This window comes from Capricornis sumatraensis, chromosome 2, assembly GCF_032405125.1.
Source record: "Capricornis sumatraensis isolate serow.1 chromosome 2, serow.2, whole genome shotgun sequence".
Lineage (NCBI taxonomy): Eukaryota > Metazoa > Chordata > Mammalia > Artiodactyla > Bovidae > Capricornis > Capricornis sumatraensis.
Genome location: NC_091070.1, coordinates 22570665 through 23684561, shown reverse-complemented (window position 1 = coordinate 23684561; position 1113897 = coordinate 22570665). Strand labels below are relative to the sequence as shown.

The following is a 1113897-nucleotide window of genomic DNA, read 5'->3' as shown; positions in this document are numbered from 1 at the left end:
AGAAATGTTCCCATTAACGAGGTCACGGGTTTAAGGAAGCAGGCACCATCTGCAGGGGCCCTCTGGCCCCATAATACCCCTCTCTGCCCAAAAGGCTGGAACTGAACTTTCCATGATTAGGGGCAAAATTTAAGGGAGAGCCAGGGAACCCAGTAATCTAGATAAATAAAATTTTAATGCAACATTCTAAAATATGTTGTGTTTTTGAAATTTTTAAAATAAAAATTAAGGCCAAAAAAATCCATGTTTAACAAAATGTCAAAAACAGAGGAGAGCATCCATAATACCGAACCCATCCTTAGGAAACTGTCCCTTTATCCATTGTTTGCCCCTCAGCATGAAGGGCGCTATTAGGACTGTTCATCAGGACAGGAAAAGGCCCAAGTGCCTAAAAGGGAAGAGAAAGCTCTAGATTGGGAGAAGGTGCCCCTGAGTGCCTTTCAAAACCAGCTGGGAGCCCACCCTCAAAGCACAGTGGGTGCCCCTGCCCTAGAAATGGCCCCCTTCAGCCTTCTGTACAGACTGACTGTCGGATCTCAGAGGAGTACAAAATGAAAGGGACTTTCATTCCATTTCAGAATGAACATCAACTCCGCACCTTCTGAAGCTAGACCTGTATTAGGTTCAGTTCAGTAGCTCAATCATGTCCAGCACTTTGCGACCCCATGGACTGCAGCACGCCAGGCCTCCCTGTCCATCACCAACTCCAAGAACTTACTCAAACTCATGTCCATTGAGTCGGTGATGCCATCCAACCATCTCATCCTCTGTTGTCCCCTTCTCCTTCTGCCTTCAATCTTTCCCAGCATCAGGGTCTTTTCCAATGAGTCAGTTCTTGGCATCAGGTGGCCAAAGTATTGGAGTTTCAGCTTCAGCATCACTCCTTCCAATGAAGATTCAGGACTAATTTCCTTTAGGATGGACTGGTTGGATCTTCTTGCAGTCCAAGGGACTCTCAAGAATCTTCTCCAACACCACTGGGTTCTAATTAATGTACAACACACCATGCTGCTGCTAAGTCGCTTCAGTTGTGTCTGACTCTGTGCGACCCCATAGACGGCAACCCACCAGGCTCCGCCATCCCTGGGATTCTCCAGGCAAGAACACTGGAGTGGGTTGCCATTTCCTTCTCCAATGCATGAAAGTGAAAAGTGAAAGTGACGTCGCTCAGTCATGTCTGAATCTTCACAATCCCATGGACTGCAGCCCACCAGGCTCCTCCGTCCATGGGATTTTCCAGGCAAGAGTACTGGAGTGGGGTGCCATTGCCTTCTCCACAACACACCATAAGGTGAGTTTATTATCCCATTCTCTCCAGCCAAGGAAACTGAAACTTGAAGCAGTTAAATAACTTACCCAAGGTCACACAAGATTGGATTTTGACCCCAGGACAGTGTGAATGCACTTGTTTCTCACGTCAAGAGCTGGGAAGAGGAGGAAAGAACAATCTGAGCTGTGAAAACTTGCTGGACTCAAACCCAGGACATGAGAGATTGGAATGGGAAATTCTTATTCTTTTTGGCTCTGAAAGTGAAAGTGAATGTCACTCAGTCATGTCTGACTCTTTGTGATCCCCTGGACTATACTGTCTATGGAATTCTCCAGGACAGAATACTGGAGTGGGTAGCCTTTCTCTTCTCAGTGGGATCTTCCCAACCCAGGAATCGAACCAGGGTCTTCTGCATTGCAGGCGGATTCTTTACCAACTGAATTCTGAGGGAAGCCCTTTTGGCTCTGCCGCTGCTACTGCTGCTAAGTTGCTTCAGTCGTGTCCGACTCTGTGTGACCCCACAGACAGCAGCCCACCAGGCTCCCCCATCCCTGGGATTCTCCAGGCAAGAACACTGGAGTGGGTTGCCATTTCCTTCTCCAATGCATGAAAGTGAAAAGTGAAAGTGAAGTCGCTCAGTCATGTCTGACCCTCAGCGACCCCATGGACTGCAGCCTACCAGGCTCCTCCGTCCATGGCATTTTCCAGGCAAGAGTACTGGAGTGGGGTGCCATTGCCTTCTCCGCTTTTGGCTCTAACTTTGGTCTATTACCCTCCTTCTTCCTCTCAGATGCTGGGGGGCAGCAAATTGGCACAGAGGTTGTTTTGGCTTTACCCAGACACAACTTTCTGAGTCTTAGAAGAGTGGCTTTTTCTTTGGCAAGAGGATTTCCTGAATGAGTTCACAAAAATGGGAAAGGGGGAAGGATTGGTTCTTTTTCCTGATGGTGTCCCTGCTAGGAGGGAGTTAAGGCCTCTGCATACTTACAACCTGCTTCTTGTCCTAGAAAAGCCCCTTGTCCAGCCCACCCCGAGTCTGACTCACTGGACCCAGAGCCTGAGTCACACTCCTTCCTCCCCTGGCTGTGGTGGTTCAGCCACCAGTCTACCAAGGAACCACAGTGACACAAACCAGGCTCAACCACAGGCAAGAGGATGGAGACAGAGGATGCAGACATACAGTGGCAAACAGCTGAGACTAGGGGAAGGAAGCAGGAAAGGGAAGGAAACTCAGGACGAAGGAACTTGTCTTATTGTTCCAAGGACCTTTCATTTCCCTCTCAGGTCCAGAGGCTGATGTGGAAGGCACCCTGACTCTCTTAAAAGGGCCAGCTAATGTTTGGAATATGTAAGCTGTAGATAGCTCTAAGGTCAGTATTTGGGTGGAGGTAATTCACAGTTGAGTCTGATGCTGGGAGGGATTGGGGGCAGGAGGAGAAGGGGACGACAGAGGATGAGATGGCTGGATGGCATCACTGACTCGATGGACGTGAGTCTGAGTGAACTCCGGGAGTTGGTGATGGACAGGGAGGCCTGGCGTGCTGCGATTCATGGGGTTGCAAAAAGTCGGACACGACTGAGCCAACTGAACTGAACTGAACTGAATTCACAGTCTGATGCAAAATTCCACCATTAGAGACTCACTCCTTTGGCTATAGCTAAGAATTCCATTTAAGGTCTTTCCTGGTGGCTAGGTGGTAAAGAATCCACCTGCCAATGCAGGAGACGTAGGTTTGATCCCTGGTCCCAGAAGATCTCACGTGCCACGGAGCAATTAAGCCCATGCACCACAACTACTGAGCCTGTGCTCTAGAGCCCAGAAGCCACAACTGCTGAGCCCACGTGCCACACCTACTGAAGCCTGCACACTTGGAGCCCAGGCTCTGCAACTGGAAAAGCCACCAAATTGAGAAGTTGCACACTGCAATGAAGAGCAGGCCCCACTCACTGCAACTAGAGAGAAGCCTGCACAGCAGGAAGACCCAGCACAGCTGATGAATATGCTTTTAAAAAAGAATTCCATTTAAGATACTTACAGTAGAAAAGGATAAATCATGGTGCTTATTCATGATGAATACCTTGAGCCAGTGGATTTATTAAAATGACAGAATCAGAATCTAAGCCTTAAATCATCTAATCCAGTACTTTATTTTATAAATTACTTGTCCACGGTCCCACAGCCAGTTAGTGGCAAAGCCAGGACCAGAAAACAAGCTAACAAGACTTCCTCCCGACGCAAATGCAGGGGCACTTTCTCCAGCAGTGTTCTACATCAAAGCAGGACTGCAGTGAGGGATTAATGGTCTGCAAAGCCAGAAAAGACTTTAAACAATGTTTCCTATGTTTATTTCTGATCATAAAAGTAATCTGTGCTCATTATAGAAAATTTAGAAAATACCAAAAAGGATTAAACCACTTAAATCCCATCACCTAGACAGGTGATGAGTATTTTTACATGCACATATATATTTTATATAAGTATGGGCTTCCCTCATAGCTCAGTTGGTAAAGAATCCACCTTCAATGAAGGAGATTCCGAATTGATTCCTGGGTTGGGAAGATCCGCTGGAGAAGGGATAGGCTACCCACTCCAGTATTTTTGGGCTTTTACATACATTAATTTTATTTAAAAATTTAAGCCCTTCCTTTTTTCATTTGTGATAGCTAATAAGCATCTTCTCAAATCATTTTTAAAAATTCAAAAACATAACTTTAATGGCTGCATAATATTTCATCATGTCTGAGTCAGAATGGGTTTAATCATTTCCATTTAGTTTGAATTTCCTGTTTCACTGTGTAAATGATGCTATGTTAAATATCTCTGTACAAAAGATTTTGCTACACCCCTGATTCTTTCAAATAAATGTCTAGAGCAATTTGAAGTTAAAGGTATACATTCTTTTAATTCTTCATGCATATCTCCAAGCTGCTTTCTAGCAACATATCACATTTCTAGATGCCCTCACCAGCAGCATATACTAATGCTGGCCTCTCGTGTCTATACCAGCACTAAGAGCAATGTTTTTGAAAGCTGCTGACTCGTTCAGACTCAATATAGACCATCCCCACTTGCCTATGCTCTGTTTTATCTCTGTTGGGGATGGACCCCTACTCCCCAGGGGCAGCCAACTGGAGGAGGGGCCCCCTGGAAGAGACTCAGAACTGGGAAGTTGGTGGGGAGGGCAGTGAGAGGCCCAGAACAGGGCACCACTCACAGGAAAAGGAGGGCTTGCATTTACAAGCTCAGGCAGAGACTAGAAAGTGGGAGGAGAGAGGAGCTAGAAAAGCAGACAGCAGGAAAAGCTGGAAGTGAAATTTTGCCCAAATCTGGGCTTTGCTTAAGGTCATCAAATTGTCCTGTGAGAAACATATTCATTCATTCACCCATCAATTCATCCATTCACTGGAACAGGAGGCTCATATTGAGTATATCCTGTGTATAAGGCACAAACCAGTTGCCATGGGCAATAAACAGACCCTCACCCCAGGTCTCACATATTCAGTGTAAACAGGTACCATTTTGATTAATCACAAATATCTCCCTGGTCTGCTGTGGTTAACAGGGCAGGCCCACCAGCACATAGTGAATGCAGTGACCCAGAGCATTGCCACTCATATCATCTGTGGTGACAACCAGCGATTTCCATTGCCTCTGAGTCATAGACAACATGTGGTCCTACTTACATGAAGAAAACAGCCTCTACCACATGCAACTTACCGGAGACTTCTACATTACCCAAAGCGGTCTGTATCCTGTTCCGTGAACTAAGGCCATCACTCCTGCACTTGAGTATCTTGGCCATGTCCAGCTCCCATAAGCTTCCAAATTTACTCTCAATTTCTTTTCTTATCTATCAAACAAATCACTCTTGAAAAGTGTTGCTCTAGAGCTCAGGTCCTGGAATCTAAAGCATGGCTTTAAATCCTACTTCAGTCACTGTATGACCTTTGGTAAGTTACTTATCTTCTCTGATCCTCATTTTCCTCATGGGTAAAATGAGGTAGTACTTACCTCACAGGGTTATTGGGCAAAATAAGTGAGATCATGAAGGTAAACTGTGTGGAGCAGTGCGCCTAGTAAGAACACAAAATCTCTCCGTGCCATTTGATCTCAACCCTGTGAGGTTAGTAGAAGGAATCTTGATAGTAAATACCTCAGAGTCATGGATAAAATACAAAACATGGGCAAAGAATAGAGGAGGAAGTTTATATTTACTGTATTCCTGTGCATGTGTGCTAAGTAGCTTCAGTCATGTCTGACTCTTTGCAACCCCATGGACTGTAGCCCGCCAGACTCCCCTGTCCATGGGATTCTCCAGGCGTGAATACTGGAGTGGGTTGCCATTTCCTCCTCTAGGCGACCTTCCCGACACAGGGATCAAAGCAGCATCTCTTACATCTCCTGTGTTACTGTATTCCTACCATATGCCAAAGACTTAACATTTACTACTCATTTAATCCCCAAATTTCTCAGTGAACTAGGTATTATACCCATTCTGTAGATGAAAATGAAGATTCAGAGAAGGTAGATAAATAACTTGGACAACATCACACAAACAGTATGTGACTGAGTCCAGGTTAAAATATAGGCCTGTCTGATTCCAGTTCTTTTTCTTTTCACCACTTTACACTGTCTCCTTTGCCCAAAGGATGTTCTTAGAAGGAATCTGCTTGGCTTAAGTCAAGTCTACCACCGTGCTGCTAAGTCACTTCAGTCGTGTCCGACTCTGTGTGACCCCATAGACGGCAGCCCATCAGGCTCCCCTGTCCCTGGGATTCTCCAAGCAAGAACACTGGAGTGGGTTGCCATTTCCTTCTCCAGTGTATGAAAGTGAAAAGTGAAGTTGCTCAGTTGTGTCCTACTCTTGGCGACCCCATGGACTGCAGCCTACCAGGCTCCTCTGTCCATGGGATTTTCCAGGCAAGAGTACTGGAGTGGGGTGCCATGCCCTCTCATGAACACTCTGAAGCTCACCTCCCTATTCCACTGGAAAAGCTGGAACACCTTGAGAGGATTGTCTGTCTCTCCAGGGTGCTCCAGGGTCAGCCTTTGGTGTGGGAGAGCCCAGACTTTCTGCTTTCCCACAGGACCACCAACCCTGTGTACCTACCCCCACCCCCACCCCAAGCACCCAGCCCTGAAGGAGAAATGCCCAGGCAGCTGTCTCCTGCCTGGGAGATGGGGGTGGAGCCGGATACAGAGCATGACTCAGCTGGGCCCTGCTTAATGTAGATAAGGGCCCTCCCCTCCTTCTCTTCTCCCTTCCTTCCTCTTCCCTCCTCACTCCCTTCCCTAAATGTTATTCCTGGAGGTTAAACTTGCTTTTTGTTTATTTCATATGAGTAAAAGAGAAAGGGGGGCTTCCCATGTGGCTTACAAGTGGTAAAGAACCTGCCTGCCAATGCAGGAGACTAAGAGATGTGGGTTTGATCCCTGAGTTAGGAAGATCTCCTGGAGGAGGGCATGGCAACCCACTCCTGCCTGGAGAATCCCAAGGACAGAAGACCCTGGCAGGCTACAATTCATGGGGTCACAAAGAGTCAGACACAATGGAAGCAACCTAGCAAGCACCTGAGCAAGGGAAAGGGGCAGAACCTTGGCCTGGGAATGTCTGAGAAACCCCAGCAGGAAGTGAGTGGCCATGGTGCCATGTGTTGGCCAAGATGTATCACACTTGGTCACATCCGCTCTCCAGGCCTCCCACCTGGCAGTTCATCAGAACCACCTGCAAGGCTGTGACCAGCCCCACCCAGGGCGATGGCTCAGAGCACTATAGGTCGTGTTCTGCATGACAAGGGCCTATTGTGGGGGCTGAAGGGCAGTCCCTGCCCCCCAGTCCTTGATCCCTGAGCCCCCAGAGTTCTTCACCTAAAGGCTTTGTCCACTTGACAAGCAGGGCTGCATCTGCATTTTCTACTTCGTACAAAAGTGGCAGGGGCCATGCCCATCCCCAGGAGATTCTGCTTCGTGGATTGGGGAATCCTCATTTTAGAAATCTATGCAGGTGAGGAAAGACTCTCTGAAGGTAAGTGGCTCTGGGAACCTAACTCTGGAAAATCACTAGGCTTCCCAGCTCTCCTATGGACAGGGGCCTCTCAGCTCCAGCCACCACGAGTGCCACCTGAAGATTAGTACCCTTTGCTGATTCGGAGTCCCAACTAGGCGCTGCCCCCAGGGGTCTCTGCCTCTCCCAGGTGATGTGAATGGTTTGAGATGGATTCAGGTGAGCCATCTTCAGCCTGGTCTCCCACCCGTACTCATGACTGCAAAAAGCCAAGATCCCGACACACTCGACTTTTCCCACGTCCGGGGTTCTTGGTTGCAGAGTGAAGCCCGTCCCAACAATTGTAGAGCTGCGACCTTAGAGGTATGTGAGGGGTAAAGGGTTGCTGTGAGCTTCCTAGGGTTAAACATGGCAAGAGGTGACCAAAGGACTGGATGGTGACTCTGAACTGTCGCGTTCTTTTTTTGAAGTACCCTGTACAGGAGTTACTCTAACCAGAAATCCCCAGGACTGGAGCCTGGCACTTCTCAGCGTCCCACATGTGCAGCTTGGGTGGCACCTCGAGACCTCTCACTTTCAACTTTCACTTTCCCCACTTTCACTTTTCAATTTTTTTTTAACTTTAAAGGAGGCACGCATCTCAGAGCCCTGCAGTTGTGGAGTCAACACCTGAGAGCGCATGCCTCCTTAAATTTTTTGCCCTCAGCTTCTTGGTCTCAAGCAGTCTTTAGTCCACTGAGTCTTAGTCCCAACCCAGGGTTGTAGTGTCCTCCGAATTAGCTAGTGCTTCTGACAGCCTGTGGGATGCCCAACCATGCTATAGTAGGATTTAGGACTCTTAGAAGCTCACTTCCCAGAAAAAGGATGAACCTCCTCTCACTTGAAGATCAGAAATTGAGGTCTTTTCTGTGGAATCAGGGACTTTCCAGGTGGTTCAGTGGTAAAGAATCCATCTGGCCAGTGCAGGAGACGAAGGAGACCCAGGTTCAATCCCTGGGTCAGGAAGATCCCCTGGAGGAGAAAATGGCAATTGCTCTACTATTCTTGCTTGGCAAGAATAGTATATTCAAAAGCAGAGACATTACTTTACCGACTAAGGTCCGTCTAGTCAAGGCTATGGTTTTTCCTGTGGTCATGTACGGATGTGAGAGTTGGACTATGAAGAAGGCTGAGAGCCGAAGAATTGATGCATTTGAACTGTGGTATTGGAGAAGACTCTTGAGGGTCCCTTGGACTGCAAGGAGATCCAACCAGTCCATTCTGAAGGAGGTCAACCCTGGGATTTCTTTGGAAAGAATGATGCTAAAGCTGAAGCTCCAGTTCTTTGGCCACCTCATGCGAAGAATTGACTCATTGGAAAAGACTCTGATGCTGGGAGAGATTGGGGGCAGGAGGAGAACGGGACGACCCAGGATGAGATGGCTGGATGGCATCACGGACTCGATGGACATGAGTCTGAGTGAACTCCGGGAGATGGTAATGGACAGGGAGGCCTGGCGTGCTGCGATTCATGGGGTCGCAAAGAGTCGGACATGACTGAGCGACTGAACTGAACTGATTCTTGCTTGGACAGAGGAGCCTGCTGGGCTACAGTCCATGGGGTTGCAAAGAGTCGGACCTGATTAGAGTGACTGAGCATGTAGGCCTGTGCAATCAATGATACATTTCCGATAAATGCAGATGTGGAAGGAAATGGACGACAGCAACTGAGGTCACAGGCTCTGGATGTGATCTGCCTCTGGAGGGCTGTGCCCTGCCTGGGGCTCTGAATGTCTAAGTAGCTCTCAGATGATGAGATTGTGGTTGGTCAGGCACCAAAAGTGCCAGTTGCTCAGCTACTCTCGAGAGGAGACCAGCAATGTAAGTTGCAGGGCCCAATAAAAGATGAAAAGGTAGGCTCCTGGTTCAAAGATTAAGAACTTCAAGACATTGACAGCAGAGTATTATCACAATTGCCAGGCCTTTTGCCACTTACCTGAGCCTCATAGAGTTGTTGGGAGGATTAAGGGTCAGCCATGGAAAGCACTTCGAAAGCACCTGTGCCTGGTAAATCCTTGATAGTGTTCGTGATCATTATTGCCCAGTCCCAAAAGCCTTGACTATCAGACCATGTGTTGGTATGCAGATCAGCCTTCAGTTTACAGGAGAGAAAATGGAGCCCCACAGCAGGCGTTTCAAGAATAAACATTGGGTGGATGGATGACAGGCCTCCAGACATCAGGCTACGGCTTTCCCTTCGGGTTGGCATTCTCGGTGCGGGGAGAATGAGATAACAGCACAAAGGTAACCCTGCATCTCTCAGAGATGCTGGGGAAAGCCTGGACTGGATGGGGGAGGGCTGGCCCTATGTGAATACAATGCTAACCATTGTATCACTCACCTGTTGGACTTCTGGCCCAACAGGTAGGTTCTGAGCCCACTGGTAGGAGCACGGAATTATGCAGAAACAGCAGAGATGCCGTCAAACATGGGCCCTGAAACAGATCCAGGCTGCTGTGCTATGGGCATTCATGATCTGCTTTTCGTAGTTTCTCTGTCTCCTCTCTTATTGCCAGTTGCCACTTCTCATGCTGTCAGGACACCCATCTTCGTTGGCTACTCTGTAAATTGCTTACAATCTGATTAGACTTGGACAACTAACCTGGGTTATTAGATGGTGCTTTAAAAAAAAGGTAAGTGCTGTCTGAAAGTGTTAGCGCTATTAGTATGTGCTATCAGTTTCTCCGGGCTTTTCCTTTTTCCCCTGATTTCTGACCGTGTGCTTTGTTTTCCAGGTGAGGGAGGTTGCCAGATATTGGATTCTAGATGAATGAGTTATCACTGTAGCAATAAGGAAACGGATAGCAGGTTTTTAAAAATTACTGCCATCGTTATTGCTTTGGTTGTCATTATTAGGGTTTTAAAAACTGACAGTAAGTTTCTGAGGTCATTCTGAGAACCAGAGCAGCTCGTCCTTTCTATTCTAAGTCAGGGTAATCCGTGCGAAGATGGCAGCTGTACTTCTAGGGCCACCAGCCGGCAACTTATGTTGAGGACAGCCAGGGTGCTGAGATGCCCAGACCTCAGCTTTGTGTACACCCCAAACCAGGGCACAGATCGTGGCCACCTCCTCCCTCCCTCCCTCCTGTCTCCCTCTGACACCTCTCAGGTGTCTTGTCATTGGCTTAGGACAGGAGGAGTGGGTGAGGCTGGGGTCAACCGAGTCAGGCAGCCCTGAAGACAGCAAGGCAGTTGTTTTCTCCCAGAATGGACCTCCCCACCACCAGCATGACCCCACTGGTCTCAGGGACCCCTCTTCCAAAGCCTCCCAGCTACCCCCAGACACTGTGGCTTAGCCCTGTGCCTCACCGCACCTTACTAGTGACAATAATAGTAATAGCTGCCATATTTGGAGTTCCGTGCTAAGTGGTGCATTAATCCTAACAGCCCTATGGGGTAGGTGCTATTTTTCTTTGCATTTACAGGTAAAGAAACAGAAGTAATTTGCCAAGGTTGTCCAGGTCTTGGTCCAGGAGTGGGGTGATAAGTAAAATAAACAGACCTCCTGTTTCCATGTGGCCCTTTTCTCTAAGCCAGCATTAGCCAATAAAACCATCTTTGCTGATGGAAATATTTTATATCTGCTCTGTCCGATACCACTAATGGTTATGGAGCACTTAAAATGTGGGTTAGTGTGAGGAACTGAAGTTTACATTTTATTTTAATTACTATTCATGTAGCCACAGGTGACCAGTGGCTAGTAAATTGGACCACGTAGATCTTGACCTTCACTAATTTGTTTTCCAAATTAAAACTCAGGGCCCAGGGTCCAATATATGGGAGTGGACATGTCAGGTAAAATATTTGAAGTTTAGACTGGATGCTCGGCTTCCCTGGTGGCTCAGTGGTAAAGAATCCACCTGCCAATGCTGGAGACGTGGGTTTGATCCCTGGTTCAGGAAGATATCGCATGCCGCAGAGCAACTAAGCCCGTGTGCCACAAGCACTGAGCCTCTGCTCTGGAGCCCGTGTTCCACCGCAAGAGAAGCCGGCACAGTGAGAAGCCTGTGCACTTCAGTGAAGAGTAGCCCCCTCTGGCCGCAGCTAGAGACAAGCCCACACAGCTTCAAAGTCCCAGCACAGCCAAAAATAAATGAGTAAAAGGTTTCTAAAAGTTATTCAGAGACTAGATGCTAATTCCTGGACACCAGGTCTATGCTTGACCCCACGGTTGTTTTTCAGTCGCTAAGTTGTGCCCAACTCTTTGCAACTCCATGGACTGCAGCACACCAGGCTTCCCTGTCCTTCACTATCTCCCCGAGTTTGCTGAAATTCATGTCCATTGAATTGGTGATGTTATCTAACCATTTTGTCTTCTGCCACCCCCTTCTCCTGCCCTCAATCTTTCCCAGCATCAAGGTCTTTTTCAATAAGTCGGTTCTTCGCATCAGGTGGCCAAAAGTATTGGAGCTTCAGCTTCAGAATCAGTCCTTCCAATGAATATTCAATACTGATTTCCTTTAGGATTGACTGATTTGATCTTGCAGTCCAAGGGCCTCTCAAGAGTCTTCTCCAGCACCATAGTTTGAAAGCACAGCCTTATCGTAGCGAACAGGCTTGCATAATTCAATAAAGCTATAAGCCATACCAGGCAGGGCCACCCAAGATGGATGGGTCATAGTGAAGAGTTCTGACAAAACGTGGTCCACAGTAGTTTTGCCTCGAGAACCTATGAACAGTATGAAAAGGCTTGAGCCCCAGCTTAGGCTTAAAATTCTCCTCTTTGGGACTTCCCTGGTGGTCTAACGTTAAGCCTCTGTGGTTCCATTGCAGGGGCCCAGGTTCCAGCCCTGGTCAGGGAACTAGGATCCTGCATGTCATACAGCCAAAAAAAAGAGTAAAAATCTCCTCTTTCTCCTTCTTTCATGTATTTTTACTTCAAATCCTCACAGAAACTCTGTAAAGAAAATGACCTTACTCACTTTTGCTGATGAGGCAACTGAGGCTCAGAAAGCTTAGTGGTGGCCAGGTCATGCCCCCAGAGCTGTCTAGTTCCAAAGCCCGGCTCCGCCCACTGGGCCACACTGCTGCTCCTTAGGCCTTTTAAAGTCAATTCATCAGGGCTCAAACCAGTCAGTCCTAAGGAAATCAATCCTGAATACTTATTGGAAGGACTGATGCTGAAGCTCTAATACTTTGGACACCTGATGCAAAGAACCGACTCTTTAGAAAAGATCCTGATCCTGGGAAAGATTGAAGGTGGGAGAAGAAGGGGACGACAGAGGATGAGATTGTTGGATGGCATCACCGACTCAATAGATATGAGTTTGAGCCAGCTCTGGGAGATGGTGAAGGACCGGGAAGCCTGGAGTGCTGCAGTCCCAAAGAGTTGGATACCACTGAGCAAAGGAACAATAACAACATCAAGGGTGGCCCAGCCCTCCCACAAACCCTGGGGGCACAGCTGCTGTGAGAAACCCAGGTAAGGAAATCTCTGAGTTCAGCGACTGAGAAGTTACTAGTATGTCTAGGAGACGAAGGGAGCAGCCGGCCCACCCACAGAGCCCAACCTGCATCGCTTCCCCCGCCCCCGTACCCCCCTGCACCCCCAACTGCATCTCCTGCACAGCGCCCACGGGTGTCTTGTGGAAGCGGCCAGGAGAGGCCACGTGGGAGGTGCCATGTCCGGGGCCTGCCTTCTGCCTAAAATCCTTTGTATGCTGTCTGAATTCTAGCAGTGACAGGTTGGTTTTCTCTCTCAAAATCTCATTCACTTGCTCTCTCTCTTTCAAGAAGAAAATTCTTTGATAGATTGGTTTATGGGGAGGCAAAGGGGGCTTTGATTGGGAGGAGGGTCATTTGAAGGGTAGGGTTAGAGAGAAAGGCAGGTCTGGGTGGAGTTCTAGAATGGGCAAACGTTCGACAAAAAGCCTGAAGACACAGCATTCCAGGGCGGGGGTGGGGGGTGGGGGCGTTCAGGGGTTGGGGGGCGCTGGCATGGGCAAGTGGAATGAGCAAAGAGGCAGGAGGGAAGACGGAGAACGCTGGCAGGCAGATCTGAGGAGGCACTGAAGGCGACCCCACTTAAGCTCCAGTTTGCGTCTCTCAGGCCTCTCCAGCCAGCCTGGCTCCCTCCTGCCCCAGGGCCTTTGCAGGTCCTGCTCCCAGTACCCCCAGCCCTCACTAGCTTCTGGCTGGTTCACCCCTCCTCTTCCTTCTTCAGCTCCCAGCTTATAGATCACTTTCTCAGGTCTGTTAATAGCTCCAGACTTTGCATTGTATGCATTGTAGGTTCTCACAGCATCTCCACGTGCTTAGCCCAGCTTCTAATTATTTACTTGTTAGGATTACTCTTTGGTTAATGTCTTACTCCCTCATTGGATTCTCAGCCTCACGAGAGCTGGGCCTGTGTGGGGTTTTACTCTTGGTTTTAGCTTCTCACTGTGATGCCTGTAACATAGGTGCCACTGCATAAATATTGGCTGAAAAAGTTAAACAATACAGATGAAGTTAGTCACCATCTACACAGAATTTTCTGCCCCTTTTCACAAAGAACTTGGGTTTGCCCAGACTGGTCACTAGAACTGTGATTTATCCATTCCCAAATGCCACCCTAACTTTCTTCTCTCATTTGCAGAAAAATATATATATAGGTTATAATGCTTTGGGTCGCAAGTAACCAAAAAGTCAACCAATGTTAGCTTAAACCCTAGGAAGATGTTTTTATTAACAAATCTTAGAAGAGATGGTTTCAGAGTTGATTCAATGGCTTAATGCTGCCATGGAAAGCCAGGCTATTCCCATTTTTTCTGCCCTGGCATCATCAGTGTACTTGCAGCAACAAACATCACAGTCTCTCAAAACAGTGTCCCAAATGGATGGAAAGGGGCAAAAAGGGGTTGGGAAGGTATTTGTTTCCAGGACTGAATTTACAAAATTAAGCAGCTGTCTATATAAATCTCTAGGATAGTACTTACAGCATGGCAATGTAGTTCTTTCCTGACCCATGACCACCCCTTCCGTTTCTTCCCCAACCCGCTTCTTCGAAACAGAGACTGTACTATAGGAATTTCCTCTACCAGCCCCTAGCACAGTCTGGGCACTCTTCGTGCTCATAGAATGGGGAGCCCTTAAGGGGGCCAAGAGTGAGGGGTGGGGAGGCGCCACAGAGGGGGGAAGGGCTGTGCCCATTGCCAGACTGGGGAACCTAGAGGGAAAGTGGGGTAGCACAGGAAAGAGGAAGTGGTCAGTCTAAGAAAAGGCTGGAGAGAGTTGTGGCAAATATTGGCACAGTCGGAGGGCTCTGCAAAAAAGGGAAGAGTGTGGATACTAAGGTTTGTGCCAACGCAGCTTTGCTCAGGTCCCAGAAGTTTCCTCCATCTCAGCGCGTGTTGTTCCCTCCCAGGGAACGAGTGTGAGGCCGTCAGTCTACTCAGAAGCACCAAGTGCAAGGGAGCCCTTGGAGGCTGCTTCTGATGGCTTCTGCAATAGCTGGAGCAATTCCAGGATTTTAAATCCCCCTCTTACTTCTCAGGTATTATGCTCCAGTGGAATTGAATGCTCAGCACCAGGCAGGGGAGACAAGCTGATATATTGGGAGTCGTTAAGAGAGAAGGCAGTAGAACCAGCCTCCCAGCCCCATCTTCCTTCCCATGTCCGTTCTCAGCGTCCGGCACCCTCCTCAGCCTTGGGTCCCAAGCTGCTGAAGGGCGTTGGAGGCAAAGCTGACAGGGTCAGACCGGCTCTCAGGGCACCATCAGATCAGGAAGCCGTGCTCACTGTTGTGACCCCGTCGTGTGCTTGGGAGTTGGTCCCCTGAGGTCCTAGCCCAGGTCCCCTCTGTTGTATCCTCCCCTCCCATTGCCTTAATTCTTCCCAAGTCCCACTTTGGGAGGAGGGACACCATCCCAACTGGCTCAACCGCTTTGCCTTGCCTGGGGAGACAAAGTTTCATATTCAGGTGAAACCATTTTAATGGCTGGCTTATGCTACCCCAAACAAGACATCTCTAAGTGGTTTCCCAAAATAACACATCCCAAACCAAAATATACTCCAGATCAAACGTCTAGAATATTCAGTATGACTCTCAGATTACCTTTTCCTGTGGAAAGATCATCAGAGCAGTGGCCTCTAGGACAGTCTTCACACAAGAGGGAAGATTGTTGGGTCTGAAGGCATCTCGGCCAAGCTCCTGAGAGGGGAAGAGAATTAACTTCGCCCTTGGGGTTTCCAATGGTCTCAGCAGAGTTAGGATCCAAAGATGGGGGCCATGGCTGCGAGACCTTTGAAAGTACGGGAGGGGGCTTCTCTGGTGGTTCAGTGGTAAAGAATCGCCTTGTAATGCAAGGGACACGGGTTTAGTCCCTGGTCTGGGAAGATCCCACGAGCTGAGGGGCAGCTGAACCCGAGTGCCACAATTACTGAAGCCCACGCACCCTAGAGCTGGTGCTCTGCAACTAGAGAAGTCACCGCAATGAGACACCTCTGCATTGCAACTAGAGAGCGGCCTCTGCACGCCGCAACTAGAGAAAGCTCTCTTGCATCAGCAAAGACCCAGCACAACCAACAATAAATTTAAAAAAAGATCTCTGATGTGTAAAAAGAACAAAATATGGGCTCCCATGTAACTAGCTTTGTCGGAGGTTTCAATATCTGCTGCCCCCTTCACTATGAGGGTAATCAGTCAGCCCCTCAAATGGCCAAGTGGGGTTACCTTCAGCAGCAGCAGAGAAAGGGCAGGCTGGGTGCTGGTTTGGGTGGGGGAGTCCAGAGTAAAGAGGACCTGAAAGTCTGCAGACTCCCGAGGTTCAATCTTGGAAGCGAAGACAACTCCGAGCAATTCTAGAATTCTAGGCCTGAGGTGTATCTAGGGGGCCAGGACCACCGTGAGAAGAGGGGAGGGGGCGGGCAAGCCGAGCCGAGAGGCCGTCATTTTCCAGCTGCGCTCTCCAGTCCTCTGGCTGCAGCAAGGACCCCAGGCCCTGGAGCAGTCGGAACTCTGCACGCTTCTCTGGGTTCCAGGAGCCTTTTTCACTCGGAAGGAGAAACTAAATGAGTCAAGGAAATCGGAAAGATGGAGTATGGGAGGTGATGCATGATACAGGATGCTCGGGGCTGGTGCACTGGGATGACCCAGGAGGATGGTATGGGGAGGGAGGTGGGAGGGGGGTTCAGGATGGGAAACACGTGTACACCCGTGGCGGATTCTTGTCGATGTATGGCAAAACCAATACAATATTGTAAAGTAATTAGCCTCCAATTAAAATAAATAAACTTATATTTAAAAAATGGCTGAAGACAATGGGAGGTAGGGGGCGTACTCAAGCAGAAAGCCTGGACTCTGATGTTTGTGATCGTGCCTTGTAACTGGAATGCACTATCCAAACGCTATTATAAAATCGCGTTTTCTATTATGAGAAGAGCTTCTGCCTCGTGGCCGCTAGGGGGAAGCCGAGCCCCACGCGGTTGAGATGGTTTCCGCGCGGAAGGCTCACCTTGGTGTGCCAAGACGAGGACAAGAAGGGCAGCCCTGCGGAGACGCCGCCAACCATGGACCTAGGGGCTCGGGGGCGAAGCTCAAGTAGGCCACTTTTGTTGGAGGCTTGCTTCCTTGCTCTCTGCAGTTCCCACGCACGCCCCGAACTCACTCAGAGCTTCCTGTCTGCCCCCCCAGCCCCACTCAGAGGCTGTGCCCCACAGAACGCCTGCTAGGACTGGCCCGCCCCATCCAATTTCAGATCTTATTTTCTCGGGTTCTACTAAAACACTGGCTCACCTGAGAAACTCATGTATGCTGAATGGCAGATGACTAAATGTACTGTTTAGCCCATCAAGGGGTATCCAAGCTGAGAGTGCTGTGCTCTGCTGGGCTTAGCTGCTCAATCGTGTCCGACTCTTCGTGACCCCATGAACTGTAGCCCTCCAGGCTCCTCTGTCCACGGGGATTCTCCAGGCAAGGACCCTGGAGTGGGTTGCCATGCCCTCCTCCAGGGATCTTCCCAATCCAAGGATGGAACCCAGGTCTCCCCATTGCAGGTGGATTCTTTACTGTCTGAGCCACCAAGGAAGGCCAAGAATGCTGGAGTGGGTAGCCTATCCCTTCTCCAGGGGAACTTCCCCACCCAGGAATACAACCGGGGTCTCCTGCATTGCGGGCCGATCCTTTACCAGCTGAGCCACCAGGGAAGCCCAAGCAGAGGGTATTTGATCCCTAATAATGAGGTCAACTATTTCCTCAGCCCCTGCATGGATGGGTTATCAGTCAGTTCAGTTCAGTTGCTCAGCCATATCCGACTCTGCGACCCCATGGACTGTAGCACACCAGGCCTCTCTGTCCATTGCCAACTCCCGGAGTTTACTCAAACTCGTGTCCATTGAGTTGGTGATGCCATCCAACCATCTCATCCTCTGCCATCCCCTTTTCCTCCTGCCTTCAATCTTTCCCAGCATCAGGGTTACAGTAAGCTCTAACACGATATTTTTCTGATATCTTCTGCCACTGTTATGGTACCATCCAAAAAGCCTCTTGCACACATTTCTGAAACTCTCCAAAAGGCATTTTATAGGAGCTCCACCTACGACCCAGACCACTCATCATGGGGAAGCTTCTGACTGTTTCTATTGTAACGTTAGAGGGACCAGCTGCCTTCCCCCATATAAAGGTGTCCTCAGTGTACCAAACCCAAAGCAATAACATGAAAATATCCACAGTCAGTGGATATGTAGCGCTTACGTGACTGGCATTTTCCTAAGGACTTATATACACTTAGTTTTCACAACAACTGGGAGGAACTATTGTTATTATCCCTGCTACACAAGCGAGGAAAGTGAAGCCCAGAGAGGTTAAGTACTTTGACCAAGGTCACACAGCTGATGAGTGGGAGAGCCAAGATTGTTGTGAAGACTAAATGCGCGTAAGTCATTAGGAAAGTGCCAGGCAGTCCAGCTCTTCAGCCAGATTTGTAACCGATACACACAATGTCTCTTTAGAGAGCTCAAGAAACTGCATTTTCAGCCTGGAGTCTCTTCACAGTCTTTCTTACTAGGACACAGTCGGGCAGACCTTTACTCTACTCAACAATGCCCCTTCCTTCAGACCTCAGAATCTGTTTTTCAGATAGACTTTAGGGCCGGGCCTTCCTTCCTTTAATATTGGATATCTACCAGGCTGCTCCTTGGGCTTCCCTCGGGGCTTGGTGGTAAAGAATCCACCTGCTAATGCAAGAGATGCGGGTTCAGTACCTGGGTCAGGAAGATGCCCCAGAGAAGGAAATGGCAACCCACACAAGTATCCTTGCCTGGAAAATTCCATGGACAGAGGAGTCTGGCAGGCTGCAGTCCACGGCGTCGCAAAGAGTCGGACACGACTGAGAGACTAAGCAGCAACAAACAGGTTGCTCCTACAGGCAAGCTCCCTGCAGCTTTTCCTGAGTGTTGAGTTCCTTTCCAGCCGCTGCCCTGGGATCCAGGCCAGGAGACAGATAGATAGGCTTTGGTTTGAAGAAGCCTGATAGACTTTGGGCAGCCTCTCTCATCTCTGCCTGTAGGCAGCCACCTCATCTGGTCATCCTAAAGTTGGTCCTTGTGGCAGGGGGTATTACCCCACAAGGTCAAAGGGATAAAAGAATCATGGAGTAGGAAGGCTCAAGACCCCTCCTTTTGTTTTATAGAAAATAAAAGCTCATAGAGGTGAAATGATTTGCCCAAGCTCGCCAAGCTGAAGCTGAAGCCATCACTAGAAACTAGATCATTTCATTAATAACAATAACAACATCTAATGTTTATTAAGTGCTTACGACATGTTAGGTGCCAACAGCCCTTTATATGCATGACCTCATTTCAATCTTTTGACATCCCTATGCTGTGCTGTGCTGTGTGACACGCTTAGTCGTGTCCGACTCTTTTCGACCCTATGGACTGCAGTCTGCCAGGCTCCTCTGTCCATAGAGATTTTCCAGGCGAGAATACTGGAGTGGGTTGCCATGCCCTCCTCCAGCGGATCTTCCCATCCCAGGGATCGAACCCAGATCTCCCGCCTTGCAGGCAGATACTTTCCCAGCTGAACCACCAGTGAAGCCTAACATCCCTATAACCTGGCTCTATTTGATCTTCATGTTACAAATGTAGAACCTGAGATTGTAAGAGATTAAGTAATTTGCTCAAGATTGCATGGCTTGTCAGCTGTGGAGCTGGCATTGAACCCAGATTTGTCTTTGACTCCAGAGTTGTTGCTCTGAACTCTTACAGTGTATAAGGGAATCACAGGCATCCTTGTTACACTCTTGAAGGCGGAGGGCAAGCCTGGCTGTGTCTTGGTTAGAGCTGAGGCACGTGGCCCCAGTCATACATGCCAGTCCCCTTTTCTGCTTGACAAATCCCATGCCCTGCATGACAAAGACCCAGGGCCGCCTGGGACAGAACCAGAGTCCTGCAGACGACCTGAGTTCACTTACGTACCATCGGGGCTTAGGGAAGATAGATTATAGAGAATAATATCAGGGCACTGCAAAATGGGGAAGGATCCAGCTCAAAACCAAGGCCCAAGTGTCTGGTTCTGGAGAAACTCTGTCCTGGCCCCGCACCAGTGCTGGACTAAAATGTCAGTGCTCCAAACGAAGGAGAGGGCTGCTGGGCAGAGCTGAGGGAGACACCCCGCTGAGAGTTCAAGAGACTTTTCTCTAACTTTACACCCTCAAAGAAGGACGAAGAGCAGGCCTTTATTGGCAAGAAGGTGACCCAAGTGGAGTGTCATATTGACGAACAGCTGATGCTGATTGTGTCAAGGGGATAGAGTTTTAGAGGAGGCCAGTGGTGACAACTGGAGGGATTGAGTCTTGGCATCGAGGGGGTTGGTGCACGTATCAGGCACAGCCCCGGGACTCAAGACCCAGATGAGCACTCAGGACCTTGGAGGACCTGCTCATCACCTGGCAGAGAGCTTCATTAAGTGGAGGCAAGGCTCCGCTGCTCATTCCAGTCCCTTGGGGACTCTGATTAACTCACTTAAAAAAGAGTGATTGTATAGTCGATTTACAATGTTGTGTTAATTTCTGCTGTACAGCAAAATGACTCAGTTATACATGTATATACACATATTCTTCTTCATATTTCTTTCCATGATGGTTTATCACAGGATTTTGAACTATAGTTCCCTGTGTAATACAGTAGTACCTTGTTTATCCATCTTATATATCATAATTTGCACCTGCTAATCCCAAACTCCCAGTTCTTTCCCCTTCTCCCTTTCCCACTTGGCAACTACAAGGCTGTTCTCTATGTCTGTGAGTCTGCTCTTGTTTCATAGATATATTCATCTGTGTTGTGCTTTAGATTCCACATATAAGTGATATTATATGGTGTTTGTCTTTTTCTGAGTTACTTTCCTTGGTGGGATAATTTCTAGGTCCATCCGTGTTGCTGCAAATGGCATTATTTCATTCTTTTTGATGGCTGAGTAATACTCCATTGTGTGTGTGTGTGTGTGTGTGTGTACACCACATCTTCTTCACCCATTCATCTGTCGATGGGCGTTCAGGTTGTTCCCATGTCTTGGCTATTGTGAATAGTGCTTCTATGAACACAGGGGTACACGTATCTTTTAGAATTATAGTTCAGTCTGGGTATAAAGCAGTTATTTCTTGCTGTGCCTTTGGGACCTTGAAATGTTCTGGGAAAATGCCTCCCCAAATATGTCTTTGTCTTTACACACAATTCTATGTTACCCCAATCACTTGACAAGAGGAGTCTCTGTTCTCTCTGGATTTCAAAAAGATAAATCAGAAAATGTGAAATCCATGGCAGGGCTGGACATCCAGTTCTAGTTTACAAACTCTGGATTAACACAAGCAAGGAAAAATGGTTTGGGAGGCGTGAGCTGGGTCATGTTCCAGGAGTTCCCGCACCTAAGCTCAGGGGAGCTGAGCCATCGGTACCCGTCTGAGGGCCATTGGCGCCCACGCTCTAGATGCCATTGCTGGGTGACGATAAAAATGGGCATGCAGTTCTATCTACGTTTTCCCCCTTCATTACACATTAAAATATGTTTTAACATTAGTTTCGCTATATACATGGAACAAAAAAGGGATGTAGTGAGAAGTGTCCCTCTTGCCCTTTCTCTCTGTCCTGCCCACCCCAGGGGCAGCCACTAGTAATTGGTAATATCTGCCTGATGCTTTACAGGTTAAATGATGATTTCCCATAAACCATCTCATCAGATCCCAGCAATAACTCCCTGAAATATGGTAGGCATAAATTTTTACTGTCTCCTTTTACGGATCGGGAGTACAGCTCAAATTAAGTGACCTCCTCAGGGCGACACTTCTGGTAAATGACAGAGTCAAGACTGAGGCCTTGGTGGTCTGAGCCCAATTTCCGAGCTCTTTGAATTACAGCACACTGCCTCCCTTGCAAAAGAGTCCTGGGTTCTTAGAATTTGGCAAATGCCATAAATAGTTCACCTTCTGTGAAAAGAGACTTGTGGTTGGTCAGGAAACAGGAAAAATCTCATTTCTTGAGTATTTACATTCCGGAGTGGACTGTTCATTCTCTGCTTTGGGCAGCTTACAAGGACATTTCTCTGTGTTTTAGATAATCCTACAATTAAAAGTCACCACTGGGGACGATTTCAGGTGAAACTGGGGATGCTGTGTAGACTAGATTCATAGGGCTCCATAGCACAGTACCACAAATGAGGGGCTTAAATCAACAGAAATTTCTCTCTCACAGTTCCAGGGGCCAGAAGTCTGAGATAAAATTATGGGCAGGGTTGGTTGCTTCTGGAGACTTTGAGGGAGACTCTGTCCCAGGCCTTTGTCCCGGCTTTTGGTGGTTCCAGCAACCTTGGCATTCCTCGGGCTCTAGATGCTCCACCGCGTCAACCTCCGTCTGTTGCCACACGGCATTCTTCATCTCTGTGTCTGTGTCTGTGTGTTTGTGTCTGTGTCTCTGTCTTTCTCTTTTATATAGACAAGAGTCACTGGGTTTAGGGCCTCCACTAATCTCAGACGGTAAAGAATCTGCCTGCAATGCAAGAGACCTGGGTTTGATCCCTGGATCGGGAAGATCCCCTGGAGAAGGGCATGGCAACCCACTCCAGTATTCTTGTCTGGAGAATCTCATGAACAGAGGGGCCTGGTGGGCTACAGTCCATGGGGTTGCAAAAAGTCAGACACAACTGAGCCATATTCGAACACACATCTATATATAAAATGATATAAAACACGAATCCAGTTATGACCTCATTTTAACTAATTATGTTTGCAAAGACCCTATTTTCCAAATAAGGTCACATTCTGAGGTTCTCTGTGGACATGAGGGGATACTTATTCAACTTAGTACACTGTCTTCCTGTTTCTTCAATAAAAAGGGATGAAAGTGAAAGTGAAGTTGCTCAGTCGTGTCCGACTCTTTGCAACCCCATGGACTGTAGCCTACCAGGCTTCTCCATCCATGGGATTTTCCCAGCAAGCATACTGGAATGGGTTGCCATTTCCTTCTCCAGGGGATCTTCCCAACCCAGGAATTGAACCTGAGTCTCCCACGTCGCAGGCAGATACTTTACCCTCTGAGCCACTTCTCGGCCTTTTGGCTAAGATCAAGTGTAAAGAGGGATGACACTTCTGGAATACTCGAAGTCTTCCTAACCAGCTATATCCTCACCCAGAAAGGTGCTGCCAGGACAATCCTGCCTATCTAACAGGCAGGGAAAGGAAAAGGCAGTCAGACAAACAGAGGTGGCTTCAGAGCAGCTCACAGACTGCTGCTGGCTGCCGTTGAGAAGCACTGTCCCCTGGGCCTGGGGTTGGGGTGGGGCAGTGTTATCATTTTATCAGCGTGGATTTGCATTTCAATAAGCCTGAGAATGAAGAGTGGGTCAGAGAGAAGGAAATGGGAAAGGGAGAACTGGTTTACTCACAAAAATGATTCTCCCTCCCCCCCAGAATAGCTGGAAATTGATTTAACTCGGAATAAGTGATGTTTCTTCAAAGAAAATTTTAAAGCAGGAAGAGAATAGCAAAACACAAGTGAATGAAGAACTATACTCTCCTCCTGATCATAAAGTCTAACAAGTTCAGATTACAAAAGAATATAAATTAACACAATGAGATACATCACAATATTTAACAAATAAATCATAAAACTCAGCTGGAGTATGAATGGGAAAAATGTCACAAAATGTTTTCAGGAAACTTAAAATAACCACTACCCTGGTGGCTCAGTGGTAAAGAATCTGCCTGCCAGTCAAGAGACACAGGTTCTATCCCTGGGTCAGGAAGATCCCCTGCAGAAGAGAATGGCAACCCACTCCAGTGTTCTTGCCTGGGAAATCCCATGGATAGAGGAGCCTGGCAGGCTATATAGTCCATGGGGTCACTAAAGAGGCAGACAGGACTTAGCGACTAAATAACAACAAAATAACCAGACAGTCATTACTATATTCTACTGGGATAAAGACAAGAGAAACTGCCCAGGGGAGTGGAATAGACTCCACAGAAAGAGACTGAAGTTATTTAAGGACTTGGTGTAAGGTGACTGAGTGTCAGCACAAAGCTATTAGAAAGAATCACTATTTAACAAATATCATCTAAATCCTGGGATATCAGCATGGATCAGAATTAGCTTATATCCATATTTTTCACACCATGCACTACAACACATTTCAAATGGGCCATAAAAAGCCAGAGTAGGAAATGGAAAAGCAAATGTGTTTCAGCTGTGATGAGGAGAAAATATTTTGACTATTGATGAAAGAGATATCAGGGACAGGATGGATGGATCCAAATGTGTTGTTAAAAGCCTTTTGTGCCACAGAAGGTAATAAAGCCAACACAAAAACGAAAGCCACAGAAGAGGGGGAAATATACGTGGCAAATAAAGCTTTCTATCCAAAATAGCTAAGGAATTGATGTAACTATAAAAGGCCAGGATCCTGCTCCTGTTTTGAGAAGCAGTCAAAGGAAATGAGTGGATAGTTTACACACACAGCTTTACATCGAAAAATGACCAGCCCCATTATAAATCTTGAACTTGCAATATGGACAACTTTTATATTGCTACAAAAATCCATTTAAAGGCTAAAAGTTAATGTTTAATTATTCAAGTTCCCTTGAGACTAACTTGGGAAAAACTACAAAACAATGCCTAGCCTTTGATTCCATAATCTTTCTTTTAAGAAAATGTCTGAAGAAAATTATGCAAAAGAAAAAACATTATTTCTACCAGATCTTCACTGTAGTATTATTTAAATAGAAAGCAGTAGATAGCAATCACTTGCATATTGATTTTTTTAACTCCTTGAAGCAAGGTCTTAGGCTCCCCTACAGCAGAAGCATCCTGGAGGCTTGTCCAAATGCAGATTTGGGGGCCACATTTCAGACCTACTTCATCAGAATCTCTGAAGGGCACCTGGGAATATTCATTTTATGAAGCAGGCCAGATGACTCATAACTCCACTGAAATTTAAGAACCACCGAACTGTAAGCAAACTGCAGACCACAGGAACATTGAGAGGACTAGACAGCGTTTCAGGTGACAGACCCTGTGCCTGGATAGAAGGCATAGTGATGACTGCAGAGGACTTAAAGCCCGTGGGCAGCTCACGCCCCACGTGAGACGCCCACAGAGCAGTGGCCACAACAGGATAAAATCACTGATGTCCTTGGTGCTCGTTATATTGTATTTTGTTTTAGACGTTGTTTATAGGATTCATCATGGGCATACAAGTTTTTCACTGATTTGTCAAACTCCCATGAAGGGCACTCGAAAAGTTAAGTGCTGTGTATCGTAGGGAGCTCAGTTTGGAGCTCTGTGATGACCAGAGGGGGTGGGATGAGGGGAGGCTGGGAGGGAGGCCCAGGAGGGAGCGGCTGTATGCATGCATATAGCTGGTTCCTGTCGAGGTAGAGCAGAAACAAACACAGTATTGTAAGGCAACTGTACCCCAGCTGAAAACAACAAACATCGACCAATAACCTCCGTGATTCCTGGATGTCACCCCCTCTCCCTTTCTTCCCTTGGACCCCAGCCTCTGGGCAGTAACAGGCCCTTTCTGCCTTGGATTCGATCCAAAGCCTCACATCCCACTGACGGTCACCCCACTGCTTCCTTGGCTGTGTCCAGCATTTGCGGCTGTGGGGATGTAGTCCTCTCATCAGGACACAGTTTTGCAACAAACTGGGGGTGGGGGCAGTGAGAGCTTAGCAGGCAGCTTGTTGGAGACTGTTGGATAGTCCCTTTTCAGGGTGAGGAAGGGAGACAGGTCTGATGGGGTGAGTTGCTAATGCAGTTCTGAGCATCTGTGGCTCCCAGAGGGCTTACTTCCCAGCGGGCTGATCCCCAAGGTACAGAAATGCCACCAGAGATCTGCTTCCCACAGAAGCCGCCTTCCTTGAACCAACAGATCCGTTCTTGCCCGGAGCCTTGGGGCTTCTTGCCAAGATCTATGGATGTCACAAGAAACTACTGTCCGGTCAAGGTTGGCCAACCTCCCTTAAGAAGGTTGGGCAAATGCCCAGGACACCAGGCGCCTGTATGGGATGGGGGAACCCATTATGGAACAGCCGGGGGGGTCGTGGGAGCCAGACTTTGCTCAGCGACATACCTAAGATTCGAATCTTGATGTTCTGCCTCCCCAAGGGAGTGCAAATGCCTCCTTTCATACTAGCGCATGTGTTCCCTGGCCCTGAAATACCAGTCCTCGCTCGCCTCTGGCTATCTCACAGCTGTGCCGTCTAGGTGGTAACCAGTCTTGGGCATCTGTATATGGTTCAGCAGAGGAGCTCCTTTTCCATGAGGGAGACCGGGCTGGGGAAAGACACCCAACTCAGGACACCAGAGTGGGTACTGGGAGTTGTCGCTTTGTTCCCAGCCTCCATCCAACACCCTATAACCTCTCTGTCACCTGCAGCCCTTTAGGAGGTCTTTCCCACAGGTTCAGAAACCAGCCCAGAGGGTAGATTCTGTACTTTGCCAGCCTCCTGTGCAGTGAACCAGCCCCTCAAGGGAGAGAGCAGAGGAGCAGAAGCCGGAGGGGTGAGAGAGACATTGGGCTGTGATCCTATTGTGGCTTTCGGAACGGACTTTTCATCTTCCATCCAGAAGCAGTTGAGTACCAAGTGCTGTGCTAGGAAGCTACCACCGAGAACAGACAGACCGCCTGCCTTCACGGAAATTATAGTCTGGTGGGGGCGGCAGAAGATAAACAAGTCGGCAAAGTCACGAAATGACATTTATATTGTAATGAGTGCTCAGAAGAAAATAAACAGGTGCTGTGGTAGAAAATAAAGTGGAATTCTGTTTCAGAAAGGAGGGTCAGGGACACCCCCACTGAGCTGAGCCTGGGCGACTGGAAGCTGTTGACTGGGAACAGGAAGCTGCTGAGGGATCAGAAGGCCCTGAGGAAGAAAAGGGCGTGGTGGGTCCCAGGAACTGCAGGCTCATCAGTGCTGGGGTTCACTGAGTGAGGGCAAGACCTGTGGCTTAAGATGGTTGGATGGGCAGGGGCCGGACCAGTCAGGCCAAGTTGAGGAATTTGTATTTTTGTCCATGGAAAATGGGAGATTATTGAAGGCTTTTAACCAAGTGACATGATCTGGTTTAAATGTCCAAGCCGCATTGCTGCTGTAGGTCTGAGAATAGGCTTCAGGGGCTACAGTGGAAAAAATGAGAGCAGTTAGCAACCTCTGTAGTGTCCAGGTGGAGTGGAGGGGAAGGGGTGGAGCTTGAGATGTATTTGGGAGGTTGGACCCTGGAGTGAGGGGTGGGGGAGAATTGAGACTGAATCTCAGACTTGCAGCTTGAGCCACCTGATGGTGAGTGGTGCCAGTCACCGAGGTGGGGAGGACCTTAAGAGGGAGGAGGACAGGGAGTGGGGGTTGGGGACAGGACGAGGTCCTCAGGCTTGTCCTGACTCCAAAGTCAAGGAAGTCATTACCCCATGTTCCTTCCCAGCCTCTCCTGTGAGAGGCTGTGAACCTCACAGGCTATGAACAAGGCCTGTGAACATCGTTTTCCAGGCTGAGAGAAGCAGATTGGGCCCAATGAGTCAAGAGTCGGGGCTGAGAGATGACAACAAGGAGCCAGTTTGGGTCCTTCTGCACCCAGCCTGGCTCTCTCTTTCCTAGTCCAACTATGAAACCCCCTCCCAAACACCTCGCCAAGGCCACTTTGAGGCACCTTGGTAACCACTCCCAGGACAGGAGGCTCTGGCTCCAAGATATGTTGTCCTATTCCTAAATGCTTTTTCCAGTGCCCCTTCCTGGTCGGCATCTAAAGGGTGGGGTGCTCTTACGCTGGAGCAGGAACCTAGGAAGCAGAGACAGGGGCTGGACATTGGTTTTAGCTCCTACCTGGCTGGGCCCATTACTTCCCTTCTCTGAGAACTTTATATTTCTGACTGAAAAATGGAACACAATCCCCCCTTTCTTTGTGTGTGTTAGTTGCTCAGTCGTGTCTGACTCTTTATTACCCCATGGAGTGTAGCCTGCCAGGCTCCTCTGTCCATGGAATTCTCCAGACAAGAATATAGGAGTGGGTTGCCTTTCCCTTCTCCAAGGAGAGGGGGTTAGGAATGGGGGCTTTAGAGTCAGGAGGACCTCAGTTCCAATCCCAGCTAGCTGTGTGATGTTGGCAGGTCACTCTCTAAGCTGCAGTCATGTCACCTTCAAAAGGGAAACATTAAGCCTCTTTCCTATGGGACTCTTGTGAGGATAAAGAGAGATTATGGAGGCCAAGGGCCTTACTTACCCGTAGCATCACTGTAAATGGTCGCTGGTGTTATTGTGTTGTTGTTGGACATTGACTGATGAAGAACATCCATAAAGGGACAAGGACGGGTGCCAGTTTCCCTAAGACAAGTGAGAAATTATAGGATCTGGACAATGAGTTTTCATCTACATACCTCAAGTTTTAGACACACACACACTTTTAATCTGACCTCTGCAGAGTTAGGAAAGTCCAAGGTCAACCGAATATTATTTTGTGACTTCATTTTTGGTCTGAGCCTTAGTGACCTTATCTGCAAAATGCAAATAAAAATCATTTCTATCTCATGGGGTTGCTGTGAAACTTAAGTGAGTTAGCTTGTTAAACACTAAGTATCTAAAGTATTTAATATAATGTCAGGAAGAGGCTCGTGTTCATATTTTAGTAGCAGCAGCAGCAGAGATGGTAGTGGTAGCAGAGTAGTAGCAATAGTAGCAATAATGGTAGTAGAGAAGGCGATGGCGCCCCACTCCAGTACTCTTGCCTGGAAAATCCCATGGACAGAGGAGCCTGGTGGGCTGCAGTCCATGGGGTCGCCAAGAGTTGGACACGACTGAGCAACTTCACTTTCACTTTCCACTTTCACGCACTGGAGAAGGAAATGGCAACGCACTCCAGTGTTCTTGCCTGGAGAATCCCAGGGACAGGGGAGCCTGGTGGGCTACCGTCTATGGGGTCACACAGAGTTGGACACGACTAAAGCGACTTAGCAGCAGCAGCAGCAGCTATAGTAACAGAAGCAGCAGTGGTAGTACCAGCAGTAATGACAGAAGCAGTAAAAGTTGTTCAGTCACTGAGTTGTGTCTGACTCTTTGCGACCCCATTGACGGGAGCACACCAGACTCCTCTGTCCCCCATTATCTCCCAGAGTTTGCTCAAACTCATGTCTATTGACTCGGTGATGCTATCTAACCATCTCATCTTCAGTCGCCCCCTTCTCTTTCTGCCTTCAATCTTTTCCAGCATCAAGGTCTTTTCCAATGATTCAGCTCCTTGCACCAGGTGGCCAAAGTTTGGAGCTTCAGCTTCAGCCTCAGTCCTTCCAAGGAGTATTCAGGATTAATTTCCTTTAGGATTGACTGGTTGGATCTCCTTGCAGTCCGAGGGACTCTCAAGAGCCTTCTCCAGCACCACAGTTCAAAAGCATCAAGTCTTCAGTGCTCAGCCTTCTTCAGTAGCAGTGGTAGCAATGATGGTAGTAGCGGTATTAATAGTAGGAGCAGTAGGCTTTCATCAGCATGGCTTAGGGTGAAATGTCTCTCTACTGTGGTAAATGCTTCCATTCTCTCATCAAAAGGAGAAGAAATGAATGACTAAGGGCTGGGCTGCTGACTATTCACAGAACCGATAATTCTGGACAAAGGTGCAGAGCTGAAAGATTCATCCATCCTACCACATAAGAGCTTGAAGATGGATCTGGGAGCATGTGAAATTCAATAGTCATCAAACTCTAGGTGTCAGACATGGATGTCTACAATGCTATTTTCTCCAGGATAGGGTAATATGGGGAAAAAATAACAACTAGCGGGTTTTTATTAAATCTAAATTTACTCCATTTTTCAACTTCAAGATTTTCATCCTTCAGACATTTGGTGTTGAAATAGTCTTTCTTTTATAAAATGTTGGTGATAGTTTTTGGTGATGTGACTGTTTGATAATCCATACTAGTGGATGTGACTGGTGATGATCCATACTGGTCCATGAAACCCCAAATCTGAAAACCACTGGTCTTTTTTACAAATGGTGAAACTGAGAGAAGGGGAAGGAGTGACATGCCCGAGGTCACAAGTTCTGCGGTTCATGACAGAGCCAGGGCTGGGACCTGAGTGTCCTGACTTCCAGGCCAGTGCTTTTCTCACTGGGCTCATCCGTGGCTCATCTAGGATCCTTTCACTTTCTTTTGCCTTAAGCAAAAGAGAAATTCAAAAAGACTTCCAACTAGAAAAAAGGAGAGATAGATTCTTAACAGGAAAAAAAGCTTTGAATGTTTATGAAATCCCTGGAAATAGACCCCCATCACAACCAGAGGAAAGGAGTACATCATGAGAACCAGCCGAGAGGAGATACCCCTCGTCCAAGGTAAGGAGCAGCGGCTGTGCTTTGCTGGAGCAGCCGTGAAGAGATACCCTACGTCCAAGGTCAGAGAAACCCAAGTAAGACGGTAGGCACTGAGAGAGGGCATCAGAGGGCAGACAGACTGAAACCACAATCACAGACAACTAGCCAGTCTGATCACATGGACCACAGCCTTGTCTAACTCAATGAAACTAAGCCATGCCGTGTGGGGCCACCCAAGATGGACGGGTCATGGTGGAGAGGTCTGACAGAATGTGGTCCACTGGAGAAGGGAATGGCAAACCACTTCAGTATTCTGCCTTGAGAACCCCATAAACAGTATGAAAAGGCAAAAAGATAGGACACTGAAAGATGAACTCCCCAGGTTGGTAGGTGCTCAATATGCTATTAGAGATCAGTGCAGAAATAACTCCAGAAAGAATGAAGGGATGGAGCCAAAGCAAAAACAACACCCAGTTGTGGACGTGACTGGTGACAGGAGCAAGGTCCGATGCTGTAAAGAGCAATATTGCATAGGAGCCTGGAATGTCAGGTCCATGAATCAAGGCAAATTGGAAGTGGTCAAACAAGAGATGGCAAGGGTGAACGTTGACATTCTAGGAATCAGCGAACTACAATGGACTGGAATGGGTGAATTTAACTCAGATGACCATTATATCTACTACTGTGGGCAGGAATCCCTTAGAAGAAATGGAGTAGCCATCATGTCAACAAAAGAGTCCGAAATGCAGTACTTGGATGCAGTCTCAAAAATGACAGAACGATCTCTGTTCGTTTCCAAGGCAAAACATTCAATATCACGGTAATCCAAGTCTATGCCCCAACCAGTAACACTGAAGAAGCTGAAGCTGAACGGTTCTATGAAGACCTACAAGACCTTCTAGAACTAACACCCAAAAAAGATGTCCTTTTCATTATAGGGGACTGGAATGCAAAAGTAGGAAGTCAAGAAACACCTGGAGTAACAGGCAAATTTGGCCTTGGAATGCGGAATGAAGCAGGGCAAAGGCTAATAGAGTTTTACCAAGAGAACGCACTGGTCATAGCAAACACCCTCTTCCAACAACACAAGAGAAGACTCTACACATGGACAGTACATCATGTGTACTATGCAGAGTACATCATGAGAAACACTGGGCTGAAAGAAGCACAAGCTGGAGTCAAGATTGCCGGGAGAAATATCAATAACCTCAGATATGCAGATGACACCACCCTTATGGCAGAAAGTGAAGAACTAAAGAGCCCCTTGATGAAAGTGAAAGAGGAGAGTGAAAAAGTTGGCTTAAAGCTCAACATTCAGAAAATGAAGATCATGGCATCTGGTCCCATCACTTCATGGGAAATAGATGGGGAAACAGTGGCTGACTTTATTTTTTGGGGCTCCAAAATCACTGCAGATGGTGATTGCAGCCATGAAATTAAAAGACGCTTACTCCTTGGAAGGAAAGTTATGACCAACCTAGACAGCATATTAAAAAGCAGAGACATTACTTTGCCAACAAAGGTCCATCTAGTCAATGCTATGGTTTTTCCAGTGGTCATGTGAGAGTTGGACTATAAAGAAAGCTGAGCACTGAAGAATTGATGCTTTTGAAGTGTGGTGTTGGAGAAGACTCTTGAGAGTCCCTTGGCCTGCAAGGAGATCCAACCAGTCCATCCTAAAGGAGATCAGTCCTGGGTGTTCATTGGAAGGACTGATGTTGAAGCTGAAACTCCAATCCTTTGGCCACCTGATGCGAAGAGCTGACTCATTTGAAAAGACTCTGATGCTGGGAGGGATTGGGGGCAGGAGGAGAAGGGGACGACAGAGGATGAGATGGCTGGATGGTATCACTGACTCAATGAACATGAGTTTGGGTAAACTCTGGCAGTTGTTGATGGACAGGGAGGCCTGGCGTGCTGCAGTTCATGGGATCGCAAAGTGTCAGACACAACCGAGTGACTGAACTGAACTGAACACAACCAGAGTTTCCCCTCTCTGGTTCAAAACCCATCATTAGACTTGCCCAGATTCTTAGCCTCCCCGCAACCCCTCCAACATACACCCCCCCCCCCACCACACACACACAACAGGTTGATCTGCACCCTCATACACACACACAGAGACTCCTCACTCTGATCAGTTCCTGAGGACCCAGACTTGGCCTCACTCACCCTGACTCACGCCTTTTCTCAGGAGGCACCAGCCTGGAGTGTCTAATCTACCCCACATTAAACCCCTCTCACTTCTTCCTCAGGGACAGAGTTACCTCCCTAGTAAAGGTCATCATAACACACTGTCCCCAGGAGCCTTTAAGATAGGACTTATTGGCCGAGTAGTTCTGCCTTTCTGCATTTTCTTTACTGTGTTGTTGACAATCTGCACACATCCAGAGAACTAAAAATAAATAGCAGAAGGGCTGACTTGTTTGAAGCTGGGTCAGTGTTTATTTTCTCAAAGATTGAACTTCCTTGATGTGGATGTAAAGCTACATTAAATGGGCCTTGGATGCATGGACTGTGGTCTGTGTTTTAAATATACAGACAGGGAGGATTTGGCCTGAAAATCTTAACTGTGGAGTCCCTGTCTCTCTCACATTGCCCCACTCCCAGATCAGGTCTAGGACATGGGAGACACACTCCACGAATCTTCTACTTTGCCCCGGTGCTGCCTGATTCTACTTCTCTCCCTGCCTTGACACATTGAGCAAATGGACACCCTTCTCGAGGCCTTACTGTCCCCATCCAGCAAGTGGGTCAGTGAAATAGAATGGAGGGAATGATGGTGGAATATTGATCTCAACTATTTTAGTGTCAAGGATAGAAGTGGTTTGTGACAAAAGAGAGATGAAGCCCTTTCTGGTGGTGATCACCTCCCCACAAGAACATGCCTCTCGCCAAGGATCTCCTTCATCCCTCTCCAGAATAGAAAACACAGGAAGAAATGCCTGGTTCCTATTTCGTGGATGTGAAATGCCCAGGCTGCTATACAGTCACCACCATTTTTAGCCATGCATAAACAGTAGTCTTGTGTGTTGGCTGCTCTACTGTCCTCTGCCAGGCCATGAAGAAAAACAAGCTTCCAGAAGGATGCTCCTTCAGGTGGAAGCACCACTGAGAGCACCCTATACCAAGGTGAATGGAAAACCATCCCAATAAACACATTTTGGATACAAAAGAAAGAGAAAAAGACAGATGAAAAGCCAGTCCTCCAAGACCTTGATGCCCTTTCTTTCTTATTCTGCCCAGCTAGAGATTAAAATGCCTGGGTTCCAGCCCCAAGGCTTAAGACCCTTGGCAGTGAGCCCAGGTAACCACCGTATGCTCAGAGCTATCTCTTCTGTAGGTTCCATTTACAAAGCGGTAATGCCAAGGAAAGGGCCACATGTAACTTACTCCCTAAATCCTCAGTGCCAGCTTCTCCAGTAGGCGCAATAGACAAGGTGCCTAAAGTCCTGGCTTGGTTAATTTTATGTGTCAGCTTGACTGAGCCATGAGATGCCCAGATATCTGGTTAAACATTATCCTGAGTATGTTTGTGTTTCTGGCTGAGATTTGAATCAGTGGACCCATGGAGCAGATTGCCCTGTCCAGTGTGGGTGGGCCTCATCCAATTTGTTGGAGGCCTAAATAGTACAAAAGAAGGCAGAACAGGGAGGCTTTCAAGTTCTCTTAGCCTGGGACATTGATTTTCTGTCTTCAGTCTCAAACTCAGATAAGAACTTACGCCATTGGCTCTCCTGGTTCTTCAGGTTGTCAGCTGAAGCCTGTAGACTCCTTGGCCTCTGTTACCACATGAGCTAATTCCTTACAATAAATCTCTTCATGTATTTATGTATCTATATATCTCCTACTGGTTCTCTTTCTCTGGAGAACCCAGACTAATACAGTTACTGGTACTTCTAGGGGTCTGTGAAAACGTTGCAGTTTTTTTAATCAGAAAGAGAAGACAAGTATAATAAAAATGAATATACAAAAAAACTAGTCAAGGCTGAATTACACTTGTCTTTATGCCAATGTAGTCACAAAGTATACTTTTAAATATATTTTTATAGAAGAATAAGCCTATAAGGGGACAAGTGCCTAAAGCCCAGGAAAGCCATAATGTGACCCCATTCACCCTCCATAGTGCTCCATCCTTGAGGGTTGGGGTCTTTTTATCTGGGAACCAGTGTCCACCCATTGGTTCAGTGGGTTGACCAGGATGGTGTCTCTATGGCCTTGAACTGACCTTGAAGATGAGGTTATTTTGGAGTTGTCCTCTTGAGTTGTTTCTATTAATAGAACTGTGTGTGTGTGTGTCTAGCGGGGGTGGGTCTAGCTGTGCAGAAGGCAGAGTAAACCAGAGCTAGGATTTGATATCAATAGCTTCTCCTTCAGAAGAGGTTGGCTGTAAGGAGCACCGTCCCTACCTCCACCCTGACCAGTTTTCCTCTGTGTCCTGTCCTGGTTCTTGTCTAATTAGGTTGACCTCTCTCTCCTAGAGACCAGGACTCAATATTTAGTCTCCAAGATATATCAGATACTGCTTGGGGCAGAGATCAGCAACGCCATGCCTGTAGCCTTTGCAAGCAGTTTTCCCTGGTGGCTCAGACAGTGTAGAATCTGCCTGCAATGCAAGTGACTTGGGTTCGCTCCCTGGGTTGGGAAGACCCCATGGAGAAGGGAGTGGCTACCCACTCCAGTATTCTTCCCTGGAGAGTCCCATGGATGGAGGAGACTGGTGGGCTACGATCCATGGGATTGCAGAGTCAGACAAGACTGAGACACACACACACACAAAGCCTGTAAACAAGCTGACGGAAGAGTGCCAAGTGCTGTGGGAAGCCCCGTTGTAATTCTGCCTGGGTGAGCCACGAAGACGTCACACGGGTGCGAAGGTTTGAGCAAGCCTTGGAAGTATGGTTGTGATTTTGACCACAGATGGAGCCTCAGCGGAGAAGGGGAGAGGGCGTGTATCCTTCCATCTGCCCAGAGGGAAGAATTTGTTTGTGATGATGAGAAATGAGATAGAACTGACGGCAGTTACGTGAAATGAGTTCTGTCCGTTGTGAGCCCCAAATTACAACTCTCCTGTGACAGTGTAAAATGATTTCTTCCAACTAAAAAACAGAAGCAAACGCAAATGAAGAGCGCTCTGTCAGGACTTCCCTGAGGGCCCAGTGGTTGAGACCTCGCCTTCCAATGCAGGGAGTCAGATTTGATCCCTTGTTTGGGAGCTAAGATCCCACACATCTCAGGGCTGAAAAACCAGAATATAAACAACAGAAGCAATATTGTAACAGATTCAATAAAGACTTTTAAATGGCCCAGATTTAAAAAAAAAAAGAAACTAAAAAAAAAAGAGTTCCCTGTCATAGAAGACCTACCACCACCACAAAGCATTCTGAGCCCTACAACCCTTGCGATCACCTGCACTTCGACAGGAAAAGAAGGGAAAGAAGGTCATGCCAACAGACAGCATGGCGCAGGCAAAGGGGAGGAGGGCCCGTGCCTTGGGGATGGCAGGTAGTCCTGCCAACTCAGAAGTGGGGTGTAAGAATGGCATGGCGCCAACTAAGCCCCTTACCCAGATAAGGAAACAGGTACCAAGAAATGGGGCTTCCCTGGTGTCTCAGGTATAGAATCTGCCTGCAATGCAGGAGACCCGGGTTTGATTCCTAGGTAGGGAAGATCCTCTGGAGGAGGGGATGGCAACCCCCTCTAGTATTCTTGCCTGGAGAATCCTATGGACAGAGGAGCCTGGTGGGCTACAGTCCATAGCGTCGAAAAGAGCTGGACATGATGGAGAAAAGGAGCATCCTTGCCTTTCCTGGGAGGAGGGTGGCCTCTTAACAATGAACATGATAAAGTAAGTGTCCAGAGTGTGTTTCTGAAGCTCTTGCTATAAACATCCTAACTGATTTAGGCACTACACATATAATATATATATAGTATAGTGTACTATGTGTAACAGAAAAAGATTAGTCTGTACTCTGGGTTCCTGGCACAGAGATCCTAAAACCCTTGGAATTTCCTAATAGGAGTGTCTTTTGCTATTCACAATGGGCCCTTTTGAACACACTAGAGTTTATGCTAATGAGGTGACTCAGGATGAGACCCCTAGAGATAGCTTTATAGGGGCTGCTCACCCAAAAGACCAATTATTCTTGAGGGTGGGAATTTTCAGCCCCACCTCCCAACCTCTGAGGAAGAGAGGGGCTGGAGACTGAGTTATAAAAACTCGGGAAGAGTGAGATTTGGAATGTTGGGCTTGGTGAACATTCCGAGGCCCTGGGTGGGCAGTCCGCCCTGAGAGGACCCAGAAGCACCCCCCATACTTTTCCCTGTGTGTCCCCTCCACTCCGCTCTTCCTGAGTTGTATCCTTTATAATAAAGTCATTAAAAGCAGAGCACTTTCCTGAGTTCTGAGTCATTTCAAGTGAATTGTAGAACTTGAAGAGGGGAGTCACGGAAACCCCCAAACTCATAATTGGTCAGGTAGAAGTAAGGGTCACTGGGGGACTCCACTTGCAGCTGGCAAGTGCAGGGGCCGTGCTGTGGGACCGAGCTCTCTAACTGGTGGGATGTGACGCTAAGTCTAGGTAGGCAGTGTCAGCCAGTTGCTTCCCCGTCTGGCTCTTCTGTAGATAGCCTCTGTGCCTTCTGGCAAGTTGCTCCCATCTCAGGCTTCAGTTTATTCATCCATAAAATAAGAGGTCCTGGACTTGATGAATACTCAGGCCCACTCTGCCCAAGGGAGGGTGCCCCAAGACACAGTAAAAGAGCAGGCAAAGGGCTTTATCACACTGAATAATGATGAGTGTTGAGTAAAGGAATTTTTCAGAGAAGCAAACAGACTCCAGGCGACTCCTGCCCCACCCCTGAGCCAGATGCCCTCCAGGAAATCAGAGAAACAGAGACACTGCGAGTTGGCCCCTGAGTCAGCAGAGGCTGTGTGATTAGAAGGCTGTCCAGCCATAAATAAGATAAAAGGACAACCCTCAGAATGGGAGAAAATATTTGCAAATGAAGCAACCGACAAAGGATTAAACTGCAAAATATACAAGGAGCTCATGCAGCTCAACATAAAAAATAACACCAAACAACCCAATCAAAAACTCAGCAAAAGACCTAAACAGACATTTCTCCAAAGAAGACATACAGATAGTCAACAAACACATGAGAAGATGCTCAGCATCACTAATTATGGAGAAATGCAAATGAAAATCACAATGAAGTATTATCTCACACCAATCAGAAAAAAAAGGGGAAACTGAAGTCGCTCAGTTGTGTCTGACTCTTCACAGCTCCATGGACTGTAGCCTACCAGGCTCCTCTGTCCGTGGGATCTTCCAGGCAAGAGTACTGGAGCGGGTTGCCATTTCCTTCTTCAGGGGATCTTCCTGACCCAGGGATTGAACCCAGGTCTCCTGCATTGTAGGCAGACGCTTTTACCATCTGAGCCACCAGGGAAGTCATATTTCACCAGTCAGAAAGCCCACCATCAAAAAAAAAAATCTACAAACAATAAGTGGAGAAAAGGGAACCCTCTTGCACTGTTGTGGGAATGTAAATTGATACAGCCACTATGGAGAACAGAATGCAGTTTCCTTAAAAAACTAAAAACAGAGCTACCATATGACCCAGCAATTCCACTATTGGGCATATACCCTGAGAAAACCATAATTCAAAAAGACACATATACCCCAATGTTCTGGAGGAGGAAATGGCAACCCACTCCAGTATTCTTGCCTGGAGAATCTCGTGGACAGAGGAGCCTGGTGGGCTATAGTCCATAGGGTCACATAGAGTCAGACACGACTGAAGTGAGTTAGCACAGCACCACAACATTCATTGCAGCACCATTTACGATAGCTAGGACGTGGAAGCAGCCTAAATGTCCAGCAACAGATGAATGCATAAAGATGTAGCGCACATATACACGGAATATTACTCAGTCATAAAAGGAGTGAAACGGAGCCATTTGTAGTGATGTGGATGAACCTAGAGTCTGCCATACAGAGTGAAGTAAGTCAGAAAGAGAAAGACAAATATTATATACTAACATATATACATGGAATCTAGAAAAACAGTACAGATGAATCTATGTTCAGGGCAGGAATAGAGGCACAGATGTAGAAAACAGACTTGTAGACACAGCGGGGGAAGGAGGGGTGGGTCAAATAGAGAGAGTGGCATTGGCATATATACACTAACATGGGTAAAACACATGTGTGTATAGCACAGAGGAATCAGCTTCTTGCTCTGTGATGGCCTGGAGGGTGGCTTGGGGGAGGGTGGGAGGGAGGCCTTAGAGGGAGGGGATATATATATATACATATACGTATAGCTGATTCACATTGTTGTACAGCAGAAACACAACGTGGTAGAGCAATTATACATCAATTTAAAAAAAAAAACAGAAGATCGTCTGGTCAAGCAATCTTCCCTTGGCAGTCCTGGCTTCTCCCCAGTGAGACCTGTCCCAGGATGGGCAGCATGCCACCACGTACCGCATTTTCAAGAGCCTGCTGGTCTGATGAACCGTGAAGACCCTGGAAATGCATTCAATATGCACGTGACACAGAGCAGGGAGGGAGAACAGCTGTGCTGGGTGGTAGAATCAGGTTTCGAAACTACGCCCCCTGACTTGAAAGATGCATTGAAGTTAATGAGATTATGTTTAATAAGGAGAAATGAGACCAAGCTCAGATCCAAAAAGACCAAGTAGATCAGGGGTTGGCAAACTTTAGCCTGTGTGCTGAGTCCAGCCTGCAGCCGCTTTTGTAAAATTAGATTTTACTGGAACACAGCCACATTCATTTGCTCACATGCTTACACGCTATGACAGTGAGTAGTTGCTCCAGGATCCTATGGTCCACAAAGTCTAAAATAATTGCCACCTATCTGTATGACTCCTGAAAACTAGACAAGGAAGTTGGGAGGAGATTTAAATTTATAACAGCTCAAATGGAAATAGAGAGGCGGAGAGAGAAAATGAAGGTGTGATTATTTAATCTGCATTAAATAGTGGAAACTGGAAAAGATCCTGATGCTGGGAAAGATTGAGGGCAGGAAGAGAAGCGGGTGACAGAGGATGTGATGATTGGATGGCATCACCGACTCAATGGACTTGAACTTCAGCAAGCTCTAGGTGATAGTGAAGGACAGGAAAGCCTGGTGTGCTTCAGTCCATGGGGTCGCAAAGAGTCAGACATGACAGAGTGATTAAACAACAACAAAAGGGTGTTAAGACAGATTCCCTGGTGGCTCAGTAGTAGAGAATCCACCTGCCAGTGCAGGAGACAAGATCTGCCAATGCAGGAGATGTGGGTTCGATTTCTGAGTCGGGAAGATCTGCCGGAGAAGGAAATGGCCACCCACTTCAGTATCCTTACCTGGAAAATCCCAGGGACAGAGGAGCCTGGAGGGCTACAGTCCATGAGATTGAAACAGAGCTGGACATGACTGAGCAACTGAACAGCAACACAACAATATTAAGACAAGGAATGTATTAGATAGAAAGGTCTCCCTTTGCTGTAAGTGACCGAAAGTAATGCAAGATCAGCTCAGCACCAGAGGACTGTATTGGAGGGACACAGTCAGATGACCCCGAAGGTCTGAGCTATTGACTTGGCCCTAAGCCTTTATATCAAGGAGGCTGGGTTGGGTCCAATTCCCCTTTCCCTGGTTTCAGGGGTGTATGAGCCTAACAGCCATTGCACCAAGGGAGCCCCTGACGGATGGAGCAGGAGAGCAGGGGGGGCAGCGCCAGGGAAAGCGTCCTGACACCCGAGAGGTGGACGGTCTGCCAGAGGCCCAGGCCCTGCGGGGGTGTCTCTCATGGACCCTGCAGGTCTCCGGGACGCTGACTCACTGAATCCTTAACCGCCTTCCATAGATTGGGCTGTTGCCTTCCTGCCTATCAGGGATGTATAAACAGATTTTAATTTTTTTCCCCAAAAGTTGCTGATGGATTTACCTGTTCCTAATCTCGTGACAGGTCAAGGTGGTTTTCCTGTCTCGCTGGTGGTGGGTTTGAGGTTCAGAGCTGGGATGGGAAGTTGAGGAGTAAACAGAGTGCTGTTGAGTCAGGAACCCACACAAAGGGCACTGCACCTGCCAGGCCTTGGCTGGGGCTTCCCTGCTGAGGAGGGAGTGGGCTGCCTCCCAGGTTTAGAGCTCAGCAGAGCGCGTCAGGGGGGCATGGGAAAGAGCAAATGGCTATAATCATAGAGCCTGGCTCTGCCACATACCAGCTGGCTGATCTCCTGCAAGTTAGCCTCTCTAAGCCTCAGTTTTCTCACCTGCAAAATGGGGAAGAATCATATGTCCATCTCAGGAGAATGTTAAAAAAGATACCAATTCCTTAGTTATACCAGCAGTAAAGCAAGGGCTGGCTTGAGGGCGGCATGGGGTGGTAATAAGAACCTGGCTTCCAGGCCAAAGTGCTTGGATTAGGGCCTGGCTGCTCAGCTCTGTAGAATATATTTAACCTCTCTGCCCTCCAGTTTCCTATTCTGTAATATAGACATAGTCATAGTTAAGTGCTTCAAGCAATTGTTAGAGAATTTAAATATTAAATGTGTGCAAAGCATTTAGAACAGTGCTTGGCACATAATACATGGGGGCCTGCTTAATACCTAGCTGACATTCTTGTTTATCCTTGTAAATCCGGGCAACTTTACCTGTTGAAAATTCTTTTTTTGATCTCATAAGCATCTCCTTGATGTTGTCATCCCTCCTTCCTTTTAAGGATGACACTGTGAACCCTTTTTTACTTCATGAGGCACTTGTTCAGTTGCTCAGTCGTGTCCGACTCTTTGCGACCCCATGGACTGCAGCACGCCAGGCTTCCCTGTCCATCACCATCTCTCAGAGCTTGCTCAAACTCATGTCCATTGAGTCACTGATACCATCCAACCATCTCATCCTCTGTCGTCCCCTTCTCCTCCTGCCCTCAATCTTTCCCAGCATCAGGGTCTTTTCCAATGAGTCAATTCTTCACATCAGGTAGCCAAAGTATTGGAGTTTCAGCTTTAGCATCAGTCCTTCTAATGAATATTCAGGACTGATTTCCTTTAGGATGGACTAATTTGATCTCCTCACAGTCCAAAGGACTCTCAAGTGTCCTCTCCAACACCACAGTTCAAAAGCATCAGTTCTTTAGTGCTCAGCCTTCTTTATGGTCCAACTCTCACACCCATACATAACTACTGGCAAAACTACAGTTTTGACTAGATGGACCATTGTTGGCAAAGTAATGTCTCTGCTTTTTAATACAGAGGTTTGCCATATCTTTTCCTCGAAGGAGCAAGGGTCTTTTAATTTCATAGCTGTAGTTACTCTCTTCAGTGATTTTGGAGCCCAAGAGAATAAAGTCTGTCACTGTTTCCATTGTTCCCCATCTCTTTGCCATGAAGTGATGGGACCAGATGCCATGATCTTGGTTTTTTGAACATTGAGCTTTAAGCCAGCTTTTTCACTCTCCTCTTTCACTTTCATCAAGAGGCTCTTCAGTTCCTCTTCGCTTTCTGCCATAAGGGTGATATCACCTGCATATCTGAGGTTATTGATATTTCTCCCAGCAATCTTGATTCCAGCTTGTGCTTCATCCAGACCAGCATTTCACATGATGTACTCTATATATGTTAAATAAGCAGGGTGACAATATACAGCCTTGATTTACTCCTTTCTCATTTTGAACCAGTCCGTTTTTCCATGTCTGATTCTAACTGTTGCTTTTTGACCTGCATACAGGTTTCACAGGAGGCGTGTGCCACGTGGTATTAATTGCACAGAATCTTCTGACCTTTCTTTTTTCCAAACTTTTGGCTCCCTTCTCCTCCAGAACTCAGCAGAGACCTCCCATCCACATTCTCCTGTTAACAGCATAGGGCTCAGCTAGGCTTCCTGAGTGTGTAGAGATCCACACACCTGTCCAGCACATGCCATGACCTGAGGGCTCTCCATTCATTCATTCGTTCATTCATCAAACACTCAGGAGTCACCTCTCATTCCCAGGCACTGTGTTAGGCACTGGTGGCACAGGATGAATAGCCAAGGTCTCTGCCCTCCAGGAGTTCACAAATCGAGAGACAGGGAGACCAAAAATAAGAAAACAGATCATTAAAGTAGACTTTTATAAGTTGAATGATAAGAGGAAGCCCTGGTCCCTTGGGAACACAAAAGTGGTGCCTAACTTAGGCTGAGGGGTTGGGACCAGTCTCCCGGAGGAGGTGAATCTCCTGCAAAGGGCACTGCCTTGCGGCTCCCTTTGAGCACATCTGGTGGCTGCTGGCCATCTGCTCTGCTTGGGCTTCACCAAGGGGGGTCCCAGGGTCATCATGCCCTCCCCGCTCCCTGGCTGCGCTCAGTTTCTCCTCCTTGCAGGCTCCCTCCCCTCACCCCTAGGTATTTCGAATATCATCCCCTCTTCCAATAGTTTCTGTCAGTCCCTACCTTGGCTCCCAGTTAATGACTTTTCTCCTTTTAGATCTTTGCTCATATGCGACTTCCCTTGACCTCCCTGACTAGGTCAAATCCGCCACCTCTGACTCTTCATAGGTGCTTGTAGAAGTCTCTACCCCTGTTTTTGTAGCCCTGAGACACACATTCTGGGACCAGTTAATTCAAATCTCTCCCACAGATCAAATGTAAAATTGAATGAATAACTGAATGAATGAACAAGTGAAAAAATGGATTGTAAATAACTAAGGCAGGGAAATGTGTATGTTAGTCTTGAGAGACTATGGAAAGCATGCTTCCTTTTAAAGCAATTTACAATAATCACTTTATTATAATAGCCATCATTACCACATATAACAAACACTGCAATAGGAGTTTATTTGTTGTCCATGGGATTCTCCCAGCAAGAATACAGGAGTGGGCTGCCATTTCTTCCTCCAGGGGATCTTCACAACCCAGAGATCAAACCCACGTCTCTGACATCTCACTGGCAGGCGGTTTCTCTACCACAAGCATCACCTGGGAAGCCCATTCATTCATTCACAAATAGTAATTGTGTCTGCTTTGGGTCAGGCACTCTTCTCAGCACTGGGATGAGAAAGCAGTGAAAAAGTTAAGCATGTGCCCTGCCCTCTGAACCCTACATTTGAGCGGAGAAGACAGAATAAAGAGATAAATGCATAAGCATAGAAATCAGACTTTGGAAAGCTGTCACAATCCCACAGCTGCAGACCTTCACAATTTGTCCTGTCCTTGAGGATATCACAATGAGAAAGATGACATTGACTCAAGAAATACAGGAAACCTTATTGGGAAAGTTCCACCAGGGGTTCAGACCCGAGCCTCTTTGAGCTCCCTAGCGCAGGCCTGGCCAGGAGTTGCTGGTACCAAATGCCCCAGGAGCGGTGGGCGGGCTGGGCTAGGAGATGACGGAACACCTGAGGTTCCGGCTGGTGGTGCATCAGGTGTGGCTGCCCTCTGGTGCCAGGTCTCCTTGTCAGCTGGCCAGAGGGCCGCTTGGCTGACTCCTATGGCCCAACGTTCCCCTGCCTCAGCGGACAGGAGCAGGAAACAAGGGCAGAACTGGCCGGTCCCTTGTGACAGTGAGTGCTGCAGCCCGAAACCCGAGGAGACGGGCTGAGATCAGCACTGGCTTCTGCTCCCTGGCCGGGGGTGATCTTTGCTGCCGTGAATGAGGGACTCCTTATAGTGGATATGGGGTGCCAGAATCAGGATGGGGACCACTCTGGGGAGGATGGATACAGGGTTGAAGCTGGAATAGTGTGAGCCTCCTTCTCAGGCTCGGAGTTGATGGAAGGATGTGTAGTTCTCTGTCCTTTATGGACTTGTGATTATACCTGCCTGTTCCATCATTCACTCCACAAATGTTTATTGAGCTCCTACTGTCTGCCAGACCCACACTGTACAGGTGCTTGGGATGTGGCAGTGAGTGAGATGTGGTCCCCAGTCTCCCCCAGATCATGTGGACAATATTTTGTTCTTTTGAATGCACTGTGAGGATCTGAAGTTATCCTTGTTACAATCCTGTGAGTCCCATGAGAACGTTACTATTATTCCCATTTGATGGATGGGCAAACAGAGGCAGAGAGAGTTTAGGTAATTTGCTAGTTAGAACCAGCCACCAGGTCTTGCTTAGTCCTTTTGCTGACCCCCTCATCAAGGGAATTCAGGGAGGTGGTCAGTCAGTTCAGTCGCTCAGTCATGTCTGACTCTTTGCAACCCCATGGACTGCAGCACAGCAGGCTTCTCTGTCCATCGCCAACTCCTGGAGCTTGCTCAAACTCATGTCCATTGAGTCGATGATGCCATCCAACTATCTCATCCTCTGTCGTCCCCTTCTTCCTCTTGCCTTCAATCTTTCCCAGCATCAGGGTCTTTTCCAATGAGTCAGTTCTTTGCATCAGGTGGCGAAAGTATTGGAGCTTTACTGGAGAAGGGAATGCCAAGTCACTTCAGTATTCTTGCCTTGAAAACCCCATGAACAGTATGAACAGGGAGGTGGTACTTCCTACTGATTTTTAATGACTCATCCTGATCGTTAGCATCTGAAAGTAAAACTTCCTAAATCAGGGAAGGTTTCATGAAACACCTGACCTTGTTTTCCTCATTCACTATTTCATTTCTAGCACCTTCTGCCTGAATGGAACCAAAGCCCTTGACAGGCAGGGGGATACATCAGAGACCTATTTAAACTTCTTGCTCTCACCACTCACGCCACACCCTGGTGCCCATCTTTACCAGCCCTGCTTGGAAGGCCTCACTGGATGGATGCAAACCCGGTTTGGTTTGAAGCTGAAAGGCCTCCTGGGTTACACATCAGGCTCTTAAGGGTCAGAGACACAGCTTATGCTTCTGTGCCCCCTCACAGCAACAAAGAGCTCCCTGTTCCCTACGTAGGCGTACAATAAACCCTAATGATTAGCTGATTGGGAACAACAGATGTATGGTGTAAATGCCTGGAAATACAATCTCCCAAAGGCTGCCAGCCAGCCAGGGGCTCAAGGGACAGGTGTTTTCAGATCAATGTGCTTGTTCATCCCCAAGGCAAAGTTTAAAGTGAGTGACTGAGCATTATTTTAGAGCAGTGCAAAGCTGGAAAGAGGCAAATACCCAGCGACAGGGGAATAGCTAAGCTTACTGGGTTATATTAAGATGCTGGAAGACAGTATAGTTTTTAAACATGACACTACAACACAATACCAAATAGAAAATTGTGTACCAAGTACCAAAGTGGGGAAAGCAGAGTATGTGGAAAACGTGGAAATATACACACAACCGTTTAGAAAGACAAGAAGCAAACAACTACTCAGTAGCTGATTTTTGTTAAGTTCACTAAGCAAAGGGAATGACTGTAGCAGGGTGGTGTCTGCCATAGTGTGTGGTGTGATGGGAAGAGTCCTTGGACCAGCTGACCAGGTGACCCAGGGATCCTGGTGCTGCCAATTACAGTCCACGTGCTCTTGAACCTTAGTTTGTTATCCATCAAGTGAGAATTTTAATACTTGCCCTACTTGTCTCACAAGGTAAGAACTTATTTACCCCACTAAGCGTGATATTTATAGGTTTCCTGTGGAAATAATAATGTGTTCGACCACGGGGTGCTGACTCACACCTGGTTCAGGTGTTACAAAATATGTAACATTTAAATGTTATTATTTTTCTGAAATCCAGAAAGTCTCACAGAATCCCACGGGTTTAGAGTAAGGAATTAGGGACCTGTGCTAAGTGTTTAGACATATAATTTTATTTAACTTAATTTTCACAATAATCCTTCAGAATAGGTTAGATCATTCCCACTTTACAAATGAGAAAACTTGGTGTGTATAGAGGTTAATGTGCTTTTCCATTGATAACAAGTGGCCCAGTTCCATTTGGGAGCATTCAAAGCCCGTGATTTTGGCCACCATGACCAGATCAGCAGGAGTCCAGAAATATGCGGTGGAGTGACATCTGCTTGTATTTGACTTATGACACCAACAAAGAATATTTCTTCTCATATCTGACATCAACTGCATGCCAAGCACTTGACAAGTGTTGTCTCATCTGATCCCCACGACTCTGGGAGATACAGACTAATATAAGCCCCATTTTGAGATGGAGACTGAAGCATAGACAGGTTACATCACACACCCAAGTGAGTCAGGGACCTGAGATTCAAACTCAGGTCTAATGACTCCAAAGCCTGGCATGTTGCATCTTCTGCTGAATAATCAGAAAGTTGTCAGGGTAACATGGAGTACAGATGGTCACATTCTGGAAAGACTGAGAAAGGGCCTGGTTACAAATAGTGTCATGAATGTAGAGCAATCTAGTCCTTCCCTGTCCTCTTCTGAGCCTTCCCTCCCCTCTCCCTTACCTTCATCTTCCCTCCTCATGGACAACAAGGCCAGTGGGCATCTCAAGGACATGAAATGTAAGCTGGGATTGGGTCCCAAGTGCCTTCAGCAGAGTCATAGGAAGGAAAAGTGTATGGGTAACTTGACAGGATCACAGATATGTCAATCAGAAGGAGACAAGGATTTGTTCCTTAGGATGGCCAAGGCCTGCACAGAAGCAGAAATGATGAGATATTCCTACAAAAGGTACCATCTGGTCCTACTGGTCAGCAGGCCTGAGACCCTAGGGGAACAGACCAAGTGAAAGTCAGCAAAATAACACCTAATGTCATTTTGTTCTCATTTCTCAAGTGATCCAAGGAAGAGACTTGTTCTTTGGTGTTGAAGTGGTCTAGACAAGGTTCTGTCTTCTGCCTTGACCCTTGGCTTTGGTTCAACAGGAGAGACTGTCCCAAGGAGCAGCCCATGGGGGAGCCAGGTGGGCAATGGGCAGTAGCTGTCCTTACCTGTCCAGCCAGAGGTGGTGGGCAGACTTGTGCCTATCTCTAAAGGATTTAGAGATCTTCAGCTTCCCCATCTGAAAATGGGGCTAATATCAATTCAGAGCCCTAAAGGTTTCCTAGAGACCCTACTGCAGAGAAGGGCAGTTCCTGAATCAGATGAATCCCGATTGCAACAGGTCTGAACCCCAGAATATGCACAAAATTAGAAAGAGTGTTATTTGCACTTCTTCATTTATAAAAGAAGGGCCTAGTTTGCAACACTCCCATGTTGGAGCTTCCTCAGCTTTCAGCAGTCAACCTAAGTCTCCCAGCAGGTGCAGAGCTGGCAAGCATAGATTGTCATGGGTGAGGTCTCCTGGAGGTGGGGTGCAGACTGGATAAGGGGGTATTAGTTCAAGGCATGAGTAACATCTCACGAATCAGAAAGGAGGAGTGTGAGGGCTAATGATACGATTACAGGTGACAGCTGATGCCTAAAAGAAGTCAGGTGTGTAGCAGGGTTCTTGACTGTCAACATAGAAGGTTCTTACTGCTTTGCAGAGAGTGGGAGAAGGGTTGGTTAAAAGCAACAGAATCAACTAACACAAACTAAGAAGGGATTAATCAGAAAATTGTGAGGGACACCTACGGTGTCAAAGGAAGGGCCAAAGAACAGTTCAAGAAAACAACAGGAACCCAAAGTCCTCTGGGGCTCCAGGGGACAGGAAGGGTTTACTGGACAGAGATGCGCATGTTTTGTTCACTGCTGTGTGTAGGCCTAGCACAGGACCTGGTGTGTCGCGGGGTGAATGAATGAATGAAGGTCTGCTGCATGGACAGCTCCGGGAGAACTGAGCTACTGCTGCTGGCAGCTGTCATGCTGAGGGTTTCCAGGGAGACAGCTCCCATCCTGAGTTTGCCTGAACTAAATCGAGAGCTGGGGCCAGTGAGAGCGTGAAGTAAACAGAGGCCAACCATGCTGGCTGTAACTGAGCTCATCTGTCATCTAGTTGGGCTAAGAGAAGGGGCAAGAACATTCCAGGAAGTGGAACACAGGGCTGAAGGCCCAGAGGCAGTGAGTGGGGACAGGCCAAGGGAACCACAAGTCATTCTCCCTGGACTGTGCAAGACTGAGGGGGAGGCGAGAAATGAGGCCAAACCACAGAGGGTTGTGTAAGCCTCGCCGAGGTGGTGAACTTGATCCTAAAGGTAATGGGAAATCATTAAAGAGTCTGGAGTAGGGAGTGAAGTGGTCAGGTCTGCATCTAAACAGAAAACCCAATTGCAGCTACAGACGGTCTTGGGATGGACAGCTCCAATCCCAACCTAAATGTCTGAGTTCTCTCCCAGGTTACCTACGCTGTACTTCTAGCTCTTACTCTTAATGGAATTCCTACACATGGATGTAGGATACAGGGCTTCGGAAGAAGTCTCCCTCCTGAGCCCTTGAGCGGCTCCCCAAAAGACAGTGTTGTTGTTGATTTTCAGTCGCTAAGGCCTGTCTGACTCTTTGTGACCCCAAGGACTGTGACCATCCAGGCTTCTCTGTCCATGGGATTCCCAGGCAAGAATATTGGGAGTGGGTTGCCATTTCCTTCTCCGGGGGGTCTTCAAGACCCAGGGATTGAACCCATGTCTCCTGCTTGGCAGGTGGATTTTTTACCACTGAGCCATTGGGAAACCCCTTCCCCAAAAGATAGAGCCACATTCAAATCCCTAGAGCATGTGAATATGACCTTATTTGGAAAACGGGTCTTTGCAGATGTAAGTAAGTTAAGGATCTTGGGATGAGATCATCCTGGATTACCTAGATGCGCCCCAAGTCCAGTGATAAATGTCCTTAGAAGAGGAGAAGACACAGAAGGGGAAGAGGCCATGTGACCATCGAGTCAAAAACTGGAGCGATGCCACCACAAGCCTAGGAAGCCAAGGCGTGCCAACAGCCACCGGAAACCGGAAGAGACAAAGAGCAACACTCCCTACAGCCACAAGAAGAGAGTCCTGCTGACCCCTTGATGTCAGACTTCTGACTTCCAGCACTGTGAAAGAATACATTTTATTATCTTCAGCTAGCTAGCTTGTGGTAATTTGTTGCAGCAGCCACAGGAACGAATACAGCCTTATACTGTAACTAAGAAGAGTCAGCCTTCATCATCAGTGGACCCTTATAAACCAGAATATTTCCTTTCTGTTTGGAAAGTGTGATTGTGACAGAGGCAAGACTAGACCAACGGTGACTCCTTCTTTGAACCACGTGGTACTGAAAGGACACTTCTGCCCACACCGTGCTTTCTGGTGATAAGAAAGCATATCACCAGAATGAAGCAATGGACAAGTCAGTGGAGCTGGGTCTTTGGCCAAGGACCAAAGACTCTGGGAGTGAAGCTGGAACGCTGGCAGGGCCCTGCAGGGAATGATGGTTTTGAAACAGAGGGGAGGGCAGTGAGTTGCTCTATGGCAGTGGGCGCAGGTATAGCAGGGATGTCTGTTACCCAAATGGGATTCCTAACTCCAGGTTCCCAAAGGGGCAGGGGGTGCTCTGGAACATCCAGCCTGGCCTTTAGGGTGGGCTTACTAGGTCTGCCATCCTGTAAGAAGACTTCATTCATCAAGAGTTGCTTAAAGCACCCACTGTGTGCTGGCTTTGTTCTGCAGTCTACCCATCTAGGTGTCTCACAAAGCACAATCAACATCCATCTTTCTGGACAGTGAGAAGTCAGCCCACCACTGAGAGCATCAGTACTTGGCCTTCGGGTCTGCGCTATGTGTCTCTTCCCAGGGGAGTCCTTGCCTATCCCTTAGATGAGTCAGCTCCTCTGTCAGACTGAAGCTTCTCTTTTGGAGGCCTGATCAACATTGTACTGATACATCTGCATGAAAGAACATTCAACACTTGTTTCTTGACTAGCTGTGAGGACCCCAGTAGCTAGCCTGGTCCCCAGCTCATTGTAGGTGTCCAATAAGAAGCTGAAGAACTAATCAGGTCAAATTCTCAGGCCAACTGAGTTTTCAAAAGGAAAAAGATTTCACCTGGTGGTGAAGACCTTGATGCTGGGAAAGACTAAAGGCAGGAGGAGTAAGGAACGATAGAGGATGAGATGGTTGGATAGCATCACTGACTCAATGGACACGAGTTTGAGAAAGCTCTGGGAGTTGGTAATGGACAGGGAAGCCTGAAGTGCTGCAGTCTATGGGGTCACAAAGAGTCGGACACAACTGAGTGACTAAACTGAACTGGTGGTGTCAGACCCTCCAAGAGGACCTACAGCTAAGGACTCAGGCTTAATCTCAAGAGAGGGAAATAGGATCAAAAGTGGAAGGCCCAGGGAATAAATAAAGCTGCACATGGGAGGGAGAGAAGGTGTCAACCCTAAACCCAGGTTGCCAAAGTCCAAAATCTCACAACCCTCCCTCCATGAGGAGCCATGAGCCAGTTGGTTTAAGTCTTGGCTGAGATGGTATCTCATACTTTCTTCTTTATAACCCCATCTCTCCCCCGAAACCTCCTCCTTCTGAACATTAATTTCTCATTGTGGATGGCTTTTGGAGGGGCTGGGCTCTAACATCCAGAATCTCATTAAAGCATGAAAGAGCACCTGAATCATCACAAGTTCTTGCTAAAGTAAGAGAAGGGTCTTCTGCTCACATTGAAACAAAAAAGTGATATGGTAAATTGCAGTTGGAGACTGGTTGCCCCCTGACTGCCTCTGTAAAATAGAGAAACAGCAAAGCTCACCTAGGATGGGAGAAAATTCGAGAATGAGAGTGAGCATTCAGGGCAGTGCCTGAGCGGTCACAGCTGCAGCACCACCAGCAGCAGCAGCCACAGCTGTTGTTCTTCTGACCTGGGATGTGATGAGTCAGAAGGTCCCTTTGAATTGGGTAAGGGTGGGGCAGAGGAGGTAAGGAAGGAAAGTTATCAAGAAAGGAAGGCATCCACTGAGTAGAGTACAGAAGGCACTGGCCAGTGAAGAAGGGCCTCAAGTCCTTTCAGGCTCTTTGTTCTGGGTCTTACCTCTTGCCTCTTCTCCATCAGGTAGACCTGGCTCCATGAAGCTTGCCTCTTTCTTTTTAGAAACACCTGCTCTAATGAGCTAGTCTTACAGGTTTGTTTGTAATGACATGTAAGTGACTGTTGGGGCTTTGCTCATTTGTATAAAGGGAAAAGCTTTCAGTTACAGCAATGAATACCATCAAGTGAGGGGGGTGCGGATGGAGGCTGAGGGCCTTCTCAGTGATTCAGAAACCTCACTGCCTATTCCATCCGGAAAACCAACAGGTATTTTATAGCCTAGCTGCAGCAGTCGGGGACGGGATGGGGTGGGGTGGGGTGGGCAGACAGGCCATCTTGGTTTGGTTAAACTGGCTGAGCAAATTCTGAACCCACCCTCCTCTTCCCAGAAGTAGGAAAGTAGGCAGGAGGGTGGTGGGAGGAGAGGAGGACAAGAGGGGCTAGACAGAAGAGAGGTACACGGAGCAGGAAGGGATGACTCCCTCCAAATGCACTTCTCGGGGAAAACAGCACTGCCAGCTGGTATGCAGGATTCTGTTTCTAAATAGCATGACTCCCAAGGCAACGGGAAGTAAGGGAGTCTGGCCTTCCAGCTCTTTGGGGTACCCTCAGATTCTCTCCATGGGCCCTCCTGCCCCATGAGACATGGCAGGCATTTCGAGAGTTCATCTCATGGGCAGTAACCTACCACCAACCTGGATACTGCCTGAGCGGCTCCATCTGCCTTGCAGTCTGGGCCCAAAGTCAGGACTGGACCAGACTGTGATGGGGAGTGGGAGGGGCTGGGTGGAGAATTCAGGTTACTAGAGCAGGTCAGCGCAGAGATTGTGGATAGGACTAGTGGAGAGGCCATCTGCCCTTCCTACAGCACGGCCCTGTCCAGCGTGCTTCAGGACAGCGTGACGCCAGTGTGTGCAGGGCCAGCAGCCCCTAGGGAAGGGGCTCCAAAATATAAGAAACAGAGATGGGCCAGAGTCAGTCCTGGAACACAAACACCAGTATATTTTATGTGCACGAATGTGAAAAGAAAGAGACAACGAGACCAATGGAGACAGAGCAGGCAATGGGCGCAAAAACCAGTCGTGTGTCCTTCAGAAGAGCTGCCATAGCTGGGAGACAGTCCCACCCATGAAAGGCCCTTTGGCAGAGCAGGGACCTGCAGGTCCTCCAGGCCTGGGGTGACCTCGGAGTGGACGTTGCTTTCCTTGCCTGAGCCATAACTCCCCCAGGCCTGGGCCTCCTATTTTTCTGCATCCCCTTGATGATGTCTGCATAGCCCAGAGTTTCATAAATACAGGTTCTCATGACCTCATCCACTCAGTGGCTGCCTTCCCAGGAGACCCATGCAGAAGGCGAGGGACCAGGACAAAAGGACTTCGCGGGCACCCCCTAGGTATTATTGCTGTGAATAAGCATAGGCCATTGTGACTCACTGGCACATCAGAGGGGACATGGCACAAGGGGCAGGATGCCTAGCAGATGTTGGAATTGATTCAACCATGCAGGGCAGCACATGGCGACCTGTGACTCAGAGATGCTGCCATGGCCAGTGGGGAGGGGCCCAGGACGACATCAGAGGTTCATGAACAGTGAGTAGATTCTCTCCTGCTTTGCAGGGCTGGATTACTCCAAACTTTTGAGTCCTTGGGCACTAATGGATTGGGGCCCTGAAGATACCAAAAAAAAAGCAAGAGTTGAGGTCTGGGTGACCTCTGGTGAGCTCTGAGCCTGCAGATCCCGGTCACCTGGAGTGAATGTGAGAGAGAACAGGAGCCTTGGGGCACCTGGATGAAGCAGAAGCATAGTGCTCTGCACGCTGCCAGGCAGGCAGGTTTACTCGGGGACCTTTCGCACTTGGGAGTTTATAGGGCCCAGAGAGATGGTACCAGAGAGCATGGACAGGGCAACCTTCTGGAGCAGACAGACCCAGTGGGCCATCCAAGGGCTGGCTCTGGGAGAGAATCACAGAGGCCTTGGGCTGGGAGACATCAACAAGCTGACACCCAGATTTCCGTCGTGGAGGAAAGAACAAAAGGTGAGTGGTGTGGTCCAAGGGCCCACTAGGGGGCTTGGAGGGGTCGGGGGTGGGGGTTCAGGAGACCAAGATAACATGGAGCAAGGGGAAAAGACCAAGGAGACAACTACAGGGCCATCGTAGCAGGCGACTATGGAACGGGGGACCAGGCAATCCTCTTCCTCTGGAATCCCCTCCACCTGTAGATGGAAAGCAATTGGCCCCCACTGGAAAGTTGAGTCCCTGGGAGCCCCAAAGCCCTGCAATTGGAGCCACATAAAATCAAAGGGAGGGCTAATCCCTGCAGAATGTAGGTCGTGCCTGGACTTGAGGAGCCTGCTCAGGACAGAGAAACTGGGGATCACCCTTTATCCTGTCCTGGACAGGGTCACTGCAGAACACAACCCTGCCAAAGGCAGAGTCTCCCAGCCTTTCTCCCAGTCCAGGACACCACTCTGCCCACCCCCAGAACCTCCACCCCGGCTTGCGCTCTGGCTGGTACTATCTGCACAGCATACCTGGAGTAGTACAGCAAGAAGAGAAACCTCTCCACAGGTGGTGTTACCGCTTTTAATGTTCTATAAAAAGGGAAAGGCTAATTTCTACCTAAGAGTCCTAGGGTGGTCAAGAAGAGACGGCCTGCCGCGGGATAGGCTGCTTTCGATGGAGCCCTCCCCTGGAGGAGGCGGCAGAGCTGGAAGTGGGCTGGAGTTAGGATCTCACTGTCCACTGCCAGCAATGGACCGGTCAGTGGGGAAGGTGGGGCCACTGAGATGACAATGCCCGTGAGCATGGCAGGCTTAATCCTGCTTAAGGAGCAAGCTCGGAGGGGGAAGGAGACGTTAGATATGAGGCGGTTTCACTGCAGGGCTGGGGCTATGGCAGAACCAGGACCAACTCATTCCCACTATGGATGCTTTGAGCACCCTCCCAAAGCCAAAGTGTTAGTCGATCAGTCGTGTCCGACTCTTTGCAACCCCACGAACTATAGCCTGCCAGGTTCATCTGTCCATGGAATTCTCCAGGCAAGGATACTGGAGTGGGTTGCCATTGCCAAAGCTGAAAAGCCCCCTTTTCCTCCCTCAGTCTCCATGACTCTTCAGCACTGGATACCTGCTCCTCCACCCTCTGGAAAGCTGGACTGTCCCTAGCTGGTTTGAAAGTAAACCAGCCAGGTGCCTTTACTGCCCACCTCCCCCTTCAACTGACTTGTCTCTCCGTCCCCATTGTGGATCCGTGGGGCACATCTTAGCCTGACTGTGCATTGGGGGTATCATTCGGTTTTTAGCCACTGCAGGGAGGTGAGCACCAGGGGCCCTGCCACTGTCCCCCAGATAAGGGGGCGGGGAACCATAACAAGGAACTTCCCAAGGATCAGGCCAGTGGCAATAGGGGAGGGAAAGCTGCAAGAGGGTGGAATGGATCTGCTCAGGGCTCTATCTCTGGCAGCTGTTGTGTTGGCTAGGGAGATGGGGGTGGGGACAGGTGGGGTGGTTGACATGGATACAGGGGGCTGTTAGTGGTAAAAAGGGGAAACGCCACCGAACACACAGGGATTGAAACCTCCCAAAGCCCAAGGTTGGTGGGAATCCAGCACCAGGGGGGAGCCCCAGGAGGCCAAGGGAGCAGCTTGGAGCCCTGGGGGAGGGGAGAGGAACCAAGGGAAGGCCTCCCAGCCCTTGCAGACCAGCATTCCTGCCCAGCAGCCGCCTAGCTGCCCAGTCTCTTCTTAGGCTGCAGCTCAACAGGCCTTGGGGGGAGGTATTGGTTGCAAGCAAGCACCTGAATATTGCCTAATGGAACCAGCCCAAGCCCAACTAAACCAGGTGAGAGGGAGGGAGGCAGCGGCGGCTGCAGCCGCCAACAGCCCCTGCAGGCCTTGCCTCCCACCTTCTGCCCCCTTCTCAGAGTACCTTAGCCAGGACAGGGCCTGCTGCCTCCAAAGTCACCCACATAAGTCCAGTCGCTGCGTAACCACAGGCCTCCCGCCTCCAGCCCCTGAGCTAGGCTGAGATCCACGCGCTCTACCCCAAGTGCCTTTGCCGCCCCCAACACCTGGCCATGCCTCCAACCCCGCCCACGGCGGAGGGTCCGGGGCTGCTCCGTGTGCTCCCCCATTGGGCGCGGCTTGTGCGGTACAGAGGGGGCAACCCCACCAGCTTGGTACCCTTGTCCACAGGGTCCGTGAGAGCCCCCGGGGGGTCCCAACCCGGCAGCTCCCCGCCCCCACCAACTCAGTCAGTCTTGACGTGGCCATTGGCCAGGGCCAGGGCATCACTGGGCTCCCCGGGCTCGGCATCCTTGTCGAAGCGGAGGCGGAGGGTGTTGCGGATGATGAACTGCTCCACGATGAGGGCCCCGCAGAACCAGGGCACGGCGTACTCCAGGGTGATGAGGCCCATGAAGTCGAAGTCGAACTGGGAGTAGTCCCAGGGGCAGGCGTTGAACTGGCGCAGGATGAAGCCGGTGGTGAACTCCCACAGGTAGGTCCAGAGCGTGTAGATGAGGCAGCGCAGCAGCAGCGGGCAGCGGCCACGCAGGCGCAGGTACATGCGCTCCACGATGAGGATGGACGTGCCGTAGATGAAGAGCGCCCACACGCTCGTGACCCCCGGGAACTTCCAGTTAAAGTTCACCACGAACTCCCAGGCCGCCGTGAACATCACCTCGCAGAAGTAGCCGTGGATGGCGTACAGGTACCAGCGGGACAGCGCCGTCAGGGGCTCGGCGGAAGCCATGGTGCCGGCTGGCCGCTGGGGACCAAAGGACACACAGGTGAGGGGGGCGTGGAGGGGCTGCCACCGCCCGGCCCAAGGTCTGCCGTGGCCAGCCAGAGGGGACTTCAAGCCTGCTTCTGCCTTTCTCTTTAGTCAGCCATCGTATTCCTAAGCCTGTCCCTTGTTCCTTACTTCAGTTCATATTCCTTACCTGAGCCAGGGAGGCGGGAGAAATAGAAGAATACAAACAGCCCCGGCTGGCTGCCTCTGAGCCAACTCTACTCAAGTACTGCTTCGAGGGAAGTGGCTAGCACACTCCCCATCATAACTTCTTAGGATTTATCCGTGGCCGCTATCCTGGCCCAGAATCCCCCCCATTTCAAGCTACTTGCTGATCTTTTGCCCCTGAGGTTCCCATCTCTTCCTTCACTTCTCAAACATCTCCACATCACTCACGTTTCTGAGATCTAAGAGCCAGTAACGTCGGGTGTGTACGTGAACATGTAAAAGTTACCACTTTCCCTTGCGTTAAGTGTACACTGAGTGGAATTAAGTTCCCTCTCTACCACCAGTCATCTCCAAAACATTTCCCCCATTCCAAACTGAAACTGCACACTCATTAAACGCTGACTTCCATCCCCTCCCCAGTCCATGCAACCACTGTTTCACTTTGTCTTTATGAATTTGAGTTCGTAGGTATCTTATAATTTAAATGGAATCATACAGAATTTGTCCTGTTGTGACTGGCTTATTTCACCGAGCGTAATATCATCTTTTTCATGGTTCATCCATGCTGTGGCATGCATCAGAATTTCCTTCCCTTTTTAAGGCTAAATAATATTCGATGCTGATCTATCTAGATATATCTTTTTTTAAAATCAATTCATCCATTAATGGGTGTTTTTGGTTACTGTGAATACTGCTGCTCTGGAGTGTGCTTAGTCACTCAGTCATGTCCGGCTCTTTGCAACCCCATGGATTGCAAGCTGCCAGGCTCCTCTGTCCATGAGATCCTCCAGACAAGAATCCTGGAGTGGGAGCCCTCCCCGAGGAGATCTTTCCAACTCAGAGGTAGAACCCAGATCTCCGGCCTTACAGGCTGAGCCACCAGGGAAGCCCGCTGCTCTGAACATGGGTGTACAAATATGTATTCCAGTCTCTGCTTTCAATTCTTTTGGGTACACACCCAGAAGTAAACTTGCTGGATCATATGGCAATTTTATTTTCATTTTCTGTTTTCTACAACAGCTATACTATATTACATTCCCACCAGCAATGCACAAGAGTTCCAATTTCTCCTTATCCCTGCCAGCACTGCTATTTCCTGCTTTGGTGATGATGGCTGTTCTAATGAGTGTGGAGTAGTGGCTTGTTGTGGTCTCATTTGTCTTCAAGTGCTCTGTTAAGTGGGGTTTTGATGTTTAGTTTGTTGAAAGGAAACCAGTGGGCTGATAGAGGAGAGAGTCCTCCCTTCTCCTTCTTATTCCCTTCCGTTCCTCTGTTTGAAACCCCACTGATCTTCAAGGCCCCATCACATTTCTCCAGACTGGCCTGGCCCGTCACTGGCCTGGCACTGGAGACTGTGGACCACTCATTTGGTCCTTTATTCAGTGCCACCCCAATTTACTATTTTGAGGCACATGCCCTCTTGATCTCACCAGCCTGTGTACTCCTCGAGGGCAGCAACTACCTCCCAGTCCTCTGTCCTGAAGCCTTGGCACAGACCTCCCCTGAACAGGCATCTCTAAATGACATGTAGTTTATATGGAGGGTCGGATGAGAGAGTTCATGGTTAAACCTAGAATGGGAAGATAAAGCACGAGAACATGAACCACAGCTCTGCCAGCTGCCAGCAGACTTGGCTGACACCTCTGGCAATCCTCTCTCCGAAGCGGTAGAGGGGACAGAGGTTAACAAGATGACATCTGTAGGGACTTCCCTGGTGGTCCAGTGGCTAAGTTTCCGTGCTCCCAATGCAGGGGGCCTGGCATTCAAGACTCTCCAGGATCTCACTCCAGTCTACTTTCTCAGCCTAATTCTCACATTTCCAGCTCTCCCTGTCTTACCACCATTCGGTTTATTGTTTTATGTGTGTTTGTCTTCCTGGCCCCACAAGTACAAACCCAGCTTATAGGTTACCTCTGGTACAAAATCTTTTGCATCCTCCCAGCCACAAATCCTTTCTTCCTGCTCTGAATATCCACAGCAAGTACTTTGTCTCTCTTTGGTACAGATGATTTTGTTTTACTCTGTTGATAATTTTCAATCTCCAGCCAAACATCTTTCCTGTGTGCTATACCTATTTATCCTATTCCTTCTTGAACACCCAAGTGTCCTATGGGCACCTCATATTCCTTTCCTTAATCAAACTCATTATCTTCTCCCCAAAAGTCTGTTTTCCTCCTATGACCCCCCTCCATCTTGATTAATGGTACCACCACACACCCGGTTAGCAGACAGAGGTCCTTCTTGCTTCTTCTGCCGCATCGCCCCTTTATCCTGAACTCCCTGAAATCAAGGGCTTTGTCTGATTCAGCACTGCATCCCCAGATGCCAAGAATAGTGCCTCAAACACAGTAAACACTTAATTCAAGAATGAAGACATTTTTATCACTTAGCAAGTGCTACATAACAAATCATCCCCAAACTCAGTGGCTTAAATAAACTCTCATTTATTATTACAACTCACATGCCTGTGGATTGGCAGATCTTGGCTGGCCTCAGTCACGAGACTGTGAGTCATCTGAGGGCTCTGTCTGTCCTATGCTTGGCCGGGATGGCTCTGCTCCGCTTGCCTCTCGCCCCTTCCCTGGGCCCAGTGGACTAGCCTCAGCAAGTTCTTCTCATGGCAAGGGCAGAGGCGCAAGAGCAAGCAACCCAACTGCACTAGTGCTTTTCAATACTGGTTAAATGGTTAAGTCACGCCCCCTAACATCTTACTGGTCCAAGCAAGTCACATGGCAAAGCCACCAAGTCAGCCATTAACTCCTATCCATTCTACCTCTTAAATATCTTTGAAATCCATCTCCTCCTCTTCTTTCCTCTTTCTCATTCCTACTCTAGTTCAAGCCTCATCATCTCTCACCTGGATGACTCCAGTAGTCTCTTAGTCTCCCAGCCTTGCCTCACTCCTTTCAATTCACCCAGCACACTGTGAAACAGTGTATAAAAACAACAGTCTTTCTAAAATACAAACCCAACGTTTCTCTCCACTTAAAGCCTATTAGTGGATCTTCAGTATCTGCAGAGTAAGGCCCAGCTCCTAGGCATGACTGGCAAAGCCCCTAGTGACTCACTTCTGCTTTGGAGCCTCTCCGCCTGATCTCTCCGTTGCTGATTTTGTTACCTGGGGTGGCCTTCCCAACTGCTGCTGCTGCACAGGTCAACCCCCATCCCCGCCACCCGCCCAACCCGTGGCCTGAGAAGTCATAATCCTTCTTCAAGATCCACGTCCTCCTCTGTGAATATTTTCCTAAACCCTTGCAGCTCTGGAGCTGTCCACCACCCTGCCTACCTCTGCACCCCGTTTGCTTCTGTGACGATAGCTAGCACTCAGCTTTGCCACAATTTGTTTGCAGGCCAGCACTAGTAGCCGCTTGATGAATGTTTGTTTAATACACTATTAAGAGAAAACAGGCAGAATTCAAAACAGAATACTTAGTACAATTTTGATTTTGCAAAGGCATGCAGTGTGTGTTAGTCACTCAGTTGTGTCCGACTCTTTGCGACCCCATGGACTGTAGCTTTCAGGTTCCTCTGTTCATGGAACCCTCCAGGCAAGAATACTGGAGTGGGTAGCCATTCCCGTCTCCAGGGGATCTTCCTGACCCAGGGATTGAACTTGCATCTCTTGCATTGGCAGATAGGTTCTTTACCACTGAGCCACCTGGGAAGCCCCAGTTTCCTTATACGTGAGAATAATGAGTAACTTGCTCCAAGGGTTACAGGGCCAATGGATGAGCTAACAGAAGTCCACTATTAAGGATATAGCAAATGCTCAGAAAAAGGTGGCTTTCATTTCTGGCACAGAGCCAGGCTTCTGGTCAGCTTCTCCCTCCCACCTGTGGCAGGGTCTTTCTGCCCTTGTCCTTGCTAGCAGCTAGGCAGCCTTCCATGCCAAGCAAGTCAGGTCTTTGCCTCCACCCAGAGCCCCAACCCAGGCAGCCAAGCTACTTGTGCAAATAAAAATCATCCCACAGCCCACAGGAGGACAGAAACTCAGCTGAGGGGGGTCAACAGGAGCTGGAAGCTCCTGTGTGGCTGAGGAGGTTTGATGGAAGGGGAGCAGTCCCAGAACCAGCCCTGTGAGGGCCAGGCTTTAAAAGAAGTGTGAGTGAAAAGGCCAGCATTCCTGCACAGTTCCTCAAGCTCTCGTTTTATCCTGAACTCCCAACAGGTCCTAACCTCTGCCCAGAACAGAGCAGGACTCCAGTGAAACTCACTGAGGAGCGAGGAGGGGTCCGTGGTCTGAAGTGGGTGGACGGAGGTGGCCTGGAGACCACTCTGCCTCCCGCCTGACTCAGGGTCCCCTGAACTCAGGTCTCTCCACCTGGCCAGCACTTGTACCCCTGGCCCCTCTGTCCCACAGGACCCCAAGGAAGGGGCTTCTTCAGCTGTGTCCTTCATCAGCCTCATGTAACTGGTGGAGACATGATTCAGCTCAGTCCCCATCTTGATGATGATTTTAAGACCCTGCTGTCGTTGCCTCTTGGTCTCATCTTTTGCGGCAGCCAAGAATGCCTTCCAGGCCAGTTACACATCAGAGGCTCCAGCCCCTACCCCTACCCTGGAGCAGGTGATGCGGAAGAGATGGACCCCCCAAACCCTAGGGAGCAGAAGCATGATTAAAGGAGTAGCTGTCAAAGGGTAAGAGGATGGTGGTGGAGAGAGAACAGGGCGAGCCCAAGACCTGGATTCCATTTTTAGAATCTTCCGTGCCTGGAAGAATACAGGTAGGTTGGGGGCGGGGGGAGGGGCGGCGGGAACGCATACCTAGGTGAGGTCAGGCCGCGTCTGAGAGGTTGTGCCAAGACTGGTCCACGGAAGATGAATGGGGAAAGCTGGAAGTCCTGGATGGGGCCAGAAGGCAGGGGTGAGGACCAGGACAGGGATGTGAGACAGTGTCGTCAGCCGGGATGGCAGCTCACACTGTGATGGGACAGATGCTAAGATTAGAGGCGGCCAGTGGCCGGGGAGGATTTTCAGAACTCCACTCCCCAAACCCATTTCTAATCATCACCAGAGCTATGCTTAAACTTTGAGCTAACACAGGCTCCCCCTCCCTCTGCTAGGCCCAACAGCCCCTCATCCCTGCCTGGCCTCCCTCCACCTGAACCCTTTGCCCCAGGCCCTTCCAGTACCTCCTGTTCTGCCCCGGGGATCAGAGCCCCAGTCACAGCGGCATCAAGAGGAACCAGCAGCTCACGAGATGTTGCTTCTTTCTCCTGCTGACAAACATAGCCATCCTGAGGACCGTGACACAAAGATGGGACAGCCCGGCAAAGAAAACTTGGGGCGGAGTAGACAGGCAACCGTGGGCAAGACTGAGGGCAGAGAAAACTATCTGGAGAGCAGTGGATGGTTTCACAAGCAGGATTCGGGGGAATGGCACACAAGTACAAGAGCCCTCGTGTATGATGAAAGAATCTGGGCACAAGGAGTTCCCGCAAAGGACCAGAGCCCAAGAGTTTCCTAAGGACAGGGCGCTGCCCCTCCCAGGAAACAGGTGGGGGAGGGGGGACGGCTGGCTTTCTGAGCCTGGCTCCCTAGGAGAATCTCACCTGCTATTCTCAGAACCTGCTGAGCTGTTCCTTAGCTGGCAGAGAGCAGAGTGAGTAGTTGAGAGAAGTGAAGAGAATACCATTCAAGTCCAAGATGGGCTGGAGGCAAAACCAGATGGGGTGACTGCTCTTGGTTTTGCCCCAAACTCCCATCTTGTTCCCGGAAGCTAAGGTGCTACAACACGGCGACTCTGGGAGTTTTCGTCCAGAGGAGCATCTTGCTAGAAAACTGGGATTCCCCTTCCATGCAGACAGGCGAGGCAGGCCTTCCTCTTTCACTTCATTCACTCCCCATCCCCAGGCAACAAGGTAATTAATACCACTGCTCTGGGGAGATGCACAAGCCTTCCAGGGGCCCCTGAGGGCAAGGGATTTGGGGCATGGCTTGAGTGACCCTGAGTCTAGTCTCCTGGTAGGGGAGTGGAGTCAATGAAGGGTGGGTGGGTGCCCTGACAGCTGGGTGCCAGATGCAAGTTCTCAAACAGTCCTGAGCTTCCCCTGTGGTCATCAGGTTGAAGGAGAGGAAAACCATTGGGGGGAGGGCCTTCAGGGCCAGAAGGGAAGCAAGTGGGGGAAAATACCTGTGGTCACTGGCTGGCCAGAACGCCGTACAGTTCTACCCTCTCTTGCTGTGGGTGTCCCTCAGGAAGGCTCCCAGGGATGGTCCGCCTGCCACTTCCCAAGTCACAGTAATAATCAAGCACTCTTCACAGTACTTTCCATGTGTTAACGCAGATAATCTTCAAACCCATTTCACAGATGGGGAACTTGAGGCAGAGAAAGGCTGCAGAATTAGCCCAAGTTCTTACAGCTGTACAAGGTAGCTGTCCGCTGGGACTGAAACCCAGCTCCAGAGTCTTCCCTCCTGATCAGTGTGCCTCACGGCCCTTAAGCCTGACTGCAGGCTCCTCTAAGGCACTACATTTTCTGAGTTTCTGCTTGTGGCAGGCTGAGATGGTATATGGAGAGACAACAGGAAAGCAAGAAGGACAGGAGCTTCTAGACAGATCATCAGTGAAACTCAGGTCTGGTGTCAGAGCTGCTGAAGGCTCTCAGCCGATCCTGAGAGGCCAGGTTCTATTCTGAAGCTGCGTTCTGGCAGGAACTATGTGAAGGTCCTCCTGGGTGACCCTCCCAGGACCATCGCAGCAGCACGTGCCATTCAAAGACCTCTCACCAGGACATATATTACCCAGAGCTTCCCTGACTGCCAGCCTGCCCTAGTGCTGCCGGGAATCTTAGATGCCATGGCAATGCCAGCCAAGAGCAGTGGAGGCTGCCCAGAGAAGCCTTGTGCCTGGAGCAGCAGCAGCCAGAGTATCAGAAGCAACCGATCCACGCAGGGTGGCCAGCAGGGGAGGATTCAGAAGGCTTCGGCTGCTAAGCAAATCCCAGCTGGCAGGTGCTGGGGGGGGGGGGGGGCAAGTGGGCCTTGGGCATAAAGTCAGGTTGGCACAGAGGCTCACCAGGGCTCAGGCAGCAATGGACAGACTGCGGGTGGTGCCTGCAGGCTGCAGGACCCCCCCTTGCCACACCTCCTGAGGCTGCCTCTCTGTTGTTCAGATCTCAGCTCACCCATTACCCCTCAGAGGATTCTCTGATCTCTGATGCAAAGCAGCCTTCCCATCACTCACAGCGTGCCATTTTAGTCACAGCACTTTCAGTTTCTGCTATTTTGGTACTTGTTCACTGTCTGTCTCTCCCAATTAGAGTGAAAGTTCCACGAGGGCGGGGCTCTGCTTTGTTCTTTCCTGGGTAACCAGTGCCTAGAACAGTGCCCGGCAGTGAGATCCACTGGTTTTATCTGTGAATGAATGAGCTGATGATGAGTGAATGGGCCCAAACAGGTTCAGGTCCTTAAACTGATAGGAGCAGGTATAAAATGTTAACCAGCTCAGCCTTTCTCTTCAACTCTTTCTTGGGAAATATAGCCTTTAAATTTTTTTATTTCTAGCATTTTAAAGTCATTTTCCCAATTACAAAAATGACATGTGCTCACAGTTGAAATTTAAACATGACAGAAAGGAATGATATAGAAAGCAGAAGTCCCCCATCTTCCCACATCTTAGAGAAAATCACTTTTAAAGGTATGGTGTGTATGCGTCCAGATTTAATTTCATTTTAAAAGAAACAAATTCATGCATCATAGAAAGAAAAGGCATTCATAATCCTAGCAACTAGCAGCCACTATCATTTCCCGTCTGCAGTCTTTTCTCGTGTGTTTATTTTACAAGTTACCGTAATGTACTTATCCTATAACCTGACACTTCACTCAAGACATCATAATCATTTTTTCAAGTTGTTATATTTCCCATGTCCTCCTCATTATAATGGCTGCATAATATTCCACCAAGTGGGAAACTATAATTTACTTAAGCTAGATGTTCAACACAGGAAGAACAACTCTTTTCCATATCCACTCTGACAGTGACACCACAAGAAACATCTCTTCTATGCCTGTACCAGGAAAATTCAGCCCTCGTCTTTGCTGGGACTATTTCCTAATGAAAGAGTCCTCAACAATTCCAGAAGCGGGATCACTGGACGAAAGGGTACAACCATTTTGTTTTTTCTTTTTGGCCACTCCGCATGGCACGTGGGATCTTAGTTCCCCAACCAGGGATCGAACCCACGCTCCTGTAATGGAAACACGGAGTCTTAACTACTGGACTTCCAGGGAAGTCCAGGGCACAGCTGTTTTAAGACTGATGATTTAGGTTGTTCTGGGGGATTCTATGTAATGCAGGGAATAGGTCTCTGTCTGAGTGGCCGCGTTTCCCGCAGTGGCCTCCATGACCATCCATCTGCCCCAAACCCCCTCCCATGGCCCAGGTTTGCTCACACCACCTCGGCTATAAATCAACACAGTAACACCCTTCCTGAAAGCCTGTTCAGTCATGAACTGATTTTGTAAGCCTCGGGTGACTGAAAAGTAAATTCTAGCCTTGAGTGTTAAGCTATCAACTAGCAGTGGAGTCAAGAGTTACCTAAAGCCGAGAAGTGCCCAGTTGCCCTTGTCCTCTCTCCTAAGTGGAATCTAAGGGCTCCGGGCTCCCATGGACCAGTCCAACACCTCCTGGAAGCCTATCCAGTTGGGAGTGCAAAAGCACCGGCCCTCCCTGCCCTGCCTTCTTGGGGGGCTCTCAACCTGCTGGCCCCGAATCCCTCAGTGGGACTGACTGCCCTATTCAGACAGATGAGCCTTTAGGCTGGACAGCCTCTAGGTAAAGCAGCCCTGACTGTCATTTTTAAAAGTGTCATCAAGGAAAAGCCAGAGGCTGAGGCTGGAAAGAAAGGCTGCGTGAGGACAGAGGAGACTCCACAGCCAGAGGGCCCTCACCCTAGAGGCTGCTCCTCTGGACTGAGGAGGAGATGTGGCTGAAACACTGTGAAGGGTGGAGGATTTGCTCCTCTTGACGACATTTGTGGCAGCCAAGACGCCACAAATCCCTCCCCATCCAGTCCCCCGGATGCCCTACCCAAGCCACATAATCCACTCATGGCATCTGCGCAGAATCTGGAAACCTAGGTAAGATCCAGTTCCCACTGCACAGCGGTGAAGCCCAGGGCCCAATGCGTCCATGAGCCTACAGATGAGAACGAGAATTGGAGGAGTTGCCTAAGAAGTCTCCTTAGGGCTGGGTGTCTCCCATCACTTAGCTCAGCTGGCTCTGGCCTGAGTTTTAGAAGCCACGTAGCTGTAAGATGGCTCGAGCATGTGATACGGCCTGAAACTGCTGGAAAACCCCCTCTCATTCCAAAACCATAACCGTGTGACAGGCCCTCGGATGGGAAGCAGGCTCAGAAGTGGAATCTCCAGACATGTGCTCGTGCTGCTGAGGCAGGAAGGGCTAGTGATTCCCCTGGGAGCCAGTAACATACTCACTTATCACACCCTTGAGTGCGCAGCTCTGAACAGACATCAGGATCACTGGCCACAAGTGTCCCGGGTTAACCTTTGTCCTGGTGCCTGGCTGGGCTGCAGTGCCATTCTCAACAGTGTGAGCAAGCATTAGCCCCAGGGGTCAGCTGATCCTTGGCTACTGGGAGGGTGGCTTCCATTTATCCCTGGAATTAAAGAGGAGGAGTTCATCAGCTTAAACTGCTCCAGATCTGAGCTACCAGGCCAGTCAGAGAGGCGACCTCAAGGCAAACATGACAACTCCAGGCACTGGCTCAGCACCAGACACGCATCACGCCCGGGCCACGGGGCCCTCTCCTGGAGCTGGCCACCTCCTCCCAGCCATCCTGCTCGCCCAGGTCTGGTTAATCCAGTGATGAGAACCTGGCAAGGATCCCAGGCGACTCCCATGGTGGGTAGGACTCAGCGCTTCTTGCGCCATGAGTGAATGTGTGCACACTTGTAAATCTGATCGGGGATATAATTTTAGAATCCAGTTCCCTTCTCAATTTAGCTTCAAATTACACTCTCACCTTCACCCTGTAGTGGGTACATCTGTTCTCAAGGGCAGTCAAGAACCTCACAGAAGACAGACAACATAGGACATTTGTTTTTAGCATTTGGGGAGCCAAGCACAATTACACCTGGAAAAACAAGCACACCAACACAATGTGCGCTAAAGCCCTCTCCCTGCAACCCCACTTACTCAAATTTAATTCATTCTGTTATTTTTTTTATTATTGTCAGACTGTTCCCATTAACATCAGTAACTGACTACAAGCTGATGTAAATCTGACTTTATAACATCCCTTGCCACATACATATTTTTAATATAGCCCTAAGACTTGACCGTTTGGTAGAGATTTCAACATTTATTTTTGTTTCCTAAAGGAAATCAACCCTGAATATTCATTGGAAGGACTGATGCTGAAGCTGAAGCTCCAGTATTTTGGCTGTGTGATGCCAAGAGCTGACTCATTGGAAAAGACCCTGATGGCTGGGAAAGAGTGAGGGCAGGAGGAGCAGGGGACGACAGAGGATGAGATGGTTGGATGGCATCATCAACTCAATGGACATGAGCTTGAACAAACTCTGGGAGATAGTCAAGGACAGGGAAGCCTGGTGTGCTGCAGTCCATGGGGTCACAAAGAGTTGGACACGACTGAGCAACTGAACAACAACATTTTTGTTTTAATATGAAGGTGCTGAAGCTTCCACTGAAAATCCCTGGGACACTGGCCTTTCTGCACGAGCCCAAGGACAGAGCACAGATCCAGCCCAGTCTACAGAAGGAGGGACCAGCTGCTCAGAAACTGAGAACAGTGCATGACCGGGCGGAGCTGTCCCCATACCCAGTGGATATCAAGCAGGGTGAGCCACAGAGGTGCCGCCTGAGCTGCCGCCCTCCTCCTTCCCTCTACCCCCAGGTTCTCTGAGCAGGGGTGACAGGCCTTTGCTTCCAAAGCTGACAACCTGCAAGGCAGCAGGGAGGGGAGCCAAGAGAAGTAAAAGGGCAGGGCTTGGGGAACTGAAATTCATTGTGTGCGCATGTACTTAGGAGTAGGAAAGGTGTGCACCCCCGGATCTCTCCCCGGAGCCTCTCACTGAGAGAACTGGAGGATGAAGGACAGAGGGGGTGAGGGGCTGTGGGTTGCTATGCTCTCCTGGCCTCAGCCCCTCCCCATCTCCTGCACAAACAGGAGGGGCCCCCTCCCTTCTCCCAGCCTGCCAGACTGTGGGCAGGGGTCACCCTGGCACGTACCTGTCATTGGCATGTCCAGCACGCCCTCCACCCCCAGCATCACCATGGCCCAATGCCTGGGGCGTTTGATTCCCCTTCACGGGCACTTCCCCTTCTCTGGGCCCTAAGCAGGCCTCCTTAATAGCACAAGTCAAACCCAAACAGAAACAGAAACCAAAGCCCACATCCTGGCAGCACAGCCTGCCTGCAGTCAGCCCTGGGAGCCTCTCACTGGCTGCGGGGCTGCCCCAGCAGATGGAGTGCAGCAGTCAAAACAGGGTCCCTCTGGGGCCGCTCCTCAGGTTGGAGCCCCCCTCCTTCCTCATCTGCAGGCTCTCCCTCTAGGGAACCAGGGGCAGGTGGGGTGCTGGACAAGGATGTAATGGGGTCCCACCTCTGCCTGCAAGTGCACCAGCTGTCCCCAGACTCCTCCGACACTCCCTGGCCCCTTCGACTGGGTCCCAGGGTATAGAGGGCATGCTCCCTTGTGGACAGCATGACCTGAACCAGAAGTTTCTGGAAGAGAGGAACGGGCGGAGAGCCCTTAGACAACTAACATGGGGGTAGAACTTACACTTTTTCCAGTATATCATCTCTCATGATTCTCCCCAAACTCCTGCAGGGAAGGCAGGAACTAATCTACCTCCCACCCTGTCCCCAACCCTGCTGCGTTTTAAAGATGAAAACACTGAGTTTCAGGACATTAAGCGATTAGGCCAAATCCACACGCTTGATTCAAACCCTGGTCCTGGGGCTCCAGAGTCACCCCTCTCTCCACACGGCATTCCTTCCAGTTGCTTCCCATCCCAGTCTCATCCTCAAGGCCCATGTCCGCATATGCTTGTCCTTCAGTGGGTGTAATCTACTTAGTCTGTTCCGTAAGCCGCTTACTTGAAAACATACAGCTGAGTCTGTCCGTCTAGCTTCTCCTTCAACCCAACCAGATGCCCCAGAAGCTTGAAGGAGTAGAGACCATGTTCAAGTTCAAGCTCTCTCTAACTGCCCTCCTCCGCAGCCCATCACACCCAAGCCTCCTTTGAGATACTGCCCCTCTTCATTCTTTTGTGACAACATCCTCCCACAGCCCCCCAGTTATTCTATCACCGATGTTCCTACAGGGCATTGAACATCCTTGCATTGAAACATATGGTCCCATCTTAAAATGATTCAGTGTCTGTTTCCCCCTTCATATGGTGAATCCCTTGAAACCATGGAACTTCTGTTGGATGGAGGCAAGGTAGAGAAGGCTCCAGCTTAATTATTGGGTGATTGTAACAGCCAGTGTTACTAATCAAACATAATGATGCCTGAAAGTGTTAAGTCACTCAGTCATTGTCTGACTCTTTGCAACCCCATGGACTGTATGTAGCCCACCAGGCTCTGTCCATGGCATTCTCCAGGCAAGAATACTGGAGCGGGTAGCCATTCTCTTCTCCAGGGGATCTTTCCAATCCAGGGATTGAACCCAGGTCTCCTGCATTGCAAGCAGATTCTTTGCCATCTGAGCCACCAGAGAAGCCCCGTATGTTCTCTAATTTTTAAGCCGAAAGGTTCTTTCCCGCAAAGCACGTAAATATTGGTTTACAATGGCCAGGGCTGTCTCTGCAGAGGAAAGAGAAAAGGGTCCTTGCTATCCTTTCTCCTGCCTACAAAAGCCATCACCCAGCCTAAGGTGAGGAGAGATGAGGTGAGTGCCTGGGGTCTGGATGATACAGAAGGCATGAGAGGAGAGATGGGGCTGGAACAGAGCATCCTAGGCATCCTGGGAGATACTGCAGGCTCTCACGTGGGCAAGAGGCCAAGCTCAGGTTCAAGTCAGAGAATACCAACGCTTATTCTGTTATTTCTACAATGTGCTGGCACTCTCAAAGGCGCATCCAGTTTTCATATACGTAGGATTCATCTCCCAAAGAGGTTTAACCAGCAGCTGCTGGCAGGAAATTCCCACCGCAATGCTCTCTCTCCTCCCCTGTAACTATTTAGGGTAAGCTGGGCTTGCAGGATTGAATCTCTGCTTCTCCGACTAGAACCTCAAAATCCAATCTACCGTCCCCCCGCCAACCCTTCTCCATGGCTCAGAACCTAAGACTGAAACCAGGAAACGGCAAGCAAACACTATGCCTTTTTCTTCCCTATTCTCTTCCACAGATTCCTCCACTCAGGTGCCCATGAAGTAAAGAGAAGATGCCCCAGAGACCCAGTGGGGTTTGCTCTGGTTATGCATATCCTCCTCAGTTCTTCCCTTTCGACCCAGAACAACTGCTTTTACTTGTCCTGTAGTAAGACCAACACTGAACACAAGTGGATTTGGCAACTTCTCAAACCAAGGAGTGAACGCTCAGCTGCAAACGCAATAGGAACTCCAAATTCCCCCAGGGTGGGGTGGGGAGGCTGAGTGTGGTCAGCTCCCTCTGGGGAGCAAGAAGCCCCAGGCCCTGGGGCCTGACTGGCATGTGGAAGAAAGGGTGGAGATAGGGGATGGGTTCCCCACTCTGCCTGGCCATGTCCTTCCACTCCATTCCCCTCACCCTGGGCTTGGAATTTGGGTTTCCCTGCCTGCCTGCTGGACATCTCACCACCAACCCGCACCCCCCGCCCCATCTTCTGTCTCACCTGCAGACCACCCTGTCCTGATAATCTTTTTTCTTCCTTCCTCCTCCCAACTCTTCAGCCCACTTTCCCTGAGTCCCCCCTCCCCTCCTCCCCCCAGAACCAACCCTGACAGCCTGCCCACATCCCCCTGCACCTTAGAGAGTGGTCTCTGACCCTGCGCTCCTTGCCTTCCCTCCCATCCCGCCCCCGGCACTGGGTGGCTGCTGCTCACTGCCTGAAAGGCTGGACAGCTGTTGGGCTCTAATTAGCTGCCTGGCTGCCGTCCCAGAGTGAGGTGTGTGTTACTGTACAGAGCTGCCTCCCCTCCCCTCCGCCAATAATCCCCTCTGCAGATCCCACTGGGCAGCCGCTAAGGGCCCTGGGGTCCTCATCATGGGACCCCAGCAAGGTTCCTGCTGTCAGCTGGACAGGAAGAGACGACAATGGCCTCACAGCCTCCCACACACACTGAGCAGGAATTCATCTCTCTGGTTTCTCCCTATTACTGCTCACATCCTTAGGAGGTCCCACAGGTAAATCCACCACACCCTACCTTTGGAGCAATGGAGACCCTGCCCCTTCGTCACCTCCCCAGCAGAGGCAGAAAGAAGCCCAGGGCAAGGACAAGTCTGGATGTTGTCAACAGCGTGACACCCAATGCCCTACTTTTCACAGCCTTCTGCAACCAAGCCACCCCCGGAGATTTCTAAACAACCAGGGGATCAGGTCCAGGAAGTCCTGTGGAGGCTGGTTTCTTCATCTGAGGTGTCGTATTCCAGCAGTCAACAAATATTGACCAAGCACCCGCTGATGGCCAGGCACCACACCCATTGTGAACAAGGCGAGGTTCCTGTCCCCTTGATGCTCGCGGCTCTGTGGGGAGACAGACAATAAGGAAGCCAGCCAGCACATGCTGTAATGTCTGATATCAGGCCACGAATAAGGGAAAAGGCCTGGTAGAGGACAGAAACTAGATGCTGGAGGGCGAGTCTTAAGCTTCTCTAAGGACCTAGCATCAAGCGTAGGTCAGAAAGATGCAGAGAAGCTTTGCAAAGAGTGTCGGGAAAAGCATTCCAGGCAGAGGGAACAGAAGTGCAAAGATCCTGAGGCAAAAACAAGCTAAACAAGCTTCGTGTAATTAGGGGTCTGATATCCCCTGGCCCCAGAGTCCTCTGGTGATCCCTATAGGGTCTACTAGGTCAGGGCAAAGTGCTCAGGTGCCAAGTAAATACAGCCAGCCCACTGAAGACTCTTTCTGTAGTCAGGGGCTGGAAATTGTGAAACCTTCAGCTTTTGTTTGGCAGTTGTATTGAACAATGAAGGGAAGACAAAATCCTTTGACTGATGGCCTAGAATTTCCATCTGCTTCTGATCAAAAGAATTTAAGTAACTTTAGCAAATCCTCTCTAGTCCGGGTGTTTCACCTTAATGAGAAAGTAAATATTCCTTTTTACTCCAGCTAGTTTGTTAGATTTTCTGTCACTTGTGATCAAGAAAATTCTGACCAGCATAGGTGGTTTTCCCTCATCTGGAATGTACCTAGCTGGCATGAGAATCACGTACCTGAGCACCACCTACCTATCTCTGCTGCTGTGAAAACCAGTGCTTTGGCCCCTGTAGACTGTAAGGGGGCAGAACTGCAGAATAAAAAGGTCAGATGCCCATCACAGTCCGTGACTCTCAGCAGGATGGCTATAGTTCTGGGGGTTCCAAATTGCTCTTCTGGTCACTGATTTTTTTCATTGCCCCTTGACTCACCTGGCCTTTGCCAACAGCACACTCAACTATCTTCTCCAAAAGGGACATGTGAAAACTAGTAGCCTAGAGATGAGGCCCAAGCCAAGAAAAGGAAGTACTCAGAGATGAATTTTCTGAAAACTGCACAACTGCACTAGCCAGTCTGATAGCTACATATAGCTATTTAAATTTTAACTTTAATTAACTAAAAATGAATAGAATTTAAAAATCCAGTTCTTTAGTCACCGGAGCCACATTTCAAGTGCTCAGAGCTACATGTGGCAAGTGTCCACCATATTGGACAGTGCAGAGGTAGAATGTTTCCATCATCACAGAAAGTTCCACTGGACATTGCTCTTGGAATTACCAAGGGTGTCCAAAAGGCTGGCAAACTTACAGACCTAAGGCCGAGCTTCACTTCCTTGCTCTTGGAAATCTTTGTTTTCTGAACAGACACCCTGCCCTCCCTCTCTCCCACAGGCTCAGACCTAGTCAACCAAGGCTGCCATTGTGAGATGGGGGAGAATGAACCCTTGTTCCAAGAGAGTCACTGTCTACTGTCTGAAGAGTGACTTTTATCCAAGAGGCCAGGAGAGGGCCCTGGCCATTGGTGAATGAGAGCTGCCCTTGCGTCTTCGGCTGTAACTCTCAGTGTAGGGGCTGCTGCTTAGAGTGTTTAAAAAAAAAAAAAACTTCAAACCATTTATTGAGTACCCTCTACATACTGGCCAGTTGCCACACAGATCGTCTCGTGGGTCCCCTCCATGAGCCCATGATGTGGATTGACTCAGGAGGCAAGGAAGGCTCAGAGGTTTAATGACAGCTGGAAAATGGGAGGACCGAGGTTTTCATTAGCACTTCCCCTCCCATCACTCATGAGAGATGCAGATGTGTGGACAGGAGTCAGGGCACTCAATTCTCCTATGGCAACAGGCCACTTACAGCTGCCCCTTCATTCTTACCACAAACAATCTCATATGACCTGCCAGCCTACTCAAGCCCACCCAGGGGCTTGGGAGAGAGGCCTTCCATGGATCTGCCCACGAAGGCCCAGTTATTGAAAGACACCTTAGAACACATCAGAACCAAAGGAAGGTCATGGTACAGAAGATAAACCCTAGAAGGGGGTAGGGGTCAGAATACAGACAGGTGACATTGCTCCTGGGCAAAGAGGAGAAGGGTGTGATCAAATTTTTGGTTTTGGAAAGACATCTGGACCATGGGTTCCTTATCTCTGCATCCTCATGTCCTGGATAAAAGTTGACATACAGTAGGAACTCAAAATCCAAGTGCTGAATGGGGGAAAAGGCAGGGGGCAGGTGCTCCAAGAGTGAGAGGCTTGGCCAAGAGGATCCTGAAGGGCAGGTGCACTGGGAAAGACTGAGCAGTGAGTTGTTCAGGAGGAGCTGTGATGGTTGCTGTCTGCTCTATACATGACCTGATCTGATCTTCCCTTTAGGTAGTGGCCAGAGGAAAGGCCAGCATACACGAGGCTGGGCACTGACTGCAGCCAAGCGCTTGCACTGTGGGCCTTGAGCCCTGCAACCCTGGTCCCTCTGGACCAGCTTCTCCCAGACAGCTCCATCCACTGTGAAAGCACCGAGCCTTGCAACACGTTCAGATATGGCTCCAAACAGCACTTAGGCAAGAGTAATTAAAGGGAATGTTATCTCAGTCAGGCTCTCATTAGCCACGTAATTAGACTGCTGAAAATAATTAACATTCCTTTTGACAAAGGAAGCAGAGGACCCATTACATTCATTAGGACAGCCTCAAACCAGCCTGAGGAAGGCCCAGAAGAGGACTCATCACCTCCCAGGCCTGCACAAGACAAAGTCAGCATCCAGGATCCCAGACCAGGTGGCAAGTCCTGCCCTGGATCAGGCTCCTGGGTGAGCGGAGAGAGATGGCAATGGATGCCTTCGTGTACACGTTACAGATGATAATAATTAGACACTCATACAGCTCACTGAAGAAGATTTGAAGGAAATGTATCACTGTATCAAGATGACAGGCCAGGGGCAACTGTGTACCTCCCCCAAGGCCCTTGAAAATGACAGAAAAGACATTCTCCAAGAAGAATAAATCCATTACAGCACCAAAAAACAAGAGGGAATTCTATCCTTGAAGATGGAAGCAAATGAGAATAAACTGATAGAGAAACCACAACCCCCCCAAATAAAACCATGAAAAATAATAATAATTGACATTCACACAGCATATTCATTCATTCATATATGCTGTATGACTATATCTCATTGAACCCTCACAAAAATCCTTTGAGACAGAGACTATTATTTTGCCCACTTTACAAATAAGACCCGGAGTTACACAGCTTTTCCAAGGTCATAGTGATAGTAAGTGCCGGCGCTAGGATTTGAACCCCAACAGGGTGGCTAAGGATTCTACATTTTGGGGTGTGACTCTGGGGGCTCCAAGTTTGGAGCAAGCAGATTAGGGGTCCAGGAGAGGCCCTGAGTGGTTGGTCATGGGATCTGGAGCAGCCAGGCAAGCAGCCCCTGCCCCTCGTGTCTACCCAGGTGTCCCTCCACCAGGGACATTAGGGCACTGAGGCAAAGGGACACCTAGACAGCTCCTGCATCCCCAGCAGGTACATCACACCCTCCTGTCCCCAAACAGCGGTGGCTGGCTCAAGAGCATGTAACCGGGATTCATACAGAGGTGACTGAAAAGCCTCAAAATACAGAGAGAAGCACAACCAAGACGCACCAAACATTTGACAAAAACCAAAACAGCCAAAGAAGCACCAAATTAGAGAACACAAGCTCTAGCTGGAAAACAAAATTAATAAAGTCAACAGACTGAAACGTTTGTCAAAGTATGATTAATATCCTCTGAGGGACAAGAAGGGCTCCTGAATCTATGAACCCAAATAAGCCATTGCCAGAAGAATGTCAAAGATCTCAGAAATGAAGGAACCACACCACGGTAACTGGTTATCTCTGGATGAAATAACAGAGTGACTTCATTAAAAATTTTCTTTCTATAGCTCTATTTTTTCTAAGCTTCTTACACCACACAATTATCACTTGTAGAATCAGAAAAGTTTTTTTTTTTTTTAATGCCTCGTATGAGGTAGGTGTTCCATAAGGGGTAGATCCTGCCACCTACAGCAACCCTTGGCCCCATCCAGGCTGGTACATAACTCGCCATCCCCCAGTCGCTCCATCCATGCTCTCATCTCTGGGTCTTTGCGCACACGGTTCCCCTCCTGGAATGCCCTTATTTCTGTTTACCCAGATTTACCTGTCCTTCAATGCCCACTCAGAGATGGCCCTTGTTAATGAATGGTCCCTGCGCCAATCTTAAACCTAAACCACTCTGATCCCTCTCCTCCCAAACCCCTAAAAGCCTCTAATTCTCCAGGGTCACAGGATAACTCTTGTTGAGTTGTCCTGTGGGGTCACAGTACTGAAGACTTACATGTCCTTTACCTTTCAGTGACCAAGTCTTGTCTCCCCAACTCAATGGTAGGCTTCTTAAAGGCATTGAAGGAATGAGCTTTCTTTTTATACCCTACCGTGCCCAAATAAAGCTGTGAAGCTTTCGCAAGAACATTCTTATGTGTCAGTTGAGTGAATGACGAATGAGCTTCTGTTTCTGGTGGAAGTAGGAAGAGAGAAATTATTGTGGAGATACGGTTACTCAACAGGGCTGGGTGGTAAAGCCAGGCCCTCCCACATGGGCGAGGCCCTCATAAATAGGTCACCTGGTCCCAGACAGCTCAACCTCCTATCCCTTGGGTGGGATCCTGAAATACCTGTAAACCCAGTGTGGATGATTGCTAAGTCTTGGGGCAAAATGTAGATGAGGAGTAAGACATTCATATGGTCTTGTCTCCCCACAGACTGCTTATTAGTAGTGAGGAAAAATTAGTAAACACACGTTGAAGAAATGGGACACCTTGGCCAAGTGATGAAACTTCACATCACACAAAAGTGACAGAAGGACATTTGGTGCCTCTGGATGTAACACACTGAAAAAGACACAATATCACTCTTGTGTATGCTAGCCAGGAATGTGTAACTTGGAGTCTAAACATAACCCAACAACAGACCAATCCAAAGGGAAGAGCCTTCCTTTTGTTCTTTTTTTTTTTTTTTAAGGTGAAAAGGAGGCTATCTTCTTCGAACATGTCAGTGTCACGAAAGACAAAGAAAAACTGAGGAACTGTTCTGGATGAAAAGAGACTAAAAAGACATAACAAATGCCATGTTGGATCCTCACTGGAGAAAAATGCTGTAAAGGATGTTATTAAGTTAATCAACAAATCTGCAATAAAATCAGCAGATTAGATAAAGTGTCATATTAAAGTTCAACATACTGCAGATATTATAAAACAGTATCCTTATTCTTAGGAATCCACACATGAATTATCCAGAGAGAAAGGGCCACCAAGTAGGCAACTGACTCTAAAAAGGTTCAGAAAAAAGAGAAAGAAGGAGAGAGAACATAAATGATAAAGCAAAATGTTAAAAAATGTTGAATCTGGATAAAGAGTATATATGTATTCTATGGGCTTCCCAGCTGACATTAGTGGTAAAGAACCCGATCCCTGGGTGGGGAAGATCCGCTGGAGGAGAGCATGGCAACCCACTCCGGTGTTCTTGCCTGGAGAATCCCACAGATGGAGCCTGGGGTCTACAGCAAAGAGTCAGACACAACTGGAGTGACTTAGCACGCATGCATGCGTGTTCTGTACTATTCCGGCAACTTTTCTGAAGTTACTTCTGAAGTAAGTCTGAAATTACTTCCAAGTAAGAAGTTAGGAGAAAAATAATGACAGCAACAAAGGAACCCCTGCCATTAGGCGGTGGGATGGAGTAGAGCAGACACGGAGGGTGAATGCAGGGGGGACACTCGTCGTCACCCGTCTACCTGGGCCCCAAATTCTAGCCCTGTCAGTGGGTCCCTCATAGACACATTTCCTCTCCAGTGGGGCCTTCCCCTTCTCTGACTTCTCTACCCGTTTACTCCTCTCCCTCCCCAAGATCGGCAGTCTTGCAGGAGACCACCCTATCAGGACCAGAGGACAGGATTATTTAGATCTATTCTTGGACGTAGTTAATATTTGCTGACACTTGTTGTGTCCACAAGCCCATACTAATGAGTCACGGTATGTTTGTGAAACCACAGCCTTCTAGGTATTACCTGGTCTTTCATTTCCCCTACGCTGCCCAGATTTGTGGTTAGTCCTATCCACAGTGCCTGACTTTAGGTCTTTAGACCATGTTCAGCCCTTTTGAGATCTCATGCAGGCACAGCCTCTCTCCCCCAAGTACCATGTCTTGTCACAGCTGAGTGTGGCCACTTTATTTGTTTCTGTCTTCTATTTTTTGGCCACACCACATGGCAGTTCCCCTACCAGGGATCGAACCTGTGCCCCCTGCCATAGGAAGCATGGTCTCTTAACCACTGGACCACCAGGGAAGTCCCAGGGTGTGGCCGCTTTAAATAACACACCTCTTTAAATAAGGGGCAGGTGATGGAGCCTCTTTAAGCAGCCTCACTGCAGCAAAGGGAATCAAGCAAACCATCATATTGTGCAACTTCATTTATTTATTAATTCAGAAATCCTCATATGCATCTTTTATGTACAGACTACTCAGTGCTAAGTGGGTTGAAGTATGAAAGCTGAAGCACAACAGTGGCACTGCTTGTTTTTAGAACATTGTAAATATACAATCTTGGAAATTCTACTGTAGCATCAAATACCAGAAGCCTAGTAATGATAGTAAGTTCCAACAGTGCCTTTTACTTAAATGAACCTACTTCAAGTTCATCTCATTGTTCATGCACTCATTCACACGTTCCGTAAACAATTACTCAGTATCTATGTCATGCCACCAGGTACACAGAAACACCCAAGAGGCAAAGACCACAGGCAAAGACACCTCAGGCCACCGGTCGCTGACATTCTACGTGATCCTGGATTGTCCAAATGGCCCACTAGACACACACTTAGGGCCACCAGCCACAATGGGGCACCAGAGGAAATTATTTTAAAGAAGGGCAAATGAGAGAGATTTAAAAAGATGCTATGAGAGAGAATAAACAAGAAACTACAGTGGCTTTGGTATACAAATACATTTTGTTGTTTCTGAAAACATTATTTTATATTATAATTTAGAATGAGGTTAATTTTTTTTTAATTACTTAGGAAACCCTAAGCCCTTCCGTGCCAAGAGCCTCCAGAGACCTTAATCCAGCCAAACAGTAAGTACAGGTTGCAATCCTAAATGTCAACAAGGGTCAGGTAGCCAACTCAAATTAGCAAAGACTCCCGAACTATTAAGGAAGCAAGACTGAAAGGACTCAGTGAGAGCTTTACTGGAGGCAGGGCAGGGGGTGGGAAGGAAGGAGGTGTGAGAGAGAGAGGAGAATGGCACCCGTAGTTCTGACTTGGGCAGTGGTAGGGTCGTTCACTGAGAGAAGAGGATGTAGGCAAAGGTGTGCATCAGAGGTGATCCACAGGGAACTGCGTTTTGATGCTCTTATTTTGATGCCCACAGGATTCTAGGCTGGAGGCAGGTCTCAGCCCCCACTGGCTGCAGTGGTAGAGAGGAGGGGCCTTCTGGGGAGGAGGCGCAGCAGGTGACATCCCAGACCCACAGAGGGTGGACGTGAAGCCTGTGGAGGGGCCAGGGAGGGAGCAGGATGCCCAGGAAGGGGTCCTGCCGAGGAAGTGGGGGCAGGAGAGTGTGAGGGGTCTCTCAGCTAACCGCAGAGGCAGGCCAAACGGGGACTGAGGGGAGTCTGCAGCAAAGAGGCTCCTGGGGCCCGTTGTGACTGGGACAGTGTGGACAGGCGACTCTCTCAAGAATTTTGCTTATGAAGGGAAGGGGAGAGAAAAGCTGCTGGAGAGTAGAGATGGGGACAGGGGGAGGTGTCCTTTCTCCCTTCCTCCTTTCTTCTTCCCACATAAGAGAGGAGAGTGTGTGTGTGTGTGTGTGTGTGTGTGTGTGTGTGTGTGAGTCACTCAGTCATGTCCGACTCTTTGTAACTCCATGGACTATAGCCTGCCAAGCTCCTCTGTCCATGGAATTCTCCAATCAAGAATACTGGAGTGGGTTGCCATTCCCTTCTCCAGAGGATCTTCCCTACCCAGGGATCAAACCTGAGTCTCCTGCATTGCAGGCAGATTCTTCATCATCTGAGCCACTAGGGAAGCCCTAAGAGAGACATAAATATGTTGAAACGCCCAGGAGAAAACCACAGTGAGGGAGAGCTGTGGCGGGGACATACACCATGGGGTCCATATGGATGTTCTGGGCTGACCTGAGGTCACGGAGGGAGCACTGTGAGCCACAGTCCCAAAGACCAAGGCCAAGTGTGTCATTATATTAACAACCCCTTTACAGAGAGGAGATCCAGGCAGCCAGAGTTAAGGTCACACAAGCACTAAGGAGCCTTGACCCGGAAGCAGATCTCCCGGGTCTCCTCCTGGTCGTTCTCCAGACCAGTAGTTCCCAGTGGGGCCGCCCCTGGAAATGGGGGGGTGTGGGGGCCCTGTGTCAGCACCACAGTGGGTGGGGAGCACGGCAGGTACTTACTAGTGGGGACCTGGAACGCTGGACGCCCTGCCGCTCCCACAACAACCCACAAAAGAACCCTCCCACATAACTTAGAACATGCCACTGGGCATTCACAGGGGAGAAAAGCCACTTCATAGTTATCAGCATCTAGAACCAAACTCCTTTCTGAAATAAACACAGGAGATTTTTGCACAGTTTTAACATTCCTCCAGGAATACCACTGGAGTACAAACCAAGGGGATACTGTACTTTATGTTTGGAACTTTATGAAGAGAGGTTCACCAACCTGGAAAACCACATCAACTGCGGGGCGCCTCTCCTGGTATCTGAGTCACCCACACGACACACCTGTATCTTGTGGGTATCTGTGGCTGTTACATTCTCAGTGATTCTATGCACAGGTTCAAGCACCTGGCTCCTTCCTTCTGTTTTCTGTGTCGTTGTGCCCAAGCAATCCATACTGGGATATGTGGTATTGTATTATAATTAATTTTTCCCGTAGTTCTCTTTCAGTTTAGGCATACTGATTTTTTAATTTATGTAGACAGGTATGTTATATTATCTATAAATTTTAATTGGGGTAATGAGGCGGCATTACAAACAATTGTTCTAATAAAAAGGGACACCATCCTAGATTGTGCAGTGCTGAGGGAAATGCAGGTGAGCAGAATCAGGGCAGCTTCATGTGATCAACCCCAGACAGGAAGTTCAGTGGTCTCCTACAGATATTGACACGAAGTTCCTGAATGATGGGTACACGGTGTGATCAAACCTTGGACCTTAAGACAACTATACAACTGGGGGGCCTTTGGGAAATTTCATCTCCACAAATAATTTAAATTATACTATACTGCAGCATTTTCCTGCACGTAATAATAGGTAGAAGACTGCATGTCATCTGCAGGGCCCAGGGAAATGGCAAATGGTTGAATGTCTGGAGGCAGAGGTGTGTTTAGAAGAAGTCAAAGAATGAGGTGCCAGGCTTGGTCTGGTAAATATCTTCCTAATGGATGAGAAGATGAGTAAACAGTATGTAAGAGGATGCTTAAGGATATTTATGGAAATGCTATATCACGAGGAATCGTGAACAGAAATAGGGATAGAGAAATGATCTCAGAGGACCTCCAATAGGTTAGCAAAACAGGCCAGAAATACTTACGGCTCAGAATATAAGAGGGGCTGGTTACTTAATGGTAGGGGAAAGGCGGCCTCGACTCCCATAGGCATGCCCATCACTGCCAAATAGGTATGAAGGGTTAAAAAAAAGTGTCTTTGTGTGTATACCTATCACTGATTCATGTTGATGTATGGCAGAAACCAACACAATATTGTAAAGCAGTCATCCTCCAATTAAAAATAAAATTCTTTAAAAGTGTCCTTCAATCAAGAGGCAGCTAACTGATTCATGTATCCTCCCCATCTGAGGGCCTGGAAACAGGGCTGTCTGAACCTGGCTCTTCCACAAACCCTCACAACTCTATTACCTCTCCTCTCGATTCCCTCATCCAAAAATGAAGAAAACACAATAAAACACTTTAGATTCCATCACCGTACATTTTTCTACTGTTCTGCTGTTCTTCCAGGAGCATTGTGTAATTTATATATTTTAATTTTAAAATGTCAGGTTGAAACAGCTATAGGGATTAACAAGAAGAGTGATTCTCCCTTCTCAGAAGGTGGTAGAGGTACTTGGCTCACTTGGGCTCTGAAGAAACAGCCAGGTATAGGACTTGCATCCAGGAACCAGTTTATAAGTCTCTCTGCAGAGCTGACTCCGTCAAGGGCCAACAGCCTATCCCCCACCCCCAGGATATGAGTGAAATGCAAGCACCCAGCAGGCACTCCCACCTGGAGGATACACTAGTTCATCATTGAGATGAACCAGGAAGCCTTCTTGGTTTCCTAGGGTGAGGCAAAATTGATGATGTACTTAAGGCGCAGAACTGAAGGAGGTGCCAAAAAAATCTTAGCAATCAAGATAAATGGCATTGTATGTAATACAATATTTTAAAAAACCAAATCAGTAAACCAAAGTGTGGGCTATCATACTGGAACCAGGGCCAAGATTAGGACAAGGTCAAGGAGGCAAGGTCATATGAGGGTCTGTGACGCTGGCATTGTCCTGCATCCAAAGGACCTCTCCACCCATTACTGCCAATAGCACCTCTGGAGAAATACTGCCCAGAACCACAACCTCTGGTCCCAAACCCCTGACATTCAGAACTGTTTAGATTTTTTTTTTTTTAAGGTAATGTAGAGTGCCAGAAGAAGCACAAGCTGGAATCAAGATTGCCGGGAGAATTATCAATAACCTCAGATATGCAGATGACACCACCCTTATGGCAGAAAGTGAAGAGGAACTAAAAAGCCTCTTGATGAAAGTGAAAGAGGAGAGTGAAAAAGTTGGCTTAAAGCTCAACACTCAGAAAACTAAGATCATAGCATCTGGTCCCATCACTTCATGGGAAATAGATGGGGAAACAGTGGAAACAGTGTCAGACTTTATTTTTTGGGGCTCCAAAATCACTGCAGATGGTGACTGCAGCCATAAAATTAAAAGACGCTTACTCCTTGGAAGAAAAGTTATGACCAACCTAGATAGCATATTGAAGAGCAGAGACATTACTTTGCCAACAAAGGTCTGTCTAGTCAAGGCTATGGTTTTTCCTGTGGTCATGTATGGATGTGAGAGTTGGACTGTGAAGAAAGCTGAGCGCCAAAGAATTGATGCTTTTGGACTGTGGTGTTGGAGAAGACTCTTGAGAATCCCCTGGACTGCAAGGAGATCCAACCAGTCCATTCTGAAGGAGATCAGCCCTGGGATTTCTTTGGAAGGAATGATGCTAAAGCTGAAACTCCATGAAACCTCATGTGAAGAGTTGACTCATTGGAAAAGACTCTGATGCTGGGAGGGATTGGGGGCAGGAGGAGAAGGGGACGACAGAGGATGAGATGGCTGGATGGCATCACAGACTCGATGGACATGAGTGAGTGAACTCCGGGAGATGGGGATGGACAGGGAGGCCTGGCGTGCTGCGATTCATGGGGTCGCAGAGAGTCGGACACGACTGAGCGACTGGACTGAATGTAGAGCGCATCCAGTAGATTACGTGACCCCCCACAGCTGGGTCTGGGGGCAGCATCCCAAACACACGAACATCTCTGCAGCCAAATCTATGAATATGCTCGCTCTGCAGATAAAAGAGACTGCCACTGGCCTCATGTTCGTTCAGGTCAGGCTTTGCCATCACACGAGTTTAAGAAAGCTTTTTGGTTTTAGAATGTTTTGGATTTTGAAACTGCAGATAAAGGAGTGTGGGCCTAAATAGCATTACATTAGGTCTCTTAAAGACAAAAGGTGGCAGATTGGACCCCAAACTTCTGTTACCAACTTGTACAAAAAAAGAACTCCAAAGGTCCTCAGCAGTGACCACCCTGAGGAAGGTGATTCCTAGAAGTCAGTCAAGCCCAAAGCAGACTTACAGCCTTCCCCACCTACCTACCAACCGACACTTAAATACCATCTGCATGTAAAAGGTTGGGCAGAGTCCTGGGCTGTACTGAGACATCCAAGACACAGGTCCAGACCTTGAGAGTTGAACAGTTAGATGAGGCTGGAAGGCAACTATAAACCATTGTTTTTTGGAAGTCAAAAGGAGCAAATCCACACCCATACTTTAGGAATGATGAAACCAAAGTTCAGAGGGGTGAAGGGCTTTCATGTATTAGCAACAGGAGAGTTCAAACTGGGGTGTGCTAACTGCCCTTCCCTACACTCTGCATAAAGGCACATAATAACTGCCATTTTAGTGAGAAAATGGCAAGAGTTGTAGAAGATCCTGAGGAAGTGGGTTTGGTCAAATACACCTTTGCAGCAAAGATGGGTTCTCTTAAAAGGACTGTTATGTAAGGAGGGAGCAAAGAGATGAGGGGCCTCCTGGCAGGGAAATTATGAGGTATGGGGCGGGTGCTACGTGGCAGGTGAGCGGGCATGTGGCTTAGGCTTTGGTGAAAGGCACAGACGGAGTTGTTGGGAAAGCAGGCGAAGGCGATGAATGGAGAGCTCAAATGCCAGGGTGAGGACTCAGCACTTAGGTCCTAAGGCAGCATGTCTCAGTCATTTGAGTTCTGCCTTCATGACTTACGGCTTTCTACTACCCTTGTAAGAAGAGGCAGATACAGCGATTTAAAAGAGACCACTCTGGGACTTCCCTGGTGGATCAGTGGTTAGGAATCCGCCTGCCAATGCAGGGGATACGGGCTCGGTCCCTGATCCAGTAAGATGTTAGATGCCTTGGGGCAACTTAGCCTGTGTGCCGCGACTACTGAGCCTGGCCTGGGAGCCACGACTGCTGAGGCCTGTGAGCCCTAGAGCCTGTGCTCTGCAACAAGAGAAGCCCCTGCAGTGAGAAGCCTGTGCACCACCACTAGCGGAAAGCCCCTGCTCTCTGCAACCAGAGAAAGTCCACAGAAGCAACAAAGACACAGCGCAGCCAGGAAAAAAAAAGAGAGCCCACTCTGGGGTCACATTCTTTCCATCTGAATCTGGGCCCTGATGCCAACTGTGTGACCTTAGAGAAGCTCTCTTTGCCTCTGCTTCCTCATTTGTAAATTGAAAAATAATACAAGTACCTCCCTTGTAAGAGTTACATGAAAGAGTGTTTTTGGTTGTTCGGTGGCTCAGTCGTGTCTGACTTTTTGGGACCCCATGGGCTGCAGCATGCCAGGCTTCTCTGTCCTTCACTATCTCCCAGAACTTGCTCAAACTCATGTCCACCCCCAAAACAGCACCTGGCATTCATTATAAGTATTCAGTAAATGTTAGCTGTTGCTAGCATCTTGATTTAAGTTAAATTTGTAGTTACGTATGTATTGTAGCCTTATCCTAAGCAATAATATTCACGAAATCCTGGGTTTCTTCTGTCGTTATAATTCTGATGACACACAAAATAAGAGGTTCAGTCAAAAGTCTTGAACATCTTAACTAAAGCACTGAATACAACAGGTCTGATGCTCCCCAGCTGGTGTGAGGGCCTCCAACAGCACCATCCAGGAAGTCTGATATCTGAGTCTGCAACTGAGAGGCCGAGGTGGACTGGCATCTGACTGTACCTGAGACACACAAGGTGTGAGACGTGAGCTGCCCATCTGCTGTGGGTGGAGCCAAGGGAGCCAGCCAAGCTGGGGCGTGGGGGTGGGCCTGTGTCCTCAGGTTCGCTGCAGGAGAGGACAGTGTGATTGCTTCCTGGGCTAATGTGGGCCACATGCAAGAGGGGCTGGCTCCAGGTCAGAGCAGGTCTTGTCCAAGAGGACCATTTGGATAGATGGAAAGACCTTAGCCGAAAGAGGCTAGAGGAGAATCGCTGGATTTTCAGGGGCTGAGGAAAGAACAGTGAGCTAGAATAGAGGATAATTTGCTCTTTTCAAGACAACTGGGAGTAAACAGTCCCCACTTATGGAGGAAGAGTCTCTGAGAAACCCATGACTGTGGCCACAAGAAGAGACTCAGCATTAGGTACCTGCCAAGCCCAGGAAGCTGGGAGCTGGCAAACAACAGTGCTGGCCAAGCAAGCCCTTTCCTGTCCCTCTCAGCCCAGGGAGAAAGGACTGGATGTATTCAGTACTGAATTGAGACAGCTTGCGACTTAAAGTGACCACAGGACCTTCTACTGCCTAAGATTGACCCGGATCATTCGTTATGAGGCCTGATGGAGTTTTCCTCCTGGGGAAGGGAAACAACCAATCCCACTGAATCAACATAAAGGGACAGCGGGAGACAAAATCGAGTCGTATTATGAGTGAATCCCAATGAGTCATGTTTCTTTACACTCATTAGAAACATAGCTATTAAAACAAAATGTTTGTCCCTGGACCAACTAAAATAATTTATCAATATCCCCAGTGGTATGGTAACCACCATTCAAAATCACTGCAATAAGGCAATAAGAAACTCAGGAAGAAAGCAAGGCAGGCAGGGACAGAAAATTGGTTTGGTGGATTCAATGGCAACTCATTTGCTCCCCAACCTTGAATATGATGAAATTAAAAGACGTACCAATGGAGAGCAGAATCCCTGGATGAGTGGCTTGTTCAAAAGGAAATCGAGGCAGCCTGATTCCTTCAACAGAAAAGCTGTGACTCTCTGGATCCCTAGGCTGAGCTTACCATATGATCTTTTTCTTTTAGGAGGAGCTAGGACTGAAGCATTTGAAAAGACCTTGATGTGGGGAAAGATTGAGGGCAGGGGAAGAAGGGGGCAACAGAGGATGCGATGGTTGGATGGCATCACCGACTCAACGGACATGAGTTTGAGCAAATTCCAGGAGATGGTGAAGGACAGCGCAGACTGGCATGCTGCAGCCCATGGAGTCGCAAAGAGTCGGACATGACTGAGCGACTGGACAACAACAACAAGGGCTGCAGCGGGGGATACATTCTCGTGGACTCTGAGTCACTGGGAGAGCATCGGCCAGTCCCTAGGTCCTGGAGCTTTGGGAGGATACTGGGCTGAACCAGAACCTGTATCTGCCAAATCCAAGCACAGACTGTAAGACATACACCAGTGCACGAACCTCTCTGCTGCCTTCACTTGGGGACAGTAGGAGGATGAGGGGTGAAGATTAAGTTTTAAGACAAGACAGAGGTATACTTCATCACCAGGCAATGACAATAGCGTGAACAGAAGCCACCTCTTGGCTCCCCATTTTAACAAGAAGAAGTGACCCAACCCAGGCCTCCTTCACAAGACTTAGTCCCCTAACTTGCAATGTGGCTTCTTTCTCCTTCAGCCTACCTCTATTCTCTCAGCTGTGACTTCCTCCAGCTCCAGACCAGCTTAGTTATCGCCTGAGAAAGAACCAAATTATCCAGATTCTAACGTGTCTGTGTGCACTTAGTCGCCCAGTCGGATCTGACTCTTTGAGACCCCATGGACTGTAGCCTGCCAGGTTCCTCTGCCCATGGGATTTCCCAGGCAAGAATTCCCTTCTCCCAGGGGATCTTCCCGACCTAGGGATCGAACCCATGTCTCTTGTGTTGGCAGGCAGATTCTTTACTGCTGAGCCACTAGGGAGGCCCCAGAAATTTACTAGATGACCCAAGCATTATTGCCAGCGGGAGATGTTAGAGAATATCTCTCCTGACACTCCTATTTTACAGATAAGGAAACGAATTTATGTCACATGCCCTGAGTCACTGAGTTGAGACAAGAACTGAAGTCCCATGACCTTGGCATGAGGCTCCATTATACACTATCATGTCAACTCTCAAAACGGGGTCAGCCCCCCTGCTTCAGGCCACCACCTAACCTCCATTCCTCTTCCACAAACGTCCCAAAAAATGGTAGAAAAGCCCCAGAGTTAACTTGTCTGGAACAAACAAGAAAAAAAAAAGATGAGAACCACCTCAGTGAACTAGCTGGTCATCTTTGAATGGAGTTATCGGTGGCCACAAACACTTTCTCAGAAGGACAGGAGGGTCCAATGCTTGCTGTACCCTAGAGAGTATACCTGAGATCCAGAGTCATAATCAGGGTCTCCACAGCTGGACTATAATGATGGGCAGGGGAAGGCCCAAAAAACTAGGTTGGAAGATGAGGCCTGGAGTCCAGAATCTGCAAAGGAATTCCCTGGGAGTACAGTGGATGGGAATCGACCTGCCAATGCAGGAGACACGGGTTCAGTCCCTGCTCCGGGAACTAAGATTCCACACGCCACGGGCAACTGAGTTTGTGCACCACAACTACTCACCGCATGTGCCTAGAGCCTGCGCTCCACAACAAGAGAAGCCACTGCAATGAGAAGCCCATGCACAGCAACGAAGAGTAGACCCCACTCTGCAACCAGAGAAAGCCCACACACAACAACAAAGACCCAGCGCAACCAAAAATTTAAGATTAAAAAAGAATCCGCAAAGATAAACTATGGTGACTGAAGAGGTAGAGTGATAGAAGGAACTGCTGCTGCTAAGTCGCGTCAGTCGTGTCCGACTCTGTGCAACCCCATAGACGGCAGCCCACCGGGCTCCCCTGTCCCTCGGAGAAGGCAATGGCACCCCACTCCAGTACTCTTGCCTGGAAAATCCCATGGACGGAGGAGCCTGGAAGGCTGCAGTCCATGGGGTCGCTGAGGGTCGGATACGACTGAGCGACCTCACTTTCACTTTTCACTTTCATGCATTGGAGAAGGACATGGCAACCCACTCCAGTGTTCTTGCCTGGAGATAGAAGGAAAATGCTGCCCAAATAGCCATTTAAGCGAGAGAAAAATTTGGCATGCAAATGAAATGGGGTTTATGAGATACATTCTTACGCTAAGCAGAAAGTCTGTCCTCTTATAGTAACTCCCAGGCCATCTGGTCTGCTTCCCCAGTGCAGGGTACTGACCTCTCTCTTCCCAAACATTCGAACACTTGTCAGGATATTGTTTTTCAAAGGAGAATCTCAATTTCCATCTCCTTTTAACTAGCTGTGTTTAACCCACCCCAGCTTTCCTACCTACACTCTAACTGCCACTACCTCCACTTGACTTTCTCCCATTTGTTCCACCATGCGATCCAAGGCTACAGAACACAGTGGAGTCAGACAGATCTCAGTCCAAAGCTCAGTTCGGACTCTTGCTAACTGTGGCATGTGAGGTGATTTTATCCTTTATCAAGTGCTCAGCCCAATGCCTGGCATAGAGTGGGTATTCAATAAACAGTGGCTGTCGTTGTTATTATCACTGTGTTCACAGAAGCCAGCTGGAGCTCCACGGGTGGAAAGAAATCTCAGAGGGCTGAAGCGGGCTGTCCAAGGTCACACAGTAAGTCAGGGAGGGATCCCAGATTTTCTAATCCCAAAAACCTTTGCCAAGCATCAGCACCTACACAAACAGCATTATCGCCCAACGACCTCGAAATCTGGGTATCTGATTATGTCCAGGTACTACAGCTGATGATTAAATAGGTACTCACCACGTGCTGAAAACTTGGCAGACTATATGAAAGCTCTAAGGCATCTACAGATTAGCATAGGAAGGCCATCTCCTTGTTTGTGACAGCCAAAAACACAATCACAATACGAAAGTCTGGAGCCACTGCTGGTGTTGCCCAGTGGTGTTAATATTTCTCATCCATATTTGTTTTCAGAAGGTAGATGAAAGGAAGACCAAGGCCCTGGCTGCCCCATTCCTGGCTTTTAGAAAGGCTTTTTCAATTAAGAAAGAGAAAGGGAGAGGTCCTAGGGACTGAAAACTAAATGGGTCTGACCAAGGACTGCTATGAAAAACAAGAAGGGGGCTGGAAGTGGGCTAAAAATAGGTCCCCACCATTGATTCAAAGAACTGCGGTTATTTTCTTCAAGGTGGTCTTCTTGTTGTACCAGGACCTGTCTCTCCACTGACTGTGCAAACAACAAGACCGGGGAGCCCCAGGAAGCACACTTTATCTTGAAGTATGAATCACCCTCTCAGAACTCCAGAAAAGAATCTTCTCTTTGTGGCCCTTCACTCTCCTTCTTGGCTGGCATCCCTCCCTCCTCGGGGCTAGTGTCAAGGCCTTAGGATAACCCAGGGTAAGTGACCTTTCTGATGGAGACAGACCATTCCAGAAACTCATGAGACAGGAGTGCCTCTTAAAAACTGAAAGGAAACAATGAATGAATGAACCAGCTAGAAGGCCTTCATTATTCAAGTCCCACTGAGAAAGCAGTCCCAGTGCCTCCTGAATGCAGGGCTTCTGAAGTGCAAAGCAGTGGCAGAAAGAGCCCTCTGCAATTATGCTCCCTGATCTAGTAGATCTCCCAGGGGTAAGTTAGGAGTTGACAATGCCATGTCTGATTTTTCTAAACTGCCATGCGTCCAGAGGGTGGAGCCGCAGAAAGCAGCAATCTGAAGACCCAAGTCCTGCCACGTAGACCGTCTGCCCTGATTCCAAGGATGCTGTCCCATCTACAATACCAGCCACATGGAGAGCCAAGAGCCCTGAAAAGATATCAAACTCCCCGCTAGGGATTAAACAGAGTAAAACACAATGGGGAGCTGAATGTTCAGAAACAGGAACTGGCAATGACTTTGGTTACTCTTCAAGCTGCCAGACTTGATGGTGACCGACCCCAAAGGCAGAAACACCAACATCAGTAGAGGGTGGAAAGTTACCTTTCAGAACCAGCCTCTGAGGAAACAGGGAGCCAATATCACTCATTCTGTGGCTTTGACCTCACCAAATACCTAAAGGAACTGATGGATGTTAAAATGAACATTGGGGACAGCCTTAGGGCAAAGGGCAGTGGGAATCCACAGCCGCAGGATGGTGTGAGCAAAGGGAAGGGAGCAGGCTCTCCTTTTTATCTGCGAATGGGATAGATTCCCTATCCAGCCTCAGTTCTGTCTATGGATGTCAGTTGCAGGGGTGAAAACCCCTTCCGTTCCCTTGAAGCACAGCAGCATGGCATATCCCACAGCACAAAGTCTAAGACAAATGTGTATCTGAAATCAAACATGTGGGTACCTAAATTCTATCAGTGCATGTTTATCTCATAACAAAAAAGTATAACCAGTGGATTTCCAGTACTGCATTCTAAACACTCTTAAATCCCAGGCAAGAAAAACTTCCCCAACACAGGCATTCACACAGATCATGGCCAGCATGCTAACTCACAGTGTGACTCAGTTTCCCTCCACGGGAGCCATAGTCAAGAGTGCCACCTCCTAGCCCTTCCGCAGAAATCAGCTTGGACTTTTCATATGTAAAGCCTCTATGATTTCTGAGAGGTGGTGGTGGAAGAAGCAGGAGCCCTGGCCAGTCAGGCTGAGTTCCTTCCTGCTCGGAGCATCAGAATCCCTCTGACATTCCCAGATGTTGCCACAAAGGGAGTTGAGAGTTTGCCAAGTCAGAAGTTATCCACACCTTAAAAGGAAAGTTCCTTGAATAATTATAAAACAGAAAAACAAACAAACCTAAACCACCTGGCCTGTAAACTGGGAATGGGGGAGGAGGGCAAAGGAAAGTAGAGAGACAAAAATTTGTAAACAGTCAGACAGGGCCCGGGTTGGATTTCCCTTCCCTCAAGGACAGCCAGATCTGATACGGCTGCTGATAAGGCCAAGCAGCTTCACTTTACTGCTTTTATCCAGGTCTCAATTTATAACATCAGTGTTCCCAAACATCATCAGAGACCCTTCTGAGAGCATGGAGGGGGATTGTCACTGACATCCAGGCTGGACAACATCTGCCAGAAAAAAATCCTACTAGGAAGGAGCTCAAAAGGCTTCCAGAGAGCAGAGGCAGACAGAATAGCACTTGCTGCCCGCAAGTACCTTTCTGATGAAAAAAACTACACTTTTGAAACCAACACTGAGCTTTCCCTATCACAGATGCTGTAATGTGGCCCTTTCTTGCAAAAGGACACCTTTCCCTTTAGAAACAATATGTGAATCTGATACATAAAATAAATAAACACAGTATAAGTATCCCTAGCTCATTAAACATCTTTCATTCAAGACTTCAAGGCACTTAAGTCATTTTATAAATATAAAAATTCATGCCTCATCACTTTAAAAGGGGGAGTCAGAGGGAGTATCATTTCCCCATATTACGTTCAGTACATTTGAAAAACAGTCCATGGAAAAGCCCCTCTCGGTCAAGCCTCTATATCATTATCCTCAGCTCGGAAAAGCTTGGGATAAACCCAAAGGAGAACTGAGCCATAGTTAAGAGGGGAGAGGGCCCTCAAAGTGGGGTTGGTGGTGCTCTCCAGTCTCGCACCTGGATCTGACTTCAGCCACAGGTTCCAGGGCCATATAGAGCTATAGCTCAGGGGACTTCATTTTTCCTGATATCCTTTACTGCACCTTCCCTCCTGTACCTTTAAATGGCCAAAGTCAACACTAAATCAGCTTGTTATTTCCCTCCAAGGACCAGATAAATAAGCTGACCCAGCATCGACTGTTTCCCCAGTTACTCAACTCTGTCCCCAAATATAAAGCCTTGGGGAGGAGGGCCAAGCCTTATCTCAGCCCACCCCTCCATGTGTCTGGCCGGACCCACCCCTGGCCCAACCACTTACAGCATTAGTAATTCATTTACAGGAGCAGACAGAAGAGTCACCCAGCCAGCCTGCCCCCAGTCCCGGGCAACGCCACCCCCAGTCCCACCCAGCGCATTCTGTCTCCACAAGCAAGCAGATGCAGCTCTGCCTTGCCACCAGTGGATAACCCAATTCTCAAAGGGCTGTCCTTTCTAAGAAGGCAATGGGCAATCCTGCCACAGGATGGAAGCCGGGGGTCACATGCAAGGGGCTCAGAGCTGGAGGCACCTTCTTCTTGGAGACACAACGTCGGGGACTGGGGACCTGGAAACTGGCTCATTTGCTTTCTATAGAAAATGACACTCTATCCACTACCACCGCCCCCCCCCCAATTCCCGGAAGGTGTTCAGCCCTCCCTTTGACCCCTTTCCCTGCTTACAGCGAAGAGAAAACCCCAGGCCTCCTGATTCAAGTCCCAAGGCCAGAATAACAGCTCATTTGTTACTGGGTGCTGAGAAGGCAGGAGACTTGTGAGCAGAGCCCCAGGGTTACACTGGCGCAGCTCCCCAGGGTCCTGTTCTTTTCCTTCTGGGAGGGCTCCCAGTGGCATCAGAACAACCTGCCACCCTAAGCAGGTTGAACCCGAGGCAACCAAACAAACATACCCCCGAAAGAGAAAGAGGGAGACATAGTCCAGGGAAGGAAGGAAGGGGGTCAGTTTCCGACTGGACATAGAAAGAGGGAAAGGAAGATACCTGGGAAAGAGGCCAACGTCTCCCTCCCCTTGCGGTAATGGTCCCCATCCCAGCCCCGCCTCTCCCACAGAGGACCGGAGATCAGGGTGGGCAGATGGAGAGCTAGCGACCAGGGGGCTGGGCTGGGCCCCGGGGCCGGACCGGGGGAGGGGAAGACTAGGTGTGCGGTCCACCATCGCCTAGTTTTCCCATGCACCCTGGAGAGACGGTTCATCTCTGCACGGTTTCCTCCCCTTCAGAAAAGTCCTCAAACTCAGGAGGGCCCGTGGTTCCCACTCCCAAGCCTCTCTAGCTTCCACCCAGACTGACGCCCCCTCCGCCCTCCCGAGGCTTCGGGGATGCTCTCCGCGCGGAGGCAGAGGGGGTGTCAACCTTGCGCTGCCGGAGATTCCCGGCTGGCCCCTTCCCCTCGCATCTCCCGGATGCCCCCTTTGTTTCTGGCGGTGAAAGTTGCCAAGGTGCACCCCTTCCCCAACACGCCCCCCTGTGCGCCCATCCCCCGCAGGGAATCCAAGCCCGGGCGCACCATCTGATCTGCGGCTCGCTCTCTAGCCTGGGCACCGCAACGAAATCGAAAGCAAAGAGCAGGCGGGATCCGGCAGCGCCTCCAGCCTGGTCCCCCGGTCGCAGGCTCTTCCCCACCACCGCACCATCGCCCGCGCCCCCCGCAACTCGGCGCTGCCCGCCCCGCGTGGCCACTTCTTCCGGCGGCGGAAAGGCCTCTCTGCGGGCATCGAGGGCACCTACCGGTGCGGGGCCGGGATCGCGAGCCGGGGCAGGGCAGGGCCGGCCGCTTGCCGGGCGCAGGTGCGGCCAGGAGCGCCGTCTCCCGGGCTCGCTCCCGCTCCTCCTCCCGCGCCGGGACTCGGGCGCTCTCCTGCGCCGCCTGCTCCCCGCCCCCACGCCCGGCGCTCGGGCTCCCCCCGCGCCGATCTGCCGCTGCCCGTGCCTCCCCCACGCCGCCGGCCCTCCGGCGCCGCGCCTAGTCCCGCATCGTGTGTCGGCGCCCGCCGCGGCGCGGGGGTCGGAGGGCTGCGGCCGCCGCTGCCCGGGCCGAGCGGAGCCCCCGGCGGCGGCGGCGGCGGCACTCACCCATAGTATGGATGCGGTGCAAACTGCACATGCTCGCGTCTGACAGGCGCGCTGCCTCCGGCCCCGCTTAACTCCTTGCTCGCCCGCTCACCGGCTCGCCCTCCGGGTTCGCGGCCCGGTCGACTCCTTCGGCCCTCCCCCGCCTCCGAGAATCGGCTGCGCCCCGGGCACCTGGAAATGCGCCCCCGGTCCCGACTGCGGCGCAGGGGGCTGCAATGCAGAGCTCCTCTGCCTGCCTGGCCCCTGCCACCCCGCCTGCGTGTAAGGTGTCTGAAGGAGCCTCGAGGAGAGCGCCAGCCGGGACCCCTCACCTCCCCACTTGTAGGAGTTGTGGGGGTACAACGTCCACTGTGGTTGTCCTGTGGGTCCCCGTTCCCCGAGGGCCACGGTTCCCCGGCGCTGCAGACCCACTAGATGCCAGCGCTGTGTTTTGTGCTGTCCCTTCGTTGAAATAGGCCTGCAAGATCGGTTTTATTATCCCCATTTTCAAGATGGAAAAACTGAGGCCTGTGGAAGTTAAGGAATCTACCTAATGCAGAGCCTGAACTTCCAAGGTTGACAGTTTGGTTTATACCACAAAGATTAAACAGAAGTCAGTTGGCATCCTTCTATTGGAAGGTGTAAAATAATGGATGCCATCTAGAAAACCTGGAGATTCTGATACGTGGATCAATGGGAAATCCCTGACAGGAGGGCCAGAACTTGAGACAGGCCCCTCAGGTGGGTCCTGGGTCGTGCAGAAAGGCTGGGAAAGGAGTAGGAAGGCAATGCAACTCCTATCCCTACGTCAAGCCCGGGTTTGGTACTGGAGCTACAGCCAAGAGGAAAGGACATTTTTACAATTTCTAGTGCCAATTGGGGTAATTATCTGTCTGGAAGGGACACAGTTTGCTAATTCTCACAGGGACCCTATGTGTGCTGAGGCCTGATCAGAGAGGTCTGATGGCTGCTTCCCTCCTAGCCCTCACCCCCTTTTTAATCACATGCCACAGTGAGAGAGTTCTCAGGGGTCCAAGGCAGCACAGAGTCTTCTAAGGAAAGGAACCATCCAGCTGGTCTCAGCCCACTCTAGATGAGAAGCTGAGCTGCTGTCCTAATCTGACCTGAAATTGTGGGTTTCTCAAACCTGCAGAGGAAGTACACAGCCATGTAGTGCCAATGGCAAGAGCTCTTGCTTCCCTGAGTTAGCTTCCTCCTCTGAGATGGAGGTGGTATGGCTTGGGTCATAAGTATATTGTGATGCCCCAATAACGAAATGCATGTAGCAGCCTCAGTACAGAAGGCCTTCCCTAACAGGAGAGTGTTTTCTGCTGAGGCTAAAGCAGGGCTGGGGAGAAGGGATCAGGGCTAGCCATGGGCTGTCCTAGGACACTGTGAGAGGCAGAAGACAGGCCCCTCTCAGGAACTCCTTGCAAGAAGATACTTCAGTCAATCTGGCAGCAAAGCCCACCTGCTGAAGACAGACCTCCCTGGCGCCCCCTTGCCTTGGAGTCCCTTTCTGCTCTGGTTTTCAATCTCTGGCTGGTGGCTGATTGCACTCCCTTCTGGCTCTGGGAGGCAGCATTGCGCAGAAGAAAGCATAACAGGCTGTTTAGGCAGAGGATCTGAATTGGGGGTGATTTATCCCTTAGGTACAGTGCAGGGCCAGGCATCCACAATATTTTTAGGGCCCATAAAATTTTCTGAATTTCTTTTAAACTCAGAGGCAAAAAGTAAACTTTGAGGTCAAAGAAAATGTTTTCCTATATAATTTTAGTTTAGAAGCCATAGTGTATGGAAGCCAAGGGGCCAGTTATAGAAACTAAAAGAAAGAAGAGTTAGGAACTAAGGCCCAAGATTTGGCGCCAGTCAGCCTCTACTTTATCCAGCTCTCTCGTGGACTTCACTCCATCATCTGGGTCTTCCTCATTCCGAAATTAGGAATCATCTCTTCCTAACAAAAATGTATACAATGCCTTACAGTTACTTATCTCGTTTCATGGATTTATCATTAATCCCCATTTTATAAATGAGGAAGTCAAGGCTCAGAGAGATTATATGGCTTGGTCAAGGTTATGTTGCTAGTAAAAGCGGAATGCAATTCAAACGCAAGTCTTCTGGCACCCTGTCCAAGATCCTTTCCATCTATCTGCGCGCCAAGTAAAGATCAGATGTGTACAGGACAGAGCTGTCTGCTGCAGAAGCAGACCTGAAAATAACATCTGTAGCGGCGAGTGGGTCCCCTGGCTTTTCACCCAGAGAATGCTGAGACATGCACTCATTGTTGTGAGAATGGGAAGGGAGGCACTGTATAATGGTTCTAGTGATTCAGGGACAGATTCAAGGTGGAGGGCCATGGGACAAACCAAGCCCCACTGCACCAACACACACGCCAGAGGATGCCGGCCCCTTTTTTGACTTCTTGTCTTATCCGAGCGACCCGGACCTGAGTTCAGACTCCACATCCTAGTCAGGCATCTTAAGGCAGTTTATTTAACCTTTCTGAGCCTATTTCCTCATCTGCAAAATGGAAATGGCAATAAAACTCAACTCCGTGGCTGCTGCAAGCATAAATAAAGATGCTGAACACGTACAGAGTTTGAAGTCCCTGCCACCGCAGGCATTTAACATTCGTTCTCTTCGCATCTCTCTTCTACCACCGAGTAGGGACAAAGAGAGTCTTTCAAGTATCTTTGTGGTCTCTAAAGTACCTTGAAAATGTAGGTCCTTAACCATATTTTCTGAAAGACAAGAACTTTTCCGCCCTTCTACAAAGCAAACCATCCATAAAGTGGTAGCTCTTGTCTACCATAAGTCATTTTCTTGATGACTTTCAAGGGGAACCAGAAAAACTTCCGCATACTCGTTAGAAAGGGTTTTTTTTTTTCCTGGGGGTTGCCCTCTGACCACAAGTCAGGAGAGATGTTGCTCAAAAGGGTGATTTCAGTGAAGGGACTGGGCCAGCAGCCAGAGCAGAAAGGACTTGGGAGGGGACTGAGGTGTGGAAACTGGAGGCCAAGAGATAACTATATATGGTGTGTCACAGAATGCTGTGATAAGAAAAAGAGAAGTGAGTTAGGGCAGAGGAAGCACTGAAGTCCAAGGCTATCTTGAGCTCAGAGTTATTGGGACTAGCTTAACAGGAAAATGGGCTTCCCAGGTGGCACTGGTGATAAAGAACCTACCTGTCAGTGCAGGAGACACAAGAGACACAGGTCAGGAACATCCCTGGGTGGGGAAGATCCCCTGGAGGAGGGCATGGCAACCCACTCCAATATTCTTGCCTGGAGAATCCCATGGACAGAGGAGCCTGGAGGGCTACAGTTCATAGGATCACAAAGAGTCGGACACAGCTGAAGTGACTTAGCAGGCACGCACAACAGGAAAGTAATTGGGTGAGAAAGAACTGGGGAAACCACCCGCCCCTGCCCAGGGAACCAGTCTTCCCTTACAAGCATGCAGAAATCTTCCTGTTCTCTTTGAAAGTCATTATGAAAATTACTTATGGTAGACAGGAGCTACTGCTTTCTGGATGGTGTGCTTAGTGGAAGGGCAGAAAACTTCTTGTTTTCCAGAAGATACAGGCATGGTCTAGGCAGTAAGAGATGAAGACCAGATCTGCTGGAGTCTGCAAATGGGGTGGGAGGAGGAGTCTGCTTGTAACAGGCTTTTTTTTCAAATAGGAAGGAAAGAGGCATAAAATTTAGAGGCATAAAGAGTCTAACTGAAAGAAATATGAACCTGGAACTTTTAGGATTCTTTGGTTGCAAGCAACAGAACCCAACTTTAGCTGTCTAAAAGGAATTTATTAGCAAGATATGATTAGACGGCCCACAGATTTGGAAGGAATGCTGGCAAAACAGACTTGAAAAGGCTAGGACCAGGACAGCTTTGGGAGCCCAGGGAATTGGAAGTAATTGAGAGCCTCCTGGGGCTCTGCTACCAGAACAATGGGACTTCAATTATTTTTATCTCTTTTATCTGCTCAAGTGCAGGGTTAAGTTGGTGAAGTTTACCTAAGCTTGGCCAGAGAAAGGCAAGAAGAATACCCTGATGTAAGCTCCACCAACGCCCCACATCACAATCCAGAGGAAGACAGGGAAATTGAAGTGTTGTTACCCCAAGGGAGAGACAGGCTGCTAGGCAGCCCCCGAAAAGGGGGTGTCCACGGTGTATGGGGGAAGCAAGCAGCACAGGGGATGTGTGTCTGACTCGGGGCCCCATTACGTTCTCAGTTATGAGAGAAGGTGAAGGGAGAAACAGGAAGGCCTTCAGAAAGTAGCAGGAAACTCTGAAAAGTACCGGGACAGGCAGGCCTAGATTGCTGACTGAAATCACCGCTCGCTCCAGGGTGGGTATCGAGCTAGAGACAGGCCAACACTTTCGGGACTTCGCACAGTGACGAGCTGTGCTCAGAAATGGATGAACTGTAATAGGAAAGCAGGTGCAATGGGTTATTAAGGATGTCTGCGAATGTTTGCCAAATGCTTCTGAGGAGTGGAAAAGTGGTACCAGCGGAGGGCTAGGAGGCATCAGGCCCCAGGGAAATGGTCAAGTTGACTACAGGTTTATCAGAAGGTCTGCTATTCACATGCCCATGCGGGAGAGGGGAGTGTGTACTTTCACCGAGCTCTCAAAGTAACGTATGTTCCTACTTTAGGGATCTTTAAAAGTCATGTCCTCTCTCTCTCTCTCTGTTTTTTTTTTTTTTTTCCAGTCATCAAAAAGAAAACACAGTGGATAAGAACTATGCAGTATTCATGAACACCTAGAGCCTGAAAATGAGGAACTCACTATATTCTGTGCTAATGTGAATTCATCCATAAAGCATTAAGACAGTAATGTGTGGGCACTAAGATAGCCCAGAAAATGAGCACAGGTTCATGAGACCAGCAGGAAATTGAGGGGTGGGAGGAGGCCAACGCTTAAAGAAATCAAAGGGAGTATATGAACATACATGGGAACTACACAGCTTCAGAGTCAAGTGCGAGTTTGACTGTGACGGTGGTAAACCGGAGAAGGGGGGAAGCTAGAGTTGATGAAACGGGAATCACGGGGAGAGCCGTCCCCATCCCCAGCTGCTCTCATTTCCGACTCAGCAGTCAGCCCAGGTGCTGGGCAAATTTGAAAGAATTTCTACCCTGGAGATTAGAAACCAAACTCCCAGCTAGTCACCTCCCCTCTGTGCCTCCCTCTGCCAGGATACAAGGAGCTCAGTCGTCTGAGGAGGGACAAAGGAGTATTGTTAAGGCGAGCCTGGTTAGGAGAAGGCTTTGCAACTAAAAGCTTTTATGCTGCTATCTAAGCTCTTCAGCCTGGGCGGGGGGTGGGGGGGTGGGGGTGATTCTGTGTGCCTGTCCCAACTTCACTGGATCAGTTCAAAGAGAAATTTCAGCCTGAAATTTTTGATTGCAGGATAGCTTGGGACTTGGCAGCATTAATAGGTTAAGAATTTCTATCACAACATCTCATCCAAGACCCAGTTCCTGGTCCCGCTAGGTCCTGAAATGGGTTAGAGTGGGAAAATCTTTTTTTTTTTTTTTTTTAAGATTTGAGTTAAAGAAGTTGTCCCATAGGAGCTGACTGAGAGGCAGCCCAGCTTGGGGGTGAGAGTGGGGGTAGATGGGTGGGGGTGTTGGGACTATACTACCTAGGATAGGATATAACCTGTATCAATTCTTTTTACCGTCTTTGTCCTGCCCCTTGTAGAACTCTGCCACCTTCAGGAAGGGTTGCACAAGCCTGAGGGGTGGATGATCTCAGGGATTCCATCTTGTCTGAGACATGAGTTCAGGTGAGGTGTCCCATTAGTCTCAGATGCTCACTAATTAATAAGTTTTATATCTAATCTCTTCTCTGGTACTGTGCTGTCATGAGGACTGGACTCCTGATTTGAAGAAAATTGTTACTCAGTTCAACAACTATTAACACACATGCGCTGTGTTGAGTAGGGTCATAAAGGTAAAAAAATTGAGACCTAAGCGTTTGGATATGGGGACACTACCCAAAGGTCTCTAACAGAGACCCCACACTCCTAGGAACTTAAATTTTCTCCCTCCCATGAAGTTCAGTTCAGTCCACTCAGTGGTGTCCCACTCTTTGCGCCCCCAAGGACTGCAGCACGCCAGGCCTCCCTGTCCATCACCAACTCCCGGAGTCTTCTTAAACTCATGTCCATTGAATTGGTGGTGAAAGGCAGTGATTATTAGTGTTCTAAGATGGAGTTGTTTTCTTGCCAGGCTTTATCCCTACTGCACTTGATTTGTAAAGCAACTTTCAGGCACTGGCTCAATATTGACTAGTATTTGCAAATTTGTACATTTCTTTCTGTCAAAAGACCCTTTGCCCTTCTTTCTTGCCCATGACTTAGGTCAAAGTTTGCTTTTGTTTATGCCCTTCAGCAAGATACAGACTTGGGACAGGGCATTGACATCTTTAGTGGGATTTTCCATACTTGCGAGCAGCAATGATATCAGGTAGAGAGCTGTGACCTCCCTGGAGAATACCGCAGAGGGGTCTAGGACAGGGAAGGAAGAATAGTGGGGTTCCCCATGACTTAAAGGAAGACCACAGAGGACATGAGTGCTTTGTTGTGGACCTCCATGTGTGTTCTTAGCATCGTTGAAGAAGGGAACTAGTTGCTCCAGGCCTCATCTTAACCTCCTAAGTGCCCTTATGGGCAACTGTATGATGGGAGGTTAACAGTACCCCATATCCCAGCATTTTTACTATTGAAATCCAAATTCATGTTGTAGGAAGACACTGGACCCAGTGGATCCCACCCTCTAGCTTACCTGAATGGAGCTGGATGATGGCCCCCACACTCCAAGAATGTCGAAGGAAGGGGCATGAGTGTCTCTGGTGCTGCAGTCAAGGAGCGTGGATGAGTGTAGGTGGGTGTGGAGGAACGAGAAGCATAGAGGGAAGGACCAGGGGCTCCAGGCTTCTTCCTGAGATCATCCACCATGCTGCTCCCAGCCAGAGGCTCACAAAGTCTATGCTCTGGACCACACCCAACTAGCTTCACATTCCTTCTTCCCTCAAGTGGACACCACGGCTGAATGCATCATTTCCCCTGCAGGATGTAAAATGGGCTTGGGTTAGAACTAGACCCGACTTAACTCTGTCCCCAGACTTGTGTCTGCTCCTTCAAGACCTGGACAACTTCCAGACCACAAGAACACAGCGTATAAGAGGAATCCAGTAATGCTGTTGTGAGCATAGCTTAATTGCTCTGAAGAGGTAACAGGATCCAGGCAATATCAAAAGCATGTGAGTCCCCTCTGATCTCAGCATTGGTGCCCAGCTCCTCCGCTTGTCATACCCCTGCCCAGAATCTTCACCAATTGGAGACAATGAGTTGGCATTAAACGTGAAGGATGGGAGGTTATGAGGCAAGTTCTTTGACTGGTACATTGTAGCTTTCTTGAGTTAGTTGTCAACTTCCCTGAATCGCAACTTTATACTTTACTGATGAGACCCATATTTTTAAAACATTTTAATAGCTTTATTAGAAAAATAATCTATGCTCCTTGTAAAACATTTACATAATATAAAAAGAACAAAAACTAAAAATATTACAGCAGATTTCTACACCCAAATATAATCAGATAATCACCATTAATGTTTTGGGGGAAAGCTGTCTACCCATATTTATTTACATATAGTTATATATATATATATGTAACTATAGGTGTATAAATATATACAACTCTGTGTGTGTGTGTGTGTGTGTGTAGGCTTCCCAGGTGGCTCAGTGGTAAACAATCCGCCTGCCAACACAGGAGACACGGGAGGTGCAGGTTCTAACCCTGGGTCAGGAAGATCCCCTGGAGAAGGAATTGGCTATCCACTCCACAATCTTGCCTGGATAATTCCATGGGCAGAGGAGCCTGGCAGGCTATAGTTCGTGGGGTCGCAAAGAGTTGGACATGACTGAGTGACTAAGCACAACACATATATAGTTTTACATAAAGTAAATTATATTAAGCATACTTTTCTGGAAATTGTTTCACTTGACATTAATAATGAATTTGTTCCATGTCAATAAAAACAATTCTTCAACATAAATTTTAATGGCTGCATAGTATTTTATTTTCTAGACGAATTTTAATAATTTATTTACTAGGTTCCAACTGATGAACGTTTAGGTTGTATCCTTTTTTCTTTACTCTGTTATTATTGCTGCTATAAACATTTGGGGCAACACAGTCCTTTGAAGCATCTTTCTCCTAATGACAAAAATACTAAATGATGTAGCTTGAGGAAAGGCACAAGAATCATAAAACCCTGTCAGTGAGAACAGGAATTTGGAGTGGAGGAAAAGGTCTTAGAAAATATTTAGTGATCCTCACCTATATAAATAGGATTTCCCTGGTGGCTCAGACGCTAAAGTGTCTTGCTTACAACGCAGGAGACCTGGGTTCGATCCCTGGGTCGGGAAGATCCTCTGGAGAAGGAAATGGCAACCCACTCCAGTACTCTTGCCTGGAAAAATCCCATGGACAGAGGAGCATGATGGGCTACAGTCCACGGGGTTGCAAAGAGTCAGACACGATTGAGCTTTAGTCAGACACGACTAAATGATGTAGCTTGAGGAAGGGCACAAGAATCACAAAACCCTGTCAGTGAGAACAGGAATTTGGAGTGGAGGAAAAGGTCTTAGAAAATATTTAGTGATCCTCACCTATATAAATGGTTTCCACTCTTATGTATATTACTACATATGTACATGACTATTGCACTGGCTCAAGTGGCAAGTTTATTTAGAGTTATTTCTCATTCTGAACATCCAGTGAATTTATTTCAACACTAAAACTTTGCTTCCCAAAAGAACCACGTTCTTCCCAAGAGAGGCTTTGTTCCAGAGATCTCCATCCACGTAAGCACAACTCCCTGTGCCCTGCAGGGAGATTCTTCTTGCAGGGTCAGGCCATTCCAGAAGCCATCTGAATGTTTCCCCAGTGGCCAATGGGGCGATGCATAGTGTTTGGAAGGAGCAGCAGTCACATGTCACCCTTACAGCAATGCCTGGTGGTTTCCCATCATAGGAGCCTGTGTATTCTGCTCCCTTGCTTCAGTTCAGTTCAGTCACTCAGTCGTGTCCGACTCCTTGTGACCCCATGAACAGCAGCACGCCAGGCCTCTTTGTCCATCACCAACTCCTGGAGTCTGCCCAAACCCATGTTCATTGAGTCGATGATGCCATCCAACCATCTCATCCTCTGTCATCCCCTTCTCCTTCTGCCCTTAATCCTTCCCAGCATCAGGGTCTTTTCCAATGAGTCAGCTCTTCGCATGAGGTGGCCAGAGTATTGGAGTTTCAGCCTCAACATCAATTCTTCCAATGAACACCCAGGACTGATCTCCTTTAGGATGGACTGGTTGGATTTCCTTGCAGTCCAACGGACTCTCAAGAGTCTTCTCCAACACCACAGTCCAAAAGCATCAATTCTTCAGCGCTCAGCTTTCTTTACAGTCCAACTCTCACATCCATACATGACCACTGGAAAAACCATAGCCTTGACTAGACGGACCTTTGTTGGCAAAGTAATGTCTCTGCTTTTTAATATGCTATCTAGGTTGGTCATAACTTTCCTTCCAAGGAGCAAGCGTCTTTTAATTTCATTGCTGCAGTCACCATCTGCAGTGATTTTGGAGCCCAGAAAAATAAAGTCTGACACTGTTTCCACTGTTTCCCCATCTATCTGCCATGAAATGATGGGACCAGATGCCATGATCTTAGTTTTCTGAATGTTGAACTTTAAGCCAACTTTTTCACTCTCCTCTTTCACTTTCATCAGGAGGCTCTTTAGTTCTTCTTCACGTTCTGCCATAAGGATGGTGTCATCTGCATATCTGAGGTTATTGATATTTCTCCCGGCAATCTTGATTCCAGCTTGTGTTTCTTCCAGCCCCGCGTTTCTCATGATGTACTCCGTATAGAAGTTAAATAAGCAGGGTGACAATATACAGCCTTGACGTACTCCTTTTCCTATTTGGAACCAGTCTGTTGTTCCATGTCCAGTTCTAACTGTTGCTTCCTGACCTGCATACAGGTTTCTCAAGAGGCAGGTCAGGTGGTCTGGTATTCCCATTTCTTTCAGAATCTTCCACAGTTTCTTGTGATCCACACAGTCAAAGGCTTTGGCATAGTCAATAAAGCAGAAATAGATGTTTTTCTGGAACTCTCTTGCTTTTTCGATGATCCAGCAGATGTTGGCAATTTGATCTCTGGTTCCTCTGCCTTTTCTAAAACCAGCTTGAACATCTCGAAGTTCATGGTTCACATATTGCGGAAGCCTGGCTTGGAGAATTTTAAGCATCAGAAAAAGATACCAAGGGAACATTTCATGCAAAGATGGGGTCAATAAAGGACAGAAATGGTAGGGACCTAACAGAAGCAGAAGATATTAAGAAGAGGTGTCAAGAATACACAGAAGAACTGTACAAAAAAGATCTTCATGACCCACATAATCACGATGGTGTGATCACTCACCTAGAGCCAGACATCCTGGAATGCGAAGTCAAGTGGGCCTTAGGAAGCATCACTAAAAATGAAGCTAGTAGAGGTGATGGAATTCCGGTTGAGCTATTTCAAATCCTGAAAGATGATGCTGTGAAAGTGCTGCACTCAATATGCCAGCAAATTTGGAAAACTCAGCAGTGGCCACAGGACTGGAAAAGGTCAGTTTTCATTCCAATCCCAAAGAAAGGCAATGCCAAAGAATGCTCCCTTGCTTACCTCCCTTCGTATGTACAAGACCTGTCTGTAGGTGCTACCTGATTCCTTAGGGTGGACTCCATTCTGCAAGGGGAAAAGAACCAGTGCTCCCTCTCTGGGTCTGGATCAGGAAATTGAGAATCTGGGAATGTGGATATTCCTCTTTGGAAAGGTACACTATCCTTAGGACCTCTCTGAGAACTCCAAAGCTCACTTTTACATGAGAAAAGCCCAGCTGATGCATGGATTCCATCAGTGTTCTGAGTCAAGCCATCTGATTCCAGCTCTATGTCCCATCACTTTATCATCCCATCACTTTGGCACGGCAAAGATGATTCTTAATGCTCAATTTGCACTTTGTGCAGAAGAGACTCTTCCTGTGCCCTCCTCTTATGGCACAGTTGGGTTAGAGATGCCTGGAGTAAGTGCCAAGCTGATGGTCTGTGTGTGCATGCTGGAGCCAACCACTAAATTCTCCAATCCTCTTCCCTAAAACTATGTAAAACTGAACAAGGACAAAGGATACGGAATTTAAAGTTTCCACTTTAGGCAGAGCTTAAAGCCTCATGAATCACTTTTCAAAGTGTCCAAAGCCCGCAGTGGTCCGATCAGAAGGGACATAGCCGTAGGTGTGGCTGGAAGCAGGAAGGCGCAGGCTCAGGGTCTTTTCGGGAAATAAGCCATGTCCACCACTAGACGGCGCTGAAAGATAGCCTCCAACGTCCTAGCAGGTAGTGGCTCACACCCAGGACTTTGAGATGGAAGACAGGTTATGTTGCCTGGACTAACTCCTCTTCACAAAAAGGAGTTGGCAATAAGAGTTTCTGATAGGATATAAGCCCTGACCTTCTCGTAAAAAACCCTGAGCCTACGCCTGATGATCAGAAGCACAGAAGGCAAAGGCGTGATTGATCAAGGGAGACCTACTGGCTTCATATTAAACCGCCCGGGAATGGAGAACAGCTGCAATGACTATGTCCTCTCATCCGTTCAGGTATTTCTGGCCTTCCTTTCTCTGTGAATTCTGGGGAGCGTGTTGGCCTGCTCTTAACAGCAACCACACCCTGGAAGGTGCCCTGCAGGGTAATGCTGTATTCCTGCAGCAGAGGGAACTCCCAGCCTTGTGTGGCGGTCCCCACCTCAGTCCATAGTCCTCTTCCACTGAAGCAGCTGCTTAGAAGGGAAGCCAAGCTGCCATAGCACCTGCCATCTACTTGGACTTGGTCCCTGCCCAGGCCCTCCTGCCCACTGATGTGAGCAGCCATTGTTTTCATCTGTGATGAAAGTTGAGGGAGAAAAAAGACAGCTGGTTTCAAACCACAATGTTCCAAGTTCTGAAATGATCTATCAATAGAATCCCAGTCAGATGGCTGGATTTACCAGATTCTCATGCCCTGAGCGCCATCAGCTCCAAATTTAGCTCCTCTTTCCCCCTCCCTGCCATCTCCTCTCCCCGATTTCCTCCTTCATCCTACCTAGCCCCCCTCCTCCTGGCTCTTTCTTGTCTGGGGAGCCCTCAGCTACACTGGACAGATCATTCCACATTGATAAATGTCGTCATCACATCAGTTCTACTCTGTGTTCCCCTCTGGGGCTGTTGCTGCTCTCTGAGAAGATCATTGGAATGTGGGAATATGATGTATAACAAACCCGTCAGTACTGGGCAGGATCCAGGTCCTAAGCAGCAGAAAAACACACATCCCTGAGCCTGCTGATCCCAAAGGCCAGGGCCCGAATGTATATTTTGAGTAAGTGCCCCCAGGATTTTGTGACCAGAGGCTAGATGGAGAATCACTGCCTAACTTCTTGTTGGAATCCTTCTCCTCTACACCCCCTGTCACCTACTCCTCTTAATAGTTACCAGGTCTTTAGTTTTTGCATATCTTCCTAGTCCTCCACCCCTTTATACCCTCACGTTCACTCCTCATTTAACAACACTCGTTAGGTGTCTATCATATGCCAAGGATGGGGCTAGACCTCTACCTCCACCTCTCAGAGCAGGTAAGAATCCTGCTCCCTGCCCTCCAAATGTGGAGCCCCCCCCCCATCCTCCACCCGGCTTCCTCTGGCTTCAGAGCCCACTGCTGCACTGGACAGATGGGTCACCTGCAGGGACACAAGCGGAAACTGCATTGGTCCTTCCCCACGTTCCCCACTGGGAAGAGCGTGGATTAACAGCAGGTGTGTCTGCTTCTGAAGCCCGTGTCCTGCGTTCATCCACCACACTTGCCTGGAAAACAGGAAGTGCTCCATAAATATTTGTTAGGGAGCCGCTGAATGAATAAATGAGAGAAATATCCACATTCGATCTTAGGATACTCCCCCAACACACACACACAGACAGACAGACACACACACACAGAGACACGCAGACACACACACATTCTGCCTCTGGGCCATCTCATGTTCTTCCTGCCCTGCACCTCTCTGCATGTCCCATCACTGCCTTCCCAGCCCCATTTGGATGATGACTGAGCCTCCGTGACCCCAGCTCATCGTTGCTCTGGCTGCTCCCAGAGACTCAGCAGTAGAAATAGCCTCCTGATTTCTCTGTAACCCCAAAGCCATCAAGCTTTGCTCCTGAAGCAAAAGGCTGGACAGGGACTGGCCCCAGGGCTCCTGAGATGCCGAGGCCCCTCCCCCTTCTCCTCTTTGCTCTCCTCTCCCCCTTTTACTCTCCTTCTTACAGCAAGTGAGAAACAAGCTGTGAAAGCAAAAGGGTTGCTTTGATTTGATAAGGTTTCTGTGAAGCAGGAGGGCTCTCTTTGGAGTGCAGAACCCTGCTCAGAGAAAACAAGTGGGGTTGGGAAGTAAGGTCTCTGGAAGGCCCAGGACATGGGGAGGACAAGCTGTCAAGCATTTCACCAGTTCTCCTAGAGTTATTGCTGTCTCTCAAGCTATCTTGCTTAACTACTGAGCTGCAATCTTACAACAAAAAGAATTCTTTGGAAGCAGATAACACTTCTGGACCTAGTAGGGGAGGGATGTGGGAGGGTACTAGTAAACATTAGACCTCCAGCAAATATTTGTTCAAGAATGCATAATAAAAGCTATCCTTTAGACAGCACTTGCTAAGTTCCAGACGTGTACTATCTCACTGAACCCTCTCAAAAAGCCTAAGCTGCAAGAATCGTCATCACCATTTTACAAATAAAAAATTAACTCAGAAAGCTTAACAATCATCCCAAGGTCATAGCAGCACATAGGTAGTGAAGCTGGGACTCGAACTGTGGCCTGGCTGGTTCCAAGGTTCCCATTCCCTTCCACAGTGCTGCCCAGGGAAACAGGCACAGCCTGGGATGCTGTTGTATTGACTCTGGAGGAATTTCTTCTTTAACTCAGTCTAAACATTGTGGTGTGTGTATATGAACAGACTCTCCTCTCACCCCTAGAGTGGTCAGTTAGAATCTTAAGAGCCCAAATAAGGAATCTGCACTCTACAGCACAGTTACATAAACACTTCAAATGCTACTAAACACAACACAAGCGGGCTGGATGTGCTTGAGGGATGCTAGAAATAATCTCTCACTGGCAAGATGAGTGGCTTTCAAAATATGGAGGTAGTCAGAAAGATGATCCAGGCCCTCGTGTGACAGACACGTGAGAACAAAGCCAGGCCAACTCCCCAAGTTCCGTCAAGCAGGTTGTGGGGCTTTTGGTACCTGCTTGCCGATAAATGTTTGTACATTTGGTAGGTTCTGGCCTTGGTCACACTTTATGCCCCACCTGCAGGAAGTAATGGAAAGGGGACACACCTCTCATTTCCAGCGGCTGCAAATATTGGGTTGGCCAAAAAGTTCATTCAGGTTTTCTGTAAGATGATACGGAAACACTCGAACAAACTTTTTTACCCAACCCAACAGGAGACCTTGACTATCGCCAAAGGGCCAAATGGGTTCAGAGCTGTTCACAGCGGGTGCTTATCCAGGCCTCATCCTCCTCTCAGAAAGCTGAAAGGAGGCCTGCGGCTTCTGTGGCCCAGCTAAGCCTTCATCTCCAGGTACGTGATGGCTTTCTCCCCTTCTCTGTTCTGTCAGGCCACCTGTAATGATAAGCTAACATCAAGCAGAAACAAGCTTTGGGTGTGGAGGGTACCCTCTCTCTGTGGACCCTTCAGGGGGTCTGGAAGTTCAGAGCCTCTCTCTCAGCTCCATCCAGCCTTGCCTGCTCTCCTTCCTCTCCCACAATGGCACTGGCCCAACGCAGCTTATTATTATTATTATTTTGCCTCAGTTTTTCTAAGGTTCCCCTCTTCTGTAGGGACTCCCTCGTAATCCAGCTTTTTCCTCCAGCTCTCAAATATCATGATCCAGAGGGTAGCTGCGCAGAGGAAATAATTTCCCCACTTTGTTGTCGTTCAGCTGCTAAGTCGTGCACAGGATAAAGTGAGACAGGAAGCAAGGAGATGGTTTATCCAAGCTTGTAGCTGGGCAGCTAATAGATTCCCTGGAACAACTTGAAAGTCCGCTACCACAAATGGACAAATGAAGGAATGAATGAAAGGGTGGGAGAGAGGGACAGGCATCAGCAGATACTGTCCACTGATTCAGCAACAGCCGTGGTTTGACTTTGTCTCGGTCCATGGAGGGCTACATAAAAAGTGCTTTTCTTTTTTTTTTTTAATATTTTCAATGCGGACCATTTTTAAAGTCTTTATTGAACCTGTTACATTATTGCTTCTGTTTTGGTTTTTTGGCCAAGAGACATGTAGGATCTCAGCTCCCCTCCCAAACCCCCTGCATTGGAAGGCCAAGTCTTAATCACCGGACCTTCAGGAAGTCCCAGAAAGAGCTTTAAGACAAAAAGACTTGTGGGAAAAAGACAGTGTCTCAGACATTCCAACCCTGAATCTCAGAGTTGAGTTAGGCGTAGGCTAGCCTGAAGGTCCATAAGAATCCATCCTTGGGGAGGTGTGGCACGGGAGCTATGGCTGAGGGCGCTGCTGGGGAGCCAGCCTCACTGAAGCCTGAACAGTCTGTCTCTGATGATTAGGGACCAAAGAGGGGGGCAGTGGAGGAACCCATCCAGATTTGGGGGACAGTGGGCAGGACCTCTCCAGGCTGCTAGCATGGGGGTGGCTGGGATCAGGCAGAGGAGGCAACTGCAGCGAAGGCTGGTGGGACAACCTGTAGCATCAGATGGGACACTGCTTTCCCTGTGTGCATTCCTGCCGGCCTGGTTAGTGATTACCCGCCAGGGTCTGAGGCGGTGGGAGTCACTTTTTCCCCTAGAGTGGAGGAGGGGACAGGCCCATCTTCCTCCAGGCAACCATTCACCCTGGGGAGTACTAGGTAGGGATTAATAATAGTAAATAGAAGAGCTATAAAACTGAGCTAAGATTGGGACAATTGGGGACATTTATGGCCTGTTCAGTCAATGATAGTATTGTGTTGATGCTAAATTTTTTAAGTGTGATGACATTAGAAAAACATGCTTGTTCTTAGCAGGAATATCCTGAAGTATCCAGGGACAAAAGGTCATGATGTGTACAACTAAGTCTCGAATGGAAAATACACACACACACACACACACACACACAGACGGAGAGAGAGAAAGTAAAGAAAGCAGTGTGTTAACAATTGGTTAAGCCTAAGTGCAGAGTGTATGGGTGTTTAATATACTGCTTTTTACAACTTCTCTAGGTTTGGAATTTTCATAATAAAATGTTGAGGGGGGAGCAGAGCTAAGAGAAGAAGAATAGCCATCACTTATCAAACAATGATTGGATTTCAAAATTTAGGTGACTCTAATATCTGATTTAATCCTCAAACCAACTCCAGAGGGAGACATTATAATCCTCATATTAAAGATATGGAAACTGAGTCCCAGAGAGACTAAGGAACTCACCCAAGTTTACAGAGCAGGGATTGAGACAGAGCCCAAAGAAGGGGAGGTCTTGCAGGGGAGTGTGGCTGGGGTCCATCATCTAACACTTTTATTGAGCCTTTCTGTGTGCTGGCAGCATTTTAAAATCGTCCATGTGTTTAACTCATTTCATCCTCCCTTCCTAAAAGCTTTGTGCTTTGTGATAAATCACTTCATCATTGTGGGTGGGAGGGAACAAAGGAGCACTCAAATGTATTGACAGAAGTGTTGGTTGGTGCAATCTCCTTTGAGGGCAGTGCGCAGCATCTGTTGAAATTTAAAATTCACATTGTGTTTACATCCTGCAATTCCACTTCTAAGTGTTAAACCGTAAAGATAGTCACATATGTAGACCAAGAAATAGGTATAGAGATATTCACTGCAGCAAGGTATATAACAGTCAAAGACTGGAAATGTTCTAAATATCCATCATTAGGCATGCTAGGGAACCATTTAAAAAGTAAGGCAAATGAACAAACATCACAAAACACAGAGTTATAGGTACAGAGAACAAACAGGTGGTTATCAGAGGGAGGAGATTGGGGAGAGGAAAGAAATAGGTAAGGGAGATAAAGAAGTACAAACTTCCAGTTGCAAAATAAATGAGTTATGAGTATGAAATGTACAGTGTGATGAATATAGTTAATAATTATGTAATATCTTTTTATGGTGATGTATCATAATAACCAATAGTTAGAACCAAACATAGAACAACAGACTGGTTCAAAGTTGGAAAAGGAGTGGTTCAAGGTTGTATATTGCCACCCTGCTTATCTAACTTCTATGCAGAGTACATCATGCGAAATGCCAGGCTGGATGAAGCACAAGTGGGAATCAAGATTGCCAGGAGAAATACCAATAACCTCAGATATTCAGATGACACCAACCTAATGGCAGAAAGCGAAGAGGAACTAGAGAGCCTTTGATGAAAGTAAAAGAAGAGAATGAAAAAACTGGCTTAAAACTCAACATTCAGGAAACTAAGATCATGGGATCTGGTCCTATCACTTCATGGCATATAGATGGGGAAACAGTGGAAACAGTGACAGGCTTTTCTGGGGGGGCTCCAAAATCACTGCAGATAGTGACTGTAGCCATGAAATTAAAAGATGCTTGCTCCTTGGAAGAAAAATTATGACCAACCTAGACAGCCTATTAAAAAGCAGAGACAGGACTTTACTGACAAAGGCCCATATAGTCAAAGCTATGGCTTTTCCAGTAATCATTTATGGATATGAGAGTTGGACCATAAAGAAGGCTAAGTGCCGAAGAATTGATGCTTTTGATCTCTGGTGTTGCAGAAGACTCTTGAGAGTCCCCTGGACTGAAAGGAGATCAAACCAGTCAATCCTAAAGGAAATCAATCCTGAATATTCACTGGAAGGACTGAGACTAAATCTGAAGCTTCAATACTTTGGCCACCTGATGTGAATAGCCAACTCATTGGAAAAGACCCTGATGCTGGAAAAGACAGAAGGCAGGAGGAGAAGGGGACAACAGAGGATGAGATGGTTGGATGGCATCATCGACTCAATGGACATGAGTTTGAGCAAGCTCCGGGAAATGGTGAAGGACAGGGAAGCCTGGCGTGCTGCAGTCCATGGAGTTGCAAAGAGTCAGACACAACTGAGTGCACACACACACACACACACACACACACACACACACACAGGCATACACACACTAGGGGACAAGGGACAGGGGAGGAAGGAGACTTACTATTCATTGTTAGCCCTTCGGCATTATTAATAATTCAAATTTATACTATGTGAATGATTACCTATTCAAAGTGAGTGAATGCATGCATGAATGAGCATAAGTCTTGACAAACTCCACAAGACTTGTTTTGGGGCTTCCTTAGCAATATTTCCAGTCTTGAAGGGGACAGAGGCCAGTTACCCACAGTTTGGGGTTGATCTATTCCAATCCTCAAGAGGTATGAGTCCATGTTTAAGCTCATGAAGTCCCATTAACCCTGTTGAACTTTCACCCTTGGCCTCCTGAATTACATGAGTCAGCTTTCCACAGTCTGGGCTCTCAAAATTGTGCATGAGAATTACTTGGAGGCCTTATTAACTGCACAACTTTCCAGCCTAACCTCAGATTCAAACGTGGGGTGTGGCCGGTGGGCACCACCTCCTGGAAAGAAACTTTGAAAGCCCCTCGGGAGAAACTCTGGTGAGTCTGCGTCCGTTCAGAACTAGCCTGAGAGCCTGCCAGATTGGGGAAGAAAGCTGTTCTGAAACGTGGATCCTTCCCTGCAATATTCTCCGTATTCATCGTCTTTACCCCATATCCACCTAACTAAAAACTGAGTACTCCACCCCCCGCCCCCCCGCAGGTAATTTAGGATTGTACTGGTGAGCGCAGGGGCTGCAAGGGTGCACGGAGAGCTGCCCGCGCAGGCGACGTCCTGTTTGCCTTTCCGGTTCCTCGGCCGGCCGGCTCCTTTAAAATAAATAATGCGTGCATGCATACATACAGACGTACGGACGCAAGCAAGTTACCCTCTAGGCTGCGGTGAGTTTTGTTTTTTCCTTCATATTACATATCAGAACTTTGGTCTCCCAATGGGACAGACTCTTTGAAGTAAGGATTTCTGCTCCAAATATCCAGGCGTGACGGTTCCTGCAGGTCGTTCGACCAATACGGGAACCTCCTTTTGAGGGGGAACGGGGGAGGGTCTGGTCTTGCGCCCCATCCAGGGAGGGTCTCAGGCTGGTTGGGAGCTGAGGAGATGCTGGGGCGCCCCGGCCGCCCCAGGTGGCCGCTGATTCGGCCTCTGCAGAGAGCTCGGGGCCGGAGCTCGGGACACCTCTCGGCCCGCGGGACCCCGCCGCCGTCCCCGCCGCCCCAGGGACGAGCCCGGCGGTGCCGAGAGGTGGGAGGCTGGAGCCTGCTGAGGTCATTTCCTGTGCCTCTCCGCGAGCCGCCCCTGGAGCCCAGCCTGGCGCTCTGCCTTTAAGGAGCGGGCGGGGAGGGGGCGCGGCGGAGTATTGAATGGGGCGCTGCGAGGTCGGCTCGGCTTTTGTGCTGCCAGCGGGCGGGCAAACCTCCCGGGCCAGCTCTGCCCGCCCCGCCCACGCCGACCCCTGCTGCCGGGGACCGGAGACCCGGCGGCCGCCGCGGACTCCGGCGAGATCGGCGCAAGGTCAGCGGCGGACGCGCGCCAGGGGCGCCCGTGTGCCAGGGGCGCCCGTGTGCCAGGTGCGCGGTGGGGACGCCCGGGATCTGGCTGGAGGTGAGCGGCCCCAGGGAGCCCCGCGGGCAGAGATGGGGGTGGGCGCGGGGGTGGGAGTGAGGGTTCGCTGGCCGGGGAGGGTGTTTGGTTAGACTGAGAGAGGATCCGCTGCCTCTGGCCGGAGGGCGATTCCGGAGCAGGTGCCTCCCTACCTGGAAACAAGCTCCTAGCAGCCAGGAGCGCTAGGAACGGAGCGTCGGGCTCCGGGAACTGGCACCGCCAGGCGAGGAGTAGCCTTCCTGGAGAGGATCCGGAGTTTGGGACCGGCTCGATCCAGTTGCTCCCGGGAAGGGCCCTCGGAGCGAACCTGCAGGCTTTCCACCGAGTTGCCTGAGCTCTAGCAGGCTCTCAAGTCCTCCTGCTTTTTTCCCGGTCTCATCTCGGGTTATTGCTTCTGTGATTCCTGGGTGGTTCCCTTAGGGTCCCGGTGGATTAGGCTTGATTTTTGGAGGCAGGTCAGCCAAACAGAAGAGAAAACCAGTCGGGCGCCAAATGACAGCAGGAACTTAGCGTCCTAGGAGCCTTAGAGAGGAATCGGTCACCGGGGCGCAGGGGGTCTTAATGGAGGTGGCAGGTGCAATGAAGACCCTCATTTGGGAGTAGATCTGCTCTCTGTTGGATCTGTCCCTGGTGGTTTAGTCCCTCAGTCGTTCCGACTCTTGAGACCCCGTGGACTGCAGCCTGCCAGGCTCCTCTGTCCATAGGATTTGCCAGGCAAGAAAACTGGATTGGGTTGCCATTTCCTTCTCCGGAGGATCGTTACCCACCCAGGGATGGAACCTAAGTGTTGCGGGAAGTCTCCTGCATCTCAGGCAGTCTTTACCAATTGAGCCACCAGGGAAGCTCTGGATCTGTTCCTGCCAAGAGACAAGTAAACTTTTACTATGAATACACCTCATGAAACTTCAGGACAAAGCTTTGGTTCTGGCTAACACTTCTGGCTAAAGATCATTTTAATATCAATTTCAGTGGAAAAGTTATTTGTTCCTTTCTTAAACTTTTTGGACTGTCTTCTATGCTGCAGACATTGTGTCTATGGTAACATCACTTAACTCTTTATAGAACACCACATCGAGTGTTTCTGCACATTACTATCCCAGTTTTATAAAGGAGGAAACTAGGACTTGGAAAAACAGTGACTTGCCCAAGGTCATATAACTGAAAAGTGGAGGAGGCAGGACTCAAACGGAAGCCTCTTAAACTGCACTTACATCGCTGTTCACCACCCTCCTTCTCCACAGGTTGCTGAGGGGTCCTGTTCAGAGCTGGGTTACTCATTGAAACTAACAAGTGAGCTGAGAAAATGCCTCTGGGACCCCTTCTGCCCTCTCCAGAAGCCATCGGCTATGGGAAGAAGTCACTCTGCTTGCAGAGGAATGCTCCATACTGTTCCCATCTTCTCTCTACGAGGCTGTGTGTGTGTGTATTGCTCAGTCATGTCTGACTCTTTGGGACCCCATGGACTGTAGCCTGCCAGGCTCCTCTGTCCATGGGATTCTCCTGGCAAGAATACTGAAGTGGGTTGCCAGTTCCTTCTCCAGGGGATCTGTCTGACCCAGGGATCAAACCCATATCTCCCACATTGCAGGCAGATTCTTTACCGCCTGAGCCACCAGGCAAGCCCCATGTGAGGCTGTGTAACTGCAGAACTTTGTGCTCCCTGTGGGTTGAAGAGTGCGTTCTACATGCTGGCGCTGAGGTGTCAGGATCCCCTTGCTACTGATCCAAGTGACTCCATAGCAGTCTGGCCACTGAGCCACCATCCCGTGTTCTCTGACCAACCCTTCTGTCAAAAACGAATTAAAAACCGACCACCTCTGTGGGGAAATTGGTGCTTATTGCTGGCTGGAGTATCAATTAGAATAGCCTTAGGGGAGGGCAGTTGGAACTCTTTGGCCATTGCAAAATATAAATCACTCAGCGGTACAGTTCCATTTCTGAGACTTTATCCTTGAGATAAACTGAGATGTGTATGAAATAATGTCTATTCATTGAATATTCATTGTAGCACTGTTTTAGTGAAAGGTTTAAAACAATCCAAGTGGCTGCCAATTAGGGACTCAAATGAAATCCTGTAATAGCCACACAAGAGAATACAATATAGCTCTTAAAAAGCTTGAGGGAGGAATGGGGCAGATACATATTATTATATATGTACATGGTTTCTCCGGTGGCGCAGTGTAAAGAATCCGCCTGCAATGCAGGAGACTCAGGAGACATGGGTTTGATCCCTGAGTCAGGAAGATCCCTTGGAGGAGGAAATGGCAGCCCACTCCAGTACTTGCTGGGAAAATCCCATGGACAGAGGAACCTGGTGGGCTGCATTCCACGGGGTTGCAAAGAGTCAGACTGAGAGAGCATGCATGCATACACACACACACATATAAGAAGCTCTCTGAGTTATATTAAGTGCAGTGTGTATAGTGTGCCACCATTTGCTCGTGTGTATGTGTGTGCAACATACATATGGACACTTGTATATGCAGAGGACATCTCAGAAAGACTCAAATCTTCCTAACAGTGGTTGCCTCTGGGGAAAACTGTGCCTGGAGTTCAGGGGTGGGAAGAAGCCTTGCTTTGTACCATATACTCTTTTGCTTAGTATTCAAAAACAAAGAAGTAAATAATTTTTTTATTTGGCCACACTGCACAGCATGTGGGATCTTAGTTCTCTGACCAGAGATCGAACCCATGCCCCCTGCATTGGAAACCCAGTCTTAACCACTGGACCATCAGGGAAGTCCTGAGATAAAAGAATTTTTTAAAATCTCCTGACTTGCTCTCTGATAATGGTGGTGAGCACATCTCCAAGTATGCCCAGGGCACTGTTGGTTTGCCTTTTGTTTGTTGATAGTAGCTGTTATTTATCAAGTACTTCCTGTGTGCCAGGCTTTTGTATTATAATACGTCCTTTGATTCTCAAAAAAATCCCAACGTAGTGTGGCCTATGAAATTGCCATTTTTGAAAGTCAAAAATGGTTAAGTGTTGACAGTTTCACATGGTTCGACCTAATATTATTGTGCTCCTTTCAAATATTATTGCCTTCAATTTCAAATAGGTTCAGAGAAGTCAAGCAGATGGTTGAAGGTCACAGTTTGTTCTTGAGTCAGTATTCAAACCCGGGTCTGTTTGGTGCCAAACCTCAGGATCTTAAGTACTATACTCTGCCATTTCTTTTTGTTGGTTTTTGTCTGACGGATGCTATATGCCTGGATTTCTTAGCCCCTTTTGGGATGTATGTCCCTGAAGTCTGTAACATGCTCACCTTTTCCTGACTCTCCCACCGTTGTGAAATGGGATGCTCACTCAGCATGCAAAAGAGGTAAAATGCATGTTGTTGGCTTGATCAGATAACAGTGGGAGATCAGATGGAGGGAGCTGTGCCCCTGTGTGCACTCAGGCTTCATCCCCAGGAAAGGGGCTCTTCCTTGCCCAGAGCCAGGCAGGTAGTCAGCCTCATCTGCACAGCCCTTTCAGAAGCCCACTGCTGGTGAGTGGGAATCACAGAAGGTGCTCACGCTCAGGGAGTGAGCCACAGTGAGGTGACACAGGAGAGCCTAATGGAGACTGCACCCAGAACGTAGTCCCTGTTACCTTCTGATGCCTCCTGCAGTGACTTTAGGCACTTGCTCTGATTGGCCGTCTTTGCAGGAAGGTTCCAGGATATTCAGACTGTAGACCTGAAACGTCACAAACCACAGGGTCTTTGTTCCTCTTTGTGTCTCCAACCTCACACATAGGAATCACCTAACAAAAGTTGGTTAAGTTAAATTTACTGTCAGTATTTTGTTCACTTCTGGTCCATATCCCTAAAGTTTCCAGAGCTATCCCCGGTCAAGTTTGTGTTTTCTCTGATACAGACTGAAGTCACCTGACAACTTCCTCTTGCCTCTTTTCACCACCCTTCTACCCGTGGCCCCTGCCTCTTGAGGCATGTCTCTGCTGACCTCTGTGGCCGTGTCAGTCCAGGGCGCTGGGAGCCTTAGGGAGTTCTAAAGCAGATGCCAAGGCAATGGCAACCATTTGACTCTTGCCTGCCAAGCCATTCAGCACACTGGGCACGAGTGGGAATCGAGAACTAGCTTCCACAAGAGCGACTGTGAGTTGGTGATCATTATAGCTGGCCAGAAGGCACATGGGGATTTATTGTACTGTTCTCCCTACTTGTGTGTGTTAGAAGCTTTCCAGGATGAAACATGAAACAAACAATTGAGCTGGGGTTTGTCCCTAGCTTACATCCCTTCTGTCATTTCCCCATCTAACGCAGCACATAAATGCTGTATCTTCATTAGGCTAGCCTGGTGGCATAAGACTCCACTGCCACTATGGAAGCGTCTTCATGGAAAGAGGACAGTTCTAGATGTTGGGAGATCAGGATTCTTAGTCCAACTCTGATACTACTTGCCTCTGTGTCCCTGAGCAAGTCATCGATGGGAGGAGTTTGCTCACCTGTTCAGTGTGAATTATATCACTTGTCCTCCATCTCAGGGATATTGAGAGGGTGATGAGAGAAATAACACCTGACAAAGCAATGCTTTGAGGAGTTAAGGACCATTCTGCAAGTTCGTTCCTGCTTATCCTTGCACATCTTTATGGGCGGTTCAAGTGCAAGGTGACTTAGCAGTTGAGGTTCAACTTACTGGCATCTCCCCCTAACATCCTGTATACTAAAGCTACAGCTCCAGCCACCTGCCTCTGTCGAAAGAGCCTCTGGGTCTTGGTTTCACAGCAGGCACCTTGCTCCAGATCCATTTAGAAACCTCTTAGTTCCACTCACACGCTGAGACAAGCCTAACAAGAGTACCAGCTCCTTCACCAGCATCCCCAAGGCAGGGAGAAAATTAAGCTGAGCACTTCTAAAAACCATGATGTCATGAAGATGCTGGACTGGGGAAAAAACTCCTTCCAGACTAGGTATAATCTCAGGTATCACCGTGGTATTTTATTTCCAAAGTCCCTCGAGATTTTGATGATTTGGGTTTCTGCTCTCCAAAAGAATCTAAGCTGCAGCTTTGGCAATCAGTAAGAGGGAATTCACACTCACCAAACTTTTTTTAAACAACACAAAAGAATTGAGTTTCTGCTGCCCTTTGATTTTACTTGGGTGCTTTTACTGCTAATTCTTAGCCCTGGGTTAGGTTGCAAGACTCCAAGGTCCTAGCTTCGGGTCTGCCACTTTTTGTACTTAGGCAGGGAAAGTGAAATCCCCTTTAAAGGACAAAGAAAACTAAACATGAAGCCTCCAGGCCTTCTATTCAGGCCCCACAAGGTTCTGTTGTATCTCTTCAGCTGTGATCTTAGCTCAGAGAAGGTCATGTTTTGTTTCTGTCTTTTGTCTTCCTGCCCGTTCCAGTTGGTCCCAGTCTTTTGAGGTGGAGATCGTTGGGAGGTCACAATGTCGAATTGTTTGGCATGACAGTTCTGGGAGCTCGGGACTGAGGTCATGTGTCCAGCATTCTGAGCCGCCCAGAACCGAAAGGCTCCATCACCTGACCTGTCAGTGGTTTCATTGTTGGGCCTTTCTCTACAGGTCTACTGACCCTGTTTTTTAAACAAAAAGGGCACATGACAAATAGCCTCCATGCTTATGGAGGATGAAGGGTCAGAATATTTGAGACCAGGGTGCCCTGGGAAGTCTAGGGTTTGGGTTCACCTTTGCACTGAGGATCTTGAGAGAGCCTATAAAATGTTTCATTCTTAACAGTCTGCTCTGCTCTTTTTTAAAAAACAGTGAACGTTTTTATTAATTTTTTAAAATACTTACTTATTTTTATTTATTTGGCTGTGCCAGGGCTTAGTTTCAGCATGCAGGATCTTTGGCTGTGGCATGTGGGATCTAGTTCCCTGACCAAGGCTGGAATCTGAGCCCCCTGCATTGGGAACCTGGAGTCTTAACCACTGACCACCAGGGAAGTCTTCTCCATTTCACTCTTTGTGAAATCAATTCTTGCAGTTTTTGGATGGGTAAGGAGCTCAGTGGCTAAGAGTAGGCACTTTAGAATGAGAATCTCAGCCCTACTGCTTACCGGCCACAGACTCTGCTCCTCAGAGTCCTCACCTGAGAGTGTGGACTAATTCCCACTCCTTGTCTCATGGGTTCTCATGACAACCAAAGAGGCCACTGTGCCTGGTATACAATAAGGACTCAGTAGGTAATAGCTGTTTGTGGTATAATGGGAGAAAGATATTGTAAAGGTCACATGTCAGGTGGGAGGCAATATTGGTGGTGAACCTACCAAAGAGAGGCTCACTGGTGCCCCAGGGTAATATTTAGTGACATACAGGAGGTGGCTGGGTTTTCTGAGACCAAGTGTCTCCTGAAGAAGGGAAAAGAGATTTTTTAAAAATGACAAATTTTTTCATCTCTCTTTTTTTATTGAAATATAGTTGATTTACAGTGTTGTGCTAATTTCTGCTGTACAGCAAAGTGACTCAGTTATACACATATATACATTCTTTCTTTATTTATTTTTAAAATTTATTTATTCTAATTGGAGGCTAATTACTTTACAATATTGTAGTGGTTTCTGCCATACATGGACATGAATCACATGGGTGTACATTTGTTCCCCATCCTGAACCCCCCTCCTACACCCCTCCCCATCCCATCCCTCAGGGTCATCCCAGTGCACCAGCCCTGAGCACCCTGTCTCATGCATCAAACCTGGACTGGCGATCTATTTCACATATGACAATATACATGATTCGATGCTATTCTCTCAAATCATCCCACCCTCGCCTTCTCCCACAGAGTCCAAAAGTCAGTTCTTTACATCTGTGTCTCTTTTGCTGTCTTGCATATAGGGTTGTCATTACCACCTTTCTAAATTCCATATATATGTGTTAATATACTATATTGGTGTTTCTCTTTCTGACTTACTTCACCCTGTATAATAGGCTCCAGTTTCATCCACCTCATTAGAACTGATTCAAATGCATTCTTTTTGATATCTGAATAATATCCCATTGTATTTTTATACCACAGCTTTCATATCCATTCGTCTGCTGATAGACATCTAGGTTGCTTCTATGTCCTGGCTATTGTAAACAGTTCTGCAGTGAACATTGGGGTACACGTGTCTCTTTCAATTCTGGTTTCCTCAGTGTGTATGCCCAGCAGTGGGATTGCTGGGTCGTATGGGAGTTCTATTTCCAGTTTTTTAAGGAATCTCCACACTGTTCTCCATAGTGGCTGTACTAGTTTGCATTCCCACCAACAGTGTAATAGGGTCCTTTTCCTCTCCAGCATTTATTGTTTGTAGACTTTTTGATAGCAGCCATTCTGACCAGTGTGAGATGGTACCTCATTATGGTTTTGATTTGTATTTCTCTGATAATGAGTGATGTTGAGCATCTTTTCATGTGTTTGTTAGCCATTTGTATGTCTTTGGAGAAATGTCTGTTTAGTTTTTTGGTCCATTTTTTGATTGGGTCATTTATTTTTCTGGAATTGAGCCGCAGGAGCTGCTTGTATATTTTTGAGATTAATTCTTTGTCAGTTGCTTTGTTTGCTATTATTTTCTCCCATTCTGAAGGCTGTCTTTTCACCTTGCTTATAGTTTCCTTCGTTGTGCAAAAGCTTTTAGGTTTAATTAGATCCCATTTGTTTATTTTTGCTTTTATTTCCATTTCTCTGGGAGGTGGGTCATAGAGGATCCTGCTGTGATTTATGTCAGAGAGTGTTTTGCCTATGTTTTCCTCTAGGAGTTTTATAGTTTCTGGTCTTATATTTAGATCTTTAATCCATTTTGAGTTTATTTTTGTGTATGGTGTTAGAAAGTGTTCTAGTTTCATTCTTTTACAAGTAGTTGACCAGTTTTCCCAGCACCACTTGTTAAAGAGATTGTCTTTTCTCCACTGTATATTCTTGCCTCCTTTGTCAAAAGATAAGGTGTCCATATGTGCGTGGATTTATCTCTGGGCTTTCTAGTTTGTTCCATTGATCTATGTTTCTGTCTTTGTGCCAGTACCATACTGTCTTGATGACTGTAGCTTTGTAGTATTGTCTGAAGTCAGGCAGGTTGATTCCTCCAGTTCCATTCTTCTTTCCCAAGATTGCTTTGGCTATTCAAGGTTTTTTGTATTTCCATACAAACTGTGAAATTATTTGTTCTAGTTCTCTGAAGAATACCATTGGTAGCTTGATAGGGATTGGATTGAATCTATAGATTGCTTTGGGTAGTATACTTTTTCACTATATCGATTCTTCAGATCCATGAACATGGTATATTTCTCCATCTATTTGTGTCATCTTTGATTTCTTTCATCAGTGTTTTATAGTTTTGTATATATAGGTCTTTTGTTTCCTTAGGTAGACTTATTCCTAAGTATTTTATTCTTTTCATTGCAATGGTGAATGGAATTGTTTCCTTAATTTCTCTTTCTGTTTGCTCATTGTTAGTGTATAGGAATGCAAGGGATTTCTGTGTGTTAATTTTATATCCTGCAGCTTTACTATATTCATTGATTAGCTCTAGCAATTTTCCGGTGGAGTCTTTAGGGTTTTCTATGTAGAGAATCTTGTCACCTGCAACAGTGAGAGTTTTACTTCTTCTTTTCCAATCTGGATTCCTTTTATTTCTTTTTCTTCTCTGATTGCTGTGGCTAAAATTCCCAAAACTATGTTGAATAGTAGTGGTGAGAGTGGGCACCGTTGTCTTGTTCCTGACTTTAGGGGAAATGCTTTCAGTTTTTCACCATTGAGGATAATGTTTGCTGTGGGTTTATCATATATGGCTTTTATTACGTTGAAGTATGTTCCTTCTATGCCTGCTTTCTGGAGGGTTTTATCATAAATGGATGTTGAATTTTGTCAAAGTCTTTCTCTGCATCTGTTGCAATAACGATATGGTTTTTATCTTTCAATTTGTTAATGTGTATACATTCTTTTTTAATGTTCTTTTCCATTATGTTTTAATCCTAGGAGATTGGATATAGTTCTCTGTGCTATAGGACCTTGTTGTTTATCTATTCTAAATGTAATAGTTCTCATCTGCTTATCCCAAACTCCAAGTCCATCTCTCCCCTGTCCCGTTGACAACCACAAGTCTGTTCTCTAAAGACAAATTTTTATTATGGGAAATTCCAGGCATATATTCAAGTAGAGAGACCAGTAAACCCATCACCCAGTTTCAGAAATTATCAGTGTTTTGACAAGTCTTAATGCATATATCGTCTCTCTCACCTCCTATATACCAGCTTCTCACCTCCTATGGTGAAGTGTTTTAAAGCAAACCCCAAGCATTACATCGTTTCACCTGTAAGCCATATTTATCTCTAAAAGATGATATTAAAATATATTATCAACTTAAGACTCATGCTTCTACTGCAGAGGGCACAAGTTCAATCCCTGGTCAGGGAACAAAGATCCCACATGCTACATAGCACAGTCCCTGCCCCCAGTTTTTTAATGAAAAATAATTTTTAAAAATGTATCAACCTAGAAAATTAACAATCATTCTTTAAAATCACCTGATAGTAGGGAGACCATATGTCATGGTTTGGGACAGACCAAATTTATGCTTATTGTCAAGCATAATTATTAAAAGCACCCTGCTGCTGCTGCTGCTGCTAAGTCGCTTCAGTCGTGTCGGACTCTGTGCAACCCCATAGATGGCAGCCCACCAGGCTCCGCCATCCCTGGGATTCTCCAGGCAAGAACACTGGAGTGGGTTGCCATTTCTTTCTCCAATTCATGAAAGGGAAAAGTGAAAGGGAAGTCGCTCAGTTGTGTCCAACTCTTAGCGACTCCATGGACTTCAGCCTACCAGGCTCTTCCGTCCATGGGATTTTCCAGGCAAGAGTACTGGAGTGGAAAGCACCCTAGAAAGGGGATTTAAAAAGTCCTGGTGATGGATATGTCTTCCAGCCCTTCTCTGCTCTGTGCCCCCTCTGCACATATATCTTCCTTCTCATGCATATATACACATTCTTCTTCATTTTCTCATCCCTGACCCAGGTTTGTTTCTCTAAAATACGTCCAGGAGACATCTGGGTAAATTCCCCTGGCTGAGGATATCATAGGTGTCTACTTGGCTTGTTCTGAATCTGTCTGGAGTGTTTTCTAAAGATCTGTGGTTTCCTCCAGTGTGTGTGCGTGCTTAGTCACTCAGTTGTGTCCAACTCTTTGCGACCCTATGGATCGTATCGGCTAGGCTCCTCTGTCCATGGGATTTTCCATGGCAAGAATACTGGAATGGGTTGCCATTTCTTCCTTCAGGGGATCTTCCCAACCCAGGTATCGAACCCGTGTCTCCTGTGTCTCCTGCATTGGCAGGCAGGTTCTTTACAGCTGAGCTACCTGGGAAGCCCACGATTTCCTCCAGAGGCTGTGGCAAAATATCTACCAATTTTCTGGTTTGCATTTTATAACTTAAAGGAAAGTGAGAATCTGTTCCCAAACAGGATGATTTGATGACAACATATGAAATCCCAACTGAATAGAAACTTGTCAAGGAAATTTGAAGCATTACATTTTGGTTCCATTTTTTTTTTCCCATCTGAAATCTTTATAGTTGTAAAAAAATATCAGTACCCAGCTGGGAATCACAGTTCTGCCTCCAGTTAGCCTTGTGATCATGGATGAATCTGCTACCCAGTTTAAGCTTTCCCTCAACACCCTCCCCCTAGCACCGTCCACTCCATTTCTCTGCTTCCTTTTATTTGCATATTGATTAGTAATTGTGACTGCATTGTAATTTTGCAGTTAGACTTTTCCACAGAGTTGTTTGAAAAGACACGGGGACCTCTTTCATTTCCCTTTGCATCTCCAATGTCTAGAACAGTGTCTGGCACTGAATGTTTGTAATGAACACATTTTTGTTAAATGGATAATTGAATGAAAAACCAGTGAGCCCTGCTTTTCACTTCTGTAACAGTGAGACGAGGTTCTCCTTGTGGTTTCTCAGCTTGTGTGATTTTCTGAGGCTGCACAGCTGCCTTATGATGAAATAGGACCAGCTGAGCTCAGAACTTGCCCGTGGGACAGAGGGAGAGCCAGGCTCACTTACCTTCCCCGCCCTGTTTCCTCTGCTTTCCGTCCTCTCCTCCTTTCCCCACCGAATTCCTCCTCACACACTTACCTTTTCCCCCTCTCTATATGCTGGTCCTCAGGGCTCCCTGGAATCTCCACAAGTTGCTCCCATCATGGCAGAACTCACGGTGGAGACGCGGACCAGTGTGGACTGGCAGAAGCGCTGCCTGGCCCTAGAAACCCAGCTTTTCCGGTTCCGATTGCAGGCCAGCAAGATCAGAGAGCTGCTGGCCGACAAGGTGAGTCCTGGGGAGCAGGTGGTCTCCAAGGTCCCTGAAGAAATCACTGTCACAGAGGAGAGTGGGGGAAGGCCAACTTTCTTTTCATTTTTTGTTTTTTAGAGTTTTGATTGATTGGTTGATTGATTATAATATATTTGACATATAACATTGTGTAATTCAAGATGTACAACATGTTAATTTGATCCATTTATATATTATAATATGATCACCATTGCAGCAATAATTAGCTTGTCTATCATATTACATAATTATCATTTCCTTTTAGTGGTTGAAATAATTACATTCTAGTCTCAGCAAGTTTGATGACTATTGCACAATGAAAAGTGAAAGTGTTAGTCACTCAGTCATGTCCAACTCTTTGAGACCCCATGGACTGTAGCCCGCCAGGCTCCTCTGTCCATGGAATTTTCCAGGCAAGAATACTGGAGTGGGTGGCCATTCCCTTCTCCAGGGGATCTTCCCAACCCAGGGACCAAACCCAGGTCTCCTGCATTGCAGGTGGATTCTTTACCATTTGAGCCCCCGGGGAAGCCCTAGGGTACAATATTGTTGTCTATATTCATTATACTGTGCATTTGATCTCTAGGGCTTATTTAGTATCTGTTGCAGTAAGGTGAACTTTAAAAAAAAAATTTATTTCTAATTGGAGAATAATTGCTTTACAATATTGTGTTGGTTTCTGCCATACATCAACATGAATCAACCATAGGTATACATATGTCCCTCCCTCTTGAAAGGGCTTCCCCAATAGCTCAGTTGGTGAAGAATTCACCTGCAATGCAGGAGACCCTGGTTAAATTACAGTCGGGAAGATCCACTGGAGAAGGGATAGGCTACTCACTGCAGTATTCTTGGGCTTCCCTTTTGGCTCAGCTGGTAAAGAATCTGCCTGCAATGCAGGAGACCTGGGTTTGATCCCTGGGTTGGGAAGATCCCCTGGAGAAGGGAAAGGCCACCCACTCCAGTATCCTGGCCTGGAGAATTCCATGGACTACAGTCCATGGAGTCCCAAAGAGTGAACATGACTGAGTGACTTTCACTTTCCCTCTTGAACCTCCCTCCCACTTCCCACCCCATCCCACAAAGGCAGCTCTCCAAAATACGAAGGCAGTTCATGCAGCTCAATACCAGAAAAACAACCCAATCAAAAAGTGGGCAGAAGACCTAAACAGACATTTCTCCAAAGAAGCCATACAGACAGCTAATAAACACATGAAAAGATGCTCAAATTGCTCTTTATTAGAGAAATGCAAATCAAAACTAGTAATACAAGGAAGGTGAGCTTTTAATAAGGTGCTCCCCACACTCATAAAATAAAACCCAGGTAGGTTTGTTTGTTTGTTTTTTTCAAAGATCAAAATCTAAGCAGTTTACTAATCTGTCATCTGGCATTCTTTCCCACTCTGCTTCTCCCTGTAACACACCAAAGAAATGCTACAAATCTTCTTGGTCTTGCATCACTTCTTGAGTCATGGGTGTTTGCAGTGGAGGTTCTCTTATTCCCCTAACACTTCTTTCTCAGTGTGAGAAAGATATTTTAGGAGAGTTGTTCCACATGTAGATGTATTTTTGATGTATATGTGGGGAGGAAGGTGGTCACCACATCTTACTCCTAGCCATCTTGAAGGTCCCCCCGATATTTTAGGAGAGGAGAATGGATATCCCCACCCTGCTGCTCACCCTCTGTTAAGAGTGTGAACTGTGGAAGGCAGCCTGCTTGCTGGTGACAAGGACCCAGGCTTTGGAGCCAGACTACTTGGCTCTGCCACTTTCTAGCTTTGTGACTGAGGGCAGGTCCCTTTACCTCTCAGGCAAGGACACAAATGTCTACTTACGCAGGAAAAAGGAAAGTCCTTAATGAAAATGAATATGTTGATCCACATTGACTAAATACTTGAGAGAATAGCCCACAGTGAGTGAGAGTCCATGTATGCAACAAACTGGACTCAATCCCCCCGCCAAGAATTTCTAATACATGTTGTTCCAACTGTTCTAAGAACTGTTAGCAAGACACTATAAAGTCCATGAATTCAAAACTACTTAAGGGAATTCCCTGGCAGCCAGTGGTTAGGACTCTACTTTCACTTCTGAGGACCCAGACAGTCCCTGCTTGGGGAACTAAGATCCCACAAGCAACTCAGTGTGCCCCTCCCCCACCAGAAACAAACACACACACAATACTATTGAAGACATGATCAACTAACTGAAAACATAAGACAAGGGCAGGACATCACCCAAAAAGAGCAGGAAAAGAACCGAATAGGACTGCTAGACATGAAAAATATCTGCGCTGAAATGAAGCACTCAGTGGCTAGATTAACATCAGATAAGGTGCCACGTGAGACAGACCTCAGGAATGGAAAGATGGGCCTGAGGACATAACCCAGACTCAAGGGCAACGCAGAGAGATGAAGACACAGGCTACGACGTGGATGCCAGAATGACAAGATCCTTTTTGAAGATTCCAGAAGTGGAGAAGAGAGGCATGACTTCAAGAGATAATGCCTTTAAAGTTTCCAAAGTTGATGAAAGACCTGAAGCCTCAGATTTAGGAAACAGGATGAGCCAGGCAGTACATGTGTTTAAAAAATCCATTCCTTTTCATGTGACATTCCAGACAGAAGCAGCCTGGCTCCAGGGGAGATCTGTGCATGTTTGAAGGTGGTTCGCCCTCATGCCCACATTCCAGTCCCTTCCCTTTGAGAGCGTGACCCAAAGGCTGCCTTCATTCCTTCCACTCACATCCCATTGGCCACTTATTCATGTGGTTATATCCCGCCACCGAGAAGATTGGAAAAGTGTAGTCTTTATTCTAGATAACCATGTGTTCTGTTAAAAGTCAGAGCTTCTACCTATATGACAAATAGGGGGAGAAGAGAATGTGGGGAACAAATAGAAGTCTTTAAGTCTCAGTCACTTCAGTGGCTCAGTCATGTCTGACTCTGTGACCCCATGGACTGCACTACACCAGGCTTCCTTGTCCATCATCAACTCCCAGAGCTTGCTCAAACTCATGTCCATCGACTCAGTGATGCCATCCAACCATCTCATCCTCTGTCATCCCCTTCTCTTCCTGCCCTCAATCTTTCCCAGCATCAGGGTGTTTTCCAATGAGTCAGTTCTTTGCATCAGGTGGCCAAAGTATTGGAGTTTCAGCTTCAGCATCAGTCCTTCCAATGAACATTCAGGACTGATTTCCTTTAGGATTGACTGGTTTGATCTCTTTGCAGTCCAGGGGACTCTCGAGAGTCTTCTCCCAGCACTACAGTTAAAAAGCATCAATTCTTTGATGCTCAGCTTTCTTCACAGTCCAACTCTCACATCCATACATGACTACTGGAAAAAAAATAGCTTTGACTGTTGGCAAAGTAATGTCTCTGCTTTTTAATAGCTGTCTAGGTTGGTCATAACTTTCCTTCCAAGGAGCAAGCGTCTTTTAATTTCATGGCTGCATCACCATCTGCAGTGATTTTGGGGCCCAAGAAAATAAAGTCTGTCACTGTTTTCATTATTTCTCCATTTATTTGCCATAGAGTGATGGGACTGGTGTTTCTTGACTTCCTACTTTAGCATTCCCGTCCCCTATAATGAAAAGGACATCTTTTTTGGGTGTTAGTTCTAAAAGGTCTTGTAGGTCTTCATAAAGCCATTCAACTTCAGCTTTTTCAGCGTTAGTTGTCTTAAAGCTCAACATTCAGAAAACGAAGATCATGGCATCCGGTCCCATCACTTCATGGGAAATAGATGGGGAAACAGTGGAAACAGTGTCAGACTTTATTTTGAGGGGCTCCAAAATCACTGCAGATGGTGACTGCAGCCATGAAATTAAAAGATGCTTACTCCTTGGAAGAAAAGTTATGACCAACCTAGGTAGTATATTCAAAAGCAGAGACATTACTTTGCCGACTAAGGTCCGTCTAGTCAAGGCTGTGGTTTTTCCTGTGGTCATGTATGGATGTGAGAGTTGGACTGTGAAGAAGGCTGAGCGCCGAAGAATTGATGCTTTTGAAGTGTTGTGTTGGAGAAGACTCTTGAGAGTCCCTTGGACTGCAAGGAGATCCAACCAGTCCATTCTGAAGGAGATCAGCCCTGGGATTTCTTTGGAAGGAATGATGCTAAAGCTGAAACTCCAGTACTTTGGCCACCTCATGCTAAGAGTTGACTCATTGGAAAAGACTCTGATGCTAGGAAGGATTGGGGGCAGGAGGAGAAGGGGATAACAGAGGATGAGATGGCTGGATGGCATCACGGACTTGATGAATGTGAGTCTGAGTGAACTCCGGGAGATGGTGATAGACAGGGAGGCTTGGCGTGCTGTGATTCATGGGGTCACAAAGAGTCGGACATGACTGAGCAACTGAACTGAACTTAACTGAACTGATGGGACTGGATGCCACAATCTTAGTTTTTTGAATGTTGAGTTTAAGCCAGCTTTTTCACTCTCCTCTTTCACTTTCATCAAGAGGCTCTTTAGTTCCTCTTCACTTTCTGCCACAAGGGTGATGTCACCTGCGTCTAGAATAATAGAAATAACAAATAGAATGTATAACTTTCCAATCAGGAGAGTAGCTACTGGAAATGGAATAAAACCTATTAAATCCAGGCAGGGAAGAGAAACAGGAATATAGAAAATAAGGAGTAAATACAAGGCACAAAATGCAGCAGTAGAAATAAATCCATATACAACATTGTAACTAACTATACTTCAATTAAAAAAAGGAGTAAAATCCCCAAATATACCGGTCATAAATAGACCTATACAAGAATGTCTATTGCAGCATTGATGCATGGAAAGTTGAAAATATTCTAAATGTCTGTCGGCGTGATTGGGTAACTATGTTGAGTGTATTTGCACAATGGAATACTATATGCAGTTAATAATGAGTCAAGTAAAGCTATATGTGTAAGATCAACAAATCTCAAAAACCAACATTGAACAAAAAGGATCAGAAGAATATATATATACAAAAATACAGTTTATATAAAGTATTAAACCTGCACAAAACAATAACGTCTGTTGTTGAGGGGTGTTTACAAATGAGGTAAAAATGTAAACATAGTCAAGTGTAGGGTACATACATTTGGAAGGAGAGGAGTAGCATTGGAGAGAGGAACACTGGAAGCGTCAACTGTCTGTAGTGGTTTATTTCTTAAAAGGTCAGAAGCAGATCTGACAAAAATTAAGATTTGACAAAGATGAATAGTGGATACGTGTTTTTTAAAAAACTATTCTCTATACGTTTCTGGTGGCCTGAAACGTTTCATGATAGAAAAATAAAGTGTTTTTAAATGCCTTCCTCCCCTATTCCCCAGTGGCCCTAAACACATTATAAATAAACATGTTCTTTTTCCACAGCCCCTTGGATCTGGGGAGGTTGAACTTCTATTGGGTTGGTCAGAAAGTTCACTCAGCATTTTCCGTAAGATCTTGCGGAAAAACCCAAACGAACTCTTTGGCCAACCCGGTATAATATCAGCCCTTTCTTTTCTTCCAGACTGTATTTGCTAAGTAACCAGAACTCTCTGTAAGTACCAGTACTTATCATCTAAGCAACCAGAACGCTCTCCCATAAAGACGCTGGGGGCTCAGGCTGGGACTTGAGTAAAGAAAGGAGAAGCATATAGACTCAGGGCAGAAGAGTCTGGGGGTGTAGGAGTGGAGAAGAGAGAGAAAGAAATTTTGACTAGGAATCATGGGCTTAAGCAGGGACCAAGGCTAGGGCATTAGCCTGACATCCGACCTCTTGGCAGGAAACCTTAAGGCCATAAACACTGTGTTGCTCAATGTTGGGGCCGCTCTTGTCATCTGCTGTCATTCCCCAAACCAGTAGGCCAGATTCTGCAATTCATTAGAGGTTTCTCCCAGTACATCAAGGTAAGTTTCAGGTCCTAGGAAGGGATGACCCAGATTCTCAGGAGAGCTCCAGCCAGGGCTGGGCCCTGGTCCCCGTCTCTGTTGCTGCTCCCAGAACTTACTTCTTAGTCATCATCAGTATCCACCTGCACCGAGGTGAGCCAGGCCAGCTGGGTCCCTTTCCCCACCCCCTCACCTGCCTGCCCCCTCCACTGCCACCGTTCCACACAGCTCACCCACTGGCCCGCCCGCCCGTGGAGATGGCACTGCCTGGATGACTGATGGCCTCTCACTCAGTGGTGCAGGGCAAGCCGAGCCTGTGTGTCTCCCAGGGGACGGGCCCTGCCTGTGATCAGATGCTACCCACTGGCAGCTAAGGCTTGGGAACGAGCCCTCCTCCTTCCCCATCACACAGCCTGCTCGTACCTGACTTCCTCTTTCATAATTGTCATTCACCACATGGAATTGTGCTGAAAACCAGATTTTTTTAAAAAAAACAAAAAAATGTAAAGGCTGCCAGATAATTTCTTACCTATTTTGAGGGGCTCCAAAATCACTGCAGATGGTGACTACAGCCATGAAATTAAAAGACGCTTGCTCCTTGGAAGGAAAGTTATGACCAACCTAGGTAGCATATTAAAAAGCAGAGACATTACTTTGCCAACAAAGGTCCGTCTAGTCAAGGCTGTGGTTTTTCCAGTAGTCGTGTATGGATGTGAGAGTTGGACTATAAAGAAAGCTGAGCACCGAAGAATAGATGCTTTTGAACTGTGGTGTTGGAGAAGACTCTTGAGAGTCCCTTGGACTGCAAGGAGTTCCAACCAGTCGATCCTAAAGGAGATCAGTCCTGAGTGTTCATTGGAAGGACTGATGCTGAAGCTGAAACTCCAATCCTCTGGCCATCTGATGCGAAGAGCTGACTCATTGGAAAAGACCCTGATGCTGGGAAAGAATGGGGGCAGGAGGAGAAGGGGATGACAGAGGATGAGATGGCTGGATGGCATCACCAACTCGATGGACATGAGTTTGGGTAGACTCTGGGAGTTGGTGATGGACAGTGAGGACTGGCGTGCTGCAGTTCATGGGGTTGCAAAGAGTCAGACACAACTGAGCGACTGAACTGAGCTGAACTGAACTGAACTGAAGGGTGAGAGAAGGGAGGAGGCGGGAGGAGGGGAGATGGTTCTAGACCTTGTTTCTGCTGGGACGCCTCTCACGGTCCGCTGTGCCCTTGCCAGGGCCACCTATTCCAAGGCCAGGTGAACCATGGACTCACTTTCCGTCTGGCACAGGAGTCGAGGGAATGGCTCATGTTTCAGAGGTCGCATCCTGTCCTGCTTCCGAGGGCCTTTTTTCCGGCTCTCTTCGTGGTTGTGTTGAAGAAGTCACAGCTAGTCTGATTGATCTAAAGTGAAGTAAAATCATCGCTCAGTTGTGTCCGACTCTTTGCGACCCTGTAGACTGTAGCCCACCAGGCTCCTCTGTCCAAGGGACTTTCCAGGCAAGAATGCTGGAGTGGGTTGCCATTTCCTTCTTCAGGGGATCTTCCTGACCCAGGGATTGAACCCAGGTCCCCCACATTGCAGGCAGACGCTTTAACCTCTGAGCCACCAGGGAAGCCCCAATCAATCTAAAAGTTGATGCTGTCCTAAGAGCTGTATGTGTTAAAAGTCCCTTGGATTTTGTTCATTCTTGTCAACCTTGTGCCTCAGTTTTCCCATCAGAAAAGTGGGAGTATGGCATCTATCTGCAACAGAGCTCCGTAGGAATTATCATGATGAGTACATGACATCAATATGAGGACTAAAACGAGTTTAACTTTTTTTTATTTATTTACTCCCTCTCTGCTTCCAAAGGGGATTTGAGTGGATCTGTTAAAGAGAGGACTTTATGTAATAAAACATCCCTCAGTTTTCAGCTTGAATATTTTTAACTGAGGCAGGTCTTCCTGAGGCCTGTTCTTGTGGGTCTGTACGCACTTCCTCTCTTTCTAGAATCCCTTTCTAGTTTCTCCAGCCAAGGTTTTGAAATACAGTAACTCAGTTTTATATTTATATACCAAAAATTTGTACTTCAGGATTTTTTTTTTTTTGAGTGTATCAATGGTTCCGTTCAGTCCCTTAAACAAAGGAACAGTGACTATTGCTCTTCCCCACTCTGACCAAGGATTATACAGAGGCAGCGATTCAGTTTAGGGACCAGCTTGACAGAGCAAGGATAGTTCACAGAGCCCAGGAAAACATCCCTATATTCTTCAGAATTTGTGAGAAGGCCAGTACTGTTATATAAAAGGAGAACACTAGGGCTAATTAGGACTAGTTGGAAATAAAGTCTGCATAAAGTCATCACAGAATCGGCCTTAGCAGATCTCCTTGCTGATAGATCCGATTTGCCTTCTAGAACTTTTATTCACTATGTTTAAGATGTGCATGCATATGTGTGTATAGAGAATTTTATTTTATTCTCTTAACCCCCATTTTTTAACAAGGAAGACCCACTATAATATTTCCCAGGAACTGTAGTCTTGCTAGAGCTTTGTACTCCTATAAAGTCATTTGAGAAGAGTCCTGTACCGATGGGGGGCTTGGCCCTGGGATGTTTGCATCCCCAAAGGATCCCCAAACAGTTAGCTTGGCTTTGCATTCTGTAGCCGGTCTAGCATTTTTCAGAGAGTGATCTGTGGACCACCCTCATCAGGATTACCTGGGGTTTTCTTTTCAAGCACATTCCTGGGTTCACGCCTCAGACGTGCTAAATAAAAACCTCTGTGGGCACAACCCAGGGATTTGTAACAGGATCCGTGTGGATCACTATGCCCCTGACGGTGTGAAATCTACTGCCACAAACTCCTGCCCCGAATGTGTCCTGGGCCCCATTCAGCCATCCTTCTAGCCTTGAGCCCTGTGAGCCTCAGAGGGACTTCTGGACTGGGTGGGGCCATTGACAAGACACAGACAAGACTTAGGAGTCCCTTCTTTCCTGCCTCTTCCGCACTCGGACACCAGGGCAGCCCCACAGTTGTGTGTTTTATATATTTGGGAATAAGAATATGATTTCAAATGAACACAAGATTTGATATTAAAAAACAAAAAGTTGAGAATCAAGGTCTTTGATGACAACAGAATTAGAACCATTTAATAGCTAGCACTGGGGGTTGTAATTTCAAAGGCTTAACTAATCTTCTATGAATGCAGAAGTTAACTAATCTATGAACGCAGTGGGAGGGTTCTGGGGAGGATTCAAGGAATGTGCTATAGCTAGAGGAGGAAGCCAGGTGTCGCCAGAAGAAAAGGTAATTGTCGCGTGTCCAGGTCTCCTGAGTTTTCAGGAGAAGCTGAGAGTCGGGGATTGCCTTTTGGAGTCTGGGTTTTTGCAGGACATGAAATTTGGATGTGAGGGCCATGGTAGCTAAGGGTATAATAGACTCCGGAGCCAGTCCTCTGGAGTTTGAATCCTGGCTCTGCCTCCTGGCTGTGTGACCTTGGGCAAATTGCCTCATCCCTCTGCATCAATTTATCTGTACAACAGGGATAATAACAAGACCTGCCTCCTAGGATTGGGATGAAGATGAAATGAGTTGATACATGTAAAGTGCTTTAACCAGTGCCAGACACATAGCAAGTGGCCTTGTTTAGATATATCTGTTTTGACTAAATGTCCACAACATGGTAGGTCTTACATGCGCTCTGTAGGCTAATAGCCCTGACTTAAAGCCATTCTTTCTGTAGATGGATCATAAGCAGCATGACCAGGTAATTTAACATGTAAACCAGGAGACTTTGCAGAGAGAAAAGAAGGGTCTATTACTCATTATTCTGGAGGACAGGTGACCACAGGACTGTCCCAGGGAAACTGGTCTCCCTGGTCCTAAGCACCATCTTTGGTTGTGAAAATCCAGCAAGTAGCTTATATCTGCAAACTGCTCAGTAAGTGCCAGGTCGTGTACGTGAGCTGGCCATGAGGCATCTCCTGTGATCTTCACCACAACCCTAGGAGGTGGACATTCATTACTGTTTTTTCTACTGGTGAGAAAACTGAGGCTCAGAGAGGTTAAGGAATTTATAAGTCACACTGTAGTGGAGCCAGCCGGGCTCCAGAGCCTTATTGCTTACCGGTACCATTCTCTTCAGAGGATGTGATGCAATGGTAAGAATGTTGAGCCCTTTTCAGAGGGATAGCTGAAACCAGCCTGGCGAGGCTCTGGGCTTGAACCGCTGCTCAGCACGCAGGACTGTCCTGGGAGCACAGGAGGGTGTCTGCTGCCTTGGGGCCAGTATTTCACAGCACCACAAGGAGCTGTGGACATGGGGATTAAATACCAGGTCGGTGCCAAGAGCCTTTCATCAGGTCGCTGCAGCCCGTTCTAGGATGGCTTACAAGTCTCATGTGTAAGTCGAAGCTGGTGAAAGTGGATCCCGCCTAAAAGTCAGCTGCCCAAACCTGACGCCACCTTGGCTAGCATGTCACCCAGACTAAAAGGATAGCTGAGGACTCAGTCCTAGGGAACCCTCTGAAAGGAGAAACAGAACCCAAATAAGGAGACCTGCCTGTAGCTCACCTTTTCAGATCTCCCAGTGTGGCCCTTTAAGTGAGTGCAGGGGACGATCTGCCATCATGAATTGCGTTGATCCTAGAATTAAGAATTTGAAAACTCCAAAATCGACACGCAGGTATAGGCACAGTTGGGAGTGTTCCTGCAGCAACGGAGAAAATGTGTTTTCATAAAAATGGAGGGAAACATGATGTTAAAGATCTTCAGACAAGGATGGCAGAATGTTAGTAATTGTTGGAGCATAGTCATGGATACATCAATGGTCTTTTATACTCTTCTCTTTTAAAAAACTACCAGATGTGCCAAATGGTTTCAATGTTCAGAAATTTGTTTTCTGAACATTGAGAGAGTGCTCCAGCATAAAGGTGAATGCAGACTGCTTTCAGCTCTGAGTCTCGAGTGCCCTTGCCCAGCAGATAAGAATGGCTGGAGGGTGGATGGTGAGGAGGACCACGTGGCAGTCAGGCCAAGGCTGAGAGAAGACCCTAGGCTCCAAGGGGCACCTTCCTTTCCATCTGCTTCAGTGACAGCTTACCCTGAACTGTGGTGTTGGAGAAGACTCTTGAGAGTCCCTTGGACTGCAAGGAGATCCAACCAGTCCATTCTGAAGGAGATCAGCCCTGGAATTTCTTTGGAAGGAATGATGCTAAAGCTGAAACTCCAGTACTTTGGCCACCTCGTGCGAAGAGTTGACTCATTGGAAAAGACTCTGATGCTAGGAGGGATTGGGGGCAGGAGGAGAAGGGGACAACAAAGGATGGGATGGCTGGATGGCATCACGGACTCGATGGACGTGAGTCTGAGTGAACTCCGGGAGTTGGTGATGGACAGGGAGGCCTGGTGTGCTGCGATTCATGGGGTCGCAAAGAGTCGGACACGACTGAGCAACTGAACTGAACTGAACTGAAGGATATCTGACATTAAAAATTTAGGGGGTAAATTGTTAATACAGAGTGATTTATGGCTCTGACCAGTGTCCTTGACCACTCTTGACCCAAATGGAAATGCCCAAGTGGGAGGTAAGACTCAAATGCGTTTTCTTCTTCCCTCTACCGTGGTTTCTTTTCTGTGTAAGGTCACGGATATGAATGATCATTTCTTATGGAAATCATATGTCTTCTGAGCTACAGAGCAGACGTCAGATCTAAATGAAACGTGAATCTAGGAAACTTGTCAAGAATCTAAAGCCTTCCCATTCAGTGTTTCATTGTGTTCTTAAAAATTAAATGCTCCTAGTAATTGTATTAGTTAGAAATGTTCCTGATGTGGGCAGAAATTTCAACCCTGGCTAGCTTAAATAGACAGGGCATGTATTAGGAAGGGCCCGGGACATATCACAGAACTGAAGGACTTACCTGATAATCATGACTTGGTAAAGTTTGTGCATGTTCTCTGTGCAGTCCCCTGACTCTCATCTCTGGCCTCTTAATCCCACATTTCGGCTTTCTGGGGAGAGAGAACCTGATTTGCTCCTGGACGAGTTGGTTCTGGTGCCCAAGGGGGAAGGGTTACATAGTACTAACCTGGTCACTGGGTTATGTGTCAACCACCACCCACCCCCACCCCCACCACGTAGCATGTTTTTTGCACTATGCAACCATGCCTATCACCGTAATATTGGTTTATTCTATGCTGTTACCTCCCCTGTAGCTACAATGGCCCAAGGACTGTTTGATTTTGGAAAGGCCATCTGGCTATAATTGATGCCTGAGTCTGGCCAGAACCAACCCAGTGTCTCAGGCTTGAGTCAAGAGGTTCCATCATGATTAATAAACCCAGGAGAGGAACGAAAGAGGAGATGCAGACATCCTTGGACTGAGCACAGGAATGCTCATCAAAGATGGTCCTGTCCGTTGGGAGCCCAGGGAGCATTTTTGTCCCCTGGGTTGTAAATCTTGAGGTTTTATTTGGTATCCTCCGTCCTTTCAAAGGGAACGTGTACTGGAAACATCTGTCTCTCCCCAACTCCAAGGAGGAAAAAACAGATGAGGGAAGGTGGTCCTGAGAGCAGTTTCTCCAGGCTCTCTAACTTGAACCGCTCCTGGGTAACCCTCTTTTCACTGCCTGGCACCAGACTGGGGGACTTCTTTTCTTTTCCATCCTTTAATCAAGGCCTGAAAGCAGAATTTCACCTAGGCAAGAGAGAGATTGAGAAAGAGAGAAAATTAGTGGCTCAATTCACTGGTAAATATCGAGCCAAGGTCCGTGTTAGATGGAGAAGTTGAGTAGCCAGAGAAAAGGCCAAACCTGCAGAGAGAAGGTGGGCGAGGACTGCACTAGCGCTTGGGACGTGAGGCCTGTCCAGTTGCACGGAGGACGCAACTGGGACGTGACGCCTCTGGTATGGTTTTCCTGCATACCTGTTGCCCTGGGACAAGGCATGGTGGGGAAAGCAGGAATTGACTCAACTAGGCCCTGGCCCGTGGCGTCTGGTTGGAGAACGGAATGTGCGACTGTGCTCTGCTTCCACAGGGCCTTTATGTCATGGCGTGTAGTTTTGGCAGTGCCCTCTGAGCCCTGACCAGGGGGAGGGTGGGAGCTGAAATCCACTCCACTCGGTAGGCTGTAAGCTCGAGAAGTGGCAGAGATGCCCCCACTGCTCCTGAGCTGCTCCTTAGGCTTTAGCTTACATCTGTTCCCTGATGAGCTTCTGTGTGTAAGAGCATTGGTCCCTTTCCTTGGGCCAGTTGGCATGAGATTCCAGAATTGCTACAATCCTCAGACCTCCACGGGCAGCAGGAGAGAACTTTTAAGAAATGTGTCTTAAGCCTCTATTTAAGATTAAAACAATCAAGAAGGGGATATCTATGAATGCCATTTGCGGTCAGAGGCATCCTGAGAGGAGAGGAAGTATTTGTTGCCAGCCAGTGAGCCGTCCCCAGTGGGAGGGAACATCCTCATCCTGATGATGGGGGCTCACGTGGGAGCAGGCTCCATGTCAGACACGTGGCGAACAGTGGCAGAGCACTGCCTGCTGCCCGCTGCTGCGGGGAGGACGACCTGGGAGAGGAGCCTGAAGGCAAGAGTGGGGATGAGGACACCCCAGGAAGAGAGATGGTGGCACTGCTGCCCCTTCCCGGGGCCCCCAGAGGGAGAAAGACCTTAAGTTTTCTCACTCACTGTAGAGAGGACAACACCTCTAGGCTCCTCAGCTGCCCCAGGCTTCAGGGCTACCTCTTGATGAGGGTGAAAGAGGAGAGTGAAAAAGGTGGCTTAACGTTCAAAACACAAAGATCATGGCATCTGGTCCCATCACTTCATGGCAAACAGATGGGGAAAAAGTGGAAACAGTGGCAGATTTTATTTTCTTGGGCTCCAAAATCATTGCAGATGGTGACTGCAGCCATGAAATTAAAAGATGTTTGATCCTTGAAAGGAAAGCTATGACAAAACTAGACAGTGTATTAAAAAGCAGAGACACCATTTTGCCAACAAAGGTCCATCCAGTCAAAGCTATGGTTTTTCCAGTAGTCATGTACAGATGTGAGAGCTGGACCATAAAGAAGGCTGAACACCTAAGAATTGGTGCTTTCGAACTGTGGTGCTGGAGAAGACTCTTGAGAGTCCTTTGGACAGCAAGGAGATCAAACGAGTCAATCCTAAAGGAAATCAACCCTGAATATTTATTGGAAGGACTGATGCTGAAGCTGAAGCTCCAATACATTGACCACCTGGTGTGAAGAGCTGACTCATTATAAAGACCCTGATGCTGGGAAAGGTTGAAGGCAGAAGGAAAAGAGGGCTGCGAAGGATGAGATGGTGAGATAGCATCACCGACTCAATGGACATGAATTTGAGCAAAGTCTGGGAGATAGTGAAGGACAGGGAGGCCTGGTGTGCTGCAGTCCATTGGGTCGCAAAGAGTCAGACAGAACTGAGTGACGGAACAACAACCAGCGCTGCCATGGACATCTTTACCCTGACATTCTTGAGCCTCTTGCAAGGGGTAGTTTAAGCTGGCCTGTGTGTAGTGTCTGCAGAATTCACCTGTGTTGCCTTGATGCCGTGTTCATAGCAGGGACGCCACACTCAAATCTCGTTTCCTCTCTGGCTGAGCAGATGCAGGAGCTGGAGCAGAGGCTGCTGGAGGCAGAGCAGAGAGCAGAGAACGCAGAGACCCAGGTAATGGGGAGGAGATGGTGGGAGTGTGCAGGGAGAATGACCTTTCCTGACCCTTCCCGTGGACACTTATGGACACATCACACCGATGGAGTCCACCCCAAAGAGACTTGCTTCTTACAGGGATGAGGAAAACCAGCAGTCATATGTTAGACCTTCTGAACAAATAAAGGTGCCTGGGGCTTTCTATGGGCATGAAGGAATCTCGGGTAAGGGTCAGTACAGTGAGCAGGTGCATGGCATAGTCCAAATAGGCTGGGTTATGCTGAGGTAACCTGTGAAGTCTGACATGTCCACAGTTTATCATATTTAGTTCTCATTCACGACACCTCTACTGAGGGTCAGCCAGGGATTCCGCTTCACACAGTGATTTGGGGATCCAGGTGAAGAGTTCCGCATCTTCCAGCTGAATCAGCTAGCACATGCAGTCTTCTTGGTTGCCATTGCAGGGAAAGATAGCTGGGTGCTTGTGCACCAGCTCTTAAATACTTCAGCCCAGAAATAATGCATTGTTCCACTCCGACCCATTGACTTCATGACTTCCACAGCCACCTAACTATAAGATGGCTGAGAAGTATTAGGAAGTTCATGAACATTCAATGAGCAGCAAATGCCTCTGTCACAGTGAGGTTGGTGAGGTTGGAGCATTTCCTCTCCAGGGCTTTTTGTCCTGCCCAGCTTGTCCTTACTGGGGCCCCCAGAGTTAGATGGCCCTACACCTTGCTATTCCTTCCTCGTCAATTCCTTCTTTTTCCCAGATGAGGCTTCATAAATGGTCACTGAATTAATTGGCTCCCATTGCCCTGGGTAAGAACTCTGCCTGGGAGTCACAGGCTGGGGCATCAGGAAGCATCCCATCCCATGTCAGTGGCATCGCATCCCCACCCTATGACAACGATTGGTACCTTCCAGGTGGGTGTGATGGAAGAGAAGGTGAAATTGTCCAATCTGATGAATGTGGACTCAGCAGGCAGCCTGCACCGAAAGTACCAAGAGTTGCTGAAAGCCATGCAGGGCAAAGATGAGCTCATCAGCGAGCTGGAGGCACAGCTGGAGAAGCAGGTAAGATTTAGTGCCCTTTGCACCAGCTGGAGCAGCTGCCCACGGCCCCTGAGCAGAGCCCCTCTGCTTCGGCCTCTGGTGGCAGGGGCCCACTCCCTCACCAGGCTGTTCATCCGCATGGAGATGTAATTATTGGAAGGGGAATGAGGAGCCAGGCAGGGGATGTGGTGGGAAACGGAACTGGAGGCTGACTCATCTGGGTTGAATCCCATCTTTAGCACCTGTGACCAGATGACTTAAATTGCTGATTTCCTTTGTACACGTCTGTAATATAGGGGTTGTAATATGTCAGAGGGCTGTCAGCAGAATGAACTCAGGGAGTCAGGGTACAGTGTCAGACACGAGCTTGGTGGTTGGTCAGGAGAGCTTTTTCTTCTCCACCACGTGCCCTGCCAACCTGTGGGACCTGTAGTATTTGGAGCAGCACAGAGCCAGACTGTCAGCCTCAGTTGGCCAAAGTTTCTCAATGCACCTGAGTAGGCAGAGACCAAGGTTTCTGCCTCCTCTGAAAAGCACATGGAACTGAGGAGAGGCCAGTGCCCGGTGTTGCAGCCACAGTCAGCACCTTTGTTCTGGAGAGGACATTTGGGACACCCCCCGCCACCAGTCCCGTACACCCAGCTTCCCCGTCGTGATCTCATTAACTTCATCCTAATTCTGTCTCTCCCCTCTACCATTGGTGTTACCTACCCAGCTTTTCCCTGGTGCCAGAGCTTCATTGTTTCCAACAAAAAAAATACCTTCATAGCTTGGCCAGACAGCTTGCAATTTTCCACATGTGCACTCTCTATGGAACTCCCAGCTGATCCTGCTAATGCCTTCCCACTGTCGCAGGCACATGCGTAACCATTCGCCAGTAGTCACTGAACATTTCCGCTGTGGGGGTGTACCTCACACAGTGTGGGGCACCATGTCTTCCTGAAAAATCATGGGAAAGTATAATAGTGACACATGGAATCTTTCATCAATTTCCCATTGATTTTAGGTGCCTGTCCTCTCTTTTGGCCTTGCCAGGTAGCACTGGTGGTAAAGAACTCGTCTGCCAGTGCAGGAGACATAAGAGACATGGATTCAATCCCTGGGTTGGGAACACTTCTGGAGGAGGGCATGGCAATCTACTCTAATATTCTTGCCTGGAGAATCCCCTGGACAGAGGAGCCTGGTGGGCTACAGTCCATGGGGTCGCAAAGAGTCAGACATAATTGAAGCGACTTAGCACACATGCACATTTCTCTTTTGAGTGGTCCATAGTTAAAAGTGGCAGCATCTGGCATGGGTGGGCAAAATGTGTCCTGCTAAAGCTGAGGTCAAGAAAAGAATCCTTTCACGGTAATACTAGGACCAGATCAGAATAGGAAAAATGCTGTTCTGCAAGTCGGTAGATCTGATTTTAGTCCCAGCCAGGCCATAAACTAACAGAGGCAAGTCATTTCACCCTCTGGGCCTTAGTTTCCATAGCCACATAAAGATCAGGTTATCAGGCTAGGTCGGGTTGGCAAATTTTTTCTGTAGAGGGCCAAGTAGTAAATATTTTTGGCTTTGCAGGCCACATGGTCATTGTTGCAACTACCCAACTCTGCTGCTGTGGCCTGGAAGCAGCCTTGGACAACACAGAAATGAATGGGCAGGGCTGTTTGGGGAGGGCCCAGGTGGAAGCCTGGATTTGGCCTGTGGCCAGTCTGCAAACCTCCAGGGGCTCCCCAACCTCCAGGATCTAGTGCCTGGTGATCTGAAGTGGAGCTACTGTAATAACAATAGAAATAAAGCCCACAATAAAGTGCTTGAATTATCCCCAAACCATCCCTCCCATCCACTCACCCCAGTCCATGGAAAAATTGTCTTCCACGAAACTGGTCCCTGGTGCCAAAAAGGTTGGGGACCACTGCACTAGAAAAGCTTACCAGTTCTCCAGCTCTGAAATATTGAGTCAGACATATTCATAGGCCCATCTCATTTCCACCAACCCTCTTGTTTGGGGCTTACATCCTTCATCTTACAGTTTTGAGGCCATTTTCCCCTAGAAGGGTAACCAAAGTCATTCTAGGTGGTCTCCGAACGGCTGAGAACATACCAGTTGTCTCCATGCTCTTTAGAGCAGGGAACTAGCACTCGTTCTGGAACGGGTTGATTACCTGCTCCTCAGGCGCTGTGCTGTCCACATTCTGTCCCTTCATCCTCAAGATGATCCGGAAGGGAGATGTGTCATTGCCTATTTTAGGGATGACATCACCAGGGGGTGATGGAGCCTGCGCAGTGCTCGGCAGCAAATCAGCCTCAGAGGCAGAGGCAGATCCCCAAAGCCTGTATTTTGTTCTTCCTTAGGCCGCTGTTCTTTAGATGCAAACCTCACTTTTCAGTCACTTTATAGTAGTCCCTCTGTATCCACAAGGGACTGGTTGCAGGACGCCGCATAGATAACACGATCCATGGATGCTGGAGTTGATTATATAGAAGGGCGGAGTACCCTTTTATATAGAAAAGGGTATATAGAGACCCTCCACATCTGTAGAATCAGGTCTGTGGTTGGTTGAAGCTGTGGATGCCAACCCCACCATCAGGAAGAGCCGACTGTACTCCAGCCTTTTATCTAATGACTTGAGCACCCACCCAGATCTTGGTATCTGCAGGGTGTCCTGAAACCAGTACCCCGGTATCTACCGAGGGATCACTGTATACTATTGATTATTTTGAGGGAATTGCATTCATGTGCTAATAATTTACTTTATTTTTTGCTTTTTAACTGTAAAGGTAATACATGCTTATAGTAAAAACTACAAATGGACCAGAAGGATATAAAATGACAGCATTTTTCCCTCTGGCATCATCCTTCATTTCCATTCCTCGCCACTAATCACTGTTCTTTGGGACCATTTCCTGTGTATCAGAGCACAGCGTTCCATTTTCGTTTTGTTTATTCAGCCAAACTCTTGTTTGTGGACTCTTAGAGGTTATTTCCAGTTTTGAGGGTTTTTCTGTTTTTGTTGCTTTATCAAATACTAATGCAACTAATGATTCCTAAGCAGTAGATTTGTTAGATCAATGGTATGGACATTTAAAATGTTGATAAATACCGTCAAGTGTTTCCCCCAAAAGGCTTTGCCAGTTTGTAGGAGGTGAGCTGTTTCCCAACACCTTTGATAATTTGGGGCTATGTCAGACTTTTAGGTTGTGGTAGTCTAGTCACTTTAATCTGCATTGTCAAAATTATAATTAAGATTGCGCAGCTTTTCATGGGTTTCTTTACCTTAATTTTGCTGTTGATCTCCTATTCATATCCTTTGCATAATTTATTGGTTTGTTCATTTCAAATTATCCCCTTTGTATGTAAATCATTTGTGTTGCAAATCATCCCCCAATTGGGTTTTTTTTTGGGGGGAGGGGGCTCTATGCTGGGTCCTCGTTGCTGTGCAGGTTTTTCTCTAGTTGTGGCGAGCAGGGGCTCCTCTCTAGTTACAAGCACGGGCTTCTCGTTGCAGCGGCGTCTCTTGTTGCAGAGCATGGGCTCTAGACCACATGAGCTTCAGTAGTTGCAGCTCCCAGGCTATAGAGTACAGGCTTAATGCTTGTGGTGCACTGGCTTAGCTTAGTTGTTCCATGGCATGTGGGATCTTCTCAGACCAGGGATCAAACCTGTGTCTCCTGCATTGGCAGGTGGATTCTTTACCACTGAGCCACTAGGGAAGCCATCCAGTTAGTCTTTTAATTTTGTTTAAGGGCATCTTTTTTGGGTTGTATAGTAATTTATAGTGATGATGAAGATTTATTAGTCTTTTCCTTCATGGCTATTTAGGATTTGTATTTGTAGTATGCTTAGGAAGGCCTCTCCCACTTTAGAAGATTTTCTAAAAATTCATAAATGAATATATTTTCTGTATTGGCTCACCTCCATCCTGTCCAGGAATGTTTCTTCTCAGGGCCTCCCACCTCCATTTATTCACTAAACCTGGGACTGCCATGACTAACTAAAGGCCCTTTCCGTCTTGCAGAAGCAGATGAGAGCGGAAGAGGCAAAAGTTGTTCAAGAAAAAGCTGCAAAGATCAAGGAATGGGTGACCCTGAAATTAGCAGAAGTGAGTTAAAAGCTGGTCTGGGAACACCTGGGAGGGACCTGTGTGGGGTTGCTCTGGTCCCCCCTATGTGTTTCTGCTTCCATCTGTATTCAGGGTCTTGCCTGCCTTTCATTTTGTTAACTATTTGTCCCCCACTCAGCTTAGATGCAGAGACACTTCACTTTCCCCCTCCTGTTGTCAGGGCTGGGTTTCTCTTGAGCTCCTGGTTAGCTTTGTGTCTGGGGAGAAGGAAGGATTTTCCCTTCTGAGAAGTCCCATCAGTTTCCCTCAGAGAAGCACTCATGGTCCTTACCATCCACCCTCTGTCCTCGCCATTCTTTTTAAGTTTTTTTTTTGATGGTCAGATATACATAAAGTGTACCATTTGAGCTGTCTTTAAAGTGTACCATGCAGTGGAATTAAGTACATTCACAGTGATGTGTACCCATCACCATTATTTCCAAAACTCTTCATCACCCCAGACAGAAACTCTGTACCATTAATCACTAACTCCCTATTGTCTCCGTTCTACTTCCACCTCTGTCCATCTCTTTTCATGGTTTCATCACTTGCTACAGCTTTATTTAGGAAACTCAGGACTAGAAGCTATAGCACTATGGAAAAACGAAAAAAGCTCTAAACAAAAGGAAAGGGAATTAACGTTTGGAGAGGAGCAAACACTCATCGTGGCTTCCTCTTTCCTGACACAAGTGACCCACACCTGCGGGAGATAGCTGCTCATTTTGCCTCTTGTCCCTTCTATGGATGCACGTCTCAGGCCACCTGCTAGACTACAAGTCCTTGGGGACAGAGCTGATGCCTGTTACTCCATCTTCCACAGCCCTGACCTCTTGCTAAAAGAAGCTCAGTAAAAGTGTGTTGGGTTTCATTTCCAAGAAAATGCAGCCATTCTGAGGCTGGATCTCATGGATGGTGTGTTAAGCAAAAGAAGCCAGACAGAAGTCCACCTCAAAGAGTTCTATTTACATAAATTTCTAATGGGCACAACTGCATGAATGTGCGTAGGGATGCATACTTAGACGGTAAAATGCAGAAAGCAAGGAAATGAGTCTTAGAGACTCAGAAGACTTGTCTCCTCGGTGGGCAGGGAGGATGGTGTGACTGGGGAGGGATGAGTCTCAGTTGCCTGGGGTGCTGGCAGATTTCTCTCTCTTAACCTGTGTGGCGGTCACATGACTGTTCATTTCACAATCATTTGTTAAGATATTCATTGGTGTGGAATGCATTTTTTGTGTTATATTTCACCATTTTTTGGAAAAGTTAAAACAACCTAGAAAAGAAAGCCCGAGGGCTCCCGAATGGAATCTTGTCCCAACCAAAACCAGGGAGCCCAGAGGGGAAGGCAGAGGTCAGGGCTCCCAGAAGAGTCATCAGTGGATTGAGTTAAGGGCACCATGGGTTCTTTTTAGAGGATTTGATCTTTGAGAAGGATTTTAATCTCGTTTTAAATTACTTGTCTAAACCTATAGGCTTGAGTATTCTAAATCTTCATTTTTCTTTAGCTTGAGATGGAGAATCAGCACCTGAAAAGCTGTAATCAGCACCTGGTGGAGCAGGTGGGAGCCCTTCAATGTGCACTGGAAGGTAAGTGGGCCCGCCTGTGCGGGGACTGGGGGAGTGGGGTGTGTGTGGAGGGGGTGGGGGTGCTTGTATATGTCGTGGGTAGTGGCTGAATTGGGGAAGCTCTTAATATGCCTATATTTGCCCCAACCACAGCTCTTCAGATGTCACCTTCGGGGAAGCTGCTGGTGGCCCCCCAGGGAACCACAGAGCGGGAGTCTGTCCCTTCAGGACCAGGAGCCCAGCCAGTGGGGCAGGACAGTGGTCCTCCGGCCCAGGGTGCCCTGAAGGCAGCTATCCCTGCACCTTTTCCAGGTGCCCTGCAGAGCAAAGACTCTGTTCCTAAAGCAGGAAGCCCCGTGGAGGATTCTAGTTCCCAGACAGTCCACCCTGGAGCAACATCAGAGGCCAAGACCTTTCCACTTCATCTGGGAAGACAGGGCTCTCCTGGCCAGCTGTGCCTGAGGCCTCGCACCCCCAGGCATGGTCTGGCCTCCTGGGGTGAGGGCCTGGTCACTGCTCAGGGAGGGACGCTCCCTCGGACGAAGACTTCTGCCAAGGAAGGTGGCCCCGGCTGCAGCCTGACCCTGCCAAAGGCCCGGGCTCCCAGCACCCTCCGGGACAGCATCCAGCTGGCCAAGCGGCACCACAGCCAGCCTCAGGCAGGCCCTGGGCACTTCAGCCATGTGGTGCGCATTGAAGTGGGGACCCTCTCAGCCTTCCACCCCCCCAGCCTTCCCAAGGGGGTGGTCAGAGCCGAGCCCCGGGAGGAACCAGAGAAGATGGAGATGGAGGAGCAGCCCCCCATGGGGAAGAAGGAGGTCCAAGGAACAGAGCTGGAGGAAGTGGATTTGGAGAACAAACCACCCACACCCCCCTTGCACCGCTTTCCATCCTGGGTAAGAAGCTCCCTCAGGGACAGGACAGAAGGGCCTGGCTGATGATATGACCACTTTTTTGGTGCCCAGACCACCCCACCCACAAGGGGTGGAGCAAAGATTTCTGATGATCAGATGGTGGCCAGCTGTTTCCTGAGCTTGGGCCACAGCCAAGCTGCGTGCCTGTTTTCTCGTGTAATCTTTGTGCCTCTCCAAGGAGGTGCGGTGTGGTGGCTAAGAGCACCTAGGATCAAACAAGGATTGAATCACTAGCTCTGTGAGTTAGCATGAGCTGCTGAACCTCTGTGCCTCAATTCCCCTTTCTGTAAAATGAGGATCGTAGTACCTGCTTAAATGGCACCCCACTCCAGTACTCTTGCCTGGAAAATTCCATGGTTGGAGGAGCCTGGTAGGCTGCAGTTCATGGGGTTACGAAGAGTCGGACACAACTGAGCGACTTTCCCTTTCACATTTCACTTTCATACATTGGGGAAGGAAATGGCAACCCACTCCAGTGTTCTTGCTTGGAGAATCCCAGGGATGGGGAATCTGGTGGGCTTCCGTCTATGGGGTCGCACAGAGTTGGACACGACTGACGCGACTTAGCAGCAGCAGCAACAGTACCTGCTTTCCAGGGTTGCCCTGAGGATTAAGTGTGTTAATGTGTATTTGATGAGTAGTTGCAGCAGTGGCTCACAGCAACGGGAGAGGTTGTTGGAAACAGGGCAGGGGCCATGGGAGGTTAGAATACCACCAGAACCATTCCTCCTCTTGTTCACTGCTATCTTGTAAATCCAGATGCTTTGGAGTCCTAAAGCAGAGGTGGGCAGTCAGGGAGCATTCGGCAAGAGGGCTCAGCTCCTTCCGTCCGTGAGACAGGATCGCTCTTGTCACTTTAGGGAACCATAATGGCCGTAAAACCCAACGTCTGTTCTTGGGTGGGACCAGCTGGGCAGTAACCACAGGGGAAAAATTGAGACTGAAAATTGGGAGAAGGCCGTTTCTCAATCTGAGGGAGTCAGATGGACTTATTTGCTGATTTAGAGTTCCTTTTTCTGATAGTCTGCAAAATAACCTTGTGAGTTAGCCATTGTGTGCTGTGTGCTCAGTTGGTTCAGTTTTGTCCCACTCTTTGCCACCCCATGGACTGTAGCCCACCAGGCTCCGCTGTCTATGGGATTCTCCAGGCAGTAATACTGGAGTGGGTTGCTATCTGCTTCTCCAGGTGATCTTCCTGACCCAGGAATCAAACCCACGTCTCCTGTGTCTCTTGCATTGGCAGACGGGTTCTTTACCACTAGTGCCATCTGGGAAGTCTGAGTTAGGTATCAGGTAACCTTCTGTGAAACACTCTTGCATTTGTTTAACCTAAATCCCACAAGTTTCACTTTCTGTCTATGAAGTCAGAGGCCTATCTGTAGTTGAATTCCACAACCACTACTGGCAGGAATAATCTTTTTTAGGCCTGATTTTACCACTTGGACCCAATTTATCTGCCCTACATAAGCGGAGAATTCCCTGCCCCAGCCCAGTGCCACCCCCGCCCCGTAATCCCTTCTTGCTGCCCATCACTTCCCTTCCCTTGCCTGCAGGCACCGCAGGCTCTCATCCCAGCCCTTGCCAGCCCATTCCTCCCTCCTGCACGTGCCCCAGCACTGCCACTCCTCTCTGGAGTGGCCTTGATGTAGCATCCACCCCGCTTCCCACCCCAACCCCAAGAACCAGGCCAACAACCTTTCCCAGTCCCTGTGCCTCACATGTCACCTGAAGGGGCCTTTGTTTTTCCTTTACCTTGAGTGGAAAAGAGACATGGAAAAGGATAAGTGGGACTTCTGGGTTGTTTGGGAGGGATCTGGACCCTAGGAAAGCTCCCCAGGCCTGTGGGCCTGCTTCAAAAGCAGGGAACCCTGAGGGGCAAGGGAAGAGTTGGGGTGGGCATTCCTGTTGTCTTCTGTACCATGATTTGACATTGTTGCCGTAGGGAAAAAAGATGTCTCAGTGTTCTAACAACTGGCTTACAAAAGGGCACGTCCTTGCCCTGGGACTCTCACCTCCTCATTGTCAGTGCCCCAGCTTCTAGAGTGCTAAGATGGCAGAGAAACAGGTCCTGGTCCCCTCTCCTCCTGAACTTTTTGCACCAAGGGGAAGGGCTGCAGCGAGGGGGGGAATAAATATCACCTGATGAGCCCATTTTGGTTGGTTGGTTTTAGTCACTAAATCGTGTCCAACTCTTGTGACCCCATGGACCATAGCCCGCCAGGCTCCTCTGTTCATAGGGATTTCCCAGGCAAGAATACTGGAGTGGGTTGCCATTTCCTTCTCCAGGGAGGCTTCCTGACCCAGGGATCGAACCTGGGTTTCCTGCATTGCAGGCAGATTCTTTACCAACTGAGCCACCAGGGAAGCCCACATTTAGAGCCGAGGAAAGTGAGGTCCAGAAATGATGTTAACTTGCCCCAGATCCCCCCACCCCTACCCTTGGAGGCTAAGCGTGAATGTGGACCCAGGTCTGCCCACCTCCAAAGCCAAGGGCCGGGATGGGCACAGAAGTGGGTGGAGTGCGGGGGCCCTGACCCCCTGCCACCGCCCTGTTCCAGGAGAGCCGGATCTACGCTGTGGCCACGTCCGGCATGCGGCTGTCTGAAGTGCCTGTCAGAAGTAATGCCACCAGCTGCGGTGAGTCCCAAGTGGCTCCTGTGGCGGGCAGGGTGGGCATATGCGGAGGAGAGGACTCTGAACTACGCCCAGGCCAGGTCACCAGCAGCCCATTCCTTCCCACAATAGGTGAGGTTCAGGTGAAAGCACGTGGCCAGGGCTCCCTTGCAGGGAGAAGGAATCTGCAGGGTTCTGCTCTTCAAGTGTAGGGTGGGAGTGGGCGTGAACGGAGTTGTAGCCAATTACAGAGATGGAAGGGGTTTTGGAGGCGGGGCCTCCAGCAGCCGTCCACCTGCGCTGGCCTTCCCTGCCGCAGTGCAGGGACAGTGGGCGCAGTGCAGGGACAGTGGGCGCAGTGCAGGGACTGTGGGCGGAAGGAGCCGCCACCCCTTGCTGTGTGTGGCTCGGGAGTCACCCGCCACAGCGACCCCACAGTGATGCGAGCGCCACGTAGTCACATGGCGTGTAACTCACCTTGGCAAGAGTGGGACTGAGGAAGACCTTGGCCCTCATCCTGCTATCTGTCACCGGTCTTTCCGGTCTGTCCAGAGTGGTGTTTGTTTCAGGGAATGGTGTCTATGCGGATCTCTCTCCTCAGGACGCCGCTCAGGTCTCTGCCTCCCTCCCACCCCTTCCTGGGTTATGTCACCGGAGTGAATCTCATTCCTCTCTCCTGCCCCTCCAGCTTCAAGCCCTCCTGCCCTGGCATCACCTGGGCCATTCTCTGGCCTTGTCTACAAGAATGTCACCGTGCCTGTCTACACAGCCCTGAAGGGGGTAAGAAGCCGCTGTTGGAAGAGGGATTGTCCTCCCCCAGAAAGGCCTTCCCTTCACCTCCTGACCACCACCCGTATCTGTAGGGGGTGGCTGGAGTCAAGCTCTAGGGTCAGGCCTCCGAACACACATGTAACTCTGGGCAGGCAGCTCAGTGCCTGCTCCACTCCCCCACCCCCACCATATATCATTTTATTTATCTTTCTTAGATTTTTTAAAATCTATTTTTAATTTTTCTTCCAATTTTATTGAGGTAATGGAAACCTAATAAAGGTATTGCTGTGCACCAGGAACTCATATAATACCGTGTTGTAGGTCAATTATACTTCAAAACCAAAGAAACTCAGTAAAGAAGAGGTCAGACTTGTGGTTACTCAAGTGGGGTAAGAACTATGTAATGCACAATATGATAAATATAATTCACAGTGTTATATGTTAATGCACGAAAGACTAAATCCCAAGAGTCATTATCACAAGGGAAAGGTTTTTTTTTCTGTTTCTTAAATTTTATATCTATGTGAGATAATGGATGTTTTTTAAGCTTATTGTTGTAACATTTCATGATGTATATAAGTCAAACTATTATGCTACACACCTTCATCCAATTCCCCTACAACACTATATGAGTTCCTGGTGCACAGAAATATCTTTATTAGGTTTTTATTCGAAACATTCTACATTTACAAAAATGTGAATCATTATGATGGAGGGCAAAGTAAAAAGTTAGAGGTTAAACCAATGCCTGCTCCACCTCTTTTCATCTTTTCACATGTCTGTCCCAGAGACCAGTGGGATTCCATCCTGAACTTTTTATGTGTTCAAACATGTATTCCCATATATACTCCCATAACTTTTCTACATTAAAAAAAAAAAAGCATTTATTTATTTGGCTGCCTCGGGTCTTAGTTACAGCACATGGAATTTTTGCTGCATCGTGTGGCAGCTTTCATTGTGGCACGTAGACTCTTAGTTACTCCATAGCATGTGGAATCTTAGTTCCCTGACCAGGGATCAAACTCACGTCACCTGCATTGTAAGATGGATTCTTAACCACTGGACCATCAGGGAAGTCCTTCTCTCTATATATATTTTTAACAAAAATCAGATATTGCTGCAACATGATGTTTTCATATACTTTTTGGTCTGCTTTTGTTACTGTTTTCTGAGATCATAACAGTAATACTTTGTAAAACTTGTTTGTAGAAGGATAAAAAGCCCAAAGTGAAATTTCCTCTTACATTGCTTTTTCCCTTATTCCTAACCCTAGAGGCAACTATCACTAATGGTTTGGTGTTTATTCTGTAATGCCCTCTGACGCATTTACAAATTTTCTGTCCCTCTCTTAGATGCACACACACAGAGGATGATGTCATACATGTCAGTCTGCCTGTTGCTTTTGCACCCAGCCATGTGTCAGGTCTCCCGGCCCCGCCTCCACAGGCAGCACAGCTCTGCCTCCCTTTCTAGGGCTGTCCAGTATCCCTGGTATAGATGCCCCGTGACGACTTTAACTTGTCCTCCCCTGATTCACAGTGTGGGTCATCTCTATCTTTCTCTAAAATCAGTGTTGCGATGAGCATCACCTTGCAAATACTTCTCTGTGCCCTTATATATACATATTTCTGTAGGACCTAGTTCTAGAGGTGGAATTTATGGGTAGATAATATGTATGTTTTAAATTTTGACAGGTAGTGCCAAATAACCTTCTAAAAAGATTTTATCACACTGTAGAGAGTATCCTTTTCCGCACAGTTGCCCCAACATTGAAGTAATTGGTCTTTTAAATTTTTTACCATGATCTCTGGATTTGTCATCCCCACCCACTTTTAAAGCTCCGGTCTCACCCTTGGCCGTTGGTGTGGTGTTCTGGCCCCCTAGTGGCAGGGAGCAAGGGTCCCAGCGGCCAGGTGTTCAGCCCCAGTGGGGCAGCTCCCCTGGGGATCACGTGGTGTGTAGGGGAGAGAGAAGCATGGAGGTGAGGATGCAGGGGCAAGGTGATTAGGACGGGAGGGGACAGTTGTCTTTTGGGTGTCCCAGCTGGATGGAGGCGTCCCCATGCGCTAGACAGGCTGTGTTGGCCACACCCGGGGCACATGGAGCTGGAGTGAAAGTGCAGGTGGGTGGGGGCTTGCTTTGCAGCAGGAGCTGCAGTGGGGAGGGGGCCTGTCTTGCAGAAAGCCACACAGATCAGCACAGTGCCCTTTGTGGATGAGTCCTCTGGGTCCGATGATGACTGCAGCTCCCAGGTGAGCTTCCGAACTTCAGTCCCGTGCTCTGAGTCCAGGAAGACCAGTGGATTGGGCAGCCCCCGAGCCATCAAGAGAGGTAGGGAGGAGGGGGGCGGGAGGGGTATGAAACAATGGCTGGCACCTCCTCTCCTCCCATGGGCGGTCCTACTTGGGGGTCCTTGGTGGGTGAGGAAGGCCCTGCAGTTCCCGGGCTGGGCTAGCCGGGAGGGTGTGGACCCAGGCCTGGACTCCTCTTCCCTTGGACAGGCGTCTCCATGTCCTCACTGAGCTCCGAGGGTGACTATGCCATTCCCCCGGATGCCTGCTCCTTGGACAGCGACTACTCTGAGCCTGAGCACAAACTGCAGCGCACCTCATCCTATTCCACCGACGGGCTGGGCCCAGGCGGGGTGAGCTGGGAGCTCCGCTCCCACCCCACGGGGCCGAGGCAGGGCTGGGTGGGAGCGGACCGCCAGCACGAGACCCAGGCAGCAGCTGTGGCGTCCCTGGGACTGGCAAAGGGACAGCGGGGCCTGGGGGCTGCCACTAATGATGTGAGGCCTCGGGGAGTAGGCGGCGGGGATGCAGTTAGGAGGTCAGGTGCACTCAGACCCCATCACTATATCCCAGGGGGCCCAGTGGGGCAGGAGGAGTTTACACGTGTTGCCTCTTTAGCGCCACGCTGACCGGGGATGCTGAGTGCTAACAATGTATTTATTGAGTGCTTAGTGTGCCGGGCACCGTGCTCAGGGCTTTGCATGCAGTGTCTCATTTGTCCTCACGGTCATCTCAGGCTTATTACCCTAGCTCGCAGATGAGAAGCCTGAGCCTCAGGTGTGCTGCTGTGCTCCAGAGCCGGCAGTGAATCCAGGTGGCTCGTCCCCCAGCCCTCACTCCACACCGCTGTGCTGCCCTGGCTTGTCTTTCCCTTTCCACTCTCCTCCCCCACTCAGCTCATGTTCCCCAAACTTCTCCCGCTCTTCCTTGCTGCCTGGAATGGCCTCCTTCCTCCTCTGGGCTCATCTCGAAGGAAAGGCTGATTTCCTTCCAAGGCTGGTTCAGGTCTGGCTCCTGCTGGAAGCCTCACCTGGCCAGCCTCTCGCTTGTACGGCCCCTGACCCACCACCTCCTCACGGTCATGTGTTGTCTCCCCTGCCAGCAGGACCACCCATGCTTTATGACTCCTCTCTGCACTCTTAGCCGGGCAGTTCCTTGAAAACACACGTTGTTGTTGTTGTAGTCGCTAAGTCATGTCCGACACACACAGTAGATACTCAATAATTTGTTTTAATTGATGACAAAGCAGTGATTCTGCTGGGCCCTTTTGGCCTGTGTGATGTCCAGGAACCCCAGTGATTTTTCCCCTTCTCGCCCTGCACCCCTCCACTCCTGCAGGAGTCACTGGAGAAGTCGGGCTACTTGCTGAAAATGGGGAGCCGGGTGAAGACGTGGAAGAGGCGCTGGTTTGTGCTGAGACAGGGACAGATCATGTACTACAAGTCTCCGGTGAGACCTTCCTTCCCTGGACAGTAGGCAAAAGGGCCCGCCCCAGCCCCAGAACTGCATGAGGGGCTGGAAGCCGGGCAGAGGGCGAAAGTCTGGCAGGTGGAAGAGGCAGCCTGGGCAGGTTCCTGAGGCTCTGAGCCCCACATGGGACCAGGAGTGAAATCAAGCCCTGAGCAGTCAAGGGCACTTCTAGACCGCTTGGCTTGGTGATTTCTTTTTCCTTCGGAAGCCGAGTTCTTCTTATGCCTGGTCCTGTACATGAACTATTCCTAGGCTGCCCTCATGTGATCTGGGGTGTTCTAACAGGGAAGCTTGTTACCTCCTCCATCTCCTTCCAACGCTGTTTGGAATTAGGGAGCCTTAGGATCCTGGGACCTAGGAGAAGGCAATGGCACCCCACTCCAGTACTCTTGCCTGGAAATCCCATGGATGGAGGAGCGTGGTGGGCTGCAGTCCATGGGGTGGCTAAGAGTCGGACACGACTGAGAGACTTCACTTTCACTTTTCACTTTCATTCATTGGAGAAGGAAATGGCAACCCACTCCAGTGTTCTTGCCTGGAGAATCCCAGGGACGGGGGAGCCTCGTGGGCTGCCATCTATGGGGTCACACAGAGTCAGACACGACTGAAGCAACTTAGCAGCAGCAGCAGCAGCAGGATCCTGGGACCTAGTTTGGCAGGATCTCCCTGGAGGACCAATGTTAATGTTTTTTCTATTTTTTTATTTTTTAATTTTTTTCAATGTTAATATTTTAAAGAAAGTGAAAAGGCCTATCTCTTGTGCAACTCCAGTTGATTGTTAGTGCCTGCCTTGAGCACCATGTTAAGGATTCTGGGCCTGTACCACTCAATGAGTAGGCATGCTCTGATTGATTAATAATGTCTGGAAAGGGTAATGGTGATATACAGGCCACCTGTTGATGACACTTGCTATAAAATATATAGTAGAAAGAATTTAAGGGCTTTATAGCTCAGGAATAACTTAGTGGCTTCTTACCCAATTTTTAAAAAGGTTCAAGCTATACTCTTGAGGCCTGAATCAGCAGGACCCATGTCTCTAATCATTGCTCCATTTACTTAGAACCAGGATCCAGAACAAGTTACCCATCATACCGCAGCCCAGGAACTCTTGGGAGTCACTTTCCCCTTTGTGACCTGGAATAAGATCTGAGGGGAAACGGCGTGCTCTGGGAAGGCTCCAACCTCTTTCCTCTCCTTCCTTTCTTTACAGAGTGATGTCATCCGGAAACCTCAAGGCCAAGTGGAACTAAACTCCCGTTGCCAGATTGTTCGAGGGGAAGGGGCAGAGACATTCCAGGTGAGCATGCTCCTGGCAGTTGGTGTTTTAGATAGAAGAGGTGCTGGGTTTGGATATGGCTCCTATGAAAACAAAGATGGAGCAAGATGAGCATGCATGAAAGACGTTCCACTGACATTTGCATCGCTCCTCATTTGTGGGTTTGAGGAAGGACGAGGAGGCAGGATGTGAGATGGAGTGAAGGTAGGAGAGATATGGAGAAAAAGAGGAGAAGAAGGAAGGCCCGGTGGGCCAGAGTTCTGTGCCACCTCATAACCGGGCCCCTGTTTTTCCATCCTCCTCTCCCCACCCCTCACCCCCCAGCTCATCTCTGAGAAGAAGACCTACTACCTGGCGGCTGACTCGCCCAGCCTGCTGGAGGAGTGGATCCGTGTCCTGCAGAGCCTGCTGGGGGTCCAGGCCGTGGGGCCTCCAGCTCTGCCTCAGGGGGGCACCAAGCCCACCATGAAGGGCTGGCTGACCAAGGTATGGATAGGGGGATGGGGGAGGCATGTGGGCCTCCTGAGAGTCAGGGGAGCCAGGAGTGAGTCCCGGGGGTGGTGGGTCCCCTCCTGACACAGCTTTCTGCAGAAGGTTCCTCACACTGGTTACCTGTTGTCTGAGCCACATAAGGTGATGGTGAATGACTCTCTGGAAAAACAGGGATCAAGGTTGTTAGAGCGACAGCTGTTCTCAGGACAGAGCGGGGAAAGGAATGTCTTGGACCCATTTTGAGGTCATTAGAAGTTGCCCCCACGGCTGCCTTGTACCCACCACAGCTCAATATGAACAGAGGGAAGCTGTGACCTCAGTGAGGCAGGCATGGCCAAAGACTCATAATATCTCAGGCTGTCCTAAAGATGTTTTTTGATTTGTTTTTGTTTTGTTTTGTTTTTTTAGCCGTGCCACTTGGCATGCAAGATCCTAGTTCCCTGACCAGGGATCAACCCCATTGCCCGCTGTAGCGGAAGCTCAGAGTCTTAACCACTGGGCCACCAGGGAAATCCCTAAAGACATTTTAATTAGGGCCTTTCTGGTTGCAGGGAGCTGAGAAGCACTTGTGGACCCCAAGGAAGGAGGGGTTAACAGGGAAGCGCAGTAACTAGGCCAGGACACTGTCAGGAGTGATACATGAGAAGCTCCGTGCTCAGGGCTTTCCCTCTGTCTGTCTGTTCAGTCTGGGTTCACAGCCCTCTCCTCTGCCCAGGTGCACTGTTTTTACACTTCATGATTACATCTGCCCAAGGGCTTCAGCCCACGGTGGCCCTGTCCTCCCAACTCTAGTCCTTGCTGACTAGCAAGTTCTTCTTGTGGTCATATTCCTGGGACAGGACATCTGGTTGGCCAGGTCAACCTTTTAATGGCAGTTCATATGAGGATGAATGGGGGTGTTGTGGCCGTGGACCCTTGCTGTGAAAGGGCTGGTTCCATTAGTCGAGAATCTGGGTGGCATCTGAGTTTGACCTGGAATTGACCTAAGGGTCTGAGTTGAACCAGGGGTTTTGAGATCTGTCTCCTCGTGGCTTCTCTTTGCCAGTCCCAGATTTACTTCTGGGGTCATCTGATTCTGATAATGCTGGTTCACTTCTGACCTGCAGGTCAAGCACGGCCACTCCAAGCTGGTCTGGTGTGCTCTCGTTGGGAGAACCTTCTACTACTATCGAAGCCATGAGGACAAGGTACTTCCTGGCCTCCCAATAGCTTCTCCCAATCCACCTTCCTGTGGCTCTGTGTCCTGATGGAAGGCCCCACCCCAAACCCTATAACCAGTACAAAGCTAGTGGCCAGATCCCTCTCGAGTGTGTGACCAGTGTGCAAGGCCCACAGGTTGTTTTTGTGTGGCGTGTCTGTGCTCCTCCAGGCCTGTCCCCCCTTCCCCATCCTGTCATCCATCCACCTCCTTGATCCCCAGCCCTATAAGCCCCAAGGTTCAGAGAGAAGAGACTCCTCCATTCCTGCCAGCCCTCTCATTCATGCAAGGCTCTTGTCTGCAGCGACCTCTGGGCCGTCTGCCTGTGCGGAATGCACACATAGAAGAAGTAGATCGATCCTGTGACTCAGACGAGGACTATGAGGCTGGAGGAACCCGGCGGTTGCTGTCCTCCCACTACACGCTGGTGATCCACCCCCCGGAGCACAGCCCCACCTACCTCCTCATTGGCACCAAGCATGAGAAGGTGAGGGAGGGACTGGGCCTCCATGGCAAAGCTCAACTCTTTGATTCTCATCTTCCTTCCTTCTTCCCTGAGATTCCCAAAATTCAAATTTATTTTCCTCCTAGACATGTTGGCAACTCGTATTTCCTGTTTGGGAATATTCCTTGTACTGGGTTCATTCCCAGCGACCAACATCTCTTCACTGGGGCCATGAGATGGAGGGGACCACAAGCTTAGGAACTTAGGTTCATATTCATTCGATCCCAAGTCTTTGTTCTTAGAGACCGATGGCCTCAGCTTGTGCCAACCAAGCAGGCTGAGCTTCACCCTGGACTTGGCCCCTTCAGGGAAGCTCCCTTGGAGGTCCTGCCTCCATTCTCTCCCAGCCCAGCCCCATCAGCTGGCTTTCCATCCACTTCCAGGATACGTGGCTTTACCACCTCACAGTGGCTGCGGGTGGCAGCAGTGCCAAGGTGGGCACTGCCTATGAGCAGCTCATTGGAAAGCTGATGGATGGTGAGGGAGACCCAGGTAAGGCAAGGGTGGCCATCACTGCTGGGTTGGAGGGCGGTGGCTGAGTAATTGGTGGTTGGGAACCCCAAGAAAGCACGACCATACCCTGAAGCTGTTTGGAAACCATCTGAGCCACAGAAGGGCATTGGTGTCCCATGCTCCAGGGCCTTGTTTCTGGTGAGGATACTGGGGAGACCACTCAGTATCTGGGGGAGTTGTCTGGGGAGCAGACACTTGGTCAATGTTTTACTTTGTTCCCTGCAACTTCGCTGGCCAGACAGAGGGTTGAGGAAAGAAGGTGGCTGGTTAATCTGTAGTTAGAGGTGGTTAATAAATGAAGTTAGGATCAGGCTGACTTCAGCCTGGGGCATTTAGAAGTCTGTATTTTGCTACTGATTCTCAGGACCCTAAGGACCTAAGGGCTCCCAGCACACACACACTGCTCCACTGCTGCTTCAAGGCTTGTTTGTTCCAGGCTGATACACATTCCTCTATCCAGACCTGACGCTGCAATGAGGTGGCCTCCCTTGCACACGTGCACACACACACACAGATGCCCACGCCTTGCACTCACTCCTACTGCAGCCCCACGGGCAAAGCAGTAGCCGCCTTCCTGTAAGCTGTGCTTCTGAGTGTCCTGAATAAATGCAGTGCACACCTGCCCAGCCTACGCTCTGTGGGTGTAAACGCAGCACAACCCGTGTGTCCAGACTGAAAGCCCTGCCTTCCCTGCAGATCAGAGCGGGGGTGGGGGCGGGGGACGCGTTCCCTCCGCACTGCTGACTGCTGCTGCTCTGTGGTGCTGTGCTCCGGGCAGACTCCCCTCTCTGGAGGCACCCCATGCTGTGCTACAGCAAAGACGGGCTGTTCACCTCCCTCACCACCCTGCCCTCCGAGGCCCTGCAGACAGAGGCTGTCAAGCTATTCAAGGTAAAGTGGGAGCCGAGCCCCAGGCCCACAGACTGGCGGTTGGCACCCTTGCCCTGCATCTCGGCTCTGGCCAGAGCAGTTCTGCCCACCGTGGTGATGGAGACCTAGGCAGTTTAGGGGGTAGCTTAGGGAGGGATCTGAAGAGGATAGGAGACAGTCCCTCAGGGTTCCCACCGTGTCCTTTATGGGGAAGATACTGTAAGCTCTGGGATGTCACCCCTGGGCCCTTGAAATGAAGAGCTGCCCTCCTCCTGGAGTGCACAGTGGGAAGGGGCAGGTTTTTGTTGCTTCTGGACCTGAGAGGTTCTGGCGTATTTTAGGATGTTCTTTGTTCCCCTCTGAATATTCTGTCTTTGTGAAAAATGACTATGTCTTGTTTATGTAATGGGAATATTTAAAGAAGGAAAGATCCTCTCCCAAAGTTGCCATCTCAGTAAGCATAGATATTCTCAAGCAGTAACGATGCTCCCTCCAAAAAGCGCTGTCTGCAGTGATCCAGGGCCTCCCTTGAGCTCTGAGGGGGTGGTGGGGACAGCCCAGTCTGTCCCAGCCATAGAGGACAGTTGTCAAGGAGCCGCCCGAGCCCGCCGTCATCTCCCTGCAGTCCTGCCAGCTCTTCATCAACGTGCCCGTGGAAGCCGCCTCGGTGGACTACCACGTGTCCCTGGCGCAGACCGTGCTGCAGGTCTGCCTGGCTCACCCCGAGCTACAGAGCGAGATCTACTGCCAACTCATGAAGCAGGCCTGCTGCCGCCCGCCGCAGAAGTACTCCCTCACGCAGGTGGGCGTCCCTGGGGCAGAACAGCCGTGGGCCAGGGCTGCCCAGGAGGTGGGAAAGGTGGAAGGAGGTGACTGGGCACATATCCTCTGAGCCTGGCGGCCAGCAGGCGGCCTCGGGGCACAAAGCTGTCCTGCTGTCGTCTCTGTGCCCCTCCTGGATGTCCACACACAGACTGTGTGACTGCAGTTCTGGACAGAGCCCGGCCGAGCTGGCCCTCCCGGTGCCCACAGGAGGTTGGGGGCTGTGGTTTGGAGGGGCTGCTTAAGGCTCTGCAGCTCAGGACCATGAGGGCGGTGGTACGCAGACCAGCACTCACCCTGCACTTCTTTCCCCCCTCAGTGCTGGCAGCTCCTGGCTCTGTGCGCCCCCCTCTTCCTGCCTCAGCACCACTTCCTCTGGTACGTCAAGCAGCAGCTCCAGCGCCATGCGGATCCCAGGTAAGATAGTGCCCCTGGTGTTACTGACAGGCATGATCGAGAGGGACGCCGAGGGAGACCAGGATGGATCAGATCGCCCCTGCTCCCTGGAATTTGTGTGGTGGCCATGGAGACTTTGCCCATCAGCATGTACACTGATGGCACGTGGCGATCCGGGCACGCTGGGCTCCTCTACATGCCAGTCCACGTAGGCATGGGTATCTTGTGGGGGCTTTCATGTGAAGCTACAGTGCCCCCACATCGTCCCCATATTTTCATTCTCTGTTGCCATGTTTTTGGGCTCCCACAGAAAATAGCCATGCCAGCAGCCTGTAGCAAATAGACCCCGAGAGACAAAGTAATACCCCAGACCAGTCTTCAGGGCTCCTATCACAGCCTCCCAGCTGCGGGTTCAGTCCTACAGGTTATGTGTTGGTAGGGAGCTGGGGGTGAGTGGACTCCCGTGTTCCTTTTTCCCTTCACCTGTCTTTTTAGAAATGAAACTGGCCAGTACGCCACGTATTGCCAGCGGGCGGTGGAGCGAACGCTGCAGACCGGGGAGCGGGAGGCCAGGCCGTCGCGCATGGAGGTGGTGTCCATCCTGCTGCGGAACCCCTTCCACCACTCCCTGCCCTTCAGCATCCCCGTGCACTTCGCCAATGGGACCTACCAGGTGACCGGGCTGCCACGCTCCCTGAGCTGAGTCTTCTCAAGTCACCGACCCAGAGGAGAACACGTTTGGGCCAGAGGGTGCTGAGCCTCCATAGGTCCAGCAGATCTTAACAGGCAGACCAGCCGAAGCACAGGGTTGGGGTTTAGGGGGCAGGTGGGGCCATTTGTGCCAGTGTGGAGGGAGGAAGGAGCTGGAATCGCAGAAGTGTTTCAGTGTTCGGGGCCTGGGAGGTGGATCTTTTGAACCCACTGCATGAACAGGGAAGCTAAGACACTGACCACGAGCGTGGCCTGGGAAAGGGCCCCCCAAAAGCGGTTATAGCATGTGGGACTGCAGTCCACTGTGGGCAGGCTCCTCCCTTAAGCACTCACCACTCCACATGGAAAGCAGCTTCCTTTGGCCTTTGCAGTCGCCCTTTCACTCTTCCTGTAGCTCAGTCGGTAAAGAGTCTGCCTGCAATGCAGGAGACTTAGGTTTGATCCCTGGGTTGGGACGATCCCCTGGAGAAGGAAATGGCAACCCACTCCAGCATTCTTGCCTGGAGAATTCCGTGAACAGAGGAGCCTGGCGGACTACAGTCCATGGGGCTGCGAAGAGTGGAACAAGACTAAGCGACGTTCACTTCACTTGCTTCTTTCAGTCATGCCTTTCCATCTCCTGGACCCTGACCCCTCCACTGGCCCCTCTCCCGGCAGGTGGTGGGTTTTGACGGCTCCTCCACCGTGGACGAGTTCCTCCAGCGGTTAAACCAGGAGACGGGCATGAGGAAGTCCTCCCGTTCGGGCTTTGCCCTTTTCACGGACGACCCTGCTGGCAGGGACCTCGAGCACTGCCTGCAGGGGAGCGCCAAGGTGATGCCCCCAGCCCAGCCAACGGAGTCCCTCCTGCGCCACCTCGGCCTTTAGGATTCTGTGTTCCCAGCCTGTCGGAGACTAGCCCGAGGCATTCCCCCAGGCCAGCATTTGTGTGCCATCCTAAAATGAGCCCATACAGGCAGAGTTGTCTCTGCTCTTGTCTCTGGAGAGATCTCCACATCCCTCCCTCCCTCCCTTAAGAGGCTTTTCAGCTTCCGGGGGAAAAGCTGCCTCTCAGCTCAGTGTTGGAAGGACAGGGAAGCGCTTGTCAGCATCAGCCCGACCTGGACAGAGCCCCCTGCCAGTTCCAAACACACACGCATAGACAGATGACTGAATGCTGGACCAGCAGATGTTGTATTGCATACTGGCCACTCACCTCAGCTGCCAGGGCCCCTACTGTGCTTACAGGTTCCATCATAAAGAGGTAGATCCTTATGGTACTTCTGTATGGACTTTGAGTGGGATTCGAGCCCTCTGTTGCATTAGGGTCTGGGGTTAGAGCTGCAGGGCCTGCTGGCTGTTGGTGGGAATGTGCTGGAGCAGTCAATAAGGATGAGGCTTTGGCTTCAATGTCTGCTTTCTTTATGGTGACAGGACAAAGCCTTCTTTAGTCTTTTACCATTGCCTGGAAGAACTATGCCATGTACCTTCTGTGTAAATGCCTGGCATCTGTAAGGCTTTGTTACATAGTAGGCCTCTGGTTACACTTGTTGAAGAGGAGAATGGCGGCTGGTGGTAAGGGGCCATGTTTTTTGACTGGGGCCTGCCCAGCCTCGGGAGGTGGCCTAGATGTTAAGCCAGTGCGGGGCAGTGTTCTGTGGTTTGCTGCCCACACTGCACGCAGAGCTCCACCTCTGTCTATCAGGAAGTCGCTGGCACCCTGGGTCCCAGGAGCATGAAGCCCGCTCAGGTCAGCCTCCGGATGGAGAACGATCATTCTGCTCTGCCTGGCTCCAGGCGTGACTGGACCTTCTTCCCCTCATCGGGGGCTCTTTTGCATCTTGCAGATCTGTGATGCCATCTCCAAGTGGGAACAAGCCCTGAAGGAGCTGCACACCGGAAAGTCTGAGGGTGGCACACGTGTTGTGAAGCTGATGTACAAGAACAGGTCCTGAGGGCTGCCAAGGGGGGCACCGAGCGTGAGGGCTGCTGCTGGGGTGCAGCTCCTCACTTTTTCACTGGAGGCCTGTCCTTCCCAGACAGGCCCACAGATATAACACTGCCTATTGGTCATTAGCTGGGGGCCCAGGCTGGCTCTGCTGTTCTCTGTGAGACCCTGGACAGCTCAGGCTTTTGGTCCTTGAACTGTATCTGCACACTCACACATGCATGCAAACACACACACACATACATCCCCCCTGACCGCCAGCCAACTTCCTCAGGTGCTACATTAAGAGAGGAAGATTTTGAGCACTGGATATTTAAGGCTAAAGAATAAATTGCTCCTGTACCAATTCCAGGAAATACAGGAGCCATCCTGACTTTATATCTCTCTGAGTAAGAAAATTTCATCTCAGATATGTCTCCAGGCAAATAATTTCCATTAGTCTCTTGGAATCTTAACTCATCCAGTTCTCTAATCAACTATGAAAAAGGGGCTTCCCAGGTGGCGCTGTGGTAAAGAACCTGCCTGCCAGTGCAAGACAACATGGGTTCAGTCCCTGGGTTGGGAAGATCCCCTGGAGGAGGGCAAGGCAACCCAATCCAGTATTCTTGCTTGAAGAATCCCATGGACAGAGGAGCCTGGCAGGCTACAGTCCATAGGGTTGCAAAGAGTCAGACACAACTGAAGTGACTTAGCATGCATGCACCAGGTACCAGCTTCCCCTCACCTAATCCAGTAAGTCTAAAGGTGAATTCAGAATTAACCACATGCTACTGTTGCTATGAGATCTGGAAGGACAGGGATCTTCTCTGTATCATGCTTGGTTAAATTTTCTGGAGGCAGTGGAAAACAGACTCACAAATGGTATAAAAAAGTTTTTTTCCTTGGAAATCAAGATATACAGATCCAGAGACAGCCTCATCGTTCGGGATTCCAGTTGAGTCCTGGCTTCTCTTTCTCTCTCCTGTAGGCTGTATTTTCGGAGTCAAGTCAAAGGTGAGACAGAGCGAGAGCGTCTGCTGCTTGCCTCCCAAACTAACGGAGAGATAGTGGCAGGGAGGTTTCCTGTCAACAAGGAGCTGGCTCTGGAGATGGCTGCCCTGATGGCTCAGGTAAGGTTCTGTTCAGGAATCTGGAGGGTCAGGGGACTGTCTTGGACTCGCAGGCAGAATGCACCACACAGGGGGAAACGGAAGATTCTGCAGGTTCTGAGGTGCCAGAGAGGGTGGCCTTGCTGACTCCTTACCTAGTAGGGCACCTCACTGCAGACACATACTGAGAGCACGGAGCCCAGGGGCCTAGGTTTGAATCTAACACCCTAACTGCTATGAGATCGTGGCCAACTTACTTTTCTTATCTATGCTTTAGTTCTCTTTTGTATTCTGAAAGCAAAAATCCCTTACTGCCACCCCTACAGTGTTGTACTATGGTTCTTAGATAATGTATGTTGTAAAATGTGTACTCACCAGCTGTCAAATGCTGCAGTGAGAACTGGGGAAAGGAACGTGCATTCAGGCTTTGACTCTTCTTCCTGTTACCTTTAGGAGGCTGTGTTGCCAAAGGCATCTGGGATGCCTTCATGTTCCCCCTAAGAGTCTAGATTTATGTGCTGGAGAAGGGGAAATAATAACAGTTGATCTTTAATAAACATGTACTGAATATGCTAGAGAGGGCCCTGTGCTGAGCGTTTTATAAGCATTACCCTATTTAGTTCTCATCCTTACTTTGTAGGAGAGTAAACTGAACAGAGTTTAACTTGATTGTAGTTTCAAAGCTGGTAAATGGCAGAGCTGGAATTGGAGTCAAGCATCTGACTCCCGTGGCCACATTCGGAACACTGCTATACTGTAGGATCTGCAGCATCCTCCGCCCTGTATCCCATAGTTTGGGATTAGAAGCCAGAATTTCTGTAGTGTTGTCTGCCACTGATTAGCTATGTCTTTGGATAAGGCACTTAACTTCAGCTCCAAAATGAACGTTGAACTTGACAATCTTTAATATTCTTGGATCCTAAGATTTTTTTCTCTGGTGTCTGTGAAACTTGAGATAAAGGGTCTGTTCACAAGAAATGTTTTTTTCCCATCCATTCCCTCCTCACCAATAAAGGAATGAAATGATGGTTTATTGTACCTCTCTCAGCAGGCCCCCACCCACACCCTCTCCACATCCAATTTCCTGACTTGTCCCTCCACATGCTTCTATTGCAGGTAGAGTACGGGGACTTGGAGAGGCCCATCCTTCCAGGACCTGGGGGTACACCCTCTGCCAAAGCTCAGCATCACCTCCAGCAGGTCCTGGACAGGTTCTACCCAAGGCGCTATAGACACGGGGTGCCCCCTGAACAGCTGAGGTAGGCTGCAGGGTCTTGCAAGGAATCACTGTGGGGAGGGCTGCAGAGTTGGGGAAACCTCAGAGCTGCAACAGAAACATGGCACCCTGTCTCTCCGTCCGTCCAAACCAGGCACCTGGCAGATCAGCTGACCATGAAGTGGGCGGCACTGCAAGGCTGCTCCTCTCCTGAGTGCATCCGCATCTACCTGACAGTGGCCCGGAAATGGCCCCTCTTTGGTGCTAAGCTCTTTGCTGCTCAGGTGAGTGTGAGCCTTTCCAGTGGACGGAGTGGTTACCATATCATCTGGAAGCCCACCATCCCATCTGGAAGCCCACCATCCCATCAGAAACTCCCTTAAGTTTCTCAGGGATTCCATCAGGTTTGAGCCAGTTCAGTCTGTAGCGCCCGCCTGCACACTAGCAACCACTAGGGGTCGCAATGTCCCCACCCATTTCTTGCCTGCTGCACGCTTTCCCTGGTCCAGAGCAGTTGTGACTCATTGCTTTTGGACCAGGATTATTTCTGGGTGACCCTCAACTTTCCTTTATTGACTTCTTTCCCAATCCTACCCCCGAAAAAAAAAAAAAGATAGGGTCAACTAATTCACAGCAGGGTTCAGACTTGATGTGACGTCCCTCTCAAGAGTGCTTTCATTTGAAAAGAAGTTTGAAAGGACATATTAGTATCATAACCTGAACAAACACATCTCCACTGACCTGGAGTGGCCACGGGGGATGTGCCTACTCAGGCAGCAGTTCATTTCTCCTGCATGAAGGTCAGGTGGCCAACAGTAATTTCAGCTGGAACTGTTCTTCACTGGGTATCTGGTATGTGTGAACTTTGTACATAATCACACAGAGTGTCCTGTCCTCGATGCTGGATCGTGATCCTGTTCACTGAGGGTACAGATCAGACAATAGACTCATTCATTCAACAAAGAACTATTGAGCTCCTATTATATCTCATGCATCGCGCTGGTTGTTTGCAGTGGCAAGATGTAAGCAAATCCAACACAGTCCTTGCCTTCATGGAGCTTCTTATCTAGTAGGGAAGGTCCACATTTATCAAATAATAATTCTCTCTCTAAATACATATATAATTTTTCCACAAGTTGTCACAGTGCCATGAAGGGAAAGTACAGGGGTGTTATAAAGGCATATAACATGGGGACCCTCTTGGCCTGGAAGGTTGGGGAAAGCTCCTGATGAAAGAGACATGTCCATCTCTGATCCCAGACTTCTGGGTAGAAGAGAGAGGAGATCTAGATTGCCCTCATGCAGCCCTGGCAGGGAAAATTAGTCATTCTAAGACTTGTCCACCAAATAGTCACTTTTCTCCCTGGTAGGGCCTAAAGCCTTTAAGGTTACATTATTGTTTTCCTGACTTTTTAAAAAATATAATCCCTAGAAAATTGGTTGAAGCAGGATGCACTGGTGCTGGGAGAAACTGGAATGCTTTCAGTTTCTGAGAGCCAGGAGAAGACAGCCTGTTCTCCATGCCTGTGACGGAACAGCCAGGGCTGGCCTCTGCTCTGCTGCAGGAACAGAGTGTGCTCTGCTCTGTTTCGTAGCAGGGTGGGTACTGCAAGAAAGTGATACCCTTCCCCACTCAGCGTAGTTCGTAAGCGGCCAGAGCTCCAAGCCAGATGCCTCCTGCCACGAGCAGACTGTTTATCCAGTATGCTGTACAAATACCATCTTCTGTGTTTCCCAAAAGGAGAAAAAAGTTGGAAATCACTGCCTAGCAGCTCCCTGGATGTGCCTTCTACTTCAGAAAGCTCTAGTGGTTCAGAATCCTAGCTGTGACTTGGTCTGATGGGATTTTCCTGTTCCCCCAGCCTGCGCAGCTGTCTTCCAAGGAGAGCGCTCTGGTGTGGATTGCTGTGAATGAGGATGGAGTCAGCATCTTGGACCACAACACTATGGTACGGGAGGGTGCTGGCTGGCTCCCTGGCGGCTCCTCTCTGCACTCAGAGTCCTGAGCTGAGTGACCGTGGTTGCTCTGCCCCCACTACCCCCACCCCCACCCCAAGCACTGCTGTCTAGTCCAGACACAGCTTAGACATTTGAATGGAGCTCTCCAAAGTGTGGCCGCTTCAGACTTCTCTTTCCTGGTCTGACGAGATTCCCAGCTCAGGAGGCAAGGGGAAAGCTACCCAGGAACTAACTGGATCACTTCTCACAGCAACTGCACGTCACCTATCCCTACTCTTCGGTGATGACCTTCGGTGGCTGCCGAGATGACTTCATGCTTGTGATCAGATCCCTTCCAGACCAGAGCTCTGGGAAAGGCCACGTTGAGAAGTTGATCTTCCGCATGGCTGCTCCCAAGGTGGGCCTGAAAGCTGCTACATTTGACTCTGATCGGGTATGATGAGGTGGGCTTGGAACATAGAAAGGAAACTGGGGTTATGATAATACCCCAGAAGGGCCCTGCCCCAAACAAAAACCTTTGGCCTTGTCTCTCCTCAGTACTCCTGAGGGTGCTGGGCTGGTAGAGGGGCTGGTGGGGGCACTCCTCATGTTACTACTTCTGTTGTCAGCCACAGCACTGTGCAGCTTGAGCTGGGGGGCCTCTCGCTGCTCGTCCTTGCAGCAGGCCCAGGCCCAGGCCCAGGCCGAGGCCAGCTTCCTCCTCCAGGTGCTCCCCCCTTGCCTTGGGTTCTGCTGTCCCAGCACTTGTCACAAGTGGGCCAGTCCGCACAGGCTCCCCCTTCCCTGGGGTTCTGAAGAAGGCCCAAAGACCTGTTTCGCTTTAAGGGCCTTGTTCCTACTCGGTACAGGAAATGTTGACTGGCAAAAGTAACAATTCCAGAGACTCTGAAACTAAAGTTCTGATTTATAGTTTCTGGCTTCTTTCTGAGCAGCTGGAAACCCTGTTGTTTTAATCCTAAAGCTGGAGTTTGACAAACCTCCTCCTCCTTTTAATACTGTCCCTGCCGAAGGAGAGGACACGCAGGTCCCTTCAGGGAGGCTTCCTGCCCCGGCTTGGAGACAGCCAGAGCAGAATGTTGGTCCTCCTGTTTTCAGGAGGTACCATGGACTCCAGATGCCCATTTCACTGGTTGTCTGAACCTCACCAGTAATGATCCCCTGCTTGGACATTTCCACCCTGGGTGGTTATTTAAGAGACAAACCAAAGCCCAAGAAGCTTATGCAACAGCTAGTGAGAGAGAACCAGAATTCAAGCCATAGCTAGTTCCATTCCTTCATTTCTCTGTTGTCTCCTTAGATTGCAGAAGTGACCTTCATCTTGGCCAGCTACATGAACCACTGCTCCACAGCTGTGAACCCACCCACCACCCCCGCTGCGGCCTGCCAGCCATGGGAATTGGATGGACGACAGTTCTTTGCTTCTGTTCCCTGTGGTGCCAGGGGGCCAACGTTGCTGTGAATATTTCTCTTGCCCTTTTCCTCACCACCAGCTGGTGCCTCTGGGATTAGACATGTGTCCTCGGATGTGATACTACTGTGATGGGTCTGATAGCCCCCGCAACCCACCCCAGTTGTTCTGTGAAATGTGTGCTTCGGTGTCCACTTTACTCTCCAGGTGCCTTATCATGTTCCAGGGCTATCCTTTAAAAATCCAGACCCCGTATAAAAACCACTTTCCCCGCCCCCCACAAAAACACTGAGCTGTGGATGCTGTTCGGTTCTAGACACAGGGTTGCCCGCTGCCCCTGGTCACTGAGGGCATCAGTGCTGTACGTCAGTTTTCCTGCACTGCTGCTCTCAGGGAGACTAGTGTCTTATATGTTCTCTATGGTCCTCATGCAGGGATTTATACTTGAAGTTTTCCTGACATCCCTGAACGGGAGAGGACTAGAATTTCCAATTCACTTGAACTTCAACAAAAGCCTGGAACTCACTCAGGCTGGACTTCCTTTCCCACATGGGAGAGGTGCGGGCGGGGCTGGAGACAAAGGAGTGGACCCACCTTTCCCCTTCTCCTGCTGCACACGAGGCATTGGTGGCGCCCTTCCGGGGCAGCGGCCCCTGGCCCTGCAGGACAAGGTGCTGTCCCCCGAGAGGGAAGCTGGTCTCCTCACACCGGACCGTCAGCGCAACCGAGTACAAGCAAGGGCAGGGGTGGATCCACCCTGGCCTCTCCTTGTCTCATTTTACCGACTGGACAGGGCTCACTGAAGGCTGTGCTTACTACTGTAGAAGGCGGGCATCACTTATTCCCCTGCTCACTGAAAGACCAAGCAAATGCATCCTGCTCTTTGCTACTCTGTCAGGCCACCAAAAATGACTCAGAAACAGAAGATCCCTCCTCCAGGCTTGTGAGCCTGGATCTGCTTAAGACTTCTGGTGAACTTGCACTGGGAATTAGTTTGAGGGCAGAGCACACACATGTGTTATCTGATGCCTGATTGAAAGTTTGTTTCACCTTTTGCCTTCCTGATGATGCCAATATCTCCCCACCCCCAAGTGAGACCTGCTGTTGAGTGCAGAGATGATCTTGTCTCTGCCCTCCTGACAGGAAAAAGAAAAAGACGAAAGAGTTCATTTATACTCTGATTTTCCAACACGGGAGAAACTGAGTTTTATTTCATAGCTCTAAGGCAGCCTTATCTTTTTCAATAAAGTGCTGAACAAAGTATATGAGTTTAGCAATAGCATCTATGAACCAAGCCTTTAACCCCAACAAAGTGTGTGGTGGGGGCACACTGCAAAAACTGCAAGGCTGGAACTCGTTTATCTGAACACCTCAGCGGCTGTAAGCTTCCCCTCCCTCTCCCTCTAAACTGAGCAGCATGATGAAACGGGCAGCGCATCAGAGTGTCTGCCTCTGTTAAATGAACTGGACTTTGCCAGGCTGGCAATTTTATAGCTGCCTCCCAATTTGGTTTTTCCCTTCCCCTCAGGATTTGGGATTTAGCTGAGACATTTCTACCTCGAACAAGTCACATGTCACATGTCCCACAGGCTCCTGAATAACCCTTCCAGGGCTGGTGTAAAAGGCAGAAGTTACAGCTCTGGTTTTGTAGTATCTTGAGTATCTCTAAGGCAAATAGAGATTATCATCTACGGGACCCTGTACAGAACTACCCTGTATGGAACACAGGAGCTAGGTGGACAGAGACGACTTTTGTAGGACATTGCTTCCTACTAACCAGTCCCTGAAGGACTTGCTTTTTTTCTTAACTTTTATACAGGGACACTGCACAGTTGGAACAATTATTTTTTTTCAAAAGAGCTGATGTCAGGAGTTAAAATAAAAAATCCCAAAGAAAAAGTAAGCAGGAACGGAGCTGTGTTCCTACTGAGTTTAGAGGGTCAAGCTGCTTTCCCTGCCCTGGCTTCTTCCCAGCCCTTCAGGAATCCTCCCTAGTTTGTTGATTTTATACAAAAGAAACACCCTTATAAACAAGGGCTTCTATAGTATGTATGTTTATCCTTCTTCAACATGTCTGGGAACCAAAGTCAAATTTCTGTCTGGCTTTTTGTTTCATCCCTCTTGGCAAAAGAAGTTTCTGGACTCATAGACAATGCTGAGGAACAAGAGTATTAATGTACTTGACACCCTTGACTGAAATGCCACGATCATGTTTGTCAATAAAAAGCAGCTGTCTGAACCAAGCGGTGGTGTATGTTTTGGAAGAATATCTGTTTATTAAGAGAATCATCATAAAGTAACCCTGTATGGAACACAGGAGCTAGGTGGAGAGAGACTAGTCTTTTCTAGGACATTGCTTCCTACTAACCAGTCCCCGAAGGGCTTGCTTTTTTTCTTTCTTGACTTTTATACAGGGACACTGCACAGTTGTAAAAGTTATCTTTATCAAAAGAGCTGATGTCCGTTTCCCATTTTCTATAAATTCCAACAAAAAGTAAGCCCGAGTGTGCTCACAAAGTGCGCTTAGTCAACATTACTCCTAACATAGAGTTTCAAGGTCTCCCCTCAATTGGTAAAATAAATAAAACCGTACAAGAGGAACACTAAAATATACATTAATACTTTGCTCAATATCACACAATAAGTTAGGTTTTCAGTCACCTTCTCTAGGGCTCTGAGATCCACCATATCCATACTGGTTTCTCAGACTATGTCCACTTGAAGGTTTAAAATACAGAAAATAAGCCAGCCACTGTGGCTTAGGAGTCTCTGGTAGACAATCTCTGGTAGACAATACTGGCTTTCTAAATGCTGGGACTCATGGGCTTGCTGATGTGGCTTTCTGGTGTGCCAGGATCTCCTGGCAGCTCCTGTACACTTCGATCAAGCAGTCCAGCCGGGGCTTGGCACTCTGAATTCAAGAGGGGAGAGATGCAGAGTCAAGGTGAACGTAAGAGACGGATCAGCGGTGCTGCGTCCATGTGCAACCTTGCTCTCTCACCCACAACCCGGGGGGGCTGAACGGCACAGGTGTGGGCCTGGAGAGGTGCAAGTTCAGGCCTCACAGGACTTTGCTGGGAGTGATCCCTAACGAGGCCCACAGCCCAGCCTGTGAACTGTGGGAAGCAGGAGCTCAAAAGACAGTTTTTAATCTGTCTAAATTTCATGATATCCGCCTAAGAGCAAGAAAGGGGAGTAACAAGGACAGACCCTCTTGGGAAGTGTCACAAGCTGTGAAGCAGCTCTCAGAGACAAGAAGGGCACTTTGATATGTAAATATTGCAAATTATTTTGTATAATGAAATATAATACAATCAAAAGAAAAGCCACAGAATGAGAAAAATGTATGTGGAAAGCATATTTAATAAAAGTTGGCTACCTAAAATAAATTCTTACAATGCATAATCAATATGTAGTATCTGCTTGACTAATAAAGGAGACGGATAGTTTAAAACAAGACAAAATACTGCTAGGTAATACTTACAAGGAAATATAAAAGTCTGTTATTTAAAGAGATACAAATTTAGTAACTAAATTCCTATAACTGTATACTAAACTAAAAAATAGCTAAAACTACTGTTAGGCAAGACTACATAAAAACAAGCACAAATTCCCAAAAGTATGGTAAAGTTGTCTAATCTCTAGAGCCAAATCTCAAACACTATTATATTAAAATCTATGAAAGTATTCATAAGGTTTAATACAATTTTTAGATAAATTCAAAAGAATTTTAGCTTAGCTGCCTTAAATCCTTTGTGAAAAAGGCAGTGAGGCAGAATTAACTGCATACATAATTTACATACCTATAAAATAATTGACTAATTATGTTTGTATAAGTGTTTTTTATAAGAGCAAAGCAATAAATAATCTGGATGTGGTTTTAAAAGCTAGCAAATGATGTGGCTAAATAAAGTGATATGATATAATTATTTAAAATAATAAGTATAATGGCTTTTGTAGATACATGAAAAAATATATATTAAAAAAGCAATTATGGCTGATTCACATTGTTCTATGGCAGAAACCAATTACAACATTGTAAAACAATTATCCTTCAATTAAAAAAAAAAGTTAACTGAAAAAAAAAAGGAAGACGCCAAAATAGTGTATAGCAGTCTGTATAGATCAGTAACATCTATGTAAAATCATATATCGGGCTTCCCTGGCGACTCACTGGTAAAGAATCCTGCCAATGCAGGAGACCCAGGTTCCATCCCTGGGTCGGGAAGATCCCCTGGAGAAGGAAATAGGCAACCCACTCCAGTATCTTTGCCTGGGTAATCCCATGGACAGAGGAGCCTAGGGGGCTACAGTCCACGGGGTCTCAAAGAGTTGGACACGACTTAGTGACTAAACAACAACAAAAATCACACAGTGGCAGACTGCCAGAGTTGAAGCAGGTGAATGGTGATGCATATGCAGAAGCTGCTATGTATGTATTACTAGCTCTAGAATTTGTATAGGTTCCTAATATTTCTGAAAGTTTTATCTGCCTCAGAAAGGAATTTCTGAAATAACATTCTAATTCTTAGTAAAAATAGCCCTCAGGAATCCTCAAATATTCTTGACAATAGAAGATTACATTCCTACTGAACCTAAGCAGCAGTGGATCTGGGGAGAGAAGGAGTAAGGTAAAGGACTTCTCTGGAGAAAAAACTTAAGAAAAGTCTTCTGTGCTCACCTGGAAGATGGGTACTACTTGGGATATTCCATGTGGTTCCACTGGATCCTTCAGTAAAATGCAGAGGTAGTAAATCACCTTCTGCTGTAAGAAAAATAAACCAAACAGGAGAGATCTAGGTGAAACTCAGTTTTCTTTCTCAAAACTTTTCATAAATAACACTTGATAGCTTCTGAACTGAGAGAGGGGTATATTCTCATTCTTTAGAGGAAAAAAGACAAAACAACAAGAACCAGAGATGATTCTGAAGCTGGGCTAGAAAATAAAGTTGAAATGCTAAGTCCCTACCCATGAAAACCTACTGCATCTCTTTAAGAATAAAGGGCGTATGTTTTCAATACAAGTTTACTTTTACGGTTTAAAGACATGCCAACCAAAAAGAAAACACTCTAAGTACTAGTACACAGAGCCCTTAAGTTTCATTCCGTGACATCAGTTACTTGCGGTATTAAGACTCAGTTTAGATCCAGACACACCCCATGGGCTGCCTCCTCTAGGGAGGCCTGTTAACATTTACTGATTTAAATACTTACCATGTAAATAGCCTCATTAATGATGACATCCTTCACCTTGCCCATCTCAATGAAGGTGGTGCTTTCTTTGCCTGAGGCATAGGATGAGGTCATCTGGATGCCCAGGGAATCAATGATTAACAGAGTCTCATGATCAATCTTTACAAAATGGAGGTAACCAAGCAGGCCTAAGAGAGTGATGAAGATGGCAGCAGAGAGGATCATGCTGTTCTGAAGAGAGAGCCAGACACAGGCGGTTAAGATTATCAAGTGTTTCTCTGCTGGTTAACAAGTCAACTCCAGATATTGTGAAAAAAACCTTTGTTCTCCTTGAGGTGAATGGACAGGAAGAACGTGCGTGAAGGAAGAGGAGGCTACTTTTATCTGGGCTCTGCGGAGCTAGGAAAGCACATGATAAGACACATCCAGACAACAAATGGACCCGTCTGGGGAGGAGAGCCTCCCTCAGCAGGATACCCATCACACCGCTCTCCCAGATTTTTCTTCCAAAATTGCAATTTAAGGACTCAGATTTTTTTCTTCTCACCTTTCATCAGTAAAGTATGTAGCAAAATCTCAGACTAAACAGTAATAAATAATAAAATGCTTAGCACAGTGCAGCAGATAATACTCAACAGCTTCCTAATACTCTTGCCAATGACTGGTTCAGAAATGGACCAATGACACAACTCTAGCCAATGACATATGAGGGAAAGTCTGCTGGAGAGCCTTCTAGAAAACTAAGTCCATCTCAAGAAAGAGATCTAAGGAAGAGAAGGCCCCTTCATCCTGAAGTTTTGATGCCCAGAACAAGGCCTCTGCCAAAACTGTGTGGAAGCTGGGCTGAGGACAGGTAAAGGGTAGATTGGTAAGATGAAAAAACTAAAATCAACCGAGCCTCTTATGACCTGTAGAGTCCTTCTTCATCTTGACTTCTGGTTTTGTTAAATAATAAAGATCTTCCTATTCAGGGCCCTTTTGGTTGTTTTGGGTTATGACTGACTGATATGTTAAGGCTGACTGACTAGCTGAAATGACTAAGGACAGTGTTAAGGGTCCCCGAAATGGTATTTATTCCTTTGATTCTAAGAACATTTTAACATTTACAACCTTTTAACATTTCTGAAGTTGAAGTGTATTTTTCTATGGAGGTATGTTTGTTTTCCTTTTTTTTTCCCCCAAAAAGCTATTTAGAAGGATGGCACAGGAAAAAAAAATCATTGATGACCTAGAATCACAAGAGATTCACTAATTTATGGCTGTCATTCCTCGAGGGCAGAAGGTGTTCTACTAATCTTTGTTACTGACAAGATACCCTCTCTGACCTAACTCTAGTCAGACTCTTGTTGAACAATGCAGGCCTTGCTGGCCAAGTTGTAGCAAGACTCTTGCTAAGTGAGTTTAGAGAAGACGCTCACCTTGGTTATCTGATCACCCTGGCCTGCCTTCAGCAAGAATCCTGTTGAATCAATTTAGCCAGAATCCCCCATTTACTCCTCATGTTTCCTTTTAGTAATTTTGCATCCACTGACCACTGACCCTGCTCTTTGGCTATAGATTTCTACTGGTCCCTGATGTATTCAGAATTGAACCCAACCTTCAATACTGAGGTCTCTTTTCTCCCATTGCAATAGTTTCTGAATGAAATCTGTTTTTACTGCTTTAACTACTGACCAGCTCTGGTTTTCCTTCAAAGTACCTTTCTACTTCTTTCTAAATAACACATAGTTAAGAGTTAGACAAGAAGTCTAGAAACTATTTGGGCGTGTGATCTGCTTTTGTCTGGTCCACATTAAGCTAAAACTGGTTTTGTCTTTTTTTTTTTTACATTTTTTGAAGGGTTGATAAAGAAAATGAAACAGAAGAATATGAGACAGAAACTGCAAAGCCTAAAATATTTACTGTTTGGCCTTTTTAAGAAAGAGTTTGCTGACCTCTGTACTAGATAATTATTTGTTAATTAACAAATGGAGGATGGAGAAATCTATGTGCTGGGTCTTTGATGGGCCCAGAAATACCTACTTTGAGTTAATTAAATGTCTAGTACCTAGTACAGTGTCTTATACATAATGTGAACTGAATAAGCATTATGGAAGAATGGAAAGAGATAAACTTATGTTCTGCCCCTTACAGATTTATTAGAAGCAAGATTAAAATATATAAAATGTTTCTGGAGAATACTATGATATAGAAGTGACTAAGACAGGATTAACAGACAAAGAGAAAAAGCAAGAAAGAGAGAGATTAAAGCACACAGGAATATCCTATGAAGATTTCTAAGGAAGCAAGATTTAACTTGTGCTGAGGAGGTGGTGATTATTGACAGATATACTTAGCTGAAAAAAGGAAGGGGGAAGAACATTCCAGGTTGGAATAAGTAAGGTAAAAACCTAGAATTCTAATAGAACTGTGAATTAAAAAACTGGGAGGAAAGAAGGAATGAAGAACAAGTATATACTTAGGGGATTTTAATATTTTTAAATTTTTTATTTTATTTTGGAGTATAGTTGATTTATAATGTGTTAGTTTCAGGTGTAGAGCAGAGTGATTCAGTTATACATATTCATATATCTTCACATTTTGAAATTCTTTTCCTATTGACGTTATTACAAAATATTAGGTAGAGTTCCCTGTGCCATACAGTAGGTCCTTGTTAGTTGCCTATTTTAAATATAGTAGTGTGTATATATCAATCCCAAACTTCCAATTTATCCCTCCTCCCTTCTTTCCCCTATGGTAACCATAAGTTTGTTTTCTAAGTTTGTGAGTCCGTTTCTATTTTGTAGGTAAGTTCATTGGCTTACTTAGGGGGTCTGACCCATATCAGCTTTCCTATAAAGTAATCACTGCCCAAAACTTTATTATCCCTGCATTTTTTATACTTAATTTTTCTTTCTGAAATTCTAACAATCCAATATTGGTTTGGATTGAAGTAAAGCCACATGTTTTAATGAATTCCTCCAACAGAGTTCTTCTTATACAAGCTGAGAGTCATTACTCTGATTAATAGTTTTGAATAGGAGGAAAAATAGAAACTCTGGTACACAGAGCCCTTAAGAAGTGCTGCAGTGGAGTTTAAAGGAAGATAAGGTTACTTAGCCCTGGACATTGATGAGGGTTAAGTAGGATATACCAGGATGAGAGCAGCGACCCGGGAGCGGGGATAAAGTACAAGAGCGCAAAGTTCACTCAACGTTAAGGAAGAGAGCTGTCCAGCAGCGGAATGGCGTCCCCAGAACCAGCGAGTTTCTGCCCTTCAGGCCGGCACGAGGAGGGTCCGGCGAGAGCTCTGGGCTCGAGCCTAAGACCCCAAAATCCTTCCAAACCCAAGCCCCGACTCCGAGGCCGGCCTTACCTCACAGAGTGTGAAGAGTCCGTAGGCGGCCAGCCACACGGTGCAGGTGACAGCGGTGAGCGAGCGCAAAGAGATCCGAGGGCAGCTGAGGCAGAACTCTAGGCAGTAAGGGGAGTAGTATCGGCGGTGCAAGGCCAGGCGGCCGCCGCAGATATCTGAGAAGCTTCGCTCGTCCTCCATGGCCGGCTCGCCCGCCCCAGGCCCGGCCATGCCGCGCCGCTCTAGCGCGCCCTCCAGCGTCCTCTCGCTGGCTCTGGACTCACTTCCCCACCGCGGAGTTGGCCACGCCCCTCCTCTGGCGGCGCGCAGCCGCAGTTCGGCGCGGACGGTGGCGAAGGCTCTTGAGGGGTTCTTTTCACGTCTTGCGCGGCCGGAATTCTAAGCGTATATAACCACCGAGATTCGTAGGGGGTGCCAATGCCTGGGCAGACAGATGAAACCCGCTATTGACGTGTTTTCCGCTCGACAAACTGATTTTTATTTCCAAGCTAGAGTACGCCCCCAGGAGGCAGTCAGCAGGTATTCGTTCATAACACTCACTTATTCATTCATTCCGGTGCCAGGCCGTTTTAAGTGCTGAAGGTACAGAGGTGAACAGGATCGACAAGGTCCTTGGCTTCAAGCAGCTTCCATCCTATTGAGAAACAATATAGAAATAATTGCAGGGAGTGTTTTTGCAGTAATATGACCTGCAGGGGTGGCTTGGGGAGTCAGGAAGGTCTCAGAGAAAATATACCAGAGCTGCAAGGATATGGAGCCGGACTGGTCTCTGGGAACTCTGGAGGAAGAATTTGCCAGGAAGGAGGACCAGAAAAGACAAAGCCCCCGAGGATGAAACAGGATTGGCTGTTGGAGGAATCAGGTCAGAGAGGCGAATGCGAGGGAAATGCAGTTGGAAGTTAGGGAAGTAGGTAGGGGTCAGATCCAGAAGAGTCTTGTAGGGCCTGGTAAGGAGTCTGGATTTCATTGCCTAGTTTTCTCTCCCAGACCACTAAGTGGAGCACTGAGTAGGCAGACAAGTCCTGGCTGGAAGGGTTAGCAAGAGTGGAGGATGCAGAAGGTATGGATAAACAAAATTATTAAACTCATGAGTAATAGAGACTTGTGGGATTCCCTTTTCTTTTTTATTTGGAATGTGGCCCAAGAGTGCCTGTGTGGCCCGTTAAGACAATTATGGTGCTTCAGCCCTGAGGCAGCATCGTGTATTAAAGAATTTGTGTATAAAAATGAGTGGTACAAAGGTCTCATCAGCTTGTGCCCTGATGAAAGTAAGGTTCGGTTTCTCCATCTTCATCCAGGATTTTGTTTTCCTTTTTCTTCGAGCATTATTTTGTTTTTCCAATTTTATTTCTATATACTGAATCTTACCAAGCAGTACACCCCTTTCGTTTTTGTAAATATCATGTGATGTCTTTTATAATGGTAAAAGTGATGTTTGCTTATTATGGAAAATTTGAACAATATAGAAAAGAAGAGGGACTTCCCTGGTAGTCTAGTGGCTGACTCTGTGCTCCCAAAGCAGAGGGCCTGGCTTCGATCCCTGGTCAGGGAACTAGATCCCACATGCCACAACTAAAGATACTGCATGCCGCAACAAAGATTGAAGATTATGCACGTGTACAACTAAGACCCAGCTTAGTCAAATAAATTTTTAAAAAAATCGTTACCATACATGGTTATGAAAAATAAGAAAAATTTAAAACATCCATATTTCTACTACTCAGAGATAAACACCGTCAATGTTTTGGGGAACCCACTAGTCCTGGAGTTCTTAACTTGCACACCATAGATAAAATCAGAGTTTTATCTTTAGTTTCATTAACTTCTAATTGAAATTTAACATTTCTTTTGATTATTAAGTAGGCAACAAACCAATTAGTATTAGCAATACTTGTGATTTTTATCACTGATAGAAACCACAGATATTTTCATCTCATAATAATTATCTCAAAATGTCATTTCCACTCATTACTTGAAAATTTCTGCAGTAATTATTAGACCAACTACTAGATCTCCTTATTTAATGTGTCAATAGAGACACATATTACCATAAGACATTTTAAAAAATATTCTGATAACTATTTTCATTCACTTTTGTTTGAAATCCTATGTATTCATTTACAAACATTATTGTGATAAGGGGTCCATTAGGTTTATTAGATTTCCAAAGTATCTGTGATAACAAAAATAGTGAAGAACCTGTGCAGGCTCAGAAGTTTCACCACTCTAGAGTCATAGAAAAAAGACACCTAAATGTATTCAAAGTACTTAATTTTTTGAATATTAAATTATTATATTAAATATTAAATTATAGGGACAAATAGTATGATAATGTAATTCCAGAATCTTTATAATCACTTTGCTCTATCAGATCAGCATCTTAATTTGCTTATCTACAGTAGAAATTGAAATCCATATATTTGCCATTTGCTTAGATGCCGCCTGGGATATAAAGTGACAAGATCTCATGACCATATCCCTAAAGACAGCAAGGAGTGACTTTTTTTTTTTTTTTAGCTCTCAATGTTGGACAAAGTATTCATCAGCCTTAAAAGTTCGGTAGAGGGGACTTCCCTGGTGGTCCAGAGGTTGAGGCTGTGCTCTGAATGCAGAGGGTCCAGGTTCAATCCCTGGTCAGGGATCCAGAACCCACATTTCCCAACTAAGAATTTATATGCCATAACTAAATTCTGGTGCAGCCAAATAAATAAATAAAACTAAATAAATAAAAAAAAATTTTTAAAAGGTCGATGGAATATAACAGCAAGGAAGGGTGGGCTAATGAAAAGAATTCAAACTTAGCAATTAGCAAGTTTCTCCATGGAGTTTTATTAATGATATCTTTTTGCAGGGTCACTAAAGGAGTCTCACAACTAATTCCCTAGTGAATTTAGTTGTGGAGAAGCAGAGAAAGGAGGTATGAGAAACGCGTACTCTGTATATGTCACGGCACTAACTGCTACTAAAATCAAATGTCAGTAGCATAACAATAAATGTTTGTTTATTGTCTGTCTATAGTTCCATTTAAGTGCTTCTAGTCAAATAACTCGTCATTTCTGCCTAGTGGTAACTCAGAGACCCATGCACCTTCTATTTAGTGGCTTCACAATCCCTTGGGGCTTCATCAAGTTCCCTTCCATTGGATCTTCTGCATCCAACAGATAAGGGGGCAAGCATAGAGTATCATTCCTGGGAGGGTTTATATGGCCAAGTCTTTGACCCACAGAACTCATAAACATGGATATACGTAACTTCAAAGGAGGCCGGGAAACACTGTCTAACAGTATGCCAAGTGGTGAAAGAAAAATGATTTGGTGAACAACTGGCCAGTCTTTGCTACACTTTCCAAAGAGTTCTGGCTACAAGAACTAGGAAATATATTTGAGTGAATTGAGCATTGTGGTGGCAATATACAGAATTAATCAGACCTACTTTTGATAAAATGGGTACTTACTTCAACTGCTGAAGTTCTTGGAAGCTGAGTATTTATGAATAGTAAGAAAAATATCTAGCCAAAGAATTCAGGTAACTTTTTATTTTTATGGCCCATGCTAGATTCCTTTTTCTTTGGCTGCGAGGGGTCTTTTCTGTGACACCAGGGCGCTCTCTAGTTGTGAGGAACAGGTTCTCAAGTGTGTGGGCTCAGTTGTTGCAGCACGCACCTGGGATCTTGGTTCCCCGACCAGAGATTAAACCTGCATCCTCTGCATTGGAAAGCGGATTCCCAACCACTGAACCACCAGGGAAATCCCCATGCTAGATTCTTAAAACCTTTCTATAGAGCTTTCTTTTAGTATTTACTTACACTTATTGATGGCGTAGTTTTTCTAAGAATACTGTCTTATTCTGTAGTTTTTATTGTTTTTTCTTCTTATGTTATAGCATTAATGATTACTGCTACTGTGTTAACTGAGAGTAGGCTTAATTTAGGACCACTTACTCATAGGGGAGAAAAAGAAGAGGCCCATCTAAATGAAAAGAAATTCCAAATAAATAGGGTTTTAAAAAGATAAATATTGAAATTATACCTCAGTTTTTAAAAAGCCAACTAAAAGAACTTTAAAAAACTTGTTTCAATTTTGTGAAATTGATCAAAGAAGAATTTACTTTGCATTAAAAAAAGGTAAATAAAACACACTTCATCCTGTTCAGAATTTCATTTTGGTTTATCTATGTAGTACGGTAATAATAATAATCCATTGAAGAAAGTAGGGAAAACCGCTAAACCATGAAGTATGACCTAAATCAAATCCCTTATGATTATACAGTAGAAGTGAGAAATAGATTTAAGGGCCTAGATCTGATAGATAGAGTGCCTGATGAACTATGGAATGAGGTTCCTGACATTGTACAGGAGGTAGAAACCAAGACCATTCCCATGGAAAAGAAATGCAAAAAAGCAAAATGGCTGTCTGGGGAGGCATTACAAATAGCTGTGAAAAGAAGAGAGGCGAAAAGCAAAGGAGAAAAGGAAAGATATAAGCATCTGAATGCAGAGTTCCAAAGAATAGCAAGAAGAGATAAGAAAGCCTTCTTCAGCGATCAATGCAAAGAAATAGAGGAAAACAACAGAATGGGAAAGACTAGAGATCTCTTCAAGAAAATTAGAGATACCAAGGGAACATTTCATGCAAGAATGGGCTCAATAAAGGACACAAATGGTATGGACCTAACAGAAGCAGAAGATATTAAGAAGAGGTGGCAAGAATACATGGAAGAACTGTACAAAAAAGATCTTCATGACCCAGATAATCATGATGATGTGATCACTAATCTAGAGCCAGACATCTTGGAATGTGAAGTCAAGTGGGCCTTAGAAAGCATCACTACGAACAAAGCTAGTAGAGGTGATGGAATTCCAGTTGAGCTGTTTCAAATCCTGAAAGATGATGCTGTGAAAGTGCTGCACTCAATATGCCAGCAAATTTGGAAAACTCAGCAGTGACTACAAGACTGGAAAAGGTCAGTTTCATTCCAATTCCAAAGAAAGGAAATGCCAAAGAATGCTCAAACTACCGCACAATTGCATTCATCTCACATGCTAGTAAAGTAATGCTCAAAATTTTCCAAGCCAGGCTTCAGCAATACGTGAACCATGAACTCCCTGATGTTCAAGCTGGTTTTAGAAAAGGCAGAGGAACCAGAGATCAAATTGGCAACATCCGCTGGATCATGGAAAAAGCAAGAGAATTCCAGAAAAACATCTATTTCTGCTTTATTAACTATGCCAAAGCCTTTGACTGTGTGGATCAAAATAAACTGTGGAAAATTCTGAAAGAGATGGGAATACCAGACCACCTGACCTGCCTCTTGAGAAACCTGTATGCAGCTCAGGAAGCAACAGTTAGAACTGGACATGGAACAACAGACTGGTTTCAAATAGGAAAAGGAGTGCGTCAAGGCTGTATATTGTCACCCTGCTTATTTAACTTCTATGCAGAGTACATCACGAGAAACGCTGGACTGGAAGAAACACAAGCTGGAATCAAGATTGCTGGGAGAAATATCAATAACCTCAGATATGCAGATGACACCACCCTTATGGCAGAAAGTGAAGAGGAACTAAAAAACCTCTTGATGAAAGTGAAAGAGGAGAGTGAAAAAGTTGGCTTAAAGCTCAACATTCAGAAAACGAAGATCATGGCATCTGGTCCCATCACTTCATGGGAAATAGATGGAGAAACAGTAGAAACAGTATCAGACTTTATTTTTTGGGGGCTCCAAAATCACTGCAGATGGTGACTGCAGCCATAAAATTAAAAGACGCTTACTCCTTGGAAGGAAAGTTATGACCAACCTAGATAGCATATTCAAAAGCAGAGACATTACTTTGCCGACTAAGGTCCGTCTAGTCAAGGCTATGGTTTTTCCAGTGGTCATGTATGGATGTGAGAGTTGGACTGTGAAGAAGGCTGAGTGCCGAAGAATTGATGCTTTTGAAGTGCGGTGTTGGAGAAGACTTTTGAGAGTTCCTTGGACTGCAAGGAGATCCAACCAGTCCATTCTGAAGGGGATCAACCCTGGGATTTCTTTGGAAAGAATGATGCTAAAGCTGAAGCTCCAGTACTTTGGCCACCTCATGCGAAGAGCTGACTCATTGGGAAAGACTCTGATGCTGGGAGGGATTGAGGGCAGGAGGAGAAGGGGACGACCGAGGATGAGATGGCTGGATGGCATCCCGGACTCGATGGACGTGAGTCTGAGTGAGCTCCGGGAGATGGTGATGGACAGGGAGGCCTGGCGTGCTGCGATTCATGGGGTCGCAAAGAGTCGGACACGACTGAGCGACTGAACTGAACTGAACTGATGTAGTATGGATATGCCTCTTTCTATAGATTTTTTTAGTGCGATTTCTCTTGGTGCTACATTACATATATGACACTGTGTTAGAAAAAACTCTTACACTACTACCACACACATAACACTTCTGACACCAAATGCTGGGGAGGGGGGTCCCACGCCAAGGACAGTAATTCTCTGTGACACCAGTTTTCAGACTCCATTATGTTCTGTTCTCTTGTATTTCCTTGTGCCAGCATCAACCTGTCTTATTACTTTACAGTAGGCATTGAGTTCTCATAGTGTTAAGTCTTTCAACTGTGATATTTTACTTCAAGACTGTTGGCTCTTCTAGGTTCTTTGTATTTTCACCAAAAATTTTGCTTGGATTGCATCCATCAATCAATTTAGGGAGAACTGACATCTTGTTTTTTTTTTAACTGAGGTATAGTTGACTTACAATATATAAGTTTCAGGTGTACAACATAGTGATTCATCGTTTTTCAAAATTATATTCTATTTATAGTTATTATAAAGTATTGGCTATATTCCCTGTGCTGTACAATGTATTCTTGTAGCTAATTTTTTTTGCTTTTGCTCTGTTGTTTTTTTTTAACTTTTGTTTTGCTTATTAATTTTTTATCATCTTACTTATGTTAAGATTTTTAGGTCATGAACCTGGTACTGTATATATCTGCTTATAGGTCTTCTCTACTTTCTCTTAGCGGTCTTCTGCAGTTGTCTTGTACATCTTTCATCACACTTATTTCTAGGTATTTGGTGCTTTTTTATACTCTTACAAATAACATATATTTTAAAAATTTTATTACCTGCTTATTTTCCCAAAAATATCAAAATTGAAAATTGAAATATTAAAGAAAATTGAAATTGAAATATTATAAAAGAAAATATATTCCTAACCTTGTCACCTAAACAAGTTTTCATTTCTCAAGCATTTGAGTTCTTTTGTTTTAATGTTTTTAATTATTGTAAAGATGATATAATATAGAACATTTGTGAATGAGAGAAAAGAATTACACAAATCCTAAAGACCTTTCAGTTTTACATATTACTTTTCCATCATTCTCTCTTAGTTTCTGCACTTTAAAATATTATTGTAGTGATAGAATACACACCATTTTGTAATGTTAAAATATAAACTGAGGCATTAAAAAAAAAAAGAGTGTATTTGAGAAAAAAATCAATTCAAATAGGGCAGTACCAAGCCAGAAGTGAGTAAGAGCTCTCATTCCATTGACAGGCTCTAGGGAAAAGGCTTCTATAGAAAAGTTGTTCTTGCTGTTTAGTTGCTAAGTAGTGTCTGACTCTTTTGCAACCCCATGAACTACAGCCCGCCAGGCTTCTCTGTCAATGGGATTTCCCAGGCAAGAATACTGAAGTGGGTTGCCATTTCCTTCTCCAAGGGATCTTCCTGACACAGGGATCCAACCCACGTCTCCTGCATTGCCGGTGGATTCTTTGCCACTGAGCCACCAGGGAAACCCTTATAGAGAAAAGGTGGAAACAAAACAAGGAAATCATCTGATTGGCTATAGAATAAGGTTGTAGTATTTGGAAAGCCTGGTCGGCCATTTGTGATTGGTTGTCCTTAGGTTTAAATTTCTTAACCTTGAGGCATTTATAGGTTTTTTGGTTTGCTTATGTAGGCAGCAAAAGTATTAGAATCAACTCAGTGTAATTTATTTAACAATAATTAAAAATGAATGTTTTGGCAAACATTTTCCATATTTCTATAGAATTTATGAATACATTTAAAATAGCTACATAGAGTTCCAGCCTGTTAACCTACCATAACTTACTTCATACCCCCCTGTTGTTTTCTTGCTCAGTGAAAATGGCTAGTAACTATTTCAGATAAGGAAGAAAGACAGTGGGAAAATATAGACAACTAGAAAGGGAAATAGACGCACAGAAATAGAAGGAAACCTGCAGAAAGGGATACAGCATAGAAAGCAGAGGGTTTTTTTCTTGGAGTCATATCTCCACCTTGTGGTACTTTAGGATAGTAATGCTTAATGTTTTCAATTTAAATCAAAGAACACAATGGCCATTTTGTGTGTGTGTGGGGAGGGGGGGAGGTTTCCCTCACCCCTGAAACATCAAGTGACTGTATATCCTTGAACACTAAAGAGTTTTAAATGGAGTAAACCAAATGTGGAAAAGTTTAGTTAAAATGATGGATCTAGTTGGAAGGACATGGGCTTGAGAAACAGGTTCAGACAGACCATTATATTCGCAGCTCGATTTCAAGTGATGGGTATCAATGACTTCTTTAATCATTGATGAAGCCACAACTGATGAAGCCACAACTATGTAGCCTAGGAAGTTGTTACCTTCGTGTGAAAATGATTCTGAAGATTTAAAAGGAAAAGTGAAGAAAAGAAAAAAGGCTGGTTAAAGAAAGTCTTGCCATTCAAAGTGTGGTAGGTGGGGCAGCTGTATGGACATCCCCTAAGAGCATGTTAGAAGTGCAGATTCTTGGGTCTCTTTCTGGCTTACTTTACTCTGTATAATAGGCTCCAGTTTCATCCATCTCATTAGAACTGATTCAAATGTATTCTTTTTAATGGCTGAGTAATACTCCATTGTGTATATGTACCACAGCTTTCTTATCCTTTCATCTGCTGATGGACATCTAGGTTGCTTCCATGTCCTGGCTATTATAAACAGTGCTGCGATGAGCCCTGGGGTACACGTGTCTCTTTCAATTCTGGTTTCCTCAGTGTGTATGCCCAGCAGTGGGATTGCTAGGTCATTTATTGACTTTGCCAAAGCCTTTGACTGTGTGAATCAAAATAAACTGTGGAAAATTCTGAAAGAGATGGGAATACCAGACCACCTAACCTGCCTCTTGAGAAACCTGTATGCAGGTCAGGAAGCAACAGTTAGAACTGGACATGGAACAACAGACTGGTTTCAAATAGGAAAAGGAGTGTGTCAAGGCTGTATATTGTCACCCTGCTTATTTAACTTCTATGCAGAGTACATCATGAGAAATGCTGGACTGGAAGAAACACAAGCTGGAATCAAGATTGCTGGGAGAAATATCAATAACCTCAGATATGCAGATGACACCACCCTTATGGCAGAAAGCGAAGAGGAACTAAAAAACCTCTTGATGAAAGTGAAAGAGGAGAGTGAAAAAGTTGGCTTAAAGCTCAACATTCAGAAAACGAAGATCATGGCATCCAGTCCCATCACTCCATGGGAAATAGATGGGGAAACAGTGGAAACAGTGGCAGACTTTATTTTGGGGGGCTCCAAAATCACTGCAGATGGTGACTGCAGCCATGAAATTAAAAGACACTTACTCCTTGGAAGGAAAGTTATGACCAACCTAGATAGCATATTCAAAAGCAGAGACATTACTTTGCCGACTAAGGTCCGTCTAGTCAAGGCTATGGTTTTTCCAGTGGTCATGTATGGATGTGAGAGTTGGACTGTGAAGAAGGCTGAGCGCCGAAGAATTGATGTTTTTGAAGTGTGGTGTTGGAGAAGACTCTTGAGAGTCCCTTGGACTGTGAGGAGATCCAACTAGTCCATCCTAAAGGAGATCAGTCCTGGGTGTTCATTGGAAGGATTGATGTTGAGGCTGAAACTCCAGTACTTTGGCCACCTGATGCGAAGAGCCGACTCATTGGAAAAGAGTCTGATGCTGGGAGAGATTGGGGGCAGGAGGAGAAGGGGATGACAGAGGATGAGATGGTTGGATGGCATCGCTGACTTGATGGACAAACTCCAGATGTTGGTGATTGACAGGGAGGCCTGGCGTGCTGCGATTCATGGGGTTCCAAAGAGTCGGTCACGACTTAGCAACTGAACTGAACTGAACTGATCTGAACTGATACTGGGAAAGAATATGAAAATATATGTATTAATATATAATCTGAATCACTTTGCTGTACACCAGAATCCAACACAACATTGTAAATTAATTATACTTCAATTTAAAAAGACACTTACATATGTAATTTAGTATCTATTTATTCAATAGAAATTTATTGAACACCCCTCCTGTACCAGCCACTGTGTTAAATGATATTAAGACACCATTCAGGCTCTCAAAGAAGTTGCTCTCCAGGAGAAAGAGATAATCCTCTAAATGGATAATTGTAAGTCAGAGGCTGCAGTGAACCAGCGGAGGGGTAATCAATACCCTTGATCTGACTTGGTTTTGGATTCCGCTTTTGACCACTTCCTCTGTGACCCTGAGCAAATGACCTTGCCTTACCAAGTCTTGGTTTCCATGTCTTAAATGGAGATTATACCAGTGCCTACCTCACTACATTGTGATGAAAATTTAAATAACACTTGTAACACGTTAAGCGGGTATCTAGTATAAAGTACGGAGAAGGCAATGGCACCCCACTCCAGTACTCTTGCCTGGAAAATCCTATGGATGGAGGAGCCTGGAAGGCTGCAGTCCATGGGGTCGGTGAGGGTCGGACACGACTGAATGACTTCACTTTCACTTTTCACTTTCATGCATTGGAGAAGGAAATGGCAACCCACTCCAGTGTTCTTGCCTGGAGAATCCCAGGGACGGGGGAGCCTTTTGGGCTGCCGTCTATGGAGTTGCACAGAGTCAGACACAACTGAAGCGACTTAGCAGCAGCAGCAGCAGTATATAGTAATCATTCAATAATGTTAGCTAGTACTATCATGTCTAACTCAGCATTGACAGGTCTGGAAAGGCTTCCTTGAAGAAGTGACTTCAAACTGAAAACCTGAAGAATGAGAAGGAATTAAATAAGGGAAGGAAGGGAGGGAGGGAGGGAAAGGAAGTAAGGCCCTAAACAGAAAGAACAGTAAGGTGCAAAGGGCTTGAAGGTTGTTTGTAGTGTAGAACCTGAACAAAGGACAAAGTGTTCTGGTGTCCTTTGCAGCCCCAGCCTCTGCTGGCACTAAAAGAGATTTCACACCTAAATTTCATTTGGCCTTTGATGGCAGCTGTTGATCTGTTTTTACTTCTTTATCACTGATCAAGGCTAAAATTAAACACCCTCTCTGTGTTGCGGGGGTGAGGGTGAAGGTGGAGGGGGGGCTAGTGATGAGTATGTTAGGGGCTCAGGCACCTCCCTCCACACAGAACTACTGGTTGGGCAGGCAATGAGGCCAGTCATTTACTCCTACGTCCCCTCTTCTATTCCCCTCACTTCGGGCTTTCTACTGAATCCAGGAATCCCCACTGCATGGTAAACAGACTGTTATGTCTTACCCTCCTTAGAACTCATCCTCAGCTTGCTTACCTTTATTGTATGAATTCTCCCAGCTCCAGGATGGAAAAGCAAGAAAGAAGGGACCACATTTTCCCAACTCCCTAATGCAGATTCAGAAACATTAATCTTCTGCCTTTCTGTAAAAATTCTTTTTCTGAAGTTTATCCTCTTCAACGATGCCCCTGACATCTGACCCCCACCTACACACATGACCCAAGTCACCGCGTTTCCTCTGCTCTGGACCTTTGGGCTATATAGGCATTCTTGTTCTTCAGACCCATAAGCTGGTTTCAACTTAGGGCTATTGGTCTTGCTGTTCCTGAAAGCCTAAAAGGCTCTTTTCGTAGAACTTGTTACGGTAGCTCCTTATCATTCAGGTCTTTGGCTCAAATGTCAGTTTGGAGAGGCCTTTCTTGACCCTTCTCTCTAAAACAGTACATCTGGTTCCATTACTTTGCATTATTTTCTCCATACCATTTACTGCCATCTGAAATTATGTATGTGTGTGTGTGTGTTCAGTCACTAAGTTATGACCGACTCTTTGCAATCCCATGGACTGCAGCATGCCAGGCTTTCCTGTCCTCCACTGTCTCGAAGGAGCTTGCTCAATTATGTATCTACTTGATTGTTTTCCCCACTAGAATGTAAGTACTGGGAGTGATGACATTTTATCTGTCATTGTCAACAGCACATAGAACAATGTTTTTTTTGCACATTAAATATTGACAATCTCCAAATGTGTTAAATATTGACAATAAATGAATACATGAATAGTTTAACTAAGAGGCTCTAAACTTCAGAGTCTGGCTTCGCAGGTGGCTCAGTGGTAAAGAATCTGCCTGCCAGTGCAGGAAATGCATGAGACTCGGGTTTGATCCCTGGGTTTGGAAGATTCCTTGGAAGAGGTAATGGTAACGCACTCCAATATTCTTGCCTGGAAAATCCCATGAACAGAGGAGCCTGGTGGGCTATAGTCCATGGGGTCACAAAGAGTCAGACACAACTGAATGAGTATACACACAGACTTTCGAGGCAAAAGGTGTGGTCAATGAGCTCAGCCCTTTGGAAATTTCCACTTACCATGTCAGAGCCATAGACCAAGGACCATGAATAAGGGCTTCATAAAAGTCTGTATGTTTTGTTCATTACCAAGCTCCTGTTATGTGCCAAGCACTGTACTCTGGAAAGGATCAAATGATGAACAGAAAGAGTCATGTTTCCTGCCTTTGAGAATTTGCAATTTAGTCCTCTGAGTTCCCTTAGATTTGTAGTAAACAGTGGTGTGCTGGGCACTGCTTTTAGCCACCTGTTAGAAAGATCTGCTGGAGCTGAAAATGGTGACCTGCTCCAGTACTGTTGCTTGGAAAATTCCATGGCCAGAGGAGCCTGGCGGGCTACAGTCCCCATGGGGCTGCAGAGAATTGGACACGACAGAGCGACTAAGCACACACAAGATCCTATTGTCAAATTTTCAGGAATTTTGCAAGCCAGTTGTTAAATACTGCCATCATTAAAAGTCACATTATATAAACTTACAAGTAAATCATGATTAAAAAGATATACTCAAAACTTTATGCCTAATTATTTTACTATATCTTACTATTTTATGCTCTTGAGGTTTTCATGTTGATTGTATACATACGGTGAAAATATTTTATAATGAACACATTTTCTCAGTTTCATGTTCAGTGACATCACAATGGTAGCTTGAAATGATAGCCCTTGTGGAGTATTTATACCAGGGAGATCTCTCAACACCATCATCAGGTCTTACCTACTGACCACCCTGCACCTATCACCCCCAGCACACACTCCCAGCAACCTATCAAGGGATAGAGTATGTGTTGGCAGCCAGTGAATTGCAGAGGCAGAATCTCTAGGTTCTTCTACAAAGGAAGAAGAAAAAGAGAACCAGCTGGTTTGGACCTGAGGAAAGGTCCAAGAGCTATACTATAAAAGAGTATTACAAGTCTTAAAATAAATTTCTCATTCTTTTATGTAATTTTAGAATATCATCTTTAATTACTTATTTTGAAAATAAATACCTATTTGGAAATAAAAGCAGACCTGCCTGTTATTTGAACTTTGGGTTTTAAAGAAATGAATTATAAAATATTTCAGATATATAAAATTAATAATTTTTAAGTATAATAGTGATATAAAAATCTACTATTCACTCCCCTGATGTATGGTGCTGCTGCTGTTAAGTTGCTTCAGTCGTGTCTGACTCTTAGCGACCCCGTGGACTGCAACCTACCAGGCTCCTTCGTCCATGGGATTTTCCAGGCAAGAGTACTGGAGTGGGTTGCCATTGCTTTCCCCTGATGTATAGTATTGTGGAACTAGTAATTTACCTGTGAGTAAACTGTAGGTGTTGGAAGACCAGTGAAAGTGACATGCAAGATTCATGTAATACTTTAGAAAATCAATCTGGTGACTCACAGTAGGTGCTCATGAGCTGAGGTTTCCAGGAAAACCTGAGGTAATCTGTGACAGTATCAACTTCTGAAAACATAGCAAGGGGAAAAAAACGGATGGGTCGATGGGCAAGAAAAACTCACTTAGATAATTACAAGGACCTGCTCAAGGGTGACAAATCAGTGACTCCCTGAGCACAGCCCCATCCAGTCTCTCCACACTCCCCCACCCTGGAGAATTTGTTTAAAAACCAGGCCGTTGGTGCCCTACCCCCACAGAGTTACTTAGCCAATAATGTTTAGTGGTCAGACTCAGTAATTTGCATTTCTGCCAAGCATGCAAATATTGACCCTGCTGATCTGGGACCACACTTTCAAAATCACTGCCTCACAGTAATACTCTGCTTATTTTGCTAAGGCTTCAAAGACACCTTTTTCTAAACCAGCAGGGGGAGACAGGTATACAATTTAGCCTTTAAAAATAAAATGAAAAATCCCATGGACGGAGGAGCCTGGTAGGCTGCAGTCCATGGGGTCGCGAAGAGTCAGACACAACTGAGCGACTTCACTTTCACTTTTCACTTTCATGCATTGGAGAAGGAAATGGCAACCCACTCCAGTGTTCTTGCCTGGAGAATCCCAGGGACGGGGGAGCCTGGTGGGCTGCCGTCTATGGGGTCGCACAGAGTTGGACACGACTGAAGCGACTTAGCAGCAGCAGCAGGAATTCCCTGGTGGTCCAGTGGGAAAGACTCCGTGTTTTCACTGCCAACAACTGGATGGATCCCTGGTCCCCTGGTCGGGGGAACTATGATCCCTCACAAGCCCCTGCAGCACAGCCAAAAAACAAACTAACAAAACCTGTCTTATAGTACTAAAGCTCCTTGGAATTACGACATTGCCATGGAGACTTCTGAAATATTTTAAAGAGCAGCATGTAAGTTGGCATCAGGTGAAAAATTCTTCAGGTATTTATATAAAAATTTATTTTTGATAGGACTAATGTCCAGATTCCTATAAGTCATTCCTTACAAGTCATTCCTGTAAGACACTAGTCATGGTTAAGGGCTTGGAATCTAGAGTCAGGTAGCTACCACTTACAAGCTTCCTGACTTTGGAAAAGTAAATATCTTCTCTAATCCTGTTTCCACGACCTTAAAATAGTCACTACTTTATGGAATTGTTAGAGGGCTAAAAGTTCTTAGAACTTACATTGGTTATTAGAATATTACTATTACAACTTTAAGTAGTTACTGTCAGCTCTTTCAGTTCAGTTCAGTCGCTCAGTCATGTTTGACTCTTTGCGACCCTGTGAATCGCAGCACGCCAGGCTTCCCTGTCCATCACCAACTCCTGGAGTTTACCCAAACTCATGTCCATCAAGTCAGTGATGCCATCCAACCATCTCATCCTCTGTCATCCCCTACTCCTCCTGCCCCCAATCCCTCCCAGCATCAGGGTCTTTTCCAGTGAGTCAGCTCTTCATATGAGGTGGCCAAAGTATTGGAGTTTCAGCCTCAACATCAGTCCTTCCAATGAACACCCAGGACTGATCTCCTTTAGGATGGACTAGTTGGATCTCCTCACAGTCCAAGGGACTCTCAAGAGTCTTCTCCAACACCACACTTCAAAAGCATCACTTCTTCAGTGCTCAGCCTTCTTCACAGTCCAACTCTCACATCCATACATGACCACAGGAAAAACCATAGCCTTGACTAGACGGACCTTTGTTGGCAAAGTAATGTCTCTGCTTTTGAATATGCTGTCTAGGTTGGTCATAACTTTCCTTCCAAGGAGTAAGTGTCTTTTAATTTCATGGCTGCAGTCACCATCTGCAGTGATTTTGGAGCCCCCCAAAATAAAGTCTGCCACTGTTTCCACTGTTTCCCCATCTATTTCCCATGAAGTGATGGGACCGGATGCCATGATCTTCATTTTCTGAATGTTGAGCTTTAAGCCAACTTTTTCACTCTCCTCTTTCACTTTCATCAAGAGGCTTTTTAGTGCCTCTTCACTTTCTGCCATAAGGGTGGTGTCATCTGCATATCTGAGGTTATTATATGAGATACTGAATAGAGAGCCCCTGTCAGCTCTTTAGCCTCCCTAATATTGAGAAGTAGTTCAGATATGTTGCTATGCTTGTTTTTTAATAACCGGTACTCCCATTATTCAGATGAAGAACTGAAAACGCCTAGAAGGTAATTTATAAATCCTAATCTTCACATCCAAAATACCTAAAATAGGTGAGTTATTAATATTAACATGCTCCTCCCGGAGAGCTCTAATCTGTATTGGATATCTCCTAGCCTTTGACGCCCAAAGGGGGTGATAAGCACGTTTCCTGGACCTTGAGCTCTGAGATGAAACAGAGCCGATGGACACCAGCTTGGTCTTGGCCAGGCACTCACGTGGGGTTGGAACATGTCCAGCCCCAGCCAACTCTTCCGTAGAACTGGCATCTGCCAGGCGTGCATTTGTGCGAAGAGTCACGATCCTCGAGCCTACGTACGTGTTGGTTGGTTCGCGAGTTCCTCTGAGTTCGCGAATTTTGAGGCGGGGGGTGGGGGGGGGGGAGGCGGCCTCTTCCCGCCAAGGGACACACCTCTCCGGGACCTCCCTCTTATTGGCCAGGCCCCCGATCTTGGCCCTGTGGCGTCAGCGGCAGGGGCATGTCCTTGGCCCGAGAGCCCCGACGCGAGCCGAGTGACATCAGCGAGAGCAGGGGCAAGGAGCAACAATGGGCGGGGCCTGCAGGAAGGTGTGCCGGGGGCTGGCTGGGGGCGAGGCGGCGGGGCCTGGGCGGGGCCGGGCGGCGGTGACGTCACGGGTCGGGGGCGGGGCGGCGCGCGCCGCTAGGCTTTAAGCGCTGCCCGCCCCTGCGCTCACCTCAAGCGGCGATCCGCACGCAGCAAACCTTTGCGTCTGCTACTTCCTGCGCTGCCCATCATGTCCCTGAGGAGCCACCTCTCGCGTCTCCTCCGAACTCAAGTGCACTCCGTCCGGAAGAAGTCTGTCCACTCCGTGGCTGTCATTGGAGCCCCATTCTCCCAGGGACAGGTGAGGACTGGGACCTAGCACTTTGGGGCAGGGTTTCTCTCCCCTCAAACCCCCACCTCCAAACCCCTCACTCGAGCCCCGGAGAAAATCGGGACCGGTGGAAAGAACGAGGAGGCTAGGAGAGGATGGGGAGGAACGGAGAGGGGGATGAGGTGGTGGATTCCCGCGATTGGACGCCGGAAGAGCACGTGGGATTTTTTTTTCCCCCCGGTAGAAAATGGGAAAGGAGGGAGGGGATGGATGGAGGGCACCCTGTTTGCGAGGCGGACTGGGGGTAGCGGCCTGGTGGGTTTCTTCAGCCTCCCTTCCGAGGAGAGAGAAAGAGGTGGATTCCCCTCGGGGTGATGGAGGAGAGGAAAGACGGGAGAGGATTTCACAGAGGGCCTGGAGGAGGAAAATCCCCGGTGGAAAATCGAGGGCGGAGAGGCTAAAGACAGCGACCGAGGATTTAAGCCTCCAGGGTCTATTCTCAGAAAGAACGTTCACTGGAAAGGAAGTCGGCGCTTGTCTCTCCAGCGGCGGGAAGAGTGAAGGGGCTGTTTTGTCCTCTCTTCAATGAAAGAAACCTGCAGTTCTGGAGACCTCACTGATGGAGAAGCCAGGGCTCAGCCCAGGACAGCGATGCACGCACCCAACAGCTAGATTCTGACATGGTTCAGCCTCAGTCTTATCTCCGCCTGCCCTTACCGACACCGAGTGACTTGGGAGGTTGATTTGAATCCAGTGGTTGTTGTCTCTCTCCTCCTTCCCTCCAAAGATCAGAAGATCAGATTAAAAGAATAAAAGGAAGGCCTGATGCTGTCACAGGTTTCCAGAGGGATCTGCTGGAAACTAAGAATACTATTGCAGACTTTTGTATTTTTTGTGAACTAAAATGGTCTTATTTTCAGTCATCTTCCCTCACATCTAGCTCTAATTTAACTTACAGAAAAGAAAAGGAGTGGAATGTGGTCCTGCTGCTGTAAGAGAAGCTGGCTTGATCAAAAGGCTCTCGGATCTGGGTGAGTGGCTGGATTTTAGAAGCCTGAAGGCTGTTAATAGGCCAGTTCAGAGTCTTATTCTCTTGTATCCTGGAACTGCACAGTGTGCTTGGAAAGCACTTCCCATCCTCCCTTGGATTTCACCTGCAGCTTAAGATCTATGGAGGAGTCTTCAGGCAAAGTATTCTTGCAATAAAGAGTGAATGGGAAAGGCAAGGAGGTGGAGTGAGGCAGGACCTGGAGCAAGTGCTGGTGACTGCAAAGTGGTGCTGAGGATGCTGGCTCCCGCTCCCACTGGACAGTCAACCTTTCCTCGAAATTCTAGTTCTCCTAACTCAGTCAGAGGTCCTTCTGATTGATCCGTCTAACCAGTTTCCTGTCTTCAAGTCATTTGTTTCCTCCTTAGTTTTAAGAACTTGCTATGACTGTAAGCAGAGACTTAGATCTGTGTTCTCCAAATGAAAATAACTGGGTTTACTTGTCAGAAATAGAGATTCCTTGGCTTCACTGAGGACTAATCTGATTTTCTGGCTCTGAGGTGGGACCCAGGCAGTGTTTTTTCACAGACAACCCAGATAATCAGAAGTAATATTGCTGTCTTGTAATCAGGATAGTGTTCTAAACATACAGAACCAGAAGTAAATCCCACCCACAGATACATGCCATTTGTCTAGTAATGGAAAAGCTTTTTAGTAACAGGGCACCGAATTCCAATACCCTTATGGTAAGAAGTGTCTTATATTGAACTCAAATGTTTCTAGCTGCTATTCAAGGCCATTTCCTCTGTTACATTAGGACCATTCACATACCTCTTCTGGAGCTATAAAGTGCAAAAGGCGTGGCAGTAGGGAACTATAGGTCCTGGAGACAGTAATACAGAGGCTGGGTGGACTACAAATCCCCTCCCCATGCTTGCTTAGAAATCTCTGCTGATCATTGAGTCCATTCCAGGGGTGGGTCATCTCCCTCTAAAACAGGATTAATGAACTCCCTGAAATCACCTTGTATGGAGGGGCCATTCGTACACTACATGTGGATGTAGTGTCTTGGTTTGAATATTGAAAACTTTTCTGTTAAATAATAAAGAACCCTACTGAAGAAGGAACTATAACTTTCCAAGTTTACCACCAAAGATGAGAGAGAAGATTTACTTTTCATGTGTCAACAAGTTACCTGATGGGAGGAGATCCTCCCCCTCTTCCTGCTTATAAATGAAGGTGTGTGTACTTAGTCGATCAGTCATGTCTGACTTTTTGCGACCCCATGGACTATAGCCCACCAGGCTCCTCTGTTCATGGGCATTCTCCAGGAAAGAATAATGGAGTGGGTTGTCATGCCCTCCTCCAGGGGATCTTCCCACCTCAGGGATTGAACCCAGGTCTCCTGCATTGCAGGTGGATTCTTTACCGTGTGATCCACCAGGGAACCCCATAAATGAAGATACTGTCTCTTTGAATCAGCTGTACATTCTTTTTAAAAGTGTCTTTTACACTGAGGAAAGCAGTTTCTGCTAATCGCTATTTTAAAATAATGGGTAAACCTGCAGCCCATCTGATAAACTGAGCCTAACTTTGCTAAAATTGCCTGCTCATTTTATTCTGCCTTAAGAGACTCCTGACTGAAATCAATTGTAGCTTCTTGCAGGGGAGGTTAGTAATACCCGGCTGCTGCTGCTGAATGAGGGGGAGGGGAACGTTTATAGCAGCTTCTCTTGCTCATGCTTTGTAGACCTTCTTTCCAGCCACAGAGCCTGGTATTTTTCCACTCCAACCTGGGGAAGCCATTCTCCCTAAAAATTCCACTCGCTCAAAAACTTCTTGTGTAAATTTCCAACCTAAAGTAATGATGAAGCTTCAGTTTATTTGGTCCCCCCTTTAATTTTTTCCAGATATTTTTAGTTTTACACTTTATGTCCTTACCCTGTAGCTGATTGGCAGCCCAGTATTACAAGCAGTCTGAAATAGGATCTCATTGCATATTAATAAGATTGTGGCACTCAGCAGATTTCCACCATGTGGGTTTGGCTAATCTCCAAGAAGATGCTGGAGAAAAGTACCAAGAGAAGTTTTAAATGGCATTATTCTGGAACAGTACCAAATAAGCAGCATGAGTCAAATTTCAAGGGAGAGAAGACCCGTGGAAAGGTAGCTCACAAATCCCTTTGTTCCTTGCCTTCTGCTCTGATGTCACAGGCTGCTGGTGTTGCCATGGCATCAGTTAAACTTCCTGTTCCCTTGAATGAATGTATTTGATTTTGTCTGGGTTTGTTTGTTCCTTTCCCTGGGCTTAGGCCATTCAGTGGTTCCTCTCTTGGGTGACCACTTTAGTATATAAAGAGAGCCTGAGAGAAATGAAAAAGTAATTTCTCTGACAAGGCTTAGGTGCAGGGCCATTGCTCCTGATTCTAGTTAGCGCTTATGGTCATGGTAATTTGCACTCTTTCCTCCAGAAGGGGAATGAATGTTCTGTGGGTAAGATAGTTATAAACTGAGACTAACAGTTTGAGGTGTCTGTTTTTGTAATTATGGTAATTTGACCTATCTGTGGTAAGGAGTGATGGCAGCCAGTGAGACGACAGCCTGAATGAACCGTGCTCCCGAGATCAGCCAAGGGTTTTGGAGTTCAGGAAGCCATTGTTCCCCTCAACTAGGCGAGGGACATTTATGCTTTAGTCCCATTTGGTGCTCCATCAGAAGCAGGGCAGGAATCTCTGGTTGAGACCTAAGCAAGAACCAATAGAGAGCCGGAGATAGTTTAAACATAGAGATATCAGAGCTGTTTGTTTGGGACAGATTGCTATGTGAGTGCAGGGGTCTGTGTGTGCTTTCAATGTTTGGTAGAGAATGGTAGCCATCACACATTTAGTTGTATGATAGTGATGCTTCAGCCTGGCTCCCATCCCACCATTGTACTGAAACTACCCCGAGTAAGCTTACTGGTTTGTCAGCCTCTTTTTTGCTGGACCTCTCTACTATACACCACTTCACTCCTGAAATATCCCGTAAGTCAAGACACTGCTGTCTCCTAAGCCTTCTCCCCATTGCTTGGTCCTTCCTGGACTCCTTTTTGGGATCCTCCTCTTCTTCCCAACTCTCAAGTGCTCATGTCCCCAGTGCTCCTCCAGCTTTCTTCTGAGTAGCTTCATCTCACTGTCACAGATGTCTCAAACTCAACAGGATGGAAACAAAATTCATTACCTCCCTCCCCAGTTTGGTCCTTGGTAGCGGGATGGTTTTTCCAGTTGTCATGTATGGATGTGACAGTTGGACTGTGAAGAAGGCTGAGTGCCGAAGAATTGATGCTTTTGAACTGTGGTGTTGGAGAAGACTCTTGAAAGTCCCTTGGACTGGAAGGAGATCCAACCAGTCCATCCTAAAGGGATCAGTCCTGGGTGTTCTTTGGAAGGAATGATGCTAAAGCTGAAGCTCCAGTACTTTGGCCACCTCATGAGAAGAGTTGACTCACTGGAAAAGACTGTGATGCTGGGCGGGATTGGGGGCAAGAGGAGAAGGGGACGACAGAGGATGAGATGGCTGGATGGCATCACTGACTCGATGGACATGAGTTTGGGTGAACTCTGGGAGTGATGGACAGGGAGGCCTGGCCTGCTGCAATTTATGGGGTCGCAAAGAGTCGGACACGACTTAGTGACTAAATGAACTGAACTGAGGGGAGCTAAGATCCCACATGCTTTGTGGCCCCCCAAAAAACAAAAAAAAAAACATAAAAACAATATTGTAGCAAACTCAATAGAGATTTGTAAAAAGGTCCACATAAAAATTAAAAGATCCTACATACCACTGTGAAGAATGACAATCCCTCATGCTGCACCTAAAACCCAGTGGAGCAAAATACATAATTTTTTTTTAAAAAGAATATTCAAAAAAAGATCCTTTATAATTTGACCCTCAACTACCTCTTCAGACTTCTCTCCATCCACATTCCACTTCGTTTTTGTGCTAACTAGGGTTGTGGGCACTTGACCTCAGCTCTACCAATAGAAACACCCATCCTAAACCTTGTCTTGATATTCTGAATGGAGCAGTGAAGATTTCATTCCGTGAGGGGCTGTGGTGGCGGCAGTTGCAGCAGTAGCTTCTGTCTGTGGGGTCAGCCATGCAAACTGCAGTGCTTCCTACCTGCTAGTAGTGGAGTTGACAGCTGCAGTAGTATCTTCACTGGGCAAACCTGCATTGGAATGGCACAGTCTTAACCACTGGACCACCAGGGAAGTCCCAAGCGTAAAACTTGAAAATGTCATCAAGTTCTAGGGGTGCCTGACTATGGTAAACAGACCTACCTTAGTGTGTTAACTGTGACTTATTAATAATTTTACATTCAGTGTTCTGTACCTTAAGCATGGTGTAGGTTATAGGAGTACATATATTTGCCAAAACTCATTGCACTTAAAATGTTGATGAATATAAAGTATGCGTCAAAGCTGCTTAAACATTTCTAGGTTTATTCTTTTTTTCTTTTCATACTGTGCATAGGGTTCTCAAGGCAAGAATACTGAAGTGGTTTGCCATTCTCTTCTCCAGTGGAGAGCCAACTCATTGGAAAAGACCCTGATGCTGGGAAAGATTGAGGGCAGGAGGAGGAGGGGTCGACAGAGGATGAGTTGGTTGGATGGCATCTAGGAGACAGTGAAGGAGATCGTGAAGGAGTGAACTCTAGGAGATAGTGAAGGACAGGGAAGTCTGGCATGCTGCAGCCTACACAGTCACAAAGAGTTTGGCATGACTTAGTGACTGAACAATAGGTTTATTTTTAGGATCAGCTTTTAGACACTAAAAACTATAACAAGTTCACTAATTCACATTGTGACTGTCTGCGGGTGTTAGTCACTTAGTCGTGTCCAACTCTTTGTGACCCCATGGACTGTAGCCCACAAGTCTCCTCTCTCCATGGAATTCTCCAGGCAAGAATACTGGAGTGGCTAGCCATTCCCTTCTCCAGGGGATCTTCCTGACCCAGAGAAAGAACCCTGGTCTGCTACATTGCGGGCAGATTCTTACCATCTGAGCCACCAGGGAAACCCTCAATTTCATTATTTTGTATATTCAAAAAATTTAAGCACTACAGAGGAACTAAAAAGCCTCCTGATGAAAATGAAAGAGGAAAGTGACAAAGTTGGCTTAAAGCTCAACATTCAGAAAATGAAGATCATGGCATCCGGTCCCATCACTTCATGGGAAATAGATGGGGAAACAGTGGAAACAGTGTCAGACTTTATTTTTTGGGCTCCAAAATCACTGCAGATGGTGACTGCAGCCATGAAATTAAAAGACACTTACTCCTTGGAAGGAAAGTTATGACCAACCTAGATAGCATATTCAAAAGCAGAGACATTACTTTGCCAACAAAGGTCCGTCTAGTCAAGGCTATGGTTTTTCCAGTAGTCATGTATGGATGTGAAATTTGGACTGTGAAGAAAGCTGAACGCCAAAGAATTGATGCTTTTGAAGTGTGGTGTTGGAGAAGACTCTTGAGAGTCCCTTGGACTGCAAGGAGATCCAACCAGTCCATCCTAAAGGGATCAGTCCTGGGTGTTCTTTGGAAGGACTGATGCTAAAGCTGAAACTCCAATACTTTGGCCACCTCTTGCTAAGAGTTGACTCATTGGAAAAGACTCTGATGCTGGGAGAAATTGAGGGCAGGAGGAGAAGGGGATGACAGAGGATGAGATGGCTGGATGGCATCACTGACTCGATGGACGTGAGTCTGAGTGAATTCCAGGAGTTGGTGATGGACAGGGTGGCCTGGCGTGCTGCGATTCATGGGGTCGCAAAGAGTTGACTGAGCAACTGAACTGAACTGACTGAAGCTTTAGATACTAGAAATACAATAGTGAACAAAACAGAAATACAAGGGGTGGTTGGAAGCTGATATAATTAAAACATACAGTATGTCAGATGTAATGATGTAAATAAATGAATGTAAGGGTTGGGGGATGGGGTAAGCATTGCAGATGTAGGTAGGAGGCTTCACTGAGAAGGGGTCCTGTGAGCAGACCTATGGGAGATAAGGAAAGGAACCATGTGCATATCTGAAAGAAAAGCATTTTAGGAAGAAGGTAAGTGCAGTAAGTGAAGTGTAAAGACCCTGAGATAGAAAGGTGCCTGGAATGTTGAGGGAACAAAAAGCTACTCCTAAGGTCCTTCCAGTGGTTGTCTTACGGAAAGGGGAGGGCGTTTCTACACTCTCATCTCCAGTTTTTCAAGAAAAGCCAGAAATCTGGGTTCTTATAGGAGATTTAAGAAAAACGTGATATCATAAAATGGAATATTGAGTCACAAAAAGGAATGAATTGCCAGTTCATGCTTCAAAATGGATAAACTCTGACAGCATGATGCTGAGTGAAAGAAGGAAGAAGACCACATATTGTATAAATCCATTTATGTGAAATGTCCAGAGGGGTTCCCAGTGACTCGGGAGAGAGAGAATGGGGAGTGACTGCTAGTGGGTCCTGGTTTCTTTTTGGAGTGTGTTTAGCTTTTCTGGAATTAGTAATTTGCTAATGCCTTGGCAAAAGTACACATCACTGATGAGCTTGAATATAGGCAAATCTATTATAGGCATTACTGGGTGGGATTTGGCAACTTTTAATATAACTGTATCTTTCCTGCTTAGGAAAAGGCAGCACAGAATTTAACTTACATCTTATATTTGAAAGTTGTTTGATAGCTAACCTTTATTATGTTCTAAGCACTGTGATAGGCTTTTGCTCTTATGAGATCCTTACTCTTAAGAGCAAATTATGACATTAGGATGGCTAGCATCAAAACTAAATAACAGTTGTTGGTGAGGATGTGGAGCTATTGGAACCCTTGTGCACTGTTGGTGGGAATATAAAATTATTCAGGTACTGTGGAAAAGAGTATGGCATTTTCTCAAAGTTAAAAATAGTTAATAGATGATCTACAAATTCTACTCTGGGCACATATTCAACAGAATTGAAAAACAGGGTTTTGAAGAGATGTTTGTATACCCATATTCATAGCAGCATGCTTCATAATAATGGCCCAACTGTGGAAGCAACCAAGTGTCCCTTAATGGACGAATGGATAAACAAAATGTGGTACAAACATACAACAGAAAATTAGCCTTAGAAAGGAAATTGACATATGCTATAACATGTTGAACCTTGAGCATTATGTTAAGTGATATAAACCAGTTGCAAAAAGACATACTGTATGATTCCATTTATGAGGTACCTGGAGTAGTCAGATTCATAGGGGCAAAGTAGAATGGTGGTTCAGGGACTGGAAGAAGAGGGAATGGAGAGAGATGGCTTAATGGGTACAGAATCTCAGGTTTATAAGAAAGAGTTGAAGAGGGAATGGAGAGAGATGGTTTAATGGGTACAGAATCTCAGGTTTACAAGAAAGAGTTCTGGAGATGGATGGTGGTGATCATTACCTAGCAATGTGAACTTAATACCCCTTAAAAGTGATTAAGATGGTTATTTTTATGTGTATTTTACCATAATTTAAATTTGTGTGTATTTTACCACAACTTAAAATTTGAAAATGAATTAGAATATTATAAGAACAAAGAAGTTCACTTGAGGTTGTAACTTCTTAGGGACATAATAATGGTGTATGTTTGAAAATTTTTCAACTTGTTATTTAGCACACTGTTCTATAAATAAAAGCTGAGAATGGAAAAAAAAAAAAAGTATGGCCTGAAGGTCATACAGTCAGCAGTAGAAGTAGTTGAGAGCTTCACAACTTGCCATATACAACCTAGCCCCTCAGTTGGGGCAGTCAGCTGCCTTCTTGGTTCATCATGGCTGAATAAGCTGAGTGGCACCATCATAAAGGTATGGTCTCCAGCTTCTTCTGAAATTCCTGTATTTCTTATGATGGCTATTTCAAACCTACCCACAATTCTCCTATTTTTCCAACTCAAGTATGAACTCCCTTAACTTCTAGCTCTTCTCCCCATCATCCCCCCAGTTAGTTGTTATCTACAAAGATGTTATGACACTCTCCTTAGAGGATGAGGTATCCAGTCCTTCCTGGATAGGCAGGTACAATTGCACGTGATGAAAGTCCCAAATAACAGTGCTTTAAGAAAAACAGTTCACTCTCCAGGAAATAGAGTCTAGAGAGAAGTCAGAGCTGGTTTGGAGGCCCAGTTCCTTGACATTCAGACCTAGATTCTTGTCTTGCTGTATTACCAGCAAGGCCTCTATCTAATGGTCCCTTAAGGCTGTGGCCTCGTTTCTGGTGGCAGGATGGGAGAATGAACCAAGAAGCGGGCATAGGGAGAACCTGCGCTTTCCCTTAAGGGAAGTTCCCAGAACATTGCTGGAGGATGCCTCTGCTTATCCTCTTGGCCCCAGTATGTCGCATGGCCACAGCCAGTTGGAAAGGAAGATGTTGAATTTAGTCTATTCTAGGGGGTCATGCCTCAGCTATTAATAAAATTCTTTCTGGAGGAAGGGAAGAGCAGATACTGGACAAGTGATTCTCGGCCATGCCATCTCCCTGTGGTCTAGAGCCTGTCTCTTTCTACTTCCCGAGTGACCTTGCTCCGACACTTAGCCCTTCTTTCCCTTGTTTCTCAGCACCTGTCTATTAACCTGTCCCTTCAATAATTCAGTGCAAATCTTACCCACCTCCCACCCCCTGTCTGCCAAAATTAGCCTTCCAGCCCTTGTCCAGATATTTTGCTTCTCTTCAGAGCCACTGTCTTGGCTTCCCCACTGCCTTTTTACATATCTCCTTGCTATAACCTGGTGTCCTGGGCCATCACTGCAATGAAACTGATTTTGCTAAGGTCTCTGACCTCCTACTTTCTAATACGGTGGATTCTGCAACATTCATATTTGACACTATTAACCGTGCCATCCTTATTGAAACTGACACCACCCTCTTCTGCTTTTAATTCTTTGGATTTCTTGGCAATATTCTCCGCTGCCTACATGTTGGTATTTATCAGGGTTTTTGCCCTTGATCCTCTTGCTTTATGCTGCCTTGGTTGGCAGTTTGTCCATTTCCATGGCCTTCCTGGTACTGGTACATTGATGCCTCCAGAGCTTTATCTCCAACGCTTAAAATTCTCTTTCCTTCCAGCTCCAAACTTATATACCAGCTGGCTTCCATGTATCTTAACTTTTTTATTATGGAAGTGTTCAAACATAAGAAAAGTAGAGATGGTAACATAATGAATTTGATGTCTCACCTAGTACCAATTATCCATACCTGGCAATGTTTCTCATCCCACCTCCATACCTTTTGAAGCAAATACCAGACATCATATTTTTTCATCTGCAAATATTTCATTGTATTTCTTCAAAATTCAAGAAAGCTTTAAAATTAACTACAATATTTACTGCATCTAAAATAAGTTAGTATCAAATACAGAGTATCAGGGAAATATAATTTAAAAGAATTTCTCAACTGAGAACCTGTCCACAAAGGTGGTAGAGAAGGAAAACAGTTTATTTTTGAATAAGCATTAAATCAGGCAATCTGCTGAAAAATTACAAAGATAAAGAAATCTTACTCTTTTCTATAGCCAAGCAGGTGCAAGAACAATCCATGTTTTCAAGATTAGTAACTAGTCCTCCAGTTAGAAGACTTTGATAGTTGACCTTATGTCACAGGGCTTCCCACGTGGCACTATTGGTGAAGAACCCACCTGCCAATGCAGGAGATGGAAGAGACTCGGGTTCGATCCCTGGGTCAGGTGGGTTTGATCCCTGGGTCAGGAAGATCCTCTGGAGGAGGGCATGGCAACCCATTCCAGTATTCTTGCCTGGAGAATCCCATGGACAGAGGAGGCTGGTGGGCTCCAATTCATGGGATTGCAAAGAGTTAGACATGACTGAATCAACTTAGCATGCACACAGTTAATATCACATGTTCAGTTCAGTACAATTGCTCAGTCATGTCCAACTCTTTGTGACCCCATGAACTGCAGCATGCCAAGCCTCCCTGTCTATCACCAACTCCCGGAGTTTACCCAAACTCATGTCCATTGAGTCAGTGATGCCATCCAACCATCTCATCCTCTACCGTCCCCTTCTCCTCCTGCCCTCAATCTTTCCCAGCATCAGGGTCTTTTTCAATGAGTCAGCTCTTCGCATCAGGTGGCCAAAGTATTGGAGTTTCAGCTTCAACATCAGTCCTTCCAATGAACATCCAGGACTGATCTCCTTGCAGTCTAAGGGACTCTTAAGAGTCTTCTCCAACACCACAGTTCAAAAGCATCAGTTCTTCTGTACTCAGCTTTCTTTATAGTCCAACTCTCATATCCATAAATGACTACTGGAAAAAATATATGTAGCTCATCCTAACTTTATCATGGAACTTGGAGGGACTACTTTAGTTGACTGGCTTTATCTTGAGGGGAAACAAACATCTCACATCTTAACGTGGGAGGTAGTTTTTTGGCAAATTGAAGCCAGGAGCCCACCATCCATGCCCTTAGAAGTGGGAGGTCGAGACCCTGGATGTTTGCATTTCAAAAAGTGGCTCCTTGAGGAAACATTCCTAGGTTACAAGGCCTATTTAGTCGTAAATATTACTTGCATGTGAAAAGGACAGAGAAAGGAATTCTGAAACACAAGGAGGGGAAAAGTCTACCCTTATTTTCAACAGGGATAATTAAGTCTATTTTCAGTTTGTATCTGTCTTTGCACAGTTGAGATTCACAGTGCCCAATTGATTTACACTTGTGGTTGATCTGTAGAGGAAACTAGGTCATTTGTCTGTAGAATCTCTCAGCTTGGATTTTGCAGATGGCATCCGGTAGCATTCTGTGACATGTTCTTTGTCCTCTGTATTTCCTGTCAACTGGTTACTGAATCTAGATTCTTGGTCAAATTCAGGTCCAGCTTTTTGGTTTTTTTCCTGGCAGTTCTGCTTCTTGTGCTCAGTCACATGTGACTCTTTGTGGGGCCATGGACTGTAGCCCACCAGACTCCTCTGCCCATGGAATTTCCCAGGCAAGAGTACTGGAGTGGGTAGCCATTTCCTTCTCCAGAGGATCTTCCCAACCCAGGGATCAAACCCAGGTCTCCTGCATTGCAGGCAGATTCTTTACCATTTGAGCCACCAGGTGACATGTTTTCATTCAAAGTGATGTCATCAGTCATGAATACTTGTTGAGCCTTTAACTTGTTGAATTGAGCCATTAACTCAGTCCTGTATTTATTTTTTGGGGCTCCAAAATCACTGCAGATGGTGACTGCAGCCATGAAATTAAAAGACGCTTACTCCTTGGAAGAAAAGTTATGAGCAACCTAGATAGTATGTTCAAAAGCAGAGACATTACTTTGCCAACTAAGGTCCATCTAGTCAAGGCTTTGGTTTATCCAGTAGTCATGTATGGATGTGAGAGTTGGACTGTGAAGAAGGCTGAGCGCCGAAGAATTGATGCTTTTGAACTGTGGTGTTGAAGAAGACTCTTGAGAGTCCCTTGGACTGCAAGGAGATCCAACCAGTCCATTCTGAAGGAGATCAACCCTGGGATTTCTTTGGAAGGAATGATGCTAAAGCTGAAACTCCAGTACTTTGGCCACCTCATGAGAAGAGTTGACTCATTAGAAAAGAGTTTGATGCTGGGAGGGATTGGGGGCAGGAGGAGAAGGGGACGACAGAGGATGAGATGGCTGGATGGCATCACAGACTCGATGGACGCGAGTCTGAGTGAACTCTGGGAGTTGGTGATGGACAGGGAGGCCTGGCGTGCTGCGATTCATGGGGTGGCAGAGAGTCGGACACGACTGAGCGACTGAACTGAACTGAACTGGGTATGATCAACAGGATAGTCTCTAACACACCAATGTCAGTGCATCCAAAACTGAACTTACTATCATCTCTACCCCCTTTCCCTGTGCTTTCTTATCTCTGGTGGTAGCAGAGCCAGAAAGCTGGAGGGAAACCCTTTCTCCCCCATAGCCCTTTTAAGTATTGCTGGAATCTTGTTAGTTCTCTCCCACCGCCTTGTCTTTATAGCCCCTCTGGTGGCTGCTCTTCTGCAGGCCAGGCAGTTTTCCAGAGGCCACCAGATCACCAGATCTACAGTGCAGATTTGATCTGTCACCTCCTGACTTGAACCTTAGTAGCTCCTACTGCATATAGAACCTGAACCCTGCCTCTTCCCGCCTCATCTCTCTGCAGTCATCCCTGATGGTCCCTGGGCATTGTAAGGTTGAAAGCATTATGTGCCTTTTCTGCTTGGCAAGCCTTTCTCCTTTTATTCCTGACTAAAACCTTCAAGATTCAGATACCGACTCTTCTGAGATGCCCTCTTGGCTTATCCTGGGTCTGAGTCAGCACCTTCTCGTGACTCTTCCCATCACACCATGTATATGACAGCATCATCACAATTAGCAGCGGTCTGTGCTTTCCCTGCCTGTCTTCTGACCAGGCTCTGAGCACCCTGAAGGCTGCAGCCAGGCGCACAGTCAGCACACAGTCAGCTTTTGTTGAAGGAAGAAATGGGGCGAAGCATTCTACCTGTCTTCAGGAACTTCATTCCCGTCGTGACCCATGGGATTTTCCTGGATCACAACTTCCTTTCTCTCCAAATGGTTTGCTCCTCAGAAGGCCCCTGGTTTCCCAGATTTTAAAAAAGTATGACAATAGATAATATATCAAATTGATATATTATCAGATTATGTATATTAATCTATATATCTGTCATGTATCAAATTGTTTAATTCTTACAAGGTGTTGGGCTACCAGTTGAATGAACTTAGTCACACTAAGTGTTGGTAAGCAGCGATGGCCAGTTTTTGCCTCCTTTTTTGAAACATGCTTGGTCTTAATCTAGAACCTGAGTATCCAATGATGACTTTCAAGTAAGACTGACCTCTAGTTGCTTTAGACGGAAGTGGCATTGTTCCTTTCATATCCAAGACAGTACCGTTCAGAGACCTAGAACCTAAGGGATTACTGTGGTTAGTTTAAATAACTTAGTCCTTGAATAAATTTACTTGTCCTCTCTATTAATGAGCAAGCTGGTAGGGAGGGTGTATTCCTGTAATAGATGTAGTAATGCTAAGATTTGATGAGAAGATAGCATCTTTCTGGCTCCCTCCTCTATTCCAAGAAACCAGAATTACAGAATAGGAAAAGAAGTAGAAAATGCCTTCCTGTGTGACTGAGAATTGAGTCACAGTGGGGTGTTGCATTGTGGTTAGGGCTTTTGGAGAATCAGTGTCCCAAGTGAAATTGGCTGTGCCTTTCAATTCTTTTATAGGGAAACTAGAAAATTTGAACTGTGTGTGAGAGCTGGACTCCTTAGCAGCCATTGTGATGAGAAATCAGTGGGCCTATGTGTATTTTCTACTTCTCACCGAAAACTCTTGTTCTTCTCAAAATGACATAATCATACTACAAACAAGTTTGGGGAAGTCTTAAATTACACCATCTGTTGTGAGAAAAGGGTAGGGTGGAGGGAAAAACCACAAAGATGCCTCATCAAGTTGAACTAATACAACGTGACCCTTAGTGTGTGTGGGCTTTTCCTTGTCTCCTTATTTTAACTAACAACTGTGTGAGAGTGGGACACACTTAGAGACTGAACTTGGTTAGAGATCTTGACTCTTCTGAGGGGGTCAGGGGCCAGAGGACAGTGATTCTTTCCTTTGCATCTGTTGTGACCACATGAACCATCCTGGCCACCTGGTCTCCATGCACTGTGCTTTAGAATAGTGTGGAATGTGGTCCGTCTGGTTTGTGGAGCTTCCTTGGGAAACCAACCAGGGTGCTAGCCCAGGTCTGGGGCAGGGAGCTACACATCTGGACTGGTTCACTGGCAGAGCCTTAGTAGTCACCCGCCCTTTCAGTCCTTCCTGGAACAAGGTGAAGCATCAAGAATTTTAAAAAGATAAGACCACATATTCTCAAGAGCACTATTTTAGCCCCAGGGATCATCACTATCTCTTTCTGTGGTTAGATAGTGAAGTAGCTTGAGGTCTTGTCAGCATGTTAACAACAGACCTTTTTCTCAGAGAAGCTTAACAGTCTTGTTTGGAATGAGGGAAAGTGGTTATGTTGCAGTGACTTGTGAAGCCAGAGGAACCCTCCTCTTCTCTCTGCCCCTGCCTGTGTTGGAATCAGGCTGCCGTCTGTCCACTGAAGATCTGCCCGAGAAAGCTGAGCTGGCTGCCTCACCATGGTCTAGAAGTGCCTGGAGGGTTGACATGAGTTGGGTACAGTTCACTTCAGTTCAGTCGCTCAGTTGTGTCCGACTCTTTGTGACCCCATGAACTGTAGCACGCCAGGCCTCCCTGTTCATCACCATCTCCCAGAGTTCACTCAGACTCACGTCCATCGAGTCCATGATGCCATCCAGCCATCTCATCCTCTGTCGTCCCCTTCTCCTCCTGCCCCCAATCCCTCCCAGCATCAGAGTCTTTTCTAATGAGTCAACTCTTAGCATGAGGTGGCCAAAGTACTGGCGTTTCAGCTTTAGCATCATTCCTTCCAAAGAAATCCCAGGGTTGATCCCCTTCAGAATGGACTGGTTGGATCTCCTTGCAGTCCAAGGGACTCTCAAGAGTTTTCTCCAACACCACAGTTCAAAAGCATCAATTCTTCGGCGCTCAGCCTTCTTCACAGTCCAACTCTCACATCCATACATGACCACAGGAAAAACCAAAGCCTTGACTAGATGGACCTTAGTCGGCAAAGTAATGTCTCTGCTTTTGAATATACTATCTAGGTTGGTCATAACTTTCCTTCCAAGGAGTAAGCGTCTTTTAATTTCATGGCTGCAATCACCATCTGCAGTGATTTTGGAGCCCCCCAAAAATAAAGTCTGACACTGTTTCCACTGTTTCCCCATCTATTTCCCATGGAGTGATGGGACCAGATGCCATGATCTTCATTTTCTGAATGTTGAGCTTTAAGCCAACTTTTTCACTCTCCAATTTCACTTTCATCAAGAAGCTTTTTAGCTCCTCTTCACTTTCTGCCATAAGGGTGGTGTCATCTGCATATCTGAGGTTATTGATATTTCTCCCCGCAATCTTGATTCCAGCTTGTGTTTCTTCCAGTCCAGCGTTTCTCATGATGTACTCTGCATAGAAGTTAAATAAGCAGGGTGACAATATACACCCTTGACACACTCCTTTTCCTATTTAGAACCAGTCTGTTGTTCCATGTCCAGTTCTAACTGTTGCTTCCTGACCTGCATACAGATTTCTCAAGAGGCAGGTTAGGTGGTCTGGTATTCCCATCTCTTTCAGAATTTTCCACAGCTTATTGTGATCCACACAGTCAAAGGCTTTGGCATAGTCAATAAAGCAGAAATAGATGTTTTTTCTGGAACTCTCTTGCTTTTTCCATGATCCAGTGGATGTTGCCAATTTGATCTCTGGTTCGTCTGCCTTTTCTAAAACCAGCTTGAACATCAGGGAGTTCATGGTTCACGTATTGCTGAAGCCTGGCTTGGAGAATTTTGAGCATTACTTTAGTAGCGTGTGAGATGAGTGCAATTGTGGCATAGTTTGAGCATTCTTTGGCATTTCCTTTCTTTGGAATTGGAATGAAAACTGACCTTTTCTAGTCTTGTGGCCACTGCTGAGTTTTCCAAATTTGCTGGCATATTGAGTGCAGCACTTTCACAGCATCATCTTTCAGGATTTGAAACAGCTCAACTGGAATTCCATCATCTCCGCTAGCTTTGTTCGTAGTGATGCTTTCTAAGGCCCACTTGACTTCACTTTCCAAGATGTCTGGCTCTAGATTAGTGATCACATCATCATGATTATCTGGGTCATGAAGATCTTTTTTGTACAGTTCTTCCATGTATTCTTGCCACCTCTTCTTAATATCTTCTGCTTCTGTTAGGTCCATACCATTTCTGTCCTTTATTGAGCCCATTCTTGCATGAAATGTTCCCTTGGTATCTCTAATTTTCTTGAAGAGATCTCTAGTCTTTCCCATTCTGTTGTTTTCCTCTATTTCTTTGCATTGATCACTGAAGAAGGCTTTCTTATCTCTTCTTGCTATTCTTTGGAACTCTGCATTCAGATGCTTATATCTTTCCTTTTCTCCTTTGCTTTTTGCCTCTCTTCTTTTCACAGCTATTTGTAATGCCTCCCCAGACAGCCATTTTGCTTTTTTGCATTTCTTTTCCATGGGAATGGTCTTGGTTCCTGTCTCCTGTACAATGTCACGAACCTCATTCCATAGTTCATCAGGCACTCTTATCTATCAGATCTAGGCCCTTAAATCTATTTCTCACTTCCACTATATAATCATAAGGGATTTGATTTAGATCATACCTGAATGGTCTAGCGGGTTGGGTACAGAGGGGCATGCATTACTCAGCCTGTTCTCAGCAGGTGATGCCCTGTTCTTCTTTGGCAAGAAGTTCATATGTAGCTGGAAAACCAATTAGCAGGAAACAATATAAATATGAATATAATATAATATAAATGGTGTTGCAAGTCATCTCTTGTTACATGTCTTGAGCCAAACTTTCAAGCTTGTTTTGTGTTGGGGTTTTTTATACCAGGATCTGGTAACACCACGTCTGTATCAGCTGATCTTGAGATTAAGTCCGGTATGTGTTAGATGGACATGTCTGAAGTGACCAGCCTGGATGCTGGGATTAACCTTCCATCCTCGAGTGCCCTGTGCCACTCTCCCTGGCCTTCCTCAGCTGTGGTCTTAGGGTAGCATTGTAACTTTTTTCAATAAGTTGGTCTTCTAGGTACAACTTTGAGGTTCTAAGAATTAGCAGATGCAGTCCTTTTAAAATACCAGGAATTCCCTTTCTGTGGGATGAAATCTGCCATGTACAATATATGAATCTGTAACTTTAAGAGCCACCAGTGTTCTCTTGGCACCAAATGAGAACTCAGTCTTTGTTTTTCTGCGCGTTTCACTGACTCATTATTCCTGACAAATCATAAGCACTCATCCTGTTCAAGGACAGTTCAAAAAACTGTTCACTAATGGACTCTCGGGCTTCCCAGGTGGCTCATCTGCCTGCCAAGCTGGAGACATGGGTTCAATCCCTGGGTTGGGAAGATCCCCTGGAGACGAAATGGCAGTCCGTTCCAGTATTCTTGCCTGGGAAATCCTGGACAGAGGAGCCTGGCGGGTTACAGCCCATGGGGTCACTAAGAGTTGGACACCATTTAGCGACTAAACAACAGCACAACAGCAGACTCTTAGCTTTACTCCAAGTCTAATATTCTGCCAATAGGCTCCCTGTGGCTTGCCATACTCACCCATGTGCTGGGAGCCAGCGTGAGGAATTCCACCCGTGACAAGGTCATGCGGCAAGAGCTCTGATGGCAAGGCTAATCAGACCTCAGGTTTTCCCCCTGGAATTTCCTGAGCATCCGCCCCCCAAAAAATAAGAATCTGCCTGCTTTTCCACTCTTCTGACATTCTCTGGAAAAAGTCAATTCAGGGCTTTAGTCTTCTGCATTTGAAACCGTGTTTCAATCCAAAAACCCCTCTGATGGCTTTCTAGCCTGCCTGCATGTGATTGTTTGAGGCCTCCTGACCGCAGGAGGCACAGGAAGCTTAAAACATCCTAGGAATGTAGAGGCTTCTGAAGAGTCAAAATCATTAGAATAGGACTGATTAAAAGTTTCATTTGTTGAGCCAATACTTGCTGCCAAATTTTCATATCCTTTATTTTTAGATATAGTTGGTATATAGAAAAACAAGTAGTAGACCTGGTATTAGCAACATTACATCTTTGAGTTAAGTACCTTCTTTGTTATAACCCACTGCACCTTTGTGCTATAGAGATGTAACTTTAATGCTTTAAGGAGATGTAGATTAAAGAAAAACACTTCAGGGGAAATGAAATTAACATTCATTAAGGAAGAGAGCGAAAAGTGTTAACAAGCCTCTCGGCCAGAAGATAATGTAAATCACCTGAGACCTTTTGTATACAAAAAGATATACAGAAAGAGTCTGGGCTGCTAACGCTACATAATTTTGTATTACCCATTGATCTCTATATATAATCAAAAGTATAAAAAGCCTTGAAGGACAATAGAAGGAGAGCCATTTGCTGGACTGGTTTCCCCCGTGTCTCCTCTTTACTCTAATTTCAGGCTGAATTCCCATCTGGGGCGTGGAGGCTCACTATGTCTACTTACTTGTCCCGGCTTTTAAGATCCGTAAGAGAGAGAGCCCAAGGCAGGGCACTCTCCGATATTCAAACAGGCTCCGGCGGCCTAACGTAGATAGTGCAAGCTCCTTGTCTGGAACTTTATTGGTTTTCCACGTAACCCAAGTTAATCAGCCTCTTCTCTCCCCTTAATCTTCCTACTACACTACTTCTTCCTAATCTAATCTTATATTAATAAATAAATAAGTTTTCCTCGCCAACTCCGTCCACCCTTCGAATTCCCTGGATCCACCGGGGCTGGTCCCCGGCACCCGTGTGTCAACCCACTTGACCCATCTCATGACTTGCTGGAGGCCTTGGGAGCAGCTAAAGCTACCTATAAGTACAAGCAGAGCAGCAGAGAGAATGGGGTGCCCTTTTGCTGTAGAAATGCCTGCTTACTCATAATATTCTTATCTGATCTCTAACCAAAGGAGCAGTCAGGCATGCTCTGAGCTTTAGGTGCCCTTTACCTCTGCTGAATTTCTTCTGCAGTATGTGGGTGATGATACCAACAGAGGAAGTAGTGAGGATTAGCAGCTCTCCGTAAAGCATCTAGCCAGCACTACATAGTAGGCAGAGAGAGACAAATTTTGTTCCTTTCCCTTGTTTCCTGTCACTGTCTTCTTTCAGGGATTCACTGGTGATGCGGGCCCTGAAATAGAAGTGCTGTTCGCAGACATTGCTAAGGTCAGATAGGGCTCTTTCCATTTCTTCCGGTTGCATCATTCTGTGGATGCACTTGTATTCTCGTTCCACTCCGATGGAACCTGAGAGGTTTATCAAGGCCAAAGGTAACATCCAGGCCTAAAAGATCAGAGTAGTAGTCAGTGTATTTTTATTTCCAGCACTGGGGAGAGAAGCAATGAGGGCTTGACTTTTTTCCCCGCTGCAAATGAAAAATGAGAGCCCTTTCCAGTTGGTTCCAGATCTATTTGATATGAGAGCTTCCTTGGAAGTTTCGGGTTTATTTCATCTTACAGTACCTTCTAAAAGAGGAAAGAGCAGCAATGGAATATTGTGTCTCTTCCAATTTAGACTTGCAGATGAGTTGACCTGAAGCACAAAAGATTTGAGGAGAGCTCCCTCCAGCATGGTAGCTATTCCATGTTATAATATGCAGTTTTCACTATTATTCCAAGATTCATTAAAATTTGTGAGACCATTTCTTGTTTTTTGAACCAGAAAATTTGCCATTAGCACTCAAAGTAATTGTTTTAACTTTACTCAGTTCATCCTGTGCTTAACAAAAAAATTAACCTCCCATCAACCTTTCTACACCTCAAAAACAGCCTATGGGTCATAATTTATGTTCCCTATAACCTCATATTGCTTAGCTCCAAGATGCAGACATCTCATTCTTATTAAATTGTTCAGCTGTTTCCAAACAAGGCATGCATTTCTTCTTTCAGGTCCTCATTTTCTTTAGAAGCCAATCTTAGGCTCTGCTGCACTAGTCCTTTGGGTGTTACAATGCTACTGGTGCAGCAGGCATTATAGGAGAAAGCTGCATCAGGATGGCATGGTCCCCTCACTGATTCAGCTCTGCAATGAACTAGAACAGTTAAGATCAGCAACATAAGCTTTCACATTTTGAGTTCTTAATCACTTAAAGATTATGGTAGTGGAATCAGAAAGTATTCACTGTGGCACAGATTTAGCTGTCTGCCAGAATCCAGTCTCATCCTCTTCTGAATGTGAAAACCTCGTTTGCTGGCCAGTGCCATCTGAGCAGGAATGATGTGCCACTTCAAGGCTGGCGCCTTTAAAAGCAGAGGTGTGCCTTCTTAGCGCCTTCTCCCTCTCCACCTGCCTTGAACCTGGGGAGACTTAACCTTAGCCATACGAGATGATAAGCTCCGAAGTGTGGGAGACCCACGAGCCAGGTGGAGTCTGGTTTCTGAATCATATAGAGGAAAGCTGCTTACTGACCTAGAATATCGAACCCTGGATACTTAAATGAACAAGAAACCAATCTAACGTGTATGTATGGCTGAGTCCCTTCATTGTACACCTGAAACGATCACAACATTGTTGATTGACTATATCCCAATACTAAATGTTTTGGGTGTTAAAAAAAAAATCTATTAAAAAAAGAATATTATGGTGCTTGCTTCAGCAGCACATATACTAAAAAACTGGAACAATTCAGAGATTAGCACAGTCCGTATGCAAGGATGATGTGCAAATGTGTGAAGTGTCTGGCCACCTGATGCGAACAGCTGACTCATTTGAAAAGACCCTGATGCTGGGAAAGATTGAGGACAGGAGGAGAAGGGGACAACAGAGGATGAGATGGTTGGATGGCATCACCCACTCGATGGACATGGGTTTGGGTGGACTCCAGGAGTTGGTGGTGGACTCCGGGAGTTGGTGATGGACTGGGAGGCCTGGCGTGCTGCGGTTCATGGGGTCGCAGAGTTGGACGTGACTGAGCAACTGAACTGAACTGAACTGAAAAAACAAAACAAAGAATACCATGGATTTTGTTTAGGCATAAAGGTCTACAAGGACAGAGTAGTCAAACTTGGGGAATGGGATAAGGGACTCTCACCATTCGATTTTACAAAAATTTCCATTGTCAATTAGGAAGGAAAACAACAATAAAATAACAAAATTTTCCGGTACAAAATTCACTTGTTGTAGAAGCCCATCCTTGTCTACCCGATCCTCCCTGAATTTCCTTTCACTTCTTTAGCATTCACTGTCTCTAGTCCTCACTTGGACCTTATTGTGGAAATCCAGGAGCAGAGTTGGGAGTCACACAGGGTGGGCCACTCAGTCAGGGCCCTCAAGGTATTAATCCCTTCAAGCGGACTGGTCCTCAGCTTTGTGGATCCAGGAACAGAAGTCTTAAAGTGTGCAGCAGAGTTTATCAGACTTTCACACCCAGAGACTGATGCTAACCATGATGTATAAACCCAAATGCCCATCTGTGCGTAATTATAGTGAGCAACGGTCCTTCTGACATCCACTGTCAGAAGAGGAAGTCCTCTTGCTGGTATGAGGGCTGCTGGGGAACTGAGTAAGCAGAAGGCTGTTTCGCAAGCAAGGAATTGGAACCCACCATCCAGCCTGTGAATTAATCTGGTGATTCACTCCACAGTTACACATTTAATGACCAAAACCCTTTTATGAAATTCAGTCTCTCTGTCATGGAGAGTGTTGCTTTTAAGACTGCCCGATTCTCTTAAGGTTCCTTTTTAGGCTTTCTGAAGCTTTATTCTGATAAGTAAACAATAGTGAGCCAAGTTAGTACTGTTTCTGTCGCACTTTTCAAAGCCTAATCCTATATTCCATGATTGGACTTGAGCGTTCCTCAAGTTCTGTCACTTAACCACCAGGCTGGTCACTTTAGTTCTTTTATTTCTTATTGGTTATGGGGAGGACTAAATGAGTTAGTCTTCAAAAATTAATATTAGCATGATTAACTTAGATTATAAACCCTTTCTAATTATACACCTATCATAAAACACCTAGGAAGAGGCTAAATGCTTGATGTGGTTTAAGGAGATGCTGAGATAAACATGGATAGGGAAGTTAAAGGGGCTTCCCAGGTTGTGCTAGTGATAAAGAACCAGCCTGCAAATGCAGGAGACTTAAGAGACATGGGTATGATCCCTTCGTTAAGAAGATCCCTTGGAGAGGGGCATGGCAACCCACTCCAATATTCTTGCCTGGAGAATTCCATGAACAGAGGAGCCTGGCGGACTACAGTCCATAGGGTTGCAAAGAGTCAGACATGACTGAAGTGACTTAGCACTGGAGCACTGGAAGGAAGATAAAACGTCCAAGGATAGGCACTGCCATTGAATCTGTCCAGCACAAGACTGCCTTGCAACAGTGGCAGGACCTAATATTAACTTGAAAGTTAAGGCTTCATTTCTCTTAAATCCAAACTGTCCTTCCATATTTTGAGATTCAGTAAAGTACATAGTGACCTTCAGTTCAGTTCAGGCACTCAGTCGTGTCCAACTCTTTGTGACCCCATGGACTGCTGCACGCCAGACTTCCCTGTCCATCACCAACTCCCAGAGCTTGCTCAAACTTATGTCCATTGAGTTGGTGATGCCATCCAACCATCTCATCCACTGTTGTCCCCTTCTCTTCCTGCCTTCAGTCTTTCCCTGCATCAAGGTCTTTTCCAGTGAGTCAGTTCTTCACATCAGGTGGCCAAAGTATTAGAGCTTCAGCTTCAGCATCAGTCCTTCCAATGAATATTCAGGACTGATTTCCTTAGGATTGACAGGTTTGATCTCCTTGCAGTCCAGGGGACTCTCAAGAGTCTTCTCCAACACTACAGTTCAAAAGCATCAATTTTTTGGTGCTCAGCTTTCTTTATAGTCCAACTCTCACATCCATATGTGACTACTGGAAAAACCACAGCCTCAACTACACGGACCTTTGTTGGCAAAGTCATGTCTCTGCTTTTTCATATGCTGTCTAGGTTGGTCATAGATTTTCTTCCAAAGAGCAAGTGTCTCTTAATTTCATGGCTGCAGTCAACCATCTGCAGTGATTTTGGAGCCCAAGAAAATAAAAGTCTGTCACTGTTTCCATTGTTTCCCCATCTATTTCCCATGAAGTGATGGGACCAGATGCCATGTTCTTTGTTTTTTGAATGTTGAGTTTTAAGCCTACTTTTTCACTCTCCTCTTTCACTTTCATCAAGAGGCTCTTTAGTTCCTCTTTTCTCTCTGCCATAAGGGTGGTGTCATCTGTGTATCTGGGGTTATTGATTATTTCTCCCAGCAATCTTGATTCCAGCTTGTGCTTCATCCGGCCTTGGATTTTGCATGATGTACTCTGCATATAAATTAAATAAGCAGGGTGACAATATACAACCTTGACGTACTCCTTTCCTAATTTGGAACCAGTCCGTTCCATATCCAGTTCTAACTGTTGCTTCTTGACCTGCACACAGATTTCTCAGGAGGCAGGTCAAGGTGGTCTGGTATTCCCATCTCTTGAAGAATTTTCCTCAGCTTGTGATCCACACAAAGACTTTGGTGTAGTCACTAAAGACATAGATTTTTTTTCTGGAATTCTCTTGCTTTTTTGATGATCCAATGGATGTTGGCAATATGATCCCTGGTTCCCCTGCCTTTTCTAAATCCAGCTTGAACATCTGGAAGTTCTCAGTTCACATACTGTTGAAGCCTGGTGTGGAGAATTTTGAGCATTACTTTGCTAGCATATGAGATGAGTGCAATTGTGGGGTAGTTTGAACATTCTTTGGCATTGCCTTTCTTTGAGATTGGAATGAAAACTGACCTTTTCCAATCCTGTGGCCACTGCTGAGTTTTCCAAATTTGCTGGCATATTGAGTGCAGCACTTTCACAGCATCATCTTTTAGGATTTGAAATAACTCAACTGGAATTCCATCACCTCCACTAGCTTTGTTCATAGTGATGCTTCCTAAGGCCCACTTGACTTCGTATTCCAGGATGTCTGGCTCTAAGTGAGTGATCACACCATCATGGTTATCTGGGTCATTAAGATCTTTTTTTGTATAGTTCTGTGTATTCTTGCTACCTCTTCTTAATAGTGACCGTACTCATGTCTTTTTTCTTTTTAAAAGACTTTAAAGAAAATTTTTTATAGTTGTTTTATTTGGTTAATTTTTTTCTCTTGGTTCCCAATATCTTTGGTCTGTTTTCACATTCTACCTCCAGAACCTTTCCTTTTTATTTAGTCATTGAGATCTTCTCTGGTTTTGGATCTCTCATATGTTATTTTTAAGAAAGCAATGGTACACAAAGAAGATACACACAGAAGTCTAGCTGCATATGCATCTTACCTTTAATTGAGAATAGCATAAGGCAGTCTGTTTTGCTCCCAGTATCCTTACTAGTGGTGACCCCTTGGTTGGGCTTATGTTCCACGCCATTGTTGACCTTATGTTCCAGACCGTGGCTTCTCAAGTTCGTACATTCTCTCAGAAGTTTGGCTTTGGATTGAGTTTGGGTTCAAGAGGTAAAGCTCAAACTGTACAACTTACATTCAAGACTGGTTGTGCTGATCTTAATCCAGATCTTTAACACAAATCTCTGCAGACAATAAGATGTCTATCCTGTGACCCACCCTTTGACCCTCCCCTCATCATACTTGGATCCCAGTTGGAGAAGGAGGCCCTTAAGAATACAATCTGTTCTAACATTGTTTATTCAGATCTCCTGATAGTGTTAGATTATTTAGTCCTCACCCTAAATGTAACTGATTTATTGATATAAGTGGTTAAGATTGAAAGATTGGTACTTATACTAAAGATTAACATGTAGTTAGTAAAGGTTAAGGTAGAGTGACTAATGTAATTTGCTAGAATACTGTGAACCTTGCCTGGGTGGGAAAATAGTACAGCTTACTGTCAGAATGTACCAGTAGCTCATTTTGTTTGTTTTAAAGAGAAGTCTGTGCCTTTACTTGCCAAACAGGTACTCAAGGCGGATGAAGCAGGAGTGGGTGGCTCCATGCTTCCTGGGCTTTTAGGTGATGGAGAACTCGCCCAAGTAGTGTCCAGTAATCTTGGACTTGGTTTCCACCCAGGTGAAAGTCTTGGGGTTGTAGATACCCACCATCTGAGTGGGATGACTTCAGTGCCTATGGCATCTCTTTGGGTCGAGCCCCTAAGACTGGTCCTGCCCAGGAGCTTCTACCACGCCCATGGGGTGCCGTGCAGCTGTGTCACTGCGTTGGCACGTCCAGCAGCTGGTCTGGGTGCTCATCCCTGTGGGTGAACTTGTGGAAGGTCCGCTGCTGCCTGCTCCCCTTCTGCTGTCTTGTTGGCTCCTCAGAGAGGGCTGTTTAGTTCTTAAAGTGTTGGAATCAAGAGGGAGTCTTTGAGGTCTCAACTGCATAGTCTAGAATACACACTTTGGGGTAGACGGCCTGAGTTGGGATCCTGATTGTGACACCTAGAAACTGTGTGACCTTGGGGCCTTGCATCGGTTCCCTCACCTAAAGAATCGCATACTGTAGTTGCCTACTAGGATTGTGAGTCTTAAGAATTTCTGTTGAGCAGTTGCAACAGTGTTTTGGATCTTGTAAGTAGTAACTGAGACCATAGTGAGGCCCAATCAGGCTGAAAGTGTCAGTGGTGTGAAGTCACCTGATCCTTCGCTCCCCGGTTTTGCTGAATGTGAGCACCTACTGTACGGGTAAAGGAGTGCCCCTGCCCCTTGGAAGACGCACTTGCTTTGGCAGCAGAGTGTTGTGTGTCTCTCTTACTCATAACACCCTATTTTTAGGAGTTTAGCATTTGATCTTTCACTGTGGTGTGAATTGAACGCCTGAAATCTTGATTGAGAATTTTGACGGTACTTTTACTTTTTGGAAGAAAAGTTATGACCAACCTAGATAGCGTATTCAAAAGCAGAGACATTACTTTGCCGACTAAGGTCCGTCTAGTCAAGGCTCTGGTTTTTCCTGTGGTCATGTATGGATGTGAGAGTTGGACTGTGAAGAAGGCTGAGCGCCGAAGAATTGATGCTTTTGAAGTGTGGTGTTGGAGAAGACTCTTGAGAGTCCCTTGGACTGCAAGGAGATCCAACCAGTCCATTCTGAAGGAGATCAGCCCTGGGATTTCTTTGGAAGGAATGATGCTGAAGGTGAAACTCCAGTACTTTGGCCACCTCATGAGAAGAGTTGACTCATTGGAAAAGACCCTGATGCTGGGAGGGATTAGGGGCAGGAGGAGAAGGGGACGACCGAGGATGAGATGGCTGGATGGCATCATGGACTCGATGGACGTGAGTCTGAGTGAACTCCGGGAGTTGGTGATGGACAGGGAGGCCTAGTGTGCTGCAGTTCATGGGGTCGCAAAGAGTCAGACACAACTGAGCGACAGAACTGAACTGAACTGAAAGGCATAAAGTTTTTTCCAAGGCTTATAACTAGTAAAAGCTTGAGCCATGACATAGATAAGAGTTTATTAAGTATATTAAGTATGAACTGTATTTTCAAATTTCAAATTTTTCAAATTTCTCTCCACAGTCTGATAAAGGTTTTGTGAGGTAAAATGTAAAACATTTTGATGAAAAACTCCCTTTAATAGAAAAGTTTATGTGAAACATATTTTATCATTCACGTTAGCCCTTGGACGTGTTGAACGTAGGTCAGAGGTGAGGACAAACTGGAAGTTTTGTTAAGGGACAGGGAACAGGAAATACAGTTGATTTTATTATTGCTTGCCAACCAAAGCACTTGACAGAGCTGTTTACATAGAAAAAAATGCCACCAGAGAAGAGAGGTATGCCTTAAGTGTATCCTGGTTGGAATTCTCAAGTCATTAGGTGCTCTGGAATGCTGATGGATTGGTTAATTTAGCTCTTTTGGACCTGGGAATGTGTGTGCACGTGTTTGTTTACTTATACCGTTTTAGATGTAGTTTCAGAGTGTTTTATGTGCTTGCCTTATTAGGAGAAACATTTCTTTAGGACTCACAGTTATGAACATCGTTTTTAGGCCATGGCATATTAAGAGAAGCTATTCTTAAGACATGATATATCGGGGTCATCATTTACTAAATGCTCTGCGACTCACAGGGCTGCGTTTGTGAGGTTAGTCCTTCATTTGAAAGCCATTTCTATCAAATGACTCCCCAAAATAGTCCCTCTCCCTGCTTTCTCTGAGTCATCCATTACTACATTAAAAACTAAGTAAATTGGCTGAGATTTGTGTTTATAGTAAGAGTAAACAGGCTGTGAATGAGTAGGTACTCATCTGGTGGTTTCAGCTGTAGAAACTTTGTCTCCCTCTGCTTTCTGGATAAAGTTGAAGAGTTGGGGTGAGTCAGGTGCTGCTCTTGTAGTTCAGTCTTAGGAAGATGCTTTGTGTCTCTTTAATGTTTATTCTTTTTAGGATTCTAAGATTTTTATAAAAGACCTGGGAACTCTTCTGTTGACTTTGTAGGATGATAAGAATCTGTGGATGTGGTTAAATATATTTAGTAGAGTGTTTTGAAATCCTTCAGGTTTTTTATTTGGGGAAGAAGCAGCTGCCCTTATAGTAAAGAAGCACTTATAGGGCAAATAAACCAGGAGTTAAAATGGGATTCAGGCCTTAAGTCGGAGAAGGTGATGGCACCTCACTCCAGTACTCTCGCCTGGAAAATCCCATGGATGGAGGAGCCTGGTAGGCTGTAGCCCATGGGGTCGCGAAGAGTCAGACACGACTGAGCAACTTCCCTTTTACTTTTCACTTTCATGTACTGGAGAAGGAAATGGCAACCCACTCCAATGTTCTTGCCTGGAGAATTCCAGGGACAGGGGAGCCTGGTGGGCTGCCGTCTATGGGGTCACACAGAGTCGGACACGACTGAAGTGACTTAGCAGTAGCAGCAAGTAATAACTGTAAAAGCCTCCTAAACATAAGAGATATTTAGGTACTCAGATTGGCCTTTTATTTTTAAAAAGTTGGTATTATGAAAATTCCTATATTTGTTTCTTTGTCCTAAATTAATGCTGCTTAATTTTCTGTAAATCCTTTCAGTTCCTCTTGGTATTTTACTTTCACTCTATAACTTGAGGCTATCTGAGCTCTAATTGAGACCAGTTTTGTGATTGGTAGGTTAAGTGAGTGAACATTTCTGGGTTTTACTTTATAAAATTCAGCTTCTTTATCTGCAAAATGATATTCCTAAAAGGATCTAGCCCACAGGATTGCTGGATGGAGAGAATCCTGCCACTGTGGTGTGAGGTTTCAGTTACCCTGATGTGTACTCTGTTACAACTGTTATTTGTGGCCCCAGGCCAGTACAAGTGGGAATAACATGATTACTCTTGTCATCCCTCATTCATTTCTAGGCTGCCACCTGAAAGACTTCGGAGATTTGAATTTTACTCCAGTTCCCAAAGATGATCTCTATAACAACTTGATAGTGAATCCTCGCTCAGTGGGCCTGGCCAACCAGGAACTAGCGGAGGTGGTTAGCCGAGCTGTGTCAGGTGGCTACAGCTGTGTCACGGTGGGAGGAGACCACAGGTAAGAGGGAGCCAGGGTGGTGGAGGGGCTGGACTGCATGGCTCATTTAGAGCAAAATACTCCAGAATTTCTAGGGCATCATGTACATAGCATTTTCATGCCTAAGATCAGGAACCACTTGAGGCACGTACAGTTTCCTTTGTAAGACGTGTCACACAGTATGAGGGCAAGTTCAGAGTTGGACTAAGCAAAATTTTTAGATGGTATGTTTCATGCTTACTTCTTGGAAAACTTTCTTAAAACTTCTAATGACTTTTCATTTTGGTTATTTAGGAGAATAGGAGGGATTCATCGATAGGCTGAATTTATTTTCTTTAAGCATTTCTGCTAATAGGTTTTAGAAATGCCCCACTTGGCACGTGAATACTTTCTCTACCTCTACAGTATGGACCCTAGGTGGCTTACGCAATTGATCCTCTCAGTGAATCAGCATGCACTTTACTGAGCACTGTTCTGATGAGTTGTCAAGCAGTGCCAAGGAATATTGGAAACGTGATCTATTAGAATTAAATGAAATAAATATACATGGAATGAGGAAAAAATACTGAATTCTGCATCTCAGAAGGATGAGATCAGTCTGGGCTGGACTAGTCAGATTTCATGGGGAAGTATGATTTGAGCTAAGTAATGAAGATTTTTTTGGTAGTAAAAAATGGCATTGAAGTACTAGGAATATCAAGCATTTAATACATAGTTTCAGTCAATCCTCAAAACCATGCCACGGGGCAGATACTATTTTATCTAATTCACTGCTGGGTACAATGAGGGACAGAGGCTGAATAACATCTAGAGCCAGGAAGCAGTAGAGCCTGGATTCAAGTCCATTGTGACCATTGTGGGCAATAGTCTTTTGAGACAAAATCTAGCAACTTCCCTGAGTTGCTCAGCTTTTCAGATCAATTAACAGAACTGGAAAGACAGGTAGATTCCTCATTAAGAATAAAGTTTTAGGTAGAGTAAAATACCACATTCTCTACTCAAATTGATTAAATAACTCAAGGGTGGGTCTCTTGCTTTGAGCACAGTGCTCTCTGAGCTCTGAGAGCTCATCTATTGTCTCTTTATTTCTTGTCTCTTTTCTGGTTGGCTTACTATTTAGGGACCACTTATTACTGCAGTTATAATCTTTGGTTTTTCTTTTGTTTGTATCAAGATTGCAGTCCTCTCATTGCTAAAACCTAGGCTGTCTGGAAGATTCTAGAAAGGAAGGGGTGTGTATAATCTGAACAGTTGAATGTTTGAATTTGAATATTTTGAATATTTTAAAGAAAGAGGCATTTTTCAGTCACTCAGCTCCCTTTAACAGTGTAACATACACTACTGCTTTGATCATCAGACCGACTAACATTATTATCCTTATCTTGTATAAAGGGAAATAGCAGTCTGGAGAAGTTAGATGACTTGTCCTATTTCACACAGTTCTTCCTAGAAAGACCCCCGGTGTTCTGAATTGATTCAGTGCTTTTAGCACCATACCATGCTCTTTCTTGAAAAGGTCCTACGGGGAACACAGGGCTTAAAATGCTACCTCAGGGTATACTGACCAAAAGGATGACTGTGGCTAGTTCCTAAGATGCTTAAGCTGCATTTCCCATCGCCCTGAGGACAAATTCTTTGGTTCCTGGGAAGCTTGGGCAGCTTTCCAAACACAATTTCGTCAGCTGTACTCCTTCAGTTCAGACAGGATAGTTGGCTAATGTAAGAAGAGACCAAGGACAAGCAAAGCAAAAACCAGAAACACCTAACGATTGTTGAATGTCATGCTAATGTAAAGAACATGCAAATAAACTTGTTTTATTCAGTGATCTAATGAGGTCTTTAATTGGGTTGCCCTGTTAATGTCTTTAAAAATGTTGACTTCCTGTTTTAGGAAGTATCACATAATCTTTCTAAAAAGCGGTAATACAAATTTTTATCCTTAAAAAGTTAATATAACTGATTCTTTAAAATACATTCTTCTTGGTCTCTCAAGAGATATTAAGTAATACTAGTGAGTTTTTACATACTGATCACCTCTTTAACAGGATTTCATTTGTTGAACAAAAATTTTGGGTCCTTTTCTGGGCCAAGGCTAATGGATCCAATTAAAGGAATTTAGGGGCAGCAGTGACACCTGGCACACCACAAGAATAACCAGTTGTCAGCTTTGAATCTTTAGAGCCTTCCATTTCTCCCTGTCTTTCATTCAGGATTTGTCTTTGGGAATGACAGTCCCAGGGACGCTGTTCTTATCCAAATCCAGATTCAATCTAGAGCCCTGACTTTGCCCTGAGGACAAAGTGTGAGCTGTGCTGGCTGAAGATATTTGTTATTAATGATGTTTGCCAAGCAGGGGGCCTTTAAGATTATTTTATTTTTTCTTTGCAGCCTGGCAATTGGTACCATCAGTGGCCACGCCCGACACTGCCCAGACCTTGGTGTGATCTGGGTTGATGCCCATGCTGACATCAATACACCCCTCACCACTTCATCTGGAAATCTACACGGACAGCCAGTTTCATTTCTCCTCAGAGAACTACAGGACAAGGTCTGTGGGCTGAAATGAAGAGAATGGAGGGCAGGTTGTAAGGGTTATCCTGGGGCTCTGAGAATCTAGTTCAGTGAGATTTCTGTGAAGGACAGATTTATGGTGATGGTAGTAATGTTCCCCACTTCTTCGTTTGTTCACCAAACTATTTTGGACCACATAGTCTAGATTCTGGGAGCATAAAGATGACTAGCACACGGGCCCTGCTTTTGGAGTGGCTCATAATCTCATCTCATAATAAAGGAATGTGGTAGTGGGCAGTGCCCTCTAGTGATATGGATATACCTACAGCCTGAAGAATTCTTGGTAAGAAGCTCCTGGGCCTCACTCTTGGACCCACCAGACTAGAAGACAAATAAAACCATGATTACCTCAGTAATGTTTTCCCAGGCTCTTCAGAAGACATGGGAGCTCATGCTAGGCATGGACTAGAATCTGTGTATCGCTCCCCTTAGTAAGGGACGAAGTTAAACCAGGACAGTACAAAGGTTATTCACTAGGCAGAATTCACATTTTGGCTCTTGGGGACTTGAAACATAACCTGGTTCCCATCTCAAGAACCAATCTGTAAACAATTCAATAGTGTGCAATAGTGTGGAAAAGATCTAGTCAGCAGTATTCTTGCTATTTAGGTAAGTTAATGAGAAACCAAGGCCACCTTCAGTTCCGGTCAGTTGCTCAGTTGTGTCCAACTCTTTGCAACCTCATGGACTGCAGCATGCCAGGGTTCCCTGTCCATCACCATACTCCTGAAGCTTGCTCAAACTCATGTTCATCGAGTCTGTGATGCCATCCAACCATCTCATCTGCTGTTGTCTCCTTCTCCTGCCTTTAATCTTTCCCAGCATCAGGGTCTTTTCCAATGAGTCAGCTCATCACATCAGGTGGCCAAAGTATTATAGCCTCAGCTTCAGGTGTCAGTCCTTCCAATGAATATTCAGGACTGATTTCCTTTAGGATTGACAGGTTTGATCTCTTTGGAGTCCAAGGGACTCTCGAGTCTTCTCCAACACCACAGTTCAAAAGCATCAATTCTTCAGCACTCAGCATTCTTTGGCACTCAGCTTTCTTTATAGTCCAACTTTCACATCCATGCATGACTACTGCAAGAACCATAACTTTGACTAGACGGACCTTTGTTGGCAAAGTAATGTCTTTGCTTTTTAATATGCTGTCTAGGTTGGTCACAGCTTTTCTTCCAAGGAGCAAGCGTCTTTTAATTTCATGGCTGCAGTCAACCATCTGCAGTGATTTTGGAGCCCAAGAAAAAGTCCGTCACCGTTTCCATTGTTTCCCCATCTATTTGCCATGAAGTGATGGGACTAGAAGCCATGATCTTAATTTTCTGAATGTTGAGTTTTAAGCTAGCTTTTTCATTCTCCTCTTTCACTTTCATCAAGAGGCTCTTTAGTTCCTCTTTGCTTTCTGCCATAAGGGTGGTATCATCTGCGTATCTGGGGTTATTGATATTTCTCCCAGGAGTCTTGATTCCAGCTTGTGCTTCATCCAGCCGGGCATGTTGCATGATATACTCTGCATATAAGTTAAATATGGAGGGGGACAATATACAACCTTGACGTACTCCTTTCCTGATTGGGAACCAGTCTGTTGTTCCATGTCCACTTCTGTTTCTTCTTGACCTGCATACAGATTTCTCAGAAGGCAGGTTAGGTCAAGGTGGTCTGGTATTCCCATCTCTTGAGTTTTCCAGTTTGTTGTGATCCACACAGCCAAAGGCTTTGGCATAGTCAATAAAGCAGACATAGATGTTTTTCTGGAACTCTCTTGCTTTTTTGATGATCCAGTGGATGTTGGCAATTTGATCTCTGGTTCCTCTGCCTTTTCTAAATCCAGCTTGAACATCTGGACTGTTGAAAACTGGCTTGGAGAATTTTGCTACTTTGCCAGCCTGTGAGATGAGTGCAATTGTGCAGTAGTTGGAGCATTCTTTGGCATTGCCTTTCTTTGGGATTGGAATGAAAACTGACCTTTTCCAATCCTGTGGCCACTGCTGAGTTTTCCAAATTTGCTGGCATATTGAGTGCAGCACTTTCACAGATCATCTTTTAGAATCTGAAATAGCTCAACTGGAATTCCGTCACCTCCACTAGCTTTGTTTATAGTGATGCTTCCTAATAAAGACCCACTTGACTTCGCATTCCTGGATGTCTGGCTCTAGCTGAGTGATCACACCATCATGGTTATCTGGGTCATTAAGATCTTTTTTGTATAATTCTTCTGTGTATTCTCGCCACCTCTTCTTAATATTTTTTGCTTCTGTTAGGTCCATACCATTTCTGTCCTTTATCGAGCCCATCTTTGCATGAAAATGTTCCCTTGGTATCTCTAATTTTCTTGAAGCGATCTCTGGTCTTTCCCATTCCATTGTTTTCCTCTATTCCTTTGCACTGATCACTGAGGAAGGTTTTCTTATCTCTCCTTGCTATTCTTTGGAACTCTGCATTCAAATGGGTATATCTTTCCTTTTCTCTTTTGCCTTGAGCTTCTCTTCTTTTCTCAGCTATTTATAAGGCCTCAGACAACCATTTTGCCTTTTTGTATTTTTTCTTGAGGATGCTCTTGATCACTGCCTCCTGTACAATGTAACGAATCTCTGTCCATAGTTCTTCAGGCATTCTATCAGATCTAATCGCTTGAATCTATCTGTCACTTTTGTATAGTCAAGAGATTTGACTTCAGTCATATCTGAATGGTCTAGTGATTTTCCCTACTTTGTTCAAGTCTACATTTGGCAATAAGATTGAGTTGATGTTCTGAGGCACAGTCAGCTCCTGGTCTTGTTTTTGCTGACTGTATAGAGCTTCTCCATTAGGCTGCAAAGAATATAATCAATCTGATTTTGGTATTGACCATCTGGTGCTGTCCATGTGTAGTCTTCTCTTGTGTTGTTGGAAGAGGGTGTTTGCTATGACAAGTGCATTCTCTTGGCAAAACTGCTAGCCTTTGCCCTGCTTCATTTTGTACTCCCAGGCCAAATTTGTGTTACTCCAGGTATCTCTCTTGACTTCCAACTTTTGCATTCCAGTCCCTTATAATGAAAAGGACATCTTTTTTGGGTGCTAGTTCTAGAAGGTCTTGTAGGTCTTTGTAGAACTGTTCAACTTCAGCTTCTTCAGCATTAATGGTTGGGGTACAGACTTGGATTACTATATTGAATGGTTTGCCTTGGAAGTGAACAGAGATCATTCTGTCATTCTAGATTGCACCCAAGTACTGCATTTTGGACTCTTGTTGACTACGATGGCTACTCCATTTCTTCTAAGGGATTTTCACCCACAGTAGTAGATATAATGGTCATCTGAGTTAAATTCACCAATTCTAGTCCATTTTATTTCATTGATTCCCCAGGTCCCATCTCCTGTTTGACCACTTCCAATTTACCTTGATTTATAGACCCAACATTCCAGGTTCCTGTGCAATATTGTTCTTTACAGCATCAAACTTTATTTCTGTCACCAGTCACATCCACAACTGGGCATTGTTTTGCTGTGGCTCTGTCTCTTCATTCTTTCTGGTGTTATTTCTCTACTCTTTTCCAGTAGCATATTGGGCACCTACTGACCTGGGAAGTTCATCTTTCACTGTCCTATCTTTTTGCCTTTTCATACTGTTCATGGGGTTCTCAAGGCAAGAATACTTTAGTGGTTTGCCATTGCCTTCTCCAGTGGACCATGTTCTGTCAGAACTCTTCACCATGACCCATCCATCTTGGCCCTACAGGGCATGGCTCATAGTTATCACTGAGTTAGATAAGGCTGTGGTACATGTGATCAGTTTGATTAGTTTTCTGTGATTGTATTAAGAGAAGGTATTTTATGCTTCAGAAGACTATACTGTTCTGCAGCTGCCCTTCTGAATCATTTCCACTTCTATCAGTCCTTTCCCAGATCGTGTGTTTGCTGGTTTACACATACACTGAGGGTGAGAAAAGAAAGCATACTGCACACAGTGATTACCTTGGAGAGACTGAGAATCCCTGATGAGTCCTTCTCTTCACAGGTACCACAGCTCCCAGGATTTTCCTGGATCAAACCTTGTATCTCTTCCCCAAGTATTGTATATATTGGACTAAGAGACGTGGACCCTCCTGAACAGTAAGTTAATATGTTAGGGTTGAGTTTTGGGCCTGTCCTGGCCACTAATGTTCCATTTGATAGGTTATTTCTGGACTTAACCTGTTGTAGGTCACTATAAAGACAAGCCCCACTCCCACATCTGATTGAAAAACTCCTCTTTAGCTAAGGCTTTTTTCCTTTATATCTCACCAGTTTTATTTTAAAGAATTATGATATCCAGTATTTTTCCATGAGAGACATAGATCGACTTGGTATCCAGAAGGTCATGGAACAGACATTCGATCTGCTGATTGGCAAGTAAGTAACTACAATGGATGTCTACTTCTAGGTCCCAAAGAGAACAGGGCAGGAAACTTTGGCCTGTCTCTTAAGATAATGACCTTATAAAAGCAAAACGTACATATAAAAAAATTCAGATCAGAAAGGGAGACTGAGGGGAGTCATGTTCTTCTGGGGCTGGGAGGGAAAACTGCTCGGTGAATTTCTCTTTAGCTCCAATTTTAATGCTTATCTTTCGAGAGGAGAAGCATTCATTGTTCCAACTTTTCTCTTCTTCCCAGGCTCAACTATTGCATCATCTGAAAATTTTATATTTAAGCAAATCTTGGTGGTATAGAAAGATGACAGGTGAATGCTAATCAAGTGCTAGTTAAGAACATTTTCCCAGTGCTGAGTCTTCATTTCTGGGTGATTAATTGCCACCTTGGTAATATACTGTTTCTTAAAGTGTTAAGAAGTATAAATAATTTACTACATAGGTGTTTACTATGTTACCTTCAACCATTTGGATGCCTGGGCTAAACTGAAGTTGGAACTGGGAGATGGTAAGATCGCAGTCATAAGTTCAGAGCTGCTGTTCTACTCTGAGAGAATAACTTAACTGTAACCTAGACCAATCCAACTTCAACTAGAATTTGTCAGAACCCATGTCCTATGGAAGTGAGGAATTCCCTCTATTGATAGTTTTTAATGTAAGAGGCTCTAAAGCCCAGGGTAAATCAGAAATACAAACTGGAGTTAGTCTGAGGCACACAGAACTGAGGGCAAGACTATGAAGTGGTGTGTAAGCACCTAACACAGTAACTTTCAGAACAAATCTGGAAATCTGCTGTGTTAATAAAGTACTAGCATGAACAGCAGCAAAACCAAGGAGTTGTAGCTGTAGGAAGGACAAATAACCAAGTACAGCCCAAATGACTTTCTCTTGTTTTCCTCCTTTCAAGAAGACAAAGGCCAATCCATCTGAGTTTCGATATTGATGCATTTGATCCTACACTGGCTCCAGCCACAGGAACCCCTGTTGTAGGGGGACTGACCTATCGAGAAGGCATGTATATTACTGAGGAAATACACAGTACAGGTAAGCAGTGATCAACCTGTTAATCACCTAAGTAGATCTGCTGAAGCCTCTTGCCTGCCAGGGGATCTTTTGTATTATTACATGTCACTGGAGACATTGTTTCTCTTTAAACTTCTATAGCTAAAAGCCATGTGGCCAGGCTAATAAGGAGTCATTTAGAGGCATGTTTGGACCTGGCTGATAACAAAATACATTAGGGTAACACTGAGTAAAAAAAAAATATTATCCACTTAAACACTTAATAAATACAAGAATAAACTGCCAAACTGATGTAGTTCTTTGCATCTGAATTGTATAAAGGCAGATGAAGACTAAAAGGCAAGCCCAAATAGCTCTAATTTTAACCCTGACACTATGAGACTGGTTCACTGGGAGTTAAGAACATCAAGCTGAAGCTTCCCTTGAAGATATTTCAAAGCTGGACAATACCTTGTGCCCTTTCATAGAAGTCTTATACTAGAGCTTGTCTGCTAGGACCTGTAATATGGGGATACTAGAAGATGAATGGCTGACAGGAAGAGGAGTAAACTGCAAGCTAGGGGATCAAGAGTAGCTACAAGAGGGGAATTCCCTGGTGGACCAATGGTTAGGACTTACTTGGTGCTTTCACTGCAGTGGCTGGGTTCGATTCCTGATTGGGGAACTAAGATCCCACAAGCTTCGTGGTGCAAAAAATTAATAGAAATTTTTAGAAAAGAGTAGCTACAAGAGGTTACTGTCCCCAAACTCATACTCATTTGCAAACACTTTCCATTTCTGTCAGAAAACTCTTGGTTTTAAGCCTACTTTAAATGACCTCTCATTATAAAATTTAAACAATTACTGAATGGTACTTCATCAACTAGATAAAGCAGTTTGCTTAAATTAATCTACGAGGTGGCAGTAGTCTAGAAATATGGGTAGTATATGTTTTTAACAGTTTGTACCCTCCTGATTTACTTCTGGGCTATGCAAAAGGTCCACATTTAGTAGGTGGAAACTGGATACAGATGCGTGTGCAGGGACTGGTGGACACACCTGCTCACTGTAGTTCTGCACGGTGCACTGAACTCCACATTGCTCCTAAGGGACGGCACACTGTGCGGATGTACTAGCATTGAATGTACATGTACTAAAATATAATATCCATAAGTCGATAGGTATATCAATCCATGTATCCAGGCTTTATGGCCACCCTAAATACTCAGATACTTGTATACTCCAATCTAGTTTCTTCTAGTGACTCTTAAAGGAGGTAGATTAACTTCATCCAGAATAACCAACTAAAGATAAACACCCCAGAAGTAGGGCATATATATGTTGATGGGGAGGGGCAGAGGGCAGGTCTAGATAGGTTCTTTTATGGTCTAATCTTCCCACCTCAAACCCTTTGGCACAAGTACCCAGACCCTTACAGAAGGTAACTGGAGTTCAAACTAAATATGACCAAGTGCAAGATACTGCATCAGTCTGAAGGGAGACCTAAGAACTGTGTCATACATGGAGCCTGTCCTCAGAGTTCAAACTTGCAGGGGTGAGAGTAAGATATGCAGTAACAGCTATACTTTAGGACACATGGTGCCTTAAAAGTTACACAGCGCCAGAGTTCAGAAGTGGGAATAGAGTGCTGGCTAGTGAGACGTGAGAGATTTCATCACACAACTACAGGCAGGCATCTGGCAGGTCCCTAGAAATACTGGAAATGATACATTTTCCCAACTAGATTGGAAACTCCTACTGCCACCCCTGCTTACCCCTCACCCCCGCCTTGCTCATCCTAACCAGAAAGCCTGTCAAGTCATGCCTGTTATGTTATTAAACAGGGATAACTGACTTAATTACTTTAAAGGTTTCTTTCAATCCTATTCCAGCATTACCAGTGTTTCTAACTTAAATTCATGCCCAAGAGGATGAGGTGTAAGGGCCTTCCTGACAGTGGGTAATTTTCTAGTAGAAAATGACCCTTTCACCTTGGTGTATTCTACCCAGGTGGGACAACCCTCACTGAAAGAAGCAGCTAGGAAGTTTTCTTTTTGTCCTGCTTTGTGTTTTCAGGGTTGCTCTCGGCCCTGGATCTCGTTGAAGTCAATCCTCGGTTGGCCATGTCAGAGGAGGAGGCCAAGGCTACAGCCAGCCTGGCAGTGGATGTCATTGCTTCGAGTTTCGGGCAGACGAGGGAGGGAGGGCATGTTGTCTACGACCAGCTTCCTACTCCCAGCTCACCAGATGAATCAGAGAGTGAAGAACGTGTAAGAATTTAGGGAATAGTGTTTGTTGACACGTGTCACAGTGGGCATTCCAGAGCCGTGAGGCGTTTGAGGTGACAGATACTGAATGATCATCTGGGTCAATACTGCCTTAATGAGAACATTTGTGCATTCTTACAATTGTAAAGTTTCCTTCCCTTTCATTTTGGTGACCGATAATAGTACTGTACATGTATTTGTTTTTTGACGCTCACAGGGTATTAATATGTTGGAGCACTGTGTAAACTTAAAGAAGTCATAAAGGACATTTATTACCTTGGTATATCATACTGGTCTTATTACTGTTCCTTCACATTTCAGTGGTCTTCCGTCTTCCTCCCTCCACCCAGTCTGGCTACACAGTGCCTTCTTGAACCGCTAGTTCACAGCAGCAATAAGATTTTTTTCCACACCTCTAACGCCATTCATTCACAGAGTCACAGTTCTGGTCCACAAACCCTTCCCTACAGGAGGTTTAATGCCTGCGAAAGAATTTGTAATACACCAGGCCTCCCAGAATGGCTAGCTCCAGTAAGATGACGATGGAAAGTAGCAGCTTGTTGGTTGTCACTCTACAAAGAGAAGCAAAGTGGGATGTAGTCAGAACTCTGGGTAACCTTATTTCTTTCCATTCTTAATACTGAGGAGTTTGACCTGGGGCCAAGGCAGGATACTGTGAGGCAGACTGAATTTTTGTTTGATCATGTAGCCACTTAGTAACCTGTAAATAATTACTACTATCTACCTCACAAAAATATTGAAAAATGGGGCAATAAGGTACCAAAACATACAAATTTTTTTTTCTAAAATGTCTTCAAATAGTAATTAGTACTTCACTTTAAAAGTACTTTTTCTATGATGGGCTAATTAGAAAAATATTAAATGTACATGTGAAAAAGTATACCATATTTTAAATCAGTTGAATCAGATTTCAAAGTAGAAGTTCACTACCTAACCATCTACAGCTGTGAGGACACATTAGGAGAAGGGGTGGCGGGAGACTCCAGGGTCCAAGTCCAGCTTGGGTACAAGGAGGTGGTCCTGCTTTAGGATGAGTAACTAGAAGCTGGGAGTGCCTTTCAATGTCTTCTCAAACTTCTTGCCTTTCTTTCTCTATAAAGGTAGAAGTTTTTCTGACACTCCTATATTCTTTAACACAAAGAATCGAAATCGGACATTTCTTCCTGCTCCACAAGGAACTTACCACTGTTTTGGAAAATCTCACTCTCTTGCTAGTTCCATGACTTGGTTATAGTCTCACTCATACTACCTACACCGACTCACCCCCCAAATTCAGCCTCAGTGCCAATACTTCCCTTCTGCCCATGGCTCTGCTGCTGTCAGAGGGTTTTTTCTCAAGTCAGCTCCTTGCTAACAAGACAGAACTCCCAAATAAGGGCTGACTCCCATAAAGGGCAAGCAGAGCCAAAATCAAGTACGAAGCCATAGCAGTGAAAAGTTTTCTAATTAAGTTTTTACAAATTTATTCCCAGGAATATGAAGCTCTGGTCCCATGTGCTGTCTTCTTTAAGGAATGTAAACTAGGATAAAAAGTCCTTCCAGTAGACCAGTTTTCCACGGCTCCAAATCATACCAGCATATATACTTCCAAAAATGGATTTTTTCCTGGGATACTTAACTATGTGATACTCTTTATTTCTTCTGTTTTATCAGTACCTTTGCAAGTCACAGTTTAAAGCTTTGACATTCTCAGCCGAAAGATTAGAATTAAGAGAAATTAAGTCTGTGACTAATTTTTAAAACTTACTTTCTGGACATTGAGCGGAGAATCTTCCGACTTTTGCTCAAGTTTTCACTTGTATTTACCAGCTGAGAAGAGAAAATAGCAATTATTTCCCTCTTCTTACAGAAGTACACACTGTAGAACTGAACCTGAGTAAATTGACAGGTGTTAAAGGGTTTATGTTGAAAAACTCCCAGAAATCAAATCAATTTAAATGATGGCCTCTGTAAATGGAAGAAACTGGAAAGGACAAGATACTTTAATACTTATCAATAAGGCCTAGAAATGATTGTATCCCAAGGCTGCTGTGAGGAGACCTCTGGGACTGAGCTAATCCTTCACTGTGGCTACACAAAACAAAGTCTTCAAGTGTACCTTGCCAGTAACCGAAGTAACTCTGAGCAACTTAAGATGTGAATTTCATCAGCCAAACTCCAGGAGAGCCTCCTGAGTTAATGTTTGTTTTTATAGGCTGGTGGATTACCACTTTTGAGATCTGGTTCTTTTTCCTTTTTTCTTTACCCTTTTAAGAGATACTTACATTGAATTATGAAAGGAATTAATCTTTTTTTAAAAGCCTTTTTTTTTCCCCTTTTGGTTGCCTGTTACTAACCTATATAGCTGGAGGATATTTCAACAGATGCCACCTGCCATCTGTTCCTGTTCACCAGTGGCCTTGGTTAAGTTGATCTCTCAGCTTATTCCTCAGCTTTTAAATTCAACTAATCCATCTAGTAAGTTCAAAAGTAAAAACAAATAAACCATGCAATCTGCAAACAAGCTGCTTTCTCTGCAGCTTACTTGAATTCAGTACTTTACTGTGAATTTTCACTGAGGAGGGTGATACCTGACTTGATTTTAAGTTGTCAAAATCATTCTGACTTGATTTTAAGAGTGGAGAATTATGGCTACTAATGTGGGAAAATAACAGCTCAGTGTGGGGATTTGAGATGACTTTCTCATATCTAAGTCTTGCCCACAGTATCTGTGTTTCATTTATCTGCCTCATGCTCTTAATACAGCATTCCATTGGCAGTTTTTAAAATTCCTTTGCAGATGGTACAGAAAGGAAGAAATAAGTTGTTTTTCAGAGCCTCTCAGAATAGTAGATAGAGGCCACAGTATAGTCATCATTTGGCCTAAGGATTTTGTTTTCTCACAGTGATCTCCCTTAGTGTGTAGCAGTAGTGGTGTTAGTTGCTCAGTCATATCTGACTCTGTGACCCCCATGGACTGTAGCCCGCCACGTCCTCTGTCCATGGGACTTCCTAGGCAAGAATACCGGAGTGGGTTGCTGTTTCCTACTCCAGGGGATCTTCTCGACCCAGGGATCGAACCTCTGTCTCCTGTGTCTCCTACACTGCAGGCGCATTCTTTACCACTGAGCCATCAGGGAAGCCCATGATCTCCCTTACCTTAGGTTAAGAAGAGTCCAGGATTAAACCTCTTTAAATTGTCGGTAGTACTATTTTATGACATGTGGAAAATAGCCTTGGCTCTAAATGACAGGAAAGCTAGAATCTTTTAAAGCAAATGTTGCTTTCATAAGAATAGCAGGTGTTCTACTAGACATGTGAGAAACAGAAATTTAGTTCATAATACAGGACCTAATACAGGACCTAATAAAAGGATGGTATGGCTACAATCCTATTTGACAATCTTCAATAAATGCAGAAACTGGGTTTTATGCAATCTCACTCCCCCTGCCCAATGACCTCTAAATCTTACAAGTAAAATTACTTCCAAGGGATATGTTTTAGTCAAGCAAATTATGAACAGAGAAAGCATAAGAACCTAAAAAATCATACCCTGAATTTGGAACTGTGGTAGCTTCTGACAGCAGCAAAGCATCAGGGTGTAATGGGCCCACCTACTTTCCCCATTTTTGCCCCTCTCCCTATCCACCCAGACTTACTCTACTCTTGGTACGTTCCAACTGGTCACGTTGCTCCCCCAGCTCTTCTATGATTTCTGAGCCAATCTGGTCAGTCTCTGCGGCAATACGATGAGAACGCTCAATACTCTGGGTGGCCCGGTTCAGGCTGTCAGTGCCTTGCAGAAGCAATGCCCTTTGAGACTGTAGCCGATTCTGACAGGAGTACGGAAGGGAATTGTTAGACTTCTTCCATTATAAATGAATTTATAAGAAGGGATATAATGTGTAGTAATTTTCATTACTTGTAAGACAATCAAAGATGCTAATGAATCAGACTACAAGAGAACCTGGGGTTCAATCTAGGATCACAATACCTCCCAGTCCACTGCTTGTTACATGTAAGTGAGGCAAGGAAAGGATTCAATACACCAGAGCATCTTCCTTGTGCTCCTGACGAATCTGAACTGACTCATGTTCTTCCTGGACTAACAACTTCTGAGAGGCAATGGCCCAGATCTGGGATGCAGGAGCTACCTGAAAATGCATACATCCTATCATTTTGATAGGGCAAACCAACTAAACTCTACCGCCTTAGAGATAGTGTAATTCACTGAAAGTTCCCACTGATTGGTACTGAGTGACCACAGAATAAGCTATTGGTGTTCAGCACACACAGAAATCACTTAAGTGTGAGAGACTACTACTCTCTGGAAAAAAGTAGCTACACTCTTGGTAAGCATCCAAAGAATTTCGCCTCAGGCCAAACACAGAAGACAAATACTGAAGTTGTTACACTGGTGATTTACTCTCAGGGGAGGTAGTATCTGGGGCCAAGTAAGCGCCCTATTTCTGAAACTCCACCAAAGTATTATTCCACCTATTCCTAAGCACAGGAGGCATGAGGACCGAAGCAGCCTTTGTCAGGCCAGAAATAACTACTGACAGAAATGGAGGCAGCTCTAAGTTCTCAGCTCTTCAGAGCATACATGCGTACAAACTCTGGAAAAGGGGTCAGCTCACAAGGCCTATTACTGAGCAGGTGACCATTAGCACTCGATACCACCATTAAGAAGCTGAAAAGATGTGTTTCCAGATCAGAAGCAACAAGCAGGCTTTTTCACTTCATATATAGCATACAGACAAGTGAGTGAGGAAACCACTGAATAAGGCTGAAATGAACCCCAGTTTACACTGGCTTAAAAGCAGCAGGAAAACAGCATTTTTAAACATAAAAGATGAGGATTTTCAACTGAGTGGGCTTAAGACAGAGCAGGGAGAGATAGTAAGGTCACATGAATCAACCCCAGATTTGGAACAGTAATTCTACTGAAAGTACTTTATATACCTATATTGTTTTTATAATTTCTGAAACTAATAATTTTAAAGCAAAATTATTGCTTGGAATTATCTTCCCCCCTTTTGTTTTTGGGGCTTTTTGGGTCAGATGACCAAAGTCACTGTACACCTTTCATCTCACTTTTAACAAGCGCTACTTGCCTGCATTTTCCCACTCTCCTTTGAAAATTTTACATCATTCTCAAATACTCTAGTTTTCACATCAGGAATGTCAGGCCATTATCATTTGAATATCTCTTAAACCATATTTAGGATGCTTCATGAAATAGGATTTGTTTAATCAGCCTTTCTACATCCATACAGTCTGCACTAGTGGGCCCCCTTCCACTTCTCTCCCACATTACCAGCCAGGCCATTTCTACTTTGTGCTGTGGAATATAGTCCCAAATGTAACACATGAAATTTAACCTTTGTGAAGCTTTTCTCCTTTACCCATCTAGCTTCTTTAGACAGTTTGAGAATACACATTTTCAATTTAGTAGTCTAATTTTATAAATGAGAACACTGGAGGCTAGAGAGGCAGCCTGGCTCACTTTCTATTATGATGAAGTAAGGCGTCAGCCCCCTTTTTGGGAAGCATCCTGCTTTCTCTACTGTATCTGGGCTATTGGGCCATCTTGATACAAATGTAAGGGAAAGCATGGGTTACTTTTATAACAATGCTCTGGTAAGTTAAAATCCTAACCGAACTCTGGGGGGGATATGTGAGAAAGAAACTGGATTGGTGAATCAGACTAGAGTCCAGGTATAATATGAATAGGTAACACTTGTTTATCACCACTACCCATCAAGCACTATTTTATACATAAAGGATACAAAAAAATCTAAAGAGGTAAACTGCTTGGAATGATCTGCATTAAATTCAGTAGAAGCAGGCACCCAAGGGGAGAAGGGAAATTGGATGCAAAAAAGAAGAGGGAAAAAACCAGGCGTACTTGTGGAGTACTTGAACTGTACTCCACAATTTGGTTAATCATTGTGCCACAGACCCACAGGACAAAGACGGCTGAAACTCACCATATGCTCGTTCTCCACAGCGTATGTGCCATATTTCATGTCTCCTCGGGCCCCAGGAGTGGCTGTCAAAGGCGTACTTCTCACTTCCCGATGGAGTTTGGCAAGGTCCTTCCGGTAGGTTCGCAGCTTAGACATCATAGGGTTACGAAAAGATAGGGGTGCATAACGCAGTTCCTCTTCCATCTCTGCCAGCTAGGAAGGCAGAAAGCAGTGAGTAGACGGCCTGCTTCTATTCTCTCTCATATGGGTAATATGTCTAGTTTGGACTAATCAAACCACAAGCAATCCTAAATAAATACTCAACATGTGGCCCAGGAGGGGAAGGACCACATGTGACACCTTTACTTCATTACTGAGTGCTTGGCACAGTGCCCAACAGGCACAGAACAGGTCTTCAAAAAGTATGTGATGAATGAGTGAGAAAACTAACAAGTAGCTTATAGTTTATTAAACATTTTGACATGTATTCTCTCATTTAATCCTCACAACAGATCAAAACGGTAGGAAATACTTTTACTTCATATATGAGACTTGAAAAAACCTGTTCAAGATTACATAAATCAGGACTGCAGATCTTCATACTCTTTTCAGTATACCAAGTTCTTAGCCTGTTATGGTCCAAGTGCTATCACGAAGCACTCAGGAACCTACTGTACTAAAAATGATTAGGGGTATGGCATCAAGGTTCTTCCCTTCCTCCACCTGAAAATCAACTGTTTGTGTCCATGTGAGAATAACCAGGGGTCCAGATCATTTCCATTTTTCTGGGACAAGTAAATTGTAACACACAGACTCATTTGTAAGAGCCCATGAGTCATTTTCTTCTGCTTTGGATGGCTAGAGTAGGACTGGTTAACTTTAGAAAATGCTACCAAGATGTTAACTGAAAAAGAGGCCTAGCTCTGTAACAGATATCACAGATATATGCCCAGTAATGCAGAGGTATTAGAAAAGTTTCTGGTACTCCCATTATGAAGGTGATAGTTTCCATAGTCTGGTAGGCTGATCCTCCTTCAAATACATGCAGAGCGAAAAAAAAGGATGCAGATGGGCTTAACTTCTCAAAACTTCATTGGAATAAAGGAGGTATTCTTCAACAAACAATAAAGTTCTCTGGCTTAAAAAGAATTCTTCAGTCTACTCTGGGGTAGCAGATACTAGAGGCAACTATTTCTTTGGAGTGCTACCAGAGACCGAGATTTTAGCTCCAGCCTCCTAAAAGGGTTTGCTAAAGCTAGACACAATGCGATGAAGACAGAGGACCCTTACTTCTAAAAGGTAAGAGCAAAAATTGCTTTCTTTCTTTTTTTCTTAAAGAAAAGTCACAGGTTAAATGAAGCAGTTCTTAAACTGCTTAGCAACCTGGACCAACTTCTGATAAGCTTAGGGTCCTGACTGAGAACTCATCCTGACCATGCATACCTTGCCCAAGGTACCAAAACCTGTTTTTCAAAACAAGGCAATGTGAGTAGGAACCACCTCTGAGCTCCATTTTCTGTGACAGTAAATTTAACAAAGGAGAGTAAGTTATCTTAATGGCCAGCTTTTAAAAAGTGCTTTCAAAAGGCCACCCAGGTAAAAGGAGAATGTCCTTACTGTATCAGCAATGTTTTATCAAGGACTCACAGAGGAATCTTCAAGTTTTACTCAATACCCATCCCCATCAACTGGCCTCATTTAGTAAGAAATAATCAAAACTAAGGTCAATAGACAGGAATAGTTAAATCTGTGATCATAATGTCACAAGCATTACTTCTGGCAAAGACCAACAGACAGGAAGAGGAAACAGGACTTGTTCCTGTTCTCACCGTTTCATTTGCTTCCTGTTGCTTTTCATCGAAATCTCTGATCAACTTCTTCTTCTCTTCTGGAAAAGACAGATGAGTTTTAAATACTCAATCCTGCTTCCAAACATTTATTTGTAGAGAACATACCCTCTGCTTAGAATATATTCCCCATTTCCTTTCTGGGGGTACCCTACAGTACTTAATCACCCCTGAAAGACATTTAGAAAAGTAAGAGAACTAGTTACCAGAATTAATGGGGGTCGGGGGGTGGATGGATGGTATTATCACTGGCATTTAAGTGGCCAGGGAACAAGAGTACCTAAACTAGGGACAGTCCTGTGTAACAATGATCTGGCCCCAAAGACCAACAGCATTCCTACTAAGAAAGAAAACAGGTCTAATTATCGTCAATCTTTTTTCACCAACCTAACAAAGGGACCAGGCACGCTTTGATCAATAAGAATGTTTAACAATACCAGTCTCTGAAGTCTTCATCCCCATGGTAAATCACATCTCTACATTAACACTTATCCACTGCTTTTCTGCAAAATATATTCAAAGCCCACCTACTTTGCTCTCTGGAGAGCCTGCAAGGCATACAGCACAAGTTTCTTAGCCATACCCACTGGCAGTGGTATAGGAAATGATCTAAAATACCACTGACTCACCCAGGGGAAAATGTCATTCCTTGTGCAATCCTTTGCATCCTGTCATTTTAGTTCTAGTATGTCTTTAATACCTAAAAACTACTAATCTCCTCTTTAAAAAAGTAGAACAGGCTTTAGCCTCAAAGCAAGGACATCTAACTAAACCAGCACTGCTTTGTCTTCATTGTAGCTTTTCTGATCATATAGCTAGGTTCTATAGATTTTTCATCTAAGGCAGTGATATAAAGTGTCCTTTTAAAGTAACTTTATATGTTAAATAAATGCATTTTACATGAAATAATGATATAAAGGAAATAATTACAGTAAAAATGGTGCTTAGACACACCACAATGATGAAGTGAATACCTGGTAAACTTTGTATGGGGGGAAGTGCTGGGGAGTAAATGAGCTTAGGTTTTGGTCTTAGCTTTGGGCCTAACTCAACATGTAAGCCAGATAATTCTCTTCATCTTTTTGGGACCTAACCTCCCTCCTCGGCTAGGAAATGAGGAGGCAAATCACACCTAAGAAGGAAAAATTAGCCCTATTTATGAGGAGTTTGTTTTTTTTCATATGTATACAGCAAAATGAATGTTCTCCCTAGAAATCTACACATAATCTACTTATTACCACAAACTGTCACTGTTTATAATATTTTTTGAACTCATCTTTTGGGATTACATTCACAATCTGGGATACTTTTAATTGTGGTAAAATACATATAATATAAAACTTACCATTTTGACCATTTTAAGTGTACAGTTAAGTGGCATGAAGTACATACACAATGTTGGGCAACCATCACCACTATCCATCTATAGAACCTTTGCATCATCCCAAACTCTACACCCAGTAAACACTAACTCTCTATATGCCCTCCCTTCAGACTCTGGTAACCGTGATTCTACTTTCTGTGTCTATGAATCTGACTACTCCAAGCACCCCCATATAAGAGGAATCATACAGTATTTGTCTTTTGTGTTTGACTTATCTCGCTTAGCATAAAACCTTCAAAGTTCCTCCATACTGTAGCATGTATGAGGACAATCTATGTGTTTTTCACTCAGTGTGATTTCTAAATACAAGCCAGCGCTGCCATCAACTGAAGAAAGAGCAATCTTTACCAATGCCAAGAAAACAGTAGAGTATAAGGCCTATGAAGGGATGGCATGTGGGTACTCAACATGCTGTCCTAAGATTTTCTTGGATAATTTTGTTTATCCTGATTTTCATCTCACACCTTGACTTTCAAACCCAATCCCATGTTGGAAGTAACACCACTGTCATGCTTTATATAGATTTTACATTGTGTTAATCACATAGCATCTAGCATGTCAGCTGTCCACTATTTTTTAACGTAAATCACTTCGCTGTATATATTCTATATTCTCAACTTGAGCTCAGTCTCCCTCCGAGTAGAGGAATTTACTTTTTCTTTTGTACATCCCATAGGTTCTAGAACTCTAAACCTGGTAGGGTGCTTCTTAGACACTGTTATTGCCTGCAAGAGTCAAGCGACAATCCACCCTTTACTAAGCGGCATTCATTGTCATGCGCATTCCCTTAATAGGTATTCCAGGTGAACTATTTTTCACCACACACTGCTCACAACGCGCCACCCACCCCCTCAAAAGGAGAAAGTTCAGACAAAGCAAAAGGCCTACCTCTTGACCAGCCATGAGGTAACCACCATGAAATTACCACCACAAGTGAAAGTGTTAGTTGTTCTTTGCAACCCCATAGACTGTAGCCCATCAGGCTTTCCTGTTCATGGAATTCTCCAGGCAAGAACACTGGAGTGGGTAGCCATTCCCTTCTCCAGGCATCTTCCCTGACCCAGGGATTGAACCTGGGTCTCTCACACTGCAGGCAGATTCTCCCTGTCTGAGCCAGCAGAAGTGCCAAAGCAGCCTTATTATCCTTGAGTGGGCTGTGTTTCCACCCATCAGCAGTGAAATAATATCTGCAATCAAGAATGGCTACTTCCATGGAGAGCTATCGTATTATTTTACAATCAGCATTCACGAAAGTGTTGAGTGCCACCACTCCTCTGAAGAGGCACATCTCCAAATTCAAGCACACTCACTCACTCCTGATCCAAGATGACAGAGTTCTATAAGGGCGCTCTGGTCCTAGATTTTTCTACATCTCTGTTAGTCCTAAGTTCTCCTCATTTAATCTTTGTTAAAGGATATGAATATCTGCTTTCCTAAGAGAAAAATTCTAGAATAATTCAAAGAAGGCAGCTGTATAATAAGAATTGGGGTAGGGGGGTGGCAAGGTAGTCCACAGAGTCTTGATCCTTTCACTAACTTCCCTGCATGATTCTGTTATTCTCAGTCTTTTTGAAATACTCTACTCTCTGATTTCATAAGACATATATTCTCCTAGGAGTGCTCTACAGCCTATACACTTTTAAAGATTCAAGAGATGGAACCCCTACCCAACTGAGAGGTATCGATACCTGTTCCTTTATGCTCTGCTCAGAATTGTGAAATTAATGAATGTTAAGAGCTAAGATGGCCCTCAGAAATCATCTAGTCTAACCTCATTTTACAGTTGAGGAAACCAGAGCCTGGAGAAACTGTCTTCCCCAAGGCCATAGAAAAGAGAAGATGTGTAGCAACACTAGTTACAGAATGCAAGTCTCCTGACTATGGCACTGTACACCATGTACACGATGGCACTGAGGGGTATTTTCATGCTCTCAAGGTACACAGGTATAATCCTTTCAAATCTCTTCATTTTTTAGGGAGCTAGAATTAACACTATAATCAACTACAAAACGGCAAGACTGATACCAGGTAGAACGGACACCGGAAACTCAGAAAAGATGAGCTACTCTAAATAACACTATTCTTGACCCCTCATGTCTTTCCAAACCATTCACACGTGAGTGACTCACTCTGCAGACGAATGTTTGGTAAACTAGGTGCATGGCAGCACAATGTCTCAGACACGGAATAAAATGGAAACAGCCACCTCTGAAAGTGCTAGAGGAAGCCCACCTCATCTCAATCAAGGTGGCAGCCTCTCCATCTTGTAGAAAAAGAAAAGAAGGTAGCTCAGTCATGTCCAACTCTCTGTGACACTCCGGACTATACAGTCCATGGAATTCTCCAGTCCAGAATACTGCAGTGGGTAGCCTTTCCCTTCTCCAGGGGATCTTCCCAACCCAGGGATCAAACCCAAGTTCTTCCGCACTGCAGGTGGATTCTTTACCAGCAGAGCCACTTGTTCAGTTCAGTCACTCGGTCGTGTCCAACTCTTTGCAATCCCATGAATTGCAGCACGCCAGGCCTCCCTGTCCATCACCAACTCCCGGAGTTCACTCAGACTTGCGTCCATTGAGTCAGTGATGCCATCCAGCCATCTAGCAGTTTGAATTTTCACAGCCCCAGAATGACTCATCTTGGTCCATTAGAACTGTGGAAATAACTTCAGTTTCACCAGGATCTTTAAAATCTGTGATTAATGCTTTTGGTGCTCCCTTGCAGCATTTCTAGGACCTACATCCTCTTTGCAGACCTCATGGTTAACCTGGATCTCACACCATAAAGGAAATTAAAGCATCAGATCACTCTAAGCCTGGTTCCTCAATTATAAATAAGAAATATAACAGCACTGACCTGTATAGTTGTCTGAAAAAGACAATACACATAACAAACACGCAGCAAATGCTAAGCACATTAGGGCTCAACAAACAGTGACTACCAGTGTTTTTAAAGTAAATTCCTAGGTAGGAAGAACTAAGCAAAAACTAAATTTAAAGAATATGAAGTGTTGGAAAAATTAAAATTCTGCAGTCAGTGAGTAATTGTGTTTACCAACCTGCTACATATGGTCCTCCATAGTTATCATTTTTTCTGGTTTCCAAAATAATGGAGTTTTGTGTATAGCAACTGAAATTTAAGTGAATTAAAGTGAAAAACTGAATAATTTTACAATGTTCATTACAACATGTGGAGAGATGCCTTCAGGTGCTACGAAACTAAAACTAGAAATCATGACTATAGGTACTTACTGTATTGACTGGATAAGAATTTACAGTAGCCTGAGATATGTGGAGAGACCTCTTCAGATGCTGCAAAACTAAGACTACAAATTACTGTTGTGGGTCTTTAAAGTAATAATGGATTAATAAGTATCACAAATGCTAATGGACTGTCACTTCCATACAAACTTCCTAAAGTAGGACACATTGCGTCTGTTAATCCTATCCTTTTTAAAAACAGGTGTATACATTGATTTTAAAAGTGATGACAATATGGAAAACATGGTAAATAAAATCACCTTCAGTTTCAACATTTAATCATATATTGAGTTACTATTCTCTTCCCAACAACTCACAGTATTTATACAACCATTCAGCAAATATTTATAGAGCACCAGGTATGTACTAGGCATTGTCCTAGGTGCTTGAGTGCTAAGTCGCTTCAGTCATGTCTGACTCGCTTCGACCCTATGGACTGTAGCCTGCACCAGGCTTCTCTGTCCATGGGATTTTCCAGGCAAGAGTACTGGAGTGGGTTGCCATATCCTTTTCCATCTAGGTGCTTAGGATATATAATTAACAAAACAGACAAAATATAGAGCTTACAACAGAAGAGGAGGGAATGCTTCCAAAGTCTTTTATGAGGCCAGCACTACATCGATACCAAAACCAGAGAACATCACAAGAAAAGAAAATTACAGGCCAATATCCCTGATGCAAAAATCCTCAACAAAATATTAGCAAAATGAAGGGCATTTTCCACCAAAACAGAACAAACAATCCAAAAATTTGTATGGAACCACAAGAGACCACAATTAGCCAAAGCAATCTTGAAAAAGAAGAACAAAGCTGGAGGCATCATGCTTTCTGATTTCAAACTACAGCTGACCCTTGAACAAGGGTATGAATTGGGCAGGCCCCCTTATAAACACATTTTTTTCAATAGTAAATTCTACAGTACCATATAACCTGTGGTTGGCTGAATCTGCAGATACTGAGGAACCTTGGATAGGAGGGCCAACAAGCTACACTTGGATTTTCAGCTACACAGAAGGTTGGTGTTCAAGGGTTAACTGTATATTATAAAGCTATAGTAATGAAAACAGTATGGTAACTGGCATTAAAACAGATTCAAAGCTCAATGGAATGGAAAAGACAGCCCAGAAAAAAAATCCACCAATGTATGGTCCCCAGCATATTTTTGTGCCTTTCAACCTCTACTCAGTCACCAGCATTCTCCTTCTAAAATACAACCATATGGTCCGATTTTATTTTAGAATCTGTATTTTGTTCAGGATATTTGCATCTGTGTTCATCAGGGATAGTGGCCTGTATTTTTCTTTTCTTGTGATGTCTTCTGCCTTTGGTATCAACATGGGCTGGCTTTTAAAAGAATTTAAAATCCTTTATTGACTCTCCATATCAAGTTTAGATGTCTTAATGTGATATTTAGGTCCCTTTGTGGAAACAGTGTCAGACTTTATTTTTTTGGGCTCCAAAATCACTGCAGATGGTGACTGCAGCCATGAAATTAAAAGACACTTACTCCTTGGAAGGAAAGTTATGACCAATCTAGGTAGCATATTCAAAAGCAGAGATATTACTTTGCCAACAAAGGTCCGTCCAGTCAAGGCTATGGTTTTTCCTGTGGTCATGTATGGATGTGAGAGTTGGACTGTGAAAAAAGCTGAGCGCCGAAGAATTGATGCTTTTGAACTGTGGTGTTGGAGAAGACTCTTGAGAGTCCCTTGAAAGGAGATCCAACCAGTCCATTTTAAAGGAGATCAGTCCTGGGTGTTCTTTGGAAGGACTGACGCTAAAGCTGAAGCTCCAGTACTTTGGCCACCTCATGCGAAGAGCTGACTCACTGGAAAAGACTCTGATGCTGGGAGGGATTGGGGGCAGGAGGAGAAGGGGACGACAGAGGATGAGATGGCTGGATGGCATCACTGACTCGATGGACATCAGTCTGAGTGAACTTCGGAAGCTGGTGATGGACAGAGAGGCCTGGCGTGCTGCGATTCATGGGGTTGCCAAGAGTCGACTGAGTGACTGAACTGAACTGAAGGGTCTGGCTGTGTCTTACTTACCTCATCTACTATTGATCTCCTACACACATCTTAAGTTTCAGTCACAGTTCTGAATATTTGACTTTTTTTTTTCCCTTCCTTTGCTGTCTCTTCTCACTTCCCCTCTCAGGCAAATTCCCACTCAACCCTTTATACTCAGAAGTTCTCCTTTCTGAGAAGCTTTCCTCTCACTCCCCTACGGCCATGTTAGCCTTCCTGTCACGGTGTCAAAACTATCTTAGGACTCATCACACACTTTGGAAATCTGCTCCCATTTAAGGCAAGAACTCACAGAACTCCCCAGACCCAGGATATTGAGTGATTCATAATTCTTGATAGATGTTTATTGAAAATACTGAATTCAATTACAGAGCATAAGCTAAATGCAAGGGATGTGTTATGTATTAATATATTATTCAGTGACTATATTATTCGGTGCCTAATAATTCATGATAGGAAAGCTTTGGAAAGCCTATGAAGTCGTCTTAGTACACGAAAAAAAGGATTCAGAGATGACACCCCAGTATGTTTGCTTAATTAAATCCAACTTATTCAACAAATATTTATTGAGGAATATAAACAAAGCAGTGAATAAAGGGACTGAAGGCTGTTGAAATTCTTATAACGTGAGGATATGCAAATACTATATAATACTTACCCACTGAACAACTAAGTGTTACCAGCAACTTGTGTTGAGACTATTTTGTACTTGGGTAGAAATTCACACCTTTTTGATTGTCCTCAGGTAGATGACAAAAGTGAATACAACTTTCTATTTTTGGAAACAGAATGTCCTTTGGCATTATTTAGCCTTCCCTGATAGCTCAGTTGGTAAAGAAGTCGCCTACAATGCAGGAGACCAAGTGCAATGCAAGAGACGGGGTTTCAATCCCTGGGTTGGGAAGATCCCCTGGAGAAGGAAATGGCAACCCACTCCAATCTGGGAAACGCCATGGACAGAGGAGTCCGGTGGGCTACAGTCCATGCGGTTGGAAAGAGTCAGACACGACTTAGCAACTAAACCACAACCACACCCTTACAGAAACAAATCTTGCAAAATTTAAATCAACACCAGGTGAAAAAAATGATCTATTTTTCAACCATGTCAATCAGATCCAATCACTCTCCTGTTCTGTAGCCTTTAACTTCAAGTCACTGTATTTAGATAAAGATGCAAATCTTTCACCAGGGTTCACGTGGCCCCACACAATCTGGCCCTTTAAAACCTTATCTACTACTACTATTTCCTTTGCTCATTCCACCCTAAACACACTGGCCCTTTAGTTCTTCCTAGAGCATACCAAGCTCACTTCTGCTTAAGGACTATTGCAGTACTATTCTGGAGAAGGAAATGGCAACCCACTCCAGTCTTCTTGCCTGGAGAATCCCAGGGACGGGGAAGCCTGCTGGGCTGCCGTCTATGGGGTTGCATAGAGTTGGGCACGACTGAAGTGACTTAGCAGCAGCAGCAGTACTATTCTGTCCTCCTGAAACTTATTTCTCCCAAATTGTTGCATGGTTCAGTCCCTTACTTCAAGTCTCTGCTCAAACGTTACCTCCTCAAAGAGGCCTTTCATAGCCACCCAATTTACAATTAGAGCTTCCCCATCTCTTGCCCTGCTTTATTTTCCTGTATGGCCCTTAACACCACTTCCAAATATTTATATCATCATCGACCCATAAGAACAGAGGTCTGTAAGTCTTTTCACAGCAATTTGCAATATTACCAGCATCTAGACAGTGCCTAGTGCACAGCAGCCTCTCTTAATAACTATATGTTAAACAAAAGTATGAGTTTCATTTTCATCAGAGTCATTCAATTCATGTGACCTTAGGTAACAAAGCAAACACTCAAGCTTCCACGCTTCAGGAAAAGCAATGAAAGTCTCATCGGCCTTGCCATCAAGATCTACTTGTTTTAAGGGAAAGAACTATGATAGACCTTCCTATACAGATTCACCCAGAAAACTCTTAGCTCCCCCAAGACAAGCTTGCAGCACACTGCATTATGAAATCAAGGGGCAGGAAGGTCTAAGCAGCGGTCATAAAAGGATCGCCCCTGAAGGCCACCATCCTCATTTTAAAGACCAATCCCTCCCCCAACCCCCACCCGCCCCCAAGACTGGTTATTTACACCAGCCTCAAAAGTTATGATGGCTTTGGGTTTTTAACCCTTTTTGTGCTACAGGTCCTTTGCCAATCTGGTGAAAACTATGGGACTCTTTGGAGAACACTTTCAAGCGCGGAAAACAAAGTACTGAGAGCCACAAAGAAAACCAATTATACTCAGTTTACAGATTTAAGGGTCACAGGTATAAGGTCTCTCATGCCCATCTTGCCACAGTGAAAATGAAACGAGTGAACTCTGAAGGCAACAGGGGATTCAAGAGAGAGATGACACTCCGTGGTGGACCCCTGGGTACCTAAGTGGCAGCACGGAGATTCTGGACGCCGGGACTCAGCCAGGCCTAGGGGGCGTGCCTGAGGATGCCAAGCGAGGAGACGGGAGCGTGGGTCTGGGAAGGAGGTGGGGGTTCTTCCTCCCGGTGCTAGCGGAGCGCTGTTCCCGCTGCCTCATCCCGCCCCTACCTCACCTGTCCCTGCCATCCCCAGGAGCCGCTCCGGCACCCCTCGTAGGTCTTCATGGAGGCCTCGGAAGATCTCGTGCAGTTTCTCGAAATGCTCCGAGGAGGCGGCGGAGGTGGCCATGGCGCAGGCCGCTCTCGAGCAGCGGGCGCCGAGATTCTGGGCCCAGGGCCCGCTCCTACTCCGCCGTCAGCCGCCCAGCCCCTCAGGCATCACGGCGACCGCCGCCACAGTCGCCCGACGAGGCGCTTCCGGGGCCGCGGCGGGGTCCTCCCGGGCCGGAACGCCCATCCCCTGCATGCCGTCACTGACGGCGCGCCGGGCGTCAAAGCCTGACAGAAAGTTAGTCTGGCTCCGTTGCCTGGGAGACTTCTGAAGGGGCGGCGGCACTTTGGCGCGAGCGGCAGTCTCGAAACCCCAGAAATACTCAGTCCGAGGCTGTAGGGTAGCCGGATAGCGGAAGGAAAACACGGGCACCCGCGGGCCGGCCGACGCGGACGCCTCTTTCCTGGGCCCCGCCTTCCGGCAAGGAGGGGGGCTCTGCAGTGCATGCCGGGGGTTGTAGTTCGGCACGGAAGACGCTCCGACTCGGAAGTCACGAGTTGCCGGGGGCGGTGGTCCCGCTGTAACCGCGACCGCCGGCGTGACCGTGATGCACAGCGGTTAGGGTATCAGTTGGCACCTGGCCGTCGTCGTCATTATCTTCGCACTGTGTGACTATACTGATTTCCTCAGTTCACATTCCGGCTGTTAGCTTTCAGTTCTCAGAAGATAGTTGGACCAGGTGCCTGCCTGCCTCCGAGTTGAAAGCACTTTTATCGGGGAGCAGGTGACTGGAGTGACATGCTTTCAGGAGTGGCCCCCGGACAGCAGTGCGACCCCTCAAATATGCGCTCAGCCTCTTATTTGGGCTGAGCTCATATATCGGCTTGCTCATGCAGTCATTCACTCAGCAGGTGTTTGTCAATTTAACCGTAGCCTTTATGCTGGGTTCTGGGCATGTGTTGGTGAATAAAAGATTCATCGCTTGGATAACTTCTAATGTAGTGAGCAAGACAGACCTGGCCTCACCATTAAGTGTAATGTGTTAACGATTACAAAGCCTTTTCCTGCACTCTGTGGGTTCCCATGGTTAGTGGGAGAAAATTCCTATTTCCGTTGATTACATGGTTTGCCTATGGAGTTCATTCTGAAATGTTTCCTTGGCAGCCCAATACTGAAGACTGCCCACACATTAAGATACATTTGACTGTTCAGGGGGAAGTGATTTGGTGATGTATATATCTCCTGGGCCCTTATTTTTATTAGACTGAGTTCATTGGCCTTTGATTCAACATACATTTGTTGAGCTCTTTGTGTAGCCAAGTCTGCAGTTGTTAGTAGCAGTGTACTGTGATAAGTCCCAAGAAAGTGAAAAGTGTCAGTCGCTCAGTTGTATCCAGCTCTTTGTGACTCCATGGACTGCAGCCTGCCAGGCTCTTCTGTCCAGGGGATTTCCTAGGCAAGAATATTGGAATGGGTAGCCATTCTCTTCTCCAGGGGAATATTCTTGACCCAGGGATGGAACCCAAGTCTTCTGCACTGCAGGCGGATTCTTTATCACTGAGACACTAGTATTCATTGAGCATTCAGAGATAGCAAAGTCTGGGATTGTTAGTAGAAGTGAATAGCATTGTGTTACAGAAAGGGCAGGTACAAAAAGGAAAGATTATAAATAAGCCTGGGTTGGAAAAAGTGGTCTTTGAACAGTGTCATAAAAGATTAGCAGAAATAGGTGAATGAACAATCAAATTATCAACAACCCACTGTGGCAAACTCTGGGACAAATTATCCTCATGAATAAGGACTGATTGCATAACCATAGTAATGAAAAGTGTTTTCTTCTTTTGACCGTAATTAAACTTTCATTTAATTGCTTTCTTCTGTTGACTCAAATTAAATTTGCTTAATTATTACAGGTTTTATTCTGGTAAATAAAAACATGGTAAATCATCAAATTTTTTATTTGTCATTGACAGTTCAATATAAATTAAGTAAAATATTAATTCAGTTCTGTACTATTATCAAAAGTTTTCCAATTTTTCCATAAAATGACCATATCTAAATATATAGTTTAATGGTCAAAACAAGTTCAACAAAAGATTATTTACAAATATGAGAAGACTATGGTCCTATGACTCTTTTCTCCACCAAAGTGAACATGTAATTACTAGTCCAAGAAAATCACAAACTCTACTAAAAGAATGTACTCCAAGCAAGTGATGGAACATGTTTGTGTTCCAATTTCTCAGACTTCCACTACTTTGGATAAATATTCTTCAAGTAAACGATACAGCAGACATTTTAATCTTATCGTGGTAATATAAGGAAATGCCCTGAAAGAGTTTTAAAATGACCAATACCAATCCTTAAGATAATTTTGCTGAATAAAGAATTGGAGCGGGTGGGGGACTGTTTTTGCTTTTCTGCCACATAGGTTGACGGATGCTTGTTAAAACAGTGCCTTATCATGCTTGAACACAGGGTGCTGCTAAGTTGCTGCTAAGTAGTCACCCTCAATTCTTCTATTGCTGGATTTTACCATCTTTAGCTGTGCATTAAAAAAAAAAAAAGAAAGAAACACCCTTTTCTAGCCCCTTCATTGCCTTTGCATGCATTACCTTCCAGGATTCTGCTCTTTTCTGGACTTCTCCCCTGCTACCCATGTGCTTCTTGGGTAGAGTTCATTTCCTATTTGTATCAAAGGCTGAGTGACACAGGTCTGCTCTGTCTCTGATTATTTATCGGCACTAGGGTCCAGTTTAATATTGTTCCTTTGTGACTATTTTGAATACTCCCAACTGCTTAAAAACACAAGAACACACACAAAGATATACTCAGGGACAATCATTAAATAGCCTTCCTCTTCTGGTTTTCTAAGAGAAACTAAGGCACAAAGAGGAAGCCTCCATGAATCAGGGTCAGTAAGTGAAGTCAAGTGGCCTATCTTTTCAAACTGCTTTTTCCACTACCTTCTTGCTGATTTGAGAAACAGCAGAAAAATGAATGACAGTTTAAATTTGATGTTTATTTCTGCCTTTCCGCAAATCTCTGCCATCCAGTAAATTCCACTTTCTTAGAAAAGGAAGTTCTTCTGTGATCTAGGCATGGGAAAGTGTTTTAGCCGCAGTGGCTTTAGGTTGTCAGAGATAAAGCCATGCCACAATCCAGATTCAGTGAAGAGCTGAAAGAATTCAGATATTGGTGCCATGGTGGTTTTCTTAAGAGAAGAAGGACAAACCCTGCCCTTGAGCCAAGCCACTGGGACTCCTAGAGTTTAGCTGAGGCTAAATCATGCCTCCCCTTGAAGGTTGTTTGGTTCAGAAGAACTACATTGTGGACAAAGAGGATAGAAACTAATCCAAAGTGCCATCAATCAACCTCTGCCACAGCTTAGGTTCCCCTCGGTAAGAGGCTTCAGAAGGAAAAGATGAGCTTGGAGGTCACCTGAGGGTCTACTTAGCCTATATTATCTCTAGTAACGGGCAGTAATAGGAGCAAAATAACCTGGACAAATGCAAGGTGTTTGGATGAATCCGGCAGTGTACACTGGGCTTTTGTCAGGCATCAAACAGGCAAGGTTGGAAGGTGTGCTTTGTGCTCAAGGTTTTGGCCATCCTGAAGGAAAATCATTTTGGCAGGGCGTGCTAAGTAGTCTACTTCAGGCTTCTCTTGGGTCCAGCTGCCATCATCAGCCAGTCCACAGGGATGCCCAGCAGGTCACAGCTGACGTCCCACAGCCGCCTTGCTACTGTCTCATTACGAGCCTGTGCAGAGACCCATGCCACATGGCAGTCACTGGAAGGGAAAGAGAGAGGCTTAGCACACAGGGTTAAGAATGCAGTCTGCCCTCCGCCTGGCATAAGGAACACGACAGAAAAATAACCCGGGGATGACATGTGTTCTGGGTGCTTCGCAGGACCAGTGTTTGTCCTATCTCTTCATTCTCCAGTCTTTACCCCAGAGAAAAATGGGGCCAGAACCATTTTGGAGCTCACTAGACTACCTGGGATCAGAATGTTTGTTTGATATATAATACACATCATTTAGTCTTTATATCCCCCTTGTGTGTGTGTGTGTGTGTGTATAAATATTTAATTATAACATCAGTGCCTGGCTGATACCTGTGTATATCCATCTTGTTCAAATATATCTGTAAGGTCAACTCTGTAAGAAGTTGTATGGTGTCGTGTGGCTGAGATACTACATTGCTCATAGATGCTTGGAATGATTGAAAAAGTGCTTCTTCTTTCTGCAGTGTACCTACAGTTATAAGTGTTTTTAAACTCAAAGAACAAGTAAAGTCAGCTTCATAACCAACAAAAGATGGAAAAGATGATAGGAGAGAAGAAATGGTAATGCAGGGACTTCCCTGGTGGTTCAGTGGTTAAGACACTGCCTTCCAACGAGGTGCAGGTTTGATCCCTGGTTGGAGAGTTAAGATCCCACATGCCTCATTGCCAAAAAAAACAAAACAAAAACAGAAGCAATATTGTAACAAATTCAAAATGACTGTTAAAATGGTCCACATTTTAAAAAAAATCGTAAAAAAAAAATGGTAATAAGGTCCCATCTGTTTCATATACCTTCTCTTCACTGTTGTAATTCCAATTATTTTAAGTCCCCATTAAATACAGGAGAGATATCCCAACTCTTTACTGCCCAGAAAAGTTTCTCAAGAATAATTCTTTTACTCATTTTTGTATTCTCTGCATCTAGTACACAGCAGGGATTCAATGAAGGGTTATTTTTTTAATGATTGACTAAAGGGAATCACGATCTTTGAAGTCATGTGAGAAACAATTTTTAAGACTAAACCGTTTTGGGGGCTCCCCTGGAGGCTCCACAGTAAAGGATCTGGCCTGCCAATGCAGGAAACACAGGCTCAATCCCTGGTCTGCGAAGATTCCACATGCTGCGGGGCAACTAACACCGTGCGTCAGTACTACTGAGCCTACGCTCTAGAGCCCAGGAACCTCGACTATTGAGCCCACTTGCCGCAACTACGGAACCCGCTTGCCCTAGAGCGCGCAGACTCCGCAGCAAGAGAAGCCACTGCAAAGAGAAGCCCACGCATCGCAACTAGAGAGTAGCCCCAGCTCGCTGAAACTAGAGAAAAGCCCCTGAAGCACAGCCTAAAATAAATAAAATTACTAAAAAAACACACTATACTATTTCAGGACTTTCCTAGTGGTCCAGTGGTTAAGAATCTGCCTGCCGGTGGAGGTGACATGAGTTCTATCCCTGGTCCAGGAAAATCCCACTTGTTCCAGAGCAACTGAGCCCATGTTTCACAACTACTAAAGACCTCACACCTGGAGCCTGGGCACCACAACAGTGAGAAGCCCAGGCTTCGCAATGAAGAGTAGCCCTTGCTTGCCACAACTGGAGAAAGCCTGTACATAGCAATGAAGACCCAGTGCAACCCCCAACCAAAATAAATAAATAAATAAATATATATTTTAAAGGGTATAGTGTATCAGACAAATCCAAATAATTTCCTATAGGCAATAAAATTCCATTTTCAAAAACAGACACATTCGTACCTGAAATGATTTCCGCTGAGAACTTCTAGACCCTCCGTTAAGGCACAGTATAGGCTGGTCTGGGCTCCCTGCTGAGGGGTCTTGATGAAGAAGGAGAAAATCCACCAGATCCATCTCATGAGGGCTGAGTGCCGAACCAGTTCAGAGTTGACTGTGCCAGGGTGCACAGAGTACACCGTGACGCCAGAGCCTGATGCTAGGAAGCCATATAGAAAGGGGAACACAGGACTTGATGATGCCGAATGGCCAAAGAGGGTAGGAGACGTGAACGGACATTTGCCTGCTGTGGACTCTGTTCTCCTGATGCTGTCACAACCACTCCTCACAGTACTGTATACCTGCACTTCACGGATTACGATTCAGGCTCAGCGTGGCTATTAACTGTCAGGAAGCAGCAGAGCCAGGACCCGCTCAGAAGCACTTGACATTGTTGATCACTGCCTTTCTAAAGCTGCCTTTTCACTGATGGTGGTAAATCTCCAGTACTATATGGAAAGATCTCTAAAATACTATGTTAGAATTTCAGTTCCTTATGTATGGTATAGACACAGTTAAATGCACAAGAAAATAATGGGAGAGGTGCACGTCAAGTTGTTGACAGTGGTTTCTTGGGGCAGGCAGCGGAGGGGAAGCAGAAGAGGGACAGAGAAGAGTAAGTGAAGGGTGGTTTTCATTTCTAACTCTGTATACTTCCATATTATTGGAACCTTTTTTCACAGTGAAAACTATTCATGCATTACTAGATTCATTTTACATGGCACAGCTGGATTAAAACTTGTTAATTATTTCTCTCTCCTGTTGGATGTGAACCACTCCACCCCCAGCCCCTAATCCAGGGTGTAGAATAACATGGGCCCTGAATACATGGCTATTGAATGGCTGAATGAATGACTCTTCATCATGCCCAGGTTTCTTTCTTTGTATCACAGCTTATTTCCCACCTAATCCTCATCCATCAGGTATCCTTACTTGTGTATCCTCTTGCTCTTGTCTGATCCTCACAGCTGGATCCATCTCTGCACTTCTAGGCCCCCCTAGAACCCTGACCAACTTTTGGTTGATTTTCACCACCCAGTTCTCCTGATCCATCTATAGCTGATAAAGGATATCACGCCCTAGGCATAGACTTTCCTCCCCAACTCACAGCTGTTCACGTGGTTTGACACTCCTGTTCCAGTAATGAAGCGCCTGTGTCTGATTCCTTCTGCCTGATCTGCTTGCCTCAAGTCTAAGCACTTTTAATTGTCCACATTGGATTTCCTTACTCTTTATTGGAAATCCAGAGTAGACTGTGCTAAGGACCTCTGGTTGTGTCTGGAGACTCCCTTCCTCAAGCATACATTTCCCTTTTATTTGAACCTCTGCTGTTAGGGAGACCCCCTCACCCTCTATAGTCCCAAGACCTGTTTTATCCTAGTGTTTGTAGCCAGTGCCAGTTTTGGTCCCTCCATTCTATCCAGAAGTCAAAAACCTTGACTTGCTCATGAGGCTTAAATTAATCATGACAATAACCCATGAAGCAGTCCCACTTTACATATGAGGAATTAAGTCTTGAAAAGTTAAGCAACTTGCTGCAGGTTGTGCAGCTAGTAAATACCAAAGCCAAGCTTTCAGAACTCCCTCATCACCTCCAACATTCATTTGTGGGCTGTTTATTAAAACCATACCCAAGCAGAGCCATGAAAGCAGATGCTGTCCATCAGATGGGCTCCAGAAAACAGCTCTGATTCTGGTGACTTTTAGCTACTTCCCATTGACCCATGTCTCCATACTCACTACTTTTAAGCCTACCTTTTAGCCTCCGGGCCAGTTCCTGGGTGAAGAGAATGTTGGCTAATTTGCTGTGACAGTAGGCCAGACCTGATTGGTAGAACTTCTCGCCCTGCAGGTTATGGAAGTGGATCCTTCCCAGGTGATGTGCTAAGGAAGACACATTCACCACCCTCGATGGTGCTGATTCCTTCAGCTTTTCTAGCAACAGATGGGTCAGGAGGAAGTGACCTATGAGGAAAAGAATTAACAGATTTCAGGGCCAATGTGGGGGTAAAGGGAGTAGTGGTGAGCCAGGCTCCGCTATGGGAGACAGAGAATCCAATAATAAAGCCTTTTGCTTCATTAATTCATTAGTAACTACAGAACAAGTTCAATGAGAGTTTAGGGACATAGGAACAGCCCAAGACATGCGACATCCTTCTATGATAGAGGTCTAGATTATGTGAATATGAATTCTCCAGGCCAGAATACTGGAGTGGGTAGCAGTTCCCTTTTCCAGGGGATCTTCCCAACCCAGGGATCAAACCCAGGTATCCTGCACTGCAGGCAGTCTTTACCAGCTGAGCTACCAGGGAAGCCCTCATGAATCTGAAGTCATATCTTATTCCAACTTTGAATAACATCACTGTTGCCGGGAGGAAGCCAATTCTGACCCCGTGATGGAACTGTTTCTTTGATTAGCTCTTTGCTGCTTTTGTTACTAAAATCATACAGAATGGTTTGCCTCAGAGAATCCTGCCCCTCTGCCTGGCTGTTAAACTAAAAGTGCCTTTGTTTAGAACCCTGTCCCCCTGTGGATGGCAGGAAGGGAGAAATTAACACATCCCATGCCTGAGGCTTGCCATTCCAGCAGATGTTGGCAAGATTAACTGTCTTTTTACTTTGCTTCCTTACCTATCCCCATCTCTGATCTATAATAGAACCTGGCATCCAGAACCTGATAAGATGGTTACTTTGAGGTGCTAGCCTGCCACCTTCTCAGTCTGCCTGTTTCCTTCTTAAAGTCTCTTCCTTGCCTCAACACTGCGCCTCTCGGATTCATTGGCCTGTCGTGCAGTGAGCAGAGTAAGCTTGGACTCGGTAACAACTGTTTAAGAGCCAATGGCCTCTACTTGATGCTGCCACAAGGGTGGCTACAAAGAAAGCAACATAGCACCGACTCCAATTAGGTTAAGTTAAACTGAATGTGAAACACAGATTAAAAAATGGGGGGAACCTCAAGGGAGCCTGAGCGTTCTGGGAGGACCACAGTATTTATTAAATTAATATATTTATGGTCTGTTATGGCCCAAAGGTCCATTCACACCACAAAGAAGGCACCATATGACCCTAAGATTTCCAATGAGAATTTAACTTTCCCTTTAGCTTTGTGATGAGACAAGATTTCTTACCTAAGTGGTTGACTCCCATATGCATCTCAAAGCCATCTGCTGTTTTGGAGTAGGGACACATCATCACTCCTGCGTTGTTGATCAAAATGTGGAGATGCTTTTCCTCTGCGGGGAAGAGGAGATGGACCGTGCACGTGGTCAGCCACGGCTGTTATGTCTTCAAAATCTGCCCCGCACCCACGCTTTGAAAAGGGGGATGCATGGCTTCAATCTTTCCTCTATTTTCCCTTCATATTTATTTTGTATTGTTTTTCATTTTAAGATCCTAGTTGAATCCTACATACTCTTACTACAGGGAAAAATTCCACATGACATGACCAAATGGCCTTTCTAATTTTTCCAATTCAGGACCTACTGACTCATTGGTTTTGGGAAGTGTTCTATCTCTCCCAATAGAAAGACTTCCCCAGCTGAATGAGAAATTCCAAAACAAGAGAAAAACAGGATGTTTGGTACGCCTCCCTGCCACTTGGTTTCAGGCCCCTAAAGAAACACTGATTTCACCTCTGTTTCAACTGCCAATGCTCTTATGATTTCTTTTTTCATACCATTTGTAATTTTTGTCTAAAAGCATGTATCAGTGGAAGTTTTCCTTGGGAGGCTGAGATCCCTGGGTTATAAGGGAAAAAGTCTACAGAGTGCTCTGGGACTTGCTTTCGATGTGACACTATAGGGTTCTATGCTAATTTCTCAGCTTAAGTTTCTCGCATCAGTTAGTGATGTGAATGAAATTCCCCCCGCCCCCATATATGATGTCAGCCTGAAGTTCTAATTTCTTGCAGATGACCTTTTATTCACCCACCCCCTACGGAGACGATAGGCTTCTTTGTCATATCCTTGAGCAGCTGGGCTGGGTTTTTTTTTTCTAAGCCCCTGTACCATGGACCAGATGACTTTTTGTGGATCCCAGCCTGACGTGCAGCCTCAGGTACAGCAACCCAGCCCTCAACGTCCTGAGGCCTCATCTCTTATCTCTATACGGATATTTGGACTCCAGACCTTAAAGCCCAGATGGAGTTCTGGTACACATATGAGATTTTTGGCTTTAGTTCTTACACACTACTATGACATTTTTGGGTGAATTTTATTTATTTATTTATTTTTGGCTCTGCTGGGTCTTCGTTGTTGCGTGTAGGCTTTCTCTAGTTGTGGCAAGAGGGGGGCTACTCTTGTGGAGAGCGAGCTCTAGGAAGGTGTGGCTCACAGGCTTAGTTGCCCCGAGGCATGCAGGGTCCTCCTGGACCAGGGATCGAACCTGTGTCCCCTACATTGGCAGGTTGATTCCTAACCACTGGACCACTGAGGCAGTCTGCTATGACTTTTCAAAGTCACTTTTTTTCCTGCCTCTTGAGGATTTCCCTTTGTTACTAATGAGTTCCACTATGAATCCAAAAGTTTTGGTTGTATCTTGTCTAGCATTTCTAGATGTCAGAGAGGGAGAGAAATCTTTTCCTTTTAGCTAAGTCTTCCATGTTGACTGCAAGACCCACAGCATAGTCCCTAGTTGGACACCTACCTTCTAAGAAGCGCTTAGCAAAGGCTCGAATAGATTTAGTATCAGCCAAGTCCAGTTTCCGCACCAACACTTGCTGGTTCCCTGTCACCATCTGGATTTCTCTGGCCACCAATTCCCCCTTTTGCACGTCCCGGCAAGCTAAATACACACGGGCTCCTGTCAACCAACATATAAGAGAGACAAACTGTTGGCTCTGTTTTTGAGTGAGCATCAAAGACTTAATTCCAGTGTTAAATATTATTTTCTACTGTTTGTTTCTAAAAAGGGATTACCCCTACTTCACAAAGAGGTATCTGATGAACAAATCAGGAAAGAAAAATAAATAAACACTTTTCATTATATCCATTATATGTAGAACATGTACAACATTCAGATCAGCAGATCAGTGGGGCCCTTCAAATGTTCTTGAATTCCAAGCCTGGGAGGAAATAATGAAAATGGTCATCATGGCAAGGGATAAAATAACAGTAGCAACAGGAGACCTAAAGAGAAGTTTCTCCAAAGAAGACAGAGGGCCAACAGGCACATGAAACGATGTTCAACACTGTTAATTACTAGAAATGCAAATCGAAACTACAATGAGATTATCACCTCATACCAGTTAGGATGGGCATTATTAAAAGTCTACAAATAACAAAAGCTGGAGAGGGTGTGGAGAAAAGGAAACACTTCTATGCTGTTGGTGGGAATATAAGTTGGTGCAGCCACTATAGAAAACAGTCCTTGGAAAACGGAAATATAGAATTACCATATGAACCAGAAATCTACTCCTAGGCATATATTTTGACAAAACTATAATTCCCAAAGATACACGCACCTTTGTTTCATAGCAGCACTATTCACAAAAGCCAAGATAAGGAAAAACCCAAATGTCCACTGACAGATGAATGGATAAAAAAAATATGGTACATATACACAATGGAATTCTACTCAGCCGTAAAAAAGAATGAAATAATGCCATTTGCAGCAACATGGATGGAACTAGAGATTCTCATACTAAGTGAAGTGAAGTCAGAAAGGGAAAGACAAATACCATATGATATCACTTACATGTAGAATCTAAAATATGACACAAATGAAGCTGTCTGCAAAACAGAAACAGCCGCACAGACACAGAGAACAGACTTGTAGTTGCCAAGGAGGAGAAGGGAGGAGGTAGCATGCATTGGGAGTTAGGGGCTGGCAGATGAAAACTATTACATACAGAATGGATAAACGACAAGGTCCTACTGTATAGCACAAGGAGCTATATTCAATATCCTGAGATAAACCATAATGGAAAAGAATATAAAAAAGAATGTATGTATAACTGAATCACTTTGCTGTACACAAAGTGATTAACACAAATAAACACAACATTGTAAAATCAACCATAAGAGCGTTAGTCATTCAGTTGTGTCTGACTCTTTGAGACCCCATGGACTGTAGACCCGCCAGGCTCCTCTGTCCATGGGATTCTCCAGGCATGAATAGTGGAGTGGGTAGCCATCCCCTTCTCCAGGGGATCTTCCTGACCCAGGGATTGAACCTGGGTCTCCTGCATTGCAGGCAGATTCTTAACCACCTGAGCCACCAGGGAAGCCCCAAATCAACCGTACTTCAATTAAAAACAAACAAACAAACTAGTAGCGGGAGGGAACTAAAAGCAGATAGACTTGCCTCTTCGAGCCAGCTCTTTGGCGGTCTCCTTCCCGATGCCTGTGTTGGCTCCAGTGACCACAGCCACTTTTCCAGGAAGCTGGATGGTTGATGTACAAACCCCGCTGGACAGCATCTTCCTGCAGACAGAGGAGTTATCAGTTCTTCATTTTCTTTGCCTTAGCCAGAGGCTCCTGCAACACCCCCTTATCTACTCATCCCAAGGCTGACGGCTGTCCTTTTACAGACTGAAGGAAGACTGGAGGAAAGAAAACAAAAGTTTTCTGCTCTTAAGATTTTCTTGCTCAAATTTTTTCTGCTCTTGCTTAAGGACAGAAATGATTCTATTGTAAGGGCAACTTTTAACTTTAGCTCCTTGCAGTATAAGAACTGGATGAATATTTGAGCTCTTGGTGGAGCTCTTCCTTGGGCTGAGGAAATCACAAGACTCAGCCTAGAAAAAGAAAGAACTGGTTCCCTGATGTTAATCGGTCGATAAAACGGGCACTTTATGGCCTTTATGGTTGAATAAAACAGCTTACCCAACAAAAAAAGTTAAAAATTATGAAAGCTTGTCAACCTGGGACAAAATGAAAGCAATCACCCTCCTCCCCGCCCCCCAGCTCCCTACACATGAACAGTTAAAAATAAGGCAAAACATGAAGTAAATAAGTACAGAGCAGAACTTGAGATTCCAGTCCTGGTTTAATCAGTACAAGTCCTTCTTCCTAAGCAAAACACTACCCTACTTCTCCGAAGGAATGAATGCATGATCAGGTATTAGGTCTTAGATTGTCCTTTACTCTGCAAAGCCTGGGGACTCAATTTAAAAGAAATCAGTTGACTGGGATACGCATTGTTTAATTTAAATGTTTCACTGAAAATTGCAAAGCACACACTGCTAGCCACTCAAGTTCCTGCTTAGAACAAACAGGCCAATAAGGAAGCAAGGTGCCCACCAGCGGGTATCTTTCTCCTCAGACAATCCTCCCGGCTCAGTTTTCCCACGTTCATTCCGCTCCTCCTCCAGGAGCACCCACGAGGACCTCAACCCAGCTGTTCCTTCTCCTTAACCAGCAGGAAAAAAAGAGACAACCAGCTACGAAAGTCCAGCTCTGACCCAGGCCCCATGACCTAGCTTGGTAAGTTGGGAACATGACCCTTGGGGTATAACTTTGATTAGAAAAATCTCTTTGAGGCATGAGCAGTATTTTCAGTTCAGTTCAGTCGCTCAGTCGTGTCCGACTGTTTGCGACCCCATGGACTGCAGCACGCCAGGTTCAACGTTTCACTGAGATTGTGTGTGAATCAGAGGATGTTGCGGCGGAAAAGAGAGAAAAAGCAGCGTATTCATCCGAGTATCGCACTTGTGTGAGCTTCTAGAGGTGGGAGCCCGGCGAGTTCAGAGGAGGAACAACAAAATTGGAGAATCGGCTCGAGCGAGGAAAGGAACGAAGGAGTGAATGTGTAAGAAACGGCGGAGGGTGATCTAGCGCTCCTTCCAGTTCCACTCGGACCTTCCACGCCACCCAATCCCTACCGAGGGAAGGAGTGTTCTCTGCAGTCACAGGTCCACCGTCACTACTGGTGACTTACTCAGAACCAATCAGCAGGCTGCCTGTCCGGCAACTCGCTGCTGATTCTCTGGGGCACTAAGCCAGCCATTGGCTGATTACCACCTGGTGAAGAGACCACGACCCTCAACTTCTCCCCTTCACCCCAAAACCCCAGGGCAAGACTCGGGACCGCCCTCCCCCACGCCGCCCCACCCCTTACTTATGCTGCTAAGGCATGTTAGAAGGCAAGAGTAATGAAACCCTCTCATTTCTCTCCTTTACAGCATCTGCCCAGAGGAAAAGCCAATCCAACAGCAACTAGAGAGCAAACAGTGGGCTGCACTGGGTAGAGAGGACTGGGCAGTCACGACTGGCATCGAGGAAACAAAGAGGGTGCTCCGGCTGCAGCCTCTTCCCACCACCTGGGGGTCTCCCGATCTCGCCCTCCTCTCCCCGGGCAGCTGGACCTCCTCCGACCCACCGAACATCCCCTACCTGGAGCCCCGCAGGGAGTCTTCCTGTCCTCCTTTTGAAGCTCAGAGCTTCGATGAGGAGGTATGTCTCCCCTCGCCCTGCGCCCCGCAGATTTCTCTAAGAGGAAGGCAGTACATTTGCACAGACCTGATTTGGGGTGCAGCGATGTACAGGAGAAAGGGGAGAAGGAGAAGCAGGAGCAGGACCCCAACCATCTCGCCGGGAGGCAGGTGCGGCTGCCGGAGCAGCAGCGAGATGCCCCAACTGTGCTCGCCGACTGCGGCCTCGCCTCCAAGCCACTCCCTGGTAAACTACGGCAACCCGGGGAGTAGAGCCTTCTGGGAAATGTAGTCCGAAGCTTGGCATGTGCGCTCCCAATTCCCAGACTCGGAGAGAAGCTGAATCTTGCCCCAGATACGCAAGGACTCCCCAACCGGCTAGATCTAGGACCTTTGGGATCATCCAACCAGCTCTCCCATGGTCCCTCTGGCCACCGTGAAATCTCCCCAGTCCTCTCTACGCTGGTGCCCAAGTCCAGACCCTGGTTCACTGCTTTCCCTAATTATGGTTAGTCAGTTACCGCATGTTTCTTCTAGAGGTCAAATACTGGCGTCAGGAAAATGTTCTAATAAGGCTGATTACACGGGAGAGGAGCGGTTGGAGTCTGACAGTTGGATGGGGGTAGGAGGTGGGGTAGAAATTCTTTAGGGATTCCTTCACCCAAAGGAGCAGAAGCAATCCGTCCCTGAAGACATTACAGGAGAATCACTTCGTGTCTTTTGAATTATAATGAAATAAAAACATATCATGAAATAGTATAATTTTCCTGGTGTTTGAGTGTTAACTGAAGATAGAATGTAGTTCTCTTGAAGACTGGGGTTAGTTATTTTAACTCCCAGGGTAGCAGTGGATTTCTCAGATTAGCACAGTTGGTTTTGCCTGCTTGGGAAAGTATTTAATCCTGTCTTGCATAAAGCTGTGGAAATTCTCTGGGAACAAGCAGGTTCCCTGATCAGTCAGTCCTTTTAGCTCTGCTGTCTGAGGACTTTCTTATTTCCAGAGAATGAATGTTTTCAGATGGGAAATGTTTTAAGTCATCATCTGTCTGTGATTCCTGGCTGCACTGAGTAATGCATTCTGGTCCTTCTGGACAATTCATTTCCATTTGATTGAAAGACACATGTTCCAGGCTCAGTTTAAGCCAGTGTATTTTACAGCACTTGGCAAAGAGAGTATTTCCTTCACACAATACAAATTTGATTATCTAATAGTCATCATATTTTGTCACACGCTAATTATTGGGTTATCTAATATTTGAATCAGCCTCCCTGGTGAGTCAATGGTAAAGAACCCGCCTGCCAATTCAGGAGAAGCAGGTTCAATCCCTGGGTCAGGAAGAACCCCTGGAGAAGGAAATGGCAACCCACTCCAGTATTCTTGCCTGAAGAATTCCATGGACAGAGGAGTCTGATGGGCTACAGTCCATGGGGTTGCAAAAGAATTGGACACAACTTAAAGACTTTCCTGGTGGCTCAGACGGTAAAGCGTCTGCCTACAGTGCGGGAGACCTGGGTTTGATCCCTGGGTCGGGAAGGTCCCCTGGAGAAGGAAATGGCAACCCACTCCACTATTCTTGCCTGGAAAATCCCATGGACGGGGGAGCCTGGTTGGCTACTGTCCATGGGGTCGCAAAGAGTCAGACACGACTGAACGACTTCACTCACTCACTAAAGACCTAACAACAGAAACAACATTTGTCCCATGTTTTGTTCTTTATACATTCACCCATTTGTTTGACAAATGTTTATGGTATTCCTCGGCTTCCCTGGTGGCTCAGACAATAAAAGAATCCACCTGCAATGCAAGAGACCCTGGTTCGATCCCTGAGTTGGGAAGATCCTTTGGAAGAGGAAATGGCAACCAACTCCAGTATTCTTGCCTGGAGAATTCCATGGACAGAGGAGCATGGCAGGCTACAGTCCATGGGGTCACAAAGAATTGGACATGGCTGAGCAACTAACACTTTCACTTTATGGTATTCCTGCAATGTATTAAGCACTGTGCTGAGGTCCAGGAAGGAGCCAGGGAGAAATTACCTCTGCAACCAGTGATTACTATGAATAAATTGTGGTGAGGGTTACCAGGGGAAATAAAGTTTTGGGAGGTTATAGCAGGAAACCACTTCTGATCTGGAAATCAGGAAGACTTCTTTGAGGAAACAACTTAACCCCTTTGAGTTGAAGCCTGAAGAAGGTCAGAAGTTAGTGGGCAAGCAACATATAGGCAAGAATTCTCTAAGCAGAGGACTTGAGTGAGCACACAAAGTTGAAATGGGCCACTAGAACAAAGGAAAACATTGGTCTATTTAGGCCACAGAGGCTAGGAGCAGTGCCAGAAACGGCGATAAGACCCAATGCTTATACAGTGCTTATTATGGGCCATGTGTGCTAAGTTGCTTCAGCGGTGTCCAACTCTTTACGACCCCGTGGACTGTAGTCTGCTGGGCTTCTCTGTCCATGGAATTCTCCAGGGAAAAATCCAGGCTTCTCCAGGGAATCTTCCCGACCCAGGGATCCAACCTGGATCTCTTGCATTGCAGGTGGATTCTTTACCGTCTGAGCCACCAGGGAAGAGCTCTATATCTATTAACTACTTTGCCTCTCATAACAACTCTCTGAGGTAGGTATTAATACTATGATTTTCCCTCTTTTATAGACATGAAAACTGAAACAACAGCAAGGTTAAATATGTTAACCCAGGCCATAGTGTCAGCGCTGGACTTCAGACTTTAGCAGGTTGTATCCAGGGTCTGTGCTCTTTACTACTGAGCCACTGTGCCAAAAGATGAGGCTGGAGAACTTATACATATGCACATTTGTGCATCCACACAAAATTTACATGCAGTTTCATTCATAGAACCTAGATTAAAAACCAAGGTTTCTTTAGTTGATTCCACAGACCTGGTGACTGAAGATAGGCAAGCAGATAAGTCATTTGGTAAGGAAGTTAGAGAAAGTGGAGAGGAGGAGCACTCACATTATAGGACAGCTAAGCCTGGAAGTGGTCTGTGAAAGGGGGACAGAGAGGCTGGAGATATGTTAGATTGGGTCTGAGCAGATTAGGAAAGTCACACAGTAAATCTGAACAGGGAACGTTTAATATGAAGTACTACTAAACATAATCAGGGCCTGGAATAATGAACTGACTTGTACAGGGGTGGTTAAACTTTTATTGCAAAGAAAAATATTTTAAGCTTTGGGGGCCATCTCTTCTGTAGCTACTCAACTCTGCTACTGTAGCATGAAAACCGTTGTAGGCAATATGTAAATGAATGGGCATGACTGTGTTCCAATAAAACTTTATTTACGCAAACAGGCAGTGGGCTGTATTTGGCCTGTGGGACAGTTTGCCAACCCATGGATTAGTAAGGAGCAAAGAGAACTCTAAAGAAGATGAAAAGAACAGCTAAAAAATATGACCAATATTTAAACTTGTAATAGCAGGTTGTCATTGTTCAGTCACTCAGTCAGGTTTCTTACTCTTTGTGACCCCATGGACTGCAGCACACCAGGCTTCCCTGTCCTTTACCATCTCCCAGAGCTTGCACAAACTCATGTCCCTTGAGTTGATGATGCCAGCTAACCATCTCACCCTCTGTCATCCCCTTCTCCTCTTGCCTTCAATCTTCCCCAGCATCAGGGTCTTTTCCAGTGAGTCAGCTCTTCACATCAGGCGGCCAAAGTAATGGAGCTTCAGCTTCAGCATCAGTCCTTCCAGTTAATATTCAGGACTGATTTCCTTTAGGATTGACTGATTTCATCTCCTTACAGTCGAACGGCCTCTTGAGTCTTCTCCAACACCACAGCTCAGAAGCATCAATTCTTTGACATTCAGCCTTCTTTGTGGTCCAACTCTCACATCCACACATGACTATTGGAAAACCATAGCTTTCCCTAGATGGACCTTTGTTGGCAAGTAATATCTCTGCTTTTTAATACGCTGTCTAGGTTTGTCATAGCTTTTCTTCCAAGCAGCAAGCGTCTTTTAATTTAATGGCTGCAGTCACCATCTGCAGATTTTGGAGCCCAAGAAAATAAAATCTCTCACTGTTTCCATTATTTCCCCCATCTATTTGTCATGAAGTGATGGGACCTGATGCCAAGTTCTTTGTTTTTTGACTGTTGAGTTTTAAGCTAGCTTGTTCACTCTCTTTCACTTTCATCAAGAAAGCTCTTTAGTTCCTCTTAGCTTTCTACCATAGGGTGATGTCATCTGTGTATCTGAGGTTATTGATATTTCTCCCAGCAATCTTCATTCTGGTTTGTGCTTTAACAGCAGGTATAATATAAACAATACAACACAATACAACATATAATAGCTTCTACCTGGGGCAGAGAACTCCCAAGGGAAAGACCCCTTCCACTTCCAGACTAGAGCCCAGACCTTGTTAGAGCGTATAGCACACTGAACGGCAAAGAAGTCACTTTCTGCTGCATTAGTGGAATTTGATGGAAATCCACTGTGCTGGGGTAAGCTGTCCCACAGAGAGATGTCTCACTGGAGGCACTCTGCTACAAAACCACCTGACGGGAAGGTTGGTGAGGCTGTGAGCAACTGAATGATGATGGAGCCAGACACTGGAGAAGCTGTGTGGATCACAGGAGTCTGGCACTGCAGGAGCCAAGCATGCTACAGAAGTCTACAGAGCTAGGGCACCAACCCCCTTTCCTTCCTTAGTGTCTCTCCAGTGCCATCTATTGATAAAGCTTAACATCCTGGCACATGCCAGAGAAGAGGACATGTAAAGGGCCTATTTTCACTCTCACAGAGTAGGCAAAGAAGATGAATTGGATCTGAGAGGCAATAAATTGATAACTGACACCAGAAATAGGGGTTTCCCTGGTGGCTCAGTGGTAAAGAATCCATATGTCAATACAGGAGCCACAGGAGCCGAGGGTTTGATCCCTGGGTCAGGAAGATCCTCTGGAGGAGGAAATGTCAATCCACTCCAGTATTCTTGCGGGGATAATGCCATGGGTAGAGGAGTCTGGAAGGCTACAGTCCATGGAGTCGCAAGAGTCAGACAAGACTGAGCGCACTCGCAAACACCAGAGGGAATCCAGTGGATGTAATGTAATAGAATGCATTATAAAGACATTTAAAGAAATGGGTACAATACCAAAAGCATAATCCATAGACTAACAAATTGATAAGTCAGACTTTGTCAAAATTGTTAACTTCTGTTCTTTGAAAAATAAAGACTGGGAGAAAATATTTACATATCACATGTCTGATAAAGGACTTGTAGTCAGAATATATATTTTAAAAACTCCTCAAACTCAAGATTAAGAAAGCAACCCAGTTTTTCAAATGGTCAAGTGATTTGATTAGATACTCCAACAAAAAAATATATAGATGTAAATGAGTACATTCTTTAAATGCTCAAATCATTACTCCTTAGAGAAATACAAATTAAAACCACAATAAAATGCCACTATATACTTACAATAATGGCTAAAATAATAAAGACTGACCATGTCAAGTATTGATGAAAATGTAGTGCAACTAGAACCCTCATACACATCTTTTGAAAATGCAAAATGGTATGACTACTTGGAAAACAGTTTTTTAATTTCTCAGAAAGTTAAATGGAAGTTAAACATACATCTATCATATGGTTCTTAGGTTGTCTCCCAAGATAAATGGAAGTTTATTCCTACAAAGACTTGCATGTGAATGATCACAGAACCTTTCTGTGTTATAATAAAAAGATAGGAAACAATCCAAATATCCATCAACATTGTAATATATCCACACAGTGAATATTACTCAACAATAATAAAGAATAGATTTCTCAATGCACTCAACAGCCTGAATGAATCTCTAAGTAACTATGTTGAGGAAAAGAAGCCAGACCAAAATGATTCCATTTATATAAAATTCTAGAAAAAGCAAAACTGTAGATTATAGATTGTGATGACAGAAAGCAGACCAGTGGCTTCCTGGCAAAGGGGGCAGAGGGGAGAAAGAGAAGAGGGATGGAAGGTTTTACCAAGGGGAATAAGGGAACTTTGGGAAGTGATGGATGTGTTCATTGTCTTGATGGTGGTGATAGACTGTGTGATAAGCATATGTTTATGCCAAAACTCATCAAACTATATACTTTTAACATGTGCATATAAATTATACCTCAAAAAAACCGTGAACAATAGAAGTAGGTAGTGATCAAGTATGCTATACTACTGAGAAGTCAGGCAGCATAAGAGTTGAGACTTGCCCACTAGATTCAGGGTTGTGTCAGTCATTGGCGACTTTGGGGAGAACAGCTTCAGAGAAGCGGGGGGGGGGGAGCCTGATTGGAGGTGGCTGTGGGGTGAGCAGAAAGTTAGAAAGTATAGCCAACTTTTCAAACTGGGAAAGAGAAAGAATTTAGTATAAGGAAGAGGAGGTGGGATAGTAGGAGCATTTTTATTTATTTGTTTATTTTTGGCTACCCTGTGTGGTTTGTAAGATTAGTTCCCCCATGAAACCTGGGCCCTCAGTAGTGAGAGCACAGGGTCCTAACCACTGGGCCCCCAGGGAATTCCCTGGTAGGAGTATTTTTAAAGAGCACAGAGAAAAGAGCAAGAGAAGATAGGAGATAAATGATAGAATAAGATCCCCGAGAAAGCAGGAGACAGTGGGCTAGGGAGAAATTCATTTTAGGAGGAAATGAAACTACAATGAGCGTGAATTCAAATAGACTTCTAGACTTGGTAGCAGAATATTGAAGACTATTTCTTCTGATGGTCCCTATGTATGTGTGTGTGTGTGTGTGTGTGTGTGTGTGTGTGTGTGTGTGTGTGTGTGTGTGTGTGTGTTAAGAGGTCAGGATACACGCTAAAATCGAGACAAGAAGTTAAGAGGGATAGTAAAGGTGTGAAACAATCTTTGTGGAGATGAGGTTGTTGGCAATTAGGGAAATAAAAAAAAAGACTGACAGTTTCTTTGGAAGCCTTGGGTGACATGGGTGGCTCTGCACTTATAATGGTATCATCATGCAACGTGATGTGATTTTTCTCTAGCAGCTGCACGAAGAGGACCAAAGCATGGGTTCATCCAGAGTTGGGGTTTTCAGGCTCAGCACAGAAAGACTGTCAGGGGCTGAGGATATTGGCAAGAGGATGATTGAAGTGGTAGATATGAAATCTCAGTTGGATAAGAACGGAAGTGATGACAGCAGGTGTTTATAGTGATCTGGAGGTCTTCCTGGGGTTAAATAACTGTTGAGATTCGTGCCACGAGACCTAGACGAGTAGGAGGTGCTGAGAGGGGGAACCTGAATGTAGAACTTCAGAGGTGGATGGTTCCAGGTGCTGACAGACTGAGGGACAGGAATGAGGTAGAGGAGAGGGTTTCTGGTGAAGAGGAGGTCAAGGCTCCGAGGGTCCAGGGAGTTGCTGGCTCATCTATGAAGATAATGAAGTCACCTGGATGATGGTAGTATTAGGATGAGAAGGCTGAGAACCGGGCACCAAAGTCATCTGTGAAAGAAGAGACATGGAGGGAAGTGAATCCAGGACAGGGTCAGAGAGGAGGAGTCACATGAGCCAAAAAAGGGGCAGGCGCCTCATGTCAGGGTGGAGGAAATGTCTGAAAGTGGGAGTGGAGTGTGGAGAAGACAGTGATACCCTGGCCCCAGGGAGCTGAGGCATGTGGAGAGTGGAAGGAGCAACAGCCTCTACTTCAGAAACTGCAGGCAAAGAGGTGTTCACAGGACAAAGCCAGTTTTCAATTGAGGCCTGGAATTGGGGGTACATCAGAGATACAAGGGCTTCCCTGGTAGCACAGTTGGTAAAGAATCTGCCTGCAATGCAGGAGACCCTGGTTCGATTCCTGGGTGGGGAAGTTCCCCTGGAGAAGGGATAGGTCACCCACTTCAGTATTCTTAGGCTTCCCTGGTGGCTGAGCTGGTAAAGAATCCTCCTGCAAAGCGGGAAGCCTGGGTTTGATCCCTGGGTTGTGAAGATCCCCTGGAGGAGGGCATGGCAACCCACTTCAGTATTCTTGCCTGGAGAATCCCCATGGACAGAGGAACCTGGCAGACTACAGTCCATGGGGTCACAAAGAGTCAGACACAATTGAGCAAGTAAGCTCAGCAGAGATACAAAGGCTGAAGATGTGAGGGTGTTTATTATTCATGAAAAGGGAATTCCAGTGAGAATTGTGGAGGGGAGAGGGTTGTGGGCTTGGCTCAGGGAGAATACCAATGGGTTTATGTTTGAGAATGTTCACTCAGCAACCCTGTGTGCCGTGTGGTATGCTTGTTCTTTCAACAGCCAGAAAAGTGTCAGTGAGGATGCAGCGTGATAAAGGGCTGTTGTACAAATAGCACAGGGCATCTGAGGGCACAGGAGTGGAGCACCCCTAGGGCAGGCAAACCAAACTCCAACTAATGAAGGAAAGGCATAGTCAAGAGGCCAGGAAGAGGGGCAGCTGGACCAAGCTGGCCAGTAGATGGGGTGGACGAGGCATGGGTTTGAGGGCACGTGGTGACCGAGCGCACAGTATTCTAAGAGCATGAAGGAGTCTAGATCAAAGAAGGGGAGGGTACAGGTGAGGGATGGCAGATTAGGTCAGAGACACAGGCAACAGTCAAATCATGAAGGACTTGTATGCCAAGCCAGAGTTACAACTTTATCCTGAAATCAAGCCAGTGAAAGGTTTCAAGTGGAATGAGACAATTGGATTTATGCTGCTGTCCCCCCAAACAAATTGTTCAGTTCAGTTCAGTCGCTCAGTCATGTCTGACTCTTTGAGACCCAATGAACCACAGCACGCCAGGCCTCCCTGTCCATCACCAACTCCCGGAGTTTAATCAAACTCACATCCATTGAGTCAGTGATGCCATGCAACCATCTCATCCTCTGCCGTCCCCTTCTCCTCCTGCCTTCAGTCCCTCCCAGCATCAGGGTCTTTTCCAATGAGTCAGCTCTTCGCATCAGGTGGCCAAAGTATTGGAGTTTCAGCTTCAACATCAGTCCTTCCAATGAACACCCAGGACTGATCTCCTTTAGGATGGACTGGTTGGATCTCCTTGCAGTCCAAGGGACTCTCAAGAGTCTTTTCCCACACCATAGTTCAAAAGCATCAATTCTTTGGTGCTCAGCTTTCTTCACAGTCCAACTCTCACATCCATACATGACTACTGGAAAAACCATAGCCTTGACTAGATGGACCTTTGTTGACAAAGTAATGTCTCTGCTTTTTAATATATTGTCTAGGTTGGTCATAACTTTCCTTCCAAAGAGCAAGAATCTTTTAATTTCATGGCTGCAATCACCATATGCAGTGATTTTGGAGACCCCCAAAAATAAAGTCAGCCACTGTTTCCACTGTTTCCCTATCTATTTGCCATGAAGCGATGGGACCGGATGCCATGATCTTAGTTTTCTGAATGTTGAGCTTTAAGCCAACTTTTTCACGCTCCTCTTTTACTTTCAAACAAACTGTAATGCTCAATAAAACAATTTCTCCTGCCTAGACTTCTCTGAGCTCCAGACCTATATTTCCAACTACCTGCCAGATCTCTCCCTTTGACTGTCTTGGCCTCTCCTCCGTGTGCCTTGAATCTAGTGAATGACACCTCCCTTCTTTATGCCTACACCCAACCTTATGGGTGCTGTTAGAAAAAAACATGCTCCTGGGTAGACTGGTGCCAGGACAGATTAATGGTTAGCAATGAAGTTGCCTAACAGACATGTATATTAACTAATATGCTCTATTATCATGCTTTATCAGAGTTTGAAGTCGACATAACTGGGTTAAGGGTAGAACTGACCTATGTGTGCACGCTAAGTCGCTTCAGTTGTGTCTGACTCGTTGCAGCCCTATGGACTATAGCCAGCCAGGTTCCTCTGTCCATGGGATTTCTCAGGCAAGAATACTGGAGTGGGTTGCCATTTCCTCCTCCAGAGGATCTTCCTGACCCAGGGATGGAACCCACTTCTCTTAGGTCACCTACACTGGCAGGCAGGTTCTTTACCACTCGTGTCGCCTTGGAAGCCCAGAACTGATCTAGGGCGTATTGTTTTCTTTTTCTCTTCTAAGCTTTTATTTAAAAGATAAGTGCATAGATAGTAAGATTTCATTAGTAAGGCTATCTGCTCCTTCCTATTTTTTTAAAAAAATAAAACCATGGTATTATTCATATTAGTGAAGGAAAGTATGAGCTATGTCTTCATTGCTGACTCTTGTCCCCATCAGAGACCATAGTCACAAGCCTCAGGGCTGTTCTGCAAGTAGAGGTTGAAGAAACCTTGAAAGGTCTTCACGTCAGTGAGGAGAGATGATTCTGTGGGATCCTTCTTCATGGCTGCCATCCACAGCTTAAGAGCTGGAGTGTGGTCTACACGCTCATTCAACTCCAGAGCTTCCAGCCGTTCAAACCAGGGCCAGATGAGGTAATCAATCATAGAAAGAGAATTGCCACCAAAGAAGGTTGTCTTTTTATCAGTCAGAACCTCCTCTAGCTTGGTGATTTCTTTATGCAATTCTTCTTTTAGGCCAGAGCAGTCTTCCTTATTTTGTGTTCTAAGAATCCTCGATATCAAAGGTGGTACCTTAGAAAAGGACTTAAAGACCATCTTTTGGCAAGCTTTCTCATAGGGGTCGCCTGGCAACAGCTTCTTCTCTGGATATGCTTCATCCAGGTACTCACAAGTGATGGCAGATTCACAGATCAATTGACCCTGACTGGTTTCCAGAACCAGCACCAGGCCTGAGGGATTCTTCTTGAAGAACCACTCAGGCTTATTTTTCAGATTTATGTTGATGACTTCATGCCAGATACCCTTGGCCGTCAGGACCAGGCGAGTCCTCTGGGCATACGGGCAGAACCTCATGCTGTAGACACGGATCAGGCCCTCGGGGACGGGCCCGGGGGGCGCGCTTCCCTTGCCCAGGCTCCTAGCTGATCCTCCGGACATCTCGCCGTACAGATAAAGCTGGCGCCGGGGTTTGCAGGCGAATTAAAAAGTCGATCGCCCCGCCTTCCCTCTTTCCCTCCCTCTCTTCCCATCAGACGTAAACCAAACCCGCGCGCAGAAGCCCTCCGGGGCGGCCCTACCCTGCACACTGCTACATTCCCCACCCTCTGCCTCCTTCCTATTATTTAAGGAAATTATTTGCAAATATAGGCTTGCAAGAGTTCAGTTACCTATAGTTGTGTAACAATCCACCCACACATAAAGATTAAATAGCACTTATTCTATAATGTTCACGAATTGTGGGTCAGAAATTCAGGCAGGGTTCAGCTACCTGATTCTGCCTCTCTATGTGGAGCTGACTGCGATTACCCAAAGAGGAAATCAGATGATGTCTGTGTTGATCTAGAGGGTCCAAGAAGGCTTCTCCTCACACGTCTTGAATCTCAGGAAGGATAACAAGAAGCTGAACTCAGCTGTACCACTCTCCCTCTCCACGTAGTCTCAGGGCCTCTCCATGGTCTTTCCAGCGGGCTTGTTTGACTTCTTCCATAATTACAGAGCTTGAGGAATGATATTGAAGAGACAGAAAATCTCTTCTCATCTGGGCTTGGAAACTGGCACATTTCTCTGTAGTCTGTTGGTCACAGAAGTCACACAGCAGTCACGTGGAGCCCACCAAGATTCAAGGGGAGGAGGGGCACATTGACCTACATCTCCATAGTTAAGAGACCGAAAGAATGTATGCCAATTTTATTTTTTTTCTTTTCCATTATGGCTTGTTACAGGATATTGAATATAGTTCTCTGTGCTATACAACAGAACCTTGTTGCTTATCTATTCCCTATAAAAACATTTGTATCTGCTAATCCCAAACTCCCAGTCCAATCCTCCCCTGCCTATCCTCCCCCTTGGCAACCACAATGTATGCCATCTTTAAACTGTGTTCTTGCTAGGAATCTAGATGAATATTTTATAAGTGAAATTATTCTTTGGTATTTCTGTGAAATTTACTGAAGTTTTTCATTCAAAATATGTGTGAGGCCAGGACAACCCTGGTGGTCCACTGGCAAAGAAACCACCTGCCAATGCAGGGGACTCAGGTTTGATCACTGGTCTGGGAAGATTCCACATCCTGCAGGGCAACTAAGCCCATGGCCCACAGCTGCTGAAGCCCCCACGCCTAGAGCCCAGTCCTCCCCATCCAGAGAAGGCACCGCATTGAGAAACCAGGGGTAGTTGCAAGGAAGAACAGCCTGTGCTGGTGGCAACTAAAAAAAAACCCACCCACAGCAACAAGCACGCAACACAACCAAAAATTAATTAATTTTAAAAACTCTAAAAAAATGATTAAATTTTGTAATATGTTATTGAATTCTTTTCTTGTAACTAACTTCTTGTTTTCACTTTTGCACCTAATATTTATTCAATTGTGTCCGACTCTGCGATCCCGTGGACTGTAGCCCACCAGTTTCCTCAGTCCATGGAATTTTCCAGGCAAGAGTACTGGAGTGGGTTGCCACTTCCTTCTCCAGGGGATCTTCCCAACCCAGGGATTGAACCCGGGTCTCCTGCACTGCAGGCAGATGCTTTACCCTCTGAGCCACCAGGGAAGATCTTAATATTTACTCGTAGTACTGTATTCTATTTTTTTTCTGGTTACAAGTTTAATGAAGTCCGAAAGGCTTGCATGATGGCACTGAGAGTTAGGGAGGTCCAGGCTTTCCCTTGCACCTCAGTAGAAACAATATGGTGTCCAGGTACCCTGGCCAGGCTTAGCACATGGGGTTTGCTGGCAGAGAAAGAATCTGATCGCTTGAGGGCTTCCTGCATGGAGTCCATTAGGACACTGCCATCGCGGTGAGTCAGTACAGAGGAAGCAACCGACCAGTGTCTGTCCACCTGTCATGTGGATGCCCAGTCTTGTTTAGTGTCACCCCCAGCTGCTGCCTTGCATGTACAGCTGGGGGGTCCTCGAGGAGCACGCTGCACTGAGCTCCTCTGTTAGCAGCATGGTTGGTCCAGCTCCAGCCATTTGTCCCCCAACCGCCTCCACACCCTTCAGCTTCCTCCAGCCTCCTCCAGGCCCTTCAGCTTCCTACGAACCTTTCAGGTACTGTGGTCTCATACTACTATGTTCTTTTTCTTTAAAAGAGTCCCGTAAATTGAGTAGACATCAAGCCCTCCAACGTCACCATCCACTTCTGATGTTTTATTTCGTTAGCTAGAGTAACTGTGAGTATTCTTTATATTCTGTGCTATAGGTTTTGGTTTACCCCAAATAGATTATAGTCAAGCATTTTTAAGTAGTCTAGGTCAGGAATCTCCAACCTCCAGGATCTAATGCCTGATTATCTGAGATGGAGTTGATGTAATAATAATAGAAATAAAGTGCACAATAAATGTAATGTGTTTGAACATCCCAAAACCATCCTGTCCTCACACACCCCAGTCCATGAAAAATTGTCTTCCACAATACCAGTCCCTGGTGCCAAAAAGGTTGGGGACCTCTGGTCTAGGAGGCATTTGTTTTCTGTATCTCTCCTTGTCCTGGTATTGGGTGACTGTGACTCTGCTGGTGGCTGTGGGTACTCAAGTTGGCAGAGAGCCTGGACAGCTGAGTCTCTTCCTCCTTGAGGTCTCACAGTGCAGATCTAAGGCCTGGGCTTTGGGGTCCTCTTTTATTTAAAATTTTACCCAAGACTTAACTGCAAAACCCTCTTAGTTTCTTTTCTGCATCCCATCGCATTTCAGTCTCTAGTGCCCAGTGCATTCCCTTTTTAATTGTTCTCTATAGAGATGACTCACAGTTCACTTCTATTAGAACCAAAATCTTCACAATGTTCACAAAGCTGCAAAGAATTAATCTAGAATATTTTAGAATTTCATAACCAGAAAGAGATTACTATAAATTCAGTCATAGTTACCACTATTGATTGGGTGTCTGCATCATGCAAATCTTGGTTCTAGGTGCTGGGAAAAAAGAAAAAGGAAGACCCTGTTTCTGTCCTTGAGTTGTGGAGACAAGAATTTGCCTAACTAAGCTACAAGCCTATGGTTCCCTTCAAAGTGTTTTCGTCCCTCAGTCATGTCTGACTCTTTGCAACGCCGTGAACTGTAGCCTGCCAGGCTCTTCTGTCCACAGGATTTCCCAGCCAGGAATACTGGAGTGGGTAACCATTCCCTTCTCCAGGGGATCTTCCCAACCAGGGATAGAACCTGGGTCTCATGCATTGCAGGCAGATGAAGCCTTTAGTTCTGTTCAGTTCAGTCAGTCAGTCATGACCGACTCTTTGCGACCCCATGAATCGCAGCACACCAGGCCTCCCTGTCCATCACCATCTCCCGGAGTTCACTCAGACTCACGTCCATCGAGTCAGTGATGCCATCGAGCCATCTCATCCTCTGTCGTCCCCTTCTCCTCCTGCCCCTAATCCCTCCCAGCATCAGAGTCTTTTCCAATGAGTCAACTCTTCCCATGAGGTGGCCAAAGTACTGGAGTTTCAGCTTTAGTATCATTCCTTCCAAAGAAATCCCAGGGCTGATCTCCTTCAGAATGGACTCATTGGATCTCCTTGCAGTCCAAGGGACTCTCAAGAGTCTTCTCCAACACCACAGTTCAAAAGCATCAATTCTTCGGCGCTCAGCCTTCTTCACAGTCCAACTCTCACATCCATACATGACCACAGGAAAAACCATAGTCTTGATTAGATGGACCTTAGTCGGCAAAGTAATGTCTCTGCCTTTGAATATGCTGTCTAGGTTGGTCATAACTTTCCTTCCAAGGAGTAAGCGTCTTTTTATTTCATGGTTGCAATCACCATCTGCAGTGATTTTGGAGCCCCAAAAAATAAAGTCTGACACTGTTTCTACTGTTTCTCCATCTATTTCCCATGGAGTGATGGGACCAGATGCCATAATCTTCGTTTTCTGAACATTGAGCTTTAAGCCAACTTTTTCACTCTCCTCTTTTACTTTCATCAAGAGGCTTTTTAGCTCCTCTTCACTTTCTGCCATAAGGGTGGTGTCATCTGTATATCTGAGGTTACTGATATTTCTCCCGGCAATCTTGATTCCAGCTTGTGTTTCTTCCAGTCCAGCGTTTCTCATGATGTACTCTGCATATAAGTTAAATAAGCAGGGTGACAATATACAGCCTTGACGTACTCCTTTTCCTATTTGGAACCAGTCTGCTGTTCCATGTCCTACGTATGGGAACAAAAGAAGGAGATGATGATTAGGGAAGGTGAATGCTTCAGGGAAGAGATGATATTTAAATTAAACCTTAAAGATAGTAAAACTTCTTCAGCTGAAGAAAATTCCCATCACTAAATAGTAGAGCAATTGTTTTCCTCTCATTGCATTTTGTTCTATACTTCTCAATATTGTACCATTATCATCTTTTTTAAGATATGAAAAAAGAAAAAAGTATAACACAACATTGTAAATCGTTCAACTAATACTTCAATTTTTAAAAAAGCATAAATATGGCAATGTTTTCCAACTTTTTATTCTGAAATGTTTCATGTTGAGTCTCCATGACAAAAGGTGTGTGTGTTTTCAACATTTTAATGTGAACAAATGTGAACATTCATAAAAGCTTAAAGAATTTTATAGTGAACATCCACATGTCCATCACCTAGATCGTACATTAACAATTTATTATGCTTGTTTTTTCACAAAAATAAAACAATAAAGTAATAATAAATAATAAAATGTCTTCCTTCTATCCATCATCTATCTTATTATACTAATGCACTTCAAAGTAAATTGCAGACGTAAACGTATTTCCCATTTAAAAACTCCAGATGGGGATTTCCCTGGTGGTACAGTGGATGGGAATCTGCCTGCCAATCAATGCAGGGGACATGGGTTCTATCCCTAATCTGGGAAGATCCCACATGCCACGGAGCAATTAAGCCCGTGTCCCACAACTACTGAGCCCATGTGCTCTTGAGCCCATGCTCCACAAGAGAAGCCACCACCGTAGGAAGCCTGTGCACCGCAATGAAGAGTAGCCCCCAGTTGCTGCAACTAGAGAAAACCTGCACGTAGCAACAAAGCTCCAGTGCCACCAAAAAAAAAAAAAAAGTAAAATTAAAAAAATTCAGATGTATATCATAAACTAGAACTTAATATTTGTCTACAGTTTTTTCTTTCGATGCAAAATTTACATATAGTGAAATGCACAAATCTTAAGTGTGTATTCACTGAGTTTCAACAAATGCATAGATCCATGTAATCCAAACCCTCTCAAGATACAGAACATTCCCATCACCCTGGAAAGTTTCCTCATGAGGAGTGCACAGATACCAGCCCTAGTAGACTAATAGAGTCATCAGAGGTATTCAGAATTAAGCTTTAATAGAATAGAATATGTGCATCCTCAGTCATGTACCACTCTTTGTGACACCGTGGACGCTAGCCCACCAAGCTCTTCTATCCATGGGATTTTCCAGGCAAGAATATTGGAGTGGGTTGCCATTTCCTATTTCTGAGGATCTTCCCAATCCAGGGATGGAACCCAAGTCTCTTACATCCCCTGCATTGTCTGTCAGGCAGATTCTTTATCACTAGCACCAACTGGGATGCCCGCAGAATTCAGCTGGGAGAAGGGTTAGGAGATAGCTAGCACCTCTAGCTCCTGGAAAGGTACTAATAACTGACCATGGATAAACAGGTTAATCTGGTTAAACTCCAGCTGAGTGAAAGGCCTAGGATACAAAGCAAAACGTTACTGTGCTCTAATCCTTTTTATTACCACACATACTGAAGTTGTATCATTCTGTTATCCTGAAGGCTCTACCTCTTGGAGAACAGTGGCTCTCAAATGGGATAGTTTTGCCCTTCAGTAGATATCAAAGACTGGAGATGTTGTGGTTGTCACAGGGCCAAGTAGTGCTACTGGCTTGTATGTATAGGGGTCAGGGATGCTGCTAAGTACTAAGTACTTCCTCCAAAGTACAGGGCTATCCCTCACAGGAATCTTTTGGCTCCAAAATCGGTAGTACCTGCTGTAGGTGATTAACCCATATGGGAAAAATCAATACGTATTACATACTAGCAGTAGACTTTTTTTTTAAAGAAAGATAATAAGTTTTTCATCTTTTAAAATCAAGGAAAAGGAACAATCAGTGCTTGCTTTGACAGCACACATAGTAAAAAAAAGAAAACTGAAAAAAAGGAACAATCATTATTGGATAAAACTAACCATTTTGGTAGTTTGTGGATAGGGATATTAGAGGAGGCAGCAAGTTCCTCATGACAGAAATAGAAATATCTATGCCATGCTGTATAAGCCCTTTTGGAGGGGTGGAGGCAGTTTGTGGTAGAAAGTTTGGATTTGAGACATTTTACTTCTCTGCTGAGCTTCCAGAATCTGTGATTTTTAAGTCTGGGTGAAAAGAGAGTGAGAAGGAGAAGTTTATAGTTCTTCCTCCTGCTCTAATTTGTAAGAAGTCCCTTTCAAGAGTAACCAGAGCAGGGGTAACCAGGTGGCCAGTGCAATATGACTTCATATGAATTGCGACCAAAAGTCAAATCATAAAGCAGCCTTCCAGCTTCCTATTATGTGATCTCTCCATAGCACACTCTTCAAGGATGGTGTTACCTTCTGGTCTGTGATTTAGCAGGTGTCAGGATGAGGTGCTACAAATGATGAGTGCTTCCTCATAGTTGAATTTTAGGTGTGTTCCTGCACTGGTTCCCCCGATGTTTTCATCTCTTTATATCACATTTAAGATTAAAGTCCTTAAAAAAAGTGTCAGATTTTGGTGTTGATTCCAACGATGAAGTAGGTCAAGATGTTGGTTTCAATACACCTATGGGCACTTTATTATTTTTTTTTACGAAGGAGGCAAGAATATACAATGGAGAAAAGACAGGCTCTTCAATAAGTGGTGCTGGGAAAACTGGATGGCTACATGTAAAAGAATGAAACCAAAACACTTTCTAACACCATACACAAAAATAAACTAAAAATGGATTAAAGATTTAAATATAAGGTCAGAAACTATAAAACTCTTAGGGGAAAATATAGGCAGTACACTTTTTGACGTATATCACAGCAAGATCCTCTTTGACCCACCTCCTAGAGTAATGGAAATAAAAACAAAAGTAAACAAATGGGACTTAATTAAGCTTAAAAGCTTTTGCACAGCAAAGGAAATAATAAAAGACAACAATATTAAAAGACAACCCTCAGAGTGGGAGAAAATAATTGCAAATGATACAGCTGACAAAGGATTAACTCCAAAATACATAAGTAGCACATGCAGCTCAATACCTGAAAAACAAGCAACCCAATCAAAAAAATGGGCAGAAGACCTAAACAGACATTTCTCCTAAAAAGACATATGGATGGCTAACAAACACATGAAGAGGTGCTCAACATCACTCATTACTAGAGAAACGCAAATCAAAACTACACTGAGCTATCATCTCACACCAGTCAGAATGGCCATCGGTAAAAAATCTGCAAACAATAAATGCTGGAGAGGATGCGGAGAAGAGCAAACCCTCTTGCACTGTTGGAGGGAATGTAAATTGCTACAACCACTATGGAGAACAGTGGGAGATTCCTTAAAAAACTAGGAATGGAACTACCATGTGACCCAATAATCCCACTACTGGGCAAATACCATGAGAAAACCATAATTGAAAGAGGTGCATGTACCCCAGTGTTTGTTGCAGCACTTTTTATGACAGCTAGGACATGGAAGCAACATAGATGTCCATCGACAGATGAATGGATACAGAAATTGTGGTACATAGACACACTGGAATATTCCTCAGCTTTAAAAAAAGAGCACATTTGAGTCAGTCCTAATGAGGTGGATGAACCTAGAGCCTATTGTGGAGAGTGAAGTCAGAAGGAGAAAAACAAATATTGCATATTAATGCATGTGTATGGATCTAGAAACATGGTACTGATGAATCTGTTTGCAGGACAGCAGTGAAGACGCAGACATAGAGAACAGACAGTGGGAGGGAGGGAGAGAGTGGGGCAAACCGGAGGAGTAGCTGGGAAATATAGATGTTCAATTCAGTGCAGTCGCTCAGTCGTGTTGACTCTTTGCGACCCCATGAATCGCAGCCCGCCAGGCCTCCCTGTCCATCACCAACTCCCGGAGTTCACTCAGAGTCACGTTCATCAAGGCAGTGATGCCATCCAGCCATCTCATCTTCTGTCGTCCCCTTCTCCTCCTGCCCCCAATCCCTCCCAGCATCAGCGTCTTTTCCAATGAGTCAACTCTTTGTATGAGGTGGCCAAAGTACTGGAGTTTCAGCTTTAGCATCATTCCTTCCAAAGAAATCCCAGGGCTGATCTCCTTCAGAATGGACTGGTTGTTACCATATGTAAAATAGATAGCTGTTGGGAGTTTTCTGTTGTGACACAGGGAACTCAATCCAGTGCTCTGTAACAACCTAGATGGGTGGGATGGGGTGGGAGATGGGAAGGAGGTTCAGGAGGAAAAGGGCATGTGTATACCTATGGCTGATTCATGTTGACATATGGCAGAAACCAGCACAATATTGTAAAGCAATTTTCCTCCAATACAAAAAATATTTTAAATGTTTTTGCATATACAGAAACACATGTTTAAGAATATCTCCATACAGTTTTGAGAAATAGCCTTGTTTTGTGATATTGCAGTGGTTACTTTAACAAAAATAAACAATTTGTTTCAAAGTCACCTGGGTCTTTTTGCTCAAAACTTTAGTTTTTAATAAGCCATGGCTTATAAGTTCACAAGGTGCAAAAAGGGTACATTCAGTGAAAAGCCTCCTATTCCTGCCCCCTGTCTTCTTAGAAGCAACCATTGTTAACTACTTCTTATCTTTTCTGAGATGGTCTATGTATATCAGATAAATATGTCCATATATTCTTTTTTAAACAAATGGTAACATATTATAAACACTCTTCTGCTCCTTGACTTTTTACCCTATGTTCTCAAAGATTGTTTCATGTCCCTATGTTAAAAAAATTGTTCTTTGTTACAGCTGGACATTTAGAAGGGTTTTCAAACTTTTGCTATTAAACACAGTGCTGCAATGACAATCTTACAAAAACAAGAACGTGGGATGTCTAGTCAACAGGTAAGAGTTTTGATTAATTAGATGTTTCTACACTTCTCTTTGTAACAATAAACTCTCAGTAGTATTTCATCACTATTTATTCATACTCTCAACCAGTGGATCATATTATAATCTTTTTGATCTTTCCCAAACTGACAAGTGAAAAGTGGCTCCCAGTGCAATTTTAATTTGCTTTCTCTTATTATGAGTGAGGTTAAAGAACCACTGGTATTTATTTTTTTGTAAACTGTTATTTTAATTGAGTTTTTATTTGTTTCTTAGTGATTTTAAAGAGTTTTTTATATGCTAAATAAATGCTTATCTGCAATGCATGTATTTCCTACTTTAGTATTAGTTTTAATCACTTTAAAATCATTTAAAAATTTGTTCAGTGGTTTTTCTTAATACTTTAATGGTTTTGTTTTTTACATTTATATCTTTGATCTATTTGGAATTTTTGTGTAAAGAATAAGATAAGGATCAAGATTACTTTTTCCCAACTGTACACCTAGGTATTATACTTTATTAAATACTCAATTTGCCCCACCCCACCCCCACTTTGAAATGGTGTTTTATCATATTTCCATACGTATTGGGGTCTGTTTCTTGGCTTTCCATTTGGTTCTATTGGTTTGTCTGACCATTTACCTGCTTATACCACACCATTTTTAGGGCTTCCCTGCTGGCTCAGATGGTAAAGTATCTGCCCGCAATCCGGGAGACCTTGGTTCGATCCCTGGGTCGGGAAGATCCCCTGGAAAAGGATATGGTAACCCATTCCAGTACTCTTGCCTGGAAAATTCCATGGACAGAGGAGCCTGGTAGGCTATAGTCCATGGAGTCGCAAAGAGTCAGATACAACTGAGCAACTTCACTTTCACCACACCATTTAAGTTGATATAGTTTTAACATAGTTTAACATTTGGTAGACGGGGGAGCCTGGTGGGCTGCCATCTAAGGGGTCGCACAGAGTCAGACACGACTGAAGCGACAGCAGCAGCAGCAGCAGCAGCAGAGTTAATCAATCACCTGGTGATGGTCTTTGAATTGCAATATTTAACATGTTTTCAGCCAATTATTTGTGTTTTTTCATAATTCTAGATGTCTTATCTTCCTTCTAACATCTTATCTGTGCTGCTCCAGAGCACAATATACTGTACTTTAGGGCTCTCTGCCTCCCAGACAAACTTGAGATAAATTGCATATCATCTCCACGGGGGCAGGGCGTTTTAATTTGATTCAGTAGTGATGGGGAGCCTACAAGACTTTAGTACAAAAGTACTCAGATTTGAGGTTCCTAAATGCACTTTCCCTCTCATGGTATGGCATTGTGTCTGTCTCACTAGTCGACCCTAGCTCTGATTATATGGGGGTAAGGAGGACTCAAATAAAACACCAACAGATCTTGTTTCCACATAAAATCTATGGTGTTGCAGACCCAGTATCAGCAGGTATTGAAGAAAAGGACTCTGTCCAATCAACAGGACCATGTGGGCCCAGCAGACATCCATCTCAAGGAGACAGACATTGAGAAGCACCAATAGAAAGTTCCCCTCAGGGGCTTCAGGGACTTCGCACTATTTGAAACTGTCATTGCTGCAGTGAACTGAAGCCAGTGCAGGAGAAGTGGGAATGAATGGGAGAGGCAACCTGGGAGTTAAGGAGGATTCGCCTTGGGAGTGATCCAGCTACTCCTTGTTCTGTTCATCGGTTCTTGGGATTCGCAAGGGGCGGGAGTGGCTCTGAGAAATGCTCAGTGAGTGTGTGTTCAGTAAATGGATGAATCGTTGAGTGAGGGAGGGAGCAACTGCCTGCCGCAGAAGTCTTTGTTCATCACTCATGTCTTTTAGGAGCCTCCTCTATCTGTGCAGGAGGAAGCGGATCTGGGGCATAACTCTTGGAGTCCTGTCCAGGAGAGGAATGCTGAGTAAGCAGAGGCTGTGACCCCTTCACGTTCCCCTCACATCCAGCCCCTCACACAGCTCCAGAGAACTCAAGAGTTTCTGCTAGCTTTGTTTCTTATGTTTCCCCTCATCTTTAATAGCATTCCACTGAAACATCCCCTGCGTTCATTACCTCTTGCTTTTCTTCACTAACCCCTTGAATAAAGCAAGTAAAACAGCAAAGGAGACAGAAATCAATACAGTTAATGACAACAGCCAGCTCCTACACACAACTAAATGTGTTAGTTTCTGTCTCAAATTTTCTATTTAAATACTTTAAAAGGTAGGTGTATATTTTATCATGCCCATTATGCAAGTGAGGAAACTGAATTCACAGAGAGGTTTAGTAACTTACCCAAGGTCACTGCTCTGGTAAACAGGTCAGCTGAGATTTGAACCAGAATGTTCACTCCAGAGACCATGCCCTGACGTACTATACCTTTTCTTTCGCATGTGTACGTGTGGGTTAACTTCACTGAAATAGAACAGAAACACACTCAAGGGCTTCCATGGTGGGCCAGTGGCTAAGAATCTGCCTTGCAATGTAGGGGACACTGGTTTGATCCCTGGTCCAGGAGGATCCCACACGCTGTGGAGCAACTAAGCCTATGGGTCACAACCGCTGAGTTCATGAGCCACAGCTCCTGAAGCCCCGTGTGCCTAGAGCCTGTGCTCCGCAACAAGAAAAGCCACAGCAGTGAGAAGCCCATGCACCACAATAAAGACTCAAGTACAGTAAAAAATAAATTAAAAAAATTACAAAACCCACCAAGTGCACAGATCAAGTGCATGACTCAGTGCATTTTCACAAAGTGAGCACACCTGTGTAACAGCAGCCACCTCCAAGAACAGAACAGCACCCCTGACCAGAAGATCCTAACACGCTCCGCCCCAATCTCTACCCCTTTCCCATCAAGGGAAACCACTCTCCTGAATTCTTTCATCGTTCTGGGGGTTCCTTTCTCGTCTATTTTAATCACACTGTATTTCAAGCATCATGGGGTCTATTGCTAAAGTTAAAACTATTCTATTTTGCAGGTGTGGGGCTGGGGGTGGTTGAGAGAATACACCCCCTAGATAAGAGAAATGATTGAGGATGGGGAAGTTAGGGGGCTGTTCTCCATCTGCCCTCATTCTCTTTGCCAATGTGAGGCTCTGCTCTTTTCTCTGTCCTCCTCCCCCAGGACTACATCTCCCAGCAGGCTGTGCTCTGACAGCTCTCGGATTTAAATAGGATTCTGGGCTACGCTCAGAGCCAGGCTGTTGCTGAGCACCCAGGAGCGAGAGGAGCTGGAGGAGAGAGAAGCAGCAAGAAGCAGCCAAGAGTTGGAGCCAGACCAGGAGGAGCCTGAGCCAGAGTTGGAGTAGAAGTTGCTCTTGCTGAAGCAGCAGCAACTAAAGAAGTTGAAAAGATGCTGGTTGTCTTGGGACTGCTCACCTCCTTCCTTTCTTTCCTGTATGTGACAGCTCCATCCATCAGGTTTGTCTTAATTCAGTAATTCATTGAATAGTTTACAAAGCCCTGAGTTGGGAGCCATGGAGCTTGTAAGGAGATGAGTTCTCAGCAGCTGAAGGAGGAGAAAGGGATGGAGGCCAAGGGAGAGGAAGTGAAGGCAGAAAAAGCACGAAGGAAGGAGGTGGTTATGAATACCACGGTGGAAGATGAGAAGGAAGCACCTGGGCTGGGAGAGGAGAGGCGGGTTTGAATTCTGAAGCTAGTGAAAGGCTGAATGGATGACTCGATTAAGTAGCTTGAAAGCCATCTTATGTGGGAGCACTTACTCTTTCATTCTACTCCCTTAGTTCCTCTGAAGACCCCCCTTTCTTCAGTATCCCCAGTCAAGGTGGGCTTGCTGCATTACCAAGGGTGATCCTTGCCAAGGGACTCATTGTTAAGTACCAGGCATCTTGGGAAGGAAACGAACTCTCTCCACTTTGAAACAGCTGACAAGTAATGTGAGGAGATGGCTATTTTGCTGTAAGATTTCTGGAGATGTCAGAGAAATGTGTGTTCTGAGTAGAGAATTTTTAAATTGGAGATAGTCAAGAAGGTTAAAGGGACATATCAAGGACAAAGTATTGCTCTAAGTCCTGGCAGAGAAACCTGGGTTCAGATTCCAGTTTTGCCACTGTTAGCTGGTAAACTTCAAGCCTCAGCTTTCTTCATTGTAATATGGGGATAATAACAGAATGACTGAATTAAATTCCCTTGGAAAGTCCCTGGCTTAGTGCTTGGCAGCTGGACGATGTTCAGGTCATGTCAGGTCTGTTCCTTCCTGTCCTATTTTGGGGAACTTGTCAGGTCAACTCTATGTAAAAGGATGCTCTTCGCACAGAGGTCTGAGCAATGGAGGTTTTCCTCTCTGTGCACTGACTGCTAGAATGAAATCTCTAATAAGATGGCAGAATATTCTGGCTCTCTTAAAACTGGCAAGGCAACCCAAGAGCCATGTTTACATATGGGACCCCTGGAGGTGCTGTTCATCAGTTACTCACCACTGATGCTTATTGAAGACGGAGGGCTCAGCACCACTGATTCCACGAATGCCCACCCATCTCATGTTTGTGGCGCAGGTTAGAGGAGGAATCTGACCTCTGAGAACCTCTGCAAGATATCTTTGTTATCTAACAAGGAAGGTCTCCATTGGCTCTGGCTCAAGAGTATTGATTTTATTTGCTCTGATGATCATTTGTAGCTTCCGGGCACATGACCTCCCCACCTGAGCTGATAAGCAGGAGACTGCCTTGCTCACTGGGACAATGCTGTCCCCTGAAGATTAGCTGCTTTAGGTCTCCTGACAACAATGCAAAGAAATCCCTCTTTGAGGGCGGGTGAGTTTTATGAATCTCCTTCCGGGGTTAGAAAAGATGGTGCGTAAATGTTTTGTTTCCTTTGCCTATAGGAAGTTCTTCGCTGGCGGGGTTTGTAGAACAGATGTGCAGCTTTCTGGGAAGGTGGTGGTGATCACTGGCGCCAACACAGGCATCGGCAAGGAGACGGCCAGAGAGCTTGCTCGCAGAGGCAAGTCTTTCCCTTCGTCTCCACAGGGCAGGACCTCCTGCCTTTCTTGCCAGGAGCTCTGCTCACATTCCCTTATCTTTCCTCCTGGGCCAGGAACTCAAGGATCCTGGGGTTCAAGTCCAGCTGGGACACCAACTTACTCTATGGCCTGAAACCTTCCTTCCTGCCTGCCCCTTCCTTATTATATAAAGTAAGGAAAACAGTGACGCCTGCGTATAATATTGGTCAGGTTGGTTATTCTAAAAGGAGATCCTTAGCTACGGTAAAAAATAAAACCAGGGCTGTAAAAGTCAGGGTTCCCAGGCTGGTCTGAAGCTGATAGCAAGGAGAATCCAGAAGTGGCAATATAGTCACTCATTGTTTTAAGAATGGTGAGGGGGAGTGCTCTGCCCACCAGTGCCGAACTCACTTACTGGACTCTTCTTCAGCCCAGGCTCTGAACATGTAGTCCTTTGTCTGTTTTGGCCCTAGGAGCCCGAGTATACATTGCCTGTCGAGATGTACTGAAGGGGGAGTCTGCTGCCAGTGAAATCCGAGCTGATACAAAGAACTCCCAGGTGCTGGTACGGAAACTGGACCTATCTGATACCAAATCCATCCGAGCCTTTGCTGAGGGCTTCCTGGCAGGTGAGGCCCCAGTAGGTGGCTAGAAAAGCAGGAAGCTGGGTTTGGGAGTGGCTGCTCCACCCTGGACCATCTCTGACTGTAAAATCAGAACCATTACAGATCCCACTGGACAGGTTCTGCCACATGAAGTAGCAGGGCAGGGAACTGGCACAGGGACAGTGGGTGGACAGGTTGGGCAGGATCCTTATCATTCTCTTGCCTCAGCAGTGGGGATGTTGGAGATGTCAGCTCCCTGTCTGGGCTTGCTCCTTGGCATCGAGGTGTGGCCCTGATGCCACGCTCTTCTTTGATTCTGAAAATCGGCCTTCTGCGGCCACAGAGAGTAGAGGAAGTTGTGTTGCTGCTAATATTCTTCTGTATCTTGGAAAACGACCATCTGCCATCAAGGACTATGACATCTATGAAGGACAGGGACCGTGTCTGTCTTATTTACCACTGTGCGCCCAGTGCTTAGCCCAGCCCTGAGTCAGTACTGAGTACACACTTGCTGAATGAATGGATGAATGGCGTCCAGGAAGACAACAGCAACCAAAATTAGAAACCCAGTGACAGCGGTTACTGAATATCACTGAGATAGGCCCAAAGGCAAGGAACAAACACTCAGAAGTGGGGCAGGCAGCTAACCACATGGTCTCCTTGGCTGTGCTCTTTAGAGGAAAAGCAGCTTCATATTCTGATCAACAATGCAGGAGTGATGCTGTGCCCGTATTCCAAAACAGCTGATGGTTTTGAAACCCACTTGGCAGTCAACCACCTGGGTGAGTATCTTTGAGTGACTGAAAAGCAAGGCATTCTGGGTTTTCCTTCATTATCTCTCTCCTAACCAGTACAAAAAAGTGAGCTCCTCTTACTCACACCATTACGAACCCCCCAAATTAGGAGATACCAGGAAGAAGAATGTCATTCTTGAAGGGAACCATGGTAATGAAGACTTGCCAGGCAGGGGCAGATGTAGGGGTGCAGGGATCTTTGGCTGCAAGGGGTCAGTTACTGTAACAAGTAAAGCAAGGGCTGGTCCATGGAGGAGGCAGACCTTCGAGACTTGAGGTATGAGAGAGGTTATAGTTCAGAGTTCAGGGCGATGGCTTTCATGAGGGTATCATGGAGCATGTTCTCTGATCATAAGCACGTGTTATTGTCCCTGAATATTTCATCCTTCCTTCTGTCTATGGCCACAGCTGTGTGATCATAGCTAGAGGGGAGACGTCCAAAGCTCGCAGTTGCCCCTGACTAGGGCGAGGGCAAAAGTACAGATAACTACAGATTACATCTGTATTGCCTTACCTACAGTCCAGCTCTGGCCCTTGCCTTGAGGACTCCACTAACTCAGACTGACCGACCAGTAGTGCTAAGTTGCTCATTGTATCAGTGTGTTCACGCCCAGATGATAGTGAGCTAGTGCTAAAATCCTGTCATACACCAGCTCTCACACCCAAGCCCGGGCTGCCAGTCCACTCTTACATTCCACCTCTCTCCCCACCGGCTCTCCCCACAGGTCACTTCCTTCTCACCCACTTGCTCCTGGGGCGGCTGAAGGAGTCCGCCCCTGCACGGGTGGTGACCCTGTCGTCAGTGGCCCACCATGCTGGCAAGATTCGCTTCCATGATCTCCAGGGTGAGAAGTACTACAACCGGAGTTTCGCTTATTGCCACAGCAAGCTGGCCAACGTGCTCTTCACTCGCGAGCTGTCCAAGAGGCTCAAAGGTGAGTCTAGAGAAAGGGCCAGAGTTAAGACAGGAAAAGCATGGGCTCAGCCCAGTTCTGAGGTTGACAGAAACTTCTGAAGTCAGAATGTCAAGCATGCACATTTCAGTGGCAGCTCTGTGCGCTAAGGAAAATGAGGTTACCAACAGAGCGAAAAATGAATGTTATAAAACAGAGTCCTTGCCCTTGGGAAGGACTGTTAAAATTGAACAGGGGACAGGAAAACCTATAAACCTTATGTGTTTTGTTACATCTTATTGCATTGGCCACAAAGCTCATTTGGGTTTTTCCATAACATCTTACAGAAAAACCTGAACGGACCTTTTGGTCAACCCAGGATTTCACATTTATAATCTCATCCGATATTAAAAATAATTTTATTTATTTTTGACTGTGCTGGGTCTTCATTGCTGTGAGGCTTTTCCCTAGTTGCGGAGAGTGGGGACTACTCTCTAGTTGCGGCGTGCAGGCTTCTCATCATGGTGGCTTCTTTTGTTGCAGAGCATGGGTTCTAGCGCACGCAGGCTTCAGTAGTTGGGGCACATGGGCTTCACAGTTGCGGCTCCTGGGCCCTAGAGCACAGGATCAATAGTTGTGGCGCACAAGCCTAGTTGCTTCACAGCATAAAGGATCCTGCTGGATCAGGGATTGAACCCATGTTTCCTGCACTGGCAGGCAGATTCTTTACCACTGAGCCACCAGGGAAGCCCTCATCTGATTTTTTTTATGACAACCTCTTGCAACAGGCAGAATAGGTATTGTTTTTACTGTTTTATGGGTCTACACTGAGATTTAGAGAAGTTGCCAGCCCGAGATTATACAGCAATTGAAGGACAAGGACTGGAAGGTGAGGACTGAGATTTAAATCAGGTTGCTTCCTTCACTGGGCCTTCTGCTGAGGTTCACATGGTGAGCTGAGCTACAGAGCAGCCACTCACTGCCTGAAGTCAGGGTTTCAGATACTTGAGTCTGAGTTCTTGCTCTGCCATATGTAGAGCCACGTGTATATGCAAACATGTCCCTTTAATCTCCCTTGACTCCCTCAGCTGTAAGGGGAGGTGGGGCCACTCTTAATCCTATGATTCTGTGCTACCCTGGAGTTTTTGTTTAGCTGTTGACTTTGATATCTTTGAATCTAGAGGACCATTTGCTCTAGAGAATAAGCCAGAGTTTGGGGGAAATGGTATTTACTATCAGAATGCAGAAAGTAGAAGAATAGGTTAACTCTGTTCAATGTCCTGTGGTGGCCTGGGTAGGAGGGGAGCTTGGGGGAGAATGGATACATGATCATGTATGGCTGAGTCCCTTTGCTGTCCATCTGAAACTATCACAACATTGTTAATCAGCTATACTCCAACATAAAATAAAAAGTTAAAAAATACTAATAATGACAAAAATAATTGAGAGTTTATGTGTGCCATGTACTATTGATGTCTTTACTCATTTAATACAATATTCCTATGAGGTAAATGCTATTATTTTTCCCCTCCCTACAAAGGGAGAAATGAGCACAAATATCTTAAGAAACTTGCCCAAGCAGGATATATTATTCCTGTCCTAAATGAGACAGGATTCAAATCCAGGCTACTTGGAAGTCCATGCTCTTTGCTCTACATTGGGGTTCAGACCTTAGCTCTGCAACCTGCTAGGTGGGACCTTGGGCAATTTCCTTAACCTGTCTGAAGAGAACTCAGTTTCCTTAGCTATAAGTGGGCTTCTTAGTATTGTTATCTCATGAACCTCTTTGAGAGTCAAATGAGATAACATGTAAAACACGTAGCACAGCCCTTGTATGTAATAAATACTGAAGACAGTAGAGGTAGCAGGGGTGTCTAGGGGCCTGTCAGTAGTCCGCATCATATCCATCAACACCCCTCAACCTATATACTTCGTCAAATGTGCTTGCCTGGCAAATGCAGTTTACAACAAGGTCCTAGCTTCCTACCTTCTAACAGAATTGTTACCCCTGAGACTCTCCAATAGAAATTCCAAAGACACCATTTAAGCCAAAGATTAAGATAACACTGAAACAGGGACTTCCCTGGTGGTCCAGGGACTTTACCTTCCATTGCAGGCGGTATGGATCTGATGGCTGGTTGGGAGCTAAGACTGCATAGGCCTCATGGCCCAAACATCGAAACATAAAACAGAATCAATATTGTAACAAATTAAATAAAAGACTTTAAAAAACGGTCCACATAAAAGAATCTTAAAAAGAAAAGATGGCACTGAAATAGAAGGACCTTTAACCAAGTATTCCATCTGGTGCATAGAAGGCTGAGAAAGTTATAGATCTTTCTGGATAACATCAATGAATTACTTGTGAGCTCCTACTTGGCGACTTAGCGACTAAACCACCACCACCACCTGGCTGGAAGTGGTGTCTTTGGAACACAGGGGTTCCCGAGGCCCTTCTTGTCGCTTGTGCATGTTGGCGCAGGAGGTGAGATGTTTTCCTGGCCTGGGAGTGTGTCTCTGGTCTAACTGCGCCCTCTTTGCGCTAGGCACGGGAGTCACCACCTACGCGGTGCACCCAGGCATCGTCCGCTCCGAGTTGGTCCGACACTCCTTCCTGCTGTGCCTGCTCTGGCGGCTCTTCTCCCCCTTCCTCAAGACGACGTGGGAGGGGGCACAGACCAGCTTGCACTGTGCGCTGGCTGAGGGCCTGGAGCCTCTGAGCGGCAAGTACTTCAGGTGTGTAGCAGCTGTGTGCCTGATGGGGGAACCCAGATTCAGGTTGGGCCAGTAAACCAAGTGCTTTTACTTTTTAAAGGAAGCTTAGATTTGATACATAGGTTTCCCTGGTGGCTCAGTGGTAAAGAACCTGCCTGCCAATGCAGGAAATATAGGTTCAATCCCCAGGCCAGGAAGATTCCCTGGAGAAGGAAATGGCAATCCACTCCAGTATTCTGGCCTGGAAAATCCCATGGAGCCTGGCAGGCTACAATCCATGGGGGTCTCAACATGACCTAGTGACTAAATAACAGCTTTGAAACATTGCAAGAACTGGTTTCAATAACAACAACAAGAGTTGGTTTCATGGCTCTGTTTGAAACCTATGTGCCACATTTCCAGGTAAGCTTTGCAGAGCCTTTTTCTTTTCCTTAGAAGCTTTTGGCTGACTTCCTTTATGAATTTTTAAATAGCACATAGCACAAAGCTCCAGGGCAAAGCCACTGCTTTCCAGTGTGAACTCTGTCTCCCAGAGATGGCGAGATTGGCATTAACTGATGGAATGTAAGAATAGGCATTTTGTTGTCTATTAGATGAGCTAGCCTGGGGTCCAATCACCACCAGATTTCAAAGGATTGGTGAGCAGAAGGGACATTCTGTGTTCTCTGCAACTGCTGCAAAGTGACATGAACATGTTACCATGCTATACCTTTGTTTTTTAAACATTTTATACTATATATAAGATAGATAACCAACAAGGACCAATTATATAGCACAGGAAAAGCTACTCAGTATTCTGTGATAACCTTTATGAGAGAAGAACCTAAAAAAGACTGAAGATATGTACATGTCTAACTAAATCACTTTGCCGCACCCCTGCACCAAACACAACACTGTAAATCAACTCGACACCAATAAAATTAAAAATTTTAAAAGGTCAGTACAAACCCCCAAATATTTTAAAATTGCATTTTAGTATAGTTAGTTTCTTTTTTATCTAATATATTTTATACACTTAGAAATCTATTCTTAGGAGGAGGACGTGAACTTTTCCGGACTGTCCATTTTCACTGTTGGATATTCACTCTCTTTCTCTGCCCTCCAGTGACTGCAAGAAGACCTGGGTGTCGCCCAGGGCCCGGAATAACAAAACGGCTGAGCGCCTGTGGAACGTCAGCTGTGAGCTTCTGGGAATCCAGTGGGAGTAGATCTGGTGGAAGAGGCACGCTTGTATCAGGCCGAGCCCACACCATGAGAGACGGGGACCGAGGAGAAGGCCTGCCCTGCAGGCTTGTCCTGGCAGGCTGCTGTAGTGAACCCTGGCCTGCTCTGATACTCCCGACCCTTCTAGAAATCTTTGCACACCCAACCCTCTCATGAGGCTGGCTCATGGCATAAGATGGTCACAGCTACAGAGCACTCTTCTCCAAGACTTACAGAGTCGGCCACCCTCTTGGGCTGGTAGAACAGGGCAGATGCCAGGCTGGGCATGAGAATGGCAGAAGAGCCTGGGAAACTGGATCAATTTCCTCACTGAGACCAGAAAGGCCAGTTAGCACACTCAGCTGAGGTGATGAACATCAGTGTTACATCTTTCTAGGATCTATAGGCTCAAAGACTATTGACTGATCTCTTTTTTGTAATGCTAGTCTGGAGTCTGGACCAACTCCGGAGGATCTTGGCTCAACCTTGGCTGACTTTATTTCCTTCCTCTGAGCATCCTGGAGCTGTAGTGTAAAGGCTCCAATGTAAAGACACAGGAGCCTGTTTTCTCTTTCCAGTAGTTTTTTTTTTTTAATTAAAAACAATTTTTTTCAGCTCTACTGAGATATAATTGACATAAAACATTGTATAAGTTTGGACCTTCCCATTTTCAATCATGTAGATGGTTTCTTTTTCTAAAGAGTTGCCTTTGCCTCAATTTTAGAGAAAATAAAGACTGTGTATTCCTCTTATTGCCTTATTTATTCTCTCAGGGTAGCAAGGGAGAAATGAAACCAACTTCAATGAGTAATATTTCACTTTCTCACCCACTGACCCATAATCTTCTTATAATACATCCTCTAGGTACAGAATAAGATGGTTCAGTTGGGTGTTTTCTCAAGTTTCTTTCAGCTCTCACATTTTACTATTTAAGAAGTAGTAGGAGTGATTTAAATTATAGAGATGCTGAGCTTCACTATGGATCAAGGTCAGAGGCAGTAGAAGACTTCATTTAGTTTGATACATAAAGACAGAAAAATCAAGCTCTGATAAACCCTCTAATTAAAACCATAGCTCTCTTCTCTTCTGGCCTCCCTGTTCTCATCTACTGTGGCCCTAGGTGACCTGCTCCTTGCCTTAAGTGCTGAAGGTCACCAAGAAGACACAGGGAGATGCCACATTTTTAAGTCAGTTGACCCAAGAAGTAATGTTATTGCTTCCAGTCTGAACATATCCAAAGGGCATATGGTGATAAAAGTGCCCTTTCTTTCCATAGCAGGCAGACTTAAAAAACAGACAAGCAGGACTTCCCTGCTGGGCAAATGGTTAAGAATCCGCCTGCCAATGCAGGGGACACGGGTTCAATCCCTGGTCTCAGAAGATGCCACATGCTGCGGAGCAGCTAAGCCCAGGTGCCCCGAATATGGAGCCCATGCCCTAGAGCTGGTGCAAAAACGAGAGAACCCACCGTAACGAGAAGACTGCACATCGCAGGGAAGAACAGCCCCCACTGGCTTCAACTAGAGAAAGTCTGCATGCAGCAAAAAAGACCCAGTGCAGCCAAAAATAAATAAAATAAATTTAAAAAAAACAAGGAAGCAAAAAACTATTTTACTAAGGGCGTTTTCAAATAGATGAAAGTAAAGCAAATAGTGGACTTCCCTGGTGGCTCAGTGGTAAAGAATCTGCCTGCAGATGCAGGTTTGATCCCTGGGGCGGGAAGATCCCCTGGAGAAGGAATTGGCAATCCACTCCAGTATTCTTGCCTGGAAAATTCCATGGACAGAGGAGCCTGGTTGGCAATAGTCCATGGGGTGGCAAAGAGTTGGACACGACTGAGCGACTAAACAACAGTGAAGCGAATAGTTTTGTGGATCTCCAGGTACCTACCTATCATCCAGCTTTAACAATGTTAACATTTTGTTCATCCTGTTTCATCTATTTCCTCTTGACATTTTTTGGTGCCAGGGGTCGGGGTTGGGGGTTGGGGGAGAGTTGGGTAGATATTTTAAAGCACATACTGCTGCTTAGTCACTCAGTCATGTCTGGCTCTGTGCAACCCCATGGACTAAAGCCCGTCAGGCTTCTCTATCCATGAGATTCTCCAGGCAAGAATACTGGGGTGTGTTGCCATGTTCTCCTCCAGGGGATTTTCCTGATCCAGGGATCAAACCCAGGTCTCCTGCACTGCAGGCAGATTCTTTACCATCAAGCCACCAGGGAAGCTCTTTTGAAGCACATTCCAGACATCAAATATTCACCCATAAAGACTGTAATGTGCTTATCTCCATAACCTCTGTGTTTTACAAAGCGACAATACCATTATCACTCCTAACAACATTAACAATTCCTGAATTTCATTTATTAATAATACTCAGAGTTTCAGTTCCCCTGGTTGTCTCATAGAGGTCTTTTTCCTGTGGATTTGTTCAAATCAGGGAAAGAGAAATGGTCCTTCTAAAGAAAGAGGAAGCTTTTCTCTGCAGAAGCCCCAGCAAGTCTACCTGTGCTTCACTGGCTGGGAGGAATATTGGCTTTCCTCCTGGACCCATCACTAAGGCTAGGGATGAGCTATGTTCATTCCGTTCACTTCAGTCGCTCAGTCGTGTCTGACTCTTTGCGACCTCATGAACTGCAGCAAGCCAGGCCTCCCTGTCCATCACCAACTCCTGGAGTTTACTCAAACTCATGTCCATTGAGTCAGTGATGCCATCCAACCATCCCACCCTCTGTCATTCTCTTCTCCTCCCACCTTCAATCTTTCCCAGCATCAGGGTCTTTTCAAATAAGTCAGCTCTTCCCATCGGGTGGCCAAAGTATTAGAGTTTCAGCTTCAGCATGAATGAATATTCATGGACTGATTTCCTTTAGGATGGACTGGTTAGATCTCCTTGCAGTCCCGGGATTTTCAAGATCCTCTCAAGAGAGGAAATCCAACATCATAGGTCAAAAGCATCAATTCTTCAGCGCTCAGCTTTCTTTATAGTCCAACTCTCACATCCACACATGACTACTGGAAAAACTATAGCCTTGACTAGATGGACCTTTGTTAGCAAAGTAATGTCTCTGCTTTTTAATATGCTGTCTAGGTTGGTTATAACTTTCCTTCCAAGGAGTGAGCATCTTTTAATTTCATGCTGCAGTCACCATCTGCAGTGATTTTGGAGCCCCCCAAAATAAAGTCTGCCACTGTTTCCACTGTTTCCCCATCTATTGCCCATGAAGTGATAGGACTGGATGACATGATCTTAGTTTTCTGAATGCTGAGCTCTAAACCAACTTTTTCACTCTCCTCTTCCACTTTCATCAAGAGGCTCTTTAGTTCTTCTTCACTTTCTGCCATAAGGGTGGTGTCATCTGCATATCTGAGGTTATTGATATTTCTCCCGGCAATCTTGATTCCAGCTTGTGCTTCCTCCAGCCTAGCATTTCTCATGATGTACTTTGCATATAAGTTAAATGAGCAGGGTGACAATATATACAGCCTTGACGTACTCCATTTGCGATTTGGAACCAGTCTGTTGTTCCATGTTCCATGTTCATGTCTCTGTCCAGTTCTAACTGTTGCTTCCTGACCTGCATACAGGTTTCTCAAGAGGCAGGTCAGGTGGTCTGGTATTCCCAGCTCTTTCAGAATTTTCCACAGTTTATTGTGATCCACACAGTCAAAGGCTGTGACATAGTCAATAAAGCAGAAATAGATGTTTTTCTGGAACTCTCTTGCTTTTTTGATGATCCAATGGATGTTGGCAATTTGATCTCTGGTTCCTCTGCCTTTTCTAAATCCACTTTGAACATCTGGAAGTTCACAGTTCACGTACTGTTGAAGCCTTGCTTGGAGAATTTTGAGCATTACTTTGCTAGCATGTGAGATGAGTGCAATTGTGCAGTAGTTTGAGCATTCTTTGGCATTGCCTTTCTTTGGGATTGGAATGAAAACTGACCTTTTCAAGTCCTGTGGGCACTGCTGAGTTTTCCAAATTTGCTGGCATATTGAGTGCAGCACTTTCACAGCATCATCTTTCAGGATTTGAAATAGCCTACTGGAATTCCATCACCTCCACTAGCTTTGTTCATAGTGATGCTTCCTAAGGCCCACTTGACTTTGCATTCTAGGATGTCTCGCTCTAGGTGAGTGATCATACCATTGTGATTATTTGGGTCATGAAGATCTTTTTTGTACAATTCCTCTGTGTATTCTTGCCACCTCTTCTTAATATCTTCTGCTTCTGTTAGGTCCCTACCAGTTTGTCCTTTATTGAACCCATATTTGCAGGAAATGTTAGGCTAATCACTATCTACCCCTGGAGCCAGTGTCCATTCCACCTCACCCCACCCCATCTCACCCGTGGAGAAGAATAGTAGTTCACAGAAAGCCTTTATATAATTAGGATTTGCTATCCAGGCTTAAACGACTGAACAACTTCACCTTATACCCTCACCTATCCTGGCTTAAAGCTCAACATTCAGAAAACCAAGATCATGGCATCTGGTCCCATCACCTCATGGCAAATAGATGGGGAAACAGTGGAAACAGTGTCAGACTTTATTTTTCTGGGGCTCCAAAATCACTGCAGATGGTGATTGCAGCCATGAAATTAAAAGATGCTTACTCTTTAGAAGGAAAGTTATGATCAACTTAGATAGCATATTCAAAAGCAGAGATATTACTTTGTCAACAAAGGTCCATCTAGCTAAGGCTTTGGTTTTTCCAGTGATCATGTATGGATGTGAGAGTTGGACTGTGAAGAAAGCTGAGCACTGAAGAAGTGATGCTTTTGAACTGTGGTGTTGGAGAAGACTCTTGAGAGTCCCTTGGACTGCAAGGAGATCCAACCAGTCCATCCTAAGGGAGACCAGTCCTGAGTGTTCATTGGAAGGACTGATGTTGAAGCTGAAACTCCAATACTTTGGCCACCTCATGTGAAGAATTGATTCATTGGAAAAGACCCTGATGCTGAGAAGGATTGGGGTCAGGAGGAGAAGGGGATGACAGAGGATGAGATGGCTGGATGACATCACTGACTTGATGGACATGAGTTTGGTTAAACTCCGGGAGTTGGTGATTGACAGGGAGCCCTGGCATGCTGCAGTTCATGGGGTTGCAAAGAGTCGGACATAATTGAGCAACTCAACTGAACTGAACTGATCCTCACAAGTACCCCCGGTGATAGGTACTATTGTTATCTCTGTGTTTTACTAATGAGGCACAGAGAAGTTAAGCAGCTTGCCAAAGTTCACACAGCTGGTAAGTGGTAGAGTAGGCCCAGACAGTCCATCTCTAGAACGTGGAATCTTAACAAGTGGAGGAAGCAACAAAGTCTCTCAAGGAAAAACCTAGGACTGGGAATGAGCAAAGTGGCAGGGTAGAGAATGTTGGGAAAACAACCAATGTATGTTCACTGCTGGGACCTCTAATCTCTGCCTCATAGGCTATTGGGTCCACTGGAAAATTCTTGGTGAAGAATGAAGGGGAAAAGAGGAGAGAGAAGAAAAACAACAGGAAATGACCATGCAAGGGTGGGAGGCAGGGCTGGCAGAGAGCACGCCAGGCACTGACAACCCTGGATGTCTCCTCCGGGCTGGAGGAACACACTTAAATCAGAAACCAGGAGCGCAGAATGTGGAAGCAAGCGGGCAGGGCTGCTTTGGGGGACAATTATAGGTGGGAAGGTGTGTTCCTGTGAGTGTAAGCAGTGCAGTGGAAACACTAAGGCAAGAGGGGTGCGCTTGGGGCCTTTATGCACATCAGAGGGAGCTGGCTGTAAATGGAAGAAACAAAGCTGTGCAAGAGCCGCAAGCCTTTGACGCCAGCTGCCATATCTAGGCAACACACTGGCACTGATCTTGGCCTAGTGCATGCATGCTCGGTCATGTCCGACTCTGTGCAACCCTATGGACTCTAGCCCACCAGGCTCCTCTGTCCATGGGGTTTTCCAGGCAAGAATACTGGAGTGGATTGCCATTGCCTTCTCCAGGAGATCTTCCTGATCCAGAAAATTGAACCCATGTCTCCTGCACTGACAGGCAGATTCTTTACCACCAAGCCACCTGGGACTATGGTTCTGGAATAAACTTGCTTACAGGCTGGGTTCCTGCACTTTCACACACAGTCGTTTTAAACAAACCTATGGTTGCCAAGGGCTTTCCTCGTAGCTTAGTTGATAAAGAATCTCCCTTCTATGCAAGGGACCCAGGTTCGATTCCTGAGTCGGGAAGATTTCCCTGGAGAAGGAAATTCAACCCACTCTAAAATCTTGCCTAGAGAATCTCATGGACAGAGGAGCCTGACAGGCTACAGTCCATGGGGTTGCAAGAGTCAGACATGACTTAGTGACTAAACCACCACCATGGTTGCCAAAGGGAAAAAGGGAGGGAGAGGGGCAAATTAAGAGCATGGAATTAACACACATACACCACTATACATTAAACAGGCTTCCCTGGTGGCTCAGATGGGAAAGAATCTGCCTGCTTCATCCCTGAGTTGGGAAGATTCCCCAGAGGCGGGCATGGCAACCCACTCCAGTATTCCTGCCTGGAGAATCCCATGGACAGAGAAGCCTGGTGAGCTATCGTTCATGGGGTTGCAAAGAGTTGGACACTACTGAAGTGACTAAGCACAGCACTTATAAAAAACAGAGAAACAACAGAGATTTTCTGTATAGCACAGGGCACTATATTTAATGTCTTGTAATAGCCTCTACTGGAAAAGAATCTGAAGCTGGACACCCAAACCGAACCAACATTTTAAATCAACTATAGTTTAATAAATAGAATTAATAAAACCAAATGCAGTCATGCTTATTAAAGAAGAATCTTCTCTCTATAGAACATATTTTTCAGAGAACAGAATGCTAACCCATACAAAAGATTGTTCTTTAGAATATATGGAATCCTTACAGCATGTGTGTGTTTGGAGTCCTTTGGGCTATTACATTTTATACTTTTTTTGTGTTTGGCAGACTTTTTGCTAGTACAGTTGGTTTAACAAAGGTTATCCAATTCTTGCATGTTAAGTCACTCAGTTATGTCTGACTCTTTGCGATCCCATGGACTGGAGCCTTCCAGGCTCCTCTGTCCATGGGATTCTCCAGGTAAAAATACTGGAGTGGGTTGCCCTTTCCTACTCCAGTCTAATTATTGACTTGTGTCAAATACCTGAAATCTGAAAAACCTCTTTGTAAGTTCTCTGAGACTCAAGGGCTTTCCCTGTGGCTCAGATGGTGAAGAATCTGCCTGCGGTCCTGAAGACCCAGTTTCAATCCCTTACCTGGGAAGATCCTCTGGAGAAGGGAATGGCAACCCAATCCAGTATTGTTGCCTGGAGGACCCCATGGACAGAGGAGCCTGGCAGGCTATAGTTCATGGGGTAGCAAAGAGTTGGACACGACTGAGCAACTAACACTGTAAGAGACTCAGAGAGCTTGGGACCAGTTGCTGGGGGCAGGGTGCTGATAATCTCAGTCTAGAGTTTAGGGCCTGGAGCATAGCAACTGAATGGGGCCTAGCCTCAGTGCCAAGACAGAAGCTTGAATATAGAATCCTCAGGGCCTGTAAATGCTGGAAGTGGCGCATCTAATTTGGGGAGGCAGATGTAAGCAATCTGAGTGGGACTCTGACACCCAAGAGGGAGGGACTTGTCTCCCCCACAGCCTAATGGTCTTAAGAACTTTGTGGGCTCATGGTTGAGGGTCATGATGTTTGTTGGAGAAATCCATCCCCTTGAATTCTAGGGTGGGGATTGGGGAGAGTGCATTCCCTACATTATCACCTAACCCTGGTCTCTGGAAAACACAGAAATTACCCCAATCCTACTTCCCTAATCATAACTCCCATACTGTAGATCCCCTTACTTGCTGAAGAGCGACTCAACCAGAGCATTCCCCCTTTTCCACCATCCTTGGCAAGTGGCACAGCTCAGCAAGCCCAAGGCAGTTCAGGCTGGGGTGGTTACTCCTGACCACAGTGCTGCACAGCTTCTCATGGAAAGAAGTCTGTGAAATATTACTTGGCCAGGGGAGATATATTAAATCAGAAGTTTTCTCTCCCATCCTATCGTTGGGTGCATTAATACCTAACTGTGGTGATGCCAACTATGGGAGAGCTGAGAAGAAAAGAAGGCAAAAAAGAGAAAAAAGAAAGAAAGAAAGAAAAGAGGTGCGGGTGTTGATGTCACGGGTTGTTGGTGTTTTTCGGCTACTGTTGCCCTTGTTCAGACTCTAGTCTCCATCACTGGCCATGGCCCTCGTCTCCCATGAGACTCAGCCTCCCTCAGCGTTTGCTCTTTTGAAAGCCTCTCATGCTCAGGCTTCATTACGTCTCTGTGTGACTTTCTGCCCCAAAATATTGTCTTCTCTGTTCAGCCTGGGCAAGGAACAAGTACCAGCCTTGACCTCTTGTTATGTTTCCAGAAGAGACTTGCCCCACGTTCACCACCACGCAAGGGAAAGGCTTTGGCCCAACACAAACAAGGCTGGGAAATCTGGTGGCTGAGTCACCCTTCTACTGTCTCATCTCTGTGCCTTAGCTTCTTCTGTGACCACAGAGTCATTTCCCTTGCATTCCTCTTGTGCTATGGATATGCCTTTCTGCCTGGTAGAATGCCTCTTAGCATACAGGAGACAAAATCACAGATGAAGGCTCAGGAATGACAGTCACTGTGGATTTCTCTGCTCCTTGATGCCTCTCTAGCTGCCCCAGGTCATTGCCTTCACTAGTCTTCATTTCTGTTATGCTCTGAGATGCTCAGCTAGCCTAGCCCAGGTGAGGAAAAAGCTTTCCCTTTGGCTCCACTGAGACCGGCTTAAATTTCTAAAAAAAACTTGTCCGAGACACTAAAGAGAAAGGAAATCAAAGAGACATATGAAAGTTGAAAAGCAAACAGTCCCAGAGCACAGATAACCTAAGGGCTGACTAGCTGCCGCACATCACCTTGTTGGCGCTTGGTCCTTTTCCAAGTCAAGTCTGTGCTATGTGTCGCCATGCCTCCAAGCCCTGGAGGATCTACCTTGTATGTTTGGCCTCTTTTACAGGATACACACCCACTTTGAGAAATTGTAGGCAAAAACCAAAACATGGAATACCTTCCTCATAAATTCAAGGAAGGACTGAAACTGGAAAGTGGGAAAGGGCAGGAATAGATCTCAAAAGCAACTAGAACTCAAGCATCCGAATCACCATACTCCTATACTGGGTCTTTCTCTAGACGTGGGCTTCATTTCAGAGTAAGTGGCAAGACACTGGTCTGAGGAAAACTCTCAAGCTTTACACCTTGTGGTTTTTACCACTGAAGAGGTACTGTGGCTACTTTTAATTTTTAGTATCTAACGAATCTCAGGTTTGGCCAGGAAGCATTCAGCTATGGTAAGGGAGGGAAGAATCATGAGGATGAGACAGCTGTAGCCGTTGCATTTCAAATTAGGGAGAAAAACATGGACTGTTTAATACATGGGGTTGAACATACAGTTCTCCAAGTGAAAACATAGGGTTAGAGTTCCTGTCTCACACCATTCTAAAAACAGGTATACTAGAGGGATTAAAAAAATGTATTAAAGGAAAATATAAGAATATATCTTAAAGATCTTAGAAGAGGGGAGGTCTTTTTGAGACTTGAAAGGCAAGAAGCATACAGGAAAAGAAGGATATGCCTAAAAAACATGCCAAAGGTTAAGTCAAAAGTCAAGTGATGTTGATGAGTATACTTGTAATTCAGGTCAAGTATCCTGGGATATTGACTTTGAGATGGACACTGGCACACAGGGAGTTTGTGGGGATTTCTCTTGGGATCAGTGTCTATGGGGGAGGGATGCTAATAGGGTTGGGCAAAAGGGGAGTGGAACTATGGGGCAGTCCTGATCCCACAGGGAGTGCTGGAACTGAGTTCTCCTGAACTGAGCAGAGGAGCTTGACCCCCACCCCCACAGGATGTGGGCAGTGTCCAGGGAGGGGGCATGACCTGGATGAGGGCTCTCTGTTTGGTGAAGGCATGTTCTAGAGAGAGACTCAGCTGTGAACTGTCAGCTATGCTCCCAGCGTCTAGGGGGACGGAAGCTTTGTTTCCTTTTTGTTTCTGTTTATTCAATCGTTTATTTTTGGCTGCTCTGGGTCTTCCCCGCTGCATGTGGGCTACTCTCTAGTTGTGCTGTGAGGGTTCTCACTGTGGTGGCTTCTCCTGTTGGGGAGCACAGGCTCCAGGGCTCAGTATTTGTGGCGCATGGGCTTAGTTACCCTGCAGCATGTGGTTATCTTCCTGGACTAGGGATCGAACCTGTGTCTCTTGGCAGGTAGATTCTTAACCACTGGACCATCAGGGAAGTCCAGGTCTTCACTTCTGAAATGAAGACTCTGGTTGGCACCCCACAGCATCTACTGTACTGATATACAGATCAGAGAAAAGAGTAGCACTCATTTAAAGAAATTTTACTTGTCAATTAAGATAGGACGTAGTACCCAACAGACCACTTTGCAAAAGGTATTAATAGGAAATTTTCAGAAGAAATAAAAATGGTCTATACACTTTAGTAATAATCAGGGAAATACAAATCAAAACAAGATGCCATAATGTAATTTTTCAGTCATCAGATTGTCAAAAATTAGATTTCTTAACAAATTTTGGCAAAAGTCTATGAAATAGATATTTTTATGTACTGCTGATATGAGCAGAAGAAATGGAGAAGCCAGTTCTACTCAGAGATTTACTTCTTACTATCTACAATAACATTACAAGTAGTTATTTTTATAAGAAATAAAAATAAATACTAACATTACGACACATAAACATTATTCCTTATGTGTGAAGAGGCATTGTTTGTACTAGAAAAGAATTGGAAACAACCTAGAACTCCATCAGCTGGGGAAAATGAAATGATTTTTGGTGTAACCACACAATGAATTAGTACACTTGCATTTGGGATACTTACTCCTAAAAATAATCGCACACATACACACACACGCATACACTATATATATGTATATATTCATATAAATTGATGAGTTGCAGAATGATGAATATGTGCAGGTGATAAGATTCATATTAAAAAATTATACACACATATAACATGATATCATATATTTTCTATGGGTACATATATAAGTATACAAAGGCACAGGAAAAGGTCTAAAACCAAATGCAATGAACACATAAGAGAAATTGCTCTTTAAGAACTGATGGAAAATAATATTTCAATTTAAAAAAGAATATTTTCATATTTTATTTGGAAATTAAAAATCAGTAGTTTCAGCAGATGCTGTTGGCTACTGCTGTCACTGTGACCCTGATTAACCTATTGCAGTGTTCTCAGCCCTGAAAAGCGAAAGTGAAGTCTCTTAGCTGTGTCCAACTCTTGAGCAACCTTATGGACTGTAGCCCACCAGGCTCCTTCGTCCTTGGGATTTCCCAGGCAAGAATACTGGAGTGGGTTGCCATTTGCTTCTCCAGAGGATATTCCCTAACTAGGGATCAAACCTGGGCCTAACTACATTTTATTTATAAAAAAAATTTATTTAACTGATCTGGGTCTTAATTGCTGCATGTAGGATCTACTTCCCTGACCAGGGATCAAACCTGGAGCCCCATGTTGGGGGTGCAGAGTCTTAGCCACTGAATCACCAGGGAAGTCCTGACCCTAGCTGTATTTTATAACATATAAAATGCCAATACCTGGGGCTGTGAACCTGGGGCTGTGAACTGCTGCTCCAAGACAATCATGGTGAGCACATTTCTCTTGCAAGTGATTGACTGTGAAAACCACACGTGCCTCAATCATGGGATGTGGAAGCTTCTAGGAGAGACCTTCCTCATTGATCAAAACGTGAGATACATGAAGAAATTTTCTGTCTTTTTCTGCTAGACATGGTCATGGCCGAATGTTACATCTCAATCTATAACAATTACCTTGAGTCATAAGTGGAGCTAAGTGAGCACTTTAAGAGGTGAGATGGGGAGGGTGGGAGGGAGGCTTGAGAGGGAGGGGATGTACATATTAGCTGATTCACGTTGTTGTACAGCAGAAGCTAACACAACATTGTAAAGCAATTATCCTCTAATTAAAAGGTTTTTTTAATGTGTAATTTGAAAAAAATAAGTTGAGCTGAGCTGGCCCAAAGACCAAGCTCACAAGCTGAAGATAGCAGAGGGAAAGGAAAAAAGAAGCTGGGTCGCTGACAGTGAAGTAATAAGTTACTAAATTAGCCAAGATTGGAGTGCCCTCCCTTGAGGCTTGTTACATAACACCATAAACTGTATTATTGAAGTCTATGCCCTAACTGACACTATAGTATTATGTTGAGCCATATAAAATTGCTGACAATAAAAGTGTTAGTCACTCAGTTATGTCCTACTCTTTTGTGACCCCATGGACTGTAGCCCACCAGACTCTTCTGTCCATGGAATTCTTCAGGCAAGAATACTGGAGTGGGTAGCCATTCCCTTCTCCAGGGGATCTTCTCAACCCAGGGATAGAACCCAGGTCTCCTGAATTGCTGGCAGATGCTTTACCATCTGAGCCACCAGTATTCTATCCTTTTCAACCTACTCTTTTCCATCGTCACTGCTGATCTAAGGCAGATGCCTCCCTGAGTTACTTTTATCACCTTTAATTTCCTTCTGTTTGGCTGTATTTTTCTCCACTCCAAAGATCTGTCATCTTTCATTGATTTTAGTATCCACAGCGATAACTTATCTAACATCCTAGCACACAACCTTAATAGCTCTGTTTTACTTTTACAGTATCCATCCAAGATTTAATCTGCATGAACAATCTATTTTTTCTACATGATATCTTTTAGCCAAAATAATCAGCAGAAACGATAATTGAATATCATGTACAATTTATTCTGATAGAAGGAGTAGATTAGCTGCTGTAACAAACAACACTAAATGTTGGCAGCTTAATGCTTACTCATAGTCCAGTGTGGGGATGTGAGTGGGAGGGTGGTTCTGCTCTACATGGCTTTCATTTCAACACAATCATGAATTATGTTGCTGTAATCATCGAATATTTTACATTCTAATGGCAGTAGTTATTTAACTGAGGATTAAACAAGTACAAAATATATTTGTATTCAAAATATGTGCAATTTAAATCCATTTTCATAAAATGTAAATTGAAATAAAAATTTTTTAAATGTCAGTTTATTTTCTAAAATATTTAAATTAACTATTAAAATTAAAGACAAAATACATTATCACTGTGAATATCAACATTTTAAATCAAAATTTTGTAAATAAAGCTAAATTTTGTCTTTAAAAATTTAAATATTTCTATGAATTTTTATGAAAATAAAACTACTCACAATTCTAATGTTCAATGTCCATTTAGTTGCCACTGTAAATCATGGCTATCATACTTCATGCATGCTTCTTCTACACTGACATGTCTATCAGTTTAAAAGTAATATAAATTGATTATTATTTAGCCTCCATTATACAAGTGTTGCAAACACATGTGTACAAGAATATGGAGAGATGAGAAAATAGAAACTCAGCGTTACTGAAAATGATACCTATTTTTATGCAAGTGTTCATTATAATCATGCTGAGAAAGAATTTGACAAGTTAATTAATTTGTCTTGTCCCCAGTTGCTTCCTCTATTCAAATTTTCCCTGCACTCAGAAGCAATGGCACAATCTACACACCTACAGAACATTTGGATGTAGTCAAGATGTATTTTCCTGGGGCTTAAACAGTGCTTGTCATGGGAGCCAATGTCTAGGGAATCAGGTAGTATATAATGTCAGAACTGAACACTAAGAGCCTTAGTAAAGAGATGTCCACATATTCTTATATGCATTTTCTTGTATATGCTTGTGAAATGTAGGGCTTTTAAAAGTGCGTGACTAAGAAAAGAAGCCCTTCCATAGTATAGGCCTGACATGGGTGTTGCTGCTGCTGCTGACATGGGTGTTAGACCCTGGCAATTCCCAGATAAGAGGCTCCTTTCCTGTGCCAGGGCACATGTCTGTCTTGGAGGTTTAATGTTGATCTGGCATGAAAGAAAGATTGAATGCTTACTGAACACAATAGAATTCTGTCTCATAAAGTTTCTGAGAGAATATGACTACAGAGCAACCATCACGACTCAGATAACAACATGGTACTGTAGGAAGACCAAGTGAAGAGTGTGATGATTGCGGGTACACATGGGCTGCCCAAAGCACTAGTATTTGAAAGTGTCCACTCAGACTCAGTTCCCTGGTATCCTCTGCACTGACCTGTTCCTCCATCCCCTTCATCTCCCATTCCCATGACAAGAACCACCCCTGGGCACTTTGTCATCACATGAACTCGCTATGTCTCAAATATCGTAACTTCCAACATTCCACTCCAACCACAACCTTCTACGCCTCCAACTTTCTCCTGCCAAGTCCATGTCCCATTATCACCCTCTCTGGCAAAGGCTAGGAGAATACAGCTGTCTAATTTGTACATGCCAAGAGTGCTGCTGGAGAAAATAATTCAGCCTGGCAGACTGGAGCCACTATCAGTCACTGGTCCTCAAGGTCAACTTGGCTTTCAGTGCTACCAGATTACCTGTTCTTCCACAGTCAACGATGGATCCAGGGATGCTTATACAGTTTATGGGATCATCTTTAAAAGTTCAGTTCAATTCAGTCACTCAGTTGTGTCCGACTCTTTGTGACCCCATCAACCGCAGCACGCCAGGCCTCCCTGTCCATCACCAACTCCCGGAGTCCACTCAAACCCATGTTCATGAGTTGGTGATGCCATCCAACCATCTCATCCTCTGTCATCCCCTATCCTCCTGCCCTCAGTCTTTCCCAGCATCAAGGTCTTTTCAAGTGAGTCAGCTCTTTGCATCAGGTGGCCAAAGGACTGGAGTTTCAACTTCAACATCAGTCCTTCCAGTGAACACCCAAGACTGATTTCCTTTAGGATGGACTGGTTGGATCTCCTTGCAGTCCAAGGGACTCTCAAGAGTCCTCTCCAATACCACAGTTCAAAAACATCAATTCTTCTGTGCTCAGCTTTCTTTATAGTCCAACTCTCACATCCATATATGACTACTGGAAAAACCATAGCCTTGACTAGACGGACCTTTGTTGACAAAGTAATATCTCTGTTTTTTAATATGCTGTCTAGGTTGGTCATAATTTTTCTTGCAAGGAGTAAGCGTCTTTTAATTTTATTGCTGGAATCACCATCTGCAGTGATTTTGGAGCCCCAAAAAATAAAGTCTGGCACTGTTTCCCCATATATTTCCCATGAAGTGATGGGACTGGATGACATGATCTTAGTTTTCCGAATGTTGAGCTTTAAGCCAACTTTTTCGCTCTCCTCTTTCACTTTCATCAAGAGGCTCTTTAGTTCTTCTTTACTTTCTGCCATAAGGGTGATGTCATCTGCATATCTGAGGTTATTGATATTTCTCCCGGCAATCTTGATTCAAGTTTGTGCTTCCTCCAGCCCAGCGTTTCTCATGATGTACTCTGCATATAAATTAAATAAGCAGGGTGACAATATACAGCCTTGACGTACTCCTTTTCCTGTTTGGAACCAGTCCGTTGTTCCATGTCCAGTTCTAACTGTTGCTTCCTGACCTGCATACAGATTTCTCAAGAGGCAGGTCAGATGGTATGCTAGTCCCATCTCTTTCAGAATTTTCCAGTTTGTTGTGAACCACACAGTCAAAGGCTTTGGCATAGTCAATAAAGCAGAAATAGATGTTTTTCTGGAACTCTCTTGCTTTTTTGATGATCCAGCAGATGTTGGCAATTTGATCTCTGGTTCCTCTGCCTTTTCTAAATCCAGCTTAAACATCTGGAAGTTCACGGTTCACATACTGTTGAAGCCTGACTTGGAGAATTTTGAGCATTACTTTGCTAGTGTGTGAGATGAGTGCAATTGTGCAGTAGTTTGAGCATTCTTTGACATTGCCTTTCTTTGAGATTGGAATGAAAACTGACCTTTTCCAGTCCTGTGGGCACTGCTGAGTTTTCCGAATTTGCTGGCATATTGAGTGCAGCACTTTCACAGCATCATCTTTTAGGATCTGAAATAGTTCAACTGGAATTTCATCACCTCCACTAGCTTTGTTCGTAGCTATGCTTCCTAAGGCCCACTTGACTTTGCATTCTAGGATGTCTGGCTCTAGGTGAATGATCATACCATCATGATTATCTGGGTCCTGAAGATCTTTTTTGTACAGTTCTTCTGTGTATTCTTGCCACATCTTCTTAATATCTTCTGCTTCTGTTAAGTCCATACCATTTCTGTCCTTTATCGAGCCCATCTTTGCATGAAATATTCCCTTGGTATCTCTAATTTTCTTGAGTCTCTAGTCTTTCCCATTCTATTATTTTGCTCTATTTCTTTGCACTGATCACTGAGGAAGGCTTTCTTATCTCTCCTTGCTATTCTTTGGAACTCTGCATTCAGATGCTTATGTCTTTCCTTTTCTCCTTTGCTTTTTGCTTCTCTTCTTTTCACAGCTATATGTAAGCCCTCCTCAGACAGCCATTTTGCTTTTTTGCATTTCTTTTTCTTGGGGATGGTCTTGCTCCCTGTCTCCTGTACAATGTCACGAACCTCCTTCCATAGTTCATCAGGCACTCTGTCTATCAGATATAGTCCCTTAAATCTATTTCTCACCTCCACTGTATAATTGTAAGGGATTTGATTTTGGTCATACCTGAATGGTCTAGTGGTTTTCCCTACTTTCTTCAATTTAAGTCTGAATTTGGCAAGAAGTTAATGATTTGAGCCATAGTCAGCTCCTGGTCTTGTTTTTGCTGACTGTATACAGCTTCTCCATTTGGCTGCAAAGAATATAATCAATCTGATTTCTGTGTTGGCTATCCGGTGATGTCCATGTGTAGAGTCTTCTCTGGTGTTGTTGGAAGAGGGTGTTTGCTATGACCAGTGCGTTCTCTTGACAAAACTCTATTAGCCTTTGCCCTGCTTCATTCTGTACTCCAAGGCCAAATTTGCCTGTTACTCCAGGTGTTTCTTGAGTTCCTACTTTTGCATTCCAGTCCCCTATAATGAAAAGGACATCTTTTTTGGGTGTTAGTTCTAGAAGGTCTTGTAGATCTTCATAGAACCGTTCAACTTCAGCTTCTTCAGCATTACTGGTCAGGGCATAGGCTTGGATTACCATGATACTGAATGGTTTGCCTTGAAAACAAACAGAGATCATTCTGTCATTTTTGAGATTGCATCCAAGTACTGCATTTCAGACTCTTGTTGACATGATAGCTACTCCATTTTTTCTAAGGGATTCCTGCCCACAGCAGTAGATATAATGGTCATCTGAGTTAAACCCACCAATTCCAGTCCATTTTGGTTTGCTGATTCCTAGAATGTTGACGTTCACTCTTGCCATCTCCTGTTTGACCACTTTCAGTTTGCCTTGATTCATGGACCTAACATTCCAGGTTCCTATGCAGTATTGCTCTTTACAGCATTGGACCTTGCTTCTATCTTTAAAAGAGAATACAAAATTACAGATACAGGAGACATCACTGGTGGTTCAGTGGTTTAAGACTTTGCCTTCCAATGAAGGGGGTGAGGGTTCAATCCCTGGTCAGGAAACTAAGACCCCCACATGCTTTGTAGCCAAAAATCAAAAACATAAATCAGAAACAATATTGTAACAAATTCAATAAAGACCTTAAAAAATGGTCCACATCAAAAATCTTAAAAAAAATACAAAATTAGGTACACAGGTGACATTGATTTAAAGTGAGGAAACCCCCCAATCCCAAATCATGAATAATTGGAGCTGTGGGAATTCAAAATCGTCTGATATCTTCAGGTAATTTGACAGCAATACTTGCATAAAAATGCCTTCTGAAAGAAGTCTGGCTACCTCTCCCCACTTAACTCCCATCCCCAACTCCCAGCAACTTCTTTAACTCTCAGGGGCCCAAGTGAACTTCAAGAACTTCATTGTAAAAACAGCCCTTAGCTTACAATATGAAGAGGTTCACATCCTCTCCGTATTTTTAAGCCACTTCACCAAGCAGCTCCCTTGAATTAGTAACAGGTGATTTCTCCTCTGATTTCATGGAGAACATGGAAGCCAGCAGTCCTAACTACTTCAGCTTTCTGCTACCACACTAGCAAACTTCCCTATATCCCATTCGTATTACCTTCCTTTCTACTTTTCATGGTAAAAGAGGTGTTATTCCCTCTATTGCTTAATCTTCATATTGAAAATTTCTCTGAACATTTGTCTCCTTCTTTCATTAAAGATGAAGTTTCTTTTTGCGTTTGTCGCCCTCCTTCGCTCTTCGGGGGTGGTTTATGAGAGTAAGCAGAGCCACGTGGAAAGAAGAGATCGACACCTGTTCCCTTGGTTTCTGTGAACTGCATTCCTAGTTCTCGTCCCCTCTCTGGAACTTCTTTCCAGGTGCTTCCGCTTCCTGCCCTGAAGTTGTAGACATCCTCCACTTCCGGCGGCGGAGTCTGGGGAAAGGGCGGCAGGTGCGGTGTGGGGTCACGAAGGTGGCAAGAAGAAGACCTGCAGCTGCCCAGGAAGCAAGCCCAGGGAATGGACGAGGAAGATAAGGCATTCAAGCAGAAACAGGAGGAGCAGAGGACATTTGAGGAGCTGAAAGTGAAGGCCATGGGAAAAAGGTCCCTAGCCTCAGGTGGAATTAAGAAATCTGGCAAAAACAAGCTGTTCCTTGTGCCTGAGGCAATTATGATCCTTAATTCCATCCTTTTTAAAACACCTGGGTTCCCTGCCATAACATTTGTTGCCACCTATAGCTAGAAGGAAGTGTTGTCTTGAAATCTATTGTACTTTTAAGAACAAGCTTTTGTTAAAAAAAAAAAAGTGAAAATAAAAAAATTGTAGATATCCGCATACCACCATTCAGTTCAGTTCAGTCGCTCAGTCGTGTCCTTCTCTTTGCGACCCCATGAATTGCAGGACGCCAGGCCTCCCTGTCCATCACCAACTCCCAGAGTTCACTCAGACTCGCGTCCATCGAGTCAGTGATGCCATCCAGCCATCTCATCCTCGGTCGTCCCCTTCTTCTCTTGCCTCCAATCCCTCCCAGCATCAAAGTCTTTTCCAATGAGGCAACTCTTCTCATGAGGTGGCCAAAGTACTGGAGTTTCAGCTTTAGCATCATTCCTTCCAAAGAAATTCCAGGGTTGATCTCCTTCAGAATGGACTCATTGGATCTCCTTGCAGTCCAAGGGACTCTCAAGAGTCTTCTCCAACACCACAGTTCAAAAGCATCAATTCTTCGGCGCTCAGCCTTCTTCACAGTCCAACTCTCACATCCATACATGACCACAGGAAAAACCATAACCTTAACTAGACGGACCTTAGTCGGCAAAGTAATGTCTCTGCTTTTGAATATACTATCTAGGTTCGTCATAACTTTTCTTCCAAGGAGCAAGCGTCTTTTAATTTCATGGCTGCAGTCACCATCTGCAGTGATTTTGGAGCCCCCAAAAATAAAGTCTGACACTGTTTCCACTGTTTCCCCATCTAGTTCCCAATGAGGTGGTGGGACTGGATGCCATGATCTTCGTTTTCTGAACGTTGAGCTTTAAGCCAACTTTTTCGCTCTCCTCTTTCACTTTCATCAAGAGGCTTTTTAGTTCCTCTTCACTTTCTGCCATAAGGGTGGTGTCATCTGCATATCTGAGGTTATTGATATTTCTCCCGGCAATCTTGATTCCAGCTTGTGTTTCTTCCAGTCCAGCGTTTCTCATGATATACTCTGCATAGAAGTTAAATAAGCAGGGTGACAATATACAGCCTTGACGTACTCCTTTTCCTACTTGGAACCAGTCTGTTGTTCCATGTTCAGTTCTAACTGTTGCTTCCTGACCTGCATACAGGTTTCTCAAGAGGCAGGTTAGGTGGTCTGGTATTCCCATCTCTGTCAGAATTTTCCACAGTTGATTGTGATCCACACAGTCAAAGGCTTTGGCATAGTCAATAAAGCAGAAATAGATGTTTTTCTGGAACTCTCTTACTTTTTCCATGATCCAGCAGATGTTGGCAATTTGATCTCTGGTTCCTCTCCCTTTTCTAAAACCAGCTTGAACATCAGGAAGTTCATGGTTTACGTATTGCTGAAGCCTGGCTTGGAGAATTTTGAGCATTACTTTGCTAGCGTGTGAGATGAGTGCAATTATGTAGTAGTTTGAGCATTCTTTGGCATTGCCTTTCTTTGGGATTGGAATGAAAACTGACCTTTTCAGGTCCTGTGGGCACTGCTGAGTTTTCCAAATTTGCTGGCATATTGAGTGCAGCACTTTCACAGCATCATCTTTCAGGATTTGAAATAGCTCTACTGGAATTCCATCACCTCCACTAGCTTTGTTCCACCATTAGATCATTCATTGATTTAAAAAAGTATGCATAGTGTTCCAGGATTGTTGCCAAGTATGGGTGATAGGAAGTGAACAAGAGACACGCTGTTTCTGCTGTTACTACAGGGACATAGGGCAGAAGTGCCCATGCTTATCTGCAGTGGGGCGAAGAGATCTGAGAAGATGTCCTAAGCCATGTGCCATGTGCCATGTGCTTAGCAAGACTTGTTCGCCAGGTGAAGAGAAGGGAAAAAGATCAGGCAGCAGGCTCACAGGGGGCAAAGAATGGTCACATCTGAGAAGCTGAAAGAAGGGAGTGGGGGTGGAAGGTGAGAAATGAGAGGTGGGTAGGGATCCAGTTGGGCTTCCCTGGTGGTTCAGTGGTAAAGAATCCTCCTGCCAATGCAGGAGACACAGGTTTGATTCCTGGCTCAGGAAGATCTGCGGGAGAAGGAAATGGCAACCCACTTCAGCATTCTTGCCTGGGGAATCCCAAGAACAGAGGAGTCTTGCAGGCCATGGGATTGCAAAAGAGTCAGACACGACTTAGCGACTAAACAACAACGATGAGGGTCAAGTAAAGATGGGCCTTGTGAGCCCTGGTGCGGATTGGGACTTTATTCTGAGGGCTACAGAAAGCCTCAACTACCGTCCAAATTTGGCAAAATCTCTGCTTCTTCTCCTCCCCCTGCCCCAGCTAACCTGTGCTCCATTCTGCAGCCAAAGTGACCTTAAAATTAAAGACACATCATGTCATTCTGTTGCTTAGAACAATCTGATGCTTTTGTATTATCCAGTGGGTTAAATCCCAAACTCTTTAACAAGCTTATAAGACTCCACATCACCAGGTCACAGCATGCTGACCTGGAAAGTTCTTTGATTTCTCTCAGTGAGGTGCTCTGTTGTTTCTGGACCCCAAGACAAATTGTTCATCCTGCCGGGAACCTCTTTCTCCTGTTATTTGTGTGTTGAGCATCACATTTGCTGGGAAGCCTCCGTTGACTTCTCCCTAGTCCGTATCCAGGACTTCTCCTGTGAGCTCTCATTTATACTTGGACATCCTCTCAATATTTAATACATAAGACTTATAACAAGTGACTGGGCATCTGCTATGACTCTGAAAACTCTAGCTTACAGCTCACAATATAACCTTGATATTTGTTGGATAAATAAGTGAATAAAAAATGAAATAGGGGATGTAGTCAACATATTCTGTGATCACTTCTAGCTCTGAAAAATACATTCTTTGTAGGTGCTGTGTGATACAGGTGACTTAGGAAGAGTTCAACAATTTACTTCTAAAAAGACAGTGGCGGTCAAATTTCTACTCTTTGAGTTCCTATTTCCATTAAATTGAAGTAACTACTATGTTGGATTTTTGTCCTCAGCTCAAATGTTCTCAATATCAACACAGAAATGAAAAGTATCTCCTCAGTTTTTCTTTAAATATGTTCAATCTTGCCCATTTTCTCTATAAAATTTTTTTCTCTCTGAGGAAATGATTTCTATACAGTTTTAGTTTCAGTTCAGTCGCTCAGTCGTGTCCAACTCTCTGCGACCCCATGAACCACAGCATGGCAGGCCTCCTTGTCCATCACCATCTCCCAGAGTTCACTCAGACTCACGTCCATTGAGTCGGTGATGCCATCCAGCCATCTCATCCTCTGTCGTCCCTTTCTCCTCCTGCCCTCAATCTTTCCCAGCATCAGGGTCTTTTCAAGTGAGTCAGCTCTTCGCATCAGGTGGCCAAAGTATTGGAGTTTTAGCTTCAGCATCAGTCCTTCCAATGAACACCCAGGACTGATCTCCTTTAGGATGGACTGGTTGGATCTGCTTGCAGTGAAAGGGACTCTCAAGAGTCTTCTCCAACACCACAGTTCAAAAGCATCAATTTTTCAGCACTCAGCTTTCTTTATAGTCCAACTCTCACATCCATACATGACCACTGGAAAAACCATGGCCTTGACTACACAGACTTTTGTTGACAAAGTAATATCTCTGCTTTTTAATATGCTGTCTAGGTTGATCATAACTTTCCTTCTAAGGAGTAAGCGTCTTTTAATTTCATGGCTGCAATCACCATCTGCAGTGATTTTGGAGCCCAGAAAAATAAAGTCAGCCACTGTTTCCACTGTTTCTCCATCTACCTGCCATGAAGTGATGGGACCAGATGCCATGATCTTAGTTTTCTGAATGCTGAGCTTTAAGCCAACTTTTTCACTCTCCTCTTTCATCAAGATGCTCATTAGTTCTTCACTTTCTGCCATAAGGGTGGTGTCATCTGCATATCTGAGGTTATTGATATTTCTCCCAGCAATCTTGACTCCAGCTTGTGCTTCCTCCAGCCCAGCATTTCTCATGATGTGTTCTGCATATAAGTTGAATAAGCAGGGTGGCAATATACAGCCTTGATGTACTCCTTTTCCTATTTGGAACCAGTCTGTTGTTCCAAGTACAGTTCTAACTGTTGCTTCTTGACCTGCATATAGGTTTCTCAAGAGGCAGGTCAAGTGGTCTGGTATTCCCATCTCTGTCAGAATTTTCCACCGTTTCTTATGATCCACACAGTCAAAGGCTTTGGCATAGTCAATAAAGCAGAAATAGATTTTTTTTGGAACTCTCTTGCTTTTTCGATGATCCAGCGGATGTATGTTCCTCAAGTAAACTATTCCCATTGGCTTGATCCAATTAAAAAATTCAGCTAAAACTGATTGACAGGCCATCACGTGCCAGGCTCAGTCCTGGGGATATAAATAAGTCATTTGACCTTACCGTTATCTGACCAGCTTACAGCCTGGAAAGAGACTCTTGAACAGATAACTTTAAAATGTTTCACTTTCTCAACTATTTCTGGTTCAGGACATGCTTTATACTATACAGTTTAATTTAAAATAATATTTATGCCATTAAAAAGAACAGATTTGAATCAGTTCTAATGAGGTGGATGAAACTGGAGCCTATTATACAGAGTGAAGTAAGCCAGAAAGAAAAACACCAATACAGTATACTAATGCATATATATGGAATTTAGAAAGAAGGTAATGATAAGCCTGTATGAGAGACAGCAAAAGAGACACAGATGTATTGAACAGTCTTTTAGACTCTGTGGGAGAGGGTGAGGGCGGCATGATATGGGAAAATGGCATTGAAACATGTATATTATCATATGTGAAACGAATTGCCAGTCCAGGTTCGAGGCATGATACAGGGTGCTCAGGGCTGGTGCACTGGGATGACCCAGAGGGATGGGATGGGGAGGAATGTGGGAGAGGGGTTCAGGATGGGGAACACATGTACACTCATGGTGGATTCAAGTCAATGTATTGGCAAAATCAATACAATACTGTAAAGTAAAATAAATAAATTAAAAAAATAATATTTATGTACTGGTAAGTAATGCACAAGTAATTTGTAAGTGAACTTGAACGTGAGCAAAAGATGACCTTGGCTTCCGGGAGCTTATGGTCTATGAGGACACAAAATGACAAGGAAATATTGACTGTCAGCTCAGGGAACATAGAGGGGTGGGAAGGGTGGCAGGTGGGAGGGAGGTTCCAAAGGGAGGGGACATATTACACCTATAAATAATTCATGTTGCTGCATGGCAAAAATGAAACCAATATTGTATAGCTTTATCTTTCCATTAAAAATAAAGAAATTTAAAAAACGTCAGGAAGGCAGACTAGGGGAGCTTTAAGAGACACAGAGGGTTTAAGAGCAGACATCCTTGGGGGAAGGGCAGAGACAGAAGTTGCCTAGTCACTCAGTTCTGTCTGACTCTTTGTGACCCCATGGACTTTAGCCCGCAAGGTCTCAGTCCACTGGATTCTCCAGGCAAGAAAACTGGAGTGGGTTGCCATTTCCTTCTCTGAGAGAGGGAAGTGGGGAACCAGGAAACAAAAACTTCTCAGCACAACTGCTATTCAGAAAGGGCCCTGAAGTGCCGATAAAATTGATGTAGGTACCTTATGTAAGTGGAATCATGTATTATTTATTGTCCGTCCTTTTGCATCTGGCTTAGATTTCACTTAGCGTAATGAAAAGACAGTTTTTATGTAGTCAAATGTATTGCTTATGGGTTTTTAAAATATGGGCTTCCCTGGTGGCTCAGACGGTAAAGAATCCACCTGCCATGCAGGAGACGCAAGTTTGATTCCTGGGTTGGGAAGATCCTGTAACAAAAATAAAAGGACTATCAAAAGTTGGAAAAACATGTTTGCAACATATATGACAAGCAAAGATCTAATTAATTGAGATGTGGGGTAGAACGGTGGTTACCAGGGACTAGGGGCAGTCGAGGAGGGATAGAGGGTTAGTGGTGAATGGGTACAGGGTCTCAGTTTGGGAAGATGAAAATGTTCTGCAGAGGGATGGTGGTGATGGTCACCAACAGTGTGAATGCATTTAATGCTACTGAACTGCATACTAAAAAATGGTTAAAACGGGAACTTATGGTTGCCAGGGGGAAGGGATAGTTAGGGAGTTTGGGATGGTCATGCACACACTGCTATATTTAAAAAGGATAACCAACAAGGACCTACTGCATAGCACATGGAACTCTGCTCAGTGATATGTGGCAGTATGGATGGGAGGGAGTTTGGGAGAGAATGGACGCATGTATACATATGGCTGAGTCCCTTAAGCTGTTCACCTGAAACTATCACAACATTTTTAATCAACAATACTCTGATACAAAATAAAGAGTTCCAAAGAAACAAAATGGTTAAAATTATGAATCTTTTTGTTAGGGACATTTTAATCACAACAACAGCTAAATAACTTCATGGAAAATAGATGGGAAAACAGTGGAAAGAGTGACAGGTTTTATTTTCTTGGGCTCCAAAATAACTACAGACAGTGACTGCACCATGAAATTAAAAGACGCTTACTCCTTGGAAGAAAAGCTGTGACAAACCTAGACAGCATATTAAAAAGCAGAGATATTACTTTGCTGACAAATTTCCATATAGTCAAAGCAATGGTTTTTCCAGTAGTCATGTATGGATGTGAGAGCTGGACAATAAAAACTGCGGGGCACTAAAGAATTGATGCCTTTGAACTGTGGGGCTGGAGAAGACTCTTGAGAGTCTCTTGGAAAGTGAGAAGATAAAACCAGTCAATCCTAAAAGAAATCAACCCAGAATATTCACTGGAAGGACTGATGCTGAAGCTGAAGCTCCAGTACTTTGACCACCTGATGTGAAGAGCTGAATTGGAAAAGACCCTGATGCTGGGAAAGATTGAAGGAGGGAGGAGAAGGGGATGACAGAGAATGAGACAGTTGGTAGGCATCACCGACTCAATGGACATGAGTTTGAGCAAGCTCTGGGAGATGGTGAAGGACAGGGAAGCCTGGCGTGCTGCAGTCCATGGGGTCACAAAGGGTTGGACACAACTGAGCAACTGAACAAAAATAATTAAATGTTTCAAGGATTCTGGAACTTATATCTGCTTAGAAAGACTTCCCATACTTGAAGATCATAGAAAAGTTATTTTTTCCAGAAGTATTTTGTCTGTTAATATGGAGTTGATTGGAGGTGCAACTTTTGGATAGGTGTTTGAGATGAAGAAAATAGACTTCTACAACAGTCAGAGGATAAAGTGACAAGGACCTGAAGTAAGGTGATGAAAGGCTAGGTTCTTCAGCTGGGAAAGCAGAGTAGGAGGTCTTGGCTTTCAACAAGATATATGCTTGATGCATGGTAGGTACTTGAATATTTATTGAATGATGAGGGAAAAGAGTCAATACAGAGAACTCCTGAGGATTCTAACCCAGGTGGCATTCACAATAGTAATACTAATATCAATTAATTGATGATACTAATTCATTGAAGGAGGAGGTTTGTGGGTAGAATAGGATGTGTTCCATTTTGAACATGCTAATATTTTTAGGGGCAGTTCAGCCATCTGGGTGAGTTTCAGAAAAGAATCAAAGACGGATCTGATGTGGAAAAAAGTTAAGGAAGACAAATTTGGTTTATATCTTGGCCAGTGAAGATGATTGCTGAAGCTATGGGATTATTTGGGAGAGTATACGAGTGTCAAGGAAGAATGGATGAGACCTTGAAGGATTTTAGTCCTTCAGTGGGATGAAGAGAAAGTATAGCCAGAGCAGCAAATAATTCATAGAAAAGGCACTTGAAGTGGGTTTGAAGGGAATTCCCTGGTGGTCCAGTGGATAGGAGTCTGAACTTCCACTGCCAGGGATATACGTTTGATCCCTGGTCAGGGAACTAAGATCCTACATGCTGAATGGTGTGGCCAAAAAAAAAAAGTAAAAGAAATGGGCTTGAAGGAAGGTTTTGGATAACAGCAGATTGGAGGGTGGGATAGTGGAGGTGGTGAAAAATGAGTGCCAAGCAGAAATAACACCATGAAGAAACAAGAAGTGTGAAAGCACCCCACTAAAGAAGCCATTCAGTAACCAGATGTTGAAGAAATCTGTTGTAGAAGAATTGGAGGCTTCAAGGATGGGTCAGTTAACATCATAACTATAGAAGAGAGGATGATGACCAAGACAGGCTGTTTCCCTCAGGGTTATGGTGACCGTTGCTATTTGGTGGCTTGAGTATGAAGAATCTGAGAGCATTTGATCTACTTCACTTAAAGCTCCAGGCAAAGATATCCAGTAAATTTGGAGCGTCTCAGGTGTCTAAACATAGTCCAGGTCCTCCATCTTAGATTTACTCTGGGTGTTCCAATTTCCTTTGTTTGAAGCATCTTCGTGCCAGATCCCAAACAGGGGGTTTTCAGGTTGACTTTCATCATTACTTTTTGTTTGTTGTGTGTTTGAAGTTTTGTTAATTTTCTTAAATGAGATATTGGATGAGATCATGTTCCTGGGGAAAGATAATGGTAGCAAAGCTCCTGTCTGTGGCTCAAGTATCATTCTGCACACAGGTGCTGTAAGAGGGCGGCCAGAAAACAAGCCCAGAGTGAGTTCTATGTTCCCCAAAGATCCGACCCCTGGTTTCAAAGAGTCACAGTTTGGTTGATAATAAAAAGATACGTAGAATTAAAAAAAAAAAAACCAGCTTGAAAAAAAATTTCAGAGTTCCATTTTTCATTCTCAGACTGGCAGAGATCTAGAGAGTTTGCCAAGTGTTGAGGTAAGGGTGTGGGAAAGCAGGCCCTTGTCTTCACTGCTGGTGGGACAGGTAATTACCATGACCTCTATGGAAGGTGACTGACAACACTCACCCAATGCTCATATTCTCTGACCCAGGGTATTCTAGTTCAGAGGTTTTTTAATTTTTTGACTATGCCATGCAGCATACAGGATCCTAGTTCCCCAACCAGGGATAGAACCCGTAAGTCCTCATTGCAAGTGCAGAGTCTTAACCACTGGACTGCCAGGAAGTCTCTGACCCAGGGTATTCCAGACAAGATAATTTCTGGCAGCATAATCTGTTGTGGTAAAAATGGCAACCACCTAAACTATCCGTCAATAGAGACTGGTTAAATAATTACGGCATATCTTTGCCACACAATACTTTGGTCATTGTTGCTTCTATATGCACAAAAAAGTTCTGAAACTATACATGAGAAACTGGTCACTCAGGTAGCCTCTGGGAGGGGATGGGGCTGAGGGCTGAGGAGATAGGGATGGGAAGGACTTTTCATTTGCCTTCTCTACCTGATGAATGTATAACCTACGTCCACCAACCACTCTGAATGAAGCCAAAAAAAAAAAAAAAAAAAATCCTGGTGGTAGAGAGTACACTAGTAGTTTTTTGTGTGTGCCTAGTTGCTTCAGTGGAGAAGGCAATGGCACCCCACTCCAGTACTCTTGCCTGGAAAATCCCACGGACGGAGGAACCTGGGGGGCTGCAGTCCATGGGGTCGCTAAGAGTCAGACATGACTGAGCAACTTCACTTTCACTTTTCACTTTCATGCATTGGAGAAGGAAATGGCGACCCACTCCAGTGTTCTTGCCTGGAGAATCCCAGGGACAGCGGACCCTGGTGGGCTGCCGTCTATGGGGTTGCATAGAGTCGGACACGACTGAATCGACCTAGCAGCAGCAGCAGCAGTTGCTTCACTTGTGTCTGACTCCTTGTGACTCCACGGACTGTACCATGACAGACTCCTCTGTCCCTGGAATTCTCCAGGGGATGCCATGCCCTCTTCCAGTGGATCTTTCCAACTCAGGGAGCGAACCTGGGTCTCCCGCATTGCAGGCAGATTCTTTACCATAGGAGCCACCTAGGAAATTTGAGATAAATCTTAACCCAAGAGGCCTGAATTATAACAGGAATCATTTTGAGAAGTTCAAGAGTTGAAGGTCATTTCATCTTTCCCACCCACCTTCTCTCTCCACACAGAACCCAAGGCAAGAAGGGAAGGATAAGAGGAAGACAGCACAAATGAGCCATGAAGCCAAGAACTTGTAGGACAGACATTTTATTGTGACTTGCTTACAGTCAAACATTCAACCCGTCGACTTGCCCATTAGTTAATTGTTTTGTGGGAGATCACAGCCTGATGCCCAAAGGCCCTTAGCCTCATCTTATGTCAGTCTAGTCAATGGCTGCCTGTTTTACAGTTCAATTAGTTAGAGGAAAATGTCAGGAAAATCTGGTCTTAACCTCTCAAATGAATGGCTGTGAGATTTGCAATCCATTTAATATAAAGTGCTCAAGTTCAGTGCAAAAAGGGCAGACTCAGAAGGGCAAGCAGATGCCAGGGAGGAATGTTTCCTGGGAGACAGATGCATTCTACGACTCAAAGAAGTCACTTGTCCAACTTCCCCATTAAGGGGTCTAGTATTTCCTTTGCCATCTCTTCCCTCCGTCAGAGGACCAGAACTTCTACAGATGCTCTTAGAGTTGTTTAGTTCACTATTTAAAAAACCTGGTTCAGAGGGAGATCCACAGGGTTTCTAAGCACCAGTGATACTGACTTGGGCTTCTAGCTCCCGTTTCTCTCAGCAGCCCCTGTGAGGTTGACAGGCTGAGCTCTGGCTGGTGGGAGGCTTGCAGCTGTGGAGCTCTCTTCACACCCCTCATTTGCAAATTCACATCATGGACTAGGGCAGACCTTTTCCAAAAGCTTGTCACATCTCCAGTGGGAAGACAGGCCCACACTAATTAAATAAAGGAGCACTTCATTTGGTTGCTCACCAACTGGACATGACCTATTTCATCATCCCTTGTTTAGCTCTTGTTGTCAGGCCCAACTTTAAAGTGACCCTTTGACTCCCACTGTTAAGACAAAGAAGTGCACTGCCTTCTCAATGACCCTGGATCTCTGCATGTCCATCCTTCTGTCCTGAAGAGAGTGAAGAGAAGCAGGTGGGAAGAGGAAGCGATTTTCTAACCAATTTAAGGGGCATAAATAGGACTGTAACTCAAACAGGCAAAGTCTAGCCATTCGGTCCCAGGACCTTGGCTACTGTTTCTCTCCCAGACTCTCCAAAAGGAAACCACGTTCTCTTACTTGGCAGCAGGAATATTGACAAAAGCCAGTTCTGTGCTTGTAGACAACTCTCCTGCAATGCTGTCTGGAGATGTTCCCCTTTCTCTCCCTGTGGATGAACACGATGGCGCCCCTCCTGCCCATGTCTGGGGCTCCAGACCCCATCAGGTGTCCAGGCAGCCACAGCTTTCAGAAGCCAGCACCTGAGGACTCTTCTGTTCAGACTACTTTCCAAAGACTCACAGTAACTCTTGTGCTTGTGAGAGGAGAGATGCTTAAAATGGTTTCACACCACAGGAAGCACCTGCCCCAAAGCCATCTCTGCATCTGGGGACAGGAAGGAGGGGAAAAGAGGCAAGCCTTCTGATGCAGCTCCATCATTCTCAGTCAAAAACCCTTCTAGTCACAAGAAGCTACTGGAACATCTCCACACCAAGGGGACTGTGTACAAATAGGATGAGCCCGGGTTAAGAACCAAAAACGCAGGAAGGTTTTCAGACAGGCAGAAGTCAAAAGTAAAGTGCCTCTTTGCAGTGGGGGAGAGCTTCGTTTGTTCAGAAATGCTTAGGCGTAAACATGAGCGCAAAGAGCGTGCACACACACACACTCACTCTGAGGTAGAAAGAACTGGCCATCTCCAGACAAACACACACACAGACTCCACGATTTTACAGAAACATGGCACTTGTGTGAAAGATCCTATCTTTGCTCAAGACGGCAGGTTGGGTCCAATTCCAGCTCTTTGCGACCTGGGGTGGAGCCAGGGAAGTCCTGCCCCACAGGAGGAAAGAGCTGAAGTGTGCCCATCACTCCTGCCCCACAGCTGTCCGGCCCTGCAGCCCAGGGTCACTTCCTGGAGGCCGAACCATGGGCACCCCGGCTGCGGCTTGTCAGAAGCCACTGGGAGCAGATGTCTTGCACCACTGCGTCCCCGCTGCTCTTGGCGGCCTGCTGCACCTGCTCGACTAGGACCGCGGCCCGAGAGTGTTCTTGCTTCACGGCGATCAGGTAGGCAGAACGCAGCTTGCAGCATGTCAGGTAGGCCTGAACCTGGCAATTGGGTGTGAGAGACAGCCGGGAGGAAACCATCACTGCTAAGTCACCAAGAAGCACACAGGGCCGCATGAAGAGAGACAAGACAGCACTTCTCACCTACCAATAACTGGGTTCTTGCCTTTTATTACGTTATGGTCACTCTTTAAATATTCTGGACACTAAGCTATTATACTGTATTACTGTACAGTGTAAAAGTTATTATAAATAAGCCAAGAATTTTAAGAAGCAGAAGGCAGGCAGGCAGAGCCTGGCTTCTATCTACTCCTTTCAAGGCCCTCCTCTCTCTCCTGGGCTCTCCAGCTTTCTCCCGGACTCACTGCTGACAAACTGGTTTTTGCGGTTATTTGGGTGATTATTTGATTGATGTCTGTCTCCTTGACTAGGAGGGCAGGAAGAGTGTCTGCTTTTTCTAACCATTCCTGGAGCTGAGCACAGGGCCTGGCATGTGGGTGTTCCATGAATGTGCATTAAGTGAATGAATGAGTGAGTCATCACACCTGCCCCCTACAATGGGCCCACAGGGCCCCTTTCTCTATTTTCTTCGATCTGCTGAGTTAAAAATCTTCTACCAGGAAGCTTGGGGAAAGAAACACAGATACACAATTAGAAAAAAGTCTAATTAAGGGGTGGCCCCAGATTGACCTTACCTGCTGTTTGCATCAGAGGCAGTCTAGTTTCCTGCATTCTGGACACACTCCATCTCATGAGTTCCTAGCGTGAGGGAGATGAGAACCCCTTCCTTCCCTGCCCTGACCCCACCAGCACCTCCTGCTAGCCAGGGCTCCAGGCTAGCAAATGGCAAGTTCCTGGTGAGCTGCCTCAGACCTCCAGGCCAGCAGCTGCCTTTTGCCATGACAGTCCTCCTGGTGGTTGGAGAGGACTCTCTTCATGTTTCAAAGCTCTACTGTCTTTTCTTACTTCAGTCACTAAAGTCTTCCTTTTCTAAGCTCAATTACAGATAATCTACAGCTGCAAGATGGTTGGCTGGCTGAGCTCTGGTCTGGTTAATCCACCTGCTGCTCTGGAATGTTCGCTCTCACCTAGGCCTTCAGCTCCACTTGGCACCAGTGTACATTGAACAGAATATCACCAAGTCGACGGGCAAAACTCCCTACCTAGAGAAGGGCATTTTTCCAGAAAGCCTGGAATAAAAACTGAATGAAGCTCTTTTACGGCAAGATCTTGTGGCCTCAGATCACTTAAAGTGTGTTAGGACAGCGACTGACAGAAGAAAAAACCTGAAGAAGTAACAATGACGCTAGAGATTTCAGGGTCCGCCTTTTCCAGGGACAAAGGCTCTGTCCTACTGGGCAGGAGGCTCCCTGAAGGCTTAGAAAAGAGTCACACAGAGTCTGAGAATCAAGAAGCCTGAGTATCAGGCCTGGCTGCCAGGTTCTCAATCTGATGCTAGAAAAGGAATTTTTCACATTTCGGGATGTCAGAATTCCATCCTTTTCATAGGATTGCATCAGGATCTTGCAGAATTAGATGAAGAAATGTTAAGAACAGATCTTCCCTAAACCCTCGAATGAAACGTGCCCTGGAAATTCAGTTCAGGAAATAGCAATACCACCATGGGGAGCAGCAACGTGGTAGTGTAAGAAGTTGTTTGCTAACACGAGTTTTCTTCACGAGGTACTCAGCTGCCGGAGGATTCCGCTGCCAGTGGCCAGGGCGGGCTGGCTGGGTTTTCTCACGCCTCTCCTGGCCTGCAGGCCTTCCCCTGAACAGCAGGTGGGTTGAGCCTGTGGTGAGCCACAGACTGAAGCAGCTGGGAATAGTTTTATTCTGCCTGGCACGCTCACCGAGGTGCACCCATTTCCTACGCAACAGGAAGCAGGCGCGGGCCTCAGGGGAAAGGCCTGTTCTGGAGACCGAGGCACTAATAGGCATTGTTGGTCAAAGGGCTGGCTGGGTTTTCTCCCTACCATAGAGGGTACCCTCGCTCCTTTAGGATAGAGAGATGCCTGTTCACTCTGAGAACCTTATTCAGTGAGACAAAGTGCAAGTGAGGATTTCCTAGGGATGGGAGAGAAAACCTCCATGGAAAATGGGGAGAGTGGAAAGGCCTGTGTGTCTTGGGGGTACAGAAGAGAGAGGGCCAAGGAGCATGTGGTCAGGGTTCTTTCTCATGTTCTCTACATGTTCCCTCCCTTCTGCACCCTTATCTGGGTCCCGGCCCCACCTCGGATAATAAAGAGGGCGAGAGAGGGGTTGAATGGAACTGTCGTAGCAAGTGAGGGGTGAAGGTGACAAGGCAAGTCCAAAGGGCTGTTCCCAAGCATTTGGGCGAGGAGACAACTCTGCTCACCTTGCTGTCGTCACTCTGCATCGCCTGGATCAGGCCCTCCAGCTCCTGTGCAGGACAGACACACAGCAGCTGTGAGACGGAGCATGGAGCCGGGGCTCAACTCCCTCTCAGCCCAGCCCGTCTGACTCAGGGTCTGCCTGCCTGACCCTTCCTTATAAACTCAACTCCTGGGAAATCCTGGTGGTCCAGTGGTTAGGACTCGGTGCTTTCACTGCCGAGGGCCTGCGTTCAGTCCCTGGTTGGGGAAATGAGATTCTGATAGCCTCATGGTGTGGCCAAAATAAAAAAAAAAACACCTCAACTTCTGCTATCAGAGCAACAGAGGAAATCTAATGATAACACTAAGCTTGGGAATCTGAGAATCAGCAAGAGACCAAAAGCTTTTCTTTGGCTTTCATGAATGATGTGTCTTTGTTCATCCCACAAAGCCATTAGGGGACAGTTTTGCAGATGACATGCCACCTGCAGGCCCACACTGACCTCGTCTACAATCCCTGGGAGAAACTCAACTCCATCTGTCCGCAGACACTTCCAGGTATCAATAAGATCAGACAACGGGATGCTTAGGGGCGGCTTCTGGATACGTACCGTGAATTTTCTTTCCAGGAAGGGTTGATTAGCGTAAGGTCATTATTATAGAGGGGTCAGAAAGACAGAGGGGTCTTGTAGAGTTTTGGGTACATGATGGGGAAGAGAAAAATAAAGACGGGGATGTGAAGACACTGAAACACATGAAGGAGCCGAGGTCTGGGGTGGGCATACCTGGGGAGGGATCCTCCTGAACGCTTCCACGCAGTTGAGGAGGACGGTGTCCCTGTCGCTTTGGGCCGCCATGCCCGACTCGCTGACACACTTGAGCAGCTGCCGGATTTCACCGAACTTCTCCCTCTCCACCAGCTGCCGGGCGGCCTTGCAGTAGGTAGCGGCGGCATCCAGCTGGAAGTCCTAGAACAGAACACAGGATGACAAGGGTAGGGAGGCAGGGACGCCACAGCTGGGGGAAGGAAGGCGACATTCACAGAGCTCCGAACGGGCTTGGAGCAGACACGCCAAACTGACTGCAGTCCCAGTAGGAAACATACATAAGCAGACAACCAGCAGAAAGTTCCTCTTTTGGAGTCTGGCAGACATTTGGGAAGCAAGCATGAAAAGAGGCACTTTGAGATCTATGCTAGTACATCTCACTTGCTGCCGCTTCACTGCCTGAAGATATTCTAATCAAATGCCCGAGACCAGTTCATTCTCCCTCTAACGAGTCAACCTTCTCTTGGAAAATGGATGTTGGGGGCTGATACTGGCTGCCCGGGACACCAGGTGCTCTGTGAAGAGAGGCTGTGGTGTTAGGAGACAGACCAGTTCACCAAAGGGCTGCTGCTGCTGCTGCTGTCGCTTCAGTCGTGTCCGACTCTGTGCGACCCCACAGACGGCAGCCCACCAGGCTCCCCCGTCCCTGGGATTCTCCAGGCAAGAACATTGGAGTGGGTTGCCATTTCCTTCTCCAATGCATGAAAGTGAAAAGTGAAAGTGAAGTTGCTTAGTCGTATCCGACTCTTAGCGACCCCATGAACTGCAGCCCACCAGGCTCCTCCGTCCATGGGATTTTCCAGGCAAGTGTACTGGAGTGGGGTGCCATTGCCTTCTCCGCACCAAAGGGCTGATGATCTAGAAACTACTGGATAAATACTTTGTTGCCTTGGGGTCTGATAGGAGCTGTCACTCTGCCTGCGCACGGGGGTATCTGTGTATGGAGAGCTTTGTCCAACACAGAAAATGGGTGGGAAGAAAAGAGATCTGTCAGGTTGGATTGCTTGCTGTCTTTGATCCTTGAGATGTGCAGTGTTAATTAAGACCCTTCCTGCCTGGAGAGTGAGGGGCCTCTGGATCACTGTGTAGTAGGGGTGGTCTGGCTTCTCATGGTCTTAGCGCCCTGCTCCATCCTCTGCTCCAGTGCCACAGCTGTACCTGGGTCCTTTTATCACAAGCAACAAAAAATGTACGCCTCTAGCTGGCTCGTGGGCAGATGAAGGATGGAGGGGCGGCTCTTCTTGCCAGGGGCCCCCTCCCGCTGAATAGGACCATTCTCCCCCGCATCACCTTCTCTAGCCATGCTTCCCTGCAACGAGGACAGCTGTAGTGAACTGTCCTAGACCTGGTTTCAGGTATTTATTTGACAGTTTTGATGAACTTGTCACCAGCTGCTTGGCTTTTGTCAAAGTGGCCTTCGGTCTCGAACTTGACCCAGTTTTGTAACAGCCACCTCGTTGCTTTCATCCTTGATGTAGTACAAATCTACTTTCCTGGGGATGAAAATTTTCAGAGGAATAATCTCTCACAGAACTGTGCCCATGTGCTGATCCTCGCTCGTATAATCCTGAGTAATCCGGTCATACCTGCAGAACACGGAATGCGATTCCAAAACCATCTTCTACATTTTTCCCTCCTAGCATGACCTGAAAAGGAGAGGGGAACACGCTTACAGAAACAGTAATGACTGGAGCAGCCCCTCAGTCAAGAACAAGGCACTCGTACATTCGTTTATTCACCAAATATCTGTGAAGACTCTACTGAGCATAGGCATGAGGGATACGAGAGTCATCAAAATGGACTCAAGCCACAGCCTTCTGGGGCTCACACTCCATCGGGGAGGCAACCATCAAACAAACGACTGAAAGAATCAGACGATTCCAAGTGTGATGAGCATTCTGAAAGAGAACGGCCTGCCGGGGGTCTGAGATGTCAGGCATACCTTGCAGGCAACATCCATTTTCATGTGGTTATTTCCAAACAGGGTTGGCAGAGGCGAGGTGGTGACTTGGGAGGTCCCGGCGCTTTCGCAGCGATGCAAGAACCTGGTCACTTCCATCTGCAGCTGAAGGGTGTTCATATGTCTGCGGGGACAGGTGACACACAGTCTAGCCTCGGGAGGGAGCTCGGGGGCAACCAGGACCAGGGGGACTGAGAAGTCATAACAGGATGGCAATGAAAAGGGCAAGAGAAAGGGTGTGGAGGGAAGAGATCCAAAAAGCCCTCTGAGAAGTTACGATAGGCAAAAATGGGTGACGAGTGTTTACAGAGCACGGTATGCTGCTAACCACAGCAGAGGTTGAGACAGACGTGAACCCAGGCTAGAGGAGAGGTGGGTAGGGAATAAATGCATCAGGGCATCTAGCGACTGGGATTGTGAAGGAAACATCAGTGGCAGTGAGCAGTCACTTCAGATGCTGTGTTCTCAGCATAAAGGCTGAGAGAAGGGAAGGACTCGGGGTGCCGAGGAGCCAGTGTGCCCGACGTACCACAAGGAAACAGAGTACTGCGACGTAAGATTGAGATGAAGGATCACCCAGGACTTCTTTTGCCTCCTGCATGGGGTAGGGGTTTAGCCTGATTGTCACAGGTGAGCCTAATCCCTGCCCCTCCCCCGCTCTCCTTTCCTCTAAGCTCCTCTGGAGACTTTTGAGACTTAACACCAGACACTATCATCCGTGAATGACTCCTATCAGGTGTATATGTTTGTTTCCCACGATTTCAGAGCTGGGCGAGGGTGGCTTCATCACCAACAGTCCTCCCGGTTCCAGCCCTTCTGCACCACCCCGACTGTTCCCTGAACCCCGAGCTACCTTGACACATCAGACGCCGTCATCTTCTTTCGGAAGAAGGTGGTTTTCTTCCTTCCACTACGCCGGGAGGTTTCTTGGAGGTAGATCTTCAGGTGGTCCTTGGCTTTCAGCAGCCAGGAGAGCTTCTCTCCCAGCTCCGTGTACGTCTTTGCTTTGTGAGTGAAGAACCGGATACAGGTCATGGCGGCCCGCACGTGGTCCTGGAAGAGGAAAATGAATGTTCGGGTCAAAAGAGATTTGGAGGGTGGGGATGCGGGGAGAATTCTGCTCTGAATTCCACCCAGGATGTCTGGTTGCCAGCACCCCTTCCCTCAGAGGCCCAAGAGATCCACAAGTTAACCGACTGGCTGGGTTCTTGGCAGTTGTTTCTGCAGCCTTGTGGGCTGTGCGTGTGCTCAGTCGTGTCTGACTCTTTGCGACACCATGGACTGTAGCCCGCCAGGCTCCTCCATCCATGGGATTCTCCAGGCAAGAACACTGGAGTGGGTTGCCATTTCCTCCTCCAGGGGATCTTCCTGACCCAGGGATCGAACCTGCGTCTCCGGTGTCTCCTGCGTTGCAGGAGGATTCTTTATCTGCTGAGCCATGGGGGAAGCAGCTGGCCAGATTCCTGGGTGGGACATTATTCCACCACAAAAGAGATCTTTAAAAAGGAGACTTAGGATACTCCATCTGACTTGCCGTCACGTTCACTCTGGCATTGAATCATTCAGTGTCTCTGTGACTTAGTACTGGCCACCCTCACAGACCGGAAGAAACATGATCCCTCTCCTTTCATGCATCTTCTCTAAAAATACTTCTCCACCCTTCCTTATGAATTCTGCATTCACCCCCCATGTTTATCCAGAAACTACCATATCCCTCTTCTTTTTAATCTTTATATTTCCTGAATTCTGAAGAATGCCATTACTGACGATTAAAGTTTGCCTCTTTGGGATGAGAACGGAAATCCTATTACGTGAGAATGCCTCAGAGCAACATGGATTTGTTGTTGCTGAGTCAAGGAGCAAGGCTAGGGGCCAAGTGACAGTCTTATTCCCTTATCCTGCGCAGACCCACCTCGCGGCAAGGCTGCAGGGACAGAGGTAGCAGGCAGGATGGGGCTGTTGTTACCTTCATGAACTGCTGCAGCTCATACAGGATGTGGTAGTAGTTCTTCTTCTGTAAATGCTGGCAGGCGGCAATCAAGTACTTTCCCCAGCTTTCCAAGGATGAGTCAATAGATTCTAGGAGGTTTTCTAAATCGTGTAGTTTCCCACTTTTATAGCTTGGTTGGAAAATGCCTTCTATGAAGACTTCTGGGGGACTCTCCTGGAGTAGGGCAAAGCAACAAGTTAGAAGTCTTGAGTCTTGTTCTGGCACTGCTTAGGGTCCATTCTGAGTTTCTTTCCACTTACATCCCTCAGCATTCTCCTATAGCGATGCTACTTAACCTTTTTTGTGCATCACAGATAGATCCCTTTGAGAATCCCACTCAGTGACTTCTCTCCTTCTCTGTACGGAAGAGCTCCTTGATGGAGTTATCTACACCCCGTCTCTAATTCCTCTCCTATGACTGTCTCTTGAACTCACTCTCATCCAGCTTTTATACCTACAACTCCACTGCAACTGCCCCTTAGGTCACCGAAGACCTCTACTTTGTTAAATGTAAAACTCTTAGTCTTTATTTTCTATCTATCCTGTCAATAGCTGCTGATAGCTGGTGGCTTGCTCCTTGAAAAACTGTCTTTATTTGGCTCCCAGGATACCATCCCTGCCAGGTTTTCATTCTATTTCTCTGGCTAGTCCTTCTCTATCTCTTTTGTTGATTCCTCCTAAGCTCCCCAGGGCTTAGGAGGATCCTCTTCTCTTTTTTTACTCACTCTTTTGATTTTATAAGTCTCAGAACTCTAAATCTAGCTATTTGCTGATTATGTCTAAATCTCTATTTCTAGCCTGTTTATTCTTCCTGAACTCCAGAACTGTGTATCTCAATTATATTCAACTGCCGACCCAAAAAGTCCTCTTGGGTATCTAGAGAACAATACATACTGGTATAAAACTGTACTCCTGATTGTTTCTCCTCAATCTGCTCTTTCTGCAGTCTTCCCTTTCTCAGATGGCAATTTTATGCTTCAATTTGTTCAGGCCAAAAGCCTTCACCATCTTTTTCTTACCTTGCAACATAGAAGTCATTACCAAATTCTATTGGCGCCACCTCAACTATACACAGAATCTATATGTAATTGACCACTTCTCACCACCTCCATGTACCACCCTGGTCCGTGTCATGGGTACCACTTGCCTGAATGACCCCAATGGCCTTCTCCCTGGTCTACCTCTTTTACCTCCTGCCTCTTTTTTGACTAACATCAATCAACCCAAGTGATTTGGTTAAAACATAAGTTAGATCATATTATTTCTCTGCTCAAAATCTTCCAAAGGTTTTCCTTCTCATGCAGCACAAAGCTCAAGTCCTCATAATGTCTGCAAGGCCCTATATGATCTGGGCCCTATTAGGTTTCTGACCTTACTTGCTACCACCTTTTCCCCAGCTCACTCTGTGTAAGCCACCCTGGCCTTTGCCCCTGTGACTCCCTCCACCTGGACCGTGCTTCCTCCACAATCTGCAGGTTCATTCCCCACCTACTTTAAGCCTTCACTCAGATGCCACCTGTCCAGACACCCTATCTACAATCGTACAATTCACCTCTTCCCTCTCCCCTACCTTATTCTTATTACTTGTCACCTACACTATATATTTTATTTATCTTGTTTAGTGCCTCTCTCCCTAGTATAATGTAAGTTTTATAAAAGTAGATTGTTTTGGTTTGCCTTTTTTTTTTCTTCATTGTTGTACTTCTGGTGCCGAGAATAGTCCTCGGCTATTTAATAACTATTTTTTGGGTGAATGAATAAATGAAAAATATCATGGATCTCATCAGGAAAGTGTACACACTCACTCAATTCTGAAGTTCATCTGTGGTTCAGAGACCCTGAATCATACCCCCCATTGGATAGTCATAGAAAAGAAAATCATGTGGCCATTTCGACTTTAGATTATGAGTAAGTGATGAGAAGTGAAGGATAGCTATAAACTCAGGGCAGTACAACCATGCTGGCCTTGAAGCACTGGGCACAAGCTGTTTAGAAGTGGAGAGGATCAGGGCTTTAGAACATCCACAGTGGGTGAGTGGCTTCTTTCCCAATTTTGGCTCTTCCTGAACACTCAGACCTAACCTAAAAGTTGTAGGACACAATTTAAGAAGTAGGGAGATCAGCTGCACTGGAAAGGTAGAATATCTCAGAAAAGCAACCCCTTAAGAACTTTCATTTCATCCACTCATTCACTGGCATTAGGACAGGTGCCTGAAGATGGCAGGTAAGGGAAGTAACGGCCTTCTCGGTCCAGACGGGAAGACACAATTGTAAAGAAACAGCTGGGGCAGGGCATCCTAGGGAGAGGAGACAGCAATGCAGACTCTTAGAGCTAAGAAAGGGCGTGGTACAATTAGGAGAATTTAAGCCATCTGGCAAGTCTGGAATACAGACCATAGATAGGATTTGTGGTGAAAATAAACTAGAGAAATAAGGGGACCTGATCCTATTGTGTTCTGTATTCATGATAAAGAATGTGGACGTCATCTTACAGCCTTGGGGATCCACCAAAGGCCTTTCAGAGAGAGGAATCACATGAATTACGAATACCATAAATAACATGTACTATGTTTTCGAAAGCTCTCTCAGGGATGAAAGACAGGGAATGGGCATCTTTCATGCTCCAGGCATTCAGCTGTAGTTCTCACAATGTGTTTTTTTTTCCTGTTGTTCTCCACCTGCTTGAGAAGGTAAGATAGTCCACCTCAAGGGTAGCTGTGATTACAGGAGACAGACAGAAGCAGCAGGGGCAAAGCTGTCGTCAGCTTTTACCAAGATAAGTAAGTAAGCAGCTTAACTCTCTGGACTGGCCATCAGAAGAAACAGAACTGGGTGAGGTAAAGCAGCTTTATCTCAAAACTCATTTGGAAACTGAGCAAACAGAAGCAATTAGCAGTTGAAGACCAAATAATATGACTTTTGCAATATTCTTGACACCCAGTTAAGACACAGTAGCTAAGGCAGCAGTGAAAACATTTCCCTTTTGTGTCCTCTGTGTGTGTGTGCTCATTTGCGTCCGACTCTTTGCGGCCCCATGGACTGTAAACTGCCAGGCGCCTCTGTCCATGGGATATTTCAGGCAAGAAAACTGGAGAGGGTTGCTATTTCCTTCTCCAGGGGATCTTTCTGACCCAGAGATCAAACCTGCATCTCCAACATCCTGTAAGGGTGGGGTTACCAGGACTCTGTACTGCTGACTCACTTGGAGATATCTGAGAAAGTATGTCCATTTGTAAACTTTCATTGGCTACCATTTTGGATGAGGGCAGCAGATTAAAATAAAAGTAAAACTCAGGTTTCTTTAATTTTATATGAAATTTGGTATGAATCAGTTTTTCCTCAGAAAAACTTCAAGGGACATTCAGATAAAAAAAAGAGAAGGCCAAAGAGTCATGGTGAAATGGAGTTTTGACTTGGCTTAACAATGGCTCCAAGGAAATAACACACTTCACCTTTGCCTCCTGTGAGAGGAGAGCAGAGGATGTCAGAGGAAGAAAGGAGAGCATACTCTCCTCCCGTGAGATGCCTGGGGCCCAAATTTAGGATCTGTGCCAAGGGCGCTTCCTGGCCTTTGTGGTGACAACTCTGAGTGGATGTGCAGTTGGGTCAGCAGCAGGACATATAGTCCAGGGCAGGTGGGAAGTGTGTGGAAACAGAGAGAAGTTAACCAATTTGCCCAAGGTCACACCACTCATACTAAGCATCTCATTCCAGAGCCCACATTCTCAGCTATTATTTAGTTCTGCTGTATGTTCTGGGAGAAGGGATGAAATCTGTCATTGCCAGTGAGAAGGGCGATCTGGGATCCAGGTTAAGACTTTCGCATGCTCATCCAAACATGATTTGTGTGGAGAGAATTTGCCATTTGTGTGTTTTTTTTTTTTGGTTGCGCCACACAACTCACTTCCCTGGTGGCTCAGAGGGTAAAGCGTCTGCCTGCAACGCAGGAGACCTGGGTTTGATCCCTGGGTCAGGAAGAGCCTCTGGAGAAGGAAATGGCAACCCACTCCAGTACTCCTGCCCGGAAAATCCCATGGACAGAGGAGCCTGGTAGACTACAGTCCATGGGATTGCAAAGAGTCGGACATGATTAAGAGACTTCACTTTCACTTTCACGACTCACAGGATCCTAGTTCCCTGACCAGGGATTGAACCTGGGTCGTCGGCAGTGAAAGTGCAGAGTTCCAACCACTGGACCACCAGGGAAATCCCTAGAATGTGGCATTTGGACTTGACTCTGCCTGAGATGATCCTACAGCTGAACCCTGGGGTAGTGTTAAGAGGGGGTTATTGCCCCCTGAAAGCTGGGTAGGCCAAGCCAGGTGGGCAAGGCAGGCACTGCCATGCGAGGGTGTCTGAGGGTCCCACCGTGTGGAGCAGGTGCAGCAGGGCTTCCCGCAGGCAGCTGTGCCTCATGTAGAAGCTGATGATGGCCAGGTGGGTGCTATAGCTATGCAGGTAGAAGAGGCATTCTTGGTAGTAGGTGTTGTTCAGAATCTTCCCTTCAGGAATCACTTCCAGAGAGAGGCTCTGGGTCCGGAGGGTTGCTTCCAGCTCTTTCAAGGTGGCCAAGAAATCATCATCTTGCTGCCAAGAGAGGACAGAGTGAGAGGGAACAAGGGACCCAGAGAGTTTTCAGCAGCCTCTGGAAAACACTGCTTTCAAAAAACACTTAACAATATGGGAAAATGCTCTCTCATATAGTTTTAAGGGTAGAAAACAGGTAGGATATAAAATTCTACACATTATAAACCATATGCCATGCTGTGCTAAGTCACTTTGGTCGTGTCTGACTCTTTGCGACCCTATGGATTGTAGCCCGCCAGACTCCTCTGTCCATGGGGGATTCTGTAGGCAAGAATACTGGAGTGGCTTGCCGTGCCCTCCTCCAGGAGATCTTCCAAAAGATCTACCCTCCAGGGATTGAACCTGCATCTCCTGCATTGGCAGGCAGGTTCTTTACCACTAGCGCCACCTGTGGAACCCTATATGCTGTACAGCAGCAATTTAATTCAAAAACATAACAAAGAAAAGTCACCAAAATCTAAATATGGCTTAAGTCTGGATATGGGATTATATGGGATTTTCATGTCTTTAAAATAATTCTTTTTTGTTGTTGGAAATTTGACTCTTTATGACTTATCTAATCACATAGATGGTGAGGGACAGGGAAGCCTGGCGTGCAGCAGGTCCATGGGTCACGAACAGGAGGACATGACTAGGCGACTTTCTTGGAAAAGCAACCACATACACTGGAAAGAAGGAAATCCAAACCGGACAGCTCTGGGTCAGGGCTGCATTGTCATTGGGACAGAAGTGGATCTTCTTCCCAGGCCGTTACTGCTCTGGGGCCTTGCTGTCCCCGAGCCCAGCTTCTACCTGCTGCGCTCTTACCACAGATAGGAGTGGCCTCGCTGTGGACTCCAGGTACTCGACCACCTCCTGTACCAGTCTTGAGCCATGACTCAGCTGATTGAGGTCGAAAGGGGGCTTCAGGCAGCGGCTGAACTTCTCCCGTGCGGCAGTGAGGTTCCCAGCTTTGAGGCAGGCCATGCCCCAAGCATGCCATGCCCCGGTGGTATCAAGACCAGTCTTTGTGGAGACCTGGAGGTAAAACCACTCCTTTTAGGGAAAAGGACTTGCAGCCAGGCCTGAGGGTCCCAAAGACCGATTCTATCCCCTTGTTGTCAATCATCTCCCCCATCCCACCCCACCCCACCCCACCTGCTATGACTCCCACACTGGCAAACTGGTCATGCCCTAGACACTCTCCATGGCCAAGGAAAAGTGGAGGAAATAACTCATTGGGCAGACATCAGCTCTGTGCCTCACCTCAACACCCAGTTGGTAGTACTCCGCTTCCAAGAGCTGGTTCCTGAGCCTGGTTACCGCAGCCGGTTGCAAGATCTGATCCAGAGATGGCACGTGGCGATAGGCGGCAGCGACTAAAATATTCAGCACATCGACCTTGCTGATGTAGCTACCAGGAGGAAAAGGGCATGGCAGTGAGGCTCCCCAGGGTCCTCCCAGGAACAGGTGCTGCTTAAAGGTTTCCTATTTCATTTTTAATGTGAAATGGGATCATGAGAATTGGGAGGTACATGGACGAATAGGCTCTGGATTCAGACTTTCTGATACTTAGCTCTATCACTTGGTGGCTCTATGATCTTAGGCAAGTTAGCTAACCTTTCTCTGCCTCAATCTACTCATCTGTGAAATGGATATGACAGGGAGTTTTAAGGATAAAATGAAATAACTGAAGGAAAAGACTTAGGATGGTATCTGGAGCTTTGCAGTAGATTGTGGTAGATGTAGTGTTAATTGATCAGCTGTTTGTGACCCTATGGACTGTAGCCTGCCAGGTTTCTCTGTCCATGGAATTCTCCAGGCAAGAATACTGGAGTGGGTTGTCATTTCCTTCTCCAAGGGATCTTCCCAACCCAGGGATTGAACCCAGGTCTCCTGCACTGCAGGCAGATTCTTCACCATCTGAGCCACCAGGGAAGCCCCCCAGGGAAGCTTTCAGAAACTCATTAAATGTCAGCTATCAATACGTGGAGTAGGGACATTCTGGGACACTCAGGTCTATTTGCGGCAAGGCCTTTACACTGAATGTTAGGCGCTCACAGGCTACCCACTGCTTTTTGGTTCTCTGGAAGCGTATTTGGGAGAGCGCATACAGACTGTATCAGGGGTCTGCACCTCCAGTCAGTATGGAGGTCACAGCACTACCATCCTCTGGAGTGCTGCTGGGCAGGGGCCTCCTGGCCTTTCACTTGGATTCTAGTGCCCCGGGCTTGACATCCTCTATCTGGGTCAAGGATGGATACTGTTACTAGGACTGCTGCCTCTGATCGTCTTGATATCTGGGGATTGCAAAAACCTTTTAAACACAGACTCCAGAAAGCTGTCTGGGATCATTCTGTGTGGTCCCACCTGAGACAGGCCTACACTTAAGGTTCTTGACTCTTGTATCAGATTCTATCAAAACCCCTCCACGGATCCCCTCCTTGTCCACTTATTTCCCTGGAAAGGGATTTAGCCCACGAGTGAGTCTCAACTAGTGGGGGTAGGGCAGGGGACAGTACAGTGTGTAAAAGCAAGTTTGGTATCATCAGGTACTAGATACGTGTAATAGGTGGTTTAAGCTTCTGATTTCAAACATTATTTGTCTACAGACTCTTGAGGGTCCCTTGGACTGCAAGGAAATCAAACCAGTCAATCTGAAAGGAAATCAATAGTCATTGGAAAGGCTGATACTGAAGCTGAAGCTCCAATACTTTGGCCACCTGATGCGAAGAGCCGACTCATTGGAAAAGATGCTGGTACTGGGAAAGACTGAAGGCAGGAGGAGAGGGGGTAACAGAAGATGAGATGGTTTGATGGCATCATCAACTCAATGGACCGGAGTCTGAGCAAACTCCGGGAGATAGTGAAGGACAGGGAAGTCTGGCGTGCTGCAGTCCATGGGGTTGCAAAAAGTTGGACATAGCTTAGCAACTGAACGACAACAATTTGTGTACCGGAAGATGGTATTTAAAACCGTGGAAAGATACTCTGCAAATCAGGAGTTTTCAATACCTGAGAGATGAATCTACTGTTGTCAGCAACTGGGTACAAGTGCAGCTAATGTGAGGATTCCAGGGTTGGGCAGAAAGAATGTGCAATTTGAAACCACTGCTTTTACGTGTCCAAGAAGCCCATGACACCTGGGGGTGGATGAGAATCCTACTGAAGCAAGGACCTCCTTAATTTCTGCTTACTTAGTCCAAAGTAGATATTGCCTCCATCTGTACTGGATTTTGAAGGAAGTTTAGGACTTATTAAATCTGCTCTGCCTCCCCATAATCTGAGTATCTTTTTTCTCTTAATAAGATTGTATTTCAGACATCTCAAGATTTTTGCCATTAACTCTACCTTTTGCTATATGGAATGGTTTCTGTTCTTTCCTTCTCTTCTCCCCCATTTCTGATGTTTTGGTTCTTTATATGGTTATTTAAAAAACTGTATTTAACATATTATATTCCTCTTTTTTTGTCAACTGATAGAAACCTTTGTCTCTTGATCAAGGAGTAAAATTAACTCCTATATATTTCCTTCCACTTTCTGTCCCATTTCTTTCCGCCTTTCTCAACCTTCTGGTGTTTTTTAATAAGAATAAAACTGACATTTTTGGAGTACACAGGCTCAGTTCGTTGCCCTTTATATGGTTATAGTACTCACACTTTATCCTTATAACAGCCGTATGGAATAAATATCATTATTATCCCCATTTTCCAGAGGAGGAAACTGAGGCCCAGAGTTATCTAAAGTTACAGAGCTCTGGGAAGTGGTGAAGCTGAGCGTCACTGCACTCTCTGTGATCTGGTGAGTGTGCAGGCTGGTACTCTGGGCAAGTGCCTGAAGCACTGACATGTCAAAGGAAATTCTGCTCTCTGCTCTGAAATCTGGGTAGGACTGAGTGCTGGGAACATACTGCATGAGTCACACATTTGGGTGGGTAAGCTGGGAATTGGGAGTTTTCAATATCAGGTTAATGGAGGCAGAGCAGGTTGTGCAGGGGCCTGGGGCAGAATCCTCCCCTTTCCACAGAGACTTCTATTTTATGACTCATGTTTCTCCCTGGGATGCAGGGACAGACCAGTCCACAGTGTGCTTCAAAGATCTGTCATCCACAACTCCCTGAGGCCAGTCTCAATTTGGTCAAGACTAGGTAGAGTTTTGGTTAAGGCTAAGGATACATTTTCCTTTTTTTTTTTTTAATTTTTGGTTGCACTGAGCAGCATGCAGGATCTTAGTTCTCCAACCAGGAATCACACCTGCACCCTCTGTGGTGGAAGATCAGAGTCTTCACCACTGTACAGCCAGGGAAGTCCCAGGACACATTTTCTTTAAAAGCCAGAAAGTTCCACAGGGACTAAAGGTGTTCTCCTAAATTAATTTTAATTACAAATTACCCAGTCTTTGTTTCAGACTGGGTATAGCTAGAGAACCTTCCTTGAGGACCCCTCAGGGAAAGGGAAGAACTGTCACAGGAGGGTGAGGGGGACGGCTTGTGGTCTGGTGACAGCATTTCGCCAGCGTCAGATAGGATGCAAAACAGTTCAACATGTCTTGTCAGAGGATGGGGAGGTGAAAACTCACAGTGGGATCAGAAAAAACAGCTGGATAAACATGTTGTTTAGTCGCTAAGTTGGGTCTGACTCTTTGGCAATCTCATGGACTATAGCCTGCCAGGCCAGAATACTGGAGTGGGTTGCCACTTCCATCTCCAGGGGAGTTTGACCCAGGGATCGAACTCGCATCTCATGATCACCAGGTAAAGGAACAGGGACTCACTTCCGCTTACCTGTCACAAAGCGCCAGGTCCTGGCTCTGGCCTGCCTTGACGAACATCATCTTGGCGCTGAACAGCAGCTGCTTCATGATGTCCGTGAGCAGCCCCGCATCCACCTCGGGGTTGGTGAGCCCCTGTGACAGCCGGCAGCAGTGCTCGATCAGCTGGTGGCCGCAGGCCACGCTGTCCTCGTGCAGATTCAGGATGGCAATGCACAGGGAGGCGCTGGGGGCCTGGCCCGAGTGGAAGAGGAGAGAAGTACTCCGTGAGTTCAGGGACCAGGTCAGTCTTCAAATGTAGCTGGGGAGGCAGGAATTCTACCCATTCCAGGAAGCTTGGAAACCTCAGGTGGAAGAAGCCAAACTCCCACAGAGCAGAAGTGGAACTAAACCCATTTCAGAAGTTCTAAGTCATACTCTGGCTGCTAGGTTTTGTCACCTGACTGGGAAGAAGGCAGCTGTGTCCACGTGCCACCTACTGCCTGGGAATGTCCAGAGGGGCCCTTCTTTTCCAGTTTACTAGGAGTTCAGGTACTCTTTAATGCTGGTTTGGACAACAGTTGACTTGCTTGTTTAGCTACCTGGAGAGGTCTCTGCTTCAAGCCACTGGACACAGTGCTGCTAAAATTAATATTCCTAAAGCACATTCCATGGCCCCTCACGTCTACCAAGTACATATATCTCACTGCAGAGTGTAAGGCCCTACACATAAATAGCCGGCCCTACACATAAATAGCCCATTTCAACTTTACCTCTATTAACACCCCATGTTTCCTCCAAATCAAACCACTTCTAACTCCCCAACTATTTTGGACACCATGTCTTTGGTTGGATGTTCCAGTTTGGAACTCTGTCTTTCCCCTATCCTCACTCCCCTCATGACACCCAAACTTCTGCTTGTCAAACTCCTACCGCACTTCCAAAGCTCATCTTAAATGCCATGAAGGCTTTCCTGATTTCCTCTTGTGTATTTCTCAAGCTGTTCCTCATTTCATGCTTTTAACTGGTTTCCTTGCCTTAGCTCCCATGTGATTACACTGTGAGCAAGTGAAGACCAGCCTGTGTTTGCCCAACTCTGCATTTCCTGCTATGTGACTACACATCATGTGTGTGTGTATTTTCAGCTGATCAGTCGTGTCTGACTCTTGGTGACCCCGTGGATTGTAGCCTGCCAGTCTCCTCTGTCCATGGGGATTCTCCGGGCAAGAATACTGGAGTGGGCTGCTATTTCCTTCTCCAGACTACACATCATAAAGAAACTCAAATGACTATCCATTTTATCGCTATTACCTGCTCATAGTAAAATTCACTCCGCACCAGCTCATTTTCCTCCTCATTCAGATCCAAAATCCATTCTACCTCTGCTGCTTTGGGGACTCTCACCACAGCTGAATAGGGAGGGCTTTCGCTCTTGGAGCTGTCAGGGGCTGAGAAGACAAATACCATCCGTGTGTCATTCATTGGCAGCAGCCCAGTTAGCCCAGCCAGTGGGTGGCGTGAGCTGTTGGCAGATCCCTGCCTGCTATCTTAGGGCTCTTTCTTTCCTTTTGGTCCCTTGTATTTCCTTCAGGAGATCACCTTGGGTACCTCGAACTTTCTTCTCCAGGCACAGACATGGGATGAGTGTTGCAATATCTGCCATACAACCCTGTTGCTTCATGTGAGAAGCCCTGAAAGGTACATGCTTCCCAAATGGAGGGCTGAGCCACTGGCTGCTCTAAACCAACCTGCCCAAACTACCAATAGTGATTGCTAAGGGGAGGGAGGGAGCGTTGGGAGGCAGGATGGTGGTCAAGCGGTACCTAGGGGGAAACAAGAAAAATAAGCTCCTGAAAGTTAAGGACCCAATTGTTTGGCTACTGGCACTCTCGATGCTGGAAGCTAATGGGCCAGGGTGATAAGTTAATATGATGACAAACCTTAAGGGAAACAGCCTGATAGAAATGCCAAGAATTTTCTTTGGTCAGCCTACTGCACTGAGTTGCCACTGAGGGTGTCAGTTGCAGCAGATACGCTGAAGGAATGCCTAACTTGAGCATAGAAAGGAAAGGTCACAAGGAGGGAGCTCCCTGGCGGTCCAGTGGTTAGGACTCTGTGCTTTCGTCTCCAAGGGCTCAGGTTCAACTCCTGGTTGGGAAACTAAGCTCTTGCAAACCTGGCAGCATGGTCAAAGAAAAGAAGACACAGGGCATGTGAGTCAGCCTTACCTTCTGGTTGTCCTGGATTCTCCTCTGGTACACTGGAAACAGAGAAAGAAAAGGCGAAATGTGAAAACTGAATTCCTCCTCCTCCTCAAGCTTGGTATACAGCACTGACATTTACTATTACTGCACCGAGATTATCAGGGAATCATCCAGAACTCTTCTCTCTCTCTCACCTGTCACAGCCAACCACTCATCATTTCTTGTCCATTCCATCTCCTGAATACCTCGTTGAATATCCTCATCTCTCTCCTCATCCCTGTCTCAGAGACAGCCCTCATCACTCAATGCTACTGCCGCTGCAGTAGCTTCTCAACTGGTCTCCTTGATTCTGCCAATCTATTCTCTACTTTGTAGCTATAGCAAGCTTTCAAAAAATGCATTATGTTATGCATCTGCTTAAAATTCTTTAATAGCTCCTCGCGGTACAAATATTTCACATTTGCAGGTTAGCAGACAAAGCTCCTCATGGTCTGGCTGTCTCTGGAGACCATCTCCTACCACCCATGACCTCTGCTCAACCCATAAAAGTCCTATCCACACTGTCACAGGCTTTGATCAACTTCAACTGGTGCCACTAACCACTAAAACCCAAGGTCACAGGCCAGAGCCCAAGGCTATCACCTGCATGAGGAGCCTTCTGGTCAACCAATCCCAGCCCATGCTGCCAAAGAGCAAGCTCCAAGCCATTGTGTCATTCCCTAGGTCCTCCCAGCTCAGATGCCAGCCCCTGAGTCTAGAACCTTAGCTCATGACCTACCTATTTACACTTTTCAAAGGACCTGCATTTTCTCCTGTCCCTGACTTTGCAGGTGTTACTCCCACTTTGGGGCACACTTTGTTTTGACTTCTTTTATCACCAACTTTTCATCCTCTAAGGAGGCTTAGGCCAAGTGCCACACCCCTAGGAAACCCTCCTGATCACTGAGCTAAGCTGGGTGTGTCTCCATACTGCACTTACCAAAGGGCTCTGTGGTCTGTGTTTTGACTGTCTTCCCACTAAAATAGGGGCTCCTCAAGGGAGAAGTGATTACTGCTGAGTGCTTGCTGAATGAAAGAATCCTTACTGACTGCTCATTTCAAATCTCAGCAAAAAGATAAATGGGTAATTTCCCTGTCCCCCACCAGGAGGGAGGCAGTGGTATGCCAGGGTCACAGAAACTGTGGTATAAGCAAGGCACATCTTCCCTTCTATCAGGTCAGTAATCACCATGATAAACAATGATTAAAAAATTTCATGTTAAAAGAAACACAAACGTGTCGGAGATCGATTTAAGTCTGTTCATAAAACACAAAGAAGTCAAAGTAATTTGGCTTTTGGATAGCTGCTTTGGCTCATACGCCCACATGCACTTAGTTTTACCCTCTTTTGCTGCTAGAAGTAGTGGGAAAAACTGACACTGAGCCGGCAAAAAACACTTGACCTGGCATGAGCAGTTTCTGAGATTTGTCCCCAGGTGAACTGTGTGTAGGAAAGTGTGGGGGCTCTTTGAGTCGTGGATAACAAGCCAGAATGATGAGGTTGATGAGAGCTGATGTAAGTGAGGCACCAACATTCAGTAGGTGAGCGTGTCGTTTTGAGTCCAGCTGAGACCGACTGAAGCAAGAGTGGCTGTTAAAGAGGTGAGGGTGTTGGCAGGCAAAGACCAATGGCCTCAGTTAGGGGACAGGCCAAAGAACCCATGCCCTGATCTCAGAACATCAGGCACGAGCTTGCTCTCTGCTTCTATGCTCCCCTACTTCCCTCTCCGATGTCTCTCTGACCAAGGTCAACCATTACACCGCAAACTTAATGGCATTTCAGTGCAAACGTGAAAGAAAACTTTCTGTAACTGCTCAGATTTGAGATGCTCATCCCCATGAGACTTGTAGGTGTGTCAGGACCCCAGGGGAGGGTGCGCTGGTCAACAGCAGCAGCGGCCCCACCACAGGACACTCACTCTTGGTTGAAGTAGCTATAGCACTGGTCACACACACGGGTGGGGTTCTCTCGGCAGCCTTCCACTACCATTTTCTTGGTGGAGCAGGAACTGCACACCAGCCGGCCACAGCGGCGACAGTGATGACGCCTGTTGAACTAAGGAGTGTCATTGGAAAGAGAAAGAGGAGTAGGGAAGAGAAGGTGAGATGGCTGGACCTGTGAGCAACCTGTCAATCCATTCATCCTTGGAATGAGCCACCTGTGACTTGCTAAGACTATCAGGTGCTTGGACCTCTGTTGAGAAAGAACACACTAATCCTTGCCTTCACAAAACTGACATTTAAAGATCTCTTTCATTGATGGGCAAACATGCCCAAGTCATGGACACTTTGCAAGAGCTTCTGACAAGCCCTACCTGTCTGTGGAGGAAACGTCTGAAGACAGAATAAAAAGCAGTGGGGAAGAAGTGACTTTCCCAGCCAATGGGGAACACAGTTCTACAGGGTATTGATGATGATGAAAAAGTGTCCCTTTTTCAAGTATTTTACAAATACTGCCTTATTTCATCATAAGAGGTTGATAGACATTTTATACCTTTTTTATAGAAGAGTAGGAAACAAACACAGAGAAATTACACCATCGTCATTTTCCCACGTGCTGAGCTATTATGCCAGTCAGGTACTGTGCTCAGTGTGGTAACATGTGTTACTGTAGTTAGTGTTTATGAACCAAGTAATACATCACCCCCAGTTTACAAGTGAGCATCTGAGATGAAAAGATTAATAGTCACATTGCAAGTAGGAGGTAGGGCTGGGATGAGAACTGAAGTCCTCTGGCTCTAGCACAGAAAACCATTACCAGGTCATCTGTCTTATTGCAAAAGACACGAGAGCTGGAAACCAGATGTCCTGATGTTTGATCACTCCTGCAATACCTCTGCCTCTTTTCACTTATTTCACAAGAAAGGCAAAGATTTAGAACTTCAGGCTACTCAAGAGGGGGGGGCGGTCTACCTTCTATCTGAACTCAGAAAATACATCCTGGTCAGGTCAAAGATAAACCCAGTGCCTTAGACCTTCTGAACATACCCTCTCCTCTTGGGGACAGGAGGTGACTATAAACTCAGGCTCATGAGGGAGAACTTTCATTTCTCCTGCAGGTGAAGCTGGAGATAGATAAGACTTACCATGGTGAAGCGCTCCCTGCAGCAGACCATGCAGACGCTCTCGCTCTCATCTGGGACCCACTGGTGCCTGGCAGGCGGTGTAGCCGGGGGCACAAACTCCAGTGGCAGCTGACTCTGGGGGAAGTTCCTCTCCCTCAGACTTGGGGAATGTACAGTGGAGACACCTGGGAGTCAGAGCCAGAAGTCGGAGTAAAAGGTGATTAACAGTCAAGCTGATAAATGACAAAGGAATGACAGAATTAGAACTGTACCATTTTACAAAGCCTCCTGATATCACAGCTCCAATTAATGATCATCGATGGCTGATTGCCAAAAGAGCATTGTGTGGGACTTCCCTGGTGGGCCAGTGGCTAAGATTCTTCGCTCCCAATGCAGGGGGCCTGGGTTCAGTTCTTGGTCAGGGAACTGGATGCCACATGCCACAACTAAGACCTGGCACAGCCAGATAAATAAATACGTCATGTTTCTGAACTTGGTGATTTAAAGAAAAAAAGCATTGTGCATTTCGTGATGGAAGGCACAAGACCGCCTATCAAACAGACTAGCCAAAAAACACTGAGCTTCTAGATCTATCTACAGGGTACTGGAAACATAGGGGATGGAGACTCAAATTACCCCAGTGTGACAGTCAACAAGATCCAGAGTGCGGGAAGCTCTATGGGACAAGTGACCCAGTTTCTTGCACAAATAAAAAAGAGGTAGAGGAAAAAAGAGGGTACGGAAACCTACTGATTAAGAGAGATTCTCATTAAGAGAGAGTTTAGTCAAATGTCATGTGTGGACATTATTTACATCTTGATTCTAGAAATACCAATTCTAAAAAAATTCCTCATGAGATTACTGGATAGTTTATAATAATAAGGAATCATTAATTTGGTTTTAGGTATGAGAATGATGCTATGGTTTTGTTTTACATATGTCTTTACCTTTCAGAGATATACACTGTTTTTTGGGGGGGGGGCTTGGGGGGCCATGCCATGCAGCTTGTGGGATCTCAGATCGCTGACCAGGGATTGAACCCAAGCCATAGCTATGAAAGCCCTGAACCCTAACCATTAGACCACCAGGGAACTCCCGAGATAGACACTGTTTTATTTATGAACAAAATGGTATGATGTCTAGGATCTGTTTCAGAATAATCCAGTAGAGGGACAGGGGTACAGATGAAACAAGAATGGTCAAACTCAGGTGATAAATATTGCAACTAATAGGTACGTGACACTTCATTACACTATTCTCTCTACTTTTGTGTACTGGAAATTTTTTATAATAAAAAATAAAGAAAAAATTAAGTACACCAAAGCTGCTCAGGCTGCCTTATGCAGATTTGTGCAGCTGCTCATATCCCTATATACCTGAGCCCTTCCGTCAGGTCTGCTGATTATCCTGAAGCATGGCTCCTTCTCAAAGTTGGGCCACAAAATGCCACTTTGCTTTATGGCATCTAAGGAGAAGGATGGTATGGTACCTAGCAGAACGATGTTGGCAGGTCACAGAAAAAGAGAACTGGAAACACAGTGACGCTTAGCAGTGCCCAAAAGAAGAGGGACTGTTGACCTCTCCCCAGGAGCCTGTTCTCCTGACTGTTGGCAAAACAAACACTTGCTGAGCCTCTTTTGAGTGCAGGTCATTGGGCAAAAGTCAGGAGGTTGGAGTGGAGGAGTGGTGAAAAGGGGTGACTGAGAAATGGCAGGAGACTTCAAAGACCTTGCACCCTGTGTGGGTGACAGGCATAAATAACTACCTGCAGGACAGGGTCAGAGTGAACACAGCAACTGAACAAGGCGATCCTCCTCATTAGTAGATTCCATATTTGTGAAGTTGCCTACTTGTTAATCTAACTTCAAAATCAGTATTTGCATTGCTTTTGTAGACACATATAGAGTGGTGAACAATTTGAGTTGCAGGCTTGTTATTATGCAAGTTCTCATCTATGGTTGAATAAGGTCATGTTTTGCTTCCTTATTTCAGCTCTCATACAGAGCAGACCAGAGAAGGGAGCCAGTAGAGGACAGCGCGGCAGGGAGTGCGAGAAGCTCACTTCCGGGGATGGCTGGACAGGGTCTGAATCCCAGATGCTCAATATGCACTCGTGGATGGGGTGGCTTCAGGCAAGTCACTCTAACACTCTGAGCCTCTTTTTCTCCTTTGTACAATAAAGAAAATAGAATCTACTGGGATGAACTGTTTCCAGTTTGAGATTATAACGTATGTGAAATGTGTATATAGGTATATACAAATACATATATATATATATATATATATATATACGTATGAATACGTACAAGCATACGCACACATACAAGCATATTTTCCCTAGGAGCAATGGTTCAGTATTTGCTAATTCATTGTTTGTGGAATCTTCATAGATATACTATCTCAAGTAATAAGAATCATTCATATGTTGAGTTTTCTGGGATATACAAAGCTGGAAGAAATCAACAAAACTAATAAGAATGTTGTGACCGGAAATGAAAAAAGCAGCGAAAGAATCAGAAAGTCAGAGTAAGGCAAGACTGAACTGAAAAATGGGTAACTCTCAGAACTCATTCTTACCAGGAGCAGTAGCAGAAGAGAACTCGGCTGATGGTGACCTAGACAAGGTCTCGAGGTCTGAAGCCTGACTGACAATCTCCTGGAGGTGAATCACAGAGTCTGCAGGGAAGGAAAATGTTGACAGATCATTCTACCATAAACAAACCTTACTTGTTTTTCTAGGAATTTAGTTCAAAGCCCTGTTGGTTTCACTGTCATCCCATGATTCTACCAGGTATGCAAAGAATGACAGAAGGACGTCTAGGACAGCCATAAGCATGCTTCTCAAATGCCTCAATAAACAAACTATGTTAGGCATGTGAGATAAACAATGTAGACACTAGGATTTTACAAAATAAATCTAAAGATGTGCGGAGGGAAGCGGAAGATATTTAAGTGATAGTCCTGGAAGGTAGGGAGTAAGAAAAAAAAAAAAGATGGCTGGGAACATTAGCCCTCATTTTATTTCATTTTCTTCATTCTATCAGAGACTGAGTCAGCTCACATACTAGTGACATCTGATGTGACCCTGGGAATAGTCCTCAAGTCAAAATGATGGCACTTAAGACCCCACTGCACCAAGGCTAGACACCACTCTCAGCATGTTTGTTTTCTGAACCTTTGTTATTATGCACATGGAGGTTATCTACTATCATTTCATTCAGGTTAGCCTGCCACTTTCTCCAAGACTGAGATCTCTCCTACACAAAAGAGCTCTCTCTCCTGAAGCGTATCCTCTCATTCTCTGCTGCTGCTACTGCTAAGTCACTTCAGTCGTGTCCAACTCTGTGCGACCCCATGGGCTGCAGCCTACCAGGCTCCTCCGTCCATGGGATTTTCCACGCAAGAGTACTGGAGTGGGTTGTCATTGCCTATCAACTCAAAATCATAAAAGAGGAGAAATGAAAACTAAGGATGGAGCACAGTATTTCCTTCTCCACGTAGAACTCCCACTGAGCATGCTGGCCATTACCTGAGCGTTTCTCCCGCAGAGGGTATGGGAAATCCAGGGCTTTTCCTGCGTATCTGGAAAGCAGTGAGTTCACCTCATCCATAGTGAAGCCAGTCTCCTGGCCGGCCAGCAGCTGGCGCAGAGTCTGCACGGCCACGGTGGCCCAATCCACTTTCATGTTCATGAGCAGCTGCTCCAGCATGAGCAGGGGGTTAGAGGACAGGTGGGAGTAGCTGGCCCGGTGCTGCTCGGGCAGGGTCAGCAGGACCTGGGAGCGGGGTAGAGCCCCAGTGTGAAGGAAACAGCATATGAATTTCAGAAGAAAGTCAAGATTCTCACGGGGAAGTGGGAAGGGGCCAATGGGCTCTTGGCCAGCTGGCTGGGAGTCTTTTAGAAAGGAAGTAAGGCTGGACTCCTAGCTAAATCCTCCAGGTAGCAATCAAGATGAGGGGAACTTTCTCTGGAAAGGTTCAGATAGTAAATATTTCAGACTTTATAGGCCATAAGGGTCTTTGTGGCAACTACTCAACTGGTAAATGAGTGTACATGCTTGTGTTTCAATAAAACATGATTTATAAACGCAGGCAGAGGACTGGATTTGGCTCACAGGTGCTGGTCTCCTAACCCCCAGCCTAGACCAACCAGGCATGACTGACCTCTGCCTGATCCTTAAGGTCACCATTCTGTCCTTCTGAAGCTTTGCTAGACTGAGCAATATGAGGCGGACTAAACCTGGCACCTCCAGGGTCCTACAGGTGAATGATGACTCTAAATTCTTCCTAGGGGTTGTGATCACTGGGCTTGAAATATGTTCACTGGCTCTGATCACTGCCAGTCTTCAAAGATTCCACTCAGGCACAGTACAGTCAAAAAAAGAAACACAGGTGTATCCTCTTTAGGGTCATTTTACGTGGTTGAACTCTTAGCAAGTAGGCTGGTGGTTATGTTCATGGCTCTGCCACCTCTGGTTCTATTCATGTGGTGCGTTCTATACTCAGGGGACAGCATGACAGGCAATCACAATCATTATCAGAGAGTTAGAAGGCCTTATCTTTTCTTAAACACTACTCCACTGAAATTAGCTTATAATTTCTTCTACTAGGTTATACATCAAGGGTAAGGACTTGTTATACCACTGCAAAAACAACTGACCCCTTTCCTTTACACAGAGTAGTTTTACGGATTTAAAGCAGTAGGTAGTTTTAAATCCTCACATTAGAATTGTTCTGGAAAACAGGAAGGCCCTGTCCCAAAAAGTTCAGTTGTAATTACTCTAGCATGTGGGTCAACTACTGCTAATTTTAGAAATTCCAGGTGATTTTAATTCATAGTCAGAATTTAGAAGCCTTGATATAGTAGATGTCAGGCAAAGCATAAAGAGAACTTAGGAGGACTGTAAAGTTCACTTTGGAGGCAGAGCAGTAGGCACCGCTAAGTTCTAAGGGATCTGGTGGGTGATCAGGGTCAAGGTTTTGTATAGCACAGGTCAAGAAAGGCAGGTGCCTGGAAGAGCAAGTCCTGAAGTGGGAGCTGGACCATCATGCTTTCCTGACAGCCCCTTCTCCTCCTGACCTTGGATCCCATGTAGAGTGCCTGGATTTCACGGTGTCGGTCAGCGGTCAGTTCTCCATAGAAGTGGGTGGTGAGGTAGTTGGCCAAGAAGTGAGAAGTGGCCAAGCTAGGGTGCTGGTCGAGGGACTGCTCTGTGACCTCAAGGCACATGGTAGGGTCGGGAATTCTTTGAAGAAGCTGTTGCAGGAGGAAGGTAGAGGAGAAAGGTGAGGCCTGTATGAGAACAGAACCTTCGGTTTATTCACTTTGGACTAACCCTTTCTCTGCACTCATTTGGATCTTGGACCCAGCTGCCCACCTGGCTCCTAATGCAGAGTTGGCACTTATAGGCAGGGTGACTATAACCAGCTCATGGAGGAGCAGATCTGAGACTGTGAGTGCTCTGAATGGGATCCAGTAGGAGCAGAGCCAACCGATTCGACCAACCTTCGCATCCCTCCCCAAAGAAAACTGGGAGGATTGGAGGCTTACCTGCAGAGCCTTTTCATGATCTCCTCTTTCTAGAAGGTGGAGGAGATGCTTCTGATGTAGGTTGATTAAATGTTCTCTTGGAATAGGGTAAAGGCAGCCCCACTCCTCACACAGCTCATACTCCTGGAAGGAAATACATGCCTTCAACCCCTTTAAAATTCTGGCCTTGTCACTCATTCAACTCTGGCCTGGTTTTTCTCAGCAGTCCTGAATCTGCCAAAGCCCCAGGACAGCTTGGGAAGTGTTGATGGGAACTGCACTGTGGGATTAAAGTGGGATCATAAAGGACTAGAATTGGCAAGGTAAGTTCTGAAAATGGTGCAAGTAGGCAGCTAAAGATGTCCTTTTCCTCTTAGCTCGACTATAAAAAAGAAACAGATGACATACAGCCACTAACACTTGGTGTCAGTGCCGGGAAGATACTAAGGAAGTGGGGAAGACTGAGAGGACTGTCCAAGGAGACAGAACCTACTCTGACTGTTGCCATATGACTGTGCAGGCCCAGTGCTGCCAGAGCTTAAAAATTTTCAGAAAAATTTTTAGGGCTTCCTTGGTGGTCCAGTGGTTAAGACTCCATACTTTCACTGCAGCGGACATGGGTTCAATTCCTCGTCAGGGAACTAAGATATCTCTCACGTGCTTTGTGGCATGGCCGGAAAAAAAAATTACAAAAACATTTTTTTTTTAATTGAAAAATCTCCCTATTTTCCAATGCTGGCAATGAAATCAATATGAAAAGCTAAAAATTCTGCAGACCACTACTGCACAGGCCAAATAAACACGTTGGTGTTGGATTCCATTGATATCAGCCCCTGTTACTCCCTGCATCCCCGCCCCCAATTTGTGAACTCTGGATTAAAGTTTGACAGTGGGATTCTCAGAGCTACATCTGAGTATTCTATGGTGGCATGTGGAAGGCTCTCCCCACATCTCTGCCTGGGGCCACCTTCTTCAGGATGTCCCCTTGTCTCTCAGGCTACATTAGATGCCCTGCCTGTACACCACCACAGTCTGGGCTTGCTTTTGTCACTTGGTATATCACAATCACCTAGGGATAGGTCTCACATTGCCTCCCACCCTTGCCCTGTCCACCCCCTTCCCAAAATAATGAGTTGCACAAAGGCAAAGGCAAAGGCTAAGCTTAATGACTTTTGTTTCACCACTATCTAGGACAGTGGTCAATAAAGGTTTCCTGGATGAGTCAGCACCTGAATAAATACATCTACATTTTGATCTATGATATATAGCAGCTTCTTAAAGGGTAAAAAAAAAATTTACTCTGCATTCAGTGTCCAACAAACACATGGAAAGGTAGTTAAGGTCATTAGTAATCATGACAATGTAAATTAAAACAACGATGAGATACCATCTTATTGGCAGAAAGTAAAAAGCTGGACAATGCCAAAATTGCCAAGAAGATGGAGCAATAGGGACTGTGAGTGGCAGAATAACTGGGCCAGAACAATGTGGTTACATCTTAGTAAAGATGAGGATGCTCATGCCTCATGAGGCACCGGTTCCACACTGGGTATGTATTCTGTACCTACTGTGGACAGTGTAGGAAATTTCATGTATGAAGACAAGGGTGATAGTTCAAAAGCATTAACTGTCTTATTCTTTACACTTCTCTGAATGTTGGTAAGTTTCACACACATAAAAGAGAGAAAAAAGAGTGTTATGTAATTATAGAAAAAAATGTGAACCTTGACATATGGAAAGGAGTCTACCTAACTGGCTAAGGAGGGGCAAATCTAGAAAGAGGAGGAAGGAGAATAGTACCCGGGAAAATGGTACCTTGGCTTCCAGAATCAGGTTCATGACAGTCAATGGGTCCTCAGCACAACAGTTCCTCAGGGCCTGCCAGTCACACCACACGGGGGTAGACTGCAAACCTAGAATCTAAGGAAAGACAAGAAAAGCTATCAAACCACACTGTAGTTTCTCTGTCCAGGAACAAGTCATTGGAGTTTCCAGGGATGGGCCATCCCCAGGTCTCTGTACCAAACTTGCCAGGAGAGAGAGGGAATGAGAACCAATGGGACAGAGTGTTTGGAGAGATGAGTGAACCGATCTGGCAAGTATAACCAGGGAGCCAAGATTTGGAGTGGGGAGGCCACAATTGTCGGACAGTTCTCGGAGGCTTCTGTCCTTTGCAGCTTGTTCAGTCTCCTGGGGTCACTTGTCCCTTGCTCCTTCATCTCAAAACTCTATCCAGGTTATTCTTCTGGCTTGAATGCTCTGTGGGATCACCCTTCAGGCAGCATTTTAGCTCAGCATGAAAACTGCTGAAGAAGAGTGGAAAGAAAAAAATCTTTTTCACTTGCCATTTTCACTTTCCCTGGTTGGGCTCTGGACTCTGGCTACCAGTACACTTGGAAAGATTAGCATATATGTATACTTGTTATGTAGCTGTATCATGTAAATCTATCTCCCTAAGCTTCTTGATCTTGAATATAACACACACATCACAAGAACCTTTCCCTTGAAAGGTTGAACTGAAAGTGAATTTTATTGTTACAGTGAAGAGTTCTCATGAAACATGATCCACTGAAGGAGGAAATGGCAAACCCCGAGGAAATTTTTGCCTTGAGAACCCCCTGAACAGTATGAAAACGCGAAAAGATACGACACTAGATGAGTCTCCCAGATCAGAAGGTATACAAAACGCTACAAGGGAGGAGTAGAGGGCAATTACTAATAGATTCAGAAAGAATGAAGTGGCTGGGCCAGAGTGGAAACGACGCTCAACGGTGGATGGGTCTGGTGATGAAAGTAAAGTCCAGTGCTGTATACAGCAATACTGCACAGGAACCTGAAATGTTAGGTCCTAAAGCAAGGTAAATTGGACATGATCAAGCAGGAGATGGCATGAGTGAACACTGACATCTTAGGAATCAGCCAACTAAAACAGACGGGAATGGGTCAATTTAATTCAGATGACCATTATATCTACTACTGTGGGCAACAATTTCTTACAAGAAATGGAGTAGCCCTCATAGTCAACAAAAGAATCTTAAATGCAGTACTTGGGCGCTGTTTCAAAAACGACAGAATGATCTCGGTTTGTTTCCAAGGCAAACCACTCAATATCATAGTAATCTAAGTCTAAGCCCCAACCACTAATACTGAAGAAGCTGAAGTTGACCGGCTCTATGAAGACCTATAAGACCTTCTACAGCTAACACCAAAAAAAGGTGTCCTTTTCATCATAGTGGATTGGAATGCAAAAATAGGAAGGCAAGAGATACCTGGAGGAACAGGCAAGTGTGGCCTTGGAGTACAAAATGAACCTGGACAAAGGCTAACAGAGCTTTGCCAAGAGAACACACTACTCTTAGTAAACACCATTTCCCAGAAACCCAAGAGATGACTCTACATATGGACATCACCAAATGGTCAGTACCAAAATCAGATTATGTTCTTGGCAGCTGAAGATGGAGAAACTCTACAGTCAGCAAAAACAAAACTGGGAGGCTGACTGTGGCTCAGATCATGAGCTCCTTACTGCAAAATTCAGGCTTAAATTGAAGAAAGTCAGGAAAACCACTAGGTCATTCGGGTATGACCTAAATAAAATCCCTTATGATTATACAGTAGAGGTGACAAATAGGTTCAAGGGATTAGATCTGTTAGACAGAGCGCCTAAAGAACTATGTACAGAGGTTTGTAACATTGTACAGGAGATGGTGGCCAAAACCATCCCCAAGAAAAAGAAGTGAAAGAAGTCAAAATTCTTAAAAAGATGGGAATACCAGACCACTTTACCTGTCTCCTAAGAAACCTGTATGTGGGTCAAGAAGCAACAGTTAGAACTGGACATGAAACAATAGACTGGTTCAAAATTGTAAAAGGATTTTGACAAGTTAAGCAGAGCACATCATGTAAAATGCTGAGCTGGATGGATCACAAGCTGGAATCAAGATTGCTGGGAGAAATATCAACAACCTCAGATATGCAGATGATACCACTCTAAATGACAGAAAGTGAAAAGGAACTAAAAAGCCTCTTGATAGAGATGAAAGAGCAGAGTGAAAAAGCTGACTTAAAACTCAACATTCAAAAAAACGAAGATTATCACATCCGGTCCCATCACTTCATGGCAAATAGAAAGGAAAAAGGTCGAAGCAGTGACAGAGTTTATCTTCCTAGTCTCCAAAATCACTGTGGACAGTGACTGCAGCCATGAAATTAAAAGATGCTTGCTCCATGGAAGAAAAGCCATGACCAACCTAGACAGCATATTAAAAAGCAGAGACATCACCTTGCCGACAAAGGTCCGTATAGTCAAAGCTATGGTTTTCCTAGTAGTCAGGTACAGAAGGGAGAATTGGACCTTAAGGAAGGCTGAGTGCCAACAAATTGGTTTTTGAATTGTGGTACTGGAGAAGACTCCTCAGAGTCCCTTGAACTGCAAGGGGATCAAATCAGTCAATCCTAAAGGAAATTAATCCTGAATTATCACTTGGGAGGACTGATGCTGAAGCTCTAATACTTTGGCCACCTAATGTGAAGAGCCAACTCACTGGAAAAGACTCTGATGCTGTGAAAGATTGAAGGCAAAAAAGAGAAGGGGGTGGCAGAGGGTGAGATGGTTAGATAGCATCCCTGACTCAATGGACATGAATTTGAGCAAACTCCCCTAAAGGACAGGGAAGCCTGGTGGGTTGTAGCCCATGGGGTCACACAGCGTCAGACACGACTAGGAGACTGAACAACAGTAACACTGAAATTTAACTGAAGTTTAAATTAATCTTTAAAGAAGACAGAGGTTAAATTCTATAAAAACTCTTGACCACCAAAAAAAGACACCACATACATAAAATGTACACAAAGCTCAAATATACGGGGATCCCTTGGGGATACTGCGGGGTCAGTTCCAGACCACAACAAAGTGAATATTATAATAAAGTGAGACACACGAATTGTTTGGCTTCCCAGTACAAATAAAGTTATGTTTACACTATACTGTAGTTTATAAATTGTGCATTGTCTGAAAAATGCACGTCTTAAATATTTTATTGCTAAAAAATGCTATTTTTTTTTTTAGCATTTGAGCCTTCATCCGGGTGTAATCTTTTTGCGATAGCAACATCAGAGTTCACTGATCACAGATCATCATAACAAATATAATAATAATGAAAAAGTTTGAAATACTGTGAGAATTCTCAAAATGTGATAGAGACATGAGGAGAGTAAATGCTATTGGACAAATGGTGCCAATAGACACTCAACGCAGGGCTGCCACAGACCTTCAATTTGTAAAAAAAATGTAGTATCTGCAAAGTGCAAAAAAGCAAAGTGCAGCAAAAAAAAAGAGGTATGCCTACACATAAAAAAGATGCTTTTCAGACTGTAGAGCCTCATTCCAGTGTTAATCTTGTTATGATTTTTAATCCTCATCTGACACATATATATTTAAAATCACAGGAGTCAATAAAATGGAAACCAGATAAGAGACCCTATCGATATTCACCTAAGAACAGAAGCTAGATACAGAGGAATAGCCAGGCCTAGATTTTGTTTCTTAAAATCCACCATCACATGAGAACAGGCTGGAGCTGGTAACAGGGTAAGAAGCCTATTTCCTTTCTCTTGATCCCAGGTCCTATACCTTCTGATACACCTGCAGCTCCTCGAGCTTTCTCCGTAGCTCACACTCCAGCTCATCTTGGACAGCTGTGTCTGAGAGGCAGTAGGCCAGGATCTCCAGGCACCACTCCAGGGGCCACCGGTCCACAAAGTGCAGTGTTAGCTGACTTCTCAGACATGCATCCTTCACAGCAAACAGGTACTGCCAACCTTCCTTGTCTATAAGACAAAAAGATGTTCAGCAAGCCTGGCATGGGAGCTCAAGAGTCCAGGATACTTCTTAAGAGAAGGGCTGTGTTCAGTTTCACAAAACAGGAGTTGGGAGGATCCTGAAGATCCATCTGACCCGAATTAGTTTTTATACTTGGAATAATTCTATGATGAGGACAGATGCTATATCTTGTTTCTTGTTATGCAAATGAAATCAAAGTCATGGGAGTTTCTGAAGAGAGAGGAGGAGGAAAGAAGAGGAGAAAGGAAGGAAAAAAGGGAGAAAGAATGAAAAGAGAGAAGACAGAAGAACAGATGAGGAGCTCCATGGTTTGGCAAGCTGCATACACAGCACCGTTTCAGACTCAACTTGTCTGCAGAACTTTTGGTTTTCCCTGTAATTTCCACGCTGCTTCCTACATTATGACTTGAAAGTTATTGCAGGCAAACAAGTTTTTTTTTTTTTTTACTGTTGTTTTTACTTAGAAGCTCTCTCTCACACTCCCACATCACAGAGCTGAAACACAGACTCTAAGCCATTAAGACCTTGGAGCTGGTCATGGATTTCTCCACCTTCTCAAGGAAGGATTTTCTCCTTTCATTAGGGAAGCCAAGGCCCCCACCCACAGCCTGCCTGGCTCTTGCTCTCCCTAGTGGAAGGCTGAAGGTCACCACTCTCACCTCTGGGTAAGAGGTGAGTCAGTCTCCTGGGGAGATTTTATAGTAGGAGTTGACTAACAGGCCCCTGTGTATGTGTGTTTTAAATAATTAAAAAAAATCATTTATTTATTTACTCTTGAGTGCACTGGGTCTTTGTCACTGCTCAGGCTTTCTCTAGTTGCAGTGAGCAGGGGCAACTTTCTAGCTGCAGTGTGCAGACTTCTCATTGTGGTGGGCTCTAGAGCACAGTTGACCACCTCAATAGTTGTGGCCCCGTGGGCTCTGTTGGGTTCCACCAGCAGGTGGGATCTTCCTGGATTATGGATTGAACCAGTGCCTCCTGCATTGGCAGGTGAGTTTTTTTTTTAATATAAATTTATTCATTTTAATTGGAGGCTAACTACTTTACAATATTGTATTGCTTTTGCCATACATCAACATGAATCCGCCACGGGTGTACACGTGTTCCCCATCCTGAATCCCCCTCCCTGGCAGGTGACTTCTTTACCATCAGGGAAGCCCCTTAGGGTCTGTTTTTATACAGATTATTAGAAGATACAGACAAGGCAATGGCACCCCACTCCGGTACTCTTGCCTGGAAAATCCCATGGATGGAGGAGCCTGGTAGGCTGCAGTCCATGAGGTCGCTAAGAGTCGGATACGACTGAGCGACTTCACTTTGACTCTTCACTTTCATATACTGGAGAAGGAAATGGCAACCCACTCCAGGGTTCTCACTGGAGAATTCCAGGGACAGGGGAGCCTGGTGGGCTGCCGTCTATGGGGTCACACAGTCGGACACGACTGAAGTGACTTAGCACCAGCAGCATTAGAAGACAGCCACGCTCACTTGTTTATGGTCTATGGCCGATTTCATGCCGTAATGACAGATCTGAGCGGTTGCCACCAAGCCTGTAGAGCCTACAAAGCCCTTTACAGAAAAACTTTCCTGACTGCTCTTTTAAAGTAAACGCTTGCCTGAACCTTATCATGGGCTTCTGGAAATGGGGCTCAGATATTTGTAGTCTATAGCATTTGCCAATGATTCTGATATGCAGGGCTGAGAATACTGGTTATGAGTGCCTGTCCCAAAGTTTGATGGGCTTGGGTTCTAAGCTCTGCTCTACCACTGACTATCCTGGGCAGTTTCCCATGCTCTGGGCCTGGCTCGCCTCTCAGTATCATCAGACCACGGTGGCACCTTTCTCTAGAGTTCCTGTGAGGATCAGAGGCAATGATCCACTCGGTGAACCCTCAATGTTAATAACACTAGCTGAAGAAGGGAGACACAGCTTTCTGCTCACCACAAGCCGCCGCACAGCTCAAGACCGCATCCTGTATGCTGCTCAAGTCATCCACATCTCGTCCGTACACATCAGTGAGCTGAAGAGCCCGGCGCCAATCTCTAGCCACCAGGGCTTCCTCGAAGGCCTCGGTGAGCACGTCCAGGGCAATGGGAGAATGGAGGCCCAGGAGGACGGTGGAGAGACTGGCCTGGCCGCAGAGACTCGCGGCCAGTCTCTGCCCCTGCTCAGAGGGCCCTCGGAGGGGTTCCCAGGCAGCCAGGAGGGAGGCCTCCAGCAGAGGGAACTGTTCCAGGAGGCGCTCACACTCCCGGGCTACCTGCTCGGCTGTCAGAGGCACTTCTCTGCGGCCGCGAAGCTCCTTCCATGACAAGCTGGGCTTGGTGACCTTTGACCCCCGGGAAGCACCCAGACAGGCCACGGTAGCCAGCAGCTTCGAGCGGGACTTAAGAAAGGCCAAGGCAGAGGAGGTGAGGGCTGGGAGTGATGAATCCCTCGGGGAGGAAGGGGGCTTTCTCTCCAGTGTGGGGTTCTCAGTTGACTTTGGGTAGCTCGGCATGGAAAGTGGGAGGTCATCCAGGCAGCGGGAGATGTGCAGCTGTGCCACGGTGCCCAGGCGGGTCAGAAGGGCTGACGTCTGCTTGCTCTGTCTGGAGGAGCAGAGGGTGAGGGGCTCGCAGCAGCAGTTGACAATGACCTGTGGCACACTCAGGCTCAGACCCTCTCGGGCCAGGAGGGCTGCCAGCCTGGAGAGAAAGAAGCAGAGGGCATGCAAGGCCTGAGTACCTGGGCACCATCACTCAATCTCCAAATTTCTTTATGTTTACGTAGACTCTCTGTTTCCCATTATTCCCCTCCTCTTTTTAACTCAAAAGGCAGCCTATTAGACCCAATGCCCTGCCCCTTGCTTTTTTACTTAATAACACATTAACACATCTGGTAGATCTGTCCATCTCCGTCTAGAGAGAGGCCCCTCATTCTTTCTTTTTTTTTTTTATAGCTACACAGCATTCCATTATGTGGAAGACCCTGAATTTAACTAGTTTCCCAGCAGTGGACAATGGCTATGCCATACAAAGTTGTGATAAAATGACTTAGTACATACAACATTTTTCATATGTATAATAAAGCTTCGGGATAAATTTCCCAATGTGGACTGCCAAAAATATCAAAAATGCAGATCGTCATTTTAGTGGACATGGACAAACTGCTTTCCCACAGGGGCTGTACCAATTTTAATCCTTCTGGAAATCTGTGAGAATGTTTGTTTTCCTACAGTCTAACCAACTAATTGTGTTATCAACGTTTTGGATTTTTGCCTACTCTTAAGTAGAGTCACCTCTTAATTTTATTTATTTATTTATTTATAATCTGATTTTAACCCCTTTATTTAGATGTGGATAGGAGGAAACAAGGCACATTGAATTTTAATGAAGCCTGCATAAGAGTAACTGCAAATTAATGGAAAAGATGAAGAAATCCCTGCTTCCTGTACTGAACTCAAACATAGCTCCACTGAGCCCTTGGTTTCCTTGATGAAACAATTAGGAAGGCCCATGCCTGACACTCGCGGGGTGGCTCCTACCTGTCTGGGGGTACTTGTCGCTCAAGCAGGAGGTGTGACACCAGTTGGGAAGAGCTTTGTTGCAGGAGAACAAAGGGGTTTCCTACCTTGACCTCCACGTTATCTGCAGAAGTAAAGAAAGTGATCTTTGCATCTCTGACTGCAACACCAACAAAAAAATAGTGTCAAAACTACACGGAAAGTCCTTTCATTGGTATTTTTCTAGGTAAAAGGTATTCTTGACATGATGCTGACCACAGGTTTATCTACGCCTTACCACTGTTCTAGAGACTTCCAACCACAGACACCCTTCAGTGAACAGGTCTAGCCACAAATAGCAATTTCTGCGCCCTTCCATGTGACTGAAGTGCAGGTAATACTTGCTCCGTGGACTCGACTAAGCGTCTGGCATTTTAAACAGAGACTCAATTCCTCTTCTCAGTTCTCATATCCCCAGTAGATCGAAGATCTGAGAGAGTATTTTTGAGTCATTAATGCCGTCAAAATGTGCTGAATACTCTCGTGTGCTGTACTACTGTACGAGGCATTGGGGAGATAGAGGTGAATAAAAGAGGACCCCATAAATCTAGCGTCCTTGGCTACTGCTGCACCTGGAACCTCTTCATTGTGTGCCTTCTTCTTCCTTGCCCTAGACACTCGTGGGCTGGTCCTGACTGTATTTCCTTTTTCCTGCTACTTACCAGGCTCAGAGCTCAGGCTCCGAAGGAGAACAGCAGCCAGGGTGCTGCAGTACCTGAAGAAGGTGCCCACGTAGTCAGTGTGCTTGCTGCCTGCTGCCGTCTGTTTGCCCAGGTTCTTCTGGAGGAGCTGGGCCTGGATATACACAGGGTGGGCCTCGGCTTCCGGAGCTTTCTGGGCCACCTGCTCCACCAGGGAGGACAGGGGGGTACTCCTGGGCTCTGGGAAGAGTTACGGAAGGAGAAGGCATGCAGTCTTGAGTCTGTGCATCTGGCTTTGGGTCAATTTTCAACACAATACGGGAACTGAGCCTCTGCTCAGTTCTGCATGGGGCATCCTATACTTTGGTATTATACTTACAAGGCAGCTATAAAATCCTAAGTTTATGAAATATAAATACAAATATATACTGCATGGGGCATCCTACAGCTTGAGTATTACACTTATAAGGCAGCTACACAATCCCAAGGGCTTCCCTGATAGCTCAGTTGGTAAAGAATCTGCCTGTAATGCAGGAGACACAGGTTCGATTTCTGGGTTGGGAAGATCTGCTGGAGAAGGGATAGGCTACCCACTCCAGTATTCTTGGGCTTCCCTGGTGGCTCAGCTGGTAAAGAATCTGCCTGCAATGTGGGAGACCTGGGTTCAATCCCTGGGTTGGGAAGATCCCCTGGATAAGGGAAAGGCTACCCACTCCAGCATTCTGTCCTGGAGAATTCTATGGACTGTATAGTTCCTGGTGTCACAAAGAGGAGGACACAACGGAGTGACTTTCACCATACAATCACAAGTTGGTTCCCTGTGCAAGTGATTCTCAGCCAGGAAGAGTTCTGAGTCTGGAGAAATCAGCGTGACGAGTTCCATGTTCACCCCAGGGTCTCTGGGGTGGAACTCCTCTGAAAAATGCACAGCACTCTTTAGGGGATGGTTTGGTCAATGTTTACGGAGTGACTTCTGGGTATATCCCTCATTAGGAATGAGAAACATGTACCAGCTAATGGTGTGCTAAGCATCCCTTCACTTAGGAGGCAGGGAAACAGGTGGGATTAGTTAGCAGACCAGTCCTGGTTAACTAGAGGGCTGGTAGGGCCCACTTCTGGGCTTCCCAGGTGGTGCTAGTCGTAAAGAACCCACCTGCTAATGCAGGAGACTTGGGTTCAATCTCTGGCTCAGGAAGATCCCCAGAGGAGGGCATGGCAACCCACTCTTGCCTGGAGAATGTCATGGACAGAGGAGCCTGGAGGGCTACAGTCTACAGGGTGGCAAAGGGTCGGACATGGCTGAAGCAACTCAGCACGCACACACAAGGGCCCACTTCTGGGTCCTAAGCCTCCATTCCAATGTGCTCCTTCATGCTCCGCTATGTCCTTCCCCTAGTTCAACCTCAACTGCTCCCTTACAGAAGGACTGGTACCTGGCAGCTCTAGTGCTTCTCTCAGCGACTGCAGGATCTGCTCCAGCTGCTGGGAGAGGGTGGTGTGGCTGACTACACAGTCCTCGGTGAGGCTGGGCCAACACATCTGAAGCAGCTCAGCAATGCTGCACCGTGGGGGACCTCCTCCTTTATCCTCTCCACTCTCTATGGAGAGCAAACGAGAAGGAAAAAGTCAGGTCTGATGCTGACCCAATGTTCCGAGTTCAGGAGATTGGAAAAAAGGTAGTTAAGCAGCTCACCTGATTTGATTTGCCCGGCTGACACAAGTGGGTAATTGAGAATCTTACTGATCTGCTGAAGAACGCCTGGAAAACCTCGAATGCCATCAGCATTGACGAATACGTGGTCTAGCCGGCGACCTGGAAACGGATGAATCAAGAGGGAATGCAGAAAAAACATAAGGTACTTTCAGCGATTGAAAGTCCTGTATTTACGTGTAAAGTTTTATCTCCTTCAATACTAAGGGGGAGGTAGATGCTGTGCCGGTTGAGTAGACCAGTAAACCTGGTGTATTCCATGCTTGTGGTTCCAGGGCTATCTGTGGCAAGGTGCCTCAGCTGTCCACAGCAGCAGACCCAGAAGCTCTGGTATTCCTGGGGAACTGCTGTCCCAAGTCAACCAGGCACTTCCTGTGGATCTGCCTTGGTACTTTTCTTAGTTGAGAATTTGAGCTGGGAGCCAGTCTCCTCTAATTGTTTTAAATGGTATCCTGATACCCTGACTAGACTATAAAGAACTTTATGTAGAGATTATTCCTTATTCTGCTCTTGTGCTCCATTAACTTCAGATAATCAGGAGATGCAGTAGGTACTAAATTAATTCCTGATTGGCATGAAACCAGCTGGCCTGAATATTACATAATCGTCATTCATTTTAGAATATAAGTGCTAGACGAGGGGGAAGTAAACTGTTCAGTAAAAACAGCATTGTGTATGCCACAGTACACTTTCTTAGAAGGACTATGTCAGCATTAAAGGATTTCAAGCCAACAGCTCAGAAGTGATTTGGAAGGGCGTGCATGAAAGAGTTAACACAGAAGGCCTGAGACTGCTATCCACAGAAAGGCCTGCTGGCAAGGTGGGTCCTTGGCTGGCATCTCCGAACTTGACTGGTAGATGCTTTTCTACACTGACAAAATTTTCCCTAAGTGATGGAAGTGACTGATTGTGCCCAAACTGTTTGTACAGTGTGGTTTATGCTGAACACCTGCCTTCCTTCCGAGAGTCTGGAAGTTTGGTACATGTTGGGCAGAAGGTGCCTTTGTCACCAGCCCCCAATAAAAACCCTGGGCACTGGGTCACTGATGAGCTTCCAGTAGACAACATTTCATATTTGTTTATTGTCACAACTTACTGCTGGAGGAGTTCAGTACGTCCCGTGTGACTCCAGTGGGAGAGAATTCCTGGAAGTCTACGTCTGGTTTCCTCCAAACTTTATCCCATGAGCCTTTTCCCTTTGCTAATTTTGCTTTGTGTCCTTTCAATGATATAATTTGTAGCCATGAGTATGACTGCTGAGTCCTGTGAGCTCTCCCAGCGAATCACTGAACCCAGGGATAGATACTCATATCACACCTGTTCACCATTCCTCCCTCCGTATTACTCAGAATACGTTCCTTTCTCTCTGCCTCGTCAGTCCTTCCAGTGTTGGGTGTGTGTATCAAGGATGGGTGGGGAGTGACACTTTGCCTAATTCTTTCTTCACATTCCTCTACCTTCACTCCTCTAAGAATTCCATAGACACATTCTTGGATATTATTAACCTCAAGGTACAATCCTCCCCTTAACTGTGATCCACTAAAATTTTCCCTTATACCTGGTGTACAAGTTTGAGACCCAGGTTTAAAGTTAAGTGGGATTCACTGTGGAGGAGGTACGCAGTTTAGGGGCACAAATTCCATTTGTACCATTTTTGGAAGGCAACTATATTCACCACTGTATCACCAATGCCATTTGAACCAGTTTTGAATGTTTATCTCTTCCTTGAGTTTATCTATAAACCAGAAGAAAATTTCCCCAAATGACTGTAGACTATTATGTCTGTTAAGAAGGTGAGATTCTTGGGCTTTCCTGGTGGCTCAGTGGTAAAGAATCCACCTGCCAATGCACGAGACACGGGTTTGATCCCTGATCTGGGAAGATCCCACATCAGTTCAGTTCAGTTCAGTCACTCAGTCGTGCCCGACTCTTTGCGACCCCATGAATCACTGCATGCCAGGCCTCCCTGTCCATCACCAACACCTGGAGTTCACTCAGACTCACATCCGTCGAGTCAGTGATGCCATCCAGCCATCTCATCGTCTGTCGTCCCCTTCTCCCCCCAATCCCTCCCAGCATCAGAGTCTTTTCCGATGAGTCAACTCTTTGCATGAGGTGGCCAGAGTACTGGAGTTTCAGAGCAAATAAGCCCTCATGCCACCACTATTGAGTCTGTGCTCTAGAGCCGGGGAGCTACAACTACTGAATCCCTCACGTGCTACAGCCTATGTTCTGCAATAAGAGAAGCCACTGTAACGAGAAGGCCAAGCACTGCACCTAGAGAGTAGCCTGGCTCTCTGCAACTAGAGAAACAGCGAAGACCCAGCACAGCCAGAAATAAAATAAATTAAAAAGAAAAGAAGGCGAGACTCTCAATAGACTAGTCACCAGAATGGACATGAAGAAATAAAGAAACAATCCTTTCTCCTGTCCCTCTTTCCCCAGTAACTTTCTTCCTGTACAATTATCAAGCATCTCAGAACAAAGGGGTCATGTGAAAGAAGCATACTCACCCTGACTCTCAAGGCTGCTGTTAAGGCGCCGTTCAGCTGTTTCTAAGAGCTGCTTGCCGGTTTTCCAGAGCTGGCACTGTGAGCAAGCCAGGTCAAACGCAGCCATGGCGGGCGGGCTGAGGTCTTCCAGAACCTCTTTCAGGGGAGCAGTGAGCTCCACTGGGCTACTGCTTATCCAAAAGTCCTCCTGGAGCGTGGGGATGGGGTCTCCAGAGGTGCTGAGCAGCTTGTCAGTCACATCAGAGATGGAATAAAATACCATCCCTGGACACCCAGCGGTTGGGGGTAAAAGGCAAGAGGTTAAAATGATGCTCACTACCACTTTTATTTTGAGAAGTAGTTATAAGGTCAGGAGGAGTAAGGGTTTCTTCCAGATTGGGCCTCAAAGTAGGCTGAGAAAGAATGTGGTAGGTCTGTGTGTTCTCATCTGAAAAGATCTCTAAAATATATTGCTAAAAAACCAAAGCAGAAAATAGTACTTGTTATAAAAGCCCATTCTTATTAAAAACAAAAAGCATATGCATATATTCTTTTGAATCTGTAAAGAAAATTTCTGGGAGCATATAGAAGGGGCAGTGTGTGATGGTAACTTGATATATACACCCTAGATCGGCAAAAGATGTAAAAACATGGGACAAGATTCCACTTTCAAGAAACAATGAAAGGATGAGCTCTTTCTGCACTATAGCCAAGGTTGGGCCTGGAGATCTGAGAATCCCAGGCTATAGATTTTGGACTACTTGGAAGGGGAGGCGTTTTTCCATCTTCTTCACTTTTTAGGAACGTAAAATAATCCCTGAATAACTACATGGGAAGAAGATACAGTAATCAATTCCCCAAAGCTCAAGATAATGGCCATCAAAACCCATGGTGGAAACTGCACTCACACTCCTCAGTATAAGTCAAGTAGGAGAGGCTTAATGGAACAGTTTGAGTGGCAGGTAAGTGACCCTTGTGGTCAGCAAAGTTGGCCATAGCTAGAAAATGACTTGGGGGGTGTCAGGACTGCTGTTCTTCAAGGCGAGCGTCCTGCCCTGGGCTTCTGTCTTCTTCACACTGAGCCTCTGGTTTGGGCAATTTCTCGCCCACATCCTCCTCCCCCAACTCCCTCAGCACCCAACAAGAGGGAAGCCGGACCTGCGGCCGCAGCGCTGCCGATGGCCTGCAGGGTGGAGCGGCCACTTCCTGTTCTTCGGATGGTGCTGCTGCCCCCGTCTGAATTCTGGTTTTCAATTTTATGTTCTACTCGGGCCAGCTCCTGGATCACCTCCTGGTAGCGCTCCATGAACATCAGCTCCCCAGAACTGTGTGAAGACTTCAGATTGAAGGTGAACACCACCTGTCACAGGAGAGAGAAAGGAGTGTGGCTTTCGGTGGGCCTGCTGGAGTGGGGAGAGTCTACAGATCTGAAATCTTGCCAGTCATCACCCGCTGGCCCTGAGACAGCTGCTTTGCGGGGCTGGAAGAGTGCTGGATGTGCAGAGAGTAAATCAAACGTAGAAATAACTCATAAAAGTCAGCAAGAGAGTCACCAGAGCCCAGCAGAATATAGGCAAATGATGTGGACAATTTCAAAGAGAAAATGCACATGACTAATACACAGATGGAAAAACGCCTCCCCTTCCAAGTAGGATTCCTGTATTTCTCACAGCTTGCACACAATCCTCTTAACATTCCAGGAGGCAGCACAAGCAGGTATTACATTGAACTCCAGTTTTCAGGTGAGGATATCAAAGCTCAGAGAGAGTAGCTCAGAGGGAGTAAGGGTCTTCCCGATTTTTAAATTTTAAATTCAGAGAATTTAAAAGTCACCCTACTGTGCATCTATCATAAGGACAAAGTGTAAAAATAAACTCTCAGGGGGTGGTGGTAGAATGAACTGTTACAATCTTTTTCGAAAAGCAATTTGGCAATCTATGGAGCTTTAAAAATGTTTATATTCTTTGACTCAATCATTTTTATGAGAAACTTTCTTAAGGAAAAAATTCCAAAGTCTTAATGTGTAAAGGTGATAATCTTTACATTAGTTATTACAATGATTACAGGATTGAAATTAAGGGTCAAATGCAGCTACATGATCAGATAAGGTCACTAAAATCAGTTACAGAGCAAATACTTGTAAAAAAGGCACTAAAATTTTAGATTCAAAGTGATCTTGGCTCTATATAAAGGTCACATATATTTCAGAAAGACGTTGGCAAAAAATATACTTTTATCTTTAGTATTGGTTGCTCTGGATAATAAGATTAAAACTAATTTTATTTTCTGGTTAATACTTTTTGTTATTTTCTTATATGCACAACTTGCTCTGTAACCAGGTTGAAAAACTTCTATTAAAAAAGAAAAAAAGAAAAGAAAAACTCAAATTCTCAGAAAAGGAAGTGAGCACTTTAGTGGTAAAGCATCGGGGACCTCTTAACTGACTTCTTGGTCTGGGTGTCAGAAAGGCTAGTGAGAGTCCTATCCTCCTGAGAGGGACAGAATTGTCACTGTTATTAAAATACTAGAGCTAAAATGCGTCAAAGGAAGTTAAACAAAAATTATCCCATCACATAGATGTTTCCATGTAAAATCACATGAAAGAAAAATTCTGACCTGTTTGTTAAGAGACCAGCATAGGCATCATAAGTACAACAAGAGAGTTTTAAAAATTAGAATAGTGGGTTTTTATGCTATTACATATAAACAATAGCAGAGGATTCCTTTATTTCTCACAGCTTGCACACAATCCTCTTAACATTCCAGGAGGCAGCACAAGCAGGTATTACACGTAACTCCAGTTTTCAGGTGAGGATATCAAAGCTCAGAGAGAGTAGCTCAGAGGGAGTAAGGGTCTTTCTGATTTTTACTCCCTGCAATTTCCCCTACACCCATGAACCTCCCAGTCTGCTGGCCCCCCTCCACTTCCTGCGTATTGAACTGGCATTCTATTTCTTGTTAAAAATGGTCTGCACAGTGATTTCTAACTATATAAAACCACATATATGTTCAGAGAAGGACTACAAGGAAAGATATAAAAATCTTTCAATGTTTTGACTGCCGCCCAATATTTTATCTTGCTAAAACACCATTTAAGAAAACAAATGATTCAACAGCTTAAATCTCCCCCTGGCTGGATCTTGAAATCCACAGTGCTCAAGATGGGGTTCCATACATGCAAACCCATACATGGGTTTCCATACATGCAAACTCCCTCCTGCTTCTCCTGCTGGAATTGTGCCCTCGGTGCACCCAAGGGCTCTGGCTGCACACACATCCGCCTCTACCTGTGGCCCCGCGGGTCCCAGATGGTAAAAGGCTGCCCTAGTGCTCCTTCCTGTGATGAGGTAAGGCTGAGGCCCCTAACACCTGTTGCACAGGACCCCGCCTCACCTGGTGGGCTTCTGCAAAGTTCCCCCGGAGGATGCAGGATGCCAGCAGTGACTCAGGTGGGGAGAACATCATGGGCATGAGTGAACTGTGAGGCTGGGGCTGCAGTCGGCCCTCCAGCTCATTCTTCCCAGACGAAGCACTCAGACTTCCCTCTGTTGGGACACAGGAACGTGGGCGACCACAGAAGCGACAGAAATTGAGGACAAACTATTCTGTCACCTGCTGCCAAACTCCTATCCTTCTCAAGGTCCTCTAAAAGGGCTGTAAATAGATCTTGATTTTTCCTCAAATGAAGGGCACACCTATGCTATCATCTTCTTCTCTTCTTCTTAAATTTGAAGTATAGTTGAAGTAGAATTAATATTGCATTACTTTCAGGCGCACAGAAAGTGGTTTGGTTATATACACTCTTTTTAAAAATTCTTTTCCATTACTGGTTATTATAGGATAATAAGTATAGTTCCCTGTGCTACCTACCCAGTAAATCCTTGTCTATTTTACATATGGTAGTGTGTATCTGTTAATATGCTATCATCTTTAAATATAAGACTTATGTACCGACTACTTTCCTTGGGTGTTTACTTCTGTTTCTCTCTACTGATGGGTAACTCAGCTGATAGGGAAATAGCCCCTTCACTGCTGAACACAAGCAAGAACTGCTCAGTCCAAGGTTTCACACCGAGGGGTATGACAACCCTATCCGGGCAAAGTTACGGGAAGTTGGCAACTGGTAGGGACACTGATACCTGAAGTACTTGTGCTCAGTTCACTACTCGTATTTTCCAGGGATGATCTGGAACCTTTGTCCCGGTCATCTAGAGGTATTAGGAAGAAACAGAGAAAATCAACCATCAATACCTTACAGTGCAGAAAGTGGGAGGTTGGCTTGAAAGCTGAGATCTAGGTAGAGTGAAAAGATAATGAGTAGTTACTACCCCAGTGGCTTCTTCTACAGCAAAACACCAAGTTCCTATGGACCTATATATATATATGCATGTGTATATATATATATAATTTTTTCCCCCCAGTGGTGAGCCTTTATTCCTTTTAGCTTGCAGGGAGGAGAATTTCCTCCTATCTCAGTCCAACTGCTCCTTCTGAGTGCCCTGAGAAATGGGGATCCATCTTCTTAGTCTCATTCTAGAAGGCTCCAGGCTTCCTCAGCTGATGGTCCGCCTCCCCTCCAGCACAAAGATACACCTAGCAACAAGCTCCAGGGAGGGGTGCTGGCCCTGGCAGAGGAGCAGGGTCAGGAACTGGGGTGAGAGAAGCGACTCAGAGTCTGGCTGAAGATGCTAGAGCAGCAGCTGCAGCGGTGGGCCCAAGAGGTGAGAGAGAAAGCCCTGGCTGGACCCCTTCCTGGGCACACTGATGGCCCCAGGGCGGGCTTAATATGACCCCAGTGCTCATTTGGGTAGAAGCTTATACCAGTGGTTAACAAGCTCTGGGTCTCAGAGCCCCAGGAGCTTTCAAATTACTTCTAGGGGTCACCGACCCCCATCTGCCCACTAAGCACTGTCAACAGTCTTAAAAAAATAAACACAGTCAAAAAAACAAAAAGAGTCAAAAATAGTAAAAAAAATAAATAAATAAAAGCACAACTATTATAGCCAGGAAGCAGTAGGGTGCCAAAGAGGGTCACAAAAGTTTTCGGACATAGGAAAGGTGGTCCTAGTGCTTGAAAGAGTAGGGAACCAAAGTATAAGGCCAGGCAGGCTGAAGACTACGATATTGAAAGCCCTGGAGAAAAAGCATCTTCTTCTCAACACTTCTTTCCTGAAGTGCTGGGGCTTTCAAGGGAAGCTTGCTATTCCTTGCTGTGATTAATATGTAATTCGAGAATAATGTCAGGCCACGTAAGGCAGCCTCCTTGGCTTACTGTGGGGAAGGGACAGACAGCTGTGGGAAAGAGAAAATGAACTATGCATTTGGGGTTGGATCAGCCAGGTGAATGCAAACTATGCACTGAGTCACTTAAGGGGCTCAGCCTGTAAGTGTTCTATGTTTCTCTCTCCGTATCTTCCAGCCTGGCCAGGATGCTTGCATCTCTCATTGCCACTTATCTAAAGCCAACTCATTTGTCCATGTTTGGTTCAATAGTCAACTCTTTTCTAAAACCTGTTTCTCTGCCTTTTCAGGCTATGCTGACCTTCCCTTCCATGAGATCTCTTCTGTTTCCAGGCCATGCCACTGGGCAGTTTAAGTTTTTCATGGGTATTGTCTATGCAGGTAAATTATAAATTCTTCAAAGGCAAAGTCCTGGTTTATGCCTCATTCACCTCTCTCAAAATACCCAGTATTTTTTAGGGCACAGTCAACTATTTAAGAATTACCTGTTAATTATTTAAAAATGAACAAAAATCATAATGGAATATGACTATCCAAAATTTAATACTTCTGTATAACGCTCAATAGACAAAATGCAGCAAAGCTTGTAGCACATAATGACAAAATATTTTCCTTCAGGTATAAAGAGCTTCTTACAATTCAACAAGAAAGACAAACCCAATAGAAAATATGGACCTGAGACTGAAAATTATAAACAGCTAATAAATATATGAAAAGACACAATCTCAAACTAAAAATTAGTATTAAATTGATGACACACTATTACTATACTAATCATATTGGCAAAGATTAATACTACTTTTTTTTTGATACAGCTCACTTTTGATGAGTATATATTTAAACAGGCTTTTATATACAGATGGTGGGAATGTAAACTGGCCTGCCTTTTTGGGGGGTGATTTGTTACATCTGTATTTTGTACCCACATATACTTTGACTTTCTGTTAAACTGCTGTCTATATTATAGATATATTCATACAAGTATGCACACACATACATACAGGGTTGTTTACTGTAGCATTGTTTATAGGAGCAAAAAACTAGAAACAACTTAAATGCCCACAAAAGGGTATGTAGGACAATGGACTCCTAAGCAGTCTTTAAAATAAGTGAAGTGACTTCTCAATACGGAGTATGATACATTTACATATGTAAGAGGATGTAAGTGAAAAAAGAAAGTTGCAGCTCTTGATATACAGTAACAATGAATCTATATATCTTCCCAGGTGGCACTAGTGGTAAGGAACCTGCCTGCCAGTGCAGGAGATGCAAGAGACTCAAGTTTGATCCCTGGGTTCGGAAGATCCCCTGGAGGAGGGCACAGCAACCCAGTTGAGTATTCTTGTCTGGAGAATCCCATGAACAGAGGAGCCTGGAGGGCTCTGGTCCATAGGATCACACAAGTGGACACAACTGCAGCAATCTGGGGCACATATATATAAAATGATATATATGCTTGCAGGGAGTGGGATTAGGATAATCTTAGACCACTTTTGTTTGTACTTTATCTGGAATTGCTCTAAGATACTTTATCTTTGGGTGGTCCAGTGGTTAAAGACTCTACATTCCCAGCACAGGGGGCCCAGGTTGGATCCCTGGTCAGGGAACTAGATCCCACATGCCACCACTAAGACCTAGCACAGACAAATAAATAACAATTTGAAAAAAGATACTTTAAGAATTGCTTGACTGTTTTATCTTTAATACTAGACAAGCAGCAATACACCATCTTCCTGGTGCATGGGATGGAGGCAGGGGGAGAGCTCTTTGGATTACCTGCCCGGCTCTTTCTTGTCCGACGACCCCGGCGGAGACTGGGGTGCCGTGTGGTGATGCCGTATCTTCGGGAGGGTTGTTCCTCTGGAACAGCAAACCCAGTGGGTCATATGGGAGGGTGATCAATCTTTTTTCTAACTGATGTTATCACTGCTGCTATACAGTATTATATAAGTTACAGGTTATATATAATATATAATGTAATATTGTATGTTACAGTTGCACAATATAGTGATTCACAATTTTTAAAAGTTATGCTCCATTTATAGTTATAAAATGTTGGACCTATACCCTGTGTTGTACGATATATCCTTGTAGCTTATTTTATACCTAACCGTTTGTACCTCTTACTCCCCTACTGCCCCTCCTCCCTTCGAGGGTTACCAGTTTTGAGTTGGTGCACCTCCTGGGGTAATAACAGGGAAGATCTGAACCGGACTGTGAGCCGTGGAGCAGTCCCCGAGTTCTGACAGGGGTGGTTCTGGTGATGTGTCTGGAGCTAGTTGGCTCTATGCACTCCTAGTTGTCTCCTGTATTCCCGAGATGTTTCTTTCACCTCCCCTTCTGTTATCTCCTCTCACCTGAGCCCTGGATGCTGGTCACCACCTTGTACCTCCACTGGGCCTCCGAGAGAACCTTGGAGAACTGGTGCAGGCGACTCTGCAGTCCGTCTCTGCTGCCCGCGCCGCTCTGGCCTTCTAGCAGCTTTGGCTGCTCAGGGGGACCGTGGCTGCTCAGCTCATCGAGCTGCTCCTGGAGCAGCCTGAGGAAGGCCCCTATCGCAAATTCATCAGCCAGGAACCCACTGATACCGCTCGTAAAGTGCTTTAGGTCCAAAAAGCTGTGCCCGTGAGGCTCCGGGGAACTGTCTTTTGGCTCTGGCTTTGGACAGCTTGGAACTGTGTAGGCCAGGCTCCTGGCGGTACCCAGGGCACCCTGTTCTGACTTCCTCTCAGGCTGTGCTACGTGCTGAGGGCTCTCTGACGGGGACCTCAAACCCAGCAGGCCCTTCCCCTCAACATCATCGTCCTCAGCGTAGTCCTCGGGCAGGTGAGGCTCTGGGTGAAGATCGGCAGAGGTGATGAGGAGCAATGAGAAGATGTTTTCTAGAAGTTCCAGGCACAGAGAGTCAGGAATACTGCACAGATACTGTTGACACCTGGCCAGGTACGTTGAGAAGAGATCTGAAGCACCTGAAGCAGCATGGATAAGAGAAGAGGCCGGAGAAGGAAAGAGAGAGAATGCAAACATTAGAAAGAGTACTTGCCAGACTCAAACACTCTCCCAACTTTAACTCATTTCTTTCTTTGTAATGACTCAGGGAATTGTGGTTACAGTCAGAAGAATGAGAGACCGCTGGGCCATGTCTTCACGATTTGCAGAAAGATTTTGTTCCCTTAACTAAAAGCGCAGCTGACTGAGCACTCACAATTTTGTTTCTGGTTTTTGAAATTACATTATTCCTCATCTCGGAGAAGCACTCCATATTTCAGTTCCTACAATGAAGACAGCCTGGAGACTCCTTATCTCTCATTTCCCATTTTCATTCACTGTTACACTACAGGTGACCACAGGCTACCCAGATCGCTTAAGACATACTCACTGGTCAAAAATGACCATGCTTAGAGGTGAAGGTCTATTCCAAAGCTGCAAGGGAGAGATATTTGAAGGTAAGGAGTTGCAAGTTATTAAGAAAAATGGGAGAGAATAGGACAGAAGGTTCTTTCAAACTGTAGGCTGTGACCCAAGACACTGACTTGGCTGCATTTGAAAAATTGAAATAAAACAGAAAAATAATCTGGTGTGTGCTCCGTATGGAAGGGTGAGCAATGTTTCTTGAAAATTATTTCAATTTTGTGGTTGTTTAGTTGCTAAGTTGTGTCTCTTTTGTGATCTCCAAGGACTGTAGCCTACCAGGCTCCTGTCCATGGGATTTCTTAGGCAAGAATACTGGAGTGGGTTGCAATTTCCTTCTCCAGGGGAGCTTCCCTACTCAAGAGATCGAACCTGCATCTCCTGTAGTGGCAGGCAGGTTCTTTACCACTGAGCCACCACGGCAGCCCTATTTCAGTTTATATGTTAAATATATACATACACATAAAAGCACAGATTATATACCTAGGTACAAACTGAAGTGATGTAAAATTCTGTGGATTGAGTTAAAAAAAAAAGCATTTGGAAAACATGGTACTAGATCAGACTCTGAGAAGTTATACAAATCACTTGCTTTCTCCATGTCCCTTTGATTCACAGAGGCTGATACAAGGAAGAAATTAATCGTGGGCATAATAAAAGGCCATCTTCCAATCCTGGTGGAAAAGTATTCCCACGCAAAGAGCCTCCTGGGGCATGTTGTGGCCAGCTTCTGCCGGGGAAGTGGTGAGGGCGGTGCTGTACCTGGGGAGGAGAGAGGATCGTTCACGGGCTCTGCAACCGAGGCCAGGTCGTCAGAGGGGCCGTCTTTGCACTGCCGGCACTGTGAGTGCTGGTGTGAGCTGACGCACAGGGCATAGATGGCGTACTTCATGGCACAGAAGCTCCGGTAGAGAGTCAGGCTCTGACTCTGGCTCAGGTGTGCAGGGACGAGGGCGTCAGCTGAATCTGAATTGCAGAGAGAGACAGGCAGAACTTCAGGGTTGCTCTTTTTAGGCCAGGGCCACACTCGGGGCTGAAGCACAATGATATCAAGCTACTAGACCCCTAAGTGTTCTTACCCTCTTTCTTTTTGGGCAGTGTGATGGGTATCTCTTCTGGGTCTTGTTTCCTACTCAACAACAATGTCTAGTCCCCCTGTTTCCTTTTCCCCACCAACCTCCCCTCTACATGTCTGTTCAACCAGGTCTTCTGGCTATTTAACAAGTTTCCCCCTTGCATTTCTTAAAATACTTGTTTTTCCTTTTTTAAATAATTAAAACTTGTAAAAGTTTACTCTACTTTTAGAATGCCGCATTATCCAAGAGGAGGCTGAAAATGTGTTTAGGTCAAGAAACAAGAGGGCAAAGGTAACACAAAATTTTTTAAAAAATTGATATTTTTAGGAAAGCCGAAAGCAGACATCATGGGGAAAAAAAATACAAACTCTGTGGAGATTCCTTTAGACTTAATAATTTATATTTTTTTATTAAAAATTTATTTTGAACTTAGGAAGCAGGGTCCCATAATCTTTACAGACTCTCTGAACATCTTAATCTAGCCCAAATTATTTCCATATAAGTACAACCTGTTTAAAGAAATAAAGCAAAAAGAAGAAAAAAAATATCAGCCACAATCCTACCAGCTAAACACAACCACTGTTAGGTACATTCTGGTTTAACCCCTTTCATACTTTTGTGTACAAGTGTATGTGTTTAAGTTGAATGTGACAACATTTTGTATACAATTTACTTTTTCTACTTCTTACAAATCCCTTAGAGCATAAGCACTGGACTATGTTTCTTTATAAACTAAATCTCTGCTGGCTGCATATAATTCTACCATATGAACCCTCTGTCTAGGCATATTCCTCAAGGGACACTGGAGTAGTTAGGGATGCTTTGCTACTACAGTGTTGGAATAAGCCCCTTACAGGTTTCCTAGTGATCACTTCTCAGAAGCTCGGCCTTGCCAAGGTCAGGATAATAAACAGAACAAGATCAATATTGTCCTATGGCCTTGACCTTTTCATGGCATTACTGCCCAGAGCCAGGACTTGCAAGCGCCCAGAGAGGGAGTGGCTCCAACACTGTTGTGCCAGAAGCCACTCTTGCCTCAGTCTGTACTGTGTGACACGCTCAGTTGTGTCCAGCTCTTTGCAACCCCACGGACTGTAGCCTGCCAGGCTTCTCTGTCCATGGGGATTTTCCAGGCAAGAATACTGTAGTAGGTTGCCACGCCCTCCTCCAGGGGGTCTTCCCAACCAAGGGATCGAACCCATATCTCCCTCATTGTAGGCGGATTCTTTACCCTCTGAGCCACCAGGGAAGCCCAAGAATACTGGAGTGGGTATCCTATCCCTTCTCCAGGGGATCTTCTCGACCCAGGAATTGAACCGGTGTCTCCTGCATTGCAGGCAGATTCTTTACCAGCTGAGCTACCAGGGAAGCCCTTGCCTCATCCTAGTCCAGCCCTATTATCACTCCTCTCTTGCCTCTTCCAAGTTCAAGATCTGAGTGTGTCCTGTGACAGAATTCAAATGCTTCTTCGGAAGATTTCTGTACCTGAATGTGGAAAATAGAGTTCCAGTTCTTTTAGGAAATCTGCTAAAGTTGTCTACATTTCTTAAAAAAAAAAGGGAATGTAGTTAACACTAGCTGTAGAGTTAGTGGTAGGTCCTTTAAAAAAGTAAATGGTGGAGTGGGATGAATTGGGAGATTGGGATTGATGTATATACACTACTGATATTATGTATAAAAATAGGTAACTGGTGAGAACCTCCTAGAGAAGGAAATGGCAACCCATTCCAGTATTCTTGCCTGGGGAAATCCCATGACAGAGGAGCCTGGTGGGCTACAGTCCATGGGGTCACAAAAGAGGCAGACACGACTGAGTGACCAACAGCAACAATGAGAACCTACTGTAGAGCATGGTGAACTCCACTCAATGCTCTGTGGTCACCTAGATGGGAAGGAAATCCCCAAAAGAGGGGATATACGTATACATATAGCTGACTCACTTTGCTGTAAAGCAGAAACTAACATAACCTTGTAAAGTAATTATGCACCAATAAAAATTAATTTACAAAAGTAAAGCAAAGCAATATCTAGGCTGAAAGACATCTACTGCCATATGAAAATGTTTGTTTCTCTCAAAGGTAAAGTCCCTGGCCTGTGTAGTAGATTGAGACCAGAGTATCTTACGATTTTTGAGGGCAGAAAGAAAGAGCTTGCTATGAGGGCTCTGAATTTATAGCAAAGATCTAAGGTTAAAGTAAGGCTTTGTTACTGTTTAAGGCAAGTGTTTCTTTGAAAAGAAAAGCTCTAAAAAAGTTTGAAAAACAATCTTCTAAGAGAAAAATCCTACCTGTTCAATAGACTATGAAGAAGATACAGGAGGGAAGGCAGGCACAAAATGTGCTATGAGACAGCTAACAGACCTTGGAGACTCACCAAGAACTGGCATAAACACTGCCAGTGACAATGCTGTGAATTCAGAGGGCAGTTCCTAATTCCATGGGATGAGGGTATGCTGTGGTTCCTGAGCTGGATCCCTATGGGACTGCTCTCATAGGATTCCCTTGGCCTCACCTAGAAAGGGGAGGGTGTCCCTACATCTCATAATCTGATTGGGGCAAATAGCACTAATTTAGAAGGTACCTGCTGGACCACCCATCTTGACAGATCCCAGCAATCATGCTAAATAAATCTTGTGCTAAAAGAAACATGTGTAATACTGTCCTGGGGGGAACCCTGCCTAGGTCACTCCTTCGCCAACTCACCTTGCTCTTGCTGGGGGTCCTTGGCTGGCACCTTCTGTAGGAGCTTGAGAACATCTTCCTCCCTGAGGGCTGGAAGGTTTGTAAGGTGATGGAGAGAGTAGAGCACTGAGTGGCTGTCTCCACCATGTAAATGACACAAGAGATCTCTCTTTGGTATGGGGGTGCTGAAAGCAAAAATTGGGAGGATGGAAGGGGAGACAGTTTACATAATTGCTTGAGAAAAGACCAGTCTCCGTTTCCTTTTATTCTTTCTCTCTGGCTTGTAACACCACAGGTTTCACTTCCCCGAACACTAAATTTCAGATGGACCATGACAGAGGATAGCATTTGTTTACCCTCAGGGAAGGACATCTATCAAACCAGCTTTTTACTTGTCTAGAAAGGATCTAGGAACGGCCTTTGTGGTCAGCAAACTAAAAAGGGCTCGCAGACTACGCTTCCTAATTTCTGCAACCTTCGTAGCTGAGATCCAACAGGAGCTTCTCTGCTTTTCTTCGAGTCAGGGCCCCTCGCTACTTCCACCTTTGCTGGTAAGGTGGGTGAAGAACAAAACAGGAACTCAGATTTAGGGAGGACTACATGCATTGGAGAAGGAAACGGCAACCCACTCCAGGGTTCTTGCCTGGAGAATCCCAGGGATGGGGGAGCCTGGTGGGCTGCCATCTATGGGGTCGCAGAGTCGGCCATGACTGAAGCGACTTAGCAGCAAGGCTAAGTTATCAGGAAAACACAGGACCTCACACACATTTCAGCAGGCAGTTGTTGAATAAAAATGTGACTTAAGATAACATGTAGCTAAGGATGCGGACCACACTCAAAAGCTGTGTGATTCTAGGCTTAACACTTACTTAACACTTCTGAGTTCAGGGGTCCCACCTTTAAAATGAGGATAACTTTGGTGTCTATCTCACAGGATTAGGGTCAAACTCATTACGTAAAGGGCTTAAAGCAATCCCTGGTATACAGAAAGTGCTCAGGAAACACAAGCTTTTGTTTTTGTTATCATTGTCATCCTTAAATTATCCTCTAGTTATGACCTTGTGGCTGTAGTGAAGGTCATCACTACTTATGTTTCTTTCCTGGTTTAACAGTTGGAAAAACTACTTGTTGTGGGTTTATACTGTCAACTCAAGACATTTATGGGGAAGATATGTTAAAAAGGCCACATGCGTAGATTGTGGGGTCAAGTGTGCCCAGTGTGGGAAGGGGGCTGGCGGTACAGAACCGTACCTGCTCTGCTGCACACACCACTCCAGGACCTCCAGGTGAGCCCACAGCCCATCGCAGGCATCCCTCAGGAGCTTATCACAGCCGTGGTCCTGCATTGATACAGGAGAAGAAAGAGATGCTGACTCAGGCACCTGGGGTCAGAGGCTGTGACCTACTTCAGGACCTTGCCCCAGCCCAAAGCCTCATCACACACATTTCTGGAGGAGCTTGGGCTGCAGCGTGAGTTACCTGGGTCCTGTGGAGTGTCTGGAGCAGGCTCTTGGCTGACGCTAGGCTCTGGCAGTGTGTCCAGCCCAGGAGCACAAGCAGTCTGCTGAGAGGCCTGAATTCTCTATTGAGCAGGCAGCCAAGACTTGGGAAGTCTTCCTCCTTCAGTAGGGTGAGTGCTGTCACCTGGAAGCCAAAGGAGAGGGCTAGAGGACTTGCTGCACATCAGGGTGAGAAGATTTTCCGTTTAGAAGGGAGGTTTCCAACAATGCCAGAAGTGCCAGTTGTTTAGAAAATGTTTACAGAAATACTAGACTGTAAGCTTCCTGAAGGCAGGGACTGACTTCTGTTGTATCTCCAGATCCTAGCATAAGATGTAGCAGACTAAGTTAATAAATAATTGTTGAATTAAACTTGAGCTCAGCTGCAATCTGGAAGAAGGGTAGAGTAATTAGATTTCCCTGTCAATTAGGCGACATGTTGCTGCCACTGTCTCTTCTTCCTCACACCCTCCAGAAAGCTTACACATAGCTGCCCAAGGACAGATATGAAATGAAATGCTGGCAGTTCTAAATATGAATGATACTGGTTCTCAGAGCCTTTTGGAACTGTGAGATGGACACAAACTAGATGACTTACCACTAATTAAACTGCTTTGCATTGGACAGATGAATGGGCAAGAAAGGAAAAATGAAAAAAAAACCTGGAAAGGATCCCTGGGAACTTGTGTGATGGAGAATCACTGAGTTTGACTTACCAGGATCTGCTCGAGGAAGTGCTTGTTGTTGCTCAGGCAATAGAAATAGGCCAATTTCCAGGCGTGGGCTGGGTCAGGATCAGAGAACAAGGCTAGCATTGCCCGCTCAGGATCGAGAGGATCTGGTGGGACTGAAAATTAACACAGACAGCCCAACTGATGTGAGAGTTCACTCTTTCAAAAAGTTACACCAGATTTTCTACACTTCTGTCTTAAAGACTCTTTTCTTCTCTCAGTGTGTATGCTCAATTCATCAGTTATATCTAACTCTTTGCAACCCCATGGCTCCCCTGACCAGACTCCTCTGTCCATGGGATTTCCCAGGCAAGAATACTGGAATGGGTTGTTATTTCCTTCTCCAGAGGATCTTCCTGACGCAGGGATTGAACCTGCAACTTTTGTGGCTCCTGCATTGGCAGGTGGATTCTTTCCCACTAGCGCCACCTCTTTCCTGTTAGTGTATCATTTTTTCCCCCATCACTCCATCTTGACTACAAAATCCATGCTTTCACAAAGCACAGATGCCCATTTTTACAGAACCCTTGCCCATTTTTGCTTAGCTTCTCCCATTAGATTTCTAGAGCAACATGGAAGGCAGGGATTCAGAGGGGTTGGACAGGGTGGAATTGGCAACACAGGAGCTGGACAGGGACGCACCTTTTCCCGAGGGCATGGCCTTCTCTGCGTAAGTGTGGCCATATAGGGACACCAGGTCCCGCCCGGCCTTGTGCAGCAGGCAGCCCAGCAGCCGCTCCTCCTGTAGGGGACTCCCCTCAGACCTGCAGGCCTCCAGCAGCTCCTCACACAGGAGACGCAGTTCAGCCCCGAGCGGCTCTGCAGGGCAGCGCAGTGTCTGCAGGGCCCCATAGATGGCATCGACTGTCCCTGGGGGCGCAGTGGTAGGGCCCCGCAAAGTTCGCAGTGCATTTCGAATGAGGTCCACCAGTGCTTTCTGCAGAGGCCAGCCTCGGAGGCCCGCACCATCAACCTCCCCAAGCAGGAGCTCCAGCAGGGCCTGTGCGACCTGGGGGGCCTCCCTCAAGAGATCCCAGAGCACAGAGACAGCTTCTGAGCTGAGCCGAGGAGGCCAGCTCTCCTGCCTCAGGTTTCCATCAAGCACAAGGTCCACTCTGTCTTGTGCTAAGACCGCGTACAGCTCCTAAATAGAGGATGAAGAGAGAGATGGGTGGTATGTCCAGGATGTTACCACTTACAAGCCTTGATGTTTCCCTCTTTTCAGTGTACACATGCATGGATATATACAATAGTAGCAGTAGCAAACATTTCTGTAGTTGCTACTATGTGCCAGGTTCTTTAGACAGAAAAATTAATACTTAAAACCACCTTAGGAAGAAGACACTACTATTATCCTCAGTTTGAAGGTGTCCTCAAACTAGGGGGTTGAGGCAAAGAGAGATTTGTCCAAGGCCTCCATCCTCAAGCTAGTCTATCCACACTCCTATCCCCATTGCCCCTGAAATGTACAATGCCACACTAAATCAGGGACTGCAAGTTCACAGACCAGGTAACAAATTTTTATAAGCACTTAAATTCAATTTTTAAAAGAACACTAGAGACTAGTTTTTAACTCTTGATCTAAATTCCAAGTAAGATTTCAGATACAGCCTGTTTTTTTTTTGATTGTTTTTTTTTCTTAACTTTTTATTTTATATTGGAGTATAGCAGATTAACAATGTTGTGATAGTTTCAGGTGGACAGCAAAGGGACTCAGCCATACATATACATGTATCCAATCTTCCCCAAACTCCCCTCCTATCCAGGCTGCCACATAACATTGCAGATACAACCCATTTTTTAATCTTTCCATAAAACCTTCCCCAGTACATCCAACCCACACAACTCTCCCTCCTTACGGGGCTCAGTACCATATGGTTTAGTAAGTAATTGTGCTATGTGTATATTTCCTTCTTCCCCCACTAGACTGTAAGTCTTTAAAAGGCAAGATCTCTGGAGCCTATAATTTGTTCGGTAGGTTATTTCCCACTCTTCCTTCCTGTGGGTGGTGCTCAGGGATACTTCATTACCTGCCTCCGAGACAAAGGACCCTGAGTCCTAGTGAAGGTCCCTACCTTAAATCCTACTGTAAATATGTCCTTCATTAGCTGGTGGCCAGGTCATGAAGAAAATAAGCATTAAGCCTCAGAGCATCCCTCATGCACTAAAGGACAGATCTAGTTAAGATTCTGAATCTGCTCCCAGAAAGTGGTTGTGAGGATTAACTATAACATATTCAGTGCACCTGTTACAGAAAAAGGATTTTTTTTTTTTTTTTTTTCCCTTGTCTATGGGATTTTTCCAGTCAAGACTAATGGAGTGGGTTGCCATTTCCTTCCTCAGAGCTATACTTAGTATACTTAGTACTTCTGGCCAAAACACTTCTAGGAAGTCTACAATTAGATAAGATTTCCCTATCTCTAAATTTCCTTCAAGGGGCCTCCCCCTGGTCTGGCCTGAGAAAAGTGAACAGCCAACATTCTGAGGGCTTGTTTCTGCTGGATCTGTGAAAGCTGAGCTTCTTGAGTGACTGCACCCCTGGGCAGACAGAGCTGGGGCTCTCTCTCACCTTGAGGATGTCCTCTGAGATGTCACTTGGGAGGTCTTCTGACAATAAAAGAAACTCAAGTTTTCTCCGGAAGCCAGCTGGGAGTAACTTCTAGAAGAATCATAGGAAGGAAGCATAGAGATTAAGAATATGTTTTAAGGGAATTCCCTGACTTTCCAGTGGTTTCACTGTAGTGGGCCTTGGTCCAATCCCTGGCCAGGGATCTAAGATCCCCCACACCACATGGAGCAGCCAAAAAAAAAAAAAGACTATATTTTAGCTGACAATTATAAGTAAGTACTTCTCTCTGGTTCAGCTTATTTCTATTTTCTCTAAGATAAAGTACTTTCTTTTTTGATAAAATGCTAAAAAAAAAAATGCTTTTGACCATTATATTTCTAGGTATGTTTTCATTCAGACACTTTTCTTTATAAACAAAAACAGTTAAATTGAACATATACTCCCCTTAAATACTAACACTGAAATCCCACACTGATCAGCCTCAAATGCCAAGGCTTGCTCATTTCATGTGATTTTTTTCCTTTCTAACTTGAGGACCTTCTCCAAGAATCTTCCTTGTTGTGTCCCAAATACCCAGTTATGAGTAAGTTGGGATGGAATGGCCCACATGATCCTTTTTTAGACCAACCCCCTATTTTTAATTTCCATTTTTAGTTAGAAAATTAAAGGGGGAGAGATCTAATGTTCATGAAACACTTATTTTGTGCCAGTTACTACGTGCCAAATTTTCACATGCTTTTAAAAAATCTCATTTAATTGCTAAATCAACAAACCTATGGCCTTGGGATGTTTTAAGACACAATTGTCAGTAAAGATGAAATGATTAGGAAGTATTTTCCACTCATTTCAACCATGAAAAGGAAGATGTTTGTTAAAGAGACATGTCATCGGAGACTAATGCATATAGGAGAGAAAGCTTCTGACTTACTCTCTACCTGCTTATTTCACAATAACTTCCCTTCACCTGGTCCTTAAAACTAAAATGATAGTTCCCCTTTCTTTAGGCACAAATTCAAATAAGATGAAAGTCTGGGACTAATCCTGACAAGCACTCTTTAAAACTAGAGACATCTGTAAATCTTGCAGCTGGTTAAATCTTCCAGAAGATGAGTTTTATTGAAAAGTCTCCTAAATCAAAGCAAGAAGCACCTGCAGGAGTGTGTGTCTGTTAAGTGAAGTTTAGAACATAAGAGCATGCTTACTTTATTCTTGTGTCATTCATTACATCAGAGGCTAATAAGATCTAGTATGTTCTTGGTCCAAAATCCTTCTTACCATGCCCTCCCCTAATGCTCTACGCCACCTGAATCCATGCATAATGCTAGTGATTGGAAGGTGATAAAGAAAATTCATCTGGCAAGCTGAAAGTTAGTGATTCCACTGAGGACTAAGAGGAAGGAATAGATAATGCCAGAGAGCAGGCTCTTAATAAAAGAACTGGTTAAGATTTTAGGACTTTCATTTAAAGTCCTAAAGACTGACTAGCTTGTATTTTTCTACTGGTGAGGTTACTTTATGCCTCTGCAGGGTCATAAACATTTAACATTTGTAAAACAGGCAAGAATTTGCCCAGTGTTTCTAAGCACAGATTTTCTTCTTATAAAATCAAGGCCATGTTCAATGTAGAAAAATCAGAGAATACAATCAGGCAAATGAAAACACACATTCACAATACACACATACCCCAAATCTTTCAACTAAAGGAGAACTATAATTACAACTGTATTCTAAGAGTATTCAGACCATTTTCTATATATGCATATAGGCATGCATAACAAACACTGTTTTCTAAACAGCTTTTTCTTTTTCTTCAAATAGCAGAATACAACTATCCTTCCACAAGACTGAAAATTCATTTACCATGTAATTTTAATAGTGCCATGGTATTTTACAAACAGATCAATCAGTTCTGGACTGTGGACATGGAAGCTGTTTCCATTTGTCCTCTTTTACAAGCAGCAGGCTGTGAACATTATGCTGTTCACACGATAAAACAAAAAGGCAGAAGGCAAAAATGGATGAAGGAAAGGGAAAATGGAATCACTGTTTCAACAAATAATTAAAAAGGAGCTTTCAGTAGCAGGTGGTAGACAGGAGAAGGAGCTGCCAGCTAGTCTGTAGAAGATGAAGGCCGGTCTAGGATAAAGACTGGCTTTGTAGAACTACTCCAGGAATGCATTTGAAGTCTTGGTCCTTGAATAAAGTTTTAAAATTCTCTGAGGTCCTTGTATAAAGTTTAAAACATTCCCTAAACTGCTTAAATAACTGAGGCACTGGGGCTTTAAGGACCAGATGGATCTTCAATGCTGGGAAAAACAACTCTTAAGTCTGTGAAAAGGAGCCAGGGAAGTGAAATTCACCTTCAGATCTGGTTGGGCAACTGTGCAGAAATTTTACCACCACCAATTAGCACAGAGTAAGCAAATATGCTCTGTGAGGCAAAAGTTCATCTGGTTTGATAAATTCCATGTGTGTACTGAAAAGGTCCTTGGTGACAGTAAGACATTTTTTTCCCCTTTTCTCTTTGAAGATACTTTGGATATTTCAGTTGAAGATGTCTCTTTTAGATCCGAAACTATAGCCAACTCTGAATCACCCCGGGGTTGATTATTTTTCAGTTTTGCTTCACTTTCTTCCCTCTCTTGCTGACCTTTTTTTGTCATTTCTCTTTGCTAGTCCATTATCAAAAATTTGGATGATGAATGCATTTAGATTAGTAACTTCTGGTACTTTTTGAAATCTATGTGAAAAAAGGTGTCAGGCAAATTCAGAACTAAAGACAAAATTCATTTTGATGACCAAGAGAAGGGAAGAAGAAAATTAGGCTGAATTATAGACATTTAGAAAACAGAATTTACAGTTTCTTACTTTCCAGTCCATGTAGGCTAAAGATAACATTGAGGTGGGAAAAGGAGAGGACCGAGGAGTTGGAGGCAGAAGACACTGGTTCCAGCTCCAGTTCTGCCAACTAACTTTATGGTGTGACCTTGAGCCAATCATCTCTTTTCTGAGTCAGAGGTTCCTCACTTAAACCTTAGTGTCAGCTTTAACACAAAATTGCCTCAGAGAGTTTCTTTGCTGCTGCTAAGTCGCTTCAGTAGTGTCCGACTCTGTGTGATCCCATAGACGGCAGCCCACCAGGCTCCCCTGTCCCTGAGATTCTTCAGGCAAGAACACTGGAGTGGGTTGCCATTTCCTTCTCCAATGCATTAAAGTGAAAAGTGAAAGTCAAGTCGCTCAGTCGTGTCCAACTCTTAGCGACTCCATGGACTGCAGCCTACCAGGCTCCTCTACCCACGGGATTTTCCATTCAAGAGTACTGCAGTGGGGTGCCATTGCCTTCTCTGCACAGAGTTTCTTTAATGGATATTTATTTCTGATAATTAACACATATTTCTAAAAGAGCTAAGAATGGTAATTTTTCTTAAAATAAAAACAAACCCTAAACCCTTCATTATGTTTTCTTTCACTATTAATTTATTCAGTTTTTTTAATTTGGTAACTTTTAGTTCGAGCCACGTGAGTTATTAACTTATTAATTAATGATATTTAAATCAGTAAGATTTCACTGTACTAGACTAGTTAAAATACAATTTTTGTATCAACAACCAAGTTTTGATTCAGCCATTCTCCATTACTTGAGTATTACGAGGATTAGACTTTATTCACAGTCTTGTCACTTTCACCGAGTTTTCCAAAGTTCTCTTCTAGCACAAGAGTCACAGTGGTTTTTAACACAATGGTATCACCTCCAATGGTATGTTGGTGACTCAATGCCAATGTAGGTTAGTAAATTAATAAATGAATTTAGGTAAGGAGACATCAATAAATATTCAAGCCAACCTCACTGTCAGTACTGAAAAAGGATTACAACAAACCTCAAAATAAAGGAAACAGCAGACAGAAGGGAAATTTCACAACTCCTTCCAAGTTCTTTTCAATCCTGGCCTCAGGAGAAAATTTGAAATGTAAACCTCTTTACCTTTTCCAGGGCCAACCATTTTTCCAGTACAAGAAGCCAGACCCAGGCTAATCTTTGAGGACTGATATCCTGTCCACATCTGAAAAATGTAAAAAGAAAAAAAATTCTAAGCAAAGAATTTCTACTGATTTTTTCTTCTTTGTGATCCAAAATTTAGATTTCACTGCTCAGTCTGTTTTACACCTGAACAGGCAAGACATTGCCCTAATGAGAAATTTTTGAATGTATGTGACAGATCAGTAGAGGGAGAATCAGAACAGAACTAGCAGCATTCACTTAAAAAATAAAAAAGGAAAAGGTCTCAATTCTATCTCTATCTCCTTATCTAGTCTTTCTTATTTTTAAACAAAATAATATTCCACCAAAAACCATAAAAGCAAAACTGTCTGAAACAAAACTTGAAATCTTGAAATAGAAACTGATATCAAGTAATCAAAGAAACCAGAAAGTTCATAAAAATTTGTTTTTTAACTCTATGCTAAAAATAGGATTGGGGCTTCCCAGGTGGCCCTAGTGGTAAAGAACCTGTCTGCTAATGCAGGATACATTAGAGAGGTGGGTTCAGTCCCTGCGTTGGCAGACCCCCTGGAGTAGGAAATGGCAACCCATTCCAGTATTCTTGCCTGGAGAATTCCATGGACAGAGGAACCTGGCAGGCTACAGTCCATAAGGTCGCAAAGAGTTAGACATGACAGTAGCAACTTAGCATAAAAAACAGAATTATATGAGTTCATAAGCCTTTCTTTGAAGTTAGTAGTTTAGACAGTAATTGACTAGAATCCAAATTTAAAGGAAAAAAAGAAGGAAGAAAAGAATCATGGAAATCTCCATTCTATATGTGCTAATATAATACTTTCTTATAAATAACTGCCAGAGTAAGGAAAAATGAGGGAAAAGACTGAAGTTTAACTCCTATACCACTAACTGTTAATAGCATTGCCAGGAAGAACTTCAAAATTCACACAGAGAACACTGGTTGCTAGGGGACAAAGAAGGAATCAATGCACAAATCGGTAGTCCCAGGGATGGGGTTGGGGGGGGCGCGCGGTGCCGGAATTCTTTTGCGGTGATGCCTGATTATAGTGGTAGTTACATGAATCTAAGAATGGATAAAGATGCACAGAGCTGCACACATAAAAATGAATACATATTGGGACTACCCTGGTGGTCCAGTGGTTGGGACTCACACTTCTAACGCATGGGGTGTGGGTTCCATCTCTGGTTGGGGCACTAGGACCCTGCATGCAGTGCAGCACGGCCAAAAAAAAAAGAGAATGCAGATTTAAAAAACTGTGAAAACCAAATCAGGAAGTAGTCTAGCTATCAGTGGTGGTGGTTTAGTCACCTAGTCGTGTCCAACTCTTTGCGACCCCATGGCCTGCCAGCTCCTCTGTCCATGGGATTTCTCAGGAAAGAATACTGGAGTGGGTTGCCATTTTCTCTCCAAGGGATCTTCCTGACCCTGGGGCTGAACCTGAGTCTCCTGCATTGGCAGGCGAATTCTTTACCGCTAAGCCGTGAGGGAAGCCCCCACTAGTTAACAGTACTGGTGTCAATTTCTTGGTTTGATATTCACTATAGTTATATAAGATGTCACAATTGGGGGAAGTTGGGGAAAGGGTACTCTCTGTATTATTTATGCATTTCTTGTGAGTCTATAATTAATTATTTCAAAATAAAAAGTTTTAAGTGAACTCACTTCTGGTCCTTTGTTAAAGCTACAACAGTATCTTCAATATCACAAGCAAGAAGGGAGCAGGATTTGCTCTTATGGAGGCAAAGAAAATGCTTTATTATTAATGATAATAAACATGAAATGCTCGTTCCAGGCTTAAATGCAGTTTCAGATGATAGTTCAAAGCCAAACTGATTAAGTAATAAACAGGCATGTAACAATATTATAGAAGTAAAATTTCAGAACAAGTGAAATACAATCTGCCTTTGTTAATTCTTCAAAGGTGATTGAGTGAGGCACGTGGACCAGAGCTCAAGTATTGAACATTTCCTCTCTCGCCCTGTGACTGCATGGCAGGAAGCAAGAGATACCTTACCTCAGCTGATTGGGACACAGGACCAGTGCCCAAAGTATATCTTCCACCTTCTTTGGGATATCCCCTTGTGCCTCGTGTAGCTGAGGTACGCATGCCTTTGCCAGTTCCCATTCTCCTCTCCGAAGGCACTCACAGAAAAATCCTAAAAGCTGCTTCTGGGAAGCAGCTTCCTCTTTTCCAAATGGATGGTGCATTTTCCCCAGCACAGAGTGCAGGGAGATAGAAACAGATGAATTACAGAAAACACATCGGCTTTTTTCTCATTTGTGGACTATCTCCTAGAAACAATACACATCCGAGAGAAAAGAAAAGGAAGGAATAAGACAAACTAGTAATCACTTCCCGTACGAGGAAAGGCAGGACTTACTTTTCTAATCTGACATGTTACTGTCTCTCTTTTTGAGAAGTTCCACCTTTCCCCAAGGGGTGGATCCCATCTCTCTAGGCGCATCCAATATTTGATTAATATTAATCGTCATGTTAGCCCGCAACGCAGACCCAAAACTCCACTTCCTTATTTCCTCCTGAACTTTATGCCCAATCTGGCTCCAAATCCCCAGGTGGTCGCCTCCCTAAAGATGAGAAATTCAGCAGGAACCTCCCTAGTTTGAGCCCTCTTTTAAGGCAGAGCACTGACGATCAGGAGAGGAATCGGTGTCAGAACTGGAAGGCGGTGGGGATTGGGGCGCAGGGACGCTTCCTATCGGGATCGTGGAGAGCGCTCCTGCCTCCTCGGGGCGCCTTACACTCACCAGCTCCCGGTGCCCAAATCTGTGCATCTTCCAGCGAAGCCATGTTTGAGCCGAGTCAGGTGACAAATCTTGTTTGGCAGGCTGGGGCAGGGGCGTGAGGGGGAGGCGGGAATGAGGATTGACATCGGCTACTGTAATTGGTCAATGGAGGAAAGATGCAAATAAAGCGCCATATTTGTTTGGGTCACGTGACTCTACCTCAGGACCCGAGGAAGCTAGCTGGGAAAGCGATACCAGATACGTGCCTTAGGACCATCCCTCACAGTTCTGACAGTTCCTCCGCTTGATACCTTCCATTTTGCCTTCGATGGAGCGAGTGGCAGGAATAGCTGTGTGCCTTGATCTTTTTTCTTTTGTTTTCTTTTCTCCTCCTAGTTTGAAGTTAGCGTTTACCTAGCGCCAGCCAGTGACAGTGCTTTGCCACGCCCTGGGGATACCCAGATCAAGGAGACTTAAGTCCTTCGTTATTATTCCGTCCACTTGGACTCCCTTATAATTCCGGAACCCTACGTTCTGAATTTCCAGTTCCTTCTGCTTAACTCCCCTTATGTATTTGCTCATTTTCCGACTTATGACCAACCTAGACAACATATTAAAAAGCAGAGACATTACTTTGTCAACAAAGGTCCGTCTAGTCAAGGCTATGGTTTTTCCAGTAGTCATGTATGGATGTGAGATTCGGACTATAAAGAAAGCTGAGCGCCGAAGAATTGATGCTCTTGAACTGTGGTGTTGGAGAAGACTCTTGAGAGTCCCTTGGACTGCAAGGAGATCCAACTAGTCCATCCTAAAGCTCAGTCCTGGGTGTTCACTGGAAGGACTGATGTTGAAGCTGAAACTCCAATACTTTGGCCATCTGATGTGAAGAGCTGACTCATTTGAAAAGACCCTGATGCTCAGAGGGATTGAGGGCAGGAGGAGAAGGGGACGACAGAGGATGAGATGGCTTGATGGCATCACCGACTCAATAGACACGGGTTTGGGTGGACTCGGGGAGTTGGTGATGGACAGGGAGGCCTGGCGTGCTGCAGTTCATGGGGTTGTAAAGAGTCGGATACAACTGAGCAACTGAACTGAACTGAATCGACAACCGTGAACTGTGCGCTAGACTCTACTTTAGAAGCTGAAGAAGATGCGGTCCTTGTCCTCAAAGAGATCACAGTCTAATGAGGGGTGCAGGTCAATAGTTACGATGCAGTGGGCTAGATGATAACACAGAGGTATGCACAGGGGAGATGAGAGCAAAGAATTAGCAAAAAGCCATTTTCAAATATAATAATCTGAAATCGAGTCTTAAAACAATTTACTAGGTTTCCTCATCACAGCTGTTTTTATACTGAACTTTCTGGTTTCCGTCATGTTCTTCAACTATAGACTCGGACTTTTCCCCATTACATGTTTTTGGCTTGAGCAGTTTCATTCAATATTTTCCAAACTATTTCACCACCAAAGGCGGAGAAAAAACCAAAGCAACCCAAAAATTATCTTCCAAAACTTGGATGATTGGTGGATTCTCGTCTATTCTCAGAAAATTGACGTGTCTTTCTGGTCCATTAAGCAGCTTTTAAATGAAGTGACAAAATAAAGAATAGAAACTTAAAGTTATTTCCTGGCATCGTAGTCTCCTTGCTGATATTCCTCCACCGGGTTTTGATAATCACTATAATGAGAAATTGACTGGGACTCACCGATATTAGAGAGTGTGAACTACAATTCCCAGCAAGCAGCGGAGCCGCCCTGGGCCTGTGCCTACCTTTTATTGGATAGTTCCCCAGGGTGACGACCCAACCAGGGCTTCGGTTATTGCTTTTCATCGCTTTCCGCGGGTAAGTGTGTAAGGGATAGGGGAAACTTTGAAAGTTGGATGCTGCAGAACCCGGTACTGGAAAGTTTCCTGTTGTGGGCGGTTTGGGGGAATGGGGTGCGCTTATTATTTCCTGCTCCCTCTCTGGGCACGTGTTGTTGATATCGGGAGTGGAGAGCCACTCTTGGGTGCAGCCGCACGCCCCCTTAGGTACATTGGGATCTTATCTTGAGCCCAGCCGCAGATCTTAGGGGGTCTGGTCTTCCTTTGTGGGGGTTGCGTGGAAGCTGCACCTTGTTGGGAAGAGCTGTTAAGGGATTCTGGGGTGATGTTTTCGCCTCTTGATGTCCATCCATCTTCCCACGTGTGGGCAGTTTGAGGTCTAGGAAGGAGAGCCCGTCATTAAGGGAAGTTGAGTGTCTGCCTGTCTTCAGGTGTTGTTGAATTAAGAGGTACTTAATAGTGTGGAATATGGAGTCAGATACCTGGGTTCGAATGCAGACTCCACTTTGTGCTAGATGTTAGGCTTTGCTTAAGTTTTTCAACTCAGTGCCTCGATATCAAACTATAAAATGGGGTAAAAATCTGAGTTCTTGGAAAAGTGGCATGTAATAAGGGCTCAAGAAATATTAGCTATTATTGTTAATTCACAGTTTTCTATCGTAAGGATTTTTCTTTTCTTGATAAGAAGAGGATTCACTTTCCAGGATCGAACTTCTTCCCTCACACCCTCGTGCACATGCACTCGCACATGTAGGCAGAGCATGGATTTAACGTGGAAGAAACAAACGTTCAAGCCATAACAACGTGTTAATAAGATTATCGAACAAATGAGTTCACCTTGTGATGAGAACATTGGAGAGAAAGAGAGTAAGCAGGAAGTCTTTGTGGAGGAAAATCAGGGAGGCAGGATGGCCCTTCTGTAACCTATCAATGTTATGGCTGGAAGGCAGGTCACCTGAGGTCGCAAATGCTGGTTTTGCTGAATGAATTAATAGTAATTGTTAGCACTAGGAGCCAGGCACCATCCACATCCTCTAACCTTCACTACATTCCTGCCAAGTAGATATTTACACGATGTCTGTTTTTCAGATGAGGAAAGTAAGGTACTGGGAGGCAAGTGATTTTACCAGAAAGGTCAGAATCTGGGCTTTGCAATCTGATATATGGATGAGAGGAAAGTGAGGGACCAGTTTACCAAGAGGCTGTAGGCCATCATAAGAAATGTGGAGTTTATCCTGTGGTCTCATGGTCCCATGGGCAGTTTGAAAGTATGAGAGTGATGGGATTGGAGCACATTTGTAGGAGGCTACCTCTGACAGGGTTGTGACTTGTGGGTCAGTTTGGTGCTTATTCCTCTCTGCTTCCATCTGAGTATGTGTGTTCTTGTTGCTGTCGTGTCCGACTCTGTTACCCTATGGACTGTAGCTGCCCAGGGGGATTCTCCAGGCAAGAATACTGGAGTGAGTTGCCATAGCACATTTAAATTCCTATGACAATACTTGCTGCATGACTAGTTATTTGTATATATATTACTTTTCATCTTTTACTGTGAGTTTCCAAAGGGGAGAAATATACTAAAGTGATTCTTGTGGCACAGCACTCAGCAGAATGTGTGCTTAAGAAGCATCTGTGGAAGAAACAAACGATTTATTTTTTTTGTTGGTTGGAGGGTAGGTGTACAGGGCAGGGAGTGACCAGAGACAATATGAGTAGTCTAGGCAAGTGATGTGTGTGTGCGGGATCAGTCGTGTTTGACTCTTTGCGACTCCATGGACTATAGCCCACCAGGCTCTTCTGTCCATGGAATTTCCCAGGCAAGAATACTGGAGTGGGTTGCCATTTCCTTCTTCAGGGGATCTTCCCTATCCAGGGATCAAACCTGCATCTCTTGCATTGGCAGGTGGATTCTTTTATCCCTGAGCCACCAGAGAAGCCCTGTTCTCCTTTTTGGGTTGAATTTATTAGTCAAAATGATGTCATTGCCCAGAGCTACCTGCTATGTGAAGACCCTGGGCAATGATTCAGCAGATGTCACTTGGTAAACTTTCTATTGGAGACACAAAACCCAACACTGACAAATTCCCTTTGAGTGAAATAAGGATTTATTTTGTGATTGTGGAAGGGATGTGTGTGTGAGAGAGAAAGATGAGGGAGAGAGAAAGAGTGTTAATCTGATTAGAAATTTGGGCCATGGTATTGGAAATAAATATCTACATTCTCAGTGAATAGTTTAGTTCCTAAATGTGACTCTTTTTCTGATCATTTTATTGTTTTATCTCCTGGAACAATGAAGAGTCCCTGTTTCTGCTTTATCCAGAGGATATTCTGCCATCTGAGTATAATACAGCTTCTCCTTTGCTTGTGTTATTAAGAGAATCACAGTGATTCTGTTCTAACTCTTTGAAGGCACATATTTCATGAGCCTCATTTAGTCCTCACAGGGTTCAACAGCAAGAGTGAAATTTAATTGCATGTGGGAATGTGAGCAGCTACTATAATAAAAAACAATTTCAGTTTGTAAATAACACCTGAAATAACAAAATCTCAGTTGATTCAGAATGTTCTGACTCCTAAAAGAGAGGTTCAGTATGATTATGGACTTGTAGAAGAGTGTATTGACTAAGGGATAGGCCTCAGAGTCAGACTTCCTGGGTTCAAATTCTGGATCTACCATTTACTTTTTCTGGTAACAGTGGAATGGCTAACCTTTCCAGACTTTGGTTTTCTCATATGTAAAAATGGGATTCGTCATCAACCTTTCTTATAGGGCTGTTGAGAAGCTTAAATGTGGCAATTGATGTAAAGCTTTGAAACAGTGCCTGAAGCATAGAAGGTGGTCAATAAATTTATTATTGTTTCAGTGCAGTGAGAGCAGACTTTCTGGGAGTGCTCTTTGGAAATATTTGTATTAATTACACATCCAAATAAAGTTTATGAATGAACTGAAAATCTTAAGAAAGAAAGAAAAGAAAGTGAAGTCACTCAGTTGTGTCCGACTCTTTGCGACCCCTTGGACTGTAGTCTACCAGGCTTCTCTGTCCATGGGATTCTCCAGGCAAGAATACTGGAGTGGGTTACCATTTCCTTCTCCAGGGCATCTTCCCAACCCAGGGATCGAAGCCAGGTCTCACTCATTGGAGAAGACGCTGATATTATTATATTTGTGTAATAAGTTTTTAAAGAATTTTTGTGAAATGAAGATTGTTACATTGTTTCTTTCCATGTTAAAAAAACAGTAGTCTCCCCTATTTAATGTATTTATAGCCTTTTATCAGTAATATTTTAAATACCATACATTTCATTTTATATATGGAGAGTTTGAAAAATGTTTTATTTTGTAGAGTGTTGTGGATAGCCCATCTGCTACTGCTTATGCTATTTCCCAATGTTTTTTCAAGGTTCTTTTTCTTGCTGTATCTGGAGGCATGGGTAGCAAGAAACTAAGACGAGTGGGTTTATCACAAGAGCTGTGTGACCGTCTGAACAGACATCAGATCGTTACCTGTCAGGTACAATTTGTTTAATTTTTCTCAGTGAGAAACCTTAAGTGCAAATTAATCTTAAGTGACCTAAATAACTCTTTTCTTAAAAAAATTTTGCTTCAAGTTTTAGAAAACGTGTTTATTTTAATTGGAGGATAATTGCTTTAAAATATTGTTGTGGTTTCTGCCATACATCAACATGAATCAGCCATAGATATCCCCTCCTTCTTGAACCTCCCTCCCAATAACTCTTAATTGCATCTGAAATATGAACATTTAGGTTTATAAAAAAAGATAAATGATTGTGCTTGCTAATTCAAAATAACAAACCACTTACCTTGTATTTCCAAATGTGATTTCCTGTCAAGAGTTTTGCATTTTAGTTAGGGTTGGGTCGGGAGAATGCTCATGGCAGAAAGTGAAATACACCTGGCCATTTATTTAGGATTCTAGAGAAGTTTTGTCCTTGTAAAAGAAATTCTGTAGTTACATGAGAAATACGACTCAAATGAGGAGACAGTATTCAAAATGGATAATTTCTCTTGAAAGCAAGAAAAATTTTTAGGGTTATTTTTCTATCAGTGGAGTGAGAAAAATATATAAAGTGGATGTTGTATATTTAAGCACAAAAGTAAAGCAAATCCCTTTTAGGAGGTTAAATTAGATTTAACATTTTACATTAGGATTTAATCCTTGATAAGATAGACTTTTAGAGAATGCTGGAGTTTTTTTTTTTTTTTCTCAATTGCTTTGTGTGTTAATGATATCTTTGCTTTCTCTGTTATACATTGGATAACCTTTGTGTTCATACTTTGAAAAACTCTTAAAAATATGATATTTAACATTACAGTCCATAGTTGGTTTTATTCACTCTCAATTATTAAATACTTCCTCTGAATGATCTTATAGCTTAGGATGAAACTGATTTCATTTCTGGGTGTCTGTGTCCAAACATTTGGGCACATAGGCACTGCTCATATCCACTTGGGCTGATTTCTGCTGCTATGTATTTTTGCTTGGTGTGTCCTCTGATATATACTAAGTTGGATAATTAGAAGATAAGATTATGTCATATCTTTTAGTTAAGGAATATTTAGGAGGAAAATACTATAAGAAACATACAAACTGATCTACAATAAATTATGCTTTTATTTATATATCAGTCAGTCAGTCAGTTCAGTCTCAGTTGTGTCCAACTCTTTACGACCCCATGAATCGCAGCACGCCAGGCCTCCCTGTCCATCACCAACTCCCGGAGTTCACTCAGACTCACGTCCATCGAGTCAGTGATGCCATTCAGCCATCTCATCCTCGGTCGTCCCCTTCTCCTCCTACCCTCAATCCCTCCCAGCATCAGAGTCTTTTCCAGTGAGTCAACTCTTCGCATGAGGTGGCCAAAGTACTGGAGTTTCAGCTTTAGCATCATTCCTTCCAAAGAAATCCAGGGTTGATCTCCTTCAGAATGGACTGGTTGGATCCCCTTGCAGTCCAAGGGACTCTCAAGAGTCTTCTCCAACACCACAGTTCAAAAGCATCAATTCTTCAGCGCTCAGTTTTCTTCACAGTCCAACTCTCACATCCATACATGACCACAGGAAAAACCATAGCCTTGACTAGAAGGACCTTAGTTGGCAAAGTAATGTCTCTGCTTTTGAATATGCTATCTAGGTGGGTCATAACTTTCCTTCCAAGGAGTAAGCGTCTTTTAATTTCATGGCTGCAGTCACCATCTGCAGTGATTTTGGAGCCCCCCAAAATAATGTCTGACACTGTTTCCACTGTTTCCCCATCTATTTCCCATGAAGTGATGGGACCAGATGCCATGATCTTCGTTTTCTGAATGTTGAGCTTTAGGCCAATTTTTTCACTCTCCTCTTTCACTTTCATCAAGAGGCTTTTTAGTTCCTCTTCACTTTCTGCCATAAGGGTGGTGTCATCTGCATATCTGAGGTGACTGATAATTCTCCCGGCAATCTTGATTCAAGCTTGTGCTTCTTCCAGCCCAGTGTGTCTCATGATGTACTCTGCATAGAAGTTAAATAAGCAGGGTGACAATATACAGCCTTGACGTACTCCTTTTCCTATTTGGAACCAGTCTGTTGTTCCCATGTCCAGTTCTAACTGTTGCTTCCTGACCTATGTATAGGTTTCTCAAGAGGCAGGTCAGGTGGTCTGGTATTCCCATCTCTTTCAGAGTTTTCCACAGTTTATTGTGATCCACACAGTCAAAGGCTTTGGCTTAGTCAATGAAACAGAAATAGATGTTTTTCTGGAACTCTCTTGCTTTTCGATGATCCAGTGGATGTTGGCAATTTGGTCTCTGGTTCCTCTGCCTTTTCTAAAACCAGCTTGAACATCTGGAAGTTCACGGTTCTCATATTGCTGAAGCCTGGCTTGGAGAATTTTGAGCATTACTTTACTAGCGTATGAGATGAGTGCAATTGTGCAGTAGTTTGAGCATTCTTTGGCATTGCCTTTCTTTGGGATTGGAATGAAAACTGACCTTTTCCAGTCCTGTGGCCACTGCTGAGTTTTCCAAATTTGCTGGCATATTGAGTGCAGCACTTTGACGGCATCATCTTTCAGGATTTGAAACAGCTCACCTGGAATTCCATCACCTCCACTAGCTTTGTTCGTAGTGATGCTTTCTAAGGCCCACTTGACTTCACATTCCAGGATGTCTGGCTCTAGATGAGTGATCACACCATCGTGATTATCTTTGTCTTGAAGATCTTTTTTGTACAGTTCTTCGTGTATTCTTGCCACCTCTTCTTAATATCTTCTGCTTCTGTTAGGTCCATACCATTTCTGTCCTTTATCGAGCCCATCTTTGCATGAAATGTTCCCTTGATGTCTCTAATTTTCTTGAAGAGATCTCTAGTCTTTCCCATTCTGTTGTTTTCCTCTGTTTCTTTGCATTGATCGCTAAAGAAGGCTTTCTTATCTCTTCTTGTTATTCTTTGGAACTCTGCATTCACATGCTTATATCTTTCCTTTTCTACTTTGCTTTTTGGCTTCTCTTCTTTTCACAGCTGTTTGTAAGGCCTCCTCAGACAGCCATTTTGCTTTTTTGCATTTCTTTTCCATGGGGATGGTCTTGACCCCTGTCTCCTGTACAGTGTCACGAACCTCCATCCATAGTTCATCAGGCACTCTATCTATCAGATCTAGGCCCTTAAATCTATTTCTCACTTCCATTGTATAACCATGAGGGATTTGATTTAGGTCATACCTGAATGGTCTAGTGGTTTTCCCTACTCTCTTCAATTTAAGTCTGAATTTGGCAGTAAGGAGTTCATGATCTGATTCACAGTCAGCTCCTGGTCTTGTTTTTGTTGACTGGATAGAGCTTCTCCATCTTTGGCTGCAAAGAATATAATCAATCTGATTTCGGTGTTGACCATCTGGTGATGTCCATGTGTAGAGTCTTCTCTCGTGTTGTTGGAAGAGGGTGTTTGCTATGACTAGTGCATTTTCTTGGCAAAACTCTATTAGTCTTTGCCCTGCTTCATTCCGCATTCCAAGGCCAAATTTGCCTGTTACTCCAGGTGTTTCTTGACTTCCTACTGTTGCATTCCAGTCCCCTATAATGAAAAGGACATCTTTTTTGGGTGTCCGTTCTAAAAGGTCTTGTAGGTCTTCATAGAACCGTTCAACTTCAGCTTCTTCAGCGTTACTGGTTGGGGCATAGACTTGGATTACTGTGATATTGAATGGTTTGCCTTGGAAACGAACAGAGATCATTGTGTCATTTTTGAGATTGCATTTACACATGGTCAGTGTCAATTGAAAACTTCCTTTTAATTCCAGTATCTTTGTTATACATGTATATTTAAAATAGTCTCTTTATGTTTTTTAGGACTTTCTATGTCTTTCCCCGCTGGAGCTTATGAAGATGACTGGCCTTAGTTATCAAGGTGTCCATGAACTTCTGTGTGTGGTTAGCAGGGCCTGTGCACCACAGATGCAAACGGTATATATGTATTTTAGAGTTATGGTTTGGTTATGATTTTTATTTTGAAAAGCTTCTGTATTCTCTTTAAAATCTTTTATGGGATAAGGTAAAAGCAAAAATAGAGACGAATGCCTCAAAAATACCAACCCTCACAATGTAAGAGTTAGTCCTCTAATGGGAATAAATTTATGTTGTTTAAAAGCTCATGGGAGACAGTTACGGGAATGAGAGATAACAGGAATTTTTTTTCTCTGTAGCTGGCAGTGTTATTTCAGAAGGTCGTCTTTCTCTTTTACTTGTTTGGGAAGGATTTGTGAACCTCATGGTTAAACTATAATATACTCTTAATTTTAGAATGTCCCTGTCTCTATAATACTAACTTTTACCATCATCATTTACTCTACATCTCAGAGTATGCAGATTGGACTTACACTGACTTATTGATTGGATGAATAATGCTTTAAAACTTATCCTCACTCCTGAGAGGAGTTAAAGTCTTTTGAAATAAGCCCAAATCAAGTTGTACTATTATTTCATACTTTCTGTGTCATGCCTTTAGCTTTTCAAAATGTAGGTTTAGTACATGGTAGAAAATGTCTTATTTTCTCAGTGTAAGAGTAACCTGAAAGTCTGTCCAGTGTTTTGCAAATGTATTTATTTGTGTGGGTTGTAAACTACTTACCATGTTATATTGAAATCTGGTAACCACTGAGCAATAAAGGAGGATCCAACTCTGTGGAGGAGGAAGGAAGGAATATTAGTGTCATTTGAAACCTTGAAAACAATGAACAGATTGAGTATTTTCTTTTGTTCAGGTTTTGCTTGTGATCTAAGGAAAATACTTTAAAGGCAGAATCATCAGAAGGTGACTAGGAATTGGAATTAGAAATGGGCACTAGTCTTAGCTTTGTCATTGGTTTCAACAAAGATAAGTAGCTTTGAACAGCTCACTTTGTTTTATGGGAGAAGTTAAAGAGTTAAAATCATATGTGATGATTTCATTAGGAGGTTCAAATTTCACTGTTTTGAACGTTGTAAAGCACCAAGAGAACCTTTTAATTTGACATCTGTGATTCAATATGTATTGCATATTCCTAGTCAGATAATTAAGCAGGAGATGATGGCTAGGAAATTCACCTTCAATCTCCACGTCCTTCACCAGTTTCAGCTGCAATGTCACTGCCATTCCAGTTGTCAGTTCAAGGAGCCATCTTTCTCCTTTGTTGTGCGTTTACTTTCGTAACAGTCATTCTTTAGAGTCCTACCTTAAATATTGGATTAGCCTTAGATCACTCCCTCACAAAGATTTTTTGCTTTGTTAATTTATTTATTCAGCCACTTATTCCTTCAACAAATATTTATTGAGTGCTAGCCATGGATGTGTTGGGTACTGGAGATATCGTAGTGAAGATGATTGATAAAGTTTTCTGCCCTTCTGTAGCTCACAGTCTAGTGGGAACTGCTGCTGCTGCTAAGTCACTTCAGTCGTGTCTGACTCTGTGCTACCCCATAGATGGCAGCTCACCAGGCTCCCCCGTCCCCGGGATTCTCCAGGCAAGAACATTGGAGTGGGTTGCCATTTCCTTCTCCAATGCGTGAAAGTGAAAAGTGAAAGTGAAGTCGCTTAGTCATGTCCGACTCTTAGCGACCCCGTAGACCGCAGCCTACCAGGCTCCTCTGTCCATGGGATTTTCCAGGCAAGAGTACTGGAGTGGGGTGCCATTGCCTTCTCTGCTAGTGGGAACAGTCGGACATTAAACAAACAATTGTATAAATGATTAATTAATTGTAGTAATGGTAAGTCCTATCAGAGAAAACTACAAAGAGCTTAGAAACTGAAAGGGGCATTGCTTAGTGTAGGGGTCAGCAAGGGCTCCCTCACGGAAGCAACACTTCAACTGAAACCTGATGGATGAACAGGAGAGACACAGCCAAAGGGACTGGCAAGGGAGGGGAGCAGGGAAGGGCTTGCAAGCAGTGAGTGGGAAATGCAGAGACCCTGTGAAGAGCAGGAGAATGGTGCTTGTATGGTAAGACGGTCAGGCTGGTCTGAGTGAACATAGCACGGAAGAGAGGGGCAAGAGATGAAGCTGGAGAAGCAAGCAGAGTCAGGTCATTGGGGCCTGCAGCCCTGTTAAGGATTTTGGACTTTATTCTGAGAGCAATGATAAGTCATCAAAGGGAGTAATCTAGTATGTGTTTTTAAAAAGCTCAGTCTTTAAACATAGACAAGTGATTGAAAAGGAACAAGGAAATATTTGTGGACTAGTTAGGTATCTGCGACCATACTCCAGACAGATTGTGACCTGGACTATTAGTGTGGTGTTAATGTCAATGGTATAATGTCAGTTACCATGAGCGATACGTAGGAGGTAGCATGAGTAGGATTTGGTGATGATTTGTCTGTGGGTGGTGATGAGGTAGAAAGGGTCAGAGATGATTCCTTGATTTTGCTCTAAGAGACTGGATGCATTTCCTGAGATAAGGAATATTGGAAGAGGATCAGGTTTGAGGGAGGCAGATCATGGATTTGTTAGTACTTGTTGAATTTAGGCACTTGTGAAACACTGAATGAATATGAAGTAGGCAGATAAATATGTGGACCTAAGCTTGAAGGATAGTGTGCACTAGGGAGTCATCAGGATGAAAATGGTAGCCAAAATCATGAAGATGGACGGGAGATTGCCTGGAAAGTATGCACAGTAAGAAAGTAAGTGTGCCCGAGGCCGAGTCCCGAGTCAGTCAGCATTTAAAGATCAGATCAGACAATGATGGATCTGAGAAGCAGCCACCGAAGAAGAAAACTGGTGGAGTTACTGATAAAAGTTTTTGGCCAACCCTGTATTAATATATTGGTCTCCTGTGTCCTCATAGAGTCAGAAGAGCTTGGATTTGAGACCTAGGTTTATTAAATTGTAAGCTTTAAGTGGGTAGAAACTAAGTCTATTTGGTTTACTACTCTATTCCCAGAGCTTATCATATTATATAGCATGCAGTAGGCAATTACTTTGTATTTGTTGAATGAATGAGTGAATGAATAATTACAATTCTGAGGCTTGACCTCAGTTTATTTGGGTAATTTAATACTAGTAATTTTTAATGTTAGAGATTATTTACACATTGCTGGTAGGTATGTAATTATGTCAACCACTTCTGCAAAGACCTTTTTTCCAACTAAGGTGACATCACAGGTTCCAAGGATTTGATACGGCTTTCTTTTGAGGGGCCATATCTTAGTCCACACCACCTGCTTTCAAGCTGTTCTTCACATGCCAAGCTCGGTTTGAAACGGTAGCTTGATCGTGTCACTCCCTATTGCTCTCAGCCTACATGCCACACTTCAGCAAGATTCATCTGATGCAGCCTCTGCTTATTTCTCCAGCCTCTTCGTTTGCCATGCCATCTCACGACCATGCTCCATCTTTCAGCCATTCTAAATCACCTCTTTCTTTTTTGCAATTTCCCTTAGTTTCCATTTCTTATTTCTTGCTCCTTGACCTCTCTTCCTACATTCTTGTCTCTTTGGCAGGAACATGCACATTTCCTTTGCCCATCTCATAGCCTTTTCAGGTTTTAGCTCAGACATCCAGATCTTCCCTTGATCACAAAATTCAGATCAGGTGATTGGACCTGGACACATCCACTTGCCAGTCTCCACTTGCCCTGTCACAGTAGCTTGTGTTTAACTGTATTGTAATTGCCTGCTCTCTAGTCCTAGTTTCATAGTCTCTAGTTGGCTATAAGTCCCAGGAGGGTAGGGGCTCTGTCTTTTATATCACAGCCTTCAAATTTAGCACAGTCCATGTGAAGTGAAAGTTGGTCAGTCATGTCCGACGCTTTGCGACCCCATGGACTATACCCTCTGTGGAATTCTCCAGGCCAGAATACTGGCGTGGGTAGCCTTTCCCTTCCCCAGGGGATCTTCCCAACCCAGGGATCAAACCTAGGTCTCCCACATTGCAGGTGGATTCTTTACCAGCTGAGCCACAAGGGAAGCCCAGCACAGTCCATGGCACAGAGTAAATAGTTGTAGAATAAATAAGTAATAGAAGGAAGAAAACACGAATTGGGTTCTAGCTGCTGAAATTTGAATTTGGAGTTGGCTTCTGTTTTTGAATAAATATGGAGGTTGAAAAGAACTTGACTTTTTCTTTGATCAGGCTTATGAGATAAAGACACAGAGGTGTGCTGCTCACTCATCGGCATTTTTGTCTACGACCCTGCCTGCTCTGGATGAAGCCCTGCATGGTGGTGTAGCTTGTGGATCCCTCACAGAGGTAAAGAAGACACTTTCCAAACCTTCCAACATTGACCTAGAACCTTCAGAACCAGGGGAAAAAGTATAATTAAGATATGTAAATTATTTCATGACTATTCATTTAAATTGTAAGCACCTCAAGGGCAGGGTTCTCCACTCAGTCCCTGGTGGTACTAGCATAGGTTTACCAAAAGGAAGATGTTCTAAAAATCTTGGCTGACTGACAGAAATCTACTTGGGTGGTTGTTTCTCTGAATTAGGAATTGAATATTATGAAATAATAGTAAACAATTCGGGGGGAATTAGAACAGGATCCCTGCTTAGTGTATTAGGAAGGAAAATTTGAAATTTTATTTATGTTCAGGTAAATTTCAGTATTATGCTGAAATGAGCTATTTTTACTCCCTGTTAAAGATAAAATTTGGTTCTAGGAAGTAATCAGTTGTGTTAGTTATTTATTGTTACATCACAAATTACCCACAAACTAAGTGGCTTCCACGACAGTAAACACTGATTTCTGTTTCTTTGGGACTGGCTTAGCTTGGAGGTACTGGCGAGGGGTGCGAGGGGACAGGTTGGTGCTGGTTGTTGGCAGGAGGTCATGATTCTCCCCTGGAGAGCTCCCTGCAGGCTGCCTGAATCTCCTCGTGGCACGATGTCTGACTCCCCCAGGCAAGATGGAAATGGCCATTCCTTTGATGATTTAGCTTTGTAAGTTACACACCATTTCTGCCACTTTCTTCTCTTTAGAAGCAGGTCATTAAGTCCAGTCCATGTTCAAGTAAAGGCAAATTAAGCTCTACCTTTTGAATGGAGTGTCAACAATTTGAGGATATTTTAAAACAACAACAGGTTTTTTTCCCTGAAAACTGCATTGATGTGTTTAGTGGTCCTGATGTGGTGACTCTGTAGGCTGTGTTTACCAGTGCAGTCCTAAGGGCCTCCTTTCCTGAGAGTTCTAGGGGCATAGATGTGTGAAACAAACTTTTAGCAAGAGTAGATGCTTAAAGCATTGTGATAGGCATAAATTTAACTGTAGATATTTTTCTTTGAAGATATAGAACCTGTTTTAGATAGTAAGCCTTGTTTTATTTCCTGACTTCCAAGAAAGATTTAAAAATGTATGTTCTATGCCTAGTAAATGAACCAGTGAGAGATTTAATATTAAAAAGAGATTAGAATCTGCTGTTGCAGTGCACTGCCACCAGATGGTGGCAGAATCCTATCTTCCATAATCCTTGCACTCTAGATCTTTCTTGAAATAGGTCTATTAAAAAAAAAGTTTTATAACAAGTGTGAGCCATAGTTATAAACTTACTTATTTAGATAGAAAAAAATTGAACTTCAAGATGATTAACCAACAAATACTTTTTTATGTTTGAAGTTTTGGAGTAGTTTTCAATACTTTTTCACATCAGTCAGTTTCAGTCACTCAGTCGTGTCCGACTCTTTGTGACCCTATGGACTGCAGCACGCCAGGCTTCCCTGTCCATCACCAGGTCCCAGAGCTTGCTCAAACTCATGTCCATTGAGTCAGTGATGCCATCCAACCATTTCATCCTCTGTCGTCCCCTTCTTCTCCTGCCTTCAACCTTTCCCAGCATCAGGGTCTTTTCCAGTGAGTCAGTTCTTCGCCATCAGGTGGCCAAAGTATTGGAGTTTCAGCTTCAACATCAGTCCTTCCAATGAATATTCAAGACTGATCTCCTTTAGGATTGACTGGTTGGATCTCTTTGCTGTCCAAGGGACTCTCAAGAGTTCAAAAGCATCAATTCTTCGGTGCTCAGCTTTGTTTATAGTCCACCTCTCACATCCGTACATGACTACTGGAAAAACCATAGCTTAGACTAGACGGACCTTTGTCAACTTTTTCATGTAGCTTTTATAAATTCTTTTCGAATTCAACAGGTAGTTACAAGCCCTGAGATGTTTTTTCATGATCTGATAGGATGGCATGGAATATAAATACCCTGATTGCTTATTAGTGGCAAGTTCTTTACTTTCTCTTCCAGCCACAGGTAGCCTCTGCAATCTTTTTTGGGACTTTTCAGCTGATTACAGAGATTGTTTACCTTTTATTAAAAAAAAAATTTAATATATATCTTCCATATACGAGATTAAATACTTCCTGCATGTGTAAATTATAAACATTTATGAGCCTGTGACCCCAATACAAGCCCCAGAACAATACCAATATCATTGAAATCAGCTTTGGGCCCTGATCGTATCTTTGGCTTTCTGTTGGGAGGTAACTTCCATCCGGAATTTCTGCTATTCTTGTAGTTTTTAAAAATTGAAGTATAGTTGAATACTTGAATTGTTTATGATATAGTTGAATTAGTTACGATATAGTTGAATATTGTAAGAATTGACTTACAATATTATATTAATATTAGTGTCAGGCGTATAGCCCAGTGATTCTACCATTTCTATGCTTTTTTCCCCAGTGGTTACTTATACCTGTAGTTTTTTTTTAATCACCCATGTACATAGGAAATGTAGCATTTTATTTACTTTTGCTCTTTGAGCTCTGTTACATCATATATTGATGATTAAATCATAGCATATCTCTTTTATGAATTGCTTTTTCTACTTAATATTATTTTGTAAGATTTATCCATGTTGTTGCAGGAAGCCGAAGTATAATTCACTTTCATTGCTATATCATACTCCATTTAGAAAAATATGGCCTTTTTTAAAAATTCCTTTTTCTGTAAGTGAACATTTGGGTTGTTTCCAGTTTGCTGCTAATATAAATAAGTCCTATGAAAAGTGTTGTACATGTCTCCTGGATCACACGTACAAGTATTTCTCTATAGCAGGGATTGGCAAACTACTTCCTAGTGGTCAAATCTCGCTAGCTGCCTGTTTTTTGTAAATAAAGTTTTATTGTCACACAGCTTTGTTCATTTGTTTACATTTTGTCTGTGGCTTGTTTGAGATACAAGACAGAGTTGAGGTACTTGTGACGGAGATCTCATGGTCTGAAACACCTAATATATTTACTGTCTGGTCCCTGTTGAGGGTATTTGCCTTGGAGTAATGGCTGGTTCAGAGAAGGCAATGGCACCCCACTCCAGTACTCTTGCCTGGAAAATCCCATGGATGGAGGAGCCTAGAAGGCTGCAGTCCATGGGATCACTGAGGGTCGGACATGACTGAGCGACTTCACTTTCACTTTTCACTTTCATGCATTGGAGAAGGAAATGGCAACCCACTCCAGTGTTCTTGCCTGGAGAATGCCAGGGACAGGGGAGCCTGGTGGGCTGCCGTCTATGGGGTCACACAGAGTTGGACACGACTGAAGCGACTTAGCAGCAGCAGCAACAGCAATGGCTGTTTATAGAGTATGTACATAGGTAACTCTGCAGAATCAGGACAAATTATTTTCCAGAGTGGTTGTGCTTGTTTAATTTCCTACCAGTGATGTACACGAATACCTCATGCTCCACATCTTCTTGCCTTGGTATTATCTGACTTCTTAATTTCTTCCTGTCTTTGTTTTCATTTTCCTGATTACTGCTGCTGCTGCTGCTGCTAAGTTGCCTCAGTTGTGTCCGACTCTGTGCGACCCCATAGACAGTGATTACTAATGAGCTTGAATTTCTTTTTTCTTAATAAATCATTTGGCTATTTAAAAAATAATTTTATTAATGTACAACTTAAATACGATGAAAGTCAATGTTTGTAAGTGTATAATTCAATTGTGTTAGTGGATTTATGGTAAGCCATCACCGCAGTCCACTTTTAGAACATTTCCATTATCCTAAAACATTCCCTCGTGCCCATTTATAGTTAATCCCTACTCCCATTCTCAGCCCTAGGCACTCACTGATCTACTTGGCGTCTCTGTAAATTTGCCTTTGCTAAACATTTCATTTAAATGGAATTGTATAATATATAGTCTTTTGTGTTTGTGTTTTTTCACATAGCATGATGTTTTTAAGGTTCATTCATGTTGTAACGTGTATTAGAAGGTTGTTCCTTTTAATTGTTGAGTAATATTAATATCACTCCAGCCACAAGACTGGAAAAGGTCAGTCCTCCTCCCAGTTCTCAAGGAGGGTAGTAATAAAGAATGTGCTAACCATCGAACAGTTGCACTTATCTCCCATGCTAGTAAGGTCATGCTTAAAATCTTGCATGCTGGGCTTCAGCATTATGCGAATCAAGAACTTCCAGATGTCCAACCTGGGTTTAGAAAGTAAGAGGAACCGGAGATCAAACTGCCAACGTTTGCTGGATTATAGAGAAAGCTCGGGAATTCCAGAAAAACATCTACCTCTATTTCATTGACTACACCAAAGCCTTTGTCTGTGTGGATCATAATAAACTGTGGAAAGCTCTCAAAGAGATGGGATTACCAGACCATCTTACCGGTTTCCTGAGAAACCTGTATGCAGGTCAAGAAGCAACAGTTAGAAGTTAGAACCCTGTATGGAACAACTGATGGGCTCAAGATTGAGAAAGGATTATGACAGGGCTGTCTGCTGTCACCTTGTTTGTTTAATCTATATGGTGAGCATGTCATGAGAAATGCCAGGCTGGATGAGTTACAAGCTGGAACCAAGAGAAGCGGGAGAAACATCAACAACCTCAGATATGCGGATGATACCACCCTAATGGCAGAAAGCGAAGAGAAACTAAAGAGCCTCTTGATGAGGGTGAAGTAGGAGAGTGAAAAAGTCAGCTTAAAACTAAATATTAAAAAAACTAAGATCATGGCATCTGACCTCATTATTTCATGGCAAATACAGGGGGAAAAGGTAGAAGTAGTGACAGATTTGCTCTTCTTGGGCTCTAAAATCACTCTGGTGACTGTAGCCACCACTGAAGACGTTTGCTTCTTGGCAGGAAAGCTATGACAAACCAAGACAGTGTATTGAGAAGAGAGACATTACTCTGCTGACAAAGGTCCATATAGTCAAGGCTGTGGTCTTCCCAGTGGTCATGTACGGTTGTGACAGCTGGACCGTAAAGAAGGCAAAGCACTGAAAAATTGATGCCTTTGAACTGTGGTGCTGGAGAACCCTGAATACTCGTTGGAAGGACTGATTCTGAAGCTGAAACTCTAGTATTTTGGTCATGTGATATGAACAGCTGACTCATTGGGAAAGTCCCTGATGCTGGGAAAGATGGAGGGCAGAAGAGGGTTTCAGAGGATGAGATGGCTGGATGGCGTCATGGATGCGATGAACATGAACTTGGGCAAACTTTAGGAGATGGTGAGGGCAGAGAGGCCTGGTGTGCTATAGTCCATGGGATCACAAAGAATCAGACACGACTGGGCCACTGAACAACAACATTAATGTTATTCCATGGTATGGTTATAGCACATTTTGTTTATCCAACTGTTAGTTGATGTTCACTTAGATTGTTTATAGTTTTTTCTATCAGGAATACACCATGTTTTTGTGTGGATATCGGATTTTATTTCTCTTGGGTAGATTCCTAGGAGTGGAATGGCTAGATCATATGCTAGGTGTATGTTTAGTTTTTTTAAGCAACGGCCAAATTTGCTTTCTGCAGTGGCTGTGTCATTTTACATTCTCACCGGCAATGCGTGATAGTTTATTTCTCCATATCCTCACCAATACTTAGTATTGTTTATCATTTTAACTATTCTAGTGAGTGTTAGTAGTATTCATTGTGGTTTTAATTTGTATTTTCCCAGTGACTGATGACATTGAACACCTGTTCATGTACTTATAACCATTTGTATGTTTTTTTAGAAATGAAATATCTGTTCCAATCTTTTGCCTGTTTTTAAATTGGTTGTTTTCTTGTTACTAAGTTGTGAGTTCTTTGTATACTCTGGATATAAGTCTTTTATCAGATACATAATTTGCAGTCCAATCTATGGCTTCTCTCCTCATTTTCTTAATGGGAGCTTGTGAAGTTTTAAATTTTGTAGTCTAGTCTATTGGTATTTTCCTTTATACTTGGTGTCAACTCTGAATTTTTTTGTCTGGCCAGGGACACAAAGATTTTTGCTATATCTTTTTCTAGAGTTTTATATTTAGGTTTTGCATACAGTCTGTGGTCTATTTTGAGTTATTTTTTCTGTGATCTATTTTGAGCTAATTGATAGAATGATTTGTGGATTATCTTCCCTTTTTTACGTTCTATAATAGCTTGTACATTGTTTCTTGAAAATTTGATATAAGTTTCCTGAAAAAGTGTCTGATCTTAGTATTTGCCCTGTGGGAAAATAAAAACAATGAAATAAATTCCTTTAATGATTAAAGGACTATTCAGGTTTTTTATTTCTTTTTAAGTAGTTTTAGTGAATGATATTTTTAGAGATTTGCCCATTTTCTTTAAGTTTTAAAATTTATTGTCGTAAAGTTTTTCATTGTATTCTCATCTTTAAATCTGGTTTTAATGTGTTTCTACCAGCTCTCCCTGTTCTCATTTCTATAGTTACTTCTTTGTCTTCTCTTTCCCCTCCTTTTAAAAAGACCTGGTCAAATGTTTGAGTATTTTATAGTCTTTTTCAAAGAACTATTGGTTCTTTGTTGGTTTTCTATCTTTTCTCTGTCTTCTACTTCAGTGATTTATTATTTTCTTATCTCCCTCTATCTAATTGTATCTTTCTGGGATTCGTCTCCCCCTCCCTCCAACTTCCTAAATTATTTTCAGTTTTTCTTCCTTTTACTCTGAGCTGTTGCATTCCTTTTGTGTTTGTGTGATGAAGTATTTTCATTTTTATTTAGTTCTCATAGTATTTAAAATTTTTCATTATAATTACTTCTTTCACTCATGATTTTTTTGGGAATTTTTGAATATCTAAATTATTTAATTTTCTTTCACATTTTAATTAGATTGCTAGCTTATTTGCATTTTAGTCAAAGAATTTTGTGTGATACTGATTCTTGGAATTTTTCTTGTTTTAAGGATTAACATGTGATTAACTTTTGTAAGTGTCCTAAGTGTGCATGAAAAGAATGATTATTCTCTAACGATTGTTTTGCCTATGACAGTTAAGTTAAGCTTGGAATTTGGGTTGTGCAACTCTTCTTTATCTTTGCTGATTTTTTTCTTCAACCCGACTACTTGTTAAAATAGTCCATTATATTGTTAACAAATTTACTTACAGTTCTGTTATTTTGAGTATTTTGAGCCTATTTGATTATGTTTAAATCAACAGAATTGTATATTCCTTGAGAACTGACATGTACTATGGTTCTTCTATGTAAGTACTTCTCACTGTTACAATTTTACTGTTTGTGTGATTAGTTAATGTATGTCTTCCTCATTGGAGAATAAATTCCAAGTGGGCAGGAATTGTCTTTTTCTTCTTATTTTTGCATCTACAATATTAGCACATGTGGTGGTGTTGGTTTAGTTGTTCAGTAATGTCTGAGTCTTGCAACCCCATCGATTGTAGCCTTCCAGGCTCCTCTGTCTATGAGATATCCCAGGCAAGAATACTGGAGTGAGTTGCCATTTCCCTCTCCAATTAGCATATGTAGAAGGTACATAGTAAATGTTAACTGAATGAATGAATTTGTTTTCATTTATTTATTTTTAAGCACTTTTTTACTCTAATGTTTTCGTTTCTGCTGCCTCTCCTCCACTGTCAGACTCTGTGGTTTTGGAATAAGCCAAACTTCAGTAACTTTTAATGTTACTGCTCTTCCACAGTACGGTACTTATTTTCATTTGTATGCCATTTGTTTTTTTCAAATTATCAAAATAGTACATTTAAGAAATATGATTTTTCTACCTAATTGATTTCTTTATTAATAAACATCAGCGATTATTTTAGGAGTTTTTTTTTCTCATAAGTTTTAAAGTCATTCCTCTCTGATTCTTTATCTATAGACGTATAGAACTATGTTAAACCGCTGTTTAACAAACCATTCCAAAACTTAGTGGCTAAACACATCAATAAATGTTTATTATCTCACACAGTTTCTGAGTCAGGAATTCAGGAGCAGCTTAGCTGGCTGTTTTCAGTTCTGGTGTCTCAGGAGATTACAATCAAGACGTTGGCTGAGGCTGCCATCATCTGAAAACTTGCCTGGAGTGGGGAAGATGCCTCCAAAGCAGCTCCCTGACCTATAGAACTGTAAGATAATAAACAGGATTGTTTTAAAGCTGCTAGTTTGTGGTCAGTTGTTACATAGCAATAGAGAGCTCATGCAGATCTCAGAGGAGATGTCTAATGAGTTGTGTTGCTCGATCTTTGTTTCTGGTGAAAAGTTCAAACCTAGCATCCCAGATATCAGGCAGAAGTTAGATCTGGTGAAGATAAGATGTAAGGCATCTTATGTAAGGCATCTAGTTGAGTAAACTTCGACCAGGCCTGGGGATGACTTGAGGGGGGAAGAATAAATCTGGAAACATTCCGCTGTCACTTTTATAGCTGCTCTTTCCTGACTCCGACTTCAAAACAACCTAATTTATTTATCATCAGTTTTGATTTATGTGAACTGCCCTGAATCTGTGTACGTTCAGCTACAGTACCAAGATTAAAAGTGGAATTAGAGAAGTGCTACTCATGCCAAAGGCAGAAGCAGCAGAGGAGAAATCAAAGGGAAACCAACTGTGCTGAATCACTAATGGAAGTGAGCTACAGGGCTTTGTCTCATTCCCAGAGAACATCAAATCCCTTACTTATGGAATATATAAGCAGATAATTCTACATCTATTATGACAGTATTGGTAGGGAAGATATGTTTGAAGTTTAAACTTTAAATATTTACGTTATGTGGAGATCAGACCATGTAATGGTAGCCTTCTCATATGAGGTAATATAGATCAGATCAGTGTTTCTCTATCTATGTTCATTACCACCCCTTAAGGAGCTTTTTAGTCATTTTTTCCCCCAGTAACACTTCCACCCCCACCTGAGATTTTAATTGTTGCCGGTGAATTTAAGATTCTTGCTTTGTCATGAAAGAATTTAGAGAAAAAATGATAGGTAAGAAGTGGCTTTATTTAGAGAGAAACATACTCCACAGAGTGTGGACCATCTCAGAAAGAGAGAGCAAAAGAGCCTCGAAACATGATGTGGGTAGTTTTTATGGGCTGGATAATTTCATAGGCTGAGTTGGGCATTATTCCAGTTATTTTGTGGAAGGGGTGGGGGTTTCCAGGTATTGGGCCACCACCCACTTTTTGACCTTCTATGGTTGGCCTCAGAACTGTTATGATGCTGGTGGGTGTGTCATTTAGCATGTTATTTTACCAGGGGGAGAAGGGGATGGCAGAGGATGAGATGGTTGGATGGCATCACTGACTTGATGGACATGAGCTTGAGCAAGCTCCAAGAGTTGGTAATAGACAGGGAAGTCTGGCGTGCTGCAGTCCATGGGGTCGCAAAGAGTGGGACACGACTGAGCAACTTAACTGATATTACCATGAGCACATAATGAGATTCAAGGTCTGCTGGAAGTTGGCTCATCTACCATCTTGGACCTAGTTAGTTCTAACCAGTCTTTGTCATGTCCTGTCATTCTTTAAAAGGGTGTGTCCTGCCCCCTTCCCTCCTGTTTCACGTAGATATACTATATATCTGCTTATGTACTGTATATAGATCTGTGCTTTATATGGAAAAGAGAGTAACATCTTTCTTCCTGATCAAAACCAAGTTTTGCCCTTGAGGTCACTGTCACCCCTGCTGAGAATGCATGATACAGATGCTGATATAATTAGGTAAAATTAAAGGTTGTGTTTAAAGGGATCATTAAAAAAAGGTATTTTCGTATTGTAATCCAGAGATTATAGGAATAGAAAACTGGTCCAAACTCATGTCAATGAAAAGAGATACGGCATCTGCATATGTTGGTTGGAGAGTACCTCTGGACGGGTAAACCTGTGAAGCACCGCCAAATCTTTGTAACATTAAGAAAAATGATTATACCCAGATCCTTGCTCTAAATAATGAGAAACAATGTGGCACGTGTCTACATTATTTGTGTTTCCTGAGTTGTTTCTATGCTTTGTTCATGATTTAAGGAGACTAGGTGTCCTCCTCGAAGGGGGCAGTTTTGCTTTGGAGGTGACCGCTCTTCTGTCCCAAAAAGGTAGAGGCAGAATGCCAGACTCCTCTTTTGGCTTCTTTATCTTTCCTTAGAACAGTTCTGCTTGTTTCTCGTTGACTGGGTGGGCTGTCTAAGATTACAGGAGACAATAAGTCAAGGCTTGTAAATTCAAGTGTCCACAAAGGTCTTGGCATGTATAGAGATGCATAAACAATGAAATATAAGACATACATACTTTATCAGTCAATTTTGGCTGCTTACTCTGCTTATAGCAGCAGCAGACAGTCATTTTTCTTGCTCAGGGGTCTGCAGGTCAGTCAGGGTGGGTCTCATCTCTTTTTCAAGCTGCAGTCAGGTTCTGGTCTGTTCACGTGCAGCAGCAGCAGTAGGGAAACTAGGGAGAGATTTCTAATCTGCATTCCTGGAACATCATCTGCTGACAGGATTTGTTTATCCTGCCCTGTGTTTTGCAAGGCAAGATAACCAGGCGTCTGTCCTAAGACAGGAGTTTAGCATATGTGGTTGATTGAATCATTGTTCCTAATTCTTCACTCATTTCCTGATTTAGAAATGAGTATCTTTCTCCATAAAGGTTTCATAGAGTCTTTTATATGGCACATATTATATGATTGTTAAATTTTTTTTTAGTTTTATTTTTAAAATTTATGAAGGATAATTGTTTTACAGAATTTTGTTGTTTTCTGTCAACATCAACATGAATCAGCCATAGGTATACATATGTCCCCTCCCTCTTGAACCTTCCTCCTACCTCCCTCCCATCCCACCCCTCAAGGTTGATTCAGAGCCCCTGTTTGAGTTCCCTGGGTCATACAGCAAATTCCCATTGCCTATCTATTTTACACGTGATAATGTTTCGACACTTTGATTTTTTTTCTTTAATGTGAATCTTGGGGTACTTGTCATTTTCATGTCCTCTTGTTTTCTTTTTCTACTCTGTTACCCTGCCTTCTTTTTTCCCCTTACCTTTCCATTTACTTTAAAAACAGCAATTGTCAGTATGGAGTAAGAGAGAGTTGCGGAGAGAATTTAAAGTATAAAAGCTCCCACTTGTTGATATAAAATAACTTTAAAGACGAAAGTTTCTTTCACAAGGCAAACAGCTGCCTGACTGTTCTGAGATTGTTTGGTTTTTGTTTGCTTTGGGATTCAAAGAGTGACTTTAAAAAAGAATTCTTTAGGTTTGAAAACCTAATTGTATTTCTACATAATCGCAGAGCACATGGAGACAGGTAGTTGGATGCTGGGGAAGGAGGCCATTAAAAAGATGATGTAACGTTTCCACATGCTCATTTCTCAGATCAGAACCAGGCAGTCCTTAAATTGTCCCTGCAAAATATTGGCTTGGTGGATTGCCCCATCCTCTTGACCTCATTTTGAATGTGAGGGAGAGTTACTTGGTAAGATTTTGGGTCCTACTAGGTCTGGGTTTCACATTCATCTCTACTACTTGTTTTCTTTTGAGACTAGAATGACTAGGCTTCATTTTCACTTCAGTACAGTTAAACTGGCTTCTCAGGTGGCTCAATGGTAAAGAATCTGCCTGCCAATGCAGCAGACACAGGAGTCTTAGGTTCGATTTCTGGGAAGGAAGATCCCCTGGAGGAGGAAATGGCAACCCACCCCGGTATACTAGCCTGAAGAATCCCATGGACAGAGGAGCCTCGCGGGCTCCAGACCATGGGGTCTCAAAGAGTCAGACACGACTGAGCACACGTCCACCCACAATTAGTCTTTCTTTGTAATAATTCTTTCCCCTTTAAAGCAATTGCTAATATTTGCTTCTTTGTTGATATTCTAGTGATCTTCACTACTGGATGTTTCCTTTCTGTTCTTTTACATTTCTCAGTCAGGATTGTTGAAACTCAGGCTCTATCTGTATGAAGCTAATCGTATTTTACCAGTGTCTTCTGTGTGTAAATGCTGTATTCACTCTGAGTTTCCAAGAAGCAATCACTTAGACTATTCTGGTTTGGCATGTTCGCTCTTTCTAACCACCATTGGAGCTGAACCTGGGAACTGAACACAATTTGAAATTTTGTGGTTTGGCTGCTAGAAGTCAGAGCTAAACTATCTGAAGCTAAAAATTATTAATGTTGAAATGTTTTAACCCACTAAGTAAACTTGAAAAAATAATGAAATTTAACTCTAGCCAACCTTTAAAAATTGCATACAGCGTATTTTTTGAGGCTAGAAAGAGAGGAAAAAATATATGAAAAGGATCTGAGATTGCTAAAGAATTAGAAGTTATTTATTACAGTTTACTTAAAGAAAATGTTAATATTCAAATTTAAAAGCAAAGTAAAGCAAACATAGAAAGCCAAATGAACCCCAAAATCTTATGTTATCCACGTGCTGTTCTACTTTTCTCAAGACTACTGAATCAGTACATAAAAATAATGAAGCAGGTAAAATGCCAGTTGTACTCGTTTAACTTCAGATTTTTAAAAAAACATGTTTTCTTTGAAAGTGAAATGATAAAGATACTACCTTACATTTTCATGGTATTTTATACTTGACTAAATATTTTCACATAACATCTTAAAAAATGTTTTTAAGTTGAGGGCTTGCTTCACCTTTCCACTAAATATTAAAAGTATTTCATAGGTTTAAGCTATTTAAATCTCAGAACATATCTAAAGATCTAATTAAATCTTTCAATTCAGTTCAGTCACTGAGTCGGGTCCAACTCTTTGCGACCCCATGAACTGCAGCACGCCAGGCCTCCCTGTCCATCACCAACTCCCGGAGTCCACCCAAACCCGTGTCCATTGAGTCAGTGATGCCATCCAACCATCTCATCCTCTGTCGTCCCCTTCTCCTCCTGCCCTCAATCTTTCCCAGCATCAGGGTCTTTTCAAAAGTCAGCTCTTCGCATCAGGTGGCCAAAGTATTGGAATTTCAGTTTCAACATCAGTCCTTCCAATGAACACCCAGGACCGATCTCCTTTAGGATGGACTGGTTGGATCTCCTTGCAGTCCAAGGGACTCTCAAGAGTCTTCTCCAACACCACAGTTCAAAAGCATCAATTCTTTGGCGCTCAGCTTTCTTTATAGTCCAACTCTCTCACATCCATACATGACTACTGGAAAAACCATAGCCTTGACTAGACGGACCTTTGTTGACAAAGTGATGTCTTTGCTTTTTAATATGCTGTCTAGGTTGATCATGACTTGCCTTCCAAGGAGTAAACGTCTTTTAATTTCATGGCTTCAATCACCGTCTGCAGCGATTTTGGAGCCCAGAGAAATAAAGTCTGCCACTGTTTCCACTGTTTCCCCATCTATTTCCCGCAAAGTGATGGGACCAGATGCCATGATCTTCATTTTCTGAATGTTGAGCTTTAAGCCAACTTTTTCACCCTCCTCTTTTCACTTTCATCAAGAGTCTTTTTAGGTCCTCTTCAGTGTTCTTGCCTGGAGAATCCCAGGGACAGGGGAGCCTGGTGGGCTGCCGTCCATGGGGTCGCATAGTCGTACACGACTGAAGCAACTTAGCTTAGCAACTTTCTGCCATAAGGGTGGTGTCATCTGCATATCTGAGGTTATTGATATTTCTCCCGGCAATCTTGATTCCAGGTTGTGCTTCCTCTAGCCCAGCGTTTCTCATGATGTACTCTGCATAGAAGTTAAATAAGCAGGGTGACAATATACAGCCTTGTATATGTCTTGAGGACATATCTGAAACTGGATAGGTAGATAGTGTATATTGAAAGGAAGTCCTTTGTTTCTCTATTGGTTAACACTCTGAAGAGCTATCATTTTTCACTTTCAGGATCCACTTTCAACTTTATTTGTGAATATTTCCTTTGCTCTGGTATCTGGTGATTAATTTGATCCATATTGTCTTTGATGATGATAAAAAAGTCAATGAAAAGTGTTTTGAGATCTTCAAAACTGCCAGTCTCCAAAGGAGAGTATGTAGCATGGCCCATTAGGTTATGGGAAGAAAATACCAGAATTTTTATTAGTGTTACATCTAAAATATAAGTAAACCTTAATTGACATTTAATATATGGCATCCTCACTTGATCCCTTTCTTATACTGTCATGTGTAAGGTAATAATCCACGAGGAAAGGGTACAGAAGGTTGACAGAGACACCTTGTTTATATCTTTATTTTCAACATATTGGGGTAGATTATAGTCCTACATGTTGGGACTCCCTGGTGGCTCAGACAGTAAAGCGTCTGCCCGCAATGCAGGAGACCCGGGTTCTATCCTTGGGTCGGGTAGATCCCCTGGAGAAGGAAATGGCAACCCATTCCAGTACTCTTGCCTAGAAAATTCCACGGATGGAGGAGCCTGGTGGGCTACAGTCCATGGGGTCGCAAAGAGCTGGACAAGTCAGAGGTGATAACTCTCCTATAATTAATGAAGTAAAAATCAGTGACAGTCTAATCTCATTTGTAAAGACATCCCCAAAATTTGGAATTAGAAAACAATTTGATATATGGAATTATTTCCATTATTGTTGATAATGAAACTTTCTCTGTTATTTTGTTCTTTGAAATAGTGATAGTAGGAAGCCATTGTTAAGAAACACACATCACAGAAAGACAAACGTTCACAAGTTTTTCAGTGATGTTTAAGGTCATGCGACACATAGTATCTAGAAAAATTTCACTAAAATTAATGTTAGATATTGAAAAGCCTCTTTTGGGTTTCTTAATAACAAAAGACCAAATGCAACACATTTTTAATACCATTAGGGACAACCTTCAACGGACATGGGTTTGGGTGGACTCTGGGAGTTGGTGATGGACAGGGGGGCCTGGCGTGCTGCAGTTCATGGGGTCGCAAAGAGTCGGACATGACTGAGCGACTGAACTGAACTGTTTTTTTGTGAAAGTAAAATGGATGACATAAGACAGGGGAAGCAACATGGAATAACTTACATGGATTCTTTTAGGAATAAATACTTTCAGCTGGAGATCATTGCCAATGATGTGAAGCATTAAGAATTAAAGCAAATTATTCATTGAGAAAAGATGCTAGACAGTTAAAGTACAGAAGTTTCTAATAGGGCCCAGATTATCTTCTTAGCTAGATTCTGTTTCAGTAATGAGATACATGAACTAAATTATTTTTAAGCCACAAAAGTAAAGATATATCAAGGAAGATATATTCTCAAAAATAAATGACTTCTTAAATATAAAACAATGTTTATGAGGGAATTTCCTGGCAGTAATATTCTTATTCTGACCTGATAGGGGTCTAGATTGCTTACGTATATGTACATTTGCTACAGTTCATCAAATGAAACACTCAAGATCCGGGCATTTCATTGTGTGGAAAATTTACCTTAAAAGAACATACTTATTAAACTCAGGTAAATGATACACACATCGAACTTTTAGGGGAAAGTATATTTATGTCTCTGACTTACTTTGAAATACATTTAAAAACATCTAAGATGGACTGATGAATGAATGGATTGATGGATAGTCTAGTGTATTAGTGAAAGTGAAGTCACTCAGTCGTTTCCAACTCTTTGCGACCCCATGGACACCAGGCTTCTCCATCCATGAGATTTTCTAGGCAAGAGTACTGGAGTGGGTTGCCATTTCCTTCTCCAGGGAATCTTCCCGACTCAGGGATTGAACCCAGGTCTCCTGCATTGTAGACAGACGTTTAACCGTCTGAGCCACCAGGGAAGTCAAGTGTATTAGTAGACTGTACAATAGTATAAATATATGTATATACGCATGCACACTCAGTCGTGTCCAACTCTTTTTGACCCCATAGACTATAGCCCTCCAGGCTCCTCTGTCCATGGGATTTCCCAAGCAAGAATACTGGAGTTGGTTGCCATTTCCTTTTCCAGGAGATCTTCCTGACCCAGGGATCGAATCTGCATCTCCTGCATTGGCAGGCAGGTTCTTTACCAGCTGAGCCACAGGGGAAGCCTGGTACAGTAGTATAATAGTAATAAAATGGCAGTTGCAGAGTCTAGGTGGTGAGTATATGGATGTTATTTGTAAAATTCTCTGCATTTTTCTGGTACATCATCCTTAGTCTGTAGTAACACAGTTGATGTCATATGTGTGAAGAATGCTTCAGGATGGTACAGTTTTTATGAAAACCTGACTAATTTTTATTGACTCTTTATAGTACTCTGTAATGCGATGAGGAGTGATCATGAAAATCATTTGAATCACAAGAGTTTCTTTGGTTATCTCATAGCAAAGATTGTAAAAAACTGTTGAATTTAAAAATGGGTGAAACTTGTTTAAAATGAAAATATATGTCAAATTTGTTGATCCTTTTTGTAAAACAAGTGACTGTGTAACTTGCCTCCTAGCAGATTGCAAATTAAGCAATCAGCCAACCAATGGAACGCTCTTATTCCGTCCCTTCAAAGTAAAGGTGGTATTTTTACAATGAGTGAGAAAGTGACTGCTTATTAAATGACAGAGATCAAAATACAGAATATTATTCAAATTTCTGCGTGGAAATATTTTATGATGTGGTTTTTGTCTTCAAAGATGTACAAATCTTGTGAAAAAACTCTTAACAATATTTTCTAAACTCTTAAGAAATCTTCCAAATAGTTTCATTTGATTTTGAAATCAATTTTAAAAAATGTTAAAGTGTAATACATCTTGATTGGTTTGTAAGAATAATTAATTGACCTGAGGGAAAATGAACATTTATTAGCCAAAGTTGAACAATAGCTTTTGCAATTATCTTTTCTCAAAGACATTACAGAGACATTACAATTGAGTACTATAATAAGTAGAACTTTAGAAACTGTTTCAGTTGCTGGATTATAAAATATTTAAATCAGTATTTTAAAAACAATGTGCATCATTTATTTTCATTGTTTATTAGATTGAAAAAATCTGTACAACTAATATATAAAATATGAGTATTCTTTATGTTCCTAGATATTACTACTTTGTCACTTACATGTATCACAAATATCACCTTCAAATTTATACATCATCATTTTACTTTTTTCTGCTTTATTGAGTATGCCAAAGCCTTTGACTGTGTGGATCACAAGAAACTGTGGAAAATTCTGAAAGAGATGGGAATACCAGACCACCTAACCTGCCTCTTGAGAAATCTGTATGCAGGTCAGGAAGCAACAGTTAGAACTGGACATGGAACAACAGACTGGTTCCAAATAGGAAAAGGAGTACGTCAAGGCTGTATATTGTCACCCTGCTTATTTAACTTCTATGCAGAGTACATCATGAGAAATGCTGGGCTGAAAGAAACACAAGCTGGAATCAAGATTGCCGGGAGAAATATCAATCACCTCAGATATGCAGATGACACCACCCTTATGGCAGAAAGTGAAGAGGAACTAAAAAGCCTTATGATGAAAGTGAAAGAGGAGAGTGAAAAAGTTGGCTTAAAGCTCAACATTCAGAAAACGAAGATCATGGCATCCGGTCCCATCACTTTGCGGGAAATAGATGGGGAAACAGTGGAAACAGTGTCAGACTTAATTTTTTGGGGCTCCAAAATCACTGCAGATGGTGACTGCAGCTGTGAAATTAAAAGACGCTTACTCCTTGGAAGAAAAGTTATGACCAACCTAGATAGTATATTCAAAAGCAGAGACATTACTTTGCCGACTAAGGTCCATCTAGTCAAGGCTATGGTTTTTCCTGTGGTCGTGTATGGATGTGAGAGTTGGACTGTGAAGAAGGCTGAGCGCCGAAGAATTGATGCTTTTGAACTGTGGTGTTGGAGAAGACTCTTGAGAGTCCCTTGGACTGCAAGGAGATCCAACCAGTCCATTCTGAAGGAGATCAACCCTGGGATTTCTTTGGAGGGAATGATGCTAAAGCTGAAGCTCGAGTACTTTGGCCACCTCATTGGAAGAGTTGACTCATTGGAAAAGACTCTGATGCTGGGAGGGCTTGGGGGCAGGAGGAGAAGGGGAGACAGAGGATGAGATGGCTGGATGGCATCACGGACTCGATGGATGTGAGTCTGAGTGAACTCCGGGAGTTGGTGATGGACAGGGAGGCCTGGTGTGCTGCGATTCATGGGGTCGCAAAGAGTCGACATGATTGAGTGACTGAACTGAACTGATGGCATATTTTTATCAAAAAAAGTTCTTAATTAAAGGTATGAAACTATTGATTTGTATTTTAAATGAAAAAATATATGAAACTTTTTAAATGCTTGTAATCTTTTATTTTTAATCTCTATGTGTGCTTTTTACTGTCCATAATGTATTAGTAAAATAGTTTATATATAATATATATGCATGTACTGGAGGATTGTAATAAAATTTTGTTTGTTTTTTTTGGAGTGTTTGTTGGAGTATGTAATCAAAGAATTTTGGAGTTTTCACTGATCACTCATGGTCTGGCACAGTGTTATTGCTAGCAGCAATTATTTATACTAAAAGTTTAAATCATTGTTTTAGAGGTTATAAATCAACACTTGGTTTCTAGCTTGTGAGCCTTTGTTTTTTTCAACGTTAAACTTTGAAAAATGAAGTTTACCTTTTGTCTAAGTTCTATAACTTGTTCTCAAATGTGGAGCAGCATCAGTGTCAACTTACTAGAAATATAAATTTTCAGGTCCCATTCCAGACCTATGGCTAACCAGAAATGCTGGTTAATGAGCTTGCCAGGTGAGTTTAAGCTCAGTCATGTTTGAGAACCATTGGCCTAGATGATTTAGACTCCTGTGTCATCACTTCTTATTTTTTCCTGCTTCTTGGTATATCTGAGACAGTGTCTTCAGATCTGGTGTGTCTCAGTTTAGCTCAGAGTTCTTTTTGTCTCTACCTCAGATTTTATTCTCTCCTCCTTTTCTCCTTTTTCTTTTCCCTTCTTCCTATTGTGAAAAATTATTCACTAGTGCTATACTCACAAAAGGGATAGTGTTTTGGTTCTGAAAATTTGGATGCCATAGCCAGGATGACAAACAGTTTGTTTAAAGGGGCTATTTTAAATATTTCAAATTAATTTTTGTTAACTACTTCTTGTTGGACACAAATATGCCTTGATTAATGTCCTAGGCATATTCTTTTCCATCTATGCCCTCTTGTTTTCAGATTTTATAGTCTCAAAATAGCTTTCCAACAACTAAATTTTTAAAATATACACTTCAAAGTATGAATCACCTATATTTAGCAGTTGTTGAATTTTGTTTCATTTGCTTTATCTCTTTTCTACACACACACACACACACACACACACTTTTTTCCTTTGCTAAACCATTTAAAATTGTATACATCTATACCTTTTACTCTTAAATACTTTATTAATATTAATATAAAGATCAAAGTACCTTTAAGTGGTACTAATATAAAATTTTTTGAAAGGCCAATTCATAACAAATGCTAAACCAATTATTAAAGCCTCTTAAATATTTTCAGAGCTTTCTATAAATGTTTTATTGAGAAAAAATATAGAACTTCAAGTTGTGAGTATATCAATGAATCCTCAAGCCTTTCTCAACCAAAGTTTTTCATCTGAACTTTGCACAACACAGGGATGATTTCGGTGACTGTTTTCTCATTTCTCCCAAGGATGGTCCATAACTAGTACCAATCCAGATGCATAGGGGAGAAGTTCTTTTATTATATATAGTGAAAGTGAAAGTCACTCAGTCATGTCTGACTGTTTGTGACCCCATGGACTGTACAGTCCATGGAATTCTCCAGGCCAGAATAAGGGAATGGGCAGGCAGCCTTTCCCTTCTCCAGGGGATCTTCCCAACCCAGGGACTGAAACCAGGTCTCCCGCATTGCAGGTAAATTCTTTACCAGCTGAGCCACAAGGGAAGCCCAAGAATACTGGAGTGGGTAGCCTATCCCTTCTCCAGCAGATCTTCCCAACCCAGGAATCGGACCAGGGTGTCCTGCATTGCAGGTGGATTCTTTACCAACTGAGCTATCAGGGAACCCATATATATATATATGGGTTGTATTAACAGTGTTCCTTTTGGGAACCCAGGTTAGTTGAACTGTGGCCAGTTCTTAGGAAGGTTTTGCTTTGACTAGATTGTAATGTTTATACAAATAATATTTTTTTTCTTATTTTTTTAGATTACAGGTCCGCCAGGTTGTGGAAAAACTCAGTTTTGTATAATGATGAGCATTTTGGCTACATTACCTACCAACATGGGAGGATTAGAAGGAGCTGTTGTGTACATTGACACAGAGTCAGCATTTAGTGCTGAAAGGTAGGAGATTTTATTTCCTATTATAATGCTTTATTTTTGTAACATATACAGCATAAAATATTTACAAACAGATTAATATTTACTTTTGAGAATATAGAGTATTGTTAATAGATACAGGTTTAAAGGAATTTTCTTTTTAAAATTGACACAGGAAGGGTAATTTTTTTTTTCAGGCTTTAAACTTTTTGTTTTAATTTGATGTATAGCCAATTAACAATGTTGTGGTAGTTTCAGGTGAATATTAAAGGGACTCAAACATACTTATACATGTATCCATTCTCCCTCAAGCCCTGCTCTCATCTAGGCTGGCACATAACACTGAGCAGAGTTCACTGTGCTATACAGAGGTCTTAACCTTCCTAAAGTCCCTAACTCTCCAGGAAACATTTTCTTTTTGCATTTTCTATCCCTTTATTATGGTTTAAAGGGAGCTTCTGGATAAGCTGTGTTTTTCACAAAGTCAGGAAGAAACAAGTTAAAGAAACAGAGGGAGAAATGTAAGTAGAAAATGGAGAAGAGGGAAAATTAATAAGAAAGACAAAAGGTAAAGTGCTTTGTAAGTAATTTCTAGTTGGAAGTAAAATATTTGTGAATGAAAATAATTGCAATTTTCAAAACATTTTTTATTGAACATTATTTTACTTTAATCTTTGAAATAATGTGGTATTAAATACAGGGAACATTGATAGTAAGTATATGCATGCTTAGCAAGAAAAGATTTCCTTAGTTTGGCAAGGACCTTTGTTTTAACATTCTATGAGAAAGGTGTTCAGTCATTTATGTAATTCTGTAAATCTGAAGATAAGTCTAGTCTCCTCTTCTGCTACTCTGATAGACATTCATAGACAGGAGTGCTTTGAACATCTGGAGACTGATCCAATTCTGTTTTCTTAGCCAAGATGTAGTATAGGAATAGTTCTTTGAGTCTTTCTCTAATTGTGTCACAATGAATCTTCCTTATTTTTCTGTAAGAGTACTACAAAGATCAAAGTTTATTACCCGACCAGTTAAATTCCAAATGGACTATTTTGCCTAGAACTTATTTGCTTTGTTCTACAGTTCTTGCTAATCTTTTCTTCCTAAGTATACCACTGGTTTGTCAGCTGTTTAAGTTTGTGCTATATCTTTGTGTCTTCAAAGCCAAATCCTACAAGTGGCACATACTGGCTACTCAGAGAATGTTTGATAAATGAGGGAATTGACAAGTGTTACTCTCAGATCATGGAATCCAGATTCCATTTCCTACTAAAAGGAACAAGGGTTTCATAGGGGAATGGCCAATTCTAGCTATGGAGCAGAAAGTTTTTGCTTTTTAATAAGAGGCAAAAGATTTATTTGATCTAAAGTGAAATCAGAATATTAGGAGGTTCATAAGTTGAATCTGAAAAATCAGATGTGAAGAGAGCTATCAAAGACTACTTACAGGAATATCAGAAGGACTTAAGAATCAACCTGTGGAGCTCGCACTAGCCAAAGATGAAACAAACTGGTTACCAATAGAACAATAATAGAAGTAGACTAAGACACATGAAATATATTTAAATTCTTGAGTCTGTAATATTAAGAATGAAAAGCAACAAATTGATCACCGTTGGAGAATTCTGGAGATGCAAATTATTATTTTGAAAATGGGTTTTTATAAAAAAAGGAAATTAAGCATTTATTCTGTTTTCTATATAAATATTACTAAGTAGCAAATATATCTTTTTTATAGACAATAAATGAAGAAAAATAATAGAATATCACCAAATTATAAACCCTAAAAATCTAATGGATCTAGGCACTGAATATTGTGATATAATAAATATGTTATTTTGTAGTCATCCTGGTTCCTTTCAAAAGAACTTCAAAAACTTTTGGAATTTCCTGAGTGACAGAAGTGAGAGAAGCATCATTTGTATTCATAATTACCCCCTTTCCAACCATACTTGATTTATGCTAATGAGATGATGCTTGATGGCACTCTAGATTGCATCTAAATGGAACTGATTGCCAGAGGAACCTGTCATGTAATTATAGGTTTGAACTTTCAGCCCTACCTCCCCAGTCTCTGAGCAGGGAAGAAGGACTAGAATTGAATCAATCAGCATTTCAATCATTCCCATGTAATGGAATCTTCCAAAACCCTCTAATTGATAGAGTTTGGAGAGCTTCTGGGTTGGTGAACAGGTGGTGCTCTCAATTTATTGCTGGCTGGTCTGAAGTAACAGAGGTTTGGGACTTGTGATTGATGTCTGAGGTTGGGGCAGTCTTGTGAGTCTGAGCCTTTAATCTGTGGGGTCTGAGTTAACTCCTAGTAGTTAGTGTTAGAAATGAACTGACTTGCAGGACACACAGTTAGTGTCCATAGGGAATTGAAAAATTGCTTAGTATAGAAAACCTACACATTTGGTGTCAGAAGTGTGAATAAAAACGGTTCATAAACAGAAAAGCCTGCTAGCATCACAAAAAGGCAACCAGCCATTGTGGTACTTCCTGATGGCAGAATAATCAAATCAGAAAGTGATCAAGGTTTCAGATCCAATGACCAGTTTACAGGGGCTTCCAGGTGGCAGTGGTGGTAAAGAACCCACCTGCCAATGCAGGAGACATAAGACATGCGGGTTCAATCCTTGGGTTGGGGAGATCCCCTAGAGAAAGAAATGGCAACTCACTCCAGTATTCTTCCTGGAGAATCCCATGGACAGAGGAGCCTGGTGGGCTATAGTCCATCGGGTCACAAAGAGCTGGACACTGCTGAAGTGACTTCACTCACTTAGTAATGTTTCCTAACTCACAAGGAACTTATGAAGGTCATTTGAAGACAAGGATTGAAATTTATATTGTTTTTACTTTTCTAGTCTATTCTTCACAAGGCTTGAAAAGTGTAGTCATCTAGTGCTAGGGGCAGATCGAATCAAAGGTCCCGGTGCTCTTTTGTATAGGTGTCAGACTTGTTTTTTATAGTGCCTTCTGGAGTTGGACATAGAGGGTTACAGAGTAGCACCAGGTTTGTCCTGCTTGGTCACGTTTCATTTGTGCTATTACAAGACTGTTTGATCCCTATTTGGTGTTGCTGGGAAGGGTAGGTCAGGAAAGCTTTCTCCTGCAAGCAGTTGAATACCCAAAGAATAAGGGCTTAAACAACAAGAGGTTTGTTTCTTCCCTCAAAGCAGGAAGACCTGAGTTGCTGGCAGTGGTTCTGCTTCTCATTGGTGGTAGAGACCTAGGGCTGGTACATTTTCGGCATTATATCCATTCTGTGTCGCTGAGATGAGAAAGAAACCATTATATCTTAATCAGGAAGCTGCCTCTTCTTCTCTGCTGATTTTCTTTTCATGCTTTGGAATCCTTCTCCAGATTTCTCAGTTGGTCACCCTTGCATGAGGGTGGAAAATGAGGAGGAGGGAAAAATGAGGGGAGAAATATTTGTAACAAGCCTGATGGGGCTGGTTAACATTACTGCCTGAGTCAAATTGAGGTTCCCACATTGCAGGGAAGAAGTGGAAATGGATATTGGTGGGTAATTAACAGTGTCTGCCACAGCTGGGATAGTTTATGGATTTGGAAAAGAGATAAAGCAGGAAAAATAAGACTGAAAGATGAATATTTTTAGCTTTCTGTATGTCTCTATATGGAGCACTCTCTCCATTTTGTGTTTACAAACAACCTGTTGGAAAAAGACAAATGAGAAAGTAAATTGAAAGATTAATGTGATGGAAGATTAAAGGATTCACAACTAGAGAATTTAGGGTAAGTGGAAAATATTTTCTATCAATAAATTGCTGAATATCTTTTTATCAAGAAGGAGGAAGAAAACAGTAAATAGAAAGAAAAAGAATAAAAGTAAAAATTTTTTAATTTATTAAAAAAAAGAAACCCTTGCGGGTGATGTACTTAAAAGCACTGTGGAATGAATTGGAATGATTAGTTATATATTTTTCTACAACAGTGCACTAGCTAGCTTATCTTTATATGACTTTGAGCAGTACGTTAATCATACATGTTCATCACAGACTGCAATTGTATTTCCATACCGTTAATAATTAGATAATAGTATGAAAGTGAAAGTCGCTCAGTTGCATCCGACTCTTTGCAACCCCATGGAGTATGCAGTCCAGGGAATTCTCCAGGCCAGAATACTGGAGTGGGTAGCCTTTCCCTTCTCCAGGGAATCTTCCCAACCCAGGGATCAAACCCAGGTCTCCCATGTTGCAGGCAGATTCTTTACCAGCTGAGCCACAAGGGAAACCCAAGAGTGCTGGAGTGGGTAGCCTATCCCTTCTCCAGTGGATCTTCCAGACCCAGGAATTGAACCGGGGTCTCCTGCGTTGCAGGTGGATTTTTTACCAACTGAGCTATCAGGGAAGCCCAGATAATAGTATAGTCTGGTGCTAAACCTTCAGATACTTAGGGACTGCCTTGGGGAGAGGGGAATGCGAAACAGGCAGAATTCTGAATCCCCTTCTTCTGATTGATTCAGAAAAAGTCTGTTTTTATTTGTTTTACCTATTGGATTTCTGATTAGGGTCTGATATAGTTTCAGATGCTATATGCTGTATACACCTTGAGAATATGGATGAATAGATTAGTGACCTGTCTATGGAAATTTCCAGTATATATGAATTGAATAAATACTATATTGTCCCTATTGGGGATAATTAGAAAAAAAGATGGAGTTGGAGGTTAAGAATGAAAAAGGAAGCTAATATGAATGGTAAGTAGTAATAGTGATTTTCGAAGTAAAACTTTGTGAGAAATAAAATGGATAAAGGAAAATAAACCCAGGTCTTAGAACTGCAAGTGGATCTGTGTGTGAGAAAGGCTGAAGGATCTGGGGAAGCCGGAGGTGGGACTCAGGACTCTGGAAGGTGGCGACTTGGGGAGGCAGGATAGAGAACTGGAACTGTAAGAGGCGGAAGTGGACATTCCTGAGTTGTCATGAAATCAGAAGAGCTTGAAAACCGAGAAGAAAGATGTAGTGCAATAGGGGAGGAAGACAATCAAGTAATCACAAAAATGTAAAATTATAACTATTATAACTAAGTATGCAAAGCAGAGGTATGTATATGTTGTGTTGGTACCATGTGGGAGCAGTGGCCAAGCTTATTTCTGAAGGAAGATTTCTACTTTGGGTGCAAGTCACTTCTGAGGGTACCAGGTACTCTACACTAGTGCCCTTTAATTCCTACCAAACTACTCAGAACATCAGTCTTTCTGAACCAGTGAATCAGGGAGCAACATGTAGTGGTAGTGACAGCCTGACTTTGGCTGATTCTGATGGCAATGGCAGTGTGGTCTTAGGACCATTTACCTACTTGATAGTACGAAAGTGAAAGAGGAGAGTGAAAAAGTTGCTTAAAGCTCAACATTCAGAAAACTAAGATCATGGCATCTGGTCCCATCACTTCATGGCAAGTAAATGGGGAAATAGTGGCTGACTTTATTTTTCTGGGCTCCAAAATCACTGCAGATGGTGACTGCAGCCGTGAACTTAAAAGACACTAACTCCTTGGAAGGAAAGTTATGACCAACCTAGATAGCATATTCAAAAGCAGAGACAATGCTTTGCCAACAAAGGTCCGTCTAGTCAAGGCTATGGTTTTTCCAGTGGTCATGTATGGATGTGAGAGTTGGACTGTGAAGAAAGCTGAGTACCGAAGAATTGATGCTTTTGAACTGTGTTGGAGAAGACTCTTGAGAGTCCCCTGGACTACAAGGAGATCCAACCAGTCCATTCTGAAGGAGATCAGCCCTGGGTGTTCTTTGGAAGGAGTGATGCTAAAGCTGAAACTCCAGTACTTTGGCCACCTCATGCAAAAAGTTGACTCACTGGAAAAGACCCTGATGCTGGGAGGGATTGGGGGCAGGAGGAGAAGGGGGCGACAGAGGATGAGATGGCTGGATGGCATCACTGACTCGATGGACGTGAGTTTGAGTGAACTCCGGGAGTTGGTGATAGACAGGGAGGCCTGGCGTGCTGCGATTCATGGGGTCGCAGAGAGTCGGACACGACTGAGTGACTCAACTGAACTGATTCTCTAGGTCAAGTCATCATCTCTTATCTGGATGACTGCACTAGCTGATCTTGCTGTCACCCTTGCCCCTCTGGAGCCTATTCTCCATTTGGTAGCTAGAGTGATTCTTCAAAAAAAAAGAAGTCAGGGTTTTCCTTGTGGCTCCGTGGATAAGAATCCACCTTCCAATGCGGGAGACACAGTCCAGGAAGACCCCACATGCAGCGGAACAACTAAACCTGTGCACCACAACCAGTGAGCCTCCAGTCTAGAGCCCAGGAGGCGCAACTGTGTGAGCCCACATGCAGCAACTACTGAAGCCCACACACCCTAGAGACTGTGCTCCACAATAAGAGAAGCCCCCATAAAGAGAAGCCTGCGCACTGCAACTGGAGAGAAGCCCCTGCTCACTGAAGTCAGAGAAAAGCCTGAGCGCAGCAGCCAAAACCCAGCACAGCCAAAAATAAACAAATAAATAAAATTATTAAAAAAAAAAGGCAGATCGTGTCAGTCGTGATCGTAGGTTTCCTATCTTATTGAATAAAATTTGAAAACAAACAAACAAAAAAACCTGCAAACATAAAAATCTTTTGTGTCTTTGGCCCCTGGCTGTCTCTTAGACCTTATTTCCTTTTATTCTGCCTCCTGGTTTCTGTGTTTCAGCTACTACATTAGCCTCCTTGTTTATTCCTCCAACACACTTGGTATCTTCTCACAAAAGAGTGGACTTGGCACTTGCTGTAATTCTATCTTCCTGTGTACTGTTTCACTGGATAGCCATATGGTTCATTTTCTCATCTCCTTTAAACTTTTGCTCAAATATCAATTTATTAAAGAGGGTTTCCCCGACTACCTTCCATGAAATAGCCCTTACTTCCTTCTGTTACAATTTGTTCTGTGATCCTGACTCACTTTGCTTTAAAGCACTTATCATCTGACATATATATTTATTTGTCTTTCTCAGTAGCATGCAAGTTCCATGAGGGAAGGATTTTTTGTTGTTGTTGTTTTTGTTCACTGTTGTATCCTTAGCACCTAGAATGGTACCTAGTGGTGGTATATAGCGGTGATGGTTTAGTCACTAAGTTGTGTCCGACTCTTTGTGACCCCATTGACTGTAGCCTCTCAGACTTCTCTGTCCATGGGATTTTCCAGGCAAGAATGCTGGCGTGGGCTGCCATTTCTTTCTCCAGTGGGTCTTCCCCACCCAGAGGTCGAACCTGGGTCTCTTGCATTGTAGGCGGATTCTTTACCAACTAAGCTACCAGGCATATAATAGGTCCTCAAATATTGGTTGAATGAATGAGTATTAAGTGTACCTTTTGGAAAGAAAGCTTTTTATTAAAAAGACATCCACTAGATGGCATTGCTTTCAAATTTTTTGTAATTAATGTCTGGGAGGAAAAGATAAGATCTTTTGCTTGCTGTAACCAAAAAGACTTTTGTGATAAAGGTTGTCCTAGATTAATGTGAGGCCTCTAGAATATTACATTTATATTTGGTTTTTGATTTATAGGTATTTTAGATACATTTTTCTAGAGTAAACATTTGGAGAAAGAAAGCAACAGCATATTGGTATGTAAATAACCATTCGATACCGTTACTTTGCGTGGTTAACTGTGATGTCCACATAGTTCATGTCCACACGCTGACCATCCTGCTTTTGAGGGGCCTACATGCAACAAGAGAGCAGAAATAAGTTCCAGAGTCTTTCACTACTTGAGCCACTAGTTGAAATCGAGCCTAGTGTTAGAGTCAGGAAATTATTGTTGTCTGTCAGCTGTTCAGTTGTTGCCACCAATGAGTTAGGTACTCTCATCTCATTGGGTACACTTAGTCTGGTTCCTAATCAATTGAAGATCCAAATACTAAAAAAAAAACCCTCCCTGTTTCCGGCAGATGTCACCATCACTGTCCTGTTGAAAAGCAGTAGGCTCCAAGGGTCAGAACTTTTTAGCCGACTTCTCTGACTAGCACTTAACTCAGCAAATAGTTTCCCTAATCAAGAAACTTGCACATTTTCCCCAAGCTGTTACAATCTGCCCATTCCACCTTTGCCCGTGTCATCTCATTTCCTCTTGCTTTCATCACTTACCTCATTATTTGTCCAATCCCTATGCCTACCTCTCTCCAGTACTTCTCCTGAATGGTCATTTGATCCATTTTGTTCTCACTTTGATGGATCTTGATTCTCAAGCTGGAATCGGGGTTGCCAGGAGAAATATCACTAATCTCAGATGTGCAGATGACACCACCCTTATGACAGAAAGTGAAGAGGAACTAAAGAGCTTCCTGATGACAGTGAGAGGAGAGTGAAGAAGCTGGCTGAAAACTCAACATTCAAAAAATGAAGATCATGGCATCCGGTCCCATCACTTCATGGCAAATAGATGGGGAAACAATGGAAACAGTGAGAGACTTTGTTTATTTGGGCTCCAAAATCACTGCAGCTGGTGACTGCAGCCATGAAATTAAAAGATCCTTGCTCCTTGGAAGAAAAGCTGTGACCAACCTAGACAGCATTTTAAAAAGCAGAGACATTACTTTGCTGACAAAGATCTGTCTAGTCAAAGTATGGTTTTTCCAGTAGTCGTGTGTGGATGTGAGAGTTGGACCTCTTCTTGGAACTCACTATTTAGAAATGAAAAGTGCTTTTTATACTTTTGTATCATTAAGTGGGACATAAAATATAGGATGGTTTTAGTGTTTACAGTCCTTCCTCCCAGTCACCCTTGGATGATTAAATTTTGGGCTGCTAAACTATCAGAGACAGAGATAGTTACACTCAAAGATGTACATTTTTGACCAGAAATATTTGAAATTTCTAGTATTACTCCATTTCTTATATTATTAATGGTAAAGTTGCATCTGTTTCAACTTGTCACCGCTAATGCTCAGTCTTCTCCATGTATTTGATCTAGCTTTGAGGTGAGAATTCAGTGTTTAGAAAATAGGTTTTTTTTTTCTTCTGAAGGAAATGATGGGCTTCTCTGGTGGCTCAGACTATAAAGAATAGGCCTGCAGTGCAGGAGATCAGTATTTGATCCTTTGGTCAGGAAGAACTCCTGGAGAAGGGAATGGCCACCCACTCCATTATTCTTGCCTGAAGAATTCCACGAACATAGGGGCCTGGTGGGCTACAGTCTATGGGGTCTCAAAGAATTGGACCTGCCTGAGTGACTAAGTACAAAGGCAATGTGGATAGCATCTATATGTTTAGAAAATAGTATCCTGTTTACAAAGGAGCAATTGGATAGCATTTATCTAGTATTAAGCTTTAATTGAGAAATCATTTTTCTGGTCTGAGACATGGAGATTTACTGATATCTGATTATTATTATTAATATATATTAATATTAATATATGACCTATATCTGATATCTTATTATTAGATATCATTATTAGAATGATAATATTGAAATACATATTTCATTCATGAAATTGAAGGCATTTTTCTTAATTTACTAAACACATCTTATAGTTGGTAGTCAGATGGTCATTTATAAAATAACATTTTTGTGTTAAACCTCAGAGATACTGCTTTCTCACCACTAGATGAGATCTAAAAGCCCTGGCTGGGCTCATGCTCTGACTGGTACTCTTTTAGGGATTATAAAGAAGGGCTTCCATTCCAAAATCATATACGAAGCCATTTTGCTTATACCTGCTGTATTGATAAGGCTTTTTTTCTAGTGTTACTTATGGCGTATGAGTTTCCTAAGTAAAAGTCCTTAGAGGTTTAGGTTTAGCAATGTGACCTTAAATATTGACTTATTTAAATTTTTTATTACAATTTTAAAGGTTACTATCCATTTATAGTTATTACAGAATATTGGCTATATTCCCTGTATTGTACAATACATCCTTGAGCCTGTCTTACATCCCATAGTTGGTATCTTCAATTCTTCCACCCCTGTACTATCCCTCCCCACTCTCTACTAGTAACCAATAGTTTGTTCTCTATATCTGTGAGCCTGCTTTTTTTTGTCGTATTCACCAGATGGTTGTGTATTTTTTAGATTCCACATGTACGTGATACCATACAGTGTTTGTCTTTGTCTAACTTATTTCACTTATCATAATGCTTTCCGAGTCCGTCCATGTTGCTGCAAATGGCAGAAGATATTAACTATTGTTGCTTGTGCTATTTTTTCCCTCCACAGACTAGTTGAGATAGCAGAATCTCGTTTTCCCAGATATTTTGACACTGAAGAAAAATTACTTTTGACAAGCAGTAAAGTTCATCTTTACCGGGAACTCAGCTGTGATGAAGTTCTACAAAGGTATGCTATTTTAGATTTTGGCATGTTAGTAATACTTTGAAGATTTATTCTTTTGTTCTTCATGTTTTCAGCTTCTGAGTGACAAAAAGTCCCTACATATTAGGATTAAGAGAAAAATCATTTCAGTGTTCTTTATTTACCACAGCCTATTGGTTGAAGTATTTCTTTAAAAATGAAAAAAAATTAAATGAATAAAATGTTTTAGATTTGACTAATTAAGTGGTATATTAATTGTCTACTGTTCTGTTAACAAATTACCCCAAAATTTAGCAGCTTAAAATAATCTATTTATCTCACCTAGTTTTTGAGGGTTAGTTATCTGGGAATAGCTTAATTGGGTATTTCTGGCTCAACGTTGCTCAAGAACTTGCAGTTAATCTGTTGGGCAGGGCTGTAGTCATCTTAAGGGTCACTTGAGACTGGGAGATCTTGGAGAATTCCAGGATCACTCATGTAGTTGTTGGGAGACTTCCGTTTCTTTCTGGATTCTAGCCAGAGGTCTCCATTTCTCACCGTGTGAGCCTCTCCATAAGGCTTCTTACAATATGTTGTTTACTCAAAAAAGTGCACAACCTAAAAGTTGAGAATCATGTTTTATTCAGTGGTCATACTGAGGACTTAAGCTTGAGGGGCAGCCTCTCTGATAGCTCTGAGGGACTACTCTAAGGATGTAAGGGAGGAACCAGGATATAGGAGTTTCTGCAACAAAAAACCAGGTAGTCAGAATATAAAAAGATTACTGTTAATTAAAGAAAAACCAGACATATTTTAAAATATATATATATATTTTTTATTTGGCTGTACCAGGTCTTAGTTGCTAGTTTTAGCACATGAGATCTTCCTTGCAACATGCAGGTTCACATGGGATCTATAGTTGTGGCCTGTGGGATCTAGTTCCCTGACCAGGGATTGAACCTGGGTCCCATGCATTGGGAGTATGGAGTCTTAGCCTCTGGACCATGATGGAAGTCCCCAAATCAGGCATATTGAATTAACGAATTTAGCAGTTTTCTGAGTGTGGGAAGATGCGAGTCTGGGCTCATTGAAATCATTCCTTTGATATGCACCTTAACTATCTAGAGCCAGTATCTTGCTTTTCTCCATCCTGAATTCCCTCATGGTGCACAGATGGGGCAGCTTCAGTAGCTGATGGCTTGATGGCCTCAACATCATTTGTTTACGCATGTGGCAGGTGGCATTTCTGGTCCACAGTGGTATCTTGCCTTCCCCACAGCAAGTGCTCTGAGAGAGAGTGGACAAATGAGAAAGATCCCAAGATGGAAGCTGTAGCCTTCTACAGCCTATTTTGTCATTTGGTCCACAGACGAACCCTGGTACAGTTGGGAAGGGGACTCCATAGGGATGTGAATACTGGGAGATGGGAGTAAGTGGGGGCCATTTTGGAGACTGGCCACTGCAAGTAGTTTTGCTCTAAAACTGGAGCTTTAGCAATATCATGAAAAAACCAAGGAATAAATCTAAAGGAAAATATTTTGGCCTATTTACAAAAGAATGCAATATGTATGGAAGAGCTGGAAAATAAGTTATGTTTATTGAGAATATCTGTACTAACTACTGTAACTTAGAGAAGAGTAATTTGTTGTTTTAAAGTTGGTTAACCTTTGCAGTGCTCTATTTTTAAGAATTATACCTTAAAGTCATCCACTATCTTATATCTTCTGCTTTTACAGGATTGAATCCTTAGAAGAAGAAATTATTTCAAAAGGAGTTAAACTTGTGATTATTGACTCTGTTGCTTCTGTGGTAAGAAAGGAGTTTGATACACAACTTCAGGGCAACATGAGAGAAAGGAACAAGTTCTTGGCAAGGGAAGCAGCCTCTTTGAAGTATTTGGCTGAGGAATTTTCAATCCCAGTAAGTTTTTCTTTTTCTTTTTTTCCTTTCTTTTATATGAAGTTCATTAATTTATAATATCAAATAATATAATTAGAAAGAATTATAAAACAGGTGACTTATTAAGGGTAACACAGTCTGATTGCTATAGCAAATACCACCGTCTTCTAAAATTTGTTTATCTGTTGAGATTGTTTTATCTTTTTCATAATTTGAGCCTAGAACAGATTTAAATATTATTTTCCAAAGTTCTGTAGTCAGCCCTTTTCTTCTCATTGGTTACTCTTTGTGCATGTTTTTATATTACTTTTGTTATATTGAGGTAAGTAATAAGAATTAAAACTCCATGAAATCGCCCATATCGATATACCTTTTTTTTTTAATGACAGTATTTGTCAATTTTATAAATTTTTAAGGTTTAGATATTGTTATTGTGTTCAGTGCTGTTTTGTATGCTTTAGCAGTTGGTTTGCTTCAAAAGCCAGAGGTTGATTCTTAGGGCATGAACGTTGGGAGTGATAGTAATGAAAATGTAAGTAAGGAAAACTTGAAAACTTATTTTTGGCATGACTTTCAGTAGTGGACCAGGAAATCTGAAGATGAGATGTATTATAAGAGTTTGTGGTGGGTAAGCTACAAGAGCAATAAGTTAGTTATATTCCCATCAGTAGTGTGTGGGAGAGTACGACTTGTTCTGAAGTCTTGCTAGCATTTAGTACTGTCAGGCTTTTAAATTTTAGCCATGTATCATCTCAACAGAAGATAGGAAAATTCCTTAAACTGAGATAAAATTTAGTAATGATTTTATAATTTTTAGATTTGTTCGGAAAATTAAAACCTTGGATCTTTGTAACATAGGAATATGTACCATTAGTGGAAACTATCACATAGCCTTTGAGATTTATAAACCAAAACAAGGAGTTGAGGGAGAAAATGTGATATTCAGAAAGTTCTGCATGTCTTAATGGCTTTTAAATTCATATTTTGGATTATATGGTATAATTCCTGGTGAATCAAGTGCTGTAAAAGTTATCTTGGATGATGTTTATCTTTTAAATTTTGTTACAGTTACATAAAAGGACAAATTCAAACTGTATATTTCCTGGTCAAAGGGAATAGGGAATTAAAAAATATTTTATAGAGTTGATTGAGTGGAAAAGTTAAGTGTATATGTTTATTTCATTAATTCATACTGTTGCCTATTTAATCTTATGTAAAATATGAAAATTCACTTTTTAAAAGTTGTATTTGTTGTTTTTCTATTGTAATTATAGACTAATGCATTTCAGTTTTTTCTCAGGTGGTTATTTTTCTGAGTGAGAAAGGGCCTCTGCTTTTGTTTGTTTTTAATAGAGCCCTCTGAAAGAATGGGTGCTTAGCATCTCCATATTCCTCTGTCTTTGCCTTTGTTTTTCTGTTTAGAGGTAAATGCAGACTACAACATATATTTATATAACACAGTATGGTATTGGCTTTTCTGACAAATCAGTATTGGTTTTAGAAAGGTTTTGAAAAATACTTCCTTTAGGAAATGTCTGACTTTTCCTAGCCTAGTTAGCTTGTCTGAATGGAAAACCATGAACTTTTAAACTTTTATACTATACTTTGAATAGGTGGCTTCGTGTGGAACAAAATATGTTACAAAGTATGTTGTCTTTTGGTTCATTGTACCTTTCAAATTAGCAAGCCTTATGCCTCTTTGTATTTACTCAAAGTGAAAGTCACTCAGTCATGTCTGACTCTTTGTGACCCCATGTACTATACAGCCCATGGAATTCTCCAGGCCAGAATTCTGGAGTGGGTAGCCCTTTCCCTTCTGCAGGGGATCTTCCCAGCCCAGGGATCTAACCTAGGTCTCCTGCATTGCAGGCAGATTCTTTACCAGCTGAGCCACAGGAAAGTCCAAAAATACTGGAGTGGGTAGCCTATCCCTTCTCCAGTGGATCTTCCTGTCCCAGGAATCGAACTGGGGTCTCCTGTTTGTGTTTACTCAAACATGTCCACAATCGTTCCTGTCCCAGTAAGTGTTTGCTGTTCCTTAGCCTGAAATATTCCTCCACTATATCCATTGACTTATTGTCTCCTGTTGTCTTGTTAGTGAGGAGTTCGCTGACCATACAAGTATTAATCACACTACTTGTGTCTCTCTCTTTTGTTATGGTTTATTTTCCTCCATCATAGTTTTCACCCTCTAGCATTATATATTTCTATGTTTATTGCTTGTGTGTCCCCACCACCCCATTGTATGGTTATAGGGACTCTGTCTTCTTCGTTCTTGGCTTTATTCTCAGTACTAGGAATAGTGCCTAACACATAGTAGGCACATTGAATGTGTGAACTTAGATATTGCATTTCTTCGTAGGCTTGATTTAATCATGTATATATTTATATTGAACTTAAAATTTATCATTTGCTTTAAATTCTATTTTGATCCTATCTTTAATATTATTTACTATCTATATAGTGATAAAATATAATTTTAGATGGCAGAATCTTATCATATAGGAGCTGCACTCAGTTTACTCTGGTGTCTTATAGGAAGAAAAATAGTTTTTAAGATTCTTAAGCTTGGAAAAGGCTTTAGAGATCTAGATAGTATCACAAAGCCAGGAATTTTAGAAGAGATTTTATCTCAGTTTAGTAAAACTGTGAAAAGTGAATGTCTGATGATCTCTGAAGACTAGGCAAAAAGCCAGGCCCTCCAACCTGTTCTTTGGCTGTGGATCTGAGGTGGTGGATAGGGCCAGGAAACCTGGCATATTGATACACTTTAGGTATGTTTTCATTCAGAGGAGAATAAAGAGTCAAACCAACTTGGGTGGTGGGTTGATTGCTTCATTGAATTTAAATATTTAAATATTTCTCTATAGTGAAACTTCAGTGCTTTCAAAATGTGGGAAAAAAGCTTAAGATATAATTTGTATTTCATTTTGATCATCACACTGTGTATATGTTTGTGTGTGGTATGTACAGTTGTCCCTCAGTTTCTGTAGGAACTTGCTTCCAGAACACCCACAGATACCAAAGTCTGCAGATGTTCAAGTCCCTTGTGTAAAATAGTGGTCCTCCTTATCCGTGGGTGTTATGTTCAGGGCTTTGCATCAGAAATTCTTTAAGTGAGAATTTTTGATCCATGGTTGGTTGACTCCTCAGTTTTGGAACCCATGAATATGGAAGATGCTCATATGTATGTTCATATGCAAGCATATCTATGTGCATGGAGATTTCAACTTCCTTTCTCAGTAACTAATGGAATAAATAGAAAGTCAGAAAAATAACATCAATCAGCTTCATCTAATTGATATTAGATTAGATTATAAAACTTTCCACTTAAATGCCTGCAGAATACATACTCCTTTCAGGTACACATGAGATATTCACCAGAATAAACTATATTTGGTGCCATAAAATAAATCTCAACATATTTAAAAGATTGAAATAGTACAAAGTATGTTTTTTAACCACAAGAAAATTGAACTAGAAACAGAAACATGTCTGGAAAATTCACAGGTATTTGCAAATTAAGTAAAAACACTTCTAAATAACTCATGAGTCACAGAATAAATCTTCTAAGAACTTAGGAAATATTTTGAAATAAGTAAAAGTGAAAATACAGTGTATCAAAATCTGTGGGTTGCAGCTAAGTCAGTGCTTGGAGGGGATTTTTTTTCTGCTATAAGCACTTGATTAAAGAAAGAGACATTTAATATTTAATATCAATTTTAATATTTAACATCAAACTAATATTTATTACTTAATTTTAATATTTATTATTTGATTTTTATTTAATATTTATTTAAAGCATTCAGTGATCTAAGCTAGTGAAAAGTAGAAAAAAATTAAATCCAAAATAAGCAGAAGGAAGGAACTAAGGAAGATAAAAGCATAAATTCATGAAATTAAAAATAGGAAACAATAGAAAAAAAAATCAGTGAAATAAAAAGCTGGTCCTTTGAAAAGTTTAGTGGAGTTGATAAGACTCCCCAGACTGATCAAGAGAAAAAAGAGAGAAAAGGCAAATTAACAGTATCAGGAATGAGAAGTTATATATCACTGGAGGTCCTAAGATATTAAATGAACAATAAGGGATTGTTATGATCAACTTCATTTCACTAAATTTAGTGATGAAATGGATAAATTCTTTGAAAGCTATAAACTACCAAAGCTTTCTGAGGAAGAACCATATAACCTGGATAGTCCCATATCCATTAAAGCAATGAGGTTTAAGGGACTTCCCTATTGGCTCAGTGGTAAAGAAACCACCTGCCAATGTGGGAGACTTGGGTTTGACCCCTGATTTGGGAAGATCCCACATGCTGCTACAAAGCAACTAAGCCCATGTGCCCCAGCTGTTGAACCTGTGGTCTGAAGAGCCTGGGAGTCATAGCTGTTGAACCTATGTGCTGCAACTACTGAAGCCCACGCACCCTAGCACCCAGCTCCACAACAGGAGAAACCACCACATTGAGAAGCACACACACCATAACTAGGGAGTAGCCCCTGCTTGCTGCAATTAGAGAAAAGCCCATGCAGCAACAAAAATCCAGCACAGCCAAAAACAAGTAAACAAAACTATTAAAAAGAACAGAAATTGAATTTGTAGTTAAATATCCCATGAAGAGACAGCTACATGTAAAAGGAGGAAATTAGAACACTTCCTAACACCATACACAAAGATAAACTCAAAATGGGTTAAAGACCTAAATGTAAGACCATAAACTGTAAAACTCTTAGAGGAAAACATAGGCAGGACACTCAATGACGTAAATGAAAGCAAGATCCTCTATGACCCACCACCTAGAGTAATAGAAATAAAAACAAAAATATACAGTTCAGTCGCTCAGTTGTGTCCGACTCTTTGCGACCCCATGAATCACAGCATGCCAGGCCTCCCTGTCCATCACTAACTCCCGGAGTTCACTCAGACTCACGTCCATCGAGTTGGTGATGCCATCCCCTCATCTCATCCTCTGTCGTCCCCTTCTCCTCCTACTCCCAATCCCTCCCAGCATCAGAGTCTTTTCCAGTGAGTCAACTCTTCACATGAGGTGGCCAAAGTATTGGAGTTTCAGCTTTAGCATCATTCCTTCCAAAGAACACCCAGGGCTGATCTCCTTTAGAATGGACTGGTTGTATCTCCTTGCAGTCCAGGGGACTCTCAAGAGTCTTCTCCAACACCACAGTTCAAAAGCATCAATTTTTTGAAAAATATACAAGTGGGACCTAGTTAAGCTTAAAAACTTTTGCACAGCAAAGGAAACTATAAACAAAGTGAAAAGACAACCCTCAGAATGGGAGAAAATAATAGCAAATGAAACAACTAACTAAAAGATTAATTCCAAAATTAATTCCAAAAATATACAAGCAGCTTGTACAACTCAATACCAGAAAAATAAACAACCCAATCAAAAAGTGGGAAAAAGACCTGAATAGACATTTCTCCAAAGAAGACATACAGATGGCTAGCAAACACATGAAAAGATGCTCAACGTCGCTTGTTATTAGAGAAATGCAAGTCAAAACTACAATGAGATATCACCTCACACGGGTCAGAATGGCCATCATCAAAAAGTCTACAAAGAATAAATGCTAGAGAGGGTGTGGAGAAAAGAGAACCCTCTTGCAGTGTTGGTGGGAATGTAAATTGATACAGCCACTATGGAAGATGGTAGGGAGATTCCTTAGAAAACTAGGAATAAAACCACCACATGACCCAACAATCGCACTCCTAGGCATATACTCTGAGGAAACCAAAATTGAAAAAGACACATGTACCCCAGTGTTCATTGTAGCACTATTTACAGTAGCTAGAACATGGAAGCAACCTAGATGTCCATTGACGATGAATGGATAAAGAAGTTGTGGTAAATATACACAATGAAATATTACTCAGCCATAAAAGGAACACATTTGAGTCAGTTCTAACGAAGTGGATGAACCTAGAGCCTATTGTACAGAGTGAAATAAGTCAGAAAGAGAAAGATAAATATCATATACTAATACATATATATGGAATTTAGAAAGATGATACCAAGAATTTATCTGCAGGGCAGCAGTGGAGAAACAGACACAGAGAACAGACTTATGGACATGGGGAGAGGAGAGGAGAGGGTGAGATGTATGGAGAGAGTAACATGTAAACTTACATAACCATATGTAAAATAGATAGCCAATGGGAATTTGCTGTATATCTCTGGGAACCCAAACAGGGGCTCTGTATCAACCCTAGAGGGGTGGGATGGGGAGGGAGATGGGAAGGAGATTCAAGCGGGAGGGGAGATATGTATACCTATGGGTGATTCATGTTGAGGTTTGACAGAAAACAACAAAATTATGAAAAGCAATTATCCTTCAATTAAAAATTACATAAATTAATAAAATCCCATGGAGAAAATTCTAGGTAAAATTCACTGGTAAAATCTATCAACCATTTAAGGGTGAAGTAATATCAGTTCTACACAAACAACTACAGACTGATGTTTCTCATGAACATAAATATACAAATCCTTAAAAATATTAACAAAGTAAATTTAGCAATAAATAAAAAGAGTGAATACATCATGACCAAGTAGAGCTTATTTCAGGATTGCTAGGCTGATTTCTGGCCTGGAAAATCCCATGGACAGCGGAGCCTGGAAGGCTGCAGTCCATGGGGTCGCTGAGGGGTCATACACGACTGAGCGACTTCACTTACACTTTTTACTTTCATGCATTGGAGAAGGAAATGTCAACCTACTCCAGTGTTCTTGCCTGGAGAATCCCAGGGACGAGGGAGCCTGGTGGGCTGCCGTCTATGGGGTCACACAGAGTCGGACACGACTGAAGTGACTTAGCAGCAGCAGCAGCAGCAGGCTGATTTTGAATGCAACATTAAAATGTAAAATGTACCAGAGCAACAGATAAATAAAAAAGATCATTTCAGTAGATGTAGGAAGAAAAAACCATTGACAAAATCCATTAACTATTTATGATGAAAACTCTGAGCAAACCCAGAGTAGAAGGGAACTTTCTAAATCTGATAAAGGATTTAATACTTAATAGTGAACTCTTGCCTGGAAAATCCCATGGATGGAGGAGCCTGGTAGGCTGCAGTCCATGGGGTTGCTAAGAGTCGGAAGTGACTTAGCAGCAACAGTGAAATACTGACTTCTTTCTTCCTAAGATTGGGAATAAGGCAAAGATGGTCTATTCTTGCGATATCTAATTAGCACTGTATTGTTGAATCTAGCCAGTGTGATATGGCAAGAAAAAGAATTTAAGTATATTCAGATTAGAAGAAATAAGACTATCTTTACTCATAGACAGTATGATATATTTAGTAGAAAACCCCAAAGATTTTACCCAAAAAGGCTACTAGATTTAACAAGTGATTTTAGTAAGATCATAGAGTATGGAAATCAATATATAGACATTAATTGTTTTTCTGTAAGCTAGTGGTGGACAATTGGAAATCAAAACTTAAAACCTGTCCTATTAATAAGAGAACCTTAAACCATGAAATATTTGGTGATAAATGTAGCAAAATATATGTAAGGTTTTTTATGCCGAAAGCTATAAAACATTGATGACAGGAATCAAAGTAGACTTAAATAAATGAAAATATACCATGCTCATATACTCAAGACTCAGAAGTGTCACAATGTTAATTCTCTCCAAATTGCTCTGTATATTCAATACACAGTCCTGTAGATCCCAGTAGGCTTTTGGGTAGAAGTCAATAATCTGACCGTGAAATCTATGTAAGAAACAAAAGATTGAGAATAGCTCGAGCCATTTATGAAAAAGGAAGTATAGTTAGAAGACTTGCACTCCCTGATTTTAATAGCTACTATAAAGCCGTAATAATTAAGACAACATTGTATTGGTGATAGGATTGACACCAGATCAATGGAACAGAATAGAGAGTGAAGAAATCCACAGTTTGCAGTTAATTTTGAACAAAGATGCTAAGAGAAGTCAATGGAAAAGGAATAGTTTGTCAACAAATGATGCTAGAACTAGTGGATATCCATATGTAAAAAACAACAAATGAATTCCTTTCATTATTATAGAAACTCAACTCAAAATGAATCATACACCTATCATAAAACCTAAAACTATAAAACTTTTAGGAAAAAAAATGGGAGAAAATCTTTGTGGCCTGGGGCCAGGCAAAGATTTCTTAAATGACATTAAAAAACATTAACTATGAAATATTAACATTTCTATTCTTTGAAGACACTTCAGAAAATGAAAAAGTAAGCCACAGACTGAGATAATATTTGTGCAACTCATATGTTAAAGGACTGGTAGCTAGAAATATAAGGAACTATGAAAACTCTTAACAATCTAATTTTAAAAATGGACAAAAAAATGGGCAAAATATTTGAATAAGCACTTCAGCAAGAAAGATATACAGATGACAAATAAGCATGAGAAAATATACTCAAAATCATTAGTCATTAACAAATGCAAATTAAAATCACAATGCAGTACTACTATATACCTATTAAAATACTTCAAAAAACAAAAACAAAAATCCTGACATTACCAAATACTGACAAAGATATGAGTATACAGAGCACCTTGAATTCTCCTACATACTGATGGAAATGCTGTAAATAGTATTCCCACCATGGAAAACAGTTTCTTATAAACATCTACTTTAACCATATGACCCATCAATCTTTCTCCTAGGTGTTCTTTTTACCCAAATAAATGATACATATCAGTGCAAAAATCTGAAAATATTTTTAGTGGTTTAATTCATAATCACCAAACACCAGAAACAGCCCAGACAGGTCTGGGTTATAGTAGTAACTGGTTGTTCTTTTAAATTCAATTTGTTTATCACAGAGCTTCAAATACAACTTAACAAGTAAAAAAAAAAAAAAAAGCTGCAAGGGGCTCTTATGTCTAATATTAACATCTTCATTTTATAAATCAGAGAATCTTATTGTCTTATCTCTCTTCTAGAAACAGTAATGCTTTGCTTCCCACTTGTTTGCTTCAGGACTTTCAAATGCCAGTGAGCACATTCTCGTTTTGCCCTATTAGCTCACTGGCCAAAGGTCAGCAAATCTTTTCTGTGAAGAGCCAGATAGTAATATTTTAGGTTTTATAGGCCCTACGGTCTCTGTGGCAACTACTCAATCAGCCATAGTAGCATAAAGGAGCCTGAAACAATTTGTAAACAAATAGGTATGGTTGCAGTTCAATACGATAAAAACCAGATGGAGTGTCACAAGCCTTAGTTTGCCACGCCTGATCTGCCCCTTTCCCTTTTCTCCTTAGCTTCAGGACCCAAGCTGGTTGCTACCAGTAGGATAAGGATTTTAGAGGAAGGGTCAGAGAGCAGTCTCCTCATAAAGCAGGGTTTCTCGAACTGGTGTAAGGCATTGGCCCCTTTTAAATGCAAGTAATACTTTCATTAACCTCCATTTCTGACTTCAGGATTATTAAATATCATAGAAGTATATAGAATTATGTGCTAAGTCACTTCAGTCATGTCTGACTCTTTGTGACCCTATGGACTATAGCCCGCTAGGCTCTTCTTTCCATGGGATTTTCCAGGCAAGAATACTGCAGTGGGTTGCCATTTCCTCCTCTAGGGATCTTTCCAACACAGGGACTGAATCCGAGTCTCTTATGTCTCCAGCATTGGCAGGCAGGTTCTTTACCAAAAAGTAGTTAATAACTCTTCGTATTAAACCATACTTAAGAAACCATAAAAGTGGGTTGTATTTATAAATAACACAGTACTATTCAAATTAATTATTCTCATATTATAGATGATAATTTGCTAAATTAAACTATTACTTGTGATATAAATATACTAACTTATGGTATAGCTTCTTTTGAATTATGTGTGTGTGTGTGTGTGTGTGTATTTACTGTATTTCATGTGATGCCTCAAATTTGAACTACTGTAACATCTTTTTCATTTTGGGAAGGATGACTTCATTTGGCCTTCACCTTGGCATTGAATGCATTTACATTTGAATTCTGCCATTACTTTTTATCATTCAGTTCAGTTCAGTTCAGTCCAGTCGCTCAGTCGTGTCTGACTCTTTGCAACCCGTGAATTGCAGCACACCAGGCCTCCCTGTCTATCACCAACTCCCAGAGTCCACCCAAACCCATGTCCATCGAGTTGGTGATGCCATCCAGCCATCTCATTCTCTGTTGTCCCCTTTTCCTCCTGCCTTCAATCTTTCCCAGCATCAGAGTCTTTTCAAATGAGTCAGCTCTTCTAATCAGGTGGCCAAAGTATTGGAGTTTCAGCTTCAACATCAGTCCTTCCAGTGAACACCCAGAACTGATCTCCTTTAGGATGGATGGTTGGATCTCCTTGTAGTTCAAGAGACTCTCAAGAGTCTTCTCCAACACCACAGTTCAAAAGCATCAATTCCTCGGTGTTCAGCTTTCTTCACAGTCCAACTCTCACATCCAGTGACCACTGGAAAAACCATAGCCTTGACTAGACGGAACTTTGTTGGGAAAGTAATGTCTCTGCTTTTGAATATGCTATCTAGGTTGATCATAACTTTCCTTCCAAGGAGTAAGCGTCTTTTAATTTCATGGCTGCAGTCACCATCTGCAGTGATTTTGGAGCCCCAAAAAATTAAGTCTGACACTGTTTCCACTGTTTCCCCATCTATCTGCCATGAAGTGATGGGACCAGATGTCATGATCTTAGTTTTCTGAATGTTGAGCTTTAAGCCAACTTTTTCACTCTCCTCTTTCACTTTCATCAAGAGGCTTTTTAGTTCCTCTTCACTTTCTGCCATAAGGGTGGTGTCATCTGCATATCTGAGGTTATTGATCTTTCTCCTGGCAATCTTGATTCCAGCTTGTGCTTCTTCCAACCCAGCGTTTCTCATGATGTACTCTGTATATAAGTTAAATAAGCAGGGTGACAATATACAGCCTTGACGTACTCCTTTTCCTATTTAGAACCAGTCTGTTGTTCCATGTCCAGTTCTAACTGTTGCTTCCTGACCTGCATATAGGTTTCTCAAGAGGCAGGTCAGGTGGTCTGATATTCTCATCTCTTTCTGAATTTTCCACACTCTCTATAGTTATATTTTATTCTTATGTAAAGTTGGCTTAAAGCTCAACATTCAGAAAATGAAGATCATGACCTCCGGTCCCATCACTCCACGGGAAATAAATGGAGAAACAGTGGAAACAGTGTCAGACTTTATTTTTTGGGGCTCCAAAATCACTGCAGATGGTGACTGCAGCCATGAAATTAAAAGACACTTACTCCTTGGAAGGAAAGTTATGACCAACCTAGATAGCATATTCAAAAGCAGAGACATTACTTTGCCAACTAAGGTCCGTCTAGTCAAGGCTATGGTTTTGCTAGTAGTCATGTATGGATGTGAGAGTTGGACTGTGAAGAAGGCTGAGCGCCGAAGAGTTGATGCTTTTGAATTGTGGTGTTGGAGAAGACTCTTGAGAGTCCCTTGGACTGCAAGGAGATCCAACCAGTCCATTCTGAAGGAGATCAACCCTGGGATTTCTTTGCAAGGAATGATGCTAAAGCTGAAACTCCAGTACTTTGGCCACCTCATGTGAAGAGTTGACTCATTGGAAAAGACTTTGATGCTGGGAGGGATTGGGGGCAGGAGGAGAAAGGGACGACAGAGGATGAGATGGCTGGATGACATCACTGACTTGATGGATGCGAGTCTGAGTGAACTCCTGGAGATGTTGATGGACAGGGAGGCCTGGCGTGCTGCAATTCATGGCGTCGCAAGGAGTCGGACACGACTGAGCGACTGAACTGAACTGAATGTTATTATATGATTTTTCAGAAATGATACAATTTTTGGTTTGATTACTTTTATCTTAATTACTGAAAGCAAACACTGTGGGAATTCTATGAGATAAGAAAGTCTTTGTGTTTGCTAACTCACATTTGAAGTCAGAGTATTCTTAATGGTACCCTATATTCATTTTGGTGGCTGAAACTAACAGTCCAGACTAAGTCTTTATTTTATTTCATTAGTAACTGATAATAATTCTAGAAAAATTATATTCTTCCTTTGTGTGACTCTTTATACTTTATAAAACTTTGTTTTTATTGTTGACTAGAGCATAAAGCTAGGAACAACTTAAGGTGAATGAGTGTGGGGTGATTGGCTAAATTAGTGGTAGAATATCCATACAATGGAATACTGTCCCATTGTTAAAATGAAGGAGATAACCCAAAAATGTATTCATAAGTTGTATAGGGAAAGATTAACTCAGCTGGGGTGGGTTGCTCAGACCTAGCATGCCCCCAAGAAAGTCTGGTTTTTAAGACTACCAGCTCCTGGGAAGTGAACTCAGAGCCTTTGGAACATTCTTCAGAGTGTTTTTGTATGCCGCATACCTTGGACCACATAATACCAGCTGAATCAGATGATTTATCCAAACAGTGTGATTTATGGTGAATACTTATGTTGCTCTGGTGTTTAGTTGCTAAGTCATGTCTGATTCTTGTGACCCTATGGACTCTAGCCCACCAGGCTCCTCTGTCCATATGGTTTTCCAGGCAAGAATACTGGATTGAGTTGCCATTTCCTTCTCCAGGGGATCTTCCTGACTCAGGAATTCAACCCAGATCTCCTGCATTTCAGGCAGATTCCTTTCCAACTGAGCTACCAGGGGACTGGAATCTCAGTAGCTCAGGTCAGTCACGCAGGCTCTGCATGTCGTGTGGCTGACCCCTAATAAAAACTCTGAACACCAGAGCTTGGGCAAGCCCTCTTGGTTGCCTTTACTTTTCACATGTGTTGTCACATATAAATTCTGGGAGAATTAAACACGTCCCTGCAACTCCACTGTGGGAGGACACCTGGAAGCTTGTACCTGGTTTCTGCTGGACTTTGTTCATGCTCCTTTTCTTTTTGCTTATATCAAACTGTATCCTTTTGCTGTACTAAACCATAACTGAATGTAACAGCTTTTCTGAGTCCTAGGAGTCCTTTCAGTGAATCATTGGGGCAGAAAGTGGTCTTAGAGACCCCTGACACACAGGGACGTTAGTAGATAGGTACAAGAATGTTTAGGACTTTTATGGCAACTTAATTTAATTGTTCAAAACTGACAAAATTTAGTAATTAGTATTTCATCAGCCTTAATTTATTGGTTTTGATCAGTGTACTATGATTATTTATAAAAGATGTCAACATTAGGAGAAGCTGGGTGAAGAGCATGTAAGGACTCTCTGTATTTCTTTTTGCAACTATTTATTGGATGAATCTAAAATTATTTTAAAATAAAAAATTGAAAAGGACAGAGTGGGTTGGGTGCTTTTATATGTGTAAATTGGCTCTGGAAACTCATTAAGAAACTCCGTTGGTTGCATCTGGAGAAGGAAAGTGGGTGTTGGAAGAGGGCTTATGTTTTAATCACTGAATGTCTTCCATTTAGTCATCTGGTCCTGTAGGTATTACCTAATACCACTTCAATTTAGATGCTACTCTTCATCTTTCAGCTAATCTGGCTCCATTTTCAGTATATACTAGGTACCATCATCAGATTAATTCCCAGCATCTTCAGTGCTATCTACCCTGGTTCCGGGTGGTTAAGAGTACTGGCTTTGGAGTTAGGTGTTGATTTGAATCATAGTTTCACTGTTTGCTGGTTTTATGACCTTGAGTAAGTTCTAGTTCCAACTCTTAGTTTCCCATTTGAAAAAATGCGGATAATAATATCCGACTCATGGGGGTGTGGGATTAAATGAGATAATGTCTGTACTGTTCTTTGTGCAGTGTTTGATACATTCAATAAGAGGTTCAGTTCATTTGAGTCGCTCAGTCGTGTCCGACTCTTTGCGACCCCATGAATCGCAGCACGCCAGGCCTCCCTGTCCATCACCAACTTCTGGAGTTCACTCAGATTCACGTCCATTGAGTCCGTGATGCCATCCAGCCATCTCATCCTCTGTCGTCCCCTTCTCCTCCTGCCCCCAATCCCTCCCAGCATCAGAGTCTTTTCCAATGAGTCAACTCTTCACATGAGGTATCCAAAGTACTGGAGTTTCAGCTTTAGTATCATTCCTTCCAAAGAAATCCCAGGGCTGATCTCCTTGTGCAGTGTCTGATACATTCAATAAGAGGTAGCCATTAATTATTAATTTCAGTCGTTATCATTCCACATGCTTGGTATATTTTATCTCTCGCCTCCTATTTTTTTTTTCTTTAGAAGTCTGCAAGCTCTTCAGAAGGAAAAATGTCTTACTGCTGTATCCCCTTCCAGCTATTTTGTTGATGGTTGCTGTTACCGTCTGACTCTCCTATACCTGGTTTACTCACTTATTCTTTGGATCTCAGACACTCTTCTTCTTTTCCTAATTCGATCCTCAGCAGTGTGTACAAAACTCTGTGCTAGGCACTATGAGATCATAATGATGAATAAAACATAGTCTTTGCCCTTAAGACTTCTATAAATAAGTTATTTGTAGAAGACAAATGGCTTTCTATGGTATAATGGAGAATGAAATAAGTACCTTGTCACTATTCTTTTTCTGTTTCTAACAGATATGTAAATGCCTTTGTGTACTCCCTTCTCTGTCCTTTACTTGGAACTACAGGTTCGGTTCAGTTCAGTCGCTCAGTCGTGTCCGACTCTTTGCGACCCCATGAATCGCAGCACGCCAGGCCTCCCTGTGTATCACCAACTTCCGGAGTTCACTCAGACTCGAACAACAGGTTACACAGAGAGAAATAAAGAGAGGTGGCATAGATCTTCGTTTTTGTTGTTATTCAGTTGCTCAGTCATGTCCGACTCTTTGCCATCCCATGTCAGGCTTCCCTGTCCTTCACCATCTCCTGGAGCTTACTCAAACTGATGTCCATTGAGTCTGTGATGCCATCCAAATATCTTGTCCTGTGTCCTTTCTCCTGCCTTCAATCTTTCCCGGCATCAGGGTCTTTTCTAATGAGTCAGCTCTTCGCATTGGGTGGCCAAAATATTGAAGCTTCATCTTCAGCATCAGTCCTTCTAATGAACACCCAGGACTGATCTCCTTTAGGATTGACTGGTTGGATCTCCTTGCAGTCCAAGGGGCTCTCAAGAGTCTTCTCCAACACCACAGTCAAAAGCATCAATTCTTCTGTGCTCAGCTTTCTTTATGGTCCACGTCTCACATCCATACATGACTACTGGAAAAACCATAGCCTTGACTAGATGGACCTTTGTAGGGAAAGTAATCTCTCTGCTTTTTAATATGCTGTGTAGGTTTGTCATAGCTTTTCTTCCAAGGAGCAAGTGTCTTTTAATTTCATGGCTGCAGTTATATCTGCGGTGATTTTGGAGTCCAAGAAAACAAAGTCTCTCACTATTTCCATTGTTTCCCCATCTATTTGCCATAAAGTAGTGGGACCAGATGCCATGATCTTCATTCTTTGAATGTTGAGTTTTAAGCCAGCTTTTTCACTCTTCTCTCTCACTTTCATCAAGAGGCTTTCATCGTGGATCTTCATAGGCTCTAGCTAAATTCTGTCTCAACTGATCTTGACTCTGATGGTCCATTCTCTTTCAAAGAGTGTGTTTTTGGAGACAGACAGTGGTTAAACTGATGAATTATAATTCTAAGGTTGAGTTGGTAAGAAAAAGTTAGAGATGAAAGAAAGCAAGTTGTAGCTGTTAGATTTTATTGTTACTTTACATTTATTAGGCAGTGCTTTGATGTGCCTGTAGAGTTTTCCAGTTGAGTATCTTAAGGTTGTAGCTGAGTGGCAAACTTCAATTCTCAAGTGAAAACAGGGATGCAGAGAAATGAGGTGTTTTATCTGAGACTGCTCAAGAAGTATTTGCAGAATTGAATATTATCACTTATATCTTCTCTCCTGGATTATTATTACAGTGTCTTAATTGGTCTGTCGCTTTTCTACCTAAGTACCTATTACTGCTGCATAATTTCCCAGAGTATATCTCTGATCACATCCTCTGCTCTGAAGAATTGCATGGCACCATATTTTTTTTATGGAATATGCCACTAGACTATCATCACTATAAGGGTAGAGAACTTCTCTGTTTTGTTCATGCTTGTATCCTTTGCATCTCGAATTGGGGTACATGACACAGAATAGTTGCTTTAATTGGTATTTGTTGAATAATTCATTCTAAGTTCCTGATCTGATATTCAAAGTTTGCTTCCACCTGGTTCGAGCTTACTTCTCCCACTTTTTCTCTTTGGTGCTGGCTGCTGGTCTATCCCTGGTCACCCTGGGTTTATTCTAGCTGTGGATGTCCTTCATCTCTCCTTTCTAAACTTTACTCTTCTTTGTTGTCTGAGCTCTCGCGTTTTCTCTCTTTCCTGAGAGTTTTGTACCACTTGATTTTTAAGTACCAGTTAATTCTACACACAGGTTTTAATCCCCATCTGTTCTGTCTTCTTTGTAGTATACATGGTCTTAACTTCTAAATTGGAACTTTAATCATTTATTGCTTTGCAGTATTATTTAAATTTTTTGTGTGTCCATGTCTGGGCTCCTTAGTTATATTAGGAAGCTTCCTGAAAACAGAGCTGTCTTATAGGTATACTCCAGAGCTGCCTATATAGTATAGTATCCATATTGAATAGTGTCCTATGTATATTTTTAGAATGATTGTATCACTTTTTCTATTCATGCAATTTATGAAATGCATATTTAATTGTCTACTTCACGTCTTACAATACTTAAAGGGAAAACCTTCTAACATTCATTATAAAAAGTGAAAAGATACTTGGCAACTAAACTTGGATGTCTTTTGCCAACCCCTTTCCTTCTTTAAAATTGATTTGCTCATAATTTGCTAGTTCGGTTTCTTTAATTTAATATGATGGAAGAACTTCTGTCCGACATCATTAATCAAGATTTTATACAAAGAATTGTGGTCATCAGAGTGGGAATTTAACATTAGTGCTCTGATACATTATTACTATAATGCCTTGTTTGGAAGCTTAACAATGTGGGATAATACTCTATTTTATGATTTTTAACATATCAGAGGAAAGCATTGTAGATAAATTGGATCTTGAGTTTATGGAATCAACAAACAGCTCACTGTTTAATTAAATTCAAATGAATTTGAAATATAGTCTTGGCTAGATGAGAGGTTGGTCAGAGGATACTGTCTTGTGTTTTTTAAAGACAAAAATTATCTCTTTGGTTCATATTGTTGTATGTTCTTTGTCTTTCTTCAGTGTATCTGTTGAGTTAATTACGCTTATCTTCCAAGTGCATACATGTTGATATGTTGTTAGTGTTTTAGTTTTACACTTTAAGAATCTTTGTATTTAAAAAAAATTTTTTTTTAACTTAATTCTTTGACATTGTAAATTTTGACTTCTTTCTGGAAGCTTCCAGTTTTATCATTTCTGTTTTCCATCAGTTTATTAAGTCAAATAAATTTATTTCTCAGATAACTTATAATTTTAATAGAGTTTGAAGTCCTAGGCAAAGTTTAGCCTTAAAACAGAGAACAGTTTTAATAATGGCAGTTAGAATTTTTTCCTGTATTGAGTACAAGAATTAAAGTAGGCGTTTAATTAACTTTCCAAGATTTAAGAAAATTTTCCAAATACTTGAGTCTGTGTAAACATGTAACAGCTGTTACAATTAAAATAATTTACAATAGAGACTATTGAAAGTTAGATGTTTATTTGAGCAGTTTTTCCTTCCCTCTTTTTAATCTTTTGTTTATCCTTGATATTGAAAAATTTCAATTTCACATTTTCCTATTTGTTTTGATTCTCTTAATGTTGATTTGTCTCTGCTGGGAAATGTCTTATTAAAAGTAAAACATTAAGGAATTCTCTGATGGTCCAGTGGTGATGACTCTGCGTTCTTACTGCTGGGGTCCTGGGTTTGATGCCTGGTGGGGGAACTATTATTAATAAGATCCCACAAGCAGCATGGCATGGCCAAAAAAAAAGTAAAACATTAAATCAGTTGATGGCTCTTTAATTCCTAAGACTGTTTTGATTGTTCTGGGAGAGAAAAATGTATGTGGATAGAAAGAGAACAAGGACTCTTATTCTTACCACTAGCAGTTTGAAAAACCTAAGCTGCTTCTAAAATTAAGTTTTGATCATAGATGTTTGGGTTTTGAAGTCCCTTTTAAGATCAAGGACCCTTTATTTAGTATTTCAGAGTTTGTGTTAATTGTTTTACTGGCAGAAGTAAGTAGCTGTTGACATTCTGGTTTGTCATCTTGAAAGACTGTTGATTATAAATAGCTGGACCTTACTGAGCACTGAAGTTTTTGTTCCAGGTATTGTAATGAGTACATTTTAAACATTTTTCATTTAATATTTTAAATAATTTTATGAGGCAGGTTATATTATTCTTGTTTTACAGAACAAATTGAGCCTTGTAAGCATTAAAGATTTTAACTTTCTCAGAATCACATGGCTTGTGAGTGAAAGGGGTAGAATTTGAACTCAGATCTGTTTGATTCCAATGCACATACTTTTTATTCACAGTGGAGCATTGTTTCTTAAAGCACTAGTCAAAATTATTCTGCTCTCTCACTTAAAAAAAAAGAAAAAAGTTTTATTTATTTATTTTTGGCTGCCCTGGGTCTTCATTGCTTTGCATGGGTTTTCTCTAGTTGCAGTGAGCAGGGGCTACTCTTCCTTGTGGTACTCAAGCTTCTCATTGCCGTGGCTTCTCTTGTGGCGCACAGGCTCTAGGCGTGCAGGCTTCAGCAGTTGCAGACATGGGCTCAGTAGTTGTGGTGTACAGGCTCTAGGCACTCGGGCTTCAGTAGATGCGGCACGTGGGCTCAGTAATTGCTGCTCATGGGCTCCAGAGGATGACCTCAGTAGTTGCAGTAGCATGGGCTTAGCTGCTCTGCAGCATGTGGGAGCTTCCCTGACCAGGCGTCGAGCCCGTCAGTGTCCCCTGCTTTGGCAGGCCGATTCTTATCCACTGCGCCACCAGGGAAGTCCCCTTACTTCTTATGTAGTACTAAAAGCTGTTCAGTACTCAGAATTCTTTCTTCCAAAGCTTTTTCAATGGGAGATCTCACACTTTTAATGCTTTGATTGTTTGGAAGTGTAATGGTAGAGGTGCTTCTATGTTAGCTGTATTGGTATTTCAAGTAAGAGAAATATTTGAACAGTTACAGCTTGGTTGCTTTTCCACCTGCATATAAATCATACATGTATGTTAAGGGTATAATTAATCCCTTTTATCTGCTAGTGAATGTGCAGACTTGTTGGGTTTCTATATTTTCCAGCTGGAATTGGCGAACCTTAGCCTAAATCCCGTGTTAGGTATGCTGTCTTAGGAAAATAATTTCTAGACACTTGTACTTTAGACCTCTCTTAGGGAACATCTGAAGTACAGACAACCTCCTAAGATTCTGCTCTGAGGTTTAATGAAGACTTAATACTTGCTGTGACTATACGGGAGATATTTCAGTTTCATGGCATTGCCAGATGTGTCTGGTAAAATTGGGTGTTAATTAATTTAATTAAAAGTTCCTAGGAATTTACAACTTAAAGTAGTTTTTATAAGCATCAGGACTCAAAGGATCTTTAGTGTATATATTTGAAGGAGGGACAGTTTTGACTTGAACTGAAATAAAGCAATGTTTGTAGTTATGATGACCAAGGTGCAGTATTTTAAAGAAATACTGAAAATGTTATAATTGAAGTTTTTTTTTTAATGCTCCTAGTTTAAAGTTATTGCAGTTGGTTTCATTTCCTAGACTATATTGCAGTGAATCTCTCTTTTGTTCTTCTTTGTGATCTTTAGCTTAGTTTACCAGGTTGTCCAATGACATGAGATTGGCTTGCTCTAGAGCCTTAGAAATGACACTTCTCTGTTCAACAGTAGACCTCTCCTTTGACATTTCTTGCCGCAGCTTTGGGAGTCAATCATGTTTTGAAGAGTAAACATTCTATACAAACAGGATGATGTAGTAAAAAGTACCCTAGAATTTCAAGTCTGAAGATACTAGTTTAAGTACCAAGTATATTTCAACTAACTGTGTGATTATGGTCCAATCAGTTCTCCTTCCTGAGCCTCAGTATCCTCATCTGTAGAAGGGGCATATAAATTCCTTCTCATAAGCCTTAATGTTATTGTTACTCATAATAGTAATATTATTACTAATACAAACTATAACTAGTAGATGAATAATAGGATTCATATTATTAGTAATATTTATTGCTAATACAGATTGCTAAATTACTTTTATAGAGATTTTTACAGTTAACAAACCACTTTCATATGTAGTAATTTTTAAAGAAGATCTATCTGTCTATGAAAGGACTAAATTCTAAAGCACTTTGTGAGTATTGATATTTTCATAACCAACTGAAGTGGCTGTTTTCAGTTTTAGTTATTTGAATGATAAACCAGAGTTTTAAAAATTCAGATAACACATTTCTGTTTAGCTAAAATAGAAGTCTTAGAATGTTTTCTGACTAGTGTTAAGATTGATTTTAAGTTAAATTTCAATAACATCTGATTTCTATATTACTGTTATTATTTGGATTTCCTTAGTGGCTCAGATGGTAAAGCATCTGCTATTTAAAGAAACAGAGATAGATGATCAGTAAAGTTATGAGTGGTCAGGAGTACTTGTGAGCTAGTGTCATTTCTAGAAATTACAACAAGGTTCCCGTTGCACTAACAGTAAGTTTATCATTTACTGCTAAATCACTATGATTATTTAAAAATAAACAGCCCTTTATGTTTACAAAGTACCCTGCAATTGTTAATTAGCCTGCATCAGTGTTTATAAAGGGCTGGACTAGTGCCTGTGTTGGTCAGCTTTGTGTAGGATTTCCAGACACCATTCTGATGACTCAGTCTAACTCTGGGATCAGTTGATATTTGTATACTGCAGGGCGTTATCAAAGCTTATTTCATTGCTCAGTTGCACCATCATTTTCTCAGAGAAATTATCCTGAAAAAAGCTGAAGAAAAAATTATTAAATCTTTTCTGTGCATTTGTTTCAGAACCTCACCGTTTCTGAGACCTAGACGTTCTTACTAAGTATAATATAAATATTTTCCTTCAGAATTTAAATAGCTAATAGTTTTAAGGTAGTTACCATTTAAGGCATTTTGTAATGAAATAATCTTTGGCTTCAAGACTCATATTCTACTAGTGGATGTAAGACATATATGTGAGAAAAGATCAATGTGATGTAAGGTAGTAGGTAATGAGTGTTAACCAGGTGGTTGTGGCAGATACTGCTAGTTGCCTGTCTAGTCCTCATTTCCATCTCCCATTGTTAACAGACCCTGGTTAAGGTGGCAGTGTCCTCACCTTAGCTAGTGTTAGTGTTAGTCACTCAGTCATGTCTGGCTCTCTGTGACCTCGTGGACCATAGCCCACTAGCTTCCTCTGTCCATAGGATTTTCCAGGCAAGAACACTGGAGTGGGCTGCCATTTCTTTCTCCCGGGCTCCTTAGCTAAGTTCATGGCAATCATGTTCCCTCATTTCCCAGGTTCTTTGCAAGTGAAGGTGGTCATATGACCTAGTTCTGGCCAGTCATAGCAGTTTTAGTTCTCTATTGCTGCTCAATAAACTTCCAGAATGTAGTGACTTAAAACAACTGGAATTGTATGAAAAGGCTCCTTGGTACTGTTTGACAGTTAATGCTTCTGTCTGCTGGGGACCCAGCCAGAGCATTCACACGTGGTCTCAGCGTGGTTTCTGGGCTCTAAGAGTTTCCCAAAAGAGAGAGCCCCAGATGGAAGCTGTATTCTTCTTAAAATGTTGCCTCAGAAGTCACATAGCATCACTTCTGCTGTACTCTGTTGGTCAAAACTATCATAAGTCCCCCTCCCAGATTCAAAGGAAGAGAATATCACTTCTCAGTTGGAGAAGTACCTATCACATTGTAAAAAGAACATGTGGGCTGGGGTGAGTTTGTTGGTGTGGATATCTTTGAAAAATAAAGTTTGCCACAAACTATTGAAGGGGAAGTTTATAAGAAAGCTTTAATAATACTTTCCAGATAAAAGAGAAGTGGTATTTCTGCATGGTTCTTTGTTACTTGTCCCTTTTTCCTACCTTAAAGGAGCAGCAACCATCTTGTGCTTATGATGAGACAAACCAGTATTCTAAGGATGTTAACATCATTGGATGTCAACCCTGGCCTATCTGCTTTCCGACTTTTTCTTCAGTCAGTTCAGTCGCTCAGTCATATCCGACTCTTTGAGACCCCATGGACTGCAGCGTGCCAGGCTTCCCTGTCCATCACCAACTCCCGAGCTTGCTCAAACTCATGTCCATCGAGTTGGTGATACCATCCAGCCATCTCATCCTCTGTTGTCCCCTTTTCCTCCTGCCTTAAATCTTTCCCAGCATCAGGGTCTTTTCCAGTATGAGGCAAATAATTGCCTATTTATTTAAAATTGCTGTAGAGAGGTTTTCTTTTTTTTTTTTGTAATTTATTTATTTGTCTGTGCCAGGTCTTAGTTGCGGCATGCAAACTCTTAGTTGTGGCATGTGGGATCTAGTTTCCTGACCAGGGATCAAACCCAGGCCCCTGCATTGGGAGCACAGAGGCTTAGCCACTGGACTGCCGGGAAAGTCCCTAGGTTTTCATGATCCTGAAATCTCATGGCTGTCAATACTGAGTGTGCATAGAGATCACCTGGAGAGCTTGTTAGGGCTGACATAAAGGGAGAGATGGATCTTGGGCTAGATAAGTAAGATTTGGATAGATAGATTTAGGGAAGCAATTCAAGTATTACAGGTGGAATGAGCAAATACATCAAAGCAAAAAAAAAAAGTTAAGTTTTTTTTTTTTTGAACTTCTATAATCAGCTTACTTGGAGTTTTTATTTAGGGTAGGACATTAGTTAAAGGGGAGGTAACAACTATATTTAGGAGGTCCATGGAGGCCAGAAAGACATTTCTTTTTTATTTTGTAAGTAGTTAGATGCCCAGAACTTGTCAGAGGCTTGTACTGTTTGACCATTGTTTGTCATTTCCCCCCATCCAGTTCCTGCTAACCACCATTCTACTTTGTTTCTTTGATTTTTTTTTAAGATTCCATGTATAAGTGAAACCATACAGTATTTGTCTTTCTGTATCTGCCTTATTTTACTTAGCGTAATGTCCTCCAGGTTCATCCATGTTGTCACATGTGGAAGAAATTCCCTTTCTTATAGTTGAATAATATTCGTTCGTTGGTTGACACTTAAGTTGTTTCTATATCTTTTTTTGGCGATTGTGAATAATAATACTCTTTAAATTTTGTATTTCACTAGATTTGTGTAGTGCCAGATTTATGTAGTGACTCAAATTAGGTACCAATTAGACTTCAAGTTATTGACCCACATCTGAAGATAGCCTTGTATAGTACGTATGTAATAATTTGTATTGTGCATTGTAGGTCTGATTTTGAATGAATAGTTCTTCCTTTATGTCAGTGTTGAATACAAGATAGAATCCTTTATAAAACAGTGAGCCTAACCTGTAAAATGGTCACATTCCTTTAGCTTTAGTAGTTTAAAAAACTGTCTCATCTGTTAGTATGTTATGACTGAGATGTTTGCCAAGTTTTTCTTAGGAACAACTGTTGTGCAAGCTAGGAGCCTATATAGTTGACTCCGGCCTGTGCTTTCTGTTATTAGCAAATAGTGTTTCTTCCAGGGAATGTTACGTTTCCTGAATCTAGAAGTTCTGTGAGGTAGAGCAACAGTGAAGGGCAGATCACACAAACCACATTTTTGGTATTGCTTCCAGAGACCTCTGACGCAGTTTCTGCGACTGATTTTTGTTTAAATAGTAGATGTTTGACATTTGTGACATATGTGACTGTCTTTTTTAGACAGTTTTCTCCACAAGTTGTTGCTCTGTATTGTTAGGGGGACGTGTTTTGTTTGTTTGTTTTTTAAAAACAGTTTTTTGAGCTATAGTATACATACCATATAATTCACCCTGGGAAGAAATCTTGCTTCCATGGAAAGACTGATAGATTCAAAACAAAGCCCACATTTCTTTATTCATTTATTCCTACATATATCCCATATTATGAATTTATTTCCTACTTTACTGCTAGGCTACTATATATCCTGTTGCCATTATTATTATTATGCATTTTTATACATTTTGAAATAAAAGCTTCCATGTCATTTTAGATTGATGAGTATTTTGAAATTATTTTTATAGTTATACTCTAGTATGAATTCTAATAGATGAAAGAGCTTTGCAAGCCATCTTACAGAAGACAGTAAAGATTTTAAAGATGTCTCAATATAATGAGATTTCTAACAGCTGGAAAAGTTGATGCAGTGAATTCAGAACCAAATGATAGCATTGAAACATTAATGGGATGAGGGAAGATAATATTTATCTTGGATGTTATTTATAGTCTACTAAGCATCCATTCTTCTTTCTTCCTTCCTAATGGACCCATGATTTTTCTCCAGGATTCCCCTGAAAGTGAAAAAGAAAGTGAAAGTGAAGTCTCTTAGTCATGTCTGACTCTTTGCGAGCTCATGGACTGTAGCCTACCAGGCTCCTCCATCCATGGATTTTCCAGGCAAGAGTACTGGAGTGGGTTGCCATTTCCTTCTCCAAGGGATCTTCCCAACCCAGGGATCGAACCCAGGTCTTCCACATTGCAGGGAGACACTTTACCATCTGAGCCACCAGGGAAGCCCTGGGATTCCTCTACTCCCATGTAAGCATCAGAAAAGCTGATTTCCACCCTCAGTTCAAGGGTAGGGCTAGTTGATCCAGGATTACTTGCTGCTTGATGGTTCAGGTGTGAACAGATGACCTAATCCTGGCAAATAGGAAAGTGTTTTAAGTTTTGGGGCTAGTATTCCTTGCTCTTATGAGAGATTCATGGGAAGCCACTCTGTATCTTCTGTGGAACATAATCAAGGAAATCATGTATTAATAGCTCTGATTACTATTGTCATCCACACTGTACCCAAAAAGGTGGAGTTTGCTTAGGATGAAGCTGGCATTTTGGATGGTATCTCAGAGAGATAGAAAAGATATGGGCTCTTGATCACATTGTTGAACAGTCTTATCTCTGGGTTTCCAGAAGTATTAATCCATATATTTCTTCATGGTTTAAGTTGCTGGTATGGAAATGGTGGTCTGTGAACTGATAACATTAGCATCACCTGTGAGCTTGTTTGAAATAAGAAATTTCAGGGCCTACCCTAGTCCTGCTGAATCAGAATCTCCATTTTAATTGGCTGTCCAGATGATTCATATACACACAAAAACTGAAGAAGTGTTATTTTAAGCCACTTTGAAATGAGTTTTTGTTTACTTATGAAATGAAAGCATCCTAGTATGACATTCTAGAGTTTTTTCTCTAAGAAGTTACAGCCTGATCCAAGCATGCCATTTAGAAATAATGGAGTTGGGGATAGGCACCATTTCTGGTTGTTATAGAAACAGCATTTATTGGGTCATGGTACAGAGTTTAAAAATTCTCATCACACTTTGACTGATGTATGGTTTTCTTTTGGTTGTTTTTAATAGTTATTTTTAGATGAAACCTAAAACTGTAGTCCTTACTACTTGTGGTCAAAAAGACCCTAATGTTATTTTTGGAAAGTCGGGAGATGTGAGCTTAGCTGTGCTGGCTGAAAGCCAGCTTTGAGAGTTGCATTTTACCTTACCTAGGACCACCCCTTCCCATTCTCTCCTCACTCCCATTCCTATTTCAACTCGTTTTGTACTGCTCTTCTGTTTCAGAACTATTAACCCATTAACGTCTGGGGAGTACGTCTTGCAAATGTCTGCCTTTTAGACCAGATGTGTGTTTCAGTTACAAGAATGGAGGAAAAAATTTTCTCCGCCTGCTGTAAATTATAAATTATCTGTCTGTATGAAGGTTAAAGATAGCATGAGTAAATTAAATCCACTGTCTATCTGGGAGTTTTATTTGAGAATTTTTTCTTCTACGTTTGTGCAGAATTAGATGCAGCCTTCCAAAGAAGCAACTCAGATTATTAAATTATACTTCTTTGTCCATTTTTCTAGAGGCCTTAATGAGCCTCTGTCAAGATAAATTGGATAATTCAGTTCACAAATTAGATGATCATTTCTATAATTAATTGAGGATGAATGGTATCTGGTATGCTTTCCTGTGAGAATTGCCAAAGGTCTGTGTTCAGTCAGAAAGGTCTTAGCTCTGAAAGGAGTACTTTTAATGGAAATGCCAGTATGCCAATTGATTTTATTATTGCTATTTGCTGAGTTTTTAGTGTGTGTTAGGCATTATGCTAGTTACTATGAAAATTTATCTCTGATCCTTACAGTTACTCTAAAAGTAAATGATCATTTTATTTCCATTTTAGACATGATAAAATTGGGGCTAGAGAGATTCAGTAACTCCCAAGATCATATATATGTTAGAGCCCATGAGTGGTATACCCAAGCTCATTCAGGCCCTCAAGGAGTTTTAATACCTACTGAATGGGAGTCTAACATGCAAACGGTGCACTGTAATAAAATGAGAGATAAAGTAAAATTTTAAAATAAAGTAAAATCTAAAGATAGAATACAGATAACATTTAATGAAAGAGTAGAAGAAGAGGGAATTAATTCTAGTCCAGAAGATCAGGAAAAAAATAATTCATCTTCCTTCCCATTTCTCTAGTTCCTTAATAGGCTTCACGTGACTTCTCTTGTTCTCTTAATGTTATTAGTAATCAAGAATCAGAACCTTTGCTCTTTTGATTTTCTTCATATTCTTACATTTTGTCAGTCTGTAAAGTCTTTTAGTAGAGTTTCTGGCAGTCTCCTACTGTTCGTTCCCACTTCTATTATCCTAGTTTTATCTATCGCTGTACCATCTTGCCAGTAGTTGTTAACCTCTGTTGCACTTAGGATTCATCTAATGGTGCTTTGTCAATGTACAGATAGATTTGTTTCTTTAATTTGAGGTCACAGGTGATTCTGATGCACATTACAGTTGAGAACCACTTACCTAAGACAGGGGGTCCTCAAAATTTGATCTGGGCCTCCTGGGGTTAGGAGGCATTCCCTGGGAATCTTTCAGGGATGTGCACAGTCCATAACTGTTTTCATAATTGTACTAAGATGTTATTTGCCTTTTTCACTGTCCTGACTTTGCACTGATGGTGAAAAAGAAATGAAGAGTAAATTTGTAGTGCTTTACTCAAATTAAGACAGTGGTGCCAAACTATGTTAGTAATCATTGTATTCTTTACTGCCACACCCTTGTGAAAAAAAATCTAGTTTTGCTTAAGAATGTCTTTCATGAATCAGTTAATATTGTTAATTTCATTAAATCTTGCCCCTTGAGTACATGTTTTATTATGACTCTATTTGACTACGCATTGTGCATTCTGATGTATGATGGTTGTCTCAAGGAGTGGCACTTTTGCAGTTGTTTGAATTGCGCTAAACTTTTTTTTTTTTCATGGAACACCATTTAAAAAAAATACTGATAGACAGACTGTGGTTATTTAAAATTTTGATATTGGGCAGAAGTTTTCCCCAAATGAGCAAAAATAATTTTACCATTGCTTGTGATAAAATTTAAGCTTTCAAGCAAAAATGAGAATGTGAAAAAAAAACTTCCCAGTACTTGAAGACTTTTCTGATGAAATTGATGGTGTTTGAAATGTGTTGCTATTAGAAAGATAGCGAATATATTCCACAAGACCAATGCATGATATTATAAAATCATTCAAAGTGCAAAGTAGCACAATGGATTTTAATGTAACAGAGCCTCCTTAAGAGTTCACTGATAACAGTTCGAGTAGCAAAGCAATTGTCCATTTCTCTACCTCCCCTTCAACATTTGTTGTCTGTGTTCTTTATGATGATAGTAATCTGGCCGGTGTGAGGTGATATCTCATTGTGCTTTTGTCTTTAAAAAATGACCACTTGTTGAGTTTTGATGTACTGTCAAGGAAGACTATAGTTACCCATAAAAGCTACTGAAACACTTCTTTTTCCAGGTACATATTTGAGGCCAGATTATCTTCAGATACCTTAACCAAAAGTATACATTGATAAGACTGCAGAAGTAGATGTGAGAATCTAGCCATCTTTGTGATTTACAGACATATAAAACAGTGCCATTCTTCTCATAATTTTTTTTGGAAAATACATTTATTGTTCCCAAAAATGTGTTAAAGTGCAATGAGTTTTTTTTTTTTATTTCTGTCTTAAATAAGCAAACTCAGGGAGATAGTGAAGGACAGGAAAGCCTGTCATGCTGCAGTTCATGGGATTACAGAGTCTGACATGACTTACGACTGAACACAAACTACAACAAAATAAATGAGTGGATAAGTACTTAAGCACTTAATTTTTATTTCTAATATGGTAGATATCAATATCTAATATGGTCAGTCAGTTCAGTTGCTCAGTTGTGTCTGACTCTTTGCGACTCCATGGACTGCAGCCCGCCAGGCTTCCTGGTCCGTCACCAACTCTCAAAACTTGCTCAAGCTCATGTCCATTGAGTTGGTGATGCCATCCAACCATCTCATCCTCTGTTGTCCCCTTTTCCTCCTGCCTTCAATCTTTCCCAGCATCAGGATCTTTTCCAGTGAGTCAGTTCTTCACATCAGGTGGCCAAAGTATTGGATCTTCAGCTTCAGCATCAGTCCTTCCAATGATTATTCAGGACTGATTGTCTTTAGGATTGATTGGTTGGATCTCCTTGCAGTCCAAGGGGCTCTCAAGATTCTTCTCCAGTACCATAGCTCAGAAGCGTCAATTCTTTGGTGCTCAGCTCTCTTTATGGTCTAACTCTTACATCCATACATGACTACTGGAAAAACAATAGCTTTGACTGTATGGACCTTTGTCGGCAAAGTAACGTCTCTGCTTTTTAATATGCTGTCTAGGTTGGTCATAGCTTTTCTTCCAAGGAGCAAGTGTCTTTTAATTTCATGGCTGCAGTCACCATCTGCAGTGATTTTGGACCCCAAGATGATAAAGTCTGTAACTGTTTCCATTGTTTCCCCATCTGCTTGCCATGAAGTGATGGGACCAAATCCCATGATCTTCGTTTTCTGAATGTTGAGCTTTAAGCCAGCTGTTTTACTCTCCTCTTTCACTTTCATCAAGAGGCTCTTTAATTCCTCTTCACTTTTTGCCATAAGTGTGGTGTCATCTGCATATCTGAGGTTATTGATATTTCTCCCAGCAATCTGGATTCCAGCTTGTGCTTCATCTAGCCTGGCATTTCGCATTATATACTCTGCATATAAGTTAAATAAGCAGGGTGACAGTATACAGCCTTGATGTACTCCTTTCCCAATTTGGAACCAGTCCGTTGTTCCATGTCCAGTTCAACATATGAAAAAACTCTTTGGGAACTGCAGTCATTTTTAAAGAGTGTTAAGGGGCCTGTAAGTGAGTTGAGTGTTCCTCGAAAAGATATGTTCCTGTCATAATCCCTGATCCTTTATTTGGAAACAGGATCTTGGCAGATGTATTCAAGTTAAAATGAGGTCATGGTGGATTACCACAGGCCCTAAATCTAATTACTGTGTCTTTGTAAGAGCAGGAAGAAGGAGGTTTGAATATAGAGATGCAGAGGAGATATATAGAGAAGAATGCCCTGGGAAGACAGAGGCAGAGATTGGAGCGATGTAGCTATAAACCAAGGAACACCAGGGATTGCCAGAAGCACCAAGGCTAGAAAGTGGCAAAGAAAGATTCTCCCTTAGAACCCTCAAAGGGAGTGTGGCCCTGCTGGTACCTTGATTTCAGACTTCTAGCCTCCAGATTTGTGACAGAATACCTCTCTCTGTGTTAAGCTGCTCATTTGTGGTACTTTTGTTACGATAGCCTAAAAAACTAATACAGGATCTTGAAACCAAAAAAGTTAAGAATCTCTGACCTAGGTTACCCACCTATCTTTTCTTCCAGATTTTGTCTTGCCAGTACATGCTGCTCACCACTGCCAGCTTACTTATCCTAAAACAATTATTATGCTCCCTTTCTAAGAAAATGTCACTGATTTTTAAAATTATCTTTCAAATATATTTCAAACTCTTTAAGTTTGCATTCAAAGTCATCTATAATCTGGCCCTAACCTACTTTTCCAATTTTGTGTTCCACATTTTCCTAAGATACTATTTTCTAATATGCTATACTATATTCAGTTGAGTGTACATTTAAGCATGTATTCTCTTGTTCATTCACTTATTTGTTCAACAGAAAATACACCTGTTCTGAGTTTTTATTCTGATAGTGTGTTGTCTAGTATGGTAAGCAGTAGCTCCAGGTGTCTATTCATTTGAAATTAAACACATAAAACTGAAAATTCACTTCTTTGGTCTCAGTGGCTGCGTGTGACTGGTGACTGCTATATGGAACAGCACAGATATTAGAACATATCCACTCTGTAGAAAGTTCTTTTAGATAGTTCTATTCTTATAAATAATCTCTTCACCTTGGTCCCACATCACCTTGCATTTTCCTTCATTTCCAGCACTCCTGATATGGTCTTCCTGGAACTGGCTCTCTACCACACACCCCACACCTTTCCTCCAATTCCCTGGCATACTTTCCTTCCTGTTATTTATCAAAATCAACTTTTGATTCTGACTCAAATGATTATTTTAAGATGACTCGAGCTGGATAGAATCTCTTGTTTCTATTACTGTAACACTAATTTTGTTTTGTGGTATGTTTGTCTTGATCTGCATTTGCACCTGGCATGTAAGATGAACAGTTATTGTGTCTTTCGTACTAAGCTCATTGAAGGTAGGAACCTTGTCTAATAGACTGGGGTATACTAATCATCATACTAGAAATAGAAGAAAAGAAAAAGAAACCCGCCAGAGAAATCAAATATTTAGTGAGTATGTTAATTTTAAAATCTTAATTTCTATTGAAAAATCTTCTCAGTTCAGTGGCTCAGTTGTGTCCGACTCTTTGCGACCCCATGGGCTGCAGCACGCTAGGCTTCCTTGTCCTTCACCATCTCCTGGAGCTTGCTGAAACTCAGGTCTATTGAGTCATTGATGCCATCCAACTATCTCATCCTCTGTCGTCCCCTTCTCTTCCTGCCTTCAATCTTGCCCAGCATCAGGATCTTTTCCAATGAGTCGGCTCTTCCCATCAGGTGGCCAAAGTATTGGAGCTTCAGCATCAGTCCTTCCAATGAATATTCAAGATTGATTTCCTTTAGGATTGACTGGTTTGATCTCCTTGCAGTCTGGGAGACTCTCAAGAGTCTTCTCCAAAACCACAGTTAGGAGTAAGAATTATACTGCTTCAGTATTTTTGTTTGTTTGTTTGTCTGTTTTTTGTCTCCTGTTTCAGAACCAATCAAATTGCCAGGTAGATCTGTCTTCTTGGATGTCTCATAAGCTCTTCAGATTCTTTGTATCTAAAACTGAACTTCAAATGCATTAGTGGCTCCTACTGGCCACAGAGAAGATTTGAGTCTCAAAAACAAAACAGAACAAAAACCCCTAGACAATTGATTGAAACACATTTAACATAAAATGATTTATATCATAATGACAAAAGGAGAAATACCCAACATCTCACTGAGACCACCGAAGAAACTAGGGCACTAATTCTAAAGGAAAATTTAATTTAAAGGAAGAAATTCAGTGTTTAATTAATTCACAGTTAATACTAATTAAGATTTGTATTGCTAATCTTCTGGATTAGCTTATACTTCAGGAAGGTCAAGTAGCCCTTTACAGAAGAATTCCAGCTAATAAGTATGGAAAAAAAATGATAGAAATAAAAGCTCATCATTTTGTGACCCCCACCCCCGCCAAAAAATATTATTGATTTAAACCACAATCATTGACGGATGAGATTTGAATGAAAGGTTAAGTATGATTGATTATGTGTGTTTTGTTCCTTTGCGTATGTATATTTGTGTGATGCCTCTTTACCTAAGTATGCATGTCTCTTTACTAAGTATGTACCTAAAGAGTAGAATCTCCTTCAGTCTGAGTTTTCACACCTATGGCTGATTCATGCTGAGGTTTGACAGAAAACAGCAAAATTCTGTAAAGCAATTATCCTTCAATAAAAAATAAATTAATTAAAGAAAAAAAAGAAATACTCTTTCTGACAAGAATACCATAGAAGTGATGTGTATTCTGTGTATCACAACAGAAGGTAAATGATATTGATTTGTCCCATTGCTATTGGTATTAACTTTAATCACCTTGTTTAGGAAGTATCTTTCAGGTTTCCTACAATAAAGTTACTATTTTCCCCTTTGAAATTTAAGTGTCTTATGAAGGGGTAGCTTTGAAGCTGTAGATGTATTCTGTTACCCCTCAAGCTTTCACTATTTTAGCATCCACTGATGCTTCTTGCCTGAATTAGTTACCACTATGATGGTTGTCAAATGGTTATTTTGTAATATTATCATTTTATTTACATTTGTTAATGGGATTTCTACTGGAAGGAAGAAGTTTTCTGTTTGTTTTTATAAGCATGAATTCACGGATTTTTAAAAATTCAGTTGTCTGTAAACCATTACTATTATTATGAGAAAAGGTGAACATCTTTTCTTAGGTTTAAAGGCCATTTTTATATCTTTTTGTGTAAATTATTGATTTTTTGCACATATTTATTTGGGGTTTTTGGATTTTTTCCTTTAAGAGTTTTAAAGTTTTGTTAGTGATTATTAGCCCTTTATCTGTGACATATTGTATATATACTTTTTCCATTTGTTTTCTTTTGACTTTTGCACATTTTTTGCCATGCATAAGTTTTTTATTTTTATGTAATCAAACGTATTTTCTTTAAAATGTATCTAGAATTTAAATCATGGTTAGAAAGCCTTTTCCTATACTGAGGTTAGAGGGGAAGCCACTTGTATTTTATGTACCTATAGGTGATCTTCATTGCAGATTCTGTATTTGTACTATAATGTATTTGTAACCTCAGGTTAATACTTGCTGTGCTCTTGCAGTCATTTACAGATATTTGCAAACTGGCAAAAATTCGAGTCAGCCAGTGACCATGGTCCCAGTTGAGTTCGTACAAGGCGATGCTCTGCCTTCTTTCAGTTCTCGTATTGTAAACAGTGTCCTTTTCATATTTTTGTGCTTTTTGTTGGTGATTTTACTGTTTGACCCCAAAGTATGGTGCTGGATTTGTGTCTACAGAACTTCAGTTCTTAAGCACATGAATACTGTGATGTCTGTTAGGGAGAAAAAAAGTGTATTACATAAGCTTCATTTAGGTATGAGTTATACCTAAATACCTGTGGTGGTATGTTCAATGTTTATGACTCAACAACATATATTAAATAAGGTGTCTCTGAACAAAAACACATAAAATAAGTTCTGTGTTGATCAGTTGATAAAATTATTATCAGAGGCTTGCAGGAACCCAACCCTTCGTTTGCCCTAGGAACAATCATTCAGTATTTGTGAATTCAGTGTTTGCAGAGACTTTGTAGAACATTGCCATGAATACCAAGAATCGACTCTAGTTTCATTTTTTACTCTTTAATCACTGATCTTTTGGGATTTGTGTAAATGATTTGTTGTAGGGATCTAGTTTTATCTTTTTCCAAATGGCTAAACAGTTGTTCCATCATTTTTCTTTCTTCCTTTTCTTCCTCTCTCTTTTTCTCTCTTTCTTTCTTTCTAAAATTTACCTTAGTTGTAGTGATTTGAGATACCACTTTTATTATTACTAAGTTTCTGTATGTATTTGGCTCTGATTTCAGAGTCTCCTTCGTAGTCTATTTGTGTGCCGATACCTCATGTTTTAATTATAGATATTTTATGTTCTCATTTTGGTAGGTCTAGTTCCCTCTCATAGCTTTTCTTTTTTAGTGTTTTCCTGGATATCTTTACTTGTTTATTTTTCCAAGTTGTCTAGCTCCCCAAAAAAGATTATTAGTATTTTTATTAGTGTTGTATTAAATTTAGAAGTTAATTCAAGGAGAACTTACAATTTTATGATGTGTAGTTATCCTGTCCAAGAACACCAGATATCTTTTCATTTGTTCAAGTCTATTTTTTGTGGCTGTCAAGTATCTTAAAGTTTCTGTCATATAAGTTTTGCACATTTCTTGTTAATTTGTTCGTAAGCATTTTATCTTATTTGTTGTTATATTAAGTAGAATTTTCTTGTCCACCATATCCTTTAACTGTTTAGTATGCTTGCATATGAAGGCTATTGTTTTTTATATTTTAATTTTATATCTTGCTACCTTATTAAATTCTTTTATTGTTTTAATTAGTTTATCTTATTGATTTACTAAGATTTTCCATGTTCCCTCCTATGTCATTTGAAAATAGTTGTTTAATTTTTATTTTTTTCCAATTTATAAGCTTCTTGCCCATTTCATTGGCTAATACGTTCAGTCCAGTGTTGAATAGTGGTGGAGGTAGTGGACATCCTTGCCTTGCATTTGATCATGCATCTCTAGTGTTTATTAAGTAAGATGTTGGCTTTAGGACTGAGATATGTATTGTTTTATCAAGTTAATGAATGATGCTTTTATTTTGATATGGTAAGACTGCTAGAATTTCTAACTTAGTGCTGGGAAGATCTAAGTAGAGAGAGGAAATGAAGTTGAAGTGGACAGAAGAAGGAAGCAAGTGAGAAAGGAAAAGGCTTTGGAATGATCAGTAAAACTGCTCAGTGGGAAAGAGAATGCTGTTTTTACTAACAACACATCTCACTGTTCACTTGGTTAATTAATCGAAGACTGAATGTCTGCACATTAAGATAGTAGAAATAATTCTAGAAATATTATTGTCACTCTGCCTCTATTATCTTCTTGGACTTTGCTGGTAGCTTGAATAAATAAAATACTTATATGACTGTAACCCTGAAAATGGAGCTTTGCCTTGTTTTTGAACTTCCAGTTTTTCCAGATTGCTCCATAAGGCAATCGTAAATGTTTATTGAATGCCTTATATTAGAATATATATGTATATTTATATATATGCACACGCACATATATTTACAGTGCGCACACACACATACACATTGTCTAGCTTCAACTGAGATTTAATCCAAAGGCTCAAATGATTTTATCAGAACTCAGTCTTCTTTCTCCTGATCTTTCTGTTCTACTTTTGTTAGTGTTACCCTCATCCTCAGGGTCTGCTTTTGGCAGAAGAGATTTAGATTTATGTCTTCACCTCTTTGTAGCTCCTGTACAAGTCCTTGGAGTTCATTCTGGCTCGACTGGCCCCATCATATGCCCACAGTGGCAGTGGGGTTTGTGGTTCCTGCTGGACCCCAGTGGCACATTCCACTCCTTCTGATGGGGATGCAGGTTCCTCCCCAAAACACATGGTCTGAGAGATTGGAGGGGTAGTTTTCCAAAAGAAATGGGGTGTATTTATTGTAGCAGAAGAAGGGAGGATTAGGTGCCAGTCAGGCAAAAAAACAGCAGCTGTTTGCTGCAATAACTGAGTAAAGTTTATTCAGTGGACTCGAGTTTAGTAGTGAATGAAAAGTTGTAGTAATTTGGAGAAAGGAAAAATGCCTGAATGAATTCTTTGGACATAGACTCCTCACTGCTTGCTTCCTTCCTTCCTTTGGCAATAGCTTACTGTTTTTCCCCCAGAACTGATTCCTCTAGCTTTATTGGATTCGTTCACCCTTGCTGGAGGTAAATGATATCAGGTAAGTAGTGAATGTGAAAATAAGCAGCACGGTTCTGTTTTTCTGCAGCTTTAGTCCTGCCTCCCAGATCTACTGCCAGAGATGAATAGAAGGCCTCCTCCCAGCTTTCCTCTTGACTCTAGGGGATGAAATGTGTCATTCTTACATAACACAGAGAATAGTTATCATATGGCGTACTTGTACCACAGTATTGGTTCTTTTTTTTTAGTGTCATCTAAAGTAACAACATGTATAAGTCTCTATCTTTCCTTTCTAGGGCTGCCAATACAAAAAAGTAATATTTCCTTTTGGAGCCTGAGGCTTGTTTTCCTCTTATTTATGGAGAATATGCAATTTAGATATTTGAATAGAAATAGCGGAAGCAGCCAAAAACTTTTCAATAGTCCAGTTAAAATACATAATAGCATGTGTTTAAAGTAAATCTTTGGAATACAGATCGGAAAATCCTGGATACAGTCATATAGTATGTGCCGCAAAGGCATGCCTTGCTAATAAGTACAAGTGGGAGGAAACAGTACATATCCTACAAGGGGTCAGAGATTCCTACTAAGATGTTTCTCTGGCAGCCTTGTTCCCATCTAGGTAGCTGAAGGACTAAAGGGATTTTCCAGTCTTGCTTAATCTACTGGCTTTTATTGAGTTAAATGCCATCACCTCTGCAGCCTCACATATTTGCATAAACACTCTCCCTCAGAATTTAAACAAAGAGTTATATATTTTCCTTTGTTAGAAATGTAAGAAAAAAACTTGCAAAGCCTGAAAGTCTGTGGAGGATTCGCCTCATTTTAATCATAGACATGGACAGGGGGCAGTCTAACTTAAACATGTGGACTTTGGCACCAGGCCAGCATGGATTTTAACATTTCGTGATTTGGATGTGTATCCTTAGACAAGTTGATCGTTGTAGGCCTCTCTTCTCTTATATATGAAAGTTATTCATTTATTCATCCAATACGTTTGTTATTAACTACTCTTCCATGTGTTGGGGATGCATCAATAAACAAAACAGTAAAGGTCTCTTCTTTTCTGTGGCTTACATTCTAGTGGTGGGGAGAAGCAAGAAAGATAAATTGCGTGTTCAAAAATCATAATTGCTGTAAGAAAGGAAAGAGAAGAGCAAGATCATGGAAAAATGGATTAGGGAAGAGAGTGGGTGCAGAAGTAGGGTAATCAGGGTTGGCATCACCAAGAAGGTGATGTTTGAAGTTTTCAGTGAAGTTTTAAAAGACTCTCTCTGCCTTGAGAATAGATTGTTGGGGGTTAAAAAAAAAGCAGAGAGAATTGTTAGGAGGCTTTCATTGTAACCTCGGTGAGAGCTGATGGTGACATAGTAGTAACGCTGAAGATGGTGAGAATGGCTGAATTCTGTATCCATTTTGTAGGCTCAGCCAACAGAATTTTCTGATGGTTTAGATATGCTGTGTGAGACAAGAAGAGGAACCAAGGCTTTTGACCTGAAGAATTGGATGGAGGAATTGTTAACTGACGAGAGGAAGACTGTGGGTAGGGTGAGTTTTAGGGAAAAGATCAGGAGTTCAGTTCTGTGTATATATATATTGCCTTTGAGATGTCTGTAGGCACCCACATAGGCATAAGAACATATACCCACAGGTTGCTGTGGTGATTCAGTATGGTTAATGTAAATCACTTAGCACAGTGTGTGACATAATTATCTGTATGAGATCAGAGAATATATTGCCACATGAAACAAGAATCCGTTCAGTTCAGTTGCTCAGTCGTGTGCGACTCTTTGCAACCCCATGAATCGCAGCACGCCAGGCCTCCCTGTCCATCACCAATTCCCGGAGTTCACCCAAACTCATGTCCATTGAGTCAATGATGCCATCCAACCGTCTCATCCTCTGTTGTCCCCTTCTCCTGCCCTCAATCTTTCCTAGAATCAGGGTTTTTTTTTTTTTTTTTTTCAAATGAGTCAGCTCTTCGCATCAGGTGGCCAAAGTATTGGAGTTTCAGCTTCAACAGATCTCCTTTAAGATGGATGGTTGGATCTCCTGGCAGTCCAAGGGACTCTCAAGAGTCTTCTCCAACTCCACAGTTCAAAAGCATCAATTCTTCGGCACTCAGCTTTCTTTATAGCCCAACTCTCACATCCATACATGACCACTGGAAAAACCATAGCCTTGACAAGATGGACCTTTGTTGACAAAGTAATGTCTCTGCTTTTTAATATGTTGTCTAGGTTGGTCATAACTTTCCTTCCAAAGAGTAAGTGTCTTTTAATTTCATGGCTGCAGTCACCATCTGCAGTGATTTTGGAGCCCAAAAAAATAACGTCAGCCACTGTTTCCACTGTTTACCCATCTATTTCCCGTGAAGTGATGGGACCGGATGCCATGATCTTCGTTTTCTGAATGTTGAGCTTTAAGCCAACTTTTTCCACTCTCCTCTTTCACTTTCATCAAGAGGCTCTTTAGTTCTTCTTCACTTTCTGCCATAAGTGTGGTGTCATCTGCATATCTGAGGTTATTGATATTTCTCTGAGCAGTCTTGATTCCAGCCTGTGCTTCTTCCAGCCCAGCATTTCTCATGATGTACTCTGCATAGAAGTTAAATAAGCAGGGTGACAATATACAGCCTTGACATACTCCTTTTCCTATTTGGAACCAGTCTGTTGTTCCATGTCCAGTTCTAACTGTTGCTTCCTGACCTGCATACAGGTTTCTCAAGAGGCAGGTCAGGTGATCTAGTATTCCCGTCTCTTTCAGAATTTTCCACAGTTTGCTGTGATCCACACCATCAAAGGCTTTGGCATAGTCAATAAAGCAGAAATAGATGTTGTTCTGCAACTCTCTTGCTTTTTAGATGATCCAGCGGATGTTGGCAATTTGATCTCTGGTTCCTCTGCCTTTTCTAAAACCAGCTTGAACATCTGGAAGTTCATGGTTCACATATTGCTGAAGCCTGGCTTGGAGAATTTTGAGCATTACTTTTCTAGCATGTGAGATGAATACAGTTGTGCAGTAATTTGAACATTCTTTGGCATTGGAATGAAAACTGACCTTTTCCAGTCCTGTGGCCACTGCTGAGTTTTGCAAATTGGCTGGTATATTGAGTGCAGCACTTTGACAGCATCACCTTTTAGGATTTGAAATAGCTCAACTGGAATTCCATCACCTCCACTAGCTTTTTCGTAGTGATGCTTCCTAAGGCCCACTTGACTTTGCATTCTAGGATGTCTGGCTCTAGGTGAGTGATCACACCATTGTGATGATCTGGGTCGTGAAGATCTTTTTTGTACAGTTCTTCTGTGTATTCTTGCCACCTCTTAATATCTACTGCTTCTGTTCTGTCCATACCATTTCATAACAAGTTGCAAAACCATATATTCAGGGGAAAAGGGCTCATTGAATATAATAGCAAAATGAAAAATAATAGTTTGGAAGGCTGAGGAAATCTCTCAGAAAATGAAAGTCAGAGGGATGCAAAAGTCATAGAGAATCCATGTAGGAGGTCTAACTCCTTCCTAATGGGATTCTCAGAGACACAGACCAGAGAAAATGAAAAGAGGAAATTATGAATGAAATAGGACAAGAAAAAATTCCAGAACTGAAGGACAAGAATTCCTAAATAGAAAGTGCTCAGCACTAAGAATAGGGGGTTGATTCGGGTGGGAAGAAACATAGTACCAAGACATTTTAGAGCAGCAGAGAGACGCAGCAAGTCACAAAGAAAGGATTAGAAATTAGCAGTTTGTCAGACTTTTCAAAAGTAATACAGGATGCAAGTAGACAGTGGATTAGTACCTTTAAGGTTCTGAGGGAAAATGATCAAACATAGATTTCTATGTCCAGCCAAACAGTTAGTTATAAGGATAAGGTGACAATATTTTCCAACGTGCAAGGTCTCAGAAAAATTATCTCCTAATACATCCTTCCTTGGGAAGCTATTAGGAAAATAGGATATAACACAAGAGAGACATAAAGGAAATTCCTAGAATGATGATGAAATAAAGTCCAGGATAACAGCTAAACAGCAGGTCTAGAGGTTAAGGTAAATACAGTTAGGGCAGAAGGATGTAAGACCCAGGGAACATGTCTCTAAGAAGAAGATTGAACTGACATTTGATGTGTTTGACTTTTCTGAAGGAGATTCATAGCTCTTTCAGGGAGCTAGGGGATAAACTGTTCCCAGCTTAAAGCAACTTACACTGCAGTATGGCATATGCACAAGGAAGTAGGTAATTACCATAGTCTGTGAAGGTTTGGAAAGCTTAGTACCCTTCCCGTAGACCACCCATAATTGGAATGTGGGTTTAGAAGTCTAGTATTTAGCTCCTTCAGCATCTGTAATTGAACTGTCAAACCAACAGCTTGAAGCTGACTGTTGGACTAGCTGAAAAATCATTCCACAGTCTAAGAAAGAAAGTCTTTTTTCTTTTTCAAGGGTTGGGCGGGGGGAAACTATTGCTTATTATTAGTTGAAAGAATATAAAATCTATGTATGTATATTTATAAGCATTTATCAGGTTTTATTTTTGTATGTATGACACTATATGTTTGTAAGAATGTCTTGTTTTTACAATGAGCATGGAATAGTACAAGAGAAAAAACTTTCAATTGTCAATTTAGGTATAAAAAGTAACTGAATTTTTTATATAATAATTTATTTTATCTCCCAAGATAACTGATACCCCACTGACTTCTGGCAATAAGATAATGTTCTCCCAATATAATAGTGACCTTTTTTGTGTGCGGAATTCTTCACTATAAAGTTATTTTATAGTTGGAGATTGATTGCAAGCAAATTAAAATTTTACTGTTTGGCTTAGACTTTGCATTTTTTGGTACGCTTTGGTTATAATAGAAAATGTAGCAGTTTTGTGTCACAGAAGTATTTCTCAATATAAATATGGAATGATATTTATGTCTTATTTAATTTCTCACTCAGTGCTGCAATCCATGGGGTTGCAAAGAGTCAGACATGAATGAGCAACAGTTAATATATATACTATACAGGTATAGAGTGAGTATATAAAGAAAAATTGCAAGGGGAGAAGAAGATAATCAAAATGAAGTTTATTATTTTTAAGTTTTAATACTATGTAAGATTTTATGGTAGTTAAGTTCCTACAAAATATGGTCATTCTGTAATATATGACCTGGGAACATCAGTTAATCTGCTGGGAACACAGGAAAAGTTAGGACATTATTCCTGCCCTCTGATAATCCGTAGTCCTAAAAAAGTTAATTTATAAACAAGTAAATGTAATAAAATAGAGGGTTGTTGCTGTGTTGTGCTAAGTTGCTCCAGTCGTGTCTGACTCTTTGCGACCCTATGGACTGTAGCCCGCCAGGCTCCTCTGTTCATTGGATTCTGCAGGCGAGAATACTGCAGTGGGTTGCCATGCCCTCCTCCAGGGGATCTTCCCGACCCAGGGATAGAACCCATGTCTCTTATGTCTCCTGCGTTGGTAGGTGGGTTCTTTACCACTAGCGCCGCATGGGAAGCCCAAATAGAGGCTTAGAAGTACTTTAAATGATATTTACCAAGTGAATAAAGAGAGAAAATCATCCCAAGAAAAGTATGGATTAAGAAGACAGATATGGAAATGCAGTACTATTTGTGGAAATGGCAAACTTTTTGTTTGTTTGTGGTGTAGATTAAGAGGAAGGACCTGGGAAATACATGAGCTCCATCTCATAGAGCAGGCCTGCTGTATTCAGAGATTTAATTATTTCCTCCTGGGACAGTGTTTCTCAAATTTATGTGATCATAAGAATCATGTAGAAAGTTAAAGCAAAGCAGAACAAGAAAACCTCTGTAGTTCACCCTTGACCTGACAAATCAGAATCCTCAGAGGAGGTCTGGTTTAATGTATCTGGGGCTGCTAGAAGACCTAACTGGCACAGCAGATACTGCAATTCATTGGTATTTCTTAGTTGTTATTTGGTCCCTCAGTGTCCAACTCTTTTGCAATCCCATGGACTGTAGCCCACCAGGGTCCTCTCTCTGTTGGATTTCTCTGGCGAAAATACTGGAGTGGGTTGCTACTTCCTTCTTCAGGGGATCTTCCCAACCAGTACCCGGTCTTCTGCTTGGTAACCAGATTCTTTACCACTGAACCACCGGGGACACCCATTTCTTGGTTAACTTTGAGGTTTTCCAGTTTTATTATGTGGTTCCTCTGGATAAAGGGAGCTTAGACCACTAGGGGGTGCTTTGTAATTAGAAAATGCAGGTCTTCCTTTGCTACCACGGGGGTGAGTGTAGCAAAGCAGTGGCCAGTGAGAAGAGTTGGTGCCAGTCCTAAGACACATTTAAAATAAGAGAGAAAAGAAAGGAAGAGATGACGATAGAGAGAAAAGAAGTCGAAGGGCAAGAAGAGAGAAGAGGAGAAAGTAAACAGGTATACTGTGAAGGAGGTTGTCAAATACCATCAGTAATTACCTCAGGAAAATGGCTCCCGGGCCGCTTGTTGCTGATTTATTTCTGTGTTTATTCATTTGACTCTTATTTAATGAGAGTCAACTGAGGATACCATGGTTAACAAGATGTCCTCCCTACTCTCTGAGAGTTTATAAAGGTAAAAGGAGCTTAAAAAATCTGAACTTAAAATCTTGACCCTTTCTTTGTGGATTATGTTAAACAATATGAAAAAGAATACTTTAAAATTTTAGTTTTGTTTGTTTCATATTCTTTGTTTCATTCCTCTGCTGGAGAAAACCTTTTCTAGAATTTCAAAGAAATTTTTCTGAGAAAAGTATTTGAAAATTAGCTGCTTGAGGTCTAATTCTTCAGAAATTCAGAGCATGTAGTTCATTACTGGGCTGTTATTAACAGGTGAGGGAGTGTGGAGGTGTCCAAGTGTGTTGAATAAATGATGGGTTCAGAGAGGGCCCTCAGTAGCCAGCTCCTGATTAGAGTCTGCAGCCTTCCTCGCTTGTTCCAGAATTCAGGCTTGTGACCTTGAGCACTCTCCCGACAGCCCAGGATTCCTCCTCAGGGGTAGCACACTGCTGCCGTTACCTGTTTACAAGGCATTCTGTGTGTCTCCATAGTGGTGAGTTGTTTTATGGTAGACTGTGTGACTAATTTAACTCATTTATGTAATCCCAATGTTTGGCAGGTGTGAGTGCTCAACAAATTTTGGTTGAAAGGGTGAGTAAATCATATTCGGTAGTGAACTTGGTAAAAGATAGATTCCTAATAGGGCTCCCTTCTCCAAGAGGTGTTTTTTGAATATGCCAGAAAGCCCTTTCTTTACCACTTTTCATATGCATGAGAGAGTGTGTAGACTTGAAGTATAAGATGAGAGTACACTTTCAGAGATAACCAAATGATGCACCCTTCATCAGATAGAGATGGATTTGACAATCCAACTCAAATTTTAATGTTGGATTCCGTTGCTTCACCATAGGTAAATAGCCCAGCTGTAGTTCTCTATATTTCTAATATAATAGGGACTGATGGCACCTATTATTAATACTTCAGGCTCTAGGGCCTGCTGAGGACTTTGTCTTACAAAGATGTGCATTGAAGTTGTCAAAGTTGAGTTGAGGAGCAAAAGACAGGAAGACAGATTTCACAGTGGGTGCATTCTACTCCCCCAGAGTCAGCGACAGTAGATCAACTTCTGTTGAGTGCGAGAGCTTTGCTCTTCAATAAAGCCCATCGTGAGAGAGATGTATCATTGTAGACCTCAAAATGCTCGTTGTTTTATAAAGAACACATTACAGAAAGCCTTCAAATAACAGAAATGTTTTAGAAACAGCTTTATTGAGATATACTTCACATATCATACAACTCACCCTTTTAAAGTAGATAAGACTTTTTTTTAGCATATTCACAAATTTGTGCAACTGTCACCACTATCTAATGCCAAAACATTTTCATCACCGCTCCCCCACCCCGCCAAAGAAACCCCATACCCAGTTAACAGTCACTCTGTGTGACTGTGAGAAAAGAATAATTATTTCCCTCTTTTGTGGTTCAGACAGTGTATGCTTTTAGAGATACAGCTAAAAACAAAACAAAAAGCAACAAAGGACCAACTGGTTCCAGCAGGGATGGCAGTAGTTCAGCTCTAGTCAAATCATTATCTGAGAAATATCCTCACAGTGGATCAATATCATAGTGCTGCAAGCTGTTATCTTTCTTTGACTGTAGGTTCAGTGAGAGTTGCCCTTGGGCTACCAAACACCTAATTTAGATGATGAAGGGGAGGTACGAGGAGAAAATGTAATGTCTGTGTCAAGGTTTTCTCCTAGTCATGGGCAAGTGAACTGCTCTGATGAACATGAACATGGAGGGACACAGTGAGGTGGTTGTGGTCACTTGCACATCTTTCTGGCTAGTCTCATCCTGTGGTCAAGAACAGTCTTGGTCCCCTTACCACACCTTTAGCTTGATATCAAAGTGTAGTGGTAACAGCGAAGATATTTTAAACTCAACTGAGATAAATTAAGAAATGGTCATGTGTATCAGTTCTGATGAGATGGATGAAACTGGAGCCGATTATACAGAGTGAAGTAAGCCAGAAAGAAAAACACCAATACAGTATACTAACACATATATACGGAATTTAGAAAGATGGCAATGACGACCCTGTATGCAGCTGTATTAATGTAAAAAGGTTTGGGTTTGGTAAAGTAGCCTGGCATATGCTGCAGTACTTAAAATTTTTTTTTAAATTTTTGTGTTTTTTTAATAATAGCACTAATTCCAGATTATAGGTGCACTTGTGTGAACAGTTCCCTAAACTTTTCTTTCTAAAGTGTAAATTGTTAAGTCTTTCAGAATAACGGTACAGTTGTCTCTTTAGAAAGATCCTGTAGATTGATGTCTTATGACTGGCCTAAGTTCTTCTGGCACATTCTCTCCTGACTCCTTTTTATACCCAGAGAGATATTTCTTTCTTTTTAATCTATGCTTTGTTCAGAATAAAGAAATGACAGAGAAGTTCTCTAACATACTTTTAGGAGAGGTTGCAAAATAAAATTTTGAATCCAGAATGGCATAAACTGTCTACTTTTGCTGTTCTGGGCTGATGGACAAATTTGTAATCAACCGTTGTGCATAATGGTCATGTAGTTGAAGTTGTAGGTTTATCCTTAAGAACACAGCCTCGAATACACTTGTGTTTAGTAAGTAATGTTTAAGGTGATTGTGAAACTCTTTGCTGTCAAGTAGTGGGGACTTCTCTATCAGTTTGGTTTGCTTTGTAGACGATGCTGTCTTTAAGTAAAAAACAGTTGACACCTCCATGTCTCATTGACATGTCTGGTTAAATGTAGCTCAAACACATATTAAACTTTTGTGTGTGATAATGTGCTCTCCAAGTGAGAAGTCCGCACTGTAAGACTCTAGAGGAATTGTCTCATTTGATAATTTCAGTACCACCTACGATTTTATCTAGTGTGTGATGAGGTCATGTAGTGACTGTTATTATATGTTGATTCAGAATCTAGGAAGATAATTGATAAACCTGGTCCTTGGTTCCCAGAGGTCTATCATAGAAGAAAGGGAATGATTATAATGAAGCAATCTTTATTGTTGCTGACCGGCTCTACTGTGGAACATTTAAAACATTGGGGCTCTGATGTGAAAGATGAATTGAAAAATAAGTATTTAGCACTTATTCTATGCCCGTAACTTTGTTAGGTACTGGTAAGTTAGAGACATAATTTCTGATCATGAGGTATTTAAATTTGGGGGAAGATAGGCAAAAAGATAGTTCTTCTTTTTAAAAAAATACATTGAGGTAATGGCTTCCCTGGTGCCTTAGATGGTTAAGAATCTGCCTTACCATGAAGGAGACCCCGGTTAGAACTCTGGGTCAGAAAGATCCCTTGGAGAAGGGAATGACTACCCACCCTGGTATTCTTGCCTGGAGAATTCCATGGACAGAGGAGCCTGGTGAGCTACACAGTTCATGGGGTTGTAAAGAGTTGGACATCACTGAGTGACTAACACTTGAAGGACTTTACTTTTTCTTCCCTCCCCATTGTGGAAGGGAGGGATTAGCAAATACATTAGAACATGCCATCAGTTGTGGTAAAAATTATTTTATAAGAGGCAAGAATAAAATAAATGCATTATTCAGAATATTGGTGATCTTCGGGAGGGAGACAGAAGAATGGAATTCAAGAGGAGCCGATGTGTAACTTCACTGGGATTGGGAATATTCTGATTCATAAATTGGGTGATGGGCTCATGAGTATATATTTTATCATTATGCTTCAGTAACCTACATAGTATACATATTCTTTTATATCTATTAAGTGGTATATAAGTTAAAAAAAATCAAGATATTTTAGTAAACATTTCCCAATCTTAATTCATTAAAAGCATTTACTTAGGATAAATTATGGGAGAAAGACTGAACTCAGCCAGACTTTCTCGGAACAGTATCTATTCATCCACTCATCCTTTTTTTTTACTTTAATTTTTTGAAAGATAATAAAAATAATGTAGATTTCTTTCATATGACCTGAATGCCCTATTTCTGTGCTCCCTAAGTTTCCATGTACTCTGTGTAGAACCCAGTTTATAAGTCAAAAGGATTCTGTCTGGACTGGCTGGCTAGATATTTAAGTATTCATTACCTCTGTGCATGTGTGTGTACGTGTGTGTGTATATTTAATGATGTTTGTGCATGACTTAGCTAGGGATTTTGAAGTATTTGTAGGGTTTTCCTATTTGCTGGGTGGTTTTAGAATTGAGAGCCATCAGTAGAAAGAAAACAAAGAAAAATACTATTTCTTCTTTTATCTATGTCCTGTATCATACAAGTGTTGGCTGAAAATAGCACCAATTTTCTGGGAAAGGTCATGCCTGAGACTTTTCTCACCCTTTACCCCTACTCTCCAATTCATGTTTCCTTCTTACAATGTGGTCATGCGCTTGCCCAAGTCGGGCTTGTGAACCGTGTAGAATATTTGTGCAGTTTTGTTTTTTAAGCCCTGTACTGCGCACATGATGCAGTATTTAATTTGGAATGGACCCTGAGTTTAGTCACACGTGCTTCTTGTGGTGTTTATCTTGGAATCCACAAGTAGGAGGGAGGTATTTTTGCATTTTATACATCTGGACATTGTTCATGATCCTCTTGTGACTTGGGAATTCTGTGTGGGGCAAAATCCAAAGAACAGCATTAAAAATAACATGGAGCTATAATGACATCTGAGTAAAAATCCTTGAGAATGCCCTTCTGATCCCAGGAGAGTTTGATCCTGATGGTGCGTGTGTGTGTTAGTCACTCAGTCGTGTCTGACCCTTTGCAACCCCATGAACTGTAGCCCGTCAGGCTCCTCTGTCCATGGGCTTTCCCAGGCAAGAATACTGGAGTGGTTTGCCATCCCCTTCACCAGGGAATCTTCCCGACCCAAGGATTGAACCCAGGTCATCTCCATTGCAGGCAGATTCTTTACCGTCTGAGCCACCTGGGAAGCCCTTGATTTTGAGAGTGAACTTTTTCAGTTGCACACTTCACTGTTGGCCTGAGTAGATTGCTGGGGTTATGCTTACCTGACACCTTTGCATGGAGGCTAGTGCACTGCCAGGCTTTCTGAACGTCTACTGCACAGTCAGGCTTTTGGGAGGGGAAGATTCTGCCTTGATGGTGCATGGGGTAAGACAGATGAAGTAAGTTCTGCTTACAGCTGCAGTGTCTCTGCCATTCTCTTACTCCACGGGCATCTTAAGATGATGATGACCTGTGAGCGTCTTTCTAGTCATTCCCTTGATCTTGCCTCATTGCATGTAGTTTAGAGCTAAAGGCTGATCTGACACCACCTCGGGCTGTGTCAAGACTAGGGATGGGAGTGGGGAGAGGGTGTTGGGGGATGGGTGGGGGAGGCAGGGAGGTGCGTCCAGTGAACTCATCCTTTCCTTGATTATATATGGGAAGTCATTTTCAACAGGATTGGACAGATAAAGTACATTGCCTCCTCCTTTTGGCTAGGGTTCTGCTAGGATGGCAAAAGTGAAAAGGGATGTATAGAAGCCTTGCTGCTCTTTGAGTGAGTTTGCATACGGACAGTATTGCTTTTTGGCTCCAATCTAGTTTTCTTTCATTCCCATGTCTCATCTTTTATGCAGCTGCAGAGAGCAGGCTTGGAAAGCGGAATGAAAGCTTCAAGCAAATTTGCTCTTGAATTTAAGAAAGAGTGATTTCTCTGGGTCAGAGTACAGATTCAACTGAGGAGGAAGCTGTTTGCCTTATCACTTTCTGAGTGAGGGCTGTTAGCTTTTTTCCCTTTAAATGTAATAAAAAGGGGAAAAAGCTGATAAGGTAGTTGGATCTGCTAGTTATAATTTATATAGAATTTTCAAATGTACTTAATAAGGTTTATCATATGATTAGAAAAGAAGCAAATACGTGGAGGGCAAAGGTCAGCCTTTGCTTGAGGTTTCAGAAAGAGTGGAATATGCGGTGGTTGAGTGCTTGAATAGGACTACTCAAGTAGGAGCTGTTTCTCTCTTTGCTGGTTTCTTTGGCCTTTCCTTTGGGAACTTTTTCCTCCTTACTTTCCTAATGCATTTTGCAACTTTCAGTTAAAAAATATCCACCAGAGTTTAAGCTTTTAGCAAATAAACATGTCCTGGTCCTACGATGGGAATCACAACATAACCAAGAATGGCTTGACTTCAGCTGGGGAGAGGTTAATCGTCGGAACTCCGAGGGTTGATACCAAGATCGTGCTTGTTTAATGTTTTAATGACTCCAAAAGGAAATGGTGAAATCTGCTGATGACACCAAATAGTTTTTGCTGATCCAAACAGGAATTTCTGGGAAGCTTCTTCATAGTATTTGGAAGACTGGAAGAATTGGGCAATGTGGTAGCAGACACACCAAACTTGAAGTGAAGGTTTATGCGAAGTAGCAGGAGTAATGTCAATTTGTTGAAGCTACAAAGCCTGCCAAGTCCTCCAAGGGGAAGAGTGTGGGGTCCCTATAAAGGACTTGGCTTTGATTCCTCTCAGGAAAGGAAGATTTAGGATAAAGAATATTTTGATATATAGAAAATGGAAACTACTGTGGCAATAGTTGTAATTATAAAGCATAGTGATTTAATGATATGGTGTCCAAATTTCTTTGCTAGTGCCAGCAGTAGTATATCCACATGAGTGCTGTTTTCCCTCTAGATGCTCGTGGAAGATTGTATACTCATTTTCTGTGTGCTCGTTTTGGGGGAAATAGTTCCTAGTATACATCCTTTTCATTATTTTCTGGGGTGGCAGGTCTTAATTTTTTAGGTTTATTTTTGACTTTTGATGTAGCCAGTGGTCAGAGGACTTCCCAGGTGGCTCAGTGGTGGCAAAGAATTTGCCTGCCACTCCAGGAGATGCAGCATATGCTGGTTCACTCCCTGGGTCGGGAAGATCCCCTGGAGAAGTAAATGGCAACCCACTCCAGTATTCTTGCCTGGAAAATTCCATGGACAGAGGCTACAGTCCATGGGTTCACAAAAAGTTGAACATGACTGAGTGACTGAGCAAACTACACACACGAGGTGTACAGGGTAATGGTTTGATATATGTATATGGTGAGAAATGATTACCACAATCAACACACCCATCATCTCACATAGTCACTACTGTTTTATGTTTGTTGAGAACAGTTAAGATTTACTTTCTTAGCAAATTTCAAGTATGAAATACTGCATCTCTAAGTGTAGTCATCACACTGTACGTTAGATCCCCAGAACTCATTCATCTTATTACTGTCCCTTTGTCAAGCATCTCCCCATTTTTCCCCACTCCAGCCCTGACCAACTACTGTTTTGCTCTCTGTTTCTGTGAGTTTCATATTTTTAGATTTCACATATGAGTGAGATCATACAGTATTTGTCTTTCTCTTTCTGAATTATTTCACTTAGCAGAGTGTCCTCCAGGTTCATCCATGTTGTTGCAAATAGCCAGGCCTTCTTTTAGAGTAAGTTCTTGATTGCTTTATTTCACAAATGTCACTCAAATAGATATGTAATGATAGTGTTGTTAAAACACTTGTTTCCTTACATTATAGATACACCATGTTTATAAGTGAAGTCTTTTAAAAATTGTTAGAATTCTGTGTCCCCCAACTGTACTCTTAAGGAGGAATGAAGAGATTGAATAGTAACTGGAGATTCATTTAATACATTGATATTTTCTCATTAAAACTTCCATCTGTATAATTAAAAAAGACCCTGTGGGTTAATAAATAAGATAGTCACTGTCACAGAGGCTCTGGGCTAGCTATCTATATCCATCCATCCATCCATCCATCCACCTATCTGTTCATTTACTTCACAAGAATAGTCATACACCCTTACTTCAAGATTTTTTTTTCCCTGACATGATGGTAAATTCATATGAAACAGATAGCAGTGAGTTGTACCAGTGTCAGTAGAGTAAGTCAGTGGTTTCCAGACTTTGTCTATTATGTATTTTGATTAAATGAGGGCAGGATGGGAACGGTGCTTAATTTTTGTCTTCCCTTTTCCCCCTCAATGAGAATTCATGGAATAACTTTTGAAAAATCACAGGTACAGAGAATAAGTTATCTGGAAGGTCAGAAAAGAGTTTGTATACAGAAAGCAGTGAGAGAGGCTTACTTCATTTCTTCCCTACTCTTCTAAGATTATTAAAACAGAATTAAGAATTTCCATTTATCAATCTTATACTTTTGTATCTTGAAAGTCAGTAAAACACAAAATCCAAATTTATGACAGTTTCACCATCATAGTTCTCTGTGTGTAAACTCTTTAAAATATGAGAAAAGTGAGGAGAACTTCTAATTTAAGAACAGATGGATAGCCCAAGAACAAACTATGTCTTAGAGCTCTATTGTTCTAAATTCTGGGCCCCAGACTGACTGTGTCAAATTTGGCAAGGCTTTCAAATTTCAGCTCAGACATAATGAATCAGAATCTCCAGAGTAAGGCCCAGGTATTTAAAAAAGTTCTTTGCATTAAAATAACACCTCTGGAAAAACACATGTATACAAAAAAAGCCTATAGGGAGAGATAATGATGTTATAATGTATTAAGGTAAAGCGTGATGTAGAGTTTGTCCTATGGAGTTCTGATGACAGAAGGCTGATTAATCATTGTTTGAACCTACCTATAGTAATACTTGATATCATGGTAAAGAGATGGGTTCTAGACCCAGAAAGTTTGGATTTAAACATAGTTTGATCACACTTAGTTGTGCTACCTTGGGCAAAGTTTGAATAACTCCTTTGTGCCTCAGTTTCCTTATCTGTAAAATGGAGATAATACTAATGACAGCTGTCTCAAAGGATTATTGTGACAATTACTTGAGATATTGAGTCAAAAGCACTTAAAACACTATTTGACACACAGTAAACTTTCAGTCCAATTTCATGGATCACAGCCTTGTGGTGAAAGGGCTTGAGACCCTGATCCTGGGAAAGACTGAAGGCAAGAGAAGAAGGGGGCGGCAGAGGATGAGATGGTTAGATAGCATCACCAACTCAACGGACATGAATCTGAGCAAACTCTGGGAGATAATGGAGGACAGAGGAGCCTGGTGTGCTGCAGTCCATGGGGTCACAAAGAGTCAGACACAACTTAGCGACTGAACAACAACAAAAACTTTCAGTCAGATTTTGCTACTGTTATTACTTGTTCTTCTAATATACAGGAGCAAGTATTTGGTCCCTACTGTGATACTCTTCTTATAGTGAGTTTAGGCCTACTAATTAGAAAGTGAAAAGAAAGCAGGAAAAATGATTGCACAGATATGAAAGAGTGTGTGTGTGTGTGTGTGTGTGTGTGTGTGTGTGTGTGTGTAGGTAGGCAGTTACACTAAATATATGTATAAAAATATGTAATGGGGAAAAAAGCACACCCTCTAATTTTTTTGGAATAGAATTTTAAAGTAACAGATTCTTAATTTACTACATTTTGCATTTCTCTAGCACTCTGAAAAATGAACAAAAAATGATGTGATCCAGACAGACACAGTAGATGGCGCTTTAGACTTAATTTTTAAAGAAACTGGCACCAGAAGGAAAAAGAAAACTAAAGCACATTTTAATGGACTTTTTAAAAGTTTCACCACTAGGACAATTTCATCCTAGGATACATGCCTTTAAGAAGTAAGGATTTTTTTTTGTGTGTGTGACAGTGCTGGATAATAATTTTAGCAAAAATAAATTTCCCAGTTGCTATGTTTGTGCCAGGTTTGTCACTTGGAAAATGTTAGTTGTGTTTTAAGCCACAAATATATAAGGAAATAGTTTTCTTTTGAAACACTGAGATTTATGATCTTTTTCTCTATATTTAATATTTCTTTTCCTAGTTTTTTTTGATCCTTTATAATTATTTTATAAAAATGTCATAAAATTAATTTGAATCACATTAATTTATAATGTAGTTATATTTAAAAATTCAGCTATAGTCATCCTAACGGGCCTCAAAATGTAGGTCTCCTTTAAAGGATAATTATAGTACTTTTGTTACTACTATGTTATGCTTTGTGTACTTGATCTTACTTAATCTTAGCAATAACTCTATGAGGATTGCTGTTCTCTCTTTTTAGATAAATAAACTGTCTCAGAGATGTTTTGTAACTTGCTGAGCCCACATACTTAGTGGTAGAAGTAGTAGCCGGTTTAAAAGTTTCATCAGTGCAGTGTAGGTGTATTTTTTGTGCAACTGCTGTGTGTCAGGCTTGCTAAGCACTGGGCGTAGTATAGTGACCAAACCCTGCCCTTATGGACCTTGCAGGTTGTTAGCTGTTTGCTAGCAACTCTTTGAAGTCTACAAGATTGGGAATATGCAGAGATGTATTTCAGAGTCATTGTGATTTTTAGGTTGATCAGGGAGCCCTTAACCAGAGAGAAATACTCATGCCTAGCTTGAACGTATTGCTATATTGAAATACTTCTTCAGGCATACTGATTCTAGCCAAAGAGAGAGCAAAGTCTCCCTTCTCTCTACAACTCTGGACAGTTAAATTATAAAATCAAAAAATGAAAAAAATAAAATAAAATCAACAAATAAAACCCACCGTAAGCTAAACTGATTTCCAGATATGGGACAGGTAGAGTAAGGAAAATACAAATGTACTAGAATGTCAAATTTTTCCTTTGGTTAAATGGTATTGAAACATATAAGGCAAGAAAATGTTAGTGATAGTCTGAGAGAATAATAGACTTTGTGTCCAGTAAGACTATGGTAACTTCTAGATGGTTTCACTTGTGCCATTTGGTGAAATGTTTTGGTGTACAACCAGTCTGTGCTTAGCCGCTCAGTTCTGTCCAACTCTTTGTGATCTCATGGACTGTAGCCCACCAGGCTTCTCTGTCCATGGGGATTCTCCAGGCAGGAATACTGGAGTGGGTTGCTGTGCCCTCCTCCAGGGGATCTTCCCAACCCAGGGATTGAACTAAGGTCTCCTGCATTGTAGGCAGATTCTTTACCAACTGAACCACCAGAGGAGCCCAACCAGTCTAGTGATACCCAAATTGCCAAGTATCCCTTCCACTCTGAGACGTTTAACATTTTTCTTTTAACTGATTTTTTCTTTTCAAAAAGTTTTGCTCTATTATTTTCACATATGATCCCAAGCTCCTATGCTAGAGAAAGGTATGTAATTGATGAGGAAACAGACCAAGAGTTTTACACTAAGGTCCATAACTGGGCTTCAGTAAGTCTTTAGAACTCCTGAAATTGTATGAAATTTTATGTGTAAGTACTCAGGAATGTTACTCCAGGAAGAAACTCCATAGCATTCACAAAATACTTAAAGACTTCTATGACTATTAAAAAAGTTAAGTATTACTCTAATTAGGATTTAGCCAAAGAAGTTTGCTAGATTCATGCCAGTTCAGGGTCATGAAAAGAGAGGTGTCTTCCCAAACAGCATCTTAGAGAAGGAGGGGCTGTTTTGTTCCTTGTAGGGATTGCAGTTTTGAGACTGAGTAAATTTGGGATTTGAAGGTATGTGTTTATCAATGGAGTTTTAGAACTCTCCACTCTCAGTGGGGTATCCTGATTTCAATTGGGGAATACCTTTTGGGGAATTGGAAAATGCTTCTTTTCAATATAATCTTTTAGTCAAATGATTCCCAGGTAGCACAGTGGTAAAGAATCTGCCTGCCAGTGCAGGAGACCCAAGAGACTGGGTTTCAGTCCTTGGGTTGAGAAGTCCCCTGGAGTAGGAAATGACAACCCATTCCAGTATTCTTGCCTGGAAAATCCCATAGACAGAGGAGCCTGGTGGGCTGCAGTCTATGGGGTTGCAGAGTCAGACACAACTGAGTATGCATGCATGGACATTTTTTTTTTGAAAATGAAATAGAAAGGTAGTGGCAAATGAAAAAAGTTATTAGATCTCAGTGGAATAAATAACTGAAGAAATTAACTCCTAAATCTTTAAATTTCATCACAGGTTAAAGATATTCCTTTAGATCAAAGTCTTTGGTGTAAGTTCTTTGGTAATACAGATTGACTCTTTTGGGACACAGGTTTAAGAGGATAGGAGATATGTATAGGAGATGTGTATGGTTCTTCTTTTTTCCCTGTCTCCTCTCTTGTCTTAACCTTTGCATATATTTTGCTGAAGAGCAGGTAGTTATAACTTATAGTTAGGGTTTCCCAATTAAGCTGTTACCTGTGATTCATATTAAAAAGCAGAGACATTACTTTGCTGACAAAGTCCGTCTAGTCAAGGCTATGGTTTTTCCAGTGGACATGTATGGATGTGAGAGTTGGACTGTGAAGAAAGCTGAGCGCCGAAGAATTGATGCTTTTGAACTGTGGTGTTGGAGAAGACTCTTGAGAGTCCCTTGGACTGCAAGGAGATCCAACCAGTCCATCCTAAAGGAGATCAGACCTGGGTCTTCATTGGAAGGACTGATGCTGAAGCTGAAACTCCAATACTTTGGCCACTTCATGTGAAGAGTTGACCCACTGGAAAAAAACCCTGATGCTGGGAGGTGTTGGGGGCAGGAGGAGAAGGGGACGACAGAGGATGAGATGGCTGGATGGCATCACTGATTCGATGGACATGAGTTTGGGTAAACTCCGGGAGTTGGTGATGGACAGGGAGGCCTGGCGTGCTGCGATTCATGGGGTCTCAAAGAGTTGGACATGACTGAGCAACTGAACTGAACTGAACTGTGGTTCTAGATAGATGAATCAATCAAAAAGTAGAATTAGATTTCTTAATTTGATGTATTTGTCTTTTATTTTTATCTAATAATTTTTTGATCAAACAGTGATCTTTTAATTCTAACAGTCACACATAATAATAGTAGCTATCAAATAGGATATGGTGAAGATTACGGTGGAGGGTAGACTGAATAATAAATACGGTGTTTAGTGTAGTATCTGAGGTTTAATGAATACTTACACAAGTATTAGCTATTGCTGTCTTCATCGTCATCATTATCATTATAGTAATATGTATATTATATATCTCTATGACTGAATACATAGCATAAAATCACCCCAAAATGTAAAGAAATGGGAAGGCTATGTTAGCTGGCCTCTTGTTTAGGGAAGCAGATTATCCCAGGAGTTGAGTTTCCTGTAAGGCATGTGTATCTTTTATTCATGGGTTAATGGCAATATGGATAGCTTTTTTAAAAAAAATTTAATTTATTTTTTACTGAAGGATAATTGCTTTACAGAATTTTGCTATTTTCTGTCAAACCTCAAGATGAATCAGCCACAGGTATACATATATCCTCTCCCTTTTGAACCTCCCTCCCAGTTCCCTCCTCATCCCACCCCTCTAGGTTGATACAGAGCCCCTGTTTGAGTTTCCTGAGCTCTTTTGATGCAAGAAAAATGGCGTTAGATTGATTATAAACTCATGAGGGCAAGGACTGTGTTTTATTTGCCTGTATCTTTTTTGGTTTTGGCTGTGCCATGTGGCTTGGGGGATCTTATTTTCCCAACCAAGGGGTCTAATGTGGGCCCCCTGCAGTGGAAGCGTGGAGTTCTGACCACTGGACCACCAGGGAAGGCCCTCTTTGCCTGTACCCTTAACTCTCTTTTCAGTGTCTGGCTCATGATTGGTGTTCCATTACTTGTCTTTATTTATTTATGTTTTCTTTGTTTTTCCTTCAGCTTCCAAAAATATTTGCTGTTTCCATATTCAGAATTCCTATGAAAGAGTTACATTAGTATTGTGACTTTTTGAATTATTGATTAAAATGTGGATCTTTTTTGGAATGTTTTGCTTGAAGCAAATTACCTGTGAAACAAGACTCAATTCAACTTAAGAACATTCAGACTTAAGACTTTTTGTAGAAAGGCAAATATTTGGTCTTAACAAAGGAAAAAGAACTTTATCTTCATTTGTGTGTGTGTCAGGCAATCACTGATGTTTAACAACACTTAAGTTACCTGGTGTACTGGTGTGTATATATCATAATGGAAAAATGTACTGCCTAAAGAACAATATCTTTAATAAGATATTTAAGAAACACCGTTTACTCTCCCATATTAGAGAACTTTAGACAGCCCAACAAATATTTATGATTATAGGAAACATGATATTTTTCAGAAATGAATCCAATCATAAGTATGGCTACTGTGACAAAATTAGGTAAAATAGTTACATCTGTTAACTTATCTGTCTTTTGGAACTGTATTTAGATTAAATAGTAAATTGGACATAAAGATTAGTATCCCTATTGCATAAAAGAGCCCAGCTATATGCAGGCCCAGGGTACTTTGTAATAGTTTATAAGAACATTGTAGATATGACCCCTTTGAAAAATGGACTCTCATGAGGCTTGGTTGGTTCTTGAATCATGCAAGACTGAGTTCAAGTTAGGGGACATTTCACTTCTTTGGTCATTGAATTGTTTTCTCCCTATTTCTAGTAATAAACAATGAACTCTGGATGCCTTCTGAGACAGAGTAGAAATAGTACATATTTCTAGTAACAGGAATTAGGGTCTGGAGATAAATGATACTCACCATACAGTGTTACAATATCTTTGTTTTGGTAGGAGATTTGCTTACAGTATATGTAGTTGGTCACCTATGGTTTGGTATCCATTGAAATGTATTATTACTCATTTGGTCTGGAGTTGGGTGAGGTTTGTATTAACAATATCTGCTTGTTGTCAGAGGGCTTCTGGTCTTTTTCTTTCTTCTGTGGTAATGTGCTATTATTAAGTGAAATTTTTATGAACATTTTTAGAAGAATAGAAATTGAAAAATTATTTGTTAACCAGCCTTAAATGTAGTGTTCATTCCTCCCACCCCCCAAAAACTTATTGTCCTCTTGGACTAAAAGGTTTAGACAGTGGAGTAAGAATGATGAGTAATTTTGAAATTCAAAAGTTAGAACCTGTTTTCTCTTGATCATATAATCACAGGAGTCACAAAAGAGTGGGCCTCATTGTCAGGAGATGAGAATTCAAGATTAACTGAATTTAAAGTTTTAAATTAGGGTCTTCCCTGGTGGTGCAGTGGATAGGAATCCACCTGCCAATGCAAGGGGGCACAGGTTCAACCCCTGGTCCAGGAAGATTCCACATGCCTTGGAGCAACTAAACCTGCCAGTCACAACTACTGAACCTATGTGCCACAACTACTGAAGCCCCGAGGGTAGCAACTACTGAAGCCTGCGTGCCTGGATTCTGCGCTCCGCAACAAGAGAAGCCACCATAATGAGAAAATTGTGCACTTTGATGAAGAGTAACCCCTGCTCGCCGCAACTAGAGAAAAGCTCATGTAGCAAGGAAAACCCAGTGCAGCCAAAAGTAAATAAATAAATACATTTAAAAACTTAAATTTTACTTTAACCATAGTAACATTATTAAAAGCCTTATTTAAATCACAGTTGACTTTATACCACCATGTTGTCTTGCAAGGTAATGTCAGGTGGCTGGAGAGTTGCTTATAGTTAACCTTGAAGGTACCTCATTTTCCTGAGGACACTTTCTATAGCTTAGTATTTATTTGCAAAATAAACCACATTTTCCTCTTGCCTTATTAAAATGATGGAATTATTTCTAGCATATGGAAACATTTCTGCACCCCATGTTCTTTAGAGCAAGTAACCCCATGTGATTTACAAATGTTGGTAAAAGCAATAGATATTTCCAAATGCTATTAGAATGATGCAACTAATATATAGGTATTAAAAAATTTTCTTCATTGGGATAAATGAAACCTGGAATGAATAAAGTATTAGGTACTCTTTCTACTGTTTTAATTCCAGAATTACTTCAACTATTGTTGCTACTTTAATTTTTGCTGTAATATCAGTATCACCACAAAAGATTCAACAGTCCTCTCAACAGGCAACCAAATATTGCCCAAACCAAAGGTAGAAAGTTCTCCCTGCTTCACTTATAGAGAAAATAGCTGGTAGTTAAAAAAAGGTGTCCAAACTCTTGAAAGTATCATTTTAAATTATCATTGTCAAAACAAAATACATGCCAGGTTAAGTGTTTAAACTCTGTACATGGAAGAATGAATGAAATATTTCTATAATATATTAATGATGATCAGATATTAATATATGGGGAGAAGTAATAGTAAACCTGGTCCTGTATTCTGACTGTAAATGAGCAGGGTGCTCATAAAAAATAGTGACATATCACTTCAATAGGATATACTCTAAACTTCTTCCTAAATGACATCTTGAAATTTTGCCCTGTCCAAAATCTTTTTTTTTTTTTTTTTTTGAGTAAGGACAGATGGGTTTAGCTGCTGTCTTCAAAGAAAAAGAAAAAGTGACATCATAACCTATATTAAATTTCATGAGGTAAAGTAAAGATGGCCTCTGAAAAAATAAGGTAGAGAAGGAGCAGGAGAAGAAGGAAAGGAGCTTTTAAAAAAATGGAAATAGTTGAAGATATTAGGGTATCTAATATCGTCAGGAACGGTATGTAATGAGACTGTTGGCAGAGTGCAGCTTCAGAGTTCTCTGAGGGTTCTAAAAGCAAAAATTATTTTTTCAACACAAAAGAATCAGACATTCTTTGGCATCTTAAAATGAGTGTCTGCTACTACATCAGCTGTTTTGTGAAACATCATTAATTCAATGCATATTCTAAATCCATCTACTGTAGGCTGCTATGCTGAGCATTTCAGAAAAAACAAGATGTTACGATATTGTTTCTGTCTCAGAGAATTTATTATCCTTCACTTTTCACTTTCATGCATTGGAGAAGGAAATGGCAACCCGCTCCAGTGTTCTTGCCTGGAGAATCCCAGGGATGGGGGAGCCTGGTGGGCTGCCGTTGATGGGGTCACACAGAGAGGGACATGACTGAAGCGACTTAGCAGCAGCAGCAGCAAGGGAGAGAGCATCCATATACAAATATCTACAGCACAGAGCAGAACAAACATCTGAGAGGACTCTACTGACAAGACAGATTCCATCCTTTTGTCAAGAGTGCTTCATGAAGGAGGACAGGTGAACTGGATGTTGTTTTGCTCTTTTTTTTTTTTTCCCAGCTATACCATGTGGCTTGTGGGATCTTAATTCCCTGATCAGGGATCAAACCCGAGCCCCTTGCAGTGGAAGCACTAAGTCCTAACCACTGGGTTGCCAAGGAAGTCCCCCGGGGTTGTTGTGTGTGTAGAATTTGGACAGTTTAAGATGGAATTGGGGTAGGAGTTAGGCTTTTGGCAAAGAAAGAAGCATGAGCAAACTGGAGCAGGGATGAAGATGGGGATGTGTTTAGGGAACAGGGCAGAGCTGAGACAGGGTGAAGTGTAGGTTTTATGGAAGAGAGTAGTTGGAGGCAAAATGGAAAGTAAAGCTTGGAGTCAGGCATGGAAGGTTTTAACAAGTGAACTGAAGGATTTTGGTCTTTATTCTCTAGGCAGTGGGGAGTCCATGAAAACTTTTCATCGGTGACAAGATAGGAGCTAATAGCTGTGCTTTAGAATACTTAACTGGAAGGGTACAGTGTAGTAGGGAGAAACTTTAGAACTAAGATTTAAGATTAAGAGGCCTGGAGAGGCCCACGTGAAAAATAATCAGGGCCTGACAGAAGGTGTGGCAGTGGAAAAGGAAAAAAAGGAGAAACATTTAGTAAGAATCAGCAGAACTGAACAGTGATTATGTGGGATAAGTAGAAGAAAAGAAAATTCAAGGAAGATTTGCACCTGCCTGAGTTAGGGCAGTGGTGGTGCCATCAACAGAAAGAGGAGTGTTAGGCAGAGGAGCTGGTTTGGGAAATTAAGAAAATTCGTTAAGGCAGTGGTTGAGGAGGAAAAAAGAAGATTCGTTAAATGCTTGAAATGAATGGGTGGGGGCACATAAGAATGGTAAGGAAGACAAATAAGAAGACAAGAGAAGATTAAAGATGAAGCCTTAAGAAATACGTCCCTTTGGGGATTCGAATAGAAAAAAAGGAAGAAGTTGGCAAGAATGGTCAAAGAGGGGATGAAGAGATAAGGATGCTCTGTTATTCAAAGGTCCCTTTTTTAGGCGGTGTGACCCTGTTTTACGGTGGTCACTGAAGATTCTACTATCTGTGTGGTCCCTGCTATACTGCCTCAAAGACTTTTCACTGTCCAGTGAGTGGCCTTTCTACCAAAGAAAACCACCCAAATTTCTGGGAAATTGGTTACAGTAGCCCTCTAACTCAACTTAATTCCATTGTTCTTTCTATTTCAACATCACAGGAGCTGTTATGACTGATAATCAACAAAAGGGTACAAGGAATCAGAGGCTTACATTGCCAGTGCCGAGGTTATATAGCACTCCCGAGCTCACCTGATAGATCAGATTCTATGTGCGTATTTCCCCCATGGGGAAGGAATGAGCGTGAGTCCGTCGTTTCTTTTCCCGTATCTTATGAGTGAGGGAAGGGTGGTAGGCATTTTGTTGATGTAGAAGCTGGCTCTCATGTTCATTCTCCAGATCACTGTGTCACTTGGAAACCAAGAGATGAAAACATTTTAATGAGAGTTCAGTCAGTAGTATCATGATTAACACCACTTGGTTTAGTGGTTTTGAGCTCATGGATGGCCTTTGAGAAGATAGTTTTAGTAAAATAATATAGGCAGAAGAATCCACTAGTTATAGAATAAATACATTATCAAGAATGGACTTCACTATTGTAAACTACTCTTTCAGGACTTGAGCCTGCAGAGGAATGGGAATAGAAAGACAGGAGCACTAGGATGAAAGGAAGATTTTTTCCCCTTGTCTCTCTCTCTCTCTGTTTTTAGTGGGAAAATGAACATGTTTGTAGGCAGAGGTAAGGGAGTCTTAAGAGAATGTACTGGGGAGTAGAGGGTTCATTACTGATTGACAGATATTGGAGGAGTCTGGAAAGAAGGAGAGCAAGAGTATGGGTTCAGGTGTTGGTGTTGGGAGGGAATATTTAGAGATCAGAGGAAAAAGAATGAAAGATGGATGAAGGTGAGGGAGCTCCATGGTGGAGAGGACAGATGCTGAGGTACAATGTACCGCATGACCTCAAACATCTCCTTAAAGAAGGAAAATCCTCTTGTCAGGAGTGAGGGGAAAGGAAAGAGGAGAAAAGATGTGGAGTAGCTGCTGTGAGAAATAGTTAAATTGTTGAGTTTCAGTGAGAACGCAGTTGAGGATAGTTAATCTTATTTCTTGCTTTTCTTTAGTAAGATTTACTTGAGGTTTTTGCTTTTTTTCGCTTAAAAGGATAGAAGAAATTTCCATGAACGTCTGTGCTCAAAAATGTGAGGAATTTTGTTGTCAGCTAATTCATGCTGATGCACATATCTTGGGTCCAGAAATATAGATGACGATGGTACTATTCCTGCTGATGGGTGGATCACAGAAAAGCAATATCCACTGAGGACCTGATGGTTCTTTCAAGTGTTAAAAGAAAACAGAATTTCTTCAGGGACTTGTTTTAGGAATGTAGCTTGGGATTTCGCCAAGAATATCTTCTCTGTCACTCAGTGGCATGGTTTTGCATGACAGTGTCTGGCTCCTCTTGTTTCTGATTTCTTCTTTTTCATATGAAAGGTATTTCTCTAGGTTTGGAAATACTCCAAATCAAGATATGTAAAAGATGCTTGACTCAATCCAAGAAGACTGTAAATTGAATTTGTCATGATGAAAAATGAAATATTACATATAGGTATTGGTGGTAGTTCAGAAAAGTGAGGCATTAAATTCTATGGTGCTAACATTCATTGTGTAACGTTCATTGTGTATAATGAACTTGACAAACATCTGTAGAACAGAGCAGAATTGAACCATCTGAGAAGACTCCCAGATCCCAGCCTTTTTGTTTCGGTCAAGGGGAATGCTTCATGCAGGCACACCACATGAACTAGACGATATAGTACGTTTAGAATTTGGATGATGAAGGTGGGTTTGGGGTAAGAGGCTTTTGACAAAGAAAATAGTATAAGCAGAGATGAACAGAGATGGAGATGTGGGATATATTAAGGAAACTTCTTTCTTTCCCTAGTTCCTTTTCTGAAAGTAAATACTTGAGGTAGCTGCTTGTGGAGGACATACAGTTCAGATAGTATAACATCAGTCTTTGTCTTGTTTTACTTTAATGGTGATTGTCTGATTTTTAGAATTACTTGCTATTCTTAAAATGGAAAGAAAAAAGAAATGTCAAAGTCTTCAAGTTTTAGCAGTTGCTATCTTCACTTCAACTAAAGAGTGTTTTAAAATACGCCTACTATATATAAGATGTTGATGAACAAGATAAAATTCCTGCCCTGAAAACATGTGCACTCTGTTAAGAGAAATTTCACCTTGGAAATTTTAATTATTTGAGCAAACTATGCTTTAATGTTCAATTTATTATACAATATAAGCAAACCAAATGGTGCATAATTTTGTGTATTCCCATTGTGATTGTAGAGCTACACTGTTCAATATATTAACCACTAGCCACTTGTGGCTGTTAAAATGAATGAAAATTAAATAAAATTAAAAATTAAGTCACACTGGTTCATTTCTAAGTGCTTAGCAGCCACATATGGCTAGTATTTATTAGTATATTCTGTACTGGAAAGCAAAGATACTGAACATTTTCACTGTTGCAGGAAGCTCTGTCCTGTTCTAGAGATCTAGAACATATTTTAATTGTTTGGTCAGGTGATTGGCTTAGTCATTCATCTCAGTGATGCAGCCACAGTACTGAGCATTTTTGCTGTGCCGGGTGCTGTGCCAAGTCCAGCATCATGTCAGAGAAGCCCTGCAACAGCCCAGTGCAGGTGAAGAAACTGAAGCTGAGCAAGGTTAAATCACTTGCCCACATCACTTAGCTGAGAAAAGCCTGAGTCCAGATCTGTACCTGAGCCCTTCTGATGCCATGTGTGCATGTGTGCTCACTCAGTTGTGTCTGACTCGTTGCGACCCCATGCACTGTAGCCCACCAGGCTCCTCTGTCCTTGGGATTTCCCAGGCAAGAATACTGGAATGGGTTGCTGTTTCCTCCTCCAGGGGATCTTCCCAACCCAGGAATCGAACCTGCGTCTATTGCGTCGGCAGGAGGATTCTTTACCACTGCGCCACCTGGAAAGCCTCTCTATAAACCTTCATTAAATGCCTGCCATGTGCCAGGTGTTGTGCTAGAGCTAAGTAATAAAGAAAAGTCATGGTTTCTGTCCACATGGACTTTTGAGTCTGGTGGAGGAAAGAGATAAGTTAACAGGTGGATTACATAGGATATGATAAGTGCTTTCAGTTGGTAAAGAGTCTATCTGCATTGCAGGAGATCCTGGTTTGATTCCTGGGTTGAGAAGATCCGCAGGAGAAAGGATAGGCTACCCACTCCAATATTCTTGGGCTTCCCTTATGGCTCAGCTGGTAAAGAATCTGCCTGCCATGCGGGAGACCTGGGTTTGATCCCTGGGTTAGAAAGATCCCCTGGAGAAGGGAAAGGCTACCCACTCCAGTGTTCTGGCCTGGAGAATTCCATGGACTGTATAGACCATGGGGTTGCAAAGAGTCAGACACAATGGAGTGACTTTCACTCACCATGGGAAAAGAAATCCAAGAGACCACGAACAGTATAGAAGGAAAACTACAGAAGCAATGCTCAAAGTTTACCTCTGAGGAAAGGTCAATAGATACTGGCTTGTGTAAGCTGGAGAGAGTGAGTGAAAAGATGATCCTGACAGTGTAAAACACCTAGGATGTAAAACAACATGGCAAATTGGAGGGACTAAAAGATGTTCACTCTGACTGGGGCCAAATAATCTCTAAGATCTCATAATTCAGAGTCTTTCTTTTTACGATATGTTTACATTATTCTAAAAAACAGACTGAAGTTGAACGGTTTTGTGAAGACCTACAAGACCTTCTAGAACTAACACCCAGAAAAGATGTCCTTTTCATTATAGGGAGCTAGAATGCAAAAGTAGGAAGTCAAGAAATATCTGGAGTAACAGACAAATTTGGCCTTAGAATACAGAATGAAGCAGAGCAAAGGCTAATAGAGTTTTGCCAAGAGAATGCACTAGTGATAGCAAACACCCTCTTCCAGTAGCACAAGAGAAGACTCTACACATGAACATCACCAGATGGTCAATACCAAAATCAGATTGATTATATTCTTTGCAGCCAAAGATGGAGAAGCTCTATACAGTCAGCAAAAACAAGACTGGGAGCTGACTGTGGCTCAGTTCATGAACTTGTTATTGCCAAATTCAGACTTAAATTGAAGAAAGTAGGGAAAACCACTAGACCATTCAGGTAGGACCTAAATCAAATCCCTTACGATTATACAGTGGAAGTGACAAATAGATTCAAGGGATTAGATCTGATAGACAGAGTGCCTGAAGAACTATGGATGGAGGTTTGTGACATTGTACAGGAGGCAGTGATCAAGACCATCCCCAAGAAAAAGAAATTCAAAAAGGCAAAATGGTTGTCTGAGTAGGCCTTACAAATAGCTATGAAAAGAAGAGAAGTGAAAGGCAAAGGAGAAAAGGAAAGATATAGCCATCTGAATGCAGAGTTCCAAAGAATAGCAAGGGGAGATAAGAAAGTCTTCCTTAGTGATCAGCACGAAGAAATAGAGGAAAACAATAGAATGGGAAAGACTAGAGATCTCGTCAAGAAAATTAGAGATACCAAGGGAACATTTCATGCACAGATGGGCACAATAAAGGACAGAAACGGTATGGACCTAACAGAAGCAGACGATATTAAGAGGTGGCAAGAATATACAGAAGAACTGTACAAAAAAGATCTTCACGACCCAGATAATCATGATGATGTGATCACTCACCTAGAGCCAGACATCCTGGAATGTGAAGTCGAATGGGCCTTAGAAAGCATCACTACGAACAAAGCTAGTGGAGGGATGGAATTCCAGTTGAGCTATTTCAAATCCTGAAAGATGATGCTGTGAAAGTGCTGCACTCAATATGCTAACAAATTTGGAAAGCTCAGCAGTGGCCACAGGACTAGAAAAGGTCAGTTTTCATTCCAATCCCAAAGAAAGGCAATGGCAAAGAATGCTCAAACTACCACACAACTGCACTCATCTCTCATGCTAGTAAAGTAATGCTCAAAATTCTCCAAGCCAGGCTTCAACAGTACATGAACCGTGAACTTCCAGACATTCAACCTGGATTTAGAAAAGGCAGAGGAACCTGAGATCAAATTGCCAACATCTGTTGGATCATCGAAAAAGCAAGAGAGTTCCATAAAAACATTTACTTCTACTTTATTGACTACGGCTGAGCCTTTGTGTGGATCACAGCAAACTGTGCAAAATTCTGAAAGAGATGGGAATACCAGACCACCTGACATGCCTGCTGAGAAATCTGTATGCAGGTCAATAACCAACAGTTAGAACTGGACATGGAACAAAAGCCTGGTTCCAAATCGGGAAAGGAGTACATCAAAGCTGTATTTTGTCACCCTGCTTATTTAACTTATATGCAGAGTACATTATATGAAATGCCCGGCCGTATGAAGCACAAGCTGGAATTGAGATAGCTGCGAGAAATATCAATAACCTCAGATACTCAGATGACACCACCCTTATGGCAGAAAGTGAAGAACTGAAGAGCCTCTTGATGAAAGTGAAAGAGGAGAGGGAAAAAGTTGGCTTAAAGCTCAACATTCAGAAAACTGGTCCCATCACTTCATGGTTAATAGATAGGGATACAATGGAAACAGTGACAGCCTTTATTTTTTGGGGCTCCAAAATCACCACAGATGGTGATTGCAGCCATGAAATTAAAAGACGCTTACTCCTTGGAAGAAAAGTTATGACCAACCTAGACAGCATATTCAAAAGCAGAGACATTACTTTGCCAACAAAGGTCGTCTAGTTAAGGCTATGGTTTCTCCAGTGGTCATGTATGGATGTGAGAGTTGTGAAGCTCTGTGCTTCTGAGCTTTCTGTGAAGAAAGCTGAGCACCGAAGAATTGATGCTTTTGAACTGTGATATTGGAGAAGACTCTTGAGAGTCCCTTGGACTGCAAGGAGATCCAACCACTCCATCCTAAAGGAAATCAGTCCTGAATCATTGGAAGGAGTGATGCTAAAGCTGAAACTCCAGTACTTTGGCCACCTGATGCAAAGAACTAACTCATTGGAAAAGACCCTGGTTCTGGGAAAGATTGAAGGCGGGAGGAGAAAGGGATGACAGAGGATGAGATGGTTGGATGGCATCACTGACTCCATGGACATGAGTTTGAATAGGCTCTGGGAATTGGTGATGGACAGGGAAGCCTGGTGTGCTGCAGTCCATGAGGTTGCAAAGTTGGACATGACTGAGCAACTGAACTGAACTGAAAAAATAGGCTCCTTCCTTTTCTAAAAAGAAAAAAAAAAGGTCCCTGGGTCTCTCCCACTGTTTGGGGAGCTTCTTATACCTATCTTACCTTTGTAGATCCTGCAGTTACAGGAAGACAAGAGGTAAAAAGAAATTGGAGAAAAGAAGGAAGAAAGAAAGAAAGAAAGATGGCCAGAACAAGCTGCGGAAAAATAGGACAGGTAATATTTGATGAGGAATGTCAGTACCATTTATAATTCTCAGATTCCCTGTCTCTTATCAAAAGTTCAGATCAACCATTTCAAAAGGTCATGTCTTTGTATCATGAAATGTATTTATATGAGAATATTTTTGATAAGGTATCTAAAAACTGAACTGCTATAGTGATTCATTTCATTAGAAATCATAATAAAATTTTCTTTATTCTATCATCATGTCTGTGCAGTTACAGTATATTCTGCCTGGCAGAAATTTAAATGCTATGATTTTATTTTTATAGGGCAATACATAGTCACTGTAAGACTGTAAGATTGAAACATAAGGAGTCAGAGATGGATTAAAGTCAGGACACAATGAATTGTATCTTTACTCACCAATTCCAGAGATTATTCCATGTATTATACAAAATACATTACACATAATAAATCTCTCACATTTAGTAAATATTTAGTCGTTGTTGATTTATTTCTGCCTTGGCAGCCATCACGTCTCTGTTCTGCATTGTGAAAGTCTGTTTATATGTCTGTGTCGACACCATCTGCGTTAGGATGGAGGCTTCTGGAAGGCAGGGATGATGTCTGTTTGCTTTGCATAATGCTTAGCATATAGCTCTGTACATGGAGCTTTATTTTTGTTTGATGATGATGATTTATTTATGTATTTCTTTTCTTTCCTGTCTTCAGATTGGCCACATCTTCTGATAACAATGAATCCAGTAGAACACAGAGATGAGATTAACTGTTGAGTGCCTGCTTAGGCTGGGCAGCCCAATGTCTCTTGCAGCTATGTGAGGTTTTACACCACCACAAAGAGGCACCCTTTTGTAAAAAAATGAAAAATACATAGAAGCCACCCACGTTGGTTTTCATGAAGGAAAAATTTGGTGTCTAGCTTTACCACCAGTGCTTGTCAAATAAACTTGGTATGAAATCAAGGCTGAATACAGTAAACAGAAAATTCAGATAAAAGCTAAGTGGGAAAAAAAATCCTCTTTGTTTCCATCCCTATTCTTTTTGGGGATGGGGTTCTGGAATAGTGTTGGGGGTTCAGTGTAAATTTGATCAAATGGAGCTGGAGCCAAGTGAGTAAGAAGTCAGTATTTTTTGAAGATCTCCCAACTCTTTATTTTAGTAAAAACAAATTTTACTACTGTATCCTCCTTCAGATTATCCATCTTTTAAAACTTGCATCACTAAAGTATATATCTGGGTACCAAAGTCATTGTGTGGACAAAATTATTAAGTTTAGTTTTGTTAGAATATTCTGAACACTAAAAAGGAACATCTTAGACTCTTAAGGTACCTTTAAACATTTCCTTAAAAACTTTCTTTTCTCCTTTACCTTGTCTTTTCTGCTCTTTCTCTAGATTTATCATGAATTTTTCTGTTGTATTTCAGAGAACTTTTAGGGGTTACTTGTTATAACTTTTATTATAGTCAACTTTTTATGTAACCCTTTTTATATTAACCTATTATAAGTGACATTTCTTTTACATGATTTCTAGATTCTTCATTTTTATTTTTTATTCTATATTTTATTGAGGTCTGTATGTATAACATAACAAATCTTATTATAAGGAGAATCAATATTCAGTTTGGTTCAGTTCAGTCTCTCAGTCGTGTCCAACTCTTTGCAACCCATGAGTCACAGCACACCAGGCCTCCCTGTCCATCACCAACTCCCAGAGTTCACTCAAACTCATGTCCATTGAGTCGGTGATGCCATCCAGCCATCTCATCCTCTGTCATCCCCTTCTCCTCCTGCCCCCAATCCCTCCCAGCATCAGGGTCTTTTCCAATGAGTTAACTCTTCGCATGAGGTGGCCAAAGTATTGGAGTTTCAGCTTCAACATCAGTCCTTCCAATGGACACCCAGGACTGATCTCCTTTAGGATGGACTGGTTGTATCAATATTATTAATATTAAAATTTAGATTATGATTTTTAAGCTTTTTGAAGGTTTCTGTTTGATTCTCTTGGGTTCCTTTGGGCAATACTTACTTTTAAAATTTATATTAGCTTTGAAAAATGAAGATAGCCCAGGAATAAATATGTTTATGTATCTTGTGTTATTTAGATGATTAAAGGTTCATTTATAAAACAGTTAAAAGTTATCATGTTATATCTTCTTTCTCATATATATGTATGTATATATATATAGACATCTAAAAACATTTATCAATTATAATGTGCCTCTTCCTACCAAGAATAAGACTTTTTTTATGAAACCACTTTATAAACTTTTTGAAATATACAAATATAAAATTGATATTCTATATGAAATATTTAAATATACTATTCATCTATTGAGCAGAAGAATCAAGTTCAGGGAAGCTGAATAAACCATCGTTTATTCAGACTCACACAGTTTCATAGGAGCTGAGACTCAAATTCAGGAGTGATTTGATTTCATTTCACTTGATCTTTTCATGACATCATTTCATCTCTTTCTAAAAAATACTTAAGTCTTTTATGATTAATTTCCATAAATCACATTTGTTAGTTATCAGTGAAGGTTCTTATTTTCTTCAGTGCAACATTTCAGAGGAACCTATATCTTGGCTTCTGTTTCAGGACCCTGTCTCAGGGATTTTAGTAATTTGAAAGCATCAGAGTATAGGTTTATCCATATATACACAATATACCTAAGAGGAAATATATTTAAGACAAATATATTTTTGAGAACACTGGATGGTACCTGGACATATTAATCAACAATTTCCCAGACTCTGAAAGGAATTTCTTTATCCAGATACAGTTTGATAAGAGAAATTCTCTGGTCCTTATTTTCTTAACCTCTGAAACAGAAGAACGAGATCAGTCAGGAAAAAAGAAGAAGTTTTCTTTCACACATGCTCTGTATCTCTGTCTCAGACAGATGGGGTGCTGGTGATCAGAATACCAACATGGCTTACTCTGCTATTTTTTCAAAGCTACTTACTACTACTACTTATAGCTTGAGAAAGAACTTTATTCTTCGAAAGTTATGTATTTTGGATCATTGACATAAAGATGGTTAGTGCTTAGCTGGATACTTAAGTTATAGTTATATAAGCTCTATATGTTTTAGTGCCTATCAATATCTGTGTACGAGTAACAGTATTCAAAAATATTTAGGAAGTTTAGATAGGCAAAAAGAAAAAAATCACTGATTACAGCAGAAAGCTATTCAAATTCTATTGATAGCCTTTTGGACTTTATACACACAAATCAAACACAATTTATGTTTATACACACATAAACACAATATACATAATTAAAATAATAAATACACTTTAAAAATATGCTCATATTGATGAAAAGTGAGATTGTAGAGCTATGGAAACAAATTTTGGACTAGAACACCACCATTAAAATAGTAAGTGGTGGAGAACCAATAAGGAATAGAATAAAGATGGCTGAAAATTTAATGGGTTGGAGCAAAAGCTTGACACAATCCCCATAAAAACAGGTAAAAGATGAAAGCATATTGGTTAACAATGAAAGATATGACACAAGGCGAGTCAAGGAAAAGATTACTGGTGTCTGTGAGGAAGAGGAGTCAAACAAATGGAACCAAAAAGGTATTTAGAGAATTGAAACAGCAAAACTTAACTGAAATGAATAGCTGAATCTGCAGGTTAAACATACGCACCGAATACTGAAATTGGTAAAGAAGAATCAGTATCAACTCATATCCTGGTTGTGTCTGAAGAGAGACTTCTTCAGTCATCACACAGAAGCAAAAGTCATCTGCAAGGGAGAAGATTAGAGTGGTCTGAAACTTCTCCACAACAAAGTGTAATACTAGAGAAGCTGTGTCAACAAAGTTCAGATACAGGAAAGTATGACTAAGAATATTGTACAAGTTATTAAAGAATAAAGGTAGCAGGCATGTAATCCTCAAATGTGAAAGAACCCTGAGAATACAGTATCTGTGAGATCCCTGGAAAACTCACTTGTTAAAATTAAGCCAACCAAGAGATGAATCAAAACAAAACTGGTTTTGAATATTAAAAGCATTTATATATGTCTCAGATTTAGAAACTGTGGTAACAGGATGTGAAAATTATACACCATAGCAAAGTAAAACAAATATTGGAAGGTGGGTGGAAGGGAAATGGAAATTATTAATCTCTTTATCTTTCATAGTAACAATTCAGTCAATATAGTCTAAAATTTAAAGTAGTTTTAAAGTAATATTAATCTCTGATTTTTTATAATTTTTCTTAAACATGGATGTTTGATAATTAATATTTTTTTGAGTGAAGAAGCAATTGTCTAAAGTTTGAAATTGCTTCAGTTTCATTTTAACTTCTGTTATTTTCAAGTAAAATTAGCATTGATGTATTTTTACTGTTTTTAAAAGTGAGTATACTCATATTTTTTAAAAGTAAGTATACACTTATTTTTAAAACTGGATATACTCATCCTAGAAATAATAAATTTATTTTTGTTTATACTTCTATCTGTATATGTGAGTAGCTGTCTGGAGTGATATTCACTAAATCTTAATACTGAATATTTCTCAATGGTGAGATTTTGGATCATTTGTTGAATTTTTCATTGTTTATTTTGTATTATTTGAATATTGACAGACTAGTGAAAATGATACAATGAATTTATTATCCTGAAAAATGGGTTTATACTTAATATATAGTTTCTCAGATATAGAATTGACTATCCTCGTTTACTTTGCCAACAAAGGTCTGTCTAGTCAAAGCTATGTTTTTTCCAGAGTCATGTATGGATGTGAGAGGGGGACCATAAAGAAAGCTGAGAGCTGAAGAATTGATGTTTTTGAACTGTGGTGTTGGAGAAGACTCTTGAGGGTCCCTTGGACTGCAAGGAAATCAAACCAGTCCATTCTAAAGGAAATAAATTCTGAATATTCATTGGAAGGACTGATGCTGAAGCTGAAACTACAATACTTAGGCCAAGAACTGACTGATTGGAACTAGCTCGTTGGAAAAGACCCTGATGCTGGAAAAGATTGAAGGCAGGAGGAGAAGGGGATGACAGAGGATGAGATGGCTGGATGGCATCACCGACTCGATGGACATGAATTTGAGCAAGCTCCGGGAGTTGGTGATGGACAGGGAAGCCTGGCGTGCTGCAGTCCATGGGGTCGCAAAGAGCCGGACACAACTGAGCAACTGAACTGAACTGATCCTCCTTAAAAAAAAATTTATTATGACCCTTTTCCTCTCGCCATGGTATTTAACAGCTCACAGTGTTTTATGGATATGTTACACTTCTTCCAGTCTTGATCTCAGTTTCTTCATCTGTAATTTCAGAGTTGGATTAGGTTAGTAGTTTGCAGTCTTTTTCTTTAAACAGTTAGAAACTTCCCAATAAATAAAACAATTTATAACTCTTGGAATATAGTTTCAAAGCTGTACAGATTAGGTAATTTCTGAGATTTATTCCATTTTACCAGAAAAGTGTTTTTCTTAGGTTTTTTTTTTTTTGAGTGACTGCTTATTGTGTGTTAAAAAAAGAAAAATCAAGTAATAGCCATGATCTTAAGAATCAGAATTTTAAGGTGAAAGGGAGGAGCCTTTAAAAACCATCTCATCTATTTCCCTAACTTTTAGATGTGAAGAAACCAAATTTAAAATTGCTTAACTAATGTGAAATGTATGGAACTTCAGCCCAGATCTTCTGACTTTCTGTGCCGTTCTTTCCTCTACAGTACATGTGAAAAAAAAAAAAAAAAATATATATATATATATGTATATTTTAAATGATGGGCAGGAGAGAGACAATTTTATCTTAACCTATTTCACATATAGACTAATTTGTAAATGTGAGGAAGTGCACTTAATTTATAGTGTATTTATTTTTTTCCTCATGAAGAAAGATCTGCAGGGCAGGCATTTATTGAACTCCTAAATTCCAGAAGTTAGGAAAGTGAGTGGGATTTTGGTGAGGAAGAAAGCATTTACTTGTCAAAGATTTGGAATTTACTGTGGTTGCTGAGATTAAAATAAAACTAAAACTTGACTTGGCAGAGGATTAAAAAACGAAGCAGCTCCAACGTGTGTGCACATCATGGAGAAGATGCCATTCTTCCTTCAGGCGTCCAAGGGGGAAGGGAGTATTGTTTCTTTGTGTTGCCGGAGTTGATTTATTTAGTTATGATTTCAGCATGCCTAGGAGGCAAACCCCAGAAAACATTGCACAACATTAACCGGAACAAATGTTTTTTTCCCCCTATATCCCCCTTGTTAAGGTTTTCCAAATAAAACAGCACTGTTTTTGTTTTTTGTTTTTCCGGACTGTTTAGATGGCTCTGATTATGTTTGACTGTTGGGTGTGGCAGGTTTTAGAATCTTAAGTGGTACTACAGGTTCCTGAACAAGAAAGAGAATTAAAGGTGAGGTGACTTGATTATTGGAATGTGTAGAGTGTAAAGTCTGAGAGGTATTATGGTCTGCCACAGGCTGCCCTTAGTAATAGGCCTTCTTGTTAAAAGCCCTATTATTATTGGAAATTTATTTTGGAAACGACCATAGACGAAATTTGACAAGAAAGTAAAACAAACCACCTTGTCTCGTATTTCCTTTCCACACAGGCACTTTGAAGAGCTATCATGAATATTGTCAAGCCTCAATTATCCTGGGATAGTTTAGCATTAGCACCATCCTCACAACCTCACAAACTTAAACACACACGGTGTTGCTCTATGTGCAAGAGCACAGAGACAGTTAGCAAACAAGATCCTTATCCTTTTGGAGCTTGCTAAAAGTTGATAGCTTTGTATGTAGCTCACCAAATCTCCATCTCATTTCCCCACACGCTGTCTCTGAAGCCTCCTCCCATCCTGTGTTCTCTCTCTTTGTTAATAGCTCTCCAACCTCTCGGCTGGAAGCCTCACATCCATCTTGAGTCCTTATGTTCTCTTAGGTTTCCCAGCCAATCGATCCACAAGTGCTGTCTCTTCTGTCCTCCAGAACTGCTTTTGAATGTTTCCTCTCCTCCATTCTCATAGCCATAGGCCTTGTTTAGGCCCTTTTCATCTTTCAGTTCTTAGGAGAGATGCTTGTCTGCTTCCAGGCTTTCCGTTTTACAATCCATCCTCCATACTGCTGTCAAACCTTTCTTTAAAGACAGATCCGATCATCTCATCTTCTGACTTAAAAACCTTTGATGGGCCCCCATTGCCTTCAAGGGGATAAAGTCTAAACTCCTCAGCTGGTCAGGCAAGGGTTCCATAGTCTGGCCCCAATCTGCTTATTCTCGCCTCATTTTCTGCCACACTTCCGTCTCCCTCCACCTCTGTTCCACCAGCTTCCTCGTGGTTTCCGGAGCTCATCCTCTCCTCGTACTTTTGATCGTACTGTTCCTTGCTCTCTACTCACAGAATGCTTTTTCTTGATTGCCATGATCCCCAAGCCCAAGCCTGGTTACCTCCCCACCAAAACCAGAAAATGATGTCTATTTTCCGCTTGGTGTCTGTCCTTCGAAGCAAGCCTTTTTATGTGCGTTGACTTAGAGATAGACTGCAGGGGTCAATAAATAGGCTTATGAAAGACACGTATGTGGGTGTTTGTGTGTGCTTTTCCCACAAAAACAGTATTGTATGTATTCCCTCTCATTGGTCAAACTTCCCTTCTAGATTCTGGATTGATACTGGAGATCTTTTCATATTATCACATACAGATGATGATTTATAACATTTTTTTCAGCTCCTCCCATGTGGTATCACCTTTAAGACTAGCTTTACTTTTCCTCTTTTCCTGTATTCTTATATGTACAATTAGAAGGTAAAGAGAAAACAGTTATAGCAAACAAGTATAGATTCTGATGCCAATTAAATAAGGAAGAAGCTTGCAATTGCTGGCTGGGGGAAGGAATGTTTTCCTTAAAAATTAGACTGTCTTAGAAACACTTGGACGCAGTTCAAAGGATATCACTGACATTAACACCCTCTCCCCTCGCCTTCCCCTACTGCATTTCCCCAACTGTTGCTGGAAACTAAATGTAACCAGGGCTCTTTGTGTTGTGTGTACATCTGGTTTTCCCGTTTCCATATGCTCAAGTCCTCCCTCCTCAATTGCTTCTGTTTAACACTTACTTTAAATTCCCAAATTAATCCAAGAAGCAAATTTGAAACCTGTAAATTGAGGGGGTTTGGTGATTTTTTTAGGCCTTTTAGAGCTGTGAAAAGCGAAAGTGAAAGTCGCTCAGTCGTGTCCACCTCTTTGCGACCCCATGGACTGTATAGTCCATGGAATTCTCCAGGCCAGAATTCTGGAGTGGGTAGCCATTTCCTTTTCCAGGGGGTCTTCTAAACCCAGGGATCAAACCAAGGTCTCCTGCACTGCAGGTGGATCCCTTACCAGCTGAGACACTAGGGAAGCTCTTTAGAGTTCTAGAATTCTTTTAAATAGTAGACAGTTTTATTTCAGAGAATTTATTCTAATAAAATGTTTAAGTTGTTTGTTTAAGTTGTAGTTAAGGGCCCAAGAGTGGGCTCTTGTCTAACATTCTGAAACGAATTGTCGGAGGAGACACACGTGCAAGAGGCTTTATTGGGAAAGGGTGCCCAGGCAGAGAGCAGGAGGGTAAGTGAGCCTAGGAGGACTGCTTGCAGTCTCAGGGTTTCTGGCCATGGGGTTAGTTTCCTGGTTGTCTTTGCTCACTCAGGGTCCTTCCTGGTGGCTCACACATTGCTCAGCCAAGTTGGATGCCAATGAGAAGGATTCTGGGAAGTGGTAGGACACATGGGGTCTCCTTTTGACCTTTCCTGAATTCTTCAGGTTGCTGGTGGCTTGTTTTGTGTTCCTTGCCAGGACCTCCTGTTGTAAAATAACTCATGCAAATAGTTACCATGGTGCCTGGCCAGGGTGAGTGGTTTCAATCAAAGTTTCCTCTAACATTAGGCTAAGGAAAAGTTTTCTATGTTAGAAATAAAAATACTGAAAACTAATATAAAAGTAAAGGTTTGTGACATTGTAGGATCTGATCTGATCTATACAATTCTCTCTAGCTGTAATGTTCGAAGACATTTACTGCCTTTGACAAATAATTAGTGACACACTTCTTAGGTTTTTTTTTTTTTTGGTTACATTTGTTGAAATATTCTCCATGAGTTCTGTCCTTTAGATAATCTTGGAATAGAAAGTCATATATAAAACTTGCCACTTTATTTGAATTCTAATCCTTTTTGTGGAGTTATTATGTCAGGTTCTGTTTCTAAATTCCATTTCTCACTTTCTTGTGATTGGTCATTTTTTATGATAAAAACCTGTTAAAAAAACTCTTAACCTCCTTGAAGAATATCTGTTGTTCTTTCAGTTGATGTGAACACCAGTAAACTTCCTCTTTAAAGAAAAAAAGCAATTGTAGTCCAAAGGAGATATATATTTGAGGAAAGAGTATAAAGAAATGCATACTTTTCTCATTGTCCTTCTTTCCAAACTTTTGTCACCCCAGGGGGTGTGAGAATTCTTTGAAAGCTTCAGGTCTGACTGGTGAACAGAACTGACACTTGATCTTGTGAAGTCCAGTGGTGTTTTGCTGTGTAGTTTCTGCATCTGGAGACGATTCTGTTATGTGAAAAATTAAGATTACAATATTTAAAGTATGTATTTCGCAATCAGAGTATTTATAAACACACATGAAACTTGTTCTCCATGTAACTTATGCTGAAATGGAATGGTAATGTTTATAACTCAGTAGGTAAACTACTCTGGAATGTTTCAGACCTGTCTCAGCTGACATTTTCAACTAATAACATAAGAGTTTGTTTCCTTATTCAGCAATTTTATATGCATTTAAAAAGATAGCTGATGTCTAGTTAGTTCCAAATTTAAGTTTGCTATACTTATGCCACTAGAACATGTCTTTTTTTTTTTTTTCTGTTTGTAGACATAGTAGTATTGGTCTTGGAATATGGATTTGCAGGTTAAAAAAAAAAGATTATTTGATTCTTCTTGAGCTTTAGAGTTCAAATCAGTCAAGTAACCAAGAAGCACAATTAGGATATTATTGACATGCTTTATATTTCTGTTCCTTTTTCTTTCTTTGTCTGCAAACTTACACTGAACTGTGGTTTTGTATTTAAAAATAAATTACTATTAAAATAAAAGTTTAATAGCATTAGAGAAAACTTGGAAAATGGAGAGAGGAAAGTGAACTATAATAAATAGAGTCTGAGGTGAGTCTAGTCAAGGCTATGGTTTTTTCAGTGGTCATGTATGGATGTGAGAGTTGGACTGTGAAGAAAGCTGAGCACTGAAGAATTGATGCTTTTGAACTGTGGAGTTGGAGAAGACTCTTGAGAGTCCCTTGGACTGCAAGGAGATCCAACCAGTCCATCCTAAAGGAGATCAGTCCTGGGTGTTCTTTGGAAGGACTGATGCTGAAGCTGAAACTCCAGTACTTTGGCCACCTCATGCAAAGAGTTGACTCAGGGGAAAAGACTCTGATGCTGGGAGGGATTGGGGGCAGGAGGAAAAGGGGACGACAGAGAATGAGATGGCTGGATGGCATCACTGACCCAATGGACATGAGTCTGAGTGAACTCCGGGAGTTGGTGATGGACAGGGAGGCCTGGCGTGCTGTGATTCATGGGGTCGCAAAGAGTCGGATATTACTGAGCGACTAAACTGAACTGAACTGAGGTAAGTCTTGAAGAATACATAGTACTTAATGTTGGTGTTTAGTCACTAAGTTGTGTATGACTCTTTTGCAACCCTTTTGCTGTAGCCTGACAGCTTTTTTCAACATTCAGAAAACTAAGATCATGGCATCTGTTCCCATCACGTCATGGGAAATAGATGGGGAAACAGTGGCAGACTATTTTTTTGGCCTCCAAAATCACTGCAGATGGTGATTGCAGCCGTGAAATTAAAAGACACTTACTTCTTGGAAGGAAAGTTATGACCAACCTAGATAGCATATTGAAAAGCAGAGACATTAGTTTGCCAACGAAGGTCCATCTAGTCAAGGCTATGGTTTTTCCAGTGGTCATGTATGGATGTGAGAGTTGGACTGTGAAGAAAGCTGAGCGCCGAAGAATTGATGCTTTTGAAGTGTGGTGTTGGAGAAGACTCTTGAGAGTCCCTTGGACTGCAAGGAGATCCAACCAGTCCATCTTGAAGGAGATCAGTCCTGGGTGTTCATTGGAAGGACTGATGCTGAAGCTGAAACTCCAGTACTTTGGCCACCTCATGAGAAGAGTTGACTCATTGGAAAAGACTCTGATGCTGGGAAGGATTGAGGGCAGGAGAAGGGGACGACAGAGGATGAGATGACTGGATGGCATCACCGACTCTATGGACATGAGTTTGGGTAAACTCTGGGAGTTGGTGATAGACAGGGAGGTCTGGCGTGCTGCAATTCATGGCGTCGCAAAGAGTCAGACACGACTGAACTAAACTGAACTGAACTGACAGGCTCCTCTGTCCACGGAATTTCCCAGGTAAATATACTGGAGTGGTTTGTCATTTCCTTCTCCAGGGGATCTTCCCGACCCAGAGATCGAACCCGTGACTCCTGGGTTGGCAGTTCGATTCTTTACCACTGAACTACCAGGGAAGGCCAGTATTTAATGTATTCCAGACTGTCTCTGGCTTAAAGCTCAACATTCAGAAAATGAAGATCATGGCATATGGTCCCATCACTTCATGGGAAATAGATGGGGAAACAGTAGAAACAGTGTCAGACTTTATTTTTTGGGGCTCCAAAATCACTGCAGATGGTGATTGCAGCCATGAAATTAAAAGACACTTACTCCTTGGAAGAAAAGCTATGACCAACCTAGATAGCATATTCAAAAGCAGAGACATTACTTTGCCGACTAAGGTCTGTTTAGTCAAGGCTATGGTTTTTCCTGTGGTCATGGATGGAAGTGAGAGTTGGACTGTGAAGAAGGCTGAGCGCCGAAGAATTGATGCTTTTGAATTGTGGTGTTGGAGAAGACTCTTGAGGGTCCCTTGGACTGCAAGGAGATCCAACCAGTCCATTCTGAAGGAGATCAACCCTGGGATTTCTTTGCAAGGAATGATGCTAAAGCTGAAACTCCAGTACTTTGGCCACCTCATGCGAAGAGTTGACTCATTGGAAAAGACTCTGATGCTGGGAAGGATTGAGGGCAGGAGAAGGGGACGACCGAGGATGAGATGGCTGGATGGCATCACGGACTCGATGGACGTGAGTCTGAGTGAACTCCGGGAGATGGTGATGGACAGGGAGGCCTGGCATGCTGCAATTCATGGTGTCACAAAGAGTCGGACACGACTGAGCAACTGAATTGAACTGAACTGAACTGAACTGAACTGAGACTATCTCTTGAACCATTGTGTGACTGCTGTGTGTTATATGTTATGCAACTGTGGTCATCCTGCCTTGGTGGAAAGAGTTGATAACTACAATATAAACTTTTAAAATTTTTTCTAACTTAAAAAATTTTTTTTATTGATGTATAATTGATTTACAATTCTATGTTAGTTTCTGGTATATCATAAAGTGATTGTTATACATATATATTCCTTTTCAAGTTCTTTCCCATTGTGGGTTATCACAGATATTGAATATCTGTGCTTGTTTATCTGTTTTGTATATAGTAGTTTGTATCTGTTGATCCCAAACTCCTAATTTATCCCTCTCTGCCCCCTACAATATAATCTTAACATATCTCCATCTATAAAATGATAATAGTTATATAATTTAAGGTCTATTTACTTCAGTGGAGGTAAACTTTTAAATTTGTGGAAATGACTTTCACTGTGAGTGGATTTAAGGTAGAAGATAGCATTGCATATTCACACATTGTTCTACATTTAAGATGGAACCACTTTTTTTTTTTTTTTGACATAACAGAAGATTAGGCTCACAAGATAGTTTGAGTGCCTTCTGCATGTTCTAGCTGGCAACAGTCTTAACCATTTTATATCCAGCATCTGGTTTATCCATGAGACCCTTATAATTAGCCAGTTAGTACTTCTTTGTTTGGGAAGATTTATAGTATACTTCAGGTGATGTGAGATAGCAGGCGGAAGACTCAATAGCTTACTCTTCTTAGTTTAGAAGAAATGTGTATTCCTGATACCAATATTCTTAAAAAATTATTTCCCCAAACTCTTCATTTGACATGATTGATAACTTTACTGTCTGAACAACCTAAGAAGCTTAAGCTTCTTGGGTGTGGTTTTAGAGTCTTAGGAAAGCCTGAGGAGCCTGAGCTTTAGGGGGGTTGACTTGTGTGTTCTGGAGTGTTATGCAAGGAAGAATTATTGGGCCGGGTGCCTTTCATGTCTGTATCTGCCACAGTAAAAAGCTGTAGAGGCAAGAGTTTGTCGCAATAAAATTTTCATATGTTCTCTTCTCTAGGCAAAATGGCTTTGTAATACAAGCAAGAGTCCAGATACTTCATAGCTAATCAGTCTCAAAAAGGGAAATTTGTTTTCTGATTGGTTATCAAGTAGATACACACTTCTGTTGCTGTGTTCTGCTTAAACTATAATTAAGAAAATCTTGTTAAATAGGATTTTATGAAATGAAGCCTATTAATTACATCAGACCCTTTGGTTTTATGTGAAACTATTATCATGGCATGAATTGAGAGCTGACTGCAACCTACTTATTTGGAAAATTCTTTACCTTGAAATTTTGTTTCAAATCCATGACTTCTAATGGAAAGGGTGTGGTGAGAGGCAACACTAGATTTCTCATTCTCTTGTTCTTAAAAATCCCTCAGTGATCAAATTGCTTTGACTGAGTGGATCTAAAACCCGAGTTTGAGGTTAGTTTCAAGACGTTTTGTGAAATACTCTTCGAGGGACAGGATTATGCTAGCTATACCCATAGAAATTAAAACTTATCAACACAGTGATGACAATGTAATTAGCCACATCTATCAGCAGTGTATAATCAACCATATCTAAGGCTGCTGAAATGTCCACTGAGGTAAAAATTCTTGCCCTACCCTTGACTCTCAGTAATGACCTTAAGGGTTTTGAACTCTGTAAGTGGACTTAAATCTAACCTGGGATTTACTTTGTGGTTCCAGGTAAATAGTGTGCAAAGTTAGTAAACTAGATCAAAACAGAACTCACTTTATAACTCGGATAAATTATGATAGAGTGAGAAATTGGCAGTAAGAAGTTTTAGTGAATAGGACTTTCAAAGAAGGTCTGTTGCATTGACTTTAAAAAAAAAAACAACTTTGTCTAAACTGTTAAAGAAGATTTTATGTAAATTGTTCATGCTAAATATTTGCATTATATATTCCTGTTTCTTTGTACTTCCCATTTGATGATGTTTTCAAACTGTGGTTTGCTAGAGGGGAAAAAAAACCCAAACCCAAACCACATAGGACAAATTGAATTACAAACCTGGTGTGGTCCTTTAACTCAATTACATCTAATTTGTGTTATTTTAGTCATCCTGGGAGGCAGCTGTTCTGCGTGATTGCCCACAAACAATTTCAGTGTAAGAATTTGTCCTGATTAAGACTCCTTAAGATTAGTAGTAGCCTATTTCTATTGTAAGGGGCAAACTTACAGATTAATTTTGTGTTATCAGGACCATTTTAAATATTAAAAATATAGGTGGTTTGCTTCTTAAATTGACTTAATAGTAAGCATATAATGTTTAAGTGTTAACTTTTTAATAAGTTCACCTCATTTTTTAATTTTTTATCCTTCTAAAGTTTCTCCTAACAATAGCCTCTTAATTACATCTTTTAGGCAGTTATCAATTTGAAAGCAAGGGAATGTGGAATTTTAGGTTTTTGAAATACCTAAATAAATATTTTGACTTTCTAAACCAACATTTGGAATGGTCTTGGAAGAAAGGACAGGAAAGAATATGGATTTAGGATTGTTCAGTGTAATTGAGAGGGAGATTTCAGTTAGAGTTGAGTTAGGATTGAATCTGAAATGCAGTTGACTTTACAGAAATGAAGAATTTGTAAATTCTTCAGAATTTATAGAAATTGAAACCCAAGTGGCTTATGCAAAAACAGACACAGGAACCACTTACATGAATGGTGTCTAACAATACCAACTTGTCCTTCACTCATCTGTCTGTCTTTTATGATTATTCTTATTTTATTTTCAAGGGATTCATCTCCTGAGCAAAATACTCAGTTTAGATCATCGAGTATTATTAACTTTGACAGTAAGAGGACACTTAAATGTCTTTATTATTAGAGGTGAAATCTGCAGAATATATAGATGCAGAAGAGGACATACATGATAGAAAAATCTCAACTAGTTTTCTGAAGTGGGCAAATGGGGCAGTGCTAGGATAGGATTACTGTGAAGAGATACTGTCCAACAGAGACAAAAATGAAGAAAATTCTCAATTCCTCAGAAATGATATATGAATATATTTGGAAAGACATCTTTCTACTATATCTAGTAATTTTCAGTTAGCAACTGAACATCGGTTATGGGTTAGATGTTGTTTTAGGTCCTGAGACTTCACAGATCACTAAGCTATAGGCCCCTACTTCGAAGGAATTTACTTGTAGAAAGGATGGCAAACATGTAAATAAGAATTTATAGGGAATTCCCTGGCTGTCCAGTGGTTAGGACTCCATGCTTTTAATGCATGGGCATGGACTCAATCCCTGGTTGGGAAACTAAGCCACTTGGCATGGCCAAAAAAATATATAATACTTTATGGCACCAAATGGTAGGTAATGTGATAGAGGTTTGAAAAACTTCAAAGCTTATATTTTGTTGGGTCAAAGTATAGGTCTACAGTTAGGATTTAGATCAAAATGAAAGTGTATTCCAAAAAATACTGCTTTATATGAGAGGCATCAGTTACTAGTTGACCCATAGATTTAGGAATATAAATTAAGTTTGTGGTGTCTATCAGCTGCCTGTACTACTTTCCTGTCATTCTCTTCATAAGGAAGAAACTAACAATTTGATCACCTTTTATTCTGAGCATTTTCTTGCATATTATCTGCTTTTAATTAGTTGTGAACTATACCAAATTCAGCAACATTTAAAAAATTTTTCATCATCCTGTATTCTTTTATTTCCGACCCTATCCACATATTTACTACTTGAAACTCTTACCACCCCTTGGTTTTCAATGGCAGTATTTTTATTTTCCTCCTGCCTTTCTAACCTTACTTGGTGTCCCTTTTGCTGGCTTCATTTCTAGATTAGTTATCTATTGTTGTAACAAATTATCCTAAAATTTAGTGGCTTAAAGCAATGAACGTTCATTATCTGTTTCTGTGAACCAGTAATAACACAGGCACATAATAAATATTCAGACATAACCTAAATGGAAATCCCCAATAAAGGGGATATATGCATATGCATAGCTGATTCACTTTGCTGTACAACAGAAACTAACACAGGATTATAAAGCAACTATATTCCAATAAAAATAAATAAGTAGATAAAGTAGGTGTTTGTTGAGAAAAATGGTTAAATAAATAGGGTGAGGCTCCTATATGGAATACTTTGAATGCCAAGAAGACCAATACAAACTTAAAGTTAGTCCAATGAGAGTCACAACTGATTATGGATCAGAGAAGTAGCATCATGAAATTCTTTACAAATGCTGGTTTAACAGCAACATGGGGATAGAGACTGAAAGCCAGTAAAGAAGTAGGTGGAGTTATCTAGGTGTGAAATGATGAGAACATCAACCAGAATAACAGCATCCATTTGTTGCTCATAAAGCAACATTTGTAAAGAATTTCATGATGCTACTTCTCTGATCCATAATCAGTTGTGACTCTCATTGGACTAACTTTAAGTTTGTATTGGTCTTCTTGGCATTTAAAGTATTCCATATAGGAGCCTCACCCTATTTATTTAACCATTTTTCTCAACAAACACCTACTTTATCTACTTATTTATTTTTATTGGAATATAGTTGCTTTATAATCCTGTGTTAGTTTCTGTTGTACAGCAAAGTGAATCAGCTATGCATATGCACATATCCCCTTTATTGGGGATTTCCATTTAGGTTACTGTAGAGCACTGAGTTGGAGAAGGCGATGGCACCCCACTCCAGTGCTCTTGCCTGGAAAATCCCATGGGCGGAGGAGCCTGGTGGGCTGCCATCCATGGGGTTGCTGAGAGTTGGACACGACTCAGTGACTTCACTTTCACTTTTCACTTTCATGCATTGGAGAAGGAAATGGCACCCCACTCCAGTGCTCTTGCCTGGAAAATCCCAGGGACGGTGGAGCCTGGTGGGCTGCTGTCTGTGGGGTCGCACAGAGTCGGACACGACTGAAGCGACTTAGCAGCAGCAGCAGAGTGTTGAGTAGAGTTCTCATCAGTTCCATCAGATAGTAGGTTCTCACTAGTTACCTATTTTATGCAGAGTATTGTATATGTCAGTCCCAGTCTCCCAGTTCCTCCCCCGACCCTGTATCCATACATCTGCTCTCTACATCTGTGTTTCTGTTTCTGCTTTGCAAATAGGTGCATCCGTGTCATTTTTCTAGATTCCACCAGTAAGCCATAGTATCTAATTACTTGGTTTTCCTTTTCTGACTTTACTCTATATGATAGTCTCTAGATCTCTCCGTGTCTCTGCAAATTTTATTCCTTTGAATGGCTGAGTAATATTCCGTTGTTTATATGCACCACATCTTCTTTGTCTGTTCCGCTGTTGATGGACATTTAGGTTGCTTCCATGTCCTGGCTATTGAAATAGTGCTGCTATGAACATTGGGTTGCATGTATCTTTTTGATTTATAGTTTTCTGCTGGTACATGACCAGGAGTGGGATTGCTGGTCTATGGTCGTTCTAGTTTTAGTTTCTTAGGGAACCTTCATATTGTTCTCCATAGTGGCTGTATCAGTTTACATTCCTACCAACAGTGTAAGAGGGTTTCTTTTTCTCCACACCCTCTCCAGTATTTACCGTTTGTAGGTTTTTTTGATAATGGCTGTTCTGATGGGTGTCAGGTGATACCATATTGTAGTTTTGATTTGCATTTCTCTAAAAATTAGTGATGTTGAGCATCTTTTCATATGTTTGTTGGCCATCTGCATGTCTTCTTTGGAAAAATGTCAGTTTAGGTTTTCTGCCCATTTTTTGATTGGGTTGTTTGTTATTTTGATATTAAGCTGCATGAGGTATGTTTATATTTTGGAGATTAATCCCTTGTCAGTTGCTTTGACAAACACCTTCTTTAGTTAAACTGGTTGTTTATCAACCCCCAGCTCCATTCCTAATACTGTGTTTGATTTTGCTTTTTTTATTGCCTTTATTGCTGATTTTCTCCCAAATTTTATTCTCTCTCTAATTATGTTCCTTCCACTTTTTCAGTAGTCACTTTGGAGTTTTTCTGGCCCATTCTAGTTTTTAATATTTGAATTTTCTGTTAAGTAATGCTCTGGCCTGGAGAATTCCGTGGACAGAGGAGCCTGGGAGGCTACAGTCCATGGGGTCGCAGAGTTTGATACGACTGAGTAACTTTCAGTCACACACTCACACTCACACACACACCCACCAAACAGTATAGTACTTTATCTTTAGTTTGAGTTAATTTCTCTTCCCAACTAGAATCCCAATTATCTGAGAGCAAAATTCTTTCACTGCTTGTATCTCTAGTGTACTGAGCCTGTAAGTATCAATGTGCATGCATGCATAGTCACTTCAGTCGTGTCTGACTCACATGTTGCTTGATTGAGAATTAGAAAACTCGGGTCACCTGTGAAAATGCTGCTGAATGAATCTTAACTCCCAGAGCCGTAAGTGAGGATGAGCTGGGACTTTAGGCCAGTTTGGAACTACATTTCATCATTTTCATGAAGCATTGATGTATGAAGTGATTAATTTGAAAAATGTTCCCTCTGGCCAACAATCAAAACTGGCTTTTAGCCTTGAACTATCAAAGCAAAAGTTTCACAGTTGCCTGAAGCAAAACAGGTATTAAGTAGCAAGCAGTTCAAGGCCTCTGATCCCTGCTTCAGCTATCTGCCTGGCCAAACCCCTTGGCATAGATAAGTCAAGGAATTTACTTTTATCTTCTTTCTCTTGAAAGTTTCCTGAGTTTGATTCACAAAGAAAGGGTAATAATTGAAATTTTGTGTCAGCATCTTCTCATTCTCCTAAAAAAGTTAAAGTTAGATAATAATATTAATCAAAATATAAGAACACATATAGCTTGAAAACGTCATTGGGGCTAATTGTATTCCTTAATCCTCAGTATAATTTTGCACTAGCCTTGGAGAATGAGGCCTGAGAGCCAGTGGGAAGTAAAACTCCAGTTCTTTTGGTAGCTTTAAGTTTAGTTTTGTGTTTTTGCTAAGATAGGATTCTCTTAATATTCCCTTGTATGCCTTTATTTTTTTTATTTCCTTCTTTCTCTCCCTTTCTGTTCGTTTTTGTTACTTCCCTGCAAAGCTGTAGGTATGGTATTTGGTCATGGTTAGAATATAAGAAGAACATTAAAATTTTCATTGCAGCCATCTCAAATTCTTTTTAAGTTTGTATTTTAGGATTATCAAAACTATGATTTAGCTTATTATTTGCACATTTTTGGTTTCTATGTGGCTAAATTACTGATGTTTATATAAAAACTTTTTTTTTCCTTTTTATTTGTTCATGTAGGTGTTTCAGCCAAGATTCCTGTCTTTAGCACAGGAATATTTGAATTAGAGAAATAAAGGAAGTTGAAAAGGTTAAAGCTCTTGATGCTGGCCTTTTATCTGTATAACTAATGACTTTTGGCTGTGTTTCCTGGAGAAGATAAAGAGTATCAGTTGTGGATTTACCTGGTTACTACCCAGATCACCTTGATTCATACATCCTGCCTCTGCATTCCTGCCTCTAGTTTCCCTGCACATCTCAGGGCCTGCTCATACATGCCAATCCAGTGATGCTAGCTCTGATTATTACCTCTTTTAGTTTTCTTCTGTTCTTATCCCATACTTCTTCACATATGGAAAAGTGAAGTTGCTCAGTCGTGTCCGACTCTTTGCAACCCCATGGACTTTAGCCTACCAGGCTCCTCTGTCCATGGGATTTTCCAGGTAATAGTACCGGAGTGGATTGCCACTTCCTTCTCCAGGGGATCTTCCCGACCCAGGGATCAAACCCGGGTCTCCTGCATTGTAAACAGACGCTTTACCGTCTGAGCCACCATCTGCTACACTACCTTCAGCTGTGCTTAAAGGTGGGCTTCCCAGGTGGCTCACTGATAAAGAATCCACCTGCCAATGCAAGAAGCCTGGGTTCGACCCCTGGGTTGGGAAGATCCCCTGGAGGAGGAAATGGCAACCCACTTCTTGCTGATATAATCCTATGGACAAGGGAGCCTGGTGGGTGAGCCACTGAGTATGCACATGCTTAAAGGTAAAAGATAAGGAAGTAGGAGGCAGAGAGTGGGGGAGAGGCAGAGACACACAAGAAGATTGTCAGGAAGAGATATGATTGTTATCTTCAGTGGACTCCCTGCCCTTTCCAACCACTGCCCTCCTCTGCCTTGTTCCTGTTGTCACCACTTGAATATTTCCAAAGAGAAGTGTTAGTCACTCAGTCATGTTTGACTCTTTGCAACCCCATGGACTGTAGCCTGCCAAGCTCCTTTGTCCACAAAATTCTCCAGACAAGAATACTGGAGTGGGTAGCCATTTCCTTCTCCAGGGGATCTTCCCAACCCAGACTTCGAACCCAGATCTGCTGCATTGCAGGTAGATTCTTTACTGTCTGAGTCACCAGAGAAGCCTCAAAAGGGATTTAACTAAAAATTAAATTTTTATTTGAATTTCAGTTCTGAACACTCAGAAGTGCTTTTGAGAAAATCACCAATGTTGTCCTTAAGTCACATGGTTTTTGTTTAGTTTCTATCTTCCTTGATCACTCTGCTGCATTTTATACAAATTGAACATTCACTTCTTGCTAAAAAAGGAGAAGACTTATGAATACAACTTTTGCCACATGAAACCTTGCCTAATCAGCCTCATGTGAAAGTACACATTTCATTTGATAGCATTTGCAAATTATCTACCCTCCTCTGTCCCGGAACTTGCAATATTAAAATGCTTCCATATGCTAAAAGCCATTCTACTCATTTTGCTGAAGAAGAAAGAAGAAAAACGTACTTTACTAACTTGCTGTTTTGTAAACATGAAGCTACAATGTGGGCAGACTTGGCAATGGCAGCCCCTCAGAGTTCACTGTAAACAACTTTGCAGCCCTGAGGCCTCACTACCATTCAAGATGAGTGTGGAGAGTTGTTTTTGCTCCACAAAAGTAAATTGTTAAAAAAAAAATGCATTCGTGACTTACATATGGTTCTAAACTATTTAAGTACAGTTAAAATATAGTATTAGACTTTGATTAGATTTGGACATTTAGAAGAGCTAAAATACTTAGCTGTTCTAAGTTTCAGATTCTTTGTCTCAAGGCATTTATTTCAATAGCCACCACTCTAATCTGGGTCCCCAACACCACATGGCTGGATTACAGCAATAGTCTTCTTACTGAGCTCCCTAACATTAGTCATTCTCCCTTTTAGTCTCTCCTACCTGGTGCTGTAGGATAATCTTTCTTAACTTGATGTCTCTTCCTATCAACTGATCTCATTTATAATAATCTCACCAGTATTTCTTTCAAGCTCTGACTTATAATTTCCTTTATGGAGTCTTCCTAACAATCCCATCTGGCCCTGTTTTTTCCATAGTACTTTTCAGCCAAGCTCCTGCTCAGTTGTTTGTATGTAATTGATTTGTTAAAGATTTCCTTGTTTTTGTTGTATGTGTGCTGTTTCCTTTTCAAGAAGATATTAGTGTGATAGAAATACTGTCTGCTATTTCTTTTGACTGGATTCTCATGCACTTATGAGCAAATAATAGATATAAAATATATATATTCTGTTACTACAGGTTATCAGTTAAAAATTGTGGCTGTTTGCCTAAATTGCATAAATTATCAAATAAAGAGCTGAATTATGGTATCTGAGCAATGCTTAACATATACTAGAGACTTTAAAATAAATACTACTGAAGTTAGTAGGAGACTGTACTTTGTCTTCTTTGAAGATTAATTGCTTGGGTTTTAGCACTGATGGTTTTATCTTTTAAAGAAAGAAATAGTCCTGCTGTTCATGTGGTTATAGAGAGAAATTCTAGTATTTCATATTTATCACTACAGCATCTTACACCAAAAAAAAAAAAAAAAGTCTTAAAGAACAACTTTGGAAAAGGAGATAAAGTTCAAGGACTAACATTACCTGACATCAAGACTTATAAACCTAGAACAAATAAGACAATGTGGTATTGTCATTAAGACAGAGAAATAAATGGACTTGATCCACACATAATTGAACAACTGAATTTTGACAAAAGTGTAAAGGCAATTAGTTAGAGAGAGACCATTCTTTTAAAAAGATGGTGCTAAACCAGTTGGATATCCATATTAAAGAATGATTCATATCATACCATATAAAATATTAACTCAAAATGGATCATAGACTTACATGTAAAACCTAAAACTGTTAAACTCCTAAAGGATATGATAGACAAGCCTTTATCTTGGTTAGGCAAAGGTTCTTATACACAATTACAAATGTGTAATCCATAAAAGAACAAATTGATAAATTGGACTTCATCAAAGTAAAAAAAAAAATTGCTTTTCAAAAGAAAATGGAAAGATAAGCCACAGAGTAGGAGGTAATATTTTCAGAACCTATGTGTGGTAAAGGACTTGTATACACTCAGAATGTATAAAGAACTCAGTAACAAGAAAACAAACCACCCAGCGAGTAATGAGACAAAAGATTTGAACAGATTTTATTTTACCAAAGAAGTTATGTGGATGATGAATAAGAACATGAAAAGAAGCTAAACATCATCGATTATTAGGGAAATGCAGATGAAAGCAAAAGTGAGAGACCATACCTGTTGGTATGGCTGAAATTTTAAAGACTGACCATGCCACGTGCTGGCGAGGGTGTGGAGGAACTAGAACTCTGATGCCCTGCTGGTGGGAATACAGAATTATACAGTCGCTTGGAAAAACTGTTTGGCAGTTTCTTTTTTCCTAGCTTATTTTGAGATATAATTGATGTTGAACATTGTGTAAATATATAAGGTATACATGTTGATTTGATAGATTTATATACCACAAAGTGATTACTGCTCTAGCATCAGCTAACATTTCCATCCTGTCACATAATTACTAATTTTTTTTTTTTGTGGTGAGAATATTTAGTATCTACTCTCTTAGCAGCTTTCAAGTGCATAATATAGTATAATTAGCTATAATCGCCATGCAGTACACTAAACCTTATTAACCTTTCAGATGGAAGTTTGTGCCTTTGACCAGTTATCTCCCCATTTCTCCTACCCGTCAGCCTCTGGTAACTGCCACTCTACTCTCTGGCAGTTTCTTAAATGTTAAGCATAGACCTACTATTCAATCCAGCCATTCTACTTAGCTTTTTACCCAAAAGTATTAAAAGCATATTGCCATACAAAGGTGACTGATACACGAATATCATAGCAGCCTTATTTTTAATAGCCCCAAAGTGGAAATCATGTCCATTAACATGTGAATGGATTAAAAAACTGTAGTATATCCATGCAATAGAATACTATTAGAAATAAAAAGAAATTAATTATTGCATGTGCAACAACATTCATGGCTTTCAAAATAATTATGCTGAGTCAAACAAGGCATACTTTCTCTTTACTGCCCCCTCCCCAAAGTATATACTGTAGTATTTCAATTCTGTAAAATTCTAGAAAATGGAAACTTTTCTGTATTGACAGCAGATCACTGGTTACCTAGGAATGAGGGGCAGGGGAAGAGAAAGGAGTCCAGAGAGGCACATGGGAACCTTTGCGGGTTATTGACATTTTCACTATCTTAATTGTGGTAATGGTTTTGCAGGATGTGTATGTGAATCAGAGTTTATAAAATTTTACTCTTTGAATATGTGTAGCTATTTTATAGGTTCAATAAAACTATATCTCAATTCAAAAAAAGAAAAAATATTGTAAAAAAAACAAAGGTCCAATTTGGCAGCAAAAGCAACATCATTTAGCATACTTATTTACATTTTATAAATATATAAACATATATTTATAAACATAAATATAACAACATATACATTATTGAAGAGACCCACATGCCACTTACCATATTTAGTCTTATAGAGTTGCTAGAATGTTATCAAAGAAGACCATTTTAAAAGGGAATTATTATACCCTGACCATCCGGCACTCATCTTTCATCTGTATAGAAGATCTGTACAACTGCGGTGATAACAATAAAAAAAGGAACTGCAAGCTTTATTTTTAATTCTGGTGGACTATCTCAATCTTTATCTACATATCAATATTTTTGGTTTTTGTTCTTTCACTTTCTTGATAAAGCCTTATATTTTGCTTTATCTTCTCAGTGTGTTCTCCTAAATCAGCTTATTATTAACATAAGGAGTGGATCCAGAGGAGCCATGTAGAACTGTTACATGGTATTGCTTAAGCAACTAAATTACAAAATGATGTGGGAAGGGAAATTACTGTATTTTATCACAAGTGAGGAATGAGAACCAAAAAAATACCAGTGGTTAAAATAAAGAGTCTAAATCAAGCAAAGTGTTAGGATTCTCTTGTTATTTTATATATTGTGCTGAAGTTTTCCATTATGAAAGTGAAGTCAAATCTCACTGGTCTCTTTATTTTTTTAAAAAAGGGGAATTTTATGTAGGCCAACTTATATCAACACCAGTCTGAGTGAAAGAAAATAATGAGTTTCTGCTAAGGTTCAGTGACACCACTTGGACAGCTCAGTACTAACATGTAATAATGCACAAAATATACACAAATTCGTTAGTGTTTTCTCACTGCAAACTATCACCAAACTACCAAGGAGCAGACACTAGGGGTGCATGTCTTTGATTTTCTATATGTAATGATGTTTATAAAGATGTTTAAACTTGACTTTAAAGCTCTGCAATGATTTGTCTAAGATAAGCCTACAAAACTACTAAACTTTAGTTTTTTTTTCTTTTTTAAGTTCTTGTTGATAGTAATAAGCATGTCAATTATTTGATGTTTTAATACTTTGGAGGAAAGAAGGTGACCAGTTGACATTTTGGCTGAAATAACATTGGCAAAATAAGTGGCCTGTGCTGACAGTTGTTAGGTATATCTTGATGGTAAATCACCTTGACGGATCGGAAACAACTTTATATCTATAGTTATATAACTTAGACAAGTAAAAATATTAGGTGAAGGTAAGTTTTTATTAAAGATTCAGTTTGGTTCTTAAATGTTATAACTAAGTCCTGATGCGTAACTTACCAATGACTTATGTACTTTCCTGAATTAATCCTGTAAGACATTGCCAGGTGTCAATTATTGTAAGCATTTTTGGTTTCAAGACACTTCTTACTCTAAATACAAGTTTTTCATTACCTATGTGCTTTGTTCTTCCTTAAATTTATATTCAAGACCTTTCACAATCCATCATCAAGCTATCCTTTTTCTCTTTGTGTCACTGTGCCTCTGCATGAATTGCCAAGAATTCTGTGATTTTCTTCTTCTTTGCCTTTTGTCTGTTTCTGTTCAGCTGGACCCTCTGCTTTTCTCTCCTCTTTAGTTTTCACCCCTCTAAGCCCTACAGTGCTTCAGGTGCCACATAAGTCAAACTTTTCTTGATATTCTGGGCTTCCCTGATGGCTCAGCGGTAAAGAATCCGCCTGCAGTTCAGGAGACACCAGAAATGTGGGTTCGATCCCTGGGTCAGGAAAATCCCCTGGAGAAGAAAATGGCAACCTGCTCCATGTTCTTGCCTGAAAAATCCCATGGACAGAGGAGCCTGGCGGGCTGTAGTCCAAAGGGACACAGAAAGATGGACACGAGTGAGCATGCGCTTTGGCCGTTGTGCTTGACATTCTGCTCACACATGTTATATATGCCTCTTTGGTGCTTCAAGTTGTCTGTGCCATTTGTCACCAAGGTAGGGGCAGAGGGAGAGATTGCCCAGGATGTTCCACTGCGGTGCAGGAAGAAAAAATTAGAATTTTACAACTATTTTTAATCTCATCCTGGTTAATTTGTGTGTGTGTGTGTGTATGTCTTATAATATACAAGATAAATTATTATTCAAACAGAAGACGTAAAATAATTGAAATACATATAGTGGAGGTGGGGGTACATGCCCAAAATATGTTACTGATGGAGTACACACCAAAAAGTTAGAGGATCGCTGATCTCTACTGGATATCATATGTCTCGAATTGTCGGATCTGTTTCTTCATTTAAGTTAGGTCCAGGATTGGGTTAGATAATTTCTAAGGTCTTTGGTAGCTTAAATGTTCACTGAGTTTAAAATGTTGTTAAAAATTTTTTTTAAGCGTACAGAAAAGTTTCAAGTATGGTATAGTGAACTCCCTTATGCGACTCACATAGTTTTATCCACTGTTAACTTTGTGCTCTATTTCCCATTTCCTCTTTCTCTCTTAGATACATATATATCATAATACTTTTAATCAGAACCATTTCATAATAAATTGCAAAGTTTGTGACCATTCAGTGTAAATACTTTAGCGTGTGTCTATTAAGACTGGACATAGCCACAGGACATTGATCAAATTCAATATTGGACTATTATTTAGTCCGCATTCAAATTTTTCAAATTGTCCAGAGTATGACCTTTGTAAGCTGTTTTCCCCACAGTCCGAGGACTGGAGAATAATTTTTTTTTTTTATGTCTCTTTAGCTTTCTTTACTGGAACAGTCTTTTAACTTTTCTTTGTCTTTCATGACCCTGACACTTTTTGAAGAATAGAGACTTTCAATTTGATGGAGTGTCTCTTGTTTTGTGTAGCTATTTCCACTGTACCTTGGTGTTTTCTTTTGTATAGTCTAATTCTCTGTCTGTGTACTCATGCTGTGTGTTCATGTGTGGGTCTTCTTTTCTGAACTAGGTTCTAAGTTCCTCAGAGACAGTGATGATTTATCCTGTTCATATTTGTTCTTTACACTTCCATGCACATGTAATACTTTGCCTATAATATGTGTTACAAATATTCACAAACCAAAAGCTCTTTCATACTTTTTTGTAGGTTAAAAGGGTTCTTTAAAACATAGAGAAGGATATAACAGATTAATTAACTCTTAGTAATTAATGTCAAAGAATGCCATGGTAACAATAGAGACATTATGTTTTATTTTATTGAGTCTTGAAGGAAATTGGCTGCCTCAAAGTGTAGTATAATATGGGGCATGCTAAGAACACTGTGAATCTTGTACTTATTGACATACTTCTTTTCATCATTCCTCTGAGGAAAACCTTTGCAATAATGTTTGACCCCTTCCATACACAAAATTCCAATATAGCACTTGCATCTGTTCTGATATTTCAATAGGCAGTGAAATTAGGATGAAAGATCTTAGGCATAAAAATATCTTTCAAGATTAGAAATATCTAAGGTTGTCAAGAAAAGGTGTTTATTATCCTTAATTATCCTTTCAGTTAATAACTAAACAAAGTTATAAGAAAGTGATTCAGCCAAAGTTTCAAGGCAGCCACAAGTTAAAAGTTTTCCATTTTAAAATCAGCATCTGAGAAGATGCACTGTAACCTTTTAGAGGCTTTGATTTCCCCTAAAATTCATCAGTTATTTGTAAAAGTCCATAGCTTTCAGGAAGTCTTACAACCCAGTTTTCTCTTGTTTTGATGGCTGACATTTAATATACGGATTTTCTTAGTATTGACATTTGTAATTATCATCTGGAACAATTATTGTCTTGGTTGATTATCTCTGAAAGCGTATTCTAACTCTACATTTATCTGAACTTACTGAATAACTCCTCGTTACTCAGCACATACTTTAGTGAAGATATTCTTAGGAGTAGCGGCTGACATTCTCCATATTGTGGTTTGTCTGTGTGTGTGTGCCTGTGGATAACTTGGCAATCACTTCCTCAGTAAAATAACAGTCAGTGTGGTTCAGCCAAAGTTTAGAGGAGTGAAATGACTGAAGTGGGAGTTTTTTGTGTAATGCCAAGTGATACTGTCCTTGGTTCATTCTTATTGAGTTGCTCAGGTAGCAGGTAGTGTTCCATTGCCCTGGAAGGTACTAAAAGCACAGCAATACAAAGCAAGCAAGCAAACAAAGAAAACCCAAGTGACAAACAGAAAATACCAGGTAATTCAGATGCTCTACTTTCTTGCCGTGGTGTGAAGACAAAAACTTTTCCTGTAACTGAAAAATGTATGCTTAGATAAGAATCTGATTTAGAGAATGAAAAACATCTTATCTGTTTTTTCCAGGATCAGATTTAGTAAGAAACTGATGATGCAGTAATCTTTTCTTAGATATGACTTGAGACTATTTCATATGTCAAAAAAAAAAAAAAAACCAACAGAATTTTTTGAGGCTTATTTCTACTGCAGCAGGAAGAGAAGTCCTGTTATCCACTGAATTGTATGAATTAAAGGCATGATCATGGAACAGGCCATTGAAAATGATGGCTCCTGCAGAATTAAAAGTGCTTTGATCTTCTGTTTTCATATGATGAGTTTATCTTTAATTATATGTGATGATAGTTGATTACTATACACTTAGACTATTATAATGTGGTTTGTAAAATGTAGTTTGCACTATATAATAACTTTAGCACCCATGTTTCAGTAGTTACGGGCTTGCAGAGATATGTTCTAGTTTTGTTTAAATGAAAACTACTAGATTTCTGAAATAGCAGACACTTAAAATGTAAAATATTTACCTGCCAGGCAAAGTATCTTTCCTGTAAAATAAGGATTATTGTGCTCAGTTGGACCCAGTGTCTTATTTTATGAAGGTAACAGAATTATGTATGGTTATTAATTCCTGATCTATCCACTGTTTGCTTGACTTCAGGCAAATCACTTAAGTTGTCAGGGCCTTTGAAAAATGAAAGCCTTACACTGGGTGAAATTGTTACTGAATATAAGTTCATGTGTCTGTTGCACAGTGAAGCCAAGCAAACCTAAATGTCAGAGTTTGGAGCAGAGAAAGGGTTACTGCAGGCGAAGCAAGGGAAATTGATTGGCATTTGGTCTAAAAATCCCCCAATAACAATATCCCAGGCTTCAACTCTGAAATTCTGTAATTCTACTATTCTGTGATGTCTGTGATAGACATAATACAGAATAAAATAGAAATTCCCAACACACTTTCTAAAAGAAAGATGTTTGTACAGTATTGCATAAGTTAACAGTTTGACCTTGCATTTTGATATGGAAGTGAGATTAAAAAAAACCGTACAATAACTTTTTCATTTTGCTAGGTCAGGGCAATAGATTGGTGGGCAACCCCGCTATAAAGCCACAATTGTCAATTTTATTTGAAATTTCCTGTATTACACCATCACTTTAGCCTTAAGGGTATGAGGTCTTTCTTTGAAATTGCCTGCTTCACTTGCTTGCGTTTACATGCCCAGCCTTGGATTTTTCCCAATTTAGGCAGTTATATGCTCTGCTTATGACATGTCCTTAAAAGTTTGAACTGGATTTAATTCTCCAGAGGAAATTACAAAATTATTCTTTTCAAATGGTAGCCAATCATAGTGATTTGATTCTTAACACCGTTTCATCAGTTTTGCAATTGTTCCTAATGGGACAATCAGGCAAAAAACAAAGTAAAAATGAATAAACAAAATCCTTCAAGTCCAGGGGCTATTTGGATAGTACAGTTAGGGAGCATAATATTCCATGTGTTTTTATCCTGGATTTTGCTTATCTTTGCCATATGCTAATCCTTTACTTGCTTAAAAGACATCCCATGTTTTAAGAAACTTTTTCCTAACTATGGTTAGGATGCTCTGGAAACATACATGATGATAGGTCCGTAATAGAAATTTGTAAATATGAATATAAACTTTTAATATTGATTTATTATATTTTTATAAACATAAATTCACTCAATAAATGTTTAAGTGAATTGGAGTTTCAGAAACATTTTTCAAACATAAACATGAAAGGTTTAAGAGACTGGATTAATGGTTGAAGTTGTTAAGCTTCTTAACAAATGCTAGAGTTATCTTTGTTGAAGAAATGAACTGTGTTTTTCTTCTTTTTTTTTTTAATTGACTGTAAGATTCATTACTTTAAATTCTGATCTGTCACACATGACAATTGGGTATGATTATTTACTGCCTAGGAAATAAGCATTGCTACTTTGACAAGTTAAAAAAAAATTTTTTTTTACTGAAAGATCATAGTATGTTTTATTTGTAAATACTTGCAGATTTTTTTTAAACTACAGCCTATAAATATAGATAATTTGAAGTAAGTAAGTGACAGTGAAAAGCAAAACCAGAAAGGTATAATCATACAGCTGCATCTCATGCTAGTCTCTTTTTTGCTCACAGACTATTGCTATGTTAAGATTTTAGAATTGGTTTCTTTTTAGGGAGAGTGGAAAGGTGAAGTCTTAGTATAAACCAGCAGTCCTCAACCTTTTTGGCACCAGGGACCAGTTTCATGGAAGACAGGTTTTCCTTGGACTGAGGTAGGGGGTATGGTTTTGATGATTCAAGTGTATTACATTTATTGTGCACTTTTATTTCTATTATTATTCCATCAGTTACACCTCAGATCATTAGGCATTAGATCCTGGAGGTTGGGGACCCCTGAATGAACCATTTCCAGGCAGTTAGCTCTATACCACATACTAACGGAGAAGAAAAGAGGTACAGATAGTTCAAAACAGTTGTTAACTATTGCTTCCCTTTGTTGGTAAAAAGAGCGCAGGAAAAGCATTTGGGAACTGGAGCTGGGTGGGCACGTAACATCTGGAAACCCTGTTGTTGGTGTCTTTTTTCCCCTCTGCCTCTGTCTGGATCCCTCTCCCTCTGCTTGTTCAGGATTCCTTTAGGAAGAAGAATGAAGGGGGAAAAGAGAGAGAGGACAGATCACTGAACCTAAGGCAATGGTGGGCCTAGTGGTAAAGAACCCACCTGCCAAGTGCAAGAGACTTTAGAGATGTGGGTTCGATCCCTGTCAGGAAGATCCCCTGGAGAAGGGCATGGCAACCCCCGCCAGTATTCTTGCTTGGAGAATCCCATGAACAGAGGAGCCTGGCAGGTTATAGTCCATAGGGTTGCAAAGAGTCAGACACGACTGTAGCAACTTAGCACACACGCAAGGCAATAGCATCTATGGGTTCTCTTTCTTCCTTGTTCCCTACAGGCAGTGAATGTGACATGAGTCCTCAGTAAAATTTCAGGTTAGATGATTTAGCAGATGAGCACTCAGAAGGAAAAATATTGATCTCTAAGGAGCCAACCTGAGTTTATTAAAAAAAAAAATCTTATGATAGGTTAACCTAAATTCATTCTCCTTTAGCAGATTATCAGGAGATACCCTGGTGGCTCAGATGGTAAAGCCTCTGCCTGCAATGCGGGAGACCTGGGTTCAATCCCTGGGTCATGAAGATCCCCTGGAGAAGGAAATGGCAACCCACTCCAGTACTCATGCCTGGAAAATTCCATGGATGGAGAAGCCTGGTGGGCTACAGTCCATGGGGTTGCAAAGAATTGGACACGACCGAGCAACTTCACTTAGCAGATTATTAGATTATTAATACACAATACAAGTGTCTGAATTTTATCATGATGGACCATACCATCATGCTATCATTGTAGGCAAGATGAGTGAGAGTGATATGATAATACAGTTATGTTAATGTGCAGCTGGTTGAATAATTATCTGAAAGAGTGTTAACAGAAAAGGAAGACTCCAAGATACTACAGGAATCCTGTCTTCAGCTTCATATTACATAATACATAAACAAAGGGGTAAAAGGAAATAATAGCTGGCACACTGATCAATTTGTAGATAATGCATAATTGGAGAAGAATGGCTAAAGTTACTAGATGATAGAGACAGGAATCGAGAGTTTTTAAACATGCAGGGATGATGGCCTTGATCAAGGAGATGAAAGTTATTGAGAACAGATTTAGAATGTAATATACATTGTGCATGCATGCTTAGTTGCTCAGTTGTGTCCAACTCTTTGTGACCCTATGACTGCAGCCCACCAGTCTCCTCTGTCCATGCGATTTTCCCCTCAAGAAAATTGGAGTGGGTTGCCACTTCCTCCTCCACGGGATCTTCCTGACCAAGGGATTGAACTCCTCCAGCATTGCAGGTGGGTTCTTTACCACTGAGGTACTGGAGAAGCCAAGAGGTCATAATAGCCATCTCTTAATCTTTGATGGACATCCCTAAAGAAGAGGGTTTAGAGTGAGACTGTGAGGGTTCACAGCATAAAATGATAGCCAGTGGTTGTATGTTATACAGTGATTGATTTTGGCTCCATACAAAGAAGAGTTTTCTGGTCCTTAGAAGTGTCCAAAAGAATGGAATGGGCTACATTGGGAATTAAATAGTGAGTTTTCCAGGCTCTTGCCAAATTATTTTCTGGGCCTGTGGTAACAGAGGAAATTTATTCATCCAATAGGGAATAAAACTGGTTGATTCAAAGATGCAGCCTGACTTTTCTTTGGTGGTATGGTCTCTATTTGTTTACAACCAGTCTTGCTTCCTGTCATTTGGCTAAGAATGTCTTTGACTGAAAGTTATGAAGCAGGAATCATCTGTATAGGCTATTATCAAAACATGCCTGTTGCTTTTGCAAGGAGCTTTTTTCTTATCTGTTCACTCCTAAAATATCTTTCTGAAATTAGAAGGACTTAACAAAAGTGTTTAGAAGGGAAAATGTTTGTAGGAAACATTATGTATATACTTGATACATTTTTTATTAGCACCAGAACCAAGATGATCATATGGTAGCTGTTAGAAGATAGTACTCTGCAATGAACACATACAGATACATCAGAAAAACTAAGTTTACTGGTTTGGTCTCTCATTTGTTCTTTTACTCATTCATTCATTTATGAATATTTTTTGACTCCTGGTAAATGCTAGGCACTTTGCTAGGTGATAGGAAGCTAAGGTATACTAGTTTCTCTCATCAAAAACCTGTAATAGGCTCTGTTTCTTATAACTTGCCAAGAAATACTTTCATTTAAAATAAGAAAAACTATCACTCCATATTTTCTATTTTTTGATGATATAAACTTCAAAAAAAAGTGTAGGGAATTCCATGGCAATTCAGTGATTAGGACTCTGTGTTTCTACTGCCGTGGGCCTGGGTTCAATCCCTGGTCAGGGAACTAGATCCCACATCTCATTCCCACAGCCATGTGGCATAGCAAAAAGAAAGAAAGAAACTCTGGAAAATCCTGACATTAACTCTGGATTATATATATTCATATAAAAATTATGATTTTATTAGTCATAATTTTATATAATCATCATTAACATTGCTTTGAGACTGGATTCACAGGCAGAACTTGGTTTTTTCAGCTTTCTTTTCTTTCAGAATTAGTGTTTTATATATTTTCTTTTTGTTTTGTTTGGACTGTTAGTATCCATGTTGCTCTTTGAACAGAAAAATAAAATACTATATAAAGGGCTTAAATGTACTAAATACAACTTTTTAAGAAAAAGTTTTGCTCTCTTGACTGAATGTTTTTAGCTAGTTTTAATTCAGTGTATATTATTGCTGGGTAGACAGGAATGATCTTGAAAAAAGAAAGCTTTTGAAATATTAAGCCAGCAAAGGCATTGCCTGCAGGATAAGTTAATAGTTGAACATATTCACTGGTTATGCTGCCAAGTTTTATCCTTAATTTATTTTAATGTAAGGTGGTTACTTTGTCTTTCATCTTTAAAGTACACCTATTAATATGAGTTTATAAATCAATATCACACCCAGGTAGGGTTTATTAGTAGCGTTTTTATAATTAAGAATATAGAATGAGAAGCAAGCCCTCCTCTGTGTGACTTACATAGCCAAGCAGTGTTTAAGTCAGGGAGGGGTCCCCACTGGCTGGGCTTCAAGTCATCTGTGCATGTCTGAGACGACTGCTACTGCCGTGTTGTCTTTCTCTGAAGTTTTCCAGGTTTCTCTGGTCAAATGTTAGCTTCCAACAGTCAGTCTTACCATCCCCAGCTTATGGTCTTCTCTAACATTTCCCATAATCATCCCAAGATTGCAGAGAAATGGAAAAGATACTTATATACTCATGTTCATAGCAGCGTTGTTTACATAGCCAGAAGATAGAATCAATCCAGATGTTCATCAGCAGATGCATGGAAAATTATTCAGCCTTAAAAAGAAAGGAAATGTTCCAATATGGAGGAACCTTGAGAACATAACACTGAGTGTAATGAGACAGCAGTAGAGACAGAGAGTATATGATTTCATTTATACGAGGCATATAGAGTAGTCTAGCTCATAGAGGCAGAAAGTGGAATGTGGTTGCCAAGAACTGGGGGAGGTGGTAATGGGAAGTTGTTTAATGGGTATAGTTTTCTAAGGTGAGAAAGTTCTAGAAATTGGTTGTGTTAATACAACAATGTGAATATACTGAACACTGATGAATTGTATACTCATAAGTGGTTAAGATGGTAAATTTTTTATAATATGTATTTTACCACAGTTAAAAAGAGAACTTTCAAAGATACTTCAGAAGGTTAACTAAATAGACGTGTTCACATCATATTAAATAAAAAGTTGCAAAGAAATGAAAAAAAATGAGAACAAAAACATGGCCTCCACAAAAATAGGTCACCAGATTAAGACCTGGCTTTGCCTTTCAGAATTTGGACTGTGAGACAGATGTGCTAGAGGAGATAAATAAGTCATTCACTCCACATGTCCAAGACTGAACTCAGCATCTTTTCACAAATATGTTTTTGCTTCCTCTGTCCTTTGTTGGACATATGAATGTCAATTCACACCTCTTTTTGTCACTTACCCTCCAGATACTACTGATGGGCAAATCCTGCTAATTGTATATTCTTCACCTTTCTCTTAGCTGTGTTCTCTACATCACTGATACAATTTATTCATTTTAGGAATACTTTGTTAGCAGTAGTATATGCAGGACTCTGTTCTAGTTGACTGAGATGTATCAATCAGTCCAGCATGGAGGAGGAGCCTGGTAGGCTGCAGTCCATGAGGTCGCTAAGAGTCGGACGCGATTGAGCAAGTTCACTTTCACTTTTCACTTTCATGCATTGGAGAAGGAAATGGCAACCCACTCCAGTGTTCTTGCCTGGAGAACCTCAGGGATGGGGGAGCCTGATGGGCTGCCGTCTATGGGGTCGCACAGAGTCGGACATGACTGAAGCGACTTAGCAGCAGCAGCAGTTTAGTCCCTCAGTCATGTCCGACTCTTTGCGACCCCGTGGACTGCAGCACGCCAAGCTTCCCTGTCCATCACCAACTCCTGGAGCCTGCTCAAACTCATGTTCACAGAGTTGGTGATGCCATCCAACCATCTTATCCTCTGTCATCCCCTTCTCCTCCTGCCTTCAGTCTTTACCAGCATGTATCAATCTTTCCCAGCATATATGAGATGTATCAATGAATAATAGCAAAAAAAGATCCCTGCCTTCATGAAGCTTGTGGTAAGGACCGATAATAAAGACTAGATCTAAGAGTTAAATGAATTGTGTAGTATTTTAAAAGGTGTTAATGCCACAAAGAAGGAAATAGTATGATAAGATGGGGGTTTTGAGCTGTGGGAGTGTGGAAAGAGTTGTGATTTTAAAAATAGTGGTCTGTGTTGATCTTACTGAGAAGATGGAAACTGAGCAAAAACCTGAAGGAGGTAAAGGAATGAGAATATCTGGGGAAAAACTTTCCAGATAGAGAGAGTAAGTCAGTGCAAAGACTGTAAGATGAGAGTATCCTTGGTGAGTTCAGGGAACACCAAGGAGGCCAGTACATATGGAGTACCTCTGGAGTACAAGAGAGCAAGAGGAAGGGTCATGGGAAATGAGATTTTAGATTTAACAGTGGTCAGTTTCTGTAGGGCCTTTGTGGAGCACTGAATGGAGGTATGTGCTGAGCAGAGAAGAGATACCAGATGTATATTTTAAGAGAGTCACTTTGGTTGCTGGGCTGAGAATGGATTGTGTGAGCAAGGACTGAAACAGACCGGTTAGGAGGTTGGAATATTTTAATCAAGAAATGAACATAGCTTGGATGGAGTGTTTAGTGTTAAATGGACTAGCACTTAGTCCAACAGTAGTTGGCAACTGTAGTTTCTAATAGATTAGATACCGGGCATAACAGACAGGGTCAAGATAAATCCAAGGTTTCTTTTCCTCCCCTCACTGAGTAACTATTTCCCATCAACTGACTCGATGGACGCGAGTCTGAATGAACTCCGGGAGTTGGTGATGGACAGGGAGGCCTGGCGTGCTGCGATTCATGGGGTCGCAAAGAGTCGGACACGACTGAGCGACTGAACTGAACTGAACTGAGATGAAAATGCTGTGGGTGGAAGAGCTTTAGAAGGGAGCAATAAGCCTTGAGTTGTTGGACTTGTTAACTCTGAGATGTCTACTTGGTATCCAAGTGAAGGTATTGAGTAGATAGGCAGATACATGAGTTCAGAATTCAGTGGAAATAAGTTTGAGAGTCAAATGCAAATATATGGTATTTAAAACCAAGACTAAATGAATGTTCTAAAAGTACGAGTAGATGGAGAAAGGGACAAGAACTGAGCACAGTGCTCTTCAGCACTAAGAAGTCTAGGTTTGGGTGAGATGGGGACAAAAAGGGAATTGACAAAGGAGACTGTGAAGAAGCAACCAGTGAAATGACCAGGAGACCTAGTGTGGTGTCCTGGGAGACCGGTCAAGGAAGAGTATCAAGAAGGAGCAAGTGGTTCATCTTTGCCTTAGTTTAGGCTTCCTTAGTCATTTCCTAAGTTATGCAGAATCCACATCTCCAGTGCTGTCTCGCCCCTTTCCGTATCCCCTATTCTTTTCCTACGTCTCTATCATGAAAGTGCTCTTTAAAGCAAACACACAGAAACACAAAGAAAACAATATTCTGCAATTAAAAATTTATCAGGCACTCCTAGTTGTCTCTGAAATCCATACTCCTTTTCATGATACAGATTTTTGTGGTCTGTCATCCCTTTATCTGGTCTCACCTCTGTTCCCTTTCTCTCTTCTGCTTCAGCCTTACTGAATTATTTTACTGACTCACACTATCTCATGCCTCTTCTGTTTTTGGAATATATTGTGTTTTCCTACCTTCATCCCCAAATTCACTTATTGAACATCCGTATATCTTTCAAATCTTAGCTCTATCATCACCTTTGGATGAAGACTTTTCTGTAGAACATACCTCCTAGCAGAACTGATCACTTCCTTCCTTGCCCTGACTATGGCAAGTACCTACTTTTTTCAAAAATTCTTATATACTGCACATATATAAGCATATTTGTTTATCTGTCTTTCTTCCTCCTAAGTGTCTTGAGGGTAGATATTATTTCTGATTCATCACTTTATCCCCATATTGTAGCATAATGTGTGATACATAGTGGTACCAAACAAATGATTATTAAAAGGTAACATTTTGTGCTTTAAACAGTGTTTGAAGGAATTAAATAAATGAGGAAAAAAAGCCTTTTACATTTAACAGTAAATACTAATAATTAAATTTATTTTATAAATTTATCAACGTTTAATTTGTATGTGTTTACTATGATAATACAATTTATAAATGATGATTTGATATTTATTAACCCACTCCAGTGTTCTTGCCTGGAGAATCTCAGGGACGGGGGAGCCTGATGGGCTGCCGTCTATGGGGTCGCACAGAGTCGGACATGACTGAAGTGACTTAGCAGCAGCAGCAGATATTAAGTATTAAAACTAAAAATTAATAATAAATGCTACATATTTACCTTTTCTGATATTCTTTGTTTCTTTGTGTAGATCCAGGTTTTCATCTGGCATCATTTAACTACATCCTGAAGAATATTCTCTAACATTTCTTTTATTGCAGATGTGTTTGCAATAAATTCTCTCAGCCTTTTTTTTCCGGAAAAAAATCTTTATTTTACCTTTATTTTTAAAGGGTATTTTTACTAGATACAGATTCTGCAGTGACAGTATTTAGTGTGGGCGTGTGTGTTTTTCCTTTTCGCACTAAAGTTGTCATTTTATTATATTTAGCTTGTGTTGTTTTGCATGAGAATTCAAAGGAATTCTTACCTTTGTTGCATGTAATGTTTTTTCCGCTACCGCTTAAAGTTTTTTCTCTGTTTATAACATTTCTTTTAGCCCTTTGATAATGATGTGGTTTTCAGTGGTTTTCTTTATGTTTATCTTGCCTGCCATTTGTTAGGCTTTTTTGTGTCCCCACCCCCCCCATCAAATATGGCAACTTTTGACCATTAGTTTTTCAAATACTGTCCTGCACATCCCCCACCCCCTGCCCCTCTCCATTCATGGTACTCTAATTATATGTGTATTAAAATAGATGATTTTGTTCCACAGATAGTGAGCCTTTGTTAATTTTATCTTTCTTTTTTCTGTTCCTCAATTTGAATAATTTCTATGGTGCTTCAAGGTCAATGATCTCTTCTTATGTCCAATCTGTGATTAATTCTAGTCACTGAATTTTTCACTTCAGATAATGTGTTTTTCACTTTTAGGAGCTCTGGTGTGTGTGTGTGTGTGTGTGTGTGTGTATCTTTCATTTCTCTCCCTGTTTTCGTTTCCCTTTATATTCACAAAATAAGTAAATTAGGTTCTTTTACAGTCTTTCTCTGCTATTTCTGTATCTTTGTCATTTATATAGCTATTTTATTTACTAACTTTTCTTTTGTTTATGGGTTTCATTCTCTTGCTTCCTTGTATGTTTGATAGTTTTTATTGGATATTGTGAATGTTGCATTGTTAAATGGAGAATTTTATTGTCTTTCTATCAAGTGTGTGTTAGGTTTAGGTATAGCAAGTTGTTTAAGTTAATTGTGGATCAACTCTCTTGAACTAGGTTGGAGTCAAGAGTTATCATTTCTCTAGAGCAGTGGTTCTCAAAATACGTTACCTGAACTAACTGCATCAGTATTATGTGGAAACCGGTTAGAAATGTGAATTCTAGAGCTTTGCTCCAAAATCACTACATCAGAAATTGTGGGGGTGATACTTAGCAGTCTGGGTTTTAACAAACCCTCCTAATTTTCCTGATGCATTCTAACTTTAAAAAAAAGGTTTATTTTATTTGGCTGCCTTGGATCCTGGTTGCATCACGTGGGACCTTCTGTTGCTGTGCCGAGACTCTCTAGTTGTGGAATGTGGACTCGGCAGTTGCCGCGCCCGGGCTTGGTTGCTCTGTGGCCTGTGGGATCTTAGTTCTCTGACCAGGACTCAAACCCAGATCACCTGCATTGCAAGGCAGATTCTTAACCATTGGACCTCCAGGGAATCCCTGCATCCTTACTTTTTAAGTACCACTCCAGAGCTACTCGGGACCCTTTTGGAGTCTCTGTGCAGTGTATTGAGGGCTCTACTTTAGCTGGTCAAAATATGTCACAGCCTTGTATGAATTCTGGATGTTATTCAGATGACCACTCATTGCAGTTTGTCTCTGTGGCCTTTACTCTATACATGTATAACTTAGTTTTCACCCACAGTCTCAAGAAGACCCCCTTACAGATTTCTTGAGCCCTTCTCTGCATGGCTGCCTTCTCTCTACTCTGTCCTGCAGAGTCCATTTCTTCTCTTCTTCAAATTCTGGACTCTGTTCACCCCAAGTCAACAAGACATCTGTACTCTGATTGGGTTACCACTTCCTGTGTTGCATTCCAGAAAATGCTTTCAGACAGACATCCTGGGTAATTTGGGGGCTTACCTTATTCATTTCCCTTCACTTAGGGGACACGGTCTTATCCTGACATTTGTCCAAGGTGTAACAATAATTCTTTTGTATATTTTATCCAGGTTTCTCACTGTTTATAACAGGAGGACAACTCTGGTTCCAGGTACTTAATTTTTTATGATCATGAGGCCTTACAATAGCTAATTATATGAGGAAAATGAACATTGTATTAATTTCCTCATATCATATCTAGCACTACTAGAGTGCTCTATGTACTACATAATCGACAATATACTGGGACAGGCGTATTCAAACCTCGACAGGACAGAGTCTTTGCCTTCAAAGATCTCATAACTCTGAGGGTGACTGACATATAAACACCTCATCATAACTCAGTCTACGGTAACGGCTATAATGGAAGCAGCTTAAAATTATGTTAAGACCGTGGACTTTGAAGTCAGATAGGCTTCATTTGAGTCTCGTATCCATGACTTACTGTGCTGTACAGCCTCTCATGGCTTTAGTTCCCCATTCTGCAGCATAGAGAGAATAGCACCTTGTAGGACCATTGAGAAGATTAAAATGAAACTCTTCTGCAGAGCATCTAACATGGAGTAGAGGCTCGGGAAGTAGTAGTTTCTCCTTAGAATAAATGGAGGATACACGGACAGGAATTATTAAATACATAGAGTTCTTGAGTGAGGAAATGATATTTAAATTGCTCCTTTGCAGGTCAAGTAGGATTTTGATATATGTTAGATGTGTGCCAAGAACATTCTACTTTTATGGAGCTAAATGAGCAAAGGCTCAAAGGGTAAAATGTGGGAAAGCTTGCAAATATCCTTATGAAAGTTAGCATAGTCTAGACCCTTAAGAAAAGCAGTTTGGATATTAAAAAGAAAATTCCTAGTAGTAGGAAAGTAAAAATGCAGAAAAAAGGACAAACCGAAAATCTAACCCATAGTAAAAAGTATACTTCCTTAGACCATTTCTATTTACTGCCATGACTAATAAATTTGGGCAGGCCTGTGGAAAATTCCTGTGGGCTGATATTTTCCTAACCACTATTCAAAATGACTTTAAGTTGATATTCTAAGCCGATCATTTCATTAATATTAAACTCCAGACCATGTCCCCACTTTATTGTTTTTCTCTAGTATCTGTTTCCTTGGATTACTTCCATTTTTTCTTTCTCATTCTGCAAACATTGGTTCTCTAGGTTTTCTAAATGGTGGGTAATATGGAAGCACTAAAAAGATCTTTCTTTAACTCTGGTTTGTCTTTCTGTGTTCACATTTGGTAGGAATACTAAAGGGCTTAGTAGATTATATGAATGATATTCTTTCTACATTTCTATTAGTGGGGGATTATAAACATAAATAAGTTTAAAGAGGATTTTAAATTAACTTTCAGGTTAGGATTTGTCCTCATGAGATTTTTGTTTGTTTGCTTTCAATTATTATCTTTTATACTGTCTGTTAAGAATCAGATGGCCTCCTGGATTGAGTTTGCTTCATTTCTTCAGTGAGTAACTTTTATGTGACCTTTAGGTATTTATTCTAATATTGTTTGGTTTGGTTTCTGAAGCTTTGAGATGTTTTAGGAAAAATAAGGCTTAGGACTTCACTGGTGGTCCAGTGGTTAAGTTTCTGCACTTTCACTGCAGGGAGCCTGGGTTCCATCCTCGGTCAGTGAACTAAGAAGCTGCGTGCCCGTGCATGCTCAGTTGCCCAGTTGTGTCTGACTCTTTGTGACCCCATGGACTGTAAACTGCCAGGCTCCTCTGTCCACAGGATTCTTCAGGCGAGAATACTGGAGTGGGTTGCCATTTCCTCCTCCAGGGGATCTTCCCAACCCAGGGATCGAACCGGAGTCTGTTGTGTTCACAGGCAGACTCTTGACCACTAGTGCTACCTGGGAAGCCCGGCATGCGTGGAGTGCGACACCCGCTCGGCATGCCGTGGAGTGCGACACCTGCCTCATAAAAAAATGTCTCCTGGAGAAGAGCTATTATCCCTGGAAATGAAAAGATGAAAAATAGAAAAAAGAAAAATCAGAAATCACCCCTGAAATCTTTATTTCCGTTTTTAAAATATCCTTTGCTTCTGTCTCTGATACCAGTCGTTTGGAAGATTATCTGTCTCCTTCTGTGATATATTTTCACCAAAAATTCTCTTGTGTTTGTACTAGGATTATATTGAGTTCAAAACTTAAGTGAGGAGAATTTACATATTTATGACAGTGAATTTTCTCACTCATGAAAATTTTTTTCCTCTATTTATTTAGACCTTCTTCAGTAATATTATAGTTTTACCCCCAAAGAGCTTACACATCTTTTATTAGGTTTATTCTAATAAAAGTTATTAAGAGTTTTTTAAAAACTGGAGTTATGCACAGTCACACTGGTAATTGCCTCAGAAAATTGATTTGATGTATAGATTTTGAGTCCAACAAACTTGCTTTACTTGGTTATGAAAATGAGTTATAGATTTTCTCTGATTTTCCAGGGAGAGAATCTTATCCTATGCAATGGCAATCCTTTCCTTTTCAAATCTCATACTTTATTCTTGAATGAATATGGTGCTAGTGGGACCTTATTTTGTTCCAGATTTAAAGAGACTCCCTCTAATGTATCAATTTTCATGTTAGAAAGTTTCTTTTTGTTGCTGAATCAGTAGACATTTTCAAAAGTAGTGAATCACTATAGAATTTCACAAATGTGTTTCCTGTGTCTACTGAGGTAAATTGTATGGGTTCTCTCTTTTATTCTATTAATGTAGTAACATATGTTAATGGATTTTCTAATGTTGAACCATTCTTATACTCCCAAGCTCTATTTGGTTATATAAAAATAATATATTGCCAGGTTTCTTTTGTTAATATTTTGTTAAGGAATACCCTGGATCTTTCGTTTTAGGATTATACCTACCTTTTAATCATAGAGTAAACTTGGTATCTTTTCCTCCTTTTCTGTTATCTGTAAAAAATTATATAACATGGGATTTATTTCTTCCCTGAAGATGATATGGTAAACTTATTTTACACCCTCTGTACCTAATGTGGAGTTTTTAGGTGGGAAGTTTTTTGTTTTTTCTTAAATTTTAAAAATATTGGAATATAACATATATATGGAAAAAATACATAAATCATAAACATGTAACTCACTGAATTTTCAGAAACTGAATAGATGTATATAACCAGAATCCAGATTAAGAAACTAAAAATTGCCAGTACCCCAGAAGTCCTTATTGTGTGCTGAAAGGACACACTATGTTCCTCCCCAGGGGTAACTTACAATCCAATTTCTAAGCCATAGGTTAGAATTTTTTTGTTTGATTGGTCTCATACTATATGTAAATAGAACCATAGAGAAAGAATTTTTTTGTATGTGGTTTCTTTTACTCAGCAGTGTATTTGTGAGACTCATCATATTGTTTTGGTAATTATAATTAACTGTGTAGTATTTCACTCAACAGAATCCACTACATCATTTATCCATTCTAGTACAAATGGATTTTTGAATACTTTCCAATTTTTGCCAATATGACTGTGTCTTTTGATGAGTAAATTTACATATTCTCCTTAAAATTTTTTTTAATTAAAATATTGTAGATTTACAGTGTTGCATTCATTTCAGGTGTATAGCAAAGTAATTCAGTTTTACATACAAACATATGTATGTATATATGTGTGTGTGTGTGTCTGTGTGTGTTTACATTCTCTTCCATTATAGGTTATTATAAGATATTAAATGTAGTTCCCTGTGCTATACAGTAGGTCTTTGTTGATTATCTATTTTATATATAGCAGTACGGATGTTTTAATCTCAAACTCCTAGTTTATCCCCCACCCCTTGCTAACCATCAATTTGTTTTCTATATCTGTGTGTCTATTTCTGTTTTTTTAAATAAGTTCATTAGTATCATTTTTTTAAATTCCACATATAAGTGATATCATATGGTATTTGTTTTTCTCTGCCTGGCTTACTTTACTTAGTATGATAATCTTTAGGTCCATCCATTGCTACAAATGGTATTACTTCATTCTTTTTTATGGCTGAGTAATATTCCTGTTGATAGACACTCAGGTTGTTTCCATTTACATATTCTCTTCAGCTGAGAAGTTGAATTGTTGGATCATAGGATTTGTGTTTGTTCAGTTTTAGTGGTGGTGTACAACAGCTACGTTGTTGAACTAGCTTACATTCTTACCAGCAGTGTTTGAATTCTGAATGTTCCACATTCTTGTTGGGGTTTCATATTTAATTATTTTATTTTAGCCATTTAGTGGGTATGTTGAATATTATAGTATTCTGTTAATTCTTCCTTGGTGAGAAAGTACATTAAGAACCTTCTTCATAAACTTATTGCTCATTGGTATCGTCTCTCTGGTGAAGTACCTAGATAAGTTTTTGTTCATTTGTATCACCTGCCTTTTTCTTATTGATATATGAAAGTTCTTTATATATTTATAGATACCATCCCTTTGTTGGATTTCTTTATTTCAAGTACCTTCTCTTAATGATCAATTATGAATAGACATTTATTATAATAGTAATTATGGATGTTTGGGTCTACGTCTTCATTTCTCAACAGCTGCAACCCAATTTTAAGAGAAAAGTATTAGGAACTTTTCCAGCATAAATTAAATGGAGCTAATTAGTAGCAAAGTGCTGATAAATACTACATGAAAAATTTAAACATCTGTTCACTAGAAAAACTTTAAAGGCCAACAACAAAGAGCTAGAAATATTTGTAGCATGTATGTTGATGAAGGGCAAATCTCTCTAAACACAAAGGGTTCATGAAAATCAAAGAGGGAAACAATGCTAAATTCTAATATAAAATGGCCAAATAATATTAAAAGAAAAAGATGTCACAGAAGAAATGCAACTGACTAATAGAAAAAAGATTAGCTTCATTGATTAAATAAATGCAAATTCAATAATGATATGTTATTTTTTGCCTTGCATATTTTTAAAAAATATGATACCTTTTCTGGGCAAGTATGGAATGGAAACTCTCAGATAACTCAGTAGCAGAAATGTAAGTTGGCATTACCTTGTGGAAGACATTTGACAACACTTATAAAGCTTGATATAATATATCTGTATAATTTAAACCAGAGTTTTACTGCTTGGAATTTATTCTAAGAAAATAATCGTTATTTTTAATATAGGTTGAATACAGTGATGTTCATTCCAACATCAAGTTTAATGGCATAAATTTGAAATGAACAATAGAGAGATGGTTAGTTACATACAGTAGAATATTTTACCATTATTAAAGTTAATACTTTAAAATGTGGGCTAATTTCTTTTCAAGTAATATTAATGTTAAATGAAAAATAGCAATATACAAATCTATGTAAAAAGGATAACACTTCCATTAAAAACAACAACTACTCCCATAACAACCATTAAACATATACATGCATATACATATATAAAAATAAACACCTCTTTATTTTGGAAATAAATACACTTCACTGATAGCCGTTATCTTTGGATGATATTTTCTCCTTTAGATAGTTCTGAATTTTCCACATTTTCAAGAATAGATACATATTGCTTTTAAATTAGGAAAAAGTATAACAATTATGAATAAAATGTTTCCACACAGATTAAACAGATTATTATAGCATGGTGAGAATTTGTTCCATATGGCCATGGGATTTTCTGTTTATAAGCTGAAGTGCTGACGGTTGTGAACTAGTTTTCTAAGTGATAGGAAGCAGCTTTGAAATTTGAAGCATTCTAAATCGTATGGGTTGACACTGAAGAAAATACTTGGGCAAATAGTGTCAATAAGCTTGACAAGTCCTGCTAGCTTGTCACCAGTTTGGTTAACATCCATGTGATGATAACTTTGTTATTCCTCCCCCATTTATTACAGTCTCCCAGCTCACCCTTTGCCAAGCCCATATGAGTAGTTACATGTTGCAGTAATAGATATGAGGCCCATTTCAGTAGTTCTCTCTCATGCCAACTTCCTTCCAAAACCTAACATCTACCTTTAAAAGTTATATTTTATTTATTGTTGTGAATACGTTAATGAAATTTCCCTATATAAGGAGAGCCATCTGCCTGGTTTTGGGGTCATGGTCTCTTTTAATTATATTGGAGTTTTTATAATTATATCTAAAGTAGAAATCTGCACTAATTCAACCTTATTTTGCATCTCCTGTGTATCATTGTACTTGTATTAGGGATATAGCAAGGAATGAACTGTGAATTTTGTCATTCTGTAGTTCCCAGTGGAGACTGTATATTAATAGTTTAGTGGGGAGAGAATCAGTTCAGTTCAGTTCAGTTCAGTCGCTCAGTCGTGTCTGACTCTTTGTGACCCTGTTGACTGCAGCACACCAGGCTTCCCTGTCCATCACTAACTCCCAGAGCTTGCTCAAATTCATGTCCCTTGAGTTGGTGATGCCATCCAACCATCTCATCCTCTGTCGTCCCCTTCTCTTTATGCCTTCAATCTTTCCCGACATCAGGGTCTTTTCCAATGAGTCAGTTCTTCACATCAGGTGGCCAAAGTGTTGGAGTTTCAGTAATTGAAAGAATGAACTACTTAATGGGATTAAATGCCTGCTTTATAATTTACCAGCTTGTGATTTAAGCTCTCTATAGATTCATCTCTAAAGTAGAAATAACAGTACTTCCTTCCATCACCCTCTATTTCCCTTTATTTTTTGCTTTTCTTCATTGAACTTTTCGCTTGTGAGACATGGTTTTGTTCATTTATTGACATTAATGTAAAATCCTGGAGGACAGTCACTTTATTTGGTTCACTTATGTATTTTCAGCATCTAGCTTAGGATCTACTACATAATAACTCTCAGTAAATTGCTATTCCTTCTCCTGGGAATATTCTTCCTACGTATTTGCACATAGCGCATCCTCATGCTCTATTATCGTGCCCAAATATCATCTTGGTGGAGGGACCTTGCTAGACAACCTCTTCTATAAAATAGCATCCTCTATTTTTCTCTGTTTTATCTTGCCTTATTTTTCTCTGTAACACTTGACACTACTGATATTATATTTCTTGCTTATTGTCTATATTTTCCACTAGAATATAAGATTTCTGATTCTAGGACTTTTTTGGTTACTCCTTGACCCTCAGTTTCTCACCAGGCGCATTAGGCTCTTAAATGTTTGTTGAATGAATAAATGAATAACAGTGTTGAATGTATGGATGAATAGGTAAAGGAATATTACTTATACTATAGGGTTACTATGAAAATGAAAAAATTCACGTGTTACACTTCCATAATGACTGATACAAGTAGATGTTTAAATAAATGCTAGCTATAATATAATGGAGAAGGCAATGGCATCCCACTCCAGTACTCTTGCCTGGAAAACCCCATGGACGGTGGAGCCTGGAAGGCTGCAGTCCATGGGATCACTGAGGGTTGGACATGACTGAGCGACTTCACTTTCACTTTTCACTTTCATGCATTGGAGAAGGAATTGGCAACCCACTCCACTGTTCTTCCCTGGAGAATCCCAGGGACGGGGGAGCCTGGTGGGCTTCTGTCTATGGGGTCACACAGAGTCGGACACGACTGAAGCGACTTAGCAGCAGCAGCGTAATATAATGTTGCTCAGAATTTCTAATTCTTACAACAGATTTGCTAAAACAGTTTTGTTTTGTTTTTTCACTATTTTATACATGAAAAAATTGAGGCTCAAGATTTGTTCAAGGTGTCAGTCAGTCAGTTGCTCAGTCGTGTCCGACTCTTTGCGACCCCATGAATCGCAGCACGCCAGGCCTCCCTGTCCATCACCATCTCCCGGAGTTCACTCACACTCATGTCCATCGAGTCCGTGATGCCATCCAGCCATCTCATCCTCTGTTGTCCCCTTCTCCTCCTGCCCCCAATACTTCCCAAAATCAGAGTCTTTTCCAATGAGTCAATTCTTCGCATGAGGTGGCCAAAGTATTGGAGTTTCAGCTTTAGCATCATTCCTTCCAAAGAACACCCAGGGCTGATCTCCTTTAGCATGGACTGGTTGGATCCCCTTGCAGTCCAAGGGACTCTCAAGAGTCTTCTCCAACACCACAATTCAAAAGCATCAATTCTTCGGCACTCAGCCTTCTTCACAGTCCAACTCTCTCATCCATACATGACCACAGGAAAAACCATAGCCTTGACTAGATGGACCTTAGTCGGCAAAGTAATGTCTCTGCTTTTGAATATGCTATCTAGGTTGGTCATAACTTTCCTTCCAAGGAGTAAGCGTCTTTTAATTTCATGGCTGCAATCACCATCTGCAGTGATTTTGGAGCCCAAAAAAATAGAGTCTCACACTGTTTCCACTGTTTCCCCATCTATTTCCCATGAAGCGATGGGACCAGATGCCATGATCTTAGTTTTCTGAATGTTGAGCTTTAAGCCAACTTTTTCACTCTCCTCTTTTACTTTCATCAAGAGGCTTTTTAGTTCCTCTTCACTTTCTGCCATAAGGGTGGTGTCATCTGCATATCTGAGGTGATTGATATTTCTCCCAGCAATCTTGATTCCAGCTTGTGTTTCTTCTAGTCCAGCATTTCTCATGATGTACTCTGCATTTAAGTTAAAAAAGCAGGGTGACAATATACAGCCTTGACGTACTCCTTTTCCTATTTGGAACCAGTCTGTTGTTCCATGTCCAGTTCTAACTGTTGCTTCCTGACCTGCATACAGATTTCTCAAGAGGCAGGTCAGGTGGTCTGGTATTCCCATCTCTTTCAGAATTTTCCACAGTTTCTTGTGATCCACACAGTCAAAGGCTTCGGCATAGTCAATAAAGCAGAAATAGATGTTTTTCTGGAACTCTCTTGCTTTTTCCATGATCCAGTGGAAGTTGGCAATTTGATCTCTGGTTCCTCTGCCTTTTCTAAAACCAGCTTGAACATCAGGGAGTACATGGTTCACGTATTGCTGAAGCCTGGCTTGGAGAATTTTGAGCATTACTTTACTAGCATGTGAGATGAGTACAACTGTGCGGTAATTTGAGCATTCTTTGACATTGCCTTTCTTTGGAATTGGAATAAAAACTGACCTTTTCCAGTCCTGTGGCCACTGCTGAGTTTTCCAAATTTGCTGACATATTGAGTGCAGCACTTTCACAGCATCATCTTTCAGGATTTGAAACAGCTCAACTGGAATGCCATCACCTCCACTAGCTTTGTTCATAGTGATGCTTTCTAAGGCCCACTTGACTTCACATTCCAGGATGTCTGGCTCTAGATTAGTGATCACATCATCATGATTATCTGGGTTCAAGGTGTAGTAAAGGCTAATTCTGGGGTTCAGACTTCAACCTGCCTTTTTCCTCAACTGCATCTCTTTTCACTCTGCTATGTTGCTGTCAAAAATATTAAAGAGTTCTCTTGGGGATGGCAACATTTACCTTTGAAAGATGAGTGGGAGTTTGCTTAGCATACAGTTGGAGGAAAGGCATTCTGAGTAGCGGGAACTCCATGATGGAAACCATGGGCAGTGAGCAATGACAGAAAGCATGGTTATGCAGGTGCACTTGTGGTAAGCTAGCTCCTTATTCTTAAGAGCAGCAAAAGAATTTTTTTAAGCAGAATTTTTATAACTGGGGTGTTATGGACACTCTGGCTGCCAACTTTGTCAGCGATTTTACAAGTCTTAATGGGCATATTTCTGGCACACAAGCAATAGACCTGAACTGCTCTAAATGGTAGCCAGTGGACATCTGTGGCCATTTAAATATAAATTAAAAGTAAAGTAAAAGATTAGTTCTTCAGATTCCCTAGCTGCATTACAGGTGGTCAGTAGCTACAGGTGGCCAGTGGCTACTACATTAGAGAGTGTGGTTATGGAACATACCCATTGCAGAAAGTTCAGTTGTGCAGCATTGTTACAGACAGCTAACACATGACTGGATAGAGGACTCAAGCAGATTTATGTAGAAGGAGAGGATAGTGAATGAAAAGATTCCCCAAGCTAAAAATGTTTTACAAACAGAGTGTGGAGCAGTTATCGGAATTTCTACTCTAATCAGAATTAAAAAGTTCAGTTAGGTTTTTGTTTTTCCTTATAGATGAAAACTTCAGTTTATTTGGCTTGGGTAGAGATACAAAGCCAAAAGCTTCAGGAGTCTTGGAACATCGCTTCATGGATATATATTTAAAAGTCATCTAATGTGACAGAGGATGAGATGGCTGGATGGCATCACTGACTTGATGGACATGAGTTTGAGTGGACTCTGGGAGTTGGTGATGGACAGGGAGGCCTGGCATGCTACAATTCATGGGGATGCAAAGAGTCGGACATGACTGAGCGACTGAACTGAACTGAATATGCCTCTCTATGCTGCCCATTAACCTGGCATGCCAAAACAAATGGAGTCAGAAACTTGGAATAGCCCATCGCTGATCTAGGCTCTGAACCAGTTAGACTGGTTACTGATTAGGTAAAGAGTTGAGTTTACTTAATATGGATTTATAATCATCTTCATATTTACAGAAGTTTATATATTGTCTCTTCTCACTTTATAAAAACTTCACATAAATCCTCAAAATATCCCTGTGCGTTTGGCTCTGTTTCTTCAGATAGAGAAATAAGAACGCACATGGACTTGTCCAATACCATGTAACCAGGAGGTGCTAGAGCCAGTATGCAGCCTCATATTTTCTGACTTTTAGGTCAGATGCTCCTCAAACCACGTTAACAGTGAGGATACACTGTTTTAACCTGGATAGAAAGGAATGTAAAACTCTTATGACCAAAGTGAGAAAAACTCAGATGAAAGGTAGAATGAGAGGGCTTACAGAAGGGACTGTTTTGGCAGTAACAGGTTGATCCTCAAAATCATTGAAAGTCACCAACGTTCTGTCCTTGCAGTGTGGTAAAACTTGGTAATGAACTTGATTTACTCTGTTGAGGAGCAACTAGGTGAAAGAGCATGTTTGATGCTGGGAATCTAATGACGTATTATAAATAAAAGATGATCTGGGCTTGGACTTTGTAGAAAGAAGTTTAAGGGAGGTGGATAAAGATACAACTTGAAGAAAGAATACATATTATTTGGCATAACATTATTCTAACAGTCAGGCTTAAAACATTGGTCTTCCCAGTTCTACTCAGATTGTGAGTGGGTCTAGAACTGGGTCTGCCCAGTTCTACTTGATTGTGCCATCCTCTGGACTATTACAATATATTGCTTATACCTATATTATAATATTGTTTATGTTCAAACTTCATTTTCATAGTTTTTGAGTGCCTTGTAGGCACTCAAGTGTCAGGTCTCCATAAATTTTTGCTAAACTGGTCCATGCTTACCGTCTTATTCTCAAATTTAATAAATTGCCAGTTTGTGACAATTTTCAGGTTCCCTTTATGTGTTTCTGTGCCCACTTCGATTTTCCCTCCCACCACTGTCGTTCAGGCACCAGCCACTTACTTTGTGTACAGTTGAAGTTTCTTAATTTTTTTTTCCTTCCAGTCATTTAATCCTCTAATCCAGCCTGCACAAGAATCTAGATTACACTTCTTCAAATATTGCTGTTACCATTTCACTCTTTTGGCTTGCCATGATCTCTGAATTAAGTGAAAATCCTTAACTTGATATTCAAACATTTTTATATGATAGCTAATTGGAACATATCTTTCCACAGCACTAGAGAAAGTCTTAAAGGAAGTAAGTTCTTAAGAATTGCTTATTGGTGTGTTTAGATTGCTTTGAGATTCAAAAGCTTCTAAAGATACAAAGCAACATAAAAAATGACTTGAAAACAGTAGAAATCAATATATCGTCAATTACTTGACCATGTGACTAGTCCACACATGCCGTAGTACTTCAGAGAAAAAGCTTGTTGAAACTTTGGGTCATCAGACATGCAGCTTTATTGGAAAAGCTGACAGTTTTTGGGACCCTGAATCATTTATTCATTTTATTTATTCAGACTAAATTTCCCCCTGTTTACCTAGTAAATATATGAGGTTTTAGAGTAATGGGCTCTGTTTTGTCAGTATAAAAATATTTCTTGTGTCAGAAGAATTCAGATACTTATACATAGAAACTTGTGGTTAAATGTCATTATTTTAAATGTTATTGGATCCCTTCTCAGAACTTTGAAAATATATATACCTGAGGTGTTTCTTCTGATCAGCTTCTGCTGTGGGCACTTAGTTTGAAGTCACAGTAGAATAATTGGAGAAAAACTTGAATTTGGCAGATATAGCATTCGAGTATCATAAAATTTGGGTTTCAAACAGGTTATGGCATTGTTTAAGCTCAACTTATAATAAGTATAATTTGTCAATTATGTAATATAGTATAACTCAAAAGTTCTATTTTTATGGATGATGGCTTTTCCTATATGGTTAACTTCTCTGTTTTGTACTCAATACAAAGAAATTTGTATTTCTTTGTCTTTTAGATAAAAGAAATGTAAAGTGTCATACACAATAGTAAAAATATCAGATACCTTAAATAATACTTCTCATTTTCCAGGAATTTTCAAAAATAGAAGATGTAAATTGGCTAGTTGTATCTTTTCAGTGACTGGATTGGTTACTTTTCCTGATGACTATTTTAACTAATTAATTCATCAAGACAAGTTGTTTCTATTACCATGACATGGCTAGCACTTAAGCTACTAGTGTTCAACTTGTATCTATCCTATGTCTGTAAAAAGGGCTGTCTGTGACCCTATACTTACTGCTTTTTATTTACTTAAACTTTATTTATTTTGCATTCCTGAGCAAAATGAGTAAAAATTTTTATACATATGATTTCATTTCCTCCAATACTTATTCAAGTTTCTAAGGGCTTTCTGATTTACAGACTCTTAAAAATCTTTCTCCTTCCAATTCAAATGTAAGTAATTAGCTTCTTCCTAATTTGGAACTTCAACTTGAAAACTAGTGTGTTTGATTTGGCATTAGATTAGGCATCTTATTTTAGATGAGATCGTATAACATTGGTTTTAGATGATCACAGAAGTGTTTGTCGAGCAGCATCTTTGTAGCTTTGAGGAAACTAGAAAACAACTTTTCTACTAAGATTATGATTCTCCTTGACAGTCACTTTAACTGCAGTTAGGTCCTGGCTGTACCGACTCCAGTTTAAACAACTGGACTCTAAACCTGTTTTTGTTCTGATTAAGAAGTTTATTTATATGTTCGGGAATACAGAGGCACAACCTGTTAACAGCTGTAAATTTGGTTGATTAAGCTCTATGTAGACAAATTTACTAGCGGAGACTGCTCCCTAGAAATTCCAGTTCACTTACATATGAAGGTAGTCTGGCTATTTCTCACCAGTTTCCATCACTTCCTGCCAAGAAAAATAAACATTTTCTTGCAAAGGATTGATGCCAGAGGTTAGAAGTGGTCAGTGTTTTATCAGTCATACTGGGCTGTCGTGAATCTCAATAAACAAACAGAGTAATGTCCATGTATATGCCTGTAAAAGCAGCTAGACCCGAGAGAGATCATTTCTTTCAGATAGTCTTCCAGACCTTTTCAATGTAGATGAATGTCAATTATTAATAGACGTTTATTGTAATAGAAATTATGGATGTTTGGCCCCATATTTTCACTTACCAACAGTTCAGGGAAGCTTGTGGTTTTAGTGGATAATAATAGGCTGGAGCCAGAAATGATGTTTTCTTAATTTAGTGTAACTGTAGGTACTATTATAAGTATTGTAATAAAAATGAGCGTATTGGGTCAAACTTCTGGTATTCAACATTTCCCTATAGTGTGCAAACTATGGCCCCAGAGCCATCCCACAGAATATTTTTGTGGTGGGCACAATCTGAGAATTGTTTTATATTTTTAAAGAGCTATAACAAGGAAGAATATGCAGCAAAGACTATCTATAGCTTTCAACGATTAAAATGTTCATTATCTGACCCTTTAAGGAAAGTTTGCCAACTCCTACTAAGATTAGCAATAGTCATGGTGAGATCCATTGTTGTGGCTTAGTCTCTCGGTCGTGCCTGACTTTTGTGACTGTATGGACTGTAGCCTGCCAGGCTCCTCTGTCCATGTGATTTCCTACTCAAGAATACTAGAGTGGGTTGCCGTTTTCTTCTCCAGGGGATCTTCCCGACCCTGAGGGATAGAACTCATATCTCTTATGTCTCCTGCATTAGAAAGTGGGTTCTTTACCATGAGCCACCTGGGAAGCCTGACGATCCATTACAAGGATCCAAAAAAAGCCATCTGAATAAACAAAGCAAGATGAAACTATGGAAAATATTTTTTTCATAGTCTTAGTTTTAGAACCTTTTATTTCTGGCTTGCATGTGATATGTGAAATAAAGGTGATACCATTATCCTTATAGGGTTCTTAGAATCATTGAATCATGGCTCCTTGCAGTGCCTTACATATGGAAGATAACTGATATCTATTACTGTGGTTATAATAATGTGTTGAATGCCTGACAATTGTTTCTGCTTTATTTTATGAGTCTCTGTTCTATTCATGCCATATTTGCATTTTATTTAATTTTATAAGCCACTTTAATGTCTTTTATATTTTAGTTGAAATGCATATCTTAAGTGTTGCAGTTTTATTGCTCCTGTTACTATGGCTGTGTAACAAATTACCCCAACATTTAGTGGCATGAAAAAATAGGTTATAATGCGCACAGATTCTGTGGATCAGGAGTTCAGACAGGGCACAGCAGGATGACCTCTCTCTGTTCTGTAACATCTGAAGCTGGAAAACTCAAAACTGGGAACTGGAATCGTCTGAAGACTCGTTCACTCTGGCAGTTGTTGCTGTCTGTTGGCTAGGAAGGCTCCAGTTCCTCTCCATATGGGTCTCTCCTTGTGATATCTCCAAATGGACTAGTTTGTGCTTTCCTTGAGTGAGCCAACAGGGTTCCCCAGAGCATGCATTCCAAAAAGAGAGAGCCAGGCTGGAGCTATCCTCTCTATGACATAGCCTTGGAAACCACAGAACATCATTTCTTTTTCCTGCTCTGATGGTCAGGACAGGCACAAGTCCACCAAGTTCAAGGGGAGAAAAAAAGACTTTTGATGGAGGCTGAGGATATTTTTGGAATTAAAATTTCCTGTAATTATATAATTTTATTTATTTAACAATTGCTTACATATGATTTAATCCACATACCAGACACTATTCTAAGTATTTTGCAAATATTAATTCATATACTCTAGAATAGGATTCGTTTATAGATGGAGAAATTGAATCAAAATATTGAATTAACTGGAATACAATTTTCTCTGACTTTGATGGATCATAAAAAGTGACTGATTTTTTTAATTTGCACAGTATTAATTCAAAGATTTAAAAATATTTCAAATACATACTTCTGTTTCTTGCCTTAGAATTGCTTTGAGAGAGGCATAGTTTCACATAAGTAATTTCTTAAATGTGTGCAGTGGTCAAGCCCCCATGGTTCCATCCTTCCATATTCTCAGTGTTGGGCTGTGTGGTGAATAAGTTGGGATTTCTTAATGAAGCAGGTTTCAAATAAATCAATTAGTAGGAATAATACTCTATTTTGACATCAGTCTTGGACTAGCTTACCAAACTTGGCTAATAGATTGATTCTGTGTCCTTTTATGAAAATCAATACAATGTCTTGGTCTAGGTGTGATGATCTTACATATTAATTGCTATCTTTTCCTTCATTGCTACTGAAATCACAACCTTTGGTTGGTAAGGTCAGTGATCTTTCAGTTTCCTTTGTCATGAAGATCTTTTATCAGGGGCAAATATTCCTTCTCTCTCTCTCTCTCTTTTTTTTTTAATTAACAGTATGGATGTTTGTTGGGTATATTTCAAGGTCTTTTTTGGTTTTGTGATTTTTTTGCTCTTTTACATCTGTTGATTGATTTTTACCTTGGAGATTTAGCAGTCTCTGACCAAGTTGTTTATAGCTTTTCAATCGGTTTGGTCTCCCAGAATTCAGTAGTCTTCTTTTAAGGGTAGCCCAAAGTGACTTTCACCCTGATTCATTTGTGACACAGTTAACACTATATCTCCGAGTCTAATGAATTTATGTTTGCTTATACATTGTGCTATATTTAAAATGGATAATCAACAAGGACCTATTGTATAGTACATGGAACTCTGCAATGTTATGTGGCAGCTTGGATGGGAGGAGAGTTTGGGGGAGAATGGATACATGTATATGTATGGCTGAGTTCCTTTGCTGTTCATCTAAAACTGTAACAACATTGTTAATAGGCTATCCCTCAATACAAAATAAAAAATTAAAAGAAACACTATATCTCCTAGTCTCTGCATATATAAATGTATAACAAGTATGAATTATGCAGATAAAAAAGGGTAGCCTTGTTAGAGTTCAGTTCAGTTGCTGACTGAATAACTCCTTGCGACACCATGGACTGCAGCATGCAGGCCTCTCTATCCATCACCAACTCCCAGAGTTTACTCAGATTCATGTTCACTGAGTCAGTGATGCCATCCAACCATCTCATCCTCAGTCATCCCCTTCTCCTTCTGCCTTCAATCTTTCCCAACATCAGGGTCTTTTCAAATGAGTCAGTTCTTCATCAGGTGGCCAAAGTATTGGAGTTTCAGCTTTAGCATCAGTCCTTCCAATGAATATTTCCTTCCCTTTCCTTTCCTTCCCTTGTGGCTCAGCTGGTAAAGAATCTGTCTGCAATGCAGGAAACCTGGGTTCCATCCCTGGGTTGGGAAGATCCCCTGGAGAAGGGAAAAGCTACCCACTCCAGTATTCTGGCCTGGGTCACAAAGAGTTGGACACGACTGAGCGACTTTCACTTGTTAGGGTATCAAAACTCAAATGAAGTATCTAATATTTTAAGGGAATATTTAAATAATTTTATTCTAATTGTAAAATTTGAATTGTTCTTTTAAAACGTATTTGATTAGGAGTACATGTAGAAATTTGCGTATCAAAACTTGCCAAATCTAAGACTCACTAATTTTATATTTTTAAATTTAAAATATAAGACAGACAGATCAGTACTATGTGATCTGATTACACATATGTGTAATGTATGTGAATGTACTGATTACATTGAGTGGCATTATTTATTTACTTATTTAGGCTCAGAAATAGTGTAAGAATGAAAGCACACAGGAGCTGTCCTGCTGCTCACTCATTTATCTGCGATGTGGCATGGTGACTGGTTTTATAGTCTAGCTCTTCTGCCATCTGTGTGATTTTGTCCTAGTTATTATCTCTTTGTGATTCAGTTTCACTGTCTGTGTAATAGCTTAGTTCTCTCATTGGTCATGGCAGCACCTACCTCTTAATGTTGTAGTGGAAATGAAATGATTTAATACATATCAAGTGCTTCAGACAGTGTTTAGCAAATTGTAAGCTCATAAACAGCTCTTATTCATTAATCCATCCTTTCACTTACTCATTAAAGAAACATTTATTGAACATCTACTATGATGTGGACACAAAGATAAAGAAAGTTCTGCTCTGAAGGTATGAGTAGTTTAGTGGGGCAGAGGAATATAATAGTTGTTATAACATAGGTTGAGGGAAGTAATACATTGTAAAGTAGATATATCAAAGTGCTATGAAAAGGAAGAGGTTGAGGACTTCTCTGGTGTTCTAGGGGTTAGGGCCTTGCACTTCCACTGCAGGGCACACAAGTTCCATCACAGTGCAGCCAAGAAAAAATGAAAGAAAAGGAAGGGGATGGAGGTTTTGATAGCCTTAATCATTTTACTTTTCTATGACACTGTTTTTCATCTGAAAATGTTCTTTTGTGAACCTTTTAAAATTCTTAAGGACATAGTTTCCTTTCTTTGTATCTCGGTATCATTTTATCTTATGGTATTTATTGCTTTTTGTCTTGTTAAATCATGATTTGTTCTTATGTTTTTTACTTGAAGATGTCAACATTTCTGTATCACCAACAACTACTCAACACAGTACTCTTTAAAAATACTTTATAAACATTTGATAACTTTGCTGGTAAAGAATCCACCTGCAATTTAGGAGGCCCCAGTTTGATTCCTGGGCTGGGAAGATCCCCTGGAGAAGAGGTAGGCTACCTATTCCAGCTTCCTTCGTGGCTCTGACAGTAAAGAATCCATCTGCAATGCGGGAGAACTCGGTTTGAGCCCTGGGTTGGAAAGATCCCCTGGAGAAGGGAAGATCCCCTGAACAAGGGCAGATGCCCTGGAGAAGGGAACAGGCTACCCACTCCAGTATTCTGGCTTGGAGAATTCCATGGACTGTGTAAGTCCACGGGGTTGCAAAGAGTCAGACATGACTGAGCAATTTTCACTTTCTTTATCAAGTGGCTCAAAAAGTAAAACTGATTAAAATGCTTAGATGCCAGTCTCTGCTCCTACCTTTTGAGGAGTTCTTAAAGGTGTAGATAGGTGGAAAAGTAAGTCTGAGGGTAAAATAAACAACATTCATATATGGCTCACTATTTGAATAATCAGGCTAGTTCTCTAGATTCTCTAGGAGGGTAAAAAGCCCCATTTGTACCATTTTCCCATTTCCACAATATGAATACTCCCACTATGGCCAGACTTACGCTACAGCGTGACATTACTGAATGTAGAAGGGAAGAGATGTGCAGTAGAATACCAGTATATAGCAATATCTCCACTGTATAGATACAGTAGCTATAATTAACTTTGAGCAAAGACATTAGTAAGGTATAGTAATACACTGAAAAATGATGAATTTTGAGTATTTTTTAATTTAAAATTTAATTATACATTTACAGATTTTAACTTTTAATGATGTTGGTGTTTAAGAACTTGCTTAGAAAATTTCTGAAAATTTAACAATAAGTATTTGTGAACCTATGCAAGCTGAGTTTATCACATCTCTTGTCCCAGGCCCTGTTCTTTACTGATTATATGTCTTTGACTAGTGATTTAATTGCTAGAATTTCTTCTAAGGAAATTATCTGTGAATCCAAAAAAGCACAAAGATGTTTATATTGGCATTATTAGCATAACAAGAAGCAAGTTAATAGTTTAAAGTGAATTGTGGGGTTTTTATTGGTTTGTTTAGTCACTGAATTGTGTCTGACTCTTTGCGACCCCATGGACTGCAACATGCCAAACTTCCCTGTCCTTCAGTATCTCCCAGAGTTTGCTCAAACTCATATCCATTGCATCAGTGATGCCTTCCAACCATCTTATCCTCTGTGGCCCACTTCTTCTGCCTTCAATCTTCCCTAGCATCAGGGTCTTTTCCAGTGAGTCAGTTCTTCATATCAAGTGACCAGGGTACTAGAGCTTCAGCTTCAGCATCAGTCCTTCCAGTGAATATTCAGGGTGGATTTCCTTTAGGACTGACTGGTTTGATCTCCTTGCTGCCCAAGAGACTCTCAAGAGTCTTCTCCAGCACCTCAGTCCGAAAGCATGAATTCTTTGGCACTCAGCCTTCTTTAGGGTCCAACTCTCACATCCATACCTGACTACCAGAAAAACCATAGCTTTGATTATACAGATCGTTTGTGGGCAAAGTGATGTGGTAAAGTAGGAATTGTGGTTAAGTAGTTTATTAGAATATTTCCTAGAATTAAAAGTGACTTTATCGAAGACTTTATAATAGCATAGGAAAATGCCGTAAGTTTAAGTGAATAAGAAAGAATGCTGAATACCTAATTTATACAGACTTACCAAAAATTTTTATGAATATAGGAATATGTTAATTAGAAGGAAGTGTTAGTGGTGATAACATGGCTGTATTTTTTTTTTAATCTTTATCTTCACTTTACAAATTTCCAGCAATGAGCATATTTTATATCTATAGTGAAAACATAGTATCATTTTTGTCACAAAACCAAATTCTAAGTGATACCTCTAATTTTTTGTTGAATTAAAAGCATTATCAAGATAGATCTTTTCTGTTTTGGAAATTAAATAGTTTCTTGTAACAACCAATAAGACATATGAATTGAATTTTTTTTTTTGGGCATTCAGAAACACAAAACTTATTCTTTTAGTTTATTGCTTATTGTTTTATTGGAATTTCTATAAAAAATGCTTTCTTTAAGAAAAAGTAAAAGCTGTTTGCATCCAGTGACATTTTTTAAAATTTATTTTTTAATTGGAGTATAATTATAATTGCTTTATAATGTGGTGTTGGCTGACTCATGTTGTTTTATAGCAGGAGCTAACAGAACATTGAATTTGATTTTTATAGGTCTATTCTAGATTTGTTTTTCTCCCTAGGTCTCATGTACAGGCTGTCCTAGATTTCCATGGAATATTTTAAATTTTTATAAAAGTATCCTACGTTAAGAATGCTAACTTCAGAAATACCATTTTAGAAAGCTGCTTAATAGTTAAGTCACTAACTCTTCACTTTTAAGAACACTGAAGATATATTGTTTCAAAATGATGTGGGTCCTGTGTGTCTCACATTCCTGTCTAATCTAGGCATTGTTAAAAAAATTTTTGACCATTATAGCTCTTTTTTTGTGAAAGAATTTCTCCAGAGCTTTTCAAATTATCTTTCGATATAAACAGATAATCTAATTTCACACACTTCCAGAAAGTAGTTTTAACTACTTTTTTTGTCCCTTTTTAGTTAATAACTGGTTAACTGTAGTAGACAATTTAGAAAAGCTTCTGTGTAATTTTTTTCCCCTGAAGATTAAGATGTGATGAAACAAATCACCTGTGGCATTCTTTGTAGGAAGAAAATGCTTTTTTGGTGATTTTTTTAAAGGTATTAATTTAAACGTCAAAGCAAGTTCTGTTAAGATTTTGCCTTTGTTCCAAGGTTGTAATGTCTCTTACCACTTTATTTACTTGGTTTGGATGGGTTTCAACAGGATTTGGTCTAATGTAATTCTCTATATTTTTATGAAGGAGGAATTGAAGCATTTCATGATCTCTTGAACTCTCCCTCCTAGGAACTCCTAGTACTTATTATTTCTGTGTTTTTATCATGTGTTCTTATTAACCTTTTGAATTATTCAACTTTTTATTTGTCTGGATTGTGTTTTTAAAATACCATAAACTTGGTGATGCAGATATGTGTGGGCCATGGGGAATGATAGGTAAAAAACTTTAGAGTGGGTAAATCTGACGTATCACTTACTGGCTATGGGACTTTGGGTAATTATTCTTTGGGCCTTAGCGCTCTTATCTCTAAAGTGAATAGAACAACCTCTAGCTTGTGGGGTTACTGAGAGGATTTGAGATAAGGTATAATGTTCCTGGCATATAATAGCTGTTCAATAAATGATTAGTTATTAGGTGATCAGTAACAATTGAGTGAATGATTGTATATCAGTCTGCTTGGGCTATAACAAAACACCATAGACTGGTTGCTTAAGCATCAAAAATTTATTTTTTCATAGTTCTGGAGGCTCACAAGTTGAAGATCAAGTTGCCTGCCAGTTCAGTTCCTTTTCCTGGCTTACATGTGGCTCTACATGGTTAAGGCTGGGGGTAGAGAGAGAGAGAAAGGGAAGAAGCAAGCTCTTTGGTGTCCCTTATATGAGCACTAATTCCATTGTAAGGAACCTTCATGACCTCATTTAACATAATTACTTCTCAAAGGCCCCATTTCCAAATACCATCACATGAGGTGGGAGGAGGTTAGGGCTTTTAACATAAAAATTTAATCTTGGAGAAGGCAATAGCGACCCACTCTAGTACTCTTGTCTGGAAAATCCCATGGACGGAGGAGCCTGGTAGGCTGCAGTCCATGGGGTTGCTAAGAGTCGGACACAACTGGCTACTTTACTTTCACTTTTCACTTGCATGCATTGGAGACGGAAATGGCAACCCACTCCAGTGTGCTTGCCTGGAGAATCCCAGGGATAGGGGAGCCTGGTGGGCTGCTGTCTCTGGGGTCGCACAGAGTCGGACACGACTGATGCAACTTAGCAGCAGCATACTTATTTTGGAGAGACATGATTCATAACAGACTTCTTCAGGGAAATTTGGATTACTGAAATAGTCATTAAACACCTACAAAATTTTAAACACAGTCAAAACATGAAATTAAAAGATGCTTGCTCCTTGGAAGAGACACTATGAGCAATCTCGACAGCATATTAAAAAGCAGAGATGTTCCTTTGCCAGCAAAGGTCCATATAGTCAAAGCTATGGTTTTTCCAGTAGTCACATATGGATGTGAGAGCTGGACTATAATAAAGAAAGCTGAACACAGAAGAATTGATGCTTTTGAACTGTGGTGTTGGAGAAGACTCTTGAGAGTCCCTTGGACTGTGAGGAGATCCAACCAGTCCATCCTAAAGGAGATCAGTCCTGAGTGTTCTTTAAAAGGACTGATGTTGAAGCTGAAACTCCAATACTCTGGCCACCTGATGCTGGGAAAGATTGAAGGCAGGAGGAGAAGGGGATGACAGAGAATGAGATGGTTGGATGGCATCACCGACTCAATGGACATGAGTTTGAGTAAACTCCGGAGTTGGTGATGGACAGGGAGGCCTGGTGTGCAGTCCATGGGGTCGCAAAGAGTTGGACATGACTGAGCAACTGAACTGAACTGAAAACTTAGAAGAAAATCACTTATAATTGCATTGTCCAGTATTAACGTTTTTAGAGTATATCAGGTCAGACTGTTTGTGTTCACATATAAAAATTTATTATTTTTGTGTGATAGATACAGAATTTAAGTTTGGGAAGATGAAAAAGTTCAGGAGATGGATTGTAATGATGGTTGCACAATAATGTGACTGTATCTAATGTCACCGAACTGTATATTTGAAAATAGTTAAAATGGTAAGTTTTATGTTATGCATATGTAACTGCAATAAAAAAACATTTACTGTTTGCAAAAATAAGCTCATACTCAATATCTTTTTTTAAAGTCTACTTTTTATGCTCAACAATGAAAAAAGAACACCTTTCCACATAAGTAAATATATTTTTGTACTGTGATTTTTGTGGCTGAATATTTATTTTATCCTTTGGATGTACCACCTTTTATTGAGGGCAGTGTTAAAGCAAATAAAAAGGAGTGTTAGCCCTTTCCTTTTTAAGTGGATTCACAGAGAACTTTGTGATGCATGGCAGAGGACTTGGGGAAATAACCAGATGGTGGAAACTGAAAACCCCCCTGGGTCCTTAAACTGTGTCTGCCTTGTTCAAATGACTCTCTAAATAAACTGCTTTACTGTTCTGATGTCAACATGGCAGCTTTGCTTTCTTTTTTTTCCAAATATAATTTTTTTTATTTGTCTAAAAGGATGTTTATTCCAGACTAGTGGTTTTCTTGGATTTCTGCCTTTACTACGTTAATGTCATATTAGAGGAATCGGGGCAAAAGAGAAGCAATAGATGGAGAATATTGGACCCTGAGAATTGGTTCCTTCAACACAAGGATCAGATGCCATGATGGTAGGCATGTCTGAAATTTCAGCATTGGTAAGCCACTCTTAGGAGGCTTCCTCTTGACTTAAGGTCTGGCTCTCCCCTAAGATGCTCTTGTTTTTTTTCTTTTTTTTTTTTTTTAATAGCTCTTCTGAAAGGATGTTCCTCATTTTCCCACACTTTCTCTGTCACAGGGTCCTTGTCTTCCTAGGCTACCCCTACCTCTTTTAGAGGTTTCTTCACCTGCTGTAAAATACTCTGCTTCTTTTCATTTATTTATTTCTGACTGAGCTGGCTCTTTGTTGCTGCATGCAGCTTTTCTCTAGCTGCAGGACGTGGGCTTCTCATTGCAGTGGCTTCTCTTGTTGCAGAGCAGGGCTCTCGGGCACGCGGGGCTTCAGCAGTTGTGGTGCACAGACCTAGTTGTCCCGCGGCATGAGGAATCTGCCCGGACCAGGGATAGAACCTGCATCCCCTGCATTGGCAGGTGGATTCTTATCCACTGGACTACTAGGGAAGTCCAGTACTCTGCTTCTTTGAGGATGCCATTGCTACTCAGCTAAGCTCGCTGGTATTTTTTTTCTGTGCCATAATTTCCTTATCTTTCCAGCTTATACACCAAATCTTCAGCCTTTCAGGGACTTGCTATTATACGGCACACGTTCTTCACTCCCTTTTCTCTTCACTTTAGATTCCATGGACCATAACTCTTAACTTATCTCTTGTCAGCTGACTGAACTCCAGTGCCCCATTGTCAGTCATGTCTGCTTGGTGTTTTCACAACTGTGGGTGACTCTGAGCTTTTTCTGCAATTGCTCCCAAGCTGCTAAATTCAGTGGGAGAAAAGTATAGTGTGAGGCAGATGTCTCCATCAATACATGGCCCTCTCCTCGTCTGTGCTCTCAGCATTAGGGAGAAGTCTTGTGTCGTTCCCTAAATAACCCTCCCCTGCATTCTCTATGGCAGTGTGTTTCACCTGGAGCTTTTCCTGACAGTCTTAGCTTGCATCCCCCTGAGCACCTCATATAAAGCAGTTCTCTGTAAGCTCTCTTGGCCCCGGAATCCTGATAAATTTCCTCCAGGAGCATATCACAATGTGAAATTATCTTGTTTGCTTGTTTATTTTATGTGTTCCCCTGCATAAACTTGAGGATCCTATGAGCTGATAACTTGGTTTTGTTGTACTACTATATTCCCTGTGCCTAGAATAGTACCCAGGGCCTTTTGTTGAGTGAATGGGTGACAGTTTCAGTTATTTTCTACTCTTTAATCCTGTCTTCATTCTCAGCAAATGACTACTTCCAAGTCAACAGGAAAGATGTATGTGTGTGCTCAGTCGTGTCTGACTCTTTTGTGACCTCATGGACTATAACCTGCCAGGCTCCTCTGTCCATGGAATTTTCTAGGCAAGAATACAGGAGCAGGTTGTCATTTCTATGCCAGGGGATCTTCCTGACCCAGGAATCGGACCTTTGTCTCTTGTGTCTCCTGCATTGGCAGGCAGATTCTTTACCATTGTGCCATCTGGGGAGCCCCAGTAGGAAAGATAGATATCTTCAAATGGAAAACCTGTTCCTCATTTGCCATTAAAAGTAAAACTTTCTACATGTTTTTTTTTTTTTTCTTCCTCTGTCCTGTTATGAAAAAAAGGCATTCCTCATTTCCTAAAGCCTGGGGCCCATCCTTTTTCACCTTGCAAGTATCTTGATTTTTCTCTAATACTGTGTATGGTATGGTGATTTGAATGTGGACTTTGTCATCAGACATATGGATTCAAATTTGAGGTCTGTTGCTATGAAATTTTGGGAAAAGTATCTAACATCTCTCAGCCTCAGTTTCTGTGTGCTTAGTTGAAGATAGTAATATCTATATCATAGAGTTGTGAAGCTGGAAAGATTTCATATTTTTAAAGTGCTAATAAGTTTTGTGGTTGGGACAAAGCAAGCACTCAGAAGAAAGGTTTTTGTTATATTATTATTGCTTCCCTTTCTATGGGCTCCTAATTTTATTAAGCTCATCTTTAAAAATTGTCCTATTTCAACTACATATTTAACACCCTGTTTTTCGTTGACCCCTCACACCTCTTCTCCAGTTTTTACCTCCTCCTCGTTTTAGAACCCACTCCGATCTGGCTTCCCAAACATTTCACATTTTATTCCCAGTCCTAATCCTAATCTTGTTACTTTCCCATCCATCTCTCTCCAAGCCTGTCCACCTCAAGTGATTTCATCTCCCAGTGGTCCAAATCAGAAGCCTGGAAGGTAGGCTTGTCCTCTCCTTCTTCCTTCCCTACATTGCATCACCAAGTAGAATTCTGATAATTCTACCTCCTAAATATTTCTTCAGTTTTCCCTCATCTCTTTTTCCTTTGCTGCTGCCATTCCAGCCCAAGATCTATCATCTCTCACAGGATTGTGATCATAGCTTCCTGTCGTTCACTCCTGTACCGCGCTGTTCCATACTCCACACTGTAGACAGAGCAATCCTCTAAAACATGCAAAGCCTATAACATTATTCCCTTTTTAAACATTCCAGTGACTTCTTATAGTTCTTAAGGCAGAGCGCTTCTTGATTAGATCTCACTCATCTCGTCAGCTTTACCTTGTACCATGGTTCCCCATGTCCATGCCTTAGCCCTCTGTTGAGCTGAATCTCTTTCTCGTTTGTTCAGCTCTTTCGCGTACTGTTCTACTGCCTCTTTCATTGCCCCTCTTTCCTGCTCAGCCTTCTGTTCTCAACCTAAATTTTACTTCCTCAGATAGGCCTTCCTGCAGTTTGGTGCCCTGTGGTCTGTCCCATATCATTGTATCCACATGGTGTTTGTCACATGGGATAGGCCCTTGTCTTTTCTCTAGATCCCTGATGGCAGGAGGCATGTAATTTTTTCTCATCAGTGTATTCCCTTGTGGAGTACCTGGTCTATATAGTAGACACTCAGCAAAGTTTTATTAAACGTTGTTATTAAATGATAATTCAGTGAGGAGAAAAACCATCCTGTTTTACATTTGGTAGGGTTTAGCGCTACATATGGTATTCCTGTATTTAGCTTTGAATATATCTTTAAACATAAGTAAATGTGGAAAATAATAAGACTGCTTTTCAACACATGCTCTTATTTTTCTATCTTCACACATTCCCTTATTTTAAAATCTTTTAATGTTTGTTTTTATTCTGTACTACAAACACAGATTCCCCCATGTGGATGTTTTTGAGCGTGAAATGCCACTTAACATCAGCACGTCTGCCGACTTTCATTCAGCTCTATGTGCGTGACATTTCCATAGACAATCTTGTGAAGTTTTTCTATTAGACCTTGAGTCTAAATCATGTAGTCTTCTAATGGTGTGTTTGAAAAATGGTGAAGCCTACTGAACTGTCTTGTTCTCCGGCACACTAAATAGAAAGCACTAGAAGGACAGAGAGCTGTGACTTAGACTTTTTGGCTCTTCATGGCCGCTCCACAGGCTCTTGATGGATTAATGATCCTTTCCTTCTCGGTCAGCCGAGAAGGGTCTAAGTAGGTTATGGAGCTGAATCATCCCTGACAGGCAAAAGTAAATGCTCTGGAAAGACATGGGAACTGGCTTAGATGCATTTTCTTCAAGGGTATTGATGAAGACTTCATTATGGAAGGTAGCTGATACTGATTGTGTTTTTACTGTTCTTAAGAAAGAAGTCCTTTTTTTTCTTTCTTTTTTTAAAATCTGAGCTACAAGGAGATCACTGTATGTTAGTTTCCCTTGCCTTACTAATATGACCACCAGTTGTTTGACTATTTGTTTGATAATGTGGTTTGTGGCAGCTTTTATTCGTTTTTTAGTGCATCTTGGATTAAAAGTGTAAATAGGAAAATTTTACAGGGAAATATTTGTAATCTTGTATTTACTGGGCTTTTCATAGGATTTGTCAGAACTCTTTTTCCCCGAACAGATTAGACTTTTATTTTTAAATCAGTCATGATATTTGCTTTCTTAAGTCTATAACAAGAATGTAAGATTATTATATTTATATAACCCCATTTGATACAAAATTATCATCAGCTAGAGTTAATTTAATGGCTATCCCTTGTGCACAGTTTCAGGCAGACTTGGATAGCACTTTTAGCAAGAAAGGTAAATCAGTTGTTGAAAATCCTCAGAGGAAGGTCAGTCTAGTTAGTTATGAAAAGTCCTTTAGGGAGAAAGAGTAAGCTGTTTCAATTATTTATTTATTTTTGATGTCAGGAAAAACTGAGAAAGCAGTAGCTAGAGGGATCTATGGTTAAAGAGGTTCTTTTGTTTGTTTTTAAATTTTTATTGGGGTATAGTTGATGTACAGTGTTGTGTTAATTTCAGGTGTACAGCAGAGTCAATTAGTGATACATATACATATATCCGTTTTATTTTGTTTTTAGATTTTTTTCCCATATAGGTCATTACAGAGTGAGTATTGAGTAGAGTTCCCTGTGCAGTACACTAGGTCCTTAATAGTTAGCTAGCTTAATAGTTAGTTAGCTGTTCATTTTTTTTTTTCCTTCAAATTTTACTCTGTCAATTGTCTATACCCAGGGAGCCTGAAGGGCTCCTCTGAAGAATTTGGGATTCCTAATGTTGCCAATTAAGTAAATTCATCCTATGTGCCTTGGATTTCAAGCAGAAGCAGGAAGAGAATCTGATGAAGGAATTAACTTTGTGTCTCCAATGTTAAATATATTCTAAATCCATTTTGGGGATAGGTCTGTTTCCTGGTTGCAATATGATCTCTGGTTCTTTTAGACTCTGATAATTTAATTTACTCAGTTCTTCTACTATAAGTAAAACTGTCAAGAGCTCGTATTCATGGATTTCATCATTTTATCTCTTATTTCCGGGGTCTTTTTTTCCTTTTATCCTAAAAAAAATAACTTAAGGTGTTTGTCTTAGAAAGGCTGGCAGGATGTCAGTTTTAATGTGTTCATAAAATGAGCTGTTTTTGTTTTATGTACATGCTCAGATACTCTGTGTAAACATCAACTAATTTAAGGAAAAGTAAGTGTTTTAATAAGTGAATAATTACTTTCTCACAGATTAACACATTCTGAGATACATTCTTGGGTGAGATATGAAAATAAGAAAATACAACGTTAATCTCCTCTTGCTGAGTACTCATATGAAAGGAAAGTTTATCTCAGGACTACTTCAGCACTCCGGGAGGTGGACCGAGCTGCTGTTTATCCTATGGGAGAAGTATATCCAGGGTTAGATGGGGAACAGCAACCCGAAGTTCCCCCTTCTCTGATTCCTTCTGCTTAATCATCGTAGGAAAGGCCGGGGCGGCAGGAGCTGCCACGGATATTCTGGATGCTAAGAGGGCCATGCCTTCCTCTGGTAGTGTAAAAAATACTGTTTCTCCCCGCTGATAGAAGGCCCCAGGGCATAATGAAAGGAACACAGACATTTGGAAGCAAGATGGACTTGGGCTCTAGTCCCTCTTCTGTGATTTACTTGCTGCTTAGTCTTAAGCAACCTGCACTTTCTGATGCTCAGAGAGATTAAATGAGTTTAAGACTGAGAGTGAGAAAAAAAATATGACATCTTATGTTTATGACCTGGTTCACCTGAGGGAGCCAAGCCTCCTGTTTCAGGACATAAAAAGGTAGATGCAATCTTCAAAGACCTATTAACTATTCTTGCCCTGTTGTTACTGACCACGGTACCAACTTATTAATGACATAGACTAGATTCGCAACAAAACCTAACACCACATTTTGGCATCTTTCGAATACAAAGAAAATATCAGAATTAGTTAATGCTAATAGAAGTTAAACGTGATCTACCACTATATCCTAGAAGATTGTAATGATTAAAGATTGGTTATATAGTAGATTTCAAACCCTAAGGTTTGAGATTCAGTTCCATTTCAGTTCAGTCGCTCAGTCATGTCCATCTGTTTGCAGTCCCAAGGACTGCAGCACTCCAGGCCTCCCTGTCCATCACCGCCTCCTGGAGTTTACTCAAATTCATGTCCATTGAGTTGGTGATGCCATCCAACTATCTCATCCTCTGTCGTCCCCTTTTCCTCCCGCCTTCAATCTTTCCCAGCATCAGGGTCTTTTCAAATGAATCAATTCTTCGCATGAGGTAGCCAAAGTATTGGAGTTTCAGCTTCAGCATCAGTCCTTCCAAAGAATACTCAAGACTGATCTCCTTTAGGATGGACTGGTTGGATCTCCTCGCAGTCCAAGGGACTCTCAAGAGTCTTCTCCAACACCACAGTTCAAAAGCTTCAATTCTTCAGTGCTCAGTAAGGTTTAAGATTTTGGTCAGTCTTAACAAACACAGTTTATGTTAAGATGCAGAATTTTTGTGAAGATTGTTCATATGCTCAGTCATTCACTTCTTTTTTATTCTATATGATTTTACTTCATATTATAAATTTTCAAATGCTGCTCTCCTGTCATATATTAGTAAGTATCTGGCATTTGAAATGTGTGGCCATTGTGAATGGAACTTATAAGGGAAAAAAGAAGCAAACTGTTGCCATCACTGTATGCCCAATAGTTAAAAAATAGAAATTATATATGTATTAGACACATGAAAGAATTTAGAGAGAAGATTCAACTGAAACCATTGTGCCCCAGAACCTTAATAACTTAAATGCAAATACTGGCATATATCCAGAAAGTAAAATTCAATTAAGTACAGTTGTTTCATCTTAAAATCATCTTTCCATCAAGAAATTTTGGCAGCTGTATTGATGACTTCTCAAGAGAGGGGCAGATGGGACTATAAAGATGCCTGAAATCTTCTTTTCCCACTGACTTCCTAATTCTTCATTTTTCTTTTTTTCTTTTTTTTTACTATCAGGAGGAACCAGGCCGTAGAAATCAAGTGCTCTGACTTGCCCTCTGCTTTTCCAATCATAAGTTTAGTTACTCTAGCTGTCTCTTATCTGTTCAGATGTTATAATTTGTAGTGATGGTGTAAGTGGATGTAATGGAAGTGGAAATTGGATAGGATCTAGATGGCAGATTATGGGCTTAGTTTCAAAGACCATTTTTACCTGGAGAATAAATAAGAAGAGTTAATAAGCATTTTCTAGTGATTGGTGGTTTATCTGTTCCTTGTGTTCCACCTTGACTTAGCACTGGTCTCTCGGGAACTTCTAAAACCTCTCTTGCCTATGTCAGAATTCCTTTTTTGTCCTGAAGAGATCAAAGCTTTTATGGACATTATTTATTGTAGTCTCACGATATCCTAGGGAGCTAAGTAGAGTTTACGTGGCTCCATTTTTATTTTTAAAGTCAAGTGACGAACAGATAAATCTCTTGACCAAGGTTACAAAATGAGGCTGTGGGAGAGGCAGAAATAGACTCCTTCGTCAGAGACATCTCTTAATTCTGGCCCTTGTGTCTAAGGTGCAGTAGATTGTTTGGCCTTTCTCTAAACAGGCCTTTGACACTTAGAGTGTGTGGAAAGTATGTGCTTCCGTCAACGAGTTTTGCTGTTTAGCTATTCTTTGCCTGTTAAAGTAATGACTAGGGGACTAAAGAAAACAGAAAGGACGTCCAAGCCTTATTTCAGCCTCTGCCTTTCGTTCATGTGAGCTTTGAACAGAGAGTGCTTTTATTTCCTTAGGATTACTTTTCTGTCTTTATATTCAGCTTGAAAAGGATTTTTCTTCAGGGCACTGCTGATATTGAGAACTTTTAAGGGAAATTAATATTATTATTATTTTGTAAATAAAAGCTTTGTATGTGAAAATTAAACTTTTGAAATAATATGTATACCAATACTAGACTACATTGAAAGAGAGGATTTGGGGAGATAACTGCAAATTTTTACATTTTCAAATGTAGGTTTAGTGCCCACCCCCTTTTTTCTCTTTTTTCCCCTGAAAGTCATAGCCAAATGGATTATATTTTAAAATTACCGTAATTCAGCAATTTATATTACTATACATTAAAGTTTTAAAAAATGAAATAGTGTACTTGATAATAAATATTTTGTTAAAATAAATTTTCAACTGTTTTCATTTGAATATTTATCACTCAATGGTTATTAAATTTATGACTTTGCTTTACTCACTCCACTCTTCTCTTTTAGTATCCATAATGCTTACTTGGAATTTTAAACACAAGACAGGAAGGAATAGTTTTTCTTCTTTCCTTTTCTTTAAGGTCTGTTTCTCAAATTAGCCTGCATGCCTGAACCTGTGTTACAATTCAGAAGGAACAGTGGAGTGCATACAGTCTTTTTGTTAAGCCGGGTTAGCACCACTATCCTCCTGATGTCTTAAACATTGCAATTTTTGTAAACTTTTCCATGTGCCTCCAGCATCTCCAATTTGTGAGCGAGTCTTACTATATTTATCCCTATTGTATACGTCCACATGTTTGTTTTGCAGTGTAATAACTCTTGACAGTTATAAATTTTTCCATATGTTCCATCCTGTAGAGATAAACAATATGTGTGCTGTATGTTTCCCTCAGCTTTGAAGACTTACTTTTGAAATAAACAAACCCAGAGGACACTATGCTTGGTTTTGGAAAGTCATTTACATGAGCATACTTTCCATGAAAGGGAAGGTAGTGAATTTTCACCCTTTTAATGTGAAGCTGGTTAATTGAATTTTTCTAAAGAACTGAGAGCTACTTAACTGCTTTCAGTTTTTCAGAGATTTACCAGGCAATGCAGACTTATTTTTGAAAGTCTTTTTAAAAGTGCCAGTTAAATCATAAATGACCATTTCATGAAGTTCTCTTAGTCTCTCACCGGTTTACTTTGGCTGTAGGGATTAGTGAAATACCTTTGGATTTCCTTATAATTTTCGCTTTTATCTTTACAGATTGAAAAGTTGGTATTGGCATGTAATGATGGCATCTGAAGCATTTATATTGTGGCTGCTTTTTTTTTGTCTGTAGAAAGAATCATTATGATTCCCTTATAAGCAGCTATTTCTTTTTCTTTGGATTATCCTAGGAAATCAAGTCTTTCTGACCAGTTTTAATATGTGAAAATTTATGCAAGTATCTTTATTCTTAGCTAAATGCGTGTGTGTGTGCTCATTCATGTCTGATTCTTTGCAACCCTGTGGGCTGTAGCCCTTGGGGCTCCTCTGTCCATGGGATTCTCCAGGCAAGAATACTGGAGTAGGTTGCCATTTTCTTCTCCAGGAGATCTTCCCATCCCAGGGATCAAACCCATGTCTCCTCCATTGGCAGGTGGGTTCTTTACCACTAGTGTCACCCGGGAAGCCTTGATGTTCTTTTTTACCCCAACAGATATCTTCTGCCTACATTTCTTTCCCCCAGAAATGCAAAGGTGCTTTTATTAGTTGATTTGCTAAAGCCTTTGGTATATAAATGTTTCCTACATTTTCTATTGCTAACTGCAAGATTGACTACATAAAAGATACAAATTGTATCTGTATTGCAATTTTTTTTAATTTATTTATTTGTTGTTATCTCTTTAACATACAAAATTTATCATCATTCTCCAAGTGATTTTTAACTTAGAAAACTGAAAAGTGATTTGTAAATCTGGCAGTATAAGCAACAATGTGTGGGATGTGGTTTAAGGCTAGTGACGTGCTAGAGTGAGCCCCCACCAGCTCCTAAAAACCAATTATTAAATTTTCAGAAAATTTCTGAGCTTGTTAACCTTAAAAATTAAACTATGTAAACTTTTAATTAAAATAAATTATATTAAAACCAAAAAGATTAGTACTCAAAAGTCATCACATCATAATTATCTTTTACTACATTTTACTGTTTGTTTGTTTTTTTTTTTTTCAAAAAAAATTTATTTACATTGACATGAATCCACCACAGGTGTACATGCGTTCCCAAACATGAACCGCCCTCCCACCTCCCTCCCCATAACATCTCTCTGGGTCATCACCGTGCACCAGCCCCAAGCATGCTGTATCCTGGATCGGACATAGACTGGCAATTTGATTCTTACCTGATAGTATACATGTTACAATGCCATTCTCCCAAATCATCCCACCCTCTCCCTCTCCCTCTGAGTCCAAAAGTCTGTTATACACATCTGTGTCTTTTTTGCTGTCTTGCATACAGGGTCGTCATTGCCATCTTTCAAATTCCATATATATGTGTTAGTATACTGTATTGGTGTTTTTCTTTCTGGCTTACTTCACTCTGTATAATCGGCTCCAGTTTCATCCATCTCATCAGAACTGATTCAAATGCTCTTGAAATTATTTGTGCCTATTTTATCTGTATTGGAAATACTATATACTAGTGAATACTTCTGGACACCTCTTCCAACTCTATGTTCACTGATGTCTTGTTGGTAACTTGAAATCAAAGAAGTAGTAACACCATGGAAATTGGCTAACACAACAAATTAGGACTTGATTTATTGTTTTGTTAATTGCCTACACTTATGAAAGTGATGAAGTATCAATAACGAAGACTAAACTTGGAAGTATGTCATGTCTATAGCTACTATTAGATTGGTGCAAATGTAACTGAGGTTTCAGACTGTGAATTTTAAATCATTATAACTAGGTTCAAATACATCTTTATTAATCGAAGTAGGAACCATTACAGTCAACACATTTTTGCCAACAAGAAGTGTTTGTTTATTACTATAGCCTAAAAGTCTGGGCATCAAGATTTGATGAACTCTTTGAAAGCATTTTCTGCCTCCTGATGGTTGTGGAAGTGTCTTCCCCACAAAAAGTTGTCGAGATCCTTGAAGAAGTGGTAGTTGGTTAGCAAGAGGTCAGCTGAATATGGTGTGTGTGAAGTCACTTAGGTTGTCTGACTCTTTGTGACCCTATGGACTATAGCCCTCCAGGCTCCTCTGTCCATAGAATTCTCCAGGCAAGAATACTGGAATGAGTTGCTATGTCCTTCTCCAGGGGATCTTCCCCTACCAGGGATCAAACCTGCATCTCTAACATCTCTTGCATCTACTTCTCATGTAGTTGTGAGAGGATCAGTTATGATGATCCTCTCAACTGGTCTTTGTCAACTTCCAATGACTGGCCCCTATGCTCCCCATCTTCAAGGCTCTCATCTCCTTTGCAAAACTTCTTGAACCACCACTGCTCTGTACGTTTGTTAGCAGTTCCTGGGTCAAATGCTTTCTTGATGTTGTGAGTTGTCTCAGCTGTTTTACAACGCACCTTGAACTTGAATAAGAAAATCACTTGAATTTGCTTTTTGTCTAACATCATTTCCCTAGTCTAAAATAAATATAAAATAAATAGCAAGTTATAAGTCATTAGCAAAAAACCATAAAATGAGAAATGTGCATTAAAATGATGTATAAATAACCATATTTATTTAAGAATGTATTTCACAATCAAATGGCAAAGTTCAACAATGCAAAACTGGAATTACTTTTGCACCAACCTAATATGAATAACACAAAAAAACTTGAGAAAATATTTTTCCAGTATTTGAAACTGTTATCTGATTAAGCAAAGAAGTGGTTCACATCATGGAAAACTGAATGAGTGAAATTCTGACATACGTCTGTGTTCATGTTCCTTTTTCTCATTAACTTGAACAAAATCATCAACCAACTAAGCAGAATTGTAAGAATAATATATTGCTCCAAGTGTACCAGACATTTGATGCTAAATACGTCAAGAAGCCTTTTATAGTTCTCTTCTGAAAACCATGCTACTCACAAACATGCTGCCTCTCTTCCAACTCATACATGACTTTAGATTTCCTCTCTTTGCTCTAAAGGCTATTGTTAAATGGTATGACAAATTCATTTATTCAGTCATCTGCATCCATCCCTTTGACCACAAATTACCTTGCAGTAGTGTTAGAAAAAGTTTGCTGGAAAAGAGAAACAGTTTAATACTGGATTTATAAAACTGTAGCTTTCCTTTCTTGGAGGCATAATTCTGTTATTTAGCCCACTGTTGAGAGGTAGTTTAGATTGGCAGTTTACATATCAAAGGAGAAAATAGCTTTATTCAACAGAATTTGTTTTCCTAAGCGTTATGGATAGTCTGATGATCCATGATAGTGTATGCAATTCATACAAATAAATGTGGGTAAGAATATCATATGGTTAAAGTTCAGTTTCTCAGCCTTGAGTGACCAGAAGGTTTTGAAATACATTTGGAACTCTTATCACACACTTGCTCCTTATGATGGGATAATCTAGTCAAGCCATTGCCTTCCTGTTTTAATTGATGTTTCAACTTTAGTCATTTGAATATCACCCTCATCATTTTTGTCATATCCACTTACCTCTTATACCTTTATTTACTTATTAATTTTTTAATTGACTTTTCCCTTATAACATAGCTTTATTCTAGGTGACAATACCCATGAAATCTTGAGTTTAATGTAATCATCTTGCGTTTAAGTTATTTTTTCTAATACCCATTAAAATATTGCCTAAAAATTAAAAATTTTTAAGTTTGTCCTTGTACCACCAATGGTATGTGTACCACATTTTGGGAAATGATGTACCAGTGGATGGTAATAACTAGACATTAGGCCAAATAGCCTTGTTTATTCTTCATGTCAACTTTATGAGGTAGGCATTGCTATCTCTGTTTAATAGGTGAAGAAACTGAGAAATTAGATTTGTTAACTAACTTGTCCAGAGTCATTAGTTGAGTCAAAATTTACCTAACAAAGATCCACACTAACCCCTGAGACTCAAGCTTGATTTCTAGACCAGCAGTATCCAGCATCACCTGGGAGCTTCTTGGAAATGCAAAAGCTCTGGCCTCACTCCAGACCTAATTAATTAGAATCTGAAGTTTAACAAGATTCCCGGGTGATTCTGATGGACAGGGTGTGAGAAGCCTTGATCCAGACTCCTATGGTGTCTGCCACAGGAGAAAAAGAAAAGATGGATGCCTCGACTGGTCTCTTTTACACTCTGCAGTAAAAGAGACCATCATGCCCTGCTGCTCTGAGATATAGCTATTTCTGAGAAACATCCATTGGTTATGGATGAAAAGGTAGGAAATAATGTTGTCGATCACTTTGGTTATTTTTCTCTCTGGAAGTCATCTTTTGTTTGCTTCCCTTTTTTCCTTAATTGAGGTATAATGCTAGGTTGAAAGGTCAACATTTTTTCTCTTTTCTCTCCTAGTTTCCTTCCCCAGCATCCACAGATCAACTTCTTGCCCTCTGAAATGGCCTAATCCTTTTTCTCTTGCCCGCCCCAAACCTACCTAGGCCCTGAGAACTGCACAGCTAAGACTTAATTTTCAGTTATTCTTGGGTGGTTATAATAGTATGTATACTGTCCTGACTCCTGGCTTCTTTCCTTCTGCTTGCTGCTGTCTGCAACTCAGCTGTTTTACTGCTTGCTTTTATTTTCTCTAAGCCATGCTTACCTCTGCGCTCATGGGGCCTCTGTTTCCATTCTGCTCTGCATCTCACTCTTGCTGTTGTTCTTACAATTGGAAGTTTTACTATAAGCAGCAGCCTCAGGAGACCCTATTAAGACAATCTCTTGGAAGTGGTCAGAGTGTTGGGAATTTGATGGTTGGTTCTGGGAATATCAAGAATGGCTGTGACTGATGAACATAACTAGCTATAAATTTTGAAGTATTCCCGTGCGTCATCAGCATTTCATCAGCTTATTGTCTTTGTGTTTTTTTTTTCATAGAATTTCCTTGTGAATCCTATGCCTGGAGGAATCTGCAGGGTTTCTAGACACCACACCCAGTTTGTACAGTTACAGGCCTTCAGTCTTGGTATTAATGTAGTTGTTTATTCAGTCTCCAAGATGACTAGTTATTTGAGATGAGTGGAAGTTGGATTTATTAATGAGATCAGACCTTGCCTTCTTGTTCACTACTGGCCAGGTACAGGTCATAATAGTATTTCATTTTCTTAACTTTGAATAGTGTTAAAAGGGAGTTGACTCATTTGAATTATAAGAAGTACTGAAAGAAAACTATACTATTCATTATATATTATAAAGTGAGAAACAAAGAAGGATGGTTGTTTCTTACCATAGTAATTTCAGGCTCTGAAAGATTTGTTTATCAGCCAACTGTAGACACACCTATCCCAACCCAGATTTTTTAAATGACCTTCAGCTTTGTAGTCATTTAGACTTGAGTCTTTTTTCCCCCCTCTTTTCTCCTTTCTGCCACATTTTTTGGGTACACACCCTTCTTCCTTCCCCTTTGTCATTTTCTTGTTTCCTTGAGAAAAGGAGAGTCCCTCTTAGAGTGTAAACAGTTCTTTGTGAAGTGTGACTTGTTTATGCTTCAGGGGTTGTCAGTGTATACACAATAGAGAAGGTGATGGAGGCTCCCAGGCATGCCAAGTCAGCACTTTACGCAAGTGAAGGCCAAAGAGCATGTTAAGCAGGCTGAAAAAATTTTAACAAGTCAGAACATTTTACAATTTCCATATTTATCAAACATGTCAGGGGATGGGATCACAAAGCCTTCCAGGGATTAACTGCCTCTAGGACTTGAACTGTTTTATTAAGATGGAGGAAGCCAAGTTCTCAATACCCCATGATTTTCTCTAATAACCACGGGAGTTAGAATGTAGGTGATCCTTGCTGAATGAAAGGTAATCCTCGGGCTAAAATGCTCGTTGAATGGGAGAAAAAAAAATCTCTCAACAGATGAACTGTGTGTGAATCTATCTGACAGAGCTTTGGAGCTTGAAGTTTATTTACCTAGAGCTTCAGTTTTATTAAATCTCTGGTTGGTGGTTCTTGACCTTTGACACTTAAGGGCTTAGAATATGAGGACTAAGTAGATGTCAGAAACATGCAGACATTCTTAAAGAGGGGTGGCCTTTGGGTTTTGGGGTTTGGCAAGGCATCCTAGAGTTATTATTTATTTTCAAATGTTCGGGGTTTGGCAGATCCAAAGATGCATTTTGCCAAGCATTTTCCTTTGAATTTTAGTTCAGGAATATCTTGGGTGAATTTAATTGCTTTATTGGTGATTCATTTGCATTTTACTGATCAGAGTGCTATTTTGGAAAAGATACTTGATGATTGACAAATATTAGGAACTTGACAGTTTTTTTTAGTACCAACACTCTCTTAGATGAGGATAGAAATGGCATTCAGGCTCCAAATATTTTCAGTAAGATTTGGAACTTGGAATCTTTAAGTAGTAGTTTCCAAATTTGTCTATCCCTTTTTCCACAAAAGCAAACCAGACTCTACTTCCCTGGCTTGATCTGCAAACCTTTAGAAAAGTCGCCGAGCTGATCTGCAACATTGGGCCAACTCTTAATTTGAAAATTAATAGTAAAAAAAAGATTTTCAACAAGTAGAGAGAGCAACCTTCTTCTGGAGAAATAAGCTGAAATTAAAACAACCCAAGAAGACTAAGCATAGGATAGATTTTGGGTTCTAAAGCCAAATTACCAGGAATGACAAAACCCCTGAGAGGACTAAAGTTATATAAGGTGCCATGAGGTAGCTTTTCCATTACAGTTTGTTGAAAAGCTTGTAAAAGAAGGAAGCATGCTGAGACTTTACAAATGAGGACTAAGTCATAACTTTTTAAAGAACAAGAAAGGGACATGGCTAAATATGGCACTGAACTTCTCACTGCCCATTGGGTTACAGCAAAGCGTGATGATAAAAACAAGTTTCTTATTGTCTGTTGCCAGCTTCTTATCTTTTGTAATTGGCTCAGAAACAGCAATGCGAGCAACTTGAATGACTGACTGCACACACTTTCCATGAGAAAACAGCAATGCAAATAATCATCTAGTAGGAGAAAGAAAAGCATATTAAACAAATTGACATGGATGTCTTCCATGTCCTGATTATTTTAAAACCAACTGGTAGGAAATTTTGGGAAATTCTAGTTATGAATTCTGCAAACTAGTGGTAGGAGATGACAGAATGACATAGACTTCGTCATTTGCTTCAAACAGTGGGGCGCAGGAAACTGTGAATGTATCACTGAGCTAGTATTGATGGGTTTCTTCTCTCCCTTAATCCAGATGTTCTTTAAATGACTTAAACTGCCCAAGCAGCAAGACGATCTGTTTTGAATCCTTGACTTTATCCTGGTACTGATTTAACAGATGAGATTATTAGGTGGTCTGTATAGAACCACACTGATGTATGCCTAGAATTTTTTATTTGGACCAACTTTTAAGTAATTGTAAACATCTTTCAGTGTAAGTAAAATTTCATGTTTTTCTTCTTAAACTTTGGTCCTGATGACCTTAAAACAGGCAATTTGCCAAAGACAACTTGTTAGTTTTTCTTTCCCTTCTTCTCTCTTCTATTCTTGTTCCTCCTTCTTTCCCTTTCTTACTGGTTATCATCTAATTAGTGGGTGCTTATTAATGACCAATGGAACATGTGACTTTTTGCCCAGCTGCAGTCTGTTCCAGCAGGCAGGATTTGTGTGAAGTTGACAGAAAAGGATGGATCCCACCCATCTGATGCTGTTACCTTTTAGAAAATTGAAATGATTTGTTTCATAATTGAGAACATGTGTTACATTTGGACAGTAGAGAATGTAAGTAAACATTTTAAGGGTAACTCTTGCTCTATGCTTGCTATCTCCCACAGTGCCTTTTATGTAGTAGAGGCTGAACACAAAATTGTTACTGATTTTAATTCTGTTGATTTTTGACTATAAGGGAAGATAAACTCATTTTGTTGTCTTAATATGTTATCCAGGGGTGGTAAACAACATATTCTGCCAAAAACCCACTAACCATAGTAAATAAAAATCAACAAAATTCTTATAAGTAAGAAATAATTTAGTTTTTACAAGTTATGTATTTTTTAAGAGAAGCATAAAATGTTTTGCAATTTGCATTTGAAATTAAGATTAAGAAGCAAAGCATTCTCACAGGTAAGTATGTGAAACAATGAGAAAGTACCTTACCTCTGCATTTAGTGCCGTTCTACAGTAGGTATTAATTAGCGACCAGAGGACAAGCCAGCATGTAATATGGGATAGGAGAAAAGAAAGCATCTTACTTAGCTCAAGGCTGCTGTAGCAAAATACGAGAGACTGGGTGACTTAAACAAGTGTTTATTTCTTATATTTCTGGAGGCTGTGAACTCCAAGATCAAGGTACCTGCAAATTCATTTCTTGGTGTGGGCTCTCTTCCTAGCTGTAGACAGTTGCCTTCCTGCTGTGTAGTCATCTGGCCTCTCCTCACTGCTTGTGTGTGGAGAGAGAGTGAGACCTCTGTGGCCCTCTTCTTATAAGGGCACTAATCCCATCATGAGGGTCCCACCCTCATGATTTAATCTACCCTATTTACCTCCCAAAGACCCCATCTCCACAACCATCACACTGGGGATGAGGGGACTAGGGCTTCAACACATGAATTTTGGGGGAATTCTTTCAATGCATAATAGAGAGTGTGATGTGCAAGCTCTCATAAATGATGGTTTAAGTGCTTAAAAAGAGAAGCCTTATAGATTTGTTCAGGGTTTTCAAATATTGGATTTTTAAAATTTAATTATTTTAATTCTTTTCTCAATTCTTCTCAGTTTTTTCTTAGATTTAGTAGCAGCACTACTGGAAACTATGGCTTCCTCCTCAGGAAATTGGAAGAAAAGAGAATCTGTGGAATACTTTGTTCATCTTGTAGCCATTAGGAATATTGCTTCTGAAAAATGTTTAAAGCTGTCTACAAACTGTGGTTTTCAGTATAAAATGGGGTTAATTATTGATACTTCACTACGGTCAGATAGAATTATGTTATGGTCCAATTTAAGTTCAATGGATGAAAGATCCTCCAATATAAGATATAGGATAATTAGGATTTTAGCAATTTTTAAATTCTAACATTTCTTGTGTTTTCAACATATTAAGAGGCCAGTTCACATCATGTATTCACTACAGGAGGCTTTTACAATAATGTGTCATGTATCTACATAAGTAAGATTTCTGTTTATAAGTAAGCTTCTTAAGAGCTCATTTTTGTTCATTTTTTATACATATAATTAAAAATTTTTTACTGAAGTATAGTTGGTTTACAATGTTGTGTTAGTTTCAAATGTATAACAGTGATTGTTATACATACATACATATGTATATATATTCTTTTTCAGATTCTTTTCCATTATAGGTAATTTAAATATACTGAATAGAGTTCCCTATGTTATACAGTAGGTCCTTATTATCTATTTTATGTATAGTATGTGTAAAGTTTTTATTCTTTAAGATCAGAAAGCAAGTGAAAGAATATCAGGTAGACAGCTTTCAAAGAATCAGAAGGAACAAGTTGAAGGAAATAAAGTTTATGAGAAGAGGTTTGATTTTGTCGTTAAGAGAGCCAAGGTGTTCAACAGAGGGAGAAGATAAAAATCCTAGATATTTTCACACTTACGATTATAAAAAAAAAAAATGTACCTGTTGAGAGAAATTTGAAAACAATCAGAAAAAATAAAGAGTAACCGTGTAACATCAACCATCTGGAGATTAATGACTCAACTTTTTTCTCATGGTTGCGTGACTTTATTCATGCATTTTCCTATATTTTTTGGAATGTAATTGATTTAATACCATTATATAAGTTTAGAATGTACAGTGTAATAGTTTGACATACGTATATAGTATTGTGAAGTGATTACTGTGATAAGGTTAGTTAATAAGGTTAGTTAACCGTCACCTCACATAGGTTTTTTTGTTTGTTTTTGGTAAGAACTTTTAAGAGCTAGTCTCTTAGCAACTTTTAAGTGTACAATATGGAATTATTAGCTATAGTAATCAGGCTGTTCATTACATCCTCAGAACTGATTAATCTTAAACCTAGAAGGTGGTCCCCTTTAATGATATGCACCCCCTCCACCTGCCAAGCATCTGGTAGCCACCAATCTGCTCTGTTTCTGTGAGTTCCTGTTTTTCAGATTCCATATGAATGGAATAAATAGAATAATCTCTCTCATTTCTTGTTCCTGTATGATAAGGGATAGCATACAGAATTGGTCTTTCATCTGACTTAATTCACCTAGAATAATGCCCTCTAGGTCTATCCATTTTTCCGTGTTGCTGTAAATGGCAAGATTTCCTCTTTTTTTGGTTTTTAATGGCTGCATAATATTTCCATGTGTGTGTGTGTGTGTGTGTGTGTGTGTGTGTGTGTGTATCACATCTTCTCGGCCCATTATTTTGTTGATGAACTCTTAGGTTATTTCCGTGTCTCGGCTGTTGTAGCAGTGCTGCAGTGATGTGGTGGTACAGCTATTTCTTTTGAGATAGTGACTTCATCTGCTTCAGACACGTATCCAGAAGTGTAATTTCTGAATCATGTGTCAGTTCTGTTTTAATTTTTCAGGAATCTCCATACTGTTTTCTATAGTAGCTGTGCCAGTTTACATTCTCACCTGTAATGTAATAAAGTTCCGTTTTCTTGAACCCTCCTATACTGTTAGTGGGAATGTAAATTGGTATAGCCACTGTGGAATAGAGTATGGAGGTTTCTCAAAAAACTAAAAATAGATTTGTCATATGATCCCACTCCTGGGCATATACCCAGACAAAAATATAATTCAAAAAGGTACATGCATGACTGTTTTCATAGCAGCAGTATTCACAATAGCCAAGACATAGAAGCAACCTTAATGTCCATTGACAGGTGAATGAAAAAGATCTGGTATATGTATACAATGGAATATTCCTCAGCCGTTAAAAAGATGAAATAATGCCATTTGCAGCAATGGATGGCTCTAGGGATTATCATGCTAAGCGAAGTAGGTCAGACAAAGAAACACGAATATTGTCTGCTGTCACTTACATGTGGAATCTAAAATACAATGCAAATTAATATGTCTATGAAACAAAAACAGACTCGTAGATCTAGAGAATAGACTTGTGATTGCCAAGCAGGGGGTTCTGTAGAGAAGGACTGGGAGTTTGGAATTAGGAAATGCAAATTATTATATATAGGATGATAAACCAGGTCCTACTGTATAGCATAGGGAACTATATTCAATATCCTGTGATAAATCATTATGGAAAAGAATATATGTGTGTGTGTGTGTGTGTGTGTGTAACTGAGTCACTTTGCTGTATAAGCTATACTTCAATAAAATTTAAAAAGCAAAAAATTCCTTTTCTTCCATCCTCTTCAGCACTTGTCTTATTTTTAATAGTAGCCATTCTAACAGATGTGAGGTGATACCTCATTGAGGTTTTGATTTGCAATTCCCTGATGATTAGTGATGTTGAGCATCTATTCATATACCTGTTAGCCAATTGAATGTCTTCAATGGAAAATGTCTATTCACATCTTTGCCCGTGATGAATAAGTATTGTCTTGCTATTGTCCTGCTTTTGGTTTTGTTGACCACTGTGTTTTATTCTCATTGTGAGTAATTACAATATCTCAGGCACCGTGTTAAGCACTGTACAAATACTGTATCCTTTCATCAACACTATGAGGATAGATGCTATTATGCCTTGAGGTTTTGTTTCAGGGAGTGTCTATAAATGAGTCTGCTTCACTGTATGGAGAGAATGCCTACAGGAAGAAAGAAAGCTAGACACTTTTCATCTGTAGTCTTTTCATTTCTCTCACCTTTTTCTTTCTCTTTCTCTCTTTCCTCTCCTTTTTGAGGTTTTATTTTAGAAAGAAGGAAAGGAAATTTTCCTTTTAAAGGATAAATATTTTTAACTGAACCCTTGTCTGCCGTGTTTAGTGTGTGAGCAAGTTTTAAATTGTGACAAAGTGTTATCAGAAGAAACACTGCTTTGAAAGTGATATGGACATATTGGTTGGGTGTTCACTTCTTTAAGCCTAGGTGAAGTATATGAGGGAGAAACTACATTTTGCAATGTTTAGATGGTTACACAGTGAGTAAGCATTCTTTATGCCTTTAATAGAAAGTTAAGATCAGCCTTCGTAGAGTTTGTATGATAGGACTGAATCAGGGGATCGGTACCTTGGACATTTTTGTCAGCTCTAGAGCTGCTACTCAGACCCTGGGCCAGGTCCCACTTCCCTCTAAGGTGCCAGAACACATCAGAGTTCCTAGAGGCTGCCACAACGTTCCAGAATACTTCTCCCATTAAGTGCCTCTGTTCCTCTGCCAACACCCAAGGCCTCTCCATCTTTCCTCCTCAGAGGCACTCCTTGCCCTTTCCTCCACCTTCTAGAGTACAAACAACTCCAGATTCCCTGTGTCCAAGTGATCTGTAGCTCCTAGACCCCAAGAGCTCTTTGGAATTGCTATAGACTTTGAGATTTTATAGCAAGAGTTTCTGACTTGGATTTGCCCCTGTGAATCTATCGCCATAGCAAGAGAATAATCCAGGCCTTTGTTACTGCAGCAGCCTCCTAATCAGCCCTTATGCTGCTTCTCTCACTGCTCATCCTCTTACGTACCATTCCAGGTTTATCTTTCTAAGACGTTTCTCTCCTGTCATTCCTCTTCTTAAGAATGCCTTGAGCATCAGGCCCGGATTTCTCAGCTTGTCCTCCAAGGCTGTCTTTAACCTGACTGGCCCTACTGGGCACTTTTATTTCCGCTTCCCCCATGAAACTTTCTCTGTGGCCCACAGATGTGCATTGTAGCCTGTATCCCTTTGACTGTTTTTTTTCCCGTAGATCTAGAAAATCCTTACTTCTTAAAATTTATTGAAATTTTATCCTCAAGTTCCATTTCTTCTATTAAGTGTTTCCTAATTCAGTTTTCCAAAGTCTTGTCTTACTCTGTGCTTCCCCTTATAGAAAGTATCATATAGATGAAATCATGTTATTTTCCCAAATAGATGATAAAATTCTTCATCAATGAAGCTATGATAAAAATGGAATGAATGCTGTTTCTTTTTCCTCATCATCATGATAAATAAAGCATGTACCCTTTAAAAGCTTATTCTTTTTTTTTTCTCCAACTTTTTGCCTGTCACCCCTCCTTGATAATTCAGATCATTGGACTGTTATCCCCTCTCCCTTCTATTATATTTCTCTCTTTTCTCTTGGAAGCCTCATCAATATACCAGCATACTCTAGTATGTATCATATTTTAGTCTATAGTGAAAAGAGCTTGTTTTTTTGTACATATTACTGTGTAATTATTTTCATGTAAAACATTTTTGAAACCCTCATAAAAAAGAACCTGAAATCCCATCACAGTAAGAAGTCTACCATGAACATTTTGGTGACTTGTCTGTTTAGGCATTTCCGTTTGTACACACATTTACATAAGTGCCATGCTGCTTTTCAGGAATATCTTTTCAAAAATGTACCTTTTTTTTGAGAAGGGGGTTTATCTTTTCTCATCTTCTTACTATCTCTTTAGGCATCCATGTTAACAAGCTGTATGTCTAAACATTCACCAAGTTCATTTGGTCATATACAAATACAGGGGCTTTTTTACTTTTGTTGCAGGAAGAGGGACCCCTTGCAGGGCCCAAAACTGGGCTCTTGTCTAACAGTCATAAATGAATTGTCTGAGGAGACACGTGTATTGACAAAGCAAGAGATTTTATTGGGAAAGGGCACCCGGGTGGAGAGCAGTAGGGTAAGGGAACCCAGGAGAACAGCTCTGTCACATGGCTCACAGTCTCCAGTTTTATGGTGATGGGATTAGTTTTGGGTTGTCTTTAGCCAATCATTCTGACTCAGAGTCTTTCTTGGTGGTGCACGCCTTGTTCAGCCAAATAGATGCCAGAGAAAAGGATTCTGGGAGGTGGTCGGACATGTGGTGTCTCCTTTTGACCTTTCCTGAACTCTTCCAGTTGGTGGAGGCTTATTAGTTCTGGGTTTCTTACCAGGACCGCCTGTCATAAAACAACTTATGTAAATGGTTACTATGGTGTCTGGCCAGGGTGGATGGTTTCAATCAGTGTGCTTTCCCTAACACTTTCAGTTTATCCTTAAGGGTTTTTGAAATTTTTGACACTGCTATGAATAGAACAATTATGTTTTTAGCTAGTTACTTAATGGTATAAAGAAAACTATTGGGATACATATATATTTAGTATCTAAATATACCTAATCAGACTTTTTTCTTATTAATTCAAATTTCTTGTTAAATTTTCTTGTAGAGTTAGATACAAAGCAATTCTTTAGAAGAATTTTCTTAGTGTATAGTTAAGTGGAAAAAGCTAAATTCCAATAACTGTATATAATCTGATCCCATTTTGGCAAGCATACTCCCCTCCCATGTGTAATACTATATCCATATAGCCATATAAAAATGTTATATATAAATAAATATATAATATATATAAATATATAATTTATATATAAACAAATATATGTATAAATATAAATATAAGTATAAATCCATATATATAAATGTTGTAGGGAGCATCCTGTGGGTAAATTTTTGTGCACAATCCTGGTTGTTTCTATGAAATAAAAAACCTAGACGTAAAATTGCTGGATGAATTTTCACATTTTTAAGGCCTTTGCCACAAGGGTGCTCATTATTGTGCTATTAACAATTGTTGTTGTTGTTTTAATAGCTAAGTGGTGTCCAGCTCTTTGCGACCCTGTGGTTTGTAGCCCGCCAGGCTTCTCTGTCCATGGGATTTCCCAGGCCAGAATACTGGAGTGGGTTGCTGTTTCCTTTGTTAATCTAATTCCCAATGGAATCTTTGTTTACTGAAGAGACTGGACATTTTTCACATTTGGTATTTTTATTTGAGAAGTATTTTTTCTTTTTTGACAACTGTTGTTGGGGGAACTACAAAGGGATCAACTCACTAGCTTTCAAAACTAAGAAAACATATCTTACTTGAGGTTTAAGGCATTTTGAGATGTAAATGGTATACAAACTGACAAATTGCAATCAAACTACAGACTCCAACTTTTTTGAACATGACAGGAAGATCTGGTTTTTCTACATTTCACTCTGTTTCACTCTCTGTGGCAATTAGGACATTAATATCTTGAGGAAATAAGTGATAAGCAAAATGTGATATCTGGGGAATTCCATGCCAGATATCTCTTAAATTTTCTTCTTAGGTCCAACTTGGCTAACACCATCAAGGTGCATTTCTTCAGCTACTAGTAATTAACAATAATAGTAATAACTAACAATATATTGAAATAGAATAGATAGAATTCTATTATTCTGATATAGATTAATAGAAGTTCTGAGATAGAATTTAAATATTTTGTTTCTTTTTACTGATGGGAAAATTTACCATAATGAGGAATTAACTAGCGATCGAGTGAGAGGACAGAACCCTGCAGCTGGCCTCATTATTACTAACCATAATCATTTCCCTCATTCAATCTTTTCCGTCCTTAGTCCTAACTTCTGCTTCATCACCTCTAGTCATTTCTAGATTTCTTTACTCTTTTTCTCTCTTGGTGTCTTCCTTTGTCCCAATTCCCTGCCTCCGTGTTATATGGACACCAACTGTGCCACCACCTCTTTTTTTTTTTTTTCTGTCTTATCATCCATTTGTTTTATTGGTTGCTGCTGCTAAGTCACTTCAGTTGCATCCAACCCTGTGTGATCCCACAAACGGCAGGCAGCCCACCAGGCTCCCCCGTCCCTGGGATTCTCCAGGCAAGAACACTGGAGTGGGTTGCCATTTCCTTTTCCCATGCATGAAAGTAAAAAGTGAAAGTGAAGGCGCTCAGTCGTGTCCGACTTTTAGCAATCCCATGGACTGCAGCCTACCAGGCTCCTCCGTCCATGGGATTTTTCCAGGCAAGTGTACTGAAGTGGGGTGCCATTGTCTTCTCTGGTTTTATTGGTAGCTATATTTAATTTAACCTACAGAAGTTTGATCTTCTGTAGAAAAAGGAATGGATCTACTGCCCATTCAGTTGGAAGGAATGTTTACTTACATTGTTGTGTTTTAAAAATGTAGTTATTTATTTATAAAATTTAAAAAGCTAAAAACTAAAAAACATATGTATAAAAAAGGAAATAAACATTGGTATAATACTGTTACCTAGTTTATAGACCTTATTCAGATTCTTTCATTTGTTTCAATAATAGCCTTTTAAAAGCAAATTAAAATCCCTGATCATGTGTTGCATTAACTTACCATGCTTCTTAATCTTTACTCTGAGATGTTTTATTAGTAATTTTTGTCTTCTATGATTAACATATTTAAATAGTACTGGTTTGTTATTTTATTCAAAGCACATCATTTTGAGTTTGTGCAATTCCTTATGATCAGATTCAGATTGTGTATTTTCAGCACTAATACCACAGAAATGATATTTTGTCCTCATCTCTTCCTGTTAAAAACTATGAGTTCATACTGATCACTCCAATTCCAATTCAGTATCACAAAGTTCATTCTATATTTCCTCTTTTCCATATTTTTAGCCCTCTTTTTTTGACAGTGAGAAACTGGATCCATTATCTTCAATATATTTGCTCATTTACTCAATCCTAAAATACAAAGAAAGCAATTTCAGAATTGCTAACCCATATTTTCTACCAAAGGAACCTTGGTAACTATGTACAGTGTTTTAGTGCTTTGTTCTTAGTCTAATAAATATGGTTATATTTATTATAGTGCAAATAACTGTGTCCAAAATTTACTTGGATTAGTTTGCCCTTCTCAGTTCTCCTCTGGTCCTCCATCAAGTGTGGTTGTGTTATTCATTTAAAATGCAAGTTTGATTCACTTATTCTATTTATATTTCATTTTCATATCTTCTGTCATTCTTATTATGTGTGTGGGTGGGTGCATGCATGTGTAAAACATTGACATGTTTCCAAAACTCAGAACTGTATGAAAATCTCTATTCAGAGAGGCATTATCTCCTATTTTTTCCATGACATTTCCATACCTCATATTTCACACTCACCAATCTGTAAATATCTAATCTCTCTCATTTCTTGTGCATTCTTTTGATGTTTCTTTTTTTACAGATATGTATATATATTGTATGTATTTTGTTTTTGTGCAGATATGTATATATTTCTTATTTGAACAGATAATTCTATACTTCTTCTTTTTCTCTTCTTTCTTACACAAAAATGTCACATACCATAGACACCATTCTGTATTTTTTCTTAATAATGTTCTTAAATCATTCCATATCAGTTCATAGAGATTTTCCTCTTTCTTTTTTTCAACAGCATAATACTTCATTGTATCAATGTATCTTTAGATTACATTAATCTTTTTTTTAAAAAAAAAACTTTTTATTTTGTATTGAGTTATATCTGATCAACAATGTTGTAATAGTTTCAGGTGAACAGTTTAGGGACTCAGCCCTATGTGTACTTGAACCAATATTTAATTGTATTGAGGGAGCTTTTTCCTCTTTAAGTTTCAATCAGTTTGGAGAGCTATTAATAGTTAGGCTATGGTGGTAGTAGTATATTGTACTGCTGCTGCTGCTAAGTCGCTTCAGTCGTGTCCGACTCTGTGCGACCCCATGGACGGCAGCCCACCAGGCTCCCCCATCCTCGGGATTCTCCAGGCAACAACACTGGAGTGGGTGTATATTGTACTAATTTCCACAAACTCAACAGTGTAGGAATAAACTAATATTCCTAACAAGTGAGAAAGACTTATCTAAATATGCAATAACTTGGGGCCTTTACTTTCTGCACCTATAAATATGAAGGCATTGATCTAGATGGTCACTGATGTCCCTTCCATCTTGAATATATTGATTTTGTATCCTGAAACTTTACTGTTTGTTGATTTAGTTCTAATAGTTTTTTTTTGGGGGGGGGGCGGATAGTGTCTTTTGGGTTTTCTATATGTAATATGTCATCTGAAAATAGAGATAGTTTTATTTCTTTCTTTCCAGTTTGGATGTCATTTCTTTCTTTTTCTGGCCTAATTGCTCTGACTAGGACTTCCAATGCCATGTTGAATAAAAATGGCAAGAGTGAGTATCCTTGTCTTTTTCCTGATCTCAGAGGAAAAGTTTTTAGTTTTTTACCATTGGATATGATGTTAACTGCTAGTGAAGTAATGCTCAAAATTCTCCAAGCCAGGCTTCAGCAATACGTGAACCATGAACTTCCAGATGTTCAAGCTGGTTTTAGAAAAGGCAGAGGAACCAGAGATCAAATTGCCAACATCTGCTGGATCATGGAAAAAGCAAGAGGGTTCCAGAAAACCATCTATTTCTGCTTTATTGACTATGCCAAAGCCTTTGACTATGTGGATCACAAGAAACTGTGGAAAATTCTGAAAGAGATGGGAATACCAGACCACCTGACCTGCCTCTTGAGAAACCTATATGCAGATCAGGAAGCAACAGTTAGAACTGGACATGGAACAACAGACTGGTTGCAAATAGGAAAAGGAGTACGTCAAGACTGTGTATTGTCATCCTGCTTATTTAACTTATATGCAGAGTACATGATGAGAAACGCTGGGCTGGAAGAAGCACAAGCTGGAATCAAGATTGCCAGGAGAAATATCAATCACCTCAGATATGCAGATGGCACCACCCTTATGGCAGAAAGTGAAGAGGAACTAAAAAGCCTCTTGATGAAAGTAAAAGAGGAGAGTGAAAAAGTTGGCTTAAAGCTCATCATTCAGAAAACGAAGATCATGTTATCTGGTCCCATCACTTCATGGGAAATAGATGGGGAAACAGTGGAAACAGTGTCAGACTCTATTTTTTGGGGCTCCAAAATCACTGCAGATGGTGATTGCAGCCATGAAATGAAAAGATACTTACTCCTTGGAAGGAAAGTTATGAGCAACCTAGATAGCATATTGAAAAACAGAGACATTACTTTGTCAACAAAGGTCCATCTAGTCAAGGCTATGGTTTTTCCTGTGGTCATGTATGGATGTGAGAGTTGGACTGTGAAGAAAGCTGAGCGCCGAAGAATTAATGCTTTTGAACTGTGGTGTTGGAGAAGACTCTTGAGAGTCCCTTGGACTGCAAGGAGATCCAACCAGTCCATCCTAAAGGAGATCAGCCCTGGATGTTCTTTGGAATGAATGATGCTAAAGCTGAAACTCCAGTAGTTTGGCCACCTCATGCGAAGAGTTGACTCACTGGAAAAGACTCTGATGCTGGGAGGGATTGGGAGCAGGAGGAAAAGGGAACGACAGAGGATGAGATGGCTGGATGGCATCACAGACTTAATGGATGTGAGTTTGAGTGAACTCCGGGAGTTGGTGATGGACAGGGAGGCCTGGCGTGCTGCGATTCATGGGGTCGCAAGGAGTCAGACACGACTGAGCGACTAAACTGAACTGAACTGATGATGTTAACTGTGGGCTTGATATATATATGGCCTTTATTATGTTAAAGTACCTCGCCTCTATACCAATTCTCTGGAGAGCTTTTGCCATGAATGGATGATAAATTTTGTGAAGTTTTCCTAAATCTATTGAGATAATCCTATGATTTGTATCCTTTATTTTGTTAATATGGTCCATCACATAGATTGATTTGTGGATGTTGAACCAACTATCCTTGTATCTCTGAAATAAATTCCACTTGACCATGATGTGTGATGCTTTTAATGTATTGTTGATTCCAGTTTCTTAATATTTTGCTGAAAATTTTTGCGTATGGTTCATTAGGGATATGGAACTATATTTTCTTGTAGTGTTCTTGTCTGATTGTGATATCAGGGTAGTACTGGCTTTGTGAAATGATACTAAAAGTGTTCTTTCCTTAATAAATCCCTTGGAGGAAGAATGATTATTGACTTACTTATGTATGATTAAGATGTTCAAGAATTCTGATGTACTTGATGATATGCAGATAAACAGTATTGACTTGTACTCTTTACTACTGCCTTTTGATAAGTTGTTTATCATCAAAGGCAAAAATTCCCACAAATGATTCAGAAAAGAGGTTAAAATAATTAACAACCTAGAAGACATGGATAAATTCCTAGAAATACAACCTACCCTGAATCCTGAAGAAATAGAAAATTTGAATAGATCATTTACTAATAAGGAGACTAAATCTGAAATCAGAAACCTCCCACAAGCAAAAGTCCAGGACCAGATGGCTTCACTGCCTCATGGAATTTTATCGTGTGAGGTGGAGAGCAATTATGTGATAATAGCAGCTAGAGATCAATAAGCAACGCTAGTGTGCTCATGTGAGCAATGGATATACTAAAAGTAAGCAATGCTAGATATAGAAATCTTGTTGAATACTTTAAAATATATAATTATTTATATCTTTGCAAGAATGTAAGATAAATATCACACAGACATACTTTCTGGATATTTATAATGTCTTACTAGAATTGGGTTACAATATTATCATTTGCCAGTAAATGCCACTATCTGATATTATATCTTCTTAACAACCAGAATATTGTGTTCCTTACTTCCCAGGCCTCAAATACTAAAAGTAGTTGTCTCCAGTATCTATTTTATAAAGTTGAGGGTCTAAATTGCAAGTTTATTGAAAATGAAGATTATTTCAATTGCCTTGAAAATTTTAACATTACAAAGTGAAGTGAAGTCGCTCAGTCGTGTCCGACTCTTTGCGACCCATGGACTGTAGCCCACCAAGCTCCTCTGTCCACAGGGGAAAATGAAGATTGTTTCAATTGCCTTGAAAATTTTAACATTACAAAAACTTTCCTTTTTTCCTTTTTCTGTTCTCCTTTTAGTTTTCTCTTTAAAGTTTTCAATTTCCTTCTTGAATGAAACTTACTTTCATTTATAGGGTTGTGGGGCTTCCTTGTTGGCTCAGATGGTAAAGAATCTGCTTGCAATGGAGGAGACCCTGGTTCAATCCCTGGGTTGGGGAGATCTCCTGGAGAAGGGAATGGCTACCCATTCCAGTATTCTTGCCTGGAGAATTCCACAGGTAGAGTAGCCTAATGGGCAATAGTCCATGGGGTTACAAAGAGTTGGGCATGACTGAGCGACTAACATGGTATTATTAACAAGCAAAGCAACCCTTTGTTTTGTCTTGATATTGCTTTAGCAGAGGCATGTGTATGTCATTCAAGCTTCATTCCAAGGTTGGCTCTGATTTTGTCAGTTTTCAGTATATAAATATTTTTGAAATAGGTATTGAATCTCAGCTGATATATCCTAAGTACCAGATATAGCACTAAAAAAAACCTAAAAGAAAGCATCAGTAAGTGTTGATGTAAACCTCAATAGAGAATAATTTCTTAAGCCTAAGAGCAATGGAAGAAATAAAAAGATTAATAGACTTATGTTAAAATATTAATACTTTATTAATACAAAAACCTTAAATATAAAAAAATCGTATATTGTGAAAGTGAAAGTGAAGTTGCTCAGTTGTGTTGGACTCTTTGCAACACCATGGACTATAGCCTACTAGGCTCTTCCATCCATGGGATTTTCCAGACAAGAGTACTGTAGTGGGTTGGGATTTCCTTCTCTGGGGATCTTCCTGACACAGGGATAGAACCCTGGTCTCCCACATTGTAGGCAGACGCTTTTACTGTCTGAGCCACCAGGCATGCTTAAAACTTATTGATTTCATTTTATTTTGTTTAAAAATAATGCCTAAAGTTACGTATGATATGAATGCACTTATAGACCTTTGGGTGTATAAAATGATACAGCTTCCATAGAATGTAACTTAGTGTCATCATATCATGAATTTTGAAATTGTCTATAAGTTTATTTTAATATCATGATTAACAGAAGAACTATCTTAAAAAATAATCATATATAAATATAAATATTTGTAAAGAATTTACTGTTATTATTTCAAAATGAAAAATAGAAAATAATCCAAATATTTCAGTGATTAAATATTTTATTGATATTTATACAATATTATACAGTATCGGGCTTCCCTAGTGGCTCAGCTGTAAAGAATCTGCCTACAATGCAGGAGACGGAGGTTGGATCCCTGAGTCAGGAAGATCTCTTGGAGAAGAAAATGGCAACCCACTCCAGTATTCTTGCCTGGGAAATTCCATGGACAGAGGAGCCTGGTGGCTTACAGTCCAGGGGGTCACAAGAGTTGGACATGACTTGGTGACTAAACCACTACATGGGTGTTATTTTCTAAAGAGTGTTTTCTTCCTTTGACCTGGTGAGATCAATCTATTGACTTGCAGTATATTCCAAAAGAATAATCAGAAATATAAAAAAGTATTCATTGTCATATTCAATAGTGAAATTTTGACAGCAACCTAATGTTATGAGAATTAAGGAGGATGATGGTTCAATAGGAGAAGATATAATGTTTGCAAATAATCTGTAATGGTATGAGGAAACATAATTAACATAATTAAGGGGGCATTTTATAAAATTGTAGGTATAATTGATATCTCAAACTATGTTGATAATGCCTGAAATAAAGTATGAGGGAGATTACAGAAAAATGTTAGTTTTTCTGCTGTATTGATAATATAATAAATACTTTAAATTTTCTTTTCATTTTTCCATTTTTCTAGAAAAACATATATAATGTTTTTGTTTTTGTTTTATTTTGGCCTAAGACAACAGAAATTTACTTTCTCACAGTTCTGGAGCCCAGAATTTCAAAATCAGTGTCTTGGCAGGGTTGATTCCTTCTGGAAACTGAGAGAAAATTGGTTCCATGGTTTTCTCCCAGTGTTTGGTGACTGTGGGTGGTCCTCAGCATTCATGGTCTTGAGGCTTCTTAACTTCGGTCTCAGCTGTGTGGATGTACCACAGTTTATTTATCCATTCATCCCTTGATAGACATTCAGGTTGTTTCTACTGTGGGGCTGTTATGAATAATGCTGTTATGAGTATATCTGTACAGGTTATTGTATGGACATGTTTCAGTTCCCTTGTATTTTTACTTAGGGGTGGAAGGAATAGCTGAGTCATTTGGTAATTCCCCAATTGTTGCAAGCCTTTTGATTGATTCCCAGAGTTCTGGAGGAATTGATTTTGACAGTTTTGCTACCACTGGGTGTAATTGTCAGTATGGAAGGAAATATGGAGAGCAGTATTGGTTGTTTGAAACTGGGCTTCTATGTGTCAGTTTCATTATGTCTAACTGAGATGATATTACTTCTCTATACAAGAAATATCAGAGAAGGCAATGGCACCCCTCTCCAGTACTCTTGCCTGGAAAATCTCATGGATGGGGGAGCCTGGTAGGCTGCAGTCCATAGGGTTTCGAACAGTCGGACACAACTGAGCGACTTCACTTTCACTTTTCACTTTCATGCATTGGAGAAGGAAATAGCAACCCACTCCAGTGTTGTTGCCTGGAGAATCCCAGGGACAGGGGAGCCTGGTGAGCTGCTGTCTATGGGGTCATACAGAGTCGGGCACGACTAAAGTGACTTAGCAGCAGCAGCAGCAGCAGCAGCATACAAGAAATACTCATTGGGTTTAGAGGTTCCTTTTTATGCCTTTTCTTCACAAATAGAAGGAGCTGAAAGTAGTCTTTTTATTAGTAGTACTCATATCTCAATAGCTATAGATAGCAATCAACTATCTTATCCTCATGAGGATTTTATCAAGTGCCTTTATCACACACAGGTAAGAATGAATGACTTATAAAATATTACATGTCAACTATATTTCAGTTTTAAGAAATGAGATGAATGGGCTAGAGAAGTTTAACCTGAAGGAGACTTAATATAAGTGAGTAATAGGGCATCACTCTTTAAAAAGCTGAAAAATTGGCACATGGAAAGCAGAATAAATCCAATTTCTGTAGAAGACCGACTAGGACCAGTGGATCAAAGCTATAGGAATACAGATTTTTAGTTACTTCTAGAAAGGGACCTGACAGTTAGAGCTGACTTATGTTCAGGAGTAGTTAGCATGAGCTTCTTCTTACAGGTTGTCAAAATAATTCTTAATTGGGAGAAAGTTTGAACTAATACATTTAGGGAACTTTCTTACTTGAAGAATACATCTGGTATTTTTTAATGTGTTACAATTACTGTGAAATAAATTACTTGCCCCAGATTCTTCTTTAAACAAACTTTAATTCATTTCTATTACTTATTACATAAAAGTGAGAATTTCCTTTAGGAATATAAGGGACCTCTCAGAATTCAAGAAATAGTTGTACAGCTATACTTAAAAAAAGAAAAGGAACTAAGATAGCTCTAAGAAACTCAGCAAAACCTTTAATAGTCTGCCATTGACATGTTTAACTTCCCAATATCTGTGTGTGTGTGTGTATACACACATGCGTGTGCTCAGTTCAGTTCAGTCGCTCAGTCGTGTCTGACTATTTGCAACCCCATGAATTGCAGCATGCCAGGCCTCCCTGTCCATCACCAACTCCCGGAGTTCACTCAGACTCAGGTCCATCGAGTCAGTGATGCCATCCAGCCATCTCATCCTCTGTCATCCCCTTCTCCTCCTGCTCCCAATCCCTCCCAGCATCAGAGTCTTTTCCAATGAGTCAACTCTTCGCATGAGGTGGCCAAAGTACTGGAGTTTCAGCTTTAGCATCATTTCTTCCAAAGAAATCCCAGGGCTGACCTCCTTCAGAACGGACTGGTTGGATCTCCTTGCAGTCCAAGGGACTCTCAAGAGTCTTCTCCAACACCACAGTTCGAAAGCAACAATTCTTTGGTGCTCAGCTTTCTTCACAGTCCAACTCTCACATCCATACATGACCACTGGAAAAACCATCGCCTTGACTAGATGGACCTTAGTTGGCAAAGTAATGTCTCTGCTTTTGAATATGCTATCTAGGTTGCTCATAACTTTTCTTCCAAGGAGTAAGTGTCTTTTAATTTCATGGCTGCAATCACCATCTGCAGTGATTGTGTCCAACTCTTTGCGACCCCATGGACTGTAACCCACTAGGCTTCTCTGTCCATGGGATTTTCTAGGCAAGAATGCAGGAATGGGTTGCCATTTCTTCAGGGCATCTTCCCGACCCAGGAATGGAATCTGCATCTCTTGCATGGCCTGAATTGGCAGGTGGATTCTTTATTGCTTGTGCCACTTGGGAAGCCCAAATACCAATTTGTGTACCTCTAATTTCATATTCTCAGGTGAGACAGTCTGATTGCCTTGATTTGTGTTGTGTCTACCTGTGATTCATTCAGCTATAGACCAGGAGTAAAAGTCATGTAATAGAAGGTCAAAATGGTGGTAGTGCTGAGCTTTATCCTCTGGATGGTGGTCAGTAGCTCTAAGAGGCAAGGTGGAGTGACCTATGGACCAGACACTCTGAAAGATATTTATTACATTTCCCAAAATGTCAGTGGTAAAAATAGGGCTAGGATTTGGACTATTTAAGTCTATTTTGGACAAGTATTATATAAATATTATATGCAAGGCACCATGCTAGGTGATGGACAGAATGTAGAAATGTAAGAAATAGTCCCTGTCATCAGTATTTGTAATCATTCTGTCTAGTAGACTATTTATTATTTCAGAGGTCATCTTGCTTAGGTTTCATTTTGGAAGGATTAACCAACTGATGATGTTAAAGGGGTCCATGTAAACTGAAAAACGTTTCAAGTTGAATATGAAAACATTTGCTTTTTCTAGATATTCACACATGTATCATTTGTGTAGGCCAATCCTAAAAGATGATCATAAGCTCAGACTCCAGAAACAAACAAAACACCCAATTTCTTCACATCAAAGAAAAAAATGAGTTGTGTATCTTACATTGCCTGGAATCTACCATATTAAAATGTGTACTGATTCTTCTGTGTACATGAGGAGGAAGACTACAGATATTTTAAGGCTCTTTGAGCTACCCAGTATCTTTGATAATGTAGCATATATAACATGACATACACATGCTGCTGCTGCTGCTAAGTCACTTCAGTCGTGTCCGACTCTGTGCAACCCCATAGACGGCAACCCACCAGGCTCCCCCGTCCCTGGGACTCTCCAGGCAAGAACTCTGGAGTGGGTTGCCATTTCCTTCTCCAATGCATGAAAGTGAAAAGTGAAAGTGAAGTTGCTCAGTTGTGTCCGACTCTTGGCGACTGCATAGACTGTAGCCCACCAGGCTCCTCCATCCATGGGATTTTCTAGACAAGAGTATTGGAGTGGGTTGCCATTTCCTTCTCTATGACATATACATATGGTGCAGATATTACCTGAAGGAGTGGGCATATTAATTACTTCTAGTTTTTATTTTCATTATTTTAAGGGTATGTATTTGTTTCAATTGAATGGCTAAGAATATTGTGTTATTTCCTATCTGTGTTTCAGCTGCATTTAGGTTTGCAGTATGTGAAAGGTGTCATTTCTGGTTTGTATTCAGCTCTTATTTTATCAGTGGAATAGTTTATCAGTAGCAGATGATAAAGTAAAAATATGTGTGTTCAGTCACTCAGTTGTGTCCAACTCTTTGCAGTCCTATGGACTATAGCCTGCCAGGCTTCTCTGTCCACAGAATTTTCCAGGCAAAAATACTGGAGCAGGTTGCCATTTCCTACTCCAAAAGATCTTCCAGACCCAGGTGGATTCGTTACCATTGCGCCACCTGTGAAGCCCATAAGGTAAAAATAATGTAGCGTATATGTTAAATTCTAAGCCTTAACCTTACTTATTTTCTAAATAAAGACGATGAAGATTTTCTAGGTGAAATGTAACATTAAAACCTTATAAAGGTAATTAGTAGCAGACTTAGCAAATTGTTTGAATGTTTCCAGAAAGATGAACTTTGGCTGTGATGTAAGAGATTCTGGATTTCCACTTGAATAGGCCATTGGTTTTATTATGACCCTATGTTTAACTATATCTTAGTCTATTTAAAATCCTGGATTTATTTTAAATGGTTATCCATATTTTCATGGTACATGCTACACCTTCTTCTGGGACTCTGTGTGGCCTTAGAACCTAACCAACTTCCCTATGGATATTTCTCAGAGACCTTTTTTCCTAAATAATCATTTCATTTTTTGGATCTTAGTGTACATTTTAAAAGTTGTTTTACAATTGTTCGAATATTGTTAACTCTCCACTCTGCCAGTACGATTTCAGGAAAGGAGCACTTAAGAGAGTATGTTCAATTAAAGTTTCTGCAGATAAATTATTACTTGCCCTACTTTTCAAGTTTCATGTGGTCTTGGCAAAATGTAGTCAAAATTGTAGTCTAAATGTAGCTTAGAATTGTATGTTTCCATTGATTTTTATAATATTTGTGGCTGTTAAAAAAAAAGTACATCAATCCTGCTGCTGCTGCTGCTGTTAAGTCGCTTCAGTCGTGTCTGACTCTGTGCGACCCCGTAGACAGCAGCCCACCAGGCTCCTCCGTCCCTGGGATTCTCCAGGCAAGAATATTGGAGTGGGTTGCCATTTCCTTCTCCAATGCATGAAAGTGAAAAGTGAAAGTGAAGTCGCTCAGTTGTGTCCGACTCTTAGCGACCCCATGGACTGCAGCCTACCAGGTTCCTCGTTCATGGGATTTTCCAGGCAAGAGTGCTGGAGTGGGTTGCCATTTCCTTCTCGATAGTAATGTTTAGCTCTTACTTCTGCCTAAACTCTGATATGTTCAAGAAAGTGGAGGGTATCATAGTAGTATTTTCTTTATAGTTGTAGCATGGAATATTACTATCAGTATAAGTAAATATTTGAGAATTAGAATGAGCCTGCCTATCTCAATGGGATCTAAATCTTTTAGTTGATTTTTGCTTTGTTACTGCTGCACCCAGTGCTATTTGAATGTTAAATCAAAATGCATTAACAATGTAAAAGGCAAAAAGACAGAAGTTTTTTTAATGTGTATATATTTGTTTCTTACTTCCCATGACATTAGACTACATCTGTGCCATCTATTTAAAATGAATTTTGTTTACCCCTTTCTGTTTCCAAAAAGATTTCAGGTATGTTTCTCACTCTCTCTCTCCATCACCCCTGCCCCTCTTCCTTACACACATAAACACCCTCCTAGACATCAAGGACCCTGTCTTTTCTCCCTTTCTCCCCACTTCTTCATTGCTGTTCAGTCACTAAGCCATGTCTGACCCTTTGCCACCCCATGGACTGCAGCATACCAGGCTTCCCTGTCCTTCACTGTCTCCCTGAGTTTGCTCAAATTCATGTCCATTGAGTCTGTGTTTCTATCTAACCTTCTCATCTTCTGCCTCCCCCTTCTCCTCTGGCCCTCAGTCTTTCCTAGCATCAGGGTCTTTTCCAAGCAATTGGCTCTTTGCATCAGGTAGCCAAAGAATTGGAGCTTCAGCTTCAGCATCATTCCTTCAAATGAATTCAGAGTTGATTTCCTTTAGGATTGATTCATTTGATCTCCCTGGCTAAAATAATGTTCTGTATGCATGAACACAATCATTGTGTATCACATTGTGATTATTAGGTAGTTCACAAGTTTCTTGAAGGACAGATACAAAGAACAAACGGGGGTCCTTTTTTCAAAGGAAAGATTAAAACATGGCTTCCTATGACTTAACCTTACTGTTCTCACTCAGTCATTACTTCTATAAACCTGTTAACTTTTCCCCTCCACATTGTGGACTTTTCTGCTTCATGCCTGATTTTCTTATTTGCAAAATAAGAATAAAAACAGTTGCTTCCCATTTACTTCACAGAAAATTAAAGGAATGGGCTATGTTCCTTACCCAGATGTAACAACTTAATCTTATTTGTATATTTTCTGTCTGTTCTTCTCTTCCATAATGTCCAGTTGTATATATATTTCCCATTCTTTTATTTACATTCTTTTCTTTCTCTGGGGTTTTTCAAAATCAAAGCATGTTAATCACATTTCACAATGTACTTGAGTACTCAAGATACTTTTCAGACATGGGAGATGTTTGAATAGCTGCATTTGTTTTGGAGTGTCTGTCAAAATCCAGGCCCCCGACCATTGAAGAGTACAATAAGGCTGAGTGTCCCCAACCTGAAGTGTTGATTAGTTCCAAGGTGAGTGTTTCAGCCTTCTCTGAAAACCTCTCTGGTCTTCTCAGTTACCTTCTTTTCTTTTCACCTAGATGATCATTTATGAAACTATGGCATGATTGAGGGTTGAGTTTGTTCTCTTCAAGAGCATTAGCTGAAAAGTCTGATTTCTCATCTGAAGAACAGATGTTTTATCACAGTCCTCAACGCTTATGTGCCTGGTCAGCTTGGTATTGATAGAGAAGAAGAAAAAGTTTAGTAGTCAATATCTGGTGTCACTATCAATTACAGATAAACTATTAACAGTTAAATTACAACATAATTATTATTTTTGAATAATAGGGCATTGAAACTTAGACCTAAACTATTAATTGATGGAATTCACTAAAAGTTAGTGTCAGAATAATGGCTTCCGTTTATAAGGCTGTGCAGAAATCCTGGCCTTGATATGATTTACGAATTCCAGTGGGAGCAGACTCTTAGTTGAAAACCCTAAGTTTTTAGCACTAACACGACCTGGAAACAATGATCTTAGATTTTGAAGTCAGGAGTTAACAGTTAGAAGTCTCTATCACTTTATTATGGCTGTTTAAAAAATAAAAAAAAAATTTTCTTTTAATTTGCTCTATAATGAGATCCCTAAAGATATTATTATTTAATACTTTTTAAGTACTAAAGAGTGTCCTCCAGAGATCACAGGTTTTGGGTTGGTATAACTGATAATGAATTTTTTGTCTTCTGTTAGAAGGTGACCAAAGATTCAAATGCTTCTTGAATCTGCTCCTAGAATATGTGAGCAGGGCTGTGGTCCCAGTTCCATGGAGCATCCTAAACTTTCTTTGAGCTGTGGCCCTAGGACTTAGTGACTGTTTAGTCACTAAGTTCATGTCTGACTCTTTGCGACCCCACGGACTACAGAACACCAGGCTCTTCTGTCCTCTACTGTCTCCCAGAAATTGCTCAAATTCATGTCCATTGAGTCGGTGATGCTATCTAACCATCTCATCCTCTGCCACCCACTTCTCCTTTGCCTTCAGTCTTTCCCAGCATCAGGGTCTTTTCCAGTGAGTTGACTCTGCATCAGGTGGCCAAAGTATTGGAGCTTCAGCAACAGTCCTTCTAATGAATATTCAGGGTTCATTTCCTTTAGGATTGACTGTATTGATCTGACAGTCCTAGGGACCCTCAAGAGTCTTCTTCAGCACCAGAGCTGGAAATACAGGTTTTTGGTTTTTTTTTTTTTTAGAAAGAGAGGAGCTAGGACAAAATTTTAGTTTTTGACACTTAAATTGGGAACTACCTGTGTCAAACTTTTTTCTGTATTTATGTGTATTTCTTAATGATAGACAAATAAATTAGGCAAAAACATCTCATTTTTTTCCTTTTCCATAATTTAGGAAAATGAGCTTTATCAGTATTCACTAATTGAATCTTAATGCTGCCTCTTTTTCATTGCAAGCCCATTGATTTGAAGAGAAAGTTATTGAGGAAAAAGCTGCCATCGATTTTGTTGTTGTTATTGTTAATTACTGTTGTGTTTGGGCTCCCTCAGTGGCGCTAGCAGTAAGGAGCCTGCTTCCCAGTGCAAAACATGTAAGAGATGAGAGTTCAATCCCCGGGTCGGTAACCTCCCCGGAAGGAGGGCATGGCAACCCAGTCCAGTATTCTTTCTTGAAGAATCTATGGGCAGAGAAGTCTGGCAGGCTGCAGTCCATAGGGTAGCGAAGAGTCGACACGACTAAAGAGACTGAGTGTGTACTGTTTTGTTGGGAGTTCTTACCAGTGCCATGTTCATAGAATGTGAATGTACACATTGACCAATGTATTAACAGAATTTACTGATTTAGAGAGTAATACGTAATTTTTCCCCTGATGGACAATTATGCATTGTTTTGACAAATTAGATTTTAAATTTCAGTTGTGTTATTTTCGAATAGGAAATGCATTCACCTGGTTCATGATTCCAGAGCTACACAGCTACACAGCAGTCTGTAGGAAGAAGTGTTCTGCTCATTCTTTTCCCCAAATCACCGTATTAGTCTCTCTGAAGTACAGATTCTGTTAACTAAATTCCTTTGTTTCTTTCCATAAATATTTTATACATATAGAAGATATACATATATGTATATGTATATATGTATATGATTTGTAACAAAAGAATTTTCCTTTTTACATAAATGCTTAGTACTATTTCTCATGTTGCTTAGTTTCACTTAACAGTGTATCTTGAAAATAATTTCATGTTGGTCTGTAAAAAGCTTTCTTATTCTTGTGGCCTCATGGTATCTATTATATGGGTGGATGGTAGTCTTCTTTAACGTAGGCCCCTACTAATGAACATTTAGGTTGCTGCCAATCTTTAATTTTTTATTAACAGTGATTAATATTGCTTTCTCCTTATTTTTCATTTTTAATTCATTTCCTGCTTTTGTCAGGGTCTATATGTTAGTACCAAGAACTGAGAAGCATTTATTCTGACACATTTGGTATTTGTATGTAGACATTCAGGTAAATGTACACACTCCTAAGCTATATAGTTTTAGTCTCCTTCTCCAGAGTACTCACCTACAATAAAACCTATTTATTGGAATTCATATGCTATACAAGTGCTGAGTCACAGCGCCTATTGGCAAACTGGAAATTTCCAGTTACTAATCTGTGATTTCGATTCCTGTGCCATATTCCATGTTTCAGTGACAGGGAACAACCCTTATTTGGTGAGAGTCAAATAGCCTTAAGTAAAACTGTATCATTGATAAGATAGGGTTAAGAAAATGGAAACTGTCTAAGCTCTTAGGGTGAGATGAGTTTAGAAGATCAGAGCAGTTTTACTCTTTGATTTCAGGGTTTCCATACATTATTTCAGCCTACATCAGATAATTCTGTTAGGGCCACAGCTGGGACATTTGCTGATCAGAACTCTTAAGGTGGTAATATGTCTGTGTGCTTAGTTGCTGAGTCGTGTCTAACTCTTTGCGAACCCATGGACTATACATGGTGTTTTCCAGGCAAGAGTACTGGAGTGGGTTGCCATTTGCTTCTCCAGGGGATCTTCTTGATCCAGTGATTGGGATCTCGTGTCTCTTGCATTGGCAGGTGGATTCTTTACTGCTGTGGCACCTGGAGAGCCCCTAAGATAGTAATCAGATGTAGTAATTAGATAGAGTATCAATGAACAGGTTTGTTGACCTATGGTTCAGTTCAGTTCAGTTCAGTCGCTCAGTCGTGTCCGACTCTTTGCGACCCCATGAATCGCAGCACGCCAGGCCTCCCTGTCCATCACCAACTCCCGGAGTTCACTCAGACTCAATGTCCATCGAGTCAGTGATGCCATCCAGCCATCTCATCCTCTGTCGCCCCCTTCTCCTCCTGCCCCCAATCCCTCCCAGCATCAGAGTCTTTTCCAATGAGTCAGGTCTTCGCATGAGGTGGCCAAAGTACTGGAGTTTCAGCTTCAGCATCATTCCCTCTAAAGAAATCCCAGGGCTGATGTCCTTTAGAATGGACTGGTTGGATCTCCTTGCAGTCCAAGGGACTCTCAAGAGTCTTCTCCAACACCACAGTTCAAAAGCATCAATTCTTTGGCACTCAGCTTTCTTCACAGTCCAACTCTCACATCCATACATGATCACTGGAAAAACCATAGCCTTGACTAGATGGACCTTTGTTGGCAAAGTAATGTCTCTGCTTTTCAGTATGCTACCTAGGTTGGTCATAGCTTTTCTTCCAAGGAGTAAGCGTCTTTTAATTTCATGGCTGCAGTATGGTAAGTTACTCTAAATCGTTACAATATCATATAAAGTACAAAAAGAATATTGTCACAGCAAGCAATGGAGGTTTTAATATTTAATCACTAGATTGAACCAGTTTTCCCCTAAATTTTTCACTTTTTCACTCAATGAATCATAACTGCAGTTCTCTTAGCTTACTGTGATTTTGTGCAGAAAACATCACTTCTTAAAAAAAATGTATCTGGAAGGACAATAGAAATAAAGTCATTAGGATTGTTATATATTGGTATTCATGTGATGGTTATCTGGCTGTATAAATAAAGAGAAAACAGATAAAATTCTATATTTTAAAAGTCTATGGATGTAAATAAAATTTTTACTGAATCCTGATTATTTTCTATTAATGTATTTCAGTGACATATATAGATTATTATTTTTTTTTCAAATAGACTTAGCCTCTTTAACCCCTCTTTCCCTCTGTTTAATAACTCCTTTCCCCTATCTTTTTTCCATTTCTTGCTTTTCTTCAGATAATTGGGGACTTTGTGTTGCAACATTTGCTGCTATCAGTCATGCCAGGAAATCTTCTTCTGCACCAGAAATACTGTGAGATGTTTTTAAGCAAGACACAAAAAAAAGAGAGAGAGGGGAGGAGAGAGATAGGAGGAAGGTGTTGGGGGAGGGGTAGATGGGGGAGGGGGGATGGGAAGGAGGGGGAGAGAAACAGTGTCTGGGGTCATTGTGCTGGTGTTTTTTTTCCTCTTTCAGTGAAGCTTCAGATTCTGTTTGGCTCTGGCTCAGCTGCTCTTTGGTCATAACTGAAGAAGGGGGTCGGAGAGGGGGAGAAGGCAATTAAAACCTTGAATACTGTAAAAGCCCTCCTAATTAAGTGGTGAGGATGGAAAAATTAAATTCCTTCTTAGGCTTTATTTCCGTTCTCCCTTTAAATGTCTGCTGAGGGATTGAAGTTCGTGTCCCTTAGAAGAGATAAAGTTCAAAATAACAACTCTGGAAAGAAAAAGTTTTTATGAACTTTTCAAATAAAGCCATCTTTATTTGATTTCCTGGGGCCCCCTCACCGGGATCCTCCTTGCCACCCCCACCGTCACTCCAGCCCGAAGCACCCAGTTCTCTGGAGCATCGCAGGAGACAGTTCAAGTAGCTCGCTGCTACAGTTCCTTTGTGCAGGTTGCTTTTGGTCCTTGCTGGGAAATGTTCTGAAAACTGAACCGGCCATGAAACACAAAGGCTGACCTATGTCTTCCCTCCCGGTAACCACTGTGCGATTTGTTCCCACTCCTGTTCAGGACTCATTAGTTCCTCGGAACAGAAAAGGTTGTTCCCCTGGAATAAAAGGAATGGGCCGGGCTCAGAGTCCTCTTTCACCTTTTCCTGTGTTTTATTTGGGTGCTCTCACAGCCCCCTACCTTCATTAGTGACCTGGTGCGGGGGGGTGGCAGGGGGGCGCGGTGGGTTGGCACAGTGCTGAGACCAGCTTTTGCTGGTTCCCTGGGTGTATCGGAGATCTCAGAACTCAATACCTTACTGTGAAAATAAAATACTCTGCTTCAGACGACTTTTGCATGGAACAAAGGCATACGTCCCAATCTGCCTGGGCCTCTCAAATTGCCATCCCTGCCAAGAGCCCATCTTGCATTTTGCACATGCCCTTCACCCCCCAACTTCCCCCTCGCCCCCACCCTTCCTCTGACTGTGGTTCTTTAGGTTGCCTCTGTATCAGGTAAATGTTTATGTGTGTGTGAACATGCAGGCTTTATGCGAAGATCTTGTGTATTTAAAACACAGTTCAGGGTGGTAGTTTCTTGGAAGAGCTGTAAGCAGCAGGTATTTGTGAGCTTTACACCCCAAGTGCAGGCTTCCCAGGTGGTGCTAGTAGTAAAGACTCTGCCTGCCAATGCTGGGGTTGCAGAAGACACGGTTTCTGATCTCTGGATGGGGAAGATCCCATGGAGGAGGAAATGGCAACCTGTTCTAGTATTCTTGCCTGGAAAATCCGATGGACAGAGGAGCCTGGCAGACCACAGTCAATGGGGTCACAAAGAGTTGGACACAACTGAGTGAGTGAACAGACACAAACCCCAAGTGATATCATTTCAGATTCATATAGGAAGTTTGGGAAAGTATGTGAAAAGAGATGCTCTAGAAAACTGAGTTACATATTTATAATTCAAGTTGTTTTCCCTAATTTTCCAGAGTGACTCAATTATTGTCTTATTTAAGACCTGGTCTCCTGGAGATCTCTCCCTGATGCCAGAGCCACATGTATGCATGTGTGTAATAATGTGAGACACTAACATGTACAGTGTCCATCAAACTTATCTTTAAAGCCCTTGGAGTACTCAGAGTATTGTGTCTGTTCAACTCCCAGTGTTTACATGCTATAATTCTTGGAAACGCATTACTGTACTTACTTTAAGGCATTATGGGAAACTAAAACTAAGGGGCTTTTTGTTATTAAATGACCATTAGAGTCTTAAGTAGAACTCAACTTTCTCATCCATTGATTGTTATCACATCATCACTGCAACGACAAGGTGAGATTTGCTAATGTGCTTAGTCGCTCAGTCATGTCCGACTCTTTGTGATCTCATGGACTGCAGCCCACCAGGCTCCTCTGTCCATGGTCTCCTCCAGGCAAGAATACTGGAGTAGGTTGCCGTTCTTTTCTCCAGAGGATCTTCCCAACCCAGGGATCAAACCTGGGTCTCCTGCATTGCAAACAGATTCTTTATTGTATGAGCTACAGGGAAATTCTAATAAATTGTTTTAAATCTCAAAGTTCATTATTTCATTTCAATGATAATATTCAGATTGTATGAGATATTTAGGGCCTTTGTTTATAGAGTATTCAGTAATTTAAGAAAAATCTCCTTTGAGTCCATAGGAAAATAATATACATATGCAAATATGATGTGCTCTTTTTGTTTTGTAATTCAGGTTTGCAGACATGCTTTAATTTTCTACAGAAAGTTTATGGTAGACTCTTTGTTTGAAAAATCTATAGAGATAGAAATATTTTCATAGTTTGGGTCTACATGATTTTATATTGCATAAAAAAGTGGATTACCTCTTCCTTCCTGCTACCACAGACAGCAGTGTAGAGCATCTTTGAACTCTCCAGGGTTTGTACTCAGGAGTAGGATTGCACAGTAATCAAGAACACACATTCTGAACATCCCTAAGTACTGCCAGGTTGCTTCCTGGAAAGGCTGCCCTAGTCTGTGTCCCACCAACAGGAGATGACTGCTCCTGCTCCCCACATCCTTGTGAAGATTTGCTATGTTTAGACTTCATCATTTTTCCAAACTGATGGGTGTAGAATGATATTTCATTTTAATTTGCATTTCTCTGATTGCTAGTGAAGTTGAACATTTCTTTATGTACTAGTCAGTTATTTGGCTTTTTACTATCATGACTTGATTTAAGGTTTCATGTTGATGTAGACCTTAATTTTGAGTTTGGCAAATATATTCAAAAATTATGTATATTTTAATCTTACAGTTTATGCTGTTAGGATTCAAGATCATGGGTTACTCTCTGATGTTTTTTTCTGTTAGCCACACTACTTTTAAGCTTTAATTCATCTAGATGTCACTTTTGGTTATAGCAGCATTGTTTTAGGTAGCAAATTCATACTTTGGAACATGATTCAGCAGTTTGGTATGAACTCAAGGGCCATATTGCATCATGGATGCAGTCTGAAGAGAGGATTCAGTGAAAAAAAGATGGCTATGGATTCATGGTGTATTAAACATGTATATATATACACAAGACAGAGTAGGAAACAGCAACCCACTCCAGTATTCTTGCCTGGAAAGTTCCATGGACAGAGGAGTCTGGTGGGCTATGGTTCATGGGGTCACAAAGAGTTGGACACGACTGAGTAAGTGAGCACATACACTAGACAGTACTTGATATTTTTCAAATAAGCAGTCCATATCCAAAGATAGTCACCAGACAGGTAAGTAACTCCAGGAGTTGGTGATGGACAGGGAGGCCTGGCATGCTGCGATTCATGGGGTTGCAAAGAGTCAGACATGACTGAGTGACTGAACTGAACTGAACTGAACTGAACTGAGGGGAGAATAGGAATTATAGATAAAGGGGGGGAAAAAAAACAAATAAATTAATAAATTAAAATAGACCGAGAGAGGGGCCTTGCAGAGATAGTATATTCTGGACTGAGAAGTATGATTAACCCAGTGATTTGGGGACAGGGTGAATATAATTTAGAGAGGTGATCAGAAAATAGGTTAGGTGACCAGCTAAAAGAAGTTAACTGAAGGAAAATTAAAATATTTTAATTGTTATAATTTGTAAGTAAGATGCTGATCAGGAAAAAAAAATGCTCTTAAATAACTGCATCTGGTTGTGGGTTTTTCTTCTTCTTCTTCTTTTTTGTTTTCGCTTTTAAAGCTTGTGTGGGAGACACAAATTTTTCTTATTATTCCTTAGGTGAAGATATTTGTAAGAAAGAAAGCAGATGTTTCTTTTCAAGTGCATATGTACACCTGCCATAAGACAAAATGAGTAGTTACCACTGAGAACAGGCCCTGGTTATTTTTTATGTTGCTTGTTAAATTAAAATGTTTTTTCCTGGCAAGTATAGGTTTATAATTAAGTCATTTATCATAAGTGTTCTTTTGACTGCAACTTAAGTTTGATGACATGCAGAAGTAATATGTGGATGGTTACTTGGAAATTAGATGAATGAATTATTTTACTGGCCTTTATCATTTGATGTGTTGATCTTCCTATTTATAACAAACACTTAACACTGATTAATTGTTTGCAACTGAAAAAATAAAAAACATCTTAGTCTGGAACTGTGTTCTTGACTTATTTCCAGCCCACCAACACTTGAGGAGTGTGCTACATTCCATTAGTAGAGATGATGCTCTCTTGGCACCATACTCAATTCTTTTACAGTATGAAGAAGTCTGCCATTGTCAGAGATAGATTCCATGTTTCCTTTCCTCAATATCATGTATTCTCTTTTTTTGCTATATTGGTTCTGTTGGTACTCTGCCCCATGCCCTCTCACTTATTTTGTGTCCACATACTCAGCACTATTACTAGTACTTTACATTTTTAAAATCTCATTTATTCCTCATTACATATCACATACTATAGATAGAGAAAATAGACTCAGAAAGTGGATATGATTTTTCTAGGGTCATACAGCCATCAGTAGCAGAACAAAGATTTCAAGCCAAGCATGACTCCTAAACTTGCCTCTTTTTCTGCTTGACTGCATTATATTTTTCATGGGCTATCTTCAAAATTCATATTTGTGTAGAGTGTGGTATCTTCATTAGGCTCCTTAACTTTGAAAGAGAACATTAATCCTATTCTCTGCTCCCACTGTTGCTGAAAGAGGTGGACACCTTTAAGTTGCATCATAGAGAATCTATATTCAGGTTCCCTTTACAGATTAGAATTTTGAACTGACTTGATGGACATGAGTCTGAGTGAACTCTGGGAGTTGGTGATGGACAGGGAGGCCTGGCATGCTGTGATTCATGGGGTCGCAAAGAGTCAGACACGACTGAGCGACTGAACTGAACTGAATATTCTAGTTGGTAAAAAATCTGCTTGTAGAAGATTGGCCTTCAATGATTGATGTTGTCATGAAATAAGTAATGGTGTTTTTGAAGAGGCCCTGACTATATCACACCCAATCATCTTTAGGATGAGCTGGAAATGAAATTCCTCAAGCCTCTGGGTCAGGAAACACTGCTTGATTTTCTGTTTAAAAAAAAAAAAAATCTTGTGGCCATTATGAATCTTATATTTGATTATATTTTCTTCTTTAAATACATTAGAGCCAAATTTGCACATAATTTCTAATAGCTTTGGAGAAATAAGCAATGTGCATTTGTGTGCTAATCTTACTCTTAGCATTATTACACCTAGCATTATTTCTCTGTGTTCCTCTTTGATCTTTTGTTTCTTTTTCTTTGTGGCCCCATGTGTGGACTGTAGCCCACCAGGCTCCTCTGTCCATGGGATTCTCCAGGTAAGAATACTGGAGTGGGTAGCCATTTCCTTCTCCAGGGGATCTTCTGACCTAGGGATCGAACCTGGGTCTCCTTCATTGCAGACAGACTCTTTACCATCTGAGACACTAGGAAAGTCCTTATTTATTTGTATTAAGTGTATTTTCATTTGTTGTTGTTGTTTAGTTACAAAGTATTATCTGACTCTGTGATCCTGTGAGCTGTAGCATGCCAAGCTTCCTTGTTCTTCACTATCTCCTGGAGTTTGCCCAAACTCATGTCCATTGAGTTGATGATGCCATCCAACTATCTCATCCTCTATCGTCCTCTTCTCCTCCTGCCTTCAATCTTTCCCAGTATCAGGGTCTTTTCTCATGAGTCAGCTCTTCACATCAGGTGGCCAAAGTATTGGAGCTTCAGCTTCAGCATCAGTCCTTCCAACGAATATTGTGTTGATTTCCTTGCTGATCTCCTTGCTGTCCAAGGGACAGTTTATTTTCATAACTTGTCACAAATCATTTCACTGGTGTGGAATATAAATATACAATATCATGTGTAAATTTTCCTGATTTGACAGTTCAGTCACATTCCTATTAGGAAATGTCGTGTGTTCATCTTTCATGTTTGTTTCCTCCATTCTTTCGTTTCCTAATTTTCCATTGTTTATTAGGGATTTCTCCCTTGATTAACAGGTTAGTAGAATTTCAGTGATGTTTCTGATTGTTGAGTGTCTACACAAGGAGTTATTTTTTTTTGAAAAATTAATCTTGTAATTGTATTTCTCTAAGTCCATGTTTTTAGTAAAAGTATAATTTTTAATGGAAAAAATAAATTTAACTAATTTGATTTTGTTTTCATCTGAGGATAAGAATAGGGAAATTTGGAATCTCAGAGCAGTGCCATTATATAAGGTTTGGAGAGTTTATATAGAATGAAATGATTTTTCAACTTATTATAATGAAGGCAATGAATTCTCTGTCTGTTGCCTACTGGACATTTCTAATTGGATGTTCAGCTGCTACTTCAGACTGTCTCAAACTTCACACCTAATTCCCCTCCTCAATGAAGTTACCTCCACCATTTCTGCCTTCCCATTCCTCATTCCATTTCCTAATTTGGTGACTGGTATTACTTTGTATTACTGTAATACCAGAAGGAAATGGCACCCTACTCCAGTATTCTTGCCTGGAGAATCCTATGAATGGAGGAGCCTGGTGGGCTGCTGTCCATGCGGTCACATAGAGTTGGACACAACTGAAGCGACTTAGCATTACTTTGTACCTCGTTACCCAAATCATATATGTGGCAGTCATATTAAACTCCTCTAAGCAGTCACTCGGCTTCCCCGGTGGCTCAATGGTAAAGAATCTGCCTGCCAGTGCAGAAGACACAGGAGACATGGGTTCGATCCCTGGGTTGGGAAGATCCCCTGGAGAAGGAAATGGCAACCCACTCCAGTACTTTTGCCTGGGAAATCCCAAGGACAGAGGAGACTGGTAGGCTACAGTCCATGGGGTTGCAAAGAGTCTGAAGCAACTTAGCGACTAAACAACAACAGTCAGTCACTCAGTTCTTTATATTTACTTATTTCACAGCTTTTATGCTGGCCCTTTTCCAGTCTCATTGCTTTTCACCAATTCCAGTACCTTGCCCAGAGCCTTTCCTAGGCAGGCACTCCAAATTGTTGGTTGAAAAAATGAAGAAATGGCTGAATGGGTGCAGGGAGGAATTGTCTTCATTTCATTTCTGCTCTCTGGACTACTGCAAGATCCTATCTTTGTGCCTCTATCCAGGCTGCTCCTAATGTCCTCAGAGTGATAACCCTAAAATGCAAATCAGACCCTGTCACTCTTCTGTTTAAAACCTCCAACAACTTCTTTGGCTTCCAGGATTAGGCTTAGTTTAGTATCAGAGCCATCTGTGCTAAGTCCCCTGTGTCTTTCTCATTTACCTCCTGCATTTCTACTGGTAGCTTCATCATGTGGCTACATGTTCCACCTCCTCCCACATGCTCCTTCATTCAGAAGAATCTAACTGTAGCTTCACTGGAGAACTTGACTGACTCTGCCAAGTCTGAGTTAAATGCTTTTTCTCATTGCCCTCATATTCCTTTATTCACAGTACATGACTCATTTCACATTAAACTATTATCGTGACTTCCTTATCTAGGGGCCTTTAAATTTTTTTTTTTCTTTTTTAATGTGGCTGCATTGGGTCTTAGTTGTGGCACTTGGGATATTTGATCTTTGTTGCAGCATGTGGGATCTAGTTCCCTGACCAGGGTCGAACTCGGGCCTTCTGTATTGGGAGCAGGGAGTCTTAGCCACTGGACCACTAGGGAAGTCCCTAGGGGCCTTTTCTTAACCTGGGTTCTTTACTCCTAGACAGTATCCAACATGTAGCGAATAACTGGTAATTGAGTGACTGACTGACTGAGTATGGAATAGAAAAAGTCTGTAGGCTATAATTCAATCTGTTTATTCAGTAACTATTTATTGAGTACTTACTACATTTCAGATGTTGGTTGAGAGACTGGGATTACTGCAGTGAACAGTTACTACACAGACAATTATAAAATTAGCAAATAGATGTATAGTGTTGGATAGTGTTAAGTGCTATAAGGAAAAGGAAGAAGGAAGGATACAGCGATTCCAGAATGTACAGTCAAGCAAGACATGTTTGGAGAGGAAACCTTTGAGCAGAGACTTGAGTGAAGAGAGAGGAGCCATGTGGCTCAGGTGGTGGTATGGGAGAGGGGTGTTTCTAGGCAAAGATAATAACTTTCCTGAGTACTTATCATGTGCCAGGCCCTACTCTAGGGGTCCTGGGGAAAGCAAAGAACAATACTGTTAAACGTCAGCACTGTTTATTGTTTAATGGTGAAGTCTATTCTTCTTCAATATTACATATCATACCTTTCTTTAATTGTTTGATTTTCTGAAATTGAAAAATTCTGTTATGGGGAAGTCCCTGTTTTCTCCCTAACTGCTTTTCATTTTTCTTCAGGAGAAGAACCTCTAGATTTTTACCATCTAGGGAGTCCGAATGCTAGTAAAGTAATGCTCAAAACTCTCCAAGCCAGGCTTCAGCAATGCTTGAACCGTGAACTTCCAGACGTTCAAGCTGGTTTTAGAAAAGGCAGAGGAACCAGAGATCAAATTGCCAACATCCACTGGATCATTGAAAAAGCAAGAGGGTTCCAGAAAAACATCTATTTCTGCTTTATTGACTATGCCAAAGCCTTTGACTATGTGGATCACAAGAAACTGGAAAATTCTGAAAGAGATGGGAATACCAGACCACCTGACCTGCCTCTTGAGAAACCTATATACAGGTCAGGAAGCAACAGTTGGAACTGGACATGGAACAACAGACTGATTCCAAATAGGAAAAGGAGTACGTCAAGGCTGTGTATTGTCACCCTGCTTATTTAACTTCTATGCAGAGTACATCATGAGAAATGCTGGGCTGGAGGAAGCACAAGCTGGAATCAAGATTGCTGGGAGAAATATCAATCACCTCAGATATGCAGATGACACCACCCTTATGGCACAAAGTGAAGAAGAACTAAAGAGCCTCTTGATGAAAGTGAAAGAGGAGAGTGAAAAAGTTGGCTTAAAGCTCAACATTCAGAAAACAAAGATCATGGCATCTGGTCCTATCGCTTCATGGCAAATAGATGGGGAAACAGTGGAAACAGTGGCTGACTTTATTTTTTGGGGCTCCGAAATCACTGCAGATGGTGATTGCAGCCATGAAATTAAAAGATGCTTGCTCCTTGGAAGGAAAGTTATGACCAACCTAGACAGCATATTAAAAAGCAGAGACATTATTTTGTTAACAAAGGTCTGTCTAGTCAAGGCTATGGTTTTTCCAATAGTCATGTATGGATGTGAGAGTTGGACTGTAAAGAAAGCTGAGCACTGAAGACTTAATGCTTTTGAACTGTGGTGTTGGAGAAGACTCTTGAGAGTCCCTTGCACTGCAAGGAGATCCAACCAGTCCATCAGATCAGTCCTGGGTGTTCATTGGAAGGACTGATGTTGAAGCTGAAACTCCAATACTTTGACCACCTGATGTGGAGTGCTGACTCATTTGAAAAGACCCTGATGCTGGGAAAGATTGAGGGGAGAAGGAGAAGGGGACGACAGAGGATGAGATGGTTAGATGGCATCACCAACACAATAGACATGGGTTTGGGTGGACTCCAGGAGTTGGTGATGGACAGGGAGGCCTGATGTGCTGTGGTTCATGGGGTTGCAAAGAGTTAGACACGACTGAGCAACTGAACTGAACAGTAGGATACTGATTCAAGGGACAGACCCTCAGTCTAGCCATATTTAATTATGGTGTTCAGGAATGTGTGAAAGTGTCTTAAGCTTTTATGTCTTTGAGTTGACAAAAATTGTGGATGTACATAAAGTTCCCTTTCCATGACTAAATATAAATATCCCCATTTCCTTTTTCCAGATCCCCAGTCTAGGCCACAATCCTGGGTAAAACATTTTTAGATCCTTTTGAGTCACTAAAACAATTGTTTTTTTAAATTGGAATATAGATAATTTACAATATTATGTTAGTTTCAGATGTACAACATAGTGGTTCATTATTTTTATAGACTGTACTCTTTTAGAGTTATTACAAAATAATGATGGCTCAGCAGGTAAAGAATCTGCCTGCATTGCAGGAGACACCAGAGGTGCAAGTTTGATCCCTGGGTTGAGAAGATCCCCTGGAGGAGGAAATGGCAACCCACTCTAGTATTCTTGCCTGAAAAAAGATCCCATGGACAGTGGAGCCTGGTGGACTCCAAAGGGTCGCAAAGAGTCAGACACAACTGAGCGACCAAGCACACACACTCTTGTGCTGTACAACATCTCCTGGTTGCTTGTTTATTTGACACATAGTAGTTCTTTAACACCCCTATCTCGCCCGTCCATACTTCTCTCTCCTCACTGGAAAACACCATCTTGTTCTCTGTATACAAGAAATCATAGTTTTGGACGCTATTCCTTACCTTGTTGCTTGTCTGCTTCGTAAGTTATATCTGCTCTGTGGCAGTTTCCCATTGGTAAGCAAGGCACCCTTCCAGTTAAGTTGTGAACAATCTCTCTTTAAATAAGCCCCCATGCCCTTGAAGAATAGGAACTGGAGAAGCAGAGCGTCCAAATAGGAAAAAAGAAAGAACATTCCTAAGAAAACTGTGTAAATTTGCAAATTCGTCGTCCCCTGGGTGCCGCTGACAGGTGGAGTGACAACCCAACCAAATAACACTGGGGCCATTGTGACAGGAGGGAACTCAATATTGTTATTGTTCCGCTCGGATGAAGTTTGCGTGAGGCCACGCCAGCCCTCGTATTGAGAACACCCAGTCGAGCGGAAGAGTCTTTGGTTTCTGCATTTAAAGCCGCCCAACAACTGAGGAAAACCGATTAAATCTGGAAGGTGGCAGCTCACTCGACAGGCTTCTCTGGGCACCCTTGAGCAGAATCAAAGATAAATAAATACCACGTTTTATGAGAGGAGTGTGGGGTGAGAGGGGGTGTCTGGACAGGAGCTAAAATTTCAAAGGGTGGGGGACGTTCTCACTGACTCTCTTCCTGATCACACTCTTGTCTTATGACCTCGTTCATGCTCGGATTAGAGCCAGCCTTGTAAACACGAGTGAGTTTGATGGGGAAGAAAGGAGATAAAAGTGTATTTCCAACGACCTCATCTGTAGAAGCAAAATGTTCAAATACAAATATCTTTTAAAAATGGCATATTGGGTGCTTGTTTGTGGGGAATGTGTAAAAATTCTGGCCTGTTATGCAGAGATTTATTTTTGAAAGTCTAATTTTTTTCAGGGAAAGTTTATGGACTTTCAATATGGCCCATGTTCCATGTTCAGTAAATTACCTCAAGGCCAGGTGGCACTCTGATTCTCTGTTGCCTGGGTTTGGACCTTGGTCCCTCATCTTTCCACTGTGCCTTACTCTTTTTTGAAAATCTTAATGAATAATTTTTTACTTGAGTTTGACCTACCTCGGAGGGCTATGAATATTTAATTGGCCAAAAATAACTCATTATTTTCATAGACTTACAGAGCTCTAGAGACCATTTGTCCCACTCCTCCCATTTTGTAAAGAGAAACAGAAGCCCAGAGAAGTCAGGTGGCTTGCCTAGGGAAAATCAAATGGCAAGTATAGACTGAAGGACTTCACCCAGATTCTGACACACCCAGTACTTTTTGTTCCCTCCCTATGTCTTTTGAGCTGCTTAGGGTTCAATATTACATACAGTGGAGAGAACTATAGCAGTTTACTTTATTGATTTATAAAAAATAATGAAATAATCACAGGAATTTTCATATAATTCAAAACCTCTTACTCAGTCTCTTTTTTCCATCAAACCTTTTCTGAGAGCAACTGTGAAATAGATGACCACAATGAGTTTGAATTTGTTGTGTTTTCCTTCCTGCTGTGGTGACTATGATAATTAAAAAAAATAAAATGAAGTAGTACAAAGTTAGGCAAACAGCAGGTGAAGAACAAAACCAAAGGTGTTAATTACTTTATTAAGTGCCAGTAACTGAGATTCTAGACTATGACTCCTGTGAATACAGTTTGAATTGCTGTGACTATTGTTAAAACACTTTATGTCTCCACAACTTATAATACTTTCTCATTCTCATTCTTTTTTCCCTGTGTGCAAAGTTGGCTTAAAATACTAGCACAGATTGAGGAAGGTTAGCAAGATAGGGCCCTTGCCTGGACTAGACTAAAGGAGAAGAAAATATATTATTGACTACTTTTGATAGACCACTTCAGAGAACAAGTTTTTGAAAAATTAATTTCAAAAAGACATTAGTATCAAATAATCCCTCAAAGGAAAAGTGCTTTACGGATGAAAAATACAGTTAATTACTCCTGTAAAAATGTAGGGAATTTTGCAGGTTCAGTATATTTTGTTCCCTCTTAGAAGTGATAGTTGGCATTTGTTAGTATTAGTTCTCAGTGCTACTAGTTTTCAGTATTAGCTGTGGCTTGCCTGGTCTATCCTCCTTCTGTCTTTGTTTTAGAGAATAGAACTCACCCAGTCACAGTTTTCAGAAGGGCTGAGGTAACCTCCTTCAGTATGACAATAGTACTGTTTATGTTGGAGACAAATCCCAGAAACTCACAGTAACGACATACACAGAGTGAGAGAGTAAATCCGGGAGATTTTTATTTGGCATTTTTACTGCTAACAATCTACAGAAGTTTTAGTATTTAGTGCCAGGTCAGGCTTAAGGGGCAGTTTCTATTTCTGTGTGATTTTGAAAGGTACAAAGGATCAGCAGAAGGATTATATAATAGATAATAGACAGTGAAGATTCTGGCTTCTATAGAAACTTACAAAGATATGGGGGAAGCCAAACAGCTGCTTCTATTTTGTTGTTGTTTTAATTAAAGGAGCTCAAGAAGCTCAGTGTATTTTTTGGTTCTTTGAGCAAGGCCTTTGTTTGCAAAAGTCTTGGAAACCCACCCTCTTCCCCAGACCTGTATATACTTTTGTGACAGATTAAAAAGACAGGTAAACTGAGAAACAAAGAATTTAGAAGATAGGCCTTGGTTCACATGGTGTGACCAACACAAATTCTGGGTCTTAAAACTTAGTTATCTAATCTCCCCACTCCATTGCATATTCTACTAGCAGTCATTCAGTAAAGTACCTTTCAACACTGTGGAGTCTTGCTATAAACACAGTGGCTTTGGAACAAGGTTATCTCTAGACTGTTGACATCGTGTCTCTGCTCACATACCAATTGGGTGAATATTGGCTCACATGATTCTTTTAAGTGGATTACAAGGAATCCATGATAGATTTCCTTCACTTCTGATGAAACCAGGAACTTTGCCTCTCCAGTGTCTTAGTGAGATACTGTTATTTGTGTATTACTCAAGGTGCAGGTAAGGGCTGTTAGCTCTCTGAATTTTTAGGCATTCAACTGTGAAAATCAAATCCATCATTTTACTGCACTTTATGCAGAAGTTAGCTACATTTGTAATAAGGTCTAGTAGGAAATAGTAATATCTTTAAAATTATGCAAGGAACAAAACAGCAGAGCTTCCAGGTCCTAAGAGTTACGCATAGCTCTGGCAGTTAACTAACTTTGGATAAGTTACCTAATTAACTGAGTTTGTTTCCTGAACTCTAAAACAAAGATAAATACTCTTCAGGTAAATGCTCTTCTAAGTTGCTTCAAGCTCTTAAGTTCTCTAATTACTGTGTTATAGTCATACACTGATAATGAAAAAAAATTAGCTATGTGCATAATTATATTTTGCAGTAAAGAAGATGGTTTATATTTGTTAATAATAGACTTGAAATTTCTTTTGTGTGTGTATAGTTGGTTATACTTGGCCAGTGAATGCAAAATTTCAGGTTGTTAGTAAGAAACAGTTAACGGTTTCTTCTAAGGAGAATGGCTATGGGTTTATGGGTAAGAGAGGAAGAATTTTATATTCATTTTATACTTCTGTATGCTTTTTTTTTTTTTTACTAAGTCCATGCATGGTTTAAGTTATTTAAATTTGGCCTTATTATTTTTCAAAGAGCAAACGGGAGACTTTAGAATCATTAGTGACTGTATACTAGAATGATAGTATCTGGAACTTAATTCCTGACTCCAAATATTTTATTTAGCCTGAAAGTATTATTTGAGATTACAAGTAAATTTTTTGCTTTTATTAAAGGTCTTTTAAGTCCTATTTTTGTTTGATGAAACAAGCAGCCTTTTAAAAGCATAGAAGCAGAGTTTAACAATATTAATGACAGCATTATATAGCTTCTATCTACTGATCCTCTGAAGATCTTTATTCTTTATCCTTTCTGTAACAGTTTCTGGAATTATCTTCCTTTAATTTTCAGCTATGCAAATGAAATAGAGGTGGGAAAAAATTGTTTTTCAAATCAGTTAGTAAAGATGAATGCCAAGTTTAGAGTGTCTCACAGTCATATTGCCATGTTTTAAATGCAAAACAGTAGCTCTTTCTTAACCTTCTTAGAAGATAAAACTACAGGAAATGAAAAAGTCCCTTCAAACATTAGAAGCCATTTTTAGAGGCTGCATATGGCAAATGGACTTGAATTTTGGTTTGAACATTGGGTTTTTGTTCTCTTTTCCTACTTTTACAGATACTTCTATGAAGTTTTGAGAAACCATAAGAACCCAAAAACTAGGGGTTTCTAGTCTGGCATATACATGGGGTTCCTTTTCTTTTATCTTTTCTACTTTTTTGGTTTTTTGAAAAAATGAACTTTACAGAAAATGAGAGCCTAAGGAACATTTTATTCTATTTTTGAAAAATTGGAATACCTTCTTAGCACTGTTAATGCATTTATTTTATTATAATCAGTATAATGCGACATGATGGAGTTTTTATTTTCAGTTGTTCTATCAAACCTTGAACATTTCCCCCATCTGGATCAATGTTTTCTAGCCTTACCCAGATTCTACAGGAGCAAGTATGGTGGTCCCTTCATATCTGAGGCAGATTGGTTGAAGGACCCCCATGCGTACTCAGTAATTCAGTTATAGCTGACTCTTTGGGAACCCACAGACTGTAGCACACAGGCTCCTCTGTCTGTGGCATTCTCCAGTCAAGAATACTGGGAGGAATTTTCATTTCCTATTCCAGGGGATCTTCCTGACCCAGAGATCGAACTTGAGTTTCTCGTGGCTCCTGCATTGACAGGAAGACTGGATACTGAAATCCGAGGATAATCAAGTCCCTCATATACATGGCATAATACTTGCATATAATCTTTGCACATCAGCCCATATACTTTGAATGATCTCCAGATTCCTTATAAAACCTAATACAATGTAAATGCTATTATATAGTTGAAAATACAATATAAACACTATGTGAATTGTTGCCAGTTCTTGGCAAATTCAAGTTTTGCTTTTTGTAACTTTTTGGATGGTTTTCGAATATTTTTGATGCCCAATCGGTTAAATCCAAGGATGTGGAACTTCTGATACCTTATCACAATCTACTTATGTGGAGAACCTGTCTGATTTGATTCCAGTCAGCATTCTGCTGCATTCTACTGCGTCATGATAATCAGTCCTATTTCCTCATTAAAGATGTTTATAAACATACAGCATTGGTTTGAACATGCTTGATTATGGACATAATTATTTCTTTTTAACCTTGGTGCTTCAAGACTAGAAGAGACACTCAAACCTAATACTTTAAGCATCAAAAGGGTACAACACAAAAATAAATTTTACCAAAAAATATTAGAAGATTTTTACATTGAAAACTACAAAACATTGCTGAAGGAAATTAAAGCAGCCTAAACAATGGAAAGATATCTTGTGTTTAAGGATTAGAAGACTCAGTATTAAGATGGAAATATTCCCCAAGTTGATCTACAAATTCAGTACAATCTCTATCAAAACTTTAACTGATCCTAAATTCATTTTGCCTCAAAATAGCCAAAATAATTTAATAAAGAAAAACAGAGTTGGCGGACTCAATATTTCCAACTTCAGATTTAACTGCAAAGCTACAGTAATCCAGATAATGTAATGCTGGTATAGGGTAGAAATACAGATCAATGGATTAGAATTAAGAGTTCAGAAAATAGGTTAGTGATTGCTAGGGAAAAAAGAAAGAAAAAATGGGGACCAACTACTAATGAGTTTTTTTGAGGGTAATGAAAATGTTTTGGACTTATGTATTGATGATGGTGATATACTCTCTGACTATACTAAAAAACACTGAATTGTAAAAGAGTAAATTTTATAGCGTGTGAGTTATTTCTCAGTGAAACAGTTACATGTATCTGGTTTTGGGAGTTTGGATTAAATTTGGATTATCTGTTTGTATTTGGGTTATTTCAGTTTGAGTACAGTGTAATGTAGACTTTTATTACCATGAGGATCTTTAATCTTCTTTGTCTGTCTGTCTGTTGCCTTACTTGAAGTGAAGTGAAGTTGCTCAGTCATATCCAACTCTTTACGACCCCGTGGACTGTAGCCTACCAAGCTTCTCAGTCCATGGGATTTCCCAGGCAAGAGTACTGGAGTGGGTTGCCATTTCCTTCTCCAGGAGATCTTCCCGACCCAGGAATCGAACCTGGGTCTCCCACATTGTAGGCAGACGCTTTACCCTCTGAGCCACCAGGCTAGCCTTATTAGGTATAGGCAAAAACTGATACAATATGAAGCCATTTTGTTTATACTTTCTTCTTGATTCTTTTTTTAAAAACCTTAATATTATATTAATTTTCAAACCAAAAGTGGCATGTTGTTGTAATTATACCACTCGGATTATGTGTTTATTTTCAGGAGTACTGATTTGATTTAGACACTGCTTTTCCTTCATTCTTCCTTATTCATTGCACTTGATGGCCACCCAGTTTAAATGCTCCCTGGCCAGAGCACAAGAGTCTTGGTGGGTCAGTGTAGAAGTGATTCATGATTTGATAAAATGCAGACAGGTGGAATATGACTTTTATAATGGGGCTGTGAGCCCAGTTTATGGTATGGATTTGTACACGTCTCTTTCGTAAACATGGAATTGAAGTAGGTTTTATTTCTTGAATGTTCTAGCATAGTGCTGGTGAGAAGTGTGAGTGTCCTACCCAGAGCATTCTATAACAGGAAACAAAGTTTGCTGAGAGAAATAGGGAGCTTGGTAGAAAGAGAAGATTAAAATCTTTTCCATTGATATTCCCAAAGCATTTCCCCAGGGTGTGTGCTGGAGGGTCCTGTGCTGTAGTTGGTAGATAATATTTCCTCTTATGCAGGGTGACTGGATAAAGAAACCAGTTATTTGGGGCCTGGAGTATAGACAGCAAGGAGCCATGGTTCTGAATGTGGTGTCTGGCCCAGGCATACTTGCCAGTGATGGTAATATAAGCTGGGCGGGGAAAGAGTGGGCAGCAGTATTTGATAACACAAGCCCTGGCATCACCAATTTTATTTCTGGTCTTCCCTTTTAAAATAGATTATGTTTTAGCCTCTTGTCAGATTGTATTCTGAGTATCCCTGTAACCGTTGCCTGCCTTCCAAGTCATTGACAAACGTTGAGAAAATTCTGTAAATGCAGTTGCCAACACATTTGAATTGTTAATTTTAATCAACTCTTTCATACATTGGTCCTGCCCACCAGCAACTTTCCCTTTTTGCTCTTTAGTCTTTCTGCCCAATTCAAGAGACAGCAGCCTCCAAATTCAGCATTATTGGCATGCTGCGATTCATGGGGTTGCAAAGAGTTGGACACGACTGAGCGACTGAACTGAACTGAACGGAATCCCTAACCTTATAGTTGTTACTTTCAGTGGTACCATGGGCAGTTGGCTTGTTTGTTCACTTGAATTTCTGAAGAAATAACATGGTTTCATGCCAGAAATGGACTTCCCTGGTAGCTCAGATGATAAAGAATCTGGCTGCAATGCAGGATACCCAGGTTTGATCCCTGGGTCGGGAAGATCCCCCAGAGAAGGGAATGGCAACTCAATCCAGTATTCTTGTCTGGAGAATCCCACGGGCACAAAGAGTCAGACACAACTGAACAACTAACACTTTCACCCTTTCATGCCAGAAATGCATTTTAATTATTACACCATCTTGGAGTTAAGTGGAATCTTGAGATAACATCCGCTGTCTTCTTCCTAGTGGAATGCTTTAGCTAAAACCATCCTAAGAAATAAACAATCTTAATTTAAAAAAACCTTAATCTTAAAAGAGATAATTCATTCTAAGGTTTATGGGTTTTTACAGTCAGGGAAATTGTGTTTTGAAGTTTTTTAAATTGATTTCCTTAAGCAGAGTTAATTCAGTTTTCTCACTTATTTTTCCTTAATATTATATCAGGTAGGTTTTTAATATATTCACTCTCAATCTGAAGCATGTCATTTTCCTCTACTTTAACACTAAACATTTCTCTCCAAAACAGGGAAGGGAGTGGAAGGGGAGTCTCTCAGACAAGTGGCTTCCTAGTCACCCTTGAGTTGTATCTCCCTTGAGTTCACATTATACTTGAACTGAACATAGGTGTCTGGTTTTACTACCCAGAGATATGCTGACATTTAAGTATTATTAATAGTTTGAAGTCTCTGAAGTCCAAATTCTATTGAAGTTCACAACTAGACATATGCCATTCCCAAGAACCATCACATTCAGGAGCTACTGAGAAATCAGGGTAAGTTTAGTGTGTCTTCTGTGAATGGTGGACGTTTAAGGTGGGAGAACTGTGCACAAGGGGGCAGCAGGCCTATTCTTTGAGGTTTCCTGTTGTATTCAAGATCCTGATGGGTTAGGAAATCAAGAGAATTCGTGCCATGGACACAAGGGGACTGGATAGAAGTGGAGGATGAGGAGATTCTTTTTTTCTTTTTTAACTTTACAATATTGTATTGGTTTTGCCATACATCAACATGAATCTGCCACGGGTGTACACGTGTTCCCCATCCTGAACCCCTCTCCCACCTCCCTCCCCGTACTTAACTATGCTGAAAAAAAGGGGGACGTGTTCACAGTATCCCATAATCCCCTCTTCTTGCCATTATGACTTTGGTAAGTGGACAAAACTGAATCTCCTTTCTCACCTCTGCCTCAAGGTTGTTAACCTGCATTGGATGGAAGGGAATCAGGGAGGGAGCAGAGCTGCATTACACACTTTAATTTCTTTTTTTAGGACTTTGAATGCTGAAGTCTTAATGATGGTCAGTTTCGGCTTTCATAAGTAAAAGTAGGACTCATAATTATTACCATTTATTGAATACAGGAATTGTGCTAAGCACTTTAACTGTATTATTGCTTTATTTATTTAATCTATGCAGCTCTGTAATGTAAGCATTTCTCTATAAGTTAATGAATGTAGAGCACTTAGAGTAGTGCCTGAAATATAGCAAGAACTCAATAAAATGTTGTCAATACCCATTTTGAAGATAAGAGAATTATCTTAAAATAACATTGGTAGAATTTGAATCCATGGCTGTTAAACTCTGAAGTTCATGCTTTAACCTATTATGCAATATCGTGTCCCTTTCCTGCAAGAACTAAACTTCCTTTAAAAAGTGTTTCCTGATCTTCTCTGTGATGTCTATTCTAGGATAATACTTATTTTCTTAATTCTACATTCCTACCTGTTCTAGTTTGTGAGTCCTAAATCCATATTTTTCTCCCCACTGCACTTGTCCCTGGGGAAGTTCATTTTTCAAATTATCAAGGGCTGGTCCAGATTTGTTTAGTGAGAATGCAGAATTCTTCTTACAAGATTTTAAAAGAACAAGTAAGATAATTACATGAAAGGATCTGTTTAGGCTCTTTTGCATGGTAGGGGGTGGACCAAATAACCTTTGGATCACTTCCACTTGTATAATTCACCATTTCGGCAGGACAGCAACATTTCAGGCCAAAGTTCAACTTTTTTTTATTATTAAATTCTTTTATCGTCACCAGGAAACTAGAGAAAATGAATTCTTCACAGTATGCTTGTGCATGCAACTTGAAACGGTTTGCACACTAAATGAAATTAAATGAAAGACAGCTGTTTGGGAAAGAGCTGTCAGAAACTGATTGGGTTCTATTAGGGAAGAATAGAGGCTAGGAATAAGTTTTCAGAAACAGGATATCAGTGGTTTAGAAAGCAAGCAAATTTACATACACAAAAGCTCTCATGTGGTTGTGCTGTTGCATGTCTTTTCAGTTCATTCATCTTAAATTATTATTTGCTCTTGGTGAGGAGGTGTCTGCTTTCAAGGCTGCTTTTCACATATCAAGTGTACAGCAGTTCTTTCTGAGAAGTAAGTACAGCGCAACCCCACTTCAGTGCCATTCTGAGTACTTTGGTTTTGGTTAATCTGCAAATCTAGTAATGTTCACCAAACCACTTCCTTTGCCCAGTACCTTTGTGCTCCTACCAAAATGCAAAAGGGGAAGGACCACCTAGGCTTGGTTGCCAGAGGTGCCACCAGGGTCTCCTAAAATGGCTGACAGCAAGAAAGGAGCAATTACATCCCATCACAGACTCAAAGCAGATGGTCTCCTATGGTGATATTAAGCCTTTGACTTGTGATTTTACTTTGTACTTTCAAAGCATTCAAGTTGTGTTACCTGTGTGATGCTGCTCTCTGACCCGCAAGACCTCATTGCTCATTGTTTGGGTATTTGTCCTTGTATTTTACTCTGAAACCCTGCTACTGCTGAAGAGCTTCACTCTGCTGTCCTCCAACCCTCCTGCTAGATGATAGCTCTTAGTAGGGTTTCTGCTGGGCCCTCACAGGAGCGGATACAGTGCTACATGTGAAACTACTTTTAAAGGAATTAAAGTATTCCTTTAAAGGAACAAAAATATCCTCACATTCAGTTCAGTTCAGTTCAGTCGCTCAGTCGTGTCCGACTCTTTGCGACCCCATGAATTGCAGCATGCCAGGCCTCTCTGTCCATCACCAACTCCTGGAGTTCACTCAGACTCACGTCCATCTCCTATATTCTTTATTACTCCTACAAAATAAGTGGGGGTAGGCACCAGTTTAGAGGCACCAGCAAAGTTTGCCATCTTTCCAAAGACATTTCCTGAAGCAGATGTCATTATTGAAAGTAAGCCATCAGCTTACCAGTGATTTTGTTGGTGAGAACGTTTGCTTCTTAGTTCTGAAACTGCTTGTGTTAATTCCTTTCTGAATGCTTTCTTCCTTTTTCTCCTCATTAAGCTCTAGAGCAGATACCAAAAACATTGCTCTTTTTTTCTTAAACTTTTTATTTTGTATTGGCATATAACCAATTAACAAACCATGTTGTGATAGCTTCAGGAGAACAGCAAAGGGGGGATTCAGCCATATATATACGTGTGTCCCTTCTTCCCCAAACTCCCTTCCCATCCATGCTTCCACATAACATTGAGCAGAGTTCCATGTGCCATACAGTAGGTCCTTGTATATAGCAGTGTGTATATGTACACCCCAAACTCCCTAAGTATCCCTTCCCCCTCATCTTTCCCCCCAGAAACCATAAGCTTGTTCTCTAAGTCCGTGAGTCTGTTTCTGTTTTGTAAGTAAGTTCATTTGTATTGTTTCTTTCTACATTCCACGTATAAGGGATGTCATATGATATTTAGCCTCCTCTGATTTACTTCACTCAGTCTGACACTCTCCAGGTCCATCCATATTGCTGCAAACGATATTACTTTGTTCTTTTTAATAGCTAAGTGATATTCCCTTGCATATAGGTACCACATCGTCTTTAGCCATTCCTCTGTTGATGGACATTTAGGTTGCTTCCATCTTGGCTATTGTAAACAGTGCTGTGATGAACATTGGGGCGCATGTATCCTTTCAGATCATGTTTTTCTCTGGATACATGCCCAGGGCTGGGATTGCAGTGCCATGTGGTAGCTCTAGTGTTAGTTTTTAAAGGAACTTCCATACTGTTCTCCATAGTGGCTGTACTAATTTACATTCCCACCAACGGAATAAGAGGGTTCCCTATCCTCTAAACCTTCTCTAGCATTTTTTGTTTGTGGATTTTTTGTGTGTGTGTGTGATAGCCATTCTGGCTTGTGTGAGGTGATATCTCATTATCGTTTTGATTTGCATTCCTTTAGTAATTAGCAATGTTGAGCATCATTTCATGTGTCTATTGGCCATCTATATGTCTTCTTTTGAGAAATGTTCATTTAGGTCTTCTGCCCATTTTTTAACTGGGTTGTTTGTTTTGATGCTGTTAAACATCATGAGCTGTTCATAAATTTTGGAGACTAATCCCTTATCTGTCACATCATTTACAAATATTTTCTCCCAATCTATGCTTGTCTTTTTGCTTTTATTGTTTTCTTTGCTGTGCAGAAACTTTTGAGTTTCATAAAGTCCCATTTGTTTATTTTTGTTTTTATTTTCATTATTCTGGAAGATGGATAAAAAACATATTGCTGCTATTTATGTTAGAGTGTTCTGCCTATCTATTTCTCTAGGATTTTTATAATATCTAGTCTGACATTTAGGTCTTTAACCCATTTTGAACTAGTTTTTGTGTATAAAGTTAAAGAATGATCTAATTTTATTCTTTACATGTAGCTGTCCAGTTTTCCCAGCATCATTTGTTGAAGAGACTATCTTTCTAGTATTGTATGGTCTTACCTCCTTTGTCATTTATTAATTGACCATAGGTATATGGGCTTATTTCTGGGTTTTCATTCTGTTCCATTGATCTATAGTTCTATTTTTATGCCCGTCCCATACTCTTTTAATGACTGTATCTTTGTAGTATAGTCTGAAGTCAGAGAGCCTGATTCCTCCAGCTCCATTTTTCTATCCCAAGATTGCTTTGTCTTTTCCACATTTTTTATGTTTCCATATAGATTCTGAGATTTTTGTTGTTGTTGTTCTTTTTCTGTGAAAAATGCCATTGGTAATTTTATAGGGATTGCATTGAATTTATAGATTGCTTTGGTAAGTATAGTCATTATGACAATATTGATTCTTCCTTTCCACGAACATGGTATATCTTTCCATCTGTTTATATCTTCTTTGATTTCTTTCACCAGCACCTTATAGTTTTCAGACTACAAGTCTTTTATTCTTTTTGATGTGATGGTAAATGAAATTGCTTCTTGAATTTTTCTTTCTGATTTTTCAGTGTTAGTGTATAGTAATGCAAAAGATTTCTGTGTATTAATTTTGTAACCTGCAACTCTACCAAATTCACTGATGAATCCTAGTCATTTTCTGGTAACATCTTTAGGATCTTGTATGTATAGTATCATGTTTTTGTCAAAGTGAGAGTTTAACTTCTTCTTTTCCAATTTGGATTTCCTTTGCTTCTTTTTTGTCTTTGATTGCTATAGCTAGGACTTCCAAAATTATGTTGAATGAAAGTGGTGAGAGTGGACATCCTTGTCTTGTTCGTGATCTTAGAGGGAATGCTTTCAGCTTTCCATCATTGAGTATGATGCTAGCTGTTGGTTTATCATATATGGGGTTTCTTATGTTGAGATATGTACCTTCTATGCCCACTGTCTGTAAAGTTTTTTTTTTTTATCATATATGGTTGCTTAATTTTGTCGAAAGTTTTTTCTGCATCTACTGAGATGACCATATTTTTTTTATTCTTCAATTTGTTGATGTGGTGTATTATATTGATTGATTTGCAGATATTGAAAAATCCTTGTGTCCCTGGGTTGAATCCCACTTGATCATGGTGTATGATCTTTTTACTGTATTGTTGGATATAAATTGTTAGCATTGGGTTGACCATTTTTGCTTCTGTGTTCATCAGTGATATTTGTAATTTTTTTGTGTGTGATATCTGTTGGATCATTGAAATATCCGTTGGATCATCAAAAAAGCAAGAGAGTTCCAGAAAAATATCTACTCCTGCTTTATTGACTGTGCCAAAGCCTTTGACTGTGTGGATCACAACAAACTGTGGAAAATTCTTCAGGCGATGGGAATACCAGACCACCTGACCTACCTCCTGAGAAATCTGTATGCAGGTCAAGAAACAACAGTTTAGAACTGGGCATGGAACAACAAACTGGTTCCAAATAGGGAAAGGAGTATGTCAAGGCTATATATATTGTCACCCTGCTTATTTAACTTATATGCAGAGTACATCATGAGAAATGCTGGGCTGGAGGAAGCACAAGCTGGAATCAAGATTGCTGGGAGAAATATCAATAACCTCAGATATGCAGATGACACCACACTTATGGCAGAAAGCAAAGAAGAACTAAAGAGCCTCTTAATGAAAGTGAAAGAGGAGAGTGAAAAAATTGGCTTAAAACTCAACATTCAGAAAGCTAAGATCATAGCATTGGGTCCCATCCAGTAGATGGGGAAACAATGGAAACAGTGACAGCCTTTATTTTGGGGGGCTCCAAAACCACTGCAAATGGTGACTGCAGCCATGAAATTAAAAGGCACTTGCTCCTTGGAAGAAAAGTTGTGACCAACCTAGACAGCATATGAAAAAGCAGAGACATTACTTTGCCAACAAAGGTCCATCTAGTCAAAGCTATGGTTTTTCTAGTAGTCATGTATGGATATGAGAGTTGGACTATAAAGAAAGCTGAGTGCTGAAGAACTGATGCTTTTGAATGGTGATGTTGGAGAATACTCCTGAGAGTCCCTTAGACAGCAAGGAGACCCAACCAGTCAATCCTAAATCCTAAAGGAAATCAGTTCTGAATATTCATTAGAACGACTGATGCTGAAGCTCCAATACTCTCTACTTCTTACTTTTTCTGTATCACATAAATAATTAAATCATAAGTCTTGTCTTATTGTTACCTAGTTAGGGGAGATTTAATTGTTTGTATCAGTTACCATTTATAATCTTCAACCCTTTCCCATCTCATTCATTCAGAAAACATTTCTTGAGCAACGGCTCTGTGCTAGGTCCTATTCTAAGACTGGTGTCAGAAATATTGGTAAACTGTGTCTCTTGCTCTTAAGAGCTTATGGTCTGGTGAGCTGTGAGGAAAAGTGTTTTTCTGAGTGTTGATATAAAAATTACCAGTTGTTAATGGCATTTGTGTCAGTAATGGTTTTAATAATATATTTCTCTCCTTCTTCATCTGATCAATGTGATATTTATTCCCCTCCACAGAATACGATCAGCCCTTTTGTCTACCTGGCCTCAGATGAGATGACAAAATGTGCATTGGGATACACGACACAGCCACAGACGTAATTCTCTCTGCAGATAGTCTTCCCTATGTCTTGGCACATTTTAATTGTTAATGTTGTGAGTCTTTGCTGCAGTAGTATAGATTGAATTATCATGTGATTGAGCTGAGGTGATTGTTTTTAGTGTGGCCATGAGAAATCAAATTGACAGCAGGGATGCAGCTGTGACCCAGCTGGTTCTGTTGAGCTGTATTCAGTGGGAGAAGTGGTGGCAGCTCTTCAGGCTCCTCAGCTCCAGGAGATGGTCTTCTTCAGTCATCCAAGGCAAGCCCTGCCAGATGCTTTAGAAGTCAGTGCAAGTAACACTCAGGAAGTAAGACTTCAGTAAAAAGATATTAAGAATATAGTGCATATTTAGGGTACATGTCATCATCATTTTCTTCCTTACACATTTAATAAACCTACAGCATAAGGACTACTTACCTCATACAATCAGGCAATATTTTCCCTGCATTACAAAGACATGCTTTTAAGGTTGACTATCTTAATGTTCTCTAAACTCTCATAAGATTCTAACCTATGATGTCTAATTTTTGCCTGAAAATATTTATAGATTCTATCAGGCAGAATAGCATATTTATGTTGAAAATATATTCGGTTGTTATACTGATTTTATTAATTCTCACTAGAATTTGCATTAGCTACTTTTATTTTTCTTGGAGCAAACCATGTTTGTAATATAGATTAATCAATGTTGTCCTTATTTTAAATGATATTAATACTATAGTGAAAGCTGGAATAAAATTTTTCCTGTGCATAATGAATAACTGACTAGTATCCATAATATATTCAGAATTGTACAAATCAAAGAAAACTCTTAAGAAAAATAGTTTTGAACAAACACTTCATAGATGAAGATTTCAAATTGCTAATAACTATAGTAATACTTCGGAGAAGGCAATGGCACCCCACTCCAGTACTCTTGCCTGGAAAATCCCATGGATGGAGGAGCCTAGTAGGCTGCAGTCCATGTCCAGCTAAGAGTCGGACACAACTGAGCGACTTCACTTTCACTTTTCACTTTCATGCATTGGAGAAGGAAATGGCAACCCACTCCAGTGTTCTTGCCTGGAGAATCTCAGGGACGGGGGAGCCTGGTGGGCTGGCGTCTATGGGGTCGCACAGAGTCGGACATGACTGAAGCAACTTAGCAGCAGTAGCAGCAACATAGTAATACTTAAACACAAATTATAGTCTATTCCCCAGTAAGGCTCTTCTAATACATTAAACTGTTAACAGAAAGGTGTGATACTCACCAATACTAGTCTCAGATGGGAAAGGTTCCTTCAGCTAGGTGTTGTTAGAAGTTCTTTTGAGAATGTGTTCTCACTCGAACAGTGTGAGCAACATTTTGTGGAAGGCTTTTTCACATATAACATATTCATAAGCACTTCTGCAGCCTAGAGTCTCAACTTTATTATTAGATCTGATTGCTTTGAGAAAGCTTGATCACTTTCCAAAAACAAATGGTTTTTCTCTCTTGCATATCATAACCGATCCCTGGCCATCAGGGTAACTGTTGTCCCCAGCCCCCAGGCTGTGTACTGGTACCGCGCAGCTGGAGGTGAGGGGTGGGTGAGCCAGGGAAACTTCAAATGCTGCTTCTCGTTGCTCCCCATAGTTTTACTTTACTACCTGAACCTTTCACTACCCCTCCAGTCCGTGGAAAAACTGTCTTCCATGAAACCAGTCCCTGGTGCCAAAAAGGTTGGGGACCACTGGGGTAACTCAGTGGAACTCTTAGTACAGTTGCCACATTGACAAGCTTTTTTTTTTAAATTTAAATTTATTTTTAATTGGAGGACAACTGCTTTATAATATTGTGTTGTTGTTTAGTTGCTAAGTCGTGTCTGACTCTTTGTTACCCCATGGACTGCAGCATGCCAGGCTTCTCTGTCCTTCACTATCTCCCTCAGTTTTCCCATCATCAGGGTCTTTTCCAGTGAGTCAGCTCTTTGCATCAGATGGCCAGAGTATTTTAGCTTCAGCTTTAGCATTAGTCCTTCCAATGAATATTCAGGGTTGTTTTCCTATTGTGTTGAAAATATTCCTATTCAGTGCATAAGGGTTTCTCTCCAGGAAGAATTTTCTGGTATGAATGAAGTCTTAATCTTTTGATGAGAGTTTTTCTACATTCAGGATATATATAGTTTTTCATGTCTGTGGACTCACTGATGTCCTAGGAATTGCAGGACTCATGCTTGTTTTCCTGTTTTGTCCTAAATACTTGTGATCCTTGTTAGTGAGAGCTGTCCAATCCTGAGTCATGGCAAACACTTCACCCTTGTTAAATAACATGCTCTTTGCCTAATTATGCTTTTTTTTAATGTATCTGAATTTATGAAAGTGGAATTTGACTATTTCTTTGTTATATGCTAGAAATTGTTCCAAGTTACAACTTGTTTTATGCTGACCCATTTATATAGATTGCATACTGACTTGCTATAATAATCCTTCAGCTATGTAATCTGAGTGTCACACAGTTGAATAACAGTATTTTTCTTATCTACCAGCTTAGTATGATAGTCACTCTTTCAACTGAAACTTGTGAGGGTTATACATAGCCTTTTGTCTTTAAATTTGTGCAGTTATATATGATGGTTTCTCTGTTCTATTTCATAATATACCAACATGTTAAAATTGTTATATCAAGAATACTTATTTTCTTGATCTTGTTACTCTTATTGGGTTGAGTTTCTTATCAAAATATGGGCTAAATATTTATTAACTTGTGTTCCATTATCATGGATTTGGTGCACAAGTAAAAGTATTGGTATTTCCCTAAGACATTCATAAAATCATTTTTATTGAACATCAATTGATTTGTCAGAATTTATTATTATTAATTGAAAATCATTGTGTAATTACTGTTTATTGAGTTCATACTCCTGTACAGATATTGTGTAGAATGTTTTATGTATTATCTCATTTAATCGTCTTAATAACTTTTAGTATGGTTGTGTTTTCAAGTGAGTAATAGTTTCATACTGGCTAAGTAGAGCCCAGGTAGCAGTAATTTGAAGAGATTCATTGAGAAAATGTTGATTCAAATCTTCTTCAGATATAAAATTTTCTTTTAGGCTCTGTAGGATTCTGCTCTTTGAATAGTGATAGAGTATGGTCTTCTGTTAAAGCAGAGAATCTGAGAGTTGTGAGATAGTATTGTGAACTTTAAATTTTTACTAACTCTCTAAATCATTGTATTTCTCTTAAAATCCTCAGCTGGAAATGTTGAATGAATGTGCTTAGCTATTACTGAGGGGCATTTTTTATACTCACAGGCTTAGACCATCCATGAATACTGCTTGGGGTTTTTGGTTAGTTACTTGTGTTTGTTCCTGGTTCTGCAGTATAAGGAATTGGACTTTGCTTATATAAAGAGATGTCTATAAAGGCACAGGCAAGTAAAGTTGGTATTTCTTCCTTGGGGAAATCTGGAGTTAGAGGTATAAGCAAATATTAAGGTTCAAAGCAGGCAATATAATGAGCACATTCAAGAAATTAGTAAGTATGTAACACTTCATGTTTGCAAACTGTTTTACAGCCATATTCATTCATTTACATAAGTTCCCTGGAAGGTAACAATGTTATTACATCTGTTTTATAAGCAAGACAAGCAAAATATAGGCAAATTAATTGGCAAAAGATAGAGAAATTAGGACATTGATTCCAAGGCTTGGGCCTCTAAGCTGTACAATGTTATTCTATTAGGGAAATAAATAAAATGCTTCTGTTTTGTTGTCGACTTGGGCATCGTGCCTATTTGGGTAATTACTTATATATTTATATCATTTATATATTATTTTTTCAATTATATGGTTCAAAGGCCTTCCAATACAGCTTCTAATGAATGAAAATCTAAGCTTATTAATTCATGAATAAGGTCTCTAGTTATAAGTTTTACATAAAATGTTCATGGCCAACAGATTGGTGAATATGTCTGGGGGATGCTCAGTGTTGACCTTGATAGAATACACACTGAGACCATCTGAGGGATGGATGACCTCAGAGAGCTGACCTTGCTAACTGCATACTGCCTGTACACCACTCTCCTCTCTCACTGTTTCTCTTTGTACTTTCGTTATACCCCCCAAAGAATAGCAGATTTCTACTAAGGAGTAATAAATTTTCTCATAACCTCAAAAAGGTAAAACTAGAAGAACTTCCTAACAGACGAGATTAGAAAACTCACTCAGACTCTTGTGTTTGAAAACAGGAGACATGATAAATTATTGCATTGTTAACTTTTCTTTCACTTACTAAGCACACAGAAATTGCTTTAACACCCTGAGGTGTTAAAAGTAACGAAGAGTCACTTTTTAGAATAAATATACCATAAGGTACTCTGTTTAAATGAATGCTATTCTTCAATGTAGCCACTCTTTTACACTAATTCAACAATGCTGTTATTGCAAAAAATATTTTTGGACCTTGTCCTTTTGAATTGCCTTTGGAAGCTATAAAACTGTAAAAGAAAACAGAGTCATATTTACCTAAAGTCACACCATGTTTTTTTAATCAACTCCTCTCCAACCAAGAAATTTATTACCCAGATAGATTACTGACCTTTTCACCAGCCTTTGTTCTGCACTAATTTTTCTTTTCTTTTTTGATTTCAAAATCAGTTCTATACTTTAAAAAAATAACAATTTGCCATAAATAAGGATATTTATTAATTTTTTTAAACTTAAAATCTTAAACTTAAGAAGTTACAAAAATAGTAGAATTTCCATTATTCTTCACCCAGCTTTCTCTAATGTTACCATCTACTTGAAATATAATGCAGTTCTCAAAATCAGGAAATTATTATTGATAAATACTATTTCATAAATACTAGATAATACTATTTGCTAATCTGCAGACATTATTGAAATCTCTCCAGTTCCCCAGTAATATACTTTGTGTTTCAGGGTACAATCCAGGATCCCACATGGCATTTAGTTGTCATGTCTCTTTAAGACTTTAAATGTAATCTCTGACAGTTCCCAATAAGAACATTTAAAAGAAAGTACTCCCTTGGAAAAGAAGGCCATAGACTCTGAATGTAATTCCAAAAATATCTGTCTCTGTCTTGTGAATATTTGATTTATTGTGGCCTAAAATTTGTGCTGACTGATGAAATAAAAAGAAAAGTAAAATATGCTTGGACACAAAGGAGCTCACAGTGCATGAAAGTGAAGGACCTGTCTGTTAGGGTGCCAGGTATATATCAAGCTCTGGAGTTTTTTATGATGCTCAGAGCTTCTTATATCTCTGCCTTCCTTTCCGTTTCCTTTGCTGTAACCTCAGTTCAGACTCTGTCTACCTCATGCCTTATCTGTCACAGTAGTTTTCTACCTAGTCTATAATTCCCTTCCCACTTCTAGTTCTCCTAAAATACCTCTTATATATATCATCTCTCCATTCAGTTACTTTGTAGCTCTCCCTAAATTTAATTTCTTAATAATTTCCCTGTTTCTTAACTAGACAGCTCTAATGTTTGTTAATCATTGAACCTACTCTAATAGCTCCCTAATTGGTTGCCCTATATCTGCTCTTGTACCTTCCTATTATACAGAATGATCTTTTCAAAATGCAACTCTGACCACATCATACTTCTGTTTAACCCTTTGAGTGATGTCCCATTGTTCTTAGGATACCATCCAAATCTTTAGCAAGACCTATTAGCCCTTGTCTGATCTGACCATAATATTATTGCCTCATAGGGTTTTAGGAAGGGTTAGATGAGTTAGAACTCATAAAGCACTTGAAATGTAGTAAGCAGTCAATAAAAGTACAAAATCATTTAATTAAGAATGGTGAATTTTATGAAATACTTTTCATCATGTAAAGACATGCTAATATAATTTTTCTATTGATGTTCTAATATGGTAAATTATATTAATAGATTTCTTAACATTGGACTATCCTTATATTCCTAGTATGAATTCTGTTTGGTCATAGTGATTATTCTTGCAGGCATAATGACTAAGACTTATTTGTACTATTAATTTTTTATGTTAGTTTCTCATTCTCTAGTCTTTCTATGAGATACCTTATTTCCCTTATATAGTGCTTTCTGCTACTATAATTAATTTTTGTCCAATTATTTGTTTGATGTCTTTTTCCTGCTAGACTATAAATACTTTGAATGTAAGAACCAAGTTTGTTTTATTCACCAGTGTATCCCTTACACTCAGGTCTTCCCAGGTGGTTCAGGGGTAAAGAATCCACCTGCCAGTGCAGGAGATATGGGTTTGATCCCTGAGTCAGAAAGATCTTCTTGAGTAGGAAGTGGTAACCCACTTTAGTATTCTTGCCTGGAAAATTCCATGGACAGAGGAGCCTGGCAGGCTACAGTCCATGGGGTTGCAAAGAGTCAGATATGGGTCACATATCTGCTCACAATTCTGTGAGCACAGTAGATGCTCAACAAATATGTATTTACTGAATAAATGAATTAATTAGTAATTATACAAGGGAATAGATACATTTTTTGCAGTGATGCAAGCGACTTTAGCTTCTTCCTCTACTTCTACTACAGTAAGGGACTATGTAAATACTGTACAAGTGTTTTGTATGAAAGTCATTCAGTCATGTCTGAGTCTTTGTGACCCCATGGACTATTACAGTCCATGGAATTCTCCAGGCCAGAATACTGGAGTGGGTAGCCATTCCCTTCTCCTTCTCCAGGGAATATTCCCAACCCAGAGACTGAGCCCTGGTCTCCCACATTGTAGGTGGATTCTTTACCAACTGAGCCACCAGGGATGCCCACAGGTGCTTTAAAGTTAACTAATTCCAAGAAAGGAAATCTTAAATGAATAGTGTCTATTTTCCCTGTTTCCTCTGCTCTCACAAATATTTGTGATTTGATGAAGAGGTAGAATAATCTTACAGGAGAAATTATTGAATAGTTCCCTACCTACAACACTTCCAGTTAGGCTGAAATTGTTATTTTAATAAGAAACACTGTATTTACAAATATAAATGGGGCAGAGGGCTGAAAAATTCAGCCCTTTGTCACTTGTTCTCAAGATTCTATTTAGAACTTCTTAACTTTCTGTTTTTCCTAATACTTACTTTTAAAGAGAAAGTTTAAGTGTTAGGGATGACCCACCACTGGCAAAGTTCATACTGAAGAGGAGAATCTGATTGGTCTTAATCTGTTTTCAGATTGCTAAGTGGGCACTCACCAACCACCTAGGGATTGTGGATCCTAGGTCAAGTTAGTGTCTTTCATCCATCTGACTGGACATGAGGATAGAATCATATGGTATAAACCTTGGCTGCTACCACTCAACAGAGTGAAATAACATCTCTTAGAAGCATATTGGTGAGCAGTTGCCATACTATATGTCTACTACAACTTCCTACTACCTTGAATCATTGGGAAAGTTTCATAAATGTCTGACTTTCAGTTTCTTTACTTTAAAATAAGGCTAATAAGGCATGGTTAGAAAGTTAGTGTAATGATAAGAGATAATATATGTAAAATGCCTGGTACACAGTAGTACTCAGTTGTTATAGCTAGTGTTATTCATATGAGATAACATTAAAAAGTGTTCTAGTTTGAAACACACAGAACAAAGCTATAACTTCCACGGATTCTTTTTCAGTCACTCATATCTGACTCTCCAACCCCATTGACTGCAGCACATCAGGCTTCCCTGTCCTTCACTATTACCTGGAGTTTGTTCTAATCCATGTCCATTGAGCCAGTGATGTTATCTAATGATCTCATCCTCTGCCACTCTCTTCTTTTGCCTTCAATCTTTCCCAGAATCAGGGTCTTTTCTAATGAGTCAGTTCTTTGCACCAGATGGCCAAAGTATTGGAGCCTCAGCTTCAGCATCAGTCCTTCCAATGAATATTCAGGGTTGATTTCCTTTAGGATTAGCTAGTTTGATCTCCTTGCAGTCCAAGGGACTCTCAAGGGTTTTCTTCAGCACTACAATTTGAAGAGGTTAGGTAATTTATTTACTCAGGACTACATAGTTTATATGTAGAAGAATTTAGTGGCAGTTTGTGCTTTTGACTATGTTGTCTTTCATATGAAGTTACCTTTAAAAATATATGTATGTATATACCTAATTTGAGAGACCAATATCTTGCTTAATAAGGAAACAGAAAAAGCATTTCCATAAAATTATTAAGACAATACCTCTATTCCCACTATCACTTAATATTGTTATCGAGATAATGGCCAAAGTAATCTTACAAGAAAACTATTAGAGGTAAACAAAAAGTTGAAAAGAGGAGTGTTAATCATACTTTCAAGCTTATAGAATTGTATGTCTGGAAAACTGAAGTGACTCAACTGAAAACCTGATAAAAATAAGAATGCATAATGACATGCTGAGAAAGAAGAGTATAGAGGTGAATTAGTCCATCTTTTTAATAAAAATATTAAACTAGAATTTATGCTGATATAGCTGAGTGGAAAAGCCTAGGAAATTCAAAAAATAAATGTGGGATAAATATACATTCGTGGAAATGTCACAGATGATAAAATTGGCATTATGCTTCCTAAAGGACAAGATGGAGCTTTTAAGAAATGTTAACTTTCTGTAAAGAAATAAAGTTAACTTTTACCTTAAACCTTATTACAGAATAATTCATAATGGAACATAATTTAAATGTAAAGAATAAAATAAGAAAAATCTTGTCAAGATAAAATACAAAATCCAGTAGCCATGAAAGGGATGATACACTTATATACTTAACAAAATTTTTCATTGAAGCTAATCCATCATAGCCAAAAGGCCAAGACAGAAGACAGCAAAATTCTGTAAAGCAATTATCTTTCAATTAAAAAATAATCCATTATATGTAAAATCAAATAACAGATGAAAATCTAGAGAAATATCTTATATATATATGTCACAGACCAAGACTATTTTCTTTATTGGATAAAGAGCATCTACAAATAAGTAAGAATATAATAACCAACAATCTGGTAGAAAAAATGGATAAGGGACAAGGACAGACAGAGTAGTAAATACCAATGATTTTTAAACTTAAAAAAAGATGTCCAATTTCACTGATATATTAAGTGAAATAACATCAGATTGTTGAAGATAAAGAAGTTTAATCAAAAGTGGATCATCAAGGGTTTGAGGAAACAATTGGTCTCATACTTCTGGTGGAATGATAAATTGAAACAACTTCTGTAATGGTCAGTCTATTAAAAAAAAATCCTTGAATTCGTTTAGACTTTGGTTAAGTAATGCCACTCTTAGGAATTTTCCTACATTTGTACTTTCATTTGAGCAAAATGGCGACCTAAGCATAGTTACTGCATTATCATTTGTAATACCAGAGGTTTGGAAACAGCTTAAATGTCTATCAGTAGGAGGCTGATAAATATATTATGATATACCATGGAATATACTATGCAACTTTTTAAAAGAATGGGGAAGTTCTGCAGTGGTAATGGAACAATCATATTGTTAAGTAATAAAGCAAAGTTAGAACAGTAAATTTAATATGCTGCCACTTGTATAAATTACACACATGCAAAGCTTAGCTTATTTTTATAGGATTGTTTTTAGGGAGAGAATTGATGTTTGGGAAACAGGGAGAAGAAAGAGATTCTCCTTTCACCGAAAATCCCTTTGTATTTTATATCATGTGCAGGCTTTGCCTGTTCCAAAAAAATAAAATTAACCATGTAAATATTGTGAACTTATTTTAAAAGTGAGATGATGTCAATTCGTGGTTGCATTTCAGACTATTATTGAAAAGATCTACATGCACAGGAAACTGCCTGGAATTTCATTTGTTTCTCTTAGAAGGATAAAAGCTTCGTTAGACTTGCTCTGATTTGACTGTTTCTGTAGGAGCTAATATTCCAACATGATGTATTAGGTCCCTGGACTCTTTTGATTAGTGATCTATAGGTCAAGACCTATGATATTCTATTTAAATCATCTGACAAATAGATGTTTGAGGGAAAGAACTCTCCCCAGTTTTTAAAAAAGAAACTTAAGTTTGTTTGTGTGGTAAGCACATAGAAAGATTGGAACCACCATTTTGGAAATGTCCTTAAGGGAAAGGAGGATATGTAAACTCATAATTCCATCTAACAGGGCAGGTCCAGCTTTATTTTTCCATTCCTACCATGGAGCTGCTGGGTAACCCTGAGTAAGCAGTTTCATGCACTTTGACCTTAAGCAGTTTCATGCACTTTGACCTCAAGCCTGTATATTCCTAATGGAGGAGCAGTTATGTTGGTACGTTTCTTATTCAGAGGGTGGCAGATTAATGAGACTTTGGGTAGTTTCAAGATTCTAGTCAAACAAAAAGGACTTTTGTATACAAGATGGTGTGATTTTTCACTTAGTTATTTTATTACAGCTCTACTCTTTGAAACCCTATAAGAGTTTTTCCTAATTTAAAACACTGAACTAGCTCCTTAATGTCACTGAATTTGCAAATCATTTTGGTTCATTTTGAATAATGAATACGTCTCATAAATTGTTAATAAAAAGAAGACAGATATTCTTATTCTCATAATGATATAAAGATGCAGTTGAAAGATTATATAACTTTCTCAAGTTCTCATGAGAAACCAGATGACAAAAGCTTAAGTTTTCTCACATAATGTCATTTTGGATGAGAAATATATCCTTATTTAAAATATTATATCAGTGAGTCACAAGCTTTGTGGAGCTCTCATGCCAGCAGTAACATTACTGAGCCCTATACTGGGCAAGCAAGAAAGTGGTCTGAAAATTGGATCGAGCTCTAGCATCCATTTACATAGCATTCAAAACAAAATTAATTTCGAGTCAGGCAAGTGGAACTGTAGAATTTAAGGGGGTGGGAAATGATTTGTGTTCACTTCTTTTTTTATCCTCTCGTTTTCTTTAGCTGATGTTCTTCTCAGATGCCAGAGAGACCAGTCATGGTTGCCAGATGACTGGGCGCTGCTGGCTCATCGAGGGACTGTGGCAGTGCTTGTTTCCATGAGAGCTGGAAGAAAAGATGCAATGGAAAAAGCACACGCAGTCATTTATAAGTAGCTGGCTATGTAATTCTCAGTGCCCTGTGCACCTCGAAATGTGCACTTAATCTGGGAATGCTTACATCTGGGGCATCTTTAATACAAATTCAAGTGCCTGAGCAGTGGCAGAGCACTTTGGTTAATGTGTACACATCCAGGTTTGTAGGCATAATCGGTGCCACTTGACTTGGGTCAGTGTGATTGCCAGGAGTCTATGAGTGGGAAAGACAGTGCCTCATTTCTGGAGATACTGTAATCATTTAGATACTTAAGAGATGTATTTTGTAAAGGTAAATCCCTTTTTGGGTGATCAGAGTGTTAATCTTAACTATCATATAACCTGCTATGAAATTTGATGGTAGGCTCTGTTCCCAGAATAGGAGTTCAATCAAAGCCCATTCTCATGGTGTTTTTTAGAAGTATATTAAATATGATAAGGTACCAAGGCCCCACAGGAATCACATAAAACCAGAGTTTATAAAGAAGTTACTGAAATGACACCTTTGAAGTTGGTGTTTTCTCATGGCTTCTCTGTTGCTAGATCTGACATGAATTACTTGGCTACAATAATTGTAATGAAATGGAGATTGAATTATAAACATCTATTTCTTAGAGCCATGTAATTTCTCTGGGCTAATGATGTTTTTTCATGACTGAGTGACTGAGCACATACTTCCCTTAGTAGCAAAAAAGAATCAGTTTCCTTTTTTAAATATTCATACTTCACTCTTAGTTTATATGGCCTAATTTTCTGATCACTTTTACTTTCTCAGTTCTATTGTACGTATTATTTTTCCTGGTGAGCATATTATTTTTCCTTGGTTCTTGTATATGCCAAAAAACATCTCATATTCAAGATGCACAGTTTCTTTTCTTCTTAATGGGTTATTCTGTTTTCAAGTTTTCTAATCCTAAATCGTTGTCAGCAAAGATGCAAAGCAGCAGTCCGAAGTATTCTACTCCTTTGAAAAACTATATAAAACTGTATCTACCTGTCCACCTCCAGATGAGTTTTGCACTCTCGTACATCTGATCAGTGTGAGATTGCTGCTGGACTGGAGCAAAGGCTGTGCATCGACCCTCTCGACAGCAGAGGAATTTTTTTACTTCCCTTATGCCTAAACTGAAGCATTTGTCTGTACACAGAAGTGACCAGCTTGTTTTCCAATCAAAATGGTTTTTTCTGCAATTCAACCTTTTTTGGAAATTAGGTATGCTTTCCAACATATATGTTTTGAGGCCCTTGGGTATTTGAACCATTTCCTAGCCCATTTTCCCAGACATAAAAGATACCATGTGTGAAATATGTGAAATGAGATTGTCAAGGTGTTTGGGTGGATTCTTTCTGCAGAAAATGTATTTGCTTATTGCAGTTTCTCTGTAAAGACTTTGTGTCAGGGAAAATCTATAAGCGCCTCTTCAGAACTGAAGCCATTTATGTCTCCCAGTATAAATAGAACCTAGAATATAATAAGCCAATTAGCCGCTGCAAATACCACCTCCTTTATGTAGCCTTCTTCATTCATTGCCTTGGTTGAAAAGAAAGCAGACATCCCTTCTCTGCTTTTACCAAGCACTTTCCATTTACAAAACAGTGCTTATCTCATATCTCAGTCTGCCTCTAATTAGGTTTTTATACATTTTTCTCCCCATCCACCATTAAAGCAGGGTAGGGATTTTGTCTTCCTCATTTTTTATTTCTCCAACTGTTATATCCACTGTTGATTGTAGCAATAGATCAGGCACCTGCCCCAACCTGCCTGATTTCTTCCTCTAAAAAGGTCTGTTTACTCCTTTGTCTCTGCTAGGATTATGTTCTCTTAAAACACTGCTGCTTGCTGCTAAGTTGCTTCAGATGTGTCCAACTCTGTGCGACCCCATAGCCGGCGGCCCACCAGGCTCCGCCGTCCCTGGGATTCTCCAGGCAAGAACACTGGAGTGGGTTGCCATTTCCTTCTCCAATGCATGAAAGTAAAAAGGGAAAGTGAAGTTGCTCAGTTGTATCCGACTCTTCGCGACCCCATGAACTGCAGCCTACCAGGCTCCTCCGTCCATGGGATTTTCCAGGCAAGAGTATTGGAGTGGGGTGCCGTTGCCTTCTCCACACACTATTCCAGTGACTGGCTTGCATAGGGGTTTCTCCTATTAGATTTTGTACTCCCTGGTGACACGAGTATGCCCTCCATCTGTATTTCCTGAGTCTATCATAGTGTTGGGACACACAGAGTACTCATTAAATTTCTACTGAATGACTATTGGATTTAGTGAACAGTGGCCTTAAGTTATATGAATGGGAAAGATAGGGGCCCATTTTCCAAAGTTAGCTATACTGTGTAATAACAATAAAGCATAAATAACAATTGCACATTGCAATACATATACATGCTTTGGTACTTTTTGTCCCTGGAGAACTGTGAGTACTCAAGAAGTATTCTACTTTATGTTCATATCATCAGGACACGAAGCATATTTTGCTTTTAATTCTCACCTTAAAACCCAGAGATGATAATCTGTCATCTCTTAGAAGGTTAAGTAGAGTTGATTCCTGTCTTTTTGTCTGATCTGTAATCAGATTTACACTTAAATTTTTGAGTTTTTATTTTATCAGTTGATAGAATTGGCTTTCCTGGTGGCTCAGATGTTAAAGAGTCCACCTGCAATGCAGGAGACCTGGGTTTAATCCCTGGGTTGGGAAGATCCCCTGGAGGAGGGCATGGCAACCCACTCCAGTATTCTTGACTGGAGAATCCCCATGGACAAAGAAGCCTGGTGGGCTACACTCCATGGGGTGGCAAAGAGTCTGACATGACTGAGTGACTAAGCACAGCACATTGATAGAATTGCCTGTTAAAGAACTGGTCTGTCTCTTCCAGGAATGTGCACACCCTGGGTGTGGAAACTGTGCCTCTTACTCCCAGGCTGCTAGCAGAGAGCCTGAAAAGTATGGTAGATGATCAATAAATATTGCATTGAATGTGAAAATAAATATGACCCAAATGAAATTAAAAGACACTTGCTCCTTGAAAGAAAAGCTGTGGCCAACCTAGACAGCATGTTGAAAAGCAGAGACATTACTTTGACAACAAAGGTCCACCTACTCAAAGCTATGATTCTTCCAGTATTTATGTATGGATGTGAGAGTTGGACCATAAAGAAAGCTGAGTGCCAAAGAATTGATGCTTTTGAACTGTGGTGTTGGAGAAGACTCTTGAGAGTCCCTTGGACTGCAAGGAGATCCAACCAGTCAATCCTAAAGGAAGTCAGTTCTGAATATTCATTGGAAGAACTGATGCTGAAGCTGAAGCTTCAATACTTGGCCACCTGATGTGAAGAACTGATTAGAAAAGACCCTGATGCTGGGCAATATTGAAGGCAGGAGGAGAAGGGGATGACAGAGGATGAGATGGTTGGATGGCATCACTAACTCAATGGACATGAGTTTGAGCATGCTCCAGGAGTTGGTGATGGACAGGGAAGCCTGGTGTGCTGCAGTCCATGTGATTGCAAAGAGTCGTACACAACTGAAGCGACTGAACTAAACTGAACTGAATTAGAAACTCCTATATGAATTATTTATCTTAATTTTCTGTTTCTTTTAACTTAAAAAAGGTTAATTAATTTAGCTGCATTGGGTCTTAGTTGTGGCACGCATGCTCTTTCTGTGCAGTGTACGGACTCTCTAGTTGGGGTGCTGGGCTCCAGAGTGCACAGGCTTCAGTAGTGGTGGCAGGCTGGCTTAGCTGCTCCGTGGCATGTGGTATCTTAGTTCCCTGACCAGGGGTCAAGCTTTCATTCCCTGCATTGCAAGGTGGATTCTTAACCACTGGCCCCCTAGAGAAATCTCTCTTTATCTTAATTTTCAAGTGAAAGTTCTTTTGCCTGCTTGGGAATGATCACTGGACCAAATGACTTTTGAGATAAAAGTTGCAAAGATGGTGTCTTACAAGCTAGAATATGGGTTCTCTAGTGTTGGTTGTTCCTAGGTTCTTTTTTTAGAAAATTATGCTTCATTCCTTTAGAAGCTTAATCCTATTTGTTTCCCTATTTCTGTCTTAGATTATCATCCAGAGAAACAGATTTTCAGAAAAGGTAATGTGGGGAACAATCAAATTAGATCACAAGAATAAAGTTTCTTAGCAGTCACATTTTCTGTTAACTTTCAGATCAAATGTGACAGAGGATCCTTTTCTGCCGATTCTCACATGAAAGTAATTGGTATTACCCAGCTCTTAATAAGTTATCCCTTTCCTCTTAAAGTGACATGAAATCATTTAAATTTAAATTCTCAACCTAATTTTGATAAGCCTCTAATTTTAAAAGTTAATGTGTCATTGAAAATTAATTTCTCTTTACTCCCAAAGATAGCTTCCTACAGATGGAAAGATATCTAGCATTTTCTACTTCTTGTGAGATATTATACAAATTAAGCAACTTGCAATATTATTTACTACTTTATATCTTTCTTTTATCATCAAGGGCACTGGTCTGGCCTCGGGAGGAATGATCTGTGAACGAGAAAGCCACACATAATTTAGCTGCAGATGACCTTAGAGCCCATCCATTGTGCTTCATTTTATAGATGAAGAAATAAAGGCTCTGGGATGTTAACTGACTTCCTAGGATTACACAGTTAGACCCTGGTAGAGCCTCACTGGATCCTGAGTCTTTTGGCAGCTAGTCCAAGACTCTTTCTACCGTGCTTTATGGGTTTTCTTTATCTATAAGGCACAATGCTCACTTCCAGGTCCTTATTGCTAAAACTGACCATCAGAGTTGTATAAATTGAGTTTTGGGTGGCTAAAATGTAACACACACAGCCAAGATGTAAAGATTTAAATTCACTGTATTATCCTTTCACTGGAGAGCTAGATGGTACAATGTAGATACCATAAGGCAGTGATCCCCAACCGTTTTGGTACCAGGGATCATTTCTATGGAAGATAATGTTTCCACAGACTAGAGGTGAAAGGAGTGGTTTCAGGATGATTCAAGCATATTACATTTATTGTGCACTTTTAATATTATTATTACATCAGCTCCATTTCAGATCTTCAGACATTTGGTCCTGAGGGTTGGGGACCCCTGCCCTAGGGAAACAACAACAGTGAGGTGCCTCTTAGTTAATGAGTTAATGTAAGGTTTATCCTTAGAGGTTAACCTATAAATCAAGAAGTACTGGAGCCCAGTGGATATTTATACAACAGTTTAGAGTATGATGCCAAGGCAAAAATAGATGACTACAAAACTAAATAGCATGTATTAACATCCCAGAGAAAGAGTGTATCAGTCAGAAAATACGTTGGCCAGCTGTTGAAGCATGGATGATCACAAGGTCAAGTTGCCTGTGCCTTAACCATCATGTACTTCTGTGGTTCCCAGACTGCGGTGCACTTCAGAGTTAGCTGGAGGGCTTGTTAAAATACAGATTGTGGGGCCCTACCCTCCAAATTCCTCTGGCCCGAGAATTTGCATTTCTAATAAGTACCTAGATGATAGTGATGCTGGCTGGGGGAACTACATTTTGAGAATCATGGGTTTATAGGTGTATTAGTTTTCTATATTTGTATAACAAATTACTGAACTGTGACACACTTAGCAGCTTAAAACAACCTGTTAGCTCACGGTCCTGTAGGTCAGAAATAGGGAACGGCATGCCTGAGTTCTCTATATTCAGCCTGAAATCAAGGTGTTGGATGGCAACATTCTCATCTGGAGCTCAGGGTCCTTTTCCAAGCTCATTCCTGTTATTGGCAAGAATCATTCCCTTGAAGTGATAGGACTAAAGTCTTGTTCTTTGCTGTCAGCTCTAATCGAAGTTGGGGCCTGCTCTTAGCTCCTGGTGGTCACTCTCAGGTCCATAGAGGATTCCTACAAGGGAGAAAGTATGCTAGACTGATGGACTCAAATGTTCCTGGTCTATGTAGTAACTGATTTCACTCAGATGATTAGTAAATCAGTATCCTGATTACATCTGTTAGCTCCTGTGAACTTATTTAATGTGAATCTCATCTTAGTAAAACGTCTCAGTCATACTGTGTTTAATAGACTGGGTTTTGAGACTGAGCTGCAGCAATTCAGATCCTGGATAAAAATAAACTCAACAAAATGGAAACTGATGTTGGGGAGCAGACAGGGCAGCCAGCCTACTTTCCTAGTGATCACCCTTCTCTACTGCTTTACATTTGTACTTGTTCTTCAAGCGTTTTATTATGTAGCATCTCCTAGACTAAAGCCATGCTTAAAATTAAAATGGAAAAGTTCTCAGAAATTCAGACAAAATGCCCACTGATTTTCCTTTAGCCAGTCTCCCCAGTATCTCTTTGTTGGAATTGATTCTTTCGCTGAAGCCTTGCTGAGCAGTATAAAGTTTCTGAACTGAAGTAGGACGCTGAAGATAAGATGAGGAAAGGTGAAGCGGTGGCAGCTTCACTTCACTCCCCTGGGAGATCCCTGAAAACACCAAGGTGGAGAAGTACACGGCAGCTGCATATGGTTGAGAGTTAATACATACAGCTTTGCGACCTACTGTTTTTTAATACCATCTATGTTTCTAATTGTGCATGTGTGTCTTTTATTTCTGTTTTCCTAATTTTTTTTCTTCATCACTTAGGAAAAAGGGTATCAGTGGCCTAGAGGTCCTTTAATACGCATTTGTTTTTGTTGTTGTTGAGTCACTAAGTTATGTCTATCTCTTTGCGATCCTATGGACTGCAGCAGGCCAAGCTTGCCTGTTCTTCACTATCTCCTGGAGCTCACTCGAACTCATGTCCATTGTGTCAGTGATGCCATTCAACCATCTCATCCTCTATTGCCCTCTTCTCCTTTTGCCTTCAATCTTTCCCAGCATCAGGGTCTTTTCCAATGTGTCAACTCTTCACATCAGGTGGCCAAAGTACTCTAGCTTCAGCGTCAGTCCTTCCAATGAATATTCAGGATTAATTTCCTTTAGGATTGACTGATTTGATCTCCTTGAATCCCAAGGACTCTCTAGAGTCTTCTCCAGCACCACATAACAAAAGCAACAATTCTTCGGCACTCACTTATGTTATTTTTTAATATAACTGAAATATTCAAATATAAAATTTTTAAATTCCTTTAGTAAAGTTGATAATAGGACTATTCTTAGTTCATTCCTTTGTTAGATCAGGATAGGTTCGCATTGCAAGAGAATAAAGCTCAGTTCTATTTGCTTTCTTTCCTAAAGTCAGTGACAACATGTCAGAACACTGGTGATAGTAGACCTTTGTAGACCAGGCTAGGATGAACTATATAATCCCAACAAGCTGAAATGGTACTCAGGTTTTAAAAGTCAACTATATACTTTAGGGCAGGAAATATTTAATTTTATAGAAATTAGTATGAAAAAGACCTAAAATTTTAATTCCCTATAAACTCAAACTCTACCGTCATTCTCATACACTTGGAACAGGGAATTTTACATGAACGATATTTGCATGAGCATGTGTCTGGCCCAAAGATGGAAATATTATTCTATCTCTGCTACCACCAGGCCACCTGTTTTGTGACTGTTCAGAAATTTTTTGATAAATGAGTTTACTTAGGAGGGAATCATTCAGGTTAGAGATTGAAAGTCAGTTCAGTTCAGTTCATTTCAGTCGCTCAGTTGTGTCCAACTCTTTGTGACCCCATGAATTGCAGCACACCAGGCCTCCCTGTCCATCACCATCTCCTGGAGTTCACTCAGTCTCAAGTCCATCGAGTCCGTGATGCCATCCAGCCATCTCATCCTTGGTCGTCCCCTTCTCCTCCTGCCCCCAATCTCTCCCAGCATCAGAGTCTTTTCCAATGAGTCAACTCTTCTCATGAGGTATCCAAAGTACTGGAGCTTCAGCTTCAGCATCATTCCTTCCAAAGAAATCCCAGGGTTGATCTCCTTCAGAATGGACTGGTTGGATCTCCTTGCAGTCCAAGGGACCCTCAAGAGTCTTCTCCAACACCACAGTTCAAAAGCATCAATTCTTCGGTGCTCAGCCTTCTTCACAGTCCAACTCTCACATCCATACATGACCACAGGGAAAACCATAGCCTTGATTAGATGGACCTTAGTCGGCAAAGTAATGTCTCTGCTTTTGAATATACTATCTAGGTTGGTCATCACTTTTCTTCCAAGGAGTAAGCGTCTTTTAATTTCATGGCTGCAGTCACCATCTGCATGTTGTTCAACATCATCTGCACCTGATGTTCAAGCTGGTTTTAGAAAAGGCAGAGGAACCAGAGATCAAATTGCCAACATCTGCTGGATCATGGAAAAAGCAAGAGAGTTCCAGAAAAACATCTATTTCTGCTTTATTGACTATGCCAAAACCTTTGACTGGGTGGATCACAATAAACTGTGGAAAATTCTGAAAGAGATGGGAATACCAGACCACCTAACCTGCCTCTTGAGAAACCTGTATGCAGGCCAGGAAGCAACAGTTAGAACTGGACATGGAACAACAGACTGGTTCCAAATAGGAAAAGGAGTACGTCAAGACAGTATATTGTCACCCTGCTTATTTAACTTCTATGCAGAGTACATCATGAGAAACGCTGGACTAGAAGAAACACAAGCTGGAATCAAGATTGCTGGGAGAAATATCAATAACCTCAGATATGCAGATGGCACCACCCTTATGGCAGAAAGTGAAGAGGAACTAAAAAGCCTCTTGATGAAAGTGAAAGAGGAGAGTGAAAAAGTTGGCTTAAAGCTCAACATTCAGAAAACGAAGATCATGGCAGCTGGGCCCGTCACTCCATGGGAAATAGATGGAGAAATGGTGGAAACAGTGTCAGACTTTGTTTTTTGGGGCTCCAAAATCACTGCAGATGGTGACTGCAGCCATGAAATTAAAAGACGCTTACTCCTTGAAAGTCAAGTCACATAAAATAATACAGTTTAACAAACTGGGCTTGTTGTTCAGTCTCTGTCATGTCTGACTCATTGTGACCCCATGAACTATAGTATACCAGGCTTCTCTGTCCTTCACTATCTTCTGGAGTTTGCTCAAATTCATATCCGTGGAGTCAGTGATGCCACCCAACCTTTCTCTCTCTCCCCTTTCTCCTCTTGCTCTCAATCATTCCCAGCATCAGGATATTTTCCAATGAGCTGGCTCTTCACATTAGGTGGCCGAAGTATTGGAGCTTCAGCATCAGTCCTTCCAATACCTATTCAGGATTGATTTCCTTTAGGACTGACTGGTTTGGTCTCCTTGCTGTCCAAGGGACTCCCAAGAGTCTTCTCAAACACTACAATTCAAAAGCATTAATTCTGTGGTGCTCAGTTACATAATGTAAAAAGAGAACTTGAGGGGTGGGTATGCTTTAGTTAAGAGTCTTTGATTGCATAAACGAGGTAACTTTAACAATAATATACCTCATTGGAAGAGGGTCAAGGAATTTATCGACTCAGAGAAGATAGAAGAATCAGGTTACAAAAAAATGGGGTCTCAGCAGAGGTCTTAACCTGGTGGTCATGTTCCTCAGGGCTTCATTGCCAGAGCCATCAGTCCTCAGCAACCTTCAGCATTTTTGTGAAGATTCAAAAGTAGGGATTCTAACTTGGGTCATGTGCTCACTCTTTGGCTAAAGGAAGGCAGGGTACCTTGACTCACAGTCCTACCAGGCTACATTCAGTAGGGGAGAGGTGACTTCCCACAAAGAATTGGGATTCTGTTATTGATATAGGGAAGCATGCTCTGCAATCAAAAAATAACAAATTTCCACAACAGGTTATATGATCATGATCTTTGAATATTTGGAAAAGAGATGAGACTTGGTATAGATGTAGGACAGGGGTTAGCATGTCAAGGAGGTCTTATTGGATTTTAACTTGAGGAAGAACATTCCAACAGAGCTGTTAACAAGCTGCATTGTGAGGTTATGAACCTCTTATTTTTTATTAGGATTCTTTTGGTTGCATGCAGCAGAAATTTGTCTTGCATTAGCTTGGTAGAAAGAGAAAATTATTAGAAAAATACTATGACTATCTCATGTGAACAAGGGAAGGACTGACCAGCCAAACTGTGGGAAAGGCAGACATCCCACTGGGTCTCAGAAAAACTAGAACTAGGGACTGAGATGCAGCTGGTCTTATTTCTGTTTCTCCCATCACTTCCTCTCCCTGAGTATTGGCTTCATTTTTTTTTTTTTTCTTCTGCAGACTCTTTCTCTCATGTGCATCATGTGAAACATGGTTGCTGAGTGCCTGCGTTTCACATTTCACAACACCGCAGAGAAGCTCTCTTTCTCTATCACGTTTGAGAAGAATCTTGGGGAAAGGCTCTGGTCCAGCTTCAGCCAGATGTCCAACTCTGGGCAAACCAACTAACGCTAAGGGACAGGAGGGCTTCCCAGGTGGCGTTAGTGGTAAAGAACCTGCCTGCCAATGCAGGAGGCGTAAGAGACACAGGTTTGATTCCTGGGTCGGGAAGATCCCCTGGAGGAGGATGTGGCAACCCACTCCAGTATTCTTGCCTGGAGAATCCCACAGACAGGAGCCTGGCAGGCTATATAGTCCATAGCATTACCAAGAGTTGGACACGACTGAAGCGACTTGGCACACACAAGGGTCAGGATGCTCAGTGTGGTCAGCTATCTTCTCTGGACTGAACCAGAATATGGGTGAAATTTGGCTCTTGGTAGAACCACAGTTGGCACCAAGCAGTTCACCACAGAAGAAAAAGGGGTGCTTTTGTTTGAAAAGAATGTGGTGGGCGGGTAAAACAATAAGAATCCATTGCTCTGTCACTGTATCTGTTTAAACAAAGGTTGGATCAATCAGAGATATTAAAGAAAGGATACTTCTGTTGGTGGAAATTTAAACTGGGGTTGTTAGAACCCTAATTTCTAAGAACTTAGAACCCTAAATTCTTTTCAACTTGGAGATACAAACATTCCAACTGCTTTCTAAATAAGGCAGTCCTGTGTTAGTTTTGGGTTGTATCTGGGATTTTCTTTTTCTGTGTATTTCAGTTCCACTGTTATTCTGGTTGAAAACCAGGAAATATTTACCCAGCAATTTTTTTTTTTTTTTTAGTTTGAGAAAAGAGAAAATATTGCATGATTTAAAAATGAATAGATTCCTGGTTCAGGAAGATCCGCTGGAGAAGGGATAGGCTACCCATTCTTGGGCTTCCCTTGTGGCTCAGCTGGTAAAGAATCTGCCCGCAATACGGGAGACCTGGGTTCAGTCGCTGGGTTGGGAATCCCCTGGAGAAGGGAAAGGCTGGCTACCCACTCCAGTGTTCTGGCCTGGAGAATTCCATGGATTGTATAGTCCATGGGGTCGCAAAGAATTGGACATGACTGAGCAACTTTCACTTTACTTTCATCCAGTGGAGGAGTCATGTAAAGGTTGCAAAACAATGGAACTTAGGGACTTAAAATCACATAATTATCTTCGGAGGGCGAGAACACTCTTAAATCTGAATTATTTGTTTTAAGATGATTTTGTAAAAACTTTTTACTTTGAAATAATTATAGATTCACAGGAAAATGCAAAGAAATGGCCAGGGAAATCTCATGTGCCCTTCACCCAGCCTCCCCTAGTGTCAGCATTTTTCATGACTCCAGTACAATATCAAAACCAGGTAACTTGAATTGGTAAAATCCATTGAACTTAGTTTTCACAGATGTTATATATGCACTCATTTGTGTGTGTGCATACATATCATTTTGCATTTAATCACATGTGTAGCTTTGTTTAACCACCATCAAAATATTGTACCGTTACCATAAAGGTCTCTACAGCCACACCCATGCCATCCCCAAGTCCCTCATCTCTGGCAACCACTAACCTGCTCTCCACATCTGTAATTAGATTATTTCACAAATGTTATATAACTGGAACTTCCACATGTACCATTTTGAGACTGACTTTTTCCACTCAGTAAGGTTTCATTAAGTTTCATCCACATTGCTGTGTGGATATGTAATTCATTCCTTTTTATTGTGAGTATTATTCTGTGATATGGATGTACTGTAGTTTAACTGTTTACCCTTTTAAGGGTATTTGGCTAGTTTCTATTTGGGGGCTATTATGAATAAAGCTGCTATGAACATTCATGTACAAGTTTTCAAATGTAACTTTTATTTTCTCTTAAGATATATGGCTAAGAGTATTTATCTGGGTTGTTTGATAAATCCATTTTTAGTTTTAAAAGGTATTGTCAAACTATTTCCAGAGTGGCTATTCCATTTTGCATTCCTGCCAGCAGTGTATGAGTCTTCTAGTTATTCATGACCTCTTAAGCAATTGGTGTTATCACAAATTTTAATATTAGCCATTTTGATAGGTGTCTAGTTATATTTCATTGTTTGATGTGTTTTTTTTTTTTTGGCCAAACTGTGTGGCATGTGGGATCCCAGCTCCCTGACTAGGAATTGAATCCATGCCCCATGTATTGGAAATGCAGAGTTTTAACTACTTAGCTGCCAGGGACGTCCCTCATTGTTTTTAATTTATGTTTTTCTAATAGCTAATGATATTGAACATCTTCTCGTGTGCTTACTTGCCATTTGTGCATCTTGTGAACCTTTTGCTGGAGTGTCTCTGCATGTCTTTTTGCTTATTTTCTAATTGAACTGTTTGATTTTTTAATGTTGAATTTGAGAATGCTTTCCATAGTCTGCATACAAGTCCTTTGTTGGATATGTGGTTTACAGATGTTTTCTACCAGACTGTTAATTGTTTTTTCATCCTCTTAACCTGGTCTTTTGCAGAGCACAAGTTTTAAATTTTGATGAAGATGATTCTGTTTTAAATAACGAAAGAATATATTTTGCATATTTGTGAGTGATCTAAAGAATTTTAAGTTAGTAACTTACCTGCTCCACCTTCTCCTTTTTCTGCTGAGAAGCTGAGACATGGTTAAATTTAAAATGAATAAAATCATTTAGTATACATGTTCAAATGTACTGGAATGCCTGTGTGTTTGACTCTATTGTGGACTTCCCTGGTGGTTCAGACGGTAAAGAATCTGCCTGCAATGCAGGAGGCCTGGGTTTTGATCCCTGGGTCAGGAAGATTTCCTGGAGAAGAAAATGGAAACGCACTCCAGTATTCTTGCCTGGAGAATTCTATGGACAGAAGAGACTGGTGGGCTACAGTCCATGAGGTTGCAAGGAGCTGGACATGACTGAGTGACTAACATTTTTTACTCTAACACCTATTTTTTTCTTTAGTGATACTTTAATTAATGAAGAAAAAGAAAATTGAAGTCTTTTAAGGAGGTAGTTTCATTTTTAATTTAAGCAAGATACTACAGATTGGAGAGAGCACCTGTGATGCTACTTGTCCCACTGATTTTGCAAATAAAGACACTTCACATTACTAGCAGTTTTCTCTCCACGCAGTCCCAAACACACCAGCAAGTGCAGCCACATTCAATATCGCTTTGTTTATACACATTTGTCTTTTGGCTTTTCCTCTGGACAGTCCATTTGCTCAGTCTAAGATCCTGCAGCACATACCAGAACCTCAGGATGTGCTGGATTTAGGGTTATAATGGGGAACAAGATTCACATAGGTGCTGCCCTCATGGAGTTTACATTTTTGTTCTTATTTCTTAATATTATAATATGTGTTCTTATTTCTTAATGTTATAGACGTGTTGCTTGTCAGCGTTTCAGTGATTAAATTAAATGTTCTTATTTCTCATCTCTTGTTACAGAATCTTTCCCAATTATCCAGTGTGTCCAAATTTCAGTGAATGATTTTGATGCTTTGGGAGTGGCTGCATTCCATTAAAATGAAAACTAAGCCAAACAAGTAATACTTACAAGCATACACATGAAAATTTGTTATGAGGAGGATAATCCTCATATTTAGTTACTTTTTTGCCAATGGAGGAAATTTTTGGCAGAGCCTTAAGTTATCTTAAGCGTGATTGAAGATTCTAAATATGAGATCTCAAAGGCTCCCATTCACCTTATTCTATAAAATGAAGCCCAGCCATTTAAATGAGCCAGTTCATATGCCATTTGAATGAACCAGTTAGTATACTTTTTGCATAAGCCATGTTTTAAAAAATCTTGATCTTGTATCATTTATAAAAATTATGATTCCATGTTGATTTTGTGTTATAAATAGGACACTTTTCCTGTCTATAAACTGGGTGACCTATTTGTAGTCTGGCTTAAATGTAACTTGCCCAAACATAGAGAAAATTCTAAAATAGCATCTAAAATGTATTAGTTAAAAATCAAAATTGGTTAAGAAACATTCCGAGTTGAGATTTTAGTTTTGCGTTAAATTCTGTTATTTAATAGGATAACAAAGTGATAGAATCAATAGAGTTAAGAACAGAGGGAGAAGGAAACTAAGATGTTCACATCTGTGAGAGATGATATTCTTTAGCATTGTTATAGCTGAACTTTGGGACCTACCTCAAAGTGGAAAGTCCTTGTAGATTTTTGGTATTACACTGATCGATTAGAACCCTTTTTATGAGGAAGTATTAAAAAAAATACAAGTAAAACTCTATCAGTAGGTTGCATTTGGCTGTAAGTTACAAAACTTCTACTCCAAATGACTTAACAAAAGGGAATTTATCATCTTGTTATCTCACATGTTGAGAATACAGAGTTGGCAACAATTCAGCAGCTCATTGATTTCATTAAGAACTCCTATTCCATCCGTGCCTCTACTCTGCCTTTTAGTGGGGAGGCTTTGCTGCTGGATTGACTCTCCTCATGTTCACAAGATGGCTATAACATTTCTATCACATTTTAAACCAGCATTATCCAAAGACAGCAGAGAGACCCTTGTGCACCTTCTTTAGGAATAAGGAAACCTTCCCCAAAAGCCTCTTGACACACTTCCCCATATGTTTTATTGACCAGAATTCTGTTACAGGCACATTTGAAAATCAGTTTCAGGCAAGGAGAATGGCATTACCGTGTCTGACTAGACTTGATGCTGTCCAACAGAACTTTCTGTAGTGATGGAAATGTTTTGTATTTGTGCTGTTCAGCACAGTAGCCACTAACCACACATGGCAGTTATTGAGCAACTAAAACTAGTGCAACTGAGGAACTGAATGTTGAAAATTATTTTAAATTTAACCACATATGGCTAGTGGATGCCATGTTGACCACATAGGGCTGGATCAGTCATTTGAGACAGTGGATTTTCGGTAGTCAACTACCATGTTCATCACATAACAGTGAACTAGTGATACACTAGTTTTTAGAACTTCAGTCTAGCTACTGACCCACTAAGGCTCTTTGGGAGACAGATAAACCAAATAAGTAAAACCAGTGCACACAGGTGTGTGTACTAACAGTAGCAGCATCTCGTAGTTGAAAAGGTAAGGTAGTGAGATGATGGTATGCCAACACTGTGGCATGGTGTAATTAATAGTGGGGGTTGGATTGGGATATCGTTGGCTAGGAATTCAACTGATGAGGAACTCCTCTCCTCCATTAGGATGCTGTTTTATTTGCAGTGTTGTAAACAGGGAATAAGGACAACTCATTAATATAATAATGCCAAAGCCTTTTTGCCTTGGAGGTTGTACAGCTAGGGAAAGGCATAGATGGCATTGGTACATCCAGTAAATATCAGTTATTTGCCATGCTCCACATACTATTCTAGGTACTGAAAAGATAGTAAACAGGACTCAGACTAGTGAACAAGTTCCTGCCCTCATGGAACTTAGTTTTACAAACAAGTAATATATTTCAAATTGTGATAAGTGTTAAGGAAAAAGCAAGATAATAGGTAGAGTGAATAAAACAGCCTTAACAAATGTCTAGACCTGTGACTGTCTTGTCAAAAGTTCAAGGGTTTTAAGTTTTTTCTCTGGGGAAAAAAGGACATTTGGTTTTATAGGCTTATTTAGTTTAACAGCAAAGAGAAACAGAAGGTCTTTGGATTAGCTATTTGCTAAAATACAGGGAAATTAAATTAGTTTCTGAGAACAGTTTTCTGATTTTAAACTAAATTTTGCCTGAGTTGTGGTATTGTACCGCTACCGCTAAGTCACTTCAATCGTGTCCGACTCTGCGCGACCCCATAGAGGGCAGCCCACCAGGCTCCCCCCCCGTCCCTGGGATTCTCCAGGCAAGAACACGGGAGTGGGTTGCCATTTCCTTCTAGGTGTGACCCAGTTGTAGGATGAAGTTTATTTCTATTTTGATCCTTTTCTTCTGTATCTTTTGCTTTATCTGGAGAACTTTGGCTACTTTGTCAACTTCTAGGCTCCAGCTCTCTCAACCATAAAATGACATTATTTAATAATAATTAATTATATGGGTTCTGGGAAGATTGGCTATTATCAGAATAATTATGAAGATTTTATAAAATTGGAGACCAAAGGAAACATTAAGCTTTTTTCATTAAAATTGAGCAAGTCCTTTAACCTCTCTGGGTCTTAGTTTTTCCAGTGTTGAAACAAAGTAATTATCGTGTTGTCAAGAATATTAGCAAACAGATCCTCTCTTGCAGTGCTGATGGAAGTTGTTGTTTAGTCACTCAGTTGTGTCTGATTCTTTTGCGACCCCATGGGCTGTACCCAACCAGGCTCCTCTGTCCATGGGAATTTCCAGGCAGGAATGCTGGAGTGGGTTGCCATTTCCTTTCCCAGGGAACCTTCCCAACCCAAGGAGTGAACCCAAGTCTCCTGTATTGGCAGGTGGATTCTTTACCACTGTGCCACCAGGAAAGCCTTGCTGATGGAAGTAGGGATTGCTATAATCTTTCTCCAGAGCCAATTTTCAGAGTAATTTCAAGTTCTTTAAAATGTACAAACCTTTTCCCCCTAGGAACAGAATTCAAACAAGTATTCACAGGTACACGTTTAAGGATGTTTATCATACTATTGTTTATAATGGCAAACACACCGTAAATGGATGTTGAACAATTGAAATTTGGTTCAGTTATGATACATTCCCTGTGAAATTCTGTGCAGCTACTAAAGATGATAGTATTAATAAATATTAATGTAATTAGGTAGAAGTTCTCTGTGCCAACATTTGTGGTCGTCTGCCTCTTCACTTTGACCTACTGCAGTCAAGGGTAGTAATTTTGGTTGCCTGGAAAACCATCTAGCAATAGTGGCAGATAATAATTGAGCACTTCAGTATCCTAGGCACCAGGCTGAACTTTCCTTATGTATCGTCTCACTGAAGTTTTCATATTCACCCTATTGAGTAAGAACAGTTTGGAACCTAACTTTACAGATGAAGAAGCCAAAGCTCAGAGGAACAAAGTACCTTGTCCAAGGTCTTAAATGCAGTAGTAAAGTCAGCCTTCGTAACCTAGTCATTTGACTTCAGAGCCTGCTTTCTGAAACTATGGGCCAGACTGCCTCTCTCTAAACTGTCTTTAGATTCTTCTTCCACTGGTAGATTTTGGAAACTCCTTTATATCCTTTCCTGTAACTGCACACTTATTCAAGAATACTTTGGCTTGGGCCTATGGCAGAGGGATGAGTGGTTCACTCTTTAATACAGAGGCTGGCAAAGTACGGCCAGAGTGCTGATGCAGCCTGCTGCTTGTTTTTGTGAATCAAGTGTTATTGCAACCCAGTCATGCTTATTCATTTAGGTCTTGTCTTTGGCTTCCCTGGTGGCTCAGGTGATAAAGAATCTGTCTACAATGCCGGAGACCTGGGTTCGATCCCTGGGTTGGGAAGATCACCTGGAGAAGGAAATGGCAGCCCACTCCAGTGTTCTTGCCTGGGAAATCCCATGGACAGAGGAGTCTGGCAGGCTACAGTTCATGGGGTTGCAGAGTCGGACACAACTGAGCAGCTAACAGTTTCAGTTTCATGGCTGTTTTTGCACTGCTAGGGCAGAAATGAGTGTTTCAACAGAGACCATAAGGCTATTTGTATTATCTGGTCCTTTACAGAGAAAGTTTGTCGGTAGAAATCTGGAAGGATATGTGCTCTATTACAGTTATCATTTTTCTTTCCTTGAAGAGAGTAACTTATAAGACAAAACAGCGGCTTCTCCGGTGGCTCAGTGGTAAAGGATCTGCCTGCCAGTGCAGAAAACGTGGGTTTGATTCCTGGTCCAGGAAGTACCCATGTGCCGTGGAGCAACTAAGTCCACGTGCCACAACTACTGATCCTGTGCTCTGGAGCCTGGGAGCTGCAACTACGGAAGCCCATGAGCTCTCGTACCCCTGCTCTGCAATAAGACAGTGAGAAGCCCATGCAGCTAGAGAAAAGCCTGTGCAACAAAGACCAGCACAGCCAAAAATAAACTTATAAAAAAAAATCTTTATAAAGAGGCAAAACAGCTCAGTTTTAGGATCACTCTCCTGCCACAGGGATACAGGCCCTTGTGGGGTTTTCCAAGGCGGTGAATAAGAATCTATTTCAGGACGACTGAAGGCTCTCTGTGTGCACGCTGACTGGCATTCTCTAACTGGGTCTTAGTTGCCTTGAAACTCTGCCTGCTGTTGCTCCTCTGAGATGGAATGTGTATTCACAAGTGAGGCGCTCCATTAGTCATGGTGCATTTCCTGGGCCCTGGAGACATGGGCATGACATCACCAAGGGCCAATGAGAAAGGCTTCCCCCGTCCCGCAAGCCCTTGAACCTCTTTAGAGGTCTGTATGGAGTGTGTGTTCTGTTCATAGCCCTCAGGGTGTGATTTGAGACTGCCTTCCTCATCCAGCCATATTCTGGGCACAGAAGTTGAGCTTCCAGACCCCAGAGGCCAGGACAAGTTTGAAAATCTGCAGAGCTGGAGGCAGATTCCCATTTCGTACTTTTTTCCAGGGCTCAGGTTTATATTCCCACAGTTTTCCACTCTTAATGACGTTGATACTTCACGTGGGGAAGGGAGGCTGGTGAAAGATGCAGACTGTGTTAGATAAAAGACACTTGGCAGGTAGAGTTTCTCCGTAAGTATAGGTTGGTAACATAACAAAATCAGAAGCATATTTTGCTGTTTTGTTACATGGCTTTTGTGTGTAGCTCAACATTGTAAAACAACATCTTTTAACAGAAAAGGCTCCTGGCAAAATTAGTGTGGCTCAGAGTAGGGCAAGTACCAAAGGAATTTTACTGAGGGGAGTTAGTCACTCATTAAATCTTTTATCTTCAGGAAGAAAAGAAACTTTTCTTTTCCAATTCTTTTTTCTTAGAATTTGAGCATTTTAGGTATACCCTGTGCCAGCACCCCCTCTTCCTAATTTGTGTATTTGTTTATTTATGAGAACGATTTGTGAAATTTAGTCTCAGGGATAACTGTGTACCAGAATGTTTATTGAAAAAGACTTGTTTTCTTATGGATAACAGCTCAATCTCTTGCTAACAAGTCATAATCGTAAAATTCCCTCTTTAAAAATCATTCAAGGAAACAGGCTCAAGACTCAGGGTGAGGTTACACTGGACAGACTTTTATAGTTTAATTCAGGAATTGAACCCAAACTTGTGTTTTCCAATCTTCATAGGCAATCTACGGTTGAGTGAGAATGATTCCTTTACTATTTTTTCATGTTTGAACAGTTTTTGAGGGCATCTAAGAGAAATTATGAGGCACAGTCATTTTTGTTAGTATGTTATCTGTGGCTGCCCTAAGCCACTCCTACTGCTTAAAAAATAATCCTCATTGTTTCTGCAAAGATGAAGTTGATTTTACTTTATTAAATTGTAGGGGCTTTGAAGAATCACTTGAAAACATTTGAATTTATTCGTGTTTTCTAAGGACAGATATACAGTAGGTAAAGGAATTTCTTCTAGAACTATGCTATATACCATAAAAGAGGGCTGTGTGTGCGCTTAGTTACTCAGTTGTGCTTTTTCGCATTTCAGAGATTCTCCCTTGAAGAACTCTATGCAGTTTAAAATATTAATTATTAAAATTTCCAAACATCTGTGGTATTTTTTCATGGCATAGCTTTTATGGGTGAGGAAGTTGGCATATGGAAGGATTGAATCTTCCATCTCTTGTCATTCATAGAAGTAGATACTGAATGCAGAAATCATTCTTACCAAAACACTTAAAACATTCCTCTGTGTCTTTATATGTGGCTGTTCTTATTTTTTCTTTGCTAGCTTCAAGCTTTGCCTCATTAACAACAAATTGTGTTTTTCACAAGCTCTTTGACTGGGACAAAAGAGCAGGTTAGCCTGGGCAGACTGGAGGCAGCCTGGAAAGGGGCCAGTTACCCTAGGGGTGAAGGTGTGGGGCCGGGCCTCTGGGGGATCGCCTACTGCCTTGCTCTTGGCAAAAGGACTTGATTCTCCTCAACCCCCTCCCCCAGTTTCTCACACCTGAACTAATATTTTGCCACTTCTCAAGGTTGTCATGAACACCGATGAGTTTCATGTCCAAAAAATGCCTTTTGGAAAGAAGGTCTGTCTTATATAAGTAAGTACACAATTAGTATTGGCCACGGTACCTTGTCAAAAGCCTCTTGAGTGGGCAGTAGGTACCCTTGGATGAAGTTAACCAGATCCTTATTTTGCTGAGGACAGACTCTGGAGTGAGGTCTGCTGCTGCCTTGAGAGGACACATCTGGCTTAAAATGTTGAAAGCCAGGTGCTCCTTACAGCAGCTACACAATAATGTCACTTCACTGCTTCTGTTTTCTGCTAATCTGGGGAGCAGCGGATGCCTCCTTCGGAATCCCTCCCAGAGCGCTGGCATGCCGTGGTGATCTTCTCACTAAGCCCTACACTTCTCCCACGAGAAGAAAAGTCTCGAAAGACTAATTCAAAATATGATAGCAAGAAGTCTTGGGAGATAGTCAAATTGGTTTAGGAAAAGGTAAGGATGAGTCATGTTACTCCTAAAGGGATTGGCATCCATTTATCACACTAAACCAAACACTGAAGGAAGAATGTCTTTAGTCTCATTAAGAAACCCAGACAAAAATCCCACTTAATCCATCTTGCTTTTCCTTTTCCTCCAACTCAGCTGGTGTGCAGGTGTAGGGCAGCTTGGCAGAAGCTTTGAACATTTGGAAAAGGGAGTCATTACTGAAAGTCACTGACACACACTTCCCTTGGAATGCTGCTGATGTCATGGAAAACTGGGACCTTAGCAGTAACCCCTAACAACCAGAGCTACAGTAAACAGTAAATGTTACCTCCACCAAGGCATTGGTTTTTAAAGAGTTTTAATAGGCTAGGGCTTGCCAGCCACAACTCATAAAAATGTTCTTATAATTTTACCCTACTCTCTAAAAGCACTGGATAACTGCTGAGGTTTCTCTGCCACTGGGGTATGCAAAGCCAAATGCACGTCAGTTTCAAGGTTCACTATTCAGAATTTACGGTGCTTCTTTTCCATTCCTTTTCATACCCCCTGCCATGCTCACAGGGAGATTTAATACTTTTTCAAAAAAGGCTCTTGTCTTACTGAGTTGCCTCCATTTCTGATGATGGGGTAAATCTATGCGCTAGCTTTTGCCTAGTGTTTTATTAGCCTAGCAGTTCACCCAGTCCGGTTAATTTGTAGCCCTTGATCAATAGGTTATATTCCAACCAATTTGAAGTAGTTGGTTTAAGTGACACCTTGTAGTTCAAATTCTGAACTAAGTGAGTAACGAGAGAACAAGTAGCCCGTGCTGTCGTATAGAGCTGTCAAGAATGGTTGCTGTCGTATAGAGCTGTCAAGAATGGTTGCTGTCGTATAGAGCTGTCAAGAATGGTTGCTGTCGTATAGAGCTGTCAAGAATGGTTGCTGTCGTATAGAGCTGTCAAGAATGGTTGCTGTCGTATAGAGCTGTCAAGAATGGTTGCTGTCGTATAGAGCTGTCAAGAATGGTTGCTGTCGTATAGAGCTGTCAAGAAAGGAAAAGTAGGTATAGACACCAGGAGATCAGGAGGAATTCTCTTCCATGATTGGCTTTCTTTAAGGAGAAGAGTTTGGAGAAATATTACCTTGTAAACAAAACCCAGCATGGCTTCTTTTAGACCTGTCCACACAGTGGGAAGAAGCAGAATGCTAGCACTACTCACGCAAGACATTGTCAAAACCATATAACTTACTGTCCAAACTGGATACTTTGGAGGGTGAAAGGACTCTACTAATAATTACTCCAGGGCAATGGGAATAAACCTGGACTGTCCCAAGCAAAGCAGGCATATGGTCACCTCCATCACTGTACCAAAATCCAAGTCCAATCCCTTTGGGGAGGCAGTCTTCACAGTGCCCGAGAGAGTAGACCCATTCGTGCAACCTGGGTTGTCTCAATTCCAAGAAGACAAATCCACTCCTAGAATTAGTGGCCTAGATAAGGAACTCTCTTACTGAAAAATTTCCCTAAGGTAAAACCTCAAGTAGAGTAAGCACTAGGCTATCTGTTAAATATAGAGAAGGAAGGAAAGTTAGCTAATTTAGCTAGTTATTGAAGTCTCCAGCCCCCTAGCCCCCAAAAGAGAGGGCATTTATTACATCTTTGAATTAGTGTTTTTCCCCCAGGTGTATACCTAGGAATGGAATTACTGGGTCATATGGTAGTTCTTAGTTTTTTTAAAGCCTCCATAGCGTTTCCCACTCTGGCCACAACAGTTCAGATTCCCACCAATAGAAGGTTCCCATTTCTCCATATCCTTGCCAACTTTTGTTACTTGTGTTCTTTTTGGTGATGGCCATTCTTACAGGTATGAGGTAACAACTCATTTTGTTTTTGATTTGCATTTCTCTATTGATTAGGAAACTGCCCATCTTTTCATGTGCCTGTTGGCCATCTGCATGTCCTCTTTGGAAAAAATGTCAATTCCATTCTGCCCATTTTTTAATTGGATTGTATGGGGAGTTTTATAATGTTGAGTTGTATGAGCTGTTTATATATGCTGGATATATATATCTCCACATATGGATATATATGTTGAATGTTATGTATACAAATATAAGTATATATGAAACCTCTTATCAGTCATATTATTTGCTAATATTTTCTCCTATTAAGTAGGTTCTCTTTTTGTTTTATATATGGCTTCCATCTCACTATGAAAGCTTCTAATTTAATTAGGTCCCATTTGTTTATGTTTTTTGGATCCATCTCCTAGAACAAAGAGATAAAGATACTCTGCTTGGTTTTAGGTTAGTCTTTTTTCGGAGTGTTGTTAGTTGTATGTCTCCAAGTCTCTTTTCCTTAAGACCTAACATTTTGGATAGTTACTTACAAAACTTATATGCAATTTTTAAATAAGTAAACAGAATATATCACAGTTCTTACCAAGTTCTCTTTTAAAAAGGGCTTGAAAAAAAATTGTAAAAATAAAAAGGTTTGGTGGGGGAAGATTAGTGTTTTGTCTGAGATGGAGTTCTAGAAGAACACCGACATTTGTGGACAGGGAGGGCACTGACGGGATGGAATGGGAGAGCTGGATATTTGTCCTGACTTTTGCTGCTCTCTAAATATTAGTATGATTTCAGCAGGTCACCCTGCTTTCCTTAGGTACTCTTTGTTTCCCCATCTGTAAAATCAGAGTGCATTAGATGGTCTCAAAGGCCCCTCGCAGATCATCTTACTCTATAGTTTGTATTATACTGTCAGGGCTTCTTGAAGTCCTTAGTTGACAAATAAGGTTTGGGCGGAAATGACAGAGTCTTGAATAACCAAAATGGATTTTGTCTGCACGCACGTGCTAATCCCCAAAAGAAGACGAAAATGCAAACAAGCCAGGGGCCGAACACGAAAATGGTGACATTGAGAACATTGAAGCAGACAGCTGAAAGCTCCATTTCCTGGCCCGCATGAGAAAAGCTGAGACTGCCAAAGCCTCCAGGCAATCAAGGCCAGAACTTTGGCTCACTCTTATTTTGAGCTACCCCCATACCACACACATAAACCACACAGGAAAATTGTCTCTCTCCCTTCATATTTGTGCATTTTGGCTATACTTCTATTTATGCCAACTTCTTGCCTAATCCCCTTCTTCCAGCTGTCAGTGTATTCTGCCTGCTGCTTTCTGGGGCTTTGGAAAGTAGCTGCAGTTGTCAGTGAAGGCCCAGAGGTGGTGGCCTTGGCAGTGGGGTGTTGTCAGGGTGTGTGGACTCTGTCAGAGCCCACAGTCACTTTTACCTGGTTTATAGGCAGTTTGAGCAGTGTTCTCACGCTCCTTCTTTGGCAAATGTCAGAACTGATGGCTTTAATTTTTTCCTCTCCTCTCCTTGGGGGAGATTTTTCCTCCCTCTGCATTCCTCAGGCTTTTTGTCTGAGAACATCCTATGGAAGGTTTGGTTTGTCTCAGGTTCTCTGCCCATCTTCTTCTTCTTCTTTTTTTTTTTTTTTGCCTTTTTTCCACATAAAGCATATTTATCTATCGGGAGAGCTTGAGTTGGATAGCCAGAGCTTACAAGCCTAGAAATTCGACCCCTTCTCATCTCTGACAGTGTATCCCAAGCCATTAGGTCTCCCAAGGCCCAGAGAGCTCTTGGCTGGTCGCTGTCCATCCAGCCCCAGTTGTCGGGGGAGGGGCTAGCTTTGGTGTCCTTTCATCTCTGGCTTTCGGTGTTTTCCCACTGAGTTTGTCTGCATACACCTCATACTGGCTCTTAATGATGGCGAATGAGCAAAGAGACACTTGGTTCTCATCATTTTAGAAAACTGAGCAAGAATCAGGAAGTCTGCTTGAAGAATCTTGGCTGAATATAAGAAGTCATGAAGGTTTTAAATCATTTCAGCATGCACAGACTGACCTTGCTGAATATTGAGAGCAAAACACAGCAAAACCGCCTCACAGTCATCTTCTGCTGATAAGGAGAGTTTCTTTAGGTCCAATGGGTTGTTCTCTGCCACTCTGGAAATGCCATCAACTATCTTGCCTCCTACTTGGCAGAACCAGTTCACACTGTTGAGTATATAAGAAGAACTTTACATAGTTTTCAGAAGCTAGTGTAAAAAGCAAAACTCAAAATGTGTCTGTATTTGTATGATTTTTATATTTTATTTCAAGGAATTCAAATGTTAGGTATGTTAAATTTAAATAGGTGAGTCTATTTGATAAAATCCTTTGGTGATAGGATTCTGTTTAGCTTTATAGGAACTATGTAAAGTCTTTTCATTCATGTTGGGAATATAATATCAATATTACAAAGTCATTTTTCTTTCAGTTCTACCTGTCTTTTTTTCAATCCTGGATTTACTTGATTATATTGTTTCTTACGCCAAGTTAACCCTTTTGTCATTCATCCTTTCATCCAGTCCACATTTTTTGTGTTGTCTATGATTCATAGAGTTATAGTTTGATAAAGCATTAGTGCTGGAAGGGCCCTTAGATGTTAACCACCCAAACTTCATTTCATAGATGAGAAAAAGCCAACAAAAGGAACAGGATTAGGCCAAGGTCACATACCTGCCAGAGCTTAGGCTCACAAGTATTTTTCCATTATACTACTCCAGACTCCATGTGTCAGGGATTTTCCAAATCACTAGACCAGTAATAACTGCTTCAACAGCCAGGGAGTGCATCCTCCTGGAAAGGGCAGAGGGTAAATTGGGCAAGTAATAAGTTTTTAGGGACTCTGTTTCTTCTTCTGTAATATGGGAATAATAGTAATAGTTTAGATTTATTATGAATATTGCATTATCTGATCTATATAATGTGCCTGTTATACATGTGTTCGACAAATTATTATTATAAAACTCTGCCTATCATAGGGAAATGTTATATATATAAATAACAATTTATTAAAATAGGTATTTTATAATTGACTAGTCTGAGCATCACTTCTTCAATATTCTCCTAAATGTAGCATTAAAATATAAATGGGGTGAGTTGCCTGGAAATGAATTCCTGAAAGTTATTTATACCATGACAGTGATTCATGTATTTCCCTTTTCTTTATGGCTTCCATCTGTACTTAGCTGCAGTGTATCTTGTCCAAAAATTTTTGTGCAAGTTGAACTTAACTTAGGAAGACATCTGGAGCATCCTTGGGTTTGGCCCCTGGTTTTCATTTAGATAAACACTAGGGTATAAATCTAGAATATAAGCTATATGGAATGTTATATTCGTATTTTTGAGAAGCTTGAAATATTTACTGTTATCCTGAGCTGTGTGATGATCAGCTTTGATGTGATATTATATGTACCTATTTGGAGAATAGGCTGAAGTTATGTTCAACGTAAAGGTTTCCAAGATCATTACGTTAAAAGGAAGTAAATCTATGTTTTTATTGTTGTTCTTGTTGAACCCTATGGCATGGAGAGGAGGAATGAGTTAGGAAACAAAAGCTAAGATTGAATTAGCAAAGGCCGGAAGCAACAAAAGAAGGTTTGGAAGCTTCAGAAGGAATGATTCAGGGGAATTTCAGTTGAGGGCCTCTTGGGTTGCATTGATGTCGTTGGCTGACTGGAATGCACTTAAGTTTGAAGTGGATGGAAGGACCTTGAGAAACTAGACAGAAAGAATTTTGCCTCTTTAATAAAGAGAGGGCTTGGGATAAAGAGCTTTGGCTTTGATTTTAGAGAAATTAAGTGCAACTAGAAAGAGACACTATTTGCTTCCCTCCATATGGAACCCTTCATTGCTTAGGTACTTACAAATCTATGTAATTTGGTCCATAACTATGATTAGATACATAGAAGTGTAGATGCTTTTTTTAAACTGCTTTTTCAGTAAGGTGAAAGTGAAAGTGCAGCAGTGGTAGAGAGCAGAATGGATATTCCTTGTGCACTGTCATATGTTAGGTTAAAAGCCTTAGCCTGGAAGTTTCTTAAAAGTAGACATGAGTTCGGAGGAATATTATAATCGAATATGAGCAGGAAGTAGAAGGTGCTATTTTGCTCTAGTTTGGGTTCATCCAGATGGGATCAAACCAGAGGAATTTGGCAAGCACTGGGACTCACCACTTAGAACCACACTGAAATAGTTGTGGTAGCAAAAGAATTTCTCCAGGAGACTTATTCCACTTGAGGCATAACAGCCAGAGATTCCTGCCCCTTAAGGGAGCATGCCAAAGTTGATAAATTTTAGTACAATCAACTGAAGTCTATAAACTCAGGAGAAATAGTTCACTTAGATGATACCAGGCCTACACTGTTTCCTTGATTTTCATACAGAAGACATACTATGAGAAAAATGTTTCTATAATCCACTGTTTAGAATTAGCTCCTCCCTAATATTATGTCCTTTCCTTAGGATTTATTATATTGCAATTTAATAAATGAGAAGAGTCTAAAAGAATTTAACTTTAAGAACTTGTGTTTGACTTCTGTATTTGTGAAATTCTGACATATTAACCTTATCTTTTTTTTTTTAAGACTTTCTTGAAGAGCTCTTTGTGATCTAAAATTTACCTTCCCACTTAATTATTCTCTGAGGCTTTTTCTACTCTGGCAACATGAATCGAACACTTCATCACCATTGGTGTTGCTTATCCCTTGTCACCTGACATCTATCCCTATATTGTCCAATTGTATCCCCTTCAATTGCCCAGTCCACCGACTTAACATACATTAGGTTTTCATTAAATATTTTTTTATTTAGTGGTGAATGAGGAAGTATTTCTTTATATTTGAAACAATTGGCTATTGTGGAGAAAGACAGCACAACAGGAAGGAATTACTGTGAGTAAAGAGTCAAATATGAGACTAAAAATGGAAGTGTTAAAAATTTTTAACCGCTCTATTGAATCATAATTGACAGTAGGCAGCACATCTTTAATGCAATTCAATAAGATTTACCATCTGTATACACCCATGAAGTCATCACCACAGTCAGGATAATGAACATGTCCATCATCCCCAAAAGTTTCTCTGTGGCTGTTTTAATCCATTTCTCCCATCCTTCCCCACCTTACCCTCTTCAAGCAAACCACTCATCTGTTTTTGTCCCTATAGTTTGCGTTTTCTAGAGTCTTGTATAAACAGAATCATTTAGGGTAAACTCTTTTGGCCTAGCCTTTTCACTCAGCTTAATTATTTTGAGATCTATCCATGATGTTGCATGCATCACTATTTTACTCATTTTAAGTAGTATTCCATTGTATTCATATAACACAATTTACTTATCCAGTCACCTAGTGATGGATATTTAGGGTTCTTTTCCAGTTTATGGATATTATAATTAAAGCTACTATGAACACTTGACTACAGATCAGAGGTATGCTTTTTTTTTTTTTTTTTCATGGATAAATTCCCAGGTGTATAATGGTTAGATCACAGGATGATGTGTGTTAAGCTTTGTAAAAAACTGACAAACTATTCCAGAGTGGCTATACCTTTTTGCATTTCTACCAGCAATGAAATACAGTTCCTGTTGCTTCACATGCTTGCCAGCATTTGATAATGTTAGAGCTTTGCATCTTATCCATTCTAATAGATGTACCGTGATATCTCATTATTGTTTTAATTTTCAGTTCCCTAGTGACATATGAGGTTGAGCATCTTTTAAATAAATACTTATTTGTCACTTGTATGTCTTATTTGGTAAGATGTCTATTCAAATCTTTCACCCATTTTTAAATCAGATTGTTTAAAAGTTTTTTGAGTCCCTTGTATATTTTGGATATGAATCCTTTATCACTAAGTGTTTTGTAAAGTTTTTGTCTCAGTCACACAAGCCATTTTATTCTCTTAACAGTGTCTTTTGCTAAGCAGAAATTTTCAATTTTAGTGAAGTCCAGCTTGACAAGTTTTTCTTTCGTGGAGAGAGCTTTTGCTGTTATATCCAGAAACTCATTGCCAAGCTCAAAGTCACCTAGCTTTTCTCCTGTAATATTTTACCTTCCAGAGTTCTATGACTTTGTATTTTATATTTGGTTCTATCATCCACTTTGAGCTAATTTTTGTAAAGGGTGTAAGCTAAGTGTCTAAATTCATTTTTTAAAATGTGGGTGTTTGACTGTTCTAGCACCATTTGTTGAAAAGATGATCCTTCTACATTGAATTGCCTTTTGCTCCTTTGTCAAAATTCAGTTAACTATATGTGAGTCTATTTATAAGCTCTCTATTCTTTTCCATTGATCTAGTCATCTGTTCTTTCACTGATGGCACACTGCCTAGATTACAGTAAGTCTTGCAGTCAGGTAGTTTTGGCCCTCCAGTTTTGTTTTTCTTCTGTATTGTGTGGACTACTGTGGGTCTTTTGCCTTTCTTTATAAGCTTTATTATCAATTTGTCCTTATCCATAAGGCAACTTATGGGGATTTGAGGAAGAATCAACTTTTTGAGAATATTGGGTCTTCCTATCCATGGAATGTCTCTCCATTTATTTAGATCTTCTTTGAGTTATGTCAGCAGAGTTTTATAGTTTCCTCATATAGATCCTAAGTATTTATACCTAAGTATTTTTCTCTCTCACTTTCAGTGGCAGTATAAATGGTGTTGTGTTTCTAATTTCAAATTCTAATTGTTCATTGCCGATGTGAGTGAGTGAGTAATAGTCGCTCAGTCATGTCTCACTCTTTGCAACCCCATGGGCTATAGTCTGCCAGTCTCCTCTGTCCATGGGATTTTCCAGGCAAGAATACTGGAATAGATTGCCATTCTCTCCTGCAGGGGATCTTCCCAACTCAGGGACCAAACCCAGGTCTCCTGCATTGCAGGCGGATTCTTTACCAGCTGAGCCACCAGGGAAGCCCACCAGTATATAAAGAAGCAATTAAGTTTTGTGCATTAATGTATCCCATCTTCCTTTGGATTAAGTATTTTTTATGATTCCATTTTATATCCTTTATTGTCTTGTTACCTATAATATTTTATTTGTTTTTTGTGGTTACTTTAGAATTTATATTATACATCTCAAGTTATCACACTCTAGCTGCTATTATGCCACTTCACATATAGTGTACAAATGTTACAGTAGCTTTATTAGTAGTTGTTACCCTAAGATCATGGCATCTGGTCCCATCACTTCGTGGAAGATAGATGGGGAAACAGTGGAAACAGTGTCAGACTTTATTTTTTGGGGCTCCAAAATCACTGCAGATGGTGATTGCAGCCATGAAATTAAAAGACGCTTACTCCTTGGAAGAAAGAAAAGTTATGACCAACCTAGATAGTATATTCAAAAGCAGAGACATGACTTTGCCAACAAAGGTCCGTCTAGTCAAGGCTATGGTTTTTCCTGTGGTCATGTATGGATGTGAGATTTGGACTGTGAAGAAGGCTGAGCACCGAAGAATTGATGCTTTTGAACTGTGGTGTTAGAGAAGACTCTTGAGAGTCCCTTGGACTGCAAGGAGATCCAACCAGTCCATTCTAAAGGAGATCAGTCCTGGGTGTTCTTTGGAAGGAATGATGCTAAAGCTGAAACTCCAATACTTTGGCCACCTCATGCAAAGAGTTGACTCATTGGAAAAGACTCTGATGCTGGGAGGGATTGAGGGCAGGAGGAGAAGGGGACGACAGAGGATGAGATGGCTGGATGGCATCACCGACTCAATGGACATGAGTTTGAGTGAACTCCAGGAGTTGGTGATGGACAGGGAGGCCTGGTGTACTGCGATTCATGAGGTCACAGAGTTGGACAGGACTGAGCAACTGAACTGAACTGATACATTTTATTTATACGTGTTATACTTAAATTATGAAGCACACATAAAGTTTTGTTTAGGCAACCAATTTTATTGAAAATATATTTAAATAATAAAATATCTTATATACTTACTTGCTGCTGCTGCAGCTGCTGCTGCTAAGTCACTTCAATCGTGTCTGGCTCTGTCCGACCCCATAGACAGCAGCCCACCAGGCTCCCCCGTCCCTGGGATTGTCCAGGCAAGAACACTGGAGTGAGTTGCTGTTTCCTTCTCCAATGCATGAAAGTGAAAAGTGACAGTGAAGTCGCTCATTTGTGTCCAACTCTTCGTGACCCCATGGACTGCAGCCCATCAGGCTTCTCCATCCATGGGATTTTCCAGCAAAAGTACTGGAGTGGGGTGCCATCACCTTTTCCATATACTTACCTAGTAGGTATCATTTTTGTTGTTCTTTATTCCTTTGTATAGATCCAGATTTCCATTTGATGTTATTTTCCTTCTACCTGAAGGACTTACTTTATTATTTCTTGTAGTGTAGGTCAGCTGGTGATGAATTTTTTCAGCTTTTGTATGTTTAAAGAGCTCTTTATTTTACCTTTGTTTTTGGAAGATAGTTTTCCTGGAAATAGAATTCTCAGTTGAGTTTTCTTTTTCAGTTTTTTGAAGTTGTACTACTGTATTTTTACTTTCATTGTTTCTAATTAGAAACTGCACTTATTTTTGTTTCTCTGTATATAACACATCTTTTTCTCTTGTTCCTTTTTCTTTCTTTTCACTCATTTTGAGCAACTTAATTGTGATGTACCTTTATGTCATTTTCTTATGTTTTTTATGTTGGGGATTTGTTGAGCTTTTTGATATTTGAAGTTACAGTTTTCATCAAATTTGGCAAAATCCTGACCATTATCTTTTCAAAAGCTTTTCTTCTCTTTTACTTCTGTTCTCCTCCTTGGAGACCCCTATTACACATATCGTAAGCCACCTGAAGTTGTCTCATAGCTCAATGACGCTCTTTTCATTTTGTTGATTTTTTCTGTGTTTCATTTTAGATAGTTTATGTTGCTATCGCTTCTACCATTAATCCTATCCAGTGTATTTGTCATCTCATATTGTAGTGTTTATCTGTAAAAGTTTGATTTTGAATCTTTATGCTATCTCTAACTTTTCAAACATACAGAATATAGTTAAAATAAGTATTTTAATGTTCTTGTCTACTCATTTTAGCATTTATGTCAGTACTGAGTCCGTTTCAGTGACTGATTTTTCTCCCTATTATAGGTCTCAACTTCACAGTTTCTACACATATTTAGTTATATTTGATTATATGCTAGACATTGTGAGTTTCACCTTCTTGGGGGCTGTATTCTTTTATACTCCTGTAAATGTTAAGCTTTGTTTTGGATTGCATTATTTGGAAACAGTTTGATCCTTTTGTATCTTGCTTTTAAGATTGGGGGGTCGGGGTGGGGGCAGAACCGGAACCATTTAGTTTAATCCTAATTATTCTTCCCTATCAAGGCAAGATCCTTCTGTATACTCTATTCAGTGCTCCATGATTTATGAAATTTACAGTCTGGTTGATGAGGAGATAGGCATTATGCCTGGCTTTGTGTGAGTACCAGGCACTTGTCTCTTTACTCCTATCAAATCTTCTTTTCTACAGCCTCAAGCAGTTTTCTCACATGCATGTATTGAGGGGAATTCTCCACAGATCTCTCTTGAGAACTCTAGCTGCCTTGTTCTTCCCAGGTCCCAGGCTTCATCTCGTCAACTTGAGGGGTCTGCTTGACTCCATCTGGGTTCTATCACCTTGTATCATAGCCTAGAAATTATTTTAGGGCAGTATGCTGGGGCAATCATAGAGTGTTCTTTGTTTTTCTGTCTCTAAGGGATCACTTTTTTTCATTGCTTGATGTCCAGTGTCTTGGGAGGGAGGGAGAAAGTTGTTTCATGTTTTGTCTTAAAACTTTTTTTTTTACTATTCTAGGTGGTGGGGTAAATCTGATCCCTATTACTCCATCTTGGTCAAAAGCAATAAAGCTTTTAAGTTTTCAATGGTGGTTATAAAAATGACCAGTAGTAAAACAGGGAGTCTCTAACCAAAATATCCATGGTATTTTTTCATAACTTGAGAAATTAGAAAGAGAAGTAATCTCAGAATTATCATTATCTATTCTTTCTTCCACTCATATCCACCACAAACATTTACACAACAAGATTCGTTGAAGAAATAGTCAATCACATCATTCAGGGGGAGAGCATTGAATCTGAGAGGAAAAGCCATCACAAGCCACCAGAATTGTAAGTTTCAAAGAACATATGTAAAAAGGAAATGATGTCAAGTGAATTGAGTTGGTATCATAGTACAGTATTATTTTAATTTCTTTATATCAGTAAATAGCTGTGAGATTTTTGGTTTTATTTGCTTTATTTGTGCTTCACAGGGAAGCCAAGTGATTTGTGCCAAAAAAAGAAGCAGAAAAAAATAAGAAAATGCTAGAGAAATGTAGGTCATCTCTTACCTGTTCTTATAGCCCCTATAATGTCAGCCTAGTCAATAAAATGTTTGCAAAAATCCAACTAGAATGTGATAAGGTAGTTGCTGTAGCTGCTTCCTCTTTTCCTACTTTTGTAAAAGTAGGAAAGTTCATGGATAAACAGTAGTAATTAGCATGCAATTGTGAATCTAGGTTGCAATTTGCAAGTGTGAGTTTCAAATTGACTAGGCCCTCAGAACAGAAAGACCCTTCTAAGACTGGTACACAAAGACTTGGAGTTCATCTGCCTAGTTTATGTGACTAATTAGCACTTAGGGTTTTCTTCAATAAAGGCTAGTGAAGTAAGACCTAAATAATATCTTGTAAGATCTTTTTTTTTTTTTTTCCTATCTGTACTTCTTAGAAGAGGGTCTTGTTGAATTGGAATGGAAAAATTAAACAGATTTTTAAATGAAGCCCTGACATACTGGCTGCTTGCCTGCTCTATTGGGACAACTCTGGTTCCAGGGAAAGAGAATGCTTGTTTTGTTTATTTGTTTGTTTCCAGACAATTTGCCTGCGTCATCACATTTTTTGTGAGAGCCAAGTGTTTGAGGTTGATGATGTTGACAGAGGCCTTGGAGAATCGAAGGAGTTCGTCTCCACAGAGAAAAGCTTTTGTATTTCAAGTTCTGAAATCCCAGAATATTTTTCAATATCATTGTTATTGCTAGTTTTTTATGTCTCTTTATGGGAGAAGACTGAGACTGCAAGGAGATCAAACCAATCAAAATCCTAAAGGAAATCAGTCCTGAATATTCATTAGAAGGACTGATGCTGAAGCTGAAGCTCTAATACTTTGGCCACCTGATGTGAAGAACTGACTCATTAGAAAAGACCCTGATGTTGGGCAAGATTGAAGACAGGAGGAGAAAGGGACAACAGAGGATGAGATGGTTGGAGGGCATCACCGACTCGATGGACATGAGTTTGAGCAACTCTGGGAGTTGGTGATGGACTGGGAAGCCTGGCGTGCTGCAGTCCATGGGGTTGCAAATAGTCAGACATGACTGAGTGACTGAACTGAAGGAACATGTAGCTCATGGCAGACTGTTCTCATCACAACCTTCCCATAGACCTTTTTTTCCCTCCCCCGCATCCCATTCCAACCTGCCTTGACAAAACACAGTGAACAGGAACCATTGTATGAATCGGAAGGAAAATGCCTTAAATGTATAAGTTATAATGACTGGTAAGTGCTATAGAAATACTCTGTAACTGAGTTGGAAGTTGCATCATCCATGCCTGTGGCACTATGGACTGGGCCCAAGTGGTATAATTCTCTACCGTAACACTGAAGTAATGTTTGCATCTGCCAAGTAAATAGGTTAGATTTCAAACCCGTGAAATGGTCAGCTGTAATTGTTCAGTTCCAGTGAACCACAGGTATATTTTTTTACTTTGCTTCTTACTATCTTCTTTAGGTATGCTGAGCCATCTAATTAAGATTGTGTTCTTATATGAATCTACAAGGTGAACTGTAAAGTCACTCAATGTATTTGAATGCCTACATATTATACAGCCCTGCTGTCTTAAATGTACAAACTCTTTAATAGAGTATAAGTCCATTTCTTTAGAGAAAACAATAATTTTCATCTATATATGTCATGGTAATGATAGAAATGACATATTATAATAAAAGAGCATGAGAAGTCGGAAATTTTAGACTCATCTTTTCCCTTACTGTCAGTCTTCATTGGATCTGGCTTGAATCATTTCCTTTCTCTTTAGTTTCTTTATCTGCTGAAGGTGAATAATAATACTTTCATTTGCCCCACAGAGGTGCTGGGAGAATGAAAGATAAATTTTTCCAAAGCGCTTTGAGCTATTTAAAACAAAGATTATTTGTTTATTTTTTATTATATTATTTCTTACATTCAAATACCACAGTAAGTATTAGAAGAGGCTCAAAAGATTTGGTTGTTTTTCATAACTTCATTTGTTGTAGGTAAGGAGGTGAGTATAATGGCCTGCATCTTATAAACAAGGAAACTAAGGCCCCAAAAGATTTGTTTATTGTGGCACTTAAAATGAATATCCCTTTATGAGAACTGGGAGAAATCAGTGAGGGTATTGGCAATAACACTGGCCATGAGTTGATAATTATTGAAACTGTTAATGGATATGTGGGGGATCATTATACTTTCCTGTACACCTTGTCTGTGTTTGAAAGTTTGCATAATACAAAGTTAAAAATATATTGATTTTAAAAAACGAATGGCCTCTTTTTATTTACAAAGTCCTTTTCAAAAGCTACTGAGTTCCTTTATCTTCTAGGCCTGGATAATTCTTTATTTCATAGGGTTCAGCAAAAAAAAAAAAAAAAATTAACATGCTTGGATCAGAGCACAGGCATTTTAGTTTTTCATATTTAGTGTTTATGTTCTATTTCCTCATGGCCCAGCTGATAAAGAGTCCTCCTACAATGTGGGAGACCTGGGTTCGATCCCTGTGTTGGGAAGACCCCCTGGAGAAGGGAAAGGCTACCCACTCCAGTATTCTGGCCTAGAGAATTCCATGGATTGTATAGTCCATGGGGTTGCAAAGAGTCAGACACAACTAACCGACTTCCACTCACTCTTTTTCCATTGCTTTTTCAGTCACCTGCTACTTTGATCACTTTTAATGTAATAGATTATTTTTAAAGCATTAATAGATTACTTTTTTTCTTACTCCTATTCCAGATACTTGTTACCTTCTCTTTGTTGTTGTTGATTTTAGATTTTCCTTTTCCTATTTCTGAAAATTGTTGGGAATTATAAGCAGTCACTTATTAACCCAATTATTTTATGCTTCAGCAGACTTGTCAGTGGGTGGGCCGTATGAATTATTTCAGCTTTTAGAGACACAGATCAACCTTGCTACTCCATAACCACAATGGAAAGCTGCTGACCTCCCCACTTCAGGATCTTATAATCAAATGGCATGTGAAACATGTGAGAGCGCTCATATTAAACAAACAAAAACAACCCTCAACCTGGGTTATTTTCACTGGTAGACTTGAATGCTTAAAGCTTATTATTTCATAAGCTCCTAGATAACATGAACGCTGGACTGAAAATGCAACATATTGGTATGTATTTGTTTTTAGACATCAAAGAAATTAAATTTAGAATATAATCATAGAACTTTAGAGTTAAGAAAGCTCTTGATGATCCGTTAGTGTTGCCCTTGCAGTTTATGTGTGAAAAAAACTAAAGTCTAGAATGGCCAAGTAATTTTCTGGGTTACCCAGCTTATTACTGGTAGAGCTGGTTAGCTTTCAGTTCAGAGTTCTCAACTGCATTGCCTCTCAAGAGCATTTGGGTCCTTGATGTTGGTTGTAAACGCTAGATATGCCTCTGCTTTTTCCATTAATAGCCTAGAAATTTTACTGTTCTGGAATGCCATGATGAGCCATTTCAAAGCCTGGGACAAAGGAAAAGGTCAATGATGTTGACCCTGCCTTTATTTAAAATTCTGATATTTTCTTCATCATGGATTTTTGGCATTAATTTTGATTTTTAAAATTGTGCTTTAAAATATCATTAACCTTGCTTCTACCTTGATTACTGAGTTTTGCATCTAAGGGAGGTGTCTCACTTGACACACCCTAGTCCCAGTCGTGATATTTTGATGGTTTAATCCACTGTTTAACCCCTCTTTCAGTCTTCTGGAAGGTACTTTTTAAAAAAAAGCAATTAATAAAATCATTATACTCAAAACAAACCTTTACTGTTGGCCACCTAGAAATGTGGCAACAAAGAAACAAACCAAATTTGCATGCCCTATTCATTGACATCATAGTAGGTAATGCAAAGCATAGTAATTTTGGCTCCATGAATTTAAGCTCTTTTAGACTCCATACCAGAGAAGGCAGTGGCAACCCACTCCAGTACTCTTGCCTGGAGAATCCCAGGGACGGGGGAGCCTGGTGGGCTGCTGTCTGTGGGGCTGCACAGAGTCAGACATGACTGAAGCAACTTAGCAGCCGCAGACTCTATACCAGTTTATTGAAAAGAACTCAAAGCCAGTCATGGGTTCTGATCCTTGACTGCATTGTGGTTTTTGGTCTTATATAATTGTGTTTGTTTTGATTTCTATAAAGTGAGAACCAGACGAAGGAAGCTCTTTATAGGCTTATTGTGTTCATTATTTTACTTGGTCTTTTCAACAACTGTTTGAGATAGGTAACTCATAGGTTAGGAGCTTTTTGGTTCCGAGTGATAAAACCCAACTCAACCCTGACTTAAGTAAAAATAAAAGGGAATTCATTACCTAATATAACTGGAGAACATAAGGAGTAGATCGAACTTCAGGTGTTTCACATCGTCTCATGAAGGCTTGGTCTCTCTACATCTCTTGGCTTTATTTTCCACTGGGTTGATTTTTCCCACACAGAAGCTCCAGGCTTATGGTCCTACTAGCTTAACAACTTCAGGAGAAAGAGAATGAATCTTTCCTCTTTCTCCAGCAAAACGCCTCAGAATTGAGTATAATTGGCCCAGCTTGGGTCACATGCCCATCCTTGCGCTAGGAATTAATGCCTAGGGCATGCATTTACTTCACTGGTTAGGCAGGCCTCACATGCTCAACTGTGGAGCACAGGAATATAATGAGAGTGGAAAAACTGTTTCCTCCTAAGGAAGAGAGGACTTCTTAACCCCTTCAACCCAAAAGGGATGCTGGAGGGCAAAGACAGATGTCTACTAGGATGTTGTTATACCCATTTCATTAATGAGGAAGTTGAGGCTTAATTAAGTTGATTTTCAGAAGGCTACACAGCTGGAAGAAGCATAAGCTGGAATCAAGATTGCCGGGAGAAATATCAATAACCTCAGATATGCAGATGACCCCACCCTTATGGCCGAAAGTGAAGAGGAACTAAAAGGCCTCTTGATGGAAGTGAAAGAGGAGAGTGAAAAAGTTGGCTTAAAGCTCAACATTCAGAAAACGAAGATCATGGCATCTGGTCCCATCACTTCATGGAAAATAGATGGGGAAACAGTGGAAACAGTGTCTGACTTTATTTTTGGGGGCTCCAAAATCACTGCAGATGGTGATTGCAGCCATGAAATTAAAAGACCCTTACTCCTTGGAAGGAAAGTTATGAGCAACCTAGATAGCATATTGAAAAGCAGAGACATGACTTTGCCAACAAAGGTCCGTCTAGTCAAGACTATGGTTTTTCTAGTGGTCATGTATGGATGTGAGAGTTGGATGTGAAGAAAGCTGAGAGCCGAAGAATTGATGCTTTTGAAGTGTGGTGTTAGAGAAGACTCTTGAGAGTCCCTTGGACTGCAAGGAGATCCAACCAGTCCATTCTAAATGAGATCAGTCCTGGGTGTTCTTTGGAAAGGAATGATGCTAAGGCTGAAACTCCAGTACTTTGACCACCTGATGGGAAGAGTTGACTCATTGGAAAAGACTCTGATGCTGGGAGGGACTGGGGGCAGGAGGAGAAGGGAACGACCGAGGATGAGATGGCTGGATGGCATCACTGACTCGATGGACATGAGTTTGAGTAAACTGTGGGAGTTGGTGATGGACAGGGAGGCCTGGCATACTGCGATTCATGGGGTCGCAAAGAGTTGGACACGACTGAGCGACTGAACTGAACTGAACTGAACATAGGTCTTGAGTGATAGTCCTAATTCCAGGTTGCGTAACTCTAAAGCCCATCTTCTTTTCTTCATAACTTGTATCCCTAGAATACTGTGCTTCTTCTCTGATGGCTCAGGTGGTAAAGAATCTGCCCACCATGTGGGAGATCTAGGTTCGATCCCTGGGTGGGGAAGATCCCCTGGAGAAGGGAATGGCTACCCAATTGCCTAGGGAATTCCACAGACAGAGGAACCTGGCATGGGGCTGAGCAACCAACACTTTTGCTTCACATTCTCCTGAATGAAACTGTGATGGTTGTCGTTCCTTTATAGCAGTTATTTTCAGTGGGGGTGATTTTGCCTTTTGGGGAAGTTTGGCGATGTCTGGGGACATTTTTTTGGTTGTCAGAACTGAGCAGGGAAGTTGAAGAGATGCTACTGGGTAGAAACCAAGGATGCTGCTGAACATCTATGCACAGGACAGTGCCTCACGTGAAGAAATTACCCAGCCCCAAATGCCAGTATAGTGCTAAGGTTAGGAAACCCTCCTTTATAATAAGGTTCCAGTTCCAAGCTGTTACTATTAAGAAAAATTTTGAAAGTAAGGTATGATACAGAGCAAGATTTGAAGGATTCAGACATCTAGGTACAGTTCAGTAGCCAATCGATTCAGAGAAATTTATTTTCACAACAGCCAATATTAGAACACTGATTTCTCTTATTTAGTGGGTAAGATTGTCATATTAGTGAAGTAAATCAAACAGAGAAAGCAAAATATCTGTGATATCACTTATGTGTGGAATCTAAAAAAAATTATACAAATAAACCTACTTACAAAACAGAAATAGACTCACAGACTTAGAGAATGAGCTTATGGTTACTGGGGAAAGGGGAAGGGGAAGTGATAGTTAGGGAGTTTGGGATGGACATGTACACACTGCCATATTTAAAATGGATAAGCAACAAGAAGCTACTGTATCGCACAGGGAACCCTGCTCAATGTTATGTGACAATCTCGATGGGAAGGGAATTTCGGGGAGAAGGGATACAAGGAAACCTATGGCTGAGTCACTCTGCTGTGCACCTGAAACAATCACAACACTGTTAATTGGTTATAATCCAACATAAGATAAAAGGTTAGAAAAAAGTTTTTAAAAATTGTTCAATAAAAGCTTTAGCTAATTTTTCAGGTATAATTTTTATTTCATATAAAATTTCTTTAAACTATTAATCTATGGTTATTTTAAATCAAATACTGAATGCTTTCATTAAAAAATCTTCACAGTATTTATCTCTATTTGTTTAATCTTATTTTATTGCTTTCATGAGTTTTGGGTAGTTTTCAGCATACAAGTACTGTACATGTTCTGTTTGATTTACGTCTAAGTACTTCATTTATTTTGGTGATGATAAATAGTATATTTCCTAGTTTTATTGAGGTATAATTGACAAATAAAATTGTATATATTTAAAGCATACAACATGATTGATATATGTATACAATGTAAAATGATTACCATAATTAATTAACATCCATCACCTCACATAGATACATTTTGTGTGAGTGTGATGAGAAAGCTTAAAATCTATCCTCAGCAAGTCTTAAGAATACAGTAGAGTATTATTGACTATAGTCACCATGATGTATGTTAGATCCCCAGAACTTACTTCATCTTATAACTGAAAGTTTGTGCCCTTTGACCAACATCTCCCCACTTCCCCCACCCACCATTGCCACCATGATTCTACTCTCTGCTTCTCTGAGTTGGACTTTTCTATTTTTAAATTCCACATATTGGTGAGATCATACAGTGTTTATCTTTCTCTGTCTGGCTTGTTTTACTTAGCTTAATGTCCTCCCTGTTCATCTATGTTGTCACAAGTGGAAGGATTTTCTTCCTTTTTTATGGCTAAGCAATTGTGTGAGTGTGTGCACGTGGGTGTGTGTTTGTATATCACACTTGATTTATTCTCAGCATTGAAGCTGTATATCTATCTTGGCTATTATGAGCAGTGCTTCCATGAACATGGGAGTACAGATATCTTGCCCAAATACTAATTTCATTTCCTTCAAATATACACCCAGAAGTAGGATTGCTTGATCACAAGCAGGTCTATTTTTAATTTTATTTCAGTATCCTGTGTACAGGCTTCTCTGATGGCTCAGTCAGTGGTAAAAAAAATTTGCCTGCCAGTGCAGGAGACTTGGGTTTGATCCCTGGGTCAGGAAGATCCCCTGGAGAAGGAAAATGACAACCCACCTCAGTGTTCTTGCCTGGAAAATCCCATGGACAGAGGAGCCTGGCAGGCTATAGTCCATGTGGTTGCAAAGAGTCAGACATGACTTAGCAACTAAACAACATCCCTGTGTACATGCTGGTATGTAGAAATGATTTTGATTACTTATCTTATATCCTGTTAACTTGCTAAACTCACTGATTAGTTCTAAGAGGGTTTGGTGGGGGTTTTGGTATATTTCTTAGAGTTTTCTTTTTCTTTCATTGAAATATAATTGATGTACAGTATTATGGTAGTTTCAGGTGTATAGCATAGTGATTGAACATTTAAATACATTATGAAATGAAAAGTCTAGTAACCATCTGTCCCCATCCAAAGTTTCTACAGTATTATGGATGATATCCCCTAGGCTATATATTACAACCTGTGACTTATTTATTTTATAACTGAAGTTTGTTCCTCTTAATTTCTTTCACTTATTTCTCTTATTCCCCTGCCCCTTCTCCTCTGGAAATCACCAGTTTCTTCTCTGTATCTATGAGTCTGTTTCCATTGTTTAAAATTCATTTTCTTTTATAGATTCCATAAATAAGTGAAGTCATAATTCCACACGTAAGAAATCTGACTTATTTCATTTAGCAAATACCCTCTAGGTCCATCCACATCTTCACCAATAGCAAGATTTCATTCTTTTTATGGCTGAGTATGAGCTTCCCTCGGAGAAGGCAATGGCACCCCACTCCAGTATTCTTGCCTGGAAAATCCCATGGACGCAGGAGCCTGGTAGGCTGCAGTCCATGGGGTCGCTAAGAGTTGGACACGACTAAGCGACTTCCCTTTCACTCTTCACTTTCATGCCTTGGAGAAGGAAATGGCAACCCACTCCAGTGTTCTTGCCTTGAGAATCCCAGGGACTGGGGAGCCTGGTGGGCTGCCATCTATGGGGTCGCACAGAGTCGGACATGACTGAAGCGACTTAGCAGCAGCAGCAGCAGCAGCAGCAGCAGCATGGGCTTCCCTAGTGGCTCAGTGGTAAAGAATCCACCTGCCAATGCAAGAGACTAGGGTTCAGTCCCTGGGTCGGGAAGATCCCCTGGAGAAGGATATGGCAACCAGTAACCAAATAGTCCAGTATTCTTGCTTGGGAAATCCCATGGACAGAGGAGTCTGGTGGGCAAAGTCCATGGGGTCACAAAAGTATAGGGCACAACTTAGCAACTAAACAGCAACAACAACAGCATTCCTTTGTGTATATAAATATCTATATACCACGTCATCTTTCCATTCATCTTCCGATAGACATTTAGGTTGCTTCCATGAATACTGAATAATTTTAAAACAAATATGTAAGTTTATCTTAGAAGCCTTTTAAACATTTCACATAGAAGATTCTATACAAGGGGAAATAATTATCTTTTAACCTCTCAGCCAAGGCATTTTTAAAAATTATGATGCTAATAGGATATTTAATGTGCTAGAAAATGTACAGAATTTTTTTCCCTTTAATCAGCACATGTTTTGGGAAAAAAGGAATGAAGGCAGAAGAGTATATTTAATATACTGTAGCTGCTAGTTATAGGGGCTTTCCTGGTGGCTCTGACGGTAAAGAATCTGCCTGCAGTGCTGGAAACCTGGGTTCAATCCCTGGGTTGGGAGGATCCCCTGGAGAAGAGAATAGCTACCCACTCCAGTATTCTGGCCTGGAGAATTCCATGGACAGAGGAGCCTGGCAGGCTATACAGTCCATGGGGTCACAAAGAGTCAGACAGGACTGAGCAACTGAGCTGCTAGTTATGGGGCTTAGCACTTCAGAGAAATCAATCTGCTTGTTTAATGACACGAACATACTTCCAACAGTTCATCTCCTTAAGACTGCAAGTGCTTTCTGGATTGTGCAAATTTGAATAATGTAGGAAAACTGCACTTCTCTAGTCACACCTCACATAGTGTTCCAGTAGAGTAATGGAATGAGTAGAAGGGTAGTACAGAAGGCATTGACAGAGAAGTCTTTAACAATCCAGCAAATCAAATTTATTATTGGAATTGGAAGATTTGGGACTTTTCTCATTTTGCCCGTCTTACCAAATAATTTTTCAGTATCATATTCCAGGTGCCTCACAATTCTGTGTATGCACGGAATTATAGATCCATTTCTCTCTAATTCTTTTCAGCTTCACTGAACCCAAACCAGATCAACAGCATTTTCTCCAATTTCAACCAAATAATTCCTACTTGCCTTGGTATCTCACACGGAAGACCCTCCTTCTGTCTTGCTTTAATCGCTTGAGGTCCCTTCAGCCCATGCCTGTCACCCCCGTGGTTTGGCTTCATTTTTTAACTCACCATCCACCCAGCTCTATGGTTGCTTCTTTTGTTCCTTCCGTTTTCTTTTGGCCTCAGTTCCCTCCCCTTTGTTATATTTCCTCCATGCAAATTACTCTTACCTCCTTTTGTGTCCCAAACCTTATTTGTTGTTGTTGTTGTTTAGTGGCTAAGTCATGTCAGAACTCTTTGCAAATCCATGGACTGCAGCACACCAGGCCCCTCTGACAATGAGGTTTCCCAGGCAAGAATATTGGAGTAGGTTTCCACTTCCTTCTCCAGGGGATTTTTCCCTCCCCAGGGATCAAGCCTTCCTCTCCTGCTTGGCAGGTGGATTCTTTACCACTGAGCCACCTGGGAAGTCCTCAAGCCTTATTTACTGGTTCCATATCCCTAGAGATCCCCATTTCTTAGCTCGTGTCCTCACCTACTAAGATGTCTAATGTCTACCCATCTAGCATATTTTAGTAAGGTATGGGTGCAGAGACAAGCCATCTATTCATTGTTCATAAAATCCAATTTGCAATTTCCTGGGAAATAAGGCAACTGCTTCTCTTCAAACCACCCAAGGTCTTAGTCTCCAGAATGCAAGTCCTCCTGACACAGTTCAGTTCAGTTCAGTTGCTCAGTTGTGTCCAACTCTTTGCGACCCCATGAATCGCAGCACGCCAGGCCTCACTGTCCATCACCAACTCTCGGAGTTCACTCAGACTCGTGTCCATTGAGTCAGTGATGCCATCCAGGCATCTCATCCTCGGTCGTCCCCTTCTTTTCCTGCCCCCAATCCCTCCCAGCATCAAAGTCTTTTCCAATGAGTCAACTCTTCTCATGAGGTGGCCAAAGTACTGGAGTTTCAGCTTTAGCATCATTGCTTCCAAAGAAATCCAGGGTTGATCTCCTTCAGAATGGACTGGTTGGATCTCCTTGCAGTCCAAGGGACTCTCAAGAGTCTTCTCTAACACCACAGTTCAAAAGCATCAATTCTTCAGCACTCAGCCTTCTTCACAGTCCAACTCTCACATCCATACATGACTACTGGAAAAACCATAGTCTTGACTAGACGGACCTTAGTCAGCAAAGTAATGTCTCTGCTTTTGAATATGCTATCTATGTTGGTCATAACTTTCCTTCCAAGGAGTAAGCATCTTTTAATTTCATGGCTGCAGTCACCATCTGCAGTGATTTTGGAGCCCAAAAAAATAAAGTCTGACACTGTTTCCACTGTTTCTCCATCTATTTCCCATGGAGTGACGGGACCGGCTGCCATGATCTTCGTTTTCTGAATGTTGAGCTTTAAGCCAACTTTTCACTCTCCTCTTTCACTTTCATCAAGAGGCTTTTTAGTTCCTCTTCACTTTCTGCTGTAAGGGTGGTGCCATCTGCATATCTGAGGTTATTGATATTTCTCCCAGCAATCTTGATTCCAGCTTGTGTTTCTTCGAGTCCAGTGTTTCTCATGATGTACTCTGCATAGAAGTTAAATAAGCAGGGTGACAATATACAGCCTTGACGTACTCCTTTTCCTATTTGGAACCAGTCTGTTGTTCCATGTCCAGTTCTAACTGTTGCTTCCTGACCTGCATACAGATTTCTCAAGAGGCAGGTTAGGTGGTCTGGTATTCCCATCTCTTTCAGAATTTTCCACAGTTTCTTGTGATCCACACAGTCAAAGGCTTTGGCATAGTCAATAAAGCAGAAATAGATGTTTTTCTGGAACTCTCTTGCTTTTTCCATGATCCAGCGGATGTTGGCAATATGATCTCTGGTTCCTCTGCCTTTTCTAAAACCAGCTTGAACATCAGGAAGTTTACTGTTCACATATTATTGAAGCCTGGCTTGGAGAATTTTGAGCATTACTTTACTAGCATGTGAGATGAGTGCAATTGTGCGGTAGTTTGAGCATTCTTTGGCATTGCCTTTCTTTGGAATTGGAATGAAAACTGACCTTTTCCAGTCCTGTGGCCACTGCTGAGTTTTCCAAATTTGCTGGCATATTGAGTATAACACTTTCACAGCATCATCTTTCATGATTTGAAATAGCTCAACTGGAATTCCATCACCTCCACTAGCTTTGTTCATAGTGATGCTTTCTAAGGCCCACTTGACTTCACATTCCAAGATGTCTGGCTCTAGATGAGTGATCACACCATCGTGATTATCCGGGTCGTGATGATCCTTTTTGTACAGTTCTTCTGTGTATTCTTGCCACCTCTTGTTAATATCTTCTGCTTCTGTTAGGACCATACTATTTCTGTCCTTTATCGAGCCCATCTTTGCATGAAGTGTTCCCTTGGTATCTCTAATTTTGAAGAGATCTCTAGTCTTTCCCATTCTGTTCTTTTCCTCTATTTCTTTGCATTGATTGCTGAAGAAGGCTTTCTTATCTCTTCTTGGTATTCTTTGGAACTCTGCATTCAGATGCTTATATCTTTGCTTTTCTCCTTGACTTTTCGCTTCTCTTCTTTCACAGCTATTTGTAAGGCTTCCCCAGACAGCCATTTTGCTTTTTTGCATTTCTTTTCCATGGGGATGGTCTTGATCCCTGTCTCCTGTACAGGGATCCTGTCATGAACCTCATCCATAGTTCATCAGGCACTCTATCTATCAGATCTAGGCCCTTAAATCTATAGAAGGGGTAATAATTGTATGTCTACGAAACATTTTGGGAAAATACCTTTGTAAATGGTGCTGGGTAAAATGTTACACTTTATTAGTATAGTCCTGCTAATTTCCTTGAGAAGAAATGTTCTTGGAGATTTGAAATTTCTTATCTCTCCATTTATATGCATTTTCCTGGTGCTGTCAGAAGTTTACTCCTCCCCACAGTTTTGTGGGATATGTTGGTATTCTCAGTTTACAGAGCAGAGAGAAGAGAGGTCACTTGACTAAACCAGTCATCTGACTTGTTTAGAATTTTACAGCAAGCTAATTGCAGAGTCCTTGAGTTTCCTGGCTCTAGTTCCTGTGATATAAATATAAAATGATTTATTTTGCATTGCTTATTTATATAAATGCCTTAGAGCATTTCCTTTCCTTCAGTAAAATTGTAAAAACTCTTACCTGGTAAAGATATTGTTAGTATAGAGAAGAAATGAGATAGGGCCAAGGTTACCTCCATTTGATTACTGCCTCTTCAGCTGACTAGCTCTAAGGGATGTTGGTTCCTAGACTCTCCTTTCAGATTGTGAAAGCTATACTCATTTTATTCTACACTGGTGATGTCCCTTGAAGTCCTTTAAGAAAAACAAAACAGAAAACTTAAAGTACAAAGTTTTATTATTGATTAACTTAAAATGACCCTTGTTTGTGTTGCTAGGGCAGGTGATCCCATGGGTGAGCATTGTGGAGTGTGGTGGGAACCAGCCAGGTCTCAGTAATTTCTTTTGGATTTCTAGGACTGTCTTTCTGTGGAGTTGAAGTGGGGAAACAGCTTGTGGAACTGCTTTTGGTGCTGCCACGAGTGTGTTTGGGAGGAAAAGGGTGCATTCCGATGGTATGTTAGGGGGATGTTAGCTGTTCAGGAAAAATAACCCTTACCAAAGTTAATGGCTCCCACTAGCATTTTCAGTAACATGTACCAGATGTGGGTAGTTAATTATTCTCAGATCTGATAAGTACCTGCCAGCCAAGGCTAATTTTATTTTCAGTAAACAGTGGCCAAAGGTCCTAGCTGTTCATTTGATAGGATAGGGCCTGTTTGCACTTATCTATTAATAAAGGCACAACACTCCTTTAGTTTTCCTTTCCCAGGGCCAGATAAAACATTTCAGATACTCAATGTATTTGTCTTAGTAAATCAGGCAAAGTAAACAAATCTGGTGGATTAACTTGGTAAACAGAGAGTGGTTAAGTGTTACCTTTTGAGTTTAGCTCAATGCCATATAAATAGCATTAATCGCATGGTATTTTCAATAACCTTTATGGAGCAAGACAGAAGAGGCTTTTTTTCTTTCTTTCTTTCAGTCACAAGGGATATGGTGTGTTTCTTAAGTACTTTCAGATGTCCTTCTGTAGGAAGATTTGAAAATCACTTTAAAATGAAATTTATTCTTTTGTCCCATTCATAACGCATTGGGAAGCTTGCACCAGTTAATGTGTGTAAACCTGGAACCCTCCATGGATCATCTTGGAAAGTAAGATTGCACAGTGGCATGTGGGCTTTGCCATAGAGAGATAAGGAACATCTAGAGGTTATTGATTTGGATGAAACAGTGGAAAGGGGGACCACCTTTATGGTGGAGAAAGGGGCAGGGAGGCAGAAATTCAGACTTCATTCATCCAGAATTTTTCTCTTGGACAGAGTTCTATTAGGGTCAGGAGTGCTATTTATTTTGTGATGTAGATGCTTGTCTTGTGAGAACTGGCATGAAACAGATCAGTTATTTCATACTAGCCAACAAAGCACCATTATATCAAAGTATCTTCCAGTCACACCAGGCCTGGACTGGATTTGTACTGGTGATCATGTGGTATACAGCTCCAGTCTCACGCCAGCTTTCTGTATCATCTTGTATCCCTCGTTAAACTTTTTTTTTTTTAGTAATGATCAAAACCAACTCTCTACTTTTACACACACACACTCACACATATATATATTTTTCATTGGCTTTATATTTAAGGTTGTATGTACTTTATAAAATTCTTTTTAAGTTTTACATGCTGTAGAATAATTCACTTAATTGGGTAAACATCATGCATAAGAGAAATAGCTGAAAGGCCTTAGAGATAATTCCCTACTCACACCTCCACCCCTATTCCTCTGCATTAATACCTTATTCTATAAAAGGGTGATCTGACCCAGTGCTGTGAATACAGTGCCAGGTGAATATAGTACAAGGTACCCACCCAGTAGTAACATCCCAGAGGTGACTGACGATGATAGAGTGGAAGAGACAGTGAAAGCCAGGAATTTGGATCTGTATTCTCTTTTCAGCTTCACTTTATTGACCTACTGGGGGACAATTGAATGACTGCAGTTGTCTTCTTGCCACCAGACCTACCCAACTGCATTCTATTCTCAGACCATTTCTAGATTAGCTTTCCAAAATGCAAGTCATAAAGTGTCACTTTCTCACTTTAAAAAATTTGGTAGTGGATTCTCGTGTCCCTACAAGATAAGATTTAAACTTCTGGTATTATCGCGGTCTTAATTATTTTTATCTTGTTTCTAGCTTAGCATCCTCTCGTTGGTTTATGCTTCAACCATATTGAATATCTGTGGGTTATTAAACATACATGTTGTTGAATACTCTACCCTCTCTCCATCCATTTCTTTGATCGATGAATACCTGTTAATTTTTTAACACCCAGTTTCAGCATAAAGTCTCTAGTGACTCAAATGGAATCGATTAGTCTTGCTTCATCGTACCCTGTGCATATTTCTTACATCAGTTCAGTTCAGTCGCTCAGTCTGTCCAACTCTTTGGAACCCCATGAATCGCAGCATGCCAGGCCTCCCTGTCCATCACCAACTCCCAGAGTTCACTCAGACTCATGTCCATCGAGTCAGTGATGCCATCCAGCCATCTCATCTTTGCAAATGGAATTGATTAGTCTTGCTTCATCGTACCCTGTGCATATTTCTTACATAGTTCCTATGAAACCTATGGCACTTATTTTGTGTATTTCCTTTTCTTCGTACTTAATTACCAGAGGGATTGTATCTTGTCCAGTTTTGTATTTTCATGTCCAGCTGAGTGATTGGCACATAGGTAGGACCTTGTTGGCTGTTTGGATGGATGGATGGATGGATAGATAGTTGAGTGTATGCATGGATGGATGAAGTAAAGTCCCATAACCATATCTCCCTGCTCAAATTCCACTCCCTTTTCAGTGCTGCATGGAAATGGCCCTTAAAAGTACTCAGATTAAGAATTGATAGAGTACTTTACTTGTATGAGTGAAGGATCAAGAAGAGTGCTCCCATACCCCTTGTACTTACCCAGAGATTTCATAGTCTGAAATTTCACCTTAAAGACTCATTCATCAGTTTTCTGATAGTCTATCTACATTTCCTGCCCTCTTTAGAACTTTATACATAGTTGTGAAGTCCTTCCATAAGCATTGTCTTATTTAGTTTTGAAAAGAACTTTATTGAATAGATTTCTATTATATATATTTTAGAGGTAGAGGAATATAACTTCAAAGCAATTCACTGATCTGCCTAAGGTCATTCCTTTGCCATGGATGAGCTAGTGCTGAGCTGAAGGCCTTTGACCCCTGGCATCCTCTTTTCTTTAGCTCCTTGCCTTAGAAGGAGACACAGAACTATTAGTCATTAAATACTTAAGGATATATTAATCAAACAGATCACTCTCTCCATGCCAGCTCACCAGATTCTGAGGAAAATAAGAGTTTTGATTTCTAAATTGGGAAGGAGAAGTAATATGAAGAGAAAAAATGGAGGATAATTTTAAAGACTGGGTCAAACACAAAGAGTTTGGTTAGATATGACAGTAGCCCAGGATGGACACTATCTTAACATAAGTATACCAAATTTATATTTCTTCATTCACCACTTCTATGTTAACCTACATTTTCACTAATAAAAGGGACATAGACATTTCTATCATCATTACATTGATATTCACACAGATCTTATCAAAGTACAAGGTGCTAAATATTGAAAATCATATCCTTAATATCCCCAGAAGGCCCTTTAAGCATCTTTAATATAGTTGTTTCGTTGTTGCTATTGTTCAGTCACTAACTTGTGTCTGACTCTGTGACCCCATGCACCACAGCTTGCCAGGCTTCCCTGTCCTTCACCGTCTCCTGGAGTTTGATTAAACCCACGTTCATTGAGTTGGTGATGCCATCCAACCATCTCATCCTCTGTCATCCCATTCTCCTCCAGCCCTCAATCTTTCCAAGCATCAGGGTCTTTTCCAGTGAGTCAGCTCTTTGCATCAGGTGGCCAAAGTGCTGGAGTTTCAGCTTCAGCATCAGTCCTTCCAGTATGTGTTCAGAGTTGATTTCCTTTAGGATTGACTGGTTTGATCTCCTTGCTGTCCAAGAGACTCTCAAGAGTCATCTCCAGCATCACAATTCAAAAGCATCAATTCTTTGGTGCTCAGCCTTCTTTATGGTCCACCTCTCACATTGGGAAACACAGACTGTTTTTATGACACAGATGACATGGATGGGATTACGATTTGCTCTTCATCTCTCATGTTGGAGGCTTTCTTTCAAAAGTTTGATGTTCTTTGGCACTCTGTGTTGAAGAGTAAGAGGTGCATGCACATGTGTGGACATCACATGTTTGTAAGACACACACAGACACACACAGGTGCTTTAGGTACATGGGCAGTTTTGTTGACTGGTGTCTTTATTAGACGGTTTTTGGCATGGAAACAGTGTCTTGTGGGTGGACCTCCAAATGTCTACATTTGTATGTCTTTTCTCTACATAGAAAAGAAATCTTTTTGTCCAGAGAAGACTGTTTCAATTTTCTTCTTGAGAGTTAAACATCTGGTTGCCAGAGTTTAGGGAGCTGAAGGAGAGAAAGAGGCTAAGGTGCAGATGTTGTCTCTCCCAGGATGTAGACTCTTCCTTAAATCTTCCATTTCATTTCAGTTCAGTTACCTCCTCCAGCCTACCCTCTACCCTTGTGTCCAGAACCCCTTTACATCCATTTCATTGGGAATAAACCCCTGGAGTATATGTAAATTGTGGGTAGGGTTTAAATTCAAGGAGATCAGAAAACCTTCCTGCAAAAAGAATAAAGCAGGAGAATGTAAGGCTGAGTCCCTCTGCTGTGCCCCTGAAACTATCATAGCGTTGTTAATCGACAATACTTCAAAATAAAATAAAAAGCTTAAAAAAAGGAAAATGCAAGCTAAGACATGAATTTGGAGGAAAAAAACAGAATGAATGGGAAATAGCCAATAATTCACTTCACTTTGTGTGAAGCACACATGAAGATCTGTATTTGAGAAGAAATGAATGTGGGAACAGAGACGAAAGCTTCAAAGACTAAGAAGCCTAGACTTCTGGAGGCATCGAAGAGCCAGCTTCTGCACACTCATTCATTAATTTGTTCAGTCAGTTTCCAAGAGCCTGGGAGATCATTACTGGAGTTTTAAAAATGAGTTAGATTGGGCTGCTTCTCTGTGACTTTGACACAGTTCACTATTTTTCAGTTGAGGTCTCAACGTGGAAAGACTTCATATTTCATATATATATAATGTTGGAGCTCACAGATTCTAAGGAGGTTATCAGGCTTGGGAGACTTGATGTTTTTTGAGATCTGCATTTCTTTCTCCAACAATGAGACCATTTTGTTAGAGTATGAGAGCTTGGAAATATCTTTTTATCTTGTCAGTGAATGTTATTACTTATAGCACAAATATCACTTCTTCAGGTGGGCCGTATGACTAAGGAACCAAGTGGGCCATATGACCAAGAGGCTCGAACGAACATTATCACTTCATAAATGGAATTAAATTTGATGTTTAATAGAAATGGACTTCTAGAATTTTTTGCCATCAACCCAGGACCAAAATACAGGACAAAACTATTGTATATTGCCTAGCACTGTGCTCAGTTCTGCAAAGTCCTTTTATGCTGTTGATGATGATAGTGGTGAAAATTTGCAAGTAGTTTTTGCCCACATATGTATACCATGGTAAAGCAGTTTTCTTTCTTAGCAGTCTAGGAAGAACATTATTATATTTATAGATCTCAGTTACAAATTCTCTCCTTCAGACTATTTGCCTGAGCTTAAAAATATGACATGATTACACAAGTACTCTGGAATTTAGATTAAACAGTATTCAATTTGAAAATCTAATCATATTATCTAAATATCATGAAGTTATAATAGGCTGATTGATAGGGACCAACGGTGTCTTTTCCTGGTGCTACATGCCTTTCACTCAGCCAGCCTTTTCAAGCTAAGATGTTGATAAAGGCGACTATAAATCTTAATAGTTGCAGACAGTTTAAAAGCATAGTTCACTGGGTAAGGTCACACCCACTTAAGTGATCTATTTTGTATACTTTTCAAAAATAGGTTAATTAACTTAATAGAAATAATAGGACTCTTGTATTGATGTGCAATTACTACTAAAACAAGTTTTTTCTTTTTTTCCGAAGTGAACATGATGTTCATGAAATTGAGGGCATAATAGGCATGACAAGAACCAGGCTTAGCAAGGCAGGTCACATTCAGCGAGTATATTTCAGACTTGCCCTTTAAAACCCGCCTTGATTCCCATCCTAGGACATGGGCATACCTCCACCAAAGCATTTCATTCCTGGCACTCTCCTCTTTCAGTTTTCAGGAGGGATTATTCTTGCTGTTTTGTTTTCCTAATCACTCTCACAGTCGTTTATATAGCTCCTGTTCCCTGAAGACTCCAATGTGCGTAGGACGCTCTATGAATTTTGGTCTCTGTTCTTTTTCATCTGAGGCTGTTTTCTTCACTCTTCTAACAAATGATTCATCTGGTACACTGGGAGAAGCATGGTTTCAGAGGAGGCTGCAGTGAAGGACAAGGGAGGGCCCAGGCCAGAGTCATGTTTGAGACAAGTTATATTACCCTAAAATGGCCTGGTTTCATTTTATTGTTAAGTGCCTGGTTCCAGCTTTCTGCACTCAAAGTGATTTACCCTACTCTAAGACCTCTTGTTGATGGCTTAACCTTCTTATTTTGTTATTGGCCACTAACTTTGCATAATTTGATTTTTTCCATTTATTTAGTCCTTAAAATATACCTCACTGTTTTATATCTTAAATCAAGTGTATGGGTGTTTATTATATTATTTTTCAGAACACCTAAATATATTTAAAATAGCATATTTCATTTTAAATGTTAATCCCTTCCTTCAATGTGATATCTTATATCACAACTCTCTCTGTGGATCTTGCTGAGTCCTCAGGGCTTGACTTCTCTTGTGGCCTAGGTGGTATAAGAGGTTGTTGTTGTTTAGTTGCTAAATCATGTCTAACTCTTTGTGACCCCATGGACTGTAGCCCACCAGGCTCCTCTTTCCATGGGATTTCCTAGGCAAGAATACTGGAGTGGGTTGCCATTTCCTTCTCCAGGGGATCTTCCTGACCCAGGGATTGAAGCCACGTCTCCTGCTTTGGTAGGAGGATTCTTTACTATCTGAGCCACCTGGTTAGTGATGTCTGTATATATGAGGGCAGGATGCAGTTTGAACCAATGGGCATATTTTGAACTGGAGATCCCAGGTGGATTCCTAGTTTATCTTATGGCTGTACTGTTTTTCCACTGGCTTACACTGCCCTGCCAACACAGCCTTCTCTAAACAGAAACAAATCTTGTTGGTACGTATGTGTGAATGTACATAGAAAAGAGCAGGTAATACTTAGCTGGGGTAGAAAGAACCTTTTAACCGTCTCCCTGCCTTAGGTTCTTCATTAGAAAAATGCCTTCCTTACAGATGGTTGCAATGACTGTGAAGTCCAGTTTTCAGACTTAGTTTTCTGTTGAGCAATAAAACGGTTCACCTGCAGTGCAGGATGGAACCACCCCACTTGAATATGCCATATTCCTCTGTTTCCTAGGTTAATGCTAGTGGTTTTCCCTCCCAAGCATTCTCTCTAGAGTTTAGCAGCATTCCTTTCTTGAAAGCAAAGACCTCATTTCCTATTTCTTTCATATCCTCTAATTTGCCCAGTACAGGGTCCAATTGAGAACAAGCGTTTGTTAAAAACATTTTAGTTAATTAACTAGAAAACGTCTGGCTTGGGTTTCAGAGAGCATGAGAGATTGGGCACGGGAAGTTCTGGCAACGAGAGAATTGAACTCAAAGGGATATCTTTTTTTTTGTTACTATTTTTCTTTAATAATAAAAGAATTATAAATACCTTATACATATACAATTTGGGAGCACAAAATTGTTTTAAAAATGGATCCATCTGCTCCTAAGTATACACTTAAAATAATTGAAAAAAAGGTGTATACAAATGTTCATAGTATCATTATTTGTAATACCCCCAAAGTGGAAATACCTTAAATATACATCAGTGGATGAATGAATAAACAATACGTGGCATGTCCATACAATGAAATATTATTTGATGGTAAACAGAAATGAAGTACTGATACATGCTACAATGTAGATGAACCTTGAAAACATTATGCTAAGTGAAAGAAGCCTTTCACCAAAGACCACACATTCAATGATAACATTTGTGTGAAGTGTCCAGAACAGGGAAATCTATAGAGACAGAAATTAGGTTAGTGGTTGCTTAGGGATGGGAGTGGGTGGGCTTGTGGATGATAGCTAAAGGGTACAGGATTTCTTTTTGAAGTGATAAAAATGTTCTAAAATTGATTGTGGTAATGATTGCACAACTCAGTGAATATGTTAAAAATGATTGAGAATTTTTCAGTGAATGAATTGTATAGTACATGAATTATCTCTCAGTAAAGCTATTATAAAAAAGTTAATGATCTAAAACCCCATCCTTAAATATCTACTGTTAATAACATTATGTTTCCTTCATCTTTAAATATTTAAATTTTTACACACTTTAGCTCATAGTTTACATAATCTTGTATAGTGTTTTCATTTACCATTTCATCATGATCATTTTCTCATTCTATTAAAAAATTTTTGTAAACAGACTTTTAATGGCCACAAAATAAATTCTCATTGTAGCATAATTTCCATCACTATTCTTCTAGATGTTGTACATTTAGGTTGTATTGCTTTTTCACAATTAGAAAGTTACATCTTGGAAAGACTATGAAAACTTTTATTCTCATTTGTGAGCATAAAGAGTTGAAGTAAAAGGAAAAAAAAGAAGTGTAGTGAATAATACCTTCATTGAATTTTAAGACCAAGGTTTCCCAAAATAAAAGCTTTATGTCTTGGTTTTAGCCTTTGGGTAGAACAAAGTAAATTTGCATCAGGAGTCATTAGAAGAGCAAGGCCCACCTGCCCAGGGAAAGTTTTAGGTCGATATACATATTAGCTCCTCCTCCATACCCTGGCGAGTAGCAGAAGGCTCTTGCTTTCCTGCGTGAAGAGGTGGACAAGTTCTCAGACCAGCTGAGTTCATATCTTTATACAGTAGGTTCTTTTTCCTAAGAGGTTCTACCTTATTTGATCCTTCATCATTTTCTGTTACTCTGGAGCCTGCAGTATGAAAAAGAAGTAAGAATTTCTAGAGAAGAGTCTTCTCTAGAGAAAAGGATTAAAGTTTTATTCACTGTAAATTGGAGAAGGCAATGGCACCCCACTCCAGTACTCTTGCCTGGAAAATCCCATGGATGGAGGAGCCTGGTAGGCTGCAGTCCATGGGGTCTCTAAGAGTCGGACACGACTGAGCGACTTCACTTTCACTTTTCACTTTCATGCATTGGAGGAGGAAATGGCAACCCACTCCAGTATTCTTGCCTGGAGAATCCCAGGGATGGGGGACCCTGGTGGGCTGGCGTCTGTGGGGTCGCACAGAGTCAGACACGACTGAAGTGACTTAGCAGCAGCAGCACTGTAAATTTTCATATTATTTTCTAAAGAAAAAATTAAATGCAGTGTTTTAGGCAGTTATTACCTTTCATCATATTCATCACATCTCATATTCATATTTAAAACTTGAACATCTCCATATCATAACTCTGTTTAAATTTATATACCCACCAGCCAGTTTTAGTATGCTTCTTTCCATTATATTCTGTTTAGTCTCTAATTTCAATTTGTACCTTCCCTTTTCCCTTAAATTGTCCAGTTCCAGTTCAGAAGGGTAAGGAAATGCTTGGTCAGTTGTTGAGAGGAGGGTGTTGATCCTGTGTGTTTTTCTGTCATTTCATTCTTAACCTATTACATGTGTTAATACATTTGTCCTGTCCTCACTGACTTGACCTCTGATCACATTGCAAAGTACAAACATCTTCTAAGGAAGGGAGAGCCAGGCGCTAATGAGCGTGTGCCTTTGTTAGCCAGGGCTCAATTCAGAATTTCTGTTTTCTAACTTGGGGGAATAAGAAGCTTAGCTAGATTAAGAGACTTGCCTAAGTCACATAGCAAGAAGCTGAGATCAAGACTGAGAGCTGTTGCCAAACTCTTCCACTAGAAGTATAAATTTATGGAGGCTCACTGATACAATATATAAATTGGTGTAGGGAAGAAAAATAATTATGTATCCAGGTTGAACTGATCTCTCTCAAATTTCAAGTGAAGAAAGACCCTCTAAGGAAGATTTTAAGAGAATTAAAATGATGTGAACCTGAACCATGGTTCCTTTCTCATTCAATTATTTCCTTTTAACCACTGATGGCTTTTTGTGCTTGGCTGGGTATGCTTTCAGCTAGTCAAGCCTATGTTATGAAAGAGAAATAAGACACTTAATCCTGTGAATGATTAACCTGCACTGGCCTCCCTCTCCAGTAGCTTGCCCTTCCTGTATTGTAGTCTGTTTACTCACTTCTGAGCCAAATCTCCAAGGTCTCTTCTTATTGAGTGTAGGGCCATCTGGATCAGGAGTAGGGCCTTGCCTTTGTTTTATTCTGGAGATGATGTGACTGATTATACAGCTCCAGGCATTTGCATTTTTCAAAGGAATTTTTAAGTTTATTGCTTGCAAAAGCCCAGTTACAGTAAAATATCATTTTAAGAAAGTTTACGGATGAGGAAGTTGAAGCCAGTGAAGTTTTGACTTTCAGAGAAAAGTTCCCCAACAAGTCAGTGGCAGAATTCAAATTGGTGTACACTCTTATATACTTAATTCAGTGTCTAATTTGTTGAGGTGTATTTTTGATTCTTATTTATAAAGCCAAGTAGAGCTGGCTTGAGTCATTTGTAGTTAATAAGTTTTGGTGTTTGGTCTGTTGCTATTGAAACCCAGGTCAGGCTTAAAGATAGAGTTATATTCTCTGCATTCTTGGCAAAGAGCTGTTTGCTACTTTGTCATACTGTCTGAGAGAGAAACTCAACCTGAGAACCAAAAATTTATTTTCCAAGACAGCTGTCAGTAGGTTCAGTGAGACCTAGGGAATAACCTTTGGGCTGTAGATTTTCCTTCTGTGAACTGCAAGGCCTAATTGGGCTCCCAGAGGTAATAAGAACAGACTGATTACTCAATGATTTAGATTCCAGGGCTTGGGTACTTTTAGTGGGATCAGAATCCCATGGAATATGAGTAATTTTGTGTGAAGATCTCTAGAATTTAGTCCAGGGTCGTAGAATCTTAGTTCCTTAATAGAGGGAACTGAGGAGAAATGACTTTCACATTGTCATGTTGAAAAGCAGGAGCAGAAAGAAGCCATATTTCCTGGCTTCTCTCCTTGGGCTGTAACCATTAGACTGCATAGATAAATATTTACTCAAGGAAGAATGCATAGCAATGAAAGAGCTAAGTCTTAAAATGGGTAAAATATACAAAATACTCCAATGTAGGTTATTATATTGACATCTGTGGCCACATACTGCTCCATGAAGGGGAAAGTTCTAGCCACTGAAACCTCAACCACTAGAAACTTACTCTGCAGGGCATCTTTGTAATTATGGCACTGACTAGCCCATATTAATTAGCAACCCCTATTAATTCCTCAGTTCAGTTCAGTGGCTCAGCCGTGTCCGACTCTCTGCGACCCCATGGACGCCAGGCCTCCCTGTCCGTCACCAACTCCCAGAGCTTACGCAAAGTGCTCCTTGTGTTATTTTCCTAATGACCCTTACATATTTTGCTATCTTCTTACTCTGCACTTTCAGCTTCTGGTGGAGGTGCTGGTGAGTTCTACTTTCTGGTAGATAGATTTTAGAGTCCAGATAGTCAAGAAAGAAAGAACAACAGTGAAAAAGAGAGAGAAAAAAAAAAACACAATTTGACTAAGACAAGGATATAGTGTTGATGGGCCTCAGTGACCCCAAGCTAAGATCAGAGCAACTTAGATTTAGTGTTAAAAGCTCTTTAATGGAAGCTATTTAAAAATAAAGCATATGAGCCTAAGACAAGCTGTGTTGGAAAGAGGGAACAATGCTGGAGCAAAGCCAAGGGCATGTGGTGAGACTCCATCCAGCGGGGCCGAGACTAGGAGTGCTGGGTTGGATCGAGGTTAGTGGCTAAAATGCTCTTCTCCTTGACAGTCCATTCTTTACTTAAATATCATCTTGTCAATGAGACCTATACATCTATTCTGACCCATCTATTTGAACTTGCAGTGAATAAAATGAGTTACTTAAACCTCATGTTGATTAATCCTGAATTACACAAGAAAATTTAATGCTATAGATGGTTGAGCTCCATGGTATTATAATCCTCATCTTGGTTTTTAGTTTAATGCTCCTTGAAAATACTGGTATTCAATTAGTGTAAATGTTAAAAAATATTTGCCCATGAGAAAGGAACAGGATGTTTATTCCCTTTCTTCAGCCATACTTTGAATCTTGGTGATCAAGATTTTCCTGAAAGATTAAAAATGAAATAAAGCAATACATTGATTTAGTTACATGATCTTTTTGTATACTAATATACTATATTTTGTCATTTCATTTCTTCATTTCATGTGTGTGTTTTTTTTTTTCCTATCCAGTGGAAACTCACAATCTCAAACTCCTTTTTCATCCTTTCGCTGTCAGGGGTGAGGGAGAGCTCAAGATGCTCTTGCTGAGCTTAAAGGTAGTTGAAATGTTTATAATCAAAGTAAAGCATATCAGTGGAGAAGGAAATGGCAACCCACTCCAGTATTCTTGCCTGGAGAATTCCATGGACAAAGCAGACTGGCAGGCTATAGTCCATGGGGCCACAAAGAGTTGGACACGACTGAGTGACTATCACAGAGCATACCAAAGAGGCCCGGTATTAGAGTTTCAGCAGTCATGTAGGGTAATTTAAGTATTAAACGCATCAGACAGCTTATTTCCGCTTTCTTCGTTATAGGCAGAGCTTAAAAAGACTTGGTAGGTGTATTGTTCATGGCCTTCCCACCTGTTTGGGATGAGCTCATCATGGTTTATAAACATAGCTGACATGAGGTAGTCTTTAGATGAAATACAACTAAGAAACAACTATTTTGGGTTGCATCAGGTGAGCTATTGCTGACTCACCCTGTGATGTTTTTCTGTCTGAATCATTGCTGGGGCTTGATACTAAGTATGCCAGTGCTCACCAGTAAGACCAGAGTTCTTTTATGGTTCCTAAATCAAATTCAAGTTCTGGAATTCATGGTGTCTGTTTAAATTCCAGGTGGCTGAGATAAGTTCTCAGTTAACATTTACACATTGGATCATCTAGTAAATTCATAATATCGATAGAAAATGTATGGATTAGTCTGACCTAGGTTCAGATCTTTCTACTGCTACTTATTCTGTTGGGTAAACCTCTTTGTGCCTCCACTTCCTCATCCGAAAATCTGACAGTTCAAAGATGATGGCTTCATGATTCTTGAATACACGTTCACTTTTTAGAATAGTTACAGACATTTTGCAATCTCTGTCATTGAGGTGTTACCTGTTTTTCCTTCCTTTGTTCTTCTACTGCAGTAACTGATATAGCAGCCTGTTAACTGAGGTCATCAGGAAATTGCTAGTCCTGTGGTCTAATTGACTGGTTCCTCCTGGTGAGCTGGGACTCCATTTGGGTGTTGTGTTCTTTTGTTGTTGTTCAGTTACTCAGCGTGTCCAACTCTTTACGGCCCCATGGACTGCAGCACGCAGGTTCCCCTGTCCTTCAGTATCTCCCAGACTTTGCTCAGATTTGTGTCTGTTGAGTCACTGATGCTATCTAACCATCTCATCCTCTGCCACCCCCTTCTTCTTTTGCCTTCATTCTTTCTCAGCATTAGAGTCTTTTGCAATGCGTTCACTCTGCATCAGGTGGCCAAAGTATTGGAGCTTCAGCTTCAGCATCAGTCCTTCCAATGAATATTCAGGATTGAGTTCCTTTAATATTGGCTGGTTTGATCTCCTTGTAGTCCAAGGGACTCTCAGGAGCCTCCTCCAGCACCACAATTCAAAAACATCAATTGGCATTCAGCCTTCTTTATGGTCCAGCCCTCACATCTATACATGACTACTGGAAAAACCATAGCTTTGACTATATGGACCTTTGTTGGCAAAGTGATGTCTCTGCTTTTTAATATGTTGTCTATATTTGTCATAACTTTTCTTCCAAGGAGCAAGGGTCTTTTAATTTCATGGCTGTGTGTTCTGTTAGCTGCGTTCTGAGTGTGTGTTGACTTGCCAGTCTATCTAGTCCTTAACTCTGGGAGATGAAGAGACAGATTTTGTTTCTTCGGTGTATGCATTTTGGGAAACATCAGCTCACACTTACCTGCTTTTCTGGGACTTTGTGTGAAGGGTAGAAAGTGAAAACTAGAGGTTAAGTCACTTATTCAAGATCCACAAGAGTAAACGGAAACAAATTCAAACACAGGTCCAACGAGTTTCAAAACCTGCACTCTTAGCTCTCAAATACTTGGTCATTTCTAAAAATAATGTAATAGTGGTAAATAATAATAATAATAAATAAAAATAATAATCTAGTGGTGAAATAGTGAATCAGGAAATTAAGATTTCACTTCTCAGCTTCACCATTGCCTTTTACCTCGGCAACTCAATTATCCTTTGATGATTTGTCCATAAGGATAGTGAGGAATGTAATGTCTGTTAGCATTAAAAACTAAAACAAAATAGCATCAATAAAGACTTTCAGTCTCCAGAGAGGATGAACATTGCATGAATTTATAGTTGTTAATATTTCATATTGAAGACTTCTGAATACATCCATTTTAAATACAAAAAGGTAAACTTTGGACCATGAATATCCAGATTCTGAGAATCAAATGGTAACCAACCTTGAAATAGTTATAACAGCGCCCAAACAGGGTAGGATAACAGAACAATGTCACCCAGGTAACTACCAGAGAAGGCTGCTGGATTGTTTCAGTTAGCAGCAAGAGTATGCATTTCTTGGGCCCAGAGCATATTCATCAAGTGCCCTGTGCCAAGACTTGAGTTCTGTTTTTTTTACTAGAGACCTGTTCTAAATCACTTTGTTCATAATATTGTCGTCAAGTTTGCCATCCACAGTTGAGGCATGTCACGAAATGAGCAAAGGAGCTTTTTTCTCCCAAGCTATAACTACAAGAATGAGCAAAGAAAGATAATTTTGAGGATTTAGACTTGTTTCTGTGAAAGCTTATTCTTCTAGACTCTAGAATGCCACTGAGTGTACAATGTCACATCTCCCTTCAAGGGCAAACAGCACGTAGTGCTATACACAGACATACTCAGTGATGTTTCTCCTGGAAACCTTTAAAAGTACCACCTTTTCTTGGATTCCAGAAAGACACTCAGCCCACCAGCTGGTGCCTCTGTTTATGCACGTGTGTGCACATAAAGGCACTTAGGTTCTTGTTTTTATTTTTTTTATTTATTTATTTTTCTTTTAGGTTCTTGTTTTTAGAGAAGGATCTTTTGTTTTCAGAATGATCTTGTATTTTAGAATGATCCCGTTGCTGCCCATTACCAGAGTAATCTAATTACGTATGCTTTACTGATTCCCATCTAGCAATATCCGTTTTTCAAGTGTAACTAGGTTTCTTCAATGGTTTTTTAAAAACATGTGATCCATCACAAGTAGTTATCATTTCGCTTAGAGCTGAAGTCCTTTCATAAGGAGAAAATATAAAATTGTTTTAATTTTGGCATTACCCTTGAAGTTTCTCTAACAATTCTAAATTGATTTGAGAGAGTGTGAGAAAAGGAAAGAGAAAGGAGGACAGAAATGGAGAGAGGAAGCAAAAGGGAGAGAGAAGGGGTTAAAAGAATTGAACTTAGACATATATTTGCAAATATATGTCTAAGCACTATATGTATAGTGCAACTGAGACTTTTTATGATTGTAATGATTTTGTTTTCTCAACATTATATTAATAATGTCTAATAAAAATAGACAACTTAAAAAAGGAAAAAAAAAAAAAGAATTGAACTGTCTAGCCAAAAGGTTCAAACCTTCTGACCTTTGACCAGCCTTTCACCAGGTCTTATCTATTGTTCCTTGAGTCACTGTTGAGATGACCAAGATGTCTAGGGGCTGAGAATACTTTAAAGAAAGTTGCCTTGCTGGAGAACATTTTCCTCCTCAAGTATCTGTAACAGCTCAGTGCATAAGACCTTGACATTACCTGAAAGGGGCAGCTCATCCAAGTGGGTAGAGTACCAGATCATGTCAGCACTGCTTTCATTCATTAAGGCACTTTCCTAGCATTGAGCTGGTGACTCTGTGCCGCCTTCATTTTGCAAGAATCAGGGTCTTCTCCTCCTTTTCTCACCCTCCTTCCCTGCCCTGAGGCTGTTTTGACAACAGTAAGCATAAACTGGAAACCCGTATCTCTTTGCAAAGACCTAGAATCAACTAATTGATAGGCAGCTTTTTAGTATTTAACTTTGGACTCATTTTTCAAAATTCTAACTCAGACTCTTCCCTGGTGATCCAGTTAATTGGAATATGCTTTCTAAAGCTGTTGGAGAGACTATTACTGTTTTCTGTGCTCTACTGTTACCACTTTCCACGTTGCCATGTACTGTACACGCTTGCTTCTGTAAAATGGGGTTAGTACTTGACCATAATCATGTGAGGAGCTGGCATTGGAGATTGGATTAAGATTTCAGTCATCCAAGTAATTAAACTATGCACGGCTTATTTAATCACATTCCTTTCCAAATCCTTCTTTGTTAAAAGTTTGAAGGTCTGGATGTTTTATTTTCTCTTATTCCTATAAGTCAACCAAGGAATTTTTAGGCTGCATCTGGATTTCTTCCCAGTCCTGGCCCGTAGCTACCATATGGGAAGTTGGCAGAATGAAGGGTCAAGAGAGAAAGGAGTTCTCAGTAAAGCACCGTGAAAACTTTCCCCACACTAACACTTCCATTTCAGTGCTCCTGTTTTGTGTGGCTGGCAATTGATGTTGTTTGGGTTGTAAAAAAAAATCATTTTGCCCAATTTTTTCAGGCAGACACAAGACAGGATTCTTTGAGGTCAGAACTCGAGCAAAGTATTTGGTTCTGTTGAAGAAATTGAAATAAAGGGCACTTTGAATGAGATGCATAGGTGAAAATGTTGCTCTGGTCTGAATCACAGAGAAGTGTGTGTTTGTCAGAGTATTGTGGGAGTATATTGGCATTTTGGACATAGAAGCAGGTGAGATTAGTGCCACCTTCTTGCAAAGTACAGTAAAACCCCTTCTTCCTTCATTAATATTTTTTCCTTTGAAGATAAAGGAGCTACTTCTAGTATGTGTTAGCATTCCTTTTATCCTTTTAAATTACTATTTATTGGTATGTGATTTCCTTGTTACTCTAGAATGTGGTAGATTCTCCTCATATATAATCCCTGGATTACAGGCTTTGTTTTTAGGATAAGGCTCTGTTATTATTATTTTTTTTTCTTTCTTGACAAGAATCTGCCTGGGGATAAAACAGATTTCATTCAGCAAATTAAAAATAAATATTTAAATTATTTTTTTCTTCACCGAAAAATTTCAAAGCACTTATAGCTAATATTACCCTCAGATCAATCCAGAGAGATAAATATATATATTTTATCTCTGACCTATAGATCGGAAATTAAAGTGCAGAATAGTAAAGGCCTAGTTTCACTTACTAGGTTGTACTTACTAAGTTATCATTAAATGTTTGGAGCTTACTGAATGGTAGGTTTCTTTCTGGTATTAGTCTAGAGCAATGCTTCCCAACCTTTCTATGCCGTGATACACAAAAATGGGTACTAATTACTCTATGGTACCTGGAATATTTTTTTAAGGATATCTCTAGTGATAACATAATTTAGATAGGAGAACAACTTGAAAAATATTATATTATTATTGTATGTGTTGGGAGTAAAACTGCCAGAGGGCTCATGCATTAGAGTGCTCGTCTGTGACATGAGTAAGCAGACAACACATCCTTTACCCCATTGGAGAATTATGCCAGACATCATGCTAAAGATACAAATGGCTTACAAGGAGCCACAAAGACTAGGATTCCAGCCAGTGCAGGTCTTACTTCAAGACAATTGATTCCTTTACAAATGGTAGACAGTGTCTATGTGTGTATTCCTCCCAGGCATTCTGTGACTAGAGCTGGGCCTTTGACACCAACAGTTTCTCAGTTCTGAAGAACATGTATAGAGCACTGCCTAACTCAAATAGTCATCCTTAGTATTCTTGCCTGGGAAATCCCATAGACAGAGGAGCTTGGTGGGCTACAGTCCATGGAGTCACGAAGAGCTGGACATGATTTAGCCACTGAGCAACAACAACAGTCAAGGAAAGGAGTTTCAGCACCTGTCACCTTAAAATATGTCAAATTTGGGTAGATTCTGAATCATCACCTGCATTTTTAGAGCATTTAGTTTCATGGAGTACAGATTATTTAGAGCGCTCCACCCCATTCATCTTTATTTTGCCCTTGACTAATACTTTGCCCAAACTTGCTTATCCTATAGCATGCTTACAAGTACCTCCATTTGCCTTTGCTCACTGTGCTTTGCAAGTAGCAGCTCATCTGTCCACCGAAAGATGAGGCTGTACCGGTAACAGTACATTACTGTACTATACTATTAGAGGGGACCAGTTAGAAGAATAATCTTTTTAAGAAAAGTACTCAGCATTGGTAATGGAAGTATCACCATGTTCATCATCATGCGTTACGACATTTTAGACACTGTTATAACATTGTGTATTGATCCTTTAAAAAAATATTTTAGGTGGACATGAGTTTGAGCAAGCTCTGGGAGTTGTTGACGGACAGGGAAGCCTGATGCGTTGTAGTCCATGGGGTTGCAAAGAGTCAGACACGTCTGAGCGACTGAACTGAACTGAAATAAACTAATAGTTGATTTACATTGTTGTGCTTATTTCTGCTGTACAGCAAAGTGATTCAGTTATACATACCTGTATTCTTTTCCGTATTCTTTTCCATTATGATTTATCACAGGGTATTGAAAATAGTTCCCTGTGTATACAGTAGGACTTTTAAAATTAATCCATCCTATATATACTACTTTGCATCTGCTAACCCCACACTCCCAGTCCTCTCCTCCCCCATCTCTCCTCCCTCCTGGCGGCCACAAGTCTCTTCTCCATGTCTGGGAGTCTTTGCTTCATAGACATGCTCACTTGTGTCATATTTTAGGTTCTGATATAAGTGATACCATATTGTGTTGGTCTTTCTCTTTCTGGTTCACTTTTCTTAGTGTGATAAGCTCTAGGTCCATCCATTGTTTCATTCTTTTAGATGGCTGAGTAATATTCCATTGTTTGTGTGTATCTTCTTTATTCGTTCATCTGTTGACATTTTTTTTAATTTTTAAAATTAATTCTTTTAATTGGAGGCTAATTACTTTACAGTATTGTAGTGGTTTTGCCAGACATTGACATGAGTCAGCCATGGGTGTGCATGTGTTCCCCATCCTGACCCTCCTCCCACCTGCCTCCCCATCCCATCCCTCTGGGTCATCCCAGTGCACCAGCCCTGAGCACCCTGTCTCATGCATCGAACCTGGGCCGGCGATCTGACAGACATTTAGGTTGTTTCCAGCTCTTGGCTATTGTGAATAGTGCTGCTATGAACATAGGGGTGCATGTATCTTTTGGAATCATAGTTTTCTCTGGGTATATGCTGAGCAGCAGGATTGCTATGTCATGGTAACTAATTTCAGTTTTATGAAGCATTATGTTTTCTATAGTGTGTATTTCAACACGTCTTTTCTCCACAGCCTCTCTAACATTTATTATTTGTAGACTTTTTAATTATAGTCATTCTGACCAACGTGAGATGATACCTCATTGTAGTTTTGATTTGCATTTCTCTAATAATTAGCACTGATGACCATCTTTTCATATGCCTATTGGCTGTCTATATGTCTCTTTAGAGAAGTATCTATTTAGTTATTCTGCCTAGTTTTCAATTAGCTTGTATTTTTGTTATTGAATTATATGAGTTGTTTTTATCATATATTTGATCTTTACAACTCTACAAGGTTGCTGGCATCCTTATCCTCATTTTACAGATTAGGAAACTGAAGCAAAGAGAGGCTGAGTAACTTTTCCAAGGTCATGAATTTGCAGAACCCAGAATGTTTAACTCCAGAGTCCCTGGCCTTCTGCACTATTTCTTCTTTAAGTAGATGGGAGTGGGGAGAGATACGTTAGGGAGCAGATGCAGAGAATAATAGATAATCACAGTAGTGGGGTGAGCCCTTATGCTGAGTTACATACTTCAAGAGGTAAGGAAAAGATGGGGAAATGTGGAAAGACAAAAGCGTTTTTTTTCTAGATGAGAGCAGCATGTGGCCGTCATGGTGAAGTTGGATCCTGTCTGGTGTCTACTGTGAGCATTCCTGTCCGTATATGTTGGGAACACTAAGATAGGGAACTGGCAAGACAAGCCAGCATCACCTACATGAGGCTGGTGAGGAAAGGGAGGCAAACAGTAGAAGCATGGAGTGTCTTATATTTAGGTGAGCACACAGCCTAATGTGAAAACTCACTTATTATTACATCAACATTTGGATGCTCTTTGAAAGGCTTCTGGGAGGGTTATGAGAATAATTTGAGGGTGGGTTTTGGTCTTGACCCTGTGCCACAGCAAACAAAATGAAACTCTCCTTGAGCTCAAGGTAATCAAGATGAAAGTGTGTTTACATAGATGAGCAGTGGGATTTATCCTGCGACTCTGGAAGGTAATCCCAGGGTTCAGCGCTCCATGAATACCATGCCGTGTTCCTAAGCTGGTAAATTACTGTGAGCTTTTATGAGAATGGATTGTGGGAAGGATCTAGATGAAATTCAGCCTGTTTCACCTCAAGTCCAGGGCCCACTAATGCACTCCAGGTGTGCAGGCTGCCTAGGCTTTCTGCCTTGGAAGCCTCAAAGAAGAACTTTCATCCCACAAGGGAAGCTTTGAAGAATACCAAGGGCCTTTCTATCTCTCCTTGTTTTTTTGTATTCTGTCTGCCCACATTTGGTAATTGGAGATATTTGTGGTGTTAAAGCCGGACTTGTTCCTTCTCAGCCTGCCCCTCCAACAGTGAAATTTTAAGCCTGTGGCTTCAATTGTGCACAGCAGTGATTTCTCTGCAGTGTCCCTCAGATGTAAAAGGAGAATGGCTGAAATTCTAGAAAGGGGGATATAGGAAATCACCAAACAACAATTTTCCACGTCTATAGATCCTTTCATCTGAGGGCAAAAGAAGCTGGAAAGGGTCCCTCCAAGAGGACTGGTGGGGGTTGGGGGCACAATTTAAAACTCCCTGGTTATGGGCTAAGGAACTAAAGATCAAAGGACTCTGTCCTCAGAATTACACAGTGAGTCACTGGAAAAACTCTGAGTAAAAGTCAGGCATCCTGTTCTCCAATCTTATATGGCTAATAAGTACAATTGACTTTAAACAGTACGTTTATTTTTTTCATTTAGATCCAATACCTTCCTAAAGAATATAATTATAAGTGCATTACAGATGAAGAATTTCAAGCCCTGGGGCAGTCTGAGGGATTTTGCTGTGATGATACAGCGGTTGAAGGGAAAAGGGACTTGAGAAGCCGTGCGTCTATTGTGTGGTCCCTGTGCTCTCCTGGGTTGTTGGCCCCCCTTACAAACCACTGCCATTATTCAGGCCATCTTGTGGCTTCCATTTAGGAGTTCTCCTTTAGGAGAGATTTTTCCAAAGCTAAATTAACAGCTATGAACTGTACTGGGTAAGTCTGTGATTTCCTTTTTCCAATTTTGACTGCTGTAAGCATTTCAGTCTGTTGCCCACTAGTTCAGATTAGCATGTTGGTTTTAACTTTATCTCCAAATGTACTGCTTTCACATAGTATAACAAATGTGTTTGTAGATTTGAGGGCATCAGAGTTTGCTTGAACAGGGACTGTATAAGTTCTGTAAATATTTTAATATCCCATTTAATTTGGATTCTTTTATCATAGGTCCTCTTTTTAAAAAATATTTTTGGCCTCACCATGTGGCATGTGGGTTCTTAGTTCCCTGACCAGGGATCGAACCCGAGCCCCCTGCACTGGAAGGACAGAGTCTTAATCACTGGACCACCAGGGAAGTCCTCACACGCCCTCTCGATGTATGTCAGTTTCTGATGATGGGTGATCTGGCTTGAAGGTCAGGTGACTTGAAGTGCAGGTGGTTAATACGTGCATGTCCTCATATGAAATGTTCATGTGGTAAAACTGAGCCAGAGATGTTAATCTTCTCACTACCTGCCAGAAGCTGGAAGAAAACAGCCACTGCAGAGATGAGTTCTAAGTATCTTCCCCAGGCATGTTCTAAGAGACCACCTCCTGGGGAAAATGTTGAGGGCTTTGCCTCTTTGTTTCTTGGAGATTTAAAGAGCATTGGCTCTCTGACTGCACCTAGATTGATGAGACACGGGGCTGTCATCTTTGGGGTCGTCCAGGAAGTGTATTAGAGTCAGAGAGACTTTTGCAAATCCCTTGAGACGCATACAGATATGAAGGTAGCAAGGACATAATGAAAAGAACATGAACTTTGCAGTGAGACAGATTAGGGCTTAATGCAGGCCGCACCACTTCCTGGATATGTAACTTTCAGTTAATTACTTAATTGCTATCATCTTGATTTCTTCTTTCATGAAAATGGGAATAATAATAAGTACCACCTAGACTTGTTGTGAGACTTAACCAAGAATAAATATGTGAAGGTTTCTAGGACATGGTAGAGTTTCTCTAAATATTACTTTTATTTTACCTCTGTCATAGCCCCCATCTCACTCTATCCTCATATGACCAGCAAGAAGAAAAGAAAGCCCTTGTGTTTCCTCTTGTAAGGTCTACTCTCATGACCTAATTACCCCCCAAAGGCCCCATCTCCAAACACTATCACATTGGGAGTTAGAGTTTCATTATGTGAATTTTGGGGGGACACAAATATGTCCCCTCCAATTCATACCACTTTCCCTTTCTCCCTTTTGCATATCTGATTTGAAAAATCTATATTCTATCAGCTCAATTCAGTTAAGTCGCTCAGTTGTGTCCAACTCTTTGCAACCCCTTGGACTGCAGCACACCAGGCTTCCCTGTTCATCACCAACTCCCGGAGCTTGCTCAAATTCATGTCCATCAAGTCGTTGATGCCATCCAACCATCTCATCCTCTGTCATTCCCTTCTCCTCCTGCCTTCAATCTTTCCCAGCATCGGGGTCTTTTCAAATGAGTCAGTTCTCTGCATTAGGTGGGCAAAGTATTGGAGTTTCAGCTTTAGCATCAGTCCTTCCAGGAATATTCAATATTCAATGAATACTGATTTCCTTTAGGATGGACTGGTTGGCTCTCCTTGCAGTCCAGGGGAATCTCAAGTGTCTTCTCCAGCACGCCAGTTCAAAAGCATCAGTTCTTCAGTGCTCAGCTTTCTTTATGTTCCAATTGTCACATCCATACATGACTACTAGAAAAACCATAGCTTTGACTAGATGGACCTTTGTTGGCAAAGTAATGTCTCTGCTTTTTAATATGCTGTCTAGGTTGGTCATAGCTTTTTTTCCAAGGAGCAAGGCTACAGTCACCACCTGCAGTGATTTTAGAGCCCAAGAAAATAAAATCTCTCGCTATTTCCATTGTTTCCCCATCTATTTGCCATGATCTTAGTTTTTTGAACATTGATTGTTAAGCCAGCTTTTTCACTCTTCTCTTTCACTTTCATCAAGAGGCTCCTCAGTTCCTCTTCACTTTCTCCCATAAGGGTGCTGTCATCAGCATATTTGAGGTTATTGATATTTTTCCCAGAAATCTTGATTTCAGCTTGAGCTTCATTCAGCCCATCATTTCACATTGTACTCTGCACATATATTAAATAAGCAGGGTGACAATATACAGCCTTGACGTACTTCTTTCCCAATTTTGAACCAGTCCATTGTTCCATGTCCAGTTCTAACTGTTGCTTCTTGACCTGCATACAGATTTCTCAGGAGGCAGATAAAGTGGTCTGATATTCCCATCTCTTGAAGAATTTCCATGGTGTGTTGTGATCCACACAGTCAAAGGCTTTAGTGTAGTAAATAAACAGAAGCAGATGTTTTTCTTGAACTCTCTTGCCTTTTCTATGATCCAGTGGTTGTTGGCAACTTGATCTCTGGTTCCTCTGCCTTTTCTAAATCCAGCTTGAACATCTGGAAGCCCTTGGTTCACGTACTGTTGAAGCCTAGCTTGGAGAATTTTGAGCATTACTTTACTAGCATGTGAGATGAGTGCAATTGTGCGGTAGTTTGAACATTTTTTGTCATTGCTTTTATTTGGGATTGGAATGAAAACTAACCTTTTCCAGTCCTGTGGCCACTGCTGGGTTTCCCAAATTTGCTGACATATTGAGTGCAACACTTTCACAGCATCATCTTTTAGGATTTGAAATAGTTCAACTGGGGAATTCCATCACCTCCACTAGATTTTTTTGTAGTGATGCTTCCTGAGGCCCACTTGACTTCTCATTCCAAGATGTCTGGCTCTAGGTGAGTGATCACACCATCGTGGTTATCTGGGTCATTGTATAGTTCTTCTGTGTGTTCTTGCCACCTCTTCTTAATATCTTCTGCTTCTGTTAGGTCCATGCTCTTTCAGTCCTTTACTGTGCCCATCTTGCATGAACTGTTCCCTTGGTGTCTCTAATTTTCTTGAAGAGATCTCTAGTCTTTCCCATTCTATTGTTTTCCTCTGTTTCTTTGCATTAATCACTGAGGAAGGCTTTCTTATCTCTCCTTGTTATTCTTTGGAACTCTGCGTTGAGATGGGTATATTTTTCCTTTTCTCCTTTGCCTTTAGCTTCTTTTCTTTTCTCAGCTGTTTGTAAGGCCTCCTCAGACAACCATTTTACCTTTTTGCATTTCTTTTTCTATATGCTATAATTGATTTTAATTATGCTTTTCTCACCATAAAATGCGATCAAAGTCTTTTAAAAACTTGATTGGACATTTGGATTTCATTGCATCTTTTCATGATTTGCTTATAACATATGTATGATTTTATCTATCATTTGACTTTCTTAACCTTTGTGAAACTCAGAGTATGAATTCACTGACAAGAAAGCATTCAATGTGCTGTTAGCATTTTCCTATCAAAGTCTGGTCAGCAGTTAATGGCCCTAGATTAAGGAAGGCAGGCTTATCCACGACTATGTCAGGGTCTGGCCTTGCTCACAGGGCCTATTTGTCACCTAACACTAGCTGTTTTCATACATAAACTCCTAAATCTCAATGACTCTGTGAATTCAAACTTATTTCTTGCTCCCATCAAATTTAATTAGATGTTCTTGGTTGGTGGAAAGCTCTTCTCCAAGCAGAAATTCCTTCCACTTTGTAGCTCAGTCATTTTCAACAAGTGACTTCCAGGGTTACTTTGGAAGAAGAAAGCACATGAAGATTTGCAAATGGGAGGTTTTTGGAGGTCAACCCTGGAAGTGTCTCAGATCAGTCCCATCCATATTCCATTGGCTTGGATTTATACGGCCATAGTGAACATAAGGACAACTAGAAAGTGTGGCATAGCTACGTGTCCAGGTAGAAGAGGAAATAGGTTCTGTGCACAATCAGCCATCTCTGACAGATGTATTTGTTGGCTCAACCTCATCCTTCTGGACATGTTTGCCTTTCCTCAGTTGACCCCTGTTCCAACTTATGACATCAGTTTGTGATTTTGACTCTAGCTTTGTTAATACCTTATTTAAGGGATTTTTGACTTACTTAATTTGTCCTCATCTTATATCCTTTTGACTCTGATTCTTGCCCCTGCCCTCTGGCCTTTTTTCATTCAGAGAAGACTGAAATTGTTTCAGAGTTTAAGAGAATTTTAGAGATCACTGAGTTCAACAATTGTTTTTTATACTAGAGGTGTCTATTTCCAAAGACCATTGGTAAGTTTACATAGTACATGGAAACAAAATATGAACATATCAGAATCTTTTTCTGCAGCTTTCCTCTTTTCTTAAATATTTTATTTATTTATTTATTTGGCTGTGTCAGGTCTTAGTTACAGCATGTGGGATCTAGTTCCTTGACCAGGAATCGAACTCAGGCCTCCTGCACTGGGAGCATAGAGTCTTAGCCACTGGACCACTGGGAAGTCCCTGAAGCTTTCTTCTTTATAATGCTTGGGCATTGTGAAAGGGAAAGGTCGGTAGGAAGAAAGGAGCTTCCTGATGTGATGGAACATGTTCATGAATTTCGGCCCTAGTTTTGATGTTGATTACTCATGTGAAAATTTTCTCATTTTAAAATGAGCTTAATAGGAAATGGCAACCCACTCCAGTACTTTTGCCTGGAAAATCCCACGGATAGAGGAGCGTGGTAGGCTACAGTCCGTGGGGTCACAAAGAGTCAGACACGACTCAGCAACTAACACAACACTTAATAGAATGTAGAGAAGAATTATTAGACACAAGGAGTAACAGTGTTATGTCTGGTGGTAAGACTATGAATGATTCTTTGGCTTGGTTCTGTTTTGTTTTGTTTTAAACTTTTCTTTTCCTCCAGATTCCTTTTCTATTTACTGCCCTTTCCTAGCTGAGTATCTCTTCAAATGTAAAAATCATGAAGGGCAAAAAGATGGAGATAAGTTCTGGCTCCAACTAGCTCATAGAGTTAGGAGAATCACATGAAATAAGATGTAAGAGTACACTTTGAAAAATGAAGGCTAACTATATAATCAGGTTATTGCTGACAGATTAGACTTGCCCTTAAAGATTCAGAATTTCTATGCAGGGGAAGTGGAACACATGAAGATATATTTTTTAAAAATTATTGATTTGTTTGGCTGCTGCCAAGTCTTAGTTGGGGCACACGGATCTTTAGTTGCAACCTGCTGTGACTGTAAGACATCTTGTTGTGTTAGTCACTTAGTCATGTGTGACTCTTTGTGACCCCATGGACTGTACTCCACCAGACTCCTCTGTCTATGGGATTCTCCAGGCAAGAATGCTGGAGTGGGTTGCCATTCCCTTCTCCTGAAGATCTTCCCTACCCAGGGATCAAACCCAGGTCTCCTGCATTGCAGGTGGACTCTTTACCATCTGAGACACCTGGGAAGCTAATGAGGCATCTTGAATATCTTCAGTTCACCATTTCAGTTTATTGCTCCCCCAAGAGGAGGAAATTTGGCAGGCCCAACATGAATATTTGTTTCTCACAAAGACAAAAGCTAAAGATTATTTGCTGCTCACACAGACTAAGTAAAATATTCAGTATTAAAATAATCACTTTAAAGTACACATTCGGGGGAAAAAAATGGCCTTAGGAAGGAAGTACCCCATTTTCCTGAAGAAAGTGAGGAGATAAATGAGGATTGTCTGTTAATCTAGAAACCCTGCCTTTGATATGTTATGTTGGCCACGTAGACATGGGGCAAACCTGCTTGTTAGTGGTGACTGTCACATGGAAGTGCTTTAGTTCACTTATCTGGCTTCCCACAACCTTTGTGATTATAGGCCACTGACAAAAGATTTTCTTTAAATCAAATTGATCCTTCAGTGGTTTTTCTGCTTGTAAAAGTCGTACATACTCATAAAATTCAGACTTTTAAGAACTAGACTATGGAGAAAAAGAAATAGTCACCCATTATCTTAGACTTAACTACTAATAGCAAGTTTGTGTATAGTCCTTTATATTTCTTCAATGCATATATGAACGCATTTACTATGAATTTTCTGAACAAAAATGTGTTTGTGTGTTACATACTGTTTTGCACATTTTTTTCCTCATGTTACATCATTACATCTTGAACATATTTCATAGGATTTTTGATACCGGTTTCCCTACTCTTCTCATTTTCTTTCAGAGCCCCTTAGACCCTGATCTGGATGGTAAATAACTTACAATGTGAAAAACAAGAGAGCCAGAGAGTGATTTTAAAAATAAGGCAAAACCTTTTTTTAAAGTCAGAGCTTTTTCAATTTGGCCATGGCCCTACATTCTTATTGGCCAACCTATTACTTGTGACTGTTGTATTGATAGTATGAGTCATGAATTAATGACTTCGGAAAAGTAATTTTTTCCCCCCATCCTGGCATTCTTTCCAGCACAGGGCTTGTGAAAACTAATTGGATTTAAGGGTGATGTTGATCTGCCCTGGAAAGATGGAATGAGTTATCCACTGAGAAATAGATCTGATCCAGCCACTCTCCAAAAACATCTCTCAATTTCTCTTCTACAGAATAGAATCCAAACTCATTAGTTTCATAGGTCAGATTTTCTTGGCTCATCTCTCCAGTTTCAGCTCCCAGCATCCCATTCCATGTACACATGCTTCACAAACTGCCTTTCTTGCTGACTGTTACCTTTGTGTTTTTGCATTGGCTTACCCTTTGTGAAGATGCATTTTGCTAGCTTCTTTGTTTGGTGGAGCTTGTATGCTCATCAGCTCTTTGGTGAGATTTTTCTGGGCTCCATAGGCAGAGTAAAGAACTCCTCTCTTTTCTCCATGCTGGTTCTAATATGGTGGTTCTGATGCTAGAATGAAACTTACCTTACTAGTCTGAATTCATACCTGAACTGTAAGCCTTCAGAAATTAAGAACCATATTTTATTCATCCTTTCTCTCCAGAGATACTCAATAAGTGCTTCAATGAATTAGTAACAATTATAATTTCCTCAGTCCATCTAGTGTTGATTTCTTTATGGGAAGGGGACAATAAAGGTTTTTGTTTTTTTTGTTTTTTTTTTTTAGGCCTGTGATCAAGTATATTTGTTTACTTCCTTGCCACTAGCCTCAAAAGTGAAGAGATATAACTCAGTACCAATTTCCTCAGTAGCAATTATGGATTGTCAGAGGCAATTATAGATCCATGAACAAAAACAATTTTTATCCATTTATCTATCCACTTGATGAGGCTTCCTTGATAGTTCAGTTGGTAAAGAATCTGCCTGCAGTGTGGGAAATCCTGGTCCGATTCCTCAGGAAGATCCCCTGGAGAAGGGATAGGCTACCCACTCCAGTGTTCTTGGGCTTCCCTTGCGGCTCTGCTGGTAAAGAATCCTCCTGCAATGCAGGAAACCTGGGTTTGATCCCTGGATTGGGAAGATCCCCAGGAGAAGAGAAAGGCTACCCACTCCAATATTCTGGCCTGCAGAATTCCATGGTTAGTCCATGGGGTTGCAAAGAGTTAGACACGACTGAGTGACTTTCACTCACTCACTCACTCACTCACTTGATAAAATTTTACTGGAAAATATAAATCTTAAGACTTGAGGTATTAGCAGAGAGATATGGTTAGGATCAAACTGCCTTCCCCTTATTATTTATTCCTTGTAGTAAAAAGCAACTGTGCCTTCCCTTTTAAATTCCTAAATCTAGGTTTAGACTGCTTAAGAAATGGAAATGGATGTTTAATTTCAAAATTGCTTATCCCACTAAGAGTTGCCGACATAGTAAAGGAGATAGTATTTATTTATGTTTTTTTAAGCTAAATATCAGAAAACTTGCTCAGAGTAATTTGACTTAACAAAAGGGTTCAGTAATCTTCCTTGAAAAATGATCCTGAAATCAATTCCTTTAATTTACATTAGGCTCTCCAAGGAAATAAACACGCTTTCCTATTTAAAATGAGGCTGGCCCAGATACCTTTTCTGAGCTAGAAAAATCCAGGCTGAAATAGTACTTTACACTGATTCCTTTTATAGACTCTTCTTTGGGACTTCCCTGGTGGCTCAGATAGTAAATAGTCCACCTGCAATGCAGGAGACCCAGGTTTGCTTTTTCCTGAGTTGGGAAGATTCCCTGTAGAAGGGAATGGCTACCCACTCAAGTATTCTTACCTACAGAACTCCATGGACAGAGAAGCCTGGTGGGCTACAGTGCACGGGGTTGCAAAGAGTCGGACGTGACTGAGTGATAAACTCTTTCACTCTGAAAAGTATATCTGCTGCTGCTGCTAAGTCGCTTCAGTTGTGTCCGACACTGTGTGAACCCATAGACGGCAGCCCACCAGGCTCCCCCGTCCCTGGGATTCTCCAGGCAAGAACACTGGAGTGGGTTGCCGTTTCCTTCTCCAATGCATGAAAGTGAAAAGTGAAAGGGAAGTCGCTCAGTTGTGTCTGACTCTTCGTGACCCCACCAGGCTCCTCCGTCCATGGGATTTTCCAGGCAAAAGTACTAGAGTGGGGTGCCATCGCCTTCTCCGGAAAAGTATATCTAGAAATAGCTAAACAATAGCACCAAGTGGGCATGTTTTTTTCTCTCCTTATGAATTCAGATACCTTTTTCCCTTTTCAGCCTTAGTTTTATTATACAACTGCCCTTTTTCCATTAATTAACTAAGCAATCAATCACCTCATTCATTCACATTGTCATTATTGATGCCTGTTTTATGTGCAAGACACTCTAGATTTGGGGATACAAAGGTACCAAGTTCAGGTTAGAATTTTATCTCAACTCTCTGTTCTTAAAAAATTTGTTTATACTCCCTGTGACTGACTGCTCAATTTAATGAGTGTCCATTTAGGATCTATTCTGTGCTCAGAACTGTTCAAAACCCTAATCCATAATCTTTCTAGAAGCTAGCAATTTATCCCATTAATTTAAATGATGACTAATAAATTTGAAGTTCTTTGTGTGGTTAATGTCATATAGGAGAAGGCAATGGCACCCCACTCCAGCACTCTTGCCTGGAATATCCCATGGACAGAGGAGCCTGGTAGGCTGCAGTCCGTGGGGTCTCGAAGAGTCAGACACGACTGAGCGACTTCACTTTCACTTTTTACTTTCATGCATTAGAGAAGGAAATGGCAACCCACTCCAGTGTTCTTGCCTGGAGAATCCCAGGGATGGGGGAGCCTGGTGGGCTGCTGTCTATGGGATCGCACAGAGTTGGACAGGACTAAAGCGACTTAGCAGCAGCAGCAATGTCATATATTTCTTTTTTAATTTATTTTTTATTGAAGTATAGTTGATTTACAATGTAGTGTGTCAGTTATACAGCAGAGTGATTCAGTTATATGTATATATATTCTTTTTCAGATTCTTTTCCCGTATAGGTTATTGCAAAACATTGAGTATAGACACACTAGGTCCTTGTTGTTCATCTATTTTATATATAGTAGTGTGTATATGTTACTCTCAAATTCCTAATTTATCCCCCCCTCTGTTTTTTCCTTTGGTAACCAGAAGTTTGTTTTTTATGTCTGTGAGTTTCTGTTTTATAAATAAATTATATATATTTTATCATATATTTCATTAGTAATAATGAAATGGAACATTTATGCAAACTCTTATTTCTGTGAAATATATATCTCCTTAGTTCTCAATATTAATTATTCAAATGCTGTATTAATGTAGGCTTTCTTAAATATGCTGAAAGAATGTATCTGTGTTAGATAAATGTTATTGTTCATTTTTAGAGGGATTGAGTGGTTTTGTTAGCAGAGTGGAAACAGAAATGTGATTGCTTAAATCTTAAATTGTGTTAAGATGTGAACTGGTGATAAACAGACAAAAATTAATCATATGTGCCGTGATTATGGTTTTACAGAGGTCATAGATCTGCTCTATGGAAACTTGAGTTTCTGTGTAACAGTTTGAAATTATTGCATAATCAGGCCATTTAATAGGATAACCCAATAAAAGGTAATTTGAGGTCTATGTTAAGAAACTGAAAACTAAGTGATATGACTACTTACCAGGTGAAATGAGAAAAGTTCGTCTCTCCTTTAGTTTCATCTGTTGTGGGCAGGGGAAAAAACAGTTCTTAGAATCAGGTCTTAGCCTATCTAAGACTGAGAAGACACTGGCAGCTTCTCAGCGTATACTTTCTAGGGAAGCAGATAATGGAAGACCCTTTCTTCCTTGTCTTATATGATCTCTCTTTTAAAGCCCAGGTCTTATTTAAGCATAGATTCTCATACTCAGAAAAACTCGGACTGTTTTGGTCTTAACCTATAAATCAAGAGGGAAAGCCTTTTCCTGCTCTCCTGAAGAGTTCTGCCCTCAGTAAAGGGCAGAGAAAGAGTTTATGTCATAAATCACTCAGGAGTTGTTTACCACATTAATCTAGAGGGCACTCGCCCACGGCAGGCAGTAAAGTTACCTTGGTTGTTTAAAAATAACCTGAGTGGTTTATTCAGACTGTTCACAAATGTTTGGACCTTATTCAAGGGCTGTCCTAGACTGACCAGTTACCTTTATTTTTCACTGCTCTTCTTAGATTCACCCTTACACCATCCAGTCACATTGAGTGGAGCAGGGGTTCTTGAAATTGCAACATTACTGACTTTCCAGCCATGTGATATAACGTCTCAGACCCTGAGTTAAATTTCAACCCAGGCATCTCTCTTCAGTTAGGGTCACCTACAGGCCAGACAAAAATCAAGGTCATGTTGAACCAATGTAAGGAGTTTTTTGTTGGTTGCAATAACTATAATGTTATTCACTGTTTGAAATACTATACCATGGTTAATTATAAGTTGCTGCTGTTGTTTCCTTTTATTTATGAGCCCTTTATCAAGGGGGTGCAGCAAGGGCCACTGTTTGAAAGGAGCCTTCCGTGAGGTCTTCCTTTTGGATGCTCCTTCATCTTTCATTGTGAAAAGAAGAGGACTTCATGTGACTTTCAGAAGTTATTGAATATTGTATATTGGCCTCTTGGAGAACAGATTTTCCTCTTCTGAATTTAAATGATCATGTTATATGTTTCAGCTGATGACCAGTAGAACACTAAGCCAGTACTCTTCAGACTATTCCTTTCAGTTGGTCCCAAACTTGATTAATTATTATATGTCAGTCACTATCACTAAAAGTTATATATTGGTTCTCTGAAAGCACATTTTGCTATCTAGAATTCAAGTTGTCTGTTTTTAACCATATGTTTCTGCTGATGTTAACGTAAACAGTCAGACCAGATCTCTCCAGGCAGCTCTTTTAACTGCCCCTCCACCCCCACCCCCTCAAACTAATGGTTGAGACCTTAAATGTCAGTCTCTCTCTTTTTTAAGCTTTTATATCCTATTTTATGAGAATTCATCTTGTGAGTTACCCTTGTTAAAAGAGGGGGTCATATCCAGGAATCAGGGTAGGATCATTTTGTGAATGAATTTTGGAATTGATCATGCATGTGAATGAATTTTTAAAATCTAAGAATTGAGTAATAGCTTATGCTGTGAGACTTGTTGATTTGTCAACTTCATCCTAAATTGAATTTGGATAAAACTAAAGCTTGGGTAGCTGTTTTTTCTTTGAGGCACTCAAAATGTTTCCAAAGTTTAAAATCAAATGTATTTTTTACTGATAGCTTTTCTGTGGATTTCATTTACATGAGCTTTTAACTCTTCAGTTGATCCCTTGTGAGCCCTCTCCACTGGCCACACTGGTTTCATGAGGTTCCCTTAGTATAGCACACACTCCTGTGTGGCTTGGATTTTGCTGTTACTGTTACCAACCAGAGTTCTTGGCAGTTCTCCTTAATCAATAGAAATAGATAAGAGGCTAGACAGGAAATTCAGGCAAAGCACTATCAGGGTTCCTGTTGTAGCTGGAGGGAGTGAGCACATGTAACAGGTTCCCTTGCTTGCTCACTCCCTGAGGTGGGGCAAGCGGGTTCCTTTTATGCAGTGAGGGTAGGGGTGGGTTCAGGTGTTGGGCCTGAGGGTGGCTTAGGTGTTTTGCCCATCCCTTTTGGTGGTATTGTGTGCAGGGAACATGCATAGTACCCTGCTTTTGCTCCTTGCTCTTAAGAAGTGGCAATTGGGTTTTTGGTCTTTTTGTATCTTGTTGTCCATAATTTGTCCCAACTGCTCATGTATGTGGTTATTTTTAGTCCCTTATTTCTTTTATTTTGTTGCTTGAAGGAGACATTTGTTCAGGGACAAGCATGATAGCAAAGGGTCCCAGGTCTCGGTCCCAACCTGTCTCATTACTGCAGACTGGTGTTCTATAGTACTTGACATCCTTAGAGATAAGGTTGAAGTACTCCTTCTGTCATTAAATTCTGCCCTCTGCTTACCACCTGGACTTAAATGCTGCTCACTGAACCATTTTATTTGGCCTATTACTGAAGCACTTATTTCACTCTACCTTGTGTTTTAATTGATTTTGTGCACAGTTTACTCCTCTATGAGAGGCAGACTTATTGAGGACCAGGACTCTATCTTCACGCAGCATCCAAATGATTGACTTGATACAAAGCTGTGTGCATCTTTTGTTTTTCCATTAACATAAGGAAACATTTCTTATAACATTTCTCAGAACTGCTGTGAGGAAGGGCTAAGAGATAGAGAGGAAAACTCTTGATCAAATTCAGAAGTCTCTTTACAATAGTTTTCAGTGACAGAGTGTGACATAACAGCTTTGCATTTTTCTAAGATACCCAAAGATTAAGATGGATAGTTGGCCAGAACAAGAGGTGATATCTGCCTCCAATCTGTTTGACCAAGTCAGGTTGAGACAAGAATGCTGGAGAAGGAGCTTCTCTGACTGAACGTGTTTGTTTAGGCCCCCTTCAAGCTTCCTCTCTCCTTGTACCCACATTTTCAATGCTCTTTTTATGTGGAATGGCATGTTAGCTGTAAGAGATAATAGGGATCGTATTCATTGTACCAACAATAGTCTATCTTAATGTGATCACATGCACTAGACAGATTATTATTACAGGAACTTGGGGTAAATAGCGTGGGACATTAAAACAAACAAGCCAAAAGGGCTGTCTGGGACCAAAGGAACAGAGTTACTGGATTTGTTTAAAGAATTAAGCTTATGAGCTACACTTTCCCCCTTTGCAACACAGATAAAAATCTTTACTTGAGGGACATTTCAACATCACAGCTGCAAATGTAGCTTACAATGGAAAATGTTTTTCATTTTGGAAAGAGGCAATTGCTATTTTGTAATGGAAGACATGCTATTTTGCATGCAAAGCCAATACAGTTTGATGAAAGGAGCAGAGTCTAGTGTAACAACCTCTAAGTCAGGAGATCAACGTTTTCATCTTACTAGTCCTTCAGTCAAGAAATCTGAAGTGTCTCCCCTGTTCGGAACTGCTAAGTGTCATGGACAATATAGTAAAAGCAGAAGACACTATGTCTTCCCCAGGAGGGAGAGGAAATTTAATAGGCAGCTCATATGCACCAAGGTCAGCAAAATATGTTAGTTCAGCAGGGTATTATCAAAGTGTCACGTGACTAACTACAAACCAGAAGGCAAGGAGTGGATTGCTGTGGATTTTACTGCTAGGTGGCTTTAGATTCTTGGATCTTCTCCATGACTTATTACTTCCATTTAAACTGAGGATTATACTCGCTGTCTACCAAGTAATGGAAGTAATCAAAGTAATGTTGAGGCTGTGAATTTAGAACCTGAGTCTCTTGCACTTTGGTACACAGAATGAGGAGATATGACAGTGTGGTAGAAGAGACTCTTGAAGATTGATGAGTGCTCTGTGATAAAAGAAATGAGTGCTTTTATAGTATGATTTTAATTAAAGAGATTCTTCTTTTAGTTTTGTAAAATGTAACTTTCTATTAATAAGTGGCAACTTATTAGAAAGATCTATCAAGTTGATTTGTTCTTCCTTTAAGAAAGACAGGACATTTTATTTTCCCATAAGACTTTTTTTTTTTTTCATTTTTATTTTACTCCATTCGTTAACTCATTCAGTTGGTAATTACTGAGCACGCATGCTTTACTTGGCAGGAATATAAATCTGAAGAAGGCATGGGCCATGCCTCAGATCTCATGTAGAGGAGAATGAAGAAACCAAGGAGAGTTTTTACTGTTTTGAGTAGTTAGGATCATTTTTGCTTGTTTTCAATAGTTTGAAGAAAACTCCAGATTTTAGCTAGGTTTACTGTGCTGTCTTCATTTATTCATTTTTTTTCCCAAGTTAATGGGTACTAGAAACCTGATCTTTCTTGACATCTACCTTTCATTTGCCCTAGAAATACAAATGATCCCCAAGTCCTTTCGATGTCTGTCTCCAGGATATGTGTGAATCGGTCCACTTCTCAGCTTATTTACCCTCTTGACTACTCCATTTACCTTCTTACTGGTTTCCAAGGTTTTGCTCTTAATCCCTCTCATTAGAGGCTTTCAACCTTTTTTGCCTATGACTCACAATAAAGAATACATTCACGATACCCACAGTACACATATGTCTGTGCTTTGTTTCTATCAGTAGCTCTGAAATGAGAGAGTCATAAAATAATACTTTTACTCTGTATGACACAGTCTGATTTTTTTTAATTCTTTTTTTTTTCTTTTTTTATACTGCAGTGGTCAACTAAATTCACTTCATGATCCATTAATGGGTTGAAATACACTGTGCTGATCCTTTTCAACACAGGGGCCAGCATGATGGTTTTATCCCACTTCTTGTTTAAAATTTTTCATTGGCTTCCCATTGCACTGATGACGAAACCTGGAAATAACTGTGCTATCCGTAAGGTCCTGCATGATCCCACTCCTGCTTCTCTTCATTCTTTCCATCTTTCAACACCTTTTCAGTTCACTTCGGTCTCTCAGTTGTGTCCGACTCTTTGCGACCCCATGAATCACAGCACACCAGGCCTCCCTGTCTATCACCAGCTCTCGTAGTTTACCCAAACTCATGTTCATTGAGTCAGTGATGCCATCCAACCATCTCATCCTCTGTTGTCCCTTTCTCCTCCTGCCCTCAGTCTTTCCCAGCATCAGGATCTTTTCAAATGAGTCAGCTGTTCGCATCAGGTGGCCAAGTATTGGAGTTTCAGCTTCAACACCAGTCCTTCCAATGAACACCCAGGACTGATCTCCTTTAAAATTGACTGGTTGGATCTCCTTGCAGTCCAAGGGACTATCAAGAGTCTTCTCCAACACCACAGTTCAAAGGCATCAATTCTGTTGCACTCAGCTTTCTTTATAGTACAGCTCTCACATCCATACATGACTACTGGAAAAACCATAGCCTTGAGTAGACAGACCTTCGTTGATGAAGTAATGTTTCTGCTTTTTAATATGCTGTCTAGGTTGGTCATAGCGTTCCTTCCAAGGAGTAAGCGTCTTTTAATTTCATGGCTGCAATCACCATCTACAGTGATTTTGGAGCCCCCCAAAATAAAGTCTGAAACTATTTCCACTATTTCCCCATCTATTTGCCATGAAGTGATGGGACCAGATGTCATGATCTTAGTTTTCTAAACGTTGAGCTTTAAGCCAACTTTTTCACTCTCCTCTTTCACTTTCATCAAGAGGCTCTTTAGTTCTTCATTTTCTGCCATAAGGGTGGTGTCATCTGTATATCTGAGGTTATTGATATTTCTCCCAGCAATCTTGATTCCAGCCTGTGCTTCTTCCAGTCCAGCGTTTCTCAGGATGTACTCTGCAAAGAAGTTAAATAAGCAGGGTGACAGTATATAGCCTTGATATACTCCTTTTCCTACTTGGAACCAGTCTGTTGTTCCATGTCCAGTTCTAACTGTTGCTTCCTGAACTGCATACAGGCTTCTCAAGAGGCAGGTCAAGGGGTCTGGTATTCCCTTCTCTTTCAGAATTTTCCACAGTTTATTGTGATCCACACAGTCAAAGGCTTTGGCATAGTCAATAAAGCAGAAATAGATGTTTTTCTGGAACTCTCTTGCTTTTTCCATGATCCAGCAAATGCTGGCAATTTGATCTGAGGTTCCTCTCCCTTTTGTAAATCCTGCTTGAACATATGGAAGTTCATGGTTCACATATTGCTGAAGCCTGGCTTGGAAAATTTTGAACATTACTTTACTAGCGTGTGAGATGAGTGCAACTGTGCGGTAGTTTGAGCATTCTTTGGCATTGCCTTTCTTTGGGATTGAAATGAGAACTGACCTTTTCCAGTCCTGTGGCCACTGCTGAGTTTCCCGAATTTGCTGTCATATTGAGTGCAACACTTTCACAGCATCATCTTTCAGGATTTGAAATAGCTCAACTGGAATTCCATCACCTCCACTAGCTTTGTTCGTAGTGATGCTTCCTAAGGCCCACTTGACTTCACATTCCATGATGTCTGTCTCTAGGTGAGTGATCACACCATCATGATTATCTGGGTCGTGAAGATCTTTTTTTGTACAGTTCTGTGTATTTTTGCCACCTTTTCTTTATATCTTCTGCTTCTGTTAGGTCCATACCACTTCTATCCTTTATTGAGCCCATCCTTGCGTGTAATGTTCTCTTTGTATCTCTAATTTTCTTGAAGAGATCTCTAGTCTTTCCCATTCTATTCTTTTCCTCTGTTTCTTTGTATTGATCACTGAGGAAGGCTTTCTTATCTCTCTTGCTGTTCTGTGGAACTCTGCATTCAGATGGGTATATCTTTCCTTTCCTCCTTTGCTTTTTGCTTCTCTTTTTTCACAGTTATTTGTAAGGCCTCCTCAGACAGCCATTTTGCTTTTTTTGCATTTCTTTTTCTTTGGGCTCGTCTTGTTCCCTGTCTCCCGTACAACATCACGAACCTCTGTCCATAGTTCATCAGGCACTCTGTCTATCAGATCTAGTCCCTTAAATCCGTTTCTCACTTCCACTGTATAATCATAAGGGATTTGATTTAGGTCATACCTGAATGGTCTAGCGGTTTTCCCCACTTTCTTCAATTTAAGTCTGAATTTGGCAATAAAGAGCTCATGATCTGAGCCACACCTATACATGTGTTCTTTCCTCTTCCTAGTTTTTACCCAGCCTAGTCCTCCTGTTTTCCTGCAGGACTCTGTATAAAGATCACTGCTTTAAGAAAATTAGATTTCCCTTTATAATCCTTCATCTTCCTCTTTACTTTTTATTAATTGTATTTGTTATAGTAATTTAAAAAAGTTTGTTATAGTTTTATGATTATGTGTTCCGTTGTATGACTCTTTGTTTAATATTGATGGCTCACCCTAGACTGTAAATTGCACCACAGCTAGGACCAGGCCTGTTTTGTTTGTTGCTCCCTCCACAGCACCTCGCACAGTCCTAGCATGGTTAGCAAATATTTTTGAGCCTCTACTTTGTGTCAGGCTCTGTGCTTGGCCCAAGAGTGCAAAGATGAATAAGTCATAGACCCTGCTGTCAAGGATATGCCTTTTTTGGCATGTGGTATGTCTGAAGACAAGCTCTCTAGAAAGCAAAATAGGTTAAGAAAGATGTTTGAAAGGGTATGAAAATGCTAAAATTCCTACAAATAAGGGTTTTTTTTTTTAGTTTAAGACTGCAACTGGAGCAGGGTTTTCCTTATTGTAATACAAATTCAAGAAACTACAGTGTTTTGTGGAATGATTATGGCATTTCTCACTGATATATAGAAGGATTTAAGCAAATGATAGATGCCTTTTCTTTTGATTGTTATTTATGTCTCATTACATGGTTCTCAGACTCAGAAAGTCTGAAAGACAAGGCATTGAGACTAGTCTCCCTCTGAATTCCAGAACACTCAGTTATAACATCCCTGCCAGGTGCTCATTAAACCTTGAACTCTTTCAGTGGTGGAGAAGTAACTCTTAGACAAAACAGCCTTTTCCATTTTGGAACAGTTTGAATTGTTAGAAAATGTTTTATTACGTTGCCTTATTTTTCTGCCCGTTTGTCTGCCCTTTGGAGTCATGGAGATACACTTGCTCTTTCTTCCACAAAACAACTCTCCATCTATGTATTTGCAGATAGCTCACTTGCCCACAGTGTTCTTTTTTCCTAGTTGAAACAATTTTGGTTTTCCCAATTATTCCTGTGATGATTTCCCTACCCTTTCTATTCCTATGACACTCTTAACATGTTCCAGGTATTTCCATGTAGGCTTGGAAACTTAGCGCCCACCATGGAGGCAGCACTCCACTTGTGTCTGAACCAGTGCAGCTCAGGACTAGTTTTTCCTACTCTGAACACTATACCTCTGCTAATCTGGCCTTAAATTGCATTGGATTTTTCAGCAGCCAAGCCACACTGCTGGCTCACATAATGTTCACAGTCAGCTAAAACCCGCTAGATCTTTTTCACATGAACTCTTGTTCAGCCTGGTCACTCTCCCACCCTGACCTTAGGCATGTAATAGTTTTCTTTCTTGTATCCATGTAATAGGTTTTTACGTTTATTCCCATTCAGTCTCATCTTATTAACTTCAGACCAACATTCCCTCCAGTTGCTTGTGGAGTCTACAGGCTTGGCAAAAGAAGAAAAAACAAAACAAAACCAAAAACCCTCCAACTCCAGTGAATACCACAAACAGTTATTTGCTTTAGGTTCAGGAAATGAAAAGTTATGCTGGTTTTAAGTTTCTCAATTTGCCTTCGTCGTCCCTCCTCTGTGCCACCCCCACCCCCTTCAGTGTTTTGGTCTGAGGCCCAATGCAGCATGTCTGCAACTTAGGCTCTCTTTACGGAGGGCCCAGCTCTCATCCTCCACACGCTGAGGTGTGGCAATAGCCAGGGTCTGTCTTGGCTAAGCTGAGGGAGCATCTCTTAGCCTTGCTGAGGAAACCTTTGCTGCCTTGTGATACGAAACATGCCACCTACTTGCTCTGTGCCATTGTGGGGCCGACTTGGCTCATTGTCTCCCAGAGGAGACACAGAGCAAGCAAACTCCTCTCCCTCGCCCCCTCCCTCACCCCCCACCATCTCTTTTGTCCCCACAATCCAGCTCTGGAAAATATCTGAAGGCCACAGAAGTGGGAGTACCCTTTGATGTTTATATTGGCTGGCTCCTTTTCCTTTTTACTTCTTCTTCTTCTTTTTTTTTTTTTTAATAATCAGAGTAGTAGAAAACGTGGAGAATTAACCGCATGACAGCAGCAGAGGAATTCATTAGAAAAACTGAGATGAATTCTGCTCAGATTTCAGGTTCTCAGGCAGGAGTCACAAAGGAGTAATCGTCTTCTAGTTGTTTTTAATCATTTCTTTTGTGGCACTTTCCTTGTCCATGAAACCAATCTCAGTGTCCAGCATGAGGGAGCCTGAGAACAGAGCAGTCGGAATGGAGGCTTTGATTGGGAAATTACTACAGTGGTATTAACTACTTCCTTCTAACCTCCCTTTGATGGAACTTGTCCATCTTGGAGAGGGCAACGGACAGTACTATGTCATTGTATTTTATTTCAAGTGTTACCTATTAACTTTTTAAGACTATAAGTAATGTGCATAAAACTTTACTACAGAAAATTCTTAAATTGACAAAAACAACTTCTAGGGCATCAAGTTTTGCAAAGTGTGTTTTCTCACTTAAACTGCAGAAGTCCCCCCAACCCTTTTTTTCTTTATTAGCCTTGAAAGCAACTCTGATGGTGTCTCTGCCCTTGACTTAGTTCATTTATGTTTAAAATTTTTTCTTGAAGGAACTTGATAAAATAACACATTGATTTTTCTTTCTAAATATATAAAGGCAGCAACTGGATTTCCAGAAGCTATGATAGGATAAAAATTTTACTCCATAGTAGTTTTGACTGCTTTGCTTAAATATTGGATCTTCATTGCTATTCTATTTACTCATGAATCTGTTTTTAAAATGCAGTCATATTAGGAAGTTTCATATTGGAATAATTTAAGAGAAAAATCTTTCTCAAGTACTTTTATACCCTTCAGAAGTTCCTGTTAATACATAATGTATCAATCTTTTAAGTATGAATGTTTGTATCTATTTATTTATTTATTTTTTGTATCTGTTTATTAAAGCAGATTCTATAAAGCCCCCCTTTCAGACCTTTTAGCGCAGTTCTAATAAAATAGATCTGCCTGAAAGCAATGAAAAGGACAGTGCTTGAATCTTAGTGATAGTTTTGCAAAGCGAATTCATTAACCTGAAGTACTCATGCATGTCATTTATTTAAAAGCCATTTGGTTTTAACTTTAAGCTCACCCAGTCAGCACGTGCTTTTGTCAGACATTTAGGGCCTAACAGGGATGGATTTATTTAGTATCACAGAAAATTTCCCAGGGAACAGTCTTCTCATCTTAGGGCACAGAGTCAGACTCTGAGACTCAGAACCAGACCGTTGGCAAGTAAATTACCTTTTCATGTCGTGTTTCTCTTACTTGCCCAGTGGAGATGCACAGACTTGTTATCTGCTTGTCAATGAGAGAAAAATATATCCTGTCTCTTTTGTGTCAGTGGTTATCAGGAAGGAGTGATAACTGTGGCCTGCAGTTTTTATAGGGAAGGCCCTGTGGAAGATGGGAGACATGAGCGAGGCCTGGGAGAGTACCTAGGATGTTAGTCATTCCAAGACCATTTTTTGAGGACTTCTGATACAGGGATATTTAAAATATGTTGCCTGCTTCTGTTTTAGGTTGGCGCAGAGGAGTCAGGAAGGCATCAAGAGAAAGGCAGTAAAAGCAGAGCAGCCAGAAAGCTCATAGTGTGTTTTGTATTCATGAAGCAGTGGAAGGTGTGATTCAATTTCAGTTTAAAAAAACAGCCATTCATCCTGAGGAGATCATTAAGAAATGAGTATAAAGTATGTTTTTATGAATATTTTTATTTGTGCTATTTATAAAAATGAAAAGTTGCAGGGGAAAGTCTCAGAAAACAGATTGAATAAGACTATAAGTAGAGAATGGAGTACTCTACAGATATTAAAATCATGCTGTATAAAAACATTTATTCCAATGGGGAAATTCTTCCCTAATTCCAATTAGGGAAGAATGGAAATGTAGGTTATGAAATAGAATATACACTGTGGTCCCAGTTTTGTGAAGTGTTTATATTTATTATGTGGGGAAACATTAGAGAGGATTCAAAACAGTTAGCAATATGTTCTGAGATGAGTTTGACTTTCTTCTTTGGGCTCTGATGTTTTCAGCTTTCTTCTGCCAACAAAATGCAATTAATTCTTTTTTAAAGTTAGGCTAAGAAGTTAGGCACTTTTTGGAACTGATTTATTCACTTATATGAGGCAATACAGAGTCCATTGTGAAAATCTGAGTTGATGAGTGACAGAATGAAAATAATATTGTTGAGAGACGAATATAAGCATAAGATGTTTCAGTGTAGAGAGCCTAGTTGGAGTGATGAATCTACAGATTGCAACAATACTTTATTGTAAAATGGTAGATGTTTGATGTTTGTTCCTGGAGTAGGAGATGGCAACCCACTCCAGTATTCTTGCCTGGAAAATTCCATGGACAGAGGAGCCTGGCAGGCTATAGTCCATGGGATCACAAAGACTCAGATGCAACTGAGTGGCTGAGCGCAGCACAACACAGATGTTTGAAATAAGAAGGTAATTGTAGGAATTCTAAAGAAGGGATGGATGCAGAACAGTATGAAAGGCGAATAGGCAGAATATGGTGAAATGGCTCTGGAGATGGGGGAGAGAATAGTCCTGAGGGAAAATGCAATATTTCAAGCTTGTTGGGGGCATGAAGTCAATAGAAGACAGAGACCACTGTCTTGGAGATAGGGAAAAGTGGTTTTCAGTCCAGGTTGGTTGGTTGGTTTGGTTTGTTTTTTGTGTGTATGTTTTAGTTTCATACTTTTTATTGGGAAGTGCAAAAACATGTTGCAAAATAAAGATAGTATATTTGAGTACCTTCATCCAGTGATCTTTGACTACAGTTGCTTTATAACTTATCACTTGTCTATGTACATATACATAATTTTTTCAGATATGTTTGTTTATCTTGATCCTTTACCCTCAAATACTAAGTTTGTATTTCAAAGAAAGTGGATATTCTGTTACATAACCATTGTAGAGAATTATCAACTGTAGTAAATTTGATTAGATACGTTTATCTACACTATCATTAATATTCCAGTTTTGTCAATTAAGTCAGTAATGCAGCAGTGTCTTTCACAGCATTTTTTTCTCTCTAGCACAGGAAAAACATCTAGGTTTAAGTATTACAATTAATTGTCTCTCCTTTTTAGTCTCCTTTCATCTAGAACTGGAACGTATTCATAGCCTTCCTTTTTCTTTTATGGCTGATATTCCTGAAGACTATGGTTCGTCTATCCACCCCCCCCCACCTTTTATTTTTAATTTGTTTTATTCAGTTTCCTCATGATTAGGCTTGAGTTATGCCTTGTCAGCCAGGTAAATGTTTTGTTCTTCTCAGGTTATCATATCTGGAAGCACATAATGTTCATCTGCCTCTCACTGGGATGTAAATGTTAATCATCAGGTCAAGGTATTATTAGATTTTCCTCTACATAGGTACTGTTTTTCCCTTGCAAACACTAAGCAGTCAGTGGGAAGCAAATATCTTATTCCTCATGGTTCACCCAGATTTACTGTCCATTAAAAATTCTTTCATAATCCAAACTTTTTATGATAGTTGCAAAATCACAATTTTCCAACTCCAACATTCCCGCCACACTTACCAATCATCACTAGATATTTTCCAGTAAGCAAAAGAGCTCTTTCTTTCTCTCATCTATTTATCCATCCATCTCTTCTTCCATCCATCCCTTACTAGTTTGGATTTATGGATTCCTGTTTTGTTTTGTTTTAATGGTCAATACTGTACTGAATCACTGTGGTGCTCAAATTGTCCCAGATTTGGCTAATGTGTTCTTGCCACATCCTGTACTCTTGCCTGGAAAATCCTATGGACGGAGGAGCCTGGTGGGCTGCAGTCCATGAGGTCACTAAGGGTCAGACACGACTGAGCAACTTCACTTTCACTTTTCACTTTCATGCATTGGAGAAGGAAATGGCAACCCACTCCAGTGTTCTTGCCTGGAGAATCCCAGGGACGGGGGAGCCTGGTGGGCTGCCGTCTATGGGATCGCACAGAGTCAGACACGACTGAAGCGACTTAGCAGCAGCAGCAGCACCATTTATTTCCCTTTCTTTTAAAACTATTTACTTTCTTATTTTTTGGCATCGTAAGTTATCTTAGGCTCATCTGAACCTATTCCTTCCTAGTCCATGTCTCCTAGAATGGACTCCTATTCCTTCCTAGTCCATTGCCCATTTCTCCAAGAATCAGTTGTTTTGTAGTGGAATGATATTAGAGACCAAGTTCTGGGAATAGGTGGGCTCATTACTACTGGAGTATCTTTGCTTCTTGGCCCTTTTGTGGACAGAGTTGAGAACTATAAACATACATACACACCTGCGTATATACGTACATACATATACGTATTTTAGAAAGTGAATTCATTCTTATACTTCCAATTTTAGTCCATTGTCACAGGTTTCTTCCTCGCTTGATTCAGTTTTCTATGACTTTCAGTTTGAAATGATGATAAGGCAAAATGGTAAAGGAGTCCAGCGTGCAGTAGGGAGACAGAAAATTGAAACTCACGTGAAAGCCTCAAGTTTAGTGATTAGGTTAGGGTGTCACCCACACAGAGTAAGGCGTAAGTCGAGTTTGCCAAATCCAAAGGCGAGAGAAAGATAGTGAAAGTGGCAGAGGATGGCCACTGAATTTTGAGATACGTAAAGAAATTGTAGTAGAGAGAAGAATAGCTCAGGGAAGGAGATACAGAAAATGGAGTCAAAGAAGAAGGGGGAGAAGCCAGTGGGGGCATGATGGTCAAGACTGGAGAGGTTTTCAGTAATCAGATACTTCAAAATGGTCAGAAGAAATGGAAGATTGAGACTGGACCTTTGGATTTGATATTTGATTACCAAAGATTTTACAAACTAGAGCTCATTGGAGAATTTTTTGAGAGGACAACTTTAAAGTGGCTGATGATGATAAAATTTGATTAAATGTTTGGGAGATATTCGCAGTTACTTTTTCTTTTAGATATGTTCACCAAATACCATTTTGTTTCTAATTACATGCTAATAAGCAAGTATGTTCTGTGTATAAAGTGACCAAATCTAAGAGGCATTGTAGACGGGCTATTTTAGGGAACTCATGTTTTTCTTTAAAAGCTCCGTTAGCATTTGGAATCGATATACAGTATAATATTTAAAAGAAAAACAACATATTTCCTCATCCCCCAAGAGGTTTCTTAAAATAGCATGTAATCTTACCTACAGTGGGAAAAAGTCTCAAATTTTATAAATTGGGTTGAATCTACTAACTCAGATTACCTGACCAGGAGAGCCCCCAAGAAAAACAAGGTGTGGTAAAGGTTATTGTAATGGTAATTAAGAAATTTGTGTTCTGCTTGCTGGGCCTCCCTCACTAAAGGCAGTGACCCAGCCTGTGGCTACTGGCACCATTTCTACTGCTGAGACATGCTGTCTTTTTAGAGAGACGTCCAAACCAAATCTTTGCCCACTTTGAAAGCCAAAATATTCTTCTCATTCCTTTCAGCCACAGAAAGGCTGAGCTTTTGCTAATGGGATCCATGTTTCTGTGACCTGTTGATGCATCAACCTGTTTTCTTACGTGGCATGTTAGCAATACAGGGTTTAATTTTAGCTGTTTTTCTTCCCAGAGTCAGAAGTGCTAGAAATCAGAAAGGATCTCTGAGGTCAACTGCTTTAAGCCTCTCACTTTCCAGATGAGAACACCAAGGCTCAGAGAGATGAAATAACATGTCCATGGCCCCACAGCTGGAAGATGGTGGAGCTTGAACTCAGGCCAGTTGACCTTCCTCCCAGGTCTGCAGCTGTACGATACATCACAGCATCTCTAGTCAACAGTAAAACCTCTTAGGGGTTATGTATCATACGTTAGATGCTATGTATCAGATCTGTGTGGTGACAACCTATCCTGTAACAGAGTCATACTGGGCTCAGCAACAGTTTGGTAGCTACACCCACAAGCAAACCCTGTGGGCAGTCTGAAGGTACAGTCTCTTCTGAGTTGAAAGGAATCTGTAGAGATCCATTCTGTAAATCTGTGAAGTTCTGTGTTTGCTGAGTGGTTGCAGCTATTCTCTAAGCTGTGGCACTTTGTGGAAGTCCTTTCCTCTTTCGTGATGGGTAATCCCATTTGTGAACTCTGATGGCCCAGGAAGATTTTCTTATCCTTCATATTACAAGACTCAAAGACAGTAGATTAAAAATAGTATTTCTTTCTCCCTTCTTCCAATAGCAAACATTCCACTTTACTTTCAATAGCATGTTCTACATGCTAATGTCTAACGTTTTGGCACATACAGGAGCTTGTTTCCATTTTATCTGATTTTAGTCAACAGATATTTACAGAAGGCTGTGTGAGCCAGGCACCATGCTGGGCACTGTGAGGTGACCAAGGGCCTTTGAGAACTGTTCATCGTCCCTCCTGAGTTCCGGGTAGTAACCGATTGTGCAGCAACCTCTGCTGACGGTCTCTGAGAGGCCTTTGATGGGTAACCACTCTAGTTCCCAGGGCCTTGTTATCAGCTTCACTGATACTCTCTCCAGGGAACTTGTCCCTCTCACTATGATTCCCTTCAAAAAGATGAGATTTTCCAAGAGAATTTTAGAAGTGTCTTGTTGTCTTACTCATTTCATTTTTCTGTAACATTTGAAAGGACTGAAGTCAGGAGAAAGAAGAATGTTTAGGTCTAAAAAAATGTGAATGTTCCTTTAAATCTGCTTTTGAGAAAATTACAGAAAAATATTCAGTACACTCAGGGATCTACTGCCCTTGGGATACTCATGCCTTGACTACCATCATGTTAGAAGATGCTATGTTTAGGCTTCAAAGAAAGGAATTGTACTGGGAACTCTTAGTAATGAATCTTTTATTGTAACCTTGGTTTTCTTCCTCCTGCTAATCTTTTTAAATGGGTATTGCAGGAAGCTACTTGCCAGGCTGTAATATACCTCCAGGGAATGTAGCACATAATCTTTCTCCTTATTTGGCACTGAAATTTCATCAGGCCGTGTTAATCTGAGTGAAGCACACTCTAGGAATATCTTGAGAATAGATCTCTAGTTAGAAAAGTTGAGACCAGGTAACAGTGGAACCACAGTTTTTAGATGCATGCCTGAAACAAAAAAAAATGACCAGTATTTGTGTTGCAGTATCAGATACACCAGGACCAAATAAATAGTACTATCTCGAAAACACTCTCATCCATGTCTGTGTTTTCTTTTAAAAACGTTAAGGGTGATAACTCAGTGTAGGGTACATAGATAGACATGAATCATTGCAGAAACCGGGCTCGCTTATTTGGTTGACTAGGACACGGGCTAATTAAAGGTAGTGGAGTGATCATCCTGTCTGTCATGGTTGCCTTTGGTGAAGTCTGGGTGGACTGCGATAGCAACCTCAGCTGCTGTAATAGCATAGAAAAAAACCCTTGAACTTAAAGCAGTTTCCTTACCCGTAACAGACAGACAGTAATCTCCACCTCACAGAGTTGGTGTGAGGGTTAAATGAGAAAGTGGGAAAGTGCTTTGTCATCCACATAGCACTCTGCAGAAGCAAAGATGTTCTTCTGATCATTATCACAATGACATGGAATGAGTTATTCCCCAGATATTTATGATAAGGTCGTCAGAAAAGAGTAGGTAGGTCACTTCACTAGGATTCTGAATGTGTTACAGGAATTCCCAGTTTGAGTCACAGAGTTAAATGAAAGGCAATGAGAAGTGTGCTTCATTTAAAATGTTATTTCATTTTCACATTTCATTCTTCACCACTGAACTGTTTCACTTCATTTCCAGTCGCTTTCACTTTCAAGTTCTCAAGCTTCAGTTCAGTGTTAGTGATGTTCCCACACTTCAAAATTTGTGTTGTTTTCTTCGATCTTCTCTCTGACTAATGGATTGTGGTCAGGATGAGAGCATTGCTCGGGGTGCATTTCCTAGGTAGGAATGTCTAAAATCAACAAGAACATTCTCTATGACCCTCCTGTCCCACCCTCCTCTCCCAATGCCAAGTGACTCTGATTTGTTTGCATATAGGACTACTTCCCTTCTTAGTTCAAGGGCCTGACTGCTTGTACACTGGACTCTCTGTGAACTGTGGCTTAGAGCCTTTATTAGCATCTGGCTACCTGCTTTTTTCTGTAAGTGAGAGTGTTACAACAAGGCAGTAAACTCTTCCATGACAGATTCTCAGGAATCCAAGGTATTCTGGCTCAGTCTCAGGAATCACAGTCTAGAAAACATTCATAGCATGTATCCTGTTCTATCATCTTTCAGCATCCTTCTCATAAGCCCTAGAAAATACCTAAACCAGAAGAAAAGGCAAGCAAGTAGGGTTATGCTGTGCTTAGTATCTGAGCTGGAATGAGGCCTCCAAGTGTCTAAGGGAAAGCAGGATGGGATGTGTTCTTTGGGGCCCAAGAGACAGAACCAAAGCCGTGGGCAGAAGCTACACAGAGACAGATTTTGAACTGAATAATATGAAGATTGTTCTAACAGAGCTGTCCAAACATGGGATGAATTGCCCCAAGAGTCTGTGAGTTTCCATTACTGGAGGTGTTTAAGAGTTAACTAGACTACCAGTGAAGGTATATCATAAGGAAGATTTATATTATCAGATGAGATAACTTTTATTTTTTTTAAAGCATTGGAATTTTAACCATGAAAGTAATGCACGCCTTTTATAACAAATAACACAGGGCTATACAATGAGTCAGTTAATAGTCCTTTTTCTTTTCTCTGATCACATTACTCTTTCTCTTTCCCCTTTCCCCAGTGACACCACTGTGAGGAGAAGACAGGAAAAAGAACATCTCAAATCCTATTTCTATACTAAAAAGAGGGGCCCTCAGGTGGTGCTAGCAGTAAAGAACCTTCTTGCCAATGAAGGAGACATTAGAGATATGGGTTTGATCCCTGGTTCAGGAAGATCCCCTGGAGATGGGCATGGCAACCTACTCCAGTATTCTTGCCTGGAGAATCCCATGGACAGAGGAGCCTGGTGGGCTGTAGTTCATAGGGTCACAAAGAGTCGGACACGACTGAAGCAACTTAGCACACACGCACACATTAAGAAAGAAAATAAAAAAGATAGTAGGAGAGTGCACATTTTTCTAAACTGAGTCAAAGGTTTTAGGCCAAAGCTGGTTATGTTATAGAGTCTAGACTAGATATGGGAGTTACTCAAGGACTTGGTTGGGAAGTAAATTTATATCTATATCTATATATATATGGCCATCAGAGAATGGATTAGAGCAAAGATGTGGAAATTCATCTAAAGAGAATGATGATCTCTAAGCCAAAGACTGGCAGGCATGGTGGTGGTTTAGTCGCCAAGTCGTGTCCAACTCTTGCGACCTCATGGAGCCTGCCAGGCTCCTCTGTCCATGGGATTCTGCAGGCAAGATTAAACCTAAGTAAAACACAAATGTGTCATAAAGGAACCTATGCTATGCTATGCTATGCTAAGTCACTTCAGTCATGTCCGACTCTGTGCGACCCCATAGACGGCAGCCCACCAGGCTCCTCCATCCCTGGGATTCTCCAGGCAAGAACACTGGAGTGGGTTGCCATTTCCTTCTCCAATGCATGAAAGTGAAAAGTGAAAGTGAAGTCGCTCAGTCATGTCTGACTCTCAGTGACCCCATAGACCGTAGCCCTCCAGGCTCCTCCATCCATGGGATTTTCCAGGCAAGAGTAATGGAGTGGGGTGCCATTGCCTTCTCTGTAAAGGAAGCTAGTCAACCTCAGAAGCATCCAGAGTGAACACTGGTTGTGCTCTGTGTCCCCAGTAATTGTCTATAGGAATGGGAGTCTTCAAGGTTTCACTTCCCCTGGCAAGAGCCTTCCTCTGTAGGAAATTCAGTTTGACGTTCCAGTTCTATAGCAAGCTCCTCTTTCTGATTGATACTTCATGATTATCTTGCCTCTGTAGGTAGAACTGTCTGAAGTGGGAAATGCTCTGGTCAGAATATTATGAGTATCTTAGTCTGTGTGATAGATACATCACTATTGTAAAGCAATAAATTGGCATTCTGGTTTGCAGCACTGGTTTATTATGAACTTGGTTAAGGTAAAGTGTGAGAACTAACCCTTGTCAACTCTGGGATACAGACAATGTCAAGTTTCTGGGGGTGGAAGGCTGGAACTGGACCCTAGCTGTTAGTTCGTATAGTCTTAGGTTGTCATTTAGTACAAAAGGGAGATAATATACACTTGGATAATTTAGTCTCTAGAGTCTGATTTGGGTTTGAATGCTTGATCAGCCATTTATAAAATGTATGAACTAAGCCTTTTTCCTTCTCTGTAAAAGGGGAGAGAGATCATCATAACCCCAACCTCAAAGGGTTGTTTTGAAGATGAAATTAGATAATCTATGTAAAATGCTTGACTCAGAGCCCTACACAGAGCTGCTCTCATCTTACTACCAAAGCAAATGACTCCTTGTGATGATTATTAAAAGCCAGTATGAGCTCATTAAAGCAAAGCATTCCTATTTCCTTCTTTTACATTTCATCTGATTGCTTATAGGAATGTCATAGAGTAGAGTTGAGGTGTTTGGCAGAGATTTTTATTATATCCTTGATGTCTCATTGGGTTAATTAAGTAAACTCAGAGCTGGTTGAACAAATGTAACCAAGCGGTTTTGAGCTTGGCTTGATGACAGTCTAGAGGGAGATCATCACAGTAAGGAATCTGTTGGCTGATACTGTTCTATCCATTTTCTCACTTAAAATTTTGATGAAAGCAAAGAAGACGTGTTTGTGTAACACATGGTGGCCTCAAAGTTAAAAGAGATGGCTCACACATCCAATAAGAGAGACCGGTTTTTAAAAGATCTGTGTAGGTTGATGGGATGGGTTTGCTGCTAACAACCACAAATACATTTATTGAGCGCTTACCGTGTGCCAGGCAGAAAGCTAAATGTGTTCCATGGATTCCCTCATGTAATCCTCACAGTCACCCTCTGAGTGGTACATTATTACTACTCCATTTGATAAGCAGATATAGAAGCACAGAGATGTTACGTCATTTCCTCAAGTCCTCCAGCCACAGAGGCACAGCTGGAGCAGGGACCAGTTGTCTGACACCAAAGCCCACTCTCTTAACCACTGTGATAAGCTCTCTGAGCCAGTGAGTCTAAATTTTACACAGGTCAAGGTAAAGTTCCACACTTAGGTCAGCAAAATATTGTGGTAAGTCCTAAAAAGAAGGCAGGAGCTTGGTTTGATAGCAGGTAATGGGGAGAAGTTTTAGGGGTGTTTGTTGATGCATAACTCAGTGAGAGTCAACACTGTCATGTACTTGCTTTAAAAAAAGAAGAAGAAGAAGAACAATGTCTTCCATACTCAGAATGAGAGAGAAGGGAGCCTATTTCACATCTGCCCCCAAATCCTTCTTGGAATTCTTGGATGGGGCTGCAAAAAAGACCAAAATGTTGCTCTAGCAAGAGGCCCCTCAGGAAAGCCTCAGGGCAAGGGAATTGTGTTAGCCCCAGTACTGGTCATCTGTGGCTCCAAGGGCAACCAGATCAGCAGGGCAGCCTTGTCCCTGGACTGTCCAGCCTCTGTGTGGAGTGGTGTGAAGATGACCTGCCAGCAATGGGAGTTGTGGGGGGTAGGAGATTTCTAAGACCCCGTCCCTAAGATTCCCTGAGATAATTTATGATACACACTGAACAACAACTCTGAGTTAAGGAAGTCGGTGGTTTAAGGGCTGAGTTTGAGCAACAGGAGACGGCCGATGTGCTGAGTGTTGTGGTGGTCATGTTTTGGACATGGCTTTGCTCCAGCTGTTTGTTCACCAGTGTTTTGAGTTAAAGGGAATGACAGTCTAGAAATTTATGTACATGGCACTACACAGAATAGAAGAAGCCAGCTTCTGGCCGCTGATATCCACATGCAACAAATAGAACTTGTATCCTTCCCCTAGGACTCAGTTTGTAAGCCTCTTTATTGCATTGTGCTATAGTAACTATTTCCCAGTTTTGTGGGCAATCTGTGAAACCATCTTTCCCTTGATTTCCACTTTATTGTTGTTGTTTTGCATTTATACAGTGAGTTAAATGATCCCTTAGGGGTTCCAAATATATTACGAAAAAAAGACCTTGGAGTTCGGAGAACCTGAAGAACATTTTGTTTTTCTCAGCTAGATATTTAGGGACCTTTAGGACGTAGTTATCATTTTCAAAAAATGTCAAGATTAATCCTCTCTGTCAGCTCAGATGTCAGAGATAGTATATTCAGTTCTCTCTTGAGTTATCCTCATAATAACCCCATATTCTTACATGGTCTTTTACATTCCCAAATGCTATTTCACATATGATAATCATCACAAATAATACTATCTGGAAGATAGAACACAGGAGGCAAGATAGATATTATTGCCTCATTTCAGAATCAGAGAATGTGAAACTATGAGATTGGTGGTGGTAATAATTAGTTATTTTCTGAAAGCCAACTCTGTGCCAACTACCTGCAATACTTTATTTAATTCCTATAATAATAGTTCAACAAATTAGGTATTATTATCTCCATTTTGAGATGGGGAAGCTGTGGCTCAGAGAGCGATTTGCTCAAGGTCACACAGTAGTAAGCAGAAGAACCAGAATCAAATCTTGGGCTTTTGGTTCTGAAATCCGGCTCATAATCAATAGATTATTACCATCAGAACCTGCCCAAGGCTATCTGGCTACTCAGTAACCTCAGTCAGGCCAGAATCTATGTCTTTAGACTGCTCAGCACATTTTTTTACTATGTATATACTGCAGCTGCTTCACTGGTTTTCATTAACATTGGTTCTTTACAACGTATAAAGAGGAAACCCCTTCATGGATCATAGCCTTGTTGTACTGAAGGGGCTTGTGTAACTCAATGAAATTATGAGCCATGCTGTGCAGGGCCACCCAAGATGGACAGATAATAGTGAAGAGTCCTGAAAAAATGTGGTCCACTGGAAGAGGAAATGACAACCCACTCCAGTATTCTTGCCACGAGAACCCCATGAACAGTATGAAAAGGCAAAAAGATATGACACTGGAAGATGAGCCCTCTATGTCAGATGGTGTCCAATATGCTGCTGGGGAAGAGTGGAGGGCAATTACTAATAGCCCCAGAAAGAATGAAGCAGCTGGGCCAAAGCAGAAATGACACTCAGCTGTAGATGTGTCTGCTGGTGAAAGTAAAGTCTGATGTTGTAAAGAACAATATTGCATAGGAACCTGGAATGTTAGGTCCATGAATCAAGGTAAATTGAACATGGTTAAGCAGGAGATGGCAAGATTGAACATCTACATCTTAGGAATCAGTGAACTAAAATGGATGGGAATTGGCGAATTTAATTTAGATGACCATTGTATTTACCACTGCGGGCAAGAATCCCTTAGGAGAAATGGAGTAGACCTCATAGTCAACAGAAGAGTTTGAAATACAGAACTTGGGTGCAACCTCAAAAACGACAGAATGAACTCTTGTTTCCAAGGCAAACCATTCAACATGACAACAATTGAAGTATATGCAGCACCTACTAATGCCAAATAAGCTGAGGCTGACCAGTTCTGTGAAGACTTACAGCATCTTCTAGAACTAACACCAAAAAAATGTCCTTTTCATCATAGGGGTTTGGAATGCAAAAGTAGGAAGTCAGGAGATACCTGGAGTAACAGGCAAGTTTGGCCTTGGATTACAAAATGAAGCAGGGCAAAGGCTAGCAGAGTTTTATCAAGAGAATATATTGGTTATAGCAAACACCCTTTCCCAATAACCCAAGAGATGACTCTACACGTGGACATTACCAGATGGTCAGTCCTGAAATCAGATTGATTATGTTCTTTGAAGCTGAAGATGGAGAGGCTCTATACAGTCAGTAAAAACAAGACCTGGAGCTGACTGTGGCTCTAATCATGAGCTCCTTATTGCAAAATTCAGGCTTAATTTGAAGAAAGTAGGGAAAAGAACTTTCTTTAGGTTTCATTTAGGTATGACCTAAATCAAATCCCTTAGGATTATATAGTGGAGGTGAAATTAGATCTGGTAGATGACGTGCCTGAAAAACTATGGATGGAGATTTGTAATGTCCAGGAGGCAGTGACCAAAACCATCCCTAAGAAAAAGAAATGCAAGAAGGACAGAAAATCTGAGGAGGCTTTACAAATAGCTGAGGAAAGAAGAGAAGCAAAAGACAAAGGAGAAAGGGAAAGATATACCCAACTGAATGCATTCTTCCAGAAAATAGCAAGGAGAAATAAGAAGGCCCTCTTAAGTGAACAAGGCAGAGAAATAGAGGAAAACAATAGAGTGGGAAAGACTAGAGATCTATTCAAGAAAATTGGAGATACCAAGGGAACATTTCAGGCAAGGATGGGCAAAATAAAGGACAGAAACAACAAGGACCTAACAGAAGCAGAAGATATTAAGAAGAGGTGGCAAGAATGCACAAGAATGTACTGAAGATCTTTATCAAAAAAGGTCTTAATGACTCAGAAAACCACAATGGTGTGGTCTCTCGCCTAGAACCAGACATCCTGGAGTGTGAAGTCAAGTGGGCCTTGAGGAGCGTTACTATGAACAAAGTTAGTGAAGGTGATGGAATTCAGTTGAGCTATTCAAATCCTAAAAGATGATGCTGTTAAAGTGCTGCACTCACTATGTCAGCAAACTTGGAAAACTCAGCAGTGGCCACAAGAATGGCAAAGGTAAGTTTTCGTTCCAATCTCAAGGAAGAGCAGTACCAAACAGTGTTCATACTGCCATAAAATTGTGCTCATTTCAAATGCTAGTAAGGTGATGCTCAAAATTCTTCAAGTTGACTTCAGCAGTATGTGAACTGAGAACTTTGAGATGTACAAGCTGGATGGAGAAAAAGGAGAGGAGCCAGAGATCAGGTTGCCAATATTCGCTAGATCATAGAGAACTCAAGGAAATTCCATAAAAACATCCACTTCTGCTTCATTAACTATGTTAAAGCCTTTGACTGTGTGGATCACAACAAATGGGGGGAAATTCTTAAAGAGATGGGAGTGCCAGACCACCTTACCTGTCTCCTCAGAAACCTGTATGTGAGGTAAGAAGCAACTGTTAGAACCAAACAAGGAACAATGAACTGGTTCTAAATTGGGAAAGGAGTATGACAAGGCTGTATATTGCCATCCTGCTTATTTAACTTATATGCAGAATACATCATGCAACGTGTTGGGCTGGATAAATGATAAGCTAGAATCAAGACTGCCGGGAGAAATATCAACAACCTCAGAAATGCAGATGACTTCACCCTAGTGGCAGAAAGTGAAGAGGAACTGAGAGCCTCTTAATGAGAGTGAAAGAGAAAAGTGAAAAAACTGACTTAAAACTCAACATTCAAAAAACTGAGATCATGGCATCTGGTTCCATCACTTTATGGTAAATAGAAGGGGGGTGGAAGCAGTGACATATTTTCTTTTCTTAGGCTCCAAAATTACTGAGGATGGTGGCTGCAACCATGAAATTAAAAAATGCTTGCTCCTTGGAAGGAAAGCTATCGCAAATCTCGAGAGCATATTAAAAAGCGGAGACATCACTTTGCCAACAAAGGCCTGTATAGTCAAAGGTATGGTTTTTCCAGTAATCATGTATGGATTTGAAAGTTGGACCATAAAGAAGGCTGAGCACCAAAGAGATGATGCTTTCCAATTGTGGTGTTGGAGAAGACTCTTGAGAGTGCTTTGGGCTGCAAGGAGATCAAAGCAGTCACTCCTAAAGGAAATCAACCATGAATATTCATTGGAAGGACTGATGCTAAAGCTGAAGCTCCAATACTTTGGCCACCTGATTAGAAGAGCCGACTTATTGGAAAAGACCCTGATGCTGGGAAAAATTGAGGGCAGGAGCAGAAGGGGATGGCAGAGGAGAGATGGTTGGATGGCATCACCAACTCAATGGACATGAATTTGAGAAAGCTCCAGGAGATTGTGGAGGACAGAGAAGCCTGGCATTCTGCAGTTCCTGGGGTCATAACAAGTTGAACACAACTTAGCTTCTGAACAAAAGAGGAAGCAAATGAAAACTGAGCCAAATTTTGCCCTTATCACATAAAGGAACTCACTCAGAACCAAAGAGAATCTCAGGCTCTTATGGGTTTTTAAGTTCCTGATGTTCTCTTCATAGTTTTCATCTTCACCATCACCATCATTTAATGCAGCTGGTTCTTGTCTGAGGGTGATTCATATATGACCCTGGTACACCTGTTCTACTTGGTTGACATCTGAAGAGGCAGCATGTTTTTCAAACAGCTTGAGGGAAGTAAGTTCTGATACTCTGTAGTAGACAAACGGGAGAGACAACAGATGGAGCAGAAGGAACTTTGGCATCAGTTTTCAGCAGAGTTAAAAATCCCAGCTCAGCCTCTTCCTAAAGGAATGAGTTTCTGAACCTCACTACAAATTTGTTTCTGCATTTTAAAATGGAGATAGCACTTGAATCATGGGTTTGTTGTAAAGAACAAATGAAAAAGGTAATTAAGTGTTTATTGGACATGTACTCTCTGGCTGGTGCTGTGCTTATATCACTTAGTTTTTTTTTTTTTACATTTTTGTATCATTTAATCCTCATAACAGCCTTTCCCACACTTCTAACCACTTAACAGATAAGGGAACTGAATCTCAAGGAGATTTTATAACTTTCCCGAGGTGATTTTTACCACGGTGTCTTAGAAAAGTTTAAGAGGGCATTCTATCAAACATACCTAAATCAGTTTCCCTAAGCCATGAACTATCCTTAAGACTTCCCAAAATGTTTTCCCAAAATCTTCTTAAAGAATGCCATCTAGCTTCCATTATCTTAGCTGTTTCTCCATCTTTTTGGTGCCATAAAATTAAATTTAAAATTACACAGAAAAAAAATTAAATGTATATTGCTCTGTGGTATGGATTTATGTATCCCCTTCTACATCATCAGGAATCAAGAGGGGATATATGCACTTGAATAAGACCCCCTTTTACTTAACTTCATTGGATACTCCGTTATCAGGAGTCAAGGGGAACCCAGGTAACCATCCCTTTCTGACCCCACTCTCAGCCTGGTCGTCAGTCTCTGCCTCTGGTAACACAGATCTGATTTCATTGTGCTTCGATTACTGTGTAGATGTCACAAGGAGCCCAACTTGTAGGAAACCCTTTATCTCCCAAACTCTCATTCCTCTCTTCCACCCCTTCTTCATCTCCCTGCCAAGTCCTGTATCCCTACAGTTCAGAAACTGACATCAGCAAAATCTGGCATCCTATATCCTCAGCCTCTTCTTGGAACACTCCTTTCCCCTCTTAACTCTAGGAGAACTTTGCTTCTCGTGTGTCTAAGCCTGCTGCTGCTGCTGCTGCTAAGTTGCTTCAGTTGTGTCTGACTCCGTGCGACCCCATGGATGGCAGCCCGTCAGGCTCCCCTGTCCCTGGGGTTCTCCAGGCAAGAGCACTGGAGTGGGGTGCCATTGCCTTCTCCTGTCTAAGCCAGCTGCCCTCTTAATTAATTGCAGTTATTTTCCATAGTCTCCTACCATGAGCCCCGGATGTGGAGTTGGAGTTGGCATCATCCTTTTCCTCATTGCTGCTTTCAGATCACTCTTCATTCCTCCTTTCTAAAAGCCTCCAACTTAGAATCTCAGGCTATCAGTAATATGGAAACTTCAGAGACTTTTTTTCTACACAGTATAAAGGCATATCATTTGTGGTTTATTAAATGCTCTCTTACAGAAAGTGATCCTTTGTAAAAGGTCCCTTGATCAAGAACATAACTGCTGTTTTAGTGAGTCAGTGTTTTGTGATAGGGCTGTGTGGGACAGGGGAAGTGGGTTTAGCTTCCATCACTGAGAGTTGGCATCATAGCCCACGAAGAGCACAAGAACTGCTGTATTAATGAACAGACACTCAGACACACTGTCTGAAGTACTACTGGCATCTGTTCGGAACATCGGAAATATACAATCCCTGCCCTAGAGTGATAATCACAAGATTTTTTACCTGGTGCGACTGTGGCTCTGGGATAAATTAAATTTGAAATAAACTCCATTTTCATAGTCTCTCTGGAGGAATGGGACCTACAAAATGTGGTGCAGAGTGTTGGGCACCTATGTCGAATGTTTTTCTAAAACAGAGGAAGTCGTGGAAGACTCAGGATCTGGAGTGTTAAGTGTTTGTCTACCTAATTTTGAAAGGACAACTTTGTGGACATGAGCAAAGCCTTCTTGTTGAAGGTTAGTTTTAAAAAGTAAGAAGGCCTTGTTGGATTTCTCCATAATTCTCAGTAGTTCCCAGAGGTCAGAACTACTCCTTATCTATAAGTGGCGGGTCTTTAGATTATAGACCTAGTGGGGATATAACTTTAATGTTGTACAGTTAAACCAGCTTCACACTATTTACAAGACATGTCAGACAACACTGAAAACAAGAAATTAGAGTATGTGGAAACTATGCTACTAAAATTAAGCAGCATAAGGAAAATTAATATAACCCTGTAAGTCACAGCTTGACTTCTGTCTCAGGAGCCAACTCAAAGGCAGTGGAGCCAAAAACAATTTTAAGACCTGTTCTGTTCTGACTTGTAACGATTATTTGATGTTACCCCTCCACATACACCCCTACCTCACTTCCAAGTTAGTATAGGGGTTAGGAAAAAGATTATAATATTTCTTGATTCATTTCTGGTCTAACTTTGATTCTGGCTTCAGTAAGGTGAGGTGTGTACTTTCTATTCAATATTGCTGGCAGTTAGCAGTGCGTTTTGTGTTTGTTTATGTGGCTGCCAGTATTATTTGTGATACTCTGAAGATGGACACTGAGGAAATAAGTGCTTATTGGAAAGTATGCCAGTTTGTAAGGGATGACTTAGTTTTGCTATTACCTGAGTGTGAGTGCTGTTAATATGGCATGATCTATTTAATCAAGAGACAAATTGCAAATGTATGATTATGACATGAGTGTATTGATCTCTCTTTAGAGATAAAATGCATATAGTTAAGAGCTGTGCAAAGTTGCCCTAATTATATCAGAAAATTCATAGTTCTATGTTGAAAATGTATGTAGCTAACATAATCCAAAAGCTTGATTTTGTGGAATTTTCAGTATGAAAATATGATGTATTAGTGAGTGGGCTGTATATATTTTATCAAGGCACAACTTGGAATATTGATATTTGATTATGCAGTTATCATAGAGGGGAGCAGAAGGGATTCCATGAAGCACAATGTCTGGCAAGAGGTGAATGAGAAAAATTCTCCAGTCTGACAGACTGGTTGGGCAGAGATAAGGCTGGCAGCAGAGAAATTTTCAGAATTCGGGGAAAATTAGAAAATTCTGGAAATATTAGTAAAGAGAATGGGAACTTCTAAGTAGCTAAAACTCCCAGCATCAGTGTTTTTGACAGGACACCTGAATCTTGTGCATCAGAGCTTCTGAGTTCATCTGGAGCAGGAGAATTTGATAATTTTTTTGCTCCCATAAGGATGACTTATAGAGGAAAACAATAGGAAGCTGGAATTATCCAAAAGAAGTTGACTTTAACATAAACCCAGTTGGACTTCATCTAGTCCATAACATGTCTTTCTATTTATCCCACTTGGTTACCTTAAAATACTCTCTAGTCCCCCTCCCCCACTGCTGCTGTCAATCACTAACCTACTCTCTGGGTCTATGAATTTGCAAATTCTAGACATTGCATATAAAAAATGTATGTGGCCTTTTGTGTCTGACTTCTTACTTTTAGCATAATATTTTCAAGTTTCTCCCACACTGTAGCATAAATCAGAACCTCATTCCTTTTGTGAATGAATAATATTTCATTGCATAGAAACACCATATTTTGCTTATTCGTGCGTAGTTGTTAAACTCAGAGTTATATTAATGTCATATGGTCTATTCTCTTCCTCCCTCAGGATACTTTGTCAGATTTGAGGTTTTGAATCTTATTTAGCTTTTCAATTCTTTATTCTTCAGTTTTATGATTCTTTTGAATTCCTAATTTCACTGCCCAACACAGTATTATTCACAAGCTACAAAAACCTACATCAAACATGACTTGTTTCGTTTTTTAAACAGACATGTTCATTATATGATGGATACAACAAGTCCCTTCTCATTTGTCGGATTCTCATTCCTCACAAGTTTGGGCATTTGCTAAACAGTCTTAGCACTTCTCAAAGCATGCTAACTCACTGGTCCTGGGAGTAGGTAAGGATGGATTAGCGTGTTTGATAGCAGAGGCTCAGTTTTTACAAAACCTCCCGCCTATTGCTGATGGTGATCATTTGTTCCCTCTTCATGAGGAGTGGACTTACAGAACATGAGAACTTTTAAAAGAGCATGGATTGGGACTTCTTTGTGATCCAGTGAGGTTAAGAATCTGCCCATCCCTGGTCAGGGAGCTAAGATCCCACATGCCGTGGAGCAACTAAGCCTGAGTGCTATAACTAGAGATTCCATGTGCTGCAAGGGAAGATCCCAAATGACCCAACAAAGATCCCACGTGCCGCAACTAAGACCCAACATGGCCAAATAAAGATTTTTAAAAAACTTTTTAAAGAATGTAGATTTACTCTTGTGAACATAGACACATTTGGCTTTGTGTCTTGGCTGTGCTGTTTGGCAGCAGCTGTATCCTAATTGTTATATCTGTGAAATGGAGTAGTAATATCAACCTTGTATAGTTGTTGTGATGTCTAAATGAAATAATCTGTAAAGTCCTTCCAAATAATGCCTGAAAAGTAAAAGTTAAAGTGTTAGTTACACAGTCGTGTGGAACTCTTTGCAATCCTATGGACTGTAGCCCATCAGGCTTCTCTGTCCATGGAATTCTCCAAGCAAGATTACTGAAGTGAGTTGCCATTTCCAGGGGAATCTTCCTGACCCAGGGACTGAACCCAGGCCTCCTGTATTGCAGGCAGATTCTTTACCGTCTGAGCCAGCAGGGAAGCCCTTAATAATGCCTGGATGTGCATTTAAGAACAAAATGAAAAGCTTAGGGAAATATATTGGAAAGGCATAGAAAGTACAAAATAATATTTTCTATGTCACTTTAGCAAATTTTGAGGGATAGTGTAGAACCTGGGGGGCTACAGTCCATAGGGTTGCAGAGTCAGGCACTTCTGAAGTGACAGCGTGTACACACAAAGAGGAGGTACCACTGATATCAAGAAAGAAATGTGTCCTACTCAAGCACCTGTAAAATAAGCTCCTGGAGGGCTGGAACTCCCGTTCTCTTCTCCACTATACCTGGAAGTACTACATGAAATGCTACACGGAGTGGCCACCCAAGGGAGGTATATATTAAATCGCTGTCTATTGCAGCATTCTAGATGCCGCCCTTGGTTTTCTTCTCACTGTGTGTTCTCCCTGGGCGATCTCTTATTTATGCTTATGAAATCCACCCACACTCCGACCAGTCTCAGAACTCTACTTCTAGCCCAGACTTCTCCCCTAAGCTCGAGGCTCGTGTGTCCAAGTGTTTGCTGGATATCTACCAGATGTTGTATAGCCCCCGGTGGCTCAGAATGCCCAGGTCTGGACTGTTAGTCTTTCTTTCCAAAATGACCATCTCTCACAGTTTTCCCATTTTTGTTAGTGGAAAATCATGTCCACATAGCTGCCCAAGTCACAATTTAGGGGCATAGGAACTCCGCCTCCCCCATCCAAGTGAATACATTTACCTCCCTCTTTCTCCTGTGGTTCAGGCTTCCCACCAAGACAGGGTCCTTTTCTCATTACTGTTAGCCTTCCTCACCAAAGTTTGATCCAGAAAATGCACGTTCTTAATGAATGTCTAATGAACTGGCATTTTATTCTGTAGTTTTCCATTTTTATTGAAAGGGCACACACACAAATGTGTGGGCCTGTGACCACATATGTCCATATACATTGTCCTACTTCATCTGCCATTCAGTGCTCTTAACTCCCTCAACTTATTGAGGAGATTAGCACAAACCTACAGATATGTCTAGTTCCAAAGAGGATGTAAATTGAGAATTCTGCCATGATAAACTCAAATTTCCTTCCTACTGGCTAGTTAAGCCACACACTCCATTCTGCCAAACCTTTCTCAGACATTTCCCAACCATTTTCCTTCTCCTTTGCTAACAAATTTTCAAAATTAAAGAAAAAGAAAGAAAGAGAAAAAAGCATACCCTAAGAAATTATCTTGAGCTTGATGAAAATATCGTTTGGATTCCCAGTTGACCATTTTCCATTCTGTCACGGAGATGTATTTGAAGAACAACAGTAAATAACCCCTGAGCCCTGTCATTGTTTCTTTATGGTTTATGTTTCATGCTCTGCTGCTTAGCCGGCAGGGAGGGAGGCTTAACTGACAAACCCAATTTCTGGAGCTGCGCTGATATCATCCATGATTCAAAGCCACAGTAAAAAATTGCAAATCAACCTCAGCCACATTTTTTTGTTGTTGTTGTTCTTCTTCTTGCTGAGAAACACACATGCACAGACAAAGAAGCCCCGTGTTTGCCAAGTGGGACCAAATGATCCCACTGTGGAATGAAGAAAGGTTGTGAAACCATAGTGAGCGAAATTACTGAAACCATAAAAGGCAAATGACTTTGTTTCCCTGGATTGCCTGGCCTTTTAAATCATCTCCTTTTTACGTAGTGTCCATCCTGCACGAAGCCTGTTGTGTTAATTTGTTGTTTACTCACTAACTGAGATTGCACTGAAATGGCGTGACTGTGTGAACGGTGGTACTTGGATGACTTTTAGTTGGAAAAATTACTGTAAAAATAGCATCTCTCCAGCATCCAGTTCAGTTCTTTCCCAGTGACTCCCTTGGCCAGTGTGTCATTAGCTGTGTCAGGAATGCCATCCTGCCTTCCTTTGCTTAGTGGATGTTCCTTCAGCTTGAGTGTGGGGTCAAAATCCTGCTCACTCCTCAATGATCACCTTAAATGTCATCTCCTTTGGAGAACCTTCCAAGTTTGTATGTGGTTTTTTTTTTTTTTCATATTCTTTCCCAATCTCTAAGCACCTAGTGTGTGCATAGCAGGTATCTGACAAATATTCATTAAGTTGATGTTAATATATGGCTCATACTGTTGTGATCTTAATTCTTCATGTAAACAACAAAAGACATCTTAAAAAGCTATTTTCATTTTGAGCCTCAGTGGTACTTACAGAAAACATAGGAGATAAGTATGTTTGTTAGAGAAAAAAGCATTTAGACATGCCACTGTGCAATTTATAAAAGTTCTTTTTCCTAAAACATTGTGAATTTAGAAAAAGTATGCAAAGAAGGAGAAAACACTGTAAGAATAGTGTATGGTAATTACATTGTGTTTTAGCAACTCGTGACTTCTTAGATGCCACTGAATTATCTGTATTAATATAAAAACAATGATGTACAAAACCCAAATCCCCTTATATTTACATTTGATACACATTTTAGGATTCCTGTTCAGCTAACTTATTGATACTTTTTTATGTTTTTCCCATATTCTTCCAAGGCAGTTCTCCCTAACTGCTTGGAGGAGAGTAGATAGAAGCATGTTGAGAGATAGCCAGTTTAAGTTTGCTATGAAGGATAATTTACTTTTACCCTAAATTAGGGTGCTATAGTTTTACAAACCAAAGCATGATCTTGGAATGCTAATTTAGGGAACCTTCCTGTAGGAACTATGACACAATCAGCTTGCTAGTCCTCATTCAGAACCATAGTAGGAAATTGTGCTCAGTTCTGTGATTTGTAATTAACGGGGAGGAGGTGAGTCTCAAGGTAGCTGAGAGTTCAGCCACAAAGGTGATTAAAGGATTGGGAAAGAAGAAGTATGAGGGAATTTAAAGAAACTGGGATTAGTCAGCTTGGAAAAAAAAGAGGATAAAAGACAATTTAATAGCAATCTTTGCGTCCATGAACATGCTTAGCAGAAAATAATGACATGTGTTTTCCATCTCACCTGAAAATAATACAAGAGGCTTATACTGCAGTATGAAGGATTGGGGATAGATATAAGGAAGTATCTACTAAGAAGCAAAACTGGAGTAGACTACTGAGAAATGTCTAGAATTTCCACCTTGAAGATTATATTTATAACTCTGTTCTCTTTAAGTGTTTTAAAATGAGTCCTTTTTAAAAGTTTTTATTTTATATTGGAGTGTAGCTGATTAACAATGTTGTGATAGTTTCAGGTAGACAGTAAAAGGACTCACCATGTATATATACATGTATCCATTCTCCCCCAAAGTCTGCTCCCATCCAGGCCACCACATAACACTGAGCAGAGTTCCCTGTGCGCTACAGTAGGTCCTTGTTGGTTTTTCCTGAAATAAGTTCTACTCAAAGACAGTGGCACCAGAGCATGACAGAAAGCAACAAAATTCTGTAAAGCAATTATCCTTCAATTAAACAAATTAATAAATTTAAAAAAAGAGACAGTGGTACGGATCCTATGGCTTCTTTGAATCTCATCAGTCATGTGGCATTATTTTCAAAGGTCTCATGTACAGCATGAGAGAAACAAGAAGACCAGTCAAGTCCTGAAGCAGTGTGAGTAGAAAAGAGGGTACTGCACTTTTGAGAGAACTTCATTGTTGTCCTAGGTGTACTAAAGTTAATTAATTAATAACAGTCGTATTGTTCTTGCCACTTCTCCATATTTTAGGTTCCTCATGTGTAAGGTAAGGAGGCCAAGTTAAATGACAGAATGGAGTTTAAAAGATGAAAAGTATCATATCAGTAAACATAAGTTAAAAGCCCCTTCTAGGCCAGCCATTGTACAAGACTGCTTTACATATTATCTCCTTCATAGACCATCTTATCAACCCATTTTATAGATGAGGAAGCTGAGGGCCAGAGAGATTAAGTTTTATTTTATTTAAAAAATTTTTATTTTATATTGGAGAGCTTCCCTGGTGACTCAGATGGTAAAGAATCTGCCTGCAATGTGGGAGACCCAGGTTTGATCCCTGAGTCAGGAAGATACCCTTAAGAATGAAATGGCTACCCAGTCCAGTATTCTTGCCTGGAGAATTCTGTGGGCAGAGGAGCGTGGTAGGCTAGAGTCTATGGGGTCTCAAAGAGTCGGACACACCTGAGCAACTGACACTTAGGTTATTTCATAATATTGAGTGAAGTTCCCTGTGCTATACAGTAGGTCCTTGTTGGTTATCTATTTTAAATATAGTAGTGTATATGTTTAAGAGACTTACTCTTTTTTTTTCCTCCACTTTTTCTCGAAATTAGCAGTCTTTGATTTTTCAGTCTGTTGCTGGATTGGATTTAATGTAGTGTTTCTGTTTCATCAGTTTTATACATCTGGTTTTAGAACTGGGTAGGACCCAAGTCTCCTGACTCCCACGCCAATGTTCTGTCACTGAGCTAGGGCTCTGATAAATTTTTTGAGAATCTTTTCTAGTTTTTTTTAACCTTCACTTCCCCTTTTCCTTCTAGAAATATTTATTGTGCCCTATTCATATGGTAGGCACTACAGAAGGTGCTGGCCATACATAATAGATCTTTGGTGGAGTCGTCAAGGGCTTTAATTCAGAAGTGTTGGATGCATCTTTGGGATTTTTCCAGGCATGTAAATACCTATCACAGTACAATAATGCCTCCTTGACCCAAGTCGGTCAGAGGCAGAGTATCAGGAGAGAGAGATATACATCCTCTAAGGCCTGTGGCTTTGACTTAGAGGGCAGTAGGACTCTCCTGTCTTTTTCTCAGACAGTCCTTTCCCTCTTTTTTTCTCTCCTCTCAAACCCTCTGATTTGGACCTCAGCATGGCTAAGACATAGGTGGAGCTTTCCCAGCTGCCAGGACCAGGTTCTGGAATCCCAGGGGTGTACCTCCCCTCCTGTAGGGGCTCAGGGCTGTAGCCTGTCCTTCAATCTGAAGATTCCTTGGGTTTAAATCCCTACTCTGCCCCTCACTAGCTGGTGACCTTCAATAAGTTACTTAAGTCTTCCACGAAAAGGAGGTAATCCTGATGCCTCTACCTCAGAGGGTTGTTGTAAGGATTAAATGAAACCATGCCTGTGAAGCTATGATTATTACTGAGAAAGCAATTAAGTGTTAGCACTCAGTACATTTTAGCCATTTTGATTTCCAAGGCACCTCACCTTCACAGCCATGGTCCCTTCAACATAGTTCCAAGAAGACCAAACCCCTCCCAGATCTTTTCTGTGAAATGGTGCTTTCTTCTCATGGATTAGTCTAAAGATTGTATTTCTGTTTGGAGACAATGTACAGAGTAGTCATGTGTTCAGGTTCCCTTTTTTTCCATCCTAGGCAAGAATGGAGGCCTCACTTCTGGACCAGGAGTAGACATCATAATGGTTTCTAGGCCTTACTTGTTAGCTTACTGAAAATAGCCCCTATTGCTGGCAAAACAATTCACATAATGTTGAATCATTATTGTTGATATGATTGTACAAATTTATTTATCTTTTGCCTCAATTCTCTTGCCTTTACCACAGTATGAAAATGTATGAATACTGAAACACCAAGAGGCACTTTTAGAAAGCAACTTTTTTCCCTTTTTTTTTTTTTGAAGGAACTTAATTATATTTGTGTTTATCATTTTATGCCTACATAGACCAACTCCTGGCATATCAGATGTGTTTTATAAGTGCATGTTGAATGGGATGTTTGGTTTTAAAGCACTTGGTATAGTGAAACAAGCACTGGGCTTAAGTCAGATAATCTGTTTTCTCAGTTTAGCCAGGCCATTGATCAGCTGTGTGACTTACATCAAGTAACTACTTCCTAACTGGCCCGCACATGCAGTTTGACCTTTGTAAAATGGCGAAATGTAATCTAAATGATTGCTAAGGTCCCATCCGAGTCTCAGCTTCTGTAGCTTTCTGTAGACTGTGGAAATAAAGTATGCCTTTTTTTTTTTTTTTCCAGGGATTCATCTGGAATCCCAGAACCTAGCCAATTTGGAAAGAAAACCTTATGTTCTCTAAAAATACTACAGAAATTCTTAAGTTACCAACAGATAAGTTCCAAACGTCTACTTGTTCCTAAGTCCCAAAAAATACTATTCATGCAACAGCTAATAACATCTTTTGCTGATGAGCTAAGTTGACTGAGACATAGCTTTATACTTTTGAAAGTTTATAAATGGAAACTTCTTTTGTAAGTAAATACTTCTAGATTTCTGAGAAGTAATTATTTTCTCTTACATTAATTTGAATATATTTAAATCTTTTATATTAACTTATAATAGCATCACGGACTCAGTGGACATGCGTTTGAGTTGGTGACGGACAGGAAGGCCTGGCGTGCTACAGTTTACTGGGTCACAAAGAGTTGGACATGACTGAGGGACTGAACTGAACTGAATAGTTGTCATCCTGGTTAACTTAACATGTTTTAATGGCCAGGAGCTGGAGAACCTAGTCACAATTGGCCTCATTTTATTCTCGGCACACCTATGGAACTCTTGGCATTTATAGGGTTTCTTATAAAACTCTTTGCTGGAGGGGCCTTAGTGGATAATATGAACAACACATTGCATTTTAGAATAGTATGTGATAAGAACCAAGATGATGAAATAATGTTTGAGACTTCTGGACAATTTTCAGTGTAGGTAAGAATTTGATATTATGTAAGATGCCTCTGGCTTACACTGCCATTTCCAAGGTCTTTTATATTGCAGGCTGAGAGAGAAATGAGCCCATGGAATAGACAGCTGCAATCAAATCTGAGTTAATGTCCTCACAGTTAGTTTCAGAGCAGAGCAGTATCCAGAGTGTTGGGAATAACCCAGCCACAGTCTCTGGTTGTAGACTCCCTTACATTCTTTTTGTTGTTTTTGTTTAATTTTACTTATTTATTTAGGCACACAGGCATTTGGGATCTCAGTTCGTGACCAGGGATTGAACTTATGCCCCCTGCATTGGAAGCACAGCCTTAAGCACTGGACCATCAAGAAGTCCCTTACATTCTTGCAGGGAGTTTGGCATATGCTGCAGAGTGCTCCCTTTTCGGGTGGTCAGTCACCCTGTCTCCAGACAAAGAGGCTGGCCCTGAAAGCTGTAACCAACAGGGCAAGTATCCCAGCTCCAGTCTGGGGCTTGCTCTGCCCTGTTAGTTAGACAAGGCTTCAGTTTGGGGCCAGGCTCAGAGCTGTGTTATAGATCTGTATCTTTGCAACCACACCCCCCACTCTCAGTTCTCTAGATTGTCTCATCTCTAAATGAATGTCTTAGGGTTTGACAGAATGGTCCTGACCAGTTTCTGGTGCCATCATAAAGCAGGCTACAGCTTCATCTCATATTAAAATTTTAACTTTTTGACTAGGTTGACTCATCTCATTTCTAGCCTGTCACTGTGTTCTGGCCCTGCTTTTCAGAACAAGTTAAACTGTTTCAGCTGGGTTTCCAGGACTGTGACGGCACAGAGAACAGGCCTGTAGCTAGTTTAGAGGTTACAAAAGGCATCAAGCTGTAGGACAGCCTTACACAGATGACTTGTTGATTCAATGTAATGTGGATCGCATTAGTTGAGAGTTTTTAATTAAAATTAACAGACACTAACTCTGGCTGATTAAAGGGGGAAAAAACAATTTTGGAATAGATACAGAGTAAATCATATTACTGAAGGAAAAGTAGAGGACAGCCCTAGGAATACAGGAAACAGGGACTAGTGGACACATCATAGTACCGCCTTGGGGATGAATCCATTCCAGATATTTTCTGATCTTTGTTGATTAGCTAATTAATCAGATTCCCAGGAGAGAGTTTGATTGGCTGGCTTGGGTTATAAGCCCACCCTTTGGCTAGCAGAATCACCTGTCCCTGGGATGACAATCCCTTCAGCGCTGCCTACAATGAAGGTCGGGATGGTGCTCCAAACCATGGTGGTTCTACTGAAAGAAAGGGAGGTTCAAAGACAACAGATGCTAACTACGAGTCTGTACAGAGTGGGAATAGATTCAGCCTCACAGCCAAAGAAACAGGCAGCTGTGCAGATATTTCTGTTTCTTAGGAGTTGCCACACAGATATTTAACCCAGCTTAGTAGTCCTTGGCTCTAATTTTCATGCCCTTTTGTCCCCAATATACTTTCAGGCTTTACATCAGTAATTAACAAGAGGCATCTTTTGGTCATTGTAGTTGCCTGGAGCAAAATGAATTTTTAAAATTCTTTGTGATTAAAAAACACCATCATTGTCATCGCATATGGAAGGCCAGTTATTAGAAGTAAACTGTCAGAAGAACATCCCAGTTAGTTCTTTTCTCATTTTTGAGTTATGTCAATTGACAGGATTTGAGTCTTTGAGGGCTTTGATGGGAGTAGCTGACTTCAAAAGAATCAGCAAGACAGATATTTCAGTTTCTATAGGCTGAGGGATTTCTAACCAGAAGCCATATTGTGGGTGGTAGATTATAATAACAAAGGAGATTTTAAAAATGAGGATGACACATTGACTTGGAATGTTTTCTCATCTGTATTTACTTATTCCTAAATATTTTCCTTTATGCTTTCTTTTTCAAGTGGATAGCCAGCTGCCTGCCACCTTTTTCTTTTCTTGTTGCCTCTGTTCCTCATTTCTTTCTTTTCCTTAGCCACTCCACTTTCCTTCCTTGAATCCTGTGTTTTCTCTCTAAATCTTCCTTTCTCTAATCCTATTCATCCCTCTCTTTCTTTTCCTTATTTGGTCTTACAGTTCATAACTTCTCTTTCTTTTCCTGAAATTCCCTTCTGTTCTCCTCCTGCAAAATCAATGTTCTGGTGCCCTATTCCCAAGCTTCTTATCTCTTCACTGTTAATCCCTAATGTGTTTACTGATCTGTGGGCCAAACGGCAAAATCCCCAGGGCCGTCTCTCCATGCCAACACAGTGAAAGGCAGCAGTTAGCATTGCTCAACAAGTGCCTTGTGAACCATGAATCAGTGGGTGAAAACCCTGTCAGTGAAAGGTTGCATATGTCTGTTTGTATGTGTATATGAGACGTATGATGATGCTCAATGGAGGGGTTCTTGGATTTTTTTTTTTTCCCCGGCAGTAACGAGAATTAAGCAGCAAGCTTTGCCTGCATTTCTTTCTTCATTAAGTTAATGGACGCGTTTCTAAGAAGTTATGTAAGGAAAACAGATGATGTTAAAGAGCGAAACAGAGACAAGAGACTGGTAAACAGTCAGGCATTAGTAGATCCTGCTGACACATTTTTGATAGCAAACACAAAGAATGTGTTATGAATGCAGTGATAGAATAGAAAGCAGAACCAGGAAAGAGATGGCAATAAATGGTAATAAAATCCAAGTGATTCATATGTTTAAATGAAAGAAAGAAGAAAGACGGCAGTGCCCAAAATGTGAAAGGGTAAGAAAATGGAAGTAGAGACATACTGGTGGAGACCAAGAGATTAGAAATTTGAGAAACTCTTCTTACATCAATAAAACATTACATGTTAAACAACAAACAAAGAGCATGCAACTATACTTCTCAGATGCAGTATCTCTAGTAACTTCAGGGAAATAAAAGCCATATAAGATTAGCGTAGCATCTTTAAAAAAAAAAAAGTAAACTTCAGAATTCACATCTGCTATAAAAGGATTGGAAGAATTTGAATAGACAAGGAACAGTGGCAAGTGATAGAAATCTTAAGCAGGAAAAGTGATTTTAAATGGTATTGCCAGGTTTTCAAAAAGGAAAATATTCTGGTTCTCTCTGCCCTGAGAGTTGAGAGACCAACAGGCCCTAAAGAAGAATAGACCCACCTCGTGTTTGCCATATACTGAGCTAGCTGCTTTACATCCACTTCTCATTTAAGCCTCATGATACATAAAAGTGAAGCCAAAGACTGAGAATGATACCCACTGGGAAGAAAAAGAGGGAATTTTCTGAGCCAGTTCCAAAATTATAAGGCTCAGGGGGAGTAGCTTTGGTTTTGTCAAGTCAGAGCGGACAGCCAAAGGCAGCAGACATAGGATATTATCAGAGGTAAATCACCCAGCTAAGCCTGTTCTGTCTTTATTGCAAGGTCAGAGGACCATAGCAAGGCGGCCAAATGTTTTCAACCATGGAAATCCCCTAACTTTCCAATGGCTGCAGCCCCACAGCGCTGAGGTTTTACTCACAGGATGGCTCTCATCCAGCTTTCAAATGTCTTCAAGTGGATTAATCATTTTCTTCTCCTGACTCATTCAAGCCTCTAGCAAATAGCTGTAGGTACTGGAGGGGCTGAGTAGATCAGTAGACTTGATATTGGGCTATAGAAAAACCTATCATATAGTGACAAAAGCACTGAAGTATCTGTCCTCAGATGCTAGTATGTGGGCTATGGCCAGACGGCATTGGCTCATTCATATGTTTGAAGCAGGGTATTTTCATTTGCAGTAGGAAACTTAGGTATGCGTGGGGATTTTAGTCTCTAATTGTAAGATTAAGTATTGTAGGCCACTTACTTAGACAGTAGAATTCCATTATGACAGCTTATTTTTATATTTATTTAGATGGATTATGGGTCAGAACATAACTCCTCAATAACAACAGCAGACATATACACAGTGCTTATGGTGTGCTGGGCACTGTACTAATTACTTTCCTTAAGAGGGCATATTCAGAGGATTGAAAGGTCATTTCTGGTTGTCTAAGCCAAGACCATGTCTATCAATTACATTATTTTGTCTGACTAATGTTCCTCATCAAGAAGTTTATTTTTGAAGACGTGTTCATTTTTAGATTCCTGATTGAACTTAGTTATACTGGAAAGTCTGTTTTTCTTGCTTTCAGAATGCTTCAATTCCCTGGTTCAGTCATGCAGTTCGTGGACATTTATTAAGCACCTGAGTGTACTGGTCATGGAAGATACGGTTGTGAATAAGACATGGGCTCAGACCTAGAGTTCAGCATTGTGTTAGTGCTTTGTGATTGGCACGAGGAAAATACCTGGGAAGCAGCAGCAAATATTTCTTCAAAAGAAACATTAGAGCTGAACCTTTAAGAATAGATAGAAACTGCTCACTCTAATAAAGGCAAAAGGAGCATCATCAATAGAAGAAACAGCATGTGAGAAAGAATATAGCATGTTCAGGGTGGAAGAAGACATTTTACACATGGGATTGTGGCAAAAAAATTAGCTTAAATAGGTTAAGTTGGGATAAGATTCCGATGGATCTTGTATAACATCCTAAGGCATTCTCTTGTAAGCACTGGAGGGGCTTATGGAGGTTTCAGTACTCTTGCCTGGAAAATCCCATGGACGGAGGAGCCTGGTGGGCTGCAGTCCATGGGGTCACTAAGAGTCGGACACGACTGAGCGACTTCACTTTGACTTTTTGCTTTCATGCACTGGAGAAGGAAATGGCAACCCACTCCAGTGTTCTTGCCTGGAGAACCCCAGGGATGGGGGAGCCTGGTGGGCTGCCATCTACGGGGTCGCACAGAGTCGGACACGACTGAAGTGACTTAGCAGCAGCAACTTTATTTGACTATGTTTCAGTAAGAGAGTCCTGATGATAATGTAGGGTAGGAGAGAGGGGGAACAAAATGGGACTGGTTAGAAATCTGTTGCACAGTCTAGAAGTGATAGCAGCAGGGGCAAAGGTGAGGGATAGATTTGAGATGGAGCTGGGGAGTGATGTGGGCAGACTGTAATGTCGGGTTGGATACAGAGATTGATGTGTGGATGATGTTCAGATGAGGGACTCAGGTCTTTGGGTGGGCCATGATGCTGTACCATGAGAAATGAGGAGGAAAACTAGCCTTGGGGAGTGATGAGATTCCTTAGTGACATGTTGAGTTGAAATTAAGGTGCTAATGAGAGGTGAAGTATTTGAAGCTGACTAAATCAGTGAAGCCGGAGAGGAAAAGGGGCCAAGGGCGGTAAAGCATCTATTCTGTTTAGATTGTGGGTCAGGAATCTATCCACGCTGTGTAGAGAGAGTTTTGGGAATTACTAGCTGGCTGTTTTAACCATGTTGGTTGTTTCTGTGGTAGAACACACTTTGGATTCTGTTATTTTCCTACGCGTGACTAATACATTTTTAAATGAGGTTGGAAGCCTCAGTCAAAGGCTAGCAGGACACTGACCCTGTATGGACCATTATTCTGCGTGTGCTGCTTTGGGGAGGAGTTGAGGAGTCGTTCTTGGAGACACAGAAACACAAATTCTCACTCAGATTTCTCTGGCTGACCTGGATTCCAAAGGACTGCTGGCCCTATAGAGATTTGCAGACGTCCACACAAAAGGAGCATCGTTTGTATGCAGCCCCTGAACTAACTGTAACAATCTGTTCCTTAAGTCTCTGAGAAAGCACACAGATTGATTCTCCAGGACTTGTCCATTTTCAAGGACATCTGTGTGACCCTTCATCACATCAGCTGACCCCTCCCCCTTTTGTTCACCTGCTCTTTCAATTATGTGAGCTGGGATGTATCTGCCTCAAAACACCCTGTCCTGGGAAATTCCTTCAGAAGGAAATTATTGGGAAAAATATTTCTGCTTTGGAGGCAACTCAGGGATTTAAATCTCCTCCGGCCTACAGAGCCCTTAGATTCAAGTGTCTCTCCCCTTTTGACTCTGGAAGATTGAGTTGCGTCTTGAATGGAAGCTCATAAGCACGTTGAGGCACTCGGAGTCTGTTTCCTCCCGCTGTTTACTGAAGCAATGAAAAAATAAACAAATTCAGTTAGTCCAGAGCCAGGACTAAGGATCATGTGATGGGGCCCAGTGGTGTTGCCGGAGCTCAGGAGGTCAGTTTTGGGGGCTGGTGCATAACTGTCTCCTGCAGGCTTCTGAAGCCACCTGCCTCTTTCAGAAATGCCACTTTCCATTCATCATCATAATTGACTGACCAGGACGTTTGTTCTTGTTCCTAACTTTTAGTGCCTTATACCCAAGAGGTCTGTGATACATATTTTCAACCTGGTGGATTGTCTCGAGTTTTGGAGGTCACAATATATTTAAAGGCTTCTGAGCTCATTGAATGCCATCAACTTCGCTAACAGCAAACGAAGGTGCATATATTGATCGAAGGTCAAAAGCTGGCAGTCATGGGATCCTCTGGTCTACAGATCTATGGGCCATGCTGAACTCTGTCAATGACGTCTTTAGGAAAATATGAATTTAGTATCAGTATTAACAGAGCAAAATCATCATAAAACAACCCAGGTTTTCTGACTTTTTTGGAAACTGCAAGATTTGACAACATTGGGCTGCATTCTTACAGGTTGATGATTGATGAGAGCTGCATAGCTGCTGCTCATTTGAGGGTGGGCATATCTCTCCCATTTGCCAACGTCTCCTCTGTTCCCTTTTTTTGTTACACTCAATATACCCCACTCACATGTTTCATGCCTCACCTCTTTAGGTTTTTCTTTGTGGGTATCACCAGCAAAATTACTTAGAAAACTTACAAATTAGCATGATATTTCCAAAGCATTTTATTTTGATATAATTCACTTACCATAGGGACTTCCCTCGTGCTCCAGTGGTTAGTTAAGACTGCACTTCTCCTGCAGGGGGTTGGTTTTCATCCCTGGTTGGGGAACTAAGATCCCACATGCCACTCAGCCAAAAATGGAAAAAAAGAAAAATCACTTACTATAAAGTTCACCCATTTAAAGTGTGCAATTCAGTATTTTTTGGCTTAGAGTTGTGTAACTATTGCCACTACTGCGTTTTAGAACTTTTTCATACTCAAAAGAGATTCTATACCCATTAGCAGTCACTCCCTATTCTTTCCCCCACCCCTAGACCTCTGTTAATCTGCTTTCTGTCTCTGTGGCTTTGGGTTGGTTCGACTTTTCAGCTATTATAGATAATAGTGCTAATGAATATTTGCGTACAAATGTCTGAAAGGACATATGTTTTCATTTCTTTTGGGAATATACCTAGGAAGTGAAATGATTGGTCTTAACTCTATGTTTTAATTTTTTGAGGCACTGCCACAGTTTTTTCCAAAGTGACTGCACTATTTTACATTCCCCATTAATGTATAAGGATCAAGCTTCTCTACACCCTCACCAGCACTTCTTCTTGTTCTTCTTGTAGCCGTTCTAGTTGTTGTGAGGTGGTATTTCATTGTGGTTTTGATTTTTAAAAAACATTTTATTCTAAAATAGAATTTATTAATTTTTACAAAGAAATGTTGCTAATAGGTCATGCTAATCCTTCTTCATCACTGGAACTCTCAACTTCATCTCAGTTCTCATGGTCAGACCACATCATATATTGCATATGTTCCCCTGGCTGTCACCTGTGGTGCCCTCATGAATGGGATTAGTGCCCGTATTAAGAAGACCCCAGAGAGCTCTCTTGCTCCTTCTATTATATGAGGTTGCAATGAGAAGATAGCAGTCTGCATTCCAGAAGAGGGTCCTCACCAGAAGCTGACCATTTTAGCACCCTGAACATGGTCTCTCTAGCCTCCAGGATTGTGAGAAATAAATTTCTGTCATAAGCCACCCAGTTAATGGACTTGATTACAGCAGGCCTAATGACCTAGGTGGGAGCTTCTGTGGTGGCCCATATTGTAAAGAATCTGCCTGCAATGCAGGAGATCCTGGTTTGATCCCTGGGTCAGGAAGATCCCCTGGAGAAGGGAATGGCAACCCACTCCAGTATTCTTGATTGGAGAATTCCATGGACAGAGGAGCCTGGTGGGCTACCGTTCATGAGGTGGCAGAGTTGGACATGACTGAGTGACTAACACACACACACACGCACCAGACTTAGACACTGGCCTTCCAAGGGAAGAAGCAGTGATCCTGCTCTAGACTCAGGTTCTCTTTTTTTCGCAAGAAGCTGTACTTTTTTTTCCCCCCAACTGAGTCTAAGGGCTTGACTCTGGTGCCTGACTTGGATCTGTTTTCATGAACTCACCACTCTCTGCTTTTGTTCACTGCTCTCTCTCTCTCCTTTCACACTTTCTCACTTCTACCCACCTATCCCATCAGCCCAGCCCAGTAGTTCTGATCCAGTTCTGAGACTCTGGAGCCTCCTTTAGTGATACCACCAGCCAGAAGAACCACATGAGTCCTTTTTGTCCAGAAGAATCTGATTTAATTATCAGATGTTTCAACAATTGCATTTTGAATATTCTCGTCCATCCTTGCCTTAACTTCACTGGCAGGGTTTTCAAGTTGCAAAAATTTGGCTACCTTAATTGTAATGCAATCAATATCTGAGTGAAAAAGTGAAAGATCTTAGTCTGGATGTGAAAAAGCTTCATTGGCCACATTGTTCCAGTACACAACTATTCCATGTTTTTACTGAGTCTACGTAAAAGGCCGTTATCTGACCACAAGAACATCCACGTAGGCATCTAGAGCAAAGAGACCTTTCCACTAAGAGGGACACTGAAATTCTCCAGGAGCCCCCAGCCCCTCTTTATCAGCAACAGTGGGTTTTATAGGACACCCTGATTACCTGGGGTGTTGTATCTGCAATAATAAAGACTGCCTCAGATCTTTCGCTTCCTTTATCTCAGAACAGACCTTGCTGTGTGTATTTAGAGCCACAGCCCAGGCCCATTACATCTGTAATGAATGGGATGACTTAAAACAGCACCTTTCACCTCAGAATCTGGAAGCCTTTAACAACCTCAGCTCCACACTTCCACACACAAACACTTTAGGGAAGGACAGACCATAAACAGGAACTTCTGGTGATTGTCCTGTCAGAGAGAATGGAGAGAAAAAGAAGACGGTATGCCTTGGCAATGTAAGCCTTTCTCCTTCAGTCACTGTGGCTTAAAGCTCATGGGAGTGTCTAGGGTAATTTTTCTACACCATAGGCATAATCAATACTTTCATTTACCTAATCTTTCATTAGAAGTGCTTTACTCATCGATTGCTAGAAGGGAATATGGTGATAAAGGACAGTTATTTCTCTAACACATAGGAACTTGCTGTTTCTGGTGAGTGAGTAGAAGAATAAGATAAAGTGTCCAGAGTACAAACGGCCTCTTGTTTTCATATGGCCTGATACTTGTTCACCTTCTTGCTTCATTTACTTCTCAAGGAAACAGGCTCTATTCCCATACCTATACTCACTTACAGGTAAGGCCAGAACTCCAGGACTTTAACCCATAGAAACTTGCCTTGATGTTTTTCTTTCTGAAGATTTAGAGAACTACTTTATATTTTTCCAACTTAAACCTTCAGAGAAAGAGAGCTTATCTTGCCTGTCTGTTGGCTAGAGTGGGAAGCTGAGAAGGAAAAGGAGAGGAACTGGCGTTTGCTTGGCTTCAGGCACCGTGCTGCTCAGTTTGTATGTATTATCTCATGAAACTAAAAGAAAACCCAGAATGTTTATCATTTGTTCTGTTGGCCAGTAGCTGTCTGGATGCTATCATGGCCTTAGTCCTGATACCCACCGGGACCTATTCTATGATGTCTTGTATTTCCTTTTATTTATTTGTGTGTGTGTGTGTGTGTGTGTGTTTTGTATTTCCTTTTAAAATGTGTCTCTGGTACATTAATAAACCCAAATTGCACACTCTTCCCTCTTGCAACGTGCTATTCAGGGTCGAACTTAGCATTAAACAACTGTCTTTCGCTCTGTTTTAAAAATCTCTTTTCTCTCTTCCTTTGTTTTGAGAAAAACATATGTATACTCTTTTAGAGTTGTCAATCACAGTGTTATAATAAAATATTTGGTTTTATCATTTTGGTTCAATCGAATAAATAAGTTCCGTTTAATTTAAATTCTCAGATTTTCTTTTTTTTAGAAACCTGTAGTCTCTGCTTAGGAGAAGGCAATGGCACCCCACTCCAGTACTCTTGCCTGGAAAATCCCATGGATGGAGGAGCCTGGTAGGCTCCAGTCCATGGGGTTGCGAAGAGTCGGACATGACTGAGTGACTTCACTTTCACTTTTCACTTTCATGCATTGGAGAAGGAAATGGCAACCCACTCCAGTGTTCTTGCCTGGAGCATCCCAGGGACGGGGGAGCCTGGTGGGCTGCCGTCTATTGGGCTGCACAGAGATGGACACGACTGAAGCGATGACTTAGCAGCAGCAGCAGTCCCTACTTGCTGCCCTCCTACCCCACCCCTGGCAGTCCAGCCCATGTTTTTTCCCCCTACCAAAAGTCAAAAGACTATTACGTGATTCTCCTGCCCAATTTTGTCTCTGTCTTCACAAATTCTGGAGTCATACTGACTGACTTTGTCACCCCCAAAACTGAGCTGTGTGACCTTGGGCACACATTTCCTCATTTCCCCATCTGAAAACACTGACTCAGTTATTATCAGGATTAAATGACCTGGTGGTGTTTGCCCTGTTCCCAGGTTCCCCCTGCTTGGGTTGACTGCGTACTCAGCTGATAAATCATTTTGCCTGAGCCTTGCCATATCTTGACTCTGAAGCTTCTCTGGCTCCTTCCCACTGTGCCTTCACATTTGAGGGCCTTCTAGATAAAGAGTCTGCCTGCAATGCAGGAGACATGGGTTCGATCCCTGAGTTGGGAAGATCCCTTGGAGGTGAACATGGCAACCCACTCCAGTATCCTGGCCTGGAGAATCCCCATGGACAGAAAGTGCTGGCGTGCTGCAGTCCGTGTGGTCACAGAGAGTTGGACGTGACTAAGCACCACACAGCACGGCACAGGCTGCCCCACACTGCCCTTTCCAGACCTATTTCTCCCTGCTCCACAGCAGAAACTCTTCCAGCCAACCTGGACTAGACATTCCCTAATGATGCACTTGCTGTCTTCACATTATACGTCTCTTGGTACACCTCCTCTTCCCAGGATGAGTCCCTTTTGCCATCTTTGCTCATCAGAAACCCCATCACCCTTCACGGTACCCTCGAGGGAGCGATTGCTGGTCACCTCCAGACTCTGAATCCTAGCTAGTCTATGCTTGGATAGCTCTTATCACAGACAGCTGGAGAATGGTTAGCACAACTTCTTTTCCTCTTCTAGGTTGTAAGTCCCACGGAGGTAGGAAGTTTAGTTCTTCTTACATGTCAGTCCTTAATAAATATTTGTTGAAAAATAAGGCCCCCTTTGTCACTTTCTTGTCTCCTCAGTTGAACTTGACAGTTTCCTCTACTGTTTAAACAGAGGAGGACAGAGTATATGTGCAGTCAGGATTTGACCTTATGTTACCAACTTGCACTTTCTGAGTACCTGCTGAATGTTAGAAACTGTGCTATTGCTGGGGTCAAAAATAATAATTGCAGCTACAATTTACTGAGCCCTTCCTAGGTGCTAGGCACCATGCTAAACTGCTTTCTTTTTTTTAATATTATCTCACTTAACACTCAGGATAACCTTATGAGGAAGATACGTTCAGTGTATTGTCATGAAAGCTCTATGGTTCGTAGAGGTTAGTACCCTGCTCAAGGTCAGCAGCTAGTCAGAGGTAGAACCAGGATTTGAAACTAGGTTGTCTACTCCCAAACCTGTGCTCTTAATCAGGTAAATAAGAGTTCTACCTTTTGAGTTACTAAGTGTCCAGTAATGAAGATACGTGAGCTGGCCCACATCTTCTTCTCTGACTTTTCCCTTGTAATACCACACTTCAACCACACTGGCCTTCCTGCAGTCCCTTCAGTGTACCAGACCTGTTCCTGCCCCAGGACCCTTGCACCTACAACAGTGCAGACAGCTGCTTAGAATGCTCTCAGTGTTGACCCTCACATCACTGGCATGTCTTGATTAGAAAGTCATCTCCTAGAAAAACTTCCCTGAACTCTTCAGCTAAAGTAACATTCTGCTTTCCCACCTGCTCTGTGCTCCCTCTACCCCAGTTACCCTGGTTCATTTTCTTCTGGTATTTTTATCACTGTCTGCATTGATCACATGTACTTGTGAATTTATTCTTTTCCTCTACTAGAATTGAAGTCCAGCAAGAGTAAAGATTTATTCACCACTGAACCCCCAGTATCTAGAACAGGGCTTGTGTGCTGAACAAATGGATGACTTTTTGACAGCCAACTGTTTCAGGTTGGGTTCCAGAAAAGTATACACTGAAGTGGACTTTGCAGTGCAAGATGTTGTTGGGAATCAATACTTGCAAAAGACAGGGGCAGGGGCAGGATTGAACAGAGGGAGGAACTGAGTTGTGGTATGGATCCAACAGAGCTTCAGTCAATCCTGTAACAAGTTTTAGAGTTAAAAAAAAAAGTCTTCCCACTAGAATTTGCTGTATGACACGTGAAGTTCAAACCAGTGCTCCATGGCAACCTAAAGGGGCAGAATGGGGTGGAAGGCGAGACAGAAATTCATAAGGGAGTTATTGTTGTTCAGTCACTAAGTTGTGTCTGACTCTTTGTGACCCCATGGATTGCAGCACCCCAGGCTTCCTTTTCTTTCAGTATCTCCCAGAGTTTGCTCAAACTCATGTCCATTGAGTCAGTGATGCCAACTAACCATCTCATCCTCTGTCACCCCCTTCTCCTCCTGCCCTCAATCTTTCCCAGTATCAGAGTCTTTTCTAATGAGTTGGCTCTCTGCATCAGGTGGCCAAAATATTGGAGCTTCAGCTTCAGCATCAGTCCTTCCAATGAATATTCAGAGTTGATTTCCTTTAGGATTGACTGGTTTGATCTTGCAGTCCAAAGGACTCTCAAGAGTCTTCTCCAACACCATGGCTCAAAGCATCATATCTTGATGCTGGAGGACATATGTCTACCTATGGTTGATTCATGTTGATATATGGCAGAAACCAACACAATATTATAAAAAATTATTCAATTAAAAATAAATTTTAAAAACAGAGAGAAAAAAATCCCTCCACTAGACTAATAATAAGCTAGCATTATATTAATGATTAAAAATCAGGTTTACTCTAGAACTTGCTGTGGACTTTATACTCCCTCCCTCCCCCACTGATGCCTCCTTAGTTAAGGGATGTGGATGTGATCTACTCCTGAAAGGTCATGACCTCAGGCAAGGAGGCCTCTAAAACTGGGGCTTACCTTGAAGGAGTTAATGTTGGATGCTGTTTGCTGACTGTCCTCCCCATGACCAGAAATCTAACCCTTCCTTACAGAGGCCTTTGGTCAGTGAGTTTTAGTATCTACTAACTAATGACAGTATTATAAATAGTGCCTACCTCATGCATGATTGTCTCTATTGTTGATGTCAGTGGTGTTCTTCAAAATTAATTTACATCTAAAAGCTGGGAGTATTTTATACCAGAAATTTTAAAGCAAATCAGTACTTGTTGCTTTCAGATCACCCATTGCTTTGATTCACATATGATATTCAATGCCCTTTATCTCTCTTTCTCTTTCTAATATATGTTTGGCATTATAATTTTTCAAAATGCACCAAAAACTTGCCTAGAATTATTACTATGATGACTATTTTATAGTTAGTGACAAATCTTAAAGGTGATCACATTTTTTAACCTTTGTAAGTTCTGGTAAACTGAAGTTTCTTTTTATTTTTTCTGTAAAGCACTGTCCTTTTTTTTTTTTTTCTGATTATAAATATATAAACCTTTAGACTAACAGCAACTTTCTGCATGTTATTTCATGTTTTTAATAGTTTATCTTTTTAACTAGGTCATTTAGCATGTAAGAACTATTGAGCAACATCACCAATAAATTCTCATGTTTGGTGTTATTTTGTATTTTCTGAGGTCTCAAACTTAACTGACTTTTTTTTTTAATCTGGCGTTTTTCTTCCTTGGGGAATTTAATTTCCCTTTGTTCACTTATTTATAGCTTTGCAGATGGCATGGTTTGGAACCTTAGTTTTTATTGGTTTGCTGCTCTACAGTAATTGACACACTATACATTCCAATCCCATGTTCCATTTACATATGGACACATACTACTTGATGACTCAAATAGACTATAATGAATCCCCTTTATTCTGGGATATCTTTGAGATTCTGGGTTACTGTGTGGGTCTGTTCTCCTTAAACATGGAACTGACAGCATTGAGTATTGGAAACAACTGACCTTTTATTTCCACTGGCATTTCATCACTATGGGTGCATCCCAATCTAATTATATGTTGATTTGTAATCAGCAGAGGCTTCCTCTCATTTAAGTTTCTGCTGACTTTATTTTCTCCCTGTTTGGAAACCTCCAAGATTATTATATCAGTTTCAATTTCTTAAACAGGTTTTCTTTCATGATGGCCTGCTTCCAATCTCTTACTTTGCTATTCAGTTACTCTGTCAACCCATGTTATCTGTTTAAAAAATAAAAAAGCCAAACCAAACAAAATGCTGATCCGTTGGTGGGCTCTATGCTGTCATCTAAACTGTTATGGAGAGAACTATTTATGTTATAATGTTGTTATGAATTAACTCAGTGGCCCACATCTCTCTGTACGTGAAATGCACTTGACCTTAGAAGAAAAAAAAATCTGAACCAGAATCCTCATTGAAGTCTGACTTGGCTACAATAAGAATTCATCAAAAACACAGAAGCTACATTTCCTAGGAAATGCAGGCTTTTTCCTGTATTTGGGAGCGGTAAAGGATACGCCCAAGAACTTGGAACAGATACAACCCTGGCAGATAAACAAAAGATCTGAAGGGCAGAACTTCCTTTTTATTCCCTGAGCTCTCTCTCCCATTGTCTAAGAGAAGATGGGGCAAATACCCAGACAGAAGCTGCTTCAGTATTGTCTTTTATTGATAGGCTGCTTGTGTTCAGTGATTCCTCTGGCCCATAGTGTCTGCTGGACAGTTGGAGGCTTTTTGAAGCCATTGTATTGTTAGAGAATAATTAGGGTGAATGAAGCAGGGGGTAGGGGTTAACAACAATTCTTTGTTACGAGCAATTGCTAGTCTTGGCATCAGTATTGGTAACAAGGCCAATCTACTGGAAGGGATGGAAACAAAAGAAGGAAAGGTTGCCGTTGGTTTGTCTAATCCATCCAGCAAATCCACCCATGCATGGCCATTGTGCTTTGTGAGCTCTCTGGAAATGCCTTTGGTCACACTGCATTCCAAGCCACTGGGTGGGTGATCTCTAGGCAGATCTCATACATGGATTTCCTAGAATGCTTCCCATAGCAAAAAAGTGGATGCACAGGTGTTGCCTTGGCAACTAATCGGCATACTTCATAAAGAAAATAATCTTCTGACATTTGGGTAGATGCGTGTCCTAACACAAAAGAGCTAAGATGTGTCGATTGACACCAAGGTGAACACACCTGTGTAGAACCATGGCCTGTGTCCTCGCTTTCTCCTCTATCCTCTCTAGGACAGTCAGGCCCTGTCCTGGTCATCGTGGTCTTAATCTCACTTGAATTGTGATCTAGAGGAGCCCTAGCCAGGGTAGGGTCCAGCAAACTGGGGTGGCTATCAATTTAATGCTTCTAGGAAACTGGTTCTTATTGAAAGACTTTATAAACTGGTTGCCTATCTCAGCTTGCCCATTTGGGGAACTGGAGCTGCTGCTGCATTCAGAGTCAAGGTGATGTCTAGTTGTGGTTGATCAGATACCTGATGTATTAATAATACATGGCAGAGTACCTTACACGGGGGCCTAGGTTCCTACTTAAAGTCTGTTGCTCAGATTTTATAGCATCCGTGTAATTTTGTAGCATGTGTTGCTTCCTACATCCTTCTCCCAAATCAGCTTTCTGACAAGGGTGCCCAAGCACAGAGGGGGTGTGCCTCAAATAGTTGATTCAAATTGTACAACAGAAGTTACCCCATATATCCCTTCCTGTTGCTTATCGAGAAGGACAGACACAGAGGCAGTTTGGAAGTGGATGGAGGCATCTCTCCAATGAGATTTTTTTGACCTTAGACACACCACCCTGAAAGGTGAAATCCTGTTCTCATGTATTAAATAGGGCTTTAATGTTACAGTCTGATTTAGACCAACGATGATTTACATTTGAAATCTCAAACGGGGAATGTTCAGGGTTGATCCTAAACTCTGAGCAGTTGGGGCAGAGGTGGTGTTTACCTATGTGTTATGCTGAGTGTATCTACACTCCCAGGCGTGGAGTGGTGGGTGTTAGGCAGTGGGTAGGGGAGAGAGAGGTGGTGTGGGGCTTTAAGGAGCGGGGAGGACGGACAGAGTGTGCTTATTTTCAGTTTGTCAGCTGTTCTGGAAAACTGCCAAAATGAATGAGCTACAACAAGCCCTCATGGTTGTTGTAAGCCAAGGCGAGGCTAGGCCCCTCCTTTTAAAAGGCTCTGTGGAATTTAGACTTAAAACTTCATGTGTATTTGGTTTGGGGCAAATGTGAAATCCCTGAACTTTCCCCAGGAAAATATTAGCTCCCTGGAACACACAGTGGGTCCTAACTCTCTGGACAGAAGTGTGTCTTGAGAGAGAAAAAAGAATCCAGCACCTTCCCATTTAGCCTCCTGGCTTGGTTTGGCCAGGAGAGAAAGATTGATGAAAACCCTGATTAGATCTGTCTCCATGGCCTCCAGCAGATTATTGGAAAGGCCTGAAAAAATCCTTTTGATACAGGGGGTAGAGGTTCCAGTGGACGGGGCGGGGGTGGGGTGGGGGGGAAGGCTGAATCTTGCTGGCCCAAATGTGCCGGGACGCACATAAACAAGCAGCCCGTGGGGGTGGTGGGGGGAAGAATGAGCAAAGGCTGAGCATTTTTACAAGGCTAGGCACCGACATTCTCCTAAGGGAGAGGGAACCTGAAACATTTAAAATAAGGCACTTCCATATGGGAAGAAGAGCCTGTAAACTCAGTGTGGTTGAGATTTCAGAAACAGAAATCCATGGCTAGGTTTTTCTAGGCAGGACTTATATCCTCTGTTGGCAGTCAGGTTCCAAGCCTGACCCCTCTGCCGTGTGACTCTGGTCTGACGTTCATGTCAGGAAAACTCTAGGCTGTTTTTGCCGTCCTCCCTGCTAATGTTGACATTGGTAGGGAGAGAGGAAATCTGGATAAATAGAACTCTTTTCTTGGCGTTGTTAAAAATATTACTAAAAAGAGCAAAGGGTGTTTTCGGAGCTACATGGAAGCAAAGTCTTTCTTTGGAACTTTGAAAGCCTAGGTAGGTGGCTGGGTAAGCATTTTCTTGCAGCCTGTTTGTTTTAGCCTGTGGTGGTTTCTGATTAGCTTTAAGATTCTGATAGAGGGCACACACACCCCCATCCAACAGTGGCCCTCTCTCCTGATGCTGTCCTTTGTATCTTGTGACTGAAAACTGACACACCTTTAGGACTTTTCTGAAGATCACATTGTAGCTGGTCTACCAGGAGCTTTAAATTTTCTTGAAATTTTACTGTCAAAAGCAGAAGAACAGCTTTTCATCATTGAACTGGGAGGGGCAGTTTTGTTTGCCCCTTACGTTTTGCACTTTCAGAAACTGAAATTGAGAACTCCAAGCAACTTGCCTGAAGTTACACCATTTAGTTAGTATGGCCTGATGCCTGGGTTATTATCACAACAAAAGCTGTGCCCCCAGAAGGAAATTTCGGTTCAGATTCTCTATAACTTTAAGAACATGGACAAATATATGGATTTTAGTAAAAACAGCTGATCAAGATAACCTCATCATTCTCAAGGGAATGTAACTTTGAGGAGACACATTTGGAATAACCTGATTTTACACGATAATACAAATTCCTTCTCTACTCTAGTGGGGGAGACTTTCCTATGTTGCATAAACTATTTGAACATTTTCTAATTTAATACTTCTTATAACCATAAAGACATTTGTGCTGTGCTCAGCCGCTTCATTGGTCTCCAACTCTTTGTGACACTGTGGTCTGTAGCCCACCAGGCTCCTCTGTCCATGGGGATTCTCCAGGCAAGCATAGTGGAGAGGGTTGCCATGCCCTCCTTCAGGGGATCTTCCCAACTCAGGGATCGAACCTGCATCTCCTGAGTCTCCTGCATTGCAGGCAGATTGTTGACTCACCGAGCCACCTGGGAAGTATACTTATTTGAGAATAAACACAAATTGGTTGTGCAATCCCTTCACACAGAGGGCTCTGTAGATGTAACTGATGCTGTCAACCAAGGAAGGGTACAACAGAGCGGCGGAGATGGTCTCCATAGTGCTTTCTAGCTGACAGGCGCCTTTGCATACATGTTCAAACTGATCCTCTGGACAGTTTTGTAAAAGTAGGAAAAGCAGGCATAAGTACAACTGTTTTCCAGAAAAGAAAAACAAAGCTCAGCGATACAGAGTAACTCACCCAGCACAGGTGGGTGCTGAGTTGGGTCTCAAACCCAGGCTTTCACTCTAAGCCCACAACTCGTTTCATTACCCCCTGATACATGCATACGCAGGTGACAGTGCCTTATGGAGCAGTCCCTGGTTTCTTTTCTTTCTAAGGCAGAAAGTACAGTGGCTACACTGAGCCTGCCCAGATGGTTTTTACTTCCTGGCTTGTTTTATTCTATTAGTGTTATTTACCTTCCATGGAGGGACTCGGCCTTTTAAAAATCATTAAAATGGGTTTTTGAGGTTATCCTCGTTTCTCCTTCACATCCTGAACTTGAGACCTAATGTTCCCCGTCTTTCCATTCAAACGAGAAAAGGATTATTGTGATTGTTGGTGATGCGTCCCCAGGATGCCAGCATAAATGAAGGATGCTCTTTTTTTAAGAAAGAAAAAAAAAAATGCAGTTTAGCAGTGTTCTTGATTCTTTTTACTCTTTTAACACTGCATCTACTTTTAAAAATGTTATTTGTTTGTTTCCGTGTGTAACACTAGGTGGCAGAATTACTACACCACATAGCACGATAGCCTTTGTTTCTTGCTGCTCTCAGAGCAGAGAACCGAGCTGTGAGGCATAAACCATCTGTGGTTGCATGAGATTGGACCGACCAACCTGGCCAATATTTTCTTGACAGGGAGCTGGCTGCAGTGATTCTAAAACATATGCTTCCAAGATACTGTCTTTAAGGTTTCCCTCTTTCCTTTTTTATCCAGCTCCCCAGCATTTTAATTTGTATGCCCCATTGCATCCATGTAGACAAGGCCTGCAGGCAGCTGCTGTGAAATGGCAAATCTGGATGGACGCACCCAATGGCGCTGGCACTCTTGCCCTTGTGTGCCAGTGTGTCAGGGAGGGTCTGGGGAAAAGAGGCCTGAGCCCTTGTCCCCAAGTGGTGTCGGCGGGTGTGGCCGAGGGGCAGCAGGGGCCAAGCTGGACCAAGCTTGAAAATGCTGCCCTCACTAACTCAGGTATACAGAAGGGCTTTGGTTTTGAAAGAGCAGCCTGATCTTGGTTCAGCTGTTTAGCGGGTTTAGAAATGCTGCCACGTGCTCTGTGGGACCCTTCCTCCGTTTCTTCCCCCTGATGCTCTGCCCTAGTCGCAGTGCTGGAAGTGTCTGCTGCCCTGAGCCCCTCCCGAGCCACAGGATGTGCTGTGCTAAACGGAGCTGCTCTGGCGTTGTCCTTTCACGTTGTAAAGAGGATGAGCTTGGGGGTGCAGAAATACTTCTTCGGATTTTTTGCTGAAAAAGAATATCGTTGTAACAAAACAATCCATATTTAAGTCTAGCGATAGCACTCTAAGTATACTCTACCTCAAGGCATCCCAATGAAACCAAGTCTGAATGTGTAAAATGGATCAAACAGAAAGGTCTTATTTTAATTATAAAAGCATTCCTTGCAACTGGAGCCACAATCGGATTTTCATTAAATAGCATGCTTCCTGATGTGAATTGTAAATGATTCCATTTACAAAAGTGAAGAAAAAAGAAGTATTTAAACCTTGACTTTTCAGGAACCCACTTGTTGCATGAACTGGACTACAGTTTACCGTACTTTCACCACACCCTACTCCACTTTCCAACTGGGAATCTCAGGGTATTTTTAGCTTATAGCTGAGGGTGCTGGCCCTGACTTGAGTTTTCAGGGAAGACATTGGTGACGTGAAGGCTCCTTGTTGATGGGACCCAGGTGAGTCACAGTAATCAGGGCAAGCCTGCAGCTTAGGGATTTGGGGGTTTTGTTTGTTTGTTCGCCCTCCAGAGATGCCACTCGTTCATAAAGAATAAACTATGTGACTTTTGAGAATACCTGAAACAACATACATAAATCAGGCCACGGATATCCATCTCAGGCCACCACCATGGGGAGGCTTTGAAGCTCAAAGAGGGTTGTGAGACCTTCTTGTTTGTTAAGAATGAAATGTCATAAAAATTCCAAAGCAAGACTCAAATTTCCAGGGGGAAGGGACCTCTTTATTGTTTCCTCTAATAGCTGCTTTGGTGCTTTAGTGAATAAATGTGTTGCTCAAAATAACCCGAGATGCAGCCTCGGAACTATAGCCTGGCTTGGCTCCACTTTTGTACTGAGCATCCATTCTGAATTATTTATTTATGATCGTTTTGCTATTTTCATCATTCCTTGCTACCCCCTCTCCCCACTCCCTGCCACCATTTGTCCCATGTTTTATTCTCATACCTTTCAATTAACTGATATCTTCTGCTCTGAGGACAACAGCAAATGTGTCTCTGCGTGTTTATGTGGGATCCTCAGTACGCAGGCCATGCTTTTAAGTTTCTGGAATAGAACAATGACAGAAATGAGTCACGGCTTGTTTCCATGTTTGCTTCTCAGTCAAGAAACTTAGTTTTCCCATTATAATGCTCAAGATGCAGAGACATAACCAAAATGTAGTCAGCTCCTTTCATCAGATGTTTTTGAATCATACAGAATTCTCTAGATTTGTATTTCCAAAATGAAAAAAGCACAGTGGCCATGGTTTTATTATTTTTTGTCCATAGGGAGAAAAGCCTTACTCAAAATAGGCCAGATCTTCCCCCAGATTTTCTCCAGCAACAGGCCTTGGGGGTATGCCCAAGGTTGCTCATAACCTTAGGATGACCAGCCTTCACTCAGGGCCTTATACATGTATTTAAATGACATCTTAAAACCGGAGACCTGAGGGACTGGGATCTAATAGTAAGAAAATAATGAGATACAACTGAGGATTACGGGGCATTTGTGGGGCAAGGGTAGAATATTGGCAAAACAAAACGGGAGAGGCGAGCTAGGGGCCCAGCCCCAGTGCAGTGGCCGGACTGTGGCAAAGGGTGACCAGAGGCTCTGGCGCCTCCCCCTTCATGGATATAAGCCAGAGATGTCAGTTTGCCTTGGTTTTCAAACATAATAAAGCCAAGTAATGTTCTTGAGTGTCAGTTCATGGATATCTCCAGTGCAGCCTCATAACTTATATTAATTGGGAGGAAAATGCTTCCAGAGAAAAGAGAGATGCTGGGGAAAAAAAAAAAAGTGTGTCTTTGACTAGTTGTCACAGCCCTGCTGTTTGCAGTCACTGACGAGCCCTTGGTTCTTATATGACGGATCCTAAAGAAAAGTAATTCATCTTCTCTCTGCTGTACCTTTCAAGGAGGACCTTTTTTTTTCCTTTCTTAAAGACAGATTATGTTTATGGACAGGACATCACTGGCAGTGGCCGGTGGGCTCAGAATCTTTGCAGGGTATAATTTACTATTCTGCTCCTCCCTCCTAAGTGTGCGCACCACGAGAAGCTCCATCCCATTAAAATTCCTTCTTAAAAGCATAAGGTGAAAGAGCCAAGCATGTGTTTTTTTTTGTTTTTTAAAGGGAGTGTAGCTGCAAAAGGGGAGAGGACCCTGGCCTTTTCTCTTTAAAATGCTAGTAAATAGCTTAAAACCTGTGGAAGCTTTTGGAGGAATGTGAAGGAGTTGTCATTTGACTCTAATGTTAGAAAAACAAAAAAAGTTTTAAGAAGACACTTTTCCATGAGGGACTCTGTTCTCTGAAGTGTCCTGTGAGCGCCACATCAGTTCCTCCGTGTACACCAGCTAACTTCAGTTGCCTCCGTGACTGCTGGACCCAACACCCTTGCTCATTTTCCTACTGAATTTTTCCTTCAGACTTTAGGTCTGTACTTTTTTCAGCTCCATCCTTATAAAAGTGTGAAGTACTGTTTTTGATGACAAGAAAGAATGATGCTGTTTAAAGATGAGATGCTAATATATTTATGTACAAATTCTTCATTTTCTAATGTTAGAGGAAAACCACCAGTGTCTGTTGTGACTGAATGCCATTCTCACTCAGCCATCTTGCCTTAGGCTCATGCCTATAAAGATGGACCTGGGAAACCTTCACAACCTGAAAGGCTCAGGAAAGAACTGGCTTTTATTGAGAATTTAGGAGTGTCTTTCATAGCCAATAGCTTTCCTTTCTGAGTCTCTTATTTCTAAGAGGTCTTTTGCAGCTTCTACAAAAGAGAGAGGGCTCAAATTCGTCTTTGTATCCTCCAGCCTGAAGGAATTGAATATACCTATATTCAAGCAGGGCTTCAATCATGGCTCACCTGGTGAAGAATCCGCTTGCAATGTGGGGGACCTGGGTTCCCTGATAGCTCAGTTGGTAAGGAATCTGCCTGCAATGCAGGAGACCTTGGTTCGATTCCTGGGTCGGGAAGATCTGCTAGAGAAGGGAAAGGCTGCCCATTCCAGTGTTCTGGCCTAGAGAATGCCATGGACTGTATAGTCCACGGGTCGCAGAGTCGCACATGACTGAGCGACTTTTACTTTCACAGTCAAGCAGCTAAAACTTGAAAACAGCAAAATAAAGGTGTGTGTTCAATTGTGTCCGACTCTTTTGCAACCCCATGGACTATAGCCTGCCAGGCTCCTCTATCCATGGAATTTCCTAGGCCAGAACACTGGAGTGGGGTACCATTTCCTACTACAGGGGATCTTCCCAACCCAGGGATCGAATCATCGTCTCTTGTGTCTCCTGCATTAGCAGGCAGATTCTTTACCACTAGTGCCACCTGGAGAGCAAATTACAGTCTAAAAAAAATTGTTTATTGTATTTTAGCTGTGGACATTTTGAGCTTCAGACCCCGATGAGGTCCTGGTTTTCCTTGGAAATTGTCTGTGTAGGGCCTCAAATTTTGATCTTGAAAAATTATATGATGGTGAAATAGAAGCCATATAAAATGATGTGAATCTAGCTTGGATATGTATTTTTGAATATACATTTAAATGTGATCCTATCTTAGACTCTGGAAATGCATACTCCCTTAAACCCTAATTTATTCTCCTGCTTCTCATCCACCCTCTCTCATTCCATCATACACACACACACACACACGCATGCATCTTTTGGCAAATAGTGAAGAAATATACGTAATATTTTTAATGAGGTTATACTTAACTGTTTTGTAACTTGTTTCTTTCTATGTTAAAACATGGCAGAAAAAATATACTTCATTCTTTTATAACAGCTGCTTATGAAGTTATTTGAATATATGCATGTTTCTAACCCATTTGCCATAAATGGACATTTAGAGGACTTTTAATTTTTCACTATTCCAAGCAATACTGCAGTGTTATTTTATTTGTCTCTTAAAAAGAAATGTTTCCCATTGTAAACTTGGTCAAATTCTCCATTCACAAAGGCAGCAAAATATAAAGAAGAATATAAAAATCACTTACTCACAACCCTCTATCCAGAGACGCCTTACTTCCATTCTCTTTTCAGTGTATTTGTATTTTTATAAAGTTGGTAGGCTGCTGTATGTAGTTTTGGTCCAATTTTTTTCTACTTAACAGTTTACTTCAGGTATTTTCTCACATCATTAAAACTTCTTTTGAGCAAATTTTCTATGTGTATTTTGTCTTTTGTGAGTCGTCTGTTTATGTCTTTTGTTCATCTGTCTATTGGAATGTTAGTGTGTGTTTTTATATTGATTTGTGAGAACTCTTTTTGAGGTAAGACCATTAATCTTTTGTCTCTCGTATTCATTTCAATTATTTTCCTTAATTTTTCATTTGCCTTTTAGTTTTGTTTGTGGAACCAATGCTATTTAAAAGTCTTAAATTTCGGTGTAATCAAATATATCAGTACTTTCCTTTATAGTTACTTTTAGGCTTGAAAGGACCTTTAAAGAAACTGTAATAAATAATAGACACATTTTTAGCACTTAACTACCATGTCAACAGTTTTGTATGTATGTATTTTCTCTTTATAACAATCAATGAGGTAGGTAATATTATCTCTGTTTCCTTGTTGAGGAAATTAAGGCACAGAATGTCATATAGACGGAAGAGGCATAAACCTAGGCAGCCTGGCCTGGGAGCCTGTCCTCTTCCTGACTTCACTATATTGCCATATGTTTGACAGAGTGTATTTACTTAGCCTCAAGTTCTCTGCTAAATCCTGCTCTGTTTCAACAATCACTAAAAACAAACAAAAAAAAAGCATCCATATTTTCTTCTAGTTTTGAATAGTTTTAATTATATTTAATTCTAGTTTGTCCAGTTCTTACCTTGATGTGTGGTGTGAGCTGGGGCTTGTATATTTCAATCAGTCAGTGTCCCCAGTGTGTTTGCATTTCTTTAAGAATTTGGAAAGGACTTGCCTTTTCCAAGAAGCCTTTGTAGTTAGTGCCACTTCATGCTGTTTCTTCAGCTATATTTCTTCAGAGTTGTCGGTTTTCTCAGCAACTTTGATCTGCATAATTTTGTGGAATCTCATGTTGCTGCTAGATTAAAAGAGACTCTTCTGCTTGTTTTTACTCTATATAAGAATAGGATAAGAGATTCTCATCCTAGGGTCAGTGGAACCGTCTTCTCCCTGAATTCAGGATATCTGTGAACTTGGATAAGAAAAAAAAAGTACATCTCCATTTTCACTAACCTTTTAATGAAATTGATCTTTTCCTTCAGTTTTGAATGTAGACCACACACCTCAGTAGTATTAGCAGAACCTGGGATTTTAAACTATAGATGCTTAGTATTACATTTCACTTGTTCTTAAATAATTCTTTACACATCACTACTTTGATATTATAGTAATTATATTATACCGACCACTAGATTTTGCTATTTAAAGGATTAAGAAGCACATTTATTAATATTTCACATATTCAGAAGTTATTTTGAAAGCTGGATTTTTATAGAATTGGTTTCCTTTGTGATCCTATGTATTTTTTTTTTTTAATGCACTAGGAAACGTTTTTCTGACAAAGTTTCCATAGGTTTCATCAAATCACCAAAGGGATCATGGCATAAACATTGTGAAGAGCCCTCATCTCTTTGAATGCAAGGCATACCATTCAGCTTTATAAGCACTCCTTGCTGCTGCTACTGCTGCTAAGTCGCTTCAGTCATGTCCAATTCTGTGCGACCCCATAGACGGCAGCCCACCAGGCTCCCCCGTCCCTGGGACTCTCAAGGCAAGAACACTGGAATGGGTTGCCATTTCCTTCTCCAATGCATGAAAGTGAAAAGTGAAAGTGAAGTTGCTCGGTCATGTCTGACTCTTAGCGACCCCATGGATGGTAGCCCACCACGCTCCTCCATCCATGGGATTTTCCAGGCAAGAGTACTGGAGTGGGGGAGTGGGGTGAGTAATCAAGAGATGATTTGGGTGGAGGTGGAAAACAGTCCACCGTATTCCTCTCTGTTGTCTTGATTCTTTCACTCCTGGAGATATTCTCTTTATCATCCTCAACAAAACTGTTTCTTCTCTTTCTTCTCCTTCCTTCTTTACCCTCCTCCCTTTGCACTTAGTACTTCTCATTCTTCCCTATTCTCTCTCTTTTTCATTTCTTTCTCTTTCTCTTCCTCCATTTGGCTCTTCTTCTTTTTCTTCCTATTATTTCTCTTCTTAAAAAAATTAATATCTTAAGGAATTTGTTTCAACTATTTTAAAAAATGTTTCCTCTTTTGGGTTTAAGAATGAATTCAAAGACAGTGGGGGAAAAGAATTGATAGAAAGAGTTAATAGCATCAACAAGAAGTTGAAAGCAAGATTTGCCAAAGATAAGTGTGAGGTAATTACCTGGAGATAATTAAAAATTGACTTTTTGTTTGGCCACAGGAAAGAGCCTGTGTCTCTTGGTTCTGGCTCATAAGTCCAAGTCCTGCTTTCACATCTGACTTATCCAACTTCTTTGATAAATTGTTTGCCTCATAAGACAATCAATCACTCTATAAATTTATAGAATACCCACAGGGAGGAACCTGTTTTGAAAGAATGGGACAACCAGGCTGTATAATTGATTTGCAGTCATTTCTTTGGGATCAGTTAAAAAGTATACATATTTAATGGGCAAAACTTATCACACAGTTTTCTCACTTAAAGTGGAACTTTTGATGCTTGGAATAAGTTAGTATTTCATTTCTGAGGTGCTCATGCCATGGGCTCACCTGTCTCCTGAAATGTAGTAACGATTCATTTTAGTCATTGGTCATGGGTGTCTACTGATAAACAATCTATATGGCTATAGAATTTTTCCTCTTTTTCTTAAAGTAAGTTCTGTCTGGGATAATGCTGTTTTTCTACATTAAAAACATTAGCTCGTCTTACAGCTAACATAAGCTGAAAATTAGAGGTGCCTGGGGGAGGGAAATGAGGCAGATGGATTGTTTACATGAGTGCTATAGTTTCACTTTTTATGCACCAGTCACCTTGGAAAAATTAATGCCCTGTAAGTTTGCCAATCAGATTGCTCCAGTCATCTCTAAACATTCCATTTGGTTTATTAGAATAATAAATACTGTGCAAAGAAAGTTCATCTGGATCCAAGACATTATACTGTGGTCAACCAAAGAAATGTGTGCTGCACCTTACCTCTGAGTGCATTTGGCCAGGTGACATGCTGAATTGGACAAACGGAGACAGATTTACCCTATTTGGGCGTTGAATTTGAGGACTGGCCACTGGAGTTATAGTTCATGTAGCTGGAGTTATAACATCATTGTTGCCTGTCCTGGCCCGTGTTGGTGGCCCTTTCACTCGCCATTGCTGTCATGTCCTTCACCATCTGATGTCTGCTAAGTGTTCTCTCTGGAAAGGAGTAAGGAGTTTCTCTTCATCTGTCAGGTAGATTTTGTATCTGAAGTTACCCCCAGAGAAGACTTACCAAAAAGTCCATTTAAATGTTTCATCTGATGTGATGACTGGGACCTTGAATTAATTTCAGTTTGAGAAGTCTCAGTTTTTACATCTGGCTTTCAGATCCTTCTCTTCTCTTTCAGGTTGTTTTAGCTGTTCCCCAGTGATACTTCTGCCTCTCTCAGGGATACAGTTCTTTGAGTCACACTGCTTCACTGTATACTTCAGTATTTTCTCTGAAACTGCTTTCCTTATCTGTAGAGTCCCTCTTCTCTGAGGTATGTTTCCAATGCCTGAGTCAAGTTCCACCTTCTTCTCTTGCCTTTCCTACTGTCTTCATCCATCACCAGCTCTCTCTTGCTGCACTAAACTTATACTGATCTGACAGTTGGTGCAAAAAGACTAACTTTGGGCATAGGAAGCAATCAAATTGAGTCAGAGACATACTAAAGTCATCAATATAAAAAATCTAGTTTTCATACGAGGTATACTAAAGAGATCATAAGTAATCAGTCTTTCTAAGAGCAATGTTCTTATTTTAACACTTTGTTTCTAGGAATACCAAATATAGGGAAAAGTAATAAAATCTAAAATTGAACAAACATTACAAAATGACCAGTGCACTGATTAATTGCAGCATTATTTACAAAGGGAAAAACATCCTCAATGTCTAACAGTAGAAAAATGACTAGTTTGCCTAATTCACTGTGCTTTTATTGATTGATAACAATTTAAAATTAGTTGATAATTTTGAAGATGTTCCACTGATAAGAATTTTTGTATAATAGTAAGCACAAGCTGGAATCAGGATTGCCAGGGGAAATATCAATAGCCTCTGATATGCAGGTACACTACTCTTATGGCAGTAAGCAAAGAGGAATTAATGGGCCTCTTGATAAAGGTGAGAGAGGAGAGAGACAAAGCTGGCTTAGAACTCAACATTCAAAAAACGAACATCATGGCATCCGGTCCCATCATTTCATGGCAGATAGTTGGGGAAACAATGTAAACAGTGACAGACTTTATTTTCTTGGGTCCAAAATCACTGTGGACAGTGACTGCAGCCATGAAATTAAAAGATGCTTGCTCTGTGGAAGAAAAGCAATGACAAATCTAAGCAGTGTATTAAAAAGCAGAGATATTACTTTGCCTACAAAGGTCAGTCTGGTCAAAGCTGTGGTTTTGCCAGTAGTCATACACAGATGTGAGAGCTGGACAATAAAAAAGACTGAGTGCTGAAGAATTGATGCTTTCGAACTGTGGTGCTGGAGAAGACTCTTGAGAGTCCGTTGGACTGCAAGGAGATCAAACCAGTCAATCCTAAAGGAAATCAACCCTGAATATTCACTTGGAGGACTGATGCTGAAGCTCCAATATTTTGGCCACTTGATGCAAAGAGCTGACTCATTGGAAAAGACCGTGATGCTGGGAAAGGTTGAAGGCAGCAGGAGAAGGGGATGACAGAAGATGAGATGGTTGGATGGCATCACCGACTTAGTGGACATGAGTTTGAGCAAACTCCAGGAGATGGTGAAGGACCGGGAAGCCTGTTGTGCCGCAGTCCATGGGGTAACAAAGAGTCGGACATGACATGAGTGACTGAACAACAACAAAGCAATAAAATCAGAACATGAAATTATAAACATGTAAAAAAAAAAGAAATTATAAACATGTGTATATATGGATTAGGATAGAGCATCAGTTCGGTTCAGTTCAGTTCGGTCGCTCAGTAGTGTCCGACTCTTCGCGACCCCATGAATCGCAGCCCGCCAGGCCTCCCTGTCCATCACCATCTCCCGGAGTTCACTCAGACTCACGTCCATCGAGTCCATGATGCCATCCAGCTATCTCATCCTCTGTCGTCCCCTTCTCCTCCTGCCCCCAATCTCTTCCAACATCAGAGTTTTTTCCAATGAGTCAACTCTTCGCATGAGGTGGCCAAAGTACTGGAGCTTCAGCTTTAGCATCATTCCTTCCAAAGAAATCCCAGGGTTGATCTCCTTCAGAATGGACTGGTTGGATCTCCTCGCAGTCCAAGGGACCCTCAAGAGTCTTCTCCAACACCACAGTTCAAACGCATCAATTCTTCAGCGCTCAGCCTTCTTCACAGTCCAACTCTCACATCCATACATGACCACTGGAAAAACCATAGCCTTGACTAGACGGACCTTAGTCGGCAAAGTAATGTCTCTGCTTTTGAATATACTATCTAGGTTAGTCATAACTTTTCTTCCAAGGAGTAAGCATCTTTTAATTTCATGGCTGCAGTCACCATCTGCAGTGATTTTGGAGCCCAAAAAATAGATAGAGCATAGATAAATGAAAACAGTTGATTGGTTAAGGTGGTGGGGATTGGTAATCTTTTTGATTGAAAGATTTTCATGTTAGGAATATTATAAAATCCTAAAATTTGTTATATGAATATATTAGAGTTTCAAATGTTGTTTTCTGTAAAAATTTTTGGCATCCTAACTCAATTGTAAGCTCCATAAAAGGAGAGTATATGTCTTTTATTTCTATCATACCCTGTGCTTTTAAAAGAATAAATTGGTGCAGCTGCTATGGAAAACAGTATGGAGATTCCTCAAAAGATTAAAAATAAAGTTATCATATCCAGCAATTCCACATCTGGGTATTTATCCAAAGAAAACAAAACTACTACCATGAAAAGATATACACACTACCATATTCATTGTAGCACTATTTACAACAGCCAAGACAGAGAAAAACCTCTACTGCTGGATGAATGGATAAAGAAATTGTGATATATATATACACACATATATACATACGAATATATATGCAATATTATTATTATATATAATATTATTTAGCCATGAAATGAAATGACATCTTACCATTTGTGACAACATGGATAGACCTTGAGGACCTTATGCTAAGTGAAATAAGTCAGAAAGACAAATACAATATGATCTCTCTTATATGCCGATTAGAAAAAAAACACAGCTTATAGATATGGAGAACAGACTGGTGATTGCCAGATATGGGGGTCAGTGGGTGGAGAAATGGGCCATAGGGTCAAAAAATAAAAAGAATTAAAAGAAAAAAATAAAAATAAAAGCTTCATTTCAAAAAGTAAATAAAATAGTAAAGTAGAACAGATACTATCTCTCCAAAGAATTACTTAGTAATCAAGAATTAACAACAAATGAAATATACAGTTTAACTTTCTGAGGAAGGAAGACTTAATTTTTTTCTTTAGGAATATATGCATTATTTTTTGTGTATGTACTTTTTTTTTCAAAATCCTCTCTATCACTTGGAAAAGCAGAATATCAAAAAGTAATAAAATAAATTTTCTCTTGATTTATGCATTGAGCACTTAATATGGAACAAGAGTCCTTACAAAGGTTTATGATTTCCAGAAAACATTTTTTTTAATTAAATAGTGCTTTGAAATGAATACAGAATAGATAATTCATGCTTTTGGTTAATGAGTATATTTATTTATTAATTATGAGGAAAGTAAGAACATTTACACTAAAGGGTGGAAACTGATGTTTTTAAATACTTTTTATGTGCCCAACAAGGGGTTAAATGTTTAACATGGTTTATTTCATTTAAATATCTGTTCAGTTCAGTTCAATTGCTCAGTAAAATCTTGTAAATATCTGTATTCTGTATATATCTGTAAACACCTCATTTGTGGAAATCGTGGGAAATCAAATGGTTCACACAGCCCAGGGTGAACCTATGAGCTCAAAGAATAGCAGTCTCAGATCTGCTATGTTATGTGTTCATAATGACTTAAATGGTACTAAGATGCTGATTTCAGACTTGTGTAACAAACATTAAGCAAGTACAGTTTCCTACAACACAAAGTAAGAGTCATAACTTTAAGGTGAAATTGTTGTAAACAAAAACATTGTTTTTTAAAAATCACTAAGTCAAAGTACAGCTTAAACTAGCCAGGATTTAATTTAGTGATGAAAATGCACAGAGGAAGTCTGGTGACAAAGGACCTCGCCTCTTCCTAATACTAGTATACATATATATATGCATGTATATACACCACTTGAGTGAGAGTTGGACTGTAAAGAAAGCTGAGTGCAAAAGAATTGATGCTTTTGAACTGTGATGTTGGAGAAGACTTTTGAGAGTCCCTTGGACTGCAAGGAGATCCAACCAGTCCATCCTAAAGGAGATCAGTCCTGAGTGTTCATTGGAACGACTGACGCTGAAGCTGAAACTCCAGTATTTTGGCCACCTGATGCACAGAGCTGACTCATTTGAAAAGACCCTGATGCTGAGAAAGATTGAGGGCAGGAGGAGAAGGGGACAACAGAGGATGAGATGGTTCGATGCCATCACTGACTCAATGGACATGAGTTTGGGTAAATTTCGGAGTTCGTGGTAGACAGGGAGGCCTGGCGTGCACCATCCATGGGGTCACAAAAAGTTGGACACAGCTGAGTGACTGAATGGAACTGAACTGACACCACTTGAGGCCATGTAGCTTTGTATAGAAACATGTATATACCCAGGTGACTCAGTGGTAAAGAACCTGCCTGCTAGTGCAGGAGACACAGTAGATTCAGATTCAATCCCTGGGTCAGGAGGATCTCCTGGAGTAGGAAATGGCAACCTGCTCTAGTGTTCTTGCCTAGGAAATCTCATGGACACAGAAGCCTGATGGGCTACAGTCCATGGGGTTGCAGAGAGTATGACTGAGTGATTGAGCACATGCATCTCTTTTAATGGCGAGGTATCTGAGATTCAGAAACTTGAATTGTGTGAGGTGATGTGGGTAGTAAGATTTGAAACTAGCTGTTGGTTTTGATTAGTTTTTCCTTATCCGAGAAGCATATCTCTTTAGTCAGTAATAAAGTTACTGTGACCCTGGGAAATTCCTCTGGGCTTTGTGTCTTGTCTTAATAAAACTTAAAAGCCCTAGATTCACTGAATATGTGTGTAAGTGTTTGTATATGTATCACTAATAATGATTTCTTTGGTTCCTTCAAAATACAACTTATTCTCAAAAAGTATGTCATCTCAAGGATACGGTTCAGTGGGGACCATATTGTCAGATTGTGTGTGTGTGTGTGTGTGTGTGTGTGTGTGTGTGGTGTCAAATAATAAAGTTATCTTTTTCATCATTTTCTCATTCAAGGCTGTCCCACAAGTTGCTTGCTTTGTTAGGGCAGTTCATGACCATCCCCTTGGGATGATTTACTAGAGAGCATTTTTCTCCCCCTTTCTCATTTGTTGTTGCTGTTTAGTTGCTAAGTTATGTTCGACGCTTTGTGACCATATGGACTGCAGTACACCAGGCTTCTCTGTCCTTTACTATATACCGGAGTTTGCTCAAACTTGTGTCCATTGAGTCAGTGATGATGTTTAACCCGTCTCATCCTCTGTCATCCCCTTCTCCTCTTGCCCTCAATCTTCCCAGCATCAGAGTCTTTGCCACTGAGTCAGCTCTTTGCATCAGGTGGCCAAAGTATTTGAGTTTCAACTCCCTCATCAGTCCTCTGAATGAATATTCAGGGTTGATTTCCTTTAGGACTGACTAGTTTGATCTCCTTGCAGTCCAAGGGACTCTCGAGAACCTTCTCCAGCAGAAGTTGAAAGTATCAAATCTTTGGCACTCAGCATTCTTTATGGCCCAACTCTCACATCTGTATATGACTACTGGAAAAACCAGTAGTAACCTATATGGATCTTTGTTGGCAAAGGGATGTCTCTGCTTTTTATACATTGTCTAGGTTTGTCATTGGAGAAGGAAATGGCAACCCACTCCAGTACTCTTGCCTAGAAAATCCCATGGACAGAGGAGCCTGGTGTCCATGGGGTCGCAAAGAGTCGGACACAACTGAGCAACTTCACTTTCACTTTTCAGGTGTGTCATAGTTCATACTGGTACTGTTGGAATTAGACTTTTGTGGTTGTGAGGAATAAAGATCCACTCCAACTAGCTCAATGAAAAGAAGATTTATTGCAAAGAAAGAAGAATCCCCTGGAAATTCAAGAACAGGAGTCATGACAGTGTGAAGCTTCATGGAGGCAAAAACTAGAACGTAGACTTCAACAGAGGCACTCCTGGAGTCTCATTCATTGCCAGGTCTCAGCTGCAGTCCAGCTAGTTTCTTCCAGATCCACCACCCACTGTCAAATTCTCTCCTAACTTCTTGTCCTTGACTCAGTTGCTTAACTCTCTGCTCTAATCAACTTTGACTGGGAATGGATAAACCTGGTCTAAAATATGACCACCTAGGCGGTGGAGGCTCAGAATTTTACATAGGAGGGCATGGGAGCAGCACCATGGTTGGGGGAAGAGGAAGAAGGATGCCATTAAGAGGCTACATTTGAAGAAAAATTTACAGAGTTTCATTCATATCAGAGGATGTGAGAAAGGGGAAGGGGGCATAACTTGTACCAACACTAGCAGAAAGGACTGTTGATAGGTGGTCTTTCTTAGGAGACCTGTTTGCCAAGACCCAAGTGTCTAGTGTTCTTCTTGTTGTTGTGTGGTTGCTATGTTGTGTCCCACTCTTTTGTGACCCTATGGACTGTAAGCCTGCCAGGCTCCTCTATCCACAGCTTTTTCCAGGCAAGAATACTAGAATGAGTTGTCATTCCCTTCTCCAGGGGATCTTCCTGACACAGGAATCAAGCCTACCTCTCCTGTATTGCAGATGGGTTCTTTACTCCTGAGCTACTGCTGACACTTGGGGAAGCCCAAGTGTCAAGTGTAGGGACATGAAACAGATTATTGTTATTGTACTATTGTTATTTATTCCAGCATATGGATTTGTTTTTAATTACTACTACCTAGTCTTTGGAGGGAATGATGCTGAAGCTGAAACTCCAGTACTTTGGCCACCTCATGCGAAGAGTTGACTCATTGGAAAAGACTCTGATGCTGGGAGGGACTGGGGGCAGGAGGAGAAGGGGACGACAGAGGATGAGATGGCTGGATGGCATCACCGACTCGATGGACGTGAGTCTGAGTGAACTCCGGGAGTTGGTGATGGACAGGGAGGCCTGGCGTGCTGCGATTCATGGGGTCGCAGAGTCAGACACGACTGAGCGACTGAACTGAACTGAACTGAACTGAGACTCATATTTAGATGCTGAGTTTCACTCAGAAGCAAGAGTTAATCTCTAATTAGAGAGGGAAAATATAGAACCTAAACTGGAGAAAATCAGACCTATGAAATATCAATTTCTAGAATATGGTCATCATTCAACTTCCTGGTCTCTGCCAGGCTCCTGACTTCATTTCTCTCCGCCTTAGGTTTATAATCCTTCTTGATGATCTCATTACCCCATGTAGACAATCTGTCCAACATTCTAACTTCTCAGGGTGACTCCCTCCCCCGAAGGATCTTTTTTTCCGTCCTACTTCAGCAACCCATTCTGATTGGCTTACCTTACACCTGATACTACCAGTTACGCCATCCCCTCTTCCAAAGTCATGACTTCAAGTATCTTCCACCTCCTGTATTTATAGGTCATTTATTCTATTATCCCCACTCCAAAAACACTTTGATCACATGAAGACCCTCAAACTGAGTCCATGGTCCATTATGATAATAGCAATTGTGTATATACTCAACCTCTTGCTTTTCATCATACTCATACCCTTCAGAAGACCTCAATACTGATTCTAATATACTGTAGAATACCTCTATACTAATTAGGCCTAACTCTTTGTCCACTCTGGTTTTCACTAAAATACAACACGTACTGTCTAAATTTATGTTTATAATCTTTACCTGAATGCCTTCAGTCCTGCCCAGCATCACCTCTCTGAAATAACCATTTCATAGCTTCTTCTTTCTCTAACTTCTGATATTTCTTTTCTGCTCTTTCCTGATGAACTTCTCTCAGACTTCGCTGAGAAAATGGAGGCTATCAGAAGAGACTGTTTGCCATCTTCCCACTAGCAACCCTGTCAACTCTCTCTCTACTCATTTCCTCCCTGGCCCTGTCTAAGGCCAGTGCTTAATTTGTACACTGGATCCCACTAACTCTCACCTGCTCGAACTCCTCACGCCTTTCTTTCCTCCTTAATTTCTCTCTCTCCATGTCCCATCAGCATTAAAACTGGAATAATACTCATCTTGAAAATCAACTTTAGATTTCACATTTCCTCTCTGGCTACCCTGTGTTTCCTCCAACTCGAAGGGCATATCTAAATCCTCACTCACCGTGTTTAGCTCACCATCCATTCTCTTCTCAGCCCACTCTGATGAGGCTCTTGTTCCCAGCCTCCCCCGAAACCAGTCTTTTCAAGATTACTAATGACCTTTGCTTTGTTGATTCCAGTGGCCAGTTTTCATCTTTCAGGCATTCTCACTAGCATTTGACACAGTTGATCCTTGATTCATCTTCTTTACTTGGCTTGGCTTCTGGGACATCATGCTGCTGCTGCTGCTTCTCCTCCTCCTCTCTTTAATCCGCTTCCAGTTAATATTTTTGTGTATGGTGTAAGATAGGGGATCTAGTTTCATTCTTTTGCATGTGGCTGCCCAGTTTTCCCAACGCCATTTACTGAAGAGACTCCCTTTACCCCATTGTATATTCTTGGCTCCTTTGTCATAAATTAATTAACCATATATGCAGAGGTTTATTTCTTGGCTGTCTATTCTGTTCCGTGTGTCTTTTTGTGCCAATACTATACTGTTTTATTTTCCTGGGCTCCAAAATCACTGTGGATGGTGACTGCAGCCATGAAATTAAAAGGCGCTTATTCCTTGGAAGGAGAGCTATGACAAACCTGGACAGTGTATTTCAAAGCAGAGACATCATTTTGCCAACAAAGCGCTGCAGAACCAAAGCTATGGTTTTTCCAGTAGTCATATACACATGTGAGAATTGGACCATAAAGAAGGCTGAATGCCAAAGAATTGATGCTTTCAAATTGTGGTGCTGGAGAAGACTCATGAGAGTCCCTTGGACTGCAAGGAGATAAAACTCATCAGTCCTAAAGGAAATCAACCTTGAATGTTCATTGGAAGGACTGATGTTGAAGCTGAAGCTCCCATACTTTGGCTGCCCAATGCGAAGAGCCAGCTCATTGGAAAAGACCCTGATGCTGGGAAAGATTGAGAGCAGGAGAAGGGGATGACAGAGAATGAAATGGTTGGATGGCATCACTGACTCAATGGACACGAGTTTGAGCAAACTCCAGAAGACAGTGGAGGACAGAGGAGCCTGATACGCTGCAGTTCATAGAGCTTCCTTAGAGCTGGACATCACTTAGCAACCGAACGGCAACAGCAACAAAATACTGTTTTGATTACTATAGCTTTGCAATGTAGTTTGAAGTCAGGGCATATGATACTTCCAGCTTTCTTCTTTCTCAAGTTTGCTTTGGCTATTCAAGATCTTTTGTGGTTCCATACAAATTTTAGGATTATTTATTCTGTTTTTGTGGAAAATGCCTTTAGAATTTTGATAGACATTTCATTGAATCTATGGATTGCTGTAAGTAGTATAGACATTTTAAGAATATTAATTCTTTCAGTCAATGAAAGACTTCTTTACTATTCTCTTTGTTTGTACCTGTCCCATGGTTTTTATTGTTATTATTATTATTTTGGCCATTCCATGCAGCATACAGGGATTGAACCCATGACCACTGCAATGGAAGCTTGGAGTCTTACCACTGGTCTGCTAGGGAAGTCCCCCCATGGGTTTAAATATCAGCTGTATATACACAGATGATGATTCCTGCTCTGAATTCCTTGGTTCCAGATTTATATATCCAAATACCTCTTGACACTGCCATTTGTATGTCTAATAGGCATTCAAACTTAATATATTTAAAACAAAACTCTTGATTTTTCCCCAAAGCTGTTTTTTCATAATCTTCATGATCTTAGTTAATGGCACACCATTTACCCAGTTGCCCAGGCCAAGAATCTTGGAGTCATTCTTGATTATATTTTCCTCACTCACATTAAATCCATCAGCAAGTTTGTCAACTGTACTTTCACAATAAGCCCTGAACCTATTCTCTTCTTCCTTCTTCCACCTCTATCAGTCACACTAACCAAGTCACTATCATTAGTGATCTAAGTAACTTGTTATAGCCTGGATTCCCCGTTTCTACTTCTGCCCTCTTAAGTCTGTTCCCCATACAGTAGCCAGGGTGGTCTTTCCAAACATAAATCACTATCACTCCACTGCTTAAAACTTTCCTGTGGCTTTTCATCTGTCTCAGAATATAATCCAAAATCCTCACTCTGGCCCCCAAGGTTTACATGGTCTCCCATCATTTTGATCAGATTTCCCTCTCGACTTCTGCTGCACTTGTCTGCTTGTCATTTCTCCAACCTACACACCAACACGATGTATCCTACTATGATGTAAGCTCCACAAAGCAGGGACTTTATTTTGGCCATTGCTGTAATCTCAATCCCTAAAACAGAGCCTGTTATGTAGAAGATGCTCTATAAATATTTGTTGAATGAAATGGATAACATAAGAGTCTCTTTTCAAAAAGAAAAAAGAGGGAGTAGAAAGTGCTGTCATCGGCGAAATCATTCCAAGTATGGAATTTTTCCTGCATTTCTCTTTCATATCTGTCACTCCGAAGAATTATATGAGTACAAATAAATCATACTGAAATTCTTGATTGTCTCAAGGAAATCCAAATGTTGCTTTTAGGTGCACGTGAATGAATTTTTAAAAATAATTTTAGCTATGGATTTATTTTTGATTGCTTTGTGAGCTTTTCTATAGTTTTGGCGAGTGGGGACTACTCTCTATTGCAATGAGCAGGCTTCTCGTTGCAGCGGTTTCTCTCGTTGAGGAGCATGGGCTCTAGCACATAGAGGCTCAGTAGTTGCAGCTCCCGGGCTCTGGAGCACAGGCTCGATAGTTGTGGCATGTGCACTTAGTTGCTCCACTGTACGTGGGATCTTCCCGGATCAGAGATGCAACCTGTGTCTCCTGCATTGGCAGGCCGATTCTTTACCACTGAGCAACCCGGAAAGTCCCGAATGAATAAATTTTTAAATGTTGGAAATCATATGTAGAGGAAGCATCAGGATTTCAGGAAGTTGTGGAGATGAGTTCATCAGCATGCTGGTTCTTCCACTCAAACTTTATCCCATTGGGCCTGTCTGCTCTCCTACTATTCTGAAAAAAACTGAACAATATGCAAAGAAAAGGAGGATGATATAAAAACTCTCAGAGCACAAATAAAGTGTTCTAAAGGCCTTTGCTGGGGTCACCATATGTGATTTCACATAGAAGGATTTGCCTTTTTCTAGGGATTGAAGAAGAATTGGCATGGTTAAGTACATAATGCTAATTGTAATCTGACAGTGTGGTTATAACTGGCCATAGTTTCATATGATTTCAAAGTAAGGTAGATAGCAAACCATGGATTAGCACATATCTGTGGTGGATACATACACAGAGCACCACTAAAGTATATTTTTTACATTTGCTCAGGTCTATTCGAAGAAGCTGGCAACACATTTTATAAAGTAAATTCTCTTAGTCATCCTAGAAAATTTTGGTAAGCAACCAGTGATAATATTTATTTTAGTCTTGTTTTGTTTCCAGTTAGATATTTTCCAGTGGATATTTGTACCAAACATTTCTGAAAAATAAACGATATAAGTCAAAACCAGTATCATTATTTCTACACCATCTGGAGAAAAAATTGCCTTCTGAGATCTATATCTTTCCTGGATTACATCCTTTGTTTTGCTTGTTTTTAATTTGAAGGTTTATGTCATTTTCACCAAAAACATTAGATTTGGAAAACTCACTTGAAGTGTGGTTTTCTGTCTCACAAAGATGGGTTCTGTGAGATCTTGATCAAGGAAATGGTTGTGGGGAAATAAAAAGAGAACTATCTACCCAGTCTCAGGATTTGGGTTCTAATCTTGACATGTCCCCTTCATGTATTTTTCAGTCACATCTCTCTGGCCTCCCATGTTTTCATGTGTGTAAACAAGGATAAAATTGAATTTTTACCCTACATGGTTATTATGAGAATTCAATACCCATGCAGACATAACTGGGGTAACTAGGATGATGCCTGACACATTAGAAGATACTGGGGGAAATATTGTTTGTTCTCCCTTTCATCATGGTTTGTCACTATATGCTGTTTTATCCCTCATTCTCTAGTTAACTATTCGGTATCTTTCATGGCTCAGATTATAGGGAACACATACATTTATTATCACTGATTCCATCTGCCTTCTGCATCTCATCTTCTAAGTGGATTATTTGTTCCTATAATAAGTGATTCTTAGGGTGAGCACCCTCTGAGCCTCTTCTGATATTTCCAGTCAGCCGTGTATGCTCATATGTTTGTCTAATGTCTCCTCCGGTAAAGTTGGTGGTGTTGAGCTTGCTGACTCTTTCTCCCATCAGTGTCCTCTGCGGCAATGTTCTCAGGGCTGTGTCGGGTCTACAGTGTGATTGGTAAGTTCTGTGGACTTGAATCTCAGCAGGTACTGTGAATGGGCATATTCTTTTGGTCAAGGAAGAAGGCATCATGTCCTATGGTTATGCCATAACCATGCTTTCTTTCCCCACAAAGCCGTAAATTGGAACCCTGTGTTCTCACTGAGTCTAGCTGAATCAGGTATAAGGAGCCTGGGTTTTAGTTCATGGTACAAAGAATTGGTTTTGTTGGAGATCCCACACAGGGATATACCTGATATTCCTGGTAGGAGATGGTTCTGTATCTCTGTACCTCCCTCTTTTTAGTAGGCAGAGAAGGAAGACAGTATATAGAGGAGCCATAAACCAGTCAATCCTATAATATTCTTGGCTATCTAGAAATTTAAGCTTGCAGCTCATCTCTTAAAGCCCTATTTTCCCTCTTGGCCTCTTCCTAGTACTTGAGGTAGTAGATACCACTTAGACAGGGTTCCCTGGCCGTGATGCTGTGGTCCAAGCAGGAGGGCTAAGGCTACATGGCCATAGCTTTATGACTGTTTTGGAGATTATTTATTCTTTCATCAAATATTTACTGGACATCTAAACTGAGCCAGGCATGAACTAGGTATTTAGGAGAGTGTGGTGAATAAGACAGAGTTTCTGTCTTCAAGGAGCTTACATTCCAATGAAGGGATTCAGACAGTAAGCAAAATAACAAATATATGAGATATTTTCCAATAGTGATAAATATGACAAGGTAAATAGAACCTTGTCATTGCTTGTCATGGCTTCTCTGGTAGCTCAATCAGTAAAGAATCTGCCTGTAGTGCAGGAGTCCCGGGTTTGATCCCTGGGTTGGGAAGATCCCCTGGAGAAGGAAATGGCAACCCACTATAGTATTCTTGCCTGGAAAATCCTATGGACAGAGGAGCCTGGCAGGCTACAGTCCATGGGGTCGCAAGAGTCAGACACAATTTAGTGATTAAACCACCACAAACAGGGAGAAGACGGGTACATGTAGAGAGATTGACTGCTGTAAAATGGGTGATTAGAGGGACTACCCTGGTGGTCCAGCAACTAAGATCCTGTGATCCCAATGCAGGGGGCCAGGGTTCTATCCCTGATTGAGGAACTAGACCCACATTCATAACTAAGACCTGGCAGCCAAATAAATAAGTTAAATAAATAAATAAATAAATATACACACATATATTTTTAATGGGTAGTTAGAGAAGGCTTCTTTGAGGACTCAACCTGGGCTGAGACCTAAACAATGATGGATCCAGTCATGGGAAGAACTGAGGAGAACATACTCAAGATAGATGGAAACAGCTGGTGCAAAGGCCCTGGGGTAGGTGCAAGCTTGAATGACTGAGACCTTGTGTGCATATATGTGGGGAGGGGGAAGAAGTGGGGAGGGGGAAGAAGTAGGGAGGAGGGGAGGAAAGTAGGGATAATGATAATGATACAGGGATAAGCTTATTTTCTCACATTTACAGGAAATATTCAACAGCTAAGATAAACAATTACTGACACTATATTGAAAGATATTCTTGGAGAATGAGTACTTTAGACCCCATAAGCACTTTTGCAAAAATTATTCAGCTTCCATTCATCCTTCAGTGTCTCTGGTAACATTTGTTTTACCCCGCGTTTTAGTTCAAATGCCCTTTCCTGTTCATTCTGCCTGGCTTGTTAAAATTGATTTTTTGTTTAGGCTGGTGCCTCCTTCAGATACCTTGGGCCAGTTTGTTTGAAAAACCCTCACATTCCCTCCAGGTTGAGTGTGGTGGACGCGGCAGCCCCAGGAAGCATCTGAAACTGGGCACCTTTCACAGCCTGGTGTAGAAGTTATTGCCTGCAGTTCTTACCGGCTTTCTCTTTTAGAAATCTTCTTTTGTTCCTGCCACAAGGCAAAAACAGGAAAAGAGATCTGTGTGAAAGAATGCTCTCCCTTATTCTTTTGTGGTGATTGTGTATCTTAAGAGAAGGCCTCAAAGGTTCCCGGAGCTGTCTGTCTTTTCATGTAAATGGAGCCCTAAGCCTATTTAGAAGTGTGCGGAAGCCTGTGGGAGTTGGGGGCGAAAGAGGCCTAGGTAGCGTCAGCGGCCCAGTTAATTTATTCATATTCAACTTTGCGCTGTCTTTCGTGTATATAATTAAAAATACTGCAGAATTGTATTTTGCACTTGTAATTTTAATTATATGCTATGCATATTACTGTATACACATATTACTGTGCAGTGTCGTAACTGCAAAACCCTATATTTTTTACTGGGAGGTTTAAGGGATTTTCCAGGGTAATTTTGACTATGTAAATTGTGCCTCAGATGCTAACTATAGAGGGCAATCCCTGGGCAAATGTGACCCTCTGTATTAGATACTTGAAAATCCTACTCATCCCAAAGGAGTAGACACAACTGGGACTCATATTCATCCCTCACCCCCAAACCAGTGACAGGTATAGGATTGATACTGGGCTTTGTGAATAGAAAAGGGATGAGGCAGAAGGAATTTAGGAGATTAAAATAGAGGAGAGCTGAACAGGGAATCTCAGGTCAGAGGTGGTGGGCCAGGGATTCCAAGGTCAGGCAGGGAAGAGGGGCTGATGGGTGGTTCCTGGGTGAGACTGTTCCTTCCAGTAAGTGCAGGGCTCAGGGCCATCCAAGTGATGGAGGAGTCGACCCTGCTGGGTGGCGTGACACCCTTCCCCTAGAAGCCCCTCACCTTAGGACAACACTACAGTGCATTGTTCCTTGTGAGCATTGCTGCCTGTGTGTGGGTGTGCATGTGTGTGTGTGTGTGTGTGTGTGTGTGTGTGTGCACGCATGCAAATGTGTACTTGTGCCCTTACAGACAGAGTGGGAGGTAAAAGAAACAGTGTTGGAAAGAAGAGACAGGGAAGCAGGAAGATTTAGGATCCGAGGTTTTAGGAGCAAGTTCAACCTTTCATGGTTCTGTGGCTGGGGCAGCGTTAGATGGGAGGGACCTGAGACACTAGGGGTGGAGCAGAGTGAAAATCAAACTTGTATGATCCTTGAGGCCCCTTTCCCAGGCTGCTGCTCTCCCCCCAGCACCTCTCCCCACTCCCTTCCCAGCCCTTCCCAAACCCCAAGGCCACATCTGTTTATTCAGATGCACAAAACTTTCAGATTTGGTAGCTGGGCTCAGTCACTCAGTTTTATACCACTCTGTGTGACCCTATGGACTTCAGCCTGCCAGGCTCCTCTGTCCATGGGATTCTCCAGGCAAGAATACTGGAGTGGGTTGCCATGTCCTCCTCCAGGGGATCTTCCCAACCGAACCCAGGTCTCCACATTACAGGCAGATTCTTTACTGACTAAACCACCAGAAAGATAAACAACCTGTCCCAGTGCACCACCTAAGCTTTTTACTAAAGTGCAGTTGAAACTTATATTCAGAATCCCTACTGTGGGATTTTTACTGGCTCCTTTACCCATTCCTTGAGGACGTAGATGGCATTCTGAGTCTTACCAGCCTGGGTTAGAATCCTCTCCAGGACTCTCAGCTGTTCTTTTTTTCCCCCTTTTTTTAAAAAAATTTTATTGGAATATAGTTGCTTTACAACTATATTCTATGGTTGTAAATACACACTATATTCTATGGTTGTAAATACACAGCTATATTCTATAGTTGTAAATACACAGCTATATTCTATGGTTGTATATACACAGCTATATTCTATGGTTGTAAATACACAGCTATATTCTATGGTTGTAAATACACAGCTATATTCTATGGTTGTATATACACAGCTATATTCTATGGTTGTAAATACACAGCTGTATTCTATGGTTGTAAATACACAGTATATTCTATGGTTGTACATACACAACTATATTGTCTTAGTTTCTGCTATATAGCAAAGTGAACCAGCCACACATATACATATATTCTCTCTTTTTTAGACTTCCTTCCCATCTATGTCACCACAGAGCATTCAGTTGAGAGCCATTTATTTTTGAGCGAGTCTCTGAGCCTCAGCTGTGAGGGTTGAAGATAGCATTGTCTTCAAGCACTTTCCCACAGGTTTTTGCAGGTTGCCTGTAAAACAAATGGATCAACCAAGGGAGTTTGAACACAAAAGATTCTAATGCATAGTACCACATTTTGATCAAGACTTTGTTGCAAGTGAGAAAAACCCAACAGAGACTGCTTATTTGCAAAAATCTGACATTTCTTATTTCATAGAAGCCAGGGAAGATCTGGAATAAAGGTTCTCAGGGCAGATAGTCCCAGTGACATTAACAATGTATTTTCAATGAAAATTTAAATGACATTTTTGAATTTCAATCTTACAATAATATTCATTATGAATACTTAATTCTAACTTTACATTTTAGATTTATTTTGCTCATACTGATGACATATATGGCAAAGATTAATATATTTCACATTTTTTTTCTTAATAATTAGTTGTTATCTGAAGACACAAACTACATTTTACTGTAAGTGAAAAAGAATCTGTCAGGCTTTCGATTCGGAAACTTGAGTCAAATCTGCAGTCTCCTGGAGGAGGAAGGTTGTAGGGCCTACGTTCTTTCATAATGGGTCTAGCCCTTCCCCCTCATCTGACATTTTCTTGTGGAAAACATCTGGTTCAAATAAGCACTCATGGCAGCCTTGATCATCAGAAACCAGAAAGCAAAAATCATAAACAGTGTACAGTACATACAAGGGATGCCAAGAAGCATTGTGCAAAGAGACTGTCAGCAGCAAATTTATTTTCTATGGAAATTTCACCTTTTGGTTGCTTATCTTCTCACTAACTTATACTTCTCTTCTGGAGAACAGCCAAGCCCCCCTCAAACACAGGGGTGAGCCTTCGTCCCACTTTGCCAAACCTTTGAGATGGATCTGCAGACCTATTCTCTAATTCACGACCTTCCTGCCACTTCATCCAAATTCACTGAAAACAGTAGATAGAGTTCTACGGACCAGGGCATGCTGCTTAGAGTATCGGTGAATATTTTGTTTATCTAGGATGATAGCTCCTAAATGACTAGCCCTGTTCTCCTGGCGGGCTTCCCAGGTGGCACCATCCCAGGTGGGTAAAGAACTCACTTGCCAATGCAGGAGACCCAAGAGATGCGGGTTCAATCTCTGGTTTGGGAAGATCCCCTGGAGGAAAGCATGGCAACCCATGGCAGTATTCTTGTCTGGAAAATCCCATGGACAGAGGAGCCCAGTGGGCTATAGTCCATAGGGTCACAGAGAGTCGAACACAACTGAAGCGACTTAGCACGCACACATGAACATTTCTCCTGGACTTACATCCAGGGATGGAACCAGACTTCTGATATATATCAGAAGTTTACAGTCTTAGAATTTACCAGAGTAGAAAAGAAGAAAAAGTTTCTGAGTAGGTAGTATTTTGGAAGATAGGGGTTTCTGAGAAGGTTTAGGATGAGCAGTAATTGATACTATGGACTATCAGGGGCCTTAGCAATTTCCGGGGAATTCCAGAGGTGCAGGAGGTATCTCATAGGGTGTTTGCCTTTCCATAGACTAGGAAAGAGAGGAAAGGGAAAGTTGGTTATTGGAACATTTATGGAGCCTTAAGATGGTTGTCAGGGGCAGGAGGCTGAGATCAGTTTGGAGACATTTCAGAGTACTGAATAAGATGTTAGAAGCTTTCAGAATCCAAGGAGAATGGATGTCAGGAAGTAAGAGAGAGTTGTTCACTTTGTGTTTTAATCTCCTTTACCACTTCTCATCTGCCTTGTCTGTATGTTACTTATCTCAAATTAAAGGTGTATCTCTGGAGGTTGAATACTGGGAAAAACATGAACTATAGAGTCTGAAGACCTTTGAGTTCAGACCTCTCTGAACTCAACCTTTACGGTGGCATATATTTACCACAGGATTTGGTGTGCAATAAATGGGAGAATCTAGGTCAGGTGGATTGGATAGAACAGTGACCAAGTGACCAGATGTCTTGGAATGAGTGGGATAGTCTTGGATTTCAGCTTCCTATTCTGTATCCAGTTCACTTTACTGATAGAGCTTCCTATTACCCTGATGTGTGAAGTGAATAAATCTTTATGAACTAGATACCTGTGGTAACTTTTATCAGTGGTTAAAACAGAATTCTTAAGCTGGATTTATATGTTTAAGTAGCATTATAATGGCAGAGCTACTGTGGCTTTGGGACAGTGATTCGACCTTAGTAAAGTTTGGTCTGTTAAGATTCATCACTCATTTATGGCTAAAGTGTTAGTCGCTCAGTTGTATCCAACTCTTTGCGACCCCATGGACTGTAGCCTGCCAGCCTCCTCAGTCCATGGAATTCTCCAAGCAAGAATACTGAAGAGGATTGCCATTCCCTTCTCCAGGGGATCTTCCCAATCCAGGGATCGAACCCAGGTCTCCCTCATTGCAGGCAGATTCTTTACCATTTGAGCTGCCCAGGAAGCCCATTTCTGGCTAAGAACATCACAAATAATTATTAAGTCCCATGGTGAGTTTTCAGCTGTCATTTCCATAGGATCTGCCATGTATCAGGTGCTGTGCCAATGGCACAGAGGTGATTGAGCTAATGGTCCTTGTTTTTAAGGTGTCCCCAGACCAGTAGGACAGACTGGGATGAAAACAATTGAATGTGTAGAATAAGATAGTTAAGTGCTATTCTGTTGGTATGAATCAAGTAGAAAGAGAAAATAATTCCCTTTGGAAAATCAGGGAAGTTCTCATAGAGGAGGGAGTGGATGGCTGGGATTTTGAGGGATGAATATGATCACGGTCAGCAAACTGTGGATTATAAATATACTGACATTGGAAATGCACTATAACTGAAGTGCCACCAAAGAGGATAAAGTGTACCTTTTGGGTTTGTGGATGGCAGACCGATGGTCCTATTGTGTTTATTCTTTATCTCTTTACCTACTCATGAGAAAGTCCTTGTCTAGCAAAGTGATCAATGTTTGCAATCTTGGAAACAGGCATTAGATACTTCCTTCTCTGGAAGGCAGATGGCTTTTTGATCTAAGTGACATTATCAGAGGCAGTGTGGTATAAACGAGCAGAGGACAGGCTATGAAACAAAATTCTAATTCCACCACTTAAGAGCTGAGTGTCTTTTGACAAACCGCACATATTCCCAGTGACTTTGATATCTCTATGAAATAGGATTAAGAATAGCACTGACTTCACAAGGTTGTTGCCTCAAGTGCACTAATAAATATGAAAGCACTTTGTAAAGTGCTGTGAAAAGATGTAAATGTTACTGTTTTCTTGAACACATCATCTAACCATTTATTTATGTAGTTTTATATATTGTGCAGAGCTGCAGAGATAGAGCACCAATCTTCTGGGGAAACAGAATCAGAATTCCAAATCGGCTCCAAAGCAGGGAGACCAAAGCCCTAAGTTCTCACTAGGCACCCTGACCCAGAAGAGTAGACATGGAAGTTCCTCCACTGACCCTGTTTGCTCTTCAGCTGGGTAAAAAGCAATTTGGAAAAGGGAAGTAGATTATGCTCTCAGGAAAGAAATTGTTTTTTCTTTCTCTCTCTCTTTGGAAATGTTTGCTCTTTTAATTTTGAGCTCCAAATATGAACAATCCAGCTGATTCAGATCCCTAGAGTAGCCCTAATCACAGGAACACTGTGACAACCACAGATATTAAAAACATACCCCAGTTTGGGCAACCAAGGTAAGGCAAATACAGATAGTATTATACGAAAAGAAAATTCCCCTATGTAAACCAGAATGTCATTGCATTTAACATTAAGGAAGTAATGACAGAACTTGTTTACCACAGGGAGATTCAAGGAGATGGCCTTCTGGATATAGGCAGTAGAAAGAGAATAATGAAGAGCAATCTCGTTTCTGGAAAAGTAAAATTAGGAGATTATGTTAATATCAAATTTTTAAAATATTTTTAAAATTAAATATATATACAATGAAGTTTATGGTTTGATGCATTTTGACAAACATGTACACCTAAAAACCACATTTTCATCACCCCCAAAAGTTCCCTCATGTTCCCTTGTAGTCAGTCCCCTCACACAGCCTTAGGCAAACACGGATTTGCCTTCTGATGCTGTAGTTTTGCTGAAGTTTCATTTTAATTCATATTTTGTTGGATAATGATGATTTTTTGGCAGAGATGATGATGATTGGACATTGTCAAAATTTAGGATTAGAATCCTACCTCCTTTCAGTTCGGTTCAGTCACTCAGTCATGTCTGACTCTGCGACCCCATGAATCGCAGCACGCCAGGCCTCCCTGTCCATCACCAACTCCCGGAGTTCACTCAAACTCATGTCCATCGAGTCGGTGATGCCATCCAGCCATCTCATCCTCGGTTGTCCCCTTCTCCTCCTGCCCCCAATCCCTCCCAGCATCAGAGTCTTTTCCAGTGAGTCAACTCTTCGCATGAGGTGGCCAAAGTACTGGAGTTTCAGCTTTAGCATCAGTCCTTCCAATGAACACCCAGGACTGATCTCCTTTAGGATGGACTGGTTGGATCTCCTCACAGTCCAAGGGACTCTCAAGAGTCTTCTCCAACACCACAGTTCAAAAGCATCAATTCTTCAGCGCTCAGCTTTCTTCACAGTCCAACTCTCACATCCATACATGACTACTGGAAAAACTGTAGCCTTGACTAGATGGACCTTTGTTGGCAAAGTAATGTCTCTGCTTTTGAATATGCTATCTATGTTGGTCATAACTTTCCTTCCAAGGAGTAAGTGTCTTTTAATTTCATGGCTGCAGTCACCATCTGCAGTGATTTTGGAGCCCAAAAAAATAAAGTCTGCCACTGTTTCCACTGTTTCCCCATCTATTTCCCATGAAGTGATGGGACCGGACGCCATGATCTTCATTTTCTGAATGTTGAGCTTTAAGCCAACTTTTTCACTCTCCTCTTTCACTTTCATCAAGAGGCTTTTTAGTTCCTCTTCACTTTCTGCCATAAGGTGGTGTCATCTGCATATCTGAGGTTATTGATATTTCTCTCAGCAATCTTGATTCCAGCTTGTACTTCTTCCAGTCCAGCGTTTCTCATGATGTACTCTGCATAGAAGTTAAATAAGCAGGGTGACAATATACTGCCTTGACGTACTCCTTTTCCTATTTGGAACCAGTCTGTTGTTCCATGTCCAGTTCTAACTGTTGCTTCCGGACCTGCATACAGGTTTCTCAAGAGGCAGGTCAGGTGATCTGGTATTCCCATCTCTTTCAGAATTTTCAACAGTTTATTGTGATCCAAAGAAAGTACAACTCCAGTAATTTCTCTGAATCTCAGTTTTACCATATTAATAAATATAGTAACAACTTTTCTGTATACCTCGAAAGATTGCTGTAAAAATCCAAAGAGATAATAGATGAGAATTAAGTAAGAACTTGAAGGATTATTTAGCAAATATTAAAGCTAATCAAAAAGACGGCGCTTCTAGATATAAGCCATTTTATGGAGTAATTTCCATGCCAGAGCTCATGTGGTGCCTATGCAGACCCATGAAGGCAAGTCTTCCTCACAGTAGAGAAAATTGTCTTTGAAATAGTTGGCTCATGGGCCAAGAATTCAGTCTCATGTCTTTCTAGATGACAATAGAGGACTATAACTCAGCTGATATATCTGAGTTAACGTCAGATTGATCATATAAATCAGATTGAGTATGAATATGATATAAAATGTTCTTTTTTTTTTGCTGTGTTCACAATGCTTTCTCATAATAAATTAAATAGTTTGCTTCGTGCACACACTCCCGCTGGCCTGGCTCTGAGGAGTGTCAGTTTTACAGTTCCCATTTCACACAGATAAAACTGAACTCTTCAGATGTCAAGTCATGTGCCAGGGGCTTCAGCGTAGACCATCACCTCCCATTATAAATTGCTGTCGTTTTCAACAAGTGACCTAAAAGCCATTTTTATTGGAAATTGTTTGAGTGGAAGGTAGAGACTGACATATAAAATAAAGCCTCTGACTGAGTTCTAATATTTCTCTGTGGGCAAGCAATAAGAGAATTGCATTCCTTTGGCCAGGGAAAACAGACTAATTTTATCTTCCCTTTCTGGGAGAGATCACTTTAGACACTTTGTAGACATATTTAGATCTTGCTTGTTTCTCTTGGACGAGCTGTTAGAATGCATAGGTGTGCGTGTACACACACCCTCACTCACAACCATACACACCGTGCTGCCGTTCACCTCTGTGTATGCATGTATATATCACACGTAGATGGTGCATTTCCAAAAAAGACAAATGATCACCAGCTGGTCACTCTCACTTCCTCCTGTGTACATTTTGTAGCTTCCCCATAGGGAAGCGAAACTGATGGTGGTTTGGAAGAGATTGCATTTACTGAAGTGGATTCAGCCAAGTGGCTGTTTATGGATGACCTTTGTCTTTTAGGGGGCAGCAGCAGGAGCAGATATAGATTCTTCCAGAATGTCTGATCATGTCTCTTCACAATTAGAATTATAAACCATGGGCCTTGTGAGTGCATTCATCTGAGACAGATGAATGGACCAGGTATCCAAAGGCCTGGGACTGAGCTCTGTCTTTAAACATGTCCATATATGTGAAGGTAGCCCTGTGCCACCTCCCTGTGCATCTTTTCTCTCTTCCTTCTGTCTTCCCCATGAGCTTTTCTAATCCTCAAAGACACATTGCATCTGCAATGTACGTAGTATTCACTTTTTCACCTTTTTCTATTCCTGCTCTGCGTTTAGTAGGGATGTAATAATGACTTGACAATAGAGTGAGACCATATCCTGCCTTGGATGAACTGGAATTCTTTGAAAGTGTTGCCAGCTAGAAATATTCTGCTTCAGGGCCATCACTACTGTTAAGAATATGCTGGAACAGTGTGATCAGGTACCGTCTCCTCCCAGGTCTCACCCTCTGATCCCCCTGAGAAGATGGGGCTATGAGAGCACTCCCCCGGCTCCAGTCTATGCCCTTCATGTTGTGCTGTGTTTCTGAGACCCTGTATTGAAGTCCCTACACCTCTCTCAATTTTTAGCAGCCTGAAGAGTCTTAGTGGGTACTTATCTTCCTTTCTCCTTCTTTCCTTCCTTTCTATCTCCGTCTCTCTCTCCCTTTCTTTCAAACAAGAGGGACTGAACTCATGAATATCTGAAGCTGATTTCATAGAACATAAAATTTCACAAGGGGGATACAGCGGTGGAGTTTTAATTCCTCAGAATCATCACACTTTCCACCACCTTTGAATTCAAACCCACAATCTTTGTACTGGCCCACAAGATGCTGTCTGAGTCTACCTTGCCCACCTCTCTCACTAACCTTCAGCCACATGGGTCTTCTTTGGCTTCTCAGAGCAACCCAAGTTGGTTTCTGTCTCAGGACCTTACCACCCATCTTTTGCCTGGGACTCTCTGCCCTGAACTTTGTGCTGCCCCAGAGCCACTCAGATCTCTGCCCAAGTGCCCTCTCTCAGACAGGCCTGCCCTGCCCTTCCCATCAATAGCCCCGACACGTTTCCTTCATGTCACTCATCATATCTGAAATGTCCAGCCCATCTCCGGTTTTCTTGTATGTTGCTGGACTCTGGCTAGTGTGGGCGCTCCCTCCACAGGGCAGATGGAGGCTTTATTAGTCCTGGTCTGGTATCACCCAGCAGGGCTCCATGAACATATAACGTGTTACTCAGTGAGGGATCAAATCTGAATTTATTTCCATCTCTCTTGGCTTTTCCTTTACTTGCTCTCTCATTTCTTTTGCAGAAACTGCGTCATGAACAGCAGTGTGATCTGATGCTGGAGCGCAGGTCCTGGATCAGGGCCCTGGGTTGCTGCTCAGTTGATCGTACACAGCTGCCAATTGAAACAGCTGTTCTCAAATGACTCTCTTTTTTTCCATTGGTCAACATGGAAATCAAAAGTAGGAATAAGTTTCAAATAGTCTGTAAGACTTTACTAGCGTTAAGTCTGGTAATAACTTTCAGTCTTGACTTCCATGACCAAGCTGCTGCTTCACTTCCCCTACTTTGTGAGTTACCCTGTGATCTAACCCAATAGAGGAGATAATGTAGGATATATATTGCTATATCCTTGGGGCTTTTCAGGTGGCACTAGTGATAACCCACCTGCCAATGTAGGCAGACATAAAAAATGTGGGTTTGATCCCTGGGTTGGGAAGATACCCTGGAGGAGGAAATGGCAATTCACTTCAGTATTCTTGCCTGGAGAATCCCATGGACAAGAGGAGCCTGGCGGACTATAGTCCATAGGGTCACAAAGAGTTGAATAGTACTGAAGTGACTAAGCACACGCACACTCGTGCGCGCGCGCGCACACACTCACACACACACACACACTGCTGTACCCTCAGATACAAAGAAAAGTGCTTGTGAACTGGAAGGGGAAGACGGTTCAACCAGGGACCATTCATAGAGGAGGCCAAGTACCAGAACTGAGTGCCTAGTTTTAGGTGTTTCTTGTTCGAAATTTGAGAATAGCGGGATAGCTTCATAGGATTTTGCTAATAGAGGGATTCTCTTTTTGTTTGTATTAAGAGATTATCTTTGTAACTTCCCACAGACATAGGCTGAACTCCTGGGTGACCCTAGCCCTGTAATAAGTTCTTACAGCAGAATTGCCTAGGCCTTGTGAACTCTTGGAAAGTGTAATGGAGGTTTTGCTGGAGATATCACGTTTAGGTCACAGGGGTTCAGCTGCTCTTTGGCTGCTATGCTGAGCAGTTTTATGGGAATAGTTGTATAATGCTAACATCTGTAGGCTGAGAGCTTGACGAAGACATCACCCAGATTGCCTCGGAAAGCTGCTTACTTTGGGAGCTCATTCTTTATAGGTTAAACATATGCCCCTCCTCTTTCCCCTTGCCTCTGCGGAGCCAGCCAAGCTTCCCATTTCCATCTGTAATGGTGGATGAACTCTGTGCATATTTGCTTGTCACCTTGCACTATGGATTTTTGGCAATTTAGGAGGCCAAGCAAAGGCCCTTGGCTTCTGAACTTTTCTGCTTTCTTGGTGCTTCCACATGAGATAAGATGTTAAAGGGCTAGAGGATTTCTCTTTAGAGATTTCTGGTGAGGAGATAGGGAACTGACTGATACTCACATGCCTGCTGCCTCAGCAACTTCAAGTCCATATTTCTCCTTTCCCATGAAACCTCTCTGGCCCATTTTGTTTAAAATCACAGCCTGTTCCAACACCTTATACTAAATCCCCTTTACTCTGGTTTGTCTCCCCTAGAAATGATCACTCTTGGACACGCAGTATTCTTTACCACTTACTGTGTTCATTGTCTGCCTCCATTGTCTGCCATAATATAGACTCCTCAAGGGCAAGGATTTCTAGCTGTTTTATTCACTGTGTATCTGAAGAGCCTAGAATGGTGCCTGGTGTGTAGTTAAGTCCTGATACAGAGTCCTTGAATGAATGAGCTAACAGCCCAGCGAAAGGAGAGATGATGTAGTATCATGATGAAAAGCTTGAGCTTTGGAGTCAAATGATCCTGGATTTGAACCCCAGCTTTGCGACTTACCAGCTCTATGTCTTCAGAAAGTGATTTAAACTCTGAGTCTCAATGTTCTCATCTGTAAAGTAAGACTTGTAGCACTAACCTTGGAGGGATATTGTAAAGATCAGAAGAGAGAAAGAGGCAACGTGACTTGATGGTCATGAGGCAAGGCTTTGCATTCCTGTAGATCTGGAGTCTGGGCTTTACCTTCAAGTTCTGGCTCTCCCAGTACCTTGTGCAATTTTCATGCAAACTCTCTAAGCTCACCTTCTTCACATGTCAAATGGATGTAATACCCTGGCCTATCTCATAGGATAGTGTTAAGAAGCGAATCCATCTGAAACTCATAGCAAGGGATCCATTAACTTGAGCGGTTTGGAGGATGGTGATAATGATGTTTGTAAAGTTAGCCTCATTGCTTGCACAAAGTAACTGCTCAATAAATGGTAGGTTTAAGAAAAGAGAATGCTTGTAGAACCTTGGAACTCTCCTAAATTGATATGGCCATTTTCTTTGCATTCCCCTTCTTCAGGGAGGGTAAAGCAAATGCTTATTATCTTTATAATGTACTTGTTTCAACTTAAAATGGAACAGCGAACATTTTTTATGTGCCGTAGCCCCTTCTTTGATCTGTAATCAATTCTGTTTGGATTTCAGGGGTTATTTTTGAATTTTTCATTTGAGTTGCCACAGGGGCTCTGCTCCACCTAGTGATCTTCAGGGGGACTTCATATAACTTGGGTATTGAGTCAGCACATTTGCAGCCAATGGAATTGGCTCCAGCAGCCGTGGGTTTGGGAGACTGTGCTGTTTCCAGGGTTCCATCAGCTTTCACCTGCTTTTATGAGAGATGCTTCCTCCCACCTCTAATCCTCACTTGCAGTATGAGTCTCAGCAAGACACTTCACATCATCCAAACCCTTTAACTGTATGGTTCCTGTGGGAATCCAAGCTTTGTCTTGCCATGTGACCCTGGCCAGATTATTCAACCTCACTGTGTTTATTCTCCACTGTTGTAAATTAATAATGGAAATAAAAACAGAATGCTTTCACACCACAGGATTTTGTGAGGACTGAATGAGTTATTCTGTGTAATATTAGTCGCTCAGTCGTGTCTGACTCTTCACAACCCCATGGACTGTAGCCTGCCAGGCTCCCCTGTCCATGGAATTCTCCAGGCAAGATTACTGGAGTGGGTAGCCCTTCCCATCTCCAGGGGATCTTCCCAATTCAGGGGTCGAACCCAGGTCTCCCACATTGCAGACAGATTCTTTACCATTTGAGCCACCAGGGAAGCCCAAGAATACTGAAATGGATAACCTTCTTCTTTCTCCGAGGGATCTTCCTGACCCAGGAATCAAACCAGGGCCTCCTACATTGCAGGCAGATTCTTTACCACCTGAACTACAAGGAAAGCTCTATTAAGGCACTTTGAAAGTACTCAGTAATGTTTATTATTATGTTTTTATAAAAACTGAAATATTGTACTAATATATCTATGAACATTTCCTGTATTTAGAAATCTCTTGGTACTTCAGCTTCTGCTCACAGTGCCCTGTGGGGTCCTGAAAGTGCATGGTGAAGAATATCTTTGCTCGAAAAGAGCCGCACGTGTCCACTGCATCTTCGCTGAGGTGGTCAGACACAGCTGCCTCTGCACTGTTTAGTGTTATGTACGGAAATCATAGGGATTCACTGGGTTGTTGTGAAAGTGCTCAGGGTCCTGTGGTGAAAGGACACTGCTGCTGGGACAGCTTCTGAGGAGGAGGCTGCTGGCCAAAGTCAGGCAGTTTGACAAGATGGCTTTATCTGGTGATCTGGCCTCGGCCCACATTTTTACCCAGAGCTTGTCACACTCAGGAGGACCTGGCTTGTTCTTGGTCCCAGAGCTCAGAGGGACCGAATTAGGAAAGTAGAATGCCAAATTATTCATTTTGTGATGAAAAAGAAAGCTGTTCTATGCATTGAAGAGCCAGGCCTGTCTAGCTAGCATGTTTCCCGTTTTAAGCAAATTATAAATGAGAAATCGAGTTATTGGCAGATTCCTTGGTAAGTATGGAATTGATCAAGGGATTAAGTGATTCAGAGGGTTATGGTATCAGGAGCCATTAGCCTGCTGAGTCCATCCCCACAGTCCAGCCCTCCTTGTCAAGTGATCTATGCTCATGGAGAGGGGAGGGATCCCACATACCAGGGGCCTGGCAGCTTTAGTTGAGTTTGGAATCATTAGTTTGTTTCTCTGACTATCCTTTTTTTTTTAAAAACATAAAGTATTGTTTCTTTACAATGTTTTATTAGTTTCAAGTGTATAGCAAAGTGATTTAGTAATACACACACACACACAAAATACTTGTATATGTATGTATATTTTTTTTTCAGGTTCTTTTCCATTATAGGTTAATCTAAGATATTGAGTTTGGTTCAGTACAGTAGGTCTTTATCTATTTTATATATAATAGTTTGTATCTGCTGATCACAAACTCCTAATTTCTCTCTTTCCTACCACCTCCCATGATCCCCTTTGGTAACTATAAATTTATGTCTGTGAGTCAATTTCTGTTTTGTAAATAAGTTCATTTGCATCCTTTTTTTATAAGATTCCACATATAAGTGATACCATAGGAAATTTGTCTTCCTCTGTTTGACTTACTTCACTTAGTATGATAATCTCTAAATCCATTTATGTTGTTGCAAATTGCATTATTTCATTCTTTTTATGGCTGGATAGGATTTCATTGAATATATTCCTCTTTTACTGCAAGTGAAGCAGCACTTGTGTTGCTTCCCTGTCTTGGCTATCGTAAACTGTGCTGCCATGAACACTGGGGTGCATGCATCTTTTTGAATTGGAGTCTTTTCCAGATATATACCCAGGAGTGGGATTACTGGATCGTATGTTTTATTTATAATTTTTAAAGGAAACTTCATACTGTCCTCCTTAGTGGCTGTACCAGTTTACCTTTCCACCAACAGTAGAAGGGGTTGCCTTCTCTCCACACCCACTCCAGCATGTATTTTTTGTAGACTTTTGATGATGGTCATTGTGACTGGTGTGAGGTGATACCTCATTGTAGTTTTGACTTGCATTTCTTTAATAATTAGCAATGTTGAGCATCTTTCCATGTGCCTGTTGGCCATCTGTATATCTTTAGAGAGATGACTGTTCAGGTCCTCTGCCTCTCACTATCCTTTATATTAATTTTTGGCTGACAAACATGTCCTCCCCACATCATTCTGATGTATGTTTTAATTTACATTTTGTCTTTCATCGGAGTGAAACATATATTGTTGTATAAATCTAATAATCATATAATACTTATATCGAAAAACAGCATGTCCCACCCCATGTCCACTTCTCCCCTTTGATTCTTTCTTTCTGCAAGCAGGCACTTTCAAATCATTATAGCATAATTGTGTTTCATTCTTTCCTTGCTGATTCTGCTAGTTACTCCCACATTTCTAAATTGTGTATACAAATTACTGTTTTTGATTTTCCTATTGAAGATGACATCTGTGGAAATGACCACTGAAAACTTATTTTCTCTTCCTTCTTGTATGGTTACATCTTATATATTTAGTTAAAATCATATTTAACACTTACATTATTGTGCCAATGTCAGTATTCATGGTGAGCTTCTAAAATGTACCACTATTATGTTTCCTTCCTTCTTGTATGTATTTTTAGTTTTGTCTCTGGAACATATTTCTCCATCCACCCTCCCTCTTTAAATTGATAAGGGCATTTGAAACCATAACTGCTATGCCTTTACCACACCTAGTAAAATGAACAATTCATTAAAGCCTGTAATACCCAGCCCATATTCAAATGCCCCGATTGCCTTGACAATGTCCTTTAATAGTTGTTTACTTTGAATAAAGATCTAAATAAGGTCCACAAATTGTATTTGGTTGTTACATTCCCTTTCTTTTAATCTGTGACACCCCCTGCAGCTTTATTTGTGACATTGACTCATTGGCGAAATTGAATATAGAGTGCCATATTTTCTAGTGATTGGCTGATGGCTTTGTCACGGTGTGATTTAACTTGTTCTTCCATATCCTATAAACTAGTGGTTATTAGATTAGGGTTTGGATTTTTTAGGCAAAATATTGTATAGGTGGTGCTAGGTACTTGCAGTTTTATTGTCATAAGGGAATAATGTCTGGTTATACCACCTGTAATGATGATTAAATTGATCAGTGGATTCAGAGGATGATAGCCTCATCAGTCTGTTGCTAACTTCCTTATCAGCTTTTGACCTATGGGTACCTAATGATCATCTCCTGAAGATTATTGCTGAGATCTATTATTTTACAGAGCACATAGCCTGTCCTTCTGTTGTGTGATTCTGCTTTGAGCCAGTAAGTGCTGATTACCTAGTTTACCCCCAGAGGGTCATTTTATTTTCCTTATTCCCAAGTCTAGGTTGGGGTCAAGGGGACTTCTGTGTGACTCACATGTACTACTAAATAACTGACTAAATTTACATGAAATCGATATGCTTATATGTTATATTGATTAACGTTTTTATCTGAACCGTAGTTGAGCTTTGCTGATGGCTTAGAGAACATAAACAGAAAAGTGGGAAAGTTTGTCAGTCATGTTGAAATGCAACTGGCAGGAAAAAAAAAAATAGATTTTTTTTAAGAAGTGGAATAAATCAGAGGACTCTGCTTTGGCTCATAATGCCTTCTTTCTCCAGGGTAGGAAAACTCTGAAATCTAATGGGTCTCTTCTGCCCGTGAGGGAATTGAAGGGAAACTACCAGAATGGTCTCCGATGCAGTCATTTGAGGACTTTTTGGTTGTTGTTTTGTTTTAGTTTTCACTCTGCTAGTTTGCTACGAAGTCTTTCATAAAGATTTTTCCTAAACCCTGTTGCATATGAATTAGGGCTTTTCCTTTCCTCTGTAATGGGGCCTGATACCCTTTGATGTGTTTTAGCAGAATTTAGCTTCTAAATACAGTTTGAAACTTAGCTCTACAGTTTGAAACACACACACATGTGCCCTTCCCTCTCTCTCTCTCTTTCTGTCTCTCTCTCTCTCTCTCATTCTCTCTCTCTCTTTCTCTGTCTCTCTCTCTCTCTTTCTCTCTCTCTCTCTTTCTCTCTCTCTCTCTCTTTCTCTCTCTCTCTTTCTCTGTCTCTCTGTCTCTCTCTCTCTTTCTCTCTCTCTCTCTTTCTCTCTCTCTCTTTCTCTGTCTCTCTGTCTCTCTCTCTCTTTCTCTCTCTCTCTCTCTCTCGACTGCAGGGTTTGTTTTTTCACTGCAAGAACTTTTCCTGTAGGAACTAACTTCTGCGGCAGGATGGTACTGTGGAGACCCCATCTCCTTCCTGAAAGGTCAGGATGTGCAGGCGTGAGAAGCTGTATGAAGAAGGGACATTTTCTCCAGTGTCTCTTAGCTGGGAGATCTGTTTCCATTTTTTTCAAGTATCTCCTTTTAAAGACAGATACATCCCTGATATAAATGTCTGGTCTGTTACTGTAAAGAGATGCAGATTGATTACCTTTTGAGTGACTCCTAGTATTCCAGTTTAAGGCTCTCCTCTGAAATACACTGCAGATCCAAATTCTTACAATATTGGGGCCTCTTTTGTCATTTGGAATGACCTTTCACATAACTTTCAGTGACCAAACGATGCCTGTCTTTCAAGGCCCGGATCAAATGACACTTTCCCTGGGTCCCCCAGTGAGAAGTCATGTCACCCCATCTTCTAGACTCCTGCATGACAAGAATTATTTATTTGCTCCCTTTCATTCAAGTTTGCTCATCTACTCATATTACTTCCCCTTTTTAACAGGAGAATAGCAGTCTTATTGTTTTCTTCTGGCTATAGTTAATATTTAATAACTGATTTATTAACATTTTAAATTTTAATAATTAATAAATTACTTGAGTAATATTATTTTGTCAGATATTCAGCTTATATTTCAGCTGTGCTTCAGATATCTGTGGGGGAAATCTGTCAGTCAGATGTAGAGCCAGATTTTCTATTTCAGAAGAGGGAGGGAAAGAATGTGTAGATAATTAATGCAGAACTTGAAGATTCAAGACCCACCTGTACCACTTCAGTGTCATTGTTTTAGAGCAACAGGTTAGATACATCACTAGGGGCCCTATCCTGAGAAGGCAATGGCACCCCACTCCAGTACTCTTGCCTGGAGAGTCCCATGGGCAGCGGAGCCTGGTAGGCTGCAGTCCATGGGGTTGCTAAGAGTCGGACACAACTGAGCAACTTCACTTTCACTTTTCACTTTCATGCCTTGGAGAAGGAGTGGCAACCCACTCCAGTGTTCTTGCCTGGAGAATCCCAGGGGCGGGGGAGCCTGGTGGGCTGCCATCTATGGCATCACACAGAGTCGGACACGACCGAAGCAACTTAGCAGCAGCAGCAGTAGGGGCCCTATCTGGTAACATGAAGATTTGCGGCCAAAGTCACTTAAGACTTATTTAAAATTTAGTTCTTTAGAGAGAGCTGTACAGACTTCTGAGCAGCGGGAGATGGTACAGGGATGGGGTCTTGGGCTCTTAAAGCCCTGCAAGGTAGTGCAGGCAGGGAAAGGAAGTCTGGGAGGCGTTCCACTCTTGCTGTACTGGGAAGGATGAGTGTACAAAGGCTGTGGGGTACCTAGGGGAGAGAGGAGATCATGAGGCCTGGAGTTGAGTTCAGTTCAGTCGCTCAGTCGTGTCTGACTCTTTGTGACCCCATGAATTGCAGCACGCCAGGCCTCCCTGTCCATCACCAACTCCCAGAGTTCACTCAGACTCACGTCCATTGAGTCCGTGATGCCATCCAGCCATCTCATCCTCTGTCATCCCCTTCTCCTCCTACCCCCAATCCCTCCCAGCATCAAGGTCTTTTCCAGTGAGTCAACTCTTTGCATGAGGTGGCCAAAGTACTGGAGTTTCAGCTTTAGCATCATTCCTTCCAAAGAAATCCCAGGGCTGATCTCCTTCAGAATGGACTGGTTGGATCTCCTTGCAGTCCAAGGGACTCTCAAGAGTCTTCTCCAGCACCACAGTTCAAAAGTATCAATTCTTCAGCGCTCAGCTTTCTTCACAGTCCAACTCTCACATCCATACATGACCACTGGAAAAACCATAGCCTTGGCTAGACGGACCTTAGTCAGCAAAGTAATGTCTCTGCTTTTGAATATACTATCTATGTTGGTCATAACTTTTCTTCCAAGGAGTAAGCATCTTTTAATTTCATGGCTGCAATCACCATCTGCAGCGATTTTGGAGCCCCCCAAAATAAAGTCTGACACTGTTTCCACTGTTTCCCCATCTATTTCCCATGAAGTGATGGGACCAGGTGCCATGATCTTTGTTTTCTGAATGTTGAGCTTTAGGCCAACTTTTTCACTCTCCTCTTTCACTTTCATCAAGAAGTTTTTTAGTTCCTCTTCGCTTTCTGCCATAAGGGTGGTGTCATCTGCATATCTGAGGTTATTGATATTTCTCCTGGCAATCTTGATTCCAGCTTGTGTTTCTTCCAGCCCAGCATTTCTCATGATGTACTCTGCATAGAAGTTAAATAAGCAGGGTGACAATATACAGCCTTGTGGAAAGCTATAATTATATACTTTATTATTTAACATCCTTTCAGTCTTGCCCTGGACCTACGTAGTCCCAGATATGGCTTTCCCTTGCTTCTTATTTCCTGTGTCCTCTCTTGGGAACTCTTTGGCTGAATTATGAATGGGACTACTTTGATAAACTATAATAGCACTTATAATGAGCCTTATATTAGTAATGGAGGACTACCCTCAGAGAGACCACAGAAGCGCTAACACTGTATAGATAGTCATCTCTGTAGAGAAGTGAAGTAAAGCCAAAATCCCATTGTACTGGGCTTCACAACTCCACAAGCAGTTCATATTTGTTTCAGAAAGACCTGAGACCCAAAAAGACCTGAGACCCAGCTTTTTCATGGTTGCTATTTCTTTACCATCAGTGTGCCTCTCTGCAAGTTACCTTCCCCATTAGGATCAAAGAATGTAAAGAACAGGGGATCTGAAGTCAGAGGACCTGGGTTTGGGTCCATTTATATGCTGTAAACTATAGGCTACTCACTTTTCCAGATGTAATACCTACCTTATCATTAGGTGGTAAGGAGATTTAGATGAGATGTTATAAAGAATTCTTCCCCATTAACAAGTTATCATATTTCAAAAGGTACATCTTTCCAAGGGTAAGAATCAAAGTCATGTCATGGTCTAATGGCACTTCTTATTAGTGTAAGCAATTACCTACACCTCTTGGCACCTTGCTTTCCTCTGCTATGAAATGGGCAAGGGTATTAGTTGTCCAGAGAAGGAACTTATCTGGAGTGGAAAATGTGCAAGGTAGACTTAGGACTGGTGAGTTACCATTATGCTAGTTCTAATACCACCAATTTCATTTCTTCCAGCAGGATTTAGAATGCCACAATAGTCTTCTTGGCACCATGCTTGAACCTGTTATATCTGGTTGAAAGAGTGATTTTGGGCAGCTTCTTGCTATAAGCTAGGCACATTATTGGACTTCCCTGGTGGCTCAGATGGTAAAGAATCTACCTGCAATGCAGGAGACCTGGCTTTGATCCCTGGATTGGGAAGATTCCCTGGAAGAGGGCAACCCACTCCAGTATTCTTGCCTGGAGAATCCCATGGTCAGAGGAGCCTGGCAAGCTACAGTCCATGGGGTCTCAAAGAATCAGACATGACTGATTGACTGATTCTCTACAGAGCGACTAAGCACACAGGCACATTATTAAATATGTTTATCCTCAAAATAGAAGAATAATATCATCTATCTCATAAGATTGCAAAGAGGATGAGGAGCTTATGTAAATAGGGTGCTGAGTGGGGTATTTGGCACCCAATGGGGACACAACCCTAGACTAGATATTGCTTTTCAGGTTCTACCTTCATCAAATAGCATTTGTTAAAAATTCCCAATAAGACATGGTACTAGGTGCTTTTGCTTTAAATAATAGAGGGCTAAGGGAAGGTCAGATTGGGGTGAAGGATGAAGGGAGCCAGTTTATATTTGTTTGTTTGTTCTATAACAAACTGTAGTAATATTGCCTCTCCTTCCCCTGGTCCCGAGCCTGCTGAGTCACTGTTCCAGCCTCTTGGTCCATGATCTCTGGCTGTGTCTATGGAATACAGCAAAACCCACAAGAAACCAGCACTAATAGATGGCAGATCGTTTTGAGGGATTTTTGTTTGCGTTCCTGTGCTTGCTCTCCTGGCGAGATAGGAAACCTTTAATAAGACTTTTCCAAAATGATGCTGCATGTGAATTGTGAATTTTTCCCCCCTGTTCTCCCAACAAATGACCATTTCATGAGGTTTCTTTTCATATTTTTTCCATCTTCTTTCCTGCTTCTCAGTACATTCTACAAAGAGCTTACTCCTCTGCTGGTTACTGATGGATGGTTCTACTCTGTGTGCCCTTTAATTTTGCAATAAGCCAACAAGGAGTTGAGACCACAAACTTAAAGAGGATTGACTTATTTATTTGACTGGAATCACTGGAGCAACAGGCAGATTTAGTCATTTCAGTGTGGTCCTGGGGAGGGCAGGAGGAGTCCATGAGAAGGAACACTGTGTTGTAAATAACCAGATAGAAGAAAACTTGCTTGTCCTCCCATTCCTGGACACCCGTTCCCAGCAGTGATCCCTTCCAGACCTTTGTGGGAGCAGAAAGTCTTCCATCAGACTTGCCCACAGCTCCAGGATTCTGAACTCACTGGGACTCTAGATAATGTGGAAATGATAGCACTACCCACAGGTCCTGTGTCCCTTCTTTTCAGAGAGATCATAGTTTCCCTTAAAGAGTTGCAGGAATATCCACAAACCTGCCAAGGTCACCAGTCTTTTAGACCTAGCCTCTTGACTGGATCACTTTGAAGACCCAGAACAAACCTCTTTCCCTACTACCTCCATTACAGCTGTGTCTTCACCATAAAACTGGGGCCTCCAGGATTCAGGGGCACTAATACACTTTGTGAATTGATAACAAAACGTATCAAGAATCAGTCATTTCTCACTTAGCACCGCCATTGTATGGAGTCACCAGTCTGAAAATAAATGCAAACATCATTTCAAGTAGGAAAATAACAGTCTTCTTGAATGACTCATATGAATAACCCTCAGTAAACTAAAGAGAACCCTTATAGGGTATTTAAAACATAAACTATAGTGGAAAAGAATCCGAAAAAGTATATGTGTTAATATATAACTGAATCACTTTGCTGTACATCAGAAACTAACACAACATTGTCAATCAACTATAATTTTTTTAAATGAAGAGTAAAAAAAAAAAAAAAAGACCACATAGATATTATTATCATTTAGATTTAAGGATTGCTCCATATCCGGTGCTACTCTCTAAGAATTGACGTGAAGCTGGAAAGACAAATGCCCAAGTGGAATTTGTCCCAGCTGTGAACTGCTCCAGATCTCAGTGCTGTTTGCGGCTCTGCCACTTTTAACCAACTAACTGCCTGTTCTTATTCTGCTCTTATGTGGCAGCCTTTCTTCTGAAACACTTGTCATCGCATTTGAGCAGAAGTGAAGATACTAGCAAAGTGGCTAGAGGCCAAGTCAGAAATAGACTGCAGGAGTCTGTGTCCTTTCTCTCGCCATACCTGCTAGAGCATGGTTCCTCCCTGGCCTGAAGACTCAATATTTCCAGCTCTGCCAGACAGCAGTCAGTCGACTGCTTTTTTCCTGTCACTGAAAGCTTGTCTTATTCTCAAATGTTTTGTACAGTTTTCTTTTACATGTGATTTTGCTTTAAACAGCACAGAACTTGGTCAGTGTTATATCAGCAAATGGCTGGCTCTGAAGAAATTAATCGACAAAGATCCATGAGGCTGTGAGTTTTCATATTGAGAGCCTTTTATGTGGTAGAACCAGCGTAGGCTAGAGGGCCAGACAGATCTGGTTTGAATCCGGCTCTTCCACGTGCTAACTATTTGGTCTCAGAAAATTGCTCAATTTCTCTAAACCTCAGTTTCCTCATCTTCAAAACTACGATAATAATGTTTACTTTACTGGGGTATGAGGATGAAATGAGCTAATGTATGTAAAGTACTTGGTACCAGGTCTGATACATAGGAAGTGCTCAGTAGATGCTAGTTTCCCTGCCTTTCCCTTCCCTCCTTTAGAAACACATAAAACCTCATAGCATTTACACTGAAGGTCGAAAGATAAGAATAACATGGGTGACATAACTAGGGAAAAATTCTCATACTGAGTTACTTGGTACTGATTCTAGGGTGGGAGTGTTCAGAACTGAGAGATCAGTGTCAGCTAGCATAGTTAGGAAAGAGCTCATGGAAGAGGTAAGATTAAATTGGCCCCAGAAAGGTGGAAACTTAAGAGTAAAAGGGTTATTTCAGACTAGGGCACTTGGGGTGGGGTCTATAGTCCAAGTGAGTGAACTGTGAAACATATAGAGATAGAATATAGAGGTCAGAAGCCTCAGTTGTTTTCACTGGGAAAATTGAAGTGGATAGAATAAAGAGCTAATATTTTTTAGGCGCCTGCTAGATATTAGGCACTGTCTTAAGTGCTTTGTATCCAAGTCATTTATCCCCACAGTAGGTATGATGGTTATCTCAATTACAGAGTTGAAGAAAGACAGAGAGGGCCCAAGTATCTTACCTGAAACTATCCAGCCAGTAGGTGGTGGAACTGAGATGGAAACTCAGGAGGTCTGACCGCCGAGCCCACCCTTCTGACACATGGCAGCTGCCTGGGTTATTTTTCATCTTCCCTCCCAAGGTAGTGAGGGTCAACTGAGACCATTCTGTGAACAAATTCTGAAAAATCTGAAAAGTGTCATGCTTGTGGAAGATGGCGTGATTGTACTAGTTAATGATGTCAAGTGCGAGGTGAACAAGATGGTAGAAAGCAACTGAAAGTGATAAGAATTTCAGGATGGCACACTCACGCGACGGTGGGCAAGCTCAGCAGCACCGTGCCCCCCCATCCCCTCTAGCAACGCAGACGCCTGACACCACCTCGTGTTTCCTCCCAGGTCCGTGCTTCAGGTGGCCATTCCCAAGCCACCAGAGAGGGTATGGGAGACTCGGGTCTCCTTGTCATCTGTCATTGAGTGTGACCTGCCAGGATACCCATCTTATGGGCCTGTAGCATGTGACTGGTCATTGGCTTACCATTGGCCATGATGGAAGATCTCCACTATGTGGCATTGCCTTGGAAGGAACTCTACTCCTCCTCACCATGTAAATATTTAACCATGTTAATGTATTTATTCTGGGCCTGTTCTTCTTGTGTCTATCCCAAATTGACTCTGTTTAATCAAAGTTGATTACTGTTTGCCTTTATTGATATCATGTACTTAAGTATAGACACAGACAGCATTGCTTCAGCACCCAGCCGCTACTCTGCCCTGCACCTTTTGTTTTTAAATAACACCTTACACAGTATCCCTTCCTGGAGGACGTCATATAAATAGCTTTTGTTCAAGAGCATATCTGATGAGGCTGCTGCCTTGGAAATTTGTTCCTAGGCAGACCTTTTGACCTCCTTTTGAACAGACAGTGAGTGACCTCTGCTCCCATTTTATGCCACAGATTCCCTCTGGAGATAGAGTTGAATGCACACATCCTTTTACTGAGTTTGGAGAGCCCTTGGTTAGCCTGCCATTTGCCTGTGTGAAATAGAGAAACAAGGAGTCAGACCAGTGTTGGCTCATCCTGCTTTGGAAGTTCCTCAGAGGCCCCTCTGGGCTTTAGCCTCTCCCAGCTCTAAGCCACTGTAAGCGTGGTGGGGCCTGGAGAATAGCCAGGTCAGTGTTTATCAGCCTGGACTCCCCCAAGAACTGTATTTTCTGACCCCCCAGGGAGCAAGTGACTCAACAGGGGTGTTTTCTTGATCTCAGATGAGTCTAAGGAGGGGAAATCAGTTAATAGCAGCCGTCTGTGATGGACTGATCACAAAACTGTGTCTTTCTAATCCTCTTTGCAAATCAAAGAGAGGGGAATCCCCAGAGCCCAGGCATATAAGTGAATAGAAAGCACCACCAAGTAACAAAACACCTAAAAAGGTCAGCAGAACCTCGGGGGGGTGTTGGAAATTCACCTCCCCTGCCTTTCTGTAGGGCTCAGTGGGCAGTAGGGGTGTGGGCGAACACAACCAACCAAACACCCTGCAAAAGCCACTCGGCCACAGGAAGTGTACAGCAGAGGAAGGTTTCTTCCACGTCTGGGAACCTCAGAGTCTTCTGACAGTTGGCCTTGTTCTTTTCCAAGCCCTGGCTTCCGGAGACTCTTTCGCTCCCATGCTAACTGCAGAACTGCACACCGTTGGTGTGCGCACCATTGGAAGCCGCTGTGGACGCACTGTCGCAGTTCACCAATGGTGCGTGTTGCTTCCTGCAGTGGGCCCCACATCGCTGACAGGATGCCGCCGAGGTTGCTGCAGGTGGAAACAGCACCCCAGCCTGTTCTTTGTGGCCTCGTTACAACTGTCGCCCCATCTGAGACCCGGAACCAACACGTGTTAACCTCAGCCCCGCTGGGGCCAGTGGAACAGCGAGCCGACCGTGGAACCCGAGCACTTCACGCCTACGTCCAGGGCACAATAGCTGCCGGCCCAGGGTTTCCACTACATCCTCTCGTATGCGCACCCCAGGAGAAGCAGGCCAAGGGGAAAGCGCCCCCTGTGGTGCAGCCCTGTCTGCCCGTGTGTTTATTTTGGCCAAATGGCAGACATGGTACTTGCCTCAGTGCATTGCCTCTAAACTTGGTGGTCAAGGCAGTGGCTGCAACAGTGTAAGCGGTGCATCATCAGTCCCGTTGTGACGGACTGAATGTGCGTTTGTGCAAGGATGAGAAGACTCTTTTCTGTTCTTCTCTCTGTGTTGCCTCATACTGAGCCAGTAGCTTCTTTAGGGACTCCCCATACTAGCTCTACCTGTGAAAATCACAGTGAAATCTGCAACAGAGATTTCCCCCCACCCCCAGGTCTGCTATTGGAGATGTGGATTTTATCAAGATTGAAAATATTCTCAGCATAAACACAGGATTATTTAAAGTTGTCTCCCTTATTCTTTGTTCCCTTCCTCTCTTCCTCAGACTCTGCCAGTTGGTTCTATGTAGGATGGATTTCCTAAGGTTAGACATGATGAGAACCAAGGATAGTGGTGAAATATGACGTACAACACTAATACCGACGTGGTGTGAAACCTTTCCATAGTGGGCTGCCATTACAGTCATAATACATTCTTTTCTTCACGTCTTTTATGGACTCACTTTTAGGTACAGAGAGGTTCGGAGCCTTTCCCAACATTGCACAGCAGGTTAGGGACACTGCCAAAACTAAAAGGCAGCCTTCCTAACTCACACAGTAATCTTTTCGTCGAGCCAAAGTTCAGTTTGGTCCTTTTACTGCAAATATTTCTATAGGAAAATCCCCCATAGCCTTTCAGATTTTCCCAGAGAACAGTTGTCACAGAACTTCAAGATGGAAATAGCAGGCTGGAATACTAAAACCCTATCAGTTCTTTATTCTAGAGCTGACAGTTGATATTCTCTGGGCTGAAGCTAAAGAAAAATGATTTTTTTTTCCATAATGAAATGATTTATAATTTTCCAGAGCTTGGCAAAACTAAGCCAGTGAATAGTAAAACCAGATTTGTGACGCTCAAACTCCAAAATATTTGGTCTGACTTTTCCTCAAATATTGGATATCTCCTTTCAAAGCTGGAAGTGATGGGAAGGGAGGGGGCGGGGAATCGTCAGAGGAGAGGCTTGAGTCTGCTTTTAGGATCTGCTTTTAGGGGGGCTTACCCTGTTCCCACGCTGTACTCAGAGCACCCCCTCTCTCTTCTTGGGCTTCTCCCGCCTCTCCCCACCCCCCACAGTCTCCCTCTTACTCTTAGCTCCTATTCATCAGGCCGGTTGGGGCAGACACTGTCATGGTTGGGAGGCAAGAGGAAAGGATGGTGAAAACCACTCCAGGGCCTTTCTCTCAAGCCTTGGTGATGAAAGGACTCAACGAACCTTAACAATTTCTCACAGGAAAATTCCATCCTCTGTCTCCTAAAGAGCAAGGCATTCAGTAACCCTTAACCGAGTCAGGATGAAAATTCAGGATTTCTGACTGAATCAAGGCCTGTGTTTAGATAGTAAGGCTCCGTCACAGTCATACCTGGCAATTCGGATCATTCCAGATACCAAAAGTAATATTTTAAAAAGGGTACCTTAAGCAGATAGGTTGTGTTTAATATAAAAATAATAAATACAGGCTTCAAACCGGAGCCCTAGTTTGACAGGAATCAAACCAGAGCCCTGTCATATTTGTTTCATATTTGGGGAAAGGTTTGGCTATAGTCCCTTTATTTTTCTTAATCAAAGTATAGTTGCTTTATAATATTGTGTTAGTGTGTTTACTGTGGAGTTGCATAGAGTCAGACATGACTGAAGCGACTTAGCAGCAGCAGCAGCAGCAGTATTGTGTTTCAAGTGTATAGCAAAGTGTGATTTGGTTATACGCGCGCGCGCGCGCGCGCGTGCGTGTGTGTGTGTGTGTGTGTGTGTGTGCGCGTGCTAAGTTGCTTCAGTCATGTCCAACTCTGCAACGCTATGGACTATAGCCCGCCAGACTCCTCTGTCCATGCGATTTTCCAGGCAAGAGTACTGGAGTGGGTTGCCATGCCCTACTCCAGGGGATCTTCCCGACCCAGTGATCAAACTGTCTCCTGCATTGGCAGTCAGGTTCTTTACCATTAGCACCACCTAGGAATCCCTTGGTTATACCCATATATGTATGTATCTATATTCTTCTAAAAAACTTCTGTGCCATTTTAGTTTAGAGCTTGGTCGTTTTGAGAGTGCTAGATTTGGCATCAGGCAAGCAGTTTGGGAGCAGAGTTAGTCCTGAAGTCTCTCTTTCTCATCAGCTGATGTTCTTTTTCCGGCTGCCCAGTTTATCCAGGGGGCTGCCTGTTCTTTTGGGATCTGTGAGTATCAGGATCTTCACTGCGCCTAGCTCTTCAGGCACAGTTAAAGTGATCTTGAAACTTCTCTGCTTCTCTGCTATGTTATAGGAGGTTTCCGGCAGAGAGTGAGCAGGAGGGCAAAGCTGGTATCCTTATGGGTATAGAAATACCCGCAGGATGCCTGACATTGCCCGATGATTCCTCTAGACCAGTATGTATGTGTGTGTGTGTTTTCAGTTGTGTCCGACTCTTTGTGACCCTGTGGACTATACCCTGCCAGGTTCCTCTGTCCATGGAGTTTTCTGGGTAAGAATACTGGAGTGGGTTGCCATTTCCTACTCCAGGGCATTATCCCCATTTAGAGACTGAACCTATATCTCTTGTGTCTCCTGCATTGGCAGTCGGGTTCTTTACCAGCTGAGCCACCAAGGAAGCTCCCTCCAGCCCAGACAACTCCTCAAATTTTGTTGCACCATGAACATGAAGAGCGTTAGTGTTCAAGCCTCCTGTGGGTTTTGGAAATGACAAGCCACATACATGCATCTGAAGTCACTGAAAGCCACTAAAAAGACTGGCAGAATTTGGCTAGGATTGCCTCAGATGCTTAGCCCTCTCACAGAAGTCTGAGCTTTACTTGGTTTATGGTTATTTATTAGCATCAGAGTCTGAAAGCACTCTTGCCACAAGACTGGACTTGTTACAGTGTTCGGTTCAGTTTAGTTCAGTTGCTCAGTCGTGTCTGACTCTTTGCAACCCCATGAATCACAGCACCAACACCTCCCTGTCCATCACCAACTCCCAGAGTTCACTCAAACTCATGTCCATTGAGTTGGTGATGCCATCCAGCCATCTCATCCTCTGTCGTCCCCTTCTCCTCCTGCCCCCAATCCCTCCCAGCATCAGGGTCTTTTCCAAAGAGTCAACTCTTCGCATGAGGTGGCCAAAGTATTGGAGGTTCAGGTTTAGCATCATTCCTCCCAATGAACACCCAGGACTGATCTCCTTTAGGATGGACTGGTTGGATCTCCTCACAGTCCAAGGGACTCTAAAGAGTCTTCTCCAACACCACAGTTCAAAAGCATCAATTCTTCGGTGCTCAGCTTTCTTCACAGTCCAACTCTCACATCCATACATGACCACTGGAAAAACCATAGCCTTGACTAGATGGACCTTTGTTGGCAAAATAATATCTCTGCTTTTCAATATGCTATCTATGTTGGTTATAACTTTCCTTCCAAGGAGTAAGTGTCTTTTAATTTCATGGCTGCAATCACCATCTGCAGTGATTTTGGAGCCCCCCAAAATAAAGTCTGCCACTGTTTCCACTGTTTCCCCATCTATTTCCCATGAAGTGATGGGACCGGAAGCCATGATCTTCGTTTTCTGAATGTTGAGCTTTAAGCCAACTTTTTCACTCTCCTCTTTCACTTTCATCAAGAGGCTTTTTAGTTCCTCTTCACTTTCTGACGTAAGGGTGGTGTCATCTGCATATCTGAGGTTATTGATTATTTCTCCTGGCAATCTTGATTCCAGCTTGTGCTTCTTCCAGTCCAGCGTTTCTCATGATGTACTCTGCATAGAAGTTAAATAAGCAGGGTGACAATACACAGCCTTAACGTACTCCTTTTCCTATTTGGAAGCAGTCAGTGTAGCATTTTCATAATCTTTTAATGTATTTCTAAATGTTGAAACATGTATAATATCATATGTGAAATGAATCGCCAGGCCAGGTTTGATGCATGATACAGGATGCTCAGGTCTGGTGTACTGGGATGACCCAGAGGGATGGTATGGGGAGGGAGGTGGGAAGGGGGTTCAGGATGGGGAAAATGTGTATACCCGTGGCAGATTCATGTTGATGTATGGCAAAACCAATACAATATTGTAAAGTAATTAGCCTCCAATTAAAATAAATAAATTTATATTAAAAAAATAGATGTTAGACCCTTTGTTCATTACTTTTATTAGATCAGATTCTGGTGACCCGGATTCAAGGCCTGGACCTGTCCGTGGCTGTGGGCTGAGAGTTGTTGTCTCTCTTCTCCTCTGCCCAGTGCTGTCTTGGGAGGGAGAGTGGGCAGGGAGGCCTGCAGACCCCCTTTCTTATCTGAACTATTAATCTCAGGCCAATGACTCTAGTTCACTCTCTGAAAAGAAGGGATTAAAAAGTTTGCCTCTCACCTGCCCACACAGAAAGCTAAATGAGGGCATGTGCCGTATTCTTAGGTCCTTAAAAATATCCGACTTACAGATGTTCAGCTACCGTCTTGTTGATCATGAATCTCTCTTCTGCTGAACCAAACGGGGCCAGATATCCCATTCCAACTTATTCTACTCCTGGTTGACCGCACAATCACTCTTTGTTGCCTCTTAAGAGTCAAATAAAAAGAGCCTCTTTTTCAAAGGCTGGACTTTTAGGCCTGACAATTTCCCACTCTGATTTCTCCAGCACTGTCCCACTCTTTCTTCTCTCCATCACTTTCTAGTACTCAGTGGGCTGGACTATACTGAGTGGCTGCTAATGAAGGTCCCCACAAAGATAATTCTTTAATACTTCAGTGTAGGGTGGATCAGGTTAGGTACATACAAACTAGACACATACAGAGGCCCCATAAGGCAGAACCAGGAGTGGGAGGCATGAGTAGGGTGTAGGTATAGCCTAGATTAGTCTTGTCCTAGTGTAGCCGAAGAAAGATGTGCCCACTGAAGGCAGATGGTCCACACTGGACACAGAGACTGGTGGAGGGTCAGCAGACTCCAGCTCCCCAGTTCCCTGGCCCTGGGGGCTGATGCTTCTTCTGACCAGCTCATCCTACCCCTACCTGCTTTGTTGTTGTTCAGCCTCTCAGTTGTGTCCAACTCTTTGCAACCCCATAGACTGTAGCCCACCAGGCTCCTCTGTCCATGGGATTTTTCAAGCAAGGACACTGAAGTGAGTTGCCATTTCCTTCTCCAGGGGATCTTCTCAACCAAGAAATCAAACCTACATCTCCTGCCTTGGATTCTTAACCACTGAGCCAATTGGGAAGTCCTACCTGCTTATCTCTAGGTATTTCCTTTCGTAAGCTATGTTTTTGCTACTTACTGGAAGGGAGTCATGCTTTCGTTTGTCTGTTGGCTGGATTTTCTTCCCCAGGACCTTCTGCCTTCTGACAAAAATGACATTCATTGCCACCTGTCTGCCTTATTAGTTCTTCTTGTCTTTAAATGGTTCATGTTTTTCCATCTCCTCGCTAGCTTATGAGAGAAGTCCTACTCTCTATGAAGGCAGAGGCTATTAGGTTTTTTATAAATCTGTACTCTGAAACTTCTTCCTTAGAAAGCTTCACTGTTCCCTTGAATTGAGCTTAGCTGTTCAACTTCAGTACACACAAGGGTTGAATAGGATGCATTTAGAGAAGTTGGGTGATGCAAGGGAAACTTAGAACCCAAGGGCAAACTTAATGGAACCCCTTTATTTTGCCTGGGGAGGGGAGCACTAAAAATGAGACTCCAAGTGTATATGACATGATCTGAGAAGTCATTTCCTTTCATGTGTACCTGAAACATCCTATAACCAGCTCTTGTTGCAAGGAAGTCTTGGGAGAAATTGATCTCTCCTTATTTAATGCTGAATGGAGTTTAGTTAGTAGTTACCTTATACATTGTATAGGGCTGCCTATTTCTCCCAGTAAGTAGATCATCTTCTATGGTCTGAAGAGTAGACTTTAAGCTGAGTTCCATTTCCTCCTGGCTTCAGATGTAAAGATGTAATCACAACCATAAAAAAAAAAAAAACCTAAAAGCAAAATTTCTCCTTAGTTCAAGAGTCTCACTGTAGCCTTTGGATTTGAAATTGATGGTAGTAGCAGGAAGAAGGACTGTTATATGTTTCCAACTAGTCATATTTTTAGAGAAATGGCAAAAATAGCATGCACTTTCATTTAAATTTTTATTGCTTTTTTAGCATATCACCAACCAATATTTGTTCTTTGTCATCAGTGTACTATATATTGTACAAAAGGGAATCAGGCATAGGTTTTCTGTCTAAACAAGCCAGGTATAAAGTCAGCAAAAGATAACTAAAGACAATGATGGAAGTTAATGTTTAAGCATTTCCCACTGGCCAGGCACTATCCTCAGGACTTTATGAGCATTATTCAGCTTAATCTTCAGAACTCTGTGAATTAAGAATTATACCCAGAGAAGTTGTGACACTTGCCCATCATCACACAGTAAGTGGTGGAATCCAGGATCTGAACTCAGATGTGTCTGACTCCAAACTTCTCAACCTCATCATGTACACAGCACTCTTGCACAAATTCAGTACCAAGTGTGAGAAGGCTTCATCTTTTCAGCAGAGCAAAGCAGCAGGAAAGCCCCTCTGAAGTGTCAGTATCAAAACTCATTTTCTGAAAGCAGATAGTGTTAAGACTCTGTTCATAACATGTAATAGTATTTGATAAGTTATTTTAGGAGTGTCATTTTCATGATTCCCGGTTGCCTCAGAGGACAGCACATCCATAGGCTTCCACCCAAGTCATGATTATTTGTAAGCGGTGCTGTTTGGAAAGGTTTCCATTCTATCATTTTGCTGATCACAGGCTTAGCAAATCACAACAATTCAGTAAGAGCACCCTCCCGAGTTTGGTTGTTGTGTATCCCTTCAGCAATTTGGCTTTCAGACTCAGAGTAAAAAGGGAGTGGATTATTATCAAAACCATGGAAGCGCTTGTTCTTTTGCCATTGGAGAGTGAAAATGTTTTCTTCTCTATCTACTCTTTCATTGGAAATGGCGGTGGGGGTGGGTATCTTTGGAGGCACATCTGTAGTTTGCTTTTAGGTTTGGCAAGGTATCATTTTTATTAGCTATGTATAATAAAAACATCATCTAGGTGCACATTTCCATTGTAGGACCAGGGAAATAATAATGCAATTGAGAATAAGTGGTCTGAATACCGTAGTAAATGTTTTACTTTTAACTTAACTTAGTTTCTCGAGAAGACACACCAAGCCTTCATCTCTTTATTTTCCCCCGGGTACATAGTAACATGCTCTGCATGGTCAGTATTTAGTAACTTTTTTTCTTGTTATTGTATCACTAGTGTTTTAGTCATTTTCACCAAGCCATCTTTTAGAAGAATTCCCTAAAACATAGAGCTTACACATTTAGCTATCTTGAAGCTTCACTTTTTTAAAAAGACTCTGACAGGCAGATACATTATTTTCTTCATTAGTAGACAAATTATGTAGAACTCAGAACAATATCAGTTTGCTGCTGGCTTTGCTTTAAAAATTACTATCTTTTTCTTACTGAGATTTTTACATAATTCTTTGCAACTAAAGAAAGCTTCGGAAGGACTAAGATTGGCAGAAATGATCAGGTGCTGATCTTGATGTAGAAAATTGTGATTTCATGTTGTTACTAGATCTAATATCTGAAGCATGTGGCATATGCTTTATTAATAATTTATTAGCCTATATAACACCCTTCTGAAGGAAATTGTAGCAACAACAATGGCTTACATTTACTGGATATATATCATGTGCCAGACCCTGTATTTAATACCTTGCGTTGGTTATTGATTATCTCATTCAATTCTCATAACAATTCTATATAGATAGGTGTTATTTTACCTATGAATAAATGAAGTTCGAAGATTTTAGTAACTTTCCCAGAGTTCACAGTGTCAGAATTTGAACCCAGTTCTATTGAACTCCAAAGCTCATACCCTATAAAATAAAGAGGAAAATGAACATAATTTCTTACTCTTGCTCCTAAATATGAATATTGTTTCATAAGAGAGCAGGCTATTATTTGACCATTTCCAGACATTTTAATTGAAAGACTTATCGTATGTGATTCTTACCCATCCAGATGAAAATGAGCAATACAAATGAATAGGAGGGAAAAGATTACTAAGCACTCAGTGGAATACTGCAATATCTGGCAGATACTTTATTATGTTTTATACATATTATGGCAGATACAATATCTGGCAGATATCTGCAGATCATTGCTGCAGAGAAACTGGGGACTTACACGAGCCTTGTTGACACACAAAGACCTTGGACAGGCTGTCTTTGCTAATAGAGTACTTCATTTCTTTACCTGACCTTGCCATCCTGCTGCCCTCTCCGCCCCCAATTAAGCTGCCATTGGCATAGGATTTATAACGTGTCATTGGTCCATTCAAGAGACAGCAACAGAGGTGCAGCTGAAAAGCTGGACAACTAAGAATGGAGACGATTTCCATTTCTACTCCAATCAGGATGGCAACAAAACCACAGCTGACCCTTGGGACAGCCCAAGACAGTCTTGCCAGATGCGTATTTCAGGCACCAAATGCCTAGTTTTTCAGAAGAGGGACCAAAATGGCTCACCAATGTGCCCATGATGGGAACACCCAAACCTGGGGAACTGACCGTGGCATTAGTCAGGCTGCAGTTTTCCAAGAGAGAGTCTGTGTTTTGTTCTTTAGCTTTATAAACAATAGAGTAAATTTTATAAATGAGGGTTTTTAAGGAAAAGAATAATTTCTTGATAGAACCACATAGTAAATTATTGTGTGGAAATAAACTATGTGAATTAAGTAATTTTAGAGTTCTTTCTAGGAATTTTAAATGTTATGAACTTTATTTTGTATAGGTCAGATTCTGTTCATTTGTGTTTTAAATATGTAGTGAGACTTTGAAATTCTTTTGTTAGAATTCAACTTGTTTAAAAGAAGAGAAAAAAAAATAAAAAAAAAAATAAAAGAAGAAGAGTGCTAGTCCTTTAGAGATGAGTTTTATTCCAATTTCACAAATTTGGAAAGAAAATTCTGATTTTCACGTTAACAAGGAAAGAAGCCCCAGGCATTCAGATGTTAAATCGTTGCTTCTCTTCAGCACTGTGATATTGTATGTTGTGGATATAATCTTAAAAATGATAAAATGTGCACATATGCATTTTCATTCTCTGGTTGGCCTTGTGTTAATATTATTCAGCTGATATGACAATACCTCTCTGTCCCAATTTGCTCAGCATTTAGAAAGAATTGATAAATAGTTTAAGCTGAAAAAAAAAAAAGTTAGTGTGTTTCCTGGGTTTTCTGTGATTTGAATGACCTGGAGACTTTGCCAGATATTCTGGCCTCAAGATAAAATTGATGAAAGTCAGAGCTGGGGTTTTCCTACCTGCGTACTTAGCAGTCTTCCCCTAAACCACAGTCTGCCTTTTGATAGCTCTAATAATTAATTTGGTCTTCTCTCTTCTCCCTTCCCTCCACCTTCTCCTTGTCTGTTCACAGGTTATCTTGACGAATCAGATTACAGCCCATCTGAGCGGAGCCCTAGCTTCTCAGGCAGACCTGGTGTCTCCAGCTGATGATTTGTCCCTGTCTGAAGGTAAGAGATCTGTCCTAGAGGAGCTGAAACTTGACACTGACTTACAGCCCCACCACCACCTCTCTGCCTCCCGTTGAGAACTGGGACACACAGCTATTAGGTGCTGGCCAGTGAACCAAGCCGGAGCCTGGCGATGGAGTCTTGGCCACCTTTCCTGGCATCTGATTCCTTATATTTGTAGAATCTCTTATTCTGTCTCTAGCTTGTTCTGTCTCTACAAGTGAACTTCCTTTTTCACTTGAGTGGAGCATCCTCACAGGCATCTTCACCACCACCTAAGGCCTCACTCCTCTACAGTTTCTTTTGGGTCTTTAGTACAAGAGCTGGTAAACTGCTAAATGACTTTGTTTTTGAGACTGATGCTCCAATGTTGGCTTTACCCATGGTCCCCCAGCAATTTAACCTTTTTTTTTAAACTGGGTACTTTGGGGCGATCTAAATGTATGCACTAGTATCACGTATTAGAGATGTGGCATTCCCAATCAGCTTTACAGAAAGATTAAGAAAAAAACTCTCCATGTAGGTAAATCTGCAAATTTTATCCACCCTCCCATGCTAGCAAAGGTCAGACTGGCTCTGGTTTACGTAGCTAGGGGAATTACACCACTGAGCCAGTGGGTGGTTTCTAGTTTTATTGAAAGTTCTTACTTGACATTTCTGAGTTCTGCTAGTTGCAGTCTGATTTCTTTCAGGGTAAAAGGCTGTGGGCCTGGGTGGATGAACGTAGCTGTTCCAGGCTCCTCTGCACTTTTCCATTTTCTGAGAATTATTCATGATGGAATATATGGGACCTCTAGGGCTCCTAACTGCCCAGGTGGTTTTCCATGGATTGGCCTTGGTTTACTGTCCCCCAGATGGCAAGGACTACATCCCTGCTTCTTGGTGGTGTTTTTCAGGATGAAAATGAATTAATTCTAAAGAGTGTAAAATGTTCTATGTACCCTATTTCCACACTCAGTGATGCCTTTCATTCTCCCATCTCCTGGGCTAAAAAGCTGAATCACCCCCTATCATCCTTCCCTCCATATACTCCTTTCATCATCAAGTTTACTGGATTTTATCTTTCCAAACATACCTGTCCCCTCTTATGAGTTATATTGTGAGCAATACACTGACTTACTAAAAACTCACAATTGGATTATTTTAATGAATTCCATAATGACCTTCCCAATTCCAGCCTCTACCACATACACCCACTTCCCCATTTCTGGCTTCCTTTTATTGTGTCATTCTCCTACTCTTGAATCTTGAAATTATTTTAGCCCATTTCCTGAGAATGGGCAAAAATCAACAAGCTGATTTTGAAATATTCAGGAATTTGTGGCTTGTTAGCTTTGAATCAACCAGGGTGGAAGTATTTACACCATGGAAATCAACACATACTGAAAATTGGGTTTTTTTCTTTCCTTTTGTGTGGATCAGTTTCCCCCCAAAAATATCCTAGGTTAGGTTGATACTTCTTAATTCCTGGTGGTCTGTCCTTTCCTTCGTGTTCAGCCTCTGGGAAGCTCCTCTAGCAAGTGTGTGCCCTCCTGCCGGCTCTCCCGACCCCTGCCTTTGTGCTCCGCACAGACAGCTTCTAGAACACCATCCCCCTTTTTACTTCTACCTCTGCTTTTCCTCCCAAATCCTCCCACTCCTTCGAGAATTATTTAAAGACCGCCTCTTCCACAAAACCTCCTTGCCTCTTCCAGGCTGCCTTGGGCTCACTCTCTTCCTCCTCTGTGGTCCTTCTACCTGGTCAGTAAGATAGATCTTCAAAAGGCCTTTAAAAATAATTTAACTTTTCATGGTTTCCCTACCAAATTGGCAGATATTTTAAGGACACAGGCTTTCTTGTATTCTTTTTTTTAATCCATGTTGTGGATTAAAAACTTTGCTGAGTGACCAGCAAGGTTTTAGCTACAGTGTGTGTGTATGTGTGTGTGCGTGCGTGTATGTGTGTGTGTGTGTGCACACGCATGTGTGTGCGCTCAGTCACTCAGTCGTGTCCAACTCTTTACGAACCCATGGACTGCAGCCCACTAGGCCCCTCTGTCCATGGAATTTTCCAGACAAGAGTACTAGAGTGGGTTGCCATTTCCTTTTCCAGGGGATCTTCCCAACCCAGGGACTGAAGCCGCATCTCTGCATCTCCTGCGTTGGCAGGTGTTTTGTTTACCATTGTACCACCTGGGAAGACCATCTAGGCACAGTTCAGTTCAGTTCAGTCGCTCAGTCGTGTCCGACTCTTTGCGACCCCATGAATCGCAGCACGCCAGGCCTCCCTGTCCATCACCAACTCCCGGAGTTCACTCAGACTCACGTCCATCGAGTCAGTGATGCCATCCAGCCATCTTATCCTCGGTCGTCCCCTTCTCCTCCTGCCCCCAATCCCTCCCAGCATCAGAGTCTTTTCCAATGAGTGTGTCTAGGCACAGAGTAGGCAGTAAATAAATGCTGAACCAATACCATAGTAAATGCTTTGTAACAACGGTTAACCATGGGAATCACCTATGAATGTGACTAAAAATTGTTATTATAATAATTACACACAGACACACACATTTATTCAGTTTCTAGGAGGAGACCACAAGAGAATATCTTGTTTCCTCATTTGAAAACCAATAAGCAAGAGTACTTCTCTTTGTCCTGGCTTCCTGGTTTATCTCAAGCAAAGAGGAGGAGCAAAACAGATACAAAGGAAATTGCTTTGGGGCTCTAGTGTAAACACTTTAAGAAAATGGTAAAGGCATGTTCATGGCAAAGGGACAGTTACAAGCTCATTCCGAGACAACTGTTTCTTAATGTGAAACCCAAGGGAGAATGGAAGCAATTGATGTTTTTGGCCTTTTCCTTGCATAGCAAAGCAGATAAAGAGTCTATGGAATTTTTTTTTTCTGAAGTTCTTTACCAGTGAAGGAAAAGAATAATACACTTCTTAGAATATTTATACCTATTCACCTATATCACAGTGTTTATTAATGTTGCTGTGATTAAAATGTATGAATTGCTTTGCTGCTGTGGTAAGCATTCATTGTATCGGCTTTGCCGTTGTGCTATTAGCTCTGTGAGCTTGAGCAGCTCTTTTAATTACTTCGGGCCTCAGTTTTTTTCTGTTAAATGACAGATTGGATGAATATAAGATGGCTGAAGTCTTTTTTAGTTTTAACATTATTAGATTGTGATGTGGGTCTGAAGGTCAGGGGCCTTCACTCGTTGATGGGGTTTTAACATTCTGATTTACAGGGTGGGAAGAGTGACCTTGTCGTCCTAGATTAAGCATAATGGGGCGGATCTTTGGAAATGTTAGCACGGATACATCGGCATACCTCTAACAGCTCCCTCTCCCCATCCTGCTGTCACTTTCCCTGTAAACATTTCTGGGTTTGTCTGTCCCTTGCTCTTGCTGCCTCCCTCCCGCACAAACATGTACACAAGAAGTGTACAAGCCAGTGAGAGTGAGGAGCACACTGTGATGGGCTGAGTCCAGGGTTTACCCTGTCCTGTATGGATTTCAGCTGCAGAGTGGAGGGTACAGCTTAGAACAGCACTCCCTTGAAAACAGTTGTAGGGTGAGAACAAGCCGCCAAGAGCAGCCAGTGAGAAAATGATCCGAGTTGACCCGAGAGAAGTACCCAGCAGGGGCTGATGTGCAGAGATGAAGTCCCTTCTGCTCTGACGCAGAGCAGGGAATATGAGTGACCTGGCCCAACTGAGAGATCTCTTCCACACCAGCGGATCCTGTACTATTAATATCTGCCAGCTGCGGGCCCAGAGCTTCCCCCTGCTGAGATCAAAAGAGCTCCTATCTTAGCTGGAACAAGGTCATCTGCACAGGGCTGTAAAAGGGAGCCCTGGCTGTCTGCAGGGACCTCAATGGGGGAGGAGAAGGCAGGAGATGGGAGCTGTTCTCTCACGCTCCTTTAATCTCGGCTGACCAGCTGTTGCCCTCCCAGTGTTTGTAAAGTTGAGAGTTCTTTGTTTTTGTGTTGCTGGGGTTTTTTTTTTTCCTTATTAAATTTATGCTTGGATTATGTAGACCCACGTTCACTGCTAGGGTCCATGGTCTGATTCCCTTCAAGGATTCATTCCCCAGGTAAATTATCCAGCTCCCATGCTGGGGAAGCCAACGAAGGGAGAAGTGGCCCCCAAAGAACTCTCCTGACATTGCTTCTGCTCATAAGCTGTGTGCGCTGAGAAGGCATTAGAAGGCAAAGTGAATTTTCCCCATTTAGTTAAAATAACTCCTCACGTGTGTACATGTGCTTGTCAGTTTTCAGCCTGCCTGTTACAAACGTTCTTTCCTTCAAGTGGGAGAATGGACTGGTCGAGGCTTATGCAAACTGACCAAAGTTGTATTGTGAACCCAAGGGCAGAAATCAGGATTTTTGACTTTATGATCTGCATTGTTCTTGACCAGGCACTGTGAGTCAAAGTATTTTCTTCTTCCGTGTTTTTTTCTGCTGATGGAAACTCAAGCGTGTAGGTTATTACGAAGTTCAGTGTCTGGTTACTCACTAGACTATTGTGACTGTTCTGTGGGCAAGGATATATTTCTTAGATGCCCTTGATGTTTCTTCCTGGAGGTCATTGAAGGTGTAAGGATGATGGGATTTCAGTCACAGAGAACATCCTTTTTGCCTCTAGTGATCAGTGAAGAAAGGCTCTAACAGTCCAGCTGGCCTAAGACACCATCCATGTCCTATTCTGAAGTCACCTGGAATTTGAGTAGAAGGGCTTCCTGAGTCCCTGTCTATCCAGGCAGAGTTGGTAGTTGAGCCTGATGTATGGTGACTGGGGACCCTGTGCAAGACTGAAGCTCTCTTCAACTTAGACCATTGGCTTTCCTTCCTTTGATAATGTTTTGGGATAGCATTCACTCCAGTGTGCTGACATGTCCATTTCAGGAGCCTAGGGTGGCTAGTTTTGGTAGATAATAGCCTTAAAAACTAAAAATTTAAAGTATCTGGCTGGGTCAAGGAAAGAACACAAGCGAAAAAGTATTATTTACTAGGACTAAGAATGATTTCTAGTTTTAGTATTGGAAGCCTTTCTATTCCAATTGAATTGATGGCTGATTCCATGTGCACAAGAAAGTATTTTGGGATTCATATTCCCTAGCAAACCATCCTTGCAAAAACCTGGAGTCCATTTGATAGATTATATGCAAGTGTGTGTCTTGTGTCTCTTTTAAAATAAATTCAACACGCGAGAACAGCTCGGAGTGGTTGGGACAAACCAGGGACTCGTGGTTGTGAAAGAGGCAGACTTCAAAGCATGGTATGAATTTTCAAGTTTTATTTCCACTCTTGCTTTCCAGCTGGATCTGCTCTGGATTTACTGCAGGATGTTTGAAAATGTGGCTCCCTGCTAATCTCAGACAGTTGCTATGATCAATGGTTTCTTTCATTTCCGATAAAAAACACTGGTGTTTCTGCTTAAATTGTGTGTACTTTCAGCTTTATTATTATAGTAGTAATTTATTGTCCAGCATTACCCAAATTTGTAATCCATTAACCACAAACTTTGGGGTGGATTGGTCAAGTTAGTAAGACTCTGTCCATGCTTTGGCTCTAAGGCTCTGCACAGTCCAATCCCACACTCATTGTTCATTTAGATAGGACCCTGGGCAAAATGAGTGTGGGCTGAAGCAGCGTTAAAAATGAACCTCTCGGGGTCATGGTGCAGGTTGGTTATAATTAGCACTTTGAAAACATGAAGTGTCTCCATGTGACTGCAAGGTTAATATTAACAAGGACGATCAACATGTGAGCATTAGCATTTCCATAGTATTTAAAAATGTCTTAATGTGATGAATCATTTGATCTGTCTCAAGCAAGTGAAGCATGAAGGCGAGAAGGGTGTTGCCCAAAGGCCCCACAGCAAATGAGAGGTGATGGTGCCAGAACCAAAGTCAGAGCTCCTTTCCTGAGATCCTAGGTTTGCACACTGCTGACGCTTAGGAGAGAGTTGGGGGCAAAAATGTACATGTCCTAGTGACCTTTCAATTTTTGATTCTAAAGTCGCAGACATGGATCAACACACACAACTTCACATGCTTTTGGTTACGAGGGGACACACACCTACCTGTGCTATGCTTCCCCTAGTAGTCAAACATCCACGGTCCTTAGCTGGATATATACCACTTCTAGCAATGATTCAGGTGCTATGGAAGGTCTAATTTATAGAGAAAACTTAGAAGATTGAAACTCTACCCAAACCCTGTAGTATTTAACTAAAGTGAAAGTGAAGTCGCTCAGTAGTGTCTGACTCTTTGCGACCCCGTGGACTGTAGCCCACCAGGCTCCTGTGTCCATGGGATTCTCCAGGCAAGAATACTGGAGTGGGTTGACATTTCCTTCTCCAGGGGATCTTCCCGACCCAGGGATCAAACCCAGATCTCCTGCACTGCAGGCAAACGCTTTAACCTTTGAGCCACCAAAGGAAACCTAAATGCTATATGAGGTGGGGGCTGCCAGAGTTGAGAGGGGACTGGGCACAGCCTACAAACATCTGAAAAGCTGTTAGTCTCACAAGGGAGAGGAACTTGTTGAGGATTTTTCAGCAGCGAGGCCAGGGGCAATACCACCATAGCCGAGGGATCAAATGGAGAAAGGAGCAGTGAAGTCAGCCCCCAGGAAGCACTTCTTGATCAGGAGCTCTGTTTTGCTAGAGAGTTTGCTAGAGAGTTTGCCAGAGAGACGTGTTCGAGGCAGGAGGTACGTTAAGATCAAATGAGATGAGAGCTGAAAGTTTTCTTAGGGAAGAAGTCTTTGAGGTGGTTCATGGGAGAGCAGGGTTAAATGTTGTGCAAGTCTTTTCCCCTCACCCTCAGACCTCTTCACTATTTAGGATTTACAGGCTCATTTCCCAGATCTACACATGTTCCTTCAGTGTCATGAAGGCAGAAGGGATGAGAACACCAAAGCCAGTTTTGCCAATTGCTTCAACTACAGAGATAGAGGGGCCGAAGACCCAGAGAATGGGATGTCAAGAAGAGGTGTGATCCCGGAGGGCTACAGATTAGAAGCAGTCTCTGAGAAGAGATCCTCGTTTACCATCATTGAAAAGAGTTCTATACCAAAGATGAGACGCGCCTAGGTCAGCAATCTTAAGAAAAGTATGTTTGGTTTCTAGGCGTGGTGCCAGGGGATAACTTAGTTTGTGCCGTTATGTGGCATGAAAAACATTTCGAGTGCATTGGTGGTGTTTACTAGGATTTGGGAAGGATTGTAACAAGGTCTGGTAAGGTGGTCTGGCCCTAGAATAGACAGTCCAGCTCGGCTGTGCCCTAGGTTTGGATCTCTGATGGCTTTGCTTTTCTTCCTTTTTCTGATAAGCCAGTTGATAAATACCAGTTAGATTAAACAGTATTTCATTCAGTCAGACTGACTTTTCCTGGGCATTAGCTGCATTCCTGCATATATTAGCATGTTTTAGAGCCTTGGTCCCTCCAAAAAAATTTTAAAAAAAAATACCTTTTTGGCTAGGTGAGGAGACCTTTCAGTGACTTCCAACCTTATGATTTTATGAGTGTGGAGCCCCTACTTTATGCACTGTATTTTCTATATTCATGTTACATTCCAGAAATGAGCAAGATATGGTCCCTGTCCTCAAGATATTTATGGTGCAGTTTGAGAGTCATTCTGAAGAACAGTATTTAGGTAGGATGTGTGCAATGCTTTAGACAAGTAGGGTATGAAACAAAGGCTCCAGGATTTAGGAAGAAAGGAACATCTCTTTCAGTAAAGGGAGAACTGAAGGGTCCAGGGAAGAAGGCAGAAGAGATAGGCCTCGAAGGATGGATGGGATTTCAAGAGGCACAGAAAAGATCAGGAAAAGCTGAGCACTAAGGCATTAAGCTCAAAATAGGCCTTGTCTGCCCTCTTTCCTAGTAGTCTCCCCTTCTCCAAACCTGTTCTAGCTGTATAGCCACTTCCTTGTTCCTTAGACTCTGGGCTTTCTGTCTCTGGCCTTTTGCACGTGCTGTTCCCATTGACTGGGGCACTTGTCCAGAGCTTCACTTGGCCTGTTGCCGCACTGCCTTCAGTCTCACTCAAGTGTCATCTTCCCAGAGAGGTCTTCCTGCATCTCTGTCTTAGATAAAACCACTACCCCCATCCCAACCTTCTCTAATCCCCTAAGCCTGCTTTATTTTTTTCATTGCCCTTATCACTACCTGATCTTATAAGTTTATTTGTTTATGGGTTTATGGACTGCCTCCTTGCTTTTGGATAATCTTCTCAAGGGCAGGGACTTTGTCTTGATCACTCCCGTATCCCCTCCTCCTGGAGGGTACTCAGTAAATACAGGATCTCTGTTGTAGGGAAATGTAGCATACTTTGGGAGGGGGGCATTTGCCTGGGGTTTTAGGGTAAACATAGGAGGTCATGTGCAATGAATTTGGAAGTAGATTGGGGCCAGACTTCAAATGCCAGACTGAATTAAGGTTTTCTGATAAAATGTTCATAATATGTACTCGGTGGATTCTCTAGATGAGATGTGTTAGATGGCTTAGGGATGGGGAGATTGGAAGTAAGGAAACAATGAACTCATCAAATATTTAGGGAAACGGGACACCCATTATGCCCCAGGAGCTATGCTTAGTGTAAGGATACAGAGATGAAAGAATGATGTTCTAGAGGATAGATCATTACCAAAGCTACGATGGCAAGAGCATGGCCATCTGAAGAAGGTAAGAATCATTCCTCATGACTGGGAGTGCAGGGGGCACACAGAGGAAGGCAAGGGATGAGACAGTGCAGATCATGGACATTGGGCATGCCGTGGTGGGGAGTTCCCTGAGGCCTCCATGATAAGAATGAGAGGATGATCCATTGGCAACATGTCATTTCCCTGATTAACATGATAGATGAGACTTATTTGACTGGCTGGGAATGTTTCTCCATCCTCTTTTGTAGTTTCTTGTGTACCCCTTCCTAAGCCATGAGATCAAACGTGGATGATCCCCAGATAGAATAGGACTTCAGTCAAGGATAAGACGTGGTGTTTCACCAACAGAACCCTCATTCCAGTGGGTCTCAAACTTTAGTGTGCATTAAAATCATGCTGAGAAGGTTACTAATACACACACCACTGAGCTCCCACTCTCAAAGTTTCAGTCAGTCTTGGGAGGGGCCAGGGAATTTGTAATTCTAGCAAATTTCCAGGCGTTGTCAATACTGCTATCCTAGGAACCTCACTTTGTTGTCGTTGTTGTTCAGTTGCTCAGTCATGTCCGGCTCTTTACGACCCCATGGACTGCAGCTCCCCAAGCTTCCTGGTCCTTCACTATCTCCTAGAGTTTGCTCAAACTCATATCCATTGAGTCTGTGATGCCATCCAACCATCTCATCCTCTGTCGTCCCCTTCTCCTCCCTCCTTCTATCTTTCCCAGCATCAAGGTCTTTTCCAAAGAGTCAGCTCTTTGCATAGGGTGGCCAAAGGATTGGAGTTTCAGCTTCAGCATCAGTTCTTCCAAATGAATATTCAGGTTGCTTTCCTTTAGGATGGACTGGTTTGATCTCCTTGCAGTCCAAGAGACTTTCAAGAGTCTCCTGTAGCACCACAGTTCAAAAGCATCAATTCTTTAGCACTCAGCCTTCTTTATGGTCCAGCTCTCACATCCATACATGACTACTGGATAAACCATAGCTTTGACTATATGGACCTTTATCGGCAAAGTGATTTCTCTGCTTTGTAGGTTTCTTTCCAAGGAGCAAGTGTCTTTTAGTTTCATGGCTACAGTCACTGTCTGCAGTGATTTGGGAGCCCAGGGGGGAAAAAATATATTTGCCATGAAGTGATGGGAACTTTGAGAAACACTGTTTTTGCATTGAGTCTTTTATCCATGTTAGGCACAGAAATACCAAGACAAAAGCATCTCTATCTGAGCTCTGAAGGAGACAGTACCCCAAGAGAGGAGACAGGCATGCAGAAAGTGTATCATTAGACTCCTGGCAGCCATGTGCCTTCACTGGGTCACAGTGGAGTTTTCTTCGGGCTTTGCCTCACGTCTGGGAGACAGTATTTACTAGAATGTTTCAGGCCTCTTTTGTTAGCAAGAAACAGAAAGCCACTCAAGTTTACTTAAAAAAACCCTCAGGTCTGCTAATAACTGTCACTACCATTCATTGATCCATGTTTTTGTGTGCCTGGCATTGTACATCCACAATCACATTTAATACTCACAACAACCCTCTGAGGCCGATGGTAATCATCACCCATTTTCTAGATGGAGGAACTGAGTCCTCGGAAAGTGACACCATTACTGGCAGAGCCAGGATTCCGACTCAGAGAGTCTGGCTTTAGAACTTAAATTTTCATCCACCAAGTTCTTCTGTAAGGATGTGTTGGCATTCTCATGGCTACGTGCAAATAGAAAGCAAAATACAGTCCAGATTTCTTGGAAACTGGAAAGGTTGAAACTTGGGACACTGTCTTCATTTTTCTTCTATCTGCCTCATCTTTCCATGGCACTGACCATGGACCATTTGAGCTGATCATCCCAATTTACCTTTTCACATCTGCTAATTCTGTGGCTGGGTTATCTTTTGGTCCAATCAGCCATGGCCAAGAACTCATATGGTAAAGAACTCAGCCAGTACGCCCATCCATTCTGTTGGGTCCATGGATAAGGGGCATTTTCCTCTTATAAGGGGTTATGTGGGAAGGGCAGATTCCTTCAGAAGGAAGTACCTATGGAGTCCCCAACCATAGCATCTAGTTAAACAACTGTGTCCATCTGAGCTGATATTTTTGTCAAGTTTGCTTGTAAACACGGAAGTCTGTGTACCTTTGTCAATGGCCTTCAGTCATATTCATTCTCAAAATCATCTTCTTTTAGACCAAAGTTTTAGTGTTACATCCCTATTGCTAGTCAGTGTGTTAAATCCAACATACTGTTTTTCTTTTTAAATATTTGAAAACATTTTATTTCTGGTTCCAGATCTGGCTCCTCTCTGATCTAATTTTCTTTATGCCCACTGTCAGCCCTAGAGTACCTCTTCAGGGTAAAGAAAGGTCTCTTCTGTTTATTCAGAGTTCACTACCTCCTCTAAACAGTTGTTATCTGAGGAGATATGAGGCTAAGCTTACCTGTGTAGAAGTTGTTTCCTCTTCAGGGACATGCGGTAGGTACATTAGCACAGACTGTTTGTCCTGTGGCCAGCCATCATTTACCCCTCCTTAAGACAAGACAAGGCAGAGAACCCAAGATGGCAGCTGGAAGATTGAAATGTATGCAGGAAGTACTCTGTATCTGTCAGTTACATCCTCTCCATCATTTACAAAATGCTGGAACAAAATCACTCCTTCCTTTAAGAGAGGGTCTGAAGGATGAAATGAAATGTGTGTGTGTGCGTGTTGGAGAGGGCTTCTTAATGTGTTAATAGAAGACATGGAGGCCTTTTTAGGTTCTGATGTTTATTTTTCTCCACTGTCTTTCTATCTGATAGGCCCATAAAAGAAGCTCAGAGAATCTAAGTTTCTCAGAAGTATTTCTTTCAGCTGTAGAAGATGGATGACACCCTCGTGGGTGAAGCAGTAGGGAGACAAACGTTTTTGCTTTTAAATGTAATGTAAGGGGAGAAGGATAAATTAGAGATTTGGGATTACATGGACATACAACTATGTATAAAATATATAACCAACAAGGCCTTACCTGTATAGCACAGGGAACTATACTCAATATTTTGTAACAACCTATAAAGGAAAAGACTCTGAAAAACAGATATATATGTATATGTAACTGAATCACTTGGCTGTATACCTGAAAATAACATAACATTATAAAATATATAGATAAATGAGGCTGGAAAAGCACTAAAATGAATTGCTTCTGAGTTGCATGACAAGGTGGACATGCCTGTAAGAGAGATGTAGACCAGAGATAGAATAGATGATTGAAATCTCTAAATGTAGAACTCATGAAACCAACATCGGTGAATAAGTAGCTGGCAGAGCCCAAATTCAGGCTTACTCCTTACTCCTTCAGAGACCCAACTAGAACTAAGGAAAATAGCTTGCCCTTTGACATGATAGCCCCAAGTTAAGGTAAATCAGCAAGAGAACCCTGTCCTGGGGTCATTAGAATATAAGCTCCCTAAGGAGAGGCCTCCTTATCTCTTTCGTTCACTGCTGAATCTCCAGAGCCAGGAAGAGTGCTTGGTCCTTATAGTTACTCCATAAATACTCAACGAATGAATGAGACACCTACAGCTACAAGAGGGACAATCAAAGAATGATTTAAAGTTTGTGAGGGAAATAACACCACAGAGGAATAGCTCAACCTGAACAATGTGATGATCCCAGCTAAGACATCAGATGTGGTTTCCCTCATGTTCTTGGAATATGGTTATAGCATTTATGGGCTTGGTGGTGAAGAGCAGAAGACAACTGGTGCTGGATAGAGGAGCCTTATTTTTTATTATGGCAGCTTGCTATTTTTGTAACATGGTGATTGAGTTGAACACAATCAGAGTACAGTAACTGATCTCCCCTTCTTCCTGGATGAGTGAGCAGATGATGAAATACTGACGTCAACATCCTTGAACATATCCAAGTGGGCAGTGTTCGGCTACTGCTTCTGTTTGAAATGATGCTGTGTTTTGGTTGTGGCCCAAAGCTTTGAAGTGCTACTTGGCATCTCCTTTCTTCCATGAAGCTCTTAACCATTCAGACATGATGGGGTTGGTTAAATGCTACTTAGGTTGAGTCCTGCTTGCCTCTCTTCAGTCATCTTTGTATGAATCCAATGGTTGGTTTTTGTTTATTTTTTTAAACGGTTTTTAACTGATGTTCATGAAGAGCAGTACCTAGAACTATGCCAATAAAGAAAGGAAATCCTATCTAAGAAGGTGCATTTCTGTACCAGAGCTGTGTCATAACCATCCTTTGGGCCCTCTGCTGGAAAAGTAGAATCAAGTCTCAAATAATGCCTTTTTAATTATATCCTCTAGCATTCTAGATGTAGGACAGTACTGTATCATACCTCTGTGAATGTAAAATATCTTGTACCTGCTCTATGATATGTAGTAGTGACCGTGCTTTATCAGATCTGTTTTTAATGACGTTATTCTAGAATGTTTCTTTCCAGATGATGATTGAGAAATGTAATTTAAAAAAAAAAATGGTGCCAGGTACCACAACAGTAACAGAACTTTGCTGTTTTCTGAGGTTTTGTTTTTTTACTTTTTTTTTTTTAATGGAGTGTGCTGGATGTCTCTATAATTTTGTTCAGATGACTGCAGAACTTGGAAAAGCTGTTGCTGCTATTGATGCATAACATACTGCTATTGGTCTTTTTATATAAATAAATAAATCTATATATATATACATATATATATAATTTGAATTTTTGGAAACTTTAGCTGTGCTGTCAACTTTGGAAAAAGTATCCCAGTTGTACCGTGTTGGGTTGGGATTGTACAGAAATTAACAGCCATATTGGTCTAGAAACGTTAAACATAATTTTTTCCATTTGTACAGGGGTAACACACTGTATTAAATATGTAAGGTCTTATCTACATGGGTTTGATTACAGAAACTAATAAAGTATTCTCTAAATAAAAAAAAAAAAAATAGAGCAGTACTCACCTAAAAGAAGCATGAGACTGCCACTGTGATCGCCGAGATATCACGTATGCTCTAAAATTCCTACCAAGTACAGTCAGCTTGAACTATGTGCCTGCACTGACTGTATTAATGAATAACAGTAGGCAGCTAGGGAAAACATCAGAGAGGAAAGGGGCCCAGCAGTTCTGCTTTGGGAAAAGGAATCTCCCATATTCACACAAGAGTTGTGAGTGAAGTAGTTTAGTCTGATTTACAAATAAGGGTGTTTACCAGGACTCTCTACTGGGTCCTGAGCTAGACAGATGACTTAGGGATACAGAGACAGAAGCTAAGGCCCAGCTGTTTGGAAAGCTCACAGTCAGGTTGTTGGGGAATCATGATGTACGTGTATACAAAGTGTGCTGTAATGGTTCTTTCATCAGGGTTTTGCTGGGGAAGCACATGAGAGTCCTAATTTGGGGGTGGGAGTGCTATGTGAAGGTTCTTCACGAGAAGACACTTGAGCTGGATTGTGAAGGATCAGTAGCTGTTACCTAGAGGAGAAAGAGAAGAGGAAGGTGATCTTGGCCAAGATAAAAGCCCGTATAATGGGACAAGAGGCAGGGTTCCATGGGAGACCTGTGGGCCGTCCATTATGGCTGACATGGAAGGGAGTGGTGACAGGCTGTCTGCCCCCTGAAACCTCTCTACAAATGGACGTTAGAGGAACAGTGTGTTGTAACAGTAGGTAAAGCACCGCATTTGGAATTAGGAGACTCTGTTCAAGGGCCAGCCCTACCACAAGCTCTCTGTGTTATGCTGAGCAAGTCACTTAACTTGTCAAAATTGAGCTTTGGTCTAGTCAACTTTTCACTCATTCAAAACAGAACATGTATAATAAGAAATGCTTCCTGGAGGTTCAAGGGTTAAAAAGAACAGTGTCAGGCTTGGTCTCTGCCCTCTAGAACATAAAGGCTAGTTCTAATTTTCTGGCAGCTTTACCTGGTTGGAACCCTAGAATTCCTACCTCCTGTAATGAGCTAACCTTACATCCAAACTGGCTGTATGTGTTGTACTACCGTGGATAGGACAGGAAAAGATAAGACTATAAGGAAAGGCCAGAATATGAGGCCCACATACATGGAACAGCTAAAGTCACACTACAGCCCAGCAGCTAGTGAATTACCAGGTTGAGGGAGACACATCTTTTATGTCAGAAACACTCAAGAAAAGGCGAAACCATCATGATCTTGTGGCATGAGCTTGTGGTGGCTTGGGCCACCATCTTGAGATATCAGGGCATAAAGATGGACTCCCTGATCAATCTTTCCTGAATCACAGTATAGGTAGGTCCCTGGATATCAGCCAATAGCCAATCTCCATCATGAGCTTAGACCCACTCACAAAGTGGCAGGCTGTAAATCAGCCCCACACTTTCTGAGAACTTGCCAGGCTGGCCAGGGGAGCTTAGCACCTGTGGTGGGTGGCTGTTTTTCTGGGCCAGCTGTTTAATGAGCCCCAAATCAGGTAAACTGCACTTGGCTCCTGTGTGCTCTCCAGACACAAACAATGACGCTCATCCAGCTGGAATGGTCCTGTTAGCAAACCTGCCTTCCCTGTGTCAATCATCTGGTTTTCCCACCCCCTTGAGGGAGATTTTGGAGAAGTTGTTAGGGTGACTTTGAGAAAGTTGTTAACCCTTTAAAGTTTAGCTCTTCATCACCAAAAATTTTCAGAAATGGTTTGAGGCCAATGCCTTACTAGGTAGTTTTAAAGTTATCAAAATCACAACTTAATTCGTCTTACCCTCTACTCAGGGTTGGCTGAGAGAAGTAGGAGGTTACAGTTCATGGATCCTTTTCTGGTTTTGTAACCAACCTACAGTCTTAAGTTTAGGTAATCACCTTGCCCTTCTTAGTTTATTCATCTGTGACCCGGGGTAGAGCTCCCCATGCCTCATCTGGTTGCGTTTCAAATTTTGTGAGAAATTTCTTTGCTTCATGAGAATGCACAGATCAGCTGAGACTAGCATGATTGATTCCAGACACAAATTAGAACAAGCCTGAGCTGAATAGCTCTCCTGAGCTGAATAGCTCTCCCAGGAGAAGTCATCGAAAATTGGTTTGTGTGGCCTAGTATGGCCTTTGACCAACTGGCTTCGGGAACCGGGACAGGCATGGAGGAACTCTGACCTTGATTTGTTGCCTGCCCTGCTGATAAATATTCTTGCCCTTAAGTGTATCTGGAGTTTGTGGGAAGTGTGTGTTGGGGAAATCTTTAAAAACAAGCAAGTCAGTAATGCTATCTCTTTGGGAGGATGTACTTGCATGCCCTTAATGACCCAAATAAGATTTCAGTGGGAAGAGTCTGGTGAAGAGAGAGCAAGAGAGTGTGTGTTGATCACTGAAGGACATATTATGGCGTGCCAGGTGATGGATTTCCCCATCAGGAAAAGAATCTAGAAAGGCAAGGAGACTCATGAGAAATGAGGTGACTTCTCTTGACAGGTCACTGTTGTTCAGACTCTGTGAGATGAGAAAGGAAATCCAGAAACCTACGTGACAGCTTCTCTTGGACTGGACGAAAATATTGATTTTTTTTTTTTTTCTAGCTGGAATTTGCCAGGGTCAGTTCACGTCTGGGTTTTCAGCACTTAATACAGGGCCCTTTTGTCTCGGGAGGCGGCTGGACTGGTTTTTCCTCCAGGCAGGTGCACAGAGAGCGTTTATTGTAGCCTGAAATGCAAACACCAAGCCCCTAGGCCCTGATCCCCACACTCTGGCGTGGCTCAAGGAAGTACAGTGAACAATGTCTCTTGCAACAGGCAAGCACTGTAAATGCCACTCCTGAATGAAATATTTCTTTAAACGTTGTATCTGTAACTCGATCGTCTCTTAAAACTTAATTATATGTCAGGGAAAAGGAAGCCATTGGCTCCTCCAGCCGTCCAGGTTGAGCATGGGCACACAATGGAGCATATCCGATTCACGGCCTGGCTTAGGTAATCAGATTAATATCTCTTGAATTGAATTTACCCTTTTGATACGGAGTCTTTCAGCTGCCTTGTTTCACGTCTCCAATTCTGACAAAGCTGTGCGGCCTTTGAGTAATTCCCCTGAAATCTATATGCGGGAAGCCTGTGCTCTTTCGAACACTTTTTGGGACTTGTACCAATTAAATCTGTTTCTGGCACACGTTTAATGGCATACTTTCCCCTGAGTCAACAACCGCTCCAAAATCTGAGGTCATTTGTTTAATTTAAAAGCAAAGGTTATGAAACATCCATTTCAGGCTTCACCAGCCAAGCCCCTGTGGCTTTGAAAGGGGTGATGAGACAGGGGAAAGGCTAATAAACTGGATTTCTTACACACAAAATAAATTCATTACCATGTTTCTGTGAAATCAGTATCAAACCAGGTTTGTCCACACCCTCCCCGCCTACCTGGCCGCCCCTTTCTCTTCTAACACACGCATCCTCTTCTTCTGGGACTCTCATGCTCAAACTGAAGTTCACCCTCTTGCTGTTGTTCTTGCAAAACAAACATCTGGACTGGATTTTTGTCAGCTGGAGTTGAGAGAGAAATGTAAATGAGGCAGTGATTTTTTTTTCATGCTTATTAAATTTATTTATAGCCATTCTGAAGCCAGGAACATGTTTTTAAATGGCTAGAGCCCTTGATTGGAGGTGCTCGAGGAACAGACAGTGGATGGTATTTTTCCCCCTGCCATTTTCTAAATAACACGAGGGTAGAATTACATAATTCCACCATTTGGGTGGTTTTGTTTTTTTTTTTTTAACCCCTGAAGGAACCTTCATGAAGACATGTTGTAGATCAGAATCCTTCCCTTATATTAGCCTATCCAATGTGCCCTTCTTTCTGTCTGTGAGAGAAAAGAGAGTTACAACTGGCAGGGTGTTTCTGAATAATATAATCATGGAGAGTGAGTTTCTGGTTATTTGAGATGTGAAGCAGGGGCATGGGTATTTTCTTTTGCCAGAAGAACACAGCTTGGATCCTATTTCTACCTTTTCCACTCACCAACATCTAAAATCTTAAAAGCTGCCATAGCCTAAAGACTCTCAATCATTTTCTCATTATTTAGGATAATAAAAGGCTCCATGAGGGGGCTTACTAAAATAATTTATAAAATACTTTGCTGTGCCCTTAGATCTTATTAAATCACAATGCCTCCCAAGGCATTGTATAATTATTTAAGGAAAAAACCTTCTAGGGGAAGCTGAGTCAGATGATGATTTTTTTTTGAGGTCCCTTCCTGTTCTGTGATTGGAGATGATTCTTTGATTTCCTTTCACTGTCCTAAAGCAAAAAAAAAAGGGGGGGGGCTGTTTGAGAATGAGGTTTGCTACCCACAGGCATTTTCTTCTCCAGAGAAAAGGCTGATCTGCTTCCTGCTACCCAGGTAAGTCATCCTCAGCCTGAACAATGGAGCTTAATGTTCTCCATCTTACTAAGGGTTAGTCTCTGTTGTTATGAAAGTGAATTGAAACCAAATGCACTTTCTATTGGAAAAGCTGCCATTGATCTCAGCTCATAGACAATATTGAAAGGGAAGGTGCGTATAAAACAGAGGGAAAAAGCCCTCACTGTTATATCCCGACACCACTTATCTCACGGCGAGGCCTATGCACATATCTTTGATGCCACATTGCTCTGTTTTATGATGTTTCTGTGCCACTTGAAGATTGGTGTTCCCCATTGAGTTCTTAGGAACTTTAACAGGTTATTTAGTGAACTGTCTGGCTAATGGACCAGGAAAGCTATTCTTAAAGCAAGACCCTTCATTAACTAAGAGGGCATAAGATAGCTCACGTTCTCCACCAAGAAAGGCAGCTCTCTTTCATCTGCCTAAATGGGAAGGCTTTGGAGGCAGAGCAGCCTCATCAAATGTGGTGTCTGCTGCTTACTTTCCAGTTATTAAAGTAGAAGCCAAGTCATTGGCACTGGTCCTGGCAGTGAAATGAGCCACAGAGAGGTCACCACTCATCACCAGCATCACGATTCAAGCCTCTGGAGCAGAAAATGGCAGGCTCAAGGGTAAAGAACATTTATTTTCCATTAAGGAGAAAGGAGAATCACAGAGAAGTAGAGAGAGGCAAAGGGCAGAAGATGAATACATCTGGACATGAGGCAACAGTGCATCTTCCAAGATCATAAAGCCAAATGGTTCCTGCTAGATTTAACTTTTATTATGTTTGGAGATGAAAACCAGAGGGTGGATAAAGGTGCTTGGAGATTTTCTGCTCTAGGCCAGTCGTGTGAGGGGCGTGAAGTTCTTGGTCTGCCCTTGGAACATTCCACACTACTTGCCTAACAACAACAACAATATTAATAAAGATAGTAATCACTTTTATTAAATCCTGCTAAAGAAGCATCTTTCAGTGCAGTGTTGTTTGCTATAAAACTTTCCAGCTAATGGCAGGGTCAGGATCTCTGCTGGAGCTGTGGTGAGGAACTGGACACAGAACCACTGGTACTGGACGCTAGCCGAGTTAGTTCCTCTGACCAAAAGTGATGGATGGTTATGGGTCAATGGTTATTCTAGCTGTGATGCTTAGAGAATTTCAATAGAATGTGATAGTATTATGTAAGGGGTATTTTTAGACTTATCAGGATGATGTATGTCAATCATAGGGAAACCTAATTTGATGAATATGTAAGATGAATGTGTAAACCTAATTTGATGAATATGTAAGATGAATGTGTAAGCCTAATTTAATGAATATGTAAGATGTTTTGTAAGGTATTATTCGATTCAACTATATTTTGTGTTAGTTTGGAGTCATTGTCACGCATGGACAGTCTTTCATTTATATTCCTGTTTTCTATAATTCAGTACCATATACGTAAATTAATTTTGAGTCAGTAAAATCTTATGAGGATACCCACATCACTCCTGCATAAAATCCATCCTCCTCTGGAATTTTCCATTGAGTAGCAGTAAGATCAGATACCCTGTTCACTCTAGAATGGAAAGGATCACATCAAAACTTTGTTGGCTGTTTCCCCCTCAGGCACCCAAACCTGATTTCCTTTTATCACTCTATGAATTTTTAAATGTTCTGCTTTTTTCATCCTCTGTGTTTGTGCTTTTTATGAAGCCACAAAGCCTGAAAAACTGCATGACAGATACGATCACAACATTACTTGGGAGAACGCCGTGCTGCTGTCTGGACTGTTGTAGGTCTGAGAGTTGAGGTGGGACCAGTCAGGCTGAACGTGAGAGGGAAGAGAACAGTCTGTTGAAAGAGCAAATCACCTTTTTCTCTAAAGGAAAGCTAGTGTTTTGGTTTTGTTTGTTTTTAAAATAATGTTTATTGGAGTATAGTTGCTTTATAATTCTGTGTTAGTTTCTATTGTATAGCAAAGTGAATCAGCCTTACATATACATATATCCCCTCCCTTTTGGACTTCCTTCCCATTTAAGTCACAAAAATAAACTCCGCAGAGTGGAGAGCAGCCTTGCTTATTTGAACCAGGTCCCACCCTGTCCTCTGCCTTTTTCTCTTTAACCCCACTGTGAGCCACTTCACTTCCTCTCTCAGAGGCTTTCCCAGGGCACTGCAGTCATGGCGCAGCCTCTGCTGCGGAGATGTTTTCAGTCACGTTGTCCTCCCAGCAGGGAGCCCGGTCTCTCATCAGGCAATACTTTGGGGATGAACCTCTTCAGAGAGTAGCCTTTCTTCCCTTGCCTTTTAACTCTTTATTTCTCATTTTTCCAACCCTGTATACCTCCTCTCTATGTGGATGAAACTCAGTCTCCCCAGAAAGTTTTCTTGAGTGGCCAGAGTAGACTGTTGTGCCACGGCAACTTTGTTCATCACAGCCCAGCAAGTAATTCAGTAGAAGTGGCCTTGGATCCAAATCAGGAACGATGGCGCCATTACAATGGAGGAGCATATGAGGGTGATGAACGTCATCCTCGGGGCAGTGTTCAGTGTCAGAGTTCTTAATGGGGCCAGTGAGTGACGCTCATTGCTTGCATTTTACTTGCAGTAGTGATTGAGTAAAGGATTGCAATCATAATATGCACACTACTTGCTATTGTTTTAATATTCAACTCTGGGAGTGTGTTAAAAGTTAAATGAACCCTGTGTGGCAGGGTGGTGATTTACTAGGGTAGTCAGAGGAGGACTCATGGAGAAGGTGACATTGGAGGAAAGACCTGGAGGTAAGCCATGGGGCCATCTAGGTGAAGAATGAGCCAGGCAGAGGGCACAGCATATGCAAAGGCCCTGAGGCAGTGTTGTGCTTTGCATGTTGAAGGAACAGCAAGGAGCCCTGTCCAAGAAAGAAATCCAACAAAATCAATTTTAGCAGACTACCCATAGGCAGTTTTTTCTGAAGAGGAAGTAATGGCAAAATAGAAAAATGAGACTTAATGAGTAGGCCATTTGGGAAGCAAGCAGTGATTATTTTCTTTTATTTTTTTACCAGCAAAATGGGTTTATTTGGAAGCAGCAAAGAGGGCAATGACTATTTTAAAGTTGGGGGGGGCAATGCCTAACATATGTGTATGCCTTTTTCGCCCTCATCTCTTACAAATAGATAATGGTTGACGTCAAGAGAAAATTCAGGAAAAATGTCTTTTTTTTTTTTTTTTTTACTTCCAGGAAATCTGGTCACTGTGTCCTGTAGCCAGTGATAAATGACAATGCCACCAGCAGTGACCTAGGACATCCTGAATTCTTGCTCTTATGAAGAGCTTGCATTCTCTTTTTGAAGGGCTTGTATTCTCTTTTTGAAAAGTATCCTGTTCTAATGCAGTCCTGGAACTATCGCAGCTCAAGATCATCTCCCCTCTGCCCATTACCATACTTAAAATAGCAACAGTGCTGTATAGAAGACTCAACAGAACTCATAGATGTTGATGTCATCTGGAAGGAGGGAGAGATGAAAAGTTGGGAACTGAATATTGGCCCTGAACATATTATAGTGCAGCAAATCAACCCACCAAAACTCAGTTCTGTTAGTTCAGCTCTTTATTTCAAATCAAGTAAATACTAGTTTGTCCACTGGTGGGAGTTACCAAGTGCCTTAGATCCACAAAGGCCCGTATTCCTATAGAGTAGCAGCATCGTGGAGGAGGAATGTGATGTCTAAAACAAAATGTGCTGGTGAAAGGCCCTGTTCCCAAGGGTAAATTGTAAACAGAGCAACTGTTTCTGATTATGAAGATTGATTCACTCTGTCTGCATGGATGCTACCTAAAGAGGTGGGAGGAGCAAAGAATAGTTCCCAGGAGCCTCTCAGTTGCTTTGTATCCCTGTGAGTTTAAAGCAAAAGATAGAACCAATCCATCGTTCTGCTTCCCTGCTGTCTTAAAACGTGTTGAGGACGAAGGTCCAGCGGGAGAAGGCTCTCTTGCTCCGTCTCTGCCCCGTGGGTCTCCACACAGATTATGCAGGTCCTTCAGTCTTCAACCCGTTGTCTGCTGGCTGAGGCAACAGGTACATCCCTCTTTTCCCTGAACCAAGGCACCTGGACTTTCAGGGGAGAAAAAGCCCAACACTAGAAAAACAGTTCTGAAAACCCAATTAAACTAGAATGTCTTGTTAGCAGTTCCTTTCCACAGTTTATGGATTTTACATAATTATCATTATGCAAATTTTTGCACAATTATCACTAAGCATCATTAGCAAGCTTTTACTGTTTCTCTTGTTCCACTGTCTTGCTTTGTTTGAGTCACCTGATGATATCATTGCCTTTCTGAAGAATCTGCGGAAGATAAAATATTGCTAAAAGCAATTGAGATAGTACTGAAAAATATTAGGAAAGAAATAGAGGGAGCAGCCATTGTCAACAAAATGGCCTAGTTATAAGTAGTAAGCTTGGAAGAGAAGAATTGAGACCATTTGGGCTATCTGCACAAAACACCTTTGTTTATCCAACCATGGAAAAAGCCCTTGCTTGGGGTGTCTTGAGGAGTCAGAACCTGGGATGGTTCCAAGATTGCTAGCACTGTGCTTCAACCACCACATGGCTGTAACTTTCAAAGTTTAGAGGAAAGGGAATGCTATGAGTTTTGCGGTCTTTGCTGATTTCTTATTCCAAACACTCTTTCAGTTCCAAGCAGCTGATTACTTGGATTGCTTATACCTGGTGAATTCTAATACTCTGTATGGAAACTGCACCGCATGGGGTGGGGGGCGGGCTTCCCATCTGCCTCCTTTGTGAACCTCTTCCCCTTTCAGTGCTTCCAAACTTGGGGCTCCGGAGAGGAGGACAGCAGCTGAATGTCATGCTCTTGGGCCTTGGCCCAGGCATGCATCTTTCTGGAAGGATGATTGAATCCCCTTCTTAAGTCTAAAGTTCCTCTTGATTAGCAGCTCCTTTTGTTTGTTGTTTTTAAGGCATCTCTGTCTTTCATGGGTAGCTTACAGGGATGTGTTTGAGAGCCCCTTCCAGCTGGGAAGCTGCCCAACTCCCACCAGCTGAGTTGGGGGATGACTTCCCTTTAGTTCCGCTGCTGCCTGTGGCCTCCGCAGACTCCACTTCCAGCCCCAGCCACAGTGGTCCTTGTCTGCTGTGTAAACTTGGCTCTGTTCTGCGGGTTTTCATTCTCCAGCCATCTGGGCATTTTGAGCACCCCTCTTATCTCAGTACCTTGGCACTCAGGACCACATGCCATCCTATCCTAGAGATGAAAACAAAGGCATCCTTCATTTTTGGCCCGCAGTTTCCCTAGAACCATCCTAGGTTGAGTGACAGTCAACAAGACTGTGGGGCCAGGGATGGGTCTAGAGTGATGTAAATGGTTTTAGTGATAGAAAGCCTACGGAATGGTGTGACAATAGCTAGGACTGTTCAGGGCCAGATTCCTAGTAACTAGTCTTCGTTTTCCCTTGGTTGTTTTGAAATCAAGGAGCAAGCAGTCAGGAGCATGAAGATCCCTGTGGCCTCTGATGGCTATAGCCTCTCCAGGACTGGCAGCCAAAGATTAGGGTCTAGCAAGTACTATGTGCTGGCAGAGTGAATCTACCTTGCAGCTAAGAATTCTGTGTGCATCACCAGCTTTTAAAATTCCTCCTTCCACCTCCTCAACTGCTGATTTGGGAAGGGTTTGATCAGAGTCCTGTACTCTTCAGAGAAGTGTCTAGAGAGATTAGTCGAAGAGCACTGACAGCAAGTTCCCTATAATCATTCTGCCTAGAGAAAAATAAGCATTTGATTCAAAGACAGTTCCACCGCCCAGTTTCCTCCTACTCCACAGAGTCCTTTTTGTCCCTGACACCCAGCCTCTGACCCCCATGTACTCATCTAGACCCCTCACCCTGCGCACACCTCTCGGAGGTGGTCCGTGAGGCATTGGCTAGCCAAAGAAATGCAGGCAGTGTTAAGTCACTTCTTTGTAGAACCTGGTAGTTGGGTGTGGCTGCAGCTTCTTGAAAGGCAGATGTAAAATGCTTGCCTCCTTTTAGAGATTCTGATTTCACATTTGGCTGCTGATCATCTGGTATTGGCGTTAATTCGTATGCTGGAAGCCCAGAGCTTCCACACACTTGATTCTACAGAGCCTTGTAATACTAACAAGACACGTCTTGATTATGGAGCCAAAAAGGTGATGCAACCTCATTTCACACCAAAGCGGGTGGGTATGTTTATTTATGTTTTAATAGTTGAGGCAGCAGAAACACAGGGAGGGTCAGAAATTCATTCAAGATCATCCAGTGAGCCCAAGTTCTGATCCTCTGGTCCCTATGACAGGCAACAATGGTCTCTTTCCTGTAGAGCATGTGACCAGTGTAACTGGAATCATGGGTTCTAGATATGACTCCCCCTCCCCACCTACTGACACTGTCATCCAGTTGCCAGAACCCAGCTGGTTTTCTATAGAACGCCAGCTAATGGCACTTGGTGTGGGTTCCACCAGAAGGCTTTTCAGTCTTTATCTCATTTGAGGTGTTACATCTCAACCAAGAAGATAACTCTTCACACATAAAATTAACTCCCTCTAATTTTCACAGTTTCTTTCCAAGAATCACCCACTGTCAGTCTCTAGTCCTCTGTCTGGCAATTTTAGAAGAAACGATGCAGTCCAGACTGATCATCACTCTCAACACACATTAATGAAACAGTGACCTTTCGTGTGTCTGTAAATGAGTGGAGAAGGAATGCATATTCTCTGGCACAAGCTGGCTCTCCCACATGGTTTGAAGTAAATGCCATTTTATTTCACATTAGGAGGAGCGACTGGAACAGCTTGGCAACAGATCTGTAGCTGGATAATTAATCTAAGAACCATAGCTTTCTTCCACTCAGGAGATTAAATACCAGTCTTTGGTCAGATCAAAGCAGGCCTCTTGAGCGATCTGGTCTTTGCAGAAGACCCCATGTTGGGCCAACACAACCATCTTTTCATGTATTGCTCCCTATGTTAAAAAAAAGAGACAGAGAAACCATTTTAGTGTGTTTAAAGAATTAAATTTGCCAGCATTTGTAGCTCTTTGTAAGCTGAGTAAATATGGATTTTCTTCTACTAAAAAAAGTCCACTGTCTCTCAGAATTTGAAGAAAGGTGAAGGTTATTTTCTGAATGAAAGCAGCAGAGTTTCTCTTTGGGTAGCATTACAATAAATAACGTCTCAGACTAATCTGGCATTTTCTTTAGGGCATTAACAAATAGAGTTTATGGCATCTCTTATCCATTTTTTTGATATCTCATTGAAATGATTTGGAGACTGGTTCTATAGCCTTCATCCGTAAAACAGAAAGAACCAAAGTATTAAGTTCAACTTAGATGGATGACAAGAAAGAATGTAAATGTTTGTGTCATCTGTGTTGCCAAGATGCTGCCCAGAACTTTTAAATTTTGTTAAGAGCTGCATTTCACCTAACTAGGGGGCATCTAAGCAGTGTATAATCTGGGCCAGGGTGCAGCAGGCTTATGGCCAGGTGGAACTGGACAAATCCGTGGAACTGGTTCCATTTTACCAACCTGGCACTAATTATGTGCTGGTCAAGGAAGTGTTTTTCGAATCACAGGGAGCCACCAGTGAAAATCCATTGGTGCTTTGATGGTGGCCTTTGGAGATACTTCTATAATTTGAAACCATTCCCATGGCAGGCCCAGGGAGAGATCTGACTTCAGCCAACATGCAGTATTAGGCAGAAGAAATGGGGCCTTTCTTGCTGACTTGACCTGTGGGTGGGCCCTCTTCCACATGTTTCTAATTAAGGATGCAAGAGAGAGTAGATATTCCATGGCGACTCTCCTTTCCTTCTCGGCTGTGAAATAGAACAACAGTGCCTTTATGGTGACCTCTGCAGAGCTGTTGACTTTTGGTGACCTGCCTGAGCTCCCCTGCTAGCATGGATGCACCTCCTGGCTAACAGGGAACAGCCACGATATCTGGTACTATGGTAGACTCTGAAGTCAAAATGAAGATATTTTCCTTGTGGAGTAGACTAAGTTAATTTTTTTAATGTATTTATTGAGGTGTAATTTATGTACCATAAACTCATCCATTGTAAGTATACAATTCAATGATCTTTAGTAAATTTAGAGAGTTATATTACCAACACAATCTGATTTTAGAACTTTCATGGGACTTATTTGAAAATGCCAAATAATGATCATAACGGGAATGCAGGTCATGCTGAAGCTCAAAAATAAATTCTGAGGCTATCTTGGACAGAGGAAAAGGGCCACACAGGATGTCATTTGAGACAACTAAGTCTTAAGTTTCTCCAAGTACATGAAGCCTTGAGATTAGCATTTATATTTAGGACGACTTTACTTATTTTTGCTCATCAAATGGTACGACCTACCTGAAAGAACCAAGCAGACATTTGCTACAGAACCTAACCTCATATGTTGACATCAATTAATGTTTCTTAATTATAAAGAGAAGATACAGAGGGTGAGAATGTGTGTACCCTCCCCTCAAAGAGCTTATAGTCCACTTTGAACATCTCATCAAGTCTTTATTTGCTTGACCGCGCATCTTCATGTATTATGTTAGGCACTGAAGATACATAGATGAGTGGACCAAGGTTTCTACCTAACAGCTTGTAGTCCGGTGGCTTATGTAGCTTATGTATAAACAGATAATTTCAGTGTGATGTCATAAGTTCTGTGGTAGAGTTAAGTGCCATACAGTATCAGAAATGTCATCAGTAAAATTTTCCTAGAGAAGATATTACTAAGAAAACAAAGACATAGTTAATAACTACATCAATCCTGCTAACATAGGTTGAGTACCCTTCTCCCTGCTCTATTTGGACAAGGCCCTGTAAGATCTGGTTCCTGTCTTCAGGGGGCATTATAACTGGTAGGGAAAACAAGACCATCACTATCAAATGGTAATGACTGCATTTAAGTGGAAAGAACAGCACACACTAAGAATTCAAAGGCAAAAGAGAGATCATTTCAGGGAAGCCTTCCAAGAAGAAGTATCCAAACACTACTTCAAAAGCTGGAAAATTTGAATTTTGACCCATAGGTAGCACTTCAGCAGGCATGGTGAGTATTAGGAAGCAGTCCAGGAGAAAGATATGAGCAAAGACTCAGGGGCAGGAGAGCTTAGGATGTATGCTGAGAACAGTGAGCAAGCCAAGATGGACTGATAAATAAAATTATGAAGTGAAGTGAAGTTTTAGTCACTCAGTCATGTGCAACTCTTTGTGACCCATGGACTGTAGCCCACCAGGCTCCTCTGTCCATGGAATTCTCCAGGTGAGAATACTGGAGTGGGTTGCCATTTCCTCCTCCAGGGGATCTTCCTGACACAGAGATGGACCCTGGTCTCCTGCATTGCAGGCAGATTCTTTACCTTCTGAGGCACTAGGGAAGCCACCAATATGTCTGATAGTATGAAGTATTTCTATATATCTGTATCAGAAACAGGGAAGTCAAGTGGATCAGAAGTTCAGAATTCCCTTGCCTATATCAAGGAAGGCTTCCTAGAGACGTGGTTTATTTCTCTCTGCCTCTTAGGGAGGCCCTATGCCAAGGGGATATGATGATTAGTTTTCTTCTTCAGTTTCTTCTTTCATGATTCATCATATTGCCACCACCTACTGGGCCACCATCAAAGCACCAGTGACTTTTCACTAGTGGTTCCCATGATTTAAAAAGCTTTCCTTTGACCAGTACATTCTGGTGCCAGGTTGATGAGCTGGACCAGATTCCATGTGTTTGTCCAGTCCTACCTGGCCACAGGCCTATTGCACCCTGGCACAGAAGTTTCATGCAATATTTTCAAGAAGATTTAAAAAGAAAACACACACACACACTTGGATATATTGGCTCCTAACCTTTGAAAGGATTTGATTTAGGTCATACCTGAATGGTCTAGCGGTTTTCCCTACTTTCTTCAATTTCAGTCTGAATTTGGTAATAAGGAGTTCATGATCTGAGCCACAGCTCCTGGTCTTGTTTTTGTTGACTGGATAGAGCTTCTCCATCTTTGGCTGCAAAGAATATAATCAATCTGATTTTGGTGTTGACCATCTGGTGATGTCCATGTGTAGAGTCTTCTCTTGTGTTGTTGGAAGAGGGTGTTTGCTATGACCAGTGCATTTTCTTGGCAAAACTCTATTAGTCTTTGCCCTGCTTCATTCCACATTCCAAAGCCAAATTTGCCTGTTAATCCAGGTGTTTCTTGATTTCCTACTTTTGCATTCCAGTCCCCTATAATGAAAAGGACATCTTTTGGGGGTGTTAGTTCTAAAAGGTCTGGTAGGTCTTCATAGAACCGTTCAACTTCAGCTTCTTCAGCGTTACTGGTTGGGACATAGACTTGGATTACTGTGATATTGAATGGTTTGCCTTGGAAATGAACAGAGATCATTCTGTTGTTTTTGAGAGTGCATCCAGGTACTGCATTTCGGACTCTTTTGTTGACCATGATGGCTACTCCATTTCTTCTAAGGGATTCCTGCCTACAGTAGTAGATATAATGGTCATCTGAGTTAAATTCATCCATCCCAGTCCATTTTAGTTCGCTGATTCCTAGAATGTCGACGTTCCCTCTTGCCATCTCTTGTTTGACCACTTCCAATTTGGTCGAAGAATTGATGCTTTTGAACTGTGGTGTTGGAGAAGACTCTTGAGAGTCCCTTGGAATGCAAGGAGATCCAACCAATCCATTCTGAAGGAGATTAGCCCTGGGATTTCTTTGGAAGGAATGATGCTAAAGCTGAACTCCAGTACTTTGGCCACCTCATGGGAAGAGTTGACTCACTGGAAAAGACTCTGGTGCTGGGAGGGATTGGGGGCAGGAGGAGAAGGGGACGACAGAGGATGAGATGGCTGGATGGCATCACTGACTCAATGGACGTGAGTCTGAGTGAACTCTGGGAGTTGGTGATGGACAGGGAGGCCTGGCGTGCTGCGATTCATGGGGTCGCAGTCGGACACGACTGAGCGACTGAACTGAACTGAACCTTTGAAAGGAGTCATTGCTGTACCTGAGTAGACTTAGGAAGTCGATTGGAGGTCTGAGAAGAAAAAAATGGATAAGAATGGTACCATTTGCTTAAAATTCCCAGGGCTCCACAGGGTAAAACCTCTTTCTAAATTTAAGTTGCTAAGGACCTTGAACCTGGAGTTGTTTGGGGGGATATTTTGCAAAACAAGGAATCCTGTTGGCTTTCACTCAGGAAGGAAGGAACTCAGTTGTCTTTGATATAACCAAGGAAGAGGGAGTTCTGTATTTGTTTGTTTGCATGGACAGTCCACCTACGGCGTGGCCTTGTTCGCGACATGGCTAACCTCTCTCTGGGGTCAGTGTGAATAGCCAGGCTGCAGCTGTGACTAGAGACAATGGCCAGCACTGTTGGGCAGTGCCCTTTAGTCCCCAAAGATTAATTCCATAATATTTTGTGGCATTGAACCTGCCAAAGAAAATGCTGTGTCATTTGGTAAAATGTTTCTGTACGTGTTTTGTTTTGTTTTTTTTTTCATGAAAAATAAAGAATATAAATTTTTGGAAGGACATAACTCATCCTATTGGCCTTGCTAGAAAAGCTAAAAAAGCAAGATGTCATTACAAAGTCGTCTGAAAAGTCAGTTGACCAATAATTATTCATGCCACAGGGCAAATCCCCTCCCATTGTTATTCTTTTTCTCTAGACTTAGATGCTTGAAAAAAAATCCCTGGGTGGGGAAATTATATATATTTTTAAAAGTCTGTAAATTTAGTACTATATTTGCTGAGAAGTAACAGCCCTAAGAACTGTGGGGTTTTAGGGTTTTGGTGGGTGTTTTTTTTGTTTGCTGGGTTTTTTTTGTTTGTTTGTTTTTTTTTGCCGAAAAGTAACAGCCCAAGGAACTGTGGGGTTTAGGGTTTTGGTGGGTTTTTTTTGTGTGTATGTTTTCCAATGCAGTGTCGATTATGGATAGGGGTAACTTTGCTTTGCCAGTCTGCAGGTTAAAAAGGGCAGTTTCTTGGCCACTATCTAGAGTTGCTAGGTAAACCTACAGGATGTCCAGTTAAATCTACATTTTAGCTAAACGGCAAATAATTTTTTAGTGTTAGGTACATCCCAAATATGAGATATACTGAGATATACCAAAGTAAGCATACCTTTTTTAATACCAAAAAATTCATTGTTTATCAGAAATTTAAATTTAACTGGACATCCTGTATTTTTTATTTGCTAAATCTAGCAATCCTACATTTACTTATGTGATAAAAATGCCACCCAAGGAGAGTGGGAGCTTTCACAATGACTGAAAGTCACTCTCAATTTTGAACCCAAACAGAACAGTATATGAGAAAGAACTGAATATAGAATCAGGTTAGTCATAGAAGGTGAAGGGTCCTTCCTCATTTCTTTATCTTTGTGTGGCTCTGAGGATTCATTTCTATTGGGAATGGCTCTCCGACATCCACTGTAGGTCAAAATCATACTTGGCAGGCCACCTGGATGGCGTCTTTGTCCCAGCTTTAACTAGATGAGCATATCAGAACTAGAGGTCCCTTTTCATTCTTTATTTATTTTACAAGTTTATTTATTTATTTATGGTTGTGCTAGGTCTTCACTGCTGCATGCAGGCTTTCTGTAGTTGCAGCAAGCCAGGGCTGCTCTTTGTTGCGATGCCTGAGCTTCTCATTGCAGTGGCTTCTTTTGTTACATAGCACAGGCTCTAGGCATGTGATCTCAGTCGCTGCAGTGCGTGGGCTCTAGAGTGTATGTGTTTCAGTAGTTGTGGCCCACGGGCTTAGTTGCTGAATGACATTTGAAATCTTCTCAGACCAGAGGTTGAATTCATGTCCCCAGTATTGACAGGCAGATTCTTAACACCTGAACCACTAGGGAAGTTTGGAGCTCCCTTTTAAATCCAAAGTGCTTGACATCTTTAGAATAGCTCTGGGCCCTCTTGAATTTTTGCTTCTACAAACCTTCTACCAGGCCTAGTGAAGTGGGTTATTACCAAACTTGTGTCTGAGATTAATTATAGCTGTCATTTAATTGAGTGCCTTATAGATACCACTGCTTTACCTGCACTTCCAATATCTACCTACATGGGTCATATTGCCTCCTAACAGCCCTGTTAGATGGGTACTGTTATTTCCATTTTACAAATGACAGAATGAAAGCTCAAAAAGATGAAGTCACTTGCTGCAGGTCACAGAGCCATTGAAAAGCAGAGCTGAGATTTGCATTCAGATCAGTCTGACTCTAAAACTCCATTGTTTAACCACTGCTGTACCACACATGGTCCCTTAGATCCCCATTCTTCCCTCCCCAGAACCCAGTTGGATTGACATTAGCATCCCTTTCTCTCCTTGGCCCTTACTAGTTGGAACTGGCCCTACATCATCGTCGATATGTATGATACACACAGGAAGTTGGGCACTGGAAGTTGTTACCTTTGGATGCTTCCTATTTTACATGAGAGTGATTAAACCAATGGGGGAAAAAAGCCCAGGAACTTTATTACAACATTTTAAAATGTGTCATCATTTTAATATCTTTAAAGAGCCTTAAGAGACTTTCCAGCGTGAGACTGTAAATAGCTAACAGCTTCAAGATGAGCTGACATAGGAATCACATGATAGTTCCAAAATGGCCATTTGTCCAAACTCTGCAGAGCTGCCTTGGTGCTCAGCCAACTCTCCTGCAAAGGCGGAGGCCTCTGTGCCCCACCCATTCCCTCCACCCAGCTCTCCTCTTGGTAAAGAAGTAGCAAAAATATACCGCCAGACACCATTTTCTCTTTGAACCAACACATGCTCCTCCTGGTTCACTCCTTCTATGAAATGATTTGTCAGCATTTTGAGCTCATCAAGTAAAATGTTATACTTGTTCCAGCTGGGAAAATCCACAGAGTTGGCCATTCTCTTTCCATCATCTGCTATGGCCCAGTTGTTAAGTGCAAAATATCTCTGTTGGGTGAGGTCTACACAATGGCATTTCTCAAATTGTGGGTTATGGACTCAAGGGTCTGGAAGAATTTGTTTCACAGGGTCACACTCGAACACTGACTCTTTCTGGTGAAAAAACTGGCCCAGCCTTCTTCCTCTGACTCTCATCCTGTCTCCCATCTTTTTCCCCAGTGTAGCGTAATGAGCTGTCCCTCTTCTTTTCCTCTGCGCTCATGTCATTTGTCTCCTTTCCCCATTCGCATATTTCTTGGTATTCCTGATTCTTTTAACCCCTAACTCCTCATAGTCTTAAAAACCAGGTCCATCTATCTCTCAAAGAAAATTTAAAACAAGAAATGGGACACTAGGAAAAACAATGGAGGTGGGAAGCATCATATTCCAATTTTCTTCTTTGGCCCTCCACATCTGAGAAAAACAAGCTTGTTCTGTTCTCCATGGAAACTCAGGGCAGCTCCAGGCACTCCTTCCCCCTTTATTTTCCCTCCTGACATCCATCCCTCTGTTCTTTTGTATCTTTAACTCCTCTCCCCACTTCAGGTGTAATGTAGTCAATTTCTACACTTGGTAAATTTGCAAACATCTTGTTTCCCTCCTTTTGGGTGGTGGAGCCCTGGAGCATGGGGGCTTTCAGGAACAATTCAGTAAGTGATAGTCGTGTGTGTATGTATGTGTGTTCAGTCCTGTCCGACTCTTTGTCACCCCATGGGCTGTAGCCCGCCAGGCTCCTTTGTCCATGGAATTCTCTAGGCAAGGATACTGGAGCAGGTTGCCTTCTCCAGGGGATCTTCCCAACACGAGTTGGGAATCTAACCCAGGTCTCTTGTGTCTCCTGCATTGGCAGGCGGATTCTTTACACCATCACAGAAAGCTCAAGTGATAGTCTTAAAATATTTCAAAAGAAGTTCTGTGAAGATGTTATTGATTAATCTCTCACATGGCATTTCATTGCCTCTTTGAGGGGCTCAGCAGACAGAGCATTTGGTCCATCATCTGCTCTTCCTTGGGAACAGGAGAGGCAGCCCAGGTATAGGCCTTAGCAAATCTCCTAAATTCTGTGTTTTTGTTTTCCCAGCTGTAGAAAGGACAAAATAATTACTCCGACTTCACGGCACTGCGGTGCATATCCAATGAATTAATATTTATAAATCTGTTGGAATAGGGCTTAGCACATAGTAAGCACTGTATTAAATAAGGAAATATAACAAGACAAAGAGCGATAAGAATATCCTTTTTCTGATTCATACATGAATAGGTGCATTCAGCTCCTTTATGACACCTTAGAGATATAAAATAAATCTAAGGACTGCAGCCTAACACACTTCATAATTTCACTCAAGGACTTTGGCAATCTGGTCTTAATGTACCTCTTCTCACCTGCATTTTGGCCAGACTGATTGACTGCTTATTTTCCACTCAAATTCCCTCTTCTGTGCCTTCCAGATGTGTCTAGATGCCCTGCTGCCTTTACCTCGTATTGGCCACCAGCATGTGTGGCCCAGTAGTATTTAGTATCTATTTAAGTGCAAAGCCTTTCTTCTCTTCTAGATCATAAGCTTCTTTTGAGGGGTAAGGACCACCTTTCTGATGGTTGTGTATCGTTCTTCATGCCTTGTACATAAATGGTACTCTGTAAATGTTTTGATTGGCTGATTTGAGCTTTTGCAGACTAGGAAACAGTTGGCTGAGAGTCAAGTGGCCCCTAGATGAATCTTGCCTCAAGGACTTATAGGTTTGTTCTGTTGAAAGACCAGTGCCTTCCTGCTTTGTGTTAAGACAATGAAGCCTCCTATTTGTTCAGAATGGGTCAGGGCAGACAAAACCACCGTGAGATCGGGGTGTTGGGGGCAGTGTGCTGGGATTCAAATGTGGGACAGATGAAAGAAGACGCACCTACAAATAGAGGGCTAAAGGCAGTGGCTTTGCACAATTACCAGGAATGCTTTTAATTAGCACCTTGAAAAAGTTTGGGTGAAAAGGAACAGTTAAAAAGTACTTTTTATAATGCAATGGCCTGCCTCCAAAAATGTTCCAGCTTTGCAGGCCGAGTGGGAAAATGACTAAACACAGTTGGAAAAAAATCACAGCACCACTGCTTAAAGGTGTATAGGTTGGAGCAAAATGGAGAAGTTGGCATACCCATTAGAGGCCGTCTGTAAAAAAAAATAAACCAGTGGGGTGCTATTGCTCATATCCTGTGTGATTTTTGGTGGATGGATAAATAAAATTATACGAGAAAAGCTGTTTTCTAAAAGCAAATTCTGCCACTCCAGCACAATGGTATGTATGTCCACCCTTTGCTAAATATATTTACACAGACTCACGTGGCCATGTAGCTCTCACATGTTAGAAAGACAGTTGGCAAAGACAGTTGGAAGAATTATAAAGTGCTATGTTTTTTCCCCATTTGTGGGTAGCGTTTGATGTTTGTAAATGTGTGGTTTTATTAACCCTGACTAGCAGGTATGGCAACTGTGAGAATTTCAACAAGGAAAGCAAGACTCCAGAGAGGAAAACATCTCCTGTTTCTAGGGGGCAGTCTTCCCAGCAGCCCTCAGTCCAGAAGACAAGGAGGGCCCAAGGACAAGATAAATAGGCTTCCCGACCCAAAGACAGGAATACCCAAGGAGACCAGAGGATCTGAGAGTGGGAGCAGATGGGACAGGTAGTGTGTCCAGAGGGAGGCTGGGACCAGCTGTGGGCTGGGCAGTTGGTCATTCCGTGGCAGCTGAGCATTGCTGCCATGCAGCAGAGGGCAGGGCCTCTGAGAGGCCCAGAGGTGGGAGCCTGCCTTTGTTTATGCCTTCATTCTTCAGCAGACCTTTCCTGAGTTCTTATAATGTGCCAGATACTGGGCTGAGCCCCAGTGTGTGAACTCACTGGGCACTGACTCCAAGGCCTTGGCGGCTAAGGGTGACGTTCCTTAGAGAACTGGGAGGTCTGCCAGGGAAGAGGCATAGCACAAACAAGAAGGCACTGGAGAACCCATCAGAGGAAGTGGTGCACAGATGCTCTGCACCGAGAGCAGCAGCTGGAGCCGTGACATTCTCCTGAGAGTTCAGGCCTGACTTTGTACCATGGTATTCAGATACTCGGAGAACTTGCAGAAGGAGTTCAGAGACCCTGCCAGCCAGGGTATGCCATTGTGAGTCTTCTGAAGCTACACAGCCAGCCAGGAGGAGCAGGAGAAGAAGCTGAGAAAAGGAGGCAGCACAGATGCCTGCAATAGCCAAACCTCTTTCAGGGCCATAAATACCACCGTATCTTCAGTTGAATGTACTGTCATTCATTTGATAAGTGCTCAGCATAGCAAACTGTGCAGTTTACTTACAGTCCTCTTGTGTTGGTTTTCAAATTAACCTCTTGTTTTATGTTCTAAAGTCCACTTGGATACTGCAAGCATAGACCATCTGAGCCCAGGTAGCCTGAACAGATCATCTTACCCCAGTCTGCATGTCTGGGCAGGGATGACTCTTGTGAAGTCTATATCACCTCTCAGGTTGCTTTTGACCCATCCGCTCAGTGCTTTGTCTACCTGTCCTTCACACTCTGCCCCAGTTCTTCCTGGCCTGTGCTGTATGGCCTTATTAATGTCAGTGGGGCATTACCCATTCTATTTCTTGGCATTTGTGGGTCCAGAGAAGACTCTCTTGTGTATATCTCTGTGCCTCCCATAGCAACTAACACAATGCCTCTCACTCCAGTAGATGCTCAACAAATGGGTGCAATAAAGTTCCATTAGTGAGACAAGGTAGTTAGGAGCAGGTATTAGCTCATCAGTGAGGGAGCAGGAGCAGACTGGTTAAGAGTATAAGCATTTGAGTGCGGCTGCCTGGGTTCTAATCTTGGCCTCATCATTAGCTACATTTATGACTTTGAGCAGTCTGCCAAATCTCCCTGGGTCTCAACTTCTTCATCTTTAAAACGAAGACAACAGTAGTACCTATGTGATGAAGGTAAGGGCTAACTTAAGAGTTCAGATAAGTACCACACTTAGCCCAGGGCCCAAATTCATTATCAGCTGCTGGGGTTTGAATAAAGAAAGCTAGTTCCTCTAGGTCAGGGGTCCCCAACCTCTGGGATCTAACACCTGATGATCTCAGGTGAAACTGACATAATAGAAATAAAGTACACAATAAGTGTAATACACTTGAATCACCCCAAAACCAGCCCACGCCTAATCCATGGAAAAATTGTCTTCCACAAAACCATTCCCTGGTGCCGCAAGGTTGGGGACCGCAGATCTAGGTTATGTTCTGTGAAGTCTGGACTAGAATGCATCTTCTTAGATCCCTCATGGAATACCTTGTATCCTGCCTTTTTTCTACACAGGGAACATGTCTGCTTCAGAGTCATATGGACCATCTTGACTCAGAGTATTTTTTTCTCTACCTGTAGTCTTTGACCTATATTTATCTATTGGTGTCAGGGCAGGTATATTGTTTTCATCAGATTCTCAAAGGGGGAAGTCCATGACCCAAAATAGGTTTTAATACCACTGTGGGAGATGTTGATGATGTTCTGATAAGAAGAATGAGGAAAGTCAGAAAGTGCACCGTTGTGCACACGGTGGAAATGTACACTCAGGACACACAAGTGTGGATTCCCACGGCACCCCACCCCCTGTCCCCATGAACAGACACTCCAGTTCATCTCGATAAATGTTTTAATGGGCCCCTATTGAGTGTCAGGCATGAGCTAGGTCTGGGGAGCAGACCCATGACTGGGACATGGTTTCTGCTATGGAGGTACTTGGGGTTCTAACACTTTCCTTTAATCTTTTATTAAACACTAATTGAATAATTTTATGACTCATGAGTAAGTAAGACTCATCTCCCTGAGTGAACTTCCTGTGTGCTTAGTACTGTCCTGGACACTATTACAAGCAGTGCTGTTTGCCCCACTACTACCCAATGGAAGGAAAGAGTGACAGGCTGAAGGATGAGGTGGGGATTTTGAGGACAGTGGAGAGGAGAAGGCAGGGTCATGTCAACATGCTGAAAGCTGAGCAGTCCTTGCTCCACGCTTGATATCTATGTCTAGATAGAGGGTAGAGGACTACAGGCTTTTTTGGTCATAAACCTCCTTATGCCTTGGCTTGGCCTGCATCCAACTCATAAAAATAGTAGTAAATGTTAGGACCAGAAATAAAATGAGGCACAGGTTGCCATTAGAACTTTTTCTACAACTGAATTACTTTTTCTTCAACTGAATATATTACATGTTGTATCAGCCAAGATCCCATCAAGAGATGGCTTTCATTAGAATCACTCAGGAGACTTTACTGATAAAAGGAGTACTCTTGGTGGAATGGACAGGGGTTTGTGCAGGTCTGCCAGGGCTAATAACAGTAGGGCTCCACTAGTACCCCTATTCCTGAAAGGATGAGGGGACAGACTGGATTCTAGAAGCAGGAGACAGAAAAGGCTGTCTGGGGGAATCTGAGGCCGTCAGGAGGTGCAGGCAACGCACAGCCCAAGGCCACTCTGCCACCTGCCGTCTCTGCAGGTGTTTCCCAGTGGTCAAAGCCAGGAAAGGGTCCTGTTGATGTGGTCCACATAGGTCTGATGCCAAAGCAAGAGACCAGGGTGAAGAAAGATGCAGAGTATTCTGGAGGGACACACAGGAAGGTAGCTGGCAAACATGTGTGTGTTTGATTTTAGAGATAAGGGTGTGTATTTGAACTTATCTGTTTCGGCAAGCTAGATTTTTAATAGGGTATAAAATATTTCTGCCATATTCATTACACCATCAGTTTGATGATCTTAGCCATTTTTCTCAGTGCCTTACTAGTTTAGCCTTTCTTTTTGTAGGAGAATTTGTATATAAGCCTCTTCTCTTCCAGAGAGAATAAAAATGCTATTTTTCAGAGATATTTCCTTGTACAAAGAGACTTGTTCCATTTCCTCGCTTTTTTTTTTCTCTCTACCACATTCTCCTTCTGTGCTTTGGCCAAGAATATATTATATTTGGAGACATCTTGCCCAGTGCTTCCCAAAGCTTTCTCAGCCAAAGACTCCTTTGGGAATCCAACTAAATTTCCTGGTTCTCTTTTGCTTTTAATACCAATGCCCATATTACCCAACGAGGTTATTTTTATTACTTACAAATATTTTTATAATTAACTTAAGATTCAACAAGGAACCAAACCAAAGATAAACAGACCATAATTATTTCAAGTTCTAACCACTATGAGTGGATATTAATCTCTGAAGAAGGTATTATTAAAACACAGTATAAAATTGTCACAAATATCAAAGTCATAATTGCAAAGGCATATCTGTGACTATAAAAGGCAAAATAAACTGGAATTTAAAAGGTAGTTGCTGTGCCATAGTAAATATGATTGTGATACATTTCAGCACAGGATTAGAATAGGACCTTATCTTCTGATTATTCACTGATAGGCATTCATATTACTATGATATTCAGTAAGAAACCTCTTATATCACTTTCCAAAGGTAGGTGACTTTGTAGAACAGCTGCCCAGCCTCTGCCAAGAGCCTTATAGGCACCCACTCCTCTATAGAGCCCCGGTTTCTTCCTCCCTTCCCACATACCTCATACATCTTTATCCAGCCTTGTTCTCTAGCCACCCCAAGCTATTTTACTGAGCTGGCCAAAATTCACTGCAAAATTTTGATCAGAACTTCACTGAACCAGGGATCAAAGACATGCTAAAGGAATTCTCATTATAGGCTTTAAGTAAATATATGTTACTTCTTAGATGCATGGGAGTGATTTCTCTAATTCTGGGGTTGCCCTCCCTGAAATTACACAGAAAGGACTATGTCTTCTCAACCCTTTTCCCTTCTCCACCACCCCCAACCATTCCAACCCTGCAAACATTTTCCCTGGTGCATTGCTAAGCAGTGCTATGGTTTTTCTTAAGTGCTTGAGGTCTTGTGCTGGTACTGGGCCCTTGGTCACAAAGGAGCCAGGCTGCTGGCCAGTGGACTCATTCTTCAAGCCCTTATCAATTCCATTCTGTGTGTCACAGACTGTGCTATTTGTGGCCTTCCTGAAGGGCTGCGAATAGAAGAGCATGTTCTTCCCTCCCATGCTTCTCTTCACCCTTCTTATGGAAATAGCACCTAGTCTGCACCAGGTCCCCAAAGTTTCCCTTTGGGGAACTACCCCAAACGAATCTCCATCTAGTGGTCTGCATGAAGCTGATGCCACCTTCTAGCTCTAGAAGTTGACTCTGAGCTTGGATCAGACCAAACAGAGTTTTGGTGATGGGTTTAGGAATAAATATGTGACGCAAGCTGAGGATATGAGAATCCACCGTGAGTTTGGGTGGAGCCATAGAAAAGAGGAGCCTTCTCTCTCTGCTAGGGTCCCTCACCTGGTATTCTGTAAGCCTGTTGTTGCTGTTTAATCGCTAAGTTGTGTCCAATTATTTGTGACCCCGTGGCCCACCAGGCTCCTCTGTCCATGGGATTCTTCAGGAAAGTAGACTAGAGGGGGTTGCCATTTCCCTCTCCAGGGGATCTTCCCAACCCAGGGATCAAACTTGCATCTTCTGCATTGTAGGTGGATTCTTTACCATTGAGCCAACAGGGAAGCCCTTATGTCAGTCTATAGTCACCGCTTAATGGAAGTCTGCCTAAAAATGCCAAAACACTGGAACACAGAATTGGAAGATGGAGAAAGACAGCTTCCCATCATCATTTAAGCACTTGGGTCTAGCTCCTTTTGGTAATGTGACCCATCAATAGACCCCACCTATTGTTTTGCCCATGATGACCATTTGAATTGTACTCTTGTCATTTCCAACCTGGACTCCTGAGTAAAACATCCACACACTTGATAATTCATCACTTTCTGGGACTCCAGCCCTACGGAGGCCACAGCTACTAAAAAGAGTCTACAGTCAGCTTGAGCTGCAGGGCCCAGAGAACTACATAGAGTATTGTTATTTTTCTTTGGTTCCAGAAAACAAGATGATGCACATAGGAAATTTTGAAAATTCCAGGAGCAGACTCAGGACTGTAATAAGGTATATTACCAGCTATGTGTGCCATCTGTGATTAAATTTGTTAAAACCCTATGAGGACTAGGTTTTTACCTTAAGAGAAGCACATTCTAAATGATTTGGGGACGTTTCACTTTTAAACAAGTTAATGTTAAAAATATTTTTTAATAACAGTTAAAGAGGTCAAAGTAAAAATCAGTTACATGTACACACATATTTATATATGTGTGTATGTGTGTAGATATATATATAATATATAACATATATATGTATATTTAAGTACACTTTGAAGTCTGACACGATGCTGGACTATATTGGCATGAAAGACTGCATCACCATACTCAGTGTTAATGAAACACTTAGTGGCAAAGCTGTCATTCAGTGACCATGCCCAGCTTGGGCTTCTGCATTTTGAGAGGATGTGGAAAGCAATTGAACTGATTAAAAGCATGGAAAATCAGATCTCTGAAGAATGATGAAAGTGGGCTATTTAACCTACAGAAAGGAAGATTGAAGGCAGAAAATAAATGGTGTTTAAGTCTAGAAAGAATTCTTATAAAGAAAAAGGTGGCCGATGTTTTCCGCCTCCACTGAGTATATGAAGAGAAACTCGCCTTAGGTATTTTATTTGTAGTAAAGAAGGATTTTTTTTCAAGCAGATGAGATTCCTATACTGGATAAAGAAGTTGGACTAGGTGAACTTTAATATTTCTCTTTACTAAGATTCTGTGATTACTGGATTGAGAATTTGCCTATCAAAAGAGTTGTGGAACTGCTTGGTGCATATCTTAAAAGATAACTTGAACAAACACTGACTGGTTTAGTTTAAATGTTGTTCGGCCCAGGAGTTACTTCTAATTCTCATAATATGCCTGTGAAGAAGCAAATATTGTGTATAGACAAATAGCATATGAAAGAAAAAAGAAACCTGGTGGTCAAGTAATGATAAAACCGAGGACTTCTATTTTCTACTCCTTCATTTTTGGCATTAGAAAGCAAATGAGAACTCGTTTAAATGAAACAAATCATGGGATAGCTTAGTATTGTGCCAGTAGTTTTGGAGAGGTAGAGTTAAGTATATAGGTTCCATATTGAGTCAGGAGCATTTTAATGTTGGCTCTGGTAGGTATCTGGCTTATTTCCTACATGTCTAATTTAGATTCAGACTTCAAACCAGGACTCAAGAAAGTGAATTTTACTTAGGGAAACAATTCTAGTTTATATATAAACAAGCTATTCTAAAGCACAATAGCTTTGGCATTATTACTGCTTTGATTCTAGTTCTAGACTTATTTTTAAAGTTAAGGTTAAAAAAGTGGTAAAGCCCACAGGTTGCTCCACATGCTTCTATACTATTGGGTTGGCTGAAAAGTTCATTCGCGTTTTTCCATAATATGTTCTGAAAATGAACTTTTTGGCCAACCCGATATTTGGGCCATTGCATCAATTTCTACTGTCTGGCAATCCTCTGACCACACTTTTCATGCATCCACATAATCTACTAATTGGCTTCACCACTGGATTCTGCAGTTTCTTTGGCCACATTGCATAGAGGCTACAGTCTCTGCATATTACACACCAACTGTCATTTTTCCTTCATGGAGCCCACATGGTTGCTTGCCAGTCATTTATCCAGGAGGCTTTCCAGTCTGTAAGCAAATCTCTTAATAAGCAGAGGTTGACTGACTTCACAGTCAGTTACTCTAAATAAATTCAAATGATAATTTCTAGATCTGTAGTTTTCAGGTTACAGGGACTAACTGGAGAGAGAGAATAGCAAGTCTGCAAACCTTTTGTTGAAAGTAGGAAGAGTTTTCTGAAGCTGGTGATTTTGATAAAATAGGACCTCACAATCCCTTGCTGCTGCTGCTACTGCTAAGTCGCTTCAGTCGTGTCCGACTCTATGCGACCCCATAGATGGCAGCCCACCAGGCTCCCCTATCCCTGGGATTCTCTAGGCAAGAATACTGGAGTAGGTTGCCATTTCCTTCTCCAGTGCATGAAAGTGAAAAGTCAAAGTGAAGTCGCTCAGTCGTGTCCAACTCTTAGCGACCCCATGGACTGCAGCCTACCACAGTCCCTTACCCGTACCCATTTTCTGACTGAATTTTGTAGAAAGAATCAACTGAGAAATAAGACCAAATGAGCAAACAATCCAAACACCTCCTAACGACAGCAACAAAACCTGGCTTCCAAACGGATTGCACATTTATAGGTGGCCTTTTTTTAAAAACTGATTTAGAAACAAGAAGCTAGTTTCTAAGTTTATTTCCACACTTGCCCTCTGACCTCTGTCTTGTTGAAAGATTCAGGGTATCAGATTCTCTCCCATCATCTCCTTTCAACAGAACTTACTGTATTACCCACCCACCCCCCAAATATAAATTGCTAAAACAGCTGGCTCTTTCACTCTGGGTATGCACACACAAACACAAAGGAGACACACACATACACATTAGAATATACAGCTCTGCATATATAAACACACACTTTGGTCATTTATTTTTTTAACAGAATAAAAGTCATTAATCAAAATACAATTCATTTTAACAGTCAAGGTTTGACACGAGATCATTATTTCAGGGAAACCCAAAGAGACTAAGCTCCCTTTCATAGCATTGTTTTCTTTCTAAACCTCTGTAGGGTGCACGACTCTTCTCCACTGAGGAAGTTGGGGACAGAGCCGTGGAGCAGCCTGGTGGCCACATGTACAAAGATCTAGGTTTTCTTGGTGAAGGAACTTATGCCACATGCTCATTTTACAGAAGAGAAGACTTTGCATCTCTGTGTTTCTAACACTAGGCTGTCTCTAGTTAACCCTAAGTCAAAGAAAACAAAAATATTTCCTCCTGTTTCTTGGAAGGTGCAGAGAAATAAAGCTAAATGTCTTTATGAAAACTGCATTTCAGTTTAGTTTCATCTGTTCTTTTCTTAAATGTTTTGTAAGCTGAGAGGAAACATTTTCAGGTCATTTCATCTAGGTGAAACCTGTCTTTAGAAAGCTTAAGAGCATACAAGGCTTTTTCTTCTTCAGTCCATAAGAGATCATGAAAAGGCTTGTAAAGATTTCTGCCTCTTACTGCACAGGAAATAGAGGTGTTGAGTAGCAGATTGAACAGATGAATGGCCAAGCAAGTGAAAAAGAACCCAAGAGCTCTGTCCACAACCTGCCCATCCAGATGAGTAACTAGTTAGCTGTTTCCTGAATAACATGACCTCACTCTTGTGCTGTTGATGCAGGCTCTGCCACGAAGCCTGCCCCCAGGTTGGGTGGCCCCTTTGCCCATTCGGCGCCATCCAGCAGCTTCCAAACTAGTCTGTAATCTATGACCCTCTAGCCTTAAGATGGTCAGTATATTCATATTCTCTAAGTAAAAAGAAAACGGCAACCCAAGAGAAAAATGGGCAAAGGCTATCTGGTGATTTTTAGAAGAAACCTGAGTATTCAACTTTACAAGTCATTAAGGAAATAAAAAGTAATGCAGAAATGCGATACCACTCTTAACCCATCAGTTTGGCAACAAACAAACAAAACAAATAACTCTACCAAAACCAAAACTGAAAACTCCTAAAGTTGGTGAGCATGTGTGGAGACTGGGACTCCATTGCTAATGGGAGAGTGAATTGGTACAGGCACTTTGAAGAACAATCTGGCAGCTTCAAGTTAAACGTAGAAAGAAACACTGTGACCCAATGAATGCAGTTCTGAATTTGTGCCTCAGAGACACTCTGCTTCACTGATAAGATTATGTAGTCCCAAGAGACTATATTTATTTTCGAAAGACTAGAAGGATGCATACCAAATTCTTGAGAATGGTTGTCACCTGGAGAGGGCAAGGTGATTATGGTACTTCAGCATGATATATTTTTAGACATACAAGACAACAAAGAAGAAAATACAGAAACTGTGTTTGTTATCTTTTTCTCTGTAATATTTAAAATTTTTTCAGAGTTAAAAAAAGAAGACAACCATCGATGCATTTGACTAGTACTATCAGCATATTTTAGTCCTTCAATAATTTTCTGATTTGCGTCTTTCCTGTCCTGGAGCACATTGACTTTCCTTTATGATACCAACAGGTTTCACTGTGACTAATTTTCCTGCCTAGAGCTGCTTATAAGCTCTGTGAAGGTGGTGCTGACAAGGCCCACCAACATGGGGTGTTGTAGAAGAGGCCTAGAATCTTTTTCTGTTGTTGTTATTTTTAATAACATTTTGCAGAAATGGAAAATAGCCTCAGGGTATTTTCTAATACCTAATATCTAATATTCTAAAAATATCTAAAGTAATTCTTTTATTTAAATGAGGAAATTGAGGCCTTGAGAGGCTTGTTCAAAATCACTAGCTAACTAAAGGTAGAGTTGGGACCAGAATCCATGGCTACTGATTTTCCAGTAATAAAAGTTTGACATATGGAAATGAATGGATGCACATCCTTTCTTCAGAGCCTTCACGGTGGACTTGCAGGTACCCCGCACAGGTGCAGTGTTTGGAAATGGCCATTAGACCAGCAATACTTGAAAAGACTGGAAGGAGAAGAGTGAAGACTCTGTGTGGTCACTATGACACATGAAGCAGGAAAGCGTAGAGGTGAAGGGTTTTGTCAGAATTTGCAGTTTTTGCCTGGATATAGCCTGGCTCTGTTGCTTCAGGTATTTTTACCTTGGCTGTTATTTAACCCTTCTGTGCCATTGTAAACATGAGCATATTAATCAAACCTATTTCAGGGGCCATAATGAGAGTTGAAAGAGTTAATACTGTCATCTGTGAGGATGCTGTCTGATATATGTGTTCAAGTGTTAGCTCTTATTATTACATCATTTGTAGAGCAAGCGACTGAGGAAACTGGATATTTAATTATGGTTCTGTCATCTTTTGCCTTAAACCACATACCTACTCTCAAAGCTGTCATTAGTATCTTCCTTTGTATTTGACTTGGATGAGTCTCTGTTTGGAGTTAAGAAAGCAGAATTCAAAAAGGTAAGATCATTTGTTTGTCCAGAACAGTGTCATAAAGGAGTGGTAGTGATTATATTTTCTTTTCACTACATTTCACTTAACACTTATTCCTTTCTTTTGGTACACCTGGGGCTATCAGCGGCGGATATTAAGCAGTGAAGTGACCGTAGTAGATAGACAACTCATTCCTTGAGGGGTCTTACTGTCCAATGCCCAAATTATTGTGGAATTCTCCAATCAATTACCAGCAGGTTCTTGAGGTTTTTCAAGAGGTAAATAACCACCCCCTAAATTCCTACAGTCATCTTGACAGAAGTACCTTGAACTTTAACCTAAGATGATGACAGAATTCTACTTGCTGCTAAATAAATTTGTATTTATTACTTGGAAGAGGTTTCTAAGTTCTAAATCAGATTCTCTTCCTCTTATTATATTTTTTATTGAAACTCCTGTTGTTGTACATGAATCCTTACATGCCTTTCAGACTCCAGTCTGTTCATTGGTGGAGAATTCATTCCCAGGGTTTGCAGAAGAGCTAACCATATCTTTCTTTATTGCCAGTGCCTCTTAACCAAAGAATGTAGTTCTTAAAAGGTACATTTTTATAGAGTAGAAGATTATAAACTTTTTTATAATTGTTGAAAAAATCTTGACAAATATTACAGTAATCTTTCTCATCTAGCTCAGAAAAAGATTACTCTCTAAACCTGAGATAAATTCCTTTGTCAAAGTTGCAAGAGGGTGATTTCATTTGTAGTTATACTTACTAATTTATTCCATAATTTGGGTGTTAATTTTGCTGTCAGATGAATACAATCAACTTTTGGACTCAATTTCTTCCTGTGCAGGGGAGAATTTCTATACCAAATTCCCACTTAATTGCCTCTTTTGCACACACCCACTTCTTATTTTCATTTGTGCCTTGCCTAGCCCATCATAACCTATAATTGTCTAGCTAAATAATGTTTTTTTAAGATCTGATGCTTCCAGATACCAAAATGATTTAGATTTAAAGCTACAGGGAATAGTTTATTGTTATGTAAAGCAAACCTGAAATACTTTGAATCCTTGAAGCCTTAAATCCCTTTCATGACAGAAGACTGACATTGACCGCAGTTTGTTCAGTGTGGAAGTACATGCTGAGTCATTTACAGTGTGCAGCTTTGTGGAAGTGGTGTGCAGTCTTGCATCCTATGGGTATTCCTTCCCCTTTGGCCATTGTTATCTTGGCCTGGAATGTCCGTTTTCTTTTGATGCCCAGCCTTCTGCTATGTGCTGGTTGCCATTCCATCAACCATAGTTCTTCTCTTGAGCTTTTAAAAACATCACGTGTCTGAGTTCTTTCCCAGACCTGCTGAATCAGACATGGTAGGGGTCTGAGCAGGGGTATTTGGATTTTAAGAAACCTCTCTAGGGCATTCTGATGCTCAACGGAAACTGAGAACTACTGTCTCTTTAAAAAAAAAAATTATTGCTTTATGATGTTGCTTCTGTACAGCAAAGTGAATCAGCTATATGTTTACATATATCCCCTCTTTTTCAGATTTTCTTCCCATTTCGCATTGAGTAGAGTTCCTTGGGCTAGGTTCTCATTCGTTATCTGTTTTACACATAGACTCAATTGTGTATGCATGTCAATCCCATTCTCCTAATTAATCCCCCCCCCACACACACACTTTTCCCCTTGATATCCATACATTTGGAGAACCACTGTCTTATTGCCTAAGTTAAAAATCTTTTGCTTACAAATAGTTGAAACCCAGTCAAATGGTCCATAACAACAACAGCAACAAAAAAGAGAAATTTATCATAAGACAGCAGGAGAGTCTTGCAGAACCCACGTGCGTGGGATCTACATGGGCTTCTGAAAAAGAGCCAGTCCTGAAACTGGAGCACTGACAAGGACCCAGGGAAGCTAGTCCTCTCTTCCCATGCACCCCTCTATTTGCCCAGCTCCTTTCAGAGCTTGTGATCTCAGAGCTGTACTTCGCTCTGTATGTCTGCTTCTTTCTTTTTCTCTTGGCCTCTTTCGCCACTAAGTAAACACATGTCCCAGCATGGTAGCCTCCTCAGTAGCCAAGACTATATGTCCTCAGTTCAGCTGACCAGTCTAGATTGACTGGCATCTCTCAGTCTAAATTCCTATGAGAAGATCAGATTGGCTAAGGACAGATGATGTGTCTGCCCTTACCAATCAGATAACATGGTTCAAACATGGCTGCCAAAGGTCCACCCTGTGTGAGTTCAGAATGAAGGCTGTTCAGATATCTCAAACTATTTATCTACTTGCCGTATTCTCCATACTAAATCACTTTATTTTTGATTTCCGCTTTATTGCCAATATTTTCCCATTTAAGGAAGTTGAGTTGCAACAATTTCCACATATCAGGATGTTTTAATTTGCAGATGCCAAACAGTGAATGTGCTATTCTTTATCCCTTGTTCTCCCTTTTATATGCATCACTTTAAATGTTGAGAAAATTGGAGCCTTGGGAAATCTGCTTCTCCTAAGTAGTAAAAGTCGAAAAGTAGTAGAGGAAGAGTGGCAACCCACTCCAGTGTTCTTGCCTGGAGAATCCCAGGGACAGGGGAGCCTGGTGGGCTGCTGTCTATGGCGTCGCACAGAGTCAGACACGACTGAAGCGACTTAGCAGCGGCGGCAGCAGCCAGAGCAACTGAATGGCACAGTTATTTTCTATAATATGCATAATGTTACTCATCAAAATAAAGAATGTTTAAAGGCATAGAGGTGGTTCATCACAGACAGTGATGAGATGTGACCTTATGATGATCTTTTACCGAAAAGTTTTCTGCCTTTTCTTTGTCAACACAGGGACTTAAAAAAAAAAAAAAAAAAAAAAGAGGAAATGTTTTTAGGAGGAATAAAACATAGAGCCTGGCAAAGGATTCATATTCAGTAGTATTTTACCAATAGCATTTACTTAGAAATATTTATTAGAAATAACTTCCAGGTAGTATTGAAACATTGGACTAAGTTAACAAGGACAGTAGGTAAGATTTTATTCACTCCCATTTTAATCGTCCTATGAGCATCTTACACATATGGAGTAGACAAAGATACCCATAATATTTCACTCTCTATGAAAACAGTGTTTGTTAGAGGAAGTAAAATACGAAAACAGCGGATAACAGTCTTACCTTTGGTATTCAGAGATCTTCCCATGCTCTCGTCCCATTTTATTTTTACAGGGCAAGAAAAAGGAATAGGGTTCACTGTCTCTGTTTTACTTCTGATTAAACAGAGGCTCAGCCATTCCTACAATTAAAGATTCTAATTTCCCTAATTTCTCCTTCAGGGCAGGTGCACAGCAATTTCCACATATCACAGTGATTTAATCTTGCGGGTATCACTAAGATGAACTAAGCAGATAGAATGTTAAGAGACAGCACAACGTTAATGACTAAGATGAACTAAGCAGATAGAATGTTAAGAGACAGCACAACGTTAATGACTAAATTAGAATTGAATTTGGTCTCTTTAAAGGGCAACAAGAACCAAGGTGACTGTATTTCAGTAAATTATAATGCAAAGAAAATTCACAGTGGCCCAAATTAATCACAGAAGTATATTTGTGTTAGTGGAGGTTGGGTTATAAGTATGATATGATAGGAAAGGGACTTTTCTGGTGGTCCCACGGCTAAAACTCCATGCAACTGAGCACATGATAGGAGAGCTAAAAACTGAAAGTAATAGTTGATAAATGTTACTGTATCAGAGTAGCTTCGTCATTAGATGACACTGTGTCACTTAGAGTATAACTGGCAATTCCTGGAGCGTATCTTACAGTGTTTAAGCAGTAAGCATCTTCATAAAGCTTTGCAGAAGTCTCAGCTTTAACATCTTCGGTCAAAGGTAAAATAAAAACGATTGATAAGTAATGTTTTCAAGTAATTTGTAAGCTTATGATAAATACTGTGTTATCTGGGATTTTTTGTTGTAAGTAGCATATTCAGTGGAATCTGTTGGGTAAAATTAATTGGGTAATTGAGATCTAAGGGGTAAATCTAACTCCATTTCCAGTGATGTCATCATTGTTTCTTCTGATATTTCTACCTCTCTGCTCTGCCTTTCTCCTGATGGTTTTCTTCTCAGCAGGTTTTGCCACACGATGGCAAAGCAGCTTCCCTGGTCCTTATCACTGAGGATATCAGAAAGCATGAGGTCCTTTTTCTTTCTGCTTTTAAGTTATTACCCCCCAACAGAATCCAATTGGACCACTAGATCACCTGCCTACCCCCTAGGCAGGGAGGCAAGAGGCCTAAAGTTGGGGCTGAGTAGTTCTGTAAAGAAAAGGAAGGCTTCTGTTACCAGAAACAGGAGAAAGGGGTGTTGAGTAGGCAGAAAGAACAGATGTCCACCCATACATTACACAATTGCCCGTTAGGCACTTTCACATCCTTGGCAAAAAAAAAAAAGCCTTCACTAATGAAAAAAAAAAAAAATGACAGCTTGAAATATTATAAGTAGTAAAAGAAAAAAAATGTTTGAGTCCTTTTTAATATTCTCTCCAGTGCCCCAGGGTTACAACTAATTATTACTTTCTCTTTGCTTGTAAATGTTTGCTTAGCCCTCTGCTCTGTTATTCAGTTATCTTTCTTCTGCAGATCTATCTTCCTGAAATAGGATATGAACACTTGAAGACAAGAACTTTGTCCTTTATCTATTAATGTCCAGTGCCTAGTTCAGTACCCGGGACACAAAAGCCACCTGATGCTTTTAAAATGGAATTGGATCCTATCTAACATCTATCTGTTATATGTACTGCTTAAATTAGGAAAACAGCAATAATAAAAAGTTCACTAGACTAGGGCTTTAGGTCACTCCTCCCCAGCGAAAGTGGAATGGCTCATCTGATTGGTGAGTCTGGGATAAGGAAGGAACTGCTCACATTCAAGTAGGTTCTTCCCCCAGCCACAGAGGCATGGGAGCCACTGCCTGATCGATCCACTTTGGAGGAGCCCACAGTTGCTGTGCACCCAAGCCATGTCTTTCACCTCCCCTGTTTCTTTTGATGGGTTCAGAATTTAGGTGCAGAAAGAGTGTATAATCCAATGGTCCTCTCAAAGAGTTTAGAAAGACCCTGTGTTTGTGTTTAGATATGTGCAGAGAATGGATTTAAAAATAAGTATCTTGGTATTTTACATATTAATTATTTATATCCCATCATTTTCCAAAACAAATGTAAGATGGCTTCAACTTTGGCATGCTAATCTAATCCATGGCATTCAAAAGCCACAAGAGCAGATAAAGAATTTTCTGAGATACCCTGAAGCACTACTTCATCTCCATGATTTCTTAGCCTAGATTATAATCAGGAAGGCACTGATCCCTTTTATTGTTGTTGTTTTCAAGCAAAAAGGATCCTATGGCTCCTCCCCTCTTCCTCCTTATGGTGAAAAGCTCCACCAGCTACCTCATCACCAAACCAGAAACCTGGAATCAGCTGATTTCTTTTCCTCCCTGCTGCCCTTCCCCATACATATCCACTCTGTCGTCAGGATTTCCTCCTCGACACCTTTCATATCCAATGTGTCTAAGTTCACACACTGAATTTTCTTTCTCCTGGCCCCCACCCGGCATTCCCCTTTATAGACCTTCTTTTCCTTTTCTGACTGTGGCCAAAGTGTTCCTTCTAATGTAACAGTGTGATTGTATTACTCTTGCATTTGAAATCTACTGCCTCTAGGATTTAGTCCAAACTCCTTAGCATACATACAGGGACTTCAAGGATCTGGCAGCTGCTGAGTTCTCCAGCCATGTCTCTGAATGATTTCTCTCTCAGCCCCGTTTCGCCATCACCCCTCCTCCTCCAAAACACATACACTAGAGCCATTGTGAAGTACTCAAAGTACCTCTTATGGGCTAGGCTCATTCACATTTGGGGGTTGCTTTTGCTGCTCTTCTGCCTATAATTTACCCCTTCCAGTCTCTTCCTGCCCCCAAACTAGCTCAGCTTTCAAGACTCAACCCAAGTGCAACTTCCTTGCTGAAGTCTTTTTGACAACTCACCCTCAGGAAAAGTCAAGCACTTTCTTCCCTGTGTCTCCTTCTGTGTTTTGTAATCTCTAACACATTTTTTTTCATCAGCTGTCTGCAATACTCCGCGTCCTGTAGACTGAAAAGATCCTGGGGACTAAATCCATGTCGTGATCCTTTCGTTATCTGACACTTTAGCAATGTCCCATAAATGTTTGTTGACTAAATGCATGTTTCTATGCATGAAAGAGCAGTTCAGGAATTTTTATTAGCAGTGTTCCTTTACTTCCTGTAACTTTGAGAATATAGAATTAGCTGCTCCCCCAAAATGGTTGGGGAGGGGGGCCTGTATTGTAAAGAACTGGCTTTAAGAAGCAGCCTTGTGAAAGGCAGCAGGCTCTGCCTACAGTAATTTCAGCTACTGATGTTAGCAGCCTTTGTTCCTTGTAGGGTTCAAAGAGCTGCTGGCCACTTTTGGTCTTTATCGTATAAACACCCACACACAGAAAGATTGCATGGGAAGCCAAGCAGAGAGTATCTGTGTATATTGAGAGAGGACTTTAAAGCTTTTGAGAGCCTCATCTTTCTGGAGTATTTTAAACATGCATCTCTCAGGCATAGGGATGGAATAAATGAATTGGCTCGAAATTCCATCCAGGTCCTGAAACCAACAGAGCAAGAGGGAAGTTGAAAAGCAAAGATGGCTGGTAAAGTCAGCAAGGATTTACTAAGTGACCATTGCTTGGCTCGTGCTATGGGAGGGAGGGCACAGACCAAAGTTAAGTGAAAAGAACAGTTCTCAAAGAAGTAACAGTGCAAAGTCATTAATGTTACTAAAATAAATATACCTTCTGTGATAGGTTCTAATGAGAAATGTAGACGGCTTTTTTTTAAAATTATATAACAACATAAAGTACTTTGGGGCTTCCCACGTGGCTTAGTGGTAAAGAATCCACCTGCCAATGCAGGAAATGTGGGTTCAATCCCTGGGTAGGGAAGGTCCCCTGGAGGAGGAAATGGCAACCCACTCTAGTGTTCCTGCCTGGAGAATCCCATGGACATAGGAACCTTGTGGGCTACAGTCCATGGGGTCGCAAGGAGTCAGACACAACTGAGCATGCAAGCACCGTGCACTGCATAAAATGCTTTGCAAAGCCCAGACTGTTTTCTTACGGTTTATAATGGTTGAAAAGTGAAGAGTTCAAGGGATGCTCATGTTCTGAATCAGAGGCTGTATGTTGGCCCACTGGACGAGAGTCATACAAAATTTTCAAATTCAAGAATTTTTTTAAATAAAAATTAAGATTTCCTACTTGTGGTTTCTTGGGGGAAAACTGTACAAACAGTTTTGGATAAGTGGTTTCTTGTAGAAGCACAGAGTATATTTAGCTCTATTGTGAGTTCCTAGGCATAATGCATAGGTTTGTTAAAAACAGCCCCATGCCCAAAATCAACTGAAAATTAATATTGCCTTTGTTTCATGGTTTAGATCTGAGATCAACAAACACTTACAGTAAAGGGCTAGATAATCAAAGTTCCAGGCTTTTCATTGTAAATCATGTGGTCTCTGCCGCAGCTGCTCAACTCTGCCATTGCAGTGAGGAAGAAGCCATAGATAATATCTGAACAAATGTGCATGGCTGGGCTAAACTGGTGGCTCAGCAGTAAAGCATCTGCCTGCAATGCAGGAGATGCAGGAGACCGGGTTCGATCCCTGGGTCGGGAAGATCCCCTGGAGGAGAAAATGGCAAACCACTTCAGTATTCTTGCTGAAAGAATTCCATGGACAGAGGAGCCTGGAACGCTACAGTCCTTGGTGTTGCAAAGAGTCAGACACGACTGAAGCAACTGAGCATGCACACGTATTCCAATAAAACATTATTCATAAATACAGACATTGAAATTGTGCATAGTTTCCATGCCACAAAATATTGTTTTTCCTTTGTCTTTCCTTTCCCCAGTGATTGAAAAATATAGAAATTATTCTTAGCTCGTGGACCATATGAAAATAGGAGGCAGACCTCACTTGGCCCTAGGCCAAATGGCCATTCAATGATTATCATTAAAAATTTTTGCTCTTAGGCTTTTTAGTCCTAACTAGACCAAGAGGAACAAGTTAGGATATGCTATCCTCTATAGAGTGCCAGGGAATTCTCCGTTCCTCACTTCTTTGTACTCAAAAGAAGCTGGGTCGATATTCCACTTGAAGGTGGAAGAGCCAAGTTGCTCACCTCAGAGGCTAGTCTGCATTTCAGACAGCCCGAGTGATGAGTGAGGCTTGTGTTTTCCATGAGGAACTCTATCCCTTCAGCATCTGTATCCCAGTCATACTTATGCATGGAAAAGGCTAAGTAAAATTTATTAATATCCTAGCTAGAAAGAAAACTATAAAATTACACATATATGCAAGCTTGTGTGTATCTGTAGTTCAAAGTGTAGTCAGCAAAAAATGCATGCACGCTATTGCACTGGGAGGAAACGGTGTCTTTGAAATCAAATACCCTGCCATTGACATATTCAGGCTTGAAACCCGGCTGCAGCTTTTAGCTTCCACCACATGTTTACATTGGAAATCTCTCTGTGCGCATATAGAGTTTGTTCTCTTATGAAATCATGTCTCTCGGGAAGGATAATTTAAAGCCATTTCCGTTTGTTATGTCTGAGCTGAACTAGACTATTAGGGCTTGTTAACGCTGGATAAACTTGAGCCCTATAACTGCCTTCATCTGCAAATTATAGAATCTGTCCAACAAATTGCATTCCGATGTTTTCAGATGAAGGCTAAGCAAGCAGGGGCCTTTTAATTTATATTCTATCACCATGGTTGTCTGAGGAATCATGGTTTTGCCTTTCATGCCTGCTTGGTAGAGTATAGATGATATAAGTCTTGAATGGGCCAAATCCAGAAGTAATTGAGACACAAAACTCCCATCTGCTACAGCCAAGCAAGGAAGGCTGGCAGTCAGAAAACTGCTGGCTAAGCATCTTTCTTCAGAGTATCTCCCTCCCCACCCCAGTCTCAGCATAAATCAATGTTAGGTCCACTGGAATATCATGTGTGGTCTGCATTTAGAAATTTCGTTTGAAAATTATATCGTGGCAACCATGAGACAGGAGGATAAAGTAAAACAAGTTTTCTTTAGGCTCGTGTTAAGTAAATAGAATTAAGTGAAGATAGACAGTTTCCCTGATTTAGCGAAGGGGAGGTGATGGCTGCCCCAGGGATCTCACTCCCTCCGCCTTCGTTCATCAGGCCCACGGAACACACTTCCTGTCATGCTCCTCTTTAAGCATTTGGCTTGTTGTCATTCTCTTTCTTAGATACTGGGATATTAGAAGGTGAAAATTGCATCTGTTTGACTTCTTTTTAAAAAAAGTTTAGCAGAACTGCAGGACAGCTTCAGTCACATCTTCATAGGATGGCGCTGGGAGCAGTGGGACATGCAACATGGTGTCTCTAACTCAGTCTTATTAACAGTGTCTCTGCTGAGTTCAGTTCTCTTCAATAAACTTGTAGAAGGCACCATCCTAAGCCCTAAGGTTGGTGACAGGGGTGGTGATAGGATATAGAGACAGTTAAGACATGGACCCTCTCAAAAGATGACTGTGGATATGAATCACCTTTATCAAGACCAGATTCAAAGAATGCCAGAAATGAAGGGCAGATACTGGAGTATAAAATTTACATGGGGTTTTGAGTAGGAAATCAGATTTTAACCAGCAGAAGGGAGAATCTTCTAGACCAAAGGAATAACATAAACAAACTTCCGAAAGTAGAAAAGTTCAGAACGTGTTCAAGGAGTGTGAGAATAAGCCCTCTCAAGACTTCCTTCCTTCCCTCTTTCCTTTATTCAGTAGTTATTTAATGAATACCTGGGGGAAATCAAATAGACTTGGTCCCTGTCTGCACAAAGCTTACAGTCTAGAGAGGAGACTGCAATGACTCAGGGAAACCCAATATGAATGACAGATTCTAGCTGTGATCCCTGCCTCCAAGAAGAGGGCTGCTTTGGCTAACAGAGCATTACAGGAGAATTCAACATGCTTTTCGGAGTAGTTTAAAGGGGTAATAGGCACTGATTTGTTATTGTTGTTCAGCCACTAAGTCGACTCTTTGCAATCCCATGGACTGCAGCACGCCAGGCTTCCCTGTCCTTCCCTATCTCCCAGAGTTTGCTCAAACTCATGTCCATTGTGTTGATGATGCCATCCAACCATCTCACCCTCTACTGCCCAGCATCAGTCCTTCCAGGGAATATTCAGGGTTGATTTTGTTTAGGATTGACTGGTTTGATCTCCTTGTAATCCAAGGGACTCTCAGGAGTCTTCTCCACCATCACAATTCAAAAGCATCAATTCTCCAGGTTCTCAACCTTCTTTATGATCCAACTCTCACATCCATATATGACTACTGGAAAAACCATAGCTTTGAGTGAAGACACTGATTGGAAGGGGTCATTGCATGAAGCAGGAGCGTATAAAGCATGTGCAGACCACGACAGTAAGGCTATGTATGTTGTTCGATGGGGCCCCCAGAGTGTCGGGGGGTGGAATGGGCTTCTTGTCTTTGTTCTAAGAGCAAAGGAAAACTATTGATTTGCTTTGAGCAATGAACGCGATGGCATGATGAGATGTATTTTCTGGAAAGATCACTCTTGCTTGCAGTGTAGAGACTGAATTAGAGATGTTGGGAGGGGAGTTTTCCTGGATGGCAGATGCAGTTTTCCGGAGGGAATATTGCTGGTAGTTTACTCTGGGGTAAGGCTAGGGAGATGAGAAGAAGGAAATGATTTTGAGGGCTGAAGATGAGCTTGGCCTTGGAGACATTGATTTTGAGATGCCTGTAAGACACTGAGAAGATAGACTAGAAAGTTATGAGTCTGAAGCTCAGTGGAAACATCTGGACTGAGAGACACATTTGAGAGTCATCTCCTTATAGATGGAAATTGAACCATGAGTGCGGTTAAATGCTTAATTGAATGGATGATAGAATGAATAAATTAATACATGAGATTGGGAGAGGAGAGAGCACACAGGGTAAGAAGAGGGGCCAGCAACTGTGTGATACTGTGTTTCTGTAACTGCCATTGTCACTTGTGAGGATGCCAAGGTAAGCTTCTGGATAGCCGTGGTTAGCTCTCATGCCTCACATGGACGCATTTGGAGAGCTGACAAAACCCATGGAAGTGACCAGGCACCCTCTTTCCCATGAGGAGATGCCTTTCCTAACCCTTCCAGCTTACAAGTGGGCAGGCTCCGAGAGTTCCCAGAGAAGATGGTTGTTTGGGTTGTAAAACTGTTCCCCAAAGAACAGCCTCAGTTCCTAGGCGGATGCCATCAATGATCTGAATTGATCAGGGTCCTTTCTATAAGACATTATGTTCACGAGGACCTTGGGGGACCAGGAGAAGTTTGTCCTGGTCTTCCTGACTTGGGTACTTATGTGGGGAGTCTTCCCTACTCTCCTCCTATCCCACTCACCAGGCACTGAGAGACAGGACTGTCCGCCTAGTTGTCATCAGAAGGGGTTTGGGTTTCAGAGAGGGAGTTTCAGGGGATTCGGGGATACCTACAAGCACAAGCCCCCTGAGGCTCTTCTGGGTCTGCCCCTGAATCCAGTTGCCCCTTTGTCGTCTTTTCTGAGGACCCCAGGGTTGGCCTGCCTGCGTCTCTTGCTTTCTCACCACCAGCAGGTGGGGATCCGGTGGGGTGAGGGGGAGGGATATGACGGGGAAGGTGGGCTGGCAAGGCTTTCCCCCATGTTTAGCCTGCAAGGTGTAGTCATAAAACTTCTCATCCTTCCAGTTCCTGAAGCGAGCACACAGCTCCTTGGAATTTCTGAGGGTCTTTATGACTTGCAAAGTCAGAGAGCAGGTTAAGAGCCAAAGCAGCCCCCTCTGGGCCTCCTCCCCCAGCCTCTCCTTATTTTGTGTCATTTTCCTTAGATACCTATCCCGGTTTCTGAGGTCAGGCCTGGTGTACACCTGGTATCTTGGCGTAATTGCCAGTCACACCTCCTTACCCTTTAAAATGTTTAGAAGATAAATTATGGCCACCCTATTTAACCTCAAAGAGAAAGAGAAATTGATGTCTTGCTGGTAATGGGGGGTTCACAAAGGACTGAAATCACCTTTATCTGTATTTTAGTGAGCCAGCAGCATAGCTTTTTTGGTATTTTGTTCCAACAGCTGGACTGGGCCTCCGTGTGTGTGTCAGTGTAGGGGTTGGGGTACTGGAAGGGAGGGTGCGTGGGAAAGTGCCGGATCTGGTATTGGGTGCTGCCGCAGAGATTAGCCTGCCCTTTTCTCCTGTACCTTCCTTCCTCCATGACCAGTTCTGCCCATGGGAGATTCAGACTGGCCCTTGAGGAAGATGAGCACAAAGACCAGGGTTGAGAAAAGTGGATTTCCAAGCAGCTAGGGGGGTCAACAGTGGAGAGGAGAAAAATTTGGAGGCAGAAATGGAACCAGGTTACAACAGAATAAAGCGTAGGTGTTGCAGTGGGCCAGCCTGTCTGATTGTTGTCTGGTTGTTGTAGCAGGGGGCGGGGAACACAAAATTGTCAACATTTACTTATAATTTTTCTCTCGAATAGTTGCCACTTTGGGGAAATGGTTCAGGAAGACCATCCCTGTGTCCACATAGCTGTGCTTCTATTATGAGGTTTCTGGGCATCTCAGGCCACCCAAATGGAGTAACCCACCCAAGTCTGTGGGTCTCTAAGGGATGTATTTAAATCACATGTACTCAGTGTAAGAGCCATCCGTGATGTTAAAGCAACCAACAAACAAACCTCTGATCCTTTCTCATTGCCACTTCCGTGCAACAAAAAAATATTTAGAATTGTTGACGATAGGGGTAGTGTTTTCTCAACAAAGAGATTACTTATAAAGTAACAACATTGGAGAAAGAGCCACAGTCACTGCTATTTTTGGTGCTACATTGGCGATCTGCTTATAATAACCTTTGCATCTCTCTCTGATGTTTTAAAATAGAAAAATGAAGTTTGTTGCTTCTGGGCACTCAGAAAGTCTGAAAACCTTATGCTGTCTGATAGGGAAGACAAATCAGTTAAGTCCTTGGGAATCTGTAGGCCAGCCTCTGGAATCACTCATGAGTTGAGGAAGAAAAGGAAAACTCAGTGGTGGATTTGGGATTGAAATTTGAATTCAGAGCCCCATATCAAGCTTTAAGTTCCGAAATGCCTTTGTGTAAGCCAAGTGGTCTCAGCGTGACTCAGTTTCTTTTTCTGTAAAAGCAGAAGGTAATCCTAGTATTAGAACTAGTATCTCAGTACCTTTCAGCATTTAGGAAAAACTCCAGTGAAGGAAGTGAGCTCTGATCATGTAGCAGACCATGGAGGATGGTGACGTGGGCTCGTCACTGGAGGGGTGACCTTGCTCAGGAATCGTAGAGATGACACTCCTGCTTTGGTGGGGCTAGTGCAGATATGTTTTTGCATCACATTTTTATTTTGCCTGTTTTTAGAGAAACACCTTTCTTTTTTTTTTAATTCTTTGCATTGCATAAAGAAAACGTTAATATAAATCTTACTGAGCGGTAGTTTAGTTGCAATAATTCTGAGTCAGTTCAAAATTCATAAATAAAGAATAACACTATTAATTAAAGCAGCTATATATAATATTTCATTAAACAGATGTGCCATAGCTCATTTATGCATTTCCCAATTATTGATCATTTGGGTTTTTCTGGTTTTTTTTTTTTTTTTACTATTACAAAAAAGCATTGTAATGAACATATTTCCAAATTTGTCTAATCATCTCCTTAAAATACATCCCTGAGCGAAATCAGTCCTGAATATTCGTTGGAAGGACTGATGCTGAAGCTGAAACTCCAGTACTTTGACCACCTGATGCAAAGAACTGACTCATTTGAAAAGACCCTGATGCTGGGAAAGATTGAGGGCAGGAGGAGAAGGGGATGACAGAGGATGAGATGGCTGGATGGCATCACCGACACAATGGACATGAGTTTGAGTAAACTCCGGGAGTTGGTGATGGACAGGGAGGCCTGGCGTGCTATAGTCCATGGGGTCACAGAGTTGGACACGAATGAGCGACTGAACTGAACTGAGTGGTATTATGGGTCATATGTGTGCTTCTATTTTTATGTGAACTGCCAGACTACCTGTCAGGAGGGTATCAGTTCGCATACCTACACTGGTTTGTGACTCTCATATGAAAATGATATCTTGTTGCTGATTGTACTTGCTTTTACTTCTGTTCCTAGAGAGGTTGAGCATCTTTTGTGTGTATATCGCCTGTTTGTATTTTTCCTATTGTGAATGGCTTGTTTAGTCCAGTCTGGAAACTCTGGCAGGGCTATGGTCTGGTTGGTCCATGGAATGCAGGATGTGGGCTATAAATTATTCTTCAGTTAGATGGCATGATATGAAAGCCTACAGTAAAGAAATTTTTAAAAACCATTATTAGAAGGCTATTTTCAGAGTATTGCATGTTTATGATAAACTATGCCATCTAGTTTAAGTATCCTTAACAAAAGGAGAAATTCACAATGCTAATTGGAGAGACCAGGCCTAGGGGAAGGTGGAACAGGACTGTGTCCCTCTGCTGCCTGTCTGCTAGTAGTGACGAAATTCTTGGAAACCTCTCCAAATTCACACCACCCTGCAGAGGAGCTGCTGCAGCAGCCAACCCCACCATGCACATTACCCCACTTGCTCACAGAGGCCATAGGCCTGCCCTTCCAAATTTTATGATGCATCTGAAATGAAGTTTAACTGCCTCCTCCCAACTCACGAGAAACCACGGTAAGAGAGGAAAGAAAAACAGAACCCACCAAGAGGAACCGGCAGACCTGTCCAAGGGTGGGGACTTGGCTACTCCGTGGGGCAGCGGGAGAGTAAACGACAAAAGGCATAAAGCACACCTCGCTTTAATCCCTTCCATCCGCCCACAGTCCTCAGAAAGCTCATAAAGCCTCCCTTTCTGGGTGATTGGATTCCTTTAGCTCAGGGGCAGGCAGGGTGTTTTTCTTGTTTGAAGAGAGGGCAGGGATGGGGAGGGGGCTGGTTGGGGAAAAGGAGAATGGCCGTCACTGGGGGAGAATGAAAACCAAGTCCCCCACTTGCTTCAAGGTGGTGAGTGGTAAACACAAACAGCTGCTGCCTGCAAACATGTGGGGGCCGGGCAGCCAGGGTAGTCAGCTGCTGTAAGCAGGACCCAGCAGTTCCTAGGGGCAATTACCTCCCTCAGAAGCCATGCCTATCTGCAAAATGTTTTTTTTTTCTTTTTTTCCACCTTTTGAGGGCTCTTCTTGGCTAACTCAAAGAAATCATTTTGAATGCTGCTGGCAAAAATGTTGCCGAAAGTTGTGTGTGGTGGGTGGTGTGTTTTTTCTCTCTCTAAAAAGAGGAGTTGTTCTCCTCTGCCAGCATTTAGAAGCTGGAACTGTCTGTTCTTTTTGTTTGAAGTAGAGACTTTGGAGACCAGTCCTTTCAGAGTCCAGAAGAAAGAGAAAGAAAAAAAAAAAATCCTCTGGTTTGCCTTTGGCCTGGAGACTTTTCGCTTGTTTACTTTTGACCTTTCTCCCTATTTGTAGCCTACACAGGAATCCTGGTCAGCCTGGGCTGTACTCCGGGTCTCGAACAACAAACTCTCAAACAATCCAAAAGAAAAATTCTTTGGCACTCAAAGAAGCTCCTAAAATTTGTCTAGGCTTGCTCGTTTTTGAGCCCCTGATGAATGCGGAAGAGAAAATGCACTCACTTATTCTCCATCCTGTGGCCCACCTCCCTCCAAGGCCTCCTCTATTCCTCCTCACTCTGTCTGCCCTGAAACACACTCCTCGACAGAGCTGCCCTTTGGGCTTCTCTGCCTTCGCAGGTGCCACTCCCTCTCCTGGAAGCTTTCTCCCCCATCCTTGGCTGGTGAAGTCCTCCTGGTCATATCCAGCTCCCCTAAGTGCACTTAGCTCAGCTGGTAAAGAATCCACCTGCAATGAGGGAGACCTGGGTTCAATCCCTGGGTTGGGAAGATCCCCTGGAAAAGGGAAAGGCTACCCACTCCAGTATTCTGGCCTAGAGAATTCCATGGACTGTATAGTCCACGGAGTCACAGAGAGTCAGACATGACTGAACGACTTCCACTTTACCTCACTTCCCTTCCCTTCCATTGGCTGAGGGCTTGGAAAGCAGGGCCTAATCTTAGGTGTCTAGCACAGCGCCTGTGGTACCAGGGCAGCAGGGTGTTAAGATTAGCATCAGTAATGGTAACATAATACTTGCTCTTTTGGGGGCATGTGCCTTGTGCTAGACCCACTCCAGTGTTCTTGCCTGGAGAATCCCAGGGACGGGGGAGCCTGGTGGGCTGCCGTCTATGGGGTCGCACAGAGTCAGGCGCAACTGAAGTGACTTAGCAGCAGCAGCAGCAGCAGCCTTGTACTAGATACCTCTCACGTGCATTGTCTCTTATCCTCCCAATAACCCTACCTCATAGGTGATGTCATATTTGTTTTATAGATGAGGAAATTGAGGCTTAGAAGTTCAGAAAGTTCACTTAGCTAACAAATAATTGAACCCAAGTTGGAATCCAGGTATTAACTCATTCCTACTCTATTTCCAGGCCTCTTAATAAATGCTCAATAACTATCTATTAATTGAACACATGGCCCTGAAATTGTTTTTCTGAGCCTGGGGAAATCTTTCCAGGAATTTCCAGAGCCACAGCTTTTACACTTGGTCCCTTACACTTCGTTCCCTTGACCTTTAGTCTCTCTTCTTCTATACCTAGTATCATCTCGTCTCCCGTTTTGCCCCTAAGAATCATACCCTCTCTTCATGTTTTAGCTCTGGAGGGTGGGGATGGAGCAAAGGGGTAGCCTCCTGGTCCTTGTTCCATGTCTTTCCTTGAACTGGTCTTTGTTCCCCTGAAGTCTTTATTGTTCCCTAAAGGAAATTAGGCTAACTTAAATAAAGATTGAAAACAGTTGAAGATTGGCCTTATTACATGGTTGAAACGAATACAGTGCCTCTATCAGAAGCCTTAAGAAGGTGCCTATAAACTTTCTTCATGGAATTGTTGTAAGAATTACATAAATATAAGACCACTAATGTCTGACACATGGTGAGTTCTCAAAAAATGCAAAAGTTAGCTCTTATCATTGTTTTTATAAATCCTTTACTGGGGTACTCAAACTCCTAAAAGGGATTGAGACAAGGGAGATACTTTAATATTAATAATTATTATAGCAACTAATAAATATTTATTACTATGTATCAAACACTTTTTAAAAGGTTTTTCAAATATTATCTCATTTAATTCTTACAATCTGATGACATAGGTACTATCACTGGCTCTTTCTACAGTTGAGGAGATGGAGGAACAGAGAGGTTAAGTTGGGGAGCTTGGCTTCAAGTCTGTGGTTCTAGAGTCTACACTCTCATAGGCTCTGAAAAAAAAATAAGCACCAGGCCTAAAAGAAACATAACAGAAATGTGATATATTTAATCCCTTCTCATTCTTTTCTTGAATGTGTATTTTCAGGAGAGTGAATGTGTTTGTGAGAGGCAGTGCCTCTGGTGGTTTTGCACCGTCCCAGGCACCACCAGGAGGAGGGCGGGTAACCCAGAGTCATCCATGTTCCTGGTAAACAACTCAAAATGGGTAGAATCTTGCACGCCAAACCCAGCCTCTGCAAACTAGTATTTCCCAGTTGCCAGCTTGGCACAAAACCCCACATTACCACAGTTGAGCCTCTTTTGTGAGGAAAGACTATTTGGTACAAAAATGTTTTTCATATTCGCTCTTGTTACTCTTGAGACTGCAAAACACCATGTCTTCCTGCTGCCAGAGGCCAAAACAAATTCTATGGCTGAGGACAATTTTTGCAGCTCTTTTTCAAAATGGTCCAATGCAGAGAATAGAATTAACCTAGGCAGCTAAACTGTAAAAAGCAACATATATACCTAGTGCTACATATTTGCATAGGAAATCACACACGTACAAAATAAATTTCATACATAAACTGTACGTTTATGTGTGTGTGTATATATGTATGTGTTAACATATATTTTTTTCTTTCTTTGTGCTAATCTCTCTTCTGAATTTTCCTTGGTGTAGAGACAGAACACGTTCAAGGGTGCAGGCTGGGACTCGGGAGGCCCCCTGACCGCAGTGTGCTGGGCTCTGTGGACCTGTGCCCACTCCTGTCTTCTTGCCTCATTCGGCTCATCACCCTGTGGTTACTGTCACTCAGGTTCAAGTGGCGGGCCAGGAGCAGAGACCCAGGGCTGGCGTCACCTCTGAATGTGTTAAAGAAGATGTCCTATCACCATGTTCCCGTGTGTGTGTGTGTGTGTGTGTGTGTGTGTGTGTGTGTGTGTGCATGTGTGCGTGCGTGTGTGTGTGTGTGTGTTGAAGGTAGAGGCACCCACTTAGTAAGACTGAGCCTGTCTTTCACTGTGTGCTTCCCTGTGCCCACGTATAACGTGGAAATCACAGAGCTCCCCAAAGAAAAGGTAAAATTGATGATGTGTTAGCATCTGCTGGAGAGTGCTGTGTTGTGGAGAGAGGCCAGCGCTGTGCTGGCCGGGCTGCTTGCCCATTTTTATGCACAGGCTGAGTGAGGGCAACATGCAGTGGGCTTCGCCCTCAGGCACTGGCCATGTGTGGCAGAGTTAATGTGTGTGCGGTATCTCCTTTGGCCCTGCCTCGTCATTGAGCTCGGCCTAATGCTTTCTCCTCTCCTATGGTCCTCTCCTCTCTCAGGACTGCACTTGTTTGTTCCTGCACTTCCCAGCTCCAGCCGCCCCGCTCACCCCTTGCTGCCTTCTCCCCTCCCCTCCCTCTATGACCACTCACTCCCCACAGGCCCCAGAAGAGCCCTCTCTTGACTCAAGACACCCATTAAACAAGACTGTGACACTGACAATCATCGGGCACTTTGTGAGGAGGGCCAATTAGAGGCCGGCCTGACCAGGGCGAGCAGCGGGGCGTCCAGAAAGACGCTTTGCTCCTGGGGAGTGGGAGCCTAATCCCGTTACTGGCTGGATAGAGGCTCCTGGGGCCCAGGAGCCTCATTCCTGCTGGGCCTGAGGGCTGTCATTGGAGGATGGCCGGGCCTGGGGGGCTCTGCTCGAGGGCAGCCTCCCTCCCTCCCCCAGCCCCCTCGTGTCTCTTTTCTTTCTCAGTGACACACACTGCAGTGCCTCTGAGGTCATTTGTTTCCCACAGCCTCACAGGGTGCTGTGGCAACCAGGGGGACAATGATCTCTCACAGGAATGATGGGAGGCCTTTTTTTTTTTGCCTTAAATAAGCCCCTTCAAGGGAGCAGTAAGGTCTGTTGTGTGTGTGGTTTGTTTTTTCAGAAAATCCTCTTGCACGTAGTTCCAGTGTGAAGGACTCAGACAACTTCAATGGAAGCCATAAAGAATCTTGTGTGTGTGTGCGTGTGTGTGTGTGTGTGTGTGTGTGTGTGTGTGATTTTATTTTTATTGCTGTTTTGAGACCAAGATCGTGTTTTCCCTTCTGCCAGATACCCTTTTCCCACTCATGGTCCCTCAACCCTAGTGTTCTTTGATAGTTTTAGGCAGGAATTGGCAGGTGTTGGGGCAGAGATGCCCAGGGCTCTGTGCTGGCATCTGACTGCCCTTGACTGTGGTGATGCGGCTCTGGGCTGAGCGCCCCAGAGGTTTGGTACTCCACACATTTCTCATCCTATCCCAGGCACTCAGAGAGTGCTTGGGACTGGATAGCTAAGGCTGGAATTCAGAGTAGAGTGAAAGTGAGCTGGGAGGAAACCCAGCTTTGTAGATTGCCTCAGAACAGAGCACTAGCTTTAATGCCAGAGCTTCAGGGGAATATGTGGAAAGAAAAGGGTCTGCATGTGAAATCTGGAATAAAGAGAAGTCAGGTTCTCTATCTGATGTGGCTGTTTCATGAGGGAAGATATAGTTTATTTCTCCCCCACCCTGATAGCACCATTGCAAACCCAGACTCTATCCCATTTGTCTTAGGCTTTCCAGTGTGTTAGGCCTTCAGACTGCTGAGGATCGAGTAACCTTAGAGCTTACATATGCACACGTTATCATTTTTAAAGGCTTTTTACTTCATGAATTACAGTGTATCATATAATCTAGATATTTCATCTGGAAAAACTGAGTTGAGGCAGATTAAACTCTGTCCCAAAACCACATGATGAATTAATTTTAAAGCTTATGATTAAAACCTAGATCCTTACTTTTCCAGATCATTAACTAATCAGTGTGATCTGCAAATTGTTTCTCCTTGTTCCAAAGAAAAAGAGCAATCAAGACATTCTCTCATCTGAGCCTAATGTATTATCAGAAACTGAATGGCTGTCTAAATTATATTTTAAAGCTATCTGTTCTTTCTTTACCTTGTATAAGTCATGTTTTCAACTGTTTACAAAATTTTATCACCTCTTGACCATATAAGGCTCAAAAACTTGGCCTTATGGCTGAGCCACTAGAAAAATATAACATTTTTCCCTTACCTTTTCATTCTCTGACTTCTTTCCAGTGATAATTTTAATGCATTGGTGAAATACTCAAGCAGGAAGGAGAGTTTTCCAGATGTTTCTGTTGACTGCTCTGTTGCAAACAGAGGACAATTTAAAGACTGGTATCACTTTTGGTAAAGTGAAGAAACATATTTTTTTGATCACTAACTATCCTTGAGATTAATAAACATTCCTAAGATTAACTGTTAACAATCCCAGTGTTATTTTCACTGTTCACAAATTCTAAAGTGCTAGAAGTTCTGATAAATAGATTGACATTTGACATATTTCTCTAGACCATCTGTTAAAGGTTTATTCTCAACTGTTCATTAGCTTCACATAACAAACACACCATAGTCAATTCCCCAAAGAGAGCCAGTGTCTCTCTCTTACAGTCATAGGACGCTGGCCAGACCATCTTTTCTCTGACCATGATAGACGTGTTCCAGTCTTAGCTAAAGATAGATAGACCAACTCATGCTTTAGTATTCATTTTAAAGGAAACAACAAAAATAAATAAATAAAGTCACTAATATAAGAGCTGAGCAGATGATGAATAGCAAAAGAACACCCTGATCCTGCATCCTTAATAAGCCACCTTTGGAAATGTTTGACTCAAAGGACAGGCAGATTGTTCCTGGTCTGCCTGGACTCAAGCTCTTTCTTTCTGGGCTCATCTCAGTATCTTCCCAGAGGTTTCTTGCCTCCTGGCAGGTCCCACTGCATCTTCCAGATGCACAGAAGATGAGTGTGATTAAATAAAAAATGGTAACCCAAAATGTGGAGTAGCTAGAAAGTGGCCATGGTGGTGTCAGGAGCTGATAAATAAATAACAGGCTGCTTGTCCCACACCCTAGTTTAATGCTCTCAAGAGGTTCTTATGTTGCTCGCATTAGTGGGCATGTAAATGAAACCCCTGTTGGCCTTGGCAGATATTGGCCTCTTCTGTGACCTTGTTTGACTGAAACAAAAAGTCATTGGTGGAACAAAATTTTCAGAGCCCTGAACTGGGTTGAAAGAAAAGGGCAATTCTCTGAATTGGGTAATTGGATCACCCTCCCAAGTGCCCTAGGGCTTATATCAAACATATAAGAAGAGAATTAATAACTTCAGTGTATAAATGAGCTTTAGGCGGCTTCCAACTGTAACATTTCACTCTCAGGAGCTTTAAGACATAAATACAGATACCCCCCCCCCCCCGCCGCCCTCCCCCAAAGCATTTTGAAGTGCTCTTCATAAAATGCAGGAAGGGACTGCAGACCTTTGTGGAATCCTTGTAATTGTGTATGGTCCATCTCATGGGTGGGCAACCTGAAAGCCTCTATAAAATAGCCACTTAAGAAAACTGTTCATGAGTTTTATTATTGGAATTAGATGATGACAATGATATTATATCAAATTGTGCTTGATATTCACTTCCTCGGTTATCATTCTGTTGTCTAGATTAAATTAGATGTATCTATACAATGGAAATCCCAGGGACGGGGGAGCCTGGTAGGCTGCTGTCTATGGGGTCGCACAGAGTCAGACACGACTGAAGCGACTTAGCAGCAGCAGCAGCAGCAGCATACAATGGAAAACTCATTATTTTCCTATTTCTTTCCGTTGAGCCAGTGAATTTTAAAACTTACTACAGACCTATATACTTTTGAGTTGTAAGGAGCCATTTGAGAAGCTGAAAACTTAAATAATAATAATTTGTTAATTTATTCATTAATTTGCTTACTCAATATTTATTTAATACCTACTATACACCAGGCTTGAGAACATAAAAAAGCACAAAACAGAACAAGTAGACTAAGACCCATGAATAGATACTTGAAATATCTATTGAAATATTCATCAAGATTGAAAGAACATGCAAGCAGGAAGCCATTATTTCTTAGGAATGGGGAAGTCAGGAGAGGGCTAAAACTTGTTTTAAAGTTTTCACTCAGACAAGGGTTGAGTCCAGGAGACAAAAAGATGAAGAAAAGCATTTCAGGCAGAGGATTCAACACTGGAAAAGATTCTGCACCAAGGCCAAGTTGGTGAGTGGTTTGGCCCAGATTGGCAATATTAGCCAAAACTGTCATTCTTCTCTTGGAGGAGAAGGATCAAGAAGGGTCCTGTTGGGTCCTGAAGAAGTTGAATTATTAGTGATGGAGGCAAACTGTTAGAGCCCCAACTTGAGTAGAAATGGGGAAAGGAGTAAAAACTTCTGAAAATACATCATTTTGAAATACATCTTTAAAGTATAGACATTCTGAGACCTTTGGCACCCACATAGAAGAACTCACGGGGGAACATTCTGAAATTGATTCTTATCTTAATGGCTATAGATCTGTCTGGATTCCAAAAGAGTTCGAAGAATCCTGCTATCTATTTATGGCTAATTAAAGATGGCTCTTTTTTTAACTGAAGAAATACTACCAAAGCTGGGTTGAATTGTTTCTAAGAACTAAAATACCAGAAAGCTAATCAGAAAAGGAACTAACTTTAATCGTGACCCAAGTATTTATTTTCGTTTTTCTCCTATAATTTGAATAGAAACCTATGAGACAAGTGTTTTATCTAGGTGGTCACAATAAACAACTTCAGAGAAGTTAAAGAAATCCTCAGAATCCTACATCAGCATTTGGCAAAGCCCATGTCCTCCTCGTATCAATACTCCCCCCCTTCATGGCTAAATCTTTAGGTTTAGGCCCACCTACAGGCATGTGTGTATACTCAGTCACGTCAGTCATGTCCAACTCTTTATGACCCCATGAACTATAGCCTGCGAGGTTCCTCTGTTTATGAGATTTTCCCAGAAGGAGTACTGAAGTTGGTTGCCATGCCTTCTCCAGGGGATCTTCCCAACCCAGGGATCAAACCCACATCTCTTGCATCACAGGCGGATTCTTTACCACTGAGCCACCAGGGAAGCCCCCACCTACAGAAATAAAAGCAAAATACTTGAATTCTCTCATATGTGTTTTGGTTTTCTCACAGACCATGTTTTTCTTCCTATAAAGTAGATTTGTTTCATTCTTCTTCTTTTTTCCCTATATTATCTAGGTGCTTCTGATCAGAGGTGGCAAATAGGTTCCATCTTCTATTCAATTCCAAAGGATCAATAGTAGTTTATTAGATGACTGTATTGTAACTGCTTAATAGCAGCTCCCATGGATGCTAAAGCTGAAACTCCAGTACTTTGGCCACCTCATGCGAAGAGTTGACTCATTGGAAAAGACTCTGATGCTGGGAGGGATTGGGGGCAGGAGGAGAAGGGGATGACAGAGGATGAGATGGCTGGATGGCATCACTAACTCGATGGATGTGTTTGAGTGAACTCTGGGAGTTGGTGATGGACAGGGAGGCCTGGTGTGCTGTGATTCATGGGGTCGCAAAGAGTCAGACACGACTGAGTGGCTGAACTGAACTGAACTGATGGTCTCTGTAGTGGGGAGTGGTACGTGGGCTGCATATATGTTACCAAGGCTTCTATGTTAGCATCTTTATAAGAAAGATTTTCAGTCTGAGAATCAGAAGGGGAAGTCTGTAGAGGGCTAGATGAAATAGATGACAAACATCTGAAGTATAGCTGCAAAATCAAGTTGGGATTTTTATCTTCAGAGTAGATGTAGAATCTGTTTGCTGTTTTCTTTTCTGTTTTTAGCATCATTGTATTTTTTTCCCTCTGTGCACAGTGAGATGGCAACCACAAAAAGCAACAGCCTCTTGGGTCTCTTGGCTTTACAGTTTAGCCAGTACCCAGCTCCCCTCCCTGCAGCCAGCACTAGCTTGTCCTAAAGAGGCCGGTGACTCATCCCTCTTGGGAGATGAGATGTGGTTCCATATTGATATCACTCATTGGGCTCATTGCTTGAATCCCCAGATTGTCCATGTGTTTGTTGAGTTTTCATCTAAAAATAAAAGTCACTGAAGGCAGATAGCCTAGTGCCAATGGGTTTGGCTATTTGTAAAGTTTATGAACTCGTTTAGGAAACCACCATCAGGATTTTCTTGGCATTGTCTCAGACTTGGCATGTTGCACTTCAGCACACCAGCTCTTGCACAGATGGAGTCTGTTGAGTTGAGTTATGGGAAGCCTCCCTGAGAAAATCAAAACACTCAGGAAGTAGTATTGGTAATCCACAAGGCATTGCTATGTCCACTAAGGTTCTCTCCTGATCGTACCATTGTTCCTTCTTGAGTAAAATGTGAGGGTTTCCCCTTCCCAGGGGAAAACGTGCTAGTTGCTTGGCTTTAGAATTTAGTGCAACTCAGTCAATGATCTACCTCTTCCATAAACTCCTCCTGTTCTTTAAACGGGTGCCACATCCTTCATTTCCCCTCCCAAGTCATTATACATTATTTCTGGCTGCTAGATTCCATTCCAGAGCCTACTAAATTAAAGGAATAGATGGAATAATCGTAATGACTAACTCAGTACTAGTTGCAGAATTGGAAACTGCAGCCTAGTCATCCCTCTGGGTCACACAGAAGTCACTTAGGATAAAAAGTGCTGTATACAACATATATTTTTAAAAACGATCTTTCTTCTACTTTGTGCTGCAAAAACAAACTTTGAGGGGATGGTTCTCCCACAGGATATGGAAATGGCCTTGGAGCACATCCAGGGTTAGTGACACAGCTGCTGTTTCCTGCTAGGGACATCCCACAGCCAGAAAGGGAAAAAGACAAAGTTAAATATATAGCAGGAAGTTAATGACTGAACCTATTAACAAGAATGAAAGGATCAGCCTGTTGCACAGTCTGTTTATAATAATATACAGCCATTGGCCAAACTTAACAGTTATGTTTAGAAGACATATTTAAAACTCTTTACCAGAGGGCAACTGATCTAGTAATAGCCGTAGCATCAACAACATTGTCTGCTTATGGTACCCAATAATTCCTTTCGGTACTTAGTTCTATATTCACAACAACCTGTAAAGCTGGTAAGTTGGATAGAGAGGTTGGTGGCTTAGATGGTAAAGAATCTGCCTGCAATCCAGGAAACCTGGGTTCGATCCCTGGGTTGGGAAGATGCCCTGGCGAAGGGAATGGCTACCCACTCCAGTATCCTGGCCTGGAGAATTCCGTGGACCATATAGTCCATGGGGTCACAAAGAGCTGGACATGACTGAGCGACTTTCACTTTCATTTCTTTCAGGGTGTGTAAGCAAGGTAAGGAGTTTGGATTTCATTTTAAGAATAATGTAAATTTTTAAGCAAGGCCATTGCATGACATGTCTTACATTTTAGAAAGATCGTTCAACTTGCTGTATGGAACATAGACTATAGGGTGCCAGAGCAGAAGGTGAGGGACTAGTCAGGAAACATGACACTAATTCAGGTGAAAAATGATATGGTTTGAACTGGGTAGTGGTGATGAAGGGGTGGTTCAATAAATTTTGAAGAAACTACTTACAAAGGAAGAAAGAAACTACTTGCAAGACCTACAAATAGATTGGAGGTAACGTGTGAATTTTTAAAAATTAAGAATATCTAAATTTGGAAGCCTAGATAACTTAGAATGCTGTTTTTTTTCCCCCCTATGAAGTTCTGTGATGTTATTTAGACCCCCAGATCTACAAATGCTGAAGGAAAGAGCAGATTTGTGTGGAGAAGAGTAGGGTAGGGATTTCTGTCCTGGAAAAGTTGAGTTTGAAATGATTGTTAAACATGCAAATGGAGATATCAAGTAGGCAGCTGAATATATGAGTCTAGAACTCTTGGGAATGGGCTGAGCTGGAGATGGGGAGAGGCCTAAGGACTGATCTCAGAGGAACAGCAGCATATGGGGGCAGAGAAGAGAGTCTACAAATGAAACTGGGAGGGAAGGGATGATAAGGTGGAGGAATACCTGAGAGTATGATTTTTCTGGACATCAAAGGAAGCAAGTACTTCTAGAAGGAAGGGGCTAGACCCAGTGCTGAGAGGTCAAGTAAGATGATGACTGAGAATTGACCCTTGGATTTGACCGGATACGGTCAATGTTGAACTTGATAATAATGGTGTCAGTAGAGTGTTGGGGACTTAAGCCTGACTGGGGTAGGTTTAAGGGAGAATCAGAGATAAGGAAATAACCTTTCCTTTTTAAAGGTGTTTTGCTATGAATAGAAAGAAGGAAATGGAGTAGAAGCTGGAGAAGTCAAAGGTGTTTTTATTTTATGTGTCTGTATTGATGTACATGATTAGTAGAAAGGGAAAATGTGTTAATGCTGGAGAGAAAGAAGGATCACCACTAGTAAGTGCAAAGACCTGAAGGATGTAAGCAGGGATGGGATATAGGACCGTGTGGATGGGCCGGCCTTAGGTTGAAGCAGGACTGTTTATCCACCGGACCAGAGAAGAAGGACGACTGCTTGAGGACAAGTGTAAATGCGTGAGTAGATGTAGTGAGGGTAAGAATGAAGTAGTTCTCTTCTTATGGCTTCATTTTTCTCTGTGAAATTAGACATGAGATGGTCAACAGAAAGTGGAGAGAGGGAAGAAAACGTTGGAGGTGGCAGGAGGCATGAAATAATCAGATAATCTTTATACTTAGCCACCACTGCCGTGATTCCTAATGATTTCATGGGAAAACAGATAACAGGTCTAGACTTGGTAATTTACTCGACAGAGAAAGAGCTCGGGAAGAAGATATGACTTAAGTGGCTGCCAGCTCTGTGGACTACAGAAAGTGGGATTTATAAAGAAGGGATAAAATGTTGGCGGTCAACTGAACCATCTCTAAAGACTCCCCTGCCCCCTGTTTATATCCCCCCAATAGAGCGTGTGGAGCTGGGAAGCTGTGCGAGCCTTTGCCTCCTTCCTAGTTGCCCCACTTGGCAGAAGTCACGTTTCCCAGCTCTCCCAGGGGCATTGCTGACCCAGTTCATTCTGTCCCTTACTGGGTTGCTTAGAGACACTCACCAAGTCAATTCAGCATATCATTCCCCATTCACATTATGCCTCTTTCATATTTATGATAGAAGTCTTGACTCATATCTGCATGTACTACAGATCTTCTTAGAGAAAGAGAATAATGCTCAGAGGACTTCACATATGGTACATGTCTAGTATATTCCCTTGCAGATAATTGAATTCTGCTCAAATGCTATCAGTATGCTGGAGTTAATTAAAATTCTTATTTTCTAAGATCCTTGCTTTGTGTTCTGATAACTAGAAAGTAAAAAAGCTAGGCTTACAGATGATAAAATTCTTGAGCCCCTGAAAGGATGGCAACAGGAAAGTCAAACAGAACTTCCTTCCCACTTTAAGGCAGTGCTATTACCTTTATTTATTTATTTTTTAAGTTTTGCTGTGTTGGGTCTTAGTTGCAGCATACACGATCTTTCCCAGAGCACAGACTCTCTAGTTGTGGCACAAGGGCTCCAGACCACATGGGCTTAGTAGTTGTGGCACATAGGCTTTCTAGTTGCAACATGCAGGCTTAGTTGCCCCAAGGCATATGAAGGTCTTAGCTCCCCACCCAGGGATTGAACTTACGTGCCTTGCACTGCAAGGTGGATTCTTAACCACCGGGGAGGTCTCAGTGATACTGCCTTTTTGTGGCACTTTTCATTACTTCTCCCAGAAATCCTGTTGTGATGTAGTACATCCTTATGATTAATGATATATTCCTTTAATCTGCATTTTTGTTGCTCTATGAATAAATGAAGTAAATGAAGAAAAGTACATACAAATAGTACTGTAATAACTAAATCAAACCAGTTCCTTTAAGATAGGCTGTGTGTGTGTCTCTATTACTTGCTAATCACCCAGTTATTTTTCACAGCTTATTGGTTAACCAGATGGCTCAGATGATAAAGAATCTGCCTGCAGTGCAGGAGACCTGTGTTCAATCCCTGGATCAGGAAGATCCCCTGGAGAAGGGAATGGCTACCCTTTCCAGTATTCTTACCTGAAGAATTCCATGGACAGAGGAACCTGGCAGGCTAAAGCCTGTGAGGTCACAAAGAATCAGACATGACTGAGCGAATAATATACATTGGTTAACCTAGACATGTTGCATTGATCATCTTATTTAACCCTCAAAACTGCTCCATCATTGCCACTTTATAGATGAGGACGTGGAGACCCAGAGAGATTTGAATAGTAATATTGTGCTCAAGACCACATATCTATTAAGAGGGAGAGTCAGTAATTTAATTCCACTGTCTGTATTTCCAAAGCCAGAAATCTTTCCACTAACCATTTTGCTTACTAAATGATCGATGGTAATAACGGCTTGCTTATTTGAATTGGTGAAATACCTTTTATTGAAACTCTAAACATTAGTGTCTTCTTTGTGATTTCGAGAAAGAAAAGAACCAATATTTATTGGACATCTTATATGTGTCAGCTTCCCAGGTAGTGCAGTGATTTAAAAAATCTCCCTGCCCATGCAGGAGACACAAGAGACATGGGTTCAGTTCCTGTTGGGAAGATCCCCTGGGAAAGGAAAAGGCAATCCACACCAACATTCTTGCCTGGAAAATTCCATGGACGGAGGAGCCTGGTGGGCTACAGTCCTTGGGGTCTCAAAGACTCGAACACAACTGAGCATGCACACATCTTATAAGTGTCAGGTATAATTTTAGGCACATTCACATACCAGATGGGTTATATTATCTTCATTTTCAGATAAGGAAATGAAACTTAACAAATTACTGTTACCCAGTGCCGCAGCTTACAAAGGAGTTAAGAGTCAGTTCTGGCACTTGCCTTCAGCAAATGCTAAAGTCTGTGGAGCAGGGAGCGAGTCTGTTTTTAGTCCCTGTTATACCCCTAGTGTATAGTACAGGGTCTCTGGCACATAGTAGATGCTCAGGAAAGGTTTATTGAGTAAATAATGATTGAACCTACTATAAGCTGCAGTTAGAATGCAAGAAGTCTTGTCTTGTGCTTCCTAGGGTCTTCCGGTGAATGTTGACATGATATAATGAGAGGATTCTGAGAAATGAATCAGCGAATGCAGGAATGTTTCTGATTACAGAGCCCTTGCCCTTCTCACAGTTGTGTGAGCCCAGTGATAAAATTGTTTTTCTATCATCGGGAAAACTGAGGCATAAAAGTCACCCTGGCAAAGGTTTTGCAAGTCAGTGGACACTTTGTGGCACACCTAAAATCTTGAAATTCTCACCTTTATAGCCCCAACCACTTAATGATCCTGTGGTGCTGGTGGGATTATAGCTTTCCATAAATTTGTAACTTAATCATTTAATCATTTAAAGAGATGGCAGTTTATCTTAAACACACCCCTTCATATGGATGTGACACGCTTAGCACAGATGGTCTCAAAGTTTTTCCTGGCTTCCCCTACCCTCACGGTATCTAGTAAGTTAACGTCAATATTAGCTTTACTGTTTTCGGTAACTTTGGTATGCTTCTCATTAGCTGGAACCATGAAGAACTCAGTTTTACCTGCACTGAGGGATCGCTAAATTCCTATTGGCATCTGAGCGCGCAGTCCCATGTCGAAAGTGAGGTCATGTTTCTCCTGGATTGTGCCTGTATCTGATGAGCCTGGGCTGGCGTGAATCCGAGACAATGAAATAATCACACCCATTAGCTCACCAGGGCCCTATTAAGATGTGGCCTGGCTTTCCATCCATTTCTCCTGCTTGGAAAAACTGACACAGTCATGGCTGTAAAGGTTAGTAGAGCTGTAACTGCTTCAACAACCAAAACGTAGCACTACCCTATTTAGACCTGAGACCTGCCTGCTACTTCATCTGGGGAAATGGCCCTCCAGGAGCTGGGGTGCAAGGATCTTCTTTAATCTTCTTTTGTGCGGTGGTAAAGCTGGATTTTCCTAACACTTTCCCCCGTCCCAGCTTCTGTGGCTAGTGGGTCACTCTGGAGCAGTGGTTTCTAAACAATTCACTACTTATTGTATTTCTTTTTACAGACCTCATGTTAAAAAAAAAAAAAATGGAATATAGTATTGCTTTGATGTTGTGTTGGTTTCTGCCATATAGCAGTGTAAATCAGCCATAAGTATACATATATCCCCTCACTCTTGGCCCTCCATCTCATACCCACTTCCATCCCTCCCCTCTGGGTCATCCCAGAGCACCAAGCTGAACTCCGTCTGTTATACAGCAGTTCCCACTAGCTAACTATCTTACACGTGGTAGTGTGTATATGGCAGATCCCACATTTTGAAGGTTTGGGTTTAGTAAACAAACCATAAGGGTTAGATAATGGTTCGGTTTTCTTGTTCATACCTGATGTCATTATGCTCCATCACATCTGGCTCAGGTCTTCATGGTTCTTTCTTTGGGCCACCTTCCCAGACCCGGTGACCATTCTTGGGCCGTGGCCTCAAGTTATACCTCACAGAGTGTCCTTAACCTCAGCAGAGCTCTTTTCACAGTTATAACTAATTACTTGTGTAACTATTTGCTCATCTAGACTCTAGGCTCCAGGAGCACAAGGACCACACCTGTCTTGTTCACAGCAATTTTCCCAGTGCCTAAGCCTTCATTTGACACATAGTGGACATTCAAGAAACATTTGCTGAGGGAATTAATGAATTAGCTGATTCCATCCCAGTGAAAAGTAAATCTGTCCCTTATACTGGCTTAGGGAGCCTTATCCCATGTATATTTGATAGGATTTTTGAAGTGTTGACGGGGCTTTCCTGGTGGCTCAGATGGTAAAGAATCCACCTGCAATGTGGGAGACCCAGGTTTGATCCCTGGGTTAGGAAGATCCCCTGGAAAAGGGCATGGCAACCCACTCCAGTAGTCTTGCCTGGAGAATCCCATGGACAGAGGAGCCTGGCAGGCTATAGTCCATAGTGACGCAAAAAGTTGGACACAACCGAAGCAACTTACTTCTTTTGTAGTGTTGATGGTAGCTTGACTGAAAATCACATTTAGAATAAAGATTAACTCGGGATGGAGACAAGATGGTGCCATTGGGGAGGATTGCACAAGGGGCTTTCAGAATATTGATAAGATTCTATTTCTTAAACTAGAGGACTCCTAGGGATTCAAGGCCCCCAACTCATTCCTCAACTTGGAAAGTAGTGAAAGTGTTAGTTGCTCAGGCATGTCTGACTCTTTGTGACTCCATGGACTATAACCTGCCAGGCTCCTCTGTCCATGGAATTATTCAGGCAAGAATACTGGAGTGGGTTGCCATTTCCTTCTCCAGGGAATCTTCCCAACCCAGGGATTGAACCCTGGTCTCCTGCATTGCAGGCAGATTCTTGACTTGTCTAAGCCACCAGGAAAGCCCCCTGAGGGGGACACCAAATAAGCCACTTGTAATTTATGCTATGCATACCCAAGGCAGAGTCATCAGGACCACCTAAGGATTTTGCAAAAAGGGACGATGATATTAAAATGGGCTTATTGCTTTATAACTCTTATGATTGTTCACCAAAATCCTTGAAAACTACCTGTTTCTCCCTGCTTATATCTCTGGAGACAGAGTTCCTGCAAACAAGCCTTTTATGTCAACTACCTCTTGAGCCCATCTCACTTTCCTAAGCCACCTGCTGAAACAAAACCAAATTAAAACCTAAAAACAAGCAATCAGCCAGCAATGGTCCATTGAGTGCCTACTATGTGCTTTGCATTATTAGCAGTAATTAAGATACCTTGAGTCTTGTCCTGAGCGTCCTAGGATCTTGTGGATATCGTCACGCAAGAATAAGAAAGTTATCAGAAAATGATCTGATGTCAGGGCAATTTTTTTAGTCTTGCCGGAACATCTGATGTTTTCTTGTATGGGTCACAATCTTTGGAATGATCAGAGATATCTCGGAAAAGTCACAGCATGTCTCAACACAGTTGAGCAAGAACCCAAGTGGGATGACTTGTGTGGCATTGCTCCCTGATATTCAGAAACCACCTAACACTAAAAACTTGTTAGAACCTGTTCCAGGGAAGGGTCAAGGCAGTGGGCCCAGTCAATCTTCTCATCAGATCACAATCAAAAGTTACTTGATAAATCAGTAAGGCTGAAAATATTCTTGGCAGTTTTAACAGGCAGAGGTAAGAACATGCTTTCTTGAATTACAATGAGTTTATTATGCAAAGGCCGGAAGTGACCAAAATCATTGATTGGCTAATTATACATAACTCAAGGGCCATAATGCTTCAGTCATTATGTGGGAATACTCATAAAGCACTTGAGTTCAGTTCCAATAGGAAAAGGAATGCATCCAGGGAAACTGTAGGGTAGAGTCTGGGAATGGAGAGAGTATAGGGTATTATTGGTCTAAAATGGAAAAGCTTAACCTATTATTGAGTTTTGCAAACAGATACTTGAAAAACAGGCTCCCTAAGTCTTTCCCAGCTTTCAGATGGGATGTAAAACTAGAAGCCTTAACCTTTACTTGTGGTCGTCTAAAAATCTGCCCTATTTTTCTTAGGAAGGGAAGCAGTTGCCTTAACACCTTGGCCAGATTCCCAACATGTACAGGGTGGCCCGTTTAAAACAGGCCCGTGGATGCTTCAGCATGAGGAAAGGGGTTTGTTGTTAAGTGCCATGTGTATGTGGGTGTTTAATGAATATGAGCTGATTAAATTGGCCACCCTGAATTATAACCTCATACCTTCTGCAGTTCCTCTCCGGTTTTTAGCTTGAGACCATATTCTTCCTACTTTTCTGCCCAAACTTGTTAGGCAGAAATGCTACCGCTATTAAAACTGTTTGGTTTTCTACCCAAAGTTCCTTTGTTTCAATGGTGAGCAAAAGAATCTCTCCTTGGAAATAACTCTCTTACAAATTGCTGGCCCAGCTGCAACTTTCCGCATCAGCCACACCCCACGTCACCTCCCCTTCAAACCTTCTTGCCTCCATCTGTTTCCCTGTCTCTGGGCTAACACAATACCAGTATCTGTCTGGAGCAGATAGTGAGCTCTGCCACAAACAGAGGAGGCCTTGTCTAAAGAAGGAAAAGGCTTTGCTCTAGAAATCAGGTGACCTAGACTTCTGGCTTGCTTTTGCTAATAGCCATTTGTGTGGCTTAGGAGAGTCAGTGTCTTCTCAAACCTAAGTTCCTTCATCCATAAAAGGAAAGGGTGAGACAAGAATCAAGATTTCTCAAAATGGGGGCTGTAGCAACTTGGAATCTGCATAATCTGTAAGCTTTTGTGTTTTTTATGTTTTTATTTTAAATATATATATATACATTTTATTATGAAGACAGTGCTTTGCAATGAAAAGACATTTTCAATAAGTAAATCCTAAGTTTCTTAAGCTGACAATTCTGAAACTCAGACTAAGGTCTTAGAGGTTTCTAAATATATTTTTGGTGTCTCAAATAATTTTTCTCCTTTAAAAGGAAGCCATATATCATTCCCCTTTGAGAAACACTGGACTATTTCCATATACTCATAAACTAGATATACAAGTGGGACAAAATATTAGCTCTTTCTTATCCTCATCCTACTGAACCTAATTATTTTTAGACCACCCTAATGGGCTTCTTTAGTTTTCATAACTGAAATATCCCATTTTCAATCATTATGTATTAATTCATAGAGCATGTTTCTCCCAAAAGCAGTTTCTCTTTCCCTTTAAGACTCAGATGAGTTCATTTATTGGTAATTGACCTGGTTGAGACCACCTTCTTCTATAAAGGCTTCTGTGTTGGTTGAAGTGAAAAGATGAGCTCCTTTCACCCGTGACGTTAAGACTGAGCAATCGCACCTATAGTTTATATATGCCTTCTACTTTCAGACTATAAAAAATGCCTTCTTTCATGTAGGTTATTTCTTTTGATTCTCGATGCAATCTCATTTTGTAAGTAAACAAGAAGCAGGAGCCCCATTTTACAGATGAAGACACTGAGATCCAGAGATGCCTCCTATCTTTCCTTTTTTTATTAAAAATTTATTTATTTTTAATTGAAGAATAATTGCTTTACAGTATTGTGTTAGTTTCTACCAGACATCAACGTGAATCAGCCATAGGTCTACCTGTGTCCCCTCCTACTTGAACATCCCTCCCCCCTTCCCCTCATCCCTCCCCTCTAGGTTGTTACCAAGCACCAGTTTGAGTTCCCTGAGTCATACAGCAAGCTCCCCTTGGCTATCTGTTTTACATATGGTAATGTATGCTTCCATGTTACTCTCTCCACAATCCTACCCTTTCTTCCCCCACCCCCAGCCATGTCCATAAGTCCATTAGGCCTCCTCTCTTCTGACTCAGTTTACTCGTTCTTTCCAACAATAATGCTTCTTCATCCAATAATAGCAGCAATATATATTGGGTAGTTATGATTTGCCACATTGTGCTGTTCCACTGTAGTTTTGTTCCAGGAAATTTTAAGTGAAGCTTCTCACTTAGGATAGACTAATATTACCAGGCTTGTTCAGCCTGACATAAGTCATATGACATTATTTACTAAAAGACCTAGCTGGTCTTACTCAGCCCAGTTCCTTGTACTAAGAGATTACTCAATAAATATTTATTGGAGGATGAGTGCATAGATGAACAACTCTAAAAAAATCATCCTTCCGATAAAAACTCATACACTGGAGATAATTTTTGCTGCACAGATTTTTGCCAACATTTATTCAAGTTCTCAGTCAATTGGATTTGCTCAAAGACTGCCCAGTGCTCGAAAGGGAAAAGGACAGGGAACTGCTGAGAAAGGTCTACTGACCAGCCGGCAGAGGAAATCCCCTTTCTGGCTTTATCTACCTTCCTGCCTGTGATCGGTTTCCTCGGCTCAAAGTAGATATGGGAAATGGTGTCACTTTGCCTGGAGCTGACTGAAATAATCAACTCCCACTGTAGGGAGAGGAGAGAAATGATGGGTATGTGTGAAGAGTACATGGAAAGGCAGATCAGTGGAACCGAGTTAGAAGGTGAGGATGGAAAGCAGAGCAGTTGGTGGGAAGACGGTTTCTGTGGTCAGGCTATGTCTGAGTGGAGAGGGGAGAAAAGTTTGGTGTGCTCCTTCCATGGTGTGGTTTGGCCCTTTCCCTCTGCTTCCCAAGAGAACTCTTAGTGACCAGGGACATCACGTTTCAATCAAGGCAGCTCTCTCTGGGCTGGTAAGCTAGGCTCCCAAGGGTGTGGTGAAGTTATAGCAGGCTGACCAGGGAGTCTCCTGGTCACAAAGGGATCTCGTCACCCTCTTCCGCTGTTGGCGGCTGTTGTGGTGTCTATAAACATATAGTGTTCACTCACATACTCATAAATGCTGGTTATTGTCATATGATTGCATTGTCTATGAAAGTGGATTGCCTGGAAAAAGTGATTCCACTTCTTTTTTATATACTCATTGTTCCTGGAACCACTTCCTGAAATTCCAGGCTTCTTTTTTTCTTTTGCTGTCATTTTCTTAAACTACTTCTTTCTCAGAGCCCCAGGGTTCTGGAGATGTTCTTGTGCTAAAAGGGGCTTCTAAGTAGCTTCTGGGAACTGTGTGGAATGGGTCTGGCTCTGGCTGGTCAATGAGGAGGCTCCTTTGCCTCCTGATTATTCCTCTCTGACAGCAGTTGTCGGTCATATTGAAAAGCTAAGGATGTGAGGGGACCAGAGTGAAATTGCAGAGCATGGTGACCCAGCCAAACTGAAACACACATGATTAACTGACCACACACATGGTCTTGGAATGACATCTCACTTGGGGAGTAAAAGCCAAGGATTGTGGTTAGTGCCCCAGCAGGCCCCAGATGGTTAGAGTTAATATACACCTGTACTTTCTGCCAGGCAGTTTTCATCAGTTTCCTCAGGATGTCAGTGTGTGTGTATAATTAAGAGTATTTAATCACATTATAATTCCCCACAGAGAGATGGAGGTAGGGGGTGGGGGGGTGGAGTAGGATCGCTGGTTTTTACAGTCACAGAGAGTCATCAGTTGAAAAAGAAACTGAGAAAAGCCAAGTCTTGAGCTATGTCTGTGCCATGCTCCTCGGAAGCTGGGCTGGCACAGCCCCTCGAGTGACATTGCAGTGAAAACTTAACCCACATGTTTTGCTGCAGTCTCAGGGTTCTCGGTGTTAGGTTAGAATGCTTGAATACTATGTTTTAATTCTCCCTCTGCTGAGGCTGTGTTTGTGGAAACCCATGTGAGGCAACCTTCAGTTTGAAAGGGTAGTGACTCTAGTCTTGTGAAAATAAATGAGGCAGACACTTCGGTCATTTTAAGTTAGATCTGACCAACAGAGTCCATTTAACCAGCATCTATTGATAGGATTCCATGAAATCATTTTTATGTTTATGTTAAATCCTTCATTTTTTCCAGCTTTTCTATATATTCTCTTTTCTTCATCCTGTCAATCGCCAGATTTAGCTGCTGAAAGTGACTTCTTATTTTGGACGAGGAAACCAAGTCCCGTTGACAGTAAGGGACTTTTAGGATCACACAGCTCGTTAGCTAGAGTCTGGGCCACCAGAATTCTCATCTTTTCACTTTACCAGGTAGTCATCCCTAGGATATATATTTTTACCTGTTCCTTAGAAGACTTTGGGTAATGTGAGCTTCACTTGAAGCAATACAGTTTTATTTTCTAATTCCATTAAATCAATCATGGTGAATTTCTGTTTAAATGCCATAGAGTAGAGTTTCCCTCTAATTAGGTTCCAAAATCATTCCTTCATTCATCCCTCAATCACTGAAAGAGTGTCTATTGCAGATGACACTTTGTCAGTCCCACAAGAATGCAGAACTTAATACTCTTTAGATAGTACTCAGTATAGTTGATTCACTCACCTGTGTGAACAAAATGAAGATTTTGAGGTTGTATTCCCTTATCTAGCTTTAACTTTACCAGCCATGTCACAGATTGGACCAGCATAAAAGTATCCTGGTTACTCCAAAAAACACTTTAAAGACATATCCTACTGATGGTATGTTGAGAGCTTCTTAGGATATGAAGGTGACATGGTAAAAGCTTGAAAGGACTCTTAGAGACAAGTAGGAGAAGAAAAAATCCTCTTGTTAAATCAGCAGCACAGTATCACATGGCTTTTTCTGGCTCAACTGAGCCCAGCCCTGTTCGTTGTTAGATCACTATATTTCTGATACCAGATGGCTTTGTTCATATTTCTTATATTCCTTCAGTTTCCTCTGATTCTTCTTTCTAGATAAGAAATCAGCTGGGAGGGGGGCGGCAGGGAATCAGTTAATACTTAATTTGCTCTTAAATGTCTCCCCCTTTTTTAAAATTAAACTTTTTACTTTGGAGTATAGCCCATTAACAATGCTGTGATAGTTTCGAGTGGACAGCAAAGGGATTCAGCCATACATATACATGCCTCCACGTATAGATCTTAAATATCTCCCCTTTGGAAAGTAATCAGTGCTGTCATTTGGTGCTGGTTCTCCTTCAGTATTTCATTCTCTTTGGATGCTTATGAGCTGGATTCTTATTAAGCAAGATAAAGATATATATCACAAGCGAGTTACTTAACTTTTCAGAGCATCGGCTGTAAGTTTATATTAAGTCTCCCATTCAAGCTTTTTTCAGAATTTTAGCTCTATCTTATGTGCTAATGTACCAGTAATTCTCAAGCTGGGGTAATGTTGCCACTCCAGGGATGTCTGGCAATGTCTGAAGTCATTTTGTTTCCAACAACTGGAGGGGGATACTTCTGGAGGATGCTGCTGAACATCCTATAATGTATGAGACAGCCCCACAACCAAGGCTTACCCAGCCAAAATGCCAAACAGTGCTGAGGCTGAGAAGCCCTATAGTGTACCGTGCAGGAAATGCAACTGAACTAGATGCTGATCATTTACCAGTTTCACTTCTTCAGGATATCCTCCTCTTTTCACAAGGAAGTTGTGCCTAGTTACTTCCCATGAAAGAGAGCTGACTCTTAGGGTTGCGAAGTGTGTTCCACCATGAAGTTCCACTTCCATAAAGGTTGTATTTGGTTCCCTCAGAGCAGCGCTTTCTGTACCCGATGTTCAAGATCTCTACAGGCATATTTTGCTGCTCCTAATTATTAGGCATATGATGAAGGGTAGAATATAAGTATTTCCCCAGATATCCTTTGGTCTAGAATTGACCCTGCTGGCTGACAAGCTGCAGATCCTTAGAGATGATTGCTTTCACTGTGTCAGTCCCAAGGTCCTGTTCTAAGAAGACAGAGGTGAGCAAGGAGCCCCCAGAGGGTCACTGGGTAGGCAAATTTGGGGATATAGGCCTCTTTCTCAATATCTCTATTTAGATGCATGGTCTATTGAATAATTCAGTGACCACTTAAGTTCCTTCTCATGAGTCAGCTTTTCACTTTGCAAAAGCAAAACCCATTTGCATCAGTGATGTTTAAATTAACTTTTTTAAGCCTCTTATTTACCTTGCTGAATGAAATAGAGGTGGAATAGCTGGAGTGGAGGACATTTACCAAAATACATAAGTCAGGGATTTTTTTAAGCTTCTTTTTCTTTCTGAAGCTCTTCTATTGTTTACATATTGGAATTTTGTTACTAAAGAGATTATTATAAAAATGAACCAATTTTCAAAAGTATGAGGCAGGTTTTCCAGTAGGGCTCAATCTCAGCTGGCCTCAATGCCAGGTGAGTCTCCGAGCAGCTGACACAATATTACCACCTGGAAACAATGACCAGTGAAAAAGAAGCAGAAAAAAAAAACAAAACCCTACAAGAAGTACAGTGTGGAAAATAACTTGTAAAGTGGCTGTTCGCCTCCCAAAGTGGCAAGGTCTGGTCTAAGCATGCACAAGCATAATTTATCACATGTGATAAATGCCTATGAAGGAAACTGTTCCACAGTCTATAGTTCTGACTAAAGGAAACTTATTTTGGGTTCAGAATAAAAGTTCCCTTTTCTTGTTTTCATCCCCAAGTTATAAATTATACCCTTCTGAGCATTCTCGTTTGCAACTGCGTGCCTTTTAAGCCATTGTTATGAGGAATCATATGTCAAGTATAAAATAACAAGAATTCAATAAAATTAACTTTGCTTTTCCTTTAGAACCAAAGGTCAGTATCTCTCCAAAGCTGTCTGAAAGACATTCTCACCACTATACCCCACTTGTGGGTGATAGTTATATTTAGAAAGTCCTGCTACAGCTTTTTTTTTTTTTTTCACACAGGATGGTTTCTCTGTGACCATGATCTTCTGAGATGGGCCAAGAGGGCCGGGTAGAGTTAGATAGCATGAGGACAGAGGAGAAGCTAGTGGGAGCGCCTTGCAAACAGAGATGGGAGAGTTAAGTTACTGCAATAGCCATCTGTCTCTGTTTTGCTAACTCATTAGCTCGGACACCACATTGTGTTAATCCCCACTTCCCCTGGCTATGAGCTTGATCCAGATCTCCAGGAGATAGTGGGACTGCTTAGCCTGACTCTCCTGTCAGCTGGGCTACTGCCTTCCACAGTGGGCAGCTTGCCAGGCCTGCACCTTTCCAGAAGACTCTTTGGCCTTTTATTCACTAGCACCCTGTTCCTGCACCTGCCCTGACCCCCACAGTGCCACAGCCCCAGGCAACTGCAGTTTCAGGCTGACCATCTTGGAAGTTTGATGGCCCGACATACTATCAACCAAATGGTCTTTCATCCTTTCTGAAAATGCTGAGGGGCACAAGAGCCCATTGGGCAACCAAGAATAAGTGAGCCCTTATTTGTCCCCCAGGACAGTACTGAGGAGGAGTAACCAGGAGGACAGAAATATCTCATTTCTGGTCCTAGTCCAGCATTAAGAACATCCAATGATGATACTTATGGAACTTTTTGAGAATAGTTTTTCAAGAATGTCATTGTCTCCATTGACAGACTAGTTGGGCTATGCGAGTCATTTCTGTTCACTTATTTTGACCTCTCTGGCCCTTGGTTTTCTCATCTGTGAAAAGGTGTTTTCTGAGGGCTCAATATTTTGTAGTCTTTTCCAGCTGTGAAAATGAAAGTATGTTGTGCTTGTTAGTAGTAAAATTTACTAATCTTGCCAGACACTGCTCTGGGCATTTAACATATATGAACTCATTTAATGGTACCTATGATTACAGATATTGGAGAAGGAAGTGGCAGCCCACTCCAGTGCTCTTGCCTGGAGAATCCCAGGGACGGGGGAGCCTGGTGGGCTTCCATCTATGGGGTCGCACAGAGTCGGACATGACTGACACGACTTAGCAGCAGCAGTAGCAGCAGCATGATCACAGATGGGCTTCCCTTGTGACTCAGTTGGTAAAGAATCTGCCTGCAATGCAGGAAACCTGGGTTCAAACCCTGGGTTGGGAAGATCCCCTGGAGAACAGAATGGTTACCCATTCCAGAATGGAACAGAATGGTTAATTCTTGCCTGGAGAATTCCATGGACAGAGGAGCCTGGGAGGCTACAGTCATAGGGTCGCAAAGAGTCAGACTCAACTGAACAGCTAAAATTTTCACTTACTTTTTGATTACTGATGTCCTCTGTGATTTACAGATGAGGAAACTAAAACACTGAAAGATTAAGTAGTTTGTCCAAAGGCACACAGCTAGTAAGTAACAGAGCCAGAGCTGAAACCCAGAGCTCAGCTCCAGAGTCTGTGCTTTCAGCCACTTAATGTGGTCACTTACTATGGCCCCTTAATCTGCCTATTTCCTCAGCATTGTTCCAGAATTTGTAGGTTCTTCAGATGTGCTATTATTAACATTTAGGGCAGTATATTTGGAAAGTTTTTGTTGCCCCTTGTTTTTTACAAATTTAAACTTTGAGATAAAAGCAGGGACTTCATAAGGCCACACGTAAGTTCTTGTTCTCCGCGGAAGCCAGAAGCCCCTGCTTTCTGGCTGGGGCCTCCATCTGCTAAGTGTCTCTCCTATTCATCATGAGCAGAAAATTCAAATATTAGAGGTGAAGTATTCTTTAACCTGCTTAACCCTTTCAGCCAGGAACAACTCCACAGACAATTGGGTGAAGTTCCCAACTCAAATAATGAATGATCTACGCAGGATATAAAGCCTTTACAAGCCTATGACATGGACAAATGTAGCAATAACATACCGTTCCCCATTTCTCTCCTTGGCACTCAATAGCTCACACCTCTTGGGATGGCAGGAGTTACAGAGAATTCTGCAGACTTCCTCCCACGTTCAGTCCCTGCAGGGCTCATCAGGGAATTTTAAGAGCAGGAGGTAATGGAGAGCTTGCTCTTTTTGGTCCTTTCTGACTCTCTCCCCTGATACTGCCTAGTACCCTTTGGCCTTTACCATCTCCTCCAGTCTCCCTGGATCACACATGCCTTTAGCATTAGAGGGTTTGAAAGCCAGTCCAGAAACCTTCATTATAGAATTCTCTCTTCTCACCCCAGGAGTGTTTCCCATCAAGCAGCGGGAAGGTGATTGTTTCAGCCTCTCACTGAGTTGTGCCTTTCCACCTTGCTGGCAGTAATTGCCTGCCGTAATGTCCTGGGAACTGGGACCGCGTATGCATTAGGATGCCCAAAGACTGGTTTGTGACATGGGAAAATTAGGATCCAGATAAAACTCTACATTGATATCACCTCTCCTGTTCAGGTCTGGACCTATAGCAGAATGAAGTTAACCTCAGTGAAGTTAAGCTCTCGACCCATTCCCCTCAAATTCCAGTTCCATGTTTAACCAAAGACACACAGAAATAAATGTGTGTTGGCAGAAAGACAAACCCTGAGATGAAGTAGGAGGGATGTTGGCTGATAGAAAGGCTGTTCTTTCATTTCTTTTACATTGCAGCAGTCTCAGATGGATGGTATCCAGGTAACTTGTAGCGCCTGCACCTTATTAAACTCCTGTTTGATTCAGAATTTACAGTTAAAGTGCACCTGGAATACTTCAAGCTAGAACAAGACTTTGGTTCATTTGTTCTCAAAAGTGATGTACAAATTGATGGTGCAACCTACAGCAAGTAATGGAAAAAAACTTTCAGAATTAAATTTTTGTTAATGCTTTTATTTCTTGATTCATAAATTCAACAATGCTGATTTAGTGTCTTCGACAGATGTTGTGCCTCTAAAGCAGGATGCACCTATGGGTGTGTTTTCCCTATATTTATCTTTATAAGTTAGGACTCTTTTTATTCCAAGTGTCAGAAACCATACTTGAAGTAGCTTAAGCAGAAAGTGGAAATTCTCAAAGGATACTGGCGTATCTATAGGAACTAAAAACTGGAGCATAGCTGATTTCAGGAACAGATGGAGCTGGTATTAAATACCATCAAGTCAGTGTCAGTTTTTTTCTCTTTCTCTCTGGCAGTTTTACACACATACACACAAACTCTGTTCATCTTTATAAAAGAACTTTCACCAAATGGATATGCCCCTAGACCTGCATTGTTGATACAATAGTCACTAGATACATGTGGCTATAAGCATTTGAAATGTACTATAAGTATGAAATATACACTGGATCACAAAGACTTAGTGAAAAAAATGCAAAACATCTTAATTTTCATATTGATTTCATGTTGATGTGATAATGCTGTAGACGTACTAAAGAAGATATATTATTCACGCTTATTTTACCTTTTTCTTTTTTTCATGTGGCTATTATAAAATTTTAAATTATATTTGTGGGCTATATTGTATTTTTATTGGACAGTGCTTTTCTAAATGGTTTTACCAAAAATCTACAGCAACACAAACCTCCCCATTCCTGACTTGGCTTCCTTGAGGCACACTGAAGGGACAAACAGAGACACAAATCACTAAATATATGTCATCTTACTGCGTCTTTTTCCTTTCTGTTTACCATTCATGGTAACTTCTACTTGAGCTGTAACAGTTTCCTCTTTTTGAAAGTGGATTTATACACTCCCTCACTTCAAAAATATTTATTGAGCCTTTATTCTGTGCCAGGACTTGCATTAGGTGCTGGGGATATGAGGTCCTGGCCTTCACAGAGCCTCTCTTCTAGCAAATATAGTCACTTTCGCTTGTTTTTATGAATGCACGCTCAGTGCGGGAAGTGCTCCTCCCAGTGTGGCTGCATCTGGTCCAGGCTGATTCATCAAGCCTTATAGTGAGGCTGAGTCAAATGAACACCTGGATTTCCAGAGTCACCATCCACAGATCAGGACCCTTCTGTGATGCAGATTTGAATTTCTCTTCCTGCTTTTGTGGAGCCTGGTTCCAGGCCCCCTTCCTCAGAGATGGAGCTACGGGGATGCTATCGTCTTCTCCTTGGGATCACCATCCGAAGGAGATAGTTGTACACCTGAAGTTCAGTTTGCAGCATCTCTCCCCACCCAAAAGAACAGTCATTTCTCTCGACTTCTTGACACTGTATATGTGTGTGTATGTGTAAGGAAGCCTCTGGATGTGGGTTTGGTTTAGCTTGGTTTGGTTTTCATTTCAGTAACTTTAAAAGTACAGCATAATACAAGCAAAAAAGTGTATGCATCGTAAGTGGACAACTCTGTGAACTTTTCCAGCAAACACACATGTGTAACCACATCAAAGTAAGAAAAAGGGACATTAATATACCCTAGAAGCTCCCCATTTCTATCACTACCCCGAACGCCTCCACCAAAGGTAATCACTATCCAGATTTCTACAAACATAGATTAGTTTTGCCTGTATTTAAACTTCATATAAACAGAATCATGTAATACATTTTCTTTGGTAATGTTACCTTTTGCTCAACATTATGTTTATAAAATTTATCCGTGTTGCTGTAGGTACCAGTAGAAAATATAGATAACCAAAAAATAAAAATAAAAATCACAATGCCATTCCAGTAATATAAAATATCAGTGTTTATAATTTTATCCACTTTTCTATGCATATAATACTTATGGACATTTTTTCCCAAAAATTAGACCATCATGCACATACTACTTCATGATTTGCTTTTTTGTTTAATATTTCAGACCTACCGAAGTATTCTAAACCTTGGTCTGTCTTGAGAAGGTTGCATTCTGAGTTGACCTGAAAGGTAACATAGAAAAATGAAAACTTACTTTTTTAAAAAAAAATCAGGAACACACATTATTATCTGTATTAGTCATTTTGATAGATCTGGATTTGATCCATCCTGGTCAGGCTTCCAAAAGACTTCTAAATAAAGATAGTAAGCAAATGGACCAGTGAGTCACCAGGGAAATCAGATGCTCAGGATTGAATTGGACCTCTTGTTTTTCAATGAATCTTCTAAATTTCTCTCTACTCTTTTAAATCCAGGTTTTCTAATAACCCATTCGGAATCCAGGTAATCCTGTGAGTGACTTATTGGAGTCTCTGGTCTAGTCCTTACACTCTTATCCTAGATAAATCGATAAAATGTCCTATATTTCTCAAGTGGAGAATCTCATTGCCACATCTGTTTGAGATCATAAGAAATAATACTTACATAACATTTTTAATATCTTTGAATGAAAAGTTCCTTGGAGTTGCTGACCGTTCTTAAAATTTCCTCAACTAACATTGTGGAAACCCATTGTCATGGAGATAGTTGATGAGCTGGGTCATAAACTAGACAGCAAATCTTGGGTAGTGGAAACATCTGAGCCCTGAAGCTCTAGTCTTTATTTCAAAAGCTACCCATTGATTTCCTAGATGTTAGCATAGAGAACGTACCCTGTTGTAGTTTTTATTTACATGATTAATCTCCCCATTTGGGTCTTCATCCTTTCCCATTTGGAATGTATACACTGTCATATGCCAGCAGGTTCTCCTGAGTGAGGTCACCTAGAACAGCACCTGGAACACTGGTATTCTGACTTTAACTTTCTTTTGTAGAAGTGAAGAAAAGTGGCCAGTAAAGCTTGAATTCCTGACCTGAGACTCCTCAGACACTGTTAAGGCACCCCTAGGGACCAACACTGGATAAAACTACAAAGATAGAAATTATAGTATGACTGGGGAAAATGCTGGAGCCAATCTATGCAGAGATACGGTAGTTTTAGGGCATATTAGAGATGGAGGGGGTATTAGAGGTCCTCTAATCCTACTCCTTCATTTTTCAAATTGAGAAACTGAGTCCACGGAAGTCACAGAATGAGTTCATCACAGAATCAGGTTGGAAGCTCACTGTATTGTTCTATTACCTACCCAGATGTCTGTACTGTTCAGGAGATACAGGGAAGGAACATGTCAGAGTGGTCAGGGTGAGCTCTAGGCTGCATTAAACTAGCACCATCCTTAGTCGGACCCAAAGCCACACACTTCTCTGGCCATCCAAGGATAAACTGAGAACATTAATCCATTCTTCCCCTTTCCTCACCTTGGGATTCTAATGGTGAGAGATATTTGGCTTTTTATCTGCTTGGCACTGGAAACTTGACCTTCTGGAGAATTCAAACGTTCAGTTCAGGAGATATTCAGAAAATGCCTTCATCCAGAATCAGGTGATGAAGATCAATTGCTATTAAATTTATAAAGCTTTCTTTCTCTCCCTCTCTCCTCCCTCCCTCTTTCCCTCCCTCCCTTCCTCCTCCCCTCCCTTCTAGTATTATTTTTTAAATTTAATTCTGATGACCTCTTAATTCCTGCTTTTCAAGTTCAATTACATTTCTGTTGTCACAGATATATCTGTTGTTTAGGCCTTAGTATGCAGACATATTGGACTTCTCTTCGGTAATTCTTCCGGGGTCAGTTTGCTTTACGGTCTAGGTCCAGGAAATTAGAATATTTCCAATTCATCAGGGACCATCTTGGCCTTGAGCAGAAGTGGCGTCTGAATCATTACCTAAGAGGGCTTTGTAGATTGTCACAGTTGGCAGCCTCCAGGCTTGAGCTAATCCTGGAAATTCTTTAACTTCCCAGAAAGAAGGTTCCACAAGGTCAGGCTGAGGTCCTCAGAGAGAGCAGATGGAATAAAGCTTGCAGCTAGTCACTTTTGCAGCTGGATTTGAAGATAAATAAAATTATACCCATCTTTTTTTTGGATCATCAAGTCTTTGACTTTCATTTGTTCTTTAGTCTTTTTTCCCTGTATGTGGAGGGAAAAAAAAAAAAAAAAAGAATGTGCTGCAATCAGTGAAATAAAAGCAAGCAAACTTGTTGACTCAGTTCCCATGGTGAATGCAAGGAAGGCCAGGCCAATAGAAACAACTGAGATATTACAAAAATGTGTTTCTTTCTGGCGGCTACACAGTCAGTCCTTTATATCCAGTCATTGTAATCAGCCCATCACCCAAGACTCTTTCCAAGGTCATTATTCTGGTTGCGGGGGCTGCTTCTCCTGCAAACAAATGTTGATTTTACTAAAAGTCCTGTTTCTCCAACCCGCTTTGTGACAGAGTATCAAAGCATCGTTCCTGAAAAGAAAGTATAAAAGATCAGAGAGATAAAATACTTCAGGTTTTCTAAATGCTTAGACATATCTGGCTCAAGCAACACAAATTATAAACTATGAACCCACCTGTAAAATCCCGTTTTAATTAACTTGAAGGCACACCAGTGTTATTTCATTAAAATGAAATTCTCTTTAAATGGAAAACCACCACTGCAGGGTACATTGAGGGCGTTGTTCAAATGGCTTTTAGAGTTGGCAAGTGAACCCTGTATTTAGAAAAACTAAAGCAAATGCTATTTCCTTGGAGCCTTCTTAAACTTCGAACGACTTGTCATAGGTTCCTTGGAATGTAAGGAGTATCCCTCGGTAAGCCCTGGGCAAACTCGAAATGTTGTTTGCCAATTCTTTTTTTGATAATCCTTCCAGGCTTCTTCCTGTTCCCTGCCTCCCTCCATCTCTTTAGTCCTTAGCCTTGATGTTCCAGGACTACCTCTCGCACCTCCCACCTGGAAGACTGATTTGATGCCACTGTCATTTGGAAGGATATTGGATGACACAGAGGCTCTATGAAGAGACGAGGGTGCTATCTCAGGCTTACAAGCAAAATGAAGCTGATTGTCACAAGTTGCTGGTGAAACATAGAGGCCCTCTTTTGAAATGCTCACTCCACTCATGACCTAAGGAGCTGGAAAGAAAAGTAAAAGTGCTAATTACTCAGTTGTGTCCGACTCTTTGCGATCCCCTGGACTGTAGCCCACCAGGCTCCTCTGTCCTTGGAATTCTTCAGGCAAGAATACTGGCATGGGTTGCCATTTCCTTCTCTAGGGGATCTTCCTGATGTGGGGATCAAACCCGGGTCTCCTGCATTGCAGGAGGATTCTTTACTGTCTGAGCCACCAGGGAAGCCCAGTGAGCTGGAAGGAACCTTAAAGATCCTCTCACGGAAACCCCTCATTTTCTCGTGGAGGACATTGAAAATCAGGTGAAGTGACTTATCCAAATCAGTTAGGACCACCCCCATGGGGCTTCTCCAGTCGACTCCTGTCCTCCTTCCTCCAGCCAGAACCGCAGTTCTGTGGACCTGTTGATTACAACACTGCCCACGGCCAGAAAATCCTGCCCCATCAGCAAAACAGCTTTCCAGACTGACATAGGACATGTCCCGTTAGAAGACGGCTGAGTTTTAGTTCCAGTTCTGCCCCTGCTTTGTTGGCTCAAATGAGTCACTTCTTCCTTTGTCTATTTCCCCTATTGGTAAGGAGAAGATAATGAACCTTTCCACCTATCAGGCTCACTTGAGTGTTGTAAAGAATAATGAGGTGATATTTGTAAAGTGCTTTGAGCGGCTGGGAAAGAGGAGGGGGTGGGCTCAGTAGAAAGCATTATTAGCCGCAAGCACTTATCAATTGAGCTGTTTAACAATAGCAGAGAGTAAGAATACCCAGAAATGAATTCCAGGGACTGACCCTGCTTTGAATTTAGGAGGAGGATTAGTGGGGACCTAATAGGTATTCCACTTCTCCAGTTTCTTTAGTGGACCGTCAAACTAGGAAAGGTAATTACATTCTTCTATGTTGGATTCAGCCTGGAGTTTCAATTGGGATGTCAAAGCGTACTTGTCTTCTATTCTCCTCCTGAGGCTGTGTTCTGTTGTAATTGTTAAAGCCTTGGGCATCTTCTATCCCCAGGGGTAAATTCACTTAGGAGCTATACAAAGTCATTTCTGTGTAGTGGCTGGGCTGCTGTTTATAAGGTTGATTAGTGGAGCTTTCTAAATCTAAAGCGCCTGGGGAGCAATTTGGATGAAGCTGGGAAATAAAAAAGCAAAGTCTTCATCATGGTTGATCTTTTTTTATTACACTGCTCCATGGGAATTTTCTCAGTAACTCAGTGTATGCACAGTGCAATATGGCTTGACAGCCATTGCCACATCCTCTTTCCTGGGGAAATGGAGACCGAGCCCAGGTTAAGATGAATGTGCCAGGTCACTAAATATATTTAGAGCCACCTTTTAACTTCTCTTACTCCCAACTGAGGGCTTTCTGGTGGTTCAGTGTAAAGAATCCACCTGCCAATGCAGGAGACACGGGTTCGATCCCTAGGTTGGGAAGATCCCCTTGGAGGAAGAAATGGCAACCCACTCCAGGATTCTTGCTTGGGAAATCTTACAGACAGAGGAGCCTGGTGGGCTACAGTCCATGGAGTTGCAAAGAGTTGGACACTGTGACTAAACAATTCCCATTGGGGGTTAGATGAGAGGTATTTGTGGGGGTCTAAGATGTGTAGGAATGTTTCCAAATAATGATTCTGGTCTGTTTCCCCAAACTCATGCCCCACTGTCTCAAGATCCTTAGGCCTGAGTTCAGTTCTCTCTCATTTTCTGAGTCAGGGCAGAAGAGAGAGGCAAATCAAAACCAGAGAAATGTTTTGAGCTTGTGCAGGTCTCTGTGGGCCAACAGGACAGTGAGCCAAGAAGAATGTGGCTCCCTCCTCATTGGGTAGGAGTAGGGCTGAATTCTTTCATCATCCTCTTGGGGCTGTAGGGAGAGTTCAAGGGGTCATTTGGAACAGAAATTTTCTTGATCAGAGTTATATTAAGGATTAAGGAAAGTATACTGATGGATGCATCTTTGTGCCCTTAAGTTTATGGGCCTTTTTGCAATTGCTGCTTCCACAAACCCTTAGCTCCTTAAACCAATCATCCAGGCCTCCATATGCAGGGGTATATGCACTCCCAGGAGACCAGAGGTGCCTATACCATCGCTCCGTGGTGACTTGTGAGTCTCCTGACATCCACCAGCAGTGAGCCCACCAGCACCCCCATCCTGGTGCCTGTCTCACACACACACGCGCACACACACACACACACACACAGATACACACACACGCGCGCGCATGCGCGCAAACACACGCACTTGCGAACACATCCTGGGTGCCAAAGGTCCCTCCTCTCCTCCCGTCATCCCACTGGGTCCAGCGAAGCCCCACTCAGAATTTGGTGCCTCTTTGGGGGCAGATTCAGATCTCTGGGCTCCTTGCTGAGTCTGTCCCCCAACTCCTGCTGGATTTCCTCAGCAAATCTTCTCTGCCCTGAGACTCCTTGAAATCATACGGGATTTACTTGGCAAGATTCTCTGACCTCTTTCAAAGACCCAGATTTCTTGTTTACTGTAGTTTCAATCCTCTAAAAGCATTTGGAATATTTTCTTCATTTCCCTCTCCCAAGGTATCTATTTGGTCCCGGGCAGGCCTCCCCCAGTGCCTTTGGGGGTGGGGGAGGATGCTGAGACACTGGGCCCCAGCCACTGTCCTTTCCTTCACCTCTGCCAGGGCAAAGACCAGTGCTGGGCTGACCTTTCCTGGCCGGGCCAAAAGAGAAGGCTGTGGAAACCCGCACGCCCCCGCGGCCGTCCTGCCTTCTGCGGCCACAGCTGCTTGCCCTCCCCGCCCCCCGCCTGCTTTTTTTCTCAGTGATCCTCCACGCCGCTGGTGCCCCAGCGAGCCGCTGGGAACAGAGGTCTGTTTCCCCCCCTCCACTGGCCTCGGCTCCCCACACTAGAACATTCAGGCGTCAATGGGAAACAGCAAGATCTGTCAGCATCGCCCCTTTCTTTGGGGCTTTGAGGGCCACATTCTCCACGGCCATCTGTTCCCTTTCACCTCTCTGGACAATGTTGCTTTTTAAAGCCAGGGATTCTTCCTCCTTTATCTCCTCCTCGCCCGCCCTCCCCTTCTTCTGCGTTCCCACCCTTCCCCGCCCCCTACCCCATCATCATCTCTCTCTTTGCCCAACCCTATGAAATGAGCTTCTCTGAAGAGAAAACTTGCCCTTCTTCCACACAAAGCTGTTTTACAACCCCTATGGGTTTTGGAGTTTTTATTAAAAAAAAATTTTTTTTTGAAGTGAGAGTTAGCTGCTTTTAAACTTTGTGATTGTCTCGGATGGGGGGAGCTATTCTTTTGATAGGGATGGGAATCGGAAAACCTTTCAGTCATGCAGAAAGAGAACACAGAATAATAAAAAGTGTTAGGTTCCTGCTGGCAGGCACTTGCCTTTTTCAAGAAGGAACTTGATGATCAGTTTAAAGAAATTTTTATACCCTCGAGGTATTTCCACCATTTATTTTATTATTATTTTTGTTGTTTCTATTGTGCTGTTGCTAAGTATTTTCTTTTTTAAGTCCACGTGTCTTGTGTTGTTTTTCATCTAGAGGCAGGCTGCTGCAAAGCTGGTGCTGTGTTCCCTGTGGTCCTGTAGAGCCGTGTCCACTTGCAACGATGCTTGGTCAGACAGGAGGCCGATGCTGTCTAAGGGAAGCACTAGGTCCTGAGGTTCTAGGACGTAGGAAGGAGTGTTTGTCTCAGTACTGACCTATGACTAAGTGTGTCACCTTAGGAATGTCACTTTCCTTGAGACCGATAGTGATAAAATCTTAAAATGCTGATACAAATCTACTCCAAAAAAAAAAAAAATGCTTAATACGTGACTCTTGTATTTGTACTGTGACGCTGTTTCATAAACAAGATGTGTCTATGGTAATGTCATGAAAACTTTATGGACCATCCTTGACGATGGATGTTAGAATAATCCACTGCTGGGATCAGACTCAGCTGCTGCCATGGGAGGTCAGCTAGAACATGGACTCCCAGCCTGGACTGCCTGTCAGAATCATGGGCAAGGCTGGAACAGACCCTGGGGCTGGACTGTGAGGGTTTGAATCCTCTCCACCACTTACTAGCTGTACAGATGTGAGCACAGTTTCATCATCTGTCAAATGAGGGCAGTAATAGCATCCAGCTTCATATTGTTGAGATGATTAAGAGATTTTTTTATCATGTAAAGCGCCTGGAATCACATCTGGCGCATAGTAGGTATGGGTAAATGATAACTGTGGTTGCTATCTCGCCACGCATCTCACAACTATAGTAATATCTGCAATGCAGTACAGATGAGAAAATGGGCTAGTTGGCTCCTGTGGGTCTCTTCTGACTCTCCCACACTTGCCTTCTGCTGCTTAATTTTTTATTGTGCAGTTAACATTGAGAAAAGCACTAATGCAATTATCAATGGGATTGTAACGATGATTAACATAGCAATTCCACTTGGCCATGTCATAAAACACAGCAACATCCTAAGATATACAAAAAAGACATATGATAATGTTCTTCTGGCAAAGAAGGTGAACCAGATGTGGAGATTGTAGTCACAGAAGGAAAGCCAGTCATGATTTTGGCAACTCAGGTTATTTGACATATTTTCAGTTGAAAAGCTACAGAATCTGGAGATTTATTTTTCTTTGGTATCAGTTTCGAGAAACCTATCATATGACTAAGAGTTTCCCGACAACAGGGAGAGAACGCTAATCAAATATGCTTTTCTAGTCAGGCACAGATGACTCTGAATAAGACATTAAATATTATAGTTTAACGTGGACAAGAAAATGAGTAGAATATTTAGAAAATGGAGTAAGGCAGCCCTATGAGTTTTCTCTTCCAGAGAGGGAAATGAGTGGTCATTCTTATGGAACCTTCTAAATGGCTGAAGTGACTAGTTAGACACCTGGGATCAAGCCCTTACTCTGCCACTTGCTGAGCAACCTCCGGTAATCACTGACTCTCCCTGTTGATCAGCTTCCTTCTCTAGAAAATTGGCATCATAATGACATCTCCTTCATAGAGATAATGTAGGTAAGGTATTGAGCCTACTGCTCAGAAAGTACTAATCATCCCCAAAAATGTTACCTGGTAGTCCTTTACCGTAATGCCTTATATCAGCTGACCTCTGAGATGGGAGACAGATTACACCAACCCAGTCGTCTTGGTCATTTTGCTGAAACTGGCCATTTTCAGTAAACCCATAGTTCCAGCCCATAGATAAACAGTGGCCTTCAAGGAAGAAGGAAATTGCCTTGCTTAAGAACTCATGGTTTGAAGATGTGGACTGACAGCCTGCTGCCACCAAAACCAGTTCCCCGATTAAAATAACCCTGTTAGCATCAGCACATTTGGTTCATCAGTTCCCTTTCCCTTCATGAGCCTGCTGCCTGAAAAGCTGTGCTGCGCCAAGGACTGGGACACTTTCTTGGAGGAACACTTGAGGAAGTTAAAGCAAGGTCATCTCCATTGCCTAAGAGCCCCTACATCCTAGCGGTCTGCACGTGGTTCGGACCTTACAACTTGTGATCTGGGGGCCACTGTGAGTTCCTGTCACAAATGGGATTTTCCCTTCCTCGGCGGCTGCAATTTATTTTGAGCCTTGTGTTGGTATGACAGGCATGGGGTAGCCCTTGTGTACGTGCATGTGTATGCACATCGCAAAATAGGAGACGTGCAGTTGCTTCTATCCTAGCCTTGACTCAGGAAGCCCCGCTCCAAATGTCAGGGAGACACAGGCTGAACTGAAGGAACTCAGCAGCCAAGCTGAGTTCACCAGTATGGGAAAGAAACCTGAAGAACCTTTGGGGTTCTTGTGTAAAACTCAAGGTGCTGTGCGTTCTGAGATTGCCTCACCAAGGATTCAACAATCTGCTCCCCGCCCCGCCCTGCCCCCTTCTTAGAGCCTTCAGAGGCAACAAACATGTGTGACACCAGCATTCCATTCCCTCCCACGCATGAAAATATCCTGAATTCTGTCATGATCACTCTACTTCCCAAAGGGGTGCTTAAGATGGGGCTGGAGGAAAGCATAACAATAAATCTTTGCACCCTGGGCAAGGTGATAATTAGAAGCATTCCCCACGATGATGTGCTCTCAGATGCCCAAAGGGAAGCAACTGGGACAGCAGGAAGTTGCAGAATACCTGGGCTTGGGCCCCAGCTCTGGCTCTGACTAGGTGGGTTTCAGGAGTCAGGTCACTTCTTTGTTCTGTGAAATGGGAATAATGATTACACTGATGTAGCCGCTTTGAAGGAAGCAGTATGTATTAATGCACTTTAACTTGGATTCACAGGATGCACCTATGTTCCCTGGAGTTTTCCAAGAACCTCAGGGCATCTGTCTCCAATCCCACTTCATTCTCTTTATTTTCTGTTTCTGTTCTCACTGAAGAAACAAAGCAGGGAGCTTGAACTCTGAAAGCTGAGCTGTGTTTGGCCTCTGGAAGAAATGGTGGTCAGGGAGCCTGACTGAGGACCTTACTGAGGGTCTCTGCCTGCGTGGGGACCTGGGCCCCTTTGCTCGCCCCATCCTGTTTCATGCCCCAGGCAGTCAGCTGCCCCTCCTTCACTTTCTGAATTAGGGTCTTGGGTGATTCTTCTGACAAGCAGTCTAACCGGATGAATTATGGAATTTCTAAAGAGCATTTACATCTCTTCTCTACCCTCCTTGGAAAACAGACCAAAGGACATTCACCAGAATACTGCCTTTCATGATGAAAAGCTGCATCATGGGGTATTCAGGTAGAGATTTTCATAACATTTGCTCCATAGACTGTCCATGAGTCTGAGAAACCTACAGTTAAAAACCAAAACAACAAATGCCTAATATGTAATTTTGTTTTCAAACGAATGATCTGGGAGAGCATTTTGAAAATGCAGTCCTCTGGGCAATGACCGCTCAGAGATCCTGACTCACTAGGTTTGGTATGGGGTCAAGGATTCTGCATTTTTTAGAGTGATTTACCTGGTTTAGGTGATTCTGCTGCATAAACACACATATGAAATAATGCCTTTAGTTATTTCACCAGAGATCTAGTCCTATATTCTGATTTCATATTAGTTACCCAGGTCTTCTCATAGGGTAGGCCAGCCTATATTTTCACGCTATTTTTTTTTTTTTTCGGTAGAAAAAGAATTCAAACCTACAAAAAAGTTCCAAGGAAAGTATAATGAACTCCTACATATCCTTCCCCTAAATCGTTAACATTTTACCCTATTTGATTTCTTTCATATTACTGTTGTCTATTTTTTTATAATATTAATTTATTATTGTTATCTTTGCTGAACCATTTTAGAGTAACTTTTAGACATCATGACCCTTCATCTCCAAATACTTCAGCACTTTTCTTTTAAGAACAAGAACATCTCTGACATAACCACAATACAGTGATCTCACCCAGGAAATTAGTGCTGATATAATACCATTATCTAATATACCAGCCATATTCAAACTTTGCCAGGTGTCCTAATAATGTCATTCACAGCAATTTTTTTTTTCTGATCCAAGAGCCAGTTCAGGATAACACATTGTATTCAGTTGAAATGTCTTTCTACACTGATGATCTTTTTTAAGCCACTGCTGTTTTCATAGGAATATTTTTCAAAAACATATTTCCTGATAAACAACAGCATTTTCCCTCATTCTCTCCTTATTACTTGCAAAGAGCCAGTGAGCCAGTGTCAGCCTGAAGCAAAAGCAGACTCACCTGGACCAAATTCTGCATCAGCTGAGGCCTTGGGAAAAGACTCTGTCTCCTGGTCCTGGGTTTGCCCTGTAAGCTGATTTCCCAAAGACAAACCCTGTGACTGTTAGTGTATCCCTTCGATCTTTAATCAAATGGGCTGTCACCTGGCTTACTCATTGTCCAGACTAATTCCTTGGCTATGAAAAGCTACTAAATATTATTTTGCCATGGTTTTTAATAAACCTTGACTGTAATCCACCAGGCTCCTCTATCTTATGGAATTCTCTAGGCAATAATACTACAGTGGGTAGCCATTCCCTTCTCCAGGGAATCTTCCTGACCCAGGGATTGAACCTGGTTCTCCTGCATTGCAGGCAGATTCTTTACTGACTGATCCACCAGAGAATTCTCAATATTCTTGCCTGGAGAATCCCATGGACAGAGGAACTTGATGGGCTATATAGTCCATAGGGTTGCAAATAGTTGGACACTACCGAAGCAACTTAGCACACATGCATAGTTTTAAAATCTGCCCAGGAAAAGTGACCAATAAGTGATATGCCACTTTAAAAACAAACAAAATAAGTAAAAAAGTAAATAAAAAATGAAATCATTTTTTAAAGAATATGTAAATTCCAAGCAATGTTGAAAAGGAAAAAAAAATATGTGACTATTTACCCTTCCCAACTTTCTCCGAAGGCAATGCACATATCTGAGGGTGATCTTTTTCCAGAAGCCAGGACTATTGTTGTTTAGTTACTAAATGGTGTCCGACTCTTGCTACGCCATGAACTGTAGCCCACCAGTCTCCTCTGTCCATGGGATTTCCCAAGCAAGAGTACTAGGGTGGGTTGTTATTTCCTTCTCCAGGGAATCTTCCTGACCCAGGGACTGAACCACATCTCCTGCACTGGGAAGCAGGTTCTTTACCACTGAGCCACTATAAACAATCAGTAATCAGGATAAGTTGGCTGTATTCCTTCTGCTTCAGCAAGAAAAGAGAGTCACCTGGAAAAGAAAGTTGAATGGTCAGAAAATGAGATGATGACCAGATATAATACCTAAGATTTACTGCAATCTGGCTCTGATATCCTCAGATTCTACAAAGAGAGTAGAAAAGCAGAACTCATACCAAGATGGCTGATGGGCACAGTTTGAGGAATTCACAGCAAACAGATGGGACACATTTTTGCAAAAGAAAGCCCATTTCACATAAGCCATCTTCCTGGCTTATATTGAATGACACCTAAATTAAGAGGAAAAAGAAAAAACCTTTAATTTCCTTAAATGTTTGAGTTTGGGGATTTTTTCCCTTTGTTTTATTTTGCTGGCATTTACTTAAGGGATAGCATGTGTTTTCTCTAGTGAGTGAATTTATTTTTATTAAAGAGTTTTTCAGAGGGTCAGGCGATCTAGCTAGAGGCCACCATTCAGAATCTTTTTTTTTTTTTTCCTTAAATGGAGGATAGCAGGAGGAAAACTGTGTCGTTGGAGAAATTGTTCAGGGTCATGGCCTCCTGAGCAAGATGGAAGCTGAGCTGGGTGGGGCAGATTGCTCCTTTCAGACACCCTAGTTCTGTTCTTCTTAGGCCTGTGTTTTCTTAGCTGCCTTTAGGACCTTTACGATTGTCACTGCAAACATAAAAGCCCTATGCAGTATCCCCTAAATGAGATGGGTTCTGGAAGGACCAGTATTTTGTAGGGTGAAAATCCTCATCCCAATTCTGGACATTTCCTACAAGATCTCTCTGTACGGTGAACCATGCATCTTGGTTGGCCCCTGAACAGTCCTGATTTCTCTCTTTCATCCCAATATATTTATGAAATGCCCCCATTTCATTTTCTAAAGCATTCTGGTGGGATTATAGTTTCCATGAACCACTCTGAGACTATGGGAAACTTAAAGTATTTCCTCCCCACACAAAAACCAGTGGACTTGTTTGAGTGGTTTGTGCTGCTGCATAACCAGTCTTTATCCTAGTGATTAGCTGAACTCTAAGTCTCCCTTCTGCTGTGGAGGATTGCCCCATCTCTAACCCTTGCATTCCAAAGGTTCTGATCATCCCACCTTATCTTGTCTTCTTCACATTTCTTACCTTCCTCAGGAATGAGCTTTACAGAAACTTGGACAAGACTGCATTCACCTTTTTCACCCCTCACCAAGAGACATTGGGAATGAAATCCTCTGTTTTCTCAAAACACAGCCACCTTATTCTTTACTCAGGCCGAAGGTCTTCCTCAGTGGGCAGATGCTGTTGAGGCAGTTATTGTGTGGTTTTATGCCTCAGATCCTTTATTTGTAAATTTGAAAGAAGACTAATAACTTTAAAGTATTTTGAGAATCTCAAGGCTCAGAAGATTATAAATAACAAGAGATTTTTTTTTTCCTCGTCTAAAATGGCAGCACAGATACTGTGGTTACTTACTTAATAGATAGTGTGTGGTCCCCGGGCCATATGCAGCTGATGGGTTTTTTCCAGTGTGCTATTTATAGAGCTAGATCAGAAATATCACTTCCGTTGGAACTTGACCTACAGACCATCGGCAATTTTAAAGACCCAAGGAAGTAGAGTATATACTAAATACAGCTGGTTCACAGGTTCAGTGAGTGAAGCACAAGCCTCCAGGGAAATTAATTTTGCTGGAGGACAGATGTCTGAGCCTGTCTCAATCACTTTTTATTTAAATTAATTTTTATTGGAGTATAGTTGCTTTACAATGTTGTGTTGGTTTATACTGTACAGCAGAGTTAATCTGCTATATGTATACACATATCCCCTCCTTTTTGAATTTCCTTCTCATCTGCCATGTGGCCTTATGGAACTTGTCAGTTGTCTTGAATCCTTATTCTCAAATACCCTATCCTCTGTAGTCTTCCCTCTTTATAGATAGCCTCTTCAGTGTAGGTTGCTGAAATTCTGGCTTTCTGCGTCAAATAGCAAAAGAGCTCACAATCCATTAGCAGAAGTAACTCAGGCTACTCTGGGAAGCTTGGAAAAAAGATCTAAATATTTCCCTCTTCATCTTTCTATTGAGGCTAAACAAGATTCTCAGTCACTTCCTCACTTCAAATGAGTGACCCAACAACAACAACAACCAAAAAAACATATGCTGAAGCTCAGCAACTTCCACGGGCCTGGTTTTAAACAGGGAAAACTGAATTTAATGAATGATAATCCCTTTCTAATCCCTACTCTCTCACTCAGACTCCCATCTTTAAGCTTTGTTCTTATGAAGTTGTGTTTGCTGGGATTTGGCCACTGGCCAACACATGTTTACCCATCAAAAGGTTTTAGTAGGTAGGATAGACTAAGAAAATCCCTAGTCTGGGGAGAAATCTGCTCTTAGTAAAAGGAGCCCACATCTGCACTCTTCAGTCTGAGATGAGTGCTGGGTGGGGCGCAGACATTGAGAAACGGCACCCGGGGTAGAGCAGTCTCAGACTTCCTGGAAAAAGTAAGGTCCAGAATGAGGAACTAATTTCTTGCCATTAAAATACCATAGATTCAAAGTTCTTTGTACAGGCGGGAACTTTTGAGATCATTTTGAACAACCCCTTCTTGTCGTGGATGAGGAAACGGAGGCTCAGAGAAGTGAACTAACTGGTCATTACCAAGGTCTGCTCCGATGTTCTCAGTTACATCATTCTCTTCTCCCACCTGGTCTCATGAAAAGCCCACAGCTAGGGACTTCCCTGATGGTCTAGTGGTTAAGAATTTGCCTTGCAATGCAAGGGATGCGGGTTCCACCCCTGGCTAGGGAAGTAAGATCCCACATGCCGCAGAGCAGCTAGGCTGGTGCACCACAGCCAGAGAGTCCACGTGCTCTGGAGCCCATGTGCCACAGCTGGAGTCTGTTCGCCTCAATGGAAGTTCCCACATGGCACAACGAAGATCCTCCACACCTCAGCTAAGACCGGACACCGCCAAATAAATAAATATTTAAAACAAAAAACCCGCAGCTAAGTCAGAAATAGAATTCCAGGGTCCTGTCTTCCAGCCAGCCATATGCCATCATGCATCAATATAGAACATGTTTCAGATGTGAGGATGAGAGATCAGAAAGAGAATGTCAACTCCAGTGGTTAATAACACCATCCCCTTCCCTGAACTTATTTAAGTACTGAAAACATTTGTATTTTCATCCTTTTTTGTTTTTTAAAATTTCCTCTTTCTAGTCTCAATAAATGGTCTTTCATTTAAAGGGGCAGGAGAGACCTAATGTCCAGAGGAGCCAGCCCTCTCGGGCCATAAACTTCTCCTTCCCCTCAGTTCCTATTCTGGGAGTTGCTGCTTTGTTTACATTTTTTTTTAAAGCATGGAAAAGTCTAGTCTTTTAAAGTTGACCTCTTGCCAGAGGGCACACTTTCATGTTATATACTGGAGATTCCATTTGACTTCCCAGAAACGCTTAGCATAGGAGTCATAAATTGCAATGTTTTTAGAGAAGGAGTTTCCTCATTAAAAGCTCCCTCAATACTGACACTGGTTGGTACCAGAGGCCCATTACCTTTTTGGAAATCAAGGCTACATAGCAACCTGGTTATCCTCCTCCAGACTGATTGCACAAGGACTACACCCTCTGTGCAGAGCCGAAAGAGAGAGAGAGAGAGAGAGGGAGAGAGAGAGAGGGAGGGAGAGGGAGGGAGGGAGAGCAAGCGAGAGCAGGCGAGCTTCTTGCCTTGTAAGAAATTTGTCTTCGTAACCACTCCCACTCCAAAGGAGTAGGGGAATGGATCCAGAGATAGTAGTCATGAAAGAGATTCCAGAATCCAAATCCTGCTGTTTAAACCACTTCATTACTGAGCTTTACTAGCCTGCCTCATTGTAAGAATTTTAAAAAAGTACTAGATGATGATTAAACTTCTTTTCTCCCTAGAATTTTATCTTCAGTGTTTGACCATCATTGTTCCTGTCATTTATGCATATCAAGTATCTTCATCTAAGGGTCATCAAGAACCTTTGGTCGCCTGGAGGCAAAAATTATTATTCACATTTTACAGATGGATAAGCAATCACGGAGAGAGGGTGTGCTTTGACTTACCTGAAAGTGTCTCTGAGACAGTAGAGGATGACTATTCCCTCAGTCTTTTTAAAAGAGATCTTGTGGTGGTGGTTTAGTTTTAAGTCATGTACAACTCTTGTGAGCCCATGGACTGTCACCTGCCAGGCTCCTCTGTCCATGGATTTTCCCAGAGAAGAATACTGGAGTAGGTTGCCATTTCCTTCTCCTGGGAATCTTCCCAACCCAGGGATCAAACCCCCTATCTCCTGCATAGCAGGCAGATTCTTTACCAATGAGCCACCAGGGATTCCCAAAGAGACCTGACTTCAGTGTAAATAAATTAGATTTTCTGTCTGGAGCTTACTCAGGTACTTCTATAAGCTCAATCTTGTGACCATGAAAAACCTCCAATAATGAAAATATTTTAAAAAACCATTTCACTTATTTGATTTTTTATTTGTATTGGAATCAACCAAATTCTAGTACAATGAAGTCATACTGCCTTGGCAGATCTAAATATCACAGTCATCGAAAAGGAGGGAGGGAGAGAATGCCCCAGTTTTTGTACCTTCTGCTAAAATGAGCTTAGAAAAGATTCACATAGCTGTTTCCTGACCAATTAGGTCATTGGGCAGGAAATCACCTTTTCTGAAAAGCCAATAAGCAGACTCCCTCTACCTTAAATTGTCTATAAACAGCATTTATGATCATCTATGCTAGCCCTCACACAGGAATGCTTAAAAGTCAAAAGACATTAAAGACCACTGAGTTTTCTAGTTGAAAATAAAATTACAAATTTATAGTAACTGATAGCTTTCCCACTTCCCTTTCTCAAGCCATGCCACCACCTATAACCACTCTTCAATTGTTTTTCCATATTCAGAGTCCTATTCAGTGAAATAACTTTTCAATCTTGACCAGATTTTTTAATCCTCCAACCAGAGAGGGTCAGTTTCAGGCCACCTGATTTGCCTGAATCCTGTTGCTGGGCCAGTTGAGTGAGGTTAAATAACTTGCCACGCCAGGACATGTAGCGTCTTTCTGGAAACCCCTTGCCCTGGGTTATTGCTGTACATCAGAACAAAGGAAGCCGAGTGTAGAGCCTGAGTGGCACACAAAGTTCAGACGAGTTGATAAGATGCTCACAACAGACTTCCATCAGTGTCTTCCCAGAGATAAGCCTCTGGGCTCTTCAGGCCCTGCCCAGCCACCACCACCCCACCCACCCCAGGCTGGCAGAGTGGCCAGCGATTTTACATAATAAGCCTAGAGAAGGCTAATTGGAATAGTGGTTAAGACCCAGTCATATACCTGCTAGTGTATGTAAAAGAGATGACCAACAAGGACCTACCTGTAGAACACAGGGAACTCGACTCAATATTTGTGATAACCTGTAAGGGAAAAAACCCTGGAGAAGAAAATGGCAACCCACTCCAGTATTCTAGCCTGGGAAATCCCATGGACAGAGGAGCCTGACGGACTATGGTCCATGGGGTCGCAAAGAGTTGAACATGACTAAGTGACTAACACATTGGTAAAGGAAAAGAATCTGGAAAAGATATGATCTGAATCACTTTGCTGTACACTTGAAACCCATACAACATTATTAATCAACTATACACCAAACAAAAAAAACAAAAAAAAAGACTCAGCCTAGTTTTGAACACTGGCTCTATCATTAACCAACATGTCACCTTGGGAGAATTACTTAATCTCTTATAGCCTTGGTCTGTTCTGCTGATGATATTACCTACCTCATAAGGTAGTTTTCAGGATCAAAAAAGATGTACCTAAGATACAAAGCTCAAACAGGGTATAAGCCCCCCTTATTTAAAGGGCTTACCTAGTGCCTAGTTTATAGTATTATACTTTCAAAATATTGTTTTTCCTTATCAACTAATGTTTAACGTTTAACATTTCCCATTTCCTTATCATATAAGGTCCTGCTGTTATTGCTTTTGTGGTGGCTTAGCATTTGTAAACACTCCTGAAGATATAGCTCCCTAAGCTTGCCCACTCAAGGTTTCCATTGGAAAATTTTCTCTGGTTATTGTTGCTCATGGCCCTGGGTTAAGGACCCAAGCTTACCTGTCTGACAAGCAGCCAAGCATGTGGGTCCTTTTCTACAATTCTGTTTTCATTTGTTTAGGGACATGGAATTCTTTAAATAGGCACTACTGCCATTTATAGCTCTGACCCCTGAAAACGTCTTTTGGACCTGGGCAACACCTACAGTTGTATCACCACATTTTTTTTTTTTTTTTTTTTTTTGAGTGCTTAACTCATTAGCAACTCCTCAGTATATACGTGTAGCTCTTCCTTGGTGAACTTTCAAATTCAGGCTCGGTTCATCCTATCACTTAGTGGGCATCGAAGCCACAAGCTTCTAGAGTTTGCTTGAAAAATGTAAACCTATTAACTTTGGCTTAAGCAAGATCGGATTAAGAATGTAAATCTGCTGCTAAAACAAATATATAACATAGCTCAAAGTTTAATAGTAATAACTTATTTTCTATTTAACCACAGTTTCTGAAGCATCCTTTGGGTCTTCAACCTCGTGAATCAGGCATACTAATATAAATCAGACTTGGACTTGGTCCTTTTGAAATATACATCAGAGATGCTAAGAAAAACACACAAGTAGCATGCCACAGGATGGAAAATGGCAGCAACATGAGAGAATAATATAAAGTGTTGTGGGCATTTGAAGGAGGAAGGCGTTATTTCTGTGATGACCAGGGAGGGGGCGTGTAAGAAGGAGTATTGAAGATGATGCGTGGGCATGGAGGTGGGCGACACGAGGAAGGAGTGATTACATTGGAGCAGAGTCTTTATGAAGTGGAATGGAGGGAAGACGTGTGCAGAGGCAGGTCAGACACAGCTGCAAGAGCGCCAATCTTAGAAATTTAGAACTCTTCAAAAGAACATGGGGGCCGCCAAAAGTTTCTGAGCTTGCTGCTCATAAGTGGAAGGGCAACACGCTTAGCTGTGTGCCTGGGCAGCTGAATCAAACAGTAGAATAAAGGATGCTTTCGTAGGGAGAAACTCAGAGCAGCATGGTGACCTCAGCCATTCCTAGGTGAAAGCTAATGTGCCTCTGATCTAGGTTGGGGTAGAACGAACGGATGTAGGTGAGACGTTTACAGTGAAACGAATCTGACTTCACAGTTTATTGAAACTGAGAAGCACAGGAGAGGGAGACATTTTTTAAATGGAACTAAGGTTTCAAATCAGATTGACTAGAAGGCCAAAGAAGGAGGAGTAAATTTATACGGGAAGCGTATAAGCTTGATTTGAAGATACTGAATTTATAGTACCCAAATTCATCATGTTAGGCCTGCAGATCTTGTAGTTGAAAATGAGGGACAGGTGCTGAGGTAAGTGGAACACTAAGACAGAGACTTAGAAGTCATTCCCCCTGGGAGTGTCATCCTTGTCAACAGTGAGGACATCCCACATGGAGCAGACATTGCAAGCTTGGTGGGAATGGGTCGTTTAACATGTTTAAAAATTGTTTTAAATAAACCAGCATTTTCCAATCAGAAGATTGTACTTAAAGTATTGGTTTTAAAAATAAGATCAAAAGATATGGCTAACCATAAACTCTTATTGCCATGTGACAATAGCAGCTGGAGCTGGTTGGGGACTGTCCCCTTGAAATCATAGGTGAATTGTCTAATTCACCACCATCTCCACTATTCTCCATCATCTCCTAGCACTTAATATTAGACGGAAAGTAGATTAATGATTGCCTAGGGCTTCAAGGCAGGAAGGAAGGGCTGGAGGCTTATAGCTAAGAGATCTGGAGTTTCTTCTGGGGGTGATGAAATGTTCCAAAGTTGATTGTAGTGATGGTTGATCAACTCTGAATATAGTAAAAACCATTGAACTGTACACTTTAAATGGGTGGATGGTACAACATGTGAGTTGTCTCAGTGAAGCTATTTTGTAAAAATGCAAGAAAAAGGAACATCAGTGGCTATTGTCCTTGCAGTGTTGGCTTTCTTATAGCAGAAAATACTTCTCTGTTAATGAGTCTCTATCAAAAACGGGGGAATGAAAGATGGACTGAGAGGTCCACGTATTTCAAGAAAAACGGGAGAGAGTACATCTCTTTGGTAGTGAAGACTTTGTACCAGCTAAGATGCAGACTCTTGGTCTCTTTATTAATACATATTACCTTCCTAGCCACTGAAGGCATGTGGGTGTTAGGGAAATAACTGCTCATGACCAGCTCTCTGGGGTCCACCCACAACTAAGGAGAGAGAGAGAAAGGAAAAGCAGAGAAGGAAAAGGAATACTCAACATGATTGGTACAAGGAGAAGCAAAGAGGCTAGTATACTGGATGCTGGAAGAAGCTTTACCAAATGCTGACAAGACTCCAAGGAGGATGGAGACAGAGAAGTCAGGAGGTTACGGGACCATCCATCCAGAGAAATGGGGCCAGAGAGAGATGCAGATGCAGATGACAAAGCATTCAGAACACCTAGTCCTGAAGTTAGCAGTGTGGTCAGATCAGCACAGTCCAGATTACTTGTTTTCAAATTAATTCATTTGTGTTTTGAATTGTATATATGATGAACCAAGGGCACCCTAAATTTTATTCTCTCCTTCACTAAATTCTCCCTCAGTCTTAAACCCCAGGCTTGTTGAGGCCCTAGTGTGGATGATATCCAATTCCCATATCTGCTTGAACCAGAGAAAAATGTATGTGTGTGTGTTTTTTTTTAACCCATGGCTTCTCACCATCGGCTCTGTTTTATCTGGGGCTGGATAATTCTTTGTTGTGTGGACTGGCCTGTGCATCACAAGGTGTTTAGCAGCATCCCTGACCTCTACCCTCTGGACACTATAAGCACTCACACCTCGATATTGCCCACAGAATCATTTCCAGCCTAGAACCACTGAACCACATTTATCTGTTGCTGTATTTGAGTCCAGGAGTTATCAAATCCCCTATGAATATGCAGTGGAGGTGAGGAATAGATTAAAGGGATTAGATCTGGTAGACAGAGTATCTGAAGAACTATAGATGAGGTTTGTTAAACTGTTTAGGAGGCGGTGACCAAAACCATCCCAAAGAAAAAGAAATGCAAGAAGGCAAAGTGGTTGTCTGAGGAGGCCTTACAACTAGCTGAGAAAAGAGAAGAAAAAGGCAAGGGAGAAAGGGAAAGATATACCCAACTGAATGCAGAGTTCCAGAGAATAGGAAGGAGAAATAAGAAAGCCTTCTTAAGTGAACATTGCAAAGAAATAGAGGAAAACAATAGAATGGGAAAAACTAGAGATCGCTTCAAGAAAATTAGAGATACCAAGGGGACATTAATGCAAGGATGGGCACAATAAAGGATGAAAACAGCAAAGACCTAACAGAAGCAAAAGAGATTAAGAAGAGGTAGCAAGAATACACAGAAGAACTGTACAAAAAAAGATCTTCATGACCCAGATAACCACAATAGTGTAATCACTCACCTAGAGCCAGACATCCTGGAGTACAAACTCAAGGGGGCCTTAGAAAGCATCACTATGAACAAAGAGAGTGAAGGTGATGGCAATCCAACTGAGCTATTTCAAATCCTAAAAGATGATGCTGTTAAAGTGCTGCATTCAATATGTCAGCAAATTTGGAAAACTCAGCAGTGGCCACAGGACTGGAAAAGGTCAGTTTTCATTCCAATCCCAAAGAAAGATAATGCCAAAGAATGTTCAAACTACCACAAAATTGAGCTCATTTCACGCATTAGCAAAGTGATGCTCAAAATCCTTCAAGCTAGACTTCAGCAATACATGAACCGAGAACTTCCAGATGTACAAGCTGGATTTATAAAAGGCAGAGGAACCAAAGATCAAATTGCCGACATCCATTGGATCATAGAAAAAGCAAGAGAATTCCAGGAAAACATCTATTTCTGCTTCATTGACTATGCTAAAGCCTTTGACTGTGTGGATCACAACAAACTGTGGAAAATTCTTAAAGAGATGGGAATATCAGACCACCTTACCTGTCTCCTGAGAAACCGATATGCAGGTCAAGAAGCAATGGCTAGAACTGGACATGGAACAATGATTTCCAGCCATGATTGGGAACCCACTGGTGCCTCCTGACCAAGCACTCTCACCAAGTGCTCGCATCCCTGATGGGGTTTGTGGTCCTGTTTATTACCATTCTTCTGTCCAAGTGTGGGCCTGATTCCCTGTGGAAACCAGGGCTTCCATCACAGGGATTTTCCCTAAGCACAGGGTTAGGATCAACGTGGTCAGTAAACATGCAAATGAACATTTTTTTTAAAACACCAAAAAAAAAAAAGTTGCGAAAGGAATACGTCAAGGCTGTATATTGTCACCCTGCTTGTTTAACTTCTATGCAGAGTACATCATGTGAAATGCTGTACTGGATGAGTCCCAAGCTGGAATCAAGATTGCTAGGAGAAATATCAACAACCTCAGATATGTACATAATACCGCTCTAATGGCAGAAAGTGAAAAGGAACTAAACAGCCTCTTGATGAGAGTGAAAGAGGAGAGTGGGAAAGCTGGCTTAAAACTCAACATTCAAAACTCTAAGCTCATTATGTCTGGTCCCATTGCTTCATGGCAAATAGATGGAGAAAAAGTGGAAACTGTGACAGATTTTCTTTTCTTGTGCTTCAGAATCACTGTGGATGGTGATAGCAGCCATGAAATTAAAAGATGCTTGCTCTTTGGAAGAAAAGCTATGACAAACCTAGAGAGTGTATTAAAAAGTGGAGACATCACTTTGCCGACAAAGGTCCATGTAGTCAAAGCTATGGTTTTTCCAGTAGTCATGTTTGGATGTGAAAGTTGGACCATAAAGAAGGTTGAGTGCCTGAGGAATTGATGCTTTCAAACTGTGGTGCTGGAGAAGACTCTTGAGAATCCCTTGGACAGCAAGGAGATCAAATCAATCAATCCTTAAGGAAATCAACACTGAATATTCATCGGAAGGACTGATGCTGAAGCTCCAATACTTTGGCCACCTGATGCAAAGGGCCAACTCATTGGAAAAGACCTTGATGCTGGAAAAGATTGAGGGTAAGAGGAGAAGGGGGCAACAGAGGAAGAGATAGTTGGATGGCATCACCGACTCAATAGACATGAGTTTGAGCAAACTCTATAGTGAAAGACAGGGAAATCTGGCATGCTGTAGTCCATGCGGTTGCAAAGAGTTGAACATGACTGAGTGACTGAATAACAAGCTGAAGACCATGAAGAGTTGGCAGAGCACCCTGAAAGATGGTGAACCAGAAAAGGACCAATTCCTATTTCACATAGAGGGTGAACGTGAGATGATGCCATGAGCAGGCAACAAATGAGACATTCAAGGCCTTATTTTGTTTTAGCTGATTCAGTGGACTTCAGCCTTTTGGTACTTGGTCTCCCCATTGGAAAGAGATAGCATTTTGAGGACACAAGGTAAACTACAAGTCCACTATGCCCCATCAGGCTAAGACTCATTTCATGGCCCAGGGCCAAAGTGAACACAGAAACTTGGAGGAGACCTCAGAATGTGCTCCAGATGAGAGTCAGTGCTGACTTCTAAGTGATGGGACTTGTAAGCCTGCCGCTAACACAGAAGAAGGGAGAAGTGCAGGAATGGGTTCCTTCTGGTTATGTCAAGAGAGATCAGTGATGCTCTGGAGATGTCAGAGGGTAGCTGAAATGCAACTTAGTATAGACTAGAAAGTCAGATAAAGTTTACTTCAGCTCCTCCCCCTTATAGGAAAGTCTTAGAAGGTAAGAGAATGTTTCTCTTGGGATAAGAATGTCTAATACAGATGAGATATGAAATGATGAGAGCTTCCAGATTCCTCTTCAGGGTTCATGTATGTTCAGGTTGGAAAGGCATAGAAATTTTATATACGTATGCCACCATTTCTATATTGATTAGGGAAACTGAATTAAGAGTCTTATCAAGCTGGAAAAGTCTTGCAACTTTATTAAACTATTTCATAACTGGCTCTTATTCTGTATAGTCGAGTTATGCCTTTCTGCCGTGGATGTTGAGTAGCCTGATTTATTATTAGCAATGGCTTGCACTATAACCTCTTATTGATATATAACTTTGTTATCTCTGAGCCCAGTGGTGGTTACTTTCACTGAGGCTGAAGGAAACCCATGCTGGTTTTTCTTTTTAGTCTCATATTCCTTAAACCCTTGCTTCCTTCTTTCCTTCATCATCTTTTGTAGTAGTGGCCTGGGCTCCCAAGTACTGTCTGAGCAATGAACAGTGACTGGACTTTTGCTTAAGTGAAAGAGCATGATGAGACTGGGTGTCCATAGCCTGCTTTTGTTCTTTTTCGTTTCAGGCACTTCTAGATCTAGCTGTTTGACAGCTGCACTAGGAAACACCTGGAGTCACAGTGTGAACACCCGGCTGATTCTCCAGTACCTTGGTTCAGAGAGAAGACAGGTGAGTGCTTTAACAATGTTCTCTGACTGTCAAGGTCAGGGAACAAGATGTACCAGCAATCTGGGTGTTCATCTTATGAAAGCATTGGCTGTGCTGTCTGTCCTGGGCCAACACTGTCAGAGGGTGGGTAAAGAAACCAGTCTCCCTGCCTACCTCAATAGCAGTTCTAATAAATTGGGAAGATAAGTCACACACAAGGGAAAAAATACTAAAAATAGAGCGTTGCCCCCTGATTTTTGCCAATAGCTTGGTGAGTGACCAAGGTTTCTACCCCTAAGGGATCTCCAACACTCTACCTCTAAAGGGTGAATAAATGATCATTTCTCTTAGCTAGTATTTGTTAAGGGCTAGATAACTTGTGTATAAACTAAATAATGATGATGCTTTTTCTTGAGGTTAGGATGTTTTGAAATCCTTAGGCCACAAAGACTCTGCTAAGTGAATACACTCTTCTCCAGATCCTGGGTACTTTTGCATTAACTCATAAACCAGTAGGTTAAAGTACTGAATGATGCCAGAAATTATCCGAAAGGATAATGACTCTCTCAGAACTCTATTAATGCTGTCTATCCTGGACTCAATTCCCCACCTGTATCCAGAAAGGTTACTTTTTACATCTTTCTTAATTTCCCCTCCCACTCCAAAGAAAGGAACACCACAGTCTGACCCCTTCCGTGAAAAGTTTCATAATTAGGAAGGTTATTTTTCCTGACACGACTGAGCGACTTCACTTTCACTTTTCACTTTCATGCATTGGAGAAGGAAATGGCAACCCACTCCAGTGTTCTTGCCTGGAGAATCCCAGGGACTGGGGAGCCTGGTGGGCTGCTGTCTATGAGGTCGAACAGAGTCGGACACAACTGAAGCAACTTAGCAGCAGCAGCAACCTCAACTTTATCCTGCTATGTGGACCAGGCTCCATCTTGACCTCTCCTACAAGTGGGAGAAAGAAGACAGGGGGATTATCCTGTTTTGTTGGATGGGGCAGAATTCAGAACCCAGACTTGCCCATCTTGCTAAATATATAACAAATCCAAGTTATTAATGAAAGAGGCATGAAGTATCATGATGGTGGTCCTTTCTGGAGAAAGTGGTGGGAAGGGAGTTGTTTCCCTTTACCTGCATTAGGTAAACTGGCTGTTTTTCAAGGAATTAGGAATCATCAAAAACAGACATGAGTCTTTGCCTGTTGCAGACATAACTTTCTGAGTGCCCTTGGTTACAAACCAGAGACTTCTTAGTTTGCTCGGGACTGTGTAAATAACATTCCAGCTCGATGATTGAGTCGGCCATATTCTGAGAAGATAGAGCTGCTTGTTTTCACTGAAGGGAACATTCTTGAGTGTTCAGGCCCTGGCCTGCTCATTACCTCAGTGATACCTTTTCCCTGATGATTTAAGTATTCTGCGTTCTAAATCCATTACTTCTCTTTCAGTGGAACATGTTAAAAAATGTTCCAGTAGAACCTAATAACCTCTGGTTTGTAGCTTAAGTTATAAATCATGTGAAATAAACCCTGTTTATAGCCATCAGGGATACCATTAAGGATTGTCAAGCACTATTACCTAAACTCTAATTTGAGAAAGCAAAATTGCTTGTGAATGCTTTCATTTTCATGGATCCTTAACTTTATGCCTTCAAAACTTGTAATTTATCTCTGTTCTTGATTTTAGATGGTACACTGATTTTTTTATTCAGTTTATTGTATAGGGTACCATGAATTCCAGGTTCCCCGATCCCAGTTTTAGTCATTCTACTTAGCATTTATTAGTAAATAAAGAAGTCAGAGCCACAGTTTTCTTTTCCTTTTGTTTTAGTAAATTAACTAGTCATTTCTATTTTGTCAGTGTCAACAGAAAGTAGCTGGCAGGCTACTGTTATTTGTGTATCTTTGGTGAGTGGAGGATTTGGGTGGCTCTTGGTTCTTGGCTCATAAGGTCAAATGCAGGCCACTAGTCACAAGAAGAACAGAAAGCAAAGCAGGCATAGATCAGTGACAGTCTATCAGCTCCTATCCTATTAGATAGGTCGGTAGCGTTATCTTAATCTACAAAGTTACAGTCATTACTAATCCATCGAGTGGACTTCAATGTTTTGAATCATGTTTGCACACAATATTTGGAAATTAAAGTAAAATATGGCCAGTGTTAAAATGGCCAACCCAAGCAAAAGAAGGTACATTTAATTAATTTATAGAAATGTATGTGACTTTGGGGACCAGTTGTTAAATGTGTGGCCTAACAACCAGGATAAATGTTGGTACTGAAAACATGTCTCTGTTTGATGACCTTATCTTGCCTTAGCAAAGGGTGTACCTAGTGATTCACTGAACCTTTCCTGTGATCTTACTTCCTGATCAAGTAGAAAAGCCATATGAAAGCCAAACTTTTTCTGGGATATGGGCACAAAATAAGATTTGAAAGCTACCTTTTAAGGTAATGGCACAAAATATTTCCTTCTAACTCAATTTAGTTGGAGAATTTGCCTGGATCATTCTAGTGTGGGCAGACCCATGGAGCACCAGCTACTTGGGGAGGATACCAGGATAGGTGTTTTTCTTCTTTTTTTTTTTAATGCACAGGTAGAGGCCACTAGACCAAAGGATCAAGGTTATAGAATAAGGATTATGTTTTATCCCCTTTCTATGACACCGAGCTCTACAACAGGGCTCTTGAATGTGAGGCTTAGTCTGAGACCACAGAGCTGGAAGGGGGTCAGGTCAAGCTGAGCAGATCCACGAGCCGATTAACCCGAGAGTTGAATTGTATAGTCCAAGGCAAGGAGTCCGCCGTGGGTGATTATTTTCTTTACACCCTAGAAACTTTGTAAAATTATATAACCAGGAAAGAAATCTCCTTATCAGGGCACAAGCCAAGTTAATTCTCTTGTTTATTCTGCTTCGGGGTTGCAAAAAAAAAAAAAAAACAAACCCTTTTAAGAAGCTGGGAAACATTTTCTTTTGGACTAATTTAGCTTTTTTTCCATTTGACTTTTATTCACTCTTTCCTTCCTCTCCTTCAATCTTGCCCCACCCTTTTTGCAGCATTTTCATTCTTACCAAAGACATATCCTTAGAGTTAAAATGGCCTCTACTAGGTGTTTTGGTTTTGTTTTTTTTTTTTTAATACTCAAAAATATGTTTTGGTCCACTATATGCATGGTGTGGGGATGCAAAGAAGAAGAAGACACAGCTCCTGCCTTCAGGGTTCTTCCAGTCTAGTACAGGCGATGAACCAAAATGTAAGTTAAAGAGCAGACTCACACTGAGGTCCTGTCACAGGCAGTGTTTGATTTGTGATCTAATAAGTGGTTAAAAACGATAACTGCTTTGAAGCCAGAGGAAGGTGAACTCCTCAGAGGCACATTCGTCTTTTCAGGCGAAGGTGGGACTTGAGTATCACTTTAAATCATCATTTCTCAAGCCCTGGCTGCACCTCCCACTCACCACAGGAATATTTACAAAATACCAACGCCAGGGCTGCACCCCAACCAAGTAAATCAAAATCTCTGCTGATGGGGCCAAGAGTTGGTGTTCATTTTATTTATAACACTCCCTCCAGTGCTTCTACTGTGCAGCCAAGTTTGAAAATCTCTGCCTTAAATAGATCAAATTAGGTGAGTGAAAAAGGAAAGGGAAGATGTGGGAGGGAAGTCAAACAGCAAAAGAAGAGAAACAGAACGACAGGTCACGTGTTCAGAAGATCCAGGCTGAGGTTTGCCTTTTAACAAGAGCAAAAGGTTTAGGTCACACATTCATTTGATACACCTTTATTTAATCACCTCTTGGCTGCCAATTTGTGTGTAAGATGCTAGAGATTCAAAGTGTAAGTAGATGTCCTGTAGTTGTTCACAGATAAACATCTAAAGAGGACATGCTGTACCAGCATCATGCATCCATTGAGCACAGAGGAAGTGGCAGCTCTACAACAAAGGAAAACCATGAGTGAGGCAGCAGCACACAGAATGAATTGGCCAAGGACTCCGCTGGGGCAGCTCTTAGTAACCAGGTGCCTTGTAACAAGTTAGAATGAGGGTGGTTATACTTGAAAGAATGATGAAAAAACTCGATGAAATATTCATACTATTTCTCTTCAGATCCTCATGTAGTCTGTTCATACAAACCACATATGGGATTATATAAATTTTTAAGTGCCCTGGAAGGAGTAATGAAGTAAATTAATCCCAACTAAGCTTCACACCCCCTTGATGAAATAAATATTATGACTCTCTTATTTCAACAAATTGGAGAGAGGTAACTTTTTCATATAGGAGGTTTATTTAAATGGACTTTATAATAATATTTTCATCTTCTGCTTAGAAGGCACTCTGAAGTTTCAGAACACTGGAGGGAAGAGCCTAAAGACCAATCCTGTTACTCAAACTCTGCTTCTTACTTGAATCCTTAGGCTTTTTTGAAGTCCCTGGTTATTTTGCATCTTGAAAGTATTTGGTGTTTCCTTTCTGGTGACGGAATTCTTCACTCAGTATCCATTTTGTGTTTTGAAAGATTCAAACCCTGTCACTGTGAAGATTTTGTAATGCATGCATGCTCAGTCGTGTCCAACTCTTTGTGATCCTGTGAAGGCTGTGACTGAATCTTAACTGTGTACCCTCAGAGGCAAGACAAATGCTTGACACTCACACATTCAATGCATGTATTTTGAAAAAGAAACTCCTTACATCCACACATGAACGCAATCTTGAGGAAGAAGGATATACTGCCTATTTAGAATCACTCTTCCCCATAGAATTTGAGTTTTCCACTGTAAAAGTTCCTTTAAATTGTTAGTAATAGTCATATTTAAAGGTGAGCATCAAATCTTATAATTCAAGCAGATACTTCTATAGATATAGTATAAGAATACTGAGTATAGGAATATCTTTTTGCAGAACCCACCTGCTGGGGGCTGTAGGAGAGTGGGAGCCAGGCTTCCCTTGAAATCCTAGTTGGAATTCCTTTGTGTAAGCAAGCCAGAGGCCTAAACACAGACCCAGGCTGAGCACAGGAGGAGTCCTGCAGCTGCTCTCAGGGAACAGGCAGCCAGGGGACTTTGGCTGGGGGGGAAGGATAAGAAATCTTTGCTGCTATCTTCCACAGGTCTTAAGTTCTCTACCCTGTGGTTGGAAAGGCTTAATGAAGGACTGAAAAACTGAAAGAAAAGATGATAAATCTTTTCTCCCAGATAAACTGAAGGGCAGATTTGGGGCAAGAATGTCAAACATATATCCCTATTCACCCAAACAAAGACAGAGATTGGAGATGATGTTTTGCATGATGTTAAGTCGGTTTTATAAACCTTTATGAACCTCTGCCTTTGTAAAGTGGCTCCAGGGCACTCATCTTGTTTGTTCCTTTATTTTCTACCCCAACTCATGTGCTTTTCTTAAGCAAAGAGACTGTTTTTTTGTTTTTTTATTTCAATGGTGACTTGATCCAGCCAGAGAAGTTTGGCTGTGGTGCAGGGGTGGGAGAAATGTCTTTTTAAGCATAAATATCTGCAGAAATAGTAAAGGGAACAGAGAATCCCAGCCAAGTACATTGCCTTGGGTATAAATGTTCCCTCGCTTTCAAAGCCTCTCATGTGTGAAGTCTAACCCACTGCTCACACTTCCATCGGAAGCGCTCTAACAGCTATTGAGAGTCTGGGAGAATGTATGAAAGGGGACCCCAAAATGGGGACTTTTTAGAGGATTCTTTTTTCAGGTCACCAGGTAAGTATATTAAAATCTAAGGAAATCACACCTAAAAGTAGACAGTAACAGCAAATGAATGCAGTGAATTAAGACTCAAGAGAGCAGAAAGACAGGTTCTGACCTAGAAAGGGTAACTCACATACCCAAGTGCACACTTCCTGTTTCTATCTCCACGTTTGAAATAAGAATATAATTATCTTTCCCACCACTTACCAAAAAAACGTAAACTCCATAGGGCTCCCTTTGAAAAAAAATCAGTGTGCTCCCAAAATCACTCCTTGTGAATGGGCTAAAAAGTAACTTTCCCCTTTTCCAATGAAGAGGTTCCATTAGAAATTGACAGTTTAAAATGTACTTTGCACAACTGCCCCCAGGCTTCTGATGGGGGTGCCCCTTTCAGATACTTTGTACATGAAAGACCTCAGACCTCTGCTGAGGAAAAGTGCCCATGTTCCTAGGAGATTTTGAGCCACTTGAGGTCAATAGAAGTTTAAAGAAAAATCAAACCAAAGCAAGAGCTGGGGAACCAGCATAAAGTTTTAAATGTCTTTTTTTTTTTTTCAATCAAATAGAGTTGCAAAATTAATTGTTGCCACCCTTTAAAAAAGGTTCAAATACCTTTAACACCAAAAAGTAGAAAGAATACGTTTGTGAATAAAGAATACTGCTGTAAGTTGAATGCATTTATTTTTATGAAAGACTTAGTGCATGTCTTCATTTCTCTCTGAGGATCACAGCCTCTGGCGGTCAGGGGCTGAATGAGTGGTCCAGTCACTGAGTGTTTAGGTGACTTCCCCTGTGATGAACCACTCATTTCACTGGTGTTTTGTTACCTCCGTCATTCTCCAGCTCTGACTAGTTTTATTTTTACACACTGTCTAGCACCAAATCTCCTTATTCAGTGACCCTCCCAGCTCTAACTTGCCAAGTAAACCAGAGCAAATAGGTGAATGAGAGATTTCTCGAGAAATCTCAGCTGTGGCAGGAAGTAGAAGAGACTCAAGGCTTTGGAAGCAAACTGAAGGCCTCATTGTCAGGCTAGGGAAACAACAGAGGAAACAGCTACAAGATCTCGTGGACAAGGCAGTGACCTGGGAGTCAAGGATGCTGATAATTAGTTGGCTCGTTTGAAAATGAAGGTTGGACAGGATGTTGTATTTTAGCCTTGGCTGGTTAGCTATAGAAAGTGAAGTCGCTCAGTCATGTCTGACTCTGCGACCCCATGGTTAGCTATGAGTGAGGAAAAAAACGGGGTTCTTTGGTTAGGAGAAGCAAAGGAGAACAAAGGATTCCATATCTCTATAAAGTGTAAACTGATTTACAAATGAACCAGCACTTTCACTAGAACAAAACCATTTAAAATATGACAATGTCCCTGTCCTGAGATACCCTCTAGGAATCATCTCATCCAGTGATTATCAACGACAGTGGGAGGGAGGCTTAAGAGGGAGGGGATATATGCAAACTTATAGCTGGTTCACATTGTTGTACAACAGAAACTAACACAACATTGTAAAGCAATTATCCTCCAATGAGCAAAATAAAAAATAATAAAATTTAAAACAAGAAAACAAACAAAATCCCAAGTGTTCATTAACAGTGAAGATACCTAGGCCTTGCCCCTAATGACCACTCAGATAGGGCAAGCACTTTCGGTGATTCTCACAGGAGTGGTCTTCAGACCCATAGTCTATTCTAGTCCCTTCATCAAAGGGTTAACAATTAGGGGTGACTTATTCACTATCACACAACTAGTACACAGTAGAAATGGAACTGGAGTTAAATTCTCTTAACTTCTAATCTGTCGCTATTTTCACTTTGCCAACTTTTAGTAAGAAAAGTGGGCAAAAAAGTCCCCAACCCAGTCAAATTACTATGTTTGCAGGCCATGTAATATTTATATTCCCTCTGACTTTCAGTGGTGCATAAAAAGGTTCTACAGAACTCTGCAGAAAAATATTTTTGAAAGGTACCATCCCACCCCACATTGCAATGAATTATCAACCTTTTAAATGCTTGGGCCCAGGCATGTGAATAAGTGACTTTTTCCAAGTTGAACCTCACCATGAGCATGGGCTTCCCAGTTGAATGACTTACAGACAACATCCTGCAAACAGAGCTTCTCTGCCCCTCTCCTGCAAATGGTCTTTTGTGCTCATAGAGGGTCACCCTTAAAATCTTGAGCTTCCTGTTGCCTATCTTCATAGACTAGATGTGCTCAATGGTTTTTGAGTACTGGAGTTGTGTGTCTGGTTTTCTCAACACGGGAGAAACTTCATAGCTATATTTTTTATGTGTTTGCATCTTTAGTTTGAGAAGTCAGAGTGAGACAGAGGGAGCAAAGAAGGCAAGAAGTAGCCCATGTGGGGACCTGTTTTCTACCATCTTGGGGTCCCACGTTTGGTAGTGAAAAATATCCTTTCTCCATTTCAGTGCTCTAGGCAACACTAATTTAAAGCTTCTTTAATTTCCAGAAATGGAAGGAAGTTCTTTGTGGGTATCAGATTTTATAATTCCACATGCATTTTTCCATTAACTTCGACAAGAACCTTTTAGTATACATCTCATCATCTTCCTTTTCACAAATAGGTAAACTGGGCTAAGAGGATAATACTGTATATCCAATAGTAGTATTGAGATTTGAAGCCAAGTTTGTGTTAGCTCTAGAGCTTAAGTGTTTTTGGCTATACCATATTCTCTAAGATGAAGGAATTTATTTTTAATTTAGGAATGAAATGAGATGCTAGAAAATGAAGCTTTGTCTTAGTGATGATTCTTTTGGCTTGTAATGAATAGCTCTTATTATCTTTTTGTCTGATTTTTCCCTGGAGATGGCTGGATCTTGGGTGTCATTGAGCTAACCTCCAAAGTTTACTGAATTGCATATTAGAACAGCACTTCTGCTCTGGGGCAGGGACATTAGGAAGTAGGTGATGGGCCGCTTCTTGCTTTTTTCTCTTACTCTTGCCATTATTTTGCTTGTGACTTCTGGCATGTGACTGATTCAGAATGCTTCTTGCCCTGTCCGTGTACATGATTTGAAAAACACAGTTTGTCACACATATGAACCAAGGAGGTCCAACTTACAGAACTCATTGTGTGGTTGGTTGCTGTGGATGGTAGAGTTGCCTGCCTGAGCCTGTAGCCTCTGCTTCTCTCCCAGGGATCTGCATGGTGCAATGCTGGTTTGCCTTTCAGTCTAATTGGAGCAGCGCACGGTGTGGGGCTTCAGACCCTTCCAAAATCTTAATGACTTATGAAATTAGGTGTAGGGGTATGGGAAGCAGACAAAGCATTTGCATGGTGGAGATGTGAGGGGAAATGAATCAAGTATGTCTCTAGAATTCTATTTGAATATATATGTCTGATTGTGTGACCAAAATATTTTATGATATGCTAAACATTATCTAATGCATGATTGGTTGTCGACTGCAGTATAACTCATTGAGCTTTCCTGATTTCTGCTGATCTAAGTAATTTGCGATTTTCAGTTACCAGAGTTGACATATACACTCCTTCCTTCCCTCAGCCTTTTCCTACCCTGTTGATCCTGTCTCCACACCCACCCCTCCAGTCACCTTCGGATTTTTAAACCAGTCAATGACTTCTGGCAACTGCCTTAGAGTTCAAATGCTTGAAGCAGAGATTTTTCCACAGAGGGTCTCTTTCTGAAAGTTTCCCTTCTTGGCTTGGCAAAGCTTAAGAGTTCTGGCGTCTAGGACAAAGAACATGTGTGCTGGAGTCTTGGACCCTTGTTTTATTGTTACCAAAGGGATCATGATTTGGTGAACACCTTCGGAGAGCCGAGCTACAGTGGCCCTACCCATGCCTACTTTCCGAATCCTCGACCTGAGCTCATGATCCATGACTCTAAGTAACAGAATTCCCTGTGTGTCACATTCCAGAAAGAGACGCATCCATATAAACCTGTAAACGTTAGAAGTGAGGCATCTGGTGTGTCGGGAAGGGATTGAGCACAGATCACCCTGCACAGCCCTGACTTTCTGGTTGCTTTGCTCAGTCTTCCCAACCATTCATTGAGTTTCCTTTGTGCCAGTCACTCTCATAAGTACTTTGTGGGCATTTTCTTCTTCAAGCCTCACAACTACTCTATGAGAGAAGTATTACTTGGTATACTTTAAGATGAGTGTATTGAGGTTTCCAGAGTTTTTAAAAACTGCTCTGAATCACGTGGCTTCCAAGGGGTGGCCCCCCTATACAAACACACTCTCTTCCCTGCAGCCCTCTCTTCTTAACCATTATCCGATATTGAAAATGTTAGTCGCTCGGTTGTGTCTGACTCTTTGTGACTCCATGGACTGTAGCCCACCAGGCTTCTCTGTCCAAGGAATTCTCCAGGCAAGAATCCTGAGTGGGTTGCCATTCTCTTCTCTAGGGTATCTTCCCAATCCAGTGATTGAACCCAGGTCTCCTGCATTGCAGGCAGATTCTTTACCATCTCAGCCACCAGGGAAGCCCTCCTATACTGAACCCCATGTTAATATAAGATTATTCATGCACACTGCTTGGAAGTAATTGCAGAACATTTCTCCAAACACTCACTGTGGTGTGGCCACCTTCAATGTTTGAACCAGGGAGAATGCTGCATTCAAAGAGTGGACTGAGTCTTTGCCTTGAGGGAGTTTTGTATAATAATCCCTAGTTAAATAATCTCTAGTTATTTCCTGTGATGATGTGGCTCTGGGTAGCTACAGAACACCCTTGAGGAAGAATGAGCTCCATGGGACATGTTCAGCTCCTCTGAACCTCACCATCCAGTCAGGGGACAGCCTGGCCCTTCCTCTCTCAACTGCTAAGTTCTGGCCTTTCCAGCTGGTTTCTTTTTCACATTCTGATTTGGCTTCAGTGTTCTGCCATGTTCCGTCAAAGCCAAAAAAGATAGTCTCTGTGGAGTCTTGCCTACACTGGAGACAGATCTGTGCTCACCAGTTCATGGTCTCTTCCGGTGGGAACCTGCAGGCCAGGAGGTACAGTGGCAGAGACATCCCTTCCCTCATGGGTGATACAGCATGACATATAAGCCATCTCTGCCTCTTTACACTTTCCTTGCAAAGTCACTTTCCCCACGGAGTAGTCAATGCCATGTTTTACATTTACAGCCTTCCTGAGTTGTCTGTTCCTCTCTGAAAACATTATTCTGCCCCTGCTGAGGAAGATTCGGTCACTGTCTAGTGAAATGGGAAGACTCTGACAGTTCTGTGTTCTCTTACAGGGGCCTCCTTAAAATACAACTGCAATAGATCCGGTGTGGCCTCTTCCCCTTCCATAGGCATGCTTATACCATGCTTTCCCTCTTGTTTATAGCTAGACAGTGTTCTTTCCAGACACACTGTCCTATACAGCCACACATGGAAAGTTAGGCTCTTCTTTGTGACTGGTCTCCACTTTCTACCTGTGACTAACCTTACATTCTGGGACTAACCTTACGTGTTTATAGCCCTCACTCTGAGATCCCTGGGACAGCCTCTGCTAAGAGCATGTCAGCATTTCATCCCATTGCCTGGAGAAGAATAGTTCTTCCCAGAAGCCAGCCTTTAACCTATTAAATAGCAGACGTTTCTACCAGAGGCTTCATTTGTCTCTAGGACCCCTGTGTATAGGGAGTCTCATTACACGCTGTGGTTGTCCAAAAGCCAAGTATTCTCAAAGAAAACCCACTGAGACAAGTTGGCTGAGTGACGGCCATAGCATCTGTGAAGTCTTGGTCACTTTTTTTTCCCCTCTCGTAAAAAATTGAATATTTTCCCTCAGTTAAGAAATGGTATACATTACAGCTTTAAAGTCTTTCGCAATAAATCTTCTAGAGTCTGCAATTGTAATAATAGTCCTTTGTGTATGCTCTAACCATAGACATGGATCCTCTTATAACTCTTCTCTTTTTATCTGGACTAGACCATTAAGTGTTTGACACTCCCCTTTCCTGCCATCCTTTCCTCTCTCCTTTTTCCTTTTCTACCTTCAGATCTTTGCTGGGTAGATGTGTGTGCCAAATGCTGGGGATATGAAGTCAAATGAGTCTGATTTCCCGCCCCCCAAAGCCATACAGCAGAAGGAAGATGCCTAGTAGAGAGTGACAGACATAAATATCAATATATACAAGAAGGGACTGAGGGAACTTCAATGGAGGACAGAGTGGTCATCAGTACTGGGACACTCAGAACCCTCAGCGGGGAAGACATGGTCAGGGGAGGATTCAGAGGAGGGTATAATGTTTAAGACTTGAAAGGCATATCAGTACTGGCCAGGTAGGTGGGAAAGAAGGCTGAGGAAGCTGTATGAACAAAGGCTCCAGCCTGGGAACTGCAAATGGTCCTTCTTTAGTGCCCCTGGGGAGAGGATATGGGTGTCTGTGCAATGGGTAGGGTGGAGGGGGCACTGAGGCCTGTGTAGAGAGATAAAGCAAGAAAACATAGGACAGATTAGACTTGACTGTGAAAGCTTAGAAGCCCCCATGAGAGACTTCTAGCAGGGCTGTGACGTCAGATTTATACTCTGCAATGTGCTCTTGAGCAGGAGTTGGCCATATGGGTTTGGAGGCATTGGAAATAAAATGCAAAGAAATGAGGACCTGAATGGGAACAGTGGCCACGGAGATGGAGAAGGAAAAGAGATGCAACGACTAGGAGGCAGGATCTACAGCATTCTAGCACAGTGATTGGCTCTGGAAGGAGGTTGGAAGGAGGGTCGTTTCTGATATAAGTGAGTAAATGAGGTCGTTGTTCATCTACTCACAGACTGGCCAGTCCAGGAGATGAGCAGACCTGGGAGGGGGACAAGAGCTGGCCTTGCCCAGAACACACGCCATTCCCTACTTATGGGACAGAGTAGCAATTTCCTCTCTTCCACCAGACCTCAGTGACTGCCATCAGGGATTAGGTTGGAGATCAGAAGGGATTTTTATAACTGTGCAGAAGCTCAGGTCCGAATGTTCCCTTCCCCCCTGCTGACCCTGCACCATCTCTTCCAGCCCATCCTTCCCTTCTTCCCAACCTTCGGTGCTGTTTCCTTCTTTTAGAACCCTAGTTTACATAAAGAGACAGTGGTCATCAGAGTGTGCAGGAAATTAAGTTTAGAAACACATGCTGGGGAAAGTGAGGACAGGTGTATCTCCTGCTCCAGGGAATTCTGGCAAACTTCAGGTCTAGGGGTATAGAATCAGTAACCAGTTTGGAGAACTACCAGTTTAGGCTTCAAAGTTTTGTTTTTTAAAGATCCTCATCTGCAAATTGGGGATCAAGAGGCCCTGCCTTGTTGGGTCCTGCCAGTCAATTGCTTCTTTACTCTCAGATACACTCCCTGCCTTTCCTCTGCTCAGGTTAGTACCACAGGGAACTGACCATGTGATCTGCCTTTCCCAGCTCCCTTTCCATTGATTCTGCTTAGTTTGGGGCCCTGGAGGGAGAATGAAGAACAGAGGTATGGGAGAAGCCACATATTTCTGCCTCCCTCTCTCTTTTTCCAGTGATGGCTCCAGTGACCCCAATTCCTCCTCCATGATCCCTTTGCATGAGCTTCTAGATGGTACTAGAGGTAGAGAACCCATCCATACTGCAGATGTGAGAGACATGGGTTCAATCCCTGGGTCAGGAAGATTCCTTGGAGCAACCCACTCCAGTATTCTTGCCTGGAGAATCCCATGGACAGAGGAGCCTGGAGGGCTGCAGTCTGTAGGGTTGCAAAGAGCTGGACATGACTGAGCAACTGAGCACAATCCCTTTGTGGACCCGGCTCTGTGAAGAGCTGGAGATGGGCAGCTCCATCCTCTTAGCCCTAACAACAGCACCCCTTCCTTTGTTACTCCAGCCCTAAGGGTGACGGTGGCTTCTTACTGTTGCTAATCTCTATGTTGCTTCACTGTTCCTTATTCTCCTTTCAAGCTCTTCCAACACATTTTTAACTAGTTCTCAACATTAAACTCTCTCTCTTAAACTACCTGGGGTGAGTCCCATTTTCCTGATGGACCTTGACTGACATGATCTACATTAGCTCTTTGGCTAACACATGGATATGAGACCCTAAATAGTCTCCATTGGTTGTGTCCCCAAAGGGCTCCTCTGTCTGCATGATCCTCCAGTCCTGAGAGCTGGGTTCCTGGACTGGGCTGTCTTGGAGGGCAAACATTTTGTGCAGTGCTTCTTGAATGGCATGAGAAAAGGAGTTCTCTTGGCTCAGTCTCCTTCCTGTGGGATTTTCCAAAACTTTCCAGATGTATCTAAGTTCAGGAAGCATTTTAATGGCTGGAAATAATGCCTCACGGGGGCTTGGGGGCTTGAAACCCACAGAACACCTAAAAGAGGTGTGTTGAAATATTTCATGGCCAGTATGTACATATCCAGACCCTGCCTTTCCCTGTTGGAAGCCTGGCAGGCTCCCTTCCTTGTCGTGGGAGAAGAGTTGGCATTCTCTGAATGCACTGATGTCATGGAGCAGAGGAGCAGCTCTGAAGGTTGGAATTCTATCCAGGAAGGACAGGATGATTAAGTGGTTAACTATGTAGCTGGATACTAATTCAGATTCCACCTCTGATTCTATAAGGAAAATTCTATTATCCCCTTCTAAGGCCAATAATAATGACTATAAGATTGATCTGGTGGTGGTGGTGTAGCCGCTAAGTCATGTCTGACTCTTGCAACCCCATGGACTGCAGCCCTCCAGGCTCCCCTGTCCATGGGATTTCCCAAGAAGAATACTAGAGTGGGTTGCTGTTTCCTTCTCCAGGGGACCTTCCTGACCCAGGGATTGAACCCAGGCTGTCTCCTGCATTGCAGGGAGATTCTTTACTGACATGAGGAAAGCCCCATAAGACTGATCTAAGTCGTAATAAATCAGCCACCATTACCGACTTAATGAATAGGAGTCTTCTGAGATTCTCAGAGGATGGGCATCATCCAGCTGCAGAATACATTATTGATTTTCTCCAAACAAAAAGCTGAGGCTTTCACTGTGCTTTGTTGCCTACATTCCTTAACAACTTTCAGAAGGGACTCTGTTGGGGGATCATTATTATCTTAAAGCACTCATCAAAGAAAAGTAGAAGTGGGGGTGCTATATTTTTGTACCTTCTCAGATCCTTCAATACTGGGTCAAGAATTAGAGCGTAATCATTTCTAGTCTGTGGGGGTGAACCCCCCAGAAATTGCTAAGAGGCTCTTTCATACTACTGGGAATATCTGAAACTCCATCCTTTCCAATGACTCTGAATCCAACCCCATATTGATTCATCTGGGCTATGTCCAGGAAGTTCCCAAATTCTTTAACACAGTAACCACTAAAGAGGATACTTGTGCGGTTATTTGATGACGCACAGAACTTTATAGGTCTTGGGGTCAGATATATGTTTTATATTAGAAGAGCAGAATTTTAATGAAAAGGAAGCAGGTGGTGTGCACTAATGTGAATAGAGTTTCTGGTGTCTCTGAAATGTCCAGCATTGTATGGTATTGTTACTTCTTTCTTCTAACCAAGTTTCTTCCATTAGCCTGCAAAGGAACTGATAGAATGAATAACAGCCCCAGACACACTGTGGGAGAACTTTTACATTTTATTGCATCAAAAAGCTAGGGTGATTTTTTTTTTTATACTCTCAGCGATTAAAATTAATTCATAGTTCCTAGCCTATAACAAATATACATACATAGCCCTTTGTCTTCACCTCTAAGTACCTAGAAAAAAGATTCTCCATTTGTGAAAACAGGTAATGATATTTTAGAATTACATTCTAGCTTTGTCTCTAATTAGATGCGTGATCTTGGGCAGAGGACTCTGAGTCACAGGTTCTTCTATGAAATAGATCTAGAAGATAAAGCAGTGCCATGTTCTACCTCAGTTACTATTTTGTACAATGGGAACATTCTTCATTATTTATGGTAGGGCTTGCCACACTGCTTGTGCTGAATCACGGGATCAACCCTAGCACTCTGCACAGTTATTAATATTTATTTGGCTAATGACTTCCTCTTGTAATGTTTCTTGACCAGTGGTCAGAGGACTACCTCTTGGAATCCACTAGTAGAACTTGTTAACATTCAGATTTCTGGGCCCTCCTAGACTAAATCAGCAGCACTGGGGGGTGGTTCTAGATATCTGCATGTTTTGTACATTGCCCAGGTGACTCTTAGACATACTGGGTCTAAGATCCAGTGCCAGCTGATAGCACATGGTGTCCTCTGTAATATGAATTACTTTAACTCTCTTTACTCTTTGCATCCAGTCTGCAAGGTCTTAGCTCAGGATCTGTCACTAACTGGATGACTTGGTCACACATCTTTATCTCTGATGGCTCAGATGGTAAAGAACCTGCCTACAATGTAGGAGACCCAGGTTCAATCCTCGGATTGGGAAGATCCCCATCCTCGGATTGGGAAGATCCCCTGGAAAAGGGACTGGCTCCGCACTCTGGTATTCTCACCTGGAGATTTCCATGGACAGAGGAGCCTGGCGGGCTACAGTCCATGGGGTAGCAAAGCATCGGACACGACTGAGCACCTTAAACTTTTCATCTCTCTAGAACTGTTCTCTTATTTATAAAATGTGGGGGCTGGAGTATTAATCTCTAAGGAATCCTTGGGTTCTAATCGTCTGTGATGGTAGTTCTCTGGTGACTTGTTAGAGTTCCGGAACCAAGCTTAGCAACTCCTATTTCTTGAGTCCCTGCTGTGCCCTGGGCATTGTGCAACTTTTACATACTCTTTATTTTTTTCTTCACAGTAACCTTTGATATTAGCACTGTTATTATTCACTCTTGACACTTCAGGAACTGAGGCTGAGAAAAGTGAAGCAGCTTGCCCAAGTCTGCTTAGCTAACGAGGGGAACCGCAGTGAACTGGGATTACACTGGGGTCATAAACACACGAATAATTGCTGGAGTTGCTGTGCCCCCCATGACTTCGAAAGGCCTGGGGCTTGTCCAGTGTGCCTTTCACTCACTCTGCGTTCTACTCTCCCAGCAAAGGAGCCTGATTTTGGTTTCCTTAGATGTTTACTTGGCCTCTTGCTTAAGCATTTGCCTTTCCTACTCAGTAACAGTGAAAGGACCTTAAAAAAAAAAAAAATCCCAGGGCTGGAAACATTTTGTTTCCTACAAAAAGAATATTTTGCAGCCAGCTCTGTGGTTGAAAGTATTTTTCCTGTGGTCTAGGGATGGGTTGGATCCCATCTCTTCTTGGCCAGTGTCTGAGAACTTAGCCCATGGCTTCCCATCAAGTCAGCACACAGTACGTTGTGTTTTTTTAAATGAGTGTCTAGTGATGTTGAGTGTGTGCACAAGTGGATGGATCCGTTTATCTGGGTGTATAAGAATGTGTACATGTACCTCTGGCCTTTCCATGGCAGAGAGAACCTAGGAATGGTTTTCCACATGCTGCACACATCAACATAGCTTTTAAGGTTTCATCACTCACACGACAACCAAACAAATTCAGATGCTGACAAAATGAGAAGAGAGTGATATGTGAGCCTTATGTGGATTTGCAAGTAATTAGAAAGCCAAGGGAATCTGAGATTTTGACCTGTCACATTTCTTTCCACTTTCAGATGTTCAAAACCATGACCTGGGGCTGGTTTTATTAGATGGCAGGGTGGTCTGATGGTGATGGCAGAAAACGTGAATTCTGAGATCCGCCTCCAGCCTGGCCGCTTGCAAAGTTCAGGACACTGACCTTTGCCCAGCCTTGCATAAGTCATTGCTTCTCAAGGACTGCTTTTTCCTGTCTAAAAACATAAATTAAAAAAAAAAAAAACCCAGCTGTGTGCTTCAAATAATAAAAGCTCTTCCACGGGAGATGAATCTCAAGCATTCCAACAGAATTTGCAGATAAGAAGTATTGCTGGTACTAGGTACATTTTCTTTATTCGTAATTTATGTGCTTTCACTAAAATGTTGCAGTGTGTGGTAGTGCCTAGAACTTTCTACCCTTACTTTCTTTGCTCAGGCTGTATTACCTGCCTGGAAGCCCCTTCATTTGAAGAATCCTACTTGTTGTCCTTTATGGTGTGGCTTGGATGATACAATTTCTTTGCATTTGTCTCAACCACAAGGCTCTCTGTCTTCCCACTGAGTGTGGTTTTAGGTAGTACTTTCCTGCCACATTAGGCGTTCAGCTAAATTAGAAGGCAGGGCTGACTCACTCCTAAAGGTCCCAGCACAGTGCAGAGCAGATGCTCAATGTGTGTTTGTTGACTCAAATGGAATCGACTTCTCCAAGCATGACAAGCTACTGTTTGTAACTTCGTAATTCTCTGGTGTGAGTCCTCTATGTAGCTGTCCAACTGGGGACATTTTGAAAACTCAATGCATCATGGCTATCCAGGGAGAAAAGTTGTAGTCACGGGATTTGGGGGTACCATTTGAAGAAACAAGCAAATCCCAGTGGTGGAAGGAGTTATGAATCCTTTTGTGTTTACAATTTTTGAGTGGGGGTGGGGGTGTGTGTGTGTGGGGGGTAGATATTAGGGAAGAACTGAAGGGGTATTGGAATAGAAACTAAGCCATCATGAGTGGTTCCCTTGAGAAGGGCAGGGATTGAGATGGAAGTAGACCCCATGCCCAGGTTCAAGCATTGGTGACATTGGCTATAGAGCTGCCCCTACCCTGGGATGCAGGAACTGGCCCATCCAAGTGAGTCCGTGGGAAAGGATGACCACAAAGAGATCAGGGTTCACCAACGGGGAAAAGCTGGCCTTTGCTCCATTTCCTCACAGAAGGCAGTAGAACTATTCTCACGGTAGGGTTGGGGTGGGGTTGGGGTAGTGGTGGTGATTTTAGTAAACCAATTTTCCGATGACAAGGATGTTTCTGTTTTTACCCCTTAACAATGAGACAACAACCCAAATAACAGATCCCTCAGTACATTGAAATGCCAAGGCTAAATGAACTGGTGGAACTTTGTGGCTTTGGCTCTTGGCTTACAGGCGTATCCATGCATTAGGGCCATGGCTTGGCAGTAGACAAAGCGGCTGTGTGGGTCCATAGGGAGCTTTCTGGCTCTGTGGCTTTCTTTGATATGCAATTGAACTTTGGCAAATTTCCCTCTCAAGTCTCTGTTTATAAGGTTCAGAGGTAGATAGAGACTCTCATTACGGAGCCCAAAGCTAACAGCAGACTAAAACTACAGGATATCTTCCCACTTTCACACTTTGCTTTCAAGGCTAAAGAGCTGGCCCACAAGGCTTACAACAAAGGGACAAGTTAGGGGAAGAGACTGCTGAATTCTCTTCCCAACTTCATACATCTCTAAACCTCTAAGCTTGGCCAGAACTCTTAAATTTTCTTTCTTTCAAAATGAAAAAGATCTCTTGCTTGTCAAAGGACCAGTAAGATCATCAATTTACTGGTTTTCAGTATAGCTGTGCTTAACAACAGCTAACATCAAATGCTTAGCCACTTACATGGTCCCATGTAATTATCCATTCAGTCATCACATCCTTGTAAGATAGGTACTATTATCTTCACCTTACAGATGAAGGAATCAAGGCACGAAGAGGTTAAGCCATTACTAGTTGTTGCTGTGCTTAATTATTATTCACTAAGTTAAGGTACAACTCTGCAGGTATATCTTAAAATTGACTGGCTTTCCTGAATGCGTTTCTCCTCAGATTTTATCACTGGGCCAGAAATAATAGAATTATTGGATTTAATAGAGTTAGCATTCTTAATTGCTGACTCACCTCAAAGTGTAAGTAGTCTTTGGCTGTGTTCAAGTTACCTCATTCTTATATTGAGAAACCTTAGAAATTAAGACTTTGGAAAGTGATCGATTTGGTGAACAAAGGGGATTATCCATTCTATTGAACTTGTACAGTAAAGAGAAAACAAATGTGGTATTGGGCTGAGAAGAATTTTAAAAGTTGAAGGTAGGGATTCTATCTAAGTGCCAAGAGCAAGCCAGTGGGCTCCAGGGGGGCTGAAAATGAGGCTGTATGCCATGGTTTGCATCTAGGTTATGGCTGTACACCTTCTTCCCTCCTTATTTCTGTAAGAAAGAGCCTTTGTGGGGTAGCGTTTGTGCTTTCTATAAATGCCCCAGGGAATGCTGATGATAACATTTAACTGTTGGCCATTTTTGTAACAGACACACAATGAGAGCTATACAACCTTTATCTTTACAATATACTATGAGATGGGTTTTTACAGTAACACTGTGAGATGGGTATTATTACTCTGATTTTACAGTTGGGGAAATAGGCTCAGGCTCTCTGAAGCAAAAACAACTAGTAAATGGTGGAAAATGGAGTTAAACTCAGATTTAACTCTGAAGTGACTGAGCCCTGATTTTCTATAAGGAGACAGCTCTCTTCCATTTTCAGCCTGCACTGTATCCGCTGGCTTGAGGTCCAACCAATGGTGGGATCACACACTCTTTCTGTAGAGATGGTTTGCAGCAGTCAGTTTAGAATCAGCCTGGGACTTTGCTAAAATAATCAGAGTTGCTACATTGGTAGAATGTAAGCCTGGCACTCTTGGTGGCCATCTTTGCCACTATCCAGAGGGAACCTACTTGAGAATGACAGTGAAGTCAACCCAGAGGGAGACAAAACCAAGAGATTCCATGATGGGGAGAGGGGGAAGTTCAGAGGTCATCATTTGAGGCCCTGGATCCAGCTGTGCCGAAGGTCACATACCCTGAAGATTCCAGTTATGTGAGCCAATAGGTTTCCTTTTTATTTAGTCTCAGTTGCATTTCTGTGACTTGCATCTGAATAATACATGCATTAGATGCTCATAGTTGTGTACCAATGTGAAGCCAGAAAATTCTAATAAGGAGAACCTTTATTATTAAAGGGGCTTCCCTGGTGGCTGAGATGGTAAAGCATCTGTCTGCAATGCTGGAGACTCAGGTTTGATCCCTGGGTCGGGAAGATCCCCTGGAGAAGGCAATGGCACCCCACTTCAGGACTCTTGCCTGGAAAATCTCATGGACAGAGGAGCCTGGTAGGCTACAGTCCATGGGGTCGCAAAGAGCAAATTTGCTCACAACTTGAGTTCACTCATTCAGTCGTGTCTGACTCTTCGCGACCCCATGAATCGCAGCACGCCAGGCCTCCCTGTCCATCACCAACTCCCGGAGTTCACTCAAACTCATGTCCATTGAGTCGGTGATGCCATCCAGCCATCTCATCCTCTGTCGTCCCCTTCTCCTCCTGCCCTCAATCCCTCCTAGCATCAGAGTCTTTTCCAATGAGTCAGCTCTTTGCATGAGGTGGCCAAAGTACTGGAGTTTCAGCTTTAGCATCATTCCTTCCAAAGAACACCGCAGACTGATCTCCTTTACAATGGACTTGTTGGATCTCCTTGCAGTCCAAGGGACTCTCAAGAGTCTGCTCCAACACCACAGTTCAAAAGCATCAATTCTTCGGCACTCAGCTTTCTTTACAGTCCAACTTTCACATCTATACACGACTACTGGAAAAACAATAGCCTTGACTAGACGAACCTTAGTCAGCAAAGTAATGTCTCTGCTTTTGAATATGCTGTCTAGGTTGGTCATAACTTTCCTTCCAAGGAGTAAGCGTCTTTTAATTTCATGGCTGCAGTCACCATCTGCAGTGACTTTGGAGCCAAAAAAAAAAAAGTCTGACACTGTTTCCACTGTTTCCCCATCTATTTCCCATGAAGTGATGGGACCAGATGCCATGATCTTCATTTTCTGAATGTTAAGCTTTAAGTCAACTTTTTCACTCTCCTGTTTCACTTTCACCAAGAGGCTTTTTAGTTCCTTTTCACTTTCTGCCATAAGGGTGGTGTCATCTGCATATCTGAGGTTATTGATATTTCTCCCAGCAATCTTGATTCCAGCTTGTGCTTCTTCCAGCCCAGTGTTTATCATGATGTACTCTGCATAGAAGTTAAATAATCAGGGTGACAATATACAGCCTTGACATACTCCTTTTCCTATTTGGAACCAGTCTGTTGTTCCACGTCCAGTTCTAACTGTTGCTTCCTGACCTGCATACAGGTTTCTCAAGAGGCAGATCAGGTGGTCTGGTATTCCCATACTTTACTTTTACTTTTATTATTAAATTGGTTTATATCCTCCCATTAGGTAGAGACCAGTCCTGATTATTCAGGCCCACCTTCCGTGTTTCTAGATGATTCTATTCCTGTGCATCTCTTCTTCCTCCTTTTACATTTGTTGAACCTCTCACTGGTTTCCTTTCAGACATTTTCTTATTCACCTCCACTATTCTAGAGAGAAAAAAAGGCGTGAAACTCACATTCAACAGCTTTTCTGGTTTATGAGACTCTTTGAAACAGTTCAGATAAAGAGTAAGTTAAAAATAATGACTTAAAAGCAATTAAAAAATCATTTTGAGCTTTTAGTTAGCCATGGCTTCTTTGCTACATACGAAGCTTTATGGAAGTACTTGATGTCATTTCTTCCATGACAAAAATACAGCATTTTCTGGTTTAGTTCCACTTAATCCTTAATGATGGGCTGTAAAATATTCTTTCCAGTTCAAAAGTGGCATCAAATAAGTAGCTGAATTAGTAATAATTTTGGAAATGTGGTCATTTAGCAAGCTGGCATTTACTGAACATCTACTGTGTACTGGACTAAGCTCTGGAAAAAGCAAAGATGAATAAAACATAATGTTCAAAATCTAGCTGGATCGGCAAGGCTAGGAACCACTGACCATAATGTAGTGTGACGAGCAGGAGGGTAGTGCAAGCATTATACGACTGGTCCTGAAGAGGGAGTGACCAGGCGGGACGGATGCCAGACCATGGGGGAAGGGGCTCTGAGCACCTCCTCCCCCATGCCCGGCAGTAACCCCTTAGTACTGGATCACGTGGGCAGGGCCTTGGGCTGGTGAAACAGTGGAGCCCTAGGTGCCTTAGGAGCAGCAGATATTTGCCAAATGACATGGCAGTATTTCAGTATTTTAACAACTGGAATGGCCTGAAGAAAAGCCTGGGAGTCATTCCATGATCAAGACCTCTTAAAATAGAGGGGAGGGAAGAATGACAAAGCGTGCGGAGACAGGAGGTGAAGGGCAGCTTTACAGAGGAGGTGTCTTTTGAGCTGGTCTCTCATGAATTTCATTCAGGTGAGAGAGAACAGCCCAAGGTAAGGCACGCCTGACATCTTTAATTAGCAGAGTTAGATTGGGGAGTGATCAGGAGGGAAGGAGGGGAGGAGGTAAGAGGTGAAACCAGGGCAGTGATTTGAGCCAGGTTGAGAAGGACCTGCCCAAGAGTTTGAAAAGTAGATACTAGAGAGCCAAGAATGGATTTTGAGAAATTAAAAAATGTGATAGTTCAATGGTGAGGTCCTTTGGTTTATCTGCAATGGGTCTTGTTTCCCCGATGGAGAGAGTACACTCATTTTAAGATTAAATGGATATATGATGCATATGATCTACAAGGACCCCTCTTTTATAGATTGATCTGATTCATCTGGAAAAGCTAGAAGTACAGGGCTTTATGCCATGAAAACCTTGGACTGCCACTCACCCTGAGGCAAGGGGCTGGGAAGCAAGTGTTTTCTGCCTGTGTTATCTTCTGGATCCCCAAGGTCTGGGTTACTTCAGAGCTGACCATTTAGTTTCTTATGGGCAGGGACCTAATCATATTCATTTTCATTTTCCCTAATGTCTGGCTTAGTACCTAGGACATAGGAGACACTCAGTAAATATTTGTTGAATTAGTATAACATTAACTAAGTCATTCAGTTCTCACCAACTGTTGCTTGCACTTATTTTAAATATGGCTTTATATAATTGCAAAGTGTCTATCCTTTTTAGGTCCTGTGTTTTTGTTCTGGCATGATCTACTTTCAGTGGCATTCAGCTTCAGTCTATGCCACTCAACAGGAAATTTCTGGCAACAACAAATTGCATATCCTGGCTAAGTATGGCAGAACACTCACTTTCTCTTTAACTTGACTTTCCCTACCTGTATGAAGGAAAGAATGTTTTTGCTTATTTATTCTGAAACAGGAAACATAAAAGTAATGCTTGCTTGTGGGGAAAAAAAGCAAGCAATATACATAGTAGAAGGGAAAATCTTCCAGGGGTATATAATCTCCTAGGTTTTTCTGTGCATATATTAAAATATGTGTGTGCTCACAATATCATCCATACATCATAGATAATCTTTCCATGTAAATATAGTTACTTATCCTTTTCTTCACAGCAGCATAGTATTCCATGATAGGGATATATATAGAAATATAGGCAAGAGGATGGCAAGTGGAAAATTCTTAAAGAGATGGAAATACCAGACCACCTAACCTGTCTACTGACAAACCTGTATTCAGACCAAGAAGCAACAGTTAGAACCTTACATGGACAATAGATTGATTCAAAATTGACAAAGGGGTATTACAAGGCTATATATTGTCACCCTGTTTATTTAACATCTATGCAGAGTACATCATGTGAAATGCTGGGCTGAATGAATCACAAGCTAGGATCAAGATTGCCAGGAGAAATATCAACAACCTCAGATATACACATGATACCACTCTAATGGCAGAAAGTGAAGAGGAACTAAAGACACTCCTGATCAGAGTGAAAGAGGAGAGTGGAAAAGCTGGCTTAAAACTCAACATTCAAAACACTAATCTCATGGCATCCAGTCCATCACTTCATGGCAAGTAGATGGAGGAAGAAGTGGAAACTGTGACAGATATTCTTTTCTTGGGCTCCAAAATCACTGTGTCCAGTGAGTGCAGCTATGAAATTAAAAGACGCTTGCCTTGGAAGCATTATGACAAACCTAGACAGCATATTAAAAATCAAAGACATTACTTTGCTGACAAAAGTCTGTATAGTCAAAGCTATGGTTTTTTCAATAGTCATGTACAGATATGAGAGTTGGACCATAAGGAAGGCTGAGTGCCTGAAGAATTGATGCTTTCAAACTGGGGTGTTAGAGAAGACTCTTGAGAGTCCCTTGGGCTGATCAAACCAGTCAGTCCTAAAGGAAATCAACCCAAAATGTTCATTGGAAGGACTGAGGCTGAAGCTGAAGTTCCAGTACTTTGGCCTCCTAATGTGAAGAGCTGACTCATTGGAAAAGACCTTGATGCTGGGAAAGATTGAAGGCAGGAGGAGAAGGGGACAACAGAGGATGAGATGGTTGGATGGCATCACCAACTCAATGGAACGTGAATTTGAGCAAACTCTGGGAGATAGTGAAGGATAGGGAGGCCTGGCGTGCTGCGGTTTATGGGGTCACAAGGAGTCTGGCACAACTTAGTAACTGAACAACAACAGGCAAGAGGATGATGACATTAACATGATTGAAATGGTACATTCCTTAAACTCAAAAAATTTAAGCATTTTTGTTTTTAATTATTTAAATACACAACTTTGATCTAAGCTAGAGAAGTAGCATTCAATAGCTTCACTTCAGAAATAGCTGGCAGTCTACTAATATTTGTCACCATTCTTTGCTTCATTGTTAACCTTGTCTAACCCCTTCTATCTAGAAACCCCAAAGAGCACAGTAAATGTTATACAAATACTCCATAAAAGTTGTTCTTTACTGATCTGGACCGAAATGGATCTTAAAATATAGTTGGTTTTTTAAATGTCTTTTAATAGGGCTCGCCTTAATTGGTGCTCTCTCTTGATCCTGATTTTAAAAGGAGATGATGGCTCAGAAAACTGCTCCAGGTCACCAAATAAATCCAAGCTCAGAACAATAGGATTCCTTTAGGCCCATCCCCCAAGCTGTCCCCCCAAATCACACTCTCCATCACGTGACTTCTGTGAGCTGGAGATTCTGCAGCTGTTTGGAAGAGGACTAAAATCTCTGCTCTTGTGTTGCTGAACATGGCTTTGGGTTTTTTTTTTGCTTCCATTCTTTTTTTTTTTTTTCTTGCCTTTCTTCCTCTTTGGTGTCCCAGTTTTTATAGAGTCTTGGCTGGCTCCCCTAGAGATGAATCTGCCTTCCTGTGTATGGAGTAATCCATGGTGTCATTAGGGGAGTTACCTCTAATCATTCTTCCTCATTGCTATTAGAGGAACTCTGTCTGAGCGCTAAGAAAACGTCAATGTGTGGGCTCTTGTCTTTGCGATGAAAGCTTTTGTCCCATAGTAATGAGGCAGAGCTCTCGTTTACTTCTAAAACATGATTAACTCCTTGGGAAGGAGGGGGAAAAAATAGAGTTGTTATTTAAGATGGTGCCCTGGGGGAACAAAGGAGAGGCTTTTCACATTATTGTACCTCCTAATTGGGCCAAGCCAGGGTTGCTGTGTGCCATTCCAGAAGGCAGTTCCCTGCTTGGTGGCGGGGACAGGAGCAGAGGGGTGACAGATTGAAGCTGACACTGGAACGGCATGGAACCAGAAAGACCTTAGGACTTTTTAAGGCCAAATCTTCTGGACTTGCCTCCCATCCTACCTCCAAAGGGCCCCAAGGGAGAGAAGGGAGCTTCGACCACCCACCACCTCCCCTAACCCCAGCTCCCACTCTGTTCTGTGGCCTCTGACATCAAGAGTTCCCTTACCCAGAATTTCTGGGAACGGGCTGGTTTGCTTTATTCCTCACAATTCTATATTTATTGAATTGTTTATAGTAAACGTGTATTATTTATATAATCAGGGAAACATAAAGAAAGCTATATTCATAGTGTGGCAGGGGAGAAGAGAGAGAGAGTCAGTAGTTTGGTAAAACTGGCAAATAATTCCTTAGTGCAGTCCAGTCAACATTAAAGATAAAAAGTGTGTTTGGGAATAGGATACTTTAAAAGGCACCTAAATTCTTAACAGAGCTGATCATCAGCATGAGGACCAAAAAGGAAGACTAAACACGCTCACCTCCTTCCTTTAGGGGCTCCATGCCAGGCCTTGCTGGACCCTACAAAGCGCCCTGTCCAGATTTCCCAGCCCAGAGAACATCTACATTAGACAGTTTTCTACCCTCTTGATGATCAGTATTCATCTGTATTCTTCAGGGTCATGCATTTTAGGCAAGATTATCTACTGAGTTATTCTGGAGAAGTTTCTCTGCCTGATAGAACACACTGTTTGTGTTGAACAGGGAGGCCAGCTGGAGACACAGGTTTTACCTGAATGTCTGATTCCAATGAGAATTTCAAACCCTAACAAGTCAGCGAGAGAGGGAAAATTTTGACTAGGGACCTTTGGCAGCCCCTCCAATCAGATCCCATGAGTGGCTGCCTAGTGAGTGCACTTGTTCTCAATATTGTATAAATAAAAGTTTTGGACCTGGACATGGGCAACCAGACATGCCCCTCTGTTGATCAGTAGACTTTCATGATCTGCATCTCAATTTCTTCATTGGTTAAATGGGGATAATAATAGCATTCACCTCATAAGGTTGATATAAGTATAACCTGTCTTAGGACAGTGCCTGGCACATAACAAGAACTTAATAACTGTTAGCTCTTAACACTATCATTACCAAGTCTGTCAGGAGTCCTGATGTTTAAAGTAGGCCCCAAATGGAAATCTGATCGGTTCTCAGAGATAAGATAGTTTTAGACTCCTTCCAAATCCAGTCTGGTTGCTATCAAGCTCTTCTTCCCAAGTCCTTTCTAAAGTCCTTCTCCTGCAGATTCCTATTTCTTGAATTATTTCAGGCTATAAACCTGTTTCTATAGGTTAAAGATACCTTAATTTTCCAACAATATATAATAAATGTACCACTTTATATTTATATCTAGTATAAGATTTAGATACAGTAACATTAAAAATACAAAAGACTAACCTGACAACTTCTGATTATGCCCTACCAACACCAGAGAGAGTTATTATATGAAGTTGCAGCTTCCTTCCATCTGATTGAGCTTGTTGCAAAGACTGGTTCCAACTAGACTGAGTTGAAGCCCTAAAGGAAAGGATAGGAAAGGTACTCTATTGTCTCTCTGTTACACCCATGAAGTCATCTGAAATCCTGTCTTGTGTTTCTTTCTTGTCCTTTGCCCCCCCTTTTTTTTTTCACTGGAGGAAGGCTTTAGGGAAATAGTAAGAATGCTGCAGTGACAGAGGGAATTAATTTGACCCTGCTCTGAAGAAAGAGTGTGTTGATTCCCACTAGCAATAGTTTCTCCACCCTTCAGAACAGAGCAAGGGATGTGGTCCATTACACAAGCCAGTCCCACTTGACCAGACACTTTTGGAGATGTCAAGTCCAGAGTTCAGCCTCTCTTCATAGAAACATGTTGCCTTCCTCGAATCAATTCCTTTGAGACGAAAGAAAATCCCGTGTGGCCCAAGCATGATGTAACAAGGGATGTGTGCTTCAGAATTCAAGACACACCCTCTGAGTTCCTGGCATCATTTTTACCATAATAATCGCACAGTCACAGCCTTCCTTCAGTGACCCTTGCAGGCCAGAGTTCCCTTGGCTGTGTCTCCTAGCAGACCTGGGACAAGAAGGGCCAGCTCTGCTTCCTGTGGGTCTGTGGACAGTGCTAGGAAGTCAGGCCCATCTCACCAGGTGTTCAGAGAACTTAGCATTTATATCTGGACAGAGTTTCTGTGCATCTTATTTTTCTGGTCATTTTTATACTCCTGGTTTATGGTAGAGAAAGGGAATTGGTTTTTGTCACATGAAATTGCCTGTAACAGTATTTAGTTGCTTTAATTGGAGCCAGATTGAAATTTCCAAATTTCTAAACTCAGACAATGCAACCAGCACATACTTGTTCATACTTCAAAGTTAAAACCAGTAATACTTATACCAACTTTTGATTTTTAAAAGAAACTTTAAAAATAAAGATTAAATGTGGTATTTGATGGCCATGAACTTACTAGTAATACAAACATCTCTTCTTTCTTTAGCAGCACCCCGCAGCAATACTAACAAATGATAACACTAACAATTTCAAAAAGGGTTAGAAATATCATTTTAAACCTAAATGTACAGTGCTGTGGCCTGTGTATAAAACTGTACGTTAGCCTTATACACATAGACCCTCTCACATGGGAAGTAAAGTAAGCAAAGGCAAATAGATCATGGAACTAATTCTTTAGCCTTCAAGATAGAGAAAAATCACTAACCTTCCTACATTTTTTACCTGCTCCCCCACCACAGTGGAAAGAAACTTACATTTCTTAGGTTCTTATGATGTGCCATATTTTTCATTCATTTCATTCATCTCACTAATTTTCACAATAAGCCTATGAAGCTGGTATTACTCTGCTTATTTTAGACATAAAGAAAGTGAGAGATAGAGAGGTTCGAATGCCCCAAATCATACAGCCAAGATTTGAAGCCACAGTGACTAAATTCAAAGCATCTTACATTTTGTAATAATGGTGATCATACTTGCCCTCAAGCCACCTTTTTTCAGTCCCCTGAAAGGATGATTTAAAGATAGTTTAAAATTATATTAACCACCACTGAGAGGAGCTTTTAGGTGTATGGTAATTTTATATATAGTATGTGCATAAATGTGTGTGTGTGTGTGTGTGTAACTGACCCTCAAAGTTGATATTGTGATAATACCACCAATTTACTACGCAACTGGAGATAAAAGAACTAAAGCTCACAAAGAGGGCCTGCTCTCTAATGTGAAGGTTTGACCACTTATATCTCCACTCTTTCTCATGATCTATCTGAAATTATTTCCATTTAATGATAATAAAGATGGTTAACCCCAAAGGGCAGGAAGATTAGGTCTCTTTGAGACATCAACAGGTTTCAACAAGATATTGGAAGACAGGAAGTGATGGAAGATTGACAAGATATAACAGAGGAATCTATAAGCCAAAGTATTCTCAATGTAGTGTAACAGCAGAACACTTAAAAGATTTCCTGAGACTTAGAAGCAGCAGACATCACAGAAAGCAGAGAAGATGAAAACAGGAGATTGGCTGAAAATTTTACATGAAATATAGGAAATAGTTGGACCACCTTTCTCACCCTGACAGCTAGGTGACCAATCTCCAATCCAAGTTGACAACCGAAATTTATCTTTGGAGAAAATGAATTAAAGAAGTTTCAGACTTGGGACTTCAGATAAAAGTGGAAGACATAGTGGGAGGCAGCGCCTAAAAGAAGAGATTACACCTGTCAAATGGTGAACCTGAAGCCCCTTTCTCTGCCCTGCTTCTAGATTGTAGGAGCTAGACAAGAGATTGGACAAGCCTTTTCTGTAAATACCAATTCACCTCTGAGAAGATATCTCCATGTATTGACATTTATCAGTCCCCAGTGAATCCCACCAGTTTACCATATGCATGTTATTTCTAATTATAGTTTTAGAGTAAAATATATTTTCTATTATATAATTTTAAAATGACTGGACAACCAAGGATCACCCAATTCATAGAATGTACCTCACACATGAAGGCAAAAACAAATAAAAAGAAAACTGAGGAATTATAGATAATACAAGATTTAAGGGAAGAAAGCCCTTAAACTATAATTAATATCCTCAGAGAATTAAAAATTATATAAAAACAAGGGTAGGATGTGTTGAATTAGAAATAGAAAACAAGGAAGAGCTCTTGGAAATTAAACACATGATGGCTGACATAAGCTCCATTAAAGAGGTAGAAGATACTACCAAGTGATATTATTTGAATTGTGTATAAGCGTTGTTGATTAAAAACAAAATAAAATAATCAATTTTCTAGAATTGTGAAAATATTTTAAACAGAAAGAGAATTGCAGAGTTGAACAGGGGAAGATAACAAAGATAGATAGTGAGTCAATGTTTAAAAATTTGTCTTGGGAGCCTTAACATATAGAATGGCAGAGTAAGGCACTCAGGCAACTTGCATCTCCTCAAAAGCAACAAGAACATTGATTAAAACTGTCAAAATCAACTTTTTCAGAACTCTGGAAATTACTGGAGGCTTGGAAAATCTGGTAAATTTTTACTCAAGAAAACCAGGTGAATCTCAGTAAGAATTGTTGCAAGATTTGTGGCATGAAACTTTTACAAATTCCATCATTCTTTCCCCAGTTGTGTAGTAATCTTGAAAGCCAACCATCTCACAACTACAATAGCTTTGTATTGTAGCTTGGAAAGGTTTGGAAGTCCATTATAGCCCCATGCAAGAGAATTGTCACTATTTGACCTGACTCAGAGCTTGGTCTGTGTGAGTAGCCCTACCCTACAGGCTGGTGGCAATTGTTTACATCATGGCTGCCTAAGGTCTTGTTACCTGGTAAAGCTAACAAGAGGCTGACCAAAATATTTTAAAGAAAAAAATTGGGTGATGAGATGTCCACAAGGAGCTTTGTAAATGTCCTTTATATACCAGGCTAGAATGCTACACATCTTCCCAGAGCTTTGCTCATGGCCAAGAAGGACCCAGAAGACCTTAAGCTGTCACTTCTGGCTGATCTTGAGGCTCTGTGTGAACAGGAAATGAACATTAAGACAAAGCTTTAAATTCCCTGAATGCATGCCCCAACACACACACAACACACACACACACACATACACACACACACACACACACAGCTTGGGAGACTTACTGATCCAGGTTATTTAGGGAAATCTGTTCAATCAAATCCAGTTCAATCATTAATCACTAAGTGACTTCATTTACAAGGCATCCTCAATAAAATTATAGGCTGACTTCTAATCAGAAACTCTGGCGATCAGAAAGCAACAGAATGATGTATTCAAATTGCTGTCAATCAACAATTGTATATCCAGCAAAACTGTCCTTCAAAATTGAAATTAACACACTCTCAGAAATACAAAATCTTAGAATTTGTCACTAGCACACCAAGCCTACAAGAAATACTAAAAGCAGTTCTTCACATTGAAATGGAAAGAGTCTAGAGGGTAATTGGAATCCACATGCAAAAGTAAAGAGCACTGGTAAAGGTAAATACATAAGTAAATGTAGAAGTATGAATGTGGGAGGTGTTTGTTATTTTTTTCTCAAATATGATTTGAAAGACAATTGCATAAAACCATAAATCTAAAGTTATGTTAGCAAACTTCTAATGTATAAATATGTAATGGGCATAACAATAGTTGTGCAAAGGAGGAAAAGAAAATGGAGCTATAATGGAGCAATTTTTTTGTAAACAATTTAAGTTAGCATAGGTCTAAACTAGATTGTTTTAAGTTAAAACAGTAATAGCAACTTCCAGAGCAACCTATAAGAAAATAACTCAAAAGTAGATAGTACAAGAGAATTAAAATGGTAAACTAGAAAAGTATCTAACATAGAGACATCAGTAATAGAAAAATAGAGAAACATAAACCACAAGATATACAGAGAAACACATAGCAAAATGGCAGACATATATCCTGTCTTATCAATAATCACATTAAAAGTAAATGGACTCAACACATCAATCAAAAGGCAGAGACTGGCTGATAGAGTCAAAACAAACAAACCCCACCCCCACGATCCAACTATATGTTGCCTCCAGTAGATACACTTTAAAGTCAGACACAAATCAGTTGAAAGTAAAAGAATGGAAATTATATACTGTAAGATTGTGATTTATAAGATATTTGGTCATTCAGATAACCAAAATATATTTCTCCAAAATATATATATTTATTTTTAGTTTTTATTCATAGTTCCTAACTCACAGGTTCCAAAACCCTTGGAATTTTCTGAGTGATAAGAACAACAGGAGCATCATTTGTTGCAATATTTCATCTCTTCAGTTCAGTTCAGTTCAGTTCAGTTGCTCAGTCGTGTCCAACTCTTTGCAACCCCATGAATCATAGCATGCCAGGCCTCGCTGTCCATCACCAACTCCCAGAGTTCACTCACACTCATGTCCATTGAGTCGGTGATGCCATCCAGCCATCTCATCCTCTATCGTCCCCTTCTCCTCCTGCCCCCAATCCCTCCCAGCATCAGGGTCTTTTCCAATGAGTCAACTCTTCGCATGAGGTGGCCAAAGTATTGGAGTTTCAGCTTCAACAGTTTTTGAAAATGCTTCAGAGCCATCACAGTGAAATGGGTTACTTGTTACTTATAACAAGCTGTTTCCACCACAATGGGGTTCATGTAAGGAAGTTGACTTTTGTATAGCACCTAAGGATGGGTGCTAGTTGCCAGGAGAACCAACCATGAAAAGAGAGTGGGAACTTCCAGTTCCACCCCCTGATTTCTGGGGAGGGCAGAGGGGCTAGAGATAGAGTCAACCAGCAGTGGACAATGAATTAATCAATTATGCCTGTGTAATTCAGCCTCCATAAAAACTCAAAAAAAGAGAGGTGTTCAGAGAGCTTCCACACTGGGGAACCAGAACACTCCCCTATGCCACCAGACTGGGCTCCAAGCCCCTAGGACAGAAGCTCTTTTGTTTGGGACTTCACCCTATGTATCCCTTCTTCTGGTTGTTGATCTAAATTAATAATAATAAAAGGAAATTTGGGGGATTCTCAAATGTGTACAAATTAAACACACACATACTTCTAAATGAGCAACAAGTCAATAAAAAACAAGGGAAATTAGAAAATACTTTGAGAAAATGAAAACAAAAATATAACATACCAAAACTTATGGGATGCAGCTAAAGCAGTAGTTGGAGGGAAATATATAACTTAAATACCTATATTAAGAATGTTATTTATGGGCTTCCCTTGTGGCTCAGTGATATAGAAACTGCCTGCCAATGCAGACGACACGGGTTTGGTCCCTGGGCAAGGAAGATCCCACATGCCAAGGAACAACTCAGCCCATGTGCCAGAACTATTGAGCCTGTGCTCTAGAGCCCAGGAGCCGCAAGTACTGAAGCCCGCACGCCGTAGAGCCTGTGCTACACAGGCAACAAGAGGTAGCACTGCAATGAGAGACCCTCGCACTGCAGTTAGAGAGTAGTCCCCACTCACAACTAAAGGAAAGCCAGCACAGCAGTGAAGACCCAGCAGAGCCAAAAATAAATAGATGCATAAAATTATTAAAAAGAATTTCATTATATGCAGACTCACCTCATAAAGCTGATATTTAATATAGAAATAATGACCCATATTCTTTGACTATACAAATTTGCATGCTACTATATAGGTGTAGACACTAAATTCTAATTTTAGTATAATTTGGAAAAAATCACTAACACTTTCAAACCACATATAAAGTTCACTAGAAAAAAAAAAAAAAAAAGAACCCTAACATGATTTTTAAGATATATGGACAAATACTAAGCTTATAATTAATTATATGCATGCTGAAGTCTTTAGAGGAACGTGCACTGATGTTTGCAATTTACTTTAAAATGCAACAACATAAAGCTAAGATGGGTTGTTGGATAGATAAGTTATAAAAACAAGTATTATAAAATGTTAGTGGTAGAATCCACTTGATAGGTTTATGGGTATTCACTATAAAATTCTTTAAATTTTGCTGCATGTTTGAAATTTTTCATAATCAAATGATAGGAAAAATAATAAACTCGAAATACCACTCTGACCTGAACTATTACCATTGCATAATTTACTAAGTTAATAGCCTATTGATCTGAAGAAATTAATGTTTTCTTTAAGGAGCAAGTTATTTTAGTTTATAAACTTTGGGAACCTAATGTATTATATAAACATTTTTAAACAATCACCTCACCCAGAGAGATGTTATGAAAGAGCATAATGATACTCTGGGGGGGGGAATAAGATCTTGTAGCCTCAGGGCCAAACTTTCTAGGAGAATCTTCCCAGGGTCTAGAATTATATGTCATAAGGGATTCAGATCAACTTTAGATTTCTGCCCCTAGTTTCTGTCAGAAAAGTTGTGAAATAGGCCACATGTAGATAAATCAATAAGTTCATGCCTGCTCAAATACAGTGCCTTTTTCCACCTTGTCATTTTCCAGCACAGTATTACTACTACAGATCTTGCTTCCCTATTTTGAGAAGGCAGTTTGGACACCATTCACTTCTTTCTCTACGCTCCCCTCATAATCTTGCAAAGCTGTTGGTACTGAGGCTTCAATGTTCCATGAAGAGTGGTTTTCCAAGTGATGAAGCAGATTCTAATCAATATACAATCCAGATATGTACTGGGACCTGGATCTCTGCCGCCTTTCCCTCCAGCTCTCTTAACACAATGACTAGGGAATTCCTTTGAGGATCACTGAGTATGCTTCAAGCCACCCTGTTCCTGTGGCCTCCTTCCAGCCACAAGATCTTCCTGTCTGGAGCATTTCCGGCCCTTCTGTCCCTTGGCTTGGAGAGTTCAGCTCAACCTGGGGAAAGGACAGAAGACTTGGGGTTATCAAAAGCCTGTTGAATTATCTGATGCAAGACTGGCTGGCTTGTTTGCCTCCCTGGCTCTCTTCCTGGGCTTCAAAGCAGCTGAGAAAACAACCTTTTTCTAAGTCTTGGACAAGGAGGAAAATCTCTGGCATGAAGGATTTCTGTCGCAGACATTTGGCACAGCTAGAGGAAAGGTTTGGTTAGCTTGCAAAAGGTTTTATTAGCCCAGACATCCAGGCGAAATGAGATAATGGGGTCCCTGTTGAAGGACATTTTAGAATCAGTGGGTTTGCTCCCTTCCTTCTCAGCAGGTCCCTTGTGTACCGATGTAAATATTAGAAGTGTTTAACGAGGACACCGCCGGTGAGTTCATCAACCACCACACAATCCTGCTGATCATGGAGGAGACTGAGATAGGGTTAAAAAAAATAGCAAGCTAGAAATCTGTGGATGGATGCAAAGTCCTATTTCTGAGCTATTCAACTCAACCATTTCTCACCCCAGCTTTCTTAGCTGAACACATTACAGTGGCTTTGGTCCCTGCGTTTTGTGGATGGAAAGAAAGAGAAGGAAAGCCAGGCCTACCACCTGCCCCTGCAGGAAGAAACTGTGCTTACACTTGCCTTCTGCCAGCTCATTTTACTCTGCCCTTTGCCCCTGACCAATATGAGACTTGGGGTAATGGGTGGGAAAGGGAAGGAAATAAAAGAGAGGAAGGATTCATTAGCAGCGTTAAAGGAAGCCTGCCTGGCACAGGAGTCGGAGAAGAGAAAGTGGAAGAATTGGTGCCAGCTAACCCTCAGCACATGGCTGCCTATTCATGTCTGCTTCCCTGGGCCACAAAGGCAAAACTCACTTTTTCCTAAAGTCAGGGCTCTTTTGCAGAAACTCATATACCCTGCCAGGACCAGAATTCTATAAAAGCAGCCTCCAAGAGAGCCTGTACCTAAGGTTCCTGATGCCTTTGTGCTGTCTTATCCACACTGACCTTCCTGGCCCCCCATGGAGGAGAAGGGTAGGCCGGGTTGCTCCCGAGGAGGGTCACACCTGTACTTCAAAGGGACACAAGTACTATCTCTAGAAGGTGGCACCATCCTGGAGGATGCCTGAGGTTCCTATGTCCAGCACTTTCTGTTCTGTGGCTCCTTTTCCACTTTCTGAGCCTCTTGGAAGTGGGATCAGGCCAGGAAAAACATGTGATGCTATAGCAAGCTGAAACCAAAGACTTGACTGTGGTCCTGCCCAAGCCAAGTCTTGGCAGTGATTGACGGGGCAGCCTGCACTTTTCTATGTGATATATCCTAAGTCCCCCAACTTTGGGGATGGGTTGCCAGATAAGCCTCAAAATAGGTATGAGTCAGAGCTTCAGAGAGTCACCATTTTTTTATATTTTATAACTGAGTTCTGTTATGCATACAACATCATACTGGAGGTTGCTAGGACTAGGAGAAGCAGCAATGATGAGGATGTCCTTCACCTTCAAACACATGTTAATAAATTCAAGGGGTATTAACTATAAAATGGTGGAGAAAACAGTGGGTTCTATTAGAGAGGTTATAGATGCAGTGTGATAGATTTGAGAGACATTACCTCAGGCTAGAGAAACTGGCATGAGCTCTCTAGAAGAGGTTGCATTTTTATAGCATTCCAAGAGTATGTAGGATTTGGGCATTGAGACAGGAAGGACAAAAGGAAGATTAACAGTGTGGAAGCTTGTGAACCACCTGCATGGATGCCCTTCTTTGTCTTGAACTATGTAGTATCCATGCTGGAAAGCAAATGCCTTTATTTGTTGTTATGTATTCTGCCTCCTTGATGTCTTATCCCTTGGATGTAGATGTATCTATGCATGACAGATTAGAGGTTACCATCATGCTGGTTGAAAGTACAGACTATACAACTAGTTGGCTTGGGCCAGAATCTTGTCTTCAGCACTTATAAGCTATCTGCCTCAGAGGGCTATTGTGAGGGATAACATCTATTCGTTGTTGTTTCCATCATCATTACTATGGGACCCTTGGAAGGTCCTCCAACCCACCCCAAACCATAAGACTTTCCACCATTTTTAGGTCTATTACTCTCTTCTGACAGTCTTACATTAAAATGCAAAATGTAAAGTTTCCTTAGCACTAGAAGGTTTAAACCAGCTCTGCTTAAGAGCAAAAGAGAATCAGCTGATAACTTATTTGCTTAGAGCAAAATAGGCACCTGAGTGGAGGGATATGAAAGGAGGAGAAGAGAGTCTGTACAGGTAGGCCAGTGAGCTCCAGGAGCCAACTTCTCCCCGCCATGTTTTATTTAGAGTACTCAGGCTTCTGAGGTTTCACTTGTACACTGAGAGAAACCTTCACACATATAGCATGGGGATAATGTGAAGAACAGTGAAGAAAATGTCCTTCTGTCATTTTCAGAGACCACATATGCAAAGCACTGAACTGGGCTCTATGAAATGGAAGGGTATGGGATCAAAGGCAATGCCCTTCATCTTTGCAGTCGCACTGAGAATTCAGAACATGTTTCTAGGAAATAAATTGAGGTAGAAATGTATAACAGTCTTTTTTTTTTTTTTGTCATCATAATGGTGAAAGTGATGATATTCTAGTTGAGCTATTTCAAATCCTAAAAGATGATGCTGTGAAAGTGTTGCACTCAATATGCCAGCAAATTCGGGAAACTCAGCAGTGGCCACAGGACTGGAAAAGGTCAGTATTCATTCCAATCCCAAAGAAAGGCAATGCCAAAGAATGCTCAAACTACCACACAGTCGCACTCATCTACACGCAAGTAAAGTAATACTCAAAATTCTCCAAGCCAGGCTTCTACAATATGTGAGCCATGAACTTCCAGATGTTCAAGCAGGATTTAGAAAAGGGAGAGGAACCAGAGATCAAATTGCCAACATCTGCTGGATCATCGAAAAAGCAAGAGAGTTCCAGAAAAACATCTATTTCTGCTTTATTGACTATGCCAAAGCCTTTGACTGTGTGGATCACAATCAACTGTGGAAAATTCTGAAAGAGATGGGAATACAAGACCACCTGACCTGCCTCTTGAGAAACCTGTATGCAGGTCAGGAAGCAACAGTTAGAACTGGACATGGAACAACAGACTGGTTCCAAATTGGGAAAGGAGTACATCAAGGCTGTATATTGTCACCTGCTTATTTAACTTATATGCAGGGTGCATCATGAGAAATGCTGGGCTGGAAGAAGCACAAGCTGGAATCAAGATTGCCGGGAGAGATATCAATAACCTCAGATATGCAGATGACACCACTCTTATGGCAGAAAGAAAAGAAGAACTAAAGAGCCTCTTGCTGAAAGTGAAAGAGGAGAGCGAAAAAGTGGCTTAAAGCTCAACATTTAGAAAACTAAGATCATGGAATCTGGTCCTGTCACTTCATGGCAAATAGATGGGGAAACAGTGGCTGATTTTATTTTGGGGGCTCCAAAATCACTGCAGATGGTGACTGCAGCCATGAAATTAAAAGACGAAAGTTATGACCAAACTGCTGCTGCTGCTGCTGCTGAGTCGCTTCAGTCGTGTCCGACTCTGTGTGACCCCACAGACGGCAGCCTACTAGGCTCCCCCGTCACTGGGATTCTCCAGGCAAGAACACTGGAGTGGGTTGCCATTTCCTTCTCCAATGCATGAAAGTGAAAAGCGAAAGTGAAGTCGCTCAGTCATGCCCGACTCTTAGCGACCCCATGCATTGCAGCCTACCAGGCTCCTCCATCCATGGGATTTTCGACAGCATATTAAAAAGCAGAGACATTACTTTGCCAACAAAGGTTCATCTAGTCAAGGCTGTAATTTTTTCAGTAGTCATGTATAGATGTGAGAGTTGGACTATAAAGAAAGCTGAGCACCGAAGAATTGATGCTTTTGTAGTGTGGTGTTGGAGAAGACTCTTGAGAGTCCCTGGAACTGCAAGGAGATCCAACCAGTCCATCCTAAAGGAGATCAGTCCTGAGTGTTCATTGGAAGGACTGATGTTGAAGCTGAAACTCCAATACTTCGGCCACCTGATGCAAAGAGCTGAGTCATTTGAAAAGACCCTGATGCTGGGAAAGATTGAGGGCAAGAGGAGAAGAGAACGACAGAGGATGAGATGGTTAGATGACGTCACCAACTCAATGGACATGAGTTTGGGTAAACTCCGGGAATTGGTGATGGACAGGGAGGCCTGGCGTGCTGTGGTCCATGGGGTCACAAAGAATCGGACACGACTGAGTGACTGAACTGAACTGAACTGAATGGTGAAAGTTTAATTAATTGTCTACTCTATGGTTGTGTCTGCTTTCTTTCTCTTCTTAAATTTTTTTTTTTTTGGATTTTTGTACAATTGTTAAAGATATTTTCCATTTACAGTTACAACAAAATATTGACCAGATTATTTCCATTTGCAGTTACAACAAAATATTGGCCATATTCTCCATGTTGTACAATATATCCTCAAGCCCAGCTTACACTTAGTAGTTTATACCTCTTTTCCATCCACCCCATGAACTTCCCCCACCCCCACCACAGGTCACCACTAGTATGTTCTTTATATGTGTGAGTTTCAGATGGCAGTCTTTTAAAAAGTGCAAATTCTCACAGTAGATAGGATTATGGCTTACACCTGTCTTGTGGAGTTCCAGAGTTTTCAGAGCGGCACATGTCTGTACTCATTCTTATCCAGCTATATATTTCCATAAACCCTCAGAAGGTTCTAAAACCAACTTCACATATTACACACAAGGTTGAGTGGGATAAAAACTTTTCACAAAATTCCTGGGTTCTATTAAGCTGCAGGGCTTTTGTATTAAGGAATCCAGGAGGGCACTCGAAACCAGCACAAGTCAGACAATGATTAGAACACCCCAGCTATATAAGTCGACTGAACTTCTGAAATAGCAGCCTCAGTTATTGGCCAGGGAGGGTTGTTTGCTTTATAAGAGGGTTATTTATTGTTTGAAAGGCACAAGGGCATGGGGTGCTCATTGAAGTCTAAAATAGGGAAAAGTCAATATGTATTCACAAAGACAATGTGGCAAACATTACTTTTTTTTCCCTGAAATCTGTTAAGCTAAAAAGCTAATTTACACTTCTTCACTCTGCCACGTAAGACTAGAGAATCTTCAGGTCAGAAAACTCATGTTAAAAGCAATATGCACTTACCTTTACCCCAGGCCTCTTACCAGCATGTCTGCTTTGAAGTGTTTATGGTCATAGGTAGGTTTGGGGCTCTAACCACCTTGATGGAGTTTTCCTCCAGTTGCTCTCTTATCAGTTTCCCTGTAGAAACTTGGGCTCCAATCCAAACACATTTCGTCCACCATGGTTTGCTGAATGAGCAGAGTAGGACCTTGTTCTAGATACTCTGTCTCCATTAATACAACCTGAGATCACACTGCTGCTGCTGCTGCTGCTAAGTCGCTTCAGTTGTGTCCGACTCTATGTGACCCCATAGACGGTAGCCCACCTGGCTCCCCCGTCCCTGGGATTCTCCAGGCAAGAACACTGGAGTGGGTTGCCATTTCCTTCTCCAATGCATGAAAGTGAAAAGTGAAAGTGAAGCTGCTCAGTTGTATCCGACTCTTAGCGACCCCGTGCACTGCAGCCTACCAGGCTCCTCCGTCCATGGGATTTTCCAGGCAAGAGTACTGGAGTGGGTTGGAGATCACACTAGATTTTTGCAAACCACATCTCCCAGCTGACTGGTACTGAACTGTAGTGAACTAACACGTAATTTGTTTTCTGAATGTTAAATCTCATCTTCCCCATTCTGTAACCAGAACAAATTAGTCCCCTGTTCTTAAGGACAAGGCTTTACATGTATTTCAATAAAACTGTGTCCTAAAGATTCATAGGGTTTGTCCCAACATTCTAACCAAATTGAGGTTTGTTTTCATATAATGGTTGTCTAATATATTAACTGTTCCTCTAAATTTGGTGTCTCCTGTTGCCGTATTCAGCATCTCATCAGTGGGTTTAGTTTCATGATCCGTGAGTCCAAATGTCACTTTTCAGGTGAGATCTTCTCTTAACTCCCTCTTTTCATCCAATATACTTCCTATACTCTTTCTCTGTTTTTTTCTCCATAGCATATATAATCATTTAATATGCGATATATTTCACTGCATATTCACTTTATTTATTATCTTTTGCCTCCTTTAGAATGTAAGCTCGCCTAGGGTAGCAATTTTTATCAGTTCTATTCCCTGTTGTATGGATGTGGTTGAATACATCATTGTGTGCATCCAGGTCAGTAATTACGTTGAATATGATAGGACTGAGGATAGAATCCACTACCTTCTACTAGAGGTTGTTACCCCATACCAGATTGTTACTAAACTTTTGGATACTTTCAGATCCATTTCATGGTATTAGCATCTAGTCCACCTTGTCTTCGCTTTATCCAGAAGGCTACTAAGAATTTGTTACTGTTTTTTTTTTGCTGAAAATCTGATAGTTCATGCTGGTGGAAGCCCTCTGAGCTATCTATCTGGAAGTTCTTTCCCAAAAAAGGAAGTGGGATTCATCTGACGTAACTGATCACTTCCTCTTTCTAACTGCATACAATCATCCTTTTGATAGCTAATTTTAAACCCTGTCCAACCCTTGATTTCCTGGAAAGGAGGTACTTCCAAGTTTGAGAACCTTCCATGTGAGGTCCTTCTGGCTTGAGCTCTGGGCTTGTTCACAGAATGGGCACATGCTTCCTAGAAGAGGAAGTCATCAGATGATAGTGGGTAGCACCACTAAGCTGAAAGGCTTAGGTTCAGATGGCATTTATTGTGTTGCATTGGAATATCATATCCTTTTTCTGATTCTAAGATTCAGTTCAGTTCAGTCGCTCAGTCGTGTCCGACTCTTTGCGACCCCATGAATCACAGCACGCCAGGCCTCCCTGTCCATCACCAACTCCCGGAGTTCACTCAGACTCACATCCATCGAGTCAGTGATGCCATCCAGCCATCTCCTTGTCCCCTTCTCCTCCTGCCCCCAATCCTTCCCAGCATCAGAGTCTTTTCCAGTGAGTCAACTCTTTGCATGATTCTGTGGTCTATAAAATAAAATTTCAAAAATATAGTATGATAGTTTATTGAATACTGTTTATTTATACCCTTCTGGCTTTTCATGTCCAATTTTTCATGCAGGCAATGGAGATCTGAGGTTTGGTATATGTTTATTTATATTGATTTTTGATCTAAAGGCTTTTTATTTCTCTTCTCCATTTCTGCTTTTCCCCATTCTTCCTGACACATCTGTGGTTTAGGTGTCTCCTCATCCCTGAATTATTACAGTAGCTCCCTAACTGACTCCAGGACTCCCGTCTCTTGCTTCTCCACCTTAGACTCTTCAGTCAGGCTAATTTCCTGAACCCAGCTGTTCAAAATGTGGTCTATGGACCGTAGCATCAGAATCTCCTAGGAGCTTGCTAGAAAGGCAGATCCTCAAGCTCCACTCAAAACCTAGTGAATCAAAATCTACATGTCAACAGGCCCAACATTAAAGCTTGAGAAGCACTGTCCTCTCTTCTGCTGTGCCATTCCCCTACCAAGGAGCACCCATAAATTCACATTGAACCATCCCTACATTATCTCTGTCAGAAATGATCCACTTTAATTATCAGGTGAGAAGTTTTGACATAAAGATGTAAGTATCCACCTATAGCATCTACTCATTTGTTCTGAGAATGAGAGCTAGTTTATCTAGATAACTTTAGAGCAGTTGAATTCAACTTGAATTGAATCCTTCAGGTAAAAGGCAAGTATATTGCTTTTTGGTAAGTGAAAGTTAAGGGGAACTTGGGAATCACATGTAGTGAGTTGGTTGGAAATATTCCAACTACGGGTTTTAGTTTGACACAGGTATTTTTAAAGTTAATTTCTTTTCGTTGTATTTATTTACTTTTGGCTATGCTGAGTTTTCACTGCCGCACAGGCTTTTCTCTAGTCGCAGCAAGCAGGGGCCACACGTCACTGCAGTCCACAGGCTTCTCGCTGTGGTGGTTCTCTTGTTGTGCGGCACAGGCTCTAGAGGGCAAGGGCTTCAGGAGCTGTGGCTCCTGGACTCTCAAGTACAGGCTCAGCAGTTGTGGCGCATGCGCTTAGCATGTGGGATATTCCTGGACCAGGAATGTCCCCTGCACTGGCAGGCAGATTCCACCAGGAAAGCCCAACACAGGCATTTTTTATACTTAATCTTCAACATTATCTCATTTAGGTGGGTGTTGTTATCTCCATTTTACCTATAAGGAAACTGAGGCTCAAAAAGGTGAGGTTGTCCAGAGCCAAAGTATTGGGTACATTTCAGGCTATACCATAGGCATCCGAAATACAGTGGTTCACACAAGTGGCTCTGTACTGAGCTGGACAGGTGACCAGGTGGGAGGCTTTGCTGATTTATGAGATCAGCCAGCTTCCTTCCCACATGTTGCTTCATCATCCCCCAGGATGTGGTTGAAGCTGGGTCTGGCCCTTGGGAAGAGGGAAAGAGAAAATGAAGAGCCCATAATTTTCTTATAATCCAGAAGTCCTACCTGTCATTTTTGTCATCTTCTGTTAGTCAAAGCTTAGCCACCTCACCACACCTAGCTGCAAACAAGACATAAAAATGTTGAAACCTGGGGAGTTGTTAACTCTAAGGAAGAAAGGAGGTGGCTACTAGGGGGAGACTCCATAGGCGTCACCTGATTTGCCATAGGCATCAAGTTGATTAGTGGAGGAACCTTGATTCAAACTCCTGTGATCTTTCTACCATTCTGTTCCACCCTTTCTCATAGTTGACAGTGAATGTTTGTTGAATTGTTGTAGACTGAGATAGTACATGTAAGCCTTTGGTTATTTGAAATTATTTCTTCCTTCTCCCCTCTCTCCCTGCTTACCTAAGTGGCTCTGTGCCAAACTTTCACTGTTTTTTGATGACGTTAGTTTGTAAAACAGGGACTAGATCGTCATCTTCCTTCAGGAGAAATACAATAATAAAACATAATCCACCAGTTCTTAGAGGTTCTGTGGAATCATATGCAATGTGTTAAAGGGTTAAATAATAGTAATTTTTTACCTATCAAATGACCATCCCTTTTAAAGTAGCTATCTTCATAGTAGAGTGCCATTACGCAAAATATTTTTGATATTTTGTGTTGGTTGGCATGTCAGCCAGCTGTCGCTGCAGTAATGCTTTGTGACAACTTCAAAATCACAGAGGTGTGCATATAGTCATAATCATGTAACCAATGTGTATGTAGATCTCCTGGGGGTCAGCTATTTAGATTGGACCTAACTGACCAGCTCTACGTCAGGTGTCTCTCTTCCTCCTTCTGAGATAGCAGATTAGCTTGAACATATTTTTCTCTGGCAGTAGCAGAAGGATAAAAAGAACAAGTGAAGTTTTGTGAGGCTTCTTGAGGCCTAGGCTGAGAACTGGCACAACCTATTAGTCAATACAAGTCATGTGGCCAAACCTATGGTCAAGGTCCCTGGGAAATACTCTATACCTCCAGTAGGAGGGAAGGTAGTCATGTGGCTAAGGATGTGACTACAGACTTAGTGAAGGGTTGGGGCCAACCAGGCAACCTGCCATGGCTCTGCCTTTAGCAGGTTATTTTGAATATTTGCAGTGATGTTAAATCTTTATCTTTTAGCGGTAGATTTGAATTTTTTAATAAAATAGCTAAACTTATGAAAATAGTTAGAGGCTCAGGCTAAATTATCTTTGGGCAGAAATGTAGCTATTTAAGCATGTGAGATAATAATCAAACTTATATCTAAAACTGGCTTAAGAATATGGCCTTCATTGACAGAATAGTTAGAATTGATGTACAGCCTACCAAGGTGGTCAGCTGTTTGAAGGAATAACACTCATTTGGTTCTAAAATAATTTCAAAGTAAATAAACCACAGTTTGTGGTCACATGTTACCACTCTGCTTCAGAGTGGGAAGAGGAGTGAATAAGAGGCTCATCTCTATTTCCTTTGACTAATCCTGAGCAAATATGCTTTCTGTGCAGATTCTCATTGCCAAGTCCCCTCTGGCACCCTTCACCGCCTTTGTCTACACCATCGAGAAGGAAGGCTTGGTTCTTCAAGGTAAGATCTTCGGACAAGCCATTTCTTTCATCTAATTATGCTCAGCACTGCCCATTGTGGGTGATAATTACTGCTTTGCTCCTAATGGAAGCTCCTTCGGGACAGAATCAAAGGCCAAGAAGAACTAGCCAGTGATGTTGATCCCGATAAGATAAAAGAGATTGGCAATTGTGGCAAGAATTTGACAGAGGTCAGGGAGAATTACAGAGTTCCCTAACAGAGTGGGACAACCCAAGAATGAGGGACAAGTCGAGCAGGCTAGGAACTGCAACTCCTCCAGTCCTCTTTGCAGATCCCATGGGAGAAAAGACCCAGCCCTGCCTCAGAGCCTTCTCACTTAGCTGGGAAGAACCAGCTGGGCTGGCAGCCTGTGGGGCACTTTGTCATGGCTCCATGAGCACCACTTCCTCGGCCTACTTCTGGTTACTCTATTTCCTCCCCTTGTACTCAAGTCCCGACCAGGGACCAGGCCTTGCAGACCTGCACTTTGTGACATGGGCCTGAGTGCTGACTCGCGGAAGAGCCCCTCAAGGCCACAAACTGAACTAATTCAACAAACAGGGGAGAAAGCGGATTGAGAGGCATCATTCCTTGATGGAGGATCAGGGTGGTAAGGAAAGGTGTCGTTTGATGGCAGGTCTGCAGAAAACAATGAAGAGGAGGGGGTAAATTCAAACCCCATTGAACTTAGCCCGGAGGGTCAGATGCCCCAGACTGCTTTGTAGATTAAGAAGGGTCCCCACAGAAGTGCTCAGAGTACACATCTGTCCCCCTACTGTTGGGCTGGAGACGTCACCCAGAGATGCTTGGCACACGTCTGCTCAGAACCTCCGAGGAGCATATTGTCTTTGCTGTCTGTGGGAGGAATATCTGCCCTTTAGGATTTTATAAGCAGAGTGCTTTCCCCAAGTTTGTGAAATAGGGTGAGCCCTTACAGTATTCCCATGGAGACACCTTGCATTATAAAGCTCTAGCAGGACTTCTAGGCAGCCGGCTGGACAGTGCTTCTGACTGAGGAACAGGCTCTGCCCTCCCTTTCCCTGCCTTCTAAAGCATCCACTTCTTAATGGATCCAGAAAGCAGCGTGTTTGTTTGGTGTAGCTGAGCTCCACAGCAGGGACTCAGGTCCAGGGAAATTTGGAGTAAGAACTCCTGACCTTTGGCTCTTAGCCTTTGACTTATGCTATCCAAGTTCCTTGGTAAATATTTTTTTTTACAATTGCAAATATTGTTTTCTGACAAAGAAGCAGAGATTTTAAGACCAGATTAAGCAAAGCAAACAGCAGGCCCCTTTGTTACGGACTCTCTAAGGGTGTATAAGTAATAAGCAATCAGAGAGCTGGACTTGTGTTTACCCTGTGCACAGTGTGCCCTTCAGCTTTTCATTTTTAGAGCCTTGCTTAAAAGATTAGAACTCCAGCAAATAGCAAATTTAGACGAAGATTTCAAGAAGTTCTATGCAGGATTACAAGATAATTTCAGGAGGAAAAGAGCCCATTCTGCCCAGATAGTTTGTAGGAGAGCGTTGATATGGTGCCTATATCTTGATCGCTGGGCATTTTGGTAAACAACAGTTGAAAGCCTGGTCTTAATTGGATAACTTTGGGATAATAGTCTGGAAGCGAGATTCACAGAGTTGCCTCTCTGACTCTCATTGCTAAGATCATGATTTTGACGGGAAAGAGGAAGTTGTTTAGGGAAAGTAGAAACTGAAACCACAGTAAATTGGTAGAGGTTAGAAAGCTGCAAAGAAAGACTATTAGAAATAGTTGGAAAACGAGAGAAAGTGCATTACTAAAGGAGGCTGGCCTGGAACCGGGTGTCCAGGAAATAGAAACATTCAGGAAAGTGTCTGATGATGCAAGAATCCCAACCAGTAAATAAAAATGTCTGGGAGACCTCAGAGCTTTACCTGTTTGCTTTTGAAGCCACACCTTCCTCTCTGAGGTTTTCTGGAGGCAGCAGGAACCTTCTGCCCCTATCAGCAGTGCCATTTCATGTAAACCTCTGGGCATTCCCTCCCCTCTAGCTATGTGCTCCCAAGGCTTTAAGTAAACAAAGAGGAGCTCTGATCCTCAGAAAAATGGGGGCCCCTCCTGTATTAGACCCACCTTGGATTTCCTTTCCGGCTCTGGTATGTTCTTGAGAAAATCTCTGGAATCCTAGTTTTGTCAGCTTGAAAAAGACAATGTTGACCTTGACTCAGTGCTTTGCAAACTGTTTTGTGACTCATTGGTGGGTGATGAAATAAGGAATCACAACCAGCATTGGGGAAAAAAAAAAAGAGAGAATAGAAAATAACAGATTATATCACATATGTTGTACTGCTTTGTGAAATATTTCTTGTGTGATTGTGTGTGCATGTACATGCATTATGAGTTTATGTACAGAGGTTGCAGTGCAAAATGTTTTTCTTCATTGGATTGTGGTCATCAGCCTGGGGGATCTCTAAAGGCCTTCCCACTTCTCCTTTATCTGGTTCTCTGAGGAGATGATGCACTTATCATTCGCTTGAGCTCAGTGGAGTTGTGCCCTTGAGATCTCCACAACCTGGAAGGTAAAAGCTTATTTCCGCCTCGTACCCCCCCCCGCCCCCAGTTTTAACAGATGACTGAGCTAAAAAACACCTGTACCATTTCCCAGGTTTAAAGCAAAGAAACCTTTGATCCCTCGGTGATAACCTTGGAAAGGTCTCAGAAGTCAAAGCCAAGAAGCTTTTCTTGTGAGAGGTTGCTCTGGCATGATAGTCCTGAAGTGGCATGCAGGTTGGCACCCACAGCTGTGGGGAGGTGGGGACATGTACAATCCTTGTCTGAGGGGCATAGAGACAGAGAGGGGAAGGGCTGGAAGAGTGAGGGCAGTTCCTGGGTTACCAACTAAAGAAGAGCCAGCTGCTGTGGCTCCACTTTCCGTCTTTGTAATGGAGCCAACCTGGGGTGGCAGGAAAAAAACAATCCAAATAGGCTAGCCTGGCTTTTGGCGGGGGTGGGGGTGGGAGTGAGGGACAGAGCTATCAGTGAATCTGGGAATGATCGCTGGGTGCCTTTTATCCCCTTAGCAAGCCCCGAGATTCCTACCAGCCTGCTAACCAGGAGGTTTTATAATACCTGAAGAGCTCCAGAGTGCAGAAGCAGAGGGAGGGAGAGAATAAAAGGTGAGGCCCACATTGGATTTACCGGCTCTGCAGGCCACGCCCCACCCCGGTTCTCAAGGATTAGGATGCTGAGAACAAGCCTGCCACTGGGGGCCTTTCAGCCTTCCCGCCCTTTTGTTCACAGGGATGGGAGGGACAATAAAACGGCAGGCTGGGGAGACTGAGGGGCTTGGTTAGAGATTTCTCAGGCTGCTTTTTGAAACACTTGAAGGAGCCGGTCCATGCTATTGTTGTAGTAAAATAGAAAGCGGAACTATTCTCCTTTCGCAAGGAAAAAAGGAAGAAAGAAAGAAACCACCCCCACCCCCCCACCCCCCGCGCCACCCCAGCATCTTCAGGAGGCTGCTGGGCTCAGGCTGTTACCATGGTAATACTGCGTTGTTCACATCCTCTTTGTCTCCCACTGGTCCAGGATCCTGGCCTCTCCTGGTTGAGCTCAAGACTCTGGAAATACTTGGGCCCCTGGACCCTGAAAACATTTGGGCCCCCAAGGAGAGGGATCTCACAGCCCCCAGCTTCTTGATGGTTCAGACTCTGAGAGGGGCCAGGTCCCAACAGAGGAAGAGTTCAGCTGTTTTGTGCTACTCAACTGGGAAAGGTGGAAGGGGGTCAAGGAAGATCCCATTAATCCATTTTCCCTTTTGTTCGCAGAGTTCACCGTGAAGTCCCAGTGCCCAGTGAATGGGAAAGCTTAGAGGTTTGACTAGCTCAGAGTGAGGCCCAGGGTTGCCAGGACCTAGTGGAGAGGAGAGGGAAAAGCGAGACTTGGCTTTGGGAATTGGCTTGCATGGAGTGGGTCCACAGAACCGCATGGCTGCGGATGGGCAGGGAGTGTGGACTCTGAAATCCAGCTTGATCCACATCTGTTCTGGTCATGTCCTCTGCTTCCCCAGTAAGCCCCAAATGTTGTGCCACCCAGAGCACAGCTGGGGCCCCTGGACCTCGGTGTCAAGGCCAGGAATAATGATTCTGTCCCTGAAAGCAGCCAGACTGTTGCTGATGCCACAGGAGGCGAAGGGACAACCAGAGCCTGAGTCTCCTGGAGCCACTGCGGCTTTCATGGGTAATAAAGGCCCGCCAACTTGGCAAAAGAGAGGATACCCTAGGAGAGGTTGGCCAGGGAAAAGGCAGGAGTGGGCTCGGAGTCTGGGTCGGGGGAGTGTCCCCCTTGATCACTCTTCCTGGCCCTCTAGTCTCCTTTTACTTAAGGATCTAGGAAGTCTTTGAAAAACAAAAACCAACAGGATAGAGGACAATGGTTTAGTTTCTCAACAGGGCAGAATTATGGGCTTTTAAATTGTTTTAAAAAAATAAAAATCAGGTCAGGCAGGTTGAATCTTGATTCTGGGGCTGTTTTATTAGTTTAGTTTGAATAAGCAGCATATACTTTGGGATGGGGAACCTCAGGGGAGCCCAGAGCACCCTGAGATAGGTCCAGAGAAGGTTCTGGAAACAAAGCTAGTTTCCTGTTTTTCCAACTACCCAGTATATAGGGACTCAGAAAATAAAAAATAATGATTTGAGAGCTGGGACGCTATATGCCTCATCTCCCTTGTAAAGTCAAAAATGATTGTTTGATCGCTTTTTTGAAGCACACTGGGAAAGACATTAATCTCCTCTGTTTGTTCCCTTGTCGCAAAGTTGGGTTAGATTCTTCCACCCCATTTTCTTAGGCACTGAGCCAACTGGATGATTCATTGAAAACTTCTTTGCCCCCAAATACCACCATCTGAGCTCATCAGATTTCAGTTACAATCAGTAGCCCATTTAAATGTTTCTGCCCAGTGGACTCAGAGTGACCCAGAAGATTCTCAGTCTGAATCCATCCATCCAGGTATGGAGGTGTCTGCCTGGTAAATATCACCCACACACCTGGCACAGCCTGGCATGCTCATGGGAGCCTGGCAGAGAGCCCTAGGATTCAGCAGAGCAGAGTGAACTAGCTGTCACAGGGCATGGAAGAGAGGGCTGCGGATGCCTGTCTCATTGTCCTGAGCTGCTTCTGCCTGCCCCTCCAAGAGGCACTTCCGAGGGCAGAGAACACAGGACTCCCATTCACAGCGTTGCCCCTTTTTGCTTCACATCCCCTCCCTCCATGACAGCGTCCCACACTGGCCCTCAGCTTTTGGTCCCTTCTTTCACTCTCGCTGTCAGCCTCAAAGACAGATTTTCTTTTTAATGTGGAAAATATATTTAAAATATGTAACAGTACAGAAAATAGTAAAGCCAAACCCATGACTCTAACATCCAGAATTAACAAATGTTAACATTTTGTCAGATTTTTTTAAGCTGAAATATAGTTGATTTATAGTGGTGTGTTAGTTCCTGGTGTACAGCAAATTGATATCAATATATATATTCTTTTTCAGATTCTTATCCCTTATAGGTTATTACACAATACAGAATAGTTCCCTGTACAATACAGTAGATACTTGTTGTTTCTCTATTTTATATATAGCAGTCTGCATATATCAATCCTGGGGCTTCCTAGGTGGCACTAGTGGTAAAGAACCCACCTGCCAATGCAGGAGACATAAGAGACGCAGGTTCAGTCCCTGGGTTGGGAAGATCTGCTGGAGAAGGGCATGGCTACCCACTCCAGTATTCTGGCCTGGAGAATTCCATGGACTGTATAGTCCATGGGATCACAAAGAGTTGGACATGACTGAACCACTTTCACTTTCACATGTGCTTTATGCATATAGTCACATGATTAACTGATAAAAATTATTCTACTCCTCTATCTCTCAGAAAGGGATCTTTTCATTCTATTCATCTTTATTTTCAGGTGAGGGGACTGAGTGCCAGAAAGGTGAAGTGATGCTCACTGCCTCAGAATTGGGTTTGTAGCCATTTCCAAGTATTAAGCCTGGGCTCCTGTGATTTTTCATAAAATCAGAAATGAGTTTGGGCCCCCTTGTCTCCCATCATGGCAGCCCCTGTGACAACTTACCTCTTGAGCTTCATAAGCCTCCATTGGGATAGTCTAGGCCCATTCTGAATCTTGAATCCTGAAATCCTAAGCTGTGATGGATCAGTCACATTGATATAGTGATCCTTCAAGGAATTTCCTTAGTTGGATCATAAATTTGGCTGGGTAGAAACATAACCTAGATCAACAGTGGTGTACAAGGTAGAGGTTGACTGCTTTCTCATGTAGCATTATGGAGGAATGCAGTCCAGAGCTGATATAGCAACTCAGCCCCACATGTTAGTCCAGCTGCTGCTGCTGCTAAGTCGCTTCAGTCGTGTCCGACTCTGTGACGCCATAGACAGCAACCCACCAGGCTCCGCTGTCCCTGGGATTCTCCAGGCAAGAACACTGGAGTGGGTTGCCATTTCCTTCTCCAATGCATGAAACTGAAAAGTGAAAGTGAAGTCACTCAGTCATGTCTGACTCTTCGCGACCCCATGGACTGCAGCCTACCAGGCTCCTCTGTCCGTGGGATTTTCCAAGCAAGAGTACTGGAGTGGGGTGCCTTTGCCTTCTCCGATATTAGTCCAGAAACTCTGGCAATTCTCTTGTTGCTCCAGCATGCCTGGGAGGCTGCCTTCATTGTAATGATCCAAAATGGCTCACTATCATGTCCTATATCAAGGCAGCAGGAGTTATGTGGGGCAGAGATTCAATAGGAGGAAAGGGCAGCCCCCTTCCTTAAGGATATTAACAAGAAGTTACACATATTATTTCTGCCAATCTATAGATGTATGGAAAGTAAGGCTGGAAAATGTAGTTGTTAATCTCAGTGGCCATGTGCTGAGCCAAACTTGAGGAGTTCTATTATCACGAGAGAGAGAGGAGATGCATATTCAATGATACATTTCGTTCAGAGGAGCATAGTTGCAGAGATTAGGCCCCAGGGTACAATAGTACAGACCCTAGAGCTGGACTTGTTGCATAAGGTCCAAATGCAGTATAAATATTGCAGTTTCTCAGAGTTACCTGGAAAATAGTTTGGCTCAGATAAATCTCTTTTCCGTTCTTAAAAAAACAAATGTATGTTTAAAATGGTATCAGGACATTCTTTAATAGAGTCTAAAACAGAGTAGTAGAGTATCACAGTCAGCAATGCCACCGAAGATCAACACCCAGAAATCTTGGTTCCCCTTCCAAAACAAAATCTCTGCAAGCAGAAACTTAGGACGTGTTTTGCTATTGTGCACTATTCAAGAAAAATACTTGAACAAGAGCTAGTGCTTATAGCACAAAGCAGAGTATAAATTTGGTTCCAAAGTCACAGACTAAACACGTTTTTTTCCCAAAATGTTTTTTCTGTCTCCACCTTCAAAAAAAACCATGAAACAAAATGTCAGTTTGAATAAGGTTATAGAGAAAAACTTATTCCAAGGCCTGGACTATGGTTAGAATAGATCCATACTCCACTTTTGGACCTGGGAAGCCATTTGGCTATCTTTGCAGAGTTAACAATTTGCATTTGTGAAAATGCCCAGGTAATAATACCCAAAGATGTTAAATCAATTCAGGTTGTTGATTTTCTTTGAAAACCTCTTCCAGAAGGACTTGGGGTTCTTTCTGGAATATGACTTAGGCTCCATTTCAGTGAGTTCAGGTAAGCAGGTATTTCTTCAACATCTATTGTATATAAACCGTGGTGCTCAGGATAGAGAGGCTGATTTAAAAAAAAAATCCGGTATTTTAGCAGTTGACAATCTAAATAGTTAGCTTAAAAACAAAGTAGCAAACTGCCACACCTATTATCAAGGCTCAAACAATGGGATCTGAAAAGATAGAGGAAATACGACTCATTCCATCTGGGATGATGGAGGAAGGTTCCTGAGAGGACAAGGGACTTGAACTGGATGTCAGCTCCTGAATACTGACGAAAATGGCCTTCCATTGTCTCTTGACAGAGGCCAGTTTCTTTTGCTGTTTGAGGATAGATTTGGGCACACTGGGGAATGCTGATTAGTGCCGTGTGACTCATGTTGAATCATGCTGACTAATGTGTTCTAAATGGATTGATTCAACAATAAAGGGAACACTGAGAGTCAAGAGTTCAGATCCTGAATTTTATCATGTGATGAAGTGTAAATCACTTAGCCTCAGTACTTCATTTTTTTGTCAATTAAAATGTGCTCCTGATGAGAAGCCAACAAATCACCTTGACTAGAAAGTGCTTTACAGAGCTCAAGGATAACAGAAATGCTTAACAACAATTCCCAGGACAGGCTTATGCAACCTTGGGTTATTCATAGTCCACACAGAATCAGAGCATCCATCACATGCTGCTCCCTAGCCATGTGAAACTTCTATTTCCTCACACATGCCATGAGAACTGACAAATAGTGCACTGCACTCACAAAAACTGACAAACAGAGGAGCTTTTGAAAAATCTTCCTATATACCTACTGGGGTGTCTCTGTTTCTCAACAACAAATGTCGCCACAGAACTGAGAGCTTGCATTGCACACACAGCTCTTTCTCTCTTTTGACATCTCCGCAGCTAGACTGCTTGAGAACCTGGCCTTCCGGGTCCAGATGTTTACTGAATTCTGAAGGCCCCCCCAAAGGGCCCAAGTTCCTTTGTTGCTCTCCAAATCACTTCCCACAGAGACTGACCGATGTCCTGAAGGAGCCCTTCAATAGGGAGGATAAATGGAGGCAGATGAAGACATGACCCCCTGAGGCTCGCCCACGTCCACGCTAACAAAGGGTCTGAGGCACAACCTTGTAAGGAGCATTTTGGTCAGCAGCATCCCCTCGAGAGGCCAGGTCCCCCCGACCCCCGCCAGGGCTGTTTTCAATGGCTCCCATCGCAGTGGAAGCCCTAGGCATTTGTTCAGGGCTGGGGTGTGCTAGGTGTAGCACAAAACATCTAAGTCATAGCCCCCAGCCTTTGTGAGGGCTTCCTGGCTACAGATGGCAGCTGGCTTTCTCAGGGGAAAACCTGGGGGCAGTAGAGGAAGCTGAAGGGGGGCTCCCGCGTCTCTGGATGACCTCTTCCCACCCAGCCCAGAAAGGCTCCCCTTTTGTTCACAGCTATCGGCAGTCTAGCCAGGGCTGTGGGGCCTTAGCCCACACCTGTGCTGAGTTTCTGGGTGTCTCTGGTTTACGAAGCCATTGGCTCCCTGTGTAATAGATAGATAGGTACACATGTCAGAGGACTGCCGCCAGAAGGAGAAATTTATTTAGGCTGCTGGTGAGAAGCTAGTGCATTTCATGACAGCGATGGTTTTTCAAACATTCTTTCTCTCCCTCTCTTCTTTTTTTCCCTTTAGACCAACAGAGGCCATAGGGACACTATGACCTTTGTCTCGAGCTGATGGGGGCGTGATTTGTGAAATGAAACAGGACCGGGCTGCTTGGAAGAAGGAAACGGAAGCCAACATAATGGGGATTAATTAGTTGATTGCTGTTGAGATGGTAACAGATTTGCCCCCCCACCCCTTTACCATTGAGCCAGCCATCTCAGACCTAGCAGGGAAGGTGAAGATGAAGAGGCCTTTGTTCAGGTCTCTAGATGCTTGGGGCTGAAGGCTTTGCCGCCATGGGATGGCAACAGCCATAATAATAATAATTTGCACTTATATAGCACCTTTCAACCAGGCACCTCAAAGCGGTTTAACCACATTAATTAATTAAAGCCCACAATCCCCCTGGGGAGAGAAGGAGGAAGACTAACAGGATTTGTAATTACAGGAGGGAACATTTCCGAATAAAGTATTGTCCACCAAATAAAAAGAGTAGGTGTAAAGGAATTGGGGTCTCCAAAGAGTAACTGATTCAGAAACGAAATCTTGGAAGGATGAGGGAGGCTGAGGGAGGGCATGGGTGTGGGGGTCTGCTCTTGTGTCAAAGGGAGGTCAGTGGGCTCAGAATTCACTGAGAGGTTCAGATCCAACTGAGAAGCAGGACACGTATGGTATTAGTGGCATTTGGAAGGTCATTAGTGGTACATGTATTGTGGTGTAAATTCAAGTTTCACTGGTATATTGTGTAGAGCCCTGCAGGACAAAGAGTGAGATTCATGCAGTGTTTAATAAAGGATGAAATGATTTCTTTATATTTAAAGCCTAAGGCTGGGCCAGTCAATGAGCAAATCAATCAATTGGTGACCCATAGGATAATTTAGTCATTTTCAGCAGAAGACCCAGCCTACTCCTCGCACTGCAGGAGGTTTCTAAACGAACCATCAAAGCTGGGGGGTTCAGCCCCTTCAAAGCCAGGCATCAAATCTTCCCAGCCTTTGGCATTGGGACCTCTTTCCCCCAACTTGTTGCTGACATGTAGGCTGTCCTCTATAAAATCACTCTGTATCTGCTTCCCCTTCAGAAGTTTATAAATGCCTTGGGTGCTAGAATCAAGTTTTGTCCTATCTCATGTCTGACATCAATGCCCAACAGAATGTCATACACAAAGTAGGTACCTTGATCAGCAAAGAATGGTTAAATGACAAAGTCTTTTAACAAAACTCAGCATTTGTTGAGCACGTACCAAATGCTAAGGCAAAGCTCAGAAACATAGGTTATGTGTATTATGAGGAATGGAAATGACTCATGTACTCCCAGCTATAATATAAAGCAGAATAAAATAAAGTTGACATTGTAGATGTACGCCCAAGTCCCAGGCTGAAAGGGCAAAGGAAGGACATCTTATGCAGCTGGAGTGAATCAAGGAAGATATTCCTGGAGAGCAAACAATGCACTGGGCACTGGAGAGTGAGAAAGATTTTGCTGGCCCTGGAAGAGGTGGAGGATTCTGAGTTTCCAGACTGTGGTCATCTGTCTCCTTCAGAGCGAGGGGCCTTTGGAGAGCTTGTGGTCTTCAACAGAACATTTGTGAAAACCAAGCTGAGTTTTTGCAGCTGATTCAATGTACATTTCCTATGAATTCTTGAAGATGAACTGACTAATTTGAAACAGCCAGGGACTATTTGGGAAGTTGAGAAAGATATTTTGTTCTCTGTAACTATTAATTCGCTCTCTCTGCACTTTCACTGTCCACCAAGAAAGAAAAGCTAAGCAGTTCACACATTAAACAGGGCACTTAGGAATGTCTGAGAAAGGAATGAAGAAAACGTATCTCAATCCCAAATGTTAAAGATTAAATAGCTTCCTACTTGAGGTCACTCTTTTTTTTTTTCCTCTTTTCAATTTTTGGCTGCGCTGGGTCTTCGTTGCTGCGTGCAGGCTTTCCCTGGTTGCAGTGAGCAGGGAACACTCTCTAGTTGTGGTGTGCAGGCTTCTCACTTGAATGACTTCTCTTGTGGAGCGCGGGATCTAGGTGCAGGGCCTTTAGTAGATGTGCGCATGAGCTTAGTTGCCCCATGGTATGTGGGATCTTAGTTTCCAGATCAGGAATCGAACCCATGTCCCCTCCATTGGCAGGCGAATTCTTAACCACTGGACCACCAGGGAAGCCCGAGGCCTTTTTTTTTTTTTTTTTTTTTGACCGCAGAAAACAGTAAGACAGTGCTCTCTGCTCAGTGATTGACAGACAAACCAATCCCTGTGCTCTCCTGCTCAAGGTCCACCAGGGCTTTCATCACAAACTAAGCTGCCAGGGAAGGACCTAAGCACTGTCTGCATCGTGCCAACACTCAGTGTTGCTGTGTGTCTCACACACACACACACGCACACACACACACACACACACTGTAGTTGCATCTGCTTATCTTACCGCCTCACAGTCTCACATGGTAGGACTTTAGGTCATTCCTTCTTCAAAGATGAGGGATGAGGCAAGAAAAGTTGTCTCTTGCTAGAACGTGATGGAATGTGGATTTGAACCCTGGCAGTCTTGCTTCTTCCCCTCTTTCCCCTCACCCCTGTACTCTTTCTGTTCATATCCGTTACAACCTTTCTTAGTCACCCTCACTAACATACTCAGCACAATATTGTACACATAGTAGGAATTCAGTAAATAAAAGAATCAGTAAATAAAAGAATTCTTTTATTCAAATAAAAGAATCATCAGAGCAGGACTGGTAGTTGGAGCTTCCAGGAGAAGTGACTGCAGAGAATATGATAGAGGATCTGTCACTGCCTTCTTCTCTTTTTATTAAAAATGGGGAGACATGCATAAGAAGGCTGCCCCAGGAAATATTCACAAGGAAGAAGACACAGGTGGCACTCCTGAGCTGAAAATCTGTCAAACTGGTACCACTCATGGAATGCTAGTGAAGCATCTTGTATTATTAATTACTTTTATTGAACTTGGATGTAATGCAGTAATTTCTTGGGATGTATGTAGCTATACATACGTAAGGCAAAGTCCAACTTTTGTCTTCCTAAGTGTGCTAGCATCCTACCTGCTCTGTTGATGTGCTGTAGTCCTGGTGAAGATTCAGAAGTGCATGGTCCCTGTCAGCCCATGGAGTGAACACTTTTGAATTAACCCAGAAGTACCAATCTCTATGCCTACTGTCTTTTAGTTTGATGTTGTGAACAAATCCCGGAGATAGGATTGTAGAAGTTTGTCCTGCAAACCCAGGATTGCCAAATGAGAATTCTGGAGATTGGCAATGAGAATTAGGTAATGGAGGAGAGGGGAATGAAAGTAAGAGGAAGTGCAAAATATCAGATTCTGACCTCAAAAATCGTGATCTTAGAACCACTTGGGAGTGTCATTTTTTTCCCTAAGCTTTGGTTTTAATACTATCACCATCACTTTTGTCTGATGCCTATGAGAGCAACGTCTTTATATTCCATTACAGAATTCAGCAGAGGCCACTTTTGCGCAGATGGAGCGAAACAGTCCATCACTCCTCTCAGATGAATAGCCTAAGTGGGAGAGAAAGCACATGGCCTACTTCTCTGAATTTCAGTGAAGGTGGGATTCAGATGTAGCACAAGTGCTCCAGAACTCCAAACAGAACCTGGAGGAGAGAAGACCAATCAATAGTGGGCCCAAGTCAGGACAGACTTGCTTTTGTTACTGAAAGCAACTCCCTGAAATCTCAGTGACTTAAAACCACGTCTATGCATAACTGAGAGACCCTCCCAGGAGGCTGTCCTCTGTGTGATGATTTAATTCTTCAATTCGGTATCAACATGCATTTCACATTTGCCAGTGAGGGGAGGTGTTGTATATTAGCAATTAAGTGCCTCTTCCAAGAAACAACACATAATCACTTTCATGGCCAAGTAATCATGCATCCACCCGTCCCCAACTGCAAGGAGCTGGGAACCTCGACTGTATTGGGAAGGAAAGGAGAACTGGAGATTGGTAAACACTTGCAATGTCTGCCACATACTCTAGACCCAGCAAGTGGTAAACGTCTCCTTCCTTCACATCCACCCCTTGTTCCTTTCCCTTGGATTACTGGGCATTTAGCAAAGACTTATGGGGTAGAGTTGGGAACTGAAGACCAAATAATTTTGTAGCCCATTTTAGTCCACAAAATGGTGACCTTTTTGGAAAAGAGGAGTAGCAAAGGAAAATCAATTAACTTTGGGTTCTTTTCCCTTAAGCTATCGATACGAATAACTCTGGGAAACGATAATGGGTTAAAGGCAGCCATGGCCCAATTTAAATATCTAAGACAGAACGACTCACCTTAAATTGCCCAGGACCATCATGCTTTGGCGTGAAAAGACTTCTGGAAATGTGCCCTTCTGCCTCCATTCCGTCCCTTGTTACCAGACATGATTCAAATTCCCTCTAAGCCCTGTGATTTTTCCAGAAAGCAGCTTTCCCAGCAGCAGAGAAGAGAAGAAAAAAGAAACTTTCCCTTATTATTCTTCCAATAATGAATTCCTGCTCTGAGCGGGCTGCGTGCATGTGTTTTCAGTCAAGTGCTGATGGCAGCCTTGCTGGGGGACATTTCCAAGAGGCTGTGGACATAATGGCTGTGGTCTCCTATTGACAAGAGCTGCTCTCAGTTTTCCTTCCAGTTTAGCTCTCCTGAGCCCTGAAATCCGAGATGAGAAATGATTCATGAGATCTCGCTGGTGAACCAATATGGCTGCCACACCTCTCTGCTCTTTTGAACTAAGTAAAAATGCGTGCTTTTGAAGCTTCCCTTAGAGAGACTTGTTGACATGGATCTTAGTAACTTTAAAAGATCCTACCTTTCTTAGACTAAACCAGTTCTTTGTAGATGCCAAGATCTCCTTTCTTCAGGACTGAAATGTAGTTTTGACTTGCTCTGACATCAGAAGAACAAAAGGAGAAATTGGGTCATACCATTTCCTGCCTAAAACCTAATCTCAAGAACGCAAGATGCTTCCAAGTAAGCTGTGGTGGTAGGTCATGTTTGCGAAGGGAACCAACCTACTCCTTTTCCCCAAAGCAAATGTATTCAGATAATAATTCAATTTCAGCTTACTTACAAGAACTTGAGCAAACGATTATAGTTAAGCTCTTTCCATTGAGAAGAAACTCAGTTACTCATGTAAAAGGGAACAGATGTTGTTAAGGGTACAAGGGATTTGGAATTGGAAAACCTTGAGGAGCAAAGGCAGCGCGGGGGCTTCATTACCTTAGAGTCTCTGCTTCTCTCTGCATACATGCCCAAGGCAACTCTCTCCCAGCAGACATGCCCTGCATACTACAGTTCTGCTTATTCAGAACTTCAGCTGGCATATGCTCCTCCTGGTCTCTTGAGCTCCTCTCTGTCCACCTCAGCCTTTCAACTCCAAGTCTGTTGGCATTTTTCCTTGGTATTTAGTAGTTGGAATTCCTAGGGGAAAATATGATTGACGTGGACTCATCTTATTGTTTTTTCTCAGGTGACATCGTTGGTCACTAGCCAGCCAGTCTACTGTGGGCTGAAGAAGGAGCTGAGAGCATGGCTGCATAAGCAGTAGCAGAGATGGCCAAGGCAACTCCATTAGAGAGACCATGGAGAGTGGGACAGGAATGGTGAACCATAGTCCACTGTTTGTACCCTTAACCAGACTGCTGCGCAGATTCTCATTCTCTCTCTTTCTTCTATCTCCCCTTCTTATCACCATAGACACCCCCCCATCACAGCCTGGTCCCCCACTATTGCTCATCCCCCACCCCTGACTTCTAGCTTCCCAGGTGGTTCTGTTGGTAAAGAATGCACCTGCCAAAGCAGGAGACATAAGAGATGTGAATTCGATCCCTGGGTCGGGAAGATCCTCTGGAGGAGGAGATGGCTACCCACTCCTGTATTCTTGCCTGGAGAATCCCATGGTCAGAGGAGCCTGGCGGGCTACAGTCCACAGGGTCACAAAGAGTTGGACATGACTGAAGCAATGTAGCATGCGTGCACATACACCTGACTTCTGTATCCTGCTTCTTCTCCTGTGAAAGTACCCAGCCACAGAGGTGTATGACTGGGTTGGAAGGAAGAGATCTTAACATGTCTGTGAGAATAGAAGGAAAATTGGAGGAGGTGTGATACGGAAGGAGGAATGGAAATAAAATCCTTTCTTAGTTAAAGAAAATCTCATTCCCACCAGAAGCACCACTTTCCTCTTTCTCCCAGTCTTTACAGCAATTTCCCCCTCCCCAAAACCAGACATCTGCAGAAGCAAAAAAAAAAATGTCCACTGAAGAAGGCCGACCAAACAGAGAGGGAAGGTATTCTGGCTCAACTAATCCTCAAGACCTTCTGACCCCTGATGATGAACCGTAGAATACTTGGGTGAACCATAGCATTCCAAGTCCCCACCCCAGATCCTTGCCTTTCCCCGGCCCCACCTAGGCTTCAGGGAGCCCTGATCTCAGATCCTTGAATAGTGAATGCCAAACAATTTACTTTCAAACTAAGGGTTAGAACACAAATGAAGGACTCTGTTCAAATAAGGTCTTTGCCAATTGTGTCCTCCCAAGATGCACAAAGCTCTGCATTGGCAGTTTTCACAAATCTTCCTGATGCTTGTGGAGGACTGGGCACGTGTAGTATTGCCCTGTTTCAGCTGAGTCAGAGAAACTGTGCTTGGCTAAATTCCACACATCAAGAGGGACTAGGGAGAAAACTGACTTGTGATACTGAGCTTCGCCTTTTATTCATTATAGACTATTCCCTTTGTCCCTCATCAGATGATAAAAACCCAGCCCAAACCATCTACATTCAACTTTCAGTATTTCCATATTCCTTTCAGTGGACATGAAGCTAGAAATGAATTCCAGGGAAATCTAGACAACCCTGTATTTTCCTGCTCTCTCATGAGCTCTGAGTATGTTACTGTTGATTAAAACACAGGTCAACCCTTGTCCTATGACTGACACTGTTATCTACTGACTAAAATTTGAACTCTGGTGTTGGAGAAGACTCTTGAGAGTCCCCTAGTCTGCAAGGAGGTCAAACCAATCAATCGTAAAGGAAATCAGTCCTGAATATTCATTGAGGGGACTGATGCTGAAACTGAAGCTCCAGTTCTTTGACCACTGATGTGAAGAGCTGACTCATTAGAAAAGGTCCTGATGTTGAGAAAGATTGAGGGCAGGAGAAGGGGTTGACAGAGGATGAGATGATTGGATGGCATCACCGACTCAATGGACATGAGTTTGAGCAAGCTCCAGGAGTCGGTGATGGACAGGGAAGCCTGGGGTGCTGCAGTCCATGGGGTCAGACACCACTGAGCGACTGAACAACAACAAAATTGCAGTTTCCCTAGGAATCTAAGATGGCAGAGGAGGTGGTGGTAATGGTGTTTCTAAACCTGTTGCTATGAGATTCTAGAGCCAGTTTCACTGGATCACTTCCAGATCTCTGCTTATTCCATTTGAAATCTGGGTTTGAAGTCTCTTGCTATTGGCTGGCCCCTGGGATCTGAGGGCCCATCTGGGGTTTGTCTGATGTCTCTCCGTCCCATCACCCCCCTCCACAGTCATTACTACTCTAACAGCTTGAAAGTTGATGCAAAGGTGGAGCAGAAGCCAGTTTGGCTTTCTCCCAGTTCTCCAGGCCCCTCTGGGGTTAATCAGCAAACAACCACCCATCTTTGTGTTAAAAATATAAGCTTCTCTAACTAGAACACCTGGAGGAGACCCATAGGAAAGCTTAAGATGAAACCAATTCTGCAGTAATTATTCTGACCGTCACTCTGTTTAAGCTTAATTCAGACTCTGCAGACAAAAACAGTTTGCTAAACCCAAGCAATGGCCTGGATGGACCTGTAATAGCTGGATGGACCTATAACTCTTAATGTGCCTTAACCCACCTTGAGTTTTGCTAATACCCCACATCTCAGCTCCCAAGTCTCCTCATGCTGTGTACTTCAGGCAGCATCTCCCCATTTCAAGTTTAGCAAAATGCCCTGAGTGCATCTCGCTGGTAGTGGCCTCTTCCCAGCCCTTTCCCCACCCTCCCAGACCATCTGATGGTGGTGTTTGCACCCTGCAGAAGTAACAGAACTTCTTGGGCTGCTGACCACTCCTTTTAATAACTGATCCAAATGCCCTTAGGTGTTAGGTGATTACCTGTGCTGAGCAAAGGGGCCAGGGGCTGGGGAGGCAAAACAGATGGGCGGGGGGTGCATGGAAAACAATTCCTTGCTGTCTTCGTCTGCTAAGGCCACCATAACAGGATACCACAGAAGAGCTTAAACAGCAGAAAGTTATTTTCTCCCAGCTCTGGAAGCTAGAAGTCCAAGCTCGAGGTACCAGGTGATTTGGTTTCTCCTGGGGCCTTTCTCCTTGGCTTGCAGATGGATGCCTTCATGCTGTGTTCTCATGTGGCCTTTCTTTACGTGCACTCCTAGTGTCTCTTCCTCCTCTTGTAAGGACACCTTGGATTAGGGTCTCCTCTTATGACCTCGTTTAACCTTAATTACCTCCTTTTAAAGGAGATAATGTTGCCAGAACTTCTGATTTTTCAAGGGAAGCCAGAATTCTGGATCTTCAGATGACATTTTTCTTTAAATAAATCTTTACATTACGGAAAGTAATTCAAAAATTATAAAATACTGTGGGTCAAATAAACACATTTACAGTCTAATTGAACCCTGGAGGCTGGCAGATTTCCATTCTCAGAATACTAGAAAGACATCTATAATGTCATCACAAGAGGATGTAGGTGTTTAAGAGCTCAGGGTCAAGAGTACACTGTTGGGTTCATATTAGAGCCCACCACTTACTAGCTTTGTAATCTTGGGCAAATTATGCATGTAACTCAGAGGTTTTATAAGAATGAAATCAGTTAATATATGTAGATGCCTAGAAGAATGCCTGCTTCCTAATAAGAAAGTGATAACTGAGCCAGTATTATTAGGTAGTATCAATAAACCTCTTGGTTTCCTCATCTGTAAAATGCAGACCATGTTTGCCTTACCTGTCCCCCACAGGAAATAAATGTAAATGAAAGGATTTACAAAAGTGTGAACATTACTAAGAAACACACCATGCATAATTTTTGTTATACTACCTATAAGTGAGACTCAGCCTTGCGCCACGCAGGCATGGGAATCCCTAGGAGGAGGAGGAGGACAGTGGTGACTGGATCTGGTCTTCCTTTTCTTTCAAGGGTCACTTGGCCATATTGCTGTACTTAGAATTTGGTGAGTTTTTCTTATTTTATGACATTTTAAAACATTCAGCAACATAGAGGAAACAGTCTATGCACACCCAAGTATACTTATCTAGATTTAATCTTTGTTAACATTCGTCTTAGTGAGCATTCCTGGCAGGATGTAGGAATGGAATGTGACAAAGATGCCTAAGGAAATGGGGTGCGGGGGAGGAGTTGGGCTTAATGGTGCTGAATGGGAGAGACTGGGAGTTTTAACTCCCTCAGAGACTCCTCATATTTTGCAAGAAAGTAAAACCCAATCAGATGTAGATGATCCCTTTTTTTAGATAGGGTCCAGAGAAGTGGTTTTTGTGAGGGATTGTTTATTAGAGATGATACGTTAGTACCATCTTAATGATAGTGGTATTATAATCCAGGACACAGAAACTTTTTCATTACTTATAAGGTTTTTATTTATTGTTGTTTTTAAGGGTTTGGTTTTTTTGTTGTTATTTCTAAGGTTTTATACATGAACATATTCATGTATTGCTTGTGTAATTGAAAACTTAAAATGTCTAAAGAGACTTTTAGAGTACAAATGTCTGTCATGAAGGATTTAGGTAATGAAACTGTGGCGGATGTGTGAGAAGCCCAGTAAAATCATGGCGATATAAGAAATGTTGGTCACTAAAAATGAAAGGCTTGAGGAGCAGAAACATTCAAAGAAAGTATATGCCAATTATAAAGGGCTCTTCTGTTGAAGCATGTAAAAGGGTCTCTAAGACACATTGCCCCATTTCTCAACATGAGCTCTTAACTGCATGTAAATGCAAAAGCTTCTACCCTGGAAAGGATGCCTTCCAACAGAAAGCAACTAAACCTTGCTTTAAAATTCTATTATTCAGACCCTCATTCATTTAAGCTGACATTCCTCCTCAATTGAGGCAAATCATCAAAGCTTTATTGTATTGAGAACCTTGAATTCAGCAACAAAGAGCGTGGGGTTTGGAGGGAAATGTGGACGGGGGAGAGGCTGAGAGCTCTGAGACCCAAAGAACCAGGGAGGGGAGGGAGGGGAGGGGAGGGCCGGAGTCCTGAGAGGCAGAGGGGAGAGCAAAGGAAGTAAAAGAGCCCAGAGGGACTACTGGAGGCAGCTCTTTGCTGCAAAGCTGCCCCTTGTCAGTCAACGTGGCAGAAAGCAAAACCAGCCTGCCACTCTGTCCTCCCACATACTTTTCCAGAGTCAGGATAAGAAGGAAGAGAGGGAACAGGGAAAGCATTTCCCTTTCTTCCTTCATTCAGGGGTCTCTGGAGTCTCCTGTCCCTGGTGGCCTGAGCCGCAGCACAAGGCCTGGCAGGAAGTCGCCCCTGAGCCTGGACCCCAGAGCTCCCCCTCCCTCCTTTCATCAGTTCCATCTGGCCCGGTGGCACCTCCACCCCTGGCTGCCAGCAGGCTCTCTCTTCCTTTCTGGCGTGATTTACTGCAGGATGTACGAAGTGGGATGTAGAATATATTGGGTTCATTGTTGAGGCACCAGGCAAGAAAGGATCTTTTAAATGTGAGGACATCACCCACAGACTTTTATTGAGCATCTACGATGTCTAATGAGAATAAAGTAAGATTTGTAAGGCAGACTTGAAAGCCTAAAGGGAAAACTGGGTTTTTCAATTAAGTAAAATACCGATTTTGAAAAGCAAATTACAGTAGTCCCTCCTTTTCCATGGTTTCACATTCTGTCCTTTCAGTTACCCACCATCAACCATGGCCCAGAAATACTAACTGGAAAATCTCCGAAATAAACAGTTCCTAAGTTTTAAATTGCATGCCCTTCTGCGTGATGCAATCTTGCACTGTTCAGCTCCATCCAGCCCTAGACATGAATCATCTCTTTGTCCAGCGTATCTATACTGTATGTTCTACCCACCCATTAGTCTCTTAGTAAAGACGCTTACTCCTTGGAAGGAAAGTTATGACCAACTAGACAGCATATTAAAAAACAGAGACATTACTTTGCCAACAAAGGTCCATCTAGTCAAGGCTATGGTTTTTCCAGTGGTCATGTATGGATGTGAGAGTTGGACTGTGAAGAAAGCTGAGCGCCGAAGAATTGATGCTTTTGAACTGTGGAGCTGGAGAAGACTCTTGAGAGTCCCTTGGACTGCAAGGAGATCAGTCCTGGGTGTTCACTGGAGGGATTGATGCTGAAGCTGAAACTCCAATACTTTGGCCACCTCATGCAAAGAGTTGACTCATTGGAAAAGACTCTGATGCTGGGAGGGATTGGGGACAGGAGGAGAAAGGGACAACAGAGGATGGGATGGCTGGATGGCATCACCAACTCGATGGAGGTGAGTTTGGGTAAACTCCGGGAGTTGGTAATGGACAGGGAGGCCTGGCGTGCTGCAATTCATGGGGTCACAAAAAGTCAGACACGACTGAACGACTGAACTGAACTGAACTGAACCTTCTGGGTTATCAGATTGACTGTATCACAGTGCTTGTGTTCAAGTGACCCTTATTTTACTTAATAAGGGCCCCAAAGTGCAAGAGCAGTGATACCGGCACTTTGGTTGTGCCAGAGAGAAGCAGTGAAGTGCTTCCTTCAAGTGAAAAGGTGAAATTTCTTGACTTGAAAAGGTATATGATATACTGGGTTCAGTACTTTCCCCGGTTCAGGCACTGGGAGTCTTAAATTTACATTCTCTGCAGATTAGCAGGGGCTACTGTAGTCCCACATGGTCTTTTTCCTGCGACCAAAAGAGTCGTCAAGGACACAACAAACTTATGTGGACACCGTGGAGCAGACAGATCCTGGTGCCCAGCGACCTGCCGAGAGTAACTCAGAGAAGGCTATAGGACTTTAGTTTCTAGACTGCCACCTTCCAACTCTGTGACCTCAGTGAATGCATGTGACCTCCCTGAGTCACAATTTCCCAATGTGTAAAATGGTTACAGAGATAATCTGTCTCATTTTCAGCCTGAGGGACCCATGAGGGTTAGCAAGTAGGCAAACAGGTGATTTTCCAGCCTACCGTGTGATCTGAACCAGGGTTACTACACTGACCCATCCTCTGGCTTTAAGATAAGTCAGGTCATGTTATTCTTCTGCTCAAAACTCCAAAGTGGCTCCCTTTTCACTGAGACTGGAAGCAAAGTCTCTCCCCTGTCCTTAAAGCCCCACGTGCCCAGAAGCACCTGGTGTCCTATCTCAAAGCTCCCCAACCCCCCCCCCCGCCCCCCCCCCCCCCCGGCTCACCTGCTGCAGCCACCCAGGTCTGCAAGCCCTTCCTCCAGTTACCAGGAACCCTTCCCCTTGGGGTCCCTGCAACTCCGAACCCTTTGTCTGAATGCTCTTTCCCCAGACAGTCTGTAGCTAATGCCCATACCTCTTTTCCCAGATTCTGGCATGACTCTCTGACTGCTTGGTTTTTGCCAAAATGTCATCTTCTCCATGAGACCTACCCAGTTTAAGCTGCAGCCCACTGTCCCTACCCCCATCCTCTTCTACTTGTGCTTTCCCTAAGCACTCATCACCATGCAACAGGACAAATAACTCACTATGTTAACCATTCATTGTGTGTCTTCCCCGCTACAATTTAAGCCCTGATGGGCAGGCATCTTTGATTGTGTTCCAATCACCTTGAGCAGTGTCAGGCACATTAAGGACCCTCAATAAATAGGTTGGATCTTTCACAGAGGTCCAGGGTATAAAGCAGACCAAGAAGGGCTACTCCAGTTGAAGGGAATATGAGCTCAAAATCTCCACCATCTCTGCAGGCTCTCCGTGGAATACTTCTTGCTCTAATGAGGAGGTTTGAAAACTTCTGACATTCCCTCCTATGTAAAACCCATATGTAAGATACAAAGTGCCATGTCAAATCCAAAGGCCTGGCACAAACAGGTTGGTACAAACGGACGCCAGGTTGGTAGAATTATAAAGTAATTGGAGGGGTAGCAGGGCAGGGACAAGGATCCCAGGACTGGGTCTTTGCTGCCTTCACCACTCAGCCAAGCCTTACTTGTCTATTTTTCCTTTATTTCACACAACATAACTATGATGATTTTAGACTGGAAAATACATTTCTCTGGACGTTTGTTGAGTAGCTACTGTGTACTGGGCAGTGTCTGCGCTCAACTCACTACATAAGTGATCTCACAAAACTATCAGCCGTCTGACCGCTGGCACTATGGTACCTTATACCAGTCCTGGCACCTATTAGGTGCTCAATAAATGCTCACTTATTTCCCTAACAACTCTCTGGGGCGGTACTATTAACCCATTTTTCAAGTGAGGGACCAAAGTTCAGGTTTAGATCATACAATTAGTGAGTGACAAAGCAAGGGTTTCTTTTTTATTTTATTTTATTGTTGGTGTATAATTGCTTTACAATGTTGTTAGTTTCTGCGGTACAACAAAGTAGATCAGCTACGTACATGCATCTATCCGTTCCCTCTTGGACCTCCCTCCCACCCATCTAGGTCCTTACAGAGCACTGAGCTGAGCTTCCTGTGCTTTAGAGCAGGTGCCCACTAGCCATCTATTTGACACATGCTACCCCAGTGTTCACGGCAGCACCATTTACAATAGCCAGGATTGGAAACAACCTAAATACCCACTGACAGAGGAAGGGGTAAAGAAGATGTGGCATGTATTTCCAATGGAATATTACTCAGCCGCACAAAGGAACGAAATACGTCATTTGTAGAGACACGGATGGGCCTAGAGACTGCCATACACAGTGAAGTCAGAGAGAGCAAAGTAAACATCATATATTAACACATATGTGTGGAATCTAGAGCAAGGGTTTCAGTTCTACTTAGACAAGCTCCAGCCACAGTGGTTCTGAGAGAGAATTCAAGTTAGATCAGCCCTCCAGGCTCCCCTCAAGCAGATCAGTCTCCTGGCCACACCAGGAGATGAGGGAATGGGTATTTCTTTCTTCTTGGCTTTCTCTTCTCCACCTGGCTCATGTCTTCCCTTTGTATATTAACTCACCTGGAGGAGGCTCCTGCCACCTTTTGATTAATTGGCCTGCCTGTCTCACCCTCTGTGGCTTGGTAACCCCAGTGTTAGCAGTGGTTCATCTTGAATCATAAATCAAGTTTTGAAAGACATTGTATTTGTGCTTAAAATCTTCCTAGAATTCAAATTCTTTCTGAGGGTCCTTTGCTTATGAGTAGAATGATGGATTTCACATCTCTCCCTTTAAGAAAAATCTGGATGGTATCTGCTGTCTTCCCCTTGCCCCCTTCAAAAACACAGCCCTAGTTAGTGCATATGATACAGCTAGTATTCCCCCAAGGACCTCACATTCCATTTCCGCTCTGGCCACACTAAGGAAAAGCTCCAATCATGTCATCTTTTTGCATAAACAGAAATCATTTGTAACTCACATGTTCACCGTGCTTTCCATAACCCACCCTTAGCTGGATTTTTCTTTCTTCACTATTGCTGAAAGCCATGCCTGCTATTAGTAAAAGGCTGGAGCAGTTCTTCAGTTGTGTGGGACTCTCCTGTGTACTAGGGGACTTTGTCCTTCCTGCCTCATCCATGAAATGCCAGGTGCATCCCCCAATAACTGTAAGAAGCAGAAGAGCCTGTAGGCAACGTTCAAAGCGTCCCCGGCTAAAGCCAGCAGTGATGGGATCTCTGAAGATGGTGCACCAGATGCAGATACTAAGTTGTGCCACTGGCAAGGGCATCAGTCTATCTCCAGGGACACCCCCTTTCTCCCAGTGTAAGTTGCTTCCCCTCTTGGTCTTGATGAACACTTATTTTAATCTCTGATTTCTCCTATGTAAAAACATAGACAGTGGGAAGAAGAGGAGAAAGTACTGAAATTTTCCCTGGGCCCATACCATTTTAAGAAGGATTTTGTTCTCTGAAATGATTTTGTACTCTTTCAAGTTCGTGATTGAGAGAGTTTACTAGACGTAAGTTACCAAGTCCAATCAGCAGTCTGGGATAAAATCAGAGTCTGGGATAAAAGAGAGAAACCAATGGATTCACCAGGTCCGAAACATTGGACGGCACCCATTGCAGCTTCCCTACTTGCGCCCCACATCAGGCCTGACTTGCTGTGAATCCCTGAGCTCCACTCCTCTCCTACCCCACAAAGCATGGCGAGTTCTAATTTCCAAAATACCAACATTCTCTGCAAATGGCCAGAGTCGGAATCTTCTAGTCGGGCAGGGATTCAGTAACTCCCTGGACCCAGGAAGAGTGCGACTGTCTATCAAAAACCATCCAGAGAGGCTGTCAGATGGATCAGGGTGTCTGTTCATCTTGTTCTTGTTTCTCTTGGGCATGACTTGCCATACATGCCAGTGCCCCAGTTCACAGACCGTCTGCTCCAGCCCTGCATCCCATCCTCCCGTCTTGCCGAGGCAGTGCTCTGTGGTGCTCTCAGCACATCCTGTTTGTTCAGTACCCCGTGTCTCCCACCGTAGCAACAGGGAGAAAGGATTCTTCGGAGTCCCTTTGCTTTGGGCTTTGAAATCAGATCCTGGCACACCTGATTACACTCAATAGCTGGAAATGGTAAGGATGTCCGATGGGCAGACGGCTCTTGTTCTAAGCTGTGCACATCAGGAAGGCAGGGGCTGGGTCTCCTCCTGGAGTCTGCACTGGAGGGGGCAGGATGCTCTAGCAGGAAAAGCAAACAGTGTAACTGAAGGGAAATTCACTTGAAAAAGAACTCAGAACATAACCATCAAGCAGGGTATAAACCGTCCCCAAGGACAAAAAGTGGAGCTTAGACTCATTCCTCTCGCCTCCTGCATCCTTCCCTGGGAAACATTCAGTCCCAGTAACCATCTGCCCAAGGGCCAGGAGGGTCAAACCTCCTCCTTGTCCTTTTTTCTGTACAAATGTTGCCACTGAGACCTTGGCAAGGGGAATAAAAACATAGCGACTTACATGCCACACAGTGGGAAGCTCAGCAGGCATTGGAACATGAAAGGGCAGCTCTTGTGCTTCCAAGAGCTCCTCAGCCTCCATGTACTGCAAGCTTTCCAACACTAAAGCTACCCCAATACTTGAAAAGTCATTAGGAAAATTTCGCACATACAGAAAGGCTTAAGGAGCAACACTGACCCACACCCAGCTTAAGAAATGAAATATTTCACATGCAGTTAGAGCCCTGCCTGAACCATTCTCCTCCCTGCCTCCACCGTGCTAACTGCTCAGCTATGCAGGGCATTTCTTTACACCTTATACATCCCAGTGATGTGTGCAGCCCTCTTAGGGATATTGCTTAACCTTTTTGAGCCTCAGTGTCTTCATCTGTATAAAGGGGCTATTGAGAGGATTAAAGGGAATGCCTTATGATAAATATTTGGCTGCTGTTCTTAGGAAAAGGAAAAAGTCAGCAGAAAGAACTGGGTCAAATGCAAGGCTCTTCCTAGCCTGGCTCTGACCTGCCTGGACAGCCTCCCTCCCTCTCTGCAGCCCTCCCCAGCCTTCGAAATGCCAGGTTCCCAGAATCCCAGAGGGGCCACCTGTTTTCCTGGCTTTTGGACCAACACAGATGCTGTGCTTACCTGCCTGAAATGCTCATCCCCTATTGCAGTCCTGTTCGACTGTGGGTTCATATGTCACCATGCTGGGAGGCCTTTCCCATCACCCCAGGCAGCGACTCTGGAGCTCTCACGGCCCTCTGCTTCTGTCTGAGCACTGTGCTCATGACATTCCCAGGGTGCCCACCCCTACTCTCTCACTGAGCTGCAAAGGCAGGAAGGCCAGGGCCTGGGGCTCCTCTGGCTGCTCCAGCTAGTATCCTGACCCACTGTCTGCTGGTGCAGGTCAGGCCCATGCTGAGTGAGCGAGTGAGTGGGTGAGTGAGTGAGGGCGTGACTGAGTGACTGTTCAGTCATCAGACTTACAGCTTTCTGCCCCAGTTAGCAGGGAGAACTCCCTGTGCCCCCAGTTCTCCTCATAGGCGTTTTTCTCCTCTTACGTCCTAAATCTCCTCTGTCCTAAAAGCACAAAACTAAAAGGTCTCTTCGTGTTTCGCAGAGTTGGAGCAAATGTAATAGGAGCGTGAACTTTCTACTTCCCAACTTCAGCAAACAAGTTTCAGAGAGTCCTAGATGGGCTTTGTGCGCTTTAGGCAGGCCTTAAATATGGTTTCCTAGGTGTATTGCCACTTGTGTTCTTTTTCTTCTTTGCAGCCTGTAGAAATTCTTAAAGACAAAGAAATATACAAGCCCATTCATCTTGTTTGGAAAGGCCATTTTACCGCCACAAAACCCAAATATTGTGAAACGACAGTCTGGCTATGAAGGTGTTCTCACCTGCACCCATTGTTCTCTGCCAGAACGTTTGCTTGCCTCTATGCAGACTCAGCTTTAGTCACGGCATTTTACAGGATGTGTCTCCGAAGTGGGATCAAGAGCAAGGCTGATGATAATCTGCACCCTAAGCCAACTGGGTGCCTTGGCACTGAAAATGGGCACACAGGTCTGCCCAGGAAGGCACTATGAAGTGAAAATGAGAGCAGTGCCTGGGGTGTGTGCCTGGAACACAAAGGTCAGCTTTGGGTTTTCTTTCTCTTTTTTTCCCCCACATTTTAAATTTTTATCAAGGTGAAATTCACATAGTATAACCATTTTAAAGTGAACAATTAAGTGGCAGTTAGTACCTTCACAATTTTGTGTACAACCACCACCTCTGTCTGGTTCCCAAAGATTTTCATCACCCTGAAAGGAAACCCCATACCCATTAGGCAGTGCTCCCCAATCAGCCTTCCTCCAGCTCCTAAAAGACACCAATCTGTGTTCTGTCTCTCTGGATATACCTCTTCTAGATATTTCATATAAACTGAATCATATAGAGTGTGACCTTTCGTGTCTGGCTCCTTTAACTAGCATGTTTTTGAGGTTCATCTACATTATAGCATGAATCAGTACTTCATTCTTTTTTATGGCCGTGTAATATTCCATTGACATTCAGAAAACGAAGATCATGGCATCCGGTCCCATCACTTCATGGGAAATAGATAGGGAAACAGTGGAAACAGTGTCAGACTTTATTTTTTTTTTTGGCTGCAAAATCACTGCAGATGGTGATTGCAACCATAAAATTAATAGACGCTTACTCCTTGGAAGGAAAGTTATGACCAACCTAGACAGCATATTCAAAAGCAGAGACATTACTTTGCCAACAAAGGTCCATCTAGTCAAGGCTATGGTTTTTCCTGTGGTCATGTATGGATGTGAGAGTTGGACTGTGAAGAAAGCTGAGCACCGAAGAACTGATACTTTTGAACTGTGGTGTTGGAGAAGACTCTTGAGAGTCCCTTGGACTGCAAGGAGATCAGTCCTGGGTGTTCACTGGAAGGACTGATGCTGAAGCTGAAACTCCAGTATTTTGGCCACCTCATGCAAAGAGTTGACTCATTGGAAAAGACTCTGATGCTGGGAGGGATTGAGGGCAGGAGGAGAAGGGGACGACAGAGGATGGGATGGCTGGATGGCATCACTGACTCAATGGACATGAGTTTGGGTGAACTCAGGGAGTTGGTGATGGACAGGGAGGCCTGGCATGCTGTGATTCAGGGGGTCTCAAAGAGTCGGACACGACTGAGTGACTGAACTGAACTGAACTGAATATTCCGTTGTATGGATGTACCACTTTTTGTTTATCCATTCATCCACTGATGGACATTTGGACTGTTTCTACCTTTTGGCTGTTGTGAATAGTGCTACTATGAGTTTGTGTGTATATGTATTTAAGCAAACACCTGTTTTCAATTCTATGAGGTTAGTAGAATTGCTGGATCATATAGTAATTCTATGTTTAACTTTTGGAGGAACTGCCACAGTTTTCCACAGTGACTGAACTGTGTTACATTCCCACCAGCACAGGTCAGATTTTATCCTTCTGGGAGTCACATTCTAAAGTGACATGAGGCCCTCCCAGGTCTAAAGGGCCATTTTCCATGTACACAGAACTCACACTCTGTATGTGAAGATACAGATTCTGCACACACATGTGGACAGGGAAAGGGGAGAAAGTGGAACCCTTGGTAGACAAGCTGAAGGATGGTTCAGAGACTAATGAACTTCTTACCCATCTGTCTTGCCATGTTATTCTCAGCTAAACAAGGAACACACTGAAGAATTTCACTGTCTACTCTGTCTTCTTTCACTTCTTTCCAGTTAGTCTTCACTCCTACTTTATCCTCATGATTGTAGGGTTGCAGTGACTTTTCCACCCTTGGCCATTTTCCAGTAAACATGTGGGACTGTTAGCTTGCGATCCAGTGTTTCAAGCTCCTACATTTGTGAATGCTGAATGCTCCACACGCCACTCAGCAACATCTGCGAGCCAGAAATAGAAACACCACCTTTAAAGAGAGAGATGTGAGAGCAGAATTATTAATAGTAACCTGCTGAGAAGAAAGGTAAGGCAGAGTCCCCTGCTGAATCTGATTCTTCAGAGGGAAAGGGCACAAAACTGGTTTCTTTCTCAAAACCACCTAGAAGGAACCAATGCCTGCCTTAAATCTACATATCAGTATTATTTGATTGGAAGAGTTAAAAATACTGCAGTATTCTAATCTTCTTTTTCTCACAGTCTGGCAGCTGAGGTCTCAGCCATCTGCGGGGAAGGCCTTCCTGAGAGGGCTGAACCCCTGGGACGATACTCTATTAGACAGAGGCCTTCATGGCTGAACAAGGGTCTGAAAGAGGAAATGGAGAAGAGGAGCCAGGGAGGAGGGCCTGAGGAGGCCTCTGAGAAAAGAGAGAAATGGGTCCCCTGGGTGTTCTCCATAAGTGTGGGGCCTCGGGAGGGTGGCAAGGAGAAAAGGGGAAGGGCCTGAGCACAGTGAGAATTAGTGCTCCCAGGGATTTGGAGGGAAGGAGACTCACCACACCACTGGGAAGCAGGTCTTCTAAGCTCACTCATAAGCCTCAGAGGCAAAATGAGGTTGGAAACCCCAATGTATCTGGCTAAGAACAGGAGGCCCCAGGATGCAGCTCTGAATTGAAATTGAACCCTGCCTCTGGGTATGGTTGAGCTGGGGTGGTCCTCAGTTTTTCACAGAGCAGAAGGGACTCACTATGGTCCTCACTATCTGCCAGTAAAGAAAGAAGGAACAGCCAGGTTATCTTTCAAAGATGAGCCACACTCCCTTTTAGGGGGTCAAATGGTAACCTGGTGATGTCAGCCTAGAAAGAAGAGAGCCTCCTCCCCAGCCACAAGTGAGAGCTCTTAGCTTTTTAGTCATAATCCAATGAGACGGTTTGCAGAGTTAGTGGGTGTGGTGGGCTTAATGGTGCCCCCGAAAAGGTATGTCCACACCCTAATCCCTGGAACCTGTGAATGTGACCTTCTCTGGAAGGCGGGTCTTTGCAGATGTAATTAAGTTAGGGATCTTGAGATGAGATCATCCTGGATTACCCTGGTGGGCTAAATCCAGTGACAATTGTCCCTGTAACAGAAGGCCAGACTGGAGTAATGCCGCCACAGGCCAAGGAGCATCTGGAGCCATGTGAAGCTGGCAGAGCCAAGGACATATCCTCCCCTGGGGAAGAACCTGACTCTGCCAACACCTTGACTTTGGACGTCTGGCCTCCAGAACTGTAGAAAAATAAAGTTCTGCTGTTTAAGCCATAAGGCTTGCTGCAGCTAATACAGGGGAGATGCACAGAGAGAATTAGAGACTGCAGAGCAGAAGGGTCTGGAAAACCAAGTTTAGTCCTGGATCTGCTGCTGCTGACTGAGGTGAACTTTATGCTTCAGGTTCATTTCCTCTTCTGTTCCTCACATGCCTGGCCCTCGCACCTGGGCGCGGGGCTCACATCTCACTTGAAGAAGTTACTCAGAATCTAAGGAGGTCAGGTGAGATACTCCCTACCTGTTTGGAACAGTGGTAACAGGAATAACCACACTCCTAGAATGTTGAATACGTACGGATCCTCAAAATAATCCCACAAGATTAGCATTCACATCCCTATCTTCTAGGCGAGGAGACTGAGGTTCTGAGAGGTCCTAGAGCCTGTTCAAGGTCCCTCACTGAGTGAGCCCATGTCTACCTATGCTCGATCCACAGCATTACAAAAGGTTCAACCTCTACAAAGACAGTGGGTCCAGATTCCCGCAACATCCCGCAGCACTCAGCTGGATGATGGCAGGGGGTTTGTTTATCTTCTGAATATTAGCAGCACTGGCACTACAGCTGGGTGATGGATGACAGAGTAGGTTTGCTGAGAGAACCTGTTTGGACTCTGCTAACAGTAGCATGGTGCGCGCAGGTGCATGCAGTCGTGCCCAACTCTTCACGACCCCGTGGACTGTAGCCCACCAGGCCCCTCTGTCCATGGGATGCTCTAGGCAAGAGTACTGGAGTGGGCTGCCATGTCCTCCTCCAAGGGATTTTCCTGAACCAGTGATCGAACTTGCGTCTCTTATGTCTCCCACATTGGCAGGTGGGTTCTTTACCACTAGCACCACCTGGGAAGCCCTGCTAACAGTAGAGGGTTAGCAAAATATCCACACTGTGGACAAATATAGTCACAACTGAGACCCATCTTGGTCCTCTTGGCCCCAAGGCTTTCTTCTCTCAGACCTTGCTGGAGAAAGAGATGAAACCCCTAGCCAGACTGGATGGACAGTCACACACACAGAGAGAACATATCCACATCACTCCCTCCCCAGCCAAGACGAAGAAGAGAGGGAACCAACTGAGAGACAGGCTCTAGATAAGCCCTGTCCTGAGCAGCCCGGCACATCTGGGACCCCCTCTTGTCTGGCTGGAGTCCCTGTGCCTTTCCCAGAGTCCCCGTCAGAGGTTTAGGGGATCTATACCGATCCCCTGCTTAGGGGCTGTGGCTTAGGCAGGGCCGTGGCTAACATGGCAGCTACTCCCCTGTCCTTCCAGCGCTTTGGGTTGGAGAGAGAGCTGGAGCCCAGAGATGACCCAAGGACCTGCCAGATTTCCTCCCAGGCAGACCTCTGCGCGAGATAAAGTCAGGCGAGGCTGAGCTGCAGGACAGCAGCATAATAAATCCCCCGGCCTCCTCCCAGGTCATTGTTCTATTGCTGGAGTTGTTTTGAGTACGATCAAAAGGAAGGAAGAGCTCTGTGCTATCAGGCTGGGGAAGAAGGATGCTCTCCTGACCGCTGCTGTTGCCCTTGGCCACACTCATGTTAAATATGAGGAAACCGAAGGGCAGTGTGCAGCCTAACCTCGTCCTCACGGTGAGGCGCACGGCCCTCAGCGAGGCAGCACCCCCATCAGAACCCGCTGACGGCCGCCCTGGTCGTCCAGCCCTGGTCCTCTCGCCCCGGCCAGCCCAGCCCTGGGAGGCTGAGCCCAGGGTCAGCGGCGTTGGGGAGGTGGGGGAGCTGGAAGTGGGCCCTGGAGTGGCTGCATTAGCTGTTGTTTACCCCTGGGGCTGAGAACTGAAGCTGTAAGGCCACAACCCTTGGAAATAATAGGCCAGAAAAGGAACTTCCCGAGCTTGGCTGGCCTAGTGCCTACGGCTCAGACAGTGAATTGCTCAAGTTCTCAGGAAACATAGTCAGCTCCAGGATTTGTGGCCTTTCCTCTGCTCTGCCTGTGTTCATGGGGTGGTGAGCGCCTTCAGGCCCCACGACTGGATTCCTGGGGGGAACTGGAGCAGAAAGCATCACCTTCCTTCAGCCCCGGACTGAGGAGACAGGAAGGGCAGGGCCAAGGGTTCCTCCTCGTGGACCCACGGGGCTCATGGCCCCTCATCTGCCCTGCCCAGTGCCAGGGTCTGATTCCCCAGGTGCCTGGCTGCAGTGGGCTCGGTCACCTTTGTCTGGGCTGGCGGCCATATCTGCGCCATCAAAGGAGCCTCAACGGGAGAGGATGTCAATGTGTTTCCTCAACCAGAAAGGCGGTTTGAGTTCAGCCACAGCAGCCCAAGCAAACAAGCAGAAGCCTGTCAATGGAAAGCTGGGGGCTGCCGGGAGATCACACGACAACAAAACGAGAACCATTATCAGTCCTGGCCCGGCCCGAAGGAGGGACAGCCTTTGAAGCCACAGACAGGCTGAACAGAACTTTCCACCTGAGAGACGCTGGAGATGGGAGGTCAGGCTGCCTGCAACCCCCGCAAAACCTGATCAAAGCCTCCTGCAGAAGGGAGGAGGCCCACAGCTGCAGCCCCGCTGCCCCCCCACCCCCCGCACGGGGCGCCCAGGGCTTTCTGAAGACAACTAGGCCGCCTTCGCAGGGGCCTGTGGGAAAACCCAGCACAGATGCGCTGTGCAGCCAAACCTCTGGGCCAGGGGAAAGTAAACCCCTCAGCGGTCCTGAAAAGAAGAGGAAGGGAAGCAAAGCACACAGAAAATGCAAAGACCACCCACCTGATGAGCGCCCACCTTTCGGAAACAAATAGCTGCCAGCTTCCCAGGCGCACTTCTAAAAGAACAAACAGGCTAAACACACCGCCTCAAAGCTCCATGCACCGAGGGAATTGTGGGAAGCCCGGCCTCTTGTAAACAGTGGAAGCTTAATTTAAAGTGCATCGGCCTCCGTGGTGCCTGTTCGAGGGTTTCCTTGCATCCGCTCTCCTCCCTGGCAACTAAGAAACAGCAAGAAGCCTCATCAGGGCGGGACAAGACCCTATGTGAATGCCTTTAGTGTACTTCTCTCCGGCTGGATAGGGACATTCTGCCAGGGAGTGTTGCGGGGGCATCTTCTAGGTGGATCTGGGATGAGGGTAGCTCTGTCGGTCCTGTCTGGATTGGTCCCTCTGGGACACCCTCAGCCCACTCTGCCTGGCCTTTGGAGAACCAGCACTTCTCGGAACCCATAGTTTGATCTTTTCCGAAGCCGGGTGCAGCAAAGCAAAGCCATCTCCACTGTGTTCTCCTTCTTGAAAGACTGAGAAGGATTTTTTCTTTTCCTTTTTGGGGATGGGTCTGAAGTGTGTGTGCCGGGGGTTGCGGTGGAGGAGGACCATCATACGGAGGCCTTGTAGGTTTTGGGGGGAAAGAGGGAGTGTGTGGAGGAAGTAGTTGCCCAGCAGTGCTGGGGGAAACTGAGATGAGAAAGTTCCAGAACCTCTGGTTTAACTAGCTGGCATTCTTTCCATAGTGGATGAATGAGGACTAGACAGAGGGCCTCAGGGAGAAGAAACAGAATGGAGGACAGCGGCATCTCGTCTCCTGACTTATCCAGAGGCCAGATCCTAAAGAGGGGAGACAGTTGGGAGTTACTGATCCCCCACCCACTACCCACTAGGAGATCTATACCTTTTTATTACTTTTCCCTTGAGATGACTGGGATTACCTCCATTTTACAAGCAGCAAAACCGAGATCCCAAAAGGTAACCGAGGCTCTGCTAGGACATACACGAAACCGCAGAGCCAGAACTCAGCCTCAGATAGCCTGGCTCCAAAGTTCATAACCTTCCCCGCTATTTCCAGCCCTGCCCTGCCTCTCAGGATTAGGCATGTGTTTGTCGATGCTACCAACTGAACACACGCAGGCCTCTTTCACCCTGATCAAGCGGCATCCCTCCAGGGTCTGGGTTATGGAAAGGAATTCTCCAAGGCACCAATAAAATCATGCTCTGGGGTGCAAGAAGGCCTTTTTGGAAATACTCCCTAATAAAGTTGACACTGACCTCCCCAAAGCAAAAACGGAAGGGAACTAGATCAGTCAAAAGCAGAGTAGGTAGATAATAAAGCCTCACTGGGTCAGCTTTCTTCCAGGAAGCCAAAGCCCTCACAGGCTCTCATTATGTCCTCATCCCCACGGCCCTGTCTGGAGGTGGTGGACACGTGTGGACAGTGGTCCTCATGTTAGGCGTGGACAGTCTAGAGTACTAAAACCATCAGTTCTCCCTAAAGTAAACGGAGTGCAGAGCCAAACTGGGAGCACAGCCTCATTCCCCAAAGCTGAATGAGATGCTACCTCTAGTTGTGCCTCCTGACTCGGCAATTAAAGCTAGGTTCTTTGAGAGGTTTGGAGGGTCCAGGGATAAGGGGAGGCACAGCTGAGGAAGGAGGCCTCACTTTGACCCAAACATAATGTAAGTCCCCCTTTGTTCGCCCATAGGCCCATTCTTTAACTCAGGCTTGTGCTCTTTAACTTAGGCTCGTGTCCATCATTGGTGCTCACAGTCATGGGGCACAGAGGCCTGGGATGGGCCACTCACCAGACAATAAGCACCTCTGAAGATGAAGATGGGAAGATGGCATGTGGGCTGACACTCATCCAGGAAGGCCTGCTGGACACAGGGGCTGTTGAGGCTCAGACAGCTGGAGACGGGAAAGGGGATCAAATGGCAAGAGAGGCATCCCGCTTTGCTGGTTCATATCCAGTCATGTCATTTCTTGGCTTTAATAACATAGTCCATCCTAAAGGAAGTCAGCCCTGAATATTCACTGGAAGAACTGATGCTGAAGCTGAAACTCTAGTACTTTGGCCACCTGATGCGAAGAACTGACTCGTTGGAAAAGACCGTGATGCTGGGAAAGACTGAAGGCAGGAAGAGAAAGGGACGACAGGGGATTAGATGGTTGGATGGCATCACCGACTCGATGGACATGAATTTGAGCAAGCTCCAGGAGTTGGTGATGGACAAGGAAGCCTGGTGTGCTGCAGTCCATGGGGTTGTAAAGAGTCGGACACGACTGTGCGACTGAACTGACCTCACATTCCATTTCTGCTCTGGCCACACTAAGGAAAAGCTCCAATCATGTCATCTTTTTGCATAAACAGAAATCATTTGTAACTCACATGTTCACCGTGCTTTCCATAACCCACCCTTAGCTGGATTTTTCTTTCTTCACTATTGCTGAAAGCCATGCCTGCTATTAGTAAAAGGCTGGAGTAGTTCTTCAGTTGTGTGGGACTCTCCTGTGTACTAGGGGACTTTGTCCTTCCTGCCTCATCCATGAAATGCCAGGTGCATCCCCCAGTAACTGTAAGAAGCAGAAGAGCCTGTAGGCAACGTTCCAGGCACCCCTGGCTGAAGCCAGCAGTGATGGGATCTCTGGAGATGGTGCACCAGATGCAGATACTAAGTTGTGCCACTGGCAAGGGCATCAGTCTATCTCCAGGGACACCCCCTTTCTCCCAGTGTAAGTTGCTTCCCTCCTTGGGGCCCCTGTCATTGTGTGACTCCTTCTAGGACCCCAATTCTTATGTCTTGCTCCTTGCCTAATTTCGGTACAGGGATTCCCCCAAAATTTGTGAGCTGCAGACCTGTGAGGGCCATGGAGTTTCAGCAAGGAGTTCCTCCCTCTGTACCCTACACCAAATAGGGGCTACAGCCTGAATCAACAGTATGAAAAATGCAGGTTAATTTGAAAGGGTCATCAAATTTCTAGCAGTTCTTTTCACTGTGTGTTTTCTTGGTTACTGAAGTTCAATAACTGTTAGGAGAAGAGGCCTGCCTGCATTGTGATGTTGTTCAGTAGCTAAGTCGTATCCGACTCTACAACCCCATGAACTGCAGCACTCCAGGTTTCCCTATCTTTCCCTGTTTCCCAGAGTTTGCTCAAACTCATGTCTACTGAGTTGGTGATGTTATCCAACCATCTTGTCCTCTGTCTCCCCCTTTTCCTCCTGCCTTCAATCTTTCCCAGCATCAAGATCTTTTCTGATGAGTCGGCTCTTCGCATCAGGTGACCAAAGTATTGGAGCTTCAGCATCTGTCCTTCCAATGAATATTCAGGGTTGTGACAGCGGTTTTCAAACTGGGATCCAAGGAAACCCTCAGAGAGGCCCTGAAGGGAGAAGGTTCAGGATAAAACCAGAAGAAATGGGGACCCCCATCTGCCCCCTGCACACGCACACACATGCACACACACACACACACACACACACACACACACACACACAACTAATTCATCCCCTTCCTTTGCAACCAAAGCAACTCTGCTTTTATCACTCTTGCACACTGGGCTTTCTGGTAAGATTTTATTTGAAGAAAGGACTCTGCTGGGTAGGAGGGTGGGATGGTGTCTACAAGCAATGACTGAGGACAAAGTACAGGCACTCTCGCCATCTCCTTGCCAGTGTTCAGCAAAGCACAGTGGGACATCTGTCACAGCCCCAATGTGTAAACCATGAATAAACTGTGATGTCTGACTGACACAATGGCAAGCACCTGCTCCATCCAGACCCACGCCGTGAGCAAGTTGGGTTAGTTTCCCAGATGCCTGAAGTCCGTCAGGCTCCTGGAAATAAAAAGTGAACTTGGACGTTAGCGGGTCCTACAGTCAATGCAGACCCAGTGTCGATGTATGTACATATGCGGGGCAACTTCTCCTGCTGTGCGGGCGTGGGGGGCACCGGGTGGGCAGGGAAATCCAGCCCTCCCAGTGCACCAACATTCCCAGAGCAAGGGTGGTCGCTCGGGGCCCATTTTCATCTCCTTTGGTTTCTACCCAAATCAGTCTTTGCCCGTGTGGCTGATGCTTTCTACCCAGGCCCTCAGAGGACACGGTTTGCCCTCAGGCAGCCTGGGCCTAGAATAATGAGAGGCGGCAAAGCAGGACCCTGAGCTGGTAGTTAGGTAGTCATTTATGAGTTGGTCCTGCCTCATCCTGGACAGGGTCATCTTTCACTCCCCCACCTGGACACACCCAGAGAATCTCTTTCTTGTGGTAAGGACCACTGCTAGGTTTCCAGCCATATCAGGACCAAGCAAGGTAAAACAGCCAGCACAGGTTGGGGCAGAAGACCTAAAATGTGATGGAAATTCACCCAGGGTTCATCATGCTGCATTTGTGATAAACTAGCTTTGTGGGTTTTGCACCCTCTGACAATAATATTTGTGGAAATTCCTCAGCTGAGCCTCCATCCTCTCAGTTTAGTTTCAGACAGGGCAGCAAATAAAGAAATTCTCTAACCCTGCTTATTAGCACATGAAACTCAGGCAGGAAATCGGGAGGGCCGCCTTTGTCCCTGCTTTGGCTCTACCGTCACACATACTTTTAAAAAGCCTCCTTCCCAGCACTCAGGCTCAGGGCAAACGCGACAAAACAGACAGCAAAGCTCTCGGTTACATGAATGTCCCATTAGAGGCATACGGGAAACAGTGGCCTGCAGACCCAGGCCTGTCAAGTGTATGACTGAGCCTGCTGGAATGTGGCTGTGTGTGTGTGTGTGTGTGTGTGTGTGTACACATGGGAACCTAAACACACTTGGCTCTGAGTTCCTACGTGCCGGGGGGTATGCTGAGTGAGCAAAAAGCTTCACGTGTGTCTGAGAGGGTGTCAGGGAGCCCCCAGACGCTTAGCTGCTCAGATTTCTAGATGGGGAGAAGCAAGGGGAAGTTTTGAGAATGGGAGGGCAGCTGTGTGTGAACACACATCTCCATTTGTGTGTGTCGGGGGAAACTGAGGGGAAATTCTGCGTTCGGGGGTGCGAGCCCTCATGGCGGGTGTGCGTGCATTCAAGCGTGCCAAGGGGAAGCTGAGAGAAAGTTTTGCGTGTTTTGAAAATTCTCAGAAAAAATCTGGCAACTGCCCATACCACAGGTTGGTACACATTCAATGCTTGTGAAGCTCATTTCCTGTACTAGTTACCAGCCCTTGTTTATACAGGACACAAAATATGATTTAGAGCAAAAGCTCTAGGTGTCAGAGGTGAGTCAAGGGACAGTGTATTTCCAGAGGATGGGGAAGGGAGGGCAGTCTCTGCCAATGCCTTTTGAAGCAGTGAAATCAACTTTCAGTTTTAAAATCCATGGTTCCCAACTTTATAGGCTTGAAAGGGAGAGATGATTGAACTCAACTCTTAAAATTAATGCCATCCTGCATCATTGCTCTGAAGCCATTTTAGCACCCAATCTGCTCAGCCAATAGCAGCACGGCATTCTTGTGTGTTTATGTGTTTTTAAGCTCGGCTGTCTGGCTTCACTCTGAGCCTCAGTTTGGGAGCCCAGCTCCAGAACTTGTTTATGAGCTTTTTCACTCGGCTTTATTCTGACTCAGCTTTGTTTGTTGGCACAGAGGGTAGCGCCTAACTTCAGCACTCTGTTCTTTGCATGGGGACCCCAGATCACAGAGGGTCCTCGGGCTGGCCTTCACAGCCAAGTTGAGGCGTTTGCACCACCATCACCTCGTGGTGTGCACGTGGGCAGGCATTTCTGAACGCCTCAACGTGGGGAGACACTGCACTCTATAAACTCCTTGGCGTGTGACTTTCTCAGAGTCTGTCTTGCCAGAGTGTTCCTCCATGTGGCACCCAGCTTGTAACAAACTTTCAGTGGCCGCTAATTAACCATGGTGCACTCCATTCCGTTCAAGGATCACCAGAGACAACGGAGCCAATATCGCCTGCTCATCAGCCCGGCTCAGGACCTTGCTAGATCAGGTGTCCCGAACACCTGTGTGGTTTCCTGATATATCCATGTGACAGTCATGGGCCTCTGTTCTTTCTCTAGTTTACAGTAGAGGGAAGCAGGAACAAAAGTCTCCCAGCTGTTGGGCTCCAGGGAGCAAAGAGCCCAACCCTATCAGGAGACCAAGTCTAGGCAAAGCACAACTTTGAGGATTACACCCACAATTCTTGGTCCTGGTGGAAGTGAAGAGTACCAACCAGGGAGCGTGCTAGGAGGCTCACCAAAAGGTGGAAGCCAGAGGACCATACCTTATCCTTTATCAAGCCAAGATCTAAGTCCTGCTTAAGGCTCTTCCTGAGCACAGAGTCCCTGTGATGGTGTTCCCCAAAGATGCTGATGGGGGCATTTCCCAGGCTTTACTCTGGTTCAACTTGGGACTTACTTCAGTTGTTCATGATGATAGGAATTTGCTTTATACTTCATCCTGGCTATTTGGAGCCCCTCCGTCATCCTCAGGCAATTCACAATCTCTAGTAAGCTGGGAATGGACTTCCCAGGTGGCTCTAGTAGTAAAGAACCTGCCTGTCAATGCAGAAGACACAAGAGACTCCGGTTTGATTCCTGGGTTGGGAAGATCCTCTGGAGGAGGGCATGGCAGCCCATTCCAGTATTTTTGCCTGGAGAGTCCCATGGAGAGAGGAGCTTTGCGGGCTACAGTCTATAGGGTCGCAAAGAGTTGGACACAAATGAAGCAAGTTAGTACTCACTTAGCATGCAGTGAACTGGGAGACTTCTGAACAACAGCAGGACTCTAAAGACTGTGACCCATGACTCCTTAGGGAATTCTACAATCCTCTGAGGCACTGCCTAAAGTTCAAGGAGGAGCTTGCCAAGGAAGAGCGACCTGGGGACAGCAGTGGGGATGCAGATGTGGAGTACACATCATTATTCTTCACAGGGATTCTCAGATCCTGTCTGCTGGAGGTCTTTGCAGAGAGTTGACCTTCTGTGCAAGTTAATGTGGCAGTCTGTTGAGCTGCGATTCTGTTCAAGGCTCAGTATAACCAAGAAGATGAGAGGGAAGGGAGGAGGGGGAGGGGACATTCCAGGTCACAGCCACTGCAGCCCGGGGTAACATCCTTCCTTGGGTAGAAGTGTCTTCTCCTGTGAAATAGGAGTATAGTGTTGTCAGGGCAAGTGCTTTGAACCCATAACTGAGTGGCCAGATTGTTAGCCTTGTTCTCTGTTGCCACTGGTTAAGTGAGCATAAAGACACTTCCCTAGAAAGCAATACTTGCAAGGAGCCTAGTACGGTGTGGAAACTGAGTGGATCCTAAATCTGTCTCCTCTAGTCCTGTGAGTGGAATGGCCACCCCATAGTTCTCCAGCTGAGGGGTCAGCAAACTTTTACTATGAGGGGCACATAGCAAATATTTTCAGTTTTGCAAGCCATACCATCTCTGCCACGGTCACTAAAGGAGCCGTAGAAAATACGTAAACAAGTGGGCATGGCTGTCTTCCGATTCAAGTTTATTTACAGTCAGACCGTAGACCCGACCTGATCCACGGGCTGTAGTTTGCTGACCCCTGCTTTAGCTCATGGTAGATGTCCAGCAAACACTTGGGATTAACCTGTTATAAAATAAGTGAGTAGGGATCTCTCTGTCCATCCAGATCTTTGATTTGAACGCTGTTTTCACAGGCAGGTTATGTGTTCCTACAGCGGGGTCAGAGCAGCAAGACCCTCACCTCCCCTTCACTTCTCTCCCCCATTCAAACCCACCCCCATAATGGAGAGCAGCATCTGTGGGCCTTCCAGGATCTGCTTCCCTACCCCTCCCCACCTAGGGCCTTTCCCTTCCATCCCGTTTGTGGGACACACAATTTGTAATCTCCTTAAAGCCCAAGAAGCCAGGTCTCTGATTCATGTAGATTAAAATCAGCTGCAACCTATTAATGGCCCAGAGCCCAAGACAGATTTTAGGAAACAAAAACACTGGACCAAATTAGACTGAACTGGCCTCTGTCTCCAGGGGAGGGAGGTGGGATAGGAGGCTGGGGGTGAGGGGAGTGGCCATGTGGTTTTAATTCATTTGGATTCTCTTCCTGAAGCTAATTCACCCAACACAAAGCATGTGTAGCACCATGGAAGTGGGCAGCCATGGAGCTGGGCTCTCCCTGGTGCAGCCCCAGGTCCTATTGGGGGACTGGGGTTGGTTTTGTGTCTGTAATTAACAGGTTTCAAAGTGGTTATTTTGGAAAAGAGAATTTCAGTGGCGCGTTAAAATCCTTTCATCAGCCATCAGCCAGCATCCCAAGGCCTTTAGCAAGGCCCTGGCCACTTACGGCTTCAGAGAGCTTTGAATTCCCAGGGTCTTGTTCGAGAATGTGGAGGCTTTTGCCATGGGTTTTATTAGGCTGATGGTTACCATGATTTTCATTATGTTGTGTCGTTACTGGGATCATAAAAATGCTTCTCTCTTCCTCGAGTACCTAAGAACATAAAAAAGAAAAGAAAAAGAAGAGTCCCTGCCTTTATAGAAGTTGCATCACATACAAAGCTAACACTCCCTCATGAGAAAGAGCTGGCTGTGCCTCTGGGTGGGTGAAGAGTGGGTGGAAGATAGGCAGAAATCATGAGGCCAGGAAGAGGCAGGGAGGATGCCCGACCAGCACCCTGTCCTGACCTCACATCTGAGGAAACTGAGGCCAAGAGAGATGCCTCCTGCTGGACTCCGGCTCTCCAACTCTCAGTCCAGTGTTCTTTTTCCTCCTGGTGGCATCAAGGCTGTGAACAAGAGTGGCAGAGGTAGCCGCAGAAGTAGAGAAGGAGTCTGAATTCTTTCAGGCTGGTGCTTCAGGGATCTCTGAGAGTAGAAGGAAATGGTCGGGTTCACATGCAGCTTAAAATGAAGCGCCGAGGTGTATAGGGAACTGATCTGGGCCAGTGCTGTGTGTTCTGATGGTGCCTCTGGGGGTGCCGGGGGCGGGGGGGTGCACTCCTCGGGCTGCAGCAGCCGCACGGAGGCCCTGGGAAGAGACGGGAGTCACTGGGGCCCTCACTTGGCACCCACAGCCTTGGGCTGCGGGAAGAAGGGAAATAGGTACCAAATCCCACAAGCCACAGAGATGATTTCTTGCCGCTCTGAGTACAAAACCTCTGAAACCTGGTCAAGCTCCCAGAATCACCATATGGGGCAACAGGAACTTCAGTTAAGCCTGCGTTATCTGATAAATGGAACCCCAGCCTGGCTTTCCTTCCTATTTTGATGGTGGCTACTTTCCAGAGCGTTCTTTCATGGGGGACACGAAAAATACTCTGGGAGAATTTCTATGAAATAACCTCTGTTGCTCCAAAGCAGCATCCCTGGCTTTCAGGAGGACATGAGTAAGACCTTCATCCACATGGAAGCTATGATGGCATGTTCAGAGAATCATAGAGTATCAGAGCTGGGAAGGAAATGCAAGTCCAGCCAGCCCATTTTACAAGTAGGGAAACTGAGGTCCGAAGCCAGGGCCAGGTCCAGCCCATGGTTTCTGACTATCAGTTTGCTCAATAATACCATTCCTCACCAGGCCACAGTTTCCCTTTGTCTTGATATTTTTGTTCATTTGTTTAATATTTATTGATTATCCCGTATGAGCCAGACACTTTAAGGTGCATTAATTTTGTTTCTTTAAATTTTTTGAGATGGAATAAAAGAAGTGCATTTCTGTGGAATACAGTAAAGAAGGAAAGGAAAATCTTCTTCCCTCCCAAGTTCAGGTTTTAGGAAAACTTTGTGAGCCTGGGCACCCTTGGGAAACACCTGCTGGGCTGGATGTGCCTTTTAGATGGCCTAGTAATATCGCTGTCGCGTAAGGATGGACTTAACTAGGCTGCCTCTGCTTGCAGTCACCACCTAGGCAGCCTAGCTCAAAGGATTCTGGGAGTGACAACCATCAGGGATTCTCTGGATCCAAGTTTGAGCCGATGCTGTGGGGAAGCCAAGCCAGTTGAAGGAATACGGATTGTAGGGGTCCCTTGGTCTGTTTCCCGTCATTCTCATATAATTTGCTTGTCAGTCCTTTGCTCTTGTTTACCTCTGTGTGAATAACTCCTCGATTATAAATCAGAGAACTTGGCACTGAGGTTTGGATCGTCTGTGATCCTTAACTTTCCCAAGGCAAAAGAAATTTAACAAATCTCTTCTCTCACGATGTAGTATCCAAATCATGGATGCGTTGATCTGTGTAGAGCAAGCCAAGTCTGAGGCTCCCCACCCCCACCACACTCACCCTGAGCAGTCATCCACGCATTCATTCGCTGATTCATGGGTTCATTCAACAAATATTCAGTGAGCAGTTAGGCGCCAGACTCCATTCTAGATGATGGAGATACAGAGTGGAAAAAGACAATGTTCCTCCTTACTCTGTTTACATCTTAGGGGGGGCAACATACAATAAGCCAAATATATATATATATAGTATATAATATATATATATACACACACACACACACAGACATGCATACATGAACTAGCGACAAGAGCCTTGAAAAAAGCAAAGCACATGAAGAGACAGGGGTGAGGGGGACACTTTTACACACAGAGGAGTCAGGAAGACCTCTCGGAAGAGGTGACCTGTGGGCAAGGGTTGAATGAAGAGCATTCCAGGCAAAAGGAATAATAAATGTGAAGACCTGGGACAAGGACCAGTTGGATGTGTTGGGGAATAGCCAGGAAGCCAGACTGGAGCAGAAGGAGCAATAGGGATGTCAGAGAAGTAAGCAGAGCCCAGGTCAGGGAAGGAAGACTTCACTTCTGTTCTGAGCATTATGGGATGTCTTTGGAGCAGGAGAGTGATGCTGCAGAGATGTACGCTCGGGCCATGGAGAAGCTGACCAAGTGATGATGGCCCAGCTCCGGTTAAACGTTTGCATCCAGACCCCTGGCTGGTGGTGGTTGCACCTCAAGGGCTGTGCCTGAAGTGGAAACCTTCAAAGAGAGCTACATGTTTCAACAGGGTGAGGCTGGGCCTGGGAGCTCACTACCTCTCTATCAATTAGTCTTAAGCCCCAAAAAAGGAAATGGTGCTATTTAAATAGCAGGGTTGGGATCCGTGAGCCAGAGAACTCTCAGTCCATCAGGTCACCCCCAGTTAGGCTCTGGAAAATTGCTGATACTCAAAGCTCCCAGTGGGGAGTTTGGCCGCAGGCTCAAATACAGACCTGGCCTTTAGGGGATCGGGCTTTATTTCTGGCTGACTGTATCCTGTCTTGTCAGTTTCATTCCCAAGCCCTTCCACTTTGCAAAATGCAGGTGACTTAACTGGGGAGCAGAGGGAAGAGGGAAAAGGCATGAACTGTGGTTTCAGTCAGCCCTGGGTTGCAATTTTTGCCTCCATGCTTAACAAATTTTTGGAAATCATACTGAATCTGCAACAACTACACTATCCAATACAGTAGCCACCGTCATGTGTGGCTACTTACATTTAAATCTTAAGTTTCAATCAATTAAAATGATATGAAATTTAAAATTTAGTTCCTTACTCCCACTGGGCACACCTCAAGGGCTCAATAGCCCCATGGAGCTGGTGACTATCATGGTGTTGGACAGTGCAGACATAGAACATTTCTGTCACGGCAGGAAGTTCTGTTGGAGAGTTTCACTTCTTTGAAAAAGAAGTAACCCGTGAGAAATGAACGTGTTAACACACAGAAAGCACAGGGTACTTCTGTCTCATTATAGGTACCCAGCAAACAGCAGTCTCCATGATTTACTATATGGATCTCCATCCTGGCTCTGCTGCTTACCAGCTGTGAGGCCATTCAACCTCTCCGAGCCTCAGTTTTCTGATCTCTAAAATGGGAATAACAAGTAATACTGAGTGAATTTCTCATAGCATAACATATAACATAATCTTTATTTTTCTGTTTTCCCTGGACCTGAGAACATCCCCATTAACCCTCTGCTGACTTATCGAGACCCAAATTTGGAATCTCCAATCCTGCCATGCTTAGCAGGAGGCATGACTGAAATCACGGCTCCGTGATGAATACTGGAGCTTTTAGCCATTTTGAAGGGTTTGAGTACAGTCAGGGGTGTGAAATTCTAATGAAACAAGGGGGCAAGTCTGCTTGAGAAATATAATCATTTTTACTCAAGTCAGATATTCTCCTGCCCTGGTACTCTGAAAGCAATCGTGTCTGGGTTCCCCTAGCCCTGGGCCCCCGCTTCCTTGCCTGAATGCTCCTTCTCAGGGTGCAGCCTGCAGGGAGAGGCTCTCAAGCAGCCCTTCTGGTATCTTAGTCTCCAATCAGTCTTCTTTTTTCTACTTTGGGGCTTTGTTGTTGTTGAACGTTTATTAACTGCAGGCATTTGGTGGGTGGAAGTGGATTTGCCTGGGGCTGGAAGGAAGTTATTTGCCAGGCCAGGAGAAGGTGTGGTTTCAGAGTTGAAGCTGGAATCCTCTTCACCTGCTTAATGCATTTCAGGGGAGATTTGTTTTCAACTCCCAAATTACCTGCTAGGATTTCTAGATCTGAGATCCTATCTCTCTTGGCTGTTTTCTTTCATTTCCGACAAGAAAGATAAACAAAAAATTAAAGAGTGAGAGGCTCAAGAACAATAGTCTCCTTTTAAATTAAATTGCAGACAGTGAGTGATTTTTTTCACTGTCTACTGTCAGGCTGGCAGGAGAAGGGCCTGTGCAAGTACTCAGAACCTCTGCTTTTGGGGACCAGAAAACTCAGGGAACAGTGTAGACAGTGTGTCCAGTGAGACTTTCTAAATCTCCCCCCTGCAAGCTGTTCCACCTGCAACTTTCTCTTCTTAAGTGATAGCAGCTCCGACCCTTGGGCTGTTTATGACCCAAACCTAAATAGAGTCATACTTAAACTCCGACTTTCTTTCACACCCCATTTCCAAGGTGCTGGAGCATGTTATTGGCTCTACTTTCAAAATCTGTCCAGAATCCACCCAATTCTCATTATCCCCTCTGCCAGCATCCTGGTCCAAGCCACCACCATCTCTTCTCCAATCACCTGTGATAACCTCCTACCAACCTCCCTCTTTCCACTTCTCACTAACCGGCCCACGTACTTCTACTTGCCCTGAAGTGTATTCTCAACATACTCTGCTCCAAATCCCCAGTGGCCCACAATGAGTCCCATCCCATCGAGAGTAAAATGCCAAAGTCCTTCCAGTGGCCTTGGGAGCCTGAAGAATCTCACCCATGCTAATGCTGACCTTTCCGCCCTCCCCTCTCCCCCTTGCTCATTCATCTCCAGCTACCCTGGCCTTCTTGCTTCTCTCAAACACACAAGATACGTGCCCACGTTGGGGCCTTTGCTGCAGCTGTTCCCTTACCTCTTCAAGTCTTCACTAAAATGTCGCCTTCTCACCAAAGCTCCCTCTGATCACCTGGTTCATCTCAAGTTCTCCTCATACCCCCTTGCACTCCCACCTGCTTTGAGCTGACTCAGCCTCCCCTCCTTAACACTTGTCACTCTCTAACCTACTACAGTCTCCCTTCTAGGATTCCCCATGGATACCCAAGTCCACAGATCTGCAGGGTTTTCTTCCACAGAGAGATGACTGTGCATCATTTGGGTGTTGGTTTTATTGTTTTTCTCTCTTCTCACTTCTAGAATTATCATCTCCACAAAGGTAGGGACCCTGCCCTGTTGAGTTTGCTCTCTGTCCAGTGCTTCCAGGCACTGGGCTCAGAGCCTCTCTTTTTCTCCCACCAATAACCCCCTCTTGGAGATGTGTGCTGTTCAGGGAGCCTGATCTGAGAAGACTAGAGCTGATTTGAGCCCCAAGTATTGCCAGGCAAAAAAAAATCCAATAGGTCAAGGCTACAAGGAGGATTGAACTCATAAAGGAAGCCCTGATAAGTTTAAGTTCAGAAGAAACAGAGCTAGAAGGAACTGTCCCCAAGGTCATGGAGGGTAAGTGAGCAAGAAGTTGCCTAAATGATCGTATGACTATGAGCAAGGAGACAAAGAAGAAGGAAGAGGAGAGGGAGAGGGAAAGAAAAATGAAGGAGAAAGAGAGGAAAAAGAACCAACAAGGCTATCAGCTCTCACATGTTTTGCTCATGTGCTGTGCTGTGCTTAGTCACTCAGCCGAGTTCAACTCTTTACAATCCCATGGGCTGTAGCCCACCAGGCTCCTCTGTCTGTGGGGATCCTCCAGGCAAGAATACTGGAGTGGGTTGCCATGCCTCCTCTAGGTTTTGCTCTTAAAGACCCCTTTATACTTAAAACTTGTTGAAGTGAAAGTCTCTCAGTCATGTCCGACTCTTTGCAACCCCATGGACTATACAGTCCAGGGGATTCTCCAGGCCAGAATACTGGAGTGGGTAGCCTTTTCCCCCCCAAGAGCCTTTGTTTCCATGTTTGCATCTGTTGATAAATCCAGGGGTAACCAGCCTCCTGGATAGTCCCCTGTGATCCTTATCTCCCAGCATTCATGCCCGTGTGTGTTGAATGAGGGCTGGTCTGTGTGGCTACAGAAAATGGCAGAAGTGAAGATATGTGACTTCAGCTGGCTTCAGAGGCTAGGCCTTAAAAGGGGCTACAGGTTTCTACTTGGTCTCTTCTACTGTCCACTCCAGAGAAAGCCAGTTGCCGCATTTTGAGGACACTGGGAGAGACCTATGTGAAGAGGAAATGAGGCCCCTCACAATAGCCAGACACAACTGGCTAGGCTTGTGAGTGTTCTACCTCGACAGCAAATACCCTAGCCCTGGTCAGGCCTTAAGGGTACAACCTCAAGAGACCTTGAACCAGAAGAGCCCAGCCAAGCCACTCCCAAATTCCTTATCCTCAGCAACTCTAAGGGGTAACAAGTGATGGTTGTGTGTTTGGGGGTGGGGGGAGTTATATTTATTTTACTGAAGCATAGTTGATTTACAATGTTGTGTTCATTTCTCCTGTACAGCCAAATGATCCAGGTATTCACAGATATACACATATTCTTTCATGTTCTTTCCCATTATGCTCTATCCCAGGATTTTGAATATAGTTCCCTGGGCTGTATGGTAGGACTTTGTTGTTTATCCTTTCTCTATACACTAGTTTGTATCTGCTAATTCCAAACTCCCAATCCATCCCTCCCTCACCCTCCCACCTCTTGGCAACCATAAGTCTTTTCTATGCCTGTGAGTCTGTTTCTGCTTTGTAGATAGGTTTATTTGTGTCATATTTTAGATTCCACATATAAGTGATATCATATGGTATTTGCTTTTCTCTTTGTGAGTCACTTCACTGAGTGTGATATTCTCTAGGTCCATCCATGTTGCTGCAAATGGCATTATTTCATTCTCATTTATGGCTGAGTAGTATTCCATGCCGTATGGACCACATCTTCTTCATCTGTTTAGTGACTATTGTTGTTTTCAGCCACTAGGTTTTGGAGTATTTTGCTATGCAGCAATAGATATTTAAGTCATTCACCATATTAAAAATTAGAACAGAAAACTATTTTTTTTTAAAGTTGTTGATACTCAAATGTGGATGTTTTTATATATACTTACGTAATAAATTGCCAGCCACGGGCATTAGTTTCTGCAAAAATCTCCCAGTCAATATTGTGTTAATGCTTATTTGTTAACCATTTAGCATATATTTATATGGATAAATTCCTATTTATTAATTGACAAAAATCCAAAACTTTATTCATTTGTTTAAAACTTTAAAATAGCACAATCTTACTGTAAAAATAGCTGTTTTCCAAAACAAAACAGAACAAAATTTAATGAGAAGAATGACAGTGTTTTACATTTTTGCAAATCTCTTTAATGTCTGGCTTAATAGAAGACAGCTGGATTCTCATATCTACTTCTGCATTCAATCAGCAGTGATAATATTGTTTTGGTTGAAGTTTATGAAGGAAACCCAGCCTCACATAGATACGAAGCTGGAAAAGGGAGGAATATTTTTAATAGCCTTTTCAGATAATTGTAGATATTCTTCTTTGACACGATACCAGAACTCGATAAATGGTCGTTTATTAAAGGTTACTTGCAATGTGGAATCTGAAACTATCTCAATGAACTCTTTGTACTCAGTTTCATTAAAATCTGTTTGGTCTGTGTTGCACTGAATGGATCTTTTGCTCATGCATGATTTTGTAATCTATGCATGGTCATTTGGAAAATATTGCTTCACTAAGTTATGCGGATCTGAATCTGATCTACTTCATGATGAAAACTAAAAATTCACATTTGTTGATATCACCACTGATCTTATCTGAAACCTCTCTAAGAACTGAGACAGTATTAAGCCCACTGAGACAGATACAAGTTTTCAGAAATTTTAACTTTTGCTTGAAAGTTTTTATTTTGACGACAAGCACTGTCAATTATCTTTCTTGAAATGACAAATTCAGGTTGTTCCTTTTGGAGAAAATGACTGTCAAATAACCAAGTCTGAATAACCATGGTAATTCAGTCCTTTCAAGTAAACATGGTATTTCATGAAAGTGGCTAGTTCAACTCACAACTCAGACGCTCTCACAAATGCTTTTTTCTCTGAACAAACAATTGTACCTCAGAAAGCACCAGAAATGCCTTATGCTTACTTTCTAGTTTGCCACACATAATACTCAAAAGACTTGGACTTTGGGCAAGATTTCATAAAATTATTAATTTTTACTGCTCCGTCTCAGACACGCTTAAGTGAAATTGGTTTCTTTTTTTTTGGTCTGACTTTGTGGCAGTGAAGAATATGACAATTTTACCCAAATGTCAACACTGTGAAGCAGACAAATAACATCTTGGAATTATGAACATAGTTTTGGCCTTGCAAACTCCTTCTTAGGGTCTCAGGGACGCCAGGGGTCCATAGACCTCACTTTGAGACCCATTGCTTTAGAGAAATGGATGCTGTTTCATTGCTTATAGCATTTGTAGGTGAGTGTGCTACATGCTAACACATGCGTGTACCAGGTCTTTGTGTCAGACTGTGATGGCCACCATCTGTTACACAGACTAGAAACATTGTTGGATGTTTCTTAGATACATAGCTTGTTAGATACCAGCTTACTCTTGTGGATGGAGTAGATATGAGAAAGGTTCTTTATATAAGGGACGTTAGGGTATTTTTATGTTTCTGTTTGCCCCACTTATGAAAGGTGTGTGGCTGGTAGGAGAAAGCTAGGCTCTGAGAAATTCCTCGGATGATCGGGGTGGTATAATTAAGGTAAATGAGGAAGCTAACACCTGCAGCCCTTTCTTTATAATGCTTTTCTTCTCTTCCTTTCATCCAATGAGCTGTAAAAGCTCAGTGCACTGCAGAGGCATCCTTTTCAGAGCAGTGGGGTCCTTCAAGCTCCAGACTTCAAGCGGGTGAGAGTGCTCACTCCCTCTGGCAGGCTGCATTGGTTCCAAAGATCAGGACACCCGTGAGGATTTGGTCGCCGTGGAAAAGCTGACAAGCCAGCCTCTCCTAAAGTCCTCAGCATTTCCACAAAGTGGACTTAGAGTAAGGCAGGGAGGGATGGGGTTATTTTTCAGTCCGCTTCAGTTCAGTTTTTCACTGCAGACACACAGAGAGGGTTTGAACCCGCACCTAACTGGGCCCAGCTCTTGGGTGAGTGATGTGTGACTGTTCTTTCTGCGATCACAGGCCCCATCGGCAGGGGAGAAACAACCAGCAGTTGTGTCCGGAGCCCTGGGAACTGGAGACCTTTCCACATCTGTTTGCCTAGTCGGGGGTGGGAGGAAATCACCAAAACCCTCCAGAGCTGGGCCGGAGCCGGAGGTGGGGGTGGGGGCACAAAAGGGCTTAAGCCGCTGGCGACCCCGGGTCATATGACCACCCCATGATCCTCCCCCAGCCCCTTTCATCCCCTCAGGTGCCCAACACTCAGCCTTTTCATCATCCCCTAGGTCAGCAGGATCAGGTTTATGTGAGTCGACCAGAAAGCTTATCAAACGAAGGCAGAAGCAGGTGTTTGAAAACCTCCTCCTGCTAAAAGCTGGGTTGAACAAGGTTGTCGATGTGGCCAAGGCCAGGGTCCCTCACTAATTGCGTTTTCTTTCCTGTTCCCTTTTCCTCTCTTTCTGCTTTGGAACCCCTAGAGGTCTCTGGGAATCAGACACTAAAACAAACCACTCCAAGAGCTGGGGATACAAGGAAAAACAAAGCTAAATCAGGGTGTCATTGTTGGTAGCTTGAATCGACCGTGATGGGGACAGTTGCATCATGGAAGTCAATAGGCTACAATGCAGACTCTCTTTACTCCAAAATCAGTTGTTAAACATTTACCACCTTTCACTGTGGAGACTGTTGCTTAAAGTATGATTCTCAGAGCAATTGTATCTGAATTTCCCAGGGAAAGAAAGAAGGTAGGGGGTGGAGGTGTTGCTATTTAAATGCAGATTTCCTGGTCAACCTGAACTCACTGAATCAAATTCTCTGGAGGGGAGCCTGGAGAGATGTGTTTTTAGCAAAGTTATTAATAAATTTGATAAAGTTTAAGACTTTGGGCTTAGGGAGTGGGAGAGAAGAGTGGGTGTACATCTGGCTTTTGGCATCTAGAAGGAACAGCTGGCTTCAGTCCCAGTTGGCCTGAACCCGGACAGCTGTTTTCCCTCGAGATATAAACTTCATGACGGGAAAAGGAGGTGGGAATTCTGGGGTCCCATCCATCCACTGACAACATGATTGGTTCTGCCTTGGATCGCAGGATGTCTCCACATTCTAACCTTGAGACTTGGACCCAAGACAACATGAGCAAATGCCCAGACATATGCATTAGCGGGAGGAAATTCACCACCATTCACGCCATCGATAGGGCCAGTGGAAGCCCTACCCAGGGCTCCAGGCAGAGGAGCCCAGGCAGGACCCAGTGTTTCCACATTAGATTGCCTAGGACAGCACTTTTCTTTCAGGTTTCTAGAGGCATTAGTGGAAGCTTTCACAAGCAGATATGATTTATGGAAAAAGGCCCTTGTTTACTTTAACCCACTGGATCAGGAAGAGAAGGCCCTTTAAAGAAGAAAGAAAAAGAGAAGAGAGATCTTTCTCTCCTCAGAGGTGAAACAGAAACTTTGCAGAGGGCTCAACAGTGCTTTTGACTTGTTTTGCGTCTACCTGAGGGAATAGTACAGATTAATTTTTTTCTGAAAACTTGACTACATTTCCAAACAGTTCTGGGAGGTAGGTGTTGATGAGAAAGCAAAGACCAGGCCAGATCACATGAAAAGAGAGCTGGTAAGTGGAAGGAAGGGCTGGAGTTTGGACTCCAATTTTGACAAAGCCCCGCTCCCCCAAAAATGCCAGTGCAGTTTCCTCCCAAGCCCAATGCAGTATTTTTTTTTTCCTTTTGCATGTGGTTGGAGCCCAGAGGAGTTGTTAACAGGCAACTGGGACAGTGACATTGGACATTTGAGCTCAAATTATTGTGAATTCTTAAACCGTTAGAGCTCCTTGTATCCTGATGCAAATTCAGAAACATAATATAAAGCCACATGTAAAATTTTCAAGATTATGAACTATTAAATTACAAACTACTAGAATATTGGCTATTAAATTATCCACTGAAAAGGACTGTTGAGAGTCCACCATGTTGCTGAGTATAATTTAGGCACTCCCCATATCAGGCATTTAGGCTCACAGCACTTCATCGAGTTCATGATCAGGGCCTACTTGTTTGTTCTAACTGTTCAGGGCTTTTATCAAATATGAAACTTCATCAGGTGGAAGGGGGAAGTGGCCAGATGGCCTACTTCAGGAAAGCAAAATGTGATCTCAAGTATTTTTTTCTGAGGTTTCATGGCCTTCTTGTACCTAAGAACTCTCCTCCTTACCCAAAGTCTCATCTCCACTTTGAAATCACTCATTCATTTAGCAAATAATTAGCAAGAACCTACTATGCATCAGGGCTTCCCTGGTGCCTCAGTTGGTAAAGAATCTGTCTGCAATGCAGGAGACCAATGTTCGATCCCTGGGTTGGGAAGATTCCCCTGGAGAAGAAAATGAAAGTCCACTCCAGTATTGTTTGCCTGGAGGATTCCATGAACAGGGGAGCCTGGCAGGCTACAGTCCATGAGGTCTCAAAAATTGCACAGAGCTTAGCAACTAAACCCCCCACCACTATGTGTTAGGGAAGAACAGGAAGCAGATAGATCACATCTCATCCTCATGAAGTTCAGTCTATTGAGGGACAGATATTATACAAAAATGCATAAAAATAAATATAGCTTGTCTGAAATGCTGTGAAAGAAGAGCACATGGTACAAAGAGACCAATGGTTTTGACGGTCATCTGCGGCGAGAACATTTACAAAGAGACCTTATTGATGGGATTTTTTGTTTTCATTGTTTTGGGTGGCACGGGGTGGGGAGAAGGGGTTGCTGAAAGTTTAGTTGGGAACACTTGAAAGGGAGATGTCATGTAGGCAACTGAATTCCCAACTCAGGAGAGAAGCTGGTTTGGGAGTCAGCAACACAGAAGACTGGAGCCCTCATCAGAGGGCCCAGATGAGGTCATTTAGGGATGATGTGTAAAAGGACTGAGGCCTGCACCCTGGGCTGCCCATATGGAGCTCTCTTGGACAGAGGAGCCCTGAAAGCCACTTGAAAAGGCTGGTCAATTGCACTTAGGAGTAGTGTACATGCAAATACAAAAATCAGAAAAGCAATTCACGGCCCCCAGGACACTGACTCCCACGTCCTTTTTTTCCCATGAGCCAAGCAGGCTGTCTGTGAGCCAGTGAGTGGATTAAACCAGAACGTCCAGAATTGGAACAACTAGCTTTGTCCTGGGAAGTGCTTCATAGCTCTGTTATTTTCTCTTTCTTCCTCAGTTCCAAGTTCCTTGGCCCTTTGGAGATGCTGCCTGTGTAGGTGTTAGGGAGAAAGCAAGTAAACCAGTTCACACTGGTGTGTGAATGCTTTTTAACCACCTAAGCCTCATTGAGGTATACCAGTGAAAAAAGGCAAAACTAAATCTCAAGTCTGTGCAGTTTCAGGAAACCTAGTATATTTATGGTGATGCCCCTGGGAGGGAAGACACTTGTGGGTAGGGGTGGTCACTCTGTTCCCCCTTCAGCTTCCTTCCGTTCCTCCTGCAGCAGCTTCTTTTCTTCCTCCATTGCAAGACTCCCAAGAGTCTTGAAAATCTCCACCATTTGCAGAGTGGATCCTCTAGCATCATAACCAGGCCCCTGACAATTATGTTAGCTAATAACAGTGGACATTAATTGAGCACTCACTATGTGTAGTGAGTGCTACACTCAAGCACTTTCCACAGTTGACCTCATTTAGCTGTCACAGCAACCCTATGAGGTTGGGCCAGTCACTCTTCTCACTTTATAGGGGAGGCCAAGAAGGATTTGCCATGTGAATCAGCTGCCTATGGACATGCAGCTCATAGGCTGAGATTTGAAACAGGGTCTTGCTTCCCAGTCCACACCTGGGGAGGTGAATCTGAGACTCTGTATTTGGGTTTGCTGAGAGTATAAAAGTGAACCCCAATCTGGTGCTCCGAGATGGGCTCTCAGTATGCCTGGCTTAGTTTGGCCCCATTCTGAGATGTCTCAGGAGGACAGCCCAGGCCAAGCCTGTCGTTTCTGATCACAAACAAAATGGGAGTCCTGTGAGGTGTCAGGCTTCTGTCTCTTTAGAGAGAGGACCAAAAATTCCCCTGAATTTGTTAGAATGAGATTGAGGACACAATCTTTTCAAGCCAAGCCTCTTGGGTAGGGCTTGCAGTGACCGCAAAAGAATATGGAAATTCCCCTCACCATCTCTGAGGTGTTCAAATTCTTCTCTCTCTGGAACAAAGCCTTTGGAAGGCTCCATAATCCTGCCTCTCTTGGCTCAGAGGCCCAGCTACACTTTATAAAACAACCCAGGGCCATCTGATTTGAAGCATGTACCGGCTCGTGTGGGCAAGACAGTAATTACCTCCAATTCCAGTTAGGAAAGCTGAAACCTGCCTTTTTCATGCCTCAAACAATTACGGAAGCGCCTTTTGAAGCTCTGGATAGAATAGAAAGGCAAAACAAACCAGAGCCAATTAGAGCCTGGGGTTTGAGGATGGCTCAGTTTTGTGCAGCGGGACTCAGGAGGAACTGTGGGAGAGGGTCAGGGGTCACCCCAAACCTCCAGCTGCCAACCTACTTTGCCTGTGCCAAAAGGACCATTATTTTGTATTTAAAATCAAGGCCCCTTTCCCTGGCTCGGGAACAATTTGCAGGAACAGCCTCTGCATCAGCTGTGAAGAAGACTCCCTGATTAGATAAGGCCTGGAATGCATTTGATGTTGAGCAAAACAGTTCTCTGACAGCTTTCCTCACATGCCTTTAAAATGTTTTTCCTTCAGCTCAAACTTGGTAAGAGAAACTGAATCCCCAGAGGCTCTTTTGCTTTGGGGTGCATATCTGAGGAATTTATGTGGCCTGTGTGCCATTTGGGGTTGCAGGTCTCCAGCCCTGAAGCTCTTCTGGGGTTGGTTGTAGAATCTGGCCTTTTGGAGGCAGGCTGGGGAACTACCATGAGAATGGAAAGAGCAGATGACCAGGCATGAGGTGAGAGGTCAGCAAGCAGTCCTGGGGTGGGGCGGGAAGCCCGAGGACTCATGCTTCTTTACAGAACCCAGTGACCATTCTGTGTTGTTCAACACTGTGCCACAAAGTACAGAGATGGAAGTGGAGCTGGGGCATGGAGGTTTGAAGCTGCATTAAAACTAGTTTGGCCAAAATCTGTTCATGAGAAAGATTGTCCAGGTGGCCTTTTGAATTAGTAGGATTGGGCTGACCCTGAGGGCTACATAACATTGCTCTGGGAGGCTTCCCTTCTGAGTTTGAATTAAGATAAACTGGACACCAGAGAGCCCCAAGAGAATGCCCTCTGCTGTATTTGTGCCCCTATTCCAAACTGAGAAGAGACCTTGGTATAGCTGCTCTGCTCTCCATCTGCCTGTCATTCACCCACTTGAAATAGGGCTTGATGTCTCCCTTTGACTATAAGAAACAGCCATATGGGAACAGTATTCCTGTAGAGCAATACAAAGGAAACTTTGCTTAGGAATATATCTGCTGCAGTCAAGATTGGGTGAATATCAGTGTTCTTGAGATATCAAAATGACTGGTTCTCTGGCCCGAAGAGAAAAGCTTCATATCTTGTTAGGTCTTTTGATAATTGTAACAGCCAAGACGTATCAGAGCTTTTACCAAGTATTGTGCTCCATTCTAAGGGCTTTGTGTGGTCTCTCATCTGCTCCTGACTCCAGCCCTTTGAGGCAGGTGCTTTTATTATCCTCAAGGTACAGATGAGGAAACTGAGACGTGGAGAGGTCAAGTAACCTGACCAAAATCACAGAGGGAATCAGCCCTGCTCGTAAGAGACCGACAGAGAAAGCTACTGCCATGATTTCGGAGTGGCTTAGAAGCACTGAAAATATAAATAATAATAAGATGCTTAAAATTTTAAAATCTAAACTTTTCAATCTGGTCAGACTAAAAGTGTATGGCTGGAGTTAACCCTGAATGGGTAGCCAAGCAGTGTTGGAATCAGAGGCCTCTCTCCTACATACTCCTGAAGGAGCTGTGTCAAGACCAAGAAATAGAAGCATGTTACAAGTACTACATTAACAACCCTAGAAGGGAGACACGTGAAACACCCACAGGCTCAACCTGCTTTTGAATAAAGTGTCCCTAATGTATCCAAAACACATGATTAAGAAATGTTCTGGATACACTTTCAAGATTTTGGAGCTGAGTTACCTGTGGAGAATGCTCACATTCTCCTAGAAACTGTGTCTTGTGGTCATTGTTCAGCAGGATTCCTGGCCGCTGTCATTAATTTGACCCTGTGGGATGATTCTTTTTCTAGGCTCTGGTAGGGAGCACAGGCACTGATGCTCTAGACTTTGAGTTGAGTCTTCTCAGGAAGATGGGTGTATCTGAAGCTCTTTAAGCATCGTTTATGTGATTTCCCAACCTTTTCTCTGCAGCAGACCCCAAGTGATTCTTCTCCAGGAAGCAGCAGAGACTGCCAGCTGCTTAGCAGGCTCTCAGCTGGGCTTGAATGCCCATGATCGGGGTTCTCAGCTTTTCCATTTGGCGGGGGGCCTATGGTAGGCAGAATAATGACCTCACAAAGATGTCTATGTCTTAATCCCTGGAACCTATGACTATGTTATATGGCAAGGGAGAATTGAGGAAACGGATGAAATTAAGGTTGCTAATCAGTTGACTTTAGAAATAGCATCCTGGATTATACAGGTGGGGCCAATGTAATCACAGGATCTGTAAATGCAGCAGAGGGAAGCAGAAGAGTCAGGATGATGTGATATGAGAAAGGCTTTGATGGGCCATTGCTGGCTTTGAAGGTGGAAGGGGCCCATAAGTCAAGAAATGTGGACAGCCTCCTGAAGCAGGAAAAGGAAGGAAATTAATTTTTCTCTAGAAGCTCTAGAAAGGAACACAGCCTTTCCAACACCTTGATTTTAGTCCAGTGAGACCTAGTCAGACTTTTGACCTCTTGAACCATAAATTTGTGTTGCTTTAAGCTATTACATTCATGGTAATTTGTGAGAGCAGTCATAGAAAACTAATCCAAGGCCCTAGACAGCTACAACATGAAAGACCACAGGCTCCTCCAGGTCCATGCCCTGGGAGTGAGAAGCCATGTTGGCCACCTCAGCATTTTCCCAATAGCTGTCTGGAAACTCTCACTGCCCCCACCCCTTGGCCAGTTATCATCTACATGTGCACACTCCAATCATCAGGGTTTTCCCTGGATGGGGCCTCTTCTCAGCTGGCATGGTCCACTTCTGGGCAGTGTTGCCAAGGCCTCTCCCCAGTATGGTCCATAAGACCTATGGTGTGACAGTTAGAGGCTCTTCACATCCATCCAAAGTGCCAGACACTTCTGGCCAGCTCAAGGTTTGGGGGGATTTTTTTCTGTCTTTCCAAACAGCCAGCCACAACTTCTCTGCGATCTAGAATATGAAATTAACACCACAGAACCTTGATATGCTAAGTGTGGGAGGGCCACCTGAACTATCCTTGGATTTGAGAAGCCATATGTTGCAAAACTTATGGTTTTCTTCTATCTTCCACTGTTCCTCTCACATGAACATTCAAGTCAAACTTGTGGTCTGGGTTAAGAAGCTAGAATTCCTGGGATTCTGGCTCAGTCTCTTACTAACTCTGTAATGTTAGGTAAGTTATTTAAATTCATTGTGTTTCATCTCTTGTCTGTAAAATAGGGAAAATATGAGTTAATAGAGGTAAAGTGCTTAGATTACTTCCTGTAACATGTTCAGTGCTATGCAAGAGTTATTTGTTGTTATTACTACTGTTTGTGTTCTGGTTGCTATTATTATTAAATGGGTCCCAAGCCTCAGGGGCAAGTCATTTGGCACATTGGGAAAACCAGCCTCTTCGTGGTTTGCCATGTTTTATACTTCCAGCAATTGAGATGAATTACCACCACACGGAGTGTGGAAGCTCAGGTGTGTAACATCCTTTTAAAACTTTTCTTCCCACAAACCTCTCCTCAGGAAGCAGACTCTGTTGTGCCAGGGTCAAATGAGTAATTGTTGGAAAAGACAAAGCCCTATGCTTAGAGTTATGCAAATATAGTGGAGAGAGGGCATCTCAGTTGCTGAGTCACATCCACTGTCAACCCAGCCAGATTCATCCAGGTGGCTCAGAGCTCTCCACTCGGAGAATCTCAGCTCACCATGTGGACAACCAGGAGCCCTGACATTTAGGCCTCTTGGTTCTTCAACACTTAGCAAATCAGTCCCCAAAAGTGGTGAGGAAGAGGGGAGAAGATTGGCCAGTTTTCAGGCAAATGCACCCCGGCACACAGGACACTACTCGCGTTGGCCAAAGGCCACATACAGTTAACTGCCCCTTCTGGGTGTGGCAGCCAGCCTGTCTTGGCGACCATGTAGCCTGGATCGAGCAGAGGGAGCAGGTTATTAATAGCTCCTTAAGGGCTGCTGTAGGATGCTTCAGTCTGTGACTCACCCAAGAGAGAAGTTTCTGGGCAGATAAGGGGGCTCAAGAGAGAAGGAACTTACAACTGCACAAAGCTTCAATTGTAAAGCCCAGTAATAACAATGACAAGCAAGCATGTTCCCTGCTCTCTGGTATCATGGAGACTGAAAACAGAACCATGATTTCTGACTTTCTCTCACCTTGATCTGCATAAAAGATGTTTGAATTACAATATTTTATCAGAACAAAATCCATCAGAACAGCTGCCTGAGCTAACTTGAAAACCTCACGTGCTGGAGTTAGTGACCTCCAACATGTAGGGGAAGGGGAGAAAAGAAAAGAGAGAGATAAGGGAAAGAACGAGCTCCTTCTGCTTTCTGGTCTGGCCATTTGGCGCCCACGAGCCGGCTGAGTTGATGTCAGACCCAGGCACCCCTGCTCCCAGGAGTCACAGGCAAGTACCAGGCACCAGGAAGATGCCTGTGTCTCAGAGAAGCAGCACCTAGGAAGAGAGAAGCACTACCCTGCAGAGTCAGACACACCCAAGCATGTGTTCTTTCTCCTCCTCTCACTGGGTGTTATTTAAAACCAGTTATATAACCTCTTTGCAAACATGAAAAACTGCCTTGTACCTGTTGGTATCAGATACCAGTTGGTATTAGATACCAGTTGGTATTAGATACCAGTAAGTATCTGGAGCACATTGAGCGTTCAGTAGGCAAGCAATAGATATTCTTATTATTAAATATAGTAACCACTTGGACCAAAGACCACCTAATTTATAGTCATCTGACTGGAAGACAACTACAAGAAGTCAGCTAATATATGTACACGTAGAAAAAGGTCTAGAAGGAAATTCATTAAAGTTTTGATAATGATTGTAGGCAATGGGATTATGAAGAGACATTTTTTGTTTTCTTCTTTATATTCTTGTGTTTTCCAAATTTTGACAATAAATATGTATCTTTTATTACCTGAGGTTTTCAAAACATTACTGTTTAAAAGTCCTCAATCCCAGCTTCCTGTCTCTCTCTGAGAATCATATTTGCACTAAGTCACCCAAATCCAGAGTTGTTCAGCCTATTTCTAAAGCCAGAGGGATAGATTTCATCTCTATGTAGAGAATTTCTTCTTCCACACCATGTACCTGGAATGCAGCTCAACCCCTAAGTGGTTTTTAGCCCATTGTAACCTTGCCAAACTACTTAAGAGAAAAACTTTAGCCATTGAGAACTATGTCACCCATCACTTTCCACTCTTTTGCCTTCAGCTGCCAAGAAGCCTTAAACAAATTTAATTCTCAATTACAGAAACAATTAGCTCAGGTTTTTGGCATAAGTATTCTCCCTTTCTCCTCTGTGGTTCAGACTTCTCTTTTTCTTATTCATCTAACTTATTGTACATGTGTCTGTTGTTATAAACTATCTCAAGAATACTTTGACTGTTGGATATAAATCATAAAGTCCAAATTAAATTAATGAAATTTTACCTGATCTGTTGTAAGAACCTATGATCAGCCTGTTAAAATTCATATTATTAAGCATCTTGATCAGCAAGTACCAGGAGGGAGGCATGAAAAGAGTACTGAGGAGGAAGTCTCTAAGTCCAGATCCCATATTTAAGGGAGGGGGACTTCTGGTTACAAATATGGATTTGTTTGCAACTACATATTTATGTTTTAAAATGATTGGTTGATAATCATTCTAATGCATGTTGTGAGCATCTACGGGGTGCCAGACACTGTTTGAAACTTCATCCCATCAAAGTTGTGAGGTAGGTATTATCATTTCTAATTGATGAATGAGAAAACATAATCAAACAAGTTAGATAACTTTTCCCCAGACTTCCAGCTAGTAAGTGGTGGGTCTGTGGTTGACACCCTGGTCTGTCCAACTCTAAATAATTCTGCTTCCACAAATGAAGCTAATTTTCTTTTTCTCTGTGAATTAATGTTGAAATGGTAGACAATGCTGAAGCTGCAGTTGGCTGAATTTCAAATCCAGAAGGATAAAAAGAAGCTCCCAAGCAGAGTTGACGACTGGAGTTAGGTTCATGGCTTAAAATTAAGCACTGAAGTAGAACTTTCTCATTAGAGAAAGAAGGTTGGGGGAAAAAAAAAAAGCTGATGACACTACCTAGGACTGCTTCCATGAAACTGTAAGCCTTTAGATGAACGAGGAAGTAGTCACAGCTCAGCAACCAAAAACCACATGCTTCTACTACTCAGGGAGAGATCACTAATACCATGGTTGGGCAGGATCTCAAGCTACCATTTTGTTCTGAACCAGAGACTCTATAAAACCTCTAGGATAGAAAAGATGAAGTGAAAGAAATTAAAAGGACACCCACTCAAATGGGCTTTCAAAAAGATACCCAACACTAGGAAAAACAGTCAACAAAATTAACACTTGTTAGATCAGTTTTGTCCAAAAGAAATTAATATGACAATCTGAAAAAAACTTAGTGTGGTTTAAATACTCAAAGAATAACATCCATTTTTAAAAGATAATTATGAAACAGAGCAGACATAAATGAAAGAAGAACTGGTAAATAAAAAAGAAAACCAGTTAGAAAGGTAAAATCGTTAGATAGAATATATTCTAGGCAAGTCAGAAGAAGAGGGAATTAGTGAATGGGAAGGTTGTCTTGAAGAAATCACCCAAAAAAAAGTAGTCCAGAGTCAGAGTTAAGGCCATAAAAGATAGATTGAGAAGTTCCAATTTATGTCTAATATTAATAAATGTTCTGGAAGAAACTTGGGATGGTAAAGAAACAACATTTGAAAACATTAATTGGAAAAATGCATTTTGAATATTGAGCAGGATAAATAAAAATAAATCCATATCTCTAGATTTTGCAGTAAAACTGTAGAATTTCAAGGCTAAAAAGGCAATATTGAAAGGTACTTGAAGAAAAAGAAGTTACTTATAAAAGAATGAAAATTGCATTGATGGTAGACTCCTCAATAACAATAGATTCTAGAAGACAAGGGGGTGATATCTTCAAAGATCTGAGGGGGAAAATTGTTAATCTAGAGTTTTATACCTAGTTAAACTATCATTTTAAAGTGAGTTTAAAAATAAAGGAATTTTTAAACATTAAAAACAATTGAGTTTATCAGCTTTGAATCATTAAAAGTTCCATTAAAGGATGTATTACAACACAAAACTGAATCTTTAGCATTATAAATCAAGAATCCTTAGTGAGCACAGAAATAATTTTTTTAATGGTTAAACAAAATATTAATCAAGATAATATGATGGGAGAGGGAGTGTTCATTAGTTAAAATGTGCTAAGACTCTTGCCTATTCAAGAGAAGGATAAAATACTGAAAATCTTTATACTTTGAAACATTTACAGTTAAATGTAGATGGTAAAGGTGCTTCCCTGGTGGCTCAGATGAAACTTTAGGGTCATAGAACTTCAGTCTATAGCTTCCAAAACCAAAGAGGAAAAGATGGGATACAGAACAACTTATAAATTTAAGAAAAGGCAAAAAAGAAGAAACAAAGGAAGACAATTAGAATAAATAAAATGGAAGAAATAAGTTGAATATAATATTAACCACAATAAGTATAAGTGGATTAAATGTACCTGGGCTTTCCTGGTAGCTCAGACGGTAAAGCGTCTGCCTACAATGCAGGAGACCCAGGTTCGATCCCTGGGTTGGAAAGATCCCCTGGAGAAGGAAACAGCAACCCACTCCAATATTCTTGCCTGGAAAATCCCATGGACGGAGGAGCCTGGTAGCTTACAGTCCATAGGGTCGCAAAGAGTCGGACACGACTAAGTACCTTCACTTCACTTTCACTAAAAATTAGAAATTATCAGATAAGAATTTTTAAAGTATCCAGCTATGACCTATTTTCAAAAGACACACCTAGGCCAAACCACACAGAAACTTAGAAATAAAGAGATGGCAAATGATATACTAGGAATTACTAACCAGAAGAAAGGGGGAGGATCAGAGTATCAATAACAGACAAATAGAATATAGGTCAATACATATTATATTAAAAGAGATAAAGAGGAACTCATAATGACAGAAGGAACGCTACATCAAGAAGACATAACTTTCATGAAGCTATATGCCTCTAAAAGCATAATCTCAAAACCTCAAAATATGTAAAATAAAAACTGAGACAATTACAAATTATTATGAATTTGTAATTACAAATGTACAATTATTGTAGGAAATTTAAACTCGTTTTTATGAAGATGCTTATTAAAAACTTAAAAGATATAACTACAAACTGATACTTTATTCAAAATTCAACAATAAAGGATACATATTCTTTTTTAAGAAAACATTCAACATTTACATAAATTGACATCACAGGCCACAAAAAGTCTCAACAAATTTTTAAGAATTGATAACAAATTTTAAAAATCAATAAAAAATAGTTTAGAATATGTTTGGAAACCAATCTCCTGAGTAACTCATTTGTTAAAATAGAAACAATGTAGTTATATATCAAAGCTTAAGGACGTAGCTAGAGCAATACTTAAGAGAGAAATTTAAAATCTTAAAGTTCATTAATAAAAAATGGAGTGAATATGAAGGAGCTAAATGTTTAAATCTAGAAGCAAGGAAACCAACAGATCAAATCCAAAAAAAGCAGAGAACAAAATAATACAATTCAGAAATTAGTGGGAAAAAGAGATGCAAACAAAAAAAAAATGGAATCAACAAGTTGATTATTTGAAATTACTAGTAACACAGATATAACTTGATACCACAGCTCAAGAAACTAAGAAAAAACATAATAAGTAATATTAAGAATTAAAAAGAGACTGTGGCTTATAACTACATATGTAGTTGGGATGAAAAATATTGTCATAAAGGAAGATGAGCAATTTTATGAACAGCTCTATTAGCAACTTAATGCCAATGGATGAAATCAATACTTTTTAGAAAAATAAATTTTCAAACTTGAATTAATGATATTTAATTGGAAAATCCAAATTAGTCAGTATTCCATGAAAGAACTGATTACTATTCAAAATTTGCCACTCAGATGACATTGGGCCTAGGTAGTTTTGCTGGAATGTTTTACCAATCTATCAAGAAACAGCTAAACCTCTATGTAATACAAACAATCTTAGAGTGTAGGAAAAGAGGGGAAATCATCCAATTTATGAGGCTAGTATAAACTTGATATGAAGTCTAAGAGTGTACAATTATAGATTAGTCTATTATAAATTAGGTGAAAATTTCCTAAATAAAATATCAGAGATGATGATGGTGTATATGTGTGTATTTTTAAAATCTTCTATTGAAATTTATCTTAAAAATAGAAGGGCTACCCAACTTCAGAGGCTGCTAATATAATACCATCACTGTAATAAATTAAGATATTAATAGAAAAGGTTTATGATCTTTTTTAGATGCAGGAAAGTCATTGGATAGAATCCAAAATTCCTTTGTTATAAAAACTCAGTAAACTAAGAATAAGAGGAAGTGTCCTTTACTTGATAAAGAACATATAACAAATACCTTTTAGAATCACACTTAGTGGTAAAACCTAAACTATGTTCTCATTAAAATCAGAAAGAAAAATAATGATACCCCTACTACCACCCTCATTAATCAATATCATTCTGGAAGATCTACCAGTGCAATAGAAAGAGAGAGAATATGAGACATAAAAATTGGAAGAGTCAAATCTATCTTCCTTTAAAGATAAGATTGTTTACATGGAAAATCCTGTAATAATTTATAGGAAAATTATTTTAAAAAATAAGAATTCAGCAAGTTTGCTGAATACAACATCAATATGGAATTTGCCAGAGGCCAGCAAGGAGAGAGAGATGAACAGTCAGTGCACAGAGGATCTTAAGGGCAGTGAAACTATTCTATATGATACTGTGATGAGTACATGTCATTACACATTTGTCTAAACCCAAACCATACCAAAGCAAACGATGGGCTTTGAGTGACAATGATGTGTCAATGTGGGTTCATCAGTTTAACCAAGCTACTACTCTGGTGGGGGATGTTGATGATGCAGGAGGCTATGCGTGTGTGGAAGGCAGAGGAATATCTCAGAACCTTCTGATCAATTTTGCCATGAACGTAAAACTTCTCCAAAAGTAGAGTCTGAGAAGTCAGTATTATTTCATACATACTAGGTAATACTAATTAAAAGGGAGACAGAGAAATAGGATAGTAGCCAGAGTAGAAAGTTGAATCAGAAGGGAAGATTTTTGAAGATGAGAGATACATGGGCACTTTGTTGCTGATGTGGATAGAAGGACTGAGTAGAATGGAAGAAGCTGATTATGCAGAAAAGAGGGAGAACGACCTCAGAAACAAAGTCCTTGAGATATCTAGAGAAGATGGGCTTTCAAACACAAGTAGAGAGGTTTGGCTTTAAATAAGAAGAAGGGCACTTCTGTTGTAATGAGAGGGAAGACGTACTACACCATATACTTGGCGATATCATTATGGGGAGATAGGAGAATTTCTGATTATCTCTATTTCTCACTGAGACAGGAGTTGAGATCATCAGCTAAATGTAGGTGATCACTGGAGGTTTGAGGGGGAGAAGAGATATAAAGTGTGATCCTGAAAGAAAAAAAAAAAGGAATGAACTTACTAGGAAAACAATGTAGGATTTCTGGGTCATATTGAGTGCTCATTTGAGAAGTGCAGCAGTCATCTATTTAAAGTTTGATCAATCAATTCAGTATATTATTTTCTCCAGTAGTTGGATTTACCCAAATTGAGGTTGTGGTAGGCAAGTTTGACTTGAGGAAAGAGGGGCAAAGAAGTAGAGGATGTTTGTAGTCTTTGTAGGCAGTGTTTATAATCATGGGCCATAACACTGATGATGAGTAAAGAGAAATACAAAGACATGAGAGAAGGTGACAAGTAGAACAAAACAGAGCAAAACAACACAAAAATAATAAATAATCAGGTGTGCTTAATTGATTGGAGGAGAAATATTAGAGAAAGTTAACTGGAAAGATGAAGCGGGTGGTTGGATCACATGACTAATGAAATCTAGACTTGAAAAGTTGTGATGACAATACCTAGGCTGCTGCTGCTGCTAAGTCGCTTCAGTCATGCCCGACTCTGTGCGACCCTACAGACAGCAGCCCACCAGGCTCCTCTGTCCATAGGATTCTCTAGGCAAGCATACTGGAGTGGGTTGCCATTTCCTTCTCCAATACCTAGGCTATAGCCATCTTAACATACCTGAGGAATGTAGAAGAACAGATCACTGGAAGTGAGGAGGCCAGGGAACTCGGGATGTAAAGTCATGAAGAATGATGACAGAAATAGGGGTGAAAGGGAGGAGGGTGAGTTGGGTGCTTCAGTGTGCAATAAATGGGTAAAGAGGAGGTTGTTGATGGCGGCAACAAAATGGGAAAAGAGGGATACAGCCTAAGGAAGAGCTGTGGTTTATACAAGATGAGGAGGAGAAAGGAAACCAGCTTCTCTATCTTCAGGCTTTGGGGTATGTGGACAGTGAGAGAAAAAGCATAGCCCACTTTTGAGGGCAATGGGAAAAACCACATCCTCAGGGCCATACTGGTTTCATTTAAGACACCAAGAAGAGCAGAATGCTTAAAGAAGAGGTAAAGATTTAAAGGAATTTCAGAAAGTTTGGTGGAATAGGTGGGTATTGGGTCAGATAATAATAATTGGGTCAGATATTAAAAATAGCACCAACATTGTTAATTGTCTCTGCCCTTACTCCCACCTGCCCTAGCATGTAATCTTCATGAAGGCAGGGATCTTTGTCTATTTTGTTCTTTGATATATCCCAAGGACCAGAACAGCACCTGGAATGAAATATCATAGATGCAGTGAATAATTATAACTAATATTTGTTGAGCACTAATGTACCAGAATATCCTAAATGCTTACATGCATTATCATTATCACCCTATGTTATAGGAAAGGACATTGAGGAACAGAGAGGTTAAATCACTTGCCTAACTCAGGTCATTGGGATAGTAAGTGGTAGAGCTGAAGTTCAAACACTCTAGTTACAGTTTGGCCCTAGAGTCCCTGTATTCTTAACCTCTAAATTACCCCTGTGGTTGGTGGACATCTAGAACAGTATCAAGATAAGAGCCCAGGTGATGGTAAATGATGAAAGAGCAATGAGATTAAAAGTTAAGCAATAAATATCGCTACTGATTTCAAAAGCTGGTCTAGGGATCTGCGGCCCCTAATGTCATATACTCATGTCCATCTCTCACTGTGACCCAAGTACTTTCTGCTATCAGTTCCTAGTTCTTTTCATTTCTTTCCTCTATATCTTCACCCACCCCTCACTTATCCCCCTTCTTCATTATTTTTCGTTCCACCTGGCAAACCCTCAGCCCTTTCCACTAGCTTTGATCAAGGGCAGTCAGGCGCACTGGAAGCCAGTTTCTAAGCATGTGATCCTGACACATCGATCTTACAGCAGGCGTTCGGCTCACCAGGCTGACTCACTGTCATACTGATTCCAACTGTATACTCATTCTGGGAGTGTCCTTTGAAGTGCTGAGAGTCTGCTGGCTGTTTTCTGAACAGCTCATGCTGTGAAGAGAAAAATGAAATGAACATTCCACAATTCAGGAAAACCAAGAAGGAAACTGAATCTGTGTAACTGGATAAAAGAAACCTGGGTTAGTGCCACTGTTTTGTGTTCAGTCTCTACATCATATCCTTCAGTGAGATACCCTGAGGTCAAGATATATGGAAGGTTTTGATAAACACTGTGTAAACTGGACTGAAGGTCAGTTCCCATTGTGCATTGGTGGTGGTTTACTCACTAAGTCATGTCCAACTTTTGTGACCCCATGGACTGTAGCCTCCCAGGCTCCTCTGCCCATGAGATTCTCCAGGCAAGAATACTGGAGTGGGTTGCCATTTCTTTCTCCACCCATGGTGCATTAGGTACAGTGATAAATGGATACAATAACTTGTGTCCCTTAAGGTTCTTTGGTTGCATGTAACCGAAACACCTCTGGCTAACGTAAGCCCAAGGGAGTTTAAAAGAAAGAGGTAGGATGCCTACAGGCATGAGGGGAGACTAGAGACCCAGTCACAGAAATGAATGAGAAACAATCAAGTTCTGGAATCTAGGAGGTAAGAATTCTAGAAAGTAAGAATCACAAAAAGGGTCATAAAAGTCTGTTCAGGACATGCTGCTCAGATGGAGTGACATTCCTAACATTTTCATTCTCTTTGTTCCTCGGCCCGAAACTCATATTCCCATGAAGAAGCATCTGATTGATCTAACTTAGATCACAAATCTCCTAATAACCAGCTCTAGCCACAGACTGTATCTTATGGGGAAGAGATTACCCCCCCAAAGGAAAACAGGGTGTTGTCAGGCATGGGAAATGGGTGTTAGATATTCCAGCACAACCAGTTCCCTCAATTCCCAACTCCTCCATGGATATTTCAGTTCAGTTCAGTCGCTCAGTCATGCCCGACTTTTTACGATCCCATGAACCACAGCACGCTAGGCCTCCCTGTCCATCACCAACTCCCGGAGTTTACCCAAACTCATGTTCATAGAGTTGGTGATGCCATCCAACCATCTCATCCTCTGTCGTCCCCTTCTCCCCCTGCCCTCAATCTTTCCCAGCATCAGAGTCTTTTCCAATGAGTCAGCTCTTCGCATCAGGTGGCCAAAGTATTGGAGTTACAGCTTCAACATCAGTCCTTCCAATGAACACCCAGGACTGATCTCCTTTAGGGTGGACTGGTTGGATCTCCTTGCAGTCCAAGGGACTCTCAAGAGTCTTCTCCAACACCACAGTTCAAAAGCATCAATTCTTCGGCACTCAGCCTTTTTTACAGTCCGACTCTCACATCCATACATGACTACTGGAAAAACCATAGCCTTGACTAGACAGACCTTTGTTGGCAAAGTAATGTCTCTGCTTTTTAATATGCTGTCTAGGTTGGTCATAACTTTCCTTCCAAGGAGTAAGCGTCTTTTAATTTCATGGCTGCAATCACCATCTGCAGTGATTTTGGAGCCCCCCAAATAAAGTCAACCACTGTTTCCACTGTTTCCCCATCTATTTGCCATGAAGTGACAGGACTGGATGCCATGATCTTAGTTTTCTGGATGTTGAGCTTTAACTTTCTCACTCTCCTCTTTCACTTTCATCAAGATCTTGGTAAGGAGAACCCCTGCCTTGTAACCCATGCTTTAAAGGGCCTAACTCTGGCCCCTGTCTAATACCATGGACCAAAGAGACGTGACCAGTGTGAGCCTATGCTCCTCCTTCTAGACCATGTGCTGGGTCTCTAAGCCCATTTGGGTCTGTCCTCCCCAAGGGCAGACTACACCCTTGATATGGGTAACACTAAGCCAGAGGGACAGCAAAGGGTGACCGTTTGAAATGTAGGGGTAGAGCCAAAGCTTGGACTTGTGGGCTGGAGTGTCGGTGTGAATGCATGAGGCCCTGGGCCTCATGGGACAGAGCCAGGAGTGGGAAGAGAAAGCTGGGGACCAGGAACCAGCACTCCCCGCTGCTGCCCCAGTTCTGTAAGGAACTCCAAGGTGACTTCGAACTCTGAATGTATACCTGGCTTTGCACCCCACTCCAGTATGCTTGCCTGGAGAATCCCAGGGACAGAGTAGCCTGGCGGGCTACAGTTCATGGGGTTGCAAAGAGTTGGACATGACTGAGTGACTAACACTTTCACTTTTCAATTTCCAGGTCATTATAAGAAGGCATATTTTTTCATTATAGGCAGACAGAACGTATTTTAACAGTTAGTGAGCTTGATTTTTACCTTTTCAGTATTTAGACATGTGATACATGGGCCTCCATTTGTGCTTTTGGCCCAGACCCTGAGAATGTGAGGAGTGGGCTTGCAGTATGCTAACATATTTTGTTTGGCTACCGTGCCTAGTTTGTTTTTTTTTTTAACATCTTGAATTAGTTTCCAACATTAACAATGGGGAGATTTCATATAAGAATTAGAGATTTCTGGTTTCTTTTTTTTAACAAAACACAGAAAATCATTTCATTCAGAGCCTGCCTATCTGTGTGGCAGGAAGGGGCAGAGGCCGCATCTCAACTGCCTTCCCTGGATGGGCAGGTGTTTTCCCCTTGGCCACAGTTCCCACCTGTCTGCTTTTATTCATTTTGGTGACCGCTCTGGCCGCTGGGGTCATTTGAGTTTGTCTTCCCTGATTCAGGTCCTTCATTAGATGTCTCCTTTCCAGATAAAGCCACCAGGCTCACACGTTTTTGTACATTTGGAACCTTTTCTCTCCACCTTTCCTCAAAGAAAACTTCTTTGGGTTTTGTTTTCATTAGCTAACTGTAATTCCCTAAATTTTAGTATGGCTGAGTCCCATCATTTTAGTATCCTGTTCCCTAACTTCTGAATCTTGGGGAATCATTAAAACAGCAGTTAGGAATTTCAAGGGAGCAGTCTCTAGGCAGAGATCCCCCACTTTCAGCAGGCTTTGCAAGCTGGAGACCAAATGAGATGGATTTTCTCACTTTGACCCCAGTGAGAGAGGGAGATTTTCGATAACTGACAAAGAGCTTTTGTTCAGGTTTGTGTCAGGGTAAATCAGCTTGCCCCACTGCATGGCCCCTTACTTCTACCAGACTCATCTTCCCTTTCTACCCAAGAAGAGCCCCCTGCCCTTCCTCCTCCCATGCATGGGGGCCACAGCCCTCAATGCCTCCAGGTCTCCAGCAATCTAACCCTCCTCCACTCCGCCTCTCAGTCTGGAAAACAGCTTTGCAAGTTAACCTCCAGGGGCATTCACTGGGTTTCCAGTGGGGTCCCCAGCCCCACAGGCTGCCAAAATAGGCTCTTTACACTCCATAGATGGGAGAGAAAAATCTGCTTGTTCGGTTGCAACTGTCAAGCAAAGGACGTGCTGAGCTCAGATAGAAATAGCAGCAGGGTCAGGGCAGGGCAAGGCCCTAGCATTTCATTAGCTCAGCCCACTAAGGGTGATTAAATGCACACAGTGGCCCATGAATGGGGCCATGGAGGGCAGCCACACAGTGCAGCACAGAAAAATCATTCTTTGGCCGCTGTCAGCTGGCTGAATGGGACTTAATTATCGGGATAATGAGAACTGATTTTCATTGTTTTAATTTTGGGGAAGGGGTGAGAAAGGAGGGACTTTTCTCCCTCATCTGGGTGAAAGGATGCTAAGTATGGCCTCCAACTGGGCCCCACGTCTTCTAGGCTGCTGTGAGCTAAGCCTCCTGCATTTGCTGTTTTTATGGATGCAATAAGGAAGGGTGTTAGGCTTGTCTTCTGTGTTGGTACTTCCTGTAGGCCCTGTAAGCCTGGCAGGATGTATCCTTGTAAGAGCATGTCTGTGCTGGCATCTGATCCCAGCAGCTGGGCCGAGGTAACATGGACAGAATCCGCTGGACAGATCTGTCTGTTCTCAGCTCTTTCCAAGTGCTTTCGAGTCATCAGTGAATCCTGTCTTGTTCCTCTTTTTGTTTTGTTTTTAATGCAATATCTAGAGAATTCTAACTATTTGCTGAGGTCAAACAGAAAAATTCTGGTTTCTTCTGTTCATTTTGAGGCTCAAAGTCCAAGGGGTCCACTGCAGACCAGTGCGGGGGTCATCAGAACTCTTTAAAACCCAGAAATCCTTGACGAATGAGATAAGCTCTGACCCTATGAACTGTGAACGTCACAAATCCATCTCACTCTTATTCAGTTTAATTCACCTGCTACCTTCCCAAGAGCTTGTTCTTCATAGAGAAATGAGACAGTTATTTATTCTCCAGCTTGATCACTCCTTTCTCTAAATAACACATACTGTTAGCTGGATGGTCAGACAAAAAGTATTTGTAAACTTGGGTTTGGCATGGTTCTAGATGCTACTGAAATGCATGATACATCCACCCCATGAAAGTCATCTGGGAAGACCTAAAACAATTAGAGAAGCACACAAGTAGGCTAGCCAGGGAGAGGAGGAGAGAGTGGGTTTAGGAGTGGTGAGGGAAGCGTTATGAAGCTGAGAGAGGCTTGTTCAGTTCAGTTCAGTCGCTCAGTCGTGTCCGACTCTGTGCGACCCCATGAATCACAGCATGCCAGGCCTCCCTGTCCATCACCATCTCCTGGAGTTCACTCAGACTCACGTCCATCGAGTCCGTGATGCCATCCAGCCATCTCATCCTTGGTCGTCCCCTTCTCCTCCTGCCCCAATCCCTCCCAGCATCAGAGTCTTTTGCAATGAGTCAACTCTTTGCATGAGGTGGCCAAAGTACTGGAGTTTCAGCTTCAACATCAGTCCTTCCAAAGAAATCCCAGGGTTGATCTCCTTCAGAATGGACTGGTTGGATCTCCTTGCAGTCCAAGGGACTCTCAAGAGTCTTCTCCAACACCACAGTTCAAAAGCATCAATTCTTCGGCACTCAGCCTTCTTCACAGTCCAACTCTCACATCTATACATGACCACAGGAAAAACCATAGCCTTGACTAGACGGACCTTAGTCGGCAAAGTAATGTCTCTGCTTTTGAATATGCTATCTAGGTTGGTCATAACTTTTCTTCCAAGGAGCAAGCATCTTTTAATTTCATGGCTGCAATCACCATCTGCAGTGATTTTGGAGCCCAAAAAAATAAAGTCTGACACTGTTTCCACTGTTTCCCCATCTATTTCCCATGAAGTGATGGGACCGGATGCCATGATCTTCATTTTTTGAATGCTGAGCTTTAAGCCAACTTTTTCACTCTCCACTTTCACTTTCTTCAAGAGGCTTTTTAGTTCCTCTTCACTTTCTGCCATAAGGGTGGTGTCATCTGCATATCTGAGGTTATTGATATTTCTCCTGGCAATCTTGATTCCAGCTTGTGTTTCTTCCAGTCCAGTGTTTCTCATGATGTACTCTGCATAGAAGTTAAATAATCAGGGTGACAATATACAGCCTTGACGTACTCCTTTTCCTATTTGGAACCAGTCTGTTGTTCCTTGTCCAGTTCTAACTGTTGCTTCCTGACCTGCATACAGGTTTCTCAAGAGGCAGGTCAGGTGTTCTGGTATTCCCGTCTCTCTCAGAATTTTCCACAGTTTATTGTGATCCACACAGTCAAAGGCTTTGGCATAGTCAATAAAGCAGAAATAGATATTTTTCTGGAACTCTCTTGCTTTTTCCATGATCCAGTGGATGTTGGCAATTTGATCTCTGGTTCCTCTGCCTTTTCTAAAACCAGCTTGAACATCAGGAAGTTCACGATTCACGTATTGCTGAAGCCTGGCTTGGAGAATTTTGAGCATTACTTTACTAGCATGTGAGATGAGTGCAATTGTGCAGTAGTTTGAGCACTGTTTGGCATTGTCTTTCTTTGGAATTGAAATGAAAACTGACCTTTTCCAGTCCTGTGGCCACTGCTGAGTTTTCCAAATTTGCTGGCATTTTGAGTGCAGCACTTTCACAGCATCATCTTTTAGGATATGAAATAGCTCACCTGGAATTCCATCACCTCCACTAGCTTTGTTCGTAGTGATGCTTTCTAAGGCCCACTTGACTTCACATTCCAGGATGTCTGGCTCTAGATGAATGATCACACCATTGTGATTATCTGGGTCATGAAGATCTTTTTTGTACAGTTCTTCTGTGTATTCTTGCCACCTCTTCTTAATATCTTCTGCTTCTGTTAGGTCCATACCATTTCTGTCCTTTATCAAGCCCATCTTTGCATGAAATGTTCCCTTGGTATCTCTAATTTTCTTAAAGAGATCTCTAGTCTTTCCCATTCTGTTGTTTTCCTCTATTTCTTTGCATTGATCGCTGAAGAAGGCTTTCTTATCTCTTCTTGATGTTCTTTGGAACTCTGCATTCAGATGCTTATATCTTTCCTTTTCTCCTTTGTTTTTTGCCTCTCTTCTTTTCACAGCTATTTGTAAGGCCTCCCCAGACAGCCATTTTGCTTTTTCGCATTTCTTTTCCATGGGGATGGTCTTGATCCCTGTCTCCTGTACAATGTCACGAACCTCATTCCACAGTTCATCAGGCACTCTATCTATCAGATCTAGGCCCTTAAATCTATTTCTCACTTCCACTGTATAATCATAAGGGATTTTATTTAGGTCATACCTGAATGGTCTAGTGGTTTTCCCTACTTTCTTCAATTTGTCTAACTCAATGAAACTAAGCCATGCCGGTGGGGCAACCCGAGACGGGCGGGTCCTGGTGGAGAGGTCTGACAGAATGTAGTCCACTGGAGAAGGGAATGGCAAACCACTTCAGTATTCTTGCCTTGAGAATCCCATGAACAGTATGAAAAGGCAAAATGATAGGATACCAAAAGAGGAACTCCCCAGGTAAGTAGGTGCCCAACACACTACTGGAGATCATTGGAGAAATAACTCCAGAAAGAATGAAGGGATGGAGCCAAAGCAAAAATAATACCCAACTGTGGATGTGACTGGTGATAGAAGCAAGGTCCAATGTTGTAAACAGCAATATTGCATAGAAACCTGGAATGTCAGGTCCATGAATCAAGGCAAATGGAAGTGGTCAAACAAGAGATGGCAAGAGTGAACATCGACATTCTAGGAATCAGCAAACTGAAATGGACTGGAATGGGTGAATTTAACTCAGATGACCATTATATCTACTACTGCGGGCAGGAATCCCTCAAAAGAAATGGAGTAGCCATCATGGTCAACAAAAGAGTCCAAAATGCAGTACTTGGATGCACTCTCAAAAACAACAGAATGATCTCTGTTCGTTTCCAAGGCAAACCATTCAATATCGCAGTAATCCAAGTCTATGCTCCAACCAGTAACGCTGAAGAAGCTGAAGTTGAACGGTTCTACGAAGACCTACCAGACCTTTTAGAACTAACACCCAAAAAAGATGTCCTTTTCATTATAGGGGACTGGAATGCAAAAGTAGGAAATCAAGAAACACCTGGAGTAACAGGCAAATTTGGCCTTGGAATGTGGAATGAAGCAGGGCAAAGACTAATAGACTTTTGCCAAGAAAATGCACTGGTCATAGCAAACACCCTCTTCCAACAACACAAGAGAAGACTCTACACATGGACATCACCAGATGGTCAACACCAAAATCAGATTAATTATATTCTTTGCAGCCAAAGATGGAGAAGCTCTATACAGTCAACAAAAACAAGACCAGGAGCTGACTGTGGCTCAGATCATGAATTCCTTATTACCAAATTCAGACTTAAATTAAATTAAATTGGAGAGAGGCTTGAGAGGACTCCAAATGAAGCAGAATTTCCATCAGGAGCAAAGGGTGAAATTGAATGGTGTGTTTGCAAGAAGGACACAGACATCATTAGAATGAAGAATTCACATGAAGCGTAAGATTTAAGATTTTGTAGAGTAGGGCCAGATGATTAGAGTTGTGAAAACCAGAGCGTGGTTTTTTTGCTGTTGTTTTTTATTTTCTTTCCTAACTCCATCTTTGGCCATAAAAAATGGCTGTAATTGCTTTTGTTTTTATTTTCATTTTCCTCTCCAAGTGCTTTAATAAGAAAAGCAGAAAGGAAGAGTGTGTACTCTCCTTCATGGAGCACAGAGAAGAACACTCTCTTAGATGTTTCAGTGTTTTTAGTGCTTATTCCTGCCTGACCTCTGTACCCCCTGGAATTCCTTATCCTGCCCAATTCAATTTATCCCTTCTTTCCTTAAAGACTTGACAGGACATAGGTTAAGTTATTCAAATCTGGCAACTCGGTTCTTTGTGGCAAGGAATAGATGGTTAAAGAGAACTGGCTGTGATAGGTAAATGGTCCACCTGCCCCTCTCCAAGGAGAAGTGCCATAGTCCTTCCAAGAAGCCACATCCTACTACATGCAGAGTCTTGATAGGATGAGCCTGCCCATCACAATCAATTAATCATGCCTGTCCACAGTGGGAATGTCCTCTGTGACTGAAACTGCACTTATGTCCCTCGTGATTGAAGATTCCTTGCTTTGGAAACCCTTACAGGTCAGAGAGGAAAGTTGAGTCTGGATGGCATGCAATATTCTTTGGGTATGTTTTCTCATCCCCAAAACTTCCTCTGTGCTTTATGTCACCCAAATAACTCTGTTCATTGCAAAGCTATATTGTCAGTGTAATCTTTGTGGCCAGAGGTCAGCAAACTTTTCTGTAAAAGACCAGAAAAGTCTTATAGGCCATACTGTTTTGTCACTACTCAATTCTGCCATTGTAGTTCAAAAACAGCCACAGACAATCCAGACATAAACCAATGAGCATGTGTTCCAACAAAACTTTCTTTGCAAAAATAAGAGGTAGACTGGATTTGGCCCTTGGGCTGCTGTTTGTTAACTTCTTCCATAGAGAGCTTCTACCATCCCACTTCCAGTTTTTTCTCCAGGATCGTCTGTGTAAAATCTCCCCTTCCCCAACACACAGAATTCCTTTTATATGTCTTCTCTAGAACCTAGAAGTCCTGGGCCTAGAAGTCATTCAGTAAAGACATACTGGGGCTTCCTAGGTGGTGCTAATGGTAAAGAACCTGCCTACCAACGCAGGAGACATAAGAGATGCAAGTTCGATCCCTGGGTTGGGAAGATCCCCTGGAGGAGGGCATGGTGACCCACTCCAGTAGTCTTGCCTAGAGAATCTCATGGACAGAGGAGCCTGGTGGGCTACAGTCCATGGGGTGGCAAAGAGTTAGACAGGACTGAAGCAATTTAGCAAGACATAGCATGGCAAAGGCATACTATTCCACTTTAATTTTTATTAAAATATAATTGATTTACAATATTGTGTTAGTTTCAGATATATAGAATATATATATCCTTTTTATTAACTTTCTTTTCCATTATTACCAAGTATTGAGTATAGTTCTCTTGCTATACAGTAGGTCCTTGTTTGTTATTTGTTTTATATACAGTAGTATATTTTTTAATCCCAAACTCCTAATTTATCTCCCCTCTTTCCCCTTGGGCAACCATAAATTTGTTTTCTATGTCTGTGAATCTATTTCTGTTTTGTAAATAAGCTCATTTGTATCATTTTTTAGATTCCACATGTAAGTGATCTCTTATAGTAATTTGTCTTTCTCTGACTTACCTAGTATGATAATCTCTCAGTCCATCAATGTTGCTGCAAATGGCATTATTTCATTCATTTTTATGGCTAAGTAATATTTCATTGTATATATGTATATGTACCATCTTCTTTATCCATCCATCTGTTAATGGACATTAAGGCTGCTTCAAGTCTTGGCTATTGTAAAAAGTGCTATGAACATTAAGGTGCATGTACCTTTTCAATTTATGGTTTTCTCTGGATATATGCCCATATGGTAGCTCTATTTTAAATTTTTAAAAAATCATCCATACATTGTTCAGAGTAGCTATACCAATAGCAAAGGCATATTATTGATTTTTAAGCATTACAATCATATTCTTGACAGGAAAATCTAGAAAAATTCTTCCATTGAGTATAAGATTGAATGGCATGCTTCTAAGACTTACTCCAAATAAAAGAATACAAAAATCCTAATTAATGAGATTAAAGCATTTTGCTTCATTAGGAACTAGACTTGCTAACAGGCCAGTGTCCTGCTGATCTGAGCACCCACGTTCATATCCCTATCATGCTATTTTGACCCACTACTTCAGTGGAACCTGGAGAAGCCCTTCATTTTCAATTACAGAGGCATTTCTAAGACTGAAACCTCCCTAAATTTATATGATACTTTATGGTTTGCAAAACATGTAGCACAATTCCCATTTTGTAGATGAGGCAACTGAGGTGTTGTAAGGGAGTTGCCCAATGAATGACGTAGCTTGAGCTTTGGCCTGGTTTTCTGATTTCCCCGCTTAGGCTCTTTCATTATACCAGACACCTCTTAATTAATTAGAACAAAATGACACAGTGCAAAATTAATTCAAAGAATAAATTACCCCTATTTAAGATTCCAGAGAGACTTGGGACAATACATGTGAGAATTTCAATGCTATTTTGTGGAGCTGGCCCAATGGAAGTATAGATACCCTGCCAACTTTACACAAGATATATAAATCTCAAAATTGATTTAGCTAACCTTCATTTATTTTGGAAACACAAAATTTTAAGCTAGAAATTGGCTTGAATGAAGAGATTCACACCAAGCCTGCATCCTTGCTACTCTTGTAAAATGTTTCATGAACCCCAGTGTTGAAGACCTCACTGTTTTAGTTTGACTGTGAAGGCCGCCTACATATACTTGCTGCCAGTGGGAGGTTAATACTGACTCAGAAGCAAGAGGTCCACTGACTGAATCACCACCACTTACTCCAGTCCTTTCCTCTGTGTTCCTTGGAAACCTCTTGCCTCAGTTTGGGTTTGACCCAACCCACTTAGAAGGAGAGAGAGCAGTTTTACAGGCCCGCGTGGAGTGACTCCAAGCCAATCGTATCTATTTCCAAATGATCTGACGCAGCAAGTGGATCATATTTCCTTTGGAGGCTTGGCTGAGGACAGTTGAGTTGGCAACATTGAACCAGAGTGAATAAAATACGGCTGTCAAGAAAAAATCTGAAATGGTCCCTCAGGACATAGGAGTAATGAAATGCTCAGGTCAGGGGTGGGGTGCTTTCTGGGGAGTCTGAGAAAAGAAAAGAGGATGAGGTGACCATGTGTGAAATTCAAATGAATCAACAGTGATTTGAGAAAGCCAGGCAGATTGGCACATGCCCAGTACCTTTCGGAGAGCAGGCACCAAGCCTAAAAAAAAGTTTCAGAAAATCTAACTCCTATTTTCATTCTTACCTTTAATCGGATTTTTATTGCAATTTTTATTCTTGGTTCCCTGTCCACTTTTCCCTCATCCTGCCAAAGGAGCCAGGGACTCTGAATGTATTCACCAAAGACCAACAGACCCCTGTGTTCAGTTATTCTGGTCTTAGGGAATAATGATTAGGAAGTTCCAAGAACGAGAGATGGGAACAGCACAGAAGATAGGTTCCATTTAAGGTCATTGGAAAGAAACAAGTACCCTAGTTGCTAGGATGGAAATGGTGCTGTTTCTTTGCACATCTTTTGAAGGGATGAACTGAACCCTAGAACCAACTCACAACCCAGGGGAGTGTCTGTTCACATGAATACAGGCAAACCTTTGAGCACCAGTCTCCACTGACACATATCTGCTTCATTGTTCTCTCCTTGGTTGTGCAAAAATATTTTCAAAGGCAAAGACACAGTGACAAAGTTAGCCTCTTTGAAGCTGTTCCTTGAACAGGAGGAGGTGTGTGCCTCTGGCCATCCACTTGGCAATGGATGTCTCCACACTGCTTCTTTCCATCCAAATATTTTGGCCACTAAAATTGTTTTAGCAGGAAACAGTCTACAAAGGACAACAATCACTTGCCTTTGCTTCATGCTCTTCACAGTCAATTCAACTGGCATGTTTCATGCACCCACTCTGTGCCAGGCATTTTTTCAGAATGGAACAAGACCTCCCTCAATGCCTTAGCAGGCTAGCAGGAGAGACAGTCAAATATTACAAGTACCTGGGGCAGAAACATTGGAAACACCATGGAGACTCAGGGGAAGGAGCCACTGCAAAAAAGCTTCACCAGAGAGCAGACGTGAGAAAGGGGAGAGGGCATTACTCTGGTTGGAGCCCTATCCATCATTCATTCATCCACACATTGATTCCCCAAACAGTTATTACCCATCTGTTATTTGCCAGTAATAAGGGACTTGGAATTCAAAGATGAATGGGATTTGGAGCACAGAATGGAGGGGCTTGAGGATAGAGGAAGTTGTGGAAGAGGAATTGAAAAAAGATAGGGCCAGATTGGCAAGGGCCTCACACGCCAAGCTGAGGAATTGAACTCCGTTCTATAGATATTGAGGAGCCTTTGGAGACCCGGGTTCAGTCCCTGGGTTGGGAAGATCCCCTGGAGAAGGAAATGGCAATCCACTCCAGTACTATTGCCTGGAAAATCCCATGGACAGAGGAGCCTGGTAGGCTACAGTCCATGGGGTTGCAAAGAGTCGGACACGACTGAGCGACTTCACTTCACTTCACTTCACTTCATCCCTTATTACTACAATTTAAAAGTATTTTATTCACTCATGTGTCTTGTGCTTTTTCCCCTTTGACTCTCCAACTGAGATGTGAGCCCGATGAGGACAGAGATCCTCCTGGTCATATTTATTGCTGTGTGCCCAGTTCTAGCACAGAGTGGGCCCTCAGCAAACATTTACTGAATCTAATCTGTGTTTAGACAGTTGTCTCCTGTTTGTAAAGTGGAGGGAGATGCAAGCCTGGGAGATCCTGTAGGAGGGATTGTAATAGCAGAGAGATGCTAAGAGCCTAAATGTGGCACAGATGGAAGGGAGAGAGAGTTAAAGGGCTCATCAGAGTTAACACCGACAGACCTTGATCGGGGAGAGAAAGGGGTCAGGGGTGATTCTAAGGTTTCCACTGGGATGTTTCAGTGGCCAATGATATCACTGACTGAGAGAGAAAGGATAGCGAGGGACTATGGAGGGGCTTGTCATGGGAAGCAGGAGAGCGTAGATAATGAGATCAGTTTTGGACATGTGTGATTTGAGACAACTGTAGAACGTCCAACTGGAGATGTTCAGCAGACAGTTGGAAATATATGCGGGCAATTCAGGAGGTGGTGGGGGCTGAGGTCACAGGGTTTCAGTGATGAATGGAGCCAGCAGAGAATAAGGGCACTCAAAGTAAAGTTCAGAGAAGGCAGAAGCCCAAACCTGGAAGAAATATAATTTAAGGGAGGTTGGAAAAGAGGAGCCAGTGGAGGAGACAGAAGATGAAGTCTTAGAGATAGGAGGAGAAAGGAGGAGGGATTCCTGGCTAATTGAGAAATATGGGTCTACCCAGGGCTTCCCAGATGGCACAGTTGGTAAAGAATCTGCCTGCCAATGCAGGAGATGCAAGAGACACAGGTTTGATCCCTGGGTTGGGACGATCCCTTGGAGAAGGAAATGGCAACCCTCTCCAGTGTTCTTGCCTGGGAAATCCCATGGACAGAGGAGCCTGCAGGGCTACCATCCATGGGATTGCAAAGAGTTGGACACAGCTGAGCACTCACACACACAGGACAGAGCCAAGAGAATGGTAGCCGCCATCCTGGTGACTAACTGCCTACTTCTTCCCATATTAATGATGTACAGGGGCTGGTTCTTAGCAATTCTGGGCCACAGAGAAGAACGGAAACACCTGTGTAGTTTATCAGTATTTTCACATTCTGAAAGACCCTGAGGGCAGGGCCAGATTTAGACGTGTGCCGCATGGTGTGCCTATTTGAGGATGTCCTCAGCTTGGAAACACTTTTGGGTGGGCAGTTATGACTCCAACACCAGCACGTCCTGCCTCCTATCACCTTCTGCTGAGAATGACTCAAGGGAACTTGACGGTTGCTTGGCAGACAGCCCCCACTCTGGGGTCCGGTTCAGGGTCCAGCAGGGCAATGGCGGCTGGCGACTGGCGGCTGGTTCCAGTTCTCTCGGGGAGATGGTTTCCTCTGAGAGCTGGTTCACACGGAAGAGCTGATCCCAACCTCCCCTCAAGGGTCACTCCTTTTCTTAGCGTCCTCTGCCACGCCCCACTGTGTTTCTACAGACCCTCGTTCTGCCTGCCTGCCTTCCAGCCTCCGTGTACTGCTTTCCACTTCCTGCTCGCCAGGACAGACCAGTGATTTCCACACTGATTTTTGTCACTGAAAATGTTGTGGAAAAGAACTGAAAACCTAAAGAGAAGCCTGGAAAGCAGACCAAAGTGGAGGTGCTCTGACTCCAGGGAGGAGCATAAGGGTCCAACAGTCCTGCTCACTCAGAGCCCTAGGGTGCCAGGGAATCTTCTGTGAGCCTCAGGATGGGAGAATCAGGTCATGTCTCTGAGTCTGCAGACCTAGATTCCTTAGCCCATCTCTTCCCCTTATCACCGGTGGATTTAGGTTCCTCCTGGCTCTGAAATTCTCTGAGAAAGCATCTGCAGGTCTTGAGTCTCCACTCTCTTTGCGGGGGCGTTTTCCCTCCCAGGGAAAGAACAGGCCGGGCTGGGACAGAATGTTGGATACCCTGACTCAGAACACACTCCCATCGTCCCCCTGGTTTCTCCCAGAGCTTCATCGCCCAGACTTTCAGGCCCTTTCTGTGAGTGGAGTCATTTAGTCTGTGTGGCTGAGCAGAGCTTACCTGGAAAAGGCTGCTCAGGGACTCAGAGACATGGGTGTCCCACTATAAGAAGTTAAAGCAAGTCTCCAGTGGAGGACTCCCACACACACACATAATTTAAAGGATCCTGTCTTACAGGCCTCAACAGTTTCCTCTTAGGGAGGAAAGCAAAAGGAGGGAAAGGAGAAGCTTTGTAAAGTTAGCATCATATTCTCATATTCTATCCATCTATCCATCTGTCTAGGCTTCCCAGGGGGTGCTAGTGGTAAAGAACCCATCTACCAATACAAGAAAGGTAAGAGAGATACAGGTTTAATCCTTGGGTTGGGAAGATCCCCTGGAGAAGGGCATGGCAACCTACTCCAGTATTCTTTCCTGAAGAATCCTATGGACAGAGGAGCCTGGCAGGCTATGGTCAATAGGGCTATAAAGAGTCGGGCAAGACTGAAGCGACTTGGCACAGCACCTCCATCTAACTATATCCATCCATTTCTCTATAGCTCTCTATCTCTCCCCTCCTTTGTTAACTGCTCCATCTCTCTCTCTTTCTAGACTGACCTTGCTAGGGCTTCCCTGCCCCTCCCTCACTTCCGTTTAGTGCCGGGTGAGTCCTACCCGTCACCTGCCTGGGACTGCACCAGTCTCCCTTTGTGGCTCACTCTCTCTGGTGCCCAGCCCAGCCCAGCCTTGCCGCATACTTTACTCAGCTCGTGCGTCATGGCTATTCATCTTGTTTAGTGCTTGGCTTGGCTGCAGATGCTGTAAATATGGTAATTTTAGACTGGCTGATTAGAAAGGGTTGTGGGGTGGAATGGGGAGAGGGCAGGAAGGAGAGCTTGGTTTACTCTGTTGGAGCTGGTTCCTAGCTGGCCCTGCCACTCACTCTCTGTGTGCCCTTCCCCAAGCTGCAGCCTCAGCAGCCCCTCTCCTTGCTTTCAGTCCTAACTTCTCTGAGCCTCTGAGAAAGGAAAGGAACAAGGGATGTGCCTGGTTTCTGAGCCTAGCCTGGAGAATTGAAAGTTAGCACAGGGCACTTCGGGCCAAAAGTGTAGCCAGTGACACACGGGGTGGGGGTCCTGACCCTGCCATGGCAAGGCAGAGGGTGAGTGGCCCTGGGATTAGTCCCCAGCCCAGGGCCCCGTGTTCCAGAGCACACTGGAGATGAAGTGGGGATGGCCAGAGGCCTCTGACCCCTCCTGAGCTCACTCCCTTTTTCCACTCTTTCCCTCCTGACCTACCCCTGTGGGGGGCTGTCATTCCTGAGGGCCTGAGGCAAGGCTCCCAGGGTTGTCAGCTAATCCCTCCTCCAACCCCTATAGCATTTAATGGCATAATTTGCATTTGAGTGCAGAACCCCTGATCAGTCTCTGGGAGGATTCAAATCCCCAGGGAATAACTAGGAGGCTGACATTTCAGGCACTGGGAGTCAGGGTGGGAGCTGAGAGAACTTAGAGCCCAGGGCCATGTCAGATCCTTCTAAAGCCACCAGATAATGCTTCCAGCTGTCCCTCCTGTCTGAAGGACAAAGCTAATCCCAAGGCTCTGAGCTGGACTTGGAACGGCCCCAGTTTTTGAGCCACTGTCCAGTCAGTCCTAAAGGAAATCAGTCCTGAATATTCACTGGAATCAGTTCAGTTCAGTTCAGTCACTCAGCTGTGTCCGACAGTTTGAGACCCCATGGACTGCAGCACGCCAGGCCTCCCTGTCCGTCACCAACTCCCAGAGCCTACTCAGACTCATGTCCATCGCGTCTGTGATGCCATCCAACCATCTCATCCTCTGTCGTCTCCCTCTCTTCTTCCCTCAATCTTTCCCAGCATCAGGGTCTTTTCAAATGAGTCTGCTCTTCGCATCAGGTGGCCAGAGTATTGGAGTTTCAGCTTCAGCATCAGTCCTTCCAATGAATATTCAGAACTGATTTCCTTTAGGATGGACTGGTTGGATCTCCTCGCAGTCCAAGGGACTCTCAAGAGTGTTCCCCACCAGCACAGTTCAAAAGCATCAATTCTTCAGTGCTCAGCTTTCTTTATAGTCCAGCTCTCATATCCATACATGACTACTGGAAAAACCATAGCTTTGAATAGATGGACCTTTGTTGGCAAAGTAATGTCTGCTTTTGAATGTGCTGTCTAAGTTTGTCATAGCTTTTCTTTCAAGGAGCAAGTGTCTTTTAATTTCATGGCTGCAGTCACCATCTGCAGTGATTTTGGACCCCAAAGAAATAAAGTCTCTCAGTGGTTCCATTGATTGATGCTAAAGTCCAATACTTTGGCCATCTGATGCAAAGAGCTGACTCACTGGAAAAGACCTTGATACTGGGAAAGAATGAGGCCAGGAGGAGAAGAGGGTGACAGAGGATATGATGGTTGGATGGCATCACTGATATGATGTACATGATTTTGAGTAAACTCCAGGAGATAGTGGAGGACAGCGAAGCCTGTCCACGGGGTCTCAAAGAGTCGGACAAGACTGAGTGACTAAACTACAACTACAAGTCACAGAATGTTCACCCCAGGAGCCAGCTCAGATTTCTATGCGCCCAAATCCCCATTTGACCAAAGAGAAGTGACCTGCACAAAATCACAGGACCCAGTAACCATGGGATTGTTAGCCTATATCTGGTACTTCATCCATGCCCCAGATACATTTTCATAGGAGGCTCCAGAAGAAGAAGGGTCTGGTAGGTATTTCCTTGTTTCTGAGGAAGCCGTAATCGCTGCTGATAGATGTTGAGCTGATGCTTGGTCATCGCTGGGGACAGGAAACTCGTCGTCTACAAGGAGGCAGCCTGTGAAAATGTTGGTCAGCTCAGACTGCTGTCTAATAACTCTGCCTCTGCGAGGTGTCCTGCATCTGTTTCACGGGGCAGGGTGGGAGCTGGGAGAAGAATGGGGGCGGAGCAGGGAGTCTCTGAAGGGGGACATAGGCTCTCCTGCTTTGGGAAAAGAACTAGCGGGTCTCAGACATCTGAGAGTCCAATGTAGCAACCTAGAGAGACCCTCTCAGCTCTCTTCAGTAGGCCCCACTCCCTTCCTGTGTCTACACCACAGACAGACATTCCCTTCTGCACGGTGTCCGTCCACCACATACTTGTGCTTGTTCACTTTGCCTCCTGGAAGTGGGGACCCAACAGCATTTGACTCACTTCAGAGCAAGGGGTCCTTTCCTGGAAGCCTTAAGGTCCATAATCCCCAATGAGAGTTGTACCGTCACTGTGGGACCGAAACAAAGAAAGAAAAAGAAAGTTGCTGAGTCATGTCCGACTCTTTGCGACCCAAGGGACTATAAGCCCACCAGGCTCCCCCGTCCATGGAATTTTCCAGGCAAGAGTACTGGAGTGGGTTGCCATTTCCTACTCCAGGGGATCTTCCCAACCCGGAGATCAAACCTGGGTCTCCCGCATTGTAGGCAGACGCTTTACCGTCTGAGCCACCATGGAGTCCACCTGTGGGACCGAGGTGTTCAGTGATATTTCGTGGAGTTTTTCTTTCTTACAGATGCATTGCAATGAAACAGCACTGGTTCGGACTAATACAGGTTATGGCTAGAGAGCCTCAGGCATCACGCATGCCCAGCCTAATAGTCTTATTACTCTCCATCCTGTCGAATAAATCACAATCACAGCTAACAAAAATCTTCTCTGGGAGAGGTGTGGCTTGCTCTACTTTGAGAAGTAGATGGGCCTCATGTATAAACAGCATTTTGCCTGTTGGACTATAAATGATGTGGGAGTGCTCAGAAACAGTTTGTTCTTTTAATGGATTACCAGTTTCCCCCTGGAAAAAAAAAATTGTTTCACAGAATTTGCACACTCTTCCTTTGTGTGCAGTAAGGGATTTTATATCAGTCAGCCTGGAAGGGTCAGAATTCTGGAAGCTTTGCTGTGCTCAAGCCATCAGCCCTGGCAATGATCTCTGTTATAGAGAGTTGGGGACAAAGAGGGGCTGAGTATTTTCTGGAGAGATTTGAAGATAATAGTACATTAGCAAAAGAAGGAGATGCTTCCAAATTTTCAAAATGAGTTAAGGGAAAGGTATTTACAACCACAAGACCTGGTCAGCAGAAAACACGGACGTGCTGGTGGAGGAGAGACAGAGGAGCAGGCAGGTGGGAAGAGACGAGTTTGAAATGTTTTCCTTCTATAAAATTCCCATTATACCCCCGAGGCAGTCAGTTTGGGCAGCATGCCCCACCACCTCCCAAATTTCGTCCATCCAGAGACGTGGTAAAGAAAGCATCCTTCACAGGGCTCCCCACCCATTCCCAGGCCCCATGCGGGGTCTCCCCACAAGTCTGCTGTCTCGTCTCCACTTCTGCTTTATCCTGTGCTCACCGACCCCTGATGACCACTCCCGCATGTCATTTTTGTGCTTCCCCTTCCCTGCCAATAAATGAAATAGTCTGCCATGCTCTGGCCTGGCATTCAGCATCTGCATGTCTCCAGGGGACCCTTCCCATCTCATGCCTTGTCCCTTATGTGTATGAAGCCAGAGGAGCGTGCCTACCAGCCCACAGAGTACTTAGAGAGGGCCTAGCATGTCACAGCTATCATTGTAATAACCAGTTATTATGATGATGTTATTATCTTGCTTTTGCTTGGGTTGCCCATCCTGCTCCCTCTCTGTTTGGAAGGACTCCCCCAACCCTGACCCCCCTCCACACAAAGGACCCTCCTCTGGTCTCCTGTAACTGACGCAGGTAACATTCTTATAGCTGACTGACTCACAACATCCAGAGTTTCTCTCACTTTTCAGAATGAAAACCCCTTTGGGTCAAGGACTCTCCCTAACACTTATTTGTTAAGTCCTTAGCACTTAGCACAGTGCGCTGTACACAGTAGGTGCTTGTTTTAGGCTGTGACATACTTAATAATAATGGTCATTCTACTTTATTATGCATTCCCCATGTGCAAGTTGTTCGAGACTTCTGCTAAGATTAATCTTCACAACACTCCCAATGAGTGTTCTGTTTTATGGAGTAGGAAAGTGAGGTTCAGAGGATGTTTTCTTGCCTGAAATCATAGGTAGTGAATGACAGAGCTGCAATTTGAACCCAGGTTTGGCTACTCTTGAACCTGAACCTGAACTCATAAGGGCTCCGTTATACTCTCATGAAGACAGGGACTGTGTCTTTCCCTAAGACGGGGTTGCAAATTGGCAACCTGAGGGCCAGATCTGGCCCACAGATGTGTTTTGTTTGGCCCATGCAGTGTTTTTTAAAAATCAGGAAATTTTACATCATCATCTACATTTCTGGCCTTGCTGGAAAACCTGGGCAATCCAGTAACCCTGTCTCAGCACGGTGATACTAGGCTGCTGCTGAGAAGGGCTGCTGCCCTCCTTTCTCTCTACCCCTCCCAGACGTGGCCAGCATCAACTATCCAGTTCTGTTCTTCTCCCTCAGGGTGTTGGCACTGGGGGTAGGGCAATTCTTGGTCACGCGGGACTATCTACATAGTGCAGGCTGTTTGGCAACCTTGGTCCTCACCGCCTGTAAGTCAACAGTGCCCTTTCCTCTGTGACTTTTGACAATCAAAGAAACACCCGCCAAACACTCCCAAAGCCCCTGGAGGGGGGAGCCACACTGTCCCCTGTTGAGAACCCCTGGTAGACAACCCCTTACACTACCAGTGCTGGCACACAGTAGGGCCTCAGATAAATAGATTAAGTAGACTTAGAATGAAATAGCCATAACCAAATGGTTCCACATGTGAAAAGTTCCCATGAAAAAGAAGGCAGAAAAATGAAGTAATCAAAGCATTTTTTAAAATATAAATTATCTGGAGCAAATTTAGCGCATTCCCCTAAACACCTGTCCAACAGTGGAAAAAAAAATTAGTACTAACACGTTCCCGTTGAGGCATTTCCATTCTGCATGCCTCGGTTCCCGCTGTAATGTTAATTGGTTATGGTTTTCTCTGCTTCTAGTCCTTACATGTAACAAGAGTTACTGTGCAGCTGTCAACCAGACACCACCCAAAAAGGCTGCATTTAAAGGGAAACAAGCAGAACTAAATCACAAGTGGCCTTTCTTCAGAGAAACATTGTTAATACTATTTTTACCTTTTGTTCTAACTATAAAAATACTATATGTTTACAGTAGAAATTTCAGAACATGGTAAAGTACTAAAAGTAAAAAAAAATCACACACTCATCACCTGAAGATAATCACTATTTATATTTTTGTGTATTTCCTTCCAGTCTTTTTTACCCCCATGCACATATTTGTGTTGTTGTTTAAAAAAAATTTGTTTCTTTTGGCCCTTAGAAAAATTGGAATCTTACTACTTATAAAGTTTTTCTTGATATCTCATGGCTGAACCCATGATGAATTCAACCAATCCCCTTTTGTTAGACATAGAGAGTTGGTTCCCAGCTTCAGCTCTTAAAAACAGCACAGTGATCAGCTTCCTTACTGATAAATCCTTTTTGTTCACTCTGATTGCTTTTATAGAAAGTAGGATGTGCCCACTCGTACAGAAAGACCTTATCCCCTCCACTGGGAGATAATGTTGGCTCTGGATCTAGAAAAGATGGGTAAAGAGTAGATTAAGGTTTGGTAGGGAATGTCCAGCATTCCCAGGTGGCACTAGTGGTAAAAAACTTGCTTGCCAATGCTGGAGACATAAGAGACAGAGGTTCAATCCCTGGGTCAGGAAGATCTTCTGGAGATGGCAACCCACTCCAGTATTCTTGCCTGGAGAATCCCATAGACAGAGGAGCCTGGAGGGCTACAGTTCCCAGGGTTACAAAGAGTCAGATATGACTGAAGTGACTTGGCATGCGCACACACAAGAAATGTCCAGGCAGGGAAAAGCCCATGTTGTTGAACTTGCACCTTAGTGTAGCCAAAGCCAAGCCATCTGCCAGGAACAAGGGGAGTGGGTGTGGAGTTGGGGACTTGGGTTTGGAGTTCTCACCACAGGAAGCAAACAAGGGCTTAACCAAAGGATGAAAGCTGTTGGCAGCACTGAGAGCCCAGTTGAGGTCACACCATGGGATTCAGTAACAGAGGCCATTGGCACAGGCACACAACTCTCTCCAGTGAGGCTGGGAGACAGAAACTAAGATGGGGGTTGGGGTAAGGGTGGGGATCGTAGGATTATCTGAAGCTTGGGAAATGGCTTGATAGATCATGCAGAGAGCCTCATGCAGTCTTTTCCCACTCCAAATAATAAGTAAAAATAGTCTGCAACTTGGCACACAGAACTAAGAAATTATATTTGCCTGTTAGAATGGCTTTATAGATGCAGCATGAGCTGAACAGAGCCCCTGAATTGCTTTATGGTATAATAATAACAACAGTGAACAATTTCTACAGCACATCTCAGTTTACAAATGTTTTATACAATATAGTCCTATTTAGTCCAAAGTCTTCAGGTGAAAGTTATGAAGCGTGTACCCATTTTGCAAAAGAGAAAATTGAGAATGTGATTTATCTGAGCTCAGAGAATGTGATTTGCCTAAGCAGACAGGAAGCAGCAGTGGCGCTGGGCTCCAGACCAGCATGGAGGACAGAGCGGTGACAGACCACCCATTCCCTTGTGTTGTCCCTTCTGCCCTTGTGAGATGACATGTGTTGGGAAACAAATGTATCCTAAGCTTATGACTTTGACCTCCTTAGCAAGATGAATTAGCCAGGTGAGCTACCAGGAAAAGCTAGTTCTCTCCATGGTCAGAATGGACTTGGCGTTCTTCCTGTCAGACTGCCCTCCTCGCTGAGCCTTGAACACATCATGTATGCACAGGACCGTACCCTCTGCAGGCAGTTGCTGCACCTAAAATCTCTCCCAAATGTCACCACAGCTCATTTCCTCACCTCTTCAATCGAAAAAGATAACACCTTTCAGCGGTGCCTTCCCTGTCCACTTGATTTTAAATTGTGTCCCTCTGACAGCCAGCTCCCACCGCTGGCACTTCCTGTCTCCTCCCCAGCTTTGTTTTTCTCCATAGCATGAATCACCTTCTCTATCCTATACATATTCTTCATCTTCTTGTTTGTTTGTTTACTCTCAGTTCAATTCAGTTCAGTCACTCAGTCGTGTCCGACTCTTTGCGACCCCATGAATCGCGGCACGCCAGGCCTCCCTGTCCATCACCAACTCCCAGAGTTCACCCAAACTTATGTCCATCGAGTCGGTGATGCCATCCAGCCATCTCATCCTCTGTCATCCCCTTCTCCTCCTGCCCCCAGTCCCTCCCAGCATCAGAGTCTTTTCCAATGAGTCAACTCTTCGCATGAGGTGGCCAGAGTATTGGAGTTTCAGCTTGTTTACTCTGCTGCTAAGTCACTTCAGTCGTGTCCGACTCTGTGTGACCCCATAGATGGCAGCCCACCAGGCTCCCCCGTCCCTGGGATTCTCCAGGCAAGAACACTGGAGTGGGTTGCCATTTCCTTCTCCAATGCATGAAAGTGAAAAGTGAAAGGGAAGTCGCTCAGTCGTGTCCGACTCTTCGTGACCCCATGGACCGCAGCCTACCAGGCTCCTCCATCCATGGGATTCTCCAGGCAAGAGTGCCGGAGTGGGGTGCCATCGCCTTCTCCGCTTGTTTACTCTACTAGATGTAAATGTGATGAGGACAGGATTTTTGTCTGGTTTTTCCCTGCTGCTTCCCCAAGTCTAGACCATGCCTCGGGCATGGTAGGTGCTCAAAAAGGAACTGTTGAATGAGTGACAGTAGAGGCATAAGGATAAATAAAGACTCCCTAAGAGTGCTAGCATGGTGACTCGTTCATAATAGGAAATTAATATGTGTTGAGTCCCTTTCTCTCCTTTCCTTCTCCTCTGTTAAATGCTATATGCTCAGCACAGCTATCTTTTTTATTAGACTATAATTACTTTACAATTATATTTTCTGCTGTACAGGGAAGTGAATCAGCTCTATGTATACATATATCCCCTCTCCTCGGACCTCCCTCCCACCCATCTCCAGCCCCATCCCACCCATCTAGATCAGCACAGAGCCCTGAGCTGAGCCCCCTGTGCTTTATAACAGGTTCCCACTAGCTGTCTATTTTCTGCCAAGTAGTGTATATATGTCAGTCCCACTCTCCCCTCGCCCCTCGTCTCCGCATGTCTGCCCTCCACATCTTTGTCTTTATCCCTGCCCTGGAAACAAGTTCATCTGTACAATTTGGGAACAACCTAGATGTCTAACAACTAATGAATGGATAAAGAAGGTATGGTCCATATATACAATGGAATATTATTCAACTGCTAAAAGGAACAAAGTAGGGTCCATTTGTACAGACGTGGATAGACCTAAAGGCTGACACACAGAGTGAAGTTAGAGAAAAACAAACACTGTACATTAAGGCATATATGTGGAGTTTAGTACAGTCACCTTTCACAATTAAAATGCTTCTGAAAGAGATAACACATTAAGCCTTGACATCCAGTCCATAAAGCAGATATTGCAGGGAGAAGAAGCCCACATTGGCCCTCAAGAGAAGTGGGCAGTTTACATCCTAAACCAGTGAGGGTCTAGGTCCGTCTAGTGGGGTGGGGGGTGAAACGTGTGGTCTCAGGGGACGTTTTCAGTGCTGTCTGTGATTGCAGCCAGGCATGACTCAGTGTGGCCGAAATAGGCAACAGGTGTGGGAGTGAGTCCCATCCTCTGCCTGCCGGAGTTCCTGGGATGTCTGGTCATCAACTTGTAAAGGAGAAAAAAATTTTCCTGCACTCTCTCAAGGTCCCTGTTGGGCTTGAAAATTAAAGTGCCAGAGGCAGATTAGCAGGTGAGAAGCATACACATTTGTTTAATGTAAGTTTTATGTGACACGGGGGCCTTCATCAGGAAAGGGAGACCTAGAGAAACAGGTTGGATATTTTTATGCTAGGTCTGATGAAGAGTGGGCAGTCATGGAGGGATAGGATAGGAACATGAGGCCAGTGGAACAAACCAGGGAAACTTGGCAAAGCTTGTTTGCTAGGATTCTTCTTGGTGTTCCTTTGTCTTCAGAGACAGATAAACTTCCAGTCACAGGAAGGGCACCCCTCACGTGAGGGTTTTATGGGCTGGGTCAGGGGAGAAGGGTCAGGGGAACAGTCAGAGCGACTTTCTTGCTTCTGTTGTTTTCTCAGACTCCTTCAGCTTAAAATATGTCATGTCTTAAGTTGCCATATTTGAGGGTAGAGTGTCCAGAACCCCATATCTGCTGTGGGCTTGCAGAGAAGGTCCCTTCTCTTTGGTGGGGACACCACTGAGTTACTCACTTACCCACTCACCCCTTCACCCCCACTTCGCTATTCAGTAGATATGTGCTGAGTGTCCATACATGTCCAGAGCCTTCTGGGGCCTGGAGAAGTGGTGTTGAAGGCATAGACAAAGGCCCGTGGCTCCTGGTCAGGTGAAGGGAGCAGACCTCACTCAGGAAAGACCCACCTTCAGGCCTAACTTTCCTATCCTCCTTTCTGAGGTCTGCTCCTTCCCAAGGCCTTGCTCAGGCTGTCCCAGGAGCAGCAGCCTCCCCACCATCCTCTTGTTCGCACCCTCCCAGCATGCCCCCCTCTCCACAGAGCAGCCTGCTCCCTTCCAGGTTGTTCCTAAAAGCCCGGATTGGATGGAGCATGGTGGCCCCAGCAGAGCCAGAGGGCTAGTCTTGTGGAGAAAAGCAGGCCCAGCTGAAAATGCCTCGTGCTCCTGAAGGACCGGCCTACCTGCCCTGAAGGCAGGGGCCAGGTGAGCAGGGAAGGCCAGAGGAGAAGGGGGTGAAGGGCAGGCAGGGGCCACCCCAGGTGGGGGCCGTCTGAGAGGCGAGGTGGCCAGAAAGAGCAGGAGGGACAGGGAACAAAGAAGGGTGATTCTAGTGTGGGAGACTGGAGGAGAAAACATCCCACAAGGTTTGAGGGAAGGTTTACTCTGAAGCGCGTCAGAACCCACAACATGGCCACCAGGAAGCCTGGGGTGGAGCCCCCATCAGGCCTCACAGGCCCTTTTCTGAATTCAAGTCCAAGGGGAAGCCATCGTTTGGGAGGAGCAACCCGTTTACACAGATTCTGGGCACAGTTTCAATCTGCCCTTCTCCACCACCCACCATTCTTAGCCAAGCTCTCAAGACCACCCCCCGCCCCGCAACGCAGGGCCTCTGCTCACCTCTCCAGCCGTGTTTCCTGTCCCTGCCTGGCCTTCTGCACACAGCCCAGCTTCTCACCAACCCCCGAGAAGGCGCATGTCTTCACCATGCGTTCCAGGGTGTTCGCAGGAGCTGCGGCATCTTCTTCCTCTTAGCGTTTTCCCAGCCCCTTTCTGGTCTTCATGCCTGTAAGCATCTTCCATTTCTTCTATACATACCCAACTTCTCCTGGGAAATTTCCTATAAACCCCCTTGTCTGGGATCATTTTCTTAATGTTCATGACTTAGCCGTTGTGCCATCTAGATTGTAAACTCCTTAAAGACAGGACTAGGGATTAAAATTCCTTTTGTCCTGCAGAGTTACTACCATGCCGTGGACATGGAGCCCCTTAGATTGCAGCTGATTTCATCCACTTCCCAGGGCCAGCCCAGGGAGAGGCTGCCCACGGCAGGGGCGGGCAGCAGAGGCAGTCAGCATCCTAAACGTGCCTGCCGCCTTTGGGTCTGGTGCCTGGAAACAACTCCAGTGGCCTTGAAGAATTAATACTGCTGTCAGAGGGGCTGCCCTTCAAAGGGTCCTGATAGCTCTTGTTATATTCAAAGTGGAAAAGGTAAGGGGACTGTTCTCAGCATTTCCTGCCTCTCAATTGAGTGAGGACAGGTGGATGATTTATTGGGCATTTCCTACCCTCTCCTTCACCATAGGAAACCAGTCTGGGGGAAAAAAAAAAAGGTGCAAATTTTAAAAAGATGTGTGGCTGTTTGGAGGAGGGTGGGGAGGATTCCTGTGTACCATTAAAGTGAAAAGACAAAACTCTGTAACAGCCTGAAACTCCCATCTAGAACACTAGCCATAAATTTCCACCACACTTTGAGGGCTCAAAGCTCTCAAAAAAGTTGTCCTGGTGCTGGGAGAGAGTGGGGCAGGGAGAGAAAGGCTATGAAGTGTCACTGTCTCACCTCCCCATTTCCAGATGACCAGGCTTGGACTTAGGGTAGGTGGCCAGTTGCCCTGAGCCATCAGCCATCACCATCAAGGACTGGGGGATATGGGAGCTTCATAATCTGTCAGATATTGGTTTCAGTTGGAAACAGCGAAGTATCTCCACCCTACCCCTTCCCCTGAGAGAGAGAGACTGCCAGGGAAAGGGGCCAAGAAGTGGGGGCTCAGCAGATGCAAAAGCTTGGTGAACACGAAGGCTTTGCTTCTCTTGCATTCCACAGCAGGAGGCCTGTTCATTTGCTAGAGCTGCCCTAGCAAAGACTCACACACTGATGCTTAAGTGGGTGGCTTAAAAGAACAGAAATGCATTCTCTCACAGTTCTGGAGACCAGAAGTCTGAAGTCAGGGTACCTGTAGAGCCGTGTAAGCTCTCAGGAAGGACCCATCTCTGCTTCTTCTTAGCATCAGATGGTTGCTGGCAATCCTTGCAGTTCCCTGGCTTATCCGATGCATCACTCCAGTCTCTTTCCCTCTCCCTAGGGCCTTCTCCCCTGCATGTCTGTCTTCTCCCTGTGTATATCTGTCTCTGTTGTTCTTACAAGGACACCAGTCATATTGAAATAAGGGCCCTCTCTCCTCTAGTATGAGTTTATTTTAATTCACATCTTGATTACATCTGCAAAGACTCTATTTACACATAAGGTCATATTCACAGGTTAAGACTTCAGTATATCTTTTGGGGGACACAATTCAACCCTCAGTAAGAGTCAAATGTTTATTGTCTGTGGTTTCATTGGGAAGCCTTAGGTAACTTAACCAGTGGCTCATGCAGGTCTGTATATGGGATTTGTCTTTCTGTATAGTGTTTCATATATACATACTAATACCAACATATATGTGCCTGTGCCTGTGTGTATATATATATATATATTTGTTGTTGTTTAGTCGCTAAGTCATGTCCAACTCTTTTGCGGCCCCGTGGACTGTAGCCCTTCAGGCTCCTCTGTCCATGATATTTCCCAGGCAAGAATACTGGAGTGGGTTGCCATTTCCTTCTCCAAGGGATCTTCCCAAGGCAGCAATTGAACCTGCATCTCTTGTATTGGCAGGGGGATGCTTTACTGCTGAGCTACCAGGGAAGCCCATGTGTATATGTATACAAATAACTATATATAGATATTTACCTCTATATACCTATAATGCAATAGGTATTTGTAATATACATATGAATACCCTCAATTTGTTTTTGTATAGTGTCATATATATGACACTGTATGTGAAACATTATATAAACACAAATGACAGGTATTCATGATTTGTATAAGTGCTGTGCAACACAATGTAAATAAATATATGACACTATATAAATACACATCGCAGGGGCAACTTTGAGTAATGCTCTAATTTTATTACTCTGCAGAAGACCACAGAGCCGCTGTTAGTCTGTTTCCTGTGGTTTTCCCACCGAAGAGACAGTGGGAAAGGTCTGGGTTTGCCCAGGTTGGAGTCTGAGGAGGACTCAAGCATGCAGAGTGGACAGAGGCTCCGTGTATCCACTCGGGTGGCCCCTGTGCCACGGGGCAGCCACTCTGCTGGCCACATGGGGCTCTCCCCTGCTCATCTGTGCACTCCCCGGACCCAGAGACTTGACGTGGCTCATCCGAGTCCACGTGGACACAGAAGGAGAAGGAGAGGCTGGCCTCCTTGTACCGAAAGTCTCCCCATGTTCATGCCACCTCACTGCTTTCCCTCCTCCTAGTCCCACTTTTATGTCGTCGTTGTTCAGTTGCCACGTCACGTCCCACTCTGTCACCCCGTGGCCTGCAGCACCCCAGGCCTCCCTGTCCTTCACTCTCTCCCGGAGCTTGCTCACATTCATGTCCATTGAGTTGATGATGCTTTAGACAGCATCTCCATCTCATCTTCTAACCACTTCCCGGAATAACAGTCAAATTTTCACTTGTGTTTCTTCCACTGAGTATGCCCAGATGTTATAGGTGGTTACCAAATGAGCTGAGAAATTATTTTCATGGAGGTTCTACCACATGCCAAGTTTAAAGTACTCTGTGTTCAGTTGTTTTGGAGTTGTTGGTGAGTTGAAGAAAAACTCTTCCAATTTTATAAAGGCTTTTTCTTTTTTCATTTCCTCAAACTCCAAACTGACCAAAAGCTTAATCTCATTATCTGGACACAGTGGCCTGCCCATTAATGAGTTGGGGGCTCGGGGTCTCTCAGGGGCGGCTTCTCTCCTAAGCCTCTGAAAGTGACCTTCAGCAGTACTGGAATGTCCTTTCCTTTGCCCCAGGTGGCCTACCTGGGTGTCCACCACGTTCTTTCTGCTTTGCAGGCTATCTGCTTTCCCTTCAGAAAGCCCTAGGGCCTGATTTACTCTCCATCCTGTTTGCTGGGATCATCCAGCAGGAAATGGCCAGATTCGGAAATGGCCAGATTCAAAAATGCCTGTTAAAAAGGGGTTCTGGAGTCACTCTACTTGGAACTTTTGCTGGGGAATTTTTTGCCAGGGCCTTCACCTCTCCAGGACTTCCAAATGGACTGGCAGAGAGACCACGTTGCCTCCTACATCTTCCTGCGCCAGTCCTCACTTCCTCTCAGCCCAATCTCCCTATTTGAGAATCCCCAAACCGGGATCCAGATAAACTCCCAGCTCTTTGCACGGCGCCTGCTCTACAGCCTCTGAGCCACAAGAGGCAGAGTTCAGTGTGTTGCTGTCTGATTTCGGTGTGGCTACGTCTGGCTCGTGTTCAATACATCGTAATTCATAAAAAGCCTAAACTATGGGCCTCAAACTTTAGGGAGTATCAGAACCCCTTGCTAAGTCACTTCAGTCGTGTCCGACTCTGTGCAACCCGGTAGACGGCAGCCCACCAGGCTCCCCCGTCCCTGGGATTGTCCAGGCTCAGAACCCCTTAGGGAGCTTGTTTAAAATGCAGATTTCCAGTCTCACTGCTGAGAACCTTAATGAGCTTTACAGCAGCACCTGAGAATCTGCATTCTTGAAGCACCCTAGAGGATTCCGGTGCTGGTTGTCTAATTGCCACCCTTGGATGCTTGGTCAGGCTGGCTGACTTGGGGCCTCTACTCTGGAAAGCACCACCCAGGGCACTTAGAGGAAGAGGTGACAAGGAGGAAGGAAAGACAAAAAGTGTGAGAGTAAGGACTGAGGCACAAATATAAACCAGGTGGGCCTGGGCTTGGGCCTGGGGAGCCGGGTGGAGGGAGGGCAGCTCCGAGTGTGACGGCTCAGGGACCAGCGCTGCAGGGCCCTGCATGGAGACACAGCTGAGACAGTGACCGGAGAGACCTGGACGCTTTCTGCTGGCGTGGGACAGGCCGTCAAGCCCGATGAAAGAACTGCTCCTAAATGCTGTATGTGAGGGGGGTGCTCCTGCAGCTGCTCCCCAGAGTCAGCCCCACATGAAGAACAAAAGCCCTGGCTTCAGACTCACCCTGCCTGGGTGATTGCCATTGTCCAGTCTCTCAGGGCGAACTTGAACAAGCTACCTACTGTCTCTGCACCTTGGCGTCCACCTCTGGAAAAGAACAATAGTACCTGCTTCCGAGGGTTATTGAGAGGGTTACATCTGAGATGACATGTACAAAGTCCTGAGCCATCCTGGGAACAGCGAGGGCTCCATGAACCTGGGCTATGGCCTTGGGCCTCACCACTGCCTGTCTGCCTTGAAGCACATCTCCAAAGCTGCCTTTTGCAGAACTGGGCCATACGAATGGTTTGGATGGTCCACGAGTGCCGTTGTTCCCCTATTACCGGAAAGCCTTTGGTTTTCCCTTTTTCTCCCTCTGAAGGCCCTTGACGCCCTGCAAATGCCAGTTTGAAATAAGCAACGCCTACAGTAACACCCGCCTTCCTCTCCAAATGACCCCACCTTACGGAAAATGGATATTGAAGGAAGCTCTGCTCAACAGATGGGGGCCAGAACTCTGCAACCGAAAACTGCGGGTTTGAATTCCAAACCTCCGCCTGCTGAAGGCTGTGTGATCTACAAAGTGATATAGGGAGTTCCAGGTTGGAATCAAAGACTCCGGAGCAGATGGAGAAAGGAAAGGCACAAACGCAGGTCCAGACGGCCCCCAACTAACGCCTCTATGCCTCTGCCACCTTGGTGGGGAGGGGTGCTGGTGGTACTGGTCTCAGCCTTGAAGGACACTTTGCCCCAGTTTCCCCCTGCAGGGTGGAGCCAGCACACATGTTTCACTGCATGGTAAACTAGCTCCTTTTGCAAGTGGTACAGTATTGGCAGCACTATCAGTAATGGTTCTTTGATCTAATGATCAGCTGTGAGCACCTAAGAGATGCTATAGCTTTGTAAATAAAAGATCTCAATTTGTCAGGATAACCAGGTAGCCAGGAAGCAACTGTCTCCCTGCCCCCTCATCAGTAGCACATGTCTTAAAGGTCAGCGACGCTGTTTTGCACTCATCTGGTACAAAAGTCCAAGGTAAGATAGCCCAAGGTAAGTATCCCTGGGCCAGAAAATTGAAGAAGAACAAGTAACATCTCTGCAAGGGAGACTCAAAACCCATGGAGCATTTTGGAGACCATTGCCTCCACATCCAGACACCAGCTTTGTTGCTAAGGAGGAAGACCCTCCTCTGAGTTCCATGAAAGGAACCAAGGTCCTGCAGGGTTCACAGTGGGGCCCCCTGGGGCTGACCCCCCCCCTTCATTGGGGTGGCTCCCTGGTGAGTGGGAAGACGAGGCTGGGAGAAGAGCCAGGGTGTGCTTTGTTGACTCTGTGGAGTTCAGAGAGGGCTTCCCATTTGACTTGGCGAAGGAGAAAAGTCCTTTATTTCCCCCTAGCTTTGGGGCCTGCCAGCCCCACAGCTGAGGGAGGGGGCTGCCCCCCTTCCCTGACTCCCAACACCGTGACTTGCAGAGTTCAGTGAGAAGCCCCATCCAGAACGGGTCGGGCTGGGTCTGGGACGTGCCTGTTTGGTCCCCAGAGCACGCTCATGCGCCCCCACTCCAGCCCAGCCAGGAAGGCCTTCCCAGAGATCCTCCCGATCTGGCTTTTTTTCTTTTTCTTTTTTTCCCCTAAGCCCAGAGCCCAGTTATTTACCCAAAGAAAACAGGGAAGTGACAAGGTAACAGAGTACACATGTTGTGAAAATATGCAGGCTGAGGCTGAAGAAAAGAAAACATTCTTCCATAAGTAGCTGCCTTGTTAATTCATTTTTTTCCCCTCAGATTAGAACCAGCCATTTCTTGTGCTCCTTCAAGCACCTTCTGTGGTTTCCTAACAGCTGCCTGCAAGGGGTGAGATTTGGCTTGAAAAATGGGCCATCGGTCATGCTTCAGGGGCAGGGCAGAAACCAAAATTCCCAGATTGCTCAAATTCACTGCTCCCTTTTTAGAGGGGAATGAAAGAGGGAGAGGTGGTGGGGAGAGGATTGTATAAACTCGGAGGCGTCACCTGATTTTCCATAAGACACGACAGCTCGGTAATGAACCGTCCTTGGGACTGGCTTTCTTACCTCCTCTGAAGTCGGTTTCCGACCCCTGGCAAGCCTGCGCTCTGCAGCTTTGAGGAACAGCCATGGGCTGATTCTCAGCAATTAAAAATAACATTGGCCCTGATAGAGGACTCATGGGTGTCTCCCCCCGCCCCGCTGTGCTTACACGCCTGTGCACATGTGCGTGTGCATGCGTGCGCGTGCACACACACACACACACACACACACACACACACACACACACACATGCCTTCTTCATTCCGTGCCAAAGATCACTCTCCCAAACCTGTTTGAAACAGCTGGCCGCATCCGAGGAGCAGGCTGCAGCCCTGAGCACCCCGAGTGGACCTGGGAGTGGCCAGGGTTCTTAATAGCATTTGCTTGGCCTGGTGTCTGGGGCAGAAGAAGGGTGATCTGATCCTTTGAGGGATATTTGGCCATCATGGTTTGGAGCCTGATTTTTCCTTGTTGGATCCTTTAAACCTCAGGGCCAACAGAGAATGGCGGAGACAGCCTGCAAACCGGCTCGCCCGGCCAGGATCCCTCAGTACAAACCTTCATGTTTCTCATTTTTTCCCTCCTCAACGTTCCCACTCTACTTCTTGGCCTGTGGGCACAGGCCCACTGCTTGGCCTGGCTCCTCACAAGAGAGGTCACACCGCAGAGGCCTGGACAGCCCCTGTTAGCATTGCTGTGGCACTTTCTGTTAACCGGAGGCCTCTGAAGCCAGGCGGTCCACCCCAGTGTGGGGCAGGCCTGTGAGAGTATGTGTTCCCATTTCCTAGACAGGAGGCCTGTGCAGGTCTGAGGGGGAGCTGGGCTTATAGGCGCCTTCTCATGCCTTCCTTACTGCCACACAGTTCGTCAGCTCCCCACCACCAGCACCCAGCAGCCTTGACCTCAGGATGGGTGGAAATCCTACTGTCTCCCCAGAGGGCTTGCCACCACCACAAAGCCCCTTGCCAAGAACCCAGGAGTGGGCTGGACATCAGGCCTGGAGTGGCCTTGCTATCAGGTTGTGTTCAGGCAGAAGTGATACACCTGGAGATGGAGGCCCTTTATGCGTCGGATGATAAGGTGTGGCCTCCAGGCAAACCTCTCCCACTGAGAAAGCTGCTAGGCTAGGGCCCTTCCCATCAGAGCCTGTGGCCTTGTGGGTAGAGGAAATCTGAAAGAGCCAGTGTTCAGGGCCCAGGCTGAGAAAGCCCACCCGTGCCCTCTAATGAGCCTCCTTAACGTGGGTCACCAGGTTCTCACTGGGAGAACACATCCTCTCCCCCACACTGGGCCAGGTTCCAGCCTCTGGCTGTAGGTGAGAGACTATTTCCGATGATTGTTTTCAGACATTCTACATCTAGTGTGTGAAAACACAATAGTGACAGGAAAAATTCAGCACACACACACACAATACAAAGGTGGTTGCATCCTCACTGTGAGGAGGTCAGAGGACTCTTTCATCACTCCAGCCCTTGATGTGGCTCCAAGGGAAGTAGCGCCTTTGAACTCCGGGCATCCACTGCAGGCCCGGCTGCAAGGGTGGGGACGGGGAGCCAGACACGACCAACGGCCTTTTCAGGGCCGCTCCTGTGAGGACCAGGCTTCCTCTTCCACAAGGTGATGTGGAGCTGTTTGTTCAGTCATCCGAGACGGCCGAGGAGGGCTGGGAGCAGCTGGGGTCTGACTTAGCCAGAGCCAGGCCCTTCTGTTCTGGAGTTTCTGCACAGACCCCTGAGGACTGTGTTCTAATTCTGAGCAAGTCTCTCCTTTGACTTTCTCGTCTCTCCATTTTGGGCATTTTTGAAAAAATGACTCGCAGCAGAAGGAATGACTGCTAAGCCCTTGGGGATGAAGGGCTGGCAGGGAATAAATGCTGTCAACATTCAATTTTGAGAACCAGCTTTTGCACCTACAACCATGCCTTGCATATAGTAGGTGTTCAACAATGGTTTGGTACCATGTAGTGGAGGGAGACCACCTGTGTTAAAATCCTTGCCTAGCCCTCTCCAGCTGTGTGCCCCTGAGCAAGTGACTCAACCTCTCTGTGCCTGCTTTCGCATGTATAAAATGGCAAGAATAAAGTGCCTATTTCATTGCTGGTTGTAAGGATTAAGGTGTTTAGAACTTTTGTTCATGTAAAGTGCTTAATAAATGTTAATTCAGTTCAGCTCAGTTCAGTCGCTCAGTCGTGTTCAACTCTTTGCGACCCCGTGGACTGCAGCACACTATGCCTCCCTGTCCATCACCAACTCCCAGAGTTTACTCAAACTCATGTCCATTGAGTCGGTGATACCATCCAGCCATCTCACCCTCTGTTGTCCCCTTCTCCTCCTGCCCTCAATCTTTCCCAGCATCAGGGTCTTTTCCAGTGAGTCAGTTCTTCGCATCAGGTGGCCAGAGTATTGGAGTTTCAGCTTCAGCATCAGTCCTTCCAATGAATATTCAGGACTGGTTTCCTTTAGGATGGGCTGGTTGGATCTCTTTGTAGTCCAAGGGACTCTCAAGAGTCTTCTCCAACACCATAGTTACTAGTCTTAAAAAAACAAAAGAACCAACTTTGGGAGTCCCATACTTGCTGCTAAAAGGTTTTCTCTGGATTCAAGTGAGGCTGATCCTCAGACTCCTCCTTCTACCTTTCAGATTTCTGCTTTCCTTAATTAGAATCTGAGATTGGGAGGGTGGGAGGGCTTTGATTGGCCATGGAATCTAACGTAACTGTTTCAACAGATGACCATCCTGGGGTTTGAATTCTCCCAGAATAGGCTGTCCACTACTTTGACGTCTGAGCCATTGTTTGAAAGTTTTCATCCTTAGGCAGGTTTTTTTTTCTTACTGAGGTGGAATCTGCCACTCCGTAACTTGTATCCATTGACCCAGTTTTATACTAGTTCTTGAGACCTGGGTAACAGTACAGCCAGGTCTCCATGGCAGGCAGAACAGGCACACTGAGAAGCCTAACCCCTATTCTCCCCACCCCTGCTTCTCTCTGTGTCTCACGCCAGACTATTAATACTTTGATTACACATTAGACAGACTGAATCTTGCTTTCTCCCTTATGTGTTTTCAAAATGGACTTAACATCTTCATGTCAATAGTACTTTTTTAAGATCTTCCTGGAAAGATGCTATTTTTGGAGAATGCTCAGAGGAAGCAACTGCTCCCGTGTGCATCTCATTCCATCCCTTTATCCTGATGCAGCTGGGAGAGTATCTGGATCTCTCCTCTCCAGGGGAGTTTCACCTCTCCCATCCTTTCCTGGTATCACTATGGCTACAAGCCACTCTTGCTGGTGTATCTGTTTGCATCCCTTGGGCATGGTGGGGTAGAAAACGTGAGGACTGCTTTTCTAAAACAAGGTAAGCTTGCTCCCTCCTCATGGTGCCAAAGCCCCATATTTCTCTGGTTTTTCCCTTCTCTCCTGGCCTCTCCAGCTTAAGCAGTTCTAGGACCCACGTTTCTCTGCAACTGATAAGAAGCTAACTTTACACAGCTTCTTACTAGAATGGTAGCTCTGGGAGAGTAGGGAGTTTGTTTTGCTGCTCTGTCCTCAGAGTCTGTAACTATTTGCTGACGACTGCCTTACTCCCAAGGTGCAACTTATAAAGAAACCCACATCTTCATCTCTCACCCTCTGTACTAAAAACCCAGAGAATAAACAAGAAGGTGAATGTGGCCCATTGTCCACAGCACTGTCTTATTTATTGTTCTTGTTAGACGTTAAGAAAGCAATATCAAGGCTGTATTTCAAACAGCAAGAAAGCAGCATAACCAGGCCAAATCCTCATGCTTGTACACTCCTTGCATCACATGGTATGCCTGATTCACTTGTAATGCAATCTTGATCCATTTCTAGAAAGTCCATACTCACGGAACACTGTAGGGCCTTACCCACCGCTGCCAGATCCACTTCAATTTTCCATAGCTCTGTTCACAGATAATCATGAGGTCACAGCATACGGCTGCTGGGCTGGGAGAAACTCTTGCTGCCTTGATGACTGGGAGAATGTTCTAGTTTCTCTTAATACTCGTCAAACTCTGCTTCTCCAGCTATAATTTTCATTCCATCACTTCTCAGCTCTAAAACCTACAAAGCCTCTCGTGTTCTTCAAAATCGAGTCCCAACTTCTCTGCTTGACTTTCAAGACTCTTCGCCATCTGGCCCCACCTTGCCTACCCAACGTAAGTTCTTATTACTCTCTAATGCACACTCTTTCCCACAATCTATGATCAAGCCACGTTGTTTGTTACCTTCCCCATGTACTTTGCTGGCTCCTTTTTTCAATATGCTTGAAAATGGACTCATACATTCATAAAAAAATGGACTTAATTTTTTTAAGAGCAGTTTTAGATTCACAGCAAAACTGAGCAGAGAGTACAGAGATTTCTTCTTTACTCTGTCCCCCACCACACACACAATCTCCCCCACTATCAGCATCCCCTGCCAGAGTGAGTGCATTTGTTGTAAGTCATGAACCTATACTGACACATCAAAATCACCCAAGTCCATAGTTTACATTAGGGTTCATTCATGATGGTGTACATTTTGTGGATTTTGACTAATGTGTAATGACCTGTATCCACCATTACAGTTTCATACAGCTGTTTCTCTACCCTAAAAACTCTCTCTACACTTTCTTCTTATAATCCTATTTTCATCATCATAAATAATGGAAGCTCTACTTTCTTCCCCAAAACCCTTCTAGTAACTGTAGTCCTCACAGATCTCTCTTTCCCCAGGACTCTTGCTGTACCCACAAGTAGGGACACCCTTGACAATGCCCTTATTGCATCCTTCCATGTTAGCTCCCTCTCTGTAACTAGAGTGGAAGCTCCTAGTACTTGGATTCCCCCATTGTGCCTGTGTAGGAGTTTCATAAACAGGGCCACCATACTGAATAGCTCTGGGGGTCTCATTCTCATAACATCCATGTGCATAGGGTCCCTAGAATTAGGTAGCTGGATTTAGAAAAGGCAGAGGAACCAGAGATCAAATTGCCAACATCCATTGGATCATAGAAAAAGCTCGAGAATTCCAGAAAAACCTCTGCTTCACTGACTACTAAAGTCTTTGACTGTGTGGATCACAATAAACTGTGGAAAATTCTTACAGAGATGGGAGTCCCAGACCACCTTACCTGCCTCCTGAGAAACCTGTATGCAGGTCAAGAAGCAACAGTTAGATCTGGGCATGGACAACGGACTGGTTCCTAACTGGGAAAGGAGTACTTCAAGGCTGTATATTGTCACCCTGTTATTTAACTTATATGCAGAATACATCATGTGAAATGCCTGGCTGGATAAAGCACAAGCCGGAATCAAGATTGCTGGGAGAATTATCAATAACCTCAGATATGCAGATTACACCACCCTTATAGCAGAAAGCTAAAAGGGACTAAAGAGTCTCTTCAGTTCAGTTCAGTTCAGCCAGTCAGTAGTGTCCGACTCTGTGCGACTCCATGAATCGCAGCATGCCAGGCCTCCCTGTCCATCACCATCTCCTGGAGTTCACTCAGACTCACGTTCATCGAGTCTGTGATGCCATCCAGCCATCTCATCCTCTGTCATCCCCTTCTCCTCCTGCCCCCAGTCCCTCCCAGCATCAGAGTCTTTTCCAATGAGTCAACTCTTCCCATGAGGTGGCCAAAGTACTGGAGTTTCAGCTTTAGCATCATTCCTTCCAAAGAAATCCCAGGGTTGATCCCCTTCAGAATGGACTGGTTGGATCTCCTTGCAGTCCAAGGGACCCTCAAGAGTCTTCTCCAACACCACAGTTCAAACGCATCAACTCTTCGGCACTCAGCCTTCTTCACAGTCCAACTCTCACATCCATATATGACCACAGGAAAAATGAAAGCCTTGACTAGACGGACCTTAGTCAGCAAAGTAATGTCTCTGTTTTTGAATATACTATCTAGGTTGGTCATAACTTTTCTTCCAAGGAGTAAGCGTCTTTTAATTTCATGGCTGCAGTCACCATCTGCAGTGATTTTGGAGCCCAAAAAAATAAAGTCTGACACTGTTTCCACTGTTTCCCCATCTATTTCCCATGAAGTGATGGGACCAGATGCCATGATCTTCGTTTTCTGAATGTTGAGCTTTAAGCCAGCTTTTTCACTCTCCTCTTTCACGTTCATCAAGAGGCTTTTTAGCTCCTCTTCACTTTCTGCCATAAGGGTGGTGTCATCTGCATATCTGAGGTTATTGATATTTCTCCTGGCAATCTTGATTCCAGCTTGTGTTTCTTCCAGTCCAGCGTTTCTCATGATGCACTCTGCATATAAGTTAAATTGATGAAGGTGAAAGAGGAGAGTGAAAAAGTTGGCTTAAAACTCAACATTCAGAAAACTAAGATCATGGCATCTGGTCCCATTACTTAATGGCAAATAGATGGGGAAACAGTGGAAACAGTGGTTGACTTTATTTGGGGGGCTCCAAAATCACTGCAGATGGTGATTGCAGCCATAAAATTAAAAGACGCTTGCTCCTTGGAAGAAAAGTTATGACCAACATAGACAGCATATTAAAAAGCAGAGACATTACTTTGCCAACAAAGGTCCAACTAGTCAAAGATATGGTTTTTCCAACAGTCATGTATGGATGTGAGAGTTGGACCATAAAGAAGGCTGAGCGCTGAAGAATTGATGCTTTTGAGCTGTGATGTTGGAGAAGACTCTCGAGAGTCCCTTGGACTGCAAGGAGATCAAATCAGTCAACTCTAAAGGAAATCTATCCTGAATATTCATTGGAAGGACTGATGCTGAAGCTGAAGCTCCAATACTTTAGCCACATGATGCAAAGGACCAACTCATTAGAAAAGACCTTCATGCTGGGAAAGACAGTAGACAGAAGGAAAAGGGGATGACAGAGGATGAGATGGTTGGATGGCATCACTGACTCAACGGACATGAGTTTGAGCAAACTCCAGCAGATGGTGAAGGACAGGGAAGTCTGGCGTGCTGCAGTGCATGGGATCACAAAGAATCAGACACAACTAAGGGTCTGAGCAACAACAAGAGTTATGTAGTGCCATAGCCCTGTTCACAAGTCCTTGGTTATTGAATAAATCCCAATCTAGGACCTGAAAAGAAACTATTATCCTATCATGATTCAATTCAATTCTTTAGGTGATGGCTAAATAGCTAACCACCAACAATACCAAAATCAATAATGATTGACTGAGTGTGATCCTACCCTCAAAAGAATTATAGTCTTGTAACAGAAAACTAAGTAAACAGATCACCATAATACAATGTGAACAGTGCTAATATATAACTATGTATAAAGAACATAGCACTAAATATGTAGCTTGAAGAAGCAGCAAGAATCTATCAGGCAAGGGAGTGAGTAGAGGACGCTCCAGCAGGAAGACGGAAAAATTAAACAAGATGGCATATTAAGAGACTTACAAGTGGTATTTTATTTCCCAGTGGTAAAACTGGAAGCACGATGGTTAAATGATTGCCTATGCCCTCCAGGTAAACTGACAGCAGGTCATTGGCACAATGGGACTGCAGCGTCTGCCTGCAATGTGGGAGACCCAGCTTCGATTCCTGGGTCGGGAAGATGCCCTGGAGAAGGAAATGGCAATCCACTCCAGCACTCTTGCCTGGAAAACCCCATGGATGGAGGAGCCTGAAAGGCTACAGTCCATGGGGTCGCAAAGAGTCGGACACGACTGAGCGACTTCACTCACTTCTGGAATCAGAAATGAAAGAGTAGAGCCCTATCCTGCTTAGTCATCTCTTGCTCTTCCGAGGACTGGGTGGGATAAGCCCCAGAGCCAGTGTATTTCTTTCATTCACTCTGTCCCATGTTGCTTTGTGCACGATGGGGTGGACCATCTGGGCAGCAGGGTTGGGTCTACCCGAGTCCTTGAACAGCCTCAGGAAAGGGTCATAGTTTTCTATAGGCTTGCTTTAGAAGCTTGTACTGTTTTGGCCCACTTCATGAATTTCTTCTTTCTCTTCCTCCTCTTCTTCTTCTGCCTTCGCGTCCTCCTCTTTCTCATCCTCTGATTTTGGGGGGATATTAAATGTCCGGTTAATCAGCTAAACACCAGTGTGGGCCAACATAGAGCAGTTTATGCCCCTCAGAGGGCTTCCTTTTCCCAGTCCCGCGCTAGGTGGACAGTCGTTGGCCACCATGTTGGAGTCTGGACATGACTGGGCCGCCACAGTGCATGGCCCAGTCCCAGGGTATGAACAGGGTGTCGAGGCCTTGCTGGATGAAAGGGCTGAAGCCCCATGTTGTGATTCTGGGCACCTCTAATTTCCCCCTTCTCCGTTTCCGCCGTTTCGTCACCAGCAGGAGTCTGTTTGAGGCTTCTAGAGCTTGTCTTTGTTTCACCTGGGAAAGTCCCTTCAGGGAGAGCAAAGATCTCCCCGGAGGAATGGCTGGAGGCCTGACCTCTGTCACCTGAATTGTTTAGATGAAGAAGCCCCCAGAGGGGTTAGGAGGGTGATCAATTGGGAACTTGAGGAGCAAAGACCTCTCTCTCCCTCTGCTCGCTCTGCTCATTGTGCTCAGAAGGGCAGCGGGGTCAGCGGTAGCAAACCGAAGGGCCAACTAGCCGCGCCTTGAAAGGCGCTCGTTTTGTGTTTCAGTAATGAGCGCTCTTTCTCCCCTTGGATGCACTCAGATTTCACGAGTTACAGGGAACCTGTCAACTGCTGTTTTCATTGTATGGGACTCACAGGGAACTTGGGTACAGGGCAAGCTCGTTTCAAAGAGAGCAGGGGAGGAAAAATCCTGAATAGATGCAAAGCTCTGTCATATGCAGATCACAGCCCCAGTTGCTATGGGACACCTCTGCCCGCCTAAAGGACGAGATGCTGAAGTCCTGTGTTGAGGTGGCTGCTTCCTTGGAGATGGGAATGCTACTGCCGAAAGGGCACAGCCAGCAAGTCTGCACTGCCTCGGGCTCTCGGGTTTTCCACGGAGCCCGGCTTAACACGGCTTGGATCCCAGCAGCCTCTGCCCCTGACTGGCTCTGCAGTCAGGAGCCTCTCACTCAGGAGCTGAGGGAACAGGCCCATTAACCCTGGAGGAGTGGAGACAGGCAAGTAGAAAGGGGGTCTCTTTAAGGGCCACCAGGTCTCTGCACCAGATGAGCCACCAGAGCCCATGGACCCGAACTGGGACCTGATGTGAAAGGCAGGTTTTCACCTTCTTTGTTTGCCGTGCCCTCTGAGAGCACTTGGCAGTAACACTGCTTTCCTGATGGGTTCATTTTGTAGCTGACAGACATTGTTTTCTTTCCCCTGTTTACCTAGAGTGACCCAGAGTAACAGGACAGGCTGTGCCCACAAGAGGGAAGAGCAGGCCTGCCTTGGCTCCCCACACCCAGGTCCTTCTGCCCTGCATCCACCTATGGGGACAGGGACGAGCCTGGGGACTGTCCTGCCTGGAGTAGAGACCAGAGCAGGACCTACAGAGGAGGAGTCCAACATTAGAGGAGCACCCAGAATTAAGACTCTCTCCATAAGACTCTCCAAAGGGTCCTTCAACTGGAGATCCTTGGAGTGAAAGCATCTGGTAGAGCTCATGGTAGGACCTAAAAGAAACCAGGGAAGAGTCCTAAGGGAAATGTTGCCAGCAACTGTTTACTGAACACCTTACTCTATTAAAGGGCCAAAGTATGGCCCTGTCTTTGGGGAGTCTGAGTCTGAGAGCTGTGGCTAAGCCAGGAGGTAGGGCCAGTGCCCTTGGCAACATGTTGTGACCTCCTCCTGACCCTCATGTTTTCACTCCTGTGCGCACTTTTATCACAGCTTAGCTTCTCCCTAGCCCACTCCAGTATTCTTGCCTGGAGAATCCCATGGACAGAGGAGCCTGGCAGGCTACAGTCCATTGGGTTGCAAAGAGTCAGACATGACTGAAGCAACTCAGCACATGTGTAAGCGTCTCCATACGAGGGCTGACAAGATACATACTTCAGTCTAGGACTTTGCCCTCAAAGAGGCCTCTATGTAGTGAGAGGGTAACTTTTGCGTATATGGAACTGTTGTGGAAGGTGCTTTGCAAGGCTGAAATCTCTGTGCAAATGTAAGACATAATGACCCTTCTAGGAGGAATCTCAAACACTGGCAGAGGTGAGAGGCAGGCACAGTTCAACAGTGGCAAGATTCCATGACTGGCTGGAGCACAGGACAGGCGACCTTCTGAACTAAGGCTGGAGCAGCAGGCTGAGGGCCACATATGCTGCAGCCCTGAGACTGACCATGCGGAACAGAGAGTTTAAATCGTTACTGTGTTTTCTATTTCAGCTATAGCACGTTGCCACAAACTAAATGGCTTCAACAGTACAAATTCATTATCCTACAAAGCTGGAGCTCAGATGCCTTGACATGGGTCTCCCTGGGCTGAGATCAGGATACTGGCGGAGCCATGTTCATCTCTGTAGGCTCCATGGGCAACTCCGGTTCCTTGCCTTTTCCTGCTTCTAGAGGCCACCCACATTCCTTGGCTTGTGGCCCCGTCCTCCATCTGCAAAACCAGCAATAAAAGGTTGACTCTTTCTTATATCTCATCACTCTGACCTCCCCGTCTGCCTCCCTTCCATTTTTAGGGACCCTGCGGTTACATTGGGCTTCTCTGGTGGCCCAGCGGTAAAGAATCTACTTGCAGTGCAAGAGATGCAAGAATCACAGGTTCGATCCTTGGATCTGGAACATCCCCTGGAGAAGGCATGGTGACCCACTCCAGTATTCTTTCAGGGAGAATCTCATGGACAGAGGAGCCTAGCAGGCTACAGTCCACATTGTCACAAAGAGTCGGACATGACGAGGCAACTTAGCATGCAGGTACATGCTTACATTGAGCCCATCTGGACAGTCTAGAACAATGTGCCTGTTTTAAGGCCAGTCAATTAATAACCCTAAACCCCCTTTTCCTTGGAAAGTAACATGTTCATAGGTTCCACAAATTAGGACATGGGCATCCTTGAGGGCCCATTGTTCTGCCATTGGTTAGTTGATTGGTTATTAGTCACTTCTTGTTTGGTTGTTGGTTGGCTGTTTTCTGAGACAAACCCCTGCCCTCCGCACTTGCTCAAGAACTGGATAATCTCATTTATAAGAAGAAGGGAAAAATAAGAGTGAGAGGCCCCTAAGGGGAAGAAGGGAGGCAGACATGGATAGAGAATATCAATGTCATCCCACTGCCTATCAGAATGACTTGATAAACCACAATCCCAAGAATAAGACAGCATATGATCCTGGAGAAGTCTGTTAGTCCATATACCCTCTCAGACCCTGGTGCATAGCTGGGTCATTTTCCATGTAAAAATTTAGCCTCGAGTTCTTGGTTTCTGTCCCATGTCCTCTGGCTTAGAAGCAGAAATGCTTGCAACCCATTCTAAAATGTCTGGTCAACCTTTTGAGATAGTATCTCTAATCTAAATACACTAGTGGATTTTGCTAAGTGTCCAACAGTCCTCTGGAGCCTCCCAATTCCGCAGTGGGTTTTGGTCTGTCTCCTACACATCAGCCCCAGCCCTGCTTCATGAACCCTGCCCAGCAGCCTTGAGGACTTCACAGCTTGCAGGCTGGACTATGTCAGCAGCTGCTCTGCTTCCCACCTTGTTAGAAGCTGAAGCTTTCTCTTTAGAAAGTCCATCAAAACCCTTGAAGTCAAATGTAGATATCTTTTGCCCCCGAAGATATTGATCTCCCATCTCTAAACTGCCTCTTTCCCACTAACAGCATCAGCAGCAGCGTAATAATGGCTGATGTTGGAACATTTCCTGTGTGCCAGGTACTGTGCATGTATTACTTCATTTAGTGCTTGCAACTACCCTAGAAAGAGCCCTATGAAGAATGGGCACAAGTCCATTTCACCAATGAGGAGACAGAAGCAGAGAGAGATTAAATAGCTTGCCCAAAGTAAAGGAGGGTTTCCCTGCTGGCTCAGTCAGTAAACAAAAGTCCAAATGCAGGAGAGCCGTATTCAATCCCTGGGTCGGGAAGGTCCTCTGAAGAAGGAAATGGCAACCCATTCCATTATTCTTGCCTGGGAAATCCCATGGACAAAGGAGTCTGTTGGGATATAGTCCATGGGGTTGCAAGAGTCAGACACGACATAGCAACAAAACCACAAAGTAATGGAGTTCATATGAGATGGAGTCAGGATTCAAACCCAGGCTGTGGAGGCCCATCGCCCTCACCAGGATTACTGCTGTGGTCACCCTCTTTTCACTTTACTCTGCTTACCATCCAAGTCCAACAGCCAGAGTGATCCATGTGTATGAGATTGTGTGCCCCCTGTTTTCAGAATCTTCCAGTGGCTCCCATCTGACTCAAGAAAAGCCAGGGGCTCACAGCGGCCCACAGGCCCCCATGATCGAGCCCTGCTCCTTCTCTGCTGGCACCTCCTGCCATCTCCCCATCCCTCTCTCTTCCTTTCCAGCCACACTGGGCTCCTTGCTCTTTCTCCTGCCTTGAACATGCTAGTTTTTCTCCCTGGTTGCTCTCCCCAGTCCCCATATCTTGGCTCATTCTCTTCTCAAGGGAACAGTCTACATAAAGAAAAAACAAAACAAAACTTATATTTGTGGCACCCTTACCCAAAGACTCCCTAAACCCATTCCTTACCTTATTTTCTCCATAAGATTGTCAACCAAATAACACATGAGATATGTATCTGTTGCTTAGTATCTGTTTCTCCCACTGGAAACAAAGCTCCAGCATGTGCTCATGGATGAACGAGTGAAGCCCCAGGACTCCCCTGAAGACCTTTATTTAAAATAGTAAAACTGAGAAATCATTGTTAATCTCTTTCTAAGGATGGCTCCACCTAGGACTTCTGTGGCCCATGTAGGTGGCACCCTGAGGGTTGCTTGAGTGCGTCTGGGGCACTGGGGCCGCTATGTTGAATCCACCAGGACTGCCCTAATGAGAGCCCACCTGGCCAGTGGATCCTGGGCTGAGAAATAGGAATGTGCTACTGAAATGGCCGCATGGTTTGAGAGCCCCATAGGAACAGGCTCTGGGCCTGCATGCCCCATCACCTTTCTCCAACAGAGAGTAGTCTTTTATTTTATTTTTTTATGGCTAATGGCAAGGCTGCACCTGTGGTAACCTCGTTAGTCTATTCCAGAGCTCCACAGAGAGAGGTGAAAGCCTGCCAATTTAGCCAGGGATTTTTCGTCTTAGGCTGCTAGGTGTGGGGGGACTGGGGACTCAGGCAGACTCCAGGCTGAGAATCCACAAAAGTTTGGGGTCCAGCTGATCTGGAGTGAAATGAGCTCAGGGGATGTTTCTTTGTGTCTTGGACCCCGCTTGGTAAGTTGAAATTGATCACTGGATGAACCCCCAGGCTCACAGATTTCAGAACACAGAAACACAGATTCTGTCTCTTTCCCTATAACCCCCCTCCTTAGTTCCCCTTGTACACCTTTGCTGAGCTGGGACTATCCCAAAAAGGAAGGCTCAGTAACTGCCGGGGCCCTCTGCTCTGCTCATTCTAGAAACCTATAGAAGCCAGCAGCCACCCCTGTGCCTGGCCTATTCGCCCAACTGGCAGCCAGTTTCATCCTTCATGGATCGCCAGGTTTTGGAGAATGAGATGTTAAGACTTTTGCAGGAAGGCTGAGGATGCATAAACATAAAATCCTTGTTCAAAGGCAAGTCTCTTTGGCATCCTTCCCATGCTGCCTGGTGATGAGGAATGAATCTTACTTTAGGGACACAGACACTAAAGCTGTGGGCATGACTAGCCCTGAGGGATGCAGAGAAACATTCTCAGGGAATGATCCAGGCCTTGGTACTTGGGAGCTTCTAGTGTGGGAGATACCTTTGCTTCTTAACAAGTAGGTCACTATTGCTCCTCTGAACTCTATTGTTGGATTGAGCTGTGTTGGAGGCATGATCTAGTTTAGACTTTGATTTGGGGCAGGAGCATGACTTGAGGTCAGCAAAGGGTCAGAGATGGGCCTGAGCTTGATCGCTGCCTCTTCATTCAGAATCATTACTCTTTACTGTGCTCTTTTCTGAACTCGCCAGGGCCTCAGTACAGCAGATCCCAGCATGCAGATATTTCAAGAGCAAGAGAAGACATTTAATTTTCTCTTATTTAGAAACAAGGCTGGATGAAGGAGGAATAAACAGGGCCATTCTCTTTGTGGTTTGCAGAGATTCCCTGGAAAGCAAGCTTAGGAGGCCGGAGCCTATGTCAGAGCAGGAGAGACCAATGCCCTCTGCAAGATATGTGCAAACAGAAAGGGCTTCAGAACCGGCCGGAAGTCATGGAGAGGGAAGCAGAATTTCCAGTTTGGGTCCAAGTCTTTTCAGGCCTTGACCTTTAACCTAAAAGCCAGAGAACCAGACTGATCTCCATAATGACCATGACTCCAGAGGAGATCCATGGGCCAGGAGATGGGGGAAATGCTAGGTTTGCACGTCCAGGGTCACAGGAACCCGAGGAACTGCCCTCCTCTTTGCAGGGTAACTAAAGCAAAGCTCCTGGTTCCTCCTCATCCCAAGACCTTATCATGCCCTTGTCTGTAACTTGAATCATTTTGAAAATGAAGTCACAAAAAGGATTAACTAAGGATGAATCCTGTCACCTCTACTCTAGATGCTTCCACAGTGAAATGTAAAGTTATTATTCTGGTGATTTTACTCATTGTTCCACTGATTTTTACTTAAAAAGAGTAACAAATTTGAGTCTCAAGCTGGTCCTTGCCATGAGGTTCTAAATCCCAGGCCACGAGCCAGGGTTCCTACCTCTCTCTTCACACCGTCCTCCTACCTCTGCCCAGATCCCACACTGCAGCTTCCACCTGCCTGGACCTGGTCTGAGCCCTTCTGCCTTCAGGCCCTTCTACCTGCCATGTTGCTTCCCTGCTGAGGCCTAGGTTTTGTCTCAAAATGAAGGGATAAGGCTGGTCCTGGAGCGCAGCCCTTCCCTGGTGCCCTGTGGTGGAGGTCAGCCTCTTCACTGACACAGGGACCGGCTCAGCCCACACACCCACCTCCCTGGCTCTGTCTTTTGGTCCGTCTCCTTGCCTTTCTCTTTTTCTTGTTTCATTTGGAGACAAAAACGTGTCCCTGCTGAGAGTCACGTTCTCCCAAGGTGCACTTCTCTGAGTAAGGGAGGGGTTCCCAGCTTCATAAAAATACATCTCCTTCTTTTACCTTCAGTACAGCCATTTGGAAGCACAGCCAGTATAGCCATTTGGAATTCGGAACTGGACTCGCGTCTTAAAGGGACCACGTGTTATCCTTGCTTTTTCTGAAATCTATCCCCGAATCTTTATCTGAATAGACCTGGATGTAGACAGAGTAGCCTAAGTTCATGAATGATCATTACAATCCTAACAGTTGCCATTTACTGATTGTCACTTGCAGGCCCAGTGTTAACTAAGCTCCTTGGTGATAGCTCAGCTCAGTAACTTTTGGGGGGTGACCCTGGGTCAGCCTGACTGCAGAAGCCACTCCCTGAACCACCACACAGAAAGGTGCCTCTCTGCCTTCTCTCTTCCAATCTGTCTGGACCCCGCCCTACAGCACCCACCCACCCAAGCATAGCCAGCTTCTTGGGATCTACTTCACTACACATTGCTTGCCGACACCTCTGGTTCATGAGGCCCCAGAGCCTGTCATCAGCACACGATCATCATCACCCACAATCTACCTGTATAGCCTGGCTTTCATGCCTTCAAAAGGTCTCCCATTGTATACACCTAAGTCTTACTGGGACACCAAGAACTGCCCATCTCCAGGTGCAATAGAATAGGTGTGCAATCCATTTCCAGCCATCACTCACTCCCAAGGATGTTCTTGATTTAGGAAATCTGTACCCAAAAAGAACCAGCCTTTGCTATGGGTAACCTGACTTGCCACCAAATTCTGAGCATGGCTCTTCAGTAGGGCAGAGAAGGACCTCAAGGCTCCACCCTCAGACCCCTTCTCTTCTCCGTCTTCATTTACTCCCTACATGATCTCATGCTATCTCATAGCTTCATATGACATCCATCTGCCAAGAGTTCCCAAACTGAGTCTCTGGCCTGGACCTCTCCCCTAGATTCCAGAATTGCATATCTAACTGCCTACTTGATATCTCCACTGGGATATAGCTCTGGGGCATGTTCAGATGAATGTATCCACAGTCAAAGTCCCAGTTCTCATCATCCCCACAACATGCCCTGCCCTCAGTCTCCTCATATCTATAAAAGGTAACTCCATCCTTCTAGTTTTTCAGGCCAGAAGTTTTAGAGTCCTCCTTGCCTCCTATGGGAATATTACACCCTGCATCTCAGCCACTGGCAAATCCTGCTCACAATTCCTTCTAAATAAACCCAGAATCCAGCCATCTCTTATCACCTCGATTGCTCCTTTCCTGGTCAAAGCAATCATCATCTCTTGCCTAGATTATTGCAAAAGCCTCCAGCTGGTCTCTGCTTCCAGCCTCCCATGCCTCCCTTCAAACTATTCTCATCATCGCAGCCAGAATTATTGGTTTTAAAACATAAACCGATCATGTCATATCTCGGCTCAAAGTGCTCTGGGCCTTCCAGCCTCACTGAGAGTAAAGGCCAGTGTGCTTACAGTGGCCTGCAAGTCCTGCCTGATGGGCCCTACTCCTCCCCTGCCTCTTCTTGCCTTCATTCTCTGCCCTGCACACTGGCCTGTGTTCTTCCTCCTGCATGATGGGCTTGATTCCACCTCAGGACCCTCCCCTTGCTGATCCCTCTGTCTGGAATGCTTTATCCCCTAGATCTTTGTAGCTAGTTCCTCATTTTAGGTTTCCAAATTATCAGCTTATCAGAAAAGGGTTTATCACCTCCCTCCAGAAAAGAGCAACCTTGTCACCCCTCGCTGCTTTATTTTTCTCTGTAGCACCACTGTCACCAGATAGATGGTGTTTGTTTATTAGTCATCTCCCCCTCAACACACACACACACACACACACTAATAAGGACTTGGTCTATTTTCTCCAAACTTATATCCGCAACACTTTGAATGCCATTAAGTATTTAATAAGTGAATGAATGAATGATTTGTCCTCAGGGGCAGGATCAAAGCTGAGGGAATGTTGGGTATGGAATTTGTTTTGCTTTGTGGGATTTCAAGCTGGTCCAGTGGGGCATTTCCATCAGGCAAACTCCTAACAAGCTCACTGAGCTTCCTGATGCTGTGGGGCGGGGGTGGGGGTGGGGGGGGTGTCATCAGCTCGTAGCCAGACACACTGCTGCCCTTGCAGCAGAATGCTGCCACAGCTGTTGAAACTCGTTGCTAATGGAAGTGAAAGCCAAGGAAGCAAAAATGAACAAAGTAGTGTGCCCTCAGAGAGAGTGTGGCAGGGCAGCCTTCATGGGGGTTTCAGAATGTGCCAGGCCCCCTCCTACATGACCTGCTACACAATTAGCTAAAAACAAACCACCGCATCTGAGCCCCAGGTTTTGAATGTCTTTTGATAACCTCTCTCCTTGAAGATTATATCAAATTATAGGGAAAAGTCCTCGATGATGAACTGTCAAGGTCAGGATGGAAGGAGTAGGTCACAGGACCAGAATCCAGAAAGGCGTTCAGAGAAAATAGTCTGGATTTAGACACTGTACCCAATGCACGTACCTTCCAACACATGGCAAATCAAAGGGTGATCAGAGACAGGAGGAGAGGAGAGTGAGCTGGAGGAACAACTAATACATTTATGTGTCACCCTACCCCAGACCTAACTCTTGGGAAGTCCTGGGATGTTCAATGATCTGGGTTGCAGCCTTAGCTTCCCTCCAGCGGGACCGCCCCCACTTGCCCTTGGTAACCTGGCCTTGCTTCCTCGCTTGCCGCAAAAACACAAGGATCTGAAGGCAGATCCTTCAGAGCCTCTCTTGCGAGGAAGCAGCCCCTAATCTTCTGCTTCAAAATCTTTGTCCAGCTGCTTCCAAAGTGCCAAGCTATCCCTCTGCCTCACTCTGGCTACTGCTCATGGAGACATAGGCCCCCTGCCAGAGTGGGCCAGAGGAGGCACCTCTTAACTTGGCACTTAAGCTTTTCAGACAACAAAACAAGACGACTCAGAGATTTCTTCTATTCAAGGAGCATAAGGCCATAAGCAGGTCCAGTAGATCAAAGGCACGACACCTGCCTGAGCTTCTCTTTAACTGAGTTCCGGGAGCCAGGCTGGGGTTTCTGTTTCAGGGTATCATTGCCAGATTTGGCCAATGAAAATAGAGAAGGCCCATTTAAATTGAATTTCAGATAAATAGTGAATGATTTTTTAGTTTAAAAGTATGTTCCCGAAAATATTGGGCATATACTTATGCTGAAAAATCATTTCCTTGTTTTCTGAAACTCCAGTTGCATTTGGTGTTCTCTATTTTATCTGACAAACCTATCTGCATGGTTCCTAAACATACCAGCCACACCCCAGTCAGCCTGGATAGATCTGGGCCTGCGGCATGGAACACAACTCTTGACCCCAGTTCCTGTTCCCCACATGCATCCCTTCCAATGGAGCTGGCCGGCCATCCATCAGGGGAGCAAGGAAAGAAAATGCTTGTTGTACACACATGACTTATATAATGTTATAAATCAACAGGATCTCAATTTATACATGGATGAATGAAAGAAATGAAAAAAGAAAATGCAAAGAAGAAACTTCATGGCATTGTGCTCCCCAAAGTCAAGGGCACCAGGATCTGTGAAGGGCCTTGTTCAGATAATATACCCGGGAGGAGGAGGTGGCCAGGGAAGGGTGGCGACAGGGAGCGGAAGCAGGAGAGAGGGAAAGGGCCCAGCAGGGCCAGCGTGGAGCTTTGAAGGGGGCTTCCAGAAGGTGCCACCTGGGAGGCACTGATTTCCTGCAGAGCAGCTGCGAGCCCTGCCCTCCCTGAGGCCTCAGCTGGCTCCCACTATCCCACGAAAAAACAGGGCCTGAGCTCTGGGACCCTCTCATTTCCCCCTTTAAATTCATCCTCTCTCCATTCTCGGCCCCCTCAATGTTCTGGAAGGTGGTGGACATGGACACCTTGTGGAAAGTTCCAGACATGGCAGAGGCCCCACCGCTCTATCCCCCACCCTCATGTCCTGCTCATAGACCCACTATGGTCTGACTGGAGGGTAGTGACCAGCACATGTTGGTCTCCCAGGCTTAAATCCCCATCCCTGCCTTGGCCTAACTGTGTGACCTTGGAATACTTAGCACTCTGCCCATCTGCTTCCATCAGCAAATGGGGACTCTTGTCAGGGTGAAATGACTTAATACTCTGGAAGCACAGTGACGCACACGGAAAAGGCGCTGTTAAACACTTGGGCTTGTTTTCTATCCCTGCTTCTCCCAAAGGGCCACTCGATCACCCTTGCTGATTGTCTTCTTGGTTCTCGCCCTCTCGAGCCCCTCGCTGCCCCTGACATGCACCTCCCACTATCTCCTCTCGTGGCATCCGTGACGATCGCCCTGTGACTGTGCTTCTCCGCCGCTGATATCTCTGCTTTCTTCTCAAGGTCCTTTACCTCCTTTGGACTCTTCTAACCAGACCCATTTCTCCAAGGTTCTTTCTAGGCATGGTTGTGTTCTCATCGCTGATCCCCTTCCCTTGGAGCTCTCCAGTAACAGATGGGAATGCTAAGAGGGTCTAGCCTTGGACATGCACAGAAAGTTCTACATGGGACATAACCACTGTGTTATGGTCATCTTTGCAGACGGGCATCTGAGCCTCAGTAAGGTGAGGGAGCTTCTGCATTTTACTTTCTACCCTGCTGGAGGATATGTAATCCTTTCCATGGGCATTAACTACTTTTCAAATAGTAATTGCAATGACAGTGTGGTTTTCTGGAGGAGAAGGGATGGGCGTCTTCTGACTGTGTTCACAGGCAATTCTGTATTGAACAGTCTGTCTTTAGGATGGGGTGGAAAAAGGACATTCAGAGTATAACAGACAATCTGGGCAAAGGCACAGAGTAAGAGAGAGAAGGGATTGAGAGGCCTTGGGGCTTATACAGAAATTTCAGGCCTCACTGGTGGAGACAGAGAACATGGGGGAAGCAGTTGTTTTGGCAAGCTAAGGAGATCCTCTAGATTCCCTCAAAATCACTCAGGGGCCGAGTCTGCCTCCCAGTCAGGCAGACCCTGCATGCTCACACAGGATCCCTAGGATCAATACGTGATCTAGGCCAGAGTAACGTACCTGGGAGACTCTCTGCAGGCCTGGGCTCTGTGTCGCTGTGCCTTCTGAGACTGACTACAGGGAGGGGGGCGATTCACCAAGGCCTGACCTCCATTGGGTTTGTCCATATGCTTGCCTAGGGTACCTGCAGGTCTGCCAGGAGGGGATGAGCTCATCCAAGACTAGGTGATCCTTAATAGCCTTCTAAGTTAAAGGAAGGACTGTAAAATGGGGTAGGAAACTTAGACTCATCCTCTAACATTTGGGATCCAGACATGAATACAAAGGAGGCCTGCTCCCACATGTCTAAATATTGGAAAGTTACAAATCAAGCTAACAAACTATTAAATATCATATGTTCTCTCCTCTAACCCTTGACAAATATACCTTCATGACATCCTGAAGGCCAAGTTTGAATTTAGAATTTGTGGACCCCTTGGAGTTCCCTACTGTATTATGGTGGCCTAAGCAGAGGGCTGGCTTCATAGCCTGGCTCCATCTGGTAGGGTCTTGAGTGTACATGTTTGTACACTCAGCTCACATGTTCAAGCTCCAGGTCCACACACACACACACCCAAAACCCACCACTTGGTCACTGCTGAGGCTCATAGGTATGCATACCGTAGCATAGTCTACTCTTGTTGGCAAGTCAGGCATAGGTTAGAGATCTGCACTGACCTTGGGATTAAGCTCAGGGAATTGGACAGGAAACTCCAGGGTCTGAGTACCTGAAGCTAGGTCTGGCAGCAGGGCATGTGTGGGTTTGGGGGGAAGTGTCCCTTTACCCCCATGGACTCCTGGCTTGTGGCTGCTAGACTGTGGCTGGAGGAGAGCAAGAAGACCCCTAACTTGTGGGCCACAGCAAGGGCCACTCTTGTCCCTGGATAGGGGTGCCCACTGTGGGTGAAGGTAGTCAATGAGGAAGAGCCTCCAGATTTCCTAGAAGAGTCCTCAGTGCGCCCAGGCGTCTCCCTGTCCCAGACTGGGCAACTGCCTGACACCTCGTGCCTCGGGGTCATTCAGGTGTCATCGTCTCACGCTCCTGACACAGTAGGGAACTTGTTTTCCTCTTCTCTCACTCCCTGACTCTAATCCCCACCACCCTGTGCTACTTGGCTGGCCTCCTTGGCAGAAAGGTGACAAAAGGAAGTGTCTCTGAAGAGTCAGATCCCTCAGCCAGAACCCACGCCTCCTTGGGGCCGCATGAGCTGATGGTTGAGGGCCCTGACCTCCAGTCACGGACCCTGGTGTCTCTCGCCTCCCGCTGCTGAGGTGTGGGTGGCGTCACTCAGGGCAGGTTCACTGACAAGAGAAGCAGGAGCTGTCACAGTGCTGAGAGCAAGCCTCCGCTCTCCTCTCCTGCCCTCGCGCTGCTCCCACTGCCTGGACCGCCCATCTTCATCAAGCCTTACCTTCTAGTGTTTCTCAACATCTACTTCGACTCCAGCCAGCTCACCTCCTCCCCTGCTCCCAACAGCTGCTCATCTGCCCCCAGCTCGTCAACTTTCTCCTGTCCAAATCCCTTTCATTCTTCAAGGTACACTTTAAATTTCACCTCCATGAAGGCTTCCCAATACTTCCATTAATCCTCCTGATTTCTCACCTGCATGGCTTACCACCTGGGCCCCACATTTGGCCCATGAATTATATTCATGTAGCACTTTATACCATTCAGTGTTCGTATTTGTTCCTTGTTACACAGGAATCACAGGGCTAGAAGAGACCCTAAAGACCATCTCATCCAACCCTCGCTTTTTGAAGGTGAGGAAACCAAGAAAAACAGGATTCATAACTTACCCAGGCTGGAACTATTGAAATGACGCTAAAACTACAGTCAGCTTAACCCAGTGCAGGACTTCCCCACATCCCCTTGCTGACCCTTACCTGGAATTTTGTGTCACCCACAGGCTGGGCTGTCATGCAGGGCCATCACATGATATACTGATCAGCTGGGTACGTGGTGCCT

General features: G+C 42.6%; 10 protein-coding genes, 2 non-coding genes and 2 pseudogenes across 17 annotated transcripts; 7 read left to right on the top strand and 7 right to left on the bottom strand.

The window, feature by feature from the left end:
* Nucleotides 1-32956: 32956 nt before the first annotated feature.
* Nucleotides 32957-33187, top strand: LOC138074583 (small ribosomal subunit protein eS27-like; annotated as a pseudogene).
* Nucleotides 33188-55118: 21931 nt separating this feature from the next.
* TMEM229B (transmembrane protein 229B) lies at nucleotides 55119-65394 on the bottom strand. Of its 2 annotated transcripts, none has more exons than XM_068966725.1 (2): nucleotides 65260-65394; nucleotides 55119-55637 (listed from the first exon to the last, which is right to left on the bottom strand). In XM_068966725.1, exons 1-2 carry the CDS (start codon nucleotides 65392-65394, stop codon nucleotides 55119-55121), a joined length of 654 nt encoding a protein of 217 aa, XP_068822826.1. The 2 variants fall into 2 exon arrangements, with proteins under 2 accessions (XP_068822826.1, XP_068822827.1); XM_068966726.1 differs by lacking the exon at nucleotides 65260-65394 and adding an exon at nucleotides 60594-60629.
* A 58319-nt stretch (nucleotides 65395-123713) lies between these two features.
* Nucleotides 123714-167768, top strand: PLEKHH1 (pleckstrin homology, MyTH4 and FERM domain containing H1). Its single transcript, XM_068965181.1, has 28 exons — nucleotides 123714-123839; nucleotides 138308-138370; nucleotides 139280-139429; nucleotides 143416-143499; nucleotides 145002-145083; nucleotides 145216-145958; nucleotides 148535-148613; nucleotides 149278-149369; nucleotides 151541-151691; nucleotides 151862-152004; nucleotides 152990-153100; nucleotides 154332-154418; nucleotides 154722-154883; nucleotides 155996-156076; nucleotides 156392-156574; nucleotides 156976-157084; nucleotides 157884-157996; nucleotides 158601-158777; nucleotides 159117-159214; nucleotides 159689-159866; nucleotides 160562-160717; nucleotides 161731-161831; nucleotides 162799-162940; nucleotides 164036-164178; nucleotides 164290-164419; nucleotides 165998-166084; nucleotides 166345-166491; nucleotides 167392-167768. Exons 1-28 carry the CDS (start codon nucleotides 123714-123716, stop codon nucleotides 167551-167553), a joined length of 4080 nt encoding a protein of 1359 aa, XP_068821282.1. The 3' UTR covers nucleotides 167554-167768.
* A 2104-nt stretch (nucleotides 167769-169872) lies between these two features.
* PIGH (phosphatidylinositol glycan anchor biosynthesis class H) lies at nucleotides 169873-176262 on the bottom strand. Of its 2 annotated transcripts, none has more exons than XM_068965182.1 (4): nucleotides 176051-176262; nucleotides 172717-172926; nucleotides 172184-172267; nucleotides 169873-170413 (listed from the first exon to the last, which is right to left on the bottom strand). In XM_068965182.1, exons 1-4 carry the CDS (start codon nucleotides 176258-176260, stop codon nucleotides 170321-170323), a joined length of 597 nt encoding a protein of 198 aa, XP_068821283.1. In that variant the 5' UTR covers nucleotides 176261-176262; the 3' UTR covers nucleotides 169873-170320. The 2 variants fall into 2 exon arrangements, with proteins under 2 accessions (XP_068821283.1, XP_068821284.1); XM_068965183.1 differs by having other exon boundaries at nucleotides 172184-172264.
* A 16636-nt stretch (nucleotides 176263-192898) lies between these two features.
* Nucleotides 192899-232588, top strand: ARG2 (arginase 2). Its single transcript, XM_068960814.1, has 8 exons — nucleotides 192899-193043; nucleotides 193972-194044; nucleotides 221936-222113; nucleotides 224481-224640; nucleotides 228661-228755; nucleotides 228930-229034; nucleotides 229961-230097; nucleotides 232132-232588. Exons 1-8 carry the CDS (start codon nucleotides 192933-192935, stop codon nucleotides 232335-232337), a joined length of 1065 nt encoding a protein of 354 aa, XP_068816915.1. The 5' UTR covers nucleotides 192899-192932; the 3' UTR covers nucleotides 232338-232588.
* On the bottom strand, nucleotides 232497-249638 carry VTI1B (vesicle transport through interaction with t-SNAREs 1B). Its single transcript, XM_068960826.1, has 6 exons — nucleotides 249407-249638; nucleotides 240124-240182; nucleotides 238316-238507; nucleotides 235982-236155; nucleotides 234091-234152; nucleotides 232497-232894 (listed from the first exon to the last, which is right to left on the bottom strand). The coding sequence occupies exons 1-6, from the start codon at nucleotides 249519-249521 to the stop codon at nucleotides 232798-232800; spliced, it is 699 nt and encodes a 232-aa protein (XP_068816927.1). The 5' UTR covers nucleotides 249522-249638; the 3' UTR covers nucleotides 232497-232797.
* Nucleotides 249639-251462: 1824 nt separating this feature from the next.
* RDH11 (retinol dehydrogenase 11) lies at nucleotides 251463-263587 on the bottom strand. 3 transcript variants are annotated; one of them, XM_068963781.1, is made up of 7 exons: nucleotides 263479-263587; nucleotides 261323-261441; nucleotides 259664-259819; nucleotides 258148-258252; nucleotides 256775-256984; nucleotides 254984-255179; nucleotides 251463-253235 (listed from the first exon to the last, which is right to left on the bottom strand). In XM_068963781.1, exons 1-7 carry the CDS (start codon nucleotides 263544-263546, stop codon nucleotides 253094-253096), a joined length of 996 nt encoding a protein of 331 aa, XP_068819882.1. In that variant the 5' UTR covers nucleotides 263547-263587; the 3' UTR covers nucleotides 251463-253093. The 3 variants fall into 3 exon arrangements, with proteins under 3 accessions (XP_068819882.1, XP_068819883.1, XP_068819884.1); XM_068963782.1 differs by having other exon boundaries at nucleotides 254984-255173; XM_068963783.1 differs by lacking the exon at nucleotides 256775-256984 and having other exon boundaries at nucleotides 254984-255173.
* A 9985-nt stretch (nucleotides 263588-273572) lies between these two features.
* LOC138074120 (glutathione S-transferase omega-1-like) lies at nucleotides 273573-274298 on the bottom strand. 2 transcript variants are annotated; one of them, XM_068966160.1, is made up of 2 exons: nucleotides 273933-274298; nucleotides 273573-273833 (listed from the first exon to the last, which is right to left on the bottom strand). In XM_068966160.1, the coding sequence occupies exons 1-2, from the start codon at nucleotides 274296-274298 to the stop codon at nucleotides 273573-273575; spliced, it is 627 nt and encodes a 208-aa protein (XP_068822261.1). The 2 variants fall into 2 exon arrangements, with proteins under 2 accessions (XP_068822261.1, XP_068822260.1); XM_068966159.1 differs by having other exon boundaries at nucleotides 273573-274298.
* A 12427-nt stretch (nucleotides 274299-286725) lies between these two features.
* Nucleotides 286726-294551, top strand: RDH12 (retinol dehydrogenase 12). The gene is made up of 7 exons (XM_068964723.1): nucleotides 286726-286796; nucleotides 288220-288338; nucleotides 288810-288965; nucleotides 289619-289723; nucleotides 290461-290670; nucleotides 293175-293364; nucleotides 294449-294551. Exons 1-7 carry the CDS (start codon nucleotides 286729-286731, stop codon nucleotides 294549-294551), a joined length of 951 nt encoding a protein of 316 aa, XP_068820824.1. The 5' UTR covers nucleotides 286726-286728.
* Nucleotides 294552-312760: 18209 nt separating this feature from the next.
* On the top strand, nucleotides 312761-313284 carry LOC138096043 (translation machinery-associated protein 7-like; annotated as a pseudogene).
* Nucleotides 313285-323274: 9990 nt separating this feature from the next.
* On the bottom strand, nucleotides 323275-390204 carry ZFYVE26 (zinc finger FYVE-type containing 26). Its single transcript, XM_068963913.1, has 41 exons — nucleotides 390011-390204; nucleotides 387960-388038; nucleotides 383978-384067; nucleotides 382051-382552; nucleotides 381394-381524; nucleotides 380658-380822; nucleotides 380430-380518; nucleotides 379200-379363; nucleotides 376184-376387; nucleotides 374368-374979; nucleotides 373787-373870; nucleotides 370909-370977; nucleotides 370163-370314; nucleotides 367928-368129; nucleotides 366791-367054; nucleotides 364260-364379; nucleotides 364000-364164; nucleotides 362588-362806; nucleotides 361908-362010; nucleotides 360323-361068; nucleotides 358171-358367; nucleotides 354354-354458; nucleotides 352560-352682; nucleotides 352089-352265; nucleotides 350538-350784; nucleotides 349586-349684; nucleotides 347030-347193; nucleotides 345863-345999; nucleotides 343929-343960; nucleotides 343012-343148; nucleotides 341735-341955; nucleotides 338218-338365; nucleotides 337780-337989; nucleotides 336754-336972; nucleotides 332362-332559; nucleotides 331249-331448; nucleotides 330378-330519; nucleotides 330022-330081; nucleotides 328394-328576; nucleotides 327632-327676; nucleotides 323275-325314 (listed from the first exon to the last, which is right to left on the bottom strand). Exons 1-41 carry the CDS (start codon nucleotides 390202-390204, stop codon nucleotides 325111-325113), a joined length of 7602 nt encoding a protein of 2533 aa, XP_068820014.1. The 3' UTR covers nucleotides 323275-325110.
* On the bottom strand, nucleotides 336519-336591 carry TRNAE-UUC (transfer RNA glutamic acid (anticodon UUC)). The gene has a single exon. It is a non-coding gene; the product is annotated as a tRNA-Glu (tRNA).
* Nucleotides 390205-395969: 5765 nt separating the features above from the next.
* Nucleotides 395970-1002090, top strand: RAD51B (RAD51 paralog B). The gene is made up of 10 exons (XM_068965287.1): nucleotides 395970-396078; nucleotides 399911-400024; nucleotides 404167-404283; nucleotides 424298-424434; nucleotides 434594-434713; nucleotides 436405-436588; nucleotides 834277-834373; nucleotides 947466-947569; nucleotides 992380-992458; nucleotides 1001853-1002090. The coding sequence occupies exons 1-10, from the start codon at nucleotides 395995-395997 to the stop codon at nucleotides 1001867-1001869; spliced, it is 1053 nt and encodes a 350-aa protein (XP_068821388.1). The 5' UTR covers nucleotides 395970-395994; the 3' UTR covers nucleotides 1001870-1002090.
* Nucleotides 1002091-1054832: 52742 nt separating this feature from the next.
* Nucleotides 1054833-1054904, top strand: TRNAC-ACA (transfer RNA cysteine (anticodon ACA)). Its single transcript has one exon. It is a non-coding gene; the product is annotated as a tRNA-Cys (tRNA).
* The last annotated feature ends 58993 nt before the right edge of the window (nucleotides 1054905-1113897 follow it).

Excerpts from the sequence above, each read along its gene's own strand:
- TMEM229B (XM_068966725.1), bottom strand. The coding sequence starts at position 65,394 with ATGCTTGCTCACACTGTTGAGAATGGCACTGCAGCCCAGCCAGGCACC. Across the intron at positions 55,638-65,259 it reads AGGGTGTGATAAGTGAGTAT|CGGCCAGCCGGCACCATGGC; the intron begins GTTACTGGCTCC and ends TTTGGTCCCCAG.
- PLEKHH1 (XM_068965181.1), top strand. The coding sequence starts at position 123,714 with ATGGCAGAACTCACGGTGGAGACGCGGACCAGTGTGGACTGGCAGAAG. Across the intron at positions 123,840-138,307 it reads GAGAGCTGCTGGCCGACAAG|ATGCAGGAGCTGGAGCAGAG; the intron begins GTGAGTCCTGGG and ends CTGGCTGAGCAG. Across the intron at positions 138,371-139,279 it reads CAGAGAACGCAGAGACCCAG|GTGGGTGTGATGGAAGAGAA; the intron begins GTAATGGGGAGG and ends GGTACCTTCCAG.
- PIGH (XM_068965182.1), bottom strand. The coding sequence starts at position 176,260 with ATGGCCGGGCCTGGGGCGGGCGAGCCGGCCATGGAGGACGAGCGAAGC. Across the intron at positions 172,927-176,050 it reads GACTCTTCACACTCTGTGAG|AACAGCATGATCCTCTCTGC; the intron begins GTAAGGCCGGCC and ends CTCTCTCTTCAG. Across the intron at positions 172,268-172,716 it reads TTAATGAGGCTATTTACATG|CAGAAGGTGATTTACTACCT; the intron begins GTAAGTATTTAA and ends TTTTTCTTACAG.
- ARG2 (XM_068960814.1), top strand. The coding sequence starts at position 192,933 with ATGTCCCTGAGGAGCCACCTCTCGCGTCTCCTCCGAACTCAAGTGCAC. Across the intron at positions 193,044-193,971 it reads CCCCATTCTCCCAGGGACAG|AAAAGAAAAGGAGTGGAATG; the intron begins GTGAGGACTGGG and ends TTTAACTTACAG. Across the intron at positions 222,114-224,480 it reads ACGGTGGGAGGAGACCACAG|CCTGGCAATTGGTACCATCA; the intron begins GTAAGAGGGAGC and ends TTTTCTTTGCAG.
- VTI1B (XM_068960826.1), bottom strand. The coding sequence starts at position 249,521 with ATGGCCACCTCCGCCGCCTCCTCGGAGCATTTCGAGAAACTGCACGAG. Across the intron at positions 240,183-249,406 it reads CCTGGGGATGGCAGGGACAG|AAGAGAAGAAGAAGTTGATC; the intron begins GTGAGGTAGGGG and ends TGTCTTTTCCAG. Across the intron at positions 236,156-238,315 it reads CTGTGGAGAACGAGCATATG|AATCGGCTACAGTCTCAAAG; the intron begins GTGAGTTTCAGC and ends TACTCCTGTCAG.
- RDH11 (XM_068963781.1), bottom strand. The coding sequence starts at position 263,546 with ATGGTTGGGGTCCTGCTCCTGCTTCTCCTTCTCCCCTTTCTCCTGTAC. Across the intron at positions 259,820-261,322 it reads CAAAGAGCTGGCTCGAAGAG|GAGCCCGTGTGTATTTAGCT; the intron begins GCAAGTCTATCT and ends GTTGGTTGACAG. Across the intron at positions 255,180-256,774 it reads ACTGGCCCGGAGGCTAAAAG|CATCAGGCTCTGGCGTCACG; the intron begins GTAGGCTTAAAA and ends ATGGCTTCCTAG.
- LOC138074120 (XM_068966159.1), bottom strand. The coding sequence starts at position 274,298 with ATGTCCGGAGGATCAGCTAGGAGCCTGGGCAAGGGAAGCGCGCCCCCC.
- RDH12 (XM_068964723.1), top strand. The coding sequence starts at position 286,729 with ATGCTGGTTGTCTTGGGACTGCTCACCTCCTTCCTTTCTTTCCTGTAT. Across the intron at positions 288,339-288,809 it reads CAGAGAGCTTGCTCGCAGAG|GAGCCCGAGTATACATTGCC; the intron begins GCAAGTCTTTCC and ends TTTTGGCCCTAG. Across the intron at positions 289,724-290,460 it reads CTTGGCAGTCAACCACCTGG|GTCACTTCCTTCTCACCCAC; the intron begins GTGAGTATCTTT and ends CTCTCCCCACAG.
- ZFYVE26 (XM_068963913.1), bottom strand. The coding sequence starts at position 390,204 with ATGCACCATCCATTTGGAAAAGAGGAAGCTGCTTCCCAGAAGCAGCTT. Across the intron at positions 379,364-380,429 it reads TGGTGTGTGCAGCAGAGCAG|CACCCCCATACCAAAGAGAG; the intron begins GTACGGTTCTGT and ends TTTTGCTTTCAG. Across the intron at positions 354,459-358,170 it reads AGCTGCAGGTGTATCAGAAG|ATTCTAGGTTTGCAGTCTAC; the intron begins GTATAGGACCTG and ends GTCTTTCCTTAG.
- RAD51B (XM_068965287.1), top strand. The coding sequence starts at position 395,995 with ATGGGTAGCAAGAAACTAAGACGAGTGGGTTTATCACAAGAGCTGTGT. Across the intron at positions 404,284-424,297 it reads CTTGTGGATCCCTCACAGAG|ATTACAGGTCCGCCAGGTTG; the intron begins GTAAAGAAGACA and ends TTATTTTTTTAG. Across the intron at positions 434,714-436,404 it reads TGTGATGAAGTTCTACAAAG|GATTGAATCCTTAGAAGAAG; the intron begins GTATGCTATTTT and ends CTGCTTTTACAG.